This window comes from Ambystoma mexicanum, chromosome 9, assembly GCF_040938575.1.
Source record: "Ambystoma mexicanum isolate Mex_15411 chromosome 9, UKY_AmexF1_1, whole genome shotgun sequence".
NCBI lineage: Eukaryota > Metazoa > Chordata > Amphibia > Caudata > Ambystomatidae > Ambystoma > Ambystoma mexicanum.
This window is the reverse complement of record NC_090931.1, coordinates 1,058,625,832-1,059,779,264: the sequence shown is the minus strand read 5'-3', so window position 1 is coordinate 1,059,779,264 and position 1,153,433 is coordinate 1,058,625,832. Positions and strand designations below refer to the sequence as shown.

Here is a 1,153,433-nt window from a genome sequence, read left to right as displayed (position 1 = left end):
TTCACAATTTCTATTGCTCTTCGATATTTTTATTCAACAAACAACATTCAGACTAGTCGACATTAAACATTTATAAACAGGGATTTCATCAAAGGGGCTCCTGCCCACCGTCTCAGTTCTTCTTGCAAGTTTATTTCTATCGGCGCTCTCCACAGGAAACCCTGCGTTCTTCTGGCTAATGGCAGAGTATGCTCGATCGTCCGAAAAACTGGAGACAAACTAGTTTTCAACCATTTGCACCGCTACCATGTGGACTTATGGCCCTTTAGTAACATGCATGCAATGGATGGGATTGCTGAGTAATTCTGAGTCCAAATAATTGAACCAACTCAGGAAGATGGCAAAGAGTATGTTTTATTAACAATTATCTAAAACAGGCAGGTTACAAAGGACAACAACGGACGTTCGCTCAGCTCTCAACAATGTTCTCATAAAAACATCCTTATATGCAAACAATACATCAACAGTGATGTCATACTATGTGGCAAATAATAGAAAACCTATCAAGGGGTGGGACTGGTTAAGGGAGTCATCTAACTATACTTTCTATAGGGATTATGATTATAATTGGCTGGCCACTGCCAGGTGGACAATTTATGCCTACCTCTAAATCAAGTCATCTTTAACACTATTAAGTACACGGTTTATCATTGGTCTTCAAACTATAAGGCTCTTTGTTATATGTCCCTCTACAATTGGTTGGCATGCTTGTGTCATGTCTGGAAAATTCGGTTCACTTAGCAGCACGTAAGCTCAGACACAGGTGCCAAGAGGTGGACTTGACTTTACCTCCCCGCCCAATTAGCCCAACATCTCTCATCACCCATGCCTTATGCCATGAAGATTGTCTTTGAACTTGGCCTTGCAAAATATTCTTGTCTGTGGTAATATATGGGAGTGCAGGCTCTCACTATCATTGTTCTAGCAGCTCAACTCTATTTCCATCCTTGGTTCACGTGACAGGAGACCACGATTTAGTCCATTTTGCAACATTTAAATGTTTTAAATGAATAAAACTTGGCACTCTTGGTGTTATTTCTTTGCACCTTAACAAGGGATACTTCATCCTTCGCACATTCACTGCTTTCAAGAATAGTCAACCGACCTTGGCTGCTTCAGTTTTGATACCAGGAAGACAGCTTTGCCAGGTGCTTCCACGATCTCAGCTTATTCTTGCTGCAACACAATTCTAAACCTTTCCTCTCCATGGGTCCGGGCTTACTAAATTCATGATACCGATGTCCAGCTCCTATACAATGGTGGCTTTGTATGCAGTCTATTCACTACGTATAGCCAACTTCTATGATGACTTAGTCTACTTGCGTTTCAGCATCTGTAAAATTATAGAGTTTTTTCAGTGGGGACCTTCTTTCAAATATCCACTGTGATATTGACACAACTGCTATTGACAAACATGGCACGATCTCTGGCCTCCAACATATAGAAGGTAGGGGGCCGGATTTCCTGCAGAGGATTGTAGCTGCTCCTCTACAGCTCAACAGCTGGATATGTGCCCTGCTCATTTAGATCAATAACAATGTAATTGTCTGATAGTTGGTTGCCGTGTTTTCTTGAGGCATTGGCAGATCTAATTTTGCCGCTGGTTGGTTCTTCAATTCTCTCCCTTTATTCACTTTCCTTCTCTTTCTGCTGGTAGTGTAAATAGAAAATGGAGGAGGGGAAGGAGTCTCAACAGAGCCATTGCACACTACCTTACCCTCAGAGAAGTTACAGGTCAGTTCTGTAGGCGCCCAAGTCTGTTCAGCCTGCACCATACACTCCACCAATCGAGTAGGAGAGTCAGTAGGCTCAATCGATGCCATGGACATATGCACCAGGGTAGTACTCCCCACACACTAATGCACCAATGGTGGAAGATTAAGGGGCAAGTCGGTTTTAACTGTAGCAGTCTGCGTGGACTCAGAAATGCCTGGCATGAATGCATAGTTAACTCTCTCTCTCTCGATCCAAAGCCTCTGAGATAACCTTCCACAAAGGATAATTTTTCATTCATCAGATTGAGGATGTCATGTATTGGCCCTTACTGCTCTTGAAACCAATGTTGAAGGAGAACTTTCCCCATGTGTGTGGATCTCTCAATCTGCAGGGTGCACTGGGGGGGATTTATTCCAGAAATCACCAGCCGGGGAGGAGAACAACAGCGACTTAGCCACCAGATTGCTGGAAGGCTGTTGGTTCGTAGACTGTTGCCCAATATCAGAGACTTGGGTAGTTTCCCTCTAGGGCCTGATGGATAGTCCAACCTCTGGTCCAAATTCAAGTTCCCGGTGTTATCCAATCGGGAAGAGCAGCCAGAGCAGGGAAATTGCTGGAGTCAGTATTTTTATTAGCCAACACAACCCATGATTTCCCGGCCCTACTGACAGAAGACCTAACAAATGCCTGCAGTCACCCTCTTGGAAAGGCGCACAAATGCTTCCCAGGAATCCAGTAATGGCTGCTTATAGGAAGGCGGCATCCTAATTGCTTACGTGCGGACTAGTGTTCACTTGGTAGAAAAACACTGTTAATAAATCCTCTGTCAGCTCTAGGGCTGTACCGAATAGCATATTTAGTATTCGTCTGACTATCGAATAGTTTGTCAACTATTCCGCCGAAGCCGATCATGAAGCCGAATAGTTGCTTTATTTAATGAATCATGTTCCAAACGTTAAAAAAAAGTATTACAAAAACAAATAAAGCACCGTTTTAAATGCATTGTATACCTTTATATCTCTTCATTGTAATGAAGATTACCCATGCGGATAGCGCAGGAAGTCTTGATTCTATTAAAGACACGGAGGCGAGCATTATGCGTATTCTTCTTTAATCTGCTTAACCACAGCATTTCAAATCTTTTCATTTAGTATAACTTTTTCTTTTTTTTTTTTTTTTTTTATGAGCCCAACTGGCTTAAAAACAACAAACAAACAAGAAACAACATGACTGGCTGTGTCAAATTCCTCCATGTCCCATGATCCTTATCCTGGCTAGTAGTCCTAGCCTCCATCCTGTGCACCAATGAGGGCTCCTTCCCTAGTATAAGACTCTGCCAGTATAGGTCCATTCCTCTTCTTTTGGCTGACTTTGCACGTTAACCTCACAACTGGTCAAACTTCTATTCCAGCCTGCACCCGACTGTTCCAGCATTTCTACTCTGTCTTCTCTGATGCTCCCTGAAGTGAGCTAACTTCTCATTCTCGTGAAGACTTCTGCTCTTCTCCTAGCGGAAAGAGATCAACAGTGTAAGGGAGGGGAATTCGCTATTAAGTCTAAATAGAAGTCACCAAACATTCATTTTTCCTTATAACAACTGGACAATCTACAAATCTCCGAATTCCCAGAGGGTGGGATAATGCTCGCCTCCGTGTCTTTAATAGAATCAAGACTTCCTGCGCTATCCGCATGGGTAATCTTCATTCTATTACAAGACCGGAGGCGAGCATTATGCTTGTTCAAAGCTCTGAACGACCGCTGACGCAATATTCGTTACTGGCTTAAAATAGAAGGTCCTAAATACGGAGTCATTAGACCAGTCTGCTGCTTTCATGATCTCATGCAGCGGAACTCCAGCTGCAAAAGCTCTGGAAGCCATCGCTCCTCTAGTTGAATGGGCCCCAAACACTGAAATATCAATTCCTGCTAGTTCCATAACTTCTCTCACCCACCTAGCTATGGTAGCTGGCGCTACTGCTCTATAAGGTCTCCTGCGCGCTATAAGCAGCTGCTTTACCCCTGCGGGTCTCAGTTCTGCTGTCGCTGACTCATACGCTTTTATGCATCTAGCTACGCAAAGCTTGCTGTTATCTGGAAAATAGGGATAGTTTATGACTCTAGAATTAGTCTTAGTACGCTGCGCAATATTAAAAGCCACTCCTTCGGGATAAAAAATCTTCCTGTCCACCTCCAGCGCTTTAACGTCCGACACTCTTCGACAAGATACTAAACATAGCAGCGTGGCTAGCTTCCCTGACAGCTGTTTATGCGATAGCAAATCGTTCCTAGGCCATTGATCGAAAAGGAGAAGTACTTTGTTAACATCCCAGAGTGATGAATACTTCGGAAGCGGCGGAATGGTCACTTTCACACCTTTAAGTAGTCGCACGACACTCGGGTGCTCTCCCACAGGCGCTCCATCCACTAGATCATGACCTGCTGAAATCGCCGACCTATACACTCCTATCGTTCGGAAGGCCTTTCCCGCTAGGGTCAGAGACGCTAGGAAGTTTATAACCTGTACTATAGGAGCTGAAATGGGAGAAAAACCTTTCTCTCCGCACCACGATTCCCAAGCTTGCCAAGTGGAATTATAGCTCCTGATTGTGGACGGAGCCCATGAAACTCTGATAAGTTCTGTAGCCTGCTCTGAAAGGCCTGGCAAACACCATCTGCGCCTGAAATTCTGCAGACCAGAAGAACCAGAGACTGGTCCTGAATTAGTGGGTGAGGTGCTCCTATCGGATCTGCTAGGAGATCCGGCCTGTGAGAAACTCTCTGAGGGAAATCCGTAGAAAGTTCCATCAGAACTGGAAACCACGCTTGCGATCTCCATTCTGGTGTCACTATCACCAGCTCCGCTCTGTCCCTGCGCACCTTCGCTAGTGTCCTTGCTAGCATTGCAAATGGGGGAAACGCGTAATGTATGTGCCCTTTCCAGCTGTATAGGAACGCATCCGTCCCTATCGCTCCCGGGTCCAGTCTCCAGCTGAAATATCTTGTGAGCTGTGCATTCAGCCTCGATGCAAATAGATCTGTATGAAAAGGACCCCATCTCTGCTGAATTCTGTCGAAGACAGACTTGTGGAGCCTACAATCGCTGGAGTCCACTAGATATCGGGAGTTCCAGTCTGCTACAGAATTCCTCGCTCCTGGCAAATATTCTGCTTTGACCACAATCTCCCTCTCCATGCAGGCGTGCCAAAAATCCTTGGCCAGCTCGGCTAACATCTTGGACTTCGTTCCGCCCAGTCTGTTGATGTACCTCACCGCTGATATGTTGTCCATCCTCAAGAGGATGCAACACTGTGCTTTGTCCTTGGTGAAGGCTTTGACTGCAAAGGAACCCGCTAGAAGTTCCAGGCAGTTGATGTGCAGTTTTAACTCCTCCTGCGACCACTTCCCTCCTGTTTCTGTGAGACCACATCTGGCTCCCCAACCTGATCTGCTGGCGTCTGATTCTATGGTCATCTCTGGCATATCTCCGAAGATTGCCCGGCCGTTCCAGGCCTCCATATTGTGGAGCCACCAGCGTAGCTCTGTCCTGCTGTCCTCGTCTAGGGCCACTAATCGATGATATTTCCATCCTTTCTGCAAATATTTGATCTTGAGCCTCTGCAGGGCTCGATAATGGAGAGGGCCTGGGAATATCGCCTGAATAGACGCTGCTAGGAGGCCCACTATCCTGGCCAGACTGCGGAGTGATATCACTGTCTTCCTCAGAGCTGACTTCAACTCCTTCTTGATCGCCCTTATTTTGCTTGGAGGAAGTTCTAAAGTGGCCTTTCTGGTATCTATAGTAAATCCTAGAAACTCCAGCTTCCTGGAGGGCTTTAGAGATGATTTTTCCATACTGACGAGGAACCCCAGATCCGAAATCAGTGAGACAGCCCACTGTACCTGACTCAGCAGTCTGTCGCTGTCCTCCGCCATAAATAGGATATCGTCTAGATAGATGATCATCCGGATACCCTGGTCTCTTAGTACGGCCGCTAGAGGCCTCAGGAGCTTGGTGAAGGCCCAGGGAGCTGACGCTAGGCCGAACGGCAGGGACTTGAATTGCCATATCTGGCCTCTCCAGCTGAATTGCAAGAATTGCCTGAAATGCGCCGCTATGGGAATGGTTAGATAGGCATCTTTCAGGTCTATACGCGCTAACCAGTCGTTCTTTCGCAGAAGATCTGCTAACAGATGGATTCCTTCCATCTTGAAGTGTCTGTATATCAGCCAGCTGTTCAACTCTTTCAGATTGATCACTGGCCGCACCTTGCCTCTGCGGTGCACCAAAAACATGTTGCTCAAGAAAACTGCGGATTGGCTCTGAGCCTTCTCTATCGCTTGCTTGTCTGCTAGCCCCTGAATCTCTAGGTCTAATAAGCGCCTTTCTGCTTGCGACGAATGAATGCGCCGTGGAGGGACTGACTGCTGGGGAGTGCTCACGAACTCTAGATGGAAACCCTGCGCTGTCTGCAACACCCACGCGTCTGACGAAAGCTCTTGCCACTTGCGCATAAAAAGCGAAGTTCTCCCCCCTACTGGAGGATATGTCGCTGTTAGCTCTCTCACCTGAGTTATTGCCATGTTGCCTGGGGTATCCTCTTCCTCGGCGACCTCTGAATCCCCTACTCCTATTGGGGAAGAAGACGTCTTGCTGACGAGACTCCCAGTACTGGGCTCTCGGGCCCTGAGGTCTTCTATTGGAACCATAGCGGCCGGTCGATCGACCCCTGAAGCGACCAGCCCCTGCAAAAACACGTCCGGGAAAGACTCTGCGAATCGAAGCTTGCGCCTTCTCTAGCGCTGTATAAGTGTCTACGAATTTGTTCATTTCTCTGACGAACATGTCGCCAAATAGGAGTCCCTGAGCGGCCTCGCCTGCCTCATATGACGCTAGATCTCCTAGTTTATTATCTATCTTCAACAACATGGACCTCCTTCTCTCGGCCGAAATGGCGCAGTTAGCATTCCCTAACAGGCAGACTGCCCTTTGGGCCCAAGCCGCTAAGAGAACCGGATCGACCGGTTCTCCTGTATCCTTGGATCTCTCTGCTAGATCCATTATCTTGGCAATTGGACCCGAGAGATCAAGTATCTTATCTTGACAGGATCGCCATGCTCTGTCCATTCCTCGCCTGGCGTCCTTGCTGGCCTTCGTAATAAATGTGAGCATTTTCTGGTCCAGCTCCGGTGTTTCTGCCACTTTACCAGCTAGATCCGGTCTGGGACACTCCGCTCTGAGTCTATATCTTACTTCCTTATCTAATGGCTTCCTCAATTTTTGAGACATGTAAGCCGCAACTCTTGGTGAAGGGGACCAGTCTGAGGACCTGGGGTGCCTGATCAAGTCTGGTTCAAACATATCCGAGGTGTCCTCCTCTCGAGGATCCTCGTCTTGAGGGTCTTCCACTAAGCTGGCTTTCGCTTTTGGCTCCCGCACTCTCTCCTTATCGAGGCCAAAGTCATCCTCTTCCTGATATTCCTGTCCCGACTCTTCCGCGGATGATGGAGCTTCCCCTGAATTATCAGCCCCTGGGGTAGGGGGTACGAGGCTGGGCACCGCTGATGCCTTTGCCAAGAAGGCTCTCTTCAGTCTATTGAAGGCATCAGCTGCCTCTTGGGGCACTGCTGTAGTCCCCGTGATATTGCCCGGGGGGGTAGAAGAGATCTTTCTCTTCCGGGCGTTAGAACTCCCCCTAGTACAGTCTTGCAGAGGCTGCGACGTGGAAGTACCCTCACCTGGGTCATCATATGTGCCAGCTCTGGTGCCCAACAATTCTTCCAGGGCCATGAGTCTGTCCTGAATGGGCTGCACCCCCTGTGCAACTGCTTTGACCAGGGAATCACCCAGAACCTTTTTAAAACTCAGGGATAGGTCCATGCCTTCTTGTATGTCTGCCTCCTGGTCATTATAATGCGCCCAGTATTCCTCGGGTCTGTCTGAGGCCATAGTCACCTCCCTCAGAAGGGGGGGGGGATATTTGCTGGAGGTACTGCAGCCACAGGCTTGCGCTCTGTAAGTTGGCCTGCTTTAAATCAGCTGAGCTAGGCCGCGCGTTCCTCCTTGTAGAAAGGGGAATTCCCTCTTTTTTTTTTTTTTTTATTGCCGATCCGCTCGCAGCCTCTAAATGAGGAGGAACGCTGTACTTTTCTGGGCACTCGCGGCGCGAAAACGTCTGACTTCGATCGGAGCTTCCGCGTGTGCGTAGCTCCGATCTTACACTGCGCATGCGCGCCTCTTCAGGTGCGTCACCGCGATCGTGCCTCCCCCGGGCCTCGTACTTCTGCGCGGACGTATGCGCACTATTCGAAAGTTGGACAACACTAATAATCCTACCACATAATGATAGCGCAACCCCCGCCCCTAGCGCGAGCAAGGTCGCCCGCGGGGCGCGTACCGAAAACGAGCCGCCAATGAAGCGAAGGATATATATTACGAACCTCGCGCTTCTCTACCTTTTTCACGCTTGCATTGTGAAACGACGCTGCGCGCTAAGGCTACAAACTGAAATCTTTCGAATCGCATGTACACCATGCAAGAGTAACATCAAGGGACTTAGCTGTAGTAAAGCAGCAAAAAAGAAGAGGAATGGACCTATACTGGCAGAGTCTTATACTAGGGAAGGAGCCCTCATTGGTGCACAGGATGGAGGCTAGGACTACTAGCCAGGATAAGGATCATGGGACATGGAGGAATTTGACACAGCCAGTCATGTTGTTTCTTGTTTGTTTGTTGTTTTTAAGCCAGTTGGGCTCATAAAAAAAAAAAAAAAAAAGAAAAAGTTATACTAAATGAAAAGATTTGAAATGCTGTGGTTAAGCAGATTAAAGAAGAATAAGCATAATGCTCGCCTCCGGTCTTGTAATAGAATTCATGTAACATCTTTATTTAAAGTATTAAAGCCAGAAATAAAGCAGATTTAACCAAAATGAAGGGACCAAATGTATAGAAGATTGTTGCATTTTCAGTGACAGTTAAAGTAGGAGGCTTCACAAATGCAAAAGGACTGCCTTTGTGAATCAGATGCATTGCATTCTCTATCCAGTTCCAAAGTCGATGTGGTCGAGTTTCGAAACTTCTTTGCAGCTCACATAGAAATGTATAAAATGGTTCATGTCGGCTCATGCAGGACAAAAGTCAAGAGGAAATCTGAAAAGCTTGAACTACATCTCACAACTATTCACCCCACCAAAACAAATGCTGCTCACTTTTCACTTATCTTAGCCAATCTTTCTCGTCAATGCACAAACATATGCAACTTATAATTTCCTGATAAAATATCAGTTCATGTTAAAATCAGGACTCAAGTCCTTAAAAAAAGAAAAGGGGGGACTATGACGTACGCAATGCGAAGCGACATGACAGTAACTGAAATTATCTATGAACATTTCCTTCAGTTTGTTTTTTTCCAACTGAAAAAAGTGCATATTGCATATAGAACACTCGCCAAAAGAAAATATGCTCCTGTATTGTTACAGGCTAAGTACAAAATATTAGCACCTTCTTTGTCTAAGAATCTGTAACAAAACATGCCCTAAAGAGCAGATTACAATATCAGATATTTTTCAGCTGTGTGATAGCAATTTGTCTGTTCTAATTCTATTCAGGGAGCAATCTAAAGTTTGGAGAAGGCCTACACACCCGGTAGCAATGCCAAATGCACCAAAGAAGTCAGCGGACAGGCTCCGCAAACAGCGATTTAGCCCCGAAGAGCTGCAGGCCATGGTCGACACACTGGAGGAGCACGCTGACATCGTGTTCAGCGGCGATGCAGCGCAAAAAGAACATCTGGGCGCAACTTGCCCAAAAGGGTGAGCGCAGTAGGCACCAACCCCCGCCCCCCCTGTGACGGCCGCAAGCGGTGGGATGACTTGCGGATGAGGGTGCGGAGCCTCCTCCCCGCCAACCGGAGTCAGGTACAGCAGACCGGAGCAGGCCCAAGTTCCCCAATGAGACTGGAGCCATGGGAGGGGACATGCGCTGCACTGATTGGGACCACATCCATAGAGGGCGTCGGCCAAATGGAGTGTGGGGCACCATCGTCTGCTGATGGAGGTGAGTGTCCAAAGTCAACACCGCCAATAGCAATTACATGATAAACACACACCCAAGGGCCGTCCAAAGCACCTTGTCATGGTGCCCTCCCCCCCAGGGTCGGACTGGGACAAGAAATAGGCCCGGTCACCCAAAAAAAAGTGGCCCACCCCTTGCCTCAAAAAAGTGGCCCAACCCTCGCCTCACAGCCCTTAACCTCTGATGACATCACCAGAAGTGATGTCATTTGACTGCACCCCAAAGTGACATCCCGGGAAGCGATGAAACACAATCTTTCACCCCTTGACAAAACAGGAAGTGGCATTAAATAACATTGTTACTAAGTACACTAAATTACTGTGAATCCAAGCAGACGTCCAAGGCCAAATGATTATATGTTATTGTATAGCACTTATGCTTAAGCTCTTTTTTATAGAACAAATATGCACACAATATCACCCAACCTGTGTTGATACTCATTTATTGACCTAAGAATGATGAAAGGCTTTTTGAAAAGAAAAAAAGATGTTGAAAAAAAAACATTTTTTTTTCAATTTTTTTTTTTCGAAACTGGCCCAGGAATGGCCAGAAACCGGCCCCAACTCCCCAGGGACGATTTCGACCCGGCCACGGGCCGAAACGCAGAGGGGCCAATCCGACCCTGCTCCCCCCATACAAATCATGCTCAGCCAACTGCCACCCAAGCAAGTGCCAAGTGCAAGTACAAAACGCACATCACACATAGTGCACAGTACCAGGCCTGGATGAGTGACTCCGACACCTGCGTACATATCAGACACATGTTGCAACGCCCAAAAGGCCACAAACCCCAAATGACTGAAATGTGAATGCAGCCATTAATGTAATTAGCGTCTCAAACAATCACTCATGCCGCCCGTCTCTTCTACCCCCACAGCACTGAGTATGAGAGCGAGGAGGCCGAGACGAGCCGTCCCACCACCTCCACGGGCAAAGGCAGGGTCCGCCGCATACCAGCCCGGACAAAAACACCCACCTCGGCTACCCAAAGGTCCATGGAGGATGCACCAGCCCCATCCCTTCCCGCATCGGCGCCTGCCACAATGCCCGACCCAAGGTCAGAGGAGTCAAGCATTGCTGGGGAGGTGGCAGCCATGGCCCCACTGGTAAATGTGGACAGCCCCTTGTCCATCTGTGGGGCGTCTGAGGAGGACTTTTACCCCACTGTCCACACCCCAAAGCCCAGCAATGTCCCTCAGGTGTCGTGCAGTGACTCAGGGGAGCCTGACACACCTGGCTGAAGTGCATGTGGCGATGCACAAGGAGACGCCGATCTCGGGCCCAGTTCCCCAGTCGAGGACCTGTCAGGGCATGTAGACCCAATCCCCTGCAGGTATGAAAGACCACCACTGGATGCATTTCGTTTGCCACAGCTCACTGCCCTCATCACTGAGGCGATGGAAGAGAACGCCAGGGCAGGGTGGAGTGGCTAGAGGAACTCAGGGCAATGCGTCAGGTGGTCACAGAGAGCACGACCCAGTTATGCGACATCCTTGGAGGCATTGCAGATGCCCTTGAGGCTGCGCATCCCAATCAGCCGCCTCAGGAGGAGGACACCCCCTCATCCAGTCGCTCCACCCCAGCAAGCCCACCGCGATGCACCCTGCTTCTCAGCGGTGCCGGGACATGCCTCCCCCGGGCCCCAGGAGCATGGAGTAGTCGGCATTGCTGCCACATGTGATCGTGATGGACAACATGGGACTACTGTTGTGGAGTTGGGGGAAAGGGGGTGGAGGGTGAGGGATTGTTGTGGAGTTGGGGGGAGGGGGGTGGGAGGTGAGGGATTGTTGTGGAGTTGGGGGGAGGGGGGTGGGAGGTGAGGGATTGTTGTGGAGTTGGGGGGAGGTGGTTGGGGGGAGGGTTTGTTATGGAGTTGGGGGGAGAGGGGTGGGGTGGTGGAGGGAATGTTCACACATGTTTTTGAATCGACAATACACCGTTGGATTTGCAAAGTTAAGCATGTGTGGACATTCATCATTGTGCATGCGTATTGTGATGTATGACAGTGCATGGTCTATAAGTATCCACACACCCAGTGCCCTTTGTGCCCATGTCATGGCACCCTCTGCTGACTTGTGTTGTGGTTTTGTTGTCCAATGTTTGCCACACAACATGTCCCTCCTGTGCACCGGCTCAATGATGCTATCTTGGCCCTTCCTCCTCCTCCTCCTTCACTCCAACTTCATCTGGTGATAGCAGTCCCATGTCAGGGGACAGGGCCACGTCCCAAGGGAGGCACAATTTTGTACAGCATCACACATGACATGGGGCTCTTGGACACCTACTCATTGGGGTAGCTGGGTCCCCCACGGGACCAGCTTAAGCAACTAATCTGTGCACTGTAAAGCCAAGTGGCTGCTTCATCTGCACGCATGCACGGGTATGGGCAGTATTGTAGGCCTCCTTGGCCTTGTTCTCTGGGTTTGGGACAGGCGTCCTGTACCATGGTATCAAGGGACAGCCACCAACACCTGCATGTGTAGCCAATGAAGGTAAGTGTCTTGACTGTCATGGTGGAGTACTGCACTTGTCTTACATGGTGGCAGGTCATTGATGCCCATACGCACATGTCCATGGATGCATTTACCCCATTCATGGCCCCAATATGTGTCCTGTGCAATGGGATGCTGTAGGGGGGAGGGTCTTCGAGATGGTCTATGAACAGTGGCCCGCGCATCTTGTCAAACATGCTTCATTTATGCATGCAGCAGTCTTGAGGTTAGATCCATGAATTGCAGTGTACTGTGTGATTCCGTAGTTGGGTGTGTTGGCTGTAGTCAGTGGCATATCCATCATACTGCTCTTATCCGTACTATGGTGATGCAGCCAGATGACTCAAGATGCAGACAGGTACGTCGTCCTGCATGTCGCCCCATGGGGCAGGGTAGCATGGGGTTCATCTGGCCCATTGAGTCATCAGTTGTTCCTGGATGTCGGGCCCACCCATGTGTGATGGTGTTGCTTGCGTTGCATTCCGTCTGCACATTGGTGGAGTGGTATTGCTTGCCGTTGCGATATGCCACCTGCATGCTATGCGGGTCCGGCAAATCCACGTGGGTGCAGTCAGGGGCACCCATGCAATTTGGCATGCCTGCCAATGCATGGGGTGAAACTTTTGTGTCGTATTTCTCCTGGGTAGTCCATGGTAGGGATTTGTAGTCCCTTGTGTGCTTGTGGAGGTGATCCAGGACTTGGTTCTGCGTCCGTGAAATGGACGGGTGTGATATGCCATGCATGGGCCCTACTGTGTGCTGGTATGTGCCTGTGGCATGGATGTGGGGCACAGGCACCACCTTCAGTTGAGCAGGGATGGCGGTGTGTATTTGTATGATGCGCACTTATCTCTCGTAATTAGTCAGGGAAACTATGGTGGTGATGGTGGCACAGTAAAGCTGCTAGAGGGTGAGTATCTGCTCAGGGGTTCACTTGAGGGACCGGACCTGATGCATGGGAGTGGGGGCTGCTGGGGTGATGACGGTGGCTGCACTGGTGCTGCATGCTGGGCCTGTCTCACCCTCCTTCTCCTCCTGTGTCTCCTCTGTGGTGGGGCCTGGTGTTGTTTTTGTAGTTGTGGGCTTGCAAGCACGGCCTCCTGGTTCATGTACTGCTACCACTATTGGTATCATCTTGGTGTGCGAGGGGGTGTGGTGTGTGGTTGTGATCCTTTCTGCTGTGGCAGACTCCATTGCCTACACCTGTGCTGATTGTGTGGACCTGTGGCTCTGGGAACCTCTGCGCAGGGTTCTTTACACCTTCTCTGAGATGCTTGTATGTACTCCATGCCGGTAAGGTAATTTACGGCCTTGAGGAGGCCGTTATTTATGTGTGCGCGTTACTTGTGATCAGCTCCGGTTTACGCCATGCCGCTAATATCGGCATGGTGTGTCGCACGTGCGGCCCAAGACTGCTATTTACTGCCTCGTACTTTACGGTACCGTAAATAGCGGTCTGTATGGTCGGAATAGCCCGTAGCGGTAAGCGATGCCGGTAATCCTTTACCGGCATCATTTTTACCTTACCTCCAACCTCGTAATGACCCCCAGAGAGTGAATTAGCTGCTCTTATTGCCAATGGAAGCACGTTCCATTCCTTGGGAGCTTGTACTGGCAAGATGTTGCCACCAAACTTTAACAATTTAAACCAAGGTTGTTTAAGTTTATGGACATCACTGGATCACAAGGAACGGGAAGGTAGGTCTATGATCCGTTGTTTTGTCAAGTACAGAGGTGCAGTGAATGTCCAGCACTTGTAAATTAATGATAGGATATTGTGATCCTGTGTTTGATGGGTAGCCAATGTAAGGCCCTTCTGAATTCAGTGATGTGGTCCTGTCTGTGCAGCCCTAAGACTGCACGCACTGCCCCGTTCTGGGCTACCTGTAGGGATTGTACGTTAGCCTGTGTTGTTCCTGATAACAGGCTGTTGCAGTAATCTATTATTAAGTTTACCAAAGCAGAGGCAAGAATAGATCTGTTTTCAAGGGATAAGAAGGGTCTAATTTGTTTCAGCAACCTGACCACATAACCACATGAGGAGCACGTGTGGGATACATGGGCCTTCATGTTCAATACTGTGTCTAGATAAACACCCAGTGTTTTGACACAGTCTGACACCACAATTTGGTTGTTGGCGATGTTAAAGCTACTTTAGGAGGCATTAGGTGTTGCAAGACGCTGGCCCGTGGTCAGCACCAAGAGTTCTGTCTTGTCGTCATTCAGAGCCAACAAGTTGGACAGCATCCATGACTGTATGGCAGCATACACGCTGTTTAGCCGCTTGGACTCCTGGGTATAGTTGCCAGGTAGCTCGAGGACCACCTGGATATCATCTGCATAGTTGGTGTATCAGAAGCCAGGTGGTTCAATAGGTCTAGCAAAGGTCTTATGTAGATGTTAAATGTATGATATGATATGATAAGGCACTTATTATGCGCCTATACACAAGTGTTTCAAGCGTTGGTGAGATGCAGGAGTCCTCAGAGACTCCTGTATTGATGCTACTAGGGGAGGATTGAGCATCCTTAACTGCTACTCTCAATACCCTAAGTACAAGAAAGGATGCTTTCCAATCTGACGCCCCGTCAGAGCAACCCACCAGACATGTCAACCTGTCACCAAGAACGGAATGGACGACCAAGTTAAAGGCCGCTGAGAGATCCAACAACATCAGCAGTGCCGAGTGACCTTTGTCCACTATGCCAGACAAGGTAGTCTTAAGGTCCAAGAGAGCTGTCTCTGTTCCATGACGAGCTCTAAAACTGGACTGATGGATACCTAAGATGTATTTTTTTTCCAGGAAGGCCTGGAATTGCAGGTAAGCCACTTTGTCCAGGATTTTGAGCAGAAATGGGACGTTGATAGTAGGGCGATAGTTGTTGGCGACGGTAGGATCCAGAGAGCTTTTTTTCAGAAGGGGGGTTATCCATATCTCTTTGAGTGAGGGGGAACCACACCTTCACTAAAAGATACATTTATAATTTTAGTGATCCACGGGCTCAAGAACACAATGGATTGATTAATGATGTTTGCAGAGCAAACATCACCCTTGCAAGATGTTGGTTTCAGATTGTTGACTATTTTGATGTTCTCAGTCTCAGCGTATAGATTGAACTCGAATTCAGCTATTGATGGATTGCTAATAGAGACAGCGAGTGTCAGACTTTTTATTGAGTGTGAACCAGATTGTTGTTTGGTACAAATGGCTTTTTGATGACCAAGAATTTTGTTAGAAAACTATTCTTGAATCATTTGACACCAAGCAGCATCAGGCTTGATGCTATTGGTGTCACTAGTTGTTCCCTCCACTTCTTTGAGTAGCTTAAACAATTCGCCTGCTCTTGATTTGGCATTACACATTTTTGTGTTAACATTTTTAGATTTCTCTTCCATAATAACTTGTTTTTAGTTGTTTACTGCATCTCTATAGTTCCTAAGTGTTTCTGGTGAGGGTTGCTTCTGCCACTCTCTCTCTCTAGTGTGTGTTTCAGAAGTCTAGAACTAAGTACGTTGTTGTTGAACCAGGAGTTTTTCACAATGTCAGGTTTGATAACCTTGATTTCTTCTGGGGCCAATGCTTCAATAGCAGAGGAGATAGCGGATGACAAATGGGAAACCCAGGATGTCACGTTGTGAAGTGATTCGGGTGGAGGCACTTTCGAGTGGAGGAGTGTGACAAACTTGGTGGGGGGTAACATTCCTAAAGTTGCGTCATTTTTTAACAATTCTCGGCTGTTTGTCGAGGCACATAAAAGCATCCGGAAGATGGAAGTTAACTATGTGATGATCTGATCACAGAAAGGATAGGCAGGCGGGGTCAATCACCTTAAGCTGGTGGGTAAGAACCCAACTATGTGTGGGGGTTATTGATGCATTGAGTGTATTTAATTGTATCTAAGGCGGTAAGAAGGGGCTTTGCCTGTCTGTTTTTATTATAATCAGCCCAATAATTTAAATCACCTAGAAAAATGATAGGGGATTTGGGTCTTGTGAGGTTGTTCAATAAAGCCAAGAATCACTCTTCAAATAGAGGCATGTCATTGGGGGGTCTATAGATGACTCCTAAAGTGATAGAAGTATTGGGGTTTGTTTTTATTTTAATAAACAGACTCTCATAGCCTTCTAAACTTGAGTGTTTCAGGATGTGATAGTGTAGATATGTCTTAGTAGCAAGTGCTACACCCCCCCCTCTGGTCTGGTCGACCCACCCACAGAATGTCCTAATTGGGTGGAACAGAGGAAGATGCCCCCATACTGGCGGCGTCATGCAGCCATGTTTCACTAATGTCCATAACATCAATATCTGAAGTTCTCCGGAGGTCTTCCACTTCTGTCCCATGCTTAACAAGTGAGCGGGTGGTCAGATGTGCCATTTTGAGGAGTGCACAATGGGGGATATCATGCACATTCAGATTGGAATCTGGCTGGCAGGCCCCACTACGGGCATTATTAGTTGTTGTACTGGATTGATGGTCAAATAGCTAGTTAATTTCTTGTATGACTGGGGTGCTGGGGCATATAGGTGTGGTATGAGTTGTTACAAGAGAGGTCATCATACTTGCAACATGTGGGGTATCAAAAGAGACAGTCCTCGCAACGACAATTTTGGAAATATCGTCTGAAGATGGCTTAGAGCCGGCACACAAGTCGTTGGAATACCGTGCTAAGATACTGGTTCTCATTACGACCCCGGCACTAAACCATGGTGCTACTAGCACCATGGTCCATGCCGGGGTCCGCCATGGTGAATGGCGGAATTACCGCCCCATTCCAAGGTGGGCGGGACGGTAATTCCCCATTCACCATGGGCCCTTCCCCATTCCCATTTTTGCCCCATAGGGCTCAATGGGAATGGGGAAGGCGATAAGTACGGTGCCGCAAATTGCGGTACCGTACTTAGCACCAAGGTCCCTTTGCGGCACCCTACTTTAACGGCTGGTAAAACCAGCCGTTAAGGTCGGGTCCCGCAAAGGGACCTCGTAATTAGGCGCTAAGTGTTTAACGGCGCAGCAGCCTTTTACGGCCCCGTAAACAATTAGCGCCTGGGTCATAATGAGGCCCACTGCGTTGTTTATTAAGATAAATCTCACCAATGGGGAACAGCAGTTTCCACCCGCGTAGTGCAGTAAATAAATCATTTAGGTGAGTCATAGTATCTGCAAGAGGTAAGACCGACCTACCAAAGGAAAGCTGAGGGATAAAAACCGGATCCAAAGAATGCACCCATTACTCCCGGACACGAAAAGGCACAAACTGGCACCTCAGGATGAAAGGCAGCCTGCGCTGGCAGAGGCTCTTTCTGTTCACAAATGCAAGCTGGGAAACAGCCAGCGGTGGCAGAAATGTGAAAAGCACAAGCACACTCAGAAGAATTAAGGAGCAAGTGCTAAGGCCCGCACAATTTCAAATTTAGATGTTTTAAATAATGATATTTTAAATTGAGCTATTAAATTTTTGAATTTCAATTTTGCAGACAAACACAAGGTCCAGACAAAATCAACGTTCACCCGTTTCTAAATCCAGCTGTAACATGCTAAATGGTCACAATGCACAAAGTAGACTGTCACAAGAAAAAGCATACAATCACTAACGGGCTAAGCATGGCGCTTGTTCTTCTTCTTGCTGATAGATTTTTATCCATCAGCGGTGATTTTTGGATACCGAGGCTTGAGCCTCATTACTCCATCTTCTCGGGTTGAGTGTGTAGTCGTGGGTTTGTATTCTTCTTGGTCTGTGTGGTCTTGTCACAGTAGGGCTGGTTGGGTCAGTGATCCTCTTAATATACGGCACAAACCGGCGCCTCCTCCAACGCGCTGGCACCGAGGCGCCGCTGAGGTCCTTAAGAGGCCTGTGGAGTACTGGGAAGTGTAGTCTGTGGGGACTACAGCGTGATCAGGATGAAAGGCAGACTGTGCTAGCAGATGCTCTTTCTGTTCACAAATGCAAGCTGGGAAACAGCAAGTGGTGGCAGAAATGCAGGGAAGTACAAACAAAGTGAAATGCACAAGCACACTCAGAAGAATTAAAGAGCAAATGCTAAGGCGTGCATAATTTCAAACATAGATGTTTTGAATTATGATATTGTAAATGTAGCTGTTATATATTTGAATTTCAATTTTGCAGGTAAACACAAGGTCCATACAAAACAAACGTTCACATGTTTCTAAATTTAGCTGTAACGTGCTAAATGGTCCCAATGCACAAAGTAGACTGTCACAAGAACAGGCGTACAATCACTAACTGTTGCCTCAGTCTCATGAACGCAAAGTTCATGACCTATGTGTGAAAGCTTTATCCACTGGTAAAGGCCAAAATCTATGATTGGTAGCCTGTTAGTTCACTTGGATGAAGGTTGTGACCACTGTCAATAGCTGAACACCATTAGTGCCCATTCATGTGTTAAAGTATATTTGGTCATGCACACTGACCATGTCTGAAGGCCATGCTTAATGCCAGTTACTGATGTAATGTAATTAGTGATGCCATCAGTGATGTGATCTGTGATGTCATCATTGTGGTCATAGTCTGTGCAACAGTGGAGTGAGGTTAAGGTGGCTTTAGTTGAATTTCCAGGGTCTTGTTGCATTAAGATCTCACCTTAATGCTCTTGCAACAAAGTTTTTTCTTTCAATTTCAAGGGTTTTGTTACAATGTATTGCTCACCCTATCATCCCTGCAACTAAAGTTTTTTCCTTGAATTTCAAGGGTTTTGGTATTCCATACATAATTAACATTAATAATACAGGCAATTCGGCTAAACAAAACAATGTATTATTTCTAGAAAGTAAAATAAAATGCAATTGTGCAACCACATTCCCGCCAAATAAACATGTTACAAAAAATGTGTTTGCATATGTAGTTAACTTTTTAAAGTATTTACATGTATATTTACTGTTCATGAATAGTTATTAAAGTGTTACAGTGTTGTGTAGAAAAACTGCACTCAATATATTTTAAAATAAATATGTACAAGACTACTGCCCATATGTATGTAGATATATATATTTTATTTAAGAAAAAGGTTTTATAGCAGCATCTACTAAGGATGCATGTGCGGCTACATGCAGCAATGACTGGGGGGTTACCCACGTGTGTGAAGTGAGCCAATAGACGTCTACATCCTTCAATGCGGCTACGTATCTTTGCACCTAATATGCCAGCCAATCATATCACGCTTTGCGCCTACACATGACTTTGAATCCCATCTGATGTAACCCGTGCGTGCGAAATGAGCCAATAGGACATTGACCTCTTAACGCGTCTACCAATTTTCACGCATGATCCACCAACCAATGAAATCACAAGCTGCGGGTTCACGCCGACACATTACTTTTATGCGTATCAATGAACGAGCCAATCAAACGTTGCAATATATTGAGATTGAGAGTTCTGCAATCAAAAGGATATAACTGCAGAATATGTGGCTTTTTCACTTTCCAAAATGAATACCAAAAAAAGAGAACTATATACCAATAAAATAAATAAAACTACTAAATTTGCTGACATATTTTCGCAACAACCAATCACAGTCAGCTACACAAAAAGGAAAAAATAACAATAACCAATAAAAAACAATGAAATCAATTTTTTCCCCACCTAGCATCTTTCATAGCCACGGCTATTCGACGCAGCCAATGATCTTGGTTTGTATCCGTGGCTAGACGCATATTTTTCTGCAAGCCCCAAATCAAACTAAAGTGGCCTTCAAATCTTCAAATCAAATAAGTGAACAACTAAATACATAAAATAACACACACAAATAAAATTCTGTACTGTATCATCCATATAAAAATATGAATATTGCACTGAAAATGTATATTTATAGACGCGACTTATAGGGGCTGATTCATGGAATTATTTGCACCGAAAAACGGGGATTTGTGCGCCATTCTGCCCGCAAATCCCTGTTTAACATATCCTGTTTTTTGGTGTAAATAATTCCATGAATCAACCCCTAAATATACCCATGGTTCCAGACACAACAAATAAAACACAGAATAATATTGACGCTTCTACGCACATGCTTTTCATAGACACAGAAATACAAAAAGTCCCTGGATGTTTGCTGATAACTGTGGCTAATCGCAAAAACAACAGATTCAAAATTGAATTTCCATTTCACCAAACTCCAGAAACTGTCCCCAACATGCCTACCAGCCCCCCTCCACTCCTCATAGTCCTCCCCAATCCCCTACTCTCTTACAATGCCCCACTCAATTCATATAAGATGCCACCCAACCCAAAATGTCAGATAGCCGCCACTACCACACGTCCACAAACACACGACATGCAATTTTCCCAAATATAGCCACGGCTGCAGAGTGGGATCTGGGGCTGTGGGTATCTACCAACAAATAGCAATGCTGCATGCAGGGTGGCTGCTGTATAGCCGCGAATAATATCGACAGCACCATCAACCAATTAGAAACTACAACACACACACAGACATCATACATGCCCTGCTCGTACAAACTACTAGAAATTCAAACTATGAATAATTTTCCTGGAAACAGAGAAATACTACAAATATCATGGCTTGTTTGAAAACTGTGTGGCTGATTGGAGACAAATGGCTGTTTTGGTTGCCATCTTTTTGTGAGAAACAAAATATTAACATGGAGCTAGGTATGAGAGATTTACAATTAAAGGCATGATCCGGTAAAAAATGTTATTGTCCCTACCGGTCGGCCATATTTTTTTAAGCCTAAGTGGCTCGATTTTAGAAAAATTTCCTATGGACCTTACCCGAGTTTTCGTCCATTAAACGCACGCGAAAACAGGCACCTGGGCGCTGCCATTTTGTGATAATCCTATCATTTTCCCCATCGCCCTGGCTGACCTGCTTTTGCGGCACTAAATCAAATCCCCCGCCCCTGAGCCTGTCATCAGCAGACGCATACCGCCCATTTCCCAACGCCAAAGCACGTCTCGTGTCAACAATCGCTGCGCCTCAGCTAATGACGTGTCACCATGGAAATGGCAGGACGCCTCTTTCCTCAATAAGTATAAACAGACCGTTTCACAACACACAGCAGCAGATTTTCGATTCCATTCCTCTCTCTGTGTTACTTTGAGTATTCTGTGACCCGTTTCTGTGCTCTGATCAGCTACCTTCGCTGCTTGTAGCCCGTGTGAACACCTGTACCATCTCTATAAATTATTGTACTTTGTTTACCACACAATGGCTACAATAATGCCCTACATGTACGAGCCCGAGTATACCGAGGAGGAACTACTGGAAAGGGAAGCACGCGAAAACGATGGGGATTCGGACAACAGCTGGGAGGACGATTCAACAGATGAAGCGCCTGGGCCTAGTCGCATGGACGGCGTCTCCACCTGGTGCACATGCAATCGGTGCGAGCAATGCCAACCGAGGACGAGAACTGCTGCTGCCGAGAAAACTCGGGATGCCTGGCCTACATTTCGGAAGGCGAGCCACGACCGCAATGCATCACCAAGCTGCCAGACTTCAGGGCAGCCTGCCTCACACAGGCCGTTTTGAGAATAATGATGGTGCTTATGCACGAACTTCGCGCAACTGTTCGTCCTCATAATCCGAGTAACGAGTAAGTATACTCTGCTTGTCATGCCACTCCTATTTCATGGTCTTCCACTATATTGTCATGATCACTGCTTCCAAGGAGCCAGGACCAGCCCAACGTCCTTGGAAGCAGGCCCCTAACCCTAATCCTAGGCACCAGCCGGTCCCCCCGGGGACCTTTTGGACCATGTCCTGGCGCCGGTGGCACCAGGCTCATCAGAATCATCGGTCCCGGCACTGGAAGCGCCGGGCTCATAATGGGCCTCATTACGACCCAGGCGGTAAGTTACCGCCTGGGCCGTGACTTTACCACCATGGCGTAAACTACGTTTACGCCATGGTGGTTGGCGGACTTACCGCCCCATTCCGACCTTGGCGGGGCGGTAAGTCCCCAATCCCCATTTACCCTTCCCCATTCCCATTTTTGCCCCATAGGGCATAATGGGAGTGGGGAAGGCGTTAATTACGCCACCGTAAATTACGGTGGCGTAATTAACTCCATGGTCCCTTAGCGCCATGGATTTTAACACCTGCTAAAAGCAGGTGTTAAAAGCGCCATGGCGCTAAGGGACCTCGTACTCAGGCGGTAAGGGTCGGCGCTGTTAACGCTGCCGTAAACCCCTTACCGCCTGGGTCGTAATGAGGCCCATTATGTGTGCAGATGCTTGGGTGGACTTACCTGCAGCAGACCATGCTGCTTACTTACCAGCCTCTTAGAAGTCCTCTGTGAACAGGAACTACTTTCTTGCCTGGGTGGGGCAAGCTCCACTCCCTGGATTCAGCACTGGAAAGCTTCTGGAACTGGAACTCTTTTCTTACCTAGGCGGGGCCGTGGAGGAAGACGCCTCATCACTCCAAGGCTATTTAAACCACACCCGATAGACGAAACGTGCTTCGCGTTATTCTGCATCTGCAGCAGAACGCTCACCGAGTCTGTTCCAGCCTTTCTTCTTACAATCCCGAATCTGCAAGGGTCATACTCACCATTCCTGCATCCTGAATCTGCAAGAAGCATACTCACCATTCCTGCATCCAGTCGACAGCAGCACCTGCAGAGACAAGAAACAGCAGGTTAGCAAGGCAGCCTTATCTCGCAGTGCTACTCACCTGATCCATCGGCTGCGGTCATTTTCGGCACGCTGCACCTCCGCCTGCGAAGACAAAGGCATTGTCACTACTTACCGGCACTCCGTGAATTCTGGATTTCTTCACACTGCATCGCCGCCTGCGGAGATAAAAGCATTGTATCTACTTACGGACATTCCGCGGACTCCGGCGCTGCAAACCAACTTCTGAAAGACAAAAGAAGAGACATTAGACAGGTATTTACTTACACCCATCGCGCTCTTCGCAATAGACTGCTCTTCAGCACGAACTACGCTGCAAGGAAAAGACAGTTAGAGCGCTTGCATTTGCTCACGCATTTCCAGGCGCTTCACTTCATCTTCCTCAAGAGTCCTGCAAGACAAAAGGGAGAAAAGCATTATACGAAGTCCTGTTCAATGTTAACGTGCCTTGCACCTAAAGACTATAAAGACCAAAAAGGTGTCTGGAAACTCACCGCTCGTGCAGTTAACGACGGTAACGGTCTTCTGAGTCCAAGAGGCCTATGTTTCACCAGTGAAGGAACTGGCAACAGCGCCCTGCACCAGACGCAGATGGAGAGCCCAGCATTCACCTATCTAAGGTGAGCACGTTGACCTGGGGGCTCTACGGAGAGGGAGAGAGAGGAAGAGGGACATTGAACAACCCAGACCATTAACCCCCATATTCTTTCACCTGCAGAAACCTCACCCTACGAGTTCGACACACAGTGCGAAGAGGTTCGACCCCAGAAGCCCATCGGGTTCTGCACATCACCTTTCGAGTCACAGACACCTTCCTGCCAAGATCAGCGCCTCCGTGGGAATCAGGTGAGCGTTACATATATCCAAAATTATATATTCATCTCATAGTAACGCATGAAAGTCGTTCAATAGTGTGCATTGTCTAGATAGCATTTGTCCGTGCTGAATGCCATTAGTAACAAGAATTGTCATTGACAACAAACACTTATTAACCTTTTAAGTGCCAAGGACGAGATAGCTCGTCCTTGGCACTTAAGGGGTTAATTAAGGAGAAAATGTTAGAAAGTATTGAGTGTTGCAATACTGAAATCATCAAAAAGGGCTTGGCACTGGGGGGGAAAAACTTATCTTGGTCATTTAAAAACAGTTTGTTTCATTCCTTTTCACAGGTGGCACAGGCTGGTGGCCAATCGTTCCTTTACATGGTGGCTCCACGGGAGGCTTGGGCACCGCGTTCGAAGAGTGATACCCGCCTGTGCCGTTCGTGCCATAAGAGAAAGGTTCCCAAGTGACAGCGGTCAGTACAGGGAATTTTCTCTCGCTGTGCTGCAACCTGACCTGTATAATCTTTAAAATCTTGTATTTTTGTGTCATGAAAATAAGTTACAAAATAAAACACCACATATATTTTAACAACGGTTGTTTCGATTTTATAAATGAATCAAGTGTGTCTCCATTCAAGGATGGACGTCAGACATCTGTGCGCCGAATTGGTGAAGGTTATGGTCGCTGTGAAGCATGGTGGTCACTATCTATCTAAGCTAAAATAAAATATTCTCGATAGTGCATGCACTAAATAACACTTGTTCAAAGTCTTTCAGTAGGTTATGTCTCTATAAAAGCCACACATATATCTATAATATCAATTAACATTGGATTATACAGGCCTTAGGTCAAGGGTCTTGACCACTATAATACACTGGTTGAAGTGTTGGTCTGTGCTCACAAGAATCTCCGGTATGTGGCATTTGTTATTGATAGGCAACGATATACTGCAGTAGAGGGCAAGGGGTCTCCATTCAGCAGTCTTCCTGTGCCTTATCTGCACGCCCCAGGCCCCTCCATCCCACCCACCCTCTATCAAAGGAGGTGCGCGCCAGTGGATGCGCGCTGTCAGGGGCGCGAAAGGCAAAGGTGCTAAACTACATGTACACTTGAAAAGGTATCCCACGCCAAGGGGCCATCGGTCACATGGCCTCCTCAGACTCCGTGTCTCCATGCAGGCCTCCCCTTCAAGCAGGCCGCCCCCCTAATACCACGACATACATACGTCATTCATTCACAAACACACCCCAGTTTCTAATACTTTAAAAACCACTCAATATGTCTCATGAGAACATCTTTGTGCTTTGCAAGTCAACTCCTGAACGTGCTACCTGGGAACCACTGAGATCTATGCTAATCTGCTCGTCGTCGTGCTATCCGTGAACTTCTGTGACCGCTTCGAGCATACCCATTAGTGCGCTACCTGTGGCCATCCACCTATTCTCCCGCAACATACTGCTCTGCTTGCTGAATCCAACTGTTTGTTGGTCAAGGTAAGGCCATGTATCCTGGTCATATTTCTCAGATTTTTAAATTTCTATCTATTTGCGAGTAGAGTACCCAATAGTGCTATGTTCATTGGTCTCATTGCTATTGACTTGAATTTCCATTGCTATGCTATCAATAGATCTATTTATTTTCATCTGTGTCAATTGTCATCGAATTGCATCCTTCGGGGGTCCAGTCTATAATGTAAGCATATTTCCTTCTCGTGCAAGACAGAACATCCAAGGGACGAGTCACATGTTCAGAGTTTAGTATAGAGTTTTGCATCAAATCTTTATTCATGAATATTGTACAATAATGTCGATATTTACTTTTCAGATTTGTCAACAATGCCTGCCTGTTCGATTAGCGTTTGCCCTTCGAAGACCCATGCAAAATCTGAAGGCACTACAATGCATGTGTTCCCGAAAATTGTTGATCGAATCAGAGAATGGGTCAGACATTGGGGATATCCACTGGATGAGCTTGAAAGTAGAGTTCAACAAGTCTTACAGGACAAGAGGGGTGATCGATACCGCATCTGCAGCCTGCACTTTTCCTCGGACATGTACGCCACATCTTGGGTAACAAAGAAGAATAAACAGCGAACGACACGGAAATTACTCGCAAACGCTATTCCCACTCTATTCGTCCACATTCCGCCTCTGGTGAGTCAAGTGTCCGGATTTAGCTTTAGGCCTTGCGGCAGTGTGTAGGTAGCCTAATGGATTAATTGATATTTTAGGTGTTGTATCCCTTGTAATACTTTCGATATTGATATGAGTGTATAGCTTTTTGAATAATGACATTTTTCAATAAATTCTTTTTCGATTTCAAAACCCACAAACGAAATGTATATATATGGGAACAGGGAACTGCGCTATATTGCACATTTTTCAAGTATTCTGACGCCTTATATGGCTATTTTTAATATTGGCATTTCATTATCAATCATAATTTACCTTTACAACTTCTTGACTCTCCCTTCAATCTGAAGCAAGAACATTCTACATCCTTGACGTGCTCGCAGTTATCAACCACTTCTAGCACGTATCAGGTAATCTTGCTACGCTACTCCGCTACAGACTTTTTTTATGCGTGTCAAGTAATAGTTTTATTCTATTGTGTAACTATTTTTTTGAATGTTTGGTTAGTGCTTTCCAATTGATATACACCTTAGTTACCGTCCACTGGTGTTTGTTTTCAGTTATAATTAGTGTTATCCATGCTAATGCAAGTACTGTCTTTCAGGGAGATGCTGAAGCATCCGCCACATCTACAACATTTCTAGATGTTCCTCACCAGCAGGAGGTATGGATACTGGCATCTCCATCGAGCGTCATGATCAGAGCTGTGATACTTGTCGTTTGATTGTTCTACACAATGTTTCATTCGTGGTTAGCCATTGATATCTACCAGTGCTGTCGACCCCAAGTGTGTGTTATGTTTTCAATATTGTAATCCTTACTAATACGAGTACTATGTTTCAGGCAGTTGATGGAGCGTCAACCCCTGCACTTGATGCAGAGCCTGACATTCAAGTGATTCCAGGGGAAGTGGAAGCGGGACCTTGCATATACGAATCGGCGCAACAGCTTTCGGAAGTGCGCACTACATTTGCAACATCCATAGATATTCTTCAGCAGCACGAGGTATGGATACTGACAGCTCCATCATGCGTGATCATATAACGTGAATACATTTGCTAGACTTTCTTCCCTATTAACGCAAGTGCTGTGTTTCAGGGAGACGACGGAGCTTCCACTACATTCACAACATCCCATTTAGATGCAGATGTAAAGGAATCGGTGAAATCAGTTGTTGAAATCTGCATATTTTGAGTTTCCTTTATTGTTTTAGACAATACATCATATGTGGTTAACTCTTTATATGTACCTGTGCCGTCGACGCCAAGTGTGTTTTATGTTGCAAATATTGAAAACCATACTAATGCAAGTACTGTGTTTCAGGGAGATGCTGATGCCTCCACTCCAATACAACCATTCATGGCAGTCCATGCGGAGCCAGAGGTATGGATACTGACAGTTCCATCGAACTACATCATCACTGGTCGAATACTTGTCATTTGATTGTTCCAAACAATGTTTAAATCGTGTTTGGCTATTGAGATGTACCTGTGTGTTCGTCCTCACGTGTGTTTTATGCTAACAATATTTTGATACATAGTAATGAAAGTACTATCTTTCAGGGAGTCGATCGAGCCTCATTCCGTGCTGTCTATGCGGATACAGAAAATATAGTCGTTGCAGCGCAAGAGGAAGGGAGGACATGCAGAAACGAATCTGAGCTAAAGCGTGCAGATGTTGAAGGTCGCGTCAAAAAAGTTGCAAAGAAAAGAAACCAAAAAAAGGTTAGTCACAAACAGTTCATAACTTTTCAAAAATGTTTGTGCTGGGGACTATTATATGTTTTTTTCCAGTCAATTGGAGTACACTTTATCTTGTGTTTAAACTGAACATCCCTTTTCCAATCTCTCCTCTAGTTACCCGTGGGTGTCAGAACTATACATACACAGAAAGTGAAGCGAATGAGAGATGTTGCTTGCCAGACCACGTACACTATGGAGGAACTATTTATTGAGGCGCAGCGTGTTCAGGCTCGAGATGCTCCTGTCCAATGGCCAGAAACTGAATTTGCTGAGTTTGGAGAATACAGCAAAGTTGCATTGGACCATTGCTACAGTGAGACCGCACCAGCGCAAATTGAAGATCAATTCACACAATCTACACTCGCCAAAAAATTGCCACCCAAAAACCTGTTGACATTGTTGTGTTCTCCCATTAATGCTGAAGTAACAGATGTTGAAATGACTGAGAATGAACCAGGAGCATCCATCGACGCATCACAACTTGATATCAGCGATATTACTTTCAAATGTGTTGAAATCTCCAAAACGTCACAGGCTGAAACAACGTTGACGCCGGATGACAATCTAATGAAAGAGAGCAAATACATTGTATTCGACAGTTGTTTGATGGATATTATAAGTATGTTGAAATGTGGGCATTCCGTTAGAGGGAAAGTATGTGGGAAGCCATTGAATAATATGACTCGTCAAATAAAAGGCAGTAACGTCAAAATAAAGGCCGCCTGTAGATTAAATCATATGTTCTCATGGTCTGCACAACCGATGCTGAGGAAAATGCCAGCAGGCAATCTACTGTGTGCAGCTGCATCACTTTTTAGTGGCTCCAGTTTTAGAAAGTTAGAGGCTTTCTTTCAGTTTGTGGGACTCCATTTCATTTCTAAAATGCAGTACTACAAATACCAACATGATTATCTGTTTCCGGCCATTAGTGATGCTGGGAAAATTTAACAATTGTCTCTAGCAAGTACATTCGAAGGGAAACGATTCAGGCTAGCCGGCGATGGACAGTGCGACAGCCCTGGATTTTCTGCCAAGTACTGGACCTACCACTTTCAGGACATGGATAGTAAGAAAATTGTGAGTTCGTTGGTCGTGCAGGTGTCACAATGTACATCCTCAGTGGCCATGGAGAAACTAGGATTTATAAAATCAGTGCAAGATCTACAATCAAGGGGAATGGGCATCGAACTCATAGCCACGGACAGACACGTTTCAATTGCCAAGACAATGAGAGAGCAGTTCCCAAATATTAATCATCAATTTGACGTACGGCATCTTGCTAAATCAATCAGTAAGAAAATCTCGGCTGCAGGAAAAAAGAAAGGTTTTGAAAGTATTTTGCAGTGGTCCCAGTCTATCACAAACCATCTTTGGTGGAGCTCAAAAACTTGTGAAGGGTCACTGGAAATACTACTTGAAAAATGGTGGTCACTGATGCACCACTGTACCAACGTTCACCGCTGGTCAGAAAACCAACATTTCAACCAATGTGAACATGGGCCATTGTCCCCAGAGGAGGCAAGGAAGAAGAAGTGGTTGATTCCAGCTTCACTGACACACAAAGCCATTGAGAAGATTGTTTTCGACAAAACTCTATCAAAAGATTTGAGAGGACTGACAGAATTCTGTCACACAGGAGGTTTGGAGGTGTTCCACAATATGTGCCTCAAGTACAGACCAAAGCGCTTGCATTTTAGCTATCGGGGCATGAAACATCGCACTCTACTAGCGGTCTTGGCTCATAACAGCAATGTCGGACGTGAACAATCTAGGACTAGGGGTTAAGTAAGGATGCCTCGCTACAATAAGCACTTTTCAAAACGAACGAAGCAATGGGTGATCCAACCAGTCTATGATGAAATGCAGTTCGACTTTGTGAAAGGCCTTATTGTTGCTGTGTTAGAGAAGCACAGATATGGAATTTTGGACGTTTCTGTGCAGAGCAGTGATGCTTTGCCACCGAACATTGCAACTGTGCCATGTCCACCCAAAGGGGAGCTGGTTGTGAGGTACAAATCCCGGTTTAAATAATTGCAACACGATTGTCTTTTTTTAAATAAATGTTACTGTACAGTGTACCTGGAACCCTAACCCCTACCTTCACCATCATGGGTGGCGAACAAGCTGACCATTGTCTGAATATTGCTGACCATGTCTATATGTCTATAATTGCAATATGATTGTCTTTTTGTAAATAAATGTTATTGTACAGTTTACCTGGAACCCTAACCCCTACCTTCACCATCATGGGTGGCGAAATTGCTTGGTGTCATCTTTGAATTCTCTCTCTATTCACCTCATATATGTGTATGTATATATTTTTCTCATGTCTCATTTCATGTAAATGTAAATGCTGCGCACTGTTGCGCACTGTTATTGGAGGGGAGGCTTGCGTATTGCAAAAAATAAAACAAACAAACAATAAATCTCACTTTTAACTGAACTCCTCTGGTACTTTATACTTTCCCTGACCTTCATCCAAAAATTAAATGTCTCCATAGTTATGATTCTTTGGGGCTGCAAAGCTTGCAGACAACGGGGACAAAATTGGGGGCCTTAGAACGTGCCAAGCGGGCCGTGGCATTTGAGAGAGAAGCCAGTTCGCATTTTCACATTGAGGCGCACTACATAGATGGATTTGAAACTTCAAGTTCTCACAGATGCCTTTACTACGGGATGTTGCAAATAAAGAATGCGAAGGACAGCGGCTTTGATTTTCAGCTCGTGGCCAGAAGAGGCCCACAAGTCGCACTGGAAGTATAAGGTTGTATTGTTTTTTGACCTTGAGACAGTGACCATGCCGAAAGAACTTCATTTGAAGGGGGTGTGCAATAACGTAAGAGACGATGAGGCAGAAAATTCTGAAACTAGATGGAGTTTCATGTTAGTTCAGTATACGAAAAATCGTTGTCAAGAGCACAGTCGGATTTACAGACTGCATTACACAGAGACACAATGGAAATTTCAAATATAATGTGAGTAAATCTTTAGACGCTTTTATACCGGAATGAAGAATCAACGAATGGATGCATGAATAAATGAATGAATGAAGAGCTAGGAAAAGAAATGGAAACGTGTTCGTAGTGGGCACATGGGCATGCAGGTCCACAGGTCTCAACTATCTCGTTCCTTGGCCCAGCCACTCTTCCCTGCACTGCCTACCTGCACTACGGGACTGTCTCTGTATCCTTCAGCCCCTTCTCCCGGCACTTACCTTGCACTTGCCACCAGCTGGCCCTATTATTTATCTTGTATTCTACTAACCATGTACAGCACTTTTGCCCCCCTCTCCCCTTCCTCTTGCGCGATCTGAATGACACCTGGCCTAGTAGTATCATTGCCTGTCTCCCCTTGTTCCCCCTTGCCTCGTTGTGCCTTGAAACACTTGTGTATAGGCGCGTTACACATGCCATATCATATATCATATCATTACACAGGCATGTAGACAAACAGTCGTTTCTCATTGTGTGTTGGCCTCGATTTATCTCGTTACTTTTCGCATTGATTTTAGAGACAAACATACTCCATTGAACTATCCTTGCAAGCAAATAGTTTCTGATCGGCCGTAATAAATAAAATGAGTAATATTAATGAAGTTCGGCAAGCGAGACTAATTATAATTTTTTTGTTTTCATAACAGGTATTTGATCCCATTCTGCCACTGCCATCTGTTTGAGACACCGGCGGATGGATTCTTCAGCAGACACCTGCAGCTTTGTGTCAACAACTGGAGCACGATCACCATATTATGGGACGATCGCCAAGGGCCCACATGCCCTTACGCTGTACTAGTGGCTAGAAGCAACATATCAACCTTTACGCTGGACTAGTGCCTAGTTGATGGAACAGCCTTGCGGCTCACCGTGCTTCCAAAGTGATTCTTTTTACGAAAATGAACACCCTGTGTACCATAAAGGAACAGCGCGTGACTCAAGATGAAACGGAACAGTTATTGCGGATACAGATAAAAGAAAATAAATGGCTTTCGGAGTTCATATGGCAATTGCTGAATATTCTCTAAACATTTAATGTCAAATAAATGTACTTTACCAAATGTACCGTGTTGCTGTTTCATTTTAAAGTACAGTTTCATATTCCGGATTGTGGCGCGCTGTGTTGTGAGTTGATCTGTGTTGGTTTCCGGGTTCTGTGTGGAGTCGCACAGAAGACGACTGGGCGCGTTTGCCTACGCAGCACAGTAACGTCACGGAGAGAGGCGGGGAATATGAATGTTTTGATAATGTCAGGCTCAGGGGCGGGGGATTTGATTTAGTGCCGCAAAAGCAGGTCAGCCAGGGCGATGGGGGAAATGATAGGATTATCACAAAATGGCAGCGCCCAGGTGCCTGTTTTCGCGTGTGTTTAATGGACGAAAACTCGGGTAAGATCCATAGGAAATTTTTCTAAAATCGAGCCACTTAGGCTAAAAAAAAAAAAATGGCCGACCCGTAGGGACAATAAAAAATTTTACCGGCTCATGCCTTTAAATGGTTTGGATTGCCGGGAATGCGTTAGTCTTTCCAAAATTGTTAAGTCTGAGATGTAGAGGGCTCCCAGACATCATACTAATTCATTGTGGAGGCAATTATTTGGAGAATGTACAAGGTATCTCCCTTGATTTAATGATAAAACAAGACATGGGAAAAGAAATGGAACTATTTCCTCACACCATATCTATCTTTTCCAATTTCACTCAAGGGAAAAAATGGAGATGGACCACCAGATTTAATGGTAAAATTGAGAAATCCTGGAGAAATGTTACTAAAGAAGTTTCACCATTCATGATAGACCACAACCAATTATGGATTTCGAATCACATACAGTTCAACATGGCCAATTTCTATAGACATGACGGTGTACACTTAACCAATGAAGGAAATGCAGTGTTCCTTCATAACATCAAAACAGTACTCCTGGTGTGCTAAAGTTCTACACTCAATGTACCCCAAAAAAGTCCTTTTAAGATCTACTCATCATACATAAATGCACAAATACAATAAATAATAACAAAAAAACCTTTTTATTATATCCGTGTCTACAGTTCATTGACTTTTACCCTAACCGCGGTTGCAAAAAGTCAGTTAAAAGGGGGACTGAGATCAAGTTTTATACTACAATCCATCTTAAATGATCAATACAGTACAACCCTAATCATGTACTTATGTAAAGTAACTGAAAAATAAGAAAACATATAACAATAAATAACAATAAACAAGATAGGCAAACATTTCACAGCCACACAATATAATACCATAAGTGAAAATACAGAACCTAAAAAATCCCTTGCACAGTTAAACCCGGTTGCCCCATCAGAAGTGAGGAATGAGGAGAGGACAGCCGATATCGAATCTGATCGGCCAGACATTCTAGCCCCTTGGAGAAAACATAACATTATCTGCTGCTTTGAAGGTTTCTTTTTCATGGGAATACAAACTCATATAAGAGAACTCTAATCAAGGCTCTAAGTGATATGTTGGGTGTGTCGGATATATCTTAAGATTTTTACAGTGACAAGGATTTTATCAGACTGTATGTTCTGTGGAGGGTGCAATGTGCATTTTAGTCTTTATAACCTATATTTTCGTACCTGTGCGTTAAACTGCCTAACTGCCCTTTCAAACAAAGAATTGAAGTGTATCAAAATTCCAAACACTTCATCTGTCATCTACATGATACCTGGCACTCACCCCTTATAACACTTGCTGAGATGACTCCAAATAAGAGTGAGGCGAGGCAAAGTAAATATGCTCCTCAGCACCCCCTAATTATCGATCTTACAAAGTCCGAACTACTTCAACAGTTCAACAAAGTGTCAGCCTTGAGTCAGGGTGGCCTGTCTAATTGTGCTACGGAAGTTGTTTACAGGTGCATGTCACATGTTCCCCCTGTGGGACTCTGAGCAAGGTTGATGTCCTTGCTCGACAATGGGGTACGAATGTTTTGGTGGTGGCTGTTTGCGAACCAGTGCAGGAGGATTCCCATCAAAACAAGGTGGCCCGTTTGGCAAGCCCACCCTCCACCTACCTGTATCTGATGCCCCAACACCATGTAAAACCTTTATCTTGGAACATAGCTGGTTATAAGGGTAAGAGATATGATTTGGATTTGCAACAGTTTCTGAAAAACTTAGATATCTGTCTCCAAGAGACATGGCTTCTGTAACCGGAAGATATAAGCAGTTATAAAGTGTTCATCTCTCCAGCAAGGAAGTCGATATGGGGCAGGCCAAGTGGGGGGTCTGTTGTCATGTTTTAAAAACACACTTATAGGATCTAAAACTCTAGTCCAAATTGCATCTCCTGATATTCTTACTATAAAATGTGAGGTTGATTCCCAAAATATTTTCGTCATTGTTAAGATCTATCTGAGGCCCTCGGAGGAAGCTATAGTTGCCCTACTAACCCATCTTGAAGAACTAGAAAGGATGATGTTGCTGTGCACTGCACATCAAGTGCACATAGTGCTAGCAGGTGATTTTAATACTTAACTTGAAATTGTTGAGGAGTATAACTTCCTGTACAGGGACTATGATGAGCTGTGGTATATTCCACACACTCATAGCTCCCATGTATACTTAGGATGGCTTTCTTCGACAAATGAATCTGAAGAATGATGACAGGGGAGTATAGGACTTGCAATGGTAGGCTCTCTCTTGATATCCTCCCCATGGCCCACATTTATTTCAGGGAACTACCAAACCCATATTTATTATAGTTTATTACATGTAGAAAGTTGGGGGCTAGTGGTTGACTTTCAGGTCATCCAGCAAATTGAGAGACACCATAACCCCCTCATGATATCTCTTGCTGTCACCCCTATTCCCGCTCCTGCTTTGAAGGATGGGCCTGGGGTTGTGCCTGGAAATTTCAATGTCCATGCGGGCAGGAGGCAAATCCAATGGAAGTCATTGGTTGAAAACAACCATATCAGCAGCACCTACACCCTATCGGTTGCGCTTCTTAAATCTTTTGCTGAAGGGGATGTTCTGCTCCTTGGTATCTTCTGGCAGCAGTTGGCCTGCCTGCTGAAATCCATCTTAACTAAACCAGGTAAAATGAGGCCCTGAATATTTCACCTCAAGCAGGGTGTTTTGATCAGGAGTGTCACCAAAAGAATTTAGAATTATTGTCTATTGTGAAATCGATGGATCTTAGGACCGCTGAAAATGAAAAATCTGTTAGATGTGATTATAAAATTCAACTGAGTGAGAAAAGGGATACGCTCTGTAAAAAGAAATGGGAGGTGCGCCAACTAGCAGTTAAAAGGAAAAACCCTTTGGGTTTCTGGAAGCTGGTCACCACGCATAATAAGCGGTCATCCAAAATAGATATACCGAATATCCCAGAGGGCATTTAGTACTCACATTTTAGCAAACTCTATCAGGACTCCAGTGTCCAGCCACTGACTTACACAGAACCGATGAAATGGGAGGCTCTGTTGTCACACTATGTTTTGGACATCTCCTTAGAGGAGGTGAAGGAACCAATTCTCTCACTGAAAAGGGGCAAAGCGGCAGGGCATGACTCAATACTGGCATAGCTGTTTAGCACGGAAGTAGGAGTATGGGGCCCTGTTCTATTGCATGTATTTTAGAACATTACGAGCCCCAATTTAGTGCCTGAGTCATGGCGTGGTGCTACTATAATCCCTGTATTTAAAAAGAGAGCAAAAACAACCCCCAAAACTAAAGACCGTGTTAGGCCCTGGAGGCCTCTGCAATAAGGACAGGCACACCGAGATTAGGAAACACGTCTTCCTTTATTTAAATACAACTTCTAACTGACTGCCGTGGGGCGGTCCTCCCACGCAACGTCCCGCTTCACGTGGCCGGCCCTCGTGACTCGACTTCTGTCTCTTAAAGAGACAGTGTAACAACACCCCCGGACAAATGTCCTTACAACAACAACAACATTAACATTCTTCAACTAGGCGCATCGGTTTCTTCACGACCCGATGGGGTCGACCGTTTGCGGCTTCTCCTGGATCATCTTCCAGCTCTTGCACTATCCTCCCTCCTGGGCGAGCCAAGAATCTCGGGGGTGACCACAGCGAGTCTCTCGGGTCCGTTGGTAATGGTTCCGGATCTGGGGGATCTCGCTCCTGCAGGCCCTGACCGGCGGTGAGTTTGAACTGCGAGCAGTTCCGAGTTATTTCTCGTTCTTCATTTTCAGCTGTTACCATGGTTCCTTTGGTAGCCGTCACGAGAAGCGGCTGTGGGGAGAACCTTGGGTCGGTCTTTCTGATCATCGTCTGTTGGACCAGTACTTCGTCTCCCACTTGGATCTCTTTCGGGCGAGCGCCTCTTTTTTCATCGGTTCGAATGCGGGCCCGTTCCTTCCGTTCCGCATCTCGCGTTAAAACTTCCGGATCTGCTTCCGGCTTGTTGTTGGGGTGTCTTATGATGCGAGTGCGAACTTGGTATTTTACCATCATCTCGGCCGGCGTCCTGTTTGTGGCCTCGTGCGGCGTGTTTCGATAGTCCCGAAGCATTCTGCACAGAGCCTGGTGAGGGTCAACATTTTCTAGCCTGGCTCTTTGTAGGGTCTTCTTGATCGACGACATGAATCTTTCGGCCATCCCGTTGGCTTGTGGCCACCTTGGTGTTATTTTCTGGTGTCTGAAGCCTAGATGCTTGGCGAAGGTTACGAAGTCGTGACCACAGAACGGCGGGCCGTTATCCGACTTGATGACTTCTGGTATGCCCCACTCGCTCACGACCTCGTCGAAGACGGCTGCTATGTGGGCGAAGGCTGTAGACGGTGACTTTTTCACTATTGGGAAGCGAGAGTGCTCATCAATGAACAGTAGTAGGTATTCGCCAGACTCAAGGGGCCCATAGAAGTCTATTGCCACTCTTTCCCATGGGTGATCGGGGATCTGCAGTGACTGTAGTGGTGCGGGGGCTTCGGCCCTGGCTGTGCATTGACATGCCATGCAGTTTCGTACCCATCGATCTACTAGAGCGTCAAGAAATGGGAACCATACATGGCACCGCAGTTGCCGTTTGGTATTGTCTGCCCCGCGATGGCCTTCATGGGCTGTCTTTATGATGTCCGATCGTAGGGCCGCTGGGATTATTATTCTGCACCCTCGAAGGAGTATGGACTTGTCCTTGACGGCTAGTTCGGTATGAACTTTTGCCAACCTTTCCAGTTCATCTCGATTCGCTTCCGGGTGTTCCGTTAGGAGTTTCTTGTATGATTTCCATCTGTTGTGTTCTGTGAGTTTGATAGCCAGTGCTATGGATGGGTCAGCAGCTGACGCCTCGGCAACTGTCTCGAGTGAAATTGCCGGGGGAAGAGCGTTTGTGGTGACGTAGCTGATGTATTCTACATCTCCCTTTCGCTGTGTGGCTTTTCCTGTGGGGTGTCTCGACAAGTAGTCTGCTGGGTTGTGTTCCCCACCCGGACGATGAATGATGTGATAGTCATATTCTTGCAGGCGGATACCCCACCGTTCAATACGTGGCGGCATCTTCGTTCGAGGGTTGCCGAACAGTGATAGGAGGGCTTGATGGTCCGTTATTAGGGTAAACTTTTTTCCTATGACAAAGTTGTGGAAATGTTCGCATGCCCAGACTGCCGCCAGGCTTTCCTTTTCTGCCTGCGAATATGCGGACTCAGGTTTCGAGAGGGCTCTGCTGGCGTAGGCCACCACATGTCTCGGGTAGGTGTCTGTCCCGTTTGTTTGAGCGAGGATGGCACCCAGACCGACTGGACTTGCATCGACCACGATTTCCGTGTGCCAGGTGGGGTCGAAGTAGGCAAGTTTTCTGGCTTCTGCTAGGTGTTGCTTGATTGAGTCGAACGCCTCTTGGCAATCGGCCGTCCAGGCGAAGAGCATCTCTTTTTGAAGGAGTTTCCTGAGTGGTTCCGTGATTGTGGCATAATGGGGTATGTATCTCGCGCAGTAACCTGCCATCCCCAGAAATGATCGCACGTCCGCTATTTGCCTTGGTTCCTGTAGGCCGAAGATCGTCGCCACTTTGTCGGGGTCCGGTGTCATTCCATCTGCGGAGAATATGTGGCCAAAGAACTTCAGCTTGGATTTGCTGAATCGACATTTGTCGACGTTGAGTGTGAGTCCAGCGTCTTGAATGGCTCTGCAGGTGGCGCGGAGAGCTACATCGTGTTCCTCCTTCGACTTGCCAAATACTAGGATGTCATCGCTGTAGTTAAGTGCTCCTTTGATTGGGCGAATGATTTGCCTGATGGTTTCGTGGAAGATCTCTGCGGCAGATGAAATGCCGAAGTTGAGGCGTTTGTACCGGAATAAGCCGTCGTGCGTGGCGAATGTTGTTATGCCTCTGGATTCTGGATGAAGTACCAGTTGGTGGTAACCCTGGTTAAGGTCCAGTTTCGAGAAGAGGGTGGACTTGTTTATCTGGACGATCATGTCCTCGATGCGGGGGCCGGGGTGTCGCTCTCGCTGGATTGCGGTGTTGGCGACGCGCATGTCGACGCAGAGTCTGAGCTGTCCCCCTTCTTTTGGCACTATGACTAGTGGGGAGACCCACGGGGTCGGGCCCACTGCTGGTTCAATAATGTCATTTTCTAGGAGCTGTTGGAGCTCAGCTGACACGGCGGCTTGGAGGTGGAACCCGACTCTCCTCGGGTGTTGGGGAACTGGGCGGACTGCGGGATCAATGTGCAGTTTAATTGAGGGTCCTTTCAGTTTTCCTAGGCCTTTGCATATGAGGGGGAATTCCTTCACGATGGCGTCTTTTGATATCACGTCCATCTCTCTGGTTTCCGCTTGGACGTTTGACACGCTTTCTGTCGTTACTTGAGTTGGTTCTGATGAGTGGATCATGTCCCCGTCTTGGACGTGTATGTCTATGAGTCCCAGGGAGGAGGCCGTCCTGTAGCTGAGGAGGCACCTTCCTTTAGTTGGGCTGCGAATTACGTGTATGCTTGTCATCGTGGCATGGTTGCCGTGAATGAGGTGGCGGGTGAAGAAGCCAATTGATTGTAGTGGAGTGTCGGCGCCCCACTGATATATCTTGGACTCAGATGGTACTAAGGGAGGTTTCTTGGGAATCTGGTGAAACTCCTTTTCTCCCATTATGTTGACCGTTGCTCCTGAGTCGATCAGGAAGCAGAATTGGTGGCCTCCTATTTCCATTGGTATCTTGGGTGCCTCGCGTGCTTGTCCTTCGTCCATGATGAGGTTGACATATTCATCTTGTCGATAGTGATCAAACTGATACTCTTCCACTTCAGGGTGCTGTAGGTGTTGGTCCACCTCATAATGAGATACGGGCGCTGGGGGCCCGTCGTATTCATCTCTAATGTGGGATATTTGTTCATACTGTCCGTCGCCTTGGGGTTCTTCCGAGGGGTAGACGTCTTCAACTACCCTGACATACCTTCTTGGGCTTTGTTGGAACGGACGCGACGAATAGCCTTGGCTTTGTGGATTCCTGTAAGGTATTTTGAACTGTGGGGCGACCGGTGGTCTTTGGGTTGGGAACGGTTTGCCCTCTCTGCAGACCGATTGGAAGTGTCCCTCTCTCCCGCAGTTGCCGCATTTCTGGGACAATGCGGGGCATGTCCCTGCATGGGGATACGGCATTCCACAACGGTAGCACTGGCGTTGCATTCTCGGAACAGTTGAGTAGGTGAGGTTGGGTCCTCTCTCTGTTGTCCTGGCATTATTGGCCTGCATGGCCGCGATCACCTCGTTGTTATCATGCTTGGAGGGGGCGGTGCCAGTTATTTGCGTCACTTGCTTTTCGACTCTCTCGAGGATCCTTGCCATGTGGCTGACTTCGTCAATCGTGACGGGGGCTTTTAAGAGTTGCTTCTTTAGCGTTTGGGATACGCACCCTTCAATCACTCGCAATCTAATGGCCTCATCTAGGGAGAATGCGTGGAACTGGCAGTTCGCACCTTTTATCCGTAGGCGGGTGATGAACTCGTCGACCGTTTCATCTGCCCTCTGTTTGCACTGATTGAAAATGTATCTTTCATAGTCCCTGTTGGGTTCGATCACCAGTCTTTTGTTCAGAGCTGCAATGAGGGCTGGGAAGTCAGCTTGCTCTGCCTGCGGGATGGTTTTCAGAAGTATTTTAATGTCATTCCCTGCGAGGTTCAGAAACATGCTGCGTAGTCTCGGGGATTTCTCTTCGCCCGCGGCGTCAATGAAAGTGTTGAAATCTTCCAGCCACTCGACCCACCTTGGGCCTTTGTCCGCCTGTGGCATCATGGAGAAGGGGGGTGGCATGCGCCATGCTGTGGTTGCTGTGTTCCCCGCTGGGGCGGGGGGGCCCGGGGCCTGCTGATCTTGGGGAGCGCTCATAGTAGCAGCGAGCAGTGCCGTTCACTTGTGTGTGTCTGTCCCTGAGGGGGACTGTTGCCCTGGTGACAGGTGCTGAGGGCTGGCGAGCAGCGCAGGGTGACACCCACCTTTCACCGGGGTCCTGGCGGCGGTCTCCGGAGTCTGTCTGGCTTGGCGGGCAGGTGGACGTATCCTCGACGTCGGTCTCCGGCTGTGGGGGCCGGGCCTGGGTTAGGCGTGCTGGTGGGTGCCTGGGCCTGGGTCTGCTGCTGGGCTGGGCCTGGGATCAGGTTAGCCGCTGGAGCCCCCGTGGAGTTGGGCCTGGGGTCAGGCTTGTCTCTGTGGCGCACGTGGAGAGTTCGTTTTGAATTTACAACACACACAAAAAAAAAAAAAAAAAAAATTTTTTTTTTTTTTTTTTTTTTTGTGGACCGCACCCGCGCCCTTCCTGTGTCGTGGGCACCTCGGGGTGGGTTGCTGGTGAGCCGGGATCGGCGTCTCGTGAGATCCGGAGTGGAGGAGGAGGCGGGCGCTCGCAGGCTGGGCTTGTCGGCACCCGACGCGCACTGCAGAGCTCGGATGGCGCCGTGGGCGGCGAGGAGGAGGAGGAGGAGGAGGACTCGGCGGCCCTGGAAAACGCCTCGTCGCCAGTTGTTAGGCCCTGGAGGCCTCTGCAATAAGGACAGGCACACCGAGATTAGGAAACACGTCTTCCTTTATTTAAATACAACTTCTAACTGACTGCCGTGGGGCGGTCCTCCCACGCAACGTCCCGCTTCACGTGGCCGGCCCTCGTGACTCGACTTCTGTCTCTTAAAGAGACAGTGTAACAGACCGATCTCCCTAATTCATGTAGCCTCAAAGATCTATGGGAACATTCTTTTTTTTAAATCATTGTTTTTATTGTATTTTCGTACACCAAAAGCCATCAGCAATGGGATTATGACATTTAAACAAGCACAGAAAAAATGAACAAACCATCCCTTATCACCACCCCCCCCCCCAAAATCACACCCTTGATATTTGGGTACAATTCCCCCAACCCCGATTCCCGTCCCCCACCTTCCTTAAACATTGTCTTCTTCTTCAAAATACAAACAATTATGTAAACTGTCGGTTTCGGACCAATAGGCAGTCCCATCTCCTGCTTCTATTAGTGTCTTTGGCAGCCTCCTGGGGGTGTCCCCCCTCTCAGGCTATTGTCTGGGTGGAGTAGTCCCTTCAGGGAATGGGACTCAACACGCTCACCTTGTAAGTCGTTCAACACTGCAATTCCTAAATCCACCTCAACTACATAAAATCCCTTCCTTTAACTATTCAGGTATCTAGACATAAATTCACCCCTTATCAATTCCTGTGTCGCTGCCTTCCCATGAAGTGCTGCGGTTATCCTCTCCATTATACAAATATTCATAGCTACATTGATCCATTCTTTCTTGCCTGGGGTTTTAGCACATTTCCATTTCATGACAAGGCAAGCCTGTGCCGCAAGCAGCAGGGGCACTGCCACTCACTTCAACCTTCTGAGTTCTCCCTCTGCTTCCTCTAACCCAAATAGTATCAGAAAGGGTGTTTTGATACGTTGAATCCCATCTGAGTTTTTTTACCCACGCCACCACTTATCCCAGAACACCTTTATTCGAGGGCATCCCACCATATGGCAATAGTCGACCCTTTCCCTACACAAGCGCCAACACATGGGACTAGCCGACTGAAACATCTTCGAGTGCCGGACCCGGTCATATTGCTATCTATGTAGAAGCTTGATGGCATGTAGTTTGTACTGACTTGAGATCAAGGTCTGCGAGGCCCATTTACATAGTCTCAGCCAGAGCTCAGAGTCTATGTCTATCCCTGTATTCCTTTCCCACCTTTGCCTCAGGTTCTCTGTGGACCCCTTCCCTGCGATCAACAATGTGCTATACATAGCAGAAATCAAGCCCCTCGATGCACTTCTTTTATCTAGGAGATTTTCAAAGGGGGTAAGGTCTCTCTGTATCCCCTCCTTCCATTTTTCACTTGTGAGGACTCCCTTTAGCTCAAGGTATGAGAAGACCGAAAAAGCGCCTTTGCCCAATTCCCTTTCCAGGTCCGCGATCGTTACAAAGGAGCCTGCCTTCCAAAGTTAGACCACACTCTCCAGGCCTGCCTCAAACCATGTTTTTAATCTCTCTGGGTTTTGGATTGCATCCCAGACACCAGGCACCCAGATGTGACTGAGGGGAGATGGCCATATCGTTACTCCTTGCATATACGCCTTCTCCCGCCCAATCTCCCAGATGATTCCCAGGATTGGGTGGTCCTTACCTCTCCGCACCCACAACCACTCTGCCACTGTGGTGGGAGCTAAATTTGATTGTCCAGTACAACCCAATGAAATGCCTTCTGCATCCTAATACAGTTTCAGATTCGGGAATCCCACTCCCCTGTCTTTCGGCAAGTGAGAACATCGTAAGCAACTCTTGCTTTCTTCACCTGCCACAGAAACTTAAGCATCTCTCCCTTTATGTCTCGGAAAAAGGACTCAGGGATTTGTACTGGGAACATCTGGAATGTATATAAGAACCTTGGCAGGCAAACCATCTTCAGAGCATTTAAGCGCCCGTGCCAGGATATGTTTCCCCCATCTTTTAAGGTTGGCTCGGAATCCAGAAATAAGAGAGGGAATTTAGCTTTGAATAAGGCTCCCACCGCCCTTGTAAGAGTAATCGCCAGGCATCTCAATGTATCCCAATTAGCCGTTATTCCCAGTGAGGCAAATCTACTCCTATCTATATCCTCCTCCCCCTTCAAAGGCAACAGGACAGATTTCGCCCTGTTAATCTTAAAATCAGACAGGTCTCCATATTGCTCAATCAGGCGGATTACCCTTGGTATCAAGGCTTGGGGTTCCTTATATGCAAGAACATGTCATCTGCATACAAAGCCAGTTTATAAACGACCCCTCCCACTGTGAACCCTTCCACTAGGGGGTCCCCTCTGATTCTCTGTGCTAGATGCTCCAGGGAAAGGGCAAATAGAATCAGTGATAAGGGGCAGCCATGTCTCGTACCCCTATTAAAAGTGAACCAACGGGAGTAACCACCATTACCTGCCATGGATGCCCTGGGGGAGGCGTACACTGCCATTATACCCCTCTTGATCCTGGAGCCCAGCCCCACCTTTCCCAGAACCTCCTCAAGGACCCTGACCTCCACCCTGTCAAACGCTTTGTTGGCGTCCACTGATAGAAGGGCAGGGTGCCCCCCCATCCACAGCAGCTCATGAATCAGTGTTATGCTTAAACTAAAATGGCGCCGGTGCGCAATGCATTCTGGGAGTGCTCAGAGCCATGATGGATATTTACTTCATGCCGCAGTGAAAATCTGCACACATTTTGCTGAGTGTTAGATTCACGGTGCTGAGAAAAACATGCTTTCCAAACCTGGTATGCGGTCAAGGACATTTCTGCTGGGAAAGCTAACTTTGTTATGGTTTGCTACTGTTCAACGTGGAGCGTGTTTTTAGAGAAGGGAGGCACTACGCTTCTTGGGGGGAGCTCTCGATTGACCCAGCTGGCAACCGATGGCTGTTCCTCAACTGCGCAAGTGCAATTTCCAGAAGGTTCGAGAATTGACTCCCCTTTGTGGAGTGTGTATATATGCGTAAGCCCGGAGGTGGTCAGGTGAGACTTCAGCCGGAGAAGGCCGCTTACGTCCAGCCCTCCTGTGAGCTGTGGTGTTCTCGGCCTGGCTGTTCCTGGGGTCTTCCAGCCGCTTCTGGGTGAGATGAGGAATCGTGTTACGCTCACGGTGATGTATTTCCTTTTGAATTCTTTACTTCTTCTGTCATTTATGTCCATATTATTTTTGTGAGTTATTTCTATGTACTTCTAAGCTTTGAATAAATAGCCGTATAAGAGCTGATTATCTTCTAAGAGTGCGTGGCTGTGAGTTATTGCGTCTGTCTACGTTCAAAGTATTTGCTCTGTAATTGCATTGGTGATTTATGTTTGTTCCGTGCACTTTGGAGAGAGCAATACATTTTTGGCGTAACAAACAGGATACTTGTGATGAGTTGTGCCGAGTATTCAAGAATCTGTTGAAACGTAGATAGGATTTGGTTGTCTTGTAAGTGAAGTTTTTGAATAGTGAAGTTTTTTTTCCTTTTTGTCAGTGTGGGAGTGATTGCAGCGTGGAGAGAAAAAATATATAGATTGAACGAGGTTGTTTTGTTTGCGATAATGAGTAGTTTGTTCAGGAAGAAGAGCGTTACCGCTGGCGGTGACTGTTCTTATGTTGTTTTCCAGGCTGGACTAAGAGTCCATATGATAAATTGGCTCAGGCGTGGGCATGTGGTGCAGGTCTAAGTGAAACATGGGATCAGGGATTGGGAGATGCCGATCCGGCTGATATAATGGCATGCTTGCAACAATTTCCAGTAGAACGTGGTAAAGAATGTGCGGCATTAGGTGGACGAGGTTGGGTTCTTTTGCATGCTTATAGGAAAATACATCAAATGAAGGTGGAAATGAAAAATGAGGTCTTGCGATTAGAGAGCTAGCTGCAGAACGGCAGACTGCGTTAATGCAGCAGATTCAAATGAAACTGTTTAAAGATAAGGCCAACACCTATCAGGCGGTGGCCGAGAGGGCAGCAGTCAGAGTAGCCCGGTATAAGTATAGGAAAAGATGGGGAGGGGTCAACAAAAGAAAGGTGGCAACTGTAATCGCTGCCGCTGGCGTAGACTGGGATCCAGATAAGTGGGATGGTGATATTTTTGATTCGACCAGTCTAGAAAGTAGTTCCATAGATGAGTCTGACTCCAAAATGGAAGTGAAACAAAAAACAGTGGCGGCTAAGCCCGTTAGAAGACGGCGAGCCGGACCCCACCCGCAGAATCCTGCTGGTGGAATGGTGGATTTAACCACGCTGGAGGATTACACACAACAGGAGGTTGGGGAAATTATTACCTGTTTGAGGCAAAAATCAGGGGAAGCTTTACTGACATGGAAGGTGAGATTACTAGATGGGAGTGCTGCAGGGTTTTTGGTAGATTCTACGGATTCACCGCGTTTTTTACCCCTGTCAATTGACACCAATGTACAGGAGGTCTTAAGAGCAGGACCACCCCCTGATGCAAATGGTCAAGATACGCAGGTGTCTTTTTTGCACCTGGTAGCCCAAGCATGTAACCGTAAATACCTTATTACCACAGATTGGCCCAGTGAAGAAACAAAGTGGTATACTTTGAGAGAAGCAATTCAAAAAGTTAGAGAGCATGCTATGAAAGAGGCTATTCACATAGATGCTCCTGATCACATGGGAGCCGTGCCGCTCTCAATTTCAACTCGAAACATGGTGATTAGAACTGCGCTATCCGCATACAAAAGTGTCATTATGACTTTGCTCGTAGGTATGATGGGCAAGGCTACTGATGAGGTAGCAGATGCCATTCGGCGAGTTGCAGATTTGGGGGAGTGGGATAAGAGCGATAGCAAGCCATGGGAGAGAGAGGGGCGTAGTGAGAGAAGAACCGAAGGCAGGCGGCAAGATAGCAGAGACTCCCGAGTGTCCCGAAAAGACATGTTTTTGGCTTTGTTAAAAGGTGGTGTGCCACACGAAGACATTGATGGCATTGAAACCAGAGTAATGTATGAATTATACAAAAAACAAGGACTTGCAGCCAAAGAGCGCTATAAACAGGGTAAGAAAAAAGTAGTCACCACGCCACAGGGGGACACCTCACCTTCTGCTCCCCCTGTGGAAGAACAAGACAAAGGGTCTATGGGGACACCTTCCCCGTACCAGCCAACATACGCTGATTTGAGAAAGGTGGTGAGTGCGATGCTAGAGGCGGAGTCGAGTCACAGTCATTCAAACTTTGACTAGGGCTTCGGCCAAGCTCCGGCAGCATCTACCCGCATAAAAGTGGATAAGCGGCCTCATGTTGATGTTAAGATTTTTTGGGGGCTAGGAAATACACAAGGGGTGCGAGCACTGATAGACACCGGGGCGGAGGCCTCTTTGATTCATGGTAATCCAACACGATTTAAAGGCAAACAGTTTACTATTGCAGGTCTAGGGGGAAAGGAGACCCCCGCAGTACAAACGAAAGTGGAAATGAAAATAGGCAATTTGAATAGGCAGAAATACCAAGTGCTGATTGTCCCGATACCTGAATATATAATTGGCGTTGACATTTTGGAAGGGTTAACCTTGGGACTTGGCGGTAAAACGTACCAGTTTGGGGTCAGTGCATTAATCTGTGCACCCATTACCATAGGCAAATTGAAGATGCCCCCAGTGCAAGTGCCAGTGGCAACCAAGCGGGTAGCAATGAAACAATACCGCATTCCTGGGGGGCACAAGGAAATTTCAGACACCATCAAAGAGTACGTGGAGGCGGGTGTATTACGCCCTATTACCACCTCATGGAACAATCCTCTCTGGCCTATTAAAAAGGGAGATGGGTCGTGGAGGATGACGGTGGATTACAGGGAGTTGAATAAACACACTCCTCCCTTAGTGCCCGCAGTCCCAGATGCTATTACCTTGATTGAAAATGTCCAAAAGTTTGAGGGGACCTGGTATGCCGTGATCGATTTAGCTAATGCATTTTTCTCTGTGCCAATTGCTGACGAGTGTCAAGAACAGTTTGCATTTTTGTGGAGTGGACATCAGTACACTTTCAGGAGGCTACCTATGGGGTACATACACAGCCCGACTATCTGTCACCGGCTGGTGGCAGAGCACTTAGACAAGATACCGTGTAAACCTGGCATACAAATCTCTCATTACATTGATGATATTTTGATCCAATGCAACGATGAGCACAGTGTGCAAAGCCAGTTAGATGTCCTTATGGAAGGATTGAAAAAGGAAGGGTGGGAGATTAATTCGAGTAAAATTCAAGGTCCAGCTGAAACAGTGATATTCCTAGGGATTCAGTGGCATCATGGGCATCGAGAAATGGTGCCAAAAGCCCAACAGAAAATACTTGAATTCACCACTCCAATGAACAAAAAGCAAGCTCAGCAGTTTATAGGACTGTTTAGGTTTTTTTGAGACAGCACATTCCTCATTTAGGGCATATATTGGCCCCCCTCTACAAGGTGACACGAAAGAAATATGAGTTTCAGTGGGGGGAAGAGCAGCAGAAAGCCTTTGAGATGGCGAAAGACATTGTGCAGAAGATGCTTGATTTATGGCCCTTGAAGGAAGGAAAGGTGGAATTAAATGTGTCTGTACAAGACAATTATGCTAACTGGAGTGTGTGGCAGAAACAAGACAGGAAACGTGTGTCATTAGGGTTTTGGAGTCGTAAGTTGCCCGATGCTGGCAACTCATACACTCCATTTGAGAAGCAATTGCTGGCGTGTTATTGGGCTCTTGGTGATACCGAGCAGATGACGGTGGGCCATGATGTATTCATGAGACCAGAAATACCAATCATGCAATGGGTACTGAGCTCTCCTAAAACGCATAAAATAGGACATGCTCAAGAAGCCAGCATAATTAAGTGGAAATGGTATATTCAAGACAGAGCCAAATCAGGAAAGGGTGGAGTGGCAAAATTACATGAGCAAGTAGCCAACATGCTGCCCTCAGATTGCAAACCACCGGAAGTGCCTGAAAAACGTGAGTCTCCCATGAAATGGGGAGTACCTTACAGAGATTTGACCGTGGAGCAAACAGAGCATGCTTGGTTCACGGATGGCTCAGCGCGATATGTGGGAACTGAGCGGTACTGGAAAGCAGTGTCGTACAATCCCAAAACAAAAAAGATGTTGACAACGACAGGGAAAGGGAAGAGCAGTCAGTTTGCAGAACTTTACGCAGTTTACCAAGCATTGAAACAAGAGACCCCTGGTCAATGTTATGTGTACACAGATTCATGGTCAGTGGCGAATGGATTGGCAGTGTGGTTGCCAACTTGGCAGAAGAATGGGTGGAAGATTCATTCAAAAGAGTTGTGGGGAAAGGAACTGTGGCAAGATATTGCAGAAATGTTATTACAAAGTGAAGTCACTGTATATCATGTGGACGCACATTGTGCCACAGACTCATTAGAACGTTGGTTTAATTCTGTTGCAGACGAGCACTCCAAGATTTCATCTGTGGATGCAGAGGCTCAGAAAGACGATTTAGAGGGTTTGGCCAAATGGGCCCATCAGAAATGTGGGTACCTTGGAGAAAAGGCTACTATCAGGCGGGCACAAACTCGAGGAATCAGTCTTCCTTTAGAAGTAGTGAAAACGATAATTTTGCAATGTCCCATGTGCCAATACCAATTGCATAGACCTATAGACATAGTCTGCTGCTACCAACGAAAAATGTCACATCTGTGCCAGTGATCAAGGGGATACTGATAGTGATGAATAATGTTGTCCCCAAGCAGCCTTATGCCAATGCCGAAAAGCCAACCAGACAGAAGACATGGATTCGTGAAATGCGACAAACACATCAGGAGCAAGTGAAAACAACCTTGATGCCAGTCGTGCAAGATGCAGTCGTAGGAAGGCGAAAACACTCTCCTATGATCACTCAAGAGGAGAATATGTGGATATATCTGGCACAGCAAGTACTGAACATATCACACTTTTGTCTTACTGATGTGCCCAATGCTGAAGCTTTATTGACTACGTGTTAAGTAGTGGTATCGACGCCTTTTCCGATTTTAAAGCATATCTTCGGCGTCCCACACAATGATTCTTTAGTTCAAGACTGAGATATTAGACAATCTTTTTCAGTTTATGAATACTGTCGGTTCTGCCAAGAGACTGACCGTAAATGGAGAAATTTGACACGTGTTATTACTTATAATATAACCCAAGGTGATGTATGTTTGTTACATTATGACATGCAATGCACAAGAAATTGGCAAATGCCGACAAATAGAGTTGACCAATCAGCACAATCATACAATGTTCGAGAGAAGACTATGTTCGCGAGTGTCACGCAAATGCACCAGTGTAAATAACACTATGTCTTGTAATCATACAGTGATAACTGCCAGTCATTTGAATCATGTGAAACTTCCAACAGGATGGCTCTTTTCATGTGCTTTAACTCGATTAGGACTAATGATGTTTCCTTTACACCCCGCGATAACTCGAGGTAAAAGGTAAACTTTCAAATTTGTAGGTCTCTCTCCTGACTGTGATTTACATGTACATTTGTTATCAGAAACTGAGGTTCTAGCATTAACCCTTTCATTAGTGGGAGTTTGGGGTTTAGCTGCTGGAGGTTACAAATCTTTGATGAAATTAGCATGTTTAGTAGTGAAAAGCCTTAATCATACTTCGCAGGCTTTAGAAGAATTACTCCTTGATAGTCAAGTTATTAGAAAAGCAACTTTGCAGAACAGAGCTGCTGTTGATTATCTATTGTTAAAACATAATTTAGGGTGTAACGCATTTGAAAGAATGTGTTGTTTCAATTTAAGTGACCATTCACGATCTATTGAAAGTCATATTCGAGGTTTGAGGGATCTCATTTCTCAAGTGTCTCAAGATCGTAATAGAAATTGGTGGGATTGGTTATTTTCATGGATACCTGATATTGGGGGTACACTACGTTACATTTTTGCGTGCATTTTTATTATATTGTCTATTATAATTGCGTGTTGTTGTTGCATTCAATGTATTCCCAATTTAGTTTTAACATTTCGTAGGTTTCTGAGACCGGTTCCTGTGCCACCGGGCTATGGAAGGTAAATATCCAAGGGTGGAGTTCTTATGCTTAAACTAAAATGGCGCCGGTGCGTAAAGCATTCTGGGAGCGCTCGGAGCCATGATGGATATTTACTTCATGCCACAGTGAAAAGCTGCACACATTTTGCTGAGTGTTAGATTCACGGTGCTGAGAAAAACATGCTTTCCAAACCTGGTATGCGGTCAAGGACATTTCTGCTGGGAAAGCTATCTTTGTTACGGTTTGCTACTGTTCTCCGTCGAGCGTGTTTTTAGAGAAGGGAGGCACTACGCTTCTTGGGGGGAGCTCTCGATTGACCCAGCTGGCAACCGACGGCTGTTCCTCAAGTGCAATTTCCAGAAGGTTTGAGAATTGACTCCCCTTTGTGGAGTGTATATATATGCGGAAGCCCGGAGGTGGTCAGGTGAGACTTCAGCCGGAGAAGGACGCTTACGTCCGGCCCTCCTGTGAGCTGTGGTGCTCTCGGCCTGGCTGTTCCCGGGGTCTTCCTGTGCTTCTGGGCGAGATGAGGAATCCTGTGACGCTCACGGTGATGTATTTCCTTTTGAATTCTTTACTTCTTCTGTGATTTATTTTATTTTTGTGAGTTATTTCTATGTACTTCTAAGCTTTGAATAAATAGCTGTATAAGAGCTGATCATCTTCTAAGAGTGCGTGGCTGTGAGTTATTGCATCTGTCTACGTTCAAAGTATTTGTTCTGTAATTGCATTGGTGATTTATGTTTGTTCCGTGCACTTTGGGGAGAGCAATACAATCAGATACAGGGTTTTCCGCATCATGGCTGCTCTTTGTCGACTCATTATAAAGCCCACTTGATCCAATTGTATCAGTTGGGTCATGTATGTTTGCAGTCTCGCCGCCAGTACCCTCGCATAAATCTCAGCATTGATATTTGAAAGGGAAATGGGGTGATATGACCCACATCTACTGGGGTCTCTACCCTCTTTGTGAATTACAGTTATGAGTGTATGGGAGAATGATTTGGGGGCTTCCCCGTCTAAAGAATGTCATTAAAGAGTTCCACCAAAAATGGGACGAGGGGGGAAAATGAAGAACTTGTAAAACCCTGCCTTGAACCCATCTTCCCCTGTAGCCTTACACAGTGGAAATCTCACCACTGCCCTCTTCATTTCTTCTGCCGTAATTGGGGCTTCCAGTGTCTCGGCCTCCTCCCAGGAAAGCCTTGGCACCTGTGTGTTGGCCAAATATGTCGATATGTCTCCCTTCCCTGGCTAGCCTCCGACTGGTATAGGTTTTCATAGAATGCCGCAAAAGCCTCTTGGATCCCTTCCATCCCCGGGTCCCTTGGCACATCTCCCCAGTCTATGGCCGACACCATCTCTCAGCCCGCTGACCTCACAAACTGGTGGCGAGTAATGCATCCGCCTTATCTCCCTTTTCATAAAACCTTTGTTTCAGGAATTGTAATTTGTTGACTATTTGCCGTTCATCAAGGAGCCTTAGTTCTTCACCTTTTCTTCCTTGTCTCCATAACACTGACCTCCCTCTCTTCAGTTGCGTACCATGTCCTCCTATCCAGATGAACAATCTCCCCCCACAGCCTGTTCTCAATAAGTGTCTGCTCCCTTTTTTTCCTAGCCCCCTCCCTAATCAGGATCCCCCTCCATGTTGCCTTCCCCGCCCCCACACTGTCTTCCTTGAGGCCCCTCCTGTATTATTTATTCTAAAATATTCCGCAATTCCTTCAGTCATTTCCGCACGGAACACAAGGTCCTTCCACAGTGACTCGTACCTCTACTTCCACCCCTTATGTACCAGGCCCAGCCTGCTTAGTTCCACCATTACCATATCATGGTCTGACCATGTAATCAGTGAGATCTTTGAACCCTGCATCTCCTCGCACAGCCCCCTAGAGATGTACAGGTAGTCTATTTTGGTAAAGGTGCTTTGTGGGGCCGAATAGAAAGTATACCCCTTTTCATTCAGTTGACGATGCCATCATTCATCCCTGAGCCCATAAACCCCCATCATTACCAGGACTTCCTCACACCCCAGCCGGGGCGGGTCCTGTGTTCCTGTATCCCCCACTTGTCTATCTAATGCAATTTTGGCCCACATGTTCAAATCACCTCCCAATATTATGTGGCCTCAGCCTCGAGCAACAATTTCACGAGAGTTTTCACCAAAAAACCTAACTGAGACTGGTTGGGGCAGTAAACTGTAGCAAACATGAAACACACCTTCTGAACAGTACCAACAACCAAGAGGGCCCTGCCTTCTTCATCTGCCCATACCATGTAAACCTCAATTTTGAGCCCTTTCCCAATGAGAATACACACCCCCACTTTCCTCAAGGGTCCGGAGCCCCAGCGTTCCTGTCCCAGTCCAACACCCGGGACCGTCCGTTCCTCCCCTCTGGCATACTTGGTCTCCTGAAGGAAGGAACATTATGTCTAGGCACACTCTAAGAAACTCCCTGGCCTCTAATGACCTCTTTGTGGGTGAGTTCATCCCTTTGACATTCAACATTCCCATCTTAAGTGGACCACCCCCCTTGGTACCTAAATGTACTGCCATAACAACTTCCCACCATCCTTATCTCTTTTCCCCTCCCCGGATGGCCAAGCCCAGAACTCCAAATCCCCACAACAGATGAAACTCAGCTTCAAGAAGACTCTTATCCTAACCCATTCTGCACAATCCACTGCACCCACCTTCCCCCTCAAAGGCACCCAACACCTCCTGGTTGTCATCAACGGGCTCAGATCAGACCACCAGCTGGCACCGTCTCCCCACCCCGGTCCATCACTTTACCATTCCTCATTACCAATGAGCCCTTCTTCCCCCTCTCATTCTGGGCCTTGTTTTGTAGTCTACCAACAGCCCCTGCTGGTCCCACACGCCCCTCCAACAATTTACAAGAACATAAACCAACAGAAGCACCCACAGGGCCCCCTCACTGTCTTATAACCATTGTAAGATCCCTTCCACCACATTTATCAACATTACTGCATTCCCAGTTTACTTCAAGTGCCCACCATGGGTGACGCGTTCAGCTTCCTATACTTCCTGCATCCTGGTGTATGCCTTCTTCTTGGTCCTTTTATGCGCCACTGTCTATCATAATCCAATCTTTCGCCCTGGTCTTATCTCCATATCCGCCCAGCAACTTGCTCATGACTCTGCAGATGTCTCCCTCTGTCGACAGCCTATGTTTGTGTCCGTCCCGTTCAAATGTGAGGGAGAACGGAAACCCTCATCTCTACCGCACTCCCTTTTCCTGTAGCCACTTCGTCAGGGGCAAACACATCCTTGGGTCAGCGAGAATAAATCTTGAAAGATAGTAACTCTAGACAAGCCATAAGTGATCGGTCCTTTATGTTTCGTTTTCTCTAGAATTTTTGTTTTGTCTGCATAATTATGGAACCAGGCCAGCACTGAACTGGGGCCCCCGGCAATCCCCAGGCCTGGTGTAGCCTCTCGATCTTAGCCTCATCAATGGTGTCGTCATCAAAGACCAAATTTGTGACCTTATGAAGCGTTCTTTTCAGGTCTTGCTCTGACTCCCCCTCCCTGTGCAGAATCCCAAAGAGCCTAAGGTTGTTCTGCCTTTCACGTTTTTCCAGATCGTCCATCTTTATTCGAAATTCTTCATCCCGGTTTTCCATTTCAGACATCCTCAGCTACATTTGTGTCTCTACGGTGTCCAGTGAGGTTGGATTGTTTTCGACTTCCTCCAACCGTTCCTCCATCTTATCTATCCTCTGGGTAATCTTGTCAACCCTGCTTCCGATATCTGCCCTCATGTTCCTTATTTCTCGGAGTAGGGCAGCCACATCCATTCTGGTTGCTGTGGAATCCTCTGACGTTGAAGCCATTTTCCCCTGCCCCAGAGACTCAGGCCTGGGCGGCTCAGTGTATATTTATAAGGGGCTAGCTTCTGCTTAGCCTCCATGCACTGCAGTCCGCTGCCCAGCGCGTGGCACCTTCTGAGCTCTCTCCGCCTGTGTGCTCCTTCAGGCAGTTGCTGTTGCCTCTTTCTTGGCTTCCCTTCTGAGGTCACCCGCTCATCTTGGGTCGCTGCTTCCGTACTCCAACCTCTGTGGTGGGCACATGCCCAGAGTCGGGGGACCGGACCTCAGTGGTGTGGGCCCCCGACTCTGGGGGCCCTTCCTCCTCCACTCTCCAGTTCCATGTCAGCACCAGGGAGGGGGGGGGACCTGTCAATGGGCAGACCCAGGCTTACTTTTATGAGCAATCGCCAGCCCAGCCCTGTATGGATGTAGACCCTTCAAGCCCACAGGGCCTTGCTTCACTTTGCTCCATGCCCAAAGTCCCTCTCCACTCCCTGTGCAGGACCCTATGCCAGTCACCACTTAGACTCCTCCAGCTCACCCCAGACTGCAGTGTGCTGCCACCTCCTTTCCCCAGGTAGGCCCCCATCTGGAGCCCAGGACCCGGCGCTCTTCGGAGCACACTCCTGGAGTCTCTTCTGTCAATGGTTGCCATAAACTAGCCTGTGTTTGGGAGGTGGGCACATGCCCCAGAATTGGGATCCCACATCCCCCTTCGTCGTCTGCAGGAGGTTATCCCAATCACTAGAGGACATGTGACCCTGACTCACCGTTACTACAACCCTGCAGTCCATGGGGGGAGCCTCAGTACCTTGGTGACATCTGGGTCCGTACCTCAAGATTATCCCCTTCGTGTTCCATGTGGCTTGGGCCCTGCCATGATCTGTAGCAGTACGATTCCTCCCAACCCTATCAATTACCCTAACTGCCACTACTGTCCTTGATTGGACTTCCATTTTAAAGACACTCACTATTTTAGAATTAGCTTGATTTTATTGAACTGTGTTGTCAAACGTGTTGTGTGGATGTTACAACTCTAGTATTCTGTGACTACATTCCCTTGATTGCTGGGACACCGCTGAGGTGGATAGTCTTATTTCTACTTCTCTAGTAGGTGGATCCCCACCTCACTCGCAGCTGGGCTAGGCATTTATGTGCCAGTGCACACACCCACGCAGCAGACGGGCGCAGCGGGTGCACCATCAGCGCGCCAAAGGCACGTTTAAGCGAGCCCGTCTGTGCCCGTCTGCGTCCCAGATGTACCAGATGAGAGGATCCTTTATAGTAGAAGCTCTCTTCTGGACCTCCCCCCAACTAAAACTATTTTTCCTAGGGGCTGGATAGGGGATACTCAACCAGCAAACATACATCAAAGACAGCCCTCCTCTGTGCTGTCATGTAGCTGTAAAGATGCCCTATTGATGTTGCTCAATTCCCGTTCCTTGCCTGCCCACGCAGCTGAGGTCAATGACCTCCTGCTGGACTCTCTTCCAGAGTTTTTCTGCATTACAGAGACATGGCTCCGAGACAGCTCGGGCCCTGCACAGGTGCAGGCTATACCTAATGATTATAAAATAATCAACCTCGACCGTCCCTCATCTCATGCTGGTGGTGGGGTGGCAGTTATTTCTCAATCTGATTATACTGTTTCCATACTTGCCCTCAATCATGCGCTCAATATGGAAGCCCTGTTGGTTAAATGTATGAACATCTCTCACCTTACCTATCACCTTTTGCTTGTATACCGCCCTCCTGGCTCCTATGTTGTGTTTCTTGACCCGTTTGTTGATTTGGTAGCTGACCTTTTGCAAAAATATACTTACTTGATTGTGTTAGGCGATTTCAATCTTAAATCTAATCCGCCCAGATCCCCTGTGATTTATCTTTTTTTTACTAGCCTGAATGATCTCAGCATTCAGCAACTGGTTGTAGAACCCACACACAAATTGAGTAATACGTTACATCTTGTGTTTGCTAATACCGGCCTGGTAGCCGTCTCTTCTGTTGAACAGATACTGTGGTCTGACCATTATTTGATCACATGTACTTTCAAAAACAAGCTTGCCTTATCTAAAACCCGGCCATTGCAAGTTTGGCACCGGGGTTGGCGCTCGGCTGCCCTACAGGGGCTCTCTAAATTAGTTAAAACTAAATATCAGGAACATGCTCATCCTTCATTCTCTACATTATCTCACTCCTTGAATGAAGTGGCCGATATATTTTCCCCTAGTTGGCTCATTCAACCCTGCAGAATTCCTTCACAATCCTGGGTCACCCCGCACTTAAAGCCGCCCGGCTTAACCTTAAGCAGACAGAACTCAGGTGGCGCGTTAGCTATGATCTCAATGCTAAAGTGCTATACCAAACCTGTTCTGCTGCTTACTTTTCCGATATTCGGAAAGCGAAAAAAAATTATTTTACCCAGATTGTGGAGTCGGCCCTCTGTCAGCCTAAGGCCCTTTTTTCAGTGGTTGGATTGTTATCTTCCTCCGAGAAAACTACTCCTGCACTTCTCTCGCTGTAACACCCTAGCCCAATTTTTTATATATAAGATTGAGGCTATTCGATCCACCATCCAATCGTCTCAGGTGCCTGCCACTGCAACTGATTTTCACATTACTATGGGCAGTTCGTTGGAAAAGAAGTGGACTACCTTTTCATTGTTCTCTGAGGAATCAGTTCTTCAGGCAATACAGCGCATTAAATCTGGCTCCCTTCGGACATACTCCCACTAGCAGTCATGAAAGAAATCGCTGTAGACATCTCTATGGAACTTACCTCATCTTTTAATGTTTCCTCTCAAACAGGGGCAATTCCGGCTGAACTTAAAACTGCCACCGTGATTCCCCTTCTGAAGAAGCCTTTGCTTGACCCTGCTCTTCCTTCTAACTTCCGTCTTATTTCCCTCCTCCCATTCCTAATGAAACTGTTGGAATCCTTGGTCTCCACTCTTCTCTCCACTTTTCTCGAGTCATCTACTTTGCTTGATCCTGCACAATCCGGCTTTAGACCTGGTCGTGGCACGGAAAGCGTTCTTGTGCCAGTCCAGGATGACATGGCCAGACTTGTTGATTCTGGTGGGGTAGGGGCACTGATTTTGTTAGACCTTTCAGCTGCCTTTGACACTGTCGACCACCCCACCCTGCTGACCCGCCTGTCCCAGGTTGGGATTACGGGTCAGGTCCTGGCTTGGTTTTCATCATTCCTGGCCCACCGTGCCCAGGTGCTCTCTGTTCCTCCTTATCTTTCTTGTGTCTTTCACCTTGCTTGTGGGGTCCCCCAAGGCTCTGCCTTGTTGCCCATTTTCTTCAACATATACATCTGGCCTCTTATTTGTCTCATCCGCTCCCTCAGCGTCAGGTGCTATTCTTATGCCGACGACACCCAGTTTTTGATCCGACTCGATCTAGATCCTACTGAGGTGTCGTTGCACCTCCATCAGTGCCTGACGGCTGTAGGTGAGTGGATGGGCCATAATTGGCTGAATCTGAATGGGGACAAGACAGGGGTCACCCCCGCAACACCCGCTCCTAATATTATACCCACCAAAAAAACCGCCTATGGCCATTCCCGACGACCATATATAAAGTGATATTTTTGGTGGAGATATTACCTGATACCCCAAGACTGTAGCACGTGCCTGTACCGGCCGCTAAGGTGAGACTGCAGCCCCCATTCCATATGTCTCTGACGGAGAACAAGTTTGTCACACAGTTTCAGTCCCAAGGGTCATGGTCCGTTGTTAATGGGGTCTAGTAAATCCTTTCTCTTAATTGCGAGTGGATCTCCTACCTACTCCGAAGTTCTTGCACGTGCATAATAGCACAGAGACACTCCAGTCCCTCCAGGCTCAGCCCCAGCCACCAATCTGCCCCTCCTCACCTCTGCTCCATTTATTTTGTAATCAGTGCCCATGCGAATGGGGGCGACCGCGTCTCATCAAGAGGACTAGCCGCACTAATTCGGGCTCTCCCTACCCACTCTCCTAATGTCTTGTGGGATCTGTGCCATGGCCCCCGCTGCAAGTGTTTGCCATGCCTCCCCGCCCCCGCGGGCCTCTCAATCACACAAACGTCGGGTGGGAGGCAGGGTCAGACACCAGTCTGGATCCAGGGCAGGGGCATTCACTCACCTCCCCTGTACCCTGAGGCGGGATCCTCCATTCGCTCCTCTCTCTCCGGTCTCCTCTGAGGGATCCCAGGTACCACGTACCACCTCTAACTTCCTCATAATGCAGAATCCAGCTATGCTCCCGCAGGAGGCTTGCTAGACTCGTTCCCCACGATTCCGGAGGCGTTTCGTTCCACTTTTTTCGCCAGATATGTTGGTGGGTCACAAAGCGGGGGCTCATGCCCCTTAACGGACCTGGGCAGGGGGAGGAACACGCCCAGACATTTTGCATGAGCACGCCCCCTGGTGGCCTCCGGGAACATTCTTTTAAATAGGTTGGAGGACTGGGTGTCATTAAACTAGGTACTCTCTGATCTACAGGCAGGTTTCCGTCCAGGTATTGGCCCAGTGGATCAAATCTTAAGGCTGTCCCTAATCTATGAGAAATACATAAGACTCAGAAACCAAAACCTCTTTTTGGTTTTTATTGATCTGCAAGCAACTTTCGATTCAATCCCTAGAGCAAAGTTATGGGAGTATCTATTACATCTGGGGGCCCCTGTTAACCTCTTAGCGACTATTCTTAGTCTGCACATTGATACAAATGCACGAATGCGTACCCCTGTAGGTGACATTTTGACCAACTCTTTCTATGTATCTAGGGGTGTTAAGCAGGGTTGTGTTATTGCTCCAACCCTATTTAACTTATACATGAATCAGATAGCAGAGATTGAACGTTGGACATCGATGCACCTATGCTAGGAGGGAGAAAAATGGGCATTCTTCTATATGCGGATGATATGGTTCTTAACAGGAAAACAAGAACCGACATTCAGAAACCACTCACTCTGTTTGCCTCAATATCAGCCAGGCTGGGGCTTGAAATTAACCTATCTAAAAAACTAAGGTTATGCTTTGGTCCAAGAGAGGCAGTAATTCTTTTCCCCAAGTCCGTCTGGGGAATAACATGTTAGAGAGGGTAGAATTCTATGACTATCTGGGGGTTTGCATTGATGCAAGAGGTCACTGGGAGAAACATTGAAACATCCACACTTAATTATGCAAGACAAGGTGCGGCTGTGCAGGGTTTTATGCACTACTATGGTGGAAATGCAGTGCTTTCTGCACTGGATATTTTGAGAGCCTGTGCCAATTCATCTGCTCTATTTGACACAGAGATTTGGGGTCAGTATGATGTTGGGAGATTGGAGCAAAAGGAAACTATTATGCTAAAAGAGCTCCTCTATCTACCAAAAATTGCCCGTCCGTCCCTATAAAATTAGAGCCTGGGTGGACGAAGTGGCTTTTGATGCCATTTGGTTTTCTGCCTTTCTGGCTGATCGCTCTCAGTCTGTCTCCCTCCCCTCTTTCTGTTCTGAACTGGTAGGGCTTAATTGTGGGGTTCCGCAAGGTTCTGCTCTTTCACCTATGCCGATGACACCCAGCTGTTGGTTCATCTTGATCTCACTCGTCCCGACTCTGCTGCCCGGCTTAGGAGCTGCCTGGAGGACTTGGGAGCATGGATGGCTTTAAATTCACTTAAACTTAAAGAGAACAAGACAGAGGTCTTGGTAGTGGGCACTACCAGTCCCCTCTCCTTCTGGACCCCTGACTTCTGGCCCTCTTCTCTTGGCCCGTTTCCCCTTCTGTCCACTCCTGTGAAACATCTTGGGGTTAAGTTCTCCTCCTCTCTATCTATGGCTGATCAGGCTGCTGCTGTCAGTAAATCTGGCCATTTTAAACTCTGTGTATTGAGGAAGGTTCTCCTCTTCATCCCTGCCCAATTCCACACTCCTGTGGTTGTGGCTTTAGTTTTGAGCAGTGTTGATTACTGCAACGCACTGTATCTGGGCCAAACTGCCTATATTATAAATAGACTTCAGTTGCTTCAAAACGCTGCCACTAGAGTAGTCTCCCACCCCCCTCGTACTCACATGTCGCCTGTGCTCAGAGAACTTCACTGGTTTCCTGTGGAGAAGCGCATCTTCTTCAAATCACTGTGCATTGTCCACCGTGCCATTTATAAACAAGGAGCTGAATTCCTTGAGGAAAAGTTCTCCGAATATGTACCTTCACATGCGCTCCGATCTCAGTCTGCTCTACTGCTATCAGTGCCCTGTATCAGGCTGGCTAGGGTGGGGGGACATGCTTTCTCTGTGGTGGCCGCTAGGTCTTGGAACGGACTCCCGGTTACACTACGTGCCACTACTGACCATCTCTCTTTTCGACAATCTCTCAAAACACTGCTTTTTTAGTCCCTTATGTTCTTCCTCCTCTCTCACCACCATGGTGCCCTTGGGTGTATGTGTGCTTTATAAATCTACCTAACATAACATAACATATTGTACCCCTCCTGTATTACCATAAATTGTGTACTTCACCTGTCTTTGACACTTATAAAGAATCCTTTTTGGACATCCTTGCACAAGATGGGGCTAGAACACTACTGTGGTTTAAGTATGTCTCCAGCCTAATTAGGAAACTTGGTTTGCCCCCAATGTCTGATTCCAATTCTCAAGAACACATGATAAGGAGAGAATGCATTAAACAAAGTTATAAGGATTGGTACTACAGGGCAAAAGTCTTGGAGATCGGTCAGGTAGGTAACTAAGCAAAATATTCTGAGCTTAAACAATCATTGGGTCAAGAAGAATACCTATCCTGTATCTCAGATAAGGAGGCTCGTACATTGTTTTCGGAAGCTAGGTTGGGGATTCTCCCTTTTGCACGGGTTGTCAGCTCTTGGGGCAGAGCTGACTGAACAATGTGTACAGTTTGTGCGAGTGCTATTGAAGATCTTATTCATTTCCTATTTTGATGTCCCTTGTACAGGAGCCTGCATCTTAAGTGGCTTGGCCCATGTATAAAATGTATAATTTAAATGGCACAAATGACGCCTTAAAATTCTTCCTAAGCTCTCAAAATAGTGCCATACTTCAGATGCAATGATCTTATCTAAAAAGTGCATAGCATGTAAGAAACAAATGTACACTACCATTGAACGACCACATAATAATTGATTTTTATGGTTTTTATTGTTTTTATCGGGATCATATATGTTATATTTTATTTGGTCTGGTATCTTGTGCTTTTATGGAAAATGCCAAAATAAAGTTTATTACTACTACTAGATATATATCTGTTTACTGCTTTAGCCACTTTGTAAAGAAACAATTATCTTAATGCCATACAAATAATAAAACAGAGGATATAAAATGTAACAAATTTTACTATAAGCATAATTTCTAATGTGTCTACCCCTTTGCAAATAATTGGAAGTGTTATTCCTTCTAAGTGCCAAAAGTGAATATCTGACTGTATTGAAAAATCCCATTGTTTTCACTAGAGGAAAGTTATTTTCAGTCTCTTTGAGTAGCAACTTTTCGCAGAGTAACTCGTGTTAGTATTGAAAGGAAACTTTTTTTCAAAAACAAAGTAGGCTTTTATATTAAACAATACTATTGAGATAAATATGTTCCATGCTCCAAAAAGGTATGTGTCCATCAAATAGGATACAACCAATATAAATATGATTGTTATAGGTAACATTTGCTAGTTGCTTTTTACTGTGGAAGTATTCATGCTTTATTTCAAGCAATCATCGTTGATACGACATTGAAATGTCTTGTCTGTGTATCTATAAGGAAACTATGTTTTCTATTCTTCTTGTTGCTGATTGGCTCTTGTCATCAATTTTTTTTGGACTCTTCCCACGTCTTCTTCAACTTTGTGCTCAATGTTGGCAGGTAGCAGGGGTCTCTCCTTTGTAGAGTTTGATGTCGCTGAGGTGCAGCCAGGCCCTCCTTCCATGACCTTTGACAGCCGGCTGTGTAATTGTCACCACAATAAATGGTCCTTCAAAAGGGGGCTTGTGCCACTGTCTGGGGAAATGTTTACACAGAATGTTGTCCCCTGGGAAAAGTACTAGTGGTCTGAGCAGGGCTTTAGGATCAGTTTGTTCATTTGCTTCATCAGTCTTCTTCCACACTCCATGCTGCGCTCAAAGCTGTTGAGACATGCATTTGAGAGGCTCCATCATAGCCATCAAATAATTGTGCATTTCTTGCCCTGACACAGTAGCAACACTTTCTGTATCAGTTTGAGCTCAAGTGGGTGGAGCATGGGGTGTTCGCATTCAGTGTCCTGTCACCAGCTCATGTGGAGTCTGGTGATGTCAGAGTCGGACTGATTACGTAATACAAATAGGGCTAAATGAAGGCAATGGAGCCACCCTTTTTTCAGTGTCTCTTTTAGTTTGGCAATCTGCTCCTTTCGGAGGCCGTTGAGGCATTCACAGACGCTGTTTGCTTGTGGGTGGTAAGCGGACGAGAATATATGCTTAATACCTAACAGGATTGTGATGTGATCAAATACCTCATTTACAAAATGTGGTCCATTGTCAGACCGGAGAACTTTGCACACTCGCCATCTTGGAAATACCTTATGTATGAGGAACTTCAGAGCACATGTAGCATCTGGATGTGTGCATGGACCTGCTCTGATCCTTCTGGAAAGGGACATACGACTACTAACACATACCTGTAACCATTACACATTTGGAGCATAGATACATAGTTGATATGCAAATGCTGAAGTGGTTAAGTAGGACATGGTATTGCTCCTCTTACTGTTCGCAAAGTGGCCAGTGGTACAATTCTGGCATTTCAAACAATTTACAACAAAATCTGCAACGTGTTCTGCCAAATTTGGGACAAACCACTCCACCAAAAATACTTCTGCAAGACACTCTCTTGATGTGTGTGATGGGTGGTTCAATTGGTCTAATGCTATTTTAAGCAACCCTAGAGGCTTGACTGCTTTCCCTGTACTGTCCTGCCACCACATTGTATCTGTGGGGGACAATGAGCACCCACTGGGTTTCCATAACTCTTGCTCTTCTGGTGGTGCTCTTCCCAGTAATTCAGATATTTGTGCTATGGTATTTATTTATTTATTGGGTATTTATAATGCACCTGTATAACAAATGGTGTTTCAAGGTGCCACAAGACAAAAAGGGGGTGGGGGCAGGGATGAAGAATAACAAAAAGGGGCCTACTAGGCCTTGCATCATTAGAATTGTGCAAGTGCAGTAACAAGAAGTGAGAGGATGGGCTGGATCGGGATCAGTAGAGGTGAAGGACCTGCCAGGATAGTGCAGGGGGAGCCCAGTAGGGCAAGTGCAGGTTAAGGAGTGGTCAGGAGAGAACAAGTGCTTGGGTACAGTAGGCAAGGAGGGCCTGGTGCCTTGTAAGACTCAGAAGGTGCCAGGCATCCAGTCAAAATGCGGCATAGGGGGACATTAGCAGGAGAGGGGGATAAGGAAAAAAGAAAAGGAGGCTCTGGAGAAGCTTCCAGAACTTAAGGAGATCCGGCTCAAGCCTGATAAGAACAGGGAGGCCATTCAAGAGGGAGGCCTATGTGGAAGAGAGAGAGAGATCAACCTCCCACTCTCTGTTTGGAAAAGCATATGATCTGCAGAGAGTTGGAGCTATCAGACTGAAGGTCTCTAGAAGGGAGGTATTTAGGGAGAGAGAGTTGGTGGTATCGGGGTCCAGGCCCCAGCAAGCCTTGTGGATGATGCATAGGGTCTTGCACTTGATCCTTGCATCAACTGGGAGCCAGTAGAGAGATTTTAGGGCTGGAGACATGCGGCCCCTGGGCTTGAAGCTAAGGATAAGTCTTGCAGTCCTATTCTGGATTAGTTGAAGGGGTCAAAGGAAGGATTTAGGTATATTGAGGACTAGGCTGTTGTAGTAGTCCAGCCTAAAGAGGACCAGAGCTCTGGAGACAATGAGTTTCTCAGGCAAGGTGTGGAAAGGGAGAATGCCTCTGAGGAGGTACAGCTCAAAGTGGGCCTTCTTGGCAAGGTCCGCGATGTGAGGAGAGAAGGAGAGAGAGGAGTTGAAGATGACCCCAAGGTTTTTTGCCTCACAAGCGGGTGAAGGGAGGGGCCCCACGGAGGGAGATCAGAGAGTAGGGGGAAGGAGGGAGCAGGGGTCTCAATGAGAAGTATCTCAGTCTTGCCGGCATTAAGGCAGAGATTATTAGCAGTACACCATGCCAGAATAGCAATCAGACAGTCAGGAATGAGAGAGGAAGAAGAGGAGTAAGTGGAGGGAAGCTTGAAGGAGAGCTGATGTTGTCTGCATAACACTGGAAGTGAGGAGAGAGGGAGGTGATCAAATGAGCTAGAGGGGCAAGGTAGATGTTGAAGAGCCACGGAGAGAGGATAGAGTCCTGTGGAACACCCCAGGCGAAGAGTGTGATGCGGGAGAAAAAATGACCCAGTTGAACCTGAGAAGGTCGGTCAGAGAGAAATTAGGTCAACGGGTCCAGTGCCAGGTCCTTGATGCCAAGCGTATCACAGAGCCAATTTATAAAGCTGGCATGATTGGCCATATCAAAGTCAGAGGAAAGGTCAAGAAGGATGAGAACAGAAGGAGAGTTGGAATTGAAATTTGAGAGCAAGTCAATGCGGGTGTTCATGAGTGCAGTTTCCGTGTCTCTGGCTGCTCTGAAGCCAGACTGGTGGTCATGGAGACAATCAACAGATTTAGTGTGATGGATTAGCTGGGAGACAACCAGTTTCTCGAAGAATTTTCCCAGGAAAGAGGTAATGGAGATAAGGCGGTAGCTAGCTGGGCAGGAGGGGTCGGCAGAAGATTTTTTGAGGAGAGGGTGCACAAAGGGGTGCTTTAGGGGTAGAGAGAATGAGCGAGTGACAAAGAAGTGATTACAGAAATATGACAGGGCTGCAGCAAGGGAAGTAATGTTGTCCTTGAAAGTTCTAGAGGAGCAGGGGAGCACCTATTTGGAGAAGACTTTCATAGAGAGGACTTGTCTAGATATCTCATCTGGTGGTATGGGTGAGAAAGAGGAGAGTAAGAGGGAGGTGGTGAGGGTGCCAAAGAGTATCTATTCAGTGCAGTTGAAATGTCAGATGTTTAGGGAACATATGCTGCTCATTTTTCTTCAAGAACGGTGGCCACATTGCAGTCAGAAATGAAATCTGCACTCCAAGTGTGCGCTGCGCACTTCACCATGGCAATGGCCGATGGGAGTACGAGTGGGTCTATGAGCCTGTCCAATAGCAGCGCATGCTTCACTGGTGTGTTCTCGGGGAGAGGAAATTACTGACGGGCCCATTGGTCAGTACTCAACCCCCAAAAACGTGTAATACAAGATAGCTGCACCGTGTGAGGACAGGGTGCAGGACTTACATACTCCAGCACGAATCAATACTAGGGACCCAGTAAGTTGGCAAAGGGAAGACCATTTAATAATACATACATCAGTTTATCGATATCAGCAGCATAGCGAACACCTGTCTCGCCCTGACTTCCTCGAACTTCAGTCAAACAGCCTCTTTTATTGGCAAATTCTGTCATCATTGACGTGCACTTCTATAAAAAACCATCATGCAATATAATTGGTTGGGAAAGGTAACTTAAGTATAGGTGTTATATCTGTATATGAAAATAAAGCATACTGATTGGATAACTCTTATCGGGAGGGCGTCTATGCCCATCCCTCTACACCACACGTGATTGACATCACTACAAGTACGACGCCTCATTGGTTACAATGTCTATAGGACCCTAGATTACATGGTCCCTTGTGATTGGGCGAGTTACACCCCTAAACATAAATCTCCACTTTAATTAGCAGCATGCAGAATAGACACCCTGGTACCTGGTGTCCCAAGATTCACCCTGCCTCCCTTCCATCAATCAGTGGTTTAGGGCTATGTGTCAATTAGTTGGCTGGGTATGGCCTCGGATCTGTAGTATCTTATCAGGAAAAGTTATGGCACCCTCTGGTTCTAGATGACATTAGGCGGTGGTACATCTTCGCGCCTGTCTGGTCACGTGTTGGTCCACTGTGAATCTGCTTGAGTTTCCAACCTTTTGTGCATTTAATTCTGTATGCGCTTGGCCACCTGCATGGGCCTCTCTTATCTTGACCTTCACGGCCGGGCTGGCATGCTCTGAAGTTGGAGCCTCGTGAGCTCATGCTCACCTCCCCTTCTCTGGTTGACCTCGATTTCCCCGGCATGAGCCATCCTTTGTTAAGTTTTGATCCCGCTCTTTTCCTCAGCTTGGGCCTGGATATGAAACTTGGCCAGTCAGGCCTTGGCCGCCTGGGTGTACTTCTGTTTATTCAAAATGGAGTCACACATGTGCATTGTGCTGTATTGAGGTAGATGTATACAGTCGGCGCTTGCCGCTCTAACTTCTACTAAGCATTGCAAGCAGACTCGATTACTTAGCATCTTGCGTTTCAAGCTTATTTACACACGTTCAAAAAGGCGGTTGCTTCCATCTTGTCTCATGGCACCTTTCTCATACGTTTTTCACAGTGTCTTTCCCCTTCGTCCATTACAATTATTCTCGCAGTTGTTGGTACTGGCATGCATAGCTTTCAGTAGCCATTTCTGGTTGTTCTCGGGGCTGCCTAGGCCCTTAGTCTATTTCCATTGGCCTTCCATTAAGGCCTTAGGGGTTTCCTCGTGGACAGTCTGTAAATACTTGTCGTTTCGTACCAATGGCAGGTACGGTTGTCTGATTGGGTACCATGCTGCCCAGGGTTGCCTGGTTATGGGCATTTCAACAGGTATTGATCTTCTAATGTACACAGGACAGGGGCCCATTGCAGCCCTTTGTTGGTTCAGCTGCTCCTCGTACGTCACATAACTTGGCGAGTACCTTACTGGCAACTCACAATGGGGGGCAGAGGTGCAGGTCGTAGCTGGGACCTCCTCTACACTCCCCCCTCTGGTCGGTTCATCGACCACTCCTACTTCCTCCTTTATATTCAGTTTCTTTGATTCCTCAGCTTCTTGCTCATCATCTCCTGGGTTTACACAAGATGGCGTGAAAGTATGCAATTTTGGTGTCCATATCTTTATCACCCCTTTCAAGCTTCCTGCTGTTTTCACATGCTCATCCTTGTTCCAGGTCATCAATTGGCATTGTCCATTTGGACTGCAGTAAATCCATTTGCCTTCATACCTTCTTCGTTTCTTGGGATAAGTGAATTTTGTTCCCTCTGGTGCAAATTCGCTGGCCTTCACAAAGTCCTTTATCTCCTCATCTGTCAGGTCTCTGGGCTTCCAGCCTGGTTCGACATCGACCATAATTTTCATCCCAATGGCCTTCTTTGCAGTTTTCTGGCACTGTGTGATGATTATCTTGATAACACAGACTCCTAGCAGCACTATTGCTACCAAAGCTCCCAGAAACTTGAATATATCGGCCATCCATTGCGGGACCCATGAGAATAGGTTCCCAAACCAACTGTCATCATCCACTTCGTCCGATTCATCAGTCATCTGGTTTTTTAAAGTTGTCAACATGCTTATGGCCTCTGTGAGGGTTCCATTTTCCTCATCATGCGATGGTGTAAATGTGCAACATGATTCTCCGATTTTTGCACAAACACCTCCATCCATTGCTGTGATAATGTCAAGCACATATCTGTTGCAGAGGGTCATCAGTCTAATTGCTCTCAGCTCTTCTTTGATCGCATTGAATCCTTTTATTGTGGTGTTGATGGTCTGCAGTAACTCCCATCTGGTTATCTGCAACCATTTAGCATTCACTCCAATTTGGATGTGTGGCAGGAGCATTGTGGTGAATACTGTTGAAGTGAGGCTGAACAGCCTGTGTTCGTATGGAGTTGCATAGAATGCTTCTTCTGATTTGGCAGAAAAGTAGTTTTCTCTCTTCATTCTGGATATCAGCTCTACGGATCTCCTCCTTCTCAGATGAGCATCTGCTTTCGGGAAGCTGTCCAGATTCAGATCGTTTTTTGGAATCACCAGTGCGGGAACATGGACAGTGACCAATGTACATATGCCCCCCCAATTTCTTGGCAGTCTTATGTATGCTTTGGATCCACACGCCCATTAGCGGTCCATCAGGAATGCGGTTCCTTGTGCCATTCCTGGTGCCCCATATATTCATCCACAGTTTTGATTTTCCCCCATTTTCCTCGTGCCATTACTTATAAAGCACAGTTTCGGGTTTTCCAGCGGTATGATCTGCAAGGGTCCTCCTCTGTCTTCGACCCATGTCAACAGCTTTACCAATTTTGGCCATAATGGTCTGCACAGTCTCTGTGAGTTCTCTATTGCTTCCTTGCAGGCTCCAAGGACCATCCAAGCTTGGCAGATTACTACTCCTTCTTCCCATCTGTCTGGGGAGACTACTGATCCCCAGATCTGCATTTGTCCTTGGTTCTTCCATATTTGAGCTTCTTCTGCCATTTTCCCTTGGACGTTCAGTCTTGAGTTTATTTCCCACCTTATTCCTGACCCTTTGACGTCAGGATTTTCATATCTAATAACGTGATTCTTGGTGTGCGCCTTGTTTCTTGTTTTGATGTCCTGGACAAACCCGTCTTCATCAGGGTAGTCCTTTTCGTTGGCCCATATCAATGAGGCATCTCTTCCCATGAATTGTCCTCTGATGTTGCACATAGCTACGTGTGACATACAGTGTACTGTGGGGACATCTTCTTCTAAAGCCACAAAGATCTTGGACTTTCCCATGCTGTGTGGCAGGAGTGCACAGACAAAACATTCTCCTTCTGATTTACTTTGTCCAACTTCCTTCATGTGCTGGTGCCATATGTTGTTTCCAAGATGGGCTGTGCTGTCCAAGTAGTCGTTTAGTTCATTGTCCGATTCATATGGGCTTCTCTTGATTCTTAACATTTTTCTGTAGTTGGCCCACACTATGGCCCTCATTACGATACTGGCGCTAAACCATGGCGCTATTAGCACCATGGTTGGTGCCGGTATCGTAACGAGTCCGCCAATGTTCATTGGGGAATTACCACCCCATTCCAAGGTTGGTGGGGCGGTAATTCCCCATTGAACATTGGCCCTTCCCCATTCCCATTTTTGCCCCATAGGGCTCAATGGGACTTGGGAAGGCGCTAAGTACGGTACCGCAAATTGCGGTACCGTACTTAGCACCAAGATCCCTTTGCGGGTCCCTACTTTAACGGCTGGTCTAGACCAGCCGCTCAGGTCGGGCCCGCAGAGGGACCTCGTAGTAAGGCGCTAATGGGTTAACGGCACCGCAGCCTTTTATGGCACCATTAACCAATTAGCGCCAGGGTCGTAATGAGGCCCTATGTCTCTGAATGCGTCTGTACTGCTCTTTCATTCAGGTAGTTTCTCTGGTATTATCCTTGGAGGGGCAGGTTTAATTTCCTGCCCTGTAGTACTATGGGGAAGTCTTGTGTTTCTTCTCCTTCCCTCGTGCATTCTCTCGTAGACCTCCTTCCACATGTGGCTCATCATCCTTCCAACATGTGGCGGTGTCGTAAGCTTGGTCGTTATCTCTGGTGTTGGAGCAGGTGTGCTTGTTATCCCAGTTGCTGCAGTTTTCTTGCTCAGCTCCTTGTGTAGTTTCTTTGCTCTTAGTATGAGCGGAAACACATACTTGACTACCGCATGTGTCTTCCCCATGAGTTCTTTTGTGGCTTCCTCTGTTCTCTTGAGGGATTTTGTCATGCCATCTCTGTCTTGTTGCTCGCTTGGTTCTCAGTACTCTGGAGCTGTTCGTTTCACAGGTATCTTTTTGTTTTCTGTCGGTTCGGCTTGGGGTCTCACAGCCATTGACACTTGCCCTTTCTCGTGTGCACTCAGTGTGTCGGTGCGTGCTGTGGACAGTGCTATGTTGTCATTCATTCCGTGCTGACCCTGTCTCCAGCTTTTCTCGTCATTCATAATTTCAGGTGCATCCACATCACTGCTAATTAAATTCAACTGTAAATCATTTGCTTTATCATCAACTTTTCTTGGAACAGGGATGACAATATAAGGTCTGGGTGCCTTTGTGGAGCCCAGACACTCATTACCTGGTGGATGCACGGACATTGGGATGCTTCGTGGACCAATAAAAAAGTTAATGACAAAAATACTACAATAATCACTATACATATACATATGATTGCCTTGAAGGACAGTTTGCAGCACCTCCTTCCAGGAAAGCGGGGTGCCCATCCACTGCTGGCACAACTAAATTACTGTTTTGGGCCCCCATCTCGAACAAGTCCAAAGTCAATAGTTTATTTCTTTTCTTATCTTGATTTCGTTACTTAAAAAGTTCAGCAAACACTAAAGTGGCGGGTGCAGATTAATGTCGACCCTCTTGCGAGTGATGACGGAAGTCTCTTGTTATGGAGTATAGATCCTTTGCTAGACTATGGAAAAAGGTTAGACTATCGCTTCCAGCATATCACATTCGTTTTGTATTTCTATGATAAACGTTGTCCCAGGGCATTCTTCAAAGTCCATTAGGCCCTGAGGACATACAGGGATCTGTTCACTGTGGCACCATAAAAGGGTGGCTTCGCTGCACATCACGCATAGATAAACCATTGAAAAAGTAAAAACAAAAATAAAAATAAAAGTGAACATATGAGTAGGTAGGAAAAAATAAGAAAAAAGTTGAAAAAGTAAAGACGGCAGTGAAGTTCGTTGCTCTGCTCCTTTCGCTTGGTTCTTCGAGGTGGAGTTGCTGCAAAGTCTCTCTCTCCCCATTTACTCCACTGCGGGAGGATGATGAAAAATAGAAAAACCAGAAAAATAAAATCACGATATTGGTATCCTTGCTTCTGCTTTCCTCGATCTGTCCTCCGTTAAAAGCATGGAGAACTGCGTCTTTATTTCCGTTCTCTGCCCCTGGGGGGGGAGATGATGAAAAAGTTTTATCTTGGACCTCTCTCTTCTAAAGCCCTTCTCAGCAGCGGATGTCCATGGTTGCTTCTCAGCTGTGATGCAATAGCTCTCAGGAGTCTGTTGAATTGTGCATTTTTTGCTGGATCACAGAGAAACGTGTGCACGTCAACAGTGATGGGCCTACCCACTAGCTCTGGAAAGTTCTCGATGAGGTGAAAGAAGACTGTGAAGGCAATTCTGCTATCTTCAGGTTATAATGACATTTGCTCTGGTTCTCTGTCTCTTACGTCACCGGTCTTTTTTGCAGTGTGATCAGTCCTTGCCTTCTCGATCTGTCCCTCGCCGAATAATTTCACTGGAATTCTCTCAGAAACTCCCTCTGAAAGCTGGACAGTTCCATTTGTAGCTGTATGCTATAGAAGAGTGTTCCTATCTTTCTCGCGTTGGCAGGGTCTCTGAGGAAGGTGAGGGCGTCAACCTCGGCAGGTCTCCCTACCATTTCCGGAAAGTCATTTACTAAGCCAAAGAGGACATTGTGGGCTAGTAGGCTGTCCTCAGGGGACAGGGACATTGATTTGTTTTGCAGGCTCTCAAGCACACGCCTTTCTCTTGCTTTGAGCAGTCTTTGCGCTTGCCTGCTGCGTGGATGGCTACCACATTATTTAGTTTACTCCATATCTGGTTTAGAAAATGATTGTTTCGGGGATCTCTGATGAACGTCAGTGTAGCTGTGGTCCTCCCGACAAGTTCTGGGCACTCCTCAATGATTCGAAAGAATAACGTGTAGGTCACTTCGTCAATGACTGCTTGTGGTGGTACCATCAGTCTTTTGCTCCTCATGCATGGGCAATTCAGCGAGGACCTCTGTAAGGACAGTCAATAGTTGCCTGATTACCTTCTTATTTTCTGGATCTTGGATGAATTCTGTGACACTTGTTTCTCTCCCTATGAGTGATGGATAAGTCAATGGGCCTCATTACGACCCAGGCGGTAAGTTACCACCTGGGCCGTGACTTTACCACCATGGCGTAAACTACGTTTACGCCATGGTGGTTGGCGGACTTACCGCCCCATTCCGAGGTTGGCGGGGCGGTAAGTCCCCAATCCCCATTTACCCTTCCCCATTCCCATTTTTGCCCCATAGGGCATAATGGGAGTGGGGAAGGCGTTAATTACGCCACCGTAAATTACGGTGGCGTAATTAACTCCATGGTCCCTTAGCGCCATGGATTTTAACACCTGCTAAAAGCAGGTGTTAAAAGCGCCATGGCGCTAAGGGACCTCGTAATTGGCGGTAAGGGGTCGGCGCAGCTAACGCTGGCGTAAACCCCTTTCCGCCAGGGTCGTAATGAGGCCCAATGTCACTAATTGGAAATAGGTGAGTACATCCCACTTAAGACTTCTGCTGGGGTGTACCATAAGTTTGTGAGCAAAGTCTAGATACTGGATGCTTTCAGGATAACAGTTTTAGTTTATGAGAGTGTACTGCCTTTACTGCTCATCAGAGTCTTAGAGTTCTTTGTTCACTATTCTGTGGTTCTACGTGTTTACGTTACCAGCGTCACTGCAGATTCAAAGTATGTGACCTTTTCCTTTGCTCTGCGATTTCAGCTGCACATTGCGTTTGTTTGAAAAGTCTTGCATCTCGTTCAGTGCTTAGAGAAAAAGTTCAATGTATAGCCACAATTTTCACACCGAGTTCTTCAGTTTGTCTTTTCTGCTTGTGCGTCCTTCTTCCTCGCCATAGATCTTGTCTGCAAGTGCTGAGGTTCTTCTCCGTTGTCTGCGGATTCCTCGGCAGTAGATGTAGTAGGAGTGCCTTCTCCTATAAAGGGCTTGACGTCATTCAGGAAGATCCAGGCTCTTCTTCCTTGGAGCTTGACAGCATACGGGGTGCAGTCCTCTATGAAGGGCCATTAAATCGGGGTTCGTCCCATTTCTTCCTCGTAAAGTTCCTCACCAAAGCGCTGCCACCAGGGAAGATGAGTGGCGCACAAAGACTGTGTGCTGTGCCTGTTTCAGCACTGTCTGTTGTGGTTTGTGATGTGCTGTTCCCTTTACGCCGTCGCTGCAGCTGGCCTGAAATGACAGATGTATTAGAGGTAAGGCAGTCAAGGTAATTCTTCATTTCTTCTCCCAGAACCTCCCTAGCAGGCTGGGCATCACATCTAGCCCGATCTCAGGGGTAAGAGGGGTTCTCATTCTTCTACCAGTGATAATTACGAGCGCCGTGAGGTGATGGTCGGAGCCTGGCTGGTTCCGAAGCACATATAATGCCAGTGGTAGGCAGTGCAGCCACCCCTTCTTTAATGTGAGCTTCAATTTTGCTATCCTTTCCTTCAACAGGCCGTTGAGCCGTTCACATATGCCATTTCCTTCTGGGTGATACGCCGACGAGAACTTGTGCTTTATACCAAGCAACAAGCTAATCTGCTCAAATACTGAGTTTACAAAATAGGGCCCGTTGTCTGACCTCATAACCTCACACCCCCCCCCCCACCTGGGGAAAACCTCCCTCACCAGGAATTTTGCAGCACAGGCAGCGTCAGGGTGTGTACAGGGCCCTGCTTCTATCCATCTAGAGAATGGACACACCACGACAATTAAATACCTGTACCCATTACAAACCTGAATCATATCGACATAGTCGATATGCAGGTGCTGGAAAGGCCCTTCAGGTCTGGGAATGATTCCTCTCATCACCTTCAATGTGTGCCCAGAGGTGAATTGCTGGCAAATTATGCAATTGACCATAAAGAATGCAACATGCTCTGCTGGATTCGGCGTGAACCAGTCTTCTGAGAGCGTTGCCGCAAGATTTTCTTTTGACGTATGGAAAGGGTAGTGGAGCTGTTCTAACGCTACCTTTAGAAGGGTGACAGGCATTACTGGTTTACCAGTGCTGTCCTGCCTCCATAACACATCAGAGGGGTTTAAAGAACACCCTCAACGCTTCCATAAATTCTTCTCATCCTGAGGTGCCTCCCCCTGGAGTTCCATTAACTGTGTCTGCCCCATATTGCTATAGGCTTCTGGAGTGGCTTGGGCTATCAGCATTCGTTCATGGGTACGTGCCACCTCCACGCCCATGATTGTCTCACCCTTGGATGCCATGCGTTTGGCTTCCGTGTCCGCTTCATGGTTTCCACGTGACACGAAATCTGTTCCCTTGGTGTGAGCGGCGCACTTGACGACCGCTATGCACACTGGGAGCTGTAGTGCTTTTATCAGCCTGTCCAACAAGGCTGCACGTTGCACTGCCGTGCCGTCTGCTCGGAGGTAGACCCTCCTTTTCCATCGTGCCAGGGTTGCGTGCACGGTGGACGTCACATAGGCGGAGTCACTGTACACTGTTACTTCCTGGTCTGCGGGATTGTCAATGGCGAGTATCAATGCCACTAGTTCTGCAGCCTGTGCCGAATAGTAGGATGGTATTCGTGCACTGACAAGTACTTGGAACTCTCCATTTGCCATGTGTTTGATCACGGCCACGCCTGTATACCATTGCCCGTCTTCTTGGTCAATTCTCGATGACCCGTCAATGAAGACGACTTCTCCGCTTGGCAGAGCATTCTCTCTTACTCTGGGGATTTCATCATAAAACTCTTCATAATTGGCGCAATCATGCACAGGTTCTCCCTCTGTGACTGGCTCAGCAATAAACATAGCAGGGTTCACAGTTTTGCATCGCACTATTTTGATCGATGGATTTGAGATAATCACCTCATATGCGGATGCTCTCTGTGAAGTCAAGGTGCCTTTTGGCTTCTCCAATATGGCAAATAATGAGTGCTCAAAATATAATGTCATGGAGCATCCCATCACAATGGATGATGCTTTCTCGATCGCAAACGCGGCGGCTGCTAAATTCTGCTCGCATGGGATGTGGCCCCTCATGACCGGGTCCAAGCTCCCACTGTAGTACGCTAGGGGCTTGGACCCCAGCGATGTTCGCTGAGCGAGCACTGCCGTCATAAAATTGCCATCTGTATGAGAGAAGAGATAGAATTCCTCTGCATAATTGGGGATCCCGAGAACTGGGGCCTTACAAATTGCCCCCTTTAGCTCTGCAAACCCCTTTTCCATTTCTTCAGTCCATTCAATTTTTCCCTCTGTTGCCTGGGCTTTCTTTAAGGCCTGGAGCAAGGGCTTGGTGTACGAGCTGTAATCGAAAAGCCATGTTCTGACATAATTGCATAGGCCTAAGAAGCTCTGCATTTGTTTTACCGTGAGCGGCTTAGCCGTGTTCGTGATAGCTTCAGCCCTTTCTGGTGTTACCTTTTTCCCTTCATGTGAGATTAGTTGCCCTATGTATAACACCTCCTGTTGGCAGTATTGCAACTTGTCCTTGTCCACCTTGTATCCCTTCTCAGCTAATATGGTCAATAGCTGGACAGAGTCATGTCGGCATTGCTCTTCAGTGGTGCTGCAGATCAGAATGTCATCTACAAACTGCATACAACACTGTCTACCGCAATGTTGCTTAGGTCAATTTGCAGGACTCTGTTAAAAATGGATGGAGATTCACAATATCCCTGTGGCAGCCTTGTACTTTTCAGGCGCATTCGTCTGAAAGTAAATGACGTCAGGTCGTGTGAGTCACGGTGCAATGGAATTGAGAAAAATGCATTCTTCAAATCGATTACCGTGAAATATTTTGCCTCCGTGGGTATGTTGCACAAAATGGTGGATGGATTAGGGACTAGAGGGAACTCGGCTTCGACTATGTCGTTCAATGTTCGTAAATCCTGGATTAAACGCCAAGATCCTCCCTTCGATTTCTTGACAGGATAGATCACTGTGTTACAAGGTGATTCTGACGTTACCAGAATGCCCTGTTCCATCATGGCAGAGATTGTCTTTGCAATCCCCTCAGCCGCTTCTCTGGACATGGGGTATTGTCGCGCTTTTGGTAGGATCGCTCCAGGCTTGAGTTTAATCTTCACCTCTCCTGCCCCCTTCAGGAGTCCTACGTCATAAGGCCCTTTTGTCCATACCGTGACTGGCACATGGGTCATGTCCTACTCAAAGTATTCTGGTCGTGCCATCACTAGCATCCTTCACTGTGGCACTTCTCGTTTGACCATTTTGACCCAGAATATGAGAGTTACTTCCATCCATGTCTCCTCTAAGTCAGGGTGCTCTTCGAACAGATCATCATCTGTGACGTCAGTCACTCGATACCCTTCTTCAATGGTTATAACTGCGCACCATTGCCTTCCTTCGTCATCGTATCCTTCTACTAAAACCACCTTCCCCTTTACTGCGGCAAACTGTATCGCCAAAGGAAATATTTGTCCCTCTTCTTCATGCATGGGTATCCTTGGTCTAAAAAGAAACTCGTCAGAGGTCCTCATAGTTTTGCCTGCGAGGCCCGGCAATCTCGCCATAAACACTCGCACGCCATATTTGAAGAGCTCTGGCTCCAGCGGTAAAGCTCTCATAGTTGCACGTCCCGAGTATGCTCTGATCATTTTGCATACGTTGGAATAATGCATTCCTGGCGTGGAGCACACTACGCCGTCCTCAGTAAATGAGATTGACATATTCAGCTTTGTCATTAGATCTCAACCCATGATGTTTACTGGGGACTGACGGGAGTACAGTAAAGGCACATTCATTTCATGCTCTCCCACTGAGACGGGGAGAGTGTCTGTAAAGGGAACTCTACTATGAGTTCCAGTGAAACTCTGCATGTCTATTGCCTCGCCGGACAAGGAAAACTTGCCTTCTCTTATGCACGAACGTGTCGCGCCTGTGTCAACTAAGAAGGAATACTCTTTTCCCCCTATGGTGACATTTACCCTCGGTTCCCTATTAGGGTCTGGTGTCACCGATAGGATAGAGCAACATCAGAGGTCCCTGTGAGCCGTCCTATTTCATGTATAGGTTCGGTCCACTGTATACCTGTGGGTTTCCCCCACTAGTGGTAGTGCTCTGAGCCACTTGCGTCAGTGTCTGCTGGGGTTGTCCCTGTGGTACATTCCCCATGTTCAGTAGTTGGACCACTTGCTGTGCACCTTGCTGCAAGCCAGCTGCCTGCTGCTGCACAGTGTAGGTTTGTGCATTGCCCTGTTGTGGGGTAGCCGGTTGATTCACCATGCCTGCCCCATCCCTTGATTGTTCTGCCACATGCCTTGGCTTCTGCACATGCGTGCCACATGTCCTGTCACACAGCCAACACACTAGTGGTGGCTGGGCCATCTGTCCATCTGGCATAGCTGGACTGCCCATTGGTGCGCTCTGCATTCCACCTTGAACATTTTTAAAACCTCCTTGGTTACCTCTAAAGCCTCCCTTATTGCCCTGCCATCCTCTTCCTCCAAATCCCCTTCCTCTCGGATAATATCCCGCGTTACCCTGATTGTTCTGCGGCGGGTTAGTTGCACATTGCACACTCGAATCGGCTGGGCTTGTTAGCATGGCTCCCTCGAGCGCATACTTCGAGAACTTCCTTTGCACTAGCTTCGCCTCTTCTCCCTTAAGCATTGCCTCTTTCTTTCGATTCTTTTCTTGGAACTGCCTACAATAATGGGCAATTGTCAACTGGATTTCGGCCCACTGTTTAGCTTCTATTCCTACCAATTTTTTTAGTTGTTTTAGCATCGGTTCTGGTAACTCTTGGCACAATATATGATAGAATACAGGGATAGATTTTCACCCACACGTCTTGAAAATTCTGGATACAAAGCAACGGATCCTCCGACTCCTTCATTTTTCAAGTCATTATAGCTCCCATATCGGATGTTTCTGGATATAGCATACATAGCGCTTTCCATACTGCTGCTCTACAGTTATTAAACGGTGCTCCGTCATGAGAGGTGTTAGTTAGGGTTACCCTAGGGTAGCCTGCCCTTTTCCACACGTCGTCTGCTCTTTCTGCGAGTATAGCAATTAGGAGACCCTTGATGTCCCCTATGGCTAGGGTGACACCCCCTATCATTTTCTCTAACTCATGTATCCACTTCCCAGCCCCCGACGTCAGCATGGGAAGTTTATTTTTAAGATTCTCACGGTCCATGTGCGGCCAAGGAATATACTGCGGTCTTGCTCCCCCTTTCTCTAATAGCGGGAATTGGAATGCGCAGTCCTCTCTATCTTTCTGGCCTTTTGTCAGGGTGGCGTTTCCGCCGTGCCGCCTGCCTGGTAATGCTCTTAGCCTGTCCGCATAGGCAGGGGCTGATGCCCCCCTCTGACCATGGGGTGTCTCTTTGTGTTGGCTGGACTGTCCAGCGGACTTCGGTGTTCTACTTGTGGACCCTCTAGCATCTGACCATCGTACCTCTTGGTTCCTTGGGTGCTGCTTTTCGCACCGTCTCCCTTCATCATACACAGTTTCTTCCATTTCCCCTTCGGAGTCAGACTCTGAATACTCCCAGTTCACACAGCTTCTTGTATCATCTTCGTTCTGCTCGACTTCGAGTCCATCTAGGGAACGTCCCCTACTCCCACTACTTTGGGTGACATCCTCAGTGTCATTTAACTGAGTGCTCTCTAAGCGCTCATCTTCCCTTCCCTCTTGGGAGATTTGTTCCAGCCCCATTTCATCATATATTTTATCAATCTCTTCCCCGATGCTTCTGGTGTCGAAGTCATCATCAATAATTGTCACGCTTGTACCTGGTACTGCATCACTTGCTGGAAAGAACTCTATGTCTTCCCAGTCTACAACCGGATTGGGTTTTTTCACTTCCCGCTGCAAATATTCTAAATCTCGCGCCCTTTGCCTGCGCTTACGCTCTGCTTCATCATCCATTTCTCTTCGCTTCTTTGCCTCCTCTCTAATCTTATCTACTTCCCTCATCCGTTCCTTTCTACGTTCTTTTTCCCTTCTACTTCCTCATTTTCTCTCTTCTTCACTTTCCTTTCGTGCACCCTCCTTTCTTCCTCCAACTTTAGCATGTTCTGCCTGCACTTTTCATAGGCTGCGTATTGCGTGCGACTGAGCGTTATACTCTGCTCTTCGTGATATAGTTGGTCTCGCCTCAACGATCCTTTTTTCTTGCCCTCTCGTCTCTCATAGCTATTTCTTTCTTCTTTTCCTTACTTTGCGCCTCAACAGACCGTTCACTCGGCCTTGCGTCATCACTTCCTTTTCCATCTAATTTCAATAGTATCTGCCCTCCCATCTATTCGTCCTTTGCAAATGTTACCTCATCGGTTCCTTTCCGCTTCTTTCCCTCTCTCGAGAGATAGGTGCACTCATTTGTGCCTGGTCCTTCCTTTCCTCATCTCGCCTCTCTTTGTCCCACGGGATCGTGGAGGCAGAGTCAATTTCCTGTTCCTTCTCTTTCATCTCGTCACTGCTACACGCAGGTGACTCGTATGCAGGGTTGCTATAACCTGTGGTTCTCGTAGTGGTAAAGGCCTTCCGACTTACTTCCCTCAACAACTGGTTCCGGCGGGGCAGGTGGCACGGTAGGCGTCTCACCCCCCTCCGTACATACATTTAATATCCAGTCTGCGGGAGGTTCTTCTTCCTTTACTTGTTCAAACATTTTCCAAAGCTCGAGAACGGCAAGGCTTTTCTCGAGTTTCTTCCCGCTATATGTGGCATGTAGGAGCGTGGTCATGTGCTGTAAGACAGCCTTAGACAATGACCCATTCTGGGGCCACGGCATAAACATTTTATTTGCGGTGCCCTTAACCCACTCCTGGCTGTATATCTTCAGCTTTGCTGCATGTTTTGGCAATTGCTTGCACAAGTGTGCAAGTGGGGTAACTTCTTTCATTCTTAATTTTTTCACCGTCAATGATCACACAATGTTTCAATTTTTTACACTATTATGAGCGAGCACCACATACGCAAGCTCCGATCCAACTTTTCCGCAAACTTTTTACACCAACAGTTTTACTCGAGACACATCAATTCAGTGGTGATTCCCTCTCATTTACAGAATCGCGAAAACCAAAATGCATTGCCATCATTTAATATCACAATAATTCCACATTCAGCATAGACAGAACATGTAGGACAGACGCTTGACAGACTAGACAGACACCAGCTGGTCAACGTATACCTGCCTTCTAATTATTACCCCTTGATGGGATTTGAACTACCCCTTTATGACATCTTTAAACGTCATCGTAGCCTAGGGTCCCCCTCTCTGTAGGCTCTGGGTTCAAGTTCCTTCTGACCACTATTTAAAGCAAAGGACCAAGGCGAATGTACAGTTTTCTCTCGGGTGCCCACCCGGTATTCCCTACAGTTTTTAATCTCGGGTGCCCCCACGGTATTCCTTACAGTTTTGAATCTCGGGTGCCCCCCCGGTATTCCTTACAGTTTTTAATCTCAGGTGCCCCCCCGGTATTCCCCTATATCTTTCTTCCTTTTATACTCGAGTCATTAACCCACTATATATGTATACTGTCTTCTCCACCTCTAACTATTTTATCTTTCTCCGCCACCCTCCGTTACCTTTCCCCCACTTGCTCTAATGCCTATAAGTCATTTGCCAAGGTAATGAGTTTCGTTGTTTCACTCACCGATCGTCTCTTTTCCTCTCTGGATCTCCGGTATCACCGCACCTTCCTCTTCCCGCTTTATGGTTTTCGTCCGATCCGGTTCCCATGGGAATGAAAAGGGTTATGCTTGGAAAAGCGGGTTCCTTCAGACCCGCTGCAGATTTTCGGGAGTAAATACACTATCACTGTCCACGGGAAGCTTCTCGACCTACTCAGCCGGAATAGCGAAAGGACTCGCGATGTAACCGGAGGCCCAGAGTTACTTCGTGCCGTCGGTTTAAAGGTGTCTTATAACTATATTAAACAATTATCAATAATCGATGACCGAAACCATCCTCACGCTACCAAGTGTTCTCGGGGAGAGGAAATTACTGACGGGCCCATTGGTCAGTACTCAACCCCCAAAAACTTGTAATACAAGATAGCTGCACCGTGTGAGAACAGGGTGCAGGACTTACATACTCCAGCACAAATCAATACTAAGGACTCAGTAAATTGGCAAAGGGAAGTCCGTTTAATAATACATACATCAGTTTATGGATATCAGCAGCATCGCGAACACCTGTCTCGGCCCGACTTCCTCGAACTTCAGTCAAACAGCCTCTTTTATTGGCAAATTCCGTCATCATTGATGTACACTTCTATAAAAAACCATCATGCAATATAATTGGTTGGGAAAGGTAACTTAAGTATAGGTGTTATATCTGTATATGAAAATAAAGCATACGGATTGGATAACTCTTATCGGGATGGTGTCTATGCCCATTCCTCTACACCACAAGTAATTGACGTCACTTCAAGTACGACGTCTCATTGGTTACAATGACTATAGGACCCTAGATTACATAGTCCCTTGTGATTGGGCGAGTTACACCCCTAAACAAAAATCTCCACTTTAATTGGCAGCATGAAGAATAGACACCCTGGTGCCTGGTGTCCCAAGATTCACCCTGCCTCCCTTCCATCAATCAGTGGTTTAGGGCTATGTGTCAATTAGTTGGCTGGGTATGGCCTCGGATCTGTAGTCTCTTATCAGGAAAAGTTATGGCACCCTCTGGTTCTGGATGTACATCTTCGCGCCTGTCTGGTCATGTGTTGGTCCACCGTGAATCTGCTTCAGTTTCCAACCTTTTGTGCATTTAATTCTGTATGCGCTTGGCCACCTGCATGGGCCTCTCTTATCTTGACCTTCACGGCCGGGCTGGCATGCTCTGAAGTTGGAGCCTCGTGAGCTCATGCTCACCTCCCCTTCTCTGGTTGACCTCGATTTCCCCGGCATGAGCCATTCTTTGTTAAGTTTCGATCCCGCTCTTTTCCCCAGCTTGGGCCTGGATATGAAACTTGGCCAGTCAGGCCTTGGCTGCCTGGGAGTACTTCTGTTTATACAAAATGGAGTTGCACGTGTGCATTGTGCTGTATTGAGGTAGATGTATACAGTCGGCGCTTGCCGCTCTAACTTCTACTAAGCATTGCAAGCAGGCTCGATTACTTAGCATCTTGCATTTCAAGCTTATTTACACACGTTCAATAAGGCGGTTGCTTCCATCTTGTCTCATGGCACCAATCTCATACGTTTTTCACAGTGTCTTTCCCCTTCGTCCATTACAATTATCCTCACAGTTGTCGGTACTGGCATGCATAGCTTTCAGTAGCCACTTCTGGTTGTTCTTGGGGCTGCCTAGGCCCTTAGTCTATTTCCATTGGCTTTCCATTAAGGCCTTCGGGGTTTCCTCGTGGACAGTCTGTAAATACTTGTCGTTTCGTACCAATGGCAGGTACGGTTGTCTGATTGGGTACCGTGCTGCCCAGGGTTGCCTGGTTATGGGCATTTCAACAGGTATTGATCTTCTAATGTACACAGGGCAGGGACCCATTGCAGCCCTTTGTTGGTTCAGCTGCTCCTCGTACGTCACATACCTTGGCGAGTACCTTACTGGCAACTCACAATGGGGGGCAGGGGTGCAGGTCGTATCTGGGACCTCCTCTACAGGTGTGCCATCTGAAGGTAAGAAGTCTCGCCTCTTCTGACGTGACAATCTGGCGTGTAGTGTTGAAATCACATAGGCAGAGTCAGAATACACCATTACTGCCTCCTTTTCATGCGTTTTAAGTGCCAGAATCAGCGCTACCAATTCTGCTGCTTGTGCCAAGATATGCACTGGCAATCATGCACTTGTCAATGTCTCGAAGCTATCATTCAGTTTTGCTTTTATTACTGCTGTCCAGCTGTGTTTTTCACCAGTGCTCTGGTCTATTGACGATGACCAGTCAATGAAGAGAATGATCCCCCATCCCAGGGCATTTTCCTTGACATGTGGTATCTCATCATACTATTCAATGTACATGGTGATCCCTTCCTTCACTAGTTCTGCTGTGAATCTAGATTGATTCACCACTCAACACCTAGTAGTTTTAATGGATGGGTTGGATATAATTACTTCATAACCAGAGCTCTCTGTGTGGCAATGTGTTTGAGGTTTTCAAGGATGGCAAATAGGTCATGCTCAACATACAATGTAACTGTGCATCCCATAGTTATGCTGGCAGATTTCTCAATCACAAAGGCTGCTGCTGCCAATGCTTGCTCACAGCAATAATGTCCTCCCTATTACTGGATGTAAGATTCCACTGTAGAATGCTAGTGGCTTGTGTTCCATGGTAGTTTTCTGTGCGAGGACAGTCATCATCACGTCTCAGTTTGAATGGGAAAATAAAATGAATTATTTATTGTAATCAGGGATCCCTTACATAGGAGCTGTGCTAATTGCTAGCTTCATTTCATCAAATACATCTATTGTCTCATCTGTCCAGGCTATATCACTGGTTTCTCTCTGTGCCTCCTTGGGTCCTTTTAAAAGTGGTCTGACATACTTGCTGTATTCAAAAGCCCATGCCCTGCAGTAATTGCAAGACCTGCTGTAATCCTTTCACTGTCTCTGGTCTGGATGTTTTTATAATTGTTTCTGATCTTTCAGGTGTCACCTTCCTTCTTTCTTTTGATATTAGCTGATCTATACAGAGTACTTCTTCATAGCAATATTGATTTTTTTCTTCGTCACCTTTGTACCCCTTTTCTGCCAATACTGTCATCAGTTTCATTGAGTCTCTCCTGCACTCTTCCTCTGTGTTGCTGCACACTAAAATGTCATCTACATATTGTGTTTCTATGCTGTCAAGTTGTACATTTCCCAAGTCCATCTGAGGAACTCTGTTAAAGACTGAGGGGGAACCAAAGTGCCCCCGGTGGTACCGAGTATGTATTAATTTGATTCTGTGATAAGTGAACAAGGTCAAATACTGGGATTTTTCATGCAAAGGGGTGGAAAAGAAAGCATTCTTTAAATCAATTACTGTAAAATTCTTAGCTTTGGATGGGATGTTGCACAATATTGTGACTGGGTTCAGAACCAATGGGAACCCTGCCTCAACAATATTGTTCAGGGGGGCGTAAGTCCTGAATAAATCTCCACGACCCTCCTACCACTTTTTTCACTGGGTACACAGCCATGTTACATGGGGACTCTGAAGGCACTAATATCCCTTGTCGCACTATGGTGGCAATAGTGTCATAAATACCCTCATCAGCTTATTTTGACATGGGGTATTGTCTTACCCATGGTAAGATAGCTCCTTGCTTCATTTTAATTTTCACTGCCCCCACTCTTTTCAATAGACCAATATCATAGGGATGTATGTCAAATCTTCCTGGAGAAAGAATGATACCATTTTCACTAGTTAAATTCTCTGGGGTATCTCCCTATTTTCAAATTTCAGCTGATATGTGAGACCTACATTAAGCATCACTTTGTCATCTGAATAGTCATCTGTAAACAAGTCTTCATCTGTTATGTCAGTCAATCTGTGCCCCTCGTCAAGAGCTATCACTGTTCTCCAGTTTGACCCTTCTTCATCAACTCTGTGTAGAATTACTCTGTCTTTCCACACTTTTGCTGCTTTTAATTTAGTTGTAATTGTTTGCCCTTCCTCCACATCTGTGGGTACTTCTAGACAAAACAAGAATGTTGTAGTTAACCTCAAAGGTCTGTTCTATATTGTTAGAAGCCATGCTAACACTATTTGAACTCTGCAAAGGAATACTTCCGGGTTCAATGCCTCAACAATATTGTTCCGGGGGGCGTATGTCCTGAATAAATCTCCACGACCCTCCTACCACTTTTTTCACTGGGTACACAGCCATGTTACATGGGGACTCTGAAGGCACTAATATCCCTTGTCACACTATGGTGGCAATAGTTTCATAAATACCCTCATCAGCTTCTTTTGACATGGGGTATTGTTTTACCCATGGTAAAATAGCTCCTTGCTTCATTTTAATTTTCACTGCCCCCACTCTTTTCAATAGACCAATATCATAGGGATGTATATCAAATCTTCCTGGAGAAATAATGATGCCATTTTCACTTGTTAAATTCTCTGGGGTATCTCCCTATTTTCAAATTTCAGCTGATATGTGAGACCTACATTAAGCATCACTTTGTCATCTGAATAGTCATCTGTAAACAAGTCTTCATCTGTTAAGTCAGTCAATCTGTGCCCCTCGTCAAGAGCTATCACTGTTCTCCAGTTTGACCCTTCTTCATCAACTCTGTGTAGAATTACTCTGTCTTTCCACACTTTTGCTGCTTTTCATTTAGTTGTAATTGTTTGCCCTTCCTCCACATCTGTGGGTACTTCTAGACAAAACAAGAATGTTGTAGTTAACCTCAATAGTCTGTTCTATATTGTTGGAAGCCATGCTAACAATATTTGGACTCTGCAAAGGAATACTTCCGGGTTCAATGGCACACCTCTTTGTGCTTCCTGGCCATAGAGTGCTGTTATGAATTCTTGTGAATTCACATAATGGATTCCTGTGGTAGAATATATTAGCCCATGGTCAGTAAATGATATTGTCATGTTCAACTTGTTCACCAAATCTTGTGTTAATATGTTAACTGGTGTCTTGCAGGAACATAAAAATGACACAGACATTTCGTGTTCTCCAATAAAAAAAGGTAAATAGTCTGCAAAAGGAACCGCAGTTGTTGCCCCAGAAAAACCCGGTGTGTTGTTGGCAATACCTGACATTGAGAACTTCCCTTTTATAACACAGGATCAAGTCACTCCCATATCTACTAGGAAGGAGAATGTTTTGTTACCTACGGTTACCATGATCCTGGGTTCCTCTTGTGGGTCTGTTGTGATCGATAGGATGGAACACATCAAGTCTTTCTGTAGGCTGTCCTAATGTGGATACATGTCCATTCCTGTGCCGGTGAAAGGGTTCCCTCCCATTGCTATCACACCTCCTAGTCTAGGTATGGTTGCCTGTGTTAATATGTTCTCATTCCATGGTGTCACTGCATTCTGTTGTGCTAGTGCCTGTGTCTATATTGGTGCTTGCTGTATCTGCATCAGGGCTTGCTGTATATGGATTGGTGTTTGTTGTGCTTGGTGTGGTATTCCTTTGCTGCATTGGTTGTATTACTGGTACTTGTGTCTGATACTGCATGTGATCTTGGCCATAATATTCAGGTGTCCCTGCACTGTATGGTGGGGGGTACGTTGTCCCATCTCTTGCATCAGCTGCTTGACAGTTCTGTACCATCCCTCCCCTGCTTCTGCATTGGCATGAAATGTGCCCCATCTTCCCATATGTCCAATATTGTTGTATCTGTCCCCCAAATCTAGGTTGCTCCCTATTAAACCTTCCTCCTGGTGGAGCTTGAAATCCAACCTCTCTGTCCCTGTGTGCAAACCTCATCTCAGTGGGAAATTAGTATACTCTCCTCTTCCTGCAAACCTTCCATTCGCTGCTGGCTATACCTGCTGTGTCCATGTACATTAAACCCTTCCCCTCCACTTGTCAATACTGCTCCTTCCACTGAGAATTTCAACTATTTTTTCTGAACTAATCTTGCTTCCTCAATCTTCCTGTCCGTCTTTCTCTTGCTTTAACCAACAATGGTGACCGATCATCGGTAGAACCTCCGCCCGCGGCTTGACCATTCCCACAATCTTTTTCAATTGTCTTTGCACTTCCTTGGGAAGTCCCTGGCACAAAATGTGATACTCCCACTTCTCATGAATATCCTGACTATAAGTCATACTGGGGAACATATCTGCCGAGTCTGGGCACAGAACCCTAAGTGTTCTTCATATGTTCACTTGACAGTTATTAAAGGGTACTCCGTCAGGGTTGGTATTTTGTGCAGCCACTCCAGAATAGCCTGGCTGCTTCCAAATGTCGCCTGATTGTTCCCCCAATTTAGCAGCAAGCTGGCTATGTATGTCACCTACTGCTAGGGTCATCACAGCTGTCATTGTCTCCAATTCATAGATCCATTTACCCGCCTCTGATGACAATGATGGCAATTTACAAAATCAAATTATTTTGGCCATTTGTGGCAACAAAATATATTGTAGCAGCCCTCCCCTTTCTCTAATAAGGGGAACTGTGTAAACCCACCACCTTGTCCAAGTGCAGTCACACACTTTGTCTTTGTCACTGTGTCTGTCACAATAATTCTCTTCCGTCCTGGCAAATTTCTCAACTTGCTTGCATACAGTTTTTATCCTCTATACTGCTTGATCGCATATTCTGGTGTTTAGGATATTCAACAGGCTCTGGACTCCTCACTGGTTCTTCTTTTCCCTATCCCCATGCCTTTGGAAGGGGCTCGTGCTGTCCCTTTCTCTTCGCTTTCCTCTCCCTCTTCCTCTTTGAACAGTGTCCTCATTTTCATCCCCTTCATCATCTTCTCTGTCTTCAAAGTCTAGACTCCCAAAGGACTTGTCTTATACATTCCACTGACCACTTTCACCAATATATTCTTCCCTCCATCTTGCAAATACACTCTTTGACCCCCCATCATGCTGCTAGTGTCATCTGTCCCACTCCTATATAGGTTGCCAGCTCACCTTCGTATGGCCCCTTCCTCTCCTTCATATGGAAGAGTATGCTTCTTAAAAATGTCATGCACTACCTTGTGGCGTCTTTTGAATCTCCTTTCTCTTTCTCTTGGTTTTTATCTCTAGTCTCTCTCTTTGTCTGGAAGAGCAAGTCCCCTAATAATATCATTGACTTCTTTTCTTCATCTTTCCCTGCTTCTTTCTATCTCTCGTATTTCTCTGTCCCTCTCTTCCTTCTTTTGCTTGTCTTTTTCCCTTTCTGCATCTCTCCATCTTTCCCTTTCTTTTTCTTCTTCATGTCTCTTCTTCCCTTTCTCTATCTGTCTCTTTGTCATGGCCATAGGCCCCAGAACACAAAAACCACACCATCTAGTGATGGGGGCATTGGGTCACTTGATTCACTTATGTCCCTTTGGGACCTATAAACACAGGGGCCCTGGTTCGACTCAGTCTCAGTCCTGGCTCCTTTGGCGCCAGGCTCATCGCTCATAGAGAGATGTGAGCAGGAACACTTTATTTCAGTGCAGGAGTGCTTTTACTTTATTTCAGTGCAGGAGTGCTTTTATTTTACAAGAACTTTCCAGAAGCTGAAAGCCTTTATTCCGGAGAACAGCCTCATGTGCTGACTCATCAGGTGTGGCTCCCTAGGCCTGGTCTTTATGTGTTGACTCATCGGGAGTGGCAGGGTGTGGCAGGCAGGCTGAACCTGGTGGGTGTGGCTTCAGAAGCTCAGCTATATAAGCTGCTCCATCCTTAAGGCCAGTGCTTCACATTACTGTGCACTCGCATGCAACGTGATGCTCACCGCTGCTTGGACCAGTTTACTTACCTTTGAAACCAGGTGTTCTCCTGCATACTCACCTCCAGGAAACCGGTGCTTCATTTGCAGACTGATCTCCTGACATCCAGTGATATTGATCCCGACACCGCAGCACCGCACTCCACATCCAAGGTTAGAACATCCGTCCTAGGGCCGTGCTGCATTTCAACCCCGCGCGCCCCCTAATTAACAATTTACCAGCTACTGTACCCCTGCAGCTTCGTTCCTCATTCCCTCCAGCTGTCGCCTCGAGCTCCGCAGCTTCTGCTGGGCTGGCAACATCACCTGCAAGGGAAGAAATCAAAAGAGAAAAAATCAAAAGTGGAACGGACAGCAATACAAGACAACGATAATTTACAATACAACAAAAACAGACGAATGAAAGAAAAAGGCAAACAGGAACACTTACCTGAAGTATAGTGGCTTAATCGCAGCAAGACTGGACTACCACGTGCAAGGGACCATTGAAGGAACTCGGTCCAGATCATACAAGCGCCCTGCCAGAAGCAGCAGGACAGAGTGCTCGCCAAAACTAATCAACAGGTGAGCTTTCCAGGGACAACGCATCCCACGGGTACCACGGTTTGGGAGAAGGGGTCTGAAAGGGGGTCAGGCGCACAAGCTGGCATACTCACACCCCCTATTCTCCATGCAGGAGCAGTCCTGAGCAGCATGACCTATTACCACCAGTCACCACATAAGCGCTGACGGCGAAGTCGGACCCGAGTGACCTCACCCCCGGAAGGGCTGCAACCATGCCCCAACGCCTCCGCAGAGACTAGGTGAGCGTAACAGAATGCAGAGCTTCTTCGCATCTCTGCCTGGGCGTTATGGAAACTTCTGAAATGGACCAGTTGGCCCGATTATTGGGAGAGTTACAGGCTGAAGTTCATGCCTCAAGACAGGAAACCAATGCCCTAAGGAGGGATCTAATTGTGAACCAGGAGCGGACAGATGAACTAGCAAGGCAAATGCTCCAGGCACAGGCAGGCCAGGTCCCACTGCCGGGGTATAACCCTCCTGCCACGCCTCCACAGCCCATGCCAGTACAGGTGGTTCTTCCAGGGGGGGTTCCCCTGGCCCCACCAAAACGCTTCACAGGCAGTCCGAAAAAGTATGCTATCTTTATGAATCAATGCCTACATTTATTATGCAGACCTGGGGCATTCTCCAACGATGAAGCGAGAGTGGCATTTGTGCTCTCATATTTGGGAGGTAGTGCAGCGGACTGGTCAATACCCTTGGTAAGCCAGGATGATCCTTTGCTTCGAGACTTCGGAGGTTTCCAGCGTGAAATGGAGAAACTATTTGCACGGCATACTCAAAGGCAGGCTCTGGACAATGAACTGTTATCACTACGGCAGGGTAATCAAGACCTACTAACATATATCGCTTCCTTCAATCGTCTGATAGCATGAACTAACTGGCCAGAGGAGAAAAGAACTACGCTCTTTTACCGAGGCTTGCAAGGGGAACTTAAGGACGTATTAGCCCAAGTAGTAAATCCACCGGAAAGATGTGCTGAATACATCGACATGACAGTGCAGCTCAATCACAGATTTCAGGATCGGAAGATGGTCTATGTGCGACCCCGTGAGAATCAAAGCAATCACACGATCAGTCCAAGCAAATCACACGATCAGTCTGAGCCAATGCAAATCGGAGGCTTGCAGAGCCCACTCACCAAAGCAGAAAGGGCGAAAAGGAGACAGCAGCAGCTTTGTTTGTACTGTGGTAAGGCAGGTCACTATCTCCGAGAATGCCTGGTGAAACCACCCAGGAAAGCAGTTGGAGCAACTGACAAGGGTGAAGAAGAAGAACAGGACTCGGGAAACTCCAACGCCTGGCAAGTGTAGGGGTCCACTTGTCGAGCGGTGAAAAGGAACCTATACAGACCTCATATCGAGTCATCCCTGGCCTTCTGTTAAACCACAAGCAACCATCAAAAATACACGCCTTGGACGCATGCATTGACAGTGGGGCTGTGGGAAATTACATGGACCAAGACCTGGCTACCCAGATAGGCCTTTCTGTACGACAGAAGCAGGTTTCGGAAAAAATCCCAGCAGTTGATGGATCTCAGCTATCATCCGGCCCACTGACGCATTACACCGAGAAGGTCACGCTTCTGTGTCAGGACGGTCCCCAAGAGGACATCACCTTCAATCTCATCGGCGCTCCTCAGTTCGAGATGATATTGGGAATGCCCTGGCTGGAGACCCACAATCCCAGGATTGACTGCCGTAAACAAGTTCTGACCTTTCCCCAAGACTGTGCCAACACCTGTTATAGCAAGGGATTCTCATTAAAAGGTTTTACCAACCCAGGTTCGTCGAAGAAAGAAACCATACTGGGCCTCACCAGTTCACTACCACCTGAATACCTGGATTACCAAGATGTCTTTCAAAAAGAGCAAGCAAACACTGTACCTCCACACAGACCGTATGACTGCCAAATTGATCTGGTACCTTGAGCTCAAGTTCCCTGCAGCTGGATTTATGCCCTTACAGAACAGGAAAACCAGCATCTAAAAACATACTTCAATCAGTATCTGGAAAAGGGCTTCATTCGTACGTCCAAGTCCCCTGCATCCTCGCCCCTCTTTTTTGTGCCTAAAAGAGCACTTAACCAAATCACGGTAAAAAAATGGTAACCCCTTACCGCTTATCCCCGAGCTTTTGGATCAAGTCAAAAACGCTCAGATACATACAAAACTAGACTTACAAGGAGCCTACCATCTAGTAAGAGTCAAAAAAGGAGATGAATGGAAGACAGCCTTTCGCATGAAATATGACTTTTATGAATATCAGGTTATGCCCTTTGGACTATGTAATGCCCCGGCGGCGTTCCAATTTTTCATGAATGATGTGTTCCGCGAACTGCTGGACGTCTGTGCTCTTGTCTATATTGAAGACATTCTAATCCATTCGACCACCAAGGAGGACCACGTCAACCATGTCCGGGCAGTTTTGGAGAAACTGCGGCAACACCGGCTGTATGCCAAATTGTAGAAATCCTTTCATGTGACAGAGGTAGAATTCCTCAGCTTTATTCTCACACCACGGGGCGTAGGTATGAACACGCGCAAGGTAGACGCTATCCTTAACTGGCCCTCACCGACATCCATAAAGGGAGTACAGAGTGTACTCAGGTTCGCCAACTTTTATCTCTGGTTCATTCCTGGGTTCTCCCAGATTATCCACCCAATCACCTCTTTACTACGGAACAATAAATAATTTAATTGGTCCGCAGAGGCAGAGAAAGCCTTCCAGGAACTAAAACAAGCATTTACCACAGCACCAATTCTATGGCATCCTCGACCAGAACTACCATACGTGGTCAAAACTGATGCTTCCAACATAGCAATGGGAGCAGTCCTGTCACAACGAGACCCCGAAACAGGTCAGTTGCATCCCGTGGCATTCTGGTCTCGCAAGTTTTCAGCCCCTGAATTGAATTATGCAATCACTGATAAAGAACTGCTAGCAATTAAGGCAGCATTCAAAGCCTGGAGACATTATCTTCTTGGAGCTAGACATACAGTCACCGTCGTCACGGATCATCTCAATCTACAATATCTGAAGACCGCTATAGTGCAAACATCACGCCAACTCCGCTGGGCTCTCTTTTTTGCGGAATACGACTTTGTCATCACCTTTAGACCCGGAGTATGCAATGGAAAAGTGGACGCCCTGTCTCACATGAGTGAGGGAGAAGAGGCATTCACTACACCAGACTCTGTAGCCATCATCCCTGATGGACGAATCCAAGGCATGATTGCTGCAACCACCACTCTAGACAACTTAAAATCGGACCGGCAACACTTGATGAGTCCACCAGCACAACAAGAATGGCTAGGGAAGGGAGACCGGTATACGATCACGGACAACAGACCATACTACCAAGGACAATTGTATATCCCAGATAAGAAATTACAGAATTGAATCATCGCAAACTATCATGATTCATTAGTAGAAGGGCATCTGGGAATAGCCAAAACCCAAGCTAAAATAAAGAAAAGTTACTGGTGGCCAACTTGGCGAAAGGACATTGTCCATTTCATCACAGCCTGTGGCACCTGTGCACAACACAAGATCCAAAAACAAAGTCCTGCAGGTCTGCTACATCCTTTAGAAGTACCGCCAGCACCTTTGCATATGCTATCAATGGATTTTATTACAGACCTTCCCTCCTGTAACAGATACAATACCATCTTAGTCATCATAGATTTGTTTTACAAAATGGGCCACTTCATTCCCCTGAAAGGTTTCCCAATTGCTTCTACTCTGGCTACCGTATTTTTGGAACAGATTGTAGGGAACCCTACACGGGTTCCCATCAATATTGATATCAGACCGAGGAACTCAGTTTGACTCTGCATTCTGGAAAAGGTGTTGTAAAATTGCCAAAATCGACCTCTGGTTATCTACAAGCGATCACTCCCAAACCGACGGCCAGACCGAACGGACTAACCAGACCTCTCGAGCAATACATAAGGTGTATGCTGCAACAAACCAAGGATACCTGGAAGGACATACTTTGGTTAGCAGAATACGCATATAACAACTCCATTCACACCAGTACGGGACAAAGCCCATTCTCCATAGTGTACAGTCGACATCCACGGACATCCATTTTCAACCCACTCGAATCATTAGAAATGCCGCTGTAACGACCTTACACAAAACCATCACCCAGGTTTTTAAGGAAGCAGCATAGCATCTTGCCAGAGCCAAAGAGAAACAGAAGAAGTTTGCAGATCGACACCGAAGGGAAGCTCCCAACTACCAAGTCGGAGACAAGGTTTGGTTAGCATCCAAAAACATGCCCCGGAAAGGACCAAGGCATTCAGTCCCAGATATCTGGGACCCTACACTATCAAGGCTGTGATCAACCCTGCGGCCATGAAATTAGAATTACCGGCCCACATGCAGATCCACCCATTGTTTCATGTCTCCCTCCTAAAACCATTGAGACCAGGTGCACAGATCGATACTCCACCGGATCTCAAAATAGTTGAAGGAGAACCAGAATACGAAGTTAAAAGGATCCTAGACTCTAAGATGGTCCGGTCCAAGTTAGACTACCTTATAGAATGGAAAGGTGATGGACCCCAAGATCGGACCACGGTACCCAGTGAGTATGTCCACGCTCCACGATTAATCAGGCAGTTCCACCGCAATAACCACACTAAACCAGGGCCAGGGGGGAACCATCCATGAGAGGGGCCTTGAGGGGGGGAGCTGTCATGGCCACAGGCCCCAGAACACAAAATCCACACCATCTAGTGATGGGGCAATGGGTCACTTGACTCCCTTATGTCCCTTTGAGACCTATAAACACAGGGGCCCTTGCTGGACTCAGTCCTGGCACCTTTGGAAGCAGGCTCATATAGAAATATGAGCAGGAACACTTTATTTCAGTGAAGGAGTGCTTTTACTTTATTTCAGTGCAGGAGTGCTTTTATTTTACAAGAACTTTCTAGGAGCTGAAAGCCTTTATTCCAGAGAACATCCTCATGTGCTGACTCATCGGGTGTGGCTCCCTAGGCCTGGTCTTCATGTGCTGACTCATCGGGAGTGACAGGCAGGCTGAACCTGGTGGGTGCGGCTTCAGAAGCTCAGCTATATAAACTGCTCCATCCTTAAGGCTGGTGCTTCACGTTACTGTGCACTCGCGTGCAACGTGACGCTCACTGTTACTTAGACCAGTTTACTTACCTTTGAAACCAGGTGTTCTCCTGCATACTCACCTCCAGGAAACTGGTGCTTCATCGCTTCATCTGCAGACTCATCTCCTGACATCCAGTGATATTGATCCCGATGCTGCAGCACCGTACTCCGCATCCACGAACTCGTACCCTGTGAAGAAGAAGAAAGACAAGGTTAGAACATCCGTCCTAGGGCCGTGCCACATTTCAACCCTGTGCGCCCCCTAGTTAACAACTTACTAGCTACTGTACCACTGCAGCTTTGGTTCCTCATTCCCACCGGCTGTCGCCTCGAGCTCTGCAGCTTCTGCCGGGCTGGCAACATCACCTGAAAGGGAAGAAAGCAAAAGAGCAAACATCAAAAGTGGAACGGACAGCATACAAGACAACAAACTTTACAATACAACAAAAACAGATGAGGAAAGACAAAGGCAAACAGGAACACTTACCTGAAGTATAGTGGTTTAATCGCAGCAGGACTGGACTACCACATGCAAGGGACCAGTGAAGGAACTCGGTCCAGATCATACAAGCGCCCCTGCCAGAAGCAGCAGGATGGAGTGCTTGCCAAAACTAATGAACAGGTGAGCTTTCCAGGGACAGCGCATCCCACGGGTACCACGGTTTGGGAGAAGGGGATCAATCGCACAAGCTGGCATACTCACACCCCCTATTCTCCATGCAGGAGCAGTCCCGAGCAGCATCACCTATTACCACCAGTCACCACGTAACACTCTTGCATCTTTTCTCTTTCTTCTTCATTCCGTCTTTCTTTCTCCCTCTCTCCCTGCTCTTTTTTCTCTTCTTCTTTCTCCTGCCTTTCTCTAACTTCCCTTTCTTTTTCTTTAAAAGTGTTAGTGGCTTTTCCATCTAATTTGCGCATTATCTGTCCTCCTACCCATTTATTCAGAACAATCTTGATCTCATCCTTATTTCTCTGCCTTCCTCTCAGTAGAGCTCCTCCAAGGCTTCTGTTAACTTTGCCTGTATATCGCGGCACTCGTCATATTCCACTTGTGTGGACACTGGTCTTTACTTGTTTATTCTTTTCACCACTTAATGTCTTCACTATTGTATGCTGGTGGCGCATATATGGGATTAGTGTACCCTGCCGCTGCTTTTAACTCTCGTAATGGATATAATCTCTATGCTTCTGAAGATTGATCACCGCTCTGGGGAGGAGGAAGAGCTGCCATGGGTGCTGTGCCCCCATCATCATTGTGATTAAGCATCCATTCTTTCACGTGTGGCTCCTCTCTCTCTTCCCCATACGTTTTCCACAGTTCCAGAATGGCTAGTCAATTCTGTAACTGTTTTCCTTTATATGCAGCATGTAAATATGTGCACATATGTTGCAGTACTGCCTTTGAATGAGTGCCTTCCTGCGGCCAGGGCATAAACATTTTGCCCACAGTGTCCCGCACCCACTGAGTGTGGAACTTTAGAATTTGTCCTTGTACCAGGGTAACGCTTTGCATAGATGAATGATGGGAGTGTCTCCCATGATAGTATGTCACAGCTCAACTCAACGATACCTGCCACATTTTATTTAAATTCTCACTCACTCTCTTTTACCTCTCTTTCACACCTTTCCCTAACAATACTTCTCTTACTCAAAACCACTCCTCTTGCATAACCCAATATTTCAGAATGGCACCACAAATGCCACCCATGCTCCGAATAGCCCCACATCCCTTTTCCCTCCACACCTTCCGAGTGACAACACAATTGTCACTCGCTCCGAGTAGCCTCACCTCGCTGCCCCACACCAGACAACACTCCTTGGTCCACACCACAACTTCACATCCTCTTCAATATACACCAATATACACACACATTTCACTTTCCATAAATCCTAAACTACCTTACAACATGAGGCTGGTGCCAGCAACTACTACACAAATAAATACACTACGAGCGTCTTCCCTATAATGAGGTGTACCACGTGATCTTTTTTTACCTTTGTCAGAAGGTATCTCTCTATCTCTCATCTCTCCATCTCATCACAATCCCCCAATATACAAAACAATCCCCTCCCCCGTATTGTCAGGCCTATGTCATGCTTACATCCGTGGATCTGCTGAGGGTCTTCGGTACCAAGTCCCCCTCAATTGCGAGCTGCCGTCCACCCTACAGGGCGTCCTGCAGGGTCCAGATAGGACTTTTCTCCAAGGGGGCACCTGTCAACCTCTCTCTGTTGCGCGTAATACCGCTCTCCACAGGTCACATCCGTAGTCTTCGGCCATGGCAAGGAACCTTCTGAGGAGGACTCGAGCGAATCATCACCTCTACTACCATCTGTTAAGATGGCCTGGAAAGTCCTAAAATTACACAGAGGTTCTGATCCAGATCAAAACAAACTCAATAATGGAAACAGACAAAATGCAAGGCAGTCCCCAGCTTTATTAACATCCAAATAAAGCAGGGACAGCATACAAGCATGAAATGTCATCGCTCTCAGCGTGCTTATCAAAAACAACAGTTTTTATACTGCAAATGTGTCATCAACGACATCATAACATATTAGTCTACAAAACCTAGGGGTTACAGGGATTGGTTAAGGGGATGGACTGCATATACATTCAATAGGAGTTAAACTTCTGATTGGTTAACAACAAAAGATGATGACTCCTCCTGAGACCACCTCTAAATTGATAATAGTAAAAAGACATACTTTCTACAACAGATCATTGGTTTGCATTATATGTACAGGGCAGCCTAATATTGAAGGTTTTGATTGGTTGGCATTCTACTGACCAACCTTGGTAAATGATAGGTTGTCAAGACATAGGCCAGACAGCAGTAAGGGGAGAGAGGTCCATGGACTGCTTTTCCCTCTGATTAAAGAAAATACCCTCTGTTATTCCTAGGCCATGAGGCAGAGTAATTTCTATGTAGTCGGCCTCGTGCAGCACCTTGTGTTTGGGAATATCTGTGAGGAGTGAGGCAGGTGTCCTATCTGTGTTTGTTACTAATGAATAGACAGTATTCTTCAATTATGGGTCACGTGTGATGAGACCGCATTTGGAATTATTTCACCCTGCATTTATTCGGATTTTAGCTAATATTAATGTGAATGTTATAGTTCCTTTTACCACTGTGGACACTCTTGGATTATTCTTCATGGAGTCTTTTGGCTTCCAGTTGCCCTGCACCTGGCTTACAAAGGCGAATTGTACTCTTAATTAATCTAAGAATATATGGCTTGTGTCTTGGGAATCGCTATCTCGTGCTTGCACTACAATGTTCCTATCCTGCCTTTTTCATGGAAGCCTTGGCTTGGGTTGCTACCTACTGCCTGAGCCCTTTATTTTGTCATTTCAGCATTTTGAGTTCTCGTGAAGTCTGGAGGCCTTTCATTTACCTAGAAGCATGTTGCAGCTTCCATTTTGGAAAAGATGGCTGCCCATTAATCTTGCATTTCTATGTTAGTGGGCTCTATTCACGTATTGTTCATGTTGCATTCAGCTTATTCATTGCTTATGTTAGTCTTTTGCTTTGTGTCTATTGCATGCACATGTATTGTTTAATTGTTGGTTTGTTTATTCTCGCCATCTTTAGCTTAGATCGTTTCCATCTCCTGTTGAACCTGCCTGGTATATGGGCGGTATGGTTGCCTTAGTGAGTAATGCTTCTCGCCTATGCAGTACTGGTCTGGGGTTGTGGCAATTGCTATGGATGACATAACCAACTGACTCCAACATGATTAAGAGTGGATAAAGCTCGAGAATGAGAGACTTCTTGACCTCTTGGAGGATCTGTTGTGTAAACTATGAGAAAGCCTGATCCAATAGGACATCTGCCTGGATGTCTCACGGGGCAGCAGTCAGATCTCTCTCAGCTATTACCTTTGATATTGGATGTCTCTCTTTTGCCATCTTTCAATTCTTCATATGATGCTTGTCTGTCCATGCTGAGGACCGAGTAAGTAGCCTGTAGTTTACCCTTCATCGGGAGAGAATCAATGTAAAAATGCCAACTACCTCAATTCCACCTTACGACCCCTCCCATTGTTTCAAAGTTCTGAATGAACGCCTTCAAATCTTCACCATGCCTGATGTTTTGCAGTAGGGAATTAGGCAGTCATGGGGTCAGTAACTCCACTAAAGGGGCAAGTTTTCCTGTAACCGTTTGGTCCAGGATATTTTTAGTGGTATAGTCCCTGCAGCCCCACATCAAGCCTCTATTGTTCCGGCAGTGCCTTGAACTTCGGGCGCAGCCTAGGTGGGAGATCTTGGCTATGGAAAATTATCTTTGATCACTGGCTCTCGCTGCTCTGCCTGCCCATGGTGGGCAGAGTGTATTGCAGGAAAATACTGTCTGGGTTGTTTAGGGTGAATGGCAGCCTCTTGGGTCAGCCTCTCCTCCAGCTCACTGGTACTCGCTAAGTCATTTAGGGGGAGTTTCTTTTCAAAGTCATCTTCCTTTTTTGCTGCTAAGTTCGTACAAATGATCCATCACCAGTCGCCTGTTGACTTCATTGCACCTGGCCTGAGGTGAAAACATCCGTATCTGGCCCTTCCCCTGCTGAACTTTGTTCCCAATTGCCAATCTTGCTCTTCAGTGTTCAATGAGTTCTATTCATCTTCAGAGAAGTCATCATTTTATGGCAGCAGCTTGAGTGTAGAACTCTAGGCTCAGCCATCTTGCTGTTCCACCAGGGCTGATCTGGCATCCCTTCCCAGATACTGTGGTAGCATCCATATCCTCCCTCAAATTCGGTTTTGGGATGTACGAATGGGGATGAAGTGTGTCTATTCCAGTTAATGGTGACTTATTGGGTCTTTGCATGCAAATCCCACAAAGACACCAGTTGTTAGGGTGAATGTCAGGATCGCAGACTACTCTAGGCCACAACATCTGCTTCAAGGTTTTTTTTAGGGAAATAACAACAAGAAGGTCCTTATATTCCAGGACAAGTGGGATATGGGTATAAGAACTTACATTCAAAGTTGTGATGTCAGAACAACACTTTTATCACCCTTTCAAACGTTTTTTCAGTGCAGTATTTCTAGGCGAGGCCCAGAATCCCGTATTCTGTCCTCTATGTGTGTTCACCTGGGTTTGGATGCTCACCAGTTCCTGGGCAAATGCTGCAGTCCAGGGGAGAATCTTCTTCAATGAAGTGAGGGAGAAATTAATTACTCACCAGTTCTTGACACTCCTCAGTGTCTTTCTGTTCGGTCCTGATAGTGTGGTCCAAATGGCAACACAAAAACTTTTTATGTGACTCTGACATTTGCGAGTGGAGGTTTCTGGACTTCTCAGCTGGTGACTTGTTGGTCCCTGACCTCTGGGTCTCTATGCCTGATCTTCCCTAAGACTGGGCCGATTCTCCTTGCAGCCACACAACAAACTCAATCCTTCACCCTGCTTCGGGCTCTACCCCTTTGATAGAAGTCTCCAGTTTCCCCCTTTCTGGGTTATACCTGTCCATGCTTCTCCAGTCAGCTGCTCTTTTTTTTACTATACCACCTTCAGCCTTCTGCCTCCTATCCTGATTTTGCCTCTTTCCCCACCTAATGTATAGCCTCTCTCCTCCTCAACTCCAATTCTTCTCTTTACTGTACCTCCTTTCTTTACCTGATATTGGTCAACCACCTCCTCCTTAACTCTGCTTTTCTTTCCCAAACTCTTCTTGACTTTAACTTTGCATCCTTCCTTCTGATCATTCTAACCTCCACCAACAACCCTCCAACCTCTCCCAACCAATATCCAACTGCCCCCTCCTGATCTTTCTCAACCCCCTCCAACAGTTCTCTAACCTCTTCATGCAGATCTCTCTTAACCTTTCCAACAATTCTCCACCATCCACCAACTGATCTTCAACCACCTCTTTCCAATTGCTAACCTCCTCCTGCTGATCTCTCCTAACCTCCTTCAACATCTTCTACCCCTTTAGCCCCTCACACTTCCTTCTCCACCGCACTCTTCTTCTCCAGTCACTTCATTTGGTCTCTGCACTATGCTAGAGATAGACTGTGATTAGTTACTTTCAGTTGACTCTCCGTGGGGTGGGTCTAGTGAAACAGAGGCTATACGAGATGGGACAACCATCATATATTTCACTAAGCTGTCCTGTACCATTCTGAATGGTTGAGTCTGAATTAAAATGTGTGGCGCTTGCTCATTCCTGGGATTTAACCATTATGTGGGATTGACAGATCCAGTGGTAGGTCCATAGATTCTGCAGAACTTAAAATCATCCACGCAAGCCACAAGTGAGAGTTTCAATGTACCTGCAGAATCTGTATGTGAAAAACCTGGTGAGGCTGTCTTAAAAGGACCTGTGCTTGTTCTCAAGCGGGGAGGGTTTGGTTCTAACTGCAAACTGGTTCCCCTAGTTAGCTCTTTAATGGAACATTCTCCTGAGTAAAACAGTGTCTGGGCTTCTGGTGTCCCACTACTCTGTTCCTCAAATGAAAGGATTCAGGGGTCGATCCCTTGCTATGCCAAGGTGCCGCAGTTGGGTGCTACACCGCATACCCCATATACCTGCTATGGGGCCATCCAACAGGGCAAGGGTTATCCCGGCTTCTAGGGCCACTGCAGTGCTGGCACCCAGCAACAAGCAAGGGACTTCATTACAGTGAATAAAAGCATAGTGCAGGATAAACAATGCAGAATATATAAAAAAGAGGTGTATACCGGGGAGCAGATGGAGAAGTAATTTCATGTGTACCTTGTATGGGAGGTATGGCAGTACATTGAAGAGTGACAACAACAGAACAAAATCAACTAGATAGACATGATCAAGCATCCTCCAAATAGCGGAAAAGTGATAAACACAATGTCAGCACATATCCCACACAACTGGTCAGGGAATCAAAAATAGAAAGACCCACAGAGGATTCCCCTCTAATCATTCAATAATTTCAAATGATGTTGTACAGTAGACATTGCTGTCTATGCCAGAACCCATGTACAGTCACCATTAACAGATATAACACTTTATAGCCAAAGGTTATCCCGGCTTCTAGGGCCACTGCAGTGCTGGCACCCAGCAACAAGCAAGGGACTTCATTACAGTGAATAAAAGCATAGTGCAGGATAAACAATGCAGAATATATAAAAAAGAGGTGTATACCGGGGAGCAGATGGAGAAGTAATTTCATGTGTACCTTGTATGGGAGGTATGGCAGTACATTGAAGAGTGACAACAACAGAACAAAATCAACTAGATAGACATGATCAAGCATCCTCCAAATAGCGGAAAAGTGATAAACACAATGTCAGCACATATCCCACACAACTGGTCAGGGAATCAAAAATAGAAAGACCCACAGAGGATTCCCCTCTGAGGTAATCATTCAATAATTTCAAATGATGTTGTACAGTAGACATTGCTGTCTATGCCAGAACCCATGTACAGTCACCATTAACAGATATAACACTTTATAGCCAAAGGCCAACACAGAGGATCTGGTGAAGCACCCAAGGTTGCAGTACGTACCATCTATGTGGCTAAAGACAAAAAAAGCGACAGTCTCAAAAGAGTCTCTGAAGAATGAATTCTCTGTGTGCTGTGGCACGGTTGCACCTGGAATCTAGAACAGTGCCAAGCTCATATGAAATAGTTCAGTCTTTTATTTAGGGGATAGTTTACAAACAGGGACAATGTAAATGAAACTAGGATCTTCACAATCCAAAACAAAAAAGGTCAGAATGGTATTCGCTAGATAGAATCCGGTTGCGTCCCTTAATTTAATGTTCCTTCTACTGGTTGGGGCATCCAGGCTTTCCCGGCCTGCAACCTAACTGTCCTTCTCTGTACTGTTCACGAGATGTTACCTCAAGCCTCCTGGATTTTTTGGGCTTTACGGTGATTCAAACATTTCTTCTTCATCTGATCTAGGCACAGACTTTCTGAGGTCCCATACCCCATCACTCATACTCTTCAGTAGACGGCTCAGTGGGCATTGCAGACAGTGAGATCTAGAAAAGGGTCTCTGGAGTGTGGCCTTGCCTGGGCTGCCTTCTGATTACTCTTTCCCCACCCCTCTGATCTCACAATACTCTCCCTAACACCATTTTGAACCTGCTCCCGCCAACAAGGCCAGCCAGAACAGTCCTGTACTTGCTATCTAACAGATATTCTCCTCTTTGAAGCCAAGTCCTTCATTCAAAAACTGATGTTGTTATCTCTTCCTTCACTTCACAGGCTGCTACACCCTGCTGTAGGTTGGTTTCTCTACCTGCTGTGGCCTTGAGATTCCTTCTAACCTTCCTCCTCCTACAGTCTTTCACACTTACGTTGTATCCTCTTTCCACACTTGCATTACTTTTCCACCCTCCTCAACACCATCTTCTCTCCCATATCCACCTTGAAGTATTCTTTCCCCCACCACCTCTGTATAACTCTCACAACCTAATGTTACCTCCTATGTATCGTTCTTGGCATCTGTTCATTCCTCTTCCTGCAACCATTCCTCTTTGGTTGCTACCACCTTCTCCTACTCCTTCTTGGCTCTCACCCCTCCTCTTGTCCTTTGAACTCCATCCTCAACCTGTCTACTCTTTCTCTCTGATGTTATCACCTTCTCTGTTACTCCTTTAGCTCTCACAACCTACTCAAATTCCTTTTCCTGATATTACCACCTCTTCCTTTACCCCCTTATCTCTCCACCTCCTCTTCATCTCCACTATTGCCAATTTGGCACTCGTCCCCGTCCCAGCAAACTCTACTTCTTCTATCACTCTCCAATTTACAGCCTTCTCCAAACATGAGCCCCATTCGCCTGCAACCCATATTGATGAACTGGGGTTAGTTGCTTCAATACTGTGCTCCCTCTTCTCCATGAGTGGGTCTTTCAAACAGGGGCTGTAGCTATGGATTGTAATTGTGTGAGGTCTGGGATTGGCTGGAGTCCATAAATGTACCTGGTCTGCTTTGTGCATGAGGGACGGGACCAGAAACGTTTTTATGGGAAGGCAAAGGGGTCACTTGCCCAGGGTCCCCACCTTGGAGGGGGCCCCCACAAGACTGCCTGATGTAAAGTAAGATTCCATTGTTCACCAGACTTAAATTGCACACGCCAGGAGATTTTATGGCATGCAGCTGAGGTGCTAAACCTATTGCCTGTCTGTTTTGGCAAGTACATTCTGCCTTGATCAATTAATCATGTAATGCTTTCTGTGTTCACTGTGGAATACATAGTTTGTGTGTTCCATAAGGCACAACTTCTGTAGAATTCTTTCCTTCATGTGGAAATTATGTTGATCATGTGCAATAGCCAAAGTTGAAATCCATATTGATAACTTGAGTGCCACAATTGTTCAGAAGTTAGCTCAGTGTGTTAAGCACTCATTGCAGAGATATGTGTTCATATGAAAGAGTAGAAGAGCACATTCCAGCAAGGCTGGCTGAACTTTTCCTATGTCTGACATTTATAAACCTGCCTGCATATATACTTAGTTTTGCAGCATAAGAGGTGCTATTATCAGCAAAGTTCCTGCACCAGATAGGGGTTGCTATCAAACCTAACATGCCATTTGTATGGTGAAGGTCTAGAAATTAGTTTGTTCAGATGGGGCGTTCTAATACCTAGGCAATCCCCTCCAAAGATGACCATAAAATATTAGTCCAAGAGGTGAATAAGTATCCAAATACAAGACTGTGGAACCAAAGTGTTCATGCTTGTATCCTGGCTTTGCCAGCAGATGATACAGTGATCCTGGTCAAATCATATAATATCTCTTGCATTACTGTGCTGTCTTCTGTGAGGTTTGCTTTCTTGCATGCTGGTGGCATCATTTAGCTCATTGCTTGATCTTTCTTATTATGTAGGCCATTTGAGTGAAAGGGGTGGTAGACAGGAGAGAGCGGACCAGATGTTGTAGGCCTTGGGCAAGCATATTTAAAGGTCTGCTCGTTTGACACAAAACACATTTTACTTTTTGTATAACAGTCAAAGGTTTTTATGCACGTTTATGAATGACAATTTCGAAAGCCATTGTTTTGGAAGAATTCAAAGCTTAAAAGTACAAAAGACATACCTAGATTAAATCTGTTAAATCACATCAATTGGTATGCTGGTACTTATATACTTCCCTTGATGATGGAGAAAATTAAGCTAGAAGCATTCCCATTTTGCGTAACACCCTCCTGTAATATTTTGGTTTTAAAAATTGTCAGGTTTGGAAATGTGATTTGTGTACTTTCCAAGTCAGTTTTATAAAATAAGATTGTTCTAGTACATGGTAAGAGCAGGAAAAGAAACTGTTCAAATGCAGGAATTGCAGAGTTGGCACAAATCCCAGCTAAGCAATGTGTGACCCTGGACATCACATTTACAGGCTGATTCATGGAATTAATGTGCGCTGAAATTTTCAGCGCAAGCGTGCAAAAGCGTGCGAATCGCAGTGCCAGTGCGAAAATCGCAGCGAAACCCGCGCACAGCGATTCATGGAAGTCCGTGTGCGTGGAAATCCATGGATGTGTGCTGAAATCCTGTTCGGCGCACGCTGGCGCACCCGCCTTTAAACAGCATGCGCTAAGCGCACAGCGAAAGCGCACATAGCGCGGCGCACACAACAAAAGTAGGCATAACACGGGCGTGACACGCGGAATGGGGAACAACGCGTGAAAATGTGGCCGTCACGGGGAAGTACAGGAGGCAAGTGCGCGGAATGCCCACACGCTCGCCTACAACACGTATTCATGGAATCGAATAGGGCAAACCAGCGCACGGGCAAAGACGCGCACAGACCTAAACACGTCTGCCGCACAAGAATGTGCGCTAACAAAAAGCACATACATACAGCTATGATGAATGTCCCATACTGTGTCCCTCTAGGACAAATGACGTGCAAAGGGGTACGCGACAAACACGGACACCCGCTGTGTGTAAAATAGCGTGTGTGCGTATTTCCGGGGTGCGCAGGAATTTTCACATGCGATAGGCATTGGGCGAGCGGGGTACTTGTATAACTGGGGTTTGCGTGAAGTCTCACACGCGATTGGATCCGGGTACGTGTATTTCTGGGGTTCGCGTGAAGTTTCACACGCGATTGGTCCTGTGCGAGTGGGGAACGTGTATTTCTGGGGTTCGCGTGAAGTTTCACACGCGATAGGCCTTGGGCGAGTGGGGTACGTGTATAACTGGGGTTCGCGTGGAGTTTCATACGCGATTGGATCCAGGTACGTGTATTTCTGGGGTGCGCAGGAAGTTTCACACGCGGAAGGGCCTGTGCGAGTGGGGTATGTGTATTTCTGGGGTGCGCGGGAAGTTTCACACGCGAAAGGGCCTGTGCGAGTGGGGTACGTGTATTTATGGGGTACACGTGGAGTTACACATGCGATAGGCCCTGTGCGAGTGGGGTACATGTATAACTGGGGTTCGCGTCGAGTTTCACACACGATTGGCCCTGTGCGAGTGGGGAACGTGTATTTCTGGGGTTTGCGTGAAGTTTCACATGCGATAGGCCTTGGGCGAGTGGGGTACGTGTATAACTGGGGTTCGCGTGGAGTTTTATACGCGATTGGATATGGGTACGTGTATTTCTGGGGTGCGCGGGAAGTTTCACACGTGAAAGGGCCTGTGCGAGTGGGGTACGTGTATTTCTGGGGTGCGCGGGAAGTTTCACACGCGAAAGGGCCTGTGCGAGTGGGGTATGTGTATTTCTGGGGTACGCATGGAGTTAAACACGCGATAGGGCCTGTGCGAGTGGGGTACGTGTATAACTGGGGTTCGCGTGGAGTTTCATACGCGATTGGCCCTGTGCGAGAGGGGTACGTGTATTCCTGGTGTTCGCGGGAAGTCTCACATGCGATTTCAGCAGGGTACGTGTATTTCGGGGGTGCCGGGGAGTCCTACACGTGAATTGGCAGTGTGGGTCCTCCCAGGTGTTCCCTCTACACCCTCCACGGCCCCTGCAGGCAGCCCACACCACAGGGGACTACCCTGCACCCCTGGTCAGGTCCCGCAGGCAGCCCATCCACCATGGGCATGCCCCCCAGCCAAGCCACATGTCACCTTGCACTACTGATCACCAACACATGACCCCCTGCACCCCCACCCCCCAGCAGTCAGGGGCACCTGCCAGCAGGCCCCCACACATGTCCCCCAGCACCCCCACCCTCCAGTAGTGCATGGCACCTGCCAGCAGGCCCCCACTCATGTCCCACTCATGTCCCCCAGCACCCCCACCCCCCAGCAGTCAGGGGCACCTGCCAGCAGGCCCCCCACACATGTCCCCCAGCACCTCCACCCCCCAGCAGTGCAGGGCACCGGCCAGCAGGCCCCCACACATGTCCCCCTGATCCCCACGCCCCAGCAGTCAGAGGCACCTGCCAACAGGCCCACACTCATGTCCCACACATGTGCCCCAGCATCCCCAGCAGTCAGGGGCACCTGCCAGCAGGCCCCCACACATGTCCCCCTGCACCCCCACCCCCCAGCAGTCAGGGGAACCTGCCAGCAGGCCCCCACTCATGTCCCACACATGTCCCCCTGCACCCCTACCCCCAGCAGTCAGGGGCACCTGCCAGCAGGCCCCCACCCATGTCCCACACATGTCCCCCTGCACCCCTACCCCCCAGCAGCCAGGGGCACCTGCCAGCAGGCCCCCACTCATGTCCCACACATGTCCCCCTAAACCCCCACCACCCAGCAGTCAGGGGCACCTGCCAGCAGGCCCCCACACATGTCCCCCTGCACACCCACCCCCCAGCAGTCAGGGGCACCTGCCAGCAGGCCCCCACTCATGTCCCACACATGTCCCCCTGCACCCCCACCACCCAGCAGTAAGGGACACCTGCCAGCAGGCCCCCACACATCTCCCCCAGCACCCCCACCCCCCAGCAGTCAGGGGCACCTGCCAGCAGGCGCCCACACATGTCCCCCAGCACCCCCACCCCCCAGAATCAGGGGCACCTGCCAGCAGGCCCACACACATGTCCCCCTGTACCCCCACCCACAGCAGTCAGTGGCACCTGCCAGCAGGCCCCCACACATGTCCCCCAGCACCCCCATCCCCCAGCAGTGCATGGCACCTGCCAGCAGGCCCCCACTCATGTCCCACTCATGTCCCCCAGCACCCCCACCCCCCAGCAGTCAGGGGCACCTGCCAGCAGGCCCCCACTCATGTCCCACACATGTCCCCCTGCACCTCCACCACCCTGCAGTCAGGGGCACCTGCCAGCAGGCCCCCACACATGTCCCCGAGCACCCCCACCCCCCAGCAGTCAGGGGCACCTGCCAGCAGGCCCCCACACATGTCCCCCAGCACCCCCATCCCCCAGCAGTCAGGGGCACCTGCCAGCAGGCCCCCACACATGTCCCCCTGTGCCCCCACCCCACAGCAGTCAGGGGCACCTGCCAGCTGGTCCCCACACATGTCCCCCCCCGACAGGTCATCACATTCCAGATGTATGCCCCTCATGGCCACCCAAATCCCACCCCAGTCCGAACACCCACATTGAATTCCCAAAGTCATGATACAAAATACATAACCAGCATGGCCATGAATCAATGTCCCTCAGACCCACGCAATGGTGACACATGACTGTGAAAAGATCAACATTGTGACATGCACAAAACAAATGATATAAGACCACATCAGTAAAGTATATAATAAATGTGTATTCAATAATTAACCAAATGAATAAAACAAAATCACAGAATAATGGAAATTATGAAGAAAAAGCTGCATGTCCAAAATATTCAAAAAAAATTTGTGAAAGCAGAATCCAAATCAATCCAAAAGCAAATGGGTCCAAAGAGTCTGTCCGTCCAACCAAATCCAAAGTGTAAAAATAAGACACATCCATTGATCCATGGTAAAAAAGAAACTTAAATGAAGTGAAATCCAGTGTTGAACTGTATACAAAGTACAAATCCAGGGTCCATGAGCCCAACCATTGAAAGGAAACCTACAAAAACCCTACCTAATGAACAACTAGATACAAAAAGGTGGGGCATTGTCCAAGCGCCCCAAATGAAATGAAAACCAAAAGGAAACCTAACACCAATTAACTATATACAAAGGCAGCGGTCTAGTCCGACGGCTCACTTCCTGATTTCCCGGGCCAGGGCATCATCGAACTCCTGCTCGATGTCCTGGAGGCGGTCCTCTTCCATAGCCCTGAGGGATCGCAGGGACGTTGACATCCGGACCTCCAGGTCCCTGCGAATTGCCTCAAGGCACTCGGCCCACTTCTGAGCCCTTGGCAGGGAGTTCTCCGCCCTGACCATCGTGAGCCGTGCCTCTTTCGCCGCTGCCGCTCCGCATCTATAGCACGGCCTAACCGCTGCCACACGGAAGACACTTCCCGTCCTGGGTCCTCCTGCCCTCCGGCCGATGCCTGCCCCTCCGATGTCAAAGCCCCCGAGCCATCATGGCTCCCACTTGTTGCTGCTGCTGCTGTGCCTGTGCCCGTGCCCTGGCTCCTGCTGCCTGCACATCCTCCTCCGGCTGGGGTGCAGTTGTTGAGGTGGCCACCCCTGCTGGACGTCAGACTCCCGACTGTGGCAGGGATGTGTCCTCCACCAGCCTGGCCGCACGGTCAGACGCAGCTCCACAGGGTACCCAGGTGATACATGGGTGGGAAGATGGCACAGAGGACGACTGGTGCATAGGGGGTTCAGGTGAGGAGGGGGTCGAAGCAAGGTTCAGCAAACGGAGGAATCCGGCCTGGGTGACCTGTCCCAGTAGGCTTACGTGGTCAATGAGCCATTCGAGATGACGTGCAGGTCACCTTGCATGGCCCGTTGACGCAACACCACCCCACCCAGGACAGGCTCAACCCGGTCCCGGATAGCCACGCCCACAGGGAGAGGAAGGCCAGTTGTTGTAAGCGGATCCCCTCCCTGAAAACGGGTCTGGACGTAGGCATCCCTGCTGGTGTGGGATGATGCAGTCACAGGGTCGAGGACGGGATTACACACAGGTACCTCGCAGCGGCCTGTGCTGCCTCCTGTCCCTGCCCCTGCACTGCGCCACTGGCACCAGTGGGATCCCCACTTCCAGACCCCGTCTCTGTCCCTTGCGCGGCCTCCTCCTCCACCAAACCCCCCACCAACCTGGATGACTCCGTGCCATCTTCCTTCGTCGGACCCTGTGGGGTCTCAGCTGCCCCTTCTGCTGCCGAGGAGTCCAACTCCGACCTCCGCCTCTTGGACCTACCCTCGGCAGCTGCAGCCTGGGACGTGGCACTGGACTCCTCACTCCCTGACGAGATCACAACCTGGGAGGGGAGCCGGGCCTTGTTTCTCCGGCTGGTGGTGTGATCACCGCCGCTGTGCTCCACAGCACCCTCTCTGCCCTCTTCAACAGTTGATGCTGCAGACAGGGAGAGATAGGAGAAAGGCAACAGGACACTGTACAATGGACTGATACACACATGCTAGTTGCACATGAGTGGCAGTGTCAAACTTCAGACATGGCATCACAATCACCAACACACATGGCATGTCAACTCACACACATGAGCAATTCCACAGCTATATGGCAACAGCCAGCACCATCCATACACATACAACAGCATGAGCAGCCAAAGGTGAGCCCGACATCACATGAAACACAGGGAGTGCACTAGGCATGCACACAAGCCACCACACTTACATGCATGTGTACACCTCCACCAACTGTCGCAGTGATGAGATCGGCATCTATGTCACATCTGGCAATCAGTCTTCCTCATATCAGTGTCCCAAGCATCCATGTTGCATCACTGTTGCACCCTTGTGAAATACACACACATGCACATGTACACGGAGCAGATACATGCAGCTGGAACCGACATCCATGTCTGACACCACAACCATGCCAACTTACATACACAGTCATTCAAAAGGGCCTTTGGTCCAATGGAATTGCGCGTGTGTGCTGACGCACTTACGCGCTAAGGTCCTTTCCTCGAATTACACGCTGATGTGCAAAAATCACTCCGTATCCAGCTGGCCACGCAAAAACACACGGAAGACCACGCTCCTGCCCTGAAGGCCATTTTCCTGCCCCCAAGAGCCCCGAGCACGCTCCCACCTGCCATCTGCTGCTGCCTGCCTGCCTGCTGCCCACGTGCCCTGCTATTTGGTGCCTGCACATCAGCCATCTGCAGGGGTCCAGTTGCTGTGTCCACCCCTGCTGGAACAGAAGACTCCCGACTGGGATACCATCGCTCCACAGCCTAGCCCCAGGACACAGTTGCCCACCCACGCCTGCCTCGGGGGTCGCCATGCCGGGGCAAACACCATCTGAGACCACTGGCGACCCCCAGCCAGAGGGGCAGAGGGCCACCAGCTTCAGTCAGAAGGAAGTTGGTGTCCTGGTGGAGCATGTCCTGGGGCATTATGATGCCCTCTTCGGAACATCACGCGCCAACAAGGAAGGACGGGATAAGATCTGGGACAACTTTGTGGTTGCCATCAACGCGGAGGGGGTGACAACCCGCAACATCAAGCAAGTCAGGAAGCGCTGGGAGGACTTGAGGTCCAGGACCCTCATAAAGGCCCGGTGCCTCGTGGAGGGGGGTCGGGGCAGCATGAGTACCATCCAGATGAGGGTCCTGGAATGCGTAGGCCCAGCGCACCATGCCCCGATCCTTCAGAGGCAGACCCGTCTGGAGTTGAGCGGTAAGTGGCCAAGCATTGCTGTGTGAGACAGGGCATGTTGCAGGGTGCTGGTTGTCTGATACTTGCCTGTATGTGTGACATAGGCCATGTACGTATGTGTGTGTGCAGGGACATCATGGTCATGCATGTGAGACCAGTAATATGTGAACCACATGGTTGGTGCATGTGTTATAATGCGACATGCGGAGCAGCATGCGGAATGCACACATTAATGCATGCCTGTCTCTGTTATTGGACATGGATGGGGTGTGAGAGATGGGTGCTGCTGTCATGGACATGTCTGGTGTCCATGGCTGTGTGTCTGACTTGCATGTCTGTGACTTGTAAATGCCATGGATGCATGACACATGTCTGTGATAATGTTCAGATTCACTGATGCAGCCTACTCATCCTTGTATCCACTGTGTCTGGGGTGTACGAGGCCAGATGGATGAAACTACGGTGAAGTGTGTGCATGTGATAGGCATGGCCCATGAGGCATGTGAGTTTCAAACCAGCATTGTATGTTTCAAGAGTCCCTTGGACATGTATGCTAATGTTCATAGCATGCGCCATGCCTGTTACTGCATGTATTTTGCCTGCACTGACCCATGTGTTGTGGAGGGACATGATGGAAGTGATGTTTGACAGTGCCACTCATCTGCTATTGCTTCCTGTCTAGGGGACCATTGTACAGTACCCTGATGCTTGTGTTCTATGTCTCCCTCTACACAGCGGCAAGTGATGAAGAGGGTGGAGACGGTGCTGTGGAGTAAAGCGGCGGGGATGCCCCCACCGGCCGGTGACACAAGGCCCAGTCACCCTCCCAGAAATTACCATCGTCCGGGAGTGAGGGGACTGGTGCTGCGTCTGCCACTACGGCTGCAGCGGAAGGGGTGGGTGAGCCCCCACAGGGGCTTGCAACGGCCGAAGATGGTGTGGAGCCATCCAGGTTGGTGGTTTCCACAGAGAAGGAGGATGCCGCTACTGAGCCGCACATGGGGTCTGGTGGGGGTGGTACCACTGGTGCAAGTGGTGCAGTCCAGGGGCAGGAGGCAGCACAGGTCGCCGTGGAGGGGCCTGTGCATGTCACTGTCCCTGACACTGTGACTGCACCACGATGCACCATCAGGGATGCCCCATCCCAGGCCCGTCCGCAGGTAGGGGGGATGTCCATGTCATCTGACACTCCTCTACCTGCGGACAAGGGGACCCCAGGCCGTATGGAGAAGGTCCTGATTGGTGTCGCGTTGCGCATGCGTGACATTCGTGATGACGAAGAGCAGCGTGCCAACGTGGCCCAGTTGGGAGTGTCCATGGTCGGGGGTCTTGTACATGTGTCGGCCACTCTGGCGGCCCTCTCCTCCTCTGTGGAGACTATGCGCCAGTCGTTCTCCATGCCGTCTTCCAGCCCAGATGCCACCAGGGCCCCCTGTGGACCTGCTCTGACCAACGCAGCCAGCTCGTTGGGGATCCCATCCCTGCCACAGTCGGGAGACAGAGGTCCAGCAGGGGTGGACACCCCAGCAACTGGACCCCAGCAGATGGAGGCTATGCCGGCATCATCGGGCAGGGCACGTGCACGACGGCGTCGGTGGATTCCATCAGCCTGGATGCCGTCGTGTTGGCAGAGGCAGTTGCGTCAGAGGCAGCGGCAGGCTCAACGTGGGAGGCATCATGGCTCAGGGGCATCTACATCAGAGGGGCAGGCATCGGCCGGAAAGCAGGAGGACCCTGGAATGGGAGTATCTTCCGTGTGGCAGCGGTTGGGCCAGCAGATAGGTGCGGAGTGGCGGCGGGCGGAGGAGGCACGGCTCACAATGATCAGGGCGGAGAACTCCATGCGCAGGACGCTGAGGCGGGCTGAGTGCCTCGACGGAATTCGCAGGGAGTTGGAGGTGGACATGGCGTTATCCCTGTGAGACCTCAGGGCCAGAGAACAGGCCCGCCTCCATGACATTAAACAGGAGTTTGATGATGCCCTGGCCCATGACATCAACAAGTGAGCCGTTGGACTTGCCCGCCGCCATTGTATATAGTTCATTAGTGTTAAGTTTAATTTCTTTTTTCTTTCATTTGGGGCGCATGGACTATGCCCCACATTTTTGCATATAGTTAGTAATTAGGTAGGTTTCATTGTAGGTTTCATTTATGTCGTTGGGCTCATGGACCCTGGATTTGCTATTTGTACATATTTTTACAGTGGATTTTTCTCCTTCATCTTTTTTTTTTCACCATGGAGCAATGGATATTACACTTTTCTTTCCCTTTGGATTTGCATTGTTGGACAGTGACTTTGGACACATTTTCATTTGGATTAATTTGGATTCTCATTTTATTTATTTCTCATTTTTTGGGACATGCTGCATTTTGATTATTATTGGCATTATTGTGTGTTTTGATTTCATTCCCTTCATTTTGACTTGAATACATTTTTGTTTCTTACTTCAATGTGTGGTCTTCTCTCATTTGTTTCATGCATGTCACAATGTGGGTTTTCTCAGTCATGTGTTGCCGTTGTGTGGGTCTGACAGACTTGTACTCATGCGCATACTGCTTATTTGTGATCTATCATGTAATGGGGATTTCAATTTGGAGTGGATGTAAAGCTTGGTTGGGTGTTTGGACTGGGGTGGCGTGGGGTGGGATTTGGGTGGCCATAAGAGTCAGGGATCTGGATTGTGATGATGTGTTGGCTGGGGGACATGAGTGGGGGCCTGCTGGCAGGTGCCCCTGAGTGCTGGGGGGTGGGGGTGCTGGGGCACATGAGTGGGGGCCTGCTGGCAGGTGCCCCTGACTGCTGGGGGTGGGGTGCAGGGGGACATGTGTGGGGGCCTGCTGGCAGGTGCCCTGCACTGCTGGGGATGGGGGTGCAGGGGGACATGTGTGGGACATGAGTGGGGGCCTGCTGGCAGGTGCCCCTGACTGCTGGGGGGTGGGCGTGCAGGGGGACATGTGTGGGGGCCTGCTGGCAGGTGCCCCTGACTGCTGGGGGGTAGGGGTGCAGGGGGACATGTGTGGGACATGAGTGGGGGCCTGCTGGCAGATGCCCCTGACTGCTGGGGGTGGGGGTGCATGGGGACATGTGTGGGGGCCTACTGGCAGGTGCCCCTGACTGCTGGCTGGTGGGAGTGCTGGGGTACATGTGTGGGGGCCTGCTGGCAGGTGCCCCTGACTGCTGGGGGGTGGGGATGCAGGGGGACATGTGTGGGGGCCTGCTGGCAGGCGCCCCTGACTGCTGGGGGGTGGGGGTGCAGGGGGACAAGTGTGGGGGCCTGCTGGCAGGTGCCCCTGACTGCTGGGGGGTGGGGGTGCAGGGGGACATGTGTCGGGGCCTGCTGGCAGGTGCCTGTCAATGATGGGGGGGTGGGGTGCTGGGGTTCATGTGTGGGGGCCTGCTGGCAGGTGCCCTGCACTGCTGGGGGGTGGGGGTGCAGGGGGACATGTGTGGCGGCCTGCTGGCAGGTGCCCCTGACTGCTGGGGGGTGGGGGTGCAGGGGGGCATGTGTCGGGCCTGCTGGCAGGTGCCTGTCAATGATGGGGGGTGGGGTGCTGTGGGACATGTGTGGGGGCCTGCTGGCAGGTGCCCTGCACTGCTGGGGGTTGGGGGTGCTGGGGGACAAGTGTGGGACATGAGTGGGGGCCTGCTGGCAGGTGCCCCTCACTGCTGGGGGGTGGGGGTGCTGGGAGACATGAGTTGGTGATCATATTGCAACGTGACATGTGGCTTGGCTTGGGGGCATGCCCATGGTGGATGGGCTGCCTGCGGGACATGACCAGGGGTGCAGGGTAGTCCCCTGTGGTGTTGGCTGCCTGCAGGGGCCGTGGAAGGGATAGAGGGGACACCTGGGAGGACCCACAGTGCCAATTCACGTGTAGGACTCCCCGTGCACCCCCGAAATACGCATTCCCCACTTTGACAGCAAAATCGCATGTGAAACGTCCTGCGCACCCCTGAAATACAAGTACCCAGGCCAATCGCGTGTGAAACTTCCCGCGCACCCCTGAAATACACGTACCCAGGCCAATCGCGTGTGAAACTTCCCACGCACCCCTGAAATACACGTACCCAGTCCAATCGCGTGTGAAACTTCCCACGCACCCCCGAAATACACGTACCCAGGCCAATCACGTGTGAAACTTCCTGCGCACCCCAGTAATACACATACCCTACTCCAATCGTGTGTGAAACTTCCCGCGCACCCCTGAAATACACGTACCCATCCCAATCGCGTGTGAAACTTCCCACGCACCCCTGAAATACACATACCCAGGCCAATCGTGTGTGAAACTTCCCGCACACCCCTGAAATACACGTACCCAGGCCAATCGTGTGTGAAACTTCCCGCGCACCCCCGTGATACACGTACCCCACTTGCACAGGCCCTTTCGCGTGTGAAAGTTCCCGCGAACCCCGTAATACATGTACCCAGGCCAATCGCGTGTGAAACTTCCCGCGCACCCCTGAAATACACATACCCAGTCCAATCGTGTGTGAAACTTCCCGCACACCCCCGAAATACACGTACTCAGGCCAATCGCGTGTGAAACTTCCTGCGCACCCCAGTAATACACGTACCCTACTCCAATCGTGTGTGAAACTTCCTGCGCACCCCTGAAATACACGTACCCAGCCCAATCGCGTGTGAAACTTCCTGCGCACCCCTGAAATACACGTACCCAGGCCAATTGCGGGTGAAACTTCCCGCGCACCCCTGAAATACACGTACCCAGGCCAATCGCGTGTGAAACTTCCCGCGCACCCCCGTGATACACGTACCCCACTCGCACAGGCCCTTTCGCGTGTGAAAGTTCCCGCGAACCCTGTAATACATGTATCCTGCTGGAATCGCGTGTGAAACTTCCCGTGAATCCCAGTAATACACGTACCCCACTCGCACAGGCCCTTTCGCGTGTGAAACTTCACGCGCACCCCTGTAATACACGTTCCCCGCTTGGCGTTTGCTGTTTGGCAGCCCTGTAAACTGGTCCAGGGTTAGCACAGTCCTTTGCGCTGAATTTGGAATTTTGATGACTTTTCCTTGCACGAGGGCGTTCTTTGGGGCGTAACTGGCGTTGCTGCAGGGTTGCTGCACCACTCTGCGCCACGGCTGGTTTCGGAGGCTAAAATCCATGAATATGCTGTGCGCGGAAACCGATTTTAACGCACGCGGCTGGCTCAGACATTCGCACGCGCACACTGTGCGCCAGCCGCGTGCACCACTTTTCTGCGAAATTCTGTGAATTACCCTGTAAATCTTGTATTGCCTAACCTCTCAGAATTGCCAGTCCCTAAACCTTTAAAAATGGTCAGCCTTTCAGAATGATTTCCTACTCAGGGTATGATCTTCATAAAAGCCTCACTCATGGTTTCACTGGCTATAGGGTTGCTTCCCCTATAATAATGAGTATTGATATACTGCACACTACAGGCACTTGTTCCCTTGATCTCTAATGGCAACACTATTTGAAAACTATGTCCCACTTCTAATGTCAGTCTGTCTGGATAGAGGCACCTTCCTGGTAGCTTCTAATCTGCCTCCACTATCCACACTATGCTACATGCAGCTTTCTCCTTCCTTAAAATTGGTCTACTCTATCCATGCTTGAGCACTTTTGGATTCTCTGAGGCAGCTAATGTGAGTCTCTGGGTCTCATTACTAGTTTGGCGGTAGCCTTGCCGGAAAAACCGGCAGGCTGCCGCCAAACTTGTGCGATTTTTTTGCCAGCGCCTGGCAATGGGAAAATACAGGGCCATGACAACCCTGGCGGACCCTGAATCTCCCCATTGCCAGGCGCCAGAATGCATTACCCCCCATTCCCAATGGGATATGGGAGGTCGGATGCACCAGCACCATTCGTGAATGGTGCCGGTGCATCTGACATGGTCTGCTCGCGGGTGCTGTTGCACCCGCCAGGTCTGACCTGGAGAGCGAAAAGGCACCTGCGAGCAGAACTCGTAGTTTGCCAGTACAGTAACAATGGTATCAGCAAGCTTACCGGTACCATTGGTACCGGACCGGCAAACTCGTAATGAGGCCCTCTGTCTATTCTGGGTTACATGTACCTTTTCCATAAAGTCCTGCATTAATACTACAGGCTGCATACCTTCCCGGATGCTATTGTTAAAAAGTGTCCTGTTTCTATACTAGAAGAGAAGTAACCTCTTCGTAGATTGCTAATGTTGGCCTTCAAATGCTACTTGTTTATCATCCTTTTTAGAGCAAGAATGAAGAGGGTAATGGGACTTAAAGGGAGTAAACATGCTTATTTTGAATGCTGCAAAGGGTAAGATCACGGTGGGGGGAAGGTTAGCCACCAGATATTCTTGATCACTTAATTCCTTTGGTTTGGTAGAGGGGGCCCCCAAAGATGTCCATGCCCAGGGCCCCAAAAATGCTTAAGATGGCCATGGGCGGGACCAAGGCTATATCTGGTTCATCCACCATCTTGGATATTAGTTCTTCTCCCCTGACCATCTCTGGTGCTATCTGGACTGAGTTGGTGGCTCCTGAGTTACCAGCATGTGAATTCTGAACTGAAAACACTTTTGGTAAATTGGATAAATGTTTTGTTTCTGTCTTTAATTTATGCTCTCAGTTAAATGAAAACATTGTTCCCCCAGTGTGAGAGTCTCTTGCTAAGGAACAGTTATTCTGTGAAGTTGCAGATTAGAAAGAATGCTCCACGGAGATGCTGGGTTCACCACAGGTACAGTCAACATTGTGAAATGACTACGTTGATGTATCAGGAGAGGCTATAACTGTATCTGACACCATGCTGTTGTTGTCAAATGTGGCAAAATGTTGTCCCTTAAAGGAAAAGGTGTCCGTTTTCATGCTGAAACTTTCAGTCTGCTCAGATGGAGCTTCAGGATCTCTCAGTTGGGCTGAGGGTATATTATACTTCCTCTGGCTTTAGGGAACCAAGGCAGAATCAGGCTGTTGCCATGAAAGTCTGCCTGATTCCAAAATGGCAGACCAAGTTTTTATAGATTCAGCCAATAGAGCTAAGTGCTATCTACGATTAATTCAGACAGTGGCAACCATACATGGGTTGGAGGAGGGATTTAGGGTAATTACCAAAGGCCACACCAAAACCAAAGGAATAGCCCAGGTGCCCCCCTTATCATCACAATCACAGACAGAGCACAGACAATCACAGACAGAGCACAGACAATCACAGACAGAGCCAGATCATACAATAGGTTTGGGAAGCAGTTAGGAGGTTGGAGCCAAGTGAGAAGGAGAAAGAAAGAGAAAGGTGAAGGGAAAGGAAGGCATTGGTGAAGGGACAGCAGAACTTGAGGAGGAGGTATGAGGGAAGGAGAGAGAGGGAAAGAGAGATACACAGAGAGCAAGTGTGAGAAAGAGAGACAGAGAGAAAGAGAGCGAGAGAGAGAAAGCAAGAGAGAGGGGGGTCGTCAGATTGAGAGGAGAAGGACAAAAGAATATGGTGGCAGTGGACAGCAAGGTCCAGATTAAGAAACCAGCATTAGCCAAGCCAAAATTACCAAAGGCTGGAAGGGGTACTGAGAGGTGAAAATGGAGCCAGTAGGCCAGAGTTGGGGTGCAGCTAGGGCATATGGCTTGACAGCATTAAAAGCCTTATGGACTTGGGTTTGAAGGCTGGACAATTCAAAGTTGAAAGATCCAAGCAACGTTTACAAGTAGGACCTAGAGAGAGACAGGCTATCGAAGGATAATTAATATGACTTGTTGAGAGAAAGCAATAAAGAAAGATAGCTATTGGCTAGGTAAGGTCCATATTCCAGACTCAGGTGGGGTAGTCCGAGTTCACTCAGGAAACTCACAAAGTCACAGTCTTGTTGTGAGTCGTCAGAACCTGGGAGAAGGCTTATGGTGACTGAGTTCACACTGAATACTGAGCTCAGCCGCAAGGACTTGTGGGTAACCACAAACTAGAAGGGTGACCTGGAAAACAACTCCATTAGGCGTATGGAGAGCCTGATCACCCTAGACTCATCCTACACATAAACCAGAAAGGATCCTGTGGTGGGTTTCAGGAACATCTGAGTAAGCCATGTTCAGGGAAGCAGTTCATGACAGATAGAACAATCGGCATTGCCTTTGGCTGGGACACTACCCAATGACTGCAGGCTGTCATTTGACAAGGACACATGGTGGAGTACCAAAACTGTCATTGAAAGAAAAACAGTTATCTCCCTGGAGGACCCACATGTACCAGCTGGCGGCAGCAGTTGGGTTCAGGATCCACGAACCATAGAGAACTAAGAGCAACTTTGCATACAGTGCTTCAGGGACGGTACACCCTGACAAAAACCTATACAAGCCAGGATCTTTGAATTTAGGAACTCAGTCTGCTCGTAAATTAGTGTTGGCTCTTATGAACATTCATCTCACTTGCACTCTACCAGCACTTATGTCTGCACTTACCTCGCACTTATCACCATCTGGCCGTTTTATTATCTTATTTATTCTACTATCCATGTACTGCACTTTCCCCTCTCTCCAACACACAATCCCTCTCCCTCCTTCCCTGCACTTGTGCAATTTGAGTGACACCTGGCCTAGCAAGATCGGTGTCTGTCCCCCCTTGTTCCCCCTCCCTTGCCTCGTCGCGCCTTGAAACACTTGATTATAGGTGCGTTATAAATGCCATATCATATCATATCATTCTCTCTACACCAAACTCCTGTGCTTTAACCGAAATAAACCTGTTTTGTTTGAACTTTGCCCAAGAATCAAGTCACCCACTGAGCCCTTAATCTGGGACGTGAGGTAAAGAGCATTTCAATAACAGCGAAACCACCCCACCATGTTTAGCAAACAGACCCTCTGAGTAACATCCTCATGAATGATGCGGTCCTCCATTTACACCAAGAAACCCAAAGCGGAGGGCTGGCAGCAGAGGTGTGGTATGCAGTGATTCTTTGATGGGCAGTAATGCGTACATGTCAACATGGCCCTTCCAATTCAGGAGATGCTAGCCCAGTCCTATTTTGCTCTTTGCAGTCTGGAAGTTGTAGTCCTTCATCCCATTACATATTCAGGACTACAAGTTCCACAATGCCTAAAAAACAGGACGGGAGTACCCTCTCTTAAATGGGGCTTGTTTGCATTTATGATAATACGCAGAGGTTTTCTTTACAAATCCTAAATAGTTCCTAAATGATGCAACGATCTATTTAAAATTTGTAAAGAAAAGGTTAGCATATTATCATGAAAGCAAATAAGTCCCATTTTCAACTCCAAGCCTGGAGGGCCGGATCCATGTCGGGTTTTCAGGATACCCCTCATTAATATTCATGGGATAAATTTACATACAATGATTATAAATGCATGCACATTTTAGCTTTGGGCTCATTGATGTCATTCCATCATGATTGCATTCGAACATTGCAAATATGATTCTTTGCTGTGCCTCCTCATATCCCCTAATGCTAGCAGCAGAGGTGTGTCCAGGGAGTGGCCTGGGTGGCACGTGCTACCCTGGAATCTTATTGGCCACCCCAGGTGCCACACCATTATCCTAAACTATGAACATTATCTATGTGTGCACTCGTACTCCATGCCAACCCAGTCAAAAGAGTGCGGACACGCCACTGGCTTGCAGCACTCCAGGGGCCAAGCAACAATGTCTCTCTGCAGAAGGACCCATCCTGATTGTCTCCATATTTTATTTCGTGGTGTCCTTTCATCTCTGACTTGATATATAACAAGGGCGACAAGGTATTGACTCCCACGCATGCAGCGGCATGTCGACATCGTATTTTCCTGCCTCCGGGTTAATTTCTCGGCAACCTTGCTCTGCGGAGCCCGCTGGCAGTGCCGCGCAGTGACAAAGCGCTCGCCCACCTCCTCTGCGGCCTACAGCCCGCCTGCGGTGCATGCAAACTGCGACCCACAACTGCAGTCCTGCTGAGGGACGAGCACGCTGACGCCTCTTTAAAGTTGACAGTCCCATGCCTGCATCCCGCACAGTGTATCTAGACAAGAGGGGCCTGGCAGCATATACATTGGACATTAAACTCACCAGCTGGGGGGCCATACTCATCGTGGCCGGCGCAATACCATTACTGCCATCTATTTTCGGCATCATTTTCCATGGGCTGCACCATGACACCACCATCATTGTGTGAATAAATGTACCCGAGTGAGGCACTACACCTGCAGCGTTGGCCCCTGCATAGAACACGGCTGCCCCCATCGAGGTGAATTGCCACCATGTCCGACAATGAGGCAGTCAGCAGCTCTTCGACCCAAGCCTCATCCTCCACGGCACCTGCACCATCCGTCAAGGAAGAAGGAAACCATGAATTGCTGCAACTGCAAGCAGTCCCGCATTTTGACATCACTGAGACCAGCAGCCTGGCACCACGCTGGCACAGGTGGCAAAAAGAACTCAACATCTACATCGATGCAACTGGGGCAAGAGAGGAACGCCGCATGAGAGGAATATTAATGCACTCACTAGGTCCAGTGGTACGGGACATTGTATTTGAGATGCTGGAAGGCATAACTAAAACTTTTCGGGACATTATTGAATCTTGCAACAATTATTTTGCACCCCTAAAGAATTTAGATTATGAACGACACATTTTGCATGCATCCACGCAAGAAAAAGGGGAAACGCTGGACAATTTTGTCACAAGACTCCGCAAAAAAGTAAAGTATTACGACTTTGAACACTACTACACTGAAATCTCAAACGATTGCTGGCTGCGAGTCAGACGAGTTTTGCAAGAAATTATTACAGAGGACCAGATCCTTAGAAGAAATACTGCAAGTAGCCAGCGCTCTCAATGCAAACGGAATCCCTGGAAAACATCCCTGGAAAACATTGAAATCATGCAGACACCATCCACTGCATCCCAGTACCAGGTGCAGTGGTCTGAGAAGACATACAATAAAGATCAGAAGAAATGCTACAAATTCCCTGATGTCGGCCCATGCCTAGCTGTCGGACATACTTGTGACAAGTGTGGGGGTGAGAATCATTTTCAGTCAGTATGCAAGAATTTCAAATTTTTCCAGAAGTCTATTAGCTAGGAAGCGAGAAACCTCTCACTCCAGGCAATGGAGGTCTCCCAACAGTAGAAGACATTGATCAACGAGCAGAAGGCGGGAATCCCCACACAGAACCCGAGGACAGCGAGGCAAGAAGGAAGATACTAATGCGCTTGCCGGGAGACGCTAAACGGAGATCGACGTGACATAAATTGAGGTACATAGAAGTCTCGCCACACCGTCGAAATAACTCCTCCTCATCCAGTGGTGACCACAAACAAGGATGTGTGCATGTGGTAGGAAACAAGACAGCAACAGAATACAGCCTGATATTATTACAAGTGAACGAAAGTGCCAGAGAATTTCTCATCCACACAGGAGCAACTATAAACGTGATCAATGAAGAAACATATCAAGGACTTAAAAGCAAGAGAGCATTGAAACCAGCTGACATAGATATTTATCCATATGGTGCAAACACACCATTGGAATGCAAGGGCATGTTTAGAGCCACGTGCACATACAAGGACAAAACACCAAAAATGACACTATATGTAGTCAAGGGTGAGGTACCTGGTAGCAGCCTTCTCAGTTTCAAGACTGCCATACAAATGGGCTTGGTACAAATCATGACAGCATACACAACAAGCCCAAAAGACATTTATTTCTGTATTTATTTATTTATTTTAATTCTTGTAATGCGCCAACATGCCGTAGGCCTCAGGGCGCACATAAAACTGGACGAACAAACAGACACACATGGCAAAGAAAGAAGAAGGGTCAAAGAGTTATTCCAGATTGAAGAAGTGGGTTTTTACAGCACGTTTGAATACAGTGTAGTCCTGAATCTGCCGCATCCGGGCTGGAAGTTTGTTCCATAGAAGGGGACCTTGAGCATCAAGAGTGGTACCTCCAAATTTGGCTGTCCTGTATTTTGGGTGCTTGAGAATAGTGGCAGAGGATGAACGAAGGTTCCTCGTGTTGGGTTTAATGCTAACACGGGCTGACAAGTAAGTAGAGCTACAGAGGCTGAGGCATTTGTGGGTCGTGGTCAGTATCTTGCGCGTTATCCGATGTTTAACGGGAAACCAGTGAAGTTTTTTCCTGAAAGTGGAGATGTGTGTACGACGGGACTGATTGAAAATATTACGCACAGCATTATTCTGAGCCACTTGTAATGATTGGATGTTGGAGGCTGTGGTGCCCGCTAGAAGGCTGTTGCAATAATCTAATCTTGAATTGATCAATGCAGTGGACAGAAGGGCACAGTTTTCTTCCGAAATGAATGGTCGAATATAGCCTATTCTTTTATTTATGAGACCGCAGCTAGACTTAATGCTGGAGACATGGGACTTCATAGAGAGTTCTTCGTCAAGAACGACGCCCAGGGTCTTGACTTTCTTCTGGACAAGAATGGTATTGTTGGCAATATGGAAACTAGCATATTTGGAGTCGAGTTTCGCCCGAGTGTTTTTAGATGCCACGATGAGGAGTTCAGTTTTTTTGTCGTTCAGGGCAAGAGAATTGCAGGCCATCCAGTCTTGTATGGCTTTGTATATTTTATTGATGGTTACTGTATCGCTGCTATGGGAGCCACTCAGCTGTATGACCACCTGAGTATCATAAGCGTAGTTCATGTATTGCACTCCTAATTTGTTTAAGAGGTCAAGAAGGGGGCGGATATAGAGATTGAAAAGCAGAGGCGATAGACAGGAGCCCTGAGGAACTCCGCATATCTGAGATATTGGAGAAGATTGATTATTGCCAGCACAGACCCTCACCATTCTGGGACCCAGAAAGGAAGCAATCCATCTGGATGCAATTACGGAGCAATTGGCGACCTCTCCGAGCCTTGACACCAGTAAGCTGTGATCAACTAGGTCGAAGGCTGCGGAGAGGTCTAATAACATGAGCAGAGCAGCTTGATTATTATCAGCTATGCTAGCTAAGGTGGATTTAAGATCTAGCATTGCTGTCTCGTCCCGTGACGAGCCCTGTAGCCCGATTGACGGGTACCCAAGATGTTATATTTTTCGACATGGGCTTGTAACTGTAGGTAGGCAAGTTTGTCAATTATCTTGAGAACATATGGTACATTGGTAATGGGCCTGTAATTGTCGTTGTTCGCTAGGTCAAGATTTTCCTTTTTCAAAATGGTCAAAATGTTCCCAATGCTATTCAAAGGACTAGGCAGACTCAAGAATAAACAAATCAACTTAAACATCAACACTGATGTGAACCCTGTTGCACAACACTACAGAGGAATTCATTTAAACATCCAAAAGCAAGTAGAAGATGAGATTCAATCACTCCTCAGTCAAGGCATCATAGAACATGCAACTGGACCAATGCCCATTGTTCCAATTCGCAAAATAGAAAATCGGAATAGCATCTGCATCTGCGTGGACATGAGAGCCATCGAGAAAGACACCTATCACCGAGAATGACTGACAAGATGCACCTGCTACATGGGGCACAAATCTTTTCCAAATTAGACCTCAATAAGATTATCATCAATTCGAAATACACCCAGACTCACGCTATATAACCATATTCTCCACAAATTTAGGACTTTTTCGCTACAAGTGACTCAGTTTCGGAGTGTCCTCCTTGGCGGACATTTTTCTAAATGAGAAACACCAAATAATTAAAAACATCCCACAATGTCTCAATTATAGCGACGACATATTAGTATTTGGTGTGACTCAAGAAGCTCACAATGATGCGCTGCGTTGAGTATGCATGGCACTAGAAGAAGCCTATATGACTCTCAATGCTGCCAAATGTGAACTAGGCAAGACGACACTCAAATTCTTTGTGCATATTTTTTCACAAGGCATGGGACAGTCCCGACCCGGATAAAGTTCAAGTGCTTGTTGAGGTGCCCACACCACAGTCAACACCAGCAATCAGGTAATTCCTGGGCATGGCCAGTTATTGTAGATGCTACATGCAGGACTTTGCCTCAGTAAGCACACCCCTACGGCATCTCACAGCAAAAGGACAAGAGTTTGTGAGGTCGGACAATTGTGATGATGCTCTTCAAGAAATCAAAAGGTGCAGTGCCTCTGCCTCGTGCATGGCATACTATGATCCAGATCTTTAAACGGAACTGATGGTGGATGCCAGCCTAGTTGGGTTAGGGGCCATCCTTGCCCAAGTCAAACCAGGTTCTTCCTCCTCATCATCACGCCGCATCGTGGTCTATGCAAGTCATAGCCTATCCCCGGCCGAGTGCGCATACTCGCACACCCGAAAAAGAAAGCCTGGTAGTGGTTTGGGCATGTGAACACTATCATCTCTTTCTCTATGGGCAGAGGTTCGCCATCGTCACTGACCGTCAGGCCCTCACACCTATATACAGCAAATCAACAGCCAAAATGCCCCCTCGAATTGCACGATGGGGACTACAGCTGCAGGAATACGCCTTCCTCACCAAGGGAAGGACAACAAGCTGGCTGATTTCTTGTCAAGATACCAACTACCTGCGATGGAGGAATAGCAGTCCCTCAAAGCAGACCAATACATTAACTAAATGGCCAGCAATGCACTACCCAAATCACTAACTATCCCTAAACCCCTTATTGGCATACGCCAAGACCCAATACTCACGAAAGTCAAAGACAGAGTATCAGCAGGGAGATGGCATGAATCAAGGTAGAAGGAAAAGCTCACCTTGGACACAGAACGGAAACAACTCCAAACATTCCATCTGATAAAGCACACATTGGGCCTCATTACGGGTCTGGCGGTAGCCCTGCCAGTGCTACCGGCGGGTTGCCGCCAGACCCGTAAAAGTTTACCGGCACCTGACTTCCCGCTGCCACCAGCTGGGAAGTCAGGCACCGGTACATTTGTTAATCTCCATTCTGGGATTGGGGACATGGAAGTACTGGCACCGTTGCTAATGGTGCTGGTGCTTCCGTGACCGTTTTGCCTACCATGACCGCTGCACCGGGCAGGGTCAGACCTGTCAAGCACAGCGGCTCCGGCAGGCAAACACATAGTTTGCCAGTCCAGAAACAAAAGTGCTGGTGAGCTTACCGACACCCTTGTTTCCAGACCGGCAAACTTGTCATGAGGCCCATTGTCTCTATCTCTGGATGGTCTACTGCTAAAAGAGAATTGACTTGTCAATCCAGAAACACTGCAGGACAGGGTAATAAGTATGGCACACACCGGACAGAGAGGAATCGTATCTGCCAAGAGACAATTGCGGACAAAAGTATGGTTTCCTTAGCTGGACACAAAAATTGAGAAGGCCCTTGGCAACTGCATTACATGTAAAGCAGTTGCCCCTCGCACATTTCCTGAACCACTCAAAATGACAGTGATGCCTTTACAAGTTTGGGATGACGTGGCGGTTCACATGTTTGGACCTTTGCCCAATGGCAAGCATGTCCTAGTCATCATGGATGAAATGTCAAGATTCCCAGAAGTGCACATAATACACTCCACAGCAGCGCATGCTGTCATCCCAGCTTTGGGCAAAAATGTTTGCGGACTATGGAAATCCGACCATTATAAAATCTGATAATGGTCCACCATTTAGCGGACACAACTTCGCAATGTTCGCTGAACACCTAGGTTTTCAACACCAGAAGGTCACTCCCCCGTGGCCCCAAGCAAATGGCACAGTGGAAAGTTTCATGGCCAACCTGAAGTGCACCCTACAAGTGTGTTTTATCACAAAAGGGTTGTTTAAGCAAGCCATTTGCACTCTCCTCAGAGACTACCGCAACACTCCCTCCCCCCACAGCTCCACAGGAGTGCGCCCCTCAGAACTGATGTTTGGCAGGACCATGAAAACCACCCTCCCACAGCCGCCCAATAGGGTGGTAGCTGCAGAAGTGGAACTGAAAACTCGAGACAAAGACGAGGAAAGCAAGGAGAGAATGAAGAAGTATGCTGACACCAAGAGGAAGGCAAATGACACAGAGATACGCATAGGAGATCAGGTACTGGTGCATCAAACACAAGGATCAATGGAGACACCCGCTTTCAGTCCTGAACCCATGACAGTGACCCACATTAAAGCGTCCATGGTAACTGCAGTAAGCCCAGGCGGTAATATCACCAGAAATTTCTCATTCTTTAAACAAGTGGGAAAAGAAGTACAAACAAGTGATTCGACCACTCCCTCAGGAAGTTCAGACAGCCGCTCGGACTTCATGGATGGCAGCTGCTCGGACTTCATGGATGGTAATGTGGACACTGACGACAGTGACAGTGTGAAGGAAGGCTGCACACCTGTGGCTTGGAGTCCATCAAAAAGAACTATTTGGAAACCCACACAAGATGGATTGAAGAAATGGGACAAGCAAGGACGCTCTCAGCTAAGTGGGCGGGAGATGCAGTGTCCTATGTTTATGTTTATGCAGGACAAGGCAAAGCCTGTCCTCTGTCCTTGTTTGAGACCGACGGAAGCGGTCACGTGTTGGGTCGGGGTTACCGCCAATGTTGGCAGTTGGAAGCACATGAATAAAGAAGAAGGACCCATATTAATTGTCTCCATGATTTATTGCATGGCGTCCTTTCATCTCCGACTCGATATATAACAGAAGAGGTCATGCAAACCTATAAGCTAGGCATTTATTCACTTCAAATGTTTATATTGCTGGAATCATTTGAACTGAAAGGAGAAATATTAAATAAAACATAATTGTGAATGATATGATAGGTTATTTATAACATGCTTAATACCAAGAGGTTTCTAAGCGCAGACCCGAGGATCAAACCTGTATTGCTCGTGTCGTCTTGCTTCCAAGATGAGCACGTTGCCCCTGAGCTATCCTCCCGAGCACCTGCATTGTTTAATTCCTCTCCAATGCTGTGTGCAGTAGGCCCATGTTTGCTTTTAATTCCTAACATGCTGTCTGTGTTGTCGACAGAAACCTTTATCTCACTGTAAAACGGAATTAAAAGGGAATCATTGTTGTAGGTGTCTGAAGAGACAGATTTGAAATCCAATTTCCATTATCCTTCTTGAGTGAACGCCCAGAGACGAGGGGTAGTGTTCGTTTTTTTGATTTTCTTTATTCTTGTAAAGCGTCACATGCCTGTGGGCCTCAGGGCACACAAAAAACAAAACAAGACAATACAACAAAGGCGAGAGAAACAGTCATACCAAAAGATCAGCAGAAGAAGAGAAGTCAAGCATTAATCAGGACTGAGGTTGGAAAGGTGTGTTTTAATGGCTTTTTTTAAATGGAGAAAGGTTGTTGATAAGACGCATGGGTGCAGGAGGAGAATTCCAGAAAAGGGGTGCCTGAACATCAAAGCTAGTGCCACCAAAAGGCACCAATTTGAATCTAGGTTGGACAAGTATGGGTGCTGAGGATGACCGAAGATTTCTGGTAGGTATCTTACACTTGCCACGATCAGATAAATATGCGGAACATAAATGAGACAAGCATTTGTAGGTCAGTGTTAGGATTTTATGTGGAATCCTTTGCTTCACTGCAAGCCAATGTAGGGCTTTCCTTGACGTCGAAACATGTGTGCAACGAGAGAGACCAAAAGTTGCATGTACCGCATTATTCTGAGTAACTTGCAGAGCTCGAATGTTAAGAGCGGTGGTACCACCCAACAGGCTGTTACAATAATCAAGCCTGGAATGGATTAAAGGAGTGGAAAGCAGGGCTCAGTTTTCAGTGGTGATGAATGGGCAAATGTAGTGTATGCATTTAGTAATAAGACCGCATGTAGAGCGGATTTATGACAAATGAGGCTTCATGGATAGTTCATCATCGAAAACTACTCCCAAGGTTTTGACCTTCTTGGAGACAAGAATAGTGCAACCCGCAATTAGAAAGCTTAGTATTCCGGTGTAAGCTTGGTCAGACCTGCTTTGGTGGCAACAATCATGAGTTCGGTCTTTTTACAATAGAGAGCCAGAGATTAAAGGCTATCCAGTTCTGAATGGCCTTGTAAATGGTATTAAGGGCATAGAAGTCCTGTTTGTAGAGCCCGAATGAGCTGAAGAATAACCTGGGTATCATCAGCATAGTTGGTATATTGGACACCCAGGTTGTTCAACAAATCAAGCAGAGTCCGGATGTAAATATTAAACAAGAGCAGGGACAAACAGGAACCCTGGGGGACACCACATATTTGTGTGATGGGAGAGGAGTGATTGTTCCCCACACAGACCCATACAATGCGAGGTCCAATGTGATGTCTTCTCTTCTGACTGTCTCTGCTTCTGACCTCACACCATTGAGAGCTGAGTAACCATGCAACTGACGGCTGGAAACTCAGCACGTCTCTGTAGACTGCCCCTTTGCGCCCAACTACAGAAGGTGGCATTATTAGTTGGTGCCACAGCAGGTAGAGCTATTGTGATGTTTGCCCAAACTATGCTAACTCTCTACTCCAACTGCCTATTGTCACAGCTTTGATAAGAGAACTGCATAATATACTCCTGGATGTCTGGCTGCACATCTGTGTAACATACTTGTGGATTTCTGGATGCGTAACTGTGTAACATACTTGTATATTCCAGAACACCATCTGCGTAACATGCTAATGGATTCCTGGGCACCATCTGCATAACATGCTCATGGAGTCCTGGGCACCATCTGCGTAAAATGTGTGTGGGTTCCTGGGCACCAACTGTGTAACTTGCTTGAGGATTCCTGGGCACCATCTGCATAACATGCTCGTAGATTCCCATGCACCATCTGGGTAACATGCTCGTGGATTCCTGGGCATCATCTACATTACATGCTTGTGGATTGCTGGGCACCAACTGCGGAACATGCTTGTGGATTCCCGGGCACCATCTGCGTAACATGCTAGTGGATTCCCCAGCAGCATCATCTGCATAACATGCTCATGAATTCTTGTGCCCCATCTGCGTAACATGCTTGTGGATTGCCGGGCAACTTCTGCGTAACATGCTAGTGGATTCCTGGACACCATCTGCGTAACATGCTCATGGATTTCCAGGCACCATCTGCGTAACATGCTCATGCATTCCTGGGCACCATCTGTGTACCATGCTCGTGGATTCCCATGCACCATCTGCGCAACATGCTCATGGATTACTGGACACCATCTGCATTACATGCTTGTGGATTCCCGGCCAACAACTGCGTAACATGCTAGTGAATTCCCCAGCATCATTTGCGTAAAATGCTCATGGATTATCGGGCACCATCTACGTTACATGCTCGTGGATTCCAGGGCCCCATCAGCGTAACATGCTTGTGGATTCCTGGGCACCATCTGCGTAACATGCTCATGGATTCCTGGGCACCATCTGCGTAACATGCTTGTGGATTCCTGGGCACCATCTGCATAACATGCTGGTGGATTCCTGGGCACCATCTGCGTAACTTGCTTGTGGATTCCCGGGGAACTTCTGCGAAACATGCTAGTGGATTCTTGGGCACCATCTGCGTAACATGCTTGTGGATTCCCGAGCACCATCTGCGTAGCATGCTCCTGGATTCCTGGGTACCATCTGCGTAACATGTTTGTGGATTCCTGGGCACCAACTGCGTAACATGTTTTTGGATTTCCGGGCACCATCTGCGTAACATGCTAGTGGATTCCCCAGCATCATTTGCGTAACATGCTCGTGGATTACCGGGCACCATCTACATTACATGCTCATGGATTCCAGGGCCCCAGCAGCGTAACATGCTTGTGGATTCCTGGGCACCATGTGCGTAGCATGCTCATGGATTCCTGGGTACCCTCTGCGTAACATGCTTATGTATTCCCAGGCACCATCTGTGTAACATGCTCATGGATTCCTGGGCACCATCTGCGTAACATGCTTGTAGATTCCCAGGCACCATCTGCATAAAATGCTCATGCATTCCTGGACACCATCTGGGTACCATGCTCATGGATTCCCAAGCACCATCTGCGCAACATACTTGTGGATTCCTGGACACCATCTGCGTTATATGCTTGTGGATTCCTGGGCACCAACTGCGTAACATGCTTGTGGATTCCTGTGCACCAACTGCATAACATGCTAGTGGATTCCCCAGCATCATTTGCGTAACATGGTCGTGGATTACTGGGCACCATCTACGTTACAAGCTCATGGATGCCAGGACCCCATCAACGTAACATGCTTGTGGATTCCTGGGCACCATGTGCATAGCATGCTCGTGGATTCCTGGGTACCCTCTGCGTAACATGCTTATGTATTCCCAGGCACCATCTGCGTAACATGCTCATGGATTCCTGGGCACCATCTGCGTAACATGCTTGTGGATTCCTGGGCACCATCTGCACAACATGCTGGTGGATTCCTGGGCACCATCTGCGTAACATGCTTGTGGATTCCCAGGGAACTTCTGCAAAACATGCTAGTGGATTCCTGGGCACCATCTGCGTAACATGCTCGTGGATTCCCGGGCACCATCTGCGTAGCATGCTCCTGGATTCCTGGATACCATCTGCGTAACATGCTTGTGGATTCCTGGGCACCAACTGCGTAACATACTTATGGATTCCCGGGCAACATTTACGTAACATGCTAGTGGATTCCCCAGCATCATTTGCGTAACATGCTCGTGGATTACCGGGCACCATCTACGTTACATGCTAATGGATTCCAGGGCCCCATCAGCGTAACATGCTTGTGGATTCCTGGGCACCATGTGCGTAGCATGCTCATGGATTCCTGGGTACCCTTTGCGTAACATGCTTATGTATTCCCAGGCACCATCTGCGTAACATACTCATGGATTCCTGGGCACCATCTGCGTAACATGCTTGTGGATTCCCAGGCACCATCTGCATGACATGCTGGTCGATTCCTGGGCACCATCTGCATAATATGCTTGTGGATTCCCGGGGAACTTCTGTGAAACATGCTAGTGGATTCCTGGGCACCATCTGCGTAGTATGCTCGTTGATTCCCGGGCACCATCTACGTAGCATGCTCCTGGATTCCTGGGTACCATCTGCGTAAAATTCTTGTGCATTCACAGGCACCATCTGCACAACATGCTCATGGATTCCTGGGCATCATCTGCGTAACATGCTCCTGGGTACCTGGGCACCAACTGCGTAACATGCTTGTGGATTTCTGGGTGCACACAGCGCTGGTCATTGGGCTGGCTCTTGCCGGATCTGAGATCCGACACCAGATGTGTAGCCGGATCTCGGGATCCGGCCAGAGTCAGCTATGCTCTGAGCAGTGTAACATTAAAAAAAATGAAAAAAAATAATAATCATTTGAAGAAAAAAAATGCCCGCCGATGCACTGAGTAAGGGGGCGGATTGGCTCATTGCCGCCATGAGCGGTCTGCTGGCTCCGCCCCAGTATGTGAACACAGTCATACTTCGATACAGGTCGCAACCTCAGGACACACAAACTGTAACTTCCTCTGGTGACCCTGTACAAGGGGTCATCAGAGGAAGTTACAGTCCTCAGCCACCACCTCAGCTTTACATATCTTTTGGTCTGCATGGATGCCTGCATGCCCAAGGTGCGTATTTGGTGCAGGGGTCGATTACAGTGGGCGCATGCACAAATACGGCCTTTACTCATGTGTGCATGTGGCCGTTTATCCATCCCAGATGCATATTTGTCACTCAAAAATGCATGACACATGTGTGCACTTGCGCAAATTCATCACGTATGCTTACGAAGGTGTCTGTAGGGTACTATGCTTCAACGTATCCGTATCGTTCTTTCAATGCACCAGTCACTTTGATTCAGTGCGCCAAAATGGCCTAGATGCAGGAAAACAAAACTTGGGACAGTGTGAGCAATGTTGCCACAGCACAAGGTTTTTGCTCAAAGATGGCTCCAAGTGTATGGCGAAGGTTTATAAAAACAATTCCATGAAATGTCAGTCTAAAGATAATCAGCGCTGACTCAGCATGATGTTTCTTAACAGAAGATTGCAGCTTCTGCACCCTAGTACCCATGATTTTGCACAAACAAAACATAACCACGACCCAGGTTTATATATTTATTTATGCAATGTTTGACGTATACATGGAACCGGATTATTTATTTATTCAAGGTTTGTTGGATTTTTTTATCCGACAAACATTGCATAAATAAATATACAGGTATCCACAAACATTTCATGAATAAATAAATATCCCTATTAACATTGACACTTTCCCACATGATGCAGCCACCCAACTGCTTTCAGAGGGGAGCTGCAGGCGCTGTGCCAGTTGTGCTTGAAGGAAAAGAAAACGTTTCTTATGGTGGACAGAAAAACACCTCATGGGATGCAAATTGCATATTTTTTTATTTTTTTTATTTAAAGTTGTGTTTAGTTTTAGAAAACTTTTACAAAATTGTCATTCTCAGATACAATAGAAGAAGAATATAGAAAAAAGAAAACTGAGATAAATAAGAACAATCACTGTAAATTTTCAAATACATTTCTTAAAAAAACTTTTCAGACCATTGTTAAAATGATATTCATCAACAATTTACCTAATTCAAATTTTTCTTTTTCAAACTTATATTTAAAATCAAAGTTAACTCAAGCATGAAGTTTTATAAAACAATATTATTTGGGTTCATTTTGTACTGCCTTTATACAATATTTCAACTTCCAGTAAATAAAATTTCATTTTTAATTAATAAAGCATTTTCAATTTTCCCCAAGAAGCGTACTAAGGATAGTATCAAAGACAAGCTCCTTCCATACATACATCTTTCCCAAAAGGAAGATTTAGAGATGTCACTATCTTTCGGAACATATATCCCCAAATATTTATTTTCCTGTCATCTTCAAAATAGATGCAATCAACCACCGGATGTTTCAGGGTATCAACTGTTCAACAGTCACAGAAGCGACAATTCAAATCAGTTAGTTCATTATCATCATTTTCTTTCTCCAATATTGGATTCTCTCAAGTGTGTGACACTGATTCAGTTTGAAGCGCATGTATACTTGACGTATCTTTCTAGATGCACATTGGGAAAGATAAGGAGATCTCAGCTCTCTCTTCCTTGGTCTTTTCGCATATTCTGAGTATGTCATATATTTACTATTGCAATCCAGGGTTGCAGACCAGTCACGATCATATAGATTCTGATTAACTTTTGGCAATTGCAGTGTAAGGTCTAGAATAGAGCAATCAATGTCATCTAAAATGCTTTTCATTTCGGTATCAAATAGATCCAATACTTTAAGATTTTCAGTGTCAAGTATCCCATTTAGATTAAAAAAAATAGAGAATTATGATAAGGTGCTTTAATATCTGCATATCTTGACAATTTCCGCCATGACCATCTTGCTGCTAAAGATGACAAACCCATTTCATGTCTAATGATTGAATTAGGGACCGATTGAGATAATCCCAAAGTGCGTTTCCATAGATTGCCCTGTATATAATTTAGGGTTGTTCCCATATCCAGGAGGCACATATCCAATCCATATAGAAGGATTGGTTCCACTTTCAGCAAGTAAAAGTCAATGAACGGTCTTAGGGAGAATTCACAATATTTTCCGATTATCACCTTCATCATAGATGCTAAGGGCCGGACCTTTACATTCAAGTGTGATTCCCAAAGTTTTTGGTATATTGATCACTTAAGGAGTAACCAAGATAGTGAATTGATTTTGCACATTCTATTCCATTTCCATCCAGTTGCCAAGTATATTATTTAATTTTTTTATAATTTGCGAAAGATGACAATATGCGATTTAGAAGAGTTTGGCAATAGTTTATGTAATGCAGCGAATTTGGAAAATTGATTCAGTTTCAATTGAAGCCCACTAGGGGTACTATCAATCAATACGATGTCATCAGCAAAACATAGCCATGATATTTTAGGTCCCCAAGTTTCACAGGATACATACCACTCTCATTCCATAGCGTATCCATATCACAACGATATAAATTAAACAATGTGGCAGCCAGGTTGCAGCCCTGTTTAACCCCCGGTTTTGGTTTCAATGGGAATTGTGAGAGCACCAGATTTGGTTATTCTAATTTAAAAGGTTGTACGATTATGTAGCAAAGCAATCAATTGCACTATCCTTTTAGGAAAACCCAAATTTAATCATTTGGTCCATAGTGCTTCTCTAATGACTGTGTCAAATGCACTGCTCAAATCCCGAGCTGCCATATAGACCGCACCAGTATTGGGTATTTTAGATTGCACAAGAATATGTGAAATGATAAGTGCATTAAGGGAGGAACCCATGTTCTTTTGCGAAATCCAGTTTGAAATTTTGAATAGATGTTCTTTGTCTTTATAAAAGTTTGCAAACCATGCAGTAAAATGATGGAGAATACTTTTTCTGAGGCATCCATAAGTGCTACAGGTCGAAGGTTGGAAGGCATGTCTATTGGAATGATTATGGCGTTTTGCCATGACCTTGGGATTATATTGGTCGCTAAAATATGGCAAAATTTGGTATAGAGAATGGCACCCCAAAAGTAAGGGTCATCTTTTAGGATGCAAGCAGGTAAACCATCAGGCCCGCCTTTGATGAATTTAGTTTATTGATTGCATCAACGATTTCATCCAAAGAGAAGAATATACAATCATTACATTTGAGGGATATTATTCCCGAATCAAAGTGTTGGAATCTAGGAGGAATACTATACTTATTTTTAATGTATTCCTGCCATATAGCTGCTGCAATCGGAGACCCTAAATAGTGCGCAGCGACCCCATTTTTGTTGTTCAATATTGCCCGGATATTTCTAGTGTTTTTTGTAATAATATGCTTCATCATTTTTTGATTGGCATGTAGGTGTGAGTTCATTTTTATAGTTTTTAGCATGCGGCTGTACTTCAATTTATCATATTTTAAATAATATTTACACAGTGGTTTAACGTGGAATTGATATATAGTTTGGAAAAGAAGCAGCATGAAAGAAATAGCACCGCTTTAAACTATTATTTTGGACATTTTCTTTGATCGGAGGTCAACTGCCAGCTCCGGCCCCCACAAACCCTGCCTCCTCGGCCACCGCCCCCACCCAAACTCTGCCCCACCCAGGCCTTCTGGGGTCCCCAGCACATTTTTTCCATTTCCACCACTGGGTGCACATCTACGTAATATGCTCCTGGATTCCTGGTCAAGCATACTGCTGCTCATTCAGGCTTGTTTTGGTTAAATGGCAAATAAAGAACTCGCCCCATTATGAAAATGAAAAGCAGGCAGCTGCCGTGCCCCTCATGCTCCATAATAGCTTCCAGAGTTGAAGGGTGGGGCTCCCTCTAGGCGGCTGGTGCAGTTATGACACAATGCCATGAACCTCTGTAAGAGTAACAAAGGAAGGCTGGGAACGCGATTTAATGGCAAGGCTGTGACAAGGACATGGATTTGGGGCTCATTGCTTGTGACACACTTGAAGTAGGTTGTTCAGATGGCTCCATTTCACCGGGACACCAGGTTTCCAGTCCCGAGCTTAACTTCCACAATTTCTTCTCAACAGGTGTGTTGGTCCAATCGCTTCAATGTTAATCATACCGAGACTACATGTACCAGAATGCTCAGATGTGTTCTGATATGTCCCAGAAACAAGGAGTCACCTGGCACCCTGGGCAATTCGGTGGCATTCAGGCTTGGCGCGGGGACTATTCTATCCTCTACCCCCCTTTGAATGGAATATAGACTACAAAGCTAAAGACTGCATAAATATCGACTTCCTGTCAATTTATTAATTAAAAAATGTTGAAAAATATATTAAAATCCCTCGAAAAAAGCATTTAAGCACATCTACCCCCTGTAGCCACTGCCACTCACCACCCTTTCCAAGGGGGTAAAAGCGCCTACCACCAGACTGGACCCTAGGCATATCTAAAAAGAATCCCATTTTTGGTCGCGCTTTTACCGCTTGAAAGTGTTTCCTTTTGTGTTGGGAAAATGCTATACGGAGTGTGTCACGCCTAGGAACGTAGTAATAATGCCAACATTCCTAGAATACTGTCGTTTGATCGATCTGTTTTCGCTTTCATCCGATCCCATACAGTCAGACCAATTGCAAATAGGAACATGTTAATTGCACTGAAAAGTATTGCTGCAAAAATAAAAACACGCACAAAGTGCGGAATTAAAGTTGTCGGTAGCTGGCGTTTAAAATATGAAAAGTAAAATAAAACCGCCCTCTAGTGCCCAATGTAGGTAATAATCATTTTGGATGCTCTGCTGAGGAAGATACGAAAACTTGTCCACTCACTGTCCTTGTTTGTCAAAGTGTTAGCCGTGGGCACAGCACTAATCGGGCTCACTTTTTATTTATTTGGAATCGAGCATACTTCGAACATGCTCGAATCATAATTATACCTTAATAAATGAAAATCCGCTTTACCAGTGGTCAAAATGGAAACAATTTAAAGGGGGGTTGGGGGAGAGGGCCGCCCAAGTGCCGGGCTGGGGGCGGAGTTCCGAGGGGGTGGAGCTGGCAGTTGCACTTCGCTCTAATGACATGTTGAAAATAATAGCTTAAAGACGGTGCAATTTCTTTCATGATGATTCGTTCCAAACTCCACACTGTACATCAATTCCACTTTAAATCACTTCCATGGCTGTGGTGCATTGAAGGATCCATGGATACGCTCTACAGTAGAAGGCTACCTGGGCAGCTCAGCAGGTTCAGAGACCGTTGCTGAGATGTTATATATAAAAAAGAAAAACTGGCTGTTAATCGAAAGAAAAAACAATTCCTGGTAAAAAAAAGTGCTATAAAATGTGTTTGGCCAGGGTGCCAGGGGATGGGTTGGGCTGGTCACTTGCTTATTATATTCAGGGCAGAGGTGGGGGTATTTATGCCCCTGTAGTGAAAATCAAGTTGTCATCCGTGCTCCCAGTGTTTAATTTCCTAACTGTTAGCACAACAGAAGCATTTATGTGTGATTGAGCAGTTTGACAAACATATAACATCTTTATAAATATAACCTGTGATAAAACACGAAGGATAGGGCACACAAATTACAGGGTATTTGTGTGGTTGTCTGGAAAAAAAGAAACACATTTCAAGGAAAACGAGTGAATGCAAGTTTAAGCAACATTTTTGAGTTTGGAAATGACTTTTTTGTTCTGTGAAAGTGTAAGATTCACATTTGGGAAGCAATAGTCTGTCCAGTATGTAGCAAGCAACAGTGATGGCACCCACCCCAGTGATTGTCATGGCCCATTGATTCCTGTAGTGCCCCTTTCAGGCCAGAAGAGGCTGGGCAAATAGACCTGCATGCGGCAGAATGGGCTGGGGAAAGCAGAACAGACACAGAGCAGATCAGATCACCGAGTCCCCAGCTTCCCTCGGTAAAGCTGGAGGCTCAGTAAAGCCTGGTCAGGGCTGAGGTAGGCCGAGTCTGAGATCAGTGACGGATTGGCCCCTCATCCTTTCGGCCCATGGGCAGGCCGATATCGTCTCTGGGGAGTGGGGGCCGGTTTCTGGCCATTCCTGGGCTGGTTTTGAAAAAAAAAAGAAATGAACAAAAAAAATATTTTTCAAAGCCTTTCATCCTTCTTAGGTCGATAAATGAGTACCAACACAGGTTGGGTGATATTGTATGCATATTTGTTCTATAAAAAAAGAGCTTAAGCGTACACTTACGCATATACAATAACATATCATTTGTCCTTGGACGACTGCTTGGATTCAGAGTAATTTAGTGTACTTAGGTACAATGCTATTTGTTTTCTCAAGGGGTGAAAGGTCGTGTTTCATAGCTTCGCAGGATGTCACTGTGGGGTGGGGTGTGGTGGGGCCAAATGGCAGCACTTTCGGTGATGTCATCTGGGGTAAAGGGTCGTGAGGCGAGGGGTGGGCCACTTTTTTTGAGGCGAGGGGTGGGCCAATTTTTTTTGGGAGACCGGGCCTATTTCTTGTCCCAGTCCGACCATGTCTGAGATCCGACCAGACATCTGATAGACACTGCAAGAGCCGGTCCACAGACCAGCGCTGCGCTTTGCTAATGTTAATGGCGATCACTGTTAGAGTGTTCATCGATAGAAACAGAATTACAAAGCATTCTAGCAGTGATGCATTCACTATACCTCACTTCCGCATGTTAAGATTCGTGCCACCTTCTGTTGGCATGCATTAGAATTTCATTTGCTCCTCTTCTTCAATGCAGCTTTTTAAAATAAATGAAGGCCAATCTAGAGCCGGTAGACTTTTCACCCTGGTCACACCTAGAGAATATGTATGGGGATGTCCCAGCCATTTGGCGCAGCTACATAACCGCCCCTGACTAGTCCTTTTTGTGTATCTCCCTTGGGGACAGGTCCTTCCTTGTTAGCGGGCATGCCTGCCGGGTGCTAACCTGCATGCATATCTAAATAGCCCCTCTTTATTTTATTTTAATATTCAAGTTTTATAAAGTGTCAAACTGCACTGTGGGTTGCTTCAAAGCACAGAAAGGGGACAGGGTAAAGGGCAAGGGACATTCTCATCAAAGCACGGAGCGGAATACGCTGCTGGATGGAGAAAATGGAATAGCATACAGTTGCCCCCCACTCCCTCCAGCACTATCTGAAACATTGTCAGGCCTAGTACAATAGTCACTTGTTTTGTTCCTCCCCTCCCTTTCTGCACCCCTCTCCCTCACCTTTTGTTTTCCTCCAGCTCTACCAGAAATGTCATCAGGCCTAGTACGATAGTTAATTTAACATCCTTACTGTTCATGGCCTGTAAGAATGTCGTTGTTTTTTCCCTTGTTCCCTTCCTTGCCTTGAAGCGCTTTGAAACACATTGGGCCTCATTACGACCCTGGCGGAACGGGTTAAACAGCGCCGTAAAAGGCTGCGGCGCCGTTCAAACCATTCCGCCACATTACGAGGTCCCCTCGCGGGACATGTTAAGCACGCCATGTTAAGCACGCCTGGGAAACCAGGCGTGCATATCGGGTCCCGCGAGGGGAAGAGGGAGCAAACAACGGGCCATCTCGTAATGGCCCGTTGTTTACTCCCTCTCCCATTCCCATTCAGGCCTATGGGGGCTGAAATGGGAATGGGGATGAACCGTGTCCGTGTCCTCGAGTGAGGAATTACCGGGCCAATCCGAACTCGGAATGGTCCGGTAAGTCCTCATTCCGAGGACACGGATGCGGTTTTGCCGGCAGCCATGCTGCCAATAGCGGCATGGCTACCGGCATACCTTGTAATGAGGCCCATTGTGTATAGGCGCTATATAAATAAACTATCATATCATATCATATCATGTCAAGAAACAGAGGGGGCACACAAGCAGAGACCAAATGGGGGGCACAAGGCATCACCAGAGGTAGAAAAATGCAGGGCCAGGCGATTACTGTGCCATCCAGTGTAGAAAGTCCCAGGGGTCTAGTAAGTTGTGACTATGTACGTTTCCTCTTTCCTTAAGGCCTTAACGCTGGGCCCTGGTGCAGCTACCACCTGATCCAGCCGATGGGAGAGGGTGTTATTGCCATTAGTATACCGGGTTTTTAATCCAAAAATGCAGAGTGCTGATAGCAATCTATAAGTGTTGTGCGATCGAAGCGCCCCGTCATTCAAACAAATACTCACCTAAAATGGCCACCATGGAAATGGAAGATTTCCATGCAGAGCCCATCTTCTGTTGCCACAGTGGCCCGGGATGTGGAAGCGGAGTCAGTGCCGCCACCGGTGGAATCAGGTAAGTGGGTGGGGAGTCATGGTGGGTAAAGGAGTGGAAACCAGAAGGAGGGGAAGGTGGGGTATATGGCAGTGCAGACGCTCGCAGCTCCCAGCTTGTTCGGAACGCAAGCTTGGATTGTAAGGTGCAGCCCGCGAAGTGAGCAAGCTGAGTGGCTGCGGCACCCTCCACGCCAGTTTCTTCTGATCTTAAGGGGCACCCAGAGGGTTGAGTAAGGCAGGTCTCAGATTCCTAGCTTGAATGTGCCTCCTGCAGCAGGGAGACAGGCAATTAGAAAGGTTCCTAGAGGGGCTCTTGTGCACCATGCAAAGGGTCTTGTGAATGATTCTTTGTTCAAGGGTGGGCCATTTCAGTGCTTTTAATCATGGTGAAATAAGGCCCCAAGGTTTGACTTTAAGTCTTACTGCCCTATTTTGGAAATGTACAGGTGGTTGATGTGCGATGGTCCATATAGACAGGGTAGCAGAAGACAAGTCTGGATAGCACTCGGACATTCTTTTAGAAATTTCAAGAGAAGGGCATATTCTCTTCAGAAGTGCAGCTGGAAGCGGGTTTTCCTGCCAGCATGTTAATTCGAGAGGGATATGACACATCACTATCAAGGAGGAGCCCTAGATTCCTGGCAGAAGAGGTAGGTGGAGGGAACCCCAAGAGGCAGGCCATCTGCATGGAAGGGAAGCGGGCTGGGGAGGTCAGAAGAGATGACTTCCATTCTGGCTGGAGTCAGACACAGGTTATCACTTGTCTAATCTTTTAAGGTTTGGAGGAAAGTGGGAATCAAATCAGATCCTTTACCCTTTTGAGGAGGATTTGTGAATCATCAACATAGATCTGAAAATGAGGAGTAAAGACATCAATATGTTTGGTCATGGGGTTTTCCATACACATTGATGAGTTAGGGTGAAAGTATGGAATTTTGGGGAAAGTCACAGGTAATCTGGCTAGAGCGGCAGGTGAAATGTTTTAGTTGTATGTGACTGGCACGCTCCTGGAGGTGATTCTTGATCTAGATGAGAGCAGTACCGCAAACACCAATTGTATTATGGAGCCAGGGGCGACAATTGACCAAGATGCCATGGGTAGCGGAAGTGACATTACACATCAGATGACATCACATGATGTGATGTCCCATGATCGCTGACCCTGATAACATAAGAGGAAGTGATGTCACACCCCCTTTGGTGACACACGAGAAAGGGATGCAGCAGAGGTAAACACAACTTTACTCATTATAATTTTAATCGTAATGTTATTCACTAAGGTAGATAAAAGGCCATGTTAGTTAACAGCCATATTTTACTAGGACAAAGTCTGTATATGCGTGGGTGTATTCGTGGCATGGTAGGGGTACACCCAGAAGAACTACCAGGGGCTAGAGGCACATCTTCCTGTGCCAACAAGTCCTTGCCCTCTTATGAAGTTATAGCCTAAAACAGCAGGTAAAATCATTATGTGCAAATTGCTGCTTAATGGCAAGGGCCATGGCAAGTGGGCCAGTCGTTTAAAAAAATATACAGTGGGCAAGGACAAAGGCCCTGGCTTGTGGGCCCGCAAGACATGTATAGTGGCTACAGCCAAAGGCTGTGTCCACCTAGTGGGTCCAAAAGAATCCTTTTGGGAAAACATGTACAGTGGACATGACCGAAGGCTGAAGGCCATGGCCAGTGGCCCGGTAGTGTTACAGCTTCAGCCCTGCTCACAGGACAGAGCCAGAGCCTGGGCCAGTTGGCCCAAAAAACATGTTTTTGATTTTTTTTATTGATTTGGCTAAATAATCAACCTTTCCATTTTTACAAATAAATCCTTATTAAAACAGAATAAATCAAATGAATATGCATTTACGTATTATCCGTAATTTCCTCAAACAACATTCACAATAATTAAAACATTAAAATGTTGTTCTACAACAAGCAATCATGATCCCAAAAAATTAAATGAATTGCTCTAAAATAACATTTAGTTAATAAAAAGGAAAAATACAACACTTATGCTTTGAACAGAATCATTCTGCAGTGATGTTAAAGCATAATACTGAATTTATCAGATCAATCATTCAAATTCCCTTCGTTACACAGTATTCTGTTATTATCTATAGCCTCCATCATTCCTTTTTCCAGTTTTAAGGCATTCAAAAAGTCAACAATTGCTAATTCCATAGACGTTGTCATACAATGAAATAACAGGTTCCACATAATTTCTTCAGTATGCATTCGGCAGGTGGAAAAAGTGTTTTTTTCCCAAATCCATTAGCTTGATACATTCTGTTAGCAAATGTTTCAAGGTTTCACTGTGCATCGGATTTTTGCAAAATCTACACCCAGAGCCATCTTTATTGCAAGTACGGTGCTTTATCATTACTTCCCTTGTCTACCATAGATTCATTCGGAATCTCAGAAATTGATTTCTTACTTTGGCATGAGGGAATTTTACTAAATAAGATTCCACCGTATTCATTTTTTTGCATATGAAACTGTGATTTTGTACAGAGTTCTCTAGTATGGATCCAATCCCATTGATATAGCTTCTGCTTTGCCGTATTCAGACCAGTCTCCAAAATCTCATCAGATATATCCGCATCTTTTAAAGATTGTCTGACATTTGAAAGCCAGCACTGCATTTATTTATGTGGTGTTATCATAATGTACTTTGCAATGATATTTAAGAGTGTGTTACCACTTTCCACTATTAGACATTTCCGATAGAAAGATATAATCTTCCATTTGTAACTAGTGCTTAAGGCTAGCAGTCCTATCTCGTGTTTTATAGATTAAATAGGTTGACTCTGGGGTAGTTGCAAGATCTTCTGCCAATAAACCCCCTCTATCCTAGCCCAAAAGACATAATTTCACCAAGCACGTGGCTCTGCTCCATACAATAACGTCAGTACCACTTTTTGCTTATACTAATTCAAAGCTGGCAGTGTCGAAAATTTCCCATATTTGGCCATTATTATTCTACCCTGTGATGTAGCAGTTCGAAGCTTTCTTTTGATATCTTCATAATTGGGTTGATCTCCTACATGATTATTTGAATTGAGACCTAAGTACTTATATTCATTCAATATTTCAAGCTGACTAATTTGAAGGGTCCACTTCTGAATCCCTTTCCTTATACCTTGCACAGTGTGATTTACCATTATCTTATATTTTTCTCGATTAATTGTTAAGAAATTACACACCACATAAACTTTTAGCTGATCTAGAAGATGCTGCAACCCCCTGGGAGTTTTTGCCAATAAAACTAAGTCATCAACATAAAACAAGCAGGGGATGCATTGTCCATTTAGTCTTGGTGGGTCTGAGACAGCACTCATGAATGAGACCCTAATATCGGAGATGAAGAAATTAAATATCGCAGAGGCTAATATGCACCCCTGCTTTACTCCTCGATATGTTTGTATAGGTGCTGATAAATTCCCATCCAAAGATAATCGGATTTGTATAGACGTATTAGTGTGCAATTGTTTCATCCAATAATACAAGGAAAAGGGGCATTGAGCTCTCTGTAATTTATCCCATAGCAATTCTCTTGAGACGGAATCAAAAGCGGCTTTGAAATCAATATATGCCGTATAAAACACTTGTTTACGTTCTTTTTCCTGGAGTTTGATCGCATGGAGTGTCATACGATTTACACGTCCCCATACCATGGACAAAGCCTGTTTGAAAAGGATCAGCTGTATTAGACCGGTTTATCCATGCTATATAATTCTTAAGGATGAGCCGCGCAAAAAGCTTGCCCGGAATGTCCAGAAGAGTTACTGGTCGATAATTTTCAGGTGCTTATCACCCTTTTTATATAAAGGCACTACGATCGATTTTTGCCAGGAAAGCAGGACTTCACCGGTTCAGATGACTTGCCTAAAAATAATATACAAAATTGAAGCCCATGCTTCTGGATGTTTTTTCATCATATAATTCGACAAGTCATCCGGCCCCGGGGCACGAGAGGCACTCAGGCTGCCTATATGGCACAAAATATCCTGTCTATCAAACTCAATTGAAAATTGCTCTTTAGACCATTCCCCTTTTTGTAAAAAGGGCAGGATCATCTCGGCATACAAAGGCCGTGGCCACCCAGAGGGTCCAAAAGACACATATTGGGCCTTGGGCTAGCGGCCCCTAAAAAAAAAAAAAAAACTTGAAATTCACTGAAAAAAATCTTAGTTAAGGTGCAGTTAAGTTGCACAAATTTGACGCAACAAAACCCTTGAAATTCAAAGTCATGACCTGCTTAACTCGGTGCATACGTGTTGCAAAGCCCATGCGCACATACATATTATAACAGAAGGGATTCCCAATGGCATGCAAAAGGGTATTATGGGGGACATAGCATTATGGGGACATCAAGAGGAGTGTGCCGAGTTAGGCTGGTTATGACTTCCCACATCCTCTGAATTTCAAGGGTTTTGTTGCGTTAAATCTTTGCAACTTACCTCCACCTTAACTAAGGTTTTTTTCAGTGAATACAGATATTGCCACAATGTGCCTGTTCTAGGCTCACATGCCAGGTATACGGTCTGGCTACCCTGGGAAGGGGCACAATACGCCTCAGACAAGGATTGCCTTGGCTACAGTGATGATTCAGCAAAGCACAAAAGCATAGTAACATAGCATGTCTTAAAAGGTACAGCCAGACATGACCAGGTGTTCAAATACCAAGCACCTCAAATACCTCAGAAATGCCATTTCAAATCTTGTAACACTTGTATGAGCACCATGTGTAACATGCAGTCTTCCATGTGCAATTATCAATGTCCTATGCCAGGGTCATCCTCACAAGCTTCTGAAATACCAGGTATTGCCTCCTAAGCGACTCCTGATGCCCCGGTTAGGTCACTTCTCTGCTTCGCAGAAACCTCTGATAGTGCCCAGAATTCGTAGAGCTCGAGCCGGATGTAGAGTGTTTTCATTTTCTGGTTCCCTCTATCTGGAACTCCCTTCCACTTCAGCTTTGTGAAATGGCGGATCATCTTGGTTTTCGTAACGCTCAGACGACTCTCCTTTTCGGGGCTTTATGTGTTACCTGCTCCTCTCCTTTTTTGGAAGGTCTGTTCTATCCGAACTGCCCTTTTTAGCACCCAGATGCCCTCAGGCCTTAGTTAGCGCTTTATAAATGCTGCTACATTACATTCTTATACAGGGTGCAGTCTCACATTCCCAGCGGCTGCCATGCTTAGCAAGTGCAGCCTTAAATGCCATCCAACCCCGGTAAACACTTCATATGCTCGTTAAACATGTAATGTAGAGACTGTCCTTTGCAGTTGGTGGGCTCATGTTCCAAGCACAGTCTGAAAAGCCACATAAATGCCGTCTAACTCAGCTGGTTGGTCCCTTCACTCAAAACAGGGAAAATGAAAAGTCAAAGGATAGCCACTCTTTTTCACACTCAACTTTTCAAGGACCTCATTCCTTGTCTCCAGAACTCAGCGTTGTAACATATTCGCTGACTCGCCTTCCTCCAGCCACCCTTCATCAAAAGGCAGGAGCGCCGAGTGATCAAATCCATCCGGATATCTCCGGGAACTTTTAGGTGATCCTTTAGCCGGACTGTGCAAAAACCCTTCAAATCGGCCACCTCAATACCTCCCAGAAGTTACACCTCATAAATCATTGAGGCTCTGTGGAGGTCTCCAGTCACCCAGCCCTCATGTCCAAGAACAGGTTGTCCTTCCTCAGAGTGAATGGGAGAGTATTGGCCTGATCTCTTCCACTTGTTCCAAAGCCCCCATCTGAATCATGATAGTGGTACGCTCCCCTGCTGACCAGCTTATTTCCAGTCTCAGATCTGCTCATTGCGCTTATCCAGTTTTGCATCAGTCTCAGCGGCAGTGCTTTCAATCCATCAAAGAGTTTCCATAATCGATTGAGAGAACATTTGTGAAGAAAGGATGGCGTGCGGGCACCCTCTTACCTGCAAAGCTCAGGGGTGAAGAAAATTCTGAAATCTGGAGAAGGGAAATTCTTGATTTCTTTGAGGGTGGCATTGACGACAGTCATGAAGACACGGTGGGACTCCCCTCTAAAGATTCAACCATCCCTGGTGATTGACAGTTTGGGGGTTGGGCACATGAGCATAGCGCGACATCGGCTTCTATTGAGGCTACTCGGTTTAGGCATAGTGTGGCAGGAGGGTTGTAGGTGCAAGTTCAACTAAGGGAGTTATTGTATTTTGGGAGACACAATATTTTGAGGTTTGGATGTTACTATTAGCATTGAGTGTCTTGTCACTGTTTTGAAAAATGGCAATACATGTATGTTTAAAAAAAGAAATGCCATCTAATGCTTTTGAAGGCCTGCATAGTCATTACAAACATCATAGTCATTATGTGTAGGGCATAACCTCGCATTTGTGTAGTTGCTAAAATCAAAACAATCTGTGCACTCGTCCTGGCCGTCTCTGGAATCACAAGGAGGTATGTGCAATTGTGCTGCTTGTATACACTAAAATGGGCTTCTTTGTTAGACATGAGCAGTATGATGGGTCATGCTATGTCACGACATGTTATGTCATATTTTGTCAGGTCATATTTGCAACGTCATGTCGCTTTTAAGTAAGCCACAAAGTCAGGTAAACTCTGCACACGGGCCTTGTCAGGGACTGTTTCACACCAGAGTCCTATCCTTGGAGCCTGCTGTGCATGTTTTTTTTACAACATAAGCTCTAAGGTAATCCTCACATATTCCATCCCAGTGGGTTTTTTACCCGTTCACTACATTTTATGACATTTTAAATAATTTGATGTTTCATTAAGTCGTTTTGCAGAAATGTCTAATGCCAAAGCGCCATGAAGTGTCAGAGTCTACACCCCTGGTTTAACCTAAGAGGTGCACGCTGCCCTCTGAAGAGAACAAAGTAACTGCAGCCCAGGTTGAGAAGGCGTTACAAAGTCTGGATAATTCAGCTAAGCTCACATAAGAACCCAGGCTCAGCCCAAAAGGAGTTCCGCCTCACTTACCGCTATAACCGGCCACCATGCATTTCCTAGCAGGGCTCAAGTACCTCCAGGAAGCCTCGCCCTGGGATTTGCGCCCATATTTCCTTACACCTTTCCAGTCTATAGAACCTGCCCTTCAGGGCCCTAACGGTAGAAGTAGAAGGCTTTGCCCTCCTGTTTTGTTGGGCATGATCTCAAAATGGCCACCCTCACCATGGCACCAAGAAAGGCTTACAGGCATGATGACTGCTTATTCAAAGACAGTGCTATGTCTCCTTAAACATTTTTCACAAACAAACAAGCCTAGATGCTTATAGACTACTGTGGTGGTGGGCTTGTGCAGTATACAAACTCTGTACCATAAAGGAGGAAGCCAACATGGGGGACTGTGCTCATTTTTCAGAGAGTTGCAAACATGGCCAATTTGCATTTCTGACATCATTTAACTCCCGTCCTGATAGTTTTCATTTGAAGGGTTCCCTAGTGTGCAAGCTGCTCAGTCCACCATTTTGTCTAGTCGGTGGGTTCATTTTGCAGCACATTTCTTTCTATTGCATGCCCATTCTCTCCACTTTGGCTTCTTGTCTGGCTGGGTAGGCCCCATATACTGACCTCTGGGTTCACTGGTGTTGACACTGTTGGTTTGCACCCTGAAAGATGTATACCCTCCCCCGCAGTCCTGTGAGGTGGCTTTATTGCAGCATAAAGCTTTGTACAAGCAATGAGGCATCTCATAGCTTTAACTCAACAGTGAAAGCATAGTAACATGACCTAACACAACAGAAAGGTAACAGGCTGTGACTGAATTCAAGAAACAGACATGTGGCCCGTCTCACACTATCAACCCTGTTGGTCCTTCATTAACTCGGCTTTTCACACAGTCTAATGAACTCAGCCTGCAGGGGTGACTTAGGCTAGGGTTTCTCTCTGTAGATGGCTATGCATCACTACTAACACTAAGGATGCCTAGTTTCCCTACATTCAACAGTGCAACAGTACAATTGTATCCAATATAAAACATGCCTACTGCATTAACTCAATGGGCCTCATTATAACAGTGGCGGTACAGTGATAATGGCGCCGGTAGTGCTGCCGGCGCCGTTATCACTATACCACCACATTACAAGTTCGGCTTGTGGGTGCCGCTCTGCACGCCTGGTCAGACCAGGCGTGCAGAGCGGCACTCGCGAGCAGAACTGGATGGTAGCAACGGTACTGTTATGAACTGTACCACTGCTGCCATCCTCCCCATTCCCATTGAGCCCCATGGGGGCTCAATGGGAATGGGGACGTACCTGCTCCGGCTCCCACGCAAGGGGACTTACCGTGCCCACCAAGGTCGGAATGGCCCGGCAATTGCCCTTTTGCGGGACCCAGAGTTGGACCCGGTATTAACGGCATGGCTAACTCCAAGATCGTAATGAGGCCCAATGTTAGAGACAAGTGGCTGCATGCTATTCAGTGGGCCTCATTACGAGGCTGGCGGTAGCCGTGCCTGTATTACAGGCACAGCTGCCGCTGGTATCCATTTTTTTCCGGCACACGCGAATGGGCAATTACCGGGTCATGCCGAATTTGACGGACCCGGTAATTGCCCATTCACGGGTGCCGGTAATAAGGGACTCTCCATCCCCATTCCGCCTCATAGGGCTGAATGGGAATGGGGAGGGTGGTAGCCCGTACCGGTGCTACCATCCTGTTCTGCTTGCGGGTGCCGGTACGGCCACCAGGTCAGACCTGGTGGCTGCAAGGGCACCTGTGAGCAGAACTCCTAGTATGGCGGTACGGTAGCAACGGTGCCGGTAGCGATACCGGCGCCGTTGTTGCCTTACCGCCATACTGTGCGTGTGTTCTTTATGTAAAGTTGCCCTTCGGGATAATGGACAGGGCTGTTCCCTTGTTAGTGCTGCTACCTGGTGTATACCACGGAGTCGTACACAAAATTGGATCCAGCTGTCACAAAGTGACTGAGACAGCAGTCCTTTCTACACCTGAACACTCTGCATTGCATTAGTAGTATAATGTTTTTAAACTAGTCATCGCTGCTAGTAACTGAGCAGTTTCATTACTATGTGCATGCAATATAATGCCCTACTTTTTTCAAGTTTGTTCAGACTACGGTCTGCCGAGGTGCCATTCACCCCACAGTGCTTCAAGGCCAGAACAATGGCAGTAGGCACTACACAAACGGCAGGTTACAAAACATAAGCCAACTGCAGCCTCAGTTGCCCTCATAATATCATCAAGATTGTATACAGTGCTTCATGTTGGTTCGTCCTACTTTTAAGTGCTTTAATATCCGTGGCAATGCCCAGTTTATGGTACTGAATGTATCGACCTCGGATGGATGAAGAGCTTAGTGGGCCCTACCAAATTTTGAACTTGTAAAGTGTAGGCTCGGTCCATGTCAGATGTGAGCACTTACTTTGTTTTGATAGCTACCCTGATAATTGGCATGTGCAGTCACCAGACGGTAGGGGCAGCCTTAAATATCCAGCTTCTACCATCAAAGGCCAAGTGCAGCCCCAAATGCCCCATACTGATATATATTAGGAAAAGAGCAGATCCTCCGTAATTAATTTGCTGATATATGAATATGTATATACTAGTGCACTGCTCGAAGTGCAGGTTTTCATTGACACAGTAGGGCCACTATATATTCTAAGCCTAAAGCTCCCTCTAGAGGTGACACCAGGTGAAGCTATGAGAATTGGACCACTGTGTATCCTAAAACAACAGCTCCCTCTAGTGGTGCATTCGGGCAGCCTCTACTGCGCATGATGGCATCAGACAAACATACATCTGGCCTTTTATTATGAGTAGATATTATTAGCGAAGGCGCACTTAAGGTTACAACCCATCCCATATGTGCTCTTGTTGCATGCTGTTGTACTGGTTCTTATTATAAACGAAACAGAGCTGCTCACTGGTGATCTTTAGCCGGTTTCTGACACAATGAAAACAAGGAACCAAGCAACCTCTAAATGCTTATCACACATAACAAGAAGTAGTAGTGGGACAAACATAGAACAACACGAACTCAGCAGCCCACATCAGATGGATAAATAAAAGGCCAGGCCAGCACTAAGAAGATACCCAATGACTTCACCAGACAGGACGAACAAGCCCTACCGTAATGTTTCACTTCTGGGCAGTTTTAGACGGGGCGAAAGGTGGTCCCAGGAACTGATGCTTCAGAAGCAACTCACTTAATACATATGAAACCGGGCAAGAGGGCAATGCCAGGGGTACCAAAGGTAAATCCAGGTTGCAAATGCTACCCCTGGGGAACAATGAGTGATATCTCTAGTCAAACGCTGCTGAGAATTGGTGAAGAATCAGACACCCATAACATTATCATGCAGGTCCTGAACAATATTCTCTCTAATGTGGAGGAGGCTAGTCTCCATGCTTTCTCATGGTGATTGTGCAGATGACTGAGTCTCACAACATGTCCCGAGTTCGGAGGTGTATCCAGTATTTCACTTAGGAAGGGGATGTTGGAGATGTCCTCAAACCTTTCCACATGATGGTGGAGGCAGCAGTGGATTTTTTAAGTAGCGGCATGATTTTAGCCAATTTAAGGGAAGCAGAAACAGTACCGCTGGTCAATGAGACACTGGAAAAGTCAGAGATGGGTCCTTCCAAGAACAGCATGGGATCTATGATGAAGGATGCAGGGCAGGCATGGCACTGCCCGGTAGAAGACTTGCCAGTCCTAGTTATGGTGCATGAACCCTTGGCAGTTACAGGAGAAAAGTTTGAGAAGGAGCACATTGTAAGGGTGTCTGGAAAAGGGGTCAGAGTTGAACAGTATAGCCACTTGACAGCCAGATGCACTTGGTTTAATTTATCAGCAAAGGATCTTGATTGTGGGGCAGTACGTTGATTGGTGTTGACCTGCGATGGACTGATGATATCACTATAGATTTTCAATTCTTCAGTAGTTGCATTTTCTGAAGAGAGAATGTGATTCTTAATGTAGATGCATTTTGTCATCGTAGTAGATTTCTGGTAGCCCCTGTGGAGTCTTTTGCAGTGAAACGTGTCAGCAGGTGAACGGATGTGGTGAAAATGCTTCTCCCAATTTCTCACTGCTCTCTTCAGGGTGGCCAGGTCTTCATCAGACCACGTTTTGCTTGCTTGATTAAAGCTTTTTTGACCTTCACTTTAATAGTGGTTATGAGGTCCCATGCTCTAGTGATCTCACTGTTCAGGAACAAAGGCGAGAGCAACCAAAGGCTGAGGTTGTCTAAAGACCACAGTAAGGTGGTCCGGCATTAGGCATGTGCGAGGTCTGATGAGGATTTTGATTCTGTTTTTAGGGGCAGAGTTTACTCATTACATTAGTTGAGGAGGGGGTGATGATCTGACCAGGGGAGGAGTACAAGTTGGGTGGGGCTAAGCAGGAAATTGAAAGTGAAGTTGACATCCAGCCAATGCCCACCCTGATGAATGGGATAGTTGTACCATGAGACAAAGCCTTGCTTGTGCATTATCTAAGAGGAGACTGGCAATGTGATGTCTGGGCAGTTGAGCCAGCTGTTAAGATCACCCACAATGAGGATTCCAATGGACATGGCATGAAGTGTGGAGAGGGGATCCGCCCATTAAGCCAGCAATGCAGGCTTTCTTCCTATCAGCCAGTGCGCAGAGTAGGTAGCGAGAGAGGTATTACGATGGATGGTTCCATGTCTTAAAATCGTGGCAAAAATGGCAGTCAATACAAAATACTGCCGCAATCATGTAAAGGATGCAGGGGACACCCCCACAATCTTTGGACCCATTATACTATGTAATGGATGCGGAGGACTCCCCCGCAACCTCTGCTCCCCTTAAATGATAGAATGGGGTACACCTTTACCGGGTCAAACCACGCCATTTTAACCGCAATTGGTTTTACCGGTGACATTTTTGCTGCATTTTATTACCTGATACCCGATGGATGAGGCCTGTGCAGACCGGTATTTCAAAGGTGTGAGTCAGAACAACTTGGGTAATGATGCCAGTGCAGTCATGCCAACACAAGAGGTATACTCCCTGCCCTTTTCACCAGAGTAACTATTAAGCAGAATCTGTACATGTTGTGAAAGCAAAGGGGAGAGGGTGGTAGTGTGATAGCCAGATCATCAGGTCTTCGTCAGGCCAAGGAAACTGATGTGGAACTCATCAATGGTTTGTGCAATGTTATTTGCATGGTGGGTGGCAGACCTAAAATTGAGCTGGCCAAACAGGATGCTCTTGGGCCACCTGGGGTTGAGCTCAGTGCCAGGGTAAGAGATATACGGTAGGAAGCATAATGATAGTGCTGAGGTTGGCACTGTGTGGGGGTGCCAGGAAGAGAGTAGGCCACTGGAGGCGCAAATATGAGTGACAAAGATTCACAGGAAAAGGGATGGGGCTCAGAGATTGACAGAATGGGGGGTGGTGGGTGCTCGAAATCTGTCTGGCCTACAGAGAAAGGTGCCCGGCTGATCCACCGGCTGAGCTGAATCCAGTTGATGGCAGGGAGGATGAGCTTCAGCAATAGGAGAGATGTCATATTGAGAGATGAGTATATATGAGTTGATCAACATTAAGATGCAAGGGAGCATGCTGCCAGGTTTGCACGATTAGCTTGGTACATTATATCTCAGTGTCGCACAAAATTGTTCAAATGTGAGCCCCTGCTGCCCTGAGTCTCTATTGCTGCCTTTCAGCAATCAGGCATGTGTGGTTCTCCCAGAAGCTGCCCTCAGAGAGATCCAGCTCTTTCCACTCTTCCTTCCTGGTGTCACCCAATGGCACGTGTCCCCTCCACTCTCTTCAAAAGATGGGCAATGACTGGTGTGCCACCCGCCACCTCCCCACATCTAGGCTGCTCTCTCCCTCCCAGCAAAATCCACAGAGGGTGACTCTCCCACAAGCTGCCTTCAGGTACTGCCAGCTCCTCTTGCTCCTCCTCCCAGGTGGCATGTGGGCTGCCCACTCGCTTCAGGAGCGAGACACTAACTGGTGTGTCCGCACCTCTCCATAACCACTGCATTTGTCCATTTGCCTTTTCTGCCAATTAAATGATTCCTTTGCACATGCACCCCGCTGCGCTTTGCTGCTTTCCACACAATCAATTGGCATGACACAGTATTTCAAATGGCAAACTTGGCCGCAGTTTTATTTGCATGACAACAGAATTATTGTACACATTTGTGACCTTCAGTCTGCAAGTGTGGCACTTGCTTTCTGGCTTTCCCTTGCTTCCCCCTATACTTTTGTATAGTAGGCCCCCAACTCCCCCGACCCTTTGTACCTGATCCTATCCTGCCCGTGCAGGTGTCCGTGGGTGGGGAGAGCGCCGCTTGTTTTGGGGGAAGCTGAGACTTGTTCGTTACCACCAGACGCCCCTGCCGTTTAGGCCCCCAAGAGGCGCTGGTCCGGAAGAGCGAAGACCCATTCCGTTTCCTTCTGGCTCGTCCGGAGTCTATCATTTGTGCTTCGTTGCCCAAACACCGCCACGCCACTTAGTGGGTTCTCGCCCACTGTGGCTCCCCTCCTTCCTGTCTCCTTCTCATAACTCCAGCAATTTGGTACAAATGTTCCAGAAAAAGAGCTCCATTCCCTTTGTGGACAAGTGTACTCCATCCTTTAGGAAGTACTCGGGCGTCTTCCCATCAATCAAGCCATGCCTGATTTGATGGAAACCTCCGCCCCTGCAGAATGTTGCAATGGCCCCATTCAGCTTCCTCCTTGATTTCTCAACTGCTGAATGGCTCTCTGCCCCTCTCCATTGCGCCCGGGGACTAACTTCAGACCATACAATTTCCGTTTCGCCCAACTGTGCTGAGATTTCCAGCAATGAGCTTGTAATGTCCCTCAGCAGGACACCCCTCCCCCGGCTGGTCAGGTCGTTCCCTCCCAAGTGTATTACCAACACCTCTGGCTTCCGCTGCCTATTCAGTAATTTCCGCAATTGCTCCTTTAGCTGCGCCCACTTAACATTTGGAAGTTTCCCGTTGATCAAGCCATGCCTGATTTGATGGAAGCCTCTGCCTTAACCAGGCCCCTACCACCTTTCCATCTTGCTCCACCTTAACCAGGGTGGGCCTGCTCTGGGACACTTCTGCCCCTGCCACCTTTCCACCTTTCCACCTTGCTCCGCCTTAACCAGGGCGGGCCTGCTCCGAGACACTTCTGCCCCTGCCACCTTTCTCCGCCATAGCCAGGGCTGTCCTACACCGGGACACTTCTGCCCTGCCACCTTTCTGTCCTGCTCTGCCTTAACCAGGGCAGGCCTGCTCCGGGACACTCCTGCCACTTGCTCCTCATACTGCACCCGCCATAGGTTCCTCACCACTTTTATTCAGTAAAAGCTCTCCCTCCAATTTAACCTTGCTCTGCCTGCCCTTGCCGGAGTTACCCTTTTGGGAGAGTGCCATTCCTGGCGGGTGCGCTTGGCCCAATTCCTTTTACTTGATTTCCCCAAACCACTTTGTCTTCATTGCCCCTTCTCTCAAGGAAGGCTCTACCTCCCAATATTCTTTGTCATGTCGGCCCAATTCCCCTGGCCCCTGCTCCCTAGCTGATTGCTTGGGCTTTGTCCTTGCTACACTCTACCGATACTTTTCAATGGGAGGTTCCCCCATTCCATTATCACGTCAGGCCCATTTCCCCCTCCTTAATCATCTGCGGGTGGGACTTTTCCATTCCTTTAGCCGGCCAGAGCTCTCCCGCCATAGCCCCAGCAGCCTGCCTCCCTGCCGCTGATACTATGCTGATGGGGTGCTGTGCCCAACCCCCACCATCTGTCTTGTCCTTGCTTCCCGTCAGCCACCCTTGGCCCTCCTTCTGGCCTCTAAGTAGATTCTTATTACGAACTGCTCTGCTATCTACCCGATGAACTAGGACCACTGTTACTTGTTTCTCGACCCTGGAGGGGTGAAGGCTGCATTGGCCTCACTGCCGATGGTCAACTAAAACCCCACTCCCAATGTTTAACAATGTACCCCACTGCATGCCTGATGGTATTGGTAATACCTGACCCCTGGCCCTCAATCCCAACTTCGCCAACCCTGCTTCCCCTTGGGCCAGCTGCCATGCGAAAAGAACCACGTTTGTCAGTGTCCTGTGTGCTTCAGCACCCCTCCAGTTCGTCCTGTTGCGGGAACAGGCCGATTTCACTCCCTTGCACCCCCACAGCATGAATCAACCTAATTTACCATATTAGTTTACCGAGCCCTGTTAACTGCTCCCCACTTGAGTGTTACCCCCTCTACCCTCCGTGTGCACCACACTTGCTCACTAACATTCCCCCAGCCACTGTTCTTTCCTGGCACGCACCTGTTCCCCTTAACTGTAACTGGAACCCCATTATACCCCTGCAGGTATTGCGAGCCCCTTCATGCGTTTTTGTTTCCTTAGCAGGTTAAGTGGGTTATGAAATTGCATAGGGGGACAATCCACGCTGCTTCCTCCTCAAAACCCACTGAAAATGATGGAGAAGTAACATAATTATGTGATCGATCCTTAAACGCCCCAACCATAAATACAGACTAGTCTTGCCGTCTAGGGATTTGTAGCCGTTCTCTGATAAGTCCTGAAAAGGAAGCGTCCGTTTACCTCCCTGTTCCACTCTGCCCAGGCAGTGGCACCCCTGCCTCCATTTCACCTTTCCTGTACCTTCCGGAGGGTTTTACATCACCTGGGCTTAACATGGCACCCTAATCACCACAAGGACTCTGTAAAATGCCCCCATAAGTGTTGCACGTTCCCATAACCGCACCCTCAGGCATTAGCCCGCCGTGAAACCCCAAAACAAGATGCCATCCCCAAGCAAAGTTCTCACGAAACCCCTTGCCACCTAGCCCATGGTTTCCAGGACAGGAGTGCACCAGTAGCCATGAGGTCCCAAAGCTCAACCTGGCAACCTCCACCAACCACAATGACTCTGCAAACATGCCCCCATCAGTGCTGCGCGATCCCAATAATCGCGCCATCAGGCATTAGCCAGCTGTGCGACCCAAAACACAAATGCAGTTCTCAACACCTGAAGCCCTAATTAGCCCCATCGTCTGCACCGTCACAGCAATGCGCAACATAACGCATGTGTGGCGCCCAGCCATAGTGAACACGTCCCTACACCCGTCGGTGTTACCCAGTCACTAACGGGGCCTCCCCTACTATCGGTCCCAGACTGCGCAGAGAAAACCAGGTCTTGACCGGTTTCCGCACCCCAACTGCAATGAGTAAAGAACACGGTATCTCCAGTTGTCGAGCTTAACCTATGACTTGCCACCATGCCCTCCGCCGCTCTGCTCTCGTACAGCATTGCATGAGCTAAAACAGTCCTACGTCTTACTCTCTGACTGGAGCCCAGTCGCTCACTACTTCTCCCTACCATTCATCCTTTGAAATAAAACATACTTGTTTGGTTATCCTATTATTTATACGAGATTCATTTTGAAATGTTTGTACAAAGTAAACCCAAACAATTATCTCCCCAGGGATAGTTCTGTTTCCCCAGGCAACAAATGTAAACATCGAATATAAAACACAACCTCTTAAGTTGTTTTGGATACATTTTCAATAATTAAGAGAAAGAAATAAAACTCTGGGCAACGTGTGCCAAATATATACATGCGCAAGGTGAGTGCTTCTTCAGGGCTATGCTGTCTTCATGCACGTCATTCAAATGTTGTTTTACTTTTTCCTCAGTAGAGGACACAAAGTAGTTGCTTATTCTGTTATCCCTTTTAACTTGTTCTGATTCCTTATGATATATGAGAAATGTCCTCAGTGCAACGGTTCATAATGTTGCTTATTTCAATTTGTCCATTCTAATTTTGCTGAATGTTTCAGTTTCTTGTTTAATGTAGTTTTCTTGGTTAAAGGATACATTTGGCATGCAAGCAACCGCAATGTTGTAGATCGCATGTTTTGGCGTCCAAACAAATATATATTGTATATATCATATCATTCTTTTTTTTCTAAAATAAATGTTATACATATACATAAGTGCACTTAAGATCCCTGGTACATTTTCCATATTTCTACAAATGAATATATCAACAACTCAACACCGAGCTTAACAGTGGACTGGTACACTGGGGGGAAGGGGGAGGACTTGAGTAGTCTGCGTGTCCTTCGTTGCATACTGTGTGTACAAATAGGGTAAGACACAGACTAGTAGTGTTACTGCATTGTGGTGGAATTGTAATCATAGACTTCAGATATGGGGAACGGCTGTTGATGCTCTGGAACGTCTCCTCAAATACATAGCTAGTCCAGCTCGCATGGGGCAGCAGGGGGGACGTTCCTGCGGCAACTTGCAGAGGTTGCCTGTCTCTGCTTGAAGAAACTCCAGAAGGTAGAATTGTGCTGTTGCACATCGTATTATCTATCCCCAGGTCTCCTTCGTGCGGTTCGTAGGTCGATGTGCTGGAGCTGATGCTAGGGGTGAAGATGGTGAGGTTAGCGTTTGATGAATTGCACTTTTTTGGAAGACTCATACACTGACATGTTTCAAGTGTTGGGAACTGCTGTCCAGGCACAGTGATTACATCAGTTCCTTCATTACTTTGTCAATGTCTTCACATCCTCGGTACGACTTTGTTAAATCACCAGGATTTTTTTAGTTGAGTTTTTTGTTGAAAATCTTTGGGTGAAAAGAATTATCGAAAAATATAGGGGGGTAAGGGGATAGAAGGGGTAAGGACTTGTGGGAAATAGGAACTAGATAATAGGGAAAGGGAGGGCTTGCAGTTCCCCCCACCCCTTATAAAAACATAAAAAGTGCAATAAGATTTTTCAGCTGACAATATTTGGCAAAAACCTCCACGAATAAAGCGGGCGATGTAAGAACATAGAACCGTATTCTCGATATGTGCCAATACTCTCTCGGTGTGGGTAGTATCCTGCTCAAATATGTCGGCCAGCCTTGGTCCAAGGAGACAGAGCATAATCTCGGTATTGCCCCTCGTCAATGTCCGAAACAAAGGAACTGAAAGGTAGCATTTATGTTGATTCCTCTAACTGTGCCTGACTAAATGATATCAGCTGCTCTTCAGCTTGTGCCCCAGGTGAGGGGTGGGCTGAACCCCGCTCTACCTGAAAAACCTCCTGTCACCTGATCCAAATGCAACACCTGTGCAAGTGCTTCACATCAAAACTGAATCTGCATGCAGTAAAATGAAAAGGGGGGAATGTGTGCACTGGCTTGTATGGCTTTATAGAGTGAGTACGGATTGCTGCTGTTAATCTATATAGTCTGTGATTGTACTATAACATTGCATTCCAAACATCAGAGCAGACGATCCTATGCTTTTCACACAAATATACTGTTGCTGAATGGCAGGTGTTGACAGGCATGCCCCCTTCTCCTCACCTGAATCTTCAAGAGATGATGGAGAGGAGCTGTCTTCTGGTGGAGCTCCATGTTTCTTTCTTCAGGTAGTTTTTCTCTCCTTAAATAAATATGGTCTGCCACGGGAGGAAGCCACTATGCCCAACGTAAGTACAGCTGCGGCAAGAGGCAACTCCCCCCGGAACAGCAGGGAATGGGGGAAAAGCCCCCAGGGCTCAAAACAACCCAATGTGGAAGATGGTGTTTGTCTTCTATGTTCTTAGTTTCTCCGATGTCCTTGCAGGTTGAAATAGCACGAGGCACAGGTAAGTCAGCTGAAGGATAGACTCCACGGTTCCAAAATGCAAGGAAGTCGGAGAAACCAAAATGCTCCAAGTGTCAGCTGATAGAGAGCTAGGGAGACACAGAGTGGTTAAAAAGAAGGAAGAAAGAGCTCACAACGGGCAGGAAATCCTGTGAGAAAGTATGAACGGCTAGTAGAAGTGCTGGGAGGCTCAGCGGGTGCATGGCCCAGAAGGAAAACAAGGATAAGAGAGGTGTGATCAGAAAAGGGACACAGTATGAGGAGCGCCAGAGAGAGAGCAGCACAGGAGTGTGGCGCCAGACTGGAGAAGGGACAACGAAATGAGACAGAAGCAGAGCGAAAGCTTGAAGAGAGAACTAGCGCTTGGCCCAAAAGGAAAAAACAATAAGGGTTGCAAAGCGCAGAAGCCAACCCGCAAACTGATGATATGCCCTCTAGCAGCAGCCATGATGGAAAAGAACTAGACCGCTAACAACGTTAAAAAGAAACGTTGTGGCAATATCAATGGCAGCAAAACAACCACTTGTTTCAAAGAAGCCGGGGAAGGTGCGAGCGGACAGGTGTTGTTGCACAGACCCAACTAAAATGTGCAGGATTTTTTTTTCTATTGAGCCTCTGCGCTTGTATTTTAGGTGTCCCCACAAGTTTCTGAGTTATATAATAATTTGTGAGGTACACACTTTTTAGTGTTTCAATATAGTTTTAACACTTTATTTCGTATATTTCTCAATCATATTATCCACATAAGTCAATTCACTTAGTTTTACTTTTTTCCGTTCAACAGATATCACTATTACACGCATTATTTCACTTTGTGCATTCTTCTGTGACATGAAATTGTGACTTTTCTGGTGATTGGTGCGTTATTTATTTGTTTATTTACAAAAACCATTTGTGCCCCACTAAAATGTGGGATTCTGCAGGGTATATAGGACCTGCAGTTGCTGATGAGAAATGCCTGACAGATGCACTTGTCCCACAGCCTCGACCCATGGCGCATTTGAGTGCTGGGATGTTGCACATCCTGATTTTATTTTCTCTTGCACCAATAAGTCATGTGTGACTCACTGTAATTTGGTGCTCTTCTACATGAAGGTGCCCACATAGCACGGGAATTGTGTTTGTATTTAAGTCCAACTTGGCTATTACAATTATTCCTTTGTTACATGATTTAAAGATGGAAGCCTTATTGGTTAATATAGCTGTTGATGCTTCATATCCTATCCATCTTCTACTTGATTACCAGCCTCCTGGCCCACATACCTTCTTGAATACATTTTTGGAATTAGTTGCCTCACCTCAATTAGGTTTTCTAATTTGTTTCTATTAGGCGATTATAATATAAGATAGAACAACCCCTTAGCTCCTGGTCTGCTTAATTTGTTGACTCTTTTAATGATCTCTGTCTTCAACAAACTGTATTGGAAGCCGCCCATAGACTTGGTGGCATCCTAGATCTTATTTTTGTGACAGAGGCCTCTATTATGGTGTCACCAGTCAGGCCTGTTTTATGGTCTGATCACTACCTTAGTCCTTTTCAGATTTTCTATCCTGGTCCAACCCCTACAGCTAGACCACCTAATGTTATGAAACGGAACAGGCAGAATGCCAACCTGGGTCATTAGGTTTCATACATTAATTTTGCCTGTATAAATACACCTATTTTAGACTTAAGTGCATTTTCTACAATCATGCATGAGACCGCTGATCGAGTAGCCCCTCTAAAGAATACCCAGATGAGAAAACTCCAGTCGGCTCCTTGGTTTTCCGAGGACCTGAAACTTGCCAGTTTAAAGGTTAGATAGGCTGAGCGCAAATGGCATATGACCTATACCCCTGGGGAGAGGATGGCGTTACAATATCTCACACGTTATATATAATTTAGTAATTCGGACTGCAAAACAGGCTTTTTTATTCATAAAGTTGAGTCTGCGCTTAACCAGTCCGAAGATTTATTCTCAGTTGGCAAATCTCTGTCATCAGCTAGCCATTTTGTGCCTGGTGTTAAATCTACTCAAGGACTCTGTGAATCTCTCTCAGAGTTCTTTGAGACTGAGATTGTTGACAGTCGCAATCTTATTACAGCAGCAGTCCTCAATACGGGACCTGTGGCAATGCCCGAGTTATTAGCCAGCTCTCAGGCATGGTAACCCTTCACTGTCTTTTCTTCTGAAGATGTTTCCTTAGCAGATTGAATTCGGTCTCTCCCTATGATCCTATCCCTCTTACTGTTCTTAAGGATATTTTACCCAATATAATTTCCTGGCTTATGTCAGCAGTTAATTGCTCCTGCCAGCAGGGCTTTATTCCTAAAGCACTTAAACAGGCTAATGTTATCCCGCTTTGAAAAAGCCCTCACTTGATGCCGCCATTTTGGCTAACTATCACCCTATATCGCTCCTTCTGATTCTGATGAAAGTATTAGAGTCTCCACTTCTATCTTTGTTCCTCGAGTCTTTAAAATTCTTTTCAGTCTGGTTTTCGGCCAGGTTGGGGGACTGAGTGTGCCCTGGTGTCTGTAGTTGACAATTTTACCATGTTGGTTGACCAGGGTGGAGTGGGTGCTCTAATTTCACTTGATCTTTCTGCAGATTTTGATATTGTACACCACGCCACCCTGTTGTCCCGCATGGAGATTGCCAGTCTCTCTGGTCCTCTTATGACCGGGTTCTTTTCCTTTCTTGCTGATAGGTCTCAAGCCCTTTCACTTTCCCCATTGAAATCCTCTTCCCGTGCACTGTTCTGTGGTGTTCCTCAAGGCTCCGTCTTGTCCCTGATGCTGTTTAACATGTATGTTCAGCCACTGGTGGACCTCATCCACTCCCATGGTCTCCGGTGCTATTTCTGTGCCTTTGACACCCAGATCTTAGTCCGTTTAGATCTAGATCATGCTGAGATGTCGGGACAGCTGTGTGGTTGCCTGGTGGTCTTGGGGGAGTGGATCAGCAGAAATTGCCTGAAGCTTAACGAGGACAAGGCGGAGGTCCAGGTGGTGGGATCTCAGACGGATACTGATCTTTGGTCTGCCTCTCTATGGCCCACTGCACTGGGTGCTGTTCCTACCCCTGTGTCCGTGGTAATAAATGTTGCAGTATATCTCTCTGCTTCACTGTCTATGTCGACGCAAGTCAGTTCTTTGTGGAAAACTGGGCATTTTATTCTATGGGTACTCTGAGGGATTTTGCCATTCCTTCCGGTCCACCTGCGCCCGTTGGTGGTAGCCTATGCCATACTTAGTCGTAGTGACTGTTGTAATGCCCTGTTCCTGGCTCCACCTACGGAGCTGGTTCGTAGGCTGCAGCTTCTTCAGAATCTGGCAGCTAGCATAGCTACATCTACCCCTACCATACCCATATCACTCCAATACTTCTCACTCTCCACTGGCTCCCTGTGGCTAAGAGGATTGACTTTAACACCCTCTGCCTGCTACACAGAGCAGTTTATGGGCAAGGTGCTGATTACCTCCGTGAAAAATGTCTGCCCCATGATGATGAAAACTGCTATTATACCTGGTCTACCAGAAGAAGAGATCAGAGGCACTGATTTTCCTATCTCTCATAAATTATTAATACCCTCCAAAGGTTCGAGTCAAAATCCTCCATACTCACCCATTACACTCAGGGGAATTTATTGAATTTCCAGAGACTTCCCTGTGGAATTGGGAAAAAAAAGTTGAGGTCGTCAAGCAGAGAAAACAAAAATATGCACTTGAGTGACAGAAGAAAAGAGTTACTTTAGAAAAATATAAGTGGAGACCACAAAGATAAGGTGTGGGGTATGTGACAAATTGAGGCAATTTGTCTCTTCTCCCCAAGGAGGACCCCCCTGTGAGTCTAGGGAGGTGAGCTTGCTTTGCGACACCCTCCCTAGGGATCAAGACAAGTGGGACCTCACCAGTGGAGACTCCCCCTTTGGGACAAAGACTCCCGTTCCTTTAAGGAACTCCCTGATGGCCTCCAAATGATGGCTTGTATGGACTTATACAAGATACCAAACTGTTATCAAACTCATAAGGATAAAGTGAAGTTGTATTATCAATGACAAGAAATGGAAGATATCCCTTTAAATTCAAATCTTCAATGGACTGCAATGAGGAGGCTGAAAAGGGATGTGGGACCAATCAGAGGGAGAAGATAGAAGGCCGAGAGCAGAGAGAAGGCCGAGAACAGAGAGAAGGCAGAGAGCAGAGAGAAGGCAGAGAGCACAGAAAAGGCTGAGAGGAGGCCAAGAGAAGAGTGGTGGCAAAGAGCAGAGAGGAGGCTGATAGCAGAGAGGAGGCCGAAAGCCCATAGAGAGCAAAGAGCCCAGAAAAGCAGGGAAAACTCCCCATGCGTAATGAAGTAGAGGAAGGTGGGGCTATGGGAGAACAAAGAGCCATTGTACGACAGAGCCGCTCCAGCGTGGAAACAGAAATGCTGAGCAATTGGCGGGTGAGATTGAAAGAAAGCCAAGCAAAGCGGAGGAGAAAGAGCAGTGGTGGCGTGACCACAGAATCAGAGTGGTGGGCAGACTGCCCGCACAACAGCTCCATAACTATCCAGGGGAGTAAGCAGCTCCCAATCCGAGTCAAGATCTCTGTGACATCCCAAAGACAAAAACAACACATCCAATGTAGGAGATGCCATGGAGTGCAAGCCATCGAACGTCAACAAGAAGGCAAGAGGATAACCCAAGCACCTGCAGGTACTGCCGATGTTGCCCAGAACTCAGAAGGTAAAACAGGGAATGACAATACTGGCAAACCAAGTGAGACTCATTAGAAGTTAAGCGCAACCCATCCAAGTACTAATGGGAAAACTATTGGAAATAATCCAGTGAAACAGAGCTGTTTGAGTGAAATAAGAAGAAATACAAGGACTATCGAGTGGAAAAGAAATAAAAGTGGAGGCTTACCACTTTGGAAAAAAGGCAAGGCCCACCCAAATCTTGAAGAGAAGAAATAGAACGCAAGAAAGAGGCACATTTGGGGAGAACAAACCTGTAAAGTGAAAATGTACACTGGGAATGGGGGAATTTTAATTAGAACTTGATCTACTATAAAAGAGAGGAGAAGAATGTAACAGAGACTCAGGTACATGGTCTATTGAAGAAAGCAAGGTAAGTGAGACCAGGAAGAATAAGGAGAAGTGAATTGCTAACCCCTTAACAGAACTGTATACCTTGATACATTGGATGACAAGAGATTATTTGCATATGGTCTACGGAAAGGAGTAAGAGAAGTGAGAACAAACGTGTGACAAAATAAGAGCACAATGGGAAGGGTGTCATTCTCCTGACGTTAGTTATAATAGTGGCAGGGTCAGAAAGCTTAGAAGAGACAGAAGAAAGATTTGTTTTTGGATATTCATCCTGACTGACAAGAACCTTAGTTACAAAGATAGGCTGAGAACACCCCATAGTTATAGAGACAGATAGGCCTTATTTTTCTTTAACAAAAACTTCACAGTAAGAACATGCTCCTTCTGCGTCTGCGTCCTTCTTATAATCCTCCACAGTTCTCAATGCAGGTGTAATGTGTCCTCTCTTAGTGAGTCTGAGGAGCAGTCTTGTTGCTGCGTTTTGTATTCGTCGTAGTTTTTTGGTAAGGTAGTCTGACATTCTGAGATAGATGCTGTTGGCCTAGCCTATTCTTTACATAACGAGAGAAAGGAGTGTTCTGTGTGGAAATGTGAAAAGGGTAGTGTCCACTTGATTGTATGTAGGTGGAAGAAGAACTTCTTAACTACTGTGTTGACTTGTGTTTCGAGTGTTAAGTCGTTGTCCATTAATAGTCCTCGAATTGTAACCTCTTGGGATGGTTCCGGTTGATTTTCCTTTTCAGTAGGCATTGGAATGTGGTGTTGGTTCGACGGGTCGTTGGATGTGATCATGATTTCCATTTTGTCTGCATTGAGTTTAAGGCTGTTGGTATTCATCCAATGGTTTATTTCTGTGCGGCAGTTTGATAAGGGTTGGGTCATGTTCTCAGGGAGTGTAGACTTTGTAGATGATTTGTGTGTCATCTGCATAACTGTAACAAGTGAGATTGTGTCTTTTGATGAGGTTGATGAAAGGAGTCATGTAAATGTTGAATAGCAGTGGTGAGCGGCATGAGCTTTGCAAATTGTTGTACGAGGTATTGAGTTGAAGGGGGATATTGCCATGTTGTTTCCGTTCTTTCTGCCATGAAAGATTTTAGGCAAAGTAATGCTGTGTTTCCAATTCCTATTTCTTTGAGTCTTTTGATGAGTGTTTCGTGGTGTCAAAGGCTGCTGATAGATCAAGTAGTATTAGTACCGATTTTGACATTGGAGTCTGCATTGGTTTTTAGATCATTCCATATCGATAATAATGCAGATTGCGTTCCTCTCATGGTTCTGAAGCCAAATTGTGCCTGGTATAGTATCCGATTGTTTTCTATATGTTCCAGGATTTGTTCATACATGTAGCTTTCTAGGAGTTTCGACAGGTATGGGATGTTTGAAATTGGCCAGTAGTTGGTTAGATCTTCAGTGTTTCTGATGGGCTTTTAAGGAGTGTCTTGATGTATGCTGATTTTAGGGATTTCCTTTTGCTACTGAATGGTTGAAGAGTTTGAGGAAATATTCTGCAGGTATTTTATGGATGAGGATAGTCCTGTATATGTCTGGTGGGCAAGGGTCTGCTGGAGTGCCCACGCTGTTGCTTTTGTTCAATAGGCTGTTGAATTCTTCTCTTGAAATTAGTTTGCAGTTGTTTAGTCTTGTAGAGGGTTCTGGCATTGACTAGTTCAAGGGGTTGTTGCTGTTTTCGGGCATGCTCTTAATAACTTGCGGGATGTTTGTGATTTTGTTTTTGAAGTGGTCTGCAAGATCATTACATAGTTTATGTGAGGGTGTGTGTATGTTGTTGCATGTTTTTGGATTTCTTAGCTTGTTGATAATTTTGAACATCTGTTTCTAGGTGATGTTTGAGTTCGTGATCTGTTCATTGTAGTAGGTCTTTTTTGCTTTGAGTATTTCGGCTTTGTACAGTCGTATCTGCATTGTATAATGAACCGTATAAAGGATAGCATTAGTAGGTGGGTGGACACCTATCACTCCACCAATGATGGTGCCATCATGGTGTTGGAACTAATACCCAGATGAAACCTTGACCATTGATAGTGACTGTGGAACTAAATTGTTTGATAATCAGGTTATACAGACAGTGTACAAGGCTTCAGGCACTCGGAAAAATCTGAATGTCGAATACAGAACTCAGACCCGTCGCAAAGTAGGAAATAAAGGTGAATTGAAGCTAAAATGGAAACTAAGAAATTAGTATGACCAGCCTGCAGTCCACTCTAGTCCTAAAGAGCAAATGTCAGACATGCAACACAACTGAAATCTCGAGGCTCTACTCCCAACCTCAAAAAGTATAAAAAGGTTATAACAAATTAGTACTAGTTGGTCGCGCTCTCCTTGATAAATTATTAAAAGTTTGTTATTCTGTTTGTCTTGGAGCACAATTTAGGCTTTAATGAAGTACACTTAAAAGAAATGTTCAGCCAACACGTGTTTCGACAGAGTCTTTCTCAAGGCTGAAAAAATAACAATAGTAAAGTAAAAACAATTAGACTAGTGTATGTTAACAATGATATTTGCATACATGAAAATTGTAGATAAATACCATGGTCATGGTTGGGGACTAAAGAAAGAGTGGACAGAGACATGGGAAAAACAAATACTAAAAAAATCAAAACTAGCGCAAATTGGCTGTTTGTCATACTAGACTTGCATTACTCCTTATATCCCACTCTGTCTGATAACAGAGGTGACGATTTACAATCAAGTGTGGGTTATAGGATGGTTTGGTTCAAGCACCCGAAATCCCTGAATGTCGGTTTACCTAGTGGTAGTGGGCCAATTTGAATAGCAAAACACCCATGCATTGTGCCAAAGGGTGCCCTGGTGATCGATAGTATGAGTCAAAGTAAGAGGTCTACCAAAGTGTTAAATGCTATAGTGAACAATTATTATCAAGGGTATAACTAAAAGGTTGCTCTCCTTTAGGTGTGCGGTAAGATGACATGAAATGGACTCACAATTGGTGACAACTGATACTCTCCTGTGAACCCAATTGTGTAATAAATCGTTCAGTCAATTGAAAATAATAATGGTTCTCTTCTAAACCTTGTCAGGTAATCAGAGACACTGTCAGGAATCTTGTTGCCCGTGTCAGGAAACATGCAGTTGCATGTAACACAGGGGAGGTCAGATTAATGCCAAAGACTGATATTACCGTAATTCCTCTGCATCGTACCTCTAAACTACACCCAACATCAAGAGTGATTGGCATTCAGTCGCGGCTGTTTCTAATTGGGCGATTCCTGTCCGGTGGAAGATCCAACCTGTTTTCCACGTTTCGCTGTTCAAACCGTTCCATCCTGCCACAAGGTTGGTTGGCCCATAACAGTGCAGAGTTCTGATGAGTATGAGGTACACTGCATCCTCGACACCAGAGTTAGCAGGGGGTGCGCCTTTATCGCGTAGATTGGAAGGGCTATGGTCCCGAGGTTGGAACTTTGGAACCGGCAGATAACGTTCATGCTCCTGCTCTTCTCTCCCATTTTTGGTCGTCTTGGAGAGGGGAGCGTTCTTTGAGCGGGGAGGTACTGTCAGGAATCGTGTTGCCTGTTTCAGGAAATGTGCAGTTGCTCATAACACAGGGGAAGTCAGATTAATGCCAAGACCGATATTACGGTCATTCCTCTGCATCGTACCTCTAAACTGCTCCCAACATAAAGATTGACTGGCATTCAGTCGCGGGTGTTTCTAACGGGGTGGTCCCAACTGGTTGAGCGTTGGAGGTTGCCATGGAAACTGGCTTCCTCGCGACGTCTTCCTATTGCACGTGTGACATCGTCCTCCAATAAAGCTGCACCGTTTTCACAACTCAGTGCTTCTGATTGTGTTCACGGAAGTGCGCCTTGTTCTTGCTCTGGTTTTTCCTGAGTCCTATGTTGCTGACTTGTTTTTCGCCTGGTCCTGCTCTTGGATTGCCCCTCTATTCTGTTTCCCCTACGTTGCTGACCTCTGCTACAGATTTTGGACTGCCTTGTACCTCGGATAGTTTGTTTGTCATTTGCCTTGTGAAACGCTCTCTGACTCGGACTGCTTAACTGCTTTTTTGCTTGGATTCTGCTTCTGTCTCAGTCTTTTGCCTGCTCATTGCCGACCCGGATTCCTGCTTTTTGGATTGATTTTTGGAATATTTCTTCATTGGCTTATGGTGTTTGGACTCTGCTACAGTTCATCTTCCTGTTGGTAGTGCGTCTATCCACAGGTATACACACACAGACTAGAGACTGCCGGTAGTGTGCTGTATACCTGATTTAGGAGTCCTTGTGCCATCGGGCTCGGGGGTCCCCATCTGGGACTAGAGACTGGACCACGTTAGCAGTAGGCATCCGTGTTTCGTCGGGTTAGCCTCTTCTGCTCTCTACCAACATCTCGGACCTTCCAAAGATTGATACCTACCATTTCCCTCCTTTGGTAAGACTTTGCCCATACTTTCCTTATTTTCTGTCATTTTGTACAACAACCTCCAGCCTACGTTCTGGTGTTCCATCTTCCTGCTAATGGACTCCTCTGCGTGTTCTATCACCCAGTGGGGTACATTGGTCAGAAGAAGTCATCAATTACGAGCTCAACTGACTTGCAGTGGACGGGTTCTGACAAAATCAGAAGCCACTATGGACGCCAGTGAGGCATTATCGGGTATAATGCAACTTGTCACTGATTTGCACACGGAGATGCAGGCGGCCCATAACGCCACGGAGCATCGCCTAGCAGAATTACAGGCAGCTATCCCCACTCCTGGGATGGCCACTCCTCCGGCAGTAGGGGCCTCTGGTTCTGGGATGGCTTCCCTCAGACCAGAACAGGGTCCAGTATAAATGGCTACTCAGTTTCCTCTGGCTCTGCCAGAAAGGTTTAGTGGAGATCCTAAAATGTTCCGGACATTTCTGAATCAATGTCGGCTCCATTTCCTGTGTTGCCCCAATTCATTCCCAGATGCGACTACTGAGGCCGCTTTTGTGCTTTCGCATTGGGGGGGGGCACAGATGCCGCCTGGGCTAATCCTTTATTAGAGGGGGGTAGCTATTTACTGTTTGATTGCTATGCCTTGATTAAGGCTATGGGTAGAGTATTTGACAATAGGTACAAGACTCAGTCCACTGACCTGGAATTGTTGAGGCTGCAACAAGGCGACTCCATGTTATTGTCGTATCTGGCCAAATGTAACCAGCTAGTGGCTGAGTCTGGTTGGCCAGATGACAAGAAAGCCTTGTTATTCTACAAGGGGCTTTTGGATTCCCTAAAGGACACCTTGGCTATGGTACCTGTGGTCCCTATGGGTTTCTCAGAGCTTCTCAATCTCATTTTACAGATCGATGCCAGGAGGTCAGAGAGAAAGGGTGAACGCAGAGCCCAGGTCCCGGCTATTTTGGTCCCATCCGCAGCTAGTTCTGGGATTCCAGAACTGATGCAAATTGGAGAGTTTCAAGGGCAGTTGTCTGCTAAGGAAAGAGAACTGCAGAGAAAGACTGGTTTGTGTTGCTATTGCGGGTCACCTGATCATATGTTACAGGACTGCCCAAAGAAACCTAAGAGCCAGGGAAACGCGAAGGCTTGCCAATAAAGGGAGTCCAACTGTCCAGTCAACCACCCATGGACTCCATGGCTTCAGCTTTCATGATTCCAGTCTAGTTCTTGTTCTCTTCTAGAACCACCTGGTCTGTCCATGTAGTATTGGATTCAGGAGCCACAGGCAACTACATTGACAGTCGGTATGCCCTTGAATTGGGTATACCTACAATCACCAAAGACCATCCCGAGCAGGTTAACACCATAGGTGGCACGACCCCGATTTCTGGTTTGATTACAGAATGTACCACAGGCTTAACAATGGTCATTGACAGTAGCCAGAGGGAAAACATTCATTTTGACCTTATAGCTCCTCCACGATACAAAGTAATTCTTGGCTTGTCTTGGTTAACCCTACACAATCCCAGCAAAGACTGGCGAAATGGGGACCTCGACTTCTGTTCGGACTATTGTGGTGCGACGTGTCTAGACCCTGATCATGTTCCATGTACTTCTTGTCACCCACTGATGACGGTAGCTACTACCATTGGGTCGGTTACGAGTACCTCTTTGCCAAAGGAATGCAAAACTTACAGAGATGTGTTTGATGCCAAGGGTGCAGAAACATTGCCACCGCACCGGCCGGATGATTGCCCCATTAATCTCGTTCCTGGAGCTACTATAACGTGTGGTTGTGTGTATTCCCTAACAGTCAAGGAGGATGTCATATTAAAGGAGTACATTGATACGGCTTTAAGAACTGGTTTTATCCGGCCCTCACTTTCACCAGCGGCGTCTCACCTGTTTTTTGTGTCTAAAAAGGAGGGAGACCTCAGGCCTTGCAAAGACTAGTCTATCATGCACTGAATAATGTCACCATACGCAATCAGTACCCCATTCCTTTGATTTCTGTTCTCCTAGATCAACTGGGGTCTTCAGTGATTTTTACCAAACTGGACCTCAGGGGTGCCTACAACCTTATCTGCATACATCAAGGCGACAAGTGGAAAACAGCGTTTAAGACTCGTTATGGCTTGTTTGAGTACTGCGTAATGCCCGTCGGCCTATGCAACGCTCCTGCCACCTTCCAGCATTTTATTAATGATGTCTTTCGGGATATGCTAGACCATTTCATGGTAGTATACCTCGATGACATCTTGATATACTCACCTTCTCTGGGGTACCATATTAAGCACGTAAATGCCGTCTTACAACGTCTATGTGATAACCAATTGTATGCTAAATTGGAGAAGTGCATCTTCCATGCTACCAGCATAGAGTTCTTGGGCTATGAGATCACCAACAAGGGTGTTCACATGAGCACTTCCAAGGTCAATACAGTGCTGGACTGGCCAGTACCACGGGACATTAAGTCATTGCAATCGTTTTTGGGGTTCCCCAATTTTTATAGGAGATTCATTAGGGACTTCTCCGGGATCGTTGCCCTGTTCACTGCTTTAACCAGCAACAAAGTGAATACAAGTGGGACGCCAGGGCACAAACAGCGTTTGAATCGCTGAAAAACGCCTTCCCTACTGCTCCAGTTCTCCAACATCCTAATCCAGTGTTACCATTCGTAGTGGAGGTGGATGCCTCGGACGTAGCCCTGGGTGCCATTTTGTCCCAGTCATGTGTTGACACTAATAAAATTGCACCCAGTAGCATTTCATTCTCGTAAATTGTCATCATATGAGATGAATTACACCATAACCAAGAAGAAATTGTTGGCTGTTCAAGACGCCTTTCTAGTATGGCGTCACCACCTCTTGGGCACTATATGGCTGGTACAGGTCTACGCGGATCATAGAAATCTTATGGCCCTGCAATCGGTTATGTGTTTTATGGCTCACCATGCTCAGTGGCCTGAATTGTTTCCTGCGTTTCATTTTGTGATCACATACCGTCCGGGGTCCCTACATTCAAAAGCGGACGCTTTGTCCCGTCTTGATGGAACCAAGATGTCTTGCACCGCTGATGGGAACCTCATCCTCCCAAATCAGGCAGTTTGTGGTTGTCTCCTAAGTCATTCCATGAAGGCAGACATTCAAAAATGGGTCCGATCTAAGCCATCGGAACTCAGAATATAACATGGACGTGGTACAAGAACTGCCATACGTACAAGGCAGAAATGTACTTACCTGATAATAGGAACCGGACCAAGGCAGCTAAATGGTGTCATGACTCCAAGATTACGGCACACCCGGGTCTGAGGAAAACCTTGGAATTATTGAAGCGTTGATGTTGGTGGCCATCGATGTCTTGGGATGTGTCCGCATATATAGTGTCATGCGCTGTTTGTGCTCAAAGTAAAAGCGCCCATGCTAGACCCATGGGTTTACTCCATCCTCGTCCTGTTCCAGACCGTCCATGCATCATGTTATCGATGGATTTCATTGTTGACCTTCCTGAAGTCCACGATTATGACACAATATGGGTAGTTGTGGACTACTTTTCAAAGATGGCCATGTTTGTTACCTGTCAGGGATTGTCATTGGCTCTGCTATTAGCAGATATGTTCTTACGGAACGTTTTCAGGTTTTTTGGTTTACCAGAAGTCATTGGCTCTCATTACGAGTTGGGCGCAAAGGGATACCGGGCACCGGTAAGGACACCGGTGCCGGTAATCCCTTTGCGCCCTATTCCGAGTTCCCTTAGCGGGTCCCTTCCTTAACACCTGGTTTTACCAGGCGTTATGGACGGGACCCGTTAAGGGACTTTAGAGCTAATAACGGTACCACAATTTACGGTACCGTTATTAGCGCCTTCCCCCTTCCCATTGAGCCCTATGGGGGCTCAAATGGGAATGGGAAATGGCTTTGTCAATGGGACTTACCGGTCCCGCAAAGGTCGGAATAGACCGGTAAGTCCCCATTGAACCAGGACAGACTCGGTACTGGTATTGGAGGTAGTCATGGTGCAAATAGCGCCATGATTACCTCCATACTCGGAATGAGGCCCATTGTATCCAATCGGGGTAGTCAATTTACCTCTCATTTCTGGCATTCTTTGACTGGTTCTCTGGGCATGGAGGACTGGTATTCCAGTTCCTATCATCCTCAAATGGACGGCCAAACAGAACGCACCAATTCCACTCTGGAGCAGTATTTATGGTGTCTTATACTCCAGCACCAGGAAACCTGGTTATTGGTTTTGGTTATGGCAGAGTTTGCTTATAACGATTCAGTCCATACCTCCACTGGTGTTTCTCTGTTTTTTTCTGTATGTGTTCGTCATCCCCGCTCTCTTCCCCTTCAACCTGGAGCATGGCCTTCCAGTCCTGCTCTTTCCGCCTGTGGCCAGGCCCTGACCAGACTCCATTAGAACATACGGAATCCGCTCCTTGCTGCGCAAGCTGGTATGAAGGCTGCAGCGGATGCCCAGCATGCTCCGGCTCCGGATTATTGTGTGGGGATGAGAGTGTGTTTATCTACAAAAAATCTTTGGATACCCGGTTGTAGGGCTTTGCTGCCTCGGTTTGTGGGTCCCTACCAGATCTTTTGGGTGATCAATCACGTGGCTGTTCAGTTGGAACTCCCCGTCCAGTGGAAGATCCACCCTGTTTTTCACGTTTCGCTGGTCAAACCGTTCCATCCTGCTACAAGGTTGGTTGGCGTTCCTGCTCCTATAACAGTGCAGGGTTCTGACGAGTATGAGGTACACCGCATCCTCGACACCCGAGTGAGCAGGGGGTGCGCCTTTATCTCGTAGATTGGAAGGGCTATGTTCCCGAGGATCGAACTTTGGAACCGGCAGATAATGTTCATGCTCCTGCTCTTCTCTCCCATTTTTTGTTGTCTTGGAGAGGGGAGCGTTCTTTGAGGGGGGTACTGTCAGGAATCGTCTTGCCTGTGTCAGGAAACGTGTAGTTACTCGTAACACAGGTGAGGTCAGATTAATGCCAAAGACCGATATTACGGTCGTTCCTCTGCATCGTACCTCTAAACTGCTCCCAACATAAAGACTGATTGGCATTCAGTCGCGGGTGTTTCTAACGGGGTGGTCCCAGCTGGTTGAGCGTTGGAGGTTGCGATGGAAACTGGCTTCACCGCGACATCTTCCTATTGCACAGCACGCTTCTCCCTAGCCACGTGACAGCGTCCTCCAATAAAGCTGCACCGTTTTCACAACTCAGTGCGTCTGATTGTGTTCACTGAAGTGCGTCTTGTTCTTGCTCTGTTTTTTCCTGATTCCTATGTTGCCGACTTGTTTTTCGCATGGTCCTGCTCTTGGATTGCCTCTCTTTTCTGTTTCTCCTACGTTGCTGATCTCTGCTATGGATTTTGGACTGCCTTGTACCTCGGTTCGTTTTTTGTCATTTGCCTTGTGAAACGCTCTCTGACTCTGACTGCTTAACTGCTTTTTTGCTTGGATTCTGCTTCTGTCTCAGTCTTTTGCCTGCTCATTGCCGACCCGGATTCCTGCTTTTTGGATTGATTTTTGGAACATTTCTTCATTGGCTTATGGTGTTTGGTCTCTGCTACAGTTCATCTTTCTGTTGGTAGTGCGTCTATCCACAGGTATACACACACAGACTAGAGACTGCCGGTAGTGTGCTGTATACCTGATTTAGGAGTCCTTGTGCCATCGGGCTCAGTGGTCCCCACCTGGGACTAGAGACTGGACCACGTTAGCAGTAGGCATCCGTGTTTCATCGGGTTAGCCTCTTCTGCTCTCTACCAACATCTCGGACCCTCCTAGGATTGATACCTACCATTTCCCCCCTTTGGTAAGACTTTGCCCATACTTTCCTTATTTTCTGTCATTTTGTTTATAAGATTATTGAGGTTCTAATATTTCCTGCTTTTACCTGCAGGTACGCTGTTACGCAGATTTAGACATTGCCCTTCTGGGGCCTGTTTCCATAGGACATCAGTAAGTTGTTTACTGCCAGTTTGATTGGGCTACTGACTTAGTTTATGTTGAGTTGCTTATATGCCTTGTTTCCAAACTACAGCCTCCGGCCTGCATTCTGGTGTTTCATAGTACAACAACCTCCAGCCTACGTTCTGGTGTTCCATCTTCCTGCTAATTGACTCCTCTGCGTGTTCTATCACCCAGTGGGGTACATTGGTCAGAAGTCGTCGTCAACTATGAGATCAACTGACTTGGAGTGGACGGGTCCTGATAGACACCCTTGTTATTGTGGGCAATATTTGAATGAAACGCATAAGTGGCTTGGGTTAGTGTACTGGATCCTTCTTTATAGCTGTAAGAGTATCCAAAATGTCCTAACTGAGAATTCTGATTATGCCTTCGTCAAATTGGTCACAATAATTTGCCATGGCCTCACCTCTGAAGACTGAGGTGGTCCTGAGATGTAATAGTGGTTATATGCGCCATCTCTTCTTAGCTCAATATATGGTCCTGCAAGAGAGAGGAAAGGCACACGATTAAAGTGTTTGTGGATGGTTGTTTGGATCATCCATTGTATCCAAAGTTCAAGTCTTGTGATAATCATAGTTGTGCATGTGACTCAGAATAAGAGTCACATGCATAACTATGTATATCTCATAAGCTGCTAGCATGCTCAGAAAAAGAGATCCTATGGAGTGGTAACAAGCAGAACTGCTGGTCTCGTATCTAATATCTTATTTAAATCATGCAAGTGAGAAATCTCACCTAATAAGGAAGGGGTGTCCTGTCCGGAATCATCCCTGGGCATTCGACGTGTCAACTGTACGCATGTGCCATATTGCGCCATTATTTATGTTCTGAGAGAGAATGTGACATCACACGCACCTTACGTGTGACGTCATGGCCGACGTTTACCAACATTGACCTCACCCGCAATAGTCAGTAAGGGCGCCATAGTCCACATAGCATTGGTATCCCTGCAGATTACCACTTTGTTGGGCATTACTGATGACTATCAGGATTTAGATACTGAAGTGGCCTGGCTCCCAAGTCAAAGCTAAGATGGTCAACATTTTGTGACCAAACCGGTTTGTCCTTGCCTGACACTCTTCCCCTGGCTCCAATGTGCATGAGGTCTTCCAAAAATGGAGGATTCTCCCTTTTGAAATACTTATGTCCAGTCACATGCCTCTGCCAGTAGATGCCCTGCTTACTAAACAGTCCCCATCACCTGTCCACACTGCTCAGGCCATGCTGTTTTATATATTCAAGTTAACGCAATTACTCAAAGCTTTGGATTCACAGGTACAAGACACCCATCCACGGCCATCAAGAAAGAAACTGCACCCTTTTGTGGAGGGAGACCTGGTGCTGATCAAGTACTTCTGCAGGAAGACATCTCTACCTCCTTGGTGAAAGGGATCATTTTTGGTACTCTTGACCACAGTCACATCCATCAAATACAACAGCCTGCCAACATTTGTGTATACCTCCCAAGCTAAGGAAGTCCACAATCCACAGTTGCTGATCCTTCAGGACTCCTCTGTGGCCCCAGTCGGCTTCCTGCCAGAAATCCAAACCACTGCCAGCCCAGTGCAACCTGCGCCGCTGAGGTCTACAGCCAGTGACCAGCCTAACGTAGCAATGATGGAGAAGCACAAAGCGGACCAAACAAATCAGGGTACTCTCTGCAACAAGGGATCAAGTTGTGCCTGCTCATAATCATTGTCTCCTGTGCAGGGAGGAGGATTGCAGTCAAAAACATCTGTTTTATCTACTACCTACTTCCATTGGTGGGGGCTAGCTGGTCTAGAAACACTTTCATCAACCTGACAACACTCTGCTGGATCTGTGGAATGCCTGCGCTCACCTGGTCCACAGCCTGCCTCTATGGTCGCAACAACCACTGTGCCCTGCTGGGGCTACTCTTCTGTCAGGGCAATGCTGGGCACACAGGATGCCCCAACAGCCCGAGGATGCCCGAGGGTACCCCAGGCATGAGGCCGACCGTTGCTACTATTTCAAACAGACAGGGTGCAATAGGACAAGCAGAGGCCACCCTCAGGATGAGGGCACATGGCCCAAGTGCAAACACATGAATGAATTCAACATTGGCACTTGGTCTGGCCACATCACTCAAAAAGACTTATTTGTTGACTTAAACTGACATGCAATTCTCTGACTGCCAGCGGGGATACCTGCCACAGAAACCTTGCCACAGAAAATGTTATTCACCTAACCTCCAGCCTGTCTTGGCTCTGTGGGACAATGGCATACAAAATGCTTCCAAATGCCGAGTGGGTACATACCCTTTTGGATACATGTTCCCAGCCCTGCGTGTACTATCCCATGTCCGATCACCAGCTATTAGCCCCGGGCGGCACCGCTGAGCATCGAATGCCATTTCTGATCACCCTTCAGTCTTTCACCAGATAATTAGAAGCACCCTCCCAGGGCTGGGAGTTGTGGAACCGGAAAGGTCACTACCGATCTTATCTGCATCCCTTGAGATATTTGCAAATGCCACCGTGTATGCCTGGTCCACCATTTTGAGTGACGTGCATGGGCTGGCCACCATCACAGCACAGAACAGACTCGTCTTAGACTATTAGCATCTCAGGGCTGGGTCTGTCCAGGTGTAAATGCTTGATGTTGTTGTTATGTGTGGGTAGGGTGGACGCAGATATTGAATTAATTAAATAACAAATAGACCTGTGTGATAACATTGTGTCAGAAAAACCCCTGCAGCTGAACAATTTATGGCAGTGGCTACCAGACATTTGGAGAATGGCTAAAAAAAAGAAAAAAGGACTGGTGATGGTGGGCCTGTTGATTTTATTGATCAGGTTTGCCTACGTACTTTTGCAATACCCCGCGATTACCGTTACGGTTTCTAGCAGCCACTTGTCTGACGTTATGTTCTCCCAAGCGTGGGTGAAATGTTTTATGAGTGGTCCTACTGGAGATGCATGGGAGGGGACCTGAATCTGAAAATAATGGATTTCAAATGGAGGACGATCCTTGTCTGTATTGTCCTCTTCCGCTTGGTTTACCTCTGCATGTTTCTAAAAGAGTGCTTTGTGGAGTCTGTGACCAGGAATACCAACCCATTCCCTCCTGTATCTGATGGCTGGTTGTGTATAACTAGAAGATTGACTGGGAATCCTCTACTTGAAAACTTCGGCTTGAGATTTGACCCAGTCTTTGTAATGTGTCATAATCCTTATTTGGCATAATAATGGCAGATCCGAGACAATTATGGCCGGATTTCCCCACAAAGCCTGATATGCATGCAGTGAATGTCTCACCTACAGCAGCTGGCAAGCGGAAGGAAACACATCACTGAAATATATGCAAATGTTGCTAAGACTAGATGTGATGGTAGAGCGAAATTAAGGGATACATGGAGTCTGGACATTGGGGAACAGCTATCGGTCAGTGAGTAGGATGCAAAACAAGTCTCTGGGAACACCTGCTTCCAGTGGATGCAATCCAAATGCATAATGAGGGCATACAACACACCATTGGGGGTTGCCAAGATATTGAGGGACAGGGATTCCGAGCTGCTGGCACTGTAAGAAAGAATTTGGGACATACATGTACATGTGCTGGGGTTGTCCCCTAGCAAGAATCTTTTGGGATTGCATAACAGAGAAAATGTGTGATTAAACCAAGATAAAAATCCAAACAGTGAAACACTGTATATTGGGATTGTTTCCTGTTAAGAAAAGGACAAGAAATAGGATGGTTATCAAAGTGATGTCGCTTGGATTGATACTGGCCATGTCGTGAAAGTCAGCGGGTGAAACCCCCGATAATAGCTGGTTACAAGACGTTAGGAAATGGTCAAGAGCCAAAATGGATTGTGTCGGGATAAGAGCCGACCCAGGAAAGAGGATGGGTATTGCAGTATCTGGCATGAGCATGGGATATCTTGCAAACAGCTTCAGATTTATGGACCCCTTCCTCTCCCATGTGCTGTCAAACTGTTTGACTTCTACTAGAAGAATCTAGAAACGTATGTCATGCGAAGATGCATGGTTTTATGGATCGGGAAAGATTTACCCGAGATTGGGCTAGCCTATCAGAGTCAATGATTAACTCAGCAGTGGGGACGTTCTGGTGGAGAAGACTTGGGGGGGGGGACTACACATTTATTAGCTGGAAAAAAAGGAATCGAACAAAAATTGAAAGCGGCACAGGTATATAATCTTTTTATACTGCCTTATGGGCCTTCATTGGCCTGCAAAGAAATGGATTTATCTCCTCTTTTGTGATGTGTGCGCCACAGCTATCTGCTCATTTATGGTTATTGATGGCTATTGACTGGATGGGATATAAATAGCTATTGTTTGTTATAAAACAAATCAATAAAAACAAATGAATACAAAAAGAATCGTGTCATGATTGTTCTTGGCTCTCTAGAACTTCATCAACTACCCTTCCGAAAAGGTGAGCCTCCTTTACTGGTTTGTCTAGAAGAATGGCCTGTGTCCCTAGTTTGGAACCAGTACCACTTAGCCAATCATGTTGCTCAATGACGCGTGCCCCGCTATTTGACAATCCACTATCTCAACTAGAATAGCACTGGCAGATTGTTTACCCTCAGTAATTATTTTTCAAATAGCTCTCAGGGAATAGTTCTTCAGGGAACTGCTTGGTCCAATGCTTCATGTCGTCCCATTGTGACCTGTTGTATCTGGCCAAGAGTGCTGGAGTGTTGTCGATCTTTGTGCCATAGGTTGCTGAAGTAGGTACCTTTTTACCAAAAGCATATATACGTCTACTCTCCTTGTCTGGGGGGTATTCGCTAAATGCCATTGGCAAAGTAGCTCTTTTGTGTGCAGTAGCTACTACCAAAGAGTACAAGATAGATTGTCCCCTGATGTATATCGAGTCTGAGGGTTTATACATTTTCCACACCCCTGGGTTTACTACCCTAGTGGTGACTGGTTTTAGTAAAGGGAGGGTTAATACTCCTTTTAGTTGAGGTGAGACAAGGAATGCAGTGAGATACCTGCTTCATTTCCTCAAGGATTTCTTCTATAAGGTCAATCTCTTTATTTGATTTCTTAGCAAGTATTCCAGCGCACAGAGACGCTCTGCTGATTAGATCTGTGTAAAGGAATGTCTCCTCAGTTGAGGATGACGACACTTGTGGTCCCCCTCATCGGGGGAAGCCATTATGAAATCATTAGTATCCACATAGTCCTGTGGGTCTACGTGTGAATCTGTGTAATCAGTGTTATCCTGGAATTCATGGGTTGAGTATGTGTCCTCTTGGGACCTATACTGACATTGTGTTCTTGCCTTTTCAGATGGTATTTTACCTTGAGGCAGAGAAGATGGTCTCTTTCTGTTCCTGGTTTTCCATGAAGGAGACCCTTCAAGACAGACACCAAGGAGTGTCCTCGGATGTCGATGTGAATGAAATTTGCAAAGTATTCTTGAGCGTTGGAGATTTCGAGATGTCCACCAATACCTGTTTCTGAATTGTTGTTGAAAATGTCTTTGATCATTCTGTGTAAACATGTTTGCGTGTTGTTTTTGTATGGGGTTTCCCTTTTACTTGCTTTTTGATGTTTGTTTTTCATTCCTTGTTTTGCGGTCTACTGCGCTTGATGTGTAGGAATTTTGCTGGTTTTCAGCGTTGATGTCGACCTCTCAACGCTCCTTTCTCAACATCTGTCATGTTTGTGTTTTGCAGCCACTCGATCATCAGTGGACTTCACCAGAACTCATTTGAGGAGGCACTGGAGCTGGGGGGGGGGGGGGATCGCCTACGAGACCATTCCTACCGTCAACTCTGTGTGCCTGTTAGGGGTCAGCTTTAACCCTTGTATCAGAACCTCAACCTCTAGTTCCGAACAATTAGTTACAGACTTGCCCTGCGCCGACTCAAGATTGCATGGCATATGTTGCACACCATTTCTGCCTGTGCACCCCAAGTGTTTTAGGTTTGAATTTCTGGCACGCCTGGTAGCGGTCCTCGGCATGGTCCCTGGTTGCCGTTATTACACACTTTGTGTCCATCTCGCCAAGGGAATTTTGAATTGCACCGTTGACAAAACTGACTGCATATTCTCTGTAAGGGCATTGAGGTTTCAACAAGGCAAAGTTGAGAGTGTTAGGCATTCTCTGTGAATAATATTAGTGTAGAATTATATTTATATAGCTATATCCATATGGATGCCCCCTGCTCTCCCAGCTGTATGCCTCAACATTGTAGTGGCCGCTCTCACTCGGCTTTGTCTGTTTAAGTCTCAGACTTGAAATCTCAAATTGTTCTCTCAGTCTTAAAGTTGCAACAATCTGAGCAGTTCAACATGTGAAGGATTGTGTTTCGCTGTACACATAGGATAGGGATAGTGTTAAAGAAAGCCCATGTTGGCACTATGAGAAACCAGTGGGTATTCTCACCCCTATTCCCATAGGTCCTCAGCACAGGTGACCAGTGAAAGGCCACTGCTCTTGGATCCCAACCATGGGGGTGGACAAGGGAGGGAGGATCACCTGGGTGGAGGGTCCGTAAGGAGTGAGATACCCTTGGGAGGGACACGATATCCCCCTTTTCCTACTAATGATCAGCCCTACCCTTCCCCAGTCTTCATGGGGTATTATAAACCAAATCCCCTAACTCCCTCAGATAAAACTACAAAAGGTACTGAGACGAGGAAGAGGCAACTGGGAGCAATGAAGACTGTTTGCTTTAACCACTCTAGTACTGAACAAGGAAGAGGACTGCTGAGAGCAGTAGAGGTCAGGCATGGCTAAGTGTGGTTATGATGGTCAGGCAGGGCTAATTGTAAACCTCACACCTGCAGCCTGTTAAGGGCCTGCAGGTGTATAAAACGCCCCATCAAATGAGAGTGAGAGAGGAAGCAGTGGCAGTGAAATTGCAGCAGTAGCAGAGAAGCCAAGAGACACAGCGGGAAGCTGTGCACGTGGAACCTGCGCATGGTTCTGGGAAGAGCGTCCCGGGAGCTGGGGCTCTGTGGAACCGAAGGAGCTTTGAAAGGAGAGTCGTGTCGGCAGGCTGCCCCTTTTCTATTGCTATAAAAAGCCCCATCAAATGAAAGTGAGAGAGGAAGCAGTGGAAGCGAAATTGCAGCAGCAGCAGAGAAGCCAAGATACACAGTCGGAAGCGGTCTGTGTGGAGCACGCATATGGTTCAGGGAAGAGCGGCCCGGAAGCTGGGTCTCTGTGGAACCGAAGGAGCTTTGAAAGGCGAGTGGTGTGAGTAGGCTGCTTTTTTTTTCTAATGCTTGTCCGAGTTCTCCTGTGGTCAGAATCCGATTTAGGAGTGCCTAAGGCACAGAAGGTGGAGCCCTAAGGCAACGACCAGAAGGCCAGGGGATCTGCGCTGCAGGAACTCACATCAAAGCAACCAGTTATTTTCTAAGCAAACCGAAACCTGATATGCGAGTGTTTAACCTTACACGCAAGGTTATTTTGTATCGAAGTGGTTGTGTGAATGGTGAAGACACGTTTTTGAAGGTCTGCAATACAAATCCTTGCAAACCAGCAACCAATAAGACTTGTTAAACCTTGAAGGAGTGAGGATACTTTGTTAACGGAGTGGTTGTGTGCATATGAAAGCACATTTTCAAAAGTCTACGAGTGCTGGGCATATTTAAGGCAAACAAAAGTGAACTGAAAATAACAACAGAGTGATTTTCATGAAAACCTTTAAACATTATTGAATACCAAAAAAATAAAGCTTCATAATTATATCTTCACATTCTGAATGCTGCACTGAAAGAAAATTGTTACTCACGAAGATTCTAAACAAATGAAGCTTTATTATTTAAATAAATATGCTGTATGCTAAATCCAAAAGTGAATGAAACTTAAATTGCAAGCAGCGTTCATCTACTTTAAATCTACAAATCAATTACATGTTAAGTCAAAGAAACCAATGCATATTGAACTCAAAAATGAATAGAACTTTAACAAAGCCAGCAAATCCAAAGTGTATTACCCAAAAAGAATGGAACATTGGAGCCACATTTCTTAACAGTGAATTAAAATAAACTACCATTTTCAACCAAGACAATTTGTGGTGCAAAGACCAGCCATATGCAGAGGGTGCAAGTGTGGCCTAGAACATTAAGGCCCCGATTCATGTATTATTTGCACCGAAAAAACGGGATTTATGCGCCATTCTGCCCACAAATCCCTGTTTAACAAATGGGGATTTGCAGGCAGAATAGCGCACAAACCCTGTTTTTTTCGGCGCAAATAATTCATGAATCAGTGTATAAGAATATTGCGAAACACCCTAAAAACAATACATCATTGAAAGCACATCTTGGGGAGGGGAAACCCTGAGGTTTTGAACTATTTATTGACTTGAGGACAGTGCTTCAGGATATTTTGTGTTTTCTGGATAATCCTGTGTTATTTTGGAAATTAAGGCAATCCTGACATTTTTGTTAGAACTGCTTTGTACTTGGGGAAGGGAGCTGAAAGAAAGCTGTGAGCTGGACAAAGCTCCGAGCTTTATGCTGAACATTAATTTGTAGTTGTTGACATCCCTCCGCATTATATAGGTTAGTTGTGAGGGCAAGTATAGGTTTTGGACACAGATATATTCCTAAATTGAACTTGAAGACTTTGACTTTCCTAAGTTTTGGTTTGGTAGGGAAATCCCACCATAGCATACAGCAAGAAAGGAATTTTTCCTTACTTTTAAGTTAATAAAAGTGTTTATTTTGAACTTTGAATCTGTTGTGTGTGTCTTAGTCCAAGATGCCGTCACAGCACCCAGTTTTTCAAATTCGAAAAAGAATATGTAATACTCTGAGTCAAGCACTGGATGGCAGACTACGCATAGCATGTGTATCTAAGCAGATTGACAGGCCCTAGAAAAAAATATTTCTTGAGTTTGGTGCTATATTTGCTTTTTGAATTGAATGTTTGAGCATACTTTTATTAATTGAGGAATTTGTTCTGGGTTTTGTAAGGAATAAGTGACTTAGCAGTAACTCCTGTTCTCCAGCATTGGTATCTTTCATACATTCACATGCTGTTTGAATATTCCCAGTAGTCAAGCTGGCAATCCTATGTAACATTAAAGGAATAGTGTGCTCAAAAATATTATTGTCCCGCGGGTTCGTGCATGTGTTTTTAAGCATACGTTGATAGATTGTACAAACATTTCCTATGCACCTTACCATAGTTTTCCTCATTTTTACACATGCAAAATCAGGCAGCAGGGCGTGGCCATCTTGTGCTAATCTTATCCGTTGCGGCATCGCCCTAAATTGAAATGCCCTGGCAACACTAAATCATATCGCCCGCCCCCGAGGCTGAGATCACTAGCCGCGTACTGCCCATTTCACAACACCAATGCACGTCTCGTGTCGACATTCTTTGCGCTTCAGCTAATGACGTGTCTCCATGGAAATGGCAGATGCCTCTTTCCTCAATAAGTATAAACAGACCGCTTCTCATCAGACAACATCAAATTTGCTTTTCCAATTGTTTCACTTGTCTTTTTTTGAGTATTCTGTGCCTCGTTTCTGTGCTCTTCATTGCTACCTTCATTGCTTGTATTCCATGAGAACAGATACTAGTACCATTACTATCCATTTTTATTTTGTCCCATAATGGCAACAACACAGCCCTACCAGTACGAGCCGGAGTATTCCGAGGCAGAATTACTCGAAAGAGAAAGATGCAGAAACGATGGGGCTTAGGACGACAGTTGGGAGGATGAATCAACAGATCAAGAGCCTGAGCCTAGTCGCATGGACGACGTTTCCACCTGGTGTACCTGCAATCGGTGCATGCCAATGCCAACCGAGGAGGAGAACTGCTGCGGCTGAGAAAACTCTGGATGCTTGTCCTACATATCGGAAGGCGAGACACGGCCGCGATGCGTTACCAAGCTGCATGACTTCAGGGCAGCCTGCCTCACACGTGTTGAGGATTATGATGGTGCTTATGCACGAACTTCGCGCAACAGTTCGCCCTCGCAATCCAAGTAACGAGTAAGTGTACTCTAGTTGTGATGTCACTTAGGCCACTACTATTTCATGGTTGTCTCCTATATTGTCGTAACTTTGATCTTTCACTGCCAAATGAATGTAGTATTGCAATTCTATACATCACTCGCAATTTGGGGAAATCATAGTGGTCTTCTTATGTTTATTTCATGTACAACCATGAAGAAATATTTGCGTCCCAAATGTAATGGAATGCATAGTCGTTCAATATTGTAATGTGTTTACACTTTAAAGCCCAAGTGTATTGATCCGTGAAGTAACATTTGTACTGGCAACAATGCCATTGGATTCAAGATTGCATTTTCAACTAAGGTTTAATACACTTATCTTGTTAATTTAGAAACAGTTTGTATATTTCTCTTCCACAGGTGGTACAGGCTGGTGGCCTATTGTTAGTTTACATGGTGGCTTCATGGGAGGCTAAGACACTGCGTTCGACGAGTAATACCCACCTGGGTCGTTGATGCCATTAGAGACACATTCCCCAGTGACAGCAGCCAGTGCAGGGGATTTTCCCATACTGTGCTGCAACCCAAAGATTATAATGTGTAATACATTTGTGCCATCAAAATCAGCAACAAAATGAAATACAACTGAACTTTTATGAATGGTTTTTTTCAATTCTTCAGTGAATCAAGTGTGTCTTCATTCAGCAGTGTTCTTGCCCTTTCCTGCATGCCTCTTGGCTGTCCGTACCCCCCCCGACTATCAATGACTGTTAGCACCTGTGGCCATGACCTCCCAAGGGGGGCTGGCAGGGGTGGGAATGGCCAAGGTGCCAAACACCATGTACACTTCAAAGGTATCTTATGCAAAGGGGCCATTGTACACATAGCCTATCCAGACCCTGTGTTTCCATGCATGCGCCCCTGAAGCAGGCCACGCCCCTACAATCCACATAAGTGTATCCCTCCCTTCAGCACTGTTCCAGGTCTTGTCTGCACACCTCATGCCCATCCATCCCCCCTCTATTATCAACTACAGTTTGCACCAGTGGATGTGCGCTGCCAAAGGGGGCTGGCAGGGGTGGCAACTGCCAATGTGCCAAACACCATGTACACTTCAAAGGTATCTTACTTGCAGGGGCCATTGTTCAGATGACCTAGCCAGACCACATGTCTCCATGCAGGTTCCCATGAAGCAGGCCGCGCCCCTGCTATCCACGTAAGACCACACCATATACACGTCACTCATTCACATACACACCCACGTTTCTAATTCTTTATAAACCCCTTGATATTTATCATGAGAATATCTGTGAGCACTGCAAGTCAACTCGTGAACGTGCTACCTGAGAACTTCTGTGACCACTGAGAGTCAGCTCATCATTGTGCTACCTGTGAACTTCTCCCTGTTCTCCTGCTACTAACTACCTTGCTTGCTGAATCTAACTGTTTGTTGGTCAAGGTAAGGGCAGGTCACCTAGTCATATTTCCTTGATCTTTAAATTTCTATCAATTTCGAATGAACGTACCCAGTAGTGTGATGTTCATTCATCTCATTGCCATTACCATTCACTTGAGTTTAATTTTTTCTGTTCTCGATATATAGCAATTGTCATCAGTGTCAATTGGGATTGAATTGCATCCTTCACGGACCGTGTCTATAAGCATGTTTCCTTTTGATGCATGATAGTATGTACATTCAAGGGACGAGTAACATGTTACGATTTGCGTCACATAAATCAATTGTGTATTGAGAAGTTATCCTATAATACAGTCGGCTGTGTACACAGGTTTTGCTTCGGTGACCAAAACATAGATTGCATAGAAAAATGTATGATATAATTCCATCTTTCTCACGCTTTTATGAAAAATATTTTTATGATGTGGACCTTTTTTTTTAACAGAATTTCCAACAATGCCTGCATGCATGGTTTACGGCTGCCGTTCTAAGACCCATAATATACCTAAAGGCACAATAATGCATATATTCCAGAGGAATATAGATCTAATAAGAGAATGGGTCAGATATTGTGGATTTGTGCCAGACGAGCTTGAAAGTAGAGCCCAGGTTGTCTTGGCAGACTTGAGGGGTGATCGATTTCGCATCTGCAGCCTGCACTTTACCACGAATATGGATGATCAATCGCAGTACACAAAGAACCATCAACCCAGAGCATCTCGTAAATTGCTTCCAAATGCAATTCCAACTCTATTCATGCACACGCTGCCTCAGGTGAGTCACGGGTTCATGATTTAGCTGTACGCATTGGGCTACTGAACAGGTAACTACATGGACGGATTGGTGTTTTAGGTGTAAATGTTCCTTATAATACTTGTCATATTTACAAGATTCTATTGCTTTATAAATAAACCCCATTTTGCTATACATCTGTCCTTGGTTTTAGGAGCATCATAGAAAACTATCCATGGGCACAGATAACTATGCTATAATGCCCTTGGAAATGAGCATAATCTTTTCGTAATCAGTTGCTTTACATGTCAATTATTTTAGGTTAGCATTTCTATTTCAAACCTAATTTCCCCTATACAACTCCATGACAATGCGCTGAATATGTAGGAGCAAGATTCTGCATCCAGGTCTTTCCCAGAGTCAACAACAACTTTGAGCGTGTATCAGGTAGTTTTATTTTGCTATTCAGTACCAGAAATGTATTATGCATGGAATCAGAGATAATATGATAAAGTTTACGTATCTTGTCGTTTGTTTACATAATGTTTCATTTATGGGTTTTTATTGATATGTACCATTGTCTGCATCCCATTGTGTGTGTTCAATTTCACTTTTTTCATCCATACTAAAACAAGTAATGTGTTACAGGGTGATGCTGGTACTTCGACTACAATTACATCATCCTTTCAAGCTGAACCAGAGCCTGAGGTATGCGTACTGACAGTTCCCTTGAATGAAAGAAAGTATATTGTATATCTGATACTATTAGACAGTGACATTATTATAAACGAGCATCTTTTGAAAAATCGCTTGAGTGCAAAATCACAATCAGTGGGTTTTTGTACGGTGATCTCTGATCGAGTACACTAGCCATCAATCAGGTGCAATTTGAAATGTATATTTTGACGAAATGACGTAAACAGTGTACGCGGTTATCTATGTAAGCACTTGTGTAAGGAACTAATTTGATTTCAAATAGGATTGACTTTTTTAAATCAATATTCTATTCTAGGCATGTATTCAAGATCTGGAAATAGAAGAGGAGCCACGTGGATCCGTGGTGGCGGACCAACTTGCTGGTGCAGTCGTTACAGTAAAAAACACAGTCACAAAGAAAATCAAGAAAGCAAAGGTAACTAGTAAACAATTGCAATTACAAAAAGGGTTTTGGGCAGGTGTCTTCATAACAAGCTTTATTTTAAATCTAAAGTGCTATAAACTGTATGTTGGTTTTACATTGAACATGTCTTCACAACCCATCTCCTATAGGCCCAGAAGACCAACCATTCTCATACTTTAGAAAGAATATCATCAAACATTTCAATGACAATAACATGTAATGCACTGCTAGATACCTTTGTTGTGCTACTATATCTGAACTGTATATATGTATTATTAGCGTTATACCATAAATGTAAATAATTATAGTAACACTGTATATAACTTACTGCTTCGCCTGACATTAGTGCCTTAAACTCTTGATCAGATCTGCATCCTGCTAAGTTTGTACATACCTATCTCTTTAATATTGTAAATCGTGTAACCCTGTAATCCCATGTAATATTGTAAGCTCTGCATATTCTCTTTGCTGCGCCCGGTTGCGCTTGGGTCTGGCGCGCATTACAAATAAATAAACAAACAAACAAGTAAACAGTCTTTGATGACACAGACAGCTACTAAAGCCAGAGATGCTGCTTGCCAAACTGATTTCACCAAGGAGCAACCATTATTTGAGGGGCAGCATGTTCAAATCAATAAGTAGACTTGAGATGCTTATGCCCAATGGCCAGAAAATGAATTGAATGTGTTGTTGGACCATTGCTACAATGCGAGAACTTCACAAGATAATGACGAAACTGAATATAATGATGATGCTGCTTTTGAATTACACGCAGACCACTTGACACAATCGACACCAGCAAAAAAAGGGCCACGCAACAAACAATCAATATGGATGTTTTCTCTGATTCGTGTTCAAATAACACAAGCTGAATTAACAGAGACTGAAGCCTAAACACAATTGACAGAGGCACTTGGCAAAGATCTTGACTACAGTGAGTCCTGTTCGGCCGATATGTCCACCACAGTTGAGCCACAAACCACATTCATGCAGGACGATAGTCTAATACAGGAGCCCAAATACATTGTATTTGACAGCTGCCTGATGGAGATTATACTGATGCTGAAATGTGTCCATCCAGTGAGCGGGGTAAGTGTGCAGGAAGCCATTGTTGAATGTGACTCGTGTATCACAAAGCACTAACTTGAAAATGCAAGCCACCTGTGATCTGCTCCATGCAAAATGTTCATGGTCCACTCAACCGATGCTGGGGAAAGTGGAAGCTGGAAATCTACTGTGTGCAGCAGCTTTACTAATCAGTGGCTCTACTTTTAATAATTTGTCCAGTTTCTATCAATTTGTGGGACTCCAGTTCCTTTCTAAAATGCAGTACTACAAATATCAACGCAAATATTTATTCCCTGCTGTTGGTGAAGCATGGAAAATTGAACAAATGTCAATTGAAAGGACATTCTCTGACAAACGGTTCAGGCTAGCTGACGATGGACAGTGTGACAGCCCCGGATTTTCAGCAAAGTACTGCACATACCACTTTCAGGACATGGAAACTAAAAAAACGGTGAGTTCAGTGGTCGTGCAGGTGTCCGAATGTAAATCCTCAGTGTGCATGGAGAAACATGGTTTCATCAAATCCCTGGAAGATCTCCAATCGAGGGGAATGCATATTGACCTCATAGCTACGGAGAGACATGTTTCAATAGCCAAGACTATGAGAGAGCAGTTTCCTAATACTCGCCATCAATTTGATGTATGGCACGTTGCCAAATCAATCAAACAAATCTCAGCTGCTGGAAAAAAAAGGTTCTGAACATATTTTACAGTGATCCCAGTCTTTCAGCAACCATCTTTGATGGAGCTCCAAAACTTGTGGTGGGTCTGTGGAAATTTTACTAGAAAAATAGCAGTCACTAATGCACCACTGTTCCAACGTTCACTCTTGGGCAGAAATCCAACATTTCCACCAATGTGCACATGGACCTTTGTCGCCGGAGCAGGAACGCAAGAAGAAGTGGTTGATTCCATCTTCACCTCCACACAAAGCTCTTGAGAAGATTGTGTTTCATAAAACTCTATCAAGAGATCTGAAGGGACTCACAGAATTCTGTCACACAGGAGATTTGGAGGTGTTCCACAATATATGCCTAAAGAACAGGCCCAAGAGATTGCATTTCGGAATAGTCAGGATGCATTATAGGACATTAATAGCGCTATTAGCGCATAACGAGAACATAAGTGTGAACAATCGAGGACTGCAGGAAACTTTGGGATGCTTCGTTACACAATGGCCTTTACGAAAGGAAGCAGAAAATGGGTGGTCAAGCCAATATACCAGAAAATGGAATTCGATTTTGTGAAAGATCTTATGACTGTCTTGGACATGCATACTCACGGAATTGTGCACGATTGTGTTCCAAGGACACATACATTGCCACAAAACATTGCAACCATGCCCTGTCCACTGAAAGCAGAGCTTGTGGAACAGTTCACTTCCCGGTTCAAATGATTACCATCTATTTCTTTGTTCAACAATGTTTATATAACGTGTCCAAATAAAGCGTCCGATTTGTCTTTTAAAATCTATCCTGTTTGTCAAATTTCTTTTTAACAAGTGCCTTTTTGAGAATGCCATACAATGTAACACTGTGCTTTCAAACTTCCCAGGTCCGTCGAGCTATTGTGGCTCCTTCACTGATCGTTGGAGGGTCAGATGGATAACAGCATGAAAGTAACTTTGGGGTTCTGTAGTTGCCTTACCAAACACTTGCCCAAATAGCTGAATAATTATGCATCCCACAAAAGGAATGAGACCTAGGCTAGATAGGATACTCTGCACGCAAGAACTACTGACTGTAAGCAAAACAGCGCATCATAGGGGGTTGTTGGTGAGAAATAGCTGCACTCTGACCTATATTTTCATGGGGGCAGGTGTTGGTGGTCGTTGCTAATGTAAGGAAGGAGTGGGTCTGTTGAGGCCCCAACCCCCATACATTGTATGCAAAAGTGACACCTTGGCTCTTGCACTTGTGGGGGATGCCTCCTTTGCCCTTCTGCAGCCATGGGGAAGACATAAGCAGAGGTGGGGCTATTGTTAGACACACTTGGACTCCATTTTGTGTACCCTCAACTCCAACTTTGGACTAGGCCGCATTTTGGCATTGCGAAGTTTCCCCTCCCCTCAGCAGCGCCGCACACAGCGAGCACCGACAGCCCCCACCTTTTTCCTCCTGTGCAGGTGCCACCTAAGTCAATTTCTCACGGATGCGCGGAGACAAGATGTTGCGAACAAAGAATGTATTTGTTTCATTCTTCCTCTGAGATCACTGTCGTGTGTGTGACAGGGCCAAACCATGACTTGTAGTTCATCCATCTCAACAAATGTGCTCCTGCACCTCTCACCCCCATTGCTGGAAAATGACTGCTTGTTCAACCTTGTGCCCCTCCAAAGCTATTCTTTTGAAGTACCAGAAGTGTGACCCTTCCTTGCTGACCACCCCAGAGTGCCTCCTAATAAATCAAGACCCCAGTCACAGTATATTCCGTCCTAAACTAACATGTGTCACTCCACCCACTTTCTCGCTCTGATGTGCCAGACCTGTCAGCTATCAATCCTGTCCCCCGCAGTTTACCCCAGGGGCAAGACCCCCACACACTTCACCTCGCTAGTGACCCAAAGTGGGATAGTACAAACACGTGTGCAGGTTATAGAACTCTAATATATACTTAAAAGGTATAGTGATGATCATTATTTAATGCATGTCTAGGATAAGTGTGTAGATCAGTATGGAGAATGAGCGCCTTCACTATTGGATGTCTTATCACAGGGGCTGATCTTTGATTTGCAGCCCTCAGAGTCTTACGATTTCAAACGCACTGGGGGTAGGTGTCAGCATTACCAGAATATAAAACCAATCCAATATAGGTATATGGGAGGTGAGGTTGAGGTGGTGAGGGGTTAGGGTCTGGAAACCAGATGCGTTCAAGGAGAACTGGGGTCATGGGTTAAGGGGACCGTGACCTGGCAGGTGGGGGTTGCAGCAGGGCTTGCTCAGACATTCTCGTACGAGCACATTTTGTCAGGGCTCGAGACTCACTCCTTGCGAAAAATGTTTATGTGATTTGCCGTGTGAACAGGAGACGGGCTGATGTGACGGGTGGTGTGGGCTGGCTGTGGGAGTCACTGGGAGAGTGCAAAGTTCTCCAGAGGAACATTATAAATAAGGCTTTTGGAAGTAAACTGTTTTCATTAAAAAAAGTTAATTACTAGAAATGTGCAGCGTTGGTGGATGGCAGCAAACAATTCATTTGTTTTTCAAAAATATTTCTAATGCCACTATGGTCTGAAGGGCTATTTGCTCGCAATCGGAGTGATGGTCAGCGGCTTTGAATGTTGCTTGCGAGCTGAGCAAACCCACGCATCGTACACAGTATAAGGTTCAATTGTTTTTTGACCTTGGAAGAAAGGGAGGATTCTGAAAGGAATGAATGAAGGGAGGGGTGTAATACCATCAAATTTGATAAGGTTCACCATTCCAAAACTGGACAAAGGAACATGTAATTTCATTTTATGAAAATGTGTTGATCTGAACGGAGTCTCTGCGTTACGCTGAGAGAATGGAAATGCTGAATATTGTGTACGTTTTACTGTAGCTGATTTTATAGACCAACAAGTCAACGTATCATTAGCCAACCGTTATTGCTGGCTTACATAGTACTGGGTTGTTCTTTTTGGCAGATTGCAACGACACGCAAATACAACCTGTGTGTGTACTTGTCTTTGTCCCGGGCACATGGGCAGTCCAGCATCGAAATGCATGTAGTCCACATCTGGGTTCCCCCAGGTTCCACAAACTCCAAATTCTACGCTAATATTTAGTTAAAATGCCATCTATGTGTTTTTCGAATTGTAGCGTCAGCTTCCACATCCCATTTCGAGCTGAACATACTCCATAGCACTAACCTCTGAAGCAAATTGTAGACTACTTTCCACGTTGTTTTCTCTGTGTTTCCATTGTTTCATGTTTGTGTTCATCGTTAGTTTTCACACGGTGCAGAATGAATAGGTAAAATGATCATTTATAATAAAGAACGGCTAGTGAGACACACTTCTGTTATGTTTTTCAAACAGCTACATCTTGCCTTTCTGTGGTTGTCATCGATTCCAGATACCAATTGAAAGGTTTTTGAACAGGCAGCTGCAGATACACTTAAATGGCTGGATCACCATGATGCTGTTTTGGGACGATCGCCACAGGCAGATATGCCCTTACGCAGTACCAGCGATAAGAAGCAACCTCACATATTTTAGGGAGGTCTAGCACCAAGCTGATGCCGAAGCCTTGCGATTCACGATGCGTCCAACGTGCTTCTTATACCCAAAAGGAAAACCGTGTGACTCACGATAAACATTTGTGGATCGAGAACAAAGAAAAAAATGACCCATTTGCTTGAATAAGGCAATCGCCGGATGTTCTCTGAGCATTTATTGTGAAATAAAAGTACTTTACAAATTGTAGAGTTTTTCTATTTCCTTTAAAAGTATAGTTTTATATTCAAAATTGGGATGCGTTGCATTGTGAGATGATGTGTGTTGATATTCCGGGTTCTGCGTCAATTTACGTTAACACGTAGATGATGACTGGGCGCGTTTGGCTACGCTGCCCAGTATCGTCAAGCCACATAGAACTTGAGGGCTTGGCTACATCCAGGGAATGCAAGTATCATTTTGCAAGGGGTGATGGAGCGCCAAACACCGGTAGAATCAAGGGTTCATTGAGGTGGAAGGAAGAGAGAACCTTCAGCATGAAGGATGCTTTTGTGTGAAGGACCCCTCTTAGACTGATGAAAAGTCTAGTAGGGTGGCTTAACGAGGCTCTGTGCAGAAGCTCAAAAGGAGGGCCCATTAGTTTTGAGAGGACCATGTTGAGTTCCCAAGCTGGAGCATGGGTTCACACAGGGGTGTTGAGAGGCAAATTAATGCATTATTCATAGCGTCTGCCCCTCCCTGCCTCCATATCGTAGAACAAGAGTTGCACAGAAGACCACATTACCTTCACGAAATTACTCAAAACCTGGCTATTCAACAGACAATGACAACCACAAAGGGACATCGGTAGCAATAACATCAGGGACCAAAAAGAATACACTATCACAGATAGCCGCAGCAATATCTTAGAGGACCAGAACACTGCACCACCAAAGGACAGATTTAAAGATAGCACCACGCTCAATTATGCACCAAGGAAACTCAGACTGGTAAACCATTAAATCCCAAGCATCACCACAGCCCATCCAGCCACAACTATGGCTGCCATAAACTGCCCACCTATATCTAAGGCTGCCTGGCCAAGCACTTCTCATCTATCTTTATAACTCCTGCTGCGCACACTTTCGCCAACCGACAGGACATCAGGTCCACACCCAACGGCCACAACTAACATGGACGAATAACCAGGAACACACTAGGTAAAACCATCCACCTACCACCATAACCTGCAGGGAAGTCAGCCCCCCGACCTAGAGAGGAGGCGAGATAGTCCAAAGAACCGCAACCAAGAATATCGGTAGATACCATTAAGCGGCAAGCAAAGACTCACACCTGAAGCTTCACCAAAAACGAATGACTTACTAACCCACTTCCCCTTCCTGCTCCTCCAACAAAACCAACAACACTATGCTAAACACGGGCTAATCACACTACACAAACACACCAAGAAGCAATCTAATGTTCACCCCCTACCATCTCTCAGATTCTAGAGGAAAACCTAGAGGGAACTCCCCAGCACCCTGGATCAATCTTAGAAAAGATGACTCTTCAAGCTCAGGAAGATATGAACATGCTGTAACTGAGAATGATGTGAGCAAGTGATATTGCTGCCAAACTGACACACTTAGACACACTAGACATGAAGCAGATATGCACTCACCATGAAGATACATGGACATTAGGTCAAACGTTCATTTAGACATGAAGAATGTTGCCTGCACCAATAGACATTAGAAACATATCATAATCAATGTATACACTGAAAGACAAGAATACATATAAAGCTTAATGAATGCAGAAATACAACAGTAATGAGTGGCCATTTTGGAGAACATGGACGGTGCAGCCACATTAGAGTAAATGGGAAGCATCAAAGAAGCTTCTAATCTGCACAGAGATTTGGTTTGATGAATTAGCTGAAAATACAGATCCATTCAGACCAAACAGTAGCTGGATAACCCCTCCAAGTTTACTGCAAAAGGTGAGTTTAGGATAACTCTTCAAGAGAACAGAAGAAAATAATTCCCAAGCATCAAACATTTTCTTCTTAGATTAGGTAAAAGAATAACCAGCCTCCCAGTGCCAGTTGCCTATTCATTACAGGATACTATTGAAGGAACAGTAGCTCGAACAAGTGTCCAGTGGCCAGAGGGCAAAGAAACCAGTATTAATATGAGCTAAAATCCTAATAAAAGCCAAGTAGAATAATTCAAAATGTGGTATTCTCACACGTGACCTATGATTGGAGAACAGTGTCCATTTATTAAGCTCCAGACAGATAGACACCTGCCTTAACTCTCTGGAGGTTCCCAGAACAAGTTACATTGAACAAGGTCAAGTTCAAAGCTAGATGTATGGCCTGGGGAACCAGGGATGGTTACTTATTTAATTGGAAGAAGCAGCTCCTTGTTGTTTATCCCCTTAACACTATTTGTGCTCCTGTGCTGATGAACTGCAACATTTTCAAGGTTGGTGAAACCAATGCTAGCCAATCACAACACTTGAAATGATGCAGTTTGTACCAATTATGAGTTGCTAAAATGCTGTCTTTTTTACATTGATCAATTTTAGTGCTGTTCTGAGGTGGGGTCCTCAGATAACCATAGCCAATGAAGAAACGTATACCTATGCATGCCATATGTAGACAATTCCCCGAACCAATCCCAAATCCCTGTAGATTATGATGTGACATCAATCGTGACATATTTTCGATTTATAAACGGTTTCATGTGAGAGCTTTTGAGAGCTGCCGAGTTATTAATAAAACAGGCATTTGCCATTAACCCTGTTTATTTCTGTCATTGGGCTCGGGACTTCTAGCCTGTCTGTTCCGCTAGGGCTGGGGTTTTCGGCCCTGCCTTTACGGGGGAAGAGCGCAAAACAGTCCCTTCGGGATTTCTTTCACCAACCTCTGGTACCAAAGAGAAGGAGTGCCTGGGGAATGGGTATAGCGTGCTATAGCTGCTAAATGGACTTTGATAGAAGAGTGTGCTAAACCAGCATTGGCCAATGACAGGAGGAACTGCAAGACGTTTGCTAACTGAACACAAAACGGGTCCAGGTATTGCTGTTTACACCATATTGTGGAGTGCTTCCATTTGCTTTTCTAGCAGGACAGTGTAGATGGTGTACGTGCCATGGCTAAGATGTATCGGCAGTGAGAAGGTAGAAGAACGTTTCTGAATGCTAAGGCTGCAGGAGCCAGGTCATCGTCTGAGGGAAGCTAGGCCATGGTGTAGGACTGACCCGCTGTCTCTGTAGAGGTCAGAGAGCCAGGGCAACCTAATGCAGGGAGCCACTGACAGGTGAAGCAGGTCTGAAGTACCATATTTGAAACGGCCAGGCCAGGATCAATAGGAAAATGATGCAGTGTTGCTGCTTTAGTGTACTTAGAATTCGAGACAGAAGTGGAATCTGAGGAAAAGCATAGAGGAACATCCATTCACACAGGAACAAGAATGCATCTCCTAGGCTCCCTCACTGGGGAAACTTGCCCGCAAACATCAGTCATTGCTTGTTGGTTGCTGTTGCAAACAGATCGATCTCTGGATTCCCCCACATGGAGAAGAGTTGTAGAATTATCTGATCTTGGTGAAGCTCCCATTTGTGGCATGATCAGAGTTCCCTGTTGAGGGATTCTGCTATCGTATTGTGAATCCGTGGTAGATGGATTGATGGGAATCAGTAACATGTTGGGTGCCAGTGCCCACAAGCATAATACTTGGGCTTTCACTAACAGAATCAGTGAGCGGGTCTCCCTATTGCTTGCAGATATAGAACATTGTGGTGTTGTCTGTGAAGACGCAAACCACCTGGTCCTGAAGCGGTGGATTGAAGTACTTCAGGGCCCAGAGCACAGCATGTAGCTCTTGGACATTTGAATTGTGGAGGCTTTCCTCAGGCCGCCACAGATCTCTGGTGTGGAATTCATCCGTGTGAGCTCCCCAGCCCTCCAGTGAAGCATCTGTGGGGACTGTGATCTGATGATCTTGGAGTCAAAAGGGTGCACACTAAGTGAGGCTGAGATGATGAATCCACCATTGTAGAGCATCTCGAAAGACACATGTGAGATGCAGTCTGTCCTCCCAGGACCATGAAATCTGCTGCCAATGGGCATCCAGTGGTCTCACTCAGAGCCTGCAGCATGGAATCAATGGGATTCAGGAGTACATTATTCCCAGGAGGTCAAGGCCTTGAATTGGTAATGTTTTCCTTCTACCTTAACACAAAGAACATGTCTGTGCCGTCGATGAATGGGTATGTGGAAGAATGCATCCTCTAGGTCCAGAGAGGCAACAAAATTCCCTTTTTGCAGCCAACACAGCAAATACTGGAGCGTACCCAGTCAAAAGGTTTGAGACTTGACGAATGTGTTGGGTATTCGCAGGTCCAATATGGGCCTCCAGCCTCCTGACTTCTCCCTTACTGGAAAGTATCAGGAGTACACTTCGGTGTCCCACAGATGCGCTGGAACGATTTTGATTGCCCCCATTGCTGGGAGGGATTTCACCACCTGCAAGGGCAGGTGTTTTTCTGCCTTTGGCACAGGAGGAATGGAGGTTTTAGACACAATGAATACAAGGTATGGGCGTGTTGAATGATGTATAACACCCATTCGTCGGTGGTGATGGACTTCCAGTGCACAATGAAGTTGGTGAGCCACCCCCTACAGTGATTTTGAAGTGGGGGCAGGGGGGTCGGCCCAGTGCCTCATCAAGATTTCTTTGGCACATGGTTCCTGGAGGAGATGCTGCGACGTCGCTGGTTTCCATAATTCACTTGCGATCTCCCCTTGTAACCCTCTTAGGCGTTGCTGGAGCGTGATCTATAATCTCTCCAAGTCCTTTGAAATCTTAATTTCCCTGAAGGGAAGGACGGCCATCGCTGCTGCAGAGTATCCATTCAATGAGGGGCTTCTGTATCGGCCTTGATGGCCTATAGGGTCCCATCCAACATTTTGCTAAATAGATCAATGATGTTGAAAAGCATGTCAACACCCTTGCACGGAACCTCCGGCCGGACGTTGGTTGCTTTCAGCCAACCTTGATTGGATAACGCAGACCTATTACCCATTCGGCGGAACCCTGTGTATGCAATGTCCACATCAATGGAGATGGCATGGTCTGATACAGCTTCCCCTTCATGCAGAGGCTCAAGCACCTCCTCACGCTCATCATCAGGTAGAAAGTCAATTATTGGACCCTGCTTGAACCAGAGCTTCCGGCCCTAGAGAGAAAGAATTGACATATAGTTTGTTGCTTTGATGGTCATGTGGCCGTTGAAATTACCTGCTTGCCAAAAGCAACCAGCTGCTTATCTTCTTTGTCTGGGGCACCATGCTGTGTGTGGAGGCATAACTAATTCCTCATCACCAGAAGGCTGTCCTCCCAAATATTGTCTAGCACAGGGATGTCTACCACTGACTTTCTGGCAGACTCCTTACCTTTGGTAAAGGAAACCCTCCTTTTTCTGTTCCTCTGGAAGAAGATCAAATATTGTCAATGCTAGCGACATGGGAGCATGAAAGGAGCCAATATGATCTGGATGAGAGTCTCTTGGTGGTAGATCCTCTGACTCGCCGTCAAGTGGCACCAGTAGAGTTAGTGTGTGAAGAATCGTCCAATGGATAGTCATTCATGTCAGTATCCGTGAGGGCGGCTAGTGACAGAAGCAGAGCCCATGCAGAGGGCCCAGAAGGTCGAGGAACCAAACCTTCTTTCACAGGAAAAGCACAGGGCTGTGAGGAAGGAGGCAACAGGGCTGCCGGGAGCTTTACTGAAGCTCTAAAACTAGCGTTTGTAATGTTGACAAAATATCATTCGACATTTCCCATGAGCATGGGAGAGCAGGGACCTGTGCAGGTCTGTAAGGTGTGCCAGCTTGGACATGCATCTTCTTAGAACATGTACTAGGAGCAGGTTCCAGCTGAGCAGGCAGCTGTTAGGAGGGACTGGTGGTGATGGCATAGTAGAAGGTGGAAGCACACCGCCTTCATCAACTTCAGAAAACACCCCTTCCGGTAGGTTGAGGTCAGAGTCATCTCCCTGTTGTAGCAAATGCTCAGGGGGAACATGGCCAGGCAGGGAACAGCAGGCGGTGCATATGGGGCCAGTGAAAACAATGGCCGAGCATGCATTGGCCTGGGAAGGTATGACAGTGCAGACAGAAGACTCACAGTCCACTGCAATTTCCCTTGGAAAAGATTAAATCCATGCTCTGTCATCAGACTTGGTTGTTGACAAGGATGGGCTTGTGACAGAATGGGAAGGGTTATGACACCAGCCGGTGAGGAAGCGATGCAACACCAAACGAAGGATGTTTAGATAAAATTAAGCAAAAATAGACAAAATTGTAGAATATCGGAAGAGAGATTTCTCGAGGACTCCCAACACTTTAACATGCAGAAATAAATCAAAAGATGGCCTCCAGGGGTGGTGCAAAGGGGACCTGTCTAATTGGCTGTGGGCAATATGACCCAAACATGACTAATAGATCACTAAAGTGCCAAGCGGTTCAAAATGTAAAGGTAAACGGCTTTAATGTTGCATAGGATTCGTAGCCTGACAAGGAGGAATATTCAAACAGAATGTGAATCTATGAAAGAAGCAATGCTGGAGAATGCAATGCATTTCGTTAAATGTTTAATATCTTTATAAATTTATGCTGCGGTTTTAAAAAATAAGAAAAAGATGTGATGATTTCTGTACATTGTCAGTGCCTTCTGAAGTTTGTGATTTATATAATGAATGCTGAACTATCAAGCATTTGCTTCATTAATTCAAGACTTTAAGTGATGCAATGAAAAGCTACATTGATTTATCCTGCTGAAAAGTACTTGCCCTGTCCTTCTGGCGCTGCACTTGATGTGCAGGAAATAACTGCAACGTAGCGGGAGGCATCCTTGTACGTTCAGAGGGGGCAAAAAGTAGGCAGGTGGGGAGTGGCATATGGGGGCAGAGTGACAAGTGGTTCAGGAGCAACATAAGTGGAGGAAAAGGACCGCCTATAGGAGACAAAGGTGTGAATTTTCGTTTAGGGGGTTGGTGAAGGTTTAGAAGGAGTGGAAGGGGTAGAAGTGGAACTACCCTTGTCCAGGGGAAAGAAGTAGTGGTTAAAGGGGTGTGTCTCCTTATAAAGAGGTAGTGACAGATGGGACTAGTTGAGGGAAGGAGCTTCGATGTATTAACTGCACAGGAAAGATCCGTGCAGCAAATATAAGCGAAGTGCAGATATGGGACTTCTCACTTCTACTCCTTTGCACCTCTTAGCAAGATGTTGACCATTGCTACCGATACCCTCTACAACATCCCACAATCCTTGCCCACCACTTCCAAGCTGGCTGGTTAGCCATGCAAAAATCATTCAATTCAGGCCCTTTGCTTTCTGTTGAAAGTCATCCACAGGCTAGATCCCACCCCTAATTTATATCTCCTGATACTCGCCCACCCGCACTCCGGGCGGTCTCCTGCTTTCACTCCTTCACTGGAATGCCCAGCCCTCAGAAAATAAGGGCGTTCCACAGTGACCGGCTTCAATATCACTTTTAACCACCCTCTTTCCTCCGAGAGACTTCAAGTCCTATCATCTGCCCCGCTCTCCGTGGCCCCAAACAATGTCAGCACTGCATTGCTCATCTGTATACTTCTATATATGCTGTGACTACTGCGGTTGTTCCCATTGGCTCCTTCTACCTCCACCCCCACCACCAGACGGATTAGTGCAATAACTACTAAAGACTATGGAAAGGTTTGAAAAGCACCAAGTAATTGGACTGCTCCAGCCATCCGTATGGCATTTGTAAAGTTCGTTATGAAAAAGCACTTTTTATTTTCGATTGCTAGAAAAGGTGGGCCCCGGGGGGTACGGAAAGCGTTTCCCCCCGGGGTTGTTTTGGGCGCTGCACAGGCCAGCATGCTGGCCTGCATATAGTGTGCTGTCGGGGGAATATAAGGGGGCAGGGAAGGTTTGGGAGCAGGCGACGGTTGAGGATAAGCATTTGTCCTGGGTCGCTACTCCCGAGCCTTCCCTGCTTTTGGCCTGGTTCTTAGCGGGGCGTGAGGTAGGAAGCAGTTAGAGCTTCAGAGTGAAGAGTTAGATCAGTTAGCGGGAGGGCAGCTGGGTGGTTTATTTAGGATTGCAGTTAGCATTTTATTGTGTAGTTTATAGCCGGGGGTACTGTATATAAAGTACACCCTCACTTACCGGTTTAGATGCCTTCTGCGGGCGCGGCATACGCGAGGTACTGGTGGGTTTGGGTAGAACATAGCTTCTGTGTTTTTTGGGAGCCGGCAGACTCGGTGGGACATCAAGGCTCTAGGTCGCCTAGGCAGGACGGTTGGATCCACCCACGGAGTATCATTTTGGGGGGTTTCAGCACGGTTGTCAGCTGACGTTAAGGGAACCAGTGGGGTGGGCAAAGGTTTCGGGTGAGTGACAGGGTCTGGATTTAGAGGGCTGATCAGTGCGCCGGCTGAAGCACCTGGGGCGGGAGCTTCTCGTCGTGAGCAGCTCCGTGGAAGGACTGCGGTGCCCGCCCTCGGTAGCAGGGGGGCAGTGCAGCCCGTGGTAGAGAGACATAGCACACAGGCACCAGTTGTAATTTGGCGTGCTGGAGCGGCGCTCAGGGCCATTAAAGAATCTTGCAGATGCATGCTGCTCAAGCAGTCTTGTGACCCATTAAGTGGTGCGGGGATCCGGCGGCAGCTCGTGTAGTGGCCCATGGGGCAGGTAATAATAAAAAAATCTATAATCAAATAAATAAAACATACAAGAGAAAACGAGTTAATGGTCAGGCAGGTAATAAGGAAATAAACTGTTGACAGATATTTTAATTATTATAGAGGGAAAGTACACAGGAAGAATTCAGGTTTCATTAGGGGCCTGGTATTATCCCCCCCCCTCGCCAGGGAATGCCACGCAGGGAGGAATTTGGCTCAGGGTCCAGCAGATAGATAAGTTAAGAGTAGCAGGGGCGGTTGCACACGCTAAGAGGTGCTGCTGCAGCAGGATGGTGGCGCAAGGATCAAAAATGAAAGGACTGGTGGATGCCCAGGCACTGAAGGAGGCCCTGGAGATTATTAGCCGGGCGACCAAAGCCCAGCTCGAGGGGGCGGTGGGGGAAGTTGCGGGGTAAAAGGAGTTCGGTGGGAGGAGGCCAGAGTGGAGAGTGGCGGCGGATGGGCCTCTTGCTGCAGTGGTGGCTTGTAGCCCTGTGGCCGGTAGAGGGGAGGTTTGGGATAATGGGGCAAGGAGGAGTAGGAGGGAGATTCCCAGGAGAGCAGCCAGGAGGGGAGGGGTCAGGTAGGGTGTTGGGGGATAAAGAGCCGGCAGTGGACTCTGGTGGAAGGTGGCAAGAGGGTGCAAGGCAGGCTTGGGATGCGGCCAAGAGTGCCAGGCGCCAGAGAGAGGCAGCGGTGCGCAGGGGTAAGGGAGGTAAATACCTGCAGAAGAGTGCAGGGGGTAGGAGGAGGGAGCGGTCACCAGTGAGTAGTGAGGAGAGGGAGAGGGAGAGGTGCGGAACGGCCTCCCCGGCTAGGACTTCAGACAAGGGCACAGTACAGCCCCCGCAGTTTCAGAGGCGGGGAAAGGAGAGGGCTTAAGAACGGCCCTCTGCAGGACTTACGAGAACAGACTGGAGAGCGCCACACATCCCCTAGCTCGGAGGACCAAAGGGTGGAGGAGAGGACCCCCTCGGCCGAGAAGGGAGGAGCAGGCAGGGGTTTCTACTGCCCCACCGAGAAGATGTCGACGGAGCGGTGAGGCGGATGCCCCGGGCTCACCCGAGGAGGAGCTGTCCTGCACGAGCATGCGCTCGCAACAGCCATGGTATTGCATTGGGCATGAAGGGGGAAGAGGAGTATGTGGGACAGTGGGAGGATGAGGGGTACAGTGGTGTAAGGAGGAGGGAATGGGTGAGAAGGGGTTTAAGGTGGGAAGGGGAAAGCCGAGAGCGGGGAGGCTGGGGTGCAAGGGGTCGGTGAGGAGACTGGTTTGGTGAGACAGCTGTCCCTGCAGCAGGAGACCGGTGAGGAAGTGTTGTAGTGGAGGCCAGGCTGTGGATGGGTGACAGCAGGGCAGAAAGAGGTGAGCGGGAAGGGGAGTGGCCAGCAGCTTGGTGCAGGAGTGACACAAGGTAGGGGCAGGAAGGGAAGGGGTGGGGGTAAAGGGGACGGGGAAGGGCTTACGGGCCACGGGGGCCATGGGGATGGAGAGGAGGGTATCCTCGGTGGAGGTGCAGATGGACAAGGAGGATGAGCCGTGGCACCCGAAGTACAGGACCCAAAAGAGAAGGCTGCGGAGGGTACGGGAGAAGGATAAAAAGTTGCCATATATGGGCATTACAAAGCCATTGAGCACCATTTGATGGGATCAGATATGGGCAGGGGAATTTGTGGATGTTTTCAAGCTACTACATAGGGAAGTGAGAGCGAAAGAGGGGTCTAAAGAGGAGGAGAGGGAGTTGGCCTCGCGTCCAAAGGTGCCGGTGACGATTGAGAATTGGACGTCAGCTTTTATTATTTATGTGAGCGTCTACTGTGAGAAATTTCCAGAGAGCTGTGTTGCATTGTTGAAGTATATGGATGTGATAAGGAAGGCATTCACGAGTTTTGGGGGTTTTGCGTGGGTGCGTTATGATGAGGAGATCAGGACGAGGATGGCAGAGGACGGCCAGGCAGTCTGGGGGGAGATCGACATGGATCTCTGGTTGCAATGGATGGCGCCAACGAGGCCAGCTCCAACTTTACACATGGTGAGCGGCTTACCCGTGCCTTACCAGCCCTTTCTTTGTCGCCGCACCCCAGAGGGGGCAGGCGGAGGAGGCAGAGGTCAGCCCTCAGCAGCATGTTGGGCCTTCAACAAAGAAGGCTGCACAAGGGCGGTGTGTAGGTTCAGACAAAAGAGCAGCAGATGTGCTGGGAGGCACCCAATCACACAGTGCTTCCAGGAAGGGGAGGGGAGAGGGCAAGGAGCAGGTGGAGGGGTTGTGGGGAAAGGCTTGTACTCCTGTGAAGGTGGAGGTTCTGGAGACATGGAGAGGGCGAAGATTTTGGGAGAGGGTTTTCATCAGGGTTTCAGGTTGGGTTATCAGGGTCCAAGGGTGCGTCGCTGGGCGGAAAATTTTAAAATCGTCAAGGGAAAAGTTGCACAAGGAGATGGCTGTGGGGAGAGTGGTAGGGCCATTTGCAGATTTGCCAGCGTGGATCAGGCGGATGGGTTTGGTGATGAAGGCTGGTTGCGGGGCATTCATGGGCAAGTGCGACATCAAGGCGGCGCTTAGGTTGCTGCTGGTGCACCCAGAGCATTTCTGGCTGCTGGGAATTCAAACTGAGGACCACATTTACATAGGCAAGGCCTTGCCTATGGGTTGTGTAATTTCTTGTGCATTATTTAAGCGTTTTAGTTCGTTTTTGCAATGGGCTTTTACATATAGCTCTGGTTCAGCGCTATGGGCTCCCAGAAGAGGTGATAATACATGCAGGGGAGAATGATCTGGTTCGAGACACAGGTGTGGCACTATTGAGGAAAATGAAGAGGGATTTGGCATGGCTTCGGGAGATATGGCCAAAGGTAAGTTTAGTATGGACGAAGCTGTTGCCGAGGAGATTATGGAGGGGAGCGGTAAGTGAGGGGGCATTATTGTGAACTAGGAAGAAAATAAGTAGGGAGATGACATTTTTTTGCAGTTTGCCGGCAGTGCAGGTACTGGAGCACAGAGAGTTAGTTTATGAGAATTTTTGGGTTTTCCGGGAGGATGGTGTTCATCTGTCGGTTTTTGGGAACAGTTACTACCTTCTGGATATGCAATTGCAAGTGCAGGAAATAATAAAGAGTTGGAGGTTAGAAGGCAGCATGGTAGGGGTGGTGCAGAAAGAACACCTCAGGGGAGGGTTTTTCTGATGCCAAAGAAGGAGTGTTAGCTGCCATCCAAAGGATTAAATCTTCCTCTTCTTCCGATGCTATACCAGCTGAGATTATTAAACAAATCCCAAACAAAAATCACATATCTGAGCTTAGAATAAAAATCCACTGGCTGACAATCAAGGATAGACTCTTGCTTAAAACCACCTCCCCGACTCATAAATGCCTGAATAACGCTGCACCACGGTACCTCTCCAACCGGATAGTCAAGAAAACAACTACTCACCTGACTAGGTCTACCAATTCATGCTGCCTCAGTGTATCACGATTCAACTTATCCAAATCTGGCAGCAGAAGCTTCCCAGTTATGCCAGCCCAAACATGGAACTCACTCCCCTACTCACTCCGGGTTGATCAAACCTACACTAGTTTCAGACGCAACATCCAGAAATGGATCAGAACTAATGACGCTCACCCTAGGACCTAGTGTTAAATTACATACCAAGCCAAGTACCTGCTATGGTATGCATGCTATGCCTCTACGTACCTACCTGCTACCCTCGCTCTACCTATCACCTAATTATCATTAAATCCTGCAACTGTAATTGCCTCCTATACTGCTCTCTGTAATCCTCACAACTGCTGCAATTGTATATATCTCTAATGCTTACCAGCAATATGTGAACTGTAAATATTTCCATCATTGTACCTGTAATATTATGATTGTAACTATGTATCCTAAGCCTAAAGCCTTCTTGTACTGCTTGTGCCCAGTTACCTTCGGGTTTGGTGCGCTATACAAAAACAATAAACAAACAAATTGCGCCTGAACTTTTACATGAATTGACAGCAGCTGTGAATGACTCATGCCAATCCGGACTTGTTCCTCCTGAGCTGAAATCTGCCAGGATTGTTCCGCTCCTTAAGAAGCCGTCATTAGACCCCACTGTTTTAGCTAATTTTCGCCCCATCTCTCTGTTGCCTTTTTTATCTAAACTACTCGAATCTCTGTATGCACCCCTACTTTCTTCTTTTCTGGAAACTTCTAACTTTTTCAACTCTGCGTAGGCCGTCTTTAGACCTGGCAGAGGCACTGCGAATGTGGTAGTCTCTGTCCAGGATGACATGTCCAGGCTGGTGGACTCAGGTGGGGTGGGGGCCCTGATTTTATTAGACCTGTCAGCAGCATTCAACACTGTCGACCACCCCTCCTGCTGTCTCGTCTTGCCCAGATAGGTATATCTGGACAAGTACTAGCCTGGTTCACTTCATTCCTGGCGGATTGCACGCAGACTATCTATGCCACCCTTTCTTTCTACACCATGTCTTCTCATGTGCAGTGTCCCACAGGGCTCGTCTTGGTCTCCGATCTTATTTAATATCTATATTTGGGGCTTGGTGTGTCTCATCCGCTCCCACGGCCTCAACTGCTTCTCTTATGCCGAAGACACCCAAATCCTGACCTGCTTGGATCGTGATCAGGTTGAGGTGTCGCCGTGCCTTCAGAGCTGCCTAGCTGCCGTTGGTGAGTGGATGGGCCACAATTGGCTCAAATCGAATGGAGACAGGACGGAGGTCCTGGTGGTTGGGTGCCCTCCTGATCCTTCACTTTGGGTTTCCTCCTTCTGGCCTCCTACTCTTGGTCCCCTCCCCACACCAGTTAGCAAGGTGAAAAATCTGGGGGCCATCCTTTCTGCTTCCCTGTCCATGGCGTACCAAGGCACAGCTGTCTGCCAAGCAGGCCATTATCAACTTAAGGTTCTGAAGAAGGTGCTCCCTCTGATTCCGGAGCATCTTCGCCCTCCGGTAGTTGCGGCTATGGTTTTATCCCGCTTAGACTACTGTAATTCTCTGTATTTGGCCCAGCCGAAGGGTCTCATACAGCGATTACAACGCCTACAAAATCTAGCAGCTCGGATGGCAACTGGCACTCCTTACAGAACCCATATTACTCCGGTGCTACGATCACTGCACTGGCTCCCGGTGGGCCAGCCCATCAGATTCAAAGCCCTGTGCAAAGTTCACCAAGCTCTCCATTCTCTGGGTGCTAAATTTCTTCAATTGGAATTCAGTCGCTACTGCCCTAGCCGTCTGCTCGATCCTCCTCTACAGATCTACTTATTGCACCCAGGTTTCGATGCACAAGGGTGGGTGGCCGCGCCTTCTCCTTTGTTGCTACCAACCTGTGGAATGGGCTGCCACTCCCACTGAGGAAACTATCCAACCATCTGGCTTTCAGAAAGGCACTCAGAACTGCACTCTTCTATGTTATGTTATGTTATTTTGCACTTATATAGCGCCTTATATACCATTATATACCAAACGGCTCAAGGGTCATCATTTGGCACCTCTGTAATGCTCAGGTGTGCGAGAGGAGGCTGCATAATCGGATCTGTCCGCCCTGTGCCGAGAGGTGCTGCCCACCCGACCCGTTTGAGGGGCTGGTGCGGTCACTCCACGTTCCATACGCTGCAACTCGCACGCGAGTCTACTGGGGAAGAGCTGTGCTGTCTAAGGACGTCCTAGAGTGACGGGCCCGACCTCCCTCGGCGAGGCTGGCCAGTGGTCACACTGTTGCATGCAATGTTCGAGGACACCGTGCACTGAGCTCTGAGCACACAGTTACCAGATGGCAGCTACCCTTCCACGGAGCAAGACTGCCTCCAGTTTGGCCATTTCGGGAAAGTCGCATGTTTTCCATTGAAATTAGATGTTTATTTATTTATTTACATTTATATAGCGCGCAAGCAGCCCATGTTCAGGCAATTCCTTTTAAATATACAAGGTTGGGATGTATGGATGAGTGGGCAGTACACTCCCGTGTTGACGTGCTGCAGTAGGAGAAATGGATAAGATCGGCCGACACGTGATGCCGCAACGCCGCACACCGCACCTCCACAATCCCTGCATTAGGTTTTAGCTATACTCTACAGATAGCATGATCTACTGTCCTGCACAGTGGGCACTCCATGCCATCCACATAAGACGGGCTTCTCGTCCAGAGCATCAGAAGCGTAGTGTCCATGGTCGAGGAGACCAGGGAAGTGCACTGTGCAACCTAAGGGGCAGATGCCATGGAACAGCATTGATATTTGCTTTCATTTCAGCCCGCTCCTGCCATTCTCGAGGCCTTTGCCACACTCTCCAATTAGATATGGTCGAGGCTCTCTTGCACGATCAAAGGTTTCTCCATTATTAGTTACATCGCCTGGCAGTGACAGTCATGCCATAGGGTGACTCAACGATGAGGTCTTGCCAGGAAATTGCTATCATCTTGTAACCACTACATCATCATCTCTTGATGCCTCTACCACCTTCCCTACTGTTACTTTCTAGAAGGTTACCCTCTATGGCATAATGAAAAGAAAATAACAGGTTACAGGCAGTAGCGTATACTTCTCTCCAAGTCCATAGTTCCCTTTCCTCCATACTTGCGACTTGTCGTCCTAGGGTAGGAGGAAACTAGAGCATTATGGAGAGCAGTATTTCAGATTATTTTTTTTAAAAAGTGACTCGCAGCCCTTGTATGATCCGGCCTCACATGATCCACTCCACAAGGGTCTGCTCGAACACTTCACAAGACCATCACACCCACATTCTGAAATTACCGTTTAGAAACTGCCTTCATAAAAAACTGGCGAATGCAGACAAAAAATAACTACTTCTTGGTTTCACATTGTTAAGGATTCTAATCGGGCGTCACACACCGGACCAGGACTCTTGTCGTTAGCCTAGGATGTAGCGCTCAATTAGAATACTTTATCTTTATTTCCTAGAATTCAGATTGAGCTGGCACCCAACCCGTCACACACTCCCTTTTACAAATACCCCGGGTCACAATGAACCATGAACCAGGCGGTTGGTGGGAATGCAATTATTCATTTTAAATTAAAAGAAAAACACACCATTTTAAGATTGGGCAGCAATCACCAATGGGGTGATAATTACAATGTAAACTGATGAAAAACACTTGGTTGACCTTCTACTAGAACATATCCAAAGCACAGATTAATAGGAGCAATTTTACTGTTTGGGTAGATAGCATCCGAGTTAAGATTTCCCCCTGCAATGCTCCCTCAAACCCCTATCAATCGAATTTTGAGTGGATAGAAAGGAGCAGCAAGGAGTCAGGGATGCTAGGCAAACCTTTGCAATTGCAGAAATAACACTCGGAATTGGTAAATTAATTTAAATGTGCGGTTGAATAAATGAGGTAAATATGAGTTATCACAGTATCAGGGATGTAATAACACTAGCACCTACAAGGCAAGGTACCAACAAAGGGCATACAATTCAAAAATCAACTTTGAAGTGAAAACACAGTGCAGCCAGAATCACGCGCACAGAATTTGCATTTGCTAAATTACACAGGTTTAAATGTCCAAGACGGTTTGAAAATCGGGTGAAATAGACAGAATCGGAATGCGATTTTTAGGCTAGGTGATAGATGCACATCACAGAGATGATAGGAAAGTGAAAGTGACTCTAGCTGAATAACTGGATGAGATTTTCAAGGTGAAAGGAAATTCGGTTTTAAAATGAAAGGACAAGTTTGACAAACTAGATTTAGTGGCTATATTGTTAAAGAAAGACACAGTACGCTCCAAGGCTAATTTGCAAGGTTAACCTTTTCACCCCGCGTTCAGCTCTATGTGGGAATTCATTAAATTATTCAAAATATGACTAAGGACTTATGCAAGACAGAAATGAATGGCTGAATTGCGCTAACACTAGAAAATCAAAGAACAGAATACACAGAGGATTCAGGCTATCTTCAACAAGTTATCAGAGTATGGAGATGGGATTACTTAGAAGGTGGAACAAAGACAAGGTATCAATCTGGGGTATACTAGGTGTTGCTGTGGGATGGGGTAACACTCACAACCAGCGCTTGAGTTTGGGATTTTGGGTCAGCCAACCGAGTTTCTGGACATCGAGGCAATATCTGTTCACAGCAGCGGGCTCTCGTAACAGAAAACAGCTGGGCAAAGGTCTGGTCACAGCACAGTGGCATGCAGGTAGTGGGGCAAAAAGCCAGTCTGGTCACAGGATACTCTTAAAAAGGGTACCAGAGCTTTTCCCCCTTTCTCCCGGAGTTAGTGGGATTTTGTTATGGGGTTTAGTTCTGGAGGGTGGTTCTGCCTGGACAGGGTCAGCTATGCTCTGGCCAGGTAGTAGAATCTGGAATCTTGCATAGTGAATGTGGAATGTCTGGATATGCAGGCGCTGGAAAATTCAGAAGCGTGTCCCTTGTCTCTGTGATCCTCTACCTTTTATAAGGCGGGTGACATCACCGGATTTATTGTTGGGCAGAACTAAGCTATACCTACTTCTAAGAATCGGATAGGTCAGCCTATGTTATCTTGCCTCCTCCATGGGGGTAGATTGAACTGAAGGAGGGGACTGAGTTTTAGGGGATGTGTTTTTATGAGGTATAAAGCCACCCCCAGTCATTTTTGCCAAAAATCAGTTCTGACATAAATTGCACCTTTTTACAGTTGTGGCGCTTTCACAAATCATACAGGCAAATGGCATATTCCACACAGAGCATAATACTCCCACTCTCAAGTTTGTAGGACATTGTTTCATCCTTCTAATAATTCTTCATCATTTTCAGTGAGAAATATTTTACCTAAAATTCTATGACTTTATACATGTGTACATATTATCACAAAGCATGTTAGTATTGAATGTCAAAGTGGCACCATATACACTTTCCTCAGAATACACAATTTTCCGTCATTTCCGTCCCCAACATGCTAGTGAAGGCTTAATTTAAAGCCACAAAAATTGCATTTTGAACTGTAAAACCCTCGCATTGCTGCATTGTCTGGTTGCAGCAATAACAGCCTTAAAGTTTATTAATTAAAATAGTCTTGAGCCCGATGGCCAGCATTGTCTCCCAAATAAGGGCATAACTTCCAAGGCTGCCCTGGAACTGGCTTTGAAGCCCCCCAGTTGAGGTTGAGGGGAGGTGTTATTTGCAATTTCACATCTAAGTGTCTTAGAATTCCATTGTGGCAGGGTGGAGCACAGCCACAAAGTCTGATGGGCGTGCTAGGTCTACCACCCTTTCCTATTCAGATGCCCCGGGGCCTGTCCACTTGAAGGGAGGCAAGATCCTGTTCCCAAGAACCAAGGGCCTAAAAACCTGTTCTGCTGGTCTCCCAGCCCTTTTATTTATTTATTTATTTATTTATTTTATTTGCCTGACCCAGCAAGCAAGCCTGTGGGAATTAAATGTCCTATATATGTTTTAAACAACCCCACCCTCACATTTCATTGCAATGACAGGGCCGGTTTTCTGTTACATGTAGATTCTAACATGATTTGTAGCCCTAGTCAATTTCTCATACACAGAGATCTGTTCAAGTCAAAGGTCCACTGAAACAGACATAAGCACAGAGAAACCGGGCTTCTTTTGAAGAGTTTATCTGTGATATAGTGTAGCAAAAAGTCAAGTTTTTCCATACAGCTGAAGCAAAGTTTCTTAAGTTCACACATCTTGTCTGACACAGCCTGTCATTCAGTGAGAAGTGCTTTCTTTTGCTGGAACACAAGCTGAATACGGCTGGGCATAGCTGGGTCTCACTGGAACCAACTGTGTACTGTTGAACATATGAAAAAGAGCATCAGGCGCAGTCACTTTAAATGTAAAATATTTTATTTTTCAATGGGAGGTTTTGAGCTAGCAGCAAAGCAGCGCTGCTTATCAATTCTTCTTTTTGGTGCACATAAGGAAAACACTGGCAGCCTTTTCGGGGTGTTCCCGGTTCTATCTTGCCCCATATGTGCTTGGCAAAGACAGGGCAGCCATTATATTTTGGTGACTGTAAAAAGCAGTTTTTAAGAAAAGGCGATAGGGCGCAAAAGCGCCAGAGCAGCCATTTTGCTGGTAACTGCTGAAGTGCAGATTGGTGATGGAGGGGAAATTCTGCTGGGTGCGTAAATGTACCCCACAAAAAAGACCATAAAAACTCATTCACCCAGCCCCCCATACGTCATGCTCCATGGATTTATGTAGGCACCTTGCAGATATTTTTTAAAAGAGGCACCTTTTGCTCGAACCATGTGGGCATGACGCCCCTTTGGTAGAGCCATCTTTCTTGGAGTAACATTTTAGGGGTAGAGCTCACAATCAAGGAGGAACTTGTGAATGTAGCAGCCTTTTGTATAAAATTACAAACCCTGTGAGTGAAGAACAGGTGATTTTATAACTACAGACAGAGTCGGACTGAGGCATAAAATTGTCTCCGGCACCAATGAAAAAGTGGCCCACCGTTGCAAATGGCAATTTATTCCTTTTGTGACAGATTGTTTGAGTAGTACCCAGGGGGGAGGTTTTTTGATAAAATGTAATGCAATTTGTGTAATTTAAAGAATATTTATTCAGCAACAATGCTGAATTGTTGTGACAAAGCTACCAGACGCATAGTAAGTAACTCATCAAACTGGCTCACACTGGCCAAAAAAGTGCCCCACTTTGACCCAAAAAACCGGCTCACACTAGCATTTTGCGTTTTTGGTTTGGGCATTGCCCTATTGGCCAGTCCGGGCCTGCCGCAGGTCTTTAGTTCTTTCCAGCTAACACTCAAGAGTCCTACTAACAGTGGGTTTCAAACAAACATGCAGTTGATTCCTGGACTAACATGCGATTTTGATAAAATCTCTGCCTGGAAATTAGGATGCCTGTAAAGCATGCCCTACTGAACATTTTAAAAAAGTGGTTTTCACAAAAGCGCTTGTAGCTCAAGGACCCTACAGCCTTATGAGTAAGCCACCAGACACATTGCATATTTACAGAGGCCATATGCCCAAGATGTTCGTGTGCTAGAGCGGACAGAACCACATTCAGGTCCCAGGGAGTATGTGGCGGCCCCAGTATCTTTGGGGTAAACTTTTCTGAGTCCTTTGCCCTTTCCCAGTAGAGTTTAATAAGGAGAAAGTGTCTGACCCGAAGAAGTGGTAGTCTCTAGAGCAGAGGTAAATCCTCAAGGAGTCTCTTGGATTCCAGAAAAGGCCAAAATCGGTTAACCATTCCGTTCAGTGGGTTGATACTGGGCAGACACCAGTGGCAACAACACATCCAGTTGCCTGTAACCTTTTCTGGAGTTTAATGTGTCGCTAGTGAGCAGGAGTGTTGCTAGGTCTAGACAAGATCAGGGGCTAAGCTAATGTCTTGACTGGCGGGATTCGGGGCTAGGTATATCCTTTTGCTTGTGGCCCCTGAGTTCTATCCAGGGCTACAACCAAAAGACCAGGGGCTACAGCAACGCCTCTGATAGTGAGGTCGAGATGGTCACAGGTTAGGGTTTCAGGGACTAAGCTGCTAAGGACAGCAATTGAAAGGAGAGGTGAATAATCAGTCCACTTCTTGAGAAAGGTGGTCTCTTTGAAGTGCAGTTAGGATCACTGGGATTCTAAAGACAGTTCCAGGATGAATGAGTACCAGTATCTTTTGGGCCACATTGGGTCTAACAGGATCATTGTCAAAGCTCCCTCTCAATTCAATCATAGTCTGAGAGGGAGAGGTGGGAAACTGTAAAGCGTCTGATGCTTCCGATAAAGGATAATGGAATTCCCCTAAGCCCCTTCAAGGTGCATACCGGGACACGTCACTTCTCACAAAGAAGTCCACTCTTGGAAAGTCCTACTGAAAAATAATTTGAACCACAACTGCTGAGGAAAGTTTAAATTGGTTGGGTAACTGAATAAGCCTGAGGACAAAATGATCAGACATTCAGAAACAGTCTTGAAAGCCCATATCCATAGTACTTGCACAAACATGCATAGATTGAGACCTGGGTGCATACCATTTGTCCAGAAAGAAAATGGCCATCATTATCGGGTAGCATTAGCACTACAGACCCTTGACCCTTGCACGGATGAAGGAAGGCCTTGAGAAAGAGGGTGAACGCCTTTAGTTCCAGAGGTGAGGCCCAGAGTTGTGGGTCTCCAGGCTCCAATCCAAACATGCAAGGGTCCAATAAGATGGAGCCAGTAGGTTCCTGCTTGTTAGAAGGAACTTCCCTAACAAAGCACTCAGTTCTTGAGCAAAAGATCTATTTGATTCAACACTGATCTGCACTATGTTTGAGGATGAAGAGCCTGTATCCAGTTGATTGCAAACTGAATTGTACTTTGCATGTATAGTGTATGGGTGTGAAACCTAGAAACCTTTGGTAGGTAAGGTTTCATGCTCATGAATATTCCCCGTCATCAGGCTGGGAATCCACGGTAAAAGAAAAAACTGTTTCACTTTCACTTTAAAACTGTATTTCTCTTGTAAACCAATCACTGTTCTCTAGGCCATACTGCCCCCGTCCCATGGAAGTCCTCGCCCTAGGCCCCGCCTCTGGCAGGCATTTCAGATTTCATAAGCACGTCAAGTGGCAGCATGACCAAGAAGAGCCGCAGAGGGGCTGGCAGGAGGGTTTGCATGTGAATCCATGCCAGATCCATGCTGGAGAACAATTGTTACAGGTAAGTAACTTAAACCTTCTCCAGCATGGGGGGCTGGCATGGATTCACATGGTCATGAATAACGAATACACAGCAGTACACATTACACAACCATGGGAGGTGGCAAGGCTCAACAGAAGCAATTAACAATTACCCCTGGAACAGACTCACCTCAAGCAAACAGGTTGCGTAGCACTGCTTGGCCGACTCTGGACTCCTCCCTGGACTCTTTATCGACGAAGTAGATTTTCATGAAGGTATGCCTGGACCTTCACATTGCAGCACTGCAGATGTGGAGCAGGGGCACACCAGAAAGGGATACTCATCACAGTGATTGCTCTGGGGAAGAGGGCTGTCGGACGGCCTGGCAGCGGCCGCCTCGCCAGCCGATGACAGTGCATGATGCATCCGTGGAGCCATCTTGAGATGGAAGCCTTGGACAAGGCCTTCCCATGGTTCACAGGTCCAAAGTTCAAAAACAATTGAGAAGTCTTCAGAAAACTCTTTGTGCGTGCCACGTAGCACTTCAGAGCACGAGCAACGTCCAGCGAATGCAAGGCCATCTCTGCCGGCGACAAAGGTTTCAGGAAGAAAACAGGCAAAATCAAAGGCTTGTTGAGGTGGAATTCCGACAGACCCTTTCGCATGAAAGAGGGGTGTGTACGCAGTAACACCCTCGATTCGTGGAAAGTCACATACGGTTGCTTGCCGGATAGGGCCTGGATCCCATCCACGTCTGGCAGAGGTGATGGCCACAAGGAAAGCCGTTTTCCACGAGACAAACTTGAGTGGGGCTTGATGCATAGGCTCGAAAGGTGCCCCCATGAGCCTTGCTACAACCATGTTGAGTTCCCATGCTGGGGCGGGAGACTTCACCGGTGGGAAAGATTGGAAAAGTCCCTTGAGGAAATCCTTGACGAGTCTGAGGGATTACAGCGAGGAAATTCCCAGACACCTGGCGTAGCGGGAGATGACTGTACGGTGTACCTTGATGAATGTGCGAGCCAGTCCAGCTCTTGACAAGGAAAGCAAGTATGGCAGGATCTGTGGGGCCGTGACCCTCAGAGGGGTAACCTTCTGTGACCGGCACCAAGTAGAAAAACGCTTCCACTTATGGCCGTACCGCATTAGAGCCGACAACGCCCTTGCCTTGGCGAAGACTTCCTTGCAGTCCGCCGGCAGCTCATAACCTCTAAACTGTAAGGCTGCATGGCTCAGCAATTCTGGATCGTGCTGAAGGATTGTGCCTCCCTCTCTGGTGAGCAGATCCGGAAGTACCGGCAACTTCACTGGAGACGCCGACAGGCTGAGCAGGTCCGGATACCATTTCTGTCTAGGCCACGCCGGGGCGATGAGTATCATCTTGCATTGACGCTGTCTGAGTGTGTTGATGACACGTAGCATGAATGGAAACTGGGAAAAAGCGTTCAGAAACAGGGCTTCCCACGGAAAGGATAACGTGTCACCCAAGCGCCACGGTTGATGAAATCTGCTGGCAAACCTCTGGCATTTGGCGTTGGCTGCCGTGGTCTGCCCAATCTGATGAACAGGCGGTCAACTTGATCTTGACGAAGTTCCCCACTCATGGCAGGAGCGCAGAACCCTGCTGAGGGAGTACGCAATGGTGTTCTTGACACCTGCCAGGTGTAGAGGCACAAGAAACATCCCCTGTCGATGGCCCATTGTCACAGGTCCTGAGCACCCTTGGTGAGCACTAGGGACCGAGTGCCCCCTTGCTTTTTGATGTGGAACATGGTGGTGGTGTTGTCCTTGAAGATCCTTACCACTGTGCTCTTCAGAGACGGTAGGAAAGACTTGAGGGCCCAGAACACTGCCTGTAACTCTGAGATTTTGATGTACAGGTCCTTCTACCCTGGAAGCCACAACCTCTGGCATGTAGACGTCCGGTGTGAGCGTGCGTTCTGTAATAGCGTCAGGAAGGACTTCGGATAGTTCATGGAGAATCCCAGCTCGGTCAGTAGTCGGACGGTCTCCTTCGAGTGCAGAGCATGTATCAGCCAATCATCCAGGTATGGGTATACGTGTATGCACTGCAAGCGCAGATGGGCCACCACCAGGGCCAGGTATTTTGTAAACACCCTTGGGGCTGATTTCAAGCCGAATGGCAGGGCCTTGAACTGGTAGTGCTGGCCTTGCACCACGAACCATAGGAACTTTCGATGTTTCTTGTTAATGGGGACATGGAAGTATGCATCCTCCAGGTCCAACGACGACAAGAAATCTCCTTCCAGTTGGCCGAGCACGTGCTGCAACGTGACCATCCTGAATTTTTGGGACTTCAGGTACTTGTTCAGGTGGCACAGGTCCAAGATGGGTCTCCAACCCCCTATCTTCTATCTTACAAGAAAGTACCTGGAATAGACTCCAGAGCCCCTCAGCCATTGGGGAACAAGCTCCATCAGAGTTGAGGAATGTGCTGTTCCTGTCGGGAACAGGTGGAATACGAGGGCACCTGCGTTGGAACTCCAAGTTGTGCCCCTGGGCGAGAGCGTTCAGTACCCATCTATCAGTGGTGATCTTCTTCCACTTGCTGACGAACCTCGTCAGCCGGCCTCCCACAGGTGTGCAAGAGTGGGGGCCCGACGTCTTGGCCAGTTCAGGTCTGCTTAGGCACCGAGGTCCTGCCCTGTGGGCGACGACAATGCTGGCCTCTGCTACCGTAGGCCTGGGAGTAGCTACTGTGGGCCTCCTGCGTGGAGGATCAGGGACGTTGCCTGTAAGATGTGGAGAAACCTTTGGACGATCTGCTCGAATTTCCCCTGGAGGAGCTAAAAGAAGAAAAACAATGGTGCTGAAGGGTGGCCAGGAAATGTGCCGTTTCCATATCTGTTTCTATGGCTTAGAGGGACTCATCGACCGCCTTCCAAGACAGATTCTCGCTGTCGAAAGGCATTTCCAGCACCTTCGTATTAACGTCTTGACTAAAGTTAGTGGCCTTCAGCCATCCCTGCGGACGAAGGCAGCCTTCATTCCCCATCTGCCAGAAACTCTTATTGGTCGATGTCCACTGCCACCGAGATGACATGGTTCTAACCCACTTCCCCTTCCTGAAAGAGGGCGAGAGCTTCCATTTTCTTGTTGTCAGGAAGGAACTCAAGGATCGGGCCCACCTTGTAACCCAGCTCCTTGTCGTACCGGGCCAAGATAGCCAGGGCATTGGCCGCCATTATTATGGATGCCGCCGTGTAAATGACCTTCTTCCCCATGGTGTCCATGCGCTTTCCCTCGCTTTCCATGGGTACTGATGATGAGGCCGGGTTAGCCAAACTTTTCCTTGTGGCAGCCAACACTACAGAGTCTGGTGATTGTTGAGACCTCAGGCACATGGGTGCAGTGTCCGGCACCCTGTACTTCTCCAACCCGTCTCGCTTGGCTGGAGCCGTGCATGGGTTCTTCATGAGGGCTAGGCCCTCCTCCCAAATGTCGTCCAGAAAGGGTACCACCATGATCGCCTTATTCTTGGATTCTCACCACGGATACAAGAACCCCTCCTTTGTTTCCTCAAGCACCAGCTGGATTAGCTCGGAGGCCCTGGAGATCATGGAGTGGAATGATCCCACCTCGTCCGGTGGAGAAACTCTATGAGGAGCATCCAAATGTGGCGATTCACCGTCCGCCGGGATGAAGCCCTCATCTTCGCTGGTTCCTGTGGCCGTCTCCGTACCAGTGTTCGTATCCGGATCTGCTGGAGGAGTTGGGTCCTGATGTGGTGGCAGAAGCTGATGCGGAGGCATCGGATGACGCTTTCTCTTTTTACGAGGAGGCTGATCAGTAGCCTGTAGCGTGATGGCTGCTGGTGGCAACCTCTGTTTAATATCTGTCACCAGGGTGTGGAGAGTCGAGAGAATGTCTGCAGAAATGTCACTTGGCTCAGGATGGAGCGGCAGAGCGCTAGGCTCTGCACCGCCATAGTCGTCGTCCTCGTAGAACGCACTCTTGGCCGTTGTCATCCATAAAAGGCTGTTTTGGGGCCTCTTCACCCACACCCCATTTTTCCACGCTGAGGGCCTTGCACGAGGGCTTTGCACCAGGACCTGGCCTAGTGTCTTTACTTCCCCAGGGGTACTTGCAGCATTCGCTGATGCCTCTGCAGTCGTGTTCCACTCCTGGGGCAGGGACACCCTCTGCGCTGCAGGAGCCACCCTCGTAGGATCGGTTTCCACCACTGGGGTGGTCGTTACCGTAATTGTCAACAAACTAGCCAACGAGGACTTTGGCTGAGCCTGTTTGGGCTGCACAGCCTTCTCCTCCTCTGGAATAGGCCCGTCTGACTTCTCCCGCAACTTGGCTGGGTTGGATGACTTCCTCTTTGAGGAGGAGCTTGATTGCCGGCTGGCTATGGAGGCGGACGGTGATGGTGATCATGGCCTATCCAACCTGGGACCTGCGGCAGTGACAAACCCGGTGGACTCAGACATGTGGCTCTTGGCCTTATCTTGGACCCCCACGGAGGGGCAGCCTCAAAGGACTTAGAAGAACACTCTTTGGACCGACCGTAACTGGGCGAGGCATGCCCCTGCTTGGAGCATGGGCCTTGTTAGAATTGAGCCATGCCGCCAGCCTGCTATACCCGTCTTTCATCGTCTTCTTCGAGACGTCCAGGCATATCTCGCACTCCACCTCCATGTGGTCCAGGTGCAGGCAATAAAGACACTGCAGAGGTTTGTCTTCCACAAAGACAATCCGTAGCCCGCATTTGATGCAGAGCCTGAAGAGGGTCCTTCCCTCCTTTTCCTCCAACATGATCGGATGGCATGAAGTAGGCTCAAGGTGGCGCAAACCTTCACCAACAATGGATCCCCATTGCCGGCCGATGAGGAAGAGCATGAGGGCTCATGGATACAAAAATGTAACTTTTCCGTGAACAAATCTGGAAAAACATACTTGTAGCTTGGAAAGAAAACTCAAGGACTCCCAACAGTGAAGCGTGCAGTAAAAATCTGAAGATGCCTCCCAGAGGCGGGGCTTAGGGAGAGGACCGTCATTGGATGGGGGCAGTATGACTCAGAGAACAGTGATTGGTTTAGAGGAAAAATACAGTTTTAAAGTGAAAGTGAGACTGTTTTTTCTTTTATTGACGATTCCCAGCCTGCCGACAGGGAATATACATGAGCATGTGACTGAAAGTCAGACCCCATTTTGGAGAACTACATGAATGCATGCTGTATGAGAGCCAGAGAGTAGAAGGACCTGGAGCCTCTCCCTGAGACAAAGCTATACCTTGCCTCGTGACTCATAGGAATCCAATGTACTTGGGAGTCATTGATTTTGTGATCACTAAAAGTCTCAAAGAACTCACTATATACAATTAGGCTAGGGACCCTCAGTCCAATTGTCAATTCAATTACATAATGGTCTATTATAAGGATATACGTGAATGTCCTTGACGTAGAGAGGTGCCATGACTATGGCTGAAGACACAAAGGGCTAGGCTAAGATAAAAGAAAACATCTCTCTATTGTTAGGAATGAGATGTGGTTGTGAACTTTGGAGGTATGTGGTGTGAAGGCCATATTGGGCAGTGCCCTTCCCTTGTTAAAAGTCTACCAGCAAATGTACAGAGGTCACCACCATTCAAACAGGCAGTAGGTGTTTATTTCGGAAAGGTGGAGGATCGTCCAAAGAGCTGCATAGTTCTAATTTATTTATTTATTTCCATTGGGCATCGAGGCGCTGTTACAGTATTTTCACTTGGCAGAAGGTTAACATAGATACATTATTTAGGTACAGGTTAGTAGTTCGGTACATACTCTGCTCGTGTTCCAAGGTTACAGGGGAGACAGTGGAGCAGGTGCGGTTTACTTGAATAGTTTGGTTTTCAGTGCCTTTCTGAAAGCCATGAGGGAAGTTTCTGTTCTGATTTCAAGTGGAAGCAAGTTCCAGGATTTTGTTGCTAGTACCTCGAACCTGGAGCCACCGGCTTTGGTTCTATTAAAGGTAGGAATAGTGAGCTGGTGTGAGTATATGTCACGTTTAGGTCTGAGTGTTTGGACTTGGTGTATTCGTTCCACTAGATAGGTGGGTGCTGATTTGGATAGGCATCTGTGTGTTATTTTAAGTGTCTTGAACAGAATGCGCTCTCTGATGGGGAGCCAGTGGGCGTTTTATCTTGCCTGAGAGATGTGCTCTCTCTTGCGAATGCTGAGAGCTGCTCTAAGTGCGTTGTTTTGAGCAATTTGTAGTCTGTTGATGTTTTGGCAGGTGTGCAGAGTAGGAGGACATTACAATAGTCTAGTTTTGCACCTATAGTTGCTCTGGCAATGTTGAGACAGTTTTTGGCAGAGAGATAGGGTTTTACAGCATTGATAATTTTGGTTGCGAGTGCTGCTGACGAGGAGATGTAGCTGACTTGTCTATCCATAGATAGAGTTGAGTCCAGGAAGACTCCAAGGGTTTTTACAGCAGTCGAGACTGTGACTACCGAGTTCTCTATTTTGAAACTGTGGTAGTTCTTGTCTACTTTTTTAAGGGTTTCTTTGGGGCCAACCAGTAGGATTTCAGTTTTGTCTCCATTGAGACAGAGGCATTTTGCTGCCATCCAGGCCTGGATGATGGCATATGTATTTTGTAGAGCCGTGAGGTCATGTGCGTAGCCACCAGTAAGAGGGAGAAGAATTTGTGTATCATCGGCATAATTGGTGAACGTTATGCCAAGGTCTTCTAGGTCACTGAATAGTTGTAAGGTGAAGAGGTTGTAGAGTGTGGGGGACGTGCATGAGCCTTGTGGTACACCACAGCCAATAGGGGATGGAGCGGCTGATGCCTGGTCTGAGAAAACCCTCATGACTCGGCCCTCGAGGAAGGATGTTATCCAGGTGGTAGCCTCATGGGAGAAGTGTGCAGAGCCTGCGAGGGGTTTCTCTAGGATCTTGTGGTCGATCAGGTCGAACGCTGCAGATAGGTCAAGGAGCAGGAGGAGCGCTGATTTGCCCTTGTCCATGTTACCTAGTAGCTTATTTTTTTAAGTCAAGCAGGGCTGACTCAGTGTCATGCCGAGGGCGAACGCCAGATTGCCTCTTTCTCAGTATGTTGTGTGACTTGAGGTAGGATTGTGTCTGCAGATATGCAGCTTTGTCGAGGATTTTCAACAGGAATGGCACTGTGGTGATGGGCCTGTAATGGTTTGGGGAGTCAGGGTCCAGTGTGGGCTTTTTTAGCAGTGGCTGGACCCAAGCTTCTTTAAGGGAAGATGGAACTGTGCCAGATGCGAATGACGCATTAATGAAGGATGTGATGAAAGGGGCTAGTTCTGCAGCACAGTCTTTAATTATGTTTGCTGGACAGATGTCCCCTTTGCATAGTGATGGTTTTATATGCATCATGATGGATGTGACTTCAGGGATGGTTACATTTCTGAAGGTAAAGAGCGGTAGGAGCTTGGGATCAGAGAGGTTAGGAGAATTTGGTTCAGGAGTCGTAGGTGCAGGTGGTGTGGTTTTAGGTAGGTTGGTAGGTTGGATTTGATCTTTTCTTGGAGCATGTTGATTTTTCCCAACATAGCATGTTGGATGTCATTACACCATTTCTCGTCCTTTTTTACTGTTTGATGTGTAGAGGACGGGGGGGAACAACCACCTCGTTGAAGATGGCAAACAGTTCCTTGGATTGTGATTTCGCTTTGTCAATTCTGATGTTATATGCAGCGGCTTTTGCTGCTGCAATGGAGATTTTGTATTGCCTGGCAATGGCTAGGTAGGAATCATGTGTGGAGTCAGATGGGTGGGATTGCCATTTGTTTAAGGCTTGCCTTTTGAGTACTTTTAGGTCGAGGAGGTCTTGATTGTACCAGGAGTTGGTGTGTTTGATATTTTGTGCTCTTTTTTTCTCTAACGGAGCAATGGTGTCAACCGCTTCTTTGAGAATGGAGTTGTAGAGATTGACCAGTTCTGTTGGGTTGTTTGAGAGAGGTTGTGCTAGAGCTGAGGCTTCCAAGAGAGGGAGAAGTTTGTCTTTGGTAAGCAGTTTCTTTGACCTAGCCATGGCGGCTGGCATTGGAGAGTTCCATTGGGTTATGATGTTTGAAGGCATGTGGAAGTGGATTAGATGGTGGTTTGTCCAAGGGCATGGAGTGTTGGAGCTGATGTCAACACCACAGTTATGGTCAGCTACCCAATCCAGTATGCGTCCTTTAACATGGGTGGGAGGAGTCCATTTTTTGGATGAATTCTAGTTCAAGGAGAGTTTTTGCGAAGGCTTTACTTTGTCTTTTACGTCCTTGAATCCAAGGTTGAAATCTCCTAGGAGGATGGCGCTATTGTTGGATTTAAGGTTGTTGCCTATGCGATGTAGGAGATTGCCTTGGAAGTCCAGCAGGGGCATGGAGGATGGTATCCTAGGTGCATAGTGATGGTGTCTTTGGGCGAGAATGAGATTTTTAGAGAGAGGGCGTCAAAATTGTCAGATGTGGCCGACTTGATTTGTCTAGCCTTGAGGGTTTCTTTGATAATGAGGGCGACTCCACCACTTTTGTGTGTGGGTCTGTCCTGGCGGAGGATTGTATAGCCAGGGGGTAGGGATTGGCATATGGCTGGACCAGATGCTTCATGTAGCCAGGTTTCACATAATGGCTAATGCGTCAAGGTCAGTAATCAGGTCATAAATTTCTGTGGCGTGGGCTTGCATTGACCTTGCATTCATGAGTGTAAGTTGAATTTGGGTGTTGCCGTTGTAACTGGGTTTAGGTGCGACAGTGGTAAAGGGGTGTGAAGTGCTGAATACCTGAGAGCTTATCGATGTGGTGTTTATGGAGGGGAGTGCGTGGGGGTTTTAGTACTGCGTTTGGGTGTCGTAGTGATTGCTTTGAGGGATTGGGAGCAGGATCCTAGTCTTCGATTTCTAAGATGTATAGGTGACGGGAGCGCATGGGTCTTCTCTTCTTGTGCTGGCAATGGTGAGGTTATTGGTTGAATGCTGAAAACCTTGGATCTTGGAGTAGGGACGGTGAGGCCCACTTATGAGAGCGGGGAGGAATGGTATAGGAGGAATGGTTTGTGAGTGGAGTGGTGAGCTGGGCTGGTGTGTGGTCATGTTGGTGGATGGTAGTATAGTCTGGGTTGGAACGGGGGAGGGGTGTACACAATGGGTGGTGGGCAAGTTGATGGGCTCCTATGAGCAGGCAAGTCAAAAATGGTGGCATAGTTAATGGGCTCCTATGAGCAGGCAAAACAAAATGGTGGCACAGTTAATGGGCTCCTATGCGTAGGCAAGACAAAAAATGGTGAAATGCAGGTGGTAGTAAAAGCATTGAGTTCGTAGTAGTGTGGTGTAGTAGGATATATGTACAAATTGTAGGTTAGTTTATGCAAAGCAGGAAGAATGGGCAAATACATGGCAGGCATCTGTAGGATCAGAGGGTCAATCTGTGATTTACTCACTTTAGTTTTGCTGCCTGGAGGACCTAGCTTCCTTTTAAGAGTCAGGGATAGTAGACAGAGATGTCTTTTTTCCAATCACGCATATGAATTATTGCTGGTGGGAGCCGCCATGTGGCGAACAGGGGGGCAAACAGGGGCCTTAGTTACGGCCTTGTTTGCAGGCTGCTGGCGCTACCGCCTGCCGGCGGATGTCATGTTGCTAAAAAGCGATCAGTTGCTGGGCAACGAGGCTCCAGCCTTGCTATGACGCGGCGTTGCGCCCGACATTTGCAAGTCAGGCAGAACTAGTTGGACAGAGTCAGGCTGATGTAGTGTGCTATAGAAATGCACACGGACAAAGTGAAAATAGCTTCTCAGCAGCTTGCAGTTGTGCTCTAAACAGAAATGTGGCAGATGGAGGGGCAGTGTCTTACCCGTAGTGCAACGAGTCAGCACGAGGGGCACACAGAGGACACTGCATGCTGTGGAAGACTGAGCTTCTGGTTGAGGGGGGCTCCTTCCCTCTCCCTGGGATGCTGGTGGTGGTCTAAGGAGGCTCCAGAGGCACACGGGGGCCTTAGTTACGGCCTTGTTTGTAGGCCGCCAGCGCTTCCGCCTGCCGGCGGATGTCGTGTTGCTAAAAAGTGATCAGTTGCTGGGCAACGAGGCTCCAGTCTCGCTATGGCGTCACATTGCACCCGACATTTGCAAGTCAGGCAGAACTAGTTGGACAGAGTCAGAGTTCCTCTTGGGCACCATGAAGAAACAGGAGTAGAAATACTCCTAGCACTCAAATGAGGAACAACCTCTTATGCGTTCATCCCGAATCTGTGTAAAAAGTATAAATGACAGGTGTTGGTTAACGGGGAAAAAGAGCCAGACAACAGAGTGCACCACTGAAAGGACCCAGGGATCCTGAATGAGGTGGTGCCAGGCCTGAGGTAAAAGGGATATCAGCTGCCCACTCGAAAGGTGTACGACTTGGACAATGTTGATTCTTTAGTTTATCGCAGGTGAAACAGATCTTGCCCAAAACTCTCAGTCATTGGAATTCATTGCTTGTCACCCTTCAGACTTGTGAAAGAGAAAGGCTTTGATGTTTTTTTGTTGAGACTGCAGAGAAGGATTTAATGTCCTTTTTTTACCTTCTCTTTAGTGGGCTAATGGATCGTGAAGCTAGGTGCTTTCGAAGGGGAAGGCTGCAACAACTTTATCCTTTGCCTCAGTAAGGAGCTTCTCACTCATCGGCACATCATGTTCCCACTGCAAGCATGTCCATGACTAATTGCTTGGCCTTGACTAAATCAGTTAGAAATCGATCCATCTTCTCTGGGAGAAGACTACTACAGAAGTCTGCTATGTCATTTCATAATCACAGGTTACATGCCACTAGGATGGCATCAGCGTTTGCTTGATTCAGGTAAAGGGCACAACATATGACAATGCATTACTTACCGTAAAAGCATTTCTGATGGTTGTATCTGCTTAGATTCACATGCTGTGCATAGTCCGACATCCAGTGGTCACTGCGGAGTATTGCATTTTGTTTTTCGTAGTCGAAAAGGGGACGCCGACAAGGCGTGTCTGTAACACTATCCCTATAGTGACGTGCGTTGTACCCACAATCCCTCACGCGTCGAGGTCCCTCTGTTTGTATTTTTTCTGCCCTGAGGGATCCTTCTATACGTGAGTGAGTACAGAAAAGAGAGAGAGATGTAGAAAGGTGTCTATGTTCCTACCATCCGAGCGGGGAGGAAAGGTGGGCGCATGTGAATCTAAGCAGATACAACCATCAGACATGCTTTTACGGTAAGTAATGCATTGTCTTCTGATGTTTGTTAATCTGCTTAGAATCACATGCTATGCATAGACTAGCGAGCAGTACACGGAGTTGGCGGTGGGTTATGAGAAGGAACAGTAGAGAAAAGATGTCTTAATACTGCCTGTCCCACCTGGGAGTCAGATCTAGAGTGTGCATCTAGACAGTCGTGTTTTGTAAAGGTGTGCACAGAACTCCAGGTTGCCGCTTTGCAGATGGACTCAAGGGGAACATTTGCAATGAATGCTATGGATGCCCCAGTGCCTCGAGTAGAATGTGCTCTTGGCTTGAAGGGTAGTTCTCTCTTAGCAAAAGAGAAACAGAGACTGATGCATTGAACAATCCATCCAGATATAGTGGATTTTGAAACTGCATCTCCTTCTCTTCCTGCAGCCACCGAGACAAAGAACTGATTAGTCTTTCTCAGTGGCCTGGTTCTTTCCATGTAGAACATGACAGCTCTGCGCACATCAAGTGTATGCAGACTTTTTTCTCCCGAATTGGAAGGGTTTTGAAAGAACGTTGGTAGTTCTATTGACTGGTTTACATGGAATGTTGAGATGAATTTCGGTGCAAACCTTGGGTGCGTGCATAGAACCACTGTATCTTTGTGAACTGTTACAAAGGGGTCTAGAACCGAAAGAGCCTGTAGTGCACTTACTCTCCTAATGGAGGTGATAGCTATAAGGAAAGCGGTCTTAAGAGTGAGGTCCTTAAGAGTTGCTTTGTGCATGGGTTCAAAGGGTGAGCCCATGAGTCTGGTAAGTACCACATTCAGGTCCCAGCCGGGAGCTGGGTTTGCTATCGGAAGGTGTATTCTTTTTACTCCCTGCATGAAGGCTTTGATAACTGGGACTTTCCACCACAACACTTTAAGCTGGGAAGTGGTGTATGCAGAAAGTGCCGCTAGGTGGACTTTAATGGACCTGAACACTAGACCGGAGTCCAGTAAATGGGTCAGGTACAGGAAAATGTGCGTGGGGGAGCAGTCAACTGGGTTGATGCTTCTTCCTCGACACCAGATGTCACTGTTATTCTAGCAAATGGAAGAGATTTGTCAAGTGTTAGGCTTTCTAGCCTCCCTGAGGATGTCCATGCATCTCTGCGGGAGTTGCAAGTGTCCAAATTCTATGATCTCAGGAGCCAGGCTGCTAAGTTCATGGTGTCCTGCCCTTGTCCTGTGACAGCATGTTGTGCGGGGAGGGAAGTTTCACTGGGGGAGATAGAGACATCTCCATCAAGTGAGCGAACCATGGCTGCCGGGCCCACATAGGGGCCGCTAGTATCATTGTAACTTGTTCCTGGTGTATCTTGTGCACAATCTTGTTGAGAAAGGGAGTCGGGGGAAAGGCGTAAGCAAATTTCCCTGACCATGGAATCGATAGACCGTTCCCCTTGGATTGGTTTTGGGGGTACCTGGAGGCGTAATCTTGGCATTGTGAGTTCTCCAGAGTTGCGAACAGATCTATTTCTGGGAATCCCCATTGTATGAAGATGTCGAAGACGATGTCTTCGTGCAACTGCCATTCGTACTCTGAGGGCAGAGGGAAGTCTCTGCTGAGTTCGTCTGCTAGCAGATTGAGTTCCCCTGGTACATGTTGCGACAGTAGGAACATGTTGTGTTTGAGAGCCCACTTCCAGATCTTCTGGGACAGCTTGGACAGTCCTGGAGAGTGGGTGCCCCCTTGCTTGTTGAGGTAGTACATGGCTGTGGTGCTGTCCGTAAGGACCATCACTGTCTTCCCTTGTAGGTGTTCCTGGAAGGCTTTTAGTGCCTTGAACACGGCCAGTAGCTCCAGTAGGTTTATGTGCTTGGATGCTACGCTCGGAGTCCACACTCCGTGAGCAGTCTAATGGGATGAGTGAGCCCCCCATCCTGTGAGGGATGTGTCTGTGGTTAGAGTGGCTTCCATGGCGGGTGTGGCAAAGGGTTTCCCTCTTACCAGGTTTTCCTTTGTCCACCACCGTAGCGAGAGAACCAAGGCCTGCAAGACCACCACTAGATCGTCCCATTGTCCGCTGGCCTAACACCACTGGCTGTTGAGCCACTCTTACATTGGGCGCATGCGCAGGCGAGGTACCAAATAAATACATGACACCATCATTCCTAGCAAGCGCATCGCTTTGCGCACCGTCACCTCTCGACCTGCCACATATTGGGGGATCTGAAACAGCATGTTTTGGACCCTCTCGGAGCGGAAGACGAGGCCGTCCTTTGTTCGAATTAGAGCCCCCAGTAATTGCTTGGTCTGGCTGGGGTCTAAGCTGGACTTCTTCTCGTTGATGGAGAAGCCCAGTTGGAACAAAAGGTCTACAGTCTTTTGGGTATTGGAGAAGCATGTTTTGTAAGAATCCCCTGTTATGAGCCAATCATCGAGGTAAGGGTATACTGGGATGGACAACCTGCGCAGGTGGGCCGCTGCCACTGCCCGTACTTTCGTGAATACCCTCGGTGCAGATGCTATGCCGAAGGGTAGCACTCTGAACTGGTAGTGTTTGCCCTCTATCATGAACCTGAGGTATTTTCTGTGCACCGGCAACATTAAAATATGAAAGTATGCATCTTTCATGTCCAGTGTTGTCATGTAATCCCCCTGTGTTAGCAGTGGGATCACTTCCTGTAAGGTTACCATACGAAACTTTTGGGGCTTGACAAACTTGTTCGCTGGGCGCAGATCTAATACAGGGCGCATGGTTAGATCCTTTTTGGGTACAAGGAAGTACAATGAATAAATACCTTCCGTTACCGGAGATAGAGGCACAACCTCTATAGCCCCTTTTTCCAGTAGCTGGTCCACTTCTTGGAGAAGGATGGCGAGGTGTTCTGGTGTCATGCGTCGTCCCCTCGGGGGTCTGTATGTTGGGGAACTATTGAATTCTATACAGTAGACGCGGGCTATGGTGGATAGTACCCAGCGGTCTGATGTTATTCCCTCCCATGCTGGAAGAAAGGATGTTAACCGGCCCCCGAATGGCGATGCATGGGAGGGGACCTGAATCTTTGCGTCACTTGGTGTTGTTGGTAGCTTGGGAGCCTCTAGGGGTGGAACCCCTACCTCTCCCCTTGCCACGGCGTTGACCTCTTTGATTGTACTGGCCACTATTACTTTGGTAGTTATTGGCAGAATATTGAAGTTGTTGATTCGGTTGCTGGCATTGGCCACGAAAAGAACACTTGTTGCCAAATCTCCGCCTGTCATGATGCCTACCCCCGGAGCACCAGGCCAGGCCCAGCACCCCCGGAAGCAGGCATCATGCCCTCGGGTAAAAGCCCAGCGGCCCCTTATAGGGGCTCTTTGGACTCAGTCGTGGCGCCTTTTGCGCCAGGCTCATGTTGGACATCAGTCCTGGCGCCATAGGCGCCAGGCTCATAAAGGGAGGTGTTTTGTGCACTTACCTGATGCAGACCATGCTGCACGCTTCAGGCCTCCCTGAGGCCTGAAAGGGACTATTTTTTCATAGGGACTATTTTTTCACTCGGGCATGGCCAGGGAAGGATACAGAACGCGAAGACTTCCTACAAATTCCCACCCAGGCGCTATGGAAACTTTTGAAACTGACCAGTTGGCCCAATTACTGGGGGAATTACGGGCCGAAGCACACGCCGCTCATTAAGAGACTAGTGCCCTCAGGAGGGAAGTGATTGTAATAAAGGATAGAGCTGATGACCTGGCTAGACAGCTTTTGCAAGGTCAAGCTGGACAAACTCCTTTACCCGCTTCCGGGGGGAACCCCGCTCCTGTGGTTTCCAGTAACCCGGTGCAGATTAATCTACCTGGAAACATGCCGCTGGCCCCACCTGAAAGCTTTGCTGGGGACCCCAAACAATTCGCCGTATTCATGAATCAGTGTCGTTTGCACTTCCTATGCAGACCTGGGGCCTTCCCTAATGATCAGACGAAGGTAGCCTTTGTGTTGTCATATCTCAGCGGCTGTGCTGCCGATTGGTCAGTCCCACTGGTAACTCAAGGTGACCCGATTCTTCGTGATTTTCAAGGATTTCAAACAAGCATGGAAAGGTTATTTGCTCAACACTCCCAGGGACAGGCTCTGGATGACGAACTTCTATCTCTGCGACAGGGCAATCAAGACCTTCTATCCTACATTGCAACCTTCAATAGACTAATTGTGGAAACTGGTTGGCCAGAGGATAAAAGAATCACGTTATTCTATCAAGGTCTACGTGGAGAACTTAAAGATGTCCTGGCACAAGTTGTAAATCCGCCCCAAGAATGCACTGAATATATAGACTTAGTGATCCAATTGGACCACAGGCTGCAAAACAGAAAAGCAGATCGGTCCAAGTTTGAAACCCGGGTGTTGGCCAAGACCCACGCTAAACCCAAGGGGGCTGATGCCTCGGAGCCTATGCAAATCGGAGGTGTTAAAGGACCCCTAACTCAAAAAGAACGGGAAAGAAGACGGCAGATGCAATTATGCCTTTATTGTGGGTCCTCTGGACACTTTCTACGAGATTGCCCGGTTAAGCCACCCAAGAAGGTGGTAGGAGCCGCTGATAAAATCCATGGAAACTCTGTATCGGGAAACGACCACGCCCGGCAAGCGTAGGGGTCCGCTTGCCGAACTTGAAAACTAACTCTCAGACCTCACATTTCATTGTGCCAATGCCCTCGTAGATCCGGAACAGCCTAAACGGTTGCATGCTATAAAGGCATACATCGATAGCGGGGCTATAGGAAACTATGTGGATCGAGAATTGGTCTCTAGGATAAACCTCCCTCTGCGTCCTAAAACCAACAAAGATGTCATCACCACAGTAGATGGAACCGAAATTGCCTCTGGACCGGTAACACATTCCACAGCTGAGGTGACACTTGTAGGTCCGGATGGCCATCTGGAGGCAGTTGTGTTTGATGTAATCAAGGCTCCACAGTTTTTGCTTATTCTCGGAATCCCTTGGTTAGAGACACATAATCCTCGAATTGATTGGCGAGCGAAGAGAATAAACTTCCCGGATTGTGCACAAACCTGCTACCCAGAAAATCCAAAGATTAATCTAGCATCAGTAACCTCTGTCCCCGTCCAACTACCTCCAGAGTACCAAGACTTTCAGGACGTCTTCCAAAAGGAACAGGCCAACACATTACCTCCCCACGGATTGTACGATTGCCAAATCGATCTGGTGCCCGGTGCACAACCCCCTTGTAGCAGGATTTACGCCCTTACTGAACCAGAGAATCTGCATTTGAGACAATATTTAGATCAATACCTCGCCAATGGTTTCATTCGCCCGTCAAAGTCCCCGGCATCCTCAGCTTTGTTCTTCGTGCCTAAAAAAGAAGGTGACCTTAGAACTTGTATCGATTACCACGCATTGAACCAGATAACTGTTAAAAATCGTTACCCTCTCCTCTGATCCCTGAACTCCTTGACCAGGTGAAGGACGCTTGCGTATACACCAAGTTAGATCTCCGGGGGGCTTATCATCTGGTACGAGTAAAAGAAGGCGACGAATGGAAAACGGCCTTCCGTACAAAATATGGACTATTCGAATACCAGGTGATGCCTTTCGGGTTGTGCAACGCGCCTGCAGCCTTCCAATTCTTCATGAACGATGTCCTTCGGGAACTCATCGATGTCTGTGTTGTCGTGTATATTGATGACATTCTTGTGTACTCCTCTTCGGAATCTGATCACAGAAAGCATGTCAGGGCCGTCCTAGAGAAACTGCGGCAGCACAAACTGTTTGCCAAGCTGGAAAAATGTGTTTTCCATACCACCGAGGTTGAGTTTCTCGGATTCATCCTGACACCTAAAGGGGTCTGAATGGATTCACGGAAAGTGGATGCCATCCTCAAATGGCCATCACCTAGTTCGGTGAAAGGTGTCCAAAAGCATGCTTGGTTTTGCCAACTTTTATCGCAGGTTTATCCCAGAGTTTTCACGTGTGGTGCAACCCATCACTGCACTCTTGCGAAAAAATAAACGTTTTGAATGGACCGAGGAAGCCGAACAGGCCTTTCAGGAGTTGAAAGCTAAGTTCACGTCCGCACTTATTTTGAAGCACCCGCGTCCCGATCTCCCATATATAGTCGAAACCGACGCGTCCAGCTTAGCCATGGGAGCTGTCCTGTCTCAGAGAGACCCTGAAACCAACCAACTGCACACCGTAGCATTTTGTTCCAGAAAGTTCTCGCTGCCGGAGATAAATTATGAGATCACCGATAAGGAACTATTAGATATTAAGTCCGCCTTCAAGGATTGGCGGCATTATCTCCTCAGCACCCGGCATACCATCACCGTGATCACTGATCACCGAAATGTACAATATTTAAAAACTGCCAAGGCTCAATCGTCTCAACAGCTCCGATGGGCTTTGTTCTTTGCTGAGTTCGATTTTGTAATCACCTACCGCCCCGGCAATAAGAATGGTAAGGCGGATGCTCTATCCCGAATTGGAAGAAATAGACACAAACTCAGAACCTGTGCCGATAATTCCCGAACAAAGAATTTTGGGGATAACCACTTTACAAACCCTTGAAGACATTGAAGCACGAGTGAAACAATTCCTGGTCTCTTCAGCCTTGCAGGATTGGACCAAAAGGGGGTCTAACTTTTCAGTCAAGGATGGCTTACCTTACTTCCAAGGACGCTTATTTTTGCCAGAAAAGGAATTGCAAGAACTGGTTATTTCCCGTCATCATGATACCCTGATGGAAGGACATCCTGGCATTGCCAAAACAGAGGAAAAGGTTAAATGACAATTCTGGTGGCCTTCCTGGCGAAAGGATATTAAATCTTTCGTGATGTCCTGTGGAGTTTGTGCCCAAAACAAAGGTCAAAAGACAAGACCCGCCGGTCTTCTTCAGCCCTTAGACATTCCACCAGCACCTTGGCACACCCTGTCACTAGATTTTATCATGGACCTGCCCTCTTGTAATGGTTACAATACTATTCTGGTCGTGGTGGATTTATTTTCCAAAATGGCCCACTTTATTCCGTTGAAAGGATTACCTTCAGCCTTTGTTCTTGCCAAAGAATTCCTCGAAAATATCATCCGTTTGCATGGATTCCCGTCCATACTAGTCTCCGATCGGGGAAGCCAGTTTATTTCTCATTTTTGGAAAAAGTGTTGTCAACTGGCACAAATCGACGTAAGACTCTCGACCAGCCACCACCCACAGACCGATGGTCAGACGGAGAGAACGAACCAGACCCTTGAACAATATCTACGATGTATGTTACACCAATCAGAGGGTAATTGGAAGGACATTTTATGGGTGGCAAATATGCATACAATAACTCGATACACTCTAGAACTGGTCAGAGCCCCTTTTATACCCTATATGGACATCACCCTCGTACTTCAGACTTGGACTCACCTCTGAGCCTTGAAATGCCCGCAGTGGACCATTTGCATTCTACGATTACTCAAGCCTTCAAGGATGCAACTGCACATTTGCAAAATGCGAAAGGGAAATACCAAAAGAATGCGGATCTGCATCGAAGAGAGGCGCCTCCATACCAAATAGGGGATCAAGTATGGTTGGCTACCAAACACCTTTCACTCAAGGGGCCTCGAACTTTTAATCCAAGGTATTTAGGCCCTTACGCAATCAAAGCTATAATCAACCCAGTGGCAGTCAAGCTCGATCTACCAGCTAACATGCGGATTCACCCCGTTTTTCATGTGTCACTTTTGAAACCAGTGCACCCAGGAACCAGATTAACAAAGCCACCAGAACCGATTCAGATAGATGGGGAGCCTGAATTCGAGGTGAAGAACATTTTGGATTCTAAGATCTCAAAATCAAAACTTTTCTATCTAATTGATTGGAAAGGGTACGGGCCTCAGGAAAGGTCTTGGGAACCAAGTGATCACGGACATGCACCTCGGCTGGTAAGAAGGTTCCATCAGAATTTCCCAAACAAACCAAAACCTCCAGAAGGAATGACCTTTGGGGGGGGGGGGGGGGAGTGCTGTCATGATGCCTACCCCCGGAGCACCAGGCCAGGCCCAGCACCCCTGGAAGCAGGCATCATGCCCTCGGGTAAAAGCCCAGCGGCCCCTTTGGACTCAGTCCTGGCGCCTTTTGCGCCAGGCTCATGTTGGACATCAGTCCTGGCGCCATAGGCGCATCGCTCAAGTGGATTTTGCCAGCGCCATTCTGAAAACCAGTGAAGTAACTGGACGAACACGCGCCCCTGCACCAGAAGTAGGATGGAGAGTTCATCCTTCCAAACCATAAGGTGAGCTTAAACCGGGGTTTGGAGGAAGTTAGAGAGGAACGAAGGGGGAAGGGGGAAAGGGGGGAGCTAGCACACTATTCTGCAGACTGTTAATCCCCTTTCTCATCTGCAGAAGGATATTCCTACGGGCCAGGCAAGCACGATTTGGAGGTCCTGTCCAATCGGTGTCCCGGGTCCTGCGCATCACGCTAGAAGAGGCCACAGCAAACCAGACTAGACCAGCGCCCCCGTGGTAACCAGGTGAGCGTTACACCGCCTGTCAGGGGGCTTTGAGATTTGGTCCAAGGTCTTTATGGTATCAAATTCTTTTTTCACATTTGCCAGTGCGTCGTCCACTGCCTTTCCAAAGAGGTTAGACTCTTCAAAAGGCTTGTTAATGAGCGCCGCTTGCGTTTCTGCCTTAAACCCGGAATTGCGAAGCCAGACGTGGCGCTTCAGCAGAATTCCCTGTACCAAAGAGCGGCCAGCTGTTTCTGCTGCATCGAGGGTATTCTTAACGATGTTCTGGTTGACCAGAGACCCTTCATTAACTGTAGCCAGCAATCAAGTTTTTAGGGGTTCAGGGACTTCCTCGATGTCCTGATTAAGCTTTCCCCATTGCGCATCAGCATAGCTTGCCAGAAATGTGTTATTATTGGCAATCCTAGTTGAGAACGCTGCCGAGGTGGTAATTCTTTTGGCTAGGGCATAAAGCTTTTTCCCCTCTTTATCCGGGGGTGCCTCGCTGGTAGACTCTGGAACCCCAGCCCTTTTCCTAGTGTTAGTCACCACTAAGGAGTTTGGGATTGAGTGACCGTTAATATATAGTGGGTCTGATTGAGAGGGTGAGAACAATTTTTCGATTCTTGGATTAACCCCTCTTACTAGTGCAGGGTTGGCCAGTGAAGGGTTGATTTGTCTCTTAACAGAGGCGAGTATTGGAATTGTTTGGCTGGTGGGGGGTTTTTCTTTGATAATCCTTTCCACAAAGTCAGTGTCTGGGGTGACCTCCCCAGTTTCGACCTCAAAATGTGCTGCTGCCTTCCTCAGCAGCGCATTAAAGGTGGGCTGATCGTCAATAGGCAAAGGGTTTCTGACTGGTGTGGTCTGAGGAGACCTGAGGTCTATAATGTCTGGCTCTGTAGACCCTGATGGTGACTGCCAGGGATTTGGGTCACCCTCACCTGGGTCTTCCTCGTACCCTTCCGCACCTATGTTAGTGTCCTCATAGAAGCCATCTCCCTCTTGTTGGTTTTCATCATTAATGAACTCCTCTCCTTCCTGGAAGTGAGTGTCCTCTTCGGTGAGGTCATAAGAGTTCATATCCTCCTGAAAGGGGTTATAGAACAACTTCGGGTATTTAGCCCTTGGACTTTCTAGGAGTACCTCCCTAGGTCTTTTAGGTGTCCTATTTTCTGGAATGGCTATGAATCTGTCTAACTTGTCCATACAGGACTGGAACTTCTCTAAAGTCCACTGAGGTAGGCCAGAGCGTTCTGGGAGTGAAAAAGGAGTTTCTTCTCCTTGTATTTGCCTAGATCTGTCCCATAGCGTCGAAGATAGGGTGACTTCACCTTCTGAGAAGTGTTCTGGCAGGCTAGGGCTTTCCATCGACGGTGGGAGCTGTACAAGCCTACTTTCCAGCGCCTTCGGCGTTTCTTTGGCCTTGTGCGTGATTTTCGGCGTGTCACTTGTCGCCCGTCTCTGGCCGTCCCTAGAAGATATATGCGCAAGGCTTTCGGCGATCATTCTCTCTGCCGAGGGATCGCTCGCCGTCGCGCTAGGTACCGTCGAGTCTTTACTGGCAACGTGCACACTCTTACGAGGCGCGTCGCCGCCTGAGGGTTTGGGGTTAGCACCCTTATTTCCAGAGTGCCCGGTCGCCCGTCGCGGAAGCGGTGGCGGGGAGGGCTGGTGACCCTTACAGTCAGCGGAAGACGCCGGTGGGCCCGGCGCCTCCGTTGGCGCTATGGCTGCCTTCGTCTTCGCCGAATGCATGCCGTGCGGTATGTGTTTATGAGATTTCTTGTGTGCGTCCTTGTCGCCGGGGTGTTCATCCCCATAAACTGGGCGTGAGCCGGGCTTGTCGGGGCCGGACGAAGAGGAGCGAGAATGCTCCCTCGAGAGGTCTACAACCTCCATTACGGGGGCCATGTAATCACTGTCCTCGTCACGTTCGGTGACGGCGGCAGCAGGCGAGGAATCTGACCTAGACATGGCGTAGGCCACCCACCTTTTGACCCTGCGGTCCTTTATCGTTTTGGGCTTAAGTAATTTACAGACCGCACAGCCGTCCTTGTGATCGAGGGGCAAGCAACGGTTGCACCGTTTGTGCTTGTCCTTCCAGGTTTTATTTGCCTTTGCAAAGTGGGCAAAACCTAAAGGGCGTCCTCTCCATAGTTGAGGGCAAGAAGTGTGATTATGACCTCGAAAGAGAGGGAGGGGAAAGAGAAAGGCATTCTCGGAGTGAAAAGAAAAGATCACACAACCCCACTCTCCCTACTGTGTAAGGCCGGCGAGGCCAGGCCACGTGTTCGGCGACACCAAAGGATCTCCTCCGCTCGTCCTTCCGTCGAAGATCTTGCTCGGCGGAGAAACAGCTTGCAGCTTCGTTGAGGGAGGGATCTATGTGTTAGATATTAATAATAATAAACAACCAAGGGTCGAAGAAATGATTTCGCAATGTCTCTCGAGGAGCTCTGCATAGAGGCGACCAATAACTGGGTGGAAAAAAACAATCTGAGGGACCTCGACGCATGAGGGATTGTGGGTACAACGCACGTCACTATAGGGATAGTGTTACAGACACGCCTTGTCGACGTCCCCTTTTCGACTACGAAAAACAAAATGCAATACTCCGCAGTGACCACTGGATGTCGGACTATGCACAGCATGTGATTCTAAGCAGATTAACAAACATCAGAACTATATCTCCCACAAAGAGTCCTGTGTCTTTCCATTCTTCCCTAGAGAAATGGCATAAAATGAGTTTGGGGGAGGATGGCGAACTGGTTGCCTGGGAGAGAGCATCAACCACCACTGTTACCTGTGCTGGAGGATTGGTGCCCAATCACAACTTTTCCTCCTGGGTAGGTCTTGATTTGGCATCTAGTTTAGGATTTGTGGGTAGTATGCAGTGAGGGATCACACAAATATCCTAAACACATTTGGTATTTCAAATTGAAGAGTATACCAATTCTCTCCTGTCTGCAAGGGAGGACCACAGCCAATAATACAGGTTCTGTGGGCTCAGGATCCTCCAACTATTAACACAAACTAGCCACTCAGAAATGTTCCTGAATGCCGTAAAGGTTTTTGGCACCTCTTCATCCAGGTTTTCATCGCTCGAGTGTGATGAATCCTGAGAAGTAGCAGGAGGTGTCTCCTTTAGGTGCAGGATCTGGCTTAGAGGGTGCCTGCATAGGGCAGGATCTGTGGTAGAGGTGGCACCTCTGGTTAAAAAAGGCAGCAGACTATGTTGGGGAGCCTGCTTGAAGAGCCGACCGCATCATCTTCATACCCCTTAAAGAAGCACTTTGTGGCCAGGGTCGTCATGCGTGTTTAAACTTCTGAAAAAGGATCTCCTCTTTTTGCTGTGATTTCATGTACAAAATTGTTCCACTGAATAGTGCATTGTGGCACATCATATAGGGAACAGTCAGTTCCCATACCCAGAGCATGCAGGGTTGACCAGCCCACCCTGGCAGAATGAAAAAAAAAAAGAACAAATCAGACCTTTGTTGATGTTCCATCTCAGCTCATGGGAGTGAGGCTGGTAGTATGGGGGAAGGAGAGATCTCGAGATCTCTTCCCTGAAAGATACTGCGCTAACTGTGTTCGTTGTCTTTTTGAGGTGGGCTTGCCAAGTGCCTCTGATTGCAACATCGTTTTGGGCATTCTCCAGCTTCGTCTCCTTCCAGAAGATAACATTTCACAGTATGGAGGAAAGAGGCCTGGACGCAAGACTAAATAGAAAACAATCATATGTTCTATAAATATTTATCCTGACATTGCCAGAGTGCACTAACTCTTCACATCTGAATCTCATTTTCCCAGAAATTGGAATTAACAATATTGGTGAATCATTCTCTTTTACAATGACTACTTGATGCCAAAATATTGAGAGTTGAAATTTTTGCTGCAACTGTATTATACTTTTCTCTTTCTTGTGTGGTGAAGGTGCCAAATAGTCATATTTTGCCCATACCAAACAACTCATATAGTCATGTTTTTTAAAGTCTAGATCTGATTAGAGATTTTCCAGGAAAAGACAGATATGGTTGTTTATTTGACCGAAGGAGAAGACATATGCATCCTTTTTTTCCTTTTTACAGGCTAAGGTTTTTGCAGATCCTTCCATAGGCGACACCCGTAGCTTTGTCATACTTTGTCAACCCTTGTGTGTCATTGCTTGTGCAAAGAGTGAACCTAAAAGCGCAAATAGTAGAACTCATACGGAGTGTTTGTTTCCTAGAATTCTAGTATAGTAGCAATATTGAATGTTCTTTCAAAAGGAAGCATTCTCTTATAAACCTACTCAGAATGATCAGCTAATACAAATTATTTTAAGAGACATTACTGGACATCTCTTTAGTTGCACCTGCATGTTTGCCCGTTTTTTAAAGCCAAAACTGATATGAGGCTTTGTAAAATTCTGGTTCATGTCACAGGGCAGTCTCATTTAATTCACACCCACAATGTTAAACTTGTAAGGAGAATGTAACCACTAAGATTGAAGTACAGCATGTAACTATACAACCAATTCCCACAGCAAAAAGAGCCTTCATAAAATATTGCAGGTCACTGGTCTGATCTCAAGCTAATATATATATTTGGTGGTTGGATTCCAAGCCCAATATTGCACTAAGTATTTTCAGTCTTGTGAGAGCTAAGACAGCCTAATACGTTAGGTCAACAAAGGATTTGTATATCTGAATATATGACTTGTTTGACATGGAGATAAAAGTTTACATTAGATCAGCTTAAACAGTGGTAAACCATGGCACACGGGAGCCTTTTAGATGCCTTAAAGACACCGATTTCATGCCATGTATATGCATCCCCATTTAGGAAATTACTGATGACAGAGTCAAACCCTAAAAATTAACAAACTTTTTTTTGATCATTTGAGAAACACGCAGGTCACCATAAGCAATTTTCTAGGGGGTTGGGATGTAGTGCAAATGGTGCACTGAACATGATATGAAATGATATGGCATTTATAACACGCCTGTACACAAGTGTTTCTAGGCGTGACAAGACAAGGCGGGGGAAACCAAGGGAGGACAAAACAACAATCTTGCTAGGCCTTGTGTCATTCAGATTGTGCAAGCGCAGGGAGGGGGAAGGGGAGAAGTGCAAAATGGGGAGGAGCATTGAAAAGTGCAAAAGGGAGGGGAGATGGAGAAGTGCATGTGACAGAGTGCAGCCAACGGGTGGCAAGTCTCGGTAATCAGAGGGTGCAGCCAGCGGGTGGCTAATAAGTGCAGAGAGAGGGTGGACTATAGGGTTACAGATACAGACCACAAGTGCTAGGAAGGGGGGTAAGAGGCAGTGCGGGTGCAACTTGACAGGCAGGGACCTGGTCCCAATACAGACCACAAGTGCTAGGAAGGGGGGTAAGAGGCAGTGCGGGTGCAACTTGACAGGCAGGGACCTGGTCCCAATACAGACCACAAGTGCTAGGAAGGGGGGTAAGAGGCAGTGTGGGTGCAACTTGACAGGCAGGGACCTGTTCCCAATACAGACCACAAGTGCTAGGAAGGGGGGTAAGAGGCAGTGCGGGTGCAACTTGACAGGCAGGGACCTGGTCCCAATTTCAGAGGATGGCCAGGTAACCAGGTGCGTGGAACAGTTGAGTCATCAGCAGGGCAGAGGAAGAGAAGTGAAGAGGAAGGTCTTGAGTTGCTTCCGGAATGGAAGATGGTTCTGTTTAAGCTTGAGAGAGGCAGGGAGGCTGAGTCGGGAGTGAGCGACTGTTCCCCAGTATCCAAGTGGGTGCTAAGAGTGCATTCGCAGGGACAGTCCTTTGAAGAGTTGGTGATTGATAAATGCCAACAAAAGACAAATATGTTCTCCCAGTTTAAGGGAAAGAAATTGAGCCATACCACTGTACTTTTGGTAAAAAAAAAAAGAAAAATGTCTAGGAGCCAGGAAGGACACCGGCATGCATTGTTCATGCTCATGTGCTTGTTCCACTTAAGCACAGGATAATGTGTTTCATTTCTGCACATTTCCAAGTGAATCTGGATATCTCATGCCCATTATTCAGTATCGCACCAGACTGAGGACAACAATAACATCAAACACTCATAATTGTGTACATTATGAACGGATGTGTGGACACGGGAGCTAATGCTTAGCCGGTTCAGACCTGAAGAAGCTCTGAGAGAAAAAGAACACATGTTGCCTCGTGCAAAACGGCCGATCCGTTTTTGGTAAGGCTAGTCGATTAAGGCAACTTAGGAACAAACTTCTGTGTTTCAAGAAATTACAATGTCAGAAACTATGCGCTGAACAAAATTTTTGTTACAAGCAACTGCAATGCCAGAATTATTGTTTTGAATAAACATTTGTATTAAAAATCCAAACAAAATAATTACAGTGTTAAGACTTTCCTATTAGAGGCCATTTTTACTTTTATTTCTTAAGGGGCAGGCAAACCAAAAGTCTACAAATATTTGTTTCAGTTGACTTTATTGAAGGAGAAAAAGGGTCATTTTAGTAGAGGGTGCATCCAACATGTACCACCTTTTAATTCTCTTAAATTTCAAAGTGCACCCACCATTGCTGAATTCAGGGTGTACTTTCAAATACACAGGATTCCCTCATTCCACCTTCTAGTTTATGCAATCGTTCGCATGTTTGTGAGAAACTGCTTTCGATTAGAGCCGCACATTCTGATGTATTTTTTCCAGCACAAATGAAGAGCATGTGCATTGCTTCCACCAGAAAAACCTTTGAGAACCTTGCTCACAAAGTATTTAATAAAATCCCCAGCAAATATTTTAAACAAATTAACGGTAGGAAAAAAGGACATCATCTTCATTAATTTTTTTATTCAAAAGTTTTCAAAAGAAACAAAAACAGAAAAAAAAAGCTAACAATCAAATCAAATTTACAGTTCAAAAATGTGTTTTGGCATTTAACAAGTCCTAGGAAACAAAACTACAGAGTTATCTTGAACCGGACAAATAAGTTACCACTGGCAAGTTTGTGGCAATAGTAAAAACAAAAATAAAAAAATCAACTCTCTTGATCATATAGATATCTCTATGAAAATCTTATTTTTTTCAGTCTGTACAAAAAGGTCTTTCTTCATAAATTAACTTTTTTCATAATTTAATTGCTGACTACTATGTGATGTTTAAGTAATTGATTATTTCTTTATGTACAGAGGTTATGTTTCCCAACTCTTACCTAGACACTAAGTATGGCACAGAGTTCAGACATAGGTGACAGACCTTCCCATGCTCTAAGAAATCTGTTCTCTCTCGGTCTTCATAAAAAAATTAAAAAAATAAAAAGAATATCAAGTAGCAGAACACTCCTGATGGTTTGAGAAGGGTTTAAGGAGGGAAGGTGCTACATCTAGTCTGAACTTTGACAAAGCATTAATATTCCAGAGAGCATAGAACCAATGATACCACAACTTTCATTTTCTTGAAAAAATAATAATAAAAAAACATTTCCAATGACTATGTAATTTCACTAGAATCTAACTTCTCAGAGCAGCAATTACTTTTGAAACTATGAAATGTCACTGATAGCTACACTCCGATACACAAAAACCATTGAAAAACTAGCAATACTTTAAAAGAACGGCTTTGCCCCAGCTCCTGAGCTAGGATAATTTGGTCGGTGGAAACAGGGAGGGCCAGCAACCTGTCCCAATACAAAGTAAATAAAACTCTGAGGTAGATAACCGATCAGAAGCTGATCAGACAAGTACACAGTTTTGGAAGACAACTTAATTCCTTTTAAACATATGCAACCATGATGAAAGAGCTTTAAGAGCACTGAGCAACTTAATAGGATAATCATAATAACTGTGTATTTGCTAACCAGGAATTTCATAGTTTCAAAATGTGTTTTTCTTTACAGTTAACACTTGTAGTGATGATGTAAAGTGTGGCACTGCTTGGATCCAAGTCTTCCTTCATGCTTTTGTGTGTCCATACATCAATTAAAACTAGAAAAACCAAAATGCAAATGTACAAAAAAAGGCACATTCTCCTAACCGCAAACTGGTCCGGCAAAACGAAAAGAGTACAGAAGATTGAATGCTGAGACAAATCAAAACTATTGGCTGCTGGCTCTTTGTTCTTTGGTAAAGTTACCTTTAAAAGTGCCATGTCCTTATTGTTTCACCTATAATAGAGAGCTAGTATCCAGTCAAATACGTTTCTACCCATGTCTCAGCTCACCGTAGATTGCAAAAAGTGTCCTTTAGCTTTTGCCATTTTGCTTTAACAGCAACTTTGTTTGCTGTGTCAGAGCACAATCATCAATAAAAGCACTGTCATTAGTAAAAAGGAAAGACAAAAACAGTCGGCGATTCCCCACCCATAATCTCTAATCTAACTACACTAAAGCTACAACATCAAGTTAGTTTTAGGAAATAAAGCAAACAGATTTTGCATTGCATCATACAGCAGATTTCCTAAATCATTCAATCTACTAGAGGAAACTTGGCATATGGCCTCAAACAATTTTTCCTATTAAAATCCCCCCCCATTCAGAAAATGTGTTTCACACAAAATGTATCCCCCACTTGCATTTCACTACCTTACCTAACATGTGAAAAATCATTAAAAACGTCTACAGCACATTAAAAAAATCGAAGTTTTCAGCAATTTTTCAATCGACTACCTTTTAAAAGCCCTATGCTGCTGTTTTACAAGGCATACTGGACCAGCTCATTTGGTCAAAGCGTTCTAAGTCATTATTATTGTATACTACAGCTACAGCATTGAAAAATTTAAGGCAAATTGGAATTCATACAAAAAGGATAAAACACTTCACACAACATCATAGAACGACAGGAGGCTAAGAAAACGGACACTGCAACACTTCACCAGAGCAACATTCACACTGCAAGCCAATAACATCAACCTTGATGTTTCACTATTTAAAACTTCAGAAACCAATGTCATACATCAATAAAAAATGAAGGTAAAACAAAACAAAAATGTAACACAAAACGTCTGTCATGCAAATGGACAGGTTTGCAGGACATCCATGCATGGGCAGAAAAAAAAATCTTTTTTTTCCTTTTGTGTTATAATACTTGATAAAAAATTTCATAACAAAATAAACCTGTTTCGGGTGAGGTTGAGGGGGATGGTGGGAAGGGTGGAGGGGAGGGAGTAGTATTTGGGGAGGGACAGTCGCTAGATGATTTGAAGGATTTGTATGCACCTCATAGAACTTATAGCAAAAATAGTTTTAGTTGATTTCATTATAAATAACTTTTTTTTTTTTTCGAGAACCTGTGCAAAACTGTCAATAATTCCTAAAGCACAATTGATCAGAAAAATCCATGATTGTTTCAGCCTTTGCATCCTTCTTCAGGTAAGCTCACGACTGTACATCTGAAAGGAAGCAAAGTGCATAAGTCAGTGAAATAAATTACACCAGGAATGATGACGGAACTCTAAAACACAAAACATTCACATGCTAGTAGTTTACATCATAATATGTGCAGGGCAGTTTTAAATTGCTGACAAAGATTAATATACAACCGAAAGATGCATTTCATCAAAAAAATTGAACGACAATGGCGAGAGTCACTAAACCAGTTGACATAGCTTGCACATGAAAAGTTCCAGAGCAGTAAATTGAGTTTATTTTTTGTTACAGAAGAAAAACACCTGCCCGTAATGTCGGGCATCATCTCTGGATTATGAATGTACATTAGTAAATAGTAGTATGGAGCAGTAGCTTTCAGAATGGTGGTGCTACACCAAGTATCACATGGTTTCACCTGGGAGCAAGCAAGATGCCCAGATAAGATGCCAGGTTTTGCTAGTTTTTGGATTAGGAAATTATTACAAGATTGGACAACTCGAAAGAAAAGGGAGCTCTTCCCAAACAAATGTCAGGAAGGGACTCACTTGTTGCGGTCTGACTTTCCTTCCTATCTCGGGTCCTCTTGATGCTAAGACTCAGAATTTGCACCGAGGTAAGTATTGTAGGACACGCTAAGGCTCCTCCAATTTCCAGGCCTCAACGTGGAACGGTGCCGACGGTAGCCGAAACTCAGAGCTGGTCAGCTATAGGGCAGTCCAGGGCACTTCCAAATGCTCTTCTTCGCATGGTACCGAGCACACGTCAGGAATGGATGTTCCCTCCACTCCACGGGTTGCAGCTCACTCACAGGACTGTGAAGATCCGACAGCAAGACAAGGCTCTTCTAGGACAGCAGCAAAAGTTGGTCGCCAGGCATCCTTCAGACAAGTCGCTGGTCTCACAGCTGCACAGGAGTCTTGGCTCCTTCAAGTTTCTCCAGGATCTCTCTAGAGTGGGTGCAATGGTCCTCTTCGCATCACAAAAGACAGGTAAGAGCAGAAACATCCACTCGCGAATAGCAGAACTAGCCCCACACACAACTCAGTAGTAGTCCAATCAAGACTACTGGCGGGAACACTCATGTTAACGTTAAAGGACATTTGTACCGCGCACTATCACCACTGGAGTGGTCCCCTGGCGCTCTGAAAGAGGAAGGGAGGGTGAGTTAGTGGGAGGAAGCTGGAAAAGTGCAAGAGAGCAGTGATGAGCTGTTGGCGGCCTCAGCCCGGTGGGTCTGTTGGCTGAGCCTGGGGTGTTTGCGGCCGGTAGTCGTGTCAGTCTATGTGTGTTTTTGTTTTGTTATTGTAGTGTAGTGAAGTTTGTGCTGTTTGTTGTGCTGTAGGTTTGTGGTTGTGTTTGGTTTGGAGTTTGAGAGGTGTATGCAGAGGGGGAAATTGTTAGTGGAATTGGTTATTTGGCATCTCTATTCTGAATTGACGTGTTGGGCTTGCGTAATCTCTCCAGGCATGGTGCAGGGGCACCCTGCACCTCTGTCCTGATTTGGGCACGTCCGGAATTCAAGGTCCCCTTCACATCTCGCTCACACCTCCACCAGCCTCCCTCACAGCCCCACCTGTCCCCCCCCCCTTCCCACTTATATGGCCAGTGCACCTGCCAGTGTCCACAACTCAGTGTGGTGATTGGCAATATCCTGAAAATTCCACAACACTGTGGCACCTGGTAACAACTAAGGGGCGAGTGAAGATGTTGGATGGGGTTGGCTGGGGTTGACGACTCCTTCTCCATGGGTGTCGCCTGTGCTCCACTCTACCCGGCGTCACCCGTCCAGGTGCTCAGTCGGTTCTGGGAGCGTGTCAGGGTCCTTTTGAGTTTAGTCACTGCTGCCACCAGCTTGTCCATTTAGCGCACCTAGAGTAACCAATAATCTTCTGAGTGATAGTCTAGGGCAAAGACAAAAGTGTACCTCATTGTACTGCATTGTAAGATGCATTGTACAATAATAAAAAGTTAGCAGAAGTGGTAACAAGTTAGTTAAAGTAGCAACTAAGTAACTAGACTAAGGGAAACAATGTTCCCCAGTATTGACAGCCTGAAGGACATGTCAGTTTCCCCATAACAGATGACCAAAAGGGTTCCATGTGTTAATATCGCCACAAAAAATATCGCTATACAAAGATATTGCCATATTTTCTGGCGATATTGACACATGGACCCTGCGGGGGACACCCCGCAATCCTCATATTATTTTAAATTATGCAGGGGACACACCCGCAAGCCCCGCTCCCACAAATTATCCCCCTCCCAAAAATATTGCCTATGGCGAGACAAACGGCCATTTGTACGGCGATATTTTTCGTGGGGATATTTTACAGGGAAACCGGCAAAAGACAGTGTAGTGTAGCATAAGGCTTCACTGCACTGTAGAAAGTACGGGTCAGGATCAAAAATAAAAGCAAAACGTTTGGGGGTCCATTAAAATCGAAGGAAAGGTGCAGTAAAGAGAAATCTTTCCTAACAGCGGTCTAACGATTGCGGCCAAGGAATAGGTTGTGGGAGGAGCAATGTTTTCCCACAGGCTAGGCTTTCACTTTTCCCCGGATTGAGGATGAGATGGTTGGTCGTCATCCAGTAGTCAATATACGAGAGGCATGATGACAGATCTGGATGGTTTGGGCCTGGCGATATGGGGATTTTAAAGAGAATGTGGGTGTTGTCAGCGTAGCTGTAACAGGTAACATTATGGGAGCGGATGAGTGTGGGCAAAGGATTTAGATATATGTTGAAGAGCAGGGGAGATGGACATGATCCTTGTGGGATCAGTTTTGTTACTGGTCATGAGATGGAGGTGAAAGGGTGGAGGAGCTTGATTTGTGTTGTGAGCGGTTAGCGATGAAGGAACAAGCTACTTACCTGTAACTGTTGTTCTCCAGCATGAGTCTGGCATGGATTCACATGCTTATGAATATTCCCAGTCAGGCTGGGAATACTCAGTAAAGAAAAAAATCAGTTCTGAACTGTCTTTTACCTAACAACCAATCACTGAGCTCTGGGTCATACTTCCTGCAGCCAATGGCTGCCCTCTACCTAAGCCCCTCCTCCGGCAGCCATCTTCAGATTTTTACCGCACGTTCAAGTGTTGGGAGTCCTTGTGCTTAGCTCTCAAGCTTTTTGGCTTTTTGGAAGAGTTTACTCTATTTTCTGGTCAATCGAGCCCTGTGCTCCATCGATCACCCTTCCGATCCGTTTTTCAGATTCCTCAGCCCCGCCCCCCCCCAGGGGCGGATTTTGTCAAGTTTCTTCATGGAGGCTTGCAGAAGATTCTTCAGGCGTGCACCGCGTGGACCATGTCGGGGGAGAAGGATTCAACCACCTTTTTCAAGCTTTGCTCCGACTGCGGCTTATGGAATGTCTTCTCAGACGACAGAAATTCGGAGTGCCTTTACTGCCTGTACCCGATGCACAAGGAGGAAGATTGTGCTTTTTGCCAGGAGATGACGGCTTGCACGCTGAAGGATCGGCATAAGCGGCTGAAAGAGTGGCTACATGCCAAGGCCCCTGCTCTGGGTGAGTCCCAGGAGCATGCCTCTCTCAGTTCCAAGAAAGGTGAGCGGGCTTCCAAGACCTTTTAGGACGCCCCTCCCAAAGGGGGTACAAGAGAAGACTAAGCATCGCAAGTCCACTGCCACCGGGAGCGCCGTTGCGGCGGGCTCCTCTGCAGCCAGGGCGCGTCCGACGTCTCTAGCGACTTCAATCACCAGTCAACACTCAGGATCTTTGTCCAAGAGGAAGTCGGACCATCCGGGCAAACTGAAGGAGAAGCCCAAGACCGACCTGCCAGAGAAGGCCAAGGGGTGTTGGGGCACTGACCCTCCCCTAAGGATAAGGCCAAGCAGAACAAGGGACCGGTCCTGACCGTGTAGGCCCAGGTACACCCGATGAAGGCTCTGCCTGTTTAGAATTCTGTTCCCGTATTACTTCTTGTTCAGGGCCATAAGGCTGGTTCTCCAGGTCCGTTCCAGGCAGTGCTTGAGGGTTTTTAGTGATTTTAGGTTGGTGGTGTACTAGCTTTTCCACCTCTTCCGTATTGGTTTCTCCCTCAGCTGTTACCTCCTCTGTATCACTTCCACTCTTTAGATTTGTCATTTGCTGCGTGGGTTGTCCTGCTGAATCTGAATCCTGGCTCTTCCCACCTCATCTTGCTTTCCCCTCTCCTGATGTTATATTTCCTTAAGTCTCCTTCCCACTCTGCTGTTACCACCTCCGCTTGTCCACACAATGATTGAGATTACAACCTCCTTCTTGACCCTTTAGCGCTCACAATCTCATCTTGCTCTGCACTGCTGCCACCTCTTCACTCTCCTAGGTATCTGTCTCGTCCACTACTCTCCAGCCTTATACAAACACAATCCTCCTGCTAACAATGCTGCCCAACTGGGGCTCGCTGCTTTTATAGTGTGTTATGTCCTCCCCCTGATTGTGCCTTCTAGGGAGGGTCTGCACCAGTGGATGGTCATTTGGCACAAGCAGTGATTGGCGACTGTTTGCACATGAACATTTTAGGCTGAATGAACCGGACCAAGTCTATAATAGGCGTATCCACCATTTAGTTTTAATTCACTTCCCCTGACCACTCTGAGTGCTATGCTCTTTGATGCATCCAGCATGCGAGTCACCGGCTGAGAATGTAATGCGTTAGCTTATGGAATACTTTGTTTTAATGAGCATGCAGGGACACAATAACCATATCCCGGAATTAAAATCTCTTCCTGGGAAACATTGCCCCAAACTCTTCATCCCATGTAGAACTCTCATTGTTCGGAAAGTCGAGGACTAATATTGTCTCCCTGTAACTGGACTGTAGGGGCTTTCCCAGCAAGTCTCGCAAGCTGGCTGTGAAATGTCCTTTTATTTATCTGTGGCAGTAGCTAAACATGTCTTACTTTTGTTGGGTGGTAGGATTAGGCTGCTTCATTCAGGTAGCTGGGTGGTGGTGGTGATGTGGGTGTGTGTTTTTTTTGGTGGCTGGATGTCTTCGCTTGTCCTCTGCCATGCGACAGGGACCAAGGTGGGGTGGCTGAGGTTCTCCCCATATTATCACCGGCCCCAATATCGACTGGTTCAGGGTGGCACCCAGTCCCAAGGCACCACTTTGTCAGTCCCCAGAGTCAGGCAAGGCAGGGGGGGGGGTTTGGGGCCTTCATTACGCAAGCCTTCGCTACCTAAAAAGGACAGCATCTAGCTTGAGGTATCAGGAGCTTGGGGAACCTGCCAGTAACCAGTGCAAGCACAGAACAATGACTCTGAAGAAAGGTCAACAAGGGCTGGACATGCATACTTGATATATAGACTTCAAAAGGAACTGCATCATTTCTCCATCATCAGTCATATGCAGACTGGAAACGCTAGAATCTTTTAAGACAGCACATGTACTTCTGGATAGTGCAATGGGCCACCACAGATGCCTAGTTCTATTCCAGCATTGCCATCACCGTAAGCAACAACGCCACAGCCTTTCTGTATCTTCCCTAGTAACAAAACAACACACAATGAAAGGTAGGTAATGATTCAATAAAGCTTCACAATGAATTTCAAACTACCATACTTTTATAGAAGACATTGAAATATGGGGAAACTGTTCAAAATTAGGAGCACGCTGGGATCTAGCTGAACTTGCAGAAGGATTTGGTTAAAAAAATTGCCTCAAGTCAACACTGTGGGATGTTTTCACCCACACATCCAAGCCATACCACATCATTGTGCATTACTGACATGGGAAACATCATAATGGCCGCCGGAAAGCATGCTGCTCGCCAGAGATCATCCAATAATGCGCAGTGAAAACCTGACAGATTGGCCACCATCCACTTTTGCCTCTGTCAGTGTTAATACAGGAGACCATTGCCAGACCCTATCCTTTGGCTGCACACAGAGCAAAATCAGTGCAAAGGAATATAGTGCTGGTCAAAATCCGTTTTAATTGATGTCGGAAATTGCCAAAATCATGGCTCACAGAACCACTATAAAGGTCCCACCTCCTTGTTGGGGGGTCAACATCATTTTCCCACAAGAATCTACATGAATCTGAGGTCCACAGAAGTGCACCTATATTTGAACAAAGTATAATTTGAGGACTGCTTACTGGTAAGGCAATTGTCAAAAATGGCTGCAATACCGGTGCTTGACACTAACCAGCGCTAGCAATCTAAATTCTGACAGGAGACCTGTATTTCAGAAGCTAAACAGCATCCTAAGTTAGCTGAGACTTCCAAAGGCTTGCTGGTCAATGGGAATTCTTAACACCTACTCTTCCCAGGCCCTACACCAACAGCACAGGATATCACAGGGTCCTGTTGATTAAAAGGGGAGGAGAGTTTCCCTGCAGCCTGGAGGAAAGAGATAATGGATGCCTTCAGCTGAATAGAATGTGCTGATTTTGGGTGTAAACTGTCAACACTGCTCTGGGGAAGGCAAGACACATGATCTCTGAGTCAAGCCAAGTTCCCGGGAGCGGGACAAACACATGGGTGTACTGAATTGAGAGCAAATGTAGGTTTTATTAAATTGCTTATAAAATATTGTATCAAGCCGACAGAAATGTACAATTTGGGGATTCGTAATATGAAAATTTCACTCACAATTTGAGACTAAGAATACCGGAATACCTACTGAAGAAGCTACAACGGATCCAAAACACAGCAGCCAGACTACTCCTCAAACTATCCAGAGGAGACCACATCACCCCGGCCATAAAAACACTACACTGGCTCCCAGTAAAACAATGCATCATCTTCAAAACAATGTGCATAACGCACTGGGCAATCTGCGGACAAGGAGCAGAATTCCTACAAAAGAAAATAATCTACAAGCCAACGAGACCGCTCAGGTCAACCAACGAAATCCGACTGGAACAAAAACCTTACATCAAGAAGAAACTCGGAGGCACCGCTTTCTACCACTTAGCCGCGAAAACCGGGAACAACATCCCAAAAGTAATAAGGAACACTAAAGATCAGAAAATTACTAAAAACCTGGCTCTTCAACACCAGAGACTAAAACCAAAACAATAAGACAAATGACTCAACAGAAAAAGACATTGACAAGCCCCTAGAACCTACAGAAGTACTCTGAGCACCAGTAGGACTGATGCTGGACAAAGGGGTCCACCTGCGAGACCTAGGGAGACGGAGGCAACAACTCCAGCCAACCCTTACCATCCCCCACCGCCCGTACAGCCACAACTAGATACCACGGGGTTGTAGAATGGACGAGATACCACCAATCACCACACAATCGGAAGTATAGACACTAGCAGGTGCGCTAGTCATGTGGGTGGGGGTGAGGAGCATGCAAAGTTATTAAGGGAGCGGGCGGAGGGGACAGCCAAATCCTCAAACGGCCTCGAATGCAAAAACGGGCACGCACCTCCTGAGGACAGGGTGCACAAGCATCCCGTCGTGTAAGATTACATGAGCCCAACCGATTCAATCCAGGATAGAGATACCAACTAACCAATACCACTAACAATTTCCTTCTCTGCATACACCTCTCAAACTCCAAACTAAACACAACCACAAACCTCCAGCACAGCAAACCGCTCGAACTTCACTACACTGCAACAACAAAACAAAAAACACACATAGACTCGCACATCAGCACACGACGACTACTGGCCGCATATACCCCAGGCCCAGCCGACGGAACCACCGGGCTGAGGCTGCCAACAGCACATCACTGCAATCTTGCACTTTTCCAGCCTCCACCCACTAACCCACCTCTCCCTCCCTCTTTCAGAGCCGCCAGAGTGCCAGGGGACCACTCCGGTGGTGATAGTGCGCGGTACAAATGACCTTTAACATTAACTAAGCTGGACGTTGTGTGATGTTCTGAGACCGAACCCCGCGATTTATTAATATTGCAGACACTGATTATATCAGAAAAATGAAAACTTACAGTAGTATGCGCAGAGAGGGGGTGTACCTCCGAGGAAGATTTGATGAAAAAACAATATGGCGAAACCCACTAAAAGCGCAAAATGTTGTCGTTTCTGAACCCAAGCTCTTAGAAAGATCAGGGTTGAACAGAGACCTGTCTTAATTGATCTTTGATGGGTACATGTAATTTCAACAACCTGTGTATCTGGGAAATATGTGTTTTGGGTAAAATTGATTTTCTATAAGAAACCAAAGGGGAGTGTTCTTTCCTTAAAGCCATAAAAATGATACCCGATGACACAGGATGACTCACTACTCTGTTCTCCAGTCAGAGGACAGTAAATCCTTTAACCCATCAGAACCCTTAGTGGGTTGGGCATAGAAAGTCAGCCTTCCCACACACTTTCAAAAGACATAAAAAGAACCACTGAAAGCCCGACAGGGACTGCTCTTTCCACTTTCTTATGCAGCACTTTGCCGGACCAGACAATATCCAAAGGACCATAGACTCCAGATAGACTCCAGAACCTGAAGCAGAGAGGCCTGAACCAAAAGCTGAATCCTTCTCAGCAGGCCTCAGAATCCAGCAACCTAACTATACTATTCAACAGCCGGGCTGTGCTGTTCGCTTCTGGCCCAGAACCTGTGCCAGAACCGAGATCCAGAGAAAGCAGAGCTGTATCCAGAACCGTTTGGTCCAGTTCAAGAGGCCGACCAGACCAGACCGCTGTGCAGTGCCGGTAGCAGATCCAGACCAGACCGCTGTGCAGTGCCGGTAGCAGACCAGACTGCTGTGCAGTGCCGATAGCAGACAAACCCAGACCGCTGTGCAGTACCAGACCCAGACCAGAGGCCACGCTGGGGAGCAGAATCAGTGGCAGCCTATTCCAGTCCAAAATTAGGAGTGAGTATCCACCTGTCCAGAACTGCATAGAAATCGTGTGTCCATTCTGTGATTTCAAAGCTGTGAAAGTGTCATTTGTCATTCTGAATCTTTACTTAATTTCCTTATAGTTTTTCCGTAATCGCGATCGACGCACTCGGAAAAAGTGCTGCAAATTGCAAACTGGCTCAATTTCACCACTTGTAAAAATAGCTGCTTCTGGCTTTCCACTGCTGAAATTAGTTTTCCCTCTGATAATCATTCCTGAATTCTTGCTAGTGTTGATCTGAACTAATGCAAAGTAGCTGTCACCTACCCTGAATCTCCTATAGGGAATTAAAATCATTTTTAGCATATTTTTCACTTCATTGCAAATCACATGTAAAAGTATTTGGCCTGTGTTTTAAAATCATCCCTGTTTCTCTAAGCTTGCTGGGGGAAACGGGAACTGAACTGCTTCTGATTGTATTCCTGAAAACCTCTGTGCCCTCATTTCCATCTCTTCATATTGCATAGGGGGGGGGTAGTGAGGAAAAAGTGATCAGATTATCTCTGGTTGAAACCATATCCAGTTTATTCTGTGCTGCATTCTTTCCATCATTGCTTTTCCTTGAAACCATACAAAGTATTCTCTGCTACCTTATCCTTTCTATACCAACTCCTAAGTAATTAAAGAATTGTGCTACTGTAATATTATCCACTTTTAATCACTGTCATATTCATAAGAGTGCTATCAAATAATGTATTCATAAAAGTGTGATATATATATTGTTTAATTTTTCAAATAAATCTTTTAATTTGCAAAACAAACCTACTTCTTGGCGCAGTGAGGTCAGGGGGATTCAAAGAGGGGCGTTATATAAGGGTTCATCATCCAGATTTATGAACTTGTCATAAAAATATATAAATAAGGGCTTCCATTGGGCATCCCAGACTAGGCATTGACTTTGTTGTAAGTGACTCAATTCAGCACTCCAACTCTGTCTGGATAATTGCGTAGATTTTGAATAATATCTACAAACACTGGATGCACAGCAAATGAATTTATATAATAGTCACATAACGCCAATGCTGAATGGTGCACAACTTTGCAATGGCGCCATTTATATTCTGTATACACGCTTGGTGAGCAGTGTTAGGGTAGATTATTTTATGCACAATCTCCTCCACATGTGAGTCCTGCAGCACTTTTTGCAGTACTTGTGGATTTTTGCTTGATGTTCCCCTGAGTGGGTGTGAACCTTTTTCCACACTCACTCATCATTTTACCCCATCTTTTTTTATAAATTGTTCTTGCAGCTAAACTTTCCTCCAGGTTTTATGGCGTCGGTCTTTTCCAGCACACATAACGCTGTGCAGTGTTGCCGAGAGCCCTTTGGGCTTCCCTTTTTATTTTCTGTTATAGGGGGATATTTGTATCCTTCCCTATTATGAGATCAGCACACCCCACCTTATGTTGAGTGCTGAGGGGTTACATAGTATCCCCTTTCTCACTGCTCCCGGAACCTTTTGGTTAAATTGAAAAGCTAAACTGAATGGCTGGGGGCAGTGGTTTTATGGTTTTATCCTACCTATGTGCGATTTATACTACCAGGCTGTGTACACAGCCGGGTCCCCATAGACCTAAAATCAGTGGCTGTATTGTGTTTTCACCATTTCTTATTTTCTTGGTCCTTTTGTCGAGCTATGTGGGGGAGGACCTGGTTTGACTTTTATCTTTGGCAGAAATCCTGTGGAGCCCGCCAAGGCTCCCGTGTGTCTGTGTGGACAGGAAATGGGGAAGGACTCCGGAACTCGGCTGTTCTTTGTCTTCTGGTGTGCCTGTCTGGAACCAGTTCCAACTGGAAAGGGGGTTGGTGGGGTCTGGTTGTCCCAGAAGGACAGCCACCACCCAAAGTTTGAATGGTGAATGAGTGCCGATTGGGTGCGCTCCTGCATAAAAGGCATGGATCCTGAGGTTGGAACCGAAGAAATGACGAGGAAGAAGAGGGGAGACGTCTGCAGCCACGTTAAGACAACTGTAGATGCCTGCTGGGTAATCAAGGCTGCTTTATCCCTTCTTCCAAGCGTCATGAGAACTCTGAAGAGGACGACTCTCCCCTTTATACTGGTGGGACCAATCATTCTTGAAACAGCCTGCATTTCGAGCCATCCCACGACCGCCAATACCCTGGGACCTGTGGCCACTGTGCAGTGCATAGCCTTCCAAAGATCAAAACCTCCCAAAACTTTGGTGGACTCCTTCCAGACCTACAGAAACAAGATAACACTCCTCAAAGTCCCCTCACCAACGTGCTGGACCAGGAAAGTGAGACGAATCGGCCAGGCGGTAATTGTTCTTCACTGGTGCTTCCAAAAAGGTGCCAAAATCACAGAACCCGGAAGAATTCTTTGCTGGAAGCCTCTTCACTCGAATGCCGGTGCGAGATCCGTTCCAGAATCCCTTCTTTAGTAACGCATTCATGGTCAGGCAGACTAGGTCTGCTGCTGCTGTGCCATGGGGGCATTATGCTGCAACCTATTCTACACTCCCAAGGTACTTTGAGACTCCTGGTAGAACTTACCACGAGTTGTTTCGCTGTCATGTGTTGTTGGAGTGCCGATTCGTGTGTGTGGGAGTTTGCCCATACAGGTTCGCCCAGGCCAAACGGTTGTGTACCTACAGTGACCCTTCACCGAAAGTCCTTACCCCTTTTCCCAACCAAAAGTGGTACTTACTTGCTACTGAAGACTTCCTCTGGAACCTTTGAACGCTCTACAGGTTGCACCTTGCATAAATATATCTATTGTTTTGCACTCCGATCTGACTCCGAGACACTCATAACTAGATAGTGATGTACTTCTAAAGTGTTAGGCCTCTGTGAAATAATGACAAGCATTTACTTTCTTTATGTTAAGAAAAAACAGGTAAAAGCACAAGGAACATGGGGATACTGCGCTGAACTGGCCCGAGTAGTAAAGATACAATAAGCTGCCAGATGCGAGATTCCCATGGGGCAGTGCTCATGTGCCCCAAGTAAGGTAGCAGGAAATTGTGGGAATTTCGCGATATCGGCGCTGCATATAAGATTTGTGAGACTCTCAAATTCCGAGCAATACTGTGTTACAATCAATAAAAAAAGGAGCACTCTTGCTCTAGAATTTCACCATTGGGTCTTTATTGTTGCTAAAGGTGCTGACGACATGTTTCGACCCCACAAGGGTCTTTATCAAGGCAAGATTGTTTCTAGATGGTCTGATTGGTGAGACTTGATGCCAATGGACGTTCCTTGTATGCCAAAGTGATATGACTGATCAACACTCACAGGAGACTTATACAGCCGAGGCAGCGGTCCTCGTCAGAACACTAACAAGTGCAGTCAAATCAAGGAACGGCCATTGGCATCTTCTGCATCCAGCACCACATCGCAAAATGCTTCTACTTGTGCCCATAGTACTTAAGATGCAATGATGCTCTGGCCCTGACAAGGACCTGCCTGCAGTCCTCTGGCAACTCGTACCCTCCGAATTCAAAGGCTGCAGGAGCCAAGCCCTCAGGTTCAGCTACCCTGGGTCATCATGCAGGATTGTGCCTCCTTCTCTGGTGAGCAGATTCGTGACCAGTGGCAGCTTGACCGTGGGTGACGTTGACAGGCTGAGAACCCTATTTCACTAATATTGCCACTTGCCCACTTTTGATTCTGTACATAGTCAATTCTGTATAGCCCTGTTCAAAGGACCTTTACAGCAACGTTAGTTAAATCATGTAAGCAAGCTATGAATGCATTCAATTGAGCCTTTTTTACTACAAGAGATAGTAGGCCTTCAGAATGGGACATAATAGCCTATGTGTAGCCTCAGAGAATTGTACAGAGGCATTAGAATTTCCTTTTGTGATGTTCCATTTGAATGAACCTCTTCCTGAACACAATAACTTCCCTAGATCAACTGAGCAATAGCTAGGCCATGCTGTGTTGACACTTTCCTGTTAGATGAAATACCCCTAAGGTCTTTATCTGTCTGCCGCCCAATACCTGACCCTCCACAGTGTAGTTCTACCAGCAGCTTCTCCACCCACATTTATGCCTCTTGGAAACTGATGGACAAGCAGAACATTAATTACCCCCAATACACTGATCAAATAGAGTTGTACCTATACAAACATTAATTGCTCAATGACATGCATGATGTGTGTCTTTTTGAACGGAAATAAAAAACATATTGATGCTCAAATTCTAGAATGGTCTTCTGATGTTGTACTATATAGGCAGTGAGGAAGATAGACCTGAGAAATGTCTGTCATTAGTCATAATTAATATGGCATTTTAGGATGATTGCTTGTAATTTTGCAGTGGTTTTCTGTGAAACTCAAACCAAAATGGCCAGTGAAAGCTAAACATTGTATGAGTTAGTTTCACCTGACTACTAAAAACTTTTGTGACACAGGCCTGCATAAATTTTCTAGGCATTTTGAGTAAATCTGATTGGATAATTAGCTAAATAAGGAAAAATACGTTCCTGAAAGAAACTGAGGAAATACTGCAAACCCGTACTTATTTACAGAGCTACTGGAATTAACGTTGCTATTAACATTGAACTAATTTCTGTTATGCTCGAACATGGTGAAAATTGTTAAGTAATGCAACCTTAATAAATAGTGAAAATTAAACAAAACACTGGATTCTGGAAGCCGCACTCACCCTACCTACCTACTCTACCCTACCCTACCCTACTCTATTACCTTTCAGATCCGCCAGAGGACCACTTTGGTGGTGATAGTGTGCAGTATAAATTTCATTTAACTGTAACATATTCTTACCTTAGTTATTTGTTTTGTTGATAGGTGTAGGGAGAGTGCTCACTCGATGTCTCTACTGTCACCTGCTGCTGACCACTTGCTTCCTGCAACAAAAGGAAAAAGTGGAAAAAAGAAAACTGTCAATTACCAAATACAATACAAACCTACACCCTTATATAAGCCAAAGGTGAGCAATCACAATGCCAGAATTTCAGTATGTTCTTAATGTTGTCACGGATTGGAAAGCAAAACACAAAGTGATGACAAACGTGAAAAGCAAGTTGTGTGTGTAAATAAATGGCCTTGCATAGGTGAACGAACATCAAAAACATTAATTTGTTCAGTTACTATAACAAATGGCCTGAGAACTAGCAAGGAAGGGTAAGGCATTGCCTTCTCCAGAGAATGTAAAAACTGGGTATTACAATTTAGCAGTCCAGTATGATCACAATGGAGTGCTTAAAGATGAGAATGGAGTTAATAAAAAGGTTGCAGTATTTGGTATGCCTTCAAGGGTGCCCACGATAACCATGGGTATTGTTAGGAGGGTGTTTCTATTCTGCCACTGGTGTGGGCTTTAGAGACCAGCCCATATTGGGCATGCAGGGGTTCCACCAAGATGGACCATACTCTCACTGGTAGACGTGAGAGCAATAAAGCTTCAATTTATGGGAGAAAGATACAAATAAAATAAAGAGATGAATACAAGAAGGAAATAAAATTTGGCCGACACCCCGGTATTTATTTATTTAATATTCATAACGCACCTGAGGCCCATGGGTGAAAGAGGTGTACAAAGAACAATGACAAACAACAAACAAAATGGGCATAAAGGCACTCAACAAAAAAAAAAAACCCATAGAAACTGCTTAAAGAAGTACCAGTGATGAGATTTACATTAAACGTCAGTCAAATCCAGAGGGCAATTAAGTGAAGAAGTGGATCTTGAGAGGCTCCTGGGAAAGTGGCAGTGAGTGCATTTCTGTTAGATCTGGTGGGAGATTATTCCAGAGACAAGGAGCTACCCAGCTGAGAGCCAATTTCCCAGCTCTTTTGAGTTTGACATGTGGGGTGACTAACAGATTGATGTTATTAGAACGCAGTGCACGAAGGCTGGATATGAAGTTCAGTCTGGCTTTCAGGTAGGAGGGAGCACTCCCATACACACACTTGTAGGCAATAGTCGTGACCCGGAAGGCAAGGCGCTCCCTCACTGGAAGCCAGTGAAGAGCACGACGAGCCTCACTGATGTTGCAACTATGCTTGTACCGATAAATGATCCTAACCGCACTATTCTGCAAAGTCTGCAGTTTAGATAAATTGCCCTGAAAAGTGCCGTGTAGAAGGCTACCACACTAATCAATGGTTGTCCCGACAATGGTTCACGCCAGGTGGGCCAAGTACTCTTTAGAGAGAAAGGGGCAAATAGAGCCGAGCAGCTTCAGATAGTACGACATAGTAGAAATGATGTAGCGGGTTTACGCGTTCATATTTAAGGTAGCGTCAAGGTAGCCCCCTAAGGTCTTAACCCTAGCTGCCACTGAGATGACACATGCGGCAAAGGTAAACTCCTTCAACTCTGGGGAAAGCCTACCTAATCTATATTGTGTGTCTACAATAAGAAGCTCTGTTTTGCCATCTTTGAGTGCCAGTCCATTAAAAGCCATCCAACTTTGGATGATATTATGAATCTCATTAATGTTGGCAGCATCCTGTTTATAATCCCCAGAGAGCTAGCACAGAACCTGTGTGTTGTCGGCATAGCTGGTATAAAGAACACCAAGATCGAGAATATCAAAGAGAGGTTTAGTGAACAAGTTGTAGAGAGTAGGGGACAAACAATCGCTGCGCCACATCGGATGCGGCGGATACACTGAAGACTCTGGCTGTACATTCAGACAAAAAGGGATGAACCCAGCTTGCACCTTCAGGTGAAAAGTTAGCTGAAGTGCACAACCTGTCTATCAATATTTTGTAATTGACCAAGTCAAATGCCACAGAGAGATCCAGGAGCATGAGCAAGGCTAACCCACCCTTGCCAAGGATCTGTAGCATGGTAGCATGCTGGTTTTAAGGTCTAATAATACAGTCTCCATGCCATGTACGCCCCTGAATCCAGACTGCCTACAACCAAGTAAGATGTGCCTTTTAAGATTTAGCTGATGTTAGGGAGGATTGTATGTAGTAACTCTGTGGGAGACTACACCAGCCTGGTCCTCTTGGCAATAGGTAACCCAACCTCTGGTATAAGTCTGTACTACACAAGTTGGTAGAATGACTGAGCAGTCAGGCTGATCTCAAAAGGGGTCAATGTGAGCTGTAGGGTTGCAAAATAGAGTTCCACAGTATCCAAATAACACTATACTCAATGTTTCTTGATTAAATAATTATTTATTAATTTAACAGCCAGTTTTAAAATAAGCCTTCTTTAGAAGGGAGCAATTGGCAACAATAGAAATACACTTCTTCAGTAAGTAGATACCCTTTTGGGCTGGCACACAGATTTTCCTACACCCTGAGGTGAGTGACTTCAATAGTTAGGACACTGGACATGAATATATCACTTTTCACACTTCAATGGTAACACTGAAGTTGTGGCAAAAAGGAAAAGCTCAGAGAAGGAAACAATGGTTAACAAGTTTCTGAAACAGGTAAGCACTTTTGAACCCCCCAATGAAATGTAGATTAGCCCGTTCCCAGCTATACAAGTAAGGTGTGTATGACTTTTCTGAGGAATAGATAAAACACAAAGTCAGAGGTTAGAAGAGTCTTCGTGGAGCCAGGACAGCCAATGTCACTTGAGCAAAGTCTAGGGGACCTGATGCACTTCTTGAAGGTAAGTAAAAGACTTGCACAATGTTATAAGAGAGTTTTGTTGAAAAAGAAATCACTGTTGGACCACAAGCTGGCAGGCTTGTGATGGGCAAAGCTGCAAGCAACTCTGCAAAACACAGCAGCCAATGCAAGTCTCAACTGAGAGCAGCAAGCTACACAACAAGAGGTAAGTACCCCTTAGTTCACAGTACCTAAGGTCTGAAGAAATGGTTCCAGCTGGCTTCTGTTCCTGAAGATCATGTTGTTCTTGGGCCTCAGTCATGGGGACAAGAGGGAGGACGTCTGGGGACTCCTGTACTACGGTTTGAAGGTTGGCGGCAGCAATGGGCAAACTTCATATCAGCGCCACTTCGCGGTTTCAGCTTTTCGCGAATAGCACCACCGCAGTTCTCGGATACCTTATGGACTTTCCTCGCATCTGGGGTCCAGCACTCTGTTGAGGTGGCTCAGGCTTGGTCAGTCCTGCTTTATGAGTGTCCGGAAGATCTTCCTTGAGCTTGGGTCCGCCTTAAAGATTAGACACTTGATTCTAGTGCTCCTCTCCCTCGTAATGGATTCCAGCAGCAGCAGTGCCAAGTACAGCCAGCTCCGAGAGGATGTTCAGATGAGTTCGTCTTGGGGTCGATTTGTTCCACCAACCCAAGGGGAGAAGTCGTTCTTCGCAGGGCTTCTCTAGTTGAGGCGAATTCAGAGCTTCAGCACTGCAGCAGGGCTTCACCGGGCAAATCAGCGGTCCAGGAGTTGCAGCAGGCATCTCATCCAAGTTCTTCTTCGGATTCCTTCGTCTAGTGGTCGACTCTGCCTTCCAGGCAAAATACCTCACCTTTTATGCAGGTTTCGCAGCCTAGCTGTCACCCACACAGCAGGGTGGCTGTCCGCGAAGGTCAGCCAGCCAGCCAGCCAGCCAATCACCTTTGGGTGCATTCCTGTAACCAAGGGGATTAAGCACAGGGAGTTTCGGGCACCTCCCTCACTTGCTGCCCTGCCAGACACGCTGGAGACAGAGGACAAAACAAACAAAGGGACCAGACCTGGTGTGGCGCGCAGAGTAAATCTCAAGAAGGACCTTTCCAACAAGAAATGGTGAAAAAAGAAGACCGGGCCACTTTGACAAAATGGGCACCCGTGGGTGCTTTACTGCAGCTGCAATTGCAGCCCGCGCTAGAAACACTCAATGGTAGTAAAACGTAAACCACTGCCACCAGCCTTTAATTGTAGAAAGGGTAACATAGAAATGCTACATGAGAAACTAGACAAAGGGGATACCTGGTAACCCCTCCAGCACCCTATGGTAAGATAGTGTGTGCTGGGTCTAGAAAGTTACAAATGTATGTAAAGTCAATTTCCCTTCACTGCTCTTGGAAACAGTAGTTTATCCAAGAGAAGGTATTTAAACCTTTTGGAAAGGTGAAAGACGTCCCTGTGCCACGGCACTGAAGGTGCTGTGTCACAAAGTAAAAGGATGATGTCTATGGAGTTTGCCAGACTCCATAACCAAAAGAAACAGTGTTCAAATTACATGAGAGATTAGGAAAAAAAGTCCTAAAGTCCAGCAAAAGAGCTGGGGGTCTCAGAAGGGAATTAGCACATTTCTGAGAATTCTCCCCAACAGTCTCCATGTGAGATCTTGTACTCAGGGGGGCATACATGGTGGAGAGAGAATAGCAGCCCTCCCGTATTACAGCAAGTGTAAGCTCACACTAAGTGTGAGAGCTTGTGGAAGTAAGGTGGTCCCTGCAGGCAAGTTTGAATCCCAGAACAACCAGAGATTCTGCTAAAACTGGGCCTCAGAACTGTTTTCATATCAAACTCTGGGTTTAATGATAGGTCCATCTAAGATATATGCATTCTAAGGTGAGTAAAGGGGTACTCTAAAAACAAGAATTGTATATGGAACAAGTTACTTAACTGTAATGTAACTCTTGTTCTCCAGCATGAGTCTTACATGGATTCACATGCTATGAATATTCCCGGTTGTCAGGCTCGGAATCCTCACTAATATAAAGCAGAATAGTTATAAACAAAAAACTGCTTGCTGCTTTAATTTCCTATTGCTGTCATTTTTGGGTCATACTGCCCCAGCAATGATATGATAGGTTATTTATAACGCGCTTAATACCCAGAGGTTTTCTAAGCGCGGACCCGGGGATCGAACCTGTGGTACTCCGTGTCATCTTGCTTTCAAGGCAAGCACGTTGCCGCTGAGCCATCTTCCAATTTGGTTGTGCACGTAAAGTGGCAGTAGGAACCAAGAAGAGCCAAAAATGGGAAAAGAGGGAGGGGTTGCATGTGAATCCAAGCAAGACCCATGCTGGAGAACAAGATTTACTGGTGAAGAACTTGTTTCTTCTCCAGCATGGGGTCTTTCACAGAATTACATGCTATGAAGATGATTACACATTTGTACACAAACAACCAGGGTAGGTGGCATGGCTCAACAGAAGCTATACACTTATCACTGTAATAGACTCACCACATGCAAACAGGTGGGGAAGCACTGCTTGGCCGACAAGACTCTTTCTTGGAATTCCTGTCGACACAATAGAGCCTCGTGGTGAGGGTGGATCTCCATGTAGCATACCAGCAGATATCCAGCAGGAGACCACCAGCGTGGAATGCCGTAGTCAAAGCGATGGCTCTGGTGGAATGGGCTCTCGGCCGGTCTGGCAATGGTCTGTTGGCCAACTGATGGCAATGCATGATACAGCCGGAGAGCCACCTTGGGATGGAAGACTTCCACAGGGCCTTCCCATGCACCATAGATCCAAAGTTAACAAAAAGTTGAGAAGTCTTTCTAAAATCTTTAGTGCGTGCTACATAGAAATTCAAGGCACACGTTCAGTGAATGCAAAGACCTTTCAGCAGATGTAGAGGGTTTGCAAAGGTAACTGGTAAGACCAAAGGTTTGTTCAAATGAAAGTTAGACAGGACCTCTGACATAAAGGATGGATGAGTTTGTAGAACCACCTTGGCTCGATGGAAAGACAAGTATGGAGGCTTAAAGCATTAAGCCTGGTGTTCAACAATATGCCTGGCTGAGGATGATCGCCACTAGGAAAGCGGTATTCCATGATATGAACCTCAAAGATGTCCGATGCATAAACTTCAACTTCGAAGCGCTTTGGTAGATGCGATTGTTAAACTTAATGTTACTCAATTTATCTGGTTCGGAAGTATGAAAAGATAAGACGGCCAAGGCAGGATTTTGAATTTGTCTGCAGGCTCCACAAATCTAGGAGAGTGCCCAACTCACTAAACTATCTCACCGGCCTAATCTGTACACAAGCCATCCGGCACAAAATCCTCTGGAATCGCTACATCCGTTGTGTGGTGGCAAGAACAGAACTGTGTGCAAGCTTATTGAATCGTGAAAAATTATTTCTGGGGACGGTGGATTCTTCCCTAATTCTGTGTCCAGAATTACTAAAATTAATGCGTTGTCGAGTGCAATGAGGACTTCCAAGCAATGTTCGGTAAGCCCACACCAAATTGCATCTTCAGGGTCAAGTAAAAGAGGTTTTAGGCACTCTTGGATGCAGGTGATCTCATCTCACGAGTCAGTCATCCAAACAGGAGAAGATGTGAACCCATTGGCAGCTACCACCAATACCATAAAAAGACAAGAGAGGCATAGCAGAGACACAAAGGTAGACTTTGCTTTGATGAAGCACTCCACATTCAATGTCCACTGTGGCTTAAGGAGGGGATATGGAATCACACAACCTTGAGATCAATGGAACAATGCTGTTCCAGTGACCATTTTTAAAAGACTTTTTGAAGAGGAAAAGATGCAATCCCAGATTGTACACAGAGCCACGCTTTTCAAATACACAGAGAAAAAAAATGCCTTTTCGGGGAGAACTTGTGCAACTGTCCCTACTGTGTATGGATCTGCATGACCATCTCTATGGAGAATGGAAGACAGCATGAAGAGGAAGTCCAAACCACTGACACCACAGACTCCAGATATCTTCGATTTTTAACATCCTAGTTGGCAAATGCTCACTCCCCCCCCCACACGCTCTACCCAGGTTGCATATCACTCGACTATACACATGGTGTCTTGGTAAACGTTTCAAGGGGCTGCAAGACGGTCAATGCCAGGCAAGTGATAATACACTACAAAAAGACATTTGGGGCAATATGTTTACGTTTATAATCTATTGACAAACCTATCTGAAAAAAAAAACACAAAGATTTGGAATCAACACTAGAGTAGAAATGCTGGTTTGCCCCTCCCCCTAAGAAATCCAGGACTTGGACACATCTATAGAAGAACATTAACGACACAATGTCATATTAAGAGTCCCATGGTCTTTCTTTACTAAAGACAAAATGGAGCTCTGGTAGATCTGCTATAAAGGCACATCTGAAGAAAGGTTTACGGTTTATGAGTTTGCCTTCTATTATAGATTGTTGATCTTTACTCATTTAACAGCTTACAGATGTGTATTTATTAGATAGAGCAGCTTTGATGGCCGAAAGCTTTAATGGCTGAAGTTTACCCGATAGTGACAGTCATCACAGACACCAAGCTTTTTGAGCACAAAATTAAAATCACTGGAGCAGTAACCTTAGATTGTCCCACCTCATTCGAACAGGATTACAAAAAAGGCAATACAAGATGATGACTGTCAACATCATGTCAACATCATTCCAAGAAAAGCATTTCATATCACACACTAAAATGTTCTCACATTAAGATGCAACATTGGCAGTAGGTAAACAAAAGAGCAGAAAAAAAGAAGCCTGTATTTTTTAATTGAACAGCATATGCATCTTCACGCGATCAGCTCTTTCAGCAAAAATGTGAAGCTTTGCTGTCGCCACATTTAATTTACCTTCTTAAATTACATCAACTCTGTTTGTGACAACATATTTGTTAATTTCCACTGTATTTCTCAATAAGCAGTTGTTTCGTTTACCAAAAGAATTCACAAACCTCAACAGAAACCGCCGCTGTCTGAACATGTGTGTATTGGGGTAGGTAGGCTCCCTGCATAGCTGTTGTGGCAGGCATGTACTGGAAAGAGAAAACGACAAATCAGACATTCGCGACAAGAGGACGAAATGAAGAAGCTTTAACACAAAGACTGATGTATTAATGAGAAACAACAAGATTAAATGTAGGCATTAAATAACAATCCCTGTGACGGAGCGCGCAAGAGCTGAGGCTTCCCCAGCTAAGTAGTCTGAGGCATCATTGCTTACTGATAATGGACTATTAAAAATGACCAGTGGTTTGCATGCAATCCCATGTTTGACATCCAACGGAGAGGTGGCTTCCTAGAACATTCATGACATGCTCGAGGATTTTGGTCAACAGCATACCACGTCCCGCTATTTAAACAATGCTCTGCAATATCCTACTTCCTCCACATTTACATATGCTAACCCAATGCCTCCCTACCAGACAAAGGCCAATAATCATTATAGCATTTGCCCCATGTCACTAGACTACTTTTACACGCTCCTCTCCTAAATGTCACGCCTCCGAGCGCAATCTTCTCCCTCTTCTGATACTTGTGTACTTGGTCCTTTCCAGATAGTATGTTCTCCCACAGGTACTTCAAGAAGCTGCTAGTGGTCTTTTCTGTCAAGAGTGAAAGGAGCCTGCATGCAATGTGCTGCCTGAGAAGAAAGTAGGTACTTTAATTCATGGCCCTGCTGCTGGCACAGGGTGCTGGAGACATGTTCTCAAATGCCTCATTGCTGTGCCCAGCAGAGTACTTCAAGCTGCTGCCTTACAGTGCATGTATGCTAGTCGAATATTAAAATGCACACTGTAAATTTGGTGGGCGGTGTGCTGGTGCTGCTGAAAACGAATACAGAGTACTGCTTTGCCCACCTTTTAGTCTGGTCTTTTTTGTGTGTTTATACAGTAGAAGTGTGAGCTGCCCTCCACATTGCATTAGCTAAAAAGGCAAGTGTTGCTCCTGTTCCTCGTATAGTGTGCGCCGTTGGTTTGAAGGTAATTTTTTACTAGTTTGTAATATTTGTCTATGCACTGGTCAATTCACCATGCAACAGATTGTTACCAGAAACCCCTCTTGTCCCGTTGCAAAAGAAGCCAATGACTTGCTTGTCCACGAATGGACTTGGTTCTTTCCATATCAAACACAACCGCCCTCCTGACATCAAGAGTGTGCAGGGTTCTTTCCGCTCTCGCCTGTGTGCTGGTGAAAAAGATTAGCAGCTCAATCGAATGGGTAACGTGGAACTTTAAGATAAATCTTCCATGTTAAAATAGGGGGCAGAGCAGGCATATTTTATTTTCGTGTTACTTTGACAATGTCAAAGCCTCTTTGTGGTAACTTCAGGCGTCCAAACTCTGATTTCATGAGCCAGGCCGATCGGTGTGTATGAACTAATTGATGCAGCTGTTGTTTTAGCAGATTGCACTCCGAGAGTAGCTTGATTGAGGGAGAGGGTGTGGCAGATATGCTGCCAGTTGTAGCAGGTGCGTGTGCCACTGGGCTCGCACAATTTGCTGCAGTGAGGATCAGAGTGATGCTTTCCTGTTGCAGCTCATCACCTTGTCTAACAGTGGTGCCTGTGGAACTGTTGCAGGCCCCGTTATCCATAGGGCATTGCCTAGGTATCCCGGTGTTTGCTATCTGCATGCAAAGCTATGGTATTTTGGGTTTGTACTCGTCACAAATACGTCCTTATTTAGTGGCCAAGTTTTGAAAACCTGTTCAAGTAACTTGTTGTTTAGTTCCCACTTGTGTTGAAACTGTATTTGTTTGTTGAGACTGCCTTCAAAACAGTTGTCGACTCCAGAGACATGCCGAGTGTCGCACATAGCGTTCACAATCCAAAGAGCCCGAAAGATGGTGCGAGGGTTTTTATTAACAGCTCTTCAGTATTTACATTATGAGACTGCAGAAAAATGGGTCCAATGTGTTTCTCTAACTGGTCCCTCAACCTCCCGCACCCCCACCCCGAACACCCTGTCCTCTAACCCAGGATTCCCGGTATCCATAGGTTACTGTGAACTCTAGAGATCGGTTGTCCCTTCTGTATTTTCTAGCCTCTATATCACGTGTTGGCCTGAAGACAGAGGCCTTATTGGTTTACTACCCCCCCCCAGTACCTCCTAAGGGCTCGCTACTCCTATTGTTGCTACACAGAGGCTATCAATGATGTTCAAAATAGTGCCTGTATTCTCTCACACGCTCTCCCTCTCACACTCATTCACTTTCACTCCTCACCCTGATCTCGTGCCTCCTTACTCTCTACTCCCCCTCTCCAGTCTTCTCGCCCACTTTCTCCCCTCATCTCAATCTACCTCCTCCTTCCCCCCCTCCCTCTTTCGCCCACATCTTTCCTTCTCCGGCCCTCTGATCTTCTCAAACTCCTCCTCTTTTTATCCCTACCACTTTCCTCCTCCACCAACTATTTGCTCCTACCTCCCACCTTCTCCTCTCTCTCTACCCCCCTTTCCCAGTCTCTCCTTCACGCTTCACACCTTAACCTTACCCCCTTACTACCTCCAACCACATTCTTCTCCACTACCACTCACTCCCACATACATTGTCCCAATCATAGCTTCACTCTTCCCACTGGGTACCACTCTCACACAATACCTCCCCTCTAGCCAACTCCACCAGAGACTCTTCAGCACTCCACTCCACCTTACGCCCGCTACCTAGTCTCTCGGTTAACCTCGACACCTTCGGACTTCACCCGAACATCTTTTTTTCGGTCTTGCATCTTTGTGCTTGCATACACATGCTTTTCTGTGTCTGTCCTTCCCTCCTCCCCCCACTGGGTCTGCATCCCACCTGACTAGGGCCAAATCTCTACCTGTACATCTCCCTGGGTTTGACCCATTACAATGCAAGGTTATATCAACTCTTCTTAGCCCCACCCCCTTCCCATGTGTGGCAGTTTGAGCCGTTTCCAGTCTTTACATCTCTCGTATGTTGTCTCAGCGATTGCTCGCTCCGAGCCCTGGAGAGTTCTGCGTTTTATTTCTGCATTTGATGGATGCCAGAATGTCAGAGTGGCAGAGTGTCTCTGGGTCATCAGCATTCTTGAGGGGTTCCGCTGGGCTCTCCTGTTGCCGCATAGCAATGTTGTTTTCATAGTCGGGCAAGACAATAAAGAACTCTGGACAGAATAGAGGATGCATTGCATTGGGTGATCCCCAACAATTAAGGTACATAAAGGGGGGTTCAGGGACTGGGGACCTCCAAACTCTCATCCCGCTTCTGGGGTAGTATCACCTCTGGCATACACAATGTTAGGCCACCTACCCCAGGTTGGAAGGGGTTCCCGCCCAGTGACAAGGCGAAGCCCTGACATGGTCACCTGAGCTTATAGCCATATGTGTTTGGCTGTGCAATGTGGGATGTATTGACCCACTTTTGCTCTGCTTTGCTGCATCACTCTGTGATGGTGGGGCCAGAAACAGCAAAATGGCCGCAAAACCCTTGTGCACGCCAAAACCCCTGAAAATCGCGCTTTTCAACGCACAAAAAGATGGCTGCCCAATCTGCCATGCATGTTGCCAGTGGTGGAACAGAGCTCTCACTACTGAAATGTGTCACTAGGCTCCACAACAATTGAAATTGGAGTGCAGAAGGAAAAAAGCAGTGCTTTGCTAAATGAAACTCCAAATCTTGCTTTAAATCAACTTTTCTTTGCTGCTGAAACTTCAGAATGCCGGTACAGAACACCTTTCAATTATTCAAAATTCTCCCTGGGTGCTACAATTCACTTAGTTTAAAGAATCACTGTGAACTTACAAGGTCCTGAAAGGCTAAGAGCATAAAGAAGATTTCCACAGCAAAAGTGGACTGTCTGTGGATCTGTAAAAATAAATCTCTGTGCGGCAGAGGGCTATCTGTGATGACAGCTGTCAGGGGCCTTCCTGATTAAACTTTAACATATTATAAACTGAAAGTCAAATGTTGCAGTATAAGAGGCCTGTGACTGATGGCAACCGATATTATAGTTGTTTTTGATCCCCAGGTTTAAAATCTTGAATGAGAATTCTATTTGTCATTTGATACAAGTTTGTTTTGTGCTAAGGAAAAGCCAAAATAATTTAACAATTAAATTAAACCTGGCTGAAGCTGCAAACTGGAATAGCAGGTTTTTCTTACAGAAGGAAGGCCTTCCCTCAGCAGTAATTCACGGGGAAGTGTTAATTGCTAGGTTGGGACAGAATTTGGTCTACAGAGGGAAAAGGAACAATGACAAGCTGCAGCAGGAAACTCAAAGTGTGAATAGGGTCGTAAATGGCCTCTGCAAGGAACAAACAAGGAGGAGACTGCTCCTGGACTGCAGGGAGACAAAAAGAGGCGGACCCAAACAACCATCTGTGGCTGAACATTAACAAAGAACACTTTTTAAAAAGACTTCTAACTTGCTAGTCAAAATTGTGAAAAAAATAACAGAGTTCATTTAATTTCTGGCTGCACGTTTCAAGAGGCGGCAAAACCGTGTGACATGTTCTGAAAAGGAATGGCAAGAAATGTGATTTTACGCAAAATGCATGACTGTGAGAATTGTGAAAATTTACATGCATGTCCCCATGTTAAGTCCGCATATTTGGGGAAAGTTGCAGAAAAATCAGCAAGTGTGTTCATAGCGAAAAAGGCAAAATTCTGTGGAAAGGGGAGACATGATCCCACAGCTGCGGGGTTTTGAGGAATAGCTGCTATGTCAAATAGAGCATCTGTATGTGTAATTTGTATAAAAGTGACTAATGTAGAAATGTGTGTTTAAGGTAAAATCCGATTTTGGGACCAGTGGCTAAAGGGAGGCCTCTGGGGATTTTAAAACAAATCATAAAACCTGACATCATCCAGCCTTGAGCCAATCACTCAAATTGCAAGACAGAGATGAAGTATTTACCCTATCCCAGCACAAAGGGGCAGGCTTGGATAGGCCGGCCCACACACCCCCTGTATGATGTCATTTCATAGCATAAATGGAGACAGCTCACCAGATATAAGGACACACAGATCCACTCACCCTCCTGATGCTGGCGGAGCACCCTGCTGCTGAAATCTACATCTTCCTTGTTCCAGACTCCAGAAACCTGGCAAAGTAAGGGCTAAATGCATAGCTGAACCATTTTCAGCTAGGCCTCAAATTCTAGAACAGAACCCCAAAAGCCTAGGGGGAAGCATCATAATACAGCCGGGCTGTGCTGTTAATGATTGCCTGCTGAATAAAAAAATCCTCAGAACCAAGAAGGGCAGATCCCGTCCAGTCCTGTGCCGTGATGTGACCAAAGCGCCTTGCTCACCCTATCCAGTCCTGTGCCGTGCTGTGACCAGAGCGCCTTGCTGATCCTGTCCAGTCCGATGTGCCCAGCCGTCAGTCCCCGATAGGTCCAGAATCTTGACGGTCCAGAATCCTGACGGTCCCATTTAAAAACGTATCCAGTGAGTATAAATAGGAAGAACTGTGCCATATAGCGTATGCACTTTGCATAGTCTTGTCCCTAACTTATACCCATCCTATCTTTCACCACTGCCAAATTGCTAGATGTGGTAGTTAAGGAGGTGTGAGTGTGCCCCATTTGTTCAGATAAAACACTGTTGTGGTATTGTCTATTGTGATGAGCATGCTTTTGGATATGTTGTTTTTCTGCTGCACAATGCTAGCTGTAATGCCTTCAGCTCCAAAATGTTAATATGGAGTGTGGATTCCGGGGAAGACTATTTCCCATGTACAGTGAGGGAGTCTAAATGAGCTCCCCATCTTGGCATGGATGCATCTGTGGTAATGTCACTTGTGTCTGGGTTTGTATGAAGGGGCGCCCTGCTGACATGTTTGTGTTCTGCCATTTTCGTGCCTTTACTACCTTCTTTGTTACTATAATTATTATAATTGTTCTTTAATAGCGTGCTTAATACAAGATTGGTCTCTAAGCATGGGATAGGGATTCAAACCTGAGCTAGCCCCCCTTACTACTGGTAGATCTTTCCAACCCTCCAGAACTTTATGACCTCTGACAGTTTAGCCATGGTTATTCTGGTCTCCTGTAAACCGTTGTTAGTGGAACAAGAAAAAGGCAAGGTGCCATAATTCCCAACAGTTTCAGCAAATTTCTTGCGGATATTCATTTTACTGGCTGATGGAGAAGTAACGACTGGAATATGGCACACATTCCTTAGGCTGGTAGGCGAGTGCTAGTTCAGTGTTTATTTCCACACCCAAGAAATGTTTGACCTTTTCTGCTTTTAGGCTCGACTTAGTGTAGTTTATTAAGAAGCCTAGCTTGTGAAGTAACAAGATGGCTGTTTGTGTGTGTTGAAGGCCTTGTTTTGCACTCGTACATGTTGCCAGTCGTCCAATTACAGGTACAATTAAATGCCCTGCCTTTGTAGGTGAGCGGACACCACATTCAGCACCTTTATGAATCCAGATAGTGCTGATGCTATGCCAAAGTGACGTACTTTCACCTCAGTGTTGTTCTCCATCCTTGACTTTTTCATAACTTGAATGCCCCTGAACCACGGGAATATGAAAAGAAGGCATCTTTCAAGTCTAGGTTTTCCATGTAGGCTTTTAGTAGAGGTATGACTTCCTGTAGAGTTGTCATCCTGACTTTTTGCAGCTTAACAGAGCAGTGGTCGGCAATTTGGTATTGGTAAAATACCAATTTCAGTTGGGTGATATTGTATGTAAATATGTGCTCTGTAAAGCGCTTTGGATAAAGGCGCTATATAAATAACACATCATTATCATTATCTTCCCATCCTTTTTGGGGGACCAGTATTTCACACTGGATAAATGCCTCAGTTTCTTCTTCCTTTGGTATTTCTTCCATCAATCCCTTCTCCAATAATCACCCACATGTCTGTGGTTACCCCCTCCCACTTGTGGCTGAACATCGATCTTCTTCCCCCAACTGAACAGTGGCGGCAGGGGCCGAAAGGTGACATTACTGTTTAGTGGGTGTTCACCTACTTGAGGGTGTGCGGCCCTGCCTATTCCATCATCTTTGTTGCCTGTATGGTTGCTGATAACCTCCCTGTGTATTGAACGGTTGTGGGTGTGCCAATGTTTGGGTGGGTTAACACCCAGAAAGTGTTGGGGATGTTAGGGGGCTTGTTGACTGTACCCTCTTCCGCTTGTTGGGGCCCTTTTGTGGAGAGGTCTGCCTGGTACAGTTCAATATGTCTTTAGAAACAATTTCTCCTTTTTATTTTTCTCTAGTGCCTCGTTCATGGGTCTTATGAATGGAAGATATCTGGCAAGTGGCTTGTCAATTAAATGTTGCTCAAGTCTCGGGTTTAAATCTTTTGACTCTACACGTGTGCATTTTTTTTTAATGTTGCAACCTCGTTTTCCCACAGTTGTTGCACCATCTAAACTGTTTTTGATGGAAGCATTTGCTGCCCGAGTTCCTATTTTCTCAGTGGTCTGTGTCCTTGCTTTTAATGCTTCTGGCATTTCCTGTGTTAGGTTGCTCATCTTGTTCTATTGGGAATGGTTATATCTTGCCATCGGTGCAGTGGCACTGGCTATATGTATATTCTAGGCTGCTTAGGTGACTAGCCCTTTGCCCATAAGGGAGGTTCTTTTACCTTTCCTATGTGGGGGATGGGGGAAATAAAATAAACTAGGAGTGACTGCTTTGTGCACGGCTGGATTTTGCATGGTTACAGGCTTCCAGCCTACTTACTGAAGGCATGCTTGGAAAGCTCAGAGATATGGTTTGGCTCTTTCAGACTCAATAAAATCTATTTCTTCCTTCTGCTCTTTGGTGGTCACCCCAACATGATTGGCTGCTCTCGTGAGCAGGCCAATATAGCTTCACAGATCGTTGCCTGGGGAAGCAGAAGGTTGTGGTTCTGTGTCTGCAGTGGAATCTGGCTCCTCATCTCCCCTCCACCCCCATGTCTCTGGCATTTGATTCTTGTTCCTCTTCTGTGTCCTAGTTTGTGTCCACTGTAGTCTCTGCAGTGGGTGTTAATCTAGCGCCCTATCTCCATCCCCCTTTCTCTCCATGGTGATGGGGACTCGGAAGCACCGGCCCCGTTGCTGGCAGTGCTGGTGCTTCCATGGCAACTCTGCCTCCCGGGGCCGCTTCGCCTGGCAGGGTCAGACCTGTCGGGCGCAGCGACACCGGCAGGCAGACTTGTAGTGTGGCAGTCCAGAAAAACAAGGCTGCCGGTGAGCTTAACGGCACCCTTGTTTCCGGACTGCCACACTTGTAATGAGGCCCAATGTCTTAAAGACCCACCAGTAGTCCTCTGGCAAATCCACCTGCTTTATATGGGTTGGTAATTCAATACAACCTGCTGCATTGGAGGGAGCTCAATGTCCCTTAAGAAGGGGACCTCTCAGCCTGAGCTACTTAAGCAACCATGTACTGAAAGTGTGCTCCCCTGCTGTATGATCCCAGGGCAGGATTAGCAAAGCCCTCATTGTCATGGTCCCCGTTTCACACTGGTGGAACGGCAGCTGGTTAACAAAGGTCAAGACACATGCTCTACTTCTAAAAGGAAGGAACTTTCTTTCCTCCTCAATGGAGAAGGAAATCGGAGCATGCATAACCAATCGAACGTGGCCAAAATCACCAGATGAACAGAAGGAAATAGGGTTGTACCCACAGAATCGGATATTCAACTCCAGCCCATACCTTGAGGCCTCCAAAAGGAAAGCTAAACTCACCTAAAACCACTGACCCCATCTTAACACTTCCACCTAGGATTATCAGTTTCACATTTTTTATTTTCACTCATCAAGTGGTACATTACATTAAAAGCAGAACAGTTAGTGCAAGTTATCAAATCGGCAAACAGAATCAATTAGACAATAAAAGTTCATCGAAGTCAATCATCAGATAAAGGAAGAAGGGAAGAGGAGAAGAGAGAAAGCAAAAGAAAAAGAACAAACAATACAATATAACACATTAAGCGCACAGTTAACATCACGAGTTACATTGTTCAAGCATTAACCATATGTATCAAGACATGATCCTAGGATTATCATTGGTATTCTAAAGATATAGTTTGCTTTATTTTAGAGCATCCACACAGCATTTGCCTGAATGTTGTGCTCCAAATACAGCCTTAAAGTTTGTACTGTAACCCATGAATATATGGTGAAAAGCAAACCGTGTAGCCTGAAAGTCAGCGTTGCCTGGCACGTCTATCTGTTGATGCATTTATAGCCAGTGTTTCTATAACACCCAACCACATAAACTGGCATCACAGGACGGGCACACTTTAAATTGAGGTTTTCCTCCGTGGAGCCAGAACACTGAAAATAGAGGATTTGAAACGGACAACATATTTTACATCCATTACTTATATGACATGGCGCCCAGGCACCACCAGCAACAAATCTGAACTCTGCATTGAGAGGTTTGTAGTGGTCGGTCTTCTCTACGCCACTTTATAGCCGAAAAAAAACAATCTTATAAGGATGAAGGCGCGCACGCACGCACGCACGCGCCAGGGGCGGATTTAGCGGTCGCTAGGCAGACAAACGGCGACCGGGCCCCTCCCCCCATTCCCTTCCTTCCCATTTGTTTTCACAGTCAGGCAGAGGCAGCAGCGCTCATGGGGCCCCGCGTGTTCTGTGTGAACACTGACTGAGCAATGAATCCATTAAAGTGGAGGGGCTGCCAAGTTCACTATGCATAGAAGTGCCCTAACTGCTCTTAATGAATGCGGGGGGGGGGGGGGGTGTCTCAAGTGATGCCAAAGAAATGCATAACTAACAGGTTTGCCATGTGCCCTCTTGTGAATAGGCAGTTGGTGGTCTCCCACCATTTACAAGGGCCCATTATCTCCACCTGAGCAGCAGTTGCCTCCCCATAGCCAGGCCTTTCCCCCTGGTGAGAATTTCTACTCTGGGTGTCAATGGGTGGCGGGGCAAATACACAACCCTTCCATGCCCAGAAGGAACTTTAAACAAAAGGCATCACGTAAGATGATGGCCATTTGCTGTTTTTCCATTTCACCTCCCAGTTTATTCCAAGTAGACCAAACACATCATGGGCTAGACGTGAATAAATTAACACATTCCCGCAATAAAGCCAACATTATAAAAAATTGCTTTTGTTCCTAAAGTTTGCCATTCCGCACTCGTGATCACAATTAACTTCGCTCACCCTAAGATCTGCCTCTATGACCAACCCATCTTGGGCCCTTTATCACGTGCTGCCCACGGGGCCCTTTGTCTTAAATCTGCCACTGGCGCGCGCGTACACACACACGTCTTATTTAATGATCCACGCTTGTTGACGGCTCTATGTGTAATACTACAGACAGCCACTAAGGGGCAGACTATGCAAAGCAGGTTAATTTAAACCAGATCAACACACTGCAAAAATAAAAATACATATGAACACAGCAAAGTCTGACTAATCAGGGCACTCGAGGAGACCACTTTAACAACGTCCTAAAAGACGCAGGCCAGCACCATTGATTCTTCAGAAGAGAAAACCCTGGCATTCTACCGATATGACTAAATGTGTTTTGATGACCTTTTGTTCCGTTAAGAACCGACGGCTGGTGAGGCAAACATGACCCGCATCCAACGTGATGAGATTAACGAGAAGATCCTGTGCTGCCTCAAGACATGGACGCCCCCACTGACGCGTTGCTACTAGTAAACCTGCCCTTCTGGGGCGAGCCAGATGGACGGATGATAGCATACAATAGAAGCGCAGGAAATGCAACGGGGCAAGTCAAGTCTGCACTTCTGCCTGGCGGCTCCGGTTACTTTGCCTGCGAATTCAGAATCCGTGAATGAATGCCCCCAAAAGCAACCCACACACCCGACTAGCTCGGGCAAAGGTGATTACAAGGGAAGCACGAACATGGACACCCAGTTCATCATCAACACTTACTGTTCCAGTGCTGCCCAAGGAGAGGTGGCTCATCTGCTGTGCCAGAGGGCTCATCATGGAGGCCGGCTGCAGCGACATGGTGTGCTCCATGGAGGGAGTTAATACCGCCCCCTAGAAGGAAATCACAAGAGAATTATCCACCGGTCCACCCCCTCTTACAGCCCATTTAGAAACAAGCAAGCAAGCAAGCGGCCCCCGCGCCTGGGGTCTCGCCCACCGAAGACCGGCAGCAGCACTGCAGAGCTCCAGGCAAAGGTAGCAGGGCCCTTGCATCTCAGCAAAAGGCCTACATGTTCTGCAGCATGGGCACAGTGCTCAGCTATGGCATCACCAAAGCACATCTGACATTTCCAGGATATACCAATACTCGGAGTACTAGCAGAGATGGATGCAAGTTACATCACAAGTAAAGGAGGATTGCATGGAGAGCGGCAAGCATATCAAAGCAAAGTACATTTTTCAAATCTGACTTTGTACAGCACCTGTGGAAGAACGCTACAGAAATACACTTGCTCCGGATATACATTACAGAATATTAGTATATGGGTTTCAAGACTGCTGTATATCTGGTAGGCTTTAGAGTGTAGGCTTCACATCACTATTTTGACTGTTCCCGAAACTCATCAACCTGTTGGATACCAAAAAAGCAGCTTTGCATAAAGCAGCCCATGGGGAAGGTGGGGGATCAAGGAAGGACTAAAACATCAGCTAGCGAGTATATCAGGCAAGGTACATTTAGTCAGCAGTTGATCTACCAACACATTTTAAAAAAAAGATTTGAGATAGAGAAGGGTCCCGTCACCACCTCCCTGAAAAACTGATACACACACTAAAGACGTCCAACATTGAGGACGTGATGGGAGAGCTCACCACCAATCAACTATCAGTTATCAACCTCTCTGTGCATGAACTTACTGTTAGGGAGAATGTTCAGTTTCTGTGCCAATTCCCTTTAACCAGAGAGACCCCAGCACGTTTGCTTGACTCTGGACTTTTTTGATTTTAAACTATTCAGTCAGTGGAACTTTTTGCCCCTGACTCATTTATTTTCTGTGTGGAGCCTTGGCCTTTCCCCCAATCAGTAACTGAATAACCCCCACATTGCCAGTGCCAGAAAGCTAGTCCGATGACACCACCCATACTGCCACGCCTAGATGCAGAATCAGGGCTTTCATTCCTAAAATGAAAATGACCTCACCTACTGTAAAACAAGGAGGCGGGACAAGGCTGCATCCTCCATTATGGAGGCATGTTGTGAACTGGGGGAACACTCACCGGGGAAGTAACTTACTTTACGACATGTTGCATGAGCAACTTTGTCGTAGCTACACTGTGGATGACATCTAAATAAATCGGCTCTGAGCAAAACATAGTGTGTGGTAGTGTTCATAAGGCCATTGACCATCAAAACATCCTGCAGAGATTCGAACGGAATATGGGGCATGATAGCTGATTAGACATTCGGTGCGAGCCACATATCCTACAAGAAAGAATTTTTCTAATCTGCACGATGCTCCACCATTCTCTAGCGGAGAGACCAAGCATCTCCTTTACATCCTGAACATCAGGTTCCATAACATGTTTATTGCATTTGGATCTCTCTATGCATGTTTTGCTGCTATATGAAGTTTTTAATAATTTTTTTAATCTAGGTTAGACGGATTTGTACAGAATCCTTCCTTTATGTTTACCCAGTCACCCATCTTGGAGTCGGCCATCTAAGTGGCATTAAAGACCAAACACCACTGAGCATCTGCAAATAATGCTCCTTCACTCATTTTCTCTTCTCTGATGGATGCTACATACCACTTTCTTAGAAACGGAGCATCCGTCATAAAAACATGAGTACCATTTTAAACCTCCAAATTTTGCTTTAGCACCTTATTGAAATCACAGAGGAAAGCCCAGACGTCCTTTTCATCACAGAGACCTGGTTTGCTGACGATTACAAACCCATTGCGCACGAGGCCTTCCCACCCTGGTACAACATCATTGTTCAGAATAGATCGCAGAGAGGTAGAGGACTTGCGATACTATACAAACACAAATTCCCACTAATAATTAAGGACACCTCGGGCAACACCACAGACTACGAATTCCTTCTGGTAAAACTCCAAATCTCACCCTGCGCCTCCCACAGTTTCCTTCTTATCTAAAGACCCCCTGGCTACAAGAAAGATTTTGCAGACTAGCTCTGTGATGCTCTGACACATATTCAATCTCCATACAACACTTACCATCCTTGGAGATTTCAATATCTGGTTTGACTCACCCTCAAAGCCCATGACCTGATCGCTCACAGACAACCTACAAGCATTCAACCCGACAATGCATCTCCACACCCACCCACACTGGAGGTCACACCCTCGAAGTGATCTTCACCACTACAAACATATCCACAGTGCCCCCACACACCCCATCATGGGCTGATCACTCAGCAATCTTCTTCTCTGTACCAGTGACCACAGCAGCTCACACCCAAGGTTACGCCCGATCTCCACCAACCCCCACACCTCTCACTCTGCTATGGAATAAAGTTATCACACCAGATCTAGCCAACTCCCTCCTCTCCTCTCCTCTCCTCTCTCACAACACTCTCCCTCCAGGAAGGGCCACCCCCCCATCAAACTTTTTGACCGCTGGCTCTCGAACGTCCTTTCAAAGCGGTCCTCCACCAACCTCAAATCAATAAAAACCCTCAAACACCGGCTGGAACAGACCTGGAGAACCATTCTTACGGCCCAGAACAAAACTACCTTAGCAAGACTAACCAGAGGATACAGACTATAAATCGGAAAAACCAAGAAAGCATTCTATGGGAACAGAATCTTAAACTCTCAGGAACCTGAGCAAGGAACTGCATGTCATTTCCGAATTCTACTCCCTGGCCTGCTCCAACTCCTCCTCTTCCCATCTCCAAATCCCTATGTGACACCTTATCAGAAGACTTCCACAATGTCGCTATCGACAGACACTCCGCCATCATCTTTAAATTGGAACACATGCCCCCAGCCCCAACCCACCCACATCCCAACCCCCATCCAAACTCCCTTCTATACAAACTTTCACCTCTTTCACTCCAATCACATACCAGGAGTTCCTCTCGGGCTCCCCTGAGCACCACCGCCAGCCCTACCGCCTCATTAACAACCTAGCCTCAACCTGTGCAGGCAATATGGCAGGTTCAATCCTCAACCACTCCCAAACATCAGGAACTTTCCCGGAAGCACTAAAAACCTCCTACATCAAACCCCTCCTTAAAAAACCTACACTCGACCCACTCCTCGCCCAGAACTACCAGCCTATCTTCAACACCCATTTCATGTCCAAACTCATGGACCGCACAGCGTACAAGCAGCATAGTCTTTTCACAGAAGCCAAAAACCTCCTAGACCCTGTGCAATCTGGCTTTAGACTGCTGCCGGGAACAGAATCCTCCCAAGTGTCCGTCTGCGATGACCTAAAAAGAACAGCTGTTGCAGAAGGCTGCACTGTGCTCATCCTTCTTGACCTCTCTGCCGCCTTCAATACCATCGATCACACCATCCTCCTAGATAGGCTACACTCATTAGGAATCAAAGACACAGCCCTCTCTTGGATCTCCTCTTTCATCTCTAATCGTTCACAAATCTTGCTCCTCCACCCGTTCACCTCTACCTCACGCCCAGTGACAAAAGGGCTCCCACAAGAAGCATCCCCATCTCCCCTGCTCTTCACCATCTATCTAAATACCCTGCCTGCACTCATCCGCTCCCACAATCTAACCTGCGACAACTATGCTGACGACACGCAGATCATCCTTAAAACTCCAAAATCACCAGGCCGCAACCGTTCAGCTCTGTGCTCATGCCTCTTGGATGTTGAAAAGTGGATGACGACCAACCACCTCATCCTCAATTCTGGGAAAAGTGAAATCCTAACCTGCAGGAAAACATTGCTCCTCCCCTAACCTATTCCCTAGCCGCAATGCCTAGGCCCCCCCCACCGGCAACCACCACCTGTGTGAAAAACCACTGATGCATACTGGACACAGATGTATCCCTCTCCCAACAAGTCAACTACATTCCCTAGAACCTGATTCTTCCACCTACGGATCCCAAGGAGTATCTCCCTTTACCTCACCTATCATCACTGTTTCTCCGCCATCATCCTCTCCCGCTTAGACCACGCAAACTGCCTTTACCTAGGTGCACCAGCGTTTCAGCTAAGGAAACTGCAAATAATCCAAAAAGCTGCAGCCCTCCTGCTCATTAACCTTCCTCCCAGAGAACACATCAGCCCTACACAAAGAGTACTCCATTGGCTCCCCATTGGCCAACGTACCACCTTTAAAGCCATATGCATCACCCACCGGCCCATCCACAACACAGGGCTGGAATTCCTTCAAGAGAAAGTCACCCGCTACCAGCCCTCAAGTACCCTCAGATCTGGCACAGCATCGCTAGTAGTAGTCCCACAGTACAACTCCTCCAGACTCGGCGGATCCTCTTTCTCTATCCAAGCACCGATCATCTGGAACTCACTACCTCTGCACATTTGCAATACTGACAATCACCTGGCATTCAGAAAGGCACTCAAAACCTGTCTTTCCCCTTCTTCCTCTTGAAACCCTCCCCCACACTACACTCCATAGACGCACAGAAACACTGACGCCGCAAACACAAAAACTGTGACAAACTCTTCCTTCTCAAACAGAATAACATTCATACACACCAATACCCCACGGATGCCGGCAGCGTTCACAGAGGCACACCGTGATAAACTAAAATCCTCCCCATCACCCCCCACTCCGTCATCCCTCCGGGCCCTCGCTGAGTGCTCAGACTTTTGTTACAGGGAGACCAAGAATTGGGAGACCAGTCAATCACACTGGACCAAGAAAAGGAACACAGCAGTCGAACTCCAGCCAAACCTACGGTACATATACCTTATACAGGCCACAGGCACAGCCACCCATCCATCCATCCATCCATCCATGCACCCTAGAAAGCAGCTATGGCTATACTATTCCGGTCTAGCAGCATACGTAGACATCCACACAAACCCCTGACGTACCTCGGCACCTCGGCCATTAGTATACAGCGACCACCAAAGAAAAGAAAATCGGTCTAGCTGGACACACATTGAATCTTCAGAACTAGAACTAAACTTCTGACAGCACACACCTACATGCCTGACCTCCAACCCAACCAAAGTCCTAACACTGGCAAAATGCCCACACGCATCTTTAATCTGAACTCTTAGAATCTCCTGCACATGGACTGCGGTCACCAAGGACGTTCCAACCACAAAGCGCATGGAGGCCATACAAATGGGAAAAGGGCGCTATATAAATGATGAATACAATACAATATCCTGAGGTTTCTGAATGAAACATTTGTCTGTCGTGGACAGCCCTTTAAGAAATTCCATATTATTTCAGGTAATTGCTGCCATTTGTTTGTAAAGGGCACCATTTCGCCGTGTAAGAGGCATTAAGGATCTCCGGTCTTAACGAATACAATTCACAAATCTGAATTCAATATGGTCTTCCAGCAGGCATATGCCAGATGTGAGTTCCACAACTTGGATGCATGAAGGCGAAGGAACAACCAAGCCATCTTTGGTATTTAAATTGCAGAACTATCACTATGCCGGCTAATGCTCATCTTAAATGCTTACCAGGCGTATAGTGTCAAAAATGCCCGCTGATAAAAGGCCCTTTTTTTATTAAAGGCTTTGTGAACCAAGCACAAAGCTCAGAATTCAATGCGCTTGTTCACAGGCAGCCTGTGCAGGTCCTGAAGGGTCTATGAGATGTGACCCTATCAGCTAAGATGGAGCAGCAACCTGGCAGCCGCATGTTGTAAATACTGTCGCTTTATTAAGTGCTTCTTCAGAAGCCTGAGGTAGATAGTATTACAATAACCCAAACGGCTGCCTACAAAAGCGTTCATCTGGACAAAAGCAGGAAAAGTACTCCCAACATTTGTTTTACGTTTTCAAATGCAGAAGACAACTGGTTGTCAGCTTGTTAAATTGAGTGTCCATTTGTAGAGCTGAATCAAACTAAAAATGCCTAGATTGCGTACTGCCTTTGATGGCTCTGGGCAGGATCCCAATGACGCGTGCCAAAATGTGTCGGCCCACGTCTGCGTAGTGAGTAGAAATCTACCTGTGCATTCGGATTCGTCTTACAGATCAGCATTTCCTTTTCTGAGCATTCAGCTGGGGCAATTTGCAGTCTTCCACTCTTTTACCCGCTCCATGCCAGGTTGAAAGAAACCATGGAATTAGGGTCCGAGTCTCCAAGACGAAGGACAATTTGAGTGTCGCCCCATGAATAAAAGGTCATTTCGAAACCACGGATAAGGTCTGCCAAAGGTTTCATATATATGGATTAAACAACAGTTGTGTTAACGCAGACCCCTGCGGCACTAAGCAAGTGATGGTTTTCTGCGAGGATTGGAAAGGTGGAAGCGCAAATATCTGTGCTCGATTAATTGGAAATGATTTGATACCCTCCGGGAGATGTTTGATGGAACAAAGTGCATATGAAAAGGGCATGTAAAATAAGCATCCAGCCAGGAGAGATTTGCAAAGTAGCAGCAGCAGCACAGCTGGAGACATCTCAGGTTTGGGACTCCAGATGACCAATTTCATCTCATGGATGGAAACAGAAGAACATAAGGAAAAAATCACGATTTCTACTCATTTTACACTGCAGCAAATGTGTATTGTACAGTGAGTTTCTCTGCGCAATCTCATTTATTAAGGTGAGACATCCTGAAGAAACGTTGAAAAGCTCGTCTCAAATCATCCTGGACTTCCACCCTTCATAGAGGTAGGCTTTGCAAAGCTCCATTACTTAAGCATGCCCTTGAAAACTATGCATCACCACAGTAGACTAATGTATGAATATTAGGCAGCAGCAAAAACATGTTTAATGCCATACTGGTCCTTATTGTGAAAGGTGACTTTTTTTAATTTCCAGCAAAATTGGAATTATAATTTATCATGAGACTAAACTCAGCTCTGATCTAGTTTTTTTTAATACAACATTTCTGATCAAACGATCGGCAATACACCGCTTCCAACACAAACGGTAAATAGAGTTGTACCTTTGCAAGCACTAACTATTGTACAGTATGTGCGCTTCTGAGACGATCACCTTGGCTGGCATGCAAGCGCAACGAGTTTCCCGGAAGCGCAGTGTAATTAAAGGATTGTGCAACTGCTCACAGTTGCATGTATTACTCACACCACAGTACCTCTTCAAGTTACTGATTGGGCTGCAATTTCGGATGGAAGAGGTGGTGGACACACCAGCAGACCATGGTTCTCAAGTCCATCACTTTTAAAACTGCCTGAAAAACCCCTCTGTAGATAGCAGCTAATGTCCAATGAAAGCCTCCTGCTATAAAGTGTGCCATGGGAAACAAGGTAAACTTACAGGGTGTTGCATGATGTACTGTTGAGGCTGCACCCAGGATGGACTCTGCATCTATGAAGAAAATAGGACAAGCACACAATTTAAATTAGATGTTGCTGTACAGCTGTGAACTATTCAGAATTTGGGTCAACATAGCACAGGAGTTCAATAAAGGGCAGCTCAGGCACACTTAGAAGGATTCAAACAAGCCAATGAGCACATTATATTGATATTGCTATTTTATTTGTATCGCGCTCATACACAAGTGTTTTAGAGCGCAACGAGGCAAGGGAGGGGAACATGGGAGAACAAAAACAACGATCTTACTAGGCCCAGTGACATTGAGAATGTGCAAGTGCAGGGGAGAGGGAAGGGGGAAAGTGCAGGGGGGAGGTGAAGAAGTGGAGAGTGCCGATCTAGGTTTAAGACACAGACGGGTGTCTGATAATTGCAGAAAAAAGGGGGGGGGGGACTGTAGGGTTACAGATACAGACCCAACTGCAAGGGTTTCCAGGAAGCAGTGCTGGTGCGTGGCAGGGTGAGCAAGTACCTATGCCTGAAATCAGAGGGTAACCATGTGCACGACGCCGAAGCAGAACAGATCAGCAGGGGAGAGGAGGAGCAAAGGCAGACGCAAAGAGGAAGGTCTTGATGTGCTTCCGGAATCGGAGATGGATCTACTCAAGTTTCAGAATGGCAGGGAGGCTGTTCCAGATGGAGGCCCCAGCAGAAGACAGATCTACCCTATGTACTATGGTGTATGATGTATTATGGTGTATGATACTCCTTATCGCTTAACACAGGATCTTGCCTTACTGTAACCCATGGCACAACCTGTACCCAAGTTCCCCTACAAGTAACAGCGCTACAATGCCCCTGGGCTGCCTGCGCGCTATATAAATGTAATAAATAAATAAATACCCCCCAGCTCATTTCTTTGAGAAACGACTAACCCTGAGGGAGTTGAAGGTGGAGGAGTGAAGAGCTCGAGAGGGAAGATATTTACGGAGGGAGAGTTGAAGGTATTTTAGGACCAGGCCCCAGAAAGCCTTGTCGACAATGCAAAGGGTCTTGAATTGAATCCTTGCAGCCACTGGGAGCCAATGAAGAGATTTCGGGGATGGAGAGATACAATCCCAGGGCTTGAGGCCAAATGAGATATTTTGGTTAGGCTGCATTGTACAGAGAAGGAATAAAAGGGAGCAGCACCTTAAGAATTGATCCTTTCTACTTAAGAACAGGACACATTATTTTTGTTCTACTGGTCAAGTTCCAAACGCACACATGAAGGCATAATACCCATCATTCACCCAACAACATTTTGATCCCCTGAATGAAGTATCCCAGACAACCCCTCTACCCCCAGCTCCTCCAACGACTGCACATGGCTCACATAGAGCAGTCTTCATAGGAGGATGCAGGGCGCAACTTGCAAATAACACTCTAAAGCATGCCATTTTCTTTCTAGGCTAATTGGGCTACCCTGATTTCATGACAAAATCGCAGGCGGCAAGGTCCACTGTTGAGATGGATGACGGGTATGAGAGAACTGCTAATATGACAACATCTGACTTGCCTATTCTGTTCTAGCAGAATCCCTCAACAATTTCAACTAAATAGAACGTGTTTGAAACAGAGGAGAGGCCTAACGACCACAGCCATTAAAAGGGCACTTAAGACATCTTGTGATACTAATCGCATGTTTATGCTGAACTCCTGACTAAAGAGATCAAATAAAAAGGCAACACTCCTACGAGGAACAAGCCACATACTGGGTGGTAACACAGTGGAAATGTCAATTTATGGTGGTGTAATCGTACGCATAAACCTGTCTACAGTGTTTTCCGCCGATCCTAAGGTTAGGAGTTCACCCAAAATGGCCCGATATGGTGTAGCCTCCTTTCACCATGTAGCCACAGCACAAACGGCAAGCTGGGCACAGGTAAAATGAAAGAATCGCAACGGAGGAAGGACCCGTCACTGCGGTGTGCAGGATCCCTTACGTTAGGAGTAGGAGACGGGACACACACAAGAGCACATTAAACCCTGAAGGGCTGAGCTTTGTCCCTTTCGCTCTTTCTGGAGCAGTTCTTACTCTCTCCGAACAGGAAGCAACACATGACAACTTGCCCATGTTATTGAAATGACAACGTGTGGAGAGTTACCAATGGAGACCTGTAAAATATTAAATTTGGTGGGAGTTTTGCCACAATGGACGTAAAAGTCCCACCTGGGAACCTTCAATGAAACATATCCACATTTGTGATCAAAACAATAATTCATAAAGTCATGATTTACATCAGTAAGGACATTTCGGGGTTAAAATGCTGATATCTACTGCTATTCTACCACTGACCCTGGTACAAATGCAGCACATCAAAAGTCAATGGTAATATCATAGCTTCAGAGCAATGTTCGTTTTAACCATCAAACACAAAACATGATCAGGCAGTCGTTGGATTGTTCACATTACTTTAATGGCACAGTGAATACACACCTGGTATGTTGAAACGGGTGAAGCAATATATGGCGTAATGGACGTCTGGGTGATCATTCGGTTTGTTGCAATACTATATGGTGAAGGATAAAATCTGTTCGAAAAATATACAGTGTTACTCAAACGCAGTGAGAATGAATGTATTGAAAACTGAGGTTGGGGATTAAGAATGGAGTTTTTGAATATCACCTTCTGACATACCCATTTTGCAAGGCAGCCGTAGTTGGATCATAAGTTAGTGTCATCGGAGCCTTAAAAAAAAAAAAAAAGAAAAAAAGGACTTCAGCAGATTTTTTAAACGGGATTGTAAACATAAGTCTGGACTCTTAAACTGTAAACTGTAGTTCGGTTGACTAAGTCACTTTATAATCTTGCATGAAATTAGAAAACATGGGCAATACCAGCAAATACATTTGAAGAATAACAAATTTTAAATTTTTTGATTGGCAATGGCGGACTATAAATAGCATGTGAATCTAAGGAGATTCACAAGCTCCAGAAACCTTGGTACTCTGATGTGCTGCTCTTCGGCTGATTGGCTTTACTTCTGTTCCACTTACTAAATCCATGTACGCAGATGAGAACAGTGTGCTTGGGTACCATCTACTCTGAAAGTAATGCCCACACCTTCCCAAGGACCTGTACATTTTAGGAATGGACTTCTGAAGTTAGGATTGAATCTCTATGGACTAGTAGTGCCAATACGAATCGGTACCTTCCTTTCCAGGGGTTTGATATTTATTTTGCCCTACTCCAGTAACTGTATCTAGGTATCTAATTTTTAGTATTAAGGGATAATATTACCTGTTGGTAGTCATATTTCACAGTGCGTTTTGGCCATAAGTAAAGAAATATTTGTATACCTGTTTGTAAAAGGGGGTTCCTTGACTGCTTCACTGTGTGTGCTCATTGTGGACCCCTTACAAGCTCACCACCTCTTGAGACTTGGCCTAGACCACTCGCCTTGCTACCTTGAACTGGTTTGGCTACAGCTCCCAGAGTTGTCCCTGTCACAATATAGGTCGGCCTTTTATACATCTGTTCACCAGGTCAGAGTAAAGAAAATGGGTCCTAACACAGCGGCATCTGCCGATTCCGACAACGTCCAGTGTCCCACAAGGCTCCATTCTCTCTCCCGGGTATGACGTTCATTCAGCACCTGTTTTTTTTGCACAGTTTTGTGGCAAAAAATGTTTCCTGAAGTACATGGGGGCTCGGCAGGGGGTAAGGGCATATAAGGGATAGGGCAGTTGGAGGATAGGGAATAAGTAAAAGCGGATGGGGTATTGGGGGGCCCCAAAATAAAAATAAAAAATCAATGAGTTTTTTCGGCCAAAACATTTTTGTCAAAAAACTTGGGGATGAATGAACATAGAACCGCCTGCAGTCATTCAATATCAAAATCCAACAGTATGCCAACACACAGCTATACATGGAGGTCAATTTCCTAGACATTCACCAACTGATTGGCTCCCTCTCCAACATTCAAGCCTGATGTCAAGTGCCTATCCTTTACTCAACCCTACCAAAATAGTACACCCTCCGTGGGGGTTCCAACAAACATACCCAATTTCTAAAATGACGGACCGATGGATCTCAATGGCTTCTCCCCCAAATCGCCCCTAGTGCAAACTCCCTTGGCTTCATGGTCGCTTGCGTCCTTTCCTTTACAGCACAAATTGCAAAGAAGACACAAATGCCATGGTACCAGCTCTCACTCCTGTACCAAAACAAAGCCTTCATCCCCACTCTGGAACCATCGTCCAGGCCCTGGTGCTCTCCTACCTGAATGGTGGCAATGCCCTCCTGGCAGGTGCTCAGACCAGTACTCTGGAATCCTGAAAGCTGTCCAACACACCCAGCATGCCTCATTGAAGAATGTAAACCACATTTCTTTTAACTCTCAAGGCACTGCACTTGTTATCCTCCAAGCTTGCATCACCTCAAAGACATTCTCCATTACCTACCAATCTCTTATGTTCAAGTCACCATTATAACTAGCTGAAAATATCACTATATCAGGTGGTTGACCAACACCAGTAGACAACATCACCAGACTGGAATGCAAGTAGTGCAAGAAGGAGAAGACCATGGTCTTGTTATAAAAACGAAACTATCTCTTGGCGCGGATACCAGGTGCTACTTCCCAATGGTATTCAAATAATCAATAATCAAATAATCAAAATAATCACTCAAATAATCCATCTTGGAAGGATGAAGGGCTGAGTCTACTCTGCTGGTCATCGAGCCTTAGACTGCAGGCCTGCACAGATATTGGAGGCAAGCACATAACTTGCAGAGCTATCCTACTATGCAAACTATCTTTCTTATTCAAAATAATCTTGTCCACTCCTTTCGAAAGGTATACAGATGTTGAGATTCTGCAATAAGGGGGCTAATGCAGCACGTGGGCACCACAGTTTACTTTGACATTACAGAATACACTTACATCTGATCTTCATGTCATTTGAAATTAGGTATACCTACAAGCTCCCCTAAAACCAATTATGGGTGCATCTAGTGGCTGCAGACCAAGAAGGATTAATGTGGCAAACATTTTGGCACTTTTTCTTCTCACTTAATTTTCCATGTAGAGGCCAACATCGTCCTGGACATTGCACAAGCAGTATACAGACCAATGAGGGGAATGGAATAGGAACCTTCTATTCACACAATACACTAACACATTAACACAAACCTGTAGAGTACCACAAGGATCAAGCCCATCACCTGTGCTATTCAGCATTTACATGGCTCCACTTGTGAGACTCGAAGGGCACAGACTCACCTGCTACAAATATGCATAGGACCAATCACTGTGAAGAGGACCTATTATTACACGCAAGTAGTGCCCACACTTAAACTAAACACAGACAAGACAGAAATGATGATGACGATGATGATGATGATCTCCCAGACCACACACCTCAGTCAGCACTATCCTGCCTACATAAACTGGCACTCGCCCGTAAGCTGCAAAAGTGATTAGGAACCTACAGAATACTACGGGCAATGTGCTTACTCTGGAAGCACAAGTAAACGCGATTTTATTTTATACTTTAATGTGTTACAGTCAAAGACTTTACACATAAAATAAAAGTAATCATACAAAAGCTAATACAGAATTTAAAATACAAAATCTGAATTTAAGATACCATACATAGCAGGCAGTTCATCATTCATGGGTTCATACAATACATAATAATGAGCAACAAATAAAAATAGAGTTCATACAGAGTTTCAAGTGAGGTTTCCGGCAGAAATATCCGAATTATCACGACTGCGAATCATACAGACGCTATATAAAAGAAAGGTTTCTACCACCTACGCTCAATAATGCAGATAATTACCTATCTCATCTTCCTCATCATATTGTTGGTCTTATCAAGAATTGAATATGCAAACAGCATATTTCTTGCCAAGAAACTCCAATTCCTCCAAACACAGCAACAAGACTACTACTCATACTCGACATAAGGGACACGCATTAAATCAGACCTACGGTCACTCCACTGGCTACTAGTCGAGAAAAGTATCAAATATAAAGCATTCTCCTCATGGCCGTGAAGCCGAATGCATCCAAAAAATGACTTGTACTATACCAACCAAGGAGAACACATATCCAGCAATGATATACTCCTGGAAACCATAGGATAAGCGATAAAGAGACATCATAGACCAACTCTGAACTCCCAGCCATAGGAAATCTACACAATCTAGGACCACCATGCATTCAGGTAAGCGTTAAACCCCTGGCTCTTCAACACACCCAATTAGCCGGGGCATAACTCCTGCAACCACTCTAGCAGGTCAGAAGGACGCAGACTCTGATCTTTCATTTCACTGAATAGTTTAATTAAAGAAAAAGATAAGTCTATATCCCAGTGTGCTATGAGGCGTCCCTACCCAACAAACTAACTAAGGTGATTGCCAGTGGTCGGTGGGTGAAAGTAAAGTAATCAGTCCACTGCCCAAACTAACCATATCTGACCCTACCACTAACCTAATAACTAATGCCAGGAGAACGACAACCTTCTCCTGGTATGTACACTTCTTGTAAACTTCAGTTCAATAGGATATTTTCAAATAGTCTTTGGTGACTGCTTTTATCAATTCATACAGTTAATTCAGAACTTTCATGGGCTTGCCTTTCTTTTCTCTTGTTTTATAGTTATCAGCTTCTTGCTCGTTTTCCTTGTAACTTCCTTTACTGATCGGGTTTCCCTCTTTTCCCCGGGTAAGGTGGTTAGGGATTAACAAATCTTTCCTTTGATGCTTTCGCTGGTTTTTTATATCTATCTGTTCTTTTCTTGGTTTCTCTTGCTTGAGAGGAGCATGAGGATTCCCATTTTTGGGTATTAGTATGCTGCTTTCCTTTGTCTCACTGGGACGAGTATGAACATTATAGTACTGATTCTCATTCACTTTTCTAACCATCAATTTGGTGTATTCTTTACTGGGACGAGTAGGAATATTCCAATAATAATTCTTATTGGCGTCTTGGTAGACTTGACCAAGACCACACCACACCACAGAAGCATCAGATGGATGTTCTAAACTGTCTACCAGACCCTATACTAACATCTTCAACTCAAATGCTTAGACACAATATACACAGATTAACTATGGCATCCAAACATGGCAACCATAAAGACCCATCCCTTCAGACTTCTAACACCATAACTGTACAACCAAACTAATCATATCCTCAGCTATTGCATCCCAACCCAGGTGCAAAAGGACTCTGCTCCATAACACCTAGAAACGGACCTGCACACAGAGCTCATTGTACTTCTATCTGCACACATCAACAGAACAGTAGAGCTATCTTTTCTCCACTCCGCCTTTAAACCCCAATCCTTTGCCCATTTGTTTCAGGTATGCCAGAGCGCCTGGAGACAGCTGCCCAATAATCTTGTTAACATAACACACTACAACATAATATAGCTTCTCCATCAGTCCGCTACTTTCCACCATCTATAAAGCGCATGCTTAAGTCTCAAGGATATTCTTCGTCTTTGTGTGTTGTCTGCCTGGAGGCATCTCTATGGCGCTACAGCACTTTTTGGAAGTCTAAACTCTCTCAGCCTACATTTACTGTCCTAGTCTTACAGGCCAAAAGGGCCATTGGATTTGTCTGGCATGGCTCTCCCCCTTGTAAAATCATACTGGCCAGAATCATCTAGTCCATATTAAAGGTAGTGCACTATTCTCGTCTTTACAATTTATTACAATAATTTCCCTACTATGGGATTGGCTGTGAGTTACTAACATTCTGTCGAGCCTACTGTGGCAGAGAGGATCCACAGGCTCCTTGTAGTTCTCTGGAAGCTTCCCAATCTCTTGTAAACAAACGGACATAAAAGAGTTAGCAGAGCTGCCACTTTTTATTGTGATGAATCCCATGTCATCGTCACTATTCATGAAGGGTTAGATACCCAAGATAGAGGTATTCCACAATCCCTTCCTCTAGCTACCATGTATGTACTGGGACAAGTAAGAGGCCAAGAGTCGATTGGCCAGCTGTCGTTCAAAACAAGTGAGGGACGAGAACAATGGCGTCTTCATCTCCGCACGGACTGAGAGCTCAGCAGTCTAAAGGCAGAGCAAAAAAGCAGACAGGGTACGGAAGAGAAGTGCTCCTGCGAGAGACCCAAGAAGCAGAAAGCATACCGGAGAGGAGGAGTTACACTCACTGGTGACAGAGGGCGCTGGACGCAGAGAAACCAACATTGAACTGCTGAAGAGAGCAGAGGAAGACCAGGGAAGGTCCTAGTGATCCAGAGAAGCCGCAAAAGATCCTGGGAGACCTGTGAACAACAGGAGGGAGATGGCCAAGACCCTGCAGGTTCTAGGGTGGCTAAGCCCAGGGTTGGGGACAATCAGAGGGTGTATAAGGCCCTATGAGGCCCTAAGTAAAGTACAGAGAGACTTCACCGAGCAACAAGATTGGAGGGGGGTCTGGGACCCATACTGGGGAAATAAATCCCCAACAGCAGTAAAGAGGAATACAAGCTTTGTATGTACGAGTGGTACTCAGACCTTGGCAGGAGAGTAAACCAAGGCTATGGGTCGAAGTGAAGTCAGATAAAGAGAACTGTGAGAGTGAACGCTTTGAGTACCTTATATGACAGGAGAGTGAACCGGGGGGTACTGAAATCAGGGTCTGGGACTCTCAACACAGCTTGGGAAAGGCATCCACAGTGGTGTTCTTCGTCGCAGTACTTTGAAGCCAGGTCTGCTCACAAGAGTCTGGGACCCTCAACACAGCTTGCCATAGGCATCCAGGCTGCTCTTCATTGTAGTACCTGGAAGTCGGGTCTGCTCACAAGGGTCTTGGACCCTCAGCACAGCTTGGGAAAGGTATCCAGGCTGTTCTTCATTGCAGTACCTAGATAGTCTGCTATCCAGGATGTTCCTATTCGTAACCACACAGAGAACCTGGTTGGCTTAATGGGGTCTGGAACCCATTTCTTTTCAACCAAGAGTAGAGAGACATTTTGTGAACCCTGAAGAGAGTAAAAGTGGAGGGAACCACCCCTTTGAACTTTGGAGAACATTATTTATTTGGAGCACCTTTTTTTGCATTTGAACTTTGATGGAGAACTACAAAGCAGGGCTGCGGGTGACCACTCCAGAGACATTTCCCTTTTCACCTTATGTTAAGTTTAGTTTGTGAGGGACAGGTTAGGATTTGGACACAGGACTTTGAACTTTACTATGGACATTTTGACAGAGACAGTTTCATTAGCTAGTCTTGTTGAGTCAGGGAAACCCCTCCTAGTGTTAGGGCAAGTTAGGATTTCCTCCATAACCCCGTTTTTTTTGTTATTAATAACATTATTTGCTAATCAACCTGCCACCCTTGTGTCCGACTCTTAATCCTACACCCTCACATTGTCCAAACCAGTTTAAATATACGTGCCTCCACTACACATTCCATCTTAAGGTTTGCAATCTGAAATTTGCAAATGTATATTTGTTCTTAAGTAGCATACAAATGCACCCTCACTGTTTCTCATCTGCTTTCCTACTATCCAATAACCCCTTTCCACCAGAACGTTCTTCTGTTTCATTGTCATTCTAAAAGATATTGGGCCTCGTTACTATTTTGGAGGTATTAGCAATGACCTCTCCAAATCGAATTACAGTTACAGTTACTGGAACTTCCACCTGGTTATGAGTTGTGGTTAGTCCGCTTTCTGAAGTTGAAAAGGACTTCATTGGAAAATGGAGGTATTCTCTTTGGAGCAAATTCCAATAGTGGCAATTCCTTCATTTATTCGGAGGCAGCACCTCCCTGCATATGTTAGTTATTAACGCCTGTAGAGTTTGTAACTCCATGAGGATAAATTAACAAACTTGAGGTAATTCTTTGAACCCCAGGTTTTTTCAGTAAATGCAAAACTGTTGGGCCCATGGTCTCACCCTACTGAATTGATTTAGTGCTTTTATTTGGCTCCTTGCTTGCCTTCCATCCTGCTTTTCCAAGGTGATACTTATTAAACCAGCATTTGCTACTTCGCTCAAACTGCTGAAATATTATTCAGACTCCTTCAGGAAGAAGCAAGCACAGCAGTTCAGCAATAGGGGTCCCGAAGAGCCCCTTTGCCATTTAGAACATCACTTTGTCAATCAAAACTATACATAATTCTAACACAGGCAAAGCTATTGTAGTCCTGTGCCAGTCCATGGTTTTCTTCTTCCCTCCAGTATTTTCTGTGCACCATAAACTACTAATCTTTAGGGAATTTCCAAAGGATATGTTTTATCCTGTTTTCTTCTGCTGGATCCCTGGTGAGCCCTTATGACACAACAGGGAATCCCAACAGAGTGGCAGAAAATACATAGGTGGATAAAACCCTATACCAGTATCCAAAAATGCAGACTACAACTCTTGCTAAAAGGATGTTTGGAAGCAATGCCTAAAGGTTCACTCTTTGCACAGTTCTGTAAACAATAAAACAAAAATACAATTGATACGCTTTGACCATTAATGACAATTCAAATGATGTCCTGAACATAAGATTCAGAATAATTAAAGTTACTCACTGTAGTGACTAGAGAGCTCAGTCCTTAGTCCCCTTTCGGGCGTCCCCCAACATAGGCACGGTACCAGAACCTTTAGCAGCAGAAAATGGAGCTTCCTCATTAAATTTAGTATAGCGTGCAGGGGCGTGGCCTCGGGCGTGAGGATGCTCTGCTGAGGCCCCGCCCTCCGGCACCTCACTACAGTACGCTTTGAACACAACAGAGGCTTAGCTACCCTCATTATATATTAGCCATTGGCATACTAGCGGGGGACGTATAGAGGAAAGGGGACTAAGGACTAGGAGTACTCTAATCACTACGGTGAGTAACTTTAATTACTCATATATCCCATCCCATTCCTTCATCCTTGTGTGCGATTCCACCAAACAAGAACATGGGGTGGAGCTGTGATAACCTGCCTCATATCTAGGACGAAGCAAAAAGGTTCTTTGCAAACGCCTGACCAAACACAGCATCACTCCTGGAGCTTTTGTCCAGTGAGTATTGCTTACAGAAGGTCAACGTAGTGGCCCAAGTAGCCTCCTTGCTGATGACATCCCAAGAAGCATCTCAGGAACAGGTCTGCTCATGGCCGTGTATGCCTCCGAAATGGCCTGATCCATCCAACAGGCGATGGAAGCCTTGGAAGCCAGATAGCCGGGGAAGAGCCCCCAAAATTCATGAACAATGCCTCAGACTTCCTGCAGGATTTCGTCAGAGAGCGAGAGAAAACTTGAGGACCCTCTTGAGGTCCAAGGAATGCAGGGCCCTTCCTGCCTCCGACTGCGGGTTCGGGAAGAACACTGGCAGGCAGATCTTCTGATTCAGATGAACTTGAGAGACCAGCTTGGGAAAGACGTTTAGGTGAGTGTGCAAGAGGACATTTTCATTGTGAAACATGGTGAAGGGCTTGCATGACGACAATGCCTGCAGCTCATGAACCACGCATCGGTGAGAGGCTCCAGTAAAACCGTCTTTAGTGTCACCAAGTGGATGTCCACAGATGCCATCGGCTCGAAAGGCTCGCGCTGCAAAGCTGCAAGAAACACATTGAAGTCTGAGACGTGATGCGGCCTATTCACCAGCTGGAAAAGCCCTGACAACCCCTTAAGGTGGGTCTTAACCTCTGGTTGGCTGCAGAAAACACATGCTCAGGGGAATTGTTGTAAGCACTAACTGCCGCCAAATAGGTGCAGCAAGTCTCTACCTGAAAACCAGAACGACCCAGGTGTGCTGGAAAAGCCAGTACGTCATCCAGAGGACAGATGACAGGGTCCAGACCCTTGTCACAAGCCCAATGGCAGAACCTACTCCATTTACTCATACTGGGACCAAGTCGAGGGCCTCTTTGGCCTGTTGAACGATGTCCCAGTTGTCATCCGAAAATGTAGTATGTTGAAGCCTCAGCTGGTCAGGCACCAGGCCGCCAGCACCAGCTTGGCGGGGTGCGGATGCTCCACTGCCCGGCCCTGGTGCGTCACAAACCCCCTGCTGGAGATCGGAAGGTGGACAGGACGCTGGGAGCACAACTGCAGCAAATCGGAAAACCAGGGTCTCGAAGGCCAGTGGGTGGCAATCACGATGTGGCTGCAACCCACCGAAGCACAAAACCTGCAGAGGGTCCGTTGGAGCAGAGGGGTGGGTGGCAACAGATCTGGAAGTCATCTCCCAGGGACCACTGACCCAGTCCTGCCCATGAAGCAATCTGGGGGCACTTGGAATTCAGAGGGGATGCAAACAAATCCAGGTCTGCATGCCCCCAACGCTGGAACAGAGGCAACAAGGAGTCGGGACAACTCCCACTCGTAGGTGTTGAAACCCAAGCGGCTCAACTAGTCCACTTCTGCATTGCTGTCCCCCGGGAGGTGGACTACTAAAATCCAAATACCCTCCGTCAGGACCCATTCCCGATCAATACCGCCTCCATGCAGAGGAGGGGGAAACGGGTGCCACCCTTCTCGTTTAGGTAAAACACTATAGTAGAATTATCCGCCTTGACCAGAATAGACCGGTCCCTAAGGAGGGGCAAAAATGCCTAGAGGGCCAGGCCCACTGCCCCAAGCTCGGGCAGATTGATATGCAGGTGGGCTTCCATCCTGGAGTAAACTCCATGAATTGCATAGCCCCCAGAGTAGCTCCCCAACCCGAAAGGGAGGAGTCGGTCGTCACCATCGAGGTAGGCTACGGTGGGGTGAAGGGGGCCCTCACTGAATCATTGCCATCCATCAGCCACCAGCGAACATCGGGCAGTAGGAGCGGTGGTATTGGGACCCTGTCCGACAGACCCAGTCTCCAGATCCCAATTGGCCACCAGATGGAGCTGAATGCGCCTCATCGTGAGAAGCCATCAGGTCGAGTTGGCCAGAGAGTGCGCCACTGCCTTGCAGAGGGACAGGAGCCTCCCAGGGGTAGGGAACACCTGCTGAACGGTAGTGTTCCAACGCACCCCTAGGCAGACCAGTTCCTGAGATGGGCACAACTGTGACTTCTACTCCTTCGGTTGACTGACCCCGTCCTCACCAGCCAAATAAGGGTACAGATAATGAATCTGCAAGCGAAGAAGGCACGCTACTGCGTTCATCAACTATGTGAAGACACGAGGGGCTGAGTTCAGGCCAAAGGGCAGCACCTTGTACTGAAAGGGGTATGACAACCGAGAACCGCAAAAACGTCTGATGTGTTTGGTAGATGGGTGCATGCAGGTATGCATCCTTGAGGTCCAGGGAACACATCCAGTTCCCTGCACAAAGAGACTCGCGCGCTAAATGCGCGGGAGTAATCATTTTGAGGCGTTCCAGCAGTACAGACAGATTTAGAAATGACAGGTCCAGGACAAACCTCAGGCCAGCTGAAATTCTGCAATAGTACCGGGTACCGTAAAACTCCTGTAATAGTACCCGAGCCGCTGTCTAAAAGAGGAACCGGTTCTATCGCCTGCATCTCCAAGAGCAAAAGGACATCCCGTAAAAGAGCCGGGGACCTAATCTGATGAAGAGGAGGAAAGGATAGTAGAGGCAAAGGAAGAGGAAGACTGAAGCCTGTGGAGACAACGGATCGGATCCAAGGGTTGCTGAAAAGACGCTTCCAGGTGTCCTGGAAAAGAGCCAAATGAGCTGTGCTCCCCGACCTGGACGTCACTGCTTCTTGGCGTCAGAGGCGGGGGCAGAGGAGAGGGAGTGGAAAAAACACCACAATGTCCTCTGCTGCTTTCTCCTGTCGTCGCTGGGTGACCTGTCGGAACCCCTTGAAGCCGGAGAAAAGCGCAGAGCAAGAACTTGGTCCTGCCCTGGGACTGAGGGAAGGATTTCTGTCCAGGTTTTGTCAAGATGGCCAAGTACTTGATGGTTTGAGGGAGGTGGTCTTGGTCAACTCGTCATCGAAAAAAGGTCCAGGATCCACTCCTGCATATCAGATGAAAACTTAGTGGCGTGCATCCACGCTGTCCCTCTCATCGCGACACCAAGGAACAGCCCTTTGCTGGGTGTGAGGATTTGGGAGACCGAAGACTCCATGAGGTTCTGTGCAATGGCCTGGACATCCGCCAGCCCAGCCTTGAAGGAGGCTTGCCTGTCTGATGGGAGGTCAGGCAGAAATTCTGTGAACTCCCGCCACAGCTTCTGCTTAGCCGCAGCCAAGAGGGCATCTGCGTTGGTTTGCCACAGATGCAGTCCCGCGCTTTCCCAAAGACTTGAGGACTTTGTCCTTTTTGGAAAGACAACTGGAGGTGGCTCCCAGGGAGGAAGACAGATGATGGTTTAGAATACAAGAAAGCCGCAACCACCACTGAAGGAGGCAGCGGGTGGGAGGCCAGGGGTATTGGCTATGCCTCCACTAGGCCTGAACCTGCTGTCCAACTTCTTGTTCATCTGGGGGTTGGCCCTGGGCTTCTCCCAGACCTTTTGCGCCACCTGCAGGGCATCCTTCTGGAGAGGGATGCCAGACCGGATCATGGTGCACTTACCCAAGACCTCTGCTAGCACTTCCTACTCCTGGGGGTTTCCTCAGGCAGAGGGACACCCAAGAACTCTGGCAGGCACTGAAGGAAGTCATGAAAGGCCTTAACGGATGCCGAGTGTTCATCGTCCCCGGGCGTCATCGTCCTAATCACCCCCCCTACCCTTTCCACAGACCGAGGGGAACCCGAGCCCTGGGACACAGGTGCCAACGGGGTCCACCCTAAGGGGCACCAGGGGCATGTAGCCATATGACTGTGATGGGTAGAAGTGTCCCTGAGGAGACCACATGCTTGTACTGTACAATCCACTGCTGCTTCCAGAGGGAAGGGGACTAGAATCATCTTGCAAAGCCCACTCGATCGATGAAAGCATGGGCAGGCCCTGAGCACGATCTAAGATGGCCACCGGCCTGGCTTGCTATGACACTTGACTGTCATTTTGAAGCCTTGAGCCACGCCCTGGGCCAGAGAGCCACGAGAGGCCTCAGACACGGTAGGATACAGCTTGGGTCTTGCACCTGAAGCAGAACCGTTAACCTCACAGATCACTCCGGTAGGTGCTGATCCCTTAGCCGGCCAGCAACCTCACAGATCATTCGGTAGGTGGTGAGTCGTCAGCCGGCCGGCAGGCAGGTAGTCATAATGCCCCGACTCACGACCACCGAGCGAGCTCCAGTAGGCTGGATGCCCTCAGCACCTGTGCCGGTAGCCATGCTGGATCGTGGGAGGACAGACTCTTGGATGTGGCACTCGACAATCCCTTACACGCTGGGGTCAAAAAAGAGGATTAACTTGATTGCTCTTCTGAGGACAGCCCGGTAGGGCACCTGAGCCCCTCCGCTTCGGAGCCGGTAGCCTTAGAGGCCTCAGGCCTGCCAGAACCTGAATCTGAGGAAGGAAGGAGTCGCTGAACGGTGGTGCCGTGCTGAAAAGAGGGCCTGCCTTGTCTTGACGAGAGTTCCTGGAGACAAAGTCCTTAAGGTGAGGCAGAGAAGAAGTGTGGAAGATCTCCCTCCACCGCGACAACCGATTCTTCAATGCCCTGTGACCAAGAGCACTGCAAGCTGAAAATGCATCCCGGCAGTGGTCGGACCCCGAACACTCAAGACAGAATGCAAGGGGGTCCAAGGCCGGGAATGAGCGGTCGCATGAAGAACATCTCGTAAATTCTCCTGTGGCCGACATGCAGCGGGGAGGCGAGGCAACAGAGGGAAGTTAAATAAGACTGAAAAAACAAAACAGAGAGCAAGCGGAAAGCTACAAAAAATCTCTGTGCTGGCTGCCTCGTGTGGCGTTGTCTATGCAGAAAAAGGGACTGAGGTGAGGCGCCAGAGGGCGAGACCTTGGCGGGGCACTCCCACGCCTGAGGCAAACCCCCGCCTGCTATACTAAATTTGAAGGGGAAGCTCAGTTTCTCACTGCCAAAGGTTCCTATACTGTATGAGTATTGGTAGTATTGATATTTTATTATTACGAGGGCTTCTATTACTCAGGCACCACCAGTCCTACCTGATCCCTCCATTTAGCAGACTTCCATCTACTACCAAGATTACCCTTTGGTAAACCTTATCCTGGTCTTTACATTAGTAGTGTTAATGTGTTGCAATGCATCCTTTTTGAATTCTGCTACCATTTGCTTATTTGTGATCCATCATGGGAAGCAAATTCATGCAGTCATCAGCCATTATTTTGCTCTTGTCTTCGGATGTTCTGCCCGCCCCTCTCCTTACCAACCCATTCTTTATTCATGGACATATTTTCTATTGTAAAAAGCCTTTTGTCCCAAACCATGCTCTCCAGGCATTTTCGCAATCTTTTCCGCTTAGCTCGGCTACACACTCTTGGATGCCGAGTCTTTCCTCACATAGTCTGATAAGCAGATTCTGTCCCCATGTGGTTTGGCCTCACATTTAAGGCATCCATTTTTTCAAGGTCTATGGATTCAGATTCTGAAACTATTCTGAAAGTTATTTCACTGAAGTTCAGAATAGCCGTAATCCTGATGCCTTCGGGCTGCGGCGCGTGATAAATATATAAATAAATAAAACGTGGATTCCATATGTCTGGTAGTCATCACTCCATTTTCATTCAAACATTCCTCTGTTTCACTACACTGCCCAGCCATATAGGTTTGCCATGTTTAGGACATCAAATTAATTTCCCCCACTGACTGTATGCTTTTTATCTGTCTACATCCAGTACACATCACTCAAGCCTCAATACACACATCCACCAGTTCTATAAAAATGAATAACTTTGTTTCTAGAGTGGAAATGCTGCTTCAGAATGCATGACAAAAACCAGAGTATGGAGTTATTTATTTATTTATTCACATTTATAGAGCGCGCAGCAGCCCGGTGGCATCGTGGTTTATTGCTAGTCAAGACACTTTGGTATTAATCAGGTCTAGAACAATAACTTGCATTCCGAGTCGGAAATCGTGTACACTGACCTCCGATGTGGAATGGTAAAGAGCGCTTCAAATAAAATTGAAAACATACCCCTCTGGCCGAATCGCTGCTCATGTTCTACAGCAAATTCTACCCTGGAGGCAAATTTGATCCTAGTCACCACAAATACATACCCACTCTTGGTAAATATTGGCACAGAGAGTGCTACTCAAACCTACCACAGCAAAAGAGGCAATAGGTCCAGTAAGGAACGGTACTCAACAAATATTAGAAAGGCCAGTAGCCACAGGGGCCACATTATAAAAGGGCAGCGGCCTCATTTGTAGCACAAGGCCCTATGGCCAGAAGGGTGGTGAAGCCCCAAAAATAGCACCAGAGACAGGAGCCCAGTATTAAGAAGGCGCTTCACCAAAATCCAAACACTGGTATTCTTGAGGATAAAGATAATACATTCCAGCAGCCCAAGCCTCCTACCCTCCTTGTCCTGTCTTCTCTCTCACGGTCACTCTCTCCAACCGCCTCCTTTATTCTAAACACTCCCTCTCAACAGTCCACCTTCCAACTTGGAACCTCTAAAACAAGTCCCCAGCTGCCTCACCTCACATCCCATCCCAACTTCAATGCCACCTACAAAATTATTCACAAAAGATATTTTACAAATGTAACACCCAGCATAGAAAAAGAAATGTGGATGGACTTTAGGAGCAAAGGTAGGTTCTACATGCCATCATTTGAAGGCAATCAGACTGGCACCATATACATTAAGGAAGCCCCAAGCACGGTTTAAAATCAAGTTTGAAAAGGTCCAGCGGCTGTCTTTGGTTCAATAAACCGAGGCACATTGGTAGTAGTTGTCCCATATACAGTACACAGTTAGCAGTCCCAAACAGAACATAATGGTTAGAAACCCCAGGTACAGTACATGGGGTAGGCGAACTAGACACAGCATAAGGGACAGTGACCCAATTCACCATACAAGAGGAGAAACCACAGAAGCCAAACACGTGGCAATAGCCCCAGGCAGAGCTTAGTAGCCTTATGTAGAGTACAACCAGTAGAAACCTCATGCAAAGTGCAAGGGTACAGAAGCTCTAGACAAAACGTGAGGTGGAGTAGACACAAGTCCAAGTCAGGTGGGTGTAGCCCCTAGGACAATAGTTGGGGTGGTATCCCAAAGTTCACAGCACCAGGCCCAGTGACAATATGGGTCAATGTACCACAGAGTCCACAAGGAGCAGCGCTGTTACGGTTTCCTCCTTTAAGCCAGGACCATCCAATCCCACGGGTATGGAAACTTTTATTAAGGATTCACAAGGTGTGTACTCGGAGTGCAGCAATGGACAACACAAACTCACTGAAGTTTGAGACAAACTGCAACTGTATGTTCCGATGTCCTCCTCTGACATTACCATTCTTTGGCAATTTATTTTTTGTTTTGCTTAGAATTCAAATGCTGCTGAGATACAAAAGCAGTCAAAGTCTTCATGTATTACACGTGTAAGGCCTACCTTTAATTTGTTTTGGGGGAAAAATAAACTATTTGTCACCCTTATATCTTTGTCAGAAATTCTGAAGGGCTAGGAATTGCATTACTGTTGACCTAGAGGCTCCAGGATATACATTTAGCTTTCTTGGCTAATTACAACAAACCTACCAAAAGAATCCCCAAATAACAGTCTATGATATGAATGTCTTCATAGGTGGCATGCAAGTGTGAGCATTTTCTTTACGCTTTGTAAGATATAGCAGAACATTATTTCAATGCCATACCCATGGTCATGCCAATTAAGACTATTTCAGACACACGTAAAAAATCTGCCGTTTCTGACAGTTCACTGGGTTCTTAAGTGTCCAAGTAAGATAAAGTATTTGATAAAAGCCTAGCGATAACCACGAGTATCTGCACAAAATGCGGGTACAAAACACAGTGCGAGCCTGCGAACATGTCCGAGCGGCTCATTATCACACACCCACCCTAAAGCGTTAATGAAAAGACTTACAAGTCTCACCTCGCCTTCTCTAGGCCACGCTCTACCATTCTGGACGTATTTGTTTTGATTCTGCCTTTTCTTCTGCCCCCCATCAGCAAATTTACACAATAAAGGTTCCGGTGGAACTAAAGGAGGAATGAATCAAATAGAAAATATCACACACACATGTACAAAACAGACAATTCCAAGTAGCTAATTACTAAAATGACAAATTAAATATTGGCTGGGTAAAAAAAAACTAAGAACAAACCCGTTTTTGTACAAGTAAATCAATGTGATCTTGTTTCGAACTGAAGGCCAGAAACATTAATGCAATTTATCTACATACATGCTTTACTCAAGTCCTCAGCCTAGTTCTGGAGACCATCAAGGTGGTGAACCGGGGGGAAGGGGGGGGGGGGGGTTAGGGCATTCGGAGGGATGCAACCCTGAGCCAGGCACAACCCAATCCCAAGGCAGGGGCAGTGGACAACCACAGTGGCTTTCTACATGCCAGTGTTGAGGGCCTGGGTTATCCCCAGTTTACCAGCCAATTAGGAGCCCAGTTGCATGAGCCTGGCTGGAGTCTGTGCAAAGCCCTTTTGAGATCATGCAGGGCAGTGTAGAACTCGCCCATGCCCAACATAGAGCACTTCGCTTTCTCCAAGCATAGATAAAGAAACCTTTGCCTTTAAGGGAAATCAGTTTAATGCACTTGAAACCATTAGCATGTGTTCAGATACAGTTGCAATCTCATCAGAAAAGTCATTTCAGAGAGTTTGGAGGACCAGCGTTGTGTATCTGCAGATGCCCAGACGAGGGGAATGCAACAATGAAGATAGCTACAAAATAAGTGTTCCCTGTGTAATGTTCTAGCCAGTGATACAATGTTGCCATTTCAATGTGCACAGAGTGCCCTCAAGGAAACGAAGAGTGTATACAGCTTACAAAGCGTGTTTTCAATTTTTAATTCACATGCTGGATGAACAGGAGCCCTCTGCTCATCACAAGCAGGACCATGGGGGAAGGGTGAAACCACCTTTCAAGATGGCAGACAGGCCAGTTATAGGCTTGGACCAGCTCCTTAAGGCCAAAGCAGCCACAGGTGCACTCAAGAGCAAAAACCAGCCAATCCCAGCCCTTACACAATCACAATCCACAAGTGGAAAGGCTCAATAAGAGACCCACTCAGGGAGGAGAAAACATAGTATAAAAACACTGTACAAAGGTTGAGCATAGATACAATGGAATCACAAAGTAACGTTTACGGTGGCTTTCTTAGTAAATCGGGGAGTGAGTAATTGGTTGGAAAAACACGTATAACAATGCAATAGGGAAACTCTGAAACCAGTGTGCAGGATGTAGTAACATAATGTGGATCTTCTTGCAGGTGCTTCCTCCACCTTTGAAGCACTGCCAAACATACCAAATCAGTCATATTCTTAAGAGACTATTTTTCTAGTGACGCCCTGTTGTAATAAACAAACTCTCACAAATGTGGCCAACAGAAACGTCCAACCCAAATCTTAAATCCTTCATTGTCATGGCTAACCCAATGCTTTCACAATACACATTCAATGCTGCAGCCAACAGGAAAACCTCTACAAATGTGCATCCCTGTTCTATAATAGAAGACAAAATGCTTATCATGCAAGTCCCTTCCAGGGGTACTCTATTCCGGTTTTCATATGTATAGCCACTTCCAAGCCTCTCCACGGCTCTCGCCATCAACAAGTTCACACTTTCCTACCTTGCTTGGGCCTTCCCTTGGCCACCTTGTTCACACGTATGGCATAGAGTTCCGCTTCAGTATTCTCTTCAGACCCTCCAAGGACTCCTATCCTCTTAAGCTAGCGAGGGTATTGCTCCCTCCCTTCCAACACCATCCAGGGTCCTTGCAAGACAGGATATATTCTCATCCTCCTGCCATAAATCTTGTTCATGTCTCTTCTGTACCCAGGGGGGCGGGGTGGTGGAAAGCCTTAGGGTCGGGCTCCCCAGTTTCACCAGGGTATTAATGGGTTTGTCAACTGATCTTAAAATATTTCTGGCCAGCCTCTCTCTCTCTCTCTCCCAGGCACCCAGATAACAGCAGTTCCTAGCCTTTCCTTCCTAGATTTCCCAATAACAGCAGCCCATGTCTTTCACTACCAAGGTCAACAGGTAAAAACAACTCTTGGCCTTTCTCCAATGCTTCCAGGCTTGCTGGGAACTTTGAAGCAATTGGGTTCTCAGGCTCACACACCACGCTGCAGACAGGAGGTAAGTTGTTTTTGGTACGTTTATTCCCTGACTGAGCACAGGTAAGATAGATGGACAGAGTACTGGAACATCCATCCCAGCCAGAACAGCAACTCTAACTGTCACTATAAGAACCCATAGAATCCAGTCACACCAACACTCTTGGCTCCATGCAACATCACACTCTTCTGCACCCACACACAGATGCCCATTACAACACTTCTCCCTCCCTAATAAGCAACAGAAAGGGAAAAATCCACAACACTACCAATCAATTCTCGCACAATCCATGTGTGGCCAGCACACTGACCAACCAACAGAACTGCCAGACATATGCATGCCAAGCAACAGAAAAAAAGCAGAGCCATACCAAAGAGCACCACCACAATACCAACACACTGTAAAGTCACAGACGCCTTAATGACTATGAAAATCATTGCATGCTGTGACGGCCTTAACATGCACACGTTCCTGCAAAGGAAAAAATGGAACATGTCTTGATGACAACTACAAAACCTGTTAACCAGAATGACGAAGCAAACCTGAAGACGCACAAGCTCCAGAGAAAATGGTAAAACTGGAAGTGGTACGCCTAGAACACCAATTCAATGGAAAAGTCCAACAGCAAATGAAACCCAAACTCCAGCTAAAAACTACCAACTGGAAACACGTCCCCCAAACAATACCAACATATTGGAACTCAAACACCAACTCCACTCCCTCCTTACACCACAACACCTTGCTGAAACTACACACAGAGAACACAAACACCAGAAAGCGTACTCTACCAAAAGGTAGGTCACAGCACACTAACCATAAATGGCACCAAAAGCTGTAGCTAACAACCATCACGACCTACAACAACCACCACAACCCACAAAACGTGCTTGGCATCCTGTAACACACCAAACACTGTAACAAACAGTGACTAACCAAAACATAGAACCCACCGGGCATTCTATAATAAACCACAGCGCACACACACATTCACCGCCCACAGAACCCACCCGGCCATTCTGAAAACCCGGCTGCAACCGCGGTACCAACGGCTAGGCCAAACTGACCACACACTGTAACCAACAGTGACAAAAACTCACCAACACCACAGTGCGGGTCCCACCCGGCATCCTGTAATACACCACATACTGTAACAAACCGTGTCACAAACCCTCACCAACACCACACCAACCAGTGTAACCAACCGTGTCATAAACTCACCACACACTGTACAGCACCACCCGGCATTCAATAATACCACGCACTGTAACCAACAGTGAAAACAAAATCACAGCTACCAACTGGAAACATGTCCTCCAAACAATACCAACTCATTGGAATTCCAACCTACAGAACCCACCCGGAATTCTGCTATACATACTAAACCATTCACACACGCCACACGTGGACAAAACACACAAAAAGGACCAACAAACGGTAGAAAACAAATGCATTAAATAGGTTAAAAGATACACCATGGTGTAATACAGCCAACTATAAACAGTTCCCTGCACCCACACGCCCACGAAAAATGTCCAAACCCTGCATAAAATAAAAAGACTTGCAGCAGATAGTGACAATGAATTTGTCAAAGTCACAGAAACAAACCCCGCTCCCACCTGTCCACACCGCCAACCCATAAAGGAAAACAACTGACAATGCAATTAGCACAGTTCCCTGTAAAAGGGGAACCCAGGGGACACAACATAAACACTCAACCATGTCCCGCAGGCCTCAGAACAAACATCTACCCATGACCAGCCCACTTAAGGAAAATCACTAACCCAGAGGCCACTAGATACATTACTAACAGCAGAAATGCAGGCCTCACCCTACACAACTGAACCTAGTTAATCTTCACAAACCTCAAGTGCTCTCCGTTGCATGTAGAAACCACAAAGATCGCGATCCAATTCGCTGCAATTGTTCGTGAATCCGTAGCAGCCATAGCAAAACATGGAACACAAAAATAACTCTCCCGCCACACCAATAAAACAGTCTCAAAGTCTAACGTTGTGGCCCATCACCCTCCGAAAGGCGCAAAATGCACCATTTCCTCTGCACCTCTTCCAGGCCGTTGTGGACAACAACAATGTACCGATGCTTAGTCACAAAACAATGCAAAGAATCATGTTGCCAAACCTTTTCGCAAATCGTGGTTACCAGCTTAGACCATGTCACATCCATGACGGGGTCCAGAAGTACTCCCTGCAGACCTGCTTCGCTCCGACAGCTGTCCACCTCCCAAACGCTCTAGGAAACTTCCTGCCCCATAAGCAGGCTCACACACCACACTGGAGTCAGGAGGTACGTTATTGGGCAAGTGTATTCCCTGACTGTGAGCACAGGTAAGATAGATGGACAGAGTACTGGAACGTCCATCCCGGCCAGCACAGCAACTTTTAACTCACTGTAAGAATCCATAGAACCCAGTCACACCAACACTCCTGGCTCCATGTCACATCACACCCATCTGCACCCACACACAGTTGCCCATTACAACAATCGTCCTTCAACAGTAATCTTAAACGTCCAGGGCTGTCCCGGTCCCCCTGCACTGCTGAAATCTTACACTGCATAAGGGACCACCTTAACATGTCTGCTTCCTGCAGGTCTAAGACACCTCGTGAACTGTCTACGCCCCTTTTATACCCAGGGGGTTTTGGTGCTTTTAAATAATAAAGAATGACAATTACGGGGCATAAGAGGTTTCCCTAGCCTTTACTTTTTTAAACAACCAAATAAAAACTTTTTTATTTTGACATTCTACTTAGGAAGAGGTTTGTGTCATAAGGGAACAAGAAAGTGCTTTTAGAAATGAGGGGAGAGGCAACCACCAACTTAACATGCAAAGAAGAAAAGCAAAAGTATATCAATATGTGTGGAATTTCATTTTATACTTCAGCTGGGTCGTATCTTTTTAGAGCTCTTTTCCTCTCCAATCACTGTTTCTATGCTCTCTGCATCAGTTCACATTTCTCAGATTGACGTTGTGTAAAGTACAAGATTTGTTCGTTGTGATCCATTCACCAGACTTCCATGTTCTATTCCAACACTTGTGGGTGGTGTGTATCCATCCAGGCTTTTGTGATGGATCATTCTGGTGAATGCCATTAGAATAACTTAAGTGCTTCATTGTCGGTCTCCAGATGTTCCACAACTATGTTTATATCCTTGCCCTCGTTGACAGTTATAGATCATACATCATTCCAACATGATATGTTACTTGATATTTGTATAGCGCCCAGTGCCCTTTGCTATGGTTCTGAAGTGCTGTCAGTGTAATGGCCTTGCACTGACCACAGTCATGTCAAACCGATACTGTTCTTATGATTGCACAATGTCAAATAATTTAAAGTGTTAAAAACAAGACTTACATTTTCTAAGAAAGAATCCACCCCTCCACTCTTGAAATGTAGTCTTGCAGAAGAAGCTAGACAAAGCTAACTCCACTCAGTACTGACATGGGGCCAATAAAGGGCATGCTTGTCCAATCTTTGCGAACGAAAGGGAAGGGTAGGAGGGATGAGATGAAGAACTTCTCCTAGTAGTCCAAAAGTAAAGCTTACCCTAGAAGTCACTCCCACGCCTCATCGAACTACCTCATTTCCTCGCAGACCAGTTTGTTTGAGGCCCATTTGGTCAGTTTCTTTTAACAGGTTTCGCCGCAAATGTAGACTGGGGTTTAGGAACCTAGAAAGGTGGAGGTGATGTGGGGGATATCCCCCCACTTTTTTGCGGTAAATGTGGTTAACAAAAACAAAAATGGGCCTCGAGCAAATTGCTGCGAGGAAACATAGATCCCGCCTGGTCCCATATGAAAATTGAAAATACTTGGCATTTCAGACGTGAGAGGTATTAAACTTGGGTGCCAGATGGCGATAAACTAAATCAGACATACTGGCCTACAGCTTCTAGTGTAGTGTGTGATGTAGTCTGCTGGCACAATTTACCCCAATGTTCTTGACTACAGCTATCTGGAAAGCAAAGAGGTCAGCACCCATTGCTGCAGATTCATGGCCAACCAGATCAAATGAATAACCTTCAGCCTAATGTTTTTGTTGAGACAGAACGTGCAGGCTGTTGTAGGGTAGACTTTAACAGTGACAAATTCATTCCAACATCAAGAAGCCAATATAGACCAGTTAGTCTTCCTCGGAATATGGATCATCGATAAAGAAAACCACTCCTCGAGTTGTGTTTATTAAGTCTTTGTAAATGGGGTACTAAAATGACTCACCTGCGCTATGGTGCCATGTGCAATCTACTGAGTAGGGGCAACTAAGCCTTCAAATATAAGACGGTTTAACAGAACAGTTTCGTGAACATGAGTCATGAAGAAAATCTAAAATAGAAACAAACTCCTTTCCACTTCTAGGATGGCATCAGTAAAAATACTGCTCAAAGTATTAAAACACTTAGTGCAGAAAACACTGTGAAACCTTCCTTCTACTCCCTTTTTCAGGCGTGGCCATGCCACGCTTGAAGACCTCCAAGGCAGCAGCCCTGCTTCTGGTATTTACAATGTGCGATTCCAAAATACCGTCTCACCTTAAGCCTCACACCGCTGAGGGGCAGTACAATAGAGTCAGCAAGGAAACCAGTCAATCACAGCCTAACCAGTCTAGCTCAGAGTCCAATAAAAATGTACACCTGAATACGGATAAGCAAGGGCGGTCCCCTGGGTTAGGGCCAGCCCAAGCCCAGAATTGGCTGACTGAAATTAAGTGAACAATCTCTCTGCTTTAACACTGACTGGTCTATTTCAAAAAACAAACTCCAAGCTCAGCAAGCACCATTTGTAGGCAGCCACACGTGAGCCGAGTAGTATGTGCAAGGTGCTGGTGTCATAGCGACCCCAAATCTAGGTGTGTTTTCTCATTATCTAGCATTTTGTGAATTCTAGGCCTTTTCTCCCACTATCTGGGAATCTCAAATCTAGGTGTGCTCGCTCACTGTCTGCCATTTGTGGAACCTAGGCAATTCTCCCGCTATCTGGGAATCTCAAATCTAGATGCGTTTTCTCATTATTCACCATTTTGTGAAACCTAGGCCTTTCTCCCGCTATCTAGGAATCTCAAATCTAGGAGTATTTTCCCATTGTCTGCCATCTGCAAATCCTAAGCCCTACTTTTACCTAGGAAAACCCAGCATCCACTGAAAGTAACTAACTATAGCCAGGTCACTGCCCAAGTTAACTAGGAACCAGTCGTCTACTTCCCATATCCAACTACACTCTTCCAACGCGTAGTTTCCCGCCAGCGGCCTGCTTAGACTGTCCATCCATAAATGGAAGAACACCAAAACGGACAGCCACACACAGAGGACATCCAGCTATCACAGCCCAAGAGGATAAGACTCAAAATCATCCAAACCACACAAGGCCCTACAGGCTACCACCACTGTAACCTCAATACCCAAACCATCCTACTACCAAGCACCACAAAATGCCCTGACACAGAGCTGGACGCTGCCAAAGAGAATCGGAACAAAGAACAAACCGAACAGATCCACACCCCCACCCTCCTCCAGTAGAAATCGTCACAAATACAGAACACACCCCAAACACACACTAGAGTCAACAGAACAAACACCATGAGAAGAGAAAAATCTCTATATCTTACACAGTACCTTGCAACAACCACAGCACCTCAACGTCACTGACATGTCCAGACATGCTGAGAACTTATTGGAACCCCACAAAATAAGGAGAGGACCCCAGAAGAGAAAGGTACGAAACCAACGCACTCACTCCGCATATCACAAAAACAAAAGGGCACCGCCAGCAACCACATCAAAACATAGAAGATGATGAAGCAGAAGAGTTCATCAACCCAACTATCAATCTAACAGACCACCTCAACGACAAAGCAGACTGCACGCACCACCAACCAATCTGCAACAACACAGAAGCATTCCAACTGAACAACCACAAGACAAAACAAGGTTAAAAAAATAAACCTAACTACGTCAAAAAGATCCATCGCAACCTAAGCAACACTAGATCAATGCCCAAACATGCCACAGAGATTTACGACCGCCTGTGCAACAGAGGTATCGACATCTTATTCATAACCGAAACATGGCCAGATGACAATTACAAAATCACACTCCATAACTGCCTCCCTGACAACTTCAAGTGCTCACAAGCATACAGTGAAAAAGAAAAGAGGACTGATGCTCGCATACTAAGAACACCTGAAAATTAAAACCGAAGAACCACCAAGCATCGAAAACTGTAAATCCCCAATCCTTTGGCTAACAACAAACCCAAAAACAAAACCTCAAATTAATTCTGGTATAGAGACCACCGACATACAATGCAACCATCATGGATGCCTTCACTGAAGCATCACCAACCTAGCCATCGAGCAGGTACACCTGATAATCCTTGGAGACTTCAACATCTGGTTTGACGAAGAAACCGCTAACACACAAAAATCACTAGCCAAACAACTGAAGACAATGAAACTACATCAGTTAGTCAAAGGAGCAACTCATGCGGCGGAACATACACTAGACACACTATTCGCCAACAAAAACCTCATCACCGCGGCACCACCAATACAGATACTCTGGAGCGACCACCTCATCATCCCCTTTGTGATCACGCTAGCTATCAACAGCCAAACAACCCGACAAATTGCTGACTATCATGAAAAGAAACTGGAGGACCATCGAAAACAGCAACTTAGTACAACTGGAAATCAGAAAACCACCAGCAACAAATTACAATTCCAACGGCAAATCCACTCATACAAAAAGGAAATACATAAGGCCAAAAAGAAATACTGCGACAACAAAATCACCAAAGCAGCCAACACCCAAAAAGAACTGTTTAAAATCATAAATGAAATGAGAAACCCCCCTGGCTGCAACAACACACCAATACCTTCACTGAAATTATGCAACGGCCCTGTAGAGCACTTCAAAAACAAAATCAGCACCATCCAACAGATCAAATAAACCAGACCAAGCAACAACAACATGCAACCCACCCTGCCACCCGAGGATCGCCAGAACAAACTCTGAAGCTTCCCTCAAATATCAGCACATTCCTCAAGCTTGTAAGCATTAACAAAGTAAGCTCTCCCCATGGATCCCTGGCCCCAAAACATACACAAATCAATCCTCACACAAGGAACACCCATGGAATACTACAGAAACCTTTTCAACCAATCACTTTGAACATGGAAAGTACTGCGATCATTCAAATCGGCATAAATCAAGCCGCTCCTCAAGGACACAGCAGGCAACATGGACCCATCTCAGCATCCCGTTCCCAGCGAAACTTCGCGAAACTTCTCAAAACTAGGTCCACTGAAAAACACAAGATTTCATGGAAGAACACCTACTGCTGGATCGGCACAAGTAGGCTTCAGACCGATGAGAGGAACGGAAATGGCACTGCTCTCAATCTGAGGACGATATAAAGGCTAAGGCAGACTCAGACAAAAGCACAGCTCTAATACTTCTGGATCGCTCCACAGCATTTAACACAGTCAACCATGACATCCTCATCGGGAGATTGGAAGAAATAGGAATCACCAACCCAGCCCTACTATAGATTCAATCCTTCCTAACAAACCATACAATAAATGAAAATTCAGAGGATCATCTTTCTCTCATCTGGCAGCAATAACCTGGAATGACACCATAAAACACGCAACACGAGGCATCAACTGGAATTCAGAAAACTACTCAAAACGTGGCTCTTTGCTCCAGAACCAGAAGGAAACGACTAGGAAACAGACCCAGTGGGAAACAAGAATCCCTGGGAGGAGCCCATGATCCCTAACTGAATGTTCCCTAACCAGAGGGAGGGGGAGGATGCCCTGACCACCCATGTCCATATACCACTAGTCCAGAGAGGAAACCTAGGGAGGTAAGGACCTCACACAGGATGGGCAGGGAGGGACCAGAATCTTCTAACCTAAACATCGCTGACCACAGGGCAGGGGGACCACTCCTACATCACCCTGGTACACATAGCACTAGAGTACTACAGAGGAAACTGCCACCCATCAACGTGCCTGCCAACTAGGCAGACAAACTACAATACCAAACACACAGGATAGTCATAGATGTTGAGCGCAAAAATGCAAAGATAAGAGGTAAGGAAAACCTGCTAACCCAACTCTAATCTACACGCACTTCACCACACTGCAACAGACAAACACATAACCTGGCACAACAGCACATGGGAATTGGCACCGAACAGGAAACTGCACTTAAGCTCAGCAAACGGTGCACACCGAACTGAAGCTGCCAGGAGGACATCACAACTCTCACTTTTCTATTTCCACTCGACCCGACTAACCCTCCAGATCCCCCCCCCCCTTTTTCACACCCTCCTTTTCCGATCCGCCAGTGCGCCTGGGGACCACTCCGGAGACGACAGTGGGAAGTACAAATACCTATAACGCTATAATCAAGAATGCCCAAACAGCTTGTAACAAACACATGCTCCTCTGCAAAGTCAAGCCCTTGATCCGGCCAACGTGGCCCATCTGAAAGCTGCACCAGCGCACTATAGCACACCTCACACGAGAAAGAAAATGTGACCACATTAACTCCCCATCCTAAAGGGGCTGCACATGCATGCTGGCCCTTCAAGTACCTGCAAGGCAGTCTATCAAACATCCCTCTACATGGCCGAGAACTTCATCACTGGCGGCCAAGGCATCACCAGAAGCTACAACATCACTCGACTGGAAACAAAGAACCGAAAGACGGAACAACTAGGGAACGGATCTTTGCCTGCTATGCATCCTGTCTCTAGAACAAGTTACCAATGCATACAGCAATGGCCCCCTCCATCCTACACTCCAGGGAGTAGCAGACGACTACTCCTCCTCTCGGTTTTGTACTTTTTGCTATTGATTTTCTATGAGTTGGACACAGTTGTCACTTGGCATGAGGACAACCCTACTCCTCTCATAATTATAGTGCCATATTTATTCATTTATTTTCATATTTCTATAGTGCCAAAGTGTCATCTTTTGACCGCTTCTAGAAATGTGTAACTCTGAAAAAAGGGCATAAGGAATGGAGGGTTAAAACTGGGGCATGAAAATGTGAACAGAATTAAAAGAGCAAACTGACATTAATTGCACTCACTGTAAAAAATATTTTGAGGTGCGGGGCAGTGTGTACCGCACAATTATGTGGTGCCGTACAAAAGGTTGCAAGTGACTAATGCAATTGCAACAACTCAGAAACAAAGGCCGCGACAGGCGCTGGCTAGAGAATATTGGTCCATTGTGCAGTAGAGCACATTATGCTCCTGTTAGTAAAATGAGGGCGGCTTACGCAACACACGACGACAGCGACAAGCCACAATGACAGCCTGCCACTACCCCGTGCCTTTGACTGTAGCATGCTTTGAAAAATATTCCACTGCTCTCATGTAAGAAATATACAAAATAGTGAACAGCAAGTAGGCAAAAGTGCACCTGCCTTTTCACCACTGCTTGCTTGGTATACGTTTTCGATTTTCACCCCCATATCTTGTAGCGCGAATCCGAGTGGGCGTAGCGTGCGAATTGCCACGTTGGCATTCCCTGTAGGGACCGCCCATAACTCACGCAGTAAAGCGTACTTCGGTTTGAAGCTACACTTCTTTATCGCTCCAGAAAGGAGGCAACTCCCCTGAGAAGCATGTCGAGATTTGAAAGCAAGTGGTGCGCTTGTGCATGCTAAATGAGACTGAGCTGCAAGGGTGTGAAACCCGCTCTGTCAGCACTCCCGAACTGCCAGGACAAGTCCCACATCCTCGTTTATCACTTAGAACGGCAGTAACGCGGACATTTCATTTTACGGCCATACCATTATTTATTTATTTATTTTCAACGTCCCCTCATAGACTCGTGACTGCTTTTCTATTGTACTTGGGGTCTTACGGTTCACTACTTATAGCGAGCATGCCACTGGGTTATACAGGTAACATGCCGACATTTATTTCTGAATTCCAAAAACGATCTTTCATCAGCCCCAAATCAGAGTTTGACAATAACCAGAATTCGAAGTATAACAGACGAGGTATGTGTATTCTCCATCTTGCCTGAAGCCAAACAGGTGCCAAATATCAACCAAAGTCTTTGGTGGGCAAGACCACTGGTGCCTCATGGGAGCACCCACCCAGGCAGCTTATTACTGTTCAGTATGGAGGTCTGGTCTCATAATCGAGACCACTATAAGCGTGCCAGAGTCCGCCCACCACCCCCAGCGGAGGGCTTATCCTCTAGTCAAACACTGATGCACCCCCCCCCCTCCCACGTACACCCCGAATGGCAGGTCACCAAGTTAATTGGGGGGGTGTTAGAAATCGCCTCCCCCTGTTATCTTTTCATGCAGGTCTATCTGCAGTGTGGCTCACTTCAAATAAATATGTTTTCAAGAGACAGAAAGAAGGACCGGTATAGAAACAGCAAATACAGTAAAGCACAGAGAGATCGCGTAGTTCCCCATCCATAAAAAAAGAGAACGTTGTATTTAATCAATTATAACACTTCATAAAAACAAAGAGCCATTCTCCCACCGACAGTATGTGTCAGTTACCGTCAGGGGCAACATCTTTGGCTCCAATCTCGTAGAAATGATCAATGTCATGTAGCTTTGGATACACTCCAATGATGAAGCATAAGGTTGGATCAGATCTCTTTTAATGGACGGCACCAAAACTACGGCCATCACTCCAGATTAGTTACCATCTCAAAATCTCTGCCCCCTTAACCTTCCTAATTAAAGTGCCTTTATTTTGGTAGAAAAGGTCACTATTTTAGGTACACGATTCACAATTGTATGGAGTATTTTAAAATTGAGTGGGGCGGTGTAAGCTCAGGGTCACAAATAACAAAAAAGTTTTTAAAAAGTAGAATTAAAAACTACTTTGAAAATAATTCCAATAAAATGAACAACCAATGTTCATTAGGCCTCATTACAACCCTGTCGGTCCAGAATTAACATGCCAGTAATTCAGTTTACTGGCATGTTTCCAGAGCGGCAGAGTACAAGTTTGACGTGGGGTGCCTGAGTTACCTGCAGCAAGGACCGGGAGGTAAGTCAGGCGCCGACCAGCAAAAAACAGCCAATATTACTAGTGCCGGTAATACCGGCAACCCCTCATGGAGTCCAATAGGAATTTACCGTTATACCTGCCACTTGTAATCTGCCGGTAATTCGGCAGATCAAGTGGTGAGAACGGTAATTCCGTTCGGTACTATCCAGACAGATTTACTGGTAGGATACCACCAAACTTTAAAGTGGCCCATTGTGTTTAAAAACAATATTAGTTTAAAAAATGTTGGTTATTTACTACAACTAAAGTCTAACCTTAAAATAACTATTTAAACAAGTTGTTTGCTTAGTCAGTAATGAGACTCCTTATATTTAGTGATAGTCTTCTAAATGAAACAGTACCTAATGATTTTAGGTTGATCACCAAAAAGAGAAAATCATCCCGGAGTGGGTGTGGCAATTAGATGTAGGACATCTCAGAACACAAGATTTCTCCTCTCAATGGAAATTGCTAAATGTGTAGCGTTATTAACAGAAAGCTCTCCAAATCAGGACACCACTGAATACTGTCCAAATCAGGACACTACTGAATACTATCACCAAATCTATCAACCCTCCTCTAGTGGATGCAGACTCTGGGAAAGATTTAGCAGATATTTCAGCTGGATTTAACTAAATTTATGAGCTTAACTATCCTGGGAAGTTAAGCATTAAGGTGGACATCCAAAATCTCCTACCACCTTACACTAAACACAATTCCCCCACATGATAGCCACCACAAGTCTAGCCATTAACACATCAATGCTAATTGAGCCATGATCACGCTCTTCTTTTTAGCCCCGACACACTCCCACATCAGCAGCCATTCAGATCCAAAGTTTTGTAGTCTATCAGATCTTGGGCTCTTCCCTCCGGGATAAGATGCCCTCAAGTGTCCCTGCCAAAGCTATAGAAAGTGGACTGGTACACAGGAACTGGGTACTTCCGACCTGCACCCACCAATACCACTTGGAAATCTGCCACACCTGTTATACCACTAATAACCCCCCGCTCACCTTTCTTGCAGAGCCATGTACAGTGAGGCCACCTAAAGTCCATGACGTGCACTACACTAATAATATTATTATTATTATACAAGAGAACTTACATTATATGCGACTAAGTCCAGTGGCAAAGGGGTAGAACGCGGAGCAACCAACCACAGGGGATACCAGATGATACTCCCTTGAAGAACTGTAGCACCAGATTTGAGACCCAGAGACGGAAGGAAGGAAGCAGAGCAGGATTCAGGCCAATGTTAAGTCAATGGCGAGCCACAGCAGAGGGTGTTCTGCAACACCCCATTATTCTTGAACATTAGGAGTGACTGAAGAAGAATTCTTGGAGTAACTCTGGATCCCAGAAGCTGGTGGACAGTTGCGTGCAGCCCAGAAGCTGGTGGACAGTTGCGTGCAGAGAAAGTTGGTCAATATTTAGTTTGGAAGAAGCGGGCAGCCCAGTAAGTAAGGGGCTTCTTCAATAAAACTGAAGAAAGGATCTGGTACTCAGGTCCATGAACCCTTGACCAGCAACAACCCAGACAAAGAAAAAGGAAGATTAGTCAGTGTACCCAGGACCAAGTGCAACCAACCAGTGGTCAAAGTAGCGATGAGGCAGTCACCAGAAGGGGTAGAAACCCTCCCAAGTATATCTGGGAAGCTTGGGAGACAAAGTGGTGCAGTCAGCCAGCAAAGAACAGTCCTATGATGGGGGCAATGGCTGGGGGTGTGGCAGGATGAGTCAATATGGAGCTGGAGCACAGGAAGGAAGACCTAACACTCTTCTGGGGGTGAAGCAATACTGCAGCAACCCCAGAACAGTTCCAGCACGAGAGACAGTCCAGCTAGCAAGGAAGAAGACCAGGAGCAGCCCAGGAAGAACATCAAGCAGCTAAAAGAAGAAACCGAAGACAAGAAAAAGGACTCGTAGCACAACCATTACAGCCAAATCTGAGCCTAGAGAACCAGCTGCCCATCTTCGATGCGAATCCTCCAGAAATTCAGGTAAGTATTAACTCAATTAGGAATGCAGTCTCTTCTAAATATGCACAATCTACCCCCCCACCCAACCAAAAGACACACACGTTTGGTTTGCCAGTCACTCAGTCTGACCTCAGACACCACTCGGGCCTCCCACACTGGTTGTGCACTGGGGCTATCTGGGGCATTAAAATAGTCTGGGCCCATTTAAATCACTCTATAGTGTGCAGGACTGGCTGGGCTCAGACTTGACCCATGTTTGCACAACAGCCATTGTTGGCCTGCCTCATAGGCGCCATAGACGACAGGATAGCCCAAAACAGAAGGACTGAACAAAATACATTAGTACCCCAATGGCTGCCATACTCATTAATTGGGCTACACATGCGGTAAAAATATTCAGCACCTCTGGCAAAGCCAAAATACAACTACAGCTGCGACCAGCCTACTCCAAAATAGATGCAGGGTGATCCCAGGACCAAAATGAAGTGCTCAAAAAGTACCCTTGTACTACCAAGCCACAGGGGATACCATATAAAAATAGGGGACGAGCCTGTTTCAATGACAGGGGGACTTCAGTAGTCCACAGTCCCGCTCGGGCCACAAGAGTAAAGCACCAGAGTCAAGATAACACCGGGGGAAAAGCAAAATGTCTAGAGTCAAATTGCGACAGAAGAACTCCAAAAATTGAATTTGGTCCTAACACCACTTGTAAAACTGCACAAAGTGTCAAAAGTTTTGACTTTTGCAGCCTTATGATCTTCCTGTTTTTCTGCAGTGTCAGCCACCATCTTTACCGTCAATCCATGGTATGCCAAAGACCTATGACTCAGCCCCCAATGACTCGTGTAATGGCCTCGCCCGACCAAACAATCTCAACACTTCTGTGGGAGGAATGGATTCAGTGAAATGAGAGGCCTGGCTTACTAAGAAACACCCTGGGGATATTGCGAAACCTCGGTTTAATTCTTTAACTTTTGCTACATCATCTTGAAAAAGCAAACGGAAGGAATACAAAAACAGAACTTACAAACCCACAAGCTTTGCAAAAGGTTACCTTAGTAGAAATAAAAAATAAATCAAGTACAAAAAAAAAAAAAAGGCTTGATCATTTCTTCCAGTAAAAATACCAACATCCTATTTGGTCTCTAAGAGAATAAACAACTCTTCAGATCAGACGTCAGCGTTACTCTGCTCTCCAAGTTTACATTTGTGTGAAGTGAAACATTATGCACTTCTCAACACAGGTAAAATGACCATACTCCACAAAACACGCATTCTCGGCTTTAAGGAAGCATTAACATACCAGTTAGTTCACATGAAAACCTATGAAACCAGAGAACGCTGTGTGTTGTGCTTCTGTGAGGGAACCCCATGTTGCAGTGCAGCGCAGCGGGGGGGGTTAGGGGGGCACCACCCGTTGCAGTGATTTGACAGGGTTGCTTTTGTATTCAGCCTTTAATATAAAGCTCAGCAGAAGAAGGTGTAATTGGCACCCATATTATGGCCTTCTATTCCTCTCTGCAAATCAGAAGGTTGCCACCGATGGTGGCTGTAATGGACGAATCGTTGGTGTGGTAAATCGATGTCAGAGCACGGCTTTCCATAGAGCCCGGACATGCACTATCACCAGTGTAATGGAAGCAGGTGAGACTTAGGATGGTGATCCTAACACATGCTTTTAAAAAACTTAATTTTCAAAGTCTGCATTTTGTGCAGTTTTGGTCGAATCCAACCAATTACGTGTACACGCACATGCAGGTGCAAAATGTACACCTGCCATTAGCCATTGGCTAGTGATATTTGACTCTTGGCGAGTAAGAAATTGTGCGCTGTGTGTATGCATAGAATTGAGGTGCGAGTGACTTTATGGCTGGCTAGGAGCTTGTAACTTGAACTTCTGCCTCCTGTGAGGTAGGGGCATGGGGGCTGGTCTGGGAGCATAGGAAGAGCCCCACCCCCCACTAAAACAAATCTGGTCGAATTCCTGACAACCAAAACGGCACAAACAAAATGCAGACTGTACAAGTACAATGATTTTGAGGCTGATGGTGTAAAATGGAGTTAAACTATCAAGGATGATAGCAGTTTATACATCTGTGTTTAGTGTGAATGTGAGTGAAGGACTCGCTAAAGCTACAAACAAAATAAATGTTGGAGGTCCAGGCAATGGTCCGGTGAAGAAAAGTCTCCTGTAATTCAAGGTAAGCTTAAGAGTAGTTTTCGTGATTCGGCATGCACAACACAGCGCTTTGTAATGGGAATTACAGCCATTTCAAGCCCCTTCGTTCTGTGGGATGGACTACCCTTACTAAAGACCACCCTCATGCCTAGACTTGCAGAAACCCCTTATTGTGTGGAATCCAGCACCTTCACGAGGTCATCACAAGCCTCCGCCACAAAGGACAGGGTTCCTGGACCTTGCATGCTCTGGAAGGCAGAGGCAGCTGGGACAGCCAGAATCCCTGGGCAGCCTAGGCATGAGAGCTTAGCTGGGACGAGGCCCATCTTCGGATTAAAGGTTCCACATGGCTCATTTAACACTATGTTCAGCATAATTAGTTCTACACTGCTCTAAAATATGGCCTTATTTTCTCTGCTCTCTACGTGATTTGGAGTCTGTGAACATGCTCCGTTTTCTTTTCAAAGGCATGACAATTGCATTCAATTGGTCTTCATGTGATGTTTACGCCCCGTCAATCACATTGCCTTTTAGTGTCTTATTGCCAGCCATTTCAACTTCCTTTCCCTCAAACCTTTCCCTCAAAATCTGCTTACTGAAAAGAAGTAGATGTAATAACATGGGTAAATACACTTGGTTGCAACCAGAAAAACGGGCATGATGGAACACTGCGTGCCCTGCACAGCTAAAAAGTAAAGACTAAATCACACAACTGCAGCATACGCCTGCTCGGTCAGTAACTAATACCGGATGGAGTCAATTAGTCATTGTTTTCGGCAGCATTTTTGGACTGCCTTTCTCCTTGTGTGGGAACATACTGTAGTGTTGCCGTTTATGCTTGATTGCATATTTTATTGAAACAGCCCCTTAAGCAACGCAAAAGGGGGGCAGCGTGAGCCTCAAACGAGCCAACTCATCTTTTATCATCTGCCTCAAAACCTTTCCGTCTCATTTGCTTAACAAATTAATACGTTTTTTGTAAGTTTTCAAAGGCATCGAAGAAGTTTGAAGTACACACTAGGAGAAAATGACGGATTCTCGTGATTAACACAAAAAAAATTATCGCAGTAAATGTGTCTGGTTTAGTGTGCTGACCAGTTCTTTGCTCCCATCATGGACCCAGGCTCTAGGCACTGGCATAATCCCCCCCATCAATTGAACATGCAAAGGTTAGGGGCATCAGTCTTTCGGCCTTGCAGGCTCTTTCAATAATGTACCTGCAGGCTCAGTGTAAGTCTCATTTTACCCGCTCAAAGCTACACAATGTTCTGCGATTTCCATTTCCTGTTGAGTTCCTTATCATTGGTTTTCTATTGTATTGTACACCATTTACAAAACCTCTGCATGTTGGCACGGCCAATTTGGGAGAACGGCAACGTTACGAAAAATGTTTTTTTGCAGCTTTCCCCATCTTTGATTTCAGTGTGACCCCACCATATGTATATGTCCTGGAATCTCGGCTAACCTTTTGCCTTTTAAGCTTAATATCCCTGCTCGACAAAGAGCACTGGTCAGCTCCTAAGGCTCGATTGTGCAGGTATATTTTCGCCCATTTATGTTTTCCGGGCTTCCACTTACTAACAGATGCCACCTTAAGAAGAGTCTTAAAGAGGCACTTTGCATCTCTTTTTCCAACTTCTCTCTTGCCATGTATTTGTATGCCTTTGTGATTTGCACAGGACAGGCTGGTTATGGTGAATTGAATTTCACACCATTTTCAAGTACACTATCTTGCACCATCTTTTTTACAGCATAATGCAGTTTTGAGTAACCTACACTAAAAATGGCTTCCCCATGATAACTCGTGTTACTTGCTTTTTGACCAGGTTCCTGTCCACAGGTTGAAACTCCCATATAAGGGCATGCACTTTCTGTGGAGTCCTGAGCCGGACCCAGTGAAAGCTCTCTGTGAGACTTAACTGGCTGAAACTGGGCTAGGACAGTCTGATCCGAATCCACACTTTGTGCAGGGGATATCCGTTGTTGGGTATGATTGAACAGCCCTTAACTTTTTCAATGATGCACTTCTTTCCCCATTGGTAGTGTGGGGCAAGCCCCCCCTGCCAAACCTGGATTTTGGATAAGAGGTGGTGGTCTGAAGCCATTCTGTAGGCCACTCATTGAAGCCAAGAAGCAAAAGACGTGAACACTGTTCTGCAGTTGCACAAAACTGCTGCTCAAGAGAACTAGCATTGCCCAACCCATCAACCGGTAGACCTCTGCCGACTCTCCTGCGAACAGGGAAGACCATTTTCTGCGCCTTCCTCCCTTGGATTGGTGGGATTAAGTAGTCCCTACATCCTAAATCAGTGCCTGTCCATCAGTGATCTTAGGGAGCGCCCCGGGTCCCACCTGTGGGAGGACCGTTCGCTGTCCAGACCTCAACTGCAGCAGGTGCTGACCAGAGCTGGAGCTTGTGAATCAGCAGTTCCTGAACTTGTGGCCTAGTAACATGATTGCCTGCATCCATCCGCTGCTTTAAATCCAGAAGAGGGGCCTGTCTGAAGCCTATTCTTTGCCGCTGACACAGCCCAGCCTGCAGACGCCTGACCCAGGTGTCTTCGCCACTTCACCTGCTATGTCCTGAGGATCCCACCTGGTCGTGGGATTTATTGTGGCTGAAGTCCTTTGGTGTCTAGCCCATCCTACTGGAACCCTGCTAGAACTAGCCTTGTACCAGAGATCAGAGCCAGACCTACACCCCACGACTACTCCAGCCACTATGCCCGTACCTCCTGGGCTTCAAAACAATGGGACCATTGAGAGTTCAGGGTGCAAGTGTTAATACCACTTTTTCTGCCTTGCTCACCTCATAGGCATTGCACAGGTGTAAAGTCCACTCCCTAGCTCTAGCTTTTCTGGCTGTGTGTCTTGAGTTCTTGTCTAGGGTTTCCCACTGGGTAACCTCTAGTGGGGTGGAATTGGGAGTGCATCCCTAATTATGCCCTAAAGGCTTTGAAAGTGTGCTTTTGTATTCCATTTTACCTATCTGTGGAGTTGGTTGAAGACACCATTTGAGCTGGGGAGCTTTGAGATTGCCTACCCCTTTACCAGCTACTTATTAGTGGCCTGAACCCTTTGAGTCTGGAACTACTTTCCGATATGGAGGGACTGCCGATTTAGGTGCCTGCTTTATAATCATGAAGTCAGTTTTTAATTATGTTCTTGCCCACTTTACTTCATATAGTGGAAAAATCTTTAGTGGAAGTGCAGTAAAGGTGAGTAAACTTAATGCAACAAACCCCTTGAAATTCAGCACATTGTGAAATCGGAACCAGCTTAACTCAGCGCGTTCCAATTGATCTCCCCATAATGTCATATCCCCATAATGCCATTTCATTTTGTATGGCATTGTGAATTCCTTCTCTTATAATATATATGTGCTTGCGCTTTGGAACGGGAACGCGCCGAATTAAGCTAGTCCTGAGATTCCCAATGCGCTGAATTTCAAGGGTTGTGTTGCGTTAAGTTTCCTCACCTTAACTGCACTTCAACAAATGTGTTTCCCTTGAATTTGAAGCGTTTTGTTATACCATAGTTTTTCCTTCATACCCACTATATATTTTTCAGCAGCGGCACCGGCCTTTGGTCGTGCCCACTGTATATTTTTCGTTGCCAGTGGGCACAGCCAAGCCTGCTGTATATTGTTCTGTACCTTTGGCCATGGACAGAGGGCATGGTCTTCAGCCGAGCCCACTGTACATTTTTAGGCACCACTGTACATGGCCTTTGGTCATGGGCAGAGGGCACCGTCTTCAGCCGTGCCCATTGTATATGTTTCAACACCACTGGACATGGCCTTCGGCTATGCCCATTGTATATTTTAAAACACTTGGCACTAGCCATGGCCTTTGGCCATGGCCTGTAACCGGCCCACATCACTGCCTGTTCACTAGCCATGGCTTTCGGCCATGCCTACTTTATATTTTACAACACTCCCACGCCTTCAGCCATTCAAAACACTACCAAGCCACTGGCCATGGCAGATTTTTCACCCCGGACGTCACTGTAGCTGTAAAAATATATAATTTTTTAAAAATATCTATCCGTGATCAGAGCACAGGAGAAATCGATGCCACCTGGAACAACCCCATTGGGAAAAATAAGATTGACCAGCTTCCAACTCCAGTACCAAGAAGCAGCCTAAGAAAGGACAGTAGCTGCACTTTAAAAGACCTAGTTACATTGCATTGCTCTTTGCATTGAAGAAGACATAAGCTTTAGAAAGCCCTACAATTAAAATCTCATAATTAGCTAGCGGACAAGAGTTACGGATGGTACATAGATCCATGTGTTCCCTTTGTTAGCATAAAGCAAATGCGAAACTGCAAGTTGAAAAGGAGGAGCAACATGTAGCCATAGACCCGTAGCCACTTGCTGGCTGCACTACCGCCTATATTTATTTATTTATTTATTTATTTATCTTATTTTCTTTATTCTGTTCTCTCCTCTGTTTCACATTTTCCACCTCTCCCATGCACTTTCCTCCTTTTCCCTTTCCCATGCACTTGCGCATTCTTAATGTCACTGGGCCTAGTAAGAGCATGGTTTTTGTTCTCCTCGGTTCCCCTCCCTTTGCCTCGTCGCGCTCTGAAACACTGGTGTATGAGCGCGATAGAAATAAAATATATCATATCATGTGGCCTCTGAAACACCCCAGTTGCCAATACATTAGCTATTCTTTAAATCGGCAAGAAGCATTGTCAAGAGCAAGGAGATACCGAACTGAAGTGCCAACAAAGGCAGAATACATGAATTCTACCGTGTTCAACACTTCTTACAACAAAGATTGAATGCATTGTTGTTTAATGCATAGGAATAAATTGAACATAAAAGATACATTTTAGAGGCGATAGCCTGTTGCTATGAAACACCTGCTAAGTGTCCATGTAAATGCACCAATCACTGTGGCTCCGGTGGTAGTGAATTATAGCTGCCACCACATATCATTTATAATACCACATCTGCCAGCAGTCCAGCAAGTGTAGAGAGGGATCCTGGAGGGTGGTACACAAGAATACAACTTTCGACTAACAGAATTTTGGTGCCAACACAACCAACATAAGGAAGACTAAAACAACGTGGTCCCTAGGTGTAGTGGGAACACACATTTGCTCCCATTAGCGGATGGCTTGGACCTAGTCCAGACCTGATGCATTGGGGAGTCAAGTGGCATTAATGCACAGAAGAGCAGGTCCATCTTACAGTTCATGATAAAATATCAAGAGAACCATCAGATGTTGAAACATTGACCTCGCCATGATTACATGCGGGTAGAGCACATGTATTTTGAAAACTCTGAGGCTCAGCAAGGACTTGAGGAAGGGATGAATCGCCTTTAGACCTGGCAGTGCCACAGTACAGAACATGATATCCCTAGCCACAGGGAGTTCCCTGCTGCGCATCCATTCTCCACTGCCCAGGAAACCGGGGAAGGCAATCAGGAGATCTTCAGTAAACTGGCCATCTTTACCAAAGCTGAACTCTGCTATACGCATCACATCCCGAGGCTAATTAAAATACATCCAGAACGTCCACCTGTGAAACACTAAGTTGGGGTGCACCCTAATCAGTTAAGTTTAAATATTTGAATGAATTTCAAACTTACAGATCTTCGCTGTATTACCATTCACGTATTTGTGATCCAAGTTTGACATCATTTAATCAAATTTCTTTTAACTTAAAACAGAATTGCCACTGTGTATGGCCTGGCCCACAGAGTGGAACATATCAGTTTACTTTCAATGCCACAGCCACAAGGCCATGCCAAGGGGAGAGGTGTCGTCGGTCAGAGGGCACCAGTTGGTTCCAAAGCAGAACTGACCTGTGCCTACTGTTTCTCCTCCTTTCCAAAGGGATCTGCAAAGCAGACTGGACTCTGCAATGCCATCAGACATCCCTCTCCCCGCCTCCCCAATTTACACTTTCAACATTCCATCACTTTCCCACAAACACAGTCAAAATATTTAGAGTCACGTCCTATACTCAATTTTAATAGTCAAAGTATCAGACCAGAACAAACCATACAATACGCCAAGTGGTTTGCTACCCAAGGCTTCCTCAATCTAAACGCATGTAGTCCCTCCCCAGCACCAAGAGGCCTTTGCCATTTGAGCAATAGAACTGGCCTTGTTCTAGCGCCATTTTCACCAGTACCCTTCCCACTGCCCCCCAAACTGCACCCAACTCACCAAGTCCCCCTCCTTGCTACGTACAGGAAATAGCAAAATAGATGGACAGTAACAAATCTAGTGAAGAGCAACACTGTCCCATGAGCTGTCGAGTTTGATTTAAACACAAAGCCCACTCGTGCCAATTACATGATCTAACGAAAGCGCCTCGATAGCCTCTCACTTTACCACACTGCTCGCTGGACCTAGTCTACGGTACGCTCCTCATTCCCTAGATTTGCAACAAATCAATGCCTTTGGCTCCTATTATCCAGAAGTCAAACAAGACATGCACTTGTGGGTTAGACATGCATAAACCCGTAGTTTTCACAAATACTTAACCCTCAACCGTTTTAAAATGAGGTGCCTATTCAAAAATTGTACGTGAAAATTGCAACATTTTAATCTGACAGATTTTCATGACAAGGCATTCCATTTTTACTTTTAAAATGCGACTAAGCATGGTGGTATATATAGGCCGAAAATGGAGTTTGCTTTTAACAGACTTCAGACATTAGCCAAAATTAGCAAAATTAAGTATACACCTTTATGAAAGGTGACTGGCAACATTAACTCCAAAATAAATACAAATACGTTTCCTATGTTTAAAATAAACAAGGTATGTTGTGCCAGTCATTTTGGACAACCCGTGCCATTGTTAATACACCTCACCCTCACGCTTATTAGCGACAGCAAGGTCATTCATAATGCATTAGTCCAAGTGAACATTTAACATGGCGGAGGTGAAGAAACGCAAGCAGCAAAGGGTGAGCAGGGTGCAAGCGGTGTCGCGTTCATTAACTGCCTATACGTTGTAGAGTGATTGGATGCATGCAACATACCAGAGATTCCCGGTGGGGTTTTAATGAACTTGCCGTTGAAGTGAGCAATCACTGCTTCACATTTTTCCGTTGATTCCATCCTGTAGTGGGAAGAAGAAAATGCAAATTACGCGTCAATGGGTTTCCAAGCAGTGAATGTCTTGCCGTCCACGTTTCTGTTCCATGCTGAATGCCTTAGCATCGAATGGGGGAATTACTAAACACGGTAATATTATGTTCGAACCCTGGCACATTATGAAAATATAGTACAGAGGTGAAACAACGAGAAATAAATGCACACACGCACCCCGTTCCCCCACAGCTTCCAAATCAGGCCCTGGGTTTCAGGTTCTAACGCGCCCCCTGCTGGCCGAGTGATCGCGCAAAGCTTCTGCAGCTCGCGGCCTGTCATTTACAAAACAATGCGCCGCAGAGCTCTTTGCGACGGCCTGCCCCGCCATGTTATAGCAGTGTACGGCTACAGCTACTCCAAAGCGAAGCTCAACGTGGCACAAACAGCAACTAGAAACTACAAAGACCAGAATGGCAGCTCAGCTCTTCCGAGAGTATGCGCGGCGGGAGAGGCGCACTATAAACGCATATTAGACACTGGACCGGTGTGTGGCCCATCGTTTAATGAATGAGATTGCATTTTTTTGGGAGGGACTGGGGGGGAATTAGTGAGCATGGGCCTGGCTTCGAGGAATGACTGAAAACATAGTCAACTTTGAATATGTTATGCTTACTTTCACACTCTTGCCACAATGTAGCCAGAATCAGTCATTGCTATTGCCCTGTAATAAGACTTCTTTTATTGCCTTTGAAGGAAAGGTTGCCGCTCCGCTGCCTCCTGGAAGAACTTGACCTCGATGTCCTCTGCCTCACTGAGACATGGTTCACGGCCAGCTGTGTCACGAGCTTTGACACTCTCCTACCCCGATGACTACAAGATCCTCTCCGCACCCAGATCCACCGGGTCCGGATGTGGTGTAGTCCTGATCTTCCTGGAGTGGATTCCTGCCTCTGTAATTCCTATGCAGACCTACTCCTCTTTCGATTGCCTTGTCCGCAGGCTCTCTCTCTCCTGGCCACTCTTAGCGTGGCTACCATCTATCAGCCACCTGGTCAGATCACCTACTTCCTATCTGAGTGGGCAGACCTCTCCTCCTCCCTCCTGGCCTCAACCACTCAACTCCTCCTTCTTGGTGACCTCAATATCCATCTGGATACTCCCTGTTCCTCCTCTGGACTCTTGGGACCTCTGCGATTCTCTTTCTATTCTCCCCTCGGACCAGACTCACTCTGCAGGGCACACGCTGGATGTTGTGATCATCTCTGACCTCCTCCTCTCCACCCCTCTGACCACTCCTCTCTCCTGGAGTGATCTCTTCCTCCTTTCCTCCCATCGCTCCCTCTCCACTCCTCAGGCCAAGCCAACTCCATCACTGCCACCTACCTTCTCGGTCATCCGACCCATGAAACGTGTCAGTTGAGGCTTTCAACGCCACTTTCTCTCCCTCTCCTCCTCCTCCTCCTCCTCCTCCTCCTCCTCCTCCTCTGGCTGACTCATATCCCGACGCAGCCCTTTCCATGCTCTACTCTTCTATCTCTGACACTCTGGATGCTCGTGCCCCTGTCATGAGGATCTGCTTGAAGCAGCCCAAAGCCAAATGCAACTCTTGGTACAACTCCGACCTAGCTACACTTAAACACAAGTGTAGGGTGGCTGCGAGGAAATGGTGGGCTTCTTGTGCATCCTCTGACAAACTGGCCTGCCACCTGCTCCAAAGGCAATACCGGCTTCTTGTCCAAACTAAGAAGTGAGCCCACATCCAAGCCTGCATTTTTGCGGCATCTAATGACTCGGCCGAACTCTTTAAAATCTGCAAGGAGCTGGCCAACCTTGCTAGAGTCTTTATCTCTCTAGTCGCTTCCCAGGCCCTTTGCACGGCCCTTGCTTCTCATTTTATCTCAAAAACCCGGGACATCTTGTCCACCCTCTCGTCCTCTCCTCCTCTTCCCCATTCTCTATCTGCTAACTCGGGCCCTCATGCAGCCGCCCCCACTCCTTCTTTCTATTTATTTTGTCTGTTCTCCCCTCACGAGGTTTCTAGACAAGTCAGATCTATGAAAGTATCATCAAAACAGGTTCTTCCCAGTTTGTCTAAAACCATCAAGGAGCATATTGAAACCCTTGCTCATGCTCTGGCCGACTTCTGCAACCCCTCCTTTGCCTCTTTAGCCTTACCCTCCCCTCTGAAGCACTCTCTTATGCACCCTCTTCTCAAGAAACCCAGAACCGAACCCTCATGTCCGTCTAACTATTGCCCGATCTCTATCACTCCTTTCTTGGGCAGACTCCTGAAAAAGCTGGACATCTCACAGCTTAATCTTCACACCGATTCTGATGTCTGTCTCCATGACCATCAGTCTGGCTTTAGAGCCGACAGAAGCAGAGAAACTGCTCTTGTGACCATCCGTGAAGACCAGCTCTCCAATCTTGACTCCAACATCCCTTCTGTCCTCATCCTACACAATCTCTCTTCTGCCTTCGACCCGGTCAATCATGCCATCCTGCTCAACCATCTTCGCGATAACCTGGGTATCACCGATCAGGCCCTGGCATGGCTGACCTCTTTCCTCTCTGATCAACCCTACCAGGTCCAACTTGGATCCTTCCATTCCTTCAACTCACTCTCTACCTCTGGTGTTCCCCAGGGGTCCAACCTTTCTCCCAGGCTGTTCAACCAATACCTGGCCCCACTTGCCCACCGCATTGCCGCTCTCTGCTCCAACTTTCAGTGATATGCGGATGACTCAGCTCGTTTTCAGGCTCCCCTCCTCCACTTCCTCTCCTCTCATCTATGACCATCCGCTATACAGGAGTGGTGTACCGCCAATGATCTCTGGCTTAATGCCAGTAAGACGGAGATTCTCCTCTTCGGCACACCTGCAGCCTCCCCATCGCTCCCTTTGCCATCTTCCTGCTCCCACCTGCGAGGCTAAGAACCTCAGGGTCATCTTCGACTCCACACTCTCCTTTTCTCCTCACATCTCTGACGTCTCCAAGAGGTCAAACTACCAACTGCACCTCCTTTCCTCTCTTTCCCCCCAGAAGCTTACTGCCTCTAGAGCTCTGGTTCTCTCTAGGCTGGACTACTGCAACAGCCTCTTTCTAAATCTGCCTGCTTCTACTTTCCGCCCTTTGCAACTCCAGAACAGCACTGCAAGACTTGTCCTTGGCCTCAAGCCCTGGGATCGTATCTCTCCAGCCCTGAAATCTCTTCATTGGCTCCCAGTGGCTGCGAGAATTAAATTCACGACACGTTTCATGGTCCAAAAGGCTTTCTGGGGCTTGGGTCCAAAATACCTTCAACTCTCCCTCCATAAATACCTTCCAAATCAAGCTCATCGCTCCTCAAACTCCCTCAGGGTCAGTCGCTTCTCCAAGCAATGAGTTGGGGGTACATCTCTTTCCTCTGCTGGAACAACCTCCCTGCCACTCAAACTTGAGACAAACCATCCCCGGTTCCAGAAGCACCTCAAGACCTTTCTATTTGCTTCTGCCCTCGCTCTTCCTCTCTCCTGCTGACCTGTGTGCTTCAGCACCATGCACCTGGTTACTCTCTGATTTCGGGCCCAGGTCCCTGCCCACCCTGCCAAACACCCGCACTGCCTCCTGGAAACCCTTGCACTTGGGTCTGTATCTGTAACCCTACATTCCCCTTACCTGCACTTATCAGACACCCTTTGTCTGCGCTTTAAACCCTGCACTTACCACCTTGCTGGCTGCACTACCAGTTGTTGTGTTATCCCTTGCTCAGCACTTTCCACTTCTCCCCTCTCCCCCTTGCACTTTCTGCCTCCTCCCCTCCCCTGCACGTGCGTTTTTTCAATGTCACTGGGCCTAGTAAGCTCGTTGTTTTGTCCTCCCTTTCCTCGTCGCACTCTGAAACACTTGTGTATGAGCGCGATACAAATAAAATATATCACTTTTCAGATTCGAAAGAGCGACCTGTAGCTTGAGCAGCGGCCACATTGACCAATAGTTTTACTGGTGCATTTAATTCAGCTATGATCTGACTGTTAGGATCTAAATCTCTTATCCCTCGCCCATTTGCCGACTCCACAACCCTCGCACTTACACTTGGTGACAGACCGATTGCTTGCTGGTATTGCCCTATGAGGTGGTTTATACAACATACTGCACATTCTTTGTGGAATCCAAACCACACCTTCCAACTTTTCTGCTAGTTTCATTATGAAGAATCCCCTGCTGGGTATCAGCCTAGGCCCGATGCCACATCAAAACCTAGTGGGTGAGTTGTAGCTGTTGGTGGCAGGGGATGGTGGATATGCTGAGGAGCAGGTGCCCCCCCCATTCCCCATAGTCACCGCCCCCTCATCTCCGTCGTATTGGAATGACAGACGGAAGAGCCACAATTGGGAATGTGTGTATAAACCCCTGCAATATTCCTATACCTCGCTGAGTATATGAAAGACGATATGCACTTAAACAACCATTCAGAACGCACTCTCACATTGAAACAGTGGAAGAAAGATACCAAGAGGAATGTCCGTTGCCAGAATGTAGCCTTGGATAAAATGGTGCACTACATGGATGTACATTACACAAAGTCTAATGACAGCAAAAGAATATCCTAAAGAAGATAAAGGAAATGCGCAAACGATATGAGAATGACGATGTAACTGAAGCACTAAGAGAAACATGTACTCCATGATGTAGTACGTACAAACACAAAGAAGAATGAAGTGACTCACTGGTCAATAACTGTAAATACGCTGAAAGGCAAGGTATAAAGAATACATAGAATCTTGCTTATAAGAGGTATATATTCAACATTTAAGACGACCATTAGAAGAAGATGGATGACCGCTCATGTCAATCAACCCAGCTATGTAAAATTACGAGCCAAGGATTTTAACGTGGAAGGATGAAGAAGGAGCTGTTTTCCTTGGGAAATAAAGGAGTACATTGGTTTTGAACCAAGGATGCTATTTCGAGAGATGAAGGAAGAGCACAAAGGGAGTTTAACAAGCAGACCATGTACGAAGACATATTTCCTAAAGATTAGGAGGAACAAGAAAATGTATGGATGCCAAATATTGGACAATTAAAAGGTCATCAAGTTAATATGGGATAGAGTGAGCAAGTTTCTAAAGACCAAGAGGAGCAACTGCGCCCAGTATAATTGAATCAAATGGTATTAAATGCACCGTCGATATGAACAATTTCTTGGTCTTGTAACACGTTAATGTTAATGTTAAAGGACATTTGTACTGCGCACTATCACCACCGTAGTGGTCCCTTGGCACTCTGGCGGCTCTGAAAGAGGAAGGGAGGTTGAGTTAGTGGGAGGAAGCAGGAAGAGTGCAAGAGAGCAGTGATGTGCTGTTGGTGGCCTCAGCCCGGTGGGTCCGTGACAAAGAGCTCATAAACACAGGCAATTCATTAAGTCTGCAGCTAAGATAATGGTGTACCTACACTCCCTCGAACATTCCAAGACAGTGCAGACTGGCAAGGCCAGTCTTCGAACTGAAGACACTGGCATGAGGCCTACTGATGAGAGGGTAGACTAATTGGGAAACAAGGGAAGAACGGACGTCCCTCCAACCACTTGGGTTTCGTTTCTAGGTACTTGCAGCTAGCAAGCCGAACGCCCAAGGTTGGGTTTGGGTTGCCAACCAATTAGAATAGCCTGCCATGCACTTTTTCCTACAATGTTGCAAAGTATTATTCTGCTGCCACATTCTCTGCTATGACGAGTGCCTTACACCACGTGTGTAGAAGTAGCTCAGGGTGTGTCTCACAGATAAGAGACCACCAATGAAGGACTAAGATGCATATTTTCTATTTGTAGCCATGTTCCCTTAATCCAATCCCACCCCTCGATAGGTTTTGTGGATTGTCACATAGGATGACATCATAGAGGACGCATCTAGAATTATATAAGATGAATATAATCAAAAAGATATTGTGATCTTGCATGAATCGAATTGATGAGTGTTTATTCGCCCTGCTTTAATTCTTTGAGAATAGAGCAGTATTTTACCATCTCCTTTGAGTCTGTCCGGTTATTTGGTCTGAGATATTTTATTGGTAATTGCATCTAGCACACTAGAGCACAGATTTAATTTTGGGATTTGTGAAAAGCGTTTGGGACATGAGAGAGGCAGTAGGGTAGACCTGTGTACAGAATGAGAAGGGATTCTGGCCCCTGCACAGACCAATGTCTGACAAACATCTTGCCCGTGGATCAGGAGAGAGAGAGCGAGCGAGAGAGCGAGACACACACAGACAGACAGAGAGAGAGAGGGAGACCAAAATAGATATGGCATTGGGAGCTAGACCAGTCTGCAAATGGCCATGGGGTACAGAGTTATTTTGCCTTGTCAGGCCTACGGCTCCTTTCCCCCACTAACTGACTCTCCCAAAGGTGGCCTATCACCTTACACTACACCCACACACCCACCCACAGGCCTAGTCATTAGCCCATCAGCACTAACCAAGCCACAACTAAGCTCCTCTCCAGCCCTATCACACTCTCCCACATCAGCGGCTAATCAGACCCAAAGCGAAGTAGTTTATCAGATCTTGGCCTCTTCCATGTGGATAACATACTTGCAAGTTTCTCCAAAACACCCATAGAAAGCAGATTGACACTCCGGAACCAGGCATTTTCGACCTGCATTCACAGTTTTCGCATCTGCCTCTCTCACGGTCTTACTAATGAATCTCTCACCCTTTTTTCTTACAGAGCTACACGCAGACGGGCGCTATACAAGACCACTTCCATTACACAGCCACTACTGTAATTTCAAGACTTAAAATGCATCATTGTATAGGACAAAGAATTTGATTTGCCAGACAGAACTAAACCCATCCAATGTATATATTCCACATAAAGAGTTCTCACAGTACTAGGCAAGAATGCAGCGATTTGAATATATTCCCTGTAAAAAATAAAAATATATATATGTTTAAAACGGGTTTTGTTGTTAGCTCTTTGCACTTTCTGGTGTGCATTGCCGTGCCCCAGCCTCCCGCCACTGGTTTCCTTGTTGCTAGTGTTTGATCCCGCCTCCCGCCGCCTTTGATTGAGTCTCGGTTCGTTGTTACCATCTGAGATGGTCCCTTCCTCTCAAAACCTGGGCTGAACTTCTTTAGGTCCCCCAGATCACCCAGGTACAGTGCGTGGGTCTGCAACCCTGTAAATTGTATATATGTATGTTTCAAATTGTTTTGTTAGCTTTGCACACTTTCTGGTGTGTATTCCCGTGCCCAAGCCTCCCGAGGCGGTTTCCTTGTTGCCAGTGTTTGTTCCCACCTGCGCTGCCTCAGACACACCGTCAAGGGAAACTCTATTGCTCGTGTAGCCCCATTGGCTAAGGACCCCAAGGTAAAGGGCAGCTCCCATAGAAGAAGCACCAGTCCGTGTTTGCCTGTGAAGCCTGCTGTGACTGATGAGGCAAGTGTGATCTGGGCGGGGAGTGCAGCAATTACTGTATTCCAGTAAAGCCCTACCACTCTTATTACCTTACATAACTTAGTGCACCCATGTTAGACTGCTAGTAATTAATTCTCATTTGCTGCGGTTGTCTCAAATGTAGGCATTTCTCTTGTACTGTTGACTCTCAAATATAGGCGTTTTCTCCCACTGATCAGGTATCCCAATTCTGGGCATTTCACCATGTACTGTTGACTCTCAAATGTAGGTGTGTCACCAAATCACGACAATAGTACTAGAAGCACAGTGGTGTGATAGAACCAAACCCACCACCAACGCAATCGTACACCCGACCCACCTAGACGGATCTTGAAGCACAACCTGTGCGCATGTGGCAATTAGTTTTAGCATAGACTATTGCTGCTGATAACTATTTTATCACAGCCACAAAAAGCCAAAATACCAAAGCGGGTATCCTAATATCAAAGGGCCGCCAGTGGCAGCAAGGTACGTATAATTCACCACTCCAATGGCCGCAGGCATGGCTAACCACACACAGCAGTATACAGCAAGGACTACAACAAACAATGTGCTTGTGCTGTTTACAAAGTCTCCACCTACTTACACCTGAATATGCCTCAACACCTGTGACAGCAGAATGCAGCACAGTCCTACAATAATTTCGGGCACACTGAACACATAACGATTCTCTAGCACTGACAGCACCCTAGTCTTCTCTGCACCGATCCACATGAGGTGCTTGTCTACCGGAGCCTGGCAAGCCCTGCTAAGCCTTTGTCGGACAAATGCATACATGCATCATAATCGTGCTCCAGGACCTCCAACGCTCTGGACTTTGGTCCTCCTAGGGCGTTCCCACTAACAGCGCAATGAGACTGTAATAATGGTAAAATTGGCACTATACAAATGACAAGTACAATACATGTGCCAGTCAGCTCGAGAGTGTAAATTGGCATGTTAAAGGATATTTGTACCGCGCACTATCACCACTGGAGTGGTCCCCTGGTGGAACTGAAAAGGAAAGGGGGTGGCGGATGAGTTAGTGGGAATGAGCAGGATAAGTGCAAGAGAGCAGTGATGTGCCGTTGGCAGCTTCAGTTCAGTTAACACTGTTCGCTGAGCTTGGGGGTGCTTTCCGGTCAGCATGGATATCACATGGTGGTCTTAGATGAATTTCACAGACGTTTGGTTTTTGGGAACTGTTATGCGGCAGTCTGCATGAAAATCGAGAAGAGGGCAAGTGTGTTGAATTTTGGTGTCAAAAATGTGGGTTTTTTCAGTTCAGATAAATCAAACGGGTTGTTCGCAAAACAAGGCGCCTCACATTCTAGTCTCCATATGTAAAATTAAGGGGGATCCCTTTTACAACAATGCAAATATTAGTAGCTGCTAGGAGTTGAGGTTTTCTTGCTATTGGGGAAAAAACCAGAATCTTGTATTTGAAAACAAGCACTCCGCAGACTAGTTATAAATCCTATGGTTAATCACAAACAAAAAGCGTGCGCAGTAATCTGACAATATTTTAACTGAAAAAGTCCCAAAAGAGTTAAAGACTTGGTTCATCAAGGACTTTTTTTGCACTGGTTTGCCATTTCGTTTGTAGTTTTTGTTTGTAGTGTTGTTTTATGAATAGGTGTTAAAACACATACTCTGCCCAGTTTTGCAAGGGGTGTTGTCATTGGGTACAGACCTTTATCATCTGAATCAGTTCTTTAGTGATTGTGTGAATGAAAGATGAGTGCCAGTAACTATGAAAGAACATAGAACGATGGCTGGAGTGTGTGGCTGCTGCAGCTTGGAGGAGTATTTAGACTTGTGTCAGTGTCCATTCAACGCATGGACACGGTGCGTGAGCCATCATAGCTGTACAGAGGCTATCAACGGGGATCACCATTGGTAGCCGGAGGGATGAACAGCTCATCAGCATTTGTTTTAGCTAGGTGTGACAGCTCGTGAGGGCCAGGGTTAACACACTTGCTCAGAATAAAAATGAGCTGACTTGCCTTGAAACTTTGTGTGCTAGATTAAAGGATGTGTGTCTCTTACTTGGTATGTGGAAGGCTAGTATGGCTGCAAGCCAGACACTATACGTACATGTACAACTAAGTAATCGTGATTTTTTCCCATTTGAGGAGCAGGTGAGTGTGCCAGCCCCCCGCAACCCCATTTCCGTGGGTTTTAGTGTTTCTTGGAGCCCCATGCCCCGCGTTGCCCAGTGTTTCCCTGCCTCCCCTTGAGGTCATCCATCACCCTCCCGCCTCCCAGCCCGCCCCCCACCCCTGATTGGCTGCTGGCAAGTGGCTGCCTGGGTCTAGCGACCCGTTCGGTGCACCTGCTCCCCTTTCCCATCTGAGGAGAAGGTGAGTGCGCCAGCCCCCCGCAACCCCATTTCCGTGGGTTTTACTGTTTTCTTGGAGCCCCAGGCCCCGCGTTGACCAGCGTTTCCCTGCCTCCCCTTCCTGATCCGCCGTCGCCCTCCCACCCCCATCCCTGATTGGCCCTCGCACTATCTAATCCAGACCATTACCGACCATCCCAGGGCAGCCCTCTGCCCGTGCAGCCCCTGCGGCTAAGGACCCGAGGCAAAGGACGGCTCATACGGTAGACGGCTCCAGATCGTATCTGCAGGTATCCGCAGGAGAAGCAAGAAGCCAACAACAAGTAAGTGTGGCAAGGGCAGGGCCAGAAGCAACTACTTCAGGCCATACTACCCTACCACTCAACAAAACATGTACATTCATTACTCATGCAGTATATTTGCATTTGGAAACTCTGTCCTAAACATGTGAAAGTTGCATTTAGAAGTGTAGCCAAATAGCCAATGTGTATTTTTAGAAGTTGTGCCCAATAGCCTCTCTGAGAAAAGTTGCATTTAGAAGTTGTGCCCAATAGCCTCTCTGAGAAAAGTTGCATTTAGAAGTTGTGCCCAATATCCTCTCTGAGAAAAGTTGCATTTAGAAGTGTACCCAATAACCTATGTGTGGATTTAGAAAATAAACAACGTATCTGGAGCGTATATAGTACAATCTGGAATGCAGAGAATGTTCGAAAGAGCATATAACCCATCATATCACACCACCACGCTTACTCTCCTTGACATCACCACTCAACTAGAACGCAGAGATACTATGACACCATTCGGTATAACTGTTCTCATACCAAAATCTGCCGCTTACTCCACATCACTGCTGGTTTCACACCCCCCAGCCAGGCGTTCTCCTCAGGCCTAACGAAGCCACATCCGTTCAGGATAAATCCTGCCAGAACGAACACATTCTCCTGATCTCTCAACCACCACACCTATCGCTAAGAAGCAGCTATCACACGAATACTGCACGAGCTGCACATATATCCAGTGTTCACACGCACCTCTTTGACTCCCTCTACTCTCTCTACTGACTCTCTACTGATCTGAACTTCGGTTCCCAAGGGCGTTCAACCTACCAGCGCCTTCAGACCATACCAATGGTATATAAGGAAGTGCAAAATAACAACATTTGAGAAGAAAAATCCAACAAGGACTCAGGACAGGGTTAGAAGGAAAAGAAAACACTGCACTGCATTTGCTAATTAAATCAAAAGGTCTTTCTTTTGTTTGCTAAACTTTTATATTTCTATTGTAAAATTATAAAACCATATAATGTAGCTTTTCCGACCACTATTCAATAGACTCGTAGAGTATGTGACTATCTTATAATTTATGTTGCATAGCTACATTATTTTTCTATTAGTTGCTTTGCTATAATGAAATGATCACTAGTCATAAAAGTAGTCTCAACTTACTACTTCTTTCCAGCTATATGTGCTTTCACTTGCAGCATAAATCGGGGAAAGCGTCTGCCAATCTGTTAACCTATGCATTTTCATAAGAGTTCATCAAGACAAAAGGAACCGATGTGCATCAAAGAGTACATTTGTGTTTTTTGGTGTGGATAATGTGGTTTAGCGCATACTGATTATTTCCTCATGTTATAATCCCCCTGTATCAATTTATGCCAGGTTATTGACCCACATATGTGCGTTACCCATGATGAATCCGCAGCGTTTATAAAAACTGCCTATTGTGCAACTCGTCTAGCTATTGCTCCTTAGTTTGAAACCATTTCAATTACTAATTGGATAATAATAAAGTAAACGAAAATAATCTCAACAAAATGGACAAAGTAGTTCTTCATCTGTATGTGTTTCCCTTTTCACTGGCGGTCTTAAACCTTTGACTCCTCGGCTTTCTCTCCACCTTAACACTTTGTTCCAGCATCTCCCTTTTGCTCACCATTAGTAGCAGCATATAGCCCCTAAACAGGACATTGACCTCTTCAATCAGTGTGTGTTAATTTCCCTCCCATAATCGTAGGTTAGCCCCTCCCAGTTGTCCGGCGGTCACCTCCCCCTCTGACGCGCTCACTCTTGCAGTGCCACGTGTTCCCTCTCATGAATGCAAGCTAGCTCTTTATCCCGGTCCCTTACAGGTTCCACTGATCTTGCCCCTTCCCCAACTTTAGTGCTCCTCCCGCTCTACGGTCAGTTCTGTAGCAGACTTGAGAGGTGAAAACTATCCCCCCCCTATGCAGATAAGGGCAGGACCTCTTTTCTCAACTCCCTTCCTTGCAGAGTTTGCATTCTGCTGCCCCTTGGTGCATGGAGAATATCTACACCCATCAGAGCTTTCAACTATTTGCATGGTCCGGCAGGTAGGTTGTCGGACTGAAGGTTATTCCTGCGTGCCAACATCTCATCTTCTGGCGATTCATTGCTTTCCCAGCATGCTGCAGTCAGTGTTGCCAAACGAACTTGATAATTGTTTAGAACGTTTTAGTACATTTTTATTTATTTAAACATTTATAGCAGCATGTCAAACCCTCAGGCAACACGGCACTAATTACATCGGTGCAGATAATATACAGGCATTTCAGACAGTGCATACAGTAAGATCAACATTCGTATACAGGTGAAGGTTCAATGGTTTTAGGTAGTAAGCCTCGGAGCGGATACTTCCGGTGCAAACAGTAACGTTTTTAGGTTCTTGCGGAATACCCAGTATGACTGTCCACCTCTGGGGTGGGGTGGGAGGGCATTCCAATTATCTGAGGCGACCGAATACGCATACCCCCTGATCTTTTCCTTCTGAATCTAGGTGTGACAGGTTTGTTCATACATAAGGACCGGACAGGTCTGATGGAGTTAGCCTTATGGAATAAGTACCTAGGTGCAGTGTTGGCAGGGCAGTTGTGCGTGATGGCTAGAGACTTGGAGATGATCCTTTACCTAATGGGAAGCCAGTGCACTTCTTTTCTGGCTGCAGATATATGTTGCTGTCTGAGGATTTTAAAGGCTCCCTTGAGAGCATTCTTTTGGATAACTTGTAATTTCATTGAGGTTCCGGGTAGATGTGCCTGAAAAGAAGGCGTTGCCGTAGTCAAGCCTAGACCCTATGAGGGCCGGGCGATGGTCAGGCAGCTTCTCTGCAGAAAGCAAGGGTCTAACATGCATTGATCATCTTTGTAGTGTGGGCTGATGCAATGCCATTGACCTGCCCGTTTAAGGGCAGGGTGGAGTCAAGCTACACGCCTAAGATTTTCACAGAGCTTGAGATTGGTATGGTATGGTGAAGCCGTCAATGGTGAACGACTTGTATTTGCGGTCGAGTTTGTTAAGGTGATTTGTATTTCCATTTTTTTTATCTTTGAAGCAAAGTGAGTTAGCGGCCATCCAGACTTTGATTGTTAGGTAGATGGAGTGGAGTGCAATGGAGTCAAGAGTGTAGTTGCCTGTGAGGGGTAGGAGTATTTGCGTATTGTCTGCGTAGTTCATGCAGGAAATGCCAAAGCAGTCTAAGCTGTCAAATAGAGGCTATATGTATATATTATAAAGCGAGGGAGAGCTACAGGAGCCTTGCGGGATGCCACAGGAGAAGGGTCTTGGAGGGCTGGAGCTATGTCTGAGAAGACTCTGGAACTTCTGTTGGATAAGAAGGACGCGATCCAGGAGGTGGCATGGTCTGAGAAACGAACTGCTGAGGTTAGATGTCAGAAAATAATTTGATGGTCTAAGAGGTCAAAAGCTGCTAACAGGTCTAGCAGGACTAACAGGGATGCCTTGCCCTCAACTTTGACTTCGTCCATCTAGTTTATTAGGTCTACAAGGGCTGTTTCTGTGTCGTGGCCTGGTCTAAAGCCAGACTGTCGTAGGCCTAGGAGGTCATTTACTTCCAGAAATGTCTGCATTTGGGTGTATGCTGCCCTGTCCAATATTGTTAGTAGAAAGGGGAGGGTGGTGATGGGGCGATAATAGGTGTGTCTGGGTCAAGTGTTTTTTTTTTAGTAAGGGGAGGACCCAGGCATCTTTTAAGTTAGTTGGCACCGTGTTCGAGGTGAAGGAGGCGTTTATTAGAGCTGTTATGAAAAGGGTCAGTGGTTCGCCACAGTTTTTGACCACCGATGCGGGCAGATGTCGCCTTAGCATATCAAAGGTTTTAGGCCTCTGATAATTTTTAAGGTTTGGGCTTCCTGCAGAGGTTTGAAGTTAAAGGTCAAGTGGGCAGGAGGGGTATGGAGAACTCTCTTTGTAGGGGTTTTGATAAAAGCTTTTTTTTGTGGCAATCTTTTTCTGGAGCAGAGTCAGTTTGTCGAGCAATGCATTTTGTACATTAATGCACCATGTGTTGTCTTTGGGCATTGGGAGGGGGGAGATGGTGGGCATTTCTACTTCCCTAAGAATGATGAATAGTTCATGGTAGCTGGAACTGGCCTTATGGATTCTTTCATTGTAAGTTGCTTTTTTTGCTTCATTTACACTCTTTGCCTTATCCACACGTGATGGCTGGAAACGGGACAAATGCAGCCCTCAGCGAGGCCCTTCTTTCTCACTTGATCATACTTTGCCATTCATTATTTTATCCCAAAATACCCTGTGTTAGGTTAGATCTTTATATGTATGCCAAATGTCCCTCACCTGCGAGACCCCTAGCACTTTCGACAGGATTTGTGGATTATTTTTCTATGTTCCTGAGTGAGGGGGAACCCTTTTCCACACTCAACCTTTATTTTCCTCTTTCCGTGGAAGCCATTTTTGCGACTCTCCAGACATCCCTATACCTTTCTGGGCATGTACATTTGATTATTGCAGCACTCTCTGGGCAGTATTGCTGGAAAGCCCCTGCGGCTTCCCTTTTTATTTTCCCTTGGGTTCCTTGTATGAACTAATGTTCCCAAGGGTAGAAGGATACTTTTTATCCATTCTACAATCCCAATTTTGAGATCAGCACACCCCACCTTATGTGGAGAGCCGAGGGGTTACATGGTATCTCCATTCTCACTGGTTCTGTAACATTTCTGTTATAGTCCTTTACTTACCTTGCAGAACACATATTCTCAAGGATAGAGAGATATGTGTATCCCCTCTATATTTTATATTGTGAGATCAACACACCCCACCATATGTGGAGCGCTGAGAGGATCCAGTGAATCCCCCTTCTCACTGCTCCGGTAACATTTTTGTTACAGTGACAGGCATACCATTATGGCCGGTGGCAGTGGACATGTTCTACCGACGTGTGATATTTGCTCGTAGGCTGTCAACCCAGCCGCGGTAAAGCACATTATGGGTCACCATTCATATAGAATTGTGGCTGTATTCTTTTTTCACCATTTTTCGTCTGTTTGTCCTTTCTTGGTCCTTCTTATGCCGTCCTGGGTGGCGGATGACCTGGTTTGAATTTTTGGATTCAGCTGGAATCCTTTGTGAAGCCTGCCAAGGCTCCAGAGTGTCTGTGAAGACAGGAAATGAAGGAGGAGTCTGAAACTCTGCAGCCCTTTGTCTTCTGGCATGCCTGCCTGGAACAAGTGCTAACTAGGATAGCCACCCCCCCAAAGTTTGAATGTCACATGTGTGCTGGTTGGCTGGGTTCATGGAATAAGGGCCTGGATCTGGAAACTGAAGAAAAGTCGACAACTGCAGTTGAATCTTATGAGGAAGAAGACAAGAAGACTGCTGCAGCTAATTCCAGCAACCGGAACTGCCTGCTGTATAACCGCTGCCTGTGCAGACACTTTCTTCCATGCGACAGAGGAGTCCAGAAGACGAGGACTCCGACCCCTAGACTGGTTGGACCAATCAGTCTTAAGAAGACCTGCTTTTCGAGGCATCCATGATGAGCTGTGACCATCCTGGGCTGCAAACCACCAATAGCCTGGGACCTCAAGGCACAGTGCTGTGCAACATCTTCCCATGAACAAATATTGCTGAAACTTTGGTGGACTCCTGCTGGACATCCAGAAGTAAGATTCAACTCGTTGAAGTCCCCTCACCAGAGTGCTGGGCTGAGATGGTGAGGCAAATCGATCAGACGACAACCGTTCTTCATCTGGTACCTTGAAAAGGGTGCCAAATCCACAGAGCCACGAGAAGCACCAAAGAATCCTCTGTTGGGAGCCTTTCCTCTCGACTGCTGCTGCAATATGATATGATATGATATGGTATTTGTAACGCGCCTATACACAAGTGTTTCAAGGCGCGACGAGGCAGGGACGGAGGGAAACAAGGGGAAGACAGACAAACGATCCTACTAGGCCAGGTGTCATTCAGATCGCGCAAGTGCAGAGGTAAGGGGAAAAGGAGAAAGTGCAAGGGGAGGAGGTGGGGGGGAAAGTGCAATACAAGGTAAGTAGCGTAATAAAATAATAAATAATAAATAAAAGGGCCAGCTGGTGGCAAGTGCGAGGTAAGTGCAGAGCAAGTGCTGGGAAGGGGGCTGTAGGGATACAGTGACAGTCCCACAGTGCAGGGGGAGCCAGGGAGGCAGTGCAAGTGGAGAGTGGCTGGGCCCTGGACCGAGGTCGCTAAGAGTGGCCAAGATGCAGGTTTAGTGCAGAGTTCAGTGGGGAGTTAAGCAGGTTTAGCAGGGGAGAGGGAGAGAGAAGGCAGAAGCGAAGAGGAAGGTTTTAAGGTGCTTCCGGAACCGGAGATGGTTCTCCTCAAGTTTCAGGGAGGCAGGAAGGCTGTTCCAGAGGGAGGCCCCTGCTGCGGAGAGAGATCTACCCCCAGCTCGTTGCTTCGAGAAGCGGCTGACCATGAGGGAGTTGGAGACGGATGAGCGAAGGGCTCGTGAAGGACGATATTTAGGAAGAGAGAGTTGAAGGTATTTAGGCCCCAGGCCCCAGAAGGCCTTGTGGACAATGCAGAGGGTTTTGAACTTAATCCTCGCAGCCACTGGGAGCCAGTGAAGAGATTTCAGTCCTGGAGAGATACGGTCCCTGGGCTTGAGGCCAAGGACAAGTCTCGCAGTTCTGTTCTGGATAAGTTGCAGAGGGCGGAGAGTGGAGGCAGGCAGATTAAGATAGAGGCTGTTACAGTAGTTCAGCCTTGAGAGAACCAGGGCTCGGGAGACAGTGAGCTTCTGGGGGAAGGAGAGGAAGGGAAGAATACCTCTGAGGAGGTGCAGCTGGTAGTGTGACTTCTTAGAGACGTCAGATATATGAGGAGAGAAGGAGAGTGTGGAGTCGAAGATGACCCCGAGGTTTTTAGCCTTGCAGGTAGGGGCAGGAAGGGGGCCAAGGGAGGCCGGCCAGAGAGCTGCAGGGAAGGAGGGAGTGGGTGTGCCGATGAGTAGAATCTCAGTCTTACTGGCATTAAGGCAGAGGTCATTGGCGGCACACCATTCCTGGATAGCAGACAGACAGTCGGAGATGAGGGAAGGAGGGGAGGAGGCCGAGGGTAGCCTGAAAATGAGCTGGGTATCGTCCGCATAGCACTGGAAGTGGGGGCAGAGAGCGGCGATGCGGTGGGCAAGGAGTGCCAGATACTGGTTGAAAAGCCAGGGAGAGAGGTTGGATCCCTGGGGGACACCACAGGTGGAGAAAAAGATGTCAGAGAGGAAGGAGCCCATTTGGACCTGGGAGGGTCGACCGGAGAGGAAAGAGGTCAGCCATGCCAGAGCCTGACCAGTGATACCCAGGTTATCACGGAGACGGTTGAGCAGGATGGCATGGTTGACAGTGTCAAAGGCAGAGGAGAGATTGAGCAGAATGAGAACACAGGGAGTGTTGGAATCGAGGTTCAGGAGCAGGTCCTCACGGATGTTCAGGAGAGCAGTTTCCGTGCTTCTGGCCGCTCTGAAGCCGGATTGATGGTCATGAAGATTACCAACATATTCAGCATGGAGGTTAAGCTGGGAGATGGCCAGTTTCTCCAGGAGCTTGCCCAGGAAGGGAGTGATGGAGATTGGGCGATAGTTGGCCGGGCAGGAGGGGTCGGAAGAGGGTTTCTTGAGGAGGGGGTGCACAAGGGAGTGCTTGAGGGGGGATGGGAAGACTCCAGAGGCGAATGAGTGGTTGCAAAAGTCAGTCAGGGCAGGAGCCAGGGAGTCGATGTGGTCCTTGATGGTTTTGGAGGAGCAGGGGTAAACCTGTTTAGAAGAGGCTTTCATAGATCGGACTTGTCTGGAAACCTCATCAGCAGAAAAAGGTGGAAAAGCAGAGAAGGAGGGCGGAGGGGCGGCTGCAAGAGAGCAAGAGGAAGAGCCGAGAAGAGAGGGTGGGAGGAGAGAGGAGGAGAGCGAGGACAGGATGTCCTGAGTTTTTGAGATGAAGTGCGAGGCCAGTGCAGTGCAGAGGGCCTGGGAGGGGACAGGAGAGGTAGAGACTGCAGCAGGGTTGGCCAGCTCCTTGCAGATTTTAAAGAGTTCGGCCGAGTTGTTAGATGCCTCAGAGATGCGGGCTTGGATAAGGGCTCTCTTCTTGGTGAGAACGGAGAGCCGGTATTGCCTTTGGAGCAGGCGGCAGGCCAGTTTGTCAGAGGATGAACATGAAGCACGCCATTTCCTCTCTGCCACCCTGCACTTGCGTTTTAGGGTGACGAGATCCGAGTCATACCAAGAGTTACATTTGGCTTTGGGCTTCAGGCGGATTCTCATGACGGGGGCAAGGATATCGAGAGTATCAGATATAGAGGAATAGAGCATGGAGAGGGCTGTGTCAGGGTGGGAGTCAGCCGAGGGGGGAGAAGGGGGCGAGAAGGTAGCAGCGAAAGCCTCAACTGACACGCGCTTCATAGGTCGGATGACCGAGAAGGTGGGTGGCAGTGAAGAGGGTGGCTTTGCCTGTGGGTTAGGGAGGGAGAGGTGGGAGGAAAGGAGAAAGTGATCGCTCCAGGAGAGAGGAGTGGAGAGAGGGAGGGAGAGGGGAAGGTCAGAAGAGATCAGAGCATCAAGAGTGTGCCCTGCAGAGTGAGTAGGCCCAGACGGGAGAATAGAGAGTGAGAGAGAGTTGCAGAGTTCGCGAAAGAGACCAGTGGGGGGACAGGAGGCATCGAGGCGCTTTATAAAACAGTGAAACGGATATCCAAGTTACAGGTATAAGGTAAAGCAATCACTTTTTTTTTTTACAACCATTTTTGCAATTATTTCCCCACAGTGTCCTTTCTTTTGTCACCCCCACCAAGAATATAGAGACCGGGTCCTGTGCTGCTGCATCGTGAAGGCATCTGTCAGCAAGCCCTTCTTCACTGCTGAGGTTCTGTGTGGCTTGAGGTAGTACTTACTTGCTATGTGTCATTTAGGAACTGTATATTCCTAAAAGACACTGAGTTACAAGTGTTTTAAAGTTATTACTTACATGCGGATTGCTTAAAGCCATTCTGAAAAGTATTACCAAGTTATTTACTTACCTTTGAATTGTGTTCCACCATTCTAGAAAGTAATGTTGGTGTAACCGTATATTCCTGAAACTGAATAAGTAACATAGTTCACCACAAATAGTTTCTGTTTACCTTGAATTGCATTCTGCCATTCTAAAAGTCTAATAATCTGGTTTTTACTCACCTTGAATTGCATACTGCTATTCTAAATGTGTTACATACTATGGTTTACTTACCATAAGTAGTGTGTTGGGTTTTATATTGTGTTTATGACTTAGAATAGTACTTAACTTTCTAAAGAATTTTCTGTGCCTGTGTATATATAAAAGAAACCATTATTTTTACTATATTTATCAATGTTTCTTTGGACCATATGTATGCTACAAGTTATTTGTACCTTCCTACAGCCCTCTCTCCCATCTACGATAAGCCTGGCAGCTCTGTCATAGCTACCATTACCTTGAGTAGTACAGCCCTTTACTAAGAAGTGGAGTTTCTGTATTGCCCAGGGGATAGTCTTATAAAGTATTACTCAGGTGGACTTTAGAAAAACTGTCCCAACGCCTTCCAACCACATTGCAAAATCCTGACATACAACGGAAGTAGTTTAAATATTAAAATGCATACTTACCCAAAAAGCTGTAGGTTTAAATATTTAACCATTACACATGAATTTGCAAATAGACACAGAGCGCAGATTTCAAGGCGCTTTATAAAACAGTGAAACGGATATCCAAGTTACAGGTATAAGGTAAAGAAATCACTTTTTTTTTTTACAACGATTTTTGCAATTATTTCCCCGCAGAATCTTAAAACAGACCCCACCACAAAACAATGAAGAGCACTGGAAGAGTTCAATCCCGGTGACCAACACCACTGACTGACATGTCCTGAACAGCAAACATACTGATCTCCAACCATCAAAAATCTGAATCTTTTAGTTTCATCCTTACTTCAATCATGGATACCATAGTGAATGTCAGTAAATCACAAATTTGGAAAGATAACATTTACTGGGGGGTTTCATCCTAGGAAAAACATTGTAATACGTTTCTAACACACTTTTCTTGATTTTTGTTCCAGAAATCAGATAGTAGTTTACAACTTTATATCTTTCACATGATCCGGTTGAGATAGAGAGTGAATTCAAAACCATGTTACAAAAGGAGAAAACTGCAAATTTCCAAATGAATTTTTCAATACATTAGACGATTTCAAATTCTTGTCCTCCTTGCAATGAACGCATGGCCTTTTCCAGAGCTTTGGTCCAAACATATTTGGTCCAAATATATTTGTTACACATTCTGCTTTTAACCCCACAAAAAATATGTATAGCTCAGGCACTTCTAACTCGAGGACAAAAGTGTATCATAACAGATCAATAGTTTCCTGCCTTTTTATTTTCAATTCAACCAATGTCCTCTGAGGTTAAGTGTTATCATTTCCCAAAAATAATACAGAATTGCCTAGTGATGTACAATATCAAAATTAGCACGTTCTAGGTTTTAAATAGGCAGGATTTATCTGCCCACTAGGGAACCGCATGCAGACCTGGATGTGACTATGAATGCAAAAAGGTTTGTCAGGATTCTCCATACTGTATTTTTTGCACATGTTTGTAATAGTGCCTTTCCCCAGGCCTGAGCTTTTGTCAATGCCTTATGGATTGTACCTTGCGGATAAAGACACACCTGGCAACATATACCCCAATGATGCCCATTCATACTTCACTCGCCAGAGGTGGCCTGCCACATTTGTACATCCCATATGCAACCGCGATCGTAATCGCATCATTGCCATTGTTTCCTAAGAAAACAAAATGATGGGTGCATTTCGGTGCCGGAACGAGGCCGAGAGTCCTCTGGTTGCCAAGCAACGCATCTAAACATATTGCAGGAATATCCGCCGGCAGGTGGAAGTAGCCGGCCCGACGAAGGCCAGGAAAAGGCCCCGTTTGCCCCTGTTCACCACAGCCCTAACCCTCGAGATAATGCAGGTACGCTTCAACTTCATGTATGCCTCCGTGCCACTTGCTGGTCACTAGTATGACTTACGCACTGTTTGCATATCCCTCACCTATGTTCCATGAAGATCATTACCCAACTACCCCATACTTGATGTATTAACTCTTTTTGGTGTAATAACTCACCCCTGCAATATAATTTTTGCCAGTTGTTTAACCATGCTTGTTTTTACCATATTGCCTCAGGATGTCATTATAAGGAAAATTACACCATGCCTACTGGCCACCTAATGTTACTACTGTAACTAGCGCACATCGCAGCCTAAATATCCTGGCCTAACATTGTAGTGCACTACTTGAAATTACCTGCACTGTGCTATTACAACGTTGGCCCCTGCCTTTCCTGCTGACCTTTGTGTGCCGGATGTACTACCAATTATGTATGGTGTGCCGCTTTTAATCTGTTTATATAATCTTACATTTTGTATTATATAAATTGCACCATCCTTTGCTCTCACTGGCACGGCATCCTACGTGCCTGAACCAGCAAAATTGTGTTTTGATGCCCCACACTGTATACTGAACTAGCCCATTACTTACACTGTGCTCTCAAGTGCATGTACAGTTAAGCTGTTGATCTCTTCTTTGTACCACTCGCTATATCTATGCATGGTCCATGATTTCAATCAGACCACTTCCCCAACGCATCTGTTAGCAAGCAACCACACTATGATTAACATACTCTGTATTATCCCTCTGCTACTTTCTACTGCCAGGTCAGTCACTAGGCCACCTAACCTTGTTCAGATGGAGCAACAGCGACTCCCCAACCTGAGCTCTGCTACAGCACTCAGCCATAGGATTAAGGCTACCACTTTCCTACCTGCACTGAACACCTTCAGGCAGTTCTGGGAGACGACAATTAGGCCAACGCTATTCCTTCCCAACGTACACACAGTCCCATCCTGGAACAGCAAAGGTACACCCCTTACCCAAACTACTACCAAAAATATACCCAACCTCACAACAGGTATACCAACCACCAACCGCAACACCAATGCCAGAAATACCAGATTGCAGGCTAGGCTTCCTACACACCATAGCCGGCTGGTCAAACATAACTCAAAGAACACAAATAAACTCCTTAAAGGAATGACAGACCAGAAACAAACTCAAAAACTACAACAGCCCACAGCTAACAAAAGCCCAAGCCCCATTCAGAATCAGCACATCAAAGGAGCATTAATAAACGCCAGGTTACTGGCATCCCAAGCTACCGAGATTGCAGACATCATTCTCTCCAACAACCTGGACTTCATTGCAGTAACTGAATCTTGGCTGCATGCTGCAGCAGGCCCGTCACTTGCTCTAGCAGTCCCCAATTATTATTTTATCCTCTGAGCCGATAGACCGAACGCTAGAGGAGGAGGCATCATCATTTTCAGATCTACGCTAGACATGAGAATAGCTACATCTACTCCCATCGCTTCATGCGAACTCTTATCAGTTAAATTCCAAACATTGCCTATAAGCACCATCACAATCCACCCAGTATACAGGCCCCCCAGGTCCCTTAGGATCATTAGAGAAAGACATTACGACACGAGCTGCTGACACCAAACCCACCGCGCAAAGCTTAATCCTAGGAGATTTTAACCTAGGCTACAACGACCCCAATGACCTACCAGCTATAGCCCTAGCCAATGCCATGTCCGAATATGGATTTGTACAGAAAATCACCCAACCCACTCACATGAAAGGAAGGATACTCGACTGGGTAGCAGACCTAAATTGCAATATTACAACGAATGAGTTATCACCCCAATCCTGGACAGACCACTACCTTCTCTGCTTTGAGCTTAGCATCAACAACTTAGAGAAGAAAAAAAGCCCAGTTGCACCACCTAGTCTCACTAGAAACAAACGCAACATTACTGCAGAGGCTATTCTACCGCTAGTAACACCCACTCTAAATGCTCTACCTTTCACGAATGACACCAACCTACTAGTAGACACCTAAAACGAATCCATGTCCAACGCCATAGATATAGTCGCTCCACTTAAAACGCGCAAAGGGAAACCAAGAGCACATTTGAACTCCTGGTTCAACCCCAAACTAAAATTATTACGCACAGAAAAGTGGAAACTTGAAACACTATGGAAAAACACCCCTTCCTCAGAGAACAAAACCAACCTAGCAAATATTACTGCTAAATATAAAAGTGAGCTCATCAGCACTAAAAGAGAGACTTTCAATGATAGTACTAGAGCCTGCTTGGTTTATTCTAAACAATTGTTCAACATTCTGAGAGAGTTGGAAAATCCCGACTCACCCCCGGACACATTTCTAAAAGACAAACCTTGGTGCACTAGCATCCAAAATGCTCTCACCAATAAAATAGTAGGCCTCCAAACCAAAATAGCTGACAAAACGGCATCAACTAACCGCCCGTGGTCCAACCACACCAATACCCATTGCCTCTTCGCATCAACTCTCAGGCTTTAAATTGACCAACGTATCAGTAGCAGAGGTACAAAAAATCATAGCCTCTCTGAAACCCTCCAACTGCCAGCACAGATGTCCAGCACAGATCATAAAAGATGCAGCCAAAGACCTGGCTCCATTCATTACTAAATGAATCAATTTGTCATTCTCTAGCAGCTCTGTACCTTGCAACCTGAAGGAATCGTGGCTACTCCCCTTACTAAAGAAACAAACGTTAGACCCATCAATACACACAAATTACAGACCGATCACAATGGTTCCCTTCCTACTAAAAATCCTAGATAGGGTTGCTTATTTGCAAATCCAAGACATATTAGAAACACGACAATCTGGCTTCAGACCTCAACATGCCACTGAAACTGCCCTTGCTGACCTAAAAAAACAGATTGACGAATTAAAAGATAAAGGCAGCGTGGCCATCTTACTCCTCCTAGACCTGTAGGCGGCATTTGTCCTGGTCGACCATAAGGTACTATGATCATCTTGCCATGGCAGCTCAATACTCGAGTACCGCCATTACCTGGATTCAGTCATTCCTCAATAATAGGACCATGCATGTCTTATCACCCTCGGCAGCAGTGAACCCTATACCAATCACCTGCGGCGTGCCCCAAGGCTCTTGTGTCTCGCCCACTTTGTATAATATCTTTACAAAGCCGCTGTTTGATAAACTGGACCATCTGGGTGTTACCTACACCAACTACGCAGATGACAACCAGTTACTCCTTCCCTTGTCAGGCATCTATGACACAGATGCATTTCAGATAAATGAAATCTACACCATCATTCGGGCATGGATGGCCCTCCATGGCCTCTGTCTGAATGACAAGACGAAATCCTCCTGGTTGGCTCACCTACCAATTTAAAGAAACTCAGCCCAAACTATTGCAGTATTAGCATAGATGGACACAACATACCCATCGCCGAAGATGTAAAAACTTTAGGTTTCTACCTCGACGCTAATTCCAATCTAAGCGCCTCAGCCACTGCCTACAAAGGCAAGCTGATCAGGACCTGTAGACCCCTGTTGTCATCCAACAGCTGTCTTATACTAAGCAGAGCACTTATACAGTCCAAACTGGACTACTGTAACAGTCCCTACCTAGGCCCCAACAAGACCATACTAAATAAGCTGCAGATATTGCAGAATAACACATTCAGAGCTGCCCTAAACCTACCTAGAAGAGAGCACATCTCAGCTACCAGAAAACTCTGCAAATGGCTTTCAATCCAAGAAAAGATCAACCTCAAACCCCTATGCCTCACCTACAAAGCGTTGAACCACCTAGCCCCACCATACCTCACTGACAAATTCACACTGAGCTTTCCACTTGTATCAAGGGATCCACCAACACCCCTTGCCTAGTGGTTCCTAGATACAACCTAAAAAGAACAGGTGGTTCGAGTTGCCCGGTCATGGCCTCCCAACTATGGAACACACTCCCACCCGACATCAAATCCATCCAAACATTTGCAACATTCAGGAGTAGTGTTATTTCATGGCTACTCAATAAGAATTAACCCAAGCTTTTCTTATTCATGTATCCTGACTAACCAGCAAATGTACTGCCTTGTCCTGTATGCATACTTCTACTTTAGGTTCATTAATTAATTTAAGCTTGTAGTACCCGTCTTAACTGAACTCATGCTTGTACTATGTGGTATGTATACCATGCATCTGACTGTAACCGGAAACCGTCTTCTTATTCACTAGCACACAGATATCCCTGGGCCAGGAGCGTTATACAAGTAAAAGAAACAAACAAACTTAGAGATGCTGCATGTCTGACAATACATCCTGCACCCACCAGCTTAAGTCATCACCAGCCAGCAACTGTTACAAAACCAGAAGTGTGTTATATCGGTCAACTGATTCAACCGTGTCAGCCAGCAGCTTCAGAGCCATCTAATGCCCCATACACTGTGTAATGTAGTGTAATAGCATTTATACAGCGCAAGACTATGGGCAGAAGGTATCTAGGCACTTTCCTATGTACGACTGGGGCCTTGTCCACCCCACAAGTAAAAAGAAACAACAAACGTGCCTGATGTTGGCGTTTTTCTCAGGGGGACGAAGGATCCTCCACATCACAATATTAGACCTTTTGAAAATCACAAAACTTGCACAGGTTACTCTAAGCTGTGACCAATGCCCATTTGCTTGGAAGAAAAGTTTAGTGGATGGGTGGGGGTGGGGGGGGCGGGGTGAGGGGGTGTTGCCAACATCAGCATCTTGTTTATACAGGCAACCATGGTCAGTGAGTGCTGCAGCCATCTGTGAACCGAGCCGCAAACACAACATTGATTTCCTGCATGAATGGACAGTCGAATAAGCAAACATTAATGATTGCTAATCCAAACTGATTTAGGAATCGGTTATGTTGTGAAGACTGGCACAATAGAGTTTTTCAAGAGTCCACCTCTTAAGCACAGAAGAATGCAGTGTGGCGTAAGCAGCAGCAATATCAACGATAAAGTCCAATCTAATGTGGGTACATGTAACCCACCACGAGGCCCGACAATTTATGACAGATGCATTTGTTTTTGCTGTACCAAGTATATACTAAATGTAAACACGTATCCTGACTGCACTTATTACACAGAAGGCAGGTGACTGCCATAAACATTTCAATTCTGCACATGCCGGCATTCTAACTACAGTGTTCGGTACTACACATCCAACATCTTTAGTGTAGCCTTATGGACCGAGGGAGGGGTCTTTGTTAATGATCAGCCACAAGTTATGGTTCGAGGCAAAGTGGCGTATCACAAGTTAGAAAAGGGTAATTTATCGCAAGTGATAATGACTCCCCGCCCACCTATAAGGCTATTAGCATGTAGTGCTAATACTTTATTAGTACCCGGCGAGGGACAATGAGATTGTAACATGCGATCTCAGTGGCCCTCACCGGGGCGTTACCTGACTGGGAATCCCTCTCCCATACAACGTTCCTTCCTTTATGAACTTGGCAAGGGGCGGGGGGTTGACAGCCACTCAGCCAATGAGGAGGCTCAGAACAGGGTAATCCCCGCTCAGAGCCACCACATGGCTGGAGGCTGCCATCTTCCACCACCGGGGATAGAGGTAAGTGTTGTTCCCTACTCCCCCTCCCACAATCCAAAGAATCCCCTCCCCACCCTCCCAAACCCACTTACCTCCTTTTCTGTCCATTTGAGAAGCAGACATGCTGGGAACACTCCTGTCCCCAGCGCGCCCGCTCCCAATCCGCAACAGGCCATTGTAGAAAGGAAGAAGGGACTACACATAGTCCCTTCTCTCTTTTCCATGGCGGCCATTTTATTTGTTTACATTTTTCCCTATTTTATGAATGGCCGCCAAGGAAAGGGAGAACGTACTACTGTAGTCCCTTCTCCCTTTCCATGGTGGCCAAAATGGCCAACATGGAAAGGGAAAACAGACTTCGTTTTCCCTTCCCCGGCTGCCATTTTTTTTACATTTATTTTTTCTGTTCCGAAACAGAAAGAAATGTTCTTAGTACCCCAGACTTACGGGCTGGGGTACTAATAGCAATAGGCCCCTTGCAGGGGGGGCATTACCATTTCAGGTAATGCCTATTGCTTCACTCAGGCCTGAAACTATGGACCCCGGGGCATTACCTGTAGTGTTAATGCCCCCCCTGCTCGGAGCCTATTGCTTTAGTGGTGAAGTAAGACATGTTAGCTTAATAGAGAGTAAGTACACAAAATATACACTTGAGTTAATTGAAAGTGGTTTTATTTTGTACTATTTAAATAATTAGGTTGACTTTAGAAGGTAAGTATTTTGATTATATAAAGTTGAACTGGAACAGTTTTAGCATGAGCTTGCATTAGGTGCAATGATAAAGTGAAGAGACTTTCTTTACAAAAGCCTTGTTCCAGGTTTTAGCTATCAGCTTGGTGTGTTAAACTAGTTTGGAGTTTGTTGTTAAAAGAAATCTTGCTGGAAAACAGTATTGTTTCTACTTGAAAGCAGATAAACGCGGTCTGTTTCCTGGATGCTTCTCAAGTCAGAATGCCTGGAATGAAGCCAGTACCAGTAGTTATTGACATTCTGATTGGGTGAGGGGGGAATTAATGAAGAGCTTTTCCTCTCGAAATGCCTTGACAAAACTATACCTGAAAATCTAAAATGTAAGTCTGAGCTGCGTCCTCAGCTCCACTGCATCAGTATTCTGAAAACGGAATTAATGGCATGCAAGTGGAGTCTAGCTATTCATGACCGAAATTGCGTCCATTTGTACCCAGAGTGAAGAGGTGATTGGAGAGGCAAATATGCAAAAGAGACAGCAACACGTCTTTGTGGGTAGCAAAGACGTGTGCCATCAAGTCAAATAAACCCCTTCCAACGAGCATCCCAACTAGTATTCCACCGTCCGTCTGGATGTTAAGACTCCACACAGGCCTGGTGTTGCAGGAAACAGAAAAGGCATCGTGGAGCACAGTTCAAACGGGGTCCCAAAACCACTCTTCAAATAGCTGTACTTTGCGCCCCACCACCAGTCACCCCAGTTAAAGGCTTGACTGAACGCACTGGCATTACTAGATAACTCAGAAAACATTGTTTTTCCTTTGCGGTCACAAGTCTTTGTGACAGCTTTTCAGACCGATCTCACCAGGGTTCATGGGTTTTGCACTAAGGGCGGAGTCATGCTGCCAGCACTACTGTGCTTAGAAAGTATTAGGTATTTATACATTGTCCTAATAGGGCTCGTTTTAGATCCTTTGTCCTGTTCACAATATAATTCAAATAACCACAGGTAAAACTCACACTTCTGTCATTGTGCACTCTGAAGTTATTAATCCACATTGATCAAACACTCTTGGCAGAATGACAGGCAGACAAGGTTATCAAAAATGTAGAACATTCATTCGTCATACTTTTACATTTATCGTTTTCCGGTCCGAGTTACAAACAACAACATATAGAGTAGATCTTACCTTGCAAACCCAACGCCGCGGCTTGTACCACTAGAATCACGAAGTATTCGCGTAGAGATTACTTGTCCAAAGGGTTTCAACATATTTTCAAGCTCTTGTTCGTCCATGGAGATAGGCAAATTAGAAATGTACAGGTTGGTTGGGTCTTGTTCCTGTTGCTGAAAATGAATATTAAAAAAAAAATGACGATCCAAAACCATTGCTTGCCCTTTCAGGTGGAAAGCATTTACATTTTCTAGATTTAAAAAATTGGGGGCAGGGAGGAAGTAGGCTGTTTTCATTGGCACTGGGCTGTCGAATATCACTAAGGCACAATTGTGAGCAGTTGGCCTGACAGTGTGATTTGCATAGTGGCCCAATAACTTATTGGTAATCTTCATTACTCCAATTCTGGATCTTCCTCATCACAGTCCTTCATTGAGGCACAGTCTAGTAACACTGCACGTTTGAACTTATGAATGACCCAGTAACCCACATTCATACATTCCATCCCATTTAGCACTTATTAGTTGCAGAAACGCGATTTGGCACTCCAGAATCACTGATCCTTATTCTGCAACTGACATGCTTTGTTCCATTTCCTTTAACATGTCGTGTCCTGTCACTTCCCGGATTTGGATCCATGCCCAAATCTTAAACTGCGCGTTTCCAGTGCAGTATTCTGAATGTGGCTATTTTTTTTGGTACCAATATTAAAGCTGTTGAGCCTTGTGACCTACACTATTATTACTGCAAACGTGGAAAAGCATCCAGTCATTTGAATTCAATAGGAAAGGTCATCGCTCCCATTGAAACTTATGGGCGGAGGATTCAAGTTTGTCAGAATGTCGAAAGTGGCACGTCATTGTTAGTGTTTGCATTCTACCAGTAGTAGTTTCTCATTTATATAGTGCCTTTATCCCATTAGTATGGCCTTAGCGCTCTTGTGGGGGGAACGCCCTTAGGGGCCCGAAGTCAAAAGGTATGGGAAAATTGTCCGAAGGATTAGGGTGTGCATTTGGCCAAAACAGGGAGTTGGGTGGGATGGTCAAACCTCAATAAGCTACTCATGATGGTCAGGCATATGGATGGGTGCAGAGCGGTGGTCCGGAGAGTGCGAGAGACTCGTTATATGTGTACTGCTAGACCCAAATAATTTGTCATAGGACATAGCTGCATTCTATGGGGAGAGAGGTTATTGCTTTGTGTTTTAGTCTGGTGTAGGGAGGCGAATGTTTGCGGGTGGGTGGGCACTACGTACTTTGAGCTTCAGTTGGAGCTTTGCTTTTGATGTAGCTGTGTAATCTGATCGTCTGGTCTGCTCCGTTATTATACTTTACCTTGCCTTTTTGAGTATGCAATTGTGATAACAGAATGTGCCATTTGGCTGGGATGGTTAAACACGAGTTTCAACATTCACCGAAACAGGGCTCAAAAAGTGAACTGCTAGCCATTGGTTAGTGATAACGGACTCCTGGCAAGCAAAACATTGTGTGTCGTTTACTCATGGAGAACTGAGGGGGGTAAATTAATTCTCCATGGCTGGATATTTTTAACCTCTGCAATGACTTTGTAACCTGGGCATTAAGTATAACAAAATAAAATAGGTTTTGGGATTAAGGTTAATTTGCCGGTCACCTACCGGACCAACTTCAATGTTTTTCAGATGTATCGTATGGTACAGCTGAATTACATGAAAAGGAATCGGAATCCAGTTGCTATTAATGGAACAGTATGGAAAACATGCAAGTAAATTCAGTCTCACATATCTAATGAAATTCTAGAATGCAATGAAATATGTATCTGTGTCTCTTCTACCATGGCCCCCAGTGATTACATCATACATACCATGCGGTCCATTGGGCAATGGTCAGAGCCTAGAAAGCACACCATCACCAGAGATAGAATGGTGGTGACTTCAGGAGTGGGACGCAGGGAATTGGGACTCGGAGCGACAAAATAAGAGATCATTGAAAATATTAAGTGAAGCACTAGTTCGTTCCGGAGAGAGGCCGCCAGTACCAAAAACACCCATTCCCTTTGTGCCAGAAGCTTTTCAGTAATGCCAACTTCAGCCAGGCCTACACAACCTTGACAAACATCTCTCATTTTCTTACTCCTTAGAGAGTAAAGTAGTCTTCTATATAGCCCTTTGGCAGTATTGTTGGCATAGCTGCACATGGCTCTGTAAGAAAAGAACAGGGTAAGGGCCGTTAGTGGGGCACCAGTAGAGTCAGATGTTAAATCTGTGGTGTTGATGGAAGTACCCAGGTCCTGAATGCCAATGTGTTCTCAATGGGTCTGATGGAAACACTTGAGTACGTTACATGAAGGGGAGAGCCAAAGATCGGATAGGCTACAGCACTTTGGGTACGTTAGCCATTGATGTAGGGGAAGGAGTGGAATGCATTTTAAGAGGTCAGGTTAATCTTAGTTTGATTAGTGTTGATGTGATAATGGCTACAACTGTGGCGGCTGTCTTTGGGAGATTTGTGTGTCTAGTGTAAGGGGTAGGAGTTTAAAAAAAGGGAGTCGGTTAGTCAGTTGTTGGAAAGGGGAGTAGGTAGGTCTTACAAAGCAAAACAGTTTTGCTCTTTGCACTTCTACCAATGAACTCTTTGAGGGAGGTCCCATTTCACATTTTCTCATTACCAATGTCAATCCCTAGAATCTTTGTACCCCATGTGCGACAAAGATCTGTGAATTGGCAGATGAGGAAGGAGGCAGTAGGAATACTCCACCTATTACCATAAACTACATGCTAACAGATATGAGAGGGAAGAGCTTTTTGTCCAGAGAAAGGGCTACTTGAAATAGGAGTATGCCAGGCATCCATTTCACCGCCCTTAGTATGTTTTTTGGCCGGCTGTGAGCTGCCTCATGCCTCACACACTTTCTAAGGTGCTGTTCCTAATGGTCAGCTGGAATCTTTGCCTGTCGAGGGCAATGGCCGTTGGAAGAGAGATTGGCAAAGGTCAGGCATTCATGAGGTGATTGGGGCAGGGGAGATGGGCCAACTTTAGATTACGCACAAGGGGCAGGTGGGTGAGCGGCACAGGGGAGCAAACAGCTAGAGCTCCAAGTTCAAGGGCACTTTTTGCCTTTAGCAATTAGTAGATGGAAACAGCCAGTGAGAGGGGCACCGCGCCACCCGAAAAAAGCATGTGCGAGGCCTTCAGCCAGGAGAAACTGGAGTACTTGGCGTACTCACCTGAGCGTTGGTAATATAACAACCGCTTAATTTTTTTTATATAGTTAACGTCTGCACTGTTAGAAGACTGGTACTCAAATATTGAACATATTCCTTTTTTTGTAAAACTTGGTATATTAGATCATGCCCCTAAAAAGGGGCATAATCTTAATTTTGTATTCATTGTCAGTCCACAGGCAACGCACTTCTGGAGACTATTATAGCCTTTAGTCTTGAATTAGGTTCACCAGTAGTCACATGTGAAATCATATGTGCTGCTGCAAACAGACTAAAAACAGAACCAAGAATTCATGGGGGAAAGTGGTTTAAATCATGATCTGGAACATATTAATAAAGACATTTTCGAAATGCTAAATGTCTGGACTCTGAGGAAGACGGTGCTGTTTACAGAGTTTAGGCACATATCGTCAAAACATGTTGATCGTGATGTAATTATCGTATTCTGTAATTGACCATGAGAATCCCAGAGGGCAGTATTTGCATGCGCACTCTAATACGTGCTTTGACATTTCCTGGTTAGTTGATGGTTTCACTGTACCACTGACTGTGTTTCATCTTTTAGAACGTATGATAGTGGTGTGAATGAAAGGTTTTCTTTTTCTTGTATGAAACAGTTTTAAATGTATGATCTGCATCCCAGTGATATGCCCACATTTGTTTAAATATATTGTTTTATTAAAAAAATAAATATATAAATGAGTTTTGGATTTCTTATATTCCTTTGACAGAGAGTATGTTGTGGTATATGTATATATGTTAAAAAATACAGATTTGGGGTAAAATAGTTCGGAACAAACCCCCGTTTTGTTGAGAACAGTAGAGCCTAGTTCTTAACATTTTGTGGCAAACGTTTTGTTAAAAAAATGTTTTCCAGTTTTAAAGCATGCCGTACTAACAAACAAGAATTGTGAACATTGCTGCCATCAAGAGTGCCAGATACAACATTCCTATGTCCATACGCTGCCTGTTCTATAGAGGAAATCTATCGACGTAGTTTTGTGGGCTTGCTCACAGATGTTCCCAATTGTACAATGTAGACGGTAAATAATCAAATTGCTTGTCCATGAGCAGAATTTGAATAATGAACTTAAGCAAGGTACCATTAGATGTGGGATACTGCTTCCATCGAACACTAGGTCAGTACTAGCCAATGCCTTATTCACAAATCAACTCAACTTAATACAATTATTCCCTGCGAAACTGACACGTTTCTTTAAAAAAATTTTTTTAAAAAGTCACCCCAAAAGGGTGTTTGGTCATTTAAATCCAATGCAGTAACTAAACTATGCAGCCCTGCAGGACAACACCAGGAAAGCAAAACAGGCTAATCATTTCAAAATGATCAACTTCTTCTGATTTACATGAACTTTCTAACACTCCATTTAGCCGTCCTAACAAATGTGAACACGCTGCACACTTAAGTTAGTGAATGGTGGTACAGGCAGGCGATTGCAGATTCAGTTTCTCGCAATAACTACACGTACGCAAATGCAACTACCAATCACTGTTCCCAGAGCTCGCCAAAGAAACCGATTGCACCTTTTATTTAGGAAAAGTGGGGGATTAGCGGCCCTGCGTGGCCTGTCGTCGGCTTGAAACGGCCTCCTTGTGTGCTTGGAAGGGTTTACAAAACCTAGAAATTTGGCAGCATCCGAGACATCTGTTTTCCCGCGCTCAGCCGCAGAGCGATAACGGGAGAAAGCACGCGATGAGGCCCTGCGCACAGTATGGAGCATCCAGAGCCAGAAACCTTGGAATGCACCGTTTGTCAGCGCTTACAAGGAAAACATTTTAAAGTGAACAACAGGTCGGGCGGATTTAAAATACTGGCACTGTGCTCTTCACAAGGGGCGCAATGCTTCGCTTGCTCGATTGCAATCTTGGTCATTTAAGTTTGAAACAAAGAAATTATTTCTGGGACCAAAAATCAAATGCACCACAGACATGTTCAGGATCGGCTTATGCGAGCCTGACTGTAGAAGCACAGCCAAATTAATTCCAACCTGTCAAAAGCCTTGTTGAGTGTACATACGAGAGCTTAATCCCTCCGGGGTTCTCTTTCTTGGTTGCCCATTTTATCCTCTAATCCTGTGAGCGAGGACTTTAATTGATTTACAGTTTTTGTACGGAAACAATTTCTGATTAGTAGACACGTACGATACTTTAAAATCAAACCCTTTCATGAGCGTGTTCCCACAAAAAATGATAGCGGCGAGTAAAGCTCCAGTGCAGTTCCCACCAAACATGAAGTACCACCACATTAAGGCTACCAAACCCGGGCAATCCCTTGAAGGGGCTTGCTGCAGCGACAGTGATCAAGCAGATAAGCTCCTTCTCTGCTAGTTGTTATTTAAGCAGTGTACAACGAGGAGTGGTCATTACAGGGTGGCAATTGCCCAGGTTAGAGGTCCAAGCAAAGTTAGGGATGTAATAGGGGCCCTGGACGGATGCCAGCCATTAATGTTCCCCCCTCCTCGGTCTACATAGCCATAAGCATCCCAGGCAAACTACAGACGGCTGACCTAAGTAGGAGCTGGGATGTGTGAGGGATATGGGTGGCTGGGATGTGTGTGGGAGATGGGTGACTGGGATGTGTGAGGGAGATGGGTGGCTGGGATGTGTGAGGGAGATGGGTGGCTGGGATGTGTGAGGGAGATGGGTGGCTGGGATGTGTGAGGGAGATGGGTGGCTGGGATGTGTGAGGGAGATGGGTGGCTGGGATGTGTGAGGGAGATGGGTGGCTAGGATGTGAGAGAAAAGGGTGCAGAGAGTGTGAGGGAAGCATGTGGCCGATGAAGGCAGAAAAGAAAGGATGGCCTGGGGAAGCGGAGCCATCAGCGCACATGGAATGCAGGCATTACCATCTAGGAAACTGTACTAATTGACCGAGACCTCTGCCCGGGCTCGAATGACAAATGCAGCCCTCTGGAAGGAGACTGAAATGAGTTTGGCGAGGGAGGTGGTGTATTGGATAAAGGGAAATGGGCCTACGGCTAATCCTTGGGGACCACCCATATGAAGGGTATCTGGGAGGTGGTGCTGGAATCCCATGAGATGGGAAGGCGCCATCCAAGAGTGAGGACGCCACCTATTAAAAAAGGGTTCTTGAAGCCAAGAAGGGGAACGTTTGAATGAGCAGGAGGTCAGAGGGGGGGTGGTGGTGGTAAAATTCCAAGCGTCAAAACCAGTAAAAAGTCTAATGAAAATGGATGAGAGGTGTTCAGTGAGTAGTGGTGAGAGAATTAGCGACATTGATGAGCACAGAGCCAGAAGTGGTTGGACCAGAATCAAGGTTGGTAAAGGGCACCGAGTACATATGTATCAAGATAGTCTAGTATGCTGTTGACAACACTCTCAAGGATTTTAATGTGGAAGGCCTGTAGAATGAGGGGTCAGCACTTGGTTTCCTTAGGAGAGGTAGACTGTAGCTTTGGGAGATATAAAACTGTTGATATAGGACTGCTGGTCACATATTTCTAAGAGAAAGCTGTTAAAGAGATCATATTGAGATGGGGTTCTCTGGAGATGACAAATATTAGGACCATTGAGTTGAATTGTTCTGTTCAGGGGAATTCATTTAATTACTTTTTTTTTAAAAAGGAAGCAAGTATTTCAAATTTTTCTTACTTCTGAAGTACGACTTCTGATGTAATGGCTGCCCAGCGGAAGTAACTTTTCACACAGTGTGGTGGTAGGTGTGGGTTTGTACTAGTCATGTGGTCGCCAGTTTTTCTAACCAAATTTGAAAAATTGGGTGTCGACATTCCGGTCACTATCCCTATGCCTATGTACAGGGACCCACAATCCTTCCCAGTCGAGGTCCTTAGAGTGGTTATTTTCCTGCTGCGGATATATTTTCTGTGCCTGTAACTGAGTGAGGTTGTTTCTACCCACTATTCCACTCTCCCTTGCTCTGGGTGGGAGCATGACATTCTAAGCAGGTACAAGACAGAGAAAGACGTTATATGTGTCTTCTGGGGCTTGTGAATCTGCTTACATTCACATGCTATATATAGATTAGCAAGCAGTACCTGAATAATGGGCGGTGGGTGAGAAGTAGAAACAGATGAGAACACATGTTTAAGAATTGCTCGACCCGCTTGTGAATCTGCTCTCGCCTGTATACTTACACAATAATGCTTTGTAACTACATGTACTGAACTCTAGGTTGCAGCCAATAAAAGCTTAAGCTACCCTGGTGCTGTAGGTGTAAATGGTAATGTTTAATGTGTCAAAGAATAGCCCAATTGGACGCATTTGACAATCGATCTTGAGATAGTGGCTTTAGTTCCCCCCCCGCCCCCCCCTTCTCGGCATGCTGGGAATTAGAACACAGAATTGGCGTTCTTTGATTACTTTGTGTGTTAATGGAGAACATTACTGCTCTACGTATATCGAGTGCATGTAAGGATTGTTCCCCCTCTACTCTGTGGGTTGGGCAGAAGCAAGGTAGTTCAATGGATTGGTTCACAACATTTTGAGATATATTTTGGTGAAAATCTTGGATGTGTTCTTAAGACCACTTTGTGTTTATGAATGGCTACACAATGTTCTGTAACCAAAAGTGGTTGTAATTCAATTACTCTTCTAATAGATATTACAGCTATTAGAAAAATCTACCTTTTGAGGGAGTTCTTTTAGGGACACTTTATGCATGGGCTTGAAATTAGCTCCCATGAGCCTTTGTAGAACTGTATTAAGATCCCACCCCATGTCACTGTGGGCCTGATGCATTTAACTCCTTCATCAATGGCACCCTCCACAAGGAGAGTTTCTGCTGTGATTAAATAATAGTTTGCAAGATGTACTTTAATAGAGTGAAATAGCAACCTGCAGGTCAACAAGTGTAATAGATACATTACATCTGTAAACACGCAGTTAATGGGGTCCACTCCTTTTCCCTTACAACAAATTACAAAACTTTTCCACTAGTTGAAGTAGTAGTATCTTGGGTTTTATAGCCTCCCTAAGAATTTCCACACATCTTTTTTAAATGCCCAAACTTATGATTTCAGCAGACAAGATGCCAAGTTCAGAGTTTTAAGGAATAGGTATGTCAATTGCCTGGAATGTTGGGTTAGTAAGTTGTGCTTAGTTTGCAACTTGATTGGTGGCTAAGTTGATATCCTCAAGATATGCGGGTACCATGTTTTTTGTGTCCACATTAGGGCTATAAGTATTTGAGTATGTTGTTCACGTAGTTGGTTGTGTATCACTTTGCTTAGAAGTGGCATCGGGGGAAGGGTGGGGAAGCTTAAACAAATGTTATGTTATGGGTTCTGTGACCCCAAGATATCCTGGCACAGCAAGGACCCAGTCAGGGACGTGAACAAAACAAAGATTTTAAAGAAGCCAAAAAGGAAGAGAATTCCACAAGATAGCAGCAGCCGCCAAAAATGCTTTGCCCCCTACAGTAGTTCTGAAAAACCTGACAACTCGAAGGAGATGGAGGTTCGCCGACAGCAGATTCGTGGAGGGGACTTATAAGTTAAACTGATCCCTGTTAGGGAGATTTTCCATTTGAATGCCAAATCCCTACTACCTGTGAGACCTTAACACTTTTTGCTGGATCGCTGGATCTTTTTTCTATTCTGAATGAGGGGAACCCCTTTCACCCTCATTCATTCTTTTGCTCCGACCATTGGAACCCTTGTTCATTATGTTTTTACTTTATTTTTGGAGTTATGCTTTCCTCCATATTTTCTAAGGCATCTGTGATTCACTTTTGCAGCACTTTTGTGCAGTGTTGCAGGGAGCCCTTTGGGCTTTCCTTTTCAGTCTATCATATTTTCCTTGTGTGAACTACTGTTTATCCTTCTTACCTTTTCTTTTGTGAGATCAGCACACACCACCTTATGTGGAGTGCTCAGGGGTAACATAGTATCCCCTTTCTCACTGCTCCTGAAATATTTCTGTTATGGTGACAAGCATACCTTGTCATTAGCTGGAATCCTTTGTGAAGCCTGCCGAGGTTCCAGTGAGTCTGTGAGGACAGGAAGCAGGGGAAGAGTCCAAAACTGTGCTGTTCTTTGTCTTGTGGCATGCCTGCCTGTAACCAGTCCCAACTGGCCACACCAAAAAGGTTTAGTGTAGCATGAGTGTTGATTGGCTGGGTTTCCTGGAAAAAATGTGAGGATCCTGAGGCTGAAGACAAGTCGATCAGTGGAACTGGAGAACTGACAAAGACGATGCCGAAAGACACATGCAGTACCTTCCATCGATCGGAGAAGCCTGCTGAAGTACTGCTGCTGCCCTGACCCAGTTTTCAAATTGACAGAGAAGCTCCGAAGAGGACAGCTTTCTCCCTTGGACTCGTGGGCATAATCAGTCCTAAGACGACCTTCAATTTGGGCCATCCCTCAATGTGCTATGACCTTCCTGGGCTGAAAACAGCCAATACTAGGGGACCTGCAACCACTTTGTGGTGCATTGTCTTGCCACAAACAAATCCTCCCAAAACTCTGGTGAACTCCTTCTGGACCTCGAGTGGCAAGACCCCCCTCCTCAAAGTCCCCTCCCCAGAGTGCAGGACCGAGCAAGCTAGGGGAAACGATCGAACGAGAACCGCTCTTCATTGGTGTCTGTGAAAAGGCGCCAAAACCACAGATCCGCATTGGAGCATGAAGAATCCTTTACTGGGATTCCCATCTCTCGACTGCTGCTGTGAAATGCCTTCCAGGGTTCCTCCTTTCGTCACTACGACCAAGGAACAGGGGACCGGGTCTACAGCTGCTGCATCGTGAAGGCGTCCTGCTGCATCCTCTTTAACACTCCTAAGGTACTGTGGGACTCTCAGTAATGCTTACCCTGAGTCGTTGTGTTGCTCCTTTTTTGGTGGAGTGCTGATTCCAGTGTTTGGGTGTTCACCCATACACGGTTGCCCAGGCCGAATGCTTGTGTGCATTCCGGGAGCCTTTATCGAGGTCCCTGAACCTGTTTTGACTAACAAAAGCTTGATACTTATTTATAACAGACGAATCTTCTGGAACTTTGCCTTTTCTCCAACTGTGCCTTACCTGCTTTCTCTCCAATATGACTTAAGAACTCATACCTATATTGGGATGGACTGCTAAAACCTTAAGGCCTTGGAAAAGGTAAATCAATCTTGAAAAGTACTCACCTGCTAATATTGGTGTTGTTCGTACATTTTTATTCCAGCAACAGAATATTGTATTCATCAATAAGTCTTTGCATTGTGGTTTACTCACCTGAAATTATAGCATTGGTTCTCTATTATGTTTATTAGCTTTGAAATAGTACTTCCCTATCTGAAGATTTATCTCTGCCTTTTGTACATATAAAAAAATGTTGATATAACTACAAGTGTATAAGTGTTTACTTGGGCCTATTTATATACTAAGTTCTTTGTACTGACATAAAGCTCACATCTCCCTCCCAAGATAAGCCTGGCTGCTCTGCCATACTACCAATACCTTGAGTGGTACATGCCTATATTAAAAGGTGGGGCTCAGTATATCACAGGTGGACTTAAGAAAAGCTGCCCTAACAATCCATCAAATAAGAAGCCCCCAGAACATGCAAAGCTCGATGGACAATACAAAAGGAATTGAAATTGTATTCTGCTGTCAATAGGCAACCAAATGGAGGTCTCATAACACCGGGGAAATAGGAGAATACCTGGGTAAAGCCGATACTAAGCGAGCAGCTGAACTTTGCAGAATTTGAAGCCTTTTAATGTGAGGTTTAGGTTGTGCAAGCAAAGTGGCATCGCAATAGTCCAGAATCCCTGAAACTGCCATAGAAAAAACAGGCCCGCTCAGCTCAGCTGAGAGATCCAGCAAAGTTTTTTTCAGTATCTTGAGCTTGAAGTGACCCGAGCTACATCAAGCTTTAATTTGGAGCTCTGTTGACAGGGAGGCAGAGATTTTGACTCCGAACTCTTGACAATCTACTGGAGTAGGCAGAGGGCCGAGAGACAAAGGTCAGAAATCAGTAGACCAAGACTAATGCTCAGCCATAGAGCCCACAATCTGAACTTCAGTTTTCTGGGTATTAAGCTTGAGCCAGTTGCTTTGCATGCATTCGCCAATATCTGTGAGGCAACACCTCAAATGGTCAGGGGCCAACCCCATCTCCCGATCTACTCGTAAGATAAGTTCAGTGACATCTGCATAGGAATAAAAACGACACCCATGAGAATGTATGAATTTTGCCAGAGGGTGAACATAAAGATTATACAACAAAGGGGAGATGGCTGAGCCCTGAGTGACCCCACAAGTCAAAGGGGCAGGATCAGAGCAAAAAGGAGGTAGAGAAAGTGTTTGTGTACGTTCTGAAAGAAATTACTTAAACCAAAGGAGTGCATTGCCAGTGACCCCAGCTTCCTCAAGACGCCGACACAGGGTGTAGTGGTCAAAGGTATAAAAGCTGCAGAAAGATCCAGAAGAATCAAAATGCCTACTCCACCCCAGTCTACAATCATTGTGAGATCATCTATCATTGAGACCAGGACATATTCTGTGCCCATTGAAGAGCCAAAGCCGGACTGAAATGGGTCAAGGAAGGCCAAAACTTCCAGTTACCTCCTTAGGTGTGGAGTGACAATAGCTTCAAAGCCTTAATAACGAACATGAGAAGGGAGATTAGCCAGAGGTTGGCTGGAAGGGCAAGATCTAAAGAAGGTTTTTTTCAGGAGGAGAACCCACTGCATGTTTGGGAACAGGGGAGGATGAGGCCAGAACTCAGAGAGATTCAAAACCTCAGTCAAAGTAGGCAGTAGTTCTAGACTAGTGTGTGTGTGTGTTAGGGCGTGTCTGCCAACAGCCAGCTGAAAGAGAAATGACGAAGCGCTACAGGCCCGATATAGAACAGAGAAAATGTAACCACATGCTTATGCATCAGCAAATGGGAAGCAGTGTGACAAAAGCATGACAGGAAAGGCTTCCTGCACGGGCGCCCACATTTCCGCTCACTAATCCTTCTTCCTTGCGTGACGCATTGAACTTTATCCCACCGACCTTTATCAAGTAGGGTTTGTGCTATTTCTGAGAGTAGCGTCCCCAGACTACCACTAGTTTGCCTTCCTCTCTCAGAAACGTCTCAATCCACACCAGTCTATCACACTACCATATCATATCATATCATATCTATCACTCGCTCGCTCTATGCAACACATAACATCCTCTTATTGCCTGGAGTTTGAGAGAGGAAGTGAATTCTGAAAACGTCCAAAGAGTTTGAAGACACCCTTGGAAACCATGGAATAAACACAAGCGGTGTTAGTGCAGGTTGTCTCAATTTTAGTGCAGGGTGTCTCAATTTTAATGTAAAGCAATCTGCTCGAGTGAACAAGTGCACCCTAAAATGCTCCTATCCAGAAGCAGCTTTTTCACTATGTCTCACACAACGTCAAAATAGAGACCGCCTCAAAAAAAGTGCTCCTGAAATAAAGAAATGCAATTCCATAAGAAAGTGGAAATTACATATTCTCTCTGAGGTAAGTTTCATCAGAGGTATTTGATCTCATAATTCTGCCAAAACATCTAGGGTGTGAGATCGAATTTGAAACCATATCAGAAGATGCATCCCAATTCCAAACAGTTACCTGTTGGAAATGTAAGTGTCCACCACTAAACGCAGGATTAGGATTTAGAAAACATATCCTGTTCATTGAAAACCTAAATTCTAGATTGCAAGATTGCATGTTCATAGTCTATGAGCCTAAGAATGCAAATGACAGCAGCCAGCCACCTTGGCAACTGATTATTTACAGCCTATCTGTGACAGGAGGGACTACCCTTTGAGCAATTCACGTGAGCAAGTCATTCATGGAGGACTCATGCCATGGATCACCAAAGGTAGCATCGAGTAACACCTTTGATGCATCTAACTTGCCTTAAACTGTGCGACCACATCTCCTCTGGTAAACTTTCAATGACAAACTCACCCTTGAAGCAGATAAAAGGTATCCACAAATACCTGGTCCTTATCCAGGCTACTCCAGTTGGCCAACAATGAAGGACTCACTCCGATCCCTCAGTGGCACCCACCTGTTGTAACCCCATCCCAGAAATGACATCAGAATGGAACCCGCCTAAGATTAAAAAGAAACTTAAAAATAAAAGGCTATTGAAATCCGTCCCCCATTGCTCTGCTGGCTCTACCTCACTACACTTGTCGCCAACCACTTAACCCGTCACCCGACAGCCCCATCTGCCGCTTCCCACCAATGTACCCTTTCAGCACTTGGGTGAGGACAATTGACTGGTCCCATTGAGTCAATTAAATGGTCTCCTTGTAATCGACCTGCTTATCATAGATTAGGCATGCATTCTTTGTGCTATGGTTGCTAAATTGAACTCCCTCTGCTACCCTTTCGGCAAACTCTGTACTCCCTACCCATTTTTTATTCAACCTTTTTCTATGCACTTTGAAGTATTACGCATAGAATATTCCACTTCACAAAACAATAACTTAGTAACCCAAATATCATAAGGTTTTTAAGTGTAGCCACGTTTCCTGTCACCTTGCAGCTGGAACACTTATGTTCACGTTCTTGTAAACGCACATTACCTGTATTTGAAGTATGCAAAGGGACTTGCAGGGTAGCCGACTTAATTTCGGAAGGCCAATATAGTTGGGTGAAGGTTCATTGAAGAAATAATTCTAAGACAATGGCTATTCACAATGGCAAAGGTTTGTTTCGTTGCATGATTTAGTTACACAAAGTGAAATAAAAGTCCAGTTCACATAAGAATAACTCATCAAAGGGTAAAAATCCTAAATTATTCAAGGAGGTGAGAATGAAAGATTTTCCAAGGGATACATATCGTTTCTTGAAGGCTAACATGCAGCAAGGTCCTTAGAATGGAAATTCCTCTGGTATTCATTCTTACAGAGGGACGGCCGAAAGCCGTGGCCAAAATCAAAACATTCTAAATGCACATCAATGCCATAAACTGTGCGGTTGCATGGACATTACCTAGGAGAACCTGATACCAAGGAGATAAACCCAGAGTGACAAATTCTCTTTGTACACCGGCATCTAGGCATGTTAAAATAGGCTCTGAACACAACGGACGGAGTAAATTCCAACAGTGCTCGTCCCTTCCACTGGTTCATTGACATAAAATCTTTTCAAATCAAGGTTTTTATCAAAAAAACATTGGACTCCATCCAGTCCTATCATTCCGACAGGGACCTAGGAGCCCAGGGGTTCAATAAATATTCGACTCCTTAAACCCCTCATAAAGAGGAAAGAAGTCTAAAAAGCAGCTAGCACAGCTTCTCAGAACAGGAGTCAGTGGCGCCATCAAGGCAGCAATCTTCTCACTCCAATCCGCTGTCACCGGAATAGCAAGTCCTGTGAAAATGTCAGCTGCTTTCTAATCCAATAGGTGTTTTCATAATGTCTTCCGAGAGCTTAAAATGCATAATCTACGGTCACTCACATAAATCAAACACCCTGCATCCAATCACTAGGGATGGCTTCAGGGCCTTTCAAATGAAAGGGGCCTCAAGCCGCAAGGGGGCCCCCAGTAACTACCCCCATGTTGCAAATCGTCAGTTTTATAACACAGGAATATATTCTTGTATTATAAAACTCGGCTAATATCAACCTCATCTACAGCATCATGCAGGCTTGGATGGCCACCCACCATCTCTGCCAGAACAATGACAAAACGGAGCTCCTCGTTGTCGGCTCGCCGCACAGGCTCAAACACCTCGACCATGCCTTTGCCTCTTTCTGCATCAACAGGAACATCACCCCTGTATCAACCCATGTGAAAACACTGGGGGTTTATGTGTTAAGAAACAGTGACAGGCCACGCACTGGGAGTTTATCTTGACTCAGAGATTTAACATGCAGAAACATGTCAAGGTGATTGCCTCGTCAGCGGCCTACTCCACCAAAACCTATCAAACGTTCTATGAAATTCCTTACCACCAGCAACTGCCTCATCCTACCCAGAGTCATCATTGGTAGTAGACTTGATTATTGCAATGCCATCCTTACAGAAACACCTCAACAAAAACATCAACAAACTACAACTGATCTAAAATAACACCTTTAGGGCAGTGTGGGGCCTGAAACAATCGGACCACATCTCGCAAGCCAGACGCGAAGGTCATTGGCTGCCAATTAAGGCACAGTCAGAGTGTAGAATATCTATGCTGTTCAGACGTGTGACAGCATTTTCAATATATAATCTCAATCGCACCCCATTTCTGCAAATCAGTCTACAATTTGTACAAACACCTCCTTCGAGTAAAAGAAAATTGGGGCGTGCCTATCTCCAGGGACAACTGCATGATCCTACACGTTCAAACACTGAAGAAAAGCGTAGTAGTCTTTAGTAGGCTGGGTGAGTTGTATATTAAAAACAACATTTCTTCGTTGCAGCATAAGTAACAGCAGTGCAACCCAGCCCTCCCACCGCCACAAAGATTAACCAGTCTTCGCAAAGCAAACATTGTTGGCTTTTGTATAGGCATGGGATAGGCATTTTTCAGGCACTGCCCTAATGGAGCTACCAGGCCATAAAATGGCAATAGCAGGTAAATGGCCATAAGTACCTGGGCATGTTATGGTAGTGCCTGGCAAATGCCTATATGATGCCTTGTGTACATCTGTGCATTTGTTCACCAACCTAATTTTTGCTAGTGCATATTTCTCCCTAGCCTCATTCTTGCGGGTCAATTTTTTTTCCACAACCCCTTTCTTTTCTTAAACATGAGTCAAAGACTTGTCGTAGTGTTGAAGCTCACAAGTCTGTGCGAATTTTAACAATTTCATAGTTCAATGCCTATATGAGAGTCAAAACGGCTAGCTTTGCCAGTGCTAGTTTTCAAGAATGTTGGGGACAGATACAAGGATATTCATATTTCTTGTAAATTAAGTAGCTGAAGGCACGCCTGGTTAAGCCACATTCATTAAACCAGGAGCGGATTAAGAACTGCAGTTAAGCCATTACACCTTTCAGAAGACTTCTTAGAATGAATAATTAGCATCCCCTAAATTGCACTGGGCTAGCTCAAAGAAATCCCAGTGGGGTTGCTTTTGTGCAGGGAGTGGCAGCAAGTGGGTGGAAATGTCCATATTTCATAGCATGGCCATGTGCAGACAATCGATGTGAACAAAATTAAATTACCACCAAAACCAAAGGTGGTGTCCTTTCTCGCATCCTCCATCTCTCATTCCCAACTGCACTTCCCATGCCAGGAACTTTGTTTTTTACGGACAGCAGTTACAACACCACATAATAGTGAAAATGTAAATATTAAGTTCAATGCTGCACTAGCAGTCGTAGTACAGGTTTGCACTCCACACAGAAATATTAGGCCACACGTAGCGACAGTGCAAGATTCCCTCACACACACAACAGTTATATGAATGCACACTTTACTCATGCATACAACAACAGCTACACAATAGGTAGCAGCAGTGCAAGCTTCCTCATTTGGACAAGGTACAAAGCAGGTCCTGTGGTGCGTCAGAAGAAGAACACAGTCTAGTTTACCATCTCACTGTTGTAGTTTATTAAATGAAAGTTGAAAACTCCTAACTTTCCCAAGGCTAACGGTGTACCCTACATAACTACATTAAAAAAATAAAAACAAACTAAGGTGCTTGTCAGTTGAGTGTCCCAAACCAAGCTCTATCCACTGTCCAAACTAACCTATCCTGACCCTACTAATATAAGAACTACTAAGGCACAGGAGAATGGCTCCCGCCTTCTGTGGACTGGTTCTTCACCAAGTGCAGTTCAATAAATTGCTCTTAGGTAGTTCTTAGTAAGTACTTTTATCAGTTCAGATACTGGGTTCTTCAAGGTCTCAACAGTCTCTTTCACTTGCTTGTTCTATCTTTCATTTCTGTTCACTTCTTGTTTGATACTATTTGAGAGTGTCCCTTTCCTTCCACCTGGCAATTCTGTTCCTTGCTCTTTAATCAAACTTGATATTTTCTCTTTACACAATGTCCACTCTTTATCTTGACTGGGACGAGTTTGAAGATTAAAATAATGATTCACGTGTCTTTTGTTCACTCTCAATAATGCATCTCGACTGTGATAAGTACGAGCATTCCACTAATGATTCCCACCCTTCTTGTATACTCTTGACACTTGGTCTTTTGCATGTTCCAGTCGTTATCTTCAGTTTCCCTTCCGGGCCTCCCGCTCTCCCTGTTGCCTGTATTGTTCAGGGATAACGTCACCAGGATTTCTGGCAGGTCAGGACCCTCTTCCTCAGATGTCAGGTTCGCGCTCATTCCTTCGTTCCTCCTTTGATCGGCTCGCTGTTCGATTACCTTATGGAAGTGGTATCGCATTGTTTAAGACTTCCAAGTCCACCGTGTTACAGTCATGCCACCACTGGTCACTCGCTCTCTCTCAGGATGCCTTACATCCACCTCAGTCTCTCGTGTCTCATTGCTCCTCCAGCGCCATAAGCTGCACTGTGGCTTCTTTCCACCATTGGATACTGTGCGTCCACGTTTGTCTCAGCTTCTCTCTCCCAGCTGATTTGAAAATCGCAGGGTCTCCTCTCACTAAGGTCTCTGCCTCCAAGATGTATGACGCTGCAGGGGGACTTCCCTGGCTACATGCCAAAGTCATCCTTCTCAGTTTTATTTACACTCTGTATTCTTCCAGAAGTTTTCTTCGTCTCATTACCACATAAGTGGTTCGTCACAGGTACAATTAGAGTGTTTGGTTCACTTTGGGTGATGGGCGAAAGCTCAGGGGCAACAATCTGTCTTGGAAGCAAGACAGCGCAGCGGAACACAGGTTTGAATTCCGATCCCGCACTTAGAAACCAATCTCTGGTATCAAGCGCGTTATAAAAGAACAATTATAATTGGTTTGTTTTTCATGTTTTCTTTCACAAGGTGTTCTTAGTTGCTTAGGGAGTTTCTCATTAGAACGCGAGTCCTTGTCCCCAGAGGGGGAGTCTTTCCCAGTGAGGTCTCACTTGCCTCGACCCCTGGGGAGGGTATTGTGTAGCGGGCTCCCCTCCCGAGCCTCACAAGGAACAGCTCCCTCCTGGGGAGAAGTGACAGAATCCTGGTTTGTTTTCTAGCCAAACTGGGTTTCTCTTTCTTTAGCTATTGTCATCATTTCTTAAGTCTATCCCTTCCAGGCTTATTAATCTGAACAAAAAGGCTCCACTTTAAAAGCTCATAAGCTTTTTGGGGTAACTCCACGGTAGTCACGCTCCAGCTCTCCAAGCATATTCCCCTGATAGTCTTTCCAGATGTAGGTTGGGAGGTGATCATCTCCAGACCCTGTTAACATTGCTGTGTCTTGCCTGCAAGGTGTTACAGTAGCAGTAGCTTGACGGGGTCTTAATACCTCCCTCTCTGGGGGTCCCGATAGCTACGCTTAGCCCTTCTTTGCTGAACTTGAACTGGCACTAGTCCTCCTTGTCACCACCAAATGCTCATTCCTCTGCCCACCATGGGCTCTGCCCCTTCGAATCGAACCTTCACCACTACAGTTCTGTGATGGGCAACCTGATTTGATTTGGTTATTTATATAGTGCAAATACGCAAGGGAAACAAACAGGAACTTGACCCAGCAATCACAATAAGATGGTGGATGATAAACTGAGATATTTGAAACAAGTTAACTCGGCGCAAAGCCGTGGAGGCATTTAAAGACAAGACAGAGTGTCTTAAAGAGGATCCTCTGATGGACCGGGAGCCACTGGAGACCCCCTGTGAAAAGGAGTTATTGAAGTGGTTCTTGGGAGACTATAGAAGAGTCTAATGACTGCTTTTTGTGCCACTTAAAGGCAATGCATCTGGCTGTCCGAAGTCCCCATAAGAAGGGCATTAGAATGGTCCAGCTTGGAGTTGGCCAGTGTAACGACAACTGCTGGGCAAGCTTTTTGGAGCGGGAGAATAGGCCACAATAATTTAAGTTGGCAATAGATTGATTTGACAGTTTCGGTGGTGTGTAGATTACAGTTCAGATTTTTTTCAAGGTTTTTGACATTATAAGAGAAATTGGTGGGTACTTCGAATAGAGCAGGGCAAGGATACAAAGATGTGAACTTGCCAACAGAATATTTTGGGACCGAGTAGGATAGTCTTAGTTTTAGAAGAATTTAATTGAAGCCCATTTCTTAGCATCCAACTTTGAATTTTTTGGGCACATGCTAGAATTCATTGGACTGCTTTTAGGGGATTTGAAAGCATGATGTAAATCGGGGTGTCTTCAGCGTAAGAATGGTAACTTAAATTGAATTGGGCAAAAATATTTAGTAAGGGTCTGAAGGTACGCATGCATATGTAACGTTGTGCTCACACTTGGAGTTTGTACTAATCACCATATGCGTTAAATGAATGTACCTTTTGCTAAAAGAAGAGGCCTTCTCTTTATACGGCGGTGTTTAAGACCTGCTGACCTGGCAAGAACTTGTTTTTAACAGAAGAATTGTGTTTGGTCACTGTATGTCGAAGCATGCTGAGCCTGCTAAAACTATCTGTAGATTACGGGTGGGGGGAAGGAATGAGTAAGCATGGCCTAGAGCACAGAGATACGGGCACAAAGGGGCACGAAAGAATGTGAAGACCGGGATAACAGGAAACCACGATAGACCACGATAGCAAATGTGCAATGGCTGTTCGTTAAACTCCAACTGGATACTTCAGATAAGCTCCAACTGGAGATCCGCCCTGGGGTGGACGTGTTCTATGTGCAAGGCAATGTAAACAGGAAAGTATAAAAGAGCACGATGTGTGGAGGAGGGCGCGGCACTTCGACGACTTGCTTTGCGAGACGTTTGAACTTGCAGCCCATTCGCGAATGCTTGTGCATTAATAAAGTAATGTTTACTTGGCTCTTTTCTGTCTGAGTTATTGCAGGGTCCCTCATTGTACTGGTTATGGCGAGAAATCACACCCACAATTTTGGTGTCAGAAGTGGGATGCGAAGGAGCGACAGTCCGTCACTGGGTGAGGAACGCCGCGGCGGAACCGGAGAAGGAATTGATCACGGGGCCCCCAACAACTGAATCCGCACCTTTGATTGCAACCAACGCGTCATCCTTGTTTTTCCGGCTCCGTCGGCGGTGGAACAGCAGGCTGTCGCCCTTCGGGTCCGGAACACTCTGGCGGGACCCTTAAGGTAAGTGGTATGGATGGATGCATGATGGAATAAGGAAATAACGATTTAGGGTTTATGAAGAGGACGGTGGTATGTCCGTCTATGGAATAATAATGATGAAACAGTGATGTATTGATATTGGTATGGCGATATATGTCAGGAGGATGTACTGTTAATGTTAGCCTATTAATGCACATTTGGGAAAGGTGAGTGTTTTTAGGCAATTGCGGTATACCAACAAAATGGGTCAAGCGGCTTCCAGCAAGAGTGGTATAGGCAAGAGACACTATGCCCCTCTTGAAGGAACCCCTGCATTTGATATGTTGATTAAAAATGGATTGAATTCAACATTGTTCTTAAGGGAGTGGTCTGAATATACAAAAGATTCGATTGACCATAAATGGCCAGACACCGGGTCCTTTGATGTGGACCGCATATCCAAAGTAGAAATAGAATTAGTAAAAAGACGGGTCAGACCCGCACAGTTTGAGGCTATACGACTATGGAGGGTAGAAGCAATGCGCAGGCGCAATGCTCAGAACAAACAAAAGGCAAAGGGGCAGAAGAGAACAGTAAATCAAAAATTACGTGACCTAGAGATAAAAGAGAAGGATGAGAAACTAGACCAGTTGGATAGACGTATGATGATTAAGAATAGCGGGGGTATGTATCCTGCCTTGCCGGCGCCTCGGTATGAAGATGTGATAGGACTAGAAGCAGAACAAACAACGACTGAATTGTTATTTCCAGGGGCTACGGCTCCTCCGAGAGAAGGTGAGGGTGGAATTCCCAATGAAGTATGGAGACCCAGATAGGTTGATAGACCATAGGAGAACGACTACTGTAGAAAAGGATAGAGATGGAGACTTGCAAATCCTTATGACCGGGCTGTATGGCACACCCCTCAATGACAGCCTACGGGACCAATTGGGGCGTTTGACACCTTTGGAATTTAGGACAGTGGCCACTAAACTATATACCTTTTATGAGGGTAACTGTAAATTGAGAGGACAGAGTACTGCCGATCTGCCCTCAGCATATCAGGACGCTGTCGCGTTACTACCAGTGACTGCGTCCAGTGTTCAGTTATGGGGATGTATGTCCGACATAATAGCGGAAGTCATAAGGGGCGGTGTTGAATGGGAGACGGAAAAGAGGGCATGGGAAAGAGGTGAGGGAAAGAGAGGTGAGGGAAAGAGGCTAAACTCAAAGATGCAGACCAGGCGGGCCAAAACGTAGCTAATCGTATGATAGCATCCATACACTCGCAGTCCATGTCCACCCTGGTGAGTCTGATGGAGGGCCTTGGCTGGCCTATACAAGTAAACGTAATTAAATATCTTCTTATTAGGGTGGATGATATAGAAGAGGAAAAGGAGCCTAGATATGTGTCCCAGTGGAATAGGATTAAGACAGAATTGGATAAGAAACTGCTACCTAATATAAGAATGGATGATTCTGGGGCGGAAGAATGGAGAATGGCTAAGGTGGAGAAACTGTTAAAAGATTATAAAAAAATAAAAGAGAAAAACCTTAGTCACCAGTCCTCTGCTTCATCACCAGTGCAGGCCCTTGTAAGTGAACAAACAAACATGGAAAAGTTACTATCAATGCCAATGAGAGAGTGTCAACCCACCATAGATGCAGTTACTGGTAACATGATGCGCACCTATGTGTATGTCCCCTTATCTCGAATAGAATTGATGCATATCACCAAGTCCATCCCCGACCCCCGTATAGACCCGGCAGGATTCTACAAAGAAGTAGGAAAGCTATTCAGACCTGGGTTATTTACTGTAGAGGATGTAGATAACATATTGTTAGCTATTGTCCCAGAGGAGATATGGACCCCCTTTCGTGCCAAAGACAATGATACAATAAAATGGAAAGATGTAATGGAGGCGAGTAAAAATAGGAAACTGCATGAGGAATATCCCGAACCCCTAAGGGGGCATGGCATGGCAGTCCTGAGGGCTCTAGAAAAGGTATTAACCCCATTTGATGTGAATGTGGAGAAACTGTCTGCTGTGATACAGGGCGCAAGTGAGGAAGTAGCACAGTACTTCCTGCGTTACGAAGCAGCATTTAAAGCACACAGTGGGCTAGAGATAGGGTCTGAGACGGGCCAACGGTACTTTGCCACAAACTTTATAGAAGGGCTCCACGGGCCAATCCAGGAGAACATTAGGAAGGCAGAAAGTACGTGGATGACTAGAAACCCCCGGGATCTCCTCGAAATGGCCAGGTATTATGAAAGAGGAGAAAGAGTAAAGGGACAACAAAAGGCACGACAAGAGAAGGATCTAAAAACCAAAGTGTTGATGCAACAGTTGCATCAAGGGCCCCAAGGCAGGTATAACTACAATAATAATGGCCAGTCACAGGGCTATAGTAGCAACATGATAGGGGGCCAAGGGACAGGTAGAGGTACAGTGCAAGGAGGTGCGCTATATGGGAGGAGGGATGGGCTACCCCAAGATGTATGTGCCTTCTGCAAGAGACCTGGACACTGGAAATCCCAGTGTCCCCAGAGTGGTGGGAGAGGAAGGGGCGTACGGCCCCCTTTACAGACAACATTTGCCCCAGGAAATAGGACTGGTGGGTACGGCAATCAAGACAATAGAATGTTTAAACCCCCTCAACCCAATGCCTTTGACGGACAAGCAAGAGGGGATGTTCCCTGGCCGGCCCCGCCTCCCCCCAATCTACTGTATCAGCCACAACAAACAACACAAGTACAAGGTGTATGCCAGGGCGAAGGATGTGGGGAAGGGGTATACTATAATGACGACTTCCAGGATAACACAAGTAATATGTCCTGAGGAGGCCGAAATGAGACAGCGGGAGTGGTACAAGTACCTATAGATCAGAGGGGGCCTTATGCCTCCATTAGGATCGGCCCCCACCGAAACTTGAGATGTCTGGTAGACACGGGAGCTGGAAACAGTTCCGTGAATATCAGAGCCGTCCCCGCTGTCCCATTATCGGATAAAAGCAAGGTATCAGTTGGATTTGGGGGAAATCCAATAAAGACTCCTGTAAGTGAAATAGTAGAAGCGGAACTTCATGGGGTAAAATGGGAGAATGGGTGGCTATTGACCAATCACTGCCCAGAAAACTTGTTAGGTATTGATGCATTAAAGACACTAGGGGCCACAATATATTGCTCCCCTCAGGGGGTGAGAATGACTATAAGCAAACCTATGGGTATGATAGGAGTAACGCAAACCCTGCCCCCGGAACTCCAAGACATCCCGAATGAACTATGGGCCACTCATGGGAATGATGTAGGGGTGTTGGATGTTTCCCCAGTAGTAATCAAACTAAAGCCCGGTGCCAGGTTGCCCAGGATAAAACAATATCGCATATCACACGAGGGAGAGCAGGCACTATATCAAATAGTACAGGACATGATACGGTTAGGGGTGGTAGAGCCAACAAATGATAGCCCTTGTAACTCTCCGATCCTTCCAGTACACAAGAAAGGTGATGAAGCGGTACCCTATCGTTTCATTATTGATTTGAGGGAGATAAACAAAATAGTAGAACCCAGATATCCAGTTGTCCCTAATATTGCAAGTGTACTCACTTTAATTCCCAAAACGGGGGTTTACGGTAATTGATTTGAAAAATGCCTTCTTCAGCATTCCTATTGCCGAAGAAAGCAGGTACCGGTTTAGTTTCACTCTTCGAGATAGACAGTACCAATTTACTAGAGCCCCGCAGGGATATACAGAAAGTCCCGCCATATTCAGCCAAGCACTAAAAACACAGATGGATAACCTAGCCCTACCCGCTAACACTGCTCTGATACAATATGTTGATGATTTGCTATTGTGTGCAGCCACCGAAGAGGAATGCCATTATGTGACCAGATTGGTGCTAATGCACTTAGCAGAGAATAAGCACAAGGTAGCCCTAGCCAAAATGCAGTATGTAAAACAAAAGGTCCATTATTTAGGCTTTGAGTTGTCCAAAGAGGGGCGAACTCTGTCTACTGATCGCATTGCTTTGATACAGTCCATAAAAGGCCCCAACACGGCAAAAGGTCTCCGAAGGATAATTGGTGTTTTATCCTATTGTAGGCACTGGATTCCTGAATTCTTTGTATTGATCCAGCCCATGCTAAAAGCCTTAAAAGAAGTACAAGAAAACGGACCATTAGAATGGACACCTGAGATGGAAAAAGCCCTGACAGCTATGAAAGATGTTTTATGCCACGCACCGGCCTTAGGCACACCTGATTATACCAAGAGATTTTGCCTTTTCGTTGATGAACAGGAAGGTTGCGCTGTGTCAGTCTTAACACAGGAACAAGGGGGTAAACAGAGACCATGTGCATATTTCTCCAGTGCTCTGGACTCAGTAGCTCGAGGCCTACCCCCATGCATGAGAGCAGTGGCCGCAGCAGCGGCAGCCCTAAAACAAAGTGCAGGTATCATCCTAGGGAGCGAAGTGACAGTAAAAGTCCCACATGCGGTGGACGTTCTCCTGAATAGAGTGCATACACAGCATTTGACCACAGCTAGACTCACACAGTATGAGATGATTCTGTTTGCCAGTAATGTAAAAATCAAACGATGTAACACTTTGAATCCAGCGACACTGCTTCCTTTGCCCGTCTCACCTAATGACATTAGGCATGATTGTGTGATCCAAATGGAAGAACACACTAAGGGTAGAGCAGACCTGCAAGACACCCCGCTGGTTGATGATGAGGGTATATTATTCTGTGATGGTTCCTGTTTCAAACTGCCAAATGGGGAGACAACAGCAGGGTATGCTGTAACCACAGGGGAGCGGTTGATTGAGAGTGGGAAAGTGTGTGAAAAATCGGCCCAGGCAGCGGAATTGATTGCGCTAACGAGAGCATTAGTGTTAAGCAGCGGTATGAAAGTGACAATTTATACTGATTCAGCCTACGCTCATGGGGTGGTTTCCAGTTTTGGTCAACTCTGGGGAGAGCGTGGGCTTTTAACCTCCCAAGGTGATACTATTAAACATGCCCAATTGATTGCTGAATTATTACAAGCCCTTACGTTGCCCAAGATGGTGGCCATAGTGAAATGCCCAGCGCATAAAAGGACTCTAGATTATGTCACTCAAGGAAACTCCTTAGCCGACCAGATGGCTAAACTAGCTGCCACAAGGGATACACGGTGGGAGGTCCGACAACTCATAGTGGGGAGGGATGTGACTATGGAAGGGACGAAGGAGCACGTAAAGGAAATCCAAGCAGATGCAACCATTGAAGAAAGACCATCTTGGCACAAGGATGATCAATACGAGGAGACGGTAGATGGGCTATGGGCACATACCAACACGAATACTTGGGTACTACCTGATGCATACTTACCTGTGATAGTGAGTGTGGCTCATGGTCCAACTCACGTTAACGCAAGGACTATGGAAGAAGTTTTGAGTGCTGTGTGGTACAACAAAAGATTGGGAATGTATTGTCGTCAATGGGCAAAACAATGTGAAATATGTGTTCTATACAATGTGGGGAAAGGTGTACCAGCCCCGGCGGGCCACAGTAAGTTACCCACCTGCCCTTTTGAGGTGGTGTATATGGACTTTATACAGCTGGAGCCTGTAAATAAACATTCCTACTGTTTGGTGATGAGATGTGGGTTCTCAGGATGGGTGGAAGCATATCCCCTGCGGGACAATAGTGCCACCTCCACAGCACAATGCATATTGAAACACTGGGTGCCCTTGTATACGGTCCCCAGATATCTATGGTCTGACAATGGGACTCATTTTACTGGTGAAGTAGTACGCAAAGTTTGCAAGGCCCTTGGTATTGATCAACGCTTCCATGCAGTTTTCCATCCTCAATCAGCTGGGATTATAGAGGGCACAAATAAGGTACTGAAGAACAAACTGGCAAAGGCTTGTGCTGAAACGGGACTGAAATGGCCGGATGCATTGCCTATTGCATTATTGAGTATGCGTACTATGCCTAAGCGTACACATGGTTTATCTCCTTTCGAATTTGTTATGGGGCGTCCACCAAGTATTGGGACCCCCATATCACCTAAGAAATTGTCTGAGCAAGCATGGCCTGCATTACAACAGTACTGTATTGGGTTAACTAATAGACTGATTTCTATTAATGCACAGGTGAACGCAGTAGCTCCATCTCCTCTGATAGGAGAAGGTCACGACGTGCAGCCTGGAGACTGGGTTGTTATAAAAGCCTTCGATCGCACCAGCGGACTGCAACCCAGATGGAAGGGCCCTTTTCAGGTGCTCCTCGCAACACAAACTGCGGTAAAAGTTGATGGCAAACTGCACTGGTACCACGTGAATCACGTCAAGAAGACGCTTCCATTACTGATTCCTCCAGGAGAGGGAACCAACCAACCCCAGGTTGCAACAGTACTGCCAGACGCCATTAGTAGGTGTGCCCATCGTCTCCGATCCCGTGACGTGTATGTGCCAAGCAACGTGTAAGGACACTGTTTTGAACTTTGATCATTAGGGAGATGAACATTTGGGGACTCTTGTTGGTTTTAGCAGGATTGTGCCTTACTGAAGACACCGGGTTTGTAGCCTGAAGGGCCTCCGGTGTTCCCCTCATGGGACAGGCACTACGAGGCGTGGGACAGATCGGATGAAGGTTTTCAGTGAGACCTACCACTATTAGAGTAATAAGGACACTGGTGCTTTAAATAGGGAATACAGCTATATCGCTAGGTTGCATCTGATATGCATACGTACCTATAATTGAGCCACATACTGAATTATGTCTGCACCCGTATATGCTGGTTTAATCCCTGAGCAGATAAATGTATGCTCCCCAAACACAGAAGGTAAGAGAAAAACACCAATCGGGTGGCAGCTTCTTACGCCCATACTGGTTCTAGCGGCAATAGTTGTAGGAATTTGTCTCTGCATCCAATGCTTCCCGGTATGTGTGTCGTGCTGTGTTTCCATGTGTTCTTCCAGCATAACGCGCCTAAATCCAATGGATAAAAGCCATGTACAACAGGAATTTTTTGACATGGGAGGCCTGGAGAAGATTATGGTACATACATTATGTAATGATGTTGCTTTCCTGCCATCTGCTTATGCTAGGACTGTTTAGATTGATGCTCAAGTGTGAGCAAAGGGTGGATTGAAGGTACGCATGCATATGTAACGTTGTGCTCACACTTGGAGTTTGTACTAATCACCATATGCGTTAAATGAATGTACCTTTTGCTAAAAGAAGAGGCCTTCTCTTTATACGGCGGCGTTTAAGACCTGCTGACCTGGCAAGAACTTGTTTTTAACAGAAGAATTGTGTTTGGTCACTGTATGTCGAAGCATGCTGAGCCTGCTAAAACTATCTGTAGATTACGGGTGGGGGGAAGGAATGCGTAAGCATGGCCTCGAGCACAGAGATACGGGCACAAAGGGGCACGAAAGAATGTGAAGACCGGGATAACAGGAAACCACGATAGACCACGATAGCAAATGTGCAATGGCTGTTCGTTAAACTCCAACTGGATACTTCAGATAAGCTCCAACTGGAGATCCGCCCTGGGGTGGACGTGTTCTATGTGCAAGGCAATGTAAACAGGAAAGTATAAAAGAGCACGATGTGTGGAGGAAGGCGCGGCACTTCAACGACTTGCTTTGCGAGACGTTTGAACTTGCAGCCCATTCGCGAATGCTTGTACATTAATAAAGTAATGTTTACTTGGCTCTTTTCTGTCTGAGTTATTGCAGGGTCCCTCATTGTACTGGTTATGGTGACGGCGAGAAATCGCACCCACAGGTCAAATATAAATATTGACTAGTAACATCGAAAGAGACTACCGTTTGGGCAACTCGCAAGGAACAGGCAAAGAGTCAGAACAATAAGCTCCCCTTTTCACTAGTTGGGTTTGGATAGAGGGAAAAGAAGTGAACCACTTCAGTGATTCTTCAGACACCACGGCAATCTTGGACACTCTGGAGAGGAGTGTCAAAATCGACTGTCGAAGGTTTGGAGATACATTGAGCGTGGTCACCTTCAACAGCAGCCATCAGAAGGTCATCCCAGACGGCCACACGGGGGGTTTCAATGCCATGAAATGGTCTGAACCCTTACTGGAAAGTATCAAGGATCCTATGTTCTTCAAGAATGTTTTGAAGTTGTAAGGGAACTATTTTTTCAAGAATCTTAGCAGTATAAGGGAGGAAGGATCTTTTTGCCCCCCCCTTGTACATTCTGCATGAAAGGAATCTATTTTCTCATCCCATCGCAGGGAGACGTCCCTCTTGTCTTTCCTCTGACAGCAAACGAAAGCCATGGGATGACACATATAGACTCCATTTTGTGCCACCCCAGACTTTTTACTAGGCCGCAAAATGATTTCTAAAAAGTCTTCTCTCCCGTAGTCCAGTACCGCGCACAGCCAGCCCCAACACCCCCACCACCTCCTCTCTGGTCTGCACCACACGAAGCCCAGGCGCAAATTGTTGCAAACAGAAACAGTATTCTTTCGCTTCCTCTGAGCTCATTGCCCTGTGTGTGACCGGGGTGAATCTTGACTTGTGTATTCATCCGTCTCCACAAACCTGCTCCTTCATCCCCCACCTTTAGGAATTACTGCCTGCACAACCTTTTGCCCCTCTGCTCTTCTTTCATGAAACTGTTTGAAAGGCCCTTCCCCACGGACCACCCTAAATTGCCTCCCATATACTTAATTCTGTGTGATCATATAGTCTCCTTAGACCAACACCGATCAATACTTTCTTTTGATCCATGAGGCACCAGGGAGAATGAATCACAGATCAAAACCCCGCTGGTAAGGCAACTGGGAAGAAGGGGTTTATAGTCATTAAATCGAAAGCAATAATGTCGAAAGTCAAAATATATGTTGAAAAAAAAAGTCGAATTTTTTTATTACGTTTTTTTTTCGAAATGGGGGGTCCCCTCAACCCCCCTTTTTGCATTTTTTCTTTGATTGTACCCCTTTTTTTTACTTACTAAACCCAAAAAATACATACATAAAAAAATAAAACATTCAACTTTTTTATTTGACATTTTTTTTCCCCGACATTTTTGACATTCGACTATTGTTTCGACTTTTTGACTACACACCGAAAAAGGACCACTGCACCCCTGGCCCCATAAAGGTCAGGTTAGAATGTGTATGTGGTACAAGTTTATGCCCAGCCTTACTATTTGCATGGCAATAATTATTATGTCATTTAGATTAGCTAGAACAGTTACATCTTGTGTACCCAGCCTGACCTTAACCCTGCAGAGATGAGCCCATCTGACCAACATGCCCACAGACCGCCCCAGCCACAGCAACCAATCGGAGTCTGACACTATTTATTGTTACATACTGGGCCATAGGGACCCACCAATGAACATTGTTATTTTTCACTGTATGTAATGACCTCAGTCATGACATGTTTTTTGCTTTATAATGTACTGTTCATGTATTGTTTGGCAGAGCAGCAGAGTCCTCTGCGTGCATCTTTTACCTGATATAAATTTTGTTCACCTTGCAATCTATCTCCTGGCCTCATTCCCTACTGGGGTGTGTCAATTTATTCTGAATTTGGGATCTGCATTTTGGGGAATGAACACCTTCAGTAAGCCACACCAAATCTGCAATGTGGCGGTGATTAGAAAGTAAGTTGTGATCCAGTGAAGGCTTTTTGAGCAATGGGGTGAGAAAAGCTCTTTTTAGCTCTGATGGCACAATACCTTGATCCAAAGAGGCATTGACAAACGCAGTGATGAAGTCGCAGAATGAGCTGGCGTGTTTGGCAAGACAAGCTGGAATATGAGCGTAATTATAGTTTGTAGGTTTTAAATGGGATTAAGGTACATATTACCTCAGGGGTAACTGGGCTAAAAGTACATTTGGGTGACGTCAATGCAACAAGTGTCAGTGAGTCAGTCTTTGACACCGGAAATTTGGTATAGTTGAGATTCGATTTTTGAATGGGGGGAGGAAGGGAAACTGAATGAAGTACAAGAGGGATTGGCTAAGTTGTTTTATCTGTACCCTCCAACCTTCGCCCTGTAACCTGCTCTTATATCCCTAGCCTTCTCCTCCTGATCTGCAGTTGCATCAGCCTGACATTATCTAGCCCCCCACCTGGCCTCTATTCTGTGACTGGGTCTGGTGCCTGACACTGTCATGCAGAACCTGGGAACCCCCCCCAACCCCTCTCGACCAGGGACAAATGGGCTACCTGGGTACAAGCTAGAGCCAGTCCAATCTCAGAGATAGGGAGGGGTGTTGGGCTCAGTCCTCACCCCATCCTCCCTCTTGTGCCATTAATGTCATTAACAGTAGAACTGTCACTAGACGCCTCCCAGTACTGTTTCTGGACAGTGTTCTCATTTTGGATTCTGAACTGCAACTCACATAATACACCTAGGAACAACCAAGAAAACCCAGACCAGAACATGGCCAAAGGAATAGGAATGTTGCCTGCTAAACAGCAATGATATACCAACAGCAATGAGACACCAACACTCAGTCTAACAGCCCCAGATGGCCCACTAGCGAAACGGTGGCGTAACAGAAAATGACTTGGGAGTGAGGAGGGATTGCAGGTGAACAGATTCCACTAGGAGCACCTCCTCAAACCGAATTGGCAACAAAACCCACAAGTACATGAAGAAAGCTGCATGGAAAGCAAGCAGCCTCAGCACCTGGCTGCTACCCTGCCAACAGACTGAAAGGAAGGTGGGGCTAAGAGTGGTGCTTAAACATTGTCACATGTTTAACTCAGCTCCTCAGGAAAAGACAGGCACAGATTGGCCCACAGAGTCAGTTGATTGCTGGAACAAATAGAGGAGGCGGGGTTGGGAGTTAGAATCAGGAATAGAACAAAATATGAGGGGAAAGAATGGACAGCAGAGTGTAGGTTGAAGAGGTCAGGTGAGAGTGTGGAGGTGCACCGACAATTCAGGCAGAGTGTGAACTGTGGAGCAGAATGCGCAGGATTTGGAGCGGAGTACTGTTGAAGTAGGGATTGTGAGAGAGGGTGGTTCCAGTTGTATGTAGTGCAGCATAAGAAGAGGGTAAAAGGTAAGAGAGAGGGAGAGGTGTAGAGGGGCATTAGAGAGAGAGTGTAATAGAGATAGTAAGCATATGACTGGAGGGTGTGGCCAGAGTGCAAGGCAGCAGTGGCAGTAATAAAGAGGGCAGAAAGAAGCGGAATGAAGGTAGTTTAGAAGAGATAGGCAGAGAGGCGTAGATAGTGGAGCAGAGAATGGAGAGGAGCGTGGAGAGGTAAGTAGAGAGGATAGGGGAGAACAGAATAGAGTGGAGAGAGGCAAGGAGAGAAGAGAGGAAAAGAGGAGTCAGTAAAGAAGAGCAGATGGAGAGTGTGAACATCAAAGGGAAAGAAGAGGGACAAAGTGGCAAAACAATCAGAGGGAGTGTGACAGGGCAGGAGAAAAAGAAGAGCCCAACCATGCATCGCCCGTTATCATGTTGGTCTGTTCGTGGTTTGTGATTAAAACCGATCATACATACTCAACGCCCAGGGTTTATCTTCTGTCTCCCATCTCACAATGTGCTGGTTGCAACATGCAGGTCCATCCTGCCCCATTTCCTGATACCATTGATAAGATCCAACATGTTTTGTGCATCCTTTTAACAACATTTCATCAAACTCTGAAAACAATGTTTGCTTCCAGGATACAATATGTTCTTTTGAATTGCATTATTTCTATTAGTACAAATCAAACAAGAGTCCATATTCACACTTCCGTGTCCTGAAGGTTTTCCTTATAAGCACTTGGTCCATGAAGCCAAAACCTAACAAACACATTATAATTATTACTTTTTTTTTTATTTACTTGAATTTTTTAATCAAAAGAGAATTTGATTTTTACAAGGGTCTTCACGTTGTCCCGACTTAGTTTTTTCGTGTCCGGCGATCTTAAAGTCTTGGTGTCTTAGTGGCCCCCACAAAGGGAAAGACAGCGTCAGAGATTCTAATCTCCCCTTCCTTTCTTTCTTACCCCTTCCTATTCTTACAAATCTAGTACGACGTTCCGACAGAAGTTGGTTGCTCAGTAGTTAATGTTTTTAGTCGAACCTCGCACAGTGTCGAAGAGTGAAGAGACAAAACTTTTCCACTCCAAGGGCCACACGGGTTTGCTGCTACCTCATTCGTCAATTGGTTGATCTGTTGAAACGCTAGTTCTATTAGTTTGACCGTTGCCAAGGTCCATCTTGTGGTCTCTCCTGATATAAGTCTGTTCCATGCAGATTCTTCATCTACCACTTCCGGACTTTCTAGGAGCGACTGGAGGTATACGCCTCTATTCTGTTTCGTTTCGGGACACGACATCACTAGATGTTTCAGTGTTTCTGCTTGCTCTCGATTTTTACATAGGCGTCAGCGATTGTCTGTCGCAGGGGCTCGAATAGCCACGATTAAGTGTGTCAACAACAAATTTAGTCTTGCTTTCATGAATTATTCTTCCAACAATCTGCAAACAAAAGTGCACAAAGTGCGAACGATTTAATTGCTGTAGAAAAACAAACAAATAACCCTTCTCAGAATACATGCTCGACATTTATTAGAACATCCATGTTCTTTTTAGGTTGACTATATCCTAAAACGTTCAGAAACTACACGCTTTTGACACCCTGAAAAGCTATCATTAGTGTCATTGAATATTTGTTGTGTATTGGTGGAAGGATCGTTAGACATTCGTTTGTGTATTACCAAATATTAGTTTTGTTTTTTGCATGTTCTAGTTTTGGAATCATTTCTGTTCTTCCAAAATTTGGATTTGGTTTCTCATTTTCTATGTGATCTTATATTTAAAAGAAAGCATTTTATTAGTAATATATCTTTGTTTTTTATAAAAAGATGTTCACAAATATATTTGACAAACATGTCATGCATGTTCTGTTGAAATACGGTGTGTGCTATAGAAGGGACCTTTCCTTTCCATGTATAGATTTTTCCCTCTGTCCCTTGTCCTCAGCACTCAAATCATTCTGAGAGTTACAGCCTTCTGCTGCTGTTACAAGACTAGCTTTATGCATGCATTTGCAGTGGCAGAGGGAGCCAAACCTAGAACACGACCTACGAGCTACGACCATGTGGACACTATGGGCCCGATTCATGGAAGGGTTTTATAATGGTGCAAGCCCATAGGAAAACGTTCTGTGAATCAGGCCCTATTTCTGGCTGGCATGCCACAATCACTTTAATCTATAGGACCTGAAAGTCCAAATATTGAGTCCCCGGGAGAGTAGTTGCATGTGAGAAGGGGTGGGGGGGCAGAATGAAGCTGCTAGCAGAGGACGCCCTCACACGCAAGTCAATGCTGCATTGGCTTACTCTGCCCTGACGTTCATCTATAGAAGGAGGATGCAGAGTGTCAGCAAAGCGGGGCAGGCATGCGCCATAGGAAAGGCAGGAATTCTACATAAAGGGCGGATTGCAACTGGCCAGTTAATCAGCTCTGGAAAGCATGGACCGGATGATGAGGAGGTTGGGGGCATGTTACCAAAGTCATGGGACTTTAGAAAGACTATAATTAACCAATTACTCAAGGCAAAGAATGCCAGGAACATTGCTGGTCCAATAAAAAGTAAGGCACACTCCAGAATGAGGAGGCAGGTGTGGGAGCAAGACCACCAACATCAACCCAGAATGAAGAGCGAGAAGATCAGGACCTTGAGCAAGGTAGGAGGCAGAGATGCTAGCTGGCGTAGAGGCAGAGTCAAGTCTGACAAATTCTCAGGAGGATTGAGAAGAGCATGGTAGCTCAGAAGGCTATGGTCAACTGTTGAGATCCTGAAGAACCACGTAAAGAGCTGGGACCCACCATTCTAGGAGGGAAAGGACAGATCGTAGTAAGCCAGCAAAGGATTCCTCAATCCTCCCGTTGAACTCTGGATCAGGAAGCAGTATGCCAAAAACTATTAGGCTGGTGTGGAATACAAACACTGAGCAGGGCAATATACCAATACCAATAATAGAACTGGGTAAAGAAGCTGCTAGTCACTATATCTCTGAGACTGTAGGCTAAGAAATGTCTGGACACTATATCCCTGAGACTATCTAGTATATTAGAGTAACTGGGGAAGACAAGTATTTCCCAACAGGAATTCCCCCACGCTGTTGAACAAGGTTTAGCCCAAGAAGGATATCCATAGTTAAATGGGGAACTAGGCATTTGTGTAGTTGTGTTCCTGCAAAGCAGAAACTGCATGAAACAAAATAAAACTAAGGTCAACTATACTTGCATCAAGTTTTTCTTGTTGATCTGCCAGAACACGATCGTGCAATCAATATCACCATCATAGATCATCTCACCTTCCAAATAAGCTGTGAAATGAGATGTATCGCGTGTAAACCATTCCACATAGTTTAATCCTTATAAAGCACTACATGCCCTTAGGCCTCCGTGCACACATAAAAACACACATCAATCTATCAAGACTCGTGCTGCGTCTGTAGCTGGGCATTCCAGATTTGGGTACCAACTGCCGCAGGGTACCTGAACAGTGCGGAATGGAGTCTCTCATTGTTTCCAAATCTTTTGACAGAAACTGTCTTTTGCACAACATATCTAGTGGCGATAGAGAGGAAAATGTCGCGAGCCATTAAGGTAGAGTTGTGTTGCCTTGGCATGGTGATCCAGAGTGTCCCCTTGCACTAATGTTAAAGTCTAAATAGTCTTTCAATTACTGGAGCGAGGGGACACTTTACACTCTTTTTTTGGACTTTATAGAACATATTTATGACGATGGAAGGGAAAGAGATTAGCGCATTCTTGGCATTTATTTACATCAACAGGGATCGGAAAATACAAACGAAGGAAGGAATGACTAAAATAATGTCCTTTCCTTCGAAGCAAACAAGCCCTCTAGACATTTCTGCATTCAATATAACGTGTGAGGACAGGAACATAGAAACAAAGAAAGGACTTAAAGCTCCAGACAATTCCTGTCTTGAATATAGAGAAACAGTGTTTCTGCCGCCTTTTTTTTTTACATTCCAAAGGGTGCACGAGAACAGCGTGGAATCCGTCCTGCTTGTCGCACAAAGGTAGACATGCCTCAAAATAATGTAAAAACGTATGTAAGGGGAAAAGCAGTTAAACTACTCACAAATAATGTTTAGAACCCAGACTTCATAACGCGTAAGAACCACCTATGACCGAGATAAGGAGGTGAACTTTTGAGAAGATAACAGCAATTTTGATGGCAAGGAAGTCTCACTATGATATTTGCGCTTTTTATTCTCTAGGCAGGATTTTAAATTTTGAAGTTGGAAAGTAAAAACGATCGAGTGACGTCCTTACATGGGGCATATAAAGATGATATAATTAAACTATGGGCACAGTTTCTGTAAGTGAAAAAAGTAAAGAAAAACACCAGGTGAGACATTAACCTCTGGGAGACATGTCCCCAGGGTGCGCAGCAAGTGGATGAGCCCACCTTTGTTTTCCAGGCAATTGATAACCTGATGCACTGGACGAGGACGAATATGGAACAAAAAAGGGGACAAGCAAGAGGAGGAAATGGAGCATCTATATACGTTTTTATTCCAAATCACAGGAACGATATTTGAACAAGCCACATATTGCCCCTGAAGGCCAACACATGTAGTTCTTACAAATTAAGTGTACATATTTTTGAAGGGAACATGTCAACTGGTCCAGGAGGAAACAACGAGTAACCGTTTTCTTTTAAATGCCTCAGAATTGATATATCATTCACAGGGTGCAAAAATTCAAGTTGCAAGCTACTAGCCAGGCGACAAAGTCACTCGCCACCTCAATTCTATACATACACAAAGCACGCCATTTCATACTCACCAATAGTCCAATATCACTAGCCAATGGCTAGTGTTGAGAGCACATTTTGCACCCCGTCATTCATATTTATTGCATGTTGTATCAGGAGTATTTTTCTAATATTATAGGTGATGTACCCATTATGTAATAGGTCATCGTTCCTTTTGAAAAATGGGTCGTAGAGTGGTGAATTCGCACATTTAGACCTAGCCAGCACCCGCACCATAGGGGTTTAGGCAGGGTGCACAATTTGCACTCTAGCTATTGGCTGGTGATTAATGACTTGCAGCGTGTAAGAAATGGTGTACTGTCGTGCTGTAGGAGTAGAATTGCAGAGGCAAAGTGACTTTTTATAGCTGGCTAGTAGCTTGCAACTTGACACTTTGCACCCTGGTTTAGGGTTACTACTTTTAGTTATGTAGGCTGAACCCCCCCCATATTCCCCCTCACCCCAGCTTGAATACCCCTTTTCCAGGCCTCAGCCTGGATTTGGCGGCGTGGACATGGACCATGAGAGGCAGGATTATGAATAAGGGATATTTGTCTATAGCTTTATCAGCAAGCTTAGTACATGATGAAGCCCTTTCATCGAGCTGTTCATGGCAGTTTTTGATATACGTTGCACTAACATAAAACAATGTCCATCTCTTTGCAATAACAGAGCGTATTAAAATACACATGTAGCCGACGTGTGATTGCCATTCAAAAGTGAACTGAGATTAAATAGAGGAGTCCATCAAGTAGAAGAAAAAAACGACATTCCTTCTTACCTTTGCCATCTGTGCTTGAACCCCCGTTGACTTCAGAGCAGAGACGGCTTTTTGAGCAGCTGCTGGGCTGTCAAAATCAACAAAACCATAACCTAAAAAACAGGGTACAAAAGGGCTTTAACTATAAACCTTGGCAAACGAAAGCATGCAAATTGTACAAAAATCAATAGAAAAATAAAACAGAAGCTCTGCAATGTATCCATTGGGTAGTTATGGCTGATGCAGCTGTACCATATGCCAGATCAGTGCTTTATTTTATTTAAACGGACATGGATATCTGTAGAAAAACATATCTATGGCAGATACTATTCCAGTATACACAAATACCCATGTTCCTCCTTTGGCATGGTATTACTGAATGGACAAAGAAATCCATATTTCTGCAGGAGTTGCGCGGCCTAAACTGGGGAGGTACAGTTCTGCATATCCGCTCAGCCTAATCCATAACATTGTGTATTTTACAACTTGGCCATCATCCATTGTACTTAATAACCCAAAGTAATTGATGCAAATGAAAGTTATTTGTCCATGCCAGCAGTTCAGAGTATGAATTTAGGGGAAAAGTTTGGTCAATTGTTAAGGAAAATCTATTGCAATTGGGGATTTTTAGCAGATATGTAGAAAATGAAATGTAAAAAGGGCGATACAAGACTGAGGAAGCCACGAGACTCTATGGCAACCTTCCTTTGACATCCATCAATGGATACTTAAACCCCTAAATAAGAAACCCCTAAATAAGATCCCTTCAGAGAGTTATCGTCCATTATTGCCTGTTGGGGTACGAGCCTGAAGCTTTAGCTACAAGGCCGTCACTGGATGCCACCCGGGTTTTTCATTATCATTATCAGCCCTCGCAATATTCGTGGTGCAAGGCACCCCTCGACTGCTTTAGGATCAGGGACTGTGGCCAATGTACAGAACATTCCACTGATTTAGTTGGAAGCCTGCAGCTTTGGCATTCGGCCCTCATGCCCACTACGACACACTCCAACTGACAGCGCAATTTCTCCTCATCAAAAAGGCAAAGCATTACTGCTTGTTGAATCCTACATTGGCATTTTCTATGCACTGGCTCCCACCAAAAGGGCTGGCTTCTTATATTTGCCACATCACTACAGTAGCACATTCCCAACATTTCTTCTCTCATGTGGAGGTTCAGTCCTACTTCAAAACACACCTCTCCGGTTTACCTATTTTGCAATACAGTGCAAAGGCATTGGACTGAGTAGTTGCTTTTAAACAGGCAACACCCTGCGGTGTGGGTGTTGTAAAGAACCTCGGCTATCTTTCAGACACCCAACACGTCTTTATTTGACTAGGGAGGCCCCGCCCATGCCACTAGGCATGGAGGTCATCAAGATTAGCGACTTGACTCCAGTCAATGGACCGCGTGGGTGTGTGGGAGAGCGAGAGATGTTCAAAGTGATACTGGCATGCCCTTTTCAGTAGATGTACCAAGGCAAGGTCTAATTGATATGAGGTCATGTATAACATGCCTGTACACAAGTGTTTCTACTAGTAGGCCTTGTGTCATTCAGATAGTGCAAGTGCCAGAACGTGAAGTGAAGGGAGGCGGGGGGAGTTGCCAGGGAGAGGGGAGGGAGTTGGGGGATGCAATCAGGGCAGTATTATGGGTGGCTAGATTAAGCTCTGGCTACAATTCTTCCTGTCTAAAGAACGAGTCAATGGGCCTCATAACAAGTCTGGCGGTAACCGTCCCGGTAAAACCGGAAGGTTGCCGCCCGACTTACAAATCTTTCCGGCGCCTGACTTGCCAGAAACACCGGCGGTCAGTGAAGTCAGGCGCCAGAAAATGTAAATCCCCATTACCAATAAGTCCCATAGGACTCAATCGGAATGGGGACCACGGAAGCACCGGCACCGTTAATAATGGTGCCGGTGCTTGCGTGAAACTCTGCGGGCAGGTGCTGTTACACCCGCCAGGTCTGACCCTGGTGGGCGGGACGGCACCCGCCTGCAGGCTTGTAGTGTGCCGGTCCGGTAACAACGGTGCCAGTATTCTTACCAGCACCGTTGTTACCGCACCGGCACACTTTTAATGAGGCCCAATTTGGCCAACCGTCAACCCATTCAGTGTTCTGCGGCCATCTTCTGAATCTCATTGGAACTTGCACAGTGCTGGGAACATATTTGCAGTTCTGGCACATTGCCCAGCACAGGCTTCAAGTAAACCCAACCAGGTGAATATTAACCAGGTGACACCAATTCTTTTTTTAAGACTCATTTTATAACAAAGTAAGTTTTCGGCCTGATGACAATGCAGCTATCAGATAAAAATGGACTGCTGGTATGTGGCTAAATTACACAAGTAAAACCCTGCACATGGGACTCACTATTCAATTGTTTCATATTGCCTAAACTGACGGTTAAGCTGCAAAGTTGGATTTAGAAAAAGTGGTTTGCAATTAGCTATGAAAGGCCCAATGCCCCTCTATTACAAGTCACATCCAACAAACCCGAAATTACAAGGACCCCCTGGACTCTACTGCACCCTGTTAGTGAAGCATGGTGAATTATAAAGTGGCCAAAATCCCAACAAAGAATACCAATACAACATCACTTGAGGCAGACGTTTTTTTGGGAACATATATAGAATGTTTATTCCAAGAGGCCAGCACATATGATTACCATTGAAAAAAATGCAGTACAACATACCTTTGCATTTGTTTGTAGTTTTATCCAATATAGCTTTTGTTGATACAATTTTGCCATACCTAAGGATACAAAAGTAACACATATTACAATGGTAATATTGCAACAATCAAAAAAATAGAAACATTTTGTTGAGGTGTGACCTAAGGTAAAATATAATAGATTTTATCACTTGTCTTGGCCAAAACCACATGCAAGTGACAAAACTAAACTGCTGGAGCAAAAAACCTTAGCAGAATGTGCACCTTTGAAGCATGCTGCGGAGGAGAATTCATATTTTGGCAAGCGGCCCCTATTTTCAGAGGAACGCATGCCGAGATGTGCTTTTACTGAAGCTGTTGCAGTCGTTTCTTCTGCTCCTGGCCTACCTGATCGCATGCCAGACACAGGGGACTTTGCATTGCTAGGCCTTACGTTTCCACAGCTGGAACAGGGGTACACTTGCCAAAATAGAATTAGCAGACATGGACCTTTTAAGGCCGGTTCATGGCAACGCACAGCAGCAACCTCAATTGATGGAGGCAGACTTCAGCCCCATCACCCACATGGCTGCTGATAACCACAGCATATGGGAGTGCTGGGGGCACACACACTCGCTTACATATGGTTGGGGAACTGAGCTGCAAGTCCCCTGAGCTGGCAGTCTGGGCCTCCTCTTCCACCTAAGTCCCTTTTTTGAATCCAGGAACTTGGGTTTCAGGACATTCTGGAAACCGAATGCTCAGGAACACTTTGCTCCATAATCCAGCTTCCAACATGTTCTGCTAATTGAGGCGCATGTGTCGACAATGTTCAGAGCAGAAGCCTCACTAACCACATATGTTAATGTTAAAGGATATTTGTACTGCGCACTATCACCTCCGGAGTGGTCCCCTGGCACTCTGGCGGCTCTGAAAAAAGGGGAAGGGGGGTGAGTTAGTGGGAATAAGCTGGAAAAGTGCAAGAGAGCAGTGATGTGCTGTTGGCAGCCTCAGCCCGGCTGGGCTTGGAGTGTTTTGCGGTCGGTAGTCGTCATGTACTGTTGTGCAAGTCTATGTGTGGTTTGTTTTGTTGTTGCAGTGTAGTGACGTTTGTGCGGATTGCTGTGTTGTAGGCTTGTGGTTGTGTTTGGTTAGATTTTGAGAGGTGTATGTAGAGGATGAAATTGTTAGTGGATTGGTTTTTTGGCATTGCTGTCCTTGCAATTATGTCTCGGTGTGGCACATGCTAGCATTCACAGTCCTATCTCGATGCGACGCAGGCTAAAGTTAAGAATTCCATCGACGTGTGGCATATGCTAACATTCATAGTCCTATCCCAAAGCGACGCAGGCTGAAGTTAAGAATTCCATCTAAGTGTGACACATGCTAACATTCATAGTCCTATCTCGATGCGACGCAGGCTAAAGTTAAGAATTCCATCTGAGTGTGGCACATGCTAACATTCCCGTTTCCATCTAGATGGGATGCAGGCTAAAGGTAAGAATTCGATCTGAGTGTGGCACATGCTAACATTCATAATCCTATCTGGATTCGACGCATGTTAATCTTCGCAGTACTCTCTAGGTGTGGCACTAGTCAACCTTGGCAAGTATGTTAGTATGTAATGTAAGGTAACATGTACACTCCAGTCATTAATAGATTTAGGCTGGTGGTCACAAATCTCTCTAAGTATGCATGGTGTAAGTCTATGGCAGTCTACGTTATGGAAAGGTAAGGTAAGGTAGAGTGGCAGGGGCTTTCTGGAGTAGAGTAATTGTTCTACACCGCACCCATGCCACACTTACAGTTTTTATTGGTGTGTTGACTGCTGGTTTCATTGGCTTCCCCTGCAGACACGTTTTGGAGCCGCCAGTGTAGGAGCCGCCCTTTGTCTTGGGGCCCTTAGCTGCATGGGCTGCCGGGCAGAGGGCTGCCCTGGGAGGGTCAGTTATGGCCAAGGAAGGGCCAATCAGGGCCTGTGGGAGGTGGGATTAGCAGGATCAGGAAGCGGGGATGACCGGTAGGAACCCTCTGCACCCTAGCACTACGTGCTTTTAAAAGCACTAGTAATCATGTTATGGGCCTGGCAGGGAGCATGGGGGTTAGAGAGAACTCACCTTGCCCGGGGAATTGCGGAGAATGGCGCCGATAGTACGCTGCCTGCAGGTTGCTGGCCTGTGTTGGTAGTGGATTCAAAGGCCAATCAGGGCCTGGGGGAGGCGGGATTTGCAGGATCAGGAAGCGGGGATGCCCGGTAGAAACCCTCTGCACCCTAGCACTACGCGCTTTTAAAAGCACTAGTAATCATGTTATGGGCCTGACAGGGAGCATGGGGGTTAGAGAGAACATACTTCATTAGTACAGAAGCATATCTAGAAAAATCACTCTGCGGCAGCTTTTATGAGGAAAAGGTGAGACTTATTTTGTGTCAAAAGAAACTAGATCTTAATTTCTATGGGGTCACTCTTTGATGCATGACATACAGCATTGATGTGTTCAAGATTGCCACTAGTGAGGCGTATACAAGCTTCAATATCTCGATTATGTATGGACGAATATTAATTTCTAAGGACTCATTTGAAAGATATTTGCAGGCATAAGAAATGGTCCCAAAAACATTTACTCCCAAGAGAATATGGTTTTAGAAAGGTCCATATTTAAAGAATAGGAAGGCAAATACTGCACTAGCATTAATACGTCAGTTATTACATTTTCCAATTATTAATTTGTATTATATGTTTCAGGTATAGCCATTTTATTTAAGTTATAGAAGGTTCAATGCAGGTAGTATCTTAGTCGGAATGTAAGCTCTCAAGTGATATAGACTTTGACTTGTGCTTATTGTGTCACTGCCAATAAAAGGAGGCTTTCGTTCTAAACTCAAAAGCTACTGAAAAAAAAAAACAGATGCTTTAAGAATTTGAAACAAACGTAAAGACAGCTATTATAAATACCATACAGAACACTTCGTAAATACAACTGCAGAAGAAATAAACCAATGTAATGCAAGGTGGCACCTGTTATAAGAAGTGCACATACAAAGATAATCTTGCTATAATATGCTTTTACTTGGTTTCACGTTATAATTTTAAAAGTGGCAAGTTTGGAACATGTTTGGCTGTTGCTCTTTGAATCTATTTTTGGTTTATGGGTCTGTCCCTCAGAAACGAACTCCACCCTGGCAGTATATATAGGACACAAATATTACTTACCCTGTAATAGTCTTTCTGTGGCTTGTATCTACTTAGAATGACATGCAGGAATATTACATCTTGTGTTGTTTTTGAATTAAAAAAGGGTTTTGACAGGGGTTTTTCTGTAACACTATGCCTAACCTACGTGTAGAGTTACCGATGCTCCTTCACCCGTCAATGTCTTCAGATTGTTTTTTCCAGCACTGAGCTGGAAGAAAACACGCAGTTATAAGAAAAACAAAATTGTGATTTTAGTAACGCCCAAATGCATGATTTATTAAAGTTAAACAACCCTTCTTCAGGGCCCATTGCTTGATACAACTCCAAAACATCTGGGCGCTAAACGACACTGAAAAGAAAACCCTCAACACCAGCGACTTCAAGCCAAAAAACAAGCTGTAGGATATGAGGTGGGGTGGGGTTGTAATCTGTTAAATACATTCCAATGGCATATTACAATGCCTTCGTTCCCGAAAAACCATGCATTTCTTCTTGGCACCCTCCCTTCTGGTCCAATGGAGAAAAGGTTACATTTTGCACCTCTTGTAACCATTAAGAGAAAAACATGATACAAAGTCAGATGGTGCAGTTTTAAAGAAATAAAAAGTTCAAGTCATACAGATTGCGGTTGTAGGAATGATATAAAGACTCCGATTTCATTGAGGACATACTTTGTAAAAAGAAACTAGTTTTCTCTTATAGCAACTTTTCCTCAACATTCTATGGACCACTAAACGTTTTGCTTAGTTTTTGCACTTTGCTCTGACTTTTTGAGGTGAAACCTTCATCTTCACTCAATTGTCCTTTTGCTCACTTGTTATAGGGAAACTGACTAGTCCTTCAGACAGTCAGCACTGGGAAACTAAGTTTCCCTTTCTATTTTGAAATGTTCTGTTTTGGGTAAGATTTTCATGTTGCACAGCACCTTACAGTGCAGTGCAATGGGGATTCTTTTGTATCACCCTTGTTTTTTAGTTACTTTACTTTAAATGTGCCTAAAGTAAAGCTGGTGGCAGCATTTCCTTTTCCACCATTTTTACTGTATTTTAGTTTTACCGAGTTTGGCTACTAACTGCGGCCAGAGGCCTAATATGGCCGTGCCATCAGGTTTCTTGCTTCTTCTTTGGCCATTTTGTCTCTTAGCCTTCTTCCTGGCTTCCCAGGTCAGAAATATCCTTATGGTCATGCATTTGCTCGGGAAAACTGTGCTTTACGCAGGTTGGTGCAGGGCATGTGTGTTGGAAGCCAGAAAATGGGCCGGGACTGGCTGATCCCAATACACAACTGGTTTCTGCATGTCTGGAGTGCATGCATGTGTTCACAAACAGTAGCCCGGATTAGACCACTGCTGGGGTGTGAGTGAGGGGGAGATCTTCATTGGTTGGGATGAGTTTTGGTGGTCACCTGAGATTTTCCAAATGAATTAAGAGTCCTGCAATCATTCCCCCGAGATCTGAAGAGGAGCCAAGTATCCTGCATAGCCGTGAAGACTTACGAAGACCTGTAGACCGATTCCGAGAAGGCCTGGCGGCCACCTTTTGGCTGCAGTCTTGGTGGAGCCCTGTCTGGCTTCAGATCTTAGAAGTCCTTAGTTGGTGCTTTGTCCCTTTGGAGTGATGGGAACAACCATGCTTCATTTCTTCTTGGTGCCTGTTGATTTGGGAGTCTTGTGAAGTGTTCCTGGGCCATCCAGTGGACTGACCAACTCCAATTTGTGCTACCGTGGTAGAAGAGTTGTCATTCCGTGTTTCAGCTCAGAACTTAAGTGTTTGTCAGCTTGTCCTGCAAGAGTGTTTCCTCCGAAATGTCGGCGACCTAGCATCGACAGACCCACTTTGACCGTAATATCTGTTTCCCCTGCCGTCGCCGTGCATAGGTGACAGTCGCTGAAACTGGCTTTCCAACATCTAGTCAAGGATCCTGAAGAGTTCTTCACTGATGCCTGCTGCATTGTTCCACAAGAAGGGGTTGCACACAGCTCCTGGACACGTCCGGAACGCTTCTTGTATCCAGAGCACCTGGGCTTCTTCAACCGGAACCAACACCATCGGCAGGAAAACTGACCTCAGGTGACCCTCTAACGACCTGCCAATTCAGAGGAGAAATCGAAGTACGGGGGTAAGTTATAATAGTACTTAATTGCACCCCCATCACCACCCTTTAATCGTTTTGATTAGTTTCATAACTATTGGCTTTGCCAACACTTGTTGCTAAAGCCCTCCAAAAAGATAGAACAAAGGTTTTACTCACAAGTGAACTTTACCTTCTGGAACCTTGTTCATATCCACAGTGTGGAAATGGCAGTCTCCATGTTCCTTGCTGTTCACTTTGGGTTTCCTCTATTTTTTCATTTTCAATGTGTTACATGACTTTTCATTTCCCCACTGTATTCAATGCATTGCATGCCAATATATTGTGTGACTTATTTATCCCGAATGTATTTTCCTCTGTGTCCCCTTTACTGTCTGGGGGGTTGTGGAACTCAAGTCATGCTCCATCCATGAACCAGTTCAACCTGTTGCTCAACTGGAGCCTAGGACTGGCCCCTTTCAACTCTTCCTCCCACCTGTCCCTCACCCTATAATTTCTATCTCCCCTTTGTCCTGGCACCAAGCCTCCTTGAGCCCTCACTGTCATTGTATAATTGTATATATGTATGTACATGTATATATGTATTTTACTCTTAGTGCTCTGAGATAATATTACTGGTTCTTAGTCATTTTCATATTGTGTTCTTGGCCAATAAATGTTACAGTATTTTTGAACTTGCATGTCTAAGTGTAATACTTGATTGCTCATTGTGGACCCCTGGCCTCAATCACTTTCTCCTGAGACTTAGCCTTGAGTCGGGGGATCCCAGGAGACTCAAAGTGAAAGCCGTCGCAGTCAGAAATACAACGTTGTTGCATTTAAATATGCTGCGGTTTCTTTCTATGTTTCCCGGCACTGGGATATGTAGAAAGAAAACCGCAGCATTTTTAGGTTTGCTGTGGCTTCAGCTTTGAGTCTCCGGGGTTTCCCAATCCGGGGGTGGGGGGGAGCCCAGGAGACTTAAAGTGAAAGCTGCCGCAGTCAGAAATACAACGTTGTTGTATTTGTAAATACTGCAGCATTTACAAATACAACAATGTTGTATTTGTGACTGCGGCGGCTTTCGCTTTGAGTCTCCTGTGTTCCCCTGACCCGGGGAAGCCCAGGAGACTCAAAGTGAAAGCCGCCATAGTTGTTGTATTTTAAAATGCTGCGGTTTTCTTTCTACGCTTCCCAGAGTCCGTTAAACGTAGAAAGAAAACTGCAGCATTTTTAAATACAACAACGTTGTACTTAGGTTTGCTATGGCTTCAGCTTTGAGTCTTCTGGGCTCTCCTGACCCGGGTCGGGGGAGCACAGGAGACTCAAAGCTGAAGCCACAGCAAACCTAAATACAAGTTATAAATGCTGCACTTTTCTTTCTAACTTAGAAAGAAAACAGCAGCATTTATTTTACATTGCTTTTAAAAAAGAAATTGAAGGCACTTACCAGCAGCAGGTTGTGTTGATCTCTGCCCTTGCTGCAATAATGAAACAAAAGCCACCTGCTGGTAGCTTCTGTGTATTAGAACTGGCTAGCTTTTGTATTTTATTGAATTTTTTGCTTTTGCTTCATTAGTGCCGCAAGGGCAGAAATTAACAAGCACAGGAGGCTCATCCATTTCACAAAATGGATGCCTCCTAGTGCTTTAAATCTGTGACTGAGCCTCGCTTGCTCAAAAGTTTACATAGCAACTTTAATGATTATTTTTTATATATATTTTTGATGATGGCCCATCTTGTGAGCCAATAGAATTTTATGATGGCACTACCCCTTTAATGGATTTTGACCTATGATCCTAAATGCCTTAGGCTTCATTGTGTAGGCTAATCTCTTCTGTGTGGACAGTCTATCCGTATGTTAAACGGGATATAATTGTCTGCAACCACTGTGTTCCTACGGTATCCAGTAATATGGTTGCTGAAAAACAGCAGTTTTTACAAACAAATCGTGGCAAAAGGCTGTAGTGCGACCCAGTAAAAGTGTTTCCATTGTACCACACAAGAGGAGCGGGGGTTGTGGGGGTGTCCCCTGCATCCATTAAACTGCCATTTTCGCAGCAACTTCATTAAATGGAACCGATCCTACCGGGTTTCAGGAGTGATTTCACTGTCGAAACAAAGAATGTATAAATGTGGATTTATTCTAGATATTATGGTTTATTTTGATGGATTTCTGTGTTAGTTGATTGGATTTTTTTTCTCCCAATATAAAGATTTTGAACTATACTGTTATTTTATTTGCTGTGGAATATGGAATTAAAAGCACAAATAAGGTTTCATAATGTAAATAAGGAAACTGATACCATTGTCCTTAGAGTAAATGTTAGGGCCACTTTTTAGGTCTGAAAATATCTTTCAAATGGGACCCTAAACCTCTGTCCATAAATAACAGAGATATTGAGTATTTTATAAACTCTGGACATCATCAATCCCACATGCTACGCTCTTTAGAGTGACGCCATTGAAACTGTTCACCTGTTTGGCACTTTGATGGTACAAGATCAGTACACCCATTTCATCTGAAAACCTGCCATGAACTTACACATGGTCCCACACTACCTTGATCTGTGCAGCAAGAGGGGTGCAGTGCATTCGGGACACTGATGGATAGCCCCAATGACCATTTGTTTCCTATGTTCTTAGTTTGTCAACAATTTAAATCAGCATCATAGCAACGCTGAGCACCACTGTAATAAAGACCTAATCCAAGCACCATATTTGGGAAACTTTGGTTATGAAATTATCATCCTGTGGCCAGAATACTTTTATTTCCTTTAAGGACAATAACAATGCAGCTTTAAAAAAGCAATAGCTTAGGGCCTACAACCTAGGGCTTTACAGATAGTTTGGACTACAACTCCCATGATCCCTCACCAGTGACTGTTGGCTAGGGCTGATTGGCATTGTAGTCCAAAACATCTGTAGTGCCAATGGTTGCAGAATTCTGGATGATTACGGATATATGAGAGAGGTGCAAAAGCAATGCTACTGGATCTGAGCATGCAGTTGTGTGGCATGTCCACAGGGCACCTGCACATGTACGCCTCTACGCAGTACTTCTGAAAGGTCTCCCTCCTATCAAGCACAAAGCTGGGAGCCAGAGCTTCTGCCGTACAACATTGTGCTGGCAATGGTAGCACAGGTAATTCACCTAGTGTAAGCGCCTTTCCCAGGTGGATTACATGCACCATGATCTCAGGCAGAGATCGGTCGGCCAACCTCCAACCCTCATCGCAAGGCTCAGAGCTGACAAACTGATTCCCGCACTCTCGAGTAAAGGAAGTCCATTTGTACTCCAAGCTCTGACAGCTTGAAGAGGGTGAGTGGGAGGGTCAGAGTCAGCACCGATTTGGGAGGTGTATTAGTTTCACTACTCCGCCAAATGCCACATTGAGAAACAGCTTCCACTGCTAGGTTTAGTATAGGTGGAAGTGCTTCAAATCTGAATAGGGCGGTACTGCCAGATGGACGCAAAAGTCTCCTTCTGTCAAGTTCTAAAATAGGCCACCTGGTGGGAGAATGTGGGAATACCAACAGATATCACTGAAATTCCACCCACTTCGTCTCACTCAAATATCTGCTGGGCGATATTGGAAAGCTCTCCATCACCACCCGTAAACTCTTTAACGTGGCATGTATTGATATGGCAGGTTATTTATAATGCACTTAATACCCAGAGGTTTCTAAGCGCGGACCGGGGATGGAACATGTGTTGCTCCATGTCGTCTTGCTTCCAAGACGAGCACGTTGCCCCTGAGCTATCCTCCTGAGACATGTATTGTAGCTAAGACATGCATATTGAGGCACTGGAAGTCTAAGATGGCTCCCACACAATCGAAATGGCTAAGAGACAATTAACACGAATGATAGAGAGAACACGTATATTGTTCTTGTGACATTTACGCAGGTACCTGGCGTCTGTGGGGACGAATGTTACATAGATTGGAAAGCTGTATTGGTATGATGTACCCTTAAGTAGGCCATATTCATGCGGAACGTGTTACATCACGAGTGTAAACTATGTGTCATTGTAATCTCTACTCTTATTCCTGTGTGCCAAGTTTTAAAATAAAAAAAAGAAATCGGTCACCTTATGTACTTTTTAGGCTGGATATCACATGCAGAGAATATTGGCAAACCTAGAGGATAAATATGAAAGCTTAGTCACTTGGAAGCCAGGCGAAATAGAACACAAGCAATTCAACAAAATATTTTTGCTGAGGTGTGTGTGTGTGTGTGTGTGTGTGTGTGTGTGTGTGTGTGTGTGTGTGTGTGTGTGTGTGTGTGTGTGTGTGTGTGTGTGTGTGTGTGTGTGTGTGTGTGTGTGTGTGTGTGTGTGTGTGTGTGTGTGTGTGTGTGTGTGTGTGTGTGTGTGTGTGTGTGTGTGTGTGTGTGTGTGTGTGTGTGTGTGTGTGTGTGTGTGTGTGTGTGTGTGTGTGTGTGTGTGTGTGTGTGTGTGTGTGTGTGTGTGTGTGTGTGTGTGTGTGTGTGTGTGTGTGTGTGTGTGTGTGTGTGTGTGTGTGTGTGTGTGTGTGTGTGTGTGTGTGTGTGTGTGTGTGTGTGTGTGTGTGTGTGTGTGTGTGTGTGTGTGTGTGTGTGTGTGTGTGTGTGTGTGTGTGTGTGTGTGTGTGTGTGTGTGTGTGTGTGTGTGTGTGTGTGTGTGTGTGTGTGTGTGTGTGTGTGTGTCGCGGCGCACTGTGTTCTTGAAGAATGGCAGATGGCTATGACCTGGATGGGTTGGGTTCTGCGATTCGAGATTTAGAACGTGTCAATTGTTCCTTTTCTGACAGTTCTTGGCTCTGGTTTTACTTAATTTGAACTTCTAGGAATTATGGGTGAGATTCAGTCAGGCTAATTTCCAGGAAATCCTATTAGCATCTCAACGTTTACCTTCCGTGTTTGCCCTCATTTTATTTAGTTACGTGAATTGCACGAGAACATTCTTTCCTACTACTACACCGACCGCTACTCCTGTGTGAGCAATACGGAAAATGTGCCTTGTGGCTCTAGACAAAACAGCTCCCTACATATGGATTGATATACAGTGATAGGTCACCCGTGGCAGCTTTCAGCTGGCGCAAATGGATTAACATATAATGGTAATGATGTGTTATTTATATAGCGCCTTTATCCAAAGCGCTTTATAGAGCACACATTTACATACAATATCGCCCAACTGAAATATAGAGAGTACACACAATTACTAAATGAAAATGTCGAAAACGTTTCTCAAATGTTCTTGTTGCAATAACCAACCTGGGGCTCAATGGGAAATTCTATCATTAATTGAGAAAGAGTTCTGCTATTTAGGCTAATATCCGTTTGTGTCGTCATATACTCTGTAGAAGCATAGTGGAATGCTTTATTATTTGTATTGACATTTTCTAGTGGGTGGCAGACCCCCCCCCTACTTAGACAGAGGAAATCCAGAGTTCCTTGGATCTGCAAACTCCAAGGTTCTCGCTTGTGTCTTTAACTAATAATTGGGTTCTTCAAATCAAATTAGTTCTAAATTCAGAAAGTTGTGATGGTCAATGCATGCACAACATACAATGCCCATACATCTTCATGCTCCCCATGCACGCCCTGAACATACAATTTCTATCTGCATCTAGGTTATGCCAATATGCCTGAATTCTTACCTAACAGAGGGTCTGTGCCAAGCAAACCTAAAGCCCGATGGTAATGCCCTGCATCATTTTGCCACACAAATAAGCTGAAAAAGTCATTAGTTGCCAGTGTGGCCAGGGCCATCTGCAAACGGGCCAGCTCTTGGGAAGAGTGAAACACTCTTATCTTAAGGAGAGTCCATAATACTTTTTTGTAATCGATAGTGCCAGATTCTAAAAACGATGCTAATGACGAATATAAATCACTAGTATACGCTTTACTGAGGGCAGGCGCATTTCAAGAGTACTAAAAACAAGTTTGAAAAAGTTACTCACTGTAGCGACTTCTGTACACCTACTCCATACTCCCCTTTCCTCCATACTTATGGGAGTCCGTCCTATGGGACGGGACCAGAGCCTTTTTAGCACAGCAAAAATTATATTTCCGTTAAAATTTTGATATCGCTGCAGCATGGGCGTGGCTAGCAAACACTGAACCCACCCACCGGCACCACTGCTCAGTCCTTTGAATCACTTGTTGGGCTTGTTACAAGTATCTTATTAAGCGGGACGGCGGGAGTGGCGTATGGAGGAAGTGGTGACTATGGACTAGGAGTGCAGAAGTCACTACGTGGAGTAGCTTTCTTACTGTAACATCCCATCCCCTTTCCTCCAGAATTACAGGCGATTAAGTAGCACCAACAACATCAGGAGGCCTAGTCTGAACCAAAAAGGTTTTGAAAAACTGCTTGACCAAACCTAGCATTTGCTCTGAAAGCAAAGTCGATGCAGTAATGCTTACCAAAAGCTGAAGGAGAGGCCCACGTAGCTGCCCTGTTTATAACATCAGACAGCAAAAACAAAGGTGATGGCTGGAAGGTTTAGAATGAATCAACCACTGGCTATGCTCTGGGCAACCCTCCAGACCACTGTTGTTCGTCTGCCAAGCCATTTCAGAAGGGGATGACCATATGCAAATCAGGCGTGGCCTCACCCCAAAAGGGGCAATGTAGCCCGAACTGCTAGGCCACATCCCTTCTGCACGAGACCACAAGCATCCCCAAACATGTTTCACCCTTGTTGGTGCTCATCAGTGAGGAGTAGCTTGGGTCTCTAGGCCCAGCAGGCACGGGACACACGTCTGGGCATACCCGTCCCACTCAGGGTGACAAAGCAAAAACAACATCAGACGGGACGTTCCTTTGGTAAGCCACAGCCGTAGACCTGGCACAAACAGCATGCACATGAAGACCCTTAGGAGACTGCTTGTTCTGTAGTGTGTAAGCCTGAATAATGCAAGCAACAATCCATCTGGTTATTGTTGTTAAGAAGCTTGGCAACCTGGATTATGGTCGACAAAGGTAACGAAAAGGCTGTTTGTTTGTTTATTTATTTATAATGCGCGCCAGACCCAAGGTTAACCGGGCGCAACAGAAAGAATATGCAAGGCTTACAATTGTGCAATGTTACTAGAATTTACAAAGTTACATAATTTACAGTGATACAAAGAAAAGAGGTAGGAACCTACTTGACATTGCTGCAGACCTAGTTTGAGGTGAAGCAATAAGTTAAGTACAGTGTTAATATAATTATCTACATATATGGTATGAGTCTAATAATAGATATATACAGTCCGGATATACTAGCACAACAAAGGTATCTAGCGGTGCATTACACGTTATTAGCGTTGATGTATTCAATAAAATTCCTTCTAAAGTGTGAGAAAGGTTGGTCTGCCCTCAGCTTATGTGGCAAGGTGTTCCACCATTTGGCCGCTAGCACAGGGAAGTTAATACCACCAATTTTAGCAAGTTTAAATCTGGGTACTGCCAGGCAGTTGGAGTTGGTGGTTCTTGTCAGTCTGCTAGAAGTTTTTCTTTTTATTTTATCCATCAAGTAGCTGGGCGCAGCATTGTTGAGAGCTTTATGAGTCAGGGAGATCATTTTTAAGTGGATTTTATTGTCGGTAGAGAGCCATTTATATTGGTGTCTAATGGAGGAAATATGTTCCCTTTTGTTTATGCCAAGAGCAGCTCTTAAGGCATTATTTTGTAAAATTTGTAGCCTTTTGGTGATGACTTTGTTAGCGCCACTGTAAAGGGCATTGCAATAGTCAAGTCGGGATAATATTAAGGCTCTCGCTAGGATCATGCAACTATCGTTGGATAGGAAGGGCTTACCTGCACTTAATTTGCAGGTATATGCTGAGGTGGAGGCTAATGAGTTGACCTGTTTATTGAAAGACATGGTAGAATCAAGATAAAAACCTAGTGTTTTAACTTCCCTGGAGACCTTGATACTATTGCCGTCTATATTGAACATAGAATAGTCGGAGCCTAATTTGTTGATATTGGCTTGCATACCCAGGATAATCAGCTCTGATCAGCTCTAATCAGAGGACATGGGAAGCCATCCATGCCTGAATGATGAGATACACCCTATTCACCAATTCCCCGTCCTTACTGTGATCCCCAGAAAGCGGGAGGAGAATCTGTGTATCATCTGCATAGTTAGTGTAGGTGATACCTAGAAGGTCCAGATCATCGAAGAGAGGTTTGGTGAATATGTTGTATAGTGTTGGTGAGACGCACGAGCCTTGAGGGACTCCACATGTAATTGGCATGGGGTCTGCTGCTGCCGAAGGGGAGAAAACTCTAATTGTTCTCTCACTCAAGAAGGATTCAATCCACTTATACTATTTTCCACACAATAGCTTGAGTGGAAAAGTGGGCTGCAGAGTCCAAGTGTCTGCAAAGGAGCTTGTGATCAACAAGATCGAAGGCAGCTGAGAGATCAAGTTGGAGGAGGAGTGCTGTCTTGCCTTGATCCCTCAATTCGTCTATTTGGGTCTTTAAATAAATAAGAGCAGCTTCGGTTCCATGAAGTGGGCGGAAGCCAGATTGTCTAGCTCCCAGTAATTTGTGTAATTCGAGGTGTCTTTGAATTTGTGTATATGCGACTTTGTCTAGAATCCTCAGTAAGAAAGGTACCGTAGTAATGGGCTGGTAGTTGGTGGGGATGGGGGGGTCTAAAGCCTGCTTCTTGAGAAGCGGGAGCACCTATGATTGTTTTAGATTAGCCGGGATGTTACCTGTAGCAAAGGAGGCATTGATCAGTTTGGAAATTAATGGCGATAGGTCTCTGGCAGCGTCTTATTTGCGCAGGGCAGATATCACCTTTGCAATTAGAGGGTTTGAGGGAGTAGATAATTTTCTCTACCTCTATAATAGTAGTTTTTGTGAAGGAGAATTTGTTGGTATTTTCGTTAATAGTATCATTGAGCGGCGGCTTTTTTGTGAGGTTTAAAGATTCTTTTTTTAGTTGGATTTTGTTTTGGAGCGTGGTTATTTTGTTTGCCAAAGCATGTTGGATATCTGCGCACCAGGTCTGATCCTTTGTGCAGGCATCAGGTGTTGCAATAGGAGACTCAACTTCTTTCAGTATAGAGAAGAGTTCCTTCATGCTTGAGTTAGAGTTGGCGATGCGATCATTGTAGGAATTTCGCCTAACCAGGCAGATCGTGCAGAGAAATATTGGTTAAATTAACCTTGTTCTCATCACTTGGACATAGTTTCCAGTCCGATTTGCATTTTCTTTTTGTTAGGCGTAAGGCTTTGAGTTCTGGCGTAAACCATTTGTTTAGGTGGGCCTTAGGTTTGCTCCTTCGCATTTTGAGTGGAGCGACTTTGTCCATGGTATCACGCATGATACTATTGTATTCATGGACTAGTGCACTAGGGTCTAGGTTATCCGGCAGTGCATTTAGAGTTGTTAGGATAGCAGGAATAATATTATCCACTGTCATATTCTTTTTATTTCTGGTGAGGCAGGATGGAGCCGTGTGTACGGCTGGAGTGGATGGTCTGGTGGTTAGTAAATTAAAGGGCACCAATGAGTGGTCAGTCCAAGATAGAGGCGTAATAGAGGAGATAGTGACTGTGCAGTTAGAGTCAGCGATCCAATCAAGTATTCTGCCCTTTTCGTGGGTAGGGGTGTTAACTTTTTGGGTCAGTCCTAGAGCGTTAAGGGTATTGGCAATAGTTGATGCATGAACATCAGCTTGGTCATTGAAGCCAAGATTAAAGTCCCCTAGTACCAATAGTTGTGATGTGGTTTTGACATTGTTGGTTAGTAGGCTGTGCAGATCCTCCTCAAAGGTCCCGAGTGGACCAGGTGGTCTGCAAATTAAGTTAATAGTTAGAGATTGGGTGTTGTTTATGGGGATTTTCGCAGTGAGGGCTTCACAAGATTGCATGGTTATGGCAGGGGCTAGTCTTAGAGATAAGTTGGTTTTGGATATAATGGCAATCCCGCCTCCATGGGTGCCTTCTCGGTCTTGCCTTGATATGATATAACCGTCAGGGATGGCCAGCATAAGTGTTGGTCCTGCCGTACTATGTAACCAAGTCTCGGTAATAGCAATGAAATCTAGGTTGGCTTCTGTGATAAGGTCAGCTATATCAATGGCATGTGCCACTAGCGATCTTGCATTAAGAAGCGCTCCCTTAAAGGGGTGTCCTTCTGATTCCATTTTGATTTGAACCGTGTTCAGTGAAGTGTTGGCATTTGTCTTGGAGTTAAGAGTTTGGGAATTTATATTGGCTAGTAGGGCATGAGGGGGATTGGGAGCATTACCTACCCTGGTATATTGGTCTTTCATTGTACGCTTTATAGCAGGAAGGAGTCTTCTGGGCGGCTCATGTAGTTTATTGAGTCTAGCTCGTAATTTGAGGTTTCTCACGAGGGTTGGATTAGCCTAAGAGGCGTAGGCTGGTGAGCCTGGTATGACATGGCGCATGGGGCTGGTATGGCCAGAATAGTTAAATACCTTTGGTGAAATGGGTAGGCGAGGGGGAGCAAGTGCTAGTTTGCATGGGGGGACTTCAATGCGGCAATTCTGGTTACTGGAGACATGAGGTGTGGACATCATCATTATGAGATAGATACTGAGTAGCCTTGACATAATGCAAAGCTAACACTAGCAATAAACATTGACAATTAGGAATGTGAACAGGCCGAGGTTTCAGGCAATCTCGATACAGTTTGCTAGTAATAATCCAAGTATGGTATGATCTTAATAAATCCTGGTGTAATTGTCGTGTAGTGGCAGAGGTGGTAAAGTTCACTGGAGTCTGAATACAGTATGCTAGATGGCTGAGGTAGTCCTAGTGGGCAGATGCTATGATATGAGTTATCTAATATTACAGAGATAGTTAGGTTTGCAACAATTTAAATATAGTTTGTCAAAAACTGCTTTTCTAAAAGATTTAGAGCAATCAAGGTAACATTTCAGAGCTCTACTGACATCTAAACCATGAAGAGTTCTTTCTCCTTCCGATTCAGAAGGGAAGAAAGTAGGAAAGACAACCTCTTGGTTGATATAAAAAGATTTAGCAACTTAGGAAAAAAGGTAGGTAGGGTGTGCAGATAACACTTTAATCTTGCTCAACCTTCCAGCTGATTTAATAGCCACTAAAAACGTGCATTCATTACCAACTTAATATCTGTCATATCCATGGGTTTAAAAGGCTTATGAGCAAGAGCTGCCAACACCATATTCAGATCCCAATATGGGTGTGGTTTAGCTACTGGAGGACAAAGACTAAGAACAATGGGCCTCATTACACGGATGGCGGAGAACCATGGCGCTATTAGCGCCATGGTTCAGGCCGGTAAAATACCGGCACCGCCTTGGCGGAAAGGGGAATTACCGCCCCATTCCAAGGTTGGTAATTCCCCCTTCCACCATTGCCCTTCCCCATTCCCATTTTTGGCCCATAGGGGAATGGGGAAGGAGCCAATTACGGTACCGCAAATTGCGGTACCGCAATTAGCTCCCTGGGTCCCTTTGCGGGTTGGTTTTTAACGCCTGCAAAAAGCAGGCGTTAAATCCCCCAACCCGCAAAGGGACCTCGTAGTAAGGCGGTAAGGATTTACCGGTACCGGTATTTTACCGGTACCGGTAAATCCTTACCGCCATCCGTGTAATGAGGCCCAATGTCTTGATTACTGGATTAGACGTGGAGAAAGAAATGTGTTCAGAGTTTAACTAAGCACCAATGGCTGCTAAATAATTTCTTCAGGAATCCACTATGATCCCCGACTCTGCTAAGCTGGAAATTAATGAAAGTATACCATCCAGAGACGAAATTCGAGGGTCTGAACCTTGCCCTAGCTCCCAGTAACAAAAGCATCCATTTGCTCTTGTATTGGAGGCACGTAGAGGATGTCCTAGCTGCTTGTATGATTGTTAGATTTTCTTCTAACAGACCAAGCTCCCCATAGACTAACACCTCAGGAACCAGACTGACATGGTCATCGATAGAGTGGAGGGATGGAGCACCCTTCCCTCCTGCCGAGTTTGCAGCCCGGGACATACCGGAAGAAGACAGGGGCCTTCCTACTTCAATCTCGGGTGATAAGGTACCAAATCCCTGTTGGCCAGTTCGGCGCCATTAGTATAAGTGAACAATGATGGGGATTCCTGGAACTTCATCAGAATCTTCATTACAAGAGGGACTGGAGGAAACTTCTATAGGCTTCTGTAGTTCTATCAAATCTGCAGACTGTCCCCCTTTGAGTTGTGGCACTGGCCCATTAGGGTTGCAAATGCAATTTTGGATTTTTCAAATGTCAAACAGATTATCTCTGGTGTCCCCCAGACGCAGAACATTTCCAACACAACAGACTCATTCAACTCCTGCTCATGGTTGCCATGTGAGACGGCCGAGTCTGCCTGCTTCTACATTTAGCTCCCATGCTAAATGAACAGCTTGGAGTACTATCTGATGCTGAATTGCCCATTCCCAGATTTAGGGAACTAGTTGGCATAGCGGAGCAGACTTTGTCCCTCCCAGTTTGTTCAAATAAAATATGGCAGTGGTGCTGTCTGTTTTTACGTGTAGGGAGGAACTTTGGATCAATGGAAGAAATAACTTTGATTCTTTGAATATTGTTAGAAGCTCCAACACATTTCTGTGAAGAGATCTCTCTTGTTGGGTCCACAGTACATGTGTCTGCATGGTGATACAACATCGCTCCCCAACCTGTGTGAGAAGAGTCTGAGGTCAACACATATTGGTGAGGATTCTCCTGAAACGGAGCTTCCCTCACCAGGTTGATGACGTCACTCTACCATCGAGGTCCGCCTGCAGCTCTTGTGGGATTGGTATTTTGATTGATTGTCCAGTTCCATGAAACTAACTGCAGCTGAAGGCGCCTCAGTCTCAGGGGAGCAAATGGAATAGCTAGAATGGAGGACACCATCCGTCCTAGTAGATGGCGAAACCACCAGGCTGAGGATTGTTAATGACCTAGGAAATCACTGGTTGCTAACTTGATATCTTGCATTCTCTCTGTCGTGGGAGAAAAAAACGTTCCCTATGCTCGCATCCCGTCAAAATCCGATGAATTTGATGTCCTCAGTCAATAAAAGGCAAGGTTTCTTCATGATGACTGATAGGACCAAACTGAAATGTAGGTCCAGCAGAAGCCGAAGAGACTCCCGAGCTTGTTGAAATTAATCCGCTGAGATCAGCCAGTAGTCTAGGTATAGATGAACATGTACCCCTTGATGATGTAAATGGGCTGCCTCTGTGGGGATCAGTTTTGTAAAAACATGAGGGGCTGCACGAAGGGCAGGCCGAATGGTAGAACTCTATTGACAGTGGCGACCTGCCAGAGAGACATTTTTGAATTTTTAGTGCGCTGCTGCAATAGGTATATGTAAGTATGCGTCCTTTAGATCCACAGCGCAAAGGCAGTCTTCCTGATAAAGGCAGATCGAAGTAGGTGTTACCATCTTGAATTTCTCTAGAGGGATGTAGAGAGAAGAAGATGGAAGGATAGATGCAATACCATCTGCAACCCAGCCTGGTGTTTCCTTTGAGGCAGTAAAGAGAGAAGAGTAGAATCCACTCCTCCTCTCGAGACAGGATTTCCTCTACAGCATTGATCTACAGCAGGTTGTTGACCTCTAGGAATAGGGCCACTGAGGCTACTTGAAGGAGAAATTGGTAATCAGTAGCCTCGAGAAACTACTGAGATGACCCAGGAATCCTCTGAAATGAAACACCAGTTGTGGTGGAACTCTGAAACGTTGCTGTGCACTGGGGACAACTAGATCCGGAAGGACACTTTAGTGTCTGTAGAGGACAAAGGTAGAAAAGAGAAATCCCTTTTTCGCAGGTCTGCGTTTGTGTCTTTATCCACTAGAAAACCCATCTGGCTACCAACATTTTCTTTCTTGGTAGCCACAAAAACCACCATAACATTTTTAACCTGGCATCTGGTCTCGATTGTCTGGAAGATTGAAAAGATTTGTGCAGGGCTTTAGTAAGGGCAGGCAAGGATTTTGCTGTCAATCAAAAAGTTTTCTTTTGCGATAGCTCATCATCTGTAGATCAATTAAAAAATCTGTTCCCTTGAGGGAAAGATAGAATGTTATCTGAGACGTTGATCTTAAAATTAGTAGCTCTGGCCCAAGTTGTACGGGGCATGTTTGCTCGCAAGCAAACAGACTCAGAGACTGTATCAATGTGATGTATTGAGGACTCTATCAAGTCGTGGGCTATCAGTTTGGCCAGAGGTAGGAATTGCTGGAAATCTGCAATCCCCATCCACAACTGCTGGTCAGACGCTGTCAGTCCAGAGTCACAATTAGCGTGGCGAAGGTACAGTGCTGCCTTGAACAAGAAGGATCTTCCAACTAAAGCTTTCCCCCAAAACAACCCGCACAAGTACGTGTGGCCAGCACGTAAATGCACCAACGAACCAGACCCCAAATGGGTGACGCAAAGGCTGACCACCCTGGAGCTCGCTAACAACCCCAACACCATACATTACATGACCGGATGCCAACCAACCCGAGACCACACTAACGGAAACTGCGCCTTACATAGCACTCACTAAAAACCACGACACAAGCATAACCTACATGGCACCCCAAGAATATGCACCCTATATGTGCCTACAAACAAATGGACAATAAAGAACCATGACCATGCCAGAAAGTCCATAAATTTGGCTAACTACACTGAATAACACGTCCAACTCCACTCCATCCCCACAAAACACAAACAATGAGGAACCCACCAAAGTAGAGGCACCTGAACTGCAAGACACTCCTTGAAACCTAGGACCTGCCACGCCCCAGCATTCCCCAAAAGTACAAAAAACTAACACTCCTAACTTTCAGTGCACCAACAACCTTACACCCTAGGGCACCAGGGCTGCCACCCCTGGGCACAATCCCAGCTCACAAGAGCAACAAGCAGCACATAAGCTCTAACATCAGTCCACAACAGCACCCATGAAGAGCACACCTAACACACAAGAACACCATAAGAAAACACAGTCAAACTAAACTGCGCCAAAACACACTCCTAAAGCCTCCACACCGCAAGACCCCAGGTACCTGCCAACTGACATGACAATACACCAAACACACCTAGGACCCCTAGTCCAAGCCAACTGCACCACCGCAGCACACCATACTACAACTCAGGACCCCTAGTCCTTGCCAAACTGCACCACCGCAGCACACTGTCAATACAACCCAGGACCCCTAGTCCAAGCCGACTGCACCAAACACACACCTAGGACCCATAGTCCTAGCAAACCCACACCACAGTAACACTGCAGCACTCTACCACAACACTCGGGCACCTAGCCCCAGTCAGACTGCCTTTGCAGTAGCACCTTCACTCACCACATAGGACCCCTAGCCCAATGCCAACCACATCATCACACACACACACGCCCTGGACTCCAAGTCCTGCCAGGCTGCCACACAGGAATACCGTTACACCCTGTGTGGGACCCCTAGACTAAACTAGGCTACCACAAATACTCCACAAAACGCCAAAGGTGCGGAAAATCCCCTATTTAACAAGACTCTCAGTACGCTGCACCCAAAGCAGGATGCACTCTTTGCGTAACACATACACTCCAAACGTAGACCAAGCTACCATATTACGCAGTGGAATCCTTGGTCGAATTAAGGGAAACAACGCTCCAGAACCTCGAACACCCTCTCATCACACCAAACACAACTCATGCAACGCACAAAACGGATGACAAATTTGCATAGCACAAAAACTCTGGTATGATATGTAGTTAATACTCATTTTGGGAAATAGCAAAAATGTCGATCTCACTGGACGACTAAAACTTGCCAGTACATAGTCGCTCCAGTACATTAAATACAGGACTTGACCCGCAAGTTCCCCCACCCATGAGTCCATACAAATCCCACGGTTCAACCCCACCTGAAATAAAAATGGGGTTACACAAGAAAATACAATTTCAATTCAGTACACTGTAAATTAAAACACGAAACACAATCTCAACTAAATCTCACTTTAGCACAAGTTCATTTTAAATACACAAACTTTGTCTCAAAACGCACACATTCACACAGGCCCATGCTACTTCAATTACCACACACACCGAACCAACCAACCCACAGAAGGCCAACACATATAGACAAGACACCATACACACCGGCCTTACACACACATTTTGGCTCACTAGAATTCTGCTAAGACGCCAAAGACGCCAATGCCAATATTCCTCCTTCTCCCATGGCGTAGCTGCAAAAATTAAACTCAGCGCCTCCAAAGTTCCATACTCGATACTGCAGCGCCCACGGATAACAGATGGCAAAACCAGTCTCACGATCCAACGGAAACTTCCAGTCCTCAGCTTCCTCCTTGACAATGTCCCAAATAAATCCACAACTCCGCTGGATGCATTTCCCAAGTTGGTCAGTCGTATAATTACTGAGATCCATTTCTTGGCTCATTCGCCACCGACCGCAACTACAACTCCCTACACTGTCCCATCCGATGTCACTCTCACTCTCTTCCGACCTCAAGGTTTCCCCACGGACAACACTGGAACTGGATACTTCATAGACGTGCTTCTTATGGCATGCCGTACACGCAACACGTTCTGATTCTGTTTCAAATTTGCTTCTGCGTTCCAGCCGCTCACGCTGCAACGCACAGGCAGACGTCATCTTTCTGCCTGTGGTGCTATCGAGGTCACAGCTCTGTTCCCCCTTCGTCACGGCAACCACTTCCGAGTCCATGGCGCTGGGCAATCTCCACCCCGACGCCCACAACTGCTTCAGACTCCCAACAGCAGAAACCCCATGGCGACCACTTAGTAGCCCCGGTTCCACAATGCGCACCAGAAGCTCTCGGTGCACAGCCTCATTAGCCGGGCCCCCACTCGCTCAGCCAGCACGCCACTGCTCCTGCATGCATCCTGTTTGCCGGACTCCTTACAGCCACAGGTTTCCCTTCGCCAGCGCTCTCACCGCTCCTGCGCTGCCTGTCAGGCCCGTTATTTGACACTCCGCCCCCGATTCAGCACAGACAACTGTTCTCTCCATCTGGCTCCTGCACTCTGGAGAACCCAAACAAAGCTCCGGATTTAGTGCAAAATAGGAACCACCTCTTCCAGCACCATGCTGGAGTCTAGCACCCAGATCCCTGCTGCTGGGGCTAAGACTGCTGGCTGCAACACTAGGACGTGAAACACTTGAAGGGCGGTGTTCCTGGATCATCTGCTGTCCCCTCCACGACAGAATCCCATTCTCGTCGCCAGTGAAATAACTTGGTACCTGAAATAACACCCAGACCAGCAGGTAAGTTATTTGTAGGTTTATTTAGTAAGTTTGTGCCAGGAAGACACAGGCATGTCCCTTCATGCCAGCTTAGATTTCCAACTGTAACTGTTATAACAGTACTTCAGAACATAACACCTCAGCTTTCCACCCTCACTGACATCACCACATTCCACCATCAGTGATGTCACCCACACTCAGACACATTACAACAGAGAGCAAGAATCCATCTACAGGTTACTCATTTTAAACCACACAAATGCATTGTGTTAAACAACTTCAATATTAATTTTGCAGCACATTTCAAGCTTCATATTAGTAGTGTCATATAAACAGATTCTAAACAGATTATGTATCAACAACTACAAGACCTCTTACATTAGTAAGCAAGAGACAGAAAAATGGGATATACATACCAAGGAAAAATATCTACTTGTGCGTAAAAAGGATATACCATGGCATCCCATGACCTTTGTTGGTCAAGTAACTCCTCATGTCTTGAAATACCATAACTTACAACAGAGGGTGCTTCCTCCGACATGCATTTGCATCAAGCAACTTTCCCTTCAAATATTCACAGCACATTAGACTTTCGATTTTCCTTGCTCTAAACCCTTCACACACTTGCAGTCCTTCATTCAGTACCCGATTGTTATTTATTTTTCTTTTTGCATTTCATTCCCCTTTTTATTTTTTCTGCATGCATACTAATTATTGCAAGGATATGTCATATGGTTAATGGGTGGGCAGGCAGCCAGCTCACCACAGTGATTGCTGAGACAGTGTGCAAAGAAGCTTTAGTCTTACTTGGATATTTCCAAAGTCAAAATATGCAAATTAATGCAGAAAGCAATATTGTTTTTGTCACCTATGAAATTACACACCACTGGGGGTGTTTTCGGACCATCTCAAGTCATTTCTGAAACTATGTGCTCACATCCTAAACCACACGTACCTTTATTCAAACCATTATCTACCGCTACACTAATTACAGAAGGGACCATGTTGATGCCCTGCAAGTCCACAGCAAAACCAAAATTTGATGGCTGGAAGGTTTTAAAATAAATCACCACAAGCACAGCTCTTTGCAACCCTCCAGACACTCGTTTGTCAGCCTGCCAAGCCATTACAGAAGGGGAAAGTCCCCAAAAAGGGGCAGTCCAGCCCGAACCGCTAGGTCACATCCATTCTGCACAAAACCACAAGAATCCCCAGACATGTTTCGGCCTTGCTGGGTGTCATCAGTGAAGAGTAGCGTGAATCTCTAGGCCAGGCGGGCTCGGGACACACATCTGGGCATACCGTCCCACTCAGGGTGACTAAAGCAAAACCACAAGTTGACGGCTTGCAGGTTTTGAATAAACCATAACCACAGGCACAGCTCTGTGCTCTAAGCACCATTGGGAACCAAGCTGCACCTCAATGATGAGGCCCAACAAGGCCGAAACATGTCTGGTCTTGCTTGTGTTTCCGTGCTGAGGGGACATGGACTAGCAGTTCAGGCTGGGCTGCTCCCATTGGTGGTAGATCCTGACTGATTTTGTATATGGCTGGACCCCTTTAACAATGGCGCAGGTGGACTAAAAAAGTGGTGTGAAAAGTTGCCCAGAGCAGTGCCAGTGGTTCAGATTAATTCAAAACCTTCCACCCATCACTTTTTGGTTATTATCTGCAAGTCCACGCCATGTGTAGCCTAACAAGCAGTGCTTTCCTTTGTAGGGGTTGGGTATGAAAGCCTTTGCATGAGATTGCTGAAGAGCAAGGGTAAGAGATCAATAGTGTTGGCAACAGTTAACATTGGAACACAGTTGTTAAATTGTTACTAGTGAGGACTGGATTCAATTTTGTAAAGAACAGAGAAATACACCTGAAATTTAGCTGTTAGTTGTCATTTAAGGTCACTTTTGTGAAACCACAGTTCTGCAAGAGGGACGAGCAGAAAAGGGCCTAAAGTCTGGCAATGTATTTGGGTTAGTATTTCAAGGCAGATTTGTAAATCAGTACTGTGACGAATCCTGAGGTATCGTCACTGCTTTAGATAGGGAAGCTCCCTCCCATGGGGCCAGGAGGTGAGGCCGGTACCCAGTGGCAGGATCTCATGGGGAGGGAGGACCCCATTAAGAGTAGTGACGATTCTGGAAAACACAGTACCCGTTTGACCCTCCCACCTTCGCTCAAAAACCCTTCAATTCCACACTACCTAATGCCACCATGTATTTTTGCAGTCTACCCCAAGTAAGAACTACTGGGCCGATGAAGCGGCCAGGAGTAATGACGATCACTGACAAGAACAAACACCATGCTCTAGTCTTTTCAATGATACTGTTGGTCAGCTGTCATTTAAAAACAGAGAACAAGGCAGTCTTTGTTTTCGGCTCGGCATGGCCCGTGAGCTTGGCAAGCTACGTGCACACCAGCAGAGCAGAGAAGCAGGCGGTGTCCGGGAGAGAGGCTCACTCATGGGAGGCCCGGAAAGCAGAAGGCAGACTGGAGAAGAGGAAAGATATTGGCTGGTGGCCGAGGGCACTTGAATGCAGAGAAACCACACATCTGAGCCAGAGAAGCCGCCGAAGATCCTGGGAGACCAACCAGAGTGTGACAGCCAAAACCCTGCAGGTACTAAGGTGGCTAATCCCAGGGTTGGGGAGACCCAGAGGGTGCATGAGACCCAAAGGGAAGCACAGATGGAATCTTCACCGGGACAGAGTAACCAAGGGAAGGGGGTCTGCGACCTATATTGAGAAAGCATATCCCGATCAGTAATAAAGAGGAATATGAACATTGCATATACCAGTGGTACTCAGACCTTGGCAGGGGAGTACACCAAGGCTGTGGGTTGAAGAGAAATCAGACAAAGAAAACTGTGAGAGTAACCAAATGAAGTGGGTCCGGAAGCCCTACTGGGGAAATGCACCCTGAACAGCAATAAAGTGGAATAGGAAGCTTGCGTGTACAAGTGACACTCCAAGACTTTGGCAAGAGAGTAAGCCAAGACTGAGTGTGGAAGCGAAGTCAAAGAGAGAGAACTGTTAGAACGAGAACGTTGAGTACTCTACTTGGCAGGAGGGTGGACCAAGGCAATTTACTTGATGTATAAGCGCCTTACAAATGTACACTAAAATAAAATAAATAAAATGCTGAGAACTGGGTCTGGGACCCATAGCAATTGAGAGGAAGATAAGAATAATAAGATTAACGCTTATTCTTCCTCGTCGCAGCACCTGGGAGCCGGGTCTGCTCAGAAAGGGTTAGGGACCCCAAGCACAGCTTGGGAGAGACACCCAGGCTATTCTTCGTTACAGTACCTGGGAGCCGGGTCGGCTCAAAAATGGTCTGGGACCCTCAAGACGGCTTGCAAAAGGTGTCCAGGCTAATCTTCCTTGTTGCAGGGCCTGGGAGTCAGGTCTACCAAGTAAAGAAAAGGACCTATCTTGACAATTAAATACACAGACAATTTGGATAAAGCTTGGAATGAATCTGGCGAAGGGAATCAAATCTTTGAGGCTTGTGGAACGTTTGTTTGATTTATATACACATGTTTCGAACTTTAATTTGGAACTACAATGCTGGGCTGCAGGTTGACAGCCAAGAAATATTTCCCCTTTTCACCTTATGTTGAGTTTAGCTTGTAAGGGATAGATTAAGATTTGCACACAGGACCTCAAACTTTACTTTGGACATTCTGACACAGATCATTTCATTAGCTTGTTTTGTTGAGGCAGGGAATCCCCTCTTAGAAGTAGGGTTAGTTAGGTTTTCCTCTAACTCCCCCACCCCCTTTCTGTTATTAATAAAAGTCTTTGCCACTGAACATGCCACCCTTGTGTCCGTGTCTTACTCCTACACCCTCAGAGTACACACTGTAATGGTGGATGCATGAGGGTCTTGAGTGTCCTCAGAAAATTCTGGAAAATGGGTATAATTTTAGTGGGATGCAGACACTGCAAGAGTGTGTGCTTGGATCTCTGAAAAGCTGCATTTCATTGCTAGGTGATGACAAAGCACAGTCTAAGATCATGGGCCTTATTACGGGTCCGGCGGTAACCGTGCCGGTGATACCGGCGGGTTACCGCTGGACTCGTAATGATTTTCCAGCACCTGACTTCCCAGTAACACCGGGGGATTACAACCCCGACGGCCCGGAAAGTCAAGCGCCGGAAAACTGGAAGCCTCCATTCACATAGAGTCCTATGGCACTCTATGGGAATGGGGACCATGTAAGCACCGTTGTTAACGGTGCCGGTGGTTCCATCACTGTCTGCCTACCGTGGCCGCTGTGCCCGGCAGGGTCAGACCTGTCAGACACAGCGGCTCTGGCATGCAGACCCGTAGTTTGCCGGTCCAGAAACAATGGTGACGGTAAGTTTACCGGCACCATTTTTTTCAGACGGGCAAACATGTAAAGAGGCCCAATGTCTTTATCACTATCCCACTTACCCCATGAACTGGAAGGCTGGCTTGGACAGATGGTGCAATGTTTACATGAAACCATTTCAAATGTGCAAAATGTGTTCAGTAGTTTAAAGGGTGGGCTTCGAAGAATGTGTTTCGGAAGATAATCCTTGAAGAGGAAGTCTGTGCCCTTAGCCCAACCATTCAACCCATGAACGAGTTGCCTTCTGCAATGACGACCCACTGCCTTGTGTATTGCAATAATCTCTCAGAATGGCTAAAAAGGGCAGTTCAATACAGGTTGCCGTTTCAAGGGAGCTGTTCTCACTCTAAATGCACACTGCCCTTTCTCTCTTCAAGGTGTCTTTTTGTTCACCTGACAGGGTTGACGGCTATCACTATACATTCTTCTGTTGTATACGTCAATAACACTCTTTGTAGAATCCACTTCCCACTTTAACATCCTCTTATCCTCTGTGATGAACCAGATGAAGGTGTCAGACTCGAGCGTGACAATTTCAAGGCTCTTCATTAAATTAAAATGAAAAGGCCCACCTATCCTTACTGCTAATAGAGATTTTCCCTACCTACAAAATTAAGCCAATGTTGCTTGTCCATCATCAAAATCAAAAGTAATCCTCAGTCCAAACCTAATCGCCATTTGGCCCTACCATTGTGGAAAAACACAAATATAAGCCAAAGAAATAGCCTCGAAGATTAGGCTATGTCCGGCCAATTGTTCTTTGGATCTCTCTCTGGGGACTGTTTCCGGTTGATACAAAAAAATAGTTCAGAAAATGAATGTCCTTAGCTCTCCTGTTAGCCTCTTCAGATACACTTGGAAGCCTTTACATAAATAAAATGTCTCCAGTTCGTTATGCGGAGGCATATATAGTCAAAGAGGCTAAATCACGGCACATGGAGCTTTTTGCTAATCTCAAAGAGTTTGAAGGCAAGAATGTTTCGAAAGGTATGCCCCCCATAGCACAGATATCTGGTGTCAAGCAATTCAAGACGAAGTCATGAATATAGTTGCAAAGCAAAAGCAACCAATAGATTCACGCAGAACTTTGCTTAATGTGGCTAGTGCACAATCTCCCGAGTTCTTTGCTAACGTAAGGGTTGCAGTAAACATCCCACACTTCTTCTTTCAGTAGCTTTCAGTAGAGGAGATGCACACTATTATTATTGACCTTAAACCCACATCTTGAATTGGCGACATTTGCTTGGCACACACATTTAAAGACTGCCTTGATCTTATACTCCCTTTCATCACGCAGATGGTCAATACATCTTTTCAGGAGGCATATGTGCCGGAGTCACTCAAAGAAGCATGGGTCACTCTCTGCTTAAAAGCAAGCAATTGGATCCCGGAATGGGCAGCAATTATAGGCCCAGCGTTAACATGCCATTCCTTATAAAGATTCTAGACAGAGATGCGTATATACAATTGCAGGAACATATTGAAAAAAACAATATCCTGGGGTATCGCCAATCAGGCATCAGAGCCCACCATGGCATTAAGTCAGCTTTACTTGATCTTAAAGCAAATCTCACTAAAATGATTGACTACGGGCATACAGCACTCCTACTTCTATACTTGTTAGCAGCCTTCGATCTCGTCGACCATTCTCATCTGGTTGAGAGATTGAGGGAGGTAGCAAATTGTTTGGAAAATTCAGCCGCCCGTCTTATGATTTGATGAGTCATTTATAACGCGCCTGTACACTAATGTTTCTAGGCGTGACAATACAAGGTAGGGAAGACAGAGAGAGGACAAAACAAACCATTTTACTAGGCCTTGTGTCATTCAAATCGTGCAAGTGCAGGGGGGCAGAGAGAGAGGAGAAGTGTCAGGGGGACAGAAGGGAGAAGCGCAGCCAGCGCAGCACGGCTCTGGGTAAGTGCAACAAGGCAGGGGACTGTAGAGTTATAGATACAGCCCCAAGTGCGAGATAGCCCCGGAGGCAGTGCAGAGTCTACTGGTCGTGGGGGAGCCTGGTGCCCATTGAGATTCTGAAGGTAGCCATGCAACTAGCCTGCACAACAGACAGGTAGGTCAGCAGAGGAGAAAGAGAGAGAAAAAGCAAGTGGAAAACAAAGGTCTTCAGCTGCTTCCCGAGGCTCAGGTGGTCTGGCTCAAGTTTGAGAGGGGCAGGAAGGCCATTCCAAAGGAAGGCACCTGCAGAGGAGAGAGATCTACCACCCACTCTCTGTCTGGAGGAACATCCGACCATCAGAGAGTTGGAGGTGGCTGAGCGAAGGGCTCGAGAAGGAAGGTGTTTAGAACAGTGTGTTGGATGTACTGTGGGCCCCAGCCCTAGAAAGCCTCATGGACTATGCAGCGGGTCTTGAAATTGATCCTTGCAGCCCCCGGAAGCCAGTAGAGAGATACAATCCCTGGACTTGAGGCCAAGGACAAGTCTTGCACTCCTGTTCTGGATTTGTTCCAGAGGGTGGAGAGTAGAGGAAAGCAGATTGAGAAAGAGGACGCTGCAGTAAACCACCCTAGAGAGAACCAGGGCTCTGGAGAAAAGTGGGGGAAAGTGATAAAAGGAAGAATACATCTGAGAAGGTGCAGCTGATAGTGGGACTTCTTAGTGAGGCGCGTGATGTGGGCCGAGAAAGAGAGAGTGGAGTCGAAGACGACACCAAGGTTTTTTGCCTCACAGGAAGGCCATAAAGAGGGTTCAAGGAGGGCAGCCAGAGTGAAAGAGGGAAAGCGGCAGCAGGGGTCTTAAATCTTTTCTGGGTCCCAGGTTAGTGAGAGTGGCAGATTCACAGGCTTGCCCAGTCATCTTGGGAGTGTGGCGTCCCTCAAGGATCTTGCCACTCTTCAACATTTATTTAAGCCGATGAGGCCCCTTTTTGACCATCTGAATAACATTTATGTAGTATAGACCAACTCTGCCAATGAGTCACAAATCCTTCTTAAATTATTGTCAATACATGCGGATGATTCACAGCTATAAATAAGATCTACTCAACAGTGCAGCATCAGAGGGCTAACAACTCACTTGCCTTGAATGATGGCAAGACAGAGCTCCTAATTGTGGGCTGCGGTCCTAGACTGAAAAGACTTCCACCTAGCTATTCTCATCTTACTATTGCAGGGTGCAACATCCAGGTAGCCCTGTATGTTAAGACCCTGGGGGTTTACTTTAACACACAGATGGCCTTTGCTAAACATGTAGACTGTTATATATATATATATATTTATTTTTTATTTCTTTTGGGAAACATTACCATAAGCTTATTTCTGATGCTTGTATCTGCTTAGTTTCGATGCATAGGCCGACATCTAGTGGAAGCTGCGGAGTATTACAGTTGTTGTTTTCGAAACTCGAAAAGGGTCGTCGACAGGGCGTGCCAGTAATAGCATCCCTAGTGTGACGCCCACTGTACCCATGGTCCTTCACGCATCGAGGTCCCTCAGATTGCTTTCTTTCCAACATGAGGCAGCAGGAAGTGTAGCGCGAGTACAGGTGTATTAAAGCAGATATGTATCAGATAAAGCTTAGATAAAACATCTATGCACCTCCTTTCCAATGGGAGGTTTGGTGGGTGCATGTGAATCTAAGCAGATACAAGCATCAGAAATACGATTACGGTGAGTAATGTATCCTTTCTGAGGCTTGTGGAATCTGCTTACATCACCTGCTATGCATACATTAGTGAGCAGTGTTAGGAGGAGGTGGTGGGTTGTGAGCAGGTCCAGCGGAAAATAGATGTTTTAGAACCGCTTGTCCCATCTGTTTATCTGCTTTGAGCGCCAATGCAGTAGTGCTGGGTAAATGTGTGTACTGAGCTCCAGGTAGGTGTTTTGCAAATGGTGTCCAGCGGGACGTTTTGTGATGAAAGCTAAAGTAGTTCCTGTACCCCTTGTGGAGTGAGCTCTTGGTGTGAAAGGCAGTGTTTTGCTTGATAAATAATAACAGCTGTATGCACCTGACTATCCTTCTGGAGATGGCATTCTTGGAAATGCGGTCTCCTGCTCTGCCTGGTGCTACAGAGACAAATAGTTGGTCTGTTTTCCTGAGCAGTCTGGTCTGGTTTACATAGTAAAGGACCGCCCTCCTTACATCTAGTGTATGAAGTTTATCTCAGCTGAGCTAGTTGGTCTCTGAAAGAAGGCCGGTAACTTAATTGATTGGTTTACGTGTAATTTAGAAATAAATTTAGGTGAAAACCTAGGGTGTGTACGTAAAACTAATTTGTCCTTGTGGATGACAAAGAATGGGTCCTGCACTGACAATGCTTGAAGTTCACTAACTCTTCTTATGGGTGTAATAGCCACTAAGAAGGCAGTCTTGTATGTAAGGTCTTTAAGACTTGACTTATGCATCGGCTCAAAGGGAGGTCCCATGAGCTTTGCAAATACTACATCGAGATACCAGCCTGGCGTTGGTTTTGAAATCGGACGGGTGGAATCTCTTACGCCCTACATGAATGCTTTAATGACGGGGACCTTCCACCATGATACCTTATTGCGAGAGGTGGTGTAAGCTGATAAAGCAGCCAGCTGAAACTTTTTAGAGTGGAATACTAACCCAGAGCATGGGTGGGTTATATGGAGCATATAGTGTAGAATGTGGAATGGAGTACATTCTATGGGGTTTAGATGTTTAGACCGGCACCAAATTACAAAGCTCCTCTACTTATCGAAATAACAGTGTCTGGTGTTTGGTTTACGTGCCTCCTTGAGGATATCCATACACCTTTGTGGTAGATTTATATGTCCAAACTCTATGACCTCAGGAGCCAATCTGCCAAGTTCATTGAGTGATGCTGAGGATGTACCGTTATTCCGCCGTGTTGGGTCACCAAATTTGTCTGGCCCGGGAGTTATGGGATTGCACATCGCCAGTATGTATGTGGATACCATGGTTGTCTCGCCCACATAGGAGCAACTTGGATGAGCGTCATCTGTTCTCTGAATCTTGTTCACCACCCTGTTCATTAGAGGGGGGAAAGCGTAAGCAAACTTCCCTGACCAGCTCATCCATAGGGCGTTCCCCTTGGAGTCTGGTTGGGGAAACCTGGACGCAAAGTCTGGGCATTGCTTGTTTTCTTTTGCAGTGAACAAGTCTAGCTTGGGCTAACCCCACTGTGAAAAGAAGTTGTCTACGACATTTGTGTCTATTTGCCATTTGTGTTCCTCTGGTCAGGGATCTCTGCTTAACAAGTCCGCTAGAGTGTTGAGTTCCCCTGGAACGTGTTGTGAAGATAGCAACATCCCTCGTTTGAGTGCCCATTTCCATATTTTCTGTGGTAGTTTGGACAGATTTGGACAATGTGCGCCCCCCTGCTAGCTGATGTAGAACATTGCAGTGGTGCTGTCAGTTAGGATCTGTACAGACTGATTTGTCAGCTGTGCTTCGAATGCTTGAAGCGCTTTGAATACCGGTAGAAGTTCCAGCAGGTTGATGTGGTTCTGTGCCATGATGTGAGTCCACAGACTATGTGCTGCGAGATGAAGGTGATGTGCCCCCCACCCGGAGAGTGGCATGTCTCTTGCAACTACCGCTTGCACCGCCAGATCGTGGAAGGGTTTTCCCCTTCAACAGATTCTCCTTTGTCCACCAGCGAAGGGCTTGTACTAGTGTTGGCAAAACGACCACTAGATCGTCCCACTCACGGCTTGCCTGAGACCACTGTTTCGCCAACCACTCCTGCATGGGACGAATGCGCAAAAGTGCGTGTGGGACCAGGTAAATGCAGGATGCCATCATGCCGAGCAAACGCATAGCTTTGCGTACGCTTATCTGGTAAACGGCTTGATACTGAGTTAGTTGCAGTAGCATGTTTTAGACTCTTTCATTTGATGGAAAGACTAAACCATCTTACGCGTTTATGACAGCTCCTAGGAACTGTTCGGACTTGTTCGGCACAAGGCAGGATTTCTTCTGGTCTATTGAGAAGCCCAACTGGAAGAGAAGGTTTATTGTTCTTTGAGTATTTTGCCTGCAAATTTGGGGAGACTCCCTGTAATTAGCCAGTCGTCCAGGTAGTGGAACACTGGGATTGCCTTCCTGCGCAGGTGCGCTTCGACCACCGCCAGTACCTTGGTGAAGACCCTTGGGGCGGATGCTATGCTGAAGGCTAGCACCTTGAATTGGTAGTGCTGAATCGATCGGTTCCCCATCGGCCTCGTCGTCTGAAAAGACGGCGATGCTGCTGTCGCTGGATGCACCCTCCACGTCCAAGGCAGCCTCGGCCTTGGACGTGGACGTGGAGTGTGCATCCATGGCGTGGTGGTCCCACCATTTGGTCTTTCAGTCCTTAAGGCTTTTACGTTGGAAGTGATGACAAGCTCTACAGTGCCCTTTGCCGTGGTCCCTTGCAAGACAAAGGTTGCACACCCGGTGCTTGTCTTTCCAGGGGAACTTCTTACTGACACTGGGGCAATGTTTAAACAGTGTATTTTCCATATTTGTATGGAAAGGAAGGTGGGTGAAAATAGAGAGAAAAGGAGAATATGCATTCTCTTAGGGATCTAAGAAATGTCCACCCCCCAATCTCCCTGCTGTATGGGCTGAGGCCTGGCGTGGCCTTCCACGGCTGAAGGGGTGTCGTCGAGACAGGATCGTTGTTTGATGAAATTCTTCCTTATCACAGCCGTCGAAAATGTTTATTGAAGGTCGGTAATGTAAAGGATAGAAAGAATACTAGCTCTAATAACTTTTATAATTAATGGTGCTAGCCGAAACAGAACTCTGCGTTAAAAGCGTCCGACGATGATGGCGGAGAAAAACAATCTGAGGGATCTCGGCGCGTGAAGGACAATGGGTGCAGTGGACGTCACACTAGGGATAGTGGCACGCCCTGTCGACATCCCTTTTCGAGTTTTGGAAACCACAGTTTCTACTAGATGTTGGCCTATGCATAGCATGTGATCCAAGAAGATTCCACAAGCCTCAGAAAAATATATCTCCATATCATAAACTTATGTCAAATCATCCCATTTTTAACTATGGAAAATAGGGGAGTTTTAGCCATGGTGTTGACCAACACTCGCCTGGATTATTGTAATACTCACAGGTACATCAAAAAGCAATACAAGGACGCTACAGATTTTACAAAATGGCGCAGTGAGAGAGATTCATGGCTTAAAGCGAAGAGAACACATCACATTTCTGCGGCAGTCCTTTCATTGACTTCCAGTACACATTGTATACATCATAAAGTTTTATCTCTAACGCACAAATGTATCACTGGTTCAGTCCCTAAATATTTGAAGGATCGGATACATACTAAAACTGCCTTGGGAGTTGTTCACTCTAATGAGGGCTTCTGTCTCACTCAACCACGGTTCAAACGGACCATATTTGATGCTACACGTTTTGATGTTTGGGCACGCTAAGCATGGAATGAGCTCCCTGGTGCTCACTGTGCTCAGAGAGGCACAGCATCACCTCACTGATGAGGCCCAACAAGGCTGAAACACGTGTATTGGGTTGCTGTTGGTACTCTTGTTCAGAGAGGAATTGCCATAGCATTTTGTTGCTGGACTGCCCATGTGGGCGGGACAAAGACTGATATGCAAATGGATATTTCCCCATCTGTGAAAGGTACAGTGAGCAAAAAGTGTGTGCTTCAAAATCTCATCTCAGAACAGGTTATCATGCAATGTTCTTTCTGGAGAGGAGCGCCTGCTACCTTTTTTGAAATCCTTGCACAACCTTCCATGCCCTTTGAAGTACAAAGCGAGTCTCAAGACCTTTCTTTTTAATAATGGGATTGACTAATTGCCATTACTTCTATGTGTTTGTTTCACTGTGATTTCAGTAAAGCGCTCTGAAGCCTTTAGGTGAATAGTGCTCCATAAGAATTGAAATAAATTAATAAATGTCTTCCTTTATTCCTTTGCCATCCGCGTGGCCAGTCGCTAGATAAATCAAATGGGTTAACTTATTTATAGGGGGGACTGGCAAGTTTCTAGAGAAATCATAATTGTCACTTGTTTGGATGAAGGAATGCTTCCCTTTTTTCCTTTTCCACCACCTTGACCAGTTTTGGTTTTCTATTTTCAACAAAATTGATGGAACCTTCCAGGTTCCTGTATACTTATGTTTTTACCAATTTAAACTTGTTTCTCGAGGACTCACCAGGACACACTATCTTTCAGGTTTCCTGAACCCCTCTGGTTGTATATGTGTTTCTTGCCAATATTCAATACAATGGTTTCTAGGGCTCCCTTAACTCTCCTTGTTAGTTATTTTCCGCTTGCCTCGCTCCACCCTAGACAACCCGGGTACCTTCTATGCCTTTGTGTGTGCTCCAGAGGGATGGTGTCCTAGTGGGGATTCTTTGCTATGGTCTATGTTACAAAGGCCTTGTAATAAATATGTCTATATTTTTGGATATAACACCTGTCTGGAGTAATTTGCAAGTGTCCTTGCTCTGTGCTCATTGAGGTCTTCCAGTCACCCCCCTCCTGAGACTTAGTCTTGACCGCCTGCCATAGCTACCCTGATTGGTCTGGCTTGTCCAGAGGTTACCCTGTTCCAAGAAACTAGGTTAGCCTTCTGAACCTCTGCCCCTCCTGGACAGAGTTCAGAAATCCTTCTTAACAAGGGTTGCAAAATATTTTTATTAAAGCCCCCGATCAATCTATCCAGAACGACCACATTGTGGGCAGATAAGCATCAGCTTCTCTTGGAGATGCATCTCTTCGTCCCTCCTGTCGGTCCTGTGCTCGACGTAGTGTCCCAGGCCGACTTCAGATGCAGCGTGGTCATGTCACCAGGTAAGACAGTCCTTCTGTCCCAGTCTTACTTCTCTGCTTCTGCCTGATGCAGACAGAGTATTCGTCATAGGGAGTTCTTGTAGGAAGGGGAATATGTGTCCCCTGCAGGAGAGTCACTCCCAGTGAGGTCCCACTTTCCCTGACCCGTAGGGAGGGTCTTGCCTCAAAGGGGGTGGCTCCTCCCCAGGAAGAAGGGACAAATTGTTCAGATTCATCACACCTCCCTCTTGCTAAATTTTCCTTACTACTGGATTTAAAAGTGATACCACCCTCCCCGCCTGCACTAATATGCACTTTGAAACAGGAAATAATTCTTCTATTGTTGGTTGTTTAGTACATTGTTATTGGTTTAAGAAAAAGTTGTTTATATGTCGGTTACTGAACATATGGAGAGTGACCATAATCCCTCAAGCATATTTTTCAATGGCCTCCAATATCTAGGACGAAGAGGAAGTCTTCTTTCCAGATTCATTACCAGAAGCACGAGGATGTAATAGTATTTTAACCTTTATGAGCAACTGACGGAAACTATTTTCCCCAAGAGAATTAGTTTGATGAATGATGCCCCATAGGGTAGGATTAGGAGAGCAGACTTATAAAAAGGATATATAGTGAAATAAGAAATGGTGGTCTGTGTGTGGCACATATTTTTTAGTCTGAAACAGTTTTACAAAACAATTGTTTAAACAAAAAAAAAGTGCTCCAATAAAAGGTTTAAAAAAAGAAAAATGAATTAGGTTAAAAGGAGGTTTTGGATAAGGTTGGGAGAAAGTAGTCTCATCAGGATTTGAGGGCAGCAGATTGGAGGTGGAACGTTTAATTTCTCTGTGCAGCTGGACATCCCATTTCATGAAATATTCTTCGATCCTGCCATCGCACAGAATAACACTCCCGTTGAGTTTCGTGGCAATGAAAATGTTCAATGAGGATGACATTCAGTCCTTTCAAAGGGGGGGAAAGCTGCTGGAACTGATATATTAAGACATTCCATTTTTATATTGTTTGCCAAATGGTGGTCGCCCATTCCGGAACAGCTTTTTAAACGCAATCAGACGAACAAGCCTCATTGCCAGCTTCCTGGAAATGTAACAAGATTATCACTTTGTTAAAAGAAATTTGGTTCGCCCTTTATTAGTATTAGACAATTCTCTTCTGGATAGATTGATTGGGGGCTTTAATAAAAATATTTTGCAACCCTTGTTAAGAAGGATTTCTGAACTCTGTCCAGGAGGGGCAGAGGTTCAGAAGGCTAACCTAGTTTCTTGGAACAGGGTAACCTCTGGACAAGCCAGACCAATCAGGGTAGCTATGGCAGGCGGTCAAGACTAAGTCTCAGGAGGGGGGTGACTGGAAGACCTCAATGAGCACAGAGCAAGGACACTTGCAAATTACTCCAGACAGGTGTTATATCCAAAAATATAGACATATTTATTACAAGGCCTTTGTAACATAGACCATAGCAAAGAATCACAGTAACACTATGTAAACCAATACATCACACTCAATACAATATATATATACACAAGACCGGGGGGGGGTCTAAAGGGGTGACTGCACGAAATATGTCGACAACCTAGATGGGAAGGAAATAGGCAGTGCAGTTAATCTTTAGGCCCAGTTCAACATCAGTTATTCACCTAACTAAGAGGCAGTCCAAGCCCTAAGAAGAGGGGAGCCTTGTGCTCAATAGTACATGTAATGCAAACGCACGCGGTTGTTCCAATGGGCAAAACAGGGTCTCTTCAGGGGTCTCTAGCAGCTTGGAAAGGTGGATAAAGCGATAAAGAATAAGTTCCCTCTATTCAAGGAAGACCTCCACTTGGAGGCAGAGGCAGTTTGAGAGTTTGGGATGGAGTCGCTATTTCACAATAGCAGTGGACAGGAGAGGGGGCCCCCCAGGGGCCACTCGTGTGTAAAAATGGGCTCTGGCACTAGGGGCCACCGGTTGGGGTATTGATTACTCAACGGTCCCTGAGGCACGGAGACCCAAACTTCGGCAGGTTAGTCCAATTCGGTTGCAGGTTCGACTGCGGCAAAAAGGACGTCTCGGCACCTTTTTGTTCCTGAGATCCAGCAATGATTCCCAAACGGGACAGTGGTGATTTCTCCGCTCCGGGTGGATGGATCGCCCCAGTTTCACTGCAGTAGGCTTCAGGGGCAAGAGGGTCACAAATGCAGCGGACTTGCAAAGGACGTTGCCGCAGCAGGGCAACACAGTAACCACGTTTACTCCGGTCCAGGTGCATTCGTCTCATTCTGACCTGGGAATGACAGTGTACAAAATTCAGTGTGAGGGTGCCGTGGACACAGAGCTAGCAGTATACCAATTTTCGAGGGCCTCCTCGAAACGACGGCGGAGACTGAGCAAAGGTCCCGCGTAAACTGGTCAGCCCACTGGTTGGCCCAGGGACACTTCTGAGAAAGCTTACTTGCAGGTTTTGGTGAAGGTGCCGAGAATAGTTGGTCCCACTATTCCAATGAGTTGAAGCGTCTTTGTAGACCTTGTAGGATGACCAGATGCAGAGGGGTCCCACGGGACGACAGTGGGCTCAGGGTGCCAAACCTTCCAGCGGGTCTCCAGCGGTTCCTCCACTCAGCTTCCTAGTTGCAGGATACTTGGATCCTATCCTTTGTTCAGTGAGAACTCAGGAGATCGACCTGGTAGTGGTTTTTCCAGCCTCCTCCTATCCAAAGTTCCCTTCGCACCAAAACGAAGAGGACCCAATGGGAGATCTGCTCACAAACACACACTCCATACGTGGACCAATCATAGACCGCGGTGGTCTCAGGCATTCAGGACACTCCAGACTCTCTGGCACCCAGGATGTGTATTGGGACCAGATATCCCAGCCCACATCCTGGAGGCGCAGACACACAAGGCATGCAGATGCCTGCGAAAGCATTGGGATTTGTGGGAAAGTGCATGACCAAATAAGGACTGGCCCAGGTCGACTCGACCTGGGGAAGGTGAAGGGGCAAGATGGCCAAAGGACAGGACAAAGAACCTTGTGGCATGGCCATTTTGGAGCCAGGCCACTTATTCGTGCCAAACGCGCTTAACGCAGTTAACATGGCAGGAAAGGATTAAAAATAATGCGAAACGATAGCTGCCACCAGTCCTGTCCATGACACATCTGCACAGTTCATAAAAAGTCCAGCGAGAGTATCTAGAGCCTTTGGAAATGACTATAGACCCGAGGGTGCTGTATGGTAAGATACATTGCACACTTGTTACATGTTGCACAAAAGTTGCAACAGGAGAAAAGGACTAAGGGAAACAAAGTCTCCCAGTACTGACTGTCTTAAGGGCATGTCAGTTTCCCCCAAAAAAGTGAGTGAAAGCTGAAGGCTGTGCTTCTCTGGCAAAGTCAGTCAAGGGTGTCTAAACAGCAGCAACATGTTTGGGGGTTAACACATGGAGGGAAAATTGCATACAACTATGAAATCTTTCCTAACAACCCTCAAAAGCTGGCTTTATAGATCACTGCTTTACACAGAATGCTATCGTGGAGGAGATAGTCTACTTTCCTTTCGTGGATTAGCAAAAGCTTTTGATTGTATAGGCAGGAATATACTGCATCGAATGTTTGTTAATGTTAAAGGACATTTGTACCGCGCACTATCACCACCGGAGTGGTCCCCTGGCGCTCTGGCGGCTCTGAAAGAGGGGGGGCGGGTGAGTTAGTGGGTGGAGGCTGGAAAAGTGCAAGAGAAGTGATGTACTGTTGGCAGCCTCAGCCCGGTGGGTCTGTCGGCTGGGCCTGGGGTGTATGCGGCCGATAGTCGTCGTGTACTGATGTGCGAGTCTATGTGCATTTATTGTTTTGTTGTTGCAGTGTAGTGAAGTTTGTGCGGTTTGTTGTGCTGGAGGTTTGTGGTTGTGTTTGGTTTGGTGTTTGAGAGGTGTATGCAGAGGAGGAAATTGTTAGTGGTATCTGTTAGTTAGCATCTCTATCCTGGGTGGACCAGTTGGGCTATTGGGGTTCCTTGGGGGTTCAATACAACCGACTTAATTATGGTATGCAGATACTGTTGTGGTAGTTCGATGTGTAATGTCCGAAATGATCCGTTTACATTTATTACCAACAAAGGAGCTTAGCAAGGCTCTTCTTTAGCTCTCTATTGTTTATTTTATTTCTTTCAGATTTTGACCCAGGTTCACCTCTACATAAAGTTAACCCTCCGTTGCTGAAGGGTATCCCCTTATAGTGCTTTACTATAGGCAGAAGATACACCTCTGCTGGATTTAACCCCAGGAGGGATGGTGCCAACAGAGTGGTTGGTGTGTATGAATGTATGGGGTTGCTTTTGCAAAAATTGCAGTTTGAAGAAGCATATAAAATAGACTGAGAAATGTCCCTATCAAGATTTTACAATGTGTATGGAAGTTGCAAACTAGACAAGTGCCCCCGTGTGTTCAGGCTAAAGGTGTTTTCTGTGATACTATATGGAAGCGAAATAGGGGGTTACTCAAACTTCTGAACCCTTGTATTGTTCTTTCAACCCCAGTTGAGGAGGTGTGACACTGCGACCCGAAGGTTTCTTCGTGTGCAGGAACACAAAATAAGTTACTAAAAGGAAGAAAGTTTGATATTCTCAGGAAAGGGGAAAGATCAAATGGCAATGAGACAGGGGCAATTACTAGAGAATATCCAGGTAAGATCAGAGCAAAAAAGGATTAATTTGCCTCCTACACATATAAAGAGCACGAAAACAGTGCAGTTCGAAAGGAAGAGTTCCACAGTCTTGCTGTCACCATTGTTCCAGACCGACCCAACACCCTCCAACATCAAAAAAATCAGTCAAGACTCCAGGTGCTCAGAGTAGAGACTGGGGATGTGAACAGGCATGCCATTCTGAAATTTGTTTTGACCTTATTGTGACTCAAAATATATTTTAAAGTGTTTTAATATTTAAATTGGGGATCACTCTCCTTGAAGTGCAGGCACAACTGAGGATTGCAATATATTTTCTGGAAACTAATTTTAGTTACAGTGATAATCCGAATATAGATTATGTGGTAGGTGAGATTTTTGAATTTACTCCAAAAATAAGTCTATATGGTATTAAAGAATCCTACCATTCGCCAACAAAACACTTATCATCGCTCTGGTCATGTCCAGAGTAGATTACACCAACAGCTTATACCTGGGTATGCCTGAACGACTCCTAAAAAAACTACAACATACAAAATACAGCAGCCAGACTTCTAAAACTACCCTGAAGAGAACACATCATACCAGCGCTAAAAATACTACATTGGCTACCAATAAAACAACGAATAAAATTCAAATCGATGTGCATCACGCACAGAGCAACACACAACCAAGGTGCAGAATTCCCGAGAGATAAATTGCGCCTACGCCTCCCAACAAGAACACTGAGATCAAGCAATGACATCCGCCTAGAACCAAAACCCGAAAACAGAAGAAAACTCAGGATCCTCGTTCTCTCACCAGGCACCAAAAACCTGGAATGACTACCTAAGAATATACAGAACACCACAAGAAACCACCTAGTATTCAGGAAACTGCTCAAATCCTTGCTCTTCACTGCATAACTAGAAGACCACCAACAAGAACGCCCACTCTGTTAAAACAATGATGAATAAAGATGCATGAACAATCAAACACGAAAAGAATCCAAGGAAACGCACTCCACAGCATACTATGAGACAGAATGAGAGATAGCGACTAGAGGAGGACACTAAAGACTGAACACATAAGACAGACCAACACGGAAGCATTGCGACAAGTCATCCACTACAACCCGAAGTTCAGGCACACATACACACAAGACAGTAGGGAAGAGGAGACCACAACCCCTGCTGCGACTCTCAAGTAGGAGAATAGACACCCCGACACCCCTATACATAGCCAATCTAAAAACAACACTACACACAGTTCTAGATTACAACAGGAGTGCGCCGCCCAAACCAATATTTCTGTTAGGCGTAGGCCTTTACCCCACCGGGCAGGACCTCAAATCCAGCCGGGCTTTAGGAGGCTACTGAATTATTCAAACTCTCTCTCAAATCCAGCTGTGTATGGTACTATACTCAATTGATCTGTTAGGCATGGGTCTCTTTCCCACTATGCAGGACGCCAAATCTAGCTGTTTTTCCCACTATGCAGGATTCCCAAAATCTAAGCAAGTAGCCATACTGCGAAGATTAGATGCAAACATATAACCCACTAACAAAAAAGCTCAAACTTTCTGCATACTTACCTCACTCAAAAACTCACACAACCACCTCTCGCACCGCAAGCACTTCACCACACTGCAACAACACATAAACCACCCCTACAGCACACGAGGACTGATATCGCTCCAATACTCGCACCAAGGCTTGTCGCACAGTGTATACCGAGATGAAGCTGCCAACAGAACACCACCACCTTCACCATCATACTCCCTCCTTCCCTACTAACCGATCCCAACCTTCTTTTGCAGATCCGCCAGAGCACCTGGGGACCAACTCCGTTGGTGACGGTACACGGTACAAATACCTTTAACATTTAACATTATGGGGGATGCAAACTGTTAGCAAGATGGGGCTTTCGTGGATTGGGTGCATTTCAGTTTTACTCTTTTAATCATCTCACTGCAGGTCTTTAGTGAAGAGTGAATCAGTGGGAGAAGGAGGTGGATTGGAAAAATGTATAAAGTTTATCATCGTTGGATTGTTATGCTGCTTTGCCGGTGCTTGTAGTGCATGAGGAATTTGTGAAATAAAATTACTGGATTATAGGCGGTTGGTTTTGATGCTCCATTTAAAACATGCTTCCTCTTAATGCCTGGGAAAGTGGCCAGGTGGTGGTAAGAAAGGTTTCTGTCAAGTGGGATCAGACATACGAAGAATGCAGGCATTTTTTTTTCAATTCATTTGCAGATGTTTTGAGTTGCGGGAAAAAAAATGGTAAGGCTGTTTTTCTTGCTAAATATGAGGACTTTCTCCTAAGCCATGTTTCTTACATTGAATTGTAACGTTTTTTTCTCTTTTAATTAGTGTGTATGATTTGGTCAATGCAGCTCTGTTACTGTGATCATTTCAATTTTGGTTGGATGTTACTGTTTTTAGTTTGTTAATAGAGAAATCCAATAAAATATGCGTACATTTATATATCCAGTTATGAAACCTCAAGAGGAACCTGTACTCAGTTGCTGTTATCAGTGGAGGTACAAGACTGATTAGGAGTATACTGATACCAGGTGTCAAGAAGGATGCCCCCGTCATGGCTCCACAGCCTACAAAGCCAACAATGTCTGTGGAAGAAAAGGGGTTGACATCAGAGTCAATGCAGTCCATTCTAACAGAGGGGGTGGGGGGAGGGGTCCCTTCCATAGAGGGTACTAGATGAAGAAGATTGAGAAATGAGTCATCTCTCAAGATCCTGACATAGCTGCCTCCGTCACGTGGGCTGTCGGGCATTTTGTGGAAGACCAATTTCATCTTAGTCACAACTGCCTAAGCAGAAGATTGTCACCTGGTAACATTTCTGTACCAAGACAGATTGATCCTTTGACATACTTTGGCACACTGACTTAGCCCGTTTGTGGGGATCCTTGGTTGGGTTAGCCCAGTACCTAAAAATGTGGCTTGTGAATGGGGATCATCAAACAAATGACCGATATGAGCCCTCTGATTTGGTAGAGACTCGGACAGGCCATCCCACCCCCATCGGAGAAATATTTAGTGCCTAAATGGGAAGCACCAGCAGCAGTGGAGAAAGAATTAGCTGCTGTAGTGCTATCCTCACGGTTTCACCACAGGCCAGACACATTAACCGCTTGATAAGGAACCGGTGGGTTGCCCCAACACGTTTAGTCCATTGACAGGGATACTTGAGGAATGCCCCCAGTCCCAGACATGTCAGCCCCTGACGGGAATCTCACAGTTGCCCCAGTCTGGAAACAGTATCACTTACCTGTCAACGTAACTTCTCCTCAATTAAGTTCTGAAAGTGTGCTGGTTGAACCATTCCAAACACATCTTTCCACTGACAGTTTTGTATCGAGCATCCTCTTCACAATACAACCAAGAGAAATGAACATTCGGGGAAAATTGAGCAGGTCGAAGCGGACATGCTGCAGGTATCTGTGCCAACAAAGAAAAAGTTGTCCCCTTTCCCATGGTACAGATTATCAATTGCCCTCCTTACATTGGTGGGGGCATCAACTGGTTCCTACCTTGTCCCTGTCTGAATCTACACTAAATCTTGGACAAGGGGACTACCGAGAAACTTGCAACATTCCTCTGCGTTGGTCTCGGTCCATGTCTGTATCTGCAGTTAGTACTATACCCCTATTGATTCAGGCACTGTGCACACCAAACTAGAAGACAAATGACCATATATAACCAAGTGTATTGAAAAAAAAAAATTTATATGGAACAGGTGTGTGGTAAAATACTGGCACATTCACAGTGATAAATAAATACAGTGTTCAAAACAAAAATCAAATAAAACCATGTTACACTTTACATATTCAATGCCAAGGATTTGGTGTACAACATTGAGAGAAGCATACATTTAGCTTTAGCAGTTCTTAGAAAGACATATTCCTCGTGACATACAATTGCACTTAACAATTAAAGCATATCCGGGAAGTTGTAAGTGCTATGAGGAACAGTTTCCTTTACGATTAGTCATTTGAGAGGAATTTTATTGACAGGTCTCATTTCAAATGCTCAGAGTAATCATTTGCTGAAAAGAGGTCCAAGTCTTTGGACTTAAAAGATATCTCAAATTTTAGCCAGGTATCCAGCACAGACCATGCCGAGCAAAGGACTGGAGGGGAAAGAAAAGAGGTTAGTGTCTAAGGTGGGGTCGCATATGTGCCTTGCTTCACAAATGTACAAGGACGATAGTTTTTGTTGGAAAATAAAAATATTAAACGTCCTGCTCTAGACCCTGCAGCAAGTAATAAGTACTCCAAAGCCTGGACTGAATAATTGATCAACAGTAAAAACGGCATTGCAATCATACATGCATTTCTTATGCACGGAATTCGGTGCATCCCAGAGTTGCTGCTGGTCTGAACATATGGCATCTCAAGCACCAGCCACTTGCAGGCTTCCACCAATTACCGTAATGTGATTTACTGCCCACTGGTGCACAGCAAAGCACTTCTGGCCATTTTAGGAGATAGTACTTGGATTGAATTTGCAGACAGCCTGTCTAGACCACAGGCACAACCTCTTCGACTGCAACTACTGAGGCCGAGCAGCTGAATGTCATGTATAATCCATGCTCAGATGAAGATCAAAGCACATATGATACTTTGCAGTGAAACAGAACGGATGCAGAACAATAGACTTGTGGTTCAATAAAATGCACACAGATAAAAATAAGGCCCACTTTTGGAACCAATATATACAGCAAGGTGTTCAATGCATAATTCAGTTTACCCATGTAGTAGACTACATTAAGATGTCTGTACATCAACGCAAACTAAAATGACTATCCATACAGGGTTCAGGATACGGCAAATGCTAGCATTCGACTGATAGTTTGAATTAAAAATCATGTGAACAGTGGCAACCTATTTTTTTAAATGAACAAACCATTAGGTGTACATCAGCTGGTACCTCTCCTTCATTTAAGTGTTCGCGGTTTATATGATTAAGTGAAGTGCATAAAGCAACACAAATCCGGTCAGGTGGAGACCATGTGCAAACCATTCTCAATGGCGTTACCAAGCCAGACAACCCCTGGTTTATGGGCACAGTGCTCAGACCGGGATGGCTGAATACAAAGTACGACGGCAACAATATGAACCTTCACCTATTCCTCCGGAAGGACTCTTTCTGCATCACGATTTTACAAACACTGCGATGCCATTCCTATGCTACGGGAATGTGGCCTTTGCAGCACTGGCTCCCAGGTATCCCTCTACCCCCGCCCTGGTGACATATCCTGTAATATGGGCAAGGTGAGAAGCCTCGTCAGAGAGGTCAAAACGGGGCTTCCTAGGCTTGGCGCAAAGGGTTTGTTTGGGTGAAACAGTCACAGACAGCTGATGCTCTTAAGGGCCAGTCAGTTAAATAAGTCACTACCATACAAGTGGACAATAAAATGACACAAAAAGGTTTTGGCCAGCATAGCTGACGATTTCCTGAGGCCACCATATCAAAAATAGAGATGGCTTATATGTTTAGACATTAATCTGTCAACAGGCTCTGGGAAGTTCAAAGGCATTCCCTGGATGTCAGAACTTTGCAGGAATGCACACGTTACTTTTAAACTGCCATCTTGTCAGACTACAAAGCGGCTGCTGAGCAGAGTCAGTAGACGGGCTCAGCAGAGTTAAAGGTTTGTACTATACTTTTCAGCATGGAACATTGGGATCCGAGTAGCAGACCTCACTTTCAGAGACCGACTTAACAGCATTATGTTATATTAAACTTTGACAAAGCTTGAGCTAGACTCCCTTCATATATGGCATTCTGTCGCAATATATTATTCTTTCTTGGAATCATAAGACGACAAACATTTTGATAACTGTTAACGAGAACCCACACATGCCTCTCTCATTTGACTCATTTCTTTCAAAATCAAAAAGTGTTCAATATTCTTCTCTGCAATAACCAAAGAATATGGTATTCAAATTCAGTGCAGTGAAGATTATAAAGGAAAAGTAACGCCTGCACGCTGCTGAAACGACAGAGCCACGATCATCATTGTAAACCCGTGCCTGGATAGGTGGCATTCCACACTGCAAAGCCGGCCTGGGCCTGCCAACTAGATTTCAGAACCGGCCCACATGTTCTTAGTCTTTCCGTTTCACTCCTGCAGGCAAGAAGGGGCACATCTAGAGAATATAATGTGCAACTGTATACGGATAAGAGCACTATACGTACCTCCATGGACCGTGCATCTGCACCCTGTAACATTGCTAGTAGCAAAATGAGCAAAGCGTTAAAAAGAATTAATACCATTCCGCCTCCCTTCCAGTACTGTCATTTGTAAGAGTTTACACACAATATGGAAATCTATATTCAATGCTGATGACCGGTCGGTCACGTGTCATGCCACAAATTACCAAATGGCCATTTTAAGAAGCTTTGAAACTGTTCATGCTTCTTAAAAACAGATCATACAATGCTTGAAAACATAACGCACACTTAATTTCAAGCAACACCCGCAACACTGATTATTTCCATTCAAACCCAAGCATTCGGACGACACCTCGTCCGAGGGAAACTGCTAGCATAGCTCCAAAAATCTTATAATTGAACAGATCATGTGTATGGACTGTTCGACAGGCCTTTGGTGCCAGCAAAGAGCCACTTCAAACACACCTTCATTTGGAAAACATTTTGCCAAAGTTTCTTCAATTGTGACATTATTTCAGACACAACGATGGACAACTCCTATTAATTACAACCGCGATGGACTTTCAGCTCCGGACCCCCCCCCCCCCCCACCCATCTCCTCCAGACCACGAGAAATGCATTCAACTATTATGGTGGGAGGTTCATGCCTTAAAAGGAAGGACAGACCTGGGCTTCCTCAGGACCCCTCTGCTATAACCCTATTCCTGAGGCACCAGCGCCTCGGTCCGGTACCTCTATAAAGCGTGAAACCGGAATCCCAGAACCCCAGTCGGACCCACAGGCAGGGGATCACGAAAGCCTCCACCACCGCACTCTGCAAAATCGCAGGGATGCCACCAGGCTCTCGACGTGCAGGGACTGCGCTGAACACGGGCAGCTTTCCTTACCCGCGTTACCCTTTGTCGGGTCCCCTTTCACATTTAACACTAGCTTATTTTACCAGTGTTTAACATTCGAACATCATTGTATATGATCATCATCTTGAACCTCAAAAGAAGACATAATTGCACTTCAGAAGTTAAATGTCTCGAAAAATGAAACTGAAGACTTGGCCATCAGTACAGAATGTAGCAATGGTGTTTTCTACTATCTGACGCACTTTTCCAACATCATCATTGTCACGAATACAAAAGAAGCACTTGCCCTCCAATTGTATTGCTAGTTCATGAGTCTTCTGGGTGGAACCATTGAGAAACCTGTTATGTTATGTTAACCGCTCTTATAGAGCGCATGTACACCCGAGGGCATATTGGCGCTAAGATACTCAGGACTTCTAACAGGGCCAGGCTAAAAGAGAAGAATTTTAAGACAGCGGCAGAGTTGGAGATTATTCTCCACCCGCCATAGAGCAACCGGGGCCACCCACACGCATCAACCGGAATTTCGGGATGACCACCAAATTGGCCGAGTTAGCGTGAAGAATCCATCCCGGAGTATAAAATTTGCCCAGTGAGGGCTACCTGCATCCACGCTTGGGGGCTCTGCCCTAAATCTTCTTTTGGCAGCCGCTGCCAAGTTGGGCAATTTAAAATCAAGGGAGTCTACCTCTTCATTATGGGCGCCGGCACTTTGGGCACTGGAGTGTCACATTTGCTGCCCACTTAAAGCCATGATTGGGCTTTGCCTTAGTTGAAAAAGCCAATCCGTGCAGCCAGCAGGCTGAGCCGGCTTCCCGGGACCACGACCAAGGCCCCCGCTTGGCCATGTCCGGCCGGGGTCGCCAGGCTGCTCGTCTTGCGAGAACTCTCTGCTGGTGTGACATAACATCTGCCTTATAGTCAGAGCTCTGCACTCGCTTCTCCTGACTGCCTCCACTCCTGTTTCATCGCTGGGGCTTGTTTGGGCCCCCACCTCCTCTTTCCTCACCGCCAACACTGCCCTCTCCTCTCACCATCTTGCCATAGCATCACAGCGTGCTGGCAGCCCTCTTGCTGCTACCTGTTCACACCGACATGCAGCCTGCCATGCTCCAAACTCAAATTGCACCTGGAACTTATAATTTGACCACAATCCACCTGGCATCCACTGGACTAATCACCGCCTTATGCCTCTCTTCTCCGTAATCTATATACCAAAAGCGATGCCCTGTATGGTCTTGCTTCTGCTGTTCCTTCGCCTGAAATCAGAATCTTGTTTAAGCCTGCACACAGTTTTTTCCTGCATTTTAGTGTGTTCCTGAAAAGTCGAATCTAGATGTGCCTTTAAACCTGCGCATTGACTGTTTTTGCTGCATTTTAGTGCTCACCCAGTCTGGGTACTTAAATTCTGCTTCCCTGTACGTAGCTTGTTTAAAGCACCTCCTTCAACTGCACCTGCTTGGCTGCTAGACCACCTGGTGAGTTAATTGGTGCATTGTGCAGCTTCCCTGTCTGTACCCCCGCTACAAGGAGCTCTATCTCCCCTACCTAGTCTATCTGCTACTCTATCACCTATCCTATCCCTCTCACAAAGTCTGGAAGAAAAAGCATGAAAAAGCTCTCCTGGCCTCTAATACAGGCCTACCCATTGCAGACACCTACATTAGTGCTTATTCCAGGCAGACTATTACTGACATCCTCTTCTGTGTCCCCTCCCAGACCTATGGACTCCCCACAAGGTCTCCACTCTCTCCCCCTTTCTCCTCACCCATCAATGGTGGCACTAGATGGGAAGTACTCTTGGCATACTTCTCATCCTCTAGGTGCATCATTAATGTCTTTCACGATGACACTATCATGGCCCAAGTTTCTCAACCTACTCTTCTCCTCCTTGACCGGCGCCTGCCCTCTCTCATTAACTTCCTCCCTTCTCCTCCTCCTTCCTCTCCTCTCCACCACCACAGACAGGAATACCATGCCCCTGCACCCCTCCTCTGAAAACTTTCAAAGGTGGTTTTCAGTTTCACTTAACTACTCTGAATGCTTGTTTTGCTTTCAAACACTCCTCTCACATCTGCCTCCTGCTTGAAGACTTTGATCTCAATGTCCTCGTCCTTACCAAGACATGGTTCAATGCCAGCTCTGTCACTGCTCATGATGCTCTCCTTCCTGAGGGTTACAAAATAGTCTCCAAACCCAGGCCCAACCTGCCCAGAGGTGGAGTGGTCCTCACCCCCCCACCCCCGATTGGGTCCCTGATTCTATCATACCTATTCAATCCTATCCCTCTTTTAAATGCCTTACTTGTATACTCTGGGTCTCTCCTACTCTCTCACTCACCCTTGCTACCATCTACAGGCCCCCCGGACCCATGTCTCGCTCCTCTCTGAATGGACCAACCTCACCTCCTCCCTATAGACCTCTTCTTCCAAATTCCTCCTCCTCCTCTGACTTCAGCATCCACCTCAACTCTCCTCAATCAGCCACCTCACTGTTCTGTGACTACCTCTGTCAATCACTATCCTTTCTTCTGGTCTGACCCATTCAGCCGGACACACTCTGGATGCCCTCATCTATTGTGACATCTCTAACTCGGTCATCACCCCCCTCTCCTGGTCTGACCACTCTCTCTGCTCCTCCCGCTTGGGGCCCCTCGGCCCTCTGTCTGAACTCCCCCCACCCCGCACTGCCAGCCTCCTTCGCCGTAATTCGTGATGGAGTGTCAGTCGCTGCTTTTGCTTCCAACTTTATTCCCCCTCCCAGCCCTGCTTCTGACTCTTCCCTCACTCTGTCCTCACTAACCTGCACCTCTCCATCCCTTACACCCTCAACATCCTTGCCCCCGTCATGAGGGTCCACCTGAAACCTGCCTCCAAGTGCAACGGCTGATATGACTCCGATCTAGCATCTCTGAAACGCCAGTGTAGAGTTGCTGAATGGAAGTGGCAGACCTTGGGTTCAATTTCTGATAAACTGGTCTGTCGCCTGCGCCAAAGACAATATTGTTTTCTATAAACTTCAATAAAATGGGCCACAACCAAGCCTGCCTCTCTGGAGCCACTAATAACATGGCTGAACTTTTCAAAAAATGCATGGTACTCGCCCATCCAACTGCTGTCTCCATCTCGCTCTTCCTTCCCAGGTCCTCACTTTCCACCCCACCTCCACTCCCACCCTCCTGCCTTCCTTGACTCCCCTCCATGCACACTCTCCTCCCTCCTGCCCATAGCACCTGATAAGGCCTCTGAAGTTGTCTGCTCTATGAAGGTCTCATCTAAACAGGTGCTGCCCTGCTCTTCTATAACCATCAAGGAGAACATTTCCTCTCTCGATCCGGCTCTTGATGATTTCTGTAACCACTCCTTTGCCACCGACTCTGTCCCCCAATCACTCAAGCACTCCCATGTGCACCCTCTCCTAGAAAAGCGGACACTTCCTGCCTGGCTAACTATTGCCCCAGCTCCACCACCCCATTCCTGCGAAAGCTTCTGGAGAAGTTGGTCTTCCTCCAAATTATCCTTCATACTAAACTCGCTGGTTGTCTTCATGGCCATCAATCTGGATTCCTAGCATCCAGTGGCAAGAAAACCAACTCTCCTGCTGTTCTCATTTTCCTTTATCTCTCCTCTACCTTTGACACGGTCAACTCTATCCTCATGAACGGCTCTGTGATACCCTCACAACATCACTAACGGGCCCTGGATTGGCTGACCTCTTTCCTCACTAACAGCCCCTCCCAGCTGCAGCGGGCCCTTTCTCCTCCACCACTTAATTCTCTACCTTGTGGCGTCCCCAAGGGCTCTATCCTATCGCTGTGGATCTTCAATATTTCTCTTGCCCCTCTTGCTCACCCAATATCCTCCTTCCCTCTTCATTTCCAGTGTTACGTTGATGACACACAGCTTTCCTTCAACTTCCCTCTACTACCTTGTCTTCCTCCTCCTCCTCCTCCTCCTCCTCCTCCTCCTCCTCCTCCTCCCTGATTGTCTGACCGCTATCCAGGCATGGTGTGAGGCTAACGACCTCTGTCTTAATGCCAGTAAGACCGTGATCGTTCTCATTAGGACACCTGTGCCCCGCTTCCATCTTACCCTCTGGCCACCCTTCTTGGGCCTTCTACCTCCACCTTCCCTTGAGGCCAAGAACCTTGGGGTCATCTTCGACTCCTCCCTCTCCTTCACCCCACACACTTTGGACCTTGCCAAGATGGCCCGCTTCCAGCTTCACCTCCTTAGAGTCATTCTCACTTTCCTCACCTTTCCCCAGAAGCTCAATGTTTCCAGAGCGCTCGTCCTTTCTAGGCTGGACTACTGCAACAGCCTCTTGCTCACTCTCTGCCTTTCCTCCATGTGCCCCCTTCAGCTAATCCAGAATAGAGCTGCAAGACTTATCCTTGGCCACAAGTACAGGGACTGTATCTCTCGAGCCCTAACATTTCTCCACTGTAGTAGAGTATCCTGGGTAGATCACTGTATCAGTATTGTTGGAGGGGTGGGGAATGGCAGTCGCATAGATTACGACCATGGTTTCTTACCCGTTTCCTTTTTTTAACGGGCACTGAGTCTCCCCTCAGCAGTGTTCAAGAAATACAAAAGATATTCTTGAACAGACAATAATGGCTTGAACCGAGAAAAGGACTTTAGCTCCTGAGCTGTATTTGAGTCCACTACATCATCCACCATCATCATGCACCTTAGAAATTAAGAGCAAGGAAAAGGCCCAAAAAATGTGTGTCTCTAACAAACAAGCTCATCATTAAGTCATTGTTCTCACCCTCTATGAACAGTCCAACCACATAACCTAGGTCTTTGATTTTAACTGCTTTAAAACTCTGAAATAATACAACCAGGGTGCAAAATGTGCACTTATCCCATAGTGATAATTGACTCTTGGCAAGTAAGAAACGGTGCGCTGTGTGTATGTTTAGAAATGAGGTGGCGAGTGAATTTTTGTGACTAGCTAGTAGCTTGTAACTTGACATTTTGACCCCTGATACAATCCTTATTAAAATGTCGATGTATACAGTGTTTCCAACTAAATGAGGTGGCACCAGGAATTCTGTAGCGAAACACTCATTTCCCTTTTGGCATGCATTTAAATTAGACCATGCTGCCCATGTGACATAACTGAACTTTTTCTTGATAGAACCACCTTTCGCCATAGGTGCTCTTTCTTGAATGTTGTTGCAGTTCCGCTCCCATCTCCAAGCAATGTTGTCAATCTAGAGTTTCTGCTAATCACCTCACTTGCTGTCAATTAATTATGGAGAAAACAGTAATATTGAGAAGCAGTGCAATAAAGAGCAAGAGTGACTACTGTACTTTCAGCCCGTAGGGCTTTCGTATGATGTTGCAGCAGCATTTCAGATTATAAAATGGAAGGGTGCTGGCATACATGCATACACATGACCCCCCCTTGTTCTTCCCTCCAGCATGCTTCAGCCCCACCAATCAGACCATTTGTTAGTGTTACTATAGTGGGCATTTTTTTAATTAAAGATGAGAGGGAGAGTCACATGGAGGAAGATAGGTTATTCATGGACTAGGAGCACAGAGGATACTACATTGAGTACCTTGCGACTCTTAAACTCAGTCCCAAATACTTGTGAATAATTAACAGCCTTTCTAATTCCAGGAGGATAGATGGAACACCAACCCAAACAGGAAAAACTCTGAAAATGAACAATAAATAATTCAGAGGACACGCAGGCAGAATAAAGGGTCTCCTCTTGTGTTTGTGTCAATAGAGTAGAATCTACATACAAAAAAGGTATGGCGTACCCAAGTAGCCATCTCTTACAGGGGTATGGGTTGCTGGATAGGCAGAGGGGGAGCTTTGCTCTAAACAGAGAGGCATAAGGCCCTTTCAATGGAACTAACTTTGTGGGAGTAGCTTTTAGGGATGCAGTTCTCGATAGCTCTGTGACAATTTACAGGCCTTGGAAGCAAGACCACGCTGAGCAAAACAGGTTCTAATCCCAGACCTGTGCTTGAATCCAATCGCGTTATAAATACCCTGCACTTGCACGATCTGAATGCACAAGGCCTAGGAGGATTGTTCCACCCCCGACCCCCGCCTTGTTGCGCCGGCGCATAATAAAAAGGACCTATAAAAAGAAAACCTGGATTCTACAGCTTTTTTTTTTACCCCCATAGGTAACAACTAATGCTTAGAAGACCGGAAGTCGGTAATACTCGCCAAGTAAAACTTGATGGCCCCCCACTAACATCTACATTTCTGAGGGACGTTCAACTCACAATCCTGATTCAGAAAAAAAACAGGGATGATTATTCTTGATTTAGGCGGAATTGTGATAAATACCAAACTGGAGAGGAAAATATCAATAGGTGCTAAACACCACATTGACTTAGTGAAAGAAAGAAAAAAAATAAACATAATTACTGGCTGTGCGAGGTCTCTAGATCATGAATCCAATAAGGAGATTTGATAGCCACCAGAAAGGCTGTCTGGACTGACACTCATCTCACATCTTAGCAGAGACCATGGCTCGAAGGTTTCGTGTTAGGCTGGAGGGAATTATGCTCAAGTACCAAAGAGGGTGTGAAGCCAGTACCTTTGGGAACTGTTTTTCTTTTAAAATGTTGATTAATGAGAGTTTGATAAGGAAATCAATTCTGACTGAAGCGTGATCTGCGCTCAAATTGATTGATATTTATTTCTATTGCGCTCGTACACAAGTGTTTCAGAGAGCGACAAGGCAAGGGAGGGGAACAGGGGAGAATACAACAGCGATCTTACTAAGCCCAGTGACATAGAGAACACGCACGTGCATGGGAGAGGGGGAGGGGAAAAGTGCATGGAGGGAGAAGTGGAAAGTGCGAAGCAGAGTAGAAACAGATAAATAATAAATAAATAATAAGGCAACAAACAGTGGTAATGCAGCCAGCAATTTGCAAGTGCTAGGTTTAAGGCAGCAGACAGGGTAGGTCTGATAAGTGAAGGAAGAAAAAGAGGGGGGGCTGTATGGGTACAGATACAGACCCCAGTGCAAGGGGGGTATCAGGTAATATCCCCATATATATGGTCGCCGTACATAATATCGCTGGGAAAAGGTCGCCCATTTTTTCGGCGATATTTTAGCATGGCGATATTTTTGTGGGGTCATTATTACATGGAACCGCAAGGGGTGGCCCGGAAGCAGTGCGGGAGGGTGGCAGGGTGAGCAGGTACCTGGGCCCGAAGGACAGAGGGTGGCCAGGTGCAACAGATCAGTAGGGGTGAGGGGGAGCCAAGGCAGAAGAAAAGAGGAAGGTCTTGAGGTGCTTCCGGAACCGGAGATGGTTCTCCTTAAGTTTTAGAGTGGCAGGGAGGCTATTCCAGAGGGAGGCCGCAGCCGAAGACAGAGATATACCACCAGCTTGTTTCTTTGAAAAACGAGTGACCCTGAGGTAGTTGGAGGTAGAGGAGCAAAGAGCTTGAGAGGGGAGGTATTTGCAGAGGGATAGCTGAAGGTATTTTGGACCCAGGCCCAGAAAGCCTTGTGGACAATGCAGAGGGTTTTGAATTTAATCCTTGCATCCACTGGGAGCCAGTGGAGAGATTTCAGAGCTGGAGAGATACGATCCCAGGGCTTGAGGCCAAGGACAAGTCTTGCAGTCCTGTTCTGGATTAGTTGCAGAGGGCGGAGAGTAGAGGCAGGTAGATTTAGAAAGAGGCTGTTACAATTGTCCAAGCTAGAGAGAACCAGAGCTTGGAATACCATGAGCTTCTGGGGGAAGGAGAGGAAAGGCAGAGTACCTCTGAGGAGGTGCAGTTGGAAATTTGATTTTTTAGAGACCTCAAAGCGAAAAGCCATGCACTGTAGGATTTACAAATTGATGCCACGCTTGGTCAAGTCAGTGATGAAGGATAAAATGATATGTAGCAAATTATCTAGAGGGCTATGATTTGTGTCCAGGCACCAGTGATGGGACCTTGTTCACTTGCTTGTGTATTTGCTTGTAAAAGTGCTTTTCCCTCACCTCTTTCAGCAATTGAGAGAAAATCAGGGAGCCATAAGCAAGGTCCTCATCATTTGAGGGAATGGGTGCAAGTTCAATCCACCCTGTTGAGACACAAGACCTTTCTGTATAGTAAAGACTGGGGGGATTCCTGAGACCACTCCTGGATGTCCGAGTAACCATACATGTTGGCCCATACAAGAGCCATCAGGAACGTGTGATCATTGAGACTGCAGTTCAATTTGTGAATTACCTTTGCAATAAGAGGGAGCAGGGAAGGGACACATTCAGAGTCTGATCCTACCTTGAGAGAAGGGAAGTGTCCCAAACGGGACCACCTCCGCTTTAAAGATGTGACATTGCCTTTTGTCCTGTGTTATAAAGAGGTCCGGGCAACCCCAGGATAGGAAGATTTCATCAACCACTGTCAAGGTGCGTTTTCACTTGATGGGGGCCTGAGTGAGCCCACTGAAAATGTCAACATGGTCATTCACTGCTTACACTAGGTGAGAGGCTATCTGGGAAACATTGTTCTCGATAGTCCATCTAAGCAGCACACCAGGCATAACGTGGCTGTTCCATTCTGTTAAAACAGGATCTCTTGCCCCAAGTTGTCAACTGGATCACCTTGCCACACACAGATTCCCATGCTCGAAGGGGGGCCCAAATGGTCATCGATCTGCAGGACTCTCATTGCATCTCCCCAACCACAGAGGGGGCTGAGGGGAATCTGTTGCAATGGACTTTGTATGATGTTTAGTATAAACTGCATTAAAACAAAAGAAGTCACAAAAATATAAGATGGGGGCATCAAAACAATATTATTGTAATGTACATATTTAGTGTACATATGTGTGAATACGCAGAGTTTAAACAACGTAAATTCAAGTGCAGGTTTTATTCACAGAAAAATCAAATGTGGGTTTAATTTGAAAAACAGTGTGCCTCTTTACAAGTCCGGCGGGCTTGCAAGATTTTCCGGCGCCTGACTTGCCGGATTTACCGGGGCATTACAGCCCCGGCGGTGCGGGACGTCAGGTGCCAGAAAAAGTAAATCCACATTCCCATTTGAGTCGCATAGGGCTCAATGGGAATGGGGCGAATGGAAGCACCTGCACCGTGTGCAACAGAGCCGGTGCTTCCATGTCAGTCTGCGAGCGGGTGCCGTCCCGCCCGCAAGGTCAAGCCTGGCGGGCAGGACTGCAGCCGCTCACATCCTGGCAGCCAGGTCAGGCCTGGCAGGCAGGACCGCAGCCGCTCGCAGACTCGGAGTGTGCCAGTCCGGTAACAACGGTGCCATTAGGCTTACCGGCACCATTGTTATGAGGCCCAGTGTTCTGGAAATAACACTTTTCTTAAAGAAAGACCCAACTTTTCAGAAAACTGAGAAAGAATGTTGGTTTTTAAGTAAACCGATCTGTTAAAGCCAATTTGCTGTACATTGATCTGGATGAAATACAGGGCAACGTGGAATTGGAAAGCTCAATGTCTCAGGGAAAATACATGCCCGGTTAACAGTCTGAGCCAAAGACCCATACTTAGAAATACACCAATTACACTGACACGATGGCATGTTCCCAAGTGGTCATCTATTTACTTGTGAAGCTAACTTTGCAATGAATAATGTACAGCCAAACAATCTATTATCTACAGTTATCCACCAGGTCATTGTGTAGCGAGCCCAAAGCCAATGGCATGTCATAGCGCAAGCGGCTATTCAAAGCAAACAGAGTGCAAGAGAAAGCTACGTTTCATTTTCTGAAACCATGCTCCATTTCCTGGCTCTCTTGTGACTTAGGAAAGCAACATTTGTTGTCAATAAGATTTAAAGTGGGATTAAACGTGCCTTACATGTAGCGCCCACCTACATCTCGTGTCCCCAAAGTCCTTTTTTGAACCTTACGCTACATTGATTATGAAGATTACTGGCATTAACTGAAGTTTGTATACTAAAATATTAGAGGATTGACCATACCGACACTTTCTTCCAGTGTTTACTGGTAGTGAGCACTGGATATGGAGCTTCAGAAATATTTCTGGCCTTTTTTAGAACGTTCAGTTGAAGCCTGATGCCTGTTCTTACTTTCCACCGAGAAGAGTGCAGAAGGAGCCCTGGTTTTTACATGAACCCTTTGATTAATTTCACATCTCATCATCCTCCGGAGGGTCACTCCTGGGATGCAGAGATTCTGGCAGAGTGTGTTCCCATCCAGCAGCGCAGTCAAAATAAGATTGAGTGGTGCAGGCCCTTGCCTGGGAGCTGGTCCCGGGAGCTGTAAGAGGGGGCAGCTGTGGCTGACATAAATGGTCCTGTCTGGCCGAAGACATCACCTCCAATAGGAAAGCTTTAACCCATGAATTGTGCAGCATTTATTCTTAATTAGTTCCAATACCAATCTTCTTAATGTGCAAATGTGCATGCAGATTGTAAACTAGCTCATACAGAGGGGTTTCTTCATTTAAAAGTTGTATGAAGCTTGGGAAAAGTGCTGGTGTGGGCATCACATACCAATAATTGATATTGGTATGTCCCTTTTATTATTAAGTTCCCTTCAGCCAAACTGAAATGATAGGCAGACGGATAAAATGCAGCAGTATTTCAGATTTTGGGTAGCACTTTGGAAATGAACACATTTTTCCCATTTTTTAGCGCAAGAATCGCTTGAAGATGATCTGCTGAAAGAAGCTCTTCATGGCTGGGCTGGTAGTACAGTGTCTGGACTTCTTCTGGAACAGTGTTTATCCCTCTTGCAACTATCACAAATGTTACTGCTTTAAAATCAGTAAAATGTACTCCTAAAATGAATTAATTAAAAAATCCCTTAGGAGGGAGACTACATGTATTCTCCCAATACACCTTAGAAGTACAGGAAATAAGGCCTTTTGGTTACCGTTTAGGAACCACTGCCAGGCCACCTAAGTACCTGTGGAATATAAGTTGTGTACAAACTTCCCGAAAATAATAGAACTTACATTTTTTTGTTGGAACACATTACAGCTGTTTCAGAGACTCGGGATTAGTAGGCTGGGAGCAAAGACAGCAGTCTCTGTTCTTACGAGCTAAACCTCAATGCAATGGATGTGGGTTGTCTGCCCGCAAACGTTTTGTTCGCAGGTGGCAATGCAATGGATGTGGGGACACCCCCGCAACTCCTGAGGCCGAAGATAGCGAACATGGTGGGCCGGGGACAGGCCTGCAACCCCCGCTCTTCATCTTCAGTATTTTCAGGCCCGAATTGATCACAAAAATTCGAACTAATGGTAGTGACCAAATTCGGACAAATCTACCATTTGTTTAAATTTCTTCGATAAATTTGGGTAATACCGATACTGTCAAGAGTTACAAAAATATTTAAACTAAAGCGCATAAATGGATATCCAAATCTGTCTGGGAAAATTGATAAGTACTTTGTTTATGAATTATTCTGCAAAATAACCAAAACTTCGCAATCTCAGCTTCTTCACAACTCCAAACATCCATTTTTTTAAATATTTTTTTTTTACCTTTACTGGATTTTCTGGGAGAATTTGGTGATTCAAGTATTTCATTCAAGAGAGCATCACATTTTAAAGCACATTATTTTCAACACATTCTCATTCATAATTTTGTTAAAGTCTCCATAAAGGGATGAATTGGGAGGATTCAAAATGGTATGATAAAGCATGAGCTTTTTACTAGAGATGATCGAGTGCCAGGATTGAAGGCCTAATTCTTTTTTTTATTTTTTAAATGTTTATGAAGTGAATTTGGTTTTACAATACAAAACAAATATCATACAAAAAATAATATAAGACTAAAATATGGAAAACGCTTAATCTCTTAAGATATTTAAAATAGTAGAGTAAAAAAGGAAGGACATGATTAAAAAGATAATAGTTACAATTTAAACAGAAACAGTGTCAGTCAATCTTTTTTTCACAGTTTCCCATATATGATATGCTGCAGACACAGACTAGAGTTTCCGCTCCATAAAGCATGCTCCAGAATTGGTTGTGGTGGAAATCCCAAAATGTGTCATAGCCTTTAACATATTGGGGGTAGTAATTTAGCACATTGAGTATGTGTTTAATAGTTTCCACATATCCCCCACAGTTTCTACACTCGCTTTTCCCTAGGACTTCCCTTCCAAGCTCCAGTAAACCCCAAGACAGGTAGTAGTATATCAAGGCTTCGATATAGAACAAATCGAATTAAAGCAGGCACTCACAGCTTAATGAAATAGATATGCAGGACTTCTTCAAACAGTCCTTGTTGGGCATCCAAGCCATATCTCAGTTGCATAGCAAGTTGATTCAAGGACTGTATGCGATCAAGATAACTATTTTTTCTCGAGCCCCGTCAGATGAAAGTCGACAAGGGACTCAGCAGCACAGCTCAATCCAATATCGAAGTATTTGAGAACTAAGGATTTCAAATGTCCATACCAGGCACTCGGAGAACATATTTGTGAGTGTGCTATTGTGTGGTTTAGAAGGATTGTCTTGTTCTGTGTCCCAAAGTTAACCTTAGCCCAACGCCTACATAGCGAGACCCTCCATAAGGGTGACAGACTGTAGTCCCAACTCCAGTCTTATCGCCTGTACTGGGACTGCGCTGGGTAGGCCCAGAAGGGAGCGCAGTATTTTAGGATCCAAACCAAGTAGCCAGGCAACTGCACTCTCCGGCAAGACCTCCAGATACCCAGTTTGATGGCGTGCTTGTAGACCTTAATCTTGGCCTCAATGGACCTCCCACCCCCCCCCCCGACCTTCCCCCCTATCCACAATCTTCCTGATAGTAAGCCACTTTTCCATGCTTTGGAGAAGACCACCTCGCCAAGATGTGTATGCGTGCTGGAGCCCTTAATGCACATTCCCAGATACATATACTCCTGGACCAATTTTATTTGTGTACCACACATCTTCCAAACGAAGGATGGGGCCCCATAAGCACACCACCTTATGGTTATGATCTTGGTTTTGGTCACGTTGACCTGAAGTCCATTTTCCTCAGCACAGAGATACAATTGGTCGAGGGAACATTGGAGCTCTAATGCTGTGCAGTCGAATATCACCATCATCAGCATTTGTAAGGCAATATATATCCTCATTGCCAAAGCGAGGTGGATGGTTATTTGCGGACTTCAAGCGTAACTAGAGAAGACCCAATTCATGTCTGATGAGCACCATAGGTAGAGAGGGGTGGTTAGTTTCGCACCCTCCTCCAAAGAAAAGCCTCTAGGCGACTTATTGCTTTCTGTGTTAGAAAATGTGCAACTTCCGACACCATACAATAAGAACGGGATCAGTTTTCTTCATAGAATTTGATCAATGGTATAATATAATAATTGCAGTATATAGTCTTAATTTGTATTATTTGGGACTTGAGAGGAGCCAGTTTGAACTCAACAACACTATCAGCAGCTCTTAACCTATCATGTAGCGGTAAACACAGATAGGTTAAATGATTGGTGATCTTACACTATTGACCATTAAGACGCCAACGAGAATGTATAATCTTTGCACCTAGATTAAATAAGACAGCTTATTGGTGTTAATCTTGAGAGGATTTGCCCTCATGTATATGTCCAATTCGATAAGCAAACACTGCAACCCTACCTGGGTACAGTCGAAGAGCATAATGTCATCAGCAAACATATGCAAAAGGTATGTGCAGGTGACCTACCTTTGGTGGAAAGGCTTGAATAGGCCTAAAATGCGCCTTTATATCAGATAAACAAAGATTAAAAAAGCAAGGTGCCAATATGCGCCCCTGCCGAAATATAATATTGGTATGAGTTTCCCTTGATAGGATATCTAGTGAATGGAGTCAGACCTGGATTGTAGTATTACTATGAAACTAAATCAACAAATTTTAAAGGACCGTTTAGAATGCCCCGTGGGCACAGCTTGTTGCATAGCCCCTGCCAATCTGCCCAGTCTAAGTCAGAGGATAAGTCAACACAGGCCACATGGATTACAGCATTATTCTTTGATTGTGCCTGTAACTAACATTTTAACAATCAAACCAATCAAGACTGCCTCTTTTTCTAAACGCCCCTTTGGAAATTCAATAAATTACCCACATCAGTGGCCCATTGTTCAAGATCCCTAAGCAGAGGAGACGCAAAAATCTTGCTTGCAGAATCTAATAGTGCAATTGGGCAGTAGTTGCAGGAACAATGTAGCTCTGCAACCGAGTTGTCAGGAAAAGGCCATTTCTAGATAAAGCCAAAAATTAAAAATAAATTAATTCTGTCCAAAATTCGGGGTCATCTTTCTGCACAACATTAAGTAGAACATCAGGGCTCGTGGTTCTGGAGAGATTAACTTTCTGAATTTTTAGTGCAAGATTGGAACAGGAAAAGGAACCCCTCCCCAGACTCAATGAATTCTTGGCAAAAGAAACGGTATTCAACACTGACATTTCTCTACATAGAAGCACGTCCATGCATTGTCTGAGATTGATTATAATTTGAATCACTGCCAAATTAATGCAATGTTCATACACTTTCAAAAAATGGATTGAACGTTTACCAAAAAAGTTTCACAGCATCACCTCATTATCATGTAAATGTATAATATTTGTATGAGATTGAACCCACTTGTTATAGGATGGTTCTAAATGTTTCTTCAGGTTAATAAAATCTGGCAACAAAATTGTCCTATTCTTCAATAAATTATTAACTGCCCTGCAATGTTTAAGTTTCCTTTGGAGGAAGATGTGTTACTCTAAAGCCCATTTCGTTAGTGTTGGCATACGACTCCAAAACGTATTAGTAACTTGATCCATGATCACCTGCTAACTAGAAATAGATAAGGTTTCAGCATCACAACCACCCCTGACATACCTTAGAACCTTAAGGAGTAAATTATTAACCTTAGTTACATTCCTAAGCGACCAGGTCGACCCTATTGTCTATAGGGTTGATCTCTAAGGAAGTAAGTGCCTTAGCTTCCAATAAGTGGCTTCTGTGTAGGTTAAGCTTCAGAATCTAGTGATGACTAGATTGTGTTTCCGCAACATGAAGAGAGCGGACTTTCACCAACATGCATAAGGAGCAGAAGATATAATCAATTCTAGAAACATACAATACGTGTTGCCAAGAAGTGAGTCTAGGAATGTCCTCAGTTATGCTATCATTTAATGTGACATGCATTACTCACCGTAATAGCATTTGAGGATTTTATCTGCTTAGATTCACATCTTGTGCATATAGTCCGACATCCAGTGGTAACTGCAGAGTATTTCATCTTGTCTTTCGAGAATCAAAAGGGGAAGTCGACATGGGTGTGCCTGTAACACGATCCGTAACGTGATGTGTAGTACCCAAAATCCCTCACACGTTGAGGTCCCTCCGACTATTTTTTCTGTCATGAGGGAGCCCAATGACTATCGTGAGTGAGTACATAAAAGAGAGAAAGTGGTAAGAGGTCCATGTTCCTTCCACGAGAGCGGGGAAGAAGGGTTGGGCGCATGTGAATCTAAGCAGATACAATCATCAGAAGGAACAAGTTACTTACCTGTAACTGTTGTTCTCCAGCATGGGTCTGGCATGGATTAACAGGCTCATGAATATTCCCCGTCGTCAGGCTGGGAATCCTCGGTAAAGAAAAAGAATCAGTATGAGTTTTGTTTCCGATCTGTCTTTCTCAGTAGTAACCAATCACTGGTCTCTGGATCATACTGCCACCAGCCAATGACTGCCCTCTCCCTAAGCCCCGCCTCTGGCAGCCATCTTCAGATATGGTAGCACGCAAAGTGGCAGTATGACCAAGTGAAGAGCCGTAGAGGGTCAGGAGGGAGGGTTCGCATGTGAATCCATGCCAGACCCATGCTGGAGAACAACAGTTAGGTAAGTAACTTGTTCCTTCTCCAGCATGGGGTCTGGCATGGATTCACATGCTCATGAATATAAGAATAAATAGCAGTACACATGCACGAGGGGTGGCAAGGCTCAACATTAAGCATTACATAAAACTCAACATTTAAGCATCTCTTACCTCCTCAACAGGCTCACCTTAAGCGAACAGGTTGCGCAGCACTGCCTGGCTGACTCTGGACTCCTCCCTGGAATCCCGGTCGACGCAGTAGAATCTCGTGAAGGTGTGAATCGACCTCCACGTAGCAGCCCTGCAGATGTCCAGCAGGGGCACACCAGACAAGGACACCGTGGTAGCAGCGATCGCTCTGGTCGAGTGGGCTCTCAGACGGAGAGCCATCTGGAAATGGAAGCCTTTAAGAGAGCCTTCCCTTGGGTCACAGGTCCAAAGTTCACAAGCAGCTGTGATGTCTTCCGAAAACTCTTCGTTCGGTCCACGTAGAACTTCAGCGCTCTAGCCACATCCAGGGAGTGCAAAGTCTTCTCGGCCGGAGACGAAGGGAAAAAAACAGGTAACACCAAGGGCTCGTTGAGGTGGAAGTCCGACGGCACCTTGGGCATAAACGAGGGGTGTGTCCTAAGCACCACCCTCGTGTCGTGAAAAGTTAAGTATGGAGGCTTGCAGGATAGGGCCTGGACCTCTCCCACTCGCCGTGCGGAGGTGATGGCCACAAGAAACGCAGTCTTCCATGACAGGAATTTCAGCGGCGCCGAATGCAGGGGCTCGAATGGCGCCCTCATGAGCCTGGTCAGCACCAAGTTGAGTTCCCACACCGGGACCGGGGCAGGGGCAGGGGCCTTCACCGGCGGGAACGATCGGAACAGTCCCTTCATAAATTCCTTCACCAGGCGATGGGACCACAAGGACGCCTGTTCTGTGGTTCTGATGTATCGGGAGATCGCAGCCAGATGTATCTTGGAGGCGTGAGCCAGTCCAGCCTTGGCCAGCGACCGTAGGTACGGCAGCACTTGAGGGGCCGTAATCCATAGAGGGTTAATCTTCTGTGCACGGCACCAGACAGAGAACCTCTTCCACTTATGTCCGTAGCACTTGAGAGTTGAGGATGCCCTGGCTCTTGCAAGGACCTCTGCAGTCAGCCGGGATATCGTACCTTCCAAACTCTAGCGCTGCAGGAGCCAGGCCTAAAAGTTCAGAGACTCCGGGTCGTGATGAAGTATGGCGCCTCCTTCTCTGGAGAGAAGATCCGCGTCTGTCGGCAGCTTGACTGGTGGGGACGCTGACAAGTCCAGAAGGTCTGGGAACCAGATCTGCCTCGGCCACGCCGGTGCGAGCAGGATTATCCTGCACCGGGACCTCTTGAGCTGGTTGACAAGTCGGAGCAGCAATGGCAACGGAGGAAACGCATAAAGGAACAGGCCTCCCCAGGGGAACGAGAAGGCATCGCCCATGCTCCTCGGCTGGGGAAACCTGCTGGCGAACCTCTGGCACTTAAGAGTTAGTCGCCGAGGCGAACAGGTCGATCTGGGGTTTTCCCCCCATTGTCGGAAGAGTCGATCCACTGGATCCTGATGTAGTTCACACTCATGGCACGAGCGCAGCTCCCTGCTGAGTGAGTCGGCGATGGTGTTTTTTATCCCTGCCAGATGAAAGGGCACCATAAAAATCCCTTTGGCGACGGCCCAATGCCACAGATCCTGAGCTTCCTTGGAGAGGGCTGGGGATCTGGTTCCTCCCTGCTTCCGGATGTAGAACATCTTGGTGGTGTTGTCGGTGAAAATTCTCACCACCTTGCCCCTGAGGGACAGGAGGAAGGACCTGAGGGCCCAGAACACTGCTCGGAGCTCCAAGATGTTGATGTGGAGCTTCTTCTCCTCTGGGAGCCAAAGGCCTCTTGCGTGAAGATCTCCGGTGTGTGCTCCCCACCCTTCCAGGGAGGCATCCATCGTCACCCTTATCTGGTGGGATGGGGTCTGAAAGTCTGTGCCCGCCGACAAATGAGCGTGGGTGCCCCACCAGAAATGTCGTCAGGCCTAGTACGGTAGTCGCCTGTCTGTTTCCATTTCCTTCCCACTCTCCCCCTCCCTTCCTTATGCACTATCTGAAATGTCATCAGGCCGAGTACGATAGTTAATTTCACATCCTTACTGTTCATGGCCTGTAAGAATGTGGTTGTATTTTCCCTTTTTCCCTCCCTTGCCTTGAAGCGCTTTGAAACACATTGTGTATAGGCGCTATATAAATAAACAATCATATCACCACCGGATCACTCGTCGGAAGGTCTCATTGAGCGGAATCCTGTCCTCGAAACTTGCTGTCGCTTGGATCCAGTGGGAGTCGAGGAACTCTTGCAGAGGGCGTATCCGAAACCTGCACAGGCGCACGAGATATGTGCAGGAGGACATCATCCCGAGGAGGGACTTGATGGACCTCACCCTGGCCACGTCCGTGGCCAGCAGGCGCTGCACCTTGCCCAGGATGGCCTTCGTCCTTTCTTCCGACGGTGAGGCCAGGCGCACCACTGTGTCGAGTTTTGCTCCCAGAAACAGTGCGACTTGCGACGGGACCAGGTGGGATTTGGGAAAGTTGGAGAATCCCAGGTCCGAGAGCAGCTGGATGGTCTTTGCTGTGTGATCCACTGTGAGCTCCCTTGTCCCTGCTCGGATGAGCCAGTCGTCCAGGTAGGCGTAAACGTGGTCCCATGCAGGCGCAGCCGCGCCGCCACCGGTGCGAGGCACTTGGTGAACACCCTGGGTGCCGACTTCAATCCGAACGGGAGGGCCTTGAACCGGTAGTGCCGTCCTTGGACCACAAACCTGAGGAACTTTCGGTGACCTTTCAGAATGGGGATGTGGAAGTACGCATCTTCCAAATCCAACGACGACAGGAAATCGCCCTCCTCCAGCTGTCCCAGCACGTGCTGGAGGGTGACCATCCGGAATTTCTGTGCCTTGATGTATTTATTCAGCCATTGCAGGTCCAGGATGGGGCGCCATCCTCCTGTCTTCTTTTTTTACAAGGAAGTACCTAGAGTATACTCCGGAGCCTCTTCGGGACAAGCTCGATGGCACCTTTTCTGAGCAACGCCGTCACCTCCGAGAGTAGTTGAGGGACGTGACTTTCCTTCCTGACCACGGGTGGAATGCAGGGGCACTTTTTTAGAAATTCGAGGGCGTGCCCCTGGGCCAGGGCGTCCAGCACCCAACAGTCGGTGGAGATGGACTCCCACACGCTGACGAACTTCGCCAGCCAGCCTCCCACCGGGGTTCTTCGGTGGGGGCCCGACCCCGCTGTTGGTTCAATCTTGCTTGGCAGACGCCTTGCCCTCCCTGGCGACGACGGCGCCCCCTCCCTCCCCCCGACTTGCCTCGTCCTCTATAGGCTTCCTGCGATGAGGAGCGGGCCGCTTGGCGGTACGTAGAGGAGCCACCGACAAATCCCTTGGAGGCACCCTGCTTGCCTCCGGTGCTCCAAAAGGACGGCCTCCATTGCCGGAGAACGCCTAGGGCCCTAGCAGTCTCTGTCTGCCTTGATGGCTTGGAGGAACTCATCCACCGTTTTCCCAAAAAGGTTGTTCCCGTCGAACGGCATGTCCAGCATCTTGGCTTGCACATCCTGGCAGCAATCCATCGCCTTGAGCCAACCTCGTCGTCTAAGGCAAACGCTGTTGCCTAGCTGGCGGAAACCCTTGTCGGCAATGTCTGTTGCCACCGTAATGGCGTGGTCCGACGCCACTTCGCCTTCTTGCAAGATCTCCAGGGCCTTGGCCCTCTTGTCATCCGGTTGGAAGTCCAACAGGGGGGGGGGGCGATCTTGAACCATAACTCCCTATCGTAGCGGCCCGCGAGGGCGTTGGCCGCCTTAATCGTTGTTGCCGCCGACGAGATGACTCGTCGTCCCATTGCATTCAGCTTCTTCCCTTCGCCGTCCGGCGGGGAAGTTGACGTTGAGACAGACACCCCCCTCCGCTTTCTTCTTGGCCGCCGCTGAGACTACTGAGTCTGGGGTAGGATGTGCCCTAAGGCACAGAGGGGCCGCATCGGGGACCCGGTACTTCTTCTCATACTGATCGTACAGGCATAGTAAAAGGGTTCTTGAGAAGGGTGAGACCCTCGTCCCAGATGTCATCCAGCAGAGGCACGGCGAAGACTGACTTCCGCCTGGTCTTGCGCCTTTGGTAAAGGAAACTTTCCTTCTCCTCGGGGCAGAGCTGAAAAAGGCGGTCATTGCGTGGAAAGATCCGATCTCATCGGACGGGAATGCCCAGGCTGGTGATGGGAGCTCCGTCCTGTCGTCACCGCAGTAGTCGTCGGTACCCGTTGTGGCCGTGTCTGTTCCTGTGTCATCCCCAGGGACGGGGGATGTGGGTAAAGGGCGAGCAGGCCGCAAGGGCTGAGAAGGTGGGGCTGGGTGGATCCATCTGCTCTTGTTCGGGGGGGGGGCGGGGTTCCTGCCGGGACCAGCTCTGGTTCCTCCGCCAGACCTGGTACCGGGTCCTCCGTCGGTGGTAAGGGCAATCTCGTCCTTATCTCTGAACATAAGGATTGTATCGCCAACAAAATGGCTGCCGAGTTATCCTGCCGCTCCGGGTGTAACGGCTGACTAGGACCCTCGTCAGTGCCGTCGTCACTCTCAGTCACCCTCGTCAGGATCCCTCCCGTGGGGACGGGCCTCCTCGACGCCCTCGTTGCTAGGACTTTTGCCAAGTCCTCCTCGGATGTTGTGTCCGTGTCCACAATGGCCACCGCCCCACCCCTTCTTTTTCCGCCGGGGTCTTCACGGGGGTCTTTTCGATGGGTCTGAAAGAGGCTTCCCTCCGCGGAAGCAGGGAGGTGCTGGGCCCAGAGGTCGCCTCCACTGGTGTAGTCTCCACAGGCAGCGCCAGGGCTGCCGCGACTCCCTCGATGGTGGCATTGGCCGGGTTAATCAAGGCCTTCACCGCCTTAGGCACGCTTGAGGCCTTCACATTGGGGGGGGGGGGTCACCGCCTCGCTCCCCCTCGGCCGAATCCTTCGAGATTGACCGGGGCCTCTCCAGAGGCTTACCCGGGCTCTCGGATTTCCTCTTCCCCGAACCAGAGGGTTGGCTCGTGGTTGATGGTGCCGGGGAAGGCGCGCCCTGCCTGGCAGCCGAAGAGCCCGACCGTTGGGCGCTCCCGGTGCCCGCGGACTCGCTGTGCTTTGCCTTCTGTTGGGCCCCCATCGCCGGGGCACCCTCACAGGACTTAGAAGACCGCTCGACTTCTTCTCACCTGACAGACTGCTTTCTTCCAGCCAGTTGGAGAGACGAAGGTGTCGGTCCGTTCCGACATGTTCCTGCAAAACGCACAGTCCTTCTCCATGTGCGTTTTGTCCTCATGAAGGCAGTAGAGACATTTCGAATGCTCGTCCTCCTTGAAGACATTCTGTAGCTGGCATCCTGGGCAGACCCTGAACAGCTTTCCGGGCGTCGAGCTTCCATTCTCCTGGGCCATGTTCGGGTAGGCCGCAGAAACTTCTGGAATCCTCCATGAAGCGTAACTCGACAAAATCTTCACCCTTGAGGGGCGTAGAAAAATCCAACACAGATCCCCGTTAATCGGATGTAGACACGGTGGAGTTTGAGGCTCTATTTGACCGAAAAATGAGAAATTCTCTTTGAAAAGCGCAAAAACGCAGCAAAAGCTCGAGAGCTAAACACGAGGACTCCCAACACTTGAGCGTGCGGTAAAAATCTGAAGATGGCTGCCAGAGGCGGGGCTTAGGGAGAGGGCAGTCATTGGCTGGGAGCAGTATGACTCAGAGACCAGCGATTGGTTACTACTGAGAAAGACCGATCAGAAACTAATCTGATACTGATTTTTTCTTTACCGAGGATTCCCAGCCTCACAACGGGGAATATTCATGAACATGTGAATCCATGCCAGACACCATGAGGGAGAAATGCTATTACGGTGAGAAATGCAGGTCTTCTGATGCTTGTTAATCTGTTTAGAATCACATGCTGTGCATCGACGAGCGAGCAGTACCCAGAGTTGGAGGTGGGTTGTGAGAAAGAACAGTAATGAAAAGATGTCTTAATACTGCTTGTCCCACCTGAGAATCAGACCTAGAATGAGTGTATAGGCAATAGTGTTTTGTAAAGGTGTGTACAGAACTCCAGGTTGCCGCTTTGCAAATGGACTTTAAGGTAACATTTGCAATGAAAGCTATGGAAGCCTCAGTGCCTCGAGTGGAATGTGCTCTAGGCTTGAAGGGCTGTTTTCTCTTAGCAAGAGAGAAACCGAGTTGATGCATTTGACAATCCACCTTGAGATGGCTGATTTAGAGACAGGATCCCCTTCTCTACCGACTGCCACTGAAACGAAAAATTGGTTTGTTTTTCTCAGTGGTCTAGTTCTTTCCAGGTAAAAAATGACTGCCCTGCGCACATCTAATGTGTGTAGGCGCCTTTCGGCCACGTTAGTGGGATTCTGGATTAAAGTAGGCAGTTCTATTGATTGGTTCACATGGAACTTGGAAATAAATGTAGGTGCAAATCGAGGGTGAGTGCACAGAACCACTGTATCTCTGTGAACTGCAATGAAAGGTTCTAGAACTGAGAGGACCTGTAGTTCACCAACTCTCCTGCTAGAAGGGATATCCACTAGGAAGGCTGTTGTATAGGTAAGATGCTTGAGACTTGTTTTATGCATAGGCTCAAAGGGAGACCCCATAAGTCTAGTCAAAACCATATTCAAGTCCCATCCTGGAGCCGGGATAGAAATGGGGGAATTAATCCTTTTAACCACTTCCATGAAAGCCTTAATAACTGGTATTTTCCACCATTACACCTTCTGTTGTGACTTAGTGTAGGCTGAGAGAGAAGCTAAGTGAACCTTTAGGGAATTAAAAACCAGGCCTGAGTCTAGTAGGTACGTCAGGTACAATACAATGCGAGTAGGAGAGCAGTCAATAGGATTGACGCCCTTGGAATTGCATCAGATAACAAAACGTTTACATTTACTGGAGTAGCAGTATCTGGTGCTAGGTTTTCTTGCCTCCCTAATTATGTCTATGTATCTCTGAGGGAGTTTTAGGTGCCCAAACTCTATGACCTCAGGAGCCAATCCGCTAAATTCTGGGTTTGAGGGCATGGGTGAAGAGTTTCCCCTTGTCTTGAGATAACATGTTGTACGGGCAAAGTCATTGGAGGAGATAGGGAGATCTCCATCAGATGGGAGAACCAGGGCTGGCGGGACCACAGGGGCCACCAATATGATGACTGGTTCCTGGTGCATCTTTTGCACTATCTTGTTGAGTAGGGGAGTCGGGGCAAAAGCGTAAACAAATTTCCCTGACCAAGTTATCCAGAGACGGTTCCCCTTGAATCGGTTCTGGGGTACCTGGAGGCGTAATCTTGCCATTGAGCTTTCTCCAGAGTTGCAAAGAAATCGATCTCTGGGAAACCCCACGGCGCAAAAACATTGGAGACGATGTCTTCGTGTAGTCGCCATTCGTACTCTATGGGCAGTGGGATGTCTCTGCTGAGCACGTCCGCTAGAAGATGGTGTTCCCCTAGAAGGTGTTGAGACAACAGGAACATTCTGTTTTTGAGAGCCCACTTCCAAATTTTTTGGGACATCCTGGATAGCCCTGGAGAATGTGTGCCCCCTGGCTTGTTCAAGTAATACGTGGCCGTGGTGCTGTCTGTGAGTATCAGGACTGTCTTCCCCTGTAACTGTGTCTGAAAGGCTTTTAGTGCTTTGAAAACGGCTAACAGTTCCAACAGATTTATGTGGTTGGATGCTTCTTCTGCGGACCACAAGCAGTGTGCCGTCTGCTGAAGCAGGTGAGCCTACCCACCCTGTGAGAGATGCGTCTGTCGGGAGAGTGACTTCTACTGCGGGGGTGGTGAAGGTCTTCCCCTTCAAGAGGTTTTCTCTCGACCACCACTGCAGAGAGAACAAGGGCTGGCGAGACAATCACCAGATCTTCCCATTGTCCGCTGGCCTGACACCACTGGCTATTGAGCCACTCTTGCTTAGGACGCAGACACGCAAGAGGAACTAAATAAATGCAGGACGCCATCATTCCTAACTGGCGCATGGCTTTGCGTACCATCACATCTCGACCGGCTACATATTGAGGGATCTGAAACAGCATGTTTTGAACCCTCTCGCTGGAGGGGAAGTCTTTGACTTGACTGGGGTCTGGGCTGGATTTCTTCTCGTTGATGGAGAATCCCAGGCCGAGTATTGTCTTTTGAGTGTGTTTGTTTATTTATTTATTTATTTATTTATAGGGTTCCAGAAAACCCTAGGGTAGCTGGGCGCACAGAATAACAAGAATACTTAGAACTTGGTTAGAGGTTGCAGATTACAGGTTGTTGGTATCATATATTATATACAGTAAGTACATTATGTACATTTTTACATGTGAGAGTGGAGGGGTACGCATGGCATCAGATCATAATGTACAGGGTTGCAGGTTTCAAAGGTCATTGCATCAAAGCCAGGTGCGGGTGTGGTGTCTGAAGCTGTTGTAATGCTGGTCCCTTCTTAGTTCAACTGGTAGGGCGTTCCAATACTGAGCTGCTTGCACAGTGAAGCTATTGCCTCCTGTTTTTTTTCTTGTCGGAATCTAGGGGTTTGGAGGCAGAAAGAGTTGGCTGTTCTGGTTGGTCATGCAGCGGTTTTTCTTATTATTCTATCCCTAAGGTATGGGGGGGCTGCATTGTTCAGGCATTTGAATGTTAGTGTGACAATTTTGAAGGTAATCCTATCGCTGATTTTTAGCCAGTTGTAGTTTTTACACACATTCGAAATGTGCTCTCTGGCTGGAAGGTTCAAGGCCGTTCTGAGCGCGTTGTTTAGCAAGGTTTGAAGTTTATTAATGATGTATTTATTAGAGCCTGCATAACGTGCATTGCAGTAATCCAATTTTGAGGGGATCAGTGCATTGACTAGGATAATGCAGCTAGCTGGTGAGAGGGAGGGTCTGCATGCTTTAATAAGTTTACCAGTATATGCGGTAGAAGAGGCCAGGGAGTTCACTTGTTTCCTTAGGGACAAAGTGGATTCTTCACCTCCTTGGCGACGGGGATTATATTGCCGTCGATATTGAAGGAGCTGTAGTTTGAATCAAGTTTTTTTTACGTTGTTGGGTGAGCCTAGAATAAGGATCTCTGTTTTTTCGTCATTCAGGCAGAGGCCATGGGTTGCCATCCATGCCTGAATGAGGGTGTAAATTTTGTTTACTAAAGCTGTATCCGTAGTGAAATTGCCCGAGAGGGGGATGAGGATCTGGGTGTCGTCTGCATAATTTGTGTAGGTGACACCCAGTCTGTCGAACAGAGGTTTAGTAAAGATATTGTACATCATTGGCGAGACACAGGAGCCCTGTGGGACTCCACATGTTGTCTGGATAGGGTCTGCAGAGTCTAAAGTGGAGAAGACTCACATGCTTCCATTATCGAGAATGGACTGGACCCAGGCTATAGCTTCACTTGAGAAGTGGGCGGCTGACGATAGGTGTTTGCAGAGTACTGCGTGGTCCACTAGGTCGAAAGTAACCGACAGATCAAGTAGGAGTAGCATAGCTGTGTTTCCTTCGTCGTTGAGCTCGTCGATTTGGGCTTTAAGATCTATAAGTGCGGTCTCAGTGCCGTCTGAAGTCCGATTGACATGTGCCAAGGAGTTGGTTAGTCTCCAGGTATTTTTGGATTTGGAGCTAGGCCACTCTGTCAATTATCTTCAGGAGGAAAGGGACAGTAGTGATGGGCCTATAGTTGGTGGGGATGGAAGGGTCTAGGGTTTGTTTTTTTAGCAGGAGGAGAACCCAGGATTCTTAAGCTGCTTGGGACGGTGCTAGATGAGAAGGAGGCATTGAGGAGTTTGGTGACGAAGGGGGCTAGGTCTCTGGCAGCATCCTTAATTATCTGGGCCGGGCAGTGATCGCCTTTGCAATTGGATGGTTTTAGTGAGGCAATGATTTTTTCAGTTTCATAGGTGGAAACTTTAGCGAATTTGAAGGGCGCTAGGCTAGGTTTGGGCGTTGGCGTGCTGGGAGTTTTGCTGAGAGGGAGTAAGGCTTTTTTATGGTCATTTTTGATTGTAGTGTTTTCACTTTATTTGCAAATGCATTTTGGATATTGGTTCACCATTGCTTGTCTTTGGGTATGTTATCGGGTGGTGGTATGGGGGATTCAAGTTCTCGCAGGATTGCAAATAATTCCTTTGTATTGGAACATGCTTTGGAGATTCTATCGTTATAGGCGTCTTTTTTTAGCTTGGATGATTGCTTTCTTGTAGTTAGTAGCGTATAGTTTGAATTTAAGTTTGTTTTCAGCTGTAGGGGTGTGTTGCCATACAGTTTCAAGCTTCCTTTTTTCCAATCTAAGTTCTTTTAGGTGAGGGGTGAACCAGGTATTGAGGTGGGATTGTTGTTTACTTTTACAGTTCAGTGGGGCAACGATATCCAAGGCTATGGCGTCGTATATTTTGACCATGGTGTCTGGGTCAGAATCAATTGGCAAGGCATTGATGGTTGGGAGGAGCAGGGGTAAGATATTGTCAGGTGTGATGTTTTTTCTAGATCTAGTGGGAACAGATGGTGCCATTATTTTTTCAATTCTGGTCATCTTGTTAAATGTTAAGTAGAAATTAATGAGGAAGTGGTCAGTCCAAGGCTGGGGTGTAATTTTGGTGATAGTGGTGGGGCAGTTGGAAGTGGCTACCCAGTCTAATATTCTCCCTTTGTCGTGGGTGGGGGTGAGAACATTTTGGGTGAGGCCGTGTCTCTCAAGCATGGTAGCAATAACTTGCGCTTGTTTGTCATCTGGGTCGTTAAGACCTAGGTTAAGATCACCAAGGATCATTGTCTGGGATTACTTTTTTGTGTTACTCGCTAAGAGGCTGGATAATTCCTCTTTGAATGGGCCTAGGGGCCATGGTGGCCTGTAAATGAGATAGTTAGGGTTTGGCATGGGGATATCGGTAATTTAGCGGTCAGGAGTTCACAGGATTTTAGGGTGGGCAGTGTTAACCTTACTTTCAGGTTGGATTTGGCAATGATGGCTAAGCCACCACCTCTGGCGTTCGGGCGGTCTAGTCTTAGTAGTTGGTACTCTTTGGGTATTGCTAGGGAGAGGTCTGGACCTGCTGCGTCATGTAACCAGGTTTCTGTGACTGCTAGAAGGTCAAGGTTATCTGATGTAAGGAGGTTGGCTATTTGTGGCGTGGGCCACGACTGATCTAGCATTGATCAGTGCTCCTGTTATGGAGGTTGTTTTAGGTAGACAATTGGTGTTAGAGGTAACCAGGATGGGTTCTTTCATTAAGGTGCTGACAGGTAGTTGTGGGTTAGGATGTGATGGGTTCCTTGTCTGGTTTTTGGGGATGGTGCGGCAGTTCAAATAGGTGTTGCTAGGTAACTGCGGTTCGTAGAGAGTGGAGAGTCTAGCGCCGAGCCTAGAGTTTCTATGGAGACTAGGGCAGGGTACATGTTTAAATTGGTCCATAGTTACCAGTATTAATTGTAATAACAGCAGTGTGACGTTATGTTGATAGAGTCGTGCTAAAATGCATTCTGCTGGAGTAGAGGATGTGTACCATATACTGTGACGTATAGATAGGTAGGCTGAGAGCACCAGACCCCAAGGCTGGCACAGTAGGCAGTCACTTGATTAGGGCAGTGGAGTAGCATAGAGCTAAAACAGCTATTCATAGGTTCTAACTTCACTAATGAGGCTAGGCACTAGAGCGATTTGTGTGTTGTAGTCACAGATCGTAGTGGGCAATGTAATAGGCACACATATGTTCACAATGGTAAGTAAGCATGATGAAGAGCATGGAAAAATGTAGGCATTGTAGTACATGAATTTAAGAAGTCAAATATGCATGGTATATTGGGTACATGCAATACATGCAGCGTAGTATGCTAAGACAATATGGGCAGAGTTAACATCGACTAAGGCATTGGGTGCCTAATATTTAGAATACAAGGTATGCTAAGGCACAATAGGTACCTGATATGCTAGAGCAAGCCACAATGGGCACAATGCAGTATGCTAGAGGTCAATTGCATTGGGCGGTACATTATGCTGGTATATAGTCACAAACCGCGTTGTACAGTGCAATATGCTGAGCACGGTGCGGGATCACAATAAGTTCGTAGCGGTGGGTATGTGATGGGCGAGGGCCTAGGATTTCGGTAGGTGGTACAGTTAGGCAGGCATGAGATCAGGGTGGGCTGATACTAAACATACAGTTTCTGTAGGGCTGGGCAAGGTAGTTGCTCACACAGGGCGAGGTATTCAAAGGCAGGCATGTTACGTAGGAATCCCCATTATTTGCCAGTTGTCAAGGTATGGGTAAACCGGAACAGATTCTCTGCGGAGGTGCGCTGCTGCCAGTACCTTGGTAAACACCCTTGGCGCTGAGGCAATCCCGAAGGGGAGTACTTAGAACAGATAGTGCTTGTCCTCTATCATTAACCTTAGGTATTTTCTGTGTGCCGGCAACATTGAAATATGAAAGTATGCAACTTGCATGTCCAGTGATGCCATGTAATCCCCCTGTTCAGCAGAGGGATTACCGCCTGCAACATGAGCATGCAAAACTTTTGAGGTTTGATGAATTTGTTCGCTGGTTGCAAGTCTAGCAGAGGGCGCATGGTGAGATCCTTTTTGGGCACAGGGAAGTAAACTGAATAAATACCCTTGTTTACATGTAGAAGAGGGACAACTTCTATGGCATCCTTTTCCTGCAGGATATCTACCTCTTGCAGCAGAATGCGTAGGTGTTCCACATCAGGCATCTTGATTTTGGCAGTCTAAATTGAGGTGGTCGGCAAAATTCTATGCAGTACCCCTGGGCAATGGTCTTGAGCACCCACTGGTCTGTTATCTCAGCCGTGCATGAAGGAATGATGTTAGACGTCCCACGACCGGGGAGGCCTGGGAGGGGATCTGGATCGGAGGGTCATTTCTGACCGGAGGCCGAGGAGCCTCCGGGGTGGAATTCCAGCCTGTTTCCACTGCATTGTTCTCTAGGTCAATACGTGGTGGTGGTGTTGGATCTGTGTCCTGAAGACCAGTTGTTTCCTGAACCATACTGGTTCTGAGGGGAGCGAGACTGCCCACAAAAAGAAGGACGAGAGCCGCCCCCTCTCTGTTGTGAAAGCCTTTGGATAATCTGATTTAAGGTCTTGAGAGTCTCATGCTCCTTCTTAGCTGTCTCAAGCACTTCGTCCCTGGCCTTGCCAAACAAGTTGGTTTCTTCAATCGGCTTGTTTATTAAGGTTGCTTGAGTTTCAGGCTTAAAACCAGTGTTCCTCAAACAGGCGTGCCGTTTTAGTAGTGTACCCTGGGCCAAGGTCCTTCCTGCTGTTTCAGCAGCATCCAAAGTGTTCTTCAGAATGTTGTGGTCGATTTAGTTGCCTTCCGATACAATCGCAAGCAGTTTAGCCCGCATTGGTTCAGGGACCTCTCGAAGGCCCTCTTGTGGCAAATGCAGCAGCAGTCGTAACCCTCTTTCCCAGTCCATACAACTTTTTACCTTCCTTATCAGGTGGTGCTTCACCTGTAGACAGGGGGACACCTGCCCTGTTTCTCGTAGTCCTAACTACCAGGGAATCTGGAGTGGCATGCCTTTAATCTAAAGTGGGTCAGAAGGACGAAACAGCTTCTCTACCCTGGGATTAACTTCCCTGATCTGGCTGGTGTTAACAATGAAGGAGCCAGATGTCTCTTGATAGAGTTCAGTAAGGGAATGGACTGACTGGAGGTTTTTCCTTCAGTATGTCCTCTACAAAATCCAAATCCTGCACAGACTCCTGTGTGGCGTTTTGAAAATGTTCAACCGCCTTCTTTAAGATGGCATTAAACGCCATTTGATCATCCACAGGGGAGGCCTAACTGACTAGAGTGGTATGAGGGGAGTCCATACACGGAGCGTCAGGGTCCGGGGTGGGAGTAGGGGAGGCCCAAGGTTGATTATCAACCAAATGGATGTCTTCCCAATTATTCATGGGTTCAGCAGGATCATCAACAGGGTCCCCCAAGAGATCATCATCGTCCAAGTAGGTATTGGTAGGCACCTCATCATCTGTCAGGTCAAAAACATTATTTTCATGAGGATCATCAAAGGTTCTCTCAAACATAGGCGTAAAAGGAAATTCCTCACAAGGCCTCTTGGGAGCAAACCTCTCTGAAAATTCAACAAACTTCTCCAGTCTGTTCATGCACCCCTCAAACTTCTCCCATGTCCATGATGATGAACCAGATGAGTCCAGGGGAGGAAAGGAATCTTCTTGACGAATTTCTTCTTCAGAACGGATTTTTCTTCTAAATTCTTGGATAAAGACAAAGGGCTTTCAGAGTACTCTTCGAGCCTCCGGGCGTAGGGACGTGTCTGTAGACGCATCTTTCGGACGTTCTTTTCTGTTTTGCTGTCTGTTTCAACTGTTCCTTTTGTTTAACCGCCAAAGCAATCCTCGCGATACGATCGCTGATGCTCGGGGGCTGAGGGAGGTGTAACAGTTGAGCCGGTGGCTGCCCAGCGGATTTCGGGGATAAGCGGTGTCGGAGCCTTCTTCTGAAGCGTCTCGACGGCTGCGTGTGATTTGGTGCTAGCGTCCTTACTTTAAGATTGCCCGGACGCATGCCGCTGTCACGGGGTGGGTTGCTGATCAGAAAGATCAGTGGGCACCGCCGAAGTATCATACGTGCCCGATGGGGCTTTGGAACGCTTCGACTGGACCACCGAAGCAGAATCATGGGTTGTGTGCTTAGTGTGGGAATCGGCTGCATCCCTGTTGCCGGGACGTATCCTCCCCATAGCAGGACTCACATCGTGCCCATCGGGGCCGGGGATGGTTGCTGTGGAATGAGAACTTTCTGCGGTAAGGTCATTGGCCTCCGAAGTAGAGCCTTGGTCATCGCTAGTCCCTTCGTCACACTCAGCGGCTGTGGCGGTGGGGAATTCGGCCTGCGACATAACGTAGGCCGCCCACCGCTTCAAACGGCGCTCCGTAAGAGTCTTAGGCCATAGAGTTTACAGGCCATACTGGCTGCCTCGTTGTGGTCGAGGGGAAGACAATTGTTGCACTGATGGTGCTCGTCTTTCCACAGGTATTTCACCTTGCAGGAAGAACAAAACCTAAACGGAGTTCTGTCCATAGTGCAGGATCAAGCTAGCGATGACAAAACCAAGGGAACAAAGAGGGGAAAAGGCAAGGCATTCTTGAAAAGAATATGACGACCCCATCCCATCCTCCCCACTGTAAGGGCCAGTCAGAAGGCCCGGCCATGTGGTTGGCAGTACAGACCGGATCAACAGCCGTCGAAATTCCATCGTCAGCAGTCTACGGCGGTGGCACTGGAATCAGCCGTCGAAGGGAGTGACAATGAGAATAAAATGATCTAATGTCAAGAAATAGAACAATAAATCAATGTTTTATGAAGAGCTCTGCGTTAGGGCGATCAGTTCGCTGGGCAGAAAAAAAACAATCTGGAGGGACCTCGACGCATTAGGGATTTGGGGTAAACTACATGTCACGCTAGGGATAGTGTTACAGGCACGCCCATGTCGACTCTGCGGTTACCACTGGATGTTGGACTATATGCACAGCATGTGATTCCAAGCAGATTAACAAGCATCAGAAATGTAATTACCAGCTGTTCATTAGGTCCACTAGGGACCATTGCCATAGACTGTTCGACCCTCATGGATTCAGGTTTTGCCATTGTCTAGATGGTCAATAGTGGGACATTAACAATTAAGATCACCCCCAATAGTTCTGTCTGAGCTGGTTTGGTTATACCCCAACAGAAGATTATCATGTATTGCAGAGTGAAGCAAACCTTTGAATAGATTCTTAATCAGAGGGCCTGACCCCGTGCAGGCAGCCCTTTCACCACAAGGCTCTTTTGGGTTAAAAGGGTATCTAAGGGATTTGGCGCCTTAAGAAACAAAAAGTGGCGTGTGTACTGCCATCATAACTTTCGGTGCACCCGCTTCTCCTTTAACGGGTCTGCTTGTGGCAATTGTACGCCCGCCTCACCTGCTTGGCCCACAGTAGAAGCAAAGTAATATCCAGATCCCCCCCATCTGCCCATACGTAGGCCAGGCTACATACACCCTTGTTAGAGCTGCTCCCCACCCTTCCACTCCTCTTTCTAATCAAAGCACTGTGTAGGAGTATGCAAGACATTTGCCACTGTTTCTATCTGCTCAGCAAACGGAGAGAAGGACGTTCTCCTTGCCAGGTTATATACACGGCAGGCACCTCATGCTGCCAGTCCAAGTTGAACTGCCAGACCTAGGTCTTGCTAGAGCACTAGGACACCTCTCTGGGAATGCTCTGTGTACAGACAGACTTGGTTTGTATGCCATCATTGTGGCAAGGAATCAAAGCTGTGCCGAATCTTAACTTCCTCAGTTTCAATGGGCGAAAGGCTGAGTTTAAAGTGGCTCCCCCCAGGAGTCACAATACCGCTGGGAGATATCTAAGTGCCTTTTATGCTATTGAGCTGAAACACCCGCACACAGCATATTGATGGTAATTGGGAGGCTCGTCTCTGGGAAATGCCTCCAGTGCTTAAAGGCCAGGCTGTCTTGCCGGGAATAACGGAGGGGGCACGTTTACAGAGACGTTCCGCATTAACAGAAAGCTAGCTGCTACCTGCACTCAGACCGCTGCCTGCCTGAGCAGCGCGGCAACAAAGCGCGTCGTATCCAATTGGGAGAAGCATACTCTGCCGATTGCGCCCTCTATTCACTGGCGCTTGCTCGAGACGGGCAAACCCAGTTACTATTGATCCAGCCCAGCGTGTGGCCTCCATAGAGATAGATAGCGGGGCTTTGTACAGTTTTGTGAAGAAAGAAAGACTTCGCCTTGGGAGCGAATCAATGGACAGTGCAATCAAAAATGGATTACAAACTCATAAAAAAAAAACAGTTGCCTTCTTAAAGGCCGATTACGCCAACAAGAAAATCAACTTTAAGCTGCGCATAGGATCCTGGTGAAAAATGAAACAGAATGCGGGTTTTATTTAGGCTGCACACGTGCTCCATTTTCTTTGCTTTTTGTGCAACCAATAAGGTCGCCGTTTCACTCAAATGAAGAAAAGGCGTGTGGTTGGTTTCAACCGACACACAAATGATACATTATCTAGAATGATGGATCAGTGTCGGCGGTGGGGGGGCGAGGTTAGCCACGATCCGCAAAAGTGACCTATTTTCCGTCAAGTGGCATTTACAAAAAGCTACCAGTGTGTACGTGTTTGCATAAAGCAATCCTATTACACATCCAGTTCCCTTCCATTAGTCGCTTTCCATCGATGTCACCAGTTCAGGCTGTTGCAGGGTGAGCCAGCTGCCCCAACACAGCCGGGCAGAAAACCACGCGGAAGCACGGGACCCGTTTCGAACAAAGCCATGCCAGGGCAATAGCCACGTGGAAAGAGAAGGCCCTAACACACAGCTCTTTCCGCAAGGTCAACCTGGATTCAGCCGCAACCTACCCATGGTGTGTATGATCCCTGCAAACAAGTCAGCGGGTTTCCAGGCGCTTGACGCAACAACCCCCTCCCCCTAGTTATTACGCCCATCAGATCGCCGTTGTGTATCCGGTATCACGTTACCCCCCCCCCCCCCCCGCCTCCCACGTGGATAAGTGCACGGACGGCGCCATTATATCGAAATCGGACCTGTGATGCCAGGCGCCTAGGGTACAAGCCAATCACGGAGCGCCGAAGACAGAGCGCACTAGATATTGGTCAGGACGAGTAATGCTACAAACATTTTAAAAATGCAAGCATTACATTTTCACTCTCCACGCTAGATTGCCACGGTTTAATAGATATATCGGTTTGCAACATTACAAACTCTTAAACCAATAAATAAAACGACATAGAACCACTTGGGGCGCACTGTGGACGTCCATGGTTTCTCTCGCTCACCAAATCGGCGTCATGGGGAGTGAATCCATAAACTAGATGATATGATAGGTTATTTATTACGTGCTTAATACCCAGTTTTCTAAGCGCGGACCAGGGGACGAACCGGTGGTGCTCCGTGTCGTCTTGCTTCCGAGGCGAGCACATTGCCCCTGAGCCATCCTCCCAATATGGTACTCCGCTGTGGTCTGTGGAGCCTGGGCACTGGATTCATGCTTACCTCACGGATTCATGGACCAAAATTGCAGTTATTTGAACCCTCATCCATATTCCTAATTTCACTTACTAACCACATCACAGAAAGTTGCAGTCTCTCGTGTCTACAAATTAACTCCATCATGCCAGATAATCTCCATTATTCCCGATACAAATCCCGTTCCCCAAATGATGTTCGAATGATTTTACAGTTTAAATGATGGATTACTTTAAATATATAATTTATCTATGTACGTTAGATAATTAATTGAATTTACTCTTAAAAAAATAGTCTTATTTCACCGTCAACAAATATGGTCCAGTTTTCCATGCTAGTCTCTTTACGCAGTTGGATTGTAGTTTGTTTTCTATTTAAAATGCATTATTATTATTCCCGTTCGGTTTTAAATGTTCACAATACAGGTGCAAGGTTGTGGTGCCACGAAACTAATATGCCATGTATTTAACATCCTCCATAAAAAAAACACTCTGAATAAGCTCCTGCCACCCTAATGCAGACCGAGAAGTGACGTGATGCCCTCTTTAAATGGCGTTTAACAACTCTGGAGTTGTGTACGGTTTAAAGCAAACCTGATGACAAAATGCACAGATTTTTATTAAAACAACATGAGGGTTTACAGCTAACGCAGCTGATCTTTTGAATTTGATTTTCGTTAGAGATCAATACCTCGCACACAATTTTGCACTGGGTTTTTTTAGTAATCTCATCCGTTACTCCCACGTTTGAAAGATTGGTGGAGTTTTACAGCGGAGCCATAGAAAGAATGACGCCGCAAGAAAGGTCGCCTTACACCAGTGAGGAGGTCGATGATAGTCCTCGCATCACGCAACATGTACCCTCAAATGAAGAAGCGTCTCCACAGTACCAGCACTCACACAGTAAGCAAAGTGCTCCAAGCGTCGCCGGGTCCAGCGCGACACACTCGCAACGCTGCCCGGCCAGGTCTCTGCCACTTTGCCAGCATCGGGAAAAGCAGCCTGGCAGTTGGGCGTTGCTGTCAGGAGTGCGACACGTCGCTCGCCGGCGGGCCTGTCACTACGGCACTGCTGTATGCACACCGCACCATTGTCTCTCGGAGAGGCCAGCGGGGTCAGGGAAAGCACGGAGCTAATTGGCCACGCAGCATGGAACAGAAATGCACAGACATGGCCTATTTTCAGAGCAGTCGCAGACTGTAGCTGTGGATTGCTCATCAAGCAAGTCACCCATATCTCTAGGATTCCCACGCCTAACTCATGCTCACGTTTAGCTGCACGTTATGCTTCCCTGCTCAGCAACGTACAGATCGGCGGGGCGTGAAAACAATGCGACTGTGCTGCAGCCAAACACGTGTCGCGGGGGCTTTGTAATGGTGCGAACTAGCCAAAGAGAAAACCATAACCTAGCCTTTGTCGTTTATTTAACGCTGCGCACGTGCCTTCTGGTGGCCTGGCAAACTAGATCTTGCCACTCGGGCATCTTCCCAAAATAGGTAGTAGAAAACATGCTATCAACGGTCCTGGACTTCGTACATAACATGAAATGCACGCTTCTTTCTTTCTATAACTTTCAGATTAGTCAACCCCTAAAATACAATTTAAAACAAAATTCCCTTTCAAAACGAGGCCTCATTTTTTAGGGTGCAGCAATGCATTTTCAATGTGCATAAAAGTTGTATCTACCAAGCATTTATCATTTACGGTCAACTCGAAGAGCATCGTTTCAAAACAAACCCTCTGAAAGCACAGCATTTACATTTTTTTTTACCAACATGTGGACTGCATCCATGCAAGGCAAAGCCAATAATATTGGTATATAGTGAAATAATGTCCCGTTAGGTATTTTGATAAACACCGTATTGCTATCAAATGCCAAGTGTTCATGCTATGTGAACTCCAAATACCCTCACATGCCAGGTATCCACATCCAACCCCAGATACTCATTTCATCTGCCAGGTCGCCCCCTGCCCCCACCCCATCAAAAGTCCACGTGCGTGCATCACAGGGATGTACTGCCCTTTGTGGCCCTTCGATCCGAATATACCTCAAACACTAAGTTTTCTTAATGGTTTAGTTACTCCAGATCTCTTCCATCTAGTAGGTACAACCTCAAGTCCCCTTCCACCGCTCCCTCCCTCCCTCAGCACTCTACTCCAGGATTATTCCCAGAAGATACTCTATTGTATTTTGCTGTAGATCTTGGCTGGTATTCTCTCTGTACTTCCAATTGAAATAATGTACCGCTTCGGTCTAATGTCTCCATTACCTCTATGCCACCACCACATTTTTTGAGCGCTTTAAAATATCGTGTATACAATTGTTGTACAAAACAATAAAATCTCACCAAAATAAAAAGCCATGATCTCTGCCTATGTGCCAGGTATTGCCCTTAAATGTCAACCACATATCAGATGGCAAACATTCACACTACATACCCAGGTCGTGGAATTAATGGCAGGTATTGTCATCAAGCACCAGTCAACTATACCATACGCTGGGTATTTCCACCAAATGCCCAGATTAACCGACCATACCAGGCACTCCATCAGATGCGATATGCCCGCGTGATTATGGAAGGTAGGCACAGTGAGACTACATGAGGTGCCTATAAATCACACACTGGCTATGTGGAGAAACTGGGATTTGAGGCTAGGCTGACATTTTGACACTTGACAACAGAATTGTTCCTTTGACTGGAGTTGGAAAATAATTTGTAGGCGTTTTGCATTCTAGAAATAAAATACTTTTAACAGAATTGACTCCCCAAGCAGAGCACCTTGCTTGTAGTGATTTTGTGCAGCAAAAATTGAAAAATGTGTAGTTTTCAAAAGTGCTACAAAATTTCTGAAATGTTGCTGAGAAGTCGCATAGGTTAGTATTTTACACATCTGCCACTCATGTTAATTACTCAGAGGGTTTGATATTGATTGATTTATTATGCGCCTATACACAACTGTTTCAAGGCGCAACCAGGCAAGGGAGGGGGAACAAAAGGGAGGACAAGACAAAAGATCTTACTTGGCCAGGTGTCATTTAGATCATGCAAGTGCACAACAAGAAGTGCGGTGGAGAGGGTACAGTGCACCCAGAGCAGCAGGGACCCGAGTTAAGTGCAAGGAAGGCTGGGACTACAGTGGGCAATCCCAGCCCAGTAGTGCAAGGTGGGACTCGGAACACCGAGTAGCCAGTCAGCAGACTGAGCTGGAGCAAGGGCAGGTTAGCAGGGAGAGGGAGCGAGAAATCAGAGGAGAAAAAAAAGGTCGAGGAGCTTCAGGAACTAAAGGAGATCCAGCTCAAGGCAGAGAGATGCAGAGAGGCCAGTCCAGAGGGAGTCACCTGCAGAGGAGAGAGAGAGATCTACCCCCCCATTCTCTGCTTGGAGAAGCGCCTCACCCACAGAGATTTAGAAGTAGATGAACAGAGGGCTCTAGGAGGAAGGTACTTAAGAAGAGAGTTAATGGTAGTGAGGGCCACGGCCCCAGAAGGCCTTGTGGACGATGCAGAGGGTTTTAAACTTGATCCTTGCAGCCATCGGGTGCTAGTGTAGAGACTTTAGGGCTACAGAGATGCAGTCCCTGGGCTTGAGGCCAAGGATAAGTCTCGCGGTCCCGTTCTGGTTGAGTTGAAGAGGGTGAAGAGTAGAGTTAGGCAGATTGAGAAAGAGGCTGCTGCAGTAGCAGCCTAGAGAGAACCATGGCTCTGGAGACAGCGAGCATCTGGCTAAGGAGAGAAAAGAGAGAATACCTCTGAGGAGGTACAGCTGGAAATGGGGCTTCTTGGCAAGGCCAGTGATGTGTGGAGAGACAGAGAGAATGGAGTTGACGATTACCCCAGGGTTTTTTGCCTCACAAGAGGGTGAGGGCAGAGGGCCTATTAAGGGTTCACAGAGAGAGGAAAAGCGGGAGCAGGGGTCCCAATGAGAAGGATCTCAGTCTTACTGGCATGAAGGCAGAGATCGTTAGAGGCGCTCCATGCCTGAATAGCAGATAGACAGGGATGAGCGAGGAGGAGGCCGGGGGTAGCCTGAAAGAGTGCTGCGTGTCATCCGCAAAACACTGAAAGTCAGAGGAAAATCTAGAGCTCAGGGGGCCCAAAGGGGCCAAGTAGACATTGAAGAGCCAGAGGGAGAGAATAGAGCCCTGGGGACCAGCACATGTGGAGAGAAAGGTGGTGTACAGAAAAGTCTCAAGCTGAACCTGGGAAGGTCTGTCCAGGAGGAAGGAGGTCAGCCACACCAGATCCATGATGCCCATGGTCTCGCAGAGACGAGTAATCAGGATGTTGTGGTTCACCGTGTCAAATACAGAGGAAAGGTCGAGGAGAATGAGGACAGAGGGAGAGAGTCAAAATTAGAGAGCAGATCTTTACGGGTATTCAGGAGTGCAGTTTCCGTGCCTCTGGCTGCTTTTAAGCCAGACTGATGGTCATGTGGACAACCAGCAGATTCAGTATGTAGAGTTAGTGGGAGATAGCCACCTTCTCCAACAGTTTGCCCAAGAAAGGAGTGATAGAGATCAGGCGATATTTTGCCAGAATGGAGCGGTCGGGGAAGGCTTTTTTAGTGCGCGGTGCACAAGGGGGTGCTTGAGAAGAGAGGGGAAAGGTCCAGTGGCAAAAGGAGTGATTACAGAAAACGGGCAAGGCTGAAGCGAGAGAACCAATGTGGTGTTTAATGGTTCTGCAGGAACAGGGGAATCACCTGTTCTGATGAGATTTTCATAGACGTCTTGTTTGGAAACATGTTCAGGTGTTACAAGAGAGGGAGGAAAAATGGAGAGGGGGTGGCCAAGTAAGCCCTGAGATAGGTAGAGGCAGAGAGAAGAGGAGAGCGCAAAACAGGATATCCTGAGTTATAGTAGTGAAATGAGAAGCCAGAGCCATGCAGAGGGCCTAGGTAGGTGCAGAAGAGGTAGATACTGCAGTAGGATTGGCCAGCTGCTTGCAAATTTTGAAAAGTTCGGCAGTGTTGTTAGAGGCCGCAGAGATGCAGGCTTGGATAGTGACCCTCTTCTTAGCGAAGATCGAGGGTCTGTATTGATTTTGGAGCAGGGGGCAGGCCAGTTTGTTAAAGTTTCCCCCCGAAACTCCCCACTTCCGTTAGGCTATTCTGCACTAGTGTTTCAGAGCAGCCAGATCCGAGTCAATCAGAGAGTTGCACTTGGTGACAGGCTTCAGGCTGATCCTCATGACAGTGGCAAGGATATCCACTGTGTTAGAAATTGAAAGATGAAGGTTGGAAAGGGCTGTGGCACGATGGGCGTCAGCCACAGGAGTAGGAGGGGGAGAGAGTGTGGCGACAAAGGCGGCCACTGAAACTCGCTTCATAGGTTGAATGACCGCGAAGGAAGATGGCACTGCACAGTGGGCGTTTGCCAAGGGGATAGGAAGCTTCAAGTGAGAAAAACGTGGTCAGTCCAGGAAAGAGGACTAGTGAGAAGATTAGAGAGGGGGAGATGTATGAAGAGATGAGGTTTGTCCGGCAGAGTGAGTCGGGCCAGAAGGTAGAAGGGGGAGGGAAAGAGTTGGGTAGGTTGCGGAAAAGCCCAGGAGTCTGGGGAGTCCAGGTGCATGTTGAGATCCCCAAGGAGGAGAAACTGGGAGGTAGAGGAAAGGAGCGAGGAAGTGAGGTCAGCCCATTCAGAGAGGAAGAGGGTGGCCTGGACAGGTGGCTTGTAGATGGTGGCCAAGGTCAGAGAGGCCAGGAGAAATAGGGAGCCTGCAGACCATGCATTCAACAGAGGAATAGGTCTGAGTGGAGATGATGGCAGCAGGGATCCACTCAGGAAAAATCAGGGCCACTGCACCTCTGGCCCTATTGGGCCTGGGCTTGTAGCCCTCAGGGAGGAGTGAGTCAAAACTCATGACAGAGCTGGCCTTGAACCATGTCTAGGTAAGAGCTTGAACATCCAGGCCCAGGAGTTCAAGGAGGTGGTAGATGTCAGCATTGACAGGAGAGCAAGAGTTGAGAATAGCCACGTGGAGCAGGTCGCCACTTTTGAAAGACTTCCGGCGAGGTGTACAGGGGAGAGGAGTACCCATCGGAAGTGGCAGAGGAGCCAGTGAGATAGTAGATGGCATGGGAGCCAGAGCAGTACAAGGAGTAGGCAGAGGAGCCAGAGAAGTGGTAGAAGAAATTGCAGGAGAGGGAAGGAAGTTGATGAGGCGAGGGAGGCACCTATCAAATAGTAGGAGATCGGGCTGAGGGCCCTGGACCATGATGGTGCCGCTTTAGTTAGATTTTAATGATGTCTCTGGAGGACTGGAAGGGCGGCAAGGGAACTTCCCACCTGGTGCCACCATTAATGGGAGAAGAGGAAGGATGGAGAAGTGCAACCATATGAAGGGTCCATAGGTCGGGAGAAGGAACGACAAAGAGGATGTTGGTGAGAGTCTGCCTGGAGGAAGCACTGACATGGGTGTCAGCAATGGAAAGGCCTGGATTGGAGACCCGGGAGACCTTCTTGAGCTTCTTCCTTCCAGTCTTAGTGAGAAGAGTAGGATAGGAGATAGAAAAGCAGTAACAGAAGGTGGAGGAAATTGAGAACACCATAGTGGGTGTGATAGAGGAAAGAGCATGTATGAGGAGGAGGATAAGAGAAGGAAACACTGCACAGTGCTACACCACACAAGGTGCACAAGCAGGGGATATGGGAAAAAGGGTGGGGAGGGTAAACACAGGGAACAACAGGAAACAACAGAGCGCAGGCGTAGACAAGTAACAAGGGCAGCAACAGGCAGTGAGTGGAAACATCGGTGGTAGTCGACCAGGCTCAACTCAACCTAGAGAGGAAAAAGGCCTGGTGGGCAACAGTAGTGGTCACAGAGTAAGAGGGAACCTAGGGAAGAGGAGAGAGGCCTAGTGGACACAGCAAGACACCCAGGAACACTCACCTAGAGGAGAAATGCAGAGAATGCAGTAGAACTGCAGGAGAAATGCAAAGAACAGTGATAGAGGCCAATACATTCATCTAGCAGGACAAAATGCAGAAACCTGCAGGGTAATGCAGAGAAACAGTGATGGAGGCCAAAAACATTCACCCAGAGGGAGAAAACGCACAAGATGCAAGAGAAATGCAGAAAAACTGCTGCAAAGACAGAAAACAAAGTATGGCTACTTGAGAGTGGCAGCCTAATCGCATTGAAATGGAAGTAAGCGCAAGGTAGGGCAGTTTAGTAGGACGCAGTAATGGCTGCGTTCCGACCCCTTTGTCGCCAAACACCTGCGTCACCCAAAACCGCGGCCTTGTCCTGCAAGGGCTTTCACACAGAGAGTCGGATCCTCAGCTCTTAAAGGATCAGAAGCGTGGATGTAGCGCAACGTGCTACGTATCGACGGGCAGCGTCTCTTGCTGTCCTGCGTTGCACAACAACGCAGACTTGTCCTGCAAGAGCTTTGCCGCAGAGCGTCCGATCCAATCAATATCAATTTCTGCTATGCAATGCCCCCTCCAGCAGTTTTCTAAAACTCCACACAATATTTAAAAGAAGACAATCTCTGTATAAAGTTGTTTTCAATCAGCATGCACAATATCCTGCGAGCTTAGTAGCTACATAATACCATTTCAATTATCAATACATTTCGCAATATTTTCTTTTTTCTTGCTGCAAGATTTTTAAATCAATGGCAACATATCTGTAGAGAGCGGACGAAAGAGGGATTCTGTCCAAGTACACAAATCATATGATAAACTAAGAATATACATGTATACAATATTGGTATAAACATGTTAAGCTAAATAAAACAATGACTGTAGTATAAACTTGCTGCTTCATTGTCACCATCTTAAATGAAAGTCTCCAAGTACCAGAATGTAAATGTGCGTAGTCGTAACAAAATGCCCTCTAGGTTTTACTACTAACCTTTAAATATTAAAGCACACACACACACACAACAAAACACAGCTTCCTATGCTGATACACAAGCAGGTTTCATGAGATCACGAACACAAAAAGATCTATAAAGAAAAAAGCACATAGGACTATTTAAAGAAAGGGGTTTATTTTTTTTACCATCAGGTTTTCTAGTGCCATGAAAGACTTCACAGACATGGTAGTAGAACTACAGCTGTGTGCTTGATGCATTAGCATCCAAATGGAGAACTCTGGCCACTTTCTGGGAGCATTCAATTCTCCTGGTCTTTAAATGACTTCATGGACAGCATCCCAGTCACCAAATTTGGCTATCTCATCTACCGCTACTCTCCTCGTCATGCCCACTGACAAATCATCCATCTAACTCTTTCCGTGCCTTGCTACCCGTTTCCTCCACCTGCCCCCGCTTCTTCTCACAGCCCACCCTGGATCAGCCTTGCACTAGATTTCTAAAACATCACCAGCCTCCAAACTCCATGTCCTCTCCGTTGATGGGGCGGATACACCAGCCAACAACATTGTCGCCCCCAGAACCCGCACCTCCTCCACCAATGATATGAATATACAGACTACCCACACTTTACTAATGTGTGTGCTATATTTACCAGCCCCGTACACAATAGTGGGGGTCCCCTCTCTGTGCAATTACGTTTCCTATTCCACCTACCTCCAGGCCTGACTGATGTATTCTGAAATTGCCATCTATTCGAAAAGACCCATTTGAGGGACCGCTCCATTATGTACTGGTTTCTTGCGGAAACGTCATGTATTTACGCAAAATACAATAAAAAAAAAGACACTGTCAGCTGTGCATGCATATTATAATGGAGGCTCCCGGTTTTATGGTATTCATTTTGCTCCATTTCTTTCTGAATTTATCCAGATTTATTTTTTGGTCATGCTTTCTGTATTTAGCCTCATTTAGTTTTTGGGCGGGATAAAGACAGATATGCTAATATGTAAGTACAGTGAGCAAAAAGTGATGGCTGCAGACTCGCAAAGTGGGTAAAAACCACTGAACAGCTTATCATGCCACGTTCTCTCTAGAGATGTGCCCTTGCTACCTTTTTTGTAAATAAGTCACAACTAGTATTTTTCCACATTTAGCTGCCTGTGATGGGAAGCTCCTAAAGCTGCGTTCCGGCAAAACAAGTCCAGGGCTGCACATCTGCAGCAGTTCAAACCACTTAAAAAGGAATTAAAGTCCCTTTGAACCTTTCCGTCATGTTACTTTGCACAGAACCTGACCTGCAATGCATGTTTGACAGCTGAAAGACCCAACTAAAAAACATGTATTTCCGTTCTTATACATTTTTGCAAATAAATACAGAAAAAGGAAAAATAAATAGGGTGATTTACGTCCGTATGTATGAAAATCAGTAAAACTGAAGACAGGGCGCCTCATGCAAATGAGCAATAGGGCATTACACTTCACCAAGAGTTGCATGTCACACGACAGCACTCGCGAATATGTGATAGAATAAGGCAGACTGAAGCACAAGTTTTTTTTTTTTAAACCGTACTTCATTGTCCATTCCTCGAATATTGCATCCCTTGAAATGGGCCCAGTTTGCATAAAATTTCACCGAGAAGCCTAGGGGAACAAGTGTGTACAATAAGTAAATGCATGCTCATAGGGGGCGGGAGGGAAGCTTCCAGGAAAGTTTTTTTAAATATAATAATTTTTTCTTGGCACGGTGCTCATCAGCCATTCACACCCACAGAGGGACGCTCAGTCAGGAGGCTGGACGAATGGGCGAGAATACAGTGTGTAAGGCCCGCTCTTTCCTGCCATCCGAGGCCTTGCCCCAGGTGGCACCATCTTGATTATGGGGCAGCAACAGGGAGCTCCCCCATTTACCTGCTAGACCGGAACTCCTGCCGCGCATGGCTGCCACCATGGAAAATGGACCAAAACCCTTTTTTTAAGTTTTTTAATGGTGACATGCGTCTTTTCCCCTGGGCCCGTGCAAATAGCTATCACGCCCCAGCCAGGGGGTGTACATGGCTGATCACGACCTTGCTGAGGCCCTCTCTTCATTCATTCATTCATTCAGGCCTTCATGGGCTTGGGCTGGAGAGCCGTTACCGGCTATGTACACCCCCCACCCTCAGTTGGGTGGGGATTGCTACAAGCATACTTGTGGCAAGGGTTTCTTTCCTGTGGGCTCAGTAATCATTGTGCCTGAATGAAAAGATGCAGATTCCTAGTCGGGCCCCAAAAGGCCAACCAAGCTTCATAGTCACATGCCGCAATTCGACCACTGAAATGATTTCACATTCTAGATCATATATGCAGAACTGCTAATCCTTAAAACAGAGACTGGTTGGCAAGATAGCAACACATGGAAAGATTACCTGGGGAATGACAGAATGAGCCATCAGTGACTGAAACCAAAAATCCATGGGTTGAGAAATGTGACCAATCCAAGGATAGCGTCCCTGTTTTCCTTCAAACAAATACTGTTCTAATGGTTAAACCACGACGTGGCCAACTTTATTTCGACCACTTTAACTACTAACATGCTATATCAACCACTGTATTTAAGTAAAATTACATCAGTAACTGTAATTCTGGGACGAGGAGGCCCCATGGGGATGCAGAGAATTAACAGAGGAACTACTTTCAGCGCTCCAGTTGTTTTGGTAGACATGTAATAAAAGGGGATGCCACCAGGGGGTGCGCAGGTGATGGCAGCCTGAGCGTTGCTCTCCCGCCGACTCGGGCCGTTGAAGGGGATTGAGCCCCCCCCCGTACCCCTCCAGCGGCAACGCAGTATCGGATCGGTTGCTGGACCCCCCACCCCGAGCCGCCTTTGCTCGAAAGAGCGGAATTCGGGGGCAACGGGAAGCCGGAGAACGGGCTTCACGGCCCAAGGTGACGGAGCGAAGGGAGGGCCTGGAAGGGCGATTCCCCGCGGCCCCGCACGCGTGGGCATTGCCCGGCAGGGCGAGAGCCCTCCGCCCGCCACCGCGGGAAGACACGGAGACCTGGGACATCGGTCCCGAAGCAGGACGAGGACGCGTCTCTGGGCGGGCCCGTGAGCGGACAGAAGCACCGCGGACGGGGCTCCTGTAGCGGTAGAGCCTGGGCACGTGTCCCACAAACCCCCCCCACCGGTGAGGAGAACTGGTGGCGGCGGGACAAGCCGGGGGTGGACCCCACCGCCCAGTGGAGGGGAATCCAGAGCAGCCCAGTGACGGCGACCCCCGTACCCTGAGCGGCCGCGGTGGGAGGCCCGCCGTGGGCCGGTGCAGCGCGGCGGGGCCAGAGACGAGGCGACGCCCAGGGAGTGAGGGTGGCCGTCCCCGCGCCCCAGTGAAAGGCCCACGGGCCTCTCTAGGCCTGTGCCCAAGGAGGAGACAGACGACGGCGACAAAGGCCGAAGACCCGGAGGGTTTCCACCCCACGACCCCTCCTCCTGAGAAACCGAGGAGCAACGCCGCCGAGCCAACAGAATCAACTGGCGCTTGCAGGTGGAGGCCCCTGCATTACTTTGCAGGGCGTGTGCCCGCCTGCAGTACCCCAGGATTTAAACAGGACAAGGAGCTAGACCCGGGTGTGAGACCCCAACCAAGTTCTGGTGGGGCGTGTGCCCGCCTGGAGGTCCCCTCCCGCCGTACGGGCCCACCTGCGGGTCGTACTTCGGCTCCCGCCACTTGGCCCCAGGGGCCATTCCCTTCGGCCCTGCGCCAGTGGCGGTCAACGAAGCAGATACGTGAAATGCCCGTAGGAACTGGCGGGAGACCCTGCAAACCTTTCGCTACGAGGGGGCTGGTGACAACAACGAGGACCCTATGAACCACGGGAGCATGGCTTATTCGGATGCCCCAAAGCATTCCTCAGCAGCCATGGAGAGGGGATTTGCATCCATACTCCAGGAGATCCAGGACATGCGATCAGCCATTGCACAGAAACTGGAAAAAATGGACAACAAGGTGGACAAGGTGGAAGACAGACTCTTGCAGGTGGAGACCAATCAGTCGAACTCAGCTACGCAGGAGGTGCTAATGGATATGCGGCTGGCGGCCCTGGAAAAGAGGGACGAGGAAAGGGCCAGACAAATGGACGACTACGAAAATAGGGAGAGGAGGAACAATCTTAGATTTTTTGGGGTTCCCGAGGTGGAGGGCGAAACGGAGAGAGACTTAATCCTTGTGGTGTGAGACATATTCACCCTCCTTTTCGCTGAAGAGATGACCACGGAGCTGACATTTGATCGTATGCACAGAGCGGGCGGGCGGGGGGCCCCCGCTCGATCCTCGCGCGGTTTCACTATTATACAGATAAGGCAAAGGTCTTGGAGGAGGCAAGGAAAGCGGGGGTGATCTCCTACAACAATGCAGAGATCTCAATATTTCAAGACCTCTCCGCCTACACCTTGGAGAAGCGGAGAATGTGCAGCCCCCTCACGCAACTGTTGAAGGATAAAGGGGTGCGCTACAGATGGGGGTACCCATTCTCCTTGACCTTCGAATACATGGGCCATCGGAAGTCGTTAATCACAGAAGAGGACATAAAAGGGGCCATTCAGTATTATGTGACGGAGCCTACCCCCAGAAGAGGGCCGGTGGGCCCAGCTGCGATCAGGGAGGGGGCCTCGGACCGTCCTGGGTCCAGGAGGAGGAAAACCGGCTCGAGAAAATACAGGAAGCTAAATACCCCACCGTCTGTGAGGGAGGGGGAGCGCAAGGACTCAGAGGACTGTGGATCGGGGTGACTCGTCCACTTGAGGGGCGGGATTCGACGCAATGATGGTCCGGATGAATAAAGATTGCCCCAGAACAGCAAGTAAGATGGGGGTGACGGTGGGGAAGAAACAGAGGGGGTGGGGTGGGCTCAAAACAAAGAGCTTGGATACGAGTGCCTGATTGCGAAGAGCAGTCTGGTGGTCCGGCCTAATGCCAGGAATGGCGGAACTAATTGGCTGGACACCGGGGAGGGGGGCATGGGGTGACGAAGTTAGTTTGGGGTTTATTGTTGGGGAAGGGGTTTGGGGAAGAGTTGGGGGAAGGTCCAAATAATGTCCAAACAGTGACACTAAGGGAGCGAAAAGGGAATAGTGATGCTAAGCAGGTGCCCAAAAGATCTGGTGACCTAGATTATGGCTGATTGCCAACCGGCCCTGGGAGTGGGCACCCTGAATGTGCGGGGCCTGACACCCCCACCAAGAGGTCCCTGGTTTGCCAAGAATTCAGGAGGGCAAAGTTGGACCTGCTGTTTTTGCAAGAGACACACTGGGAGCGGGGAAAGGAACCCAAAATGAGAGGGGGGGCATAGGGGAGGTTTCCCCATGCATCCCACAAGGGGAAGAAAAGAGGGGGGGCTATCCTGGTCGCCAGGGGTGTCCGCTTCACTAGCGAAGCCACCCTGCAGGACCCTGAGGGCCGTTTTCTATTGGTGAGGGGCACCTTACAAGGATCCCCCCTGACCCTGGCAGTGGTGTATGGTCCAAATGATGGCCAAGCCCAATTCTGGGAGGAGGTAAAAGAGAAGCTTCAGCTATTTGTACGGGGTATGTTGGTGGTAGGAGGGGATTTCAATATGGTGCTGGTCCCATATTTGGATAGGAAGCGGGTGGGCCCCCAGAACCCTAGACCCGCGGATGAGTCCACGGCGCGAACCTTCCTGAGGGTGAATGAAGAGCTGGGCCTGGTAGACTCAATTCCGTCCTCCAGAACAGGAATCCCCTCTTTTACATACTACTCGGCCATCCATGCCTTGTTTTCAAGGATAGATTATATTCTGGTGGACGAAGCCCTTTGCCCGTATGTTGCAGGCTACAGGGTCGATCCCGTACCCTGGTCGGACCATGACATGGTGGGGGTCACAATATCAGGGGGATGGCGTAAAGAACGCAGAGGCCGTTGGAAATGCAACGATGTCTTATTAAAGGACGAGGTTCACGGCCAAGAGATTGCCGACGCCATAACAGAATTCTTTGAGCTAAACGACAATGGGGAGGTGGGCGCACACACGCTTTGGGGCGCCTTTAAGGCGACTTTACGGGGTGTTCTTATCCAAAAGGGTGCATCAGTAAAAAGGATGAGAGAGGCACAGGAGAAGACCCTGGGGGGGGGGGAATAAATAAATAAATCGCCCGACTCCAGCCGGGGGGCTCCCCGGGCCGGGAGCCGGAGCACGACCGTGTGGCTGCCCTGGAGGACTACAGGCTCCAGCTGAAGGACTTCTCCACAAAACGGAGAGAAGCCTTCAGATGGTCAAACAAAAGTATTACGAAAAAGGGGACAAAGCAGACAGGATCCTGGCCTGGAAGCTGAGGGAGGTCCAGAGAAGCAGAATGGTGAGGGAAGTGAGGGATGCTCAGGGAGCCCTGGGTTGCGAGCCTTCCCATATTGGAGAGGCCTTTTGCCGATATTATGAGACCCTGTATTCATCTGAATATGACGGGGGAACTGCACCGATAGAAGATTTCTTGAACTCAATCCAACTCCCTGCTCTGTCCAGGGAGATGTCTGAGGGTCTGGAGGGGCCAGTGACCGAGTAAGAGGTGGACAAGGCGATAGGTGGGATGAAAGTGGGAACCTCCCACGGGGATGACGGGTTTTCCGTTTACTTTTACAAAAGATTCCGATCCTCCTTAATCCCCTACTTGGTGAGGGTTTTCAACTCCGTGCTAGAGGGGGAAACTCTCCCGAATCCATGATGTGGGCTATCATCACAGTGTTACCTAAGGAGGGGAGGGACCCCGCAGAGTGTGCATCTTACCGCCCCATATCATTGCTAAATATCAACGTTAAGATTCTGGCCAAGGTGGTGGGAGGCGGATGGAGGGAATACTGCCGAAGTTATTCCATGGGGATCAGGTGGGCTTCATCAGGTGGAGGCAGGGGGAGGATAATATACGTAAGACCATAGATCTATTCCACTTCGCACAACAGTCGGAGCTTAACGCAAGTGTCCTCTCCTTAGATTCGGAGAAAGCATTCGACATGGTCGAATGGCGGTATATGGATCTCCTCCTGAGGAAGATGGGTTTCGGGGCCCACATTATGAGCTGGGTAACAGCCGTTTACAGAACTCCCACGGCAAGGGTCCAAGTGAATGGGGAGTTGACCAAGGCCTTCCCCCTCTCTCGAGGGACAAGACAGGGGTGCCCCCTCTCCCCTCTGATATACATCCTCACGAGAGGCCTTGGCTATAGCGATCAGATCACATTCAGGAATTAAGGGGATCAACAGGGGGGAGGTGGAATTTAAACTCTCCCTATTTGCAGATGACATTCTGTTCTACCTGGTAGACCCTAGCTCCTCGCTCCCCCTTTACTGGACCTGGTGACTGAGTTTGGACGCTTTCCGGGCCTGAAAGTCAACGCCTCAAAATCGGTCCTGCTCCCTACGAGACCCCGGGACCCGGTGCTAGACCCCTTAGACAGGCTTCACGGGATAGAAATAGGGAAGGCTGAAATACGATACCTGGGGGTTCTCCTCACACGGGATCTAACTAAGATGGCCACTGCGAACTACGACCCTATAATAACAGGGATCACATCAGATCTCAGGAGGTGGGGAAGGATGATCCTCTCTTGGTATGGCAGGATGACGGCGGTTAAAATGAACGTATTGCCACGGCTCTTATACCTTTTTGCAGCCCTTCCAACCAACGTCCCAGAGCAGGCTTTCAGGGTTCTACAGAACGCTATCCAGGACTTCATATGGCAGGGGAAAACCCTGAGGACCAGGAAGACAACGCTGATGCTGCCAAGGGAGGAGGGAGGATTTGGGTTGCCGGACTTCCACCTGTACTTCCGTGCTGCCCAGCTGCGGGTACTTTTGGAACACATGAAGGAAGGAATGGGGATGTACTGGTCGTACCTGGAGGATATGGACACTCACCCCCTGAAGGTCCGTGACCTTTTGTGGGCTCCACGAAAAACAATCCCGAGTCATTTGAAAACCCACCCGACCTTGGGGGGGGTTCTCTGGGACATTTGGAAGGAAGGGCCTCAGACAGCACACCTCACTACATGGCCGTCCCTGATGACCTCCCTCTGGGGCCACCCCCTCAACCTGGGTGTCAAAGGGTTTAGGTCCTCCCAAACCTGGTCGGATAAGGGATTGGAGTGGGCGGGGCAGATGTTCAGGGAGGGTGAATTCCTGCCTTATGAGGAACTAAGACGCGCTCGGCCAGGGATCCCTATCCATCTTTGAGTACCTCCACCTAAAGGGCATTCTATGTGACCAGTCATGGGGTCTCAATCTGAGTAGACAGTTAACGCCCTTTGAGAAGCTCATAGATATGGCGACCTCGAGGAAGGGGGCGGTATCTTGCATGTATAAAATCCTCAACACATACGACCTCCAGGGAAGGAGAAACTTTCGTAAATTCTGGAATGATCTGGCGGGAGAGGAAATTTCAGAGGACTCCTGGTCCAGAATATTCAAAATTGCCTTCCACGGGAACCTATTCACCGCCGATATGGAGCACAATTTCAAGGTACTGCAGGGGTGGCATAAGGACCCAGTGAAATTATCTAAGATGTTCCCGGCGGTGTCCCCGTTGTGCCTGAGGGGATGTGGTCAAGTAGGCTCCAGGAGCCATATGTGGTGGCACTGTCCAAAGGCTCAAGTGTACTGGGGGTCAGTGAGGGACTGGATGGCAGAAGTGATAGAGGAACTCTTACCACTAAATCCCCTGATGATGCTACTGGGCCTCACCCCGGAGGAAACGGAAGTACACCGATACCCAAGGATGTGGGAGACAATGTTGCGGGCGGGTTGAGTAGCCCTCGCACAAAAATGGAAAAGCCTGGAGCCCCCTTCCAAGGAAGATTGGATGAAGAAGGTAAAAAACATGTTTGTGATGGACAAACTGACTGCCATGGTGAACAATGACACTAGCTCGTTCCCCACGAACCGGTTTGGAGTACAACAATCCTAGGGATGGGAGGTCCATTGAATCCTGGATGGGGAACTCAGACTCAACGGGGCGGATCAGACCGAGAGATGTGCTACAAAGGACAGGGAGGCCCGGTAGGCCTATAGGAGTTACGGACACTAGCTGCATCACATTCGTAGAGAGGGAGAGTAAGTTAAGAGCCTCTCGGAACAACAGACTTGGTTTGGACACGGGGTCGGGGGGGTGGGCACAAGTTGGAGCGGTGGGGGGGGCTTGGGAACGTTCATAAACTGTTTTGTAAACCTGAATAAAAATTGAAGTTTAAAAAAAAAAAAAACACATGTAATAAAAGACAAAGGACTACACCACGGGAGAAGTAGTAGAAGTAGCAGCGGCAGCAGAAGCAGTGGTAGAAGTGGAAGACGCCGCGGCAGTGGAGTGAAGACCGAAAAAGTGAAGGAAATAGGAAACAGGGTCAAACAGATCAAGAACCGAGAAGGAGTTTGCCCCACAACCTTTGCTCAAAGATGCCAGTGCAGGCGCAAGGAAGTGCAGTCAGATGTCCTGGGTTCTGGGAAGAAAAAGCAAAACAGACACTGCACAAGAAGAATGAGGTCAGGTAGGGAACACCCTCAGACAGACCGGCAGAGCCTTGCAGTTATCGTGACCTCCAAGCTTCCTGGCAACAACCAAAGCTGCACCCCCGAGCTGTCAGAAGACTGGAGAGGAAACTCAGGTGACCGCAAGCAAAGCTCAGCGGACTGGTGCTGCCTCCTCCATGAGGCAGTAAGTCCAAGCCCCAAAGGTCTCACCTACACAGCAGTGGCGTGCCTGAACCCCAGTGATAAAGAAAGAAGATCAGAGAGGTCAACAAGCTTGTACCCACAGGAAATGCAAGTGAGGTGCATTCGAAGGACCAAAGCCGTAGTCTCAAAAGCCTGTGACAGGAGGCTAGACAACACTAGGTAGTATTGGGTAGGAGAGAAAAACCCAACCTACCTAAAAGGAGCCACAAAAGCAAGAAGGCTCACTGTGTGCTAAGGATATTGATCATTCTCACCACCACTGTTCCCTCTAAGCTCTGCGCACGTGCGCTTGCCCAGCTGCCTTCTGGGTGCCGCTCAGAAGAATTTTAGCAGCGCACACAGACAATTCACAGCTATTCAAATAAGATTTAATAAAAGGCACAAGCCACAGAAGTTACCTAATATTTGCTTTCTCTCAAAATGAAGCTAAATTATACTAACTATTCTTGATATTCTGGTGTAACCTATTGACAGTGCCCTGCTATGCAAGCTTGACCTTAAATACTCTACAAATAGAATACACCCACACAAGGTTAATAATTTATATGAAAAAGTGGCTCCGTGAACAGAAAGATATGCCTGCGCACATTAACTAAACTATCTTCCCCATCCCCACCCAAGATCCTATTCTTGCCTCTGCCACACTTATACCGAATGACTCACACTCTGCTCCAGGCCACATTCGGATATTACCAGACAACCTTGACTCTGCCCATCTTAGCTCAGCAAAAAGTTACCACACTCGGATACAAGTCTTGGTTTATGTTATAATATAAATGACGTTCAAGCACAAGAATTTCTGTTACTCATGGTGCCTTAGTGAAAGCATTACCCACATTATGTAACCCGAGTGCCAACTCAAATATCGGGTACGGACTGTAAGTAAGCAGGCTAATAGGATATTTAACAACATCCCATGCTTCCTATTCTTTGTACACATGTCACAAGCGCTTTGAAGATCCCCCTTGCAAGTAACACATTATAAAACTCAAATATGAATTTTCCCTGAAAGAATTTTGAGTAGGCAAATGTCATGTTTAGCGTCTCCTACTTTAGCATTGCTAACATTACCCTATGAGTGGAGAGCAGCATTGAAATATAATTTACTTGGAGTGTAAGGGATAATTGGTATGGACTCTGCCTGGCATTATTCATATATAAAATGAGGACAACAATATTCAGTTAACTATAATGCTTTTCACACATTCTGCAACCAAATGTTCAGAGTTCCATGGGGGATAGACCTTAACAAATTATATATTAACTCGCTCCTATACAAAAATGGTTACACTGAGCACTTGTCGAAACCTACTCAACACTTGAAAGGTGGGGTATGTTGCAATCTATCTTGTACGCACTTCATTGTAATTGTGCACATGCAGATTTATGACATTTTCCTAAACTGCACATAATATCATGAGGCTTTAATTTGTTATTTGTTTGCAAATTATTGTTGTTATGCAAATATGCCAGTTAGAGGTTTACTTCTACAATCCCTCACTTTTTACAGAGTCCTGTCAACTAATATTGGAGTCTAGCACAGGAGGCCGGGAGGGGAACAGGTGAAAGGGAACAGAACACTCCTTTGGGATGAAGAACAAATGAGCAAATGAGCAAATTTCAAAAAACAAATCTGATGTTTTGGCAGTACAGTACAGTACAGTGAAGGAAATGTTTGTTTGCTAAAGGATAAGAAACTATAGTAATAGCCTAGGAAACGGCACCTATTTCTTTCTATGTGTAGCTGCTTAGGCCATTTCAATATATTCACGGGCTTGTTTGCATTTATTGCTTCTAGCATCCCCATGCCTCTTGTTAAACTGATAACAGTGAATTTCAGAAGAGGGGTCCCTAGTTGGACGAAGGTACTCAATATGTTGTAACTGTGAGCATTGCAGCTATTGACTTTAAGGGCAAATATATGTGATTTTCTTCAACGGGGCACCAGAAGAAACCTGGTTGATTTTGGTCCAGGCTGTGGTTATCAATGGAAAAACTATAGGCTGTTTTATGTGCCCTGTAACTTCACTTCCTACGTCAGGGCTACAATCGGGGCTCTGATACCATTTTACTCCGTACTTTGAATCAAAAGATTTTTCAGGGAGTAAGAAAGGAATTGGCTTTGCCAGTAGGGATATTTCATGCTTATCAAAATATGTTATTTCCCCTTAATATTCCTAGAGATCGGGCAGTAATATTATTCGAGTTCCTACCAATGACACTGCTCTGCTGTTCACTGATTCGAAAAGAGATCAGTAGAACTTTGTGACTAGAAGAAGCAAGGGGTAGATTCCTATGTCATGGTTTCCTGTTCTTTAGTTTGGCACATTTCCCTGTTTAGTGAAATAGTATATATGGCTCCGAGCTGTAAGGCTGGTTTTGAGTAAATGTCACAACTCACAGAACAACATAATGTGGATAGTAAGCAGAGACACAGGAATTCAGATAATCGTATTCTGTGGTGCAGTTATTCTGATGCAATTATCATCCTTACATAAATTATGAGGCATTTTCTCCTGGCCCTTGAATTACTCCATTGAAGTGGCGCATGAACTCCTATTGGCATGTTTCCTGACACATTCCTTTCAGTTGCAATTATTCCATTTGAAAAAATTGCATAATGTCTGAATTTTGACAACTACATCAATGATTAGCGATACTTGTTTTTTGTAATAAACATAGTTTTTTCCCCAATGGCATTAAACACTTTCTGTATTGTCTCTGAGCAGTGTTGACAAATGAATAGCCACAACTAAACATTGTTTATCCTGAGCATGCAAAGCTTTTTTGTGCATACACATTGCTTTCTCTGCGCATGAGTACTTTTAGTAGGTACTGTGGCATATCTCGAAGTCTTGGACTGGTTGATGACCTAAAACAAAAGGGTTGCATTTTTGAATAAAATATATATATTTTTTGGGTTCCCGTATAGGGAAAAAAAAAAAGAAAAAAAAGCAGTTTTTACCACTAAAACGGCGGTTTGGGGGGACCCCCCCCAATTTTTGTATTTAAAAAAATTAATACAAAAATAAATCAACCCTTTTGTTTTCCGTCCTTTTGATTCGACCCTATTGTATTTCGATCCTTTTGATTCGATCCTTTTGACCTACAACCTCGGAAAATGTAGTCTTTTGGAGCAGAATATCCAGGGTAGTTTCTATGGGTTGCCAGCAGATTCCACGTCACGTCTACACCATATGTGCTACGCAGACATGGCATTAACTGAGCAAACAAAATTAGTGGTTTAGATTGCCTTTCATTATACCCACTAACTAAAGTACACGATTGCGGAGGTTTGAAAAGGTAAAGCCCAGTACAGGAAACATGGACCCCAGGTGACATTGACGCAGCCACATATACGGGCTTCTGCTAAATTCCTCTTAGTTGAACCAGTCAACTTTTCGGTGTTTAGGTGCATTTTTAAAACTTAAGGCTTCACACATGGTAAAATAAACATGAAGCACATCAGTAGACCAATCCATGCCTACGGATGTACGTACCCGTGAAGATCTGATATAGAAAGAGCTCGGAATAAAAGGTGAAATGCAATAAAAAGTCAACATCATTATCGCACAGTTATTGTGTCAAACTGTAAGCAAGATATACATAACGAGGGGGTTTGCGCCAAAAACCAACAAACATTATCCACCCTCTAACCTGCACTCAAAGTAGACATCGTTAAAAAAAAAACGTGTTGTTCCTAATCGTTAACATGTTAACTTCTATTTGCCAGAAACACGCCATTATCTTGTTTTCAGCATTTCTGTACGCATTCTTCTTGCTACAGTTGTTGATGTCAGTCCCTTTAAGGGAAGGGACATAAGCGGAGGATAAAGTGCAGTCTGCAGAGCCATCAAGGCAGCAAACGTGCAAAGTAAAAGGTTGGTTTTCATTTTACTTTCTACCAAAAGGATAAGTAGCCTATCATTCCTGCCCCAGCAATGGCATTAGTACTTAAGTGTTATTATCAACTGTAGTACCACGGGTAGCAACAATAGTAGCAATACTACCAGTAGCAGTAGCAGGACTATTGCTCCACCACCAGTACTTTTAATACCAATGCAAATAGTAGTAGTCACAGCAATAGGACGTAGTAGTGCTACTTCTGATGCTGTTAGTAGTAATGTTGCTACTGGTACCAGTAATGGTATTTGTAGTTGTAGTCACTTTAATACTACTACCAACAACAAACAATAGCAGTAGTACTGTCAGCAGTGGTCGTAGCAATACCACTAATATCAATGTATGTATTGGTATTAGTGGTGGTACTACGAGTACTAGCACCATTACGAGCACTAATATATTAATACTATCAACCACATCATAAGTACTAGGAGTAATACTATTAATACTATTGGCAGCAGTAGTACGGTGGATTGCCATCTGTAATCTGCTAATCAGATCCCCTTTCATAAAGCTACATGTCAAAAGCATGGTGCAACTGAAGCACCTGCTTTCCAGTGGCAGAGTGCAGGTTCAAATGTCACATGTACACACCCGACAGCTGCTGTGACCCAAAGTCTCTGCAGACAGAGGTGACATTCTAACTTCCACATCCCTCATTCCAAATGTAAACATAGTTATCTGTCTGGTGGCACGTTAATCTAGAAGAATAAGTAATATCTGGTAATGGTATGAGTACTAGTGTGGCAGAAGGCTGGAGGTTGGAAGGGGGAAGAGTAGTAGCAGTGTGTAGACGAGGCCTACAAGGTGCTAGAGATGTTGGAGAGACAGAGGAGGAAGAATAGAGGCAGGTGAGCTAGGAGAAGTAGTGTAGTAGAAAGGAGAGATTGACCCTTAGAGGAAAAGGCTGAATGAAGCAAGATGTCTGAAAGGCACAAATCCCACATCCCTTAATATCACCAACAACTGGCTAGAGTAGCGAAAGTAAGGAAGACCCTGGGTGAGTTTAGTGAGATATGGCCAAGGGCCTTTAGGCCAACATCTCAGTTCATTTAGTTATTAGCATACGGAGGGTGGACCAATCGCTATTAACTAATCTTGGGCCAAGAAAGTCTTAGCTAAGGAGGAAGTGCATTGAGACAAGAAAGAGTGAAAGGGACTGCCACACAGCCCTTTGAGATTTCAATAAAAACCCTTGAACTGCCTCTGAGAAATGAAGTGACACTTGTGCCATATGCGACCGACCCTAGCGACTTCCCAAGCCCCCTTCCTCTACCTTTTTCTGCAAAGACATGTCCTATTGATGATTGGCAATGATGCAATGTCTTGCCTACATCCCTGCTCAAGTCCGCAGAGGGCTATACTGTATCTCTCTGCCACTTCTATGTTTCATTTATAGGGGTGGGCTTTGCCAGCATTTAGTTAATTGCATTTCTGATTGTTCAAGTAAAGTGTATGCATTTTATATAGAACCTTGGAAAAACTTGGATTTTGGAGTCTTGGTACTACTGCTTTTTGGGTTGATACGGTTATCAATAAATACCTCTCCTGAGAATACATTATCAGAAACGGAGATTATACTCATCAGGCTGTGTCTACTTTACCTTTATGATTGAGATCACTGCTGGCTTATTAGTAGTGTCGGCTGAGAACGTGGTTTAGCCATGACGCCTCTCTGTACTGCAGCAGAGCAGTAGTCATTCACCACAAGTGGTAATATGACCAGTAATAGCCATACTACTACTGGCAGCACTACTATTAGTAGTATTGCAGTAATAGTAGTAGTAGTATAAGTACTGGCAGTGGTGCTACTGGTAGTAGCATAGCTACCACGTCTGGTAATGTTGCTACTCTTGGTAATAGTGCTAGTAGTAATATGGGTGGTAAAATTATGGCTACATTTACTACTACTAGTAGTAAATAGTTTACTTAGCATTACTGCCCTGTCAGAAGAGCTACTACCACTGATGGTGGAGGAACTGCTGTTAGTAGTAGTAAGTACCATTGCTAGTACTTCTAATAGTTTACTTCTATTTGTGGAACAGCTACTATTGCTGAGGAAGGATTAGTAGGTAATTACACTTCTTGTTGTAAAGTATCAGAAAATGCAACATTTACATTTACATTTACTGGCATAATCGAGGTTCAGCTTAAACTTCATTTGTCCCACGAATGTCAATCTTGTTGGAAGAAAACATGAAGAATCTTTGTACATTTGCTACTGTGATGCTCCGTCTGAAGCCAAGTACCTGCCTGGTACTGAGATGAAGAAACCCAATGGGAGTCATAATGAATATGCCTAAGACACAGAAGAAGGTCCTTCGCGAGAGCAGAGCCATAAGAGTGGGAGGAGAGGGAGAACTTCAGAGAGAGAGCCCCAGGAGTTTGAAACCAGCTTGCAGTCTGGTTCTGGCGAACACGGGTAAACGCTGCTTCCGAACATGGAGAAGAGCAGCAGAGGACAAGGGCACAAGATGCCTTGTACAACGGGTAGACTACTGTGAAGTGGAGTACCAGGAGGGACACCCAGAGAAGAGGTGGTGGCCAAGCTGGGGAGGAAGAGGAAAACCCAGCCGAAGCAGCTACCTCTTGTGAAGTAAAGCCAAGCGAGAGGAGAGACGCACAAGGAAAAAGGTGGTGGCCGAGCAGGGAGAGAAGGGAAATTGCAGCAGGATACGATACCACTTGCATAAAAATACAAAGGAACCTGTGTAGAGAGAAGGAAATCAATCGAGAGACAGAAAAATCCTGACAAGAAGATGTACGTACGAGAAAGAAGGTGCCGGCCAGGTGGGACAGCCCTGATGAAAGCAAGGTAACGGGGAGACCCGGGGGAACAAGACAAATGTAATGTAGGGCACAGTCGTGATCGTTACAGAAGGAAGAACACATAAGGATTGGGACAATCCGATTTATCCCAGTGAGAGGGATACATGTTATAAGCACAATTATATTCACATTAGTAACCAAGATGACTACAACTATTTAAACACTCATCCTACTCGCCCAGGAGAAAAGAATCATTACTAGGCTCGTCATACTCGTCCCAGTAAGAGTGCAAGTATCCATGAGAGTGAGAATCCGTTCCCAGAGCTGGAAGACTATCTTGGCCAGCTCAGAAGACATCTGCTCCACTTTGACTTTAAGCATTTTCCATCTTCGAATGCTGCCGGCTAAGCTGTGTGTGGGCAAAGGGGGTTGATGTGCTCTTTTTAATGCCCTTCAAGAGGCGTGACTGGATGGTGTTTTGACAGGGGAGGGGTGTATAAAGCTACATGCTGTGGTGAAAAACGACTACCAGCAGGGGATCGCATCATGGAATTTTTTTCAATGTCTTTATAGCACAATTGTAGTCTCACATTATTAAAATAGGTTTGTGTTTGCAGTAGAGCATAGGCAGAATGCAATGTAGGCGCTTTGTATTGGGGGTGGAGTGAAGGCGAGGCAGTACAGAAGGCATTGGGGGTTGTGATCACATTTGGGGTGAAGGGTGCCAGGGGCATAGGTCCACTACTTTTTTTGTACACTTAGACCACTGCGTTAAAATCACTATCTGCGGTTCACATAGCAGATTTCTCTATAGCCAGACTTGAATAAAACATTCATGTATATATATTTGAAAGAACAAGAACATTAAAAACATACGCAAAAAGTATAAACACAGCCAATTTTGGAGAGATCGTGAAAACTTGCTGCATGTAATGCTGGATGGTTTGTCATGAACATGCAAACTTTTAAATATATTTTCCACAAATTACCCAAACCGGTGCAAAACTCTCACCTCACGTGCCCATTGTGAAAAATGACTGTATAAATCCACCCCAGTGCAGATCCCACACTCACTTTTCACCAGGTGTGCCAAGAGTGAAGAAACCAATTTCCTATTAAAAAAAATGGCCAAACCTTCTCATATTACTTTCAGAATCCAGTGGCTCAGACGCCTTGTTGGAACGTGGGTTTCAACCACACATTTCTCCACTAAAAAGGACAAAACACATGTGTTAAAGTAAGTCCATGCATAGTCCCCATCAACGCCTAGTACAGCTACCAGTAAGACGTAGCACTTGCTACAGCAGTCTCAAGTCTGATCATGTAGTGACTGGCCACTGAGTAGTCCTGAGTGGATGCATCGCAGGCCCGCTGGAGGTCGACCTGAGATGCCGCTGTTCATACCCCTGGCCTGCGGGTGGCACTCTCGGCAGCGCGCATGCCAGTGGACATTTGCTCAGCTCGAATGTGTGACCGTACATGGCTAGCAAAATATATGGGAATAAAAAACAGTAAGGGAACATCATCAAGTTTTTTATTGTTTTGCATTTTTTACATGGGATTTATAATGTGCAAACGTAGAGGGAAGCAATGGAAGCACCTTGGACCCTACAACTACAGTGAGTGCCGAGATGGGTAGGGGAAACGGAGAAGGGGGCTCTGGAGGGTGGAGTGATCAGCGACATGCACTTTGAGGAATAGGACCTTCAGGTGCTTCCTGGAGGTGCAGGAAGGAGTGTTCAGACTCACACAGAGCCCTTCTAAGGGACTCCCCCAGAGCTGCACAGTGTGTGATGCGACTGCCTACTGGGCATTCCTGCCTTGATCAGTTGGGATCAAGACCAATTGAAAGAGGAGTTTTCACAAATATTCTCCAAGGTCAGAGAACGGGCAGCATGAAGGTGGAGGGGGAGGGAGAGGCTTTTCCAAGCCTCGCCGCTGTGCCCTCCCTTTTCTTTTTTGGCACACTTTCCTAAGGTACCTTGAGAGGTTTTTCCTTGATGGACAGATACGACCTAGATGTCTGGAAGGACACCATGTCTCAGTGCAGGGCTTTCCCCTTCTCTGTGAACTGCCTGCTGAGATCTGCAGTGATGGGTCACTTCACCTTAAGTAAAACGAAGGCTAAAGCAAAGACCAGGAGCACGGTAGGGCATCCTTATCTCGAAAGCCTAGATGCGAGCAACATGGCTAGCTAATGAAGGGCATAGCTTGAGAGAAACGTATTGACCTTGTTAAGACCTCAGAGGTGCAACTGTGTTTCGCTTAACCTCAGAACGATGCCGGCACTCGAATTCTGAGCCTTTTGCAGTTTTTGCGATTGGATCCTATATGGCAATTTGGTCAGGAGTTGATCACTGGCTTTACCTGGACCACGATGGCATGCTGTCCATTCGGTCCTCAAGACCCAGGGTGCTCATCTGAGCTCTACCAGTTCCACCCAAAGAGTTTGATTAGGAATGAACAAATGAATACTGGCCATATGTGGGAAGGCGGGGCCCCCATCCCCAGTAACAAAAAAGAACGAGGTCTGAAAACGCATGCCAGATCGCCCTGCGTAGCAAGAATTTGGCACTAGCATTACCAGCAGTTGTGTGGCATTGATCAGGACATATCAAAAAGTAGAAATACTCCAAGTAACCAGCTTGGGAAGCTTGTAAAACTGCTGCCACCGAGTCTCCTCAAAAGCAATATATTCTAGTTTCGACTAATGCAGCGAATTTGCTGCGTTACCCGAACTGTCAGCCGAGCTCGTCGCCTATTAAGATTTGGTATGAGGATCAAGAAACGCGCTCTTAGGGTTCTCCTTGCATGCTCCACAATTACACCACAGCACGCGCTGTTCAACAATGTTTCACGTGTGCATTAAATACACATGCTTGGCTTGCAACAGAAATAAAACCAGGTGCTGTCTACAGCCATTACCAAAAGGTATGTCATTGCATGTTGTATGCCAGGGGAACTCGCCATATTTACAGTGAAGCAAATAAATCCTGCACAAGGCCAAAGTCCATTTCCGGCTTTCTGAAAACAAAAAGGAACCAGCCAACCGTGTCAATGTATAAATCAGGGTAACAGTTGCACTTAAAGGACAGTTACCTAAATGTAGCCGGATTTTAAAAAGAAAGTAACGATCACGGTGAAACATTAGCGCAAAATACCTGGTAATTGAAGGCACAGAGAATCACAAATCAAGTGTTCTTCATCACTGCAAGAACAAAGGGAACCTAGCATTACTTCACTCAGTTGCCAAAACCCGTCCACAAAGGAGCAAGAGAACACACATGCTGGACTGGCTTTGTCATGCTCTCCTAGGCGTTGGACTTTCAAAACGAGGCCAAATTGAAAACATGACCGACAAACCCTTACCATGAAGGACCAATTACTGCTGCACCAACACGGATTAAGAAGCGATTACTCAAATTACAAACCAAATGAGGACATAATTACAAGATAAGATTAAGAGGACTACTAAATATTATGTAAACTGTCCAAATTGCTAAATTATAAAAGAAAGGATGAAATATGCATTTTTTTAAAAATAATGAGAGCCTATCCTATGCTGATCTAACCATGTCAGAGGCCATCTCCTCTTGCCGGCCCCCAGCCTTCCCGCTCCAGATGATCCTCTTCATCCTCCTGCCCGCCTGCCCCACTCTCCCATCTGGCTCCTAATGCCGAGTGCCGCACCTCCTCCCTCTCCTTTCCTGGTCTGTAGGTTCAAACCGCGGAACTATGCATAGTGGAACGGTGTGTACCCGGCTCCATCAACGCACATTAGCACTACCTGTTTGCAAAGATAGCCTTAGTGTTGTTTTATATACAGGATCGGATAAAGGTGGATATGGTTGGGGTAACCTAGTGGCGAAGTAAGGTCCAAGAGAGAGAGAAAGAAGGGTGAGTGGCACAGGGTGATCCATTCAATGTGCACTTCAACTCCATTCAAAAGAATTTTTGTTGGGTAATTTCTACATGTGCATTTACAACGTTCCAGTTACCAGCGGGTCCCCCTTGAACAAAGGTTACATGTTTTGGTCTTATGATATCCTTTGGGTCTTCCATTGTGTTTAAGCTCTAGGACTCCCACTAACAAGCTCAAGTTGGAGCAGGAACAGGGATGGCTGGCCGATTAGGACGAAAGGAAGGGATGCGGACATGCAAACAGCACCACAAGATGCGGGATTCGCCAGCAGTACACTTCCAAAGGTGACAGGGAGGAAACAAACACAACCTTTGTACTGAAGCTAGTCTGAAGATCCATTACGCATGTACATCTGCACTGCAATCCAAGGAATGAGCCTCTATTGATTTCTGCAAGCCCAGCATAGTGGGTGGTGAGGCATCATGGGAGTTGTGGTCCAAAACATCTGGCTCGCTATCCAGCTTACAAATCTACTACAACAAACAGATGTAATGCATACACTGAGCATTATTTTCAATACTTTGCTTGGAGACGTAAGGACAGTATGAAGAACCTATCCCTTTCGGTGGAATTACAGACCACACCAGAGCAAAAGGAAAGGCAGAGGATCAAGGGTCAGGTTCAATATACAGGATAAGCCAAACCAGTTGAGCCAGAGTGGAACCACCATGATACACAGGTACTCTGAATATACTTGTCATTTAGGACATGCAAAGTATATATGGATTTAAGCTGCAAGTCTCCCCCCGCACTCCAGGCAGGATTTACAATATACCAGAATAATCTGGGCTGTCTCAGATTAATTGAAAGAAAAGCACCAACTTTTGTAAAACAAAGTAGTGTCTATTTGCGTACAGACCCTCCCAAAACTAATAAGATGCCTTGATTACAGCCGAATATGCTGTGTAAGGTAACTTTTTTCTTTCTTTTTTTTAGAGGTCAACTTTGCAGGAACATTAAGTGTGACCGACGGATTCTTTGTCAAGTGGAACTTGTGTTTGAAGTACTGCGAGTTAAATGCCCTTGCGGGCGCCTCAAGTCGCTCTGGTGCAATGCATGCCCATGCAGCCCTCAGTGGTACATGGCCACATCAATAGTAGATGGGCATTTTGTAAATGAAACTTCACCGTAAGTAGCACCACATTGTGATGGGTGGAATACAAATGTAATTGTAGGCGAGGGCTGGGGAAAACCATGTGAAAGCATGTCATGATGCATACAGCTGCCTGGGGGCTGTGGGGGATAGTGAGGGCTGGGGAAAACCATGTGAAAGCATGTCATGATGCACACAGCTGCCTGGGGGCTGTGGGGTGGGGAGGGATAGTGAGGGCTGGGGAAAACCATGTGAAAGCATGTCATGATGCATACAGCTGCCTGGGGGCTGTGGGGTGGCGGGGGATAGTGAGGGCTGGGGAAAACCATGTGAAAGCATGTCATGATGCATACAGCTGCCTGGGGGCTGTGGGGTGGCGGGGGATAGTGAGGGCTGGGGAAAACCATGTGAAAGCATGTCATGATGCACACAGCTGCCTGGGGGCTGTGGGGTGGCGGGGGATAGTGAGGGCTGGGGAAAACCATGTGAAAGCATGTCATGATGCACACAGCTGCCTGGGGGCTGTGGGGTGGCGGGGGGATAGTGAGGGCTGGGGAAAACCATGTGAAAGCATGTCATGATGCATACAGCTGCCTGGGGGCTGTGGGGTGGCGGGGGATAGTGAGGGCTGGGGAAAACCATGTGAAAGCATGTCATGATGCACACAGCTGCCTGGGGGCTGTGGGGTGGGGGGGGGATAGTGAGGGCTGGGGAAAACCATGTGAAAGCATGTCATGATGCATACAGCTGCCTGGGGGCTGTGGGGTGGGGGGATAGTGAGGGCTGGGGAAAACCATGTGAAAGCATGTCATGATGCATACAGCTGCCTGGGGGCTGTGGGGTGGCAGGGGATAGTGAGGGCTGGGGAAAACCATGTGAAAGCATGTCATGATGCACACAGCTGCCTGGGGGCTGTGGGGCGGCAGGGGGATAGTGAGGGCTGGGGAAAACCATGTGAAAGCATGTCATGATGCACACAGCTGCCTGGGGGCTGTGGGGTGGCGGGGGATAGTGAGGGCTGGGGAAAACCATGTGAAAGCATGTCATGATGCACACAGCTGCCTGGGGGCTGTGGGGTGGGGGGGGGATAGTGAGGGCTGGGGAAAACCATGTGAAAGCATGTCATGATGCATACAGCTGCCTGGGGGCTGTGGGGTGGCGGGGGATAGTGAGGGCTGGGGAAAACCATGTGAAAGCATGTCATGATGCATACAGCTGCCTGGGGGCTGTGGGGTGGCAGGGGATAGTGAGGGCTGGGGAAAACCATGTGAAAGCATGTCATGATGCACACAGCTGCCTGGGGGCTGTGGGGTGGCGGGGGATAGTGAGGGCTGGGGAAAACCATGTGAAAGCATGTCATGATGCACACAGCTGCCTGGGGGCTGTGGGGGTGGGGGGGATGGGGAAAACCATGTGAAAGCATGTCATGATGCATACAGCTGCCTGGGGGCTGTGGGGTGGCGGGGGATAGTGAGGGCTGGGGAAAACCATGTGAAAGCATGTCATGATGCACACAGCTGCCTGGGGGCTGTGGGGTGGGGGGGGGGGATAGTGAGGGCTGGGGAAAACCATGTGAAAGCATGTCATGATGCATACAGCTGCCTGGGGGCTGTGGGGTGGCGGGGGATAGTGAGGGCTGGGGAAAACCATGTGAAAGCATGTCATGATGCACACAGCTGCCTGGGGGCTGTGGGGTGGGGGGGATAGTGAGGGCTGGGGAAAACCATGTGAAAGCATGTCATGATGCACACAGCTGCCTGGGGGCTGTGGGGTGGGGGGGGGATAGTGAGGGCTGGGGAAAACCATGTGAAAGCATGTCATGATGCATACAGCTGCCTGGGGGCTGTGGGGTGGCGGGGGATAGTGAGGGCTGGGGAAAACCATGTGAAAGCATGTCATGATGCACACAGCTGCCTGGGGGCTGTGGGGTGGCGGGGGATAGTGAGGGCTGGGGAAAACCATGTGAAAGCATGTCATGATGCACACAGCTGCCTGGGGGCTGTGGGGTGGCGGGGGATAGTGAGGGCTGGGGAAAACCATGTGAAAGCATGTCATGATGCACACAGCTGCCTGGGGGCTGTGGGGTGGCGGGGGATAGTGAGGGCTGGGGAAAACCATGTGAAAGCATGTCATGATGCACACAGCTGCCTGGGGGCTGTGGGGTGGCGGGGGGGATAGTGAGGGCTGGGGAAAACCATGTGAAAACATGTCATGATGCATACAGCTGCCTGGGGGCTGTGGGGTGGCGGGGGATAGTGAGGGCTGGGGAAAACCATGTGAAAGCATGTCATGATGCACACAGCTGCCTGGGGGCTGTGGGGCGGCGGGGGATAGTGAGGGCTGGGGAAAACCATGTGAAAGCATGTCATGATGCACACAGCTGCCTGGGGGCTGTGGGGTGGCGGGGGGGATAGTGAGGGCTGGGGAAAACCATGTGAAAACATGTCATGATGCACACAGCTGCCTGGGGGCTGTGGGGTGGCGGGGGATAGTGAGGGCTGGGGAAAACCATGTGAAAGCATGTCATGATGCATACAGCTGCCTGGGGGCTGTGGGGGATAGTGAGGGCTGGGGAAAACCATGTGAAAGCATGTCATGATGCATACAGCTGCCTGGGGGCTGTGGGGGATAGTGAGGGCTGGGGAAAACCATGTGAAAGCATGTCATGATGCACACAGCTGCCTGGGGGCTGTGGGGCGGCGGGGGATAGTGAGGGCTGGGGAAAACCATGTGAAAGCATGTCATGATGCATACAGCTGCCTGGGGGCTGTGGGGCGGCGGGGGATAGTGAGGGCTGGGGAAAACCATGTGAAAACATGTCATGATGCATACAGCTGCCTGGGGGCTGTGGGGCGGCAGGGGGATAGTGAGGGCTGGGGAAAACCATGTGAAAGCATGTCATGATGCATACAGCTGCCTGGGGGCTGTGGGGTGGGGGGGGATAGTGAGGGCTGGGGAAAACCATGTGAAAGCATGTCATGATGCATACAGCTGCCTGGGGGCTGTGGGGCGGGGGGGGATAGTGAGGGCTGGGGAAAACCATGTGAAAACATGTCATGATGCATACAGCTGCCTGGGGGCTGTGGGGTGGGGGGGATAGTGAGGGCTGGGGAAAACCATGTGAAAGCATGTCATGATGCACACAGCTGCCTGGGGGCTGTGGGGTGGGGGGATAGTGAGGGCTGGGGAAAACCATGTGAAAACAGGTCATGATGCACACAGCTGCCTGGGGGCTGTGGGGCGGCGGGGGATAGTGAGGGCTGGGGAAAACCATGTGAAAACATGTCATGATGCATACAGCTGCCTGGGGGCTGTGGGGCGGCAGGGGGATAGTGAGGGCTGGGGAAAACCATGTGAAAGCATGTCATGATGCATACAGCTGCCTGGGGGCTGTGGGGTGGGGGGGGGATAGTGAGGGCTGGGGAAAACCATGTGAAAGCATGTCATGATGCATACAGCTGCCTGGGGGCTGTGGGGCGGGGGGGGATAGTGAGGGCTGGGGAAAACCATGTGAAAGCATGTCATGATGCATACAGCTGCCTGGGGGCTGTGGGGTGGGGGGGGGGATAGTGAGGGCTGGGGAAAACCATGTGAAAGCAAGTCATGATGCACACAGCTGCCTGGGGGCTGTGGGGTGGCGGGGGATAGTGAGGGCTGGGGAAAACCATGTGAAAACATGTCATGATGCATACAGCTGCCTGGGGGCTGTGGGGCGGCAGGGGGATAGTGAGGGCTGGGGAAAACCATGTGAAAGCATGTCATGATGCATACAGCTGCCTGGGGGCTGTGGGGTGGGGGGGGATAGTGAGGGCTGGGGAAAACCATGTGAAAGCATGTCATGATGCATACAGCTGCCTGGGGGCTGTGGGGCGGGGGGGGATAGTGAGGGCTGGGGAAAACCATGTGAAAGCATGTCATGATGCATACAGCTGCCTGGGGGCTGTGGGGTGGGGGGGGGGGGATAGTGAGGGCTGGGGAAAACCATGTGAAAGCATGTCATGATACACACAGCTGCCTGGGGGCTGTGGGGCGACGGGGGGATAGTGAGGGCTGGGGAAAACCATGTGAAAGCATGTCATGATGCATACAGCTGCCTGGGGGCTGTGGGGCGGCAGGGGGATAGTGAGGGCTGGGGAAAACCATGTGAAAGCATGTCATGATGCACACAGCTGCCTGGGGGCTGTGGGGTGGCGGGGGATAGTGTGGGCTGGGGAAAACCATGTGAAAGCAAGTCATGATGCATACAGCTGCCTGGGGGCTGTGGGGGATAGCGAGGGCTGGGGAAAACCATGTGAAAGCATGTCATGATGCATACAGCTGCCTGGGGGCTGTGGGGGATAGCGAGGGCTGGGGAAAACCATGTGAAAGCATGTCATGATGCATACAGCTGCCTGGGGGCTGTGGGGGATAGTGAGGGCTGGGGAAAACCATGTGAAAGCATGTCATGATGCATACAGCTGCCTGGGGGCTGTGGGGTGGCGGGGGATAGTGAGGGCTGGGGAAAACCATGTGAAAGCATGTCATGATGCATACAGCTGCCTGGGGGCTGTGGGGTGGCGGGGGATAGTGAGGGCTGGGGAAAACCATGTGAAAGCAAGTCATGATGCATACAGCTGCCTGGGGGCTGTGGGGGATAGCGAGGGCTGGGGAAAACCATGTGAAAGCATGTCATGATGCATACAGCTGCCTGGGGGCTGTGGGGGATAGCGAGGGCTGGGGAAAACCATGTGAAAGCATGTCATGATGCATACAGCTGCCTGGGGGCTGTGGGGGATAGTGAGGGCTGGGGAAAACCATGTGAAAGCATGTCATGATGCATACAGCTGCCTGGGGGCTGTGGGGTGGCGGGGGATAGTGAGGGCTGGGGAAAACCATGTGAAAGCATGTCATGATGCATACAGCTGCCTGGGGGCTGTGGGGCGGCGGGGGGATAGTGAGGGCTGGGGAAAACCATGTGAAAGCATGTCATGATGCACACAGCTGCCTGGGGGCTGTGGGGCGGGGGGGGATAGTGAGGGCTGGGGAAAACCATGTGAAAGCATGTCATGATGCATACAGCTGCCTGGGGGCTGTGGGGTGGGGGGGGGGGGAATAGTGAGGGCTGGGGAAAACCATGTGAAAGCATGTCATGATACATACAGCTGCCTGGGGGCTGTGGGGCGGCGGGGGGATAGTGAGGGCTGGGGAAAACCATATGAAAGCATGTCATGATGCATACAGCTGCCTGGGGGCTGTGGGGCGGCGGGGGGATAGTGAGGGCTGGGGAAAACCATGTGAAAGCATGTCATGATGCATACAGCTGCCTGGGGGCTGTGGGGTGGGGGGATAGTGAGGGCTGGGGAAAACCATGTGAAAGCATGTCATGATGCATACAGCTGCCTGGGGGCTGTGGGGTGGCAGGGGATAGTGAGGGCTGGGGAAAACCATGTGAAAGCATGTCATGATGCATACAGCTGCCTGGGGGCTGTGGGGGATAGTGAGGGCTGGGGAAAACCATGTGAAAGCATGTCATGATGCATACAGCTGCCTGGGGGCTGTGGGGTGGCGGGGGATAGTGAGGGCTGGGGAAAACCATGTGAAAGCATGTCATGATGCATACAGCTGCCTGGGGGCTGTGGGGCGGCGGGGGGATAGTGAGGGCTGGGGAAAACCATGTGAAAGCATGTCATGATGCATACAGCTGCCTGGGGGCTGTGGGGGATAGCGAGGGCTGGGGAAAACCATGTGAAAGCATGTCATGATGCATACAGCTGCCTGGGGGCTGTGGGGGATAGTGAGGGCTGGGGAAAACCATGTGAAAGCATGTCATGATGCATACAGCTGCCTGGGGGCTGTGGGGTGGCGGGGGATAGTGAGGGCTGGGGAAAACCATGTGAAAGCATGTCATGATGCATACAGCTGCCTGGGGGCTGTGGGGCGGCGGGGGGATAGTGAGGGCTGGGGAAAACCATGTGAAAGCATGTCATGATGCACACAGCTGCCTGGGGGCTGTGGGGCGGGGGGGATAGTGAGGGCTGGGGAAAACCATGTGAAAGCATGTCATGATGCATACAGCTGCCTGGGGGCTGTGGGGTGGGGGGGGGATAGTGAGGGCTGGGGAAAACCATGTGAAAGCATGTCATGATACATACAGCTGCCTGGGGGCTGTGGGGCGACGGGGGGATAGTGAGGGCTGGGGAAAACCATGTGAAAGCATGTCATGATGCATACAGCTGCCTGGGGGCTGTGGGGCGGGGATAGTGAGGGCTGGGGAAAACCATGTGAAAGCATGTCATGATGCATACAGCTGCCTGGGGGCTGTGGGGTGGGGGGATAGTGAGGGCTGGGGAAAACCATGTGAAAGCATGTCATGATGCATACAGCTGCCTGGGGGCTGTGGGGTGGCAGGGGATAGTGAGGGCTGGGGAAAACCATGTGAAAGCATGTCATGATGCATACAGCTGCCTGGGGGCTGTGGGGGATAGTGAGGGCTGGGGAAAACCATGTGAAAGCATGTCATGATGCATACAGCTGCCTGGGGGCTGTGGGGTGGCGGGGGATAGTGAGGGCTGGGGAAAACCATGTGAAAGCATGTCATGATGCATACAGCTGCCTGGGGGCTGTGGGGCGGCGGGGGGATAGTGAGGGCTGGGGAAAACCATGTGAAAGCATGTCATGATGCACACAGCTGCCTGGGGGCTGTGGGGCGGGGGGGATAGTGAGGGCTGGGGAAAACCATGTGAAAGCATGTCATGATGCATACAGCTGCCTGGGGGCTGTGGGGTGGGGGGGGGATAGTGAGGGCTGGGGAAAACCATGTGAAAGCATGTCATGATACATACAGCTGCCTGGGGGCTGTGGGGCGGCGGGGGGATAGTGAGGGCTGGGGAAAACCATGTGAAAGCATGTCATGATGCATACAGCTGCCTGGGGGCTGTGGGGCGGGGGGGGGGATAGTGAGGGCTGGGGAAAACCATGTGAAAGCATGTCATGATGCATACAGTTGCCTGGGGGCTGTTGGGTGGGGGGTTAGTGAGGGCTGGGGAAAACCATGCGAAAGCATGTCATGATGCATACAGCTGCCTGGGGGCTGTGGGGTGGCAGGGGATAGTGAGGGCTGGGGAAAACCATGTGAAAGCATGTCATGATGCATACAGCTGCCTGGGGGCTGTGGGGTGGGGGGGATAGTGAGGGCTGGGGAAAACCATGTGAAAGCATGTCATGATGCATACAGCTGCCTGGGGGCTGTGGGGTGGCGGGGATACTGAGGGCTGGGGAAAACCATGTGAAAGCATGTCATGATGCATACAGCTGCCTGGGGGCTGTGGGGTGGCGGGGGATAGTGAGGGCTGGGGAAAACCATGTGAAAGCATGTCATGATGCATACATCTGCCTGGGGGTTGTGGGGCGGCGGGGGATAGTGAGGGCTGGGGAAAACCATGTGAAAGCATGTCATGATGCATACAGCTGCCTGGGGGCTGTGGGGTGGCGGGGGGATAGTGAGGGCTGGGGAAAACCATGTGAAAGCATGCCATGATGCATACAGCTGCCTGGGGGCTGTGGGGTGGCGGGGGATAGTGAGGGCTGGGGAAAACCATGTGAAAGCATGTCATGATGCATACAGCTGCCTGGGGGCTGTGGGGTGGGGGGGATAGTGAGGGCTGGGGAAAACCATGTGAAAGCATGTCATGATGCATACAGCTGCCTGGGGGCTGTGGGGCGGCGGGGGGATAGTGAGGGCTGGGGAAAACCATGGGAAAGCATGTCATGATGCATACAGCTGCCTGGGGGCTGTGGGGTGGGGAATAGTGAGGGCTGGGGAAAACCATGTGAAAACATGTCATGATGCATACAGCTGCCTGGGGGCTGTGGGGGGGGGGGTAGTGAGGGCTGGGGAAAACCATGTGAAAGCATGTCATGATGCATACAGCTGCCTGGGGGCTGTGGGGTGGCGGGGGATAGTGAGGGCTGGGGAAAACCATGTGAAAGCATGTCATGATGCATACAGCTGCCTGGGGGCTGTGGGGTGGGGGGGGATAGTGAGGGCTGGGGAAAACCATGTGAAAGCATGTCATGATGCATACAGCTGCCTGGGGGCTGTGGGGTGGCGGGGGATAGTGAGGGCTGGGGAAAACCATGTGAAAGCATGTCATGATGCATACAGCTGCCTGGGGGCTGTGGGGTGGCGGGGGATAGTGAGGGCTGGGGAAAACCATGTGAAAACATGTCATGATGCATACATCTGCCTGGGGGTTGTGGGGCGGCGGGGGATAGTGAGGGCTGGGGAAAACCATGTGAAAGCATGTCATGATGCATACAGCTGCCTGGGGGCTGTGGGGCGGCGGGGGATAGTGAGGGCTGGGGAAAACCATGTGAAAGCATGCCATGATGCATACAGCTGCCTGGGGGCTGTGGGGTGGCGGGGGATAGGGAGGGCTGGGGAAAACCATGTGAAAGCATGTCATGATGCATACAGCTGCCTGGGGGCTGTGGGGTGGCGGGGGATAGTGAGGGCTGGGGAAAACCATGTGAAAGCATGTCATGATGCATACAGCTGCCTGGGGGCTGTGGGGTGGCGGGGGATAGTGAGGGCTGGGGAAAACCATGTGAAAGCAGGTCATGATGCATACAGCTGCCTGGGGGCTGTGGGGTGGGGGGGGATAGTGAGGGCTGGGGAAAACCATGTGAAAGCATGTCATGATGCATACAGCTGCCTGGGGGCTGTGGGGTGGCGGGGGATAGTGAGGGCTGGGGAAAACCATGTGAAAGCATGTCATGATGCATACAGCTGCCTGGGGGCTGTGGGGTGGCGGGGGATAGTGAGGGCTGGGGAAAACCATGTGAAAACATGTCATGATGCATACATCTGCCTGGGGGTTGTGGGGCGGCGGGGGATAGTGAGGGCTGGGGAAAACCATGTGAAAGCATGTCATGATGCATACAGCTGCCTGGGGGCTGTGGGGCGGCGGGGGATAGTGAGGGCTGGGGAAAACCATGTGAAAGCATGCCATGATGCATACAGCTGCCTGGGGGCTGTGGGGTGGCGGGGGATAGGGAGGGCTGGGGAAAACCATGTGAAAGCATGTCATGATGCATACATCTGCCTGGGGGTTGTGGGGCGGCGGGGGATAGTGAGGGCTGGGGAAAACCATGTGAAAGCATGTCATGATGCATACAGCTGCCTGGGGGCTGTGGGGCGGCGGGGGGATAGTGAGGGCTGGGGAAAACCATGGGAAAGCATGTCATGATGCATACAGCTGCCTGGGGGCTGTGGGGTGGGGAATAGTGAGGGCTGGGGAAAACCATGTGAAAGCATGTCATGATGCATACAGCTGCCTGGGGGCTGTGGGGGGGGGGGTAGTGAGGGCTGGGGAAAACCATGTGAAAGCATGTCATGATGCATACAGCTGCCTGGGGGCTGTGGGGTGGCGGGGGATAGTGAGGGCTGGGGAAAACCATGTGAAAGCATGTCATGATGCATACAGCTGCCTGGGGGCTGTGGGGTGGGGGGGGATAGTGAGGGCTGGGGAAAACCATGTGAAAGCATGTCATGATGCATACAGCTGCCTGGGGGCTGTGGGGTGGCGGGGGATAGTGAGGGCTGGGGAAAACCATGTGAAAGCATGTCATGATGCATACAGCTGCCTGGGGGCTGTGGGGTGGCGGGGGATAGTGAGGGCTGGGGAAAACCATGTGAAAACATGTCATGATGCATACATCTGCCTGGGGGTTGTGGGGCGGCGGGGGATAGTGAGGGCTGGGGAAAACCATGTGAAAGCATGTCATGATGCATACAGCTGCCTGGGGGCTGTGGGGCGGCGGGGGATAGTGAGGGCTGGGGAAAACCATGTGAAAGCATGCCATGATGCATACAGCTGCCTGGGGGCTGTGGGGTGGCGGGGGATAGGGAGGGCTGGGGAAAACCATGTGAAAGCATGTCATGATGCATACAGCTGCCTGGGGGCTGTGGGGTGGCGGGGGATAGTGAGGGCTGGGGAAAACCATGTGAAAGCATGTCATGATGCATACAGCTGCCTGGGGGCTGTGGGGTGGCGGGGGATAGTGAGGGCTGGGGAAAACCATGTGAAAGCAGGTCATGATGCATACAGCTGCCTGGGGGCTGTGGGGCGGCAGGGGGATAGTGAGGGCTGGGGAAAACCATGTGAAAGCATGTCATGATGCATACAGCTGCCTGGGGGCTGTGGGGTGGCGGGGGATAGTGAGGGCTGGGGAAAACCATGTGAAAACATGTCATGATGCATACAGCTGCCTGGGGGCTGTGGGGTGGGGGGGGTAGTGAGGGCTGGGGAAAACCATGTGAAAGCATGTCATGATGCATACAGCTGCCTGGGGGCTGTGGGGCGGCGGGGGATAGTGAGGGCTGGGGAAAACCATGTGAAAGCATGTCATGATGCATACAGCTGCCTGGGGGCTGTGGGGCGGCGGGGGATAGTGAGGGCTGGGGAAAACCATGTGAAAGCATGCCATGATGCATACAGCTGCCTGGGGGCTGTGGGGCGGCGGGGCATAGTGAGGGCTGGGGAAAACCATGTGAAAGCATGTCATGATGCATACAGCTGCCTGGGGGCTGTGGGGTGGGGGGGATAGTGAGGGCTGGGGAAAACCATGTGAAAGCATGTCATGATGCATACAGCTGCCTGGGGGCTGTGGGGCGGCGGGGGATAGTGAGGGCTGGGGAAAACCATGTGAAAGCATGTCATGATGCATACAGCTGCCTGGGGGCTGTGGGGGTGGGGGGGATGGGGAAAACCATGTGAAAGCATGTCATGATGCACACAGCTGCCTGGGGGCTGTGGGGTGGCGGGGGATAGTGAGGGCTGGGGAAAACCATGTGAAAGCATGTCATGATGCATACAGCTGCCTGGGGGTTGTGGGGTGGCGGGGGATAGTGAGGGCTGGGGAAAACCATGTGAAAGCATGTCATGATGCATACAGCTGCCTGGGGGTTGTGGGGTGGCGGGGGATAGTGAGGGCTGGGGAAAACCATGTGAAAACATGTCATGATGCATACATCTGCCTGGGGGTTGTGGGGTGGCGGGGGGATAGTGAAACCACTGGCGGCCATTGCAGATAAATTAGAAGTAGAATAAGATTGCTAACAAGAACGTTCCAAGAGGCATGAATGACCGCATTAGAGCGCCTTGGCATGGCCCTGATAACTACCGTGGATATTGCTGGGAATACTATTATCTTATGAGGAGGGGGCAAACGCTCTTTCTGACGCCAAAGGGTATGAAAAGTACTTTCCCCCTGGCCTACTGGAGGTAACAGGAGGGGCAAGGTTATGCTTATAGCGGGCATGAATAGGCTGAACTTGCAAGCCTCAGCAAATCCTGCTGCATATTTTCCGCCAGTGGTACATGTTATCTGCTTGGCACTCAGTCATTTTAGATTTCATCTTATAGTTTGCAGAAGAGAGGGCATCTTCTGTGATTGACCAAGAATATATACACACATAACGTATATTTGAGAACATTTCTTCCATTGAGAAGAAAGGCAAGGTGGGCACTCTTTCCTATGCCAATTGCTGCCCACTCCATATTAGACTTAGGCAACAGGTGGCAGACCATATGGACACTTCTGGAGGACCTCAACACTGGGCATCAACACATGTTGCTGACCAACATTGCCAAGTGAGGCACTTTATCAAAGCTCTTTTCAGCACACCCTCCAGAAGCAGAATGGTCAACGCCCTTCGTTGGGGATAAAAGGAGCTAAAACACTTCATGGGAGATGCTGCCCCTAGGGTTCAGACTCATCCACACCATGTAGTCATTCAATGCGAGAACATTTCCAAGCCTTGGGTGCTGATCTCCTTGCAGCTCCTCTCTGTCCATAACAAGCTCTGCACTGGGAGCATCAGTATGCGATAGAAGCAGTGGGGTCACCAACACAGGGCCCGGCAAGGACAGCAAGCCATCTACACTCTCAATGTAGGGAGCGCAATGTGGCACGGCCTTTGAAAGGAGAAGCACAATTGGTACTGGCAGAGAAAGTTCCAGTGGCAAAGACAGTACCAGCAGTGGGGCGCGAGGACTGAGGCGAAATAAAGACACTTCATGTACTCATTCGTGGTTTTGAGGTCTTAGTGTTGTGCAAGGTCTATAGAATGCTTAACCTCATTGAGCATGCCAGTGATTGGACCACTAAAAGTAAAAGGCCGCCATGTGACTTAAGGCTAGGAGAGGCGCCATATCACAGAGATCAGGATCATAAGCAGTGCCGGGGAGACGTAAGCGAAAAGGCATCCATTGTAAAACACTGTCCAGGAGTAGTCTGCGATCTGCAGCAAGCAGATTTCAGCCAAGAGAACCTTATGCTATATAAGGAAGCGGCCCGGATATTCGGATAGCAGGAACTCCGCACCTCTGGAAATCAGAGTTTGCACAGCTACCTCTACAGTGGAATGTGCCCATGATTACCTGGGCTCGTGCAGTTAACCGCAAGCGGGAACCCCCATACAGTTGCCCACAAGAACATAGGTTGTTCAATTCTCTGAAGACACAACTGTAGTACAGACCACCACACGGAAATATGTGGCATAGATTCAACAGTAACTATTACATCCAAAGAATCTAGTGAAGACTCTTCACGTAAAAAAGGGGCAATCCCTTGCACACCCGGTAGACACTAGGCACAAGAAACTCTGCAACATCCCTTATTATTTCAAAACATGGATTAGGGTTAGGGTTAGGTTGAGGGATGTGAACTTACTAGCTCTCCACAAGCCTACCTTTGCTCTAGACTGCAGGCAAAGATGTAAGGCTATTTGTTTGTTTAGGGAATCTAGCATAGTGTTACAATGCACACTTCTTCCATTAGACCTTGAGGCAAACAACAATATCTGCTTTCGGCTCAATGGGCCGCATTACAAGTCTGCCGGTCTGGAAAGAAGGGAGCCGGTAATTGCATCCTTTCCGACCGGGAGACTACAACTGTGCCTACCGGCGCCATTGCGCGCGGCAGGTCAGACCTGCCGAGCGCAAAGTCCCTGGTAAGCATAGTTGTCACAGAATCACCGGCGCGGTTACCAAAGGTGGACTAACATTTTCTGCTGCCTGATATCCCAGGCCAGCGGGACTTGTCCAGGTGGCAACAGGATATATGTTAATGAGGCCCAATGCATGATCCGTGACTTGAAAATATAAATTCAAGAATTAACTTCCGAGGACTCATCATTTCCTTGGGTAAAAAAAGCATTGTGCATTTAAAATAAAGAGGATTACCACAAACATTGTAAAGAAAGTTATAAAAAATGATAAGAATAAATTACATGATCAACAAAATGCAGCACATATCATATTTTAGCATTAATAGACCTTAGAGAACGCAGGGCAGTCCAAGACAATATGCGGTCACTTTGGTTTCTCACCTAGACCACAAATCGCCCTACATAGTAACATGCTTAGGATTATCTGGATTTGCAATAGCAACACACGCATTACAGATACCCAATTGTAGTTATGAAAAAAGCAACAGGGCAATGCCCCCAACCAGCTAATAAGAAATGTAATCTTTGTAAATCTTAAATATTTCCATTATGCATTGGTGGCCACAGCTAAAAGAAAAAAAAAACAGGCCACTTATGGTTACGATTCTGAATTCCTTTTCACCATTAAACTGTTAGCTTTCCTGGTTATCTCGTTCAACAAATCAGTTCCCTGGGTCTTGTGTCTGGAGATGCAAGTGGTGTTGCAAGGAGCTGCTTGCTTCTTGCCCCGAGGGGTTTTGGATTTGTTTTATCTTGATATATTTTGTTCATCTTTTTTATGTGGGTTGCTATCTTTTCTTTCTTCCATCTCTTTTTAAGCCTTTGAAAAAGCATAAACCACCTTTGCAGGTATTCATCTCTCCCCACAATCCCTTTGCAAAATCCAGGCCATCCATATGCCCAGGAAGTCACCCAAGCCTTCCCTCAGTCCCATTTCTCCCGTTAGCCTGGGGTAGCTAGCGAAGGGCATAGGCTAAAGGTGTCTCCTGGTTGCCTGGTCGCCTGGCGTCGCAGCCTTGCAACGACTCCTGCTCCTGACTGCTGCTGCAATCAGGTAAGGGCTGAACTTGTACTCCTGGCTCGTGATGCCCCTACACAGGCCCCAGCTGTCGCAGTAATGCAGATCTACGTCTCCCAAAGCAAGTGCATGGTTTTTCATGCTATACACTGTTGCCTCCCATCTAGATATCCTGACAAAGCACATTGCATTTGCTCTAAATTATGCTCTATTATTATTGTCTCCATCTCGATCTCTCTGGGGAAATGCATTGTATTATCGATATATTGCACACAAGTGTGCAGATCATATCTAGGCACCTCTTCAAAGCACATTACAGTGTTGTACACTGTATCTCCTATGTACCTCAAGTCTAGGTTCCCCAAGAGGCCGCATTGAATTGTTCCATATTGCATTCTGTGTTTTCATACCCAGGCATCCTTTTGAAAGTGCATTAAACTATATTATTATCTACGACGTTCATATCCAGATATCCCTAACAAAATTCCAAGAATTGTTTTTCTATACTGTTTCAAAATCTAGTTATATCTAGTTAAAGTATACTGCATCATTTTTAAAATGTTACTGTATTTTGTTTACATAAATGCATCACTTTATAAAAAACACACACACACACACCACAAGCCACCCACCACCAACTTGCATTGCTATACATTTTGCTTTATGTTTCATACCTAGGTCACCCCTCCCCCCAAGAAACCCACTAACAACAACATGCTCAACCACCCTCCCTCACCATATGCTGACGAACCACAAATGGCCAATGAACACTCTTCCTTGGTATCAGACTCAAAAACTCTACACTGCTCCAAATAACATCCAGACCTCACCAACTGACCTACACGCCTGGGCAGCTGACAAATCAACGGCTGAGGCCTCCTAACTGGAAACACACGCACACCGCAAAACCCACCCAAAAAAGGCACCCGTTGCTTGTGGTTCTACACGCACCCCAACAGATAAGCACAACACTGTGTGTGTCCCCTCTTCTTCCCTTCCCACTTTTCCTTTCAGAAGAGCATGCCAACGGCAGCGGTGGCGAGTGTACTTACGGCTGGCAAAGTTTCACCAGGTCCTGGTCGGTGGTGTTGGGTGGCAGTCCTCGGATGTACAGGTTGGTCTTGCTCAGCTGATCCCATCCTGAGCTGCTGCTGCTGCTGCTGCTGTTATTGTTCGTGCCGGTGGTGCTGGGGCTCGGGGGCGTCATCGGGTGAGCTGGGATAATAGACTGCTAAAAAGAAAAGAGCAAGCAGGGGGTTATTTCCAATGAATGAACAGGTCACGTTCAAGCCAGTATCACTACCTGCGTTCTCATAACAGGAGTAAACTAGAATTACTGGATAACAGATGTCACTTCACACGCCCGTCTTCCAACTATTCTGCTCGGGGCAACCAGAAATACATCGAGCAATTAAACTCCCAGAATGACAAAAGGAAAGCTCAAGTTAGAACTGGGAGATGGGGGTCGTTGGTCTCGAGAACCTGTAAAACAGCAAATGCGGGACAAGAGGCGCTTCTAATCCCCTGTTCTTTTCCCCTTCTACAACTGCATGCCCACACAAGAAAAGTAATGTGTGTTTTATGCTAGCAGCATCTAAAAGTATGGCACTTGGAGAGAACGCGCACAGCACCCAGGAAGAAGGAAGTTAAGGGTGAAGTCCTCAAGTCACCTGGGTCGCTTTTAGCTAGGTCACATTAAGCCATGGGGGAAATGTACATATCAAGCATAGCGGAAAGGCTGCCGATTAGTACAGCTTTGGCAGATCAATATTGCTCATCTTTATAGAGAAATGTATGTCCTGTCCCAGCGTGAAAATTGGCTCGGATAACATGCAAACACAAGGGTGTTCATCTTTGTTGATTTCTTGGCTTTATCTGTATGGTATGCGAATATTGGAGAGAATAGTTGTCACCTAAAATAACGACAACTGTGACAAGCTATACACTGGAACAGAACCCATTTAAAATATTAAAACACCTGTGCACTTCCCACCTGTATGTCGGGATCCTCCATGTATGTATGATGTTCCACTATGATAATTGCAACAGAGACATAAGAACCTACATATAAGAAATGTAAGCCGCCATGTAGAATACCTGTCAGCCAAGTGCAGTAAGGCCACCAAGAGTGGCAATGTTAGAGAGAAAGGGGAGTGGGGTTCATTAGCAGAACAGTGGGAAAGGCAGATGTGAACCTCTGGTGAAGGTCAGAAGCACCTGGTTCGTGAGTGCCAAGCTGCTTTATATGGGTTTGGTGGAAGAAACTTGGAAGTATGTTACCCATAGGGAGGAGCCCAAGATCTGAGACTACATAAGTGTAGTTCCAGCCATTTTTACTCTTTAAAAAAATATGGAAATTCTTGCTAATACATTTACTAGCCCAGCCCCCAAACAAAAAATGGGAACTGGGGACGCATAAGAAGCCAACCCCCTGCTTCCACCCACACACAGGGCCATGGATTTATTCCGATCAGTGGTGCTAGCAGTGGCCACAGGAAGGAGCTCGAATAATATTCTCCAAACTGAGCTAATAATTGCACTATTAAGATGCATGAATTACCAGGTGCAACGTACTATGGATTTCAAAGATATATACAAATATACACCCACTTCTTGCCAAAACATTTAGCTCACCAAAAAATCCAACTTCATAAAATGGGGTGTGAAACATTCCCACTTCAAAACCTTATATGGCGCCCTGTAAAATCAATGTACGATGTACTTTGCAGGTGCAGAGAAATGCGACAGAATCACCCCCATCCTACGCAACTACATTAGCTGTCTCTCCAGACCAGAGTACTGTTCAAGACTGCATGCATCATCTTGGCACACTAGCGTACCTGGCAGCTAAGCTGCACACATCTGGTGGCACAGTACTGCGCCACTGCTAAAAGATGGAAGCCCAAATGCTGGCTACCCACACTCTGTACAGCGCTCCACTGCTCTCGAGCTAGGCCTGCAATTTAAACATTAAAATAAATTAAACTGAATGAATGCTTCAGTCCTTAGCAAAGGCTATGGTGTGGTATGGATGTATTTATGTTATGTTAACAGATTTTTATATCGCACACTGTCACCACCTTTGTGGTGCCTTGGCCCTCAGGTGGATCTGTAAGGTAAGAGGGCAGGGTGTCGGGGGTATGTTAGTAGGACAGAGCAGGAAAAAGGCATAAGAGAGCTGTGATGAGCTGTTGGCAGCTTCAGTTCGGTTTACACTGTTCACCGAGTGTTGGTGTGAATCTTTGGTGGATAGACGTCATGTGCTGTTGTGCAAGTCTAGGTGTGGTTTGTTTCGTTGTTGCTGTGCAGTGAAGTGTGTGCGGTTTGTTGTGCTGTAGAGGGATGGTTGTGTTAAGTTTAGAGTTTGAGAGGTGTATGGAGAGGGAGGAGTTTTTTTAGTGGGGTTGGTTAGTGGTGATACTTGTTGTATCGCCTCAGTTTTGGCTGCCTGCGTCACACATCCCTGCCAATGTCGTACATGATCAATGAATGCTTCCAGCATTTAAACAGGAGAAGGGGGTGAACATGTAGGTTTATATGCCACACATTTTGTCAATTGTTTGATGTTCCCTTCCAGGCGACTGGGCTCATTATTAAACTCAGTAAGAAACAGCTATAAATCAATGGTTCCTTTAAGATTGTTTTTACGCCCATACTGGGGCTGAATATCCAGAGGACACGTCCTCACGTGGAAAACGCTACATGCAGGCTTTGCTTCCGCCACAGAGGGAACGGCGGAAAAACATTACAGCAGGTTAATTCATGTGGTTTATACTGTACTTTTTTTCGATGAGCTTCCAAAATATGGTCTTAAAGGTTTACATATTTTGTACAATAACATGAAAACACAGACAGTGGACATCCCTGGCATGAACCCAGCAGCATACAGTGCCTGTTGTGCAGATGGCAAGGAACTACAATGAAGACACAAGAATGCAAAGACTACCCACCTGGTTACCAACTAATGGCCAGAATGGGAACGACGCAAGATCGCATCAATATCCACCACAGCAACCGTAGACTACCAAATATGGGCAAAGAAAACCTGCACAGCCAAGCACTTAATACATCAGCTTTCAGAATGTCCAACAGGGATCATCGAAACAGGTTCCATGTGCGGGGCATGAAAGCATGCTCGAGGTTATCGGGGCATCAAACTGAGAACAAGAAGCCAATACAGAACATGCTACCAATCAAACGTCTGCACGTGATTATACCAAACTTTGTATTCATTTTAATAGGACCCATTATGCTTCAAAATGTCTTATGGAGGTTTGCATGGAACTTTTATATACATTCACAAACACACAGTGGTAAAATCACACGTTTGTTTGTTCAGGACCAGTTTCTATGGGAAGTCAAAAGAGGCATCAGGTAGCAATGTGCGTCAAACTCGCCAGGCCCTCTTAGGCTACCACCATGAACTGAACAACCTGCAGCAATTGCAATCCCTACTGAGACAGGAAGCCAGCTCTCTGCTGAAACGTGAAGTACCCCCAGCCTCCCTAATCCCCATCAAAATGTTTTGCTTTCATGGAGAGAAAAAAATAACACATCACCTATACATATTTTTATTTGGAGGCACACGAAAATGGTGCACAGTTGGATGTGCTGCCAAATGAGGAGACTAAGCAGTCAGGAAAACTTGAAAAAGAATAGAAGTCATTACATCGCTACATCAATGGACGGCCCCAGGTTTAAATGACATTTCAGAAGGAGGACCAGACCTCCCTACATTTGAAAATAAAAAACCCTGAGATTTCTGCGGCCTCTCGTGCGTGCACGTCTCGCAGCACCTAAGTACTATAAACCCTGCTCTCACTACCCCTCGATTCAATTTGAAAAAAGGACACACACTCCAAATGAACATTTGTATTAGGAATCTGGAAAAATGCTGCAATCACAATTTACTAAGAGTAACTCTAATTTATTTCCATCTGGCAACATTTAAATATTCCTGCTTTTTTAATAATTGAGAACATCTTGTTTTCTGTTTAATTATTAGATCAGCAGATCTTACACATGTTTCATTAAAAAAATCTATGGAGCATGCACAATGAGAAAAAGATTTGTCCAGGATCACACACTTGAATTAAGTCAGGATTCAGGTGAGCCTCATAGGAGTCTGCAACTTAAACACTTGACGGTATTTATTCTCAGGCGTATTTGGCAGGAGTCTGGTTAATGGTTCGCTTTTAAGAATAATCTTTATTACAAAAATGACAGGAAGAGTACAGAAATCCTAATGAAACAGTTTGGCAAATATATCAATCCAAATAAAAAAACAGTACAGCTGTACCCTTCTCCCCTTTGCCGCCCCCACGTGAATAGAGGAATACAAAATTCATAAACTCAAAAACTATGGTTAGTTTTTGCAAACATACTCAACACTTCAGCCCCGACTAAACCTGGAGGATTCCTGCTCTTCCCCAGAAGCCAGGAGAAGAGCAGGAACACCCGGAGGCTACGGGACAATTCCAGAGGTTAGGCAGCTCTGAGCAGGACTAAAGGCCAACCCTAGATGGTGGAGTAAAATTCTCTTTGACCGGATGTGTCCCAGAAACTTGGCATAGGAGCCCGTGGATCCCTTTCCACAGCATACATGATAATGCCCAAAAACTGTAGATTAATAGCACACTTAAAATTTGTAGCCAAGACCTTGCTCCCTTTATCTATTAGAGGGCCTTCAAAACTGGTCATATAAAACAGGATGTTGGTACCATGATCATGATGAGGACAGTGTCTTCCAACTTGGCTGTGACTTTGCTCCTGCCAACGCATCCAACAATCCCAGCGGAGGCAGCAGCGTGATCAAAAATGCAAATCAGGAGTTGCTATCTTGAGAAGGTTAAAAGATAATGAAACATACAGAAATAAAGCCCTTGGTCATTGGTCTGGATAACATGGGACCCCTGTCGTATGGCAGAGAGCTAGGTGTTGCAGGGTTCTGACCGGTTAGGAGCTGGGAACTATGTAGCTCCTGCTTGTGGCCAAAAAGAGCCTGGTAAGTTTCACGCCAACAACCCCATGCCAATTGGCGATATAGGAACATACCTACGTGACATTAACTTTAGGTGTTCGAAAGTATGTCCAAAGGAGAATCGCCTACACGGCATTTAAACCATAATAGGCCGGATCAATGAACAGAAAGGTATAGTTGGGCAGTCATTTGGAAGTTAGATGTGCCACTGGCAATATACTTGCTCTTTACTCCCCAGAGGTCGCTACAGCTCACTGGGTGATTCCAGATGCCCAGGTGCTGCTTTTGGCTCCTCCTTAACAAATCCTGATTTCGATCCTTGGATGTGTCATTGTGCAATACATTTGTTTTATCTGGAATTTTGTTAGATATTACAGCGGAATGAACCCTTTTTATGTAAATTGTATAATGAATGTTTTAATGTCAACATATTACTTTACTTGAGCACACACACATCACAAAATGATCAACTTTAAGCAACCAATTTCCCCAAAATTGGTTGCTTAAAGTGCCAGAAGGCACAGAAGGTGCCAGACTTCCAAAAATGTTAAACCGCAAATAGGAGTGGTTACAGCTTTGTTTAATGAACAAAACCCTTGAACCTGCCTTCAATTTTGACTCTCTGTAGACTTCGAATTTCATTCACCAGAACTCTTACTGACACAAACTACCTTGGTTTTAACATGCTTTAAAGAATGCTAGGATCTCCAGCAATTACAATATGCGATTATCCTATGACCAACAGTACCATGCAGAGTTCCACAAGGTGCCATGTTGCTCCCCGTCTTCTTCAAACTCCACATGGAAACTCTAGGGGTGGGGGAGAGGGGAGACATCTCAGCAACACCAAAGTCAAGATACACCAATTCAAAAACCACAGACAGATTTATGGTGCAACGCTCCTACGGTTCAAGCCAGAGGGCGACGGTCGTCAAAGGTGGTGATCTTGGGTGTGTCTATCTTCAGGTAGGTGAGGCAGCCTTTAGAATGCTAGCTGGGCCAACCTGTGGTTATAACCTCAGGTTGGAGTCAGCGTGTGACTCACCTGTAGTTCAGGTTCCTGCGTCGAGCAGTAGCTTCAGGTCTAGCAAGTAACAGGCGCAGCTGGGGCACGATGCAGCGTTGAGCTGGCTGAAGTGAAAGCAATAGTTTGAGATTGGTGTAGGAGCGCTAAAGCAAGTGTCAGCGTCTTCCCTCTTGTCCAAGGTGTGGTGAACACAGGGAGACTGGTTTGGTGCGGAAAAACGGGGAGCTTCAGCTGTTCTGGTCCTCTGGCTGCCGTCAGGCGCACTCACGGGGACTAGAGGACAGGATGGATCTGTGCAGGGTCTGCTCTCACAGCTTTAGGAGATAGCGGTGCAGAGTGGAAGGTCCTTGTCCACGGCAAAGATTCACCCCCAATGTGCACTGGGAGTGGGAAGGTGGCAGATCAGTTCTGCCTTGGACAGCTCCTTCTTCAACTCAGGCTGAGGGCTTTGGAAAGTGCAACTTTCCCAAAGGAAGTCCAGGGAGTTCATCTCAGGTGTAGTTCCAGAGTGAATCCAAGAAGTGGTGGGAGACCCCTTCTTTTAAAGGCAAAAGCCTGCAGGCGATTGGACTAAAGCTAGCCTGCCCTCAGTGGTCTGATCACTGTTCTTAAAACAAGTGGACTTTGTCCTTCTGACATCACACCCAAAGAGCTTTGCTCTACAGGAAGTGCAGGGGACAGGATCAAACAAACTAGTGAGAAACAAAATGGTGGAAATCTCCTTCCACTGAACAGATCGTGCCGGACTACTCTAACTCTGCCCCCTTTCCTTCTCACTAGGATCAAAGGCCTTTGGAAATTCAGAACCCTGGTGTAAGGCTACTCCCTATCAATGGGTGTGCTCCTGGGATGCCTGGGCCCAGGGCAGCTGCCTGCTATGTGGCCGTCCCTGGCGGAGGGTGCAACCTGCCCCCACAAAGAGATCAAAGAGTCATGGCCATTCAGGTTCCTGTCCAGTCAGATTCAACCCGTCTGGCCCAGATATGCATCACCTTCTACTGCTGAGCTTGGCTCACAGCAGCATACACAATAGTGATATCAAAATGGATGTGCCTGTAATAATTATGAGAATACCATCAACCATACCCTAACTCAGTTGTGGCTTATATTTAAAGATTATTCTGCCACCCAGAGGTAAACCCATAATTATAGGGTTTTGGAACAGGGGTGCATATCTTAAATGCAGCTTATGAGCTGCATAGACTTGGCTGTCACTTCAGCTGTCAAATGGGAACCTGTGACCTCTGAACCTGCTCTGTGCCACTGATAGGGTAGCACTGCAAATCAGGATACTGATGCAGCAGGACAGGTAAATTGTAACTGTTTATTTGTAGAGCGCTTATACACAAGTGAAGTGCTTCAAAGTGCTTCATTAGGTACACAGAATGCTTTTGGAATGGAGCTCATGGGGAATCTGATCAGCACATTTATGTTTCAGAGATGAAATTACCTGCATCATTTTATTCAAATAATAAAAACAAAAACCCTTGCCAAATGGCAATCCGTCACAATACTACTAAAGGAACAAGTAATTGGTTGCTCCATTGAAGTCTACTCTGCCGCATCTCACCACCTTGGAATCCACCCCTTCCATGTTCCCTATCCATCCTAGCAAACGCTGCTACCCCCTGTACCATACTTGTAACCCTCTACGTACAGCACTCTGTTGCTTCCCAGCCAGGTTTTCGCTTTATAAAATCCCATGCATGCAGTGTTTCCTGATATTGCGTGCCATGATAAGACTAGAGGCATACATCTAATTCTGTATGCGACAGGAATGAACTGCTCTCACGGAAAAAGATCCGAAATGTAACCAGTGGGCCAACCCTGATGTATATCAATGGGCTTGGAGATGTGACTTGAACCGGCTTCTCGCAAGGACTAAATTAGACAATGAGCTTTGTGCTGAGGAGTATGAATGTGTAACCTTTTAACCTTTAGGAATGTCTTCAGCCAGGAGAATTGGTAACCAGTGCTTTGTGCAGAGGAGCCACTTTTTGACAGAGCAGGTTGCTGAACTTCTTTGCCCAATGAGCAATTTCTACACGCCCTCTCCGCTGCACATTTCTTTGTGCTCTCTTAAAGAGAGGGTCTGTGGAGGATAGTGACTGAAAGCAAGTTACCAATTAACAAAAACTGTGCTATTGACAGTGAAGTCATATGCTCCACCAGCAGTGCCAGAGCACTACAATGGGATGGTCCAAGATTGCCTTGGCTGAAAAGTCTGAAATTATGGTAAGGCAACACCCTGCTGCTTCAGATAAGGAGCGAACACCTTTAGTTACTACCAGCATATTGGGCATTTGTTGGTTGTGTAGATTGATATGCCATTATTAAGTCTCTTCGTTAAACCCATTTAGCAAATACTCTGCCTCAGTTGATCAATCAACCCGTTCAGTGCCACCAACTCTTGGCTGTGAACATGGTGGCATGGGGAACTATCAAATTTGAGGTTTTTTCAATGGAATTACTACAAGGATACTCGAAAACGCCAAATAACATTGCAATACAAATACCACTGATTTAGATTGTTCATATTTAGAACCAGAAATTCAACTCCCTCTTCTATAAATGCATCAATTAGCCGTGGAATATTACCTTAGTCAGTGCTGCAGGCTTTGACTTTCTGGTGCTTAAAGAAATTTGAGGATTTCAGGCCAATATTGCTCCTCATTGTGGATTTGAAATTTCTTTTATACATTCTGTCAAATTGTTTGTTGTCGATTATTCAAAAATTGCTAGCTAGGTATGAGAAGGAACAATGCTCATTAACATTTTATTTGCAGCAGCTTTCAGGAACAACTGAGAGCTAGAGAGATTCAGAATCTTAGTCACTGGGAGACTGTTCTATAGAGGTGTCAATCTGATATCCCTATTTCACAATTATTTAGAGTTCAGTGCATACATCGTTTCCAACCGATTGAGTGACTATTGGAAAATGTGATCCTAAGGGTATGTTGAGCTATTACTTTAGTGATCAATGCAAGAATTGTAGACGGTTGCTGACCGATGACAAATGAACACGTAGGTGTTTGCCCGGCTTGAACTGTTAAAGATCTGGGATTAATGAACATAACATCACTCATTGCAATACTAAGATTAGATTCAGGGAGAAGTGACACCCCAAAATACACTTATGGGGAAAAGGTATTATTAAATGGAGATATTGCCCAAAATGACATTTAGTGCCTTTTGATTAAAAACTTAGATTTGTCAATCTTGTTGAGCAACCTCCTATCAATCCTTTGTTTGGGTTACGGTTACTTGAAGAAAAACTCAACCATAGAGGAAGGATAGGGATTATTGATAAATGTACACAATTGTTGTAAGCAAACCTTACCTGAACAACAATAGGTTGCTTACTAAAACAGGAAGAGAGGAACCTACATGGTTTGTTCTCTTGGAAACTTTAACACTGCCGAATCTTGTGCCCATCATTGGCTCCAGGATATTCGAAGGGCAGAGAGGATCGGTTGCTGAGCTACTGGGGAACTAACTCTTAAAACCCTCATTAGCGCTGTGCTTCTCACCAGGCCGCAAAAGAAAGGTACATTTCGGTTTGTTTTAAATAAAAAAATAAAAAAAATGTTTTTTAAAAAAAAACAGTACCCGTGCAGGAGACTAAACAGGTGCTAATGGTGATATTAAATGAGATGGTGGGCCAACCATGTCGGTAACAGCCCCCCCCCAAGATAAGGGCACGAGCGTAGCGAGGGTCCCTTTACACAGGCAGTTTAATATCGCCTCAGAAAAATGAGGCTTCTCTATGGGGCAAGTATTTCTTCCGTCACAAAAACGTGGTGTTAAAGTAATGGCTTCTTTGTGTATCTTGGAAAACAGCGTAGAATTGGAGAATGGTGACTGTTCATATTTTACAGAATAATTTATCTAGGGGGGGGTCCTTAAGTTTGAGTGGAAAACATTATAGTTGTTCTTTAAGTACAGGGAATGTATGCTGGTATGTGTTATTTGGGGGGGGGGTGGAGATTTAGCAGATTACAACAGGAATAAATTAGCGAGAGGAAGGTAATGGGTTAGATCAGAAATGAATGGCATGAGTCTACTGCATAAGGGGGGCGTTGCTTCACCAAAGCACACTATACATGTGAAATGACCTATGGCTCATCAAAAAAACATGAAGACATGCTGGACTCTAGCTCAAATGGGTCAAGTGGGCGTAAACAATGGTAATATACTCTGAAACTTTCACATGCAGTAGTGGAGAATGATTTTATAGGTTCTGGGTGGTTTTCAATTAGCAGCATGTGTGCCCTTTGAACACATTCCCAAACACTGACGGTTAATGCTGCACAGGTGTGTTTCTTTGCCATCAATTGGCCTGGGGATTCAAAAGCAGCTCCTGTAGTTGTTGGTGTCAAACTATCCAGGCTCTTCAAGGCCTCAAGCAGAAGCTTAACAGTTCCTGCTTGTAGCACATGAAGAATGGAGGTCGGAACATGTTCATGAAACGCTTGGAACATATGGTCAGACGTGTAAGGCCAGCATTAAACTAGCGCTTCGCATTCAAAGCCACATCGATAGTGACAGCCAAACAGTTTCGAAATTGGAATTGTATGACATATTTTCAAATTTTAACAGTTCCACATTTATTTCAGGGGGAAAGACATACAGGAAACGAACAGCATTCTTTTTTCATTTGCTCGAGTCTTTGGCTGTGGTGATTTTTTTGGGGGCAACTCATTTTTTAAAAAAAGGCTCGAGGCGTCCAATTCATAGAACTGTCATAGCATTCCATGTCAGACATAGGAGGGAAAGACGCCAAAAACCTGGGGTGAGCTGGCTACAACCCGAGGCCCCAGAACATGCAGACAACCCTATGCCAGGGGCTAGATCATATCCTCTGTTCCGAACGGGATAACATCTTTGACGATGGCTGCGTTTATTACACCTGCGCCGATGGAGTGGAGGCTGTCATTTGGGCAGTGGAATTATTGCAATGCACGAAGATAGAAAATTACTGGCTTTAACAGATTGCTTTCAACTGCTGCAGAACTGACACCGTCAATTTCAATGTTCACAACAACAGGCATGCAAAGCGAAGGCGTGTATGGTCGCCTTTTTAAAGTCTACATTTCCTGTTCTCCTTGAAACACCGGAAGCATTGTCATTATCTGGCGTTAGAACAGATGGCAACGCTTGGGGCAAGCACTGCATACGGGTGGTAGGGTGCGGATATTTTGACTAGCCCGAGTTCTCCCAGAAATCATATGTAACGGCTTTGGCGGAGCCCTGCTATGCGTGAAGCACGGGTCCTCGATAGGTCTGTTTCGCGCTGTCATTTCTCAACAGTATAGGAAGTTACTATAGCCGAAATCGGTCAAATAACATCCGCTCACCAATGATTGGTAAAACAGACACCTTTGTGGCTTCGTAAAATATGGCAAGTTACATATCACGGTGACAAGATGCAAGGCGACAACTTAAAGGCAATTATAGTTTGTGCCCTGCACCGAGAAGCAACAGGGGCAGAGCAATGCAAACCCGGCAGAAAAAGCATCGGCTCCTGACACGAAGCTCCAGACCAGGCCAGAAACGACATCTTATTTCACCCGGATGTATTCATCCCGCCTCGAGTGCCACGGAAGTGCCAGCAGGAATAGGTTGGGAAGCTGAGGGAGGGGCCAGGGGGAGGCATACAAAGCATCCCACCGAAGGGGAGGGACATTCCCTGGTGGGGTGCGACTTCAAGAGGGACATGGACTTTAAAGCATACGAAGCATCACACTTCAAAGGGGAAGAGCACTATCTACAAGACTGTCAAATGCTCGTAGACGAAGCATACTGTGTAATAATGGGTGGGTCCCATCAGGGTCGAACTGGGGCATACAACTGTCCCGGGCACCAATAAAAAAAAAAGTGGCCCAAAGTTGCAGATGGCAATTCATTCCTTTTGTGACTGACTGTTTGAGTGATTGGTGTGATGCAAATTGTGCATTTTAAAGAATATGTATTCAGTGACACTAGTCAAAAATACTAGCTGCATGGTGAAGAAATTATCAAACTGGCCCGCATGGGCCAAAAAAGCGTCCCACTTTGACAAAAAAAAAAAAAAAAAACAGGCCCACACTAGCATTTTGTCTTTTTGGTTCGGGCATTAGCCTATTGCCCCATTGACCGGTCCAATCCTGGCTCCAGTTGATCCTAAAGATAATGACAGAAATGAGCAGGATGTGCAATGGGGCCACAAGCCAAAACCTAGCAGCAAAACAAGCACCCGCATCAGTAGTAGGACACTGCATGCTCTCGCTCTGCCTCACCCTTCCTTCTCCAGTAAGATCACAAATGTCTTAAGTGTCTGATACAACGTGAAAGAAATGGCCTTGGTCTCGTCCAAACCTCAGCTCCTATATAGGTTCAGAATTTGTGTTCAAGCAAGTGTAGACTGAGAGGTGAAAAGAAAATGAAGATGGGCGTGTCCAGCCACCCATTGGTGATGTGCACTGGCTCTGCGCATTAGGGCGGAGCAGCTGAACTATGTAGGAGAGGTTTTGCGACGTGTGCCCTGCTAGAACACAGCGCAAGCCCACTCTTGGTACTGGAGCACTCGCTGTACAGACCAGTTATCTAAACTAAGAAACACCTCCGAACTCGGTTCGCACAATTAGAATCTTTAAAGAAAATCACAACCTGAACAAGATTATTTCTTACAAATTGGTTTAATAACTACCACCAACAGTGTTTATCCGGGCAATTTTTCCCAAACACAGGCATTTGTCCATAGGTGCCTGAAATCAACTTGAACAGATTTTGGATCTGGCCTGATTTAAAGTCACACAGATAGAACCCACAGAAATGACAGAACATGGAAGACTGATGGCGTGTAAAGAAACTCACACCTGTCGCAAATAAGACGGGTCTGCTTCTGCAGCCTATTTTTCTTGCATGGTAAAAGGAGAATAAATATGGACAGAATTCCACCTTTCCAATCATTGGGTGTGGCGGGATATTCCCATAAACTGCAACCAGGTTTTATTGGTTTTCAAGAGAATATACGGGGAAAAAAAGGGCATTTAGGATTAAGGTTAGAGAACAGCAGAATATAGCTGCAGGATAGGAGAAATACAAGTTATTGTGACGGCTACATACTGTACACAACAAGCAAAGGTCTATGCGTCTGAATGTTAGGAGGAATTAAATCAACTCCACAGTACTCATTTCATCAATTTCAGAAGAAGAAAAAGGCAGAGTTGGCTTTACTGTCAGCTCATAGGGTGGGAACTCAGTAACCCTGTATTAGGCACTGTACCTCTGGGGATAGTCTCCTTCATCACAAGAACCATGAAATAAGATAGCTATAATATAAAGCAAAAAAGCAAAGTTGCAAGCTACTAGCAGCAACGAAAAGTCACTCACCACCTCAATTCTATGCACACAGGATACCATTGCGTACTCGCCCTAAAAGGGGCTTAGATCTGGCAATGCAGACATGAAACATACATGTCAATAATTAAATGATACAGTTAGAACAAAAGGTATAAGCTGTGGAGAACTTGTCACTCTTCCCCCAACCTTACTTAATACATGCAAGATTAGTTTGACAGAATTGGACAGACTCTCCAGAAGAAACAACTATGAGACTCACCATGTTATTCTACATCAGAACTATGGGGTAAATGTGCAATTCTACGGGTCTGCAACCTTGGGTGCTCCAGATGGTTCGGACTACAACTCCCAGCTCTATCCAGTATAGTCCATGGTGAGACATCATGGGAGTTCTAGTCCAAACATCTAGAGAGCCACAGGCTGGAGACGTCTGCTCTATACAGACATTATGCTCTGCACAGACCGCTTTCTCCACAGTGCTAGGCCACATCATAATTAAATTCATGTTTCACTCCTTCCCCGTCCCTGAAACTCTATTCACTGCAACACCGATCACCAACATCAATCTGGACCAAAGAGAAGCATAGACATAGAAGACACTGGTCATCCTCTAGGACGCACATTTTCAGGTCTGGGTCTGGCAGGAGGAGCTAGCCCTAGCCAAAAAGGCACAGACTAACAATGCTATTATTTGATTTGCTACATAAACATATCTATACAGTGAGAAAACCTTTATTAAAAGAGAGTTAAGGTGATCAGCTGTAAGGCAACAAAACCCTTGAAATTCAGCACGGGCATTTGAAGCAAGTCCACCTTAACTTAGCATATGAACACAATGATGGTTTCACAGAATTTCAAGGGTTTTGTTACACTAGAGTTTCTTTGGGGCCCACTAGCCATGGCCAGTGGCACAAAGACCTAATACCCCCTGCCTAATAGATGTGATCACTATAGGTGTTAAATGTCCTTTTTTCACCCCCACTCTCTCTGGATCCAAGTAGCCCCCTCATCTTTGCATCATCTCCCACTGCCATCAGCTGCTTTTTCCCCCCTCCTTGTCTTCTCCCATTAGCTCCTTTCACTCTTGTTCATTTGATGCATTTTCTATTCTGAGCGAGTCTTCCGTTGTAGCCGCTGGCTATTCCCGAGATAATCCGAAAAAAATGTGAACTGGAATTGGCTCCCCAGACCCCCTCACTATCCCATTTCAAATGGTATCCTCTTCCTCCTTCCCACCTCAAGCCTTTTGCAATTTCATCCTTTCTCCACCAAATAGCTTTTGGAGCACGTTTTTGCCTCACATCGAGCGAAACAATACATAAATCAACAATGGCAGGCTTCATTTCTGAAAAGCCCATCTACTGCAAAGCAACATACAAGATAAACTCCTGGACAGAATAACCCCAACTCTGTCCCATAAATTAAATCAACGCTCCGTGAACAAGTTGTTTCTTATTTGGTCCAAATCTGCCCAGCAGTTTTTGGGCTTCAGCTTTACCAAATGTGGACTTTTTCTCTCCAGGAAAATTAATGGCAGTAGGCCAAAAAAACGAATATTCTTTCTTTCTTAATAACGTTTTCATTTTAACAATTCTTTTGAAAAATGTCCAGTCTAGGTTGTCCCGTGACTAACTGTGTTTGGAACATATCAGCTATACCTGTCCTATAAGTCAACTTTTATCAGCAATTGAATTTTCACATGTCCTATAACTCATGGCTATGACCTTAACTATAGGGTGGGTATAGCTGCCTTATGACATGTCTGTACATGCCAAAGTATGGCATACCAGTGTATGTATGCAACACCAGAGGCTCCTTCGACCCCTTCTTGCTAGGTAATAGATTGTTTTCCATCACAGATCTGAACTGGAAGTCCACATATGGGTGCCGATAGAGGCTTGCAAAATAAGGGCTTTGCAAATAACTAAAAGTCTGCAAACTCCTGGAAGCCTTGCCTGTAATCCCTCGGATGCGAGATAAACACATTCAGGGAATTGAATTGGAAGGAAAGGCCTCAGCTGCAAGGCAACAGATCGCCTAGATATCCAAGGGGCAAAACCTCCATACGTAAATGTGAGGAGGGAGTCACTCCAGGTTTTGCCAAAAAGCTCCCTGGCATTCTTGGTGCCTTCACGTTGCAAAAACCATACTACTGGGGGCAATGCAACTGGTGAAAAGGGATGAAACTACATGCTATGGCTCACCCCTCAACCTCCATACCACCCCGCGCCTTCCCAGGTTATGATGCAAGAGGTTTTCATGTTTTAACAGCCCTCTGGCACAGCTTTGCCTAGCCCCATGTTTCTACTCAAGACTATCTTAAAAAAATATTCCTCTATGCTTGGGTTGCCCAGGAGCCGGCTCACAGATGTCCCGCACTCCAATTGCACCTCCATACCTCTTCACACTCAGTTGGTCCCTCAAACAAACAACTTGTAGTCAGGACCTCAGTCCGTATACACCCGGGCTTTTAAATAATCAACATTATGAAGCAAGGCTAAATTACTGGGAATTATCCTACAAACTACCCCCAAAAATAAGAAAGGATCGTTGAAAAACATTGCCAACTCTGTATATACAGTGTACTAGAACAGCAAATTAGTGTGTTTTGCAGTATACAGATTATACGCTTACTTGAGTCAGCTCTGTTCAGTTAACCATCTCGCTATAAAGTACTGTGATCGCGTTTGTGCGGATGAACCAGGACATTGGACCCCATAACATCAGTACATAGAATGAGAATGGCCGATCAATACAATAAAGTTAAAAAAAAAGGTCATACCCGGAACTCTGAAAAGAACAGGATGGACATATTTCAGACAGACGAAGAACCAACTCTAAACAAAGAGGATGGCGTTTGAATTAAACTGAGAAGGAGTTGGTTTTAAACATCACAGCTGCAATGAAAGAAAGACTAGAGGAGTCAGCATCCTGATAGACAAAATAATAAATCAGAAGGTGAATGGGCCAAGATCCAAGTCACCATACAAGAATTCAGCTTAAAAATATTGAGTCTGAACGCAGGAAACCTAAATATATCAGTACCACACACACTTGACAAGCTGTACAATGCACCTACCCAAGACCAATGCGAAAATGTCCCAATTGCAAAACAAGCATTATTCCAAATGATGATATCTTGGACCAAAGCCAACACTCAAAAAGGGAGGAGGAGAAGTGGAAGAGAGGGAGAAGAGGGGCAGGCAGGGGGGAAAAGCGTGGAAAGAGCCGAAGTTAGTTGTGCAGATGATTTCAGGTTCGAAAGAGTCCAAGTTGGTTGTTAGGGATGACATCGGTTTACTGGTATCTGTAGAGTGCTTCATCAAAAAGCAACTACACACACCGTACGGAACAATGCAAAACATACTCCAAGATTTTTTTTTGTTTCCCGACATGCGGCGGTATCAATGAAAAGGTGAAGAAAGCATACATCGTAAGGATGACAATTTCTGACAGGCACCTGTAAACCTCTTAACATCGTTGAAGGTCTAAGGATCCCAACCATCATTCCTGAAAACTCAACCATTTTGTACTAAAAGTATTTCAGAAATACAGTGGGGAGAAAAAACAATGAATTCATATAAATTAAGTACATTAGAGCAGTGGACATTCATCTTGTAAGGAAAGTCTGCAGACACAGGTGGAAAGACTTGCAATTGCTCACCAATCCCACACTGAAAGGTAGGCGAGAAAGGATACAATCGAGCCACCCACAAAATAGCCCAAAGGAATGTCAGGATGATGGAGTCTAACATCTGCATCTGGTGCAGCAATTGCAAAGAACTCTAATGAATATCTCTGTTGCCAACTATTTTCCTTCAGTTATGTCTCTCCACCATCAGCGATGAGAGGAAATATTCTTACATTCCCTTGTCTAAAATAAAGGAATATACACAGAAAAGTTTATTAAAAGGGAAAAGTCAAAGGCAACCTCACCTCCTTAAACACGGGCAAATCGACAGGGCTGGATGGCTTTAAAAACTATTCTTCAAACACGATTCCAAAAGAAGCGTACTGCTACACTTTGTGAAGACTATAATGTGAAAGGCATTTTCCCCAAATGCTACCAAAACTTAAAACACCATAATAAAGTGAGGAAGAGACGCAGAAGATTGCTCCAACTATTGACCGATGTTGCTTCTTGATGCGGATTACTATATCGTAAGGAAAATCTCGGAAACAAGACTACACTGCTTTAAAGACTAATGAACAAAGAGCAGCCAGGAATGGATTCACCACTTACTGACACTGTATACACGTATTCTCACCAAAGCCAAATGACACTGAATATTGCCAAGAAATAAAAGCAAATAGGCAAGGCTGTAAATCCTCACCATCCTCTCAGTAGCCCTGATAATACCAGTGTCTGGGATCTGTAGCAACACCGAAGGGTTATGCTTCAGTGAAGGAGGAACCAAAACAGTAGCGCACAGACAACATACTGGTCACTATCATCAATAATCACCATTCTCTGAAATCCAGTCTCCTAAAACCAATGAACATCTTTAGCACCCAAGTAAAATCCCACTAAACCAGCAGAGCAAGTTCCTTAGTATCCATACTCGGCCTAAGCGAAATACACTCGCCCCATGGTGACTGGTGACAAAATATTTACCAGTGCTTTCTGTAAAATGGTGCATGTCACCATAATCACACTTCATATTTGGAGCAATGCTGCCACCCAAAGGCCAGCAATACACAGTGGAAATGTTATTTGCCATTTAGTGCAAACAAAGATTGCTTGCAGTAAACATCAAATAAAAGTTTCAAACATTTCCATACTCGCCAGCAAGGTCGAGGCCCATACAAATGGTATTCGCCCCTGTATCCTTGAAAGCATGAAAGGTTAAAAAAGCCCTGGATAATACTGAAATAACTGTCTTGGACAACCTCTGTGCATGATTTTGGCAACCCGAAAAATGGCACTCAAACATGTTGACAATACATTTGAGGCAAAACGAGCAAACAAGTGTAAGCACCACTGAATTGCTTGAATTAGTAACAATGTAAAGAATGTGATCATAAGATGCCTACACCAACACTTTGGGACAGAGAGAGAAAACTACTTATCGACTAAGTCAAAGAAGAGCAGTCAGGTTCTCGATGACTTACAAATGAATCCCTCCCCATCTCTGTCAACTCCTTATTCCACAGAATATTTTATTACGAACATACTGGACCTCAATTAAACTCTTTAAACTACAGATGCTGGTGTTGCAGACATGCAAACTGTTAGCAGACTGTAAGAAAGACGATATGTTAAGGGGAACAAAAAAATCTAAATATATAATGAACTGAAACGTACTACTCTTGCCATAATCAACCAGCCCTGCCAGTGGACCCTGCTAGTAATAGCCTGTCGCCCAAGGGAAGGGCACAAACAGTCACCAGCAGAGTCAGAACACTGTGCCATTATCACCCTGGAGAGGCACACAGACAGGTGCTAAAAGTTCCATCTTACTTGAAACACGTTTTTTTAAATACAGGCCACATCTAAGAACTCGTGCTGTACCGCTCGTCCTTTGTTGATGTCAAGAACCCAGGAAAAGGAGTTTAGTGGTACTGCGCAGGTGGTTGGATGGTGCAGTTTCATTTTTATTACATTCTTAAAATAATATAAGAGCCTTTAGCAACGGTGCAAATGGTTCAAGGGTGCTAAAGGGATGGGGGGGGCGTAACCGAATGGAAGAGAAGCAGGGCCGCAGCGGAAAGGGGTGTGGAACCCACAGCTCACAGCCTTCTCGGAACACAGGCTTACATTTGTGAATATAGCCTTCATTGACAACATTCAAATTGGCCAGCTCCTCCCAGCCAGGGCAATGTACAACATGTGTGCTGTATAAACACAAATGAGATCCAACACTGCTTTCTGGCAAAGAAAAAAAAAAAAAATAGTGCACATTAAAGGATGACATTGTGTGCTTCAGGATTTCAGGAAAAAATGCTATTGTGTTGTACTAACCTCGAAATGTGAAGGCCTGTTAGTTCAAAGTGGCAAAACAATGAACATTACAAACAAAAAAAATAATAACGGATTAGCATGCTCACAGCATAGCTTTCTAATTTAGGGGCCATCAGAGGGCGAATTGCAGAGAGGACAACACCCTAGAAAGTAAAGCAGATTATCCAGGGAGGTGCTATTTCCAGTGGGATTCTCCATCTGTGACAGAATGCCCTAGGAAAGTGAATGCTGCAATACTGTCACTCATGTACCCCAGTCTAACCCCTCAATTAAGCAGAAGGAACCCACCCTGCATACTGTCATGGATATATCTTACACAGATGGTGCAGGGCTTATTCTACACCAAAGGAAACATCTGACTGCCTACTTCTGTATGCAATTTTCTTCAGATGTCCCCTTTCCACATCCCAACCACCCATCCCCCAAAAACCAGACTATTAACCATGTAGTCTCTTACACTGTAAAGGCACACACAAAATGGGAATGTCTCTGCTGGCTGCTATTTGTTACTATGCAAGGAGGTCCTTCTGGCCAAAACGCGAACCCGTTCAAACAAAAAATACAAATCTTTATAACCACATCCATAATTATCAGAATTATCTCAAGTTACAATGCAAACATAGGAATAGTAAGATTGCTTGCAGTTATAAACAAAGTCACTGGACCAATCGCTCACCTATTTTTTGTTATTGTACATGGTTTATTACAAACCCAATACAAAAAGAAACACAAGATGCAACTTCTAATTCATACAATATGTTAAATGCTACAATATACAACACTTAGATAAAAAATAGACTACAGTAAACATTATTAAATTCCTCAATCATAAAAACTTCAATACATTAGTAGTTATTGAACTTCAGAGTTTTTAAAACCGTTACTACCTTAATTAATAACGGCGTAGTTTCCTCAAAATTATGTTCCAGAGAGAGTCTGCATTTAAAAATGTAATTTCATGAACATCCTCACTAAAAAATGCTTCCCTTTTATCTTGGAGGTTGGTACCTGACACCATCACATGTTTTAGAGTTTCATTGTCCTGGTTGCAGAATCTATCTATATCTGTCACTTTCACATTGACCTCTTACGTGTAGGATTGAAACCTTAAAACCGGTTCCAAGGCTCTGCCGTCTGGTCATTGCCTAATATACTATGGGCAAACTCCTCTTCCTTTGTTTTCTATGCTTAATTCCTTTTCCTTTCACAGGTTTTTATCCAAACAAGGTTGTAGATTTTTGCTTTTAAATTTTCCATGCTTATAAACGAAATCCTCTTGAATAATGTCTATTTGCAGAATGAGAAAAATCACATCTTTTAGAATCAGTTAAACAACCTAATTGTGATCTACTATTTGTTTCTGGGCCACTTAGTACAGTGCATCCGGCTTGGCCACAATCTCTGACCTCTGCACCTGGGCAAGAATGACAACAGATAGTGCAGGGATAACCAAAGAGGGCACTTTTCTATGCTCTTCCCATTTGCAAAAGATAATTCATTTTAGCACAAGATTTGAGACCAGCAGGCCTATGAAATCCAGATGATCTGCTAAGAGCTGCAGCCCCCCCCCCCCGGCACATATGCCCCCAAGTGTTCTTCGCCACACTCCTTGGGTATAGACAGGATGCAGCAGTCCTCCCCCTCGGCACATATGCCCCCCCCCATCGCCCAAGTGTTCCTCGCCACACTCCTTGGGTATAGACAGGATGCGGCAGTCCTCCCCCTTGGCACATATGCCCCCCCAAGTGTTCCTCGTCACACTCCTTGGGTATAGACAGGATGCGGCAGTCCTCCCCCTCGGCACATATGCCCCCCAAGTGTTCCTCGTCACACTCCTTGGGTATAGACAGGATGCGGCAGTCCTCCCCCTTGGCACATATGCCCCCCAGGTTTCCTCGTCACACTCCTTGGGTATAGACAGGATGCAGCAGTCCTCCCCCTTGGCACATATGCCCCCCCCCCCCAGTGTTCCTCGCCACACTCCTTGGGTATAGACAGGATGCAGCAGTCCTCCCCCTCGGCACATATGCGCCTCCCTCACCCCGCCCCCCCTACCCCCAAGTGTTCCTCGCCCCACTCCTTGGGTATAGACAGGATGCGGCAGTCCTCCCCCTTGGCACATATGCCCCCCAGGTTTCCTCGTCACACTCCTTGGGTATAGACAGGATGCGGCAGTCCTCCCCCTTGGCACATATGCCCCCCCCCCAGTGTTCCTCGCCACACTCCTTGGGTATAGACAGGATGCAGCAGTCCTCCCCCTCGGCACATATGCGCCTCCCTCACCCCGCCCCCCCTACCCCCAAGTGTTCTTCGCCACACTCCTTGGGTATAGACAGGATGCAGCAGTCCTCCCCCTCGGCACATATGCCCCCCCCCCATCGCCCAAGTGTTCCTCGCCACACTCCTTGGGTATAGACAGGATGCGGCAGTCCTCCCCCTTGGCACATATGCCCCCCCAAGTGTTCCTCGTCACACTCCTTGGGTATAGACAGGATGCGGCAGTCCTCCCCCTCGGCACATATGCCCCCCAAGTGTTCCTCGTCACACTCCTTGGGTATAGACAGGATGCGGCAGTCCTCCCCCTTGGCACATATGCCCCCCAGGTTTCCTCGTCACACTCCTTGGGTATAGACAGGATGCAGCAGTCCTCCCCCTTGGCACATATGCCCCCCCCCCCCCCCCAGTGTTCCTCGCCACACTCCTTGGGTATAGACAGGATGCAGCAGTCCTCCCCCTCGGCACATATGCGCCTCCCTCACCCCGCCCCCCCTACCCCCAAGTGTTCCTCGCCCCACTCCTTGGGTATAGACAGGATGCGGCAGTCCTCCCCCTTGGCACATATGCCCCCCAGGTTTCCTCGTCACACTCCTTGGGTATAGACAGGATGCGGCAGTCCTCCCCCTTGGCACATATGCCCCCCCCCCCAGTGTTCCTCGCCCCACTCCTTGGGTATAGACAGGATGCGATTCCAGGGAAGCATGTCACTTTACATACTGGAAATCAAGCTTTCGCTGAGAGAAACCAAGTTTGTTTGGAGGTAAAGGAGTGGACGCTCTCTGGGGGGAGGCCTAGCTCTGCTCATAGGGAAGGATGTGACGAGAAAAATAAAACTGGGGGTTAGTGTCGTCCCTTGGACTGCCAAAAACGTGTCCTTGAAAGATCACATTCCATAAAAATAAAATCGTAATTCGTCATTTTCACTAGGAAACAAAATACACTCCAAGTTTGCTAAAACACGGTCATACAAGTAAAAAAGATTATGATGTTGGACGCATAAAAAGATTGCACTAAATGGCCTTTATAAAAGCCCACTTTCATAAAGTGTGATGTGTGAGCAGTGTGTGACTAATTTCGTACTATTCATTGGGATCAGTGGATTACTCCTAGTGCGGACGGGATGCAAGTTAGGGAGAGCAAGAGGAGTAGCAAGCGCGGGGGCAGAAAAGGCCAGAAACCAATCCCTGCGGATCCAGGGAGATGGTGGGTCTGAAATTGCCCCAACCCTCTCTACACCTGCCAGCTAAATGGCCACAAAGTTGGGAATTGGCATCTCCATGCTGCGTTTCTTTCTGAATTGCCAATCTGAAGACTGTATCCAGCCAATCTCAATAGTATGTGAATAGACTAGTTTTCTCGCAGAAGAGCAACTTTCAGTGCTGGCCCCTTATGACGGCATGTCCTACATACTGCAATGAACTGCATAGTGTGTGGTGTAGGGAACATTAGCAACCTTCAAACCAACTACAGCAGTCTATTTCTAAACCAAAAGCTCCGGCGTATGGCCTTAACATGCACGAAGCGATCTTAACCAAGCAGCATGTTGTACACGATGGGATGCTGTAAATCCCCGCCCCCACATCCTCCGCAGATGACATATATGCATATTCTGTGCTCTCATGGGAAAATCAGCAGTGAGAAAGAGCTGTAGCTAGCATCCATTGGCAGAAAGAAGAGACTCCCCACAAATCCAGAAATCGGATTCAGGAAGTAAGAAACGACTTCTGCGCCTGAGACAGACACTTGCAGCGGTCTGCGTGTCTGCCCCCAAACCCCCAGTTAAGCAGTAGCCCTCAAGCCACTCAAATGTCATTTGTATGTCATGGACTTGCCAAAGCGCTGTACGATATCTGCGAAACAAAATAATGCTAAACTCAGATCTACTTTAATGGCATCTTTGTTGAGTACTTGCTAAGTGGCCTACTCGGTTGTTACACCGACAATGGCGTGAATGCAAGAAGCCATTCAGGGTTGTGAGCCAGTATCATGAAGTGTGGATGGAACCCTCAATGTCTGTCCTCCCCCATCTTCCGGCTAGTGTAATTTATGCACCCTTTTGGTGGGGCAGGGCGTCCAGCGGGTCACTATCCTAGCTCCACCATTCTTGAACAAGAAACCAAGGATCTAATTGTAACAGCCCTAACAGTCGGTCATTACTACATAACATTGACTGTATTCACACTGCATTGGTCACCCCCACATTGTAATCGTATTTTTTAAAGTTGGGAGTAAAATGATGTTTTAGGCAGTAAAAATATGTTTTAACTGGGAAACGGAATTGCTTTAGTAATAATTTTTTTTTTTGTACCTAGTTATGCTTACATATAAAAAAAATTCATGTTTATTTCTTCCGATCACGCAGTAATAATAGCGCGTTCTTCCTGTGGTACTACGTGCACTGCTGTTCCAAACATATCCATGGAGCTGTGCGAGTGAAAGCAGGGAGAATTTGCCCATTTTAAGGGAGTAAAAGTGGCTGATACACCCCTTGCTGACTGTAATCAGAACAATACCCCCTAGCCAAACATATCAACAAAAAATCCTGATGTCACTTCAGGCAGGAACCACTGCTGTGACTGTTCCTGCAAACGACTCACTCTTCCTTAAGCTGCGCATCTACAGGCGGAAATAGAAACCGGAAATCCGCCCCACAGCTGCAGCAGTTTCTGTAACTCACGACGACTAAAAAGAAAAGTAGTAACATTTAACTTGCCCAAAAGATAGAAATATGACCTTCCCAGACCCCCTGGGAGAGCAGCAGAGACTAAACCTAAAACTCAAATGCTTGTGAGGGAAGGGAGTCAAGTCCAGTCCACCCCTTCTTCATTGGGCACAAATTGCCTCGATGGGACAAGATCAATAATCCTCTATCCAGATTTACTGTGTTTGCTCCAACTTATTAGTGAGCATATAAATCAGTAAAATAGCTCAGCAGGTTATGCCCTCTACTTAAGCAATACAACATGAGCATTGGGGGGCATTACCCGAGTAGGCAATACCCCCTCCTGCAAGGGTTGTATTGCTATTAGTACCCCAGCACACTGTACCACAGTACTAATATTTTTTACCATGTTGAGAAACAGCATGTTTGCCATTTCTGAATGGAGAGAGAAAAAAAAAACCTACAAAACAAGATGGCCACCATGGAAGAGGGAGAAGGGCACTATAAGTAGTCCCTTCTCCCTTTCCATGGTGGCGATTTCTGGGAAGGAGATGCGCCGGGAACACCAAGTGTACCTGGCACCGGCGAGGGAGCGCAAGCTAAGTGGGGAGAGGGTTGGGGCGTGTTGGGTTGTGGAAATTTGGGTGGGGGGGGTGGAGGAAGGTGGAAATGCCGGGGGTATACTTACCCGATTCCTGGTGAGGGAAGATGGAGGCCTGCCGCTCTGAGAGGCTCAGAGCAGGCACCTTAGCATGTGGTAAAGCCCCTGTTCTGAGCCTCCTGTTTGGCTGGGAGGCTGCCACCCCAGCCCCGCTGGGTACTAATTGGATATCTGCACTATATCAGTCACAGGTTTAAATCTCAGCCGGGACAATTTAGCACTTCATCCTTCTGAGGTTGGCAAATTGAGATCTATTAAATTGGGTACCAATTGTAGTTATTAGGATAGACGTTAGAAGCAGGAGTAGTCACGAAGAGCAATTTGCTATTTTTGTATATTTATTGAGGGTACATGGTGTTACTTACAAAAAGAACTGACAGCACAAGGGACAAAATAAATGGACGTGTGGCACTTGGCAGAAGGGTTTGTGAGCAATTGACCGGAAGGGGTAGGGAAACACATTGGACAGAAACCAGGGACAAGACATCTTGTTGGATAGGACAGACTATATAGACGGTAGTATGTTCAATGGGAGCACACGTGGGGTAGTCAGGCAGGAAGAGAACTGTAGGAGTAAGAAGTGTGATCTCCCCCAGGTTTAATGCAGATTTGAAAGACCGACTAATAATAGACTTTTTGACATGGAGATAAAGGGAGTACCAGTAGAGCTAGGCAGGAAAAGAGAGGGAGCAAAGTCATAGGAGGATCTGGATAGTCATGGGGTTGCAGAGGTTATGGAGGGCACTAAAAGGAAAGATGCAAGGTGTGTAGAAGGAAGTAATATTGAGAAGCCAGGCAGGAATTTGAAAACAAGCATAATAATTTAAAGGGTGGCCTGTCTTTCATTGGAAGGCAACAAACCTAAAATGAGGGGTTTTCGGGTTGGCAAAAGTTAGCATAGCTGAATATTTTTGTCAAGTGGAGGGACGGAATAAAGGGGAAGATGGTACGCTAGTCGAGATCAAATTTGGGATGAGCACAGGGAAACAGAAGAACATTTGCATATCATCTGCGCCAAGGTGGTAGGAGAATCCAAAGGAAGAGATTCATTGATCAAGGGAGGTGGTGTAGAGGGTGGATAATAGCATGGACCTTTGGAGGACGCCAGCATGAGGGGTGGTGGGACCAAGGGAGTCCAGGTTACACAAGATGAAGAAGAACTAATGACAAAAGGTAGGAGGCCATCCAGTCCAAAACAGCGTCCTGAATACCAAAGCAAGAGAGCAGTGGTCCACTGTAGCAAATGTCGGTGAGGGGTTCATAAGATTAAGAACAGAAGATAAGTTTGCAGTTGAGAGTAGAGGTCAGAAAGTTGAAGACGTGGCTTATTGTTGACTCAGTAGAAGGATTACTGTAAAATTCAGATTGGAGTGGGTTCCAAAGGTTATTAGAATTCAGATATGAGGTGATCATGTTAAAGAAGAGCCACTTAGAGTATTTTTAAATAGTGAAGGAGAGGAGGCAAGACTAGTAGCTGGAAGGGTTATTGCCTTACGGCCATAGTTAGACCCCATCAAGGCTTGCCGGTTTGCCCATCTGAATTTGGGGCAACGGAGGGAGAGCATAACCAGAGAGGAAATCTATATCTAACAATAGTGACTAAACCGAGTCAGATGTGAATTTCAGGGTTTAGCGGAATGAAGTACACATTGCTGAAAAGATGAGGTACCATGGAGTAGGGGTACGACGTTGTTACATTGCCAGGTATTTTTTTGCCGAGTTTATCGACGAAAATGTTCGGCCTAAAAAACTAATCAAAAAAATGGTGGGCGGGTATGGGGGATTAGGTACTAGATAATAGTTAAGGGGGTTTGGTGGGGAACCCCTCCACCAAATATTTTTGGGGAAAAATGTTACGTTTTTTGGGCCGAAACCTTTCGGCAAAGAAAAAAAAAAAACTCATAAGAACATAGAACCTTTTTAGGTCTGAAGTATTAATACAGGCTGAAAGAAAAGTCACCACAGGGGAGCTTCAAGACCAATAGGTCTAACAGGGCTCGACACTTGCTATAAGAAATAGTATCTGAAATACTGTGTGCAATTGATCAACCTGGGCGAGTTACAGAATGCTCAGCCAGAATGAGCTACTTAATCAATTAAGTGAGTTTGGAAATTAGGCAAGAGCAAAACTACAGGAAGTTTACTCTATCTTGATTTCACAGCCCAAATCCTAAATACCCTATGATTACGCTGAATTGTACAGTAGGCCAGGCTAAAGATATTCTAGACATGCTCTTGGTAAGGTCTGATAAAATCCAGGATATAATATGCATTCATAATAACTTGCAGCCATAAGGTAGAATTGAACAATTTAGCTCATCATTGTGGCAATTGCTGTTGGACCATATGCTCAAGCCTGCTGGTTCGAATAAGAAATGAAAGAAGTTACTAATCTGCCCTTTTAAGGGAGAAGTATGATCCCCCAAAACAAGCCTAAATCTGCATTATTCCATCCCCCCTATGAGATACTGCAATCTATTTGCAACCTGTTTGGGTTGGGTACGTTGGACGATATTCTGTAGAGCCTCCTAAAGCCAGGGACAACTAGCCAAGCAACAAGTTGAGACATTTTTTTTTAAAATCGTGCAGCCTACTGAGAAACAATATACTCTAATCACAGTTACCTTTAACAAGTGGGTTTGAGCAGCCAGACTATAAAGCTCCTGGGGTCGTCTTTGAAAGGTAAAACATGACCTTTGCAAATAAACATCCAGGCGTCAAGGGATCTTGTGCACCTATGGAGCCCCTCACACACCTACTAACTACTAAGAAACTGCCCTCACCCCAATGTAGCCTCTAGTCGTAGGTATAGAAGAGCTGCCAGGAGTCTACATGCGTCCAGTATATCAACAACCTCTGTAACACTCTTATAGTCTCTCCTAAACATCTGATGATGCATTTTACTTGCTCTTGCTTGTCCCTCCTTCCCTTGCCTCCACAGAGGATGATCGGGATCCCGAAGGCAGGATTACAACTTGCGAGACAAGCACTGGTGCAATAACACCTCTACGGTGGTAATGTGATGCAGTACAAAAGCTTATTTAAATACAAGCTAGGTACTCTCAGTCAACTAATGACTTTAATGGACAATGTTGGACGTGGAAGAGCGACACCGGATGTTGGAAGGCACTGCACAAACACATAGCAGTTGTCTAAAGAAGCATTAAGGCGTAATCTGCGTCAGACCCAGGATAGCGGCATAAAAACAAGGTGGGAACATGGTTTAGCCGGATCGTCTTTCTATTGCGAGTAACACCATGTGCATTCTTACTCTTTTGCTGCTGCAAGAGCAAGTTCCTGTAGCATGACAGACACTAGGCATGACAGACACTAGGCATGACAGACACTAGGCAATGTGCAGGCATGGGAAACACGCAAGAGACACAGATCCAAAGGGAGGAGTGACAATGCATGAACGTGAGATACTACTGGTGTACCAAACGCAGAGTAAAACTGGGCATTGTGGAAGAGAGAACACAGCACTCACAGGTACTGTATCAAATACAGATAGTGTGCAGTAGGCAGGGGAGGAAACTATGCAACACAGAAGATACGACATTGTCGTACCACACTCAAGTACCAAAACAATGCAAGGACAGTCCTATTGACCCCAAACATAGGGAGGTAGCACTGGTCTGACACGGACAAATGCATGGAATAATGGGGTGTGAATGGCACCCATGTCGACGTGAATGGTTGGTTTGCGCGACTGAATGAGACCGATGGACATTCTGAACAGGCACAGCGGGGATCATGTAAAACAAAGCTGCATGGTGTGGTATAGGGAGCACCCAGTAGAGGAGGTTTGGGTGCTGGCGTAAAGAAGTGGGGAGCTCCAGAGTGGGACCCCCGCCCCACCTCAAGGAAGAGATGAAAAACAAAAGTCGGCACAGCGGAATCGAAAAGACAGCGTGTTACTGGGGAGTGGGGAGTTAACAAGAGGAAACCTGACCTGAAGATTGGAAATTCGTGATTTTAGGGAGGCCGGATAGTCTGAATCTAACAGCACTTGTTTTTAGAAATCAAACAGCCGCCATGTTTGTTTTTGCTCAATGTGAGAGACAGCTGCGGATATAGACGAGGGTATCGGTAAACGATAAACTCGGGAAAAAGCAGGTCAACAACATGCAAATGCCTCAGGCTAGAGGTGGGGGGGGGGAGGTCAGAGGACACAAAGTGAAACCTGAGAGTTGGGGGGGGGGGGTCTAGGAACTGAGTTTGTAACACAAAGCTTTTCTGTAGTGTCGGCTTTGGACAGAATAGGCGCGAATAGCTGACCAAAGCAAACTGCGTTACGGAAACAGCGTGTGTTGTGGAGGAAATGGGAGAGGACAGGGAAGGTAAGGAGGCCATCGTGAGTGTGTGCGGAGCAGACACAGAGGATGGGGGCATGAGGGGCAGGAAAGCATTTTTTTCCTCCTGTTTGTCTGATATTTGCTGCTATAATAGGACTACAGATAGACCAAGGTTATATTTAGTTCTGTACACGTGGCAAAAGAAGAAAACACTTTTTTTAAAAATAGATATTTTTACACCTACAGTGACATCAGGGGTGAAAGAACACTGGTGTTACACGATAGGCATCCAAGTCTCAGTCCATGCAGTAACTGGGACCAACCCTGCTTAGTTTCTAAGCAAGGAAGGGGCCAGCCCCCTCAGTACATGGTGCCCAATAAATGAGCCCAAATTACAAGACCACTTAGAGCAACATGGCCTGAGTGTGCCGGCCCCAGCCTCATTTTGAAGCCAAGCATTGTTGGTCCCGGTTACTGCCTACATGGGAGACAGTCCACAGTCCCAGATGCTGTGTGTTTAACATGCTAAGAAAACAAATGGCATCTGCAATCTTTTTTTTTTTTAAACTGTGCTACTGTCAGCCCTCAGAAACAATTTTAGCCTTTTTCTGAATTGCATTTTGGTATTTCTAGTCTCCCAGTCAAGATGGGGGTAATGCCACAATTGTACACTTTTGCCCAACATAGTTCTATATTGATTCATATATTTGAGTGACACTATGGTAGGTGTACTTTTTGTTATCTTTATAAAGCCGAATATTGTTGAAAGCCAGACCTGGGGGCGAGGAGGGGAAATTATGAGAGGGCAAGTAAGTCAGGAGTATTTTCCCACAATATGGCAAGAGAGTTTGCAATCCTGGACACTGGTGCAGCTCTTTGCCCCCGATTGTGGCTGCTTTTCAGGACAAGCAAAGGACGCATGTGGTTGGACAGCGTAACTTGTTTTCCAGAGGGAGGACACAACCTCTTGGGGGGGTAGGAGGGGTGTTTGAGGTTACAAGCTTGCTCAAGTATTTGGCTACCTGTATTTTACTCAGGTGGTCATGTTCCCAGTGCAGACGCTTACCCACGAGACCACAAGCACTTGTTACGTGTTGAGATTTTGTTTTCATGGGACTATTTCACGACAGATTGCTGGGTTTAAAAGGTGAGCTCGTTTTATACTTTCCCAACATATTTATCGAAGAATGTCCTCTCTCAGGTTGCGTTCCTGGTGTTCATTACTTTTTTTTTTTTAAGTCCACTGCTAGTTTGTTTTTCTATGGGAAAGGTCAATTGAACTATATTTGTATATTTCACTTTAAGTTATATGGTCATGTATTCATGGGTACTAGTTTTTGATTCTCGCTATCCGGGCAAAAGCACCTGGGCATATGTTATTCTTGCAGTCAAGTCATTTTTCACCCTTTTCCATGCCGCTTAAATGTGGTTAGTTGAGGGTCGTGCAATGTATCACAACAGTCGCCAAGAAAACGGCCACAAAACAAGGGGCTTGGAGAACGCTGCTTAACCAAAGTGCGTCATCTTGGTGGCAAATATTTTAATCTCATTGCGCATTGCCTAAAAACTTTGCGAGTTCCCAAAGCCTACATCATTCATACATACATACCAATACCTCTGTCAAAACAGGTCGAAATCAGTTTGTGATTGATGTACGTCATTCAGCGATGGGATACAAGTGTGTTAAAATATATAATGGCCGTGCCCACCGGCTATGGCTAGTGGTCTGGTAGTGTTCTAAAATGGACAGTGGGTGTGCCCATTGTCTGGTAGTGTTTTTAAATGGACAGTGGGCAGGGCCGTAGGAACCGTAGACAGAACAAGGTCACGTAAACAAAAACTAAAGCAAAGTACTGCAGAAGGTTGATTATCCAGCACCTGATACACCAGAAGGCTCTTAACTGGAATCTCCCATTGCAGGCAAGGAAATTACAGATAATTATCTGTATCAACAAGGTTCTGAATGACAGATTGTGGGTAGACAGAGCAAAACGACAGTCTTTATCTTTCTGGCTCTCGATTACCAGATAACAAGCATTCAGTGATCTGGGATATCTGGTTATATGGCATCATTGGGTTCCCATTAGTGCCGGAAAAATAAGCTTTAAATGTACATTCTAATACTACCTACCACCAGAAATAATTGTACCGATTAGCAAGGGCAGTGTTAAAAAAAAAATATCAAAATGCAGAGCAAGTTAAAGGTGGGTAACAACCCAAACATGCAATAACTAGGTGAGGGGGAGGCGGGGCAGTATTCTAGTTTCTGATCCAGGTTACACGTAATAACAGATGCAAAAGGCTGGCCCCCTATGAGCCATGCATTAAATTAAGAAAAATATGGGACGATATAGCCCCAGAACTGCCTACTTTGAAGTGTCATATTATCTGGTGTGGGGATTTTAACATGGCCACAAAAAACCTTTAGACTGCGCTTTTCATAGGAACATCCAATGTTAAAAATCACTAACATCCTTTAAATTAGATCTGAGAGCCTGTGCCCAGTATATAACGCACGGCAGCAACAATATCCAGCTGTACAATAGTGAACCTTCTCTTCCCTTTCTTGCGTTATTCCACGCTGCCAATTCAACTTCTAAACAGAGATCATGTCGTGGGCGGGATTCAGGTCCAAAAGGAAAAATCCCAGGGGAACCCATCATAAAAAGTAGCTACCGAACAGTGGAGCCCCACAAACTCTGACACCACTTTAAAAAAAAATGTGTATTCAAAGTCTTAGGGATTACTAGCTCTATTCTACAGTAGAAGCACAGGCCCCTTGAGGAATTTCAATAAAAAAAAACTAAATCTGGACTACCTGCAAGGTGCTAGTACATGCAGTCTTAGAAATTGGGATCAAGAAGAAATACAAATAGATGAGACGCTTAGAATCAAATAGTCTACTGGCTTTTGAAAGGGAAGGTTCAATATTCCAAAGTAGGTGGTTTGTGATTCTCAAATGAACAAAAAAAAATAGCCCATAATCGCAACGGCGGCGAGATTACAAAAACACATACAAATGTGTAAACCTTCAGAACATGCTCTACGTGGGACAGTTCTTGCGGTGATTCGCTGGCTCACGACTAACCAAAACCCAACACAAAACGATTATAAAACAAGTGACAGTTCCGAAGGGGACCGTTATGATAGGTTATTTATTTATAACACGCTTAATACCCAGAGGTTTCTAAGGGCGGACCCGCGGATCGAACCAGTGTTGCTCTGGGTCGTCTTGCTTCCGAGGCGAGCACGTTGCCCCAGCGCCATCCCCCCCGATTGTTACTGCTCATCTCCTGTCATCGGCAGGCAACGACAGAGCATCATTAGAATTGCATCATTATTTTCAAGATGCTTTACTGGATGAAATGTATCAAGTGAATGGTTCTATTCGCTGGAGTCCTATTATTAAGTCGTGAAATATGGGTTTATTGCAATTTTTTTTTAAGTATAAAGACCCAGTGGTTTGCGCTTCCTTTCACACCACTCAATACTTCAAACTGAAGGTAGAATTGAGGCCAAAAACGTTGACCATGCAGCTCCATCTCTACAGGAGACCAGCCACTAGGGCGTTCATCGGGTTAAAACGCCAATGACCTTGCTTTACGGGAGCAGCATCCAGCTGTGGAGCTTTTGTATGCGAAATGGGCTTTGAAAATGTTTCGAGGACACTTTCATGAGAAGTAATGCAGGAAATTAACTTTCTAGCAAGCCTCATCAATGCAATACACCAACAGTGAGTGTCAACCAGACAGACCGTCAGGAATGTACCTGATTGGGGGCCCACCCAAGTCAAGGATGGTGTGGGTCCTCAGCCCTTCCCTCATGCCACTGGAAACAAGGCCTACTACCTCAGCTTGCTTCACCAATTCTTTTGAATGCAACTGCGGCATTCGACAATTACGCTGCATTGTTCCACTTCAAACCTAGAAATGATGAGCCACTCTAGAAATGGAATTCCCAAGGATCAACATGTAGACAAATTCTAGACTCTGCCGAGCAACCAATCTGATATCATCTCGCCCCTGGCCTCCCCAGAAGCTGCATTCACATGCGGACTATTGTTACGATATTAACTGGGACAATAACGAAATAATGTGCACCGTACTTAGATTCGAAAAATGTACTTGATCAAAACAATAATTCTGCGTTTATTTATTCACTTATGTCGTAAACACTTTCTCTGCAAACTTCACTGGACTATGTTCCCGGCGAATTCTGATTTTTTGCTATTTTATATGTTGTTTGGATTAGTCAGCTATGGTGTTGTATCGATGCCAGATTGCCATGGGTAGAGTTAAATCATTTTCCAAATAAAATACATTTCCACTTGCGACTTTCCAGTTTTTATATTTTCTTGAGTGCCAAAATAAATTTCCTTCACACTACGTGTCTTTTTCAAAATAAAAATATATTTATTTCATATATTTCTCATGATTTTGTTCCATTCACTGATTTCTATCATTTTCAAGTTTTATACACAGGCAGTGTAGAAGATTGTAAGTGACAAGCGGATCACCACTCAAAAATTAAGGGTTAATACACCAAAAGGAAATAGAAGTCAAATCAAAGGAAGCGCCCAAAAATAAATGATTGAATTGTGGCAAAAACTAAATCCACAGTATTGAAATTGAACCTCTCCTGAAGATCCTTAGTGATAGTAACTAAGGTGAAAGACGTGTAGAGAGAAAAGAACTTGTGAGAATAAAACTTGAAAATGATACAGTTAAATCAGTGAATGGAACAAAATCATGTGACATATGAAATAAATATATTTTTATTTTGAAAAAGACACGTAGTGTGAAGGAAATTTATTTTGGCACTCAAGAAAAAATAAAAACCGAAACTGGAAAGTCGCAAGTGGAAATGTATTTTATTTGGAAAATTATTCACTTGTCGCCTGATCAACTACATTTTAGTTAACAAATGTAGTGCCCTGCAAAAGCAGAGAGTTTCTATGTGAAACCCCAAAGAGAAGCACAAGCTTAGTTTTACAATATGGATAAAGGCTGACAAGTTGCAATTTTACCACCAGCCACTGGAACTGGACTGCTCAGTCGATTAGGTGAACGCATTAATGAATTAATGAATCCTTTTCTACTGAAACGAGCGCGAGGTTATTGTTTGTTAAAGTTAAATCACCCTCTTTGACCGAGTTGCATTCAAGAAGCAACTTGCTGCAATGCTTTCTTGGCTGAGAATGTCGTATATGTTAAACCATACACCTAAATGGGTAAAGCCATTGACTCTTAGACACATGTGGGTCAAGTAGAACCTCCTACAGTTGGTGTTTTCTTGGGTGCAGGCATAATTATCTCATTTCGGTGGTGGGTGGCAGGGGAGAGGGGCCTAAGACTGAAATACTCCTCATTCGCAACTGTTCATGTATTGACAAACTGCGAAATGCAATTTCCACATTTCTCTGCGAAATGAAATTTCCACATTTGTCTCGCGGGTTGCAATTAGATTCTGTACCCATTGGCGATACTTAGTCCAGCGCTTGTTCTTAGAGAGCACTAATGGGCTGCATCCCAGGTGGCCCTAAGCACATCTAGTTAAAGGTTCTAAAGAATTGCAGACAGATGAAGAAATTGCTGTAGCGATATTCATGGATGTCTGGGTAACATGTAAAATTCAAATACCTGCATATATCTCCGATTATGGGGGCACCACACAATCGTTTGGCTCTGGAAAAATGGAACAAACAACGACATCCTATCAGGCTCCCAAACGAAAACACTAAGATTCGGACAGGATGCTGGCTCCTTGCCAGAAGAGAAGCACGTACTGGGAAGGAATGGAAATCTGTATTCTGTATGAATTGTTTGTGTGCTACTAATCATGTGCCAACACGGGCTATAGCCCAGGGCTCTCTGGGTGTTATGGACTGCATCGCTTATCGGACCTATGGCGAGAAACGCTGGGGCCTGTAGGTTGCAGACCCCCTCACTAAAGCCTGTACCTGGCTAGATACTCCCCCCACCAGCTGTAATCAGCTCTGCTGTTTCAGAAAAGTCAGATCAGTCAGGTGCAGGCCTACATGGTCGCCATTACAAAAAGGAGACTGTAGAAGGGTTGCTTTACAACCAATCGGGATGAAATGGGCGTTTAAGCACTTCGCCTACTGATGGTTGATTCTCGAGGGCAGTTGTGCAAGCTCGGGCTGTTTTGCACCAGATTGAGGTCTCTGCGTCAGATACTAAAAAGTACACACCTCTCCTACTGTTTTTATGATTCAAATAATTTGTTGCATCCGATTCATGTCCCTTGAATCAGACGGCCTGACACTTTGATTAACGATACAAGTCCCATTCTTAGCTTTAAGGAGGCTCAAAACAGCACAGCAACTACAAGTGCATTCTGGCAGGAAACATCGACAATTGAGACAGCTACTCCACGCCCTCATTTTGGGCAAGGTACTACTCTCAAGTTTGTATGCATTTTTGTGCAGCAAAACTGCATCAGTTGGTATTATTTTGTGAAGAGGGCACGTTTAAGAAAATGTCTTGTTCAAAAAGAAATCGTTTTTGTGATTATGTAACGACAAAAACACACACACACATGTTCTAGAGGGGAAGAAGGCCTATTTTCCATCACCTCCAGGGCAAACAGCGATATTAGAGAGCCCTTGTTCTTAGTCAATGGGAGAACACAGCTTTGTAGCAAGTAAGAGTGGGAGCCCAGCTTTCCTGTGCAGAAAGGAAGCCTTCCACTCGAAGAGCGAGTGGGACGGGCTGCTGTTGCTTTGAAAAGCCGGCTTCAAACATCTGCTCAAACTATTCCGAGTTGGAGAACGGAAGGAAGACGAGTTAATTGAAAGCAGCGACATCCCATTCACAGCGGATTTTCCGACGGGCACGGGGGATCGAAAGGGGGGGGGGGCTTAAATTACTCGATGAATACATGAACTGCACTCAACAGGAGGGGAAGGCCGACTACAGCATGTAAGTCTAAAACAACGGTAAGGGCTCGTACAGGAAGCAGAGTTTTTTTACACGGGGACACAGACGGACACTTGCCAAGAAAAGAAATGTCAAATGCGCTCTCCTTTGCCCCGTTTCAACCGGCACCTATTAGCAAAATACAATTCAGTATAAAAGGGAACTGGCTTTCAGCAACACCCAAGAATATGAACAGCAATGGCACTCACCTGGATTGAGACGGTGAACACATTAAAGGCACACATTGGGCCGTCCTGTGTAACGTGTCCCAATGCACGGAGAAGTAACTAGATGCAGACGCTAGGAAACACCAGTCGGACACGGCTTCTCCGCAAAGCTAGAGATCCGCCTGGAAGGTACACGCTCCAGCTCGGTGCCAGGCTGGCCAGCCTCCCTACCCGAGAGTGATGGGGCAGCGGGGGGCCCGGCCAGCAGCAAGAATCCCCGACACGGCCGAGGTGCACAGCGGCATCCACAGACGTGGGAAGTGGATGCTGGCACTAACAGGGGCCAAAGGGACTGCTTCCAAGACACACGCTGGTGGGGTCCACTCTCCCCCACCTACCCCCCAGTCTTCAGGGCCGGAAGCCACGCTAAACACCCCCAACCAAGGCCCTTCGGATGTCATTCAGTGCTGAAAGTGATCTTGTAGGTATGCTGAAGTGCAAACATGCATGATTAATTTGACAACGCCCCCAGCCCATTTCATTATTCTACCAAGTATGCAGCCAATTAGAAGTATTATTTTAAGTTAGGCCAGTGGTTTTCAGACTGGCGGTGGGGGCTCAAAGGATGTCGGGTGCGTCTACTTTTAATAGAAAATCTAAAAATCCCTATCGGTGCTGCGTCGACTTTTATTCGAAAACGCAAGAATTCCTGACATTTGGTGGAGCACCGCCATCACCAGTCTCGTAAAGGGGGGAGGGGGTCAGCACAAAGCAGTTTGGAAGCAAATCAGTTGCGTGAACCGTGTTCACGTGTATTTGTCAACGTCACAAAAGTATTCTCCCAACATAAGCAACTAGTGGACTACACCCGCGACCCTTCTCAAGCCCGCATATGCCCCCCACGGAACAGCAATGGTGGAATAAAGCAATAAGCCCAGTGGAATGGGCCCCTGCACGCTTTTATTTTATGAGAGGAGAATTGTGTCCTATATTCAAATACAGTGCATGCGTTAGGGGTTATGTCGCTCCCAAAACGCGACCACAATACAAGACGCAAACGCATAAATAAAAGAACATCAAGAGAAAGGACATTGCAGGTTACTTGTTACACGTAATATTCACAACCTCCAATGAATGACCTTGGTAAAGCAAGCACTGAGTGCGCACTCAGTCAGGGGACGCGCCAGGCGAGCCTAGAGAGAGAGGCCTGTGGAGGACGCTGCCATAGCCGCCTCTCTGGGCCACGTATTCCCCCCCCTTTTCAGTAAGGACCAGCTGGGGTGCCCCTCCCCAGACTCACCGACGGACGCCAGCTTTAGGAAGTGGACGGGGTGGAGGAAGGGAATCCTAAGGTGCAAACGGGCGGTATGGGGGTAAGAAGGTAGTCCATCCAACTTTGGGTGCTTATAAGCACCAGAATTTAGGCACACAGTCTTGTTTCCTGATCAGCTGAGGGCAGCAAGGTTAACCCGCCCACCCAGAAGCTCTGATGCATAGATATGAATTGTTTAATATGTTATAATCTTTGTTTACATTTTACAGCAGAACCGTTGCAGTGGAGGTACATGGTAGATCCAGGCTGGCAGGCCTGCCGGAATCCACAATGGACTGGTAGTGTCCGATATTATCGGTGGCGGAGTAGTTAACTCAGCAGAACACAGAATAAATGGGAGAGGAAGGGGAGGTAGAAATGTGCATGGATCAGGAATGGCAGGGACTAGGCAACTGGAAGTAAGGGCTGGCAGGCACAAGGCAACAGGGCGCAGGGGAATCCAGTTAGTTGGCAAAGGGGTAAGGGACCAAAGGTACGTACAAGTGGCGCAGTAACTTGGGGAATTGGTAGAGGACTAGTGGTCGGTTACCATGGGGGAGCAAAGCGGGAGGAGGGGGGGGGGGAACCAAGGGAGACACAAGCAGACCGGATGGAAGGAACCCAAGGGACGGGGAGAGGTCCAGAGATCCGGGAACCCAAGAAAACACAAGAGAAGACTACTGGCCTGGTAACAAGGGGGAGAAAGCAACAACAGCGGGGGTGGGGGAGGCGGGGGTGAAGCCAGCAAGCAACCCCCCAGGGGAACGAAGAGTAGTCAACAGGGGTAAAGGAAGGGGCAAGTGCAATGGGGAATGAAGAACAGGAAACCAAAAGAGGGGCATGCAATAGGGTAAATCACACAAGCAATGGGGAGCGAGCAGTGATAGAGGCACAGGTCAGGTATCAGGGGCGAGGAGGGGTGAGAGAGAGTTACAGGACCCTGGGGGCCAGGAATAAGATCGAGACCTGTAAACAGGGGAGGGGTGTGGGGGGGGGGGGGGTTGGTGTTTGAATTTGTTGGGTAAAGGACCTGGGCTTCACCCAAAAAGTTGAAAGTCCTACTCACACCAAAGGCCACATCCTTGACTGGATTGCAGACCATAACTGCCTCTCCACTATCACCTCTAATTCCTCACTGCCCTGGACTGACCACAACTACATTGAGTTCTCTATTCCTATCACCAAAAACCACAAAACTCTGACCCCTGCCAGCGCTGCACAAGTCAGAAGCTCTAAAAAACTGAGGATAACCTCCATCTATACCTCAATACCCCCGAGCTAGCTCCCCCATTCGCTAATGACCCCAATATCCTAGCGGACATCTACAAAGATGTCATCACCAAAGCTATCAATGAAATAGCACCACTCGAATGGAAAAAAAGAGAAGAAATCTCTACACACCAACTCATGGTTTACTGAAGAACTGCACTCAATGCGATCCCACAAAAGAGCAGCACTAAAGAACTGGCAATCTGACCCCTGCACCAGCACCAAAAACAAATTCAATTCAATCTCCCACCAATACAAGACAGCTATCACCGATGCCAAAGCCAACGCTTACAACACACGAATCTCCAATGCCAAATCTCACTCCAAAGAGATCTTTGCCATTCTCATCTCCCCCCCCCCTAATACACCAGACGAAATAATCAAAGATGAAGCTTGGTGTACCAGCATTCAAGCTGCCATGCTACACAAAATTGACCTCCTCCAAATGAAAATCAAAGACCACTGCAAAGCACTACCTCAACAGACAGGAACTAAACCTACCAACACCCCACCCACCTCGTCTAAGCCCACCATTCCTGACTTCTCCTTCAGAGACGTCACTGAATCAGAAGTCAAACCCTCCCCCTGTAAAGGCGATATTTGTCCACCAAAACTCGTACGCAGACTGCCTTGCGCCGCTCTTCGCGGCATTCATCAACGCGTCCTTTAAAACAGGCATCATCCCAGCTAACCTCAAAGAGGCCTGGGTCCGCCCGCTCCTAAAAAAACCTACTCTCGACCACTTACAACCAAACAACTACAGACCAATAACCACGGTGCCATTCCTGCTGAAACTACTGGACAAAGCCGCACACTGCCAAATCCAACATTTTCTGGAAACCCACTCCATCCTCGGGACTGGGCAATCAGGCTTCCGGAAAGGACATGGCACAGAAACAGCCCTGGTAGATCTGAAGAGCCAGATCACCCAAATCATGGACAAAGGTAAGCCTGCTCTCCTGCTCCTCTTAGATTTCTCAGCCGCTTTCGATCTGGTTGATCACAAGACTCTCACTTCACACCTCACACACTCAGACAACTTCTCCAAAGAAGTAGCCCTCTGATCACTTCCTTCCTAGAGGGAAGAGCCATGAAAGTCTTCTCGGACATCGCCAACGCCACGCCCACGACAATCCACTGTGGGGTCCCTCAAGGATCTTGCACTGCACCCACACTCTAACTTGTTCACCAAGCCCCTCTTTGACAAACTTGACTCATACGGCATCACATACACGAACTACGCGGACGACACACAAGTACTCCTACCACTTACTGGATCATACAACGAAGACGCCAAGGCACTCCACACAATCTACTCTGTCATCAAGGCATGGATGGCAGTTAATGGCCTCTGCCTCAATGGTGACAAGACTGAAATCATGATACTAGGTCAGCAGAACACCTTAGACAAACTTGACAAACTGTACGCTAACTTCTCCATTGACAACTCCATCATCCCCGTATCCACAGCCGTAAAGACACTGGGAGTATACCTTGACTCTTCATTATCTATGGCTAGCTAAATCAGCACAATCACTTCCGCATCCGCACACACCACCAAACTCATACACCACCAAACTCATAAACGCCATCATACCCTACCTCTCTAAACCCAACTGCCTTTCTATAGCGTGGGCAACCACTGGAGCCAAAGTGGACTACTGCAATGCACTCCTAGCAGGCACATCAGCCAAAAACTTAAACAGACTACAAGTCACGCAGAACAATGCTCTCCGAGCCGCTCTTAGTATCCCAAGAAGAGAGCATATCATCCAGGCCAGGCACTCAGCCCAATGGCTCCCGGTCAAAGAACAGATCACTCTCAAAATCCTCACCCTCACTCACAAATGTCTCTCTCTCTCTGCCCCGTCCTATCTATCTGAAACCATCCTCAAACCCTCCTCCTCCTGTCCCACCAGGACGCAATACTCCAACCTAATCTGCATCCCACGCATCAAAAAAGCCAAAGCCGGAGGGCTAAGTTTCCCCTACATTGCAGCCAAGACCTGGAACGCTCTCCCTGCAGACATTAGAGTGGAAAATGCACTCCCTATTTTTCGCAGGAAACTGAAAACCTCAGTCCTTGCAAAATAAGTAGGAAACTCTCAGGAATCCATGTAAACATACTGTGTTGCTAATGTACATATGTCTACTGTAAATTCTGTATTGTATGTAATTACTGTATCCTATGTAACTAAGATTGTATCTGTAACAAGCGCCACGATGCCCACGGGCTGATGTGCGCTCTACAAATCTGAATAAAAAAGGAAAAGGTTAGAGCACTTACGCCTGGCCAACAGAGCATGGGTGGGCAATGACAGGGGTAAAAGCTGTTGTACGATCCTGCACCGGGAAAAAGTTGTAAAGTGGAACCGGCTGCAATGTGAAGCCGTTGCCGAAAGGGGGAGTGTTTGGGATTTGTTAGATAATGAAAGTGGAAGGGCGTCAGCTCCGCGCGACGGATGCTGCCCGCCATCAAGTGAGGGAAGCGAAGGGTTTTCCAGCTCAGAGCAGAATCCTGATGCTGCATTGGCTAGTAACGGAACACCTGTAAGCTTCCTCCTGCTTAATAAAGCAACCGAGGCCTGCCCCCCCCCCACATTCTGAGCCCGTGTGTTATTTCAGGGTGGGTGGAGGGCAAAGGCAAAGGGGGGGATGTGTGGAGGTATACACATGGAAAAAACAAGTGGAAATCTGGCATGCCAACGCAGGGCCCGGGGGCCGAGTGTGAGGTGTTGCAGCTATGCCCGGTGACGATTGGCGAAGGGTTCGTTTCTTCTCAGAAGACTGCATGCATCCCCGCCGCTCCTTACTTGGCACCAGGGATGTTAGGAGGTCTTCATTAAGTGTGCACCCAGCACATGAATGCCCCGCGCCTGCCTTTCAGGTGGATTACGGTAATTGGTCTTGAAGTGCCCTGCAGAGCCTCCTGTGAAGTGGAAACCCGAGGAATGTCCGCATTCCTCGCGCCCTTTAATCTCCAGGGCGGGAGCGTGGATCCGTTTGACTTCTGAGTTCTTCACGGCTGCCAGACCGCGCTTGCTTTTAATCGGTGTAAATTATGCATATCTGGGGGGGCTGTCCTATCAAACGTACAGAATGCAGGGTAAATTAGGAGGGCGCTCTATTGGCATTTAAATATCTCCAGCCCCCTCTCGGTTGTCGACACTCTCTGGCTCTGGTGTACTTCGTGCCCTGCCCCGTGTGCCGAGAAATGAAAGGCCTTTTTTTTCCTGGAATGTGACCTCTCTTGAACCCGGCCAGATGATGCTGCGTGAGGCCTGGGCGTCACACACGCCAGGGCGAGGCGCCGTTCAGAAAACTGAAAAGGCGCTGCGGGAAGGGGCGGCGCACACGTCTGGGCCTTAAAAAGACCCAGAGTTAAGTAGACAAATGAGTTCCAAAGCCAGCCGAATGAGCTGCCAAGGCCGGGCATGCCAAAGGGCATGGCCTCTGATGTCAATAACAGAGACTTCTACAAACTCAGGGCGCCATTCCGAGCCCAATACATTGCACATCAATGTCCTAAAACCTGTCAATTCAAACATGCTTAACCTTAACCTCGGTGCTGTATTTAACAATGGAACTACCATTAACAATTAATAGCTCTGTGAATTCATGAAAATATTATAATTACATTTTTCTTTTAACACACATACACTCCATGGCACAAAATTAAAAATCCACTCGTTGGCGCACGCTTGATCCGTGACTCAAGTTGAAGGCATCATGAGGTAATGGCGTGGGCGGGCGGGCAGGCCCGGGTAGGAAGTGTTTCAGTACAGCTCATGGCTGAGCACTCACAAAGGGGCCTTTCAGTCACGCATGCTGGCACCGATGGTCTCACCCACCCGGTGGCCATGTCGGGCTGTGCTCACTAGGGGAGAAGGTCGGCTAGATTTCCGGATGATGACGGTTGGGAGTTTATTTTAATTGGTACAGTGTGAGGCGAACTCTTATCAGTGTGTTGCAGCCCGAACCGGGGCTCACATCCGCGCCTCGCCCTGCCAGGCGAAGTTACTACAGAAAAGACCTAGTCCCGTGCCACCCTCTGTGGGCAGGCAGGGACCACACACAGGCCGCGGAGCAGAGGAACAAACAGCACGACTGCCTTAAGGAGCAATACCCGAGCCTCCAAAGAACAACAACCCACGTGCCTGCTCCTGAGCCAACTCGGGAGGGAGGGGCCACCATACATGCTGCCAGCAGAGTAGGGAAACGAGGAGGGGCCAACACACGGCCAACATATGCCTCACCCCGAGGGTATCCAGTTCTAAGAGGCGCAATTGAGCCGTCCCGCGGCCCCCCATGGCCACACAGGAAACTGCAAAGTGCTCCCCAACCCCCCATCCCATCCCATGGCCACTCCCTAGAACATCCACGCTACAACCTGACGAGGAAAGGCACTAAGACCTATGCCCACATCGGCTCTCCGTGTCGAAGGGCCACCACACAAGTGATCGTGTTGCCATGGGGCAGGGCCAGGCGAGGTAGCACAGAGGCCTCCCTCCACCGTCCCTGAGGAACAGCCTTCCCGGGAGATGAAAGAATGACAACACTGAGGCCTCGCCCTGACGCCATCTCCCAGCGACCCCTCCATGCAGTGCAGTAATCAGGCTGGGCCGCAGAAAGCCCCCCCGGGAGGCAGCGCACGCTGATTGCCTCTGCTGTGGGAGGAACCGCCTTCTGGCTACAGGATCCCCACCCCCCACGGACCATGGATCGGAGCGGCTTTCAGGGCCATAAAATACAAAGAGCCTGTGTGTGTGTGTTGTGCTTAGAGCTGATCAAAGATACCACAATATCAAACGTTTCCAAATATGCAAAGAATCAAAACACTGCACCATTCTCGTCCATTTAAAACCGGCCCATCTTTGCAATGGTATTAAAAGCTCTATATTTTTCTGCTTTTGAAGGTCACGATCGGAAAATCGACGTAAGGTTCCAGGACAGTAGTTAAGAAGGGGTGTCACATGCATTAGAACCTGGGCGCTCTGCGTGCCGAGTACTGCCCCCCCCCCCCAATATACAGAAGAGGCGACCTGCAGCGTGCTTTGGGGGCAATCGCTGCTAGACAGAAATTGGAGTAGCCGTGCAGCTCCGCCATCATCTTCTGAGGGGGATCAAAGCTAGAAAGGTGCAAACGGCAAGGCACTGCACTTCCAAGCGCTATTCCCACGGAGGATCTGCAAACAGGCTCTGACTGGACCTCTGACCTTTCGTCCGCGTGACCTCCAAAAACAAACACCAACTGCTGCCCCCTGCACAGCAGGAGCCTATCCACGCGAGGGAGAGAGGCGAACGGGGAGGGGGCGGGGAGTAGACAGCAGGACCTTAGCAGAGCAATAAGGCTTATAGTTCTTACATACGGCGGGGACCCCTCGCCGGACACAAGTGATTCATTGCCCACCCAGGAGGCCCAGCCACTATACATGTCTAGCCCACCTCGCAACCAATAGCGCTGCACCCATGGCCATAGCGTAAACGCAGCAGCCCCAATGCTGGCTGCTTCACTAAAGTGGAGCTGCAGCCGGGGGCCCTGGGGACCATAAAAGCGGCCGGCACAGATGTGTCGCTGTAACAGTTGTACAATGTGGAGTGAGTAATGTTGCCTGCAGGTGAGGAGTGCTTTGGGGAGGGGATGAACTGTCACACTTTCTTGCTCATTAACAGGAACCCCGGATTTCATGGACTGGTAGGGGGGGGGGGTAGAACAACTGAAATGAGAGGGCAATGGGTGCGCGTGTTAGGAGGCCAGGAGGATGGTCACTGCGGAATGTGCGCGATGCATCTACACATATGATCACAGGTCCCAAACTACACACGGTGGGCACGTGACTTCTACACACGCAGGTGCCAGCTGTTTTCACAATGATTATCCGCCAACAAGGACAGCCAACTGACACTGGGCTCTGCTTATGGGCTGTGCACCGACCCACTGAGGAATGCCATTCACCTTCACCAATGGTCACGTGCAGTGTGGCGTCTACTCCGGCCACCTCCACCAGTCTCCAGGGGTGGACTGGCCTCTAGGGAGCTCTGGAGATTTCCCAGTAGGCCTCTTGTGTGGTAACCTATTTTATTTCCAAATGTTCTCATAGGAAAAGGGTTGGGCTTGAAAATGATGCCCACCCCTGCCAGTCTCCACAACTGTAACCTGGGTCCACCTGCAGACAGCAAACAATCAATGCAACAACCAATGGTTGCGTCCCACAGTTTCCATAATGGGACGTCTACCTCTGGGCACATCTGCCAGTCTCTACAACTGTGAGCTAGGTCCGCCTCCAGGCATCGCTGGTGTACATAACGCAGGTGCAACTCCACCTGCAGTGCGGCCATTACTGGCCACAGGGACTGCAAAAGGTCTAAATTGGAACGCAGTGACTAAACCATACATGATGTCATTGCACAGGTCAGCCAGCTTTCGAATCATACCATTTATCCTCCCCAGCCTTGCGCATAAGTTATCCCACATTGCCCAGGCACAGGCAGCAAACATAGAATGTTATGTCATCTTTTTGTATAATATAGATTGTATCCATGCGGTAAGGAGTGTATGATACCAATAGCATAGTACATGCCGTCAGAGAAGAGTAAGTCACATTTCAGGCACATCTAATGGTCATAACAGACCGACCTCATCTCCTCCCATTGCTGTAATCACACGATGATTCAAAACAATGTTAATATTCACCATGTGTGGGCACAGGCAATTGTCAGACAACTGATTAAACGGCCACCCTTGTGCAAAACCGTCAGCCACCGAAGAATGCGCGTTCCCCTTCTAGACAGCCACCAACCATTAGAAAGGGGGATTGCATGCACACACAGGTGGCCAGACACCACCTAATAAAGAGCGAATCTGATTCTGTGCAGATGGCAATTTCATGCAATATGAGATTTTAATTCCGAGCAATGACACTTCAAAAACATTATTCACTCCCTGCCATGCACAATTATGCGTTGTAAATATAACAGCACGTGATGCCTAGTCTATCCAAAATGTGGATGGGTTTCGCTTTCAAGTTTGTGACGCCAACTCCAGCAGTCTCTGGCCACCATGACAATGGGATATACAGTCGGCACATGTGGCAGTACCAGTCCTTCAGTTAACCTTTTTCGGTTGTTTCAAAAGCCACAAAAGTAGGAGGAAGGACAGCACGTCATTCATGCAGTGTTTTAGAACTAGGACTTCCAGTTGTGCAGCCTCGGCAGTCACATCAAATGTTCTTAAGTGTCCTCCGAATCTTTCCACACGTCCGTCCCATGTTCCGGGATTGGTTGCTCCGTTTCCTTACTTTTGGTTTCGATTCCAGGTTGGTCACTTGCACGAATCCAGGGTGACAGTTTGTCAGGCATTGGGTTTCGCCGGTAGGAGGCTGGCTGGCGTCAACTCGCATTGTATGGCCCCGGCCAATGGGAAAGGGCAGCGCCGCCACGCCGCCTACCACAGCGGCGTCTGCTAATGGCGTGCATGTAGGTGGCTGGCAGACTGGCCAAACGTGTTCTTCTTAAGGGCAGTATGTCAGCACCCCACCCGTGCTACTGCCAGACTGACCACCAGCAGTGGCTATGCTGTAATCGGCCTGCCCACAAGACGGCACAACCCCTGTACACGGCTTATGTTTCCCCGAGGAGTAAAGCGGGATGCCTGTGAGGTCAGCATGTGAAGGCTAGGCGTCAAACGGGCACACTGCTCATGCCTGGGCATCCTTGCCTGCTTGACACCTACGAAATTCCCACACAAGGCGCAGGACTAGCGATTACCAAAATGCCCCAACCCGGAGCAAGTATCTCGTCCAGTCCTGGTGTTAGATTGGACTTATAAACAAATGAACGGAATGACCAGAAAGCATCCAAATACAGCACATGACACACACCAGTCATAAACATGAAACCACTGCTACTAATATTACAATCACATTACCCAGCTGGAGCACCGTAGCCCTCCGTATTTCAACTACCCCCAGCAGAGGGAGGGGGCTGGATGCTACTGGCGGAGAGCTATAGCAACACAGGCCTACCTTGGCTTAGTGGGGGTAGGGTTCAGTGAGAGAGACACACAATGCTACTTCAAAACAGGGGTGGGCTACATATTTATTATATCACGAGAGCAGTTACCTTGCTTCAGCATGTGATGAGCTACAGTATCAACCCTCCCCCATTGCCCATTAAGGAGAGGGGTGGGGAAGCAGTGGCTAGGCCAGCCTCCTTAATGCAAGTGCCTAAGCGTCAGTACTGGGAGGTGGCCAGACCACTCAAGGTCTGACACTCTGCTGAGGATAGAACTGGGGGCCTTTCACCCAAAGGGCTACCTATACTCTGGCTGGAGGGAGCTTTCCCAAAGGGCTGCCTATACTCTGGCTGGAAGGAGCTTTCCCAAAGGGCTACCTATACTCTGGCTGGAGCTTTTCCAAAGGGCTACCTATACTTTGGCTGGAGCTTTTCCAAAGGGCTACCTATACTCTGGCTGGAGCTTTCCCAAAGGGTTGCCTATACTCTGGCTGGAGCTTTCCCAAAGGGTTGCCTATACTCTGGCTGGAGCTTTCCCAATAGGTTGCCTATACTCTGGCTGGAGCTTTCCCAGATGACTACCTTTACTTTGGCTGGAGCTCTCCCCTGTCCTTATTTTTATTTTGTCTGCACCCTTCTACCTTGCATGGAATAAGGCATACTCGGGACAGCCTGCATTTTGATTTGAGCTGGAAATCTCAGGTGCCTGCCTTTTTTGTTGCCGGAAACATGCCCTGTGACCGTCTGTTACTGAATGGTCCATGCCCTCCTTGCTGCCTCTACGTGGCTGGACCTGGTCCTGTGGCATCAGTGCTGGTCTCCCCTATCCTTCTCGCCAGGATCCCCCCGCCCCCCATCTTAGACCTGGGGGTCTCCCCTTATTGCTGTCATATTACAGCCTTTCTTCCCCTTCCTTCCACAGCTCCCCTTCAGATGGGCCCCCACCCCCACGCGGCCTCCACTGGGGAAGGACCCCGGTGCTGACAGAAGCTGCAGCCTCCCCTTGCGAGAGCCAGGGCTGGAATGGAGCCTTCCCCGGGCTTGCACACACCGAGGGTGGAGTCTCCCGCGAGTGGGAGTGCTTGTGAGTAAACTCGGGAGCCGCTTAGCGCTTGCGGATGGGGTGGGGCCGCGCGTCTCCCCCCGCCCGCCCGCCGCCGCTGCCGGGCCTCTCACCTGCTTCCGATAGACGCTCCTCACCGGGTAGCTGCTGTTGGGGACAATCATTCCTGCAGCGCTGTGTCCTCGGCTCCCGGGGGGCGGGCGGGGGCGGCGCGGCCAGGGGCTCCCGAGCAGGGACAGGCTGACAACTTCCAGCCTGATAACTTTCTGCCGATCCGGAGGGGGGTGGGGTGGGGGGTTCCGGGGCGCGGGCACCGCGGGCTGCTGGAGCGGCGGAGGGGCTTGCAGATGCCGGGCGGGGCAGGCGGGGAGGAGGCGGCAGAGGAAGGCGAGTCCGATCAGAGCGCGACCTCGGCCATGAAAGTCACTTCATTGATCTGCACTGACTTCCCCGCTGCCGCCCCACGGCCCATCCCACCTAGAGCGGGCCGCACCATGCCTAGCACGGGGGGGGTGCTAAACCGCCGCTCCAGCACCGCCCCGCCCGCCCCCCCCCCCCCCCCCCCCCCCGTGCCAGCCTTACACCCAGCTCTGCGGGACGGGCTACCCCGGCATGAACTGCTGTCCAATGGCTCCTCTCGGATGGCTTTGTCTCGTGAAAGGATGTCCCGTGGTGCGACTGGCGCCCCTGCGAGGGAGAATGGTTTCGTCTGCTAGGCATACCAGACATTCCTAGGGCTGCCCAGAGAGGGCGGGGGAGCCGAGACCGGCCTGCAGGGCGTGGAGAGCTGTGCTGCTGAGCCTCCCCCGACCCGCTCTACAGCCTCTATTACTGTACACCGCCAACCCATACTACTTACTGTGCTGGGGCCCGGCTGTAGCACACCACACTGCCGGCCTCTAATGATATACTCAGCCTAGACAATTTGAACGCACCCCTGTCAATACAGCTACTCAACACAGTGCACCCCATTTGTGTACAAACCCCACCCTCCGGTAATAAATGAAGACCCTGCCGCTTCTACTGTGAGGACCTCCCCACAGCTTTGCACCAATGCACAGCTCGACTCGGCGTCTCCCACTGCGCCAAGCTCCATACAGCGGCCAGAGCAAAGCTCAAAACCACTACTGTGCACAGCCCATCTTCCACTAGCATACCCAGTCCAGCCCCCTTTACAGCGTAAACGTCGCCACAACTACTGCACGCTGCTCGCTACTATTATTGGACAGGCCCCAGAGTCATCTGGCGTGCAGAGTTACATACAACTACGCAATACACATCAACATGATACAGTGTCTAGCGTCTGCTTCTGTTCTCTAGCGACTACCCGGCCTCACTACTTAGGGCCCTGCACATGTTCCCACTGTGTGTGTGTACAGGCAAGCTTCTGCACAAGATAACAGGTTCAACTACTGTACACAAGCCAGCCTGTAGTTGTGTATGCATGGTGGCTCAAAATAATCTACAGTGTCCAGTTACTACCACTGTCCACAGCTCCTGCACTGTTGTGCACAGGCATACCCCTACCCTTGTACAACACCCAACCTCTAGTATTATATTTACTGCTGTACAGAGTACAACCTTTGCAAATGTGCACACCACAGCTTCCTAATGCAATGCACGCGCTAATGCTCGTTTAGACGTACACTGCCCGGCCTCTATTACCACTCCTGCACGCAGCCACCTGGCACCGAATGCCACCCACGGCATCAGATGCAATATACCGTTCAGCCTGAACCATGACACGACCCATCAACTGCTTTATTATATGGCACTAATAATGTATGTTTGCTCCCATTGCCACATGTAAGGAAGGCTGTAAAACCAAATACTTTAGCATCTACTAATTCACTCCCGCCCCCTCTATTAATACACATTCCAGCCAGCAATACTATTGACACTACCACGTCTTTACTACTGTATACCGCTTCCTTAACTACCACATAGCATAGCCCTTATAATTGCGCACACGTCCAGCCTTTCAAGCACCCTAGCCCTTCCATGCACAAAACGAGTGTTCTGAAGCCATGTGAAGTCCACATTTGTAGCACACATTTTAAAGTTATGACTTTCCTATTTGTCAAAACACACCCCCATTCTTCCCCTAATCATATACAAGAAACTCAGTCCTTTTCGTAAAACTGTGTTTTGCAGACTATCATTGGAGACAAGAGCTTATCCCAGGCAGTAGTGCCTTACCCATAATTGGTGATTTGGCACGGACCTTCAACCCATCATGGAGATGAATAAATAATGTTGCCTTCCCAGTGAAAACCGTGAGTGCTTCCTCAAATGCAGCAAGCAGCCGAGGAGGTGCTCCTGGGCGGGCGTTGTTTACAGTACCCCAGCTAGAGCATGCCCAATAGGTCATGCAAGGCCGACTGTATATTACTTCCCCGGCCTTGCATGACCTATTGGGGATGCAAGCCCAAATATGTGTAGGGGGCACTCCTATGTCACCCCTGAGATTGAGAGGTCCCGGGGCTTCCGCTGGAGGCACCCGGTTCCACCAGGCATGTCAGGAACCAGGAAGGCAAAGGTGTTTGATTGACACCTCACCTAGTTCCTGTGTGCAGAGTGTGCAGGAGCTGAGAGCCCTGCAAGCACCGTGTGTAGCCGCCCTGGCAGTTGCATGAGTCCTGAGGCATCTGCGTTGTGCAGGTAAGGAAACAGGAAGAAGTGTATGCATGCATGCAAGGGGCGGTGTCGGTATAAGTGTGCATATGAATGAGAGTGCAGTAGGAATGTTGTAGTGCGTGTGTGCATGTGGATAAGAGAAGGAATGCAGCAGGAGTGCTGTAGTGGGTGGGTGCGTACATGAATGCAAGGGAGAATGATTGTGATGTGTGAATGTTGTAGCGTGTATGCCCACAATAATGGGAGAATGAATGCAGTGTGAATGTTGTAGCGTGTGGGTTCATGAATCAATGGGAGAAGGGATGCAGAATGAATGTGCACAGGGGAATGTGGCTGGGAAAGAAAGACCCAGATGGGGGAGGAGGTGCCGATCTCTAGGCCCCAAACAGGCATGGTCATGTTTTCTAACAGAGGCATATCATTTTTACTGACATTATGGGCAAAAGCCATCATGATGATTGTACTAATGTCTGGAGGGCCTACATTAATGCAGCTAGTAAGCACATGTTTTCTAATAGTGGCATATCATTTTTACTGGTATTATGAGAAAAAGACGGCATGATGACAGTTCCTAAGTGGGCATATTGGCTTATACTGGGGCAGCCTAGAAAGTACCTGAGAAAGAGTAGGCAGATAAGGCAGTCACCTTTAGTCCCTGAAGAATAGCAATGAAGAACTTAGTAGGGGTAAACAAGCACCAGATACTAACATGGGGAATATGGATACCATGGTCTTGCTTTCTCTAGACAAGAGAGAACGGGACAGCCCTTAGAGCAGTGGTCTTCAAACCTTTTTAGCCTGGGCCCCCCTGAGCAAAGTTTGGGCAGGCCCGGCCCCCCTAAAAGTGACAGATGGACAGTATGTAGAAATCGCTATGAACGTTTGCGTGCCGTCACCGCACCCTACTCCCAGTATAAACCCTGGGCTCTCCCCACCATACTCCCACAACTATCCCAGTGCTGACGCCCATCCTGCTCCCACCACAGTCCCATAACACAAGCATACACACATCCATAGACATTTAAATAAAAAAATAAATTGTCATAAACGTACCTTGTTCAGGGGCCTGCGCGTGGTTGCTAAAATGCCCCACTCCAGGTTGCTCTGCTCGTATGTGCGAGGAGGCGCAGGAGCACCCCCTTGCACATACATACATGCAGTGCCCCAGCCAGCATTTCCAATCAGCTATGCAAGGCTGGAGAAGCAAAACACCCCCAGCGTTTCATGGCTCAGTGATCATGTGCGGCTGGGGAAATTAACTGTCAAAGGCAAACAGTGTTTCCCTTTGACAGTTCAGCCAGCCCAGGAGCACTCCCTCAGCTGGAAAAAGCAGCTGAGGGAGTGCTCAGTGTTTCATTTGGCTGGCTCCTCGGCTCCTCCATAATGGGTGAGGTGGCCAGTGGGTGGACGACCCCTCACCCATTATGGATGAGCCGGCAGGCTTTGACTGGCCTATAGGGCAATAGGGCGATGACCGTACCAAAAATGCAAAATGCTAGTGTAGGCCAGTCAAAATGGGCCACTTATTTGGCCAATGTGGGCCAGTTTGAGGAGTTACTTCACTATGCAGCTAGTAGTTTTGACCATTGTTGCTGAATAAATATTCTTTAAATATCACAATTTGTTTACATTTGAACAAACAACAACCCCTTGGGCATTATTCAAACAGTCTGTGACTAAAGGACTGAATATCCATTTGCAACTGCTGGCCATTTTTTCATTGGTGCCTAAGACTGTTTTATGGTCCAGTCTGACCATCTGAGCTTTCCCTTCCCATTTCCTCCAATCTAAAAAAAATATATATATATATTATTTATTTATTTCTTTTTTTTTTACATTTCATGCTGGGCTCTGGCGCCCCCCCTGGGATGCGGCCGCGCCCCTCTGGGGGTGCGCGCCCCACAGTTAGAAGACCTCTGCCTTAGAGCCCTTTCAAAAACTTTAATAAAAACCCTTGAATTATCTATGGGAGTTGGTGTGTTATCAAGGCCATCAGTGACACATGGTGTCATTTTGGGATTAGCCAAGCCCTGGCACAGAGGATGCCATGGGAGAAGACCAATGGAATATCAGAGACAGTCGATTCTGGGGTGACAGAGTACTGAGCCCCTCGACTGAGAGCTCTTGGAGTTCTACAAAGAATTGGAAGACTCCTGGGAGGCATGCAGGTCAAAGAATCCTCCATATAGAACAAAGGCACGGACGGATATGCAAAGCCAGAGAGAAGACTATCCAGTTGAGACACGTGCAAGCCAGTGGAAGCACATGGTTAAGTCCTTCCACCAGCTCCTCATTCCAGAAGTGGAGAAGAACTACAAAGTCAGACAAGGAAGAAGAAGCTGAGATTACAACAGCTCCACTGAACATTAACGCCAGTCCAAAGGAAAAAGGAGGTACACCGAACCCCATTAAAGACCTTCTACATGCCTTGGTGGACAGCTAAGTAGCGATCAGCTGTGAGCATCAGTAAACTCCGACGGCCTTGCAGGGGGCTATTAAGGAGAGGAGGGAGCAGCCTACTGTGTTGCCAACCATCTTGCAAAAAACTGGGTGACGAAGGGTACTCAGCAGTCTTCTTTGTGAATTAAAAAAGAGTGGGTGAAACTGTAGCATTGCATTGGGATCGTTGGACCAGATATGTTGCTCTAGTTTTAATAGGAAAGGCCCAAAAGGGATTCCAGGCCCTCAGCCCCGATGGTAGGACTCTCTACAAGGATATGAAAGAAGGAATTCTTGAGTGACTGGGGCAGGATAGAGAACACTACCGGATAAGCCTCCAACATGTGTGATTGAGACAGGGAAAAACACCCTGGCAATTGTCCTATATGGTACAAGACTTACTGAACAAGTGGTTGACAAACCAATCTTTTGAGGAAGTCAAGGAGCTGCTTGTTCTAGAACAGTTTGTCAACTCCCTATCACCGTACCTGCAAAAAGTGGTATGACAGTCACGCAAGCCAACTCAGGAAGAGGCAATCCAAACTGCCAATGCTCAACAAAGGGCCAGAGAAGCAGTCGAGGGGACCAACAAACCTAGTGATACACGACAAGCGAGACAGGGGAGGGAAGAAAGTCCAGCCCCAAGAGGACCAAGCCCTATCCACTCAAGCCCTGAGACTAGGTTGAAGGCACATACCCCAACAGATTGGCAGGAACCTGGGACTCCTTCCCGTAAGGAAGTGCCTAAGTGTTATGCATGTGGGAAACCAAGGCACATGGCCCATTTCTGACCAGATAAACTCAGGGAGCTGCTGAAGATTGGGGTTCTCAACGGCATAGCAAACCCTGTCCTCGAATAGGAGGTGGGAGTCGGATGGATGGATTCAAGGGGTTAGAGGAACAAGAATAACTCACAGACCTATTTCCTGAGGAAGAGGAGGACCAGGACAGTGGACTGTATATGTTCCATCTTCCTTTCATGGTTCAAGGTCTTCAGGCCAAGGCTCTGCCTAACTCAGGGAGCAAGGAAACATGAAATATACCATTCAGCCTGAACTATGACATGACCCATCAACTGCTATATTATATGGCACTAATAATGTATGTTTGCTCCCATTACCACACATAAGGAAGACTGTACAACCAACTATTTTAGCATCTACTAATTCAGTCATGCCCCCTCTATTAATACACATTCCAACCAGCATTACTATTGACACTACCACGTCTTTACTACTGTATACCGCTTCCTTAACTACCACATAGCGTAGACCAGGGGTGCACAACTGATTTTGACAGAGGGCCGAAAGTACCTTACATGAGGGCTATAGTGGGCCGAAAAGTAAAAGTGGGCGGGACGGTAGGCGGGACATGTCAGGAGGCTTTTTCAACCCCCAATTTGTATTAAACACATGGAAAAAGATATGTTTTTGAGGGGTAACGATTTTTATTGCATTTCAAACTTACATTTTGTACTACACATTTTCCATTGCTATCATTTATTTCGATTTAGTTATTGTATATCGTTTGTTTAATTAAATTATATATATTTTATTGACCCTTGATTGGACATTCCGTTATTTTGGACTGCTATAGTTTGCTTTTTGGGTTACCCAAGAGGAGTATGGCCTTCGTTGAGTCAGGTTTCCTCAAAAAAGCAAAGGATGTACATCTCCTAACTGTGCCTGTTTTAGCTTTATTATTGAGTTCACTCTTGGAGTGCAACACTATGCCCCATGGCTCCCATCCCCAACCAAACACTATGCCCCATGGTCCCCTCACCCCCAACCAAACACTATGCCCCATGGCTCCCATCCCCAACCAAACACTATGCCCCATGGCCCCCTCACCCCCAACCAAACACTATGCCCCCTGTCCCTCACCCCCCAAGCAAACGCTATGCCCCCTGTCCCTCACCCCCAACCAAACACTATGCCCCATGGCCCCCTCACCCCCAACCAAACACTATGCCCCATGGCCCACTCACCCCCAACCAAACACTATGCCCCCTGTCCCTCACCGCCAACCAAACACTATGCCCCATGGCCCCCTCACCCCCAACCAAACACTATGCCCCATGGCCCCCTCACCCCCCTAACCCCCAACCAAACACTATGCCCCATGGCTCCCACCTCCAACCAAACACTATGCCCCCTGTCCCTCACCCCCCAAGCAAACACTATGCCCTCTGTCTCTCACCCCCAACCAAACACTATGCCCCATGGCCCCCACCCCCAAACAAACACTATGCCCCCTGTCCCTCACCGCCAACCAAACACTATGCCCCATGGCCCCCTCACCCCCAACCAAACTCTATGCCCCATGGCTCCCACCCAAACACTATGCCCCATGGCTCCCAACCCCAAACAAACACTATGCCCCGTGGCCCCCTCACCCCCAACCAAACACTATGCCCCATGGCCCCCTCACCCCCAACCAAACACTATGCCCCATGGCCCCCTCACCCCCAAACACTATGCCCCATGGCTCCCAACCCCAAACAAACACTATGCCCCGTGGCCCCCTCACCCCCAACCAAACACTATGCCCCATGGCCCCCTCACCCCCAACCAAACACTATGCCCCATGGCCCCCTCACCCCCAACCAAACACTATGCCCCAAACACAAACACACTCAAGCATGCACCCATACAGACCTGAACCCCCCAAATCAGCACACACACAAACATGCACCCATACAGACCCGAACCCCCACCCCCTAACTCAGCACACACACAAACATGCACCCATACAGACCCGAACCCCCCACCCCCAACTCAGCACACACACACACTCAAGCATGCACCCATACAGACCCGAACCCCCCACCCCCCCAACTCAGCACACACACAAACATGCACCCATACAGACCCAAACCCCCACCCCCCAACTCAGCACACACACAAACATGCACCCATACAGACCCGAACCCCCCACCCCCCCCCAACTCAGCACACACACACTCAAGCATGCACCCATACAGACCCGAACCCCCCACCCCCCCAACTCAGCACACACACAAACATGCACCCATACAGACCCGAACCCCCACCCTCTAACTCAGCACACACAAACATGCACCCATACAGACCCGAACCCCCCACCCCCCCCAACTCCAAACCCCCACCCCCAACTCAGCACACACACAAGCATGCACCCATACAGACCCGAACCCCCCACCCCCCCAACATATACACAAAATACATTCAAACACAAACATTCATACACATCTGACACACCCCCCCACCCCCGCATCTCAACATACACTCAAAATACATTCAAACACAAACATTCATACACATCCGACACACCCCCTCACCTCAACATATACACAAAATACATTCAAACACAAACATTCATACACATCCGACACACCCCCTCACCTCAACATATACACAAAATACATTGAAACACAAACATTTATACACATCCGACACACCCCCCCACCCCCGCATCTCAACATACACTCAAAATACATTCAAACACAAACATTCATACACATCTGACACACCCCCCCACCCCCGCATCTCAACATACACTCAAAATACATTCAAACACAAACATTCATACACATCCGACACCCCCCCCCACCCTCGCATCTCAACATACACTCAAAATACATTCAAACACAAACATTCATACACATCCGACACCCCCCCCCCACCCCCGCATCTCAACATACACACAAAATACATTCAAACACAAACATTCATACACACAAACATAAAGCAAAACAAACCCGACACACAAACACAAACAGACCACTTACCGGAGACGTGCTGGAAGGCAGGCAGGCAGGTAAGCTGGAAGTCGCTGGAATCGCACTACGGCTGGCATGGTCCAAGGCTGAAATGCCTTCCGGCATCAAGCCTTATGGGCCACGCCAGCCGTAGTGCTGGCCCTCCATTGGTGCAGCACACACGCATTACGTGGCTCGTAGGAGCGACGTGATGCATGTGTGTGCTGAGCCAATGAGGGCCAGTGTTTTCACCGGCCCGGAAGACAACAAAGACTTTCCTAATGGAGGGCGGCCGCGGGCCGCCCTCCATTAGGAAAGTCCTTGTGCCTCGCGGGCCGGTCAAAAGGGCATGGCGGGCCGCAACTGGCCCGCGGGCCGTATGTTGTGCACCCATGGCGTAGACCTTATAACCACTGCCCGGTGTGAGGGGTCAGAAATGTGAGGCGGACATCTTGGTAAAGGTTTTTCACAAGAAGCCATTAATATTACCAAATTAGGCTTTGATAAATGCCTCACCATCCATAACCTTACATGGATATTCCCTGCCTATCATTAGGGTTTGATAAACGCCTCACTATACCCAACTTAACATGGATTTCCCCAGCCTATCAAAATAAACTGAAGGAAAACACTCTAACAAAAAGAATCTGTCCCTCACACGTATACGTACATCAAACCCACAAATGGCAATGACAATTCAATTATAATAAAAATAACAGTTAAGTTAAACATAAAACGAATAACTGTGTATCCTTGTAACCTGGGACAGATATCCTGCCCAAATTCAAAGCAGGGTTTTCAATCAGAAGTTGAAATAAGCAGATTCCGTTTTGTAGCCAAGGTCTGATCATAAAGTTCTTCTTGCTCCAAAAGTCTTTCACTTGGACTTTAACCAACAGTTCAACTAGACGGCAAGTCTTTATCTCTCCACTTATAGGAAAAAGTTAAACACAACTTCTTCTGCTTAAGAAACAAAACACTTTCACAATTCTTCTGTATAAACAACAATGTTTTGCCAGGATTATTCCACAATAATTCATTAAACAATTTAGTGACTTTGCTACTTCTTCTTCTCTACAACCTTCAACCACAAGACAATACTTCAATGATTTCTTTGTGGTCCACTAACCTGCCAGGACTACCTCTAAAAAGGTCCCTATCCCGGTATACTTGCCTGCCAGGACAAAAAGCGCCTAACACTACTGGTTTACTTCAGACATTTAGAAAAGTCTTTGACTTTCATCAACATCAAAATTCACAACTCCTCCTACGAAAACATGATACACATTCGTGCTGTTTGGTCCACTGTTGTATTTGTCAGTCGTAATGCAGGATGTGCCCCTCTCCTCCTTGACACTCTCTATCAGGAGGGCATCTTTCCTGCCACTATTGTTTTCCCACTTTCACATAAAATAACTGCTGGCAATGTTTCTTTATTGCACTTGCCCCTCTTTGACTTGGGCAATGCTTGTTGATGTCTTGCGTAAATATTGCCTCTTCCTCTCTCTGGCAATAATGGTTACAATCTTTCTGCAGTAATGTTCTCTTGTTATTTTGCCACTGGGATTTAAATGCTTTGTGAGTTATTGCCCTCTCTTTACTTTGGCAATGTTGGTTATACGTATCTTGCTTCTGTATCACCCCCTCTTTACTTTGGCAATGGTGTTGGTTTTGATAATAATGGTTGTAACCTTTCTCTTCTGGTCTTTTTACAAAGTTCTTATAACGCCAATGCAACTTCCTTGTTTTAGTTCGGTATACAAAATAATAGTCAGTAGCCAGCGGTCGATTAAGGAGCATACCGGGATTACCTTACAATGGTAAACCCACCGGTTTCTGCACATGCGTCCGTTCGATCCGCCACCACTGCTCGTTCTGCTTCCTCTGCCACCTCCTGCATGGCAGACTGCTTCTGAGCTCCCACGGCCCACACCGAACAGGAAATGAGATTTCCTCGCTCTTAGTGTATTTCGGTGCTCCCCAGCCACTGGGACACCACACACAAACAGGAAAGCCTTTCTCTCCAGGGGGCACACCTGCTGCAATGCCGCTTCCTGCTGCACAACCTATGCAATTAAGTTCTTCAAACTTGGAGCCTCTCACATGACCAGCAACCACTTCAAAGGTAGCAGTGGCTCTGGCGGCTCCCTTCTCTCTCTTCCTCTGCTGCTGCAACTGTGGCAGGTGGTTTCTGCAACTCCACCCTCGGATTTTAACGGCCTGCACCTTAGAGGGTCTTATATATTCAACAGTCCTGCTCAGGTGAGGGTCATTAGAACCACTGCAGTTTAGTACCTCTGAGTCCCTCTTCCTCGTCCCAGTACTTAGAGCATCGTGGGACGTGAAATACCCAATGTTCTGGTTAGCTTTTTTTTCACATGTTTCAATGCTATAATAGGCCATTAAAATTGTTGGATCCCTAGGGAAGTTAGTGAAGGGGTTCTCCCAGTTCTCCTGACCTGAATCCCCCCTTGTGCTCCCCCCCGTGTGATCCTCCCGTAACCATGCCAAATGGAGGAGGGGAGTGGGAACTAAAAGTAGAGAAGCAGGAGGATGTGCTGAGAGAAGGAAAGATGAAAGAAGAGGAGGCAGTGTTGGGGATGCCGATCTCACCCCTGGGAGATAATGTCGGCGGTACTGATACACTCATGGGAACTTCAACAAGAGTGCTGGTCTCACCCGAAGAACACTACCCAGACCTTGGTCACTGAAAGAAACCCATCAGGAAGTGCAGACGATTTCCAACCATATGGATGGTCGAGAATGTGAGTGACTCCAGGGAGTGACCCGGACTTTCCATTGCAACAGATTTTTCAAGAATTGGTCTGCCACCTGTCTCATTGGAATGAATGTACAAAGAACACAGGAACTCCCCTTGTCAGAAGCGAGAAGTCTTAGGAATTCTTTACTGGGAAGGCCTCTGAGGCAGGACTCACCCATTACCTGGGAAAGAAATCGTGAAGAGACTTTCATGTGTCTTGCCATTTCATCTGAAATAAGAAAGGACCCATGGGATCTCAAGTTAGAGGGAGGCTGAACAGGGAGAAGTATCCCTGAGGCTCGCCAAATTAAATAACCCTCTGTATAGGGCATGAGGAAAATATCTTAAACCTAGCCTCATTCTTTGTTGTGAAACCCTAAATACAAGTGTTAAATTTAAATTATTATTCCTTGTGTGTTTGCTTGTGTTTTACCACGTCACCATCGCCAGGAACAGACCAGACTACATTGCAAACACAGATCACCCAATAAAAACATGAGAACACAGAAACCCTCTAGGAAACTCATCTGCCCCTAATTCCCAACCTCTGCCTGGACTTTAACAACTAACAAACAGACAAATATCCAGGAACCCAACACGCTTCAAATCACCCCTTTCATTGCAAAATACCACCTAATTACCAATTTACACTGAAGCCAAAAATACAATCTCTATCATATAAGAATGGGAACAGCTTTTTGGAAGACAAAGGCAGCGCTCTCAAGAATAGAGAACAACCAGATAGACAATGAACAACCCAGAAAGTCTCTATGATACACTGGTGGACTATGTTATGTTTTGTTATGTTATTTGGTGTTTATAAAGTGCCTACTGCCATTGTTATGGCTACAAAGCACTGTGAGATGGAAGGCCCTTCAGAAGACCCCACAATCTGTGCAAGAATGGAATTAGGTGACTACTCAACTACTAGCAGAGATGACTAGTTTAAAACATAGAAATCATGCAGAGCATTGTATTCAGGTACATAGATGGCTCCTATATCATTGACTACGTGACAGATACACCACATTTTCAGTGGGACTCCACTGTATTATATGGGTTGCAGTGCAAGAGGGGGAATGGGTACTATAAATAGTCTATCAACCTCTATGTCAACTGTCTACAGTTGAGGGCTCTGCTATACGTTACATGCAGAAGACATGCACACTGAATAACATGCAGTCAGGGAAAAACAACCTGCAACCCTGCACTCACTCCACTGGCCTATTGCATACAGGTCCCATTTCACTAGCTCAGACTGCCCCTGCCAATCCCACCCTCTCTTTCACATTGATGCATTGAATCCCACATGCTGCAAAACAAGCACATGTTTGTTGGCAGATGAGGGGAAAGAGACAGGCTGCGGACTCCAGACAATTAGCATAAGCAACAGCCAAAGTTAATGGGTTCAGAGAAGGGGCTACTTAAAATTTGGGGCCACAGTCACTCATTTTGCCTTGCTTAGCATGTTGGTTGGCAGGCTGAGAGATCTCCCAAGCTGACTCTACCATGCTCAGATGCTGTGGTCAGTGGCCTGTTGAGAATTCCGCCCATCATGGTCCGGGGAAGAAAGCGTTTGTCAGACCTTCATCGGGCATTGTTCTGGGCAGGGACTAGAATCCCTGCTCATTTCACCCAGAAGATTACCTTGTTGTCCCCCTCAAGTCCCGTATTCTTCTCACACAGTCCACAGTGAAAATCCACCCCCACCACCACCACCACCAACAGACACAAACTCACCAGGTGTTGACATGGCACCAGACCTTCGGTAACAATGATGCTGCAACCCTGCAGGGGATTCCTCATGATGGAGCAGGAAGGATGTGGGTGGGCTGTGGATTCCTTAAATATGTGCTGCTCTCTGTCATAAAAAAAGGGGTTGGAGGAATGCGGCAGCCACAGGATGGAGAAGAGCAGTGTGTTCGCACTGACAGATGGGGGTTATGGAGCTGTGGATATGATGGATTTGCCAATAAGTCTGCAATCCTGATGTCAGGATTCTCCTGGCTGGTCGAGGCTACCACAGTGCCCTTCTCTCAGGGCACCTTTGGCAACCTTGGTGAACGCAGCGTTATCTTGCCAGCATCTACTACCCCCATCTCAGAGCAGCCGCTCTGTGACACCTATACCCACAACATTCCGTGCCCTTACCAAGATGGCCACTCCATTGGCCGCTTCGGACCTCACCAAGATGGCCGTCACTAATCTGGGTGCATCCTAGTACTGAGGCGACGCAAAACTATAAGTAAGGACGGACACGAAGGCACAGCGTCTTGCAAACCTTAATTTCCAGGACCCGGAGACTCGCTGGTCCTCCTCGATGGATTACTATGCTATCCAAGGGCATTTCAGGTATTAGGTTCTTAGAAAGGAATTTAGCTTTCTAATTAGTTCCTTTTCTTTGGGACTGTTTATTTTGATAACTATGCTGAAAGGCTTTTTAGTTGGAACGGCTCAGTGAAAGCTACAGACCCCGAGTCAATTTCCACTTTCCCATTCCAGATAATGCACATATAATACAGGGGAGGGAGACTGGTATACACGCTGCGTCATTCTTAATTATACTTGTGTATTTGTATCTTGCAGTCCCGACCATCACGTCCCAATCACAAGCATCACGTCAATTATTCCATGATGAAAACTACCTAGGAGAGGACAGAACATCCCATTTACTGTCCTAAAGCCCCACACACTAGGCGAGGAAGGTGAACTTGAAAATCTCCTTATCAGAGGGTTCTGTTCGTCTTTCTCTCTAAGGAGTACTCGCTACATGGTTCCTGAGAGTCAATGATTCCGTCGCTTACTGTCTGACACTCGAGTTTGCAATCTTAGCCCCTTTCAAGCTAAAGGTCTCAATAAGGAAAACCATGGCGCCAGATGTCTTCTCATCAAAGCCTGCTCTGTATCAAAATATCCAACAGCCATTTACGGCCTCCTAAGTGAAGGAAAAATGGGTCCAGTATTTAAAAAAAAAAAAACATGGCTTACAGATGATTACTATGTGGTTACACACAAGGCCATCCCTTTAGGATACAAAATGTAAACCACCAACAGAGTAGGTAAGGGAGAGGGAGGAGGAATCTCATTGCTAGATTGACATTAAAATATCTCACTCAACACCATCCGGGCTATGAAACACCCCTCCTACTCTCCTCCACGTTGTACACATCCACATTGAGCTTACTTCACATCTGCAGACCCACAATATGCATCCTCTCATTCCTGGACAACTTGGGGGATGTGGTTGCTACCTCTCAGTATATCACCTTTGGTAAATCGAGGGAATTCGTCCCTTCTCACCAAGGGGGGGGGGGAGTTCCCCCCCTCCCCTGTACGGCTAGGAAGATGAGCCCACTCCGCAACATCCTCCATGTGGTAGAGGCAAAGAGGACCTCACCGGGAGAGACTTCCCCTTTGGGGACAAGGACTCCCATTCCTGTGAGTATCTCCCTAAAGATCCCTCCTCATTTACTTGTTCAGACATATTCTGTCAAGGTTTATATGAAAGAATAAGGATGTGCTATTGCAAAACAGAAACTGGGACTATCCCTCTAAACAGGAAAACACATTTAACTGTGACGAGGAGTAATAAGAAGGCGAAAAAGAATCTGCAGCAAGCCAAGAGAGAGAGAAAGAAACAGAGACAAGCCAAATAAGCCCCACGTCTATGCCACAACTAAAAGGGGAGGAGACAGAGAGCTCCTGGATCCCTGCTAAATTCAAACTGGCTGGTGAGCCGAAGCTGAGGAGCTGGATGCAGCATGTCTGAAAAGCTGGTAAGGGAGAGAAGCTACAAGTGATGGAGTGACCATGAAGAAACCGTGGTGGACCAGAGGTCTTTACAACAACGCTGAGACCACAACGTGAACAAAACAGTGTCACGTCCTGGTATATGGGGTACAGGAAAGCCGTCCCAATCGAACAGACGAAGAACAAGAAATGGAAGGAGGAAACAAAGTCGGGCAGGCAAAGGCGAGGGTCAGACCTCAACAAAGTGAAGTCCGGGTGACACGTTTCTCAAGGTTGAAATGTAATGATGAAAGTGGGCACCTGGGGGGGAATTGAAAGAGAATCATTACAAGACTGTTCATACACATCTCAATTATGATAAAGAGGCAACAAGACAAGTGAAGGAACAGTGTTCATAACAGTCTCAGTCACGGTAAAGGGGCAATCGCAGTGGAAGTAAAAGATGTGAATGACGATCGTTATAAGAATATCCATACTCTGTCCAGTCAAAATAAAGAGACAATAAGAATGATAAAAAGAGAAGGAAATAAGAATCACTATAAAAGCACTCATAGTCATCACAGTTCAAGTAAAGTGAACGTCAGTAAGAAAGAGTAGATTATAATAGAAAACCTAGAGGAGAAGAATAAACTGAGATACAACCTATCTATTATGAAGACAAGATATATCAAACCTGCATGTCCTGTTCCAATCTAGAGATAACACAGCCTTTACAGATGACCGAAGCACCAAACTACCTAAAAAACCATTACACATTAAGGACTAGAAACACAAGTACAGGCACTGCTCTAGAAGAGATTGTGACAGTTATCCCATTTACTTCACTTAGAAGATCGGTAAAGGTTAGATGGATTGAATGGTGTGCATGTTGCTGCACCAAGACAGATCTGACAGGTGACACTTTGGGCGGCAACTTATATTGTTAATCTGTCGACTGCGCTCAAAGATATACAATGGTAATCTATCCATTGCAACTACAAGAGCTACAAGTTAGCTGTACTGCACTAGAAGACTCCTGAAGTTTAGCCTAATATGGGACTTAGAAGAAATAGGGTAATACTACAAGAGTAGCCTGTATATTGTACTAGAAGACCCTAGATCTTAAAGCAGGCTTTCTAAAACATCTAGAAAACGGTATAAAATAGCTGGTCTATTTGCGCTTACAGGACTTTGAGGGTAGCCCATTTTACGCGGCTAAAAGAAAACATGAGTGTAGCTTGTCTTTTCTTTACACAGACAATAAGATTGGACAGCAAGATTTAAAAAAGCTCAATCTGAGTTTAAGGCAGGGTCGGACTGGGACAACAAATAGGCCCTGTCACCCAAAAAAAAGTGGCCCACCCCTCGCCTCAAAAAGTGGTCCACCCTTCGCCTCACGGCCTTTGACCTCTGCTGCCATCACCGGAAGTGATGTCATTTGACCCCACCCCAAAGTGACATCCTGGGAAGCGATGAAACACAACCTTTCACCCCTTGACAAAACAGGAAGTGGCATCAAATAGCATTGTACCTAAGTACACTAAATTACTGGGAATCCAAGCAGACATCCAAGGCTAAATGATAATATGTTATTCTATAGCACTTACACTTCAGCTCTTTTTTATAGAACAAATATGCATACAATATCACCCAACCTGTGTTGGTACTCATTTATCGACCTAAGAAGGATGAAAAGATTTTTGAAAAAAATAAAAAAGTGAAAACAAAAATATTTTCTTTTCCTTTTTTTTCCTTCCAAACCAGCCCAGGCATCGCCAGAAACCGGCCCCCACTCCCCATGGACGATTACGGCCCGGCCACGGGCCGAAAGGCCGAGGGGCCAATCCGACCCTGGCTTAAGGTATGAATAAATGCATTACTTATGTGGACATCTGCCACAGGCATGGCTATCCATCCACACACTTCAGAATGCAGATACGACTATGACAATTTCGGGTCAACTGGACACGTTATGGCCTCACCCCTTATACCAGACTTGCCTCAAAACCTCTGCCATTAGAATACAGCAACAACCTATGACAATGTTCGGTCTAGCAGATGACATATTGAGTCTCCTGCACTAGTGCTCTGTCATGATCTCCCTCAACACCCATCCACAGGTCTGACCTCTTGGGTTGCTTACTGGAGCCTAGCTAGCCCACCTAAGCCCTAATCTTGGAAAATTCACACACGCACTGTAAGTCTTTTCTGAGAATTTTCCCATACCTGGACTTCAGTCCCCAAGGGCGTTAATACCACAAAGCGCTTTGAGGCAATACAAAAGGGAGAAGGTGCTATATAAATGGCAATTACAATACAATACATGTTCAAAAAGAGATATACAAAACAGGAATGAACTGTATAAGAAGGAAGAGCAATTTAAGGGAAAAAAAATAAAAGGTTGGATAACCGTACCCAGGGAAAATAAAAGAATAAAGCTTTATAACAAAACAAAAGAAAAGCGTGTTAAGCAAAAGAAACCCATTGTCAAGGGAGAATATATTAATACAGAGTCAAAGAAATTCCAATGTGAGAAGAAGCCAAGGCTTAAGGAAGTCTTGACAGAACTGTACAAACTGATCAAAGAAGTCATGAGAGACTATTTAAAAACAGGTATTGAACAAAAGTTTGCTAAAGGCAAAACGCAGGAGCAAGGAATACTTCTGCTGCCTTTAGTTGGTAAAATAGTGGTAGGGTTGATTAGGGTTAGTTTGGATGGTGGACAGATTCTTTTAAGACATTCACTGATGACTGATGAGCACCCTAGCTAGGTTTGTTAGGTAGGGAAAACCCCATAGAAGTAGGAAAAGATAGGCATTTTCGTTTTCTTTAAAAAAAGATACATTTGAAATATCTTGCAAGCGTCATCATCCTTATTCTGATCCTCCACACAGCACACTTAAAGATTCTAACATTTGGCTTGAAAAAAGAACAATGCAGCCAGAAAATGTCTTTCTACAAACCTGGCTGCCCCATACCTCAAACAGTTCCCAAAATTACCCACAACAACAGACAGCCATCTTGGATGGAATTGTCCACTATAGAAATATCACTGCTCTTTTCCCTGAACTACTCGTGCCTTTGGGGGACCACCTCGCCATCCCATTCACAGGATTCACCCAAGTCGCACCACTGCCAAAAGCGTCAATGCTCCTCCCACATTGAAAAAAGTGCCAGACTATTATGCAAGTCTATGCAAAAGAATGAGCATACTCGTCCTTGGCACTTAAGGGGTTAACCCCTTGAAGGACATCACACTAGAAGTGCTCATGGAGGAACCAGAAGCCTTCAAACACCACCCCTCCTGCAGTAACTCAAATGGACCACCACATGAAGGTCTGCACAACATTCACAAAATTATATCAGAAACCCTTGACATGCTGGCCCGATACTAGTCTTTCAAATACTCCCAGAAGAAACAAGGTGCTAAGTGGTTCACCCTCCAACTCAACTAGTTCAAGAATTAAAACAGGACAATCGATAAAACCTACATAGAATTACACTCAGAAACAGAGAAAATCACATAATACTGACAGCTCGTAATCTAAATAGCAGAAAGGATAATAGCAAAGAAATGCCCCTGCAGACACTACATGATCTGCAAAATTGGACCAGAACGAAATGTTCAAAATCATCAAAGAATTCAAAATACTTTTTGCCTCCAACAAATCTCTAACCACTTCCCACAACTTTACCAATTCCACTCAGCACATTTCAATGAGAACATTTGACAGAGTGAAGAAAAGCTAGAGAAAGGCCCAGCAACAACAAACTCAACATTGGAAAGAGCAACACACGGACAACTAAAACCGGAACTAGGAGCTGTCCTACCCGTTTCAATGCAAGAAATCCTAAACAAAGGAAATGCCACAAAACCAGCAGTACTCACGTCGCTCCCAACATCTACAAAGCCATAATCCAACAACCCATACTTGCTTCTATAGTCACTCCTCACTTCATACATAGAAAAATGCACCATCCTACCAGCCTTAAGAAAACTTTTGTTAAGTCTCTACTAAAACAACTGATCAGAGGGAAATGCGCTATGTTGGATGACTTCATTCCTCATGGACAGGGCCGAGACCACACACCTGGTCCCTTTCAGGTCACGCCCATATCTCATTACTTGTTGAGCACCACAAGAATACAGTATTTCACCGCGGCTCTTCAACATTTACATGGCTTGACTCTTTGAACACAAACAACTCAGGCATCACATGCTTTAACTATACACACACCAACGAGATCATCTACAAATAAATAAAAAGCTTGATATTAAATAATCCTGACCATGCCTGCGCAAGTCGACTTATAGATGACTACAGACTGATACTTAGCATAGCTAAAACTGATAGATGATTTCCAGGACCACAACAACACCAACATCAACCCCCTGGCCTGAAGAAAATGGAACCTACCCACAACCAACTGAAAACCTCACACTCTTCAGTGTCAGTTCCCTCACACCCGAATCAAATGTAAAATCAATCATAAAAAGCTGCTTCTTTCCATGTACTGTGAGGGTGTAGAAGAAGAAGACTGAGAAGGAGGGCTCATCTTGTGGGCTACAAACCTTTATTAAATCAATAAAGAAACCTATCTCTCCCTAATTCTAAGAGGCTTGCCCTGCCCCAACCTAGGAAAACGTTTATGAGTCATAATGTCAGTCAAAACAAATTTTCTCTGTCCTTTGTCAGAAACCATCTATTCTAACCCTAACAACTAGAAACATAAGTCTTTTAACTAAAGTAAAGTTTATGTCTCCTTCCCCAGGAGAATGACTCCCTTCTTCTGGTTTCTTGCTTCCATCCTTTAGTAGAAGCAACTCTTTGAGTATTCCATCACAAAGGATCAGGGAAATTACTCCCTTCTCCTGGTCCTTCTATAAAATGTGTCCACAGTGGTATTCAAGCACTTTTCCAGAACACTTGGATTAGACTCTTTAACTCCTTCCAGGAAATAGAAAAACTCATAGCCTTACTTGACTTCGATTTAGCACTCCAATGAGGCCGATGGCTCCCGTTCCACTCTACTTGGTGTGAGGGGTCAGAAATGAGAGGCGAGAACAAAAAGTATCATTGTCAACATTAGCCATTTAATTAATAGTAAAGGATTTGGATAAAGGCGTAACTTTCCCTATCCTAACAAGAGTCTCCCTTCCTATGAAACTAAAACTAAAGCAGGATAACCTTCTGTCGAAGCTCAATCTGACCATTACACTAATACATACATACACAAATGTTTAAGGTAAGCCTTTCAAAGTTCAACTCAACAGAAAAGTGCAATAATTCAAACATAAAACTTCAACACAACACTTTTATCGAAGGGTTGACTCCCTTCCCTTGGATTATTTCAAGCAAATTATTCATAATATTCTTTGTCGAAACCAGTCTCTTAAAGGCATTACAAATGTCTCTTTCTCCCAGTACTCTCCTCAAGATGATCAAACAAGTTTTCTTTCTGCGAGACTGATACGTAAAAGAGAAAGTCTCTCCTGATTTTTCAAAATGGCAAAACAAAGTTTTTCACAGTGCTGGTTTGAATAAGGCAAAGGGAAGTCTTTACTATGTTTCAGGATGGTAAAGCAAATATCTTTTTCAGAATAGAGGTTCAAACATGGCGAAAGGCAGGTCTTAAGGTTTCTGGTTGACAAAATATTCAAAGAAAATAAGAAATTAAGATGAACAAATCTCTTTTCAACATTCACATTGAAACTAAGTTTGCCGGTACACTCTCCTGCCAGGAAATGAATCAACTGTAAACTCTTGATATCCTGGTTTACTCTCCTTCCAGGAATATCCCCCTTTTGGCCTACTGAAATTCCCTTGTGTACTCTCCTGTCAGGTATCTGTGAGGAACCTGAGGTGGTCCTCACTTCTTTCCCCAATATGTCCTCCCACCACGTGTCGCTTTCGAATCCTGACACTTTAGGGCGATATGCAAGGGAGGATCACCTGGGTGGAGGAGTCTTGGGGAGTTGGTATGAGGCAAACTTGGGTGAGACATGGTGTCCCCCATTTCCCTTGTCCAATTAACCTAATATTCCCCAGGTCTTTGTAGGATATTATCAATCCCTTCCCTATTTTCCTATACTACCTACTCCCAACACACACCACTTAGGTACTAAGATGAGGAGACCACCATTGAAACAGAGGAAAGACTAGACGAAGAAACATGACCGGTCTGGTTGTTGGACTCATTACCATGGAGCCGGGAACTTTAAAACAGGCTCAGCTGAGAGGTATCGGGGAAAGACAGCAAATGCAATGGAGAGTTCCAGTGCAGAAGCTGTGGCAGTGAAGAGGTACCTTCCCGAGACGCTGGGAGGTTTATGGAGCGTGATCCGGTGCAACGAGCGAGAGGGGCTCATTGGCAGTCTGAGGCAGAGCAGAGAAATCAGTGCGGTACAGAGTGAAGGCACCGGGAGTGTTGGAAAGGCTCCCGGCTGCTCGACGATGCAGGAACACTGACTGCAATTGACCAGAGCTCCGCAGTAAGCAGCTGGGAAGCGAGGAAGCCATGGAGGACACTGAACGCCAGAAGGAACCAGCGCAAGCAAACCGTGAACAGAGACAAGTCTCTGGAAAGCCGCTGAGAGGGGAAATATGACCATAAGACAGCAGATGAGCCTGCCTGGGTGGAAAGGGGGACCTAAACATGGTGGATGGGCAGCTTTGAAGCCAGAGACATTTGGATTTTAATATCAGAAGTGAATATAAGGAAAAAATGAATAGAAATCAGTAGACAGTTGATTTTGAATACCTAAATTGAATGTAAGGGAAAAGTGAATTGAAAACAAGCATTGGCAAGAGTCAAATAAGCCAGCATTAATAAGAGTCAAGTAAGCTAACATTATTAAGAATGCAATGATCAAGCATTGTCAAGAGCCAAAAATATTTAAGCATGAGAACTAAAATAGCAGCAAAACTGGTATAAAAGAGCATATGTTTCCTAGCAGGACAGTGTACTGGGAAGCTTATGATGTATTGTGGAACCTGAACTATAAAAGCAGCCATGTTTACTAACAGGAGAGTCTACTGGGAAGCCTTTGCTGGTTTTGCAATTGAAAGCTACTGCAGAAGTGAATGTTAATGAAATCTGTGAGAATAAAGCTTCAAAGGCAGTTGAAAGAACATTGAGTCAAGCCTCATTTTGAAGCTGAAACAGTGGCAAGAAACCTATGAAGCAGAATCAAGCAAGGTGTGTAGGTTGCACGACATGAAATGGGTGGACCATGCTTTCCGACAACTGTGCCTAGACTGAATAACCCACCTAAGGAAAAACTACTCAGTGACTAAATAAAGATATCGTATGTGAACTGAGATTGATGAGCTGATCGTGAAATTGGTGACAAGTAACCACACTTAAAGAGCTGGGGAAATATCCCATGGAACTGTGTTATGTTGGAACATGAACTAGCCCAAGGAATTGTGTTGTTTTGAAACACTGGAAGACTAGACAACCAGGCGAAGGGAACTCCTTTGTTGTAAAGTGAACTATTTGAATCATGGGGGAGGGAAAACCCTTTTCCACTTAAGAGCTGGAAGAAGCTCTGAACTATTGTTTGGAACACTTATGATTTGATGTTGACATCCCTTCACATTTTATTCAGTTAGATGTGAGGGCAAGTAAAGGGTTTGGACACAGACAGACATTTGCTTCAGACTTCATGACACAGACTATCATTAGTTTAATTTAGGTAGGGAAGTCCCACCTTCGCTTAGGGCAAGTTAGGCATTTTCCCAAGTCTTTTTTTTAGTTAATAAAAGTTTATATGTTAAACTTCTATCTCGTTGTCTGTGTCTCATTCATGATGCCTTCACATAGCCTTATCCAACAATGTTACTTTCCTGCCAGGAATATCCCCCTTTTGACTCACTGAGATCCCCTGGACACTCCTTGTCCAAAAAGGTTTCACTACCTCATACCCTTATCAGGCTTCTCTACACATTCACCTTCTCCTTTAATTGTTATTTGTACCAATCTCCCCCAAATCATCACCCAATATCTGAGGGTTTGTTCAAGCTTTTCCTTTTTTTACAATCTCTCCCAACTCTTGGCAATGCTTGTTCCAAGTATTTCCCAACTGACCTCTTTAAGTCAGGAGAATCCCACCACAGTGGTTCTTTTTGGTCTTTTGGTAATGCGTCTTTGCTTAGGCAGTGCTGGTCCCAATTTTCCCACAACTGACATCTGATGTCAGGGAAATTGTACCACATTCGCCTTTTCCATTTAGTTGTATTAGGTTGGTACTCAAAAGTACATTTAATATGCTTATTCACACATCCCAGGGCCCCCTTCACTATAAGGTTGACTTACCGGATCTTCATCTTGGGGTTGAGAGATGCCCCTGACTAATTTTAAAATTTCTTGGCTGCAGAGCTCCAGCCCGTTGTCCACAGTTCTGAAACAACAACATGGCTCTGGACATGAAAAGGGGAAAATGCCCAATGCAATCTATGCAACCCAGCCATATATATGACCTTTCATAACAAATGGAAAGATAGAAGGTGGAATTGGGTGTTGAGACGTAGTATCATTTCTGCTCAATGCTACAGGATGGAAAGACCAGACACCCTGTATCCATAGGGAAATAGGCAAATGTAGAAGACTGCTCCACATAGGCACTAAACGTAGGTGGGAAGCTAAGCCTGGGTATTTTAGACGAGCAATAGCTAGAGGTCTTTAGTCAGACTAATGATCCCCAGAACAAACCAAAAGCAGAACCCTTAGGACGTCTTACACACAAAAGAGCATCTTTGGCATGGATCCGAAAAAAAGACCTTCTGCAAAGCACAACAAGAAAAACAATCCTGGCAGCAAAGTACAATGCAACCAAGATGGGACCCTTTTGGGTTAGTCCCACCAGCACATGCAATACACTCGCTCACCAAAACCCAATCAATGAGTTATCTGAGACCAGACCCTGTTGTGTGGATCTCCCCTGCTCTAGCCTTAAAAGTGAACCTGGAATGGTAAGAACTCTGCTTCCCGATGGAGAACACCATTCCCTAAAACCATACACATGAACGAACAATAGACTGGAACTCTAAAGGTTCAGTCTAATAATAGTCTATCTCAATTCTACCCAAACTGAGATTCTCTTCTGCCAGCTACTTCTTCTCATGACTGCCCTCCTCCCTATTCTTTCCTCCTGATATCTTCCTCTTTCCTAATATACTCAGAAATTAGGTGCCTTCTTTAACCTATCACTTTCCTTCTCCAATCACATTTCCAATCCCTCATGCCTGTCACTATCATAGCATCAGACCTTTTTTCACTTTTTCTGCAACTAAAATTTGTATACATCAATTTGTTTTATTTTATATTCACTAGACTACTGTACTACCCTTCTCTTGCATCTACCTGCATATGCTCTGTCACCTCTCCCGTGTACTTTCAACTCTAGTTGTCTTCACTGTCTTTTTCCTCCCTGTTATAACCGGTAGTCAGGGTACTTATAAAGGATACTCTGGTAGCCAGCTGTGATCTTCAGGTTACTTTAATCAGGTTACATCACAAGGAGATATGAAGTACAGTACTAGGGAAGCCCACTGGCTACCACCACCCAGGCTACATCATTACCAACTGTCCTGTTTGGAATCTCATACACTCAGCATTCCAGTCAGTCACACTCCAGGCAATCCCTTCATGACCTCACACATACAGGCACACAGCATGCATTCAGGAAACAGGATGAAACAGGGAATACACATATGGTAGGGATACCATTCCTAACACTCCCCACTCTCAAATATCTCCTTTTCTTGTGGCTCTGCAATAGATGTCCTTTCCAGACAATATCCAGTTTCAATTTTTATGTGCTGTGTTTTCGTGTCTCCATGGCTTTGCACCTCCTTATATCTCCTCCTTTTATGTATTGTATTGTATTGTATTGTATTTTTTATTCATTTATATGGCGCTACCAACCCTGGGGTATCTGGGTACAGTACAGTTTAAGGGTTACAGGCAGTGAATCAGATTTACATTTACACTTTGCAACATTTACAGATTTACAGTTTGAAGGTTACAGGGATTATACAGTGAATCAAATGTACATTTACACGTTGCAGCATTTACAAATTATGTACAGCAGTATTTATATATACAGAGACAGGTACAAAGCCGTTATTTCCAAAGCGTGCTTACAGGTCCTGGAATCGGAGCCACACTTTTGCAGCGTTCTTAAAGGTTTGGAAGGATGGTGTGGCTCTAAGGGAGTCAGGCATAGAGTTCCATAGTTGGGCTGCCATGACTGGGAAGCTGGTCCCTCCTGCTTTTTTAAGTTTAAACTTAGGGATCCTAAGGCTGTTGGTATGTGCCATTCTGATGGGGCGTTCTGAAGTGTGGCTAGTAAATCTCTCCACAAGATATTGTGGAGCCATGTTAGCGAGACATTTGAAGGTAAGGTTTAGGGATTTTAACTTTATTCTGTCTTTTATGGCGAGCCAGTTGGTGGAACGCCTGGCGTGTGAAATATGGTGAGTTTGTGGGATACCCAAGGCAGTTCTCGGGCGTTATTTTGGAGAGTTTGCAATTTGTTGATGTTGTATTTACTGATACTGAGATAAAGGGTGTTACAATAGTCCAACTTTGATACAATGAGGGCACTTGCTAACGTAATACAACTTTCAATGGAAAGGAACGGTTTGCATGCATAGATCAGTTTGCATGTGTGCCTGGTAGCAGAGGCTGTAGCGTTAATTTGTTTTTTGAGGTTCAGAGTTGAGTCCAGGTAAAATCCTAAGGTTTTTACCTCATTTGAAACTTTGATGTTAAGTCTGTCGATAATGAAGGAGTTGTATTGGTGGGAGAGTTTATTCAGTCTGTTGGTAGACCCAATGAGTAAGAGCTCAGTCTTATCATCATTGAGGCAAAGGCCGTGAGTGGCCATCCATGTTTGTATGATCAAGTAGATTTTGTTGATGAGAGCTACATCTGTGTCGTAGTCTCCAAGGATTGGGATACGAATGTGGGTGTCGTCAGCATAGTTCGTATATGAGACACCCAGCATATCAAGAATATCAAACAGGGGCTTAGTAAATATGTTGTACATAGTTGGAGAGACACAGGATCCCTGTGGCACTTCACATGTCATGGGTACTGGGTCTGCTGCAGAGGTAGGAGAGAAATCTGTCATGGAAAGGTTATCAAGGAATTATTTTATCCAAGTGGTGGCCTCATTCTAGAAGTGTGCAGCAGAATGAAGGTGGTTGCACAAGACTTTATGGTCAACCAAGTCAAACGCGACCGATAGGTCCAATAGGAGGAGAATGGAGGCTTCTCCTTTGTCCTTTCGTTCGTCTATTTGGTTCTTCAGGTCAATAAGGGCAGTCTCTGTCCTGTGTCTAGGTCTAACGCCCGATTGATGGGTTCCTAGTAAGTTGTTAGACTCCAGGTAGGATCGAATCTGCAGGTAGGCAGCCTTATCTAGGACTTTTAGGAGAAATGGTACAGTTGTTATTTGTCTATAGCTAGTGGGTATGCTTGGGTCTAGGTTTGCCTTTTTTAGCAGAGGTAGTACCCAAGCGTCTTTAAGATTTGTCGGAACTGAGCAGGTTTGGGTGGATGAATTGATCAGTGTAGTAATTAAAGGAGCTAGTTCCCTAGCTGCTTCATTGATTATAGGTGCTGGAAATTAATCCCCTATGCATCTGGAAGGTTTGAGTGATGTGATAATCTTTTCTGCTTCTATAATAGAGATAGGTTTGAAATTGAACTGATTATTCGGTTTAATTTGTTTGTTGGCAGCTTCCTGAAGGATGATTTCTTGTGCCACTAGTACATCGTTGTGGAGCATGATTTTCTCTTGGAACATGGTTATTTTGTTACAAAGGGCATTTTGGATGTTGGTGCACCACGCTTGGTTTTTGATACACATATCGGTTGGGGTAATGGGGGATTCTAGTTCTCTTAGGATAGAGAATGGTTCCCTTGTACTAGAATTTGCTATTTCAATTCTTTCGTTAAAGGTGTTTTTTTGTTTGGATGATTTCTTTTTTGTATCTATCTGCAAGTGTCGTTAGATTTCTTTTATTCTGTTCAGACAGATTGTTTCTCCATTGAGCTTCCGTGTGTCTTTTTTCATTGCGTAATGCTTTCAGACTCGGGGTAAACCAGGTGTTCAAATGGGCCAAGGTTTCTCTTTACTGAGTTTAAGCAGCGCATTGGAGTCAATGGCTTGGTTAATAGTAGTGTTGTACAGGTCAACAAACGTGGTAGGGTTTGTAGGGAGATTCGTCATGTTGGTGATAGGTTGGATGAGGGGAAGGATGTTGCTGTTATATTCCCTTTATTTCTTTTTAAGGTTGGTGGGGCCATGGGTTTGACTGCGTTGATTTGAAGTTATCTTGCATGGAGAATGAGATCAGATGGTGATCCGTCCAAGTAAAAGGTTCGATTGCATTTATGGAAGTTTTACAGTTAATATCTGCAATCCAATCCAGGGTGCAGCCTTTTATGTGCGTAGGGGCATTGCTTCTGAGAGTAAGGCCGGCTTCAGCGATTGTTTTAGCTAGGATGGTAGCGCTAGCATCGTTGGGGTCGTTCAAACCTAGGTTGAAGTCACCAAGTATAATAGTTTGTGACCCAGGTTTAGTGTTAGTATTAAGTAAGGCAGTTATGTCTTCTTCAAAAGACGCGATAGGCCCAGTAGGCCTATAGATGAGCTGCATGGTGATGGTACATGAGGCTGACGGGGGTAATTTAACTGTGAGGAGTTCAGCAGAAGTTAATGGCATATGTTGTAAGGCCCTCAAGCCCAAATTGGATTTACCGATAAAGGCGATGCCCCCACCTCTAGAAGTTTGTCTATCTGAAATGAGGATGGTGTAGTTCTCAGGGACAGCAAGTGAGATGGCCGGGCCAGCTGCTGGATGAAGCCAGGTCTCTGTCAAGGCTAGGAAGTCTAGCTGATTGATCGTGATGATATCTGCAATGTCAGTGGCATGAGCAACTAAAGATCTTGCATTGATCAGTGCTCCTTGGATTTCGTGGGGTTTCTGATCCAGATTCTTGTAAGGGCCGTTACGGTAAAGGGATGGAACGCTAGATTCCACAGTAGGTATGAGTTTAGTATTCTTTTTTTTTTAAATTTAAAGGGCGTCTGATCATTACAAATGTTGGTTGTTGATGATGGGAATTTGGTGAGTCTAGAGCCTAGTCTAAGATTTCATATGCTAGTAGGGCACGGTTGGTTCGGTTTAGGTCTCCTTGCGAATTTCCGGATCCATTGGGCTGGCATCATAGAGTCTCATTGGGCTGGCGACAGAGTTGGATGGGGATTTGGTAGTCCCTAGGACTGAAGGTGCTCTGTCCTGTATAGGCTGGAGAGGTGGCAGGAAATGTGTAGGGCCGATTTGGTTGGATACAGGTAGAGTTCCTCTTGTCAAGGAAGGCAGGTAGTTCATATTAAGGGTAGATCTAAGTGCCCCCTGAGCTGGGGAAGGTGTAGCCATAGACTTTGCTGTAAGGTTCAGAGGAAGCCGAGTGATTGTGAAGCAGAGTAGCAATAGTTTGGTAACAATCTTTGTAGCATGATTGGAATAGGGCAAGCAATACAATCTTAGGTATAACCAAAGGTGGAACCTAGGTATGTCATGTTATCATATGATAAATCGGTAGCCTTATTCTATTGTTTGTGATAGGCACTCTAGATGACAGCCTGGTGCCGTGCCTAAATACGTCACAAAGGCCTCTACAATGGATGCAGCATGAAAACCTACTGCAGTGGAAATGGCATGAGAAGCTTCTGCAATGAAGAGGCTGAAAGTTGCAAGGATAGTAACTACAATGGATGCATGCGGCCTATGAATCTGCTACAGTGCAGGCTAGTAGCAAACATGGAAACCTTCTACTGTAAAAGGCTAGATGCACCGTAAGAGTGAACTACAATATGAACATAACTCAATGCTGGCAAGGTAGCGCGGGGCAGATTACTAACTGCAAATATTAGCTATACTGGACACAGGATGAAAATCTACTACAATGCAGGGCTAGTAGCAAACATGGAAACCCTCTGTTGTATAGGGCTAGATGCACCGTAAGAGTCAACCACAATACAGGTTAGCAACAGTGTGAAATCTAAGTGCACTTCATGTCTTGCTAGGGGTTACATATGAACATAACTCAATGCCAGCAAGGTGGCGCGTGGCAGATTGGATGTAGTGCATGAGTCGGCGCTGGAGATGCGGAAGCATGGGGGGTAGCTTATAGATCTACACAATACGATGTGGTACCAGTAGCTCTGTGTGTTTTAGCGAAGGTGCAGAGGCTACACGCTTACCTTCAAGGAAGTCAGTGTAGGTATTACACCATCGCCAACGTGGTAAAATGAGGCCTAAATTCATAAGGCAGTTATCACCAGGCGGTGGTCAGGAAAGGTTATACGGCACCTTGGTTACTTAGCAAGAACACAGCCTCGTTAAAAGTCTGCGTTGTGGTCGCCATTTTAATATCAGCTGAAGATCAGACAAAGGTAAATGCAGGAATTCTGCTTACAGTCAAAGTGCAGGTAGCTAGATGAAACTATTTGCAATCTGAACATAAACAGTGCACAAGACTAGTCAACTGCTACAGGTGTTCCTCTTACTAGCAGAAAGCGCGGGATACAAGGCTGATACAGGCAAAGGCCATATATTCAAAGTTAATACATGGAGTGCCTGGGTGGCGTATATGATAGGTACAGTTATGCGTTTTGCGCACAATATACACATACAGCATTTGTACAGTGCGAATATTCCAAAGGCACAAAGATTGTTACAGCGTATTAGCATCAGGAGCATATGATCGATCCTGCTCTATAATGTCAACAAATACACGTTTGGAGTATAGGAAAGAATGGGTGATCTGACGAAGTTTGGCAGTACTTACAGGCTTTCGGTGGGCTGAATGAATGGAGCTGCATCAAGGTTAATGTTTTGGCAAATACGTGGATAGAGCGTGGGAGTCTGTCCTTCTGTCCTTTAGGCTCCGACAGGATCGGGACAGGAGCCTTGGTAGCCCGGCCTGAGGAGACAGGCCGACTTCTCGCCTGCCACCGAATCGGCACACAGCTATGAGGATGGCTCCAGCCAATCCTGGGGCAGCCTTGCAGGGCTGACTGGCTGCAGGGGATGTAAAGCACTTGGTTTTACATGGCGGCCATTTGCAAAAATGAAACCCTGTGGTTTCACAGGCACGCCGTAACAAAAAGGGTAAAACAGATGATGTGTTCGGCACGAGATGCTGATGCCGCTCGAATGCGAATGATTGCAGGAAAATGCTGTTTAAAATAGTCTTTTTTCCCCTAGGTACGTTCTTCATTCCTCATCCCTCTTTCTTCTAGTTATTCCAGGTCCTCCCTATGCTCAGTCCAGTTTCCGTACATTTACTCTAAACTGTGGAATGTCCTGCCCTAATCAATATGTTCTACTTCTACTCTTGCTTTTTTCGTCTTGCTTTTTTTTGCTCCTCCTTCAAAAACCTATCTTTTATCAACTTATCAACACAAACATCCACTGTATGTTGATTTCTCTCTGTTATCATGTGATTTTGATACCATTTACTTCACATGTATAAAGCTTTGGCAAAAGCAAGTTAGAAGCCCAAATTACGAAAAATACTAAGACTATTAGCAGGTGTCCTCACCAATTACAAATCCTCTCTAATCCTCAACTAACCAGCTCCATCTCCTACCACCTTACACTACACACAGACACCATATACACAGCAACATCAGGCATATCAATATCACATTAAACTTGACTAAGCCAAGCAAAGGCTCACATCATTAACTCTGTGACACCCAACACCCCCTGCCAAGCAAGCGACTTACCCTATGTCACAAGTTGTAACAAATGACAACACAGATATTCAAGTTTATACTTTTTATTTAAGGTGTCAGGATGGTTGTTTTGTTATAGTGTTCTCCCAACACTTTACAAGGATACTATAGGTTCTTCTTTCCTGGGTTCCCAGGGGACCTCTTCTTTCCTTAGCCTCCCTTGTCTTTTCCTCAGGGATATGGTGCTCTGCTCACCCTTCCACACCCAAGGATATAGTGCCCTGCACACTAGTCCATATAAAGGGATATAGTGCTCTGCTCACTCTCCCCAGGATATAGTGCCCTGCTCACTAATCCACGCCTAGGGATATAGTGCACTGCCCCCTAATCTGCATTTAGGGATGTAGTGCCCTGCTTACTCTTGAGGACCTCCGCACCTTTCTTCTCCTGTCAGGGCTTCTGCCCCTTTCCTGCTCTGCCTTCCCCTTGGCCAGAGCTTCTCTGTCCTCCTGCTCTGCCTTTCCCTTACAGCCAGCCAAGCAACCTTCCTCTCTTCTCCAGCAATCTTCTTCCTTTTTAACATCACAACTCGACTTCTCTGTACCACATTCCCTTCCACTATTGTCATGGGAGCTGGTCCTTATACAGTGCTTGTATTATCTAGCTTCCTGCTGATTGACCAGAGGGGTCACATACCCGCTCTGGGCATGCTCCAATGCAGGGATGCTTTGTAGTACTGAGTTCATGGTATTACCCAAATTAACCTTTTACAATTGATGTTTTGTCCTAATTGACAAAATTATAGTGGTCCAAATTGACCTCCTGAACAATTGACTGTTAAATTATTTTAGTTATTTTATATATGTATTGAGTTGGTTTTGGATCATAAATGGGATTGGGTGGCGGTCTGCGGGGCTTTTTGGATTGGGTGGGGGGTTGCGGTTGGTTTCCCCATGCATATATCCGAGTTCATGGGGGAACACCAGTCTGTGTTTGTTGCCGATGGTTTCCTGTCTCCGGCCAAGGAGATTTCTTTGTCTGAATTTCATTGTGTTGTCCTCCTGTGTCAAACAGCTTAGGGTATGTATTAAGTATTACTCCTCGGGGGTGGGAGTTTTGAAAAACATTTCGACTTTGGTGCAGTGCTGGTATCCTTTCCTTTACTTCTAATTGAGGCTGCAGATGCTCATGTCTCCCTGGGCTGACAGTTGTGGGGGCCATGAGCTCTCTCCTCCCCAGTGTTTATGGTAGTGTGGGAAGGAAATGGGGCTCTGGCTGTGTGTCCATTAACTGTATGAGTGAGGAGTGGGCTTCCTGCTGTGACTTTGGATTTCAAATGCTGAGGTGTGTGTGTCCCCAAGACGGCCACCTTTGGTAGTGTAATCTGTATCTTAACGCAGTCTTCCCGATTATTTTCCAGAGTACAAATCTGTAAGCACGTTTTGCAAGTCCAGTCCAGGTTTTCCACTGTGGGGAACAAGGGATTATGGGAGATTTAGTCCCTTTCTTGTGGTTCTGTTAACATAGTTTGGGCCATCTGACCCAGGGATGTGTTTCCCATTGTTCTTCCTGGCCTAAGTGATCTTACTGGGTCTTCTGTATGGTCTATTTCCTCCGGGGTCAAAAACTCAATTCCCTAGATCTAGCCCAGGTATTGGCTATGTTCAAGAGGGGAAATATGGGGGATCGAGGCCTTTTCTGGTTTGTTTATCCCAAAGGGATTCTATATGACTGGGGATTTACTGGAAACAATTGCTGTTGTAGACTTGGGGATACAATACCCAGGTCCAATTGGTGAAGTCAATGTGGTAAATTTGTCGCATCTCTCTCACAGAGCGGCTATTTATCATATCTTCCTCTCACCCCTCTGGAATAAACACATAACCAAGTGTCGCAGCCAAACCACATAGAACCAGTCTGGCGTTCAGGAATTGGGTACATGGAACACATCAGGTTTCACACTTGCTGCTGCCTTTGTCCCACTATCAACAATTTATCTCCCAACCTCACAGGGTAATCACAAGACCCAACCCTTCCTTACATATGTATGTGTTACTGTAATGTTCCGACAGACTCACTATGATAGGTACTGGGGCGAAAAAGAACCCGAGAACTCAACAGTCAAGCATGAAGAGTTTTCGACCCGCTGTTGTCAATCAACCTGACATTATGCTGGGTCAGTCCCAGCTATTTAAGCTAAACAGTAAAGAAGGACACAAAGGCAACATTCAATAAGAGATGTCGGCAAGCTAGGAGGCTGCCAAAAATCCTGCAAGTTGGAAACTGGGTGATCGAAGGATGTATCTAAGCAGCAGTGTGGAGTGACGAGAATGAACCGAGGGATGCGTGGAAAGTGTCTTGCCAGTCGGCTGAGAGTAGACACCCTTGAAGCTGAGAGTCAGTGTGGTGGTGTGACCTGTGGTGGGTGGAGCATGCGGTCCAAGAACTAAGCCGAGACCGGCAACTTAACACAGAGCCACGTAGGCGATTCAATGGGAAGTGCAAGGAACTGTGGTGGTTGCGTGACTTGTAACAGGCGGACCGTCTGGTCCAAAACGTACGCCCAGATCATCAACAGTAACAGGCCGTGAAGTCAAGCATGGCAAAGAAGAGTAGAAGAAGACAATTCGACCCCAGAAAAGGGAAGCATTCTCTTGGTGTATGGTTTTGTTGTTTTGGACTTTTTTGTTTTAGTGGTATGGATAGTTTAGAAGTCTGGACCAGGACAGTAAAATATTATTTGGACATCACAGAATTCCCGATCGTGTCACGATCTACCCCTCCTGGAAGCTCTGGTATCACTGGAAGTGCTGCCATTGAAGTTTCCCCAAAGTTTTTTCTCACCAACGTGCACCGCAGTCTAGTTTTTCTCTCCCGAGTCGCCCTCCCGTTCTATTTGACTGTGCTGACTCTGCCACTCGGCGCATTGCAACCCTACTTATCTCGCTTACGGGCTAGACGCTGCCTTGTGTTTCCTCCCTTCCCTTTTGCTTTCTTCCTCCCCCCGCCATCAGCCTTCCCTATCCCTCCTGTTTCTGCCTTACTTACCTGCTAGTTTTCTCTCAACAGTGCTCGCAGACTGCTGCTGCCTCTGTTCCTCCTCCTGCTTCCTCCTGCTTTGCTAACATTTCTTCTCATTGCCTATTTGCTTGGACTTGTTTGGATAATCCCTGTAGAGAATTCCTATTGCAAATCTTCAGTTGTGATTATTACTTTTCACAAAATCTGCATTTAAGAACCAGCTTTCTACAAGATCAGTTTTTTTTTCTGCCTGGAGGCTCTTTCCCCTGTTTGGGCTGGTACTGGAAGGCAAGCCATTCTGTCCTATTGTTTAACCTTCTCAGGACATAGTGGCGACCCCCCAGAACAGACCCTATCTCTTCGAGGAGACGAAGAGTGCCACCAGGAAACAGAAGACAGACTATACAGCTGAACCTCGAAATTCGGAAGCTCCACGTCATCCTCTGGTGAGAATGAAGACGATAAGTCTGCTATTCTTCAGAGACAGACCCAAGCTTTAGTTTGCTTGAGGTAGGGAAACCCACCTCTAGAGATAGAGAGAGATAGGATTTTGAAATACCCAATAAAATGCAGCTTCATTTATCAACCCTGGAAGGCTGAAGGGCTGAGGTGACCATGTCAGGCTTCTAAGTGTTTACTCTGCAGGCCTGAGATCCAGTCTAATTGCCTGATACCTGGAAAAAATATATGTTCTTTCTGTGCAGCCCCCGTCAAGAGTCTAGCTGCAGTATTTTGATTGATTTGCAGACTCATAACCAAGTAAGCGGGCAAACCAAGATATAGATTATTGCCATAATCTAACCTTGCTGAGATTAGGGCAGTTACCACCACAGATTGAGAGTGGGGACGTCAGGAATGGGAGAAATATCCACAGAACAAGTAGCTGAAAGCACATGAGCTAGTTAGACCCTTAAATGAGGAATCATAGAAAGCAACATATTAACATTGAATCCAAGAATGTTCACACCGGGAACTGGAGAGGGGCAGTTACCCATTGAAGAGGAAATTAAGAAGATTCCTTCCCTCATCTGCTCCATTGACTCAGAGGACACATGTTTTCTCAGAAGTCAGTTTAGGTCACTGTCTAGCCACCCAAATCTTTGACTTGTATCATACAGTGGCTAAGAGTATTGGCAGATGACTCCTCATCCCCATCTCTATAGACAATGATTTGAGTATCAACTGCACAGCAGAAAAATTGGAACCCAGAGCTTCAAATCAGTTTGTCCCAAAGCTACAATAATAAATTACAAAATAAAGTTGACAACATGTGGTACTCAACATGTAATTGACAGTACATTGGAATGATAGGGGTTCAGGGTAACTGACCTCTGACGGTCAGAAATAAAAGATTGAAGGCAAGACAATACTGTACCCCCAACACCAGCCTCCAGCAATCTCTATGCAAGGCTGTTCTGGTTCAGTGTTGGACACCACAAAGAGACCAACAGGAGGAATTATACCACAACTCTGGTCATCAGCAAATAAAGGAGGGCTGCATCTGTGCCCCTTGCTTACAGTGATTCACACTTTAGAGCTTGTATCCCACTGGAGGGGCTTGAAACAAATGAGGGCCTAAGTTATTGGTCAGCCAGTTTCAGAGATAAAAACAAAGTAATATTCCACTACTTCATCAATTAAAATAACTCATATCCATGCTTGGCCTGTGACGAGCATTAATCAATACACAGGAAAGCTCTAAAAAGCATGATGTAAAAAAGGAAGGGGGGGTGGTTCAAAGTGTACTATGGGAGCAGGTAGGAAATACATAAAACCCTCCCGTTCAAAACACAGTAAGAATATTTTGTGCTGGTCTGCTCCTGGTGAATGAAAGTCCAGTTTGGAGCATAGCAATAATAGCTCATCCTGGTTATAGGTACAGATTTACCTAGTGACCATGGGCAGAGAATCCCCCCTCTGGCATTCACTAGGCCCTAATACATATGCCATCTTCAACATAGTGCACAAAACGTGCCCCTTAATAGAAGTTCCAGTACATTTTAGAATTTAAGATAAACCCATAAGGGGGTCTAATCAAATCCAAGATCTGGCCTGAATTAATGAGAATAGGTGAGAGGAGGCAGCAAGCATGATGCTAGGTAACCACGTTAATGTCCCCCACTGCGTGTCTGCTTCTGTTATTGTCTAAATCCCTCCCCAATCAATGAGAATTAGGACAGATTTGTAACACTCCTGACAAAATGAGATTGCTTTGATGCACTGGCCCTTTCCACAATGTGCTGAAAACATATCTCTCAGTAGAAGCTCAAATACATAGTAAAACTCAAAATTAGAAAAACATAGCAGTAAAAGCACATCAAAGACCATGGGCCTCATTAGGACTCTGGCGGTGACGGTATGAACGGTGCTGGTAAGGCACCGACACCGTTCCTACCGTCCCGCTGCATTACGAGTTCTGCTCGCGGGTTCCTGACAGCCCGCCAGGTCTTACCTGGCGGGCTGGGTGGCACCCGCGAGCAGAACTCGTGATTGCACCAGCACCGTTATCAACGGTGCCGGTGCAACCATGCTCCCCACCCCTATTCTGCCCTATGGTGCAGAATGGGGATCGGGAGCCCGGCAATACTGCCACCCGCGAATGGGCAATTACCGGCCCATTCAACTCGTAATGGGCCAGTTATTGGCCAATCGCGGGTGGCGGGGCCGGTAGCGAGCATGCCTGTCGAAGTGCCTACCATACAGGCACGGCTGCCGCCATGCTCGTAATGAGGCCCCTTGTCTGGATTAATCTAAATAGGAGAAAGGAGGCACAGGGGCTCTTCCTCAGTGACCGCTTCAATGTCTCCACAATTAATTGGTTATGTAATGATTAGCAATTCTTCTGTAATTGTCCCTTGCATTGCAGAATGTGAACACCCTGACACTGCTCTTATGGGCACTAAATTCACAACACATATTAGAATTATAGTACTAATAGTATTACATAAAGATGAACTCCGAAGTTTAGTTCTAGTGTTTTTGGATACATCTTTCTAACACGCTAGAAGAGCCCCACAATCCTCCCCAATGAAGCTGGTGTGATTTACATTTCATTAGGAAACCAAAGGCCAATGGTAGCTGGCAAATTGTTTCAGTATATGGGTGCAATTACTTCTTCTGAACTGGCGTGAGCAACTGAGTGTTAAAAGGTAGTCTGAATCAACATGCAGTAGTTTGGGGGGGTGGGTTGGCTATTCTACACCCAAGACATTTTTAAAATAATTGGTTGAAATGGTGCATTTCTACAGCACTTTGTTTAGTGAAAAATTAGGAAAAATTCCATTCAATGTACAACTGGTTCTTCAGTTATTTACAGTAGCAACTGAACGAGTCAAATAGACCCCAGGCCAGCGACAGTACACAGGAGCATTTTACAACCCATCTTCATGAAGACTCTACCCACAATATATGTGAGTACTTCAAAACACTGATGTAGAGGAGCAGTTACATGCCTCTGGAGGAAACCCCGCCCTCTACCTCCTATATGTTGGAAGCCTGAAATTGTGCCACGCTTGACTCCAGCAGTTGTGACCATATCACAGCGAATATTCGAAAGAAGATACCCACTGGGAAAACCTTATCAAATGTATTCCCGAAGAGACGATAATCTGAGGGAGGAACCCTGAAGGAATATGAGAACGTGTGAAAGAGGAGCTGGTGACGTCACGAGAGACAAAAGTTACGTACTAAGGAAACAGGCTGAAGAGAATGAATGAACCTTATAAGAAACTAATGACGAAGTTAAGAATCGAGTAAACTTTCACATGCGAAGAGAAGATTGCATGTGTGCGACGCACTGCAGAAAAAGCAAGCTGTTCAATAACTGTACAGATGCAGCAAAGCAAGTAGATTAAGTAATCTTAGAAGCTGGCTATATGTAGTGAATAGACTGTAGGCAAAGCCGCCATTGTATAGAAGCTGGACATCGGTGTCATAAATTTAGTAAGCCGGGACCCATAAAGAGGAAAGGCCAAAAACGGAGTTGCAGCAAGAATTAGCTATGATTGTGGTTACGACTTGCAAAACTATTTGGCCTGGTGTAAAAGTCAAAGCAGCCAACGCCGGTTATCTATTCTTGAAGGTGGTGAATGTGAGAAGCTGAATCATCCCTTGTTAAGGTTCATAGAAAGAAAACCAAGAGTGCCACATTTTATTCATTTAAGACATTGAAATGCTGCAAATCTTGGTCTGCTGTCACGTGAGCCAAGGATGGAAATAGATTTGAGCTTGGAGTTCTAGAACAGCGATAGTGCATGCTCACACTCCCTTATATTCACAGAGACACAAGAATACTTTACAAGGCCAGGTTCAAAGACAATCTTCATGGCAGAAGGTATGGGCGATAAGAGACATTGGGCTAATTGGGTGGGGAGGTAAAGCCAAGTCCACCTCCTGGCACCTGGGTCTGAGCTTGCATGCTTCTAAGTGAACCGAATGATCCAGACATGGCACGAGGATGCCAACCAATTATAGAGGGCCACATAACGAAGGGCCTTATAGTTTGAGCCAATGATATATTGTGTATTTAATAGTGTTGAAGATTACATGTTTTAGGGGTAGGCATGAGTTGCCCACCTGACAGTAGACATCCAATCACAATACCAACCCTTATAGAAAGTATACTTAGATGTACCCTGTGAGGCTATCACAACCCTTTGTAGGTTTTTCTCATTTGCTACGTAGTATGATGTCACCTATCATTACATTTTTGTATATAAATGTGTTTTTATGTGAAATGTACTGATAGCTCAAGCAAACGTCCATTGATGTCCGTTGTAACTCCCTGTTTTAGACAATTGATATTAAAAGAGCAAACTTTGCCATCTTCCTAAATTGGTTTGATTATTTGGTGTCAGAGCTATTCTGCATCCCCATCCATTGCATGCACGATACCCAAAGGGCTCTACGCTCACGTGGTAGCCGTTCGCATGGTTGAAACATTCAAACTAGTTTGTTCCCAGTCTTTCAGGCAATCGAGTATCCTCTGCCATTAGCCGGAAGGTCGCAGGGTTTCCTGTGGAGAGTGGCTGATAGAAATAAACTTGCACGAAGAACCGAGATGGTGGGCAGGTCCCATTTTGATGAAATACCTGCCCGGTTTCCATGGGCGCTATGCGGACGGAAGGCAGAGTGGTCAGATTTGAAGAAGGAATCGATATCGAAGGTCTTGAGTCGATTAATGAAGGAATAGTGAGCAGACTAAGGGGAATGACAAATTAAGTGATGGGGTTGTGATAATATTTGAATAACGGGAAATATTGTGTGAAGAAAATATAGCGCCTAGAGTCCTAGCTCAAGGGAGTTCAGAAGGAGACCTTTCAAACTCCAATGGGAGTAGAGTGAAATATATAATGCGCAAACAGGTTTATGCAAGGTGACGTCTCAAACCCTCTATAGGGTATTAAGTAAAGGCGACAGAGAAAAAAGGTGATCACTGTGTTTATTATGTGTAAGGTTGACTAGTCTGCATGTTGTTCGTTGAGTAAAAATATTGAAGAGTGATAGACGTTGTGAAGTAATTGAAAAACAGTTGAGGAGCTATAGTGACTACCCTAGTGAAGTGGCTGGTACCAATCCAAAGGTAGAGATAGTTCAGTGAGAAATTAGAAGCTTGAGCGGCGATTGATGGTGCATGCTCATATTTGTTGTTTTAAAGAGTTGTGGTGGTTTACGCAAAAGTATACAGGTTATTTCATAAGCCTGCTAAGTACTGACAATCAATTGAGACTTGTCATTATGGGAGATACTCCTTTGATGCTCTTATGTAAAACGCTGCCAAAGCACATGCCCAAGCTCAAACAGTATAGTGTGGAATGGGTGAAAGGCACAGCAGGTAAAATGTTCATGCCGTGGCCACAAGGTGGATTGCTGTCAAAACGGTATTGCAACACATGACCACATACTTGCATGCTGCGTACACGGGGAAGAAATTTGAGAAAAGATTAGTGATTCTAGAGCTCTGGAAAATGTATCAGGAAGAGAGGGAGGATCTGCCCCCTGAGGAGAAGATGCTTAGTCAGAGAAAGGAAGAAGGTGTTGAGCCCTCCGCTCCCCTTACCTTGCCTTAAGAAAAAGGTATTAATATGGGAGAAATAGGGTTGTACCCTTTAAAGGAGTTGAAAGTGGCAATGGGTAATCCGATATATGAATCGCCGGCTTACAATAGCGATGATAGTCCAGATGAGACTAAGAGAAAAGAAGAGATCCATAAGATCATACAACACAAAGAAGAAAAGAGTGAGCGGTCGAATCCATCGACCGAAATAGACAGATTAAGAGATGGAAAGGAGAGAAGGATAAAACCGATGAAGTAATGCTCATGCAGAACGAATGGATGGGAGGACAGATGTTGCTCAAGTTAGATGGGAAAAGTATCGAGGAAGTCAGGCGAAGAAAAGATAAGGACGAGCAAGAAAGAAAGGACAAAAGAACGAGAGAAGAGATTGAAAGAAGATGAGCAGAAAAGGAAGAGCAGGGAACGAGGAGAACAGCCATGTCAGGAGGAGCAACAACAAAAAGAAGAACAGGCGGAAGAACAAAGAAAATATGACAATAGGCAGAGAGGTATAGAAGAGAAAGGAAGAAAGAAGGAGGAAGCACAAAGGCTAAGGGACAAAAGAATACAGAGACAAAGGGAAGGAGAGGAAAAAAGGGAAGGAGTAAGGAGAGAAAAACGAAGGCAAGAGGAAGAAAGAATTAGAAGGGATGTGAGAAAGTGAAGAGAACTAGATGAAGAAATGGAACAGAGGAGAAGACAGCAGGGTCTCAATGCAAGTCTCATTTGAAAAGAGCCTGTAGGGCCAAGCCCAGAGATATGATGGGATAGAACAGAAGAGTTCCTTCCAAGAAAGGAAGCAACATCAGGGGCATCTAGAGTAGTATTGGAAGAAGAAACCTTTGATGAGGGAAGCATCAGAGGAAAGGATCAATAAGGTCTATCAAGAATTAAAGGAAGGTAGCAAATATGGAAGTTGAGGCAAGAGGATCAATCCCTAGCATTTCAACCACGAAGCGAAGAAGAAAATCTGTTCAGTTACGGACATAGAGCATTGTCCTTGAGCAGACTGAACCTAGCCAAAGGTGAAGGAGATGATAGTCACACTAGTTGGGGAGAAGACATACCAGATGAGGAAAGATAGTCCATCCTCGAGGTAGGAGGAGTGAGCATGTGCGCCCCTGCGGGAAGCCTGTAAATGGATAAAGAAGTAAGATGGTCCAATCTGGAATAACCTAAGGATAGGATGCCATATCCCATACCATATACAGAGCATCCCTGAGGACGATAATATAGTGAGAAGGGAGAATCGCCACCATTTGTGAGCAGGTTAAGGTCGCTATCGGCAAGGAGACAGACGGGGACAATCGTCCCTGCAATGGATAGACTAACGATGAGAAGTGACTGCGGGTTGGGGCTTACGCAGTTTCCCTTATTGGAAAAAGGAGGAGCAAGACCACAGTATATTCCATGGCCGCAGATGGATAAGGATAATATAAGGTGTAAGCTCCCGAGTTTGACTTTGGGCGCTGGGAAATGGATGTACGAATTAGAAAAAATGACACTAGGAAACACATTGGCCATAGGGGACATAAAGGGTTTCCTAGCAGCCGTTCCTGCGGAAAGGGCTCATGACATATGGGGTATTCAAGTGTGACAGCACAAAACACAGCGCATGACGGAGCGGATGTGTGGAGGGCTCTCAGGGTACATTATCCTGGATACATCAGATATGGGTGCAATTATGACACGTAAGATGAAGGAAGATGAAGACCCAATTGCTTACATTCAAGACAAATGGCAACTTGAAACTCGTGAGCCATGGGAAAAAACAGTGGCATTATTTTACCACATTTTATATCATGGGTTGCCTGAGCCAGTACAGAGGCAGATGAAGAAAAAAGTGGGAATGCAAGCGAAACCATGGGCTGAGCTACAGTTGATGATAGTGCATCACTGTCGGTTGGTACAATAGAAAAATAGGAAGAAAAATGAGACTAGGAAAATCGCGGAAGCCAAGTTAGTTCAGAACAAATTGCCAACATTTGCCATACAAGGGGCGGTATTGACAAGTGGAGAAGGATTGGGAATGCAGGAAGCAATGGGTAAATGGCAGGCAACTAATCAGCACCCAATTGACCAAGGTGGATATGGGTTTGTGCCGCGAGATAGAGGTATGGGCTATTGAGGAAAAGGAGGAGGATTCCAAAATAATCAAGGTGGGTTTCAGAATACACAGAATGAGAATCAGAGTACTCAGGGAGGATTTAACTAAGGCAGACTTGTCAGACAAGCGCCCCCAGTATGTTGGACTTGTGGGATGACAAGGCACCTTGCACAAGTATGTGGGAGCCCTGGGAATGTCCAAATTGGCAATTTTCAAGAGGGAGGACAGCTTATCCTCCACAATATAGCACTCAAACTAGGGAAGGGTTTGCCCAAGATCACAGATTGTATCAGACACAAACACAGTGAGTACAGCAGGTACAGAAGCCAGACCGTGTGCAAACGAATCCACCACAAGGGCAGTCACAACCGGCCCCCATGCAGACACAGCAGTATGCACACACAGGACAAGTGCTGACACCTAGAATAGGAGGTGTCACTGTGGTAGGAGGAAATCCTTTCACAGGGATGGGGATGAGAATGTGCCCAAAATATGACAGCTCACAGGGTGACTTGATGTGTTCAGTACCATCTGTGACACCAGACCCCCAAGAGGAACCAAGGGTCGACGTGACGATAGGAGCAAATCTTTCTTTTTTAGTAGACACTGGAGCTAGTCGTTCATGTATACAAGAGGGAAAATATCCAATGTCGGGGATTGCCATGAATGCTGAAGGGTTCTCTGGAGCTATGAGTCGAGTTCCTTTTACTAATGAATTACCAGTCTCTATAGGAGAGTGTGACATTTCTGTTCCTTTGTCGTATTCATGACAGATAACAGTTAATAAAAAGAGATTTGAGACAAAACTTAACGTGACAATTTCATTCACTGATCAAGGAATAGTGTGTTCCACTCCAGGAATACACTACTTAAGCGTGGGAGAATGTATACAGGCGTTCACAGGGCAAGTGGCTCTGTGAGGTGTTCCAGTAGATCCAGAGGTTTTTCTATATGGAGTGAGCATCCACTGACATGGCTACCTGGCTCAGTGTGAAAAATTGTGAGGATACCTGATGAGTTTTTGTTTAGACTGCGAATACCTATGGATAAAGATGGGGCACAGACTATCCCTATAGAATTGGAAGCAGCCATAGTACGAAGGGAAATTCTCAAAGGAGTAGATGATGAGGGCAGACAATGGAGAACAGTAATAGATCTCGAGGAAGGGTACAGATTGACTGACATAACTGATGACAACCTGTTTAGAGAGGATCAAACAGATGATGAAGTGGTGTTCTTTATGAGCATGACATACTGGACAAGAAGTCCCACAGCGAATGGCGATAATGCTGCAGCGTCCAGCATATTTTCAGGAAGACTTGGAGAAGGTGACAAGCGTCCTTTGGACCACAGGCCCTTATGATGTAGGTTTATTGAAGGGAATAAGGGAAGTTAAAATAAAGCTGAAGTCAGGAGCAATTTTACCTCAAGCAAGACAGTACCCCATGTCTCGAGAGGCTGATGAAAGTATATTTCAGACCATTTCAGCACTGATGAAACAAGGGATTCTGGTGTCATCAGAATCGATGTGTAACACCATGGTGTATCTGATCAAAACAATCTAAAGGAGGTTCGTGGAGATTTATACAAGATATGAGACTGATTAACCAGATTGTAGATGTAGAGTTTCCTCTAGTTCCTAAACCGGTGACGATACTATATAGTATCCTGGTGGAAGCTCGATATTTTACGGTGATCGATTTTAAAAATGCGTTTTTCTCGATCGCGTTGCATAAGGATTCGCAAGACTTGACTTCCTTTCCTTTCTGCCAAACTCAACCGAAGCTTACTCGTTTGCCTCAGGAGTACTTTGAGTCCCCATCGATCTTTAACAGAGTCCTACAGATGGATTTAGGCAATATTGATCTTAAGAGTGCGGTGACACAACACACAGATGACATTTTAATTTGTAGCACCATGGAAGATGAGTGCAGACAAGATTCTATTGAGTTGATGACTATTCTAGCAGACAAGGAATATAAGGTAGACAATGGGAAGTTACAATACTGCCAAGAGGAGGTGTCATACATAGGGCAGTTGATTTCACATGAAGGAAAGAAATTGAAACCTGAAAGAGCTGAGGCCATTATGAAAACCTCAAAGCCAAATACAGTGAAACAGATGCAACAGATTCTGGGGTTATGCAACTATATGAGAACCTGGGTGTTTGATAACATTATGTACACAAGACCACTTTTGCAAGCTTTAAAGAAAGAACAAGTGGATAAAGTAAAAATAGAATGAGCTGAAGAAATGGAGGAAGGGTTTGAGGAGCTGAAAAAAGCAATTTGTACAGCCCCTGTTATGGGAATTCCTAATTATGCCAAGGAATTGTATTTGTTTTCACACACAAATAGGACAGTCATGACAGCAGTGCTTACACAGAGAACTACATTGGGGTACAAGCCTTTAGCATATTAGAGTGGGATTTTAGACCCAGTTATGAGAGGACACTTCCCTTGTGAACAGTCATTGGCAGCTGCCGCGTTCGCAATTGAGAAATCTACAAGTATTGTGATGAGGTGCTCTATGACTCTCTTCGTGGAGCATGCTCTATTTTGCCATTTTCGAGAACCCCATAGGCACATTGACATCCTAAAAAGCTTCAGTTTATGGGGTAATGATTTAGAATCTGTCAATTAAGATTGCAAAATGTAAAATAGTGAACCTTGCCACGTTTATAGCTGAGCCAGTAAAAGAAGGCAAGCATGTGCATGACTATGCTAATTATGTTGAATTTGATGATAATATACCCTGAGTAAAGGAGAATGCTTTGGCAGGAGGGACAATTCTCCTTATTGATGGTTCTTAGAAAATTGATCAGACTAGTGGGGAAAGGCATTCAGGCGCAGCAGTAGTGAGGCACACATTAAATGGAGAATTTGAAGTTGTAGCAAGTGCACGACTACCGTCTCAGAATTGGTAGCACTTATTGTTGCACTCGAGAAACAAGGAGGGCAGGAAGTGACAGTGTACAGTGACTCCACCTATGTGACATCCACCGTACACGCAGGATTAGCGCATTGAAAAAGCAGGTGCTATATTTGTGCAGACGGCACTCCAGTACAGCACGCATCCTTATTGGACAGGCTTATTGAGGCACTACAACACCCAGTGGCCATAGCGGTCTTTAAATGCGCAGCTCACACTAAGTGAACAGATTTGAACTCTTGTGGGAACGAAGCCGCAGACGAAGAAGCCAAAAGGGTTGCATATTGTCCAGATATTCTGAGTTTTGATACTGAGAATATTAAAGTGAAAGTAGTTACAACCATATTGATGCAAGAAGGGTTTAATACATTGTCGATAACCCAGCTAATTGAGATTCAAGGGAGTGCACCACAGGATGAGCAGGAATTATGGAAGCAAAGGCAGTGTTCTTTATCCCCCACAGAAATATTATGGCGACAGGATAGCACTGGAAAGCCGATGATGGCAGTAGCATTATTAATGGTTGCGCTTAAACGGCTGCATTACCCCGCGCATGTAACTAGAGAGAGTCCTTCTGCTATGATTGCAGAAGACTGGTTCATTCCGAATTTGTTGGAGGCGGGTCTGTGTACACACCCTGATGCCACTTGCACAGCAAAGTTATTAGTGTGTGACGTTTTTCCGAGATGGGTTGTGTTTGAATTGCTGAGATCTGACAATGGGCTGCATTTTGTTAATGAGCTATTCAAACAAATAGGGCTTCTATTGAATATTTAACACAAGTTTTCTTCTGCTTATCACCCGCAAGCTAACAGAATTTGTGAGCAACTCAACGGCCTCCTTAAGAAAGGATTGCCAAGATTAATTTGATTTTGAAGAAGGGATGGCTATATTGCCTACTGTTAGCTTTATATGTCCTTCGGAATGAGCAAGGATCAGACATCACCTCACCCCTCTCGAGCTGGTGACAGGGCGACATATGAAAATACCTCTTACACCTCTGTCTAGGAGTAGAAATGATGCCCAGAGTGTAGCTAAAACCTTAGGTGATGAACTGCATGATTATTTGACATGTATGACCTCTAGCATCTCTCTCATTACAGCTCAACTCAAGCGCCAGAGGGTCGGTCTCAGAACACAGATGAAGGCAATTCAACAATCAACCCAACTGAATTTCTATCGGCACCTAAGTTATATGTTGGTGATCTTATCCTGATTAAAGTTTTTACTAGAAAGTGGCATGAACCATGTTTTAATGGCCCCTTTTGCGTTGAAAATATAACCCCTTCAGCTGCAAAGGTCCAAGGAAGATGAACGTGGCTTCACTTGGGCGATGTAAAAGTCTATAAAGGTGAAACACTCACTCCTACCGTTGCCGATCCAGATCCAAGACAAGAAGAAGAATTTCAGCATGTGCACACTCGATTGATGATGAAGAAGGACGACAAGGCAACGACTTGTGAATGATACCAATTTAGCTTGGACTAGAATTCAGAGGACACTCCTTATAGATATTTTAATAGGAGTGCAAGGACATACTGAGAATTTTTTTTAGAAGGCCAAAAATAAACTTCAGAAACACATTGAAGCATCAAAGCTATGCCTAAAAGTCAGTTCTTGATCAGAAATTGGAAACGAGAGCAGTATCCAGATTCATTTTGTGGTACATACCTGTTCTAAACAGTAACCATATGTTCCTCAGTGATAGTGATGTGCATCAGCTTGTGCTTGCTGTTTTTGCATTTATACTTCAAGCTTATCCTGCTCTTGTCAGAAGAGACATTGGTATTCACACTTTACAGGATCCTAAAATGGCCCTGTGATTAGAAGGCTGGTAATTGCAATCATTGAGCAAATTTTACAATTGCAAGTGCAAAATCATTTGATAAATTGTATTAAAGTTGAGAAAGTTGGAGGCTGACACAGTTCTAGAGAATGAACAACAAGTACCAGGATGGCACAAAAGGTGGTTGTCTGTGTTTTGGTGCATACTATATGCCTGCATGATTACACCCTTTGTCTTTCCATTCCTTCTTTTTCACAGTTTCTATCATACTAGTAATCCCTCTGAGGCAGCGGCCTCTATGGTTCCCTCACTACAGGAACTGCTTTTGATTTGCTTACTTCCACTGAGGTAGAGGCTCCCGTGGTTCTCCCCACTGTGAGGACTGTTTTTGATTTGCTTCCTAAGTATTATTCAAACACTGACTTTGTAAGACATAGGAGAAGTGGAGTGGTAGATAATGAGGGGGAAAATACCTATCCACACAATACAGCACACTTAGGTAATAACATGTGATATCAGCACATGAGAAAGGTGGGAGAGAGAACATCTAAGGAGAGTTGCTATGTCTGCGCTCTCATACCCCATGCCATAAATACAGTGTGAACTTTCATCTCCAGAGAAGTCCCAGAAAATGATGCCAGGTGTCTCGTTCATCTTGCAGCATGCACTACCAGAGGATAATGCCAGGGAAGTTGGGCCACTTTGTGATGGAGGTCGAAATGGTCATTTCCATTCCAGGATGATTAGATCAAGACTACACAGATGGAAAAGGAACCTGAATGGAAAAGCAAGATGCTTAAGTATCCTGCGACAGGACAGGAAGAGGTAGTCATGGAAGAGATGAAGAGACTAAACTGCCCTGATAAAATAAAAGTAGCTGGATGGCCAGAATGTTGGGAACTAACTCAAGTCTTAATCTATGGAAGGGTGAAATCCAAGAAGGGATGGGAAGAAGGACTAATGTCCTGCACAGCTCATCTATTGAAGTCAGAATATGTGCAAGAGGTGCAGAGAGTGACGACAGATGTTTGAAGTCATGGGCTCAGCATGCCAAGCTACTGGCAAGGGTAGAAGACTAATCCAGTCCAATGGTTGTGATCACATTAGCAAATGCTACATTATGCTTCCAAAGACATGGAAATAATCATGTGGGAGATAATAAAGGCTGCAAAACTACAGTTGACGTTTCCAGGATGGGAGCAGGACCAGCTGTTCTGATGGATCGATATTGGGCTTGTGGGCCTAGGGCCTACATCAAAATGCCCACGGATTGGGGAGGAACGTGTTCCTTGGTGCTCATCTATGTTCCAGCATTAGTGATTCCTCGGAGTGATCTGAACATTGGAGAATTTCCAAAAGTGGATGCCCATTTGAGAAGGAGAAGATCGCTTGAATTCCTCAATCAAACCAGAAGAGCGAACTACTTCTCAGCCAAGTCAATAGAAGCATATGATGCCATTCCTTATGAGCACAGGTTGTTCAGCAAGACAGCTTCACCATTTACAACTATCTTTATGCCTGGGATCCAGACGATGGGCAATGCCAAATGGTTGCAAATTACCAGTTGGGAGCTCCTGCAGACAATCAACACTACCATAAAGGGATTCAATGCTATCAGGGAAGAACTGAGGGCCATACAACAAATGACCTTGCAGAACAGATATGTCCTCAATATGATCACAGAGATGGAAGGAGGAGTTTGTGCCAAAATTGGGCCATCATGTTGCACGTTCCTACCTTCTCACGATGACGAGAATGGGACCTTGACAGAGGCCATGATGCTGTTGATGAACCTGCTGTCAGGAAAAAGGGTTGGTGCAAGAAAGGAGTGAGTAAAAGGCCGTAATATGGAAAAACATGTGAATCAACTACAATTCCCAGCAGCAGTTGGGTAATTTGTAGTTGAAAGCCACACGTCCGTTTGACCAGCTCTGAGGGATTAGCAACAGCTTAAATTGAGTCAACGGCGCACGGCAGGTTTGGCTTATTTTGTTTTCCGGCAGGAGCGGGCAGTGAAGGGCTACGGCGTTCGCAGTTTTCGTAATTATGTCTCCGTGAGGGGATGGACTATCGGCGGGCGGACAGTTATGAAGTGCTGCAAGACTATGAGGGCGTGTTACTGCTGCGTTCGGGACGGCTTGCGGGCCTCCCGGACCTAAGATAAGTGGGGAGGGGAAAAGGCTGATCCGAGTGTTGGGCTGCATACTAATCTCCCCAAAATCTGGCTATACGAATATGGCAAAATCGTATGAGTCTCATGAATATGGCGCAAGTTAGTGCACAAGTTCAGCTTTCTGAGTTGGTCTGAGTTTAACAACTCTTTCATCCAGGACTGTACTGGGTGTTGGGAAATTATGAACAAAGGGCATGTGTGGTTACTGTTTCATTCATGTTTCATGTCCAGCGTTTTATGTTATGTTCGTGTTCATTGCTTCTACGTGCCCTGGTGGCCATGTGTTTTGTTAATCATTGTGGGTGTTCACCCAACTGTGTAGGTTCATGCTGCTTATCATATATGTGAGTCCTTGTGTTCATAAGTACACGTATTAAGGTGGATGCATAGGACAGGTACTGTGGTTAGGTATACCTATTAAGGTGTCCAAAGCACAATTGTGGTTATGTTACAGGTATAGAGTGTTACAAGAAATTCTAGGAAGGGTTCTTTTCCCTGTTGCTTCCCCTCGTCCTATCCAAATTAGATGTTCCCTCACCCTCTTTCCGGTGTTCCCAATTTCCCCCTACCCCATCCACAACCTCTCCCTAACTCCTCTTTCCCCCATTGGCTGCCATGTGGTGTCCTGTTTTATACTATCAGGTACTTGTGCCAACCACGGTTGGAGGGTCGACTTCATTCGGCTTCTGTGGTTCAGGAGATAGTGTCGAATTCTCTCCTTTTTGTATTGTGTATCATTGACACCTGCATAATCAGATGGAAGACAAGACAGAGGACATATAGATGTTTCCATTCATATTCTCATGGATTCCGCAGTGGATGGCAAACATCTTCACATTTCTTGGAGCACTATTGCTAATGGTTATGTTTGCTTTCTGTGTGATCAAGATAATAATCGCCCAGTAGACGAAGACATCAAAGAAGGCAGTGGAAATGAAGATCATGATCGATGTTGAATCTGGGTTGGGACCCAAGGAATTGACTGATGGAGATGTCAGAAAATACATAGAGGACAGCATTGGCACACCGGAGGGAACCAGGTTCCTGTATCCAAAGAATCATAAGAAGTACGTGGGAGGATGGGTCTATTGTACTCCGAAAGGATAGTGCAGCTACATGACCTGGAGTGTGGATGAAAATGTCAAATCAACCAGCACCCTGAGGGGGTGATGAAGATCTGGACTCCAGAGAAGCACTTCTTCAAGAGAAAGTATCAAGATGTGGAGACAATTGAGGAGGTGGTCGAGGACTCGACCAGTTGGGGGAATGTAGAGGAGCAGTTAAATGCCTCTGCAGGCAATCTCGCCCCCCTACCTCCTGTTTGTTGGAAGCCTGAGATAGTTGTGACCATACCACGGTGAATATTCGAAAGAAGATACCCACTGAGAAAACCCTATCAAATGTATTCCCGAAGAGACGATAATCTGACGGAGGAACTCCCTGAAGGAATATGAGAACAAGTGTAAGAGGAGCTGGTGACGTCACGAGAGACGAACATGATGCACTGAGGATACTGGCTGAAGAGAATGCATGGACCTTATAAGAAACTAATGACGAAGTTAAGAATCGAGTAAACTTTCATATGCGAAGAGAAGATTGCATGTGTGTGACGCACTGCAGAAAATGCAAGCCGTTCAATAACTGTACAGATGCAGCAACGCAAGTAGACTAATCCTAGAAGCTGGCTATATGTAGTGAATAGACTGCAGGTGAAGCCGCCATTGTATAGAAGCTGAACATCGGTGTCATGAATTTAGTAAGCCCTTAGCCATGGAGAGGAAAGGCAGAAAACTGTGTCACAGCAGGAATTAGCGTAAATCGTGGATACGAATGGTGAGGCTATTTGGCCTGGTGTCAATGTCAAAGCATCCAAAGACCGGTTATATATTCTTGAAGGCAGTGAAAGTTGGAAGCTGAATCATCCCTTGTTAAGGTGCAAAGAAAGAACACCAAGAGTGCCATGTTTTTTCATTTAAGACATTTAAATGCTGCAAAATGGTCCAAATCGTGGTCTCTTGTCACGTGAGCCAAGGATGGAAATAGAGTTCAGTTTGGAGTTCTAGAACAGCAATAGTTTGTGCTTGCACTTCCTTATATTCCCAGACACAAGAATACTTTGCAAGGCCAAGTTCAAAAACAATCTTCATGGCAGAGGCATGGGTGATGAGAGATGTTGGGCTAATTGGGTGGGGAGGTAAAGCCAAGTCCACCTCCTGGCACCTGGTTCTGAGCTTGCGTGCTGCTAAGTGAACCAAATGTTTGAGACTTGGCACAAGCGTTCCATCCAATTATAGAGGGCCACATAACGAAGGGCCTTATAGTTTGAGAGCCAATGATATACTGTGTACTTAATAGTGTTGAAGATTACATGTTTTAGGGGTAGGCATGAGTTGTCACCTGACAGCAGACATCTAATCACAATCCCACCCTTTAGAGAAAGTATACGTACATGTTCCCCTTGAGCCTATCACAACCCTTCCCAGGGTTTTTTCATTTGCCATCTAGTATAAACGTCACCTACGATGAATTTTTTGTATATGAATGTGTTTTTATGTGAAATGTTCTGAGAGCTCAAGCGAACATCTGTTGATGGCCGTTATAACTCCTTGTTTTAGACAATTGATTTTAAAAACAGCAAACTTTGCCATCTTCCTGAGTTGGTTTGATTATTTGGTGTCAGAGTTATTCTGCATCCTCATCCATTGCATGCATGATATGCAAAGGCCTCTACGCTCACTGATGTGTGTGCCCATAATAGATCTTCATTGCCACTGTAAGAAATAATTATGACCCTTCTACCCACAATATATTTGATCATTGTCCCCGTAAAACACTTGCATGACTTTAATGCCACAATATACGTCATCACTGCCACTGTTAAAAACTTTGATATCGTTGAGGCCCATAATGTATGCCACTACGCAACCCCGTTTGGGCTGACTGCACAAAATGCCATTAGTGGAAAAGGTTGCTTTAATGTGACAGGCCATGGCTTACAAACTGTGTTAACCTGTACCCTTGGCCTTACAGACTAAAGAAGATGCTAAACATGTAGACATGTAAACCCCCTTTTGCCCCCCATTCCCTAACTTCAAATATTCCTTCCCCCTTCAACTCCGCCACATCTTTCTAAACTTTATCCATGTCTTTTCCCCGAGCCACCGTCCGTCTTTCTTATGGTATGATATGATAGGTTATTTATAATGCGCTTGAAACCCAGAGGTTTCTAAGCGTTGACCCGGGGATCGAACCTGTGTTGCTCCGTGCCGCCTTGCTTCCAAGGCGAGCACGTTTCCCTGGAGTTATCCTCCTGAGACTTCCCTACCTGTTCCCCTCTCTTGTAACTCTGGGCTAGCCTGTCCGTCCAAACAGCACTAACCACCCTCCTTACCACAATAATAATCCTACGGCTTCTACCAACCATCATTTAACCAACTGTGTCCCCGGCTACTGCTCCACTATCCCCAATCTCCCCAATGTCTGAAGACCCCCAAATGTACCGCCAATCTCCTCTTCAATGAAAGCCAGGCTGACCTGCCACATCAGCAACAAGAAACACCACAGTACAAATATTCCTTTCTTTCTACCACCCTGACCTGTCACCAAAAAAGAAACCACCTACTCTCCTTATTACTAACCTCACCTCAACTTGTACACCCCTAGAGGAAAAACAGTACATTCAAACCAAAGCTAACATGCTGTGTGGGCGGTCAACATGGAACTGTGTTAACCACCAAAAGCTCCTGAACCTTCACTGGCACCCGTATATATATCACCTAAGGGGGGGGGGGCAATCTATCCCTGCCCGACTCGCTGGTCGGGTGCATCGCCCAAAACTTCCATGGGGAGCAACACGTACTGCATGCTCCCCGGGGCACCCATTTGGGCTGATTGCACAAAATACCCAGACTCGCCGTTAGTGGAAAAGGTTGCTTTAATGTGACAGGCCATGACTATGTTAACCTGGCCCCTTGGCCTTACAGACTAAACAAGACGTTAAACATGTAGGTAAACCCACTTCTGCCCCCCATTCCCTGCCTTTAAATATATTCCTTCCCCCTTCAACTCCTCCACATCTTTCCAAACTTTATCCCTGTCCTCTCCCCGAGCCACTGCCCGTCTTCCTTCCCTACCTCTTCCCTTCTCCTGTAAACCTGGCCTAGCCTATCCGTCCAAACAGCACTTACACCCTCCTTACCACGACAATAATCCTTCAGGTTCAACCAACCATCATTTAACCAACAGTGTCCCGGGCACCAAAAAAACCCTCCCCAGAGGTGTTCTTTCTGCCCCACCCTCCCTATAATCTTCCTATTTAACTCTTTTTTTTTTATTGTTCCATCGCTTTCCTTTCCTTTCTTTTCTTTTTTTGTATGAAAACATTCCCCACCAACAACCTTACTCCTAGACATAAAATGAGACACAGAGAACTGTTCTTTATTTTCTCCTCTTCCATAATTCCCCCTCCTTCCTTTACCACCAACAATACCCCTTCAAGATTTCTCGCAATGTCACAATACCATTTATCTGCCCTTTCTACCAATAGCGTCCCTACCCAAAACTCATCATAGAAGGCTAACCCTTCTGTAACGTCATAACTAAAACTGACCTCCAACTGCCACAGACAAATTACTTCTCTACATAATCATAACTGCCCTCATGCCCTTAATCCCTACCATCAAACATTCACTAGGGGAAAAACACCATGCCCTACTGCCTTAAAACCTTTATACCCCTACTTTAACAGACACCCTACATATATTCACTGGTCCCTAATAATCGTCTTCAGAACACCCTTTCCTGCCACATCTGTGAAAGAAAAGACCAATTAAGCACCACACGTAATTGAACTCAAGCCACCTTACTGCACTCCGTTACTCCTCCTCTATCATACCTAAAGCCTGCAATCATAAACCTCACGCAACCTTTATGAATAATTCCTTGCACTTCAGAACCTTGCTCATTCTCCTTGCTCACTAGATCCCCTTTCAGAAAAATCACCCCCATTAACGTTTCCCGTGCTGCTCATACTCTCACAACCCAACCCCTTACCACCTTTCGTGGTTTCCTATTCTCCCACCTGACCAGATACCCAACTTATTCTCATTCTTTACATGTCTGCCCCATGTTCTGCTTCCTAACGGGGCACCACTGTCCCTCCCTTCCCCCTAGCAGCCAAATAAATTCCTTTCCCTTCTTATTTATTGAGTTTATTTATTAATTATTTATTATTCATACCAAAATCCTTGTCCCAAACCTCCTGCAATTAAACCATTGTAAATCTGCACTAGTACCCTTAATATGCACCACCCACTCTGGACCCTATGCCGAAAACTTTGTTCATCCCATCTCATCCAAACCTTCCCCCTCTAACCTGCTAAACCCCCCCACCCCATTTTCACCAAAGCCCTTTCCTCTACTTTCGAAACATCTAACCCATTTGCCTCCCTGCAAACACTTCTTCAGAGCCCTAACAGGTAACTTGTAAACACATTGGCTGTTTGACCTTATTTCCCATTTCCCCCCTTTTCATTTTATTTTTATAGAGACACACCCTCTTGCCCTCATACCGCATGCCCATCTACTCACTGCTCCCCAATACCACCTGCCCACCAGCCCACTGCAGCCACCAACAGTTTCGTTCTGAAAACCTGAGCCTGCTCCAATGCTCCCCTTATTGTTATTATTTTGCTTTCCCTACCCACTAAGAGCCTTGGCCTGTGTGGTGGCAATGCATTAAGTATTATTGCAGACATTGCCCCATTCTCCTCAATCCAGCATATGCTATCCACTCAAGTACCCCCAACTATTGCTGCAACTAACCCTTTCCTTCCCATATTCATCACTTCAACCACAAACTGTCTCCTCTCCTCTCCCCTGCCAATCCATGTAATACCTTGTAACCCTAGACCAAACCCAACCTCATTTTGTTAAGAGCCAGCATATTGAGCAGCATTTTATAGCCATCTACCAACCAATGTACTCTTGAATGGGTACTCCCCTGTACTTACCCCGACCATACCCATTTGCTCGCCGCTCCTTACCCAGCACTCTTCCTTATTGCTCCCCCGCTGTACCAGGGGCTGTACCTGCGCTCTCTGTCCATGCAGTTTAATTCCCCCCCCACGCAGTAATACACCCCCACCTCATTTGTCACTGTACCCCCATGTTCACCCTTGTCAATACTTGCGTCCCTGCGCTCTGCTACGCACCTCACATGCTGCCCCCCCCCTTTGCCCGGATGCCACACCTGTGTCTTCTGTCCGTGCAGTTCAATGCCCTATGTGCACTGCATGCTGTGACACCACATGCCTCCATCTACGCCACTGCGCATCCATGCTCACCCTTGTAAAAGTTCCACATCATCGATGTTTCCTCCACTGCACCAGGGGCCGTCCGTGCACCCCGTACACGCAGTTCAATCCACACCGCCTGCTACTTCACATAGCAACACTGCCCATTGTATCCCCTGCTATACCACTCTGCTTCGCTCCTTCACCCGAGCGCCCATCCTCTGATATAGCCCCTCTTTGCATCCCACCATTTGTCTTTCTTTTATAAATCCTTGACCTTTTGGCTCTTTTTTAAAAAACATTTTTTTAAGCCATCCTCTCCATCCCCGTGCCGGAAATGTATAACTCCACACTGTTACCCTGTTCGTCCCCTCCCATTCAACTTGCCTTCTCTCTATCCAAACTTTCCAGTAAATTGATATTCTCTCCCTCCTTGATTCTCCGAGTTCCCCATTAGTCTAAACTGATTTGCTGACCTGTATTCACCCACCTTAACTGTCACCAAAATGAACTGTCTCCCAACCAACATCCCTTCAAGCCAACAAAACTAACAGAGGTACGATAACATTATTCCTATGTTGCCGTTCACGCAACCCCAACAACTTCTTGACCCGATAGGCTTATCCCCACTATTCCTTCTTGTACGAAACCTTCCTATCTTGTTGCCACTACCCCTCCTGCTGCAACCCCTCTCCCAAAGATTGCTGGCTGCCCTTTGCCCCTCCCCCCCAAGGCATGTCCCGGGTGGGGTCAACCAATGATGGGCCGTACAAAGGCCCCAAGGTGGGATGCGGCATCAACAAGCTCTTAAACCATAAAGCCCAGAGGAGCCGTACAACCACAACACCCCCAACCTTGCTCTAAGATGGGCCTGGGCCCGATATCTCATGCCACCTAACCCTAGAGTAGGCCACCCCTATCTCACCTTAACTACTGCCCCCTTCTCTGACTTAACCAATCACCCTTTACCTTACCACCCAATCCCTCTCCTCACTTTAAAATAGAACCAAACTATCTCCACCTTCCCTCCTCTCGCTTCTTCCTTCTTGAGCCCTTTTCTTAGACAACTCCAAATCACTGATGTTGATACTCTTTGCCTGTCGAGAGTGGGGTGTAGATCCCGCCCACCTTTAGGTACCTCTCTCTGAATGATCTCCCTGTCTCTATAAAACATAAGCCGGACCACCTGAAACTCCGGAACAGCTCAAGACCTTACTCTTCTTCTACTGATTTTCTCTCTCGCTCTCCCCTGCTGACCCGCCTGTATACTGCACTGTCTGGCTACCCTCAGAGTCTCACAGGTACCAGCCACCACCTTTAACCCGTATCCCTGCACTGCCTCCAGGCTTACCACACACTAAGGGCTGTATCTGAGTATCTGACATGCACGTTCTGACTGACACAAGGCTTAGAAAGATTGTTGTTTTGTCCTCCCTTTGTGCTCCCTCCCTCATCTTGCCCCTCTTAGAAACACTTGTGTACCGGCGTGTTATAAATGACTTATCATATCCTCCTCCCCCTCTCCCGGCTCATACCAACTGTGACTCTTCATCCTCATCATCCCTTTCAAACCACCCTTCTTTGCCCTCCAGTTCTCCAATGCCATTTTGCTTTATTAATATGACCTGGCCAATCCTGGTCCAACCTGGGATATCCACTCTCCCTTCATAATTATTATTTGTTTTCATTTATTCTTTTAATGTGTATTATATTTATTTAATCACATCCTTTACCCACCAATCACCTTCACACCACCAACCTTAACCGTCCCAAACACCAACGCACCTTCAGTTCAAATCCTGCTCACCTCTTGGTCCAACCTGTTGTAGTGTATCCTATTTAACGCCCGTTCCGTAGCAAAAAACAGACATTGCATCTATGACCTCCTCACCTCTGTCAAACCAGACCTAGTTTTCATCACCGAAACCTGGTTCTCCAATGACTTCAACCCAATCGCTAGTGAAGCCTTTCCCCCTGACTACTCCCTCATCCCACTGAACCGTCCATCCAGAGGAGGTGGGGTAGCATTCGTCTTCAAATCTCTCTTCCGCGCCTCGATCATCGACAACCAACCCTCCATCCCTTCCTGCGAATCTCTCCTCGTTAAACTTTCCCTCTCCCCATTGCTCTCTCACAGTTTCTTAATAATCTACAGGGCCCCTGGTTACGATAGACAATTCGCAAACAACCTTTGTGACTCAATCGCCACCATGCAACTAAACCATTCCAACCTCACCCTCCTTGGTGACTTCAACATATGGCTCGACATCCCCACCAACCCTATGACACACTCCCTGGTTGATGGTTTAGATGCAATTAATCTCCAACCCCACATAAACGGCCCGACTCATTACAAAGGACACACTCTCGATGCCATCTTTAGCTCCAACACCCTGATTCACTTAAAGCCCCCCACCCCAATCATCTGGTCAGATCACTTCATTCTCTCGTTCGCCATCCACTCACCTGACCCCCTTCCCGTACTTGCATCCGAACCTCCGATTTTACGCAAATGCTGGAAAAAAATAACGATCACCCCGGACCTAGCCGAGGCACTCCTCCAATCTCCACCACCCACCTGCCCTCCTGACAACAAATTAACCCCTGAGGCCTTTGACTCATGGCTCAACGCACCTCTTTTACGACTCACCCCCCCATGCAAACCATCAACCCGCTGCGCCCCTTTCCCCAGATGGTTCACTCCTGAGTTGAAGACCACTAAACGACTTTACAAATACCTAGAACGCAAATGGCAGAAAGAGAAAACCCACGAAAACAGGACCACCTTGGCCCGTCACCTCTATCAATATAAGTCCGAAATCCGGAAAGCAAAAAAAGCCCACTACAACACCCGAATCCTAAACTGCAAAAACCCAAGCAAAGAACTCCACAAAATCATCTCAGAATTCACCAATCCTGCTTGCAATACAACCAGCCCGACCGCCACACAATCACTGTGCGACTCACTCTCCCTCCACTTTCACAACACGGCTATCGAAAGAACAAAAACTCTAAACACTAAGATGGCTCAACTTCAGCCACCAAGCAATCCTCCGCCCATACCGCCCAGCCCTGCAACCGTAACCTCCACGCAACCAACGTTTGAATCCTTTAGTCCAATATCGCCAGAACAGTTTCTCAAACTGCTATCTGCCCGCAAACCTTCTGGTTCACCACTGGACCCCTGCCCAGCCACAACCCTTAAAGAAATTTTTGCCTCAACCTGCGCAGGAGAATATGCAAGATCTATCATAAATTCCTCCCTCTCCTCCGGTATCTTTCCCGACGCATTCAAAACGGTGCACGTCAAACCTCTAATTAAAAAACCATTGCTCGACCCACTCGAGCCCAAAAACTACCGCCCAATCTCAAACACTAGGTTCCTTGCCAAACTCATTGACCGAACCGCCTACTCCCAACTAAACTCCTTTGTCGAAACCAACAACCTCCTAGACCCAGCCCAATCAGGCTTCAGATCACGCCACGGAACTGAAACCACCCTAACCTCGATCTGGGATGACCTTAAAATGACAGCAGACTCCGCCGGATGCGCCGCACTAATCCTCCTCGACCTATCGGCCGCCTTTGACACGATCAATCACTCAATCCTCCTAGACCGACTACACTCCATAGGAATCCGCGGAACCGCCCTTAAATGGATAGCTTCATTCCTCAAAGACCGGCACCAAATAACGACACTCTCCAGCTTTACCTCAAAACCCCGACCTGTCGACACGGGAGTCCCTCAGGGAGCATGTCTATCCGCCCTCCTGTTCAATCTTTACCTGATCACCCTCCCACCAATAATTCGTTCACACAACATCCTGTGTTACAACTACGCCGACGACACTCAACTAATTCTAAAAATCCTGAACTCGAAACCCGAATCCCGACCCGACCTGGCATCCTGCCTCCTTAACATAGAACTCTGGATGACCCAAAGCCACCTCCTGTTAAACCCCTCCAAAACAGAAATCATGATTTGCGGCAAGCTCGATCTTCTTCCGCACCCACTACCCTGGCCACCCGCCATGGGCAACTCACCGACACCCTCCAACACAGTGAAAAATCTTGGATGCACCTTAGACTCCGACCTAACACTCTCGCGACAAGTCAACAATGTCTCAAAATCCTGCCACTACCACCTCAAAAATCTTAGGCGCATCCTTCCATATCTCTCATTTCCCAACAGAGTCTCCGCGGTCCAATCAATTGTCATATCAAGACTGGACTACGGAAACTCCCTATACCTCGGAATTCATGCCTACCAACTAAACAAACTCCAAAGAGCACAAAACGCGGCAGCCAAAATGCTACTCTCGCTCGGTCCAAGAGACCACGTATCCCCAGCCCTTAAGACACTGCACTGGCTTCCAGTAGCCCGTAGGGTAGCTTTCAAAACCTTATGCCTCTCCCATCGAGCACTACATAAAACCGGACCGCAATATCTTCAAGACAAGCTAATACCTTATCACCCCACTCGCACCCTAAGATCAAGCTCAGCCGGCCTCCTAGTAATCCCTAAGACAAACTCAACCAGGTTAGGCGGATCATCATTCTCAACGCTAGCCCCAACCCTATAGAACTCGCTCCCACCCCACATCCACCTAACTGAAGACTTAACGGCCTTCCGCAAACTACTGAAAACCTGGCTCTTCCCCTAAAACTAACCAGCAATTTGACCGGAAGCAAGAAATGTACAACAAAAAAAATAAATAAATAAATAAATAAATAAATAAATAAATACATAAATAAAATCGAATGTAAACCATAAGACAAACAATACCAAACGAATAATGTAGATCAAAACAATGAAGTGGATAATATGAATAAATCATCAGAAAACTAGGAGATCTAGATGGACGCTTGACCAGACGAAAGTGTTAGAGTGAATGAGAATCTAGAAGTGACGAGCGAAGAGAGCGGATGAACGTCAAGAACGGACGAACATGGAGAACGGACGAGCGTGGAAATCGGATGAGTATGGAGAGCAGATGAGTGTGGAGCGTGGAGAGCGGATGAGTGTGGAGAGCGGATGAGTGTGGAGAGCGGATGAGTGTGGAGAACAAATGAGTGTGGAGAACAAATGAGTGTGGAGAACAAATGAGTGTGGAGAGCGGATGAATATTGAAGGGCGGAGGAGCATGAAGAGTGGAGGAGCGTGGAGAACGACTGAATGTCGAAAGCACAGAGCGAATGTGGAAAACGGCTGAGCGGAGCGCGCAGAAGCGTAAGATACAGTTGAGCCGCGAGAGCGGATGAGTGTGAGAGCGGATGAGTATGAGAGCAGATGAGTGTAGAAAGCGAATGAGTGAGGAGAGCGGATGAGTGTAGAAAGCGGATGAGTGAGGAGAGCGGAAGAGTGTGGAGAACGGATGAGTGTGAGGAGCGCAGTAGCGTGGAGAGCGACTGAATGTAGAAAGCACAGAGCGAGTGTGAAGAACGACTGAGTGAAGAGCGCAGAAGCGTAGGATGCAGTTGAGCCTGGAGAGCGGATGGCGGTGGAGAGCGGATGAGTGTGAGAGCGGATGAGTGTAGAGAGCAGATGAGTGTGGAGAGAGGATGAGTATGGAAAGCACAGAACGAGTGTAGAGAACGACTGAGTGAAGAGCGCAGAAGCGTAGGATGCAGTGAGCCTGGAGAGCAGACGACGGAGGAGAGCGGATGAGTGCGAGAGTGGATGAGTGTAGAGAGCGGATGAGTGTGGAGAGCGGATGAGTGTGGAGAGCGGATGAGTGTGGAAAGCGGATGAGTGCGGAGAGCGGATGAGTGTTCCGAAACAAACGAATACGTGGAGCAGACGTACGAGCGGCGCAGATGAGCTGATAGAGCGGACGAATGTGCGAAAAGATGAATGTGTGGTGTCGGGTGAGTGTGTGAAATGGATGTTGTGTGTGGAATGGATGAGCGTTTTGGTGCGGACGAATAGTGTGGAGCGGACGAGTGTGCTGAACGGACGAATGTGTGGAGCGGACGAGTGTGTGGAGCGGACGAGTGTGTGAAGTGGATGAATGTGTGGCGCGGATGAAAGTTGTGAAACAGATGAATGTGTAGAGCGAACAAATACACAGTGCGGATGAGTGTCTGGAACGGATAGTCACGCAGAACAGACAAGTAATATTATCAGGCCAACGAGTAGTATGCTTGGCCGATGTGTGGGTGGTCCGGGTAATCGAGTATCAAGACTGTACGAGTGTCTAGACGGGACGAGTGTGTACACGGGATGACTGTGTAAACGGGAGGAATGTATAGACAGGACGAGTATGTAGACGGGACGAATGTGCGGACCGGACGAATGTGCGGAGCGGACGAATGTGCGGAGCGGACGAAAGTGTAAGAGTGAACGAGCATGTTGAAAAGACGAGCGAGGAGGGCGGATGAACGCCGAGAACGGATGAGCATGGAGAGTGGATGAGCGTGGAAATCGGATGAGTATGGAGAACGGATGGGTGGGAAACGTGGAAAGCAGATAAGCGTGGAGAGCTGATGAGTGTGGAGAGGGGATGAGTGTGGAGAGGGGATGAGTGTGGAGAGGGGATGAGTGTGGAGAGCGGATGAGTGTGGAGAGCGGATGAGGGTGGAGAGCGGATGAGTGTGGAGTGCGGATGAGTGTGGAGAGCGGAGGAGCATGGAGAACGGAGGAGCGTGGAGAGCGACTGAATGTGGAAAGCACAGAGCAAGTGTGGAGAGCGGATGAGTGTTGGAGAGCGGATGAGTGTTGGGGAGCGGATGAGTGTTGGGGAGAGGATGAGTGTGGGGAGCGGATGAGTGTGAGAGCGGAGAAATGTGGAGTACCGATGAGTGCGGGGAGCGGATGAGTGTGGGGTGCGGATGAATGTGGAGGGCGGATGAGTGTATAGAAAGCGTTTGATTATACAAAGCGGATGAGTGCGTAGGCAGACAGGAGTTCATGCGCTGGGTAGACTGGAATGCATGCACAAGAAAGACAGGAGTGCACACTTATGGAACACATGAGAGCATGCGTGAGGCACACTGGAGAAGAATAGGTCAAGCAAGCATGAATGTGTAGTACAATCCCGAACGCCTGAAATGAACAAAATGAATAGAACGGACCTGCCCGCTCGGAACTGCGTGACATACATAATATGTTTTGGAATGCAGTGAACATTTGAAAGAGTACTTATCATAACACACCTCACGCCTACTCTCTCCCTTACATCACCACTCAACTAGAACACAGAGATACTATGACACCATTCGGTATAACTGTTCTCATATCTACATCTCCCGCTCACTCCACAACACTCTAAGTAAACACTGCTGGTTTCACACCCCCCAGCCAGGCGTTCTCCTCAGGCCTAACGCAGCCACATTCGTCCTGGATAAAGCCAGCCAGAGCGAACACATACTCCTGATCTCTCAACCACCACACCTACCGCTAAGAAGCAGCTACCACCTGAATTCCGCATCAGCTGCACACATACCTGGTGCACACACGCACTTTTGACTCTCTCTTCTCTCTCTACTGACCCGAACTTCAGTTCCCGAGGCCGTTCAACCTACCAGCGCCTTCAGACCATACCAATGGTATATAAGGCGCTATATAAATGCAAAATAACATAACATAACATAACATAGACCCCATCACTGCTACACAATTGCTGTGGTTGAGCTGTCCAAAATCTCTCCCCACTCTCAGTGGAGGTGACAGCATTCCGGCTATCTCCCTACACCAAGATATTCGGCCCAGGAATGTACTATTCACTTCTGCTCCTGTGGTAAGGGGGTCGCCCTAGCGCCTCCCCCTGCTGCTGCACCTAGGGATGATGGCATTCACCAACAATGATTCACACTTGTGGACAAGCCTGGGGCCGTACTGACCCCTCCTAAGACCACACCCTAAGGTGACCCTGTGGTCTTCCTTGGGTGGTGCCCCCACCTTGGCATACCCCCCCAAATGGCTCTCTACACTCCTTCCCAATCCTAACTAGCCCACCTGCCCCTTTAACTCCTGTTATCTGGCCTCCCTTTTGAACCATGAAACGTGGCATCCATTGAACCCCCACCAATAGTCAGGGAAGGTACTGGGCATTCCCTGACCCTTGGCAGGCAAACCGTGGCAACCACCATTTCTCAGGGAACTCTCTTAGGCAGCGCTCCCCCAGAACCCCACTACCTAATCTCTCTCGCCCTACCAGCTCTGACCCATCCCTCCCTTTCACCTCCCTGCTGGCTGCCCCCTACCTGTACCCCCTGGAACCGGCCTAAACGGTGCATCCATCCATATAATGATGGGTAGTGCTCCTATTTGCATATTGAGCACACATGCAGCGCAGCTATTTCCTCCCCTCAACCGCCCAGATACACCCACTGTGGAGCACACCCCACATAAATACCCCGTTCCACACTGGGGGCCCTGGCACCTAAATGCAGGACAAGGTAGCGCCCAGCAATATAGCTCCCGTGCACTGTATGCATCTCCCCCCTTTACTAATATCTGTTTATATTGAAATAAACTTTTTTTGTTGTTAAAAAACCCACCCCATCCTGCCTTCAAACCCATAGCTGTCGCAGGGGCCTTCAGGGCTGCTCACCGCACTGCCCCCTGGTGGTGTGCGATGCGCACCGCAGTCTGGCCTCTACAACGGAGCCGCAGGCACACCTCCCCAGCCCACTGCTCCAGTTCCAGACAAGGACAGTAGAAACATGGTCACAGCCCCTCCAAGCTTCCTCCCACACCTCCTGGCCGTGATTTCAAGAGGCCAAGAAGACCGAGGGGAGAGCGCTCCCCACCCGCTCTCCCTCACCAGGGGACTTTAAACCCCAGTGCGGCCTTGGCCCTGAGCACCCCGCATACATGGAAAAACTGGAAGGTAAGGTTGGTGTAAAATCAACACTACTCACTTAGCCACTTCTTATTTAATATATATATCTTTTTTATTATTATAATTTTTAGATCCCCAGGACACCCTCTCCCCCTCCTTATAATAGCTCCCCTACACTGCGCCAGAAACCGAGTGCCCCCCAAGCAGCTACATGCCATCAAAGCAGCAGTGCCGGCGAAGATACAGGCAACGCAGAACAACGTTAACCGCCAAAAATTTGTGAACCTTTGCCAGCACCTGTATATATCACCTAAGAGGGGGTGCAATCTATCCCCGCCCGACTTGCTGGTCTGGTGCAGCAACCAAAACCTCCCCGGGAAGCAACGCATACCGCATGCTCCCAGGGTCCCCCCTTCTACATACTGGTGCCTATGTCATCTTTGACACTGTGAAAAACTCTCATGGATTGGTCGCCACAAAATATGTCAGCATTTATTGACAATGTAAAACCTTCTCATGATGCGGGTGCCCACACTATATTTGCCATCACTGCGTCTGAAAAACACTTTAAGAAAGCTGGTGTCTACAAAATATGTTAGTAGTGCCACTGTAAAACGGAGAGCTGCGTGGAGGTGCAGTCTGGCAGAGAACTCTTTCTTCTAGCTTGTGAAGCTAGTCTTTTTTCCCTACTATTGAAGGTGAAGGAGGGCTTACAAACCCATTCCAGCCGCGGAGAGCTGCGTGGAGGTGCAGTCTGGCAGTCCGGCAGGATGGCACGCCCTGATTAAAAATAAAGCCATACTGTATAAAAAAAGTTTGAGAATGCTCCAGCACCCTTGCATCCTACATCCAAGAGCAAGATTACGAAACAGTGCGTTCCACCAGAAGACTCCCGGGAAGAAGCAGGACGCTTACTGCGAAGCGGACGTTGCATAGTGAAAGATCTGTCTGAAAGATCGTATTGGAAAACATCTTCACCTCACTCAAACTCCCGCTCACCCCCCCCCTCTTTGTGCCATCAGAAAGTACCAAGTAAAACACTGATAAGTCCTGACTCCCCGGAATCTTTGGGTATTAACTTGAAACGAACAGAAGACATGCCGACAGCAAAGTATTCCCCCCCAAAGCACCCCTGCGGTCCCCTTACAGACACCACCTACCTCTGGACGAGGGTCTGGCGTGCGGCTTGCCTAGCCCTTCAGGCTCTTCTGAATGGCGGGCCCCAGCCTGCCTCGGCAGCTTGGCGTGCTCAGAGGAGAGCCCCCCTTTACAGTGTGGCTCGTGTGCCTGGAGGCTTGGGAGACTGCTGGGGGGGCGGCCATGTAAGCCGGAGTGTGGGGGCAAGGTTGGGGGTGGAGGAGTCCTGACAGGCGGGGGGACCGAATGGCAGTGCGCAGATTTGCGGGCTTCTTCCCGGGAGGAAGCGTTGGGGACAGCGAGGGCGTGGCCTGTGGCTTGTCTTCGGCAGGCCGGATTGAAGAGCACACAGGAAAATGCTCTCGTGCCCTCACGGAGGAGAGAAGGGAGGAGACCTCACCGAGGGTTGTCCCAAAGGACCAAAGTAAAATTAAAGCCCCAGAAAAAGCCTTCTCGCACCAACACTTGTCTCCATTAAAACCCAACAAAGTGAAAGTGCTCAAAGCCTTCCTGAACTCTCCTATGAAAATAAAGGAAACTGAAAAGGAACACCTGCCACATAATTTACATTCAGCTATTGACATTGAGATCCACCCAGTAATAGCAAGGGTGGAACTACCGAGCCCGCATTTAAACTTAGAGTTTGGAGTAAATAACCTCCTCAACACAACCCTAATTAACTCTGGTGACTCTGAAGACCCGGACACAGATGACCTCAATATACTGAGAGAACACAACTGGGCAAAAGAGTGGCCTGACTCAGCACCTGACAAGCGGTTACAAGAGTCCAACTTGAGCGAGACAAATACCACTCAAAATCATTTATCCCCTGGGTCAAAAACAGAAAGGAACATCTATGCGTCTAAACTACACAAAACCCTTGAAACTCAAAGTCCACTAAGCCATACACAGATAAAAATCATCTCAACGATCTCATCAACACCAAAGCAATGAATGGCAACGAAGATCCAATCCAGAAAATCTGATCTAACTCAGCCTACTACAAATAACCCAATCGGCAAGTTCTTTAACAAATTGGCGAAAACTCAACCTACAAGCCAATTTGAACTATCAGACGCCGAAATACTAGAGGGGATCCCACCATCACCCCGTGAGAAATTTTGCAAAGGATCGGTAACAGAAGGGATCTCAACAAATGTCTTACCTTCTATTCAAGCTTGTTGGCATTTCGGCCAACCAAAAACTCCTGCTAACAAGGGAGAGATTGTTCTCCCCATAGAGCAGACAGCTCATTTGAGAGGCAAGGGGGCCCCCCTTGGAATACAAACAAAACTCGCCAAAGAAAACTAGACAAAGAAGGGCTTGGAGAAAGAGAAGACCAATCTGGGGCAGTCCACTCAAGCCATAACACCAGATGGCTTAGCTGCCGTCACAAAGGGTTGCAAAGAGGCTGATCTAGTAGCCGCTTCCCTAAATCATAACGGCTTCATAGCCTCAAATCAAAAAGAAAAGAACTTTAGGCCGAAATTGACATTACAACACCATAGAGACGACACCCCGGTGGATATATCTCGATCATTCCAGTCCACTCCATTTAAAGGAAACCGAGACAGAGAATCTTCCAAGACATCCGAAAAAAAATTGCCAGGCAACAAATGACATCTTCGCCATAATGTCAGCGGTGACTATAGCCCTGGCACCTTTCGGAAAGTTATATGAATCACTTAATGAAACTTTAAAATATCACACATCGCTGTTAGCATCTGTAAGTTCAAAACTGATTCATCTAGAAGGCTACATAATGATCGCAGAAGCTTGGAAGGAGAACACAAGAGTCCATGGTACAATGAAACACAAACAGCAAGCACCCAGTAGCTTGCCGGTTTGCCAAAGACAAGAGGTCTTTCAGTTAAAAAAAAAAAGTCTCTTACCATCGGCACACAAACCGTCCAATTTAGCATTGCAGAAACACTCACAGAAATGGACCCATCAGTGATATCTCAGGATCTTCAAATGAGAAATGCTTTGAGCTGCTCACAAAAGCACGAGGAGAAAAATCAAGAGAACAAATTTACTAGTCTGAAGGGAAAACCATCTAAAGAAGAGCCTACCAAACAAAGCCCTAGAAAAAAAGAGGCCCAAGAATTTAACGCCGAAGAAAGGCGTCGACAACATCTTCAGAATACTACTTTAAACATCGACGGAAAGCCTAATGACAAAAAAAACAGATCTGAGCAGACCAAACAAAAACAAAAGCTGAACTATGGAACAACAAATCAAAATCTTAGCCCATCATCAGAAGCAAGGACAAACAGCGTTAACTCTACTGGACAGAAGATCTCCAAAAAACAGACGTCGGTTCTGGTAACAAAAAGTTCAAAAATGCAACACACCCAGTTGCAAATGGAGATTAATGCAAAGTCAAAAGAAACCATGAAAATTTGGATAACAATCCTGGAGAAAAAAAAAAATGTTGAAAACGTAATGCCCCAAAAAAGTGAGGAGCTCCACGAAGAACTAGGAGACAACTCGATTGACCTATTGAACATTAACGTCTACTTTATAGAAAACTCAGTCTCAGAAATTCCACGCCTGATAGAAAAAAAAGGAAGGTGTCATTCAGGGAAGAAGATTTATCAAAGCAAACCTGGGTGCAGAATGGATCGGACCACAAACCAATGCCTCAAAAAAAACATCAACCAATGTACGAAAAAAGCAACAAAAGACCGTGGATTAGTCAAGAAAGGAGCACACTCTGCTGTCTTTCCGGCCAAAAATCAAACAAAGGCTGTTTTAATAGAGAAAGCAAATACAGTGGACATTCCTTATTGAGTCCTAGAAGTGGGACAACCAGGACTGCTCATGACACAAGGCTCAATGAAAGAACGCCTCATAGGGAAAGAAAACAGAGAAAACTACGAAAACGACAAGAAAACTAAAGAAGAACTTGATTCTCACAATGACAGAAGACATTGTTCTTTTACCAAAAGTGATAACAACATGGACGCAAAACCATCTGACAAAAATAACAGATACCATCAAAGAACCCCCAGTGCGCCTTCATCTTTTACTCAAACAAGAGCGTCAGCTCTATTCACTCATAAAAGTAAATCAACGAGAACACTGAAACTGGAAAAAAGAAGGCTCAAGAGAGACAATTATACTAAACAGAAGAGCCACGTTGAGGTTGTTCGACAAAATGATGAATGAAGATCATATTCGTACCACCGACATAAAGGTGGTCGAATACGCCCATAAACGACGCGCCGACAGTATCTTTTTGCACAATCCATCACACTCAGTAAAGAACCTTGTGCTCTTGGCAGCCGGGGAACTTCAGAATAGGGGCTATTCACTTCGAGAAACAACGGCCGAAGAAAGAGGACTCGACTCATTTGACACAAAGAAAATAGAGAGAGCCAGACATAATGAGAGCTGGGACCAGCGGGGGAATGATCCAACTAACTCGTCATCAAGTTTAACGAATCAGACACGAGAAAAACCAAAGAAAATCTGAACCCTGGGAAAAGAAGACGAAACCAGAGATGTAGAAAAAAATCTGTCTCAAAAACCGGTTGGGCCGACTTACTCGCAAATTGATAAAGGGAAGAACAGAGAAATTCTAACTCCATCACTGTTAACAAAAGGACAACAAAAAGAAAATGAGAAAGAAACAAAAAGGTGTGCATGGATCCCTACCACGCTCGCTCGTTACACAAGAAAATAGCAACCAAGTGGAGCAGTTAAAGAGGAACTGAGGGTGAGAAAAACAATCCAAAGACAAGCCTCAAGACGTGCTAAAATGTACCCGTCGGAGAAAAATATAGCCCTCGGTCTGGAACAAAAAATAGGCTATAAATCATGGTTAAAAAACCATCGACGGAAGTTATATCAAAACGACGCAGAGACTATGTTGAAAGAATTCTGCGGAAGATCCACTAAAGACTTTTGGTCGCTAGTCAAGGCCTCAACAAAGCCAACAGACGTGGTCATCTCAAATAGCGTTAGTGAGGAGAAGTGGTTGCAACATTATACTAACCTATTTGAACAACCAACTCCTGGAGACCCCGAAGCGATAAACACCGTTGAGTGTGACTGGACAATCACTTTCGACAAATCAACCATCATGGAAAAAAGATAAAGAACCTAAAGAATTCAAGAGCTCCGGGCCCCGATGGAATCTCGAACGTCCAATTAAAACAGGATCCAGAAATCTGGGCAGAACTGATAACGGCGATCTTCAACAGATGTCTTGAAACAAGATCTATCCCGGAAACCTGGAAAACGGCCAATATCGTCACAATCTTTAAAAAGGGACTGAAGAGTGAACCAAAGAATTACAGACCGATAGCTTTATTGGACGTAATAGAGAAGCTATTTGGTTCACTGATTCTGGACGAACTTCAAGAATGGCAGAAAAAAGCAAAAACAGCTGACCCGTTTCAATCTGGTTTTGAAAAGAACCTGGGTACATCAATAACATCATGATGATCAGTATCTTAAAGGCAAGAGCGTTGGAAAGCCTACTAACAACATTCATAGCTTCCATAGATTTGGTCCAAGCGTTTGACTGGGTAAATAGAAAAAGACTGTGGAACAAACTGGAAAAATGAAATTGCCCACCTTCCATCATTGCACCTATTAGAGCATTACATAGCGAAACTTCAATTAGAGTGTGACTAAACGCGGCCAGCCAGCTGTCAAAACCAATTAAGACAGCAAGAGGAGTCGAGCAGGGTTGCCCTCTGGCCCCTGCACTATACAAAGTGTATATGGCAGAGTAAGTGGACTCGGAAAATGACACCCGTTCCTTCCCTCCTACAATAGGGGAGTCCAAGGTGACAAGGCACCTCTACGCCGATGACATAATTTTGTGGGAACAAACAGCCATTGGCCTTCAGGGCCAGTTAGACAGCCTTTAAGCATACTTAAAAAGAAATGACTTGGACATCTATACAAACAAAACAAAGATTATGATCATCGAAAAATCAAAGACAAGATCAAAAAGGTACCACTGGTTCATAAATTCAGAAAAATTGGAAACGGTAGAAAGCTTCACATACTTAGGGGTGAGAATCTGCTGCAGCAACATCGAAATTTCCATGCAGGAACATCTTTTCGCAAGGACAAAAACTCTTGCAGCCCAAGCCTTGTTGCTGGAAAGAAAGTACGGCAAATTCTGGCTTCTTCCAGTAATACATTTTTTCAAGACAAAGGTTACGCCCGCAATAACTTATGGAGCAGAGGCCATGCCACAACTTCCACCGGCACTATGGGGTAGACTTGAGGGCCTATTCTGGCGCAAAGTACTGAAGCTGCCAAACTCGACTCCCATAGCGGTAATTAGATGCGAGCTAAGTCTGCCATTGATTAAATATGTGGTCGAGAGAAACAGTCTTCTATTTTTGTGGAAAATATTAAGAACGCCTCGTCCACAAATTTTAAAGATCATTTACAGGGAGATGACAAGTGAAAAGACCCAAATGAAGACTGTCTGGTATAAAAACCAACTCTAACTGGCAGAAAAGGTTGGCTGTTCACAATGGGACATTGAACGAACTCTGGAAAAAATCAAGGACAGACTGAGAATTCAGGATTGGATTGAAACACTCGACAAAGCAAGCGAGAATACATCCTTGTCACACTTGACATTTAACACCCAAAAAGTGGACGAGGTGAGAACTTATCTAAAGAAATCCCCAAACAAACACCTTCGAACAATCTTCTTAAGAGCTCGTCTGAATGTCTTAAAGACGAACCAAGTCCTATATTTTCGAAAACAATCAAAAGATAACATCTGCCGTTATTGCACAGCCAAACAAGACATTGAGACAGTTCGACACCTCCTTCTTCTTGGCCCAGGAACAGACAAATTAAGAACAATCTACCTCCGACCACACAGACTAAAACACATGACATCAAATGAAGAACTTTGGTGGAACCAGATGATGAGTGGTGACTCCACATCTTTGACCATACCAACAGCAAAATTCCTACACAGCCTGGACTTGGAAGGAAAGGCCAAACTCCAAATCTCAGATGGAGAGGAGAAATGTGTCTAAAAACAGAGAATATGATGTCACATTACAATAATTGCACTCAGTTTGTAAAAATCGTTAATCACGATTATACACAATAACAAAAAACAATAACAGTTTCATGATGCTAGTGGCCATAATATATGCCATCTGAGCCATATAAGAACATTCTCATTTTAGCTGTGCCCAATAATGCCAGTATTGCCACTTGAAGAACACACTCATGTTGGATGCGCAAAACAATGTCAATTTTACCACAGTCATAGGACTATTTCATGCTGGTTTTGTGCACCCGTTGACACAGATGCACACGGGTTGCATGCATGCACAGTTTTCATGTTTACATTTACCTGCCAGGCCCGCAGCTGGTCCCTTGCTGAGTGATCTTCCCCGTGTCTGAGAGCAGCAACCGGAAGCAGGGAGGGAATCTGATTGACACTTTTCACAGAGACCCGCTTCGTCGATAGGAAGCCCTGAGTGGAGGCTAAATGCACGGCACATACTTAGAGCGTTCCTATGGGTCCTGCACTCTTTACAGACGGCAAGTAGAGCTGCACAGCAGACCTCAATATCGGACATCACCCTAAATGTTGGCCGCCTGCAAGCCCTCTGTGCCTGCTGTTCTATCGTGCACAGTGATCGTGTGCTGTGCATGACAGCGAAGTGCCGGTCTGTGCATAATGGGAAGAGCCGTGCTCATTATGCACTGGCCACATCTCTTAACGACTAGACAGATGCTGCTTGCGATCATTAACATTTCAATGGGTTTCAGCCCTGATAATCGTGAAGCAACGCCCATCCCCAGAGGGCCTTCCCATCCCCCATGCTCCCTCAATTTTCAAGGCCCAGCAGAACTCTGAAGTGGCCAAAAACCAATATGTGTGGTACTATACGAAACGACCAAAATAAACAACTAGAAATGTGCCTAAAAACGATCCCTGCACAACAGTTCCCAAGATTAAAAGCAGAACAACTTTTTTTTTTAGTATTTCTTAGGTAAAGGTGCATCAAGGCGCATCAGATTAGATGTGAAAAAAAGAAGGTTTTACATCACCACGAGCACCACACTTCTATATTAGGCGCAGGTGTCGATGGATGATGACACCGCTGCCGCTAAATTGCACATCTGCATTAATTTCTGGCTGCTGTGCGTCCAGGGCAAGACGTGAAGGTGTTTTACAAAACGAGCTACTCGTGGAATTATGCAATTACAACTGTCCCGCCTTGGAAGAATGATATTGTCATTTCGTGCAGCTGCGATGCTACCCTGGAAACCTGCGGGTACACGTGTTTAGCAGCTTAGTCATTTCAGCAATTACCAGACCGGCTGTATGCTATCTATCACCTGTTGCCAAAGGCTTCCCAGACGCCTCCCTACCGCAGGGGACACCATGCTTCCAGTGCTGGCCTCGCTGGGACGCCCTAATGCATTCTAAGGCCTGCAGCCTGGCTTCACTACGTCATCTTAAGTGCCAGATAATGGCGTGGTGTGGTGCCAGGAAAGCACAGGATGGGAAACGCACCGGTCCCTGGTGACATGCAGTCACCTAGTAACCTTGCAAATAGACCCTGCGTTTAGAAAGAAAAACCCATCTGTTCCCGAAGAACCCGCTGAAAAGCATGCAACGGGTTTCGCTGTGTTGATACCGTCTCCCATGATGGGGCAGACTGTCTCTCATATGTAACGTTAGGTCATGTTATGTGTGAATTCAATGCGCGTACCTGATCCCAGTGTGTTAAGTGGCATAAGACATGGAGGGGAGGATCCAAAGAGAGGCAACACAATATAAGGGAGGGGACATGTGCTAAGAATTGAAAGTAGGTGGGGGATTTTAAAATATGTGTGCCCATGTGACTAAATAAGTGGCTTAACAGATGCTGTCGGGTTTTTGTACCTTGCAGGAAAGGTAGTAAGAACTATTTTAAAAGGTGTAACATAGAATATCATTATATATACATACATTTAAAAGGCGTGTTACATATAATTTACCTAATGAACAGTCAGAAATCGAAATCGACTTAAATAAAAAATATTCAAATATCAATTCGAAATCTTTCGAAGGAAATCCCGGATTGCTCTGTATTCCTTACATTACATCATTCTAACGACAAGACTTCCGCGTAATGTTTCACAATTAAAGCAAGTGATTCTCTATATTTTCCCTGTAGCGGATTACAAAACAAAGCATCTCACTCCCCATAATGCTGTGCTTCAGAGCATGAGTTACAGTGGCGTCTGCTGAGGAAGCGCAATGCCACCCCTCATCTTTTCTTTGGCTTTTGGCATGGGGAAATCAGGTCAAGGAGTCTTGCCAGAGCCCGGCTCGGGGGCTCTTCTTGGACACTGCAGGGGCTGAGTCCTGGCTACCCCTTGCCCACTTAAAGACCTTCCAGGGCCATATAGATAGCATTGTGGAACTGGTGATCTTGTGTGATTGGTACGTTCATGAGTTATGGTGTCAGGAATACAAGAAGGATGAAGTATATCTTACACTGGCACCCACTCATGGAAAATAAATCCACGATTTAATTTTTCACTGATTAATGTCCATATTTTTCTGCCCAACATACACATTAATAAAGTAATAGAACATTTATTGTACTTCTTCAGAAAGTAGCAAGTTGATACATAGACATGTTAGAAGGGAAAAGGAGTAAGTGGTGGGGGGAGGGGAGTGGAGTGGGAGACTTGAGAGCAGGAGGACAGTGAGATGGGCGAGGGAGGAAGCGCAGGAGGTGCAACATTGAAGGAGAGGAGAGTGAGATAAATGAGACAGGAAGGAGGCAATATGAACACAAGAGAGTGGAGAGGGAGAGAGGTCTGTGCTGGAAATGAAATGAATGTACTTGTGGAACCCTCCCCCACCTTGGGGGGCAGGGCTGTGGGGAGGACAGGGTGGGGCTGAATGGCGGGGACCTGGGCATACCTGTCTAACCTCCGGATTTTTCTCGGAGACTCAGGAATTTTAACCATTTCTCCCGGTCTCCGGGAAAGACCCTGGAATCTCAGGAATTTTGGTGGGGGAGAGCTTTCACCAATTGCTTTTTGTTTGCTGTTGTTGGTATGTTTGCAGGTCTGCGCCACCTCGGACTCCCTGCCTGAGTGTGGGTTTGTCTCTGCAGCAATGACTGTAACGCTCCAAGCACATTGGCAAAAAGAATGCAGGTGAAGCAAAATAACCTGCGTTTACTTTGCTACACCTTTCATTATTTTTTGCCGACTTTCAACGCGAATGCGCGTTTCTTTTGCTTTCGTTCTTTTTGCCCAGATTAGGGTGGACTGTAAGGATATTTGGCGTGTTACAGTACAGAGTACAGCACTACTGCACAAGTAGCACATTTTTTTTTTGCATTACCACCACAAGGGTGCGGTGCATTGCTATATGGGTTACCAGATTAACAAGGAAAGACAGGCTGTTCAGTCAAAAACGATTTTAACATATAAGATGCAAATCTATTTTTACAGTTAAAAGCACACGTGCTCATTTAAAAATGCACACTATTTTTCACCTGAAATGCCTATGGTGCGAGAGACACATTTGAAAATTAACAGCTAACCTATTAACCATTAACCTGACTAATAAAACCTTATTTAATATAACCCACTAATAAAATGTGTTCTCCACTGCAGAATTAGGCATACTCTGAAAACCATTTAAATGTGTGTGCAGATTTTTTTTTCTTCTCTTCTCTGCCTGATTCTCCGTGTTTTTGTGCACAGTAACTGCAGGAAGAAGGAAGTCAGATTTGCAACAATTGCAAATGTATAAGCGAAGCTATTGTTGAAGAGTAGGAGGATGAGAGATGATGGATTTCATTGGGACACGTCATACAGAGGGCTGAGAGGAAAGTTTTAGTGGGCAGTAACGGGGAAAATTCCAGGCAGACATTTTTCTGCACTACTGGGGAGAAGACCTGGCTGTGGGGCTCCTGACTGAATGCAGATTCCTGTGTCCTGCGGCAGTCGAGATTGGGGAGAACTGAAAGAAAAACCTTTCCACTGGCTGAGGCATTCCTATCTGAAAAAGCTGAGAATTCCAGGCAATGACCCCGGTTTGAGAAGGAAAGGCGATCCTTTTACTGGGGTTAATCTTCAAGGGAGCTACATTCAGAAAGAGAACAGCTGAAGAAAACTCAGATAAGGTAATTACATAAGCGTGGGAGCCGTGTGTGTGCACGAAAATATGCAGTCAGTGTAGGATTCCTGTGCGTGTCTTAATCAAATACCAATGTTGCAATTTGAGTTCTGTTCTCCGCCACGCTCTTTGCAGTGTGTCATAGACAATGCTTTTACTGTACCATTTTATTTATTTCTGTAAAGAATGAGATCGTGTCTAAATGCAACTTTTATAATACAGAAAATATTTGAAAACAGACAGGTGGTTTATTTTCTATTTACCATTACAATGCCGATGATGTGGGGAGATTTTTAAACAGTGCAATGGTCATTTTAAGACAGATGTGTGCATGTCAGAATCAGTATGAATAATTGTGAGTGACTGTAGCATAGCTTGTTGGAGGTACATGAGCCAACGGGAAGAGAGACTCTCTGAACATAGCTCCCTACCGTATATAAGGTAGTGGAAATTACCACAAGACTACCACATATAGCTCTCTGTCGTAAATAAGTCAGTGAGTTCGCCCATGGTGGCACACCAACACTATCACTGGAAATGTGGTATTCCCATAATGCAGGTCTGAGGTCTCTCTAGTGATCACACGAAAAATCTAAGCAAAGATAAGGGATTCTGGACATTGGGGCCACAAATAAAACAAGGGAATTATGCTCACCAAAAATACCACCAACCACGTATACCAAATATGCAGGTCTGGGTGCTGAAATAATGCATGTCCATTGTATTATTGTTGCACATGGCCAAATCTGAATACAAAGAGTGATTATTGCTAAGTTATTTTCGGCGGTAATAAAATACCGTCAGGCCCCAAATCTCCACAAAATACCCTACATATTTATGGTGCGTTGCAGGCCGGGAAAGTGATCATAGAGTACCTACTGGGCGTGGCAAGCGTGTCTCACACTGCCATTTGCACATTAAAGGGAACCCATTTTATAATAGCAGTGTGCCACTAAAAACGAATTTCAGAATGTCACAAAGGGAAACCACATTCTCAGATCTAGTGCAATATTTAGAGGCAAAGTTATTTGCACATGGGAATTGGTCTTCGAATAGCACGTTAGAATGGAGTAACCGCATTCAGGGTGAGGTGCAGAAAGAAAAACTAGACAATATTTTTGCAGAAGGCAGCATAATTCAGGTCTGCCTTACAAGATTATTGAATGCAGCCGATAAAAATGCAGAGAAAGACTGTTTAATACGGCTATGCGGCAAAATATGGTTTATTTTAAACAAATCCCTGCGAATGCAAGAGAATGATACTCAGCTAATTAACAGGTTAAAGACTGAATTAGAGGGGGCAAGTAAAAATCAGGAAATGTTGAGAGCAGAATTGGATGTATGCCAAAAAGACATGCAATTAAAATGCAGAGACTTTGATACTCAGTTATCCAAAAGCAAGAAACAATTTGAAGATAGTGAGCAAGAATTGGCACACTTAAAAGCCTTAGTGGATCACATTAGGCAGGATAAAGATGAGGTTGTTTCAGAAATGCAGATTTTACAAAAAGAACATTGTGAAAAAGAAGGTGATCTCCAGAGTGCAGAACAAGAAATGATTAAAATGATCCAAGAAAGAGACAAGAGAAATAAAGAGTTCAATGAATGCCAAATGCAAATGTGCGAAATGCAGGAGGTGATTAATAAAATGAGTGATGAAAATAATTATTTGCATGATGAAGCCAACAGACTCCTTAAAAAGTGTAAGGACTTAGAACAGCAAATGTGCATTCCCAGGTCCCAGGAGAGGCGGCAGGGTACCACATTCAATGGAGTGGAGGTGAATTCTAGCTCTGCCCAAAGAGCTAGTGCCCCAGTGACTGGGCCGGTGACTGAACTTGGTTGCAGCGCCCTTGGGGGATTTGATACTCCCATTGGGGGCAGTCACCAATCTCATACACCTGAAAACAGGATTGACTCACAAAATAGTGCAATTCCATGCATTGCAACAAGTAGCCCCATAAAAATAATGAAATCCATTAAAGCCCTGATCAAACCATTTAAAAAGGGAGGTGAATGCTGCATTGAGGATCACTTAGAAGCGGTGCATGACATTTTTAAAGCACTCCAGATACCTAGGGAACAGTACAGACAATATTTTCATTTAACTTTAGATGCCCCGACGGCCAGCATCATAAGGGGATTAAATGAACAGCAGAATATGACATGGCTGGAGTTTGAAAAAGAAATTAGGCGTCATTTTTCTCCTTTTCAGTCATTGCAGGAGGCAAAGAAAGTCGCATACACTATTACTGCTGGACCTAATACATCCCCTCGCCAATTTTTACAAGACTTAAAAAGAGCATTCTCTCGCTTTGATGTATCTTTTGACTCAAATTCCAATGAGTTTAAAACTGCATACTTCTATGGGCTACAGAAAGACATCATATCCCAATTGGTCCGTGAATTTGACCGTGACAAGTCCCTTGAATGGATTGTACATCAAAGCACAAAGCTATATGAGGTACTCTATTGTCAGGGTAGAGAAAGTGATAAAATGAAAGATACCAGGCCTAAATCTAAAGAACCCTCAACCACAGTAATGGAAATCAGGTCAGCCAAAATGTCCCTTGAGTCTGCTCAAAGCCAAGGTAAAAATAATGTGACACCTGAACAAAGGGGTAATCAACAAAGATCGCCATTTCCTGTACCAATGTTCCAAACACATGATCCTAGTAATAGAGAGAGCTACATCAGCCCTAGATATTTAGGGGATAGACCCCGGGTAAGATATCGGCCTGATATGGCAGGTATGAACAATAACCAGAGACAAAATCAAGATCAAAGAAATGATGGTCCCTGCCAGTCATTGGGGACACAGAGCAGATTTGATCCCAGCACCATGATATATGGTAATCAGGATAGGACCCGATATGTGGATCGATTTACTGATAATGGAAATCAACATAGGGGCCAGTACCCACAATCTGAGAGACAGGACATGAGGCAAAACGTGAACTACAGTCCACGCCAGTACAATGATTCCCCACCAGGGGACTATAATCAAAGGATGGGTGCAACCCGCTCCCCTCCACAAATGAATCAAGAGTTCAGAAACCATCCCAACCGACATCAATCACCTGAGAGGTATCAAAATAGATCCAATCAGGGGGAAAACAACCAATATCGACCTAGGCCACAGAAAGAGGATCCTAGAGAGATGGAAAGGTTCCAGTGCCTTGAGGCCCAAGTGAAAATGTTAGCTGAGCAAATAGGAAAGCTCTATACAGCGCAAAAACAACCTTCCAAAGCGGGGGCTGATGGCCATAGCAATGACCGGGGGGCTTCCGAAAAGTGACTAAGTACTCATGATAATCGCAGTGCCAAAATGACAGATTGCTCTGATATAATTTTGCATAACAACTCTGAGGTGACTAATGGATTAAAAATGAAAGTACCAGTAAATGAAATTGTGATAGAAAGTGAAAATACTTCTAAAAAAGAGGTACGGTTTAACTTAGAGCTAAATAAAACAGTAAAGATTTGCACAAATGAAAAAGAAACATTAGGAATTCCAAAAGAACAAAGGGACAGATTTAAGAAAAATGACTCATGCATGGGGAATACCAGTAAACAGGGAGTAAGTGGGGATGCCATAGCTCCTTCCCTGGGCAAGCAAAACAATGACCAAACACAGACAGAAAAAGGAAATACTCACAAGGAGGGTACAAGTCAATCACCTGAAGAATTCTTTGAGCCACATATTTTTGAAGAGGCTGAAAGGGCTGGCATTACACTAAATGATCACAAATGCACAGAATTAAAAAATGACAAATTGCTGAATGATGTTGTTACACATGTTCAGTTGGAAGGTTGTAATGTGGTCTCTGATGTTACCCAGATGGATGGGCGAACAGTGGCCACACTCCAAAAAACCTCTGAACATGGAGAAATGAATAAAATATCTCGCACAGAAATGGGTAAAAAGGAGGGAAAAATGTCTTTTCATTTACCAATGTGCTTAGCCAAAAGTGAAAAAGACCTGAGAAAGGTGAGCCCTGAAATCAGTAAGAATTCACATTTCTTATGTGTATTAGAGGAAGTTGAGGACAGATATTATGCACCCATCACTGTAGAAGAAAAATGCCACACCTTCGCTATGATTGACACTGGCGCACAGGCCACAATTATGTCCAAGGAGCTGGTAAAGTGTATCAATGAAGGGAGGCCTCCACAGAGTCAGATCACAGTGAAGGCAAATCAAGGCCCAGTGCATAACTTTAATGGGGAGGAGGTGCCCATCATAGGTGTAACTGAGGTTGACATAAAAATAGGAAAGCACAGAATGAAACAAGAGGTATTGATCACATCTATTTGTGAAATTCCATTTCTGATGGGGACAGATTGCCTGAAAAGATTGTCTCCTCTCATAGATGGGGTGAATGGAGTGCTGTGGTCCTTAACCAAAAAACCATTGAGGCCTAAGAAACTAAAATCACAAAACAGCAATATAAAAGAATGTCACACCGTTGCCAAAACAAATGATGCTGTGGAGGTATATCTCCAGAATAGCTGCATACCTAGTGTCACTGTCATATTAATGTGTCAAGACAAAGATCAGAGCGACAATGAAAAACTACCTGTACAAATATACTTGGACCCAAGGAAAGATTGGCAGACTGCCATAGATGAGCACACATTACGTTTCTATTTAAAAGAGAAAACATGCAAACAGAATATTGTTCCTAAAACAGATTCAGAAAAACACATTACCACTCTGGCAGAAATACACATGGAAGATGAGCAACCATGGGTTCATGTTGGTATAAATGATTATCTTAAAACAATAAAAGCCACTTTAGCACTTGAACATGAAAGGAGTTTCATTAATGAGAAATTGTTGCAAAAAATTATGGAGAGGGAAGAAATCCCGAAATTTAGGATTAAAAACCAATATGTTTCTGGGTTGGACAGTCCAGACTTTGAAAACCGAATTGCAGGCAGATGCATGCTTAAAATTAGCATTGGGCAGAAAACAATTTACCATAATGTATGGATAGTGAGTGGAGCACAAAATGAATTTTACATGGGCAATGACATCATGCACAGAATGTGTATGGTGTTAGATTTACTTAATCAAAAAATATGGTCACGCCTAGGTGGTCCGGCACCTGAATTTGAAGACAAAAGAAGGGCTTATCATTGTGCACAACTGGTTCCTTATGCAGTCGAATTACAAATGAGGAAAAATACTATTATTCCTGCATTTACAAAACAGTTTGCAATAACACTGAAATGCAAAAATGGACAGCAGATGAAAGGCTCTGATGCATTTGTATGCCTGAATGAATCCATAAAACAGCAAGGCCTGGATTATGAATACATTCCATTGGTAGACATTGGTGAGGGATCTGTAAAAATCATGGTAAATAATAAAGGTTGTCAGGATATTCATTTAGAGGAAAACTCCCCATTAGGAATGGCCATACAAAAATCACATTATACGGCAGATTTAAATAACATGGTGATTGGGAATATTCCTGAAAAATATGTAGATGCCAAGGGCGAGTTGCCAGAACACCTGGACTCTCAGCCCAAAGGAATATTTAAAATTCATTCTGTGTATCCTTATGATTCAAATGAGACAGTGTGCTGCCATCAAGAGGATTGCATAATATTTAATTTAAATGAAAATGAAACAGGAAATCAGCCCATTGAAGTGGAAGCTGATATGCCAAAATATTTAAAAGTGGCAGCTCTACAAAAAGATACAGCCACACAGTTAGAGGAAAGCGCTGAGATTCCTTTACCAGAAGAGTTTACAGAATTTTCCAGAATGGTAGAAGAGCAGATCTCCTTAGCGGATGCATGTGACAGCGATGAGGATCGAAACAATCTGAGGGAAATATTTATGGAGTTTAACGATGTATTTGCAAAAGATGCTTATGATTGTGGTTTAACTGATTTACATGTGGCCACACTACCAGAAGGTTGTAGCAGAAATCCAGTATTTGTACGCCAGTATAGACTACCGCTGGCATGTTTAGAATCATTGGCAGAGATTATTAAAAATTTGGAATCACGGGGAATAATCAGGCCCATTCATAGCACATCCAATACGCCTATTTTAGGTGTGTTAAAGCCAAATGGTCAATGGCGGCTGTGTGCAGACTTAAGAGAGTTAAATAAAAGAGTACCAGTATCTAGGTGGCCACTACCATTCATTGATCAGGGCCTAGCTCAGATACATGGTTCAAAGGTATTTACCACATTAGATCTCACCTCTGGATATTGGTGTGTGCCATTGGCAGAGGAGATACAACACTTATTTTCCTTTACATTTGACAGGACTCAATATGCCTGGCTTAGAGCTCCGTTCGGGTACATCAATAGTGGGAGTGAATTTGGCATATTTTTGAGAAAGGCCATGCCGGATGCAGCGGAAAGAGGAACAATAGTTTATGTGGATGATGTCCTGATAAAAAATGAAAGCCTTAAAAGCCATTTTGATGAAATAAGACATATACTTGGCCAATTGCAGAAAGCAGGCGCCAAAGTATCTTTGCAAAAAGCACAATGGTGCAAGAAAAAAGTGAACTTTCTAGGGCATGAAGTGACTGAACGTGGGCTAAATCCACAAAGGAAGAAAATAGAGGCCATACAAACATTAAAAGATCCTAAAGATGTGAAAGGAGTAAAACGTTTATTAGGGATGACAGGCTATAACAGAAAGTTCATTGAGAATTATGCAGAAATCACTCAACCATTAACTAAACTGCTTAAACTAAATACTCCCTGGAGATGGGAAAGAGAGCAGTCTGATGCAGTGGCTAGATTGAAGGAATGTCTTGTAAAGGCACCATGTTTAGCATACCCCATAAAGGACAGGGATTTCTTTATAGGAATAGGTTTTTCTGAACATTGTATGTCAGCAGTATTATCACAAAAACACGATTTGAATCACAAAACCATTGCATATGCAAGTAAGGCATTTTCCCATGTTGAAATGAAATTTAATGAATGTGAAAAGGCCCTATTAACCACTGTGTGGGCGCTACAACATTTCCGCCCCATTGTTCAGGGAGAAAAGGTGATTATTGAAACAAATCATCAACCTTTGCAATTTTTAGAGAGTAAAAGAATTAGATCAGGCAATCTAGCGCAATCCAGAATCACTTCATGGACGCTGGCATTACAAGGTTTTCCCGTAGAAGTGGGATATGGACAAAATAAAAAGAGCCCAATTGCTCAAGGGTTAGCTGACTTACATGACTGTGCAGCTGAACAAATACCAAATGAAATGGAAGTGGAAACTAGTTTGCAGGAATTTGAACAATCATCACACAAAGCTTTTGATGAAAAAACATGCAAGGATTTGCCAACTGTATATGTGGATGGTTGTGCTTTTCACATTGAAAATGACAGTAATAAACAGTTAGTGGCAGGAATAGGAAATGTCTGGTTGAAATGTGAAGGCGTTCCCAGTATAGGGATGAGGATTGGGGATAGGAGCAGTCAGGTGGCGGAATTGGCAGCCATCTATAAAGCAATTGCTACTGCAGTTGATAAAAAGTTCAGTGAAATTGTCCTGGTGACTGATTCTGACTATGCACGGAATAGCTTTGTGGAGTATTTGCCTGGTTGGAAAGCAAGAGGCATGGTTACATACAACAAAAAGCCACTTAAACATGGAAAAATGATACAAGCCATAGACAAATTGGTGTCAGAAAATAATTTAACAATATACTGGAGAAAAATTCGTGGGCATTTAAAAACACCAGGAGAGGATAAGGAGGGAAATGATAAGGCAGACCATCTGGCTAAGATTGGGGCTGTGATGGGAGAATTGCTACCTATTGATTATTTAATGGGTGAAATACAAATTGATGCAGTCACACGTTCTAAAGCACCAAAGGAGGTAGATCAACCGGTGGTGCAGTGGAGTCATGACACGCCAGACCAAGATTTGATTGAGGCACAAAAGAATGATCAAATTTTGGGAATATATTATAATCATTTGATAGATCCTGAACAAAATCCTGTAACAGAAAAAGATTGTATGGGAAAAGAAGAGTTGAGGGTGTTATTAAAGAACAAAACACGAATTAGATTACAGGATGGGCTCATGATTAGAGAGTCCATAACAGGGCAAATACAGTGGGTAGTACCCCTTTCATTCAGAGGACTAATGCTACACCATGCACATGATGCCATAACTGCAGGCCATAGAGGTTCACAAAAGACATTAGAAATACTAAAAGATTATGCTTACTGGCCACATATGTCCCAAGATGTGGAATTATATACTAGAGGATGTCTAGTATGCGCCCAGTTTAAACCTGCTTCACCAATGCATAGAGCACCATTGATGAAAAGAGGCCTAACTCTCCCATGGTCAGATTTGCAAATAGACTATGTAGGTCCTTTAAAAAGGTCGAGCAGGGGACACCGTTATATTTTGAGTGTGGTATGTTTGATGTCAAAGTGGATTGAGTGCATTCCTGCACCAGATTGTAGTGCGCAAACAGCAGCCACATTACTGGTGAACCATGTGTTCTCAAGGTTTGGGTTGCCACAAAGAATTGAGTCAGACAGAGGAAGTCATTTCACAAGTACTCTAATGAGTAAGGTATGGCAAATACTAGGTGTGAAAAGGAAACTACATATCGCATATCGGGCGGCGTCCTCAGGTACAGTTGAAAGAAGCAATAGGTCTGTTGTGGATATTTTAAAGAAGTTTGTGGCAGAAGCAGGTTCCAGCTGGGATTTACGTTTACCGTTGGTTCTGATGGCAATCAGATCGACTCCTGCCAAAGCAACAGGTGTTAGCCCCCATGAGGTCTTAACAGGTAGGAGAATGGTGTTACCACAACACCTACTATACAGAACACATGAGCAAACCCTTGTGAGTGCATCCACAGTTCATGAATATATTGATGAACTGAGGAGGCATTTGCAACATGCATTTGCTTTTGTGCAGAGAAATCTGGAAAGAGCTGCTGACAGTGCAAAGTCATATTATGATAAAAAGACATCAGTAAAGGAATACAGTGTAGGGGATCAGGTGTACAAGTTTCATTTTGGAAAAAGTAAACAGAAAAATTCTAAATTTCTAGCGGCCTGGCAGGGGCCATTTCGAATTATAGATAAGGTCTCTCCTGTAGTGTATAAAATTTTGAAAAATGAAGGTGAAACGGCAATAGAGCAGTTTGTCCATGTAAATCAAATCAAACCATGCCACCCCAGACATGAGATCAGGCGGCTTGAGCATGTAGAAACAGATAAAATCCCTTGAACACAAAAAGAGAAAATAAATGGGTATAATCAGGAGGCAGTGACAAAGAAGTTAAAAAGTTGATTGTTATGATGGCACATAAACACTGTAGTATATGTAAAATATAATATAAAATAAATATAAATAAATAAATAAATAAATAAATGCACATATAATGGAAGTTCATGGTTGGTGTGCAGAGAGAAAGTGTGTTAAATATTGAATATCTGCTTGTTTTCTTTTAACTTGTGTTTAATTTCAGAAAAAAAAAAAAAAATGAAATATTTTTACCAAGCATGTTTTATTTTTGGCAAAAGGATGAAGTTAGTATTGTGCTATGTACTTAATCTGTTTATTTTCTATTTTGATTTAGACAATTAACATTATTTGATCGGAGGTTCCGAGATCAGAGCCCACGGGAGAGACGATGGAGTCCTGGAGTCCCCTGGATGAAGACCAAAAGATGCCTGCCTCCAGGTGGAGGTGAAGACAAAATAACCGGAATGCCAAAAGAGATGACTGCTGTGGATTCAAGATTGCCAAGATGAAAGAATACTCGAATGAACCGAATAACATCGCTGGTCGGGACATACCAAAAGAGACAAAACAGAAGTTCCGGCATATGAAGTTCCACGTATTTATTATTTTAATTATTTATTTTAATTTGTTATATTAATTATTTGTTTTAGTTAGTTGTTTTATTTCGTTGTTTTTAATTGACTTGGAAAATTTAAACTTAAAGTAATGCCACTTCCACTGAGAAGGCAAATGTGGAACATTTTATGAACTGATGGACTCAGATGAAATGTTGATTGCAAATTTTCATTGATGCACATGAATATTCATTTTGTTGGATTGCTATATTGTAAAAAAAAAAAAAAAAGAACAAGTTGTTTTTAGGAATTGGCTTGGATTATAGCCAAGTTCTAAAAACAAAAGGAGGGTATATGTAAGGATATTTGGCGTGTTACAGTACAGAGTACAGCACTACTGCACAAGTAGCACATTTTTTTTTGCATTACCACCACAAGGGTGCGGTGCATTGCTATATGGGTTACCAGATTAACAAGGAAAGACAGGCTGTTCAGTCAAAAACGATTTTAACATATAAGATGCAAATCTATTTTTACAGTTAAAAGCACACGTGCTCATTTAAAAATGCACACTATTTTTCACCTGAAATGCCTATGGTGCGAGAGACACATTTGAAAATTAACAGCTAACCTATTAACCATTAACCTGACTAATAAAACCTTATTTAATATAACCCACTAATAAAATGTGTTCTCCACTGCAGAATTAGGCATACTCTGAAAACCATTTAAATGTGTGTGCAGATTTTTTTTTCTTCTCTTCTCTGCCTGATTCTCCGTGTTTTTGTGCACAGTAACTGCAGGAAGAAGGAAGTCAGATTTGCAACAATTGCAAATGTATAAGCGAAGCTATTGTTGAAGAGTAGGAGGATGAGAGATGATGGATTTCATTGGGACACGTCATACAGAGGGCTGAGAGGAAAGTTTTAGTGGGCAGTAACGGGGAAAATTCCAGGCAGACATTTTTCTGCACTACTGGGGAGAAGACCTGGCTGTGGGGCTCCTGACTGAATGCAGATTCCTGTGTCCTGCGGCAGTCGAGATTGGGGAGAACTGAAAGAAAAACCTTTCCACTGGCTGAGGCATTCCTATCTGAAAAAGCTGAGAATTCCAGGCAATGACCCCGGTTTGAGAAGGAAAGGCGATCCTTTTACTGGGGTTAATCTTCAAGGGAGCTACATTCAGAAAGAGAACAGCTGAAGAAAACTCAGATAAGGTAATTACATAAGCGTGGGAGCCGTGTGTGTGCACGAAAATATGCAGTCAGTGTAGGATTCCTGTGCGTGTCTTAATCAAATACCAATGTTGCAATTTGAGTTCTGTTCTCCGCCACGCTCTTTGCAGTGTGTCATAGACAATGCTTTTACTGTACCATTTTATTTATTTCTGTAAAGAATGAGATCGTGTCTAAATGCAACTTTTATAATACAGAAAATATTTGAAAACAGACGGGTGGTTTATTTTCTATTTACCATTACAATGCCGATGATGTGGGGAGATTTTTAAACAGTGCAATGGTCATTTTAAGACAGATGTGTGCATGTCAGAATCAGTATGAATAATTGTGAGTGACTGTAGCATAGCTTGTTGGAGGTACATGAGCCAACGGGAAGAGAGACTCTCTGAACATAGCTCCCTACCGTATATAAGGTAGTGGAAATTACCACAAGACTACCACATATAGCTCTCTGTCGTAAATAAGTCAGTGAGTTCGCCCATGGTGGCACACCAACACTATCACTGGAAATGTGGTATTCCCATAATGCAGGTCTGAGGTCTCTCTAGTGATCACACGAAAAATCTAAGCAAAGATAAGGGATTCTGGACATTGGGGCCACAAATAAAACAAGGGAATTATGCTCACCAAAAATACCACCAACCACGTATACCAAATATGCAGGTCTGGGTGCTGAAATAATGCATGTCCATTGTATTATTGTTGCACATGGCCAAATCTGAATACAAAGAGTGATTATTGCTAAGTTATTTTCGGCGGTAATAAAATACCGTCAGGCCCCAAATCTCCACAAAATACCCTACAGGACTCAGCCCCATTGAACCACATCCATCAGGTTTGCAGGCTAGACAACTCACCACTGCACTACATAACCTGATGAAAAACAACTAAGGTGAAATGTCCAATTTCGGTACTGCAACATTCAATGAAAACCTTTGTATTGGTTCTTGGAGTTTACATGTGCACATTTTAACGTGTTGATTTTAAGGAAGGCAAATGCAGTTTGGTGGGTTGTGGAAAATAAATGTAATGAAATATGCATATTTCAATTTGAACTGCAACTTTCTGATGTCACATCACATTACAACAGAGTTTAACTTTTTGACAAGTGGGTGGAGTCATGTGAAAATGGGCAGAGTTTTTCGTGTGACTGTGGACAGGGCATAAATCTCAGGAATTTTGATTTTCAAATGTAGGCAGGTAGGGACCCGGGCCAGGTCATGCAACACAGTATCTCGTCATAGAACAGAAGCCTTGCGATTTGCATTAAAGCAAATAGCATTACGGCAACATAAGAATATTCACAATTTTACATTTGAAACATGTCTGATAGTGATTCATCAAGAAACCCTTTTGAGTGAGTAATGGAAGTTAGACTCTGCTCTTTTCATTGGTCACAATACTCACCCGAGCAAAAACATGTTTGCCAATTGCAAGACATACGTTGTATTTTGGACAGCTGCTAAACAGTATATGAGGGTTTGGCTCTTTCTGCCCTCAGTTTCTCGCACACAATCTACCCATGCTAAAGAGCTTGGCTTGAGAACATACCTGGGAGTTTACTGGGCCGCGGGACGGAGCGTAGACAAACTTTGCTGGAGCTCTGTTCCGTCTTGTTCCTGCCCATTCCCTACCCTGAGAGAGATGAGATAGATGTGGAAAGGAGGACAGAACAGAAAGATGTAAGCATACAGTGGAAGAAGGGGTGAACGGAAGGGGTGAACGGAAGAGAGCAGGAAGGGAGGAGCGAGTGAAAAGTGTGGAATGTATATGCTGTTGTGGTAAGTCTGTGGTGAGTGTATGTTGTTGGTAATTGTGTGGCATGTTATGTTGTGGTATGAGCTTAGTGTACTTAGGTATATAGTAGTTCTGTTATGTGCACAGCATGTTATGAGCACTACATTTGATAGACATTGGGCCCGATTTACAAAGCGTTTGTCAGTGGCATTGCGCCATTGTAAAAGGCTTTTGTAAATAAGGCCCACTGAGTGCTAGGCAGACTGAGTGTCATGCACACCTGTGTTAGATGCTAGAAGGGGACGGAGGAAGAGGAAGGAGGGAAAGGAGAGTGCTAGATGTATTAGTTTGGGCGATAAGGTGTCGCCTGAGACAGATAGGGGGAATGGTATATAAGAGGGACACTGAGGAGGAATGACATTTGAGGAAGAAAACACAGAGTATAAGTGCTGTTTGGTTATGGGCCCACCCATATCCATGCGAGCTCCTATGGCCATTCCCACCCATTCCTGCCTCTTCCCGCCCAAAACTCCTCCTCGCGTGCACTCTTTGAGCTTGTTCTAATGAAGGTTTCCGGTTCGTGCAGCGTGCTGACGTAAGGCGCTGTCTGGCTGTTTTTTTGTTGTTGTTCAGAAGGAGTCGGGTTATTATGGAATAGTGCAGCTGCAGCGTTGCGATGCCTTGCATTGCTTGATCAGCTTGAGTGAATGTTTCCGAGATTTTGAGAGTGCTTCTGTTTTTTTTTCTTTCATGACGAGTATAAAGAATCGCACGTGGGGAAACAGCCCCGAAAGGCGAGAGGAGATGGGATGCAAAATGAAGCGGCTTCTGAAGACGCCGCCTCAGACGAGGCTGAGTTCTTCAGTCGGTTTATTAAAAGGGAACGGGATCCTCGTGTCTTCAAAATAGTTGCAAATCCTTTGAAAACATTTCTCCTCTGCTGCTATCACAAACCACATATTACACATAGGTTGACCACATTTTCAAAACCAAAAACCTAGTAGAAACACAATGAAAAGGTTTGTTTCAGTTTCCCTCCATTTATAAGTTTCCTGCGTATCCTTCACTGAAGTCCTGTTAAACCAAGCATTGGCAAAGTCAAAAGTTTTCACTTGTGTACAAGAATCAGGCATTTGTCAGGTACTGCTATTAGATGCCCATGTATTTGCACCATGTTGCACCTGCTACCATCAATGGGCAGTTAATAATAGTATGGCAGTGCCTGGCAAGTGCCTTTGTCATGCCTATACAAAAGCCCAAACTGTTGGCATTGCCAATGCTTTTTTTTGTTCTTTAGGTGGACATTGATTCACTGCATCATTACATGGAGTGATATCGGATACCAAACTCTCTCACTCCTTGCTAACACATGTATATAGCCTGTATCGGTTTCCTTTATTCTGATGTTTCTGCCCCGTCCACCCTCGGGCAGCAATTGGATAGACACTGCTCTCTTTCACCCCAGGCAAGACACCTGCAAAGTCCTGCGCCTGAACTTGAATGTGCAATGTCTGCAAATACATGTAGAAGGCCTTGTGAATAGCAGAAGAGTCAGAAAGCACAGTTCCCATAGGCACAGTACAGCCACTCTCTCTCAGCCAGGCCAAGAACCGGCTGGTTTCCCACTGATCATTCGCACCGGCAGGGTCTATGGTCAGCTGTGAAGTGCTTGAGGGGTGAGCTCTCTCACTGAACCTCTTCAGAATTGACATGGCTCTGCTAGCATAGACCATCAGCATTCACAATATTGTGTTTCCTGGATACAGCGATGACAACAGTGATCAGCCTCATATAAAAGTGTTTGAACAATGTGTACACAGCAAGGCTACATTAACCACAGAGCTTTTCTGGCATTGGTTTTTAAAAGGACAAGAAATGTCGATACATATTGCTGCGATAACATTCTTAAAGACGGTTTAAATTGACTTTAAATATTGTTTAAAAAAATATATTATACTTCAAAAGTGCTTTGGAGGGTTGCCAGCGGGTTGCAGACTGACCCATGTGTGGATGGCTGGTAACGGCCTCTTCTTATGCATCTGCAAAATGGAGAGGACATACAGAAAAGCCCGAAATCTGGAAGTCATTTTTGACACTGAACGTCTTGCATCACGCAAGTTAAGGCAGCCATGAAATCCTGCTATCACCGCCAAGCAATGTGCTCTAATGTCTTCATGGACATGGAACTAGACTGTGTGCTCTCTTATGCCTCGGACCGTTCCTTCTTCATCATTTCATGGATCTTCAGCATCTCCCCCCCTCCCCAGCCCTCTGTGGGTGTCCCTCTCAGATCAGTCTGGGGACCACTCCTCTCTACCCTCCACGCCACTCATTGCTTCATCTGGCTTTCATTGTCACCGCTTTGCTAGTGACACCCATATCGCTTTCTCCATCAGCCCCATCACTTCTGCTGTCCCTGACCATACAACCTACTGCCCGTCTAACCACCCACCACTGAATGGCTCGATGCTTCCTTCTGCTAAATTCCTCCAAGACGGATGATTTCTTCCTTCCCAGCCACCAACACTGGCCCCACTCTCCCCTCCCCCACCTCGTTCCTCCTTGATGTTCTCATGCCTTCACCCATGGAGCACAACCTGGGAAGCTCCCTAGACAATCACCTGTAACTCTCTCGGCTCATCATGGCCACTGTCACTGCAGTCAGACTCAACCGCCACAACATAAAGAACATCGGCCTGCACAACACACCACTCAACAAAACTTTGATCCCTTCTCTGGTGCTTAGCCAACTGGACTACTGCACCAGCCTACACCTGGGTCTCCACCTCTACTCCCCCGCACAACGTTCAAAATTTCACTACATGTGACTTTGCTTAACTGACTGCAAAAGCCTGTCTTTGCTGCTAAAGTTTCACAGCAACACACTGATTCAGATAGTATCAACATATATAATGGCCACAGGCCGCACATGTTAAATGTTATATTTTGTTTTGCTTGCCCCCTGCTATCTGCCCCCTCCCAGTCACTGTTCCTGTTTATTTCCCTTCATCATCCAATTGAATTCATCAATTCAACCAATGAAAGGTTTAAAGGCCCCCTAGCCGGGGCCCCCTAGCCAGGGACTGCCTTCGCCTTGTGCACTGTGCGTCATTTATGTGGGTGGTGTCATTCTAACATTATATACCGTGCAAAGGCTTTTTATGGCAAAACAACATTGTTAGAGTAACATGTCTCTCGGGAGGATAGCTCAGTGGCAACGCGCTCGCCTTAGAAGCAAGACAACACGAGCAACACAGGTTCGATCCCAGGTCCACGCTTAGAAACCTCTGGGTATTAAGAGCGTTATAAATATCCAATCATATCATATCATGTGGTATTAACCATCAAACATATCTGTTGCCACTATAAGGGTGTTGAATGATGTTAGCACTGATTACAGTGCTTCGATTATTACAATGCTGATCATTAGAAGTTCCCTTTTTACTAGTGAGCAAATATTGCTCAGCACCTTTCTGTATTCTCTCTGCTTTTATTCACATTTCATAGATATTTCATCTTAAGTGAGAATTGAAGGCCAGTCCTTTGTTTAAAAAAAGAGTTTCCATTATGAACTCATGTCCAGAATTTGAACCAATTGAAATTAATGATTTTGTTAATAGGTTTTTTTTATCTTGCAAACATGTAGTTATAAAGATATTGAACTCTGACAATCTTCCTCTCCAACATTTAACCTCAACTGCAAAAATATGTGTTATTCAAAGCATCTTGTACATTTTCATATTAATAACCTGTAATGGGGAACGTTTTAAGCATACACTCGAGGTTTCATCAAATCTTCAGAAATGGTGACGATCCTTTTACAACTGAGCTATTGGTTGCAAAGTAACCTTCTGATAGTATTGCCAGAGTGCAATGTAGTACATATGTGCTACCTGTGGTTTTCGTAATGTCTTGGTACAAAATCATTTTGTCTGATATTACATTCAAACTATGTGTACCTGGATTTGGAATTTGAATTGCAAATGGTAGCTTTTCATTTATGTAATTGATAACTTCCAAAATGTTTTGTCATTCAGAACAAGTACCTGGCCAAACTTCAAAAATATCATGTATAAATTGTTTCCAAGAGTGTTTGCACTTCTTCCATCTATTATTCTCCAGAATGTTTCTTGATTCAAAATCAAAATGCCTCACTACTCTGATAGTCCCCAATCGCCATACCAGAGACGCGTGTATGCCTGGCATTACCGTAAAATTAAGAACCATGGAATGCTCATTTAATCAAGGTGTGCAGTTATGATGGAGTGCAATTATGGATGAGTATACCTGAAGTGTGCTTCCCATATCTTGGGTAGAAATCTCTCTCTCATCCTGGCCCTTTCTGGGTGACAGAGTGCTTTAAATCACCTCCAGCCCAAGCAACACCATGCTAGTTTTACATGTATTTTTAAGACTGAAGAGGGAGGTTTGTCTAACAAAGATATATGTAAGGGGAGCAGAAGCAGGAAAATAATATGGAGTGGCGTGAGGTTGTGTTTAAAACAAAGACCTGTATTTTATGTACCTGTGAACATGCACTCAAAACAGTGTTTGAGTGAAAACAGGCATGTGTTTTAGCAGGTGGGTGGGGAATATTGTGTTCACTAAATTAGAATAACATGTTTTTTTTCTAACAGATTGACTTGCTTGCTAGCTTTCCAAACTATGCATGCCCCTGTAACCGCCTAGGAAGAGAAGCTACCTGGTCTCAGCAGGGGGCAACCAAATCATATCTGAGCCTCACAAGGAAATCCTCCTTGAGTGAGTGGCCCTCATAACACGATCATCCGTGAAATATTGCTTGGCGTATTTTAACACAATTATCTGCTAGCCCTTCTGTCACGCGTGAACTCTTCCTTGCCAGGGGTCTATTAAGACTTCGCATGTACTCGCTGTGCAGGGAACACATTACCTTTAAAACAGAACTTGCATCATAAATAGTATTTTCTGAAATCAAACAGCTTGACTTTCTTGCCCTTGGGTAGGATCAAAGGCCAAGCTAGGCACGCCCAGGTCGATCGCAAGTCAGCCTCATCATACAATAGTAAGGGGTTTATTCTGAACCTTGCGGTGTACTTGATTTTGGCATTGGTGATGGTTCTGGCCCGTGTCTAGTAGAGTGGCACCATGCCCCATAAATGTCAGGACACAAGCGTGATGAAACGATGTCATTTGTGCAGCAAAATTAATCAAACAGCCTCCTCTGTCCAAAGAATGTTACAGTGCATTGGATGCTAGTCTAAATGGGACTTCAACGAGGCGCCCTGCAGTAAAGGCTCACTTTATGTTCCTGATCGTTGCAGGGGCCGGTCACCAAAAAACATTTCTGTTGGTTAGGATGGAAATGCTTTTCAGTGTTAACTATATCCCTTGGATTATCAAAGTCAAACTTTGCAAACACCTTCAATATCTGAGCTGACAGAATAGGACCATAGTCCATATAACCGGCAGAGAGACACGCCCACACGGAAGGCAGTTTTTAGGAGGCTGGCCTTTATGTTGGCTAGCTTCTAGCAACTCTAGCAACTGACATGGCTGAGTCATGATTTTCCTTTGCATGATTCAGGAATCAGAATTGTTATGTTTTTGGCCATCACCAGTGGGATAAATTAAAAAAGAAATACAGTCATCGATGCGATTAAGACCTCATTGAGTCCGATTCAAATAGTCATTTTTTAATAGGTGGCATTAACGCAGGCAGTGATCATGATTTTTTGGTCATTTGTGGAGCTTATCAGAAACACCACTTACCTGCCTTGGGTGAGGGTGGGGGAATGTTCAAACGTGCCTAAACTACACCTTACGTACACCCGTGAAGCGTGCCTAAACTATACCCGAGGTACACCAGTACAGGGGATTTCTACAGTTTGTCCTTCTGGAAGCCACTACCTATCTATAATGCACAGCTCAGCACTCTTTGATGATGAGTGCAACCTTGTTCTGCTATCCTTCCTTTACGCATTTGCTGCTCAGCTGCCAATCAAGCTACCTCTCTGATATTAACCTCAGACTGTCTTCTCACTCCCTGTCCCCGAATCCATCCAAACCTTTGATCCTAGATATCCCTCCTCCCTTCACATATATGTACCTTGTTTAAATGAACGTGCTTGTTACTACCTTTAACCTTTTGCAAAAAGTTCTTCTTACCATCTTTTTGGTGTCAAATTTCTTATTTAGATTCCCATGTTTCCACTATCTCTGACATCTCACCACATACCTCTGAAAAGCACTGTTATGCATCTGTACTGTTGCATGCCTCTGTGAAGTGCTCTGTTCTGCATCTGTACTGGTGCATGCCTCTGTGAAGTGCTCTGTTCTGCATCTGTACTGGTGCATGCCTCTGTGAAGTGCTCTTTAGTGTATCTGTACTGTTGCATGCCTCTGTGAAGTGCTCTGTTGTGTATCTGTACTGTTGCATGCCTCTGTGAAGTGCTCTGTCGTGCACCTGTACTGTTGCATGCCTCTGTGAAGTGCTCTGTTGTGTATCTGTACTGTTGCATGCCTCTGTGAAGTGCTCTGTTGTGCACCTGTACTGTTGCATGCCTCTGTGAAGTGCTCTGTTGTGTATCCGTACTGTTGCATGCCTCTGGAGTGCTCTGTTGTGTATCTGTACTGTTGCATGCCTATGTGAAGTGCTCTGTTGTGTATCTGTACTGTTGCATGCCTCTGTGAAGTGCTCTGTTGTGCACCTGTACTGTTGCATGCCTCTGTGAAGTGCTCTGTTGTGTATCTGTACTGTTGCATGCCTCTGTGAAGTGCTCTGTTGTGCATCTGTACTGTTGCATGCCTCTGTGAAGTGCTCTGTTGTGCACCTGTACTGTTGCATGCCTCTGTGAAGCGCTCGGTTGTGTATCTGTATTGTCGTATACCTCTGGAAAGCACTCAGTTGCTTCTCGAAGCTAGATTTGTGCGCAATAAATACAATAATAAAAGTAATCTATTCCTTACCCTCATACATTTTTCATTTTTTTTTTTAAACATATTTTTATTGAGAGATAAGGTCAGCAGCAAGATACAACATAAACATATCAAAACATAGCTTAATTATTTTACAGCCTTCAAGTTAAGGGAGGAGGGGAAGAGGAAGACATCACAGTTTTCAGACATGAGAGCAACCAGTACAAGAGTAGTAGACATTGCAAATTAGGGCGAGGACCCGGGTGTTGCATCAGGGTCCGAGTCCAGGTCGCACAGGTAACAGCGTAGCAATGACCGAATATCCCTGGGGTGACATGGTGACGGAACCGACAATACAAATAGTTCCTCATCGTCATTTACCATACAAAGGTCTTTTAAGAAAGTGGTTCTGGTTGGGGAGGTGGAGGACTTCCAACATTTAAGAATACAGCGTTTGGCAATAATGCAAGAGATGTTAAATAGTCGCCTCGTGGTTTCCTTTACCTTGCCTATATCACCCAACAAGTATTTCAGGGGGGAGAGAGTCGCCGGAATGGCCGTGATGTCTTCAAGGAGCCTCGCGACTTCCCTCCAGAACTCCACAATCAACGGCATGACCAAGTCATATGAAAGGGCCCCGCATTGGGGGCGTCACATTTGGGGCAGGCACCTGTGCAATTTTCCACAAATTTAGCTAATCTGGCAGGGGAATAGTGTAATTGGTTTAAAACTTTGAACTGAATCAGCCGGAGCCCAGCATTCATGGACACTGATCGAGTAAGCTGACAATACCGGGCCCAGCGGACCTCATCTATATGAGTGCCCAAATGGGTCTGCACCAATGAATATAGCATAGAGACCCCCTTGCCATGACCGTCCATAGACACTATTGACCTAATGCATGCATGGGACTGGGGTTCCTACGGAAATGTCGGCCACTTCTCCGAGAAAGCAGCCCTCATCCTGTAGTATTGAAGGCGTTTAAGCCGGCCCCTCCCCACCGCTTCAGTAAAGCCCGTGAGGTCACAGAACTCACCATCAGGGAACATGTCGCGTAGCGTGAAAAGCATGTTAGGGTCCCAGGATTGCTGGAGGGCTCGATCAAATGTGGGGGAAATGCTGGAGAAGTCCCACAGGGGGACTTCCGGGTCATAGGGGGATTCCAGTCCTAGCCTCTTGTAAATTCTGGCCCAAGCATGAGTGGTCGTGTATACCGGATCGAACGGGCATATGTCCCCATAGCTTGGGTTAAGAAGGACTGAGCGTATGTTGTTTGGGCGAACAGAGTGCTTTTCAATCAATATGTGGGGGGCATTGTCCTCTGGGTCGAACCAATGCTTTGCAAATTGAGCTTGCGCGCATAGATAATAAAGCTCGAAGTCTGGTGCCGCAATGCCTCCGTGTACGAAAGGCTCAACCATTTTATCCCAACCCATCCTGGCAGTTTTCCCATTCCAGATAAACGAGGAGGCGAGTGATTTAAGTTTCGAGAAGAAGGGTTTACCAGGCCAAAGTGGGAGGTTATTGAAGTAATATAGGAGCTTGGGGAGGACCACCATTTTGAGTAGCGCAACTCTGCCATACAGGGACAGTGGAAGGCTAGCCCACATCTGAAATTTGGTTGCAAGGGCTGACAACAGTTCCCCATGATTGTGCGTATATAACAGGGTTTTATCTCTGGCAACCATTATCCCTAGGTAGCGTACCTTGGTAGGGGCAGGTCTAAATCCCTCTATTTCAGCTAGGTCTCCCGTGCCGTCAGTAAGGGGAAATATTTCTGACTTCGGTACATTAATTCTATATCCCGAGTATTGTGAGAATTCATGTATGTCCGACATGATGTGTTGCACATTTTCTTTGGGGTCGTGGACATATAGTAAAGTGTCGTCCGCGTAAAGTGATATTATCTGAGGGGGGCCAGTCATCCTAAGACCTCTGTGTGAGTGGTTCTGACGTATGAATTCCACCATTGGTTCAATGGTCAGAGCGAGAAGGGACATCCCTGCCTGGTCCCCCTGTGTAGGTGGAATGATTGGGAGAGAGTGGTGTTAGTCAGGACCTTAGCTGTTGGCTGTGTATATAATAATCGGACACAGTTAATATAGTACTGGCCGAGACCAAACCGCTCCAGCATCAGAAAGAGGTATGCCCAGGAAACGGAGTCAAAAGCCTTCTCGGCATCTAATGCGACCACGGCCGCCTTGGCATCTGGGTCTTTCTGTGCCATAACATTAAATATGCGTCTCAGGTTGAGAGCCGTGGATCGGGCAGGTATAAAGCCGGCCTGGTCAGGATGAACCAGGATCGGCATGCATGGCAGGAGTCTGGTGGCCAGCACTTTTGCGAAGATTTTTGCATCAGTGTTGATTAAAGACAGGGGTCGATAGGACGCCATGTCTTGTGGCGGTCTACAGGGTTTCAAAAGGACAGTGATGATTGCTTCTCGCATCGATTCCGGGTGAACCTGTAGGGTCATTGCCTCTTCCCACACTTTCAGCAGTATCGGGGCCAATTCACTAGAGAATTCTTTGTATAGTTCCGCTGGAAGGCCATCCGAGCCAGGGGAACGGCCGCCCGACAGAGCTTTTATGGCCTCTGCAATCTCCTCTGATGTGATTGGGCTGTCTAGTATATTACGGGTTTCAGCCGTTAATGTGGGAAGGTCGAGATTATCTAGATATTGAAACGTGTTCTCTTTGTTTTTTTTATCGTGGTTGGAATAGAGGGAGGAGTAGAACTCGGTAAAAGCGGAGTTAATGTCTCGGTCTCTGTTTACCGTCCCTTCAGTCGGTGTCTGTATGCTCGGGATCGGGTTATGGTGCCTATCAGTTCTAAGCATGTTGGCCAGGAATCTCCCAGCCTTATTGCTTTCCCCGTATCGTCGGGCTTTGGCTGGTGCAGCCATATAGAGAACTTCTCTATGGGCCAACTTGTGGAATTCTTTTAGCGTAGTATGTATTTGCAACAGGGTTCCCTTATCCTGTGTGATGCTGTACTCAGTCTGTAACAGGTCAATTTTTGTCTCGGCCACCCCCAATTCCTCACGTACCGACTTCAACATACCAGTCGACTTGCCCAGGATGGCTCCCCGGACCCAGGCCTTGAATGCATCCCATAGTGTGGCATAAGTGGCAACCGAACCCTCGTTTAGTTCTAGGAACTCCGCAATCTCTGTATGTAGCGATTTGCATATGTTGGGGTCTCTTAGGATTGCAGGGGGCATCCTCCATCTTCTCACCGGGGGGGAGACATCCCTAAAGTTGATGTCAAGCGACACCGGCGAGTGATCCGAAAGGGTACGGGGATGTATATCACATTGGGAGATCGCCCCAGATAGGGACTGGCTAACGATCCAATAGTCAATGCGCGAATGAGAATCGTGCACCGACGAGTAAAAGGTGTATTTCTTCTCGCTTGGGTGTAATGCACGCCATGCATCTACCATACCCATCTGTTCCATTAATTGTGTTACTACCAGTGCGGCCTTGGAGGGGGTTCTGGGGACAGTCGATGAGCGATCCAGGGATTGGTCCAATATCATATTGAAGTCGCCCCACCAGAGTATTTGTGTCTCTCCAGATGATGATAGCATATCCAGTATTGTGCAATAAAACTGTGGGTCATCTAAATTGGGACCATAGGTATTAATCAGAAGCACTTGGTGCCCCGCCAATTCCCCCCACACCAGTACGTATCTACCCTGTGGGTCTATTTTGCTGGACTGATATTTAAAACATAATTTGGGGTGTATGAGAGTCAACACTCCTCTGGATTGTGCTGAATATTCTGTATAGTACCTGTGCGACCCCCACCTCAGTAAAAGTTTAGTATTGACCTGCCCAAGCTCGTGCGTCTCTTGCATAAAAAGAATGTGAGGGTTGTGTCGTGTGATGTATGCTGTGATCTTCCTTTCCTTAATCGGGTTATTCAACCCTCGGATATTCCAGGAAAGGAGCTTAACATTCAAGCCCTTATTGACCTGTGTCATGGTCGTACCCGAGACTAGGCATACGTCCATACTCCCGCCCCTGTGGCACGGAGAATGGGTATCCTGCTGCAAAACCGCTCTCTATTTTAACTGCAATAACAACCCGAAACATGGGTTCCCCCAACAAGCCCGACATTTCGCACGGCAACACTGTATCCCTATTCCACTCCCAACCCCCTCCCACATCATCAACCCCAACTGGACGATGTACCCCTAAAACCATAACCTAGGAACACTCCTGGGGGTGTGAGCTGCACTCATATGACCGCCGACCCAGGAAGTCTGCACGGCTCCATTCTAACAAACATTTACATTCAGGGCCACCCTGCGGCCTTCAATTTAAAACATTATAGCAGTGTGGCATCAAAAAAACACATCACCCCGCGGAGTTGTCGGGCTCCACCGCACCCCGGGGCGGCAGATTCTGGTTCCCGGCCCGCTCCCGGGTCGGTAGAGGGATGGAGGCTTCAACGTAGAGCATGGCTTCGGTTGGATTTTCAAAAAAGTGAGCCCTGCCTCCATGTTGGATTCTCATTTTCGCTGGGTAGACAAGGGAGTACGGGACCTGGCGAAGTCTCAGTTGTCTCTTGACGGGCTCATAAAATCTCCTAAGTGATTGCACATTGATGGAAAAGTCCGGATATATGTGGATTCTCTTGTTTTCATGGAATAGGGTGCCCTTATCCCTGGATATCCGCAGGATAGCGTCCCTGTCCCTATAATTGAGAAGGCGGGCAATTATTGTACGACGTGGAGCTCCAGGCCTTGGCGGAGGCGCCGATGTACGGTGTGCTCGCTCCACAAGGAAATGGTCTGAAAAGGAGTCGGAACCCAGGAGTTCCTTCAGAAGGGCCTCTACCTGGCGTTCCATAGACCCCTTGCCAAAGGTTTCAGCCACACCAACCAGACGGATATTGTTCCTCCTGGAACGGGATTCCAAATCCTTGCATTTGTCAAGGGTTTTCCGGAGGTCCCCTTTCAATTGGGCAATATCGCAGCCATGTTGTAGTATCGAGTCTTCATTGATAGCGATCCTGCCTTCGGCCTCAGTAATCCGTGTGCTTTCCTTGTCCACCCTCGCCTTCAAGGAGCTGATTGTTGCCCCTATGTCATCCAATTTAGTGTTCACCGCTAGGAAGCCGTTCTGAACCATAGCCATCAATCGGTCCACCCTCTCCTCCATTGGCAACTCAGGCTGACTGTCCACTTTCTGCGACTGGGGCGCCATGGACCCGCTGGGCTGGGAATTGGCAAAGGAGTCCATTGGGCCTGTTTTCTTGGGGCGTGCTCCCTTCTTCTCGTACCGGCCCATGTGTAGATTCAAGTAGACCGCCTCTTCCAGCGCCTTCAGCACCGTCCGCCCCAACGTATGGTACAGACTCTATACAGGATTGGTAGTGAGCTTAGACCCAGTTATCGTGCAGGGGAGGTGTGTAAAGGCTATCGCCCATGGAGGGCTGATGTCGGATAAACTGTCCCCTCCTCGGCAGATCCTGTTCAGGGTGTCCACCCTCCTCCTGCGTTACCCCACCTGTTCTTACTTGTTTTTACGTCCGTCCACTTGTGGAGGGGCACTTCACCAGCGGGAGATATTAGGGGAGCCAAGGGCAGCTCCGCAGGCACGGGAGTCAGATCATCAGTGGCCTGCATAGCACGGCGGCTGCAGACCACGCGGCCGTTGGCAGGGGACCACCACGTTCGCCGCGCCCAGTGTGCGGCGGCGATATATACCGATGTGGCACCCTCACATTAGCTGGCAGCGATGGTCCGATCACCTCCAGGAGTTTGGTCGAAGCGCGGCCCCTCCGACTCGATCCGGCCCCTCCCCCCGCAGCTCCAGGGGAAGTTCGCCGGAACTCGCGGGCGCCCAATGTCCCAGCCTCCATCCGCAGGATCTTCAGGACGGTGTATCTTCAACGCGGTCCGGCGTAGTGGCCCAAATTTTTCCCAGTATGTGCCCACAGTCTTGCGCCACAGATCGATGCGCTTAGTTTGTTCCGCGGGCGGCCCTGAGAGAGGATGCGTATCTTGAAGGATTTATAGAAGCCAGAGCTCTGGAACTAGGCGGCCATCTTAGATGTGTGCAACAGCGCCTCCCACCCTCATACATTTTTCTGACCTGGGCTCTCCCTTCTACTGTCCCTAAACAGTCTCTCTTGTGGCATGTAATCACCTTTGAGCTCAGGAACTCCCTCCCTCTGACATATTTGCTCCTCGCCCAGTCCTCTCCTCTTTAAATGTCGTCTAACATCATCACCCTGTGCTCAAACGCCATTCATGTTGGTCATTACTACATGGTTCATCGAGTGTATGCACTTATGTCTGGACGGCACTTTCGTGAATTCGCTATACAACAGATAGATGGGCATCTAATATTCCTCCTTACACACCTAGCTTGTGCTTGCCTATCTACTAGCATGCAAGCGTCTGTCTATTCTCTTCCACGTGGCTAGAAACAAACTCGAGAATCTTCACCACAGGGGTGCGGGACCAGAAGAAATTGCAGGAGTGCTTTTTTACAGCACTTTCTAACTCTGGCTCTGGAATGCTTTATTCTGTCCCACGGAGTCTGTCTTTACAAAATTGCTCACGAGGGATGTTTTCAATAAGGGACACCGCAGATGCATGGGTCCCCGAAACTCTTCTACAGTGTGCCTGCTATCTGATTAAATCCAGTGTTATACTGTTTGCAACTGTCATCAGAGTGCAGTACAGCATGATTGCATGGAGGTACACAGGAGAGCCTCTGGGAGTACCTAAAGGGAAAATTCTTTTTGACCCATGTCCTGACAACGTTTGATTTATATTGTATCCATAACAAGCATTGTTTGTGGATATTTTAAGGTACATGAAATTACGTCAATATCACAATTTATGGGGTGCACCAGCCGTGTTGGCACGGCACCCGGTGATATAAATAAGATTGAACCTACCCTTCTTCACAAGTTTGATGCTTCATACTCCCTCCTTTGCTGGAGGGGTTGTGCCAGAATGGGGATTACCTTCACTTGTGGTGGTCGTGCGAGAATGCTCAGGTCTTTTGGCGGGAGTTGGTGGCCCTCATAAGGTAAATATCGGGAGGGGTGGGGCACTACCCTTGGATCTGGGGGTGGTTCTTCTGGGCGAACCAGTGGAGTCCACTTATCCCATGAACAGTCCTAGGGCCACCTTGATCTCCCAATTGCTTTTGGCGGCTCGCATCGCTCTGGCTAGGAACTGGTAGAGCAAGCAGGGGCCACTGGTAAAGGGTGGTACAATATTTGGGAGGCGGCGAGACAGGGCAATTTCGCTCTCTCTACATGACTTCTGTGAGAATTACCCGGCTCCCTCCATCAAGCCGCAAATGCTACGACATTTCTCTCTGATTTAATACCCTCCTGACAGTGGGCCCCCATTTGGATAGTGGTTGGGACAGGGGACAAGAACGTACGTGTGCTGTATGGGTGATCCCGGACATTGTAATATTACACAACTCCTGTCATTGTGCATCTTCCTTGTTGCACTCCGTCTTTTGTTGGTTTATTAAGCTTGATTTTGTTTTGTTATTATTTGCAAAACTGACAAAGCCTTAAAAAAATAATAAGACTGAAGTGAGGTTGGTCTATGCTTGTCACCCATTAGTCGAATTGACATACTTAAGTTTGTGTCTGTATTTGTAGATATTTATTTCCTGAAGATGGATCGCTATAGATCCGAGACCTGTTGTCTTTGAGGTTGTTTGTCATCCGTATAAGCTAGAAATGGCTTTTGGAGAAGATTAATGTCATCACAATAAAATTAAAGTCAAAAAGAATGTTCGTACACATATTTGGGATTTGTGTGCCCTAGGCGTGCCCAGCCAGCTGGCAAGTATAGACTGGCCTCACTTCAGTCAACATTTATATCTTCTCCTCTTACACTACCCTTATAAAATCAAATGTGCCATGAAAGCCTGGATGCAAAGTAGCAACCTCAAACTCAACAGTGTCAAAACTGAGTTACTCTTCCTGCCCCCCGTCCCCCGTGCTCTGCACTCCCCCACCCATCACCCAACCCTCCATCTTATCAAACACAGCCATTCCTTCTAATTTACTGCCAATAACCATGTTGGCCAACTGGACACAGATCTGATCATGTGCATACATGCTAACATTACCGATTCCATTTGGGAGACTTTGCATTCTGGGACGTGTCACCATTATAAACCAGGACTACAAGTCCCAGAATGCACAGTTAAACCCAGAAGTAGATTAGTGTCTTCTGAAGGGAATGGATAATGTTAGCAAGTAAGTATGTGCATGATGGGATCCGGCCTCAACTATGCAAGCGTCCTTTATGGAGGCCGGCCTGTGAGACTGTCAACTAACGAATCCAAGATGCACAAAACACAGGCACATGCCTCTCCACAGCCTTAACATCATTCTCAAGTGACTCCCAGTATGGGCTAGGATAATAGTGAAGACACTCTGCCTCTGCAATACATGTCTAGCTGGTTTAGGCCCTCATTCTCCCGCCTTGAACAGAAAATGACTTATTACTGGTCAGCTACACTGCTCTACCATTACACACTGCTGTGAACCCCCTTCCCATGGGAAATAGATTGCTTCCCGTCCATGTCCCATGCTGTGTGACAACATACCCCCATCTTGTCTCTCTACAATCCTTCAGAATGGCCACTGAAAACCTGCAACTTCAGTGACCTGAGCAACACATCATCTCAATCGGTGCCGGAAGCTCCCCAAGTCCCTTTTTTTCTCCTATTCTTTCCCTCAACCGCTTCCCTTTTAACGCCCCCGTCTGCTTCAGTGACTGGCTACTTGGTTCCCTCTGAGTACTACAGGGCACCAGGCCCCCCCACCCAGTCAAACCCCCTTCCTTGCACTTAACATGTGGACTCTCACCCCCTGCACCCCATGCAATCCCTTACCCCTTTCCTACTCCCCCTTCCCTGCCCACCCTAGCACTACGCATTTTACGCATGCCAGTACTCCCCCCCACCCCTCTCACTCGTACTTCTTCATACTGCACTTGCATGATCCGAATGTCACAAGGCCTAGTAGGACCATTATTGTTATCTTCTCCCTTGTTTCCCACCCTTTTATGTCCTGTGGTGCCTTGAAACACCATTTGTTGTACAGGCGCCTTACAAACATCCAATAAATAAAAATAAATAAATCAGAGCAACCAGTACACCGTGGCCAGCAAGATAACTTGCTTCAGAGATCTGTGTGCAATCTGCAGCCACAGGTTTAATCCTGGCTGGGTTATCTAAACCCTTCACCTTCTCAAGGTTGATCTGATGTGAAATGATGTGGCATTTATAAAGCGCCTGTACACAAGTGTTTCTAAGCGTGACAAGACAAGGAGGGGGAAACAAGGGAGGACAAAAATGACCTTTCTAGGCTTTGTGTCATTCAGATTGCGCAAGTGTGGGGAAGACGGAAGGGGAGAAGTGCCAGGAGGGAGGGGAAGGGGGAAGTGCAGTTAACTCACAAGTGCAGCCAGCGGGTGGCTCATAAGTGCAGAGAGAAGGGACTTTAGGGTTGCAGATGCAGATCCTTAAGCACTGGGGAGCCCCCAGACAGTGCAAGGGCAACTGGACATGCAGGAGCCTGGGCCCGAGTTCAGAGGGTGACCAGGTGACCAGTGCGCTGAGCAGTCAGGTGCATCAGAATGGGAGAGGAACAGTGAAAGCGGAAGCGAAAAGGAAGGTTTTAAGTTGCTTCCGTAACTGCAGGTGGTTCTGCTCAAGTTTGAGAGAGGTTGTTCCAGAGGGAGGCCCCAGCCGAGGAGCTGGATCTGCCCCCAACTTTCAGCTTGGAGAAGCGTCTGACCCTCAGAGAGTTGGAGCTGGATGAGCAGAGAGTTCGAGAAGGAAGATGTTTTGGAAGAGAAAGTTGGAGGTAGAGCGGTCCCAGGCCCCAGAAAGCCTTGTGGACGATGCAGAGGGTCTTGAACTTGATCATTGCAGCCACAGGGAGCTGGTGAAGCGATTTCAGAGCTGAAGAGACACGATCCCTGGGCTTGAGGTCAAGGACAAGTCTCGCAGTCCTGTTCTGGAGAAGTTCTAACGGTCGAAGAGTAGAAGCAGAAAGATTTAGAAGGAGTCTGTTGCAATGGTTCAGCCTAGAGAGGACCAGAACTCTTGAGACAGTGAGCTTCTGGGGGAAAGTGAGAAAAGGAAGAATGCCTCTGAGGAGGTGCAGCTGATGTTTGACTTCTTAGAGACATCAGAGATGTGAGGAGAGAAGGAGAGGATGGAGTCAAAGATGACACCAAGGTTCTTAGCCTCATAGGAAGGGGCAGGAAGACGGCCCAGTCCGGGCAGCCAGAAAGAGAGAGGAAAGGACGGAGCGGGTGTCCCAATGAGGAGGATCTCAGTCTTACTGGCATTAAGGCAGAGATCATTGGCAGCACACCATTACTGAATTGCGGCCAGACATTCTGGTATTAGAAAAGAAGCAGAGGTGGCTGAGGGAGCCTGAAAGAGAGCTGAATGTCATCCGCATAACATTGAAAATTGGAGCAGAAAGTAGCGATGTGGTTGGCAAGAGGTGCCAGGTAGTGGTTAGATCCTTGAGGAAAACCACAAGTAGAGAGAGATAGAAGAGAGGAAAGACTACAGTTGGACCTCAGAGGGTCGGTCAGTGAGAAAGGAGGTCAACCAGGCCAGGGCCTGATCAGTAATACCAAGGTTGCTATGGAGGCGATTGAGCAGGATGGCATGGTTGATCGTGCCAAAAGCAGAAGAAAGATCCAGGAGAATGAGCACAGAAGGGAGATTAGAGTCAAGATTGGAGAGCAAGTCTTCACGGGTGTTCAGGAGAGCAGTTTCTGTACTTCTGGCAGCTCTGAAGACAGACTAGTGGTCATTGAGGCAACAAACAGATTCAGTATTTAGATTAAGCTTGGAGATGGCCAGCTTTTCCAAGAGTTTGCCCAAGAAAGGAGTGATGGAGATTGGGCGATAGTTAGCCGGAGAGGAAGGATCGACCGAGGGCTTCTTTAGAAGGGGGTGCACAAGAAAGTGCTTAAAAGGGTGGGGCAAAGTTCCAGTGGCAAAGGAGTGATCGCAGAAATTGACAAAGGCTAGAGCAAGGTTGTCAATGTGGTCCTTGATGATTCTTGTTGAGCAGGGGAGAACCTGCTTTGACAAGACTTTCATAGATCAGACGTGTCTAGAAACATCTTCTCGGGTGAATAGGAGAAAGGAGAAAGAGAGACGTCCTCAGACGGGCCAGGAGTGGTAGAAGAAGATGTAGAGGAAGGGAGGGTGGACAGGATGTCCTGAGTTTTAGTAGTGAAATGAGAGGCCAAGGCCGTGAGGAGGGCCTGGAGGGAACAGGAGAGGTAGAGACTGCAGTAGGATTGGCCGGCTCCTTGCAGATTTTGAAAAGTTCAGCCGAGTTGTTAGTTGCCGTAGAGATGCAGGCTTGGACGTAGGCTCCCTTCTTGGAGACGTAGAGAGGACAGAGAGTCTGTACTGCCTTTGGATCAAGCAGCTGGCCATTCTGTCAGGGGGTGTGCCTAATGTCCCCCACTTCCTCTCCGCCACCCTACACTGGCGTTTATGGGCGGCGAGGTTGGAATCGTACCAAGAGTTGCACTTGGATTTGGGCTTCATGGGGATCCTCATGACAGGGGCAAGGACATCCAGAGTGTTAGAGATAGAGAGATGAAGGTTAGAGAGGGCTGTGTCAGGGTGTGAGTCAGCCAAAGGTGCAGGAGGAGGAGAGAAAGTAGCAGCGAAAGCCTCAACTGACACACGCTTCATGGGTAGGATGACCGAGAAGGTAGGTGGCAGTGCTCGAGTTGGCTTGACCTGTGGGGAAGAGAGAGAGAGGAGGGAAGAAAAGAGAAAGTGATCACTCCAAGAAAGAGGAGTGGTGAGAGGGTCAGAGAAGGGGCGGCCTGAGGAGATCAGAACATCCGGGACGGAGGGAAGAATAGAGAGAGAGAGAGAGAGAGAGAGAGAGAGAGAGAGAGAGAGAGAGAGAGTCTCAGTGGTCCTTGGCAGCACACCATTCCTGAGGGCGAAAGAGCCCTGAGTAGTGGTTAGCAGCATCCAAGTGGATATTAAGGTCCCAGAGGAGGAGAAGTTAAGAGGTAGAGGCAAGGAGCAAGGAGGAGAGATCAGCCCACTCAGAGAGGAAGAGGACGATCTGGCCAGGTGGCCTATAGATAGTGGCCACAGTGAGAGAGAGAGACCAGGAGAGATAGAGAGCCTGCAAACCAGGCATTCAAAGGAGGAGTAGTACTGCATTGGAATGATAGAAGCAGGAATCCACTCCGGGAAAGTTAAGGCACACCCCCAACAAGATGGTTGGTTCTGGGTTTGGAGAGGAGAGGATCTTGTAGCCATCGGGTAGGAGTTTCGAAACCTGTGACAGAGCTGCCCATGGACCAAGCCTCGGTGAGACCCAGTACATCCAAATCAAGCTCATCCAGGAGACAGCAGAAGTCAGAAGAGTGTTTGATAGCTGAACGAGAGTTGAGAGTAGCGATGTGGAGCAGCCTGCAGCATTTGAAGGACTTCCGAGGAGGGGTACAGGTCAGAGATACAGCTTGAGGGGGGTAAGAAGGGATAGCAGGAGCAGAAAGGAAGTTGATGAGGCACGGAAGTATCTATCAAAGAGGAGGAGATTAGCCTGAGGGCCCTGGACCAAGACAGTGCCATTTAAGTAGACATTAACGATGGTCTTAGAGGAGTGGAAGGGGGCAGGATGACCTCCCACAGAGTGCCACCATTAATTGGAGAAGAGGAAAAAGGAGAGAGAACAGAGACCATATGGAGGGTCCATAGGCTTGTAGAGGGAACGACAAAGGGGATGTTGGTAAGGGCCTGTCTGGAGGAAGCACTGGTGTAGGTATCAGCGATAGGGAGGCCTGGGTTGGAGACTAGGATGTCCCTTTTGAGCTTCTTCCTGCCAGACTTAATGAGAGGGATAGGATAGTCAATAGAAAAGCAGTTGGAAAAGATAAGTGAGACAGAGAGCACCATAGAGGTGCGGGGAGGAAAGAGGGGGGGAGGGAGAGGGGAGCCCAGGAGGGACAGGGAGAGGGGAGGTAACGCAGGGAGGGGCAGACAGGAAGGAGGCACAGGGGGACACAAAAGGAAGGGGGGGCACAACGAAGAACAAGAACAACGGACCTACATATCAGATGCAGTATAGAACCATCAGAAAGAAAAGAGCACAACAGGGAACCTGAAAGTAAAGAATGCAGATGCAATACAGGACCAAAAGCAAAACAGAGAGGTCATCAGGAAACCTAGACGTGAAGAATACAGGCAATTGCAATGTGATGCCACAAACCGTGGATAGCAACACAATATCAAGAACCGTAGAGAGAAAACACAAAGTCAATACAGTGAACAAGGCACAGAAAACAACAGGAACCTAGAAGAATGCAGGCAATGCAAAGTAATGCCAGAAAAAAGTGCAGCACAAGACAGTGTCAGAATAGCACACAATTGGGGTCATTACAAGGTTGAAGGTAACCATGGCGCTGTTAGCGCCATGGCTGCCTCTAAATCCTTACCGACTCTGCCCTGGTGAATGGAGCTATTACCGCCCCATTCCAAGGTTGGCGGGGGCGGTAATTCCCCATTCACCAGGGCCCTTCCCCATTCCCATTGAGCTCAATGGGGAAGGCGCTAATAACGGTACCGCAAATTGCGGTACCGTTATTAGCTCCAAAGTTCCTTTGCGGGTCCCTTCCTTAACACCTGCTAAAACCAGGCGTTAAGGGAGGACCCGCAAAGGGAACTCGTAGTAGGGCGGTAAGGGATTACCGGCACCGGTGCCCTTACCTGTGCCGGTAATCCCTTACCACCGACCTCGTAATGAGGCCCAATAGATCGAAGAGGGAAGGGCTTATATGAAAGAGGAAGGTAGGGAAACGCAGGAGTGGGGGCGGAACAGGATGCAGGGACAGATGCAAGGGAGCGCACGCAGCTAGAGAGGCAAATGAGCGCACGCGGCAATGTCGTGTGCGCCAGGCTGTGGGCTAAGTATTTGAGTGCAGCACAATACAACACACACAGATTCGGCTTTCCTAGAAGCAGAAAAAAAGACTACATTTTTTAGCAAAGTACAACACACCCAGATTCGACTTGATTATGAATTGAGTGCCAATAAACTGGCTAATGTTATTGCCGTTTATTTGAGCGCTTAATGCCTTAACTAATCCACACGAAGCATTATACAAAAAAGTGTGGGCTTCTTTTATTTCAACCAGGCCCTCAACTGCCCTAGCTAGGTAATGAGTGCTTTTATTAGTGCTCTGGACTGTCATGTGCACAAATGTGCAGTTTCACAATTGAAAGGTGTCTGAAAAATATTTGCGTTTTATGCTTTTGGGCCTTTCCTGGGTTGGAAATAACGTGTAATGTTTTTTAAAGTGTTTGTGTGAACAGACCACTACAAAATATATTTGTTTTTGCTCGATTCTCTGAACAAAAGATAATCACTGACCTAGTTGTCATTGTCAGAAAACATGGCATGCTGCACTGCCCCTTAAACTTCTCTACTTTTCTTGGCCATGCTTGTTCCCCCTTTTCCCGGGAAATCGATGTATCTATCCTTTGTTCTCCTGAACAGCAGATTTGTTGAGAAGAATGCAAACAAAGGGGCGTGAAACACTAAACAGGCCTGCTCATTTACTTTAACCTGACAGTGGAACGAATGCACCGCATGCCTGATGTCATGGGTGATGTGCGGAGGTTCGTAGGGGGGCATAGGGGGCAATAGAAGACACAACGGGGATGGTTAAGAGCCAGGGGACAATCGTTTCTTAAAGTAGCACCTCTTTTGAATGCACTCAGAACTGTTTAGAGAATACACATTCATTGCAGAGACCAAACCACCTTTACATAGCCAGTAGGTCTGCCTTTATTTGCAACCTCATAAATCCGGAACATCCAAAAAAAGCCCAGGCACTGCCTTGCAAATCCGAACATGTTCATCCATGTGCCTGAAATGCTAGATACTGCCATTACACACATGGTAAACCTGTATGTGCCCAACTGCAGCCAGCAATTTCCCAGGGCAGGGCCTTAATCACCTACATTAAAACACACGTTTCTCACTGGTTGTTGGCACCACCTATATAGAGATCAGCTAACTCTTCTTTACCTAACAGGACCTGATGACCCAGTGTTACATGCGAAAGACTGATGGCACATCTCACGTCACACATGGGTCTGCATGTTCACCACAAAAGGCCCAAGCTCACACGCATAGGGGATGCCATCATATGCTAGAAGCAAGCTCTTGCTAGTTGCAGCCTCAAAGGTATTGTTCATTTTTTGGACACTTGCAAAAACTTTATGCAGAACAAATTGTCACTTGAGAGCACCTAAGAACAAGAGGCAGGATGATTGCAACAATTGCATGAGGCACAGAGGGGCGGAATGGAAGGGAGGAGATAGATTTGCATATAGCGGCACGTAATGAGCCTGGTGGTATATGTTAAAATTGGCGGTAATGGAATTTCTGCCACTTTTACAATACCGCTGAATTTGCACCGAATGTGCTGGCAGTAACGGTAATTCTGCTGATTTCGTGCGGATTTACCACGGAACACTCATTTTTGGCAGTAACTCTGCCAGATGGAAGTTCCATTCCCACCAGTGGTGTGTGTGCACTCCCCGCAAGCCGTAATACGAAGATAATTACGCAAGACACCACAGCGGTAATGGTAATTCTGCCGAGGCGGAATTACTGCCGTATTACCATCCAACTCACATTGAGCTCCATACATCTGGAAATAGATCTAGGTCAGTACATAAGGCAAAACAGGTACCTTTTTCAATAATGTCGGAAATTAACTGGGCAGCGGATGTTGCAGAGAGCTGGAGGCTCCACTGCAAACCTGCAACCTCTGAGCGGTGGTTTTTGAAACCTTAGCACAGACTACATTTCACAGAATGCCTCAATCATAAATGCCATCATGCAGATACATGGCCACAGTTCATTCTACATAACTCCGGTTGGCCCTGGGCACTGACCATTTCCATATTGCACACGTTTCCATAGGACTATGTCCCACAATGCATTTGCCTCGCTAAGTGCAGGGGCGCCCGAAGGAATAGACATACAAGACTGCACTCTACTGCACGCAGGAGAGTGCATGTCTTTTACATGTGCCTTTACCAGGGTTTTGACATCTTTGGTCCTTCTCAGCCCAGCTCCTAAACACACAACCAACTCGACTCACATTTGTTGTGGTGTGGGGGTGAGTGGGCTTTAGAGCCAGGCACAAAAGGCTGCAGAGGAGCTGAATCATTGGCAATCAGAAGGTGGTGGCAAACAGCTGATCTTCTCGTCCTGCCTCCACAGCCCTGCTACGCAAGGCAAAATACACTAGACCACCACTAAAACTGTGCACTGAACCACCTGGTGTTATACAGCTGCTTTTTGGCAGTCCAGGGCCATTTTGCCGGATTTATTGTTGTTTTAGATGAATTAGCTCTGGCTTGGAGGAAAAATTAATCTTCAAATAGACTTCATAAAAATGAGGGTAAAAGAGCTCTCAAGTTGTCCCTGTCAGGAATTAATAACTACATAGTCCTGCTTTGTTGCTATGCATTCTGGAACGTGTAGTTGTGCTCATGCTGTTTTACCCGCAACGCTACAAGGTAGGGAATGCATAGAAAAATCCTTGTCTTGCTATGGGACAACTTGGATGTTCTGGATGGCATGTGTTGTAGTGACTATGTTGTTCTATGTCTAACCCTGAGACCGAAGCACTATACATGGGGAATAATGTCATGTCCTGATACCTCTGTTCCTGTATCAGCCAGGATTGAAAGCCTTTGGCAGGTCTCTTCATGGGATTACTACTCCATAGGCATGTCACTCTCCAAGACTAGTGCACTCATTTCTAACAATGGCTTTTGAAATTGACTTCTTGGTATAGGGCCAAATGGAAGTGTGGTCGTTTCTGAGCACTTTTAAACGGAACACCTTTGGTCCCATTGAGACTGGTTCTGCTCAGTCTTGTGCAAACAATGAACTATCTTTTCTACCTAACCAAGTCCCCTGGGAGTTTCCCCTAGTATTTACCCAGCATTGTAGTGATTGGGTTGTTCATTGTGTAACCATGAGACCCAGGAACTTTCCCGGGAAAATCATTTCTTGTCCTCTCACTGATTCCTGTATTAGCCAGCACGTTTAAATGCTTGGAACCAAAGGAACTGGCAGAATTAAGCACTGTATTGAAAGTGAACATTTACATTTGCTCTTCTTGTTTCAAAGTCTCTGAAAGCAATATATGGAAATGTGCATAGTGTAAGCCCATGGACGGAAACTTATTATGTTAATGACATAACTGTTTCAGTTTGTCACGATTCATACAATCCCAACCTTTCCTTTGCATTGTGGCTTTGCTCTCAATGAGGGCTATGTTGGGTGGTTAAACCAGGCCATGTTTTCTTATGTATCCTGAGACTTGTAGTTCTAGGTTCATGATGGGAAAAGGCAGAACACACAGCCACGAGAATTCAAAGGATCAGAACGGGAATGATTGGGCTCCACCCAGGGGCACCGACTTCAGGTTTTCCCAGGGGGTGCCGGCGCCCGAAAAAGAGTCCCATTTAAAGTAAGGGACTTTTACGCAGATGGCCCCATTGAGAGTTCGGATTCTGGTAGATGTCGGCATGTTCCCTTACCTCATTTTAAAATTGCCAAGAGAATTACAGAAGGCAGAAGAAGCAGTTCTGCAGGAGTTACTAACTCAGGACACGGGTCAACTCGAGATCCCAGGAGCTTGGTGTGGCGACTATGCCAGAGTGCTTAGACACTCGGCCATTCGTTGCTTTTCATCTCCCACCACACTGCAGTCAGAAACTCTAAGTCCTGCATTGATAACTGGAAAAGTAAGCAAACAAATAGGTTCAAAAACCAGTGCAGCCTAAAGTACTCAAGCTTGCTAATTGCCCCCTAAAGATAGTCGTTTCTATTCTGGAAGCTTCCATTGTAAAGGAGTAGACAAAGCACATTATCTCTGAGACTCCAGTTGAAGTGAAATACCTAGAAATGCGCACCTCTAAACTGATTTTTGTGTTTAGTTTCTAATTGTTTAATACAAGAACGAAACGGAAATGGATTGTTGTACTTTGGAATATAAATAAATGTACTGGTCTCATCTTTGGTTGCCATTTTTGAAAAGGTCAACTTGCCGGGGGAGCGCCATTGTGAACAGGAGTCAACAATTGTAGCTAAGCAAGGTACTGAGCTGAGTCTGCCTTGCCGCCATTATCAGGTAACATAACATGCACACATCAATCATATATACTATGGAAATATGCAGCGCTGCTCTTCACCTCTCCTGAATCCAAATAGGAGAATATACACCTCAATACTATCCTGATGGGTTGTTCTTGTTAAGCAATACACCCTGGACCTGCCAATCAATCTAGGAGAAAGTAAACACGAAATAAACATGCAGGGCTGTGGACAGCCAACAGCAAGGTGATAAATGTAAGACCATGAAGGGAGCCCTAGCACCATAAAGTTCCGGAATGCATCCGTAAGCGCGGGATATCTCCAGACCTCTCATGTTCTTCTGTCCCCAGTTACATCTGACACTGATCCCCCAAAGGGCCACTGGGGGGATTCATAAAAGCTGCTGTACTTTCCACAAGTGCCTGCTCTATAGACCTGGTTTTTAGTTTGTACCCTGGGGGTGTAGATTCGCTTTTCTTTCACTAGAAATCAGGGACACAAGAAATAATTAGCCAGTGCATCACTAGGAACAATTATAGACTATTGAGGGTTTACCGAGACCCCAAAATAAGCAGTATTATCACCTGAGAAGTGGGTTATGGCACCGGGATGAAAGACGCTGGATGACAGAAAGCTAAAAGCAGCCACCGGTCTACAGTTCAAAATGCAGCCAGCCACATTACGCGGTCACAGCCTTGAGAATCAAACGGTAGCTTTTAAAATGATTTTAAGGGGTAAAATCCAGCAAACACAGGCTTCTGAAGAGCTAACACATGAATAAAACACACTCAGTCTAAGAGTTGCTTTGGCCAGGAATCAAACGGAAGAGTGATCTACTAATTCCACTCTCAGGGGGACAGGCCATTAACAAGCCGAGACCAGCTACACAGGAGGCCCCTCCTCCGGCATTGAATGGTTTATTCAGGTACATTTTCAGCCTAGTTTTGGAAACCCTTTCCTTAATTCCCAGCATTTGGCGCTTTGGGGGATGTTGTATCTGGCTTCATGGTATCCATGCAGACACCAACTACTGTAGAACAAAGAGTATTGTCCTCCCAGGCCGTCCAGGAGATTGGTAATGTCCAAGTTGGGGAAGTCGTTTTTGGCTTCATGATATACAACATCACCGTCTCTGCGAGTTTCAAAGCTGCCTACGCTGGTGCCAGGAGACCGGAATCATGGATTAGTAGTGACGTAGTTTTGATAGGTCCATATGCTTGTTTCAGGTCTACATGGAGCCTGGCACTGTGGGAACTGTAGTACTGAAACGTGGATATTCCAGTTTCAAGCCTAACCGTTGTGGTGATGAAAAACTGAACAGTGCAAATTCCTTGTCCAGGCCTTCAATTTGGGGATGTAGTGCAAAAAAGTGGACATTATGGTTCCAAATCTTGCAGCGGCGCAGTGGTGTGCAGCGTGTGGCAGGTGGTGTTTTTATTTAGGTCATGCCAAATCAAATAGATCATTGATGAAGCCTCCTTGGGAGACACAGGCCTTGCATTTCCAGGCCTAAGCTGTCAAACTATTCCACTCTGCTGAACACAGATTCCAAATGATGGTCCATGAAGAGCTTTCAAACTTCAACAAATCATCCCCGTAGAAGCCTCAGAGAGCCTCGGCTCTCCGAGAGTTGGCGTATTGGACCCCTGCTAGAGATATCCGGACCTTAGACTGTGGAAGGAAAAGGAAGCAGGTGTCAATTGGAGGATCGGAAAGGTGCGGACAAGCGCCACAGAGAGGTGAAATTGGGAAGGATGTTTTGCGATAGCATGGTTACATGTCAGTCCTTTTAGGTGGAACATAAAATGTATGATGTAAAAGGGATGGCTGATCTCCAACATGTATGGAATTAATTGGAATGCATGCAGGCCAGATTTGGAGAACATGAAAATGAGTACACTATGTCATATTTGGAAGCATGAGGGCTTGGCCCCTCCATTCACTCTACCTCAGTAGATACATCATGTCCCATATCACATCTGGCTCAGACGGGGTTGGGGGATAGTGAGCCACAGATGAAACAGTGACATTGTCAGGGTTCCCTGCCGTAACCATAACCCCTCTTACACAAACTCCTGTATGCTGGAGAAGTGGGCTTGGGGGTATGGATCACAGAAGGACTGACTCATTCAGAGAAGGCAGGAGGTTGTGCACATCCACTAGGAGGGGAATGGCTGGCTTCCCCAGCCCACCTTTCGTATAGAATAGCGCTAGCTGACATTTCTAGAAATAAAAAATGTCATATGAGGGTGATTTTTGCATACTGGATAGCGAACAAAATAATTGTTCATTTTATTTGCAAAGGACCCTTGCATCTTTGGTTCTGTGTTCAAAGGCTGGTCAGTCATAAGGAGACTGCTCACATGGAGAACGCTATGAGTTGGCCGCCTGGTACCTATCTTCCTCTACCATTGAAGTCATCTTCAAGATCTCTCATAATTCCCATGAAATACATTTGAATGCCAGTACTGCTCAACATTTCCTTTAAAATAAACAAATGGCTTGTTACACAAAAATCTGCACTGGAGCAAATGAGGATATTAGCTGAAGCATCTCAAATTTGCATCTGCTTCCCTATGGCTCATTTAGAGTGAGAAGATTGGCTGTAGTTTTGGGCTTAATAAATTAGGTATGAGGTTGAAGGTGACGACGATTGCTGCTTACAGGCAACTCTCCATTTGCTCCAATACAAATCCTTGTGAATCAGGGTCAGGGAAAGCGATGTAACTTTTTGCAGTGCACAGCTCATAATCATCTTGCATTAATTCAGGTAGTTTACAGTTTGACGTCAACACTGGGGCTGTGATGGTACTAGTCAAGCAAAGTCATTGCTCACAACACTTGTCTTGACGGAGCATTGCTGGCCTAGTATACAGCATCTTGGACGTGTTCCTATAAGCCTTTGGCTGTTTATGAGCAGTCATAAGGTGTGCAGGGTGCAAGTGCAACTCAGGGACTACTTTTCATAGGCCCTTGCACTCTGTTTTTACAAAGGTACATTTTCTGTCATTTTAGTAGTGTCACATTGTGTTCATTCGAAAAATTGTTAGACCATTTCACAATGATTTAGGTTTTTTGTGGCTTTTTGTGTGCTGACAATGTGGGGACATCATCCAAAGGATTTATGGGTGTGGTGAGGAATACAGTTACATGCCACAGGGGGTTGTTTGTGTGGTTTTTGAAGAACACATCCTGCTGGGGTGTAACACATATTTTGAGTAATATGTTAATATTTGGGTTGGTCATTAAGTGGGCATACCGATCTCATGGCCCCTAATATAGAGTCCCAACCCACAATTCTGGGTTGGACACAGGTGGTTTGCTCAAAACTCAAATGTATTTACATAGAGGCATTAAAGGCGGTCTCAGACTTATAGAGGGAAAGTCACCACAATGTTAAACAATAACCAGGCAGCTTGTCCACAGAAAATGAAATTAATCTGCTTGCATGAATCTCACCATTTTACACACACACATGCATTCATTTCCATGATCAATTCTGTATATACCTTAAGTTTTGAATAACACTAGACAATAAAGTGGTACTTCTACCGCTTGTCGGTGAGCATATCAAAATCTTTGACTTCACAAACAGGTCTCCAAATCTCACATAACAACATATTTACAAATGAATCACAGAATTTTGCATTCCCCAATAACACCAGCAATTTATAGAACCAGAGAACGGTTTCATATCTCCTATTTCCCATGTAGATGCGGCATCAGGCGCTGGCAACGTGCGTGCAGTTTAAAATAGGCTTATGATAACTTGAATTAGAATTCTGCAGGTTTTGGTCTAGGGAAGTTGTTTTATCGATTCAGAACAACCAAAATTCCCAACCTGGAAGAGTGGTTTTCGAATTTGGTTATAGGTCTCCCTTCCCTCTCACCTCACGCAGTTTTAAGAATGAGCGGTACATGGGATTTATGGTCGCCTCATTTTTATATGAGCAGAAATTATTCAATTTAATGCATCCTTGTTTCCCATCCCGTATTAAATATCTATGGTCTTCACAGAACACATATTATCAAGAAAACAATATTATTAGGTTCTGCTATGGACATCTACATATCACATCCCAATGTTAACTATTTCTGTGAAAAACCTTTGGGTATCATTTAACAAACTTCTGATTTTTGAAGTGCGGTGCACCGTTTGCACAGAAGTGCTATCTATGGTATTGCACGTGCTGGGAAAGATTTCTCTCTACTGCACATTTCCTTCCATCTTTACGGAACCCCTAAACGTTTTGCTTTTATTTTTCAACCTGACCTGTACTGTTTACAGTGCAGTGAAGCCATCCCATTATCCACCACATTAATAAGGTGAAAAAGCCAATACGCAGAAGCATATAACACCGGTTGATTCTATTTAGTTAAAAGCAGAGTTCTTCTTTTTGTAGGCAAATGCTATTTAAGGAAAGCCCACATGATATCAGGGGTTTCATACAGTGAAAATTCATCAGGCAAGAACTATCTTTGGGTTGTGATTAATGATGTCTTGTCCACACGCTTACAACTACCTTCTTACCTGAGTGATCCCGGTCTTCAATGAAGGAGGGGATTAGTGAGAGTGCCCTTCGTACACCCACCCAGGAGGTAAAAACAAGTCAATTAAAAGAAAGGATTGGAATCAACGAAAAAACATGCCCGTAAACAACATGCATGGGTTCTGTGTTCGTTTAGCGGCCATTTTTCTGATGGGTTTTTTGCCGAATTTATTTTTCTCAAAAAATTCTGAAATGTGTTTTTTGGGGGGGGATTTCCCGGATCCCCCCTCCCCTATTAATATAACACTATTCCCTACCCACACCCCTTGTACACCCTTCCCCACCCCCACGTTTTCAATGAGCTTTACCAAGAAAAAAGCTGGTAAAAAACCCCATCGGAAAAATGACTGTCCGTAAAATGAACATACTACCCATCCATGTTTTTTCACCTGATTTGATCACATGGCATCTCCAGATACAATCGCACCTTGCATTCAAAGGAGAGCCTGCCGCAGCCCAGTTGGACCATGAACTCTCCAGCCTAGTTCCAAAGAGGTAGAGAGAGGACTAAACTAGACAGGATAAGAGGCCTGCAAGTGGGATTCACATTACGCTTCCTGTGCTCCTTGATCTTTGTCAAACACACTAGCATCCAATTTTAAGCCCACTATAACTGGTAGCGACTCCTGTTTTTTGTGTCTTAAATGTAAAACAAATGATTGTAATGCTCCCGCTGTGCTTGAGCCTTGCTATCCATTAGGGCTTGAAAGGCTGCCAGACTTCTCTCTGCACAGACCACTGATAGCAGTGCCCTCGCGCGGTGCCTGCCTTGCGCCAGGGCAGACCAAGCACAGAGGGGGCAGAAACTCCTAAGCCCCTTGCACACAGATGCCAGGGTGGCATACATCTACACATGCAAACTCATTTGTGCAAGGGGATTCCAATTCTACATTTTGATGTCGATTCCCGTTTTGTTCTTAATCGTCTTAAAGTTTCTCTTTTCCTCTGCTGTATGTTTGTATTTGACGATTATATTTTTTTGTTCTCGGGAAAGGTTTTAATAAACCAAGCGCACACAAAAATTTCGAATTCCTGTATTATGTCACCCATAGGATGTTGGGTGCATTTGACTTCCCAGAGCAATTAAGACATCGCGCATAAGGAGAACATTTTCTGAATTAGCCCAAGTGCACCAATTCTAAATTTAGGAGGAAAGGGGCAAACATTAGACAGTGGGCCTCATTCACAAATTCACAGTGTTTTTCAATGAGGTTTTTCCATTGAAAACACATTGTGAATCAGGATCACTGTCTTTCTAGTGAACTCCGACTGCAAGACAGTTATTTGCAAAGTATACCTCAAAATACTGCATATTGCCATTTTGTTTGTTTGCAAATATTTCACACCGATACCTGCTACCATAAATACGTCTTTTAAAGGAATATAACCATACTTAGCTCACTTTGAGATTCCAACAAATTCCTTAATACCCATATGTAAAAATGCAACAATGTAGAATGCAAAATAGAAAACCCAAGGCAACAAGTTGAAGGCAAAATGTTTCATCAATGAAAATAGTCATCCACCAGCTAGGCAAAATATTTTATAATCTAGCATCAAAAATATTGGACTAGACCAGGGGGTGTGTGGATGAACGCACCTTGAAACAACGTTCCCGACCGGCCAAGTGTGAAGAGGTCCTGAACCCCCTTTTATGACCCCCCACAGGCTTCTCGGGCAGCCCCAGTGTCCCCTGGGGCCGTGCCCAAATTGGTCAAGTGTGGAGAAAAACCGGCAGCAGAATGGACAGATAATCAGCATCAAACTCAGACCGAGGGAAGGCACTGGCGGGCTGCGTTGCGGAGCTCCGGTGGGGGGGGGGTGTACACAGTGTGCCCTGGTGCCATCTGGGCCTGTGTCCCCCTCAACAGAGGCAGCAACGAGACTTTGGGCCGGCCCATGCACACAGAGGCTCCGGTGGGGCCAAGCGACTCAACGTGCTCCACAATCCTACGGTGAGTCGGGAAGGGTAGCAACCTAAGGAAATGAGCTGGCCCGACTCGCTTGGCACAGGGGTGAAGGAGTCCCACAACTTCAACCTTACTATAGAAGGCTCTGGAGAGAGAGAGAGCCTTCAAGGAGTCTGACACGAAGAGCGGCACCCCTGGGAAGCGAGAGAAAGGCCTTGTATCTCTCAACACACGGCAAGAGCAGCAGAAGCTGCAGGCCCTTCACGCAACTCGGATCCTTCACCCCATGACAGGAGCAGTAGCAGCAGCTGCAGCAGGCTCTTCATGATTCTGGTATCCCTCAACACACGGCAAGAGCAGCAGCAGCTGCAGGCCCTTCACGCAACTCGTATCCCTCACCCCATGGCAGGAGCAGCAGCTGCAGGCTCTTCATGCTGCTGGTATCCCTCAATACACGGCAAGAGCAGCAGAAGCTGCAGGCACTTCAAATGATTGCGAGTGCTGGATTGAAATAAAGAAAGGAATGCCCTCCCACGGAGCACTGGGGAGGCCTTCATTATAAAGCAATACTTCCTCTCCCCGGTATCTGGACATTGAAGTGCTCTTGTGCTCTGCTAAGGTGGGGGAAGAGCTCGCCCCCCACCCACACAGTTCTTGCCTGAAAGGATATTTGTTGACTACACTCCAGCCACTTGATCCCCCATCTCCGGGCCTTGGGATGGGGGTTATTAGCAGGTGTACCTTCATATATGGACAGGAAAGCCACCGTGCATCAGTTCCATTACACCCAGCACGTCCCTGCACCCTCTGTGACCTAGCGCAGGGGCATGGAATAAGGAATGAGTGGTCAGGCTTCTACAAAGGGGGACATTGATTCCCTGATGGAGGAAATTAGGGGAATGAGCGCAGACATTGGAGGCAAACTAGACAAATTGAAACAGCGCGTAGATAAAATGGATGAGAGGATACAGCAGGTTGAGAACAACCAGCCCTCCTTGGGCACCCTGGAGATGCAGATGGACATGAGGCTGTCGGAACTGAAGAGGAGAGAGTCAGAAATAACCCTCAAGATGGACGATTTTGAAAACAGAGATAGGAGGAGCAACCTATTTTTTTACGGCATCCCGGAAAAGGGGGTGAAACAGAAAGACACTTGAGGAGATTTATCCACAATGTAGCGAAAGCCCTATATGACTCCATTGATGAACCTAAAATAGACAGGGCTCATAGAGCAAGGGGAATGTCTAGGGGCCCAAGATCGGTCCTGGCCCGCTTCCACCATTTCCCCGAGAAAATGAGGATTTTAGAGAAAGCTTGCTTGGCGGGTATGGTGCAATGAGGAGAGGCCAAGATCACAGTCTTTCAGGACTTGTCGTCCTATACATTAGCGAGATGCTGGCTGTGAGCCCCCCACTGTCCAAGTGGTCAATTGACAAAGGAATTTGCTACAGATGGGGCTTTCCTTTCTCGATATCCTTCGAAAATGAGAGCTTTAAATATCACTTGATAACAGAGGATGATATAAGAAGGGCTACGGAGGAGTTGGTGGGACCTCAGGTATGCAACCGCAGAGGGCCAGAGGGCATAGGGAGGGAAGAATTGTGGCACATAAAAAAGCTAACAAGTGTCGCTTTCCGGGTTCCCGAAAAACTCAGAAAGTTGAACACCCCTCCGAGAGACCCCTACTAGATTTAGGTTCGGGTTCCAAAGGGACTACGCCCCTTGCCATTAGATGGAGAGATGACTCAACAATATGACCCCTCCCACATTGGGAGGGTAACGATTGACAACCACTCCAGAGAGTGGATGTTAGTCTGGGCTTTGAAGTTTGTGGAGAGGCGGGGGAGCCGGAAAAAGGGGGGGGGATCAGAAAAACAAGGGCACATTTACAATCGGGAGGGGGACGGGACTCTGAGGGGTGATGAGTCAAACAGTTTACCACTGCAATGTTTTTGGTCAATCTTCTTATTGCTATCAAATAGGGGGGGCTCAGGAAGTGGGGTGTATGGTTGAAAGGCTACAAGTGTCGGTAATATAACTGGTGGTCCAGTTAGAGGTCACGGTGGTGATCAATATTAACTGGACGCTTCGGGGTTTGGGGGTTTGGGGAAAGTTGCAAAGTTAATTGGTTTGAAATGTTGTTTCCAAGGGTTCCGAGCACTGTGCTGTGGTTAATGCGGGTGCATAATGTCGATAAAGGGATACCTTGAGCGAGGGAGGAGAAACACTGTGGCAAGGCGTGGGCCTATCAGCAGGAACTATCGCCGAGATGAGTATGGGGATTGATATTATGATTGGTTCCCGGAATGTTAGGGGAGCAAACTCACTGACAAAGCGATCTCTCCTGCTGAAGGAATTCAAGAGGGCACAATATAATGCTGGTTCTGGAGACACGCTGGGTATCAGGGGAGGAGCCTGCCCTGCAGGCACAGTTGGTGTAAGACATATATAGGTCATCTGCAAAATGAGGGGTTTCGATTCGCTTGTCCATTTGACTTAACTTCAAAGTTGAGGCCCGCCTGGGGGGCAAGGAGGGGAGGTTTATGTTCATTAAGGGCAAATTGGCGGGGGTGATGTTGGCAGTGGGTTCGGTGCATCTCCCCAACGAGGGACAACTGCTGTTCTGGGGGAAGTCAGAGACAAGTTGATGCCCTTTGTCGAAGGGGAGGAGACTTTAATATGGTCTTGACCAGAGTAAAGACCGACTCAGTAGAGATGGCAGAAGGGCCGCAAATTAGCCCAAAGGTTTCTGAGAAATTTCATGAGTTCAACAACGACCTCAGGATATCGGGCTCCTGTGTGGATTCAGGGAGGGGACACAAACCCTTTACCTACTACTCGCATGTTTACAACTCATACTCAAGAATAGATTTAATCCTAATTGATGATGCTCTTAGGGGTCAGACCTCTAGCTGCCAGGGAGACTCTGTCCGATGGTTGGACCACGAATTGGTGGAGATAGAATTGGGGAACTGGGCGGTGGGGCTCCTAGGGGAAGATGGATGTGCAATGATGCTCTTCTTAAGGACAAAGAAATAGCATGCAATTTACTTCCGGAAGTAAAAGCCTACGTTGAAAATAATGACACAGAGGAGGTGGGAGGGACCAGGTACTCTGGGAGGGGTTTAAAGCTACTATTCGGGACATACTAATTAAAATAGGTCCCCGTAAGAAAAGGCAGAGATTAAAAAAGGGGGTACTACACCGGGGGATGACGGCTTCTCCGTCCGGTTCTACAAACAATATAGATCCACCGTAGCTCCGTATCGGACAAGGGTATTTAATGTGATCCTTATGGGAGTAGCCCTTCCGGAAACAATGATGTGGGCAATCATTCTTGTCCTGCCAAAAGAGGGCAGGGATCCGGCTCAGTATGCCTCTTATAGGCCGATCTCCCTACTGAACGATGATGTAAGAATTCTTGTGACATGATTGGGAAACAGATTACTGCCTTCCCTAATTCAAGGGGACCAAGTGGGCTTTATAAAGGGCAGACAGGGCACTGACAACAGCTGGAAAACTATACATTTGATTCATGAGGCGAACAAGTATAAGGAAGATCAAACCTTGGTTACCATTGACTCGGAAATGCCATCAATAGGGTGAAATGGCAGTACATGACGGAAGTTCTTAAAAACTTGGCTTCAGGGAAAAAATGTGAAGGGGGGTTGTGGCACTATTCGACTCCCCAACCACCTGGGTCCAAGTTAATGGGCTACTTACTGAATCCTTTGGTTTATCCAGAGGCACACGCCAGGGTTGTCCACTCTCCCCAATGTTGTATGCCATGGCCATGGAGCCTCCAACTATCGCGATCAGATCTAATCTGGGGATAAAGGGGATCAACTGTGGGGGCCGGAATTTAAACTTTCACTATTCGCAGACATATTAGCTTACCTCCCTCCCGGAGTTGATCTCACAGATCTCCGGCTTTGGCGTTTTGTCAGGCCTTAAAATGAACGCAGATAAGTCTAGGGTGATGCCGATAAGGACAGGCAGCCCTGCCTTGATCTCGAAGAACCGATAAGTGGCATGAAAGTGGAAAATTAAGATATAAAATACTTAGGGGTTACCATTACGAGAGACCTTTCAAGTTTAAGGAAAAAAAACTTTACCCCTATATTGGACAAAATAAGATCTGACCTGAAAAGGTAGGAGCCAGCTGTACTGTCATGGTACGTCCAGATGACCGCAGTGAAAATGAGTATACTACCCAGTCTCCTTTACTTGTTTGTTTCTCTTCCAGTATGCCTTTCCAAGGGATTTCTTTGTGAACTAAACATGATGGTGGCCAGGTTCATTTGGGGTAATGAGAAAGCTAGACTCATCCCGTACTCTACCGAGGGACCACGGGGGGATTTGGCCTTCCAGATTTTCAGATTTAGTACCGGGCTTTCCAGTTGAGGGTTATGTTTGAACTCATGAGAGAGGATCAGAGGAATTTTTTGGACATTCTTAGAAGACCCGGAGGCCCATGCTAGGAAGGCGAAGGATTACCTGCTTGCCCCGTATAAAGATATTCCCCTTCATCTTAAAACGCACCCAACCTTGAGGTGCTGTGGGCGATCTGGCAGAGAGGAAAGGCTACGTCTCCTTTGTACTCATGGCCTTCTCCCCTGACCACGGTCTGGGGCCCACAGATAGGTCTGGACAAACAGAGCTTTAAGTATTCCCAGCAATGGTCGGACAGTGGACTAGAACGTGCAGGGCAACTATTCTCTCATGGCAATTTTAAAACCTGAGGCGAACTGCAGACAGAAATGCCCCAGGCAAATCTTCTGGTTTTTGATAACTTAAGGCTGAAAGGTATACTTACGGCTCCCAGCTGGGACAACCAGTTATCTAAGGACCTTACCCGCTTTGAGACAGCAATCAACCTGGCAACGAGTAGGAAGGGAATGGTGTCAAGATTATACAAAGTGCTCATCGTAGCAGACCTCCACAGAAGGGAACAATTCACCAAAATCTGGGAAGAGGTGGTGGGGAAGGAAATTCCAAGCGAAGATTGGGAGCAGATATATAAAATATGCTTTCACAGGACCTGTTTACAGCCATGATGGAACACAATTTCAAAATCCTGCAAGGTTGGAATAGAGACCCCCTTAGACTTTCAAAAATGTTCCCGGGAACGTCCCCCAAATGCCCTAGATCTTGCGGTCAGGTGGGATCCTTTATCCATATGTGGTGGGGATGTCGTTCTGGAGTGAGATCCTGAGCTGGATCAAGGGATTGACTGGGATAAAATTGGAACTAGAATACAGGATGCCTAGGCTAATAGAGGCAATGTTGAGAGCTGCCAGAATAGCCATAGCCCAGACATGGAAGAGGGGGTCCCTCCGGAAGAAAGTAGACAGGGAGCTAAAACTCAGAGACATGATGATTATGGAAAAACGTACCGCCACAGTGAATTACTGCCTTGCCGAGCTTCAACAGGAATGGGGCCCACTAATTGCCCAATGGGAGGGGAGAGATAAGGGGTGTAAAGGAGGAGGTAGGGGCTATGATCAGAGTGAGGGTTATCCGGGGCGGATACTGACATTAGAAGGGATGGATAGTGGGTGGTATGAGGGGCAGTGAACCTATGGAATTGAGTGTGCTGGGGGTGGGGGGGTTGGAGCTGGCGGGCCCGCACAGGGTCTTGGCCTCCACTTAGAAGTTAATTAAGGCTCGAGCAGAAAGGGACTCTTATCAACGGTATTGGGACACAACAAACACAACTTTTCAAGTGATATGAGATGATCTAAGTGGGGGGGAGGGGGCGGGGTAATTTACAGTGTTATTTGGTTCCTCTGAATTTTTGTGATGTTTTGTAATTGAACTAAAAATGGCAACAAAAATGAAAGTTAAAAAAAAAACATTGGACTAGACTGGACTAGAAACAGCCTCAGCGATATTTGCAGCCACTTTGAAGGAAGACAGGCAGAACCTTAATCTGCGCCTCAGGGAGTGCTAAGGAGCTAAAGGCGCAGGTTCAGGCACTCTCGCAGAGCCATCTCTCTATGGGGGTCTTTCAACCCCCACACCCACCCCATCCCTCAAATAGCTCCTAAGCCACAGCGGGAGGTTTACAATTACTTTTTTTGTTGCAACCTTTCGGCACGCAAATGAATTAGAATAGGGTGACGTTTCCACTGACATGGATGAGATTATTTTTATGAGTTTCACCAAGTTATTCTCGATTACTAGACTTTGGCTGGCATGCTGGGTACACGGACTGTTGCCCATGGCCTACGCCATTTGTATCTATCCAGGAAGCTTGTTGAATACCCACGAAATCACCCAAATTTAGGGCAGTTTCTGAAGTGTTGCAGGCAGGGCTCAAATCGAGGGTACACACGGGGGGACGGAGTCCACCCACTTTTTTCAGAGGGTGGACTCAGTCCCCCCCAGCTAAAATGAGAAACATTGAATGTCGTCTGTGAACGTATGCATTAAAGCCGACCATAGGGATCGAACCACAATCGTCAGGTTTTTAGGTGGGACACTTCACCACTGCACTAAATATCCGGACAAAAAATAACAAACAACTAAAGGTAAAATGTCCCATTCCGGTACTGCAAGCCCCAGGAAAACATTGGTTCTTGGAGTTTAAAACATGCACAACTTTTAACGTTTTCAAAAACACTATTAGAAGAAAATATCCTCTCTTGGTTTTGTGTGTGTGTTGATTTTATGAAAGGAAAATGCCATGCATCCTGGACAATTTGGGCGGTTCTGCAAAGCCAATGTAATGAAATGTGTACATTTCACATTGATATGATATGCTTGGTTATTGATAACACGCTTTATACGCAGAGGTTTCTAAGCGTGGACGCAGGGATCGATCCCGTGTTGCTCCTCGTCGTCTTGCTTTTACGGCGAGCACGTTGCCCCTGAGCTATCCTCCCTAATATGCTAATTTCTGGCGACATCACATTCCATCGCATTTGTTGATGAGTTCCCCCACTTTAATTTTTAGGACTTGACCCCATGCTTGCAGGACACTGGTTATTTTTTGTACCTGTATTTGATTCCAATGGGTGCATGGTGCAAAATCTTTCTTGGCGGCTGAGGAATGCCTCCAAAATGGCCTTCTTCATGGAGCACAGTCCTCATTCTGTGGCCTATACTCATAGCTCAGACACGCACACCATTTTATCTAAGCGACTGGGGCCCACATCGAGCCCACACCACCTGCTTTTAACCAGCTATTGTTCCTCTAAACCACTTAAAACAGACAGTTGCTTAGAGCATTCCATCCTTTCCACAATAGCGATCTATTGTCCATCTCAATACATCCACCCCCATCACAAAACATTCCTTTTCCCCTTCAACATCGCCCCAAATTCAAATCCGTTGCATTTCACCTGCTTTTTCGTCCTCTTATCATCTCCCTACCCCTATACTAATGTCTGGAAACCCCTGGTGGGGGCACAATACGCCACGTTCCAGTCAAGCCCTGCTGGGGGCACAATGCGCCAAGTTCCAGTCAAGCAAGGTGCTCTGAGACCACGCTGGTGTTGATCTGGTGCAGTTTAAAAAGCCTTGTTACATAACATAAGTTAACATATCATTTGTATTTTTACACCTTCTCCCTCCCTATCAAACTCTACTCCATGTCCCCTAGCACATCCACACTTTTTAGTTTGGGCTATTATGTGTCGCTTGCGACACTTATATGCTGAAACCTTGCCATTAGAGTACAGAAAGTGCGGAAGGACATATGAGAAGGGACACAGAGTGTGGAGGTGTTGTTTGGTTATTTGCCCACCCATTGACTGACCATGGTGATGCTAATCCCTACGGCCATTCCCACCCAATTCCTGACCCTCCCTGCCCAAAACACCTCCTCATGACTGAGTTTGCTTTAATCAAGCCGTATCATCAAACTTTGCAATCCAAGTTCCTGCCAGTGTTTTTTCAAAGCAGTCTTCTGATCGAGTTAATGACTTAATTGGAGTTGTAAACATGCCAATGGTGTAATAAAAATGTCTTAACCAGGTCTGCCTTCAGCCACTCGATTTATAAGCATTCTGTGGTTCCTTCATTAAGGTCCTTTTAAAAACAAGCATTGGCAAAGCCAAATGTATTGGCTAGTGAATAAGTATTAAGCATTTGCCAGGAAGTGCTATTAAATGCTGAGTTACTTGCACCTGCTACCATCAATGGCCAGTGAATGCCACTATGGCTGTGCCTGGCAAGTGCCTTCCCTATGCCAACACAAAAGCCTAAACTATTGGCATTGCCAAGGCATGCTTTAATTGGTTCTCATGTCGTTATGTTGATTGGCTCAAATCTTTTGAATTTTGTAATACAATGTGGAGTAAATCATACAATAAAAAGAGTACAAACAAAAAAGTAATACCATTTTCCTTGCAAGAGGTCTGGCTAGTCGAAGGGGAGTCATCATATCCATTAACCACTAATCCGGATGAGCAGCCAGGAACACAGTAGGTACAATTAACCAAACCCGCAGGGGAAGTCAGCCTCCAGGCCTGGAAAAGAGGCAAGATTGGCCAACAAACCACAGCCAAGAAATGACCATCGAGCGGCAACCGAAGAAATGCTCATGCCAGAGGCATTGTCACACTAACCAACTTACTAACCCATTTCCCCCCTTTCCTGCTCCTCCAACATAACCAATGCCACTACACATGACATGGGGCTAGCCATACTCCATATATACACACAGAGAATGTATCTAATATTTCACACCCTACCAACCCTCAGACTCTGGAAACAACACTAGAGGGAACTCCCTTACACACAGTCAATAAATCCATCAGCACTACACAAATGCACACCAGCACCATATATTCATACACCTAACAGCCGTCCGTGACTCTGGACCCCTTATGGATACCACTGACCAGTGTGCACAAACACAAACTGCCCCCTAACATCACATGACACACACACCCAACACAAACATTAGCACACATCCGAGGCACTGAGTCCTATCCATACGCTTACAGCACACAGGGCCTCCAGAAGCAACTCACACACGCAAGACAACGCTCACAGACGCTTGTTCCTCCTGGTTCTGAACCTATCCTATCACCCTATCCCCACTAACACACCCAGCCCTCTTCTCTTGCTAAGCCACGTGGGCACCTGGGGACTGCACTTGGGTAGTAGCAGTGTGCGGTATAAATCAACATAGCATTATTGTAGAGTTAGAGGCACAATTGTTGCTTGTCCACCCACACTCTGTGTTTCAGGAATGACCCCATTGCCTCCTCAGGGAGATGCCGGACCGGGACTCCAACTTGGAAGGACGGGGACATTGGCTGCCTGTGGACAGGCCCTGCTTTGCTATAGGTGCCCACACCCTAAACTTGCTGATCACCACCTGACCAGCCCCTGGAGACGCGGACTCCACACTCGCAAAGTGTAAACTAGTCCCAAGCTTTTGCACAGACAGTGGGGCTGATACCCCACGACGATTGCCCACCCAAGCACTGTCAGTAATTGATGCCCTATCTTAAAGACAAAGGGCCTCATTACAGGTTGGGCGGTCCGGAATTAACAGTGGCGGTAAACCCACCGCCACTGTTAATTCCAGACCACCCGATCTCGAGTCCTGCAGGTGGGAGGTGGCGTTCCCACCAGGTCTGACCTGGCGGGTTTAACACCTCCCGCCTGCAGGCGGGCGTGGAAACAACGGCACCATCACGAGATGGTGCCAGTGTTTCCACTTCCCCATTCCCATTGAGTCCTATGGGACTCAATGGGAATGGGGATTTACCGAATTCCGCCTCCGGGATTCCCGGGACACCAGGTTCGTAATGCCGTGGTATTTCCGGGAGTCACGGAGGCGGAATGGTAATACGAGTCTGGCGGTAACCAGGCGGTTTTACTGCCTCGGTTACCGCCGGACTCTTAACGAGGCCCAAACTGTATTTCCCAGAGATATTGCAGCAACAGCCAATGCTGCTGGGAATTTGATCAGGGCAAATGCGAAGCGTGAAGCAACAGAACTCCAGAGCGCTGCTGGCCTCCATTTGCTAAGCGTGGGAGATACCGTGAGACAATGACCGGAAACGCAGCATCCTCTGCTGACTACAAGCGGCGGTGCGGAAGCGTGACTCATGACTCTACACACATGACAGCATCTCTTCCCGGCTATCACGACCAGTTCCCAGATTAACTGAACTCCTCCAAACAATGTGCCTATGTTATAAGCCGTGGCTGCATGCTTTGGGGTATTTTCATCTTTAGTTTGAGTTTTAGTGTGTGGCTTCTGAAAACCACCACTGATGACTTAGCAGATGCATTGTTAACACAAGCACACAAACTTACACACTCATCCCGAGCCACGCATTTCATGCCAGAATGTAACCTGCACGTTACATTGCATTTTCTTTTCTCCTATAGGTCTGGTATAAAGCTCCCTCCATACTCCGCAGCCCAGCTATGCAGCTAAGCGCACGCTTCCACATACCAAACCCGGTGAGGACTATTTCAGGGGTTGAAGTGTAATGAAAGATGTTGAAAACATACACTGACACGTTAGCCCCTACAGGAGGTTACTTCTTGCGATTTCTACAAAATCTGGTTGCCCCGTTTTCAATTAAATTACTCTGAAAAAACAGGAGAAAACCGACGTGGACATTTTTAAAGTAGCTCGACTGTAAGTGCAGCCATCCAATATATCCATGCCTGAGCAATCTTGAAATCATGACAGGGGTCTTACATGTAAAGTATTAAGGCGCCGTGACATTATGGCTCTACACATGCTGAAGGACTTTCTATGTGCAGGCATGTAGTTTGGTCTAGCACTTATTTTGGTTGACCTAAATTCAACCCTTTTTGTTGTTGTTATGGAGGTTCCCTATATATATATATATATATATATATATTGTGGCTAGCCTTAAGAAAAAATATTACTCCCACAACAAAAAAAACATCAAGTGAGCAGAACTTTTGAACGTGTTCCCAAAGTGAGATGCCTTTTAGCTAGACGGTACCAAAATACCCTCTTATCACAGCCATGTTCTGCCTTCCCCATTTCATTTAGCTATTGGGATTTTATAAAGTTCCAACGGTAAACAAAGAAACTTCACAGTTCCTTTTGCAACAAAGTTAGCAGATCTGGTGGCCATTGTGTGTGGTCATTTACAAAAGAAACACAAATCTCAGAGCCTCAGCCCACAATCCTGAAATCCCCTTCTTTCCTGGTTGATAGACTGATTTCACGGCTCCAGCTAAAAGAAGGTAGGAGAGGAACACACCTGCTGCATCAGACTCACCAGCAAATCCACAGCTCATGGCTGACGTGGAGAGAGATGGCATGGCAACCGTTCTCAACTATGCAGATGGGCAATAACAGCACAAGAAATAACCAGTGTCAAGGGAGGAATGTATTCCAGAGGTAAATAAGATGATTATCGCCCATATTAGTATAGCACTACATTCTCAGCTAACCACACAATGTGAATGTAACGTAAAGTGGGGCCATTTTTGGAGGCCTCGTTTCCCAGAGCTCTGCCAGAAAGGGAGAGGTTGGGGTGTTAGTGGGGGAGAAAGAAAAGCAGATGTGAATCCTGTGCTTAAGATACAGACATGCCGGCAGTAGCTGTGACCTGAGTGTCTTGGAATCAGCCAAAAAGGCAGAGATTAAATGACCGAATGGGAGATTTGGCCGAATTACTGGCCGTTTGAAAATACTCAACAGCTAAAAACTTCGACCAAATCCCCCATTCGGTGGCAGGGGCTACAAGGGTTTCCCTGCACCCTTGGTCACTATATTGTGAGTGGGGTTTGCTGGGTATCCCCTGCAGACGGTCCCAACAAAAAAAATGAAAAAGAAAGGACCCTGCAGCGCTGGTTTCCGATCACAGAAGTGAAAGGGAACAGGCGATGCAGGGACACAGCGAGTCGGCAGCAAGGTAAGTAGGGGGCTGGGGGTGTGGGTGGAGCCAAGACGGAAATGTTCAGGAGAGAAAAGACCGAAGGTTATTTCGCCAAAATAATCTTTGGTCTTTTCTCCCTCCGACATTTCCATCTCAGGCTTTCAACCCCGATCCGGAATCTTAGTGGTTTGTTGCTGTGATACTTGGGCAGGTGTTTGAATGGGAGGAGATACCCTCATGTCAGCCAACTGTGAGCATGCGCTGTGAGACTGGGATAGCCACTGGTATGTGATGGAGCTAAAGATGTGAGCATTGCCTCTGCTCAGTCAAGGTTCATGAAGTGGAAATATGCAGGAATCTGTCGTGTGCAAATGGGGTAAGCTGCTAAGAGCTGAAGGTGAGTGGGGGGAGGTGAGTGAGAGGGGTTTATTGAGTGCTCTATGAAGAAGACTTTAATCCTAGCTTGAACCGTTTGATTTCCAGTCTGAGTCTGATCTCAGGGTAGCGGTGTTGTCATGCTGCTGTCCATCCGGATATAGAGTTCTTACTGTTCCGGTTCACGTTTTATGGGAAGAGGAAAGGTGGGAGTGAAACGAGTGAATACAATCTTGTGCTTTCCTGGACGGAGGCACTGTGTGCCAGCATGTGCATGTGGATAAAGGTAACCAGGGAGGGCATTTTCTCAATGAACTGTTTTGAGGATTTTTTCTTCTAGTCGATTTTTGCACCAGGTGGTCTTTGGGTTAATGTCAATCATGTTTACTAATGTGTCCAAGGTCTGCAGCGGATGGCCTTGGCGGTAGCATGTCCCTTTGCCTGACTGCTTCTGGTGTGCCTTTGTGTCTGCATCTGGGATAGCTGTTGGTTGACCTTAGGCCAGGTAGCTTAGATTTGGACCAGCCTTTGAGGGAGCTGTGCCATACTGGCGAGATCTTTGAAACAAATTCCCCGACTCTCTGCTTTCATCAAACGGCGGTCTATCGGGGAACTGCACATACGTTTACAGCGCACTGCGTGGACAGGAAGATGTGGCAGACTGTGAGGTAAGGCAGGAGCTTGGGGAGGGGTAAGGGTGTGTGTATGTGTGTGCGTGGTAGGGATGGGGCGATGGGCCAGGGGAATACGAGTACAAGGGACGGGGTGGCAGGGTTGTCCCCTGCCCGATACATGTCCGGGCATGGGGGGAGCAGGAACGGGGAGGGAACAGGGGTTGCAGTGGTGTCTCCGACATTAGCAAAGAGTAGAAAAGGGGCACAACAAAGGGAAAGATGCTTCCCTGCAGTGCCGAAATCGGGTCCGACCAACCGGGCGTCAATGAAATTGGACTGCACGGAAACTATGTAGAGGCAATTGTGCTAGTGTGTGCAACAATGTCACTGCAGCCCCAGCAGCAAAGGGAGGTTGGGAAAATCTGGTGACCAAAGTGAGCCTCTTCTTCGTGATGCAGATCCCTGGAAGCAGTAAATGGGGGATCACCAAGAGGTCCTCAAGTGCTCTCAGGGGTGTCAATGATCACTACTATGGAAAGAGAGAGAATAGCATTCCTGCGGGCTGGTGTTGCAGAGAAAGAGAAGAGCAGAAGTGTGGAGCAGGCAGAAGGATTTAAAAGCAGGGAGGAGAGGTTGGGGCTGGAGGAGAGAAAGCAAGGTCTGGAGGACGAGGTTAACATAAGGTTGAGAGAGAGGGAAAGGATGGTGTTGGAGGAAGGAAAGTAAAATTTGACTGAGGAAAAGGAAAAGAGGGAAACGTTGAATTTGAAGGAGGGAGAGCAGGAGGAGGAAGGAGCGTGGAGAGGGACAGAGCAGTGAAAATTAAAGAACCACAATTGGCCAAGTCAACAGAGCCAAAGTGCAGGAGAAAGGAGGACTATGCAGCTGCCTCATCCATGATTTGTCCCAAGAGGGACAGTTAAGCCCAGGCGACCACAAGGCCAAGAGGGGGAAATATGCATCTGCCCATTCCAGACTACTAAGGCATAAGGTGTCCAATGACCATAAGAGGCCTTCCAGGTGGTGACAGGGAACAGACAGACATGACACTATGATCAGGGTGTCGGAGGACCCAATCCCACCCTGGTGCAAGGATTGGAGACGGACACTAACCTTCCCATGGGCTGTAATTGAATTTGTTGGACTTTGGGACCCGCTTGTCACCAAATGAACATTTGAATTCGGGGCCAGTGGCCCTTCTAGGCTAGGGGATACATTATATTGTTTGACTATCCGGACACTGATTCTTTATAGAACAGCCCCCTTCTTCTGTTGTACAAGGGACCCCTAGCAGTTCCCCTAATGCATCCTTGTGCTTCGCTCTGTCTGGGCCAGCAGCCTGTCAGCAGACGGATCCTAGGCAGGGACTGTGCGGGTTTGGGGAGAGAGTAATTAATTCTGTGGGATCGGTCCCTGACGGTGCGCTAGTTTAAACTGCAGTCAGGTGAACCTGTCCACTTTTGGAGAACTGGTGCATGGGATCTATCCCAATTATGAAGGGCATTTAACTAAACATATACCAGAAATGGTCCAGGTTTTGTTGAAACTCAAAAAAATGTCCAGCATCAATACATGAAAGCAAGATGGATTAACAATCAACATGTTAGGAAGCAGAATTTGATATTCACCGAGGTTTATGAACCTCATCAATTGCCAATAGAAGTGTATGTTTTTGGACTAATTTTAGGCCTTGACAACGACCATGGGTCGAAACACGTGTCGGCTGATTTTCTTATTGGAGAATACAATTATCATATCTTGTATGATTTGGACATTTGGAACATTTGTTTGAACTACTTTAACACTCACATAGGGAACACTGACCTTGAGCACGAGATACTCCCCTGAAGTTTAATCTTATTCTTGGGGAGAGAGAAGCCTATTAAGTTGTGGTGTACTATCTTTTTCCCATGGAGTGTTATATTTGGTTATTCCCCAAGGTGTGCACACTTCCTCTGTGTGTAAATGGACCTGTGTTGAGATCTCCAAACACTAGTCTCTGGATATTGGGTTCGTTCATCCCTCCCTGTGACGTATTTCAGGTGTGGTCTTGTGACGAGCCAGATTTTGAGAGGTTTTCTGAATGCTCGGTGTTCCTGTATTTGCAGATGTCTCAGGATTGACTTCCAGGGGTTGGTCAATAGCAAAGAGAAGGCCAATCTTCTGTGACGTTTCCAGCTGAACCTTGGCACTGCTACCAAGGCTGCCTTGCAGTGAATCAATGTCCTGTTAGTGAGTAGCAGCCGCCTGACACGCAAGGCACGGTGGGCAATACAGAGCTTTTTCATAGATCCATATTACGTGCACATTTGGAGAGGAGTTGGGCATCGCCTGTGCATCGGAACACGTGAGGCGTGTATTATCAATGAAGTCTGAGCGGGTAGGATCATGCAGCTATTGGAAAAAGTAGTGAAAGGCCACATGCTTGTGGTACTCAACATGTCAGGTTGCGGGGGACAGACATGACTATGCCATGAGTGTTGCTTCCATGCTGTGGAGCACGGTGAAGTTCCCTTTAATCTGATGTGATATTCAGGGCATGGGGTATATAGAAAGTACTGTAAGGGGTAAATCTGGGTTACTTACCCCATGCAGTACTTTATATACCAGAGCGATACATATTTCCTACAATCCTAACCTGTAATTAGCTCATTCAAAAAATTAAAGGTATTTAAAAATACCACTCACTTTGTTTACCATTACCACCAGGCCAGTAACAAGGCTCAAAATCAACTTAATCAAAAATATTCCTTGCATGCATCTGTATTTGATTTTACTTATTGAACATAAGTAGACATTTGTCCAGCAAAACAAAAAAGAACTAATTAATAAAGTCTGCACGTTCTCTGCTTCCACCAGCCTTCTACCCAGTGGCTAACTTTCTATTTTAAAATCCTGTCCATTTCACCGCCACTAGCGTAAGCGGGGTTTCAATCTCCATGTTAACCTGCCTGGCAGATCTAATTAAGAACACCCCGTTCCCAAACAAAAGGATACTGCAACCTTATCCCGAACAACTTTGCACCTCCTACTTAGCAATGCTTCATGCAATCTACATTAAAAGAGTGCATTTATAACATACAGTAAATGCTAAAAGCTTGCTTTTCTCACTGTAAAGTACACCAAGACCCGGCCATATCCAGAATCATATAAGCCTGATGCCCTTAAAGCAGTGGTATTGAAACTTTTTCATAACGAGTGCCCCTTCAGGAAAATTATTGTTGCTAAGCACCCCCTTGAGTGAAACTATTGTTGCCGCTGCCGCTCCCCCCAGATACCTTATCTGCTTATATTTTCTATTAAAAGCAGTCACCATTTTCCCTTTTTGACGAGCCTCGCGCCCCCCACCCCACCCTCCTCCTGGATCTCATTTGGGCCCCGGAGGACCAGTCCCACAGTTTTGAAGGCCACTCACTACCTTAAGGTCACATTCTGGTAATCACATTTCCCTTCCATTGTTTCATTCTGAAAATAACATTCATTAATGGTATTGTGTTATTAGTACATGGAAATCGTTAACGACCTCCTCTAAGTCAATCAGAAAGTTTAGGGTGCAGTCAATAACTACTGGTACTGACTGCATTCTAAGCATTCGGTTTTCAGAAGCAGATAGGGTAACAATGTAATTTCCAGGCAAGATTTTATTTCAACAATACAATTCCTCTCTGTGACAACCTTTTTAGCTTCGACATGCTATTTAACACACGAAAAGAAAAAGATAAAACATGCATTCACTTTCTCATAGAGAAACCGTTTACACTTACATGAAACCTAATGCATGTTCATATTAACCCGGGTTCAGCTGAAGCAAATTCCAAATAAAACGCTTAAAGTATGAAGAAAAGCATGCTATTTAAATACTACAAAATGGAACCACATTTAATGCAAAGTTTATTTACTTTACATGCTCCAAAAGCACAATTGTTTACTTCATCTCCTAAAGTGCAAAATATTGATTGCTACTGTCACCATGTGCTAATAGCCTCATAGACCTCGGGAGAGGTCATTATCGTTTGGGATAATCACTTTTCCCCAACTTCCAAACCTCAGTCCATAACTTGGTGGTGGGTCATTATCCTGCGACAACAACCCCTCCCTCAGTCTATAAGGCTATATTAATTATTCAGCCTGCTATCCTTAACGTCACATTCTGGCAATTACATAATCATTAATTCAATTGTTTTATTATTGCATCATTATTCCCTACGGAGCAACAAATGGGAGATGCGATCTAGTATCCAAGTTGCTCACTTTGAACTTAGACGCATTGTTTCTAATCCCAGCTCCAGAACTGGGCCCATAAAACCAGTGATTCTGGGCACATTTCTTTATTATTTCCCTGTGTCTCAAACTGTAACTATGTCTAATGTAAAAAAAAAAGTTTGCTGTTAAGCATTTTATTAGGTGGGATTGCGCTAACCACCATGCAGTCACTTCAGAGCACTACATTTGAAAGTTGGGTAGAGGACAAGGAGAATGCAGTGTCAGAGATGAGGCTTGTGAAGAATCAAAGATGATTCTCCCCAGAAACCTGATCTGGGACACTCCTCATGTGGCCAGGGAAAGGCAGACGCTTCTTGATCCCGACCATGGGGGTGATGTACTGTGGGAGGATCACATGTGGCTGGGGGGAACAGACTAGGAAGACTGGGATAACCACCTTTTCAACTTTCTCCATATTCCCACCCTTTTAATGGCCCTTTGCCAGACTGCAAAAACCTTAACTTTTCCAGAACAAATTACAAGTCCTAGTCAAGCAATTAGGCCTAGTAGCCATGTCAGGAGTCAGGCAAATGAAAGTAATGGCTCACACCTATAGTCTATTACACAAGCTGGGAGGCATAAAAGGCCCCGGCAAGAAAACAGGAGTAGAAGGCTGGCTGCAGTAGCAGTAGCAGAGGAGAAGCATGAGTCTGGCAAATCACGAGAAAGTTGCAGAATAGAAGGGATACAAGAGCGTGGACACAGCAGATTTCACCTGCAAGCGCAGAGAGAGTCCTTTTCTGTCAAACTCTCAATTGCAGAGGCTGCGCAGTAGAAGGCAAGCAGGAGACTGAGTTTTTCACATGTCAGCCACGTTGCACTGATTACAAAGCCGTGTAAGTGTGGGAGACTATGGCCAGAAGCAGAAAGCAAGACGAAGGTCTCGGGAGAAAAGGAAACTCCCACATCAAGAGGCCGGACCAAAGACACCCATGCTAGACAAAGGTGTGGGTCACCAGCAAGCCAGAAGTGGTAGAAGAAGCGGAGGAAGTCGGGGAAGCAGTGCAACCCGCAGGACCAGTGTCACTGAAATCGGTGAGTGAAGCACAGCATTCAGGTGCACTGCGTGACCCTTGCCAGTAACTGTAGTCAGCTCCTAACTGGCTCGAGTAAGAGTTAATGTGAGGAAAAACTGTCGGTTGTAGTAGAAGACTTCCCATCAATGTAATTGTAGCACTCGCGGGTAACGCTGAAGATTCATGTTTGCGTGAGAAGCTAAAGCACTTGAAATTCATTGTTGGTGTATCTAAGACTGTTTGATGCATTATGAAGAGGTTGCGGGTCTCTAATTAAGCTGAGAGAACGCTTCCTAAACATTACTTTATACCAAACCTTGTTTGTATATGAGTTACAAGTAGCAGAGTGAAAACTATCACAGAAGGTGATCACGTGTGCCTATTTAGAATTCCTGAAAGTATTCTGAACTTTATTATTTAATAGTATAGGGGAACACATGGTTTTATTCCACTTTAAACCTTGCAAACTGTTTGAAAGAAAGGTTGCGTGTGCCGTATTGTGTTTTCATCTCAAAGACTGAACTCTATACTATATCCCGAATTGACATTTATTCCTAGTTAAGAAGTAAAGAGTTTAAAATCCTTAAAGAGAGGAACATGCATTACCCAAGCCAGTAGACTTCCCAATTCAAAGGGAAATCTGTTTTGCCAAGTGTTAAAGAACCAGCTGACTGTCTTGTGAAGTGGTGAAGAATCAAGTGGCTTAAGAAGTGGGCATCACATTGTTACTTGAAGCTGCGAGAGTGGCACATAAGCTTCTGGGCAATACCTCGAGTTGATAACTGGCAAAAAGGTGGGGAAAGAATTGGGGAAGGGAACCAAATGCTTGTAAAGAATACCCTGAAGTAGAACACAATCTGTGGTGCAGCACCCCACTAGAGCTAAACGGGAAAGAGTATTGTGAGCAAAAGCAGGTTGTACTAGTAGTAGTTAGACAGACTGAAGAGGCAAAGAGGCTGCCCCTTTTAAGAACGCCATTAAAATGAAGAGTGCCTTGACTACCTGAAGAGGTTGAATGTCTGGTTGAAATCTACCTAATAATTCACCATTACTGAAGTAGTAATAGTAGTAGTAGTTACACTTAAAATGTGGTGGCATGTAAAAGTGGCAGCATAGGTTGCATTGAAGTGCTTGAAGCAGAACAAAACTGTGGGACAAAGGTGCCTGTTCTCATAGTACCAGCAGTGGGAGTGTTGTTGAGCGCAGAGAAAACATCCTGACAAATATGCCTAATGTAAAGTTGTAACAGAAGAAGTTGTAAAGAAGTGTATCTTATTGGCATTTGAGGAATGTCACACTTTCTTTTTGAATTATGGCAATTTATCCAGAAGATCCAGAAGCACAGACAATTAACAATCATAACCAGGATTACAATTGGCACTATTTTCTTTCTGGAAGTTGGAGAGGGATATTTTCACCCAGGAATAAGGAATTGTTACCAGTGGAATTTTGTTTGGTGAACTTTTGTTTGACTTTGAACTTTCAAGAACTAGTTAAAAACCCTTTCTTTTCTTTTGTTGAACATTTTGAAGTTACCTTGAAGCCTGGGCAAGGGATCCTTCCCAGGAGGGGAGAAAAGCGATTCTGATAATGTGTTCATATTAGTTATTAGTACCCAGCGAGGGCACAATCAGAATGAAAGAGCTATTCTGATTGGCCCTTGCCGAGGCATTACCCGGCCGAGAATCCTTCGATTCCAGCCGCCTTGTCCTCGCCAGGGGGCGTGGCAGCCGCTCAGCCAATGAGGAGGCTTGAAGCGGGGTCATCCCGCTCCGAGCCTCCCCACGGCTGAGAGGCTGACTTTGCCCCCCACCGGAGACTCAGGTAAGGCTTTTGTTTTGTTTTTTCCCCCTTTCCTCCCTCCTCCCACCCCACTTACCTTCTATCCCTTGGTCCCCAGTGGGGGACGATGGCAGCATCCAGGCATGTGGAGATTCGGAGCAGGGCCATCCCTGCTCCGAGCCATCACAAGGCTGGAGGCTTCCATCGTACCCTGCTGGAGACCGTGGTACTTTTTTTTTTCTTCCCCTTCCCCTCCCTTCCGCCCTCCCAACCCCACTTACCTTCTTTTTTTTTTGGGAGCGGACACGTTGGGAATGCTTCTGTTTCCACCGCGCCCACTCTCGATGGCCCCCATGCGAAGGGAAAACGGACTCTGTTTTCCATTTCCCGGCGGCCATTTTCTTTGTCTTTTTTTTTTCTCCCGAAACGCTTCAGTGTTTCGGGTCAAAAAAAGCTTTTAGTGTCCTGGTCACGCAGTTCTTGCGGGCCGGGTTACTAATATCTATATGCCCCTCGTGGCGGGGGCACTGAGTTGGTAATGCTCCCGCCACTCGGGGCATATTGCTTTATTATATTGTGTTGTTATATAATTTCGGTTCTATATTGGTTGTTTAGTGTGAGGGCCAGTTTACCCATGCTAGAGAATGTTCCCTTAGCCTTTAGACGAGGTAGGGAATTCCTCTGTAGATAACGGCAAGCAAAGTATTTTCTCATTATATTTTCTTTAATAAAATTACATATTTTGAGAAATGTACAAGCATTTGTCTGCCTCGCAATACTGACCCCTCACAGTCTCATGAGCTCACCTGCATGTCATAGGATCAGGTACGAGTTAAAGATGTACAGGTAGCGAGCACCAGAGGTAGGGGCCTTAATGCTAGGGAGATCAACCTCTATAACGTGAATATCATGGGTGGTACGAGAGCATCAGGTTATGGGAAGCGACCACTGAGGTACGGTCGGCTGGTACATTCATAGTATTTTGGTCAAGTAATAGGTTACATGCACATGGACTGCTTGCAAGTCAGCCATGACATCTTAAAGTCGGCTTGTTTCATCAGTAGCCAGTGGACACACTTCTGATCCTAGCTGACATGGCCAGATCTTTGTATGATAAAAATGAGGCATAGTTCTTGATCATCCGAAGTTTAGGCAACTGTTTTTTCAGGTTGGCCAAAGTAGATGTCATTGCAGTAGTAGATCACTGAAGTAACTAGTGCAATCCTCTGAGGCAACAGAAGAAAAGGCAGGACCATTCTCAGTAACCTCTTATGGCAAAACGCTGCCTTTGTGGCTGCCTTTACTTGTGAACGACAAGTGGGTGCCAAAACGTCTCCCATATTTGTTGCTGGAAGAATAGGGGTAGCCTACACCAGGTAGAAAGGTAGAGCATTCGCATCAAAAAGGCCTACCAGTAGAACCTCTATTTTGGATGTGTTTGGGCCGGGAAGATTAGCAGTCATCCATCCGTGAAGCTCTAAGAGGCAAGCCTGTGCCCCATTGAGATCTTTAGAGTCTTGATGTAGCATGGCTGTTGCCATCATACATGTGGCATCCAATGTAGCAGTTACTGAGGAGTTTTGCTCGTGAAGCCATACACATGTCGAATATGATCAATGACATAGCCAACCTTTGAAGAACTCAGAAAGAAGGATGTCGTCACGACGGGCCACGGTGTCCATAGCAATAGCGTCTTTCAGCAGCCCAGTAGTATATTGTGATGGGCTGTGTTGGAAGCCGCTGGAAAACCAAGGTGGATCAGAGCACATGGCAGAGGTTTGTCTCTAGGTTGGAGCACTTGGTCTCCAAAGTCCATGAGCACTGTCCCAGATCGGTGTTCCCACCGCTTCTGCATTACATACTTGCCAACCCTACGGGTTTAGGCGGTAGGCTACTGCTTTTTATGCAGCCCTACTGCCTACCGATTTTGGTATCTGATCCTACCGCTTTTTTTAGACACTCAAGTTGGTTTATGGCTTCACGGGCTACTTCCTCGAAGCCTAGCCCCACAACCCAGAGCCAGCAGCAGCAGATCGAGAGTTATTAACCTTGTGCTAGGAGGCCCATTAGTGCAAAGGCATGTATGATGCTCTGAGTCTGTAACTGACGTGATGTGACTCTGGTGTATGTACATGTGCAGAGGACTTTAGGTCATCACTGGGGCAGCGTGAAGCCACACATTCCATGCCTGATAGAGAGCTGTCTCTCTGTGTAGTTCTGAGGTCACAGTGCAGCCCACAGAAATAATCATTACGTAGGCTATGCTGCCAGAGGGTGCCAAGAATTTCTTGCGGGTTCTGTGAGGACCCCTTCTGCCAAGGTAATTTTGTATTTTACATAAGGAGTTATGAGCTCAGGTTGACGATTTAAAATCTTTCAACAGTGTGTATTGAAAGCTCAAGTGAACAGTGTAACGTCAAAAAGACGCAATTGAAACACCATTCTTAGGCCCGATTAACATTGCCTTTTCAGCCCAAGACTCCAAATGGTTTTAAAAATGTCCCACCTATGCAGCAGGCACCAGAAATACACAGTCCGTCGCATCACCTAGTAATACGTGCAATCACACAACTGAATGATGTTCATTTTATCAAACCTAAAGGCTATACAGCTCTCTCCGCAGCCAATACATTCACGACAGGATCTGTCTTAGCAGCATCAACATGTAACTTCCTAGAAGCTTTCTGGGATTTCTCAAATGATTTCATTTTTGGAACAATTGCAAGTAAACGCCAGTTTTCCTGAAAGTTTCCTGAAGTGTGGGTGTAGGATGGCAAGGATCAGTGGAGACATCCAGGAAGGTGATAAGGGTATAATGTATAACCTGACACGTTCTTTACATCACTGTCTTCCCACTCTCCACACTCAAGAGTACAGTAATCTACTTCCTGATTTTCATTCATTTTGCTGTTCCAGTTATCTGTAATAGACAACAATGCATCTATTTAAATGTATATTTGTTGATTTACAGGGGAAATATAGGGCTAGGGGTTGTCATTTTCTCCTGGTGATTGGCTTATTTCAAGTCGGACATTTTCCCGCAGGGTCTGCCAGGCTCAGAATAACCTTTTCGGATCAAAATGGCATGTTATGTTATTCAGCCAAAGATCATGTGAGGCCATTATCTGTGAAGTCATCACTAGGCTAATAATTTTTTAAGCTTAAAAAAATCCCTCCTCTTTTTGATCAAAGAATGTTGGCAAGTGTGGCATTAGAGCCTCGTTTCTGTAATGTGGCGTCCGCCACACTCCGCGTATCACGGGCTGAATGCACAGTCATGCGTTCCCATACTCCTGCCTAAACAAATGATCTCTGAAAAGTATGCTTTTGATCAATGACGCTAAGCAAACTCTGAGTTGAATACCTAATAAATGTGTTCTGATTATATGGCAATACTGGCTAAAACAAGGCACAGGCTGGTAAGCTAGGGTTTGGCGGGGCGAGTATCCCAACCCCTTGCTTTAGAAGTCCTTGATCCCACCCAAGATCTAGAAAAGGCCTTGGCTGGGTCTGACCCGCACATTCCACTGGGGACCCTAAGAAAGTCCCTTTCATCTATTTGGCATCCTTCCCATGTGTGCCACTGTCCACTGTTGCACTATTACAGATCTGCAGCGCCCACTCATCTGGTCACCCCTGCTCGGCACAGCTGGCACTTGTTGCCACAGGGACCACTGGGAGGTGCGTCTGATGTTTGATCCCACATTCCTGAGACACCACTGCTTTCCTGCGCGCTAGAATGGAGAGCATCTGCCTTTGTATGTTTGGGCACAACATCACCCTGATGCTCACATGTCCTGATCAAAGGAAAGGCCGGGAGGCATTGCTCACCAGACACGTGGGCCGCAGCTTCACGAGGCACTGACAGGATCCTGTTCACATGCATGAACGTGGGGTAACTGGACACGTGTCCGGGATTATATCTTTCCCGCTCATGCAGCTCATCCATTTGGCCCCAGCTCCACCAGGGGGAGGAGCAGCTGACAGTCTTGATATACCAATCAACGACACGCCTACAGACACATGCATAAAGTGCACATCAACCCCCAACCAACACTCTGAAAACGTATACAAATGAGCACACATGTAAATAGGGCTTTAGGGGCATTTCTGGGTCATGCAGTGACCAATCCCACTACACGGTTCCAGAAACGCCAATGAAGAAAACAGGGCTTTACACGATGTATGTATAAATCCCCTACTGGGTTGGGACCCGTGCACTATTCCTACACGCAATAAAAAGTCACGCTATGTATGGTGGCGGGGGGAAAAGTAGTATTAGTTGTCGGGCTTGGAACCCCGGGACAAGTTATAATGCAGGCACGGAAAGATGGGCACCCTGGCACAAGGATTTTTACAGATCAGTCAAAGTATGAGGGCCTAATAATATCTAGAGTTAAAGTAACCCGTAACCATATTCTTAAGACTTAGTGCCTAGATGCCTCTGGGCTGTTGTGCGCTCTGCAAATAAATAAAATATATAAATAAATAAAATAAACCATACAAGACAGACAACTCCAATCGTGTCCTAGATAACTTACCTACAAAAGGGTGCATTCGCCACCCTGTCAATGCGTGGCAAAGAAGCTTCAGTTTTTCAAAATAATTTCCCCCACATTCTGGTACTTTGCGCCATCTTCTGAGTTACAAGTATTTAAATTATAAGGATAGCAAGGCTATGAATAAATAACTTACAATTCTCACCAAACAAATGCAGCATGAATAAAAAATAAAAAATGAAGTCGATTAGAACACCTGCAAAAAATAAATATGAAGTCTCCAGCGTGCCGTCAAATGTATTATACTGTTGGCACAAACTCAGGCACTTAATATAGTCCAATGTATGCAGCCTTTGGGGTGTAATAAAAGCCATGCAGCGTTTATAGAGGATGATCCCCTGTGAGTGGCCAGGCTGCCCCCGAGGCCCGGCGTTGCCACTCTTTCTATGCTCTGCACACTCAGCAAATCAGCATTTTACCAACTACGGGACTTTCCAACACTCCTGATTCCGGCGCTTGAACCTCACGGTGAAGGGCGTTCATTAGAGGGGCTCGGAAGCAGCAGGCACGTGTGCAGCCTCCTGGCACTTGAGTGTGCAGGAGGACAGGCTGGGTTTGCATCGATAGATGAGCTTAGCAGAATTATCTTCAGGATGTGCCCCTACTTTCATTTGGGGTGCTTCCACCCCCCACCCCCCACCCCCCTTCTCTCAATTTAGCATCAGACGCCACCTCCAGTTTGACAGCTTGCAGAGGCAGCTTTTACTGGGAGCTGCTGCCGCGTGAAAGTTTGGGTGATGCACACTCAAATGCGCCCATTCTTTCTTCCCCACGCGGGCAGGGGCGGAGCACCTCTTGCACGGTTGACTCTTATAGAACCGGGCCTAGAGCGGGAAATCACAACATGACAGCGACGCATTAATAAAACATGAACTCTCAGGGCTACGCATTTCCCCCGCGACCTTTCTGAATATAGAATGTGCTAATGGGCACTCAGAAGCGGGTTCATCCTCCCGAGCCGACTTCCTCTTCCTCGAGTCCAAGAGGGTCGAGCCGGGCCAACAAACGTAGCGCCGATCGATGGCCCGGCAGAATGCGGGGCGGCACGAGGCGGTGACAGGGCACAGAGGAGTAGGGAGAAACGAATAAGTGTGTGTGTGGGAGGAGGGGGGGCGGATGCTGTAGGAAGCAGTGGCGCAACAGCCATTGGGCAGATTGGGCTTTAGCCCCAGCACAGACCGAAATGTTGGGTTATGTCAACCTGACCTGGCTGACCTAGGGAGCCATGACAGGAAATAGACAGTAAACGGAACAAAGACCCAGCAATTACTAATGCAAAGCATTTCATTGTTGGCAACTGCCTTCGTATGAATTCATTTTTAGGCAATTGAAATCACGATGGGGTGTTAGTACTTGCATGTCAGGGAAGTCATTGGAAGGGTAGGGAGGGCAGGAGACAGCTCATCCCCATAGCGAACTTAAGTCTGTGGTTTCAGACCTGAAGGAGAGAGTTAACTGCTTGTAACATTGAAGCTGCACCAAAATAGTGTCTTTAGAATGTGTAAAGAAGTTAGATGCCCCCACATAAGTAAATGTTCCCCTCCCCAAAAGCCTCTAAAGTTAGCCCACCTCCCAACACTTGAAGGGTTAGTCCAGCCCCGACCCAACATTTTAGCCCAGTTGCACCCATGGTGGGGAGGCAATAGGGCGGGGCAATGCTAGAGACTGGTTTGGGAGGGCTGGGGGATGGGGTTATGGGCAGAGCCCTCATTTAGAGAGAAGGACAGGAAAGTTCGAGATTTGCCAGGATCGGGGAGCCAAATAAAATCAGGGGCATGAGGGCTTAGCACCCATTTGGAGAGAGAGGCAGGATAACCGAATCAGGAAATTTGATTCGGAGAGGGGGCACCAGAGATAAAGGGCCATTGGGAGGTACTCAACCGGTGCGGTTTCTTTGGGAGGCGATTTAGGGGAGGGAGGCTTTATGGGAGGCTCAAGGTTCCCCTAGAAGCCATTGCACTCCACATGCATTGGATGTGTTCGATGGCCATGTTCTTGGTCATGGTCGAAGGCGCAAGCCAATGACAGAAGGGGGGAGCGCATGCCCTTGAAGTGGGCTTCTGCTCCGATAACTAAAGTAATAGCAATAGCTCTAAAAAGTCTTGCTTCTTCATCGATGTCAGAGTGACTGAAGATTCTAAACCCTATGGAACCCAAGAAACGACAATTTGGGCCATATCAGTGAAATGAGAATTGCATGCCACCTGGGAGCGGGCATACCCACTGCCAAGCAGTAGGAAATGCCCATGACATAAGGGCAGCGTGAAGGCTTTCAACAGCAAAGCACGTGGCTCTACTGGAAGGACATGGCCAGATCCCATGCTAACATATTCCTGGCGATCCTCCAGGCCACAGGTTGGACATGGCCACTCGGGCCACTCTCTCCCTTCTCCCACCAGCTCTACTCCCTGTAATCCCAACCTGCCTGGGATGTTGGGCCAGGCAGATAAGATAAACGACCCCTGAGGCAGGATGGACATTTCCCCTGATATGGCCACTATTGTTTCCGCAGTTACCAGAATCTCAGACAAAAAGAAAGATGTTCAACAACTTAAAAGAAAATGTTTGAGCCAGAAAAAATACAATTTAACGTGGTGGTCAGATGGCTCAGAAAGTTAAAAGCCCCCCCTCAGGGATCTGTATGCAACCGGCGGTCACGTGTTCTAATCCTAAAGGACCCACTCTGTGGGAGAAATCGGGCATAAAAGCCAGACAGCAAGTCTTAGGAAAAAAATCCATTGATGTAGAAAATGTAGTGAATGCAACACGTTCACATGTTTTGCACGAATTTCACAGTACAGAACAATAATACAACCCCAGGGCTAAACGTTAAAGCAGTGTGTAAATGCCCCACAAACGGCCTTTGGCCTTTGGCCATGGACAGTGATTTTTCACCCGGACGTCACTGTAGCTGTAAAAATATATAATTTGAAAAATATATATATTTTTTCTATAACTGTGTGTACATTGCAATGAACTACAGATACCCAGGGTTATACCCACTGTTATTTGTAGTCATTATACCAGTCGTTATCAGGAAAAATGCTCCCCTGCTCTCCCAGACCTTCACCAAGTGTCCCCCTCATTTGTGCATGCTCCTCCCATTCACCTGATGGCCTCCTCACCCCCCCTCCTCCATTCCCCAACATTCGTCATTTCCGTGAAGCAGTTTCAGTAGCCGCCGTTATACTCCAGGTTATACCCGAGAGTAAGTGATAAAGGTTTGAGACTTGTGGTGCAAACTTGGTCCATAGCCCCCCCCCCACACTCCCAAATTTCTATTGCCCCCCCCTGCCTCCTCCTACCACTAGCCTGATGGCATTTGCATGTTTTTGACCTGCAAATGGCTTTATTCTTTGGTTTATTTTCCAATACCCTGGGGTATAGCCTAGGGTATAACCGCGGCTATCACTCGCATGGAGAAAAAAATAGATGGCGACTGTCATTTATAAACACCCTGAACACAGGGATACTCAATGTATCCTGGCAGATACAGCTATTTATTTTTGAGAAGGAGGCACCCCGTTCTCCACCAAATAATTAAAAAAGTACTGGACAGAATAACCCCAACCCACGAAAGGACCGTGAGTCAACGCTTCGTGCCCTAGTTGTTTCAAACCTGATCCAGATCTATCCAGCGGTTTTGGCTATGCGGTCAAGCATCAATTGACCTTCATTGGCTATGGAAAAATTAAGAGATCTCCTACAAGTAGGTTTCCACTCCTGTCACTCCACAGAAACTGCCCTCATGAATGTCTTCAACTTCATCGACTCTGCTAAGCACTCAAACCTATCCTCTATCCTAATTCTCCTGGAACTGTTCGCTGCCTTTGACACGGTCAATCACTCTGATCGCCTTAATACTCTGTCTTCTTGGGATTCGTGATCAAACCCTTGCCTGGATTGAATCCAACCTTACCAATTATCTGTCTCCTGTATCAACACCACTGAACCCACTCCTCTCACTTCCACTCTTTCTCTCCTCTTACTCCACTTGCATGGAATTCTCTTCCCCCGGACATCTCAGAAACAATCTGTACCAATTTGTTCAAAGCCATATTGAAAGTTCTCTCCTCAGAGTAACCCTCTTAACCAACCTTTCATCTGCCTCCAAGCTAACATATTTTGCCTGTTTCTAAGCTGCATCTGTCCCTCACTTTCTCCGCCTCCAGCACTTCCTCCATCATGGTCACATCCTTAGCGTAGGTGGCTCTACCTGCATATACAAATGTCTAATGCCGATTGTCCTTAATCTATGCAAGTAAACCCATGTATTGTCCCTGGTGACTGTTCCATTTACTCCCACCAAAATCAGAATGTCACTCAAACTCACCCCATTGTAAGAAGCTCACTGCTTCCTGTCAAATCTGATATCTTATCTATTGTACATTCTTTTGCAATATAAATTGGCATTGTTCTTCCCTGTATGTATAAATAAATTCATGGGCAAGATTTTCCATTATTCGATCATAATAAAATATAATGCCAACATTGTTATAATATTAACTATTCACCTGTTGCATATGGTGGAACAGAGGTTTTGTCTTTGTTTTATATTTTCCGAATTGCCTGTGGCTAAAACACCTCTCAACCGACACCTCTAACTCTCTGCTCCATAGATGACGGGTCTTCCACCAACAACTTGCCAATCAAGACATGGTGCCTGACGTGCTTTGCCAACCATTCCACTAATCCTTTGTGGCCAACCACAACATGGCGCCATCCATGAAACGTCAACCAACAGATCGGACCATATTGTTCCTCCACAACATGGCCTTGGATCTCCAGTATGGTACGGAGCCCTCGAGAGAGGAGGAGCTTCAAACCGGCATCCTACAAAGCACTCCTTTGGGAACAACGCATTACGTTGCAACTTAACCCCTATGCGGTAATGCTCCCTTGTCCTCCATGACTACTTTTTCCTGTTATTCCAGTTTCTGTGCATTTGTGCCCTGCTCATCCTTACCTCTCATCTTTGCCTTTCCTTTCTTGGTTCCTGGTATCCAGCTGCAATTCGTGGGGTTTCCCCAGCCTGCGTTTGCCTCCATTCATGTTCTCTGGGACTTTAATACCTGTGGCTATACTCCGTGCAGTCTTATTACTGCTTCAACATCAAACCCGTGGAACTTCTTTCTGCTCATCCTTCAGGCTTCACAACACCTCCAACTTGCCAAGGTTTTGTCACTCCTACAGGAGTTTTCCCTTGGGTTTTTCCTTCTCAGTGCCAGCCTTGTCTGTGTTTATCCAGACAACCCTGGCATAGCGAGAGGAGAGGCCTTATTTGCACCACCGGAAGACTGCTGAGAAAGAATCAGGTAAGCAAAAGTCTAAAAGCTTTCAACACCCACTTTCGAAAGGAAAGATGTCTCAGCTCCAGGCTGCAGTCCAGAATTTATCTTTGGCATTACAAACAAAGAATGACAACTTCGTTTTTTGTGAAGCACTTCAATTCCGTGATGCAGTCCCTCCTCTGTCTCCATCCACTCCATCAACGGACAAGTACTATAGAGACCGAAAAAGCCTAAAAGAGTTTTTCTGTATGCCTCTACTGTTCAGCTTCCCTTCCATCAGGGATCCTTTCAAACAGATCGAGCTAAGGTGGGCTTTATGCTAACCCACCTAATTGGGAGCGCATTAGCTTGGGCTACTGCCTTAGTAGTCAATGATGACACAGTTTTGAACAGCCTGGATGTATTTATACAAGCCTTTAAAATGATGTTCGATTGCCCGGACCTTGTTTACACCGTACAAGAGGATCTTCTTGATATGCATCAAGGTAACATGGACGTGATGTCCTATACTACTAAATTCAAGCAAATGACTAACCAATAGACTTGGTCTAATGAGGCTTGTATGCCATTATACAGAAGAGGCTTATCGGAGGAGCTAAAAGTCCTCATATTCTTGAAGCCTTAATTCATCTTGTTGTACAGGTCGACTTTCGACTACAGGAGCATGAGGCTGAGAGAACAAAAAAATAGAACAATAACTTCCAGAACTAGACCTAATCCACAACCGTCTGCTGATACGAACTAAGACTCCCCTGAACCAATGCAGGTAGGAGCTGCCAGGGGTCCTTTAACCTCTGAAGAAAGAAACAGGCGTCGGGCTCAAGGACTTTGCATGCAATGTGGTTCTTCTGCCAATTTTCTCTGCAACTGCCCCTTGGCCCTATCCTAGAATGAAGGAAAACTTCAACTCCCGGATCTAGATGGGACTCTGATCCTGGAGCAATCAACAAGTCCCAATTGATTCAAATCTCTCTCAGTCCGCACTGCTAACGTAGAAAACAAACAGCTATTAGTCCTAATGGTCCTCTTTAACTACCTGCAGACTGCAATATCAAATTTCCTGCCTTACTAGTATCAGGGGTGGCAGGACTCCTTTTGGACATCACCTTGGCCACTCAAAGCCATATCCCTCTCGCTACCAAAGTCATACCAATACCTGTGGAAGGAGTGGATGGAAGGGAATTGGTTAGTGGTCTGATTATCACTATCAGGCATTTCAGCAAGTCTTTCATAAAACCTCCATTCAGTCCTCATCACCTCACAGACCGGAAGACTGTGCCATAAATTTACTTCCAAACACCTCAGTGCCATTTAGCCAGATGTTCCGTCTAACTCCTCTAGAAAAAGAGGCTCGGAAGAATTATCTACACCAAAATCTGACAAACGCCCTAATCAGGGAGTCCGTGTCTCCAACAGGTACCTCTCTTTTTTTATACCCAAGAGAGACACAACATAATTAAAACCCTGTTTGCATTACAGGGGCCTAAATGCCATTACAGTGAAAGATAAATATCCACTTCCATATGATCCCTGACATCATCGACGCAGTGCAATCAGCCAAACACTTTACCAAACTGGACCTTAGGGGGGCCTACCATTCGATTCACATAAAACCTGGTCATGAGTGGAAAATGGCCTTCCGAACACCCTTTGGTAATCTCAAGTATGCAGTAATGCCGTTTGGTCTTGCAAATACACCGGCTGTCTTTCAGCAATATATGGACCATTTATTCTCTGTCCTTTTGTTCCACAATGTCATTGTGTAGTTGAATGACATCCTGGTCTATTCCGATTCCCCAAAACAACATGTTTCTCACATCAAGGTTGTCCTCCGCAGATTGCAAGAACCCCATCTACAGGTGAAATCCGAAAAGTTTTATTTCGACACCTCCACAGAACCTTATTTGGGTTATATTTTGTCCTCAGAGGGTTTTGCAATGGATCCTTCCAAAGTCTCAGCTATTCTTCACGGTAACAGCCCGCAAAATGTCAAAGAATTCCAAAGGTTCCTAGGACTGGCAAACTTTTATAGGAAATTCATTCCTTCTTTCTGCCAGGAGGTTCTTCCCATCACCTCACTCTTTAAAAAGAATGCTCCATTTCTCTGTCACCCGGAAGCAGAGAAGGCCTTTGTTTCACTAAAAAGAGAGTTCACTTCGGCCGCAATCCTGGTACAACCAGATCTCGACAGGGTGTTTATAGTCAAAGCGGATGCTTCGGATGGAGCCATAGGCGCAGTCCTTAAACAGCAACAATCGGACCAAGAAGAACACCCACTACCTATTACTCGAAGACTCTTTCACCATCCGGATGGAACTATTCAGTCGTAGAGAAGGAACTCCTGGCTCTGAAACTGGCCTGCAAAGAATGGCAACATCATTTACTAGGAGCAAAACAAGAAACAGAACTGAGAACTGATCATCGCAATCTCGTCCTTTTACAATAATTTCAGTGTAGAAACAGCCGCCAAGCTCGATGGGCCTGTTTCTTTTCTCAGTTTCAGTTCCACCTTACTTTCATTCCAGGGCCAGAAAACACTATAGCTGACGCCTTGTCACGTAAGGATTCCTTGTTTCTTGAAAAATTAGAGACCCCTGAGAAGATGTTTCCTCAAAAAACCTTTGTGGCCATTGTTCTGACCTTCTTATAGGAAATCTAACAACCATACCTTCAAGCAGACACGAACTTGGGCAACTTAACAAATGACAAAGGACTGTGGTTCCATGATTCCACTCTGTACATCCCTACAGAGGCCTTACGACGTAAAGTAATGGAAATGTGTCACAGCACTAAAATTGCAGGCCATAGAGGTATTAAGTCTATGGTACATCTTATTACACACCACCTCTGGTGGCCTAAATTATGTCTTCAAGTGGAACAATACTGTAAATCCTGTTTGATCTGTGCTCAAGTCAAAACTCCCCGAAAAAGACCTGATGGTAAGCTCCTACAACCTCTGGTACCATCACGTCCTTGGGAAGTAATAGCTACAGACTTCATTGTGGACCTACCTCCTTCCAAAGACTACACCACCATCATGGTGACAGTAGACATATTTGAAGATGGCCTACTTCACTCTTTGCCTGAAAACACTGTCTGCATTAATAAAGAGTAAAGTCTTCTGAGATGAAATATTCAAGAACCATGGATTGCCACGATCCATTATATCAGACATAAGATCCCAATACACCTCTGCCTTTTGGAAAGCGTTGTGTAAGAACTTAGGAATCAGTCTATCCATGTCATCAGGCTTCCATCCCCAATCCAATGGGATCACAGAACGCACCAACAAAACCTTAGAGCAATACCTCTGATGTTTTGTTTCTGCCATGCACGATGATTAGGTCAACTTGTTACCATCTGCATAATTTTCATACAGTAATTCTCTGCACACCTCTACAGGCATGACTCCCTTCTATTGTAAATATGGGTTTCATCCTGCATGGATTCCTGCTCTTCCTAACAATAGCTCATCTGTACCAGCCATTGAAGAAACCATCTTCCTCTTGCATGAGACACAGAAAAAAGCTATGGCACACCTGACTACTGCATGCAAAGATGCAAAGTATTATGCTGATCAGCACTGTAACCCAAACCCTTCCTATCAACCAGCAGATAAGGTTTGGTTATCCGGCAAATACTTACCAACCCATCTAAACTGGGGTACGTTTGCTCCCAGATTCTTCGGCCCTTTCAAAATGACTAAGAAAATAAATCCTGTGGCCATCAAATTACAACTGCCTCCATCCTGGCATTGCATACATCCTGTATTCCGTTCATCCTTACTCAAAACCTTGTACCCCGATGTGTGTTTATACCATCAGAAACCTTCACCTCCTCCTGTCTTCCGTGATCAACAAGAATACAAAGTTGGACAAATATGTGATTCACGGTTTCATAGAGGGAAGCTCCAGTACCTTATACATTCAAAAAGTTATCCACCTTCAGAATGTACCTGGGAACCTTCTACTCATGTTCACGCACCTGCCCTGTTGTATCGTTTCCATAGGGGGCATCCCTGGAAAACGGGTATGACTAGGCTTGCAGGGTGGTATGATTTTAGGACTAGGCTCCCATCCTTGGTCTCTGCTACTTAGATGGCGGGTCTTCCACCAACCACGAACAGCAACTCGCCAATCAAGACATGGCACCCGCCATGCTTTGCCAATCATTCCATTAATCCTTTGTGGCCAACCACAACATGGCGCCACCCGTGAAACGCCAACCAACAGATTTTACCATATCGCCCCTCCACAACATGACCTCGGAACTCCAATGTGGTATGGAGCCCTCGGGAGAGGAGGCGCTTCAAACCGGCATCCTACAAAGCACTCCTTCGGGAACAATGCATTGCGTTGCAACTTAACCCCTATACGGTAACGCTCCCTTGTCCTCCGTGACTACTTTTTCCTGTTGTTCCAGTTTCTATGCCTTCGCACCTGCATTTCCTTGCCTCTCTTCTTTGCCTTCCCTTTCTTGGTTTCCGGTATCCTGCTGTAATTCGTGGGTTTCCCTAGCCTGGATTTGCCTCCTTTCCGTGTTCTCTGGGACTTCAATACCTGTGGCTACACTCCGTCCAGCCTTATTACTGCTTCAAAATGAAGCCTGTGGAGCTTCTCTCTACTCATACTTCCGGCTTCACAACACCTCCAACTTTGCCAAGGTTTTTGTCACTCCTACTGGAGTTTTTCCTTGTCAGTGCCAGCTTTGTCTGTGTTTATCCAGACAACCCTTGCATCCGGAGAGGAGAGGCCTTATTTGCACTACCGGAAGACTGCTGAGAAAGAATCGGGTAATCAAAGTCTAAAACTCTCCTACTTACCCTTTGCTCTTTGGGCTCTATCTTTTTGGGGGTAGAAAAGTCACTTTCAGGATGAGAGGATTTTAAGGGGTTCTGTCTGGGTGAGAAAGGAAGCTTCCTCTAGGACTTGGCATCTCCCCTCCACCTGCGCCCCATCCTCAGGAACGTGTGGTTTGTCGGATGTTTCCTCCCATCATCCCCCCAGCTCTCCCCGAGGTATCGGCCCTGGGTGTTGTGAAATTCTGGGATGTAGGGTTATGTCAAGGGTTAGACTGAGCCCTCAGCATGCGCACCTGGTCGTCGGTCAGTTGCTGTACCTGCCACTCCAGCTGCAAGACCTTTTCTGGGTGGGAGGGAAGTCTCGGTCACACTTCTACTGCTCCCGAAAAGGCTAACTGTCCCTTCTCCCGGAGTAGCTTGGGTACTGGAAATTGCCACATAATTTCCATCTTGAATCTTGCTTCTACCGGGTTCAGGGATCTATTGTCCTTATCTGATTGTTCCCCCCCTTGGGGCCGGGGGAGTCTATATGTATACAGCAGAATTGGTTTGGTATGCTTCTATCTAGGGCTTACATAGGTGGCATGGTCTGAGGGATCATTGTTCTGGGCCCCTGCCGGACTACCATTCGATTGAGCCGGATTGGAGGGTCCCTTCTGCCTTCCATTTTGCTTGTTGGCAGGAGGGTTACTTTTAGGTCCCCCCATTTCCAGATCCAAGGGAGGGATACTTTTAACCTCTGCAACCTTTGCAGCAGCAGTGGTGTTAGATGGTTTGGGATTTTTTTGGGGTGTTTTTACTCTCAGAGGGCTTCTGGACCTCATAGATCCTGGTGGCCTGTTCAATCACCCAATCCATGGTCCTATCCTCGTGAAAATCATGCACTATCTGAATCAGGATGTATTTGGGGAGCACATTGAAATATGTAGTTATGAACTCGCTACTATTTGTGTTCACCCGCCGGGAAGTCTGAGCAAATGCCTGCTTTAACTAGTGCACAAACTCCCTAGATTCCTGATCCTCCCCACATTGCAAATTATATGCAGCCTTACAGGCCTTCTCTGGGTTTCTGTGTGAGGAGAAGTGTTTTAAAATGTCCACCTTATAGGTGGACCATTTACAATGATCCTGGTTCTCCAGTCCTGCAAAGAAACTGAAGTACTCAGGTGAGAAAGCCCATTTAGCAAATGCTATAAAATTCAGATAATTTCTGATCTGGAATGATGCCATCATCTGGTCAAAGTTCAAGGTGTTACCAAACCGAATACTTCGCATTCTTGTGCCAAGGGGTCAGGAAGCTCTGTATGGCCTTGATTTGTCTTATTGGGGCTTTCACAAAACCCTTGCTTTGTTTCCCTGTCTTCTTTTTTCTCTGTACCGGAGTCCATTCATCTTCTGACTCAGAACTGCTACTGGTACTCCCTCCCCTCTCTTCTAGGTGCTCCCTCTCTCTATGAGACTGGGAATATCTCCCAGAACCACAAGGTCTGGACTGTTCTCGCATGGGCAAACGTGAACTCTCAGGATCACTCTCCCTGTAGTTATTTTCAGGCCCAGGATAGAACCCAGTGTCCCCATCCCTATTTCCAGGGAGTCTGGGGAATTCCCGTCTTCCCCTGAATATACAGAGGTTTTTAAAATGCTCTTCCTGGGCTTAAGATTTAAATGTTCTTCTCCAGCGAAGCGAGATAGGTGGTCTCTTTGCTATCAACTTCCTCATTTTCTCATCAAGGGAGTTTTCATGGTCTGAAATACTCACTGCATTATTCCTTACTTCCCAGGACACACTGGTCCGGCCACATTCCCTTCTGTGTGGTAGAGGTGAGTACTCCTCAATCTCAGATAAAGACTGGCCTTCTAGATTAGTTTGGCTAGGCTGCGGTAAGTCTATGTGCCTCATGTTTCCTTGGGCTTGGTAGGTGGAAAGCATGAGGTCAGTTGCAGTCGGCTCATAGGAAGTTGGGGTTAACTGGTATGAGGTTCCTGATGGAGAGGGCATCACCCTTGCATGATAGGGCCTTTTCCCATATTCTGATTGGTCAGGGTACCTCAATGCCTGTTTGTGTTTTTCAATTTCATTTGCCAAACTCTCACAACTGCTTCTTGCTGTCCTCATTTCCTGATGTTCTTCAGAGAGCTGACTTTTTAACTCTGAGACAAGGGCCTTATTGTCCTCAGGTACTTTACTCTCTGCCATTAATCGATCTTTCAATTTCCTGATTTCATTCTGACTTGACTGATTTTTGTTTTGTGTGGCCTGCATTGTGTGCGCATATTCAAAGCGGGTTGCTTTCAAAATACCAATCTCTTTCTCTTGCGTGTTTCTACACTGCGCTGCCTGTAACAGGTCAGCTTCTGCTTGCCTCACTCACTCCATGAGTTCTACATTTTCTTGCCTATTTCCAGTGATTTGCCGAGAACCTGACTGACTCTTTTCTACATCCATTTTCAACGGATGCACCTTGTGTGCAGGGACACTAATCTCCTGGTTCAAGGGGGCATTTTCCTTCACCAGTTGAATATTCTTTTGTTTCAAAGTATGTACCTGTTGATATATCTGATCAAAGTCATTTTGGGAATCATCCCCTTTTATAATTAACTGACTGTATTCATTTTATAACTCCTTTATTTGTAATTGAAAGACCACAAGGTCATCGAAGAGCCCTCAATTATAAATAGTCTGATTGTTGACATCATGTTGAAGTGAGCTCAAATTTTACACACACTGTTTATGTGCATTTTTCAGTGCATAAAACTGTGTTTCACGCTCTGCACTCTCTTGCTGCTGGGTTTTCAACACATTTCTTAGTTGTTGCATAAGGCATTCTTGTTTTAACTCAAAATGATGCTTCTGCTGTGCTTTATCTTCTAACTGTTTGAGTTCTTTCTGCGTCTCATTAAGAATCTCAATCTGACTTCCGTGCACAGGCCTCACTCTTTTGCATTCGCTTTTCCACTAAGTGCAAGTGGAAGTATAGATAAGCTGTGAGTTGAGCTGTGTGACTCAGTTCTTCTTGAGCATTTTGGGGTCATATAAAATGCCTCCAATGCTTTGTGCCATATCCCACCTTGACACCAAATGTCAATTCCTTCTGATGAGATATCTTGCATCATTTTAGCTTGCCAGATCCCTTCATCTGCCTTTGTTCACTCACCACGAATGAACAGCTTAGCAAGGAAAAGTCTCCTGGCATCATCTAATTACATTTTTGTAGAATTTCCTTTTCGCTTGGGCAAAAATCACCCTGTTCCCAATTAATTTTCACTCACAATGCCAAATCCAAATCAATTCTTACTCAATCTTAATTTATCACCTATACACCTCCCTGGAACTCAGAGTTCAAGTAATCATGGCACTTTAACAAAACAATGACTTTCTCTCCACCTTTATGCAATTACATCCAAATGAATAGTCTGTCACAATGCACTTGTCATGTGTCAAAATAGCCAGCCAAATCCTGTCCACGAGCCCTGAATTTATAACACTTTATTGAGAGGGCACCCTCATCACAGGGAGTTCCTTCCTTCCCCAAGCTAAGTGTCACACAATAAACAGCTAATGTCAGTTCTTTCTATCTCAGCCTCCCCCAGAGCTACCAATGAGCCGAGAACCAGGCCGGTGTACAGGAAATATATTTGTATTTATTTAAATTAGAAGTAATAGAAATCACACTAAACTACAAATGCAACCTTTTTTTGTGGCTCACAATTAACTTCTAGTTACACAAATAAATCAAAAAATTAATTGGGAAAAACACAAATCACAGTCAATTTCAATTCAAGAAATAATTAGCGCTGGTCAGTTAACAAAATCAATTACAAATGTAGTGCTGTGCAGTTTTTATTTTCCTGCGCACTTAAAAAAGGCTAGCAGTAAATAAACACAGGGTGATTTAGCAGTGGGCTTTTCATACTCCCCCCACTCTGCACTTTTTGTCTGTGCTGGGAAAGTCAGACAAACAAATTGGAATGATTTAGGAATGTGGGATTTCAGACCACCCCTGTTTTGGGGAAGCTGGATGGTAATAATTGCGATTATTTGAGAATTTCGGATTTCAGACCCCCCCTCCACTTAAAGGCCTGTGTTGGGGAAGCTGAATGGTCAAAACCTGGATTTATTTAGTTTAGGGACAAAGTCATCCCTCTTTCTAAAGAAGTCAGGGTCAACCGGACAAATATGATCACCCAATTAAATTAGTCTATACTTTTCAGCGCACACCAGGAATGAGCTTTGTTAATTTCAAATTTTCACAAAAATCACCCTGTGGTGTTCTGCAAACTGAATTAAATACATTCGTATTTTTTGTTAATTAGGCTAAGGATCTACACAGTTTTGCCCCCCCCCACACACTATAAAGGGAAAGGATTTTAGACAAGCAGATCCTCCCCCGTTTTGTCTCCCAGGGTTCAGTTCTACTTAGAAAACCTCTGTTTAAAGTTCAGGAAAGCCAGCTGCATTTCAAGACTCTCTTGAAGGATAGGGCAGGGTTCTGGTCACTCCACTTTCAAGGATCGTCCCAAGCTCTCACCATAGGAACCAGTCAGCTATTAGGCCTTTGCAGCAATAGACAGCTCCACCCAGAGGCAATCTCTACAAAATCTCCTTTTGGTGTTGTTCTATCAGCTCTTTTTACAATGGTAATTGTAGGAGCTCTCCCTTTCCTCATAGTGCATCCACTTTATGTAGCAGTGATGACACCATCACGTTTACAATCTTGGGGAGTCCCCAGCAAGAGTTCTCAAACCAAGGATTGGACAGTTACCCTTCTCTCTCTCCTCCTAAATCCAGCCCCTCTCTACGGATTGGTTTAAGAGTCTGGAACAGACATATGACAACTTCCCTTTCAAATCACCTTTTGTTTCTATATCAGCTTTTAGACTTAGTTTTCTAGGAGAACTTCATAATTTTACTAATAACTGCCATAATATACATATATTCCGCTTCAGCTACTCATGGGGAATTTAATAAAACAACAGCCATTTCTGCATCATTTTGTACGGCCGTGTTGCAATTTTCCACCATTTACACAAAACGCATATCAATTATGAGCACGCAATTTACTCCCCACATTCCTAATTTTACCATTCACCAGTTTGCCAACTCTTACATTCGGGACAATTTCAGATCAGCCAGAAACCCATTTTAGATGGCCATTACAGTTCCCTAAATCGCGTGTGGATGAACTTTATTTCAACAAAGTCGCCTGGAAATTATCTAAAAAATGACACTTAAATCAATGCAGTACGACTTGTGGTTGTTGGGGAAAACAGCCTACATTATAATAGTCCTTTTAAATTAGTTGTAAATCTTTATGTTAATGCAAATAGAAGCTCTGCTTAGTCCAAGCCATTTGTCTCTCTCGGCCAGCCAGTGACCAGAGTTTTTATTATTCTCTTTGTTGTTTGAAGTTGGGTATTTGTGTTGGTGGCTGCAGATTGTAAATGGGGGATGCATTTGCAACATAGATCTCCCACTGCAGATAATGAGCTGGGACAGCACTGTGATTGATGTCCCAAAGTCTGTCCTCTTAATTGAAGTGGACCATAATTCCAATCTGAAAGGCTTCTATTTCTTGCATTTCTTTCAAAGTTTCAGCTTCCCTTGATTGTAGCCCCGGTTTTCAGACCTCCCCCTACATTACGGTCATCCACCAGCCAGGACCAATTGTCCTGCCCAGGGCCCAGCCTTTCAACACCTTTAAAGCAGGCCACATTTTATTGCAGTTGTAAAAAGTTAGGATGCACAAACCAGGCTTTCAGTGGGGGGGGGGGAGTCATTTGTGAAGTTTGCCCACAGACCCACCATTTGTCCTTGGCAAAAAAGGAACTCACATATTGTAATTTCTAACATCAGCCTTTATTCTTTGACATCCAGTGTGTTTTGCTGCTCAGAGTTCACTTGGCTTTTGCACTGAAATTGCAGGGCTGTTCCTTGCAGTCATTTACAAAACACATGTTTAATTACTTGTTGTTCCTTGTTCTGTTGAAAAGTGGGTCTGAATTGTCACAGTGAACCCCTTTTGGTGGGTGACAATTTCAGTAATATAAATGGCTGCATTTATTTCTCAGCCCGCAATGTGAAGTGCTTTTACAATCTGCACTCAGATTACATTTTTGTTTTAGCCTTCTCTGGATTTCCCCTGCAGAAAGACACCCGCGAAGTCTGTCTAAATAGGACCAATTTTTCAGCATGCAGGTTTCTGAATGCTTGTGGGTCGTTTACCAGTGGGCCCTTCAGTTTGGTTGGTTTGGGGCCTTTGACTACACCCCTCAAAGTATTGTGATAGAGAAGAGATATATACGCAAAAATACACAGAAGTATTAACAGTACACACACATAATACTATTATAAAAATAAATCCTGTCAATGCCTATATAACACTTTCGAAAAAATCCATTACCATTACACATCAGACTTCAACATGTTTCTTCCTCATTTGCTAAGCGCAAGCAATTTGTCAGGAAAATAACTGTTTAACCCCACAAATGATTCTTCAACCATGTGGCTGGATAAAAAAGGGATACAATGATCTGTATATGTTACCCCAAAGAGTAAGGGTAACATGCGTGGAAATTGACATGGTGGCTAGAACGCAGACATAAACTTGCACCCGAAAGTGAGTACGGGAACAATGCATGGTTGTAATGCAGCTCCCATTACTGCTCAATGGATGCACTGCACTGTCTGCTCACTCCCCACTGACGAATGTTAAACGCCAGAGCAGCTCAAGTTCGCAAAGGGAACACGAAAACGGGCGAAAGAAGACGAATGTAAAAGAACGCCACATTCTTCCAAACGGGGGAGTTGATGGTCAAACGTGTTACAATATTTTGTCTAGGGTGACCAGACGTCCTGGATTTGTCGGGACTGTGTGGAATTGGATGCTCTGTGCCCTTTTCTCAAGATTGTTTTTCCATTGGAAAATGCAGTGGTCCCGGTTTTTGGTAGTAGGTCTTTAGAGCTGGCAGGCAGGAATGCACAATCTCGCACAGAAGAAATATTGTATTTTACGAATTAAGATAGTGGTAGTTTGTGATAAATTAATTATATGTTTATTCCACCAGTAACACTTAAACCTCGTTCTCCTCCAACCACTACTGAAGCGTAATGCCTTGACAGCCACTTTCAAGAGTAATTCCTACTTTTATGTTAGTTGCCCTGTCCCGTTTTTTGTGACTTATAAAATCTAGTCACCCTAATTTTGTCGCAAATATGGCCTTTATTTGTGTACTCCTCACCGTCAGTGGGGGTATAGCCAGCTATAAGCAAGTCAATGCCACAACCATTTTTTGCCTTTGCCAATACCTCAAACAAAACAAAAGCGCCACCTGGAATTGAAACATTAAAGTTTCCGACTTTAACTTTGCCTATGGGAACTTGGAGGGGGAGGGCGCACTCTGGCATCATTAAAGATTGTCCCCCAATACTTATCCCCTGCATGGTGCATGTGCCATGGAGGCCTAAAACTGACCTGCCACGGCAGCACAAATAAAGAGTAAATGCTTCTGCATTTGGCAGGTTGTGCAGAAGCATTTTCTGAGTGTTACAAGCTAGCAACACCTCTACCTTTAATATACTTCTTTGACTTCTATGACACGCCTTTGAAAGCGTGTCGGACATTTTAAGCAACTGGTCTTCCAGCGAGGCACAGGAAAGGTCAGGGACCGCGTTAAGTTTAACGTGTGAAGAATTGTCATGGTTTCCATTGAGCATCACAGAGCGACAATAAAAAAGGGGGAGAGCTGCAGGGGACTGGAGGGTGAAGGGGTAAGGACTGAAGCTAAGCCACGAGGCCTCCTTACAGGCTGCCCAGAGCCAATACCCCAGAGGTGACATCATCACACTTTAACAAACTGGCCTACTGATCTTGCGAGCGCCCGAATGCAAAGATCCAGTCCCCTCGTCTTCATCGAGGGCTCGTGTGGAGCGCATGCGTACTCGAAGGATAAGACCGTGGGTGTTTTGTTTAGTCACCTGGCACAGCCGAAGGCTGGGGTAAGTGCTTTCTACTGTGTGATCAGATACCGGGGTCATTCGTGGGCTGCAAGCAGCCCAACGGAACCGGTTTTACATGATGTAGCACTTTCAGAATGCTCGCCGCTGGGCCCTGTTCCACGAACACAGCTCTGGCTGCTAGCAACATAGGTCATGGCTGGTAAGGTCAGGGCTTTAAGTGGGGTAAGAAATCGAGGGGGGGCCCTCATTTGGGGGTGTGGCTTGTGGGAGGGGCGTGGCCTAAAAAGTACGCAAATCGTAGGGTATACACACAAATATATATAAATGTTATATATTTGTGTGCGTACCTTACTATGGTTTGTGTACTATGCAAGCCATCTTTTCTAAACATAGAGATATGTAACATATTTCTATGTTTATAAAAGATGGCTTGCAAAGTACACAAACCATAGTAAGGTACGCACACAAATATATAACATTAAAATATATTTGTGTGTATACCCTACGGTTTGCCTAGTTTTCAGGCCATCTTTTTTTTTTAAAGATTTCGGGTTTATAAAAGATGGCTTTGAAAGAACACAATTCAAGACATCTTTTATAAAGCTTTGACTACGGACAAAATTGTCCGTCGACAAAGCTTTATAAAAGATGGCTTGAAATGTGTACTTTCAAAGCCATCTTTTATAAACGTCGAGGAATCCCCAGGTTCGCCGAGAGTTAAAGACGCCTCTGCGACCTGGGGAAACAAAGGGACAGTAAGTGCCTCTGGTGACCTCTCGCGCGAGGGATCACCAAAGGCAGTTACTATGACTGACAGAAGTGGCAGCCAGTCACAGCGTCGCTGTGGCTGGCTGCCACTTCTGTCGGCTCGCCTGACTTCATGGCAGGCGCATCTCCCGTCGCGGCTGCGACCGCGACGGGATAATGCATTCCGCCAATGTTGCGGTTGGACGGGGCCCCGGCAGGGCCCTGGCTCAGTCCCACTTTTTGGAGACTGCCGGGGCCCGGCCCCGGCCCACTTTAAGCACTGGGTAAGGTCTTGTCCTCGAAATCGGCAGCCAGAACCCGGGGTATGACATGCCGGGGGCACCTGTGTGAGGAGCCCAACTAACGCACGCACGCTGGTTTTTGCGGCAGTGCTGTCTTTTATTAGTTTTCCTTGCATTCCTGACGTAATCCGTCAGGACGCCTTCAGGGCCATTTCTCTACACCACATCCCTCCCCAACTTGTATGATGATGAAAACATCAGCTAATAACAAATGTCGGTTAGCTTACAGTTCGTCGCTAGACACCATGCAGGACAAACCCCCTCAGTCTTGTAGTTGGCTGTGGTCTTTCTCAGTGTTTATTTGGATGCATTCCCCCGGTGGGTTCGGACCAGCATTGCTGTGCACTCGGGCTGCCTCTGCTCTGCTTCAGTAAGGCCTGGGCTCCCGAGTTGGGGGCTGGCTGGGGCCTCGCGTCCTTGTAGTCTCTCGTTCGCCCCGACGTCTCCGGGGGATCCTCATCATCAGGGGCTGGCTCCTTGGCAGGGTGGGAGGAAGCTTCTTTGCACATGGTGGGAGGCAACTTTCTGAAATGTGATGTGTTCCTAGTAACTGTCTCTTGGTCCAGTCGGGCTGTAATCACCTCATGGTCATTGTCTGCGATTACCCAGGGAGTCAGTTCAAACTGAAGGGCTAGTTTGTTCTGGGGTGGCCGGTTCTTCACCAGCACCATGCCTCCTGGGGCCAGGTTGCTGGGGGCAGCGATGCACACGAAGGGCATCACGGGGTGGCGTCCACAAAGAAGCTGCTCTGACAAAAGATATGGTTCCCAGGCCTGGATAGGCAAGTTGAAGAAACCCTGAATGGTGCCATTTGCTGTGTAATAGCCCCACCTCCACAGCCGAGCCCTCTTCAGAAGTCCCCACTGCCGGAAGGCATCTGGGAAGAGCTGGAGGTCGACTTCTTTGGCCAACCCCGAGATGGCACATATGCCTTGGTGGTGATGGATGAATATTCAAGATTCTCAGAGGTGCAGATTGTTCCTCCCATGGCGGCGGCAGCAGTCATATCGGCTTTGGACCGCAAAATGACAACATATGGTATTCCAATAGTCATTAAGTCTGACAATGGTCCGCCATTTATCGGTTTGGACTTTGCCAACTTTAAACAATACATTTTTTCTTTGTATTTTTTTATTTGTAGAGTGTACTGCAGCCCACAGGCATCAAGGCACTATAAAAGGAACCTAAGAAGGCTTGATTCAGGGTTACATGAATACCACCCAGCAGAAGTAGTCTTAGTGCAAGGTATATGGTTACACATACAGAATTAGATACGGAACAGGTTACTTAGTTACAGATACAGAGTTAGATAAAGGATAAATACGTGGAGTGTCATACAAAGAGCCTGGTTTTGATGGCCTTTTGAAAGGCCGCATGAGAGTCAATTAGCCTGATGTGAGGAGGGGGGGCATTCCAGTAGGTGGCGGCCATAGTACATGGTGTTCAAGCACCAAAAGATCACACCCCTGTGGTCTCAGGCCAATGGCATGGTCGAGCGTTTCATGGGGAATATCAATAGAGCAATGCAGGTCACTCATATTTCCCATATGCCTTTCGAAAAGATACTATACCAACTTTTGAGAGACTATCGACATACGCCTCACAGCACCACAGGCAATTGCCTGGCAGACCTAATTTTCGGCCAGAGATTGAGGACTTGGCTGCCTCAAGGCCCACCCACTGAGGGGTCTGCACGTTCTGACCAAGAAATGCGAGAGAAGGATTTGAGAGAGAAATTGTAGATGAAAGGGACAGCTGATGCGAGAAGCGGTGATAGAGAAAGTACGGCTGAAGTAGGAGACAGAATCGTGGTACACCAGGCAAAACAACGTAAAGAAGAGTCCAGGTTTGCGCCAGGACACCTCATTATCACACAAGTGAAGGCACCATGGTCATTGCAGAGGACAATGTTGGACGCAAAATTACTCAAAACATATCCCACTTTATAGAATATGGAGGAGGCCTCGGAGAGTAAGAGGAGCCGTGGGATGAGCTGGTAGAAGATGTCTGGTCCCTGCAAGAGTCAGATGATTCTTACTTGGGAGATGAGACGGCGTCTGATGAAGTATAGGTAGACGAGGAGCCCGGCCCCTCAAGACACAGTCCAGCTCCTCTGCAAGAAGGACGGCCAGTCAGGGCCAAGATCAAACCTGTAAGACTTATTGAAGGAATGGGTTTGATGCGTTGACTGTTTGATAATGAAGGGGGAAGGTGTCATATTGTAGACACTCCACATACTTATGTGAAGGTGGGGCTAGTGTGGGGGCGGGTTGAGGGAAGGGACAGGGAACGAGGCAAGAAGCAGGCCTTGAGAGTTCATGTTTAATAAAGAAAGCGTTGAGACCAGTCACGACTGTGGGGGCCTCTTATATTAAGTGCACAGCCAGTAAAGGCACATCATGGAGCGGCAATACCAGTGCTCCAAAATGACGCCATTCAGAAACACCTCTTTTAATGAGGCTTCTTGGCCAGAAAAGCAGAAGCCACACTTACCAATAGATTCCTTAGGATGTCCATCAATAGATAACATGTAATTCTTCTTTGGCTGGGATCCCTAGTCGTAACCAACAGAGATGTGCCCTAAATGAGTTGTGTGAGGATTTGTTCTAAGCCACCTCATATGCTGTTAACATTGTAGTGCCAATGGATACCTCCAAATAATTGACAGCCTATAGATGTCTGGTATTTATACGCTCAAGAGACCCAGGAGGATAGCTATGTGGGCCATTGTGGAGACATGATCCCGAGTGAGGGCGGTGACGAACAAGCAACAACCAGTGGGAAGCTCAACCATTTAGAACAGCTCCTGTGCGATTAAGAAATTGCCATCTGTATCTTGCTCATCAAAGCTAATAGCTGATATACACATTTGAAGTGTACAGAAATCCCACTGTTTTAGGGAATGCTAACCACCCGCTGACACTGCAGGGATGGAGGCTATTTATCTGGGTTGTAGCCCGGAATAACCTGCTTAGCTGGACACCAACAGGAGCTACTTTTGACTCCCCAGGTCAACAGGTGCCAGACAAAACATACCCATGGCACATTAACTCTGTGTTTGGTCATTTGTATAAAGGTGTATCAGGAAACCTTTACAGCATGATGGGTAATATGTAACAGATAATAAGATTGTTTTGATCTCATGTGGAAGGTGGTTTCAAGGCATGTTATACATTAATTAGCTTCTCATTCTCCTCAGTAGCCCCTGCTTGCAAAGATATGTTCATTTTAAATTTATATTATAAAGTTCAAAAGGAGGACATGACTTATCTCACGTCCACTGTACATACAGTCCCACCCAACAACTCTGGGCAATGAATAGGCAGCTGTATGGAAACTCCAATGTATTACAAATAATTAAAGTCACATCCAAACAAAGGTGGTCTCCAGCTTTATGTCAGGGAAATCACCACAATGTTATAAGCACAAGTACTTAGTCAACAACACAAAATGTCACCTGAATGCATGAATCTCACTAGTTCACACTCATGGATTAATTTCCATAATTAATTTTCTATATATATGTTTAGCTCAAACAATATTAGGCATTCTAAACACATTTCTATTGTTTGTCAAAAAATGTCTTGCAAAATCCTTAACTTCACAAAAGCATTTTAACATGAGGCATAATATCACATTTTAAATGCATCGAATTACTTTCTCCATTTTCCCATGAGACTCACGATTTACAGAATTAAAAAAAAAAACTTATCACAATAAATGTGGTGCAGGGGCTTCGGAACCTGTGCGTGCAATATTCTCTAAACCTGTATATGCAACTTTTAATCTACATATGTGTGCCATATTCTATCTACATATGTGTGCAACCTTCTCTGAAATTGAGTGTGCAACTTTCAATCAATTTCTATTCCTTTGCATAAATTCCTAAAACACCAAACTTAACATACACGCGAAGGGGAAATATGAGACATATTTTCATAAGGGCACAATGACCCCAAAAGCTAAAAATAGACTTTTAAGTATGCAAAGAAGTGGGTGTGCAAAGCAAATGGCTGCTTAAATGTGTAGCTCTGCGACCATCAATTTCCTGTTTTGATAATATCCTTCTAAAAAAGCACGGCAAAACGAACAGAGATAAGAAACCTGTGGCTACCAGCCCTCTGATTTTTTGACTGATCCAGACCCGGGATCAGTGTTATCAGAGATCCAAGGTGGCGGCGGGTGAAGAGGCTGAGAAGCTGGTGTTGTGCATCGGCCTGAAGGGGGCTGTCACAGTCATGGCAGATAGGGGCCAAGCATGGGCGATGGATGGATGTGTGGATAGAGAGGACGAAAGCAGAAAAATATGGCGGGCGGTGAGACAAACTCTGGAGGCAACCAGATAATACTGGTTAACACGTATGGGCCTAATACTGATGACCCTGCGTTCTATCAGCAGATCTCAGAGACATTAATAAACACTGATGGGGCATCGATTATATGGGGAGGGGACTTCAATACCATCCTGGACATTCAAGTAGATAGAACATCAGGGACCCCTTATGTGCTGACCAGGGTAGCTCTGACACTTTGCCAACTGATGCTATACATTCCCCTTACTAATGCATGGCGCAAATTGCACCCTCAAGTTAGGGAATATACTTTATACTCATCAGTTCAGGATTCAGGGTCTCAAATAGATTTCTGGTTGCTCACTTCTGGGCTGATGTCAGAGGTCCGGGCCTGTAGTATTTAACCCAGAACGTTATCAGACCACTCTCCTGTGGTGCTGTTCTTGGTGATGGCACGTTGGTGGAGTTGTTTCATTGCAACATATACAAATTATTTTCTATTAACAAGGGAGCTCTGCAGACTTGGGGTCTCATTATGAGTGTGGCAGTCTGGAAACAAGGGTGCTGGTAAGCTTACCGACACCCTTGTTTCTGGACCGCCACACTCCAGTCTGCATGCCGGGGCCGCTGCGGCCGACAGGTCTGACTCTTCACGGAGGTACAGGCACCATTAGTAAAAGTGCTGGTACTTACGTGAACCGATTCCGGTCATTTTCTGGCACCTAGCTTCCCAGTTCGCCGGGACTTGTAATGTCCCAGTGGCACCGGGAAGCTAGGTGCCTGGAAAATGTTACGAGTCTGGTGGCAAACCCACAAGAAGCACCAGCAGGGTTACCGCCGGACTCGTAACGAGGCCATGGTCTATGTTATGGGAGACATTTAAGTTGTGGATGAGAGGGGTGATTCTTTCTACATTGATGGGAGCCCTCAGGACTATCAGGGAAGAATTGAATGTGGTGGAATGTCAGTTGCGTGTTCTGGAAAACAAGATGGAAGGGTACAGAGTGGTCCCATAGTGGGTTTGATTCATGACAAGTTGACAAAAGTCCCACAAACTGGTTGACAAGGAAATGCTTTATATGTCCAGACCTGTTATGGACAGGCGCTATGGAGAAGGGGATAAGGTGGGCAGGTTCTTGGCCAGAATATCCAGAGTGGAAAACTTTAGACAGCCTATCACTGGGATCTGGGGGTGTGATGGTGCCATTTTGGTGGCAGAAACGGATATAAACTATGTATTCTACACTTACTATTCAGAAATATATGCCAATTGTGATACTTTGATGGACAAAATTCATGTCCGTTACCTGGATGGTATATAGATTCCAACATTATCAGAGGAGGCATATCTGGCCCTTTAGCAGCCCCTGACAGTGGAAGAGGTGATTGAGGCTGTGAAGGCACTGCCTATGGAAAAGCGCCTGGCTCGGATGGGCTAGGAATCGAACTATATAAAGACATTCTACAGGAGTTGGGCCCTAGATTGCTGATGGTGTGGTAGACTTCCCCCAATGTTATAGGAGGCAATTATAACAGTGTTCTTAAAGCCTAATAGGCCCTCCCATGACGTGGCAGCCTACCGCCCTTTGTCACTAATCAATAGAGATGCAAAAGTCTTTGCCAAAGTGTTGACCACGCGTCTCCTTCCATACATGCCCCTGCTTGTACATCCCGATCAGTTGGGATTCATTTCCACCAGATCCACGGCCTTGACCCTGAGACGGCTGTTTTGCGTGATTTCACAAATTAATCCACAGGCCAGGGCAGTAGTAACATCCCTATATGCCGATAAAGCATTCGACTGTGTCTCCTGCCGCTACCTGTTTCGGGTGCTCGGTCGATTTAAATTTTCCCCCTAAATCTCTTGTTGCATACGGTTACTGTATGTGGGACCGACAGCAAGAGTTTGAACAAACTGCATTACCCCAGCCCTATTTTTGCTTGTGAGGGGCACTCGCCAGGCTTGCCCGCTCTCCCTGCTGCTTTTCACGCACACGATTAAGCCCCTGGCAGCATTGATAAGGGGATCACATGTTCATAGGGGCATCAGAATTTCAGGCCCACCCCAGGTAATATCACTATATGCTGATGACTCATTATTATATGTCCGAGACCTGGAACAAAATCTCGACCCTTGCAGGGACATAAACACATTCACACGGTATTCTGGCTAGAAAATAAACAGTACTAAATCTGAGTTATTTCCTCTTACGTCTGCCGACCTCAGGCGACTGCGTTGGGCCTCTATACATTTGGAGTACCTGGAAATCATCGTCTCTCGAACTCAGCAGTCGTTATATTCTGATAGTCGCCAGCTGTTGTAAGTACTGGTCATGGCTAAGTTAAAGGTCTGGGGCAGAGCTCCCAATTTCACTTTATGGAAGGATCTCATTCAGTGGTCGAAGTGAGCGGGAGCGGTCGGGAGCGGTGCTCCTCTACTTTTTAAAATTAAGTTTTACAGCTCCTATAATTTTAGTTTAAAAAGAAACTGTTCCAGAACGGTTTCGTTTTAAAATAACAGTGTAGGAAGAAGTTGAAACTTGCACTTTCAGTGCACTGCACTGAACAATCCCTTAAACATCAGGCACATGTTTTTGGGGGTTTGTATTGTGTGTGGGAGGGGGCAGGGCAATGGGGTTTCTGAGGAGAGGGGCAGGCTAGCAGGGAACATAGTTCCACGACTTCTTTTCTTACACTTCGACCACTAATCTCATTATGGAAAATGTTGGTACTCCTGAAGTTTTTATACTTGTTCAGTAATGTCCCTGTATGGCCTGAGTGAAGTTTTTCACTAAGGTCCGATCACTAGTGAACACGTTTCTATGGGGGAAAGGTGCAGCCAGGATTAGTTGGGAAAAAATGATCGAGCCCTACGAGTGTGGGGTCCTTGCGGCACCTGATTTTGAGTTATACTATATGACTGCACAAGCGCATTTTGCAGGCCAAATGGTATGCAGCAGAGTCTGGAGCAGTACATTTACTGTCTGAACGATATGGGGTATATGAAATCGGTTATAGTTATTGATAGGTACATAGACTCCTGCACCTTCGAACTGGCTAGCACTATGATAAAGACCTGGTCGAGAATATTCTGCAAATTGGATATGAAAACACCATATAACAAGGAGATTCCTTTGTGGAATTTTCCAGGCATCTCTCCCATATATGATAAGGAATTTAGGAGATCCTGGGACGCAGTGGGCCAGCCGACAATGGGGGACATGTTCCCGGAAGGAAGATTCGTGTCCATAGACGACTTCTCCCGGAAGTTGGGGCTGGGCCACTTATGGTGTTGCAGTAATATCGTATGAAGGCAGCGTTTCGTAGACAATGGCCCTCGTTTCCGCTAGAACCGTAATCTCATTAATGTATTAGAGGAGTGGTAACTTCTGAGCAAACTCAGCGAGGTGTGTACAAACTGTACAGCTTAATTCAGGCACACCTAATGTCAAGAAATAGGATTCAAACTAGATGGGAAGCAGACGTGGGGCTAACGTTGGAGGATGATAAATGGCATAGATGCTGCCAGCTGACAAAAACAAGTTCCCTCAATGCGGGTCTTCGATTCATACAGTTTAAGATACTGAATCATTTACATTATACACCAGCCAGACTGGCCAAGTTTACTCCTGGTGCGATGGCGGATGCGAGAAATGCGGCAGAGCGCAAGCCGGCTCGTACCATATGCACTGAGAGTGCTCCTGATACTAGAATTCTGGGGTAGAATTGCTCCAATAATTGATGAGATATCAGATATTCCTGCATCCATAACACCGCCCAAATTACCTGCAGTGGGATATTGTTAAGGTGTTTGTTATTACCTGGCATTTTTTCAACATAGCATGCGCTGTGGCAAAGAAGTGTACTCTTAAATATTGGAAATCTAAGCATGCCCCTAGCAGTGAGGAATGGATGTGTGCACTGGTTTTCACCAATGAAAGGGAGTGGGGATATGTGCTAACAACAACAGTTCAAAACATTCCCAAAGATATCTAGAATCCACTCAGGCTGTATCTTGCTAGGGCTAATGTGGGGGGTGATGGGGGGAGAGGGTGCTGAACAGGAATGATCTGAAGTAGGATATGTTTCAATAATCATTTGTGAATTTACTGACCTGCTCAATACTGTACTTCTCTATCGTATTATGACAATTCAGTGCACACACCATGCAAATTCAGCGACACTGTGTTCAAGGCTATACTTATTCTATGGCTTTCTTAGAAATTAAGGTTGAAAATAAATAAGTATGCAAAGAAGTGGCATTTTTCCATGCCTCAATCATACACTTTGCAATAATATTTTAAAGTGCATCATTATCCACCATCGATAAACTGGGAAAATAATTAATTTACAACATTCTGAGACTTTTGGGTGCAGCAATGGAAATAAATTGTTTGTTTGTTTTATTTATTTGTAGAGCACGTCAGAGCCAAGGGTACCAGGGCACAGAAGAAACATGGATATTCTCAGCTTAGTTACAGTGCTGTACAGTAGTTTACAGGTGTATACATGGGTAGGTGCAGGAACAAGTACAGGGCAAAAACATTGAAATACAATTTACAAAATGTACAAGTGCACGGCAGAAAACATTGAGATGCAAATTACAAAATGTACATAAGGAAGGCATGGGGCAAGGTGGGGTTGGCGGTCATTTACCTTTATCCACTGAATGTAGTTACGGCTAAAGTGGGGATAGGTTTGAGGTGTCCTTAAGGTGGATGGCAGGGAGTTCCAATGTTGGCCTTCTTTCGCCTGGAAGCTATTGCCACCAGTTGTGGTTCGTTTATATCTGGGGACTGTAAGTTGGAATTAGTAGTTCTGGTAGGTCGGTTGGGGGTGTATCTCTTGACTCTGTCGACAAGGTAGCGAGGGGCTGCATTATCAAGGCATTTGTGCGTTAGGTAGCATGATTTTGTCGGTTGTGGTGAGCCGGTTGTGGGCTCTCCTAATATTGGAGATGTGTTCTTTTTTGGAGATGCTCAGGGCTGCTCTGAGAGCATTGTTTTGCAGTATCTGGATTTTGTTTGTAACATATTTATTGGCTCCAACATATAGGGAGTTACAATAATCCAGTTTTGACAGGATTAGAGCTCTAGCTAATGTAGTGCAGCTCTCGGTTGAAAGGAAGGGTTTGGCTGCTCTTATTAATTTACAAGTGTAGGCTGTAGAGGAGGCCATGGAACTAACCTGTTTATGGAAGGATTGGGTGGCATCAAGATGGAACCCCAGCGTTTTAACTTCTTTGGCTACATTAATAGAATTTCCATCTATAACAAAGCTGGCATATTTGTGATTCAGTTTATTTAAGTTAGGGGTGGAACCAAGGATGATGAGCTTAGTCTTGTCATCATTCAAGCATAGACTATGAGAGGCCATCCATGCCTGGATGATGAGGTACACCTTGTTCACCAAGGCCAAATCATTGTCATAATCTCCCGTCAGCGGGATGAGGATCTGGTTATCATCGGCATAGTTAGTGTAGGTGATACCCAGACCATCAAGATCATCGAACAGAGGCTTTGTGAACATGTTGTAGAGGGTGGGGGACACACATGACCCCTGGGGAACCCCACAGGTGATGGGGATAGGGTTGGCAGTGGTTGAAGGAGAAAAGACACACATAGACCTGTTGTTGAGGAAAGCTTCAATCCAGTCAATAGCCTCTAGCGAGAAATGGGCTGCCGACTCTAGGTGGTTGCAGAGAATTTTGTGGTCTACTAAATCAAATGCTGCTGAGAGGTCGATTAGAAGTAGTAGAGCAGTTGTCCCATTGTCTCTGAGAGTATCAATTTGTTCTTTGTAATACAATTCCCATGTGGTGTGTTCTATGTTTTTAAAAACATAGTAAGATTGTGATGGATGGAATAGCTCAACACTTTTTAGAAACAAAACACTAATGCACAAATGCTGTTCCAAGTACTCAAAAGACTCCACCCTATGGTATGTGGAAGTAAATTGAAAGACTCCTTTTAAAAATGAATGCTTTTTGGATGGATCATTAGCCTGCATAAAAACCCCTGGAATGAACAATGATTTGAAATCACATAGCTTTGTTTATGAATAATACTACCTGTGCAACTGATTCTCTGTGCATGATTATGAAGGACTGCACAGAATCCAAATCTTAATGCACACATGGACAAATCTAGCACATGGGCTAAACAAATGTATGTATGATTATATATTTACTCCAGGTAGTTTGCCATTTTTAAACAACATTTTGTATTAATTCATTAGTATTTTATCAGGCCTCAACATTTTCAAAAATCTCACTAAACCTGCAGAGCGAGTTCCTTAGTTTACATACTCGACATAAGAGAAATACACTTGCCCTTTGGCGAGAGCTGACAAAATATTTACCAGGGCTTTCTGTGAAATGGTGCATGTCACAATAACAACATTTTACATTTGGTGTAATGCTGCCACCCAAAGGCCAGTCATGAAGAGTAAACTTATTTGCCATTTAATTCAAACCACATTTTTTTGCAGTAAAGGTCAACATTTTTTAAACATCCTCATACTCCCAGCAAGGTTGAGTACTATGCAAAGGCTGCTCATCCTTCATAAAAACTGTTCACTAATGCATGTTGGCTAGTAGATTTTGAGTACTCTGTTTATCTGTGTCTGGATTCTTGTTAATGCTACAAAAAGCATCTTACCCACAATGGAAAAAAAGAAAAGAAATGTTTTTGAGGTTTATTGCATCAAATCTCGTACGTATTATGTTCTTGTTTATTTATTGTTTTTTGCAAGGAAATGACCCACAAGATGCATGTGCATTTCAGATTATTTGAAATTTACCAGTGGAAGACATGGATTGCCATAATGAAGGGTTCCTATGAACTTGAAATGCATAAATTGATTGAAGAAAAGAATCGGATACCTAGTATCAATTGAAATTACAAAACACTACAGATGTATTGTTGCTTTCTGTGCAAAGAAACCCAAACAATCTTGAGTACATTATTAAAAGCACTGGAAAAAATCTATTGGTTTGTAGAGAAGCACATTCATAAAAAAAGAATGTGTAGTGATGGTGTTCGCTTTTGGATGGTGTGCACAGGTTTTCATGTGGATGTGGATCTATTATGCATTTGGACATAACAAGCTCTTAAGACACTATTATTGTAGTTTGCATATCATTTTGTAACCCTGTGTCACTGTCCATCCATTAATCCAAGTGGATTTGTGGGAAAAAGAACACACTACACATTTAACAATGTTGTGCATTACAGTGATGTGCTTCAAATGCGCAAAAGCCTGTGTCGGGACATACGTGGGATAATGACAAGTCTCCATCCTCTCGCCAATCCTTTTTAACCTTTAGATGGAGCCTCTGGGGACTCTTCTCAAAGATGCCAATATAGCCATCTACCAATACACAGACAATACTCAGTTGTACATGAGAGCAAATAGTACGCAGGACATTGTTTGTCTCCTCGATTACCAAGCCATCATCTAGTCCTGGATGTTGACTGCCTACCTCAAACTTAACTCATCCAAGTCTGAATGCATCCTCATTGGTCCGCTCACTCAAAAACAACTTGTCCAACAATGGCTCAATGGTATGCCCCTAGAAGGATTTGATCCACAACTCTAAGACTCCGCAAAATCTGTAGGCTTCATCATCGACAATAATCTGTCCTTCCAGAAACACATAGCCAAGATGAGATTGGATAGGATGGTGAAGACTCTATATGGAATAGTCAGATCAGCCTCTTCCCTATCATCATATCCATCTGAGGTCTCTATTGAACAGAATTAACTGGAAGTGCCAACATTGTAAACCCAGAAGAAAGGCAAAGGTTGGAAGTTTGTCTCAGCCAAATAATGTCTATTCTAAAATCTATTAGAGAAGAATGAGTTAATCTACGAGCTTTGAATACACGAAATGAGCAGCGAAATGAGCAGTGACTCGATAAATGTTTGAATGCGATCATTCATATAGCTGAAGACATCCATAGCTCTCCATATCCGGCTGCCACAAAGGTCGAAAAAGGGTTGATGTTGGCTGTCTATTCAGAAACAGTGAGGAAATAACTTTTAGTGCTAAGCAGCAAAATCCATATGAGATGAGCCCTTCATTTAGTGGGGTTATTTCCCGAGATCTCCCACGAACAACAACTGGGCCGAATGATCCCTCTCGATTGCTTTTGAATCCTACAACAGTGGTGGGACCTATTGTGGGCTTGAAAGCATTTGGGTCCCAGGATAGGATGTAGCCGGCACAGAGTAAATCCGGCTTGGTCTGTGAATCCCGGGCTGCCCATGATAGGTCAGCCAGCTCAGGTCTGTCCTGTAAGCCCTCTACCGTTCAAACGCCTTTTCAATGTTCTACTTCTACTGACCCACTGATGGCCAAAGAGGAGGAGAGGCTAGACAACTTGGAACAAGATCATACAGATATTCTAGCCCCCTGGAGAAAACATAATATCATCTGTTGTTTTAAAGGACTGCTCCATGGGAAAAATAATTCATATAAGAGAATTATAATTAAGGCCCTGAGTGACATTTTGGGTGTGACGGATATATCTTTTAAGGTTTTACAGTAACAAGGATTTTATCTGATTGCATGTTCTGTGGGGGGTGTTATGTATATTTTAGCCTTTCTAATTTATATTTTCGCGCTTGTGTGATAAATTGCACTACAGCCCTCTCACATAGAGGAATTGAAGTGCATCAGGATTCTAAACATTATCTTTATCATTAAGCTCTGAAGGATGGTTATATAGGTGGATCAGGGAAATCTGATACCCAAAGGGGTAGGCACAGAATTCCCTGGCAAATACTGGTTGAAAACAACCATATCAGTAGACTGTGTACTTCGTTAGTGCCGCTCCTTGAATCACTTACAGAAGAGACTGAATTACCCCCTATTGATTTCTGGCAGCGACTGTGTGTAAAATCCCATTTTGACTAAACCATGAGCAACAGAGGTGGTGAGTTCTTTACCTCAAACCGGGTGTTTTGATCAGGAGTGCCATCAAAAGAAGTCTGAATTATTGTCAGTTGTGAAATCGAAAGAGCGTAGGTGTGTTGAGGAATTAAGATCAGCCAGACCAGATTATAAAACACAATTGATGGAAAAGAGGGAGATGTTCTACAAGAAGAAATGGGAGGAGCTTCAATTAGCAACTAAAAGAAACAATGCTTCTGCCTTTTGGAAGCTGATTTTTGTGCATACTAAGCGGCTGAACAGCCCTGTTCTACCAAACATTCCTGAGGCAATTTGGCTTTCCCATTTCATTACACTGTACCAAGATTCTGGCCTACAACTATTGACTAACATTGAACCCATGGGATTGGAGGCCTTGATGTCACATTATGTGTTAGACATCTTTCTAAAGGAGGTGGAAGAAGCAATTCCTTCACAGAAGAGGGGCAAAGTGCCAGGGTTAGATGCAATGCCCAGAGAGCTCTTTAGTACGGAAGTAGGAATATGGGGCCTGGTTGTATAGCATGTGTTTGTAAATATTACAAGTCCCGATCTTGTCCCCCAGTCGTGGCAAGATGCAATCATAGTCCCTGTCTTTAAGAAAGGGGACAAGGGAGACCCTCAAAATTACAGACCTATCTACTTCATTGATGTAGCCTCTGAGATTTATGGGAAAATCCTACTAAAAAGGAGGCTTGGATGTCTCAAAATAATGTACTTTCTGATTTGCAGGGAGACTTTAGACCGGGCATTGGCCCAGTGGATCAGGTTTTTAGGTTATCCTTCCTTTGTGATAAATACATGAGACTCAGAAATCAAAACCTCTTTTTAGTATTCATTTACTTGCTAGCAGCCTTTGTTTGAATTCCTAGAACAAGGCTATCGGTGTAATTGTTAAAATTGGCGGTCCCTATTAACCTTTTAGCAGCCATTCGTTGTTTGCAAGTGGGCACTTATGCTCGAGTACGTACTTTGGTAGATGAAAGCCTGTCCAAACCTTTCCCGGTCTCCAAGGGTGTCAAACAGGGCTGTGTCATCGCCCCTACGCTCTTCAGCCTATACATAAATCAAATTGCTGAAGAGATTGAACAATGTGATGTGGACGTCCACATGCGGGGAGGGAGGAAAATGGGACACCTTTTGTATGCTGCTGATACGGTGCTGATCAGTAAAACAAGAGAAGGCGTTGAATTTGTTTGACCCAATATCAACAAGGCAGGGCCTTGAAATCAACCTATCTGAAACCAAGGTTATGCTCTCGTCAAAGAGCCGTGGGAAGCCCTTTCCCCAATTCACTTATGGGTCGGTTAGCTTCAGAGGGTTGCATTTTAGGATTATTTGCAGGTTCGCCTTGATGAATGAGGTAAATGGGGGAAACATGTTGAAAAGTCCCTACTTAATTACGCAAGGCAAGGGGCGGCAGTGCAAGGTTTTCTGCATTATTATGGTGGGAATGCAGCGCTTCAAGCACTGGAGGTTTTGAGAGCTTGCGCTCATTTATCTGCTCTGTATGGTGCAGACATTTGGGCCCACTCCGAACTTGGAAGGATGGAGCAGAAGGAATTGGCTATGTTGAACGAACTCCTTTCTATCCCAAGGAGTTCCCATCTCTACTTCTAAAACTACAGCTAGGAGTGGATGTCTTGCTTGTTTTAATGCTAAACTGCGCCCCTTATTGTATTATCACAAACTTTGCACCTCACCTGCCCTTTGAAGTTACAAAGAAGCTCTCTTAGATGTGCTTGCGCAAGAAGGGGCTAGAACACTTCCATGGGTTGATTATGTATTTACCTTAAGTGGAAAACTTGGTCTCCCCTCTATTTTTCCCCTGAAACTCAAGAATATATGGTAACAAAAGTCTGCATTAAACAGAAGTACAAGGATTGATATTATAAGGTTAAACATTTACAGATCGGCTTGGTAGGTATAAAAGCAAAATTTTTCGAGCTGAAACATTCTTTTGGTCAAGAGAGATACCTATCCTGTATTGATGATAAGGAAGCAAATACCTTGTTTTTAAAAGTGAGGTTGGGGATACGTGGCTTGTCCCTATCTATAAAAAAGTATAATCTAAAGGGCACAAAAGAAGTGTTAGAATGAATTCTATGTACCCAAAACAGTGTTGAGCTCCAAATCCAATCGTATTATTTGAAAACGGTGTGGCGTCCGAGGAAGAAATATATTCTGTAATTGATTTGCTTTCCCTGAAATGGGTTTTTAGTGTTTTTACTGTATGTGTTTTGTATTTTAACTGTTATTATTATACCTATATTTGATACCTGTGCTGTTATGGCCATGTGCCAAAATAAAGTTATTACTTCTTCATAGCCAAGACGGTCCAAATAGCCTGCCTCAGAATCTCTACCCTTTGAAAAATCAAACCCTTTATCCTGCCACAAGATTTCCGGACCGTAGTGCAGGCCCTTGTGGTCTCGCACATAGATGGGGGAAATCTCCTGACAGGGCTCCCAGCTGCTCAGTTGGCTCCCCTAAAAGCAGCCCACCATGCTGCAGCACGTCTTATTATGGGAGCACTGAAATTTGACTGAATTACCCCCATCCTAGGCAAACTACATTGGCTTCCACTCCAAGTCAGGATACTGTTCAAGACTGCATGTATCATCTACAAAGCAGTCATGAGTAGCACACTAGCTCCGCATATTTTGTGCCACACGCTCCTCGCGCTGCAAATCGACAACCCGCTTGAATCACGAGCCCACAAAGAGAGGACAGGCAAACAATTATTCTCTTTATTTTCATATAACGTTTTATTGGTTTTTCATACAACATCAAATGATCTAAACCTCCAATCCCGCCCCCTCCCCTTGGTCCAATCCAGATCTTTACCTCCCCCTTTACCCCATCCTTAGAATACGACATCCCCTTCTTCACGCTGCACAGTGAATGGGCACTGGGATCACCTCCTTCTTGGGATATTGTGCTTGGGCACCTTTGAAGAGTGTGCCGAGATAAGTTTATATTAGTCCCAGCAGTCTCATTCTCTGGCACCAAGCTCCCCTGACTCCTTTCTGTAGGAACTTCAACACTAGATCCCAGTCTGCCAAGAATCCTTGGTGGTCCCCTTGTATTGAGTATGTCACCCATTCGTGTTCCGTGGGTGGCTCCATTGATTTCCATTTTTGGGCCACCACCAATGCCCCTGCCATCATTAGAGTCACATAGACTTTACGCTGCACTTTCATTGGTAAATTGTCCAATATTCCCCCTGTACAAAAAATCAACACACCTTTATTGCCCTCTCCCTTTGCCCCAAGGGTTTCTTCTACTGCCTCCTGGATTGTTCCCCATAGCGGTTGGATACAGGGGTATTCCCACCATATATTACTCCATGTTCCCTCCATACCACATTCTCTCCAGCATAGATTGGGGACTGTGTGATAGAATTTATGTTGCTTAACCGGAAGGAGATGCCATTGTAGCATAATCTTTACCCATATTTCTTGGAGTTGTAGAGACCTCCTAAGTTTTCGAATAATCGCCCCGCAATTGTGTCAAAGATACCTCCTCTATGAAACACCTACTCACTTTTCTCAGTGTGCCATATATCTCCTATCCCCCGGCTCCTCCCCCAGTTTGGTTTGTGAATAAATTGCTCCCACTATATGCTTATCCCGAGTCTTCCACCAGATATTTCTCAAAGGGGGTTAGATCTCTCATCGTTGCCTCCTTCGGAGGTGATTGCACTAACAATTCTTCTATTGTCATGCACCCACCCTCTGGAACTCGATCCCAGTGTCGGCTTGGAATGCCCTCACAATTCTCCAATTTCTCAAATCTCTCAAAACATGGCTCTTTCAACAACACCTAATCAAGGACTAATTCCAATGGATACACATACCAACGCACAGACCTCACAGTACTGCGCTACTGTCAAAAGATGACAGCCCAAATGCTGGCTAACCACACTCTGTATAGCGCTCCGCTGCTCTCGAGCTAGGTCTGAGTTTTAAACAATAACATTGACAAAATTGAATAAACTAAGTACTAGTTCTGAAACTGTCACCATGCAGATAACATCACAGGTGGAAATCTCAACCGCAAAAGTGTAGTGGTTGTTTCTCATATTTGTCAACACTGCCAATGACTCTCAGTCATTAAAGCCAATTCAAGGCTAGAGTTTTCGCAATGTCAACTAATTGCGAAAGAGGCCATAGCTCGGTGCCCACCCACAGTGACTGATTGAAGGAGACCCGGGAGTATGGCCATTATTTCTTTAAAAAGCAATAAGGTAGGGGTACAGATGCTCATATTCATATAGGATTTACATATCACCAGACTATCACCCCACATCCCCTGCCACGATGGGTCAAAGTAAAGAGTTGATGTGCCTCTCCTGTGCAGCTCCTGGGTATCAAGCATTGCCCATCTAGGAGTAGCTCCCTCTGTGGAACTAGGAGCTACCGCATAGCTTGCCGTGCCTTTACACATGGAATGTCTTCTAGATGTGTCCAAATGCTGCTTTTAGACACATTTCCAAGCACACAGGGTTACCGTGGCCGTAGGAGTCACAAGTAGCTCTAGTAGCAGTTTGTGTCATGTTACCCAGGCTCTTCTATATTTCCCAGCACTTTTTATCACTGCCCCCCTGCCCCAACCCACTCCACATATGATGTTCTCAGTTTTGCTTCTTCCTGGAATGGGAATGGATGTACCAGCAGAGCAAGTGAGGCAGCTGACTGTCCGAGGCCATGTTAGTGTTCTCAGGGTCGTTAGGCATGAGTATTTCTGATGGCCAATAGTTCACCTGCACACATTCAAAATGGTGCTATTGTTTTGGAAGGGAGCTAGTGTGCTGTGTCGCACAAATATGTACTCACGATATTTTCTCTGGACACACTATTTTGAATAGGCAATATATGTATATAGCTGCACACAGCTTCCAAGTAGCAAATTGTTTTTAGATACTCAGAGGCACAAATATGAATTTCTCCTTCATTTTATTTGGTCAGGCCCAGAATTAGTGACAACCACATGGTCTGCTTCCGTTGTGGCACAATGTTTTCGCTCAGTACTATGTCTGGGAGGTTTCACTTAAAGCTTTCACACTTGTGGTAGAAATAGGTCTGTAATTGTCTAAAAAGTGCATTGGATTAAGGATCTCAGGGCACCGGGGAAACAAAGGTATTGAACGAAGGTAAGAATGTCCTTTATTGTGATGAGTGTATTTTTGAATAGATTGTTGGACTCCAATTAAAATAATAGTTTATGCTATGCACTTCCTCTGTTTCCCCTAAACACCCCAGTGCCTCTGTTACCCATGCCCCTTATTTGTAACCCAGTGGGTGCATCCCCTTTGTACAGCACTCCATTGCTTCCCAGCTAGGTTTGCAATTCATCAACGCCATGCATACATACATTCATACACATGTACTAAGCAAAATAGGTGAGTAGGGGACAGATAATTAAAAAATAAATACAATAAATACTTTGTGAAGTCTTTAAAGGTTATCACTGCCTACTGGGACATTACCAACCTTCCCAGACTAATATCTCAACCACGCACAAACCATTATACATAGAGCAAGCAAGCCACTCATGTATGGCAACATAAGTACCCCTCCCAACTGGCTTAAAATCACAGACCATTACAACCCTAAAACCAAGCTATGTAACACACTCCCAGCCAAAATCTTAGTACCATGGGCAAAAGACCCCTCGTCCAGCCACAAAGGAATTATGCTCTCGACACAGAGCACCTAGAAACAGACACAAACTGGGCTCAGGGTATTTCAAGTCGGCCCACATTAGAACAACAGCAAATCTATTTACCCTCTCTCCCCACTAACCAAGCCCATCACTCCTCTTTATAGTTTGGGCTATTACATGGCAGCGCCACCTACAAGCCGAAATGATTGCAACAGAGTATGAATAGGGAGAAATGGCATATGAGGGGGCCACAAAGCTTGAAAGTGTTGTTTGTTTATTTGCCCACTGTGGCACATCAGAAGAAGTCCACGGACACTCTGAGGACATTTCGACTATTTTTTTATTAACTGAAAAAGAAGGCCTATCTTTCCCTATCACTATGGGGTGTTCCCTGCCTAGATAACTAAGGTGCTCGTCAGTCGTGAATCAGTGTCCAAAAGAATCAGTCCACTGTCCAAAACTAGCCTAACTGAACCTATCACTATTATAATCACCTAAGGTCAGGAGAAGGACTCCCTTCTCCTGGTGGCTGTTCATTTCCACTGATGTTCTCTTATGTTAAAGTTCTGGTTCATATACAAGTAGTTTCTTGTTATCTTCTGTATTAACTCATGCAACTCCCTTAGAGGATTGGTAGTCTTGCTTTCCGATTGTATAGGTTTTTTTTCTTGCTCTTGTAGGTCTTCTTCTCTACTTCATAGAAGGCTCTAAATGTTCTTGTATAAGATTTATCCTAGGGACCCCTTGAGTCTTATCTACACAAATGTCTCTCTCTGTCATGTTCCACTCTTTGTTTCTTGGCTGTTGGGTCATTTGCCCCTTTTCCCAGTGTAGTTACACTCCAATTCTCCTCCTCTCACTCTCTGTTATCTCTTTGCTTCTTTTTATCACATTAACACAGTTTGAATTTATTAGCTTGCTTTCCACTCTTTTGTCAGACACTGGAAGGAGTTGCTCTGAAGTTATAACCATTCCTTTTTGGCTTCCCCATATTCCTGTTCTCCATCTTGCCTTCTGTGTTGTAGGGGAACATCTCTGGTTCCTGCCGGTACTGGGTATCTGCATCTTCATTCCGTTTGCTTCTCGGTTTGCTTTCTGCGACGTCCCCTTCGTCCGTGTTCCTGTCTCCTTCTCGGCTTTTCGATACTGCTAATCGATTCAGGAGTTGGTTCCTTCCTCTGGTGGTGTTGGCGTCGCTCAGAGGGCAGCCTGCCCACCATGATTCCTACGTGTTCAATCCTCCGCCGAGCTCTCCACTCTACTCTCCCGGTGAGGTCCTACAAACCTAACGGATGCCTCTTGTGACGCAGTTTCCAAGGACATCAGGGCGTGGATTGGGTCTGGGGCAGGTTTGCTTTAACGTGTTATACATTTCACAGGTCTTCAAATGTTAACACAATCAGCCCAGGGCCTGGACCAAGGAAAACAAGCTCTACCAGCCAGCATCCTCTCTCACCACATCCCTGAATCATCATGACTCATCCCCTGTTACAACTCTCCCCTCCTCAGCCTCATATTGCTTTCAATAATACTCACATTTCATGGAAAAGTCTTGAAAAGTACACAAATCATAATAAATAACTCAGACAAATATATACATTCCTTTTAGAAATATATAAGGGAAAAAGAGTACAGTTATAACAACCTTTTCCCCACCTTGAATGAAAGACTAATATAACCCAAGTGGGCCAAGTGGTTGAAAGTGGTCCTTTGTGGTGAAACTCTGTGGTGAAACTCTCCCGGAATTTCGTATGCCCAGGAGTATTTTCTTTTTTTCTACTCGTAAGGAGGAGCTACCGTGTGTGGATTGCAAGCAAACAGGATATTAACCCCATTTGAGCGCTGAGCGCGCTCGGGACCAAATGGTTGCAAGTGTTCCTTTGTGGTGAAACTCTGCCGGAATTTCGTATGCCCAGTAGTATTTTCTTTGTTTCTACTCGTAAGGAGGAGCTACCATGTGTGGACTGCAAGCAAACAGGATATTAACCCCATTCGAGTGTGCAGCGCGCGCAGGGCCAAGTGGTTGCAAGTGGTCCTTTGTGTTCACTTGTGGGAAGGCGTGGGGAGGCACCCCCGCTTCAACGACTCCATCGGGGAGCCCGTGACCTCCGGAGAAATCGCCCGCGTAAGCTTGATACGGTAAGCGGCCTGACATTCTTTTTTTCCTCCAGGGGCTTGCGCACTGCTGCGTGCGGGGGATTAACTCCCCTTTGATCTCGTTTCGTGGCAGTAGTCAATTTGTGAGGGGGCATTTGGATTAGTGGCCGCAATCCAGTCCACTTTCTATCTCACCACACAGACCCCTGGCAGTTAAAGCAAGTATACTATTTCTCACGTGACCTCCTGCAGGTATACATGTACACAAGCCGTGAGTGAAACACTCACATAAACCTGCTGATCAAAACACGTAATATGAGGACTGGCCCCTAAAAGTACCAGCAGAGTCTGACTAGAGTATTATCTCGTAAAAGAGTCCATGCCCCCAAAACCACGTGGTGATAAAATGAGTTACAATTTGAGAAAAGCTAACTAAAAAAAAATATGAAACCCAATAAGGCAAAGCAGCGGGATACTATGGTGACGCCCCTAATGATAGGGGCACCATTCCGGCCTTATTTCAGAATATTTTACCAACACAGAACAGCAAGTCCACTGAAGAGACAATTCCTTCAGTACATAATGGGAGTCACCCTATGGACATGACAAACTATGACGATATTGGTAACAACTCTCTATTAGATCTCTGTCTATCTATACAGAGATCGATGGCGCAGCCCCCCAACAAGGCAACCATAAGTAACAACACCATGGGGACTCTTCAGAAAGCGGCAGCCATAATAGCAGAGGCGCAGATGTAGCAACCGGCTAATGGCCCTTTTAACGCTCCTGCTACTGGCCACCTATCAGAATCCCCTAACCTGCGGATTGATACTGAGGACGTTGGCCACCAGACTGAAGATGCCATCAACGACCAATCCCAGTCGAATGCTGCCGCCAAAGCAGATGTCCAGGCGTCTATATCTTCTCTGCAGTTTGCATTAAACATTCTCCTCAAATTATGCGGGAGAATACATGTAAACACAGTATTGCAGCTCAATCTCCCTGAACCGAGCTTGTCATTTGAAACTGAGAATTCTAAAGAATAGGAACTGTTGACCCCCAAGGTCCTAGCAAACCTCAAGGTACCCATAGCACCTGTTGAAGAACAAAAGACATACCTTACTAAGAAACAGCGAAGGATGGCTAAAAGAGCAGCAATGAAAGAGGTGCGGGTGGAGGTGGCCTCACCTTTACCCAATACAGGTATGCCTCAACAAAAATCCAGAAAGGCAAGGAAACGGGCTCTTAAGACCAACAAAATGGCAAAAAAGGGCCCAGGGAAAAAAAAACAAACGAAATATCAGTTGTAAGCAGTGACAGTCAAGATTCTGTCCTCTCTCTAGACTCTACTACTAAGGAAAATAAATTCTCTAGCCCCCAAAGGAATACTTCAAGAAGTAGACTAGAGAGTACTGATTCTGAATGTGAAAGTATTGAAGAACCCAGGGAGAAAAACAGAGAAGGCAACAAAATCTGTATAGTGAAGAATCTCAACCAGAAAACCAAAGCAAATGGTTGGCATGGATGGCAATGCTTACAAAACTGCACCTTACACCACAGCATAGAGTTATTCTTTCTGAGGATTTTTCATCCATAGAACCTCTTCATTGCTCCAACCCTAATATGACGGCAATACATTGTAAGGTTTTGGCTTCTGCACAACTCATTCGGAAACACAGGATCAGTCTAGCTCAGGTGGAATTGGAGGTGGATGTTAACTCTTAGGACGAAGATCCTATACTGACAGTGAAGCCTAAGAACTCGAAGGACAACAAAAACCTCAAGCCGTAACTAACAACAGGGAAACACACACAAATGATTGACATACAGAATACTCTGAAATGGCTAGCAGATGCCTTACCCCTGGTGATGAATAAGCCCTGAACCTGCTCCATACTGGTTTGGAACACTAGAGGATTTCAACATGTTCTTGTTAATAATGGCTCACTACCACTCATTATGGAACATTCTGTTTTTATGTTACAAGAAGCCTGGCTACTCTCCCCTATTGTAATAGATGGTTACATGACATACCATACCCTGGCAAAAAAGGGACAGCATGGAAGACACTATGGGGGATTAATGATAGGGGTAGAAAAGTCAATAGTATCCAGAGAAATCTTAACTGAAAGTGAAGATAACGGTGTCCCGTCAAAGTTTCGAAAACATAGTTTCGAAATACAAAAGTTTCAAAACAAAAGGATCGAAAAAAACAAATTTGAATGAATTTTTTTTAATGTAAATGTATTTTTTTGGGGTTTGTATAGTAAAATTAGTGGGTTTTCACAAAAAAACGGGAGTTTGCTGGGGAACCCCCCCAAAAAAACCAACATGCATTCGAATAATTTTTTTTCGATCCTTTTGTGTCAAAACTTTTGCATTTCAACACTATGACTGTCGAACAATTCACTATAAACCGAAGATAACATCAATGCTTTGGAGTTGGTTATTTCTATCAATGGGAACTGGGTAAAGATGTTATTGGTCAATCTATATAACCCCCATGGTGCGACAGGTAGAGAATGGATTCAAGATATCTTGCATGATCTGCTGAGTGTGTGGATGAGTGAAACGAAAAGCAACTATATCATACTTGCTGGTGATTTTAACTGCCAAATTTTGGGGAGGGGGTGGAATTGCTAATAATAAATTCCTGCATCCACTCTCTCTTATGAAACACAATTACAAGGATGAGGAGGGGAAGCGATGGTTGAGCTTCCTAAAAAACTGGGACCTTGAAATTATCAATGGGCGTACATTTAGTGACCGCCCAGGTAAATTTACCTGGAGGGCTGGAGCAGCGTGTCACACACTTGATTATATTTTTACAAGTAGCGAAGTGGCATCTATGGTCAACAATATGCAAGTTCTAGACAACGACTGGAGTGACCACGAAGCATTGAGAATGACATTTGAAAGCATTACTTATTCTGCCCAGACCATCCAGACTGGTTATCTTATAACCAATCAATCGGCCACGTGGTCTGAAAAGAATATCTCAAGAGCAGGTCAGGACACTAAAGTCTGGGACATAAAGTACTACAATCTGTTTAATGCTATGTCTTTTCAGGACATGGAGAGATGGATTTGTACTTTCACAGAAAGGTATGCTACAAAAAAATCATTACATATTATCAGGGAATCGGGCAAGATACCGACCTATGATAAAGTTATACGCAATGCCAAACGAAAGCTCAGAAGTGAAATACGCAAAGTTAAGACTACTATTAGGTCCGCAATTGCCGCCAACAACAAGATAAGAGAATTAAAGAACCAACATAGGTCCTGGTCTAAACAAAGAAAAAGAACTAAAAAACTTGAATGTTGGCAAAAGACCGTCAAAGTCACTTGCTCCAGAAACATGCGGAACATCTGGGCGATGTTTGGGGAGGTGTGAGGGAGCAGGGTAACCCCTAAAATCAACCCCATAAATGCTGAGAAATGGGAGGGGTTCCTGGAAAAACGTAATGGAGAAGTGGTGGCAACGGACACAGTGACAACGATAGTCAAACAGGCCCCCCCCTTTTCAGTGAGCTTGGAATAACTCTCCGATAAAATCCGTAAGCTCAAAGCCTCACGTCCACTGGCACCTAATGGTCTGTCGAATGCCGTTATGAAGAACAATCCTACTTTTTGGGCAAACATATTGAAAATTTTAATTGAAAAGGTCCTCAAAGAGGGGAGAATCCCTGAGTCCTGGCAGATGCAATACTTGTGCCTATATTTAAAAAGGGGAACAGATCAGATCCGGGAAATTATAGACTATTTTCTATGCTAAATTGTTCAGGTAAAATGTTTGCCTCTTTGTTACTGCAGAAACTACAAAACTGGGCAGAGGACAAAGGGGTACTGGACCGCTTTCAGAGTGGATTCAGAACTGGATATTCGACCACCCACAATCTACTCGTAATGAATAGCATGAGAGATAAAGCACTACAACCACACAATCCTCTCTTGTACGTATTATACATTGACTTCAGGGTGGCTTTCGATGTAGTCAATAGAGAGAAACTGTGGCTGAAGCTGGGGGGAATGGGATGCCCCGAGGGGTTACTCCATTGCCTACGGCTTCTTCATTGTAATTCCACGGTACAGCTCAGACTGGACGGGGAGGATCCTAGGCCCATAAAACAACATAGGGGGGGTAAAGCAGGGATGTGTGACTGCTCCAACATTGTACAACTTGTTTGTATCAGACATCTCTGAATTTATCCGAGCTACTCATAACTGTCCTTCTAAACTGGGCACCCAGCATTGCTTGGTTATGGCGTATGTGGATGATTTGGTTATTTTTGACCATACGATCAGCTGAGTGGTTATGGGAATACGCGGAACTAAATGATTTAGTAATAAATCACCATAAAAGTGAAGTAATTCTTTACGTGTATGGGAAAACTAGCCGTCCCCCCTTGAAAGTTGGGCGCCATGAAATACAATATACCCATATATATAAATATCTTGGGGTAGAATTTGACTTTAAGAGAAATACTGATACATGCTGCCAAAACCGTAAGATAAAAGCGAGCTTAGTTGGATGATTATATTTTAAGGTAATCTAAGATGAATATGATTTTTAAGTAATAATTAATTGTATGTTCTGTTTTTTTTTTAAAAAAATTTAATTTTTTTTATTTGATTTAATTGTAATACTATTTTACAATTTTTACAAAACAAACAAGCAGATGAAGGTTCATCCCTCCAAATTAGATTGCATTCCATCCAAATTAGATTCAAGAGTTCCTAGCTTAAGAGAGCAAGAGTTTAGGCTTCAGCTTACGCCTGTCTCCATTACTGGCCTTTTCGCTCCTGAACTCTTTTTGTACTCCTGTATGAGTCCAATTTGTTTAAAAAACAAAGTCACTGCCACTGACCATTCGGTTCCCCCCCCCCAGTAAGCCGTTCCACCAATCCTCTTCGTCAGCTGTAGTTACACTGCTCAGGTGTTTCATTAAATAGATTTCTCTTGCCACTTGGGTACCCTTACACTTTAGCAGAAGGTGTCTGATGGATTCCACCTGCTGGGTATTACAATACCGGCACTTATCAGAGGTTGCCTCTCCTCTTCTGGCCAAGATCTCATTTGTTTTTAAGAGGTTCAATCTGATTCTGAGAAAGGTGTTACGCAGCTTTTTGTCCGGAAATTTTTTCAAGTACCCTCTCACCTCATTTACTCTCTTTTGGATTATCGGAAGGTTTTTGGTTGATTTATACGAGGCAACATTATCCTGCGTTCTGATCCAATCCAATTCGGTCGGCTTTCTCACCACCTTCATTGGATTTTGTATTAGGGTTGCTCTAGTGATGGCCACCTCTTGTAACAGGTTTACACAATGTTCCTCCCATGATGCTAGTATTTTGTTTTTCCCGCTGGCCAGTTCGTTCTTCAGAATCTCAAAAACAGGCACTGACGAGCCCATGATCACTTTCCTGAAGAGCATCAGAGTATTCCTCGCCACCATCCCCTGATGTATGTTCTGTTTTACAAATTTATGTGTAAAGTTTTTGTTTACAAAACTATATCACATTAAATTAAATAAATAAATATCGCCCAAATCCAATTTAGCATGTGACCAGTGTGTTTTTGAAAATATACTTTCAAGACTTAAAAGACACTCAACAAACATAATTTTTGAAAATATTTTTTTTTAGTGCATGATTAAGGCATCCTTATATATGATGTGAGGAAAATGTGATATTCTACAAAAAAACGCTTTTTGGTGAGTCATGCTCACATGAAAATAAGGGGGTTAATCATTTGTATGTTTGACATATTGTAATTGTTTTGAAAGAAGACACAGTTTTGTATAGATATGTGGTCCCTTAAAAAAGCCCCGATTGCAGTTTTTATCACCAAAACGTAAAGTCTTGTAGAAAACAATGGTTACACAAATGAGCCAACTCTTGTTTTTTTTTAATTTGTTTATAGTTTTCAAAACCTTTACAAAAGCATTTTTTCCAAATCGTTTTCATTGGAACATAAAATGCTAATCAGAAAAGTCACATATACATACATATTTTTAAAATAGAGAATAATTAGTAATTCATCAAACCATTGGTTTGATTAATTCGAATCATCAAATATAGGTATTAACCCATTTTTGGTTTTAAAAAGAGAAAGACAATTTTTTGGAAGAAGTAACAGTCAGTTCAAAGCTTAACATATACAGTAGATATAAATAAAATACTAGAGGAGAGAGAAATATTCCATCGATATCTAACACAACCAAATTCCTCTAAGGTAATACATTTCAAGTTAGCTTTACCATTGTGTGCAAAGGATCATAACTTACGAGGATAATGTCCCTCTATTCGAATGCGTGGATTTTGCAACTCAATACACATAAAAGTAGGTGTATTTAAGATACGGTACCTAGAAATCTTCCTTCAGAAGCACCTGTCCGACATCTCTGTGTGTCCTCATAATAATGGCTCGTACTTACAAGTAAATATAAATCATTCTTTATAAAGATCCAACTGCAACTCAAATTTACTAAGGAAATTGGCTAAGGCAAAAATTAAAGGTTTGTGAGTGCCAGTCATCATTCTAATCCATAGATGTTCCAAACTATCTTCGAAAAGAGGATTAACAAACTTCTTAAATAATTCAGTACGAATTCCTTTAAAATGGATACATTCTAAGACTAAAGGTTTAAGCGTTTCTTTTTTCTCACAGCAAATTGGGAATCGACAGTCAATCAGAGATCTAACTTCTATAACATTTGTCCAGTTCAAAACCTGTTCACGGGTATGCAGTTGGTTCAGTTTAAATCATAAATAGACTCTTATTAATAGCGTCCCATTTCAATGCTCTCCTTAAGGCAAGGAGTTAGCTGAGTGCTGCTCCCGCTGAGCCCTGTCTGCTCGGCTTCACGAGAGGTGGGGTGGGGGGGGGTCATCTCTGGCCTCACAGGGAGTTGGGAAGTAAGAGCGCAAGCGCACCAGGGACAAGCAGGACCAACGGCCTCGTGCCTGGAAGTAGCGCAGCTCCTCTACACGACACGCTGCATTTGTTTTTATATACGTGGCCCCTGTGCCCAGAATGTTGGGGCTGGTTGCTTTGCATACAATTAAAATGCATTTTGGGACAAAAGACTGACCCACGGATTTTACAAATGTGACTGTTAGAAATTCAAGCATGCAACCTTACGGAGCACGTAACTCGCGCTGGGTTTGTACTCATTTTACATGTCACAACATGCACTCTAACAGTGACCTGCCTGCAAACCACACGCCATATATACTCCCTTCAACATGTTCACATTCAGCCACAGGCTGCCCTGCCTCAGGGGACGACTGTTCAGCTCCCTCAATGCATGCAACTTGCTAATAGATTGCAGAATGCCAGTCTCCTGGAGCACGCATTGAAGCTTTAAAGGATGCACAGGAGAAATTGGAGCCAGGATCCTATGGGCGGATGACTGAGGGACTCCAGCAGCGCCCTGGCTAACGAGTAGTGTTTGGAGATTGTCTCTGATATATCCAGGCTAGCACTGGCCCACTTAAAGCCCTGGACAGTTGGCCACCCTACTTTATCAGTGCCCTCAACCCCTACATGCTGCGAAGGATCCACATTTCAGGGAGCTCCTGAAACAAAACAATATGTATGCAGGCTGATAAAGCAACTAATGTGTGCATGTTTTAGAGTAGTGGGCTTCGAACTGTAGAGCTGTCTCCCCCAAGGGGTTTTGGGGATGTCCAGGATGGCCGCAGTGTCTAAAAGGTCTATCTGGTGATTGCATGTGTAGGTCTCTGCAGCAACAGGGTAACTCAACGAGGGGGGTCATCATAAAAAGAGGTTGGCCACCACTGCTTTAGAAGGAAGCCTATGGGCATTGGAAGACTGCTTTTCCTACCTGACCCTTTTCAGCAACCAATGTGGAGCCTAGTTGTGTACAAGTTTATACAGTTACATTGAAAGTCAAAAGGTCATTTCGAGTTGGGCAGTAACAGTAAAAATTATCGTACAAATGCCACTACATTTACCATTCACCCAATTCTGAGTTGGGTAGGGAAATACCTCCAGCAGTATTCACACTGAATGCAGCCAGTATTACGTGATGGATTTCCGCAGCGAAACCCACAAATGTATACCTCTAAAAATGTGTCGAACTTTTTCACTGTATAGAGGGAACACGCAGGCACTTCCCTTCAATGCAGTAAACGCTGTTTTTAGAACGGGCCATTGTAAGGGGTGAAAAGGTGGGCATTTCTGGCCCCCCGCCCCACTCACCACCTTAACGTTTGCCGCATAAAAGGCCGCAATCGACTGTTTAAAAAGAAAATTGACGGTAGTGCGAAGAACCACTACTGTTTCTTATCGACTCACTAGTGGCAATCAATAACATTAAAAAAATGAAGTGAGTGGGTTTCCTGGAATATTTAGGGACTACCAATCAGTTAGCACTGGGACAGGTGCCGACTCATAATTGGGTGGATTTTAAAAACTGCTGCTGGTGTAGGTGTTTATATCCTCACCAGGTATTTCCACCTGAAAACCTGTCGAACTCTTAATGATCGATCCCCCATTATTTGATTGTACAAGGATGTATAAATGAAAACAATCATTTATTTTGAATTCAGAACTGCCATTATACCGGTCTCATAGCACAGCGAGTAGAACTCGCTTTGATATCTGTGCAGAGCCTGCTGACACAGGTTCAAATCCCGGCAGGGCCAAACTCAGCCTTTCGCCCTTCTGAAGTCATAAATGAGCACCACACACCGTGGGTAATTATGAGCAGCCCTCCTGAGCGTCCTTAGCGCTATATGAATGTTTACATTATTATTATGCACAATATTCAGTACACAAAGGCAAAAGTCACTCATGCACAGGGTCTCCCTTTTTTGTCCAAAGCAGTGGAAAGTCATGCTGAAGAGCAGGGGCTTTATTTGCTTATTCAAAGCCACCCAAAGCTCAATATGTGCTATTTAGGCCCATATGTTCTGTCACCAGCATTGTGCCACAACACTGGCAGCAAAGTGTAATAGGATATTGAACCCCAGCCCCCAACATTGGGCTGAGGCTAACGGATGAAGTGTTAGGCATTAGCGAGAGGACCAGTGTACAGAAAGTCAATGTGGTGTTTGAAGAGATATCGCGAGACCTCCCGGTCTTGCGAGATCTCGCTGATGCGGAAACGCTGCCCTGCGCTTCCCGCGGGACGAGAAGCCTGGAGCGAGGGCACGGAGCAGCATCGGCTCCTGCCTGCTCCTCCACCGTACTGGCCTACAGGCCTTAATAAAGCAATCCTGAGACTCTCAGTCACAGCCCTATGTTGAGGGCCTGTTGCCCTGTTGGCATTGTATTATTAGAGCTGCATTTCGTTAGTTGCTGGCAGAGATAAAAAAAAAAAGCAGGAATTATACTACAGTGTTGCTCCTTTGATTTGAGCATCATAATTCAGAAGTCATAATTGAAGCGCCAGCAAGGGTTCAGGGATGCACCGCTGCTCTTTCCACCACACCACTACCCACAGACGAAGAGTCATTAGGAGCAGGTATGCGTTGCTCATCATGCCACTGGGTGGACCCCCTTGGATGCCAGGCACCAGGTTAGCCAGTGGCTACCCTTTCACATCAGCCCTGAATGTGATGCTGTGAAGCTATGGAGAATTTAAGAAAATGGAAATTAACCCTCCCTCATATGCAAACCCTGAAAAGTGTGTGTGCTTAAACTGTGGTTAAACATTGAGAAGAAAAAACAAATTGAGTGCTTAAACTGACTGAAAGGGGCACCTCGCACATCTCCGCACTCGTCATAACTCCCTAGAGTGGGGAAGCAGGGTCCAGTGCACCATATTTTGATAACTTTGCACAGTTAAATGCACCAATGCCCCCCTTGTTTGGCCATCCCTGGGGGGGGCAATTGCAGGGGAAAGGGACCGAGGCCCATCTTCCATGCATGCCACCCAGGCAAAAAGACCCTTCAGGTCGCTTGCCTTTCTTTCCAGCTTCCTGCCTCCGGTGATAATACTAATGTTCATTGTCACATAATTGGGGGTCACACAAGCTATCAAACAGACTCTGCTTAACACCTATCATCAACAGATAGTGCAGTTGCGGCATCGCATTTACCTGCTTGCTGCGCCATAGCATAATGGTGGGAGCATCGTGAAAGCTAGGAGAAGCAGCCTTCCGGCTTCCACAGCCATCTTGTTTTCTGGCACTCAGAGCTCATGCCCCAGCAGTTTCTTTGAGCCACCTTGGCTCAAAGTTGTCGATCTTTGTAGTCACACTCAGGGAAAGTCGAGGGCTTAAGTCTGGTTTGGTGTTTACTCAAGAGTCTGTATACAATGTAGGGATGCCTGCTGATCTTATGCTGTACGGTCAATACTATCTGCTTGAGAATTTACAGCATCAGCCTAAATGGTCCATCACCAAAGCTGTGTGGCCTCAGAATCCTGTGTGATGGTAAACCTGCTAAGGATCAGGGTCCTAATTCTGCGTGCATCAGATGCTAATGTCAAAGCAAAGGAATGGCGCTGGCTGTGCCGGCCTTCACGTTCCTGTGGTAAGCCACGTGCGCAGATCCTCCTGTCGATATGCGGCAGGTGGCTCTCCGGGTGTGATTGGAGAGTAGCCGCGCATTGCTTGTCTTTGATGCAGAAATGGACCTTTGTGAAAGCTGGCTTCAAAGAGGCACTACTGGAAGTCAGTCAGAGTTGAGAAACAGGCTGATATCTCTGACCACATTATGAAAAGAGCATGCCTACCCCAGGTACACTTGCAGCTTGGCGCCAAAGGCCAAGCTACAAAGCAAGGCATGAGGTCAAGGAGACTTTGAACATGAGGAAAATGTAATGCCTAGGTTTCCTTAAAGTGAGTTAGAGTGACTGGCAGCAGTAGCACAAAGAGGCACAGTTTGAGATGGGAAACTAAAAGATTATGGCTTCTGGAGATTTGCTTTAGAAAATTGGGGCCAATGGTGTATTCGTATGTTCTTGTTAGTGGGATTTGTAACACACACTGCTGCCATTTACCTGGTCTCCAAACTGGAGGGGCAGCCCTAGAGGCGGAACCTTGGGCTGAAATATAGAATGTATCACAAGGGGAGTAGCCGCCGATAAATGTTAGTATATACTACCAGTTCTGTGTGTTTCTATTTGAAGCAAGAACATTTTTGGTGTTATCTAAGTCACCTGTGATCCATCCTTATGATCTGGTATTCGCATCCATTAAACAACCCGACTATTTATTGGTCATTAATACACGTATTCATAGTCTTGGTTGTAAATTTTATGCATGAGTTATATTTCATGATACTCAATTTACTGGTTATGAAACAGTCAAGGTAAGTCATACATACCAGTTGAGATAAGCAGAAAGAAAATTTGGAGCAGAAGTCTCAAATTTGTGCTAAAGCAAGCAATTTCAAAACAGGACAAACATTTTTTTCAAATTAAAATAACAGTGGCCCAGTGCAGCCACGATCATCTGAGGGAGAGGGCAGGAGCCCCTGCCCGCACCGCCCATTCACCTAGGAGCTGCTGCTGAGAGCAGCCCATCACGCGAACCCACATCCACCAGCATGGGATTAATATCATCAAGGGTGAGATCTGGAAACCTCTGTTCACCCGGCATTTGAAGCCCCTGTGCACCCTTTGAGCAGTAATCGTACTGCTATTCTTGCCCGCTTTGAAATCCCTGCCTGACCTTGTCCCATTGTTCCACCTGACCTTGCAATGGTGGGCGCAGCGCGGGTTGAATACGAGGCTCCAGCCTCATGGCCTGATTGCTAGGCAACCGAAGGCCATCTAAGTGGGAAACATCCGCCCGCAGGCGGAAACGCCGGCCAGAAGGCGAAGGCCAGAGAAAAAGGCCTTGTTTGCCGTTGCTGTCCCAGTGCAGCCACGATCATCTGAGGGAGAGGGCAGGAGCCCCTGCCCGCATCGACCATTCACCCAGGAGCTGCTGCTGAGAGCAGCCCATCACGCGAACCCACATCCACCAGCATGGGATTAATATCATCAAGGGGGAGATATGGAAGCCCATGTTCACCCGACATTTGAAGCCCCTGTGCACCCTTTGCGCAGTAATCGTACTGCTATTCTTGCCCGCTTGCAAATCCCTGCCTGACCTTGTCCCATTCTTCCGCCTGACCTTGCAATGGCGGGTGCAGCGCGGGATGAAAACGAGGCTCCAGCCTCGTGACCTGATTGCTAGGCAACCGAAGGCCATCTAAGTGGGAAACATCTGCCGGCCAGGAGGTGAAGGCCAGAGAAAAGGGCCTTGTTTGCCGCTGTTTGCCGGTGGATGTCGCTAGCCGCCTATTCTGACTCCAAGGACAAAGTCATCTCGCCCCACTACGAAGGTACTGACTCACTTCTCCACTACAACGACACGTACCTGTGACCCTATAATTCTGCCTAATCCTATATGTGCAATAATGTAGAGTGCAAAAATTCAAAACAGCCTATTTGTTGACAATGCTCCTACTTCTTACTTCTGACCCATCGTCTCATACTATGGCCCAGCGTTGCACATTCATTCCACCGTCTGCGTTTGCTCTCACGTTGAAACAGGTAAATAGTATTGCTCTCCCCCTTATTGCCACACACTACATGTGCAATATAATTGAACAGCCTCTGCTGCTAATGTTATGAACAGCTATTAACTGTATTGCCTGTGCCACTATTGTACTGAAGTGACATATATACTTATACTTATTATTTTCATGTATGACCGCCTGAACCGAGCCTAACTATTGCCCGTGTGATTACTTGCCATAGATAGACTACTTGTTGCCTTAGCACCCACCTGAGCTTAGTCTAATTCTCACATCTGAGCCTTAATTGAATCTAGCCTCCGCTGTCTGCACACCCATCCGAACACTGCCCAACCTTGCCTAGTGTGCCCTGCTAATTGCTAACCCTGCAGCCACCACTAGTACTCCTGCTCCCTTCAGCCACAGCTCTCACCAGGTCTGCTGAGTCTAGATTGCTGCCAGCAGCCAGAACACCCTACTCAGCATCCTCTCCCCACTTTCATGCACCATGAACAGTATAGCTCATTGCCTGATACTATACACATGTCTATGGGGCACTAGCCATTGTAAAACAAATAGCTACCCCTCGATAGGAACTAAAACAGCGTCATCCCACTCTAGTTATACAGTTCCCATCCCGCCCCCCATTATGGAAAGATTATCTAAGAGTCCCTCTAGCGGGCGTCTAAGCATCCCATGCAGCTTACCATGCAGAAACATTAGAGTCAGAGCAAGATTGTCGAGACTGCATGAGCCACTGTCCAGAACCATGCCCCCTGCCAACACAAGGTCCTCTACCCAGAAGGCCTACATCCCTTCCACCAAAAACCAGAAGCCACAATCTACTTCTAGACCTACTATATCAGTACCCACCCCCACTACGGCTACACCTCCCCCTATTACAGGTGGACTAATCAACGCGAGATCGATAACTGCACATGTCTCGGATATTCATGACCTGATCTTAGCTGAGAACCTGGACTTTCTCGCCATTACAGAGTCCTGGTTGCACGAAGCTGCAGGATCCCTCCTATCCCTAGCAATCCCAGTTGGTTACCCCATACTGAGACAGGACAGAACCAACATGCGGGGCGGTGGCATTGCCTTCATTGCTAAGACTAACTTAGATAAAAGAACTACACCTTTCATAGGATCCGACTCCTGTGAAGTGCTCTCCATTAAACTTCCTCTAGTGAACTCTCAGACATTGTCTATCCACCTCATCTACAGACCTCCTGGACCCTTAGGGACATTCGAGGAGGATATCCATAATCTTCTCGCCAACAACCTGAAAACTACATCACAAATACTTGTCCTGGGCGTCTTCAACCTGGGCTACAACGACCCCTTAGATAAAAATGCAAATATCATTGCTAACTCTCTAACCGACCTGGGTCTAACTCAAAGAACGCTCGAACCCACCCACATCAAAGGTAGAAGCCTTGACTGGCTAGCAGGCTACAACTGCACCGCAAACATCAAATCCATCCAACAACAACCTTGGACAAACCACTTCCTTGTGTCCTTTGAATTAGCCACTTGCAGACCTATTCCGCCAGCACCTATCATGGCCTTGCCCTGTCCCACAAGAAACAAAAAGAACATCACGAAGGAGAAAATGATCCCTGCCATCTTACTCACTCTCAACCAACTAACGGAGCAATCAGATCCCGAAAAGCTGGTCGATGAATACAATAAAGTCATGTTAACCACTCTTGACAACATTGCCCCTTTAAAACTTAGACCAAGTAAACCCAAAGCCCACCTAAATAAATGGTTTACCCCGGAACTAAAAGATTTACGACTCATCAAAAGGAGCTGTGAAACAGCATGGAGGTCCTCCTCCTCTATATACCATAAAAACAAACTTATGGAAATCTCCACGGTACAAAAAAGAAATGTATCTGGAGAAACAAAATGTGTGTAACACGCGCATAGCAAATGTCAAATCAAACATGAAAGAACTGTTCACCATCCTCAAGGAACTAGAGTCCCCCATCCCCATCCCAGACATATGTTCCAAAGACAAAACTTGGTGCTCGAATATCCAACAAGCACTCTCCAACAAAATAAAGACGCTCCAAAACAAAATATCTAAGAAAAAGGACACCCTTAGCTAACTATCCCAGCTTAGCAACGGCAATAACGTGCTACCTCCCAGCAAACTGGATCCCATTGTTTGTTTCACGTTCTCCAGAACTACTACCCTTGAGGTTGAGAAAGTCATCCTCTCCCTTAAACCATCTAATTGCCAGGGCGACCCTTGCCCTGCCCAGCTTATAAAAGATGCCGCCAGAGATCTCTCCCCATTCATTTCGAAACTTGTCAATTCCTCTTTCGCGACAGGTATTGTTCCGACCAATTTAAAACAATCCTGGGTACTCCCTTTGCTCAAAAAGCAAACCTTAGACCCACTCATTCCGACGAACTATAGCCCCATCATGACAGTTCCGTTCCTGCTCAAAGTCTTGGACAAGATTGCCTACAACCAGATAAAAAATTCTTGGAATTACACAAGCTCCTCGGCGCACGCCAGTCTGGATTCCGGCCACGACACAAAGACAGCCCTCATCGACTTTAAGGCACAGGTGGATGTCCTGCGAGATAAAGACAAAAAGGCTCTCGTCCTGTTGCTGGACCTCTCGGCCTCATTTGACCTCGTGGACCACGGAGTACTTTGAAGCCACCTAGACTCGGCTGCTCACTTCTCTAAAGAGGCCATAACCTGGATAGAGTCCTTCCTCAGCGACAGGACGATGAGAGTGTTCTCTCCCTCAGCAGCAGCCGACCCGATCCCCATACTATGTGGAGTCCCTCAGGGCTCCTCTGTCTCCCCCACTCTATACAACATATTCACTAAGCCCCTTTTTGATGATTTGGACCATCTTGGTATCACCTACACGAACTATGCAGACGATACCCAGATTCTCCTCCCTCTTTCTGGGGATTACAACAAGGATTTGGTCTTGGTGAATAGGGTGTATATCATCATCCAGGCATGGATGGCTTCACATGGTCTATGCCTGAATGATGATAAAACAGAACTTATCATCCTGGGGACCCATGCCAACCTAAAAAAACTAGGCCATGACTATGCCTCATTCGCGATTGATGGAAACACCATCAAGGTGTCCAAGGAAGTGAAGACGGTTGGCTTCTACTTGGACTCCACCCTCTCATTCGACAAACAGGTGAAGTCCTTGGCTTCAGCCACTGCTTACACCTGAAAACTCATTAGAGCTGGCAAACACTTCCTATCTAACAACAACTGCATGATCCTAGCCAGAGCCTTAATCTTATCTCGGCTTGATTATTGTAATGCCCTTTACATTGGTGCTAACAAATCCATCATCAATAGACTACAAACCCTTCAAAACAATGCCTTGAGAGCGGCTCTCGGCGTGCCCAAAAGATCACACATATCGCACATCAGGCGCCAAAATGACTGGCTTTCCACCCTGAACAAAATACAACTAAAATCGGCATCTCTGGTTCACAAAGCCCTACACAATGCCGCTCCTAGCTATCACACGGATACATTCTCTAAAAGATGCTCTACTAGACCTGCACGAACTTCCAATGTCAGCAGCCTCATCACACCTAGATTTAAATTGTCCAAGGCCGGAGGAACTAGTTTCCAGGTCCAAGCAGCCCAACTCTGGAACTCACTGCCACCTACCTTACGTGAAGACCAGCCATTTCTTAAATTCAGATCTAAATATATCAATCTCGTGAAAGCCTCTGACATCTAGCTGATCAGTACCCACCTAGCTCCCTTACTCCCTAGAGTAGACTGGCTACATTTCTAAACAGTCATGCTAGACACCTCCCGGTTACCACTCTATCCCACTTGCACCTCCTCGATCTGTGCTAGTTAGCCTGATAGTGCCTATTTAAGCTAGTCTCGTCTTACAACTAATCGACCTCTTTGGTCTATGTATATTGAGCCTGGCTGTAGCCTGCTACTATTTCACCCTTACTCTGCACTCCATTGTTCAAAAGCCTAATTTTTACTTGTCAGCATCCTACATGTAAAATCCGGTATTCACTCAAATGTAACCTGTATATAATTGTACATACATGCACATCACTACACACTATTTGTAACCTGTACATTACTGTATATTTATGTTCTTCATTGTATATGATCTGTAACCTGTAACCTAAGCTTTGCATTTTCTGTACTGCTGCGTCCGGTAACCTCCGGGTCTGGTGCGCATTAAGTAATTAAAACAAACAAACAAGCATAGAGTAGGTTAAAAAGCAACTGCATTGCAGAGAGGTACAAACAAAATACAAAAAAACAAGCAACAACATAGTGTAGACAACACTTTTGCAGCATTTATTTGTGTGACGAATACTTGTCTACACTATGTTGTTGCTTGTTTTTTTTTGTATTTTGTTTGTACTTCTCTGCAATGCAGTTGCTTTTTAACCTACACTGTACTGTTAATTTAATGTGAAAGAAATGTTGTCTTGTTTTGAAATTGTTTGCTTTAGCACAAATTTGAGACTTATGCTCCGAATGTTCTTTCTGCTTATCTCTAACCACCTGGTATGACTTACCTTGACTGTTTCATAACCAGTAAATTGAGTATCATGAAATAAAACTCATGCATAAAATGTACAATCAAGACTATGAATACGTGTATTAATGACCAATAAATAGTCGGGTTGTTTAATGGATCCTAATACCAGATCATAAGGATGGATCACAGGTGACTTAGGTAACACCAAAAATGTTCTTGCTTCAAACAGAAACATACAGAACTGGCAGTATATTCTAACATTTATCAGCAGCTACTCCCCTTGTGAAACATGCCATTTACCTGGTCTCCAGGTGCCCTTGCTACTTTGAAGCAAGCATTGGCAATAGCAACAGTTTGGGCTTTTGTGTAGGCATGGGAAAGGCACTTGCCAGGCACTGCCATACTGATATTAACTGCCCATTGATGGTAGCAGGTGCTAAATGGTGCAAGTAGCTGGACTTCTAACAGCAGTGCCTGGCAAATGCCTAATACTTATACAAAGCCACAACTGTTGGCTTTGCCAATGCTTGTTTTTATCCAGATTTCAGTGAAGGACACGAATAGTGCTCATACTTAGAGTGGCTGAAGGCAGACCTGGTGTAGACATCTTAATTCCACCAGTAGATGTTTACAGCTCCAATTAAGTCAGTGGGCCTCATTATGACTCCGGCGGTAGCCGTCCCAGTAAAAACGGCAAGGCTGCCGCCAAAGTCATTTTTTTCCGGCACCCGGCAATGGGGACTTAAGGGGGTATTACAGCCCCGGCAGTCCCGGAAATTCCCCATTGCCAGATGCCGGAAATAATTCCTCCCCATTCCCATTCGATTCGCATTGGACTCAATGGGAATGGGGAGGACGGATGCACCGGCACTGTGTGCAACAGTTCTGGTAGATCCGTCAAGGTCTGTGAGCAAGTGCCGTTCCGCCCACCAGGTCATACCTGGCGGTCGGAAAGGCACCCACTCGCAAAACTCCCGGAGTATGCTGGTCCGGTAACAACGGGGCCAGTAGCTTACCGGCACCGTTGTTACCAGACCGGCATACTCGTAATGAGGCCAGTAACTCTCAGAAGACTGCTTTGAAAACACTGGCAGGCACTTTGAGTGCAAAGTTTGATGGTAAGGCTTGATTGAAGTGAGATGAGAGTTCCCATGAGGAGGTGTTTTGGGTGGGGAGGGGCAGGTACTGGGTGGCAGTGGCCATAGGAATTAGCATGGCTACGGGCAATCAGTGGGTGGTGTGACGACTTAAGGGAATTCATCCCTTCTCTCCAGGGGGAAGCCCCCCCATCCCCTTGGAGGCTAGGAAGGTGAGCCTGCTCTGCAACACCTTTCCTAGGGGCTGAGGCAGAAGCTCCACCTGCTAGCCCGAGTAGGCAGCACCCTCCCCACAACCACCCTGCCTGCCCAAACCCGATAAATTACAACTATATATATATGTATGCATGTTAACGGTTTTCTTGAAAATAATAGCCCTTTACATCAGTGTTGTGGTGTGTCACCCCATCTGGTAGCATGGTATCTCCCAGGGCTCGTGCTCATGTCTCGTGGCAGTGACCACGTGACCTTAATCAGTAAAAGTGATGAGCAGCTTCCGGCTCATCAGTCTTGGAATCAACTGACTCCTGTTTGGTGTGTCATTCTTGCAGCACATGGCGCTGTGTAGCAGTCAGATGGCCTACCCCGTGAGGCCCTCCACAGAGACGGCACCCCTGCTGGGCAACGCCGTCCCCCATGTCATCCGGCAGTAGCAGAGCCCGTCCTGGGTAACTCTGCTGGAAGGAGCCGTTGTCGCTGATGGGCAACTCCGGCCGTGTCCCGTGGTGGCTTAGGTGCCCCAGGCAATGAAGGAACCTGTGTTGGCTGGGTGCCCCCATCGCTGTCTTCCATCTGATGATCCAGATAGCATAGGGTGTCCCCCCCTATGGTCCGCTCTGCTGTGTGCTCGCTCTGCTGTGTTCTCGCAGCCTGTCCTGGGTGATCTTGACAACGACGTCCCGCTCCGGAGATCCAGAAGCGGGACATAACAAGTGTACACCAGATATATGTATCCCTGTTCATCCCCCTTTTATATGCACCCTTGCCTGACATCTACACCACCTGGCTCCCCTCAACGGCGCCATCGAGGAACCGTTCTAACCGTACCCTGGAATGGGAACCCCTCTGCTTTCTGTGTTGCCCCATGTGCAGTACTTATGGTACAAGTGTCTGGCCACATACATGCCAGCAGACCCCATTCCATTCTGGAGGTGCTAAGCCAGTCCTGATTTGAACTTTGCGTTCTGAGACCTGTATTCACGGATTTCCCCCGTTATAAACACAGGACTACGAGTCCCAGAGTGCACAATCAATTAAAACCAGGACTGCTGGACTGACATTTCTCGAGTAGAACGCGTCATGTTGCAATCATGCGAGCAACCTGCCAAAAAAATACAGAATACAAATGCAAAGACACGAAGAAACCGCGTGCCGTGGATGTTCCTAGTACCCAGAACCATTTACAAGAAATGACCTCAGCAGGACATGTGGCTCGGGATCACAATCACAAGGCAGACTTACCCCGCAATATCATATTCCATCTGGGTTTGCATATTAAGCTAACAAAAAAAAATCCTCCTTTGCAGGAAATAGTTTGACTCGAGATTAAACACAGCTGTTGCGCAGTCTACAATTACAAAAATAGTTCTGCGTGTGTAGCAATTCGCTTCACGTTCTACGGGCATCTAATATTATATATCCAGCAGCGTATTCCAAGCTGGGGAAAACGTGTTTTGGGTATAGTATATTTTAGATGCAGGGAAGTAATACCTGAAGCACAGGCGCGTTACGTGGCGTGACTGCTGACAAACCGACAGCGCCAACCGCCAGTTAATACCCACTGCAGCGATTCGTCTGAACACGTGGTGTTTTCCCACCTTCACAATGTTTTTTTTATTGTGCTTGCAAATCCAGGCTCAGGTCGCTCCTGTCGAAGCACGCAGCGGTGCCGTGTGGGAGAAATGGAAAGGGGCCTCGAGAAAGGAAAGGCTGCCAGCTGAAAACACAGGAAGTAGCAGAAACCGCAAGAGAAACACTTTCAGCTGCACTGGGCCAGCGAATGGAAAAGGCGCGCTCTGATTTCATAAGCCTGGAAGTGTTTTTGTGCTGGGGAGTGGCATGCGGGTGACATGGATGGATGACAAGTGTGACAAGACAGGCAATACAGAATGACAGTTGCAGAAATGAGGAGACCAGGATGTGAGGTGGAAAAAACTTTGGCCACAAGCTTTATTTTAGTACAAGCCATGGTGCAAAAGAAAAACCAGCCATAACATCACATAAGGAATAACAATAAAAATATTTTTGGGGACAGAGGGAACAGGTGAGCAGGGGGCCCTAATCCCAATTAGGGGCCGCTCGAGGCTGTTCCCCGCCGCCATTCATATGAAAGCTTGTGACAATTGTTTGGCCACAGCGTGTGAGCTGTGACATGTTCATAATTGCTTGTCTTTGGAGCAGGTTCATCCTGCTTTCTCTTGTCCTTTCCAAGTGAGGTGGGGAGATGTGCGCTTGTGTGCCTTTTACTGATGTCCAACCTGACCAGGTTTAGCACTTGCGCCCTCTCTTGCTCACAGGGTGATTTTCGCTGAAGTTATGGCTCTTGATCCGTATTTCTTGATAGAACAAAACCCCGCGTTGTGAAGCCTTTCACTTGATCCTCCGCGGGATGTGTTCTTGGAGCCATTTTGATTTTTTGGTCATGTGTTTTGTACTTTTCCACGGATGGAGGCGTTTTAGCCTCATGGTCCACTCTTTGGAGATGAATTTGGCACTTTCTCCACACATGATCCACTTGAGTTTTTGAAGCCCCCACGCTCCGTTTGCGGGCTAGTTGTTTCATCAGAGGTGGGTTCTTGGAGCCTTACTAGGGTCTTCCCTGCTCCTGATCCCCTTGTGCCACGGGACCCCTTCCGCGCATTAAGCTGCTTGTTTTTACAGCCGGGGTGGGTTCAAAGAGCCTTACTAGGTTTTTACCCTGCTCCCGATCCACTTGCCTTGTGAGACCCCCTCAGCGCTTAGTGCTGCTTGTTTTTACAGCAGGGGTGGGTTCAAAGAGCCTTACTAGGTTTTTACCCTGCTCCCGATCCACTTGCCTTGTGAGACCCCCTCAGCGCTTAGCGCTGCTTGTTTTTACAGCAGGGGTGGGTTCAAAGAGCCTTACTGGGTTTTTACCCAGCTCCCGATCCACTTGCATTATGAAACCCCCTCAGCGCTTGAAGCTGCTTGTTTTTACAGCCGGGGTGGGTTCAAAGAGCCTTACTAGGTTTTTGCCCTGCTCCTGATCCACTTGCGTTGTGAGACCCCATCAGCGCTTAAGGCTGCTTGTTTTTACAGCTGGAATGGGTTCAAAAAGAGAGCCTTACTAGAATGTTCCTTGCTCCCGATCCACTTGTGTTGTGAGACCCCTTCAGTGCTTGTGTTGTACTATTTTGCTGCTGGGGTGGGTTCTAAGGGCTTAGCTGGGAACTTCCCCCGTCCACGATCCACTTGCGTACCCCAGTGCGCTTCTCTTGCATAAACAAAATCGTGAGGGGGTGGGTTCCGGAGCCTTACTAGGAACTTACCCTGCTCCTGATCCACTTGTGGTGAGACCCCCCCTTTTGCATGCATGGAGGTGGATACTTGAGGCTTACTAGTACATGTTTCTGCTCAAGTTCCTCTCTCCTTTTCACTTTTGTTCTACCCCTAGGGCTCCCACCTGTATTGATGTTCTCTGGCGGATTCTGAGCGTCTGGGTCTTCTATAACTGTATTTTCCTGGAATATAAACTAATAGACAAAAAGACCCCCCGGTATTTTAAGAAGGCCCTTCTTGGAGTTGAATTCTTATGTTTATTTTTAGAAGTGAGGCGTTTTAGCCTCTCCTAATGCTATGATTGTGTTCCATTTTCTACCTGGCCCTCGCTATAGCTTTTCCTTACGGTTATTTGTAGGGTGGGAGGGATGGTTTTTTGGACCTGCAGCCGTCCTGCTGCTGTTCGTGGCTGACGGGGAGGAAGCATGAGAAGGGCCACCTTGCCCCCGCCAGATAAAGGCAAAATTCGGCCTGGGGGCAAGGCGGCCCCTTCTTTGAACTTCAAAGGCCCCCGCTCAGCATCCGCAGGATGGGAAGGGGGGCCTTTGAAGTATGGAGGGCGAGGTGACAGGGGGCAGCGACTGCCGGTTGTCACCTGCCCCTCTCACCTCACCCTCCTGTCTTGGAGACGCGCTGTCTGGGTTCCCATTGTAAAGGGACCCAGCAGCCCGACCCCACCATGTGCATGCTAAGTGGGGCAGCGCCAAAAGGCACTGCCCCACCGGACATAGCACAAACCCCCCACCTCCCAGCTTACGGCCCCGGGCCTCCCATCCGGGTGGGCCCGGGTGTATAAGCCTGGAAGTGTTTTTGTGCTGGGGAGTGGCATGCGGGTGACATGGATGGATGACAAGTGTGACAAGACAGGCAATACAGAATGACAGTTGCAGAAATGAGGAGACCAGGATGTGAGGTGGAAAAAACTTTGGCCACAAGCTTTATTTTAGTACAAGCCATGGTGCAAAAGAAAAACCAGCCATAACATCACATAAGGAATAACAATAAAAATATTTTTGGGGACAGAGGGAACAGGTGAGCAGGGGGCCCTAATCCCAATTAGGGGCCGCTCGAGGCTGTTCCCCGCCGCCACCCTGAGGGGATGCTGACCGGCGTCTCCCAGGTCCCCCCAAAATAAGGGATTATAGATTAAGTACAGCCTCTGGCTGCAAGGGTCCAGAAAATATTCCTGGTGAAGATGTCCATGCCTTCAATGGACAGGTGAACCCCGTCACTGCAGAACATGGCCTGGTTGTGTACCGAGATCCCATGCTTAATAAATTTGAGGCCTGAGAAAAGGCAGAAATTGGCCACAGCTTTGTTCAGTTTGCGCCTAGAAATCTCCATGGCTTTGTTGCACTCCGCCCCATGCCAATGTTGGCGAGGGATGATTTCTGACATCATCACTTCTGTTCGAAGTCTTAGCATGTGTGCCAGGGATCTGAGGGAGGTGCAGATTTCGGCCAGGAGAAGCTTCCTGCCCAGCTGAGGCAAGTCATTGCCCCCGAGGTGGATGATGAGAAAATCGGGAGGAGGTGAGCAGGCCCCCAGTAGGCCGGCGAGTTTGTCGTGTAGGTCTCCCCAGCGCATGCCCGGCTTACCCCACCAGTAGGTGATGGTGTCTTGGAAATGCATGCCGTCCTGGGTTTCCTCCAGCCATCTGCTGGCCCTGGTAATGAAAGAGTGACCCACAATCCAAGCCGTCTGGGATGGGGGGTAGCCTGTGTTATAGGGAAAATAGAGAGGGGGGGGGGGAGATGGAGGATACTATTAGATCAAGTCTTTCCTGATGTATCTTTTGTAAGCCCCCGATCTCCAACCCCCAATCCCTTTTATGGCTTTCTCTTGCATCCCCCCCATCCAGGCTGAGGTGGCTGCTCCTATCCTGAAGGAGTGGGATCCAAACTCAGTAGGATTCCATCCTATAGCTATTATAGTCTTCTTGAGGACAGACCTCAACTGGAATCTACTGAGGGCAGACCCATTTTTGTGTGTGAATAATTGCCCCCCCGACTGGTGCGCTTGCTCATGAATGCCTTGGTGGTGCAAATGGGGCAATATTCTGTTTCCTCAATGCAGTACAGGTTGATGATCCTCCCTTTTCCTAACTGGTCAGTTTTGGACCTGCACAGTTTCACAGCCATGGAATCCTTCCCCATGTGGATGTCGCCTATATCCAGCCCTTCCTCTGATCCTGTGTTTTTGGAGGCTATCTCGCTGATCCTGAACGCCCCAAAGTAGTTTAGTGTGAAGGCGGCTCTAAATAGTGAGGTCTCATAGGCATTGTTGCATACTGCAGGGAGGGTGTCTAGCAGGATTTTTAGTTTAGCAAAATTGAGGGGGCGCCTGGTGTCTGTCTTGACCCCTTCCATTTTGGACCAACCCTTGAGAGCATATCTGGTTAGTGCGCCGTGTGTGGGGTCGGGTGCCCCCGCTAATCTAGTGTAATATGAAACTGCTGCCAGATGGGATGAAGCCCATGCCTTCTTTTTGCTTTGTTTGAAAGCCCATTCCATGAAGTCATTGACATGGCACTCCTGTATATCCCTGATGTTGGTGACTTTTGTGATCCTTCCAAAATCAGTCAAGCACTTATTGTACATTTTGGCAGTTTTCTGTGCCAGCGCCTTTTTGGCCAGTTCCCCTAAAACGCCTTTAGGCTCACCTGTAGGAGTGTGGTGCCGGGAAAAGCAACCCCTTTTGTCCAGGCCCGGGGGTGAGGGTAGAGCTGGGGGCGGGCATCTCAGGGAAGAGCTGTTACCGGCTGGCTGGCGGGTGGTGCCTTGGGTGTGTCCATGATGGCCCAAACCTCTTCCGGAACCGCTGTCCTCTTGGCTTCTGCCTGTGGGTTTAGTGCCTTGAAAGTGGAGAACTGAAAACGGGACAGAGCGTCAGCGGCCTTATTATCTTTGCCTGCAATGTGCCGTCCAATTATAACGATGTTATTTTTCAGGGTGACTTTCGTCATTTCTCTCAACACTTTTAGCACCAGAGGGCAGGAGGCAGCACCCTTGTTTAAAATGTGTACAACCGCCATGTTGTCTGACCATGTGACCAGCTCTGTGTTGGCCAACAGGTCCCCCCATAGGTAGAGTGCCAGCCATATGGGGAATATCTCTAGCAATGTGATGTTCCTGGTCCAGCCCCTCTGCTGCCAGCAGGGCGGCCAGTGGCCGGCGCACCACTTGTTACCAAAGCATACCCCAAAGCCTCTGCTGCCAGCCGCATCCGTGAACAGGGACCTTTTGTCTGCCCCATTCATGGGTTTGCGCCATATCACTTGGCCATTGAAGTTGTTAAGAAATGCTTCCCACATGACCAGGTCTTGTGTTATTTCCTTGCCCAGTCTGATGTGGTGGTGTGGCTTTGTAACCCCCCTCATTTTTAGTTCCAGGCTCCTGTGAAAAACCCGGCCTTGGGGCATGATTCTGGTGGCAAAGTTCAGCTTCCCAGCAAGGGACTGTATTTCACGCAGCGTAGCCTTGTCCCTGCCTGCTATCTGCCTTATTGTCTGAAGAAGGTCCTCTATTTTGTCCCTGGGCAGGCGGCACTCGCCCATGGAAGAGTCAATCTCTATTCCTAGAAATGACAGGGTGGTGGTGGGTCCTACAGTTTTTTCGGGTGCCAACGGAACCCCTAACTCCTGCATGGTTTTGCTGAATGTTTTTAGGGATGAGCTGCATAGGAGGGACCCAGCTGGGCCGGTGAAAAAGAAATCATCCAAATAGTGTACTGTTCTGGCTCTGGGCATGGCCTGTTGGAACGCCCACTGTAGGAAAGAACTGAACTGTTCAAAATAGGCACACGCAATGGCGCAGCCCATGGGAAGGCATTTGTCAAAATAGAATTTATTGTCAAAATGGAAACACAGCCACTGGTAGGTGCTCTCGTGCACAGGCAGCAGCCTGAAGGCTGACTTAATGTCTGCTTTAGCCATGAGTGCGTGTCTACCTGACATTTTTACTAGGTCGACCGCATCTTGCACGCAGCTGTAAGAGACAGCGGCCTCCGTGGCAGGGATGCCGTCATTGAAAGAGCTACCGGGTGGGTGTGATAAATGATGGATCATCCTGAACTCCCCCGGCTCTTTTTTGGGAACGATGCCCAGGGGGGAGCATAAAAACTCAGTGAATGGGGGATGTTGGAAGGGGCCCTCAATCCTCCCTAGTTGTAACTCTTTATCAATTTTTTGGCTTATTATGGTAGCTAGGGATGAGGCCGATTTTAGGTTCTTGGGTATGGTGGGAGATCCCCGGCCCTTGAATGGGATCCGGAAGCCATCTCTGAAACCCTGAACCAGGGATGCTCTAGCTGCTTGGTCAGGGTAGTTATCTAACATTTTTTGCAATTGGTCGATTTTTATTGGTGAGGCGCCTAATCTATAGCTAGTGCATGTTTTTGCCATCAGTGACTTTTGGGCTGGGCCTGGAAGGAGAGGCTTTTGTGCAATTGTTGCTGCTGTGACCACCACTGCATGTGCTGCATTGGTGCTTGTATCTGCACTCTGTGCCCTTGTTACATGACCCTCTGTTGAAGTACCAGCAGGACCCCGGAGTGCTTCCTTTGGCCCCCCCGTTGCTGCGATTGCCAGATTGCCCCTGATTATGCCCTGTTTTTTGCCCCCCTGGGGGCGTTCTTCGAAAGGGAGGTTTGTTTTTGTTAGTATTTATACTATCCTGTTGAGCCCTGCGCTGGTTATGTTGCCTGTTTCTACCCCTTCTATTATACTGATGCTCATAATCCTTGCTGCTTTGGGCGCTCTTGGCTGAGTTTTCTTTTAGGACATGAAAAAGGTACAATTTAGGGTCTTCCTCCTCCCAGCCCAGGTCAGGGAATCTCTGCATCTCCTTCCTAAACTCTCTATCATAGTGCAGCCAAGACTCCCCCCCAAAGGTATTGTGAATCTCCAAAATTCTGTGGTGGTAGGCAATCAGTGCTGTGCCCTCTTCAGGGAATTTTTCTAGAATTATTGTGGAAAGTATTTGGAAAGAGGCCTCCCAGTTCTGAATATTCTTCTCCAGTGTGGGCCTCTTTGCGCTCTCTTTTTCCTCCTCTTTCTTATCCCTTTTTGAAATGCCAAAACCTAAATCTTCATATTCCAATAGGCAGAAAATGTCAATAAATTGTTTTTTCCATATCTTTCTCCTAATTTTCCGCTCAATGTGCCATGCAATGGTCTTCTTTAGGCTTCTATTTACACTTTTGCCGGCAGTGCGCCTCCCATATTTAGTCATATGAGGGGTTGGAGACGGTACATCTTGGCTAGGCCCAACCCATGCTTTAAGGTGGCCCTGGTCCTCCTCGCCCCCCGATTCCGACTCTGTGTCTGTGCTGTCACTCTCGCTGCTGGAGCTGCTCGAGTCATCCCTGTGCCTCCTCTTTTTCCCAGCACCCGCACCCTTATGCCATTTTAAAAATTGTTCAAGCATAGGCCCCAAATCATTGCTTTTCACAGTACCTGATTTTGCTTTTCTTTTGGTGCCTGGGTGGGTGTCTGAAGAGGCGGGCATGCTGCGGACATCAAGGCGCTGCTTCTTCCTAGCTGGCTGCTCCCTTTCTGCCGGCTCCTCCTCGCCGTCGACCTCCTCTTCCAAGGCGTCTGCGTCATCTTCATTGAGACTGGTGGATGCGAGCTCTGCCATTCTTTCCTGCACCACATCCATGCCATGAACGGCTTCCGCTGCTTTGGCCCATTCCAGGAGTAATGTGTCTTTCAGGGATAAGGCGTTGGCCATCTCTTGCCTGTTTGGGTCTCTGCGTGCTGGTTCGTAATGGTTTGTCCTAGTGTTTCCCAACTTGCTGTGTGGGTCAGGGTCCTCTTCCCCCTTATTGTAGTTCCCAGGCGAGGTAAAATGCTGTGGCTCTCACTCAGTCTCCTTCTAGTGCAGGTCTGTCGATATGTGCGTCTGGGAATTCCAGCTGACCTCTGTCCACTGCAGCGAGAAATTAAAAATTGTTTAGCCCAAGTATAATTTCTGTGCCCTCTCTGGGGCTCGAACCAATGTCCTTGTAAGCTTGAAACTGACGCTCCCTTTGCAGTGCTATGGAGACTCTGCTGCTGCAGGCCTGCTCACTCCTTGTGTTGTGCTCGAGGACCCGCCTTCTTTGGGCTCTGCTCGCTCCGTGTGCGGCCGTTCACTGCCGTGCAGACCTCCTCGAGCACTTCGGAGCCTGCTTTACTTAATTCCAGTGTCCTCCCAGAGCCGGAGAGAAATTTAAAAATTGTTTGGCAAAATATAAATTCTAGCACCCTCTCCGGGGCTTGAACCAATGTCCTTGTACGCCTGAGACTGATGCTCTCCTTGCCGTGCTATGGAGAATCTGTTGCTGCAGGCCTGCTCACTCCTTGTGTTGTGCTCGAGGACCCGCCTTCTTTGGGCTCTGCTCGCTCCGTGTGCGGCCGTTCACCGCCGTGCAGACCTCCTCGAGCACTTCGGAGCCTGCCTTACTTGATTCCAGTGTCCTCCCAGAGCCGGAGAGAAATTTAAAATTGTTTGGCCAAAAATAATTTCTTGCGCTCTCCCTGGGGCTTGAACCGAAGTTCTGTATGCCCGAGGCTGACGCTCTGCTTGCGGTGCTATGGAGGCTCTGCTGCTGGGGCTCTGCTCACTTCTTGTGATGTGCTCGAGCTCCGTCTGTAGCTGCTCACTGCTGTGCGGACCTGCAGCCGTCCTGCTGCTGTTCGTGGCTGACGGGGAGGAAGCATGAGAAGGGCCACCTTGCCCCCGCCAGATAAAGGCAAAATTCGGCCTGGGGGCAAGGCGGCCCCTTCTTTGAACTTCAAAGGCCCCCGCTCAGCATCCGCAGGATGGGAAGGGGGGCCTTTGAAGTATGGAGGGCGAGGTGACAGGGGGCAGCGACTGCCGGTTGTCACCTGCCCCTCTCACCTCACCCTCCTGTCTTGGAGACGCGCTGTCTGGGTTCCCATTGTAAAGGGACCCAGCAGCCCGACCCCACCATGTGCATGCTAAGTGGGGCAGCGCCAAAAGGCACTGCCCCACCGGACATAGCACAAACCCCCCACCTCCCAGCTTACGGCCCCGGGCCTCCCATCCGGGTGGGCCCGGGTGTATTGTCGGTGTCGTTTTCGCCCCATGGTTCACAATTGCGCGCTTTTTGTGGCACACGGAAACCTTTGCCCTAGTCATGTCTTTCCTGAACTTAAAGTTGTGTGCACTAGCCTTTCACGTTTTCTACACGGCGAACTTGTTGGGTCCGATACCTAATAGTATTGCAATATAATACATGGCCGTCTGCAATATCCATAAAAATTAAAAAGCCTAGAAATACTGTTCTTATTACAGGAAAGTTGTTACATCACAACTGACCTGTAATAAAAAAATGACATCACAAATGCTCATAATGAATACGCTCCGGCTGTGACGTCACAATACCTGCTGCTTGCGCCAGAATAGAGCAGAAATCCAGCTGTCCGGTGCACATCATCCTATAGGATGGGGAAGCACCTGCGTGGGTCCGCCCACGCCTCCGATAATTAAGAAGAAGAAGAATCCAGCTGTCACTGCAGCACTAAATAAAAGCCATTACAAGCTTTTCAAATTCCTTGCTTGTAAAATTGTTTTCTGTGACACTTTACAGCCTTTCATTGACGACGAACTGTTTATGGTAGAATTGTTAATTTGTACACTGCTGGAGTTGTACACATGTGCACAATAATCTGCTTATTATTACTTCTTGTAAAGCAAAACATTAATTTTTTAAGGCTTCTATTAAATAGCTTGAACTATTTTCCTGCAGTACATCAGGAGCTGCATATTACCTTTTTAAAACCAAACCAGATTCTACATTGACTATGTGGATCGTCAAATGGAATATTGAAGCAGTAGAACCCGAGCAGGGGGGCATTACCGCTAGGTTAATGCCCCCGGGACGATAGTTAGAACGTATCTCCAGGGGCATAACCCAACCAGTAATGCCACACCCCCCGAGGGTTCTATTGCTATTAGTACCCAGGTAAGTCGTACTTTATATTTTTAGCAATTTTTCTCGAGCTGAGAAACGGCACTGCAACCATTTGTCAACACGAGAAAAAAAAGGAAAAAAATGGCAGACAGGGAGAAGAGACTACATTTAGTCCCTTCTCCCTTTTAGATGGCGGCCTGACGGGAGAAAGAAAAGAAACTGCGATGGACACAGCGCACGTCCCTCGTCAGGTAAGGCTTTGTCAGCCGGGTAACACCCCAGCGAGGGTCAATGAGCTTACTTGTTATAAAGCTCATTGACCCTCAATGGGTACTCATTTTTATTCGATTCAGCAAGAGGCCAGGTATTAAAGACGATCACAGAGTGTGGCCATGGATTATAATCAATAAAATAGCCCCTACCGTGCATAACAAGGACATTGCAAGTCACCTCTGAGTTCCGTGACCTTATAAAGGAACTCAGTGGTCATGGAACTCCTCGGTAACTTGCAATATCCTTATTTGTATTTGAGTATTTGTAACGCGTTCTTGATGGACCAGACCGTATAATGGCACAGCTGACATTATGAAGGGGTCAGGACAGGATATCCGACCTTCAGACTTAAACAGGGTTCTTAACACAGATAGATTTATAAACAAATTATCTTAACACAAATGTTTTGAGTGCCCTACAGAATTGATAGAGAGTCCAAGGCTCTAATCTCTCTAGGAATACTATTACATAACCTTGGGCCGAAAACAGCAAATCTTCTATCCCGCCCTTGATACAAACACAGATGAGGGGATACTCAGCAGTACTTGATCATGTGATCATAAGTATCTGGAAGGCTGATAGAGGCTTATAACATAATGTAGGGGGTACTTTATCCCATATATATTTTATGGTAACATGAGACAATCCAGTTTGATATAATTACTAATTATGTTGGATATGTAAAGCATATTGGGCCTCATTACGAGTCAGGCGTTAAGGGGTTAACGGCGCCGTAAACGGCGCCGACCCTTAACGCCCGATTCCGAGGTCCCTTTGCACCATGGTGAGTTTAACGCCTGCTTTTTGCAGGCGTTAAAATCCATGGCGCTAAGGGACCATGGTGCTAATTACGCCACCGTAAGACAGTGTGGCTCCATTGCTCATAAAAAAGTGGCATTATATGTATGTGTGGAGCACATGAAGACATGAAAACAATGTTTAAGGTGGAAGAGTGTATTATTTGGGCATTCATATATTTATAAATATATTACAGGGCCTGCAGTAGCAGCCCTGTAGTTATGGTTAAGTTGCTTAACCTGTAGGAAGATCAGTTTTTGTGCGGCTTATAACTTTGGCTCCATTTGACAAATTTGCACAAAACCTTGCAAAAATAGTATACGGCCACCTCTGAATTATTTTGAAAAGAGATTAGTTTGGTTTCGTCAGGAGGGGGGGCGCAAAGGTATAAGGGTAGACATTAATAGGAAAAAAGTTTGCCCAAACCGCTGGACGGATTTGCACCAAACATGCGCGAGAAGCGGTGGCCTGGCCCTGAAAGTAAGCTTTTGCAAATTTGGTGTTAATCCACCCAGTAGATTATTTAAAAATGCCCAAAATGTAAGACAAAATAATTAGTGCTATCTGCACCCGGTCCACGGGCTCACTTCCTGATTCGGTGTCCGTGGACACCTCTGGGCCAATCAGAGAGCTGTGTAACATTTGCAGACATCGTAAACACCTTCTGATTGGTCAATTAAAAACATAGGTGCGTCAAAATATTTGAAATGGACGACATGTTGGATTCGTGAACTGCGCCCATAGTCTGTGAATATTCACGGTAAAAGCATATTAAAAAACAGAGCATTACACTTGTCAAACAAATGAAACAATCTCTGCGGACATGAAAGGTGATGAGGATGGGATGGGATATGCCCACAAAAATCCATATATCAAGTATTTTTTCATCACCGATGTGCATGAATGTTGGTGGACATCCATGCATTTTCTGCATTGCAGGGTAGGTGAAGAGCAGTTTTGATATGGATTATAACTTTGGCACCATTCAATGAAACTGAATGGAATTTTGCAATATACTTCTAGACCCACGTATGAATGTTCATGCGGTTTCGGTAAGAGCGTGGTCCCAAAATGATTGAACGGCTCTTAAATTTGATGCCATTTGACGAATCTGCACAAACGTTTGCATAAAGATTGCAGACTCAACTTCTAATGTTTTCACAAAGTTTGGTGGAATTTTGTCAAGATATGGCAACATTGGAGCGGCGGTGGCAACATTTTTAGATGGCTTATAACTTTGATGCCGTTTGATGAATCTGCACAAAGGTTTGCAAATACATCATACACCCAACTTTGAAAGTTTGTGCAAAGCTGGAATGGATAGTCAAGTGGGGGCCAAGTTATATCACTATTCTTTGTATCTACATTTTCACACTTCTCAAAATATAAAACACTGACCTAAAATCATGCTTTTGCAAATATGCTAGTCTTATTATTTGAAAAAGTGTCATAATGTAGGTATTCAAAATTGTGATATAAATGTGGCGATTGAGGCATAGCCTGTGGCCATGGCAGTGGCCAGATTGTTCGGGGGCATGGTCATGCCCCGTACAAACTGGCCACTGGCCCTGGTGACCTGGGAATGGCATTAGGCCACCAGGGAACGGCTATGTGGTAAACATTTTAACGAGGGAGGATCATCTGGGCAGAGTGTCTTTGGGGTTTGGCGAGAGTACCAGAGGGCGAGACACAGTATCCCCCCTTTTATGACAGTGACATAAATTACCCTCCCTCATCATTTGTAGGATATTGTCATTCTTATCGTACTTCTCCCCCTAAAGTAAAGGCCAGTACTGGGACAAAGAAGATCATCCCAAGAATGATGCAGGTTACCTATGAAGAGTGCCATTATAGTACTTGGACGAAGAAGAGCGAGCCTGAGAGTTACAGCTGTGAAGGTCAGGCATGTCCCAATAATTGGCCTGATGATGGTCGGGCAAATAGGGAGAATTGTGCTCTCTTGAAACTACTTTGAAGAGGTACAGGTGTATAAAAGGGGAGGTCCACATTTGAAGAAGAGAGCAAGAGCAGGAGGTGAAGCAGGTGTGAGTGCTTTAGCAGGACACCCAACACAGCTCGTAGAAGACCGGAGGAGAACCAGACACTGAGACGCTGGAGCAGGACACTGCATGGTAAAGTGTCACCACGTGGCGAGGAAGCCGTGTCTCCAAGAAGCCGGAGATGGAGAGAGAAGGGACCCATGGAGCATAACGTTCCCTTCAGTGTGGCTGAAAAATGGTTGTTGCCCTGAAAGTAGGAGTCCTCCAGGAGCGTCCGAGGGGCAGGCGGTAAGACCCTGATCTCAAGTTCTACAAAGCAGTTGAAGAGAGAAACTAAAGAAAGGAACGCGCAGCCAGTGAGTTTCAATGAGATCTGCTGAAACCTGGTGTGCCTACACTAGCAAAGGCATTACATTGTTTCAGAGTGGTTGTGTGCAGCCTACATGTTATCAAAAGTCTCAGAGTGAAATGGACTGAAATGAATGCAACGATTAAAGCGCTACATTGTATCCGGGTGCTCGCATGCAGACGGCACGTTGCTGAAAAGCCTCTGATTGAAGTTAAGGGAAAGTATTAACGTTTAGAAAGCAAGAGAAACTAAGTTGCTAAAATTAAAACAATGACAGAGTGAATGTGCAGCAGAGGGGAGCCAACGAAGTGGGAGCAAAATACTGAATGGTTAGAACTACGTTAATCAGTGAACCCATATTAAAGCAACAGAATAAAGACGTTGATAGTTGCAGAAATTAAAATGCTGACAGTGAATGTGCAGTCGAGGGGAGCCAATGAAGAGGGAGCAAAATACTGAATGGTTAAAACTACGTTAACCAGTGAACCCACATTAAAGCAACAGAATAGAGACTTTGATAGAAAGCCAATGGTGTATTAAAAACCACGAAAACGACAGACTTTTACAAAACAGATAGACTTCTAGGAATGGTTGCAAATTTGTGCCCCTGTAGGAATTACCAAGGTGGCAGAAAATGGGGCAGGGACCACTGGTTGTGTGACCTGTAGTGGGTGGCCGTGCGGCCCGTTAACTGCACCTAGATAAGGGAGGTCCCAGCCCATTCAGAAGGAGGCTGGAAGCTTGGGGAACGGAACACTTGAGCTCCTTTGAACTATTGCATTGTAAGCTAAGGTTTGAAGCTTAGGGAAGGGAACCCATGAGCTCCTTTGAACTATTACATTGTCACCTATGGTTTGAAGCATGGGGAAGAACCCTGAGCTCCTTTGAACTTTGTTGATTGAGCATCAGTATTTACAGCTTGGGGAAGAGCCCAGAGCTTTATTGGAACACAGTATTGTGACTCGATGCTTGAAACTTGGCGAAGGGGAGCACCAGCATTTTGAGAAAATTGCCCTTTGGAACTGTATCCTAAACTTGGGAAAGGGATCTAGAGACTGCTCCAGATTCTTACTTTGAAAACTATTTTGAGTTTGCATATCCCTACACTACATTGAAGTATTGAATGTGAGGGCAAGCATAGGTTTTGTCACAAACACACATTTTCTGGGACTTTTAGACATTAACTTTCCTTAGTTTCTTTAAGTAGGGCAATTACCACCATAGTAATAGGGCAAGTTAGGCGTTACACCCATCCTGACATTTTAATTAACATTTTTGAAATTGTTACGTTTGCTGTCTGTGTCATCTCTTGATACCATGCCTGTCTCACAGTGGGCATGGCCAACAGGGACCGGCTACGTGGTAAAATGGTCTAAATTGGGATAGGCTGGAATGGAAAAGAATTCTTGGAACGGCAATGAGGTTGCCGACTCTGATTTGCTTATTGGGGCCTGTGTCATGGCTGGAGCCCATGCCCCATGGATTGCGGAGACTGGTCATGGTTGCAAGCCATGAACACTGGCTATTGGTCACTTTAAGGGTGTATAGTGGACACTGGACCAAGATGCAGGCTAGGTGCAGTGGATAACGGGGTTGGTTTGGTGGGACAGGGGTCATGATCGAGCCTCATGCCCTAAGCAATTCAAATATGACTTACAGCCCCAGCATGCACTGCTGAAAACAACACACATCAGTATGCATTGCAAAAAATATGTTTGGTAAAGGAGGTTTAGAGTCCTTTCATATATGTTAAAAGAGGAATTATTATTAACTCATATACAGTGCTGTAACATCATGAAACATTTCTGCTTATAAAAGCCATTGAAATTCAGCAGAAAAACATTGTTAAAGGGACATTATGGTTAAGTTGCACTAATACAAACCCATGAAACGCACAGAAAAAAACATTTTTAAAGGGACGTTATAGTAAAGTTCTACTAATAAATAGTCAAGAAATTCAGTGAAGTAACTTTTGTTAAAGGGATGTTATGGTTACCCAGTAAAATTGAATAACCTAAGAAATACGCCAGTTATGGTTTTCTATGCAACCATAACTAGTGCCACTGCCATGCGGTCACAGATTTTGAGATATGAAATAAAATTAGAAAAAAGAGAAAATTAACAGTGCATACACATAATCCGATCTTGGAAAGTCTTGTCAAAACAGGTTCTCCCCTTTTCTTCGAAAACCATCAAGGACCACATTGACACCCTTGCTCCTGCCCTGGCTGACTTCTGCAACCATTGCTTTGCCACTGGAGCCTTCCCTCCCCCCCTGAAGCACTCTCTTGTGCACCCTCTTCTCAGAAAACCCTAGGCGACTCCTCCTGCCCGGCTTACTATCGCCTGATCTCCATCACCCTTTTCCTGGGCAAACTGACCATCTCCCAGCTTAATGTTCATACTGAATCTGTTGGTTGTCTCCATGACTATCTTTCTGGCTTCAGAGCAGCCAGAAGCACAGAAACTGCTCTCCTGAAAATCCGTGAAGGCCTGCTCTCCAACCTCGATTCTAATCTCCCCTCTGTCCTCATCTTACTTGATCTCTCTTCTGCCCTTGACAAGGTCAACCATGCCATCCTGCTCAACCGGCTCCATGATAACCTGTGTATCACCGATCAGGCCCTGGCCTGGCTGACCTCTTTCCTCTCCGATCGACCCTCCCAGGTCCAACTTGGGTCCTTCCTCTCCTCTATCTAACTCTCTTCCTGTGGTATTCCCAAGGGTCTAACCTCTCTCCCTGGCTATTCAACCAATACCTGGCACCTCTTACCCACCGCATTACTGCTCTCTGCCCCAACTTTCAGTGCTATGCGAATGACACTTAGCTTGTTTTCAGGCTCCCATCTGCCACCTCCTCTCCTTCTCTCAGCTCTGACAATGATCTCTGCCCTAATGCCAGTAAGACTAAGATTCTCCTCATTGGCACACCTGCACCCTCCTTTGCTGTCACTCTCTGGCCGGCCTCCCTTGGCTCTCTTCCTGCTCCCACCTGTGATGTTAAGAACCTCTGGGTCATCTTCGACTCCACACTCTCCTTTTCTCCTAACGTCTCTGACGTCTCTAGGAAGTCACACTACCAACTGCACCTCCCCAGAGGTATTATTCCTTTCCTCACCTTCCCCCAGAAGCTCACTGTCTCTTGAGCTGTGGTTCTCTCTAAGCTGGACTACTGCAAAAGCCTCTCTAAAACTGCCTGCTTCTACCCTCCGCCTTCTGCCACTCATCCAGAACAGGACTGTGAGACTTGTCCTTGGCCTCAGCCCAGGGATTGTATCTCTCCAGCACTGAAATCTCTGCACTGGCTCCCAGTGGCTGTGAGGATTAAGTTCAAGACCCTCTGCATTGTCCATAAGGCCTTCTGAGGTATGAGATCTCAATACCACCAACTCTTTCTTTGTAAATACCTTCCTACTTGAGCTCTTCGCTCCTCCGCCTCCAACTCTCTGAGGGTCGGCCGCTTCTCCAAGCAATGAGTTGGTGGTAGATTTCTTTCTTCGGCTGGGGCCTCCCTCTGGAACAGCCTCCCTGCCTCTCTGAAACTTGAGGAGAACCATCTCCGGTTACGGAAGCACCTTATGACTTTCCTCTTTGCTTCTGCCTTCTCTCTTCCTCTTCCCTGCTGAATTCCTGGCTGAAACTGCACTGGTCACCTGGCTACCCTCTGATCTCAGGCTCAAGTCCCCTTTCTGCCCAGTTGCACACCTGCACTGCCCCCCCTCCCGGTATCCCTTGCACTTGGGTCTGTATCTGTAACCCTACAATACCCTACCTGCACTTTGGACACCTGCTGTCTGTACTTACCCTTGCACTTGCCACCCGTTGGCCGCACGTCTTGTTATTGTTTGATCCCATGTACTGCACCGCCCCCTCCTCTTTCCCCTCGCACCTTTCCCCACCCCTCTTCCCTGCACTTGCGCGATCTCAATGTCACTTGGCCTAGTAAGATCGTCCTTGCCTTGTCGCGCCTTGAAACACTGGTTCCATGTCATTTCATCGCCTGCCTGTTCATCCCCAGGCTTTTTAACGTGCACATTCCATCGAATGTGCTCATGTTTTTTTTTATTTTTTGGATGGTACCCCCCGAAACTCCTCTCCCACACTTATTTATTTGCTATTGCCCACCCGTCCAAACCCTTATCTGCCCTTTCCCACCCCTCCTAAAAAATACAATGAGCACATTCAATGGAATGTGCATGTTAGAAAGCCTGGGGATGAACAGGCAGGCGGTGAAAGGACGTTGTACCGAAACACTTGTGTATAGGCGCGTTATAAACGCCTTATCATATCATATGTTCATGTAGTATAATGATAAGTCAAAGCGTATCAGATTCTTGAGAAATGTATTATCTGCCTGTTACCTGCTTTGTGTTCCATGTATGTGGAAACCCTAGGGAAAAGAACTTCAGACTATAGCACAAGGCACAAGGCCAAGCTCTACATGCAAAGTAGTAAGGAGTGACAACCACACTGCGCAATTACAGATATCGATTTATGATCAATTTCATATGATGAATACAGCCAACACATGTTTCGACCTAAGGTCTTCTTCCAGGGTAGTATCCACAAAATAACATAACCAATATGGATAGGGATTATTACATGCATATTTTGTACACAATTGACAAAACATATCACATTTGTGATGTTTAGTTAGTGCATTCAAATTAGATGTCATGATACAGTAAGGCACAACCAAAGTTCATTAGGGGGAGGGTAACAGGTCACAGATTTTGAGGTATGAAATCAAATTAGAAAAAAGAGAAAATTAACAGTGCGTACACATAATCATAAGCATCAGTTGATGTAAAAGGATACAAGAATAACATCATGGTCACATGGGGAAAAACGACAAATAAAAGAGAGAACCCCTTTATGATTGCATATTAAAAATGTTTTCAATTTATAAAAAGGGTGTACTTTAAATGATTTAAATATAGAACAGCAGAACGTACATATTAAAGAACTAACCAGAAAATTGTGTTTCATTCCTGTGTTTTCTGGTGAAAATGTGATTGACACCTTTTATAAGGCAGTTATTAGAGCTATACATTCAGCAGCGGACAGTAGAAGTTGCCAAAAATCTCAACCTCACAGCTTCAGAATCTAAAGCTATTAAAGAACTACTAGCTAATACATCTCTTGTTATCAAGGAGGCTAACAAAGGAGTTAATGTAGTTATTCTAGAGAAAGCAGACTATATACAAATGGTGCATAATCATTTGAACACACCCGGCTGTTATTCTATGCTATCCACTAATCCCATCAGAAGTATTGTTTCGTCAGTGTCTCAACAAATTCACAAATGGCATAAAAAGGGTCTCTTGACGGATGCCAAAAAAGAATTCCTGTTGGTCGAATATCCCATTATACCAACAATTTATTTTCTCCCAAAAATACCTAAGCAGTTTGAAAGGATCCCTGAAGGGAGGCCAATTGTGAGTGGGAAAGTCTGGGCAACTGATCCCATGGCCCAATACATCAATGAATGTCTAATGCCTGCTGTTGCGTCCACTAGCAGCCACTACTTGTACATACACTTACTTATATTAGGGACCCCATGCATGTCTTACAGATCTGTGATGAATTGGTAATTGAAAACAATCATTTCTTGGTGACCTTAGATGTTAAGGCTGTATATACTTCCATCAATTATGAATTAGAAATTGAGAGCATCAATTATATGTTCAGGGACACGTCTGTGACTTTCTATGAACACATAGAGATGTTGAAAGAATGATTAACATTTGCTCTTAAAAATAATGTGTTTCTGTTCAATGGTACCATTTACAAGCAGAAAGTGGGCATCACTATCGGGGCCAGCTTTGCCCCTGCCCTGGCCAATATCGTCATGCACCAATTTGAACAACAATTTGCATTGATCAATCCCATATTTCAGCCTTATATTCATCTATGGCGACATTACATTGATGATGTGATTATGGTCTGGTCAGGTCCAATTAGCCGATTTTGTTGTATATCTTAACTCCAATGATTGGGGGTTGACGTTCACCCACACATATAGCAACGTCAGTATCGATTTTTTGGATTTCAAAATCACCATCACTCCAACAGGTTATTTGACACACACCCTCAGAACAAGCATGTCTGATAACACCATTCTACATGTGACTAGTTGTGACAAGAAGTCTGTTATCACTAATATTCCCAAGGGTGAATATATACAAGCCAGACGGAACTGTAGTCGTTTTTGTGACTTTCAATCTGAATATGACAATATCAGAATGAGATTTCTGGCATGCAGCAACATTAGATACGGCACAACATAAAGTTTGTAAGATGGAGGGAGCTGCTTTGTTGACACCAAAAGGAAAAGAACAAGTATCCATATCGAATAAATGTAGGTTCATTACTAAGTACAATTCAGACAGTCAGCGCCAATTTAGGATCCTACACATACACAGGCATTTATTACAGCTTGACAAAGACTTAGTAGAGCACATTGATACCAAACCTTGCATTACATACAGCAAATGTCATGACCTACAGAACACGCCCCTTTTGGTCTTCCTGGTCCTTGTACCAATGGGGATTCCACTCCCTAGTACTCCCAACATGGCCGTCCAGTGTGAAACACCTTCCTCGCTCTACACGTTGGACGTAGTGTGTTCTATTAATAGACCACGCCTCCCGCGGCTCCGCGCGTCTCAATGCTATTGCGAAGTAGTGACTGGACGTGTGCTCTGTAGCTCGCGGTATTTTTATCGTTGGTTCTATCCCAACCAACCCCATTCCTAGTCCCTTTCTCTCCTTTCTTGATTCCTGGACTTGTGTACCGAGGAGCGCACTCTGTTAATTTCCCGGATTCCTGGATCGTTGCATCCCGGAACTTTGAACACATGCTGGAGTCGGAAGAGACTCGTGCAGCCTTATTCAAGACCCGATCCGTCCGCAAGAAGGCATCGACCAAGAAATCCAGCAAAGATCGGACTCAGGTGAGAAGGAGGGGAACTCCTTGACAGTTTGAGACGACACCCGACCAAACTCGATATGGACATGGAAGCAGCCATCCTGGACCTGATGGGTGGCATGCAAGAGCTATCAACCGAGGTGCAGAATCTAAAGGCGGAAAACGCTGCTCTCAAACAATTCGTTCTATCCCGTGATTCTGCCACAAAAGAAAGTGTGTTGCTGGGCGGCATAGTGGACAAATACGATGGGTCAGCAAAAACCCTTCGTGGATTCCTGGATTCATGTTTGGTCCACTTTACTTTTAAGCCCTACTACTTTTACGACTCCCAGGGCTAAGGTGGGTTTCATAATTTCTCACCTTTCAGGAAATGCCTTAATGTGGGCTACGCCCCTCGTTAATTCCGGCGATGCTCTCTTAGATGATAACGATGGTTTTATACAGGCCCTTAAAACCATGTTTGACCACCCAGAGCAGGTCTATAGTGCCCAGGAACGCCTGTTAGACTTTCAGCAGGGATCCCAGGATATGCTCACCTAAGTAACCCGATTCAAGCAATTAGTCAAGGAAGCTGATTGGTCCCCTGAGGCGAGTTTTACCCTTTTCAGGAGAGGACTGAATGAGGAGATTAAGGATGAGTTTGCCAGAGAGTGGCTCGCCCTAACTCATTCCAGGCACTAATGGACCTTGCCATGCAAATAGACTTCCGTATCCAGGAAAGGAAGGCAGAGAAGAAGAAATCCAGAGGTAATCCTCCGAAAGTGTCCTTTGAGAGCACCACCAAGACGGACACAAACCCAGGCTCAGTCGCTGAACCAGAACCCATGCAGATAGGAGCCTTCCGTGGACCTATATCCCCGCAAGAAAGGATGAGAAGGATTCATACGGGGTTGTGCATGTATTGTGCCTCAGACAAACACTTGGTTAGGGAGTGTCCTCTAGCCCCTCCTCAGCGTTCGGGAGACACCAGCTCCCGATCCTAGATGGGGCAGAGCTTCGGGAGAGAGGTGTTTGCTCCACATCAATTCCATCCTTGAACTCTGCTGGACAAAACAATTTGGTGATACTACAGGCCTTCCTATCGCCCTCCAAGAATAAGACCTATTCCATTCTGGCCTTGGTAGACTGCGGAGCTATGGGAATTTTCATTGATCAAGATTGGGTTGTTAGTCATCATATTCCATACGAGACACGAAGCACCATGCAGCCGGTGGAAGCAATCGACGGAAGCCCCCTCACTTCAGGACCCATAAGCCTGCAGACAAAAGAGATCCAGCTTTCTATAAACCATCACCAAGAGCGGATTAGATTCGACATCATTAAGTCAGCTCATTACCCCGTGGTATTGGGTATGCCCTGGTTACAGAAGCACAATCCGTATATCAATTGGACGGCAGGATCACTATTCCTAGGCTCTGAATTTTGTATGTCTCACTGTCTATTCCTGGATCCCTCCGTGACACCCCCTAAAGAACCACCAAGAGACCAGCAAACACCACTCATGGTTTCCAATATCATACAAGTCCCTGAGGCCTATCAGGGATATGCTGATGTATTTTCAACTGCCATAGTCTAGGCCTTACCCCCTCACAGACCTGAAGACTGCGCCATAGATACAGATCCCTCAGCAGTGATTCCCTTCGGCAGAATGTTCATCCTTTCCGAACCTGAGAAAAAGGCCCTCCGAGAATACCTTGAAAGTGGCACCATAAGACCTTCAAAATCTCCAGCGGGTGCTTCGTTGTTCTTTGTTCCCAAGAAGGACACCAAGGAACTCAGACCTTGCCTCGACTATCATGGCTTAAATCAATGCACCCTCAAAGATCGGTACTCACTGCCCTTGATCTCGGATATCCTGGAAGCTGTGAGAGGCGCCGTAATATTCACGAAGTTGGATCCCCGGGGTGCCTCTCATTTGATCCGTGTCCGGGAAGGAGACGAATGGAAAACAGCCTTTAGAACACCCTTTGGTCACTATGAATATCTAGTCATGTCCTTAGGACTAGCTAATGCCCCTGCAGTTTTTCAACATTTCATGGATAGGGTGTTTTCTGACATGTTATTCCTCTTCGTCATTGTCTATCTGGACGACATATTGATCTTTTCGAAGGATCTTCTAAAGCATGAAGAACATGTAAAGGCAGTATTACAACGACTCCGTGAACACAAACTTTTAGCCAAACCCGAAAAATGCTTGTTTCACGTTACTTCTGTTAACTACCTAGGATTCATCTTTACCCCAGAAGGAATCGGTATGGACCCTTCAAAGGTAAAGGCCATACTGGCATGGCCCGCTCCCACATCTGTGAAACAAGTTCAATCATTCCTGGGGCTTGCCAACTTCTACCGGAAGTTCATATCCACCTTTTCCGAGATCGTTCAGCCGATCGTTGCTTTCTTGAAGAAAGACACCCCCTTTATCTGGTCTACACCTCAAGATAAGGCATTCCAACATTTAAAGGCAGAGTTCACACAAGCCCCCATCTTGGCCCAACCCGACATAGATCGACCATTCCTAGTGGAAATGGATGCCTCTAACTACGCCATAGGAGCGGCCTTGAAGCAGGAATTTGAGGATAAACTGGAACACCAAATTGCTTACCTTTCACGAACCCTGACTCCCAGTGTGACACACTACTCCGTCCTGGAAAAGGAACTGTTAGCCACCCGCCAAGCCTTCACTGAATGGCGACATCTATTTCTGGGTGCTAGATATCCAGTTCAGGTCCGCACGGACCATCGGAATCTTCAAATTCTACAGTCATTGGAGTGTAGGAACAGTCGTCAGGCGCGTTGGGCCTACTTCTTTGCCCAGTACCAGTTCCACATCACTCATGTTCCCGGATCACAAAACCTGATTGCTGACGCCTTATCTCGACGTCCTGACTATGTAGCTACTGAAGATAGGGCCTATCCTAAGATGTTTCCCCACACGATCTTTGTATCGTGTGGGGAATACAATCCCGACACGAGCAGTCAATCTCCTGGAAGAAATTCGAGTGCAAACCCAATCCTCTGATCTCTGGAAGGATATTACAAGGAAGAATCAATGGAACCTAAGAGTTAAGGAAGGATATTTATTCAAGGACAATGCACTGGTCATTCCTACACAGAAATTACAACAAAGAATAATAAACCTCTGTCATGATACCCTTCACTCCGGACATCGTGGCATAACCAACACTCTCTGCCTCATACAAAGACATTTTTGGTGGCCTGGAATGAAGACCAACGTACAGCAGTACATCAAAGCTTGTACTATTTGTAGTCAAAATAAACATGATAACAAGAGACCGGCGGGTCTTCTACTGCAACCTACACTGCCAACAAGGCCATGGGAATTCATTGCTACAGACTTCATTGTGGAATTACCAGCTTCCCGAGGATACACGACCATCATGGTTACCATAGACTTGTGCACTCATATGGCTCATTTTACACCCCTGTGAAAGCTACCATCTTCGTCCGAACTTGCAGGAATCTTCCTGGAACACATATTCCGTCTACATGGACTTCCTTCCAAGATCATATCTGATCGAGGACCTCAATACGTCTCACGATTCCGGAAACATCTCTGTCGCATTTTGGGAATCCAACGCGCCCTCTCATCTGGTTATCATCCCCAAACCAACGGGGCCACAGAACGTGCTAATCAGACCCTGGAGCAGTATCTTCGATGTTTCGCCACCAAGGTTCAGGATGACTGGTCGCTCCTGATACCCGTGGCTGAATTCGCCTACAACAATTCCGATCATTCAGCACTTAAGACCAGTCCCTTTTATTGTAGCCAAGGTTTCCATCCATCGGTTCTACCCTCTGTTCTCCCTCATCCTACACTGTTACCTACTGTCGACTCTTGGATCGAAACCCTCATCAACGTACACAAGGAGGCCGAAGAAAACCTAGAGAAGGCCAGAACACAGACTAAGAGGTATGCGGATTGCAAAAGAAGACCAGGCCCTTCTTACGCAATTGGTGATCAAGTCTGCTTGTCCTCGAAATTACTACCCTGACATCTACGGCCAAACAAGTTGGCCCCTCGGTAGTATGGTCCATTTCCCATCATGGAAATTATAAATCCAGTCTCATACCGGATCAGTCTACCAGACTCCTGGAAGAAAATTCACCCAGTATTTCACACATCCTTATTAAAACCCTACATCCAATCCGCCTGGAAATCCTGTCGACCCCCTCCTCTGCTGGTCGACAACCAATTGGAATATGAAGTATCCCGAATATTTGACTCCAGGTATAAACGGGGTCAGCTTCAATACCTGGTTGAATGGAAAGGATATCCTCCTAGTGAAAGAACCTGGGAACCACTTTCTAATCTCAAGACCCCTCGACTGCTCAGAAGATTTCACCTTATACACCCGGGCAAACCCGGAGGAACGGGTCTTCGGAGGAGGCATGCTGTCATGACCTACAGAACACGCCCCTTTTGAACTTCCTGGTCCTTGTCCCAACGGGGCTTACACTCCCTGGTACTCCCAACATGGCCGTACAGTGTGAAACACCTTCCTCGCTCTACACGTTGGACGTAGCGTGTTCTATTAATAGACCTCGCCTCCCGCGGCTCCGCATGTCTCAAAGCTATTGCGAAGTAGCGACCAGACGTGTGTCCATAGCTCGCGGTATTGTTATCCTTGGTTTTATCCCAACCAACCCCATTCCTAGTCCCTTTCCCTCCTTTCTTGATTCCTGGACTCGTGTGCTGAGTAGCGCACTCTGTTAATTTCCCGTGAAGTGGGAGAATGGGAGGAAAAGCTCCCCCCAGTCTCCTCGCGAACATGGCCTAGAGGATCGCGGCCCAGACACCCACCACGAGATGAATTTGTCTATCTATCAGACGACCAAATACCCTGGTTCAAGAACATAAGGATATGCCCACCAGCCTGCCCTACTCAAGCCGACACCTGCGGCATGGATGAACTCGACTAAGACCTCAACAACAAGCACCCACATCGTTAGAGATGCCATAACGACCTAGCCAACTGCCAAGAACACACGTGCCACCATGCACACTGGTCACTCACGCACCAACCCACACGAAGAATATATTCAGTGCTATGACGTAGGTGACAGATACACCCACTGACGCGCATCTTTATTATTTTTCACATAGGTTTTTTAGTAATGCAGAAAAGCAAGACGCATAAAGCACTCGCGTATACGCTTGCTGACGCTTCTCCCACCCCTCGCATCGTGTTGAGAATATAAAGAAGACGTAATACTGCCTATGAAGCCATGTCAAACCGCAACACAGGTGCCTTGCATTACACATCCCCACCCATGAACCAGGCCCAAGTAGGCCGCAAGCAAGAACCGCCATGAACACTGAATGAGCAAGAGTACAAGTGCTGATCACGCAGAACGAGCCCAGCGAGAGCTCACAGCCAAGGGGGCGATGTTGCAACTCGTATGCTACCAGCCGGCGCCAAGGTCACACATGTAAGCAAAGCCAAGCACACAGAAGCAAAATACAACTTTAAATGTGCAGAATTCCGCCCCAGCTACGGTCTCTCCACACGTGAACAAGCCAACCTGACAAGGTGCCAGACCCACGAGGAAGAAGTCGCCTGGGTCCCACGACTGGGACACAGGTTGCAACAGTGAAATGACCAGATGGACACCTAAAGCGATGGGAATGACCTGCTCTCAAGCCTATGACCAAACCCGCACATTGTCTGCACGAACACACAGTTACACATTGTTGCTAGTGACAGGTACACAGCGAGCTGGGAACAACGATGGTCCCAGACTGGGGGGCTCGCGGGAGGACCAATCAGAACATGGGGGCACTCATCACTGACGCCACTAACATTAGCCAATCATCAGGGGTCTTTGTGTAACAATTTTCAACTAAATCTAATAGAAGGGTCAACCCAAATATACCACCTGACTCATCCTCAACCACTAATATTGCTCTCTATATGTATACTATACTAACCCTACCACTCGAGGAACCAATCCGGAGTGGCAATAGGTTTTTCGCTAACTTTCCCAGGTGACGCAAGTAGCACGTCATACTGCGGCAAAAAGGGCCTGCGAGCCCCACGAATTTTGAGAGTCTGGACGGACGCATACGATCCTAGACCCATCCCTGCCATTGTTTTAATAAACAGCAGAATCGCCTTGCTTCTTGTGTGTGTCTTATACTCATTTTTTGGGGAACAGGGGAGGAGTTGGGGCCTCCCAACCCGGAGGTCCGCGGACGGCTCAGCCGACCCCGGGAAAACCACCCCAACACCCGTATTCCTGGATCGTTGCACCCCGGAACTTTGAACGCACGCTGGAGTCAGAAGAGAGTCTTGCAGACTTATTCAAGACCCGATCCGTCCGCAAGAAGGCATCGACCAAGAAATCCAGCAAAGATCGGACTCAGGTGAGAAGGGGGAACTCCTTGACAGCAAAGCTCTCAAACTCAGGAATTTACTCTGGCCCTCATTCATGAGAGACACACCATGTAATGGTGATTGGTTAGAATGGATACAAAAAAATGTATTCTACAAATGTGGCAGTTGCTCCATGTGTCCATATGTACTTGAAACCAAAGAGATTAATTTTGGATGTACGGGTACCCAGAACGTGGATACATTTATCAAGTGCAATTGTACATTTTTAGTTTACTGTATTATCTGTACATGTGGAGCCCACTATATTGGCAGAACAGTGTGCTCAAGATCAGGATTCGAGAACACACGAGTACCATATCGAGCCGAGATGCTAAATATCCGCTTGCCATGCACTGGCAACGCCATAATCAGATGGATTACACTACGGATATACAATTTGTTGTTATGACACAAGCCACCATACCACCAAGAGGTGGCAACCGACAACTAAGGATGAGACTGTTGGAAGCTCGCCTTATATGTAAACATAGGACTGTACATACTGGGCTCCACACAGACCATGGGCCTCATTCCGAGTTTGGAGGTAGCTATGGCGCTATTTGCGCCATGGCTGCCTCCAAAACCGGGTCCGGCACTGGTCTGGTTGAATGGGGACTTACCGGGACCTTCCGACCTGTGCAGACCCGGTAATTCCCCATTCAACCAACCATTCCCCATTCCCATTGAGCCCCTATAGGGCTCAATGGGAATGGGGAAGGCGCCAATTACAGGCCCGCGAATAGCAGGCCCGTAATTAGCGCCCTAGTCCCTTAGCGGGACCCGTAAAGGACGTGTGGTCAGACCACATGTTCTTTGCGGTTCCCGCTAAGGGACCTCGGAATTGGGCAGTAAGGGTTTACCGGCACCGGTCTCTTTACCGGTGCCTGGTAACCCTTACTGCCCAATTCAGAATGACCCCCCAAGAATTTTCAGTGTTTTTGTAAATTACTCTCATAATCATGATTCACATAACTGGCGACCAAGCAATAATGTGTTTACCCCAGCAAAGCAGTGAATTCAACTTTGGATATCAATACATCACTAATGCAACTGTTTAGAATTGTAACTAGTTCATATATATTGGCCATGTACTAACATTGTGTTCTTTACAATATGTGACTGATGCCTTTACTTATCATGGATTCTCCACGATTCCTTCCGGACCCCTCTCCCTGACCCCCCCTATTTTCTGTTGAGTAACATCAGAGCCAAGGCAGGACATGGGCTTATAACACTGGAAGCAGCTGCACGTTAACAACAATGTAATGAAAGCAATTGGTTACCAATAGTGTGGTTACGGCCACTAACCATCACATTACAATTCATCTTATTTTAATTCCTATTCACCTTAGGCAACATGCCATTTACCATTAGCAATACTAGTTAAATCTTTGCGATTACCTATCCCAGATGGCGGACAAGTGCCGCCGCCGGGAGTATTCCGTGATTAATTCTAGTGCTCAGAGTACAAGAGTGTGTGCTGTGCTTGCAGCAGCCTCTGCAAGTTCGAGGATGTTTGAGGCTGAAAAGCGTGAGACGAGAGGTGAGTGTGTTCAGACAAACATGACATTTCGTTTGTCTTGGCCTTACTATGGGGGACTGGCACCAGTTCTAACACTAAGGGCCTCATTACACGGTAGGCGGTGAGCCATGGCGCTATTAGCGCCATGGCTCATGCCGGTAAAATACCGGCACCGCCTTGGTGGAAAGGGGATTTACCGCCCCATTCCAAGGTTGGAGGGGCGGTAAATCCCCCTTCCACCATTGCCCTTCCCCATTCCCATTTCTGCCCCATAGGGCTCTATGGGAATGGGGAAGGCGCTAATTACGCCACCGCAATTTTGCGGTGCCATAATTAGCTCCGAGGTCCCTTTGCAGGTTGGATTTTAACGCCTGCAAAAAGCAGGCGTTAAATCCCTCAACCCGCAAAGGGACCTCGTAGTAAGGCGGTAAGGATTTACCGGTACCGGTATTTTACCGGTACCGGTAAATCCTTACCGCCATCCGTGTAATGAGGCCCTAAGTCCCTCCATATTTCTTCTCTCCCCATCGTTTCGTATTGTTTCTACAAACGCTGTTATCAGACCGGCGTTCCTCAGTGGCTGCGTTTCTTTTTTTACTGAGGTAAGGTTAACGCCTTGTTATGTATTCAAGCAGTAACTATGGGCGATGGGTGGTTAACTAACAGGATTTATGCCAGTACCTTCGCGGATTCTATTATGATATTTCATCATTATCGCTATTACAGATGACTACTGCACACTAGAGGCCACTACTATGTCCATTACGCGAGCTTACCTCTGAGATGTTATACTAGACCCGTGCAACCTAATGCAAGATCATAGTATTCAGAGCACTACGGCAAATTCTCATGAACTATAACCTTACCTTACCTTTTGTTTCTCTATTTGTATGTCAGCCTATAACCCTGTTAAGTGGGTCCAACAAGAATATCCACAGGTACGTACACTTGAATCAGTTAGTATTCAGTGTTGAAATAATGTGGCTGTACAGGGGTTATCTGGCCTAGCTAGACATTCTAATGGCTCAATGTCCGAAATTCATGGCAGTATCAAGGTGGTAGAATTATGATCTTGGCTCTAGTGTTCCTCAATGGGTCCTACAAATGGCAAATAATGTATGTACCTTGCAATTCTTCTGTATATATGAGATCTGGGAGTAATATACCATGCTTTATAAATTGAGAATATTTTTAATATGCAATCATAATGGGGTTCTCTCTTTTATTTGTCGTTTTTCCCCATGTGACCATGATGTTATTCTTGTATCCTTTTGCATCAACTGATGCTCATGATTATGTGTATGTACTGTTAATTTTCTCTTTTTTCTAATTTGATTTCATACCTCAAAATCTGTGACCTGTTACCCTCCCCCTAATGAACTTGGGTTGTGCCTGACTGTATCGTGACATCTAATTTGAATGCACTAAACATCACAAATGTGATATGTTTTGTCAATTGTGTACAACATATGCATGTAATAATCCCTATCCATATTGGTTATGTTATTTTGTGGATACTAGCCTGGAGAAGACCTGAGGTTGAAACACGTGTCAGCTGTATTCATCATATCGAATTGATTATAAATCTATATATGTAATTGTGCAGTGTGGTTGTGTCACTCCTTGTACTACATTATCTTTAGGACACCTTGGGCAAAGGTTCCTGCCTTACACAAACATCCGCAGCAGAAGCACTTTTTCACACTCTAGTTCTGCACTTGATTTTTATAAATTGGTCATTAGCATGACAAGTGCTTAGGGTTCCAGTCTGTTGCCCTGTATGTTTTTGTTAACTACATGCACAGTATTACATTATGTGTATCATGGTTTCAATGTACTATAACCACATGAAGTCCTCAGCTTAAAATTAATACCGTCACTGAACAAAAACAACCACCTAGCGCTCTGAAACACGTGTGTACGAGCGCGCAATATAAATAAAATATAATTTCATTTCACCTCAGACATGCAACGTCATCAGTGATGTCATCGATGTCATCTTTGATGTAATTTTTGATGTCCTGTGTGTTAGTCTTAGCAGTGCATGGCGGTAGTTGCAAAGCAAACCATAACTGCCGTATTTCTTGAGTTTTCCGTTTTTACTTGAAAACCATAACGTCCCTTCAACTAAAGTTTGTTCACTGAATTTGATAGGTGCAACATAGCCATAATGTCCAGTCAACAACATTTCTTCTGTGAATATACATATATATAAGTAGGAAAGTCAATTTGAGCCAAGTCACACATTCCACAACGGCACCTAGTAGCCATCGCTGGAAGTTCACCTCCAGTTCTGAGCCACAACAGCAAGGCATTGTGGGTATGCAAATCAGCTCAAATGCAAACCTTTTTCTCCAGGAAATTGTCTTTCTCCAAGAGGGCAGTACTACTATATACATACATGATTATGCTGGTAGACTAACAAGAGCACAATTGAGAAAATGAATGCTCCATCACCTTCCAGTTCAGGGAATATGTCTCGTCTTATAATAAAGACAACAATGAATATAGAAGTATTCATTATTTTATAACGCTTAATATATACAGTGCCAACAGGCTGACTGAAAGCTTGCTGAATTCTCTCAGGTTCTGTGTCCATATGAGGAAAGAATGGCAGTATTCTGTCGTTAATCCGGTAATATGGGTTGGGGGACACAATCCCTGCTTGTTTGTCCCCGAAATATGCCCAAAACAAGACTAAAGCAGAAAGAAGGTCTTCTGTGCAAAAACACAGCCTTCTCCCAGGGCCATGGGGCAAGTGATTCGGCTCCTTTCCAGCTAATCGTTTCCCATGGCATCATGGGTGCTACAGCCATCTGCTTAAAAATGCACGGGTATAATTTGCCTGAATAATTTGTGCACTTGGAAAAGGGAGACTACTTGCAAGCTTCTGCTTTCCAAGTGACAGAGAACCTAGACCCAACAGAGTGTGAAAGGATCTGCTGGCGTGCGCATTGCTCGGCGAAACCTCAAGTGCAGCCAGACTCCACAGCAGGAATTAATCATGTCCTGTTTCTCCCACCAAAAATAAATCATTGCCGTTGCAAAGAGGAACTATTAATCAGGCTGGGAGTTCGCGCCCCGCCTCCTTCTTTGCTGAAGTGCAGGGAGATGATTTAATTGCCAACATGTGGCTAATGAATTGCTTATTTGAATATGTATGCTAGCTTAGTTTCTAGTAATGTATAGAGGGCTTGATACTGGTAAAAAGAGCATTCCTGTGTGCTCCCAATTCTATCCAGATAAGGAAACTGTGGCAGAGGGCGATACTGTGCTTATCGGATGATTATACGATATGGATAAGTGCGAAATGTGGGCATAGAAACAAGGACTTCTGATCCCAGAAACAGAAACCTCAACACTAGATTTCGGGCCTCATTACAAGTGTGTCGGTCCGGAAACAACGGTGCCGGTAAGACTACCGGCACCGTTGTTTCCGGATCAGCACACTATGGGTGTGCCTGTCGGAGCCGCTGTGCCCAACAGAGGCAGACCCTGCCGGACACAGCGGCCACGGTAAGCAAGCCATAAAGGAAGCACCGGCACCGTTAATTACGGTGCCGGTGCTTCCATAGTCCGGACTCCACGGGAATGAGGATTAACTGAATTACCGGGACCTGACTTTGCGGCCGCCAGGGTTGTAATACCTCAGTGTTACTGGGAAATCAGGCGCTGGTAATTCTTTATGGGTGTGGCGGCAACCCACCTGTATCCCCGGCAGGGTTACCCCCGGACCTGTAATGAGGCCCGTCTCCTGACAAATGAAACAAAGAGCATTAAAAACACGTTTTATTAAAGGACTCACTGCACAGTCAAAATCAAAAAGTAGTGTATACTTAATTTCTCTGGTGCAAACCTGCTTGTAATCAGCCTTAGAGTATGCTGATCCCCAGCAAGTAGCCCTCAGCTAGATTCTGCGACCATGGAACCTACACTACAAAATGTGGCACGTGAAAGCATACTCATGCAGAGAAAAAAATCATTCATGGTGTGCAGGCTCCCATCCACATCATACATGAAAAGCAACATCCACCCCCTAACCCTTTGTAAAGCAACACTTTCCATCTCTCTTGCCATGCTGTTACCTCAAATCAACCAGCGCACCTGTTGTGTGCATAGACACAGCTGGTCAACGATTATCGGTGGCGGGCGTTGGAAGATGGCGGACGGGTATCCTGAGTGGCGTGGGAGGGGTAGGGAGAAACATAAGGGCAAAGCAGTACATGTGGGACTGAGTTTGGCCACACTCACTGCCCTGAGAGGAACTATAAGATATATCATAAGCAGTGTATTCAGTGGGGTGCTAAATCGCAGGGGGCTATCAGTGGGCGTGGCCTTAGGATGTGTATGCTTAGACCACACACCCGAACGAGAGTCCCCTCTCACCAACTGGGGGCAGGTGAAAGCAGGGGAGCTGGGGCCCACCAAAGGTGTGACACCAGAGTGCTCCAGATCTCACACGCAGCAAGCAGCCTTTTCTTTCAAGGCACAGCAAGGTTAAAAACTACAGACTCCATGATTGAAAAGGCTGCCTGCTGCGTGATGATTCTGTACTACGAAACGGGAGGAGGGCTGGAGAGGTCCAGTCTCTCCTTTTGTTTCAGAGCAAAGAGTCATGCATGATGACCCTTTACTCGGAAACAAAAGGAGAGATTGGGCCCTCCAGCCCTCCTCCTGTTTCGGAGTTCAGAGTCATCTGACAGCTGTGTAGCCGAAGCCACGGTTCCACTGGCTGTCTGCAGATGACAGTATTTCTGAAGTGCTGACGCCTACAGGCAGTCCATGCAACTGCAGCGCTTCGGCTACCTGGCTACCTGGCTACCTGAGGTGTACGCATGGCTGGGGCTAGTCAGGGTGGGTCCCAGCTCGGTAGCCCTTCCTGGAGACTGCCGGGGATGGCCCCCGGCTAGCCCGCGGCCACTAAAAGCCCTGATCATACGCAAACCACAGTTCATTATGGTTGGCCGCAAGGAAACCGAAGAAAAATGGTGGTTTGCCAATGATCAACAAACGGGGTATCTCTAAAAGGGCAACGGCCAATTTACAGCATTCCCATAGAAAATTAGCAAAACAACCTCAAGTGCCCATTTTTATGAAAATGGCCCAGTGTACACTATCATTCGTGGGGGGGGCATGTGTGCTAAAATATGTGTTTGGACAATTGGAATCTTTCTGCTAGTGGAGCATTATGACGAATCGAAAAGAAAAAAACAAGTGTATATATCAAATGTTTCAATTCAGCTGATCAAGTATCCTGCAGAGAAGCGAGGAGGCTATTTTTATGAGCGAATGCCTGGGAGCTGATTGCGCTGGGTGTGCATTGCAGTTGCTTCTGAATGCTTTCATCAAGTATTGTATGTGCAATCAGGGAAAGAGGAGCCCTGCAAAAACGAAAAGCCAGATGAAGAGGAGGAAGAAAGCATTTAGACACAAATGCACATATCGCCAAACATGTACAGCTTGGAAATAGGGCGCTTGGGGGGTCAGAACAACCCTGCGACTGCCCTATGAAGAGCCACACACTTCAGGGGGGGTTGCGATATAACCAGCTCTCCAAGAATGATGCTAGTAGAGATCCGGCCGGGCTAAAATTAAAAAAAAATCGCTGAGAATTCTTCCAAGGGCTAGAGAGCAAGCCTGGCATTCTTGCCAGAACGTGAATCCATAGAAACATGTCTGGGATATTCCAGTGCTTATAACACAAGGTGCCATCGTTTATGCCGGATAGGCTGCCATGATCATAACTGGTATTGGTACAAGTATTTATCTCTAAAGGTGATGACAATATTTATGCACGGGTATGTTGCCAAAATCTATATGCATGGGGTTGCCAATAAAATGTATGCCATGCAGAGATGCTTTACATCCATGTTTTCTGTATTTATGGCGGGGAATGGCGGTGACGCTTCATGGCATGAATATAGGCAGTGCTCCCAAGGAGCCCGAAATGCAGAGTGCATGCTGGGAGAAGAATGGGCGCCTCAGTTCCTCTCCTCTGCGCTCAACACCTCCTGCTGCTTAGTTCAATCAGAATTAACGGGAGCAGTGTGGCACCAGCCTAGGAAAGCAATCTTCTCCTCTCCAGCCACTCCAGCCTCTTGTGGCCAATACCTAGAAGTGCTGCCGATGGGACAAAGAAAGACTTCTGAAGGAGCAGAACCAGCTCTGAAACCGCTTCCTCTTCCCTTTGTCCCTCCCAATCATGGATTTTAGTAGCAACATCTAGGCCAGCAGCATGCTTCTGTGTAAGTGCCCAAACTCTTCAGGTAATGCTCCAGCAGGGATTGCCAGATCCGGTGCTCAAGAGGCAAATCCACCCTATGCTTTCAAACGATCCACAGAAACTACATTTGAATGCACTGAATCCCACTGGGGCTTATTCAGACAGTCAGTGGTTAGTCCGGAAACTTGGTGTGCATACTTGCCAACATGACCCATTCCAATCTGTAGGTGTTTATCCAGTCCTGTTGTCTTGCTTTGCATTCTGGGACTCGTAGTTCCACTTTCCCATTATAAACCTACAACAAATCCCAGAATGCAAAGAAAAAAACAGGACTGATTAAGCAGCTACAGATTGGAATGGGTCATGTTGGCAACTATGGGCGTGGTAGTGGCTCTCAAGGTTAGACGTGGCAATCCCTGCTCTCTGCATGATCTTAATTATGTCTTTATTTCTTGTCTCTTTGCTTAGAATCCTTTATAGAGGAGCTAGCCTACTATCTATATCTTGTGTGCGTTAGCCCTTTAATGCCCTTCCTTCTCCCGCTTCCTGCCCCTCACCTGTCCCTTGAAGTTGTGTTTAGTGGACGCTGAGGCCCTCCTCCTTAAGCAAACTGTGGTAGGTCAGAAGGAGGAGACAGACCAATAGATGTCATGTTCAATTAGATAGATTATGAAATAATAAAGAAAATGCCTAACTTTCCTTAACCCAAGGGTTTACTTAACACAACTAAACTAGGGTGCTTGTCAGTAGTGAAGTCCGTAACCCAAAGTCTGTCCTCTGTCCCAAAACGAACCTAGCCTGACCCTACCAATTGTAGTAAATAACAGAAAAGGCCAGGAGAATGACTCCCTTCTCAGGGATTGCTTATTAAACACAGCTCATACAGTTCTCCTTAATAGGAAAGCATCAGGTAGTCCCTTGCCACGTCTTGTTGCAAGTCTTCCAGTTCTTGAAAGGGGCTTTTCCAGGCCCCTGTATTCGGGTTCCTTTTCTTTCTCTGAATAATTCTCTCTCCTTGCTATATTCTTCTTCTCACTAAAGGATACAGGTGGAGTCCTTGTTAAAATGTCACTCTTCTTATCAATCTTTGTAGGGACAGGTCTGATTAGTCCTGCTGTAATTCTCACTCTTCTTACAAGTTTGCCACTTACTGGGAGGAGCCACTTATTGGGAGGAGCATGGTTGGTCTCACTGTGATTCTCACTCTTCTTACAAGTTTGGGAGGAGCATGGTTGGTCTCACTGTGGTTCTCACTCTTCTTACAAGTTTGCCACTTATTGGGAGGAGCATGGTTGGTCTCACTGTGATTCTCACTCTTCTTACAAGTTTGCCACTTATTGGGAGGAGCATGGTTGGTCTCACTGTGATTCTCACTCTTCTTACAAGTTTGCCACTTATTGGGAGGAGCATGGTTGGTCTCACTGTGATTCTCACTCTTCTTACAAGTTTGGGAGGAGCATGGTTGGTCTCACTGTGGTTCTCACTCTTCTTACAAGTTTGCCACTTATTGGGAGGAGCGTGGTTGGTCTCACTGTGATTCTCACTCTTCTTACAAGTTTGCCACTTATTGGGAGGAGCGTGGTTGGTCTCACTGTGATTCTCACTCTTCTTACAAGTTTGCCACTTATTGGGAGGAGCGTGGTTGGTCTCACTGTGATTCTCACTCTTCTTACAAGTTTGCCACTTATTGGGAGGAGCGTGGTTGGTCTCACTGTGATTCTCACTCTTCTTACAAGTTTGCCACTTATTGGGAGGAGCGTGGTTGGTCCCACTGTGATTCTCACTCTTCTTACAAGTTTGCCACTTATTGGGAGGAGCGTGGTTGGTCCCACTGTGATTCTCACTCTTCTTACAAGTTTGCCACTTATTGGGAGGAGCGTGGTTGGTCTCACTGTGATTCTCACTCTTCTTACAAGTTTGCCACTTATTGGGAGGAGCGTGGTTGGTCTCACTGTGATTCTCACTCTTCTTACAAGTTTGCCACTTATTGGGAGGAGCGTGGTTGGTCTCACTGTGATTCTCACTCTTCTTACAAGTTTGCCACTTATTGGGAGGAGCGTGGTTGGTCTCACTGTGATTCTCACTCTTCTTACAAGTTTGCCACTTATTGGGAGGAGCGTGGTTGGTCTCACTGTGATTCTCACTCTTCTTACAAGTTTGCCACTTATTGGGAGGAGCGTGGTTGGTCTCACTGTGATTCTCACTCTTCTTACAAGTTTGCCACTTATTGGGAGGAGCATGGTTGTTCTCACTGTGATTCTCACTCTTCTTACAAGTTTGCCACTTATTGGGAGGAGCATGGTTGGTCTCACTGTGATTCTCACTCTTCTTACAAGTTTGCCACTTATTGGGAGGAGCATGGTTGGTCTCACTGTGATTCGTACTCTTCTTACCAGTTTGCCACTTATTGGGAGGAGCATGGTTGGTCTCGCTGTGATTCGTACTCTTCTTACAAGTTTGCCACTTATTGGGAGGAGCATGGTTGGTCCCGCTGTGATTCTCACTCTTCTTACAAGTTTGCCACTTATTGGGAGGAGCATGGTTGGTCTCACTGTGATTCTTACTCTTCTTACAAATTTCCACTTATTGGGATGAGTATGATTGGTATTGCTGTGATTCTCACTCTTCTTACAAGTTTGCCACTTATTGGGAGGAGCATGGTTGGTCTCACTGTGTTTCGTACTCTTCTTACAAGTTTGCCAGTCACTGGGACAAATATGATTAGTCCTGCTCTGTTTATAGTTTTGCCACTCACTGGGAGAAGTATGATTACTCCACTCTTTATGTTTGGTTTCACAACTTTCGTAGATATCACTGTGCCCTTTTGTTCTCACGCCCGTTTTCCTGGGTCTCCGCTCTCCCCTTTACCTGCAGTGTAATGGGACCGTGTCACCAGTTCAGTGTTCTACCTTGGCTCGGTTTCACTTTTCTTTAGGATGGTTTTTCCGCTTTCTTACGATTTCTCTGGATACACATGGCGGTCAATAAACGTGGTATTGGCTATGTCAGGGTTCTTCTTTCTCGCTCCCTGTTGGCTCCCACCTCTCATACGTGTTTCCTCCTGGAATATGCTTTAGTCTGGCAGACCTGTCGTGGTCTGCAGTCGGCGTGCTTTATCCACGGCACATCAAAGTTGTGGTTCTCTGTCCGCCCTGGTCGAAAGTCCCTCCTAAAACTATCATCCTCTTGGACACTGCTTGTCTCATTCGTTTTGCCGCCGTGCAAACCGGCGTTCTCCTCGAGTTACCGTCTTCCATCAGCCAGTCGGTTTGAATCTCCCGGGTTTCTCTTCCTGGTTCTCTGCATCCTCGCACTTTCATCACGCAACGCTGGGGCTTCCCAAGCCTCTTGCCATAGTTATTCCCATGTGTTGCACTTGTGTTCTTTATAACTCCTGCATTCTTACTCTTCACAGTACCATACTGAGTTCTGTATTCAGTAATTACATTACAATAGCATATGTATGAGGAGTCTTGCTTTCTGTCACTTGATAGAACTGCATTGGGTGTTTGAGGATAATACAAAGGGAGTTCCTCTTTAGAAAGGGAATCCTAATCCCCAAGAGGGGAGTCTCTCTCTGTGAGGTCCCGCTTACCGCCACCACTCAGGGGAATGTTACGTAGCAGGCTCACCTCCCTAGCCTCACAGGAAGGGGCTCCCCATTTGGGGAAAGTGACAGAATCCCTCGATTCCTCACATAGCATGTACTTTAAGGAGGACTCATGTTATTCAAGTTTCCACCCCAGCCCTGTCACAGAATACATGCCTACATACTCATTACCAATTTTCAATGTGAAGGCCAGGCTAATGTCGAGACAAGCTGACTGAGCATCTCAATGCTTGCAACTCTACCTCACCAACACTGCAGCACTGGGAGGGCAATCGAATAATGGTCAATGGTATGAAGTGCACACGGAGCCACTGAAAATATAACATCCTCAGGGAGCCATGAACTGCAAAACTGTCCTTGAGGATGGCTCGCAAATGTAGCCAAACTGGTAGTCGCACCCATGAGTGCCCAGCATTAACTGAAAGAACTGCGATCAGACATAGAAAAATGGGACGCCTTTTGCCATTTTATTTGCCAATCAAATGTGGCATCTGATCTATCTCAAAGGACACGTACTTTTACTCCCCCAAAAGACCTTGCATTTCCAAGGACAAGTGCGGAAAATGAGAACCAACCCATATTGATTAAGATGGGTCAGTTCATCATACACTGCGGTTTTCTGGGACCCTTCTCCAATCTCCATCACCAGCCCTCCGCCCCCCTTCCTCCCCTCCCCCCCCCGCTTCATTTCGTTCCCATGTGCTCCATCACTATTAACACAGCCCAGGGTTAACAGTGTGTGTTGCATGTAAGATAGCTGAGTCAATACCAGCGGTAACTTTAATGCAAATTAATACTGAAATTAAGATGTGGATTGACATTTCATTTTCCAAATATTGGAAACCTGTTATAATGATGTTAAATCAAAACAAATGTGAATGATCGCCGATGCCGCATCTGCAGCCCAGGTTCAATTGCATTTGCTGCCAGACTGTTATTTCCACATAGTCCTAATGTTTTCATCCCAGAATGCACCTCAAGATAATGTCTATAATTTCGGGCTACCATGCTTATTTTATTCTTCATTTAAAAAAAAAAATGTTTTTGCCAATAAGTCGCTCAAAGGTTTACAGAAAGCGCCGCCTAGTAATTATAGTGAGGAAGCAGACCTTGCATGACGATTCTCACTCTAAGTGAAAAGGGGAATGGGAGGAGGCGTGCCAGCTGAGCCTTTACATTAAGCAAGTTAATTAGATTTGCATGTGTCCTCACATGACTGTTAATTTAAGGAAGATGCTTTTTAAGGGATTATTTAGGAAATGTAATCTGAAATGTAATCAATAGTGATGCAAGCACATGAAGTCTAAAGGCTACGAAAATCCTTAAACGAGAACAGAGTGTCTGCACGCCCGACAGGTGGAAGGAGTACAATGACTAACATCTCGGGAGTACACACGTCCACATAAGATGTCTACAAGTATCGTTCATTGCTTTGATGCCATTAGCTACATTTGGTATGTGTCTTTTTTCTCATAGTAGCACATCTGTCAGTTGATTTCACATTTAAAGTCACACTTGCTTTATGGTTATTGCAGCAATTGATGTTCCATTAAAAAAACTGAAACAAAGATGGTTGCCATGAAAAATATAAAATAACACAAGACCCTTTTCTATTTCCATTAGCAGCGAGAACGTGAGGAGAGAGCCTGGAGCAGGAAGCGGCAAAGGTAAGTTGGGAGGCGGGGTGCATGTTGTAGGACTGGATAGATTGGCAGGTTGAGGGGCCTGGGGGAGTGCTAGTTACACAAAAAGGAATCCCTGGGGGAGAGGCGCTGGAGTTCAGGAAAGAAAGTGGGTGGTCTTGGATCTATGTCCATGCACCTGGCCTCCTGATTTCTCGGCTTATCTCCTAATATTAGATTGGTCTAGTGCATTTGATAGAGTGGACAGCAAATGCTATTCGCCCATTGAAAATCTTGTGGTTTGGGCGGGCCTGCGCTAAGCTGGATCATGTCCTATCTTATCTCTGGATCCCAAAAGGTTAATATCAGAGCTGTTTTCTTCATCGTCTCCATGCCTTTACGGCTTTGCCTCTTCACAACTAGAGTTTGGGAATAGCATATACTTGGTATTGCCAGAAAATCAGTTCATTTGTCTGCAGCGAATAAAAACATTGACAGCGAAAATCATACTTGGAATGAAAAGATGTGAGCATTTGACATCGTGGCTGGCCTCCCTACATCGTCTACTGGTGAAACAGAGGGTACTGTTCAAAGCAGAGTATCTCATTCACAAGGCCATGTACGGCAATGGAACTGCTATCAAGGTATAGCCGCCAGCCCTACATCGAGGCCGAACCCTGTGCTCGCAACCTTTAGAACTTTTGAAGATGCCCATGGTCCGAAAAAGGAGTATTGGAAGCAGATCCTTTTCAGATCACTCTTTGATTAATTGTGCACTTGAAGCACAAACAAATCTTTCGGCCATTTGCAAAGATGTAAACGGCTGGTTATTCAAGAAATAATCAAATGGATGCCACAATATGCTGGCAGGCAACCTCTACAGCACCAATATACGTACAGGCAATATGTGTGTAAAAGAAACCCAAGTAGAAAATAGAAATAGAAGTAACTGCTTTAGAAAACAGAGCATCCGCTAGCAATGGGGAAGCCAGAGAATTCTATGGTATACATTCATTGTTTTCTTACTTATTATTTAGCGGTGAGAAACTGAAAACCAACACCCCCAGAATCCCATGTCCTTTCTCTGCTGTCATTTGTCCAATCGGCTAATCTTCTGTATATCAACTCTCAATTCCAAAATGGTGTCCTCTTTTTTTGTTTTTCTCAGAATCCAGATAAGAACACTGTTGTACTTTTGTTTGTTTTGGTATTGTAGGCCCAGACTCCTAGGTCTGAGAGATGGTGTGAGGCACGTCATGGACCCCCAGCGTGTGGGCAGAGAGTAAAGACTACAGACACTTTGCACTCATCGCCTTCTTTGACTGGTGGAGAATACAGATCAATGATGGCTCATTTGCCATTACCCCTCCATTGATATCTCCAAATGCGATAATGCAGATGCGTCAGGTCCCCTACTGTGGGATGAGGAGACCATATGGGCTCACCAATGTTTTAGCCCCCATTCTCTCCCATGCCAGTGCTACAGGTTGCTTCCCACACAGTAACATGGAATACTTTGCAGAGTATTTCCTTAGGAACACATCAGATCCTACAGCTAGAAGAGAACGAAGGCAGAATGCCCCCACCAGACAATGCAAGGAAAAGCCCGTACCACGCCAGTGTGTCACCCAAAGCTAAATGTCTTTTTTCAAAAAATTACAAGGATGCATTTAAAGCAGGGGTGCACAACTGATTTTGACAGAGGGCCGCAAGTACCTTACATGAGGGCTATAGTGGGCCGAAAAGTAAAAGTGGGCGGGGCGGTAGGCGGGACATGTCAGGAGGCTTTTTCAACCCCCAATTTGTATTAAACACATGGAAAAAGAATATGTTTTTGAGGGGTAACAATTTTTATTACATTTCAAACTTACATTTTGTACTACACATTTTCCATTGTTATCATTTATTTCGATTTAGTTATTGTATATTGTCTGTTTAATTAAATTATATATATTTCATTGACCCTTGATTGGACATTCCGTTATTTTGGACTGCTATAGTTTGCTGTTTGGGTTGCCCAAGAGGAGTATGGCCTTCGTTGAGTTAGGTTTCCTCAATAAAGCAAAGGATGTACATCTCCTAACTGTGCCTGTTTTAGCTTTATTATTGAGTTCACTCTTGGAGTGCAACACTATGCCCCATGGCTCCCACCCCCAACCAAACACTATGCCCCATGGCCCCCACCCCCAACCAAACACTATGCCCCATGGCCCCCTCACCCCCAACCAAACACTATGCCCCATGGCTCCCACCCCGAACCAAACACTATGCCCCCTGTCCCTCACCCCCCAAAGAAAACACTATGCCCCCTGTCCCTCACCCCCAACCAAACACTATGCCCCATGGCCCCCTCACCCCCAACCAAACACTATGCCCCATGGCCCCCACGCCTCAAGCAAACACTATGCCCCATGGCCCCCACGCCTCAAGCAAACACTATGCCCCATGGCCCCCTCACCCCCAACCAAACACTATGCCCCATGGCTCCCACCCCCAACCAAACACTATGCCCCCTGTCCCTCACCCCCCAGGAAAACACTATGCCCCCTGTCCCTCACCCCCAACCAAGCACTATGCCCCATGGCCCCCTCACCCCCAACCAAACACTATGCCCCATGGCTCCCACCCCCAACCAAACACTATGCCCCCTGTCCCTCACCCCTCAAGCAAACACTATGCCCCATGGCCCCCTCACCCCCAACCAAACACTATGCCCCATGGCTCCCACCCCCAAACAATCAAAAACAAACATTCATACACATCTGACACCCACCCCACCCCCCATCACAACATACACAACACAAACACTCAAAAACAAACATTCATATACATCCGACACCCCCACAACCCCCATCTCAACATACACAACACAAACACTCAAAAACAAACATTCATACACATCCGACATACCCTCCATCCCCCCATCTCAACATACACAACACAAACACTCAAAAACAAACATTCATACACATCCGACACACCACCCACCCCCCCATCTCAACATACACAACACAAACATACAGCAGAACAGACCCGACACACAAACACAAAGACCACTTACCGGAGACGTGCTGGAAGGCAGGTAAGCTGGAACGATGGTGAGGTAAGTGGAATCGTACTACGGCTGGTGTGGCCAGCAAGGCTGAAATGCCTTCCGGCATCAAGCCTTACTGGCCACGCCAGCCGTAGTGCTGGCCCTCCATTGGTGCAGCACACACGCACTACGTGGCTCGTAGGAGCGAAGTGGTGCGTGTGTGCTGAGCCAATCACCGGCCCGGAAGACAACAAAGACTTTCCTAATGGAGGGCGGCCGATGCTGCTTGCGGGCCGGAAAAAACAGCATGGCGGGCCGCAACTGGCCTGCGGGCTGTATGTTGTGCACCCATGATTTAAAGGAACAGACAGGGCTTGGGCATCCTTCCAGGACAGGATGCTCAACATGATGGGGCTACTTCTGTGTATTCCGGATATGGCTGAAGCGGTCAAAACCAAATAGGTCCCCTTTGGCCTGGAAACAATTAGCAGTTTGGCCCAGAAAGTGATTTGTTTTCTGGGTGATACAAACACATCTATTTTCCAAGGGAGGGAGAAAAGCATGTTCATGAAAATCAACCCTAAATTAACAGGCTTGTCTGATTCCAATGTTATCAAAACCTCAGCAGAAGTAATATTTGGAGAAGCCAGGCCAAAAGCCAAAAGAAAATACTCCTCTACATTCATATCCATGGCCAAGAAAAGATATCCTTGCATCAGTTATTCATTAATCGTGTCTGTCCTTAGACCATTGATGGTAGGGGCCGCCGTGCTAGAAATGCTCACACTGACCACAGTAAATAAAGGTACATCCCCTATAATTCTAGGGATACAGTGTACCAATAGCGAGCCAAATATGCCTTCTTTCCCCGAAGAGGACAATTCCACAGGTCTTGTACCAACAGATGTGGTCATCGCACAAACACCTTCACATCTATGATCCCCCTTTCCTATCTAGTAGGGGGATGTATACAATATCATAGCTAACCGTGAGCCGATACCTCAGGTTCCTTGGATGCTAGAAATGGTGAATATTTTTCACATCCAATTTTTGACAAAACCAAACCAATACCGTTTACCCCCATCATTTCTTCTTCCCAAAGAATAGAATGATCTGGTTCATTTACAGATCGTTGACCTACTAAAGGAAGAAGTGATAAAAGAGGAGATATATTCATTAGACAATTTATACAGTAATACATGTTTGGTAAGGAAACAATAACATGGGTTCAGTACTGTGTTCAACTTGGAGAATCTAAGTAATTTCTCTCTCTATCGACATATCAAGATGGAGACAAATGGAGATGATTGCTTTGTAACAAAACGACTAAAGATTACCCCTAGCATGGCGCAGGGAGTCTTAATTCTGTTAAAGACATAGAGGCGAGCATTATGCTTACTCTTCTTTATTTCTTCCCTTCAGCAAATTTAAATCTTGATACTTTCTTTTTTTAAACAACATTTATTTTCAACGAAGAAAAACATATCCAGACTCCATTTCCCATGAGCCCCAGTGTCTCAAGTAGTCCGTATGCCTGTCCTTATATCCATGAGGTACTTCCTGTCTAGGTCCCTTCCTCTTCTTTAGAGGCCTTCAAACTGACATCCTGTGGTAACGCCAATAAACCTGTCACAAACTCTTGGCACAGTGTCCAAACGTCCTTCCATGTAGATTATTTGTGCACAAAGTCCTCTTTATGGCCAACCCTGCAACTCGGACTGTAGCCTGCTCTTGCTCGTCTTTGTTATCCTCAGGTTGTCTTCTGGTCATCCCCTGCCAGAGAAAACATGTGTTAGGCCGGGAAACATGACGCAATGTAACAATAGCAATGTCATGCATCTTTTTCATTATTATGTGAAAAAGATGGCCGAGGAGCAGACTTCATTAAGAAGAAAATAACTATCTACCATCCAGCAAGACAACTCAGATCAAACTATGACATTCATCTAGAATCAAAACCATACGATAAAAGAACATTCGGAGGAGCATCTTTCTCACACCTGGCTCCTAAAACATGGAATTCCCTACCATAAAACATAGGCAATACAAGGGATCATCTGGAATTCAGAAAACAACTAAAAACGTGGCTCTTCAGCCCAGAATCAGAAGGGAACGAGTAGGAATCATACGTTCTGGCAGAAACAGGAAGCCCAGGGAGGGACCTACAATCCGTTGCCTAACCAACCCCTAACTGGTGGGTGCAAGGAGGACATTTTGGACCTCTCATGCACACACACCACCAAGCTTACAGAGGAATACCACAGTAGACAGGGAGCCCCCACTAGAAGTCAAGGGAGTGACCCATAAACTTCCTAACCGAACCATCTCTAACCCTAGGGCAGGGGTGGGGGGACACACCTCCCCAACCCATGTCCACATACTGCTAGACTTCTACAGAAGATAATTACAAACTACAACATACCTACCGACTAGGATGCCAAACAATATCAAAGCACACAGGATGGTCATAGATGCCGACCACAGAAACCAAAGCAAATAGGTAAGAAAAAAAAATCCTTCTAACCCATTATTAAAACCTAATTTTTCCACAAACTCTTCTCCTACAGAAACTCAGACAACTACATCTCTGCACAGCAAACCACACATACTTTACCACACCGCAACAATATAAAACAACACATAACTATGCACAACAGCACATGAGAATAGCTCAGGCTCGAGAATCGCACCTAAGCTCAGCAAACAGTGCAAACCGAACTGAAGCTGCCAACAGAACACCATATCTCACTTTCCTATTTGCACTGCACCCCACTAACTGCTCCCACAGCCTCCATTTTTCACACCATCCTTTTTCAGATCCGCCAGAACGCCAGGGGACCACTCCGGTGGTGATAGTGCACGGTACAAGTAACCTTTAACATTAACATTAACATATGCAATTCGCTTGCGTCGATGTGTGGGAAAATGCTCGCCTCTGTGTCTTTAATAGAATTAAGGCTCCCTGCGCCAAGATAGGGGTAATCTTTATTCTATGTCAAGAATGGAGGCAAGCATTATGCTTGTTCAAAGCTATTGAACTATTGCCACTGCAGCGCTCGTTATAGGCTTAAAGTAGAAGGTCCGAAACGTGCTATCGCTGGACCAGTCTGCTGCTTTTAATAGGTCTTGAAGGCTCACGCCAGCTCCGAAAGCTTTGAAGGCCATGGCTCCCTTACTGAATGTGCTCCAAACCTAGATACATCTATGCCTGCTAGGGTCATACTCGCTCGCACCCACGGCGCTATGGTCGCTGCTGCTACCGCTCTAAATGGCTTCATGCACATGATGAGTAGCTGAGCTAGGCCCGCCAGACGCTTGTCTGCCATCCGTAGCTCATATTCTTTGATGCACTCTGCTGTGCATAGTTTGGGACACTCTCCGAAGTAGGGGTATGAGATAGTTGTAGTGTTACACTTGGTCCTTTTCGCAATGGCAAAGGTTACTCCATCCGGGCAAAAAGACTTGCAGTCCATCTCTACAGCTTTCACGTATGACACTCTTTTACACGACACTAAACAGAGTAGCAGAGCCAGTTTGCTTGATAACTGCTGGTCGGATAAATCTCTATTTTGAGGCCAGTCTAGAAGTGGGCGCAGAACTGTTGATACATCCCATAGCTGTGCGTATTTGGGAAGAGGAGGTGCGCTCGATTTTACTCTCCTCATGAGTCTCACTACGGCTGAGTGCTCCCCAATTCATGTTCCCTCTAGGGGATCATGTCCCGCTGAGATGACTGATCTGTAAACTCCTATGCTCTGGAAAGCTTTCCCTTCTTTGGCTACGGAAGCAAGAAAGTTCAGTACTTGTACTAAAGGGACAGAAACGGGATGAAGGTTGTGCTGGTTGCACCATAAGCTCCATCTCTTCCAAGTGTTCTCGTAAATCTTGAGCCTAGAGGGGGCCCGGGACTGCTTGATGAGTTCTGCAGCTGGTCCCGATATGCCTGGCAAGCTCCTTCTGCTCCCGATATTCTGCACACGATCAGAGATAGTTGGTTGGTCCTCGTCAGAGGATGATAGTTCCCTAATGGACCTCGCAGGAGATCCTCCCTGGGAGGAGGGACTCCTGGGAAATCCGTAGAATGTTCCATCAGAACTGGAAATCATGCTTGCGACTTCTCGTTTGTGGCTATCAATACCACTTCTGCTCTCCCTCTCTCCTGATCTTTGCTAGTACTCTGGCTAGCATTACAAAGGGTGGAAACGCGTAGTGTACTGCTCCCGACCATGTTTGTAGAAACGTGTCTATTCTTTGGGCTTCTGGGTCTAATCTCCAGCTGAAAAATCTTGGTAATTGTTTGTTCAACCTGGAAGCAAATGGATCAGTGTTCAAGGGCCCCCAGAGGGCTATTATTCACGTGAACACTTCTTTGTGCAACTTTCAGTCGCTGGAGTAGTTTCAGTAGCGCGCGTTTCAATCCGCTACAGAGATACTCCGTTGTTACAGAGATCTTGTGCTTGAGGCAATAGTGCCAGAAGGTCTTTCCTAGTTCTGCCAGCATGCAAGATCGCATCTCCCCTAAGTGGTTGATATATCGGACCGCCGAAATGTTGTCCATTCTGAGTTGGATGCAACACTGTGCCTTGTCTCTGGTGAATGCTTTCACTACGAACGAGCCTGCAAGCAATTCAAAGCAATTGATGTGAAGGTCCTGCTCTTTCTGGGACCATCTTCCTCCTGTCTCCAGGTGTCGTTACCTTGCTCCCCAGCCTACTCTTCTGGTGTCAGATTCTATAACTAGTTCTGGCATGTCTCCAAATATGGCATGCCCATTCCAGGCTTCCATTTTGTGGAGCCACCATTCTAGTTCTGACTTTGCTTCTGGTTCTAGAGGGACTAACTTGTGATACCCTAGGCCTCCTTGCAGGTGTCAGATCTTTAATCTCTGCAGGGCTCTATAATGCAGGGTCCTGGGCAAGATAGCTTGTATCAACGCTGCTAGAAGGCTGACAATTCTGGCCATGGACCAGAGTGATATTACGTCCTTCACCAGAGTTGCTCTGAGCTCTTTATCGTTCTTATTTTGTGACCCGGTAGCTCCAGGGTCCCTTTTCGTGGCATTTAGTATGAACCCCAGCAACTCTAGACGTTGTTTTGAGTAGAGTTCCGATTTTTCTAGGTTTATTAGAAAACCTAGAGAAAGGAGGAGATCGGACACCCATTGAGCTTGCTCGATGAGTACCTGTTTGTTCTCTGCAAGCATCAAGAGGTCGTCTAAGTAGACGATCATTCAGATGCCTCTCTCATAGTCGCAGCCACTGACCTCATAATCTTTGTGAAAGCCCACAGTGCTGATGCTAGCTTGAACCAGAGGCATTTGAATTTGATATCTGTCCGTTCCATATGAAGCTTAGCTAATGCCGGTGTTCTACACTGATGGGACTGTCAGGTAGGCGTCTCTCAGATCTACTCATACTAGCCAATCCCCTTTGCGAAGGATGTATCTGAGGAGGTGTACCCACTCCATTTTGAAGTGTCTGTAAATCAACCAACCGTTCAATTCATTTAGGTTTATCACCGGCCTCACCTTCTCTTTCCTGTGAACCAGGAACATGTTGCCTATGAAGGCCTGTCTCGCTGTGTTGCGTTCTATTGCACCGTTGCTCTCTAGCACCCTGAGTTTCCTGTCTAGCAAGTCTGTTTCTTTGCATGCTATCGCTATGTTTCTTGGTCTCCTCTGTTGATAAGGAGGAGCTCCGAATTCTAGGTGGAAACCTGTCACTGCTTGAAGCAGCCATGCATTATTTGAAAGCATTTGCCCGCTTTTAAAGAATAATAGCATCCTGCCCCTGATGGTGGGGTAGGTTGTTACTTCTCTCACCTGATGGAGTGTTGGGGTGATGGTAGTATCTGCGTCCTCTGAGTCCCCTGTAGCCCACATCCGCGTTCTGGGAAAAAGGCGTCTTGTTGACGGGATTCCCAGTATTGTGCCCTGGAGTTGTGAGGTCTTTTCTGTGCATGCAAACAACCTGACGCACAACCTCTGCTGCGGCCGGTCGCAGCAAAAACTCTTGTGGGGAAATCTTTTTAATCAATGCTTGTTCTTTTCGAGGGCTGTATATGTACCTACGAATCTCCCCATTTCTTTCACAAAAGCTTTGCCAAAAAGTAGACCTTGGGCAGCCTCATCCGCCCTGTATGATGCTAGATCTCTTAGCTTTGAATCCACCTTCAATAGAAGGCTCTTTCCCCTTTCAGAGGACAGAGCACAGGTTGCATTCCCTAGAAAGCATAATGCTCTCTGAGCCCAATTTGCTAGGACCTCTGGATCCACTGGAACCCCGATGTCCCTGGACCTTTCTGCTAGGTCCATGATTTTTGCTATGGGTCCTGCTAAGTCTAGGATTAGTTCTTGGCAGCCTCTGAAGTGATTGGTCCATACCTTTTCTTAGGTCTCTGGCTGCTTTGAAAATGAAAGTTGTCATTTTGGGGTCCAGCTCTGGGGTCTCTGCCACCTTGCCCGGCAGTTCTAGCTTGGGACATTCTGCGCACATACGCAGTCTCACTTCTTTTTCAATAGGCTTAGTAGCCTTTGAGCCATGTATGTTGTAACTCTGGGTGATGGGCACCAGCTATTTGATTTTGAATGTATGATTTATTCTGGATTAAATGTATCTGTCAATTCCTCCTTGTGTTCCTCTAGATGCTTCTCTTTGCGCTTCCTTTTCCTTCCCTTTTTTTCTCCTAGATCTTTGGGAAGCTTTAGAGTCTGAATCTCTAGATTCTGACGAGGAGTCATCAGCCCATGGGCTTTGCACCCCTGGGGAAGGGGTAGGAGGATTGGCACAGTCCACTTTAGCAAGAAAACATATTTTAGTTCCTCTAAAGCGTCGACAACCTCAGGAGGTTTCCTCTTATCCTCCTTGTTATGACCCTGGGGAGACAGTGGGGCCCTGCGTTTGTGGGTCTGATCACTCCCCTTAATTGTTGCCCTGCTAGTGGGATGTTCGAAGGACGTGCTGGCAGTCTCTTTAGAAACTGTTTTCTTTACCTGTCCTCGATGGGGTAGTCCAGAGCATCTAATCTATCCTGGAGTGAGCGTACCCCCTGTGCCACAGCATCTGTTAAAGAATCTCCTAACACGCTCTTAAAACTGAGAGTCAAATCTGTATCTTCTTCCTTAGAGTATATTTGCTCCTGACTTCCAATGCTCCCCTCTTCTGACTCCATAGTAACATTGTCCCTGGGTGTCTGATTGATGCAGGCTGAATGGCACATCCTCCTGGAGGGGGTATGGGGTGGGTGTCTTATGGGGGTAAGAGGCTCTGCTGGGAAGCTGGGCTTCTCTCTATCTGCAGACCTTCAATCTGTATGCAGGTCTTTATTTTCGTGTGACTTGCTCATGAATTGTGCAGGCGGCAAAGGTATTGTAGCCTGAGAGTCGAGACTGGGATGTTGCAACTCGTGTGGCTTTCCTACGGTCTATACATCTCCTTAAAACATGCTGCCTAAGCTCCTTCGGCCGTTATGTAAATAGCTGTTAGAAATACTCGGCTCAGTTAGAGGAAAGGCCATATGATAGGGCTGCATGCTTCGTGGATGCACGCAGTAACCCAGTTCATTCCAGGCTACTAAATCTAAGTAGTCATGCCCTGTAAAACAATTCCAGAGTACAGCCGAAGTCCTGGACACAGGTGAATTACTCGCGGGCTAGGCTGGGCTCTGGTTCTGTGTCCTTGCTCACTGCGCGCATGCGTGCCTTACGGGGTAGATGGAGGGAAAAACCACGTGTATACGCTGTGAGGGATAAAATGATGAACACCGGGAAAAGAGGGTTTGCAAACGGCCAGAAGGTCGCATTTGTGCTCGTGGCGTGCTCTGCATCCACAATCTATGTAAAAACCTAATGTGGAACATAAACAAAATGTAAACACAATCTGTCATAGGGAGAGACATACATTCACACTTAACTCTTGTGAAGATCAGAAAAAGAAGAGAAAGGGACCTAGACAGGAAGCGCCTCATAGATGTAAGGAAGGGCATAGGGACTAGCAGAGTCACAGGGACTCATGAAAATGGAGTCTGGATATGTTTTTCTTGGTATAATTTTTTTTAATGTTTTGATAAAAAAGCATAAAGATTTAAATCTGCTAAAGGGTAGAAATAAAGAAGAGAAACATAATGCTCGGCTCCGGTCTTGACATAGAATTGAGGCCCTGCCATTGGTTAGTTACAACCATTCTACTAGGCAGTCCGTACAGATGATTTTTATCTTTTCAATGGTGGCACCTTTTTTTGCTTTTCTTCTTTGCCCTCCCGTGTATCCTCAGCACTGTTGTGCTTTAAGAATCTCCTTTGCCCAGTGACCGGGTTTTCAGAGCAAGAGAAATCAGCTCACAAATGTATCTGGACATTATCTTTGCAATCGATATCCATGTATACCGTCTGAGATCGCTAGTGAGGGACAGCTACTCACTTTCAAGTTTACAATCTGCTTTTCTTTTGGGCTAGTATATGTAGAGTGAGCAACGCAGGGTTCATGAACATCCTCAGTGATTTGGAAGACAAGCTGCTGATATTTCGGCAGGGAAAAAGACACCGAACAGGAGCTGCGAGTGAATGCTCTGCACTCCTCCATTTAAAAGAAATGACCTTACGTGGGGACTGTTCCACACTCTGTCCCAATGCAGGGTAATCCGAGAAATGCAGTGTGCAGCGGACAGCATCAGACTGGTGGGAGATTTAGAAAAGAGTTTGTCCTCATCACCCTACTTATTTATGAGGCTCCTTCGGCCAGTGACACCGTTTCTCAAGAGCAAAGGAAATCTGCTTTCTAATTTACCTGGATGATAGCTACTTGACATGACTTGAATGAAGAGCAGAGGTATCTTGATAGCAAAATCTGGTGTTTATGGTGAGTTGGGAAAAATCAGAGCTAACACCTGAACACTCCTCACAATTTCTGGGGTTCATAGTGAATTGCAGGAATTTCATTCCAAAACGTCTTGCATGAAAAATTTCGAAGATAAAATAAGAACTTAAAGCAATGCTCAAAGTAACAATTGTTTGTTGAGACACCTGTCAAGGATGCTAGGTCTGCTGGCCACCTGTATTCAAGCTATACTCTCAGAGTATAAAGGGCCTTTCGAAGGTTGACAATTGCAAACCTACACAATGGTGCATATTTTTCTGACAGAGCCCTGCTTTCAGTAGATGTAAAGAACGACTTAAAATGTGGCTATTATGAATGGAGCAAAAAAGTAATTGTCGGTTGGCAGTCGCCCCAGATCTACTCTTAGAATTCATTGTAAGTGCACTCCGTTGGGGTTAAAGATGCAGTTCCCTTTCGATTGAGGGGCAGTGCTCTCTACATGAATCTCAAGTGAATTTAAATTGTGTTCTTGAATGCTCCTTCATGATTCAAACATTTGCAAATAATCAAGCCAACTGAGTGATTCAATTAAGGATGGACACCTTTTCAGAAGTACAATACAACAACAAATTGGGGGGGGGGAGACAAAATCCGGAATCCTATTAGACCTAGAAAAAAAACCTTAGGGAGTTCTGCCTTTCCCGCCTGCTTAAGGTATGGCAGAATTTCTCCCAGGTGTTCACAATGTAGTTGTGCTTTGGTGCTTTCGGCACCAGTAAGAATGTAGTGATTGGTGCCTTGAATGGGATCTCTTTTTCAAAATGTTTAAAAGTAGTGGGGTCCACTCCAAAGATTACAATGTGGAGATTAATCTTGTAGGAGCTTTAAAACAACTGGCGATGGCTGAGGAGAGCTGAGACGATTTAGAGACTGGTTTGCAAGCAGGCAGGCTGAAGAGAGAAGTCCTTACAGAGACAGATGAGCTGCCCATATTGAAAACGCAGATCCAGAGAACCAGCTGCTTTGCTGAGGCAGTAATTCCAAGCTGAGCGGGTTCAATCTAATTTTTCCCAAATGAGAAGTCACATTTAAAAAGGTAAATAAAACCCCAATGTAAATCAAAATTTCCCTTAGTGTTTTCTATGGGAGAATCCCTGGAATAGAGGGACTGGGGGAAATGGACATGTTAAAGTGACAAACATATAGATGTAGTATTAAATATAGTGACTTGTGTCTCCCAATTGAATTAAGTACCATTGAGAAGTTATTTCCTTAAAGCCCAATACATTTTGTATTGAGAGGTGAGGTGTAAAACTGAATGCAACTTTGGTGTAGAAATCGTTTTTGTAAAATTATGCACCAAGATAGAATCCTTAGCTCATGCCGACACAGATTCTCACAGCTCGTAGTGTGTTCATGACACACTATATCTTAATACGATATCATGCAACATTTTGCATCCAGGGGTGAGTCTATTCATAATTAATAAGTTTGTGGAAACCGAAATTATCACATAGAATGAATCCTTTTCTTAGAGAATTATGCAGTGTTAAACCCCTGCACAGGTATATCCAGGCGTAATGTGAAATAACAGAGGAGTTTAACATGTAACTATACAACTACACATACCTGGAGATTGAAAGAATTACACACAGGCACATTTAAAGCTGAGTGTACATACATAGATTGAAAGCAAAAGACCCATGTTTAGTGGAAGCTGCACACATGTAGTTAAAGCTGCACACAAACACACATATATACACATGTATGTGTATTGAAAGTTATCCATACTAGTGTATTAGAAGGTGTCTATTCATATTCTGAGAAGACTGCACACGTGTTCCAGAGTAAAGTGAAAAATACCTGAGAGCATTATTTTCTGAATCCAAACCTGCAGGAGCCAAATGCAAGCTGTCCATTGTCTACATTTATATGACCTGCACATAACCAATACATTCACAGCACCACACACAAATTAGGGGAGCTAAGGGAAAGGAAGATATGTTTTGAATGCTGTTTGTTCAAGTAACTTTTCTCCAATACCATACCTGTCTTGATACTGGAGAAAACCGCATGCTCATGTAGGTATTAGCATACTTGATCGAAAGTCAAATTGACCTTTCCTATTTGACTGAATTATTTTGATTTGTTTGTTGAAATGAGGTCAAAATAAAATAAATATATATGTGGGGTGGGGTAAGGTAATAGGTTAAGGTGGGGGAGATGCGGCGGGTGCATGGGGTCTCCCACAGCAATTTCGAACATAAAAAACAACCAAACAATCTATGTCAAGTAGGAAAAGGCCAATTTTATTCAGTCAAACAGACCTAAGCCCTCATGTAGAATGTTGAATTGGTTCTATTGAAAAGGCCTACAGTGGCCAAAAAGCACTGTACAGCCTAAATAAAAGCAATATTAATGTTTAGTATCATTTAGAATGTATCTATTTATATGAAGTTGCTTTGAATGCTTGCATAAAAACCAGTAGTGAAATTCGTACAGGCAGGTAAAATGAGTTTGTTTCACCAATTGCATTTGAGCTTATAATATTGGAGTGATCTCCTTGGTGCAAAGACAGAGACTACCTAGATTTCATTTGTAATTCAATTGTTTAAATACATTTTTTTAATTCACCGTCTGTTTTTCTTACCCAGAATTGTGGGGTAGGATTGCATATCAAGAGGCATTAAATCTCTCATGTTGCACTAGCAGAACCTATAAATAAACCTATCAAAAGCTATTGCTACAGCACACGTTTGCCCCAATTTAAGGCTAAAAAGGGGGTGATGCCCATTGTAGCACTCGGTGTCATACAGTAAGCCCACACCATGTCATTGTGCACTAGTCCAACCCAGAGACTCTTACGAACTGGAGAGCGCCCCTTAAACAACCTGTTGAAGACATGGGGCATAAAAGAGTGATTGGTTTATAGCATATGCCTGTCCATGTAAAAAATAAAAATAAAATCAGGGACTGAGCTGGACTTAAACTACACCCCAATGTCAGCCATTAAGGCAGAGAGGAAACTCTCATCATGCAATACCCTATCCAAAAATGGTACTATGCTTGCGGTATAGGGGTCCCTGTTTCCACGACACCACAGACCACTTTGAATGGTAGTGTATTAGCACAAACAAAAACCTTGCATCCTGTGCCAACTTAGGCACCAGTCACACAATGTGAAGGGCCTACTTTCACCATTGGACAACCAGAATCTGCACTTGCTGAAGGTGGATGCCAGAGCCTGCATGGGTGTTACCACTCTGCACAAAAGGCAGACAAACCTTAACAGTGTCTTCAGCATGATGATTCACACTGGCCACAATACTATTCCTGGACACACCATTTCATCATACTTCTGCCCAGGAAACCACTGTAGGCGATAATGATGATGACTGGATGGATCCTGTTAGGAGGGGATAACATTTTCACCTCTGAAGAGTTACTCACGGTCTATTGTGAGGGTGTAGAAGAAGGAGACTGACAAGGAGGGGCCAGGTCATCTTGTGGGCTACACACTTTTATTAAATCAATAAAGAAACCCATCTCTCCCTACTTCTAAGAGGCTTGCCCTGCCTCAACCTAGAAAAACTATGGCGAGTGTCAGAATGTCTGTCAAAATGAAATGGTCTCCGTCCTCCGTCAGAAACCAACTAATCTAACCCTAATGCTACAAACATAAGTCTTTAACTAAAAAGAAGTTTGTGCTTCCTTCACCAGAAGAATCGGACTCATTTTGAGTGTGCCAGTGCGGTAATAACGTGCCGGTATTACTGCATACTGGCATGATACTGCACCGGTGAGCCGATTTAGCTGCCGCTCCGAGCTGCCAGTAATTCCAGCACCCAACTACCAACAAATGCTAGTATTATCATCACTGGTATTGCTGGTGCCAGTAATACCGTCAATTCCCAGGACTCCATGAAAAAGGGAATTCCATACACTTGACGCCAATCGTAATCTGCTGGTAATTCCGGCAAACAAAGTGGCAGTAACAGTATTACCGTTTGGTTGTATCCCGCCAGATTTACCAGCGGGATACCACTAAACCTGTAATGAGGCCCAATGACTCCCTTTTCCCGGTTTCTTACTTCCATCTTATAGTAGAAGTAACTCCTTCAATGTTCCATCCCAAAGGACCAGGGAAATGACTCCCTTCTCCTGGTCCTTTTATGAATGTTCTCCAAAGTAATCGTTAAGCACTCTTGCCGAACACTTGAATTTGTCTCTTCAATTCCTTCCAGGAAGTATAAAAACCCATAACCTTATCTGGCTTCCATTTATCACTCTGATGAGGTAGATGGCTGCCTTCCACTCTACTTGGGCTGCAGTATTGGGTAGACCACTGCAATGAGGGAGATGTCTCCTGACACAGTCTGCTTGCTCAGTGGTATTGGCCTGACCTCTGCTTGGGCAGTGATGTTTGGTTTACCATTGCGAGAATGGACATGATTCCCGATACACTCTGCTTGAGCAGTGGTATTTGGCTAACCACTGCGGCGAGGGAGATAACTCCTGATGCACCCTGGCTCAATGGTATTGTTTGGGTTGTCACCACTGTGTCTAGAGTGATAACTCATTATGCATTCTGGCTCAATGGTATGGTTCTGATTGTCACCACTGTGACAAAGGAGATATGTCCTGATGCACTCTGGCTTCTTGGTTTGGCTTCCCGGACCCTCCCAGTCTTCCCGCCATTCCCGTTGCCTTGTTCTCTGTTGGGACATGGCTACGGTTCTTCCTGGTGTAGCTGGCTCCTTCCTCTGCGATTTCCGACACCTGCACGGCTCTGCAGCAGGCTCCAGTTGGTGGTCTCGGCACTGTTTCCAGACCTCACGGTCCACCTTTCTGCGGTCGCGCCACCGCCTCGATTGTTTCTTCTTTCTGGGGAGTCAGCTCCCAGCCGGTTCCTGGGATGTTGTAGCAGCGTCCCATTCTTTGCAGCCTTTGCCTGGAGGAACAGCTTCTCTGCGTCTCTGGTCCTTCCTGTTTGAATCTCCCAGGCAGGATTTGCATGCTGCTGGCTTCCGCAATGAGAGCTCTCTAATCTGTTCTTGTTTTCTACTTTATATTGTTGACTCAGCCCTCGCATAATGTCAACACAATCTTGGAAAGTCTCTTTGGCCCTCTTCATGCCGCCAGTGAGCCAGCTCGTTTCAGTACTTGGCTGGTTTAGCATATGGCATCTCATCTTGTTCTTCGACCCAGTATGATCTACATTTGTCACAATCATGGCTTTACAGTAACACATGGTTCCACTATCAATGGTGGGTGAAAAGGGTGACCATGAGATTCGGGGGTTCTGTGACATGATTGTAGGGAGGTTTTTCCCCCAGGTGGACGTCATTATCCCCAGGAGAGGAGTCCATTTTTAAGAGGTCCTCCCGCACATTACCACCCCTAGGGGAACTATTAGGTAGTGGCCTCACCTCACTAGCCTCAGAGGAAAGGGCTCCCCTATGGGGAGAAGGGAGGAGACCTGGTGAATCATCACACTATGCAAAAATAATTACATAACCTGCTAAAATGATCCCCTCAAACACGTCCCAGTTTGGCCATCCTGCTGTCTTGTAGTGTTCAACCTTCTGCTATTCTGCATTCAAAAGGCCTCCTGAACTGGTCCATGATGGTGTCTACTGCCACTTGATTTGATTTGAGGGAAATGATAAAACGCAAAACACAAGGTACCTAGCAGTTTACACAGACTTTACACAGACTTCTTGTTATTTCAACTGTGCCTAAATGCAAACAGAAAATATTTTGAAGAGATGTGTTCAAACCTTTCCGAAATGCAAAAATGGCATTTGCCATGTACAGTTCCAGAGGGAGGTTGTTTCATAGGCGGTGCTCCAGTACAGAAATTCATTTGGCACTTCAAGTTTTAAAATGAGTGGGGGAAATAATCTGTAGATATAGCAGCGATCTCACTGGTTCATAGGACTGTAATTTGCACGCAAGATTTTGAGGTGCCATATCACAAACACGCTTAAAAGTTAAATAAAAAAAAAGGATGCATTTATGAATAGGTAACCAATGTAAGGTGTGTCTTGAAGAAGAAATTGAAAAAAACGGTAGGATGTTTAACTGTAAGCCTGACAGCTCCATTGTTTAACATAAAGTGGTATTTTGAAATACCTGCATAGAAGGCACTCGCGTAATTGAGCTGTGAGTTTACCAATGCCACTGCTGAATGGAACGCTTGGGATAGATAAGGAAGATTACATCTGAGCAAATGGAGGCAAAAAATAAGGACTTTTCTACTTTGTTCATTTGCTAAACTTGGCTAAAGTCGGGTTCCAAGATGAGACAGAGATAGTGCATCTTATTAGAAACATTTGTGGGAACCAAAGAGCAGAGGTGGGGATGGGCTTTGACATGTGTCCCTCACAGATGTTTCATATTGGCCCATGTAACCTCAACCCAGTCTTTAAAGGGTTTAACTGTTAGCCATCCATTGTCTGACATTTTCAAGACAGAAATGAAAATGGGAAAAGTAGAATAAAAGAATGGTGCGATCCACCCTATCAAAGGTGACAGGCAGTCAGAGTTGGCCAAAATATTGTCCCAGACAGAAACCACGGCAGTTTCCGATCTATGCTTAGGATGGATCCCTGATTGCGATGGTCCATGATCCAGGTGCACAGTGGCAGGTCAGAAGAAGGAGTCGCACACACAGAAGAGAAGATTCACTATCATTTTAATTAAAATAAAAGAAGGCCTAACTTTCCCTATAGCTAAAGGTGCTTGTTAGTTGTTGTCAAGTCCAAAAGAAATATATGTCCTCTGTCAAAACTACCTTATATGGACCTGCCACAAACGTTAACTAACTTAAATAGGCCAAGGGAATGATTTGTTTTCACCTGGTCACCCCTCCAGTTCATTCAATATCTCCTTGAATTATACACCCGCTTGGTACAACAGACAGTCTCTGCGATTAACTCTTGTAACTCCTCAAGAACACTTTTCTTTCTTCTCTTCTCGGAGGTCTCCTTTTTAAAACGTCCTTTAAGGTTCTCTTTCGTAATGCTCAGTTTGTTATTTTTTGTTTTTCCCTATGACTTCTTTCCTGAAGTAATTGATCAAGGTTTTGCTCTGACCCCTTCTAAGCTTTATTATCATCAGTACTCTATCTTATAATGTCGTTGATCTGACTGGTTGTATCCCAGCCGTGTTGACTCAGCACCTCTCTTCTAGGATTTTGACCTCTGGATTGAATATCCCTTTGCGTATCTGGCATATAACATTTTTGTGGATTTAGCCCTTCTCTGCTAGGCTTCACACTTCTTAATGTCTTTGTTGTGTATTGGATAACTCGTCCTTTGTACTGGGTTGAGTTGATATCTTCAAATAATAAGTCTCTTCCCTTTCTCTGTCACTCGGGATCACTCTCGAAATCCCATCACATACCTTTAGCCCTGATTTCTCGTTTCTGTGACAGGTTTTCTTGGAGTGATAGTGATATCCTGTAGGCCTGCCGCAACGCCCAGTCTCCCAGGTACCTTTGACTTGGTAGGGCGCGATGGTTGAGTTTGGCTCTCACTGGGGACTATTCTCTTTCTCTGTCAGCTTTCCGCCTTCACTTTCTCAGGTCCGGGTCAGACTCCTGCTTTGCAGTAGTGCTGCTGGTTGGAAGCGAGCCTCGCTTTTTTCATGAGAGCGATATCAGCGTTGTTCTTGGGGCATCCTGCCCACCACGTCCAGCTTGTGGTCATGCCGGTTCTCTGACGTCTCACCCTTGCGTTCTTTCTCTATACACATGTCACAGGCTCTACGACTAACTTGCACTCTGCCTCCTGCCGGCGTAAGGATGTCAGGGGGCTTCCCCTGCACATCAGATTCCTCTCCTCTATTCCTCCTCGGCACAGGTAAATATGTGTCTTGCATTAAAGAGACATCTTCCTTTTCTCGTGCCATTGGGTTTACTCTTGCATTGCCTTCAGACCAGGATAAGAATGTCACATTCTTAGGCTTATCAGGTAGACGCATGTATGCCATTAAATCTGTTGGTGTAGGGAGTTCCTCACAGGAATGTGAGTCCTTGTCCCCAATGGGGGAGTCTTTCCCTGTGAGGTCCCACTTGCATCGACCCCTAAGGAGTGTTTTGCAGAGCAGGCTCACCTTCTTAGCCTCACAAGGGATCTGGGGGGCTCCCCTTTGGGGAGAAGGGGGGGATACCTGCAATTCGTCAGATACCCCTCCCCTTGAGGTGGAGATTGCCCATCTTTATCGAGAGGAATTCGACTGAGAAAGTCCCGGTTTCACTGTTCTTTCCCCTTCCAGTGCTCTACAGTGAAATATAATGGTTGCAAGTCCAGGAACCACCTTATTATTCAGGGATAAGTCTCTTTTCTTATACTCATGCAGGACAAGGGAGAATGGTCCATTAGCAATCTAAAGTTTCCTCATGCCACATAATACCTTAGGTGGACAACAGCCCATTTGATTGCTAATGCTTCAAATACTACCATAGCATAGGAAAAGTTCTTCTCTGGGAAAGAGTTTTGACTGGTATACAAGACCGGGTGTTCTACCCCATCACACTCTTGAGTATCCGGATTGGTGCATCCGTTTGTGGAATACATTTTTTATTAAAGGCAGGCATCTTCAGGACAGGTTGTTGACATAAAGTGGCTTTCAGGCCCACAACGCTTACTTCATCTTGTTTAGTCCAAATAAACTTCTGGGGATGGGAGTTCTTTACTTTATCCGTTAGGTTTGCCATCAAGGTAGACTCGCTGGGGATAAACTGTCTGTAATAGCCTGTTAGACCCAGAAACCATGAAGATCTCATTTGGTTTTTGGGATGGGGGTCTGTCGTACTGCATTCACCTTCTCCAACTGAGGTTAGATTAAGCCGTTCCCCACAAAGTATCCAAGATGTTTCACTGTAGATTGGTGTAAGGGACACTTTTGAGCATTGTCTTCGAGACTGGCTTTTCTCAGAGCACGGGTAGTGGAGTACAGGTGGTGCAGGTATTCCAGCCAGCTGTTGCCATGTGCGACGATATCATCAAGGTGGGCTTCACAGAAAGCCGAGTATGGTTTTGAATCATTATCCATAAGTCGCTGATAGGTGGCAGGTGCTCCATGGAGTCTGAAGGGTAGAACCTCACATTGGAAAAGGTCCAGAGGTGGTGAAAAATCTGTCTTTTCCCTATCCGATGGATTTAGGAGAGCCTGCCTATATCCTTTTCTTAAACCACGAGTGGAGATATACTTGGCCATCCCCAGGTTCTTGATTAAGTCGTGAATGCAGGACATGGATAGTTGTCAAAGACGGATATTGATTCCAGCTTTCTAAGATCCATACAGAAGTGCTGTGACCTATCATGCATGGCTACTAGGACAACAGGGGCGGACCATAGACTCTTAGAGGGCTCAATGATGTCAGCCTTGAGCATCTCCTCTATCTCCTGGTCAATAATCTTCCTCCTGGCCTCAGGGATCCTGTATGGAGTGAGATTAACAGTTTTTACATCCGGGGTACGAATGTAATGGAAAAAAATGATGTACCCTTCTGTGTTGATCTGAGAACACCTCTGGAAATTGAGCCAGTAAGTCACCTGGGTCTTTCTGGTGGGACAATGGCAACTCGGGTGTTATCGATTTGTTCTCAACTTCTGAGTCGGTGAGGATGGTGGCCGTAATAACTGTAGCAGTCTCACTAGGGTCTATGTTCCACTCCTTCTGACACCTACCTGGTTGTGAAATAAGATAGTTCAAGGAACCTTTATTTCTAGTACCCCGTAAGGTCCATGCCATTTGGAAATCATTTTATTGTCTGACGTTGGCAGGGGGGCTAACACAGATTTCAGTTTCTGGGCCGTTTGTGAGATGGGTAATATATAGCCTCCTCTTTCTCCTCCCAGGTTTCCTTAAACATGTCCATATCGTCCTGGGGTTCCCGTCCATATAGTAATTCAAAAGGGAAGTATCACAGGGAACTGAGGGGTTTTCATGACTGTGAATAGGGCCCAAGGTATCATTACATCCCAATTTTTCCCACAAGTTTCTACCAATGTTCACAAAATCGTCTATAGGGTCTTGTTAAACTGCTCTACTAAGCCATAGGTTTGGGGATGGTACACAATGTTCAGAGAGTTTTATGTTCAATAGTTCTTTTACTTCTTTCATTAGTCGGGATATAAAGTTGGTACCCTGGTCGATACTCGTCTCCGTTTGGAATCCCACTCTGGATAGGACTAGTAGTAGGTGTTTCAGTATTTTTTGTGGGGTGTTGTTGCGAGGGGAAACTCCTCAGAATACCCAGTGGCGTAGTCTACAATCACTAGAATATAGCGATTCCCCAACTTAGAATTTCCCAGGGGGCCTATAATGTCTATCGCTATCCTAGAAAATGGGACATTGATAACTGGTAAGGGGATATAGTGGCAGTATCGGAACTGTAGAGGTTGCTATCTTCTGGCAGATGTCACATGCCAGTACATCGTTTTTAACATCTGCAAAAAACCCTGGCCAATAGAACCGGTTTATCACTTAACTCGGTGTTTTACCTACTCCCTGATGGGCAGCAGTCAAGTGGGCATGGGCCAATTCTAACACCACCCTTCTATGGCTCCAGGTAACCACTATCTGACTTCGGGCCAAACCCTCTTTTGTTAAGTCGCCTCTATACAGTGGGCCCTTTTTAATGAAGACGAAGGTTCTGGGTTGACTACTTCTGGCTTCTGCATTAATCACCCCCCGAAGGCTTCTGGAGGACCGGATCATTCCTTTGTGTGAAAGCCAAGCATGGAAGGGTTGTGGTTTCTTCTACTTCATCCTGAGCGGTTTCTGCTGTGGAAACATCAGCTTCCCTGAACCACCTTGTCTCCCTCTCAGTTTCTTCTAAGTTTGTCATTTTTGTGGTATGGGGAATAACGATTTCTCTAGAATCCCTTGGGTGATGTTCTCCCCTTCTTTAGCGGTATAGGGATGACCCCTGTGGTTGTGTAGTAGGACTTAACATCTCTGCTAAAGCCAAGGTCTATGATGACAGCCATGACAGCTAAGCCATATCGCCTGGCTAACACTGACTTTGAGGCTAGCCAGATATATGTAGCTTTAGGGGGTGCCAGGATAAGTCATGGGGGTATCCATCTTCTCTCATTGGGAGGTATCAGGATTTCATCAGTACAGTGGACACTGAAACCTATGGATTCTTCCGTGGCCACGGTAGGGGTTTGAGCTTTATGACTTCCTTTAGAAAACAACATGGTCCTCAACTTCTATTAGTTGGTTGATATCGCACTTCCGACACCATATGTCGGTGAGGTAGGAAGGAGTCAGACACACAGAAGACATGATTCACTTTCTTTTTAATTAAAATATAAGGTGGCCTAATTTTCCCCATCAATAAGGGAGTACCTTACCTATTTAAAGAAACAACATGTGCTCATTTGTTGTTGTCAAATCCAAAATAAATATATGTCCTCTGTCCAAACTACCCTATCTAGCTCGGCCACTAATGTTAACTAACTTAAATAGACCAAGGGAATAGGTTGTCTGCACCTGGTCTCCCTTCCAGTTCATTCAATATCTCCTCGAATTGTACACACTCTTGGTAGAACAGGCATCAACTCTTGTAACTCCTCAAGAACACCATTCTTTCTTCTATTTTATAAGGTCTCCTTTTTAAAATGTCCTTCAAGGTAAACGTTCTTAATGCTCAGTTTGTTATTTGTAGTTTCTTCCCAGGGCTTCCTTCCTGGAGCACTTGCTCAGGGATTTCCTCTGCCCCTTTCTAAGCTTCTATTATTATCAGTCCTCAATCTTATAATGTCTCTGATCTGACTGGTTTTATCCCAGCTGTGCTGACTCAGCACCTCTCTTCTAGGGTTTTCACCTCTGAGTTGAATATCCCTTTGCTTATTGGGCATATATCACTTTTGTTTATTTAGCCATTCTCTTCTAGGCTTGGTACTTCTTAATTGGCTTTGTTGCGTAATAACTTGTCCTTTCTACTGGGTACTGGGACAAGTTCACAACTTCATATAATAAGTCTCTTCCCTTTCTCGGTCACTCATTATTTCTCTAACTCCTATCATATAACTTTAGCCCTGCTTTCTCAATTGTGTGACTATGGTGGGTTTTCTCTGAGTGATAGCGAAAAAAACAACATACTTTTTCCAGCTCATCCTTCGGGGGCCCCGCAGCACAAAGGGCAAAGGCTGCCCCTTCTCTGCCACTGCAGCTGACTGTTTCCTTAAAACAACCCCATGCCTGAAGGCCTCAACTTCTCAAAGAAATTACTGAAAAAATCCAGATACCTTATCCAAAGGTCACCCTCACCCTCCACATCATCACTGCTTCTGGTGTGTTGGGGTCCCAAATGTTCCCTAAGGAACTCTGGTGGTCGGAAGCCTTCCATGCCACATACAACTTGCCCTTAATTCACCTCTCTATGAACTCTATCTGCATGACCTTGTCTCAGTAAATATTAATACTACAAAGTGTAACATGTTAATCTCCAACAAGTTCCAGGGGACTAAGGCTTTACGTAGTCAGAGCTAGCTTTATCCATGGAAGGGTTAACATTATTTCCAAGAGAAGGGCTCGGCCAGTGTTCTGTCCGGCTCCCCAACCTGATTTCATCACATTAAAAGTCCATGGAAAGATAATGAGTGACCTACTGCCCGCTAGAGGTTACTCTCACCCATGTATAGAATTACATTAACAGCTTTAGGCATTTGTAATTAGATTATTTGGCAATAGCTTGATTTTAGCAAAATATTGTTATTGAGGTCTTGACATTGAGCTGGTGGGCAGCTATGTATTTTTTGTATTTAGATTTTATTAGAATGTGTACAGCACTTTTGCCAAAGTATTGTACACACGAATACAACAATACAAATCATAATAAAATAACATTATGGACAATAATAGGGTAGAATATTTGAGAGAAATGAAGAGTGTCAGTTACAGATAGAAAGAATTGTCACAAAGAAAAAAGATGGCAAGGGACGGAGATGATCTAATGGAAAGGGTACTACGTTACAATGTTTTGGGTTAAGGAAGGAAAAAGAGCAAAAGTCTGAGCAGAGGGGGTTTGGGAAGTTTATTTTTTCAACTGCGCCCTGTTGCGGTGCGCTGTTAGTTATTTGGTATTCCACTCTTGTGCTTATTATTTTTTTGAAAAAATCATTAATTTCCAAGTAATTTTTCAATGATTTGTTTCTTTCGAGTATTCACAATCAGTATTTGCGTTCTCTGTTTTCTCTCTAAACATGTGTTTCTCCATGGTCTAGCCCCATGGTTCCTCAGGAGAGAATTCTGTCTTTCTCCTAGTTTCCTCTCTCTCAATGCTTGGTGTCAGAAGTGGGGTTTGGGAAGTGAAAGATGAAATTGGGATTGAGAGCGAAATAAACGCGTTGGCGGATACAGTGAAACCAAAGAGAAGAGATTGAGTGGTGAGAGACCAAAATGCATTTATAGACAATGCTAAAAAGTGGAAATGGAGAATTCAAGGGGAGCCAAGGAATTGACAAGAGAGAAGGGGTGATAGAAGTATGTGGAAAGGGGACAAAAATTCGAACAGGAAAGTTCAATACAGAACGAAGAGGTGTAAGGTAAAAGGCAGAGAGTCCAACTTGAAAAGTAACAATAGTCGAGTCGAGAAAAGATAATAGAGGAGATGAGTTTAGTGGCATTTAAAGTTTTGGATATTATAGAGATAGAAGCCTCAAGTGAGAGCAGTATTAGAAATGGGAGAGGAGAAGGAAAGAGGGGATAAAAAAATGACACCAAGATGGCAAGTGAAAGTAGAAAAGGGAAAAGAGGAGAGGGAGAAGGAGGAGCAGGAGGGTTAAATAGTTGAGGGGCTGACATGGAGTGAAAAAAAGACTACTTCATTGTTTGCCGGATTGAAGTGAAGAAATTGGCAATTTATCTAACACTGGATTGCCAGGAGACAGACCGTGGGGCGTGAAGGGTGTCAGAGAAACAGGAAAATGAGAGGGTCAGCACTGGGAGTCATCAGCATAAAAGTGACATGAAAAATCAAAAGAAACGATAAAAGCAGAAAGACGAATGCTGTAAAGAGAGAATAGAAGAAGGCCAAGAACACATAAAAAATGTATTAATACATAAGCGTCTTGGATTTCCTTGAAAAGAAATGGGGAACTGGAAACTGCATTTACCTATAGATTTGATTTAATTTTTATATTTTTTATATTTTTATATTTGAATATTTTTTGCTTCTGATTAAATATATAACGTGTAACACACCTTTTGCCATAGGATTGTTCTCCCTTTAAATCCAGTTGCAAAACCATTTCCACTTCTGTAAGGGCACTTTTTTAGTCATAATATAAACAAACAAACAAACAAACTAACAAGCACGTCTTTTTTAGAGGTTCCTTAGTACTTGTTATTCTAATACGCATCAGACACCGCTTATGGCCCGCCCACAAATATCGTTTCATGCCTCGTTAGGGCCCTTATTTCAATTTAAGCACTGTCTCGGGCATCTAGGGCGATACCTCAAATTGTAGACCATAACACTAAAAGTGCCACATTCTAAAGTGCTGTTAAATGAATGCCCAGGCATGGCTTAATGTGATCCTCATGACATGGGACTGGTGGCCAGAAATTATTTTTTCTCTGATTAGCTGGGTAAACACCAAGCACCATATTGCAAACACTTTGCACTGGTGCAAATGCAATTAACACTGGTGAAAAAATGGCCCATTTTACAAAGCGTTTTTCAGTGGGACTTTCTGATTGAAAAACGGCTTTGTAAATTAGGCCCCTCTTCTTACAATAAATGTTTGCACCAGTGCAAGTTGCCCTGCTCTTAGCACGGGTCAAAGTGCAAAAATGCATTTAAAGTGTTTTTTGTACTTGGGCAAGTTCTTCCCTAGTGCTCAGAGCACTTGCGCCCACACAAAGCTTCTTTAATATGGCCCCTAACAGTGACATGGCTGGTGAGGAACGTGAGCGAAGCTATCAATGGCCACTGAATTTTATAATCTACTAACCCGCACCAGGTCACTTAAGGACACTCACTGGACAGCTGTTATTAGCACATTACTTGTATGACTATCGGGAAATGCCAACAAAAAGGGAATTTTATAAATAGGCAGCTCTTTCCATAGCTATGTAAACAATGCTCGCACTTTGCGAGATTTAGACCTTTTGAACGCAGCCCACAATCCAAATACATTCTCAAAAACGGGGAGCCCAACTCTAGGGAAAGACTGCAGAGATATGACAGAGCATTCCTTAAAAGGAGTTTCCAAAGGGACCTGGATGCCAGGGCAGACATGATACGCACGGCGTGCCACTGACGCAGCCACACGCAAAGCAACATCTCCAGAATAAAAAAGAGAGAGAGAGAGAAAGAGAGAGAAAGAGAGAAAGAAAGAGAGAGAAAGAGAGAAAGAGAAGGAGGGGGTGGGAGAAACAGGGAGAGGGAGAGGTGGAGGGAAAAAGAGGGAAAGGGAGAGGGAAAAAGAGGGAGGATGGGGGAGAAAGAGAGAGAGAAAGAGAGAAAGAGAGAGAGAGAGAGAGAGATTTTTTATGACTCCTTTCAATGGTCAGAAGCGTTCTTAGTTGCACATCCTCCGATGTGGTCATTGCGTTGATGTTCTCATCGCTACACACTGCATCACATGTGCATGCTAACTGTATGTCGCCTGTTTTGCAGATCTCCCCTGAATCTGCTATCCTATCTTCAATAGTTACATCCAACTATTTAGCTTTCAAAGACACTGACCCCTGATTGGGTGTAGTGGAGAGCTCCCAAGTTATCTTTCCCATGTCAGACAAAAGTACATCACCAAGTCCTCTTCTTTTTCTTTACATTGTGTTACTCTGAGTGTGTGTTATCCATTTGTAAATGTATTGCTGTGCGTGTCTGAATGCACAGAACACAAGAGCATTGCATGAGGGGCTCATGAGAGCGTGTGGGTCGACATAGGATTTACATTCCAATGGGGGCCCCGTGAAAGGCGACGCTCATCATTGCCTGTTTCTTTCTGTGCATTCTGTGTCATGTAGTACTGGATGTGTAAAGGGAAAAGCAAAACTGAGCAAGTATCATAGCAGAACATGGTTGTAATTTTAGCAGAATTGAGTGTACTTACAAAACTCATACATTTGTGGGAAGCAATCTGTTGGCTTTGTGATCTGAATCCGGGTGACAGTGTTGCTCGGCATAAATAAGCAGATGCTACTTGAGCTCTGTGTCCATCCAAAACTGCAATATTTCATTGCTTTGTCCTTGGGGCTGCTCTGTAAAATCCACGTGTCGCAGACGTTTTGCAGGACGCTTACAAAACACATCAGACAACTCCAACGCCAATAATGGTGTCTGTAAACTAGTACACAAGAAGAAGCAGCCATTTCCATTTCCCTAGCCCTGATATTCAGGCCAACTAAGCAAATGGGGAAAATGCAGGGCTGTATGTTAAGTGTGTTCTATGATTCAGAACATGTAACACAGACTCGGGTATTTTATTTCTTCATGTTTAGAAACTGCTTTTCAAAGCCGTTACCTCTGGGTTTGGGGCTGAGTTGCAGTAAACGTTTAATATTTGCACTGAGCCCATGGGTGAGTTTGTTGAGGGTTTGGGCTTGGGCATCTCCATCCACCAGTACGCTGATGACACAAGTAGATCTAAAAGAGTTGCCTCAAGCTGATGTCCTCTCTATGTGAAGCTGTTTGAGTGCCATAGTGGATTGGATCTTTTACCAAATGTTAGATATTCTAAAATCAGTTTTGTGTGGATTTCCTTTTCTGCTTCCCTGCTTCTGGTTCAAAATTGGCTGGGTGTTCTATCTTCTATAGGATTGCCACCTACCTTGGTTTCCTCTGTATGTCCCTTTGGATTTTTTTCTTGATTGATCTTTGAATTTGTCATCACACTAACAAAATATCCCGATCTTTTTTCTATTCCCTCTGCGTACTGTGACGGATAGATCCATATCTAACTACCCCCGATCTCTGATCTGTGGTCCAAGGCCATGTTATATCTAGTCTGGATGGCGGGAACTCCATACTCCGTACTGCGGCCGTACTGATGGTTGGTGCCCGGAGATTTGAGCATATTACACCTATTTTGTTTAAACCTCATTGGCTAATCCTTCATGTCATCGGATTCAGAGCAAGCTTTGCACAGGTGTGAACATGGCAATTATCCTTTGAATTCCAGCCTATTTGATCAATAAAATGACCGTCTTCGGAGGCACAAAAATCACTCGGAGTCGAGACGTAAAAAGACTCTGGGTTACTAAATTCAAACATGATATATAAACAAATCAAGAATTTTCGGTTGCTGTCCCACACGCTTCGAATGCTTTAACTGTAGAAATCCACCTACTCCCATCATTGTTAAGCTTTAGAAAGGCCCTCACTCTCACTCATTTCATTTATTCAAAGCGGCATTACCAGATGATTTTTTTAGCTTTAGTGCATTCCTAATTGTTTTATGTTTGTATTCATGATTTTATTCTGTAATTATTGTTCTTTTGTTCCCTTGATCTTGTTGTTCGGCTTAGAGCAAATTTTTTGGGAATGCGTGTATAAGGGAGACTTAGCTCCCGGTGTGATGCCTGATACACTGGAACTGCCTTTAGCGCCTGTTAATCAAATCTTTGGAATCTTTCAATGCATGTTCAGTACTATTGTCTGAGAAAATTGAAAAGTTTGGAAGTCTCCCGAAGACGAAGGGGGACTGAACCACAATCCTTGATGGTCATTGTGATCTTTACACGACCGACACCCGTTATCAAACGAGTCATCCTAGGTAGACGAAATCATGTCAGTCGATGAACGGATAGTTTAACCCACCGCGGTTCTGCAAAAAAGTCAGAAAATATCGCTTAAACAAAATTAAGATACTACGCTCCCAAAACTGAAGGGACTCATCTTAGACTCCAACTCCTGATCTGGGACTCAACCCCAGCAGAATCAGATAGAAAGATAAAATACAGAACATCAAAGAGCACATCCCAATTGCACTTATCTAGACTATTTGGTCCAATCCAAGACTTAAGTCTAAATGAAGGACTATTAAAGATCCGGTTTTTGCCCATTAAGACTTCAGCCACTCACCAGGCGAGCCATCTGTATTTTACGCACTATTAATTGCGACCCAGGACAGATCACTCAAGATCATCCCTAAAGTTAAAAGTGACCATATATCATCCTCCTAAAGAAGGTTCCACACTCAAGCAGCGAACCGAAACATGTTGAGAATTAGAGGTAGTCAAATAACCTGTATTAGATTAGTATATACATCAATCTGGACTGAGCCACATTCGAACTTATTTGGAAACTCTATTGTGTGATATTTGTACACTCTAAGAATACCTGGTAATCTAATCACTAGATCCCTTTGTCAACATTACTTTATTTGAAAGTATTTATGCTACGTTTAAACTACGTGCTATGCATACAAGTCATATTTGTTTAATTAAATCTGTTTTTTAACACTTTGTTCCGAATAAACTGATTTATTTCTTTAATACCGACTAGCTTTGATTAACTGTTGTGACCTGTATCTACCTTCTAATATATATACTCTATCCTGTCCCCCAAACGAAGATAGAGATTTTGCTATTTTTCTATAGTGATTTTTGGGTTTTCCTCCAACTAAAAGTGCAGTACTATTGTCCCCCATATGTGCCACCAGTTTTTAAGTTTAACTTTCAGTTGGTACCACGTATACATCTGTAATTGCTGCCACACGCTAACTTAGGACTCATTTAGCTAATCCCGGCCTTCAGCAGACCTGTCTTATCAAGTGCAGAGTGCACGCCACTGCAAGTAAACATGCCCCGTGCCACCTGGGAAGACCCATCTTCCCATAAACAGTTCACACACCTCTAAAACAACTCAAAAGAAAATTTCAGAAGTCTTGGTATTAGCATGCAAATAAGAACATTAAATATATTAAACATCTGAAATCTTACAGAAGTAATCTGGGCCGCTAAGAAATCATACTAGGATCATTAAATTGAATCTATTGCCAACCAACCACAAACTCTTTTTTGCTTAGTCAGCTCTTTGTCTAACCCAAACCTTTGTTTCACCTCTCCCATTCCTTCCCCGTCCCTTTGTGTGAATCCAAGCTCTTTTTTGTGTCAAATCATTGCTACCACAAAACAGAATTTTGGCTTCTGGGGTGACACCCTGTGGGCTGTAGGTGAGGGGAATGGAAGACTGCTGGTCATGGTGGATCCCTCTACTGGAATTGATATGGTCGATCAAACTATCTTAATGAGCGCACTGCCCTCTGACTAGCAGTGCTCAGCAGTGGTTTGAGTCCTTCCTGAAGGATAAACTTTAGTGGCCGCCTTGGTCCCTTTTCTTCATCTGGTTCAATGTTAATTTGCAGAGTACCACGGGGATCTCATCATCCCTTCTTCTATTTAATGTTTATTTGGCTCCTCTATTTTCTTTAGCTTCAATCTTGGTATGGTGGTGTAAAATCGTACTCTGACGATACTCAAATTTACTTTACATTATAAGGGATGGAGGGAAAATGTTGTATGCTCCATGGCGGTATTCTCATTATCAGGGGGTGGATGCGTACTCACCATTTACAACTAAATTATTCCAAAACACAACTGAATCTTTGAGGCAAACAAAACATTGAAAAACCTTACTCAATATCTATATATCTCCCCCTTTGGGCCATTTGCTCTCCAGGATCTGGGCTTCTGCTTAGAAAATATGACCCTAAGCTGGAAAATCCACTCTATGCTCAACACCGGTTTGCTTCAGCGGAGACACCTTAGTAACAGAATAATGGTAATTTCTCACAAACAGAGCTCTTTTAGGTGCCGACATAAACTCAATGTTGGATTATGGCAATGCCCTCTATGGAGGTCTCCTCAGGGGCTTCTACCTCAAATTCAAAGAGCACTGCTCATCTGATTTTAGGTTTACGCAGACATGGTCAAATTTTGACTGATAGATTCTCTTTATACTGGCTCCTCGTCCAAAAATGAGTGGTTTTCAAAATTGCGTGTTTAGCATTTCAATGCATCCAAAAACTGGCACCATCCTAGTTGTCAGACAAAATGGAACATTGTGTTCCTTCTCATCTAACAAAGCAATGGGCAATTCTTGATCTCTTCACCTACTTTTAAGCTAAAAGGAGGTTCCACTTTTCTGTCCATGCAGCGAAAAATCTGAAATTCTTTCCTTCTTTGGATACACTCTGTAAATTCTCTTGCTAATTTCATACCTTCCCTTAAACAGTTGCTTTTTCTCTAGGCATTCGGGGGCCCAGCACCCAGAGACACCTCGGGGTAATGATGTGTTATATAAATGCTTCGAATCAGTCAAGCACAGTGTAAATTCATCAGACCCAGAACTTTCTCCAACATTACAATAAATTCTACTGGACATCGATCCTCATTATAAGGTGTATACACCACTTGTGGCCTCGTCTGTCCATTTTCGATACACCCACCTGCGCCTCACCACTGTTGTGGCTCTTCTGTACAGCCAGTCCCTAAAGCTTTCCATCTGTTTCTCACACAAGCATTAATGCAGGCCCCAAGAAAGAATATTGTAAACAACTGTAGACAAGATAAGCCAGCCACAGTCAATGGGAGTATCTAGGAAGGAGCAAAAACAAAAGCAGAGATTGAGAGTGAGGGAAGAAGAGAGAGGCAGACAGCAAAAGAAAGCCAGCGGGAGGAGAACCTTTGAAAACGAGGGTGAAATAAAAGAAACTGCTCTAAGGTAAACGAAGCAGGAGAGTTTTAGTGAGTCATAGTGACAAAGATGAAGAACTGAAAAATAGAATCAGAGTGACATCACTGGATATCGTGACAAACAAGGAAAAGAAAGAGAAACAAAGGGAGACTGAAAGAAATGAAGAGAAGGAAACACAGGGAAATAGCAAAAAATGAAGATGGGAAGTAAAGGGGATGTTCAACAAAGACATCAATGCAAAAAGGACATGAAATTCATAAAAGGAGAGAAGTGGAAATAAAAGAAACAAACATATGAAGAGAAAAAAGAACAGATCACTTGCGCGTGGTGTTTGCTAATGCAAGTTTTGCTGTTGTGTTGATAATGTTAACAAACACATGGTACTCTTATGCAATTAAATGGTAACCGATGTATTGACCTCAGAAGGATGAACGCGTGGTTGGCCTTGCCGATGAGTGATAAACAAATTACCAGATGGCTAACATAAAAATTGTTGATTTTCTCTTTGGATCGAAAGTACACAATTTAAGTTCGGATGAATATTCTATGCGAAATCCCTTTTTTGATGTTGTAAAAGGTCAAACGTGAATCCTCTCTTTAGACACCATCCCCGGCACATGCGGGTTGCAGTCACGTGCTGTCGTGCAGTCGGGCGCTGTCATGTAGAAATGGGGAGGCCACCGTGCCTCCAATCAAATCTGAGACCCGCACTACCCAGCCAAAGGCCATCCTGAGGAAGCGCCAGGGCTGGCAGCGCCAAGGCTATTTTGAAGCTTCCTGCCAGTTCCTCCTGCCACTCCCTTTGCTGGCAAGCACTGCTTCCTTCCTGACTGCCCTTTTATTAAAGTTAATAAAGGCAGTTACCAACATCTCACATTACTGAGGTCTACTCAGGTTATCCTCATCCTCACCTTACCCACATCCGCACTTTGCCCATATCCCACATTCAATCCTTAGCCCACCCTTAGACTCCCCCTCAATTCAAATTCAAAGAAGCATCATGATTAAGGCAAGTAAGGTAGGTATTGTGGATTGGAAGCGGCTTCCCAGCTGCTGAACTTGTGTTATTTCTGGCACAACAACATTAGCGGGGAGAGGTTGGTCCATTACAAGATACAATTGTCTAAGGCGAGTTGGTGTGGCAAACAAGGGGATCCCTCTTACCAGAGTCCAAGTAGATACACTCAGGACAAGTGCAGAAGGCAAAGGTCAGAAGAGGTCAAAGCTGCTTGGGAAGCTTAATTTAATTAACTAAAAAAATTCAGATGAAAAGAACAAAGCTCATGAGCAAAGTGGCACAAAGCACCCACGCGACCAAATTCAGCAAACCTGTGAACAGAAGCAGGGCAGTTCCTGGTGACTGTCAGAACGCCCCTTGCTGCCGGTAAAGCACAAAGCACAATTACTCAGAAGAGCAGAAATATTGTGGACAATCCTATGTAGCCCCAGAGGACACCATTGAAAACAACGATCCCCTGAATGAAAGGGAGGACGCACGTGCTCACTCACCAATGACTGAGGATGAGTGATTGATTGATTGATTGATATTTTATTTCTATCGCGCTCATACACAAGTGTTTCAGAGCGCGACCAGGCAGGGAAAGGGGGCAGGGGAGAACAAAAACAACGATCTTAATAGGCCCAGTGACATTGAGAATGTGCAAGTGCAGGGTAGAGGGAGAAGTGCATTGAAGGGGGAACAAAAGGAGAGTGCGGAGCAAGAAGGGAAAAAAAACAAAAATAATAATAAAATAATAAACAAAAAGGCAACAAACAATGGGAGTGCAGCCAGCAAGTGGCAAGTGCTGGGTTTATGGCAGCAGGCCTTGTAGGTCTGAAAGTGCAGGAAGAAAAGGGGAGGGCTGTATGGGTACAGATACAGTCCCCAGTGCAGGGGGTGGCCCGGAGGCAGTGTGTGAGGGTGGCAAGATGAGCAGGTACCTGGGCCCAGAGGACAGAGGGTGGCCAGGTGCATGGTGCTGAGGGAGAGTAGAATCAACAGGGGAGAGGGGAGGAGAAGGCAGAAGCAAAGAGGAAGGTTTTGAGGTGCTTCCGGAACCGGAGATGGTTCTCCTCAAGTTTTAGAGTGGTAGGGAGGCTGTTCCAGAGGGAGGTCCCAGCCGAAGACAGATCTACCCCCCGCTTGTTTCTTTGAGAAACGACTGACCCTGTGGGAGTTAGAGGTAGGAGGAGCAGAGTGCTCGAGATGGGAGGTATTTGCGGAGGGATAGCTGAAGGTATCTTGGACCAAGGCCCCAGAAAGCCTTGTGGACAATGCAGAGGGTTTTGAATTTAATCTTTGCATCCACTGGGAGCCAATGGAGAGATTTCAGAGCTGGAGAGATACGATCCCAGGGCTTGATGCCAAGGACAAGTCTTGCAGTCCTGTTCTGGATAAGTTGTAAAGGGCGGAGAGTAGACGCAGGTAGATTAAGAAATAGGCTGTTGCAAAAGTCCATCTTAGAGAGAACAGGAGCTTGGGAGACAGTGAGCTTCTGGGGGAATGCGAGGAAAGGAAGAATACCTCTGAGGAGGTGCAGTAGGAGGTTTGACTTTTTTGATACATCAGCGATGTGGGCAGAGAAGGAGAGTGTGGAATCAAAGGTGACACCAAGGTTCTTGGCCTCGCAGGTGTGGATAGGAGGAGGGCCAAGGGAGGCCAGCCAGAGAGTGAGGGGAAAGGAAGGTGATGGTGTGCCAATGAGGAGGATCTCAGTCTTGCTGGCATTAAGACAAAGATCGTTGGCGGCACACCAATCTTGGATGGCAGTTAGGCAATCAGTGATGAGAGAGGTGGAGGAGGTGGCCGAGGGCAGCCTGAAAATGAGTTGAGTGTCGTCTGTGTAGCACTGGAAGTTCGAGCAGAAAATGGCAATATAGCGGGCGAGAGTTGCCAGGTATTGGTTGAAAAGCCAGGGCGAGAGGTTAGACCCCTGGGGAACACCACAGGTGGAGAGGAAGACAGATGATAGGAAGGACCCAAGTTGGACCTGGGAGGGTCTATCAGAGAGGAAAGAGGGCAGCCAGGCCAGAGCCTGATCGGTGATGCCCAAGTTATCCCGGAGACGGTTGAGCAGGATGGTATGGTTGACCGTGTCGAAGGCAGAGGAGAGATCAAGTAGGATGAGAACAGAGGGAATGCTAGAGTCAAGGCTGGAAAGCAGATCTTCACGGATGTTCAGGAGACCAGTTTCCATGCTTCTGCCAGATCTGAAGCCAGACTGATGGTCATGAAGACAGCCAACAGAATCAGAATGAGTGGACGAATGAACCGCCAGGGTGACATGGGCAGTTATCAACCCGGTGAAAGGTAATGTAATTCTCTTGCAGGTGAAATATTTCAACATTAAAACATCTCTACAATCCGAAGAAGAGCAAATGAAGAAAGCTGGCTGCAATGAAGCAACACAGACACCAACCCCACAAGACGCAGAGCACAAAGTTACCAATTAAGAGGTCTACCCATATGAAAAGGCAACCTTCTCCTCGAAAACATTTCATCTTCAACAGTGCCAGTATCCTCTGCTCCCTTTGCATGTCGGATGAATGGATGCCATGCCAGGCAGCTGGCACATATGCAAACCATCCAAGTCACCCAAACGGAAGGCTCTCCTAGAGGAATCCACTCAAGTGCCACCCCATAAGCTCAATGCCAGGCGCTTAACCCAAATGGAGAGAAGACCAGAAAGCCGGCGATTGTCATTCAATTTAGCCCTGATATTCTAAGATCAAAAATTTGATGGCAGTTGAACAAAACAAGCATACCTCAGGCATGTTAAATGAAGGGGGAATAAGTTGGAAAAAAGAGAACCAAGAGAGTGCCTGCAAAACACGTGCTCATCATGGCATAGGCCATAAGCGCCAAAGGACAGAAGCACTGGAATTGCTCAAAAGTTTGGTTGTTACTGAATGGAATTGGCAAAAAGACTGCAGTATTATTGGCTGTGGGGTGGGAGTCGCATGAGTTTGAGTATCACTACAAAGCAAAAAGTATCATGCTCATTAAAGAGCATCATAACCTCAGAAGCGCGTGCTGTGCCTGCTTCCCAAAAAATGTATCAATTTCACGAGTGGACAATCAACCCCACTGTATTCTCTTCCATTAGATGCTGAATGGCAATGAGTCTCCTGCAGGTTAAGCCTATCCAGCTGGTTAATCTGACCAAGAGCACAGTTTCTATCCCGTCTTTTATCTCCTCTGGAATCTTCAAACTGTGAGCATGCCAGGATAAGCAGAAAGACCGGAGTTTCCCACAGAAGTATCATAGCACAGATGAGGCAAATCCAGAACTCTTAAGTGGAACAGACAGGACCTTCACCTGTCCAAACCAAATTTAACTTGGTCTAACCCATATACAAGTAATGTTGTCCCCAAATACACTGGATCAACATTTATACACATGCAACTATATCGCCCCACCCACTCCAAGAAAACACGTTTTTGAAACCATGCAAATCCTTGCCAAACACTGAAGTCAAGTCTTCTGCAAAAGGGACCCATGGCTGTTATTTATTTCTTTATTTCAATTTTTGTAAATGCGCCCACTCGCCCAAAGGCCTCAGGGTGCACGTAAAACACACAAGACAACAGAAAGTGAGTGTCAGAAAGAGAGAAGGCAGTATTTCGATCGAGGGAGCATTGAAAAGAAAGGTTTTCAGCCTCGTTTTGAAGTGAGTGATAGTTTGGATTTTTTTTAATTCGAGGGGGGTGGCGTTCCAATTAACAGGGTCAAGGACATGAAAGCTTTTCCCCATACTTGATCAGGCGGAATCTGGGTCGGACAAGTTTAGGATGGTCTCATGATCTGAGAGAGCGTGTTGGTAGGTATTGAGTCAGGCGCTCTGTAAGATAAACAGACGCATCATTGGTCAGACACTTGTGAGTGAGAGTCTTGTGTGACACACGCTGCCTCACGAGCAGCCAGTGCAGCTTTCTTCTTGCCTCTGAGATAGGATGCCGTCTGGGGATACCCAAGACTGCTCTTACTGCCCTGTTTTGGGTCACCTGGAGAACAGAGAATTTTGATTGGGCAGTCCCGGCCAGAAGACTGTTGCAATAGTCAATTCGTGAGTTGACTAAGGAAGGGGCCAAAAGAGACATTTTTCTCGGAGAGAAAGGGGCGAGTATGATTGAGGAGTTTGTTAATAAACCCACAGGATGCACACGCTTTAGCAACGTGCTACCTCATGGTGAGTTTGGCGTCAAAGGTGACGCCCGAGGTTTTGACTCTCATGGCGACCGGAATGATAGTGTTGGCGATGGAGAAATTAATATACTCTGAGGTGAGTTTCTTTAGCATGTGGCTAGATACAGTGATGAGAATCTCTATTTTCTTGGTACTGAGTTCGCCACCATCCAGGAGTGGATGGTGTGGTATATAGAATTGATGGCCTGAGAATCCTGGGAGTAGATGCAAGAATGGTTTAGAACGACCTGAGTGTCGTCTGCATAGTTAGTATACAGGACACCCAGGCAGAAGTGGGAGGATGTAAATGTTAAACAGCGTGGCTGACAGAAGAGCCCTGGGTAACCCCGGCGGTGAGTAATGTGGGAGAGCAGCAGGCATCATCGATGGCAACCCTGGCAGTGCGGGGGCCCAGAAAGGAGGCCAGCTACTGAGTAGCTGTACTTGAACAGCCTACCAACGATTGCAACCTGGTCACCAGCAATTCATGGTCTACCAGGTCAAAGTCGGTGGAAAGATCGAGCAGCATGAGAAGGGCCGGGAGGCCTTGATTGATGATAGAGGAAAGGTTAGATTTAAGGTTGAGCTTGGCAGACTCTGTGCCATGTCGAGCTCGAAACAGGGGCCCAGTATGCCGTTTTCCGCAATGAATTTCTGAAGTTGCAGATATGCAACTCGATCCATGACTTTGAGGAAAAACCGAATATTGGTAATTGGGTGATAGTGTTCTGGCTGAAGGGGCTCCAGATCGTCTTTTTTTAGGAAGGGGGTAATCCAGGCCTCTTTCAGGCCACAGGGACACACCCTCAAGAAAAGAGTGGTTCACGAGTTTGGTTATCAGTGGTCCTACGGTATTATCCTTCAATCCTCCCATAACAGTTGTTTTATCAATCCCAACTGTGCACCCTTTTCCACATATTTCAGGGCCTCTCACATCAGTCCAAAGGGTGGAAAAGGCAACACAAGGAAAAGCATGTCTGGAGAGAGACAGTGCAGTCATTTGCAACCAGGCTGGGGCGATAGCTCAGGGGCAACGTGTTTGTCTTGGAAGCAAGGCAGGTTCGAATCCTGGTCTCTGCACGTTATAAAAGAAAAGTAAAAATTCTAACATTTGGCAATTTCTAATGCCATGAAGATGACTTTGTCACACCCCATCATCGATCCATGTTGTATTCAACTGCTCATCATCGCCACTTTCATTCGAGATTGTTTTGAATATGGAACTCAACAGCTTGGAAACCTTTCCCTTTCTCCTTTTTCAGAATTCATATTTTGCCCCATTTTCCCTCGGTTTTCTTTATTCCTTTTCCCATCACCATTTCGCTAGGACCGTTATTTTTGTACGTGAAGGCAGAGCTTGCTGAATGCCTAATGAAAACCTAACAATCAACCCTTTAAAAGTATCAGTAGAGGGTAATTATTGTTGGGTCCTCCTTGCAAGGAAACTATTAAAATTCAAGTTCCTTGTATGCATGCATAAATCAAGCTCTAGCTGTGATGGGGAAAGTGAGGGATAGAGGAAAATAGAGGGAGGGATAGAGAAAGAGAGGGGGAGAAAGGAGTCGGGAAATACAATACAAACAAAAATGGGTACTAAAGTGTCACAGACAATAGCTATATCTGCCACAAAAAACATCAATAGATGTGGCCAACATTTTCAGTCTTAGAAAGATTACATTCCATGTTGTAGGACACTTTCACAGGGCTCGCAAGACTTATCTGCCCATTTGTTAAATTGATGGATTTTTTTATTCCACTCCCAGTTCCACCAAATGTTACACTTGTCACATATTACTGCTTGTTCAGTCCACTGTTTGGAATCCTCTAAATGTCCCTGGAAAGTCTAAGTGCATCCTAGTGTGAAGAGTTTGGTATCTAGTTTTAATCAACATTCCAAACCAGACCTAATTTCTCTTATTCCAGAACTTTTTTCTAAGAAATCCAACTCGTCCCAATTTCTTCATTTTACAAAGAGACCTGTATGCCTTGTAAGAAGGGTTTAATCGGACCCAAGCTAGCTGGAAAGGCAGGGAAATCATAGGCAGGACCATAGTAGAAAAGGTGTAGCTTAGCAAGAAATGAAAAGGGTATTAATTTGGTCTTTCACCAAGTTGTACAATAAGTAGTAGGAAATAAACCCTTTTCATGCATATCAATCCCATATATGTATACATGCTAAAAAAAGACACATATATTTGGTTTGGAAGGGGGCCCACTGCTTACATAAACACCTTCCTAGTTGTTATGCAAAATGTGTAAATAGCAGTCTGACAGGACTAAATTGGCAGGGTCAATAATAAAAAGAGTTCTTGTAGTTGTAGTTTTAGGTATTGAGGTTTAAGGACAGCAGGGTGCTACACAAGAGTTCAAGGGATAGAAGGGCAGTTTACAATTTATTTATTTATGTATTTATTTATTTATATTTATGTAGCGCAAGCAGCCCAAGGGCACTGAGGCGCTGTTACTTGCAAAAAACTTAGTTACACAGGTACAGGCATAGTGGTGGTCGTTGATACATTGTGAATACTACAGAACACCATACTGTTGTTACAGCCATTGCACTTGGTCATTGCGTTACAACTTATGCATTGGGTCATGCGGTGAGTATTCATGGTAGTGGGCGGGGCCTTATGTGAAGAGGATAGTTTTCATAGCTTTGCGGAAGGTGGTGAGGGAGGCCTCACCTCGGATCGTGGGGGGTAGGGGTCTGGAGTGTTCTTAGAACCATAGCAAAGTTACCTATGTTACGCCTAGGAATTCCCTAAAGAGCAGGAGTTTCAATTCCTTCCTGAACTGCTGGAGCATTGGAGAAGTATTGATTGCCAGCTGGGCGGTGGTCCAGTATTCTGGAGCATAGCGGGAGAAAGACGGTGTCCTGGTCATTTGCTTGTGTGCTAGTTTAGTTTCCAGCCTAGCAATTCTCTGGCTCCTAGAGGAGCGTGTAGCACTGAGGTGTTACATTTTTCCACATGTGAGGCGGCTGTCCGGGCAGTAGTGGCCTTGTAGATGATAGAGACAATTTTGCAAAAGAGCCTGGCACGGATTTATTTATTATGTATTTATTTGTAATGTGCCAAAAGCCTGCAGGTATCTGGGCACAACTATTACACACTCATACGAACATAAAAGACAGGACGGTGAGAACTAAGGCAGGCCAAGAGGTCGTTTGTTACTTAAATAAAAGGATTTTTAATACTTTACGAAAGGCCATTTTATAGGGCTAGAAAGCCAGTGAAGATCACAGAGGATGGGGTGATGTGATCCCATTTGTTAGAACCAGCGATGAGGCGGGCTGCTGTGAGATGGACTGCTTTGAGGGGAGTCGTGTCTGCCGCAGGAAGCCCGGCAGAGAGGGCATTAACGCCCTGAATGTGTATAATCATGAGAGCCTGTACCACAGTCCAGAAGACCTGGGGAAGGAAGAAGGGCTTAATCTTGAAAATCAGCATGATCTGGTATCAGGCAGCCTGGGCATTCTTGTTGATGTGCTGCTTAGAGGAGATGTTGCTATACACGATGAACACGAGGGATTTGGCAGACTGTCCACGTTGGGGGACAATGTGCCACGATGCACCTTGAATGGTTCCCTATTTGGGGGAGTGGCCTAGGTGCATGAGTTCTGTTTTGGTAAAGTTCAGTTTTAGCTAGGCACCTGTCATCCAAGTCTGAATGGTGGTAAGGCATTTTCTGAGATGGGTGATGTTGTGGATGTAGTCTGGGTGTCATCCACGTACTGACTTTGTGAGATGTCTGGGTCATCAAGGAATGATCCCAGCATTTACATGTATAGATTAAAGAGCAGCAGGGAGAGGATTGAGCCATGTGGCACTCCGCAGGCATTTTGTCTCATTACGAGTTGGGCGGTATCCCGGCGGAAAAGCTGCTAGAATACCATGCTCAAATGAATTACCGTTACCACCACTTGGTCTGGCAAAATTACCACCAGATTACAAGCAGCGGTGTAATTCCCCATTATTTCTGAGTCCATTGGTCTCAATGGGGCTTTTTGGCAAAATTACCACAGCAGAATTTCCACTGTGGTAATTCCGCCGATTCTGTCGATTTGTCGGCGGTGAGTGGCAGAATTTACCTCCAGGATTTTCCTGTTGGTACATCCTCCACTCCAGGCCTGACCTTAGAATTTGGCATACTGGTAAAATTGGTAGTAATGGGGTTACCACCAATTGTACCACTTACCGCCATACTCGTAATGAGGCCTTTTATTGGCAGTGAGATCCAAAAGGTGCCCATCTGGACAGCCTGGAATCTGTCAAGAGGAAGGAAGCGAACCAGTTGAGAGCGGTTTCCGCGAGGCCCATTGTTTGTGCAAGTAGGCTGATCAGAGTGTGGTGGTGCACCACATCGTAGGTGACGGATATGTTCAGGAGCACCAGGAGACAGGAGTCCCCTTTGCCCATGATCTGGAGAGCACCATTGGTGATCTGGATGGTGGCTGTTTCGCTGCTGTATTAAGGATGGACCCTCCATTGCTAGTCCTGGAGCAATATTGACCGGTTGATTTGCTCATGAAGTTGATTCGTCACTAGCTTCTCGCTGATCTACCTTTCCATGGGAGACTGGTGATTGGGTAGCAGTGGGCGAGATCTTCTGGGTTCAACGTGGGCAATTTCTGAGGTGGGAGGATCAGCCCGGTTTTTAAGCAGCTTGAGAAAATGCCCTGGTTGAAGGAGGCATTAAACCATCTGAAGGAGCATGATGAAAGAATATCACCCGAGATCGTTTTTAGGAGGCAGAATTGATATAGGAGATGGCATTTGGTGATGCAAGCCTGTCTGTGAGATCTATGGCGTAGAAGGTGGTGCAACCAGTCCACCCTGAAGCAAGCATTGAACTGCACCTCTGACTCTGCTGTCAGACGGTGTTACCTTCTGCTTTTTAGGGTTACATAGAATGTACAGCTGCCTACTAACACTCTATAGAGGCATGTTATGCAGTTGGTCGGTTTTTGGGAAATAGTGTAAATGTTGTGTTACTAGGACAGCCCTCGCTGGGATGGCCGTCTCTTTTTTATGCAGACAATTTCAGCTTCTGGTGTTGTAGTAGCTTTGAGTAATTTAATTTATTTACTCAACTCAGAGTCAAATTGCATTTCTGTTCTGTTGCAGGGCAATGTGAGTTCCATTTAGAACAATGAGGGACCGTGAAGATTCATGTTTTTTTGTGTTACGCCTACTGTACGGATTTTGTGTTTGTTGCTGTTCAGGCACAGCTCATTGCCACCACCAATATAGTTTTCGTAAAAGACTCTAGAAGTTAGAAATTATGACAGGATTTTTTTAATGCAATGGAACAACATTTACCTGATGTGCAAGTCAAAAAACTAAGAGGACAGAGATTGTTCAGCTGTATGCATCAATCCATTTAAAGAGGCGCTTCACATTATAAAAGTTAATCATTCACTCCTTCCTGCCCACATAACCTCACCAGACTCTTTTGTTTAATGTCCATTGGCCCGAAGCAAAAGAAGCTTCCATTGGGTGCGTTATGTGCCACTCGCACCTGAAACAAAGAACTATCTTGACCTGCTCCGGATAAATATGCAAGGAAGGCGGCATCCATTTCCTAGTCCAGTGAGTCCGTCTAACTCACTTCACAGAAAAGTGTTCCAATAACACTATGGTTCAAGTTCCTGTAGAGGTGGTCAATAGTTCATGCCGGTCTGTTACCAGGAGTCTAAGTGCACGGAGAGCGAGTTGGTGCATTTTGAACCAGACTCTCAAGACTTCCTCCCATGGGTACTCAATATGTGGCACTCCAGATGTTTTGGACTTCAACTCCCGTTATCTCTAGCGAGGAAAGTCGGAAGTGAAGGAGCATGGGAGATATAGGCCAAAATAGCTATGAGGCCACCTAATGAGTAACCATGCCTGTTGCTGTGCCTCTAGGTCTGTCCCCAGCCACCAGCAGGTACTCCGACACCACTGCTGTGTGCAGCTTTGAGTAGCTGAAGATTTTGGTAGCTCATCTAAGTCCAGGGATACAGCACTTAAACCCTTGAACATGCAATATCATTATCCTTGATGGATTATGGTGACAGAATTAAATGCCACCCACATATTTTCAATTTCATGTTTTCTCCACACTGGTTTTCCAGGAGGACTCGTTTTCCTTCTACTTCTTCTTTCTTTAATGATTGATCCATTTATTTGTGACAGGAAATATATTAACTTAACATCAAGCATCAAAGTCCACTCAGATCAACATTTGTTCAAAAGTGTTTGATGCTGGTTTCATCATAGCCGGTATCTGTGGGTTATAAACCCAAGAGAGCTGCGATATCAGGAACAGCTCTCCACTGCAAACAGACTGGGGCTACCCTGCCAGGACATGGCACAGCTGAGCAAGAGAACCTTATTCCAGGGGTTTCATCAAAGATATGTTTTCAAATTAATAATAACACAAATAATAACTTCAGATTTGTAAATTGCTTAACTAATGGTGGCAGATGGCCCATTTGGGCAGAGGGGGCGGCACCCCACTTTTTAAACCAATACAAGAGAGAGAATGTCCTAACAAGACCTTGTTCATTCATGGACATTGCCGTTCTGTACTGTGGATGTGTGTCGTGGTTGTCTGACTGAGCCAACCCCAGCGCACATGCGCAGTGCAGGTTTGTGCCCAGCTTGGGTACAATTGATAGCTAAAAATGAAGTGCCCCCAGACAAAGTGCAATCTTGTCCCCTTTCCAACCCTGTCAATCACACAGGTTGTCACTCGCACGGGCCGGGGTATGGTCAAATGCTTGCTTGCACCCCCAGGAGAAGCAGGTAGAGGGGTGACGAGAGGCACCATGAGCTAGACCACACCCCTTCTGGGCAGGGTTGGTGTTCTAGCCCATCCCAGAAGGGGAGAGACTTGGAGCAGCATGTGATCTCTCAATGAGCCTGACTGACTCCATACTGGAAATGGGCGCGTCATAGCCAGGAAGGGCTTGCCGCCGGTGCCGCCGTGCATGCAGGGAAATGGATTTCTAATATACGTGTGCGTGTGTGCGCGTGCGTGTGCGTGTGTAGTCCGACAGGTCACACATGGCATGGGGGTTGTTGCATGAAAACATGTTTTATGAGGAAATACTGCCAGATTTGTGATGTCTTTGAGCATCAATATGTGTTTTATAGTTCCTTTCCTTACTAGAATATTGTGGGGACACTTGGAGCATTAAAACATGTTACTGGGTAATGCTGACGTGGGCCACTTAGAGTATGAACATGTGTTTTCCTAGGAAAGTTGATTACAGAATGATGGGGTACAGCGCTGGCATATATTGTTTGAGCAGGCCTCGATTTTTCTATGAGCACAACCAGGATGAACATGCATTGCAAAATGCCCCTGCGTATTGTTGGTGGCCTGGCATCGAGTGCAATTTTTCATGTGTTCCCATGGGAATGGACTGTAAATTGCATGGCACTTCAGACAATTTTTCGGAAATGTGCATCGCAAAGTGCACTATTTTAACCCACTATTTTAAAAAATGTCCCCAGGAAACAGGAAGACCGTGAAAGACTTCCTTGGATTTAGACTCAATTGACAAACCCAATTGCTCCACTTTGGCGAAAACATGTGTCCTTCAGTTTAAACCCGCACCCGCAGCCTCCGTTAGCTAATGAGCGGCTGGCATGCTGTGGGACTGGCAGCTTTTCTAGCCTATCACCTACTGTTTGATCATTCGAAAATAATACCATGTCAGCATTATTGCCAGACTGGTTTTCTGGCAGCTCCATGGCCCTGCTTTCTAATGGGAAGACAGGTGCTTTTAGTCACCTGCCGTCATGCACAAATGCAGCGAATTTCTGTTTCTTTACCGGCGGCAAAGGGTCAAATGAAGGACATCAGAGGGAGGGGCCATATAGACATCAGATTTGGTCCCAGAATTCGGGAGACATATTAATCCATTACCAGTTTACAGTAACAGATTGTGAGAAAGTTGGGGGTGAAGTAAGCGTGTGCACTCTACAGAGGAGTGGGATGGTATATGTTGGAAGCCAATGCTCCCCACCCACTTTCAACATGGTGCCCGCTCGGCAGAGCCCAGGAATAAAGTGCCAGTCCCGGTATTTCCTAGACTCTGAATTGGGGATGCAGTCATCCAGCTTCTGCAAAGCTCCCAAATGGTGGAGCCGGTGTTGTGAACGGGGGTGTAGTAACGCCCACACAGGCACGCCACACCTACGCGGAGCCTGGCGCTGGACTAGGAGTTCCAATGCTATTCCCCATAGCACTTGCTACAATCACCAGCCGGACATTGCAGGCCCAAATGGAGTGTCTAGCGGTGGAGGGCTTGAAAGATAGTGAACTAATACTCAAATTCTGCAGAGCCATAGTACCATCGCTGCAATAATACATCGGAGGCAACAGGCAAGCCCGGCAGACGTGCAACTGACAGGAAACGTCTGACTAGAGAGGTTTGTGGCACTTTATATAAATCATTCCAACTAATTAAACGCATAATGTTTCTAATCCATATAGTGTAAAGTTGGTAGGCATATCCAGCCAAATATTAGCTTGCTTCCCTCCCCAATGACACACTTTATTTACTTTTCTTTGCTGTGTATGGTAGGATTTGTGTGTTTGTGTGTGTTTCCTCTACTATGACGGGGATGGGGATTTCTATTGCAGCCCTCCCCTCACTCTGTGCAATGAACCGCTTTCAGTATAAAAAAGGTATGCTTAAGACTTGCAAACATTCATGGTTTCAGAAGTCCTGCAATCAGTCTCTTAAACAATTGGTTTCTGGAAAAACCACCCATCACAAGGGCACCACATTAACAATATAAAACAATTTGATAAACAACTGAGTTTTCCCGCAAACCAGATTGGCTAGGGTGGGACAAAGTGCGTGGGAGAGAGAGCGAGAGAGCAAGAGAGAGGGAGAAAGAGCATGTGTGTATGTGTGTCCCCATAAACATGCCGGTTTTCTTGTATTGCTTTTCACCACAAGAGTTGTGTGTATGTTACTCAACTTTTATGCAACACAAGTCATCCCCATAGTAAAGGCTTGCCCAAAACAGGGTGTATGGTGCCTCCATCAGCTGTCTCCAGAACGTAGTCTGCAGAAGGAATGAGAAGAGAACACGAGGGGGGTGGGGGGGTTAAAGAGGGAGCAGATTTTGGATGAACATTAGAGACTTGAAAAGTCAAGCGGAGGAATGAAAGGAAGGAATGGAGTTTGTAATTGTTGTAATGGTGTGACGTCAGTGCAGCAACGTGAGGGCACGCAGCTGAGCAGGAAAAGGTCTCATTCACGATGTTCCTGAGAGAAAGCGCGTGGCTCATGAGGGCAGTACTGAGAGGAGTCCGTGAATGGCCGCATGCTGGGCTTGAGCACGCCCACTGAGCATGTCCCTGCATTTAGGTTTATCTTCACTATGTGGCAGACTGTGTTCCCTTTGGAATAATTCATAGCTTGCGGTTGCTTCGTGTAAGTGTGTGAGGTTTTTGCTATATTATTCTGCTGGGGTTATCCATCTATGTACATGTGTCTCTTGCACATGAGGGAACTGCTACTATGCATACATGCTTGATAATGTTTATGTTATGTTAAGGTGTATCCACTTATTTACCCTGTCTGGTGTTAATGAACATCTGTTGCATGTTGCAAAAGGGACATTTCTGCAGTTGGAATAGAATGCAAGTCCAAAACCTGGGACAATGCTGCATGACAGAACGAGCTGTGATTATATAGAAGGCAAGAGATGAGGCGTTTTGGAAGGTAACCAAGCCATACAGAATTGTTATCTAGATCTACTTGCAGCAAACTTGACACATAATAACAACTGGGCAGGATATGCCTGTAATCAATACAAGCTCTAGTATCCACATAGTAATCTGTAAACAGTGGACTGGTTACAATGCAGATGTGGCAGGGCTACTTAAGTGCAATAAAAACATTCCAGATCTATATCTTTACTTATCGTTCTGCATTACTCTCTTTGACAGTAATCTTCCCAAGAAATGTGGAGTCATTGGTAGATAAGGAGACTTGTGGCAGTGTGCTAAACGAGTGCTCATGTTACCACTCACTAAACTGCTCATTCAGGGTATTAGTTTGACATATATTAACTGCTGCAAATGTATGTGATTTTCCAAAACTACAGATAGAAATGGAAGAGCTCTCTTGCACCAGAACAAGCAAGAAACCAAGTATTAAAAGGGGCTGATGGCGCTGCCATGTAATCAGGGGAGTTGCTAGGTCTGGAAAAGACCCGGGGCTAAGCTGATGTCGGAACTGTTGGGACTGGGGTCTAGCTAGCCTTTTGGCTGTAGCTCCTGAGATTCTATCCGGGGCTACAACCAAAAGATCAGGGGCTATAGCCCCCCCTCACCCCCTCCCTAGAAACGCCCCTGCATGTAATGTACAGAATAAAATACACACTCCCGCTAGTCTCCTTGCAGTTCTGTGAGCTTGTGAAGAGACTGCTCTTCAGCACCCTTCCTCTGATTTATAAATAAATGCGCATTATGACATAATCGACTAGTTGTAATGCCGCTACTAGTTTGAAGGGACTGTAGGCAAATCTCAAGGGAGATTTTCAGTCGGAGGAGAAGTGATTTCCGGGCAATGATAGTGGATCAATGGGAGAATGCCTCTTGCGGTATTCTATTGAATCATATATCCTGGTGAAGTGCCTTTCAGGGAGTGATGCACTGGCTTTAGGCTGGCACAGAACTCCTCGGTGACCTGTAATATCATTGCAATGCACGCTTCGGATGAATCGTTCAGTATACACTGGGTGGTGGGCTTTATTGAGTTGTTCTCATAGCACTTTTAGATCGCCTTTATTTGCTGCAATGCGTTCGTAATCCAAATTTTTAAAAGCCGTTTAAAAAAGAAACGACAGCTCGAGGTTAGTAGACCGGGCTTCCCGCGTTTACCATCCCATGATCTCACAGAGGCGTTTGCAGTTGCAAGCCTCTGTCCTGCAGTACCTGTCGCTTGATGCGGCCTAAAGCGCCCGGGCTGCAGTTCCTGTTCGCTGGGGGCATGCTTGAGGAGGAGCCCTTTTCGGATTGGTAGGAGGCAACATGCTCATGTGAGAAAGGCTGCAATCATGGAGCTTTAAGCAGGCAAACGCCCGTTGTAATCGCTTTGCGGGCAGAGCGTTTGGCACCTACGCAAAGACCGCCGGGGAAAAAAAGAACATGAGCAAACAGTTTGAGGATACACGAGGCATCATGGGAACTAAGCAAAAGACAAAGATCGCGGCGCTGTGTGTCTCGCGGGGTTAAGTAAACACCCGTGGGTTTCTTTGGTTGACAATGCAGGAGGGTTCTCCAGTGCTGCACAGTTGGATGCAATGCGTGCAGTGCTTCCCATACAGCAAGTGCATTCTCGCCTCCATCTTCCCCGTCCCTGTCACACACATAATCCCGGCTGGAATCCTCTCATCTCAAATAACTCCACTATGGCCATTTCCTGTACATGAATCTTCCATTTTATCTGCATTGATTCCAGACTAATGAGCATTCAAGTAAACTGACTGCAGACTCATGGATCAGGAGCTGTGCTGGAAATGGAAAAATGTATTGGGGGATCCCTCTCCTCCTTGGAGGGGTGGCGCCAAGGGGGTGTGGGTGAGGCCGAGAGGTGTGGTCCCAGGCTTTGTCATACAATACAGTATCTCTTCCTTGGAACCCAATCCTGGTGATTTGCATAAAAGCAAAGAGCATTATGGGAACATGAGTATTTTCAGAACTTTAATGTTGAAACATGTCTTTTTGTGATTCAGTAGGAAACCGTTTTGCGAGAATAATGGAAGTTGGGGTCTGCAGTTTTAATTGATCAAACAACTCACCCTAAGAAAAAAATATCTCTACATTGCAGGACATATATTGTATGTGAGGCTTAGGCTGTTTCTCTATTCATAGGCCCCATGCCTAGTGTACTGAAAGTGTCTGTCTGTTGGGTATGTCATAACTCGGATTCCAAACAGATCTAGCTGTGAGTTTCTTGTTCTAAAGCAGAGTTGCCACACACTGCACAAGCAACCCAGCTTCACCTAGAAGACTCTGCAGTGCTGCAGTGTCTTCTGGAGCCTGCTCCTTAAAACGTAAGCATTGTGGGCCAGCCCCTGAGTCCGGCATAGGGCAGCAAAACATGTCTTGCAGGAGCACATTCCCTGCACTGATCAGAAGTGGAAAATGCAGATCTCAGAAGGCACACAACATGCAATTGTCTGCCATCTCCGCGCATTTCTGGGCATTTGCTCAGACCCTTGCTCCCACCTCGGCTGTCATGTGATTGAAGAGCACACCAGCCCGTACCTTGACAAAAGCCTTGCAGTTGCTTTTTTTAATACATTTCTCGCTATACCCAGCTTGCTAGCCCTTAGTTTCTTGCCCTCAGCTCTCAGAATTGTCCACCCTTTCCAACCCTACTCCTGAGTGATCTGCTTGGCCGATTGGCAAAGCTGCAGGCCACATGACCACAACCCAGGAGGCCCTAGTACAGGGGTGCACAACTGATTTTGACAGAGGGCCGAAAGTACCTTACATGATGGCTATAGTGGGCCGAAAAGTAAATGTGGGCAGGGCGGTAGGCGGGGCGTGGCAGGAGGCTTTCTAAACCCCCAATTTGTACTAAACACATGGAAAAAGAATGTTTTTGAGGGGTAACGATTTTTATTTGCATTTCAAACTTACATTTTGTACTACACATTTTCCATTGTTATAATTTAGTTATTGTATCTCGCCTTTTAATTAACTTATATTTATTTTATTGACCCTAGATTGGACATGCCGTTATTTTGGACTGCTACAGTTTGCTATTTGGGTTGCCCAAGAGGAGTATGGCCTTTGTTGAGTCAGGTTTCCTCAAAAAGCCAATGATGAACATCTCCTAACTGTGCCTGTTGTAGCTTTATTATTGGGTTCACTCTTGGAGTGCAACACTATGCCCCATGTCCCTCACCCCCAACCAAACACTATGCCCCATGGCCCCCTCACCCCCAACCAAACATTATGCCCCAGGGCCCTCTTACCCCCAACCAAACACTATGCCCCAGGGCCCTCTTACCCCCAACCAAACACTATGCCCCATGGCCCCCTCACCCCCAACCAAACACTTTGCCCCATGGCACTTTCACCCCCAACCAAACATTATGCCCCATGTCCCTCACCCCCAACCAAACATTATGCCCCAGGGCCCTCTTACCCCCAACCAAACACTATGCCCCATGGCACCCTCACCCCAACCAAACACTATGCCCCAGGGTCCCCTTACCCCCAACCAAACACTATGCCCTATGGCCCCCTCACGCCCAACCAAACACTATGCCCCCCAAATCAGCACACACACACAACCACCCATACAGACCCGAACCCCCACCCCCCAACCCAGCACACTCTCAAACATGTAAACATACAGACCCAAACCCCCACCCCACAACTCAGCACACACACTCTCAAGCATGCACCCATACAGACCCGAACCCCCCACCCCCCAACTCAGCACACACACAAACATGCACCCATACAGACCCAAACCCCCACCCCCCAAATCAGCACACACACAGACCCGAACCCCCACCCCTCAACTCAGCACACACACAAACATGCACCCATACAGACCCGAACCCCCCACCCCAGCACATAAACATTCAAATCAAAACATTCATACACATCCGACAACCCCCCCACCCCCGCATCTCAACATACACACAAAAAACATTCAAATCCAAACATTCATACACATCTGACACCCCCACCCCCGCATCTCAACATACACACAAAATACATTCAAATCCAAACATTCATACACATCTGACACCCCCACCCCCGCATCTCAACATACACACAAAATACATTCAAATCCAAACATTCATACACATCTGACACCCCTCCACCCCCGCATCTCAACATACACACAAAATAAATTCCATTCCAAACATTCATACACATCTGACACCCCTCCACCCCGCATCTCAACATACACACAAAATACATTCAAAGCCAAACATTCATACACATCCGACACCCCCCGATCCCCTCATCGCAACATACACACACAAACATAAAGCAAAACAGACCCGACACACAAACACAAACAGAACACTTACTGGAGACGTGCTGGAAGGCAGGCAGGTAAGCGGCAGGTAAGCTGGAACGCTGGAATCTTACTACGGCTGGCATGATCCAAGGCTGAAATGCCTTCCAGCATCAAGCCTTATGGACCACGTCAGCCGTAGTGCTGGCCCTCCATTGGTGCAGCACACACGCATTACGTGGCTTGTAGGAGCGACGTGGTGCGTGTGTGTGCTGAGCCAATGAGGGCCAGTGTTTTGTCCAGCCCGGAAGACAACAAAGACTTTCATAATGGAGGGTGGCCGCGGGCCACCTTCCATTAGGAAAGTCTTTATGCCTCGCGGGCCGGACAAAAGAGCATGGCGGGCCGCAACTGGCCCGCGGGCCGTATGTTGTGCACCCATGCCCTAGTAGTTCGAGGTAAGCCCGAGCACACCAGCGTCTCCATCAAAGCCCAGGTGAATGGAGTTATCTGCATTTCACCCCTGCGGCCATTACATTGCTTGCTTACTGGTCCCTTTGTCTCCCGCCTGCAATTTCCTCTTTTTCCAGCCTCCTCAGCCATGACCCATACTCCTTACTGAACCACTAAGTTTTGCTCCACCACTAACCACAGCCCCCGGTGTAGGCTTGACCAGGCAGCCGGCACAGGCAAAGGGTGATGCATGTTTGCTTGTTCACTGGTGCGACCAAACCAACCTGGCACCCCTCTGGCCAAATGGGCAGTTCCAATCTTGGGTAAGTGACAAAGCCCCACTGTTTCTTGGTTCCTTTTTACCCCAGAATATCCACACATGTTATTGTTGCATAGCCAGATTAATAATCACACCTACCCCAAGTTGTTATTGTTGCATAGCCAGACTAAAGGTTGCATATCCTCACAATATGTTACATAGCCAGATTTTTTTATCTTGCTAGTTTTGTAGATATAGATCTCATACCACTATCTTAATTGTTGCATAATCTGGATAATTTCGACAGTCAGACTATGTTTATGCTTCAAAATGTATTGTTGCATAGCCAGATTAATGTCCACACCACGAGATTTCTGCAGCCAGATTAATAGTTTCATAGCCATATCAATTATCACATGTCCAGATTAATTATCACAACATTAGTTTAATTACTCCATACCCACACTAAATATGACAGACAGGTCACATTTCATACCATTAGAGCTGTTGTTGCATAACTAAATCAATTACTGCATAGTGAGACTATCGGTTGCATTGCTGGATTACTGCTTACGTAACCATATTATTTTGTTCACTACTAGTTGATATTGTGGCATAGCTAAATTAATTATTGCATATCCAGATTAATTGCTTCATAGCCAGATTAATAGGTGCGTAGCCAGACCATTTGTTACAAATCCAGATTAATCATAGCCAGATTCACATTTTCTTAAAGATAGTTTTATTGTTGCATAGTCAGGTTAATTATTGCATAGGGAGACTCATTGTTGCATAAGCAGGCGAATAATTGCACAGGCAGATTAATGGTTCCACAGGCAGATTAATCGTTGCATAGCCAGAGTTATCATTGCTTAGGCAGATTCATTTTCATGCTACTAGCTGAATTATTGCATAGCTATATTAACTGTGACATAGCCAGACCAACCTTTCAGACCACCAGATCTATTGTTGCATAGCCACATTAATTATTGCATAGCGAGATATCATCCATGCTCTTTCAATGGAATTGCTGCAAAGGTAGATGAATTTTGACAATGCAAAATAAATCTTTCATACCATGAGATCTATATACCATGAGATCTATTAGCACCTAAAGGAGAGGCACCAATGAGACCGAGCAGGTGGCTGGGAACGTGGATGAAATCCCACATTAATCGTCTGTGTTCTCCCGAGTGCCTGTAACTGGGTGTCCACCAATTTTTTCAAGCTCATCCCTCCCCCTGCCACTAAGCTTCCACAACTTCCTCACCAACAAGCCCTCATTTCCCAAAGTTTCCACACAATGTCCCTCCCCACCCAACCTCACTTACCTGCTCCTCCACGATCCCAGGTGCCTCGGCTGTCCACCTCCTGCCCTGGAAATAGAAGGGGGACTTACTACATTTTCTGTTTTCCATGGTAGCTGCCAAGTTATTTGTTCTTTTTTATGCAGAAGATTGGCCATGGAAAAAGGAAAAATACTCAGAAACAATTATTACCCTGGTGAGTACATATCCTGATTGTTTCTTCTTTTTCTGACCTAGTCTGATTCTTGCTCTCCAAGACTAACTATTGCAGGCCTAGAGTGATTCATACTGTACTTCACTACTTGTTGCAGGACGTTTTTACGGTTCCATGTCATTTCATCGCGGGATGTTTATTCGCAGGGTTTTTTTACCGTGAATATTGCACAGACGATGTGCACAGACGAGGACCACTTGACCTTCAGGAAAGAGCTAAAATCCTGGCTATTAAAGTAACACCAGCTCGAGACAAGCACAGAAAGATGCTCAATTTACACAAGCAAGAGGCTAGCACCAAACACTCAACTAACCACATACCAACCTTTGGCAATATCACCCTAATGCATGGCACCTCCTAAAATTATATGAGCATACAAAGTACCTCACTACAACTCACCAACTAAGACTACTGAAAAAAGAGCTTATCCGGGCCGGGCGTCATGAAACCAAAAGCGACTGAAATGAATACTGCCACACACATTCATCAAACCACACTACCCATCTCCCAGAAAGTCAGCAATCACTTTGTTTCCGGCTGACACACAATGCTTCACCCCATTTACATGTACTCCTTGTTTGTCTACCAACTTCTCCTATCTGATTAACCGTCTCACCTTTTAAAATATCCTGTCACTTGAGTCTGTGTTACATGTTCTGAATCATAGAACACACTTAACATACAGCCCTGCATTTTCCCCATTTGCTTAGTTGGCCTGAATATCAGGGTTACGGAAATGGAAATGGCTGCTCCTTCTTGTGTACTAGTTTACAGACACCATTATTGGCGTTGGAGTTGTCTGATGTGTTTTGTAAGCGTCCTGCAAAACGTCTGCGACACGTGGATTTTACAGAGCAGCCCAAAGGACAAAGCAATGAAATATTGCGGTTTTGGATGGACACAGAGCTCAAGTAGCATCTGCCTATTCATGCCGAGCAACACTGTCACCCGGATTCAGATCACAAAGCCAACAGATTGCTTCCCACAAATGTATGAGTTTTGTAAGTACACTCAATTGTGCTAAAATTACAACCATGTTCTGCTATGATACTTGCTCAGTTTTGCTTTTCCCTTTACAGATCCAGTACTACATGACCCAGAATGCACAGAAAGAAACAGGCAATGATGAGCGTCGCCTTTCATGGGGCCCCCATTGAAATGTAAATCCTATGTCGACCCACACGCTCTCATGAACCCCTCATCCAATGCTCTTGTGTTCTGTGCATTCAGACACTCACAGCAATACATTTACAAATGGAAAACACACACTCAGAGTAACACAATGTAAATAAAAAGAACAGGACTTGGTGATGTACTTTTGTCTGACATGGGAAAGATAACTTGGGAGCTCTCCACTACACCCAATCAGGGGTCAGTGTCTTTGAAAGCTAAATAGTTGGATGTAACTATTGAAGATAGGATAGCAGATTCAGGGGAGAGCTGCAAAACAGGCGACATACAGTTAACATGCACATGTGATGCAGTGTGTAGCGATGAGAACATCAACGCAATGATCACATCGGAGGAGGTGCAACTAAGAACGCTTCTGACCATTGAAAGTCATAAACACACACACACACACACACACACACACACACACACGCCCCCTACCCCCACAGGCTTATCAGTTCCCACATCAGCATGAATCGAGCTATGACTAAGCTGCCCTTTTGTAGCTCTATCACAGCATCAGCTAACCCAGCTCCAAAGATCTTTCCCCCATCAGATTTTGTGCTTCCCTCTCCTAATAAGCATATTCCAAAGTGTCAAACCCAGAGAATTAAAACGGCACTCAGAACTTGGGTAATTCTGACCTGCACCCACCAACACCACAGGTTTCACATCTGCTTCTCCCACTATCCAACTAACACCCCCCCAGCTTCATTTCTTACAGAGCCACAGGTGAGAAGGCAAACAAAATGGCAGATGGGTGCCATATAAAACCACTCCACAGTACACATGCGTGACAGCTGGACCTCAGAAGGTATGTGGTCAGGGCCTAAATTGCTTAGTAGGTTAAAATCCTGCACAAATAATTTGATTTCACGGTGCCTCATCTGCAAAAGTGGGTGACGCTAAAAATGATTCAGTGCATGCTGTTCAAAAAGAAAAAACCTCAATTACGGTGGTGTTGATTTAACGTTTTCAGGCACAAAATAAGGTCCTATCATGCTCCGTCTGTTGCCTAGAAATTGATGAGGGCAGCACTGTCCTGTCCTCAGTCACCTATCATTGGATTTGAGAGGGAGCAGGGCCGGCCTTGGGGCAGGGCGGGCCAGGCGAGCGTCCCGTGGCGCCATGCCCCCCAGGGCCCCATTAGCCCTGCCACGCCAGCTCGGGGAGTCTTTCATGGGCTCCCCCAAGCTGGCATAGCGAGAGAAGGCAGGTGCCCTTTTTGTTATTAAAAGCGCCCACGGCGGTGGGGCACATTGAATAACAATTCAGATGAGCGGTTTTCATTGGAATAGGGTGCTCATGCATTAGCATGAACACCCTACTCCAGTGATTAACTCCCTGTCAGGCACCGGAGCGGAGAGTTCAAAAAAATAACCCCCCCCCCCATTGATAAGGGGCGCGCAGAGAGCCAAATCCTTTTTAAACACGCAGTGACGCTGCCGCTTCTAAGGCTGGCCCTGAGAGGAAGAATAAATATTCCCAGCAACTATTCACAGGGCCGGAGAATCCAAGGCAGCAGGATGCCCCCATGATGCTGCCAGTCACTAGAGTTGCTTCGGCTGGGCACAGCTCCTCCCCAAAGGAGAATGAGTGAACCTCTTTGCTATGGCATGTTAAGCTATGTTATGTTATTGTGTTCCACATGATGTAACTTATTCCATTTTCTTGGGCTTTTAGCACTTCTGGATATGCAAGAGTTGGGCAACCGGTTTAGCGTAGGGGTAGAGGAAGCAATGCAGGATTGCTTTGTTGCAATGTTGATACGTGCAGATTTCAAAAGTTAGGGCTCTGTGTGGCGTGCACTTTTAGATATTTCCAGAGTTGCTTGGAGCAGTGGCTTGTGTGTGCTCCAGATTGGTAATGTACATTGTTTTGGGGTTGTCTCTGGTGTCTGCAAGAGTGATGCCTAAACAGAGTATGGAGAGTTGAGTTGGTGAAGTGGGCTAGAGTGTTGTTTAGGGAAATTCAACGCACACACATTTGGCGTGCCTTCCATTTTGTGCTGTTTCTGTCTTGGAGTTGTGTGTGGACGTGTGCTGCCTGTTAGGGTGCAAGGTAGAAGGATCTAGAGGTGGCTATTGTTGTCACACCTTGCCCAGCAGACCACCCAATAGCATCTCTTCACAACCATTTTGTATTTGGAGTTATCAAAGAGGTTTCATTTATTGGCTTGTTTCATAACATACAAAAAACATTATTCTACCGATTTTAGTCCTCGTTATGCTATATTTTCTGATGTTAGGCTAAGTCATCCTATGTCATGTTACACTATCCCAGGGCACAAATTCGGGACCCACAGTGTGTAGTCAATTGGCCGAGGCCTCCTTTCCGATGCCCGCTGGAACCTCAAAAAGCGCAGTACCATTCAGTATTATGGTACAATGCAGCCGAACATGCCCTGTGAACTAGCAATTTACAGAACCAAGCCTCACGTTTTGGGATATGTCACTGGCCCAATGTAATTTAAATTTCATAATTTTCTGCTAATTTGACACTGGTACCCACAAATATGCTTCGCAGGATTGCGAGGAGGGACCCACCCAAGTGTGTTTGGGCCACCCTCATAAAGTCTCTGAGGAACCCCCACACCATTTCATGTTATGTTGCCTTACACCACGCACCGCTACCACCCATGGGCAGTCTCCTGACTCACCCTCACCGATGTTTGGGTCTAGTTGTGCCACTGGATCTCAGAGTAGCCGAGTGGTACCTGCCCAGAAGGCCCCCTGACACCCTCAACAAATGTAAATGCTGTCTTCCAACTCAATCACCAAGATCTGCAGCCCTGAGCAGACCTTAAATCCTGCTACCTTTAATTAAAACAAGCGCACACAAAGGGAAGAAGAGCCCACAATGGACAAGCAGCCACACAGTAGAACTGCGCCCATCCACACACCTGGCTCTTCAAGCTCATAGCGGGTTTGGCAGGACTATGAAACACTGCTTTATCTTCACAGACCTCATTTATAAGCTCTTCCTGCCTAGATGCTGCCTGATTTTAGCATGGACACCTCCACCCCTTGGAAGCAAGACGACACGGAGCCCCACAGGTTCGATCCCCGGGACCGCGCTTAGAAACCTCTGGGTATTAAGCACGTTATAAATAACCTATCATATCATATCATATACAAATGGAATATAGCTTACAAACTTTTACAGTAGACAGGTTATACATCAATAGACCAGCAATACAATGTTTCACGTTTAGCCATGGCACCAATTTAACCAGTGTCTGGGAATCACACTCATTTGATGCCATCAAGGATACAATTTCCACTTTCTGTTTAATTAATTCCGTGTCGGAGTTATGCTATTTATGACCAGTAACTCTGATCGACGGCCACACCCTTCAAATGTTGGGCAGCCATATACTGCTTTACCAGCACGGCGACCCCAGGTGAGCTGCAGGGCGCCTCTGCCCCACGCTTGCCACCTTGTGGCCAGGCTCATGCCCCCTTGCGGCCCCAGACCCCCTCGTTCCCTGTGTTCCCCCAGCTTCCCTCTTCCCCTCCCTCCGCCTGCCTCCCGGACCTTCCTCCCCCCGTGATTGGCCTCTCGGGCCGTGTACTAAGTGAGGGCCTGCAGCTGCACCTGGGAGAACGTCATTACCAGCACGGTGACCCCAGGTGAGCTGCAGGACCCCTCTGCCCCACGCTTGCCACCTTGTGGCCAGGCTCATGCCCCCTTGCGGCCCCAGACCCCCTCGTTCCCTGTGTTCCCCCGGCTTCCCTCTTCCCCTCCCTCCGCCTGCCTCCCGGACCTTCCACCCCCCGTGATTGGCCTCTCGGGCCGTATACTGAGTGAGGGCCTGCAGCTGCACCTGAGGAAATGCCATTACCAGCACGGCGACCCCAGGTGAGCTGCAGGATCCCTCTGCCCCACGCTTGCCGCCTTGTGGCCAGGCTCAAGCCCCCTTGCGACCCCAGACCCTGTTGCTTCCTGTGTTCCCTGGCTTGTAGCCCTCTGCCAGGCAGTGCGGCGGATAAGGGCCCCAAGGAAAAGGGCGGCTCCTGCACTGGCAGCTCCGAGATGTGACTCCGGGTGTCCGCAAAGGAAGCCAACAGACACCAACAAAACTGTAAGTGTGGCATGGGTGGGGTGTAGAGCCATTACTCTACTCCAGAAAGCCCTCGCCACTCTACCTTACCTTCCATAATGTAGACTGCCATAGACTTACACCAATCCAAATCCACTCTTGGGTGAACTGTAAAGATTGCATTCCATCACACACTAACATACTAGCCACACCTATAGAGAATGATCAAGATTAGCCTGCATCACTTTTAGGCAGCTGTAACAATGTTAGCATGTGCCACACTTAGATGTCATCCTTAACTTTATCCTGCGCCGCATCTAGATAGAAATATGAATGTTAGCATGTGCCACACTTAGATGTCATCCTTAACTTTAGCCTGCGCCGCATCTAGATAGAAATATGAATGTTAGCATGTGCCACACTTAGATGTCATCCTAACCTTAGCTTCCGTCACTTCTAGATAGAAATGTGAATGTTAGCATGTGCCACACTTAGATTTCATCCTTAACTTTAGCCCTCATTCGCATCTAGATAGAAATATAAATGTTAGCATGTGCTACACTTAGATGTCATCCTCAACCTTTAACCTGCGTCACATCTAGATAGAAATATGAATGTTAGCATGTGCCACACTTAGATGTCATCCTTAACTTTAGCCCTCATTCGCATCTAGATAGAAATATAAATGTTAGCATGTGTCGAACTTAGATGTCACCCTTAATTCTAGCTTCCGTCACTTCTAGACAGCGTTATGAATGTTAGCATGTGATACACTTGAATGAAACTGAGGGATGACAAGTTCCACACCTGGATGGAATAGTGAATGATAGCGGGCATCACACCTTGACACAATTTCAAGGAACGCAATGCCAACTAAATAATGCACTAACAACTTCAGGCCTCTGCATACACCTCTCAAACTCTAACAAACACAACCGCAAGCCTAAATACAGCAATCCGCACAAACTGCACTACATTGCAACAATAAAACAAACCACACATAGACTTGCACAACAGCACATCACGACTACAGACCATAAAACACCCCAAGCCCAGCCAACGGACCCACCGGGCTGAGGCTGCCAACAGCACATCACTGCTCTCTTGCACTTTTCCATCTTATTCCCACTAACTAACCCCCCCCCCTTTCTCCCGTTTTCAGAGCCGCCAGACCGCCAGGGGACCACTCCGGTGGTGATAGTGCGCGGTACAAATATCCTTTAACATTAACATTCACCACGCAAGGCCCCGCCATATCGACATTTCTGTGGCCCAAGGAATTCACGATCAACCACCTTAAATTCTGTATTGGTAATCCCTGATCTGCTAAGGATTATAAAAGGGTTGGCAGTTTTTCACTTCTAGTGGGGATTGAACATACTTGTAGAGGGCAAACAGGTACTTTTAAGATGAATAAATGACTTGAGGGCAAACAATGCAAACTTAAGCAAACTGTAGTTATTTCGACAGGGCTTGGCTTAAAAGTGCACAGTACAGTGCACAGCAAAGAAGTCCTGGGTTTATCACTTAGTAGATGCAGCTTAAGACTAAAGTGCACTAATGAAACAAGCACTGGCAATGCCAACAGTTTTGGCTTTTGTATAGGCATCGGAAAGTTATTTGCCAGGCATTGCCATGATGGTACTAACTAGCCATTAATGTTAGCAGATGCAAAGTGGTGCAAGTGTCTGGGCATTTGAAAGCATTGCTTGGCAAATGCCTATCCAATACCTATACACACCAAAACTGTTGGCTTTGCCAATTCATGTTTTTAATAGGACTTCACTGCAAAGATATGCATACTATTTATAAATGAAGTGGTGAAGACACACTTGCACTTGCTTAGGACATTTTTATTACAACATTAGCACATATAAAGCTCCAATTAAGCCATTAAATCTCAGAGGACTGCTTTAGAATAACACTGGCAGGCACTTACAGCCCAACGTTGGGTGTTACTGCTTGATAAATCTAGCTTAAAGAGGCCCCAGGAGGATGTTTTTGGATGGAAGAGGCAGGAAGTGGGTGGGAATGGCTATAGAGATTAGCATGGCCATGGGCAGCCAATGAGTGGGTAAATAGCCAAACAACACCCGCAAGCTGTGTGACTCCCCATATCCATCTCCCTAGCTGTACTGCAATGCAACAGTTTTGGTTTCTAGGTGGCGCTTTGGCATCACCTAACAGCCAAAACTAAAAAGAGGGAGCTTCATTTCCATGCTGAAATTTGTGAAGGAACAGATTAGCCCCACCCCCTTTCTTCTATGTCACAGGCGTAACCCATCAGACAGTGCCTTCTGCTGTTGTGGGGATGGGCCCAACCAAGCGCCGGCCCTTTGATGCCTGCCTTCCTTTCGTGAACCCATGCCAGCCGCCAGTCACTAGCACGAAGAGGTCGCCGCTTTAACGCACACGAACACGTCCTCAATACAACGCAACAAAGCAGAACATATCGTCACATTATTTAATATTATATATTTCAGGAACATGGACGAGAAAATGCGAGGTAAAAATACGCGCTAATGGCATCCCCGCATGATTCTAGTGACTCCCCTCACTGCATCTAGACATGAACCACCTCAAGATTGCCGAAGTCAGTGCCTGGTGACAAAGTACTCGCACCTTAAGCCACACGTGCAGAGACACAACCAGACATTCTCACAGGCAGATGCAACATTCCAGATGTTGTGGCTGGTATTATTGTATTTCTAGTGGCCAGGGGGTATCAAAAAGACGACCCGGGCACTGTTCTCATTCCAGGCACTTTATTATTCCGAATACATTTTCTCAATAATCTCAGATTTAAGACACATTGGTTCTATTGGATTTTCAAACACAATTCTTACATATATTTTGATTGAGCTTCCAAAATAAGGTTGCAATCACATGCAACAATAATTCTCAGTGAGAGCTATGAATGATGTTGTCGTATATTGAGATTTCCCGATCAACGGATATCAGTGAATTCCATGGGTCAGAGCCAACATCTGCAGCATCACTGCAGCAGGTGTGCTGTGTGGTGTGTTGACGCCGAATGGCTGTTGCCCACAGTAACATCTTGCCTGAGGCAGGAATGTACACCGCAATGCTCAGCGCTTACTTATAAGGTGATCATAACGCTTGGATGTCCAGAAAGAGGTGAGAGCAGGGATTGGTGGCAGTGTTTCTGTGGTGTGAACTAGCTTCAGTTCCTTCCCCAGTGTACCGTGCTGCAAGTGGCGCAGGGATGGGTGGCGTGTTTGGGTGTTAATGTGTTACTATTTGCACTGGATGAATGGGAGTGTTACATTAGGTGCAACATTCATCCACTAATGCATTGATCCAAAACCTGTCCCTGCTTCATGGAGGGAGATCATCTTTTGCACCCTTGACAGGCCACTGCAGTCCTCCAAGTGAAAACGCGTGACGTAAACTCACACCCTCCTCTATCACTCTTCAAAGGACTGCATCCTCTCATCAGCGAAAAGTTGTGAGGTAAATTCACATCCTCCTCTCCTCCAAAATTCAAAACTGACTTGACTACATGCTGGGGTGAGCTGAGGGCTGTCATGTATTGGAGATATGGGTGCCGGACTGCCTGTAAGCGGTACTTTGTGCCCTAACTGGTCCCACATTTTAAATGTTGCCAGTGTTTTAGAGAATTCGTAGGCCGCGAGAGGTCTTCTCTTATTTGCTTATCCATAACATCTATCTCAGCAGCCTACCTCCCACCGGATCTTCCAAGCCTTTCCAGCTTTTTTCTGATTGCCGACCAAGCTCAAGTCTGTGTTAGTGCCCACGGTTGACAATGAAATGAGGGCATTGGATGATGGCCGTATCAGCACAATTATATATATGTACATTCTAACACATTTTTGAGTAATGAGCATACCAAACGACCAATGATCAAAGTGTGTTGTATGCAAATCGAAATTGTACCCTTGGTCCTTTAGAAAGGAAGCAGAAAATAACCTGGACATTTCGACCCTTTTCTGCAATGCAATCTTCACATCTTTGTGCAAATTCTTTCCTACAAGTTCACAAAAAGTTCTGGGAGCCCCTCTACTAAGAACAAACAAGGCCAATTAACCTGTCCTATGGGAATTCCTTCCACTCCGAAGGGTCTACAACATGTCCGGGGTTGCCCTTGTTCAGAGAAGAATTGCCTAGTATTTTGGTGCTGGACTGCACTTGGGGGTGGGACCAGACTGCTATGCAATTTCATATTTCACTTCTATGAAGGGTCAGCGAGCTAAAATGGGGCTGTAGACCCTCATCAGTGGAAGAAATTCCATAGAACAGGATATTTGGGCCATGTTCGTTCTCAGCAGAGGGGCTCCCACACACTTGTTAATTTTGTAAAACTTAGGGTTTCACCCTAAGTAATCAAGGGTAATCCAGATGTGGACCCCTTGCTCACTATGCTTTAGAGAAACTCAACTTCATCTCACTGAGGAGGCCCAACAAGTCGGAAACACGGGGTTGCTGACGGTACTCTTGTTCAGAGTAGGATTCCCTAGCATTTCGTTGCTGAATAAGTGGGTAAGAGCACACTGATTTGCAAATGGATATTACTCCCCTATGAAGGATCAGAGAGCTAAACGGGATTGTAAAGTCTTCTGAGGGGAACACCTTCAATAGAACAGGTTATTTGAGCCATATTCGTTCTCAGTAGAGGGGCTCCGACACTCTTGTTAATATTTTCTACAGGTTGTTCATAGCCTAAAATAAACATTGCCTGGTTCAAAATTCGAAACGTATCGGTGCCGTTAATCCTGCATGACCGACAGGGCCTCATTACGATTCGGGAGGTCCAGTGTAAAAGTGTTGGTATTCGTGGATACCGGCACTTTTCAGGACCGCCCAACTACGGGTTTGCCAGTGGGGCACCAGCCAGGTGCCCTACTGGCAAAAGAAGCCCTCATTACCAGCACTGGTACTCCATGAATGGGGATTTACACCATCATTCCAGGACCGGGTGCCGGAAACAGTATCTCCATTTGCTGGTATCCTGGCGGCTCTCCTGCCAGGATACCGGCAATCTTGTAATGAGGCCCAAAGTATTTATTAGGCATTTTTATACAGTTGAGAAAGGGGCCTCAAGTCGCAAAGAATTCAGGTAGGGAATCCTACAAATTGGACGCACATTTTTCTTGCTACAAAAAAAAATAAATCCTGTGATGAGAGCGCTTCTTTCCTGTTCCCATGGGTAGTTCCTGATACCTGAAAGCCCCAACAAACAAATCTCTGGTGTTTTTTTAATCTTCAGCCCTGTAATTTGCTTAACCGTATGAACAATAATCTCCCAGTACTATACTGATTTCGGACAGTCTAAACACACGTGTAAATCCAGCCTTGTTCCCACCACCCCACGTTCCCCCCCACAGCCTCTACAGCACAAACCAGTTTATTCCTAGAGAAAAGCTTAGTGCGGCTTGGGGTGAAAGGGTTTTGTGGGCCTGCTCAGCACTGTGCTCTGCCCCATACCTCCTTCCATGTTTACCCATCTACTCCCCTGCCCGTGTCAATGTGCCAAGAAAGAGTGCTCGGAGGGAGGAAAGCACTGGCTGCCAATATCAAGTGTTTATATATGCGGGACATGAGTCCCCCAGACATCCTTGAAGAGAAAATAGATTTCTCAAAGGCAGTTGGTTGCTTAATAGCCTTCCCCAGTTCTATCTCAGCGCTCAGAACCCAACTGATAATAATAGGCGCAATCCGATTCTCCTACCGAAAAGTGGTCCAACATTCTTCAAAGGACTGCACCCTCTCACCAGTGAAAATGTGTGACACACATTCACACCCTCCTCTCCTCCAAAATTTAAAACGTACTTGGTTATATGCCAGGGTATGCCAAGGTGAGCCGGGGGTTATCATGTATTGAGTAAAGGGTCCAGCTGTGCCTGTAAGTGACACTTTGTCCCCTAATTGGTTGCAGATTTGAAATTTTGCAAGTATTTTACATAGGGTTTATGCCGCGAAAGTCCTGTCTGATTAGCGTCTCAATAGCATACATCTCAGTGGCCCACCTCCCACCCGATCTTTCAAAAATGTTTCAGTTTTTTCTGACTGCGGATCAAGCCGATCTCGCAATCCCCCTTTCTCTCCAGCGGGGTGCATTATTTTTCTAGAGCTAACCTGGAAAGGTAGCTCTTCCATATGTAAGACATGAGTACATTTTGTATATGAAGAAGAAAACCTTCAGAGGCCTGCACAGGTAGTGTCTGAAAAAGATGTAGAAGGCATGGGAGTACGGACATTGTAATAGCCGCTATGCTGCCACACCAGGAGGTTACCATGACTTCGTGTCCTCCTTGATCTTCAGAGACAGTTCGCCGTCAACAGTTTTGAGGGGTGCCTTGTGATATGCACTCCTAAATATTCAATGTTGTGTTTGGCCCTCCTAAAGGGGGTTGCCTTTTGTGAATGTGTCTTCCATGTCTCAGGTACATTTATGTCCAGGATTTCACTTTTCTCCACATTGATTTTAAATCCTGCAACTTTCTGGAATTTCTGCAATGGTGAGTGGTGTGGTCATGGTGAGCATGGTAACATCTGTGAAGAATGAGGCCTTGTATTCCTGACCCCTGTTTGTGATCCCCGATAGTGAGTCGGTCTGGTGTATCTTGGCTGCCAAGCATTTCACTTCTAGGGCAAGTAGCGATGGCGATAGAGGGCACCACTGCTTCAGCCCCCCTGGATAATGACAAGAGCTCCGATAGTTGGGGATTTAGAAAAACCTGCACTTTCGGATCATGACAGATCGCAAATGCCCCCTCCACAAATTATTCCCCAAATCTTATCGTGCCCATCACCTCCTCGACACGGTCACATTCTTGTCGAGTGCCACAATGCCATTGCTGTCTTGGCTCTATGTCCTATATCCAGGAGGAGTACTATCTGAATAAGTTGTCTGGAGCCTCTCTATTTTTAATAAAGCTGGATTGGTCCTGGTTTGTTGAGTTTAGAAAGAATACTTTCGAATCTATGGGCCCTCATTACAAGTTTGCTGGTCTGGTAACTACGGTACCGGTAAGCTTGCCGGTACCGTAGTTAACGGACTGGCAAACTATGAGTTCTGCTCGCGGGTGCCTTTTTTCGCACCGGCACCCGCGAGCAGAGCATGTCGGATGCACATGCACTATTCTGAATGGTGCCGGTGCATCCGGCCTCCCCAGGGAATGGGGAGCATTTTTTACCGGCGCCCGGGAATGGGGAAATACCGGGTCCGGCGGGGCCATAATGACCCGATCATTGCCTATTCCCGGGCGCCGGTAAAATTTGCAAGTTCGGCAGCAGCCTGCCGGTTTTACCAATAAGGCTACTGCCAAACTTGTAATGAGGCCCCATGTGTCTATATTTTTGAGTGTGTTCTGGTGTCTGTGTTTAGCAGAGCAATCGGTTTATATGAGCTACACTGAGTCGGTCTCTGTAGGCTGCATCGAAAATCGAGCTTCTTCCTTTGAGGGGGTGATCACTCCTCAGGACTTGATTGCAAAGAAAACCTCACCTAACGGGCCGACTAGTAAGTGTGGGAAAGATTTGATTAACTGGGTGGAGTAGCCATGCAGACCTTCTAGTGAAACGCAAAGCAGTGATAATCTTCTCTTTAGTAATTGTGCCATCCAACATTTTATTTTCCGATGGGAGGAAAACTGGTAAATTGCATGTTGCCAAAAAGTCTGAAATATCTGCGCCTTCTGGGTTCTCTGCTGTATATAAAGAGGCAAACAAAAAAGAGGCATCTGGTAAGATAGCTTAGTGGGTTGAATGCTCGGTGCAGCGATCTGTGTGTGATCTGCAGGTCACAGATTCAAATCCTGGCAAGGTCGACTCAGCCTTTCATCCTTCCGAGGTTGATAAAATGAGAAACAATTTCGATTAGGTAACAATAATTGTATATACAAATGTTCTGCGTGAAGCGCTTTGGATAAAAGCGCTATATAAATGACTAGTTATTATTTTTACTGTTTCCTTAAAAGGGCTACTTTCTCAGATTCTTTAAACGGAAACCCACCTCACTCCGGCCTGCTGCAAATGTAAGGGAGTTGATGTAGACAGTAGCGATTTCATGCAGTTTCCCCCCTTGTTGCAGCATTCAATGAACATGATTCAATCTGCGTCTTGTAATTTCGACCTTATTAGAACTAATCAGGTTTAGCTGATTTCTAACTTCCTGTACATGGCGGTAAGATTTCCGGTTCCCCGTTTCTAGAGTCCAATGCGCATAGTTCTATCATAAGCCTATCTGGATCCCTCCATGTGTTAAGCCTAGACTTTTTTGTTATGCCTCAGTGGTTTTAAAGGCCTACATCTAGTATCTGAATTCAACTTCATTGCTTCGTTTTCGTGAAAGAAATGTGGGATATCAGGCTCCAGTTCTTTTTTCAATAATGCGTCATGCAGGAGTGAGTCGTTGATCATGCAGGAGTGAGTCGTTGACCATGCAGGAGTGAGACGTTGATCATGCAGGAGTGAGTCGTTGACCATGCAGGAGTGAGTCGTTGACCATGCAGGAGCGAGTCGTTGAGTTTCCAGTTTCGAGGGCGTATTTCTTCCCACTGCAGTTTTAATAGGAAGGTAACTAGTGTGTGATCAGACCATGTTATGTCCCTAATAGTTAGCTTGACCAGTGTAGTGGGGAGAAGGACCCGCCTTCATAATATGATATATCCTTTGATACAGAGTCTTCCTGTTGTGTGGCTGTTGGGTTCACCACACACCCACAAGGCCTGCATCTTGGTGGGCTGGAGTGGTGCACCCTATGTTACTGTGGGATCGATTTAACTGTGGGTTGAAAATCATAGTGAAATCTCTTGTTAAGAGTCCAGACCCCCTCTGCAAAGGCTAAAAAAAGTCTGCATGGTTTGTTTGAAAAAACGAGAGTGCTACTCACTCGTGGCGTACAATGTGGCCAGTGTAACCTTTCTGCCCTCTAAATTACCAAATATAAAAGATAGAGCATTTTGGGTCCTCCAGCTCTTTATCAAGGGTAAACAGTACCTTCAGGCTGTTTTTTTCTCTTTAGCAGAAGCATAACATTGTATGTGTTAGTGCTTATTTCCCAACCCATTGCCACCTCTACTGGGGTTTCATGTAAACATGCTGTATCCACTAGTTGATTGTAAAAGAGGTGCTCTTTTGTGGGAGGAGTTTTGGCCCCTAACACTGCGTATGGTTACCTTAACCATGGACATCCTTTGTTAGTTGCAGTGTGGAAAGTTTCTAGGGTCTCTACAACGCTCGACATCACCAGAAAATGGCTCCACCAATAAACATTTAGTATAAGAGATTCTGTAGTAAGCGTATCCTCCCCTCGAACAATCACCATCTGCAAGACCCTGAGAAATCATGTATTGCATTCTGTGAAAAAGAAAAAGAGAGGAAGGGATGAAGAGAGGGTGCACTTTTTAGCCTGGGCTATTAGAGGGCGTTTATGCGCCACCTATAAACCGAAACAAATGCATTGAAGTACAGGTAAGAGGAAGAAGGCAAAGGAGGGACTCACAGCTTGTGGGCGTTGTTTGGTTATTTACCCACCTTTACCTGTCCATGGCTATACTATTCTCTATGGCAGTTCCCACCCACTGCCCGCTTCTCATCGCCCAAAACACGTCCTCCCAGGATCTCTTTGAGCTCACTCTAGCAAGCATGAACATCAACCATTAGCTTTCCAGGGTTATTTCCATCAGTCTCCTAAGAGTTAATGGCTTAACCGTGGCTGCAAATGGCTACTGCTGTAACTAAGTGTGACTTCAGCCACTTCATGTGTAGCTCTACCCTGTACTGAAGTCCTTTTAAAAACAAGTAACTACAAAGCCAACAGTTTTGGCTTTAGGTATTATGTAGGCTTTTGCCAGGTACTGCCATCATATGCACAAGTAATCACTCAATATTTCGGCTGTTCCCATTGTATGGCCATGTAATACCGTTATATCAATGCCTAGCAAATGCCTATCCCATACCTACACAAAAGCCCAAACTGTTGGCTTTGCCAATGCTTGTATCATATGTCCTGAACTGTAGCCAACATCTCAGTGTCTCTAAACCTAAAGTTCTAGTCGACATGGGAATTTATGGTATATATACCCATAACTCCTAACAACATGTGGGGGGACACCCCTTAAATCCCACCACTCCACCCCCTGATAACGCCAAATCCCAGAAAGGTAAATGTGCCTTGACCAACACAATCAGCAGTCACTGTAACCCCAAAGTCTGATTTGTTTACAACATGCAGCAACCCAAGTGAATAAAAAACTGAAGAAAGTGGAGTCTGGTTGAACCGGCCTCAATCCATTACAATGACCTCCTCAGACATTCCTGTAGATCAAGAACATGTGACAATACCCACTTCTCATGTCTATACCCTGACCCGCTCATACAGCTCTACCAGCTAAACTATGCATCAGTGCCTCCCCTTTCTCCATTTCTGTGCCTGCCTATTACCCCCGGCTAAAGCCACATTGACCCTGTGTTTGCTAAACCTTGGGCAGAATAGGCTAAACTCATCCTCCCACTTTGGTTGGAAAATGGTGCAGAGAACAGAATGGTAAGGCCCTGCAAAAGAAGGCCTGAGTGATGGCGACTGCAGGGCATTGCCATTTTGTTCGCTGCACCATTTCCCAACCAAAGTGGGAGGATGAGTTTAGCCCATTCTGCCCAAGGTTTAGCAAACACAGAGCTTTGTGAACCGGAGTGCATGTCCAAGTGAAGACCAGGCGGCGAGAGCATGTCGCGCAGTATGTAATATGCTCCTAGTGCATTGATTACACATTCTCCTTTTGCATAGAGTTGCAGCAGCCAGAGCTGGATGCTGCCTCGGGATTAACCTTCCTACATGATTGTGTCCTTCTCGCTTAACACTTTCAGCAGATGTTCTTCAGTTTAGTTTCAGGAAACCTGATGATGATCTCTCTTGGGGAGCTTGTTTACCAAGGAGTTGGAGTCCTACTCTCTGCACCGTCTCTATGGTAATACCATTTATGCAGGCGTCAGGAGCAACTGAATGAAAACACTGTTTTGGTCATCCTTCTAAATCTGCCCAGTCACTTCCCTCAATACGTCCTCTTATTCGTAGGTTTTTCTGGCTGTGACTTTTTTCTAAGTCTTCCAGACTATTATGTGCCACTTCGAATTCCTGTTCGGTTTCCCTCTGCTAGGTCCTCTTGCATTGAGTCCAGGGAGCACTCCGTCTCATGAACTCTTTCTCCTGCAGATACTTCCATCGTTATAGAAGAAAGTGAAGCATGCAAGTCTGAGGGCACTGTTTGCAACTTCTTTTTCACAGTTTCAGTAGTGTTCTACGTCAGTAGAGTAAGAGATTGCATTCAAACTCCCTTTGCTACTCCATCGTTAACATGGCTGTCGCTATTTCTTCGCCTCCACTGTTCTCAGGTGTAGGGGTCCCGATTGTTGCTTCTTGATTCCGTAGAGAGTTTGCCATTGTGAGGGTCTCCAACGAGGAATGAAGTGAATGCTCTTTGTGCGATTGGCACCTTCTTGCTATCTACATAAACCAGGGTCTTCTCCATATGACAGGTGATAATAGCCCAGCTGTTACTTGTCGGCTACATCCCACATTTGAGACCTGACAGATGGTGTGTGGGATCCCTTGGATTGGTTCAGGGGGGTCTTTTTTTCCAATTTCAGGATTTCGTCAGTTTGATTTCACAGCCGCTGGCCTCATTTGGCAGAACCAATCCTTGCCCGCTTCACACCTTCAATTTGTTCCCATTCCGCTGCCATTAATGGTGTGCAGAGGCAATAAGAACTAGAGGCCCTGTTGTGAATGCGTTCCAGAGCTCTACTCTGTAGAGACTCTGGTACACCTGGGGTTTCTGAGAGATGGTTGGGGGAGAACTCAGAGAAGGAAGAGAGCCGTGCTGGGCCTCCTGTTGCGGTCCCCACCAAACCCACTTGATCTTACCTCGTGTTTGTGTCTTGCGTCCATGACACAATTTGGCGAGGAGGTGGTGAGCGGGGGACCGTGACAGCCAGCTGATGGGGTGCGGTGTGCAGCAGTTCACTGCTGTTGACCGGTGACCGTTCCCACTGCTCTGCAGAGAGAGCAGCAGCGACACGGAAGCAGGGTAGGAGCTGACACGCCCAGCGATGTTCAAGAGAGAAATACTGGTGGCCTAAAATGATGAAATCGGCAGAAGAGTTGGTGAAGACATGCCAGGCTGGTGCCAACAGTGACAAGTCAAAGAAACCACATACGGCTCCACTTACACCTATAAAAATACCTGAGAGGGTTTTGTGCAAACTGGCAATGGACATTGTTGGCCCATTTGTAATTCTAGGGAATTGTAAAGTGTTCATCAATTGCGTTATGGACTAGACATTCAAATGGGCAGAGTGGGGAGTTGTGGAAGAGACTTTCACCACCAGGAAAGTTATTCAGTTTTTGGAGCTAGTATTCAATAGAGAAGGAGACCCAGAAGAAATTGATGGGCAACGGGGTACAACTTGTGTCAGAAGAGATGCACGTTTTTATAAGAGAAAGGCGCATTAGCCATAGTTGTAGCTCACGTGATCATCCTATGGAGAATGGCCCATTCGAACGGATGAATGGTTTCATCAAGAATAGCATACACTTAGCATAAGCGAATGCTTTACCTTGGAAATAAATAATGAAAGAGACACTCAATGCCCATCGAATAAACCCCCACTCTGCCACTGGCGTTGAACCATTTGTGATAATGAGAGGTAGAGCGTTATGCAATAGACAACCCATTTTGGGTCGAGGAAAATCATACGAGGAAAATAGACATGAGTGAAGTCCTCAATAGAGTTCAGGAAAGTCAACGCAGATAACAAGGAATATTATGACATAACCAAGGCAACATGCAATCTGCCATTCCAAGAAGGGGATTGGGTCAAAGTTAGAAATGGTGCTGAAAGGATTGATACTGGGAACGTCAACAAGTAAAGGATGTTGGATGGAAAAGTGCTAGACTGGAGGATGGCACAAAGTGGTCGACTGATGATGTAGTTCACACCCCAAATGACACACCTGTCATCACCTCTGATGACATCACGGCACCCATCTTTGCTGGACACAGAACTGAGAGGAAGCCAGGTAGTAGCAGCCCTGGACCATTCAACAGTGGGGCATCTTCATCCAGAAGATCTAGAAGAGTGGTTCCCTGTCAGAGAGAAGAATATATGTAATACTGAACTTGTTCATGAATGCACTGTGTTACCGTTACTTTCCTTGTTATTTTTCAATGATCTTTCCCATCCCACCTCCCTTCCTCCTTTCTGACATTTTTCCAGAATGATTCTTCTCATCCTCCCACTTTTTCTCCTTTCATTTATTGCCATATGGGGAGGAGATGTTGTAAATGCATTCCAGAGCTCTACTATGTAGAGGTTCTGGAACACCTGGGATTCCGAGAGACGGTTGGGGAGAACTCAGAGAAGGAAGAGAGCCGTGCTGTGCCTCCTGATGCGGTCCCCAATAAACCCACTTGATCTTACCTCATGTTTGTGTCTTGTGTCCACGACAGGCCCCCTGGAGCCAGATTACAAACTGCCCATGTTCTGCCGCTTCTGGTCATGCCCGCAATGATGTTTTTGGACTTGACTTTAGTGTTTGACAACATCAATTAGGCAACTCCTCTGCAGCACCTTCAACAACAAAGTTTTTGAAGAATTGTCTTGAGATGGTCCAGCTCCTTTTTTTAAAAACTCTCTCTCCCATTCTCTTTCTTTTTTGTTTCCCTGCACTGCAGGCTCCCCAGTACTCCTCTCCCCTCATGGCTCTTTTTCAATATACACCTCCATCCTCTGGTCACAATTCCTTTGCTCGGCACTTTCATACAGATGTGGATGACCATGCAGAATATACATGTGGGCAGCAATTTCAAATCTGCTGCCAACACCCTTTGTGGGTATATGTTTGCAAAGATCAAGGGGGTGATGGGTTAGGGACTCTAGATCACTACAGGAAAGAGCAAGCAGCTGTGTGAGCCAGGGCTTTTCCCAGGCTGCCCGCAAAGCAACCCTTCCACAGCTCCTATTCCCAGCAACCTTGTGTTTTCCTAAATGGCTCTCTATCCCTACCCCAACCATTAGCTAAATCATGCATTCATCATTTTGATGATTGGATTTATTCCCTACGTTGCTACACCGGTTCATCCTCAGCTCCTGCTGCCCCCATCTATTCTGGATCGTCTTACCTGTCCTAGTTTTAAGTCTTGATGACTATTTCCTTTGGAGCTCTCATTGCCTGCTTCAGATTAAACTACTGATGCTTGCTTAAGGTACAATGAAACCCACTCAGTGTTTCCTCACCTTCCTGTACATATTCTACTCCCGTCTCACTTTGACTCAGACCCCACCTAACACTTATTGCTTGACTTTTTCTGACGATCTTTAAGATTTGACATTAGCCTGAATGTTATTCCCAGTACAAAAGACTTGGTTCTCTCATTTCGACCCGCTACAAGATCACACGCAGTCACCATTAGATGGGCAAATTATCCTATATCACAACCAGACACTGGTAGTTTGCCACAGAATCAACATAATTACACTCCCAGCGACCTTTAAGCATTTGCGCTTCACTGTATCCCAAAGCATATAAAAACAGAAGTGGGGCACTCCGACCTTGCGTTCACTGACAACAACATCAAGATTTTGGATCTTCAATTTCTGCAACAGTCTTGTTTGACCTTAAAAAGCAAAGTAATCTCAGTTGTCTTGGGCGTGTTGGTCACTCAAGGCCAGAGGTCTGCAAACTATGGCTCTCCAGACGTTTTGGACTTCAATGCCAATCAGCCCAAGCCAGTGTAGTCAATGGTGAAAGCTCAGGGTAACAGCCCCCTGCTCTCGGCTATGGACGTTGGTTTGGGTACATTCAATAACCCAGTTCATGTTTTTATTTTTTACACGGTTTGGAACTGCTTAGAGTGTTAGAAACCGAGCCAGAGGGTGTCAACCAGCCTAAAAGGACAACCTAACTGTGGGAGGTTGAACGCGAGGAGAGCTGGTTCCACTACCACTATTCGTTTGAACAATGATTTTTCCTTTGCATACATTTCTCCTTTTTTTCATTTTTTATACAAGATATAGGGCAGGCATTAGGTTTTTGTTAGCATAGGCCATTTTGATTTGACGGACTCCACTAGGACTGTTTTGTTTATCGTTTGATGGTCGAGACTACTCCCATCTTAGTTACAGGGCAAAATAGGAGTTTCTCCAACGCCAACATTTTCAATAAAGGTTTTACAAATTGTGTCCATTGTGTCAGTGTCATACTTGTGATACCATGTCTTCCCTACACCACACAGTACCTAACATAAAAGTGTGCACAGTCAGAAATTGGCACATGCAAACACTGTTTAACAGTTTCTCATGTAAATTTCCTTTTAAAAGCATAGTTTGAACTTATGAAACCGATTCACTTTATACAGCTATCTATTGACACATCTTTCCTAATACATGTAGCATTGTAGAGTGCAGGAAAATATGGTGTGGATTTAAAAACAGTCTGCTAAAGTTAAATTGATCTTTAACAGCAAAATTGTGACACTTTCAAAATGTGCCGCCACTGATTTGCGTACTTACACAGATTTAACCAATTTTTGGTTGCCTAATGTGCTACCAATTGGAGGGGACATTCATGACTACTTCAGGAGGGTGCCCTCTAAATTATTAATCACTGGCATGTAACTACACAAAGCTCTTCTAAATTTTGCATTGACCTTTTTAGAATAAAAACCGGAATCCCTTTAAAAGTCAGCAAACAGTTCAATTGTTAACGGTGTATCCCAAATGACTGGTGACAGTTTAGTTAAATCAAAATAAAGCTTTATCTATTTTGATATAGTGGCCTATGAGGAAATACCAAAGCTATTGGATGCTATTTTATTGTCAACTAGTTTCCTGTGACTCTCACAGTGGCCAGGATTTTTTGTATCTTTGTCAGTGGCTGGTGGCTTCTTCCCCAAGAGGGTGTGTGCCCAGTGCAGCTGTTCCTTTGTCCCCTGCCGGTAAGACTTGACAGCTCTCCAAGTGAAGAAGGCATACCTGAGGGGGTAACGTGGTAGCTGATGCTTCGATGTGATGTAATGTGATCTTATACAGCACCCTTCTGACATTTGCAGGCGCCTTGCTGCACTTGTCCCTGTAAGAGAAGAGTGGAGGATTGTTAGAGGGATAGTGGGAGAGGCATATGCTAAACCTGTGGGGTTGATGAGTGCAGGTCAGATGTACCCAAGTCCTTGGTGCTGCTCTGGTCCTATGGGTTTGTCAATGCTACTTTGAAAGTGTTAATCCAGAGAGGAGAACCCGAGATCTGCAATATACAGTGCACTAGGCCTGAGTTAGTCACTGATGTGGTGGGGGGAGGTAGAACAATAGAGGTGAACTCTGTCCTGGGTCAATTAGCATTGATGTGGTAATTGATAGGCCTGGGACAGCTGTGTGGGTATGGGGTATGTATGTGTGTAGTGTAAGATTTTGAGCAGAGTCTGTTAGTTGAGGAGAAGATGAGAATAGACAAATGAGAGGTACATGTACTGGGAGAGAAAACTGGCAGATGCCATCCGGGAGTGATGTAGTTTCCAACATCAGGGGGAATTATTAGGATGGTCTGCTAGATATTTGTGGTTGTGTTGCTTTGATTTGGTTTCGTTTTGTGGGGTTCGAGCCAAGTGAGATTGTTTTCTGATGGTCTTTATTGGCGAGCCGCGCACGGGTTCCTTGTATGCCACCAAAGGTGCAATTGATTAACCTTCTCTCAAAACTGGATGTGGAACAGTAGCAACAGGACAGAATACATACATGCAGCGCTCAGAGAGATCTTGTTGTGATGAAAACACCAGCCTCTGCCAGATTAAGCTCTTTGCATTCACCCATATTCCTCTGTGCTTTCCCAAAGTAGAATCAACAGGGAGGCAAGAGTGGAATTGGGCTGGCATGCTTGCAGCGCATCATTTCCCCTTCTCTTGGAGGGCTTCTGAATGTTATGTACATTTTACAAGGCTTTTATACTGCGCCAAATTACCATCGTAATGCTTAGAGAGCACCTGGCTTGTCTGGAGATTGGGGTGTTGCACCCTCAACTAGGGTATCCAAACTTTAGTCTGCAGAGAAAAAGGAGACAGGAGAAGATAAAAAGGACGGGAAAGGTGTGAAGGATATATGGATGGGGTGATGTGGAAGGGGAAAAGGAATGTTTTGCAATAGCTTGGCTGTGTGTGGACCCATTAAGGTGGACCATATATCAGGATTACATAAACCGAGAAATGTGTTTGGCATCAAATGGATTGTCTATATGAAATAACGTCAGAGAGAAATAAGCAGTTAATAATACATAGTGTTAGGCTGCAAGAGGGGTTTCACATGTGCTCAATCCACTTTGTGAAATTGTGGTGGCTTTCTGACCTGGGACCTTTTTACATTTTTCCCCAGAGTAATATAAATAGATTATGCAATGTTGTGGGAGCCCCTCTACTGACAACGAACATGATTCAAATAACCTGGTCTATGGGAGGTTGCCCACTCAGGAAGGTCTACAACCAGATTTTAGCTCACTGTATCTTTCAGAGATGAGAAATATCCAGTCTGGTACCACCCACCGGGGCAGTCCAGCACCAAAATGATAAGCAATTCTCTTCTGAAAAGGAGTACCAACACCGACCCCAGACACGTAGTTCTCCTCTGTGACGGGTGCATTCCATAGAACAGGGTATTTGACGTATGTTCGTTCTCAGTAGAGAATATCATTTTGTAAAACTGGGGGTTTCACCCTAGGTAACCAAGAGTAATCCACATGGGAACCCTTGCTCACCGTGCCTTAGAGAGGCACAGCTTCATCTCACTGATGAGGACCAACAAAGGGGAAACATGTGTCTGGGGTTGCTGGTGGTACTCTTGTTCAGATGAGCATTGCCTAACATTTAAGTGCTGGACTGCTCTAGTTGGTGGGACCAGACTGATAGGCAAATGGACATTTCTCCTCTGTGAAGGGTGCAGTGAGCTACAACGTGGTTGTAGACCCTCATGAGTGGAAGAAATTCCATAGAACAGGGTATGTGACCCATGTTCATTCTCAGTAGAGGGGCTCCCAAACTCCTATATCATTTTGTAAAACTTGGGTTTTCACAATAAGTAACCCAAGGGTAGTCCAAACGTGGACCCCTTGCTCACTGTGCCTTTGAGAGGCTCAGCTTCAACTCACTGAGGAGGCCTAAAAAGCTGGAAATAGGTGCCTGGGGTTGTTGATGGTACTATTGTTTAGAGGCGAATTGCCTAGCATTTCGGTGCTGGTCTGTTGTTGTGGGTGGGGCCAGACTGATAAGCAAATGGTTATTACTCCTCTATCAATAGTGCAATGAGCCAAAATGTGGTTTTAGACCCTCCCGAGTGGAAGAAATTCAATAGAGCAGGGTATTGGACTCATGTTCATTCCCAGTAGAGGAGCTCCCACACTCCTTTATAATCTTTAGACTAGTAATTAGGGACTGCCAAGAGATGAGGAAAGATGTAGCATGGTCGAAAATAGCCTGTGTAAAAGGTGAATGTAGTAGGAGAAGAAAAGGGTAGGATAGGGTAGAATGGATCTGTGGACACATTAAGGATATGTTTCAAGTCTTGCACTCATAAAAGAGTGAGGAATATTGAGATATACTGATGACATATTGTCTGAGGGTACAATCGCTGCACAGTTGAGGATCCCGATGTAGCGGACTACGTGTATTACATGACTGCCACAATTTAAGGCCATTTATGACATGATTGATGCCTGTAAAGTGCGTAATGCCACACGAAGGCCACCTCATAGCACTAAGGAGCAGGGAGGGAATTGCCAGGCTGGAAACCAACAACATAAGTGCCAGTGCTCTCTAAAATCACCAATGAAGGGCCAATCCACCCCAAACAGCTCGAACGTCAAGTTCGATAGTAGGGATAATGGGGAGACCCTGAATACACTTCCAGGTTAGGGAGACGTTCAGTACGCAGGTTGCCTGCTGAGCGTACAGCCGCGGCTGCTACCTGACCAGTAATTGGGCCCTGCCAGCAAAGCTTTGAAGATTTCTGAAGCATTATGGGATTGGGACCATCCTCTTAGGAGGCTGCTGGGGAAGAATCTTCATACAAACCACCCCTTTCCAACCACTTCCGGAAGCTGCAGCTACCTAGTTTGCTTAAATGGTGGAAGTAGTATGAACCCATATAGCTTTGGGAACAGCTCAGTTTACTGGTTAACCTGCTCTCTTTGCCGCACTGGTCAGTATTTAAACCCAAACTCGCAGGACAGACTTCAGACACAAAGTGTAGTGAATGGGCTTGAAACACAAATGTATTTGCTCTAGAACTGACTCACAGGCAATTGAAATGGTGATCAAGGCAGCCTAAACCTGGAAACTGCTTTAATATAAGCCGACAGGGTTGGTTGTGTGCCAGGAATGCATATTGACAATTTTTGCAAATTCCTTGAAAATTAGCAAAATGGAAAGATTTTATTTTGGCAACATATTCCATTTTTCTTCTTGATGGAAGTGTCAATCCTCACACCCTCCTTTGCTCCGCCTGTCCTCTAATCTTCCTTTCACTAGCCCTTTTCCTTTTTTCCTCACCTTTTCCCTTTCCATGCCAACCATGCATACACATGGGTAGTATATAAATCTGTCAGAATGAGATCCAAAAATGAGGGTTCTCTCTCTTTTTCAAATGTATTACTGCAGGCCGGCGAGATTGCAATAACATTTATTAAATCACAAATTAATTTGGTCTAAAGCGGACTCCTAGGCCTATCCACTTTTCCATCAGCATGATAAATGGGGATTTTGCCAGTAGATAGGCAGAGAAACCATCACAAAGCATATCCAATCGCAGGCTGTATTACACACATTAATTTGCACCAAAAATAACCTCTAGACTAGACATTTTTTATACAACAAGAAAAAGGGCATTTTAGTTCATTCAAAATACTTCCAAATCTTTTTTTTTTCTCCAGGTGACAGCCAGAGGGAGCAAGTATGGAGACTGTTTCACATGGATTTTGGCTGGTTACGAGTATCTCACATGCAGGTACGTTCTAGCTTCTTCATCAGTGGGGAGGTGGGAGGCTTGCACTGTGGCCATCGGACACTTCTTGTGTATGGTGGTGCAGAGCCTAACTCGGTACAATAATATCTATTTCTTATATGGCACTACATACCCATGGGGCGAAGAGCCCTGAAATAACAGATGGCATTATTATCCCACAGAGCAGTACTCAATGTGTCGACCTCGGAAGGATGAAATGCTGAGTTGACCTTGGCGGGATTTGAACCAGCTACTGCAAGGTGCACACAGATATCAGGGGTGAGCGCTCTACTCGCTGTGCTGACTGGCCTACAGTGGGCTTCGCAGGGTGAGGCTTTGCCTGGTGATTTGCAAAGTGAATGGTATAAAAGGCACTGCTAAATCAGACCCATGTTTCCTCAATAAGCAGAGTGCAGGTGGTGCAGCAGGTGAGGATCTCAATGAACGAAGAGCCCAGAAGCAAATCCCTCCTCCCCACCAAAGGGGACAGATACCTTAACAATATCAAGCTCTGATGGCATTCAGACTGGCCTCGGCAGGTGGGTCTTAAACCAAGGAGTCATTGTGAAGCGGGTCTGATGGTTGCCAGCAAAGCCCAGAAAGGTCATACGCAGTTCAATGAACAGGAAGAATGGGGCCTTCTCGAGACAAAGCAAGAACGGGTCAAAATTTTAGTGTCACATAGTCCCGTGAAGTGGTGAAAAGTTAGCATTTTGCAATCACTGAATATACATGTGTTTTTGATTCGTTATGATGTTTCTCAGGGTGCTGCTAGCACGTTCCACGCCATCTGCCTTTGAGCAGTGTGAGATGCTGCAATTCCAGAAAGGGGTGAGGTTCAGGCAGAGGCAGAAATCAAGGGGAGCATCTAGCAACAGATAGTTGCCAATGCCCTTCAATGACCTTGATTGTCCGGTTCTCTAGGCCATGACAGCAGGATGGACGTGAGTACATTCTCGGCTGAGGGTGGACTTCAACTACTAGGGTCCAAACGGGGTGGAGAGTACTGTGCCTACCCGGGAGGTGTGGCAGTCAGGGCAGGCTTGGGCCTGGTTGGAGCCTAGTCCCTGACTTTGGCTCGAGTCCCTTGCCAGGAATTGCATGTTGGTGCAAAACTAAAGATGCAAAAGGAGCATGTGTGCTCTGAAACGGCAAATGTGCAAACGGTGAAATGATAACATCTACCTTCCACACTTGGCCACTCTAAGCAATCCTGGGCCAATCACTTTACTTAAATGGGACATATGCACTTTGACTGCCACAACTGGAATAGCTTAAACGTGATTTTGTTAAATGTGCACTACACAAAGACCTACACAAAAAGCTGCACTTATATATAGTGTATTATACTACAGAGATTGTTCAAAAGATAATTAAAATATTGATTATGATGTACACGCAACAGGCTGTCAAGATATCACCCTAACTTGCTCATTGCTCTGTCACTTATGAGCCCTGTTTCTCTTCTAAAGCAAACGAGAAATAGATGATGTACTACACTAAGGCATGAGGGTTTCCTGGGTAATTTTCCTTTACAGGACAATCCCCCACCTCCCAACCGGGTAATGGGCAGTGCCATGGGGTCTCCACTTATTACCCATTTTGTGAATAAGGCGGTGTGAGGTAACACTGGAATTGGGATGCTTGCCTAGACATGGGGTGTCCCACTTAGCACAGCACTTTCGTTGTTGTCCTCAATCTGCCACCAACCAAGACATGAGGGTGCTTTCTTTTGCTTGCAACTTGTGTCTGCTTGAACACTGAGGAAAGCTCCCTCAGGGTTTAAGCCTACTAGTAGCTGTGAACAATTACCAGCTCCAAGTCCGTTTGAGACAATGACTACAAGTTGGCAAACTTTTCACATAATTGTGTTGTTTTGTGTCCAATACTTGAAAGGATAGTTGCAAAACACAGGAGATTGTATAGGTTGACATTACTTTTCATTCAGGTACATTTAGGGATCCATTCAGGAATGGCAAAATAAGGCTAAAATCATGCTTTTTGCTTAACATAAGGTTGCCAGGTTGGCGGATATTGTGATTTGTGTACATTTAATTAAAGCTTTCACACCCCGGCTGGGAGTCAGACGTGGGGTTTAACGGCCCACCAGCCCAAGCTTTAGTAGGCTCAAGTGAAGCTATGGCTTCAGCTCGGGCTGCAGACCGCTAAACCCCATGTCCGGCCCCCAGTCAGGGCGTGAAAGCTATTCCCACTCCGGAATTTACTGGGGTGCGGATAGTTTTTTGTTTCTCCATCCGTCAGGAGATGAGCTCAGCGCGAGCCCATCTCTCCTCGGAGAAAACAAAATTTACAAAAAAAGGCCTGCAGCCAGTAAATTAAAAGGGGACTAGGCCAGAAAAAACAGGTTCTAAAATGGCTGCCATCATCTGCAAAGGGATCTTGTCCCTTTTCTATTTTAATGGTGGCTGCCAGACGGGAGGAGCAGCGGGACCGGAGTGCAAGGCCTCGGTCACGCAATTAAGTTGTGGTGGGGGGAAGGTGAATTGGGTTTTTCTAACATGGGGAGGCAACAGGGAGAACCTCTCTGTTGCCTCCCCATGTTAAGAAAAAGAAAAGAAAAAGGAAAAAAAAGTGCCACCCGGGGATGGACCTCGGCTGGTTGAAGCAGCGGGCAGGGATTGTGTATTCTCTCCCGCTGTTTCAGCCACCTGATTGGCTGAGCGCCCTTTCCCGGGTGCGAATCATCTTTATGAAACAGCAATATTTTAGCTCCTTAAAACTACATTAACAAACATTTATATCAGAGATGAGAAGATAAGTAGTGTCTAAAGTGCAGATTGGGATCAATCCCACTTTACAGAAAGTGTGTGATCCCAGACAAAAAATCTCATTTCTCTGAGCCATATCTTTCAAAATTGGGGTGCAGGGCCTACGTTCTCTGATATGAGGGCAGGGATGTAGAACATCAGGTATGGGTTTGTGTTGGTTGTCTGGTGCAGGAAGGATGATGTTGGGTATTAGGTTTTTGTTGTGTGGGTTGAGAAGTCAGGGTGAAGGGTTGAGAAGTCAGGGTGAAAGGTATGTTTTTTTTTGTTGGGCTAAGGAGGCAGTATGTCAGGTATGGGTTTTGTGTGTGAGGTTGGGGAGGCAGACAGCAAGGCAGGTAGGTATCTTTCCCTGGCTCGGCTCTCACATTTGTCTGTTAAAGACAGGCCCCATGGCTCGGCCTTAGTTCGGCTCTACCCATGTCTAGCCTGCCCTACCCAAAGCCCCCCTGATCTGCCAGTTTCCTTTCTATTGGCGCTTTGAAGAACGAGCGCCACTTAAACCTTTGATTGTCAGCACCGTGGAGACCCAGACTGGCAAGAATGCAATCTTTCTCAATGGCAGATAGGATTACACATGAAATGTTGGACGAAACAGTGAAAGGGCATACAAAGGGTTCTCTGAGATTTATATTAGAGCTGCAGTGGAATCTATATGGGCCATTTTGAAATTGGCTTTAAACATATATTGCAGTGTGATAATTGCTGCAGAGAATTCTACTAGGAGACAACATTGTGGATTGGAAATCGTGTGGCTTCTAAATGGAATGCTAAATACATGTTCCCCTGTGAACTCAAGTCACCTAAATTATGCACCATTTTGTTGGTCTCGACGGCGGTTTCCCAGCGAGGAAAAGCGGCCCGTCCGATTCAACTACAGGGCCCCCAGTGTGTGAACTCGCTTCGCTCGGGGTATAGAGTTACCCGTAAACCGGCTCCGTTCCTGTTTATGTTAAACATTCCAGGGACGGCCACCATGGGGGCAGCGGGGAGCTTCAGGCGGCCTGCTGACTTGAAAGAGGCCTGCACGCCATGCCGTGTGATTGTGTACGCCGCCAGTGCTAGGCAACTATCCAAATCTTTTTGTAAACAATGGAACGAGCACATCCAGGAGCACGAGGCTGTAGGACTGGAGACCATTCTTTTCTGGATCCACGATAATATTAATTACACTTTAGAATGCATATGCCAGCGGACTGTTTTCACACGTAGTTCTATTTACTGAGCATTGACCCTGTGGGCCAGGTAGCACTTATCAGCGAATGCAACCCGACTCTGTTACCGGCCATTCAAAAAATAAAACGATTTTTAAAAAAAACAAAAAAAACGCCCAAGGCTGAATTTTCAACAATATGTACCTGAGCAAAGGTGATTTACATAGGCACAAATGCGAAAGGACGCAAATGAATTAAATTACAATTTGGCCAGGAATCATCCCTTGAACCCAGGGGTTTAAGTGTACAAAAAAATTAGTGAAAGTAGGTGAACCCTTTCTCACTAGTTCCCGCCCCCTCACCAGCGACATATTGGAACAGCAGATGAAGGGCTATGGATGGGATCCCTTGTGCAATCCCACGACCACATCGAGTGTATAGGAGTCGTTATGCACTCAGACCCTTGCTCTGCAGGTGTGGAATGATGCAGCATGGTAGGGTGTCAGTATGCACCTGTGGACATCCTGGAGCGTTACGTCAAATCTGACAAGGACAGAGTGATGTCATAATATACGAACCTATGCTGAAACGATATGAAAATACTTAAGAGTGACGATGTAACTGAAGCACCAAGAGAAACATGTACCTAAGCTAAAGTAATCATGGATATAAAGAAGAATGAAGTAACCTACTGGCCAATGACTGTAAATATGCAGCAACGCAAGATAGATGAGACATATAAGAAACTTGCTATAGAGGAATATATAATGTGGCAAGGACGGCCATGACAGGGAAATGGACGCTTGCTCATGTCGAAATCAACCAAGCTACCTTAGAGACAGACCAGGGTTGCAGAATCAGGAGACCCTGTAACTACTGCTTGTGTGCAAAACAGCAATGAGTCGAGTTTGCCGTACGATCAAGGATACTATTTTTAGGAATAACTGCAAGTCACAAGGGGAGTCACACAGATAAACCCTGAATGTGAGAAGGGGAGTCACACAGATAAACCCTGAATGTGAGCAAGTCTCTAGAGGCCAAGAGGAGCAAGAGCACCCTGGATAATCAAATAGCAGTAAAGAAGAGGCTGAAATTGACACATTTCTGGCCTGTTCACATGTTACTCACAAGTTGAAGACAAGGGCTATTTACTAGAGCCTCAGATGAAGATAGTGGTGTGCTCACACTCCTTCAAATGTTCCAGGACAGTGAGCAGGCTACAAGGTCAACTACAGATGGGAGTCTTTGGCTTATGGCCGACGGAAGAGGGATGATGGATTAATTGGGAGAACAAGGAGTAATCCGACACAATTCCAAGCACCTAGGTTTCGTTTTACGTATGTGCAGCTAGAGAGCCAAAAAGTCCAAGGTTGGGACAGTATGACAACCAATCAGTGGGACTGAGGGGCAACCTGCTATACAATGCTGCATAGACCAATCTGCTCGTATTTTGTCCGCTATAATCAGTATGATATGTATCTAGAGGTAGATCAAGGCGTGCCCTATGGATAAGGGGCAGCCAATGATGTATTCATTCTTGCATAGTCTATATGTATATATGTTCCCTTAACCAATCCCTTCCTTCAATAGTTTTCAAAAAAGGTAGCAAGTGCCCCTCTCCAAAAAGAACATGGCCTGATAACCTGTTCTGTGTTTTTTCCCACTTTGAGAGTTCGCAGCCATCTGCTTTTTGCTCACTGTACCTTTCACAGATGGGAAATATCGATTTGCATATCAGTCTTTGTCCCGCCCACTTGGGCAGTCCAGCACCAACATGCTATGGCAATTCCCTTCTGAACAAGAGTACCAACAGCAACCCCATACACGTGTTTCAGCCTTGTTTGGCCTCATCAGTGAGGTGGAGCTGTGCCTCTCTGAGCACAGTGAGCAAGGAGTCCACGTTTGGGTTCCCCCAGGTAACTCAGGGTGACCAACCCCAAGTTCCTTGAAAAAAGATTTCAAAAAAGGTAGCAGGAGCCCCTCTCCAGAAAGGACATTGCATGATAACCTGTTCTGTGTTTTTTTCCCACTTTGAGAGTTTGCAGCCATCGCATTTTGCTCACTGTACCTTTCACAGATGGGAAATATCCATTTGCATATCAGTCTTTGTCTCTCACACATGGGCAGTCCGGAAACAACGGTGCGCCGGCACTGTTGTTTCCGGACCGGCACACTACGGGTTTGCCTGCCAGAGCCGCTGTGCCCAACAGGGCAGACCCTGCCAGAAACAGCGGCCACGGTAAGCAAGCCATACAGGAAGCACCGGCACCGTTATTAATGGTGCTGGTGCTTTCGTGTTCCCCGTTCCCATTGAGTGGGAATTACAATTTACCGGCATCTGACTTTCCGGAACGCCGGGTTGTAATCCCCTGGTGTTACTGGCAAGCCAGGCGCCGGTAAATCTTACAAGTCTGGCGGCAACCTGCCGGTAGCAACGGCAGGGCTACCGCTGGACTTGTAATGAGGCCCAATGAAAGTAAAGATACTATCACAAAACACGTTGCTGGCTCTGCCAATATATGCCAGAATCCCCACATAAGAACATACTCCTGTTGGCATTGCCTTAATGCCAATAAAATAAAAAGTCTTTGCACAGTAAGACAACATGTCCTTGCTGGCTACACCAATCCACCCAGCCCATACATGAACACTTAAGTTGTATTTGCCCCCAAGGCCAGTAGAAAATGCCAAGCCACTTTAATAAAGCAATGCTGCACAAATGCCCCCATATAAGAACACTCATAATGTTATCTTTGACCTTAACACCAGCAAAACAATGCCCTACCACAGTAAGGACACATTCCCTCCCTTACTCCATGTAAGAACACTCATCATGTTGTCTTTGCCCTTAATGCGAATAGAAAAATTACATGCCACAGTATAAAAAGATCCAGCCCCATTGGAGTACCCTTCCACAACACCCACCCCTCCTCCATGTAAGAACACTCATCAAGATGACTTTGCTTTGCCCAAAAATGCCAGTAATTCCTGACTTGCCTGTGTCAAAAAATGATAATGCTCCAATGCCCCCCTGGGCCCAACTAAGCATGCACAAACACACAAGTACATAAACGTTCTGCCACCAGCCGCGCACCCACACAGCTTCTCTGTCATTCATATGCGCACCCAGAACATTCTCTGTGCGTTGTCACTCACATGCGCACCCATGTACTCCATTAACACTGCATTCATTCATACACGTGCATTTACAGACACACCCTTACACAGTGCTGGTCATTGGGCCGGCTCTCGCCGGATCCGAGATCCGACACCATTTGTGAAGCCGGATCTCGGGATCCGGCTAGAGTCAGCCGCCCTAACACCAAACCCATGCTCTCCAGCTGGGTTTCGAGGAAAAAAAACAAACAAAAAAAAACTCCTGCAATGGCATGGCGTAGGGGGGCGGAGCAGCTCATTGCCGCCATGAGCGCTCTTCTGGCTCCGCCCCCCTACGTGTACACAACAGCAGGACACTGGAACAGGCCTTATTAAAGAAGGCTGTCCTGCACTGTCACTACCTGTTCTTCGTGCAGGCACCACAGCCACGCAGACTTCACAGCCGCCCGCGAAGGTGGGGGCTGTGCTGCTCGGAGCAATCTGCTCCGAGCAGCCCACCCCCCACCCTCGTGGGCCCGGCAGATTTAATCTGCCCATGCGAGGACAGTGCACACAGAGTAGATTACTCTGTGCTCAGTGCTCGCACAGGGCATTGCTTTTAATGTAAAATTCAGGGTTCCTATGCCTTATTTTAAAATGAAACATTTTTGAAATAGTGTAGGATGAAGTTGAAACTGGCACTTTCAGTGCACTGCACTGAACGTTTCCCTAAACAGCAGGCACATGTGTTTTGGGGTTTGTATTTTGCTTGGGAGGGGGCGGCGGTGGGGTTTGTGGAGAGCGGTGCGGGTGCAGGCCAGTAGGGAACATAGTTCCACTACTTATTTCCGGACACTTTCACCACTGATTGCTGGGTGGTTTTACATTCTGCCAATACTAATGTTAGCCAGGCAGTATAAAAAGAGAACAAAAATAAAGCTTTTGTAATTGCAGGCAGTATTGTATCCCAGCCTTATGATGGTCTCCTATTCGCTCCTCAGCACTGACTCCACTGGAGTTAGTGGGAACAGGGCACTTTGCTTACCAGTGCAGGGAAGCAATTGCCAACAGCGGGGCTCCTTGTGTTTGTCCCCAGTGATCCTTCTCTCAGCCCCTTAGGATTGTGCAGGGGCATGGCAGACTTTCCCCATGCAACGGTGTTTGTCTGGTTCATACACCATCATGGGTTGTCAACTCCCTAACCGTGGCCTCTACTTTTCTGCCTGGCACCAATTTTTCAAATAGCCCGGGACATGGCATCAGTGGATCAAGGTAGGTGGTGTTATGGATAGCCTTCACATATGTATCGTGGCAGGGCCTTTCAATTCTTTTAGTTGAAAGGGTTTCCGAGGCTAAGTGTGGCTCTGTCCTTAATCCTGACTGCAGGCCCTACAACAGCGCTTGCTGCTTGCCTTCACACCTCAGGTTTTCAAGTGGTAATGATATCATATTTTGGGTGCACCAGCGCCATGGAAGTGATTTCAAGTGAAATTGATATATAGCTTGAAAAAGAAGCAGCATGAAAGAAATTGCACTGTTTTAAACTGTTATTTTGGACATTTCCTTTGATCGGAGGTCACCTGCCAGCTCTGCCCCCTCTAAACCCCGCCTCCTCAGACACCGCCCACCCCCCAAAACTCCACCCCCATCCCAGGCCTTGTGGCATCCCCCACCAGATCTTTTCCATTTCCACCACTGCCCTTACATACATACAGAAAACATATGCACATTTATGCAGACACTCCCTCACATGCACGCATTCATAGATTCATACATACAATCCTCCCACGCACGCCTTCACACAGACAAAAATGTTTTTCTCCTGTCCTGTTTCCCTCGAGACACGACAAAACATGGCCTCCTCAGTTGCTCCGTAGGCCTCTGGCTGCCACGCTACATGCAGATAGGAACCAGGAAGCAGGGAGAGGGAGAGCTTCCTGGTTCCAGACATTTGCATATGAGCCCCAGAGCCACCTCTGCTAGTTTTTTACTTCAATCCACTCTATTTAATGGAATGTGTTTTAAAATAAACCACTTGCCTATGATGTTTGCAAATATTCTTAGGGGAAACGCATTATTAATATTCATAGGAAATATTCCACAGTCCATTTTTGTTTTCTTGTTTTACCAGGGATCATTCCCCCCCAGTCACCCCAAAAAAATGTCTGGATATGGGCCCCGCCTGTAAACCTGTAAAGCTAAATTCATATACTAAATAACATCTTGATGCAGGTTTGAAATAAATGCTGCTGATTGGAAACCCGGCTCACATATTTCCAACTCCACTCTGTTTTGTGTACAGTCACACCATGTATTCCTGCAGTTATGTAGAGATGGCTACCTGCCTTCAAAGATTACACATTGGAAGTGCTGCGGCACCTGCAACTTTGAGAACTGTAAATGCCCACTCAACAGATTTTGGGTGGGCCTTGCTCACTCAGGCCCTACCCTGTTCACGCCTCTGACTCCACCCCCACCACTGTGTTCCCATTATGCACTACAGAGAAAGAAGCAGTTAAAGAAAAGGCATCTTTAATGAGCACAATTGCATGTAGTCATGGTCGCCCATATCATATATCATCTCACATCCTCTCCTTTCTAACCACCTACCATTCACACCTCTTAAGGGACAGGCTAAAGGCTATAGTAACACCCCACCCACCCACCCATTAGCTACTTAATCGGTTGCTTAAATGCAGAAGGCAAACGCTGATCACTGTGGGGATGGTGGCAGGGTGGGAAGGTGCTCTCGAATGGTGTCCTTTGCCAAGCAGGCTACTGAAATAAACAACAGTAGTCCAGCGCTGCAGGATCGCTCAGAGAAGGTAGATCCAACAGAGCCCTTGTAAGGAGGCAACAGCAAAAATGTGCCTTTATTGTCCGCTGCCCAGGAACAGTTTTCAGCAACAACAAAAAAAGTGAAGGGACTGATGGCTGGTTTTAGAAAAAAGTAGGGACACATTGTGCCCATCAGTTCCCGCCCACTTCGACCTCCGATTGCACTAAGGCAGCATGGCCAGCCAGGGGATAATGGTCAGTTCATGCCACTGCACATTGACTTGAACTTGAGAGCATTGGGGTTTCAGCATTAGCTGGAAGTCACAAGTGCACGAGCACATCCAATGACTATTTTTCCAGAGGCTGTATAACAGGGCACAGAATTTAATAACTCAGTAAATGTAGGCTGTTTAACCTGGTTCAATGTGCTTTCCACTTTTTGGCAGCTATATGAATGGAGACGCATGGGGCCCATCCCCAGGATCTTACTTACACCTGCCACCGGTTATACCCTGATTCTAGAGTTGCCAGCGGGGGGCAGTAGTGGACACAATAGTATCGTCACGAACATGAAATCTTGACCCGCTGCAGGAAAAACAGCTATTTGTGTCCAGACGCATATTATCCTGATGCTCAGCTCCTGCACAGGCACAGAGATGGGGATGCAGATTTCAGTAAGGAAGGCAACTAAACATTGCCCAGCAACAGCATTCTTTATTGTACAACAGAATAGAGTGCACGCTATTCCGTGGTACACCGCGGATGGGCTGAGGAGTACTGACAGGGCTCTGTGGAGCCGGCTTATGGGGGACCTGGAAAAGCTTGCTACACGTATGTGGGTACTTGTCGGGGCATGATGCAATCAGCTACATGCCAGACACGCCGACTAGTGCCCGCCAGTCTGCCTCCACTGGCTCTTAAACTCTTACTGTGACTGGCTTGGAGAAGAATGGCCAAGTGCCGCGGAATAGGGCACCGATGGAGCTTGCAGGCACAGGCAAATAATTGGGGGGGGGGGGGTCAGGGCCAGGTAATGCACCCTGCAAGCAAGCCATTGCAGAAATAAGCAAGGCAGCTTGGCTCCTGGAGCACAGACAGGCCGCTCCCAAACACTTGCCACACAGTAGGGTGCCAGCAGCAAAGGGGCGATGACGGGTACAGCCATAGGACAGGAAGGTTAGGACAAAGGCCACACCAAGGTGTGAATGGCCATTGGTACCATCCGGCCAAAGGGGCAGGAAGCCCCTGGAAACAGACATGCCTGCAGGCATGGAAAAGAGAATATAAGGAGAGAACTGGAGGGAAGAAATCAGTTCCTGTGGTACTCCGAACGGAGCACCATCTGCCCTTCTGCGTGCACAGAAGACTTCTAGGAAGAAAAGAATAACAGGGCAAAGAATAGGGCCCACAAAGTCGAGGGAAGATGCCCGGTGCCCATAAGATAACAGTTGTTTATCATTGTGTGTTTTTGGATAAATACATGTACCAAAATGTGTTGTATGATTATACTGTTGCAATAAAAACCACAGCCATTTATTGCCAACCATAAGACAATGCCTCAGGTCGTCAGTTTACAACAGCAACCAGGGTAACAGATCAGCCGGCTCTGGCTCTGGGCTCCACAGATTATTAGATAGATCTTGGACCGAGAAGCGTGTGTCTGACATTTCCCAACCCTGCTGGCCTTTTATGGCAACATTTCTTATAGGAACTGTTCCCATTTCCCCACAGGTCACTCTGCCTCAGGGGCACTGAGCGTGGCAGAGAGCAAGAGAGCCCTTCTTGCAGCTGGTCTAGTGGCCTTGCCTTTCTCTTATGGTGGGAAGAAGGAGGGGTAGGTGGCGGGTAAGGATCCTATAGAGAAATACAAAGAGTTCCCAAAAGGCAAGTCTCTATGCAGATCGCAGAGGGCTGGCGCACAGTCAGTCTCCTTGCATGCTGAACAGCACATGACCACTCTGCTTCGGATTTGCCGCTCTCTCAATGGACCTGCACATGAAGAAACCTCACCTTATCCCACCAGGACATTCTGCCTCAGGGAATGAAGAGAAACCAGGGGGCTGGGTATATGTGGGACAGTAAGACAGGCAACCGTGATCTGCTACTGCAGTGGGGAGAAGGAGCGTGAGTTACGAGGGCTATCTCTTGTTGGATAGTAAAACCCACAGAACATGCGCCGTGTGGCATGTTGCAGAGAATTTGGCGTACGCAGAAAGTGACTAAAAATACTGTCTAGATAGGCACCTCCTTGCAGCTCAGCAGACTGGGTGGAGTCTATGCCATGCCAGGCAGAGCATGGGCATACTTTGAGGGGGGCATGGGCATAATTTTAGGGGGCTCAGGGGTATTTGTTCCCTCCTCCCCCAACTTTCATGGCACACCATTTTGTCACCATTCATTTAGATGGGGCACCTTTTCTTCAGATGGCATGCCCGCCCCCAGCATTTTCAGAAAAGTTACTCCACTGAGGCAGAGTGACAGGTGAGTGACTGCCACTGCTCCGTAACTCTGGTCTCTCGGAGGACCTCAATGAACACCAGATTTTTCCATCTGAGTGAGAGCCAGGCACTTTTTGGAATACGATCACCACAAGACGCTTTTCATCTATTTGTGAAGACGCTAGACACCGCCACAGACCAATCAGGTTGGCTCTGTACATTTTGCGTTGACTCTCGCCTTTGGATTTTTTACTTTGTTGCCAATGGGGAGTTTCTTCCCCCATTTCCAGTACCACACATGACTACGTGCATTCTAGGCAATCCAGCAAAGTAACTCGTGCCACGACACGGGGTTGTGGCTCCGCTCACCCCGAGCTCCGTGCAGACCCTTCCTCTATTTAGAGGCACAGTCCCCCACGATGGGTTCAGAGCCGCGCACCCTCCAGCTCCGATTTTTCTGTGGGAAACTCTGCGCGATGCCACCGCCAGTCAGCCTGCACACCTAACTACGGGTCATCCGTACTTACCCACGGGAGTTCCACTCCAGAGATGGAACCCCGATGCGACGGCATTGGGTTCACGGCCCGGCTTGTGCTGGCCGCACCTGTATAATGGACCAGAACCACCCACAGTTCAAGTTCACCCTCTGCCGTAATTACGGCTCTTTCAACATACATCCTGCAGAGCTCTGCACGTTTGGAGGACTTCGCCCCCATCCATGCGTTGCAACTTAACATTTTGGTTCCGCATTCCGCGGGCTGTGACCAACCCGGTTTTGCCACGCAGCACGTCTTGATTGGCTAGCCTGCCCACACACCCTCCAGAATGATGCCTGCCGGAGTTCCAGTCAACCGGGCCCCGCCACGTAGCCCGCGCTCATTGGCCAGCCGTTCTACACACACTCCACAGTGAGACTGTTCTCGGCCACAGCCGTCGCTGCCTGCCAGACATCTGCTGCAGTCCAGCAGTCGTGTTCTGCACGGACACACCCTATCGCTCCGGCAGCACCACTAGTGCCTCCTGCAATTCATCTCAGGTAATGCGGTTTTTCGTTTGCCTAAACCCCACAATGCGCACCCGCTCATCCACTTGAGCCGCAGTAACTGGGGATCGATTTGTCCCATTCACATTGTCCTTTTGTTTCACACATTAGGAGGAACGGGATTTCCTCGCCCAGCCGCCAGAACCACGCCCCGGTCTTTTGTACTAGTTGGCTCCATTCCGCCGTACTCCATGACCGATACTTGCCACCCAAGAGCCACCCACCTTACAGCACAGGTACATTCATGGGACCCTAGTGTCCTGAGTCATTTCTTTTTCTCTCTTTTCCGGCAATTAGCAGGCCCGTAGATATAGCACCATACTCAAGCTTCAATACGAACGGGGGCCTCTACTTTACTTATGGCTCTTCCCCCCACCTTTTTTTAAGTCAGTTTTCACTCATACTGTGACTTTTTCTCACACACTGTGTGAGGGCACTCAACTTTGACTCCCCCTTGTTTGCCTCCACTTTCAGAGCAAGCCGCCCTTCTGGCTACTCTAGTCCGGAGACTGACTTCGGCTCTCCCACATCCAGTGTAACAGCAGTGCTGATTAACCGGTTCTACCTGGCCTGGAAGCCTGCCTCACAAGCAAGATTCATGACAAGGTCTTAGTGGTGAGTAAGGTTCTTTCTTTCCCACCACCACTTACCAACTCTATCACCACGTGTTGATTTCCTTGCTACTGCATTTCCTGTGCCCTTTATTCTTGCATTTAATGTTTCCAATAGAACCACCACACGGTTCCCACTTTTACTTAATTCAATTATGGGTACTACCAATCCCAGTGATGTCCAGAAAGAACTAAGGAGCTCACACACAGGAACACCCTATTTATTACTGTTTTCTTGTGTTTTGATTTTTTACCACAGGGGCCTCTTATTTGCCCTGATGAAGGCGGTTCATTCAAAGTAATACTGTTCCGGCTGATGCAATTGGAACTGGACATTTCCGCCGCCGAAACGTGTACCATACGTAAGGGGGTTATTCGTATCAATAAGGATGTTTTGGGTCTATGGACTATTTATTACCAGACCTATATTTGAAACCAAGACTACGGTCCCCCTGCCACGTTGGCACCTGTAATATCATCGAAAAATTTAGATATTGTGTTTAATACGGCACCTGCAAGCAACAGCATCGAAAAATTTAGATGTGTTGAATACGGTGTACGGGTAGCACCCTACACTCACCTTTTGCACTGAAGCATAGCCTTTATGACTTCACAAGTGTGCTACATGATCAATGACTTAGCACTGATCTTTGTATGAAAGCTAAACTGTGATTTCTTTATCCATTGATGGTTTGATTATTCAAGTTTTCCACACACAAATTATTTAGAAATGTTTTCCTGTTCATGTCTGAATGTTTTTTATTTTTACTTGAATGTGCTTCATTTTAATACAAACCACGTTTATTCACCATCATGGTTGTATGTGATCTTCTTTGCTTAATCCTTATTTTCTTTCTGGACATCCCCATGGAGTAGTAATTTAGGGGTCTTCCCAAGAGTACCACCAATACCAGGATTCCCATCATTATGATATATTTGTTGCATTTATTGACAACATTTGGGGCACACCTGGTCAGTAGCAGTACTAACTTTTCTTGGTTCATGTTTCTCGGAGGAACCTGCCTGTTTGAAAATATATATATTTTGCATAGCCCAGTCTGCTTCAGGTGCAAGGGGTGGATGTTGAGCACACCCGGTCTGTTCGTTATCGCAGCCCTGCGATCAGGCCAGTCCTTCCCCTGGCACATGATATCCAAATCCTGTGCCAGCAGGGCCGGTGCAAGGAATTTTGCCACCCTGGGCAAACTGTCAGATTGCCGCCCCCACACCAGATTCTAACCTTTCTCAATCAACCATCCACCCACCAACCCCCAAACTCCTCCACAGCCTTGTGTTCATGAGGTGTGTGTTGCCCTGCAGGAGGGGTGACTTCTAGGCCAGCATGCATGAAAAGAAATCAACAAACGAATGTGAGGCAGCTCAAAACAGCAGCTCCAGGTGCCCTGACAGATTTGGCACCATACCACGAAAACAAAGGAAACAAGCATTGGCAATGCCAATGGTTTGGGCCTTTTTGTAGACATGGGAAAGGCATTTGCCAGGCAATGCCGTAGTGGTATAAATTGCCCATTGATGGCAGCAGGTGCAAATGGCACGACTGACTGGGCATAGAACTGCAGTGCCTGGCAAGTGCCTAGTACCTATATACAAGTCAAAACTGTTGGCTTTGCCAAGGCTTGTTTTAACAGGACTTCAGTGAAGGACACCATAGTGCTTATAAATAGAGTGGCTGTAGCTAGGCCTGGTAAGAAATTCTTATTATATCAGTAGCACGTACAGCTCAAATTAAGTGAATAACTCTCAGAAGACTGCTTTGAAAAAAACATTTGCAGGCACTACAAGTACAAAGTTGTATGGTAAGGCTTGACTAAAGCACGCTCAAAGACATGGTATGGTATGGTAATGTTTATTTATAAAGCGCCTATACACAAGGCAAGTGATTCAAAGCGCTCAGGGAGGGTGGGAACATGGGGACAAAACAGTCGTTCAGAACCCTTGAAATTCTGAGACGATAATAGTCTTCACAGGCAGAGTAAGTGCAAATAACACAATTAACAGTTGAGACACAGCAAATAGGCCTGACAACGATTCTGCAGTTTTACCAAGTGTAATTAGGGGGGTAGACAGGGGAGAACAGACAGACGATCTTCAAAAACAGTGCATTTGGATCGTGGACGTGCACAGACAGTTCCAGGTGGGGTCCAAGTGCACGCAGTCGGTGGATACTAGGCTAAGTGCAGGGAGAGCCACTCTCTTGGGTCATTTCTCAAGTGCATTGAGGGTGGGGTGAGTGCAGGGCGCTGAGGCAAGTGCAAGAGAGGACTGGTGGGGTGTTAGGGATCTGTGAGACTTTGAGGTACACCAGGCGGCCAGTCAGCAAGCTGTACAGAAAAGGAGGGAGGGAGAGAGAAGGAAGAGGAGAAAAGGAAGGTCTTAAGGAGTTTACGGAACTTAAGGAGATCGGGCTTAAGACAAAGGGCAGCAGGTGGGCTAATCCAGAGGGAGGCCCCTGCTAAGGGTAAGGATCTCCCTCCAAATCTCTGCTTGGAGAACCGGCTCATTCGCAGAAGGTTGGAGGTAGATGAGTGGAGGGCTCGGGAGGGACAGTATTTAGGTAGGCAACGTTGCAGATAGGTAGGTCCAAGGCTCCAGAAAGCCTTGTGGACAATGCAGAGGGTCTTGAACTTGATCCTTGCAGCCACAGGGAGTCAGTGAAGGGATTTCAGTGCCAGAGAGATGCAGTCGCTGGTCTTGAGGCCAAGGATAAGTCTTGCGCTTCCGTTCTGGATGAGTTGCAGAGGGCGCAGGGCAGAAGCAGGGAGGTTGAGGAAGAGGCTGTTGCAGTAGTCCAACCTAGAGAGAACCAGGGCTCTGGAGACAGTGAGCCGCTGGGGGAAAGTGAGAAAAAGTAGAGTATCTCTGAGGAGGTCTAGCTGATAGACTTTTTAGCGATGTCAGAAATGTGAGAGGAGATGGACAGAGTGGGGTTGAAGATCACTCCAAGGTTTTTATCCTCGCAGGTGGGTGCAGGCACAGGGCCAAGGGAGGCCGGCCAGAGTGAAAGTAGGAAGGGGGAGCACGGGTACCAATGTGAACGATCTCATTCTTACTGGCGTTGAGGCAAAGGTCATTTGCAGCACACCATGACTGAGTAGCGGACAGACAGTCGGATATGAGCGAGGAGGAGGAGGCGACTGAGGGTAGCCTGAAAGATAGTTGTGTGTCACCTGCGTAGCACTGGAAGTTAGAGGTGAAAGTGGCAATCACACGTGCCAAGGCAGCCATATCAACATTGAAGAACCAGGGGGATAAGTTAGATCCCTGGGGAATGCCACAGGTTGAGAGAGCGATAGTCGAGAGAAAGTCTCAGAGTTCCACCTGGGATGGGCATCGGAGAAAAAGGAGGTTAACCACACCAGAGCCTGAACTGTAATTCCCAGGGTGTCACAGAGCCGTGCAATCAGGATGTTGTGGTTAACTGTGTCAAAGGCAGAGGAGAGGTCAAGGAGAATGAGGACAGAGGGAGTGTTAGTGTCAAGTTTGAGAGCAGTTCTTCACAGGTGTTCATAAGAGCAGTTTCCGTGACTCTAGATGCTCTAAAGCCAGACTGATGGCCGTGGAAGCACCCAAAAGATTCAGAGTGGAGGGTCAGCTGAGAGATAGCCAACTTCTCCAGGAGTTTGCCCAGGAAAGGAGTGATAGAGATCGGGCGGTACTTTGCCAGAATGGAGGGGTCGGCAGAGGGTTTCTTGAGCAGATGGTGCACAAGGGAGTGCTTAAGAGCCGTTGTGAAAACTCCAGTGGAAAAGGAGAGATTGCAGAGATCATCCAAGGCTCGGGCGAGGGAGTCAATGTTGTCCTTAATGGTTTTGACGGGCCGGACTTGTCTGGCGACCTCAGCGGGTGAGACGGGTCAGAGGGAAGAGAGGGGAAGTGGTGGGGGGTCAAACAAGGCTCCAGTGTAGGTGTATGTTGTGGTGTGGAAAAGAGGGAGGAAAGGTTGTCTTGGGCTTTTGTTATGAAGTGTGCAGCCAGGGCGGAGCAAAGGTCCTGGGTGATTGTGACAGAAGAAGAGGCTGCTTCAGAATTGGTCAGTTCCTTACAGACTTTGAAAAGTTTGGCGGTGTTGCTTGATACCACGGAGATGCAGCCTTCAATAAAGGCTCTTTTCGGACGCAGAGTCGATATCACCTTTGAAGGTGGCGGTAGGCCAGTTTGTCAGAGGGTTTGCCCGACAAATTCCATTTCCGCTCAGCTGCCCTACACTTGCGTTTTAGAGCTGCCAGATCGGAGTCGTACCAAGAGTTGCACTTTTTGGGAGACTTCAGATGGACCCTCATGACAAGGGAAAGAGTATCAAGAGTGTTGGAGATAGAGCGATTGAGGTTAGCGAGGGCTGTGTCAGGGTGGGAATCAGCCGCAGGAGCGGGAGGAGGCGAGTGAGTGGAGGCAAAGGCAGCCACTGTCATTTTTCTCATGGGTCTGGTGACGTTGAAGCTGAGTGGCCGTGCGGGTGTGCCACTGCTAGAGAAGAGGAGAGCATCAGGTGAGTTGAGAGAAGAGAGTGGTCAGTGCAGGAGAGAGAGGTAGCGAGGGGGATCGAGAGAGGGATGTCAGTAGAGATGAGAGCATCCAAAGTGTGGCCCGCTGTGTGCATGGAGCCATTCCCAGATGGGAACACATCCCAGGAGTGGATGCAGTTTGGGCAGGAAGTGGGTTGGAATGGCCATAGGGATTAGCATGGCCTTGGGTAATCAATGGGTGGGTAAATGGGTGGGTAAATATGCACAAAAAAAAAACGACCACCTTTGTTTCCCTGCGCAATTGCTCCACACTCAGGTGCAATAGTTCGGATTGGGAGCATGGCAGAAGGACAGAGGGTGTTATGCAGACACAAGACAAAGCCGCAAAGCTACATGGACAGAAAGACAAAATAGGTGAATGATGCCGTGAGTATGAAGGGCAAGGGAGGGTTTGAGTAAAGAAGGAAATGCACAGCACAGGCGGCAGAGAGAACGGGAAAGGAGTGGGACAGAAGAGCAGAGGCGACTGGCAGGAGAACACAGGAGCACTGAGCAGGGCACAGAGGGGGCACTGGCAGCCAGGCAGTGACACGGAAGTCAGCATGCAGCATGCAAGAATATGTTCGGACTCGGACAGTGGCGGCGAGGAACGTGCAGTGTGCAGCGGGGGATGGAGAAACAGAAACACAGAACCAGGCAGGAGACTGAGGCTGCCCCAGAAAGGATATCGCGTTTGCACTGCAAGTGACAGTAGGTGACAGAGCCGCTGCAGCCCCAGGGCTCACATCGGCTGCAGGGTTCAGACTAGGTTTCATTTTGTCATATAGTTTCATAAACCATTAAAGTGTACTCCCTGGATCCTGTATCCCCTGACGGGATCTATGCCACCTGGCATTACGGCCTGCTTCTGCCATTGCACTTAGCACAAGGCCAAAATAAAGCCCACCATTATAATCTCTAAGAAAAGTACCCTGCACCGATGCCAAGCTCTTCACCTATCTGAATAAATTAGTCCTAATTGGACACCATCAGTGAAGTCAAATTGTTAACTTCCAGTCTCTGTTCACTCCGAGTCTGCCAGTCCCGCTTGCACCACCAGAGGCTCCATGCTTCTCAAAGGAACTGGTCCTCTGTGTGGTAGTCTGTGCTGTTGGTCAGGGGCCTTACAATTACCGGCTGTTGACCAATACTGTGAATGAAATAATCTCAAAATAAATAACAATACATCTAGACTAATGACCTTTGATAAGGATAAGCAGTTTTTCTGTATGGGATACATACTTCTTGAGCAGGTTTATGACTTCCTGTATCTTGGCATGCTAGTTTTATCCATCACGCGATGGAGACCTCAGATTCTCCCTGCACTAAAGAGACTTGGAGCTGTTGAGAAAGTCTTCATGATATTTTGTAAAGCTCAGGCAATATTATGTTACCACAGGTTGACAGAGCCTTGGAGCCACATATGGAAATAGTGTGGTTTAGGTGGCCCCAGAGTGCTCGCTCCTGGCAAGCAAGCGGTAGAGCCACTGAGCCACACTGAGTGAGGACTGCAGTCTGCAGGGGGGGTCGTAGGCTCCATGCTGGCCACTGCCCCCCACACTAGTTCTGCTCTCAGCCCCTGATGCCCCTGCGACCCAGCCATGGAGCCCTGGGGACGGGTGACGGCGATGAGCCTGGTACTGGGCCTGGTCTCGCTGGCGACGGCGCTGCTAGTTACCGATGCACTGCCATCTTCAGCAACCACACCCCAGGCCCCCACCCCTAATTTTGCTCAGATATCTCACAGGCACTGACTCTGGCTTTGTTCATTTGAATAGTCTGCTTGGGGCTTGATGTGGCACCCATTGTTGAGGCGCCACATAGCCCTTCAATGCAGTTTTTCAGCATGTGTGTTCTGCAAGTAAGTAAGCATGTTTGACGTGGGTTTGCACACTGGTACATCTACTTACTTGGTTGGCAGTGTAGTCGGCACGGCACCTCGGTCCAGGGGTCCTCCTCACCTGTCCTGACTCCTGTATCGTGGTCGGCGCACTGCACTGCAGCATTCATACCATCGAGCTGACGATCGGATCGGTCAAGGGGGCACTTGTGGTGCTTGTTGGTGTGCTAATGCACACTGCACAGGTGCCAGCGCTGACACAACGCCCATTCACCCATCGTGACCCTGACCCGGCCCCAAGTCCCAACCTTCACTGCGCCACCTGGTCTGCTGCTGCAGCCAGCCTGACTGCAGACAGTAACTAACAAAAGGGCTGGTGCTATCACTAGACAAGGCAGTTGTGTGGAGGTGTTAAAAAATCATTTTGCCGCTCTAACATTTCCAACATATAGGCAAGCGCCTAACCTTGCCTAGTGATAGCACTGGCCCTGTGTTGCAGGCAAAAGGGCAACGCCGAATGAGTGTTTTTAAAGCTTGTGATTGCGACCCACAATGACAACAAGCCATGTACATTCATTTTGCACACTGAGACCTAGGACTTCTTTTCACATCAAACATTTCGGGGGGAAGCAGTGGCTGGGTCAATAAGCCCTGCCTCCAGGTCTAGGGACTTCAGGTAAAACAAAATGGTTAGTCCTGGCACTCTGAGCGGAGGAGGTAACCAGTCATAATCAAGCTTAATTTATTCCTTTTTAGCTTGTACGCTTTCACCAAAGGTGTTGTGTTCCCGTAAAAAAAGACATCAAAGAAACACAAATTTGAATAATGACTTCCGTTTTAATTTTTGTAATGTTTTGGCGCAGCCCTTTGGCGCGTTTTTCATGGTTCGTGAAGAAGAGGCTGGGAGATTCTTTGCTTGCTCTCGCTTAATAAGCTCTCTTGTAATGCGCCCAGATACCTAAGGTGAGGTGCGCTTTATAAATAATAAACAAACAAATAAACAAACAAACAGCACATTCTCTTAGCTTCAGAAGCAAAGCAACATTCTTTAAAAAGTTGAAGTTTTGGCATTTTGGAACTTTAAAGAGGGAGGGACTCTCGTTGAGCAGTTGTTTGTGTCCTTTTTATAGTGAAACAATTTTTTTGTCTGGACTATGTAGTTCGTTAGTGTCACCTACAACTAACCCAGTTTCTCCTCTTGCACACTGCACCATGACACGGGCTCACTCCACACACCCTGCACTCACATATAACAAACACTATTGCACAACACCTCTGCCATAAGTATGAATCTACTTTTAATGCCAAAAATTCGAATTCGAGCTTCCCAGATGACTATTTCCTTAAACACAATCCTGCCCCTTTAGCTCATAGTATAGCACCGCTACACGCATACAAACGCCATTCAGACATGGGTGACTAGCAGGGTTTTGGCCACCCTCACATAACTTTAATGGCTGAAATGAACACATGCATAATAGCACCTCCCAAATTCCCCCAAATCTTTGGACTCTGGTCCCTCCAAGGGCGTTCAACCAACAGCGCTTTGGGCCCATAATTATGGTGAAAGGCGCTATACAATGTCAAAATGAATGTTGTGAAAAAACCATGCGTGTGAAAGGGTATTGACTTGGATGTTGGTAATCTCGGCAAAGAGGGAGAAAGAAATAAAGGCAGAAGTAAAAACATACAAATATAAAATTGAATACTACAGAACAGACAATTTTCCTGAAGTCATTTTATCACAGTTTCCCCACCGGTTGGCTCATAGTCAGTGCTGTATTAAATTATAGATTATTCCTTCCTTATGACCAAGTCCACTAATAATGTACGTAAATTAACAATCTGCTACCTGTCTTAAAGTGCTCATTCATCCCAGATCACATGTCATTCTCTCTACCCATTTTAGTTATTGTGTCCTGCAGATTGAGGATCAACCAGTCCTCCTGAATATCTGCAGCGATATGCTGTTTTGACATATGGGATGGATCATGCAGCTGGTTGAATGCGACCAGCAACAATTTGTGCGGTGTTACAGCTTTGCCCAATGTCCCTTGTCGCCACAGTAAATCTTAAGGGGAATGTTTACATCCCCTCTTCACCCACAGATCCTCCTCTTCCTGTGGGGTCCATCCATGCAACTCAATCAGTTGTGCAATCGGTAAGGAATTGTAGGAGTCTGGCAGCTGTTCTCTGCTCTGCACAATTACTGGGTACTCAGAAACACTTGGCACTGGTAAATACGCTGCTTAATTGGCTGCTGCTTACGCAGCTGTGTTACAGAGTTAGACCTTGTCTATGTCGTTAGTAGGGGTGCGGTCAAGGAGGGTTGGGACAGTGCATCAATCAATTTCAGTGCACTGTGGTGGTGACGTAGACCGAATCAGAATAGACTGACACAGCATCCTTGAGATGCCAGAAGTGCCTCAATGAGTGCTATAAGTTCTGCCACTTGGGCAGAGTGATGCATGGGTAGCCTTTTTTGCCCCAATGTCTCATAGACCCCGTCTACTAGGCGGACCACTGCCGCTCCAGTGTGCTTCAAGCCTGTTCCCTGGTCAATAGTTGCTGACCCATCAATGAAAAGCACTCCTGCCCCTTTGAGAGGGCTGTCCCTAGCTTTTGGGATGTCGTCTTCCTCCCCCACAAATGTTACACAGTCGTGCCTTGCAAGGTCCTCATCCGTGATTCTGTTAAAAACATGGCAGGATTTACTGTTTTACACCTCATTATGTAACTGTTTGGGCTGGACAAGATGATCTGATACAGGGATGTCTGCTGTGTGATCAAAGTTGATTTGGCACACTCCAAGATGGCGAACACTGCATGCTCCATGTGCAGCATTACAGTGCACCCCATGACAATTGTGGAGCTTTCCTCAATTGCAAACACAGCTGCAGCAAGCGCTTGTTTGCATGGGAACTCACCCAGCATCACAGCATCTAGTAAACCGCTGTAGTAGGCCAATGGCTTGTGGTCCATAGTGCATTTTCTTTTTGCATCAGTACTGCACTCATCAGTTGACAATTGGAATGGGAAAACAGATCAAACTCTTGGGTGTAGTCGGGCGTAGCTAGCACTGGGGCTACCACCGTCCATGTAAGTTTATGGTCTTTTTCCTGAGCCTCCCTGAGGCCCTGCAATAAGGGTCTCGTGTATGCAGCGTAATCCAAAATACATGCTCGGCAGTAGTTACACAACCCTAAGAACCTCTGCATTTCTTTGACAGTTTTAGGCTGAGGAGTGCTGCGTTCTGAGGCGGCGCTATCGGGTATAATTGTATTCACGTGGAAAAAAGATAAATTGTCCCAAATAGAGGACTTCTTGAAGGCAATATTGCAGCTTCCCTTTATCAACCTTGTACCCCCTGTATGCCAGTAGTTGCAGGAGGATGATATAGTTCTTCCGGCACTGCTGCTCACTGTTACAAAACACCAGCAAATCATCAACATACTGAATGTTTGATACTGGGCACTTGGATGTTACCTAAATCAGCATGTAAAATCCTGTTGAATATACTGTGGGGGTCACAGTACCCTTGCAGCAATCTTGTGAGATTGAAACGCATCCCGCATGCGTAAATGCGGTGAGGTACTGCAAATCGGGTGTAGGGGTATGGAGAAGAAGGCGTTTTTAAGTTCCACCATGATGAAGTGGGTCGCCTCTTTAGGGATGCTGCACAGTATCATTGCAGGGCTCGGAACTACAGGAAATTCTGCCTGGACAATGTCATTTAGAGGGCAATGGTCTTGTATCATCCTCCAACTCCCACATTTTCCCTTTTTAATCGGATAGATAGCTGTGTTGCATGGGGAGGTAGATGGCGCTTTTATTCCCTGATTCAGAAGTGCCACAATGGTGTCACGTATGCCCTCTTCCGCCTCTTGGGACAAGCGGTACTGTTTAGCTCGGGGTAACACCGCGCCGCGCTTGAGTGTTATTCGGACCAGTGCCACATCCTGCAAGAGCACTCCCTACATTGTGAGCATTAGTTGTCCATAATCTTTCTGGGACCTGCTCTAAGTCAGTGTCAGTGAAGGGGGTGGGGCGACAAGGGCCATTAGGGAGCACTACACCTTTCTATACCGTACCATAATGTCACAGGGGATACAAATTCTAATACAATCTCCTCATCGTCAACCCGATCTTCAAACAATTCTGCATCTGTCACTTCTTTGAGGGGTACCATTGAGCCAATGCACAATACAGTGCGTAAATAGGCCTCGTCATAGTCTGTGCCCACCACAACAATACTTCTAGCTGACACAATCAGGCCCTGCAATTCTAGAGAGAGTATTGTTCCTGCCACAAGCTCTGGGGTCACCACGGGTTGAAAGATGAAATCTGATGGCACCCACCACCATGCCTCACAAAATCTGGGGCACTGCATCCAGTAAAACCGTGATACCGTACACAAACATATCTGGGTCCACGGGATGCTGCAAACCAACACTTCTACACCCAGGCCTGTATTATGACCATCACACTCAAGCCGCACATGCCTGGGGGGCACAAACCACTCCATGATCCGTGAAGGAGATGGTCATGTTCCATTCACTCAACAAATCCAGGCCCAACAAACGTATCGGGACGACTCTGAATACATAGCGGTGCACGTACCACTTTTCCTCCTATTTGTATCGCTACCTCTTCTGTGTAGGGAACTGTGGTGACAGCCCCAGACAATCCTTACATGTCGAGCGTTTCACCTGATAGTGGGAGGTTTCCCTCACTGATGCATGATTTAGTGGCACCTGTGTCAACCATAAAGATGAATTGCTTATTACCTATCTCAGCGCCCACCAAGGGTTCCTCGTCAGGGTGGGTAATCATGGACAGGAATGGGCACGCAAGAGCTTTCTGTGGGCTGTCCTAATCAGGGTATGTGTTGGTACCTGGGAACGTGAAAGGATTTCCTCCCATGACGCTGACCCCTTGATAAGGTGCTACCATGCCATTTGGCACTGCATTGGATAATGGCATTTGACCTCCGTACAGGGTGTTCTTCTGGGCGGCTTGTTGCTGCACATTAGGAGGTGTTTGTGCCTGCATCTGGAGGGGTCTAGGCGGTACCTGGGTGTTGGCCTGTTTTATCTCATAGGGTAGGGACGTGAACACTGAGGGTCAGAAAGTACAGGGCTCTGATGGTGCAGGGGCAGGTTGATTGTACGGGATATACCCTAATCCCTGTCTGCTTCTACACTATCTTGCAAAATGTCCTCACCTCCCACAGCTCCAACACTGAGACGATCCCATACCAACTCTGGGGCCCATCCCACCAATTCCCCTCTACCCCTTCTCCCCCCTTGGAACCGTCCCCTTCCTCACTGCTGACCTCCTTGTTGCCATTCAGGATACTGATGCTGAAGTCTTCCACCTGACTGTCCCTGTCCTCCGCCTGGCCAGAACACTGCTATCCTCACATCTGCGCGCGCTGCAGCTTGCTCCGCTGTGTCTGTCTCCGTATTTGCCATCACCGCCCCCTCCACTGCTATTTTAGCACATTTTTCTGTACCCGTTTCGCTTTGTCCGCCTGCAACCTTTGAGCTGTTTTCTTTTCTCGTTCTTTAATCCTTTTACAGTGGTGTTTAATTATAGTCTGAATCTCGGCTTACCCTATCGCCTCGATGCCCACTATCTTACAGAGCACTTTCGGAACTTTCTTGGGTAATACCCTCTTAATAACAAAACAGAAAAGAGAAACAGATTGGTCCCACTGGTCACCCATCTCTGCTCTCCACATCTCCTGCACTATTAAAATGTACTGAGCAGATTCTTTATCGTCCCCCATGGTGTACTGCATTATGCACTGCAAGTCCGGTGTGTCATGGTATGCCTGTCACAGTGCGTCCCACAATTGCACCCTAATATTGTTCAAAGGGGCCCCATCATGCATGTCATCATGTAGTTTCACTCCTGGATATCCTGCCTTGACCCACACATCCCCCGTCTGATCCCCACAATTACAACGAGTAAACATTTCATATTTCCCACCATGAAAGGGATTCCCGCTGTCTGTTTTTCAAACACTCCACTTCCCGATTCCAGCAGTAAGGGGCGGGAGTGCTTTGATCAGATTATTCTTATCCATCTGAGCCCACTGCACATAATGTGCTCTTACAGGTCCCTTATGCAACAACTGAAGTTATATGCCCACTCCTCACCTTGCTCTCCCTTTTTCCTTGCCACTGCTACCTGCCCAAATCTGCCCCTCAATCGCTCGCGCCACAAACGTTCTACTCTTGGTGTAATTTCCAGAGTCCTTTCTGCCTCACATTCCTCATCCTCAAACTCTTCTATACTGTCCCATTCTCCTTCTTGCACCTCTTGATGTGCTGGCCAGTCCGACCTCACGTCCCATAACCTGTGCTCTCCGCCCCTCGATCGCCACTACCGTGCTTCTCAACATGCACTTCCTTGATAGCAGTGCTATCAAGTCCAAATAAAATGTCTCCAGCCCTCCACTCGTCTAATCCACACCCCTGTTTGCTCACCCCTTCCTTTATTGCCCCTAATCGTGCCACGGGTTTCCTCTAATGCCTCCTTTTACTCCTTCTGTGATTTACTCTCCCATGAAGTGACAATGTTAGGTGTTGGTCGATATAGGGGTGGTGCAGTGGCAGGCAGGGCACATATTTTGAGTTGGTGTATCCTGTGGTTGGGACGGGCATTGAGGGGACAAAGTACCTCTCTATGTGCGGGCTGCAGTGCTTCCTCTGGCACTGCTGTGTTGTAAGTGACTTCAATCCAGCATTCCAACTAAGTCAATGCCTAGTATGGGTTGCCCAATGGAAGCCCTTATTTATATATTTTTATGTTAAAAGTTCTTTAAATCTGGATGAACCCTTATATAACGCCCCTCTCTTTGGATCTCCCCGACCTCACTGAGCCAAGAAGTAGGTTTGTTTTGCAAATTAAAAGGTTTATTTCAATAATTGAACAATATATATATCACACTTTTATAAATAGAAGAATATCTGAATAGCACACTTATGAATATGAGCAGTGATCAGCAATGGGTAATATTACAATATCAACAATCTCTTTAATCAGTTAGGAGTAGGAATAGGAAGGATAAGGTAGCAGAGAATACTTTGTATGGGTTCAAGGAAATGCAAGAAAGGAAAATTGCAACACAGAAATAAACTTGATATGATTTCCACAAAAGACAATATGATCACTCTTTCCCCTGTGACTACTCACTCCCCCCACTATGCAATATGAAGAGATGGAAATGAGGGCACACAGGTTTCAGGGATACAATCAATAATGCAGTTCAATCCCAGTTCCCCCAGCAAGCTTAGAGAGAACAGCTATGATTTTAAAACAGGTCAATTACTTTTAATGTGGTTGGCAATGAATGGGAAAAATGCTAAAATGATTTTAATTCACTAAAGGAGATTCAGGAGAAGTGAGAGTTACTTTGGATTGGTTCGGGTCAACACTAGCTATGACTTATAAATGATTATCAGATTGAAAACGAAATTCAGCAGTTGAAAACAAGAAACAACTATTTTGACATGTGGTGAAATTGAACCAAATTGCAATTCACTGCAATTCTGTTGCGTGCGTGAAATGCGATTACAGCAAAACTATAAGGAATTGGAAAGCTTAGGATCTTAGCTTCAAAAGGACAGTTAAATTTCAGTTCTAGGACGTGCGATTCAAAAGTTAGAGGTTTTTGTGAAGGTAGATTTTTCAGAAATAAAGTCAAGATTTCAAAATGAAAGATTGCGCTTTAAAGATTTGGAATCAATATGGAATTATACTAAGGGCTATGAACTACAAGATACCCAACGAGACAACCACCAGAAAGAGGGCGCATCCGCTCTGATTGTTGTGCGTCAAGACACTTGAAAAATATCAGCGCATAGATGGATTATCGCTATAATTATCACAGACTATACAATGAAAAGGATTCAAGATGGACACAAGATTCTATAATGCAGTTCTGAATAGGTTGAAATGGATGGAATAGGATTACTTTAAACTAAGAAGTGACTATGTACAGTTCTAGACTGGATACTCACTCTATGGCTTTGGAATGGAATGGGCCCCGTCAAAGATCTGGTCAAGGGTTTGGCTGGGATTCACTCGCCACCGGACAGGTTTCAGGCACTGGGTTCTGCTCTCAGCATGGCACTAGGATCTGCACGGCCTTTTGGACTTGATCTGACGGGTTGTAGATACAGCTCTGCTCTCTGGGTCTGGGTTCTAGCACAGGGTTCTTAACTAGAAGCAAAACAGCTCAGCCAGGCTGTTGAATGGTTTGGTTAGGCCCCGTGGAAGTTTAGGGGTTAGAATCAGGTTGCTAGATTCTGAAGGCCTGGTGAGAAGGGTTCAGCTTTTGGGTTAGGCCTCTCTGCTTCAAAGTTCTAGAGCTTGGTTCTGGAGTCTGGTTTCTGGATCTATGTCTGGATCTTCCTGCAGGGTGCTTCGCCAAGAAATCGGTTGATGAGTGGAAAAGTGTGTCTGTTCTGCCTGTCCTCAGCAGTCCCTATTTATGTATTTCCAAAGTGGGTGGGGAGGCTGATTCTCCATGCCCAACCCTCTAAGGATCTGATAGGTCATAGGATTCCCTGTCCCCTGATTGGAGAAAGGAGCAGTGTGTCATCCTGTCTCATGTTTATGGCTTAGGTGGAAAACCCTCCCCATTGTCTCTGTACAGTATATCTTATTTTTCATTAAAAAACATATTTACAATATGCACAACTTGTTAATATTACATATATACATCACAGATTAATTAAGGAACATTTCTGTTCAACTCTCATCTTCCTAAGAGCTTTGGTTCAGAAATGACAACTTTTCGCACTTTTGGTGGGTTTCTCAATCTTAGTTCTGCACCAATTTTTATACATGCATGCATATCCCATCTGAGCACATTTCTGTAATTTTTCATGTTCCTAGCATAAACACAGTAGCTACGATATGAATACATTTCGGGGTTTAGTCCCAGAACATCGTACGGATTCCAGCTTAGTCTTAAACTGTGAGCACATTTTTCATTTTAACAATCTAAAAGTTTCAGTTCAGTGCAATTTGTTATAAGCATTTTTCTAAAACATACATTTACTCCAATGTCAAATCCACATTTTCAGTCTGGTCTGACTCCAGAGCTGGGCTGACTCAGAGGGTCACATGTCCTTCTTCCTGCCAGCAGTTTGTTGTCAGTCACACCCGAATTAGCATTCCTATTCAGCCCAAAGACTCCTTTGTCTGCACTCAAAGCAACAGGCCAGGGTGCCCCTCCTAGATCCTTTTCACAGCAGCCTGTCAAGGGCAGGGGGAAGTTTCCTTTGTTCAGGGAGGAGGTGTGGAATTTGTTTGAAGCACAGTGTGGGAAACTTTAACTCTTAAACCCAATGTCTAAAAATTGTCTTGTCTTATAATATAACTCTCATTTTTAACGCATACATTAACCAATTTCTTACTACAAGCCTTTTCAGAAAATAGTTTTGAATTGTATCCATCTCTTAGGCTTCTGATAGCAAGTCTTTCTTTGGCACAGTTTGAGTTCAATATACAACTTTACACAAGATGGTTTTAAATCGCCGGCTTCTGATAGAGGTGAGTAACGTTATTACACCCATTTCTGACAGATTTCTTCCAGCAAGCAATCCTCAAAAGTGGACTTTGTTCAGATAACATGGACTTCTGTGGACCTCATATTTATGTAGATTCTTGAAGGATTATGATGTTGACCACCCAATAAGGAGGTTGGATCTCTTTGGGTGGTTTGTGAGACATGATGTTTGCAAATTTGACAACAGATTTTTAAAACAGCTCTGTTTCTTTTGCAATGATTTTGCTCTGTGGGCAGACAACTGATGGGTTTTGGCAGTGGTCTCCTGTGTTACCACTGACATAAGCAAAAGTGGATGGCGGCCTATTTTTCAGATTTTCACTGCGCACTTTCTGGTGATTTCTAGCGAGCAGCATGCTTTCCAGTGGCCATTTCTGAGGTTTCTGCTGCCAGCAATGCACAGTAATGTTGCAGGGCTTGGACCAGTGGGTTAAGACATCCCACAGTGTTCACTATGGTTGAGGTGGCACTATCTTTGCGCTGGGGTATACACGCAGTGGTATCTCTATATATCCATCTCTTAGGCTTCTGATAGCAAGTCTTTCTTTGGCACAGTTTGAGTTCAATATACAACTTTACACAAGATGGTTTTAAATCGCCGGCTTCTGATAGAGGTGAGTAACGTTATTACACCCATTTCTGACAGATTTCTTCCAGCAAGCAATCCTCAAAAGTGGACTTTGTTCAGATAACATGGACTTCTGTGGACCTCATATTTATGTAGATTCTTGAAGGATTATGATGTTGACCACCCAATAAGGAGGTTGGATCTCTTTGGGTGGTTTGTGAGACATGATGTTTGCAAATTTGACAACAGATTTTTAAAACAGCTCTGTTTCTTTTGCAATGATTTTGCTCTGTGGGCAGACAACTGATGGGTTTTGGCAGTGGTCTCCTGTGTTACCACTGACATAAGCAAAAGTGGATGGCGGCCTATTTTTCAGATTTTCACTGCGCACTTTCTGGTGATTTCTAGCGAGCAGCATGCTTTCCAGTGGCCATTTCTGAGGTTTCTGCTGCCAGCAATGCACAGTAATGTTGCAGGGCTTGGACCAGTGGGTTAAGACATCCCACAGTGTTCACTATGGTTGAGGTGGCACTATCTTTGCGCTGGGGTATACACGCAGTGGTATCTCTATATCCGCTACCATTTTCCACAAGTCTAAAATCTCTTTTCGTTTCTGCAGTTGTTTACATTTATATTTAGCAGTTAGGAACATGTTCATATATTGTAATATCTCTGTTATTAAGTACCCTGCTCTGGCCAAGGGAGGGGTATCCCCCCATGGGTCTCTACCACCCACTGGTTGTGGTACTTCTCCATCTTGTCTTTGTACAATGGCAATGCACTTTACATATTTATTTGACATATCTCTGCAGCCCCTTCCTCACACAACCCCCTTCCTGATGCCACTCTCCCCTCCCCACTCCCACCCCACCACCGATCCCTGATTGGGACCAGCACCCCATTTAATCTAACCCTTCAGGGCAGCCTCTCTGCCCATACAGCTCTTGGAAAATGGCCGCAAGGCAAATGGCAGCTGCAAAAAGTGTTCGCCTGTGGAGCCAGCAGCGACTGACAACGTAAGCGAGGTACAGGTAGGGGGAACAGCCATTAGTGCTCCCCATTAAACTGCCAACCTATCATTTACCTAAAAGCTTGTAGTGCGCTGGACGAAGCCGGTGGTTGTATGCTAGCCATATCTAGCATTCAGGCCTACTGTTTTAGTTAGCCATATCTAGCATTCAAGCCTACTGTATTAGTAAGCCATGTCTGGCATTTAGGCCTACTGTTTTAGTTATCCATATCTGGCATTTGGGCCTACTGTATTAGTTAGCCATATCTGGCATTTAAGCCTACTGTTTTTGTTAGCCATCCTTGGCATTTAGGCCTACTGTATTAATTAGCCATATCTGGCATTGCTGTAGAGTCCTCTCTGTGGGCTTTTCTCCCAGTTCCCAGATGTCCTAAATCTAGGTGTTACCAATGTTATTGTTGCATCGTCAACCTAGGCTTCTCTCCCACAAGCCAGGTATACCAAATCTAGATGGTGCCACTTTTGTTGTTGTGTCCTCTGTCTGGGCCTTTCTCCCAATTTGGCCTAGATTGGGACACAACGGCAAATACAGTAACACCAACCTATGCTTATCAGCATTAATGGCACTAGTATAAGGTAGCCATTTTGAAACTAGCCTCAATGTGTAAGATAACCATACTTTGCATCAAGTCAATTGTGTTAGTCAGCCACAGTTTGCATTTGGCAGTTATGGATGGGGTAGAATTGTGAAGATTAGCCTCACGTCACATCTAGACCTAATTGTAAAGGTTAGCATGCCTCATATCTAGACAGAATTGTGAAGATTAGCATGCGTCACACGTAGATAGAATTATGAAGATTAGCATGCGTCACATCTATATATAATTGTAACGATTATTCTTCCATCACATGTAGAAAGAATTGTGAAGATTAACATGCGTAACACCTAGACATTATTGTGAAGATTTGCCTTGTCTCACGCCTACATATTATTGTGAAGATTAGCCTTGCATCACATCTAGACATAATTGTGGAGATTAGCGTTGTGTCACATCTAGACAGAATTGTGAAGTTTAACCATGTGTCAGATTCAGATAAAATTATTAGTTTAGCCAGGCATCAGACATGGATAGAATTGTGAAGTTTAGCCACACGTCCCATTCAGATACTACTGTGAGGATTAACCATGCATCACACTCAGAGAGAATTATGAAGTTTTGCCATGTGGCAGACTTTGAATGGAATTGTAAAGATTAACCATGCGTCACACTTAGATAGATTGGGGAGATTAGTCATTTGTCACAACAGATAAGACTGTGTAGATTAGCCATATAGAAGAATTTAGAGAGTAGCCAAAGCACTAATCCACCCCACTTCTGCTTCCTCAAATACACAACCCAAACATTATACATGCCAACTGGGCTACCCAACCTATACATAACACACACCCAACAAAAGCAACAAACACTTACAACAAAAAAAACCTGGACACAGACCATACCCGTACGGACACAAGCCAGTGCGCACAACCTTAAACACCTGCCAAACTACACATAAAACACACATACACACCCCAACATAGCAGTCACATAGAAACATCCCAGGCAATGGACCTTACCCATACGGATACAACAAGCAAGTGCTCACAACCCTAAATACCAGCAATCTATACATAAAGAACACAGACACACTGCAACACAACAAACAGCCACACAGAAAGCATCCCTGGCATTGGCTCTTACCCGTACGTATACAACAATCCAGTGCACACAACCTATCATCTGCAAGCCAACACACACATACCCCAGTTTCTCTTAGTTCTGGACCCATCCTATCATTCTTCCCTCACTAACCAACCCCACCCTCTTTCTTGCAGAGCTACGGGAGGACATGGAGACTGCCCTTTGGTGGTATCAGTGTGTGGTATAAATCAACATAACATATAGTCCAGTGGAGTCATTACTCCCATATTGACAATGATATATTCAAAAGAATCTTCTAGTTATATGTCACACAGTGTTATTATAATCGTCACTACCAGTACTCCGTTCCCACCTCCCAGTCACCCCTGTCCACGCCTCCCCCCTTTGTGGTCCCTCCCACAGTTCACACTACTTTCACAGGCCCTCCCTTAGCCTCAACCAAATTCACAATACTAGTTCAATACACTAAAACAATAAATTAGAATAATAAACCAAAAAAACAACCACTACTCTGCCTCCTTCCCCCACCCGGAATATATTGGGCACAGGAATCTGAGCTCTCTAATTATACAGAGCCCCTACTGTTTGTATCCCTTTATCGCAGGGAAAATGGTGCCATCATCTATCCCACACTTCTGTTTTCCTCCTCGTTATCTCCTTAATAATGATAATAAAAAATACAAACTCGCCTCGTGGCCTTGCACGCTCTCCCCTCACACACATGCACTGCGTCTCTCTATACACCCTTGCCCCATTGTTGTCGCTCGCAAAAGGTGTACTTGCATCTGCATGTTCACAGAAAGCTCCTCCGTCACGGGGTCCCAATAGTGCCGCGCTCCAAAGAGCAGACAGGAATTCTGTTGAAACGGCTCCTACACACCACTGCGGGTTGCACGCTTGGGGTTGGTCACTGCTGGTAGGAGCGGCCCCTCCAGAGATGTGGCCTGGAAGCCTCCGTCTTCCCGGGGGTCACTGGGATCACATTGGTGGCCCAACAATGTAGAGACACCCCTCAAAGAAAGAATGCAACCCACTAGGGAAAAAGGCCCAGCACACCTCTTGCAAGGAGAACAAGGTTTTACTTCTACAAAAATAGAAATGCACCAGCAAAGAACTCTGCTGCCGCGGAACGTTCAGGCAAGATCAGTATGAGCAACCCGTTATGAAGGCACATAGCATCATCACAGACATAAATTACATAATGTACAAATCCAAATGGCTGGTTGGTGAGACCCTATACATAAACTACCTGCTCCATAAGGGATGCCAGGCCATTAGTCCCAGCCTCTTCTGTCCATCTTCTTCCACGTGGGCTCCTTCTTGCGCTTCATCGGATATGAAGCTACAATGAATTGGTTATTAGGCGAAGAATAACAATACATGCTCTGTCTCTAACCTAATGTGCACCTGGTACTGCAGACAAGGGCTAGGAGGATACTTGGAGGTCATTGTATATAACAGACTGCAGCTTAATTCCAGACACGTCGGAAACCATCCAAATCTCCCCACCCTCGTTTTAGATTTGTTGTCTTGCCCCTCCCGGCACCTCGCAGCACAAATCACTTGACCTATGGTGAAAGCAACTGGTCCCTGCTTTTTGATCTTTTCTGATTGATTGAGGATCTAACAGTTTTATGGTTGGTGGTCTGGGACTGACTTGTACCTTGGAAAACTGGGGGTTTTCTTGGGACCGGGGCATCTGAGCGCTATTACTTACAGCCGGGACGGGAAGGTCGGAGGCTCGTGCCCTCCTTCTCGTGGGATCGCTTTTCGCAGAGAGAGAGCTCAACCCCCTCCTGGCCTTGCAGGGCGCATTCCTTCTGGGATACGAATGCTGGCAATGTGAGACAAAGAAGGGCCTATGGATCTCTGCTACGCTGGCCTTTTTCACCGGTGCCCAAGCTACAACCTATTCCCGCATGCATACACTTATTCCCATGTGTGTTTGCCTCAGGCCTGCGGCCCTGGTTGCAGTGCAAAGCAAGGGCTCAAATTCAATATGGCTTCTATTATCTAAGATGGCGTCTGACTCCCAATGTACCCTGAAGCCAATGCATGCACCACCCTCCCACATTATGGCCCCTGCTGACACCCCCTCCCGTCTGTAACCTCCCCAAACCTCTACTACACACTTCCAGGCCTCTGCCTCACATGAAAGCGCTTTGGGGTCCGGGACAATCGTCCCTGCTTCCCAACACTTGTGCAAACACTGATGGAAGCCCAACAACCCTATTTTTCATAAAATGCCTACTCTTCAAATGGTTTTGTTTCACTATGTTGATGCAGTTCCATAGTGCTCTTCGGTCTGCTCCTGTGAGTAGTTTCACTATGATACACCAATTTCTGGGTCTACGGTTTGTTGCAGCACTGTGTGAAAACGCTCTTCTTTTTTCCAATTTGAAGGTATGACAACTAAGTAATAGTGGCACCATAACTTAAATGGTCAACTTATACTTGAAACTGGACCTTGCCAAATATTCCTTGATAGCCAAGTGCAGTTCAAGTACTGCATGGTTGCAGCATATGCATACAATAGCAGCATAGGTACAAGAATGCAAGGTTTTTTTTAAGCCCAAAAAAGTCTGGCTCACCTGATTAGTGGGACTGATTAACATTCGAGAGGGTTTTTCCCTTTACTATAACAACTATCAGTCAACTCTATCTTATCATGTTTTCCTTGGCGATGTGACACTCTCTTCAGTCAGATGCAAACACCATTGACTAGTTGCAGTCTCAAGAGCAGAGGTTTTATTGAGTTTGGGCCCTTCCAGGAGTAGAATACATAGTTAATCTGCCTATTTTCAGTAGGACAGCTCTACGTGAATCTGGATATTGTCACAAATAGAGTGAAGGGATTTTCGTGTGAACTTGAGCAGAGCTCCATGTGAGTTTAGGGGATCATTCAGAGCAAACGATAGCTGAGAGCAAGCCCAGGTAAAGTAAATAAAATATGGCTCTGAGTGAGACTGTGTGTTATCAAGCATGGGGTCTGATCGAGACTACAGATGATCACAAACACAATCCTGAGTGCATCTGTCACAAGTAAAGATCTGAGTATTATCTTGAGCAGATTTCCTAGTAATTCTGGGTACAATCAGGAACACCGTTCTTAGGGACTTTGGCTATCAGCAAGAGCACAGTGACCTTTTTAGATGTGCACTGAGAGAGCTTCATATGAACTATTTATATTTGAGTGAGTTTTCGTATCATCAGTAACCGAGTTTTCAGTTGTCTTTGGTGTTATCAAGGGTAAAGCACTGTCTTACAGCAAGACAAAACAATGGCATATTACACGCTGAGCGTGCACAATTGCAAAGACTGAACATTTAACCTGATGCAACACTGAACAAATGACCAGGCAGCGTTGTGCAGCTTGAACATTGCAATGAACATACCTATTTTCAGTATTGCTTTGGGGTACAAGGCTGGCCTCTTGCGACTTACGTGGATGAGGTTCTGGTAGTTCTATAGAATGAGCATGCTGCCTCTACATTCCATATGGCGATTTCTTGAGATGAGGCAATATTCCCGATGGCCACTGCAGAGGAACTGCAAATGTAGCTCTGCTGTGGGTCATTGTTTCAAATGGTGCTGCACTACAAACAAATGGATATTGTGCATATCGGGCTGCAATTCTGCAACACATGTTTATGATGAGAACATACAACCCTTCAACAGTTTAAAGCACTAATGCATTTGGGGTAACTAGTGCAGCAGTAAATTAATGCATACAGTCAACATCAGGCCTACCTTTGATGCAGACCATTGTACGTTGTGGAATGTGATTAAAACCGGTCTGTTGCCCTTACAAATCTCAAAGCTGGTTGTCCAGTCGTTCTGTACGTTTCGTAGCACCAAGGGGGTGTTGCCATGAGACGTCTGCTCAATAAATAACGAAACACAGCCACATTTTAGCTAAAATGCGCGCTAAAATGCAACACAGGCCTGTGTTTTCAGGAATGTCTTGGCAGGAATGCACTCTGTCGCGGAAAGTGCTTACCTCATATGCTGGTTGAAAAGCGCCAGGTTTCTTCAGAATTCTGAACATTGTGGGTAGCCAATATCGTTTGCCAGCACCCCCGCTGAGAAAACTGGTCCAGCACCAGTGCTTGCACGTTTTTCCACCTTACTCTTACCGGTTCCCAAGCGCCGTGCATTTCCTGGACTTCTCAGCATGGCTGCGGCAACAATTATTCTGCCTCCCTGGTAGCCAACATCACAACCCTTTGCAAGAACTGACGTACAGAATTGGTCAGGATGAAGCCCATGCCGACACTATGCAGTCACTTTTTTAAATTAAATGAAGAGACTGATTATTTGCAAAAGATTGGTTTTCTTTTTGGATACATAACATATTACAGAAAGCCCTCAAATGTATTTGGTATTAACAGCTATAAACAGACCGACACACAGTACCGCATGTTTACGAACTGTGCATACCAACACATCAGCAAAGCTATCTAGCATTCCCCCCCCCCCCCCCCGCTCTTCCCACTAACTTAACCAGTCCACCTCTTTTTCTGATCTACCAGGGCACTAAGACCATGCAAATGGCACTGGTGCATGGCATAAATTCCAGAAACATAACATAGCATAGATGACATGCTATGATAAGTCACTCCCATTTCTTTAGGATTTGAAGCATTCTTCTGAAGTTGGAGCTTCCCACCTTAGCCCAGTTTATGTTTTTGGAAACTACACATCTGTGTTCCAGAATAGCTGATGGTGCTGATTGGTCAGGTTTAATAAGGTAATTTTTACAGGTCTTGTGTGATAATGTCAACTACTTAAATTCCAAGAGAAAAATGTCTAAGCACAAATAAAATACTGAGCTGACATTTTCACTGTCTATGCAAAGCATTTGATAAATTTGACCACCAGACACCAATGTTCTTCATCGACGTATGGAGATTAGTGAGATCGTCCTTAGCTGGTTCAAATCCTACCTTGCTAACTGCCACCAGTTTGTCCAAATGGGTTACCAGACATTTGGTTGAAAAAAATTGGTCGACCAGACAAATGGTCGAACCAATTTGGTCGAAAACCAAATGGTCGATTTTTTTTTTTTATTTTAACCCTTTTTTTTATTTTTTTGGGGGGGTCCCCCCAACCCCCTTTTTTTCTCTAAAAACCCCTTTTTTTACAAAACGAAAACCCGAAGATTAATATATAAATAAAAAAAAAATTTGACCATTTGCTTTTTCGACCAAATTGCGTCGACCAAATGTCATTCGACCAGTTTTCAGTCGACCAAATGACTGGACACCATCCAAATGGATTCTCCAGATCACCAACTCTACCCAACAACTGTGGAGTCCCACAAGAATCCATCCTCTCCCCCGTGATCTTCAATCTTTACAAGGAGCCACTCAGAACCCTCCTGGCTCCACACAACATCCACATCCACCAATACAAAGATGACACACAGCTAGCTCTACCTCAAGATATTCTCCTTCGAAGACATCCACAGGCTCACATCCTGCCTCACATTGATCCAGTCCTGGATGTCCAGTGCTTACCTGAAGCTCAACCTCTCCCAGACTGAATTTCCACTGCTGACCAACAACACTTAACACCCCGACATCCAGACATGGCTCTCTGCTATGACCCTCAATGGCTTCACACCCCTACTGGCCACCTGTTCTAGGTATCTTGGGTTCGACATCGACAGATACCTCTCCTTCAAATCGCACATAGCAAAGAAGTCACAAACCAATTTTCTCTCCTGCAAAAAAAACCCTTCATCCCAAAAAACTACTTCAGATATGTTGTCCAAGCCTTGGTCCTCTTTCACCTGGATGGTGGCAATGTCCTTTTGGAAGGCCTTCTAGGGAATACCCTGGCACCCGCACGATGTGTGACATGCTGGAGCTAGACTCAACAAAGTACTCTGCAACTTTGACTACTTCACCCCGCTCCTCATCAAACTCCACCGGCACTCGCTACAAGCACATATCTTCAAATCCTGCTGCATAATCTACAAGGCTGTCACCCTGAAGTCCTCAAGTTAACTCAATGAGAAACTCAGCGTCTCTGTCAACCTATGATCCACCAGAAGGAAGGACATGTGCATGCTTGAACTTCACCAGTGCAGCACGAAAAGAACCAAAAGACAGGCCTTCTCCCTCTATGGCCCCAGACTCTGCAACCTCCTCCTTTTCAACACCAGACTTGACACCTCGCTTCTACATTTCAGGAAGGAGCTCAAGAGAAGTAGACAAAAGAGATGTCAGCACAGAAGCCTCAGTATCTGTTCAGGGGTCCCCAAGCCCATTTTTCAAGAGTCAAATACACTCCATGTTTTTAGGATAGCCACACAACACATATTTGAATGCAAAAATTGTAAAGGTGTTATTTACACATCTTGTTATCTTTATAACTCAGTGTCACTGGAGTTCTCGGGGACCCTTATTTGGAGGCCTATGACCTAAGTGATCATCATTTGGAATGCATGTTTGGTCAAATAGAGCCACATTTTCCACGCTGCCTGGTTTTGCAGATTTTACTAGAGCATTGAAAGAGTGGCAAGAGTACCAACTTTCTGGGCAGTCACTATGCAGTGTGATAATATCCCCAATCCAAGCTTTAGTATTTAATTGCTTTGCTGTTGTGCTTGTCCTGCTCTTACCACCGCCCTCTACCACTGCATATGTCACCCCTTCTTTGCCTCTAAACCGCTGAAAGTGCTTGGCAGTGCTCAGATGAGCTGCCATTCTCACCCCTGTGTTTGGACTAATAGCTGCAGCGATTGTGGGAATTCGTCTCTCTTCTCTTGACCCCTGCTACCTGTCAGTTTCTGATAATATACATAGAATCCAGAGTCAGCCTTGTGGCAGGAAGTAGCATTGCATTATTCTTCATGTCCTAACTGCAGAATTCCGAGGGAATACTCTGCAGAAAGAAGTATCTCTGAGAGTGCATGTCTCCTTACAGTGAAACTCAAAATGGCGCTTTCTGTGCCTAGTTCCACCAATTCTGTTCCTTAACATGCAGAGTTACTACTAGCCTGGGCCATTTTACAGGTTATGCTTTAAATTCCATGGATGAAGTGTTGGAAAGACTTGGGGCCTCACCACGAGTTGGGCGTTAACCCGGCAGTATTACCGCTGGGATACCACCTGGGCTAATAGTGTTACCGCCAACCGGTCCGGTGCTATGAGCGCCAGATCAAGGGTTGGGCGGTAATGGGTATTCCCCATTCCCCATTGGGTCCAAAGGACCCAATGGGGCATTTTCGGCGCCATTAGCGTGCGCTAATAGCGCTGTGCTAATTGCGCCCCGAAAAAGGGCGTTGAGTTGGCGCATTTACCCGCAGTTTGGAGCTGGGGATAAATGCTGCCAGAGTCGTGATTGGGCGTACTCTTAAATGCAGCGGTAATAGCGTTACCGCCGCATTTAAGGGATACCGTCCAACTCATGAGGCCCAGGATATCCAAAACTTGAAGCTCAAGAACATCTCGTCAACAATGACAGCAGCTATTCCTACAGTAAGAGCCGAGATCAATTTTAACATGGTTATCTTACCGGCTCACTGCAATAGTCCACAGACTAAGGAGATACCCCCACACTAACACAGTGTCAAAATAATCCAAAACAGATATTGACACACTGCTGCTCGAAACTTCTCAAATATCTTATCACAATTCAGGCATCACATTTTTGTGTGAAAAAATGGTCATTTTTTTTTGTCAAGGCGAATTTGCCGAACTTCTTTCTACATAAAACGATTTTGACATTTTTCACGATCATGCCACGCTTGAATGGACGAAATGTTTGCTCATGTGCAATATGCTACAGTTCATAGCATGCTGTTTATGGTCAGAGCCCCAGGAAAGTTTCTTGCATTTAGCCTGGAACACCAGTGTGAATTTTTGCGTTCAGATGGTCCAGCCACAGAGACCTTTGCATCCAGGCTATGCCCCTGTTTTGCATGACCTTTGCATCCAGGTTATGCCCCACTTTTGCATGACCTTTGCATCCAGGGTATGCCCCTGTTTTGCATGACCTTTGCATCCAGGCTATGTCCCTGTTTTGCATGACCTTTGCATCCAGGGTATGTCCCTCTTTTGTATGACCTTTGCATCCAGGGTATGCCCCTGTTTTGCATGTCCTTTGCATCCAGGTTATGCCCCTGTTTTGCATGACCTTTGCATCCAGGGTATACCCCTCTTTTGCATGACCTTTGTATCCATGGTATGCCCCTCTTTTGCATGACCTTTGCATCCAGGTTATACCCCTGTTTTGCATGACCTGTGCATCGAGGGTATGCCTCTCTTTTGCATGACCTTTGCATCCAGGTTATGCCCTTGTTTTGCATGACCTTGCTTCCAGGATATGCCCATGTTTTGCATGACGTTTGACATCCAGGTTATGCCCCTGTTTTGCATGACCTTGCATCCAGGCTATGTCCATGTTTTGTGGAGAGCGGCTGAGTGTGGAGAGCGAACGAGTGTGGAGAGCGAACGAGTTTGGAGAGCGAACGAGTGTGGAGGTTTGCGAACAAGTGTGTGAAGAGCGCAAACGAGTGCGTGAAGAGCGCACAAGTGTGTGGAGAGCGCACGAGTGTGTGGAGAGCGAACAAGGGTGTGGAGAGCCACAGAGACCTTTGCATCCAGGCTATGCCCCTGTTTTGCATGACCTTTGCATCCAGGGTATGCCCCTCTTTTGCATGACCTTTGCATCCAGGGTATGCCCCACTTTTGCATGACCTTTGCATCCAGGGTATGCCCCTGTTTTGCATGACCCTTGCATCCAGGCTATGTCCCTGTTTTGCATGACCTTTGCATCCAGGGTATGTCCCTCTTTTGTATGACCTTTGCATCCAGGGTATGCCCCTGTTTTGCATGTCCTTTGCATCCAGGTTATGCCCCTGTTTTGCATGACCTTTGCATCCAGGGTATACCCCTCTTTTGCATGACCTTTGTATCCATGGTATGCCCCTCTTTTGCATGACCTTTGCATCCAGGTTATACCCCTGTTTTGCATGACCTGTGCATCGAGGGTATGCCTCTCTTTTGCATGACCTTTGCATCCAGGTTATGCCCTTGTTTTGCATGACCTTGCTTCCAGGATATGCCCATGTTTTGCCTGACGTTTGACATCCAGGTTATGCCCCTGTTTTGCATGACCTTGCATCCAGGCTATGTCCATGTTTTGTGGAGAGCGGCTGAGTGTGGAGAGCGAACGAGTGTGGAGAGCGAACGAGTGTGGAGGTTTGCGAACAAGTGTGTGAAGAGCGCGAACGAGTGCGTGAAGAGCGCACAAGTGTGTGGAGAGCGCACGAGTGTGTGGAGAGCGAACAAGGGTGTGGAGAGCCACAGAGACCTTTGCATCCAGGCTATGCCCCTGTTTTGCATGACCTTTGCATCTAGGGTATGTCCTTCTTTTGCATGACCTTTGCATCCAGGGTATGCCCCTGTTTTGCATGTCCTTTGCATCCAGGTTATGCCCCTGTTTTGCATGACCTTTGCATCCAGGGTATGCCCCTCTTTTGCATGACCTTTGCATCCAGGTTATCCCCCTGTTTTGCATGACCTTTGCATCCAGGGTATACCCCTCTTTTGCATGACCTTTGCATCCATGGTATGCCCCTCTTTTGCATGACCTTTGCATCCAGGTTATACCCCTGTTCTGCATGACCTGTGCATCGAGGGTATGCCTCTCTTTTGCATGACCTTTGCATCCAGGTTATGCCCTTGTTTTGCATGACCTTGCTTCCAGGATATGCCCATGTTTTGCATGACGTTTGACATCCAGGTTATGCCCCATTTTTGCATGACCTTGCATCCAGGCTATGTCCATGTTTTGTGGAGAGCGGCTGAGTGTGGAGAGTGAATGAGTGTGGAGAGCGAACGAGTGTGGAGAGCGAACGAGTGTGGAGAGAGAACGAGTGTGGAGAGCGAACGAGTGTGGAGAGTGCGAACGAGTGTGTGAAGAGCGCGAACGAGTGTGTGAAGAGCGCGAACGAGTGTGTGAAGAGTGCACGAGTGTGTGAAGAGCGCACGAGTGTGTGGAGAGCGAACGAGTGTGTGGAGCGCGAACGAGTGTGTGGAGCGCGAACGAGTGTGTGGAGAGCGAACAAGTGTGTGGAGAGCGAACGGGTGTGTGGAGAGCGAACGGGTGTGTGGAGAGCGAACGGGTGTGTGGAGAGCGAACAGGTACATAGAGCGGACGAGTGTACACGGACGAGTGTGGGGAACGGATGATTGCGGAACTGACGAGTGGCAGATGAGCCTGTCGAGCCTGTGAAGCGGTTGAGTGCATAGCTGATGAGTGGCAGATGAGTCTGTGGAGCGGATGAGCGCATGGAACAAATGAGTGTATGGGCTGGATGGATATATAGAGCGGATGAGTATGCTGTACGGATGAGTACGCTGAGTGGATGAATAGTGCATAGAGCAGATGAGAGACATCTCAGAATTGTGTGACATGCTTATTTTGCTATGGAATGCAAGGAACCTTTGAAAGAACACACTTCATATCACACCCCACGCTTACTCTCTCCTTACACCACCATTCAACTAGAACACAGAGATACTATGACACCATTCGGTATAACTGTTCTCATATCAACATCTGCCGCTCTCCCCCCATCACTCTAAGTAAACATCGCTGGTTTCACACCCCCAGCCAGGCATGCTCCTCAGGCCTAACGCCGCCACACTCGGTCTGGATAATTCCGGCCAGACCGAACACATACTCCTGATCCCTCAACCACCACACCTACCGCTAAGAAGCAGCTACCACAGGAATTCCGCACCGGCTGCACACATACCTGGTGCGCACACGGACTTTTGGACACTCTCTAATCTCTCCACTGACCCGAACTTCGGTTCCCAATGGCGTTCAACCTACCAGCGCCTTCAGACCATACCAATGGTATATAAGGCGCTGTACAAATGCAAAATAACAATAACAATAACAATGGGTATCCGAAGGTTGTTCTCAGTCTTACCTTGTCCCCTCACTGGGGAAAGCCAGCCTGCTCGGGCATGTTCATACACTGAACTAAGCGAATTCACAACCCCACTTGAGGATTCCTCAGCAATTCTCCCTCCTCGGCACTTTCCAGTCTGAGCCCCATCCATGCACTCTGCAGAGCAAGATCCTGGCAAAGTCTCTTCTGTGTTGATTGACAACCCTTGTTCATCTCATCATCCTGTCAGACAACACTACAGAATTTGATGCAGTTACTATTCTGCTACTCCATATTTGCTATCCTGTGCTCTTGCATCGATGCATTATCTATTATGTGTCATTTTGTAAGAAGCTACTGTCACATGTAAGGGGTGTTTGTGTAAGGCAGAGAAAGATTTCAATGACATTTGGATATGGGGGGGTGATTTGAGGAGAGTGAACCTTTGGTTCAGTGGGCTCAGCAGAGAGGCAGAACCAGACAGCTGAAGAAACAACACAGACGCCGTCCTTTTGTAAATATATGACCAAATTTAAAACTTCTAAAGAATCAACACACAAAAGTATAAACGTGACCCTAGAAAGGAAAAATGCATAATCATTACTATACATATATTCACAGTGGTTCTGAGTGACAAGTGGTCCAGGTGGGAACAGCTAACTTTGCCTCCCAGGGCGCTGTATAGCGGTGGGGTCCCCCCTATGTTGCTCTGACCCTACCCACTATACCCTATGTTGGAGGGTGATCCCAGGAGGCACCCTTCTCTTGTCCAACACCTTCCGCTTCCTGGCCCCATCCCCCCCTTTGGCCACCTTCCCGTTGGACCCCCAAAGGCCCAAAGCCAATCAGTGAGAGGCAGACAGTCCCTTCCCACTGCCCATATCAGTAACAAATCAGTGACCACATGGTCCACCCCCACCTGCATAACCCCCCACGCCGCTTCTCATCCTAAAGGGACAGTGGGATGGAAACAGGAGGAAGAGTGTGGAAGAGTGGTTCCCAGTGGCAGGCAGGCGGCGGATAATCCAGAGGTCCACGAACGGCGCTGACAAGGTTGCTTGAGGGAAAGGAAGATTGGCTGCTCTCTCCAGTCTCCCATACCCCTCTTTAACGGCCCTATTTGGTGCTGCTTCCCTGGTCCCTGCTGTTCCTCCATTATAGTGGTTGGGGTGCGTCTCCATGACCCCAGCCAGTTCTAGGTGACTGCTTCCTGCAGCCCCCTGCTTCGTCAGTCAGTCTGGTGCCTCCTGCACTGCCCACCCTGCAACCCCTCCACTGGGGGAGGGGGCCCGCCTCCAGACTCTTGGGTTGGTGTTGAAATGTTGATCATCAGCTCCATTAGTGATGGTTCCTGTTGCTCTGGTTTGGTTTTCTTTAAAGAATGAGGGGAGAAGAGGACGGTGACACAAATTAGACCGATAAGCAGTTCTTGGCTGTGGCCTTGCGCGTTGGCTCATTGCATGTTCGATAGAAAGTATGTCTGCTTCTACTGTGAGGTGGTGAGGAGACCGACCCCATAGAGTGTGATCTCTTCCCATAGTCCTTAGCTGAGAAGTGTGTGGATTGATGGCATATTTGTGTAATTTTGAGCAGAGGAGGTTGTTGCTAATCAGTGCTTCAGGGGCTGGGCATCTGTGGACTGAGTGCCTGTGCTGTTCCCATGCTGGTGTTAGTTGAATCGCCAGGTTTTCAGGGATTTCCTGAAGGTTGGTGGTTTTCCTCTGTGTGCAGGTGTTCGGTTATTACTGTAAAGCATGTATTGTGACTTATGTGTGTAACCATATGCATCGCTGGATAAAAACACTGAACATGATACAATCTATGAAAAAGCATGTCTGTAAATCCGCCAGCCACCTGGCATTCTTTGACCCCCCTCTAACGGTAATGAGCCCTACCCACATCCTGAAGGCACCCCGGGGCCAGTGTTTAATTTGTGGGGGTGGTTGCCGGTGGCCAACACCGGCACTCTTTTTTGGGCACCGGAGCTCATGCGCACGTGCAATTGTTTTGTTTGTTCTTCCACTTCGATTTGCTTCGGTTATAAATCATTGAGATTTGTCATTCTGATCTCGATCTCTCTCGTGCTTGCAGGTTGCAGGCTATGGCTGGCTGGGCCTGGGAGGGGCCAGCAATAGCAATGAACAACAAACTGTTACAAACAACAGCCAATGAAAACTACCATTTTGTTGTTACTATGCAGTATTTGATACATTCTGTATAGTAACACAGAATGTGCAGTTTTCATTGGCTGTTCTTCTGAGCCAGTGAAATTACATGGTGACATGTTGTTGCCACAGGAGGCAGCGCGGCGCCACCTTCATTTCACGAGTTACTGTGAAGTGAAGGTTTCGAGGCATGGCGTTGTCAGTCCTGACTTGTGATAGAGAGAGCCTACCCTGCATGGTGCGGCCTAGTTGCTTCATGGGACCTCCTCTGCTTGCTTTTTAATTTGTGTGGGAGCCAGTGTGCGCACCCGCCGCCCCCCCATCCTGAGGCCCTGACAGGAGACCAAGTCCCAGCCGGCAAAGCAGGTAAGACACTTGTTGTTGCGTGCGGTGCAGCCTGAGGCTGTCACAGTCAAGTGATCAGGTAAGGCCCAGGTCGGGGCCCAGGTGGCGGCACGGTCCCCTGGTGGTGTCCTGACTGCCCAGGAGTCAGGACCCCACCAGGGGCCTGTCCGAGTCCAAACTTCTGTCTGTGTGACCTGTGTGCAGTGTGCTGCTGACTGCAGTCAGTGCCAGGCCCAGGTCGATTTCTGTTACATGGGGCTGCCGGCTGCCGCAGACTGAGTCGGATGACTCTGCCGTGGGCGGCCGGGCCCGTGGATTGTGCCCAAAAGTATGTTTTTTACTTTTTTCTTTGAAAACCTGACCTTCCGTGGGGCTAGTGGCTGGGGCCCCACCCCATGGAAGATAGGTTTTAAAAGAAATAACTTTTATTGAGTGGCGGCTGTGGCCCATCATGCCGCAAGTGATGGGCCCAGCCACCCAAATATGCGTTGCTTCTTTTAAAATCTTGCCTTCCGTGGGGACGCTGCACGCACGCCTATTTTTGTCATCATCAGGCTCAGCATGGCCGTGGCGGCCCCACGGAAGGTAGCCTACATGATTGAGTCAAGGCAGGGCAAGGCCCAGGACCGGGCAGGGCATGGGCGGCAGCATTGTCCCACTAGTCTGCCACAAAAGGAATTAAATGTTGTTTGCAACTTTGGCCACTTTCTCATTGGTGCCGAGCCTGACTCGAGACAATTGTATGCCCCAGTCCGACCCTGGATAGCATTCATCTAAGCGAAACATGAACTGTGAATTTTTGCCTGGGTGTTTCCGTTCTTCCTTTTTAATGTTATCGGCCTCATTAGTTCACAAACGAGCTTCAGAGGGACCCGGTCCGGAACGGTGCACGTATTGGGCCGAAACTGAACCGGCTGCACTTCACGAGAAAAGGCCATGCTAAGACGAACTTCTGAAATGCCATTTCAGGCAAAGATACACACATGGAAACTAGACGGGGATAAACATGGTGCACGTGCCCACTAATCTGTCGTCATAAATAAAAGCACTAGTTGAGTATTCGTGTATAATTCTCAACTGTCTTTTGCTGCCATTTTTTAACATAATTCCAGCACATGTTTTCTATCCTGATGTGTGGTTTATACACCATATATGGCCCGTTAACCTGGGTACAATACGCTCCGAGCATGTGCTCCGAATGAGAGCACATACAATCCTCAGATAGGAATCCTCAGATAGAGGTGGGTGTCTGTTACACCCCGCAGTTTAGTGAAGTATGTCAAGAACATGTCAGTGGGAAGGAGATATCCGAATATGCATTCTCCTTTGGCTCCTGAATATTGGGTGACAAAACATATTTAGTTTTTTTAATATGTGTTAAGGTGGAAAGAGGCCCTAAAGCAGAAGTAGATTTCACAACTATGTCTTGCAGAAATGACTTTTTCCAAGTTATACTACACCTTGCTCATGCTTGAAGGAAGGGTGAAGGGGGATGCATTTATGAGATGTGATGACTGATAAGGGCTTGAGAGTAATACATTGATTGCGCAATACACCTGGATGAGGTGACTGAGAAACGGGCTCAACAATACTTGGTGTACTTTAACAGACTGTCAGATGGGGCAGAAGGGGTAGAGACAAATACAGTGCAACAGTGACTGAAACAGAATGCTTTTTTATTTATTTGCATTTTTAAAGCGCTCACACAGCCCGGGGGCATCAAGGCGCAGTTACAGGAGGAGCATGCCCTAGTTGCGCATTTATAACGCGCTTAATACCCAGAGGTTTTTAAGCGAGGAGTCGGGGATCGAACCTGTGTGGCTTTGTGTCGTCTTGCTTCCAATCGAGCACATTGCTGCTGAGCTATCCTGATTCCCGGGACAATGAGTGCAATGCAGCTCCACTCAGAGCCATTTGGGAAACAGGACGGTGGGAGGGGGTGGGCCGGGCGGTGGGAGGTCATTCTACAAAATTGACAAATAAGATAACATCCAAAGGTTTGCAACAATTTTATGAAAATGCATTATCACTTCGAGGACAGCAAGTATGGTCCAGACATCTAACAAGTGTGGTCTAGAACTTAGAAGTGTGTTCAAATGCACTCTTTTGCCTCTGGGTTTGCCGGAATGCTGGAACCACTACACCTACCATAACAAGTGTTTTCTAACTTTAAAGCATTATACTTTCTCAACCCAAGTGTGCCCTTCCCCATCCATCCCACTACTAGCCTGTGGCAGCAGTGCAGCACCAAACATGTGACATGGAGCAGCAGCAGTGTGATGGGCTGGTGGTGGGCCGATCTCGGTAGATCTAGCACTGAACTGGCAGTGCCGGCACACCCACGCTGATGGCGGCGCTGCGCCCACGCTGAAGGCGGCGCTGCACCGGCACTGTGTACAGAGCTGCGCCCGGAATTATGGGGCCAATATGTTTTGGGCACTGGCACTTATTTCTTTACAAATTAAGCACTGCCCAGGGCCATGCTCTACGCAAAACCACATCTTCTCCCCAGCCTACTTTCACACTGCGTCACCTCGTTGGTTCCTCCCACTCCCTTGCACGCATTCACTGTGTTCGGCGCGGGCTGACCAAGCGAACACATCTGCTATTTCTAATCGAATCAAGTTAATGCGCACTTACAAATGCATAATCGAATATCGAGCAGCCTTCATTCGGTACCGAATGAAGCACACCAGCAGCCCTCACAGACGGCGGGCACATCCGAAGACACGGACGGCGCCGAGTTGCACTGAACATGGAAATCTAAACATTATTTTTTTTATACTTACATTTCCGTGAACGGTCGGCCTTCTTATGGCATGGGTTATTGTTAGAGCAATCCACCGAAATATATTTCAAACGCAAAGCAGAGTGAAAACGCAAGCAATTAAAACAAGATAGCAGCGGCCAGTCAGAGCGCCTGGCCATTGTGCAAGGCAGCTGGCAAGTCAACATGTAGCTAATGTGATTTCCAGGAATATGCGAGCTGAACAGCCCTCTGTTTACTACTTCTTCAAGTAAGACGAGACGCTGATTTCTGTGTGAACGGTCGACACCCACTCCTTTGGCACAAAACCCCGCTAATTTGGCACCGTGAATTACATTAATGGAGAAGAAGTCTCACAGTTCAAGAGCGTGGGCTCATTGAACGAGAACAGTCGGGTTCACAAGGAATACACCGAGCGATGCTGCACCGGCACAGGGCGCCAGGCCAGACCCAATGCAGCTGGGCGGGAATTCGGCGTCGGCGCCTTCCAACGCCGCATTGTGAGAAACATGCGGCGCGTGAGACCCAGGGCATCTACTAGATAGAATTTTAACAATGAATCACACTCGTCCCACACTGGGCATGCCAAGGCGAACCCGTGCCTCTAAAATTCTGAACCCCAAACACCCACCTTTCCCCCTTCCCTAGGCTCCCTTCTTCCTTCACTCCAGCTGTGTCAGAGACTCTTAGTATCTTATCAGGTGATTAGGCTGGCCCCTCAATTACCTTTTTAATAAGTCCCCTTGTTTATTTATTTATTTGATTTATTTACATTTATAAAGAGCACAAGGCGGCCCTTAGGCATCGTGGCGCTGTTACAGTAGGCGTACTTAGTTGCGAGAGGAATACAGAATAAGGAAAGTAATGAACAAACAAAACATGGTTAAAAACTACCGTGAGAGTTACAATTCCCAGGTAGTGTTCGACATCTGTCCGTGGTTACATTGGGACCATTTCAGGTTGATTTGTGCAATGGTGAAGGACTTCAGTGCAAGGCGAGAGACAGCATACAGGGTAAAACAACGACATTTGAATTACAGTGACAGTAGTGGGGAGTGTGACATAACTGTTCCGTGGTTACGGGGGAACCAAGTTAGTCGCACAGGCAATTCAAAGATGTATGCTAAGCTGCAGTTCAGGTGGCGAACCGGTGGGTCTGGTGAAGAAGGACTAGCTCTCATGTATCAGTTGAAGAGTAAAGAGCTTTACGGAAGACGGTGTATGAGGCTTCGTTTCTGAGTGAAATGGGTAGTGCATTCCAGTTTTTTGTGCTAGTTATTGGAAGCTGGAACCTCCAGCTTTAGTTCGTTTAAAAGGTGGGGACATAGATCTGGTTGGAGTGGTGGGCTCGAATGGGTCTGGTGGAGGTGAATGGTCTTAATTTTTCAGATAGGTGGGGGGATGGCAGTGCGAGAGAGGCATTTGTGTGTGATGGCCAGGATGATACACTGCTATAGTACCGCCCCCTTGAGTGTGTTTACCATGGCTTTTGAGCAGAGGTCGAAGTAGGAGGAAACAAAAGGGTATAACGTTCCTCTACTTTTTGTCAAGATCTGTGCTTCTTCCCTTACTTTTTGTCACCCAGAGCACTGTTACTGGACAGCACCCGAAGGGCACTTTGGTTTTTTGCGTCATCCCTACAAGGGATACAGACATGCCTACATTAGAGAAGCAAAACCCCAGAGAATAACATCATCTGAGCCACGGCCTTGTTTCCACAAAGGTCCGCCCACCGGCCCACCCACGTATCTAAAACAAAAAACAAACCTGTAGTGTTGCTATACTGTTCAGGATGCCAGGCATGGGTGGGATTTATATTGAATACAGAGTCTTTGCCCACACTTCCACGTGATTGGCCGCTATAGGACTTTCTGTAGCCAATCACATTGCAGCATGGGAGGAATTTCTCAGATTGCCAGAAAGCCAGGAGACTCCATGCTCTTTCCTGGAGACTAGGAAGCTATGCAGGGATTCCAACCTTGTCCCTGCTGGGAATACGCTAGTGTCACATCTTACTCAGCCAGGCTACTACCACATAGAAAACTGCAGGCAAAATTATTGCATATAAGGGACCCACATTTTGGGACAATCTCTCACTGCAACAGAAGCTTAAGACATGCCCTGTACATTCCGTAAGTCACAGAAGATAATACCTTTTTAGCCAAGCCTTGCCAGCCTGAGGATCCTTTTCTGCACCCAACTACCACGCTACCAAGCTTTGCATATTTGAAAATATGTATCTTTGGATGTCTGGAGTGCCACATTTGTGTCTACTATGAAAGCTAGCCCTATTCTTTACTCACAACATTTCTCTCCCCTGCTTCTTAGCTCCCTCCGCATACCTCCTCCATTATGGTACTCTGAATAGATACTTTGTATGTCGCCTGTTTAATTCCCAAAATATATATTATAGGGTGACGGTCGCCACACTATATTTAAGGTGAGTCGGTCTCCCATAGGAATAAAGAAAAAATGAATTGCTAATAACCTTTGACTCGTGCAATGGGTTTGGCCAAAATATTGAAGTCAATTAGGGATGCACGGCCCCCCATCCCCACCCCTCTGACCCAAACTGCAAGTTTCGGTGAAGATTAGTTAAAAAATAAAAAGTAATTAAGAAAACCAAAAAAACTAAGTTGCAGCATACTTCCCATTCATTTTGATGTAGACAAAAAAGATACATTTTTGCTGAACCACACAGCCCAAACCGGTGGATGGATTTGGGCCAGGTCTGAAACAACTCGGTCACAAAGCGTTGACTTGAGGCCTTTTTGTGGTGTGGGGTTATTCCGTGCAGTAGATCTTTGAATATTTGAAGGAGAAAGGGGTTCCCCCTTCTCCAAAATAGATAGTGATATCTCTGGTAAATTTCCAATAAACAGCCGCCATCTTTGTTTTTGCTCGATGAGAGAGATAGACTCTTGGAAATAATTAAATAGCGTTAGACAGAAGTCTTGAATAGACAAACCCTAACTATAAAAGTATCCCCAAAATAGGCCACCAGGATCCGAACACCCAAAAGAAACCTCCAATAACAGAACAAAATAAGGTCTCACCAATTAACCATTTATTTTAGAGAATTTGGGAAATATATTTGAAAGACAAAAGTAAAAACTGTCCTATCTACTTGTATTGCAAATACACGATGGGGTTCCAGAATTTAACTTTTGTATTAGTTGTAAAGGCACCACCGGTGCACAGAAGTGTAAACAGAGCCTGGTAAATATGTCATAATTATGAAAAAGTAGATATGCTAAGCAAGATTATTATACCAAATATCTACATTTTGTTTATAATAATTTTTTTTTAGAAATTGTCCCTGAAGATGGTCATTAGGACCGAAAATGTATTGGACACCCAAAAGAAGGCCTATGTCTCTGTGAAATAAATACTTATGACATTTTATATATACACAACAATGTATTTGTGAAAAATAACTCTTTCTCTGTGAATATGAAAATATGCAAAATTGAACAAATGCAACAAATATATATGAATCTTAAGTGATACACGATATAGGTCCTTCCAGACGTTTGGTCGTTATTTATTTATTTATATATCAGGTGCTGAAACCCCACAGGCATCGAGGCACCATAACATAAACACAGAAGGACAACCATCAAGAAAACAGGACACAAGAGCAACTAGATTGGGCTGGAAGAATTCATTTGAACAGATGGGTTTTCAGAGATTTAACCCATTCTACTGAAAAGCAATTTTCTATAATTGCTTTGTACTCCGCTGCACAATTGGAGTTTTGTCTGGCAACAGGACCAAATATTTTTCTAAAACAATCCTACCAGGAAAAAGATAGATTACACACCTGTGGTGCCCACTCAAACTTTAGTAAGACTCACATTTTATACTTTGCCAGCATTTTGAAGCAACATTTCCCCTCTTATGGTATTTTTATGGTGTTCATTACTTTTTTTTAAAGTCCAATGCTATTCTGCCTTTCACATATTTTGCCTTGCACACTTTCTTCTAAGGGGAAGGCACATTTAACCCAAAAACTAAGGTGGGCACCCCTACATGGGCATCTGGGGTAAATTCAATATATACTAAACAAATAGGATGCCCTATGTTCTGAAAAACTCAATAAATGTGTTTCAGAAAACGCATGCTGAGGGCCAGAGAGTGTGTTCTTATTAAAAATATATCATTTTTTTCTGTTACAATTTCATAAAATACATCATTTCTAAACAGTTATAAGACAACAATTCATTTCCAACAAACATACATTTTTAGTAAACAAAAGTTTTTTGTGCAAATAATGCATTTTTGTGTAAACATTTCTCCTATACATATATCGCTAATACACAATTCAACTATTCATTTTCACAACCAAATCTGGTTTGTATGAAGACATTCTAAATAACCTTTGCAGTAGTATTATTCCTACTTTGACAGTCCACCCTTATACATCAACTACAAGTATCCAAGATTATTCTAGTAGTATTCCTCTCATCATTGGATTTCCTTTTGTATAGTTTCGACTTGACATCAATTAGCCAGATTTTTCATAAGCATTGGTCAACGTCTTCTTCAGGATTAGTAGACTTATTCAAAAGCTTTATCAATGCTACAACATATAAAAACAATAACAACACCATGATTTAAAACATTAACTAATGCTTAAAAACATAGGCAAACAACATTGTTAAAAAAACACAATCTCTGAACTTCCTCAGTATGCTACCGTTATTTCATGAATGGGGAGCAAACTCAAATTTTTGTATAGACTAAAACCCAGAATGCTCGGGGTTAATTAATCTCCCTGTGCACAAAAAGGTAAATAAATTACCACTGTTAGGATGAGACAATAAGTACCCAACTGTCTTCAAATAGAAACCAGGAAACACCCTTACTATACATTCCTCCTAAAGCTCAAATGTCAGCTTAAACAAATATATACAAGCCCACAAAGATGCACCATAAAAAAGGGTTACAAATATCTGTGAAAAAAGGCAATCTCATTTATATCTTTAAACATCCTTTTTGAAAACTCTTTTTGCTGCTTTGCAAAAAAGTTCAAATTCTCGTGGTTTCCCACTGTGTCTTCTCACTAGCGTTCAGTGAGTAAATACAAATTTTCTAGTTCCACTTCAGAGGCAAAGTTTTCTGCTAAATTCAATTCCTGTAGGCATTGAAAACGATAATAAGTAAATTTTAGCTGAAACATAATATGTTTCTTGTTTGCAAAAGCGGTGTTACGTCGTTATGCTTTAGGTCTTTAAAGTGCTAGTGGCTGTAAAGGTGTATCGGATTTTACACACAAAAAGGCATTTTTACCTTCACTAAGCATCTGGCGAACCAAGCACACGTGCTTCCCCACTGCAAAATTCGTCCAACTGTTATTAACTTACAGGGAAGGGGGGTGGGGGGAAATAAAAGTAAAAGAGAATAGTCATTGGACTTTTCTCTTTACTTAACATAAAAATTCCTCTGGGAGAGAGTCCTAAACTATCTTACCTTAGTGCTTGCTTTAAGGTCAGGAGCCTCGCCTGCTCGGAACAACGCAAGGCTCTTATTTATATATATATGCACACACTTCCGTTGAACTGACAGGTAAATAGTCTACTATTCAGCTAGACTCTGTCGTGACTTACCCATGCATGTCTGATTAACCCCTCCTTGACAGCCCTTGAAGTTTCCCGTGCTTACCCTCTCCACCCCCCATCTAGTCCTTAGCCCTCGACCTGTCTGAACTGATCAATGACCCAACCCTCTTGCACATCACTCTGCTGCTTACCAGCTGGGTTCACGTCATAGAACCCCAATGCATATATGCAGATATGGAACATTGTATGCCTCAGGAGTTCCTGAGACAGTGTGGGCTAGGTTTAAGGAGCCTTTGTGCCAAAGTTTAGCTGGCACTGTGCTCATTTTGGCAATACAAAAGCAGCAGAAAGTGGAATTGCCAAGTATAAAATTGGTTTTGCAAATTGATATCCCCCATTTACAGAACTAACATTGTGGCCCATTGTGGTGATTAAATAGATTCTATGTGATTTACTTGTGTAGATTCGGTCGCATGCCATGCAATAGTAATGAACTTTGGTAGGTCCCCGGGAAGGTAAGCTAGCATAGGGAAAAAGACTAGAACATTAATACCATTCAAAAATGTCTTCAGCACGAATAAAATCACACTGTATTGTGCAGAATATACATGATTATTAAAACGAATGGCAAAGAAAAATAATTTTTGTAATTACTGTAGTAATTAATAAAGGATATTTCATTATGAAATAAGTAAAACCTTGATTAAAAAATCATTGGAAAAAATATATGTTGCAGGCATGCCTAACACATCAGCATTTAGAATGTTTCTAGAAAAAGCAATTAAAATTAGATTTTTTTTATTAAAAAATTTCACATCAAAAGAAAGAAAAGTAACATATTTTCCACACACGCATATAAATCCCATAACTGTTAAAGACCAATGTTTGACATTCACTATTTTTAAATCAATGACAGATAATTTATCATTGGGTCGCAACACTTATTGGATGATCCAGACTACCACACACCTTTACAATTTTCAAGTTCCTTAAACTAAAAATAAATTGCCTCTAACAGGGTGCTGGTGGGGGGATCTTTCCACTTACATGCATTCAAAATGCACGCCATGATTAAAGCCTTAAATGAAATTGCCTTCACTTTTCCACGTGCTACCTCATAATCACTAGTTCTTGACCTAAAACAAAACTTCTCACACCTAGAATAATATTTATTTGCAAAATAGAGTTCAGTTAAGTGAATACGAATCCCCCGGCCCAGTAGCCCTTGGGTTCTAGGCAACCATAGCACATGTACACAGCATCCACAAGGAGAACCCACACCTGGGTCAACTGAATGATTCAATGGGATAGAATTTCTGAAGCTTCTTAGGTGTGTCATTATAAGAAGATAAACGTGTCATGATGGAGCGGTCTAGCAGGCGACTATAATATGTATCAGTTAGTCAGTCAATTAACTTTATTCGGATGTAAAATACAATCCATCCAAGTGCAACAATTACCGAAGGCCATGGCTAGTGGCCTGGTAATGTTGTAAAATATACAGTGGGCAGGGCCAAAGCCTGTGCTAAATAGCCAGGGCTGGCTAATTTGGCACGATACACATGTATTGTGGCCACGGCCCAAGGTAGTGGACACTGGCCATGGCTAGTGGATTGGTAGTGTTGTAAAATATACAGTGGGCATGGTCTAAGGCCGTGGTCACTGGTCATGGCCAAAGACCATGGCTAGTGGCTTGGTAATATTGTAAAATATACAGTTGCCATGGCCATGGCTGAAGGCCATGGCTAGTGGCCTCGTAGTATTGTAAAATATACAGTGGGCACGGCCATGGCTAGTGGTGTAATATTGTTGTAAAATATACAGTGGTAATATTGTTTCAGCCATGCGCACTGGCCATGGTTGAAGGCCACGGCTAGTGGCTTGCTAGTGTTGTAAAATATACACTAGCCAGTGGCCGGAAACAAAACTATGGTACAACAAAACCCTTGAAATTCACTGAAAAAACTTTAGTTAAAGTTTAGTTAAATTTCCCAAATTTATCGCAACAAAACCCCAGAAATTCAGCTCATTTGGGAAGTCATGTTCACTTTGCAAAGCCCATGAGCACATACATATTATAAGAGAAGTGATTCACAATGACATGCAAAATGGCTTTATAGACGACATGACATTGGGGGGACAGTTAAACCGGCCATGACTTCCAAAATGCGCTGATTTTCAGGGGTTTTGTTGTGGTACATTTGGGCAACTTAACTAAACTTTTACAAAAGTTTTTAAGTGAATATATATATATATATATATATATATATATATATATATATATATATATATATATATATATATATATATATATATATATATATATATCATGCATTTTAACTTGTAAGTTAATGTGAACAAGCAAAAGGATCATTGTGTAACGCGTCATTTTTTATGCCGTCATACCCTGGCCTGCTTTCTGGCATCATGAAAGAAATATAATAAAGATATCTTTTTTAAATCTTTATCCAGTCTCTAACGAATATTTGTGGATTCAAGCCTACTGGGAGTGCGACTCAATTACCGGTTTAATTACTGGTTGCAAGAAGAATATATATTTATTCAGTAAAAAAAATTTTGTTAAAGGGACGTTATGGTAGTTGCGCTACTAAAAACCTATGAAATTCAGTGAAAAAAACGTTGTTACAGGGACGTTATGGTTCCAAGTAAAACCGAAAAACCCCTGAAATCCGCCAGTTATGTAAGCTAAGCAACCATAACTCGCGCCACGACCGTGTACTGCTAAAACTAACACCCAGGACATCAAAGATGACATCACAAATGTCATTGATGACATCACATGTGCATTTACTTTTCATGAAAAGTCTGTACAATGGATTCTTATAGTAATGTTGATAAAGTGTGAATGATTATTGGAATAAATATCATGAGGAATGTAGTGCATTAAGTAATGCATTGATACGAATACCATTGTATTATCAGGTTCTTTCTAGTATACTAAGCTACTCATGTAGAAACATAGGCATTGTGTGCAACATACATGATGGATGTACACTATTATTAATCTTAAAATGTTGAATAGTAAAATGATAAATGCTTTTTTATGACAGTTTTGCCCACTGTGCAATATTTAATAACTAGCTAACAAAACCCACTTACTACATGATTGCATTATTCGAAACAAAACACAAATAGACAACAACACATACAAATATGAGCATATACAGGGAAAATGTAGTAAACAACAGGATTACCAGCCAATCTTCATATCCTAACTGATTAACTTTATACCCAGAAATGATTGCTTTGCTTCAAAGCTACCACTTCGCTATGTATAACTATCATATAATGTGACTGGACCCCAAGGAAAGTAGTGTGCATACAATGTATACAAATATGAGCATATCCAGGAAAGTAAAGTAATTAAAAAAAAAAGCAGAACTATAAGAAATTGTTGATAATTTTACTGATTATCTTCATACATAGAAAGCATTGCTGTTTTCCAAATCTGTGTTTTCCCCTATGTATATATTTCATATGCTGTGAGTGAACCCTAAGTGAATTACTGTAAGAACATATTTGACGTTTAAATCTAGAAATATAGTACTTTTTTAATTTTTTGTTCCTGGCTATTACTGGCCTAGATATGTCTGTAAAGGAAAAAAGAGGGAGCCTGGCATGTGATGTCATCAGTGATGTCATCAATGACATTTGTGATGTCATATTTGATGTCCTGGGTGTTAGTCTTAGCAGTGCACGGTGGTGGCATGAGTTATGGTTGCTTAGCTTACCATAACTGGCGAATTTCAGGGGTTTTTCGGTTTTACATGGAACCATAACGTCCCTGTAACAAAGTTTTTCACTGAATTTCATAGGTTTTTAGTAGCACAACTTAACCATAACATCCCTTTACTAAAGTTTTTTTTTACTGAATATAGATATACATAGTGTGAATTTCATAGGTGTTTACTAGGATTCCCTTACTTTATATACATGTAACATAGAATATACTGAACCGCCTGCTAGTGATTTTGATGTCCGCGGACTGTGCGTATGTCCACGGATGGAAGCGGACAACAACAACACTACCCAAAAACTCAGGGGGTATCTTGTATTGTTCTATCATGCCATATAAACACTGAACAAGATCAAAAAGCAGAACATGAACACATTATATGTAATAATAAATAAGAAGTGGAACCTATATATGTAAGACATCAACCATCCATTTAAATAGCATATCTACTAGAATGGAATATACCAAAACAACAAAGATATGCCTCCAACATAATTAACTCAAAGAAACTGCATAGCAAGAAGCAACAGCAGACCTACACAACTGTAAAAACAAAACTTACCAGAAACTAGTGAGTAAACTTCATTTTTCATATATATTTGCAAACTTTCTATATTAGATTCACTAAAAGTAATATATATTTGTTTACACAGAAATGTCCAGTACTTTGGAATGGCTTGAAGAAAATTTCCCACGTGAGGAAATGACTGAAGACAGTGATACTAATGGTAGACACTTCTCTATATAAGCAAATTAATAATCATTACTTTATGTGTTCTTAACATATATATAATTTTTAACAGACCATACAAATATTGAAAATAATATAGCAAAAGAGACATTCCAAAATAATCTGCAGCGCATGGAACAAAAAATGGATATGCTTATGGAAAATTTCAATCTTTTAAAACATTTTGTGGAGGACCACATAAAAGAAAAAATTAAATATCATTGTCCCACATGCACCTGTTCCCTCTCCATGGCCCAGTCAACTATACCCAAACCCTCACCACCAAGAAAAAGTTATGATGAGACTTCCATCCCTTCCCATCCATCCTCTCCAAACCCCTAATTCCCCTGTATTTGTGTTAGTTTGCGCTCCCCTCTCTCTTTCATAAATGTTATATTTGTATATAATAATAAAATATTATGTGTTGTTACTTCATTCCTTTGTGTCTTATTTTTTGTAAAAAGGCAGTAACAATACTGTTGCATAACACAACTATTCAAGCAAACATCTAACCATACACCACAACCCAAAAATGTTTACTTCCATGGATATGTTATACTGCAGTGCTTGTTGCCAAACTCTACAATCTTAATTGCATGACTTTAGCCAAAACTTCAAATACAAACTCTACAAATCAAACAGTAAACAAACGTTTGATTTGTGGATATTTGATGGATGTTTGATTGTATGGGTGTGTTATGCTGCGGTGGTTGTGGCCAGGGCCTAGAGTCATGGATGCATGGCCGAAGACCATGCACCCAAGACTCTAGGCCCTGGCTCCAACCACCGCAGCATAACACACCCATACAATCAAAAATGTAAACTGTGGTATATAGGCTACTTATATGGGATATTAATTACAATCAACTCTTTACTAACAACCCAAAACCAATACCATACTAAAGTAAAATAGCCAGTAGTGCATTTGTTATGTCTGCGGACAGCTGTGAAGACCGCAGACATGACAAACACATCATGGGCACCTGCCATCTCAACAAATACAGCATTTGGCCCATCTTTTACTTCCCCACCCTCCCCAAGCACACTTACACACCAGCACACTCCCCAAAGTTGTATTTTTTCCCCGTTCGTTGCAGCGCTGTCCGCGGATCCAAGATGGCGGGCGCATCAAAACAATGTGAAGCACCTCACGCTTCATCCCTGCCAATCTGCAAACATGTCTTGTGTCTGCGGACATGATGCAGGCCGATTTGCCAATTGGTGTCCTGTCCGCCGAGCGAACAGGGAAATGTGTTCGTGGAGCAGACATAGATATCACTGATTTTTTTAGACCTACTTTTTGGTCGTTTTCAAAAAAAGTACTGGACGGATTTCCAGCAAATTAACAAAATCATGCTTTGGGGACCAAGCCGCAAATTTGGTGCAAATCCATCCAGCGGTTTGAGCTATAGGTGTGAGCAAAGTTTTTTCCCCATTCACTCTATTGGAAATACATTTATTTTGGGACCCCCTTATAACTTTGCCCCCCCCTGCACCAAACCTCACTAAACTTTGCAAAAACAAATTCAGAGCGGGCCATATACTTTTTTTTGCAAAGTTTGGTGTGGATTCGTCCAGGTGGAGCAAAGTTATAAGCCACCCAAAAAGTGCTCTTCCTGTGGGATTAGCAACTTAACCATAACATACACACACACACCACAGTGCTACCCAGTAGCCATCCCTGAAAGTTCACCTCCAGTTCAGAGCAGTAATCACTGCATTGTAGGCATCTAAACGACTTCAAAAACATCCTTTTTCCTCAGGAAAATGGTCTTTTGCCTTATAGGGAAGGTCTGTTTATACACGGTTCTAATAACACACGGCAGACAGCTCTCTAGGAAGCATGCAACTGCATACACGTTTTACCCCCATTAGGTATCATCAGTGGTGTATTGGCTGGCACTCTCATGATTGGAGAGTGGTGTTAGGGAGAATTCTCATTTATAGCTTATTTCCCTTAACTAGTGAGTCCCCAATCTGCCTGCAAGGGTTTGATTTTACCATTGAGCACAGAGCAGGAAGTCACCACCAAAATGCTGATGGTCTCGCTAGGATGTTTTCAACCGACTAGAGGCAAGAGATCCATCCAGGAGTGGATAAAATCCTCCTGTCCCTTAGTCTGGGGGGCGGGGGGGCGAGTGTTATTGAGAATTCTCATTTATGGCTAATTTCCCTTACCTAGTGAGTCCCTCAGCAGCTTTGCTGGATTTCTGGGGTCAATTTGTTCCACCTGGTAAGAGTGTGAGCCTTTTTCCCACTCTTACAGTGTATTTATTGTGTGTGCTATACTTTTTTTGCTAATGGGCTATGGAGCGTCACCAACTCCCTAGGCATCATATTTTAACTTGTGTGTCACACAGCACCTATAGTGCAGTGACACAGGGATGTATTTTAGGCTTCCCTTGTGAACTCCATTTCTGGGGAGGACTAATGTCCCCCAGAAACATGTAAAGTCACCATTGGCTTTACTAGTCCTTCTAAAATACAGATCCAGTACAAACCATCTTACAATGGAGTACGGGAGGGGAATATCCCTGTCCTTCTGTAACTCAAGGAGCACTTTGTGTCCCCCCTTCCCAACTCGACATGGCTGGTGGCAGTGGTAACTATCATTTTTAAACGGATTCCCGTGTTAATGTTCTGGCTGTGGTGACAGACTTGAACATAAAACCTGCTACCCCATATCGTTTTGATCTTGGGTCCAAGCATGGTTTTTCGCCATTTCATGTTGGAAAGCGATTTCTTGTTGTTTGCTTTTCGTGCCAAACCAGGTTTGGTTTCTTTGTTCGCCCTCCTTTGGCGTCTGGGTGTCTAGGTGGACTGAATGTGAGGGAGGGGTTTAGTAACCCCTGCACAGGGTCTCCTTGGAGACTCAAGTCGCACTCTGTGTAGATAGGCTGAGGTGGTTGTCCGGCCGGACACCCCCCCCTGCTGTGCGATTGAAAGCCAGGTTTTGTGAATGGGGGGATTTGGCATAAAAGGCAGGAAACTTGGGCTGGAAGTCAGAGTCGCCACTGGAACTACAAGAACTGAAGAGAAGCAGAGAAGAAGGTGGCTGCTGGAACTCCTGGATCCCGGTGAAGCCCTGCTGCAGTCCTGAGCTATCTACCCTTCAATGACAGAGAAGATCCAGTCTGGCGTCTTCTTCCCTTGAGCCTGGTGGGATCAACCAGCTCACCTTCAACAGCCAGAGAATCCTCTTCTGGGTCGAAATCGCTGCACACAGCTGTAGTGGTCTGGATAGCCATCAGAAGAGCCCTCTCCTGTTTTTTAAGGAGCGCACCTTTTATTCATCTTTGCTTTGCTGCTGCTGGCCTCATCCCTGGGCAGTGCAGTTCGCTCCAGGCGTCGTCCTTCTTGTCCCCACGACTGAAGCTTCAGGAACATTGAGTCTGCAGGAACTACCAGGAACAACTGCCGTAGCACCAGCTTTCTTCATCCGAATAAGGTACTGTCGCCGTCCGGCCTTGAGGAATCGGGGTGAACCCTTTTCCTTTCCAAAGGCTTGTCCTTTCTTCCTTCCGTCTTATAACTTTTGCTTCCCTTTGACAATACCCAGTACTCCTGGCAAACTTTAATCGTGAACTGTGCTAACCGTGTGATCCTCGACAACAGAGCCCCTGCTACATTTGACACTGGCGCAGGCCTGTTGACTTTTTTCTACCTCTTAGGAAACGTCCTCTTATTCTACTGCCTTGACAAAAGTATTGCCTATGATTTTTATCTACTATTCCCTTGTTTTAATTTTATGTGCTAAGTGTGTTTGACTTCCGGTGTATTTCTTCTCGCGGGTACGTGTTATTTTCATAAAACCGAACTGTCAATACTGTCAAAAAGTGATCGCGTATTAACCCATGGTAAAGTCTTTGTTTTGAAACACCGGTCTGTCAAATTCTAATGTACTTACCTTGAATTGACCTGAACAAGAGGAATTGATTGTGTGTAGTATATTTAGAGCATGGTTTTGTTTAATAGAAGTGAAGTGTTTTGTGAACAGATGGTTTAAAAATAAATGTACTTATATTTTTTAACCAGAAACCTTGAGTCAGTGTTTGTTTGAGTCACAGTAATTGTAGTCCTTTGTGTAATCTCTACTACTGCTCATTTGCTCTTGAGATAAGTCTGGCTTCTCAGCCATAGCTACCACTTTACTGTGTAGTACAGGCTTGTACCAAAGGTGAAATTGTACTATCACTTGTAGTCTTAATTGTATGTAATGTTCCCCAAGGGTACTTCATATGATTCTGCCTAACAGTTGGATGTTTAGCAAACACCATCAATGTTATGGTGGTTTACAATACATCTACTACATTCTACCTGAAATGGGAAAGTAGAATTGACCATTTCAACTAAGAAGCCACTGCCATCCTTGGAAGTTCATCTCCAGTTTTGAACCACTGAGCAAAGTGGTGTGGGTATGCAAATTAGTTCAAAAGCACGATCTTTGCCCCAGAAGTGTTTTAGTCTCATAGGGCATCTCTGTTTCATAAATATAATTATCAATTCAAACCAGACAGCTCCCATGGATGCAGACAACCCCATATGCATTTCAGTCTCATTAGGGAACATTTGTGAGGTAAAAACGGATGCTGGTATCATTGGGGCATGATTAGAAAACACTGTCAATGTTATGGTGGGTTTAAAAAACATGAAAAAACCATTCTACTTGAAATGTGAGCTTCTTTGCATGCCAACAATGTATTGCTCAGTAGCTCTGAACATGAGTTGAACTTCCAGGGATGGATACTGAGTGTTGCTGTGGCACATGTGGCTTGTTAGATGAAATTACCTATTATACTCTCACATTTCTGATAGAAGTTGTTTACAGAACACTGATCGTGCCATACTTATAAATAACTATAAACATATAACTAAATAATAGGGCAGTTGTCATCACTGTTTACTTGAGATGATACCTATAAACTATTATCTATTGGGGACATTCTATTCCATGTATATGCTAAAATTTTCCAAAAATTGACTTGCACAGGCCCTCTGAATTGTAACATTTGGAGCCATTTCATCTAACGGTACAAAAGTTATTAAGTATTAAAAAAAGAAAAAGTTGCTTTTAGAATTCATTTATTTTGATAGAAAAGAAAGGATACACTCTTTAGACATGGGCACAGTGAAAACTGCTGGACGGAGCTGCACCAAATAAGAAACAAGTTGGACACAAATCTGAGCAGATGTGGCTTTTGGTGGTTTGGTGTAAATCGGTTCAGTAGTTTCATTTAAATTTGTCAGCGAATGGTGTGCTCCACCTGAAAAACATGTATATCTCCCATGGTGCATTGCAGTAAATGAGACTTTTCAGAATTGAAAATTCGCCATCTATTTCTTTGATCAATGCGACACGAACTTGAAGGAATTGCGCCGTAGCAAATTTAGGGTAATTTTAACGTGAGAACAAAGGGAGTAGCCCATAAAACTCTTTTCAAATTGCATGCTAAAACCCCAAAGCATTCAATTTACAAAACAAATCTAACTACATGCAGGGGGCCACTAATATTAGCACTTATGCATCCTGCTTCAACTTTGAAACAATTTAAAACCCAATATTTCTGCTGCAGAAAATGGCCACTGCCATATCAGACAATTATATTTTATACATATCTTTTTCAACACAAGCCAGCTCTCAAGGATTGCAGACAAATTAATACATGTTTCACTCTTACTAAGGATAATCAGTGCAGGATACTCGAACATCCTTGCAGTTGAGATAAATTGCATACCCACAATGCATTCCTCAGAGTCTGACCTGGAAGTGAACTTCGAGTGATGGCTACTCGATGGTGCTGTGGCATGTGTAAAATGGCTTACTCTACTTTCACATTTCAGGTGGAAGTCATTTTTTCAAGCCTTCAAAACCCACCATACCTTTGCTTGTCTGACACACTGACACACACTGACACACACACACACAGACAGACAGACAGACAGACAGACAGACAGACAGACAGACAGACAGACAGACAGACAGACAGACAGACAGACAGACAGACAGACAGACAGACACACACACACACACTTTTGTAAATGGAAGAGGAGTGCTATCCAAATTCTACTTAACGTAACATACCATAATGATAAACAATGATCTACTTTGCCTTTTTGTGTCATGGCTACCTTGCCCTCTCTTCCTCCCTCTTCTGCCCCACCTCAGGCTCCTTCCTCACCTCTGCAGGGTGTACCTCTGATTTGTACCCCTCCCCGGGATGGCCTTTAAGGCTGCCAACTTTCTTCATCTTGCCACTCTCAACTCTTGCTCTGCTGTCAAACAATCCTCTGACATATGCCATCTCCTGGAAGAATTTGACCTTGATGTCCCCGCTCTTACCGAGACATGGTTCACGGCCAGCTCTGTCACAAGCTTTGACACTCTCCTCCATGATGGCTACAAGATCCTCTATGCACCCAGATCCACCCAGTCCAGAGGGGTCTAGCCTTGATCTTTCCTGAGTGGATTCCTGCCTTTATCATTCCCAAGCAGACATACTCCTCTTTCAAATGCCTTAACTCCAGGCTTTCTCTCTCTCCTAGCCTTTACCGGCCTCCTGGCCAGATCATCTAATTTCAATTTGAGTGGGCGGACCTCTCCTCCTCCCTCCTGGCCTCAACCACTCACCTCTTCCTTCTTGGTGACCTCAATATCCATCTAGACTCTTCTTGCTCCTCCTTTGTACTCTTCCGTGACCTCTGTGGTTCCCTTTCCCTTTCTATCCTCCCCTCTGGCCCGACTCACTCTGCAGGGCACACACTTGATGTCTTGATCTCCTCTGACCTGCCCCTCTCCATCCCTCTGACCACTCCTCTCTCCTGGAGCGATCACTCCCTCCTCTACTCTCATCTCTCCCTCTCTACCCCCCAGGCCAAGCCAACTCCAACACTGCCACATACATTCTCAGTCATCTGGCCCATGAAGCGTTTGTCATTTGAGGCTTTCGCCGCCACCTTCTCTCCCCGTCTCCACCTCTGGCTGACTCATATCCTGACACAGCCCTGTCTTTGCTCTACCCTTCCATTTCTGATACTCTTGCTGCTCTTGCGCCTGTCATGAGGATCTGTTTGAAGCCCAAAGCCAAGTGCAATTCTTGGTATGATTCTGACCTAGCAACACTTAAATGTAAGTGTAGGGTGGCTGAGGGGAAATGGAGGGCTTCTTGTTCATCCTCCGACAAACTGGCCCGTCGACTGCTTCAAAGGCAATACCAACGCTTTGTCCACACTAAGAAAAAAGCCCACATCCAAGCCTGTGTCTCTGGGGCATCGAACAACTCAGTCGAACTCTTTAAAATCTGCAAGGATCTGGCCAGCCCTGCTGCAGTCTCTTTCCTGTCGCCTCCCAGCCCCTTTACACGGGCATTGCCTCTCACATCATCTCAAAAATCCAGGATGTCCTGTCCACCCTCTCGTCCTCTCCCCCTCTTCTCCTCTCTCCTTCTGTGAACTCTGGCCCTCCTACAACAACCCCCCACCCTCTTTCACAACCTTTCCTCTCTTCTCCCCTGACGAGGTCTCTAGACAAGTCCGATCTATGAAAGTCTCATCAAAACAGGTTCTTCCCTGTTCTTTCAAAGCCATCAAGGACCACATTGACACCCTCGCTCCTGCGCTGGCTGATTTCTGCAACCTCTCCTTCACCTCAGGAATGTTCCCCTCCCCTCTTAAGCACTCTTGTGCACCCTCTTCTCAAGAAACCCACAGCCGATCCTTCTTGCCCGGCTATCGCCCAATCTCCACAAGTCCTTTTCTGAGCAAACTCCTGGAAAAGTTGGCCATCGTGCAGCTTAACCTTCACTCTGATTCTGTTGGTTGTCTCCACAACCATCAGTCTGGTTTTAGAGCTGCCAGAAGCACAGAAACTGCTCTCCTCAACATCCGTGAAGATCTGCTCTCCAACCTTAACTCCAACATTCCCTCTGTCCTCATCCTACTCAATCTCTCTTTTGCCTTCAACATGGTCAACCATACCATCCTGCTCAACCGTCTCCGTGACATCCAGGGTATCACCGATCAGGCTCTGGCCTGGCTGACCTCTTTCCTCTCTGATCAACCCTCCAAAGTCCAAATTTGGCAACCAATACCTGGCAACTTTCGCCCACAGCATTGCTATTTTCTGCTCCAATTTTCAATGCTATGCTGATGACACTCAACTCATTTTCATGCTTCCTGAGCCATCTCTTTTCCTTCTCTCATCTCTGAGTGCCTATCTGCCATTCAGGATTGGTGTGCCACCAACAATCTCTGCCTGAATGCCAGCAAGACAGAGATCCTCCTCAACGGCACACTTTCACCCTCCTTTGCTGTCACTCTCTTGCCAGACTCCCTTGGCCCTCCTCCTACCCCCTGCAAGGCTAAGAACCTCAGGGTCATCTTTGACTCCAAGCTTTCCTTCTCTGCCAACATCTGTGATGTCTCTAAACAAATCAAACTTACTAATGCACCCCCTCAGAGGTATTCTGCCTTTCCTCTCCTTCCCCCAAAAGCTCACTGTCTGTCGAGCCCTGGTTCTCTCTAGGTTGGACTATTGCAACAGCCTATTTCTAAATCTACCTGCTTCTAGTCTCCGCCCTTTGCAACTTATCCAGAACAGGACTGTGAGACGTGTCCTTGGCCTCAAGCCCTTGGATTGTATCTCTCCAGCCCTGAAATCTCTGAACTGGCTCCCAGTGGCTGCAAGGAGTAAATTCAAGACCCATTGCATTGTCCTCAAGACTTTCTGGGGCCTGGGTCCAAAATACCTTCAGCTGTCCCTTTGTAAATACCTTCTCTCCTGAGCTCTTCGCTCCTCCACATCTAACTCCCTCAGGGTCAGTCATTTTTCAAAGAAACGAGCTGGGGGTAGATCTCTGTCTATGTGGAACAGTCTCCCTGCCACTGTGAAACTTTAGGAGAACCCTCTCTGGGTCTGGAAGCACATCAAGACCTTCCTTTTTGCTTCTGCTTTCGCTCCTTCCTCTTTTCTTCTGCTTTCGCTTCTCCTCTCCCCTGCTGATCTGCTCTGTCTCGGCATCGTGCACCGGGTTACTCTCTGACTTTCGGGCCCAGGTATCTGCTCACCCTGCCACTCACCCGCACTGCCTCCTAGCATTTCCTTGCACTGGGGGCTGTATCTGCAACCCTACAGTCCCCCCTTTTTTACTGCACTTATCAGACACACCCTGTCTGTTGCCTTAAACCTAGCACTTGCCACTTGCTGGCTGCACTTCCACGGTTTGTTGCTTTTATCATTTATGTTGTATTTATTTGTATTCCTTTGCTTAGCACTTTCCATCTCTCCCCCCTCCCATGCACTTTCCCCTTTCCGTCTCAAGTGAACTTGACACTGGGACTAGTAAGATCGTTGTTTTGTTCTCCCTTGCCTCATCGCGCTCTGAAACACTTGTATTTGATATTTTATGTGTACGAGCGCGATACAAATAAAATATCACTATATCAATTAGTTAAGTCTAAGATGGCATACTTGTCAGCAGCCCTGTTACGGGTGACTGCCCCTTTAAGGCAGCTCCTGTGTCGGAAAACGTCACTGAAGGAAGTGACGTCGAAATGGGGGAAGTGCCCGCCTGGAGGGCAGTTAATCCTGGGTTTTGAATAAAGAAGGTATGAAACCTCCACGCTGGTGTACCCGTCTCATTCCGGGCAATCCAGCCCCTTAACAACTGGCAACGAGGTATGTCCCCACCAGCGGTCCTCCTTATTTACACGCCGGCGATCCCTCCGCGTGTGTTTGCCAACAAACGCTAGTGATCCCACTAGCCTACGGTCCTCCGCTCTTACTGCAGGCAACGCGCCCACGTGTGTGATGCACCCTGATTCCTCCACCTCCATATACACACACGTGCGATCCTGCCGTGTGCCCGGATGCTCCTGCCTCCAGAAACACGTGCGATCCCGCTGTGTAAACACTAGCGATCCCGCTGTGTCCTGCCTCTTCAACCTCAAGAGACACATGCAGCCCTGCCATGTCGTGCTTCCGGATACAACACAGAGCCTTCACAGTCAGGAGGTCGCTGAGACTGCAAAACAAAAAAACTAAAAAAACTAAAATAATAATCCTTACTCTCTACATACACCATCTTCCTCGTCCCAGTCCCCTCTCCCATGGGACCCATGAGGATATTACTGTGGTGACCCACCACTAGCAAGTGGCTGCAAACACCCTCACAGGGAATAACTAGGGTGACCCCACCGCCAGAGACCACCAGAAAGCAAACCCAGGCTCAACCCCTGAGGGAAGGGCCATAACAAGGACAAACACTGGCTCAACCACAAGCTGAAAGAAAACCAATACTACGCGCAGCATGTTTATTAACACCGCGGGTACAGAAATAAAGACATTGATCAAAACTATTCCACCAAGTGAAATCACTCACTTTGCAAGCCTGATAACAGCACTAAACAAACGTCATCGCCCCCAACAAGGATTATGAAAGATATGTCTTCAATCAGTGCACACAGCACAACAACGAAACAGTGGATGAGTTCATCACAAGGCTCCGCGTCAAAGGCACGCACTGTTAATTTGATGTGTTTTCACTTGATGAAGCGATTTGGCTCAGAGTAATTGAGGGGTGTGTGTCAACACCACTTCAGAAATAACTTCTAAAAAAACCTTTCACCATTGAGGAGGTGAGTGAGATGGCACGAATACTAGAGAGAGTGGAAAAACAAGCCACACACATGTTAAGCAACACAGTCACCAAACACAACAAAAGTGACATCATTGCAGCTATCAACGCAGGCAACCTCAAAGGTAACGAAAGAAGCAGCAACCCAAATAGCACATCGACCCCACGAATGCAAAGACAATGTTACAGATGTACACATTTTCAGTCTGTGTGTAGGGAAGGGAAACCGTTTCCCACACCACGTATGGGTGCAGCCCCACAATACAGAACAATCCAAGGAGTATTCCCAAATCAATCTCACCAGTCACGTTCTTACCAGCAAGGGCCGAGAAGACATGTGCGAGTGGTGGAAGAAATATATCCTGAGGATGACAGTCAAGAGTATGCGACACAGGAACACAACATGCAACTGCGTGATGAGTATGACGGCCCACCGCCGGTGCGACAAGGACTTCCGCTCGAAACACAAGGAAACCTTGACTATGAAGGTGACCACTATGACTTGTATGCCCAAGATGAATTCGTAAACCTCATTACGGACGAGGAGGAAGCTCAGGAGGCACCCAGAATACAGATAGACATCTGCAATAAACAATTTTGCTTTCTGATTGACTCGGGAGCAACAGTGAACATAATGGGGGAGAAGGAGTTCCAACTACTTCACAGCAAGCCCACACTAACTCCAACAACCTCAAAGATATATCAGTGGGGAGCAGATGTCCCGTTGCACAGTGTAGGTTCATTCAGAAGAAGGCTCACATTTGGTGACAAGTCTGCCAACACTGTCATTCACATCATCAGGAGTCCCACCAAAGGGCGATGTCTGCTGAGCTACAAAATGGCGTCATCTCTAGGGCTAATCAACATACCTGTCCGAGACAGTGATGTCATCGAGTCATCAGACCCACACGTCAGAAAACAAGGACAAGTATACAACATGGACCTGGAATCGCCTGTCACCACCACCATCACGAAGGAGGACATTGTCAAAGAATTTCCACAACTGTGTCACGGCCTAGGCAGAATGAAAGGCCCACCGGTCAAGCTGCACATAGATCCAGCAATCCGTCCAGTCCTGCAAAACCCGCGCAGAGTAGGATTCCACCTACAAGAGGCATTCTCAAATTAACTGAACCAGCAGCTACGTGATTACATCATTGAGCCAGCCACTGGCCCGACACCATGGGTTTCCCACCCTTGTAATAGTCCCAAAATAAGGTGGTCGTCTAAGGCTATGCGTGGACATGAGGGTAGCCAATATAGCCATACAGCGGGAGCATCACCCCGGGACTAAAAATCAAGGACATGATTGCCCAACTTAACAAAGCATTTCTCTTTTCAAAATTGGATCTGAATCAAGGGTACCACCAGCTCGTGCTTCACCCTGAATCACGACCCATCACCACATTCGCATCACATGATGGACTGTTCCGCTACAAGCGGTTAAACTTCGGAATCTCCTCTGCCGCTGAAATTTTTCATGAAACAATCTGACAGATAATAGGACCCATTAAGGGGACCCTCAACTATAGCAACAACATCCTAGTTTTTGGAAAGTCATGCAGAGAACATGAGGCCCTCCGAGCCGCATGCAGGGCCATACAAGAAGCCGGACTAACCCTCAACATTGAGAAGTGTCATTTCAGTAAGGCAAAGCTCAAGTTCTTTGCCCACATCTTTTCGGCGGACGGAATGACCCCTGACCCAGACAAAGTTTCGACCATCTTTCATTTAGGAAAACCTACCCAAGTTGCTGATGTCAGATCATTTCTAGGAATGGCCAGATACTGCGCTCGATACATTCCACACTTTGCCACCATAACTGAACCCCTCAGGCACCTACTACAAAAAGATGTCACATTCGCCTGGACCAGTGAGTGTCAATCGGCTTTCGACACCATCAAACATTCCCTGACGCAAGCCAGAAAACTAGCATATTTTGACCCTGAGTGGCACACTGAAATAGTGGTAGACGCCAGTCCTGTGGGTCTAGGTGCCATCCTTGCCCAAACCAGTGGACAAGACACTCATACGAGGCATGTGGTTGCATATGCCAGCAGAGCCCTAGCTCCCCCAGGAGCTGCTTACTCTCAGGCAGAGAAAGAAAGTCTGGCGGCTGTCTGGGCATGTGAGCATTTTCATAATTTCATCATTGGAAAAAAATTCACCTTAGTAAGGCTTGATGATCTCTGATTATCCCACTTCGGCAATCCGGACGAAGATGCCCCCCAGAATTGAACGGTGGGGAATCCGCCTACAAGAGTACGACTTTGACATCTACCGACCAGCGGGCGAGAACAACCCTGCAGATTACCTCTCAAGGCACCCGGTTGGCAGTCCAACGCCGAGGCAAGGTGATTCAGAATGTATCAGCTACGTCACTGAGAACGCGCTACCTCCTGCTCTATCCATTGAAGCCATTGTTGTTGCGTCAGCCGCAGACCCATCCATGGCTCTGGCAATTAGCTTGACAGAAAATAATAAATGGAAAGACTTCCGCAGAGCAGTTCAAAGTCACCCGGGAGCATGCAGAGACGAGATTGAGAGGCTGGCCAGAGTGCATGCGGAACTATCGGTCCAGGATAAGTCCATTCTACTAAGGGGTTGCAAGATAGTCAGTCATTCCCACTACACTGCGCTCAGAAGTCATCAAAACTGCACACGAAGGTCATTGTGGGGTAGAGAACACGAAAAGACAGCTAAGATGCAACGTCTGGTTCCCCTTCCTGGACGATATGGTTGACCGGTGGGTCAAGAACTGCACGGCATGCCAGTGCACTGCAAAACCAGAACCCCCAGTGCCGCTTAGAGTAAATACCATTCCGGAACATCCATGTGAAAGAGTCGTGGTCAATTTCCAGGGACCATGGGAGGAAGGAGACTACTTACTATTGTTCATCGATGAACACTCCAGGTTTCCCATTGTAAAACGTGTCAAATCTACAGCATTTGTCCATGTCACTGCCACATTCGATGAAGTCTTCAGCGAGTGGGGCATACCGGACACGATAAAATCAGATAATGGAGCACCCTTCAGTGGACATGAATTTGGGGTGTTCGCAAAACATATGGGATTCCGTCACCAAAGAGTAACACCAAGATGGCCGCAGGCTGACGGGATGGCAGAAAGATTTATGGCATCCATCAAGAAGACCATATAAAGGGCACGCATAGAAGGGACCGACCCACATCAAGCACAATGCAGAATGTTGAGGGACTATTGAAATACGCCTCATGAGGCTACCAACAGAACCCCAGCAGAACTCATGGTGAAGTACCAAGTCAGGACCAGACTAGTCAATAACCCAACAGCGCGACCTGAGGCAGACCAGGAAGTCATCAGACGGGATGAAGAAATGAAAGAAAAAACACGGGAACAGACTGACAGAAGGAGAAGGGCGCAGACAAAAGAGTTTCAAATAGGAGACAAAGTATGGTTGCAAAACGTCATAACAAAAAAGACAGACCCGCAGTTCTCACCGGAGCCACTACAAGTAGTTGCCATAAAGGGGAGTATGATAACGGCTGCAAATGGAGGAAAGGAAGTGACTAGGAACAGCTCTAGGTTCAAACACATCACGAGAGGTGCAGAAGGCAAGCCACCACCCGATGATCCAGACCCAGAGTACACAGACATTCATGATGAAGCTTGGGTCCCCTTCGGACCACAGGTTCAATGTCAGCCAAACCCTGAAGGAGACGCTGATGGCGGCTCACACCCAGAGCCGCGAGGACAACCCCAGAGAAGCATCAAGAGGCCTCCCAGGTTAGTGGAGGAATGTCGACAGAATGCCAGACAGCCAAGTTAAAGTTGTTGCAAGGACATTTGTCCAGGGGGTGTTGTTACGGGTGACTGCCCCTTTAAGGCAGCTCCTGTGTGGGAAAACGTCACTGAAGGAAGTGACGTGGGAAATGGGGGGGGAAGTGCCCTCCTGGAGGGCAGTTAATCCTGGGTTTTGAATAAAGAAGGTACGAAACCTCCACGCTGGTGTCCGCGTCTCATTCCGGGCTATCCAGCCCCTTAACAAGCCCCACTTTACATTAGAGGTTTTAAATCACCTGGAGGTGAAGTGATTTGCAAATGATCACACATGCTAAGGATGGTTGCTCTATGACGTATGGCCCTGCAGGGAAGAATGGAACTAATCTACGTCTTTCCCCTTTGGGAAAGAACCTTCTCATTTGTTAAGATGTAACTCACCAACCCTATCTTGATGTTTGTGACGTATGTAATATTTTGAATTGATAAATAAAGAGTTAAAAAAAAAGAAATAAGGATTTGATTTGATGACTGATGAAAAACGAATGAAGTTCTCAGTTCACCCCAGCTCAGTACATGATCGTTTCTCTTCTTTATTTACCGTAAAGCAAAACAAAAATCTCTTCTATTCTGCTGTACTCCCTTATTTGTGTACCCCCAGCTGCTCCTCCGCCATCATTAACCAGTCTCCATTTATGGCCGAGTAGACCCTGACATTATTTGTGACCCGCAGCGCGCAGCCTGCTGAATCAGTCAAATAACAATTGCCGTGGGTACCAGTGGCGTGCACGCAAAGCGTCGTCTCGCTGGGATTTCTGTATAGAATGTCGCTTCTTTTGCATCAGCATCGTTGTGATATGGTAGCTAACGCGGCTCCGGACTGTACCCACCGGTGCAGTTTGTTTCCCACGGTAGTAGCTTAAGCAGCGAGCCTTGCATTGCAGTCACACTGTGCGTGCTGGTTGGTGAGTGATGGATGGGCCCGGGCTCGGAGCAGACTGCTGATGCACGAGCCTGGCTTCTACAGGCGGACAAGGCCCCCCGGATGATGTATGCTCTGTTTCCAGACAATGGGAGAGAGTGACACTTGGATTCAATTCCACAACCTCTCTTTCAGACCATCCACAAGGAAACGGAACGTGCCGGGGGCAAGGAATAAAACACACACAACCCACCCTCTCCCAAAAAATGAATATTGTGCTCTTCACTGAGCCACCAGTTTCGCGCGTTCCCTTTCCTTCACAAACGTAATTAGGCCTATCAATTTTAGGCGCGTTTGACTTGTACCTGGATATAGCAGGCCCGTTGGATCGGCTGTAAAGTGATTCATGTTAATTAAACAATTACACCAATCCATTATTTATGAATCTCCCATTAGCACCAAAAAAGCTGAGCCCACAGTCACAGCGAGTCCGTGCCGCGGTGATGCGACGAGGCTTGGGCATTTCACGCTTTCCATTGCACCCACATTCCACCAACACAGTACACAATCTTTGGGAATTCGTTTTATGGGGTTGTGATTTTACAGTCAAGTGAAGGCTTTGGATGCTGCACCCTGAATGTAATAGTGCAGGTGATGCACTCTTTAGGTGCCTGATTTTCTGAACTGTTCAGCTGATCCTATTCACAAAGTTGACGGGAGCATTTCACGCAGGCCGTGCGCCAGTGCACATGATGAGGTCACCTCCCGGGATACATTAGTATTCATAGGCTGACGGCACCCACGTGGGTGCAAGCAGTGCATTCCTCCATAAAGGACCGGTCATTGTGAAATATTAAAAAAAAAGACTGAAGCATTTCTATCTCTGTTTGAGTCGTTGGAACGCAAGTGAGCCAGGAATGGGGTGCACCGCTGCTCTCTGGGGTAAAAAACACACACACACAGAAGGGTCAGAAATAACTAGTCCTTGCCTTCAGTATCAGCCTGCACCTGTTTTTTGAATGGAAACTGAGCAGAGCTAAGGATGCTTAGACTTAGCTACTGGGATCTGCGTGATTTTTCCGTCATGGAAAAGTCAGTGAATGAAAAGTTTGCATGAGAAATGTACGCACCTCAAAAGGTTTGTACAATTCCCATGCAAACATACACTGCAAACCACTACATACCCACAACCCTACCCACACCCATGACACACCCCCCACCCACACCCTCAACACACCCCACCCACACCCCCAACATAACCAAACCCTACTTACCTTTTCTTCACGCTGTGTCCCTGCAGCTCAAGTTCCCTTTCACTTCTGTGATCGGGAACCGGCGCCAAAGGATCCTTTTCTTAGTTTTTTTTACGGGCAGCTGCAGGGGTGTCCCCCGCAACTCCCGCTCACTATACTATAAAGTATAGTGAGCAGGGTTTTGCGGGGGACACCCCTGCAGCCCCTGTTTTGTTTTTTTCTCTCGGGTGTGCTGCAGCTCCCGCAGCACCCAGCTCACTATACCACATAGTATAGTGAGCGGGGTGTTAAGAGGTACACCCCCGCTGCACACCCGCAGCCCCTGTTTTTTTTTCTTTCCTTTGTCTGGTGTGCAGCGGGGGTGCTCCCCAGCCCCCGCTCACTATACTGTATAGTACTTACTCAAAATGCATGCCACCAAAGGTTCGAACTTGCATTTTTCTGACTTTTGGTAAGTCAGACCTTTTTTTCAGTGCTTTCGCACAGTTCCAGCTACTGAAGGTTGATTGCAGTGTGATCTGCTATCAGGTGCTTTGGTGAAGGCCCATGTTATGCTAAGCCAAGAAGGAAGGCAATACACATTTTTAAGTCTGGGAATCTGTATGAAAAATGCTGGGTTTTCGTTTGTCTACAAATAAAGAACGTTTGGGCAGTGATCCTCCATAAGGAGCTCAGAATGAAATGTTTAAAGGTAATTTGGTATTTGAAAGTACATAGAATTAGAGAGTAATTGAGTAAACTTCAGCATAGTTTGTTGCATTATACAGGAAATATATGGGAGATGGTCTATGCGGTATTGTGGAAACAAAATAACGATCACATCATGACGTCATCACAAACACACAGGATGACGTTACTGCATCGAACACGTAGAAATAAAAAAAGAAAGTGTGGGCAGCGATCCTCAACAAGGAGCTTAGAATTAATTGTTTAACGGTACAACAAAGACAAAGTAACGCTCACGTGACGACATTGCCACGTAAACACATAGGATGATGTCATCACGCCAAAAACGTGCACATCGAGAACGCCATTTTTTTGCAGTACGTAAAACACAGGTTATCAAGCATATATAAAGAGTAAATGTGGGCAGCACTCCTTTATACGGCACTCAGAATGAATTGCTGAAAGGCGGTAAAGATACTGAACTGAACAGTTACGGTAATCATTTTTGGTATAAGAGGAGAATTAGTATTCCATTTAAGGTAAATCAGGCTACACATTTTCCTGATATATAAACTTATTTTATACACAGCTGAAAAGCTTCAAATAAGAAAAAGAAGGGTAATCTTAATAAGAATTATAAATGGAAACATTTAACTAAAGAATAATGGCAAGAAAAAGAGCTGTGTAAAGAAGATAACCAGTAAAAGGGAGCCAAGAACAAGGTACAATTAACTCACAATAAGCTTTGAAAAAAGTAAGATGCTTTAAATACAGAAATAATATCCAGGAAGCATGACTTGCTATTTTTCAGGACGATAAGAAGTGTCACGATGAAATGATGTTGCCTTCAAATTGATTAGAGCAGTTGTCATAAGTTATGGATGCGGCAAAGGTACAACAATAATCAATTAGATCTAAGGGAATGACTTAAGTAGAGTATGAATTTACACAAATTTGATTTAAAAAGAGTACTTGTTGTATGTGCCCTCAGACTGCATTCATGAGTTCAAAATTACGATGTTCACTTTGACAAGCATTTTTTAGACTTATGTTTATTTTATTGATTCTTTTTGATGGTTCACTCTTAAAACATTCTTGCTAAAATTGAGGAAATAGGAGTTTGAGATTGTTGAAATGTTGTAATTAATGCAATAATTACAACATATATTGATGTTTTCTTTGGTGCTAAAGTGCAGCTAAGCGAAATAGTAGAAAGGGAGTAGATATGATCTCCTTGATAATTCCTGAATTTGTGAATGATCCCTGTGAGGAAGTTTAAGGTTTTAGAGAAACTAATGCTCGTTTGTTTATGAATTGAATAAACTTGAAGAAGATCTACGGATCAAAACACGTGTCGACATGAAGGAGTCTGCTGAAATGCATTACTATCTTTATGTTTTATAATACAGTTAACCAGATACCAAATAAATCTAAACTAGAAATAGTTGTGCAATTCGTTTTTGAGATTGTATGGCCTGTGTATCTACAATTGATGAGATTTAACTATTGTGTAGATTCAGAAATGTTTTTTCTAATACTTAATTTAGATAAAATGAATAAGGCGACCTTACAACTGAGATCATTTTGACAGGACTATGTATGGAAGGTGAAAGCCATTGATGTCAGCTACTGTTCAGACTGTTGCTAAAGTTAGAATACTTAGAAAGAGGTCAACACTGGTAGTTAGTGACCACATTACAAACTTTTTGATTGGCTCACAGGCAGTCATATATGGAAGCCATGTTATAATACTGTATTACATGTTTACAAGAAAATACCAGTCTCTGATAGTAAAATAATGGGGAGATGTCATTAAAGAACTGCCACAAAAACAAGAAACATGAAATGACACTGCCACACCACAAGTACACTGACCTGAAATCATGTTTTTAAAAGCACATGTCCTTCAGGGATCAGTGAAACTCTTATGTAAGCAATACATTGTGCAGATACATTGCAAAAGCCTGCACATGCACGTTGGAAATACTTGCCTATGAGCTGGTATGGCAACCACATTCCAGTATGCATAAGAACTTGCTCCTCCAAGAACTCAACACCACTCACACAACCAACATCAACCACCATGGCCCAATGAAACAATGCAAACACAAGCCTAAACCTTCCACACTGTACACTCAAGAGCTCAACTTCAACAAATGAATGATCAGAAAACAAGAAAAGACTTGGAAAAGATTCTGGGACTCAGGGAACCACACGCTGACGACTGATCACCGCCGCCAAGGCAAACTACTACCAAAAGCCATAGCAAAGGCTATTAATGAAAGCAGACCCCTCTTCAAAGCCATCAAGCACTGCATCAACCATCTGCCTGGCCAACCTTTACCGCACTCTATCGAAACATCCATTCCACAGCAATCAACTCTTTCTTCATCAACAAGATCAGAATGATCTGCCAACACATAGACACCAACTCCAGAACTGACAGCACACTACATGCCCTGAGCTGCCTCTTTGCTCTGCACGTCAAGGGCTTCACACCTGGGCCAAGACCCTTGGGCTCAACATCGACAGACACTTCTCAGACACTTCTCCTTCAAACACCACATCGAAAGGAAGACACAAATGGCCCAGGACCAGTTTCCTCTCCTGCAGAAAATCAATCCCTTCATCTCAGGAAACAACTTAAGATTTGCTGTCCAAGCCTTCGTCTGGATGGTGACAATACCCTTTTGAAAGGGCTTCTGGCGACAAGCCTAGCACCCCTGCCATGTGTCTTGCATGCTACAGTATGCCTCATCAGAAGACTCTGCAAATTCAACCACATCACCCTGACCCTAATTGAACTGCACTGGCTCCAGCTACAAGCCTGTATTATCTTCAAATCCTTCCGAATTATCTACAAGGCCGTCACCCAGAGGTCCTCAGGTTACCTCACCATGAGTAATGAAATGTGCAAACTTGAACTATGCCGGTGCTCTTTCTATGCCCCAAGACTCTGGAACCTCCTCCCCGTCAACATCGGACTCGCCACCTCACTTCTAAAGTTCCAGATGAACCTCAAGACCCTCCTGCTCAAGGAGTAGCTCCTCCCTAACACTAAGGTCCACACCCTCTCCACTGCCCACCCTACCCGAGGCTGGTCTTGCCCGGGTTGCTTCCTCCACCTCCCCCGTTAGCTGCCCGACCCCTTGTTACTATGCTTCCCTGTGATTGTAAAGTGCTCCTTGCTTCCCAAAGGGCGGTCCACGCTCAAGAAATATCCTAATAATAATCATTTGGCAGGTATTAAGTTCACATGAGGGGGTTGAATGTTGTCTTTTACCCATTGTTTCATAATCAGGGTACAGATAGCCATGGCAGCAGATTGTGTAAGGGTGGCCAGCACAATTCCCAGAAATGCAGGTCTTTCCCACAAAGTTTTACTGATCACAATGACATGTATTGATATGGAAGAGCCAACATGGCATCCTTGAAATTTCAGCTATTACAAGTTTATATTATGAAATGAGACATGCCCATGGTATAAGTGATGACTGCATTAAGAGACAGCCAAGGCCGCTAGTCACGGAAATAGCTTCTCTACATTAACCCTTGAGTGGGCGTTTCATCTTTTGAAAGGGGTTTCCCTGCTTTTTACACGTAAAGATCACTGTGGAGGTACACAAGAGCAATGGAAGGAAAGGCAACTCTCAGCATCTACAAAGGACTCAGGTGGTCTGCCATCTGTTTACAGGGCTGGAAAGGCTTGATGAATGGTTTCCTGTGCAGGTGTGGCAAACCAGAAACAACTGCACCTTCAAAGGATGCTTACTGCGAAGCCTCCCAGAGCAACCTGCACCGGAGGACCTCCTGCAAGTAATTAGGGCTGTCCTCTGATGTCAGAGTACCAGAATTCCTAGGAGCTATCCTTGCATGTGGGGAAATGAGCACATGCACATGCAGATCGTCTGTTTATAATCATGACATGAGTGTGGACATTTGAATGTGTGTGTAATAGCCTGTCATTGCCTCATTGACAAAGGGGATATTTGTGTAGACCACTGCCCTTTCTCAGAGCATACAGGTGAAACCCTTATGGACACTTTTATTTGGAGCCACAGACACAATTCTATAGGGGATAAGTGAACCCCAATATCACCTCACCCATGTGTGTTTGCTTGCATTGGGCTGTGCATAGTATGTATTCTTTGGTATTTGTGACATTCGTGTATTGAGATGCAGGGTATATCCATTCATTCTACTGTTATGGTGTGCAGGGGTTGACCTACTTTGTAGTGTGTTGGCACTGTTCGCTTTCTTAATTAAAGAGTTTGTTAAACACACTGTCATCTCTATAATGCCTGCTAGTGGGAATAGCTGTATGTGTTGCCGTTGTAGACCACACACCGGTACCTCTATACAGACTGCGTCTCCAGATCTTGCAAGTGATGTCTGTGTGACATTTACATTTTAATGTGTGTATTGCACTCTTGAGCCTGTCATTGTAAGGGTCATTCTCCTGTCCTTGGCTGTCACATGTTCTAGGTAGACTCGTCCGGACTTGGGCTTTGTTTCAATGCATCCTGCATCCAGGGCTCACATGTGATCTGAGAGTGTCTTAGGTTGTGACCGATTCCTACACTTCCTTCTCTGGGACCTTGCTCAATGCTATTTTTCGGTTTGTCTGATGGCAGTTCTGGCATGATTTCATGTCCTGCCTGTCGTGCAAGCTCTTGGCATTCATAGTTGTATGGGCACATGGTCCTGTACTTCAGCGTGATTACTGGGGCCACCAACAGTAACAGTTAATTCCCAACTCTCTAATTTGTGTGCAAGGCATGGAGGAACGCACGCATTTGTACACTGCATTCAGCAGAATCCATCACAAATGATTGCACTATATTCAAATCCATACTGAGATGAAACATCATTGGCTTATCTGGAAACACCAACACACAATTCTTATGCATTTGCTCTTAAGGGCTTTTTAATCACATTACAGAATATGTTTAATATTTCATAGACATACGCCAGAGGGCCTTGGTCAGCTAATGGGTGGGTGAACACCCAAACAACACCAGAAGACTGTGTGCCCATTCTCACGTCACAGCCCGCTTCTATCTGCACTTCTATTCAAATAGTGTTCAATTATAAATGGTGCACTAATAGCCCAAACTAAAAAGGTGATGGCGGCATAACGCAGGCAATATCTATTGTTATTCAGTGAAATATTTTTACAAAAAGATGTTCCCACCCTCTGTCTGCCACTCAATGCACAAAACCCATAGTCATTTTTGGGGTTATTTCCAGCTGTAAATCAGATTGTGTAATAAAAAATCTCTTAACCAAGAGTGCCTTCAGCCACTTCATGTATAAGCAATGTCTTCCTACAACCAGTTAAAACTTCAAATGTTCATTTAATGGGATACATTGCTTGTTAGTGTTTAAAAATACAGCACTGATCGTGCATGTTCATGGTATATTCCAGCACATGACAGTTCTCTTTTCCATGGGCCTGTGCCATTTGTGCAACACATCTCACTGCATGAGTTTCAGGGGGAGTTCAGTCAAGGACAGAAGCAGCAACCTAATAGCCTTCATGTTATCGGCTTGTGAAACGTTCATCATCTACAACTGCACCCTCAGACGAATCTTCCCCTTTCTCTCCATCCCTCACAGAGTCTCCGCCATCTTGGCCACTACCCTCTCCTGCTTAGACAATGCCTACGCCCTCTTTCTTTGCACACACGCCTATCAGCTCTGAAAGCTCCAACAGATCCAAAAACATGGTAGCCAGACTCCTCCTTGCCATTTCACCCAGAGAACACATCACTCATGCTCTCAGAATGCTCCATTGGCTCCCTATCATCTGACGAGCGACTTTCAAGGCAATGCGCACTACACACCGCACCATCCACAAGACAGGTCCTGAATTTCTCCAACACAAGCTTACACAATACCAACCCATCAGAAACCTTAGATCTGGCTCTGCACTCATCCTTGTGATCCCCACCCTTTCCATTCACCAAAGTTGGAGGATCCTCCTTTTCCGTTGAAGCTCCCACCCTCTGGAACTCTCTTCCATTCAACATCCGCACCAACAAGCACTACCTCTCCTTCAGGAAGGCTCTCAAAACCTTGTTATTCTCTCCAGCAAACTGACTATCCTCCCCTCTCATGCCTACCTTCAAATCAACTAAGCCAAGACACTGTCACTACCTCACCAACATTTTCACCAGACCAAAGTAAAGTATTAATTCAGAGTAGACCGGATGACCGGTTTACACAGCTTCATCGAAAGCAAAGCTCCAACCGAGACTAAAAGGTACATATCTGCACATCACTTCAGTGATCACCAGCCACAGGCACGGCTGCCCACCCGCACGCATCCACCTCCATACACCAGATTGAAGGGCACACAACATTTCTGCCATTCGAATGCAGCTATGTCCTATGACAAAATGTTCGGTATAGCTGGTCACATATCATGGCCCTTGTACTCGCACATTCTCCTGATCATCTCTCTGGCACCCATTCACATGCCTGACCATCATAGGTAGCTAACTGGGACTTGGCCATCCCAACCAAATCCCTACCATGGCCAAATGCACAGATTCTGGTATTGCTTGCTCTTAGAAGGATTGTAGGGGTTAACCAATGAATTGCACCCAGACGAATCATGTAGGCTCTCCAATATATTGCACCTAGAAGAACTGTGTAGGTTATCCAATTTATTGGCACTTCGAAGAATTGTGTAGGTTAGCCTTTTCCACACCAAGGAGAATTGTGTAGGTTCACTATTAAATTGCACTTAGAAGAATTATGTAGGCTTGCTCATGTATCGCACTTAGAAGTGCGATACAGAAGAATAGTGTAGATTAGCCTATTATCACACTTAGAAGAATCGTGTCGGTCAGCCCAATATCACGCATGGAAGAATTGTGTAGGTACGCCCGCACTCACAGTTCACTTGGGAAAATTGAGTGGGTTCTACAATGTTTTGCACTTGGGAGAACTGTGTTGGTTAGCCCAAGTATCAAACTTAGGAAAATTGTGCAGGATCTCCTTTTTATTGCACACAGAAAAACTCTGAGGGTCTTATTTATGTTTATTTTGAAGTAATTTATAAAGTACTGCATGCAATGGCGTTCACTTTACAGAGTGGGGGAGAGACTGGTGTGAGAGGGAAGGAGAGTGGAATGGATACAAAAAGGGCTCAGTTAGGAATGCAGTTAGGTTGGATAAAAGCAGTGGCACTACCAGCATTCCCATGGCTAAAACACAATACAAGACCACTTTACTTACTTACAAAAAACATGAGAAACACAAGTAGTCCCCATAAAGTCTAGAAATAGGAGCAGTGGTATGAAGACCAGTGTAATGAGTTGCCGAGGCCAGTCAGTGAACACTTCTGAAAGAGTTTGAATCCTTCCTGGTTACGAGGATAAAAAGGAACTGAACAGATTAACTGAACTGTATTGATGGTGGTTTTGTAATCCAAGCAATAATTGGATGTGCAGGAGGTCCACACTTATGGTAACACATGATTGAAGATAACTTTTTCAGTGATTTTGTAAACTTAAAGACTGTTCTGAACTCAGTGAATGTTCTCCGCTAGTGATCTGAGGTTTCTCTTATGTCTACAGCACTTGAGGTGACTGGTGCTTTATTGAGGGCCGCTGGACCAATAGGCACATTGTGTTACGCACCAGTTATTAAATCGTATTCTCTATTCTATGGGGAGGAAGGGGAGAAATGTGTATGCTTGCATGGTGCCTTCTCTGGTTTTAAAACTCAAGGCCAAGCTAGCAGAGCAGTTATGAAGTAGACAATTGTTGAATGCATTACTTTGGTTGGAAACTGTTGTAGGACACCCTTTGGGATAGTGTTCTTACCATGTCAATTTCGTGGCTCATCTCCAGGAGGGGGAAGATTTTTCTCAGAAGTGGCAGATGAAGGTGGATGGTGCATGGGACAATGCTGATCTGAGGAAGGACATTTACACTTGTATCCAGAATGATGTGCAGGTTTTTTATTTCAAGGATTGAATTCTGAAAGTGGTTGGTCATAGGACAGGGAGTGATTGAAGCACTAGTTTGCTTTGCGCACAGGTCAAAAGTGAGCATCTACGTGTTAATGTTTTTAAATCATGGTGGGATTTGGACTGTACAGTTTTTTTGGTGTGAACATATTCTGACTGCAAGCTGGATATCATCAGTGTGAAAATGATACGAAGGAAGAGAGACTAAAGCATTCATGTAGGAACTAAACAACAACCGGGATAATAGTGTGCTTTGTGGGACAACACAAGTCTAGGTGGGGAGGACAAACATTCACCACCGCTAGTGTGTGTGGAGTTCTGTTGTCTAGGAAAGACACCACCCAGTTGGAGGACAGTGCCTCTTAGTCTGCCCAAGAGGACCTTATGGTTCACTGCATCGAAGGCAGCCGACAGATCTAGTAGGGTGAGGACTGAAGGTCATCAAGTACCTTTATAAGAAGGCCTTTCTGATGTCGATCGGGGTCGTTTCTTTCATCGTGTCATAAGGGCGAGCGACAGCCATGCAAAAAGTTATGGACCTCACTATATTTTTTCTGTCATAGATTCAACATTGTATCCAGCCGCTTGTTTCAGTAAGAGAGGTAGAGGGTTTGGGAAGGTACGTGTTAAAATCATAGCATGTAAAGTGGTACAGCCTGGGATTCCCCCAGGGGGCACTTTTAATGAAGGGTCTCGCTGTGCATGGGCAGCATGAGTGACCCTCCAAAAGTAATCAGACTTGTGCTGCTGATAAGTGCAGCACCGATTTGACAGTTAGGCAATGACCCAGCCCTCACTCAGGAGGGTCAAGCCAGCGCTCTTTTCGCGCTCCATAAAAGTACCTGATTGGTCCTCCCAGAGACCTGTTTCAATCTGCCTGGTTACTATAGCGCCCCGTTGTAAGGAGGGGTGCTGCACAGGTGAAGTCAACCCCATTTTCCATGACAATCTCCTATGTGGCGCCTCAGTGCCACAAGGGACGCCATGTTTCAACCCCTTGGCCTGCCTCCCATCAATGCAACGCACCCTGGAGAAGAGAGGCGCTGTGCAATTGCTTACTGCCCGGGGCACACTGCTATTCCCTGTCCAGACGGGGAGCATCGTGTAACTGCAGCCGGGGCCTGTGCCATCCATAGGCAGGCCAGCTCTTCGCCACTGTTCCACTCCAGACATGCAACTCCGGTTGAGTGACTCTGCAGCGGTCCCTGCTGCCGCTGCAAGTGCATGGCCACTCCTGGCATACACGGCCTAGCTAGGACTCCCTGGCTGGGACCCGCTGCTGTTGCAAGTGCCGGGCCACCCCTGGCATAAGCAACCCCATAAAGATGACTGAGATAGTCAACCATGGGATTCTTCTGACACATGCAGCCCGGGGAGACTCAGGCCCCCCCTCCATACTGCTGCTGCCCTAGGCCAGCCAGCACACGTTGCACAAAGAATTAAGACACAGGAGCATTAGTACTTCCCATGCAGAGTCTTGGCAGCCCTATCCAGGCTGTCTGTCAAGTAAGGACTCTGTTGTACAAAATACAATTTATAGACTAAGATTCTTTTTTCAAATTTTTACGTTTTTAATATTTGTATGCAGTTGCTTAATTCGGTATTTGTTACAGGTATTTCAAATTAGTGTATGTTAATTTCGATGAGTATTGTTTCTCTTTTTTATATGAAATTTAAAAAAACTGCTGGTGTATTGGAGCTGCCCATATATTTTTGGGTCTTTCCCCTAGCCACCAGTGTCCCTTCCTGACCTACCTTTTCCAGCGCGGCACCCCCAGGGAGATCCCTACACGTAGGCAGAGGGCAGGGACGTAATGTGGGGGTCGCAGCTGCGACGCCTGTGGTCTCCCTTGCTACACCTAAAAGAAAAAAACTTTTTAAAAAATAGCTCCTGTGTTGTGGCCTGGCCCATGTGGCTCTTTGCTTCTGGAGTGGAGTGGCTTTCTTGTTCAAGCCTCTTAAAGATACAGGGGGTTCCACAAGTGTAACACTTTGAGCAGTGACCCTAAATACGAAAGAATGGGAATAAAAAATAATCCGTCTTTCTGGAATTCTATACAATACTTGCTAGACTCATTAAAGGTTTATTTCCAGCACACTTCAGGGGGTGAGTCACTGATTTAGTCTGTTATATAATTATATAATATGATATAGTTCTTAAACATCTTAAATTCACAATGCAGACAAAACATTCCAAAAAGCATTTAGAATAGAATAGGCATCCATTTAGGACTATGGGCCTCATTACGAGTCCGGCGGTAACCGAGGCGGTAAAACCGCCTGGTTACCGCCGGACTCGTATTACCATTCCGCCTCCGTGATTCCCGGAATTACCGGGGCATTACAACCCCAGTTTTCCGGGAATCACGGAGGCGGAATGGTGTTAATCCCCATTCCTATTGAGTCCTATGGGACTCAATGGGAATGGGGATCATGGAAACACCGGCAGCATCTCGTAATACTGCCGATGTTTCCTCGTCCGTCTGCAGGCGGCCGGTGTTAAACCCGCCAGGTCAAACCTGGCGGGCACATCACCTCCCGCCTGCAGGAGTCGGGATCAGGCGGTCCGGAAACAACGGTGGCGGCGGGTTTACCGCCATCGTTATTTCCGTCCCGCATGATTTGTAATGAGGCCCTATGTCTCTTGCTTTTCACAAGTTGCAGTTATAGCATGTTTTTTTCTGCCTTTGTATCTGTTACGATCAACACAAGACATTCCATCTCGGGGTCCTCGATCACTTGACAAAATAATTGTGCCTAGAAGCTTGTATACAGTGTAGAATTGTTTGACCATAGAACATAAAGTGTCTCTTGTTTTCATTGTTCCACAATTAATGCTTTTTTGTAATGTTCCTATCTCCCTGGCATGCTGTTCAGGATATTTGTTTACATGTCTGAGGTAATAAAACTACGGGATGCTGTGTGAGTGCATTGCTTTCCATGCATTTCTAAATTCTTTAATACACAGTTATGAACTCTCCCAATGGTATATATTTTGCCAACCACTGAAGCCTGAAAAGTAGATCCACGCAGGCTTGACATGTGGCCAAGTTTGCACCAGACCGGCAGAGGAACTGGCCTGCTGTTAAATCTCAGTTACCAGTTTGATGGTATCCACTACAGAGTGTAATTTGCTTTCCGACTTTGAGAACATTCAGACATGTAATTGCTAATTTTACTAAGGCAGGTAAGATAGCTCAGTGGGTTTAGCGCTTGCTGCTGCGATGTGTGTGTGATCGGCAGGTTCGAATCACGGCAAGGCCAACTTAGCCTTTCATCCTTCTGAAGTCGATAAATAAGTACCAACACAGGGTGGGTGATTTTGTAGGTATATTTGTTCTATATAAAGCAATTAAGCGCAAGTGCTACATAATAACACATCATTATCATTTGGCCTTGCACGCCTGCTTGCATTCACAGTTATTTGGTAATATGGGCCTATACACACTGATATTAATAATACATATGGTGATATATTCTTGTATGAAATGTATATCACATTACAGTGATATCGTAACCATATTATTCGTATTGTACTTGGGAACAATGCTATGGGATGCCACTTCCTGTTTTGTCAAGGGGGTAAAAGGTTGAGTTCAATCGCTTCCTGTGTTGCTACTTAGGGAATGGGTCAAATGACATCACTTCTTGTGATGTCATCAGAGGTCAAGAGTAGTGAGATGTCACTTCCACTCCACTATACCCAAGGCATTTTGGTGGAATGACGTCCCTGGGAGAGGGGGGATGGCAGAGGCACCTACGGGGCGGTTTAGGGTCATAAAGCAAGGATGCAAGTTAGTAGTGTGCTTTACTGTACCTACACCTGTCTCTCCCTAAGTGTGCAACATACCATCCCCCGGCTACAAGGAGATATGGTGGTAGTTTTCTAGGTCGGTGAGGTCAGCATTGGGTATTTATAGGTTGGGAGAAGGTAGCTTTTTAGTGGGGCTGGTCCGTTCCTTTTCTCCAATAAGGGACTGAAAAAGTATGTTAAGCTAGAAGGAAAAGTCACCCCTTCATAATGTTGGTGGCACTGGATGGCATTGAGCAGAGGACTCATCGCACTAAAGGACAGGTTCCAACCAGCTAAGGCTGAGGGCACTGGGGTGGTGGGTCACTGAAGGAAATTGCTGGTGCAAGGCTGCAGCCAGTCTGTCCCGGGAGCTTGTAAACATGCAGGTGGGCTGATAGTTCTGAACAGGTTTTGAACAGCTCTGCTGTTCCATCTGACACAGGTGACGGTCACAGAGAGCAGAATCCACCTTTCCTAGGTTCAATGGCCGTTCTTATAGCCGCCACATCACGTACATCGGCCTATTTCCTTGTTTGTCCTTAATTGATGAATACTTAATTTCCACCTTGGGCACTCTCCCCTCTTGAATGTGTCAGAAACCGATTGCTGCGAAAGTTACTCCAAGGTGAGGTAAAAAATAGGGGGCCTTTTAAATCTTAGCTTCATACTTTTTAGCTATTGTTTTGTGAATAGCGAATGCAACTTGTAGTTAATATGCATGTTATTAATGTATTCATTTTTGTTTGAATAGTTTTTTTAACTGAATATGTATCTGGACGCCCTGTTGGGAATATGTAGGAAAATCGTGCGAGAGGGAGTGGCGACTTGCTGCAATGGGTCCTTAAGCAAGCGTGCTCAGCCTTTTACTCTGCCCCCTCAGCCGTGGCTGAGAAGAAGTCGTTTAAAACCCACCAACCTGCACGAGAGCAGCCATGAACATTTGACTACGTCACCACAAGCACAGAGACGCAGTCAAAGTTTACAAAAAGTTCGTGCGCAGGGTTGCCTGGGATAACGCATCCATACGCACAGCTGGCCCTGGCTAATCAGCATCTCTCAACAAAATGCCTGCCACCTGAGGAGAAGACCAGAGAACAGGCTGCCAAGTGAATGTCCCGTGTGAGACGCGGCACTGTAAACCTTCCACCTAAGCTCATCCAAAGGCGATGGCAACAAGTCGGCTAGAACACCCGGAACAGTGAAAGAAAGGGTGTAACGCCCTGCATTCAGTCAACCATCTTAACTGTCTGGAACACTTCACCCTTAACACTAAACACGCAATTGCAAACACAACAGATGCTTTGGTCTATGAATCCCAAGATATCTTACCATTCACCTTACTGGCTGGGGCTGATGGGAATTGTAGTCTAAAACATCTGGAGAGCCGAAGGCTGAAGATAACTAGATTAGAGCCCCTCTCTTTTATGCAGATGTGTTGGTGCCTTCTCAGATAGGAATTAACTGGCTCTGTATCTGGGGTAAGCTTCTTGTATGTGTGGTCCAGGTCAGACTGATTTAGAGTGTGCCCTGAGGTGGGTGCACAGCCGTGTATTGAAAGTAGTGATCTGGGGTATTTGGCATGAAATGTGTAACCGAGGACCAGATTCTCAAATAGCGCATCTCCTTACTTGCGCCAAAAAAGGATAAAGCCTGTTCACATAGTGTATCTGAATGAGCGCATGTTAAGCCCCCGCACCTCCTTTGCGCACTGGTGCAAATAAGGGGGCGTTTCAGGGCATTTAAAAGTGCATCCCAAATTCATTAATGCTTTCCTATGCCCTGAAGCGAGTATCCTCCCCCTGCGACTTTTTCGACAGGTGTAAATCATGATAGGGTAATTCCTAACCCTGTTTTTTAAAGTGTGACAGCCACGGGTCAAATCTTAGCTCTTACATTAGCATTTCCACCCACCAAATAAGGATGGAAATGCCATCTTTTTTTCCCGGGCATTTCACTGAGACGCGCCCTTTAACGGACTATCTTGGTGAAATGCGTTGCCAGCAAGCTGGGGACCTGTTATACACTAGTGTCAGGAGTACGCTCCCAACACTAATGTATGCAAGGGATCTGGACATAGCCACCGTGAACATCTAGAAGGGACCTGTTCCTGAGCACCTCTCGTGGCAACATTGCGGCCATCTTATGTGTAGCCGATCTTTTCTTTAATGAAAGGACGTTCCAACCTGCATGCCCAGCTCTCAAAGGAAACCGCTTTTTTTGCCCAATGGCATTAAGCCCAGAGTTCTGGGGTGGGCTCATGCGGTAATGGCCCCAAGTCCTGACTTCGTTCGGGCCTACCTTTGCTCAGACTAGCGGCCCGTTGCTGTGCAAGCCCACCCCACAACACAGGGCTTTTATGCTACAATGAAAATAAATGCATAAGCTCACTAAACTAGAGATATGAGACATTTACTGGCATTCAACAGCCTTACTAGTACCTCTGAGGCTCCACTTCGAAATACAATGACATCACCTTCAATACGGCAGCATTTGGGTATGCACTTGGCAGAACAGTTGGGCACGTCATGCTGTACCATGCATATGGTAAATGGTGACTATAACACAGAGATGGGACATTTAATGGACTAAGATGGCAATATCTGATCATTTGGCAGGGTCACTGTACCCCACTCCACAGACCCGCCTAGGTGCTGTGATCCTAGTGCAGTGGTAATGTGGCTCAGCATACTATCATGTGAACATTAAAGAACATTTTGGGTCTGCATTTGGCAGATGATGACAGGATATGTACCTGGCATACAGGACTGTAAATGGCCAAGACAGCTTCCTAAGAGATCTCTGCCTTAGTAACACATATTTGTGTAGTGATTTCCCTTCCTATTATAAAATAAGGTCCACAGCTCATATGGCATTACTTCTTATGGTGTATTGAGGTCAAGGTGTGGTATCACTCCATCTCCTGTATTCTTGCGTGTGATGGCACTTCTTTCCCTATGCCTTTTGGTGAATCTATGTCACTGTCTTCAGATTACACAAGACAATATTAGAGATCATGGGTGTGACTTGCATTGCTTATGCCTCTGTTTTGAACACCTCAACATATCATCCCAGGTTGAAACAAGGGGATGATACTTAGTTATACTCAACTAGTTTGTTAAGATTGCTTGCCTAATGTTAGGGAGTAAACTAGGCAGGTATGCTGCTTATTTGGAGGGCTGGCTCCACCTATATGATAAGCACCACCTATAAACCACAAGGAATGGTGGCGCGAACACACCATCTACGAGCCAAAGACAAAGATGGAGCAAATGTGTTACCTATTACCTACAAATATGTATGCTGCTCAAGTGACACCTGCGAGCCAAAACTAACAGTGTCACTAAGGGGCCATCAATAAGCCAAAACTAAAGGTGGCACTTAAGTGCCCACTCTACTATCAACATTTTAGCCTCATTACATGGCACTAAAGCACCAACTACGATCCAAGACTCCCCACCAAAACTCTGCGCCCTTAAGCCTCAGGGTCAGTGGTGCGCGCTATACATATTTTAAAGTAAAGTAAAAGACAAAGGGCATGGTTCAGTATAGCTAGGATGGCGCTCCCACCCTACCCATTGTGGTAAAGTGTGGAGTATGTGCCAGGATTGTCTTCCCATCTGGTAATTTACTTGAGAATCATTTCCATAGCATTCTTAACATCCTGAGGGCAGATGTATTTTTTTATTTGTATATTGTATTTGTATTTTAATGGGGGAACAAGGCGCCTCACCTAAAACCATTTACAGTCGAAAATAGCAGTCATCAGGGTATTTCTGAGTCAGGTGCCATACATACGAGGGATAGATAATAAGCAACTCACTGGTATATGGCGGGAAATACACATTACGGAAACCAGGGAAAGGACAAGTAATTCCGAATATGGGTGCATTTACTATCACAACATTGGTCTGTGTGGGTGAGTACTGATAGCCGTAAGCCCTCTTTTCTCTGTAAAGACTGATAACTGCCTAAACAAACTTTATGAACATGCTTGGTCCGAGAATAAATACTGCAAAAGCTCTGATAATATGTTTTTCTTCTCCTATCAGAATTGATCAATTGGCTTAAGTATTGGGATAGAATGCCATCTGTGAGGGTGTGCAAGCCTGAGCTTTTTTGATTTTTGCTATGCAAATTGATGGTGTTTTTCTCTCACAGAATGTGTGATCTACTAAACAGAGCTCACTTAAAAATGTTCCATGCTAAAAAGTAAACTGAACGCGTGTACTCTGCGGTGCCTTATCTGATGAAACGCCAGCAGCTACAATGTGATTTGGCCACGTTACAGCTACAGCGTGGCATGTTCCTTCCTAAAACAGTCTTCAGATATCGGCTTCCTCTAAACGTACACTGTTCAGAATACCTTGAACTCCATATATATTCATATGTCTGGTGACAGCTCTTTGGTTAGAAACAACTATAAAACCAGAGCGCAAAAATTAGAGTTGCAGGCTACTAGCCAGCCATAGAAAAGTCAGTTGCCACCTCAATTCTGTACATACACACAGCACACTATTTCTTACTCAACAAGTCAAATATCACCAGCCAATGGCTAGTGGCGAGTACACATGTTGTGCCCTGATACAGTTATATCTGAAAAAATCTAGTGGCATATGAGGACATGCAGTTAAATTACTGAAACCCATCCTGATGTCATTTTTACTACCCACTTACATTGAAAACTGCAGAGCCATTTGTGAATTGCTTCTAGCCCTAGGAGTTTGACGCACTACAGAGGGTGGCGTGCCCCAGAAGTACTTTGTTCTGTGCCGGAAAGCTTCTACAACTTCCTAGAACAGGACATAGCTCTGCTAGGAATGGGATGGGAGCCTGAAGCTTTCAAGGTGTTTCTGCAACATAACAGGAAGTCACCCCAAGGAGATAATTACTGGGGTCCTTTTGACCTGAAGCAGACATGTGACAGGGGGAAGGACAGTGTAGCAGGAGGAGGACATCCACATTGGTGAAGGGGCCAGCCTTCTTGGATTTGCCGGGACCCCACTTGCATTCTGAGAGTCGCCCTCCATTCCTTCAGACAAGGCACTCGGGCAGCTAATATCACAACGATTCATCCTTGTTACAACAGCAAGGCTACGCCCCTTATAGAAGGCATGGAACGGACCAATTCCCTGCAGCAAGGTGACTATATGAAGGGGCGAGACACCCGGGATTGGATCATCTTTAGGATCCCATTGAGCCCTATGGAGGCTCAAATGGGAATGGGGATCTACCGGGCCCTCCTAGGTCGAAATGGCACGGTATTTTCCCATTCAGGGAACCCAGATCCGGACCCAGGTTTGGAGGTAGCCATGCCCTTATTAAGATATCGGCCAAACAAGATGACCACTCTATTCCCTTACCTTCTGTTACCAACAACATTCACCTTAAGGCACAGTCTAATATTCACAACTCCACTCTTGGCTCAGGTTTGGCAGTCACAGAATCAAAATGGTGGAGTTTGATGTGGGGTGCAAGATATGAATAAGTCACTGAAATTCCAGGATTGCCCAAGCACGCTCTCACGCCCTTCCTGCATGTAACATTACGTTGCGCACTAACATACAATTCTCCAAATGTGCCTTGAACCTTGAAAACGCAAACCCTATTATCACAAAAATGTAGGACATGTGTCTGCTTTATTTTGCTGAGCTATGGTCCATCTAATAGGACTGACATGCAGCCAACATATCACAAAACATTCTCCCCTGCTTGTAGGATCCATTTCCTGCTCCCATACTCTTATCTGCCCCTTGATATTGGTCTTTCCTCCGGCCGACTGCGGTCTAGATACCCCTGTCATGGGCACAATACATCACTTCACAAACAAGCCTAGGTGCTTTGAAACTACTTCTGTGGTAATTTGGTGCAGTATAAAATGATATGAACATAACATACCATTAACATAAATGAGGGACTAAAGCAATCACTCCATGCATTAACACAAGATGGACTACACCAACTTTTCCATACAAATAAAAGACCATCACTGAATGAATGGAAAAAATTCTTCTGTTAGTGATTACTGCGGACGATACCAGCAGCCCATTATTAATAATTAATATTTTCATCCAGTGGTGACAAAGGCAGTAGTGGAAGCCAAAACTAAACAAAAATCGTCTCATACTCCATTGCTCTGCAACTGGTTAATTATTCATGTAATGATTTATTTTAATTGTGATCTGGTTTATATTATACCTTTATCATACAATATTGGACAAAAAACTATTACAAGCCATACGACATTTTAAAATATGAACAATATTTCAAAACATTATCTCAAAGATCTCAACACATAAGTCAGAGACATTTTATTACAAGTTAATCAAGTCAAGGTGAAAAATCTTTCAAATGCAATGGTGAGAGAAGTAGAAGTGTGCAGACCTCGCCACAAGGGCGGCGCTGCTCTTTACAAACAAGGAAAGCAGGAATTCTGCAGTGAAACAGAAGGGGAGAAGCGAGACTAGGGCACCAAGAATAGGTTAGGATACACAGAAGAGGCTTGGGGACTTCAATGTGTGCTCCCTTATGCAGCTGTAATGTTGTATACCTCTGTAAAGCGCTCAGTTGTATATCTGTTTAATACAGATTTGTATACCTCTGTAAAGTGCTGTGCTGCTTCTCGAAGCTAGGTCCGCGCTCAATAAATACCATCATAATAATAATAATAATTTGTGGAATAGTTTTGTGAGATCTGCTCCAAACTCTTTGAGGCAAAGCAGGAAAATGTCTTTTCAAACTCTTTTTCTGTACTCTCGGAGTCGCAGGCCTATGGAGAGATCTGAGTCTTGCGGCTCCTGCCCAGTAGAGTTTGTGTCTCCGATGGCAGGACGAGGACGGTTGGGAGTGGGGGCAGTGGTCGAAGTGAGCGGGAGCGGTCGGGGGCGGTGCTCCTCTACTTTTTCAAATTACGTTTTACATCTCCTATACTTTTATTTTTAAAAGAAACCGTTCCGGAATGGTTTTGTTTTAAAATAAAAGTGTAGGAAGAAGTTGAAACTTGCACTTTCAGTGCAGCGCACTGGACGTTCCCTTAAACAGCAGGTGCAAGTGTTTGGGGGTTTGTATTGTGTGTGCGAGGGGCGTGGTGAGGGGGTTTGTGGGGAGTGGGTGCAGGCTAGCAGGTAACATAGTTCCACTACTTCTTTTCGTACACTTCGACCACTGAGTGAGTGGGGGTTGAAGCAGGTTGGCGACTTTTAAATCTAGGCAGCAGATGTGAAAGGCTGGAGGGACAGATAGTTCTGGCAGTTCTGCGTTGTTCCAGTTAGTCAACGTCTTGACATATCTGGGGGCCATTCCCAAACAGTATTTTGCGGCTCGGTATCAGAACACAGAATTCTATTGTTCCTGTGACAATAAGATAGCGGAGTTCCTTCAGGAGAGAAATGATGTGTCCCCTCCCTCCTTCCCCTGCACTGTTCCCCAGCACCTGCAGCGTGTGCGCATCTGACATGCGCAGACTGTGAAACTAATAGAAAATGAAGTCCCACTGGGAAATAAAGCATTAGAAGCATGGTGTGCCTGGCAGATACGCATCTCCAGGTTCATAGGGTCTGCTCATTTCCCAGTCTACTTTGGCGACTCGGGCTCTACTTCCGGTGCGGCTTTACAGCCCCTTTAAGATGGGTTTTTTCACTTCCGTTACTGCGGCACAATGCTTCTATGCCGCTACTTACTCTTGGTAGGTAGCCAGTAGCTGTCCTACACTGGAAGACTTACTCCAGAACAGCTCCTCCTTCCTGCCTAGTGCCTAGAAGCCGAATGACCTACTCAACTCTGAATCCAAGTGATTTAAAAAAAAAAAAAACTTTCGGCTTCTACTTGGGATGCCACACACAAGCACCTGCTTATGTTTTGGCATACTGCCCTCGCACAATGCCAGGAGGCATCAAGCATGGCACAAAGCAAGCCCTTGATCGAGTGTATACACGGGAAATAAAGCAGGGCAAGGCTATCACATGCACTGCAAGCCCGTTACTAGAACAAAATGCATCTCGTGATACGTGAATGCACATTTTTAAAATTAACATTGTTTGCACGTGGGAGTGAATGTATGTATCCCAGGATGGGTTTAAATGCTACACAGTTTTGGTAACACAATCATTTTGCGACATACTGTGTGGCATTCGTGTTGCCATGACTAAGTAGAATCTCTCAGAGATTGCAAGCACATTCCAGCTCCGGGGTCTCATTATTACGCATCGTACACCCCGTGCAGCAGCACTTTATATGTACCCTGTGCCATAGACATCCCAATTCATATTTTAAACACAAGTGCTATTAAAATGGCCACGTTTCTCCCATTGGCCTCATACACGAGATGAGGCCATTAAACCGGATCATTATGGCGACTCTTCTTAACTCTAACCAAAAAGAACAGGCACTGTTGACAATTATTTGGCGAAAAATATGTTCTCTGGGATGAATTGGCAAACTGAAGGAACCCCTCTGTTTATTGGCTGCCTCAAGAAGTTCTGGCAGTGAGTCACCCTGCATGCAGTGTGATAATCACTGCGTCCTCGTGCGACTCCGATGGTCCAGGGCAATACAAACTCTGCCTCGTCCACAGGCTGATCTTAAACATGTTGCCATTTCTTCTAATGGGCAGGACATACCTCTCTCTGGCATCTGGGGGAGTGATATGCACCACAAGACCAGGAACTACGAGAGTGGTAATGTCGGCGACATAGTCCCTGCAAGTCCTTTTTCTCAGCACAGGTGGAGGCACCTAGGCGATCGCCTGTGCTTCCAGGACCAGGGGGGGGGTGTCATGCCCAGGTGCACGTGACGGGGAAGACAAGGTCACCTCATCACAGGAGGAGCAGCTTTCTATCAATGTAACCAGCAATGCATTTTCCCTGCATCCCAAATGGCGCAGGAGATGCCCCAGTCTACTGGAGCTCTATTTTCCACCTACTAGTATTGACTTTATTTCTAGCCTGTTCATTATATCTGTATCCGGCATATACAGGTTGGTTCGGAGTGCGTAACTTGCACATAAACTCGTTAATTTCTCCTGAACAATGAAGTGCTTTTTAAATCATTTGCTAATTATGGTAGCCATGGTGTACTCAGTAGAGGGACCTTCCTGGAAACCTTTTAATGAATTTAGTAGCTGAAAAGGTCAGCTTTCAAGCTTGGCTATCACCGATGCTTTTCCAAATCTCTCGCCTCTTGTTTTAACTTCATGAGTTCTTCACAGAAACTACTGACTTGTTAGTGTTGGACTAGGGTCCAATTTCTGCAGTGGGACTGAGTTATTCTAAAAGGAAGTTCATTTATTATAAAATAACTCAATCTCGCATTCTTTGTCATCTGGAAAGGGCTGCAGATCGATCATAGATAGCATGGAATGTCTCTTCCACCAAATGTTCAGGAACAAGGTGCCCAGCTACCTATCAAAAGCAGTCCCTCACTATCGACTAACCAAAAGCAGTCCCTCACTATCGACCTATCAAAAAGGAGTCTCTCACTATCGACTAATCAAAAGGAGTCTCTCACTATCGACCAATCAAAAGCCGTCCCTCGCTATCGACTTATCAAAAGCAGCCTCTCACTATCGACCTATCAAAAGGAGTCCCTCACTATCGACTAATCAAAAGCAGTCCCTCACTATCGACCTATCAAAAGGAGTCCCTCACTATCGACTAATCAAAAGCAGTCCCTCACTATCGACCTATCAAAAGCAGCCTCTCACTATCGACCTATCAAAAGGAGTCTCTCACTATCGACTAATCAAAAGCAGTCTCTCACTATCGACCTATCAACAGTCTCTCACTATCGACCTATCAACAGTCTCTCACTATCGACCTATCAAAAGCAGTCTCTCACTATCAACTGGCACGAGACCCAAGACCTTCAACAGCAAACAGATTGCAAAGGTCCCAGGACAAGAAACCAACAGGCATTGAGCTACACAAGGCCCTCCACTCTGGAACAACCCGCTTCTGGATGTACAGAAACAAAACCGTGTAAGATTCAAAATGTTGCTGAAAGCAGGAGTAAAAGGGGCCAATATGTGACATTTGGATCTAAACATGTACCTAAAACAAATATTGTAAAGGTATCAAATGGTAATGTATACTAGTTTGTTTTTAGAATGTTCTTCTTCCTTTCATTTCGCCTGCCTCACTGTACCCAGCGTTCCCACGTTTGCATGCCCTGGAGCGACCACTGGTGCATGGTGGACCATGTACAAATCACAATAAATAAAATAATAATTAGATACAAGGAATGGAATTGGAACTATTGGCACTAGATTGCTGTACATTTTAGCTTCCGCTTGCTTGAAGTTCCTCTTGCTCTTACTGATCCAGGACCTCATATGATATTAATAAAACTGCAGTAAACACCCCTAAGCACACAGGGGAAAAATAACCTGACTGTAAAATAACCCCAATGGTGGAAAAATTACCACCAACGGTAGCTGCCATAAAGGAAGAGATGGCAATATAAAATGGTAAAATATGATCAGTTTTGAGCTGGCTTTTAGAAAGGGCATAACTCATAAATAGATGCCACAAGGTGAAGCGTGTGTTACATGTGGTCACTAAATGCTCAAATAATGATAGACGCATGATATGTCCTGCAGGGTCCCTATAACTTCCCCACATGCTGTAAGAACTCCAGATACTACCGTGATGCCCATTTTTTAAAAAAAGTTGAAGTTAAACGATTATTAAAGATTCAAAGGGCCTCATCACGAGTTGGGCGATAGCCCTTAAATGCGGCGGTAACGCTATTACCGCCGCATTTAAGGGTCCACCCAATCACGAGTCTGGCAGCATTTACCCCATCTCTAAACTGGGGTAAATGCACCAATTTAATACCCATTGTCAGGCGCAATTAGCGCAGTGCTATTAGAGCCAGCTAATTGCACTGAAAATGCACAATTGGGTCCAATGGACCCAATGTGGATTACCCATTACTGCCTAACCCTTGATCCGGCGCTAATAGCGCCGGACCGGGTGGCGGTAACGCTATTAACACAGGTGGTATCCCGGCAGTAATAGCTCTGGGATAACGCCCAACTCGTAATGAGGCCCCAAGTCTAGTTCAAATTTGCGGTGGTAATAAAAGGTTTACCTTAAAGTACTGCTTCATATCAGGCAGTATTGGTGTTGGAGCTCCATCCTCTATCACTACTCTGCTGGTACCTCCGAGTCAAACATATCAGTGGAGCTGTGTGTGTGGAAACAGGGGGCAGGGTTGTGTGTGTCTATTGTTCCCTATTTGCTGAGAGTATTTACCCATTTTTAGGGAGTCAAAGTGGCTGGAATACCGCTCATCTCTTTAGCGGACTTCATATCTCCTGAAGAAATTCCACCAGTGGTAATTAGCTGCACTGCCAAGATTACTGCTGCAAAAGACAGCATAACCTGCCTGGCACTGAAGTATGTATGCTATCCAGTGAGAATGTTGCTGTGAAAATGGCCGCCAGGTGGCGACATTTCCCTAAAAATTCACCCTCCAGACAATCAATCAATCACTTTCCCCACATATTCTGGGAGTGGAGGTAATAATATATAATTATTATACCCCTCCTAGAATATTTTGGGAAAGAATTTTAGGAAAAAACTGCTTACCTGGCGACATTATCACATGGAACCGCATGGTGAGAACGCAGCCATTGGAGCACTTTTTTGTTTGCATATCTGAGTGTGGACACCTAGACAGAAAGTCTGTTATTTTGTATATTTGTTGATTTAAATATCCAAGTGTGTGTATCCATAGCGAATTGCATGAGAAATTCATGACTTTGTGTTATTTGATGTCGAAAGTGAAATCTTTCAGGTAGAAGAGGAGTCATGAGGAACTCCTTAAAAGGAGGGAGCAAAAGACGTTCACACCTCTGACACAGAACTTACTCCCAGGACATCCAGGGGCTACTGAAGTGGGGATATGAGGCGGGTCCTGGACTGAGTAAACCTGGGAATGCTGGGTGGCTCACAAGCCACACAACGGAAGGACCCTTAGTGTCTAATAACCAGTATCAACACAACTAGTTGAAGATGCTATTAACACATCTCAACCGCAATCCAACATCTTTTTTCAATAAACAATTACATTTTACCAAAATTGGCCGTCCCCACACCTACATATCTCATGTTCAGTATGAACTACTAAATTAGATGGCATGCTTTAACACAAATCACAAAAAACACATGAAAACGTAGACAAATACAAACCCTAGCGACATCAAAGGAAAATGTACAAATGATTAGAAAAATCTCCCCAACATACTTGGCACGATGGCCTCAAGTGCACAGACGCTGCTCTAGTTTGGGGAGAAAAGCACACCTTATATATGTTTCCACTGTCAAACTTTGAGTGTCTCCCCAGGTCAAAGAAAACGAGTTAAGAATTGGGAACTACAGACAGCCCAGTGAATATGATCTGTACATTCCCAATAAAAGCAAAACAGCGTCCGTCCCATCAAGCAGATGCCATTCCGGTGACAGACATCCTCTAGGATAAATAAGCAACACAATGTATACATGTCCTTGGACCCTGCAGTTTTAAAACCACATCTTTGGCTTTATAAAAAAAAACATGAATTAAGATGAGCACTTTTAATGGGGTGAATACGGTGCAAAAGTGGGATGAGTAGGGCTTTGAAGAATGGACCACAGAGTTGCCTGATATAATGGCTTTTGCATGCCTCTCTCTCTACCTCTGCTAAAACCTCCCTGGGCTTCTCGGGTCTGCTTTTTATCTTCTGCTTCCACTACCCACTTTCTTCCCTTTCCCCTCTGGTGCCAATCCCTGGTTGGTCTTCCTTACCTTTCCTGCTTTTCTTTTTCCTATCCAAGAGATGCCTCTCCCAGGGCCCCACCAATGTCCACCCAGAGTCACACTGGTGTCGCCTGCCTCGATCCCTCTACCTGACAAGAAAGGGATTTTCTCTCCTGTTGGCTTGGTCCCCGAAAAAGAATATTTTCCCAAACCCAAGAGCAACTTCTAGAAATGTCAGGAATGCAGCGTGGACCAGTACATTGTCAAACTCAGGACACTCAGTTTCCATTAGATTCATTCAAAACGGAATCGGGAATCCCAGCCACAGCCTGTTACATACAGACCGGAGAGGGGGCTGGCTCCGTTAATCACAGCAGAACATGGGATGGTGAGTATGCATGGTTGCTGAACCATCTGCTGGGATGTGGGCCATTATTGGTCGAAAGAATAGCCCCCGATTGGAGGGCACATGCTTTTAAAAGAAATGACCGGTTCTAACATGCTAAAAGTTATGTTAGTGAGTAGATGCCCTTAAAAAGTGACCATCATGTATTAATGTGGGTCCTTTCGTTCTGTCCCTTACTTCAAATATACTTGGTCGTGCAGAGGGCACGTGACTACATATGTAACAACACCCGTGATTTCATGGTAAAAAAAAGAAATGGCAGTCTCTAAAATGGACGAGATTGCTTCTTAAAGGGCAAAGCTTCCCTTTAGAAATGGCCGCCGCATAAACGACATCTAGTCACACGTCCTTCAATATTTTTAAGACATGTCTTGTTTTCCTCTCCAGTGTCTTAAGAAACAGCGCATTTTGATTCAATTACCGATTTTATGACTTCATGATTTATTTTGCCTCATGGCCCAAGTAGATTTGGTTCTGCTCTGCTGAAATAAAGAGATGGGATTAATGCGATTTAGGCCCCTATAACCGTATAACAGAAAGTGCAAGATATCATTCAGAATGTAATTGACCGTAATGCAAATCAATATTAAATACTTTATGCAGGAAGCACACTGTCAGAGAATGGACTTTAAAGCTTTCTGCGGGTCCTACCCTCATTACCGGAGCGCACTAGTACAGTTTATCTTCCTTCTAAATTATTTACAAGCGGAGGAGCAGAGTGTGTTTGCATTAGCTATATTAAATGCTCAGTGCGTGGGTTCGAGTTTGCTATCGGCACACGGAAATCACCAAGGTAAATGTACCTGTGCAAAGGTCTTTCTTTACAGGAGTGTCTGCGTTCATTATTCATGCAGCAACGTGTTGCACGGGAGCAGAGACTGCCCTGCAGGCGCCCCATGGTGCATTATTTAGACAGCCGCAGTATGCGCTCATGGCATTCAGAAATATAGCGCATTGATTACTGCGCGTGCCGCGTATTTACCATGGCTGTCAAGGAAATCATGGGAGCAGGACTTGGCTTTTTAACATTGCACAAGGCTGTCCATGCATTTTAACAGAAACTGACCTAAGCTCGAGCCTGTCAGCCAGACCCCACTCCTTACTCCACAGAAATGTATGTTGCAAGTAGTCCCTGTCACTCACCCAAACCTCACCGCCACACACAGGAACATGTGCCGTCTATCACACACCTCACGTTCCATCTATCACACCAAGCAGCAAAGTGATTAAGTGGCTACATCTGAAATTAGAGCCAACAATTTCAAACCTTGAAGTGTGAGGGGATTGTGGGGGGTTGTAAAACGACGAACACTGCAGACATCCAAGCTATGCAGTGCAAGTGCTGAGTGAGTCAGGATACCTTGGTTTGTCTCATTCTTTCCAAAGCTAGATTTACCCATTGCCCACTTTGTCTCTACTGTGGCAGGTAACACTTTGTGAAAGCACTGCAGCTTGCAAGCCATTCACTTTTGCTAGTTCAAACTCATTTAAACAAATACAAGGCTATCTGTCATCTATGTTCAGATATAGCAAGTCTGCTCTTCGACAGCATTTCCGGATCTGAAAACGTTAGATTTTGTGAACATTTTGATATGGTAATGGCTTTGGCAATCTGTGAAGGTAAGATTCTCACTCATCTCAAAAAGTGCTTTCTTGTGCATATCTTCCATAAGAGGCCATTGGCATATCGTTATTTTTCTGAATGCTGCTGCCTCCTTCTGTGACGTCATGCCATTGAAATAGCAGTAGCATGATGCTATGGTGGACAGGATGGCATTTGCTCGGCCTTTCCCACGGCACCTCTGCCTTGGAGTAAACAGAGAAGGCTGCGTGCCCAGCCACATGCCAGCAGTCGCATTCAGCCTCAGGCCTATGATATTCATAGGCCAGCTGCTGCGGCAGCGCTTTTCCTTAACAGCCATGTGACATATGTTTATGGGACCACAGGTAATGTGTCCAGTACTTTCCCCCCAATCAAAAACGCCACACATATAGACCTTGATATTCTATCTAGACCTGCCTGTGACTCATCTAGAACCAGTAAATCCCTCACCCTTTAGCAATGTTAAGCCAACAGCAAAGGCCAGCGTATAGAAAACCTATATTTGTATTAACTATTATGAAAGATTTAATATTTACACGACTTCACACGACACACCACATTCCCTGTGGCACAAAACAAAGTTTCAATACGAATAATTAACCTTTTTGGGAATAAACCGTGACAAAAGATCTGAGATTACAATACATTTGTGTTTTTGCTGTTCAGTGTCCAGTAAATAGAATTCAGAATACAGGTCGAATGAATATTTCAACACTTTTATCACCCACAAAAATCCTGTAATATATAATTAGACAGTACATTGGAACATTATCCGATCGTGAGCATTGGCAATCATTGAGAAAGTTTAGATTTAAATCGATGTAACATTTTTCTATTTTCAAAAGCAATTTCACACAGGCAGCACTTTGTATATTTAATTTCACTGCACACTTGAGAACGCTAACAGTTCGGAAAACACAACAGACTTTTGATTAAATAGAACCTTCTTCCTTCGCCCCTATGATATGATACGTCATTTATAACGCGGCTGTACACAAGTGTTTCTAGTGCAGAATCTCTCTCTATCGGGAGTCACCTCCTCATCCTATGGAGTGAGTGTGCTTTTCAATTAGGGACTTTGCTTTATTTCATTTATTGTTATTGTTATTGTTATTTTGCACTTATATAGCGCCTTATATACCATTGGTATGGTCTGAAGGCGCTTGACAAGACACTTCGCTGCTTCAGAACCAAAAACTCAATCAGTCAATTTCATTCAGCACCCCTCTGCTTAAAGACCAGGTCTGAGGTAATGGGACAGTTAGGAATTTAATTTTTAGACAAGGACACCACTTCCCTTAAGGGAGTTTTCGGGTTAGGAATAAAATTAGGAGTACCCACTCACTTTAAAAGACTAGATTTGTATTTACAATGGGAGTGGTTTTGTTAATTTCAAACTTTAACAAAATCACCCCATGTTTTGACTATAAGGGAATTAATTAAATTATTATTTATCAAAATATGCTAACAGTCTACTTCCATGCCCCCCACCACTAATTAAGGGGAAGGTATTACATCAAACAGATCCCCACACTCTTGGTTCTGTTGGACACGCTACGTACATTGAATATCAGCATTTCAATTAGGATCTCCTAGCAAAAATACCAGCATCTGTCTCTCCCTGGTTTCCTATCTCATTAGCACTTCCAACCCAGGTAGTGCCAGGCTGTCTCCCAGCCAATGTTAAATCTCCAAGATTTCAAAAGTTCCACCCAGATGATGTCAGGCAGCTGTTCTCTCTCCTATTGTGCAACACCCTTTAACCTCAAAACCACACCTCTGAAATACTAAAATGAGGAGGTGCTAGCTTATTGCCACCCCCATTTGGATTGGACAACTATTCTCCATCCCCTTATTCAAGGGCTAGCTCCCCTTCTCCGATTAGTCCTTTGAGTGTATCAAGGCCAAATTGGGAGGGGCAAGTCCTCCCATGTATTACTTTTTCTCCACATTCTAATTTTGTGAACTTACAAAGTTACTACATGGCGTAATTTTGTAATTGATAGCTAATCCTAATATATATAGGCTCTTCGCATCATGCTGCACTTAATGAACTAGCTCCCGTCTCAGCAAGAGGTTGCAGGTGTGAACAGCACTTTTTGGTAGTTTACACACAAATAATAAAAGTCAGTATCACCAAATTGTATAGCTAGATATATGAGTCACTGAGAGACTACCTCCTGGAAATACATTTTAGGTTGTAGCGTGAGTTCCCAATGTCAAATTTGAATGAGAAGTAAACCAACACCTGGCCATTGGGATAAGCTTTAAAATGATATTCAGATGGTTTTCCTATGACATATCGTTCCTGATAAAATCCATAAAGTATGATTCTGCATACACTAATATTGGCATCTCTTAATAATATGCATACCTTTCAGTTCCTTTGTCCACTAGGTTTAATTTATCATGAAACCTGCGCTCCAGGCCTCTCTGCTCTTGTTGATTTTGGCCTGGTGTAAATCCATGAATCACTCTTGTGAAGTCAGAGGCGGGGCTAGTGGATGCTGAAGGGATCCTATCTCCCTGACCAGATGGGTATCTGTCATCATGTGACAATCTTGATTGCAGGCCATCTCCAGTCAGCCCAGGATGGTCCACAAAATGTATGAAATTTGAGGGATTTCTCAAAGTTCAGCCCATGAAGGGTGGCCTTTCTGTTGATCCAGGCACATCAATAAATTCCTCTGTCATGCATGAATACAGCTCTTCTCTCTGGCCCTAAAACTTCAAAGGAACAGTCTTTCAGATAGATAGCAGAGCAGGGCATTTGATGGGGGAAGGTCACTGTTTTTTTAACTTTCAGGGGAAAAGTCTTTACACTAACACAAACCTTCTGTGCCCTGAAGAATAGAAATACTTGATTTTCCATCTTTTGCATTTACTTATGATGAGAGATATTAAAATGCTCCACATGATGTCATCAATGTCCACTTCACGATCTACATTTGAATGGTTTAGGCTGGGGATCACTGGTAAATGGTTCCTTTGCTTCCAAACTGATGAATGCCCCCATTTTCAAGGCATCTTTCTTTTGTCAGCATGGTTGCCAGTGTTTAAAAGAAGGCCTCAGTCACATGTAATGAAAGGTACTTTCATGGCTTTGAATTTCGCATGCCAGGCCCATTTTGTAATTTTCAATCTACTCTGCATTTTGATGTATGGCAGTTGCAGGTGAACTGCTGCCTTTCTATCAGTCAACAATGTACCTTTCCAATTCCCTTCTGCAGTTTGGTTTAATTTTTCACCTGCTCCTTTTTTTAATTGCAGAAGTACAAACATTTGAATTTACGAGGCACATTGGCTCTGTTGAGGTTTTGAGGCTGGCTTTTCACTCTGCCAGAATGTCTTCCCATGACAAGAAGGTATTTCTGCACATTTTGGGCCCAACATGGCCTTTCTGTTTATTTGATCCTGAGGCTGCTATCAAGTGAGGGGTCTCTAAATTTCATTGGGCAGCATATTCCGACACATGATAGAGTGAAATATTGACACACATTGACATCACTTTTGTGGTTCATTTCTCTTTTTCTACGGGTTGACAGGGCTACATATGTCTGCACTTATATAACATATAACATGTAAACCTGAAAGCTAAGCATTCTCGACAAGGAATACAATACATTTGTGCAATATACTGAAGAATAAATATTGATATCTGCATCCCTTAAATGTAAACATTTTAAAGCAAAGATCCATTCTGGTTTTGAAGGACACACACATGTCATGGCTTGGGAAGGATGCGTACAATACCTAGAGCCTAAAACTGAGCACGGCTCCACATGACCTTTTTAATGGGTACCTCCCATTGTTCATTTGGCGTGGGAGAGAAAAAATAATATAAGCATTTTGTTTTCAAGGAAAGCAAGAGATTTTTATTAAAGAATTTATGCGCTAAAACTGTAAATATCCCGATAGTCATGATATTGTCCAGCAGTTTCGAGAACAAATAGATTTTGTGCATCTCAATAAGCTTATAATTACAGCTAAGAGCAAATTCCATACCACCTACTTTAGTAGTTGTCTCTACTCCCTTTCGAAGAAAAGCAGTACCCCGGAGTTTAGATTCACGTAGGTCGCTAGATAGCAAAAAGCTGACAATTAATTTATTGATGGAAAATATTTCCACCATTTTTCAAATCAAGTACTTACCAAGGGGTAAATCCCCATTTAGGAGGTGGTTTAATGATTGTAGAGATGCCAAATCCAGTCTATGTGACGGTTTTGAAAAACCCAGTAGCAACTAAGTGAGAGGTGGTAACTGCAAGGGCTAATTACAAGAAGATTCTAGGCTGTGTCGTAAATCTTAATTAGATAAAGCTGCATGGCTCGATTTGGACGAGGCCTCCTCTGAAAACAATGTTAAACAATGTTGGAAGCTAGTGTCAAATGGACCCAAGTGTAGAGGATCAGGCTTGGGTAGACCATTTTTCAGTCCTACATCTGGAAAACATCTAGGGAAGAACCAGTGCGGATGAACATATGTCAGCAAAACCCAAACCTGGTCCAGCAAGATAATTCCGTTCCCACAGCGTTCTCCCTAGAAGCTTTAACTGAGCAGATTCCATACCACCTACATTAGGACATTAGGGGTTTTTCATACTCCTCTGGAAGAACAGCAGTAGCGCCGAGTAGTTCAGATTCACATAGGTGCCTAGATAGGAAAAAGCAGGCTGCTTAAGAAAAAAAGTAAGCAGTCTATTTAATCTAGCTATACCTACAGCTTCATAGGTGAAAATTAAGAAATATATAGTAATAAATCAATGTGTAAGGGCAACTAAGTCTCCTATATAAAACAAGTGTATGCTGTCACATAAAACACAGGTGTGTTTATTCAACAAAGTATTCACAAGATGCAAATCAAACTGTACAAATAAAACAGGCAACACAATACATATGAATACAACAAAATATGTTTGTCAAAATTTGTAGCATCCAAAATCATAAATATATTGAGAATGGGCCCAATCAACTGATGGCGCTAGTCTGCCTAGTCATAGAGGACCAGGTAGGCCAACTAGTTTATTTATTTGAACATGTTTTTATTAGCTTTTGTATATATAAGCAGTTACATATGCATCTGTTGCCTTCCTTTTTCACAGTATATTTGGATGCATATATAGATACATGTTATTGACAACCAGTTAACACAACAACAAACAAACTTTCTTCACTTATCAGGCAACATTCATTATCTGATCTCTTGTTGTTCTTTGCAGGTGGCTAGGGGAATCTTCGTGCAATATTCTCAGTCTATTGGCGAGGAACCACACCTGGGGCAGCACTGATGGTGTATTGTCCTTCATGTACAACAGGTTTTGGCTGGCATTGTGGTAATACATGAGCACTCATTGGGGTTTGTCGTCTGAGGGGCGAAACATGTCCCAGACCAGCGTTTTCCAAGCTTCATAAGTAACACTTGCATTCAACTCTGTTCTGGCAACCACCCCGCCACACACTCTGGTCTATGCTTCTGCCCATCACTCAAATTCCTTATACCAGCGTGTTTATTGTGGGCCCTTCGTTGATTTCAAAACCATCGCTATGGATCTTTTGGCCAGTATGCATGCCATATCCATGAATTTTACCACATGCTTGAATTTGCCATCTCTGGGGTATGCACCAAGCAGACATTCTTTCGGAGTCCACCCATATCGTACAATCCCGGCCTTTCTGGAAGCCTGCTCTATTCGTATCCAAAAACTTTGTATGTGCACACTTCCCCAGAACATGTATATCAGCCCTGCTTCCCGCATTCCACACCAAGGACACATTGATTGTGTTTTGCTGTTGAATTTAGCTATCCGGTGTGGTGTCATTTAGGTGTAATACAGAACATTCAGCTGGATTAGCCTAAATCGGGAGTTCCTAGACACTTCCCGAGGGTGCAACAGTATAGGTTCCCACTCCCTTTCTGTTATGACACAACTCCCAAGTCTGCCTCCCAGCTTTCTTTCAGCACTGTTCCCCTGGGATTGGGTCTATCAATCAACAGAGCGTATATTCTGGACACTTGCCTCCAACCATCACCAAGACTGTGCATTAGGGTCACCAAGGAGTTTGTTGCCGGCTCCTCAGGCCATTCCACCCACTTCTCTTTTGCCACTTTCCGAACCCTCTGGTACCACAAGAATTGCCCCTTCGGTAGCCCTTCCTTTTCAAGCAAAGATCCAAACTCCCTAAAAACTCCCCCCACATACATATCACCCGGTGTCTAGATTCCCCATATCTCCCAGTGTCTCACAACCACCAGGTCTATCTTATCCTTGCAGACATCCACAGCAATTGGAGTCTCAGCTGACTAGGTGTACCCAAGCTTCAGCAAGGTCATAGCTCTACGCCACACCTGCTGCCCCAGTGTCACTATCATAGGAGTGTCCCCCCAAGCAGCCCAGTGGCACCCAGAGTATTTCCTTCAGCTGCTGTAGCAGTACTGTTTCTGAGGTAGCCTCATCTGACCATCATCTGGTTACAAAACCTAGTTGTGCTGCCAGATGCTATTTCTCCAAATCTGGCAATTGTGACCCCCCTCCTTATAGGGTAAGCAAAGTGTTGTAAGTGCTAGTTTATGTCTGGCTGCCACCCATAGGAATTCACGCAACAGTACTTCCAGCAATCGGAAGAAGGGGGCTTTGATATAGTAGTGGATGTTATTCAAGTAGTACAAGAATCTTGCCAAGATTATCATTTTGGTAATGTCTACCCTGCCCATCAGAGATAACGGTAACTTGGACCAGAATGTCATGGACTTTCCTAAACCCTTCTTCACGGCTGCCATTTTACCCTCATGGATTTTCTCTGATGTGTGACCTATGTTCACCCTCAAAATATGTGAATGAGTCCAGCTGCCCCTGAAGCCCCACCTCTGGCAATTCATCCACCTTCTTCCCTCTCAGGCCCGCCAGTGGGAATATACAGGATTTCTCTTTACTGAAGCAGATTCCAGATACCTTTGCATAATTATCTAGCACCTGCAGTATCACTGGTACATTGTGTTGTGGGTCCCTCAGCTATAATAGCACATCATCTGCATAGAGCGACACTAGGTGGCCCACACCTCCCACCCATATGCCTGCTTCCGGGAACTGCTTCCGCAAATAGATTGCCATCGGTTCTAGCCCCAGCACATACACCATGGGTGACAGCGGGCACCCCTGCCTGGTTCCCCTTTGTAAATCCCAGGCTGACGACACTAACGTGTCAGATTTAACCCTCGCCACCGGTGCAGTGTAAAGTAACTTTATCCATTGAATGAATCGTTCTCCGAACCCAAACTCACTCAGTGCCGCAAGCAGCCATTCCCAGTACAGTGAATCAAATGCTTTTATCGCATCTAGCGAGATTATTTCATATTGTACCTGTGCGTCAGCCGTTTGCGCTAATACATGCTGTAGCCGGCGCAAGTTTATGGCAGTGCTCCGACCCGGTATGAACCCGGTTTGGTCCCCATGTATCAGATCACCAATCACCCTGGAAAGTCGCTTAGCTAGTATAGTCGTTAATATCTTTATGTCGTAATTTAACATTGCCAGTGGCCGATATGAGTCGCATTTGTCAGTGGCCTTCCCTGGTTTGGGGATTGGGATCACTATGGTTCCTCTCATACTTGGTGGGAGCAACCCTTTTTCATAAGCCTCTTTATACACCTCGTGTAACACTGGTGTCAAAACCGTTGCGTATGTTTTTTAAAACTCTAGGGGTGTTAAACGGAAATCACATAGTGCCTCCTTTTGATTTATATTGGCCTAAGCCTAGTTGCTCTATGGGGAAAACCGAGTTGCAAAGTTCCGATTTTGGATCGGCTTTGCCGCCATTTTAGAGTCACCCGCCATTTTGATTTCTGTTCCTATGATTCTTTGTTCTAAAATGGTGGACTGTGTTTTCAACTTGCAACCAAGCCTCCCGACCTTTGAGTTCTGTTAATGTTTAGGCTGTCCGAGAGCCGACTGTTTAGACTAAGTAAAGAGACCTTGCGCTCCGTATGAACTGCCATCTGAGTATTGTCTGCGCACAAAAGACTCATTCCTGTGTAAACGTTGGAACAATGTAAAGTAAACCTCAAGCGTGGACACAGGCCGAACTGCATTGTGTAGGGATATACACTAAGGCTTACCGCAGGATCCGAGAATATACATCACCATTGTAACTTGATGGAAATACAATTTCATGTAATCCTTCTGCATATTATTGTGTAAGCTGTATGTGAACTAGGCACAAACTCTAGACCACGAATTATTAACATGTAGAGGGGCTGGACAATATTTCTGAAAACTGCATAAAAGTACGAACGTTTAGATGTCCAGCACTCTCTCTCCTCTCTTTGACGGGCTGGTACTCATTGCAGGGTGTTGAGAGCCCGATAGCTATCTGTATCCATGTTTCTTTGTAAACTGTGCAGAATAAAAGATCTGTGAATCTTTATAGCCCGTGTTTGGTGTATTTTCTTTGTGGTACATCGATATTTCTTTGCTTTTACAGATGGCGCCCGAATAGGAACGATGCCATCTCGTTGAAGAGTTGACGCGGCTTTCGGACCGGGATCGGATGGTGAGAAAGGGGGCCCCTTCTTGGATGAGACGCAACACCTCAACAGTACTGCACGACCCGATCCCCGAACGGTGAGCACGCGATCCGAGACGGCATCTTGACGAGGGTCCATATATCGAGGCGGACAGTTTTGCCGAAATCACCAACCACGAGGGTCCTTTGTTGTGCAACAAAGGACCCTCGTGGTTGGCGATTTAATAAGTAATCCAATCGGACCTCCCTCTGTCCTTTAATCAGGTGAGTTGTGCCCCGATTCCCAAGTATCCCGATATTTGATTTGGCGTATTGTCCTCGCGAGTACAATTATTGACCAGGTAACACCAGTAATCTGACATGCCTGGGAAATTGTCTGCCTGTTTCAGGGCGTTATTCCACAGAGACAATCTTTGGAATTTGGCCGTCCGGCACCACAGGAGGGGTTGCCGGCATGTACTATGTACTTTAAGTACGGCATTGGTAGTATAGTGTTCAATGATATTTGGCACAGACAAACTAGACATGCTTCCGAACTTCAGTGGCCAATCAATGGTAGCTTTGAGATTTCTCGTATAGAATATTTAGAATCTATATTGTTAAAGAAAAAAGCTAAACCTGCAGCATTTGATGTATTACAAAATTGGAAAAAAAGAAGCTATGCAGCAACTTAAAAGTAGAGAGAAACATGCACGCCGACATAAGTCAAACGCCGAGAAAGCGTTATTGTATGATCAACAAAAACAGTCAGAGGCAGTTAGAAACATGGATAGGGCTTTTCAACTTGGTATACAGAAAATATATCCTTCTAAAGATTTTCATTCATCAGATGAATAGATCGATAAGCTTTTAAATGAACAAAGGCCTGGCGCCACTGGGCCACATCCTTATGTACCTATTCCTGTTGCTTTACCTCTTCCTGCTGTTGTTCCTCCTCCCGTAGTAATTCCTGCACCTCTTATTACTCCTCTGCCACTACCTATTTCTCCACTTCCTATTATAGCTCCTCCACCTGTACCTCCACCTTTGCCTGCTGTCATGGGTCCAGTAGATTTGTCTTTGACACCAGTGATAGCATCTTCATTACCTATTGTACAAGATTCGTCTACTCTTTCTCTTCCTAGTGGTTGTGCTCCGCTTGTAGTTGATAAGGGAGCGGAATCGAAGATTGTAACTCGCAATACAGTTTCTAAAGAAAGAAAGCGAGATCTGAATGCATGGGCTAGACAGTGCATGGAGAAAGGTGAACAATCTGATGTCTTTGCTACACTCTCTAATCTAGAAAGTTTTCCTGAGAAAACTATTTTTATTGAAGGGATGGGAATCCATTTATCCGTAATGTGGAACAGACTGAATGATGTAGATATCCCACAAGGGTCGAGGTATCTGAATGTTTTAGCATATTCAAGAGATACTGCAGAGAAAGTATATGAGTACGTCAAGAGGGTATTTGAGTTTAGAAGGGAGTAAGAAAAGTTACGGAATGATGAAATAGATGGTGATAGTTTGGGCACTATTTTTGTACAGAAACGGTTCATTCCTCTTAATAAATCGATGAGTGAAGAAACACAAATTTGCACAAGAGATGCACTAAGATGGATTTCAGATATGTCGATATCTCCTGTAGAAGTATATGACACGTATAGTCAGTATACGCCAGAAATGCAGAGGAAAGTGATACAGGTAATGGTAGAGTACCTACAGGATGAATGTATACAGAGAAAGATTTGTTGTCCCGCAGAATTATTGAATATCTATAACAGAGCTTTTTCGTCTGACACTCCAACTGCTTTAGCGCTCGATCTAGCTTTGTTGCTTAGTAAGCGTTCAGAGTTATCTCTTACTCAGTTACCTATGAGAGAGGTTCCTCCGACATTCGTCCCTAAAGTCGAGGTTCCGGCTAATGCTGCAACAGGCATTGCCGCCTATGATATTGATGCACATTATGTATCACAGTTTGTTCACATCCCGTTCTCAAGACAGGAAGTGAATACCATCAGACAATCTATCCCAGATATTAGAAAGAATCCGACAGTCCTCAGTGTTTACCCTGGGTAATATAGATTTGTTATTTCCTGTGCTCCTACCTGCTGATTTGTGGAAACAGATTAGGGCTGTAGACGATGCAGCAGGGCTGGGTGGCAAATGGGATAATTTGGTTAGACAAGATAGAGGTAGGCCAGCTGGTGAAAGACCACCGCAGGTAATACTGACTTTGCCTGATAGAATAGTGACAAAATTGAATGCCTTATTTCCTGAAAGAAGGATAGTTTGGGACAAACTAACTGCTTGTATCCAAGGAAAATCTGAGGGTGCTACTGAATTCTTTAATCGGTTTGAACAAGTATTTTCAGATTTTAGCAGACAGGATTTAAGCACAGAGTCTGGAAAAAGATTATTTGTGGACAAATTTGTGCGTGGATTGTTACCTGACATCTAGTCACAAATTATGACTTCTGAGAGCGTATGGCAAGCTAAGTCTCAGTTTGAAGTGTTGCACATGGCTCAGTATTATGAAAACCGAGTTAATAATGAGAAGGAAAGGATTGAAAAGAAGAAGGGAGACTTTAAAACTAAGGTATTGTTGCAACAGATTGTTACAGGACCTAGAGGAGGTAGTACAAAGTTTCGGGGACAGTATGTTCCACAAGGTAATGTACCGTTGGGTCCTGTACACGCGGACCAATGTGCTTATTGCAGACAAGAGGGTCATTGGCGAGCACAATGCCGATCCTCCAGCAGAGGTCGAATAATACATATGGTATCATGGGTAGACGATCCAGAGGCCACCTTGGGGCAGGAGGTCCTGGTAGAAGCCAGTTTTCTCACAATTCTCAGTCCTTTTCGGAAGACAATCAGTCACTGAGTGTGGATAATAGAAATATTTTTGATCATCCTTCTACTGCTTATCTCTCTGAAGACATTACCTTCAATGATATATTGTTTTGCCAGGATTGCCCAAAGCAGGGTTTGGAACCTACACCTATTCCCGTTAATTAGAAAGGTCCCTACATTGAGATGATGGTGGGAAATAGGAAACATCTATTTTTGATAGATACAGGAGCACAGAAGTGTTCCATTGACCATTCACGGGTTCCAGACATTCCACTGTCAGGGCAAACTAATGTTTCTGTAGGGTTTTCTGGCACGCCATTGGTTAGTCCGGTTTCTTTGCCGGTACCGAGTTCACTGGGTCCACTCTCGGATCACTGTCCATTTCTTTTGACATCAAACTGTGGTCAGAATTTGTTGGGGTTGAATCTGTTGAAGGATTTAAATGCAGTAATTAATTATTCTTCGGATGGAGTTCGTTTGATGATTTCACCACAGCAATTTTCTGTCTCACAGTTTCTGACTAGACCTTTGCAGCCGGAATTTAGTGACGTTCCGGAATGTGTATGGGCAATTGATGACAATGATGTTGGTATTTTACAAATTGAGCCTGTTCAAATCGTTTTGAAACCTGGAGTAAAGTTGCCACATATTGCTCAGTATAAGATTTTGATTGATGGTGAACAAGCTTTGAAGTGTATAGTTTCCGATTTTGTTCACCGTGAGGTAATTGAAGAAATTGCAGGTAGTTTGTGCAATAGTCCGATTTTACCGGTGTATAATGTAAGTGACTTCAATTCAGCAATCCAATGCCTAGTCTGGGATGCCCAATGGAAGCCCTTATTTATATATTTTTGTCAAGTTCTTAAATCTGGATGATGAAATCTTATATAATGCCCCTCTCTTTGAATCCCCCTGACCTCATTGAGCCAAGAAGTAGGTTGTTTTTCAAATTAAAAGGTTTATTGGAAAAATGTAACTATATATATATATCACACTTTTGTGAATAAATTAATATTTGATAGCACACTTATGAATATAACAGTGATCAACAATGGATAATCTACAGTAGCACAATTATTTGATTACTTAGGAGTTGGTATAGAGAGGATAAGGTAGCAGAGAATACTTTGTATGGTTTCAAGGAAAAGCAATGATGGAAAGAATGCAGCACAGAAATAAACTGGATATGGTTTCAACAAGAGATAATCTGATCACTTTTTCCTTTGTGACAACTCACTCCCCCCTATGCAATATGAAGAGATGGAAATGGGGGCATACAGGTTTTCAGGAATACAATCAGAAGCAGTTCAGTTCCCGTTCCCCCCCCAGCAAGCTTAGAGAAACAGGGATGATTTTAAAACACAGGCCAAATACTTTTAAATGTGGTTGCAATGAAGTGAAACATATGCTAAAAATGATGTTAATTCCCTATAGGAGATTCAGGGTAGGTGATAGCTACTTTGAATTAGTTCAGGTCAACACTAGCAATGATTCAGGAATGATTATCAGAGTGAAAACGAATTTCAGCAGTGGAAAGCAAGAAGCAGCTATTTTTACAAGTGGTGAAATAGAGTCAAATTGCAATTTGCGGCACTTTTTCTGAGTGCGTCGATCGCGATTACGGAAAAACTATAAGGAGTTGGATTGGGTTTGTTGGAAAGCTTAGCTTTAAAATGACAGTTAAATCTCGCTTCTAGGACATACGGTTCAAAAGATACGGACGTTTTTGTGGAGGTAGATTTTCAGAAATGAAGTCAAGATTTCAGAATGACAGATGACACTTTTGCAGCTTTGAAATCACAGAATGGACACACGATTTCTATGCAATTCTGGACAGGTTGAAGTGGATGGGATAGGATCACTTTAGACTAAGAGATTGGTTCTGTACAGTTCTGGCTGGATACTCACTCCTAATTTTAGACTGGAATGGGCCTTCGTCATGGATTTGGTCAGGATTGGGCTGCGGTTCTCTCCCCGGACAGTTTCTGGCACTGGTTCTGCTCACAGCGGTCTGATCTGGGTCTGCTATAGGCACTGCACAGCGGTCTGGTCTGGGTCTGCTATCGGCACTGCACAGCAGTCTGGTTTGGTTCTGGCACAGGGTTCTAGCCAGAATCAACCAGCTCGCCCGGCTGTTGAATAGTTTGCTTAGGTTGCTGGATTCTGAGGCCTGCTGAGAAGGATTCAGCTTTTGGTTCAGGCCTCTATGCTTCAAGTTCTGGAGTCTATCTGGAGTCTAAGTTCTGGATATGGTCCTTCTGGATATTGTCTGGTCCGGCAAAGTGCTGCGCAAGAAAGTGGAAAGAGCAGTCCCTATCTGGGTTTCAGTGGTTCTTTTTATGTCTTTTGAAAGTGGGTGGGAAGGCTGACTTTCTGTGCCCAACCCACTAAGGATTCTGATAGGTTAAAGGATTTACTGTCCTCTGACTGGAGAACGGAGTAGTGAGTCAGGATGAGTCAAAGTGATGCTATGTTTATGGCTTCACTGAAGTCCCTCCCCATAGCATTTACTTAGAAAAACAATTTTTCATAACCAAACATGCTTCCCAGATACACAAGCTGTTGAAATAACATGTACACATCACAGATGAATTAAGACAGGTCTCTGTTCAACCCTGATCTTTCTAAGAGCTTGGGTGCAGAAGTGACAACATTTTGCGCTTTTGATGGGTATTGCCATATTGGTTTTTCATCAAATCTGACACGGAGGTACACACCCTCTCTGGGCATATTACAGTAAGTTTTGAGGTTTCTAGCATAAACACAGACATAACAATATTAATAATTACAGGGCTTGGCCTCAGAACAGCCTACAGCGTCCACCTTCGTCTCAAATTGTGGGTGCATTTTTCATTTTAACAATCCCCAAATTGTACATTTCTGTCAACTTGATACAATATTTTATAAGCAATTTAATAAAACATACATTTGCCTCCACTGCAGTACACCCATTTGTTTGTCCCCGCCCCTAGAAACTTGGCTCTGACTCAGAGAGATTAGATGTCTTGCCTTCCCCCAGAGCAGTTGTTCAGGCACACCCAAATCAGCATATTCGGTTCAATTGAAAGTGTCTATTGTCTTGACTGAGGTCAGCAGACCAGGGTGCCACTATCCATCTGATTAACATGATGGTGTGATTTCCTGTGCTGTTGCTGGGAAGGCTAGGTGTGAAAGCTTCCCGGGGACAGCCAGCCTTTGAAGTCTCAGTTAACTCAAGTTACAGTTTAGCTTCAGAAATACAGGTCTCCTGTCAGAGTTTAGATCGCTAGCGCCGGTCAGTGTCAAGCACCGGTACTGCACCCATTTTTGGCAGCTGTCTTGAATTAATACATTTCAAAAAGGGGATTTTACTTGATAGCGCATGATCCTTGCTAACATTGTATTGATGTGGATTCTGCAGTAGAGTAATGTAGAACACCCAACCAGAAGTTGGATTTTTTGTTTGGTGGTTTCGTGCCCATGATTTTAGCGATTTTTGACATTAATTCAAACGGATTTTGAACAGCACCATATTCCTTTGCACTGATTTCGCTCTGTGTGCAGCCAAAGGATAGGGTCTGGCAATGGTCTCCTGTATTAACACTGACAGAGGCAAAAGAAGATGGTGGCCTGTCAGGTTTTCACTGTGCATTTTTGGATGATTTCTGGCAAGCAGCATGCTTTCCAGCGGCCATTATGATGTTTCTGCTGCCAGCAATGCACAATGATGTTATAGGGCTTGGATGCGTGGGTGAAACAGCCCACAATAAGAAAGGGGATAATGCAATTCCTTTCCGTTTTATTATCGATTTACGCACTATCAAATCGTTGCTCCACAATTTCCTATTGTCCCTTATGTGATAACAATATTAACGATGATCCCAGCTTCTGCTACTCATTTTAGTGTCGTAGATCTTAAGAATGCCTTCTTTAGCATTCCTGTACACAAGGATAGCAGATACCTGTTCGTGTTCACCCTAGGGGGACGCTTGTTTACATTCACCCGTGCGCCACAAGGGTACACGGAAAGTCCGAGCATCTACATTAGGGCTTTGAAAGAGCAGCCCGACACAATTGAGTTGCCTACTACTTGTATATTGCTTCAATATGTTGATGATCTTCTTTTGGCTGCAGATTCAGAAAGTGCTTGTAAGGAAGGCACTGTGTCATTGCTTATTCATCTAGCAAAACATGGACATAAAGCTTCACTGAAAAAGTTTCAATATTGTCGACAGGAGTTCACCTATTTTGGCTATTTCCTGTCAAAGGAGGGAAGAAAATTGACACCTGAACGAATTTAAATAATTTCTAGCATGTCTGTCCCAAATACACAGAAGGAAGTCAGAGCCTTGATAGGAATGGCTTCTTACTGTAGACAGTGGATCCCAAACTTTTCGTTAGTGATCAAACCAATGTTGGCTTTGACAAAGGAGGGCATTTCTTTGCCATTGCCGTGGAACTTGGAACACCAGAAAGCTTTTGATTTGCTCAAGAGTGCACTGTGTTCAGCACCGGTTTTGGGCACACCAAATTATGAAAAGGCCTTCGAGTTGTATGTGCATGAATGTGATGGATGTGCTTTGGCTGTGTTAACGCAGGAACATGGGGGGGAAGAATAGGCTGTGCGGTTACTTTTCCGCCACCCTTGATCCTGTTGCATGCGCTTTGCCAAGATGTCTGAGATCTGTCGCTGTTGCTACGTCTGTAAAACAGAGCGAGGGAATGGTCCTAGGCCATGCTTTAACCTTGTTGGTACCTCACTCTGAAGGCGTTGTATTAAACAGAATGAAAACACATCATACCTCCGCACGATTAACGAGATACAAATTGATCTTGTTTGCACCGCATATCTAAAGTAAAAGATGTTGTGCATTGAATCCGGCTGAATTATTACCTCTTCCACAAGATATCGCTTGCAGTGACGAAACGTCACATGACTGCCTTTATACCACAGAACAAGAAACTAAAGGCAGGATTGATTTGAAAGATACACCTCTGAATGACCCACAAGGAGAGCTGTTTTGCGATGGCTCTTGTTTCAAACTTCCGGATGGTACATACACTGCTGCTTATGCAATCACTACATTAAGCATGATTGTGGAAACTAAAAGAATTTCGCATAAATCCGTGCAGGCCGCAGAGATTATTGCATTGACCCGAGCTTGTGAACTTTCCGAAGGGCTTAGAGTGAATATATATACTGATAGTCAATATGCTTTTGGGGTGCTTCAGTAGACTTTGGGCAGAACAAGGTTTCTTGACCTCACATGGAACAAAGATTCAATATGGCACCTTGATAGTTCAACTACTCTCAGCGCTTGCACTTCCCACTCAGCTAGCAATTATGAAATACGCGGCACATCAGAAAATCATAGATGATGTAGGAAAAGGGAACGCTTTCGCTGACCAGATAGCCAAACAGACTGCTACTGATCTCTATTCAGATATGTACACTATAAAGGAAGCCACAAACATCTGTACTATAGATGAAGGAATCAATTACATAAAGAATATCCAAGCAGATACCACTTTAGAGGAAACTAAGCAATGGGCTGAGGGCTTGGCGAGGTTGGATGATGATGGGTGTTGGGTGGATAACTTAGAGGGAAAATGGATGTTGCCAGACGCGTACATTAATATGATGGTTTCAATGGCTCATGGTCCCACCCACATGTGCTAGGAAAATTTGCAAAATGTTAGAAACTGTCTGGGTAAATGTTAACATCCCAAAAACTGCAGAGCGTTTTGTCCAGAGTTGTATGGTCTGTCTACAACACCATATGGGGAAGGGTACATCAACACCAAGGGGTAGTTTTGGTCCACCTTCTGTCCCTTTCGAGGTAATTCACTTTGATTTTATTTAAATGGAGCATTGTAATAACCTCAAATATGTTCTGGTGGTTATTTGTGCTTTCAGTAAATGTGTTGAAGCCTTCCCTGTAAAAGATGCCACAGCAAAGACGACGGTGAAAACCATGCTCAAGGAATATTTTCCTAGGTTTGGTTTGCAGAGGGTCATCTGGTTGGATAATGGTCCACATTTTATCGCTGGCGTTATTCTACAAATATGCGCAGGATTACAGATCGATAAACGGTTCCATTCGGACAGACATGCTCAGAGTGCTGGATTGGTAGAGCGGCACAATGGAACTTTGAAGAACAAACTCGCTAAGACGTGTGCCGGCACCAATTTGAAATGGCCGGACACCTTACCGATAGTGTTACTCTCGATGTGAACAACCCCGCAGACTGGGACTGGGCTCTCTCCGTATGAGGCGGTGATGGGGAGGCCAGCTAACATTTGGAACCTTCCTAAACCTAGGGCTTTAAGGGATATAGAGCATGTACTTCTTTCTGAATATTGTGAACGGTTAACTCAAAATCTGTATTTGATTCATCAACAGGTGCGAGAAGCCCTCCCAGCCAAATATGAGGGGCCACGTCACAGCATCCGACCTGGTGACTGGGTGCTGACTAAATCGTTTGAGAGAGTATCCTGTCTCTCACCATGTTGGAGAGGGCCCTTTCAGGTCCTATTGGCCACACAGACTGCCGTACGAGTAGCTGGAAAGAAACACTGGGTACATGCGACGCATGTCAAGAGGATACCTTTCCCTTTGCCACACGACGAATAAGATAAGGAGAAACTTGCTTGCTCTGTTCCCGACGATTGATCAGCATTGAGCAACACCAAGGGTGTTTCGGAGACACTCCCTGAGCACGCGGGGCCTGAGGAAATCGCTGCTTCGTCTCCATACTCTTCTACAGATCCTTTTGCACCTTTGTCTGGTCCTGCTGCAAATTCATCACTTCCATCAGGAAGCAACGACACACTGTTCGCAGATCACACGGTACCAGGAGTGTCAAGGTACAATCTGTGTCCACGGAGCTAGACTTACTGCACGGTTTGGCTGTGCCCACAGGGGAACAACTACAGAGCTTGTCCTTCGCCACAGCTTTTGCATCTGAAGGAAAGTAAGTGGCTGGGGATAGGGAAAGACTAAGAAAACGTGTGATCAGAAGATCACCAGCAAACGCACTACGTAGTTTTTCGCAGGAACCTTTTCGGGAAAAAAAAAAGAACGGCTTGAAAGGAACAATGCCCGTTATCGTCTCTATTCGTGCGGAACAAACAAGTGACTGTGTGACCAACAATGACAATGGACGATCAAATACATGGTCTTTTAAAACGTGTTGTCGTCTTGTAATTGTGTTAACCAGTTTCATAGTATTAGCTGTCTTAGGATTTTGGTATATGGAAGAAGTACGTCCACTTGAAACATTCTTGCCTACTGAGAATGTTCCTACTGTATCTATACCTTTTGGCCACCTGCACACTATCTCCTAGAGACTCTCAACATAGTCAGAGCTATCATAACAATACATTCCTGCTAATAATGAATGCAACTCATGCCATTTTGAACAGGACAAACTGCTGGATTTGCTCTCACTTACCGCAACATGGGGAAAAAGAGTTGGGCTGGTATATTCATCCTTTGCCTTTCACTACTGCATGTTATGCTTCTCTACCGGCATTATTTCTTGGCTGGTGGAGTGATAGTATCTCAGGGAATTTTGATGAGACAAACTAAAGCAAATTTAAAAGGCAAGTTTTAACTCCCCTGGGATGCTCACTCTTCGCAAATAGGAGCAATCTCAACGTTGCTTCCATTAGGCCTTCTGATAGACTGTCCCAACCTTTTCAATCTCTGATTTCTTTTAAGATGGCTCCTATAGGTAATAGGGATACCACGCCACCTTCTTATACTGTTAACCATAGTCCCAACTCTGTTCCTTTCTGCATACAAAGGAATGGTACTCAGTCAATGGGCGATTTCAAGGGTTGCACCATTGTTGCAAACTTGGCCAGTGAGGACAGACCTTTGTATGTAGGTGAACCTGTCTACTTCGTTTGCGGTAATGAAGCTTTTCCATGGCTACCTAGGGATTGGCAGGGAACTTGTTATTTAGCAATTGTGCTACCAGGGGTATATGTAGCCAGTACCACTGAAATCTCTAGGGCTTGTCCAAAGCGGGACAAGAGCGGTGATACTCCTCCACAAATTCTGGCCGATGTAGCAAAATCTTTTGTACCATTTTGGGGGCAGATTATGAATTCTGAGGACATTAGGAGACTAGCAAGAGTACTGGAGAAAACCATCAACCGGACCACTGACATACTCTATAACATGACTCTAGAGCAAAAGGCAATCAGATTAGTGGCGCTACAAAACCGGATGGTATTAGACATCATCTTGGCTAAGTGTGGTGGAGTATGCAAATTAGTGGGGTCCACTTGCTGCGTTTTTGTACCAAATTCCTCCCTGACGATCTTTAAGGCAATACAAAATCTGTGCCTCCTGAGTTCTGAAGTACACGTCCCCGAGGGGAATTGGGATCTTAGTACTTAGTTCTGGGACTTCTTACGATCTTGGGGATGGAAGCTTCTCTCTGTCTTATTGATAATCCTGGGTATTCTGTTGCTCCGCTGTTGCTGTATAGAATGTCTTCCTGCCATATGTTCAATGTTAGGGGGATGTTGTGCACAGACTATGGGAATGTTAGGACCAAAGGTACACGCACCGGGAAGAATGACCAACGAATTTGTGATGAAGGAAATTTCTGCTGTAAATCTTATGGCGATTGATATATCTGATGAATGTGATTCAGGATGTATGGATATTGAAACGTGGAGTTACTCGTGAAGCAACTCATTTCTACTTTAGCACTTGGCTTAGGCCAAAAGGAGGGTTTCTTCAATGGAAGTCACATAGTGCCTATTTTTTATTTATATAGGCCTAAGCTTAGATGCTCTATGGAGATAACCGCGTTGCAAAGTTCCGATTTTGGATCGACTTCACCGCCATTTTAGAGTCATCCGTCATTTTGATTTCTGTTTGTACGATTCTTTGTTCTAAAATGGTGGACTGTGTTTTCAACTTGCAACCAAGCCTCCCGACCTTTGAGTTCTGTTAATGTTTAGGCTGCCCGAGAGCCGACTGTTTAGACTAAGTAAAGAGACCTTGCGCTCCGTATGAACTGCCATCTGAGTATTGTCTGCACACAAAAGACTCATCCCTGTGTACACGTTGGAACAATGTAAAGTAAACCTCAAGCGTGGACACAGGCCGAACTGCATTGTGTAGGGATATAGACTAAGGCTTACTGCGGGATCCGAGAATATACATCACCATTGTAACTTGATGGAAATGCAAACTCATGTAATCCTTCTGCATATTATTGTATAGGCTGTATGTGAACTAGGCACAAACTCTAGACCACAAATTATTAACATGTAGAGGGGTGGGACAATATTTCTGAAAAATGCATAAAAGTATGAACGTTTAGATGTCCAGCACTCTCTCTCCTCTCTTTGACGGGCTGGTACTCATTGCAGGGTGTTGAGAGCCAGATAGCTATCTGTATCTATGTTTCTTTGTAAACTGCGCAGAATAAAAGATCTGTGAATCTTTATAGCCCGTGTTTGGTGTATTTCCTTTGTGGTACTCAGCCTCGATATTTCTTTGCTTTTACAGGGGGAGCCAATCACCAGCTAGGCCAACTAGTACACTATAAGTCACATGTATTATGGAAAATCTTTAGTTTTATACATTTTGAGACCAAACTATGGATCTCTGAAGTACAATATGTCAATGAGAACATTAGCAATTATAATACATGTCCTAAAAGCATAATGACCCCTCAGGTGTTATTGCTGGACCACAGCGCTATATTGGATTGAAAAGGAAACAAGGATCGTCTTCTTCTGGCCCACACCTAACTCCTACAATAGACATACAAAAAAACAGACGTAACTATCCTAAAAATAAACATCTCCATGTAACACCCAACGCTTGAACATATACATTTATGTCAAAAATAACTATCATTAATGAGGTAGGATGGAGAGCAATGCCATTACTGCCATCATAAATGAGTCTCCATTGCCTTCATTCTAAACACCAAAACATATGAATACTGGAGACACTATACTGGAAGTAATCATTAAAGGTATGGAATCTAGCAAAGGATTGCTTTAATTCATCCAGCAAGGTGATGTTATTGCCCATAATGCAGTGCAACCTTTCCCCTCATTTACATATTAAAACCTCCCTAAATACAGTGCTAACAGCATATTGCACGACAGTCTGATATAGCAATAGTGTCACACTGTTGGAAAAAAGGATCATATCCACTCAGGCTAGTGTAAAACAGCAATTAGTTATCGACTGGAATGTACCAAGTGTGATTCTATGTGAGAATGTGAAAAGGTCACACTAAATTGTTTTACTGGCTGCTTCCTCTGCTCTGACAGTAATGCACCAAGCAGAATTAGGCATCTCATGACCACTGTCAGATTGCCTTTTTTCTTTTAAACTGTATGGGACAGCTTAGTTGCCCTTTGGACCGACTTAACTGTTGGAATAGCAAGCCTAACACAGCCACAAACGTATTTTGGCTTCAATTGTTTGCTTTCTGTTGTTTTTGGATTTTGTATGAAGAAATGATATTTCAAATGACAGTGGCACAGTTATGTTGGACTGAAAATGTATGTGAAATCTAAGTACTTTTTCTTTGCCACTACGCAGAGGCGTTATTGGGCAATATTCTTTAACAGAGAAAAGACAAGTGATATCTTACCGGACACAGTACCTTGTTTAGAAATGAAATCCATGGTTTCAATGAAGCTTCATTCAAACTTTTATTCTCTGTTGAACAGTGTTAGCAGCCTTGAAATTTACATTTCAGCATCTTCTTGCCTCCATATCTCACCTCCTTGTAGTAGCTTGTCCCTACTCCTTTCTCCTCCGCCTCCTTTCCTTGCTGTATTTGCTCCTTCGAAACTCGTTTCTTTTTCCACTTTCTTCCTCGTATAGTCTCCTTGTTTTTAATGATTTCCTTCCCATTAACCCTTGTCCTCTTTTACCCCTCACTTCCAATATTTCTCTTTCTTCCTTCTCTCGTCTCATTTCTTCCTCTTCTCATCTCATCTATCCTGTCTGGTATATTGGGATATTGCTATACTGTGGACCAAAAATGTAATGAAAAAAAAAAACCAACAGTTATGTGAATGTTGATGAGGTATTTGCTTTTGAGTGTAGACCGGCATCATGGTTTGCTGCATTGCAGGCCTTTTCAAAAGCAGCCATCCTCTAACAGAATGAATTGTTGTGAGTCAAGACGAGGTATGATCATTAAACATCTCTTTGTGTTTAATTTGTCATCAGACCGTATGTTGACGCATGTGTGCGTCTGTCTGGTGCACATTGGTGTGGACCATTAAAATGCCTGGCCTGTGTGTCCATGGGGCTACCACAGAACATGGTCGAATCCTGTCACACCATTTGACACTTCCACAGTACTGCTGCACAGGCACCCCACATACCTGCACAGGCAGCACCCCACATAGCACAAAGGCGAGGAGTGCAGCTATGTGAAGTCTGGATTGTCCAATAATCAATTGATCCTTTACAGTCTGGGATTTGTGGAAAGTACTGAAACAACCAACATGGAAAGCTTAGAATCCATCACGATTGGGGGAATTTCTCGGCACAGATTTTCCCAACATGAGGTTTTTTCTCATTGTTAAAATGATTTATAGGGTAAAAGAGTAAAACCATATGTAAATCAGCGCTGGACTCTCCTAGCACTACTGTCACCCCAATGTCTGGGCACCTCAGCGATAGGATGATCTTGCCAGGGGCATACCCCTTAGGTTCTCTCCGGGTACTTGGCACTAACCCTATGACATTTTGATGGCAGGGACATTGTCACATCGCTGAGGGTACAGCCAAAAACTCTGTAGCATAAGCAATACAAAACCTTGGTCCTGAGCTGGAGCAGGTAGCTGGCAATGCCCTGCCTGATAAGTGCATGACAGCAGTTTGCTTTCACTCTGGCTGGGCAGAAAGGGCCAAGGAAGGAGCGTTGCTGCCGCTCCAACATATTGGTACTTAGTTATTGGACACTTAAGGACCATGCATGCTTGTAGCATAACTAGTGATAATGGAATGCAATAATAACTGAGCAACGAAGCAAGAACAGAACACAAAGAAAAAAAGCAAAGAATCCAGAATAAAATTCAGCGACGTAAATTAAACATAGGAGCCACCCAACAAATAACAAGAAACTAGGTAAAGAAATAGCTTAACGAAATAGAGCAATGTGTAAAATACAGAGCGGGCCACGTCACATTCGGGATAGTAGCCAAATGCCACTGCCATCTGTGTTTGACTTCCTTACGTGCTCAGCTTTTCTTGAGAAGCCATTTTACATGCTTCCCCAATCTGGCCAATCTCTACTAACTTGCACCTGCCTTTGTTTCATTATTTTCACATTGAGCGTTGCACAGTGGCACCGTGGAACCTCTCTTATCTGCACAGAGGAAGGCGCGGTGCTCCTATAAGCGAAATGCACTGTAATTCTGCCCCGAAAAAGAAAGGAAAGAAGCTCACATCTGCACAAAAGCGTATTGTGAGGCAAGTTCCTGAATGCATCACAGTGGCAAATAAGGCGAGCCTCCAACACACTCCGGCTTCTCATTAGGGAACAAGCAGAGCTTGCAGTAAATGACCACTGCAGCGAGAACACGGCTCCTGTGGGAGGTAATCTCTGCAGTACTGTAATTAAGTATTGCTGCTGGCTGTAAACTCTAGCAACAGTGGTTAATGCAAAAAAACAGCAGCAAAAGCAGAGAACGATGATTTATGTTCTTCAAACTGACATCGTTTTCACGTTTATGGAAACGAGTATTCGTTTTCACCCTTTTTAAGACCAGCCTAGAGATGGTCTTATTTTCTGCGTTAATGAACAGCCTTTCCTGGCAGTATGCCATTATATAATGGTGTTTATGGATGACATTTGCCACCAGAGGTCATATAATAACCAGCAGTTGCCCAGCTGAGAGGATGTAAACACAAGCATTGGTGGAGGCAATGTTCTTTCTGTAATGAGGCCTGTATGAAGGATTTACACAGCATAATGCGAGATACAGATCGCGGAATAAAAGCCAAAAGGATGTCACAAAACGTGAAAAATGTATTCAACTTGCAGAATAACTGCTAGCAGTTGGATAAATGACCTCTGGAACTAGACCATCCACCAAGAGTGTTAGCACGTCGTTGTCCTGGAATCGGACTGCGCAGAACACGGCTTATATGTAGGGTTTCCACCCGCAAATGGTTTCACCCCCTGGGCCGCACCAACTCCCGTTAGCTCCTCCTCTGCTTGTGTGCGCGAGGGCCCGCCTACGCGCTGACATGCAAATAGCAGGAGGGCGATTTCTAGTGTGAAAGAGCTCGCTTTCTTTTTGCATGACAACCATGCTTTCATCATTTTTAAGAACACTTCACTGACATAGGGCTTGGTTTGGAGCAATTTCCCAAAAATGAATGTATGCCTTCACGCTTAGCCTCCCCAGGTATTATGTGGGGGTGCTAATGGTGATAACAGTGGTTTTCCCATACTGCTAATCCTACCAAGTCTTCTGAGAGACACGTTTTCCTCTCCCCTACGCTTGCGCGATCTGAATGTCACTTGTCCTAGTAAGATCGTTGCCTCTGTCCTCCCTCTGTTCCCCCTTCCTTGCCTCGTTGCGCCCTGAAACACTTATGTATAGGCGCGTTACAAATGCCATATCATATCACATAAGAGAAAGAATCATTTTTGGCCAGAAACAGGGTATGCACAATACATCTCACCTAGTAGAGCCATGGGACCAGCAGAGGACAGCGAAACACATTTTGTTTCCTCAGTAGTCAAATGAGAAAGACACACAGAGGTGGAGCAGTTTGCAGAAAGTAAAGACAAAACACCTTTGTGACAATTATCAAATCCCACCACGAATTTACTTTAAGAAGTGCTTGTTTTGAATTGGCCTGAATTTCACCAGACGGCATGAAGCAAAATAGCAAGTTACGGGATTGACCAACATACTGAAAAGGACTCGAGGAAGACCAAAAACACTTCAGACAATAACACAATCGAACCCTCTACTTCAAACACGCTTCACTAGGACAAAATAAATAGAACATCTTGGCAATCCATTCACCTGGAGTATTGATGGAAATGTAGGCAAACAAAACCATTCCAAACATCCATGAGTAGTCTACGCTCTTGAAGGAATAACAGGCTCTTTGGTGCAATAGCAGACTCAAAGAATCTGAAGACATCTACAAAAAAATGAGGAACTGCACCAGCACTGGCATATACGCTTCCGTGTCTCTCCTGTGGTGTTGCTCTCATCGATTACATAATCCAAGGGTGTTCACCCCTTTGGTTGGTCACAATCTCTTTTCACAGTGCCCGTTCCTCACCTCCCAGTGTCTGTATTCCCCCCTGAGCACGGACCGTTTTAGCTATAGAGCCGATGGTCTATTGGTTTCCTGTACTATCAGAATGACCCTCACAGCAGCAGCCGCAGGTACCTATGAAATTCACTATCCATCATTGGCAACATCCAAAATCAGAAGGAAATCTTTCAAAATGCTACCCTGAGAGACATTGCAGAATTTCTGATTGTGGATTCCTACATATCAGACAACGCAGGTCGTATAGTGACAGACATCCTGTTCCTCCACCACTCCAACTGCTGCGGTTTCAGATATGAACAGCAGCAATATTCAAGTGGGGTCTACGCATCAGTTTGAGATATCCCAATTCTGGGAAAATCACAATCAATTTTTCAGAGAACAACATTTGCATGGTGCACTTTTAACATGCCAAACGTAATGGTGTGTATTCCCATTTTTGGGGGATCGTTAAGATAAATGCAATACCTATCACCACCCGAATAAGGTCACATCACATGGATACAGGGCTACACGTTGCCAATGTCTCCAGTCACTCATTAGACCACAAAATTACATCAGCAGCTACACAAACAGCCTCTGCACGGACCCACCACAATTTATCAAAGAACAAGAATCCTACAGGGTCCTCAATGACCAAATCTAACACAGAGGAAGGTCCTAGCTGTCGGCTTCTGGATGCCCAAGACTTCTTCCAAACGTTTCCACCTAGCCCACCTCGAACCCGCCCTGTTCCGGCAATGACCAGCTGTTTGAAAAAGATTGTTGCCGCTTTTGCTCTGATCAACGCACACGCAGCTCTTGAGAATGCTTCAAATATCCACAACATAATTGGCGTCAACAATCTCATTGTGCTGGCCATTACTGTGACGTGGTTTGACAATAGGTCTCAAACACCACTTGACATCCTGAAGGCACCCAACCATAAGATCTTTAATAAGAATAGGCCCAACAAAATAGGGTGGGAGTGGTGCTAATGTTCCCTGGCCATTACAACTGTTCATTATGGGCATCTGAAGACTTTGAATCGTTAGATTTCCTTTTGGTCAAATACTCCTCAAATCCAAGCATAACCATTGCCATCCTAATTGACTATGAACCTCCTAAGGATAACACTTAGTTCCTTGCAGATTGGCTAGATCTAATGGAGATGGTCACTACATCCTTTAACAAAATCCCAGTGACAGGGGGCCGCATTTTGCACTTTGTTGACTCCAATGGCAATGCTGCATGGACATGCTAATCTGGGTTTCGATGAGCTGATCTTCCCCACCCATGTGAAAGGTCATACTTTGGACATCATCCTGACTACGGATATATCTATTATGGACATCATAATATACAACCTTGCCTTGTCTGATCACCATCTCTTCTCAGGCATAGTTCCATAGAAGCTTAAACCAGGACCATCACCGCCTGACATAGAGGTCCCTCGCACATCCTAAAAACCTTACAATGGTATCAATAAACTATTTTGCAGACACCTTCAACAAGGACACCACACAAGCACTGAATCCTATTGTTGCTTAAAAAGGGCTATCATCCCCCCGCCCAACAATTGAGAAAGCACTAGACATTCTAGCGCTGCTTAAAAGAAGGACAAGTAAAACCGGAATCAAAGCCGGTGGTTTGCCAATGACCATGGCCTCTGATGCAACATCCATATCAGAGTATAAACAATCAGGTCAACAAAACAAAAAGACACATCCCCAGGAGAGAATGTCAGAAGCCTAGCGTAGTTCTGCTAAACTGTCCAAAATTATTCAGTAAAAAATGACTAATCCTACTCCAAGTCTCTCATATCACATAACCCTAAACATTATGGGCATCAGGAAAAAGATCTGCAAGTTACAATGCCTCATGATACACCTCCATATTACGCCACCAAAGATATTGATATGCCTCTCATTGGCCTGCATGTATGTATGTATGTATGTATGTATGCGATTTGTAAAATGCAAAACTAGCATGGGAAGCAATTGAACCCTGTACATATGGGATACGCCCATTGGCTTCCAGTAAGGATGCTGCCGGGTTAGAAGAGACGCTGGGATGGATGGGGGCTAGGGGAGGGTGCCAGCTCCAGCGGAGGAGAATTAGGGTCGGGTAGAGTAATCAGCGACTGTTAATATGTTATTTGAAGAGAAAGGTCTTCGGTTACTTCCTGAAGTGTAAGAAGGAGGGGGCATATCTTTTCTGCAGTAGTAATTTGTTCCAGAGACAGGGTGCACAGCAGGAAAAGCCCTGTTTCTCCCCCATGCAATTCTTTACTTCACGCCTAGTGATGTTGTGGCTTCTGATGGCGATTGTGAGCATCTGGCTAGGTAGAGTTGTGCTTTGGTCGTGACTACATTGTAGGAGATGCAGTCTTTCTTTTTTTTTTAAACTTTGTTTATTAGACTTGACAACACACATAGACTCACAGGTCAGCAAATGCATAACGTAACATTAATTTGCGAATCACAGATACAACGGTTTCACTGTACAGTGCAGTATTTATAGCAACTCAGAACTTAACAAGCTTATAATAGAGAGAGCATTATAATTCGAGTGGGAGAGAAAGTGTATCACACCTAGGTTTAATGAGGGGAGTGGGCCGGAGTTGAGGCCTCCGAGTCTGAGGAACGGGCTGACAGGTAGTCACGGAATCTGCACCATATATCCCTTGGCCTTGAGTGGGGGTGTTGTGTAGCCCCCCCATGCCTCCTCAGTGTCGTGTGCCCAGGTAACTGCCCGGAGCCATTGTGCGTGCGTAGGTGCATAGGGGCGAAGCCAGCATAGAAGTATACCGCGGACTGCGAGCAACATACAGAGGCCTGCAAATTTCTTAGAATCGCGCTGCAGTTTTGGAAAATCGTGAAAGAGGCATCGCATTGGGGAAGGGTCTATGGTGCAGTCTAGTATGTCTGATATGGTGGAGCATATGTACTGCCAATACTGTGTCAGGTGTGGACACTCCCAAAGCAAATGAATATAATTAGCCTGGTCTGCGCCACATCTGGGACAATTAGGCGAGGTCTCATGGAACATGCGATGCAGTTTAGTTGGAGTATGATGATACCTGTGTAGTACCTTGAATTGTAGTAGTTTGAACCTGGAGTTGTACGAGACCTCGTGGGTTCGTGCACACATACGGGCCCAATGTTCGTCCGAAATCTGTACTCCCAGATCTTTCTCCCATTTAGCTCTAAGTATAACAAAAGAGGGGACGGCCCTGGTCTGCAGTAGATTATATAGTCTAGATATTTTCCCCCTGAAGGAGTCGGAGTCGCAGAGTTCAGCTATTATAGGGTCATCTGGCGGAACTGCAGGAAATTCGGGAAATTTGGTCTTTAGATTTTTCCGTAATGAGGAGAATTGTAACCAAGCTGATGGTTTACGCTTAAGCTCAGGGGGGAGGTCCGACCACTCCAGGAAACTACCACGGTCGAAGATATCCCGGATACTTAAAAAGCCTGCCCCCGTCCATCGGGCTACAATGGATTGGGGAATATAAGGTACTCCAGGGAGGAAGTTCCAGAGTGGGAGGTCACCGTGAAAAGGATTGGGGGTCACAACCACTGTCCATAATTTGCTAAGAGCAAGCGACGTGCTAATCACTGGATCAAGGGAGTCCGGGTCCGGCGGGGCTGGTTTGAGAATGAGGGACCCAATAGTTCGTTCGCTAACCTTTAGTTTTTCAAGACGGACATGAGGAGGGGGGTTCGTTGTATTAAACCAGTATGAGGCAAACTGGGATTGCGCCACCATCCAATATCTGAGAAAATCGGGGGCACCGAATCCTCCCAGTTCCTTGGGAGCGGTGAGAGTGTTCAGTTTAAGCCGGACTGCACCGGAGTGCCAGAGGAATTTGTTAATAACACTGCGTAGTGTCTTAAAGAATCCATCACCCGGCCAGAGTGGAATGTTTGCAAAGCGGTATAGGAGTTGGGGCAGTACGACCATCTTTAGTATTCCTATTCTGCCAGCTAGGGAAATGTGGAGTCTGGTCCAGCTTGCGGCTTTGGTGGTCAGTATGGCTAGATAATTTTGGTAGTTATCGTTGCGTAGTTTCTCAACTTGACGGGAGACCGATATTCCCAGGTAGGTGAAGGTGGATTGGGACCAAGTAAAGCCCATCAGGTCAGCGAGTGGTGGTGTATTGTCAGTAAGTGGAAATAAGGTCGATTTAGAGCAGTTAACCTTAAGACCAGATATGTGCCCAAAGCGGGTCACGTCGTTTAGGATTGGAGCGAGGTTTATTTCTGGGGAACGGATGTAAAGTAAGGCATCGTCAGCGTATAACGAGACAATGTCAGCTTGTCCTGCTGAACGTAGGCCCCTATGAGAGTGTGATTGGCGCATCATGTCAGCAAAGGGTTCAATTGCTATTGCAAAGATTAACGGGGAGAAGGGGCACCCCTGTCGCGTACCTCTGGCTATCTGAAAAAGGGTGGAACATCTGTCTTCGGTGTGGACTCTTGCCACTGGATTGGTATAGAGTAGTCTGACCCAGGATCGGAAGTTGGGGCCGAACTTACATTTTTCCATGACTCGCCATAGATACTCCCAAGACACCGAGTCAAATGCCTTTTGCATGTCTAGAGTGGCCGCCACAGCTTGTGTTTTTGGATTGATCCTACTAACCACATTAAAAAATCGCCTAAGGTTTAGGGCTGTGGATCTACCGGGGACAAATCCCGACTGATCGGGGTGTATGATATCGGGCATGAATGGGGCAAGGCGGTTAGCCAACAGTTTAGCAAAAATTTTAATATCACAATTTATCAGTGATAGGGGACGGTACGAGCCACACCGGGTGGGAGGTTTACCAGGCTTGAGAAGGACCGTTATCATGGCCTCGCGGAGCGAAGGGGGAAGTGTACCCATTTCACATGCCTCCTCCCATAGAGCGAGTAATTGTGGCACCAGATTAGATTTGTAACGCTTATAAAAGTCCATAGGCAGACCATCCGGACCGGGGGCCTTTCCTGCAGCGAGTGCTTCGATGGCCTCAGACAGCTCCTCAGTGGTGAAGGGCCTGTCCAGAGATACAGCAGCGTCCATGGAAAGGGTAGTGAGTGGGAGTCCTTCCAAATAGGAGTCAATTTCCGAAACTTGGGGCCCATCAGCCTTCGAGTATAGGGACGTATAGAATGTGAGAAACTCCGTGTTGATGTCATGCGAGGACGTGGCTAACGTACCATCCGGTCTCTCTATCGCTGGAATGTTGGGGGCACCAAACTCATGACGAAGCAGCCTGGCCAGCACACGGCCTGGCCGCTCTCCCTCCCCATAACGTCTAACCGCCCGAGGGTCATCAAGGAATTTAACTTCTCGCTCAGCAAGATTACGGAATCTGGCCAATTCACGGCTCAGTGATGCCAGTGTGTCAGGGGAGTGATCGTTAGAGTATTGGGATTCAAGGCTAACGAGGGTCGACTCGCTGTTAGCGATATCCTCCCGGATGTTTTTCAAGATGCCACCTCCTTTAGATATGGCGATACCCCTGATATAGGCTTTAAATGCTTCCCAGAGGGTGGCTCTAGAGGGTACTGAGTCTGTGTTGAACTCAAAGAACTCCTCAATGGATAACTCGAGCTCTGAAGCAAAGGTGTGGTCTAGGAGGGCATGGGGTCTCATTTTCCATTGCCTTGATTTTTCAAGATCATGCCCCCAATTCAGGGAGATGATCACCGGGGAATGATCGGATAGAGTTCTAGGAAGGATTGACTGATTGGACAGGGATCTAATTAGTATGTCAGATAACAACCATCTATCTATCCTGGAGTGTGAGTCGTGGACAGAGGAATAGAATGTATAACTGCGGGAAAGGGGGTACATTAAACGCCAGGCGTCGACCACCGCCAATCGGGGGAGAGTTGTAAGGATTGTGCAAGCTGCCCTTGAGAGCTGACGGGGTCTGGAGCCTGACCTATCTAGGGTGACGTCTAGAATCGTGTTGAAATCACCGCCCCATATTATTGGGATCTGAGGGTAACTCTCGAGGATCGAGGCTAGGTGAAGATAGAATTCCGGGTCGTCAACATTGGGCCCATATATATTCAGGATAGCTACCTCTTGATTCTGCAATTTTCCTACAATAAGTACGTATCTACCACAAGGGTCCACAAGTGATTGAGAGCAGCTGAATTTAATGCTTCTGTGAATTAAAATGAGGGTACCTCTGCTTTGAGTAGAATAGACTGTGTAATACCTTTGGGGTCCCCACTGTCTGGCGAACCTCTCGCACTGTTCAGAGCATGCATGGGTTTCTTGTAAACATAGGATTTGTGTACCATGGCGTTCTGCGTAAAGTTGTATCTGCCGCATCTTTTTGTGGTTACCCAGCCCCCTGACATTCCAGCTCATAAAGGTTAAGTTTCTATCCGCCATTAGTATAGAGGGGTCGTGTGGGTTTTTTGATATAAATTTGAGATGGATCGGTCCATGGCGGGCTAAGTCCGCGTCCCATACCATCTGTGATTCTATGTTGCAATAGCGTGTCCTGTGTGGTCTCTCTAGTGGTTGCCAAAACTTTTTTAACATAACTGCCCCTCCCACCTTTTCCCACCCACATCCCTCCCCCAACTTGAGGAATGATACCCAAACCCATCCATGACAACATGCATCAGCGCCTGGGGGCCTGTTGGCTAACCGAGCAATGGCGCAACGGACTGAAGAGGGTGAGGATAGTACAAATACAGCCGGAGTCTCTGGTGTATTCAGTTTGCAGTGTACACGTACACTTTCACGGTCCAGACATGAGGGGGCTGCCATACCATGTCGATGCATTATCATAGGTGCCAGGCATTACCACCCGTAGTCACAACCTTCCCGGCCCCTGCAAGTGAACAGGAAGCCCAAATGTATTTTGAAATCTGAAAACACTCATATAGTATCAATACCCCAACCAAGGGGTCAAATCCAAAAAGGATCAATATGATAAGAAAAACAAACCAAACATACGATAACTTTTTGAATTGCTACAACCAGCGTGAATAATGCTGAGTTCTGTCCAACTCAACCAGGGCCATCATCTTAGGTCACATTATGGATTAGAATGGCGGTGACTGGTGATCAGCCATGATAGTGTTCATCAAGGAATTTCGAAGCTTCCTCTGGGATCGTGAAAAAAAAGGTTTTGTTGGAGTGTTCAACTCGCAATTTTGCAGGGAACAGCATGGAGTACTTGACTCCCAAGTCTCGGAGTCTCTTCTTCACAGCCGCAAACGTTTGGCGTTCACGCTGCACTGCCACCGAGTAGTCTGGATATATGTGGATTCTGGCCGCTCCAAGTATAAGTTCACCCTTGACCCTGGCCGCTCGAAGGAGTGCATCCCGGTCACGAAAATTTAAGATCCTGGCTATAATGGGCCGAGGGGGTGCACCTGGTCGGGGTTTCGCGGTCAAGGAACGGTGTGCTCTCTCGACCGCAAACTGTGGGGAGAGCTTAGGGGAATCCAGGAGTGTCATGAGGATCCTTTCGATGTAGTCTTCCATGGGTTCTGTAATGTTGTCCTCTGGTATTCCGACAATGCGCAGGTTATTTCGCCTCGATCGGGATTCGAGGTCATCATTCTTCTTCTCTATCACCGATACTCGGTTGGTGAGCGTAGAGACCGCAGCGCGTAAAGAGCCCAGGTCATCCTCTGCAGCCCCCAGTCGAGTCTCGACCTCCGCGACTCGCCCGTCTGTTTTCTCAATGTGGGCTTTAATGGAGGAGATGGTCCCGTTCATGTCGTCCAGTTTAGTGTGAAGTGTAGTAAAGCCATCACGTATGTATTCAAGCATCTTCTGCGAGTCGTCGGAAGTCGATGGGGCAGGGACGGGCGAAAGCTCCTCAGGGTCATCTGGGGGAGGTTTGGACGGTGTTTTTGTAAACATGTTCAGCGAGCTTTGTTTCTTCCCAGTGCCGGCTCCTTTTGTCATGCTGGAGGCTGGGTTGGGGGACCAGGATCTTGGAGGGAAGCAGATAAATTGACCAGAGGGGTATCTGGGTAGTAGGGGGGCGGCTCCTGAGTCAGTGGGCTGGTGTTGATGCCCGTAGAAATGCAATTGTCGGTGCCGCAGTCCTAAGACCCGGAGCGTGTAAAGCAGGCCCAAAAGTTCAAAACCGGGTTCTCCTCACCTCCAGTGCCCGTGTTTTATGCATAGCAGGTATGAAGTCCAGTGCTATCGGGGCTCTCAGGGCGGGTTCGCAGGGCGAGGCGTGGGAGTCAATTTGGATTCAGGATTATGTTGCCTTCGCTAACTCCCAGCAGGTTCTGTTTTATTGAAGGAGGGATGGAGGGCTCCTCAGTCGACGTGGTTAGTTGGTGGGGGGGGGCAGCCCCCGGAATCAACGGAGGCACCGGCCCGCCTGGGCACCCCGCAGTCTCCCCAGTCAGAAGGCGCTCCCTCCGATGTGCCGGGAGGAGTCCGGTGCACTGCGGGGTTTATTGGGGTTGAAAAGGGAACCACAGATCCCAGCGGGGCCCCCCTCCAGGGCGCCGCGGGCGGTATCGACTGGAGGCAACCACCCCGCAGCAGCTCCGACGGGCCTCCACCGATTAGGGGGGGAGGGAGAACCAGGGAACATCAGCGGGGGTCAACCCAGGGGGGGGGGTGCCCATCAACCCTCGGCCAGGCGAGCTCCTCACCTCGTTAGGATCTCCTTTGGAGCACACCGTTGGGGGGCATGTGTGCCAGCAAGGTGGTCGCGGCAGTTCCAGCGGCGCCGGGGAGCCAACCCCAGAGCGGAGGCGCCCGCGAATCCAGGGCCCCCGCCGCCCGCACACCGCAGCGCAGGGCGATCCTCAAGCCGTCAGTCAGTTCGGCGGCCGCAGAGCACTCCGACTCACACCGGAGTCCCGCCGCCCCTCCCCCACTCAGGCCGCATACGCCGGGGTGCCGGGCGGAAGCGGGAGCCGGCACCCCCCGGGGCCTCGTCCGGGACGGGGCAGGCGTCCCCGGCGCCGCGCTTCAACAGCGATAGCTCGGCCTGCAGAAGGCCCACGAGCTCCAGAGTCGGGGTGGCCGCGGGGAGCAAGTTTACATCGCGGCTGCAGCAATATGGATCGGCACAGCTGTATTATTGGTGACGAATCTGCAAATACGTGCCCTCGTTGTTCGGAGCTCCTCACTCAGGCGGCCATCTTGTTTCGGCGCAACAGCGCCCCCTGATGCAGTCTTTCTTGAACGTGATGCATTCCTTAAAGGGTAGCCAGTGCAGCTTCTGGAGGATGGGGGCGATGTTGAATTTTCTTAGTTCTCTCATGAGGCATGCTGTAGTGAGCTGGATGGCTATCTCAGGGGCCAAGTTGGTATCTCAGACTACTGATAGTAGAGTATTGCCATTATCTAGGTGGGAGATGACCAGGGATGGGAAAACTGCTGAAACTCGGAGCAGGGATGAAAGGCTTGACTTTGCAAAGAGGCGCAAGCATGTACCATGCTGCTTGAGTTTTCTTGGCAAGTTGTGTATTGAATGAGAATTCACAGTTAATGGTGAGGCCGAAAGATTTTGCACTGAACCAGTTTTGAGGCTTGAATCCATCAAGCATTATGTCAGTGAGTTAGTTCTGTACTTGGGCATGCTTGGTTGGGGTTTCAAGGAGAATTAAGTTGGTCTTTGTCGGGTTGAGCTTCAGGTAGATACTTGACATCCAGGCTTATAGAACAAGCCTCAATGCTTGTGTCAAAACATGTCATTAATGCAACTGCTCTTTAGGTAAAGCTGCGTGTCATCTGCACATTTGTGAATATTGATTTTGGTGTTGGCAAACAGTTTCCCCTGGGGTTCCATGTAAAGGCTGAAGACGACGGGGATAGGATGGAGGCATGAGGAACGCTGCAGGTTACTGGGCAGAACTGGGATCTATTGGGCCCCACCTGGACGATGCAATCTCTTTTGGAGAGGTATGAAGTTGATCACTGCAGTACTGTTGTAATTGTAATTGTTTATTTGTAAAGTGCTTATACACAAATGAAGTGCTTCAAAGCGCTTCAAGGCGGGAAGGGAACAAGGGGTTATTTGTCGTCATTCTTAGGCCCGAAGACTCCGAATGATCTAACAGCAATAACTAGCATACTGGGCCAGAGGCATTTTTAAGTGTGTGACAAAAGAGTGGGGGGAAAGAGGGTTAGAGGGAGAAGGAACATACAAAGACAAAAAGGTTGGCCATGAATGCGCTTATGCATGCAGGCACAACCAAGCTAGGGAGGGGAGATAGAGGAGGACAGGACAGACAAACATGCTAAGCCTAGTACATTCAAGGTCGTGCAAGTGTGCAGACAGAATTGCAAGGGTGGGGAGGGGGACAAGTGCGCCCAGTCCAGCAGGGTTAAGTGCATGGAACGTATTCAGAGTGCAGTAGTGCAAGGCAGAGTGCAGAGGCCCGGAGGCAAGTGCAGGACTGGCAGGGGAGCCTGGGACCTGTGAGGCTCTGGAGGTGCACCAGGCGACCAGTCAGTGGACTGAGCACGTTGGGGAAGAGAAAGAAGGAGGGTAGCAGAAGCAAAGAATAAGGTGGTTAGCAAGGGAGAGGGAGAGAGAGAGAGAAAGAGGAAGAAGAGGAAAGTCTTGAGGAGTTTCCGGAATTTAGGAGGTCCGGCTCAAGACAGAGAGAGGCAGGTAGGCTGTTCCAGAGGGAGGGACCTGCAGAGGATAAGGATCTGCCCCCAAATATCTGTTTGGAAAAACGTCTCACTCGCAGAGGGTTGGAGGTGGCGGAGCGGAGGGCTCTGGAAGGATAGTAGTAAGATAGTAAGGGCCCTGACCCCAGAAAGCCTTGTGGACTATGCAGAGGGACTTGAACTTGAGCCACAGGGAGCCACGGGGAGCCAGTGGAGGGATTTCAGTACCAGAGAGATGCAGTCCCTGGGCTTATGGCCAAGGATAAGTCTCTGGGTTCTGTTCTGGATAAGTTGAAAAGAGGTCGGAGAGTAAAGGTAGGAAGATTGAGAAAGCGACTGTTGCAGTAGTCCAGTCTGGAGAGAACCATAGCTCTGGAGACAGCTTCTGGGGGAAGGTGAGAAAAGGTAGGAGGAGGCGCAGCTGGTAGTGGGAATTTTTGGACATGTTCGAGATGTGAGAAGAGAAGGAGAGAGCAGAGTCGAAGATGACCCCCAGATTTTTTGCCTCACTAGTGGGTGAGGGCGCAGGACCAAGGGTGGCCAGCCAGAGTGAATGTGGGAAAACGGGAGCAGGGCTCCCAATGAGGACGATCTCTGTTTTACTGGCATTAAGGCAGAGATCATTAGCAGCACACTAGGGCTGAATTGCGGACAGACAGTCCGGATAAGCGAGGAGGAGGAAGAGGCCGAGGTTAGGCTGAAACAGAGCTCTCAGTCATCCGCATAACACTGAAATTTGGAGGTGAAGGCATAGATCATGTGGGCTAAAGGGGCCGTGTAGACATTGAAAAACTAGGGGGATAGATTAGATCCCTGGGGGACAGCACAAGTAGAGAGAGAGAGTGATAGCGGAGAGAAAGGAACCAAGTTCTACATGGGAAGGACGGTCAGAGAGAAAGGATGCTAGCCGCGCCAGGGCATGATCAGTGATGCCCAGGGTCTCGCAGAGATAGGAGATCAGGATGTTTTGGTTTACCGTATTGAAAGCAGAGCAAAGGTCAAGAAGAATGAGGACAGAGGGAGAGTTAGAGTCAAGGTTTGAGAGCAGGTCTTCACAGGTGTTCAGAAGAGCAGATTCCATGCCTCTGAATGCTCTTAAGCAAGACTGATGGTCATGGAGACAGCCAACAGTTTCAGTGGGGAGGGTAAGCTGAGAGATAGCCAACTTCTCCAAGAGTTTGCCCAGGAGTGATGGAGATTAGGTGATAGTTTGCCGTAATAGTAGGGTTGGCAGAGGTTTTTTGAGCAGAGGGTGCACAAGAGAATGCTTGAGAGAGGTGGGGAAGACTCCAGTGGAGAAGGAGAGGTTGCAAAGGTCTGCCAAGGCTGGAGCTAGCATGTTGTCTTTGATGGTTCTGGAAGGGCAGGGATCCACCTGTTTGGAGGAAAGATGCTATCACAGACCAGAATGGTCTAGAGGCCTCCTCAGGTGTGACAGTGGAGAGGGAGGAGAGAAGAAGGGGAGTGGCTGGGCAGCCGAGGGGGGCCCAGGAGATGATAATGCACAAGTAGGTGCGGAGGAGAGAGAGGACAGAATGTCCTGTGTTTTGATGGTAAAGTGTGCAGCCAGGGCCGAGCAAAGGACCTGGGTGGGTGCGGTAGAGGAAGAAGCTGCAGTAGGATTGGCCAGTTCCTTACAGACTTTGAAAAGTTTGGCCGTGTTGTTGGATGCCTGTTGATCAAAACCCATGTACATGGTGAGAATGTTGAGGAAGGTTTCATGATCAATCGTAATGAAGGTGGCATAGAGGTCAAGTAGGATGAGTAAGCATGTAGCTCTGCTGTACAGGATGTGTGAAGCCTCATTGATAACTTGGGTAGTGGTGTTCTATGTGCTGCATCATGGTCAGAAACTGGAGTAGTAGTCCTGCAGGAGATTCTGCTTAGTCATCGTCTGGATAGTAACAATTGTCTCAATCACTTTGCCAAGGAAGGATAGATGCATGATGGGGCATCCTGGTAGATTATGGTTTGCTTCAAAAAGGAGAGGATCTGTCCCATTTTAGTTCATATGGGAAGGTGCCTTGCTTATGGGGTGGATTGATGACACTGAGAAGTGGTAGTAGTGTTGACCCTGTGATAACCTTCACAATGATTGAAGGTTGGATATTGTCTTTATAGGTGGTGGGTTTGAGGGCTGTGAGAGTGTTCGTCTTGTTTTCTTGTGTTTTCTTGTCCTGAATTCGGTTCAGTCGGATACTTTGTGGTCTGGTATGGGTGGGCCGCTATGATATGTTTGGAACTGCCCATGTGTTGCCTTATTTTGTCTATCATGTCTGTGAAGTTTTTAATGGTGTTACATTTGTCCGTTGATTTCAGTATTACAGGGTCTGGCAGGGGATTGATGTAGGGGTCATAGTTTTGTTTTGAAGATTGCTCTGCTGAATGCTTCCATGGCACTGTTATGGCCCAGGGCTCTCAGCCCAACCTCCTCCTCCTTCTTGATAGGCGTCTTCTTTCTCTCATCAGCTTCCTCCTTTCTTCTGTCTTTCCTCCTTTTGCCACCCCCTCACCTCTTTGCCACCACCAACGGGTGTACCACATCCCTGCAACCCTCCTCGGAAAAGCTTCTAAAGGGGGAAACCAGCTTCACTTATCTACTCTCAATGCTTGTTCTGCCATTAAACATTCTTCTGACAGCTGTCTCCTTCTTGAAGACTTTGACCTTGAGATTCTCGCCCTCACAGAGACATGGTTCAATGCCAACTCTGTCACCTCTCTTGACACTCTTCTTCCTAAGGGCTACAAGATCCTCTCCAAGCCCAGGTCCAACCAGTCTGGAGGCGGAGTGGCCCTGATCGAGGGTGGAAGTCTTGGGTGCGAAGGGCCGGATATCAACAAAGCACAGAATGTGTGGGTCAGCTTGACATTAGTTTAGTTTAGTTTAGTTAGTTTATTTATAGAGTGCGACCGAACCCTCGGGTAACTGGGCGCATAATCATATGGACAACATAGTTACATATCGTTGCGCACAGCAGGAAAAGTACATACATTCAATGGTGCAGACAAATGGTGAAGTAAAAAATAAGCAAAGAATACAATAGAAAATAGCGGACCGAGTTACATGGTGATCCGTTTCGCGGTATAGTTAAGACCTAGGGTGCGTGAGTAATTAGCACCGTGTTTAGGCAGAGAGCCAAGATTTCACCATGGCTCTGAATGGCCAAAAGGAGGCTTCCGATCTGATTGCAAGAGGGAGGGTGTTCCAACATTGAGCTGCAAGAACCGGGAAACTGGAACCTCCTGCTGTTTTTAGGTTGAATTTAGGGACCCTGAGTTGGTGCAAGTAGGGAGTTGTGGTGGGTCTAGAAGTGCTGTGTCTAGCGAATTTGTCGGATAGGTAACGCGGGGCAGTCAGGGAGAGGCACTTGTGTGTAATGACAAGAGTTCGTAGCTTGATTCTGTCTCGTATTGGGAGCCAGTGGACATCTTTGCTAGCCGTGGAGATTTGTGCCTTAAGCGGGAGGTTAAGAGCACATCTTAAGGCATTGTTTTGGAGGATCTGGAGTTTGTCTAAATTTTTGGAGGTAGTACCTAGGAAGAGTGTGTTACAATAGTCTAATTTAGACAAAATCAATGCTCTGGATAGGGTGAGGCAGCTGTAGGATGATAGAAAAGGTCTACAGGCATTGATAAGTTTGTTGGTATATGTGGTAGATGAGATGGTGGCATTTATTTGTTTTTTCAACGTTAGGGTGGAGTCGAGGTACACGCCTAGTGTTTTCACCTCTTTAAATACTTTTATGTTCCCTTGCTAATGCCCCCACCTGCAGCTGCGACTGGCCCCTTATGAGTCCCTTATGTCCCTTATGAGTCATACAGAGCACCAGGCCCTCCTTGAACAGTTTATACCAGCACCCACAAGCCAGCACTGCCTTTCCAGGCCCCCTTCCCTGACTAGCCTGGCCGGTTGGGCATCCTTCCCGAGAATGGTCCACTCCCCATCCTTGCACTTAGAAGGTGGTTCACCGCTGGCATCCCCTGGCACTTGCCCCCCTCCACCCCCCTGAGATTCCCCTAGCACTTTCCTAGCCCCTGGGCCATTTCTTCCTTCTTCCCCTCCCCATTGCTTTTTATAACCCCTCCCCTGACCATCACTTATCTCCACCTGCCCCCCCTCCAGCACTCCTCCAACCCCTGCACTTCTTGTTACTGCACTTGCAGGATCTGAATGTCACAAGGCCTAGTAGGCCTGTTATTGTTTTTTTATCTCACCCGTTGCCCCCACCCCTTTTTGCCTTGTGGTGCCTGGAAACACCTTTATGGTGTATAGTGCGCCTTATAAATATTCAATAAATAAAAATGAAATAATTAAGTGTTGGGAGTTAATATAAAACTAAGCACACATTTTCCAGCAACACTACACATCCAAGAGGCAATAGAGAACTAAGCAAAGCGATTCCATAAATAAAACAGCAATTTTACAAATAACTCAAAAAATATCATTGCAGCTTGCCCACCTCTTCTTCATTCAGTTTTGCAGGAAACCTATCTATAGAAAATCGTTCAAACAAAAGTTGGAGCCTGATGAAGCAGGTGGTGGCAGGGCCATGCAGCGGGAAGAGGGTGCGGGTGAGAGACACCCCGAAATAGACAGGAGGGGGGTAGGGTGAGGCAAAAAACTATGCGGGTAGCATCCTTCTGCAAAGTCAGTCTTTTGTTTGCGGAGGGTTTAGACCCCAAACCATATTCCTCACTCTAACAACAGCATATTCACCTAAAGAGAAGCATATCTACAGTGATCATGGATTTAATACCATTTTTCATCTTCAAAATCTTAAACCGAATTGCAGATACCTAGAATATCCCTATGTCTGCTTAGAAATAAATGTTACTTGATGGAAGAAAGATGGGGTCCCTCAAAACTCACACATCCAGCTGCGAAACTGGTCTCAAAGACAAGGGATTTACAATGAACTGCAATACCAGAGTGACAACCTGCAATCAGAAGCTCAGAAAATGCGATCAGAGGGTGGGGCGCTGCAACAAAGCATTGTTACATTAGAAATAAAACAGGAATTTCAAAATTGAAATGCACGGGAAGATTCCACAATAAATATGCTCTCCGGGATTCATGATATTAAGGGAATAATTCACCTGTATTAAATCAAATTAAGACTGGTTACATGACTGGCAGCGAAAAAAGCACTCTGAGCAGCATCATTTCAGCTTTTAGTCCCAATGATAAAACTCTGAGAGGTATGCAAAATTCAGAAGGCTTTAGAAGTTCCATTTTTGTACTCAGAAACTTCCTTTCCATTTTATTTTTATTTGTTTATTGCCTAAGTACAAAACTCAACCTTAACAAAAAAATTAAAAGAATAAAATACTGCATACATAAACATATAAAACATATATTACTAAGGCATTTACAACATAATTCATCATCATACAAAATCTCATTATTTTGCCTAAGTTCATATATTACACCTAATCAAAAAGGTGTTGCGAAAAACATATCGTCATGTATATGAGTGAAAAACATATGTCAATTCATATACTATTTTTACCAAATACACCAATATTTCACCCAACATACAACAGAATCAGTTTATCTAAAAACAATTTATCACGGGTCATCTTTTATACGCAATGAGTTTAAGAAACTTAAAATAGCATTCGCATATGAGGTTGTTGTGCCCCTCAGGCAGTTTTTCCCAAAAACCCCAGCATCAAACAATTCCAATTTACCCACATACTTTGCAAAGTGAAGATTACGATTTTTGTTCAGTGTAGAACACCACATTATGAGATGTATCAAAGATTCGATAGATTCACTATCCTTACAAAAATGGCAGATGCTCATTTCCCTTGACAATTTACCATGACGTGCTAAGATTTCACGTGCCTTATTAAGAATCCAACGGAAGCAAACAAAGTCATGGCTCATTCTCCGACAGGGAAAAAGTTTCATATGTTGTGCTAAGTCACCCACACATTTGTTTTCATGAACTAGATGAGATAAGCTTTTTTGTTGATGGAATTTATCAGTTAAAATGACCCATTCGAGCTGCTTTAAGGACCTCTTTACCATAGTTGGATTATTTATCAGGTCCCAACCCGATGCACCGAAGGGTGACAAAATTTGAACACACTCCCCCCTCAAATTCATTTAGAGACTTAAGTTCCCCCTCTTTCATAATCCTGCCAAAATCACAATATAGAGAATTAGAGCCAGGAGTTATAAACTTGTGGAACAGTGATAATTCTTTCCACTTTACCACAACAGTAATTCCTCCAAAGCCCAGGTCAAGCGGAATTGCTGAAGTTGGCACAGAGTTTGGAATCCCCAAGACTCAACGCCATACTCTACTCTCCACTATGACTGAAAGAGCTTCTATCCAAATGGGGTAGATTTAATTTCCATAGGTAAGTTTGGGAATTACAGTCCCGATGTAGAATTTAATTAAGGGAACCATCGAGAATTTGCAAAATCTTCTTTTTAAGCAAATTTATCGGGGAGATGAGTAAATCTGTTGTTGTGTTTTTAAGTACAGGAAGACCCTGGCCTTATTCGGTCTACTGTTAACGAGGAAGCCCAGGTATTTTATTTCTGCCACCTTTTTCAAACTATGTCCACCCAGAAACCAATTTGTCTTTGGCTTTACTCTGCCTTTTTAAAAAGTCAGGATCTTAGTTTTATTGGTGTTTATTTTGAGACTGTTTTCTTGAACATGTTTTTTAAACAAAGTTAACAACCTTTGAAGACCTTTAGGGGTGCAATCGATTAGCAAAAAATCATCTGCGTATGCCATGCAAAACGCACGCAGGTGACCCAACTTAAGACCTTGACTATCTTTTCCCAAACATCCGATACATATAGGTTAAAAAGACAGGGGTCCAGCATACACCCCTGTCTCAAACCAGTCTGTGCTCGTATTTCCCTGGTCAGGTCCCCCTCTAAATTCAACCTTACCTGGATTACTGTTGATTCATGCAGTCTCCTGATCAATTTCAGTAAACCAGTGGGTATCCCCCAGTCCGTCAATTTTACCCACAGTTTGTTTCGTCTCAACCATATCAAAGGCCTGACTAAGATCTATAGATGCAACAAAAATATCCTTATATTTTCCCCCAATTGCGAGTTGCTGACACAGCTTCATAATAACACCATTGATTTCTGTTCCCCGGTGTTTTTTAAAGCCTGTTTGCCAGCGACAAAGTCACCCAGAATCCACCGCCTAATCCTCCAGACGTTTTAACAAGATTGACGCAAGTATTTGTCTGCCTCAGTAATGGAGATTGGTCGATAGTTTTTAGGGCCTGAGTGGAGACCTTGTTTGTATATCGGAATTATATGAGCAATTCTCCAAGAAGTAGGAAATTGATAATTTCCATAATATCCCTGAATAATACAGATAGAATAAAGTTCCAACCTTTAGGGTTCGCCTTGAATAGCTTGTTTGAGAGTTTATTCGGCCCAGGGACTTTTGAGTCACTCGCTCCCTTTATACATTCCAGTATCGTCTGTGGGGAGAAATCTATGTTATCACTATTCAGAGCCACCCCATTTTCCATTGGGTTCTCCTGGAGTGACCCTCTATCCATAGAGTATAAGCTCTCGAAATGGGACAGCATTATCTAAGAAATCGGAACTGAACGACTGGATTAACAATTTTGCACATCTGGAAGATCTGAAACACTACAAATTTGTCCAACACATGAGATACACCTTTAAGAAGCCATTACCATACTTGTCTCTCTGCCCTTCATTACTTTATTTCAAACCTTTAACAAATATGTTTCAATATATCTCTTTTTTAAAAAAAAATAGGATTCTTTCACGAAAATGACGGCCCGCTGTTCCCACATAATCCTTATTCACTTCTGGCAGTCAAGTTACTGATCCCAAGGGACATTCATTCCCTTTCCCTACTGCTGACCCACCACGTATTACATGTCAGCCCATATTCATTACCCTCTCTCTTCCAGGATTCCTTTGAGAAATGGAACCACAGCAAAGACCAATGGTGGATGTTCACCCATCAGAAATCTCCGCCACCATTCAACCAAGGATAATGTCTGAGCCATCACAATGCTGGACCCCAGAAACCGAGTGCAGTGTTCCGTTAGGCCTGTACAGGAGGTTAGCAGATGTTTTAATGACTCAGTTTCAGTCAATAAGTTGCAGAACCTACACATCATTTCTAAATTGGTCAGCTGTTTCCTAGTAGCTAAAACTTCTCTAGTCAGGTATAAATTTAGGTGCACTCTCAAAAAGTCCCCCCTAATTGCTGGACAGGGAAACCTTTCCAGGTATCTGGGTAACTGCATTAGAGACTTACATTCAAGAGCATAATCTTTCATTAGAGCCAAATCTTTCCGCTTAGATTGAGTAAGTGTCCAGCCCTGTCGGGTCAATTTCTTCTTTACAGAAAGAGGATTGGATATTAAGGTTAGAACTGTTGAATCCAGGTCCAGCAAAATATTTACACATTTTGCCTTCCATAGTTTTAGATGATCAGAGTTTGCAGGTAGTATGTTATCGCCCAAGATGGTCAGTTGAAGGGCCGTGTGAGATAGCAAGCTTTTCGGAAAAGAGATAAGAGTTTTCCATGAGCATACAGAGTACAAAGAGGACAAACCTAATTCAAATCTTATACATGCCACGGTAGACTTCTAGGAAGCCATAGTATTCACGTCCAAAAAGCTCCCTCCAGGGTCTCTCATATTTGCCATGCCAAATTCAAGGTTGATTCGGCTCCATAGGACAAAATAGGAATTACCTTTTAAGATTTCTGATCTTAGATCTTAGCATGTTTTCCCAAGGGATTTCTGCTACACTTTGATTGATGCATACTCCCAAATAAATAATAGTCAATGCATTCTAGTGGTTCGCGGTTCAGTTGCCATTTTATCATCCTTATTTTTTTCCCCACCTAACGTTCCGATAAACACCAGAATGTTTTTTCTTTTACATTGACTTTTAGCTCAATTACAGTCATAGGAGTGTAGGGCATCTACGCGTCTTTGCAGCCCTATAGGTGTTCTATCAATCAAAAGAAGGTCATCCATGCAGATTATCCATGGTACCGGCTTCCTGTTGATCTTAGGTGGGAAGCCACGGACCCCATTTTGTATAGTTTCAAAGTCAAAGATATACAGGTTAAAGAGTATCGGCGCGAGGGCACATCCTTGCTTCAAGCCCCTATTAACCTTGATTATCTCTGACAGGCTGGTTAAGACGAACCTGAATCGTTGTGTCCGAATACAGTGCCTCCATAGGTTCTACTAAATTCTACGGGCACTTCCATTCCCTTAGTTTGGTCCATAATCTGCCTCGATTCATGCTATAAAAGGGCTGCTCCAGGTCAACCGAGGCTATTTAGAGTTTTGTCTTCCCCTTGATTGCCTGGAGCTTTAGTAGATTTAGCAGGAATAGTTTCAGGCTGTTGCCTATACCCTTTACAAAACCGGTGCCTAGGATCTTGGTGGCCTGAGTCTCAAGCCCATTTGGTCAAAAGGTTTAGCATCAGAGTGGCAAAGATTTTTTCCAAGCTATCTCGTAGGGCTATGGGGCGATAGTTACCCAGGTCAGTCCGTGACCCTTTTTAAAAAATTGGAATAATCACTGCCTTGTTACAACTAAGTGGGATTTTTTTTTCTCTCAAGATATGCAAAAGAGAACATAGGAAAACTCTGACCATTCCTCAGGCGCTAACTTAGTGCATAATTGGACAGCCCATCGGGGAGAGGGGCCCTGGAGGTACTTAACCTTAGAATTGCATCAAGGACTTCGATTCCAGGACCACTGGGAGGGTTTTCTTGGCATCTGTGCAGTCGGATCAGCCAATTTAGACAAAATAAGTAGCCCAAAGTGGTTGACCCATTTCTGCTCATCCACCATTTGTATTTGTATTGCATTCTGGGAAGTTCCAGTTTTGTTAATCCATTCCCATGTAAGTCGTGAATTCTTTTCATTTAACACACTAAGCAAATTTTCTCCCTCCACTTGCATACGATCTGCTCTGAAGCAGCGCAGCCAGTTTTTATATTGTTGCTTCCTTTTTTTGTTGTGGTTTCCTGCTCGATTGATCAGGGGCATAGTATTTAGGGTTTTCACATCTGCCCTAAATTTTTTATGCTCTGCTACCAGTCTACTGTTGAATCTGTGTTTGTGAATAAAATCTGGTCTGCTGTCTTTACGGACTACCTGGTCATATTTTGCTAATAGTGGTGCATAATTTAATACATCAATGCCCATCTCCACTCTCGAGCTTATGGTGGTAGTAATGTCCAAGACATCTTGTGGGGCCAAGCAAAGTCTATTTGCCCTTGAGAAACCGTTACCGATAAAGGCTTAAGGAACCCTCTTGCTGCAGGTGCTCCAGAGTATCTTCAGGAGAAAATAATCACTGCAATCTATCTCTGTGATTACCAATGAATCAATTCTCTCTGGGAGCATTGCACGAAACACAGCAGTAATCTAATGCTGCCTTAGCGGTGCCAAGGCCCCACGTATATTTTGCAGGGATATCCCCGGCCGCATTGTTGTTTAACATCAGCATATCTCTGGCATTCATTTCTTGGAGCCACACTTTCGACTATGCGCTACTAGCCTTATTTGCGTTATTAGCCCCGACCCAGGACATTTGAACATTCACGCATCTAGTGTTTAGCTCGCCCATCAATATAATACATGGATCTACAGTAGCCAACCTGGCCTCATCAATCTCCTTCATCACTGTTATCTATGAAAGTGTCACAGGCCACTTGGCGGGATTCCAGTACACATTAATCCAAATCAATGCTATTGGCTCACAGGTGACCTCATTAGTCTTTTTAGCAGTTATTATTTGGACCCATGGATTTGGAGTCTCATGTCTTAAGATTTTTATTGAGGTAGCCTTTCTAATGAGCGACTACAATTCCAAGTGAGGTCTGCCCCTCTGACCCTTTAAGGCTGAATTTAAGAGGGCCATATATGCATCACATATCAGAGATTCTCGCAAACATGTTTACTGAAAAAGTAGAATGTCATACTGTGACCACTCTATGGGGTTATCATTCATTAAATGTCAGAAGCCCCGAGTATTCCAAGATCCAATTTGAAGCACAGTTCTTCCGGCATTCTTTAGATGTTTATGCTCCTTCCAGGGCACCAGAGCCACCTGAATCCAGGACCAGTCTTCATCCTTCGGGAGAGACAAGATCTTGGAATTTCCATTTTCAACTGATCTTCCAAGCTGAGGTGTCCTGGAAAAAGTAATTTTTAACGAATGATCCCGCCCCATCTGTGGGACAGCTTCTTTGACATCCAATTTGTACTGAAACATATCGACTGCTTTCACCTGTTTTTAACCTTTTGCACGTAGCCGTTTTCTCTTCTAGACTCTTCTGGAATTGGCCTGAGGCTTATGTGTTCATTCTGAGCTTGAGGTTTCATGTGTTTTCTCTTGAACCAGGTCAAATCCCAGGCACTGGAAGGCGGAAGCAGAGCCCCAAAGGGCTTTCTTAATCTACTCCGATCTGACATGCAATCGCACCCAATTGGTTCTGTCCTCTCATACAAATTTAACCACAAGGATATCCTTACAAGACAAGGAGCTCATGGCCAGTATATGATGTAGCAGGATCATCACATTAGATCGATTTAATATAAGGCCATCATGGGCTTGATTTCGACGCTCTAAAGATATTGTTATAGGTTTAACTCTTTTTGTTTCCACATCCATCGCCACAGACCTCCTTTTCGGAGTATTGACTCCATTATTTGGTAAAAAATAAATATATAAACTCGATTAAAAGTTGTCAACCAAATTTCCAAAGGCCAGGCCATGGTAATTGTAACAACGGCATACCGTAAGATAGCTTATTTAAAAAGTGAACTCTCAAACAAAATCCTTTTGGTAACCCTAGAAACTCTAAAGTAGCTTCAAAACACAATTAGTCTCAGACATCATCTCAAATAGCCACAGACTTCCTGAAGTCGTGGTGTATACATCTATTGTTATAGAAACATGTTTTGAGTAAGCATGTTATAAAAACTGCAGCTACTGAATGAACAAGAGAAAATGCCTATGGTTAATAGGTCACTTCGGTTTTTTCCCCTTTATTAAAACATATACTAGGTTTCTCAGCAATCTTGTCAAATAGCTCAGGAGCCTTTTTAAAATAAAAAGATGCCAATGCTTACACACTATTTCAATATTTTGTAAGGATTGAGTTCTGTATCAACACAAATTTGGTATCCTTCTTGTTATCTCAGCCCATCAACAGATCATTCCTTGATAATGCTGAGGCTTTTTTAGAAGCGGAATGCAAAGCTTGCTGTCCATAACCTCTCTTTTTAATCAGGCATACATGTCTTTGATGTTCTCACATATTCAAGTATCCTGAGAGCAGTTCCTTCTGGCCCTTAAGTATTTTGTGAGTGGGATATTGTCAATATTCCCAGGAGGGTGTGCTGAGATGGCATTGCCAGCAGTGTCTTAACATCGAAGTATGAAAATTCCCTCCCTCACAATCCCATTGAGGTCCAAAGATTCTAAGCTTGCGTCACTATGGAAGTATGAAAAAAGACTCAAAAAGGCTTCTGTAAATGATCTTATAGAACAAATAATTGTGTGACTGGGCTAAGGGGTCAATGGAAGATATATGATATGATATGATATTTTATTTGTATCGCACTCAAACACGTGTTTTGGAGTGAGATGAGGCAAGGGAGGGGAACAAGGGAGGACAAAACAACTATCGTAGTAGGTCCGGTGACATTGAGAACGCACAAGTGCAGGGGAGAGGGAAGGGGGAAAGTGCAAGGGAGAGGGGCGAGGTGGAAAGTGCAGAGCAAGGGATAAAAACAACAACAACTGGTAGTGCAGCCAGCAAGGTGGCAAGTGCGAGGTGTAAGGCGCAGACAAGGGGTGTCTGATAAGTGCAGGTAGGGGACTGTAGGGTTACAGATACAGACCCAAGTGCAAGGGTTGCCAGGAGGCAGTGCAGGTGTGTGTCTGGATGGGCAGGGACCTGGGCCCGAAATGACAGGATAGCCAGGTGCACAGAGCCAAAGCAGACAATTCAGCAGGAGAGAGGAAGAGCGAAGGCAGAAGCAAAGAGGAATGTCTTGAGGTGCTTCCGGAACCAGAGTTGGTTCTCCTCAAGTTTCAGAGAGGCAGGGAGACTGTTCCAGAGGGAGGCCCCGTGCGAGGAAAGAGTTCTACCCCCAACTCGTTGCTTGGAGAAGCGACTGACCCTGGGGGAGTGGGAGGTGGAGGAGCAAAGAGCTTCAGTGGGAAGGTATTTACGGAGGGAGAGTTGAAGGTATTTTGGACCCAGGCCCCAGCAAGCCTTGTGGACAATGCAGAGGGTCTTAAATGTAATCCTTGCAACCACTGGGAGCCAATGAAGAGATTTCAGGGCTGGAGGGATGCAATCCCTGGGCTTGAGGCCAAGGACAAGTCTTGCAGTGCTGTTCTGGATGAGTTGTAGAGGACGGAGAATAGAGGCAGGCAGATTTAAGAAGAGGCTGTTGCAGTAGTCTAACCTAGAAAGAACCAGAGCTCAAGAGGCAGTAAGCTTCTGGTGGAAGGAGAGGAAAGGAAGAATACCTCTGAGGATGTGCAGTTGGTTGTTTGACTTCTTAGAAACATCAGAGATATGGATTTTAAGCAATAGATAAAAAGTGGGAACAGTAGACAACATCACATATTAAACATGAAACTCAGCTCCGGTGATTAATCAATTAAGAAACCACTTTTGAAGTTTAGATTTAAGAGAATTGTTAAAATCTGTGGTGGGATTTTTCTTAAAAGGCAGTAATAAATTCCGTCATACAACTGACAATTTGCTTCTTCATAATCTTTACTACTCTTGGTCACTATATTCCATCCATTAGCTGAAGGTTGATGTGTGATGTTAAGATATTTGGGCAGCCTGTCCAAAGCCTGAGATTGATGGTGTGATTAATTACTAACTCGGTTCCCTTTCGTCATCCATCTCAACTTGTTCATATCAAATATCCTGTGAGTATTGTGTTACTAAGTGACACATATATGGTACAATTTCAACATAGTGTTGTTGACTCGAGTTTGAGGGAATACTATATGAAGAGCAATTGCCAATTGCGTGGCCAACAGTTTCGCCCATCCGGGCTTTGTTAAGGCAGTTTCTGTCAAATATTATAATTTGCACAGTAATTTGGAGTCATGCATTTATATGAATTTCATCCTTATCACATGAATTACCAAAGCATAGTATCACACTACATTTGGTCATTGAGAATGTCCAATTTGGAAAGGTTTGCCAAAGTATGCGTTCTAGCTATGTATACTTGAAGTGGATTAGGAAGTCCATATGTTGCATTAAATGATATGTAACATTGTGAGTTGGGGGCTAACTGGGTGTCTGAAGCGCTTAGGAAAGTGAACTTGGACTTGAGATTAATATGAAACAGCTGTTCGATTGAGATGGTTGCAAACACTAGCAAGCAGGGACTCACCTTCTGTCCCCTAAAAATGTACTTAAGGTTAATTTGCTACCTAGAGTTATGCGCTTGTCCAAATAATTATATTGACGTTCCTGTTCAGTAAAATCTTTGAATTAATAAGATTCAATGCATAATTTTAATAATGCAAATTTATTGTTTGCGTTCAACCATTGACTCTCTATGCTTTATCTCAGCCTAGATGACACGCATTTCATTCGCAAGGGTAGTGATTATTGCATTTAAATCCAATATCCTTGGAGAATCCCACAAAGATAACAATATATCCATAATAATTACAGTAGTTGGAACATCCAACAGTAGTCAAACCATGTCTATATCCAATTTCATATGGCCAGAGTAATTGAGCAACACAATAATATGAGCAAATTACATGAGCAAATTACATCAATATTCATAAATAGGGACATTAAATATATGAATCGGCCAAAAAAGAATCGAAATTGACATTATAAAAAGAAAATGAGAAATAATATATTAAAAAGGAAAACAAAGAGAGCATAAAACAAAAGAATAGAGGAGAGAAAATGTAAACCTATATTAATGAAACATTCCATTGCAAATGTTAACAGAACGTCATCATGATATGTATATTCCATTATTAACAATTCACATTGATCAATGTTCAGTAATAGGCCTTTTCTATTTTATGAGCGATTGAAAAATCTCTGACCTTTTGTGGTAACACTAATTGTTATAACATAGGTTTACATTTGGAGAGTAAGTGATCACGCAGACCTGAGTGCATTTTAAGCTAGTCCAGCTCCATCTGCTTATGCTGGGTGAAACTCCACCCTGTTAGTAGTTATCTAAGTGTATCCCTTAAAACCGCAATCATAGGTCTTCCATCATGCCACTCACCCTGTACTTGATAATGATCCCATAATTTGGGAATTTTAATCCTAATGGGGTATAATTGAGTTGCGATTTTGAAGAAGTATATGATGATTAAATTATTAAATATTTGTATTAATATTTGAAAGAGTAAGATGGATCGCACCCCCTGATGTCCACTATTGTACGATTTGTTTACATTTTGTTTCTAGTTAGCTTGTTGAAGTTTAGTAGTGAAACCGCTTCTATTTGAAAAAATAAACATAAATTGCCAAATTATCATTATAGTACTTGCTATCCTCGCCCCAGTCTATATAATGCCGCTAGTCGCAAAATAGTTAGTCTAATGACCATGAGTATGTGTCCTTACCTAAAGTGAATCTGGATCCTGTACGGACATGTTTCATAAAATGGGTGTCGGGTAAGGAATCACCCTCGGCAGTCCACGTGAGGTTTCCCAGCAGATGCCAATTTAATTATTGCTTAAATAGCCGTGTTGATATCATCACGTAACAAATGTGCGACGTCAGCACCATGATATCAGATGTAAACAGAGACTCACATGCTCTCTGCGTGCTTGTGTTAGCAGCCATTGCTTATGTTAATTCTGTTAAATAATTGCCAGGACGCTATTACTAGCAATTGAATCAAAATAATGTATTGAATATCTGCAAACTCAGCCAAATGTAAACAAAGACTCACGCGCTCTGTGTGTCGGTGTGTGATAGCAGCAGTTGCTTGTAATAATTCTGTTATATAATTGCAAGATCCTAGTATTAGCAATTGAATCATAATAATGTATTAAGTAACTACAAACTCAGCCATATTTAGATCTTTAAAATGGTACGTATAATTCCTGATAGGTAAGGATGAATCAATAATTCTACAGCACCCATACATTTTTCGAAATTCATATCGTAATCTGTTATTGAATAGCAGAGAATATGATATATTCAGGGAGAAATGTAGGATATTGCAAAGGTCTGGGTGTGCAGCTACCCTGTCACAAGATTACCAGTGTTAAATTATTGCACAGTATTTCACAAAGTTTAGATAGATTCCAGAGACGTTACAATAATCCATTATCCTGTAATCATAATGAGAAGCACTTCAAAGGAATACATTCATTTTGTGTTTCCGGTTAAGACCTGTAATCAAGGATCGTAATTTACAAATCATTTTTGATTCATACTTTCTCAAAAGAGGTTTCTGGTTGCAACCTTGTGTATCACATTGAACTTTTCACAAACCAATAAACCTAATGTCATTCTTGTTATCCAATTGATGTATTGCCTGCCAATAACTGCCCAATGGTAGTCTCCTATCCTAGCTATTGGGGATGGACATGTGTTCTCATATACGAATATGGAATTCCTGTATCGTACTACATATGCACATTTGATTGCATACACACATAATGGCACATACCACTTATTTTGATTGACAATTTATAAAATCTTGAATTGTAACTATGCCATTCTCACAAAGAAACGTTTTACTGTCAGAATGTGCATACCTATAACTGCTGCAGTTTCCGCATTTAAAAAACCCTGGATGCCTGTTCTCATCCAATTGCATCCACTTTTTTTAGGTTTGTCTATAGGCCTGAGAAATGACAGACTTACCTTGTCTTTTATAGTTGGTGCTCGAGTACAGAGAAATATGGGTTTATCATCTATATAGTTAGTAAGGTCCTCTTCCATCCATAGGATGTGCCAATGTGTATGCACAATTTTGAATAGGGCATTGCTGTCATTATAGAATCTGGTGATGAAGCTCACTTTATTCTGATGTTGGGTTTCATCTTTCACAATTGGATTGACCATAGTTTGTCTCGTCATAATTTGGATCTTTTTGCATGCTTTAGATACACATTCACTCCTATAACCCCTCTCATGAAACCTGTTGGTCAATAGTTCACATTCTTGATTGTAATCTGCATCTATACTGCAGTTCCTGCGTGCACCGTAACATTCTGTGAAAATTATTGATCATAGATTTCTTACGGCAGCTGGAGGCATATAATGTAGAATTCACCTCTGTGGGTTTCCTGTAGGTTTTGCTTTCTATTTTTTCATTTTGGATGAATATATTTAGATCTAAAACATGAATACTCTTATGATCACTGTGTCATATTAGCTCAAGACCAAAGTTGTTATGATTGAGATAATTGACATATTCCTGAAATGTGTCAGAAGAGCCTTTCCAAATCATAATATTAATATCAATGTGTTGTTTCCACATAACAATATTATCAGTAAAATCGATATTAGTTAAAGCATGAGTTTGTTCAAATTGGCCCATGAATAGATTGGCCAGCAACGGGGCAAATTATGCACCCATTGCTACACTTTAGTCTGAAAGAAGTATTCTTTTTAAAAGAGAAAATTATTGTTACTTACTCAAGGTGAATTTTAAATGGTCTCTGCCATTAGTCTGGCATTACGGAGTTGGATAGCCGAGCCATGCGCGCCCCACATGCTGATTTGTGTGACCTATCGGTACACTCTTGTTTTGAGAATTCAGCGCTCCAATGGGTATGGGAGAGGGCTAGGGAGGCAAATTGGAGTCTTTGGGAGTGGTGCAGGCTTACCATGAGGAGAGGTGCATGTGATGAGTGAGTGGGGGTCCAGGGGAACATTGTTTCCTGCTGTTTTCCCGATGATTGCGGTTATCCAAAACTAATTATAATCTCAGTTATATGTAGTACATTGGTATTATAGCCACGGTTATGGGGAAAAAGTCACACAAAAAAGGGATATTTATACAGCTACAGTGAGTTTGGCCATGGGCAGTGATGTTTCATCCCCAAAGGCCATGGTCAGTTTCCATGGTCAGTTGGCCATGCCAGTTGCTTGGTAGCGTTTTATACGACTGAAGGCCCGATAGTGTTGTAAAATATACAGTGGCCGATTAGTGTAAAAAAACAAAAAGTGGGCACAGCCAAAGGCCAGGTCTAGTGGCCAGGGAGCGATTAAAAAAAATGCACAGGGAGTGTGGGCACAAAGGAAATCTGTGGCCAGTGGCCATTTAATGTTTAAATAAATACAGTAGGCGCAGCCAGAGGCCGTTGGAACTGGCCAGTGGCAGTGGGAAAAACGATGGTATAACAAAACCCATGAAAGTCGAGGAAGAAAACGTTAAAGTGCAGTTAAGGTGACTAAACCTAATTCAACAAAACCCTGGAAATTCAGCGGATTGGAAAACTCAGGACCGACTTAACTCAACGTGTTACTGTTGCAAAGCCCAAGAGAACATATATATCATAAGAGAAGGGATTCACAATGCCATACAAAATGGCATTATGGGGGATATGGCATTATGGGGTCGATCAATGGGAACACAACTGGTCTTAAGTTTCCTAATGTGCTGCATTTGAAGGGTTTTGCTGCGTTATGGTGAGTCACCTTAACTGCACTTTAACTAAAGTCGTTTCCTTAAATATATATAAACGCAGCCGAAGGATTTCTCCTCAGCAAAACGGCAGTGGCGGCACTCACTCCTCTGTAAATGGTGTAAGGAAAATAATTCTCTGGTCTCTTTAAGTGGTCAATTTAATTCTTTATTCTCCATATTGATAGACATGAAGGACATAACAGACCAAAACAACGCGTTTCACCCAAACCGGGCTTCATCAGATTCAACACTTGCCTGTGCTACAGCATGATGTTATATGCTTCATTGGGTCCTCCCTTGTTTCCCCTATCCTGGATTTTCCTCTCCAGGGGTGCCATTTTGGAACATGTTACCATTATGCTATAATCTCTATGAAAGTAATAGTTTTCAAAACATACCCATTCCATTTGGTATATTATACATAATGGATTTTGAATTATATGTACAATTCTAATGCAAGAACGATGTTAAACACATTTCGGTCCGATACCTTGTCATTGCATAAAGTGTTCTAAAAGGTACATTTAAAAAAAACAAGGTGGCAAGTTTACGTAACATGATGTATTCATATACTCATGCAATATAATACATCTCATCTCGATAGCCACTTTGTCAGCTTCCTAAGGTGCTACATGCAAGGTGTAATCAAACTAATGACTCATTATTATACAAGCATCAGGCGTAACAGGTGTAACAGGAATCATTTGGTGAAGTATATCTCCACTATTATTCAACCACGGTAATCCCTGTGTGCCTGGGGTGCATATTACATAATGCTGATTCACCACAATGTTTACCCGTATAAGGGCATAGTGCCTATTCACTACAGTAGATCTTTGCATAAAGTGCATGCTGCCTAGTGCAAATCCATTATAGTGTATCCTCATGTCTATAAAACCTCAAGTTAAAAATAAGGCTGTCCTATTATTACTAGGATATTAAAACTACTGTATTCCTTACACAGTAAAAATGCTTCTTGCATAGTGCAAATTTGCTGCAGTACTTTTCCACATAAAGGGCATAGTGCATAGTATCCACTGTTTACAGTGCATCTGCATATAAAGTACATGCTGCATAGTGCAAATCCACAACAGTGTAGCCTCATATCATTATGGAAAATTCCCAGTAGCTCCTGTGGGTCCTATCAAGAAAGGACCTACTTTAGTCCATGTTGGTAAAGATGCATGGTGCATCTTATACATCGATTGTAAGCCTACTTCGAGTCTTATCTAAACAAATTGATACATACTTTACTAATAGTTTACCTTTTATTTGAGAGATATGATTAACCCATAGTTCTTCCCAGGTCAGCATTATGGGGGGGGACGTATTCGGGTAGACCCTCTATTAAGATTCGGCAAGTGTTGTTCTTGCTTTGCAGCATGAATACTTTTCACATTTATAGTTAAAACGTAATTATACCATCACTGGATATTTATGAGTTTTCTAGTACTCTGTTCCTACTTCCTGTGGGACTGTTCGCATCTTATGTTAGTTGCCCATAAATGTGTATAGCTCCTTATCTTTGTTGTGCCCATTGGGGTGTTTTAGGGTCAATCTATGATGTATCTAGATTTGGCTTGTCTTAATCTTTGTTCTCGGTTACCTCCCCTGGGATTATTGGGTAATTAATTATCACAAAGAATTTAAAAGATGACATATCTTTGGAGTGCATCTCTTAAAAATGTTTGGCTATGGGATATGTCATGTCTCCATTTTCGATCGCCTTTATGTGTTGTAGTATCCTTATTTTTACCTCTAGCTTTGTGCTGCCTATATACCATAGTTCACAACTACATTTTAACACATATATTACATATTTGGTCATAAACATAATCATTTGGTTGATCTTAATCTCTTTTCCAGACCTAGAATGTTTTAAAGTATGCACATTCATCCCAACAATGCATGCCTTACATTTAGTACATTTGTAAAACCCTTCTTGTTCCTCTGTCAGCCAACCCACCTTTTCTACAGGCTTCACTGATTCGAAAAGTCTAGGAGACAGTTTAGATTGGACTGATGCTGCTCTTCTAAAGGTGACACTGGCATTAACATGTTGGCGCATTTCTAGGTCTTTTATCAGCAGATGCCAATGTTTCTATAAGATTTCTCAGACATCTTTTGCTCCTTCGTTGTAAGTTGTTATAAACCTAATCGTTTCTATGAGCTTTTCTTGTCTCTTTTTGGCCTTCGCCACAACTAAGGTGCTATCTCTTATTCGGGTTTGGCATTTTTCAATGCTCGACTGATTGTACCTTTGGCATACCCACTTTCTTGGAATCTCATTGCTGCCACTCTCGCATTTTGTATAAAGATGTTCTCCTCACTGTAGTTCCTTTTGATTCTAAGGAACTCTCCATTCAGAATGCTATTTTTAAGGTACTGAGGGTGGCTATCCGCATGCAAGAGTGCATTTGTGCTTGTGTCTTTTCGGTACAGTTCTGTTGTTATTTTACCTTCTACAATTTTAACCTTTATGTCCAGAAATGCAATTTGAACCTTATTATGTTGTTCTGTAAATTTTAGGTTGTAGTTATGGTTACGTTGCTCAATGCATGGGAAGAGCACTTTATGGGTGGCTTACAACTTTAGCCCCCCCCCTCGTGGACGAATCTTCATGAAACTTTGCAAGTATATGGCCCCGTCAGAGTGATTTTGCGAAATTTGGTGAGGTTTCGTGCATGGGGGGGGGCAAAATTATAGGGGGGGGCCCAACATTTGTGGTTTTTCCCTTAGACGCAATGGAAAGAGAATTTTGCTCACACCTACAGCCCAAACCATTGGATGGATTTTCACCACATTTGTGGCAGGAGTGGCGGCTTAGTCCCGAAAGCGTGTTTTTGTAGGTTTTGTCTAAATCTGTCCAGTATTTCATTTGGAAACGGCCAAAAAGTAGGTAAACAGAATTAGTGATATCTGGGTTCAGTCCGCTGACTCACTTCCCTATTCGGTCCGAGGACAGGCCCCCGATGGTACAGAGAACATGTCCATGGACATCGGACGTGCCGGCTGAATGGATGGTGAACACTGAGGTGCTTCATATTTTTTGGAAATGCCCACCATGTTGTATTTGCGGTAAAACATATTAAAAAAAACAACATTGCAGTTGTCAAACTAATAAAACAATCTCTGAGGAGGTGAAGGGTGATGAGGGTGGGATGGGATATGGCCTTAAAAAGCCAGAAATACTGGTGGGTATTAAATACTGCTGGTAGGCGAACGGTCTGCATGTCCGGGGCAATCCTGTGATGTTTGCGAACATCTGAGATGTTCAGGGACATGTATACTTATTTGTGCATTACAGGGTTGGTGTAACGCAGTTTTTGGATGCAATCTGTAACCCTACAGTCCCCTCTCCTGCACCTATTAGACACTCGTTGTCTGCACTTCTGAGCACCTGCACTTGCCACCCGTTGGCTGCACTACTTGTTTTTTCTGTTTTTCCTTGTCCTGCACTTCTCCATCCTCCCAACCCCCCAAACCCCTTGCACTTGAGCGATCTGAATGCCACTAGGCCTGTTCTTTGCCCTCCCTCCGTTTCCCCTCCCTTGCCTTGTGACGCCTTGAAACACTTGTGTATAGGTGCATTATAAAGGTCATATCATATCACATTTTTAACTTTGGCGGCTCTCAATGAAACTACATGGAATTTGGGAATGTCATTCTAGACATGGCTCTGACTGGTTATGCAAAGTGTGGTGCTGTTTTGTCAAGAGGGAACAAAATTAGACGGGGACCCCAACATATTTGAATGGTTTATAAATGTGGTGCCATTTGACGAATCTGCCCAAAAGATTGCAAACAGATTGTAGACCTAGATGGGAGTAATCTTGCCCAGTTTGGTGGGATTCTGTCAAGAGGGAGCAAAATTAGAGGTGGGGTCTCAACATTTTTAGATGGCTTATAACTTTGTTGCCATTTGAAAAATGTGGACAAAAGTATTCAGAATGATTATAGACCCACCACCCTTGAATGTTTGTGCAAAGTCTGAATGGATTTTATCAAGTGGGGGCTACGTTAGGACTATTGTATATACGTACATTTTGACACTTTGGGAAAATAAAACATGGGCGGATTTGTAGCAAACACGTGTAAGGAGCATTGGCAAGTACCTGAAAGCATGGTTTTGAAAATGTGTCTGTGTTTTATATCTTGAAAAGGGTCAAAATATAGGTACAACAAATAGTGATATACCTTTGGTGACTGAGGTATAGCCTGTGGCCATGGGCAGTAGCCAGATTGTCCGGGTCATGGTCAAAGGCAACTGGCCATGACCACAAGGGACCATTATTGAGGTTAAAGTGGGCATGGCCACCAGGGACCTGCTATGCAGTAAAGTTTCTCGAAATTGGGATAGGTTTGAATGGGAAAATAAATCTGCACGTGTGCACAGGTTGAAGTGCTGGATGGGATTGCAGCAAATATGCATGAGGGTCAGCAAGAACTTCAAAGCATGGTTTTGCAAATAAGTCCTATGTTTTATTTTTTTCAAAAGTTTAAAATGTAAGCACACAGCACAGTGATACAACACTGGTGTCTGGGCAATGGGCCTGGCCAACAGCAAGGAGAAATGTGTACTGTAATTTGCTAATTGGGCATGCAGCATGGCTGAAGCGGTAGGTTTGAATGGGAAACAATATTCTGTTTGCGGTTACAGCCTGAAGTGGTGGACTAGATTACAACAAACTTACCCGACGAGCATTAGCAAGGACCTGAAAGCATGTTTTATTTTTAAATAGGTCTTGTGTTTTATTTTTCGAAAGTGTAAGAATGGAAGTAGAAAATCTAGTGAAATACATTTGGTGTGTGGGTAGTGGGCCTGGTCCTCAGCAAACACAAATGTGTACTCTGATTTGCTTATTGGGAAATGCAGCATGGCCGAAGCCCATGCCCCATGGATTTGGAGACTGGCCATGGTTGCAAGCCAGGAGCACTGGCCATTGGTTACATTATTATGGTACAGTGGACACTGATCTAGGATGCAGGGTAGGTGCAGTGAATAATAGGGGTGGTTTGGTTGGGGTCATGGTGGAGCCTTATGCCGTGGCAATTGAACAATGATTTCCATCCCCAGCATGCGCTGCCGATAACGACAGAAATAAGTATGTGTTGCAGAAAATGTTTCTTTCTTAAAGGAGGTTTATAGTTCTTTCATGTATATGAAAAGTGGAATTATTCATTACTTATATACAGTGATGTAACCCCATGAAACATTTTCACTTACAAAAACATTGCAAACTAAATTGACAGAAAAAAACTTTGCCAAAGGATGTTATGGTTAACATGCATCCCACCCTTGAGACTCCTCTGCTCCAGTAGTTATCCGAAATGCAGATGCAAAAGATTTGTAAAAGATTGTTAAGTAGCAGTTGATCTGTGGAAGCTTAATATGGCCATAGGATTATATGAACAGTTTTTGGAAGTGATTGGTGGATGGATGAGTGACTGTTTGAAAGTAGGCATTGAGGGAGCGTTACAAATATAAAATAAAAAAAGGTAAAAGGGCTGCCCTGTGCGATGGTGTGCACGTGCCAACTGGATGCTTTAAGGATCCATGGCATGGAAATGGGTCTGGAGAGACCGTGGATAGTTATAAAGGTTCATCGATTATGGTCCTTATTTTATGGTAGAGAAAAGTATTTGGGAAAGACAATTGTTTCTGGCCTTTCATATTTTTCTCTAGTATACAATTGTCCATTAACACCCTGGGCAGGGGAGCCAGTCAATCAGTTGGCTAGGAATGCATGCTTAAACCGCCGATACAAGCCTGCATTCCAAGCCGCCTGACAGCTGTCTCTCCCCCGACGACATCTTCCCCCCCACCCTCCATCCCGTTTTTCTTTTTTTTACCCCCCTACTTACCTTATTTTGGTGATGGTTGCTGCCGTCACATTTGCTCTTTCTCTTCACCTCCCACAGGCCGCCATGGAAAGGGAAGAGGGGCTCCATACGGAACTCCGCTTTCCCTTTCCATGGTGGCTATCTTGGGAAAGGATGTTCCTTCCTACAGAGAGAGACTGCGTGTGTCCCGGTGTAGGAAGGAAAATCCTTTTTTATAAGCACCCTGGTTTACCGTTTTGGCAACCCGGGCTGCTAATGGCCTTCATCCCCCAGTTGCATGTGCTGGAACGGGGGATAACGGCCCGGAGCCCTTGTTATTTGCCCTCGCTTCACTTGGACCGATAACTTGGGCTGCCGGGCTGTTATCCCCAGTGTCGGCCATTAGAACGGAGGATGAATGCCACATTATTTCCATTAGCAGTAGACAAATCTTATTGAGTCTATCTACTTTATTGATAAATGGAAAGTACATGGAGTCTATAAGATTATTTCTTTTAGTTCTATTTTTAACTGTGAAAGCTGGTTCCTAAAGGAACCTTTTTTTGTTGTTGCATGAGAGCTCAGAAAGCAAGGTGGGCAGGGAAATGAGAGCATGGGCACCACCCATTAATATGGAGGGGCAGTTCGACAGGGGGAAATGTTGTGTGTGTGTTACACATAAGGTACGGGGTAGTGTTTCTCATGCTCCTTGATTACAGCTTCAATAGCACTTCAAAATTACTCGCCCCTGCAGAGTGGTGTGTTGCAGTATATACAGAGTACTGTTGTCTTCGAAACATATGGATCGACAGCCTCTTTTATCGCTTGCAAGGTAGCTGGTGGGACGTGGTGTCCCACAGAAGAAGGCTGTGTCGTAAAAGTATTGGTGGAGAAAGATGAGGTGGAGGAAGGCAGCCTACTACTTGCTAAGAAAGGAACAACCTTTCTGAAAACATTGCAGTGGTTGGATTTGGTGTGGCGGCGCATGCAGTTGGTCCCGTAGGACTACTGTCCAGGTAGTCTGCGACTGAGTATAACAGTGCATTTCACTTTGGTAGCTTTAGCCTTTGGTACTTTCCCAACAGTGGTAAAGAACTGCCACACCCATGATTATCTCTGGGTGCTAGAGGTAGGCACTTCCTCTACCTCATCTTCTTGGTCCACTTCATTGTCTTTGGAAATACTGACCTTTTTTTGTTGTGTAGGTCCTCCTCCTGCTGGTTGTGGCTCTTGGGGAGAAGAGATGGCAATAGCTTATGCCATTTTTAAGCAGTTCTCTAATATTCGTCCAGGTATCTGCTTTGTGCTAGATTGTTAATGGATGAGTAAGAATAGGTGTAGGAGCTGTGCAAGGGTAAATTCCAGCTAAAAAGATCCTAAACCAGCAGAAAATGCAGGTCCGGACTGTTTGCGAAGCACAGACTTGTTCGCCAAGTGCAGACATGTTCGCAAAAACGTCATCATGCCACGCGCGAGCGTGCGGTCATGTAATACTGTCCGGATAGTCTGCGATGATGTCAGAAGTTTGCGGACATGGACAAACACAAAAACACTGGAAAAAGTTGCAAAGAGTGTATAGAAGTGTTAAATATGATAATAGAAGGTGGGGAATGGCAGAGTTTTATGGTGAAACTTTGTAAATTGGACACAAATGTTGCTATATTGGGGTAAGTATAATATTAGTAAGCCAGAGGACATTAGTGTGCACTGGTCCAAACCCATGAAATTCACAGAGAAAACATTGTTAAAGGATCATTATGGGTACAAGTAAAACCGAGAAAAAAAAAGAAATTTGCCAGTTATGGTAAGCTAAGCAACCATAACTCATGCCACCACCGTGCACTGCTAAGACTAACACCCAGGACATGAAAGATGACATCATGAATGTTACTGATGACATGACATATGAAAATAATTTTAATAAACATTCCTTACAAGGGGTTGAGTTTATAATGTTGGAAATAAGATGTTAGGTGTGATTGGGAGAACTATCATGAACTACTTAATGTATCTAAGAATGTTCTCTTGTAAACAAATCATTATATTCTAGGGTTGTTGTTAGCAGAGGAACCTAATCATACATATAGGTAATGGTTGCAGCAGGCACCATAGAAACCCACTGATTGGTGGCTACTTCCCATTTGAGGCCGAGCCCCCGACCGGAGGCGCAAGCCGGCCACGCACCCTAAGGGCCGTGTCCAAAAGGGCCTGTCTGTGGCTGTCCGCGGTGGGGCCACAAAGGTACCGCAACTCATTCACCTGGACAAAACTCTGCTCCATTTCCAACCCAGATCCTAACTCACAGACATCACAACCTCAAGTGTGAGTAAAAAACTATAATGCTGTAAAATTCTATGCATGCATGATTTATATTGACCTACTGCTTATTGGCGTACCAATAACCAGCATGCATACAAAGCACAACTGCCTTCAGTACACCTAATGATTGATATTGTTTCCTACACCCGTTTAGTATATGATCTGCATAAGGTAGAGATGTACTGTACCATAACCATGCCTCTCATGCCAGCGCCAAAACAGCACCCTTGAAAGGACTGCAAAGCTTCAACCATACATTTACTAGTACTCGACTTACAAATATCCTGGATAATGCATCTAACTGAATAATTGTACGCCACTCTTCTCTTATCCAGACCACGCACCAACCACAAAAATACTTCTACTATTATGCTAGAAATATTACGTTATATGTATGTATGATTACAAGTATTAACTGCTCAATTTATCTATATATAATCTCTAGAGCTAACAAGAAAACTAGGCCACCGATGCTATGCTGTCGGCCCGACCTTGATGGAATATATTGGCAAATGACCACTGCTACTGCACCAACCTACTACCAACTATTAGCAATATCAGCCTGGTTTACTTTTATCATGTTTCCTTTTTGTATCATACCTCTTAACCTGCCCTGCACAGGATCACACTTCGTCTCCCACGTAAACGGGCTCAGCAGACTAGTGTGCCCCAGACACCACCCTATCCCCTGTCCCATCCCTTTCCTACCCAACATCAAGCCATTCTTTACGGACCATGACCAGTATAACCCTCTGATTGAGTAGTTGCCAACAAACGAAAACATCCCCCATTCCTAGCACGCTTACCCAGAACAACTATCCCAAAAGGAACCACCACCCAACTTCAGTTGCTACAAGATGCAACTGACATATATCTCAGACACACACCACCCCACGGCCTCCCCCCCAATTTAGAACACACTACTAAAGAACAGTGCAAATTGAGCCCATCTCAGCTCACCAGGAGAAATCAACGACTTAGGGCTCGAACTCTTAAATGTCCAGCTACCAATACCTCCACCCAATGCAAGACCTCACGATTCCCATAGTGGTTCGTCCGCCCAACCCATTCACTAATACCCTCTCAAACACCAGCAAGCAGCAAGCCACTCTTAATAAAGCCAGCAACGCCCACTCAACACTGAAAACACAGACTCATCCCAACTCTGAACTCAAACTAGCCCTGATTAACGCACGATCCATAGCTGCCCATGCTCCAGAAATACGTGACTACATAACAGATCAGGAACTAGACATGCTCATAGTGACCGAAACTTGGCTTCACCAAACCTCTGGACCCACTCTTGCCATCGCCATTCCACCCAACTACACTATTTACAGAACGGATAGAACTAAAACAGTTGGTGGGGGAGTAGCTATTATTGCAAAAACCCAACTCAACCTAAGAGCTTGTCCCATTGATAATCCAGAGGGATACGAAATCCTACTCACAAAACTTGCTACCAATCATAAAACCACTATCAACATAGTAACGATATATAGAGCCCCAAACAAAAATTCTCAGCCAGATATAGACATACCATTACTACTTAATCCACTGATCAAACCCAAAACAAAATGCATCGTCCTTGGTGACCAGAACCTCGGGTTTAATGATAGCCAAGATCACAAAGCTGAAGCATTACACAGTGCCTTCAGAGACATGCTATTCACACAACTCGTGAATGCACCTACCCACAACAAAGGTATCCTTTTGTGTACCCACTAGGTGAGTCTCGGTAAGGAGAGTGAAGTCCGGAGAGTGCCTGTTGAGGAATTACAATATCATTTTGTGTTTAATACTTGAACACATCCCGTTTATGTTCCATGTTAGGACCGTGACAAGGTTGTCAGCTGCCATCCACCCAAGACATCAAATCTCAAGCCTTTGATCCTGCGTGATCCCCCTCCCAAATGTTCCCCATGCTTGACCCCTGAGGAAACCTGCCGCCCCCGTATCCCCCCCACCTATGCCAAGCGATGTCAACCCAGTGACCAATCATAGAACAAGAACAAAAAACTCCCCCAATTCTCCCACCTTGCACATCTCCCCCAACTGAAGCACCTGTCGGCCAGGCTTGTGCAAGAACCCACACAAACCAAAAAACACACCCATGCATGGGGTACCCGCTGCTGCGGCCACTTGAGATGCCAGAGGCAGGCCTGTCCCTTAGCCTCCCCCAGTCCAGAGGTTTTTGTTTTACTGTTGCTTCTTCATAAAGCTCCTCCCTGCTATGCCAATACCCAATGCCAACTCTCACCTCAGACTCATGCTTCCTCTCCTCGACACAGGATGCCATTGTTATCTACTGGGGAATTCGGGACTTGCAAAAACAGTGGAGCTGATGACGGCACTGGCTTGGCTACTGCTGCGACCCTCTCATCGGCATACGGGTTCCTGTCCGCTGGATGTTAGTCTCATACCACTCCCATGCTTCCCATGGTGTGATGAAGAGGAGCGCCTTTGGCCCATATTAAACTTTCAGTTGCAAAGGGAAGAAAAAGGGCATATTTAATACCGCTAGATAGCAGCTTTTGCTTGATAGGCTCAAAAGATTGACGTGCCCTCTGCACCTATCTTGTGTAATCCAGAAAGAGCCAGATGCAGAAGCCATTATTGGTGCTCGTGCCTACTGCCGTGACCATCTGCAGCAGGGTGTCCCTGTCTCTGAAGTTCAATAATCGTGCAATAACAGTTTGTGGGTGAGCTCCTGGCACCATTCTGCCTGTGGGCATCCTACGGGCCCATTCCACTTAAAAGAAGTTTGAGAGTTTCTTTGGTGCCATTAGGTTTGGCAGCCATTTTCCGAGAAAATGCTCCATATTGAGACCCTCTGCTCTTTCTGGGAGCCCCAGAATGCAATGGTTGTTTTGCCTCGACCTCCCTTCACTGTCTTCCACCCTACTCTCCTGGACTCTGAGCTACTGCGACACCATCACTAGTTGTTTTTCCATCTTCTTTACTGCGTTCTCTCTGTCCGATATCCGCTGTTCTGCCTCTCCCATTCTCAAGGACGTTCTGCCGCAGGAAGAAGACCTCAGATGCCAGTCCATCGATTTTTTCTTTTTTTTTTCTCCACCGACGTCCGCGATTCAGCTATGGCACCCATGATGTCACTGAGTGAAATGCTCGGGCCCTGGGCTAGATCCACGCCACCGGGGGCTTCCTTTATTATGGGTTGTGCTTTAACCATGCCAGACACAACAAATTGCTCCATTTTGCTTTGTTGTGTAGCTTTCTTAGTCTTTTTCTTTGCCATAGTAAGATTGGATGGGAGCCCCTGCCCTGTTGAGCACCCCCCAGACCCACCTTTTCAGCTTGTTCCAATGGCCCACATGCCACCTGGGGTGATGTCCGTCCGGGAGCTGTTGCCTCGTACCCTCAATGCCAGGCCACCATCCCTACACCTTATTGTGTCCAGAGTCTCGTTCTGGTGGCTCTCCCCGCTGCAGTCACCTCCCCACTTGTGGGCTGCTCCTAATGTCACTGATTGTCTCCACTGGCGTCTGCTCCTTGGCCCCCAGCCCCTCACTACCACATTCCTGGCAGCCAATGCACTTTCCTTATGTTTTAATGCTCATCAATGTCACTGCATCCCCCTCTCTGGTGCCCGGCACAGCCAGCAGATCATAGACCGCCTCCACATCGCAGGCCCTCCTGACCGCAACACTTGCCCAAGCCTCCTCTCACAACTGGGGCTGCTGCTATTCATCCGGCGCCCCCTTCGCCACTACTGGAGAATTCTTAATACCACTAGTACCCCTACTACCCGTACACCCCTCCTGCAAGCCAGTCCCCCGGTGTCTGGAGGTTTGGTGCCCCTTATCTGATGTTTGTGTACTGGGCCTGCTATTCCCATGCACTGGGCCCGTGTGGGCAGCCATTCGTGATCTGGCTTACCGCCCGTGGCACCTCCTTAGAGTGATCAGAGTTATTGGAGACTGGAGTGCTTCCACTGCATTCCCATCTACGCACGCCTTCCAGCTTGGCTCCTCCTCCAATCCATAGCCCACTGGCCCGCAGCTACCACTCTTATCAGATAGTGAATCCTCAAACTGGAGGACCCGTAGCTCAGCCGACAGACACACAGCACCACCCGGTCTATTGCAGTCATGCCTCCTTCTCCTCGACCCACCTCGTGGGAAACTGCCCAGATTTTCCATGAGTGCTGTCTTGCTCGGCTCCCCCTTCAATCCGCGGCTTGCCAATCCGCAGCCTCTGCACTGCTGCCAGACGGCGGGTCTTCATACTGGAGATTTTATGGAGCAGCTGGCGGGCTCCCAGTACCCCTGGCCCTCCAGCAATATGGCAGCCGTGCCTCCTTCACCTCGGCCCGCTGAAAGGGAAACTGTTGCATATCTTCACCCCCGGCCACCGATTGAGCCCAGAGCGCTGCTGGCGACCGCCGGCACTTGACGATCTTTCCCCTCTCGGCCGGAAATGTATTCATGCAGCTTGTATGGTAGGATTAGTAACATTGGGGGTCATTCCGAGGTTGGAGGTAAGGGATTACCGGTGCCTGTAAGGGCACCGATGGCGGTAATCCCTTACCTCCGTATTCCGAGTTACCTTTGCGGGTCCCTCTTTACCTCCTGCTTTTAGCAGGAGTAAATTACGGGACCCGCAAAGTGACCTTGGAGTAAATTACGGCACCGTAATTTACGGTGCCGTAATTACCTCCTTCCCCATTCCCATTGAGCCCTATGGGGGCAGAAATGGGGATGGGGAAGGGCTATGGTGAATGGGGAATTACCGGTCCATCCAACCTTGGAATGGACCGGAAATTACTCCATTCACCATGCCGGTATTCCATGGAGTAAATAGCTCCATGGTTGCCAACCATGGAGCTATTTACTCCATGGTGTAGTCCTAACTCGGAATGAGGGCCATTATCTATTCAGCCTCACAGAGCGATGATGTCCTACGACTTGTTCATCTGCTGCGCAACAGCGCCCCCCCCTGAAACAAACCTTGTTGATGCTACAAACTACCTCAGCATTGTTAATTGGTTTATGAACCTGCTTCAAGTTTCCCTTGAGGTGCACCAACCCCATTTCAGTCGATTAAGGTCCAGAGTCTTAGGTTAAGTCCGAACCCTATGAAGACCATGGCTCAATGAATCCTGCCACAGAAGCATGTTAAGGATCGTTGCCTTATTTTTTGGTGTCCTTGGACAAACAACTTTGCACATGTAGTAACAAGACCCCACATACAATGTGCTCATTGAAGGAGGCTGTATCCGTTCCGACTTTCGGGCCAGCAACATTCTTGGAGATGCACCACCAGGTATGGACCTTTCCAGCATTCTTCAGTTGTGATTTCCAAGAGTGCCCCCCCTTCCAAAAATGCCATCCTTTTGAACCACTCAAGTACAACAGATGTCTCATCTGTGAGCAGCATGTCTTCGATGTCCTCACATTGCTTGATCTACTGTTTTGGGTGCATCACCCACTTCTTCTTTTTCAAAGAAAATAACTGACAGCATAAAACACGGTTACCACAATGTACACACACAAACAATGCATATGAACACTGCACAACATGTAAAGCTGTTTTTACCCAATTAGGTGACAGGCCCAATACAGCTTCCCCCCTCAGTGCTTCACCCTGCTCCTTCACCCAAAACACCATGAATTAACTGTTCATAAACAGTGCATATCAGCACAAACTGTAACTAAGACTGATTATTGTATCCCCAGAGGTTACACTTATTTTGGCTGTTGGTAACATAGAAGGCAGACCCAAACATTTTTGTGTGCTTTCTGTGACTTGTAGTTCTGTTTGTTTCCATTACAAAACCAAGACTACAAGTTACATAATACAAAACAAAATTCATGACCAGATAAGCACCTAATGGAATGGATCATGTTGGCAAGTATGTGCACTGTAGGAACACTTGTTCAAATGCAGCACAGCCCACCCCAACATCTCAGCCTAGTAAAGTGTGACTCACATGGCAGTCTTCCATTTAGAGCTCAGGCTTCGCTGAGAATGTAGATGGCTTGGTTCGTAACTTTATTCCCATGATGAGAGAAAAACACAGATGTGGGCTGGGTCCCAATTTGCCCATTGTCTGCCTTAATCGGGGAGTCCATGATCTCACATAGGTGCCTAAAGGTAGTACTGCAAAAAAATGTATGCATAGGAATTGTAGTGGTCAGATCTCCTTTTTTACATTTGAGACGGAAACTGGGAAAAGTGAATGTTCCCATTGTGCTGTATTGGGAAGAGGGACCTTTTAGGAGGCGTAAAGAAGCGAGAAAGTAACATCCTCTGAAAAATGACGAACTGGAGTTATCGAACACTGTTGGAAAGTTTGCTGCATATGAACCCAGACCACCAAGCTGCGAGGCCATTTGTTCCTCAAGCATACACACATACACCAATTTAGATCATGTCTTGTTTATCTATGTTTTATCAGTGGGCAGACAAGAGCAACACAATTAAAATTAAAAAAGGGCACCTTGAATAGGGGAGAAGTGAAACGCAAACCCAGTCCCATTACAAATCACTATTAGGAGATGAGTGTCCAAACCACTTCGCAACCAATGTTGCAACCTTGAAGTCTGTGCAAGCATAAATAAGCCCTAACACAGCCAGACACATCATTATGTATCACCATGCAGTTGCGTGGGCCAAAACCTTGTTCATGGGCAGCGCGTTTCCCATCTATTGCCAAACAATGGACAGAGTGCGGAGATGCCATTAGTTTCTCCCTAGGTCTACTGGAGATGGGAAAACAAGAAATAAACCATCAAAGGGTTAGTCACTGAGACAAAGGGTCCGATTCATAGTCACCGCAAAGTACTTAGCGCCTAGAACAACTTTGCGCCTACTTACATACATAAAATGTAATTGTGCGTTCCACGTATTCACGGATTTCAAAGTGCAAAGTAACCTGAGGCACAAAGAAAACTGAGTTGCGCCTAGAACGTCCACAACACGCCCCCACGCAAACTAAAACCAGCGGCAAATACCAACCTTTGCGCCTACATTTTCCCCACCATCCAGCACCCCGGCGATACTGAGTGCCGTCACCCCGCAACCCAAGGTAGCACCCCGGCGATACTGCATATGGTCTTCTGTAACTCTAGGCTGCACGCCACTAATCTGCGTAGACCCTGTTCTGATATCGTTACCCACATTTCTCAATGTCTTGCAGAATGCCCCACTCCCGATCTCTAAGAAAATATTTGGAGGGATAGACGGAACCCTGAGGGAGCTTCTGGGGCGGTGCAGACTCGTTTTGCCCTTAGGACCCTCCAGCGATCAGTTTGGGAGGGAGGGATCAGTCTACTCATCTTGCAACAATACTATTGGGTAGCGCAGTTGTGAGTTGTCAACAACTGGCTTCACAGCAACACAGCATTACCACATACTGTATTGGAAAAGGGGTCGATGGGGGAAAGACCCTGGTTCTGATATTGTATGGGAAGAAAGGAGGGTGAGAAGGGCTCCCGCTCATGACGCGACATGTAGTGCAGATCTTGGCCCACAGCACACACTCACATTGGGTGGGGAGGGAGGCTGACGCTATGCAAACCACTTGAGAAAATGTACACCTCCCAGAGCTCTGTAAAATGGGTTACTTCAGGAACTGGGAGAATCTTGGAATCCGATACTTAAGGGCGGTGGTGCAGGGGGGTGGTCCTCTTTCATTTGAGTGCCTTAAGAACAAGTTTGCCCTTGCCGAGGGGGAAGGTTTTCGATATATGCAACTGAAACAGGCACTAAAATTGTAGTTTCCTGATATGGGGGAAATCCCACAACGCTCTCTGCTGGAAGCAAATATACTGCCAGTTTGAATTGAGAGGTCACGTCAACGCTGTATCAAATAATATCTGCCTATGAGGCCTGGGAACTAACCCGTCCGAGGAACAGGTGGGAGCGGGATGTAGGCATAATGGAACCCGAGGAGTGGGTGGAGGCGCTGATGTTACCACAGGAAATCGGAATATCTGCCAGGCTCCGCCTCATACAGTACAAGATTCTACATAGAGTTTACTACTCCCGTACCAAACTGTATGCATGGGGGTGTGCAGATGATCATTTTCTTCTGTGCAGAGGGTCGGGTACACATTTTATCACACCCTGTGGGAATGCGACCAGGCCCAAATTTCGTGGTGTGAATGTGTAGTCAAATATACTGGTACCAGAAGTCCCGAAAGACCCGAAATGTATGTTACTCAGGATATGGGGGGAGGCGTGGATCGCAAAATGTGAAAAGACATTCTTGACAGTGGCCTTGGGACTAATCAAAAAAGTACATGCCTCATTGTGGGGGTCCCCAGATCGACCGAGGCTGTACTGTTGGAAACAGTGAGATGGACAGGTGCATGGCCCTGGAAAGGAGGGTTTATAACGTTCGGGGATGCCCAGCAAAGTTCATGAAAGTTTGTGGTAAATAGGAGGGGAATGGGGAGGGGGGTAATGGTTAACTGTTGGGATGGTCGACTGCACGGTAAAGGGAGATTGATGGATCCACTGGACAGATGTAGCAAGACCACTAAATTCGACCTTATTTGCAGTTTACTCGTGTATGTTGCAATGTCAAGCGATGGAGTTCTTCTTATGGTGACTCTCTTTGTTTTTTCCTCTTTATTCTTTGCTGTTAAAACAATAAAATGTTTTATTAAAAAGAAAACCAACAACAAGGTTTGTTTCAAGTACTTTCACAGGTCATTTGCTGCAGACCAATTCCCTATGTTAAAAATGTCCTACAAGTGGTTGTTGAAAGGAATGGGGCTGCAACTAATATGTAATGTGTGAACTTGGTGAGTATTTGAAAACATGTTCTATGAATTCAATCTTCTTTTGGTCTTCACATGACTCAAATAAAACAAACATGTGATTCTGTATGATTCTGTATGAGCATACGCTATGTCATTCTCACTTGGTAAGTGGGTCCTCCAGGGGGCATAGAACCAGCTTGTTGACACAAAAAGCAGGGAATAAATAAAAATGATACATTATAACAAAATACAGTATGCTCAGTAGTGTCCACCCTATATAGAACAACAAGTTAACATTGGTGGAGCGGATCAAAACCTGATGCCCAGTTGATTGTGGGGTGGCGAGGGGGGGGGCTTCAACAGGATTGAACCCTGGTTCCCAATTCCTTGTGGAAAAGCCAGGTAGGCACTTAATATTGTGTCCGCCTATGTTCTAGGGAAAGACAGGTGTCCATGAAGACAGATGTTCTTGAATAGATCTCTACTTCATTCTCTCCTCCTCATCTTCATAGGGCATTAATGTGTTATGGCCATGGCATGTAGGGGCAGGTGCTTTGACCCTTGTTGACAGACAAGGAGTCACCTAGTCTGAAATGATGAACAGCATCTTTGAACAGTAGCCAAGTAACAGAGATACATTTGTGCCAAAATAGTGACACTACCCACATCAAGGGATGTTGGAGATATGTACCGGAAGACATTGTTCACCTATTGCCAGTAGGTTAGACCACAGTTTAGGTCTACCTAGGTCCTGAAGAAGGTCGATGAACATTGGGCTAATTGGAATAACGCAGCTATATTACGACGAAACATTTGAAGATCTTGTGAATAAGCTGAATAAGCGTAAGAATACTTACGTATAACTCACTTGGAGGACCGGTGGTATTTAGAGGTACCCTTATAACTCATCTGTTTCAGTGGGGTCACATTGCCCCTTCTGCTTACTTACAGGTGGGCATTGTGGCATCCATCTGAGACAGACTTTTTCTCTTCGAGGGCCAACGAGCAGAACGGAAGAAGTCTTCTCCAGCATGCGCCAAAGGAACACCTCCGACACCTCTAGCAAAGATTCAAGTGAGCATGGGGGTGCTTCACTTGAGACCTTGTGGCTGGTGAAGTGGTTATCACATCTAGGTGTGTATTTCTTATTCACAAATTAACCAACTCTGGGCAGGGCTTCCTCTGGGACTCGTTCCAAGTGTCGGCTACGTGGCGCAGGCCAGCTGCAGGTAAAGGCACAGTGCCAACAAGGGTCTCTGCAGAACCCTGTCTGCATTGCAATGCCCACAACGGAAAGGCTTGTGCACAGATTGACAATTTCAGTTTGTTTTACATTTCATTCCAGTAATAGGTGTCGAAATATTAACTCAGCATTTCAATTGAATCACCCTTAAAGGCACATTACTTGTAAGGGGCGCTTTACACTCACGTTGAAGTCTGACCCCAGCCCGCCACCCAAATGGGTACAGGGTGCCCATACTTATCTCGCTGTCAGACACGTCAAGCAATTAAAAGGCAAAATGAGGCTAATCTGTAAAACACTTACACTTTCGGCCCACCTTGTCTTCTGCAGGCAGGTTCCCACCTAATGAATCAGTGGAGCTGGCCACAAAGGATGTGCTCCTATTTCTCTTCTGTTGTTTTAAGTGTTGGGGCAGCGTTAAATGAGATGAACTTGGAAACGCTATTTATTTGTTCTATGCGCGCCTAACAAATGTCCAATAAATAAATAAATAAATAAATACACTTTGTGATTTACTGTGGTACAATTCATGACTTCCAGTAACGTCAGTGGTGGTTGGTACAACTAGCACGGTGGTGAGCATTGCCACCTCTATGTGCCGAGGCTACCTGCAGATAAATATCCACAGGCAATCCACCACTCCGGAAAGAAACAATGGCCCTCATCACAAGCTAGCCGTCCGGATATAACGGTGCCGGTAAAATGGTACCAGCAGCGTTTTCCCGACCAGCTAACTACAAGTTCTGTGGCCGTGTGGTGTTACACCCGCCAGTTCTGACCTGGCGGGTGTAACGTCACTTGCTGCAGACGGATGCAGAAACACTGTGCCAGTGTTTCCACTTCCCCATTCCCGTAGAGTCCTATTGGACTCCACGGGAATGGAGATTTACAGAATGCCGGCTCTGGAATTACCAGATCACCACGGCTGTAACACCCCTGTAATTCCAGCAAGTCCGGAGCAGGTAAATCCCAACTGTTCCAGTGGCAGCCTGCCAGTTTTACTGGCACGGCTACCGCCAGACTAATGTGTATAGAGTGTTGCGAGAGGGAGGATAAGGGGGTACCCTACCAATATGGTGTCTGGTGTTGACACTGCTCCTTTTGCACCAATGTCACATAAGGGGCACCTGGGCATTCAGAGAAGATAACCATGTCTTTCGACTCCATATTCGATGCCCTTGAAGGTTTGTTGGTTGACGAGATGTGCATTGGTTGGCCAAAGTTTCCTGGTTGCCTTGTAATGGACTGTAGTTTCTGCAGAAGTGCAGGGGCTGCGTTCCAATTGGTCTTACATCGTGAAGAACATTTTGAATTAAATTCTGCGAATTAGAAAATCAGGGAGTGAGAGGAAAGTCTGTGACAGAGTCAGAAATCAGAGTAACAGTGAGAATGAATGGGACCTAGCAGTGGGTTCGAAATTACGGTGCGTCAATGAGATTAATCAGGGCCGGACAGTGGGCCTCATTACGAGGTCGCCAGGACCCAGTCAGTGCGACCGGCGGGTTGCTGCTGCCCTCCTAACACCGTTTCCAGCACCTAGCTCCCGGTGCCACCGGGACATTACAAGTCCTGGCGGCCCGGTAAATTAGGCACCGGAAAATGTAAGTCCCATTCCCATGGAGTCGCATAGGACTCCATGGGAATGAGGACTCAGAAGTACCGGCACTGTTGCTAATGGTGCCAGTGCTTCCATGGCATCTATGCCTGCCGGGGACGCTGCGCCTGGCAGAGTCAGACCTGTCGGGCGCAGCAGCCCCAGCAGGCAGACTTGTAGTTTGGCGGTCCAGAAACAAGGGTGCCGGTAAACTTACCAGAATCTTCCAGACCTCCACACTTGTTAGGAGGCCCGGTGGGTTAGAAATCAAGGGGGTGGCCGTAAGATAAATCAGAGACAGGCAGCGAGTTAAAAATTAGGGTGTGACAGCTACAGTTAGATGAATCACAGCCTTACAGTCAGATAGAAATCAGAGGACGCCAGAGAGATGAACCAGGGCCAAACAAGGACTTAGAAATCATAAGGAGCAATTGAGAGAACTTGGTAGCCTACGGTGAGTTAGGAATTGGGAGTTTGCAGTGACATCAATCAGGGCATGACATTGAGTTATAAATCAAGGGATGAACATGACGGAATTTGGGACATAATGGTGAGTTCGAAACCCAGAGGTGACCGTGAAGGTAATTCGGACCCAACGGTTAGCTAGAATAGTGCTTTGCAACCTTTTCGGCATCATTAACCCCTAATATTTTTCAGTACGTCATTCAGACAGTGGCAGATGTTGAACTTCGAAACAACATGAGGGTGACTAGCAGCCCTTTATTGCATGCAACAAGCAATTGCAAAAGGCATGTCTGGCTGGGCCCTTGGTGGTTTCAGTAGGTACTTTACCCATGGATTTATTTTCATGCTGCCAAGTGGCGCACTGTAAACACAATTTTCTAGCTATACTTTTTAACGAAAAGCTGTGTTTTTCTTAGCAGTTCTAAGGAGGAACACTTGAAATATTCCAAACGTCCAAGTCTGCAAAACAATCCTGGCACACATGTCAAAGCAGAGCTCTCCTATTTGCAGCATCAAAAAGGCTTGCTTAAAGGCTGTTTACTCAGAAACCATACCTTGACTACTCTTGGCTACTGGTAGCCCCCATGGATGAAAATGTAAGGTTGCAAGCTACTAGCCAGGAATAAAAAGGTACTTGTTCACTCAGTTCTCCACATACACACACCACAACATTACTTATTTGCCAAAGTCAAATATCACTCGCCAATGGCTAGTGGCAGGTGCACATTTTGAGGCGTGGCCTACTGTGTCTGCCTAAGCCTTGCTTCTTGTGCACGGTTCACATTCTCTGAGCCATGGAGACACCAGGAAATTTTAAACAGGTGCTGCCCATGGCGATATGTGTAGTATGAAAGCATATCAACATAACACAATATGCCCTTCTTTTTCAAAACTGGGGTAGTCTACAGAGCATGTGCAGTGAAGCAGACCCTTCATCACTGCACATGCTCCAGCTGCCGTCTCACCTTTTGCTGCCCACCGCCAGTAATGCTTCCCCAGCCGAAAGTCTAACATGTGTGTGTCTGGTTAAAATTCATCCTACATGTCATTTGCCACAGCATCCACCCTGTCTCTCACCCCATCATTCAAACACAGCCCAATACTGATCTCATTCACCCCTTGGTTACCAACCCACCTATTTATGAAGCATGAGGTAGAAGACAACGGGATGTGTAATGCCTAGATGGGCTACAAGGCATAAAATAAGCATAGCATAGCAATTTGCTATGCAATTCTGTAGGTTTACTAATTAAATTGGCACTTGAGTAGCAAAGCTAGCTATTTGAGTTACCCTGTTTAATGAAAGCACAGCTCGTCCTGCATTCATCTCTTGCCTTCAAGACTCTCTCAACTCTCTTTACTCTGTTTGCTGCAAGTGCAAAGGGGCTAAGGGAGAGACAGTGTAGTAATAATCCTCTCCTCCACTCTTAAGTGCCAAAGGCATGTGTGGGAGTGCTAGGCAAGACTTTGTTTTCTTTTTTCAAATAACGGCAATCCAGAAGTTATTGAGCAGATACTTTTATTATGCTAACTATATCCTGTCTGGAAAAGGCAGGTATGTGTTCACTTTATTTCTTTTTAAAGACTATCATGCTACGCCATTCCTACAACTTTAAGTTGTTATATAATGCATAATTACAGCATTGCCACTGTAAAACACTGACTTGTCTCCATGCTTTACAGTATAGTTTAGGTTTATCTAAATTTCAGTGTCAACTATATTTCCTTTTGTTGGGGAAGATGATGAGTGAACACATTTGAAGAGCCACGTGACCAAATTCTTTTGATGGCAAGCTTAGTTCTGTAACCTGCTAGTTGCAGGCATCTGTGCAACTCATGCTCAACCCATGAGTTGATCCCATACTCACTGACATTCTACCTTATCAACCTGTTACTATATACCAGCTACCCCGAAAGTGAGATGGCCACAAACTACAATATTCCACCTAGTTTACCCAGCTCTCTGCCTACTACACCATCCACTCTGCTTAGTCTCTTACTTTCTATCCTCCTGCTTAATGAATTCACAAAGCTAACTAGATGTTAACGCAAAGTAGTGATCAATAGTTCCATCAAGTCTGTATATCTACAGATCTACTTCAACACCATAGACTGTAGTTAGCCTCCAAAGCTTGCTATGCTCTATGATTATGATTGCATTATATATTAGCAACTGTGGAAGAACTGGCCAGACTATTTTCAGAGCCTTTTTTATCATATACATTTATTTATTTATTTGTGTCCATTCATGCAGCTAGCCTTTTACATTTTACAGACACTCATCCATGGCTTTCAAAGTCCTTTCAGCCACTCACATAGTCTAGTACATTTTATGAAGGGAGAGTACCATTTGGAGTGGACGTTTGAAACTTTTATTTAACATTTGCTTTTTTTGCCGTAAATTTCAAATAAAAGTTTCACTGTGCATGGCAGGCCTCTGGGTGGAAGTAGTGTGCCAAACATAAAGTGGGTTTGTGGTGACATGCACCATTTTTCCGAAAGTGTATTTAAATTTGTTATCATCATGGGACGACTGCATTTCTCTGAGGTCGAGTAGATAAACTAAGTGACACGATCTGCAGGTCAAATGGATCGTAAAGAATTTGCAAGGCGCGACTCATCTCTCTAATGTCTTACTTCAGTGGTAAACAAAACTGATGTATTGTTACTCATTTTATGTAATGCGTACCAATAACTCCTTGTGACAATAAAAATATTAGTACAATATTGCTAATCAAATGGATTTGTTTGCTAATCCCAAACATTGTAATTAGCAAACTTTGCTAATCAATTTTAAAAAACAAATACATGCCTTGGGCTATAACAAAGCCACCTGGCTCTATCTACCACGCAAGCATCACATAAGCGTCCAGAATTGGCAAATATCTCCACGTTTTCATGGAAAGCATGGCAAACGAGTATCATCAACATTCTTACATTTTCAGGAAAGTATTTTTTGTAATCAAATAATTTGTTATGGCCATCTACGAACAATCCCATATTAGATTCATTGTGTTTAAAATAATTTAATACTCCCAGCCTAGACCCCTAATATCCGCAAGAGAGCTTGAGCGATGCCTGGCCATTCCAACTATCGGGACAGATGCGCAAATATGCTCATCACCACGTGACCGGTGGGTGAGGAAACTGCTGCATAACAATAATTGACGAATGCCATGACAAGAACAGATTCTCATATTCTGTTTCAGCTCAGGTTATAGTTGGCACAGTGACACAATATAGACTCTTGCCAGTGGAACATAAGAGGGTATTCTTTGGTTAACTATAGCATTGCAAGCCTCTGGAATCATCTTTTGTCCCAGCTACCCATATGGAATGGAAAGCAGATCGCTGAATATGTCAGATACACGTAACTGTCTGAAATAGGATCAGCATTGCTTTAATAATGTTCGATGCGCGCTGCATAATTTCATTTACATGACAGGTATCCTCTGCGTATTAGGCAATTTGCTTCAATAAAAGCAGTGAAAAGGTTTACTGTGTCTTATAAGGCGCACTTTGGTTTTCAAATTATTAATGTATTTGTTCATTTAGATTTTTGTACCCCGCTGGGCATGTTACATTTACAAAGTACAATATCTAATATACAATTAATCTAATAATGGTTTGTATTGAGCAAACACTGAATGAGAAAATACCAGAGTGGAAAATATACAGACAATGAATAGGGAAGCCATTTTCTATTAACTTCATAAATGTACAGAAAATAGCCTACTGTGATTTGGTATCAGCAAACTCGTGAAGGCCTGGCTAGTAGCACTCAATATTAGATGTTCAGTGGTGTGCTCCATAATGCGTTCTAGTTGAAAAGATCTTTTTCTTAAGATCTTTTCACCTAAAAAACAATTTTGAAAGAACTCTCCATGCCCGCACAGAGCGGTTTTTCTAAATGGAACAGTCACGCGCCAGCTGCACACAAGTGCGCGCAGGGGCTGACAGTCACGTCGAGGCCCGGAATCACAGGACGAGGAGAACGGGTAAGTGTGCGTGTGCGTTGGTGTATGTATGTGTTTTGGTTTGGGGGAGTGGGGGCATGAGCGGCGGGGAGGAACAATGGAGGGCTCGGGGGTGAAACCCCCCCCCCAAAATATAGAATTTTTAATGCATTTTAAAAAGGTCTCATGAGAGAAAAACCTTTACAATACTGGTTTTCCGATCAACATAAAATCGGGCATTGTAAATCAGTCTTTGTTACTTGAGATCTTTAAAATGAGGTCTTTTCTCATAGTACCTCATAAGGATGTGCTGATGTATTTCACTCTTCGAAAGATGTCATCTCAACTTTTTTAAAAAAAAGAATTTGGCCGTTTTCTTCATATGATGTTTGCTTTGTTGGCTGCTTGGTTATACTGAGCAACATGTGTGAGGCACATTGGAGCCGAATGTGTGCCACGGGTGCCTTGGCATGCTTCTGGCACACCACACCACACCTCAGCCTATCAGAAGTAACTGCACTGCCAGATACATCTCCATGGTAGCAGATCTAATGGCATTGCTTATGGAAGTACCCTTAGCCTGTAGCACCCCAACAAAAGGTTTCTTTAAAAGGCGAACCTGCATTCATTATATCTATAGGAGCACACATTACACAAAAAGTACTCATTTCTTCTCAAATAGGTTTTATTTTTGTATAAAAAGGAAACATGTTTGAAAGGCATGCCACAATGTAACAAAAAATGAAGTGAAAAGGCAAACCGTTTACATAAAATCTTTGATCACAAGCAAGAGAAGGAGCAACCACTAGGAAAATCCTCAGATCATTGAGAATTGTACCTCCATCGCAGGGAATTAATGTGAAAAGCAGCGAGATTACTGTAACTTGCACCAAAAGCCAATTTACACCTATAAGAATTCGTGCAAGTTGAAGCTTTTGCATGAATAATATATGGAAATAAATTCACACACTACGTAATACACAAATAAAAAATTGTCCAATATGAGAGCATTTCCATCAGTGTTTCTTTTTATTTCGTGAACGCAGTAAGAGTTTTTAAAAAACGAGACATCAAAAAGTGTGCGCCCCAAAACAAGAGCTGGGGAGCCAGAAACGATAGCAGAACATATGATCCGTTATTGGCAGCAACTGATGATCCTAATCACGGTGACTGAAGGGATATTTGTCCAAAAAATAAAAGTTGACAGGCTGCTGACGAATACAATTGTTATCAGGGTGATAACATCTTAGAATCTTGGCCAAAACGTGACAAATGCCCTCGCAAAAAACACGCCGAAATGGCGAGAGTGGTTTCAGCTTTTCGCCGACAAAGTGCATCAGTCATGAAGGATATCTAGGTTGGGGAAGCGGCTTTTTTTCTGCAAACCACTGTGGCGATGTACAGTTAATGTTGCCATGAACGTGGGGCAATTCAGATTCTAATCACCGTGCAATGCCCGCGGAAGGCTCCACTGGTGCCCGCACTGGTGGTTGCAGGCGCGGCCGCTCAAGTCGCGCAAAGGCACAACATGGGACGTGCGGGGGCGGGAAGACATTGTGAAACTGCGCACACCCTTCAGCACGCCTTCCGCAATGTGCCGAGGCGCTGGGCGGGTCACCCCGCCTCCACGGGCAGTGCTGCGACCTTCCCGGGTGGCGCCTCTCTGACGAGCTTGAGTTGGGGGCCTGGGAAAGGACCTATCTGTTGTTGGGGAGCGTGGGCTTGAGGGGCAGGGGGGTGAAAGATAGGAACACACCACCCTTAATAAATGTAGTAATTCAGTCAACAGATGCCGTCAAAAATATTCAGGTCGCCCCTCGGGTACACTGTGCATTTTGCGGCATGAATGCGAAGGGCACTGCTATCAGGTGCCAACTTAACTTCTTAAAAAAGGGCTATACGAACTTATCCGCTGGCCCAAACTTCCAATTAAGATATGTCCCAGGCCGCAGTGCATTTTTCTAATTCAGTAAACAACCAGTGCTGCGCACTTTGGGGAGTCATTTATATGAACATTGCACAGATTTTTCTGGCATTGTGGTGCAACCAATACAAAATATCACAACTCCAAAGCCAACTGCGTGGTCCAATAACAACCATTAGTCGCACAGTTCCAAATAAGGAGCACAACAAACTAAAATATATTGGAGGAAACCAGAACATGGTAAGCTTGGAGCCCGCCATCGCGCGAACCGGAACACCAGTCCAATATCGGAGAAAACTCCCCATACCAGATCCCAGGTAAAATATTAAAAACATTCAAAAACACAGGGAAAGACCGCGAATGAAAGCTAATCGCCAGGCAGCAGCACCGTGTGATTCCAGCGGTCTGACAGCGAGTGCAGGGAACAGTGACAGCTGAGGCATTTCGCTTTACGCACGTCCCACACCCTCCCCTCCTCCCCTCAGGAAAGGGTGGTGTCACCACGGGCCACACCCAGAGCCCGGCATGGCCTGTGTGAACCCCGTCGCCCCCCCCTCCCCTCCCCTCAGGGACTTACGCAGCCCCACGACCGGCCAGTGCCCGCGCTGCGCACACGGGGCTGCTGCCAGGGAGCCGGGACTGACAAGTACGCCCTACCTTAGCCTGCAGATACTGAGGGTAGTAGTAGGTGGTGTACTGGGGGTACATCTGCTGTTTCCACACTTTGCCCATGAAGATGGGAATCTGAGCCTGCGCCTTGCAGGGAGGGGTCTCGGGTGCTCTCCAAAGTGCTCCCCGCGGTCTGCTTTGCCCTTCTAGCTTCTGCTGGCTAGTGGCTACGGGCTCACTCACCCCTGCAGCTGCAGAGCACCAGCCGCCGCCTCTACTCCCGCTCCCAGCAGCCAGCACTCCCCGCCCAGCTGCAAGCAAGCCTCGGGAAGCAGGACACGCAGCCCAGTGCCCTCTCCGCGCCAGACGGATCGTGCAGGAGTGCGATCAATAAACTCCCCTAAACTGCAGCGGTGACAGGCGGCAGGGAGCACTGCTGCTTGCGGCTGCTGGCACGAGAGGCAGGAGGCAGCCAGCGGGGGAGGGAAAGAGGAGTGGCCATTTTAATTTCAAGCCTAGAAGGGTCTGAGGTGTGGGTGTGTGTTGCAGCCGCAGCACTCGGAATTTACTGCAAGCCATCTCGATAATTACCTTCAATGTCTTATTGTACGAGCCTGCCAGCTCTTCCATGGTCCTAACAAGCATTTGAAAATGTGGTACATATAAGAAGCAATATGGTAGTTTGGATCTTTTAATGCATATACAATCACAGCCTTTTTGGGGGTGGGGGTGAGTAAATGTGTTGCGAATTGTGTATAACCTCATAAACCTATTTAATGCACTTTTTATGTGAAATGTATGACTAAAAGGTAGCATGTTTTTCCTGTCGAATGGTACCGGGATTATGACATGGCATTTATAGCGCGCCTATACACAAGTGTTTCAAGGCACGACGAGGCAAGGGAGGGGGAACAGAGGGAAGACAGAGACACCGATCATAATAGGCCAGGTGTCATTCAGATCACACAAGTGCAAGGGAAGTGGGTGGAAAGTGCAGAGGGAGGCAGGGGTACAGTGGGATGATAGAATAAATAACAGTAGGTAACGTACAGCCAGCAGGTGGAAAGTGCAAGGGTAAGTGCAGGCATCGAGTGTCAAGTGCTGGTAGTGCGACTCTAGGGGTACAGAAGCAGTCCCCAAGTGCGAGGGTTGCTGGAAAGGCAGTGCAGGTAAGCAACTGGCGCGGAAGAGGACCTGGGCCTGAGATCAGAGGGTGGCCAGGTAACTAGTGCAGTTTCACTATCAGCCAGGAAGTCAGCAGGGGAGAGGAGGAGAAAAATCAGAAGCAAAGAGAAAGGTTTTGAGGAGCTTCCGGAACCGGAGATGATTCTCCTCAAGTTTCATGGAGGCTGTTCCAGAGGGAGGCCCCAGCCGAAGAAAGAGATCTACCACCAACTCGTTGCTTGGAGAAGATTAACCCTGGTGCTACATGCAGCTGTGTAGAGTTGGTAGTGTGCACTGTCTGGGGTTGGTAGTGTATGCACGATGAAGATGCCACACACCAGGATTCGCTTTTCACATGCCTTTCTCCTTGTACTGCGCGGCAGCCTTGCATGTTTTGCAAGCCGAATATCCCCTTCCAAGATGCAACTCCACTGCGTCATGCCTTGTCACACATCTGCTGCTGGAGCATTGCTATGATTCTGGCAAAGGAGAGATTAAGGCGCTTAGGATACGTACCATTTAAAATCTTTGAAGCTGCTGGCGTATTGTCAGCGTGGATCCCTGTGGATGTGAAAGGCAGGCCAAAATGGGGAAGGCCATGTGCGAGAACCCAGGCACAGCCACAGTTTTGGGCCAGGGAATTAACAGACCTTGCTAAGGTGTACGTTGGGTATGCGGACTGGTTCTCCCCTCTTGTAATAACAGGCAGGCTAACCAAGAAAGTGGGTACACAAAAGAAGGCACCAACGTCTTTGCAGAAATAAGGAAACCGATTTATTACAGATAGGGAAGTAGGCTCCTTTCCAGCAGAGTATGTTAGGCACACTAGACATGGATGATTGTCTGCACTGGGTTGCAGGGATAAGGAGGGGCACTGGTGGCAGGAATGCAAGCTCGGCACACCCGACGGGAGAGTGAGACGGAGAGGCAGGGGCAGAGGAGAGCAGGTCAGGGAGGAAGGGGCACACAGGGATGAAAAGGGAGTAGGCCAGATTGGGAGAAGTGTACCTGCTAAGGTTCTCTGTAGCTCCGCTGCCCGCACCCATGTGTCCAGCACTGCAGCCAAAAAAGAGACCTTGCCCTGGTTCTCTGTTCACTTATAAGGCTGTTGCTCCACCCTTGCAGAGCCCGCCCACGGTCCCAGGAGGAAGGGGGTGGGGCCATGATGAACACAGCTGTCCAAGTGACAGAAAGAGGAAGGAGGTCAAAATAGTTCCCAGGGTCCAAGTGGCAGGAAAAGGGTAGGGATTCAAAGGGGGCAGGGGCTAGGCTGCACATACAGGCACAGCCCCCTTCCACTGCTGTCCCAAGAAGGTGATGGAGGGACCAAGGCGTAAGGGTCAGGGACATAACAGGTGGACAAACATCCTGAAATAAACAAAATGGTGGATGCACAGCCCTCTCCTCCACCGCTGTCCCAGGAAGGGGAATGGAGCAACCAAGGAAGAAGGGGGCAAGGTCATGACAGATGAGCAAACATCAAGGGACAGCAGCAAAGGAAGGAGATGGAAGGGCTCGCCTCACCCACCCAGGTTGTAATAGTATGCCAGAGGATGGGGGGAGGGTCTACAGTGCACCAATGCTATCACAAATCAGCAGCGTATCTAAGGCCCATCAAAACCTTCTCGACATTAACGGAAGACTCATCCATGGGGCAAAGTTTACTGTCTTTTATTCTCCAACAGACAGGGATCATATAGGAAATCACAAATCTCCAGCAATCACAACCCCTGAGCTCATGTCACCCAGTTGTATACCCCTGTGACATCACAAAATCAACTACATCCCAAAAACCTAAGAGGTATCCCAATTGGGTAGCTCAATTCCATTACCTATGGAGACAGTTTACATTAGAATCTTCATTGGTCTAACATGTCAGGTGCAGTGGCGTAACACAAAAGTTGAGGGGTCCCATGCAAGACCTTTCAACATGGGTATGCCCTGCCCACCAATTTAGACCACGCCCGCCACCATATGCCCCGCCCATACAAATTTGCTCCACTCATAGCTATTCGTCCCACTCATACCGTGATGAGTATCTGCACTCAAGTACAACATTCTCACTTTTATTTTGTAAACATTGCTATCAATGAATGTACAATGTATTGTATCTAATACATAGCACAGTCAGAATATAATGCAATACTTATTTTATCATACGACACATACAAACTAAGCAAATATACATAAAGAAGTGATCAAGATAACAAGCCCCAAATCAGAGTATAGTGATCAAAGTCAAATATTATGAAATATATGCTTCTGCTTGTCAGTAACACAATATAGTCATTATCCCAAATCAAGTATTGGAAATTTGGAATGGCAATTGGGCTGTCATTGGGAATTCAATTCAGTACCCCATATATATAGAAAGCATTGGTAAAGCCAATAAGCCTTGTTTTGTAAATGTAAAGGATAACCTTTTTTTGTTCTGTGGGCCCTCTTCCTTTACACAACCTGGCCAATTCGCTTTGCAAATATCCAATGTGTACGGCAGTAATACGCTATGTAAATGAGAGCCCCCATTTCTATTTGTCACTATTCAGTGGTGCCAAAGGAACATCTACAAGCCAAAACTATTGAATTTTAATACATAGGTCAGATATGAGGGACACAAAGCTGGTAGGTGTTTGTTTATTTACCCACCCATACACTGCACCTGGCCATGATAATGACTGGCCATCCCCACCCAGTTCCTGCCTCCCCCCTCCAAACACATCCTCCTAGTGTCTGTGTGAGCTAGCTTTATCAAGAAGTAACATTAAACTGTGTGCTCAAAGTGCTTGACATGGTTATTTCAAACAAGTTATCTGAGAGTTAAAGATGTACTTGGAACTGTACATGTGCTGCTGGTGTAATACAAACATCTTTAACGCTTCTTTCTTCTCTGCTCCCACTTTCCTTTCATATCCCCCATCCCTCGCTGTGCTTTGAGACATAAGGGATTTGCACACAACTGATAACTTTTCAGTCTGTGCCATTGTAAAGACTAGAGGGGGATGTCTGTACTTCTGCTCTCTATATGGCAGAGGAGAGGCACAGAAGACCCCAGCCAAGATTCTCTATTCAGTAGCTATGGTCAAGCAATCAAGGCCTAGCTTCCCAGGAGGTGATGCAGGCTGGTTCTTAAGTACAGTGTAGTCTCCAAGCCCCTACAAAGGAATGTCCACACACTGTATTAGTTAAAACACAGTCTTTATATAATTAATATTCAAGGTTATGTACACTATCACAATAACTCACTTTGTGCTCAGAAAATCAAATCTACAATGGCAAGTATATACAGTTCTAAAGTGGTACCACAATTATTATCAGATCTCATTAAAGTGCATCAAGTATACTCTGGTTAAATGTCACATAGATCACTTAATAAAGGCAACCAACTATAGACATAGGAGGAAATCAGTTGGTTAGAAAAATTGGCAGAATACTGGCCTCTGCTGTTAAACACAGTTCTGTGTGGAGATTCCCCTACCTGGGCAACCTGCAAAGTAAAGCTATACCACAAGCCCAGTCCATGTATTGTTCTAGAACTCTTATTTCCTTCTAAGATAGTTCTACAACCCCAATGTACCTAGAATAGCAGAGTTTGTCGTCGGGTCATCGACTGATCCTTCTTGAGTGGCTCCCTTTAAGGCAGGAGCCACGGATCGTTGAGATCCCACGAGGAAAAGGGGGTGAACAACGACGGTGAGGTGGCAGCCTCGTTCCTAGCAGTGCTCGTCGACGACAGAGCGTTGGCATCCTGCAAGGAAGAGGCGTGCGGGGCACCTCGGTGACGATAGTTCAGGACCGCAAAGAGATCCTGAAGAACTGTGACCCAGCAAGGGCGTCGAGTCGTCCGGCATCTCTACAGTCGTCAGGTGGCAGGAAACCCACCGGCGGATGCTCCTCAGCGCGTTGGCGGCCTCGACTTTCTCCGGCGGGACAAAGCGGTCAACGATGCAGGCGAGAGCGTCCTTGGGTCAAATGTTACTTAGGCAAAGGGAGCACAGCGGCTCAGGTCGGTGACGAGGGTCGTCGACAGTGATGGACAATAGTACCCGGGCACTTCTCCTTGTGATTCCATGGCGGTCCCCATATCCGGTCGGCAGCCTGTCGTAGGTCTGTCTACCAGGGAGCTTTTGGCAAAGATCAGCTGGTGCACGATGGTCCCTCGTAGCTCGGGAAGTGGGTGCCTTACCAGGTCCTCTCTGGGTCAGTCCTTTGAGGCACAGCAGCTTTCAGATCGATGAAGTAGAGCAACAGCAAGACTTCTCTTCCAGCAGGGCTTCAAGGTTTTCAAGGTTAAGCTTCAGTTTCAACTCCAGTTTCTCTTCAGCTTCTGAACAAAAATTCTAGGAGTGAGAGGCCCCCAGATATACTAGTTGATCTCCCATTATCATTCTGCTGGGTCACACTCAGTCAACCAATCTGTCGAAGGGCATTCATGCAGGCAGGCAGCCAATCAGATGCATAGTGCTTTCAGGCCATTCACTTCTCCCCAGACACTCACAACAAGTTATGTATATTGGGACACGTACCCAGCCATCTAACACTCCACACTGCATTCAAACCAGTTTCGGGCAGGGCTGTCTCAGTCATTGGGTCTCATTACGAGTCTGGCGGTAACTGCAGCAGTAAAACCGCCTGGTTACTGCCGGACTCGTATTACCATTCCGCCTCCGTGACTCCCAGAATTACCAGGGCATTACAGCCCTGGTGTCCCGGGAATTCCGGAGGTGGAATTCGGTAAATCCCCATTCCCATTGAGTCCCAGAGGACTCAATGGGAATGGGGAAGTGGAAACACCGGCACCATCTCGTGATGGTGCTGGTGTTTCCACGTCCGCCTGCAGGTGGGAGGTGTTCAACCCGCTAGGTCAGACCTGGCGGGAAGATCACCTCCCGCCTGCAGGACTCGGGATCGGGCGGTCCGGAATGAACAGTGGCGGCGGGTTTACCGCCACTGTTATTTCCGGACCGCCCGACCTGTTATGAGGCCCATCGTGTCAAACACTAGAGCTAGACATCCTCAACAAGAAGTGCATATTCGTCACACACTCCATTCACCCAGGTCCCACCCACTGGGCGTACCCACAACATACAGTCACTGGGAAGGCTCCAGCCAGTCTGGCCTGGACTTCACAACAACACCAAATATGGAACTGTCACCCAACAGCCCGTCAGGGGGAAGGGACAGAGTCGGGGCTTCCCAGGGCATTGGGAAAACAAGGTAACAGGCAATAGAAAGCAAGATGCCACAGGGGCCTTCTTGCTTCCTATCAGGAATCAACTGATTCCAATGGCAGGGCCTGGGTATCCCAAAATGGGGGATACTCATAGCACCTGTCAAATTCAGCATGGAGCTGCCACCAGCCCTAACCCTGCTCTGTGGGCCACACACGGGTGCCCAAAAACATACACTAGGGGCACAGGGTTGCACCCCCACCCATGGGTGCCATAAGGGTATCCCATGGGTCTGTACACCAAACCAAAAACAGGAAGAGCCTCACTGCCAGGAGTCCCACATGGACTCCTGGGCATAAAACAATACAGAACACAAATGGAAAAGGACTACAGGACAAGGACAGGGAGGCCCTGTCCCTCCAATGCATTTCCAGCATCACAGCCATCCCTCAGTTGCTCTCATGCTACAGACAGGGTGTTGCTTTGTAAACAAAGCAGCAATGCTGAAAGGCTGTTCCCTTTTTTCTCCCAAACAAACCATGCTCCCCGTTAGGCTGTATGAGTCTAACCCGAGGCTCCATCCCTCACACTGAGGCTGCCAGCCGTAACCTGCCTATTCCCTGCAGCGAGTGATGAGAAGAGAATACTGAATATCACCAAATAGTTAAAGGGCTCCTATACGAGGGATGTGTGCGCGAAACCTCTCCACCTTATCCAAGGCAGTTTCTTGCCAACTTGATGCCCAGGGCGTAACATCAGAATGCGCTCCCGACTGACTCACGTCACTCCCAAACTACACCTCTGTCGTGCAACAAAACCCCTCCTCAATATGAATTAATAATTGCAATATGAATTGTAATTCAAATATTTTACAGAAGAATTGTAATGTGAAAACACAGCTGTTGCTGCCTAAGTAAATGTTTTTTTCTGTCACCTGTTATCAGGGAAAGCCTTGCCTGAATGCAGTTTCAAACTGTCAGTACTGGCACACTATGGCCTGACCAGCCTACCAGGGTCTGAGGGCCCACTGACCACTGGCCCTGTATTGCAGGTATTCTATTCGTACCACCTCACTTGTATTTCACTTGTATTTCACAAGGGGCAATACTAGACTAACCATATGAATTATTTTCTGATAGTAGGTTATCATTCCAAGATGGACAGTCTGGTGCACTCTTATTATACTCTTTCAAAATACCTCTCTGAGAGTGGGAAAGAGGACACATAGCACCAATGAGGATTCCTGTATGCTTTGCACTAAATCAGATCATTTCAGGACTATAACAGTGATCAGAGATCTCTATATTGGATAAACAAGTCTGTGATAAAAGGATTGTATGTGTGAATCTCTAAATTCATAACCGATGCATGGCTTGGTGCAGATCACGGTTCACAATACTTACCCTAACATTAAAAATTTTCTAACCATGAACAATACATGCTCATTTGGACAGCTTACGTTTTCAGATGCGAGTATTAAATGTCTGCAACATCAGACTCTGAAATGAGGTACAAGGGCTGTTTTGCTTCTTGTTTCTGAAGAATGTTAGATAAGGAAGGGCTGGGTATTAGTCTGAGCATGTCCAACACCACAAGGAAACATCTTTAAGGAATTATATCTACAGACAGGACAGGATACCACACAAGAGACCCAATAAACTGCACAGAAAGGCTACACAGAAAGGATTGTACCTCTTACAAACTTTAGCCTTATCAGTAGTAAACTGATGAAGCTTTTTAAACAAAACCGGCTTCTAATGCATGGTAAAGTTTCCACAGTTCCTCAGCCACTACCGCCTCACTATTACGCAGGCCTCATGGGTTATTTTGGCAAAAAAGAGCAGGCCGTGCTCTAACAGAGCTGGCATTAGCATCTCTTATTAGTGCTGGCCTGCAGCTAGTGAAAATCATGGTGTGGCAGTGTAGAAAGTGCGTTTGGCCTAATGGATGTACAATTTGAGGCAACTTCTTTGATTGCTTAAGTGCGGGCAGACCCACATACACAAAATATTCCAGTGTGCTAATGTAGGGACATTGGATACATCAGAAAACAACAGGTATATGTGCTGTTACATAAGGGAGCACCACATAGATGCCATTAACCAACAGGGTGGTGGCTTGGGCAGCGCACAACTCATCGCTGCACACTTATCACTGCATTGATTTGCCATGGACTACTGTCTGCATGGTGAACTCTGCTTTCCTAATCAAGGTGCCAGGTGGTATTGAGGTGCCATCTGGTGTGCATTCAAGGCAGTCGTTGGCTTGTTTAGAAAATTAAAATACCTTTGCTCCTAAGCTGATGCATTTAGTCCATGTCCCAAAGCAGCCAATAGAATACTTAAGCAAGAAAATGAAATGTTAACCTTCCCAGGGATGCGCCATATGTAACTAAAACTGATATTCAAAAAATGTTTTGGTGTGTCAAATAAAGACACATGAAAATAGAGAAAATAGTTTTCAACTTTTCTGTGTGGCACGTTAATTCTCGTTTGCATTATTTTTGATCAGCTAACTGACACTTGTGGCCTGGTGAATAAAAATGCCCCACGTAACATTCAGTTCTTTTTTTTTTAAAAACAATTTATTTTAAAGCAAGGCAGGACAGGGTACAGGTAACATTATTTGGCAACTTTGCATGTTATTAACAATTCCACTGAGTCCGTACTCTTAACCCCCCTCCCCCTTCTTCTTTGCCCCCCCAACCCTGGACTCCAGTCCCCCTTCTCCAGTTCTCCCAGGCCAGCCCTTGGCCCACCGCCCCCGTCTGTTAAGTGGCCTCCTGGTCTCTCAGGGCCCATCGGGTGTTGATCGGTTTGAATGCCATGGCAGGGAATCGCTGGTCATAGTCCAATACTGAGATCCAGATGTTCTGAAAGAGGTGCAGGACCCCCGCTCTCGCTGCAGTGACCTTTTCTGCGATCAGGATGTCCCAGAGTTTTCCCCACCAATGAGCCATGCAGGGACTGTCCGGGGACTTCCAGGACCGGGCCATCACAGTTTTGCCCGCTAGAAGGCATTGTGTCAATAGTTTTGCTCTATTTCTGGAACGGGGGTAGATCCCAGGGGTCGGGACCCCCAATAGGATGGTTTCAGGATCCGATGGGAGGGCAGTCCCGGTAATCTGTTCGATGGTCGACAGGCACCTAGCCCAAAAATGCTGAATCTTGGGGCAGGTCCACCACATGTGAAGGAAGGAGCCAGGCTGGGCACTGCCTCTCCAGCAGGAGGGGTCCACTCGTGGGTTCATATGAAGTAATCTGAGCGGGGGGTAATACCATCGCAGCAGGAGCTTGTATGCGCATTCCTTGTTGGTGACATGGGAGGATGGGGTGTGGGTGCGTGTCCAGATGTCCACCCATGTTTGATCGTCAATCGAGTGACCCAGGTCCGCCTCCCATTGGGACATGCATCGAGTTTTTGCCACTAGAAAGTCCCCCAGGAAGCGTCTGTATAGGGTCGAGGTTCTACCTCTGGTTGGTAAATCTGTAAGTGTTAGCTCGAGGGGCGTCAGGGGGCTGGTGACTGCCTGGAGGGTCTGGGGGTGGCAGCACCAGTGGCGGAGTTGGCAATAAGTAAATCTATCTCCCTCCTGGAGTTGAAACACCTCTTTGCATTGTTCAAAGGTTCGGGGTTTGTTCCCAAAGTATAGCTGTTCCAGGGTTTCGAGGCCCCCATCTATCCAATTTTGAAAATTACGGGGATGGGCTCCTGGCGAGAAGTTTGGGTTGTGAAAAATCGGTGAGAGAGGACTTTGGCCTCTCGGGATTCCCTTCCGTTTCAGGGCCCAGTCCCAGGAGCTTAAAGTGTGTTTGGTCGTCCGGGAGATGTTCCTCCAGCGTTCTCTGAGGGGGGGTTGGATATGTGGGAGGAACAGCAGGGGGAGCGGGAGTTGAGCTTGTTCCAATTCCACCCATCTAGGGCGGGCTGTGCTTATCTGCCAGGCGTGGATGTGTGCTAGCTGCACTGCTGCCCTATAAGCCTGGAGATCAGGGACGCCCAGGTCCCCGAGCCTGGCATTACCAACCAGGGTCTTGTGGTGGATCCTGGCCTTTTTGCCTCTCCATATAAACTTTAACATTTTCCTCTGCAGATCCTGGAGGGCTGGAGTCGGTATGGCTACTGCGAGGGAGGAACAGGCGTAAAGGAATCTCGGGAGCAAGTTCATTTTGGTAGCGGTGATCCGCCCCATGAGTGAGATTTCCTGCGTGGTCCAACGCTTCAGGTCCCCCTCTAGTTCCCAAAATAATCTGGGGAAGTTTGCCTGGTAGGTGTCTTTCGGATTTGCCTCAATTTGGACTCCCAGATATGGGATGGACCGTTCCCGCCACCTGATTGGGCACATCCTGGTTAGTGTCTCCCGCTCCTCTCGTCGGATGCCGATGCCCAGTTCCACTGATATGGAGAAATTGACAGTGAAGCCGGTGACCTCCCCTAAATTTTTTATTTCCACCAAGGCATGCCTCACTGAGGTGCCAGCTTCTGAAAGCGTTAGCAGTACGTCGTCGGCGTACAATGCTATTTTGTGTTGGGAAGGGCCCACCTGCGGGCCCTTGATGAGTTCGTTCTGCCTGATCCTCTGGGCGAAGGGTTCCATTGTGAGGGCAAAGAGAAGGGGGGACAGCGGACAGCTCTGTCATGTCCCACAGGTTATGGGGATCGGAGTTGAGAGGGTACCATTGATCCTCAAGATGGTTTTAGGGGCTTTGTAGTTGGCCAGGACCGTAGACCGGAACTCAGGGCCAAAACCAAAAGCGTCTAAGGTGCACTCCATGAATGACCAGTCTACCCTGTCGAACGTTTTGGGTGCGTCTAGGGCCAGTAGGGCGAGGCTTTGGCAGTCTCGGTGGGTGATGTCTATCAGGTTCAGGGTCCTCCGGATATTGTCTCCCATGGTTCTATGCAGGATGAAGCCCGTCTGGTCGGGGTGGATTATGTCTGGAAGTATGTAACATTCAGTTCTTAACACTGAAATGTTAAGCACATACTGTATAAAAACAATGGCTTGTTAAATGAGCCATTGCTTATAAATTGCCCCACTTGAAAGAAGGATGTCAGCACAAAGCATGAGAGGCACAGGGTGTGTGACCCCAGAGCATAGTCACACGCTGTGCTTGGAATATGCATTCCTTTGTTTGCATATTGCGAACGCATCGCAGTCACAGAGGTTGTCATAAAAAATACACCTGATGCCGCAACCTCTCCTCAGGCATGTTTATTGCCCATAAGCTTGTTCTGTGGCTCTGTAACTTATTTCAAACATGCCCCCAAATCATGCCCCTGAATGCAAGCAATTTAGCACTTTCTCCAAACTGCTTTACGTGGAACATTTTTAAATACAATTATTTCTACCCTTCTGAAATGAGTATTTATGTTATTGTCCTCGGAAGATGAAAGGCTGTGTCGTCTTTGCTAGAGTCAGACCCGTGACCTGGTTATAACACACAGACCTCTGCAGGCTGCAGCAGCGAGTGGTTAACTCACTGAGCCACCTTACTGGCTATTGTTAATATTGTAATTGATTTCAGTTCAACGTGTAACATATGTTTGTTCATTTCAAGACCCCCGCCCCCAGGCTGCACAGTCGGCGTGTGAAAACACACAAGAATCTGATCAGAGTCAGCACACAGCAGCAGCCAGCCCAGCCTAAGTAAAGTATGACTAATGCTGGCAGTGTCTGGCACAAATTCATACAGATCAAACCGAGCAGGCAAGCAATGGAGAGCGGAGCAATGGAGAGCGCTTTGAAATATGTAACTACTTGTAACCTGATGTTCTTGTCTAAGTCTCTGGCGCCCAGTTACCTCAGGGTTCGGCGCATGGTATGCATAAAGAAACTAAACTAAACACAATTTCTTGCTGTATAAGCGACTTACAAATGTGCAATAAATTACGTAAAATAAATATAGCGTGGGAAGGGTCTGAGGGAGAGTAGATGTCATTCAAGAGCTTGAATTGTCTTTAACTTTGGACAAAACTTACTGATTTACCCGTTATGTGTCTCGTGAAGACTGCTCCAGAAAAGTTGCTGCTAGTCCTAAACATTGCAAAACACTGTACCCTCCCATCCAGACTAATGCAGCTTGCTCTGCATGAATGCTCTGGGGCTGTCCCAGACAACTGTGCAAGCTATTGGTGAACGGCGATCAAATCTCCCCAACACTGCAGCAAAAGAACCAGCGGTCCCCTGCCTGCTCCCCACGGGTGGGTCTCACTGCATCTTCCCATCCAACGTATGAACGCCCCTAGTACACAGCTCAGCAGCTGCAACCTTAAACAGGCATAGAGGAGCATTACTCCCAAGACCAACCAAGGACCCTGAAGCTGAGGCTAGAACCCCGAAAGGCAGTAACCGACCAGTCATGCCCAAAGCCGAATATGGAATTTAGTGATTACACTACTCATCAGCAGCAATCCAAATGTTCACTACCGAATTCCTAACAAAAGGCCCCCATTGTGCACCACAAGTTCATCTAAGGGTAAAAGCCGCCTAGCACATGCTGATTGCAGCCACACAGGGACTTACCTTCTGCCAATCCATACACAGCATGTAACACAGCCACTAACACGAACCAGCCAAATACCCGCTCCCTGCACCCACTCACGCCGCATCTAACTGCAAACACTAAACCCATCACACAACTGCTCTTAAGAGCCGCAGCATATCTCTCGGCCATCTAAGTGCTGTGCACATCTCCTGTATCAGTCTGAGAGTGGCACGATGCACGCACCATCATAGTATGAACTAGTGCCTGCCTGCCCTGCAGTAGTTAAAATAAAAATTACGTACCGTGAGTTGACGAGTCGATGTTTAGTCAAATAAAGTGAAGTCCTGAGTGAGTCCCGCCGGACCTCCCGAAATGAAGCCTTAGATCCTGTCCGACACAGGCGGGTGACCCCCTCCTCCTTCCTTTTCACTATAACAGGCCGTCAGTATGGTCAGCGCGTGGTGTCGGGGTGCGGCTCGCCTCGCTCTCCTCTCTAAGAGCTTGTGGCACGTCCAGAGGCAGGGCTTGCCATAGCTGTGCATACGTTGTGTGCTCCAGCTTGGCAATGTGCAAGGCATTGCCTTGCTGACTAACGGTGACCGCTACCAGCCCAGACACCGCCACGGCCACAGCTGTGTTAGCAGCACAGCACAGTGATCTTGCTGGGAGAGCGGCCCTCAGCAATGATGGGGTGGGGGGGCCCCACACCACAGGGCCTGCGGGTTCCCCTCTTACACCACTGGTCAAGTGGCTTCGTCTTAAACTTCCCCAAAAAATGATCTATTACGTTATTGCAGTGTCGCACGAAGACTATTGGCCTGTGCAACATTCTACACCCCATGATCAGAGCGTCTGGATTGGCTAATGCGGCTCCTCCCAGGTCTGGGACCCTGTTCTGTTCACAAAGTTTGGTGTACCTTTTCAAGGTAATGGGATGGCCTACGTGTTCCCATTGTTGCCACTGGTCTGATCACCTAGCCTGAGAAAGTGCCTTCAGGTTGCACGTTTTGGTGGGCAACACATGTCAATTCACACTGCTTTGCTGGGAACTGCTTCTCTTCTCACCAAGAGTAAATAGCCATTGTTCGGCTCTGCTGGGTCACGTGTGCAAAGACCGCAACACAAAGTCCTTTTGTCTGCAATTATGAGGATTTTATTCTGAATTTTTGCAGGTGGCTCACTGCCTTGGGAATCAGGACATTTCCACCCACCCTTGTCCTTGGCTGCGAACACTGTCTCTATGCTTCGTGCTGTAGAGCCTGCATCTCTCCCTCCATGTATTTGAGGCCTGTGGTCTCAAGTGTATTCACTACAGTCATTCTATGGTTTCCCTATGTGTTCTAATATCTTCTTAGAGGTTTAATGCGATAGAGCCCTATTGGTTTCTTACACAAACCCGTAGCTCCTTATGATTAGTTGCGCTAAAGCAGCTGCAAGCTTGGTCCACGTATATTTGGCTTTCTTGTGTTTCTGCATTTGGCTAAAGGAAGAGAAAAGCTTTGGCACTATGCAAATGTATCTGGCCTCTGTCTACAGAAGGTGTAAGCATGTTCTTCATGTATGCTTGCGTGTGTCTGCGTATCTTCATGCAGGAGTGCACATTTGTTTCATGACTAAGGCTGCTATGTCGTGTTGTCACTGATGACTTCATCACGGTTGGACTTTTCTGTCAGTCAGCTTGGTCCATTGATGGGAAACCTGTCTCTTCAGGGCTGTCATTCGGATACGGTTTGAAAGGTCGTCTGAGAGTATATCTCTTTGCATATGGAGGATACATTGGTGCACTTAGTGGCTTGCCAAACAGTGAGTTACATCTTTTGCTCTTCATTCTGCAGGTTGACATTCACACCGGTGACATGAGGGTCATTCCAGGGACGCCCTATTCAGTCCCCCCTCTTGTCGACCATTCCTCCAAACCTATTCACCTTCAACTTTGGAAGCCACATCTTTGTCACTCCCCTAAGTGTCCATAGAATCTTGCATGGTGAACCAAACTCCATGTCACGTAACAGCAATATCCTCCAGGGTTGCACCAAACCCATTTTCCCCAATAGTCTCACGAGTCGTAATGGTCATCGAATACTACCGGTAACAGAGGACAATCTGCACTATACTGTTTGTGCTTGGGCATATGTTTAGGCAGTGTCTTCCATAGGTGGATGAGAGGAGTATCTCCCATAATGACAAGTCTCAATCGACTGTCGATCTTACCAGACCATTAAATAAACCCTTTACCTTGTCTTAAATCACCACTTCTCAACGTTTTAAAACAACAAATATGAGCAAGCACTATCAATTGCTGCTCAATCCTCTTGTTTAAATGGCCTATCTATACTTTTGATTGGCACCAATCGTTTTATTACACTTTATCTTTTACTCACTGTTACTTTTTCAACTCTTCACAATTTCTATCACTTCTCGATATTTTACTCAACAGTTACATTTGGACTAATCAGACATTTACACATTATAAACACTGTGATCACCTCTTCCCTCGCCTTTACGTTTTTACCCTGTACCGGGTTTGAGACATCACCTCACGCAGTCCTGACTGCGTGTTTTATATTTCACTCTACCTCCGCGGGGGTTTAAAATGTCTCCTTCTAATTCACTTGAATTAGGAATCTCTAGGCTGCCTCTCTTACCACTACAATTATTGCCGTTACTCAAATCTGTTACAATCCTGTCCCTTTATTTGCCATTCCCCTTAGTCTACTCACCATTCGTTAATCGACTTGATGCCCTCGGAATCGACTCCTCCTTCAATCCGACCACTATGCCTTCCTTCCGCAGAATGCCCGTGGAAACCGAGTAGGGATTTCTTTAAAGGGGGACCTGCCCACCATCTCGGTTCTTCCTGCAAGTTTATTTCTATTTGGCCACTCTCCACAGGAAACTCAGCGATCTTCCAGCTGATGGCAGAGCATGCCTGATCGTCCGAAATACTGGAGCTGAACTAGTTTGGATCTTTTTGAACCATCCGCACCGCTACCACATGAGCTTAGGAACTTTTAGGAAGTTGCATATTTAATGGATGGGATCACATCCGGGTAGAGGGCAGGGTTTCCTGCATAGGCATGCAGCTGCTCCTCTACAACCTCCTGCCCTCTGTTAAGCGAAACATTTTACAAACAAAGAGTTGGTGCCAGAGGAACACAGAGGTCTAGATGGAGAATATTTAGTAAGAGAGATTTGCAGGTAATGTGGACCCCAGCCCCAGGCAGCGTTGTGGATGATACAGAGGGATTTGAATGTAATCCGTGAGGCAACCGGGAGCCAGTGAAGACTATTTAGGGCAGGAGAGATGTGGTCCCTGTGGTTGAGGCCAAGGATATGTCTCGCTGCCCTATTCTGGGTTAACTGGAGAGGTCGCAGAGTGGAAAAAGGTAGATTCAGGAGGAAGCTATTGTAATAGTCAAGCCTAGAGAGAACTAGGGCTCGCGTAACATTGAACTTCTGGGAGAAGGTGAGAGAAGATAGAATTCCTTTGAGAAGGAAGAGCTGAAAGTGGGACTTCTTGGCAATGTCCCGAGTGTGAGGGAGGAAGGAGAGAGAGGAGTCGAAGATGACTCCAAGTTTTTTTATTTTATTTTTATTGTGTTTGGTTAAAAAAATCCTTTACAAAACTCTCAATAAAAACATAAAATAATCATTACATTTCAAAATTCATATTGCATAAAATCAAAAACCCCAAAATGAAAAGAAAAAAGATCCCAACAACGGTACCCCACAAGACATAATCAAAACACATTAAGTTAAATCTCATGATACAACTAAAATATCCTCCAAATTACAAATATGTCTTGTCTTAGAAAAATCTCATCCTAGACAAAATTGCATTTAGAATTTGACAAGAATCCTCCACCATCATCGGCCCTAGGCAGTCCAGTCACCTCACTTTGCATGATTCTTTTTTGTAACAGATACTCCTCAATAATATATACAAACTTCGTTATTCTGAGCAAGAGCCGTTGACTATTCCCCCACATACATCTTTCCCACAAACCCTCTCTCCACACTGAAGGTGAAGAACACAGATATGATCCAGAAATCACAACCCTCTGGGATACGAAGAATGCACAGTATATGGTCAAGTGCTTCAGTGTTTCAAGCTCATTAGAATGACTACAAAATCGACATCTTCCAGTTGTCAGAGTCACCACTTTGTGATTCCAATATTGCACTTTTTCATTTGCCATAACTTGATTGAGTTTAAATTGCAAGTAAGCTTTTCTTGCTTTATTGCACGGAAAGATCTCTAAATATCGTGCCCGCTCACCCCATTTTATCCTAAATTTCGCATATTCATAATAAGCTGTACTGTTGCCTATTTTCTCCAACAATACACACCAATAATAATACTGGAATTTCCTTTTATAAGCTGGCAGACTAGCAACTAAATCCTCTTTGGAAATCAACGTTACCTTTTAATATTGCATCCATTTTGTTTTTGAATTTTTCAAGATGGAAGGTGGGTGCCCCTCCATTATCAAAACAGCCAAATCTTCCTATAAAGACTGTTTGGGTGGAGCAAGCATTTTTGCGCAACTGTTAAGCATGCGCCAGTGCCATTTGGCAGACAAAGGTAGTAAACCAAGTTCATGACAGATATATATTAGGAGTTGAAAGGGCTAAACCCAATACCTGCTTTCACAATCTTCCCTGAACAAAGTCCAAGATTTCCTCCATCTCAAAAGTGCAGATGTCAAGGGCATAGAGTAGAATTGGTTCCACTTTTAAGAGATAGAACTGTATATTGGGCAACAACGAAAATGTACTGCATCTATGATAAATGATCTTTATCTGGGAAGTAAGTGACTTCAATTTTTCATGAAGCATCTCCTTCCATATGGCAACAGAATAGCTAGTCGAAAGCCCATAGACCAGATAGCGAATCGAGAGGGTCTGTCGTATGGCAACACCATTAAGACACCAGGTAAATTTAGATATTTTCCTCTTGCCACCTGAAAATGATATAATGAAAGATTTGGATTAATTTACTTGTAAATTGTTCTTGAAAGCGTAACTATGGAACAAATTAAGTTTAGCCTGAAGACCAAAAGGGGTACGATCCATGAATAGCCGATCGTCCAGGAAACCAATCCAATTTAATATTAACCTACCCAATTTAACCGGGTAGATAACAGCATCACACCAGCCCGACTCTAGGTCCGTTAAGTATAAGTTGGATAAGGTTGCGGCCAGATTGCAACCCTGTTTGAGTGCAATCTTTGTGGGTATCGAATCCATAACGGCCCGTCCTTAGACAACCTTATTCTGTAGTTTGTGTTTTGATGAAGTAGTGCAATAATGCCAACCAGATGTACTGGAAAGCCCTGCAGTAGCATATTCTCCCATAACACAGCTTTAATCACTGTGTCAAAGGCGGCTGTGAGATCCAAAGCTGCCATATAGATAGGACCAGTCTTAGAATGTTTAGTTTGTTCGTACAAGTGAGCCATAATGGTTGCATTTAGGGGTCACCCTACATTTTTACAAAACCCTACCTGGAATGGAGGCAACAAATTAAGTTGCATAATATAATACTGAATCGACTTCAAGAGCAGGCAGATAAAACATTTTGCTGAGGCATCCATCAAGGCAATGGGTCTAAAGTTATTCGGCTCATCTAACCTACCTTTCTTATAAATGGTATAATGATCGCCAAACACCAAGAAGGAGGAATGACACCTAACAAATAAATGGAGTCATATTTGGTCGTTAAGATCTTTGCCTAAATTGCAGGATCAGCTTTAATGAGACACGGAGAGATGCCATTAGAAACGGGCGCCCTACAGCCCTTGATCTTAGAAATATCCCTGCTAATGTCATCAGACGACCAGGGGGATTTTCTCAATATCAAATTCTCAAACGTCCTGGTTCGAATAGTTTCAAATGGCCTGGGGAGTGCATATTTACTTTTTATGTTCTCTACCCAGGTTGCAGCAACTATTGCAGCTTCCTTTAGAGGTTCAGCAATTCCTGTAATGGCTCGCAACATCGACCACACCTGTCTGGTATACATTTTTAGTAAATGATGTATCATGCTTTGATTATCCACAAGCGTTAGTTTGTGCTTTAACGTCTTCATTTTATTTTGGTATGACTGGATGATGTTGTGTTCATGAGAACTATAAGTAAGCCAGTCATAGTTGAATAAGGCTAGATAACGTAGCTGTTTCCTTTTTTCTTTTCGCAAATTTACAACCTTCAAACTATAGCAATGCCGATGCAAAGGCACCCAATTGACGGCATGCTGTTTATGCACCATCTCATTCACATGTGCCTGTATTCTCCAGCAATTTTGGAGTTTTGCTAGCATACACACTGGACCATAACGGTTCGATGGGAAAGCGAACAAGGGATCATCCCTTATGCTTAACAACAACTTCTAACATGATTTGGGGTCCCATCTCACAGATATAGGCGGGCGATCAGTTACAATAAGAGCTAGAGCCGGCACAGATGTATATCGACATATCGCGATATTCAAGAATAATTTCAAGGCCTGGTGGTCACATATCAACATCGGGTCCACTAATCGAAAAAGGCCGGTTGATACAAAAAAATTGTCGATCATGGATCTACATGCCCCTCGTGACCAAGTATAGTCATACAGCCCCTGCCTCGGGGGGTACCAATTGGATGTCCCATGCCATAAAATAATCAACCCACCTCTTCCCATTATGTATTGAATTGGACCCCGGGCCTGAGAATTAAGCCCTCTTTCGCTTCCCGCAACAAAACAAGTGGAGTTCAAATCCCCCCCAAAATAACCATGGTGCCTGGATTTCTAAGAAGTGCATCTTCTAGAATCTTATCCAGTTGATCAGTCACCGCTAAGTAAGGCATAGACAGTCTATTCCAGTATAAACAGATAACTAAGACGCCTCCCATGGCACCGCCGGGAAAACTGAGTTGTACCACTAAGAGAGCATCATTGGAAAACACTAAGTTGGAAACAATCCTACACGCTTTGTCAATCAAAATCGGCAGGACACCAGAAGGGCACCATTGGGCTCCTCTTTTTGCTGTCTGAGAGTATATGTCATAACCCTCCACATCAATTCACCCCAAGTACATGGTCTCCTGGATCAGCACAACCCCCGGACGTGACCCTACATCGAGGTGTGTGGCCATAACCGAAGGTTACTGAAGCCACACGAGTTCCACTACATAAATGTCACCCACGAGCCATCATTCTAATGTTTTTCATTTGAAGTTTGAACATGCATCTGTGATGTGGGGTTTGGCCCTGTTAATTATGTAAATGCAGCCACAAATTCATGAATTGCCTAAATAGGTCTTCGCTGAATTGTGATGGAATATTTCCAAGCGACAAACCCAAAGGCAGTTCAGACCTCACTGGAGGCATTTCAACAAAAGAGGTTGCTAGTTCGTCTGAGAGAAATATAGACGGGGTAAGGTCAATCAGCTCAAAATCCTCTCTTTGTTCTCAAATCAATTTCATGATAATATGAGAATGGTACCCGCATATCATCCTAGTTGGATTATTGGATGATAGTCGAACCCAATCAACATCATCAGATCTGATTGTTCTTAAAGAAGGGATAGCTTGAAAGGCCTTAAGCATAGCAGTGCGGATTAAGCTAGTTTTCCCATTTGGTAAGGACTTACATTCCCACCCCATAATAGACAGCATTTCCTGGGTAAGGACCGCTTCCTCAAGAGGATGGACGACCTCCATATGACCCTTACTAGAATTCGAGTCACCAATATTGCCAGCTACTTTGGAAAGGGCCTTTTGGGCAGCTCACAGGCTGCACCCACGCCTTTACACCCCCCTCATTGACCTTTGGGGCAATGGGGATACCTACATGACTACTGACGTGCCTAGGTCCAACTGACTGGTTTTCCAAATCACACCCTATCCGATTAGATGGGGGCATCTCCGAAGGGACATGCCTTCCCTCTATGTTCCCATTTCCTGAGTGCGTCATGTTAGGCGGCTTTACCTCAAAAGAACCTTTAATTTTGTTTGTCGCTTTTTTAATATCAAGTGAGGGATAGCAATGTAATAAGTCTGATTGCTTTTGTTTACTAGAGCCCAATGGATCCTCACTAAGCTACACATCATTCATTTTGTCATTAGGCCCTAATTGTGGCTCTGGATCCCGTATTCTTTTGTTGATTATTTTCACCTTAGGTGACTGATGTAATCTATCAGCATTCACAGAATCAAAGTTCAGTAACGCTTTAGATTCTTGGTTGAGCTGTTGTAGATCTATGATCTCATCATCAGTAGTTAGATTACCTATATCCTTACTAGGTAATACAGGGTTGACATTTAGCTTTAAGAAGTCGTTCTTAGACTTTTTTGCAATAGCACTAAGAGTCTTGGGTTGATGGACCCTTTGTTTTTGTACCCTAGCTGCCAATTATTTTTGTTTTCTAGTCAACACAAGCTTTGGACTAGATTCTTGTTCATTACTCAAAATATCGGGTACAGTTTGCCCATATTTTGCCTGCAAGTCGTCCTGCAGATCTATTAGATTGGTGAGTGCCCAGGGACTGTCAATAGGCTCCTGATTTGGGTGCACGTTGTCATGGGGCAAGGTAACAATCATAGTATTCCAGTGCTGGGAAGGGCTCAGAAACTAATGGCAACCAGCACCATGAAGAAACATGCCTCTATAAGCAGAATACTGCCGTACAAAAGACTATTATGTCCTTTCTGCAGGAGAATCAGCTTACAGACTACATCTCCCAAGCACCCCCGGGCCAAGAACTACATATTACAGCCCACGTCGGGCGGGGACGAGCGCGCATGCGCACGAGATCGCCGAGAGCACGGGGCTTGTGCTCAGGACAGCAATCAGAGAAGACGTGTTCTCCGGAGCTCCGACAAGGGGAAGCTCACGAGGGGCCACGCCCCACTCATCCTCCACCTGGGCCCCTCCTGCCATTCAGATAAGTAACCGCAAGCCACAGGTAGCGCAAGCGGACCTGGGGTAAGGCGTGCAGCGCTTTGATGCACCGTAGAGAATCAAAGGATTCCACCAGCAGCTGCGGTCAGGGGCACGCGCAGGGGGGCTCCACCCAACTTTCTCATGTCCCCCCTGCTCCAGCAAGCTAAGTGAAACGCCCTGAATTCTAACGCAATAGTTTCTGCAATCTGACCTACGCGCAGAATATAGGAGCCACGCAGCGCGTAGTCAAGCATGTTTTAACCCACTAACAGCCGTTTATAACTACGCGGCTACCTGAGAGGCTACAACTTATTCCGTGTGACATACAACACGAGTTGTTGCTACGCAGGAGCCCTTTAGTGGCAATTACACTTTGGGCAATAACGGACGCGGAGCCACGCGCGGCTGTAATCCGCTCGTGAAGGGGGAATGTTAGCTGCTGCATGTGCCTAACTACTCGAGCATGTTAAGGGTGAATTAACCTCTAGTGCGAGAGTGAGTGAATGCAACGTTTGGTGTGTGATGCAACACACAGATGGTAATTCCCGCTCTCTTTTCAGCAATAACACTGCTCCGGATTCTGGACCTGAGAGTGCGCAGGCAGGAGGCCAGCACTCACCCCCTGAGATAAGTCTCTTTCTGGCTCTAGCCCTTGTTGTGGGGCGTGGGGGGGAATTGTGCATATTGTGAATGTGTAAGTGAATGTGCAACTGTTGCATTGTGTTATCCTATGTCCCCTTCCCTAACCACCTCCCCTTTCCTAGTCCTCTCACCGGTTACCCTTGCTACGGAACCCATCCAACCATGAGACCCTAACCCTCTTTCCCCGCCCGGGTCGCGGAAGCTTGTGTAAGTCTAACTTGCAGGCACCAAGACCCTGGAGGGGTAGGTTGGTTCGTGCCACTCCTGAGCCTGGAAGCTGAAGCCGTGACAGAAGCACAAGCCCAAGTGTCACAGGCTCCTGAGTGGTACGACCCGACCAGTCATGGAGGAACTCACCAAGGTTCTGCAGAACCTGCAGGCTGAGCTTGCTGCCACTAGGCAAGATTACGCGGTGTTGGCCACCCAGGTGCACAGTTTGTCCGCCCAAACCTCCCCCCTTCCCGGTGGTGCTGCGACACCCACTCCAGTCCAGGTGCATGTAACTCCCGAACATATGGTTCCACTGGCTCCCCCGGAAAGGTATGGGGGGGATCCTCAGAAATATCAAACTTTCATTACGCAATGTAAATTTCATTTCTTGACCAAACCTGCAGCGTTTTGATCAACCCAGGCAAGGACATCTTTTGTTATATCGTATTTGACGGGGGATGCAGCGGCTTGGGCAAATCCATTAATACAAAGGGATGATGCGGTTTTGTATGACTGGGATGAATTTCAAACTGAGTTTGGAAAGATTTTCAATCGTAGGGCAGCTGCAATGTGTAAAGATCGGGAGTTGTTAACCTTACGTCAAGGTAATAAGGAATTGGTGACATGCGTCACCCAATTTAACCGGCTGGTTGCAGAGGCTCAATGGCCCCGAGAAAAGCGAATGTCCCTTTTTTTATCAGGGACTGAGAGTAGAGCTTAAGGATCTCATTGCTCAGGTTGATCCCCAGCCAATCTATTGTCCAGCAATGATCGATTTGGCCTTGCGGTTAGACCACCGGCAGGCAGAACGCCGGGGAGACAAGAAACGCGGGGACACAAGACCGATAGCACGGTTAGATCAGTTCCGTGGTCCACGTCCTACGGGCTCGGTTGAAAAGACACCTGGAGATGAACCCATGCAAATAGGCTCGACCAGAGGTCATCTCACTAAGGAGGAAAAAGAGCGCCGACGTAAGGAGGGGCTTTGTATGTATTGCGGCTCAGCAAGACATTTTGTAAAGGAATGCTCCACCAAACCCAAGTCACAGGGAAACATTTCGGCTCGACAGTAGTAGGGGTGATACATTCGAGCCAAGTGGCAGAAGGTGCCCCAGCAGTTAAGTTTGCTAATTTTGCTCCACATATAACCTTGACAGGTACCCTAGGTTTCCTTAATCAGACGATTTCAGTGGCCCTGCTGTTGGACTCAGGGGCCACGGGGAATTTTATCGATATAACATATGCACGTAAACTAGGAGTGCCCTTATGTCAAAAGACATCCCCAGAGGTGGTACGAGCAGTTGACGGCACTGCATTGAGTTCAGGACTCATTACGCAATGTACTCAAACGTTATAATTATGCTGCCAACAATGTCATGTGGAGAACATTCGGTTCGATCTAATCGCAGCACCACAATTTGGGTTCATTCTAGATTTACCCTGGTTATTTAAACATGATCCACAGGTGTGATGGTCTAAGGGGGAAGTCTCCCTGACCTCTCCGTGTTGCTTGGGGCATTGTGTTGTCTCGGAGAAGGTCAACGAGCCCGGTCAGAGCTCTGTACTAAGTGTTTGTGCTGCATCCGTCGGGGAGACAGATCTGAGTACTCTGCCTTCAGAGTACCATGAATACCGGGATGTATTTAGCAAACAAGCAGCTGAAACTCTGCCACCTCATAGGCCATTTGACTGCCGAATTGATTTCGAGCCAGGGGCAGTTTTGCCGTGCAGTCGGGTTTATGCCCTTACAGAAGCAGAAACCATCCATTTAAAGAACTACATAGATACTAATTTGAAAAACGGATTTATTAGGCCGTCCAATTCACCTGTCTTGTCCCCGCTCTTCTTCATACCCAAGAAGACTGGAGACTTGAGAACTTGTATAGACTATCGCGGAGTAAACCGCATTACCATCAAGAACCGATATCCTTTACCTCTGATACCGGTTTTACTAGACCAAGTGCGCAAGGCTACGGTATATACCAAGCTGGATCTCCGAGGGGCATATCACCTGGTGCGAGTGAGAACCAGTGACGAGTGGAAGATGGCATTTAGGACCAAATTGGGGCTCTACGAGTACCAGGTGATGCCTTTTGGTTTGTGCAATGCTCCCGCTGCTTTCCAGCACTTCTTGGAATCGGTGTTGCTAGGATATTTGGATGTGTTCGCGGTGGTCTATATAGACAACATCTTGATATATTCTAGTAACATGCAGGAACACGTGAAACATGTTAAGGCAGTACTTCAGCGGCTTCGAGAACACTGTTTGTTCACAAAGATTGAGAAATGCGAATTCCATTGCACTACGGTGGAATTCCTGGGATATTTTCTGACACCCTCTGGTGTTCAGATGGACCAACGAAAAGTACAGGCAGTTCTAGATTGGCCGGCTCCTACCACTGTGAAGGAGGTACAGACATTCCTGGGTTTTGCGAACTTTTATCGCAGGTTTATAAAAAACCTTTCGGAGTTGGTCACACCCATCACAACCTTGCTAAAAAAGGGTAAGACATTCCAGTGGGATGTGGCTGCAGAACAAGGATTTCAAAAGCTAAAGCAAGCCTTCACCTCGGCCCCAGTTCTAAGGCACCGGGATCTGGCGTTGCCTTTCGTGATCGAGACTGATGCTTCTAGTTACGCCCTGGGAGCCGTCTTGTTTCAACGGGATGGATCAACAGGGTTATTACACCCAGTTGCATACTATTCTCGAAAGTTGCTTCCGGCTGAAGTAAATTACACCATAGCAGACCGGGAGTTACAGGCGGTGAAGGCGGCCTTCGAAGAATGGCGGCATTACCTTCTGGGCGCCCACCATACTATAACGGTGATCACAGATCATAGGAACCTACAGTTTATAAAGACTGCGAACACCCTCAGTCCTTGACAGTTGCGTTGGGCACTTTATTTTGCGGATTTTGACTTCCTCATAACCTATCATCCGGGATCGGATAATGGCAAGGCCAACCTATTGTCTCGATACCCTGAAAAGGAGACTAAAAACGTCAGGGAGACACTTTCAATAATCCCCACTGCTCATATTGTTGGAGTGGTAGGTCGGCCTAACATCTTTGAGGATGTACTCCACGCTATGACTACCCAGGAATTGAATGAGTGGTGCTCTTGAGGCTCACAACACACCTCAGTGAAGGTCCTCCCGTATCATGCTACTGCCTTGTACTTACCCACGGCGGCTCTCAGAGAAGAGATTATGCGTTGGTGTCATGATGCTCCAACTGCAGGGCACCCTGGAATAGCTAAGACGCAACAAAACGTGGCACGTCATTATTGGTGGCCCACCTTACACCATGACGTACAGATCTATGTAACCAAGTGTAGCACTTGTAGTAGACAAAAGGCCAGCCATCAGAAACCTGCCGGCCTCCTACAACCAATGCCCTCTCCGCCAACTCCTTTGCATACGGTTACTATGGATCTGATCGTGGATCTACCATCCATTCGAAAGTACACTTTGATTCTAGTCGTGGTTGATTCATTAACCAAAATGGGTCATTTCATCCCTTGTAAGGGCGTCCCCACTGCCGGAGAATTGGCGGAATTATTCCTGCAAAACATTGTACGACTCCACGGGTTACCCATGCGAGTCATTGCAGACCGTGGGCCACAATTAACCTCACGCTTCTGGCGAGCCTTTTGCCAACTGATTGGCATGAAGGTGAGTTTGTCTTCAGGGTACCATCCGGAAACAGATGGACAGACAGTGAAGGTAAATCAAGGACTAGAACAGTACCTCTGTTGTTATACCACCACCTCTGAAACATCGTGGGTGGAATACGTCTGGTTGGCCGAAATCGCCTATAACAACTCAGTACACTGCTCCACCGAGTACACTCCGTATTACAGAGTGTATGGTTGCCATCCCAGAGTTTTGCCCACCGTTGCTAATCTACCCCAGGATAACTTGCCTACGTTATTAGGGTTGCATTCACATGCGTGTCAGGTTTGGGCACATATACAACAGAATCTAAACAAAGCCAAGCAAACCTATAAGGCCTATGCCGATAAAAAAAGACGCAATAGCCCCCAGTATAAACCAGGAGATCGAGTTTGGCTCTCCACACGCAATATTCGGATGACAGGGCCCCGTAAGTTACAACCCGATTCATTGGACCATTTACCATATCCGCTGTGGTCAATCCGGTGGCAGTAAGACTCAGTTTACCCAGCCAAATGAAGATCCACCCTACTTTTCATGTATCGTTGCTTAAGCCTGCTCTACCTACTATTCGTACTGTAAAACCACCACCCATTATGGTACAGGGACACCCTGAGTATGAAGTACGGGCCATCTTGAATTCACAACACCGGAAAGATGGGCTTTATTACCTCATAGATTGGGTGGGGTATGGTCCGGAAGATCGATCCTGGGAACCTGCTCGGGATGTCCATGCACCGAGACTGGTCAAGGAATTCCATCGCAACTATCCAGCCAAACCTAAACCCAGATCCTCCTGTGCGGGGGGGGAGTACTGTCATGGGGCAAGGTAACAATCATAGTATTCCAGTGCTGGGAAGGGCTCAGAAACTAATGGCAACCAGCACCATGAAGAAACATGCCTCTATAAGCAGAATACTGCCGTACAAAAGACTATTATGTCCTTTCTGCAGGAGAATCAGTTTACAGACTACATCTCCCAAGCACCCCTGGGCCAAGAACTACATATTACATTCCACGTCAGGCGGGGCATGTGCGCGCATGCGCACGAGATCGGGGCTTGTGCTCAGGACAGCAACCAGAGAAGACGTGTTCTCCGGAGCTCTGAGCAAGGGGAAGCTCACGAGGGGCCACGCCCCACTCATCCTCCACCTCGGCCCCTCCTGCCATTCAGATAAGTAACGCAAGCCACAGGCAGTGCAAGCGGACCTGGGGGAAGGCGCGCAGCGCTTTGATGCACCGTAGAGAATCAAAGGATTCCACCAGCAGCTGCGGTCAGGGGCACGCGCAGGGGGCTCCGCCCAACTTTCTCATGTCCCCCCTGCTGCAGCAAGCTAAGTGAAACGCCCTGAATTCTAGCGCAATAGTTTCTGCAATCTGACCTACGCGCAGAATATAGGAGCCACGCAGCGCATAGTCAAGCATGTTTTAACCCACTAACAGCCATTTATAACTACGCGGCTACCTGAGAGGCTACAACTTATTCCGTGTGACATACAACACGAGTTGTTGCTACGCAGGAGCCCTTTAGTGGCAATTACACTTTGGGCAATAACGGACGAGGCGCCATGCGCGGCTGTAATCCACTCGTGAAGGGGGAATGTTAGCTGCTGCATGTGCCTAACTACTCGAGCATGTTAAGTGTGCATTAACCTCTAGTGCGAGAGTGAGTGAATGCAACGTATGGTGTGTGATGCAACACGCAGATGGTAATTCCCGCTCTCTTTTCAGCAATAACACTGCTCCGGATTCTGGACCTGAGAGTGCGCAGGCAGACGGCCAGCACTCACCCCCTGAGATAAGTCTCTTTCTGGCTCTAGCCCTTGTTGAGGGGCGTGGGGGGAATTGTGCATATTGTGAATGTGTAAGTGAATGTGCAACTGTTGCATTGTGTTATCCTATGTCCCCTTCCTTAACCACCTCCCCTTTCCTAGTCCTCTCACCGGTTACCCTTGCTACGGAACCCATCCAACCATCGAGACCCTAACCCTCTTTCCCCGCCTGGGTCGCGGAAGCTTGTGTAAGTCTAACTTGCAGGCACCAAGACCCTGGAGGGGTAGGTTGGTTCATGCCACTCCTGAGCCTGGAAGCTGAAGCCGTGACACACGTCATCCAAATCTACCTGTCCCTCTTTACAGGGGAGCTCCTGCTCACCATAAGTTGTTTGTTGCCTAACTAATTGCCCCTGCAAAATTTTCTAAATGGCCAAGGAATTTGATGTAACCACCTGGGCCAACTCGGTGATCGGCCATCCCGATTTTGAACCCCCTCTTCCGGCCATTTGACGCAACTAATGCAGCAAAGGTCTTGATAGAATTTCCAGCTATTCTAGGGTCAGCTGGTGTTTGCGTGGCCATATCCGCTTTGGACACCTTTGAATTATTTTTACCAACAAATATCGCAGCAACCGCATCACAAGCAAATAACAAGCCTTCAATCCAATTCACTTTGGATAACATCTCCACAAGTGATCCCTTCATGACTGCGATTTCGCAATGAGTCTGTTCATGGCCCTTGTCAAGCAAGTTATAAGATCCTAGTCAGCACAGGAAAGTCAGTGCCTAATGCTGCAGAATCCAACGCATGCTGTTCCACTGGAGCACCTAGATCAAAAGCCCTCGTCCCAGAGTTGTGTAAGGACATAGCTATATCATGATCCGAGCGACCAACAGCTTTGAGTTAGCTTGTGTATCGGTTGGAGAGCTGGATTTTAAATTACAAAAATCCTCCACAGAGTAATCAACTTTGTGGCTACCCGTACAGATGCCCCCTGCCCCATAGGGGACAATACTCACAGGTATTTTACTAAACATACGTACATTTGCTATTCCATACCTACTTTTATTAACCCGGGTGGAGGGGCCAAGGGAAAACCTCATGCGTTTCCCTAACTCGGCCTCTATAGCAGGGGCAATCATGGAAACGTCAGTGATTTTAGACCTACACGTCTCAATTCCCATTTTTCTTAATAGCTCTGAATGTTCAAGCATTTCAACTTCAGGGCTATCTACTCCATTACCCATCGTGTTTTCAACTTTATTCATATCATTCAGTTTAAATGTCTTTAATGGGATGTAGATCTCCGAGTTCCCCTCCACGCGGTCACCGTCTGTACACACTGCTTGTACTCGCTTACAGCTGCCTCCGGCAGAGTTATTGACTGCAAGCTTGAAGCAGGCAGCAATTCATCACATATAGAGGTGCCAACTTTACTGGTCACCTTATGGAAATTTGAGCACAACAAATTCACACATGAGGCCTCAGCTGTCTCCATTGACAAACCTAAGCGAGGCTCAAGCGGAGACTCATGGAGTTTGCGGCCGCTACAGAGTCCGTTAACCATTCTGCTCTTCTATGCAGTCGCTCGCAATCTCCCACACAGGTACACACTGGAAGAACCACCTCTCCAACAAGAAAGCTCAAGCACAGTAGTGAGCCTCCGCTCCACCACACGATAAACTTTGCTGGCATTAGTGTTCCCAACAGGTGTACGCACAAGAGATCAATTGGAGAAAACTCAGAGAGATATAGCAATGCCACCACACTGGAGCTTATGCAAGTTATTTCTGTAAGTCTTTAACACTTACACGATCTACAAACACCAACACCGACCCTGCCCAGTCCCAGTCAAACAGTCAGTGCACTTTCTCATGCACTTCCAGGATTAGCGCGCAGGATGTGCGTGCACCTGTATTATATGCGAAATTGAGGCTTGGGCAGGGGGCGTGGTTTAACGTCAGCTGAACAAATGCTCCTGTAAAAAAAAAAACAAGAGCTCGTTTAGATAATTGCTCAACGTGAGCACAAACACCAAGTCCCAGTACTAAACTAGTCCCAGCTGATTACTTGAAAGTTCGCCCTTAGACGTCAGAGTCTAGGTTTCACAGGAAGCGTTGCTTCTTCTTGCCGACTCCTTGGAAGGCAAGCAAAGCGAGCAACACCCAAGCAGCATGGCCAGTGAAACAGTCAGTGCACTTTCTCATGCACTTCCAGGATGCGCGTGCACCTGGATTATATGCGAAATTGAGGCTTGGGCAGGGGGTGTGGTTTAAAGTCAGCTGAACAAATGCTCCTGTAAAAACAAATAAGAGCTCGTTCAGATAATTGCTCAACGTGAGCAACGTGACCACAAACACAAACACCAAGTCCCAGCACTAAACAAGTCCCAGCTGATTACTTGAAAGTTCGTCCTTAGACGTCAGAGTCTGGGTTTCACAGGACGCGTTGCTTCTTCTTGCCGACGACCACTCCTTGGAAGGCAAGCAAAGCGAGCAACACCCAAGCAACACGGCCATTCAAACAGTCAGTGCACTTTTTCATGCACTTCCAGGATGCACCAAGTTTATTGGCTTCAGAAGAAGGAGAAGTGGGTGAGCCCATGGAGGAAGGCCAGAGAGAAGGGAAGAAGGCTGGGGCGGGGGTCCCAATGGGAAGGATCTCCATTTTGCTGGCATCGAGGCAGAGCTCATTGGAAGTGCAGCAGGCCTGGATGGCAGATAGGCAGTTAGGGATGAAGGAAGGTGCAAAAGGGTCCGCAGGAAGTTTGAAAAAGAGTTGTGTGTCATCTGCATAACACTGAAGGTTGGGGAGAAGGAGGAGATGAGGCGAGCCAGCTGAGTAAGGTAGATGTTACAGAGCCAGGGGGAGAATATAGAACCCTGGAGGACTCCAGATGAGGAGAAGGAAGTTGGATAGGAGAAGGTGCCCAGGATGACTTGGGAGGAGCGGTCAGTTAGGAGGTCATCCATTTCAGTGCCTGTTCTGAGATACCAAGGCTGTCATGGAGCCTTTGTATGAGGATGGAGTGGTTGACCGTGTCAAAGGCAGAGGAGAGATCAAGTAGGATGAGGACAGCCGGGGAGTTGGAATCAAGGGATGCAAGCAGTTCTTTACAGGTGTTCAGAAGAGCAGTTTCTGTGCCTCTCAATGCTTGTAATCCAGATTGATGGTCGTGAAGACCTCCAACAAATTCAGTCTGAAGGTCTAGTTGGGGCAACACCAACTTCTCCAATAGTTTCCCTAGGAAGGGGATGATGAAGATAGGGCGGTAGTTGGCTGGGCAGGTAGGGTCTGCTGAGTTTCTTTTTTAGGAGGGGGTGCATAAGGGAGTGCTTGAGCAAAGAGGGGAAAGAACCAAAGGCAAAAGAGTGGCCGCAAAGGTCAGCAAGTGTGGGGGCAAGAGATCCAGTGTTGCCCTTGATGGTTCTGGATGAGCATTGGGAAACCTGTTTGGAAGAGACCTTCATGGAGCTGACAACTCTGGTGACTTCTACAGGTGTGACAGGGGCAAAGGCGGGGAAGAAGAAAGGAGGAGGGTGAGGGGCAAAGGGAGGCAAGGTGGTGTGGGAAGGGTTGGGAGGGTGAATAACAAGGCTGTTCAGGATGACTTGAGTTTTGGTGGCAAAGTACGTTGCAGAGGTCCTGGGAAGGAAGATGGGAGGAAGAGACTGCGGAAGGGTTGGCTAGTTCCCTGCAGAGTTTGAAAAGTTCAGCTGTGTTTTTGGATGCACCAGATACCCGTGCCTGAATGTGGGTCCTTTTCTTGGCATGGATGGAGAGTCTCTATTGCCTTTGGAGCAGGCGGCAGGCCAGTTTGACAGAGGGTGAGTCTGAGGTTTGCCCCTTCCGTTCTGCCACTCTGCACTTTCATTTCAGAGCTGCAACATCGGAGTAGTACCAGGTGTTATGCTTAGAGGCGGGTTTCAGGCGGATCCTCATGACTGGGGCAAGAATGTCAAGAGTGTTGGTAATGGACAGGTGGAAGGTGCTGAGAGCAGCGTTAGCGGTAGAGTCTGAGTTAGGTGGGATAAGGGGGGACAAAGGTGGAAATGAAGGCAGCAGCTGACACTCTTTTCATTGTACAGATGTTGAGGTTGGCAGGGATTTTGGGGGTGCAGACAGCCAAGGGTGCCAGCTGGTAGGAGAGAAGAGAGTAGTCTGACCAAGATAGAGGAGTGACCAGAGGAGATGAGAGAGGGAGGTCAGAGTTGATGGGAGCATCGAGTGTGTGGCTAGTAGAGTCAGTTGGACCAGAAAGGAGAAGGGAGAGTGATAGAGAGGTGCAGAGGTCAATAAAAGAGTGGATGCTGTGCCAGGAGAGTCGAATTGGATGTTGAAATCCCCCAAGAGGAGCAGAATTCAGGAGGTTGAAAGTAAGGAGCAGCAGAAACTAGCCCATTCAGAGAGGACCAGGGGGTAGCGCCTGGAGGCCGGTAAATGGCAGCAATGGTCAAGGTGGAGGATGGAGAGATGACCAACTTGAAAACCAGGACCTCAAAGGAAGAGTAGAGCTGGCTTGGTAAAATAGAAGAAGGAACCCAATTAGGCAAGATTAAGACAACCACACCACCGGCACAGCGAGGTCGATGCTTGGAGATGATCTTGAAGCCGTCAGATAGGATGGAGTCAAAAGCAGTGACTGAGCCTGGCAATGAACCATGTCCCAGTAAGAGGGAGAATGTCAAGAACAGTGTCGTCGAGGAGGAGGCAGATGTCAGCAGAGTGTTTGTTGGCTGAGCAGCCATTAAGAGTTGCCAGGTGGAGAAGGTATCTGCCGTTAAATGTTTTCAGAGGTGGAGTACAGGGATGTGCTACTCCAGTCAGAGGGGGGGGGGCATAGTGAGTGGTAGGGAGAGAGGCAGGAAAAGGAAGATAGTTAATGAGGGATGGCAGGATCCCTTCAAAGATAAGGAGGTCGTCTTGGGGACCCTGAACCAGGATAGTAACAGTGTGGTGTGGTAGACATTAATGATGCAGCGTGATGAGAAGAAGCCTGCCAAGAGGACTTCACACTTGATGCCACCATTAACGTGAGATGATGTAAAAGGGGAGAGAGTAGAGGTGATATGAGAAGTCCATAGGTCTGAAGAGGGGACAGAGAAAAGGAAATTGTAAAGATCTCTCTGGAAGTTGCGCTGACGTAGGTGTCTGCGATGGGGAGTCGAGGATTTGCACCCAGTATGTCTTTTGTATGCTATTCTCGTCCAGACCTTGTGATAGAGGAAGGATAGGTGATAGCTTAGCAGTTAGAGAAGATAGGGGAGATGGTGAGCGCCATCTCAGAGGGAGAGGATAGATGCGGATAGATGAGAGAAGGAGAGAAGAGGTGGGATGCACTGCACAGTCCTTACTCCAATGTGGCCTAGTAATTAAAGAGGGCACAAGTATAAATGCAGAGCAATAGGTGGGGTGCAGGATACAATTATTAAAAGGAACACAATGTAGAATACAAAAAAGGATGCAAATTTAAAGCACACCCATCTAGATACGATTTTTAAAAGTCACAGATGAATGCAGTGCACAAGATGGATGCAGATGTAAAGCAAACCCACCTAGATACGATCTTTAAAAGTCACAGATTTATGCAGTGCTCAAGATGGATGCAGGATGTATAAAAGGAGGAGGCACAACTTGAAATGAATGAACTTTTGTAACACAGAGTGCAATGGAGTAAATAGGCAGACGAGGGAGCAAAAGACAGAAAAGGATAGGCACAGACTATAGGTAAGGAGATAGGTGGAGGAGGCAATAGGACACTTAAGCCATCACTCACAATTGAGTTTCAAGCGAGTCTGGAGGTGCAGTGGTCCAAGTTCATTCAGGAGCAGCATTGTTTGTGGAAGGGCATGAAGGAAGGGGCCCTCCCGAGCCCCTCCAGGCCTGGACAGGCACAGAGGGGGCCTTTCGTGGTGGGCCTTGGGAAGTGGGCCGGCTAGCCTGCCGGCTAACTGATTGGCCTAATGCTGCTCTGAATGCCAATCACAGCAGAGGCCAGATGGGCTGGGGAGGGACACCATTGTGGGTAATGGGGACCGCCATGTTGGAAGTGTTTGTGGCCACCGTGAAACACCAGCCCCACTGGGCTGTTTTATCAAGAGGAAATCAAAAGCATACAGAAAAGCGGCATTAGCACAAGCCGCGCTTCTAGCAGGCACCCACAGTGAATTTCAAACGTTTTTTGGTAGAAGCTTCCGTGTTAGCACAATGAGCTAATTTACTTGACATCTGTCAAGCAATGGTCCACAATGAGGCTCGAAAACCCCTCACTGTCCCTACTCTGGGCCTTTTGAGTACCCACCTTACCAGATTTCAAATCCAACCCTGGATCCTGGACCATATTGAAGTCACCCCCTAAGATCATAAAACCTTCCGACTCTGCTCTACCATTGTGAAGACCAATCTAAGAAAGGACAACTATCTTGCATTAGGAGCATAGTGTCATGATGCCTACCTCCAAGGAGCCAGGTCCGACCCAGCAACCCCAGAGGCAGGCATCATTCCCCCCAGGGAAGTGCCAGCGGGCCCAAGCTGGGGCCCTTTGGACACAGTCCTGGCGCCTTAGGCGCCAGGCTCATGTTGGACCCATGTCCTGGCGCCTTAGGCGCCAGGCTCATAAAGCTAGACATGTGTTCAAGTGTTTTAATGTGCACTTACCTGATGCAGACCATGCTGCTACATCCAGGCCCTCTTGAGGCCTGAATGTAACTACTTTACCTGTGGGACTACTTTCCACCTGGGTGTGGTCGGGGAAGGATACATACCTGATCGGTGGAAGGATACATACCTGGAACTTCTTCCAAAGCTATTTAAACCACGCCCGATCAGCAACTCACGCTTCGCGTTGTTCTGCTCCTCGCAGCTGGGTGCTCACTGTGTCAGCTCCTGCATCTGGACTTCAGCCACGCCTGTCAGCATCCTGGGTCACCTGCAAAGGGAGATAAGAGAGAATTGGAGAGAAAGAAGACCTTACCTGCTAAAGCTGCAGCACGGAGACATCACACCGACGATCCTGAAAGGGAAGACATCATTTTAAAAGCATTTTGCTTCGACCGCTGCAGCGCTGCATTTCACTCACCTTTCCTGGGCGCCTCCATCTTCAGCAGCGATCATCCGAATCCGCACCCACTTCCCAGAGCCTAGAGAGAAAAAGACAAGAAAACAAGGTGAGAGAAGGAAGGGAAATAGGAAAAGCTCAGTTTCCTTCTAAGACTTACCTGTTGGGTCATTCCCATTTCATTTCGGGTCCTGCCGCTTCCTGGCATTCCGGACCCCGGCCCCTATGGGGAAAAAAGACAAAGACATTGAATGAGCGAATGCAAAGACATTACCTGAACGCTCATCCAGAACTTACCTGTCATTTACTGGAACTGCTTGTTTCACTTCGGGTCGGCGCCATATCTCCGGCATTCCGAACCCCGGCCCCTAAGGGGAAAAAGACATAAGCGTTAGCGCTTGCTGCAATAAGACAATGAACATTATTATTAAGCTTGAACTTTTGAACTTGCAACAGAACTCTTACAGCGCCTCACCTGAATAGTCAAGCTTATTTTGAACTCCCATCAAACCTCAATCCAGTGAAGTAACTGGGTTTCAACGCGCCCCTGCATCAGAAGCAGGATGGAGAAATCATCCTTCCAGACCCTAAGGTGAGACTTCACGGGGAATCGTGGAAGGGTATCGTGGAGGGTTGGAAGGGAGTGGGAGGCTTGAGCATTATTCCATCAGTAGGTAATACTCCCTTTTCACGCACAGGGGAATATTCCTGCGAGCCAGAAAAGCCAGAGTAGAGGGGCCCTTCCTGTCCATCTTCAGAGTCCTGCGCTTCACCATTGAAGAAGCATCAGCACTCGAAGCCAGACCTGCGCCTCCGTGGGAATCAGGTGAGCGTGACACATAGAGAGCCACTAAGTAAATGCGTGGTGCCCCTACATATCCCTTTACCGGTAAGTATCCTGCCTCCAAACCCCCTCTTAATTTGGATCTCTTTCCAGGCACATGCTCTCGTGAGGACAATACCAACTCCACCCCTTCGTTACCCCCCTCTGAAGCCCAAAATGTATGACCTGTGTCCCTAGTGAACATCCAATACTCCTCTGTTTTCCTAATGTGTGTTTCCTGCACAAAGATGACTGGCAGGTGCATCCTCTGAAACTCCCTGACTAGCAGGGAGCGCTTATTCTGAGAACTGAGGCCCTTAACATTCAGCCTTGCCACCTTAAGGCCATCCATGGACCTTAAACCAAACTCCACAATATGTCGACCTAGTGCCTTTCAGCACAAACAAAAGTCCCCCCATGTTGATATGCCTTGAAATATGGAACCCCCCCCCTATTCCAACCCCATGTCCCGGACCTTGAAGAATCACACCTCTCTTGAGTCATAGAAAACAGAAACAACAATACAACTAACATATGGTTCTCCTCCACAAAGAGATGCCCAGACATTTCCAGGCCACCTGGGGGTACGCGTGTCACCCATTACACTCCTAACCTTATAACCCTAAAAGTTCTATCACAGCCCTACAAATCAGCAGTAAGCAGTAGACCTTGTCCCAATCAGGTAACCTCCTGTTCAGCTTCCAATACATCCCACACCGCCCCCCATCCCCTTGGCAGTGCCCATTATCCTGATGTTTACGGTGTGAAGGCATTTAATTTCCTAAACCTGCGCATTCCAGTCACTGTTTTCTTTACACCAGGCTGTGCAAATGCCTTCTTGAATGGTTCCTGTATCTGCAATAAACCATCGACTAATGTTTGATGGTTGGCTTCTCATATCTCTTGCAGCAGTTGCTCAGCTAGATCTCCCTCTCTTATATTGTACTGTTCCCCACAGAACTCAAAGGACAACGCAAAGGGATATCTCCAGCGGTAGTAGATCCACTCAGACTGTAGCAATGAGGTCAGAGGCTTGCATTTCTGTTGTTGGTCGAGAGTATGCAGCGACATGTCCCGAAACAACTTGATCAAAGCCCCTTCCCATTTTACTGTGCCCAGTTCTCTGGCCTTTCTCAGGATGGCACTTGGTCACCACTGACCTGGGACCTGAGCCCGTGCCTGCTCCTTTGTGCACTCTGTCTATCAGAATAGCCTTAGATTCCCCAGGTCCCAAAAACATTGTGAACAAGTTGCTGACTCGTTTTTCAAGGTCTTTTGGAGTTTCCCCCTTTTTTCTGCGGGAGGCCCACAGTCGTATGTTGTTCCTTTGCTCCCATTGTTCTGTGTTTTTCATCTTGCTTATCACCTCCTTCTCCTGCAGTTCTAGCTCCATGAACTGAGCGTCCATCCTCGTCTTTGATCTCTACAGAGAGCTTGTTGTTTTCAAGGGCCTCAACTCTGTCTCTGACCTTCCCGACCCTCTCCTTCGCCACAGCACTTGCTCCTCCTCCCCTTCCCCCGGCACTTATCCCCTTTCCTCTCCCCTGCACTTGCGTGATCTCAATGTCACTGGGCCTAGTAAGATTGTTGTCTTGTCCCCCCCTTATTCCCTCCCTTGCCACTTATGTATAAGCAGGTTATAAATAAAATATCATATCATATCATACAGACAAGGATGACTGGACTCTCGACCTAAGTGCCTTCATCTCTGATAGGACACTAAATGTCTGACTGTAGAGCCTCAAACTCCCCACTTTGTTGCGCGCCCGCAATGTCCACCCCAGCTGCATTATTTGTGCCGGGAGAGTTCACAATATTATATTTAATAGCTCCTATTTCTCTGATGCGGAGATCTCCCCCCAGCCAAGCCATCTCTCTTTTGCTTTCCGGGTGGAAGTGGGCACCCGAGACCCCGTACCTCCATACCACCATGATGGGATCAGCCCTGTAGCCAGCCAGGGAGATATTGCATGCTGGATCCCTGCTACTTCCCTAAATATGCACCACGTCACTGTTTGAACATTAATGGATCGCCTGTCCAAGGACCAAGCTATGTCGGCAGCTCTGCATTGTGCCCTTGAAGCTGCTAATCTCCATTATTCACATCCCATGGGGGCCTCAGAGGGCTATGGCCAATCACCCCTGGGGCTCCACCCCCTCACCTCCTTGCTTAGTATGGGGGTATCACGCTTCAGCCAGGCACACTGCCGCAACAGTGAGGCCCACCATTTCTGTGGTGTGCGTCCGAGTACCAACCTCCACTGCACCACTCTATAATCGGCACTGAAGGCACAGCCTCCGTCTCACCCCAATCCGTGCTGGTGAATCTGGCAATGCCCAAGCTCACTGCTGCATCTCTCCCCAGCCTCTGTTGGTTGCATGTTGCGGGCCTCCTAATCTCCCAGGAGGGTGATCTCTAACTCCAATACTGGAGTTCTTTTCACTGCAGTCGCGATGGAGCCACTGATCGCATCCTCCTGTGGAGCTGCGCCACTGCGTCTTCCAAGGCCATGCGTGACACATCGGTCTGAGTCCTCAGAGGTTATCGGCCCATTCTCCAACCAAAAAGATCTCGACCTGCTGCTAGGATGTTGGGGGGGTTTGCCTGGCATTTACCACTATGAAGAGTCTTCTCCCATGGCTATGATGGAGCCGTTAAGTCCGGGTCAGAGTGGGGAGATAGCCATTCAAGCGGCCATCTTTCTTGGTGTCCCATGGTGGTCTCTAACATTTATTTTTAGTAAGTAGTCATTACAGGCCAGAAAGCCCCCTTGAGCTAGTAGGGAACACATTATCTGCACGGAACAACATTTTTTTCTATAATGAAGGCCACTGAGCTGTATGATAAAACATATCTTTCTATGGCATTTTCCAAGTCTGAAAGATCGATCTGGTTAGCGTAGCAGACTGCCCAAATTAACACCTGGGTGATATGTACCCAAATGGACAGTTTATTAGCTGGCCTTTCATTAAATCCAAAGTGGGTGACAGTCTACTACATGCCCTCTGGTATCGCAATATGCTGGCTTCATTTAAAGAGCACTGGCCATCAGTCCCCTCCCACCATGCCTGTATATCATACATTGTTAACTCAAAGTATAACACAAGGTTAGTATCAACATTATATGTGCTCGTGCAGCAAAACACGCCTCCAGCGATATCTATAGACAGAGTTAAATGGTGTCAATATTTACAGTTGATTTTCACAGTTGAACAATGGCAATGCATGTGTACATTGACCAAGGACATATCTTTCAATTCCAAATTTCAACTGATACTTTTCAGGATCCTGAACATGCTATACCATACTGAGGCAAGGATTAAATTGTTTAACCCAGATTGTAAGGTCAGGTGCCCCAGTTGTCTCGCCTCCATGGCTAACCTCCTGCACTTGCTATGGTTGTGCCCCAAGCCGACATAGTTTTGGAATAGGGTGTGTAAATAAAACTCTCAGCAATATCAGATATACAGGTTGGAGTCACCCCCTTTGGTTGTCTGCTGTGGGATATTAGTTCTGTCCCTAATATAGAGCGCAAGATTCTAAATTTGGGCCTTCTCGTGCCCAAATAATGAATAATTCAGAAATTGACATACATCTCATCATCCACAGTTGCAGAATGGCAGAATAGATTGATATAGGCTTTAGGCTTTAGGTCGACTCTGCCAGGAGTCGACCTGAAGACGTATGGTCTGATTTTTGATGTAATTTGCAGACCTCTGCAGTAAATGTAAAAAGCAATGATGGGGTCTGTGATACTGCATTTTAGGCTATTGCTGTGATCATGTATACAAAATGTGTATATGTCTTGGTTTCTGTTTGAATTGAATATACCAGTGCTTTGTATTACCCACCAAGTGCATAAATACAACTTTGAAAATAAGTAAGAGTACAGAGACGCCAACATAGTTTGGGAGGAAGAGAGGGAGGATCAAAGAGAAAGGTGAGACGGGAGAGAGAGGAGGAAGACAGGAGGAACAAAAAGGAGAAGAAAATGAGAGAGAGAGCGACAAAAAGGAGTTGGAGAATAGTGGGGAAAGATTGACATTTAATGAAGGAAAGAGACAGGAGGTGGTGGAGAGTGACAACAAGGAAAGGTTGGAACAGAAGGAGAGAAAGAGAGAAAGAACAGAGGAGTGTGGAAGTGGAGAGAGGAAAGAAGGTGGATACTGAGAAAAGTCAAACTGCACTTGTTACATTAGAAAGGGATCCTTGACTGGACTGTTGCTGCTCGGTGTCCTCTCCAAATCCTGGCCTGAGCCAGAGGGTGAAAGAAGAGGAAGGGCGAGAAGCAAGCTGTGCTGATAAAAAAAATAGTCAAAAAGAATTGGGAAATATTATCCCAAGATTCGACATTAGCCAAACTGTTTCCATAACCACCATTATTCAAATATATCATAGCAGATCATTGAAGGATCACTTGATCAAATCTGACTTTAGTCAGAGACATTGTCCAACAAAAGAAATGTATAGGGGGCCTATACCGTGTAACTGCAGTTCCTGCAACAATGTGATGAAAGGAAATTCTATCAATCATCCTCATACTGGTCAAAAGATCTCTCTAAAACACACTTCCACTTGTGATACTAAGAACGTCATATATGGTATAAAATGCCCTTGTGGGTTATACTATATTGGACTAACAAGCAGGAAAGCAAAAACCCATTGGGGTGAACATAAATCAAATATTCAGAATCACACAACTAAATCTCCAGTAGCACAACACTTTGATGCTGCAAAACACTCTATAGAACAAATCTAGTTTGTCATTTTGGAGCACATGAAATTACCAAAAAGAGGAGGCAATATCACCAAATTATTACAACAGAGAGAAATATTCTGGATCGAGAAGCTCGACACAATGAATCCTAGAGGGATGAATCTAGATTGGGAACTGAATTGCTATTTATAGACATTCTCTGTGGATGCAGATAAACTTGATTATGTGATTTATTGAAATGTGATGAATTCTTAACACACAGATTATTGCGAGTCATGAATTAGGGACCGTATCAGCATTTAGAAAGTATACTTGTTGTTGATTTAATTATGAAAGAACAACTACATTTTGACCTAAATGTCTGCTTCAAGAATTGAAAATGTAAAAATTGGAATTGATGTAGAGGTACCTTTTGCAGAAATTGAGGAACTGAGGTATTAGTAAGATGCCAGATAAAACACACGATCAAATAATGCCAATAACAGCTGGTGATTGAATAATTATTAGCAGCCCGAAAAATCCTGTATTTCAAAGTGGCAAAAACGCCCGATTTTGCATAATGAATTATCCAAGTCGTCAACAATCAATTTAATTTGATTCAATGAGGAACTGATGTAATCATGACATTTCCTATATTTGTATCATCATATAGATTGTTATTCTTTATTCACCCCTGTGGACGTATCCACGTACACACATTAGCTCACTCAAGGATACGGCCCATTTTGTTTCCTCCAACATGGCGCCCAAATCGGCACGCATTAACATTGCACTAGTAAAATGAGCGACGTGCTCTTGCGGTTGCTTAGCGACACGCGCCGCAGCACGACTTCTACGAACATCACAGCGAGCAGCAGCTCGCGCCGTGTAGATGTATGGATTACAGCATCCAGAATGTAAGAATTGCTATCGCGTCTCACCGTGATCATAGCAGATCAATTTGATAATGGAGATAAGCTAAAATATAATGAAATATCCCTGTAACCGTAGGTTTACGGAGAGGGCTCAATTGAAATCGAGAGCCATCACGTGTTTATCTGCAGCTTCCCAGAACCACGAGTGCTACGGCAGCACTGTAGAAAAAGCTCAAGTCTTGAACAACTATAAGGTAGGAACTCTACACAGAAAAATATACTGTGAGTAGAATATATTAGCAGGAATATCTAAACAAAATCTCTGCGTCTTCTAAATGACCGACATATTCACTTGCAGGATCATTCCTCAATCGAAGCAAGTATCAATTGATTAAAGATACATTTAGTGTACAACTCAACAACACGTCTAAAGGGGAGTTGCATTTTTCCTAATCATATGGACCGCCTGATTATATCTCACAAATAGGTAATGTGCAGGGGGACCCAGCGCTTGAGATAGTGCCTGTTTCCTCTGCACATCACCGCTTATCCTAATCAAGGTCAACAATTAGTGATAACAGATTTTATCCTTATTTCACAGCATTCTAACTGAACTTAACCCTTATGGGCAGCAAGCTTTCAAATCAATCCAATTTTCTCAAAACCTGAAGAAGGGCATAATTAGCCCGAAACGCATAGTTTAAAGATATGAAATCACATTGGGAAACCTATCAAGATTATTGGATCATGTCAAAATACAGTTTGAAACATATGCAAACAATATGTGAAAAAGATTTGTATTGTGAAATCACACAGGAGTAAATGTATAAATATTATTGTTATGATGAAAGTTTTGATTTATTATTTATGGTTTTGAATTAATGATCAAATTACGAGAACTAAAAATAAATGCTTTCGTATAAAAGATTTTTTATGAATCAAATTCGTATCAATTGAACAATTGACCTTAAAAGGCATCCTTTAAGCCAAGTTGAATTTGAAGCAAACTTGATTTGCCCTATGCTGTGCCCCAGTTTGTCCAACGTGGTTTGTCGTAGTACCATTTATTCTTTCACTGGTTGCTTGGTACCTGGTTCCAAAAGGAAAAAACAGAATCACTCTATTGAACCTGCATTTTCCAGCTTTTGGTAGGGGGTCGAGGTGGGTGACAACAATGACTGCAGCTATAAATCCACCAATGACAGAAAGGAATGAAATAGTCTGTTTGTGGCGGACCTCTAAGACATCAAGAGTTGCGGTGGCCAGCATTGTTAGCATTGTTAACCATTCGTCATGATTATGAACAGATGGCAGTGGAACCCTTGACACTCCAGCAACTGTGAGTAGCCTTTTGTGCACAATTCAGGGTTGATACCACTTTGACCTTGAATTAATCTTTAAAGTAGGGGACGTGGACTCTGGCCCACTGTTCTATAATAAACTAGTTATTTTCTTTGTACCTTTTGCACTTGTTTTGTGTTCCCCAGGACCTCTGCACTGTTATAATAAGAAGCATATCTGCTGTGGTATGGCCACTCCTGATTAGCCCCTATAGGCCTTACTGAAACCCCTTTGCTTTGTGTCAATACATGAAGATTACACACTGTGTTGTCATAGGTTTTCTGTTCTTCCCTCTAGACTGTGACTGTACCATTTGATTTCATTTGTGTCATTTGGTGTTAAGAATACTTTTGTACTGTGTCAGTTGCTTATGAACAAGACACTGAAAACATTGAAAACTTTGTTGCTGGTAGATTTTTCATATAGACAAAATGTATGTTACCTTTGTCTGACTTGTAGTGGGTGGACAAAAGGCCAAGTCACTTCTGTCTAAAACTGAAATTACCTGTACGTGATTGTAGGTATCCATCCAAACCCTGTTGCTCTGGTCTTTCTTGGGAACTGAAAATGGCGTTAGAAAGCTGTATGAGAATCTTAGTCTGTAGCATCCATTACACAGACAAAATCTCCCAAAATGTACAGAAAATTGAAAGCAGAATGTCAAATGGCATTCCAGGGTCTGAAAGACGGCTTATATCCATCTCTGTGCTATGGGCACTTGAGTGCAATTGGGAATACGTTATTTAGATACACCATTTCAAGCTTGGTTAGGTGCCAGTTCCATCATAAGCAGATGAAAAGAGGTATGCAAACCACTGATTTTCAACAGTAGGGAATTATTGCCTATAGAATTTCATGAGCAACAAGGAACAGAACACCTGGCGCTAACGAGAATGAACATGTTTCATAGGGAAAAGGAGGATAGACAAAATGATAAAACCCAAAGTGGCCTCCTTGGCTAGGAAGAATTGGGAATTCCAAACAAGATTCCCTCAAAGGGTAAACCAACATAAACAAGCCTTTCTGGTGGTGGACCTTCCTATAGTTGTCTCATTACCAATCGACTATAGTGAATCCAAAATGTCTTTTCCCCACACCCAGTGTCGTGTTTAAGAGGTTCATTCTCAGATCAAAGATTTCCCAGTCTTGGCAACGTCCTGTTTGAGTAAACTATGAGTTGGAGAATGGCCTACAGGGTATGGGTAACTTGAGATGGGAACTGTCTAAGAGAAACAGTGCAAGTTGGGATAGCACAAAGTTCATGAGGATTTAAAAATCTCAAGGGTCGTGGATCCAAGGTTCTTCCCTTTTACCAAGGACAGTGTAAGGCTCACCTGTTCTTTTCCATGGGGACGTCTCCAGGCACACACCTGAGGGCTCCTCGGTACCCCTCGCCTGTCCCGGACCCCTGGATAAGCAGATTCAGCACTAGAAGACAGGAGGGGAAGCTTAGATAGTTTCCTATTAGATCGCCCACCTCCCACGTTTCCGTGCAGGTTCCCTAAGGGCGACTCTCACCTTAGTGATGTTAACGGTGCGCTCTCCGTCCTGCCGCTCCGGGCAGGGGTGCATCGATTTGGGCACGTTCCGCCGAGTTGCTTCACTGGGGAGGGCCGGAGTTCAGACCGACTGCAACTCCTTCTTCCGGTAAGTCTTAAAGTCTTTATTGATGAGATTAAGTCTTTGTAGGTAAAAATAGTCTTTGGAATATGAGCTAACTCCTGTCCTCGTTGCTGATGGTGGAGGTCACAAAGAAAGCCGAAGACTTGTTCAAGCAGGTAAGCTGAGTCGCCATGCAGCGCTGAAAGCGTCCTTGCAAATGACTAACCTGCTAACTTTTGTCTTGCAGACCTCGACGGCCTGGAGTTGGAGGAACCCCCGAAGGAATGAAGAAATTGGGGGCAGCGCAAGTTGAGCAGCTTTGAAGAGCAGATGAAGCAGCCAACGGGAGAGCATTGAGATGATGCCTGCTTCAGATGACTAGGAAGCCACAGGATGCTGTGAAATGGTAAGTATGGCGATGATCTTGCCTTGGTTACTCCAAGGTAGAAGGATGCTGCTGAACTGGTAAGTGTGGCGATGGTCTTGCCTTTGTTACTCCGAGGTCGTTGGATGCTGCTGAATTGGTAAGTATGGCGATGGTCTTGCCTTGGGTACTTGCGAAGCCAAAGGATGCTGCTGAGCTGGTAAGTGGGGCGTTGGTCAGGCCCAGGAAGGCTCCGAAGACGATGGATGAAGCTGAGCAGGTAGGGATGTAGAGTAGGATGAGCGTCACGCTGCAAAGGCAGAATAACGCAAAGCGGGTGCTCTTGGTCGGGCGTGGTTTAAATAGCTAGGTAGTATCCCAGGTGCCTTTGGCGCGGGCCCCACCCTGGAAGCTAGACTGCAGCATACAGTTCTCCAGTATTCCTCATGGGGGCGGCCATGCTTATCCATTGGCCATAGAAAGCCCGTCCCAGTGAGCGTCTCCTATGCCAGCAGCACCAGGACTGGCTCCAGGGCATCCGAGGAGGCCCCAATAGGGGTTGTAAGGGCCCATGCCCCTTGAGGGAGATAAGGTTGTGACAGCACGCCCCCCTAAGGCCCCTCTCAAGGGATTTCCTTGGCCAGGTCCCGGTTTCAAAGGGTATGTCCAGTGAAAATGCTGGAGCAAGCGAGGGGCGTGAACATACTCGCTGGGCTCCCAGGACCTATCCTGAGGTCCATGTCCTTTCCAGTCCACTAAATAGTCGAGTTTTGATCCCACCATCTTAGAATCCAGGATGTCCTTCACTTCATACTCCGGTTTGCCTTGAATGATGATCGGCTCTGGTGGAGTTGTTACACGGGTCCCTGGCTTGAATGGCTTCAGCAGCGATACATGAAATACTGGATATATTTGCATGTTTGTAGGTAGTGTCAGTTTCACTGGTGCTGGGTTAATAATATTTTCGACTGGGTACGGTCCCAGGAACCGTGGATGGAATGTTTGTTTCCCTTTAACTGGTACGTGTTTGGAAGCAAGCCATACCATGTCTCCCACCTGATAAACTGGAGCTTCGGAGCGGTGCTGGTCAGCGAATCTCTTCTGGCGAATCTTAGCTTGACGTAGGTGTTCTTGCACTTTGGCGAAGGCTTTGGTGATTGTATTATGTATGGTCTCGACTGCAGGCATTTACAGGGTTGTGAGGGTGTCTAACTCGGAAGTCCGTGGATGCCACCCATAGATTGTAAAGAATGGAGTCTGTCCTGTGCTGCTATGTAGCGAATTATTGTAAGCATATTCTGCGATCCATAGTAGTTCTCTCCAGGCCCCTTCGCCCTGGTGAAGCATGCAGCGCAGTTATTGTTCAAGAGTCTGGTTGGTTCTCTCAGTTTGGCCGTCGGTTTGAGGGTGGTGGCTCGTGGATAAACGGATATCTATCTGGGCCAGGGAACAGCACTTCTTCCAAAAGCTAGATACAAATTGAGATCCGCGATCAGATATCAGGACTGAAGGTAATCCGTGTAGGCGGACGACATGTTCCAGGAAAGTCTTGGTGAGGCCAGAGGCAGTGGGCAGCCCTTTGAATGGAAAGAAGTGAGCCATTTTCAAAAATAGGTCCACAATCACCAAGATGGTGTTGAAGCCTTGACATGGAGGAAGATCCGTAATAAAGTCCAGGGACAGCGTGTGCCAAGGGGCTGGGGGAATGTCTAACGGTTGAAGGAACCCCGCTGGTTTCTGCTTGCTGGATTTGTTTTGGTCACAAACTCCACATGAAGACACGAATTCGGTAACGTCCTTGCGCCACGTTGCCCACCAGTAATTCCTTTTGATTTTGGCTAGAGTCTTGGTGATTCCTGGGTGGCCCTCCATGAGTGAATCATGGTGCTCGGAGATAACCTGTCCCTGCAACTCTTTTACAGGAACAAATAACCGTTCCCGGTAGTATGGCAGCTGCCCTTTCACGCTGTAGTGCTTTCCTCTAGAGGCCCACTCCTGTAGCTGCTCCTGGGTGAGGATCTGTTGAATCTCGTAAAGAAGTTCACTCTGGGTCATGGAGGTGGTAATTCCTAAGACCCGATTTTCCAGTATGATGGCCACTGGGTCTGGTGGTGAATGTGCCATTTCGTCCGTGCCCATACCAGAGAGAGCATCCGCTTTGCCGTTTTTGATTCCTGGCCGGTAGGTGATCACAAAGTCAAATTTGGCAAAGAATAGGGCCCACCGCAGTTGTCGAGACGATTGGGCTTTCGCTCCTTTCAAGTACTAGAGGTTCCGGTGATCTGTTATTACAGTAACAGTGTGTTGGGCTCTGAGCAGGTAGTGCCGCCAGGCCTTGAAAGCAGCCTTAATGGCTAGTAGCTCTTTATCAGTGATGGCGTAGTTTAGTTCCACCGGTGTAAATTTTCATGACCAAAAGGCCACCGGATGCAATTGGCCCGTTAGAGGATCTTTTTGGGACAAGACTGCCCCCATGGCCAGACTGGACACATCGGTCTCCACGATGTACGGGAGTTCTGGGCGTGGGTGTCGCAAAATAGGGGCGGAGGTAAACCGCGTCTTCATTTCTTGGAAGGCCCTTTCCGCTTCTTCAGTCCAGTTAAACGTCTTGTGTGTTTTTCTGAGCTACGAAGTAATCGGGTGCACGACTTGGGAAAATCCGGGGATGAAGCGCTGATAAAAGTTCGCAAACCCCAGCATGCTTTGAACTCCTTTAATGGAAGTGGGAGCTGGCCAATTGAGAACTGTGTCCACTTTATGGGCATCCATTCGAATGCCTTGGGGAGAAATGATGAATCCTAAGAATTCCACTTCAGTGACATAGAACAAGCACTTTTCCAGTTTCGCGTATAGATGGTGTTCGCGAAGCTTACCCAGAACGGCACGCACATGTCCAATGTGTTCTTGTTCAGAGGAGGAGTACACCAGGATGTCATCGATATACACGAGGGCACAGACATCAATGAGTTATCGAAGGACGTCATTCATAAAATGCTGGAACGCAGCACGGGCATTACATAGGCCAAACGGCATGACTTGGTATTCGAACAAGCCGTACTTGGTACGGAATGCCGTCTTCCATTCGTCCCCTTCTTTTATACGCACCAGGTGATAGGCCCCTCTCAAATCCAATTTGGTATAGATCTGTGCTTCCTTAACCTGGTCCAATAACTCCGGAATCAGGGGTAGTGGGTAACGTTTTTTACAGTTATCTGGTTCAATGCACGGTAGTCAATACACGTTCTCAGTTCACCCTCCTTTTCGGTACGAAGAATAACGGCGCTGCGGCCGGTGACTTGGACGTGCGAATAAAACCATTGGCCAGGTATTGCTTCAGGTATGCCTTCAAATGCTGATTCTCGGGTTCAGTAAGCGCGTAAATGCACCCGCATGGGACTTGGGCTTCTGGCAGGAGATCGATTTGGCAGTTGTAAGGCCGGTGAGGTGGCAACGTATTCGCCTGCTCCTTCTGGAAAACGTCCTGGAAATCTTGGTAGTGAGCCGGCAAAGTCAAAACCCCTCCAAGGGTATGAGCCAGGCCTTCCCGCACCGGAGAAGTTGCGAGCTTGGTCTTCGGCCCCTTCGGGTAACAGTTGAGCGTGCAGCTGTGGGCGAAAAAATCCCTTGCGAGCTCGCCAGTTGATTCGGGGGTTATGGGCCACCAACCATGGCATTCCCAGGATCAGCCCAAACTGAGGAGCTTTAATCAGGTCAAAGGTTATGATTTTGCGATGTCCATCTTCACACAGTAGAGTGAGTTCCGAGGTGCACTCTGATACAGGACCAGAAGCGATTTCAGTGCCATCGACTGTGGTTACGGTCTCTGCGGTTGTCTTAGAGCACAGGACTAGGCCCATCTTTGCTGCGAGATCTCGATCAATATAGTTCCCAACTGCCCCGCTGTCTAGGTACACTTCCAAAGAATGCATCTCAGACGACTGTTGGTGGGGAATAATGATCACTGGTAGCGCAAAATGGGAGGTCTGAAACTGGATTTCCTCGCTCGACAATTGGACCCCTACAATTGCCGTGCTTGGTCGTTTCCCGGCTCCTCCTCCGGTATTTCCTTATCCGTGGCACCAACTGCTCACCTGGGGGTCTTGACCGGGCAGTCCTTTAAAAAATGAAGCGCTTTTCCGCAATACACACACAATTGAATCTCCCTCCTTTTGTCTCTTTCGGCCTTGGTTAAAGGGGGCCTAACCTGTAAGAGGATTCAATTCAACACTACAGCTAAGTCAATGCCTAGTCTGGGATACTGAATGGAAACCCTTATTGATATATCTTTATGTCCAGTTCATGAGTTCTGGATGACTACCCCTATATAACACCCCTCTCTTAGAATCCCCCTGACCCCACTGAGCCAAGAAGTAGTTCTGTTTTGCAAGTTTAAAAGGTTTATTTGAGAAATAAAACAAAATTTAGATACCACGCTTTTATAATAAATTAATAATCGATATCACCCTTATAAATATAATGTTAATCAACAATGGGTAATCTGACACTAGCACACTTCTTTATGATCAATGAGGAGTGGGTGTAGGATGAATAAGGCAGCAAAAATACTTTTATGATTTAAAGGGAAAAGCAATGAGGAATAAAATGCAGTACAGAAATACTTAATATGATTTAAGCAAAAGATAAGATAATCACTTTTTCTCTGGCAATTCACCCCCCTCCCCTATGCAATGTAAGAAATGGAAGGAGATGGAAAGAGGAGCACACCGTTCTCAGGAATGCAATCAAATACAATACGAAATTCAGTTCCCCCCCAGCAAGCTTAGAGAAAACCGGTATGAGTTTTAAAATACAGGCCCAAGTGCTTTGAATGTGGTGGCAATGAAGTGAGAAATATGCTGAAAATGCTTTTAATTCCCTTTAGGAGGTTCAGGGTGAGTAAGAGATACTTGGGATGAGTTCAGGCTCACTTTAGCAATGATTCAGAGATGGTGATTAAGAGGCAAACACATTTTTAGCAAGGAAAGAAATGACTGCTGATGGTTACACGTGGCTGGATTTTTAACCAAATCGCAAATCGCGGTAAAATTCACGAGTGCATGAATCGTGATTGCGGAAAAAGTATAAGGAGTAGGAAGTCGGTTCTAGGCTTGTTGGAAAGCTTAGATCTTAAGCTTTCAGAGGAAAGTTAAACCAAGTTCCAGAGATATGAACGATTTTGTAAAGGTTGTTTTTCGGATTTAAAGTAAACTCAAAATGACAAGTGACAGCTATGCAGCTGCAGAATTGACAAGTGACAGTGGTGCAGCTTTACAAAATGACAAGTGACAACTTCTAGGAGGCAGTTCTGGTTAGATTAAAATAGTTTGGATTAGATTATTTTAAACTAAGAGCTTATTTCTGTCACAATCTGACCTAAGTACTCACAATATATTTTGGAAGGACTGGACCTCGCACGGATCTGATCAATCAGGCTAGCGGCACTTCACAGCGATCTGGTCTCTGGGTCTGCGGTTCTGCATGGTCTGGTCTGGTCTGGCACTGGTCTGGTCTTTCCGGATACAGCGGTCTCTGCACGGCTCCTGGATCTCTGCACTGGTCCTGGCAAAAGTTCTTGGCAAGGGATTCAAGCAGCTCACCTGGCTGTGAGTAGCTTGCAATGATTTGAGGCCTGCTGCAGAGAATTCAGCTTGTGGTTTTAGGCTCTAAAGTATAAGTTCTAGGTTCTGGAGTATGTAGCTGGAGTCAGTCTGGAACTGGTATCTTCTGGATGTTGTGTGGTCCGGCAAAACGCTCCGCAGCAACTGGATTTGAATGTCTCTACCTGTCCCAGCAGTCTCTTTTTATGTGTTTTGAAAATGGGTGTGTGCCTGAGCCTAGCTAAGCCTGCCCCTCTCTACTTGTCATTGGCCCAATTCTCCCCTCTCCCATGATTGGGGGAAGGAAATGTGAGTCAGAGTGATGCTGTAGGTTTTATGGGTCAGAGGATCCTCCCCTGGTCAGTTTGCCCACAAATCTATATTTGATTCAAATACATCCTTCCCAGATATACAATTTGTTGAAATTACATGTGCACATCACATATCACATGAGGTATACTCTGTTCAAACTCTGCTCTTCCTGGGGGCTTGCATTCAGAAATGGCAACATTTTGCGCTTTTTAGTAGCTTTCCCCATATCGGATTTTTCTCCAAATTTATACAATTGTGTGCAAGGCATGTGGGCATTTAGATAAGGAAGTGTCAGATTTTTAACCTGCATACATTTAGAGTAACAACCTCTTTTCCGCTCGTAAACCCCCAGATCATACCACCGGGTCCTAAAACCTCTTAAAATGTGGGCAGAAAAATCACAAGAATTATGGTATCATTTAGATAATTTTGATAAGTCCGCACCATGAGTTATACATCTTTCTTAAAATCATATTCTGGCCAACAGGGGTGTGTCTTCCCAGGTCACATGGTTGAGAAACCAGTTTGCCCACTTTCTTTAAGCTCAGCCTGTTCTCAGAGGGGACTGCCCCTCCCCGTTTCTCCTAAGAGGAAGCCACTTTTACGACGCCCCCAATATAACATTTGCCTGAGTCCCGGACAGGCCTTTGTTCATCTCCCTGTAGTCCCCAACTGCTCCACCCCTAATCTAATCAGAGAGGTGACAACTCCTTTTGGCAAGGGGAAGAGTGGCTGAGGTAACTCCTGTGGGGTAGATGTCAGGCAGAATTGGAATCTCTTTAAGCCAGTTTTTAGCTACATGTCATTTTTTGTTCCCCAGTTTAAGTCAATACAATTTTTACATATGCAGCTAGAATGCTGATTCTATGTTCAAAACTATGACATTTTAACAGTTACAAACTATGTGACACTCAAAAGTAGGTCACTCAGTTAATTTAAACATTTCGATTTGGTGATTTTAATCCAGTTTCAGTTAGGCTGCTGACATGCATAGCTCAGCCAGTTTTGTTATGAACATTGTTTTGGGCTCTTCATCTTCCCAGATTTGTTGCAATGTTTGAAAATAGGCATTTTGAGTTGGCATTCAGAAGAACCAAAGGTAATTTTAAAGCGTTTTTGAGCTAACAGGCGCTGCTGTTTTACCTTTGGCACCCATTCCACTCATGGCACCCTGGACCATCATGCTCGCACCGGTGGGTGGCAAGTTAGGCAGCCATTTTGGTGTACGCACAAACTGCGTGGTTCTCCTGGATTCTGGCGCACATGTGGGCTTTTTGGCCATCTTGGATTTTCTAAGCCCACAGCACCAAATGTTGCAGCATGATAGCTCAAACGTGGGTCAGGACACCCAACAAGGCCCCCCCACGCGACTGCACTTTGAATTTGAGTCAATGGGGTGTCGAGTGCACAGAAGGTTTTGACCCACGCACTGGTATGTCCGCATAATCTTCTTCCAATTCTGCAAATGGCACAGTTCAGCATCTTTTCCTCCCTACAGTCGATCAATCAGTTCTCCTTGCTGGTCCTGATGGGAGGATTGGGCGGTACCCTGGGCCCCTCGGGTCTCTGCTCCCGGTCTCCGGATCGTCCTCCTTGGCCAGTCTCCAGGTTTTCTTTCTCCTAGGACGACAAAGGAAAAGCGGCAATACCTATTCATGGACATTTCTCCCCCACCATTGATATAGTGGGGTGGCATATATATTTTAGAACTCAACAGATATGAACATGCACATTTTTTTTAATTAAGAGACAGGAACACATAAACTTGAGAAACACAGAATTTGATAGGCTATATGTAGGATATTTTAGGGTTGGAATTGAATTACTCTGGAGCGGTACCCTCTGGGATTGCAGAGGACTCCTCCAGTTGCTGCAAAGTGTGCCTGGGATGGCAACACTTCAACTGGTTTATGTGGACCCACTTGTCTTCCCCCTCTGCCAAACCGCCTTTGGGGATGAGGATCTTGTAGGCCACAGGGGAGATCTTGTCTATAATCTCAAAGGGTCCCTTCCATGTAGGCAAACATTTGCGCTGTCTTGCCTGGTTTCTTTGGAAGTTGTATAAATAGACCCGGTCCCCCACCTGATATTCCTTCCTGGAAGTTTTCAGGTCATAGTGGGTCTTCATACTCTTGGCTGATCTTTCTAGATTCCGCTGAGCATAGGCAAAAGCATGTTGAAGGTGTTTCCTTAAATTCTCCACATACTCATGAGTTGTGGAGGCATTTATCAACGTTGGCTCTTGGGTTCTGTAGAGCAAATGCTGGGGAAGCACCATCTTGCGACCAGCCATCAACTCAAATGGGGACATTTTGGTTGCAGATGAAGGGGTATATCTGATGGCCATTAGGACCAGCGGTAATCGGATATCCCAACTTGGCCCAGAATCTGCCACACACTTATTTAATATGCTCACAATTGTCCGGTTATATCTCTCCACTGCTCCAGAAGAAGCTGGCCTGTAAGCAATGTGTAGCTTCCTTTTAACCCCTAGTATCTCCCACATCTTTGTCATTACTTCACTGGTGAAGTGGCTACCTCTGTCTGACTCAATCCTTTGAGGTAGACCAAAACGGGAAAAGATGTGGTTAATCATCAGGGCAGCTGCAGTTTCTGCCTTGCAATTTGGGGCTGGGAGACATTCCACCCACTTGGTAAACAAGCATGTCACCGTACATGTACTTATTCCCCCTAGCAGAGCGAATCACGGGGCCTACAAAGTCAATTTGCAAATCTGACCATGGGAGTGTCATTCCCCTCTTTTGAGAGGTGCCCGGTGTGTGAGGGATGTTGGCTGAAATTGTGCACACACAAGACAACCCTTCAAATATTGGTTGAGGTCCTGGCCCATGTGTGGCCAGTATGCAACCTCTCTTAAGATTTCCAGTGTTGTGTGAAACCCCCTATGACCGGCGGTGGCCGCATCATGGGCGTGACTTAACATCAGGCTTCGGAATGAGGTAGGAACCACCCACTGATCATGGCCATCTTGGGATTTCCTTACCAACAAACCGTCTTGGATTCGGAACATTTTTGGACATTTCATCAACACTCTTAGGTCCTCTTTCCCAATGTAATCGGTATCCGTCAGGGGAAAGTTCTCAGGGTCCTCAAGGTGTTGGTAAACCTTACCAATAATTGGATCCCCCTTCTGAGCTGTAATCAAATCAGCATCAGGAGTCTCCTTGCTCCATTGGGCAGTTGAAAGATCATTGTGAGCATTTGTCTGGGACCTAGTGATAGCAGTGACCTGGATTTCCCCCAACAGGGACTCTATTTCGATTAGATCCCCTTGGATGGCCCCGGTTTTGGCCAGCTGATCAGCTAAGTCATTTCCAGTTTTGTCTGGTCCCTCTACTTTGGAATGACCCTTGATTTTTTTCCAGTAGATGGTCATCCCATTCGATGTGACCAGATCATCAATGTTTTGGATTAACTTCCCATGTTTCAAGGGTTTGTTATTAGCACATAACATGCCTCTGGTTTTCCAATTAACCAGGTGCTCCACGAACCCGTTCCGTACATAATCCGAATCTGTGATTATGACCAGTTTGTTGCGTTCATGTTGGACAGCAGTGAGGATGGCCTGATGCACAGCCATCAATTCTGCCACCTGACTACTTCGGGGACCAATTTTGTATCCAGCGGAGGGTTCTGGTGACTCATTCACCCATGCATTCCCTACGCCGGCCACCAGTTCTTTCTCCCCGTCGTTGTCAACATGGTAAGAGCATCCATCCACATAGACAGTGGGCATTCCCTCACACTTGTCTTCCTCAAAGACTTTTTGTGGGGAATTAAGGTATGCCTCCATGTTGTCCTTGATTTTTAGACTTTCGTCCTCGAGACAGTTTTCTCTGGCACAATCATGCAAGTCAGCCAGACCTTGCGCGAGGGGACTCTTCTTGTTTTGGCCATATCTGACCTCCACAGGAAAGCCTTGCATTGACAGAATCGGGAAGTAATTCGAGAATTACTCACATTTCCGGCCCGGATTCTGTCACTTTGGAGATATTGCAGAGGCATGGATAAACGGGCGGTAATTCTTCAATGCCCACACCGTTGCCAGGAGTGCCTTCTCACAATCATTGAATTTTTCCTCCACAGAGGATAAAGTTTTGCTCGCATAGGAGATTACTTTATTGACCTTGTCATGGTTTTGGTATAATACTGCCGTCAAGCACGTATTAGAGAACCCCGTCTCCAGGAAGAACTCCTTGTTTCTGACAGGGTAAGCTAGGCAAGGCGCTTGTGAGAGGCTTCTTTTGAGTTGTCTTACCGCCTCGGATTGTTATGGACCCCATTCCCACCGGACCCCCCCCTTCAGGAGATGAATCAGGGGTCTAGTGATCTCTGCGTAGCCTTCAATGAACTTTCTGCTGTAATTAGTCAGTCCGAGGAGGCTCCTTAGTTCCCGCAGAGTTGTGGGGTCTTTCAGTTTCTGGAGTGCTTCCACTTTCTTTTATTGGGGACAGAGACCCTGAGGAGTAATCTCATGCCCCAAGAAATTACCACGGGTTCTACACCACTGTGCTTTCTGAAAGGAAAGTTTTGCTCCGGCGGCCCTCAACTGTGTCAGAACATAACGGATCTCCGCTATGTGTTCCTCCACAGATGAACTTTTGATGAGGACATCATCTACATAAGCCAGGTTACCCCTCGCACCCAGGTCGGGCATGGCCTTATGTAGGAAAATGTTGAATTCATTGCCGGAGTTGAGGTATCTGAAGGGAGTCCGGGTCCATGTGTACTGCTGGCCCCCAAAGGTAAAAGCCAGTTTGTATTGGTCCTCCCTACTGACAGGCACGGTCCAGTATCCATTGGTCAGGTCTATTGCTATGAATACCTGTGACCCCTGAATCTGGGCCAGCCCTTGGTCAATGTAGGGCAGAGGCCATCGGGAAGTATGGACCCGTTTGTTGAGCTCCCTAAGGTCGGCGCAGAGTCTCCACTGGCCGTTTGGCTTCAATATTCCCAGCACCGGATTATTGAAAGTGCTGTGGACTGGACGGATTATTCCCCGGGACTCTAGGTTCTTAATTATTTCAGTAAGGGACTCCATGGATGCGAGAGGCAAGCGATATTGCTTCACAAACACTGGAGTCATTCCAGGGTCCGTGGGAATTGTTGTGGTGTGGATGTCAGTGCGACCACAGTCATATGAGTCTACCGCAAAGAGATCTTGGAAATCCAAGAAAACGTGTTTCAACTTTTGCTTCTGTTCCAGAGTCACACAGGCATCAGCTAGGTTGACTCTCTCTTCCACCATCTGCCTGAAGCCTGGAAAGACTTCTGGTTTGGCTATCTCAGCGGCCTCCTCCAGCTGGGTGGAGAAGTCCCTGGTCAGAGTGCTGATTTGGACTGGAGGCTTCAGGTGGGAAAGGCAGCCCTCATGGACCTGGAAAATCAACTCATCCCTCCTGAAGTCACAAGTCACATCTTCCTTACCATAAGGGCAAAAAGCGTACACCAGGAAGTTCCCCCCATGCCGGGTGAAAATCCTGTCTGGTGTTGTATTGTCCTCACTGTCACTGTCAAAACAGTCCTTGGGGATTGGTCCTAACAGTTCATTTCCTAAATCAATGGAGAAATGTCGGTCATCAACCGCCATTCCAATAGTGGTGCCTGCGGCTAGAGTAATACTCTGTAAGTCGCTGTTATCCACCTCTATTGCAATGGTGTCATGTTCTTTGTTGACTAATGGTGTTGGGTTTACCCCTAACCCTTGCTGTTGGAGAGAATCATTTAGATGGATATAAGCATCAGGGTTTTTCAATTTTTGTCCTCTTTTAACTCTTACTTCCAGGGAGAATTGTCAGGTCCTTTCTGGGATGGTGACTTCCTCTTTGATCTGAATTTCAACTGCATAAGGTAGCAATTGAGCTGACCTAAATGCTTTTTCTGGATCATCAGAGCCCATGGGATTATCCGCTAATCAGGACCAAGCTTTGAAGTTTACTAGGTCCAAACTAATGGCAAGCGATTGAGAATGTCATTGCCTAAGTAAGTGACGTCTCGCACGACCCAACAATTATGGACTATGCTCTTGTTGCCAATGGAGATTTTGAGCATACACCTGCTTGGCAGGAGATGTTTGGAATTAGGTGCTTCCAGGTCCAGTTCCCATTTGTCTATCAGTTTGAATGTGGGAATGGCTGGATCTTTTGGGAGTTGGCGGAACATGGCTTCGCTGATGAAGCTCTTACCGTTGTTCACACACACTCGAGCGAGAACAGAGTCCTTCCCATCATTTAACTGGACAGGGATGAACAACTGACTGCTCTCCAATTTGCTGAATATCAGCCAGGCTCTGAGCTGATTTCACATCTTTCTGGACTATAGGAGTGGAAGTTTCTGATTGTGGATTAGTAATGAATTTCAGGGTGTTTCCTTCCAGTGTGGAATACCACCTTAAACTGGAAGGAAGGTTGATTTTCAGAAATAGAGAGGACCCCCATCACCAGTCTGTTGTCCTACTGCTATTACTGTCACGTCTGGAATTTGGTTGTTCTGGAAGTGAAATTCTACTTGGTCAGATTTTTGTTCAACCATGTGGCAGGTGCCATTTAAACTAACATGGTTGACACTCTGTTTTAATTTTATTGGTCGACTAGTCTGTGTCCAGAGGACCTTGTTTACACAATCTATTAGGGGTGACAACCTTCTCAGGAGGTCATTCCCTAGTAAGTAAGGGGTGCCCTCTGGAGTAACTACTATGACCGGGTGTTTCACCTTGTGTCGCCCAATTTTAATGTCCAAGTCTGCAGTCCTCTCAACAGGAATTTCCTTCCCGTCAAAGTTCTGCAGTTGTCCAGGAAGAGAGGTGAGAGGAATACGGTAATTCTCCCCCCTTCCTGCATTTAGTTCATCAAAGGCCCTTTTGGACAGAAGGGTAGCTTGGGATCCAGTGTACACCAGTGCCAAAATTGTACCCTGCCCCTGTACTTGTACCGGGGCATAGTATCTTCCCTCCTTCTCCTCAAGGGCCACAGATAATGCACATTTTTGGACAACTGGTGGGCTAACTTTCTGGTTTTGGACATTGGTAGCGAAGAGATTTGGGCAGAATTCTGTGGAGAGCCTGGGGAATCTGAAAGAAAAAGTTGGCAACTGGAGATCAGAGCCATTGTGGGTGCCCCTGGTTCCGGTTCTGGGCCACCCCTCCCCTTTTGGAGGCAGTCACTAGGATGGGTTTGAACCAGGGGATTTCGGTATTGTGGGTTCTGGGATGAGATGATGGGCGGCGGTAGCTCAGTCTCCATATCTCCCCAGCCTGGATTGGAATCCCTTGGGACCCATTTTTCTTTTGGAGGAGTTCCCCCATCTCTGAAGGAGAAGATCCTTTTCCCAGGATCTTCTGAGGATCCCTCTCCCTCAAATTGGAAGACCTGTACTTCCTCCACAAAGTGGGTCTGTTTGGGTCCTTTGTTTCTCCTGCCTCCTCTCTGCTCCTTGGGTGGCAGACTTTCAGGGGTAGGAGATTTTGTTTCCGGTTCCTGGTTTTCCAGGGGCTGTTTACAAGTTGGGAAGGAAGCTTCCTCCAAGACTTTACACCCCCCTTCCCCTTGTGCCCCCTCCCTAGGAACCGGTGTGTTATCGGGGTGCTGCCCCCGTCATTGTTCTGGAGCACCAGGTCCCGAGTTTGGGGCATTCTGCGGTGGCATGCTCATCTGAGGGTTCTGTTGAGCCCTCAGTATGTGACCCAGATCTCGTTCCATATTTTGGACCTGGTGCTCAAGTTGTGAAACCCGCTCAGGCTGATACAGGGCTCTATTTTCTCCCCTGGGCTGATCCTGGGAAGGGTAGCTATCCCTTCACTGGTAGTACCCCTGGTTGGGAAGATTTTGGTACCCCTCCACCCTTGGCCTCCCCTCTCCCGGATGAGGTTGTCTGGGCTCAGGGAATTGGGGAAAGAAGGATGGATGATTTTGGGGCTGGAAATTGGGTGGATACCTGGGGAAAAAGTTCTGCCCAGGATTTGGAGAATTTCTGCCCTCCTGTGGGAAGTTGGGAGGGAAGTTCCCTGGGTTAGGTGCTTGGCCGGATCCCCCCCCCCTTGGGCTGGAGGAGTCCACACATAACCCAGGATTGGTCGGTTTCCCTTGTAGCAGGGACTTACATAGTCAGGGGAGCGGGGGACCCCTTTTGTGGGACTACCTCCTCGACTCCCTGTCTGTGATCCGGGTAGCCTGTTCAATGACCCAGTCTAAAGATATTTTCTCATGAAAATCTCTCACGAGCTGGGTCATTATATATTTAGGGAGAACATGGAAAAATGTATTGACAAACTCTTTGCTGTCTGTGTGCACCCTTCTGGTGGTCTGCGCAAAAGCATGCTTTAATTCTTGCACAAACTCTTGTGGTGCCTGATCCTCCCCACATTGCAAATTGTAGGCTGCCTTGTGAGCCTCTTGGGGATTTCTGTGCACAGAAAAATGTTTCAAGATGGCCACCCTGTATGTGGACCACCTTGAATGATTTTGGTCCTCCAGCCCCGCAAAGAAACTGGAGTACTCTGGTGAGAAGGTCCACTTTACATATTGAATACAGCTTTGGCTGTCATTCAAATGAAAAGTCTCCATCATTTGCTCAAACAGCTCTAAGTGCTCCCAAACAGAATACTTGGCGTTCTTATGATAAGGCGTGATAACACTCCTTATTGCCTTTATTTGCTTCAATGGGTCCTTAAGCAAGGCCCTTTTTGCCTTATTGGTCTTTTTGGTTCGGGTAACCCTGGTCCATTCATCCTCTGACTCAGAGGCACTGCTCCCAGAGGTTCCTGTCTGATCTTCCAGGTTTTCCCGGATTCTGCGAGCCTGGGAATGGCTGGCAGAATGTGGGGACCTGGTTTCCTGTTTCCTGTACCGCTCAGAGGAGTCTTCAGATCCCTCCTTGCTGCCAAGATTTGCTGGGTATCCCCCCCACTGACCTAACTGGGCAGAGGTTTTCAGGATGCCCTTAGTGGGCCTACTCTCCTGGGGTTCCCCACTAAATTGCACTGTGCTTGGGTGCCCATGCCCGCCCCTCCATTCCTAGGTGGTACTGGCCTATGAGCCCCATACTTTTAGCTGGATAGTAATCTGCCATCCCTGTGGCCCCGTGCTCATGTGCGCCAGGCAGCATGGGGGTGGCAGAGTCCAGGGACTGGGAGAGATGAAGGCCTCTGGTACTAGGTCTCCTGAGGTTATGCTCAGGAGTTTCTCTTTCCCAGCGAACCTCATCTCTATCCGCCCCTGCTTCCTGTTGCAATGCAAGAGCCTGCATTTTTAGTTCCTCAGTTAAGGCCTTACTAGACTCTATCAGTCTCTCCTGCATGACTACCTGTTGCTGGAGCCTATCATTGTGCTGGCAGAGAGCCTCATTCTCTCTCGGTGCCTCCTGATTGGTCCTGGAGCACTGGGCCAGTCTTTGCTGCAGGAGGCTTACCTCCTGAGCTGTGTCCCTATTGGCCTGCTCCTTTCTTGCCAGAGCATCCTCCACCCTCCTGGTGTGCTCTAACAAGTTCTGGTGTTCTTTTTGGAGGTCACCCAGTCCCTGGAGGGCCAGGTGATTTTCTTCCATTTTCTTTTTTAAGTGGCAGACTTCCTGGCCTAAGGTATCCCTTTCCTGACCAAGAGCCTGCATTTGTGACGCCAGGTCGTCCCTCTGCCTTTGAAAGGCACCAGCTTTCTGGCGTTCTTCATCAAACTCTGCCTGGGTATCCAGGTCTTTCAAAATCAATGTATTGCTTTCCTCTTTCTCTCTGTCTAGTTGGATTTGCAGGGTGGCTACCTGCTCTGTGCATGCCCTGTTGAAATTGATCTGTTGCTCCAGCTTTTTCCTGCTCTGCAGCAAGGAGTCCAAACTGTCTTGGTGCTCCTTCTGCAAAGCCAGAATTCTGGTATCCTGGTCTGTCTTTTCCTGTTGCAGTACATCCATGTCCTCTTTTATTTTAATGATATACTGCCTACTATCATTTTCTGACTCCTGGCTCCTCTGCAGCCTCTGCTCAGAAGAGTCCAGATCAGATTGGGCCTTCTGTAATGCCAGCAGTTGCCTACTCGCCAGATCTTGGCCTTCAGCACATTTGTCCTGCATGGCTCCCATATGTAAATATAAATATGCCGCTACCCTGGCAATCTTGTTGTGCTCATCCTTGGCCTTAGGGGCCATATATAGTTCACTCAGGGCCACATGTAAGGGACCCTGGTCTCTCCATATATCTGACCCTGTTTCAGTGATCTGGGGTGCGATTGCCTGCAACCAGACCGTCTGGTCCTGATGAGTCCACTCACCTCTCACAAATAGCTTATGTAAGAAGTGCTCTCTGGCTATTTTGATGTCTACCAGTGTCGTCATTCTGGAATTTGAGTTCCTTCCTGACTTACCGAAGTTTGTATTTTATTTTTGCAAAACAGACTGTTTCCTTAGACCGTTCCTTTGAGGAGTGCTTTACAGCGTAACACAGCGTAGTGATCCGACCAGATGTATGTATCTTGTCAGTTAGCACACTGTATTAATCTGCACAAGTGATAGATCTAATCCGGAATCCCCGGCTACGAGCCCCCAATTTGTAAGAGGATTCAATTCAACACTACAGCTAAGTCAATGCCTAGTCTGGGATACTGAATGGAAACCCTTATTGATATATCTTTATGTCCAGTTCATGAGTTCTGGATGACTACCCCTATATAACACCCCTCTCTTAGAATCCCCCTGACCCCACTGAGCCAAGAAGTAGTTCTGTTTTGCAAGTTTAAAAAGTTTATTTGAGAAATAAAACAAAATATAGATACCACGCTTTTATAATAAATTAATAATCGATATCGCCCTTATAAATATAATGTTAATCAACAATGGGTAATCTGACACTAGCACACTTCTTTATAATCAATGAGGAGTGGGTGTAGGATGAATAAGGCAGCAAAATACTTTTATGATTTCAAGGGAAAAGCAATGAGGAATAAAATGCAGTACAGAAATACTTGATATGATTTTAGCAAAAGATAAGATAATCACTTTTTCTCTGGCAATTCACCCCCCTCCCCTATGCAATGTAAGAAAAGGAAGGAGATGGAAAGAGGAGCACACCGTTCTCAAGAATGCAATCAAATACAATACGAAATTCAGTCCCCCCCCAGCAAGCTTAGAGAAAACCGGTATGAGTTTTAAAATACAGGCCCAAGTGCTTTGAATGTGGTGGCAATGAAGTGAGAAATATGCTGAAAATGCTTTTAATTCCCTTTAGGAGGTTCCCTTTAGAGATAGGCGTGTTGGAAAGCTTGGAAAGCTTGGATCCTAAGCTTTCAGAGGAAAGTTAAACCAAGTTCGTAGCCCAAACGGTTCCAGAGATATGAACGATTTTGTAAAGGTCGTTTTTCGGATTTAAAGTAAACTCAAAATGACAAGTGACAGCTATGCAGCTGCAGAATTGACAAGTGACAGTGGTGCAGCTTTACAAAATGACAAGTGACAACTTCTAGGAGGCAGTTCTGGTTAGATTAAAATAGTTTGGATTAGATTATTTTAAACTAAGAGTTTACTTCTGTCACAATCTGACCTAAGTACTCACAATATATTTTGGAAGGACTGGAACTCGCACAGATCTTATCAATCAGGCTAGCGGCACATCACAGCGATCTGGTCTCTGGGTCTGCGGTTCTGCACGGTCTGGTCTGGCACTGGTCTGGTCTGTCCGGATACAGCGGTCTCTGCACGGCTCCTGGATCTCTGCACTGGTCCTGGCAAAAGTTCTTGGCACGGGATTCAAGCAGCTCGGCCAGCTGTGAGTAGCTTGCAATGATTTGAGGCCTGCTGCAGAGAATTTAGCTTATGGTTTTAGGCCTCTGATTTAGGTTCTAAAGTATAAGTTCTAGGTTCTGGAGTATGTAGCTGGAGTCAGTCTGGAACTGGTATCTTCTGGATGTTGTGTGGTCCGGCAAAACGCTCCGCAGCAACTGGATTTGAATGTCTCTACCTGTCCCAGCAGTCTCTTTTTATGTGTTTTGAAAATGGGTGTGTGCCTGGGCCTAGCTAAGCCTGCCCCTCTCTACTTGTCATTGGCCCAATTCTCCCCTCTCCCATGAATGGGGGAAGGAAATGTGAGTCAGAGTGATGCTGTAGGTTTTATGGGTCAGAGGATCCTCCCCGGGTCAGTTTGCCCACAAATCTATATTTGATTCAAATACATCCTTCGCAGATATACAATTTGTTGAAATTACATGTGCACATCACATATCACATGAGGTATACTCTGTTCAAACTCTGCTCTTCCTGGGGGCTTGCATTCAGAAATGGCAACATTTTGCGCTTTTTAGTAGCTTTCCCCATATCGGATTTTTCTCCAAATTTATACAATTGTGTGCAAGGCATGTGGGCATTTAGATAAGGAAGTGTCAGATTTTTAACCTGCATACATTTAGAGTAACAACCTCTTTTCCGCTCGTAAACCCCCAGATCATACCACCGGGTCCTAAAACCTCTTAAAATGTGGGCAGAAAAATCACAAGAATTATGGTATCATTTAGATAATTTTGACAAGTCCGCACCATGAGTTATACATCTTTCTTAAAATCATATTCTGGCCAACAGGGGTGTGTCTGCCCAGGTCCCAGGTCACATGGTTGAGAAACCAGTTTGCCCAATTTCTTTAAGCTCAGCCTGTTCTCAGAGGGGACTGCCCCTCCCCGTTTCTCCTAAGAGGAAGCCACTTTTATGACGCCCCCAATATAACATTTGCCTGAGTCCAGGACAGGCCTTTGTTCATCTCCCTGTAGTCCCCAGCTGCTCCACCCCTAATCTAATCAGAGAGGTGACAACTCCTTTTGGCAAGGGGAAGAGTGGCTGAGCAGGTTTTAACTCCTGTGGGGGTAGATGTCAGGCAGAATTGGAATCTCTTTAAGCCAGTTTTTAGCTACATGTCATTTTTTGTTCCCCAGTTTAAGTCAATACAATTTTTACATATGCAGCTAGAATGCTGATTCTAAGTTCAAAACTATGACATTCTAACAGTTACAAACTATGTGACACTCAAAAGTAGGTCACTCAGTTAATTTAAACATTTCGATTTGGTGGTTTTAATCCAGTTTCAGTTAGGCTGCTGACATGCATAGCTCAGCCAGTTTTGTTATGAACATTGTTTTGGGCTCTTCATCTTCCCAGATTTTGTATGCACACATACTTAATTCTGCCAGATGTCCGCTGGTGTTCAGTGAGATTTTTGTATGTGTTGCAATGTTTGAAAATAGGCATTTTGAGCTGGCATTCAGAAGAACCAAAGGTAATTTTAAAGCATTTTTGAGCTAACAGGCGCTGCTGTTTTACCTTTGGCACCCATTCCACTCATGGCACCCTGGCCCATCATGCTTGCACCGGTGGGTGGCAAGTTAGGCAGCCATTTTGGTGTACGCACAAACTGCGTGGTTCTCCTGGATTCTGGCGCACATGTGGGCTTTTTGGCCATCTTGGATTTTCTAAGCCCACAGCACCAAATGTTGCAGCATGATAGCTGAAACGTGGGTCAGGACACCCAACAAACCCTACCTATCTGCATTGGTTCACTAGTTCCATCAGAGCCCCGTGGGGTGTGATCCTTGGGACGGACGAACAAGGGACGTGAATCTGACCTTCCTCGATCACTCTTCCTATCCTGCATGCGACGCTCCAGCTGTACCACCAAACTAATGAATTTGGCGCAATCTCGGGGTGGATCCACCACTTGGGCCAAAATATCTTTTAGCTCCCTGCGAAGACCCCGATGAAACAAAGTGGTTTGTTTGTCCTCAGGCCAGTCTGCTTCGACCACCAGTCGATTAAAGGTTGCTATGTAAGTTAACAGGTCCTGACTCCCTTGGCGGAGTGACAAAAGTTTGTTATCCAGGGCTTGCCCATGGTGGCGTCGGGCAAAGAGTTTCTCCAGTTCCCGTTGGAACCCATCAAAGTCTCGCAGCAGAGGGTCATCTCGGCTGATGAATGGAACTGACCAGTCTTACGCACTCCCACTTAAATATGAGAGTATGAAAGCCACACGTGCTTGGTCAGTGGGAAACGCCCCCGGCCTACATAAAAAGTGGAGGCGACATTGATTCATGAAAGTGGCGTATCTTTGGGGGTCCCCCGCAAACCGTTCCGGAGGAGCCAGAGGAACAGTCCTAGGAAGGTTAATTTGGACAGGACTGTTCGCGGTAGCCGAGGTGGAGGGATTTACTCCAGGTAACTGGGTTTGTCCTGCCTGTGACTGGAGGAGTTGTCTTCCAAGGTCATCCATCCTTTCCTTGGCGACAATCACTTCTCCTCGCAATGCATTAGTCTCCTGCCGCGCGGAATGGACTTCCGCACGCAAGTGCCCCAGCAATTGGGCCAGCTGGTCAGTTTCTAACGTTTCCATAGTAGACGCCCAGGTGGGTTTATGTGTTAAGGCTTCGCGTTCTGTAACACTCACCTGTTCTTTTCCACGGGGACGTCTCCAGGCACACACCAGAGGACTCTTCGGTACCCCTCGCCCATCCTGGACCCCTGGATAAGCGGATTCAGCTCTAGAAGACAGGAGGGGCAGCTTAGATGGTTTCCCATTAGACCACCCATCTCCCACGTTTTCGTGCAATTTCTCAAAGGGCGACTCTCACCTTAGTGATGTTAACAGTGCGCTCTCCGTCCTGCCGCTCTGGGCAGGGGCGTGTCGTTTTGGGCCCGTTCCGCTGAGTTGCTTCACTGGCGAGGGCTGGCGTTCAGACCGGCTGCAACTCCTTCTTCAGGTAAGTCTTAAAGTCTTTATTGATGAGAGTAAGTCTTTATAGGTAAAAATAGTCTTTGGAATATGAGCTAACTCCTTCCTCGTTGCTGATGGTGGAGGTCACGAAGAAAGCCGAAGACTGGTTCAAGCAGGTAAGCTGAGTCGCCATGCGGCGCTGAAAGCGTCCTTGCAAATGACGAACCTGCTAACTTTTGTCTTGCAGACCTCGACGGGCTGGAGTTGGAGGAACCCCCGAAGGATTGAAGAAATCGGGGGCAGCGCAAGTTGGGCGGCTTCGAAGAGCAGATGAAGCAGCCAACGGGAGAGCATTGAGATGATGCCTGCTACGGATGACTAGGAAGCCACAGGATGCTGCAAAATGGTAAGTATAGCGATGATCTTGCCTTGGTTACTCCGAGGTCGAAGGATGCTGCTGAATTGGTAAGTGTGGCGATCGTCTTGCCTTGGTTACTCCGAGGTTGTTGGATGCTGCTGAATTGGTAAGTATGGCGATGGTCTTGCCTTGGGTACTTCCGAAGCCAAAGGATGCTGCTGAACTGGTAAGCGGGGCGTTGATCAGGCCCAGGAAGGCTCCGAAGACGATGGATGAAGCTGAGCAGGTAGGGATGCAGAGCAGGATGAGTGCCACGCTGCAAAGGCAGAATAACGCGAAGTGCGTGCTCTTGGTCGGGCGTGGTTTAAATAGCTAGGTAATATCCCAGGTGCCTTTGGGGTGGGCCCCAGGTGGGCCCCACCCCAGCAGCGCCAGGACTGGCTCCAGGGCATCTGAGGAGGCCCCAATAGGATTCGTAAGGGCCCGTGTCCCCTTGAGGGAGATAAGGTCGTGACAGACAGAGTTCATCCTGATTCTAAAACTAAGTAAGGCTCCCAGACATCAGCACAGGATAATGACCAGCTGAACTCAGTCAGTCCAGATATTCGCTGTGAGTCCAGCCAGTCTGGGTGATGAGGTTGGGTGGCTTGATTGGTGGTATCTTTTTCCCAGAGGACAAGGTGACAACATTCTGCCGGTTGGCATTATCCTGAAAGATGAGGTCACAGGCGCCTGCCAGGTTTCTGTAGCCAAAGGATGATTCAATCCATTGGGATACAAATTATGATTCCTGTTAGTCGAAAGGCAATCTATCCCGTTTTTTCAGGTAGAAAGTATATGCACACTATCTAGGACTCAATGACCTCTTTCTAGCCAGCCTTTTAAATTGGTCAGTGGACTTTCTACTCCACCAGCATTTGGGCTATAGCCCCCAGCTTACTTTCTCCTATATATACCAGAGGAGTCCCTCCAGCTACGGTCCTGTGGTCTATACATGTATATCTTCCTCTTCAAGACCTACATTTTATTCATAAGCCTACGTCCGTTTTACACAATTAACAAACATGACTTTTCACTCAACAACTGGGGCCTATAATTAGGAGAAATTCACAGGTATTGTTAGTGCCGAAAAAAGCCAAGTGGTGTGGCCACATATTAAGCAATAATTGCAAGGTAGTCTGACAAGACAATTGTGGAAATCTGAGGGCATGTCTGTGCATTTTAAGCCACAGGTGGTAAAAATAGTCTCAACAAAAAATAGCAAACATTCAACACATAAGCCCCCTCGTGGATTCCAACCACACAACTCTATGGATATTTTTGGACCAGTGTTGCCAGCAGAGAATTGCAACGGAAAGTAACTCTACTAATATAAACAGCTTCAAAGAGGGAATTTAAAAGTCAATATATATCTGTGATGTGCATGAGTTACTTAGTTTAAAGAAGTATGTATTTCAGAATGTTATCCGTTTTACAGTTAAAATATATTTTTACTCACCTAAATAAAAAGGCCCACTGGGAATTGGAGTTACTGTTACTCTCCCTAAAAGCATTTTACTCCCAACTTCACAATATGGGGAATCAAATGGTTTCACTTCAAAATCTTATCTGAAGCCCTGAGTCAGGTGTAAATTTGCCCTTGTCACATCTGCTGAAGTTTCAGCCCCTGCAAAGCTCGGTACTAAAGAGGGCTTCAGCATGTGGTCTGAATCGAGGATGACAGCAGCAGCCCTATAAGCATGCCAAGGCCCAAATCGCCAGAACCTTTGTGTGGGGAAGATGTGGCATTGCTGCTTAAATGTTTTTTATAAACTCCAAGAACTGAAGTTGCTGCATTGCTTCGAGTTTCAATTGGTCCCATTTCATCAAAAAACCCAAGAGACTGTAGGGGGCCTGTTACCATTTGAATTGGACTATTACGCAATCCGTGTTCTGCAACTCAGAAAATCAGAGGATCCCCCACACCACTCCCTCTTGATGTGCGGCTAGCAATGGCCTGTGTTGGGGTGGTCAGGAAGGGTTCCCATGATTACGAAGGGTTTATGTTGAATGCACCATATTGATGACTGGGGACGCTGGCAAATTGGGCGCACGTTTGCAATTTTATATACATTGAGTGTAGGTAATTATAGATGTGAGATGTTACTTTACTGTTACTGTTGGTCTAGAAATTGATACATATTAGCTTGCATGGGTGCAGAAACATAAAATGTTAAACCCACCAAATGTAAAACATACATGGACAATAATACACATTTTATAGTTTGTGTTAGTTGTGTGTATTGTCAAGATAACTAAGTTTTAAGATTTATAGATTTTATGGAATGATGTCTTATTTTATCCTATGTAACGTACAAAATCATTTTGATAGAAGTATGTGCAATACGTTTTTTTAAAACCGAAATACACAATAAAAAATCTCACAACTGAATCAAAAACACAGTAGTTGGTGCACTTTTGCAAAATGCACTTTGACTTTTAACCTGACTTTGGCAGGTTTTGAGACGGCAGAGGGTAGGTGAATGAGTAACTTCCCAACCTTCACGGTTAGCAGTTGCAAAATGAATTGTAGGTAGCAGGGACATTCTGGTTCTCTGGGCCTGGAAAGTTGACGGAAGAAAAAATGAGTCATCTAGTAAAAAGGTCAGTTTGCGAACCTGACAAAGGTTTATGACTTAACAGTTCCTCAAGAGAACAGATGTAATCTCGCTCATTCTCATTGCAGCTTTGGCACCTCACGACGGGGACTAGTCTTCAATGCACATTGAAAAAGAGGACGGCGGATGCCATAATGGTTAAAGGTCTGTCTGCTCCTCAGAGATGTGGTACCATGGCCCTGCTGTGCAGGAGGACTTGACAGAGCATCACATCAGAGCACCTCAGGTTCTCATGAGTGCACATTTGGAGTGTAAAGCAAGGGAGAATTAGGGGTAAAAAGGGGTTGTTTCTTTGACTTAAGGGGTTTTGGTAAGGGTAGTCATGGAGTGTGGTTGTGAAATTAATTGAGGTTGCAGAGATTGGAAAAGTGGATGTTTTTGATGGAGTGGTTGAACTGTTCTGTGTTGTAAGTCCTCTGTATATATTATTTACCTAGTTTGTTATTTTAGAGGTGTAAGAGGATATATTACCCTGCAAGCCCAGTGTGAGGCTTGTCCTGATACCCTTTAGTTTGCTTGTCTGGTTGGCTAGAGTCCTCACCTGAATATAGGGTGGTATCTTAGTGGAAGTCCATCCGTGGTTGCCTTCTCATTACTATGCACGAGCAGCAGAACTGGTTGCAGTTAGAGTGGCGCTAGAAATGAGTAAAGGTAAGGAAGTCACTGTTTATTCTGATTCCACTTACATCACCTTCACCGTCCATTCTGGGTTATCAAGACGACAGAGAAGGAGGTTCAGGGGGGTCTGACGAGCCCCTTGTCCAGCATGCTGCACTGCTATGCTGGCTAATTGAAGCATTAACCTTGCCAGCAGAGATAGGTCTAGTTAAGTGCGCTGCCCATACTACCCGCACTAATTCACTAGCTCTCGGAAATGATGCCGCAGACAAGGCAGCAAAGGAAGCAGCATATTTTCCTTTTACAGATTCCCAGAAAATGGAAACCGTGTCCCAAACGGTACAGTTTACAAGCACTTTACACGGCAGTTCGGGTACTCAAGATAATAGAAATGCAAAGGAAAGCCCCTAGAGAAGAATATGAGCACTGGAAAAAGAGAGGATGTGCTCTCTCACCCACAGATTTGCTTTGGAGATAGAGACAGGAGGTAATGGGGAAGGTAGTAATGCCTGTATAGCTGCTTCTTTTGACTCTAGAGCAACTACATTACTCGTTGCATACTTCTTGATGGCAAATCACAGTAGAGCGCCAAGAGGGCTGGTCTATCCCTAACTTACAAGAACAGGTCAGTAGATTCATAGGGAATTCTGTAGTGGGAAAGGAGTTCAATACTGGAAATACCTTGAGGTTGGTGAGAGGGGTCTTGCCCAGGACCTCTGGTCCATTCAAGGGGCTCCACATCGATTGTGTGTATATGATAACGAGGTGCAGTAACTTCAGATATCTAATTGTCATGGCTTGTCCATTCTCCCGGTGGCTTTAGGTTGGTCCCTGCATACCTCCAAATGCTATATTGGCAGCGAGATTTCTGGTTAGAAAGGTATTTCCAAGATGGGGACATTTGTGAAGTTGTAAAATCCAACAATGGAACCCGCTTCTTTAATGCCTTGTTAGCAGCAATCATTGCGCTGCTAGGAATAAAGCATATGTTGTGCTTGTGGAGAGGCTCAATGGGGTCCTTAAGGCCTGTTTCGCTAAAACATGTGCAGAGTTAAATAAATTATGGTATATGTGCCTCCCACTAGCACTGTTCTATTTATGCAATCAGCCAGGGAGGGGACAGCACTTGAGCCCTCACAAAATCGTGACTGGGCGTAAGCTACATACACCGCTCACCTACTCTTATGACATCAGATACACACAAGAACGCAGTGGTCCTATGAGAGGAGTTTAGGGAATACCTTAGGGCATTAACGAAAAGTGATAAGATTGTATCTTCACAGGTTGTGTCTTCTCACCAACAGACAACAGGAGAAAATGGTGAGACTACTGATGATCTGCACAAGACACAGCTTCTCTCTGGAGACCGCATCTACATCCACACCTTCGTGCTTCATTGGAACGAGTGGTGTTTCCATGAGCCGCTACGAGTAATCTATGTGACTCCGACTGCTGTTAAGGTGTAGGGCCAGAAGAGCTGGATCCACCTCAGTGACACTCAAAGGGATACTGGCAGCCCTCCACCGGCACAGAAACAGGCGTGGAAGTTAAGTGCGCCCTAAGGATTTACTGTTCGTTTCAGTGCAAAAGGGGGTGCAAATAGACATTTGGAATTTAAATAATTTTGGTTTAGGAAAAGAAATGTCTAAACTTAGAAATTGTGTAAAAAGGGGTGTTTTTATGGTTTTGTTGGTCCTTCTGTCATCATGTTTAAGGATAACAATCAATACATATATAAAACATTCAAAATTGTCTATTTTTATGAAGTCTGAAGAATGATCTTTTTGATAATGGAGATGATGAACTAGATCCCACAACGAATGCACATTGCAGCAGATAATATATGATATTGCCATATGAGGAAGGTGGGGATAGAGGGATCCAAAGGCTATTGCTGCATCTGCTCTCTCATACCCCATGCTTCTGGTGTTCCTAGGTATTTATCCCAAGTGAGGAAGAGGTAGCAGATGCGCTATGCCCTGTGCAGGGTTCGAGTGTAGTTTAAAGGGCAGTCAATTAAAGCATCAATCATACCAAGGGACGATGATTGTTCCATTGACGAGCGTACACAACACAAAAATATTAGGTGTGCTCAAAGAGTTCAACTGACATTGGAAGGAGCAATTTTTTCAAAGAATTGGTGGGAGCAATGGGTGAAGAGTTAGAGTTGGAGGAATGAGGGAATTTTCAGAAGAAGGGGTGGCACGAATAAATCAGAGTGTGGGACAGTATGGAGAAATAATTTGCAGTATCTGACGTGGCTCAAAGAGCCAGAAAAACCTGTTACGATACAGACACCCATTGTTCTCAGTGTTTTGAGGGCAATGGCATGGTGCCCGTTGGCACAAATGGGAACTGCAGCTGCACATTTCGCATCACAGAAATGGATGGAAGTACGGCTGCTCTACTTGATCATTTTTGTACCTGTGGATCGTATGTCTATAGACAGTTGCCTCTAGCCTGGCGAGGTGTGTGCAGTCTCTCTACTCTTCATGTGCCTGTGTTCTCGTGGTATCTAAATAGCACCTGGTTTTGGCCTGTACAATGCCCAAAGTTACATTTGTATACCCATAGTCCCCTGTGTCCCTGGCATCCCTTTCACCACTTTATATGGACAAATCAAAGACTATGGTTGACGGCGAAAATCACAAACAATTTCTAAGCACAGGAACATTGAACTACATTTCAGAAGCATAACCTCAGGCATTAGCAGACATTCCTGATCAATATCAGCTGCTTAGCCACACTGAGATTTTCTTTGGGTCAATCCTGGCACCTGGCTCCCGAGCAGCAGCCAATGCCAAATGGCTCCAGGTGACCAGGTACAAACTACTCCTCTTCATGAATGCTTCTGAGTTAGCGTTCAGTGCTATTAGGGAGGAACTGAGGGCACTCAGACTTATGACTCTGCAAAACCAGTACATACTCAACCTCGTAACAGCAATGGATGGTGGGGTAGGCCGGAAAATCAGGAGTACCTGTTGCACGTTTGTGCCTCCCAATGATACCGAAAATGGTATCACTCACCAGAACTATTGCTGCCTTGCATAAAGTGAAAGAGCTCATAGAAACTGAGGCTGGGATCATCAACGATGCATGGATCAACTCCCTGTTCTCCTGGATACCTTCTTGGTTGAGCCTCACTGCAAAGTTCCTGTTCCCTACTGTTATCTTTTTTCTCATTCTTTTCTGTTCCTGTCAATTGTTCTTACGATGTTGCTCTGCCCAGGTACCAACAGTTGCTGCCATGATGACATGCCATGATGACCGTAACCCTGTACAAGGCTAGGGTCACCACCACTTCATCCCATATGGGTACTCAAACTGTAATTGTCTTGTGTCGTCCACCAAATTGGCATGCTTGTGTGGAGTAGCGGGTAGATGGCGGAACTGGTCGGGGGGGCGAGTTGGGTTTTTTCGGCAGAGAAGTATGCCCATATTGAGAGTGGTGTGAGAGATGGTTGTGGGGTTGTTCCCCAAGGAGATTATGGTTTGTTAGTTAAAGTATTAACTAAAGGGGGGGATGTTGTGGTAGTCAGGAAGGGTCGCCATGATCGCAAAGGGCTTATGTTGCGCGCACCATATTGATGACTGGGGGTGGTGGAAAATTGAGCAAAAGGTTGCAATTTTATATACATCAAGTGTAGGTAATTATGGATGGAAAATGATACTTCAGTGTTATTCTTCGTCTAGAAATTGATACATATTAGCTTGCATGCATGCAGAAAGATAAAATTAAAAAACCCACCAAATGTAAAACATGCATGCACAATAATACAAATACATGGGGAATTCATGAATCTCACAAATGAATCAAAAACATAGTAGTTGTGGCCCTTTTGCAAAATGCACTTTGACTTTTAAACTGACTTTGCCAGGTAGTCAGACGGCAGAGGTCAAGTGAAAGAGTAACTTCACAACCTTTGCGGTTAGCAGCTGCACAATAACTTTTAGGTAGCAGGGACATTCTGGTTTTCTGGACCAGGGGGGTTTAAGAAATAAAGAATGAGTAATCTAGTAAAAAGGTCAGTTTGCGAACAGGGGGAAGGTTTATGATTTAACAGTTCTGTAAGGGAACAGACATAATCTCGCTCATTGCATTGAATTCACGTAGAGGGTGTAGACCATTTGGTTAGGCCAGCAATAAAGTTGAGACCTGAGGCCAGGGTGTCCGGTGGTCAATTGTTTTTACAGGTTGAAACTAGAGGCTGCATGTGCTGGACCGGTGGTTGCATTAATTATTCTGTCTTAAGAGGAGTCAGGATTCTGGGGCAGATGAGATCGCAATCAGTAGTTAAAAGAAAACCCTGTTTATTCAGTCCTTCCTCATATTGCTAAAATATTCAGCGGACCATTTGCAAACACACTTAAGGTTAGAGGCCCTAAGCCAGTTATTGCTAGTAATTAATTATGTTCCAATACCATAGTTCAACCTTGTGCTGACATCATGACCAACTACGGACAAATCCTAAGAAGAGGTGTGTTATGAATATGATCTGAAGGTGGCTATTGAGATAAAACTGACCAATGAAAAAGTAGGTATTGGGAAAAGATGGGATTTATTTGAAAAGGGTTTTGTCTAATCATGTTTGGGGCTGGATTGTAATACAATATTGGGGAGTGTTTAACTGTTGCAAATTGTATAAAAGATGTCAACTGATGTGGTATGTTGAGACTTGGGTTAGTTTGGTTCTGTAACACCATGTAACTGCTCCCTGGAGAATTGTTCAATCAACTTGCATTAAGTACAAAACATGTACTTGCTCCTCAGGTGGTGGACCCAGTAAAAGGGATACTTGGAAATTCCCAAACTGTCTCAACTCATATGAATTTTAGAAAATGCCTGTGTGATTAGAAAATCAGAACTTTGGGCCTCATTACCGGTTTGGCGGCATTGCGATTTTAAATCTGCCGAAATACTGCCAACCAGAATTACCGTTACCACCACTTAGTACGGTCAGATTTACCATCAGATTACAAGTGGTGGCAGGCAGTGTTAGTCCCCATTTATTGGAGTCCATAGGACACCATGGGGATTTTTGGCAGAATTACTGCTGGTGGAATTACCGCTGGTGGTATTTCCACTGATTTTGCCAAGAATTAGCAGTAAGGTGGAGGATTTACCTCCAGCTTTTTGCTGGATGTTTTTCCTCCACCTTACCTCCAAACTCGTAGTTGGGCATTGTCGTAATGCATTGGTAATGCAGCAGTTACAGAACTACTGCCACATTACTGCTGATTTTTACTGCACCACCAAACTTGTAATGAGGCCCTTTATCTTAACTAGGAGGGCCCAGGCTCTAACTGGCCTATAGGGCCATAGGAAAATGCCTGAAGTGCAGGCCAAACATGCCGGTGTGGGCCAGTTTTGTCGTGACAGAGGATCTGGGTTTTTGCCAAGTGGGACAGTTTTGTGAGTTACTTGATTGTGCAGCTAGTAGTTTAGACCAGTGTACTGAACAAATATTCTTAAACATGCAGAATTTGTAGCACATTTTAACATAAAACTGCCCCGCGGGTACTTCTCAAACAGTTTGTCACAAAAAGAAGGAATTGTTGTTTATGACAGTGGGCCACTTTGTCATTGGTGCATGTGCCTGTGCCAATTTTATTCCCCAGTTCAAACGTAGGTGGGCCAGCCAACAAGTTTCAAAGCAGATGTTTCGGCACATGCATTCCCACTATTTTGAAGTGCTGACGGCAGTACATTGGGGGTTTGTTGAATTTGTACAGGTCTGTGGCTGGCTGCAATTTCTGCTTCTTTTTGACTAGAAGACTGCTGCTGCTGAAACAGTCTGAATACAGAAAAAAATACATTTAAAGCTAGCTCTTCCACTTCCATCTGCAGCAGATTACTCATTTTATGAGAAAAATTAAAAGGACGAAGGCGTTAGTCTTGCTTGGAATCCTGCAGAACTACAGGTGAAACCCCTGAACTCTGTGCAACAACCAGTGGTCCTTGATTGTCTGCCGCCTGCTCCAAAGGCAATAGTGAATCTCTGTCCTCACCATCAAGAGAGCCCACATCCAAGTAAGCGCCTCTGAGGCATCTAATGACTTGGCCAAACTCTTCAAAATCTGCAAGGAGCTGGCCAATCCTGCTGCAGTCTCTACCTCTCCTGTTCCCTCCTAGGCCTTCTGCACGACCTGGCTTCTTATTTCATCACTAAAAATCAGTCCACACTCTCTTCCTATTCCTCCTCCTCGTCTTTCACTCCTGACCTGCCTGTGGCCGTCCCTCCTCCTCCCTTCTTTTCCTTTCCCTTGTTCTCTCCTGATGATGTTTCTAGACAAGTCCCATCTATGAAAGTCTTGTCAAAACAGGTTCTCCCATGTTCATCCAGAACCATCAAGGACCACATCGACACCCTTGCTCCAGCCTTGGCCAACTTCTGCAACGACTCCTTTGTCACTAGAACCTTCCCTTCCCTCCGTAAGCACTACCTTGTGCACCCCCTGCTAGAAAAGCCCTCTGCCAATCCTTCCTTTTTGGCTAACTACTGCCCGATCTTCATCCCCCCTTTCCTGGGCAAAATCTTGGAAAAGCTGGCCACCTCCCAGCTCAATCTGCACACTGAATATGTTGGTTGTCTTCACAACCACCAGTCTGGCTTCAGAGCTGCCAGAAACACCGAAAATGTTCTCCTGAACACCTGTGAAGATCTGTTCTATAACTTTGATTCTAACCTTCCTTCTGACGACATTCTCCTAGAACCTTCTTCTGCCTTTGATATTGTCAACCATGTCATCCTTCTCAATCGCCTCTATGATAACCTGGGTATCACTCATCAGGCCCTGGCCTGGTTGACCTCCTTTATTACTGACCAACCCTCCCAGGTCCAACTGGCGTCTTTCCTCTCCTCTATCTCACTCTCCACTTTTGGTGTTTCCCAGGGGTTAACCTCTCTCCCCGGCATTTCAACCAATACCTGGTACCTCTTGCCCACTGCATTGCTTCCTTCTGCTCCATCTTTCAGTGTTATGTGGATGACACCGAGCTTTCCTTTAGGCTCCCCTCAGCTGCCTCTTCTCCTTCTCTCATTCCAGATTGTCTGACCGCAATTCAGGAATGGTGTACCGCCAATGATCTCTGTCTTAATGCCAGTAAGACTGAGGTCCTCCTCATCGGAACACCAGCTCCTTCCTTTCCTCTCTCTCTGGCCGCCCACTCTGGGTCCTCTTCCTGCTCCTAGCTGTGAGGCTTAGAACCTTGGGGTCATCTTCGACTCCACCCTCTCTTTCTCTCCTCACATCTCTGATGACTCTAAGAAGTCAAACTATCAACTGCACCTTCTCAGAGGTATTCGTCCTTCTCTCACTTTCTCCCAGAAGCTCACTGTCTCCAGAGCTCTGGTCCTCTCTAGGCTGGACCACTGTAACAGCCTTGTTCTAAATCTTCCTGCCTCTACTCTCCATTGCTACCAAGTGGCGGCAAGGATCAAGTTCAAGACCCTCTGCATCGTCCACAAGGCTTTCTGGGGCAAGGGGCCGCACTACCTCCAACTCTTTCTTCCTAAACATCTCCACTCTCGACCTCTCCGCTCATCCACTTTCAACTCTCTGAGGGTCAGTCGCTTTTCCAAGCAGACAGTTGGGGGCAGATATCCATCTTCAGCTGGGGCCTCCCTCTGGAACAGCCTCCCTGCCTCTCACAATCTTGAACAGAACCACCCGTGGTTACGGCGGCAACTCAAGACCTTCCTCATCGCTTCCGCTTTCTCTCTTCCTCTCCCCTGCTGATGTCCCGACTGCTGCACGCACTAGTCACCTGGCTACCCTCTGAACGTGGTTCCCAGGCTCCTGCATGTCTAGTTGTACTTTGCACGGCCTCTCGGCTCCACTAGCACTTGTGGTCTGTTTCTGCAACCCTACAGTCACTTCTCTCTGCACTTTAGCCCCCCTTTGGTGCCACATTTGAGTTACCTGCACAGAGCCACACCCTGGCTGCACTTCTTGAGTTACCTGCACTTCTCTCCCCCTCCTCGGCACTTCTCCCCTTCCACTTCCCCGCCCTTGTGCGATCTGAATGACACAGGGCCTAGTAAGATCATTGTTTTGTCCTCCCTATGTTTCTCTCTCCTTGTCTTGTGTCGCCTAGCAACACTAGTGCACAGGCACGTTATGAATGCCATATCATATCATATATCATTATGGCAGTGAGCAGAAAACAGTGCAATCCTTACCCCTTGCTGAATGTCGTGTTCCACATCCCTTCACAATAATAAAAAGGGATGCAATTGTGTCTGATGTTACAATATTCCGATTTCTGCACAGACCGGCACACATTTCAAAGCAGAATTTTGAAACTTCTATTTTCCAGATTAGAAATATAAACATTTGTATCTCACTCTTAAAGATTTCAAACTGAAGACCTGCAAACATACATTTGATTTATGTTTATCACACATAGGCTAGTGCAATTCAGCAATGTAACGCAATTATTCAGGATGGCGTTACTGCCAGTTTGTGTTCTGACATTGCTAAGGTGTCTGTGTGTCTGTTTGGCAGTGTATAGGAATGAACATCCTTGCATGGGGACTGTGACTCTTGTGTTGGTGGGTGGCCTGGGTTGGGATTGTACTCCAGTATTCTGTGTGCTTGAGGGTGTATTAGGAGATCGTGTATTATAGTTTGGACATGCAGTGTACACAGAACAAACGTCAATCATGAATTGCAGATTTTGTGTAATGAATAGGTTCAGTTAGGCTGAGAAAAATAACAGTTTTGTTCTGGGAAAGTCCACGTTTATAAAGCTCTTAAAATACACACTTTGGATATCTGAGAGACGGGTATATTTGATGAAATAACCCCTTTCCCTTGGAAATGAGCTGTAAAAGAATCTCCAGTGATAGGTATTGGCTTCTGGGCCCTCATCACAGATTGAAGCACTGCACTGTGCCCTTCGCTGTGCTGTGCGCCTGAAGATGATGTACTGGATGTATGCAGTGCTGTGCCATAGAGAAACATGTCTAATTTACATTTTATTCAAATATACATGTATGTGAAAAGTTCTTTGAACTAAACACAATACAAAAAATAAAATAAATATTCAAATACAGGTGTTAAGCATAAAAGTGTTGTGATCGCCCTAACTTCACTCAGAACCACCGAACATGAAAGAAACTGTAAGCCAAATTCTACCAGGAAAGAGATTTGATAATCTTGGCTCCATTCAATACTTTTGAGATTAGCCCCTAGAAACTTGACTGTTTGATAGCATGATATGATGTTATTTATAACGCTCTTAATTCCCAAAGGTTTCTAAGCACGGACCCGGGGATTGAACCTGTATTGCTCTGTGTCGTCCTGCTTCCAAGGTGAGTACGTTGCCTCTGAGCTATTCTCCCGAGCATCAACCCAAGTTGTAAGTGTAAACATTCTCGGATTGGCCTACAGGGCAATAGGCCCAAGCCCGAGCCAAAAATGCAAAATGGTAGTGTGGGCCAATTTCTTGGGTCAAAGTGGGACACTTTTTTGGCCCCTGTGGTCCACTGTGATAATTTACTTCACCATGAGGCTAGTCGTTTTGACCAATGTTACTGAATGAATATTCTTTAAAATGCACAATTTGCATCGCATTTTATCAAAAAACCTCCCCCTTGGGTTACTACTCAAACAGTCTCTCACAAAAGGAATGAATTGCCATTTGCTACTGTGGGGCCACTTTTTCATTGGTGCCCGAGACAACGTTGTGCCCCAGTCCGACCCTGAGTGTAAATGGTTCAAACTGCAAGTATATATTATGTTATGTCACTGTCAGCTACTATCCTTCTCTGTTTCTGAGGAGGGAGTCTATGGCTGAAGAGATAAGGCTGACCTTCCTTGGCAACCACTCTATCCTTGACCCTAGAAACAATATAGAAGAATTGATGCCGCTTGGGCGAACCTTCAGAGAGGGAGAAAACCTTGGGGGTGAAAAACACACTGACGGCGAGCAGGTGGTCTAGCAGAAAAAGTAAAGAGCCTACTAGAAGTGTTGGGGGGCTACACAGCAGCAGGAATTCTTATATTCAGATAAGGATTAGCATACCATGCCAATTGATAGAGGGAACAGCTGAATGATTCTATGGTACGAATAGCAAATCCAAAACGGCTGAACTTGGAAGGGACAGGATCACAAAGGAACGGAGGGGAGCCAGCTGAAAGGATAAAACAGGAGAACCAGGAGGAAGACCATTCAGAAGTGGTGACTATGACGAGGAGTGCCGATTATGCAAGGAGAACATCTTGATATGCCTTAAAGAGGGTCCAATTGTAGACACAAAAAAGCTGAGGCTGCTTCGATCTGCCTATAAAACTACCATTGGGAACAAGAAAAAGCTTTTTCACTAGGAACAATGGGAAACCATGCAGGAGGCATGCAAGGCCAGTGACACACCACGTTTTGGAAGCTTGCATTGGGAATGACCCAAGATGCCTCTCGAGATCTTCAATGTAGCATTGCAACGGACACTTGACGGGCCAACTTCTTGTACCTATATAAGGACTCGTGGGTCCTCAGTAACTCACTGAACTCAGGTGCACAAAATGATAACCCTCTTGGGTATGCCCCAGACCTTACAGTCAGAGACGGAAGTTGAGAATGCTT

General features: G+C 46.0%; 1 protein-coding gene and 1 long non-coding RNA gene across 8 annotated transcripts; both read right to left on the bottom strand.

Annotated features, from left to right (window-relative positions):
• Positions 1-239,449: 239,449 nt before the first annotated feature.
• RBMS1 (RNA binding motif single stranded interacting protein 1) lies at positions 239,450-1,074,263 on the bottom strand. Of its 7 annotated transcripts, none has more exons than XM_069616341.1 (14): positions 1,073,856-1,074,263; positions 518,427-518,605; positions 392,944-393,002; positions 390,268-390,359; positions 353,455-353,612; positions 324,945-325,024; positions 300,506-300,621; positions 284,298-284,359; positions 284,109-284,202; positions 281,633-281,683; positions 274,201-274,311; positions 263,311-263,391; positions 255,555-255,637; positions 239,450-242,004 (listed from the first exon to the last, which is right to left on the bottom strand). In XM_069616341.1, exons 1-13 carry the CDS (start codon positions 1,073,928-1,073,930, stop codon positions 255,560-255,562), a joined length of 1,236 nt encoding a protein of 411 aa, XP_069472442.1. In that variant the 5' UTR covers positions 1,073,931-1,074,263; the 3' UTR covers positions 239,450-242,004; positions 255,555-255,559. The 7 variants fall into 7 exon arrangements, with proteins under 7 accessions (XP_069472442.1, XP_069472443.1, XP_069472445.1 ...); XM_069616342.1 differs by having other exon boundaries at positions 300,515-300,621; XM_069616344.1 differs by having other exon boundaries at positions 284,310-284,359; positions 300,515-300,621; positions 1,073,856-1,074,261.
• LOC138488927 (uncharacterized) lies at positions 814,397-938,600 on the bottom strand. Its single transcript, XR_011274730.1, has 2 exons — positions 938,455-938,600; positions 814,397-814,780 (listed from the first exon to the last, which is right to left on the bottom strand). It is a non-coding gene; the product is annotated as an uncharacterized lncRNA (long non-coding RNA).
• Positions 1,074,264-1,153,433: the final 79,170 nt, after the last annotated feature.

Bases quoted from the DNA above. Each gene is read 5' to 3' on its own strand.
- RBMS1 (XM_069616341.1), bottom strand. From the start codon at position 1,073,930: ATGGGCAAAGTGTGGAAACAGCAGATGTACCCCCAGTACACCACCTAC. The intron at 390,360-392,943 runs GTATGTTGTACT...CCTGTTTTTTAG, and splicing joins AACTACAAACAAATGCAAAG to GTTATGGTTTTGTTGATTTT. The intron at 284,360-300,505 runs GTAAGTCTTTTC...TTTTTTTTTAAG, and splicing joins GAGAAGGCGAGGTGAGACTT to GCTCCGATGACACTAACTTA.